This window comes from Lynx canadensis, chromosome C2 (assembly GCF_007474595.2).
Source record: "Lynx canadensis isolate LIC74 chromosome C2, mLynCan4.pri.v2, whole genome shotgun sequence".
Lineage (NCBI taxonomy): Eukaryota > Metazoa > Chordata > Mammalia > Carnivora > Felidae > Lynx > Lynx canadensis.
The window spans coordinates 53148011-54207750 of NC_044311.2; the positions used below are offsets into that span (position 1 = coordinate 53148011).

The window sequence follows — 1059740 nt, forward strand, 5'->3', positions numbered from 1 at the left end:
TGCTTGAACAGTGTTTTCCAGAATTCATGGAATGTATAGCAAGGGTTAATAAACACCAGCTACAAAAATAACAGTAATGAATAATATTATAAATAAGTGAGAGTCTAGGTCAGTACAGCACACATGACTGTGGTAGAGACCAGAGCTTTTGTGCGCTTGGAGATGATATCCAAGAGCTTCATCCCAGGGTGGGAACCAATCAGTTTCTTTCTTTTTGGAGAAAGCTTCCCTGGAACCACAAAGAACTAAGTACAGGCAGAAAGGTTGCTTAAAACTTCACTGAACCTTATTGCAGGGGCTTAGGAATCTTTGACCTAAGAGACCACCCCATCCAGAAATATAGCTCACCAATTTTCCAGTTTATGGTCAATAGTAAGGTAAGGTAAGTGAGTCTCTTAAATGTCAACTTCTTAAATCAGATTTGGGGGGAAATCTGAGAAGCCAGAGCTCAGAATCCATGTAAGGAATAGAGAAGGGATTTATTTGCTATTTAGCTTGAAAGTACTTTACTAATTCTTTTGAGTTTTTTTTTAAAAACTTAATTTTCTTTACTATACAATTATTAATACATACTGCCAAAATACACAAAACCAAAACAGAAGAAATAAAAGTTCTTAGAAGGAAACATTGTTCATATTTATTTTGGTATGCAGCTTTTCATACTTTTATAAATATATTTTTAAAGCAAGATGGTAAAGCACCCAGTATATAGTTTATGGCCTTTCAAATCCCAGCACTATATCGTGCACATCTTTTCATGTCAATAAATGCTTTTCTAGAATGTAATTTTAATGATAGTGTAGTATTTCTTTGTATGCATATTTCATAATTTAGTGCTTATGTTGTTTTATTCATGAAAGAAAAATTCTTCTTGAAAAATAATTGTACAGATTCTTAATTTTTTCTTTAAAATAAATTCCTAGAAGTGGAATTTCTAGGTCAAAGCATAAATGTGTTTTTAAGGATTTTAGTTTCAAATTGTGTTCCAGTTAAATTTCACCAATTTTATCCTAATTAGTACACAAGTGCAACTAGATCAATGAATATTTAAGTAAACATAACTTCCGTTCATTTATTGTAAAAGGTTACAATACTTTTATAATAGCCTATATTGCTCTGCCAAGAATAAAGAGTATTTCTTGTTAATGCCAACTTGCATTTTTGTTTTCATACAACAAACACAATATATCCATAAAATAGTGTGTTCATTTTTCTGGGGAGGTTGGTAATGATATCAGCATAACATGATTAGCTTTTGATGGAATGAAACAAAATTTGGTAATAATTTGGAGGAAAAATTACTACAAGCACACTTCCACTGTAGCCTGTTAATTCCACTCACATACCCCTTTTTAGGTATGAGAATAAAACAATCAAGGGCGTATAAACCTTTCCACTGTGGTTATTGTCACATCAATTTTCTCTAGGGTTGAAAGTAACCCTGTCATCCCTTCTGCACCACACTAAGTTTCATAGTAGAAATGTTAAGATTGGAACCTTTTCAGTAGAAATTACTCTTGATGACACCAGCTCTGCTGTCAGAGTAACTCCTACTAGAAAGAGGGTGTTTTAATTAATGGTCTAATAAACTGAGTTAGTGTTTCATCTTGGCAAAGGATTAATTAGGGGGAAAGCATGTAACATTTATTTGGGTTCTTATTTGACAAGCCCTTTATTATTACATTACTGTGTTTACTACTCCCTATAAACCTATAAGGTAGGTATTACTGTGGGCATAATGAAGCAACTGAATAAATTGTCTTGCCTGAGGCCATACAGCTGGTGAGCTGCAAAGGTGGGATTTGAACCCAGGTTCCCTGCTTCTGGAGTCTGTACTGTTTATACTGCTCCTTCTTACCAGTGATATAGCAAACCTGTTTTCTCTTCTAGAATATTCATTTTAAGTATGAATATACTGTTAGCCAACTAAACTCATAAAAATCATCATGTCAGGCAGGCTTAGAGACTGGATCCACTTATAAATGCAGTGTCAGGATACTTTTGTAGGCCCAAACAGAAAACCCACTATCTTGCTTAACAAGATATCCTGAGACAGAGGGGTGTCAGGTATTTTCAGAGGCTTGGTGATTTCATTAGGGACCTAGGTTCTTTTCTTCTTGCTGCTCTGCCACATTTAGTGCTGGCTCATATTTGCCTTTTGTAGTTGTGTGGTAATTTCAGGAGCTCCGAGTACATCTTCATAATATAATATTCAGAGACAGAAAAATGGAATGGCTCCTTCTCCCACACTTTTTTTTTTTTTTGAAAGAACAAGAACAAGACAAACTGCCCAGCAGATTTTCTCTTGTGCCTCATGACCCACAACTGTGTCATGAGCCCCTTCCTAAACCAAACATTGGCATGGAGAATGGCTTAGGCCAATCAAGATTCACCCCCAGGACTGGAAAGGGTGATCCCAGAAACCAGAGGTAGTCGTGGTTGGAGGAAGAAACAAGTGAAAATGTTACTGACACTGTTTGGGGGAGATTTGGGGACTTTTTTTCCTTAAGTAATTGCATGTATACACTGAGGTTCTTCAATGGAAGAAAACTGTGTTGTTAATTTTCTGGAGTTTTATTTTTATGTAACTACCATCTGCAAATGAGCATGTCATTCTTTCAGTGTAGTCCACCAAAACCTTCCAATTTCCATCACCTTTCTGTAGTAGAAAACTAGGTAACAGGTATACAATATCTCTGTGTATTTTTTCTAACAACTACATGCAAATCTTTATAATTATCTAAAAATATAAAGTAAAAAAAATGTGAGAAAAAATGAGTATACTAGAAAAGATTCATTTGGAAATGTTGAGTTTGGGAGTCTAAAGAAGCCTAGTATGATGTTTATAGGACAATTTCAGAGTTTAAGGACAATGTTAGGGGTGACAGGGGTTAATAAATCTGAGGGTTGTTTGCATGAAAATGCTTAGGGAAGTCTTTGATGAGATTCTGGAGTGAGAATAAAGCAATGATTGTAATGAGAGCACATATAATTGATGAACTACTAAATGCCAGATATTTGTGCAACTGCTTTAGACCTATAATGTAGCTACTATTAATATATACATTTCCGGGGCGCCTGGGTGGCGCAGTCGGTTAAGCGTCCGACTTCAGCCAGGTCACGATCTCGCGGTCCGTGAGTTCGAGCCCCGCGTCAGGCTCTGGGCTGATGGCTCAGAGCCTGGAGCCTGTTTCCGATTCTGTGTCTCCCTCTCTCTCTGCCCCTCCCCCGTTCATGCTCTGTCTCTCTCTGTCCCAAAAATAAATAAACGTTGAAAAAAAAAAAATTAAAAAAAAAATATATACATTTCCAGGTGAGGAAATTAAGGTTTAGAAAGGTTAAGTAACTTTACCAGGGTCACACGACTGGTAACCAGAGGAAATAGTCTCTATGACTTCAGAGGTTACCCTGCCTCCTGCAGTATAGAAGAGTCCTGGGTGAAAGCATAAGAAACATGATCATTGCAAGTCTTGGCAGGAAAAGAGAAGCTCATGAAAATTACAGAGATGGTAACCCCATTTCAACCTAGTTTCTGTGTCCTGAGCTTTAATGAGGTTTTATTCTAGTCCTGTCCCTCAGCTTTCAGTTAATCCTAGTGTGTTACCAAGGGGGAGTGGATAGATGCTGGGTACATGAGATTGGTAGATAGGCAGATTGGTTCTTAAAAGCATGTGGTCCACAGAGCTGGTGGGTAGGGATGGTACTGAGTCTCTTACTGTAGTCAGTGGACCCCCAAGGGAGGGAAGTAAGACTAGTGATCAGCAGACTTGGCCCAGGCTGAAAATTAGGAAACATACAGTGGCAATATCATAATGGAGGAACTGGGAAGAAAGGAATGAGGGGAAGTAAAGGTCAGCTGGTCAGTAAAGGTCAGAGGAAACCAACGTGCAAGTGGATGAAATGAGATGATTCTGGAGCTCAGTCCAGGGCTGCAGAGAACCTGTAGTGACCTTCTTTTCCACAAGATCTCAGATAGCCAGGGCTCTTCCCTTGAAGAGACAGAGCTGGGTCTGACATAACCCATTTGTCTGACCTAGTCTCAGGCTTCCTATCTTTTCTTTTCACTAAATTGACCAATTGGAAGGAATCAATCAAATTGATCAATTATGTGGTTTCATGTGGGTATAACATAAAAAAAGCCCCACTAGCTTTTAGGGAAAAGGAATGTCTTAGTTTCTTGTGTAAATAAAATTGACTAAAAAGAATATTCCTATGATAAATGGATGATTATAGGAGGAGAGGAGTGAAATACAGGTGATCCAGAAATCAAGGCAGTTCTCTTCCTGATTTCAAAATGTATTACAAAGATATAATAATGAAAGCAGTATGATTTTGGTATAAAAACAGACATACATATCAATTGAACACACTGGAAAGCCCAGAAATAAACCCAAGCATTTAAGGCCAATTCATCTTCACAAAGACACCAAGAATCCACAATGGGGAAGGGATAATCTCTTCAATAAATGTTCCTGGGAAAAGTGGATATCCATATTGAAAAGAATGAAATTGAATCCCTATCTTACACTATACACAAAAATAAATTCAAAGTGGATTAAAGACATAAATGTAAGACTTAAGCATATAAAACTCCTGGAAGAAAACAGTTAAAAGCTCCTGGACGTTGGTATTGGCAATGGTTTTTTTGGAGTTAGCACTGATACCAAAAGCAAAGGCAAAAAATAAAAACTAAATGCATAAGATTAGATCAAACTAAATCTGCACAGCAAAGGAAACAACCAACAAAATTAAAAGGCAATTTGTGGATTGGGAGAAAATATTTGCAAACCATGTATACAATAAAAGGTTAATATTTATATAAAATTATATTATTTAATAAGATTAAATTATTCTATTCTACTCTATTATATATATGGAACTCCTGCAACTCAGGGGCAGAAATCCAAATAACTCAACTGAAAAAAGGGCAAAGGACCTGAATAGAAAATTTTTCCAAAGAAGACATCCAAATGGCCAATAGGTATATGAAAAATTGCTCAACATCACTAATAATCAGGGAAATGTAAATCAAAACCACAGTGAGATATCACTTCATGCCTCTTAAGAAGTCTACTATCAAAAAAACAAGAGATAAACATTGGTGAGGATATATGTAACAGAGAACCCTTGTATATTGTTTGTATGAATGTAAATGGGTACAGTCATGAAAAATAGGGAAGTTCTTTACAAAATTAAAAATAGAACTATATGATCCAGCAATCCCACTACTAGGTATATGTCTAAAGGAAACAAAAATCACTGTCTCAAAGAGGTATCTGTGCCTTCCCATTTTTATTTCAGGATTATTCACAATAACAAAGATATAGAAACAATCTAAGTGACTATTGACTGATGAATGGATGAAGGAAATGTGGCATATTTATACAATGGAATATTATTCCATCTTTATTTTTTTTTTAATTTTTTTTTTCAATGTTTATTTATTTTTGGGACAGAGAGAGACAGAGCATGAACGGGGGAGGGGCAGAGTGAGAGGGGGACACAGAATCGGAAACAGGCTCCAGGCGCCGAGCCATCAGCCCGGAGCCTGACGCGGGGCTCGAACTCACGGAGCGCGAGAACGTGACCTGGCTGAAGTCGGACGCTTAACCGACTGCGCCACCCAGGCGCCCCTTTTTTTTTTTTTTAATTTTTTTTTTTATTCCATCTTTAAAAAGAAGGAAATTCTGTCACTTTTGACAATATGGATGAACCTAGAAATATAGTAAGCCAGACACAAAAGGATAAATACTGTATGGTATCATTATATGTGAACTCATAGAAATGAAGAGTAGAAGGATGGTTGCCAGGGGCTGAGGGTGGGGGAAGGTAAAATAGAGAGAGATTGGTCAAAGGGCACACATTTTTAGTTATACGATGAATAACTTCTGAGGAGCTATTGGACAGCATAGTAACTATAAGTAATAATACTGTATTGTTTATTTGAAATTTGCCCAAGAGAGATCTTAACATTCTTACCACAAAGAAAAGTAAATATGTAAAGTGATGGATGTGTTATCTTGATTGTACAAATCATTTCACAATGTATGCATATATCATATAAGCACAATATATTACAATTTTCTTTGCCAATTATATCTCAGTACAACTGGAAAAAAAGAAATCAAGGAAGTTCTGAAAACCTAAAAGTGTCGTTAATAGACACACACATACAGAGACACACAAGTTGACTTGAAGGAGTTCCCTTTGGCATATTTTGGGACAATTTGAACATCAAAATAATAATAACACTGAAGGATTATAACTCATTAAATAAAAAATTTCAAAGGTCCATGGGTTCATAATGATACTAAGAAGATAGAGAAAGCAGGAAAGAGGAGTGAGGAAAGCTGTTCTTCATAGAATTTCAGCTAATAAATGAAGAAGCAATGATGGAATTAGACAACCACTAGTTTTTAAATTTCTAATAAAGTAGTCAAAGATTATCAGTGAATAATCAGTGGATGTGAAAATAATTTTGGGGATCCAGGGCATTTTCATAATCTTAACACATCACCCCATAGATAACTTAAATGATTACTGAAGGAAAAATGTGCCTTTACAGTGGAGAGATCCAGAGGGCACAACCTTATCCAAATTAGCATTGCTGATAGTGAGATAAGCTAACATTACCACGCATAGGAAGAATACAATATCACCTACATAGTACTCTTGATAAAAATGTTAAATCAGAATATAATCATAAAAATAATCTGACAAGTCCAGAATCCATTTTGTAAGACAAGTGGCTGGTATTTAAAAAAAAAAAAAAATTCCAGGGGTGCCTGGGTGGCTCAGTCAGTTAAGCATCTGACTTCGGCTCAGGTCATGATCTCACGGTTCGTGGGTTCAAGCCCCACATTGGGCTTTGTGCTGATGGATCAGAGCCTGGAGCCTGCTTCAGATTCTGTGTCTCCCTCCCTCTCTCTCTCCCTCTCTCTCTCCCTCTCTCTCTCTCTCTCTCTCTCTTTCTCTCTCTCTCTGCCCCTCCCTTGCTTGCTCCTCTTTCTCTAGATCTCTCTCTAAAAAATGACTAAACATTAAAAAAAAAATTCCAGTACAAACCGTAAAAGACTCTTAAAAACTGAGAACAATCTGAGGGTTGATGGGGGGGTGGGAGGGAGAGAAGGGTGGGTGATGGGTATTGAGGAGCGCATCTGTTGGGATGATCACTGGGTGTTGTATGGAAACCAATTTGACAATAAATTTCATATTAAAAAAAATTCCAGTGTAGTTAAAATACAATGTTATATTAGCTTCAGATGTACAATAAAGTGATTCAAACATTCTATACATTACTGAGTGCTCATCGTGATGAATATACATTTAATCCCCTCTACTGATTTCACTCATCTCACTCCACCCACCTCCCCTCTGGTAACCATTATTTTCTCTATAGTTAACAGTCTGTTTCTTGGTTTGCCTCTCTTTGTTTTCTTTTGTTTCTTAAATTGCACATAGGAGTGAAATTATATGATACTTGTCCTTCTCTTACTGACTTAATTTTGTTTATCATGATACTCTCTAGCTTCATTTATGTTGCTGCAAATGGCAAGATTTAATTATTTTCTATGAGTAATATTCTATCATATGTATATAGCATGTCTTCTTTATCCATTCATCTATCAGTGGACACTTGGGCTTATTCCATAATTTGGTGATCGTAAATAACATTTCAGTATACATAGGGGTGCATATATCCTTTCAAATTAATGTTTTTGTATTCTTTGGGTAAATACCTAGTAGTGCAATAACTGGATAAGTTCTATTTTTAATTTTTGAGGAAGTTCAATACTGTTTTCCATAGTGGCTATACCAGTTGGCATTCCCACCAACTGTGCATGAGGGTTCCTTTTTCTCCACATGCTCTCCAACACTTGTTGTTTCTTGTGTTTTTATTTTAGCCATCTGACAGGTGTGAGGTGATATCTTATTGTGGTTTTGATGTACATTTCCCTGATGATGAGTGATGTCGAGCATCTTTTCATGTGTCTGTTTGCCATCCATATGTCTTCTTTGAGAAATGTCTATGTCTTGTGCCCATTTTTAAATTGGATTATTTGTTTTTTAATACTAACCCTTTATAATATATGTCATTTGCAAATATATTCTATTCAGTAGTTATAGTTTTATTGTTTCCTTCTTGTGCAAGAGCTTTTTATTTTTATGCATTCCCAATAGTTTACTTTTGCTTTTGTTTTGCTTGCCTCACGAGACATCTAGGAAAATGTTGCTATAACTAATATCAGAGAAATTATTGCCTGTGCTCTCTTCTAGAATTTTCAGGGTTTCAGGTCTCACATTTAAGTCCTTAATTCATCTTGAGTTTATTTTTGTGTATGGTGAAAGAAAGTGGTCTAGTTTTATTCTTTTCATGTAGCTGTCCAGTTTTCACAACACCATTTGTTGAAGAGAGTGTCTTTTTACCATTGCATATTCTTGTATCTTTGTTAAACATTGACCATATAGTCGTGGGTGTATATGCGAATTTTCTTTTCTGTCCTGTTGATCTGTGTGTGTGTGTTTCTGTGCCAGTACCATACTGCTTTGATTACTATAGCTTTGTAGCATATCTTGAAATCTGGAATTTTGATACCTCCAGTGTGTTACTCTTTTTCAAGATTGCTGTGGCTATCAGGGTCTTTTGTGGTTCCATTCAAATTTTGGTATTATTTGTTCTAGTTCTGTGAAAAATGCTGTTGGTATTTTGATAGGGATTGCATTAAATCTATGGATTGCTTTGGGTAGTAAGGACATTTTAACCATATTTGTTCTTTGAATCCATTAGCTGAAATATCTTTCCATATGTTTGCATCATCTTCAATTTCTTTCATTAGTGTTTTATAGTTTTTAGAGTATAGGTCTCTCACCTCCTGTATTAAGTGTATTCCTAGATATTTTATTATTTTTGGCGCAATTTCAACAGGATTATTTTCTTAATTTCTCTTTCTGCTACCTCATTATTAGTGTATAGAAATGCAATGGATTTCTTTATATTGGTATTGTATTCTGCACCCTTACTGAATTCATTGATCAGTTTTAGTCGTTTTTTGGTAGAGTTTTTAGGGTTTTTTATATATACTGTAGTGAAAGTTCTCTTCCTTACCAATTTGGATGCCTTTTATTTATATATTTTTTCTTGTCTGATTGCTGTGGCTATGACTTTCAGTACTGTGTCAAATAAAAGTGTTGAGAGTGTCATCTTTGTCTTGTTCAAGATCTTGGGGAAAAGCTCTCAGTTTTTCACCATTGAGTATGATATTAGCTGTGGGTTCTTCATATATGGCCTTTATTGAGAAAGGTTCCCTCTAAGCTTACTTTGTTTAGAGTTTTGATCATGAATATATCTACTTTTTCAAGTGCTTTTTCTGCTTCTATTGAAATGATTATATGGTTTTTATTCTTTCTCTTGTTGATGTGGTATATCATATTAACGTGTGAACATTGAACCACTTTTGCATCCCAGGAATAAATTTCACTTGATCATGATGAATAATTTTTTAACGTATTGTTGGATTCAGCTTACTAATATTTTGTTAAGGATTTTTGCATTTATATTCATTAGGGATATTGGCCTTTACTTCTCTCCTTTTGTACTGTTTTTATCTGGTTTTGGTATCAGGGTAATGCTGCCTTCATAAAATGAATTTGGAATCTTCCTTTCCTCTTCTATTTTTGGAATAGTTTGAGAGAAATAGGTAGTAACTCTTCTCTAAATGTTTGATAGAGTTAACCTATAAAGCTTTCTAGTCCTGGACTTTTGTTTCCTGGGAGTTTTTGATTACTGATTCAATTTCATTCCTGGTAATTGGTCTGTTCAAATTTCTACTTTGTCCTGATTCAGTTATGGGAGGTTGTGTGTCTAAGAATTTATCCATTTCTTCTAGGTTGTGCAATATGTTGGCATATAACTTTTTATAATATTCTCTTACAATCCTTTGTATTTCTGTACTGTCAATTACTATTTTTCCTCTTTTATTTCTGAATTTGAGTTCTCTCTCTCTCTCTCTTTTTTGATGAGTCTGGCCAAAGATTTATCAATTTTATTTTTTTTCAAATAAGCAGCTCCTGGTTTCATAGCTCTGTTCTATTGTTGTTGTTGTTTTCTATTTTGTTTATTTCTACTCTAAACTTTATTATTTCCTTCTTTCTGGTTTTGGGCTTTGTTTCTTCTTTTTTTTCTAACTCTGCTAGGTGTAAGCTGAGATTCTTTATTTGAGACTTCTTGCTTCTTGAAGTACGCCTTTATTGCTGTAATCTTCCCTTATAGAGCAGCTTTTGTAGCATCCTAAAGATTTTGGACTGTTGTGTTTTCATTTTCATTTGTTTCCATTTATTTGTTTATTTCCTCTTTGATTTCTTGGCTGACACATTCATTGTTTAGTAACTTGTTATTTACCTTCCATGCATTTGTGGTCTTTCCATATTTTTTCTTGTGATTTATTTCTAGTTTTCATAGTGTTGGGTTGAAAAAGATGCATGGTATGACTTCATTCTTTTTGAATTTGTTGAGACTTGTTTTTTGGCCTAATATGTGATCCAGATAATGTTTCATGTGCACTTGAAAAGAGTGTGTATTCTGTTGTTTTAGTATGAAATATTCTGAATATGTCTGTTAGATCGATCTGATCCAATGTGTCATTCAAAGACACCATTTCCTTGTTGATTTTCTGTTTGTATGATCTATTCATTGATGTAAGTGGGGTGTTAAAGTCCTCTACTATTACTGTATTACTATTGATTACTTTCTTTATGTTTGTCATTATATTACTATAGATTACTTTTTAATGTATATATGGGGTGCTCCCAGGTAGGGTGCATAGATATTTACAATTGTTATATCTTCTTGTTAGATTGGTCCCTTTAGGATTATATAGTGTTTTTCTTTGTCTCTTTTTACAGTCCTTTTGTTTAAAATTTATTTTGTTGGATATAAGTATTGCTACCCCAGTTTTCTTTTCACTTCCATTTGCATGATAAATGCTTTTCAGTACCTTCATTTTCAATCTTCAGGTGTCCTTAGATCTGAATTGAGTCTCTTGTAGTTAGATATAGATGGATCTCACTTCTTTATCTATCCTGCCACTCTATGTCTTTTTTTTGGGGGGGGGAATGGAATCCTTATTCCATTTACATTCAAATTAATTATTGACAGATACTGACTTTTTGACACATTGTTATTTGTTTTATGGTTGTTTTGGTAGTTCTTCTCTGTTCCTTTCTTCTCTCGCTGTCTTCTCTCACAGTTTGTTGGCTTTCTTTAGTGATATACTTGGATTATTTTTTTGCATATCTATTACTGGTTTTTGATTTGTGGCTACCATTAGCTTTATATATAATACCTTATGCATATACAAATCTGTATAAAGAGTTTTAACCCATTTTCCTCTTCCCCTCCCCCACATTTTAGGTAAGTGGTGCCATTCTTCATATGCTTTTATTTCGTGAATCCTTTGACTGATTTTTATAGATATACTTATTTCTACTGCTTTTATGCTTCCTACTTTTTTACTTCTACTTACAATCTTTTCTTTCCACTCAAGAGTTCCATTCAAGGGTCTCCTTTAACATTTCCTATAAGGCTGGTTTAGTGGTCATGACTTATTTTAACTTTTGTTTGTATGGTAAACTCTTTATCTCTCTTTGCATTCTGAATGATAGCCTTGCTGGATAGAGTATTCTTGGCTGCAGGTTTTTTTCTTTCAGCACTCTGAATATATCATGCCACTCTTTTCTGGCCTGCAGAATTTCTGCTGAAAAATCTGCTAATAGCCTTATGGGGTTTTCCTTGTATGTAACTGTTTTCTTTCTTCTTGTTGCTTTAAATTGACTTATCACTACTTATTGCCATTTTAATTACTATTCAGTAGCACCAAACTGTAGGGCACTTTCCCTGTGCTGTCCCCTGAGAAGCTTTTGTTGGTAGGCAAGGCTTGCAGTCCATCTAGATGTCTTCTGTCAGCCCACTGCTAGGGCCACAATTGGACTGGTATGTGGGGTTATCTTCCCCTTTCTCTGTAACAAGAGTCACTTTGGTGTGGTACTGGTCCCTGTGTATGCTACTTGCACATTGCTAGGCTGTGGCACCTAGATGGACTCTGGTCAAGGGCATATGTGAGGGGGAAGGTCCACAGGAGAACACAGGTCACGGTGTGCTGTGCCAACAAGTCTGCACTGGTCTACTGCAGGAGGGGACTCATGCCCAGGGTCTGAAGAAGGCTGGGTTGGAAGGGGTAGATCTTCAGAAATGCACAGGGATTGGGTACCAGATGTTAGCAAGTGTCTGCTATGGGACTGGACCTGGAAATAGGCCTGGCTGGAGCAGATGTGTCAGCAGGAGAACATGGGGTTAGGCACCCTGTTAGGTAGCATTTTTGGTGCTGTGCTAATTCATGCAGGTGTCTGTGCATCTAGGCTGGGGGCAGGGGATAGGAGGGAACTTGCTCTGTCAGCTTCCTTGTTCCTAGAGAAGTCTCCCAAAGATCCTTGCCCCTCCAGCACATACTCTGAGATGAGTAAATAAATCTCCTCTTGTATACCCCAGGCATTTTTCAGACTGCTGCTTTTATGCTGTATCTCCAACCCCCACTTTGTGAAAAGGTTGTAGAAAATGTTTTAGAGAAAACAGAGGAAATTTAAATATGGACTGAATATAAGAGAATATTGAATGAATGTGATTTTTCTTAGCTGGGATTTTGTATTGAGGTCATGTAAGAGAATACTCTTAAGATATATATGCTGAAGTATTTAGGGTTGAAGTGTCATGGTCTTCAATATCCTATCATACATATCAAGATCTACTTTTAAAGAACTAAATTTTTATGGACTTAAAATCTGATGTGATTTGTTTAGGCCTTTAATTTATAGTTATTAATTTGGATTTTTCTCATTTCTCAAAGTTATGACGGTTTAAAATCCCTCTATAGTAGATCATACTCTGTCTCCCATTTCATTAGCTTTTTGGTTTCTTTTTACTTTCCTAGCTTCTCAGCAATGATGGAGCAAATGCCTGGATTTGTATTAACCTCCTATGTCCTTTAGAATCTTTTCCCCACCTCTCAGTCAGCAGATATACATTGGCATAGTAAACTTGCATGATCCTTACCATTTTATTAGATTCTTGCAACAATTTTGCAAAATGCATTTAGGTCTTTTCCCTGTTTCCAGTTAGCCTTTGTTTGAAAATGAATCTAGCTCATTAGTTTCCTAGAGAATAATCATTTAGAGAAAAGCCAGGGACTTTTATATTTCCACTTCCAGTGCCTTTTGTTGACTAATTATTTGATAATAAAAGATACATAGGAAAATTTTACGTATTTTTTAAATCAAGATTTGGCTCTCCCATTTTTCATAAAATGCCTCACCTTCATATGGCAGCCACAGTCAACTGCACTGCATACTGCCTTCCCAATGGACCTTCACCAAAACCTGGTGAGGCTGGAAGGACAGGGGCCACCCTCCTCCTCCTCCTTCTTCTTCTTCTTCCTTTTTTTTTTTTTACATAGTAGGTATTTATTTATTTATTTTTTTAATATGAAATTTATTGTCAAATTGGTTTCCATACAACACCCAGTGCTCATCCCAACAGGTGCCCTCCTCAATGCCCCTCACCCACCCTCCCGTCCCTCCCAACCCCATCAACCTTCAGTTTGTTCTCAGTTTTTAAGGGTCTCTTATGTTTTGGCTCCCTCCCTCTCTAGCCTTTTTTTTTTTTTTTTTTACCCTGGTGGTCTAGTGCTTAGGATTCGATGCTCTCACCCTCCTTCTTTTCATGATGGGGAGGTGGAGGCTATAGATGAGCTATGTGACACAGGTAATTTGTGGTTGAGTTATGGGAACTGGGTCTGAACCTCCTGGTACTTTGGCTGAGGCTTTTTCTTCTTTACACACTTCTCCACAATGTCCCAATCCTGTGCTTTTAGCCATTCTTGCAATGGTATTTCTTTTCCTCACAATTGTTGACTGAGAATCTACTGTATGTCCAGACCAGGACTGGACATTAGGGACAAAGACAAATATGACCTCAGGCCTCAAAATGCTATTATATGATGAAAAGAACTAGATATTAGATATAATATGTAGAAATTAGATATTATATTAAATATAGATTAGATATTATAGAAAATGAGGGTGGAGAAGTTGGTTTGAGGCACCTCTGTGGTATTCAGGATTTTATTTATAAGTCTCTGGAGTTTTCTAGAGGGAAGCTACTATTCCTTTGAACTAATGGGTGTTTCTATTCACTATTGGGAATTGTGGCTAAACATTAACTTATTTTTTTAATATTTATTTATATTTGAGAGAGAGAGAGAGAACAGAGCAGGGGCAGAGAGAGATGGAGACAGAATCCAAAGTAGACTCCAGGCTCTGAGCTGTCAGCACAGAGTCTGATGCAGGGCTCAAACTCATGAGTGTGAGATCATGACCTAAGCCGAAGTCAGATGCTCAACTGACTGAGCCACCCAGGTGCCCCTAAACATGCATTTCTGATTATTCTTTTGATTCTAGAATCAAGCTCAGGCCTGGAGAAGTGTCAAAAGAACAGATACCATACCACACCTCACACCATCCCTTCCTTCACTGTTACCTTTCTTTGCACATCTGCAAAATGGAGAGAGCCAAATGTGTCACCACTGGATGGGTTCACTGAGGAGCAGAGAGTGACAGAGGAACCTCTTGTGAACCCTTAGAATAAGAGGATGACATTCAAGTAGCTAAAAGAGATCTAATAATTTAAGTTTTTAGAATTGTGTTTTAAGAGATAGGATTTGATCTTGGATGGATCAACTCATAATGATATTTTAAAGACGTTTTCCTTATTATCAACTGCTTGCTGATGTTACTCATTTTAATTGTAACCAGGTTGGTATTTATCTAATATGCACCTGTATAGCAGGGCCAGTTCTTACAGTATTGACATACTTCCACATCACTTGGTAATAATTATTTCTGTGTGAGAACTCTCACCTCTGCTCTCCCAGCAGCTTCTCCAAAACTGACTCAACCATCTCCACCTCCAAAATACATCAACCAAAGGATCAGTGCTTAGCACAGCAAGTAAACTGGTTGTTACATATTTTGAGTATCTTCGTTTTCCTGGTAATTATAGTTTGTTTATTTCATGCCCATCAGTCATTCAGTTTTTCCTTTAAGACATTCTTATACTTGGGGTGCCTGGGTGGTTCAGTCATTTAAGCATCTGACTCTTCATACAGGCTCAGGTCATGATCTCACAGTGGTAAGACAGAGCCCTGTGTCAGTCAGGCTCCATGCTGAGCGTGGAGCCTGCTTGGGATTCTCTCTCTCTGTCTCTGTCTCTGTCTCTGTCTCTCTGTCTCTTGAAATAAATAAAGTTTAAAAATATTATATTCTCATACTTTAGAATGGGAGAACTTTTAGAACTATTTCAAAATCATGACATTAAGTGAAAACTTGGAGCCTTAGTAGTTTTCTAGTTAAAATAGTAAAAATAATTGTGTATAGACAGTGTTCATATTCCTGAATGCTTGATAGAGAAGATGTGTCTTTTTGGAGTATAGAGAACATCAGCCAAGAGGAAAATTAAGATGGAGCCAAGCACGATGTAGCTTTATATACCGGAGGTATCATATGCATGTTGGTAGGTCATCCTATAGGGAATGAGGCTATTCTGTGGAGAAGAGAGAGCTAGTCAATGGATATCAGCTATCATATCAGTGTGTTTTGTATAAAGGTAGCCTTCCCCAGTTATTGATTCTCCTTGATTCCATCTTTGTCCACAAAACTCCTTGTAGTGATCTCCAGGAGCTGGCCTTAGCTATCCCCCATGATGCTTTCTCTTGGACCATGGCCTCAAACCCATTTAATGTCTCCTAGACCTGGACTCTCTTGTCTTCTGGTTTCACCAGATACAGCTCAAATCTTTCTGGGATCAACACTTCCCTAATGCCAATACTTCTGTCCCTAGCTCATGTTCAGTTAAACATTTTTTTTAAAGGTGTAGGAAAAGCTAAATTCATTAACATATTTTATAGTTCAAGTGAAAATATTTCTATCCAGATCTCTATGAGAGTACGTTTCTGTATACAGTTTCATTTATCTACTATTTATACATAGCAGCTGCACATATTTAGCTACTGGGATGTTAGATTGCCTTTCAGATTCAGAAAAAGTAACTGCAGCTGACATGAGATCTGCAGAATGGCTGTCTTTGACTATAGTTTCTCTAGCTCTTTTGCTATGATGAGTGTCATACCCATAGCCAGTTAAAAGCATGTTTACCTGAAATGGTTCTTTTTCCAAACGGGAAACATGACTTTGAGTGCTGTACATCAGTTGCCAAGCTAATAAGATAATCCTCTTTTCATTTCAAAGTCTATACTCTAATCTTAAAACAGAAGTCTCCTTTTCTCTTTGCAACGGTCACTGGATAAAGATTCTGTTATCGTAATCCTATTAAAATGTATTCACTTTTGCAATACACCTTGATAATAGTATTTATTCCTCTAAGCACCTAGGAAGAAGAGTGATAAGACAAATCTATCCAAAATTTCAAGGAAAACTAGTTTCAGAGGGAGGGCAGGTATGTTAAAAGCTTAGAAATAAGTAGTAACTAATATCCATCACAGGAAGAACAATCATTAATTTATGAATTAAGTTTCTATTTAGCCTGTAATTGAGAAAGATAGTAATTTTCCAATTGAAATGCCCTATACTGACCATATGTGTCCACACAGGCACAGTTTATGTTAGATAAACTGAATTTCCCGAGCACTGAACTAGACACCAGTCATCACTTATGGCATTTCTAATACATCACCCTTTATAGACACTGATGGCTTTAAAGTTCCTAACACCATTTCAAAAAATAAACAAATGACTAACTTTGACAGGAGATGTGCAAACAGAGCTATAATTAGTGAATTGGTTCTGCTAAGAACATTAACTGGTACCGTCTCTTTAGTTGATACAGATATTGTGCTCTTTTCTTGATTTTGTATGGGAGCAGTTTAAATTTCTGGTGACTTCTGACATTTATGCCTACAGTGAGGAGGTCCCCCCCCACTTTTTTAGAGGATCCAATAGTAGTAAAGTTTAGTTGTCTATTCCTGATATGATCATCTTGTATTACTCCAACTTCATTTATGTAAACAGTACATAAAATGATTTGCCATTTCCATAGGTTTTTCTCTAAAAACCTATGAATTTTGTTTCAAATCAAAGTGCATTTCTAAGCATCTATGTAGTTTACATCTAGCACTAAGCTTTTCATTTATTTTCATACCAGAGTTTAAGCTATTTTGTATTAGTGATATATTTCAGATATATCTGTGGTCAGAAAATTGAGAAAATACCCACTTTTGTTCACAAAGGTTCCACCTGGAAGTTCCTAACAAGTTAGTATAAACTTAATGTTGAATATTATTAAATTCCCTCTCAGTTGCAAAATGTGTACATAATTATAAATTTGCAGAAAATTTATAGTGTCCACTATATATATATGTATATATATGTATATGTGTGTGTGTGTGTGTGTGTATATATAAATATATATATATATATATATTTAATATAATTTATTGTCAAATTGGCTTCCATACAACACCCAATGCTCATCCCAGCAGTGTCCTCCTCAGTGCCCATCACCCACTTTCCCCTCTCCCCCACCCCCCATTAACCCTCAGTTTGTTCTCTGTATTTAAGAGTCTCTTATGGTTTGCCTCCCTCCCTCTCTGTAACTTTTTTTCCCCCCTTCCCTTCCTCCATGGTCTTCAGTTAAGTTTCTCAAGATCCACATATAAGTGAAAACATATGGTATCTGTCTTTCTCTGACTGATTTCATTTATAATACCATCCAGTTCCATGCATGTTGCTGCAAATGGCCGGATTTCATTCTTTCTCATTGCCAAATAGTACTCCATTGTATATATAAACCACATCTTCTTTAACCATTCATAAACAGTATGAAGGTTCCTCAAAAAATTAAAAATAGAACTACCCTATGACCCAGCAGTAACACTGCTAGGAATTTACCCAAGGGATGCAGGAGTGCTGATGCATAGGGGCACATGTACCCTAATGTTTATAGCAACACTTTCAACAATAGCCAGATTATGGAAAGAGCCTAAATGTCCATCAACCATTTTATATTTTTAAAACCTGGAGAGTTACTTCTTTTGTAGGTAAATTGACTAATTATTTCCATTCTTAGGCACTGACATGATTTGATTGACATTTATAAAGCTTCCCGAAATATGCCATGTTTCACTCTTGAGGAATTTGGTGATTAAATTTAAAAAATGGAGACATAATAGCTTATGGATTGATTTAAGGGTGTTTCAGGATTTATATTTTTCTTGACTAAGGAGCAGACGTATAAAGCAACTATTATCAAACATTAAGGAAGAAATTGACAATGATACAATATTAGTAGAGGACTTTGACACCCCACTTACATCAGTGGCTAGATCACCTAGACAGAAAATCATTAATGAAACACATTGTGGCTTTGAATGACACATTGGACCAGGTGGACTTAACAGATACATTCAGAACATTCCATCCCCAAAGAGCAGAATACACATTATTTTCAATTGCACATGGAGATTGCATGTTAGATAACATGTTAGGCCACAAAACAAGTCCCAGTAAATTTAAGTAGATTGAAATCATATCATCCATCTTTTCCAACCATAATGCTATGAAACTAGAAATCGGTCACAAGAAATCTGGAAAGAACACATATACATGGACGTTAAATGACATGCTGCTAAGAAATGAAACAGTCAACCAAGAAATCAAAGACAAAATAAAAAGATACATGGGGAAGAATGAGAATGAAAACATAATGTTCCAAAACCTTTGGAATACAGCAAAAGCTGTTCTAAGAGAGAAGATTATAGCAATACAGGTCTTCCTAAAGAAGAAAAGTCTCAAACAACCTAGCATTACACCTAAAGGAGCTAGAAAAGAAAAAAACAAAGCCCAAAACCAGAAGAATGAAGGAAATAATAAAGATTAGAGCAGAGATAAATGAAATAGAGACTAAAAACAATAACAACAAGAACAAAATGCAGTACAACACATTAATGAAGACAGGACCTGGTTCTTTGAAAAGATCAACTAAATTGATTATAGTCAGACTCATCAAAAAAAAGCAGGAAGACTCCAACAAAATCAGAAATGAAAGAGGAGATATAACAACCTATATACCACAGACATAAAAAGAACTGTATGAAAATATTATAAAAAGCTATATGCCAACAAATTAGCCAACCTAGAAGAAATGGACAAATTCCTAGAAACATATCACCTTCCAAAATGAATCAGGGGATGTCTGAGTGGCTCAGTGATTAGTGTCTGACTCTTGATTTTAGCTTAGGTCATGGTCTCACAGTTTGTAAGATTGAGCCCCACATTGAGCTCTATGCTGACAGCATAGAGCCTTCTTGGGATTCTCTCTGTCTGTCTGTCTCCCTCTCTCTGCCCTTTGCCTGATGGCATGCTGTAAAAATAAATAAAAACTTGGGGCGCCTGGGTGGCGCAGTCGGTTAAGCGTCCGACTTCAGCCAGGTCACGATCTCGCGGTCCGTGAGTTCGAGCCCCGCGTCAGGCTCTGGGCTGATGGCTCAGAGCCTGGAGCCTGTTTCCGATTCTGTGTCTCCCTCTCTCTCTCTGCCCCTCCCCTGTTCATGCTCTGTCTCTCTCTGTCCCAAAAATAAATAAACGTTGAAAAAAAAAAATTTAAAAAAAAAAAAATAAATAAATAAAAACTTAAAAAATGAATCAGGAAGATAAAGAAATTTTGAACAGACTGATTACTAGCCACTAAATTGAATCAGTAATCAAAAAACTCCCAAAAAACAAAAGTCTAGCACCAGAAGCCTTCACAGGTGAATTCTACCAAACATTAAGAGAAGTTAATACTTATTCTTCTCAAACTATTCCAGAAAATAAAAGAAGGAAGCTTCTACATTCATTCTACAAGGCCAGAATTACCATAATACCAAAATCAGAAGACACTATGAGAAAAGAGAACTGTAGGCCAATAACTGCTGATTAACAAAGGTACAAAAATTCTCAACAAAATATTAGCAAATGGAATCCAACAATACATTTAAAAAATTATTCACCGTGATCAAGTGGGATTTATTCCTGGGATGCAAGGATAGTTCAATATTTGCTAGTGAATCAACACAGTCTATCATATCAATAAGAGAAAGGATAAAAACCATATGATCATTTCAATAGATGCAGAAAAAGCATTTGACAAAATACAACATCCATTCATGATAAAAATCTCAACCAAGTAGGTGTAGACTGAACATATTTCAACATAATAAAGGCCATATGTGGAAAACCACAGCTAACATCATACTCAATGGTGAAGAACAGAACTTTTCCCCTAAGTTCAGGAAGAAGACAAGGATGTCCACTCTCACCACTTTTATGCAACATAGTACTGGAAGTTGTAGGCATAGCAATCAGACAATAAAAAGAAATAAAAGGCATCTGAATTGGTAAGGAAGGAGTAAGACTTTCACTATTTGCAGATGACATGATACTATATATAGAAAACTGTAAAGACTGCATAAAAAAACTACTAGAACTGATAAATGAATTCAGTAAATTCACAGGATACAAAATTAATATGCCCTATATACAAAACTACTATACACTAATAATGAGGTAGCAGAAAGAGAAATTAAGAAAACCCCTTTGACAATTGCACCAAAAGTAATAGAATATATAGGAATAAACTTAACCAGGAAGTGAAAGATCTGTATTCCAAAAACTATAAAACATTGATGAAATAAGTTGAAATTATAGAAACAAATGGAAAGATAGTGCGTGCTGATTTATTAGAAGAAACAATATGGTTAAAATGTTGATACAACCCAAAGCAAACTACCGATTTAATGATATGCCTATCAAATAACAACAACATTTTTCACAGAACTAAAACAATCCTAAAATTTGTATGGAACCACAAAAGACCCCAAATAGCCAAAGCAATCTTAAGGGGAGAAAAAAAAGCTGAAGATTTTATAATCAAACAATATGGTATTGGCAGAAAAACAGACACATAGATCAATAGAAAAGAATAGAGTCCAGGAATAAATCCATGCTTTTGTGATCAATTAATCTTTAAAAGGGAGGCAAGAATATACAATGGAGAAAAGATAGTCTTTTTAACAAATGGTGTTGGAAAACTAGACAGCTATATGCAGAAGAGTGAAACTGGACCACCTTATTACACCATACCATAAAATAAACTCAAAAGGGATTAAAGACCTAAATGTGAAACCTGAGACTATAAAGTTCCTAGAAGAAAACATAGGCAGTAATTTTTTTATATCTGCCATAGAAACATTTTTCTAGATAGGTCTCCTGAGGCAAGAGAAACAAAATCAAAATTAAACTGTTGGGACTATACCAAAATAACTTCCTTTGCACAACAAAGGAAACCATCAACAGAAGAAAAAGATAACCTACTTAATGAGAGAAGATACTTGCAAATGATATATTCAATAAGGGGTTAATTTCCAAAATATGTAAAGAACTTAAGCTACTCAACACCAAAATAAACCAAAGAATCCAATTAAAAAATGGGCAGAAGACATGAATAGATGTTATTTCAAAGAAGGCATACAGGTGGCCGGCAAACACATGAAAAGATCCTCCAAGTCACTAATCATCAGGGAAACGCAAATTAAATCGCCATGAGATATCACCATACCCTTGTAATGATGGCTAAAATAAAAAGCACAAGAACCAACAAGTGTTGGCCAAGATGTGGAAAAGAAGGAATCCTCATGCACTGTTGGTGGGAATGGAAACTGGTGCAGCCACTGTGGAAACCAGTATGGAGGTTCCTCAAAAAATTAAAAATACGATTACCATATAATCCAAAAATTCTACTACTGGGTATTTATCCAAATAAACTGAAAACACTAATTCAAAAAGCTATATGCACCGCTACATTTATTGCAGCATTATTTACAGTAGTGAAATTATGGAAGCAGCCCAAGTATCCATTGATAAATGAAAGGATAAAGAAATCTTGGGGTGGCTCAGTAGGTTAAGTGTCCGATTTTGGCTCAGGTCATGATCTCAGGGTTCATGAGTTCGAGCCCCACGTGCGGCTCTGTGTTGATAGCTCAGAGCCTGGAGCCTGCTTTGGATCCTGTGTCTCTCTCTGCCCCTCCCTCAATTGTGTGCATGTGCTCTCTCTCTCAAAAATGAATTAAACATTAAAAAAATAAAAAAGTAAAGAAATCTTGCCATTTGCAACAACATGGGTGGACCGAGAGGATATCATGTAAGTGAAATATGTCAGAGAAAGACAAATACCATATGATTTCACTCAAATGAATATAAGAAACAAAACAAAGAATAAAAAGAGACAAAAAACCAGACTCTTAAATAGAAAATTAAATAAATTTTCTTAAAATACTGGTGGTTGTCAGAGGGGTGGTGGGCAGGGTGATGTGTGAAATAGATAAAGCAGATTAAGAGTACTTATCTTGATGAGCACTGAGAAATGTGTGTAGAATTGGTGAATCATTATATTGTCTTCTTGAAACTAATGTTATGCTGTATGTTAATTAAACTTGAATAAAAAAAAAAAAAGAAGAGCAAATATGTTTTATAGAGTAATTTAGGGCAAAAAGTCCAAATTAAAACTTGCCATTTTGAAATGAAATATTTATGAAACATGTTTTGTATTTTCCTTTTTTGGGCTAAGTCTAAAATTCCATAATGCTGGTATTTCTTATAGAAGTTTGTGAGGGGTCTTCCGAGAGTTGACATTTAATCACCCACTTGTCTGCAGTGTTTTATATCTAAGTTGGACAAATGCATCCCTCATTTCTCTTTACATCAGACAGGGACACTTTAAATTTTTGGTAACCGCTTACGCTTAAATGTGGAATTTTTTTTTTTTTTTTTGAGAAGAAATAGTTTCAGTTTCCCATTTTTGAAATGGAAGCCCTGCAGTGATTCAATTTCACATATATTAAATTTGCACGTACCTACATGGGTTTCTTTGTTTCATTTCAAGGACAAGCTGATAAGACAGAGAGAGACTGTCCAGTCTCTGTGTTTCTTGGCCAGTAGGACTCAGCAGGGCTAGTTAGTGGGGAGTTGATAGTTTAGAAATGAACTAAGCAAATGCTGCCGGTCATCTCAGGAGGATGTCAACCCACACAGGACCATTTGCTCTTCCCCAAGCGTGCCTTAAGCATTCTCTCTTTGGTATCCTGGAGAGCTAGTTTCTGGCCTTCTCCCATTCCATCCCTCCTTTGATTCTTTCCCTTTGGATTGGATTCAGAATTGAGTTAATCCCACTTCTCAGTTCATCAGACACTACTGTCAGCAGTCTATGCAAGATCACTTTTTGTTTTATGAATTTATTTTCCATTTAATCCCTGATCATCACACTTCATTCTCCCTAAGACATTCACTTAAATGTGTTTGGTGTGTGATTCCTTATAAAATATGCTGTCTTTGTGTGTTTTTAAATTTGTATAAGTATTATTGTGTCATAGTTCTGATTTTTTCTTATCCTTTCTCCTCAATACATTTTGCAATGTGTTCATGTACATATAGCTAGTTTACTGCTTCTAATTCTGCATAGGTATTTATGGTATAAATTTATCGTATTTTACTTGCCTATTCTCCTAGAGCTCCTGCTCACCTCAGTGGCCTTCCATCATTTCTCAATATTCTGAAGTTTAGTCAGATTAATTTCTTTATATTCCTCTAAAGTAGCAGAAGTCCTTATACTCCTGTTTGGTTCCCATGCCCACCACCTAGATAATACCTATTATTATGCCTTCTTTATATTTCTCCTTAAATGTAATTTAATTTGGGGCACCTGGGTGGCTCAGTCAGTTAAGCATCTGACTCGTGATTTCAGCTCGGGTCAGGATCTCACAGTTGTGAGATTGAGCTCTGTTTTGGGCTTTGCACTGAGCGTGGAATCTGCTTGGGATTCTCTCTCTCCCTCTCTCGGTACCCTTCACCTACACAAGTGCTCTCTCTCTCTCTTAATAATAAACTTTTAAAAAATGTAATTTGATTCAAGAAGTCAATCTTGATCTCCTTTCCAGAATATGCTTAAGTATCCATTCCATGTTGATTGCATTTCCCTTTTTGAAACCAAAATGGCACTTTATTATAATGCTCTACTATTCAGTAAGCTCATAAGGGGCTGGATCATGTCTGCTGTGTTCACTGTTGGATAATTAACTTCTCAGTAACTAGGTCAATGTCTAGAACATGTTAGATACTCTATAAAAATGTTGATTGAATGAACAAATGCATGAATAAAATGAAGACATGACCACTGAATCCAAAAACTCTTAATGCTGCTAATGACACAGCCAGTTAGTAATAGTATCTCCATTTTATTGGAAACTGAAGATTAAATAAATTATTTATTATTTATTTATTCACTTACTTACTTAAATTCAAGTTAGTTAACATACTGTGTAATATTGGTTTCAGGATTAGAACCCAGTGATTCATTAATTACCTATAGCACTTACATATAACATAGCTCATGCCAACAAGTGCCGTCCTTAATGCCCATAACCTATTTAGCCCAACTACCCACCTGCCTCCCTTCCAGCAACCCTCAGTTTGTTCTCTGTATTTAAGAGTCTCTTATAGTTTTCCTCCCTCTCTGTTTTTATCTTATTTTTCCTTCCTTTCCCCTATGTTCTTCTTTTTTGTTTTTTAAATTCTACATATGAGTGAAATCATATGGTATTTGTCTTTCTCTGACTGACTTATTTTGCTTAGCATAATACACTCTAGTTCCATCCACGTTGTTGCAAATGGCAAGATTTCATTCTTTTTCATTGCTGAATAATACTCCATTGTGTGTGTGTATGTGTGTATATATGGATATATATATATATATATATATGGATATATACCTCACATCTTCTTTATCCATTCATCAGTTGATGGATGTTTGGGCTGTTTCTATAATTTGGCTATTGTTGATAATGCTGCTATGAACATTGGGGTACAGAAGGAGCTTCCTCAAAAAATTAAAAATAGAACTACCTTAATACTGAAACAATTGCACTACCAGTTATTTAGCCAAAGGATACAAAAATGCTGATTCAAAGGGGCACATGCACTCCAAGATTAAATAAATTGTTAAAGTTATATGCAGATGAGTCATGGAGATGAGATTCAACACCTATTATCTTTGTGTATGGTGGTGTTTTAGATTCAGAGACCTTTGGGGACTAGTCTATGACTTTTTATCTCTGGTGATTTTATTACGTTGAATACTCTCCTAACTCCAGATACCTAATCCACTTCTTTTAGAGCTATCAGCTGAAGGGGAAGATAGCACATTGATTCATTAGGACATCTCTATTGAACTTCTGCTGTATTCCAGGCACTGTCTTAGGAGCTGAGAATACAGTGGTGGAGATAACAAGCAAAATCTCTCTTGCTTTCAAGTTTTTATTCTTCTAGGAGAGACCATGAACAAATGAGCATATACTTCCAGGTAGTATTAAGGGATTTGAAAGACACCTTGTGTTGGTAATAGGTACTTTAGATTGGATGGTCAGGACATTTAAATAAATGAGAATGAGAACAGTCCAGTCACAGAAAAATCCAGGGCAAGAATATTTCATGCAGAAGGAAGAGGAAGTGTGAATGCTGGGAGCAGAGAACAAGCTTGGTGATTTGAGGAACAAGTAGGCGGCCCCTGAGGTTGCAGCTTGGTGAACGAGTGGTGGAGATGAGGTGAATGGTGTCTTAGTCCATTTGCTGGGTGGCTTATAAACAGTAGAAATTTGTTACTCACAGTTGTGGATGCTAGAAGTCTAAGATTAGGGTGCCAGCATTGTTGGGTTCTGGTGAGGACCCTCTTCTGGGTTGCCAGCTGCTAACTTTCATTTTATTCTCACGTGAACAGGTGAGAGAGCTGTTTTAGATCTCTTTTATAAGGACACAAATTCCTTTTGTGAAGGTAAAGCTTTCTTGATCTAATAACCTCTGGGGTTTCACTTTTTTATATCATCACCTTAGGGGTTAGGATTTCAGCATATGAATTTGGGTGGGGGAAGGACAAAAATGTTCAGACTATAGCAGATTGTTAGGCAGGTGACACTTTACACAGGTCGTATAGGCCATGATGAGGGCATTGTGTGTCAGGTACCCATTGGAAGGTTTTAATCCAAGAAGTTATGTGATCTGACTTATGTTTTAAAAAGATCACTTTGGGTTATTATAGGGGCAAAAAAAGTGAAAGGTGAGATACCAGTTAGGAGACTATTACTATAGTCTGTAGGAATGGTAAGAAGTGGTCAAAATATATTTGAAATATATTTCAAAATATTACAGATAAGATTTGCTAATTCATCGAATGTGTGTATGGGGGAAGAGAGGTGATTAGGGGTCATGGATATGAGGGAAAGGAAGGGACCAAAGTGGGTTGCCTGTAGGAGATGATGGAGCCACTGACTGAGAAAGGAAATACTAAGGATGGAGCAGATTCCCAAGTGAAAAGCCAGGAGCTCTGTCCTGGACATGCTTGGTTTGAGGTACTTGCTGGACATCCAGAGGCCTTATCAAGTAGGGCTACGCACAGAGCTTGGAGGAAAGTTTAGGCCAAGAGATATAAATGTGTCTGTGTATAGAAAGTTTTAAATCTAGGCTCAGGGAGTAAAGGAAGAGAAGAGGGTGAATGATTGTAGCTCCTTAGTACCTCAACATGTGGAAGTCAGGATGAGGAAGAATGCCCAGAAAAACAGACTGAGAAAGAGTGACCAGTGAGGTGGGAGGGAAGAGAGAAAGTAGAGGAAATGTTCAAGAAGGAGAATATGATAGGCGGTTGAAAGGACAATGGTCACTGGAATTGGCAAAAACCAGGCTCATCGATGACTTTCCCGAGACCCACTTCCCACAGTGTGGCTGAAAAGCAAATGTACATGCTTTTTGCTTGTTGTTCATGTTTTTATAAATCAAGTTCTGCTTTATAGGTATCAGAGGATCCTATTACCAAAATGACTTGACAGAAGGGAGTCCTTTTGTGAAGTCAGCCATCCTGTTGTACTGCAAATTATCACCCCCCTAATTTTTCTAAGAGCTGTGATTCATGTAGAGATGTCTTTTCTTTTTTCTTTCTCAAGTAAAACTCTCATTATTTTACCTGATATACCTAACTGCTTGAAATCCTTAAAGCCTTTAAACTTGCTTTCTGAGCAATGACCATCTACCAGCTAATGAAGCTTCTGTCCAGTTTGCTTAAGAACAGTGGAGATTGAGTCTGATAGTAATATTTATAAACTGATAAGTTACAGTAATAAGTCTGAAAGTAATAATAATAATAATAATATATTAAGCATTTACCATATGCCAGGCAATATTCTAAATGCTTTCTATTTATCTAGTTATTTAATTCTCACAACAACCTAGGTACTGTTATTACTTTCTTCTGTGGATGAGTAAACTGAGGCATAGAGAGGGTAAGCAAATTGCCAAAGGTCAGGCATCTAGTAAGTGGAGGTCCTGAGGAGCCAAAGCTTGAGCTTTCTAACCACCAATGTAGGTTATCTTCATTTATTCACTCTTTCATTGGGTGTTCTTGAGTGTTGGGCACTCGTGACAGACAGGGATGAAAGGTTTCTACACACTAAGAACTCACTGTCATCCTCAACTCCTGCTTACAAGGGTTGTCCCAGAATAGCTGTGAACTGAGACTGTGCATGTTCCATCTGTGGTTTAAAAAAAAATTACTTAATGGGCGTGAAAAGAACTTTAATATTGGGTTGGTGAAGACGACATTCATCTCTAGTTCAAGTAAGTGAATTGAAAACTTGCATAATGTAAGTGCCTTCTATGAGCCCAGAGAAGCTGCCATTTTGATTGCTGTTTTATTTAGAGACTGTAAATATTGACAAATTGAGATTAAATTTCCCAGCTCCCCTTTTCTGTCAGCAATAATGACACTGAAGATCTGGTTAAAATTAATTACTTGATTGGTATGCATTTTGTTAATCGTTCATTGCCTACAAATCTGAATATGTTCTAGTCTTGTAGAATAAAATAAAATAATTAAATATGGCAACAAGACTAGAAGAGATAGAGACTTACATTTATAATAGTGTTCACTGATTCAAAAGTTAAGGCAATTCTTTGTCCTCTTAGGTGTTTAATTTTTTGGGGTCAAAGAGGAATTTCTTCTTCCCTACATAAAATAGGTGATAAAGAAAACAACAAAGAGATTCGGGGTAGGTGGTGGATTTGTTTGTAAAAATACCTTATATTCTATTTGGTTGTTTACATTGAGTCTTTCTTAAAAAAAAAATAATCTCAAACAGTGTTTTACATAGCTGTATTAGTTGTGAAACTGTGCTGCAATAATTTATTGGTGAATTTTATGCCCCAAGATGGAGCTCAGCCATAAATCCCCATCATCTTGATACCCTCTCACGCCTACCACTCATTCACGGAAGCAACTATTTGAAGTCACAAAACATCAAATAATTATGCTATAAACTTGTGTTTTATTGTTTTTTATTTTTGTCTTCAGATTTCTAAGAAACTACTGTAATGAAAAATGGTGTCGTTTGGAAATCCCCACGAGATGGTAGGAAGCAAATTGAGTTCATATGGGAAGAGGGTTGGGATCAACAAATACTGGATGCCTCCTGGGTCCCAGGACTACTAGACACTTTGAAACATTATCTAGTTGAATTCTCCCAACAACCCTGCAAGGTGGTTATAATCACTCTTGATTTATCAGCAACAAATACTGAGCTCAATCAGAAATCCTCAGACATGGGTGTTTCTGCCTGTCTCCAGTCTTAAGGCAGCCTTGAGCTGGGTAGAAACTGGGTAGAATGAATCTAGCACCTGGCACTTACTGAGTAGGTTGATGGAAAGTGGTTTCCATGCCTGCTGTTTTTGTTATGATTTTTCCCTTTTGGAGGGTAGAAGGGATTAGGTCCCCTACAAGGCCTTTCTCCAACTGCGTAATTTAAATACGTAAATCCACCCTTTCTATCAGACTCACTTGAGGAGAGCAGGACATTTAAGGAAATGATCCTACAACCCACAACTGTTAACTCTTGGTTTACCAAGGAGACTTATGTTAATGATATTTACTTTCTTTCAACTAGGGAGAAAGCCTCACTTTAACTCTCAAATAGCCAAATTAAAACAGCAAATACAATTTATCAAAGGCTAAGAAAGCACATAGTGCCATAGGCTTTCTAATTGTATTAAAACAAAAAACATGCCAGTTGTACTTTTGTGTTGTTTGCCAATTAAAAGCTCTACTTTTCCAGTTCCAAGTAATCATATTCCCTGTTATTTTACTGGTTTCTAGAGATAAACCTCAGGTTCTGTATTTGGTGTAGCTGGTGTATGTGTGTGTTGATTTCTAAACATGGAATTGGGACATGCGGACTAATAAAGGATTTTGTCTAATTTTTGATTTATTTACATATGACTATCTTATGAAGATGTTCATCATACCCACCTAAGTATTAAAAAAAGTAAGTAAACAAATAAAAATCCACCTTTGTATAACCAAGATCTCTAATGCATATAAACATTAATGACATAGTTTGTATACAAGCATCACTCCTATCTTTTGCAACAACATTTGAGAGGAATTTACAACATGTTATTGTCATGCATGTAAATGTTGATAGCAATGTAGTATTCTAGCAATCAGATATGTTTTTTTTTTTCCTCTGCCTTCTAATTCATGCTTTAGCAATATCAGACTATTTATAGCTTTCTGAAGAGTAGAGCATAGAGGTGGAAAATGTAGGCCGAGAAGACTTTGTTCCAGGTTTGACCTCAACTTTGTTACTTATTAGCTGTAGGATCTTTGGCAGATGAATCTCTCTAAGGCTCAGATTTCTATCAATAGAATGGAGATAAAACTGTTGTGAAGATTAAATGAAATAGTGCACTTAAAGTGTTTAACATAGTGCCTGATGCACAGAGCCACTCAGTGAAGGCTAGCTATGTGATTCTCCTCAGCGTCATCACATTATACTGTTTTATCTTTACGTGCCTTTGCATCTGTGTTTCCTCTGCATCTTCTCCCATTTGGTCTTCTTTCTAATGAACTCTTTTTTTATTTTTTCAAAGACTGGCTAGAGTCATTTCTTCTAGGAAGCCTTTCCTCAGCTCCAGCCTAGGCACAGTGATTTGTTCCTTTTCAATGCACCTTTCTACCTCGTGCTTGATTCTGCTGTAACATTAGATGCCCTGTCATGATGGTTACTGAGTTGATGTCCTCTCCTTGTCTAGACTGTGACCATTACAAGGAACTATTCTTTCTTATTCATTATGTATTCCCAGCACCCAGTGCAGCACCTGGCAGATGGATGTGGATGTCCCATGGATGATTATTCAGTTGAATTTCTAACAGATACAGGCTGTGCTGCATTGGTATAAAAGAGTTCAAGGACTGTGAATCTGAGAATTGAGGGTGCGTAACAATAAATATTCTTCTCTCCACCTGTTGCATCAAGTTGAAATCTGTTTTCACATCCAATAATGTCCAACCTGAAACTGTGGTTAAAGGAATTTTAGTGCAACGTTGTACACAATGAAGTTTAAAAGAAAAAGACATGCATAAGAAAATGACTACGTCCTTTATGATAATAAAAGAGGCTTACAGCAAACCTTATTTATGTGGTTTTGTAAATCATAATTCAAATGCTTTGCCCAGGACCTCACTGCTCTTGCTGTAGGCCTCCATGCTGCTGATATTCACACCTTGTGGTTTAGCCTTACTAGGGACTTATGTGTAACTGCCACATAGTTTTGATTTACATTTATGATTTTCATATTTCCAGTAAGCTCTAAGACAAACCTTTGTTCTCTAATCTCTTACTAGAAAATTAATGGAGTACATTCATGGTAGTGGGTAGAGTTCAGGTATTACAATAATGTTCTAACCTGAAATTATATAGAACTATCCAGTAAATATGTCTTAATCACATGATATTGAAAATATTTCTCTTTAAGCCAGCCTTCTACTCCAGGATTTTAAACATTTTTTAAAAAGGTTTACTTATTTTTGAGACAGAGACAGAGCATGAATGGGGGAGGGGCAGAGAGAGAGAGAGAGAGAGACAGACAGACAGAATCTGAAGCAGGCTCCAGGCCCTGAGCTGTCAGCACAGAGCCTGACATGGGGCTTGAACCCACAAACTGTGAGGTCATGACCTCAGCTGAAGTCAGACACTTAACTGATTGAGCCATCCAGGTGCCCCACTACTCTATGATTTTAAATGGAAAACAGTGAAAAAATAATTTAAAATGATAAATTGACCAGTATCTTTGGTCTGGGGCTGTATTCTTGAGGCTGCAATGCATATTCTATGACAATCTTTAAAATTAGGGCTTTTGTTTTGATGATAGTCTGAAAATTAGTCCAAACATCTTCTGAGCCATCCTATAACTGAACACTGGGCTTGCCTACGTGCTAATGTTGGTGCCAAATGACCCCAACTTCCTGTGACTAAGGAGGAAGACCAGAAATTGGCCAAATGATGTCCCTTGTACACAGGGAAATGGGCCTGCTCAGGCAAATAAACTTGTGCCTTAGCAGTCAGCACCACATTCACATTCCCAAAGGTTATTTGGTTTTGCAAAAGCATATAAATTTGTCACATTAAAGTAATGCTATTAATTGGATTGTATTGGTTTTGTAGTTTTATTTGCATTTAATTTTCAAATTTCTTCTGGTTTGATAGTTGGTTAAAAGAACAGTAAGCATAAGGGATTTAGTTTTACATTTATACATAAATATATATATATATATATATATACATATATATATATATATATATATATTTTTATTTTAGAGAGAAAGTGCAAGTGGGGGAGAGGGGCAGAAGGAGAGAGAGAGAGAGAGAGACAGAGAGAGAGAGAGAGAGAGAGAGAGAGAGAGAGAGAGAGAGAGAGAGAGAATCATAAGCAGGCTCCATGCTTAGTGCAGAGGCTGACACGGGGCTCAATCCTACAACCCTAGGATCATGATCTGAGCTGAAATCAAGAGTCAGGCACTCAACTGACTGAGCCACCCAGACACCCTTACATTTACACACATTTAAATAAAATTTTGGGGTACCTGGGAGGCTCAGTCGGTTGAGCATCCGACTCTTGATTTTGGCTGAGGTCATGATCTCACAGTTCAAGAGTTTGAGCCCCACGTTGGGCTGTGCACTGACAGTGCAGATCCTGCCTGGGATCTCTGTCTCCCTCTCTCTCTGCCCTTCCTCTGCTCATGTTCTCTCTCTCTCTCAAAAATAAATAATAAATAAACATTAAAAAATAACATTTTAATTTTTTTAATGTAATGCAACATTGTATCTTGAGGTTTTTTTTTCTTCCAGTTCTTTGAAAGGAAACCATATAATTAATCCATTTTGAGAAATACTATAATGGGTCCTACTTATTTTGCTGATTTTTTGGAAGTTTGTCAGTGATGTAAGAGCCCCTTGTTATATGGCATACCACATGCCGTAGGTGCTCAACAGTTCCTGATTACCTGAGGAGAGTCCTGGGTTCTTGCTCTCCTTCTGCCGCCTGCTCTTTGGGCAACTGTGAAGAAGTTACAGAATGAGTTTCCTTATCTGAGTTGGTGCTTGGATTTAAGGATCTTTTTAGCTCCTTCCACCTCTAACATTTGAGCCTACCCCACAGGTTTCTGCCATTTGTTTACTTTTCTACCCCATCACCCAACCTGACCTATAAAATTGGATTTTTTTTTCCAATTTCTTAGACATCACTGAAAACACTGACATGTTTCAGTTCATTCAATCAGTTTTCTTGAAACATGAACTCACTTTTCTTACTGGAAGTTGTAAAGTCTTTTTTTTTTCCTTGAAAGAAAAGAAATATAAAAGGAAAGCACTTAACCCAGACCTTTGGACATATGGAACCAATATATCCCCTTTGAAAGGACTTTAATATCTCTGACAAAGGCTGCTAAACAGAATGGGAATGTTAACTGTTCCCTCTCCTCCCGTGGATCCTGGGGCCATTGATTCTCTTAATTGGTATGAAATCTCTCCAGCAATATGACAGACATGGGACCTGGTCCATAATTCTACTCACCCTTGCACTGGGGCTCTGGGGGGTAGGGCGTGGCTAGAACAACTCAGCCATGGGCAGCACAGTTGTGGTGCCTTGGACAGATCTTATGCTTAATGAATGGGCTAAGCTTCTTTGAGCAGTCTTAATAGAGACTCAGATTATTAACTTCCTTAGTCTCTCTGGGATGGGACCTGCAGGGCTGGAGGGAAAGTAAGGGAGCATTTTCCCAGTGGAGCAGGGGGAAGAGAGTGTGCCCTCCTCCTCTGAAGTGTTCACCTCGTCCCAACTAGAGGCCTAAATCAACCTTCAGAAGTTCCTGAAGAAATGGCCCACTTAAGAAAATTTATCTCTAATGTGTGATTAATTCACACTATTGTGTACTGTGTGGCAGATTGGAAAAAGGGGAAGCTAATCTTATAATAACTTTTTGGTTGATGGGCTATAGGTGAAGTCAGGTTTGTTTTGAAGCAAAAAAACATGCCATGAAGAAAAATGTTTATAGTTGCCATTTGGTTTAAAGAGCCCTGGGGCTCCCATCTTTATTATGAAATATAGTCTTAGAACAAAAATATTTAGCTGCACTTCTGTAAATTAAAATCTAGTTTTTCCTTAGGCTTATGATTTGAAGTCAAGTTTCTGACTGAAGTGAGATAATTAAAAGGAAAACAAAGCAAGAGGATGATAGATGTGGCCCACAGCCTTGGCGTACAGAAAAGCCCCAGCCATTTTTCGTCAGCTCAGCGTAGACTGTAGATTTATCATCAGGACAGCTAACATATTCAAGGGGAGTAAAAGAAAGAGAAGTTACATATAAGCTTTTTGACAGCATCTGTCACAGAGAAGCAAATGAATATTCTTATAGGGACATTCCATTTAAAGCATTGCTTTTTATTGTCCTCCGAGTTGCTTTATGTTCATTTAATAAGCAACACTCAGTTCAAAGATAGCTCTGACCTTACGACGATGGCGTATGTGACGATCCTTGGCACCTCGATACGGTAGGCTGAGATAGTAATTACATCATTGGTACCTGTCAGAAGCTGGGCACCCAAGTGGAGGTGCTGGATGTGGAAAGCACTTAGGGATGGAAGACTCGCAGCTCTAATTAACTACTTACTGCTTACTCAGTGATCTCTGACAACATAAGTTGTATGGACTTGATGGAGCCTGAAGTAGTGTATAAGATGGATGGTGCCATAATAGGGGGGAAAGTCGAAAAACATTTATTTTTATGCATTGAAAAATTAAGAGAGTGATAGCTTAAAAGCAGATGTAAATATTTGACAGCATAAGCATGCTAGAGACAATAGAAGGTCAAATAACAGTTCTGGCTGATTATTCCTTTCAGTTCATACTTGGCTGCTGAGGGTAATTTTGTTATCTCCTTCTCCTTCTCTCCACCCTGAAGAAAAAGAAGAAATTAGTCAGAGGTCTGTGTACTTGAAATTGGTACTTGTTAATTCACTGACCTCATTTTTATGAGGTGAAGAGTCATTGAAACAGGCTCCAAGTTCCCTGAGTGCCAAAGAAACGGTAAACTGTATCTTCTGGGGTCCTTTGTTGTGTGAATAATTCTTTTATATTTCACACTTATCAGTAACATAGGTTTAATTTCACGCAAGATTTCTTGTTTCTAAATGGTTTTGAGTAGTTTCTTTGGGTAGTTCACATTCTGAATGCCTGTGTACCCTTAACCTAGTGAAAGAGGAGCTGGGATGGGCCTTGGCCTCTGCTTGGCCCCTTTGTGCATCTGCAAGGAGAAGCCTGAGATGTTAAAGCAGCTGCTGGTTTCTCAAGCTGCCCAAGAAACACCATCCCCTTTTCTTAGTTTTGCCGTTTCCTGTCTTTTCCCCATACTCCTGCTCTGTTCTTGCAGTGTAGATGAAGAACAAGAAGTTTCACAGTAGAACCAAACAAAGCTAAATGGTCATGTCTCCCAACATGCTTCACCCTGGAGTAAGAGCCAGTGTATAAGTGACCAATTCAAACCAATTCAAATCAAGAAACAGCAGACTAGAGATATATCAACCAGACGGGTCTTTAAATGCTGTTCCATAGATTCTATATAACATGATTCCTTAAAAATTTAAGCAATGTGATCCTCTTTCTGATCAAAGTCTTGTGTAAAATTTCAATGCTAACACTTCTGTTCCTTCCCCTATGTAGCTTCATTTCTTCTGGGGTGGGGCTGAGAGGGATGAGATTTGGGGTTCCTACCCTCATTAATCACAGTAGCAATGCCATCAACTCTTTCTTCTGTTCACATAGAAGCTGTCATTTGAAGAATGAGTTTTGTGTTTTAAAAATGCTTTAAAACCAGTGCTCTAGAACAATGACATTCAGATTTTTTAGATTTGTGCATCCCATTTAGTGAAAAGTTTTTTTGAGCATACTTTCAATATAAGTATATTTATATAGCACTTTATCAACATTATGTGCATTTAAAAATGGCCCCAAATTGGTTAATTAAAAATGCGGTTGTAATATTTTCACCCTGTACACAAGCAGATGATCTTGCATACCTCCTGTAGTGCTTGCCCTCCTCTTTGGAAACAGTTCCTGAAGTTATATTCATAGTAGGCTGACTTCTGTAACAGCAACCTCAAAATCTTGGTGACTTGCACAATAAATGTTACTTTTTATATGTGTCCTTGTCCAGCTTCGGGAGCGCAGGGCTCTGCCTTCTGGGTCAGGGACCCAGGCCTCTTCCTTTGTGTGGCTCTGTCATTTTCCAGAAGCCCTTACTCCTTCACATTCAGCTGGAGTATGGGAATGAAGCTAGTGTGGTAAATTGCAGAGGAAGGTTTTAATGCACCAAATCTGCAAATGGCTACATCACTTCCTTGCCTGTTTCACGGGGCAGAACTCAGCCACATGGCCACATCTGGGGAAAACTGTGAAATGCACTCAGGAGTGGGACCAGGAGGAAAACAGGATTTGGTGAACATCTGCAATGCTTCTGTCACCATAATGAATGCTACCCTGAAGGGGAAATTCATTGTCTTCTGCCCATTCTTCCTGGATTTGAAGTCTCAATTTTACTTTTAGTTTGTTGAATGAGGCATTTAGAGAGAGGGGTATGTGCCTATTTTTCAGTTAGGGATTACGTTCTGCTGAGTATAACAAAAACCTATCTATAGTGGCTAACTGAAAAGGATTTTTTTTTCTCATGTCATAAAAAGCTTGGGGGTGGGCAGTCCAGAGCTGGTGGAACTGCTTCAGGGAGTTGTCAATTACCAAGCTCTTTCCAGCTCCCTTTTCAGTGTTCTTCTCTCTGGTTTTTATACTCATTCCCAGATGGTGCTGGTCTTTCTCCAGATATCTAGTTTGTTTTCTAACAAGATAAAGGATGGAGAAAAAAAAGTGCAAATGTGAGTCCAGTTTGTCCCATTTAGCAAGTTTCCTAGAGGCCCTTCTGGTAGAGTTTGCGCATATCTCCTTGTCCATAACTGTGTTCCCAGACCAACGTATCCAGCCATTGCTGCAAGGGAGTCTGGAAATTAATTATTTTAAGCTGAACATATTGCTAACCTGAACAAATTAGGGGTTCCCTTACTTAGAAAGAAGAGAAGAATTACTATCTGTAACCATTTGATAATTCAGAAATCTCAGTTCTGTGTAAGTCCATCATGGTTGAAAAGAGGTTGGTATGCTACCAAGCTGAGTATATACCAAGGCATAACTTATGCTTTTCCAACTTTTTGTCTGAGTTCAAGTTGGCTGCTGAGATCACTTATAAATGGCATTATAAAGTAAGCCATATTTTCTTTGAGGTTTAAATTTTTTACATGTGTATTTCTTTTTAGCGAACTATAATATAAACCTTTTGAAAAACATTTTCTAGTTAACAGGAGTGCAAGTATTTAAAGCTCAGTGTTGTATTGTTTCCAAATGCTCCTGGGACAACTGATATGAGACAGAGAGCATAAGGGACTTTGATGTTGATCCTTGCAACAGTCCTGTTCTTCAGGAAGCATATGCTTGGCATTAGATTATTCTTCACAAACACATCTTCTTGGTACACATTTAGATTATATGCAGGGGCTAGTAATGAAATGAAGAAATTTTTGCAGTCCTTAACATTGCTGCTTGGAGGCACTGTTTGATATGACTTTGGTGGCAGGTGGAATTGTGTCTCTTTTAAAGAATTAAGAATATGCTCCTTGCAAGCTTTGAAAGATATATAAGCCTCCTCACAGTTTTTTCGTCCGTCCTTCCTTCCTTCCTTCCTTCCTTCCTTCCTTCCTTCCTTCCTTCCTTCCTTCCTTCCTTCCTTTCTTTCCCTTGGCTACTGGGACACTCAGAGCTAATTTATTACTCATGAATAAAGTCTTATTTCGTATTCCTGATAAAATTATTCCCATTTTTTCTCTAAACAGCTTCTGATATCTTTTTCTTAACTTCACTTTTAACTATCTGCTATTGTGTGTGAATTTTTAACACAAACTGCCTTTTGAAATATAGAATAGAAATGAAAAATAAAGTAAAAATAAATGAGGAAAATCCAGATTGTTTATTAATGTCTTATTGTATGAAAACAATTTCCTTTGTAGGGAGTAATTTAGGCTGTCAGATTTGTCTTAAAGTCTTTGGAGTGTAGTATGGCACTTTGACTTTGGAAGTAAATAAATAAGCTACATTCTTCAATCTGTTCTTCTTTCTGCATTTTAACTAGAGTTTAAATCTTGAGGGGGGTTGGCATGAATGGGTAATTACCACCAAGATGAATGGTGATGTGTTTATTATTATGATGATTTTTCTTTTATTTGAACTTTCAGAGAGAAGTAGCATTTATCTCAGTCAGTCCTTGAGTTTGGGAAGATAGGGGCATTGAATTTTTCCCTTCTTTCAAAATAGTAAATTTTAAATGTGACAGGCAGTAAGTTCTGCTCAAAGCAATACAACAGTGTATTGTTGTTAATGGGGAATGTAACTGACATAAAGCAAGCACCAGGTAAGAGAAGAGTTCTCACCACCCACCTGGAATATATGTTCCTGTTATAGACCTTACTGTAGATGTCCAGGACCCTGGACACTCCTGCCCAATTGGCTTCTGGAATCTGTGTGGGAGTGGCCAAGGGACAGCTGCTTTTCTTGGGGAGTCACGATGGGGGGGTGGTTTGGAGCTTGAATGAGTGGCAGTCCATCATGGCACAGGGTAGGTTTGGGGGTGGAAATAGAAGGGGTGGGCAAGTCAGAGGCTGAGGACCAGGAGCTAAAGGCTGACTTTCCCCGCATGTCTACATTCAAGTACCAAACTCTGGAAAGTCTGAGAAGTCTAAATTTTAACCTTCCAGCCTCAGGTTCTTTTAAAGAACCTAAAGGGCAATGCTAGAGACCTCTTGAGGGTAGAAGTTGCCTGTTTTTGAGTTATGGTAAAGAAAAGCTTTAGGACGTGTAGAATTAGGAACTCCATCTAGACTCTTGCCTGGGCCATGAGAATGTTAGGGCAGGCCTGCCTAAAATATTCCTGTCTTTCCTAGGTTCTACTGTACAATGTCCGGACTCCTTCGGGTGGTTTTTATCCTACTTCACCTGGCCCCCATTCTCTTTTATACGCTTGCATCATCCTTTCATGCACCCTGTGTTTCCTACTTGTCTTCCTTCAGTGTGCACTTTCCCTAAATATCACTGCCATCTGATTCCCCAAGACAGAGAAGTAGAGTCATGCTCCATAGTTCTGGTTCCCTCATTCTCATTCCTGATCTGGAGTCCTACCTCTCATTTCTTTGTAGCCATCTGTCTGGTATGAATTGCTATCATTTTCACTTGGATTACTGCAGAAGCGTGGCCACCCCACATCTACTCTGAGCTCATCCAATCCTGACTCCACTCTGTCACTAGAGTAATTTCTTTGATATTTGATATTAAATCAGGTCACTCTTTGTTTGAAAGTCTGCAAAGGCTACTGTGGACAAATACACAAAGTTTGGTCTACAAGCTCCATCTGGTCTGGCTCTGCCTTCCTGTCCAGCCTCCCATCATATTACTCTGCTCTTCATTCTCTATACCCTAGTCATACTGCTCTTCTCACGGTTGCTTCTTTAGTCATGTGTATCACAGGGCTCCATCTTTTAGCTGCCTGTTCAACTGTCTTTCAGAGAAGAAATAAGTAGGTTCCCCTGGAACATACCCTTATAGCACAATGTGACTTTTCATCATTGTACTTGCCATTATTTAGAACTATATATTAATTTGTGTGATTACTAGTCTTTCTCTCTGCTAGATTGCACTACATTCTATAGGTCAGGGGTTGTATTTGTTTTGCTCATTGTAACCCTAGGGTCAGGACAGTGCCTGACATGTAGTAGATGCTCAAAGCATCTTTGTTGAATGGATGAAGGAATAAATGTATGAATAACTGTTTCAGTGTGCTTTTCTACAGGGAAGCTGGTATAAATGGAAAGTAACAATAAGAGTTTTCTTTTTAATTTTTTAATGCTTATTTATTTTTGAGAGAGAGCGAGTAAGCAGGGGAGGAGCAGAGAGAGAGAGGGAGACACAGAATCTGAAGCAGGCTCCAGGCTCTGAGCTGTCAGCACAGAGCCCAATGTGGGGCTTGAATTCATGAACTGTACTGTGAGATTATGACCTGATCCAAAGTCAGACACTCAGTGGACTGAGCCACCCAGGTGTTCCAATTAATTCATCTTTAAATTTTTTTTTTTTTCAACGTTTGTTTATTTTGGGACAGAGAGAGACAGAGCATGAACGGGGGAGGGGCAGAGAGAGAGGGAGACACAGAATCGGAAACAGGCTCCAGGCTCTGAGCCATCAGCCCAGAGCCTGACGCGGGGCTCGAACTCACGAACCGCGAGATCGTGACCTGGCTGAAGTCGGACACTCAACCGACTGTGCCACCCAGGCGCCCCACCAATTAATTCATCTTTAAATGTCTGGTAGAAATCTCCAGTGAAACTACCTAAGTCTGGAGACTTTTTCTGTTGTTGACAGCTTTTTAAATTAATTTTTTAATGTTTATTTTTGAATGAGTGAGTGAGAGAGACAGATAGAGGCAGTGAGAGAGGGAGACACAGAATCAGAAGCAGGCTTCAGGCTCTGAGCTGTCAGAGCCTGATGAGGGGCTCAAACTCATGAACTGTGAGATCATGACCTGAGCCAAAGTTGGATGCTTAATCATCTGAGCCACCCAGGTGCCACGGTAGTTTTTAATATTTACTGTTTATTCTGTGCCAGGCACTATTCTAAATGTCTTACACCTATTAATTTAATATGTACAACATATCTACAAAATATGTCCTTTTATTACCCACAGTTTTACAATTGAGGAAACTGAGGCACAGCAAGGAAAGGGCCCACTCTTGTAGTGTGGGCTACATGTAGTGACTTTCTTTCAAAGACTACAGTACGGAGAAGGGAGATCAAAGAAGTACCTTTTCAGTCGAGAAGGCTGACAAACACTACCTCACACAGGTGATCAAGCTGAGCATCAACAGTCATCAACATGAATAAGTCATATTGATAGTATGTTCCCTTGATATGATGTGATGAAAATGGTGCTTTACTTCTGTGATCTTCCTGTTTGAAACACAAGACTAATCATGAAAAAATATCAGACAAATCCCAGCTGAAGGACATTCTACAAAATACCTGATTAGTCCTCCTCAAAACTGTTAAGGTCATTTAAAACAACAACAACAAAAAAGTCTGAGAAACTGTAAGAGCTAAGAGGAGCCTAAGGAGACATAAAGACTAAATGTAGTATGGCATGCTAGATGGGATCCTGGAACAGAAACAGGACATTAGTTAGAAACTAAGATAATCTCAATAAAGTATGGGCTTTGGTTAATACGAATGTATCAATATAAGTTTATTAGCTGCAACAAATGATTCATATTACATAAGATGTTAATAATAGGGGTGTGGGGTATAAGGGAACTCTGTTCTATCTTAAATTTTTTTTTTTTTTTTTTTTTTTGCTGGACCTAAAACTACTCTAAAACATAAAGTTTATGGTGTGCCTGGGTGGCTCAGTCGGTTAAGTGTCCGACTTCGGCTGAGGTCATGATCTCACAGTTTGTGAGTTTCAGCCCTGCTTTGGGTTTTGTGCTGACAGCTTGGAGCCTGGAGCTTGCTTCAGATTCTCTCTCTCTCTCTCTCTCTCTCTCTCTCTCTCTCTCTCTCTCTCTCTGCCCTTCTGCCACTCATGCTCTGTCTCTGTCTCTCTCTCAAATATAAATAAACATTAAAAATGTTTAAAAGTAAAGTTTATTTTATTTTTTTAAAAGTCAGAGTCACAGAGCTGGTAATGAACATAGCCAAAATTCAGTCCCCTGTTACTGACCATATACCCTGTTTTAACCTCTACATTCAAAATTCCAGTGTTTAAATTTGGCCCACTCAGTACAAATCTGTATGTGATTCATGGCAGTTTGACATCCACAGAGGAACAATTTGGGGGACCTTCAGTTGTAGCAGGTCCATAGGTGTGCTGTAAGAACAATATTTTAACCAGGTTGAAGCAGGATTATAGGCAGTGATTCATGGGGAGTGGAGGCACTCTCTATACTCAGACTGGGTTTGTATCAGGATGCAAGTTAAGGTAACTTCCCCAACAACTTAGCTAAGAGAAAGGATGGGCTTATTGCTGATACCTGGACAGAATGTTCCTCAGTCTCCTTCTTTTGAAATCCTACATTTAATCTCTAATACCCCTGTCATCCATAAAGCTATTCTGATCCTCTCATAAAAAATTAACGCCTTGGCGGTGTGACATCAACAGTGAAAGAGCACGGGCTTTAGAATGGGTGGGTGGGCATCCTGGCTCTGTTGGCCATGGTCATGTGACCCTAGGCCAGGTATTCAATCTTTTAGAGGCTCAATTTTTTCCTCTAAAATAGGGATAGAAATTCTTACATTTTAGGATTATTGTGAACAATAAAAAGAAGGGGGGATGTGAAAGCCCCTGGTTCAGTACCTGGTACATAATAAATGTTAAGTAGGACTTAATTCCTCTATTTCCTTCCCATTGTCCTCTTTATGGGGTCAAATCACAGTTCTGATGTCATTATTAAGCCCTGATTTTAATGTCTCCTATTAGTTCTAAAAATGACTCTGTCACTACAGGACCACAAACTCCTTGAAGGGCAGAATCAAGTTTAATTTTTTTTTTTATGTTTCAAGTTTTTATTTAAATTCTAGTTAGTTAATACATAGTGCAATGTTAGTTTCAGTAGTAAAATTTAGTGATTCATCACTTACAACACCCAGCACTCATTACAAGTGCCGTCCTTAATCTCTATCACCCATCCCCCTGCCCACCTCCCTTCCAGCAACCTTCAGTGTGTTCTTTATAGTTAAGAGTCTCTTTTATGGTTTTCCTCCCTCTCTCTTTTTTCCCGTCTTTGTTTATATGTTTTCTTTCTTTTTTTTTTAATTAAAAATTTTTTTTTTAACTTCTGTTTCTTATTGAGAGACAGAGAGACACAGAGCATGAGCAGGGGAGGGGTAGAGAGAGGGGGAGACACAGACTCTGAAGTAGGCTCCAGGCTCCAAGCTGTCAGCACAGAGCCCGATGCAGGGCTGGAACTCACAGACTGTGAGATCATGACCTGAGCTGAAGTTGGACACTTAACCGACTGAGCCACCCAGGTGCCCCTGTTTTGTTTCTTAAATTCTACATATGAGCGAAATCATATGGTATTTGTCTTTCTCTGGAAGGCCTATTTTGCTTAGCATAATACACTCTAGCTCCATCCATGTCATTGCAAATGGCAAGATTTCATTCTTTTTTGATGGCTAATTACATTATATATATATATATATATATATATATATATATATATATATATATATTTATATATATATTCTTCTTTGTCCATTCATTAGTTGATGGACATTTGGGCTTTTGTCATAATTTGGCTATTGTTGATAATGTTGCTGTAAACATCGGGGTGCATGTGCCTCTTTGAATCAGTATTTTTGTGTCCTTTGGGTAAATACCTAGTAGTACAATTGCTGAATCATAGGATAGTTCTATTTTTAATTTTTTTAGAAACCTCCATACTGTTTTCCAGAGTGGCTGCACCAGTTTGTATTCCCACCAGCAGTGCAAGAAAGATCCTCTTTCTCTGCATCCTTGCCAACATCTGTCATTGCCTGAGTTGTTCATTTTAACCATTCTGACTGGTGTGAGGTGGTATCTCATTGTGGTTTTGATTTGTATTTCCCTGATGATTGATGTACATTTTTTCATGGGTCTGTTAGCCATCTGGATGTCTCCTTTGGAAAAGTGTCTATTCATGTCTTTTGCCCATTTCTTCACTGGATTATTTGTTTCTCGGGTGTTGAGTTTGGTAAGTTCTTTATAAATTTTGGATACAAACTAACCCTTTATCAGATATGTCATTTGCAAATATCTTCTGCCTTTTGGTAGGTTGCCTTTTAGTTTTGCTGATTGTTTCCTTTTCTGTACGGGAAGCTTTTTATCTTGATGAAGTCCGAATACATTTTTTGCTTTTGTTTCCCTTGCCTCCAGGGACGTGTCTAGTAAGAAGTTGCTATGGCTGAGGTCAAAGAGGTCACTGCCTGTGTTCTCGTCTAAGATTATGATGGTTTCCTTCTCACATTTAGGTCTTTCATCTATTTTGAATGTATTTTTGTGTATGGTTAAGTGGTCCAGTTTCATTCTTCTCCGCCCAGTTTTCCCAACACCATTTGTTGAAGAGACTGTCTTTTTTCAATGGAAAAAAAATGGGTATTCTTTTCCACTTTGTTGAAGATCAGTTGACCATATAGTTGTGGTTCCTTTCCAGTGTTCTCTATTCTGTTCCATTGACCTATGTGTCTGTTTTGTGCCAGTATCATATTGTCTTGATAACTACAACTTTGTAATATACCTTGAAGTCTGGAATTGTGGTTCCTCCAGCTTTGCTTTGCTTTTGCAAGATTACTTTGGCTCTTTGGGACCTTTTGTAATTCCATACAAATTTTGGATTGTTTGTTCTAGGTCTATGAAAAATGTTGGTGGTATTTTTATTTGGATTGCATTAAGGGGCACCTGGGTGGGTCAGTCAGTTAAGCACCCTACCCTTGGTTTTTGGCTCAGGTCATGATCTCACAGTTCATGAGTTCAAGCCCCACATTGGACTCTGTGCTGACAGTGCAGAGCCTGCTTAGGATTCTCTCTCTCTTCCTTTCTTTTCTCCTCCTCCTCCTCTCTCTCTCTTTTCCTCTCTAAATAAATAAATAAATAAATAAATAAATAAATAAATAAACTTTTAAAAAAGATACATAGATTGCTTTGGGTAGTATGTATATTTTAACAATATTTGTTCATCCAATCCATGAGCATGGAATGTTTTTCCATTTCTCTGGGTCATCTTTAATTTTATTCATAAGTGTTCTATAGTTTTCAGAGTGTAGATCTGTTACCTCTTTGGTTAGATTTATTCCTAGATATCTTATGGTTTTTGGCTCAATTGTAAATAGGTTCGATTCCTTGATTTCTCTTTCTGCTACTTCATTATTGGTGTATACAAATGCAACAGATTTCTGTTAATTATGTTAAATTTGTAAATTATGTTAAATTGTTAAAATTATGTTAATTTTGTATCCTGTGACTTTGCTTAATTCATGTGTAAGTTCTAGCAAATTCTTTTGGAGGAGTCTTTCGGGTTTTCTACACAGAGTATCATGTCATCTGTAAATAGTGAAAGTTTGACTTCTTCCTTGCCAATTTGTATACTTTTATTTCTTTTTGCTGTCTGAATGCTGAGTCTAGGACTTACAATACTATGTCAAATAACAATGGTGAGAGTGGACATCGCTGTCTTGTTCTTGACTGAAGAGGAAAAGCAGTTGGTTTTTACCCATTGAAGATGACATTAGCTGTGGGTCTTTCATATATGCCCTTTATGATGTTGAAGTATGTTCCCTCTATTCCTCTGTTGTTGAGGGTTTTTATCAAGGATGGATGCTATATTTTGTCAAGTGCTTTTTTTGCATCTATTGAGAGGATCATATGGTTCTTATTCTTTCTTTTTTTTTTTTTATTTAAAAAAAATTTTTTTTTCAACATTTATTTATTTTTCTTGGGACAGAGAGAGAAAGAGCATGAACGGGGGAGGGGCAGAGAGAGAGGGAGACACAGAATTGGAAACAGGCTCCAGGCTCTGAGCCATCAGCCCAGAGCCCGACGCGGGGCTCGAACTCACGGACCGCGAGATCGTGACCTGGATGAAGTCGGACGCTTAACCGACTGCGCCACCCAGGCGCCCCTCTTTCTTTTATTAATGTGGTATATCATGTTGATTGATTTGTGAATATTGAGCCACTCTTGCAGCCCAGGAATAAATCCCATTTGATTGTGATGAATGATTCTTTTAATGTACCATTGGATTTGCTAGTATTTTGTTGAGAATTTATATATCCATGTTCATCATTTTAGTGGGGTCTTTGTCTGGTTTGGGAATCAAGGTAATGTTGGCTTTGTAAAATGAGTTTGGAAGTTTTCCTTTCATTTCTATTTTTTGGAACAATTTGAAAAAAATAGGTATTAAATATTCATTAAATGTCTGTTAGAATACCCCCGGGAAGTCATCTTCTAGGACCCCTGGGAAGGTCCTGGACTTTTGTTTGTTGGGAGATTGTTGATTACTGATTCAGTTTCTTTGCTGGCTATCAGTTTGTTCAAATTTTCTATTTCTTTCTGTTTCAGTTTTAGTAGTTTATATGTTTCTAGGAATTTATCCATTTCTTCTAGATTACCCAATTTATTGGCATATAATTTTTCCTAATAGTCTCTTATAATTATTTGTATTTCTGTGGTATATGTTGTGAACTCTCCTCTCTCTTTCATGATTTTATTTATTTGAGCTCTTCCTCTTTCATTTTGATAAGTATATCTTGGGGTTTACTAATTTTTTAATTCTTTGTAAGAACCAGCTTCTAATTTCATTGATCTATTCTACTGTGTGTTTGTCATTGTTTCTATATAAATTCTTTCTGCTCTAATCTTTATTATTTCCCTTCTGCTGGTTTTAGGCTTCATTTGTTGTTCTTTTTCTAGCTCCTTTAGGTATAAGGTTAGGTTGTATATTTCAGATTTTTCTTGCTTGTTGAGGTAGGCCTGTATTGCTATATACTTCATTCTTAGGATTGCTTTTGTTGCATCCCACAGGTTTTGGACCATTGTGTTTTCATTTGTTTCCATGTATTTTTTAAATTTCTTCTTTAATTTCCTGGTTAACCCATTCATTCTTTAGTAGGATGTTCTTTAACCTTCACATATTTGTGGTGTTTCCCAATATTTTCTTGTAGTAGACTTCAAGTTTCTTAGTGTTGTGGTCAGAAAATATGCATGGTATGATTTCAGTTTTTTGTACTTGTTGAGACCTGATTTGTGACCCCATATGTGAACTCTTCTGGAGAATGTCCCATGTGTACTCAAAAAAAATGTGTATTCTGCTTCAGGATGAAGTGTTCTGAATGTATCTGTTAAGTCCATCTGGTCCAGTGTGTTATTCAAAGCCATTGTTTCATTGTTGATCTTCTGCTTAGATGATTTGTCCGTTCCTGTAAGTGGGGTGTTAAAGTCCCTTACTATTATTGTATTATTATCAATGAGTTTCTTTATGTTTATTACTAATTGTTTTATATATTTGGGCTCTTCCAAGTTGGATGCACAAATATTTACAGCTGTTAGATCTTTTTGTTGGATAGACCTCTTAATTATGATATAGTGCCCTTCTTCATCTCTTGATACAGTCTTTGGTTTAAAATCTAGTTTGTCTGATACAAGTATTGCTGCTTCGGCTTTCTTTTGACATCCATTAGCATGATAGATGGTACTCCATCCCTTCACTTTCAATCTGCAGGTGTCTTTAGGTCTAAAATGAGTCTCTTATAAGCAGCATTTTGAAGGATCTTTTTTTAAAAAATCTTTTCAGATACCCTTTGTATTTTGTATTTTGACTGGAACAGTTAGTCCTTCTACATTCAGAGTGATTATAGATAGATAGAAATTTAGTGCCATTGTATCATTTGTTGTCATTTCTGGAGATTTTTTCTCTTCCTTTCTAGTCTTTGTAACTTTTGGTCTTTCTTTTTCACTCAAAGAGTCTCCTTTAATATTTCTTGCAGGGCTGCTTTAGTGGTCATGAACTCCTTTAACTTCATTTTTGTCTGGGAGACTCTTTATCTTTCCTTCTATTCTGAATTATAGCCTTGCTGGATAGAGCATTTTTAGATGCATATTTTTCCCATTCAGCATGTTGAATATACCATGCTACTCCCTTCTGGCCTGTAAGTTTCTGTAGACAGATCTGCTGCTAACCTTACTTGTCTTCCCTTGTAGATTAGGGATTTCTTTTCCCTTGAAGATTCCAGGATTTTTTTTCTCAACTCTATTTTGCAAATGTTACTACTAGATGTCTTAATGTTGGGTGGCTTTTGTTGATTTTGATGAGAGTTCTTTGTGCCTCCTGGATTTGGATGTCTGTTTCCTTCCCCAGATTAAGGAAGTTTTCAGTTATAATTTCCTCAAATAAACCTTCTGGTTCTCTTTCCCTTTCTTCTTATTCTGGGACTCCTATAATACAAATGTTATCTGCTTTATAGAATCGCTGAGTTCCTTCAGCCTACATTCATGATCCAATATTTTTCTTTCCCTCTTCTTTTCAGCTTCATAAAAAATAATGAAGCTGAAAATTGTAAAAAATACAATTTTATCTTCTATTATAACCTATTCATTCCTCTGCTTTTTTCATTCTGTGGTCAGTATATCCAGTTGGTTTTGCATCTTAGTTATAGCATTTTTTATTTCAGCCTCACTAGTTTTTAGGTCTTTTACCTTGGTGGTAAGGAACTCCCTGGTCTCCTCCATGCTTTTCTCAAGCCCAGCTAGTATCTTTATGGTTGTTGTTTTAAATTCTGGATCAGGCATATTACTTATATCTGTTTTGATTAGGTCCCTGGCTGTGAATTTTTCTTGAATGAATTCCTCCATCTTGGCATTTTGTCTAGGTCTCTGTCTTCTTCTCTGTGTTAGGAAAGCCTGTTATGTTTCCTGCTCCTGAGAATAATGGCTATATGAAGAAGAAGTCATATACTGTCCAAGGCCTAGTGCTTTAGGAAGTGTTTCTGGTGTTTGCTGTGTGCACTCTGCTGCTGTGTTTTGGCTACTTTTCCCCTCCAGTCAGTTCTCTGCAGGGGAGTGTCTGGACCTTGTCCAGAAAGTGGTGAGTTTTATTTTTTTTAATTAATTTTTTTTAACGTTTATTTATTTTTTTGAGACAGAGAGAGACAGCATGAACAAGGGAGGGTCAGAGAGAGGGAGACATAGAATCTGAAACAGGCTCCAGGCTCTGAGCTGTCAGCACAGAGCCCCACACGGGGCTCGAACTCATGGACTGCGAAATCATGACCTGAGCCGAAGTCGGCCGCTTAACCGACTGAGCCACCCAGGCGCCCCCCAAGTGGTGAGTTTTAACTAGGTGTGTTCTGGTCTCCTTTTTACAAGGCCTGATGCTGTTTTCACTAGAGCTGAAGTTCTGCAGCAGTCTGTGGTCAGTAGACTTGGTAGGGGTGGAGGGTTTGTGCTGGTCTTCTGGGGGAGGGGCCTGTTGCTCTGGTTCTCAGGCACACTTGACCTAGTAAAGAAGCACCTGCATAGAGCATGGGCATGGAGATTGGTGTATGTGGCTAAGGCCTCCACTGTTGGCACTGTGCTTCTCACTGAAGTCAGTCCATGCTAATAGGTGGGGGGAAAATGGTGCCAAACCTTTCCCTTGTCCCAAGAGAGGGGAGTTCACACCTGCCACTGTCTGAGAAGCCCTCACAGAAGAGCAAACAATCTCCCATCATGTGTCCCAGTCATCCCTCAGTTCTCTTCCTTCACCCTGTCTGTGTCCTGGCTGTCTCCCCACCTGGCAGCACACAGTGCACCTGTATTTTATCTCAGACACACCGGATGAATTTCAAAACTCCAAACTAGATACCTGGTGTGGCACAAACCCATGCTGGTCCTTGTGGGGGAGGGTCTCCCACACTGGGGCTAGTGCAGTTTGTCCCAGAAAGGCAGTTGCACCATTGTACAGGAGCTTTGAGTTTAAAGTGCAGCAAAAAGCCTGGGTCCAGGTTAGCCACCCTTAGTAGATGTCTCTGCCCCTATGCTTAAGGGATGGGGGAGCACAGTGGTACCCATTGGCTCTTTTGTCCCCTGAGAGGCCATGCCACCTCTCCCAGATGCACCCCAAGAAGGGGGAAGCACCTCTCCCAGGGAATCCCAGGGGATCCTCACATCATGCTGTCCACTCCTGGGCCTCTCCTCTCCTTCTCCACAGGAGTGCCTCTGTGCCCACCAGGCTCAACACCAGCCAAGGTGTGGACTTCTAAAACTCCGTTCTTTGAGGGGTGCCTGGGTGGCTCAGTCAGTTAAGCGTCCCACTTTGGCTCAGGTCATGATCTTACAGTTTGTGAGTTAAAGCCCTGTGTCAGGCTCTGTGCCAACAGCTTGAAGCCTGGAGCCTGCTTCAGATTCTGTATCTCCCTCTCTCTCTGCCCCATTAAAGTAAAAAAAATTAAAGTAAAACTCCATTTTTTGAGCTCTGCTGATTGTAAAAACTCATGATAATCAGCCCCTCTCATTTTCCCAATGGCTTTGACGAAGTGTTTTCCTTGTGCAATCCTCTGTGCGCTGCTCTCTCTCCTACCTTCCTCTCCCACCCTGCCTCTCTGTGATCAGGTCTCCCTCCCCTCTGCGGCATCTGAGTTCCTTTTCTCCCACAGATCACATCTCTGCACCTCCTACCTTCCATGATGTGGCCTCTTCTTTTCGTCTTTTGTGTAGTCTGTTCTGTCAGTCCTCAGATGGGTTTCTTCAGTGTTAAGAATGATTTGATATCTACCTAGCTGTGTTGAAGGAACGAGGCAAGTATAGGGTCCTCCTACTATTCAGCCATCTTAACTCTGCAACAGAATCATGTTTAATTTCTTTGTGTCTCTAATGCCTGAAACAGAGCAGTGTATGTTCTGAACAAATGATCAGTTTAACTAAACTGAATTGAATTGAATTGAATTGAATTAAGCTGATTGAAAAGGCTGGATGTTTTTCAAGTGATTCTTACTGTTAGGGAATTAGACACAAGTAGATAAACCCACCCAATGACCCTGGGAGCTACCTAAGACTTTCTGTCAATCTAAGTAGGTATTGTCTTAGCCAACATACTGATGTTTATTTTTCATTGGTTGACAAAGGACTTTGATCATCAATTGTTAATAAAATGGTTCCAAGTTAACAGAAATCAGCTCACCACTGCTTAATGTACCTGTTTCAGCCTAGGCTGATCCTACTTGGAGGGCAGAAAACTAAGGAAAGCCAAATACCAATGATTAACACGGGGGGGGGGGGTCAGGCTTTGGTTGATGAACCCTAGTGGGAAGATCTGGGCATATTCACTTGGCCACTGTCCACTCTGGGCACTGGTGCTGTGTCTTTGACCTCTGTGTGGCACAGATTAGGGGGCACCAAGGTGTGGCAAATGGACATGATGCTGACATACTTACGTTAATTTGGTAACAAGGAATTCCATGCAATTAATAAGCATGTTTTGAGGGCCTGTTGTTGGCAGAGTATCATCATCAACAAGAGAATGTGATATTATCCAAGCCATGGTTCATCTGGAACAAGTTACTGCCTTCTTCATTTATATAGTGAATAGGCAAAGTTTCTACCCTACAGAAGGAGTTGTAAGGGCACAGGCTTTAGGATTCTGGTTCTACTGACCAGCTGTGGAACTTGGACCAGGTAGCTAATCCCTCTATCTATTTATGCATCTATATATTATCTTGATTCTCATTTGCAATGAGTCATCATGACAATGGTTATAAAGGCTCCTAGCATAGTGCCTAGTACAAAAGAAGCATTTAGGAAACTATAGTTGTTTTAAGTCTTGGCAGTACTTATTCTTTTAATCATAAGGTAATCTGTTTGCATTTCAAGACTGAACTTCCCAGTTGTGTGTTATTCTCAGGGTGAACATCAATTTCTCATGGTTTGCATTTATTAAACTCTAGAAGTGGAAAGACTGGTTGTTCTTGGACACACAAGGCGTAATAAATCTAGTTGTGTTAGTTGAGAAGAGGGTGGCAATTAGAGAATTTTATCAAATCTATTATCAGTAATTACAAAATATAGCTTGAACTATTATTATCAAAACTGTAAAGGAAAGTCACATTATTGATAGCATGCTTATTAACTCAGTGGGAATGACACTTAATTAAAAACCAGTAGGGGGTTGCCTGTGGGTTTTCTGTACACTGTGTACCAAAGATTTTGCTGCAGTGCAGAAGTGTAATAAATGCTTCTCATTTAATCTGGGAGTTCTGTAACTCCACAGTGCTTATTTATGTGATAAATGGTTATCATTGATCTCTCATAAGTTATTACTGCTGTCTATTTAAAAAGAGACCTTGGTCACTTTTATTATAGTGTATTTGAAAGGCTGTAGAGGGAAATATTGGAAATCATTGCTTTCTGGTTACCATCTTCATAAACCTATAAAGTGACTTGGAATTTTTTTTTCATTTCATTTTGGCTGAATAAACCATAGTCTAGTGAGATGGTTCTGTTTTATTATCAGGCAAAGGTACATGTTAAAATTCATTGGATAATAAGTTGAGATTACCAAAGAAGACATTCATAAGAAAAATTTTGGAGGCTGTGAATTTTAAGTACATTCTAGGACTGAAAATTAGTAATAACTGAGATTAGAATTGGCTGTGGATATATCTATATATGAGCCAGAGGAATGGATAGAAATCTAGACATCAAGAATTAATTTCAGACTGCCTATGTCATTTCACCTAGTATAGACAAGAATATTCTTATCCATCTCATAACAGAATGGATGTTAGAAATATGTTTTTTTCTTCTCTTGTTATCTGGGAATACACAAGCAGAGTCCACAAATATTTTTCTAGTAATGCTTGTGAGGATTTTCCTTCTAAAGTATGAGTTTCATCTGCACATTTCACATTTTTTTCAGTGTTGGCACATTGTCCCTTGTTTTTAGGCTTCCCTCCCTCCTTGTTATGTCTTGCCTGGACTCTGGTGGGAGGGAGATCTTTCACTGCCATTCTCCTCTTCCAGTCTACAAATGTTTCAGTCCATCCTGTGTAGTCAAATCAGCTTCCCCAAAGCTCCACTCTGAATACATCATTCCCCCTTCTCTCTCTCAATACACGGAACACTTCTTCCCACAATGTCTTATGAATGGATTTCTTCTTCTTTATGATACAGACTGACTCACCTTTTTCTACCCACCTCTCACACATATTCCTCCATGTTCTATCTAAATGAAGTTCACCTTGTTTCCTGAACATACGTGCCCTTTGCGCTCTTGCCTCTGTGTTTTTGTTCCTCCTAATCCATCAGCCCTGAAATGCCTTCTTTCTTATCCCCATCTTCATCTGCTAATATCCTATTCATTGGCAAAAATAACTGGAAGTGCCAACCCATAATACATTCAATGACAACACATTTTTTTTTACTTTAATTAGAAAAATCACTAAAACAATACTATGCTAATTTGGAAAATAGAGAAGAAAAAATTACAACAAAGTCTATGATGTAATTATTAACATTTCCATTAAAAATTTGAGATAATAGTAGATTCTCATGCACTTCTAAAAAGCAATACAGAGAGATACCATATACTTTTCCTGCACTTTTCCCCAATGGTAACATCTTGCATAGCTACAGCGCAAACAGGAAATAGGTGTTGCTACAATCCACTGACCTTATTTGGGTTTCACCAATTTTACATGCCCTCATTTGACTCTTTGTATCTGTGTATACGTGTGTGCTTTGTGTGTATGTACCCATGGGTGTATTTAGTTTTATGCAATGTTTTCAAATGTGTAGATTAGTGTGACCACTGCCACATTCAAGACCCAGAACAGGCCCATCATTAAGATCCCTCGTGTTGCTCTTCTGTAGCCACAGCCACCTCCTTCCCCTGCCCCTCCATAACCTCTGGGAACCACTAAGCTGTTCTCCAGCTCTATAATTGTTTTGAGAATGCTATACAAGGGGGGTAATAAGGTAAACAGAAACCTTTGATAGGACTTTTTCAGTCAACTTCTTAGGGTTGAGACGGGGATGAAATATATACATTGCATACCTTTTCTGGCACATCAAGTTTGAAACATAATAGCTCTTCAGGTGTTATAGAACATCTCTGGGGGGCGCCTGGGTGGCGCAGTCGGTTAAGCGTCCGACTTCAGCCAGGCCATGATCTCGCGGTCCGTGAGTTCAAGCCCCGCGTCAGGCTCTGGGCTGATGGCTCAGAGCCTGGAGCCTGTTTCCGATTCTGTGTCTCCCTCTCTCTCTGCCCCTCCCCCGTTCATGCTCTGTCTCTCTCTGTCCCCAAAATGAATAAACGTTGAAAAAAAAATTTAAAAAAAAAAAAAAAAAAAAAAAAAAGAACATCTCTGGTATGCCAGGAAGTGCCATGTCAGGTAAAATGGTGAGCAAGGCTGGATGGACCTCTATAGAATATCCACTTTTAGTTAAGTGGAATGTGTTTTCAGATGACATATGGAAGCAGGACTAGAGCATAATCTAGTCTGATCTACTTTTCTACAAAAGTAGAGGTTTTAAGTAGAATCATACTTCTCCTGGTTAAGATCTTTTTTATGAAAAGTGTCCTTCCTTTGTTACCATTTAGCAATCCCTTTCATGTTGTAAATTGACAAAGATTGCAATCCTTTGTTTGTAAAATGCTAGAGAATTAGAAATAGTTTTGTATCACACCTTTAACTTTATGTAGTCTACAGCTTTACTGGGTGATCTTTTTTTAGAAGGTATGCCATTCAAATAGCACTCAAGTAGCTAGATGTTAATTCTTAACTCTGTTTATAAATTCTTAGGGAAAAATAAAATTTAGACTAGCAATTACAGATATATACAAACTTAATAAGAATTAGCATAACAAATACCTGTTAGTGCCTTTCTCATTTTAGATTTCACATATTATCTGTCAGTGCTTAATCTTTTCTATTTGGCTAACTTATGTACCAGGAAGCCCCCACACTGTATTGCTTATTCCCTTCTTTTGTTTGATCAAGGACATTAATTATCACCTACTTTTTAGAAGAAAAGTGTTAATTGCTTCTTTGATCTTTAGCTGTTTCATCTGTGCAATAAAACTGAAGTCTAACTTTCTTACCCCTCAGGATTTAGGGAATAGATATGGTAAAGTATGTAAAAGAATTGGTAAGTAGCAAAAGGCTTGCACATGTGGGGTATCATGAGAGTAGCAAAGAGGAATGAGCACATCCTTGGAACCAGAGATCTGGGTCCAAATACCAGCCCTGCCATCTTGTATAGATTGTGTAACTTGGAACAAATAACTGCTCTGAGCCTTAGTTTCCTGACATGTCAAACAGGAATGCCATTACTTAAATATGTCTTTCTTAAGGTTGTGTCTTGTTACTCTCCATACCCTCTTCCTCACAGCCCCTATCTTTTCTCTGCTTTTCTCTATGCCTGAACATCTGTTACTTGTGAATGAATCATGTAGACTCACTTGCCTTAAGTTTGGCCAGTGGGAGGCACTGGCGGATCAGATGGTGACAGGAAAGAGAAGCTGGGCAGTTCTTTGCTCTCTCCAGCTTCCGTGCCGAGTCTCTGGCAAAGATTGTATCCTTCCTTGAACTCAACACTCTGGACAGCCTCTCCCCTAAGAGTTCCAGTTCTCTCTGTGCTCCAGGAATGCCATCTTTTTCTGGGGTATGGTAACAGCTTCCTAGTGTTATTAGTCCCTGGATACCTTGCCACCCCTTATTAGTTCTATTAACCCCATATGCACCTCTGTACCCTTCATTAAGTTCTGTTCCTTTGAACCAGCTGTGCTGATTATTATTCTTGTTGGGATCCCAATCTGTATATGTAGGAAGGGATTAAATTTAAACACGAATGAACATTATTTAGCCTTGGATCTGGCACATAATAATAAATATGGTTCTTGGGCTCTCATTTGTCTACACTGTTTTGCTTCATTTTTGTGCAGAGAGTAACTTCTTTTTAATTCTCATGGCTTACATCAAATCTACCTTTTCATGCTAAATACGTAAAATAAAGTAAACCTGATTTTTCATACAGAAATTATGTTCTCATGGATCCTTTTCTGCCAGCCCTTCCAGCAAATTCCCAGGCCCTCATCCCCAATCCTGGTTTGTTGTACACTATAATTTTTTGTACTAAGTGGGCTAGTTATCCAAGCTTCTTTTGGAGTTTTTATAGCCTGTATTTTGATAGAGAAAATTTTGTTGTTGTTGATTTTAAGATTTAGGCTCAGAACTGGAAGCTACCTGGTGGTCATCTCCTTCAGCTTCCCTTCTATACACAGTCTCAACAACACTCATGGCAGATGGGCACCCAGTCTTTTCAAGGTCATTAAGGTAATTAAGGAATATGATATGAGGGAAAAAAATTTAAAAACTCAACCCCTTCGCCCATGATATCTAGGCATAGATTAAGATGCTACCATTTGAATATCTTTCTGGTTAGATTTTTCTTCTTTCCTTGAAATGATTGAGTGAGAACAATTAATTTTACAAATCTCTTTTGGTACTTGCAAGTGATTTTTTTTAATTATAGGATTTCTAGGAAGAAAAAGATATGCAGATAATGAAGTTTCATGACCAGAGACAAATAATATGATTGCCAGTATTCAGAGTCTAATTCAAGTATGTTTCCTGCCTTTGGATGTTTAGATTCCTGGGATTTTAGAGATGGAAGGAGCCTTACTGGTCACCAATCAATTTCTACTTCTTACAGATAAAGCACCTGGGGCTTAAAGTTAGAAACTGACTTGCTCATTTGGAAAGACATCATTTATAGTTTTTTTAGGGGTAGTTAACTCAAAAGCATAATCTAAGTATTGCTGTTGACCTCACCCCCTTGAGTATAGAGAGATGTTCCCATTTCCACCGACTCTTTTGGAAAGAGTCATAGAAATTTGAGAATGCTGACCCATTATTAAATTAAGAAAATCAGATGCCTGTGTGTATGTGTGTCTGCTCATATATGCGTGCTTGCTTTCCTTGTTTTTGTTTTTCTCTAACAACCTCTAAGAACTGTAATCTTTGGTTCCAGTTTTTCTGGAATTTGTATGTGCACATTCTTTTCTTCTTATCTTTTAATAGCATTATGTTTGACCTATCCATGGCATTTGCTTGTGTGAAAATTCATAAATGTAATAAAAAAGAAACGAAGTATGCAAGCAAAGCAGGGCATTTTTACTCATCATTTAGTCCTGTCACAAGGTCCAGGTCACATGAGGTTCTCAGGGAACAACAGAACAGATTGAGACTTGAGCAAGAAATAGTTGACTCTAAAATTCTTAGGGAACCCTTCAAAAATGAAATTAATAAATATTTAATTAAACATCTCCTAAAATAACATTATGTCAGCTTCATTAAGTGTTCAATTTAGTATGTATAAAAATTTCATTATATTGTAAAACATTTGAAGGTGAGATGTTCTCCTTTCACAAGTTCCCAGGTATGCATGATAATTACCACAAAATCATTGACATTCTAAATTAAATGAGTTTTTGAGCTAAATAATTTTCAAGGTAAAATTGTAAATTAAAAATGTTCTTGTTCATTTTCCTGCAGAGAAAATTATATTTAATGTGTCATGTGGGTGCATTATGATATTTATGTGATGTGGACTTTAGCTTCCTAGACTATCAAAATACGTGGGACCTTTAAGGGACTTAAAATATGGCCAGGGATGACAAATGGGAGAAACATTTTATAATTTGTTAGAATATAGAATATAGTTTGTTAGCAGTGCCCTGCTAATGTAGCATTAGCATAGTAGAAGGCAGTTGTGGTCACTGTTTCTGTTAACAGACTGTATTAGTTATCTCTTGCTATGTAACAATAAATTGCCACATACTTAGTATCTTAAAACAACACATTAATTATCTCACAATTTTTGTGAGTCAAGATTCAAGGCATCATTTGAACAGGTCCTCTGCTTAGGGTCTTACAAGCTGCAAAGTGTCAACCACGTTATGTTCTCATCTAGAGCCTTGACTGGGATAAAATCTGCTTCTGAGCTCATTCAGGTAGTTTGTAGAATTTTTCTTGTGGTTGGATGGGGTGGAGGGCCCACCTTCTTGCTAGATGTCAGGTGGAGGCTGCCCTTTGCTTTTGGAGGTTGCCCACCATTCCTAGAGACTGCCTTCTGTTCCTTGTCATGCTGGTTTTCCCAGTACAGCTGTTTACTTGATTAAAGTCAACAAGGAGAGTCTCTAGTGTAAGTCTGATATGATAGCAAGACATATACCATAATGTAATTGTAAGAATGGCATCCCATTACCTTTGCCATTAGAAGCAAGTCATAAGTCCCTTCTACATTCAAAGGGAGATGATTGCACAAAAGTGTGAACACCTTCTACAGGCTTCCAGTTATGGAATGAATACGTCATGAGGATTAAAGGCACAGTATAGGGAATATAGTCAGTGGTATTGTAATAGCATTGTATGGTGACAGATGGTAGCTACACTTGTGAGTATTGAATAATGTACAGAATTGCTGAATCACTATGTTGTACACCTGAAACTAATGTAACATTGCATGTCAACTATCCATCAATTAAAAAAAGAGTATGGTGGGGTGGGGCGCCTGGGTGGCTCAGCTGGTTAAGCGTCTGACTTTGGCCTAGGTCATGATCTTGTGATTCCCAAGTTCGAGCCCTTGTCAGGCTCTGTGCTGACAGCTCAGAGCCTGGAGCCTGTTTCAGATTCTGTGTCTCCCTCTCTCTCTGCCCCTCCCCACTCACACTTTGTCTCTCTCTCAAAAATAAACATTAAAAAATTAAGAAAAAAAAGGGGGGGTGCTCAGTCGGTAAAGCAGCTGACTTTTGATCTCAGATCACATCATAATGAATTTGGGCTCTGTGCTGACAGCCTGGAGACTGCTTGGCATACTATCTCCCTCCTCCCCCCTCGCTGCCTTCCCCCCTCAGGCACAATTTTTAACGCTGTCTTGAAATAAATACACATTAAAAAATAAAGTGTGAACACACAGAGGTAGGGATCATGGGGCAGCCACCTTACAGGCTGTCCAACAACAGAGAATGCTAAGAATCTATTCATTTGCATGAATTGGTTCGGTCTCTTTGATTAGGTATTTACAACAGTTCTGCTTGTGAACAGTCATAGAACAAACTTTAGAACACCCAGAACCACGTTTCTACCAAAAGCTTATACATCCCTTGTTCAGTATTGGCCTCTTCTGTCCTTCCTAGCACTCTTGGCAGAGGGCTTGCTAGCCCCCAAATGGTTAACATTTCCCCCAAAAGTGGCGTACCCAAACTTGCCTTTCTCTATATCTGTCTAAGCAGGAGATGAGCCCCAGTCCCATCAGCAAAAATTACCCACACCTCACTCCATTCCGTTGGGTCCCTATAAGCAATTGGGAAACTGTTCTTACAAAGTAGCAAAACTCAGGTATTCAGAGTTGATTATGACCTTATTTGTTATCCAACACAGATTGCATTTTCATGCTAATAGGGGGCAACACTGTCAGCCCAGGGTTGTGAGAATTGAAAGGATTTTAGTCATTGAGGCAAGCCCAGCTGGGAAGATATTTGGGCACATTATGACAAATGCAGGCCTAGAAAATTATACTTCTAGGACAGTTTGCTTGTGCTCATGGGAACAGGAACTCTGGAAAAAAGGAAAAAGGAAAACGAATGTCTTCTAAGGAATTATCAGAAGCCAGTTGGACCAACACTTGTCATGCCTTTGAGCAGCTTTGCTGACTGCAGCCATCTTTCAACTTATACTGTGTCCTGATTTTTGTGCTTATCCTTTGGATTTGACATTTCTTGCAGGGCTTACTTAGTATTGGTCCCTGGTCTCTCCATAACTGTTTCCTTTCCAGATAAGGTTTTTCTGTATCACCCATGCTTTCCTGGCATCTGATCTCAGCTGAATCCCGGTTTTGACTGAACCATCCCCTCTGAATGTTATAATGACTTCACCCCAGTATGCAGCCCCATGCAGAAAATATTGGAGTATGTGATTAGGATAGCAGTGCTCGCTGCCCAAACAAAATCTCAGGAGCATAATACAATAAGGATGTATTTCTCATTGACAGAGCAGGATAATGCAGGCATTCTTGATCAGGCAGCTCTTCCAGAGATACAATGATGCTGGGACCCAGGCTCCTTCCATCTTGTGGCTCTACCATCTTAAACACACAGCTTCCTCCATTACTTTGTTTATCTGAATTAAGCCATGGAAAAGGAAGGATTATGGAAGGTTGTGCATAGGATTTATGGGATAATGTTGCAGTAATGCCAATCAGTTCTCACTTTCACTGGCCACACCCAATGCAAAGGAGTCTGGGAAATGTGATATATATGGCCAGAAAGAAGGGGATATTTAGCTAGCAGTTTCTGTTACATAGATTGTTTTGGCAGCCATGAACTTATGCTCATATACATGTTGGGAAAACATAGCTGGGCAGTATCTTTGAGGGAAAGAACAATAACCAGTGGTTTAGTTATTGAACATTTATGGAGAACTTCATATGTTTCAGATACTGCTCTAAGTATTTTTTTAAGTAATAACTCATTTAGTTCTTATACAACCCTGTGGAGTAGGTCCTATTATTATCCTCATTTACATGGGGATGGGAAAACTAAGGCACAGAGTAGTTTGGTAGATTGCTTAAGGTAGTAGCACCAGTAAGTGTCAGGAATGAGGATTTGAACCCAACTATCCTGGCTTCAGAGTCCATGTTTTTACCAATAGGCTATATGGATTCTCCAACTTCATCAGTACTGTGACTCTTTCATCACAGTGAAATCTTTTTCTTCATAAAGAAATTGGGTATTTTAGTACAGCCCCGTGAGGAAAGGAAGTATTACTCCCATTAAACTGATAATGTAATATCGTCCACAAAAGTTGAGGAACCTCCTCAAATCACACAGAGAGTAAATTGCCATGTCTCTGTGGGAATAATTCCATTTTGAATTAAGTTTGACATTTCTCATGGCCACATCTGGTTTTTGTTGGTGGAACTGTAAGTGTGCTCCCTTCAGAGAGCATTTTGGTGCTACTTTATAAGCAAAAATGGGAAAGCATCTGAGGTAAAAGACTCACTTAATCCAACCAGGGTAGGGCAAAGACAGGATTATGAATTAACTTCAGATGTTGTCACCTCCAAGCTGTTTTGTGTTCTTCAGCATTGTAGAAATTAACAGCACGAATATCACGAATGTTTCTGTGTCAGGTGATGCTAGCAAGTGCAGTATTAAGGACTGCATTAAAGCTTTAGAAAATCCTTTGACTCAAGTTTACTTATTGTTGAAAAATAATACCTAGAGCTAATGATGTGATCTTCATACTTCTTTGTGAGTGAAGGTTACCAAGAGTATTAATGAATATTCCACAGCAAGTGATCTGACCTTTGTACTTTATATAGCAGTCTATGAATAATACCTAAGGATTTGTTTTTTAAACATTTTTCCCTTGAATTTCCATATTTTTATCAAAAATATTTCTTATTTTTATCAATTTTTTTATTAGCAAAAAATTTGGGACAGTATCTCTGATTTATCTTTTAATGACACTTTTGAATTCTAGAATTTTGCCATTATTTATTTTTGACTTTGACTGTTAGTCCACACAGGCTTCTACAATAAAATAGCAGTGACCGGTAGCTTCTCAAGCACAGACATTTATTACTTACATTTCTGGAGCCTTGGAAGTCCAGAATCAGGGTGCTGGCAGATTCTATGCCTCGTGGGGACTCAATTCTTTATTGATGGCTCCCTTCCTTCTGTACTCCCATGGCAGAAAGGGCAAGGGAGTTCTGTCAGACCTCTTTTATAAGGGCACTAATCCCATTCATGAGGACTCCATCCTCATAAACTAATCACCTCCCAAAGACCTCACCTCTTAATACCATCATATTCGGGGTTAGGTTTTAAAATTTTGGGTGGACACAACATTCAGACCTTTTCATTTTAAGTTTCAAGACCACATGCCTAATCTCTTTGGATTAAGTTGTGAGCTTATTAGTACCTTTTTTATAAATGACATGATTCTAACATCAGTAAGAAATGACTCTGTTTTAGGGAGTCTTTTTTTTTTTTTAATCTCATGTTTTCAATGTAAAAAGTATAATGAGTTTCTTTAAAAAAACAACAAAGTTTTGGGGCGCCTGGGTGGCTCAGTTGGTTAAGAGTGCGACTTTGGCTCAGGTCATGATCTCGAAGTTTGTGAGTTCGAGCCCCACGGCGGGCCTCTATGCTGACAACTCAGAGCCTGGAGCGGCTTCTGATTCTGTGTCTCCCTCTCTCTCTGCCCCTCCCCAACTTGTGCTCTGTCTCTCTCTGTCTCTCAAAAATAAATAAATGTTAAAATTAAAACAACAACAACAAAGTTTTCTTAACCTTAACAATATCACTTCTCGGCCTTTTGGCTAAGATCAAGTGTTAACCTTAACAATATTTTTTAAAGGCAAACTTTAAAAGCAAAACAGATGGCACAAGATTTTTATCATTCCAGCTTAACTCCTGGTGTTTCTATGTATCTTCCTTTTGTTTTTATATATACCAAAAATCACAATATCTTCAGAGTACAGTACTTTGAAATTTAGAGATTAATTTCATAAACAGCACTCATTCAATATTTTCATCACAGTTGTGGGAAGTAAATATAATTATAGTCCTCAGTTTACACATAAAGAGGCAGAGGCCTGAGATGCTGGGGACTTGTCATGTCCCACAAACACAACTGGCAATGTGAGGCCCAGTTTCTTCACAAGGATTTAGAATCTGGATTTTCCTGCCTCTCTCTGAGGGGAGAGGATTAATGTGAATGTTTTCTTGGAAATGTCATTAGCTGAAGGTAGGCTAGGAGGTAAGGGCCTTCTGCATGTTCCCAAAAATCTGCCAGGCATTCCACCCTGCTTATAAAGAATTTCATCCTCCTAATAGCACTTTGGAGTCAATGTTACTATTGTTTGTTTTCTTTTTTAAAGATGAAAACTCCTAAAATTTAGAAAAAGTACCTGATTTACCCAAGTGTTCACAGTTAATCACAGCGAAATCAGAATTGAAGCCTGTGTTCATATAGCTCAAGATATTCTGTGCTTTACCTATATTTCTTCCAAAATAAAACCTTGTTCTGAATACTCTGTGTGTGCTTAGACCTATTAGTATTGAATTTAACAGCAAATTAGATAACTGGGCTCTGGTACTGGCTGGAGTCTAAACCAATACTTGATTGAGAAGTTGGTCATTAGTACAGGCCCATGTCAAAGTTGTATGTGTGCATTATATGATTGGGTATGTTTATGTTCACCTTATATTCCTCCTAGCATCTAAGTTAACCTGGTAGGTATGTTCCAATGCTTTTGGGTGAGACTATCTTCTTTTATATTTGAGATTGATACTATAGACTTGATATTTCATTTTTGACAGTATCCATATTTGTTGGTAGTACTCTTTAATAAGAAGTAACTTGGGAATTTATTCATAAAACAGCTATTGATTCTTATATGAAGAGCAGTTATTTACTTCCAAGAGCGAGATCCTGAAAATAAGATCTAGGATCCGTTTGGCCTAGAATCAAACAATTATCTTTTCTCTAATGCCTTGAAACAATGCCTTTCTTTTCTTAAGAAACCTAACTAACATTTAAGTAACTCTATACATTTGCATTCATATCTTTATATACAAAATAGGTTTTTCCTGAGTAAGGAAAGGATATGAAATCAAGGAACATGTTTTTTCTTCCTTGAGCTCTGCTTTGTAAGCATGTTGGATTTTTATTTACCATTTTTATTTATATCTGTACACTGGCATTGGCATATTATGAAAAAGTAAATCCTAAGTTCTGTCAACACTTTGGCCCCGAAGTAACAATTAAAAAAATAAATCAATTAGCTATTTTTGCATGTATTTACTTTTTATAGAACTATAGTTGAAAATAGTGTAGTTGGAAAAAATACATTTTATATAAAAGCATATTATTAGCCCCTTTACTGTGAGACTGCGACTTGGATGCATCTCAAATTCTCACACCTGTGTCATGGAGTTTCCTTTTTTCTGGTATTATTTATACATATCTTTACGGTCAGGCTGATAAATGATCCCCCCTCCATGAGGCCTGGTTCCACCATTCTTCCCTGAAGGCTAAAGTCTACTTGCCAGAGTCTTGCTTGGCTGCCTGACCCTTCTCGGTAGCTGGGGATAACAGGTTGCCAACTGTTGGACTAATCGCTGTGGAGAAAAGTAGGGGAAATGCCCGATGGACTTGCTAAGGATCCCAGGAGTCCAGCAGCAGTGGTCAGGAACACCCATTGAGAGGCAACTCAACAGAAAGATCCTCCTCACGTACTTACCCCTACTTGAAGCAACTGCCAATGAGGCAGGCCTTGAAAAAATATTTACTGAGAACTTAGAGTCTCTACTTGAGCTTGCACTCAGTGCTTTCCTAAAGCTGTATCACAGATCATGTGAGGATTAGAATTAAGATGCTGTATTAGGGCCATTTTACTAATGAAGTTATATCACAATCAAACACATGTTGCTTAAAGTTTCACATGCAGTGATGAGCACCCAAAAGCCATATTTTTTGAAAATGGTAGGATTGGGGCGCCTGGGTGGCGCAGTCGGTTAAACGTCCGACTTCAGCCAGGTCACGATCTCGCGGTCCGTGAGTTCGAGCCCCGCGTCGGGCTCTGGGCTGATGGCTCAGAGCCTGGAGCCTGTTTCCGATTCTGTGTCTCCCTCTCTCTCTGCCCCTCCCCCGTTCATGCTCTGTCTCTCTCTGTCCCAAAAATAAATAAATGTTGAAAAAAAAAAATTAAAAAAAAAAAAAAAGAAAATGGTAGGATGAAGTTAAACATTTTGTAAATAAACTTCATTTTTTAGGCAATTTTAGGTTCACAACAAAATTGAGTATAGTTTCCCCTGCCCCTGCCTGCACACACAAAGCTTCATTATGAACATCCCCACCAGAGTGGTACTTTTGTTACAGATGATGAGACTACATCGACATATCATTATTCCCCAGAGTCCTGGGTTTACATTATACTAGGTGTTGTACATTCTGTAGATTTTGACATTCATCTATTGTATTATACAGAATAGTTTCACAAAGTTTTAAAAGGGCAACAAAAAATATATTCTGACTCCCAGTCTGACTCCCATTGATCAGCAACCCCAGGAGTAGAAAGGGAAGGCCTGGAAATGGACAATTGTGGATGGACTGCTATACAGATTGTGTGCAAAGGTCTGTGGATTACATGCTGAGCTTGTTACGGACTTCAAGAATCTTTAGTTTTTTGAATAGTACTATACTTTAAAATTTTTGGCACATGTCCATAATGCTAAATCATTAGATTGTTTCCATAGAGACATCTAAGAGCAAAGCATTAAATGTGAAAAAAAGAGTTCAACACAGGGGCAGGAATATATAGGGTTTCCAAGTGCAGGCTCCAGAATGAAAGTACTTGAGTTTCTCTCTTGCCTCTGCCACACACTAAAAGTGAAACATTAGGCATATTGTCTACTGCCCAGTGCCTCAGTTTTCTCATCTGTAAAAAGAGAATTATGGTGCCTATCTCTGTCAGTTCCCCAAGATTGCTATAACAAAATAGCACAAACTAAGTGGCTTAAAACAACAGAAGTTTATTACCTCACAGTTCTGGAGACTACAAGTATTAGTAAGGCTATGCTCCATTTCAAACCTGTAGGAGAAAATCCTTCCTTTATCTTCCCAGTTCCTTATGGTTTGCTGGAACTTCTTGACATTTCTTCCCTATGATAGACCCTGCTTCCCTATGATAGACCCTTAAAGACATCCCATACACTCAGGCTTTAATTATATGAAGTCATGAATGTGTCTACTTTTTATAGAATAAATTATGATGACATATTAGAACATGTCCCATTGCCCATTGATTACTTTGAGTGTGTACAATTTAATCAGTTCTAGTTGTACCTCTTTGTTATTGCTAAAAAAAAAAAAAATAAAGGATCAGTGTCCTTTAAGTGTTTGTTCCTCAGTTGGTTTGAGTAACTTGAGGTATGGAGTAATCACTTACCTTGAATTTTGCAGGACTTACCAGTCCTGCCTCTGTAAAGTCTGACTACATTATTATTGTTTCCTCCATTTGAATAACTGATTGTCACAATTCCTTGAAATGGAGGATTAATATTTGATTCAATTTTGTTTTTTTAATTCATAGTTTTAGTCAAAAGCCTATGATTTTCAGTTAAGCTGATCATGGTTTAGTCTAATTTCCTAAGGCTCCTGAGGATTGTTCAGAGGTGACAACTGCTTGTTGTTAGCACCCCAGGAGAATATGGGATCTTGTGTTCTTTACAGTAGATATCCAGGGCCCTAAGGGCAATCAGTGAGAGGAGTGTATTCTTTAGGTATTGATGATGGTAGGTGCTAAGAAGGAAGCTGTCACCCAAAGGCCATGCACTGACTCAGAGACAGGACTTTTATTTTATTTTGTTTTTAGAACGTAGTGCCGGGGTGCCTGTGTGGCCAGTCGGTTAAGGGTCCAACTTCAGCTCAAGTCATGATCTTGCGGTCCATGAGTTCGAGCCCTGTGTAGAGCTCTGTGCTGACAGCTCAGCCTGGAGCCTGATTCTGATTCTGTGTCTCCCACTCACTCTGCCCCTCCCCCCACTCATGCTCTGTCTTTCACTCTCAAAAATGAATAGATGTTAAAAATAATAATAATAATAAAAAAAGGACGTAGTGCCAAATGATGGCTCCATGTCTGTAATACTGGCTTTCTTATATCCCATTGAGTCTTTTAATAGTCTTAATATTTTGATTACTATAACTCATTTCTTAAGTTACAGACACACAGTATCTGGGGCTACTATAATTGTTGTATACAAGCCTTTGATATATATTTCTATAATGATATATATTAGGTTTTGTTAGTTTAAGTGGCCTTGTGTTTGTCATCATTGTGCTCAAAATTATTTCCATGAAAATGTAAGAGGCAATCGCATTTGGACAAACTGGGTATATTATTTTGGGTATATTATTGCACACATCAACCATTAGACTTATGCAGCATACCCATACACCAGCTCTTGAGAAAGGAAATTTATGTTTTTAGAACAAAGCACTGAAGTCATCATCTCAATGTCACATAGCCAAATGGTGAGGTTTGAAGAAGTAACTCATAGCATTTGGTATGTAATGCTTGTAAAGCTGTGACTCACATGGTCAAGAACAGGGCTACATTTAAAGAATCGGCTCCTAAGTAACTTCTTCATTTGTATTTCTCTCATTTAAAGAAGTCCACACAGGGGCGCCTGGGTGGCGCAGTCGGTTAAGCGTCCGACTTCAGCCAGGTCACGATCTCGCGGTCCGGGAGTTCGAGCCCCGCGTCAGGCTCTGGGCTGATGGCTCAGAGCCTGGAGCCTGTTTCCGATTCTGTGTCTCCCTCTCTCTCTGCCCCTCCCCCGTTCATACTCTGTCTCTCTCTGTCCCAAAAAAATTAAATAAACGTTGAAAAAAAAAATTTTTAAAGAAGTCCACACAGATTCTTAGTGTTATTTCTACTATGCCGTAGCCTCAACCTTCTGATCCTACCCCCCATCCCAGAAGAACCTACTTTCTCATGTATGCTGATTTTTGTTTTTATCATTTAATTATTCTTTCTTTTATTGTACTTTCCTGCAGAACAAGTGTTCTGCTCCATGGACACTTTTTCTCCTCAGAGATACAGGATAAAGGTTGGGGAAGAGAAGCTAAACAGTAGTTGCCTAAGTGGTCTTTATAGGTTGGAGGAAGAAGAGTATGAAATGTAAATAATTATCTCTAAAATAAGTAGGAGAAAGCATTTTGTTCGAAATTCTAACCAGTTAATTCTTACTGTGCTCTACAGCAATAGTGGAGCTGGGAACTATACTAGAAATCAGAGAGGACATTGATGCTGTCATAGTTGAGGTGACCCATGCAGGCTTGCATATTTATTCACTTGCAGATCCAACAGTAGAACCGAAGCCTCTTGATACTGCACTTTTACTATGATTATGCAAAAATACTTATCAGGAGTCTTCAGTGGTGTGCAAGCATTCTAGATTTGAAGGTTTTGTGGATGTAAAGTATAGAACAGCCAGCAAACTTTTGGCATGATTTAGGAATCATAAGGAATTCTGATACCAGCCATAGGTGGAACAATGTTTTGGTGGGCAAATACTTCCATGCACATTATCTCACTAGTCCTCACAACAATCTTATAAGCTGACAGATAATATGAGTCTTATTCATTGATGAAATATTGAGGATCAGAGATGCTACATGACCTCTTCCTGGTCACATTGCTGGGTAAGCGATTGAGCCACAACTAATTCCCAGATCTATTGACTTCTGGTCTATTTTCAGTCTTTCTGCTGAACTCTGTGGAGACACACACACACACACACACACACACACACACAGTTCCTATTGTATAATGGGTAGATCTTAGCAGGATCTTGGTATCTTCTTCAGGCAGAAAAGATAACCTCACTACCTATAAGAGGAAATAAATCAATGACTTATCATTAAAGGAAATTTCTTTATCTTTAAAGAATTGGATATGAAGAAATGAATGGCTTCATGTCAAATAATGAAAATGTTTATCCTCTTTTTAAAAATTTTTAACATTTATTTATTTTTGAGAGAGAGAGAGGCAGAGCACAAGCAGGGGAGGGATAGAGAGAGAGAGGGAGACACAGAATCTAGGCTCTGAGCTGTCGGTATAGAACCTGATGCAGGGCTCGAAGCCACAAACCACGAGATCATGACCTGAACTGAAGTCAGATGCTTAACTGACTGAGTCACCCAGGTGCCCCATTTATCCGCTTTTTATTTTTTCAAATTATTTCTACCTTTTCTTCCAGCATTGCTCACAAATGATTAAAAGTTTCTGTAGAAGGAGGGATGCCTGAGTGGCTCATTTGGTTAGGTGTCTGACTTTGGCTCAGGTCATGATCTCGCAGTTTGTGAGTTCGAGCCCCATGTTGGGCTCTGTGCTGACAGCTCAGAGTCTGGAGCTAGCTTCAGATTCTGTATCTCCCTTTCTCTCTCTGCCCCTCCCTTGCTCTCTCTTTCTCTCAAAAATAAACATTAAAAAAAGTGTAGAAATCTTTTTAAAAAAATTTTTAATGTTTCTCTTTTATTTTATTTTTGAGAGAGACAGAGCGTGAGCAGGGGAGGGACAGAGAGAGGGAGACACAGAATCCGAAGCAGGCTCCAGGCTGTCAGTCCAGAGCCTAACATGGAAGTCGAACTCATGAACTGTGGGATCATGACCTGAGCCAAAGTTAGATGTTTAACTGACTGAGCCACCCAGGTGCCCCTCTGTAGAAGCAAATCTTAATGATCATATTCTTTTCTTTTCTTTCCTTCTTCATTTCTTTCTCCATTCTCCCACTCCTCCTCCCCGCCACCTTTCTTTCCAGCTGACTTACTCTGAGCTGGAAGCAATGAGAAACTTCTGGTTCCTTTCATTGGTGTTATTCAGGTTAGTAGAAAATTCTGCTTCCTTCATCTGTCAAGATCTTCAGTCTTTTGCTTTCTTTGAAATCTGACCTCTGAACAAGGCTGTAACATCTGGAAAATAGTAGCTGAATTGATTTATTTCAGATTGTTGCTATGGTGATTCCCTACCAATATAGATAGAAAATGAAGACGGGAAATGAATATGTTGAAGAGAGTGATGGAGAAGCTGGTCAGACTGAGGAAAAGGCATGCAGGGCTGAGGAGGGCATTTATGATTGATCTACTCAGGGGTAGAGTCATCTTACAAGTTTGCTGTTAAGTCATCCACAGTGATCACAAATAAGTCATTTGCATTTGAGAAGAAGCAGTGAAATGTTTTTGTTACATGGGTAGCAAAAAATGTCCCAGACTTAAAATTCCCCAGAGATTTTCTTTTCCCTCTCTAGGAACAGGACAGTGAATATAAATTGTAAAAGAAATTTTTGTGACAGGGAACATTGTGAATCTTGAAATAGTTGTCAGTGCTGTGCTTTATTAAACATATTTTTTGAAATGATAGGAAAAAGACTTATCTGGAGAAAAAGTAGATATATCAATTCATTTTTATGTATTTATTCATCTGTTCATTCATTTCTCCAACTGTTTATCCATTCTTTAACTCAACAAATTTTTATTGATCCTTTATACCAGGCTCCAGATATTTTAGTAAATTCAATAAATATCAATAAACTCTACATATGTTTATGAGGCATTAACTACACACAAGACAACCTACAGGTTGATGTGAGTTGTATAATCATCAGGGCCATTGAATAGCTGTTTCTGCCTCAAGGTTTGATGAAGGAGATATTTGGGAGAAAAATAAGGGCAAGAAGGATCTTGATAGGTGTGTGGAGGTAGGATAGAGGGAAGAAAAATGTGAGGGAAATGCATACAATTGTGATTAAAAAGAGTTGATTACATTGGCCATTTACAGTCTTAGAGCTTGATACCATATGTAGAAATGCTCTTCACTCTTCACTTACATTATTGACCTTTGGAAGGCAGGAGCTCAACTTGACATAGCTTAGAGGTATGTCAAATAGACACCTGGGTTTGGGTGTAGGTGATGTTGGGAAGGCTTTGGAAATAAACATTTGTAGCTGCTCAAAATCAGAATGTGAAAAAAAGGAGGAAGCAGTATAAATGCGGTAGAATCAAATACCAAGCAGGGTACAACCACTTTTTTCACAACAGGTGACACAGGGCCTCCTTGCCTGTCGTGACCCTTCAGGTTTTAGATTTCAGTCATATGGTGTTCCTGGGTGGCACAGTCTATTGAGCGTCCAACTTTGGCTCAGGTTATGATCTTGTGGTTCATGAATTCAAGCCCCACATCAGGTGCTGCTATCAGCACAGAGCCTGCTTCAGATCCTCTCTCCCTCTTTCTCTGCCCCTCCCCTGCTTGTGCTCTCTCAAAAAATAAAACATTAAAAAAATTTCAGTCATATGAAAAAATGAAGAGAGGTGAATTCTACTCTTTATAATACAGCCTTCCAATCCTGCTCCCACACAGGATTGGTGCCACAGTGAGGGGTCAAAGTCAAGAGTATGAACATACAAGTTTTGAACCTGGCTCTGACACGTACACTGTGTTTAACCTTGGACAAATCCTTTAACTTCCTGGGACTTTAGATTTCTCATGTCAGAACAAAACAACCTCTCAGCCAAGTAGTTCATAAGAGCATAATATTAGAATCAGAAAGGGCTATAGTGGTTTAAAATATATTTTCAGCTGTATAAATAAAAGCCTGAGATGTAAAAGAAATATGTTAATTCTTAACTTCATTAATTCATAAGCTGTGTAATTCTCCCTAAGAACTTTGTGATTCCATCACATCTTTCAGCCAAGATTAGTCAAGGGCTGTCAGGTGGGCTCAGCTTCCTAAGACTTCATTATTATTAAAAATACACTTTGAGGAATTATCATAAATAATTAAAATAAATGTCAGTTATTTAAATAAATGAACAGGGGTGTCTGGGTGGCTCAGTTGGTTGAGAGTGTGACTTCAGCTCAGGTCATGATGGTAAGGTTCGAGGGTTCGGGCCCCACGTGGGCTCTGTGCAGACAGCTGAGAGCCTGGAGCCTGCTTTGGATTTTGTGTCTCCTTATCTCTCTGCCCCTCCCCTGCTCATGCTCTGTGTCTGTCTGTCTGTCTGTCTGTCTCTCTCTCTCTCTCTCTCTCAAAAATAAATAAACATTAGAAAATTTTTTTAAATAAATGAGCAAAGACTATATTCCTGTTTTTGCACACAGAGTTTTCAGCATCTGTGAATTAAATAACATTCCTCATTCAATGCTGGGATTTAGCCTTGAGTAAATTCTATTCATTGTTCAAGTGTGTAATTTCCCTTTAATATGTCAATGTAGAATTTATGCTAATTTTTACTGGAGTTAAGTGTTCATAGCAAAATGAGCTCTTTTTGAGCTCTTTTAATTTAATAATGGGAGAATGCACGGAAGCAGTTATTTAGTGGAAAGGGCATTATTTATTTGTTTCTGGAATTTGGACTTTTCTTAAAATATTCATTATAGCATAAGGGCTATCATTTGCAGCAAGATGTAAAGCATGTGCTCAGCTGAAGCCCTGCACTTTACTTTGCATCTGCTACCTTTGCTTCTCCCCTTCTTCATGGTATCTTGAGACAGAATAATAGGTGATGTTTTCACATCAGGGCAGAAAATCCAAGACCTCCGAGTAACAAGTATCAATTTCATTGACTTTATCTGTTCTCCTTCTCAGAACGTCATGCTCTTGTTAGGGATTGAACTTGACCTAGGTTCTGAACATCCTGCAAACAGACTTGGTGACCTTACACAAATCTCAGTCAATCCTTCTACAACTTGTCTTTTAGAAAAGTTAGATTGGTTAGATTGGGGGTGGGTTATTAAGAAGAGGGATGTGATGTAAGAATTAGTGTTATGAAATAATTACTGTGATTGAATTTTTTATCAAGTGTCTTGGTTTATTCCAAGATAACCAATATATGAATTCTTGTCTACACAATTTTTACAACTGGATCTCTCTCTGAAACGTACAAGAAAGGGCATGGCATAAAGTCTCTAAGGATGCTAACTATAGTGAAAGAACTATACAATGGCAAATCCATTTATGCTATGGTTCTCAGAGTGTGGCCTCTGAGCCAGCAGCATCTGGAGCACCTGGGAACTTGTCCAAAATGCATATTTTTGGCCCCAGTCTAAACCTACTAAATCAGAATCTCTAGAGGTGGGATCCAACAGTTGTGCTTCTCTAAGTTTTCCAGGTGATACTTAACAAGCTATAGTTTGAGAACCATTAATTTATAGCATTCTACATATTCTGGTATGTTCTTTTGTTGAACTAAGCTGAATAACATCTGACTTGGCTATATTGTTACATTTACTTTGTTCTTCATTTACTGGTCTTTTTTCTCATGGGTTCTATGACTCTTATAACTAATCTTAAAATGAATGTTTCCTCTTAAATTAAATGTTTCCTCCTGAAAATAATATTTCCTCTTTATCTTTGGCTGCTAGGAAGCTCAGAGCCAAATTTGAGGCCTTGTACAAGATCTCACGGACTCCTTCCTAGTTCTCTTTTTATTTTCTAACCTTATTGTTCCTTTGCCCCAATTTCCCCACACTATTATGTTACATGTTGAGTATTTTGAAAGATCATGATTAAATAAGCAAATTTATTAGGTGACAGGAGTAATAAATGTATATATCTGATATGATCCCCTGGTGTCAGTTCTCAGTGTGTTTATTTTATGTACAAACTGAAAACTTCATTTGGGATATTCTTGAGAGAATCTGTAAGATGCAAGCTTAAATATCCAGACTCATTTTATCTGATAGCTCCTGTATATTGACATCTTTCTACTATGAAGTGATCCATTAACTTAAATACGTTGAAACTGAGAAGTCCTATTTACTTCTTGGAGGCACTAATGGTAGTGAAATTTTTCATCAAGGATTCTCTCGCCATCAAAGTCATTTTTTTTTGACATTGCAAAATCACCTCTACCTAATGGCTTTATTAACACATTGAGAGCCAAAATGTGATTGTAAAAGAGGGACTTTTCTTACAAGTGCTTTTACTTAAGATGGGTAATGTTAAAGGTTTTATAAAATTTCAGCTTTCAGGGACATTCACACATACAGCACCCACTGCTTGGGATGGCTCTGACACATTTTGGCAGCAATGCTATAATTAACAAAGTCAGAATGGAGCCTGATGTCAACCATATAATATGGATCACCAAAGCCACCCCCTTTTATTTAACGTATAGGTGTCACTCACCTCTAGCAGTTCTTAATTATGTCAGATCTGTGCAGCAAACAACAAATATTTAGGGGAAGATTCATCCTCCTGTATATTTTGTAATGAAGCTTGTGAGCCTGCTAAATAATTAAAATAAACAAATGAAGACTAATTTGCTTACTTTTAATTTTTACCCAATCTACTTTAGTTAATAATTTACAAGGTAAAAATGAATAGAAGATCAAAATGACTTCCCTTCCGGCTCCCATGTCGGCGTGATGGTGGAGAGATTCTGCCTTATTGACTGCTCATTTGTAGTAGAAATAACCCCAGAGAAAACAGTGTTCAATGTGAACCAGGCTTTAATAAAAGGAGCGGCAGACTCCGGAGGTTTTTTCTATTTCCATATAATCCCAGGATCATTTGTCTGGAGCTGTTTTTGAATTATTCATACCAACAGTAGCTCTTTCAAATATTAGATGTGAACAGTTTCTATGGTACAGTTTCACAGGCAGCGTCTTTTTTTGCTGGCATTTTAAAAATAGAACTTTTTTTTTCCTATTCCAGATTGCTCTTGGGTGCTTCCAGGTGGGGTTGTATTATTAGCAAAACATTAAGAGGCTGTTTGGGGGCTAATTCTAAGACTTCTCCAGGTGAAAGAGGAAGAGAACAGAGAACTATAATGAGAATGTGATATTTCTGAGAAAGTGTCATTCATTTTAACTGGGCTTTTGAAAACCCTAGCACAGTCCTGTTGTAAGCATTGTTCAGGAGAGTGGAGTTACCATTCATTCTCATTCACTGCACTCTTAAATAAATTGGATTGAAGGGATTTATTCCGCTGATCCTATTGTTCTTATGCCCCATTTGACCCCAAGCTTTGAGTCTGTGTTTTGCAGGAGAAAACAAGCCTCTTTAGGGAGGTCTCACAGGGCAGGGAGATGCTGTTTCTCCTACTTCTCCTGTCACTTCTCCCCACCCTTCACTTTATACCCCAGCCATTCCAAAGTCCCTTAAGTTCTCCACTCACCATGAAAGTTCTTTTGGTATCTTTTCTTTGCACTTGCTATATTTGCCTAAAATGCCAGCATGTCTTACCCACTGATACCTTGATTCTCTCTACTATTACATATGTCCTCATCCTTTAAACTTAGGTTAGAGTGCTCATTTCCTCCCCAGAACTGGTAACTGATTGCCTGGATTAGAGAATTTCCCCAGAAATAAAATCTGAGTCAGCAATTTGAGTGCAAGTAGTGTTTTGGGAAGTGATTCCAAGAAGTACTGGTAGGAAAGTGTGTGAGAAGGAAGTGAAGGAAGCCAATGGAAGGTATATTATAAGCAGTTTACTGTGGGCAATTGAGACTGGAGCCTGCTTCAGGACTGACTCTGGGAGCCAGTGCAGAGTTAGGCCACACAGGGAGAAGCCAGCTGAATGATATCCTCTTGTTCCCATCTGTCACTGGCTGAGGACAGAGGACTGCTCCTGGAGGTACTGAATCCTTGTCAATTCTGGCCTGTGCCTGGCTGTGAAAAGAAGACTGGTGGAGAATTGCAGATGCATTCAGTAGAATGCATAGATATGTGCTAGAGCAGTGAGAACCAAGGGGATATGTGTTAGGGACCAGTACATCTATTGCATTGCCCTTGCTACACACACACACACACACACACACATACACACACACATGTGCTGTGTTTCTGTATGTTGAGGGTAAGGAACTGCTTCTTATTCATCTCTGTGCTTTCCATATCCTAGTATAATGCCCAGCACACCATAACTATGCAGTGAACATTTGTTGAAGCAGCAAGTGTGGAATGATCGAGTGAGTCTATTAGGCAGACCCACCCTCAGTTTTTATTTCTGATGCCTCCTTATAAGCACACTCTACCCATCATTAAGGCACCTTCCTCTCCTGCCTACCTACTCAGTTCTCAGAGAGAGTCACTCCATATATCAAACAACTACCTTGGTGCTTTTATAGTTCTGCTTTTAGAGGAATATTCCATCCCCTACTCTGAGATGTGCTTACTCTATTAAGGCCTTTACTCTTTTTTATATGAGAGAAGGTGGAAGAGAAAGGGGGAGAGAGAGAGAGAGAGAGAGACAGAGAAAGAGAGACAGAGAGAAAGAAGGAGGGAGAGGGAGAGAGGGAATGAAAATCTTAAGCTGACACGGGGCTGGGTCCCACGACCCTGGGATCATGACCTGAGCTAAATCAAGACACAGATGCCCAACTGACTGAGCTACCCAGGTACCCCCTCTGTCAGGCCTTTTCAAATGAGGTAGTGAAGTGGTGGGGGAGCTCTATGGGAAGATGCTGGGGAGTAGAATTGGTGCCAGGGTTTTTTAGTTCCTGTATTGCCTTGCACTTTCTTCCTCTCACACACCAAAGTTGGGTGGCAGACACCCCCAGAACCCTGCTCTTTTTAAAGGAGCAGAATCTCTCTTCCATTAGGAGGTTTGCTCAAATTCAGGGCAAAGAGAAGAGGTCCCGTTCCTGAAAACAGTAATCTTAGCCTAGTGGTATGGGAAGCCCACGCCCATCCTCTGTATGTGTCCTTCCTGAATGCCAGTCCACTTTGTGTTTTGGGTGGAGGGTCTCCTGCCATGAGTCCTGGATCCAGCCTACTTGGCCTATGCCTTTTAGTTTGGTCTGATTGGCTTGGTTCTGTCTTCAGAATTTCTGTAGCCACCCACCTGTGTTTTCTCAAAGTACTTTCCCCCACTGTGATGTCCAGCCTATCTTTGTCTCTCCATCTTCTTTGTAATCCTGAGAACTGGGGGAAGTTCTGGGGGGACTCCAGAAGCCTGGGGGGAGGAGTGCAAAGAATAAATAGGAATAATCTCTTCCCAACCCCAATTTCCATTATAGTAAGGAAGATAGAAATAGAAGCAAATAATTACATCATAGTCTGGTAAATCCAACAATAGCTTCAATGAATTAATAATTTGCTTACAAACAGCATATGGAAATTTCAATATTTCTTTATCTCCTACCTTGTAGAAAAGAATCTATTGCAAAGAGATGAGATAAAGCAGCATGTTGTAGGTTACTCATTTTTGGAGAGCTGTCAGGGCCATTTTGTGCAAAGGCGTAAAGGTAGGTAATGAGGTGGAAGAGACGCCAAACTAGGAACACGCAGGTCTGGGAGTTAGTTTTGGCTTTGCCAGATTTCAGCTGTATAAATATTGTAAGTCATTTCCTCACAATGAGCCACATCAAATGTAAAATAGGATGTCTGTTCTTTTTCTCATAGTACTGTAATGTAGGTCAGTACAATAATGGTTTGATAGAGTTATGAAAATTATGCATAATTGGATATGAACTTTAAGGAAAAGAAAATAAAAATCTTACCACGCATCCTAAAAGTCTATCCCTTAATGGCAGAGTATAGAAATTTTCTGTAGAATATCTCTTAATTAACTTTTCTTTAATCAACTCCCCAAATAACTGAAACTCTCTACTTCCTCTATAAAATAACCTAACAGATGCCAACAGCACAGTGACGATTTCAGGGTTATAATGCCTATGAATGTCTGCTACAACCGTTTGAGTTGTGTGCTCGCAAGAGTCCTGGTTACCATGTTTATTCATTCCAGTTCATTCTTTTATTCAGTAGATACTTGTTGATCATCTACTCCAGACTGGGTATCGTTTCAGGTACTAGAGATGTGGCAATGACCAGTGTCCACTGTATTCTAGTTGTATTTAATATTATAATTATGTAATTTAGTTGAAATATTTCATCAACTAATGAAAAATAAGTGTGAAAGAATTGCTGATTTTTATGAATATTCGGTTAAAAAGTTATAATGGGCATCTGTCCTACTATCCAAGATCTTTTAAATTCCTTCTTAAACTTAAAAAAAAGTTTTTAATGTTTATTTATTTTTGAAAGAGAGAGAGAAAGACAGTGTGAGTGGGTGTGAGGGGCAGAGAGAGGGAGACAGAGAATTTGAAGCAGACTACAGGCTCTGAGCTGTCAGCCCAGAGCCCAACGTGGGGCTTGAACTCGCAAACCATGAGATCATGATCTGAGCCAAAGTCAGACACTTAGCCAACTGAACCACCCAGGTGCCCCTAAATTCCTTCTGATGTTTCCATTTCTCTTGTGACTTTGGATGTGTCAGTCAGGTGCCCCTGTAACTAATGGACATGAGATTGGGTGTGGGGCATCTATTTTGTGTTGAGGTTCCAGAGTTAGCTGTGGTGGCAGTTTCCTCAGCTCAGTTCTGTAGTGTAATTCCTGAAAATTTGGTTTATACCTACTTGTATATCTTCTCCCTCTCCAAATTCTGCGTCTCCAAATATCTCTTAATAAATTCCTTTTCTTAATGAATCGGTCATAATGAATCCTGTTGTTTGCAACTAAGAACTTTAATCATTACAAATCCTTTGGAAAGATTTTTAAAAACTAAGCTTCAAAACATACACACACACACAAACACACTGTCAGATTGGTTGTAGGCAAAACAATGTGCAACATTAAGGGGTGATAAAAATCGTTAGAAATATTTCACTCTCAGATTGCTTCACAGTTTTTTTCTTATTAGTTTTGGTCCCACTTTAAAGAAATCTAAATTGGAAATCAGTGCTCTGGCATTGTGGGTGTGGGACTCTAGTCAGTGCATCCATGCTCAAAGAAAGGCCTTTACTCACCATCAAGGGGTAGAATATTGATGTACATTGATAAGTTTTTATTTAAATAAAAAATTATTCATGAATCACTTTTGATAATTTTCAACTTTTGATCACTTTGATCCACCAACCTTTTGTCAGGTGCAGAGACTTCTATACACTTTGAGGCATGTGAGCTTGGAGATCATGTCCAAGGAGGAGCCTCCTCCTTACGCCCCACTGTTGGCTTCTTTGGGCCTCTGCCTCTCAGGCAGTTCTAAGGGCTTGGCCTATGTCTTTCAGCAAGGCTTCCTTAAACTCCAAGATGCCCTTTCAGGACTGACACCTCTGGTAACTCCTTTGGTTGAAAATCTCTCTGAAGCTATAATGAGGTCAGGTTGTCTCTGGACAGGATGTCATTTAGCATTGTGGTGTCATAGGTGTAGCCAGTGGCCATGTTAAGCACTCACTGTCCTCTAATACATAAATAGATTTCTTATTTCCTCACATCTTTTCCTTCTATTGTTCTTTCCTCTCTCTGTCTTCTCTCCTTTTCCTTTATCTCCTTCTCTTTCATTTGACTTTCTCCTTCACATTTGTTTCCCTCACTCTCATTTCAGCCTTTCCCTCCTTGTTTCCACACTTCCCCCCTTTCCAAGCCAGTGCACCTGAGATCCTGGTAGGAAATGAAGCAGAAATTCCCTTCATTGAACACGAGGGTACAGTTTCTATGGTAATCTTTGCTGAATGATGCTTCTGTCTGCTCTTCAATGAAGGGCAGCAACTAATCCATCATTTCTTCTTGCCAAACATTTAGATAATATAGGTCCCACCTTACACCTCCATGAACTTTACAGAAGATCACATGTACTCCTTCTAAAATATTAACACTGTCTTTGTGTAGTCTTTGATGGTATCACAGAAGAAAAGATTTTAATTTTTAAACTAGATGGTTTTGGGGCGCCTGGGTGGCTCAGTCGGTTGGGCGTCCAACTTCGGCTCAGGTCATGATCTCGCGGTCCGTGAGTTTGAGCCCCGCGTCAGGCTCTGGGCTGACAGCTCAGAGCCTGGAGACTGTTTCGGATTCTGTGTCTCCCTCTCTCTCTGACCCTCACCTGCTCATGCTCTGTCTCTATCTGTCTCAAAAATAAATAAATGTTAAAAAAAAAATTAAAAAAAAAAACTAGATGGTTTTTATCTAAACTTTTGACATGAGAAAATAAATTCTGTGGATGAATTTCCAGTCACTCAGGCAAATTTTAATGTGCTAATTTTAATTTGCCAGTTTAAAGGATTACTGTAGAAACTGAATATCCTAAGGCTTTAAAATACACAAATCACTTGAAATTCTATAAAACAGCTAATATTTTAGGTAAAATAAAATAATAATTAATTTATAGTTTTTTAAAGTAACATTATTACACATTTAGCCAAACTAACAACAGTACAGACACCAGACTGGTACTCAGTGAACATCTACTAAATGATTGTAGATCATCTCTGAGGTAGTGAAATTTGCCTTTTCTGGCTAGTGTTAAAATTACCCAACCTATTTTGAAAATTGAGCTGTAGCCATACATATACCTGAAAGGAATGCCAGAGACACTGAACACATGCCATCTCATTTCTAAATATATACACATATTTAGCACTCTTTATGCATTTTAACAGCCTCCTGATTTTATCTAATTCCCTACATGTTTTCATCAAATATTTCTTAAGCCCTGCTATGTGCTAGATCTTAGAAATGAGAGAGATCTAAGACAAAACTGGATTCTGCCTTGGAGGAGCTTCTAATATTATTGGGAATATTGAATGTGTTTGCAAGAAATGAATAAAATGGCCAGTTCAAGTGAATGTCACAGAGGTGTGAAGAAGTAAGAGATAGCCGTGAAGATTTCTTGAAAGAAGTGGGCATTGACAGAGGCCCTGGGCTGGGGTTAGAAGGTATTGAAGGTTCCAGTGCTAAAATAAAAGTGCAAAAACCAGTGCCATGCTCAACAAAAAGACGTGCAAGGATTTTGAGCCCATCCAGGAGTTGGTAACTTATAAAGACTCACCTCCCAACCTGGCTACCAAATGGAAGCCAGCAAGTGGCTATTTCCCATTTTCTTTTGTCTAAATAGCAAAAACATTTTTTAAACTAATAGATACTTTCTACCAATGGACTCAGTGTTCAAACTAGCAGATAATCCAAAAGTCAGTTAAAATTTGGCTTTGTACTGTGCTGCCAGATCTTTGCAGTGGCAGATTTACCTTCCTAATTTGTTTTGCTTAGTCTAATGTTGAACTTAATTTGTGTTCCCTGAACACACAAAGGCTGGACAGTTCCAGAGAGGAGGATGAGATTGAGGAGAAGAAGTGAAGGGAGAAGGGTTGTTGTTCAGGGAAGCTGGCTCAGAATTTGGAATTTGTCACACATCGTTTGCACAGTGGACCATCCTCTCACAGGTAATTACAATCAACTGACCAGAATTGTTTTACAAGTTGTGGTAGTCTGTTCAAAATCACTTGTTTATAAGTGGCTTTCTTCAAAATTTAGGAGTCTAAGTTTCATGTCTCTTGCCTCTGTCCTGTATATGCTTATTTCTGATGATTGTCTTTATTTTCTTCAGTAAAAACACACATTTTATAATGTCTCTGGTCACAGGAAGCCTTAGGCAATATTAATGTGTAAGCAAATATTTATCTTTATACAATGTGAGTAATGAACTCATTCTAACCTATTAGTAGGTATGAGGTAAAACCATGCAGGCATTCTCTGAAAGATTTTTTAAAAATAGGTGTTATAGCCATATAATGTTAGTTTAAATATATATATATATATATATATATATATGTCTATGGGAATTTATATAGATATAAGTATGTATAAAGGTAAAAGATAACAATTTCTCTCCTGTCCTTGTCTACCATCTGCATGATCCCTGTGGCGCCACATACAAATAACCACTGTCACTAGGTTTTTGTGTATTCTTCTGATTCTAAACAATTATAAGAAGTCTTGTATATTCAGAGTAGTGAAGCTTCCCTAGTGATGTCATTAGCCTTCCTTCCTTGGTGATTGTCTACAAGGGAAGTTTCAGGAACTCTTAGAACCCAAATCTGACCTGAGTTTTATACTCATAATGAGTAAAACAAAAAACAAATAAAACAAAAAAGAAACAGTTATATTTGTTTACATGAGTTCTTACTTTAGGATCCACAGATCATAGAATTCAGGGATCTTTGAACTTAGATGGGAAATACACAGTTTTATTTTTACTAACTTCTGTCTGAAATTAAACATTCTCTTTAATTGTGAATGTAAGCAAAACCATAGTAGAATTGGCAGTACCTGTGTCTTTGTCACTTAAAAAAGCATAAATATATCCATGTCACATTATAGCCATTGCAAATATTCCAAAACATCATTTATACTCATCGTTATATTGAAATGATGAAGTTAATTATATCTACTGCTAGTGTTCTAAAATTTGTATCCAGGATTTATTTTAATCCAGTATGGTAAGACACACAGACGTCGAAATGGCTGTCATAAAGGAATAAGTTTATGCTCACCAATCTCTAGTAATAGAAGGCATGCCACACCATGCAGGGCCACATGTGGAACATCTGGATTGGTTAGGAGGCAGAAGGAGAGAGGGGAGAGCATGGCCCAAAGCCTTTATTGGGGTTTTTAAGGGAAAGGATGGGCAAGGCAGGGATAGGTATACTGAGTAAATTTAGGATTGGATAGCTTGAATAATTTTAGCAGGCTCTGGACAATAGAAGCAGTCCCTAGTTGTCTTGTACGTGGCCTGGGGTTATTTTGGGTAGGGAGAATATTGGCTTGGTGTGTGATGGCTCCTTGATAAAGGAGATGGTTGAGGGTGTTGGCTCTGGATTGGTTGGCTTGCATATCAAAGTTGTGCTTTTAGGGGAGTCCTTTGCTATCTCTAGGAATTACCTAGCCCTGGAAGGGGCTCTCCAGGATTAAGTTCCCAAATGCCAGAGCATCAAAAATACAGAAAATAATTACACTCAATACAGGTAGATATTTATTATTTAATGTAATAATGAAGCACAGGTACTACATAATTACAGTTGTGCTTTTAAAAATATTTTAGTGATTATATATCATTCTAATTAGCTTCTAAGTACCCTCTGTACTTTATTTTCTGTATCTATGAACACTGTTCTCAGGAGATCATAGTCTTCACCAGACTGTTAAATTATCCACAGCTGAAAGATGTTAGGCTCCAAAGAGAGATTGGGTTCTTAACTTACTGATTCTCCTGCATGTTCTATTTTTCTTTCTTGTGGATTTAAGTTTGTCCAAACTTAGGACTGGAACAAGTTATTGAAAGAGATGCTGCCTTGGCCCTACCACCAAGACCCATACCTTCACCTGCTCTTAACCCTCCCCTACCTGACCTTGTGCTAAATGGAAGAGAAATTCATTATGGCTGTGATTTGTTGAACACTCGACACATGCCCAACATAATTCTATACATTTTTATGTATTATCTCATCTGCTTCTCATGGCCATTCTATGAAGTAGATATGGTTATTGCCATCATTTTACAGGTGAAGAAACTTAGGCATAGTGTACATATAACCTGCCCAAGGTCACACATCAGTGACAGAGCCATATTGAAGTTGGAGAGTGTGGCTGCAGTTCCCACATCTTGTACACTGAATACATTATGCTTCAGATACAAGCAAGATTGTGATCCATCCTCTAAATATGTGTACCAGAAATATGTTTTCTCTTGCCACGACATCATACTGATTAACTATTGGAACTTACAAAAGCTTGGAAGCCAATCTGAGTGCAAGTATGGAAGTAGTTAATTGTTGGGTCCAGGAGGCTTTAAGTCTATGATAAATATCTAAGGTGATTTAGAAAAAGAAAATATGGAAATGAATTTAAGGTGTGATTAAACTATGTTTCTCAGTGAATCAATTGGCAAGCTAGATTCACCCTTTGAACCTCTTTGAAATTTACTCCATATAACTTACAAGGGCCATAAAAGTTCATAGTAACTGAGTCATATCAAAAGCTTGTCCCTGATTGCTCTATCAGAGTCGTGATCACTTCTGGCTTTTTTGCTACGAAAAGAAAGAAACCCCAGTCTCTAGTCAGACTTTTTGCTTCCTTACTGACCTGCCTTTTACAGTATTTGATTTGTATAAATCAGATATTTGTAAAGTACACAGTGTCCATTTATTCTTTGCTACTGAGGTTCAGGTACATTGTATTATTGTTTTGAAAGTATAAGGGGAAAGTATGTTCATACTCTTTCAATCGAGCTTTGCCTTATTGTATCAGCCTACTATAATTAGGCTGGGATTCAGCTACATGAGTCAGAAAACTCAAAATAATAGTGTGTTAAATACAATGGAGGCTTATTTTTCTCTAGTCATTCCAAAAAGGTTTTGGAGTGTACACTGTTTATGTATTTCTCAGATTTTGGTTCCACTATCCTTATATTTATTTGGCCCTTGAATTTAGGGTCTACAGTGGCTGCTAAAGCTCCAGCAATGACATCTTTCTTCCAGGGAGCTGGATGGAGACAAAGAAAGCAACGAGTGTCTGCAAGCAGTGTTTTAAATGAAATCTATTGCCACATAATACTGGTGCTTACATCTTTTTGGGAAAAATTTAGCTCAAGTTCACTTCTAATCAGGGGAGACTGAGAAATGTACCAAGCTGAAAATTAAGGGTTCTACAGCTATAGAAGAAGGGGAAATGGATATAGGTATGCAATTAGCAGTCTTTGCCATATATACTATTTGGATGTCTTCATTATGATTGAAGCATCTAGGGCAGCATACCTTAAGCTCAACTGCCTTGTGAGGAAAATAAATCTTCTGGACATACATGTGCAAGCCCGAATATATAGTGTGATTATAGCGCATATAACAGTGTTAAGGTGTTAGCCCTCCAGATGGCACATCATGTTGACAAGGTCTTCTGAATATAAACTCTCAACTCAGGGACTGCCTCCAAGGGTGGTGACTCTGGGTACTGTGTGTCAATGGGAGGTTTGGGGATGGCAGAACTTTCTGGGTTATCCCTCAGATTTTATCACACAGGCAATTACATATTCTGTCTGAACACATTTTCAGTTACAACAGAAACTATACTGAAACAGCCTCATTTTGGGAAGAGTGGGCTATTGTTAAATTTTGTTAAAGTACATTTTGTAAAATATAACATCTATTTGCTTTGTTATATTTTGCATACATGTCTTTGGAAGTCTTTGGAGTTTTCCAAGTGTCTCATGCATTCATTTGAGTCATTGGCTCGTTTTCCCACTTTTCTGATTTGCAAAGAAATAATTTTATTGATGCTTTACTCCAGCAGGTGGAAATCAAAACAGCATCATGCAATGCAGGAAGGAGTTGCTAAGCAACCATTTTCAGTGTTAAAAAAAATCCAAACAAACCTTCCTTTTAAATGTCTGCAGCATGTAAAAAATTAGACAACTTTCCATCCAACTTTAAATGAACTCACACAACTTATAAAAATTACATCATCCTTTTCTGTTTCCTACGCTTGTAACTTTCATCAACAATGCCACAGTCTTCAAAGGTGCAGTTTTAGACCTGGGTCAAACTAACCATGGAACACAGAAAATACAGTTAGAATTCCTTAGCTATGGCTTTGCCAATCTGACATCCATCGGCACAAGGATTCTTGTAATCCATTTTCTATGTTCTTTGAGTTAAAATTATGTTAGCACAAGTCTTTGGTGCTTCTGAAAAGTGGATTCTTTGCTGGCACTGGATTGTAGTTAAACTTTAATGTTAGCTCCCTCACTTCCCAAAATAAATCAAGTGGTCTGATGTGACAGAATTAGTTCAGGAATTTGGAAATATTACTCTTCTTAGCACCAAGTGCAACACATAATTGGGGGCATTTATATATGTATTTATTAGTTCTGCTGCTGTGTGATGGCAGGTGGATGGTTTCTTAGGTTTCCAGGAATACTTTATGCAAAGGGAGACTGAATGACTCCATCTAACCAGTCTGTAGTTGATTTTAAGACGCACAGAGGCTCAGCATTCTTCCTAGAAGATGGAAGAATATTTTGATACTCAAGATATGCTCCCCTGGCATGACTTCCTAGAGGTCATTGGAAATGTCTCCTGGAAAGTTGGGGCGGATCCTGGTGACAAGAGACATGTGTATGATACATGTGGAAATGATGGGAACTTACTCCTAACCATACCATAAAATTAAATTCCGTAGGGGGCAACCACAATACAGTAAAACCTAGGTTTGTGAGCATAATTCGTTCCAGAAACATGCTTGTAATCCAGATCACTTGTACATCAAAGCAAATTTCAAGAACCATTGGGTCAATTTTGATCATTTGACATTGGGCATCATGTACTACTCGCATTGCAAGACATTGCTCATTTATCCAGTTAAAATGTATTAGAAATGTTTGCTCATCTTGCAGAACACTTGCAGAACAAGTTACTCACAATCCAAAGTTTTACTGTATTTCCTAGTCTGGCTGATGGTCTTGCACATACAGGCAGCCCTTGGTCAAACTGGGAAGTGGCAGAGTTCATCTTTGACCCCTGTTTTTTTCCTCTATTTTGTCAGGTGAGGACATTCTGGTTGCCTAAAATCCTAGCACAGGTATCTCTTACCATCTAAACATAAAAGTCCACTGGATTCAGCTAGTGAGAAATTCTTGTATATCTATAGCTCTTTATAAAATGAGTTTTTACATTCCTTATGTCGTTTGCTTCAATAGCAATCCTGTCAACAAGGCAAGCCAGAATACTTTCTTTACATTTTCCAACAAGGAAAACAGGTCATCTATTGGATGGAGCTTGAATTCCCCACTTTCAGTTTAGAGTTTTTGCCACAGCATTGTAATTCACAATTTCTCTGTCTTTTGTCTCTTTCTCAGTGGGCTCTGAATTAATTAATGCATTAAAATAAATATATTAGGTTAATTAATACATTAAAGCTTATTTTAAAAATTGAGTTAAGTTTTCAGTGGGTCATAACTTAAAGCATTGTCCTTACAGGTAACATTTGAATCTCAATCTTGCAATATAATGCCATGCTTTAAAAAAGCCAATAAAGGTGAGAATTTCAGGTGTCATGAATTCTTTAGAAGACAGAAGATGGTATTTTCAAGCAGAATTCTTGAATTCATTAATCAGTCAATGTTAATTGAGTTTCCTTCATGTGACAGGCCCTGGTATTACAATAGCAAACAAAACAGACATGATCCCTACTTTCATGAATCTTATATCCCAGGAAGCTCATTTGTGTTCACAAAACAAATATATTTTGTCTTCATCCAAAGCTATCTCTGATGTGAAGGCCTGGGTAAGATGATTGGATCCTGGTTATGACAGAGAAGAAGAGGGGAAAAGACAAGAGATAAAACTTTATTATACAGGGCTCTAAACTATTTTGGGATCATTATTGTTTTCAGAGAAGTTTTGCATTACCTGGATGGAATAGAGCAGGCAAGACAGATAAGGAAGACTGGTGGATGCTATCAGTAAAATCCTTAGGCATAGAGAGAGAATAGCCTTTTATTTCATTTTATTTTTTTCATTCTGGAAATGTGCATGGCCTCAGAGAAGAGGATGCAGTGCAAGCTAGAGGATGTCGATCTTGTTGAGGGAACAGGTTGTGAGACCAACCAGTCCTGCTTGAGGCCCATCTGTAGAAGATGCCTACTGTTTTGAATCCCGGCTTACTCATCTCCTTTCACTGTGTACAGTGAGCTTGAGTGGGGATGCTTCAGAGAGGAGGATTAGAATGAGAATGAACTTGAAGAAGCTTTTTGAAGGAAGTCCTTCTAAAACATGAACCAGCAAAGAGCAGAGACTCCCACATATAGTCTTCCTATAGTGTACACACTATTTAATTTGCAAGTGATTTACAAGTGATTAATGGTTTTAAAACCTTTTGTCAGTTACACTTGTGATGTAAAATTTTATAATAAAAACTCAGTGAAATATAACTGTGGTTCCCCATCTACCACAACCACCAGTACAAAGTGATCTTAGAAATGGTTTCATTGGTCATAGCTGACTGTACATATGTTTTAACAAAACCATCAGATTTTGAGCAGACATATAAATGACTGACTTTTTCACAGCCTCTAAGTGCATTTGTTATTTCATCCATGAGATTAGTAATAGCACACTCTGCACATCTACCTCTCATTGTTGCATGAAATAGCTTATTTCTAACATTACAGACAGTTGCTGGCTGAACTATTAGTTTGATTTATCTTCAAATAACCTGTTGGTTATTACTACTCTTAAAATATTTTGAAGCCTTATGTTAAAAACAAAATCCAAACACTGCCCCCCCAACCCCTGCCAAAAATTTTTAGTTTAACAGAGTCAGTGGATCCAAATAGCTGAAGTTACTCTTGCATGAGGATTATTCTCAGTGCCAGGCTGGCCAAGCTCTCACAATGATCCTGATAGTAATTATGGTATAATATCCAACTTTGACTTTAACAAATACTCATAAAACATTTTTCAAGGACACTGTGGCACTGTACTGATCTCTTTTCGTGCATTACTTCATTCAGTCCTCATTTTGGCTATATAGCAGAGATACTTTTGGTATTCCTGTCTTATGATTGAGAAACCAAGGCTCAGATGGTTAAGAAAAAAAAACACCTCGTTGCAACTTGTCAAAGAACACATAATTTAGAAATAAATGTTGAATGTGAGTCTAAATAACCCTAATGCCCATGTTTTTAATCACATCATAGCTCTAGCAAGTTGTTAGAATAAACAGGAATAAAGACAGGCATTGGGAGCTTTGGCTTGTTGCCCCGTTACCTTTTAAGGTCCTGAGTCTAGCTTAGATTACTGGGGCCCAATTGTACTCCTTGAACTTGATGGTTATTTAGGGAGTTAGATTCAGTGGATATATAGAGCAAAGGAGGGAGTAGCCCTGAGGTGTTTAGCTATCTTCAAATGTGGTTTAGAGAGGGTAAGATATGAAAATTCCAACCTGTTTGAGATCATCCATTGTCAGGCCAGCACACCTCAGCAGCTCACCATCTGGTTCAGTATTTACAAGTAGATAGTTTTCCACCATTTCCAGAACTGACTTTCTGAATGTACTTTGGAGACTCAATTCCAGAAGGAAGGTTGCTTTATGTCAGCAAGTGGTTAGCAACATTTCTTGGTGCCCAGATATCTTTGATCATCTGATATACCCTGTGATCTTCCATCTCAGAAAAAGATCCATAACACACTTACACACAACTTATTATTTATAATGTTAGGGCATTCAGAGACCATGTACAGCCTGTCCATACTTCCACTGAGAGGTCCAGAAGCCCAAGTTAAGAAATCTTCAGGTATGTCCAGTGTCAAAGATGGATTTTTTTCACTATATTTTTGAAGATTACTAGGTAAGTTAGAAAGAAAGGAAAAAAACAAAGGGATGGAGGGAGGAAGGGAAGAAGGAAAGAAAAAAGGAAGGAAGGAGGAAGGAAGGAAGGAAGGAAGGAAGGAAGGAAGGAAGGAAGGAAGGAGCAATGAGAAACAATATGATCCCTCTTCTCCCTGCCCCCGCAGCTAGAATGGTCACTTATGTAAATAACTTGAGGACTTGTCTAATTGGGGTAGTTCTAATGACTAGGAGGGACATGAACAATTTTGGCCAGTTTGCTATTTTGATATGAGACTACAGCCAATGAGCCCTTTATATTTTTTAATGGATTAAACAAAAATTTAGTAAGTAACAAGATGATCTTCAGAAAATGAAAAGCCAGGCGTCCCTCCTGACTCCTAGCCTGAATGCTCTCTCACTCTCCCTTTCCTGTTTCTTCCCTTTTGCTTTTTCTTTCCTTTTGTATTTTAACTTGTCTGTGGTGGTCTGAGTCAGAGATCATTCCAACTGGGATAAGGTGCTGTGACTCTTCTTGCCACTACAGACGAGGGAGGCAGTGAACCTTGGATGTCCTGTGCCCATTGGCAGCTTGGCGCAAAAGCCTTAGCTGTGGATGCCTCATCAGCCTTCTCTTAAAGCCCAAGTTAAAAAAAAAAAAAGCAGTGAAAGCAAAGTCACCTGTCATTTTAGTATCATCTAATATTAGCTTTCCATTCTCAGTTAATAAAGGTGCAATGTCTTCCTCATTCTCAAGGCATGCTTGTATTTAAATAACTTTACTGATCTCTCCTTATGCTTGTGGAAAAGTTTTGCCTCCCTTTTCTTTATAAGTTAGTCATGTAGTAATCAGCCAATTCTTTTTTAAAAACAGATTCTATAGCTCAGAACACCCCAACTTTATATTTAAAGTCATTATTCTTAGGAATCAGTAGGTGAACAAATACGAACCATGATTAGTTTAACTAATTAAAGAAATATGATAACTAGCAATGAGTTACCATTCAACATCTCCCCCCACCATAAAATTAACCAATACTTATATTTCTCTATCTTGGTCTTTGTCCATACTCATGTATTTGTATATTTATATACTTTTTGGTTTGATTACATACATGAATGTGTGTATGTATACACAGTATACACACACACATCTCCAAGAGAAGGTAATTGATTTAATAAGTTAATTTTACATCCTCATAATGGAATAGTCATTAAAAATGATAGCTGTGAAAAGTGGCAATGTGGAAAACTGTTGTGATTTAAATCCAAATAGAAAATACATAAGTGCTATGATTCCAACAACTGAATATTATACACACATGCACACATAACTGTATAGGCATTTGTGCACCAGAGCCACTGGACTGTTCTTTTCCAAGCAGACCATTAGATAAGTCGTTCTCAAACTTTAATGTCTATTAGCATCATCTGGAGGGCTTGTTAAACACAGATTCTGGATCCCATCCCAAGGATTCTGGGGTGAGGCCTGATGATTTATATGTATGTGTGTATACTGGACAATTAAATCAGAACTTCTGGGAATGTGCCTCAGGCTTCAGTAGGTTTTAAAAGTTCCACAGGTGATTCTTATGTGCAACTAAAGTTGGAGGCTAGGGGTTTTAAACCAGTGGTTCTCAGACGTGGGTGTGCATCAGAGTTGCCTGGAGGGCTTTTTGAAACAGATTTCTGCCCCCACCCCCAGGGTTTCTGATTGAGTAAGTCTCTAGCTGGCCAGGGAACTTCCATTTCTAACAAATTCCCAGGTGATGCTGATGCTGTTAGTCCAGGGACCATCCATTGAGAGATACTGCTTCAAAGTTTAGAGTCTCAAGATCTGTGCTGGTCAACTGAAACATAACACTCCCACTGGTGTCACTGAAAATTGTAACATTTTTGGAATGTAGCAATAGATGTTAAGAATCAGAAGTACCTTCATGCCTGTTGGTCTGGTAATTCTACTTTGGTGAAATCTATCCTAAGAAAATAGACTAGATATGGAAAACAGCTGTAAGCTTGATGATCACAGAACTGATTTTTGTAATGGTCAAAATACTGTAGCTAAAAATGTCCAAAAGTAGGTGATTGGTTTAATAAATCATGGTACATTCCCATAATGGAACAGTTATTAAAAATGATAGCTGGAAAGTGTCGTGATTTAAATCCTCATAAAAATGTATAAATGCTTATGATTACAGCCATGAAAAAGTACACATAGGAAGAAAATATCAGAAGGAAATAAACTGAAACAATAAATGTCATGTCAAGATGATGGGATTTTTTTCTTTCTTTCATTTCCAAATTTTCTATGACTGTGTTTATCAATTTTATAAATATAACCACAGTTATACATATATACATTTTTATATTTGGCATCAAATTACTCATTACCACTTCCTTCATGATAATGTGGTTTTATCTTGGTTTGAAGTAAAATTTCTAAGAATTTTGCATTTGTCTGCAGATCCTAATTGCAACTTTTCCTAAGTGACAACACATGGTCTGTCTCCTACAGCTTCTGTTCAGATATTTTCTGAGTGATGTTAATTAACCTCAGAGGTGACACAGAAAGCTTAAAGGTTCTTATTAGGCAGAGAGCAGCCAAAGAAAGAGGCAGGGGGCATGTTGATGTTTCCTTTTTATGATAATTGATAAAGCATTCAAATGAAACTCATCTCTATTCATTATGCCTGCAATATCTAAAGGATTTATAAGAAACTCCAATTATAGTCTTTGGTACTGTGCTGGTTCACTGGAGAAGTTGAGAGTTATTTTTCTAAGTCACTGTATAAGACAATATATAACACATCAAATCCTATGACTGGGAATATAATTTCAGGAGATTTCTCACTATCATTAAAATAGATTTAAGACGTACATGGCTTAGGGCAATCTTGCTTTGCAGACCTTATTAAGACTAAATCACCTGCCATAAACACCTCTACCACCTTGAGGACCAGACTGTGGATAGCCCTTAGGATGGCACACAGATCTCAAATTGGCAAAATGATTATATTCCATGTTTAGTCTTTAAGCATTTCTCTTTTTTTCTTTTTTCTTTTCTTTCTTTCTTTTTCTTTTAATTTTAGAGACAAAAAGAGCATGAGAGGGGGAGAGGGGCAGAGGGAGACAGAGAATCTTAAGGAGGCTCCACGTTTAGTGTAGAGCCCAACTCGGAGCTCAATCCCAGGACCCAAAGATCATGACCTGAACTGAAATAAAGAGTTGGATACTCAACAGACTGAGACACCCAAGTGCCTCTAGTCTTTAATCATTTCTTAATTCTAAGTTTTTCTTTTTTAATTGTACTTGCTGTTTTTATTATAGTTTCTTTTCTAAGCTATTGACATTAACACAGTGTTCAGAAATGAGATGTCCTTGGAACTCAACATGATTTTTATATCTTTAACCTAAGTGCTTTGTCTATTTTTGGAGGATACATTTTCTATTATATTATTATTTATAATAGAAACATTTCAATTTGTAAGTAAATTTTACCAATTTCTTCACTTACTGTTGTCCCTTTTATTTCATATTTACATTCCATGATAATTTCTCTTCTTGCTCAAATGTATCCCTTCTTTCAGATATCTGTGGGTAATAATTCTCACTTATGCACCTAAAAATATCATTATTTCCACTCTGTCTGCTTAATTAGGGTAAAAAAATTCTAAGTTTTCCTACCCATACTTTGGAGATATTCTCCATTGTCTTGGGCTTCTTTTGTTGCTGATGAGTTAGCTGCCAATTGATTGTCATTTCTTCTGAGCAACATTTCTTTTCTGTCTATAGCTCTTTTTCATTGATTTTTTTTTTTTTTGCCATTTTACAACAGGTATGTATGGATACAAATCTGACTGTATTTATTCTGCTTGTGTATTGTGTGATCTTTTCAATTTGACAACTCATGTTTTTCTCCAGTTCTGGAAAATTCTTAGCAATTACCTCCTTCTGGGCGTTCCAATAGACATATCTTAAAACTTCTCAATAAATCCTCCATATATCTTAATTCTCTTCTATAATTTTCCTTCCTTTATATTTCTCTGCTGCCTTATCTGGGATCTATTCATTTCTAACTTCTAATTCATTAAATCTCTTTGTACCTCGTTTTAAATCTACTCATCTACTGAGTTTTAAAAATTTCAATCACTGCATTTTTCATTTATAAAAATTTTAATTGCTTTTTTTTTGTATCTCCTTGTTCTAGTTTTATATTCTCTTGTTTTTGTTTCATAAGCTCCTATTTGTATTTTATGGGTACTATCTTCTTGATTGCTTTAAAGATTTTAAAGAACAAAATTTTCTGAGTCCTCAAGTATTTCTCTTTCCTTGAGTATAAAATCTCCTTTGGTTATAGTTTTTTACCTGTGTTTTGTGGTTAAAGGTCATTTTCAAAATTATTTTTTAAAAGAGGTTAGAGTGGGAGGGAGCCAAAGCATAAGACACTCTTAAAAACTGAGAACAAACTGAGGGTTGATGGGGGGTGGGGAGGGAGGGGAGGGTGGGTGATGGGTATTGAAGAGGACATCTTTTGGGATGAGCACTGGGTGTTGTATGGAAACCAATTTGACAATAAATTTCATATATTAAAAAAAATTTTTTTTAAACAGGAATCTATTTCCAATGTATATATAAACAGAGATTAGTACATATTTATACTCCAGAAATAAAAAATGCTAAAATTTGGTTGTAAATGTTTCAGATAATTCTAAAAGTAATAAGCATTATAGATACTTAAATTTTATGTTTAAATATGCTTAAAATATACATTTTTCCACAGTTTCCTTCTTCTGACTTATAAAGGCTAACTTCTGTCCTAAAGTTGTGAGTTATATTACTTACACATATTTATGAATATATTTTACACAATAATGTTTCCACAGTAATATTTAATATTGTTTGATATTTCTCAAAATTTACAAAAATAATTTATTTTGCTATATTTCAATATTCTTTTTTTATTAGTCTTAGTCATGTTTTTGAGATCTGTATTGATGCATATGGGGCACACATTCGTGTACATATCTCACCGTGTAGTTAAATGTAGTTAAAGTGGATTACCTAGGTCCTAAGGTGGTGCTATGGTTCTATGGTCTTATGGTTCATTGTCAACTTTACTAGATAGTGTAAAATTGTTATTTAAGTCATTGTACAAATCTATACTCTCATTCACCAGGGATGTATGAGAATTCCCATTTCTTCACATTGTCATTGATAATTTTTTTTGTGTGATTTAACTTTTAAAAAAATCAGCTTTATTCTCAGTGAGTTTTAATAGAGATATACACCCTACTACAATTAAGACAGAGACATTTCCATCGTGCCCAAATGTCATTTCTTGCCCCTTTTGATCACCCCATGTTCCTACCCACAGCCCCTGGTCGGATTTCAATCATTAGCATTCCTTTTCCTAGAATTTTGCTTAGTATAATGTATTTTGAGATTCATCTAGGTTGTTACATGTATCACTAGTTTGTTACTTTTTGTTGTTGGGTAGTGTTCCATATAGATAAACTATTGATGGAAGATTGATGGAAATGTAGGCTGGTTCCTGTTTGGAGCTATTATGAATAGAAGTAATATTCATCTATAAATTGTTGTGAAGGTTGGGTAAATACCTAGGACTAGAATTTCTGAGTTGTATGGGAAGTATATGTTTAACTGTGTAAGAAACTGTTAAACTGTTTCCCAAAGTGGCTACACCATTTTGCATTCCTACTGCTAATACATAAGAGTTCCAATTGCTCTACATCTTTGTCAACACTTGAAATTAAGAAATTTGAGTCATTTAAGTAGGTGTATGCATTGCCCTAATGAGTAATGATGTTGAGCATTTTCCATTCATGTAGGCTCTTTAGTAAACTTTTTGTTCAAACTTTTTGCCTGTTTTGAACCAAATTATCTTTTTTTTAATTTACATCCAAGTTAGTTAGCATACAGTGCAATAATGATTTCAGGAATACAATGCGGTGATTTATCCCCTACATATAACACGCACTGCTCATCCCAACAAGTGTCTTCCTTAATGCCCCTTACAAATTTAGCCCATCCCCCCCATCAGCACCCCTCAGTTTGTTCTCTATATTTAAGAGTCTCTTATGTTTTGTCCCCCTCCCTGTTTTTATATTATTTTGCTTTCCTTCCCTATGTTCATCTGTTTTGTATCTTAAATTCCACATATAAGTGAAGTCATGATTTTTGTCTTTTTTAGACTGCCTAATTTTGCTTAGCATAGTACATTCTAGTTCCATCCACATTGTTGCAAATGGCAAGATTTCATTCTTTTTGATTGCTGAGTAATACTCCATTGTATGTAGTGTGTATATGTGTGTGTGTGTGTATAGTGTGTGTGTATGTATGTATATATATATTCTTTTATATTATATTATATATTTATATTATATATAAGAGAATACACACACACACACACACACACACACACACACACATACATACACACAACACATCTTCTTTATCCTTTCATCTGTCGATGGACATTTGGGCCCTTTCCATTCTTTGGCTATTGTGGATAGCACTGCTGTAAACTTTGGGGTGCATGTGCCCCTTCGAAACAGCACACCTGTATCCTTTGGGTAAATACCTAGTAGTGGAATTGCTGGATCGTAGGGTAGTTCTATTTTTAATTTTTTGAGGAACCTCCATGCCGTTTTCCAGAGTGGCTCTACCAGTTTGCAGTCCCACCAGCAGTGCAAAAGAGTTCCTTTTTCTCTGCATCCTCACCAACATCTGTTGTTGCCTGAGTTGTTAATTTTAGCCATTCTGACTGGTGTGAGGTGGTATCTTATTGTGGTTTTGATTTGTATTTCCCTAATGATGAGTAATGAGCATTTTTTTCACGTGTCTGTTAGCCATCTGGCTGTCTTCTTTGGAAAAGTGTCTATTCGTGTCTTTTGCACATTTCTTCACTGGATTATTTGTTTTTGGGCGTTGAGCTTGGTAAGTTCTTTATAAATTTTGGATACAAACTAACCCTTTATCAGATATATCATTTGCAGATATCTTCTGGCTTTCGGTGGGTTGCCTTTTAGTTTTGTTAATTGTTTCCTTCTCTGTACAGGAAGCTTTTTATCTTGATGAAATCCAAATACATTTTTTCTTTGGTTTCCCTTGCCTTCAGAGACATGTTGACTAAGAAGTTGCTGTGGCCAGGGTCAGAGAGGTTTTTCCCTGCTTCATCCTCTAAGATTTTGATGGCTTCCTGTCATACATTTAAGTCTTCCATACATTTTGAGTTTATTTTTGTGTATGGTGCCAGAAAGTGGTCCAGGTTTATTCTTCTACATGTCGCTGTCCAGTTTGCCCAGCACCATTTGCTGAAGAGACTGTCTTTATTACATTGGATATTCTTTTCTGCTTTGTCAAAGATTAGTTGGCCATATGTGTGTGGGTCCATTTATGTGTTCTGTATTCTGTTCCATTGATCTAAGTGTCTGTTTTTGTGCCAGTACCATATTGTCTTGATCATTACAGCTTTGTAATACATATTGAGGTCCGAAATTATGATGCCTCCATACTTGGTTTTCTTTTTCAAGATTGTTTTGGCTATTTGGGGTCTTTTCTGGTTCCATACAAATGTTAGGATTGTTTGTTTTAGCTCTGTGAAGAATGCTGATGTTCTTTTGATAGGGATTACATTGAATATGTAGATTGCTTTGGGTAGTATCAACATTTTAACATTTGTTCTTCCAATCCATGAGCATGGAATATTTTTCCTTTTTTTGTGTCTTCATCAGTTTCTTTCATAAGCTTCCTGTAGTTTTCAGTGTATAGATTTTTCACCTCTTTGGTTAGGTTTATTCCGATGTGTTTTATGGTTTTCGGTGCGATTGCAAATGGAATTGATTCCTTGATTTCTCTTTCTGTTGCTTCATTATATTAGTGTATAGAAATGCAACCAATTTCTGTGCATTGATTTTATATCCTGCGACTTTGCTGAATTCATGGATCAGTTCTAGCAGTTTTTTGGTGGAATCTTTTGGGTTTTCCACATAGAATGTCATGTCATCTGCAAGAGTGAAAGTTTGACTTCCTCCTTATCAATTTGGATGACTTTTATTTCTTTGTGTTGTCTGATTGCTGAGGCTGGGACTTCTGAGAATGGACATCTTTGTCATGTTCCTGACCTTATGGGGAAAGCTCTCAGTTTTTCCCCATTGAGGATGATATTAGTGGTGGGTCTTTCATATATGGCTTTTGTGATCTTGGGGTATGATCCTTCTGTTCCTACTTTCTTGAGGTATTTTATCAAGAAAGGATGCTGTATTTTGTCAAATGCTATCTCCGCATCTATTGAGAGCATCATGTGGTTCTTGTCCTTTCTTTTGTTAATGTGATGTATCACAATGATTGACTTGGGGATATTGAACCAGCCCTGCATACCAGATATAAATCCCACTTAGTTGTGGTGAATAATTCATTTAATGTATTGTTGGATCTGGTTGGATCTTGTTGAGAATTTTTGCATCGATGTTCATCAGGGAAATTGGTCTATAGTCTCCTTCATGTGGGGTTTTTGTCTGGTTTTGGAATTAAGGTAATGCTGACCTCAGAGAATGAGTTTGGAAGTTTTACTTCCATTTCTATTTTTTGGAACACCTTCAAAAGAAGAGGTATTAACTCTTATTTAATATTTGGTAGAATTCCCCTGGAAAGCCATCCGGCCCTGGACTCTTGTTTTTTGGGAGATTTTTTATCACTATTTCAATTTCTTTACTGGTTATGGGTCTGTTCAAATTTTCTATTTCTTCCTGTTTCAGTTTCAGTAGTTTATATGTTTCTAGGAATTTGTCCATTTCTTCCAGATTGTTCAACGTATTGACAAATAATTGCTCGTAATATTCTCTTATTATTGTTTGTATTTCTGCAGTGTTGGTTGTGATCTCTCCTCTTTCATTCTTAATTTTATTTTTTGGGTTCTTTCCTTTTTCTTTTTGATCAAACTGGCTAGGGGCATATCAATTTTGCTAATTCTTTCAAAGAACTAGCTCCTGGTTCCATAGACCTGTTCTACTTTTTTGTTTGTTTGTTTGTTTTTGTTTCTATAGCATTGATTTCTGCTGTAATCTTTATTATTTCCCATCTTCTGCTGATTTGGGGCTTTATTTACTATTCTTTTTCCAGCTCTTTAAGATGTAAGGTTAGGTTGTGTATCTGAGAACTTTCTTCCTTCTTTAGGAAGGCCTAGATTGCTATATATGCTTTCCTCTTACGACTGCCTTTGCTGCATCCCAGAGGTTTTGAGCTGTCGTATTATCATTTTCATTGACTTACAGGTACTGGGAAATTTTTAATTTCTTCTTTAATTTCTTGGTTAACCCAACTCATTCTTTAGTAGGATGGTCTTTTTAAAAAATGTTTAATGTTCATTTATTTTTGAGAGAGAGAGACAGAGACAGAGTATGAGTGGGGGAGAAACAGAAAGAGAGGGAGACACAGAACCCAAAGTGGACTCCAGGCTCTGCACTGTCAGCACAGAGCCCAAACTGTGAGATCATGACCTGAGTTGAAGTTGGACAGTCAACCGACTGAGCCACCTAGGCGCCCCAGTAGGATACTCTTCAATCTCCAAGTGTTTGTTGTCTTTCCAAATTTTTTCTTGTGGTTGATTTCAAGTTACATAGCATTGTGGTCTGAAAATATGCACAGTATGATCTTGATCTTTTTAAACTTTTTGAGGGCTGATTTGTGTCCCACTATCTGATCTTTCCTGGAGAATGTTCCATGTACACTCAAGAAGAATGTATATTCCACTGCTTTAGGATGAAATGTTCTAAATGTATCTGTTAAGTTTATGCTGTCCAGTGTGTCATTCCATGGCAGTGTTTCCCTGTTGATTTGTTGTTTAGGTGATCTGTCAATTGCTATAAGTGGGTTGTTGAAGTCCCTACTATTATGGTATTATTATTATTGAGTTTCTTTGCGTTTGTGATTAATTGATTTGTATATTTGGGTTCCTTCATGTTTGGAACATAAATGTTTACATTTGTTAGGTCTTATTGGTGGATAGACCCCTTAATTATGATATAATTCCCTTCTTCAATCTTGTTACAGTCTTTATTTTAAAATCTAGATTGTCTGATATAAGTATGGGTACTCTGGCTTTCTTTTGGTAACCATTAGCATGATAGATCATTCTCCATCTCCTTACTTTCAATCTGAAGGTGTCTTTAGGTATAAAAGGGGTCTCTTGTAAACAGCATATAGATGGATTTTGTTTTGTTTTCCATTCTGTTACCCTATATCTTTTGATTAGAGCATTAAGTCCATTGACATTTAGAGTGAGTACTGAAAGATATGAATTTATCACCATTGAGTTGGAGTTTCTGGTGGTGTTCTCTGGTCCTTTCTTGTCTTTGTTGCTTTTGGTCTTTTTTCGTTTTATCTTTTTTTCCCCTCAGAGAATCCCCCTTAAAATTTCTTGCACTGCTGGCTTAGTGGTCATAAATTCCTTTAGTTTTTGCTTGTTTGGGAAACTCTTTACCTCTCCTCCTATTTTGAATGACTGCCTTGCTGGATAAAGAATTCTTGGCTTCATATTTTTTTCTGATTCAGTATATTGACTATATCTTACCACTCCTCTCTGGCCTGCCAAGTTTCTGTGGATAGATTAGATGCAAACCTCACCTGTTTTCCCTTGCAGGTTAAGGGCTTTTTTTTTTCCTTTGCTGCTTTCATAATTCTTTCCTTGTCTGTGTATTTTGTGAATTTGACTATGATATGCCTTGTTGATATTTGTTTATTGTTGAATCTAATGGTAGTTCTCTGTGCTTCTTGGATTTTGATGTCGATGTCTTCCCCAGGTTAGGAAAGTTTTACACTGTGAATTACTCATATAAACCTTGTATCCCCTTTTTTCTCTCTCTTCATCTTCTGTGACCCCTATGATTTAGATGTTTTTCCTTTTTAGTGAATCACTGAGTTCTCTAATTCTAATATCATGCTCTTTTGCCTTAGTCTCCCTCTTTTTTTCTGCTTCATTATTCTCCATAGTTTTGTCTTCTATATCACTGATTAGATGGTCTACTTCATCCATCCTTGTTGCTGTGGCATTCTTTTGAGATTGCATCTCAGTTATAGCATTTTAAATTTTGTCCTAACTAGATTTTTCTTCTTTTATCTTTGCAGAAAGGGATTCTATGCTTTTTTTCAACCCCAGCTAGTATTCTTATTATCGTGATTCTAAATTCTAGTTCAGACATCTTGCTTATATCTGTGTTGGTTAAGTTCCTGGCTGTCATTTCTTTTTGTTCTTTCTTTTGGGGTGAATTCCTTCATTTTGCCATTTTGGAAGAAGAAAAAGAATTAATAAAATAAAAAATTAAAAATAAAATTAAAAACAGCACAAGAAAGGAAGCTAGATCATACATATGTTTTGATCTGATTGTTGAAAGAAGCTTGATTGAATAGAGAAAAAGGGGAAAGAAAAGAAAGAAAAGTAAGGAAACATTTAAAATTTTTAAAACATGTGTATAGTAAAATAGAATAAAATGAATTGAAGAAGGTAAAATAGAATAAAAAATAAGTTTACAAAAAATAGAAAATATTATATAAAATTACAAAAAAAAATCTTTATATAAACAGAAAATAAAAATAAATTTTTCTCTTTCTGTATCTAAGAATAAAAAAAGAAAAGAAACTGAATAGATGGACCAGTGAACAGAATGAAATCTGAATGAAATCTGAATGAAATGGCATCTAGTTTCCCTTGGAAGTCAAACTATGAAGCACTTTATAGTTCGTACACTAAGAAGGCAGAGAGACTTATGATCCCTTAGGGCTTGGTTGGAGCAATTGGATGGGGCTTGGTGTAATGGCTCCATTCTCCACTGAATAGCACTACTTAGCTTACTGGGGTGGATCGTTCTGGTGATTGTATGTGCATGTGTGGGAGAGGTAAAAATGGTATCACCCATCTTCCCAGTCTCTAGCACCAACACTCTGTGCTCTGACCGAGGGACAGTCAACTCCCCTCCTTTGTCTCCATCTTCCATCCACATCCTGCTTCTACACTGTCCACATCCAAGCTGTCAGTCTGCCAGGCGGTACTTCCCTCCCGAATTTTATCTCAGATGGGGCTGTGTTTCCAAACCCCTTGCTTCTGAGGGCCCTGTGGCTTGGACCCTCCCTGACCCTCTGTAGGAGGGCCTTGCCAAGCAATGGCTGGGTGCCAGCTTATCCCCAGGAACGTTCCTGCAATCGCACTCCTACAGAGGCTCAGAGGATGTGGCCAGATGCCAGCTTGCCCCAGAATAAGTTCCTGTGATCACATAGCCACAGCAGTTCAGGGATTATGGTAAATCACAGTACAGAATCAGTGCCAGGTTCCACCACACCCTGGTGTTTTTGTTCCAGAACCAGCCAGCAATTGTGTTCTCCTGGATTTGCTGGGACCTTTGCCTGTAGGGAGGCTGTATGGCCTCTACCAAATGCCCTCCTAGTAGGCATTCTCCCTGTGTGTCCCACAGACCCCTCAGACCTTGTTGCCTGCTCCCAGGGATTCACCCTTCCCACCAGAGCACTACGAGGTATAGAGCTGCAGAATTTCCAATGCTGCTCTATCCTCTCCTTTCTTCTTTCTCCCTTTCTTGTTCAGTCACTTGTGAGAGTTTCCCCTCTTTCTCTTTCTCTCCAGCTGCTTTCAACAGAGGGTGCTTTTCCTGTACTCCCCCGCTCTGTCCTCTCTCCACAAGTGAAAACAGCTCCCTGACCTCTGTGGCTTCTCTCTACCCCAGTTCACCTCTCTGTGATGTGTACCTGCCAAGTTCTGTTGCTCAAGTTATGCAGATTGTTGTGTTAATCTTCAGATCAATTTTCTAGGCATGCAAAATGGTTTGGTGCTGATCTAGCTGCATTTCAGAGAGGAGAAAAGCAGAGAACTTCCATGCTGCTCCGCTGTGTTGGCCCCTCCAACCAAATTATCTTTTTTTAATGTTTATTTTCGAGACAGAGAGAGAGAGAGGGAGGGAGGGAGGGGCAGGGCAGAGAGAAAGGGAGACAAAGAATTTAAAGCAGGCTCCAAGTTGTCAGCACAGAGCCTGGACACAGGGCTGGAACTCGGGAATGGCGAGCTCATGACCTAGGCTAAATTCAGAGCCCTAACCGACGGAGCCACCCAGGTGCCCCTAAATTTTTCTATTTTTAACTTTTAATTTTATTTTTACTGTTCTGGGTTTTGTTGTAAATTTCTTTTTAAAAATATTTTTATTTATACATTTTATGTTGCTGTATCTTTTTTAGAAGAATATATAGAATGAATGAGTTTTAAAAATCTAATATTTTGTTAGTAAATATCTAACTTCTCTTACTACACTTAATAACGGTATAAATTTATTTTAAAGTAACACTAGAGGCATGCTTGGGTGGATCAGTTGGTTAACTGTCGGACTCATGACTTTAGCTCAGGTCGTGATCTCACAGTTTTGAATTCAGGCCCCATGTAGGGCTCTCTGCTGTCAGCTTGGGATTTTCTCTGTCCCTTTCTCTCTGCCTCTCACTCACTCGTGCATATTCTCCCTCTCTCTCTCTCTGTGTCTCTCTCTCATTCAAAATAAATAAATAAACATTAAAAAATAAAAGTAACACTAGATATTGAAATGCCTTATAGATGTTGAAAATGTAACTAAATTTTAATTCTGTTTATTAATAGCAATAGTCTTTTCTTCTATAGCAGTATTGTCTAACAGAAATGTAATACAAGTCACAACGTAATTGCATATGTAACTTATACTTCCCTAGTAACTACATTAACGAATTAAACTTAAAAAGGTGACATTAATTTTAGTAATATATTTTACTTAACCCCCAATACATCCCAAAATGCTATCATTTAAACATATAATCAAAATGAAACGTAATGAGATATTTTAGATTCTTTCATACACTACTTTAGTTTAACATATTAAAATGTGGCACATGTGACCAGGGGTATGTCATATTTATTGGTCATTACAATTCTAAAGGAAAGGCAAAATTTATTTCAATTTAATAATCTCCTACAGTGTACACAGTGCTGTACAATGTGTTGATAAAATATATGAGATTCAGCTGGGTAGCCAGGAGAATATAAAAAAGCAATTTCAGCTTTGACGATCTTGTGGAAACATCACCGGGTAGTTTATTAAAGCTCTATATGTTTATTACATCCTGGAAAGTGGATGTAGGTCTCAAAAATCCCGTTAGTGACAAGAATACTTTTACCATTAAACAGAAAACAGTAGGGAGGATTTGGTTAGACTGCACACTCACTGCACAAGTTTCTTCCTGCAGGCAAAGGAATTAATAGTTTATCAATGTTATTGTTCAATGACCCATATCAATGGGGCTGCCTCTGAATGGTCTTCATTGGTTTAATTATCACAGAATTCCCACACTATATAAGAATCTGGGTGTGTGCTCTTCTTTCCTCCCCCTGTTCAGCAATACACACATAACAATTTACAAGGTCACTGCATTCCTATTAGAATGCCTGGTGAAAAACAACAATTAAAAATACCAAGTGCTACTGCTAGGAATTTATCCAAGGGCTACAGGAGTACTGATGCATAGGGGCACTTGTACCCCAATGTTCATAGCAGCACTCTCAACAATAGCCAAATTATGGAAAGAGCCTAAATGTCCATCAACTGATGAATGGATAAAGAAATTGTGGTATATATACACAATGGAATACTATGTGGCAATGAGAAAAAATGAAATATGGCCTTTTGTAGCAACGTGGATGGAACTGGAGAGTGTAATGCTAAGTGAAATAAGCCATACAGAGAAAGACAGATACCATATGGTTTCACTCCTATGTGGATCCTGAGAAACTTAACAGGAACCCATGGGGGAGGGGAAGGAAAAAAAAAAAAAAAGAGTGGGAGAGAGCCAAAGCATAAGAGACTGTTAAAAACTGAGAACAAACTGAGGGTTGATGGGGGGTGGGAGGGAGGGGAGGGTGGGTGATGGGTATTGAGGAGGGCACCTTTTGGGATGAGCACTGGGTGTTGTATGGAAACCAATTTGTCAATAAATTTCATATATATAAAATAAAAAATAAAAAAAAATACCAAGTGCTAGAAGGGACATGGAGCAACTGAAACTCTCCTACACTGTTGGTGAGAATAGAAAATGGCACGGTCACTCTGGAAAACACTTTCTTATAAAGTTAAACATATAATTACCACCTCACCCAGCAATCCCACTCTGAGGTATTTACTGAAGTGAAGGAAAATTTGAGTTTGCACAAGCCAAGGATTTCTAGAAACTAGAGATGGAGGGAAGGCAATGACTATGAAAAAGCACAGGAGAATTTTTTGACATGACTGAACATTTCTTTATCTTGATTGCATTGGTAGTTACATAATTGTAGGCATTTGCCAGACTCATAGAGTCATACATAAAAAAGAGTGACTTTTACTATAGATGTTGCTAAAAGAAAAATGTATTGGGTCACTAGTAAATGCTAGGTCCAAAGGAGGGACAAAGATAAGAGAGTATAAATATGATGCAATACCAATTCATGCAAAGTAATGGAATTTGACCTGGCAACCAGTATTGCTTTAGGTTAATTCAACTCAGTAAATATTTTTTGCCTACCCTGTGTCAGATACTGTTCTTGGTCCACAGATAGATAGTAAAACATCTGCTGACTTCAAGAAGCAGTGTTCTTTTTTCTATGACGTATGCAGACATATGATGGACATTTTTATAATTTGTTCTCCTCCAAAGTTAAGTAAATACAGTTTAAGCATGTTTGCTGTAAAGCAAACACAAGGAAGCTGTTCAGAAAGGATACTAGGCAGGGGGTGCCTGGGTGGCTCAGTTGGTTGGGCAGCCGACTCTTGATTTCCACTCAGGTCATCATGATCCTGGGGTCATGGGATCGAATCCTATATCAGGCTTTGCCCTGAGCATGGAGCCTGCTTGAGATATTCTCTCTCTCTCTCTCTCTCTCTCTCTCTCTCTCTCTCTCTCCCTCCCTCCCTCCCTCCCTCCCTCTCTCCTTCTCTCTCTCTCTCTCCCCCTCTGCCTCTCTTCCCCCATCATTCTCTCTCTCTCTCTCTCTCATATTAAAAGAAAGAAAGAAGGGATAGCAGCTTTTGAAATATATGTTCATTTCTATTCCTTATCATGTTTGGGATGTCAGTACCCTTTAAATTAATTCACTGGAAAGTAGGTAATATTAAGTAGAAGTGTATCTTGCTACTAGCAGTGATAGAAAAAGGCCCATCATGGGAAACAGTGTGCTAAGATATATCATACATTTCTAGTGCTGATGACTCTGTACAAGACTCAACTTGAGTGACAACCACTTAGTCCTGGGTGAGTGACTTTTTCCTAGTAATGAAACAACTCACTCTGATGATGGAAGCCATTGCAATCCTGCAGTCAGCCTAATAAAATCATTCCTGATGGGAATAAAGTAGGAGTCTTGGCACAGTGAATATTCAGAGAGCGACAAAAGCATTATCTCACAGTATAACACCTTTTGGGTGGCTTAAGGTTATACCTACATGTGCTTTACATCAACACCATTTTTCTTTATCTGCTCCTCATGTTCCACTCCTCAGTTGTATGCTGTCTCATCTTTCCATTGTGTTCCGCTCTGAAGGGAGTAGGCCTGTCGGATATCCAGGAAGAAAATAACTTCTATGTTTGCATAGTGTTTAATGGCTATATAGCACTTTTAATTTAACTCAAACAGCTCTGTATGGTAAATAAAGGCAATATTAATATTTCAGTTGCAGGAAGAAACAGGAGTCCAGTGGGGTTGTAAGTTGTCCAAGTTGCCCAACAAGAGTGGGATGGAATCAGTTCTCAAGTCTGAATCTTCTGATCCCTAGCCCAGTGCACTTACACCTCTATCATGATATCTCATTACTAATTGTGCTGGCTTTTGGTTTAAGAAGCTATGGGCAGATGGGGCGCCTGGGTGGCTCAGTTGGTTAAGTGTCCGACTTCAGCTCAGGTTATGACCTCACAGTTTGTTAGTTTGAGCCCCGCATTGGCCTCTGTGCTGACAGCTCAGAGCCTGGAGCCTGCTTTAGATTCTGTGTCTCATTCTCTCTCTGCCCCTCCCCCACTGTGTTCTGTCTCTCTCTGTCTATCAAAAATAAATAAAAATGTAAAAAAAAAAAGCAGCAGCTATGGGCAGTGACATAGTTTTGTTTTGTTTTAATTGATACTCTGGACTACAGAAAACAGATCCCACAATGCCCAAATTATCTCTGGCACAAAGCCCATGAATATGGTATATATACCATATGTTAAATGAGGGAATTTGACTTCTTTCTTTGATCCAAATAGTGTATAACAATTGCCTTGCTGGTAGGCTTGTAGAAATACTGATTTTAACCAGTGCAAGTCATAGTTACCATGATGCTGTTATTTGAGGGGAAAATGGAAAGGCTCTTGTAGGTTTGAACTGTCATGTCACCGGAATATATACCTGTTCTTAAAATCCTCACATTTTTTTCTTCTTGGCTTAAAATGTCTGCTGTAGGTATGGGGGGAAGATGTGAGATATTTGGCCAGTGTCCATTATTAATGAGTCAGTGTTAATTAAACAAGTATTTTGTATATACTTCTATGAAAAGAGACTATTATAATTACTATAACTACCTCTTATTAAGTGATTAGTAAAGATTAACCCTTAATATATTATTTTCTTTATTCCCACAACAACCTTATGAGGAAACTTTGAATGAGGAGATGAGACTTACAGGTTAAATGACATGTTCAACTAAAAAATGGAAGAGCTGGATTCCAACCCAGATTTTCCTTAGCTGTGATTTTGTGAGCAAGACATAACCCTTGTACTCAAGTAGATGCAAGTGTGTAAGGGATCCTGAGAAAAGGCTAAGCAAGTGGAGAGAGAGCAGTTCATGGCAGATATGATGGGATCTGTAAGAGGAAAATGAGCAAATTTCAAAAAGAAGCAAAACTCTCACCTGGGCTAAAAGCAGAAGAGGGATCATGGAGGATGCGTCATCTGAGATGGGCTTGGAAGGAAAGATAGTGGCATATAGGGATGTTTACCTGTAGACTGTAAATATGCTTAAGTAGACATGTTGATTCTGCATTATCAGTAGAGAACAAAACATGAAAATTCTGGCTCCTGAAGTTTTATTTGAAATCCTTTATTCACCCATGGGTCAAAACTCAGAACTAGTGCCCTCACTAGTTCGCTCTCTCTCTCTCTCTCTCACACACACACACACACAGAATAATAGTGATGGTGTGTATACATATACACTTAGTATAATTAGTATGATTTAAAAAGTTATCCTCCTCAAAATGTCCTGGTTCTCAGGAGGAATATTTAAAGGTGAAATAACATGATGTCTGCCACTTAAAGTGATCCAACAAAAAAGAGTGTATATATGTATTATATATATTATATGTGTATTATTCATTTATATATGGACCATTCTTAAGGAAGAATAAAGTAGAGTGTGTGTATGTATGTATGTATGTATGTATAGATATAAAAAGGGGTGAGGGAGAGAGGGAAGGGAAGAAAGAGAGGAAGAGAGACAGAGACAGAGATAGAAGAAATATCTGAAATATGTTAACAATTAGTACATATGGGTTCTAAGTGAAGAGTATGTGGGTGTTCATTATACTGTAACTCTTATTTGTTTCATATTTTTCATTAAAAGTTAGGAGCGAACAGGGAACATATAAAAATAGCAAAAGAAGCAAATAAAAACCACCCATAACCCCCCAGTCTGATATAGCCACATTAACACATTAACAGAATGAATTCTGTTTCAGTCTTTTTCTAGATGTATGGACCTTTTTGCATAATTTTGTCATCAAGTTGTATGTACGGCTCTACAACTTGCTGTTTTTCATTTAGCACTGTAACCCAAGCATTTTCTCACATCAGTAAAATCCCTAAGTCTAGTCCCTTCTCAAAGGGAAAGGAATTAGGTTCTGCCTTTGAAGAGAAAAGTATCATAGAATTTGTGCGCATATTTAAAAATCACCACAATTACCTTTGCTCATCAAGAGGTCACAGATCAGGGGGATTGTCAGGATGGAAATAATTCTACAGTAAATGTTGATTCAGTGAGGGCTAAACTTTTAGGGTCTAGAATAGATCTGATGGATCTAGGTCAGCCTAAGTAATTACATATCCCCAGCACCTTACACCGTGTAAACACTATAATACATGGTAGATACATTATGAATGTTGAATGGATAAAGGAAGGAAAGATTGATTAGATATGGGTAGATGATGGCTGGATGAAAGAATCTCAACTTTTAGGATCCCCAGCCGTAATTAAACTAATCCTTCAAATACGGTAATTCAGTGGCCAATCTGGTTGCATTTGGTTCAGAATTACTTCTTTAACAATAAGACAACTTAACTCAAAACAGTTCACATAAGCCAAATGTTGTGGAAAACCAGGTTGAAACTCTCATGTGTATGTTATTCAGGATTTCTAATCAGAAAATAGAACCTACAGTCAAGAGCAAGTCAATAGCCCCACATGCTCTGATATTATTAAGGAGACAGCCATTGTTTTTGAGCAGAAGAAAATGTTCTCACCCTCTAGGCTTAGCAAATTCATATGGGAAGAAAGGTGACTGTTACTGTTCTATATTACTTTCCTTTTTCACCAGCTTGAATCACTTGCTATTTTTGAAAAGTTACTTCCTGTCTAGCAAGATGCAGTTAATGGCAGAGCAGCAAATTTCTCACTCATCAATCTGAACTAGCAGGTCTAAACCAGCATAGCACTTTTGAGAGAGCTGTTGAGAGAAAACGGAATGTCATCAGATTGGTTATCTTCGAGAGGTTTTCATGAAGCACATGGCTAGTTTTCTGAAGAGTGAAAAATAAGCCTCAGGGTGACAGTGTTCTATTGTTCAGGCAAAAATTATGAAAAATCCATTGAACTCCTCTTTAATGTTGTTATTGAGTATCCAATCTTGGGACTTGCCTTAAAGTTTCTGTTTTGAAGACCCTGGATTAGACATGCTGTTAGAATTTTTTTTTAATCTAGGGAAGTTATTCTACAGGTAAATAAAGGCAATTTGTAGCAATTTATTCAGCATACATTTAAGGAGATCTTATTAGACACTTGCTGGTGTGCCAAGCCCTGGGAATACAGGGTGAACAAGAGACAAAGGGTGCCTCCCTTCATAGCCATTAAGGTCCAGCTTTTTATTCCTGAATGAAAACTCAGTATCAAACTCCAGTAAGGCCTGAACTTTTGACATTTTCATTGTCTTGCCCAAAAGTGGAGGAGAACTTGATTGTGATAGACTTTTTGAAACACTTCTTCTAAGGGAGTTATCATGTTGTAAGGGCAATTCAAGGAGCTCAGTGGAGAAGCCCACATGGTGAGGAACCTCCAGCTATTAGATGAACTTGGTTCTACCACAGGCCCAGTGACTTCAGCATGGAAGGAACTTCTCTCTAGAAGGGTGTACCCTTTTCTACTTAGTCAGGTGGCCACCATGGGCAATACTGTGAACTGTATACATCTATAATTTTAGTTTGAACTTTTCATATTGCAAAAGGCAGAAGCTCAAACACTGTGTTGTCCTCAGGAGCAGTCTTAGGGAATTTCAAACAATGGCACCAGGACTGGTTTCTCGGCTCTACTTCCTTTGGATATGAGCTGTCTCATTGCATCCCTTGGTTTTATTCTCTTCATGGTAACAAGATAGCTGCAGCCTCAGAAGCATCATATTCTCACACCCTGCTCCAGAGGAAGAGTAAAAGCTTTTCTTTCCAAAGGCCTCAGTGAGCAGTTCCTGGAATCCTACTGCTCTGATTGGTTACATGCCTATTTTTGAACTAGTCACTGTGGGTGGGATATGCTAATTGGCTTAAAACCAGTCAGAACTCTTCACTGAAGCTGGAATGTGATCAATGCCCCTCAAGCTGCCCACTGAGGGTAAGGGACAGGTGATTTTTTAAATGATATTCAGGCATTAATAGGAAAAAGAGGGTCTATGCATGCCTTTGCCACTGTCTTTGATGTTCTCAGCCTTATTTTAATTTCTTTTTAAAAATAGTCTTTAGTTTTTAGAACAGTTTTAAGTTTATAGAAAAATTGTTAGCTAGTGCAGAGGGTTTCCAACATACTGCACACCCAATTTCCCCTATAATTAACACCTTACGTTAGATGCTACATTTGTTGTAACTAATAAACCAATATTTGATACAGTATTATTAAGGTCCATAATTTATTCAGATTTTCTAATTTTCACCTAACTTCCTTCTGTTTCTGGATCCCATTCTGGATACAACATTACAATTAGCTGTCATGTCTTCTTAGGCTCCTCTTGGCTGTGGCAGTTTCTCAGACTTTCCTTGGAATCCCACTCTTTCACCTTGTAACTTAAATCAAGTGTTACCTTTATCAAGTCAATGTGTCCAGCTCATAGTAGGAGTTGAAGAAATTACTTGTTGGATAGTTGAATTAAGAAAAGCTGACTTTTATAGTCCCAGTTCCTTTTTATGGCTTTAGAAATTTTCCCTCTAGGGGGATTTGCATCTTAAACTGGAATTTAGTTTAAATCAGAGTAGATGATGCTCTAAGTATGAAGTTACAAGTTCAGTTGGGGGAGGTGGTGATGATGGGATTGGGGGAGAGAGAAGGAATATGTTATTTAGCCATTGAGGATTTCATGGCACATCTGAATTAGGTGTATGTAAAGTCTCATGTCATGGGTAGAACTTTGACATAATAGAGGATGGGATTCAGAAGATAGCAACTTGGGGCTCCTGGGTGGCTCGGTTGGTTAAGTGTTGGACTTTGGCTCAAGTCACGATCCCAGTTTGTGAGTTTGATCAAGGCCTGTGTCAAGCTCTGTACTGACAGCTCAGGGTGTGGAGCCTGCTTCAGATTCTGTGTCTCCCTCTCTCTGCCCCTTCTCCCCCCTCTCTCAAAAATAAATAAATATTAAAAAAAATAGCAACTTGTAGGATGTTTGGGAGGGAAAATTATTAGTCAAAGAAATAACTACTACAGGTTATTTGCTTTATTGTATCTAAGGAAAGGTAAATTTGGAAAGGGAGGCTGGGGCTCTAGAAGATGATAAGAGGTGATTATTTATTTACTTTATTATTATTTATTTATACAACCTTCATACCCTGAGGCTAGGGAGAAGTGTTGATAATTTTTTTAGCCTAGTTTATCTGTCAGTAATTAACAAGTTAATGTTTAGTCCTTCAGAGTCTGCTAACAGCCATCTGTAACCTTTAGCTGTGAGACATCTAAGACCAGGATGGTTCTAGCAAATCATGGCTCTTTTCATCATTTAATGCTGCCCATATTCATTCTCTGGCTCTAGAGGGTGATAGTGACAGGCAGTTCCTAGAACTAACAGAGAACCTGAGTGAAGCTCTAAATACTAATTGTGTGGAATTTGCTGCCCGAGGTCAGTGAGTGTTTAGTCTTGGTCAAGGGTAGGAGTTTTTTAGTCTCCTACAAGAAGACTCAGGTTGGAGTAAGACAGGGAGGGTGTCAGTGGCTTTCCACTTCCATAAACAGGTATGGAATCTTATAATCGGCCAATCTCAGGCTCAAACAGACCAACACTGAGTAAATAATCTGATGAAGCAGGAAAACTGGTGTTCCATGTCCCAGCTGTTCTTTTCCTAGCCCTTTCCTCAATGCTGATTCTGATCCCACCCTCCTCAAGCTGTACGGCCTTTATGCTAAGGTTCTCACACTCTCGTATTTCCCTTTAAAAACCCACTCTTAGGAAAAGGCATTAACAAACCCATTTATATCGGAATGTGAATATCTGTAAATGCTCAACCTTTGTCAAGGAATGAACACTTAATTGTGGAATTTCAGGCATCATATAGTATGCCTAGGGTGTGGAGGGTGGATACAGTTTCAGGTAGGATCCCTGCTAGCCCAGTGCTCCTGAAATGTGGCCTTAAGTACCCAGATCCTACCCTGTGTAAGACCAGAGCTGGGAAGTGAGGTCAGGCGTAGCAAGCACCCTGCTCAGCTGCAGTGAGTTGGAGAAAGGCTCTCTTTTCCCAAGTGAGATTTTTCTGTTTGATACAAGAGTCTTGCAATCCTTTCATTGTATTATTGAAGAAAACAGCCATTTGTCTCACTGCTCTGTGTTTCAGGTGAATGTGTTTTGTTCAACAAACATTTCTTGAGCACCTACTTATTCCAGGTGATGTATGAAGCTCTGAGCTAGGTCAGGTGGCATTGACTTCCCAGGGTTATGGTCTCATCTGGGACGCCTATACAGGAGCATGTCATTCTGTCAGGAGGCCCATTAGGGAGTTCATTCTTCTCTGGTTATAGAAGGACAAAGGGAAGCTGGGAGATGAGGGGTGAATCCTAACTTGGAGGGGCTGCTTCAGAAGCACCTGGAAGTTTAGGAGTACCTTGTTGGATTTGGCAGGAAAAGATGGAGAAAAGGAAAGTCATTCCCAACACAAAGACTAGTCATATGGTGGATAACCTGGTGAGGCTATAGCCTGAGAAGCACAGAAAAGAAAGAAAGGGAAATAATTATCAGCAAAATCTTGGGGCCAGTTAGGTTCCAGAAATGAACTCAGACAGACCTGGGTCCCAGGTGTGGCTTCACTGTTTACTACCAATATAATTTTGGACATTTTGCTAAACTTTTCTGTGCCTCATTTTCTTATTTGTAAAAATGGGAATAATAGTAGTAACTAGCTTATAAGCTTGATGTCAGGTTTAAAAGAGATATCTAGGATATATTCTTAGAATGGTTTATGATACATGGCAATGGCTCAGAAAATGTTATTGTATAGTTAAAGTACCATTAGACATTGTATGAAATAAACCTCCAAATTTCAGTTCTTAATACAACAGAAGTCTATTTTTCACTCATATAATGATCCTATAGGGATGCTCCTATTCTCAGGGGCTCTTCAATTCAGTGATTTTATCATCCTTTGGGATCTAAGAGCCCTTGGCATTTAGTCAGCATATAGAGGTGAGAAAAACACAACTCTTCTTAACCCTTACCCAGGACTGAAGGCAACACATATCACCTAGTGAGAACGGGTCCCATAGCCCTACCTGGCTGGCAGCTGCTTCACAGAACAATTCTATGCCCAGGAAGAGGAACCTGGATTTTAGTGTACAATTAGCTTCCCCTGCCTCTGTTAGATGATGAAGAAGAGGAGGAGGAGGCTGGGGTCTAATCAAGGAGCATCTTGGCTCTAGATTGAGGATCAAGATTTTGCCCAAACACATCATGGTTTGGAGGAAGCAGCAGTGATACCCCATCATACATCTGAAATTCTTTGCTCAGTTTCTCATGTTTCTTCAGGTGGGAGCCTTACACTTCTGAGGCTCAGGGAGCAAGTGGTCGTCTTGTTTTCCCTGTCATCGCCGAAATGAAGTGGGTGATGGGATTTATGGTTTATATAAGGCTTTTGAGTTCGTTTATTAGAGCGAGTTCATGCAGAGGGTTAGCCAAATAGCCCTCCAAGTTGAAAAATAATAACACTGCAGCTTTATCTCTGCTTTTATCTGAGGAGCTACAAAGCACTTTACAAAGCCTGACAGCATCCCCCTGAGGTGACTAATATTATAGCTATTTTAACAGGGAGATTTTATCTCTATTACAAGTTGGTATAAAGCTGTTCTGAAAACACTTTGGCCAAGGTTAAAAATTCTATTCAGGAAAAAGAAGCAGTTGGACACAAGCTCTGTTTTCCATTCTTCCCATTAGGGACTGTGTAGAGGTCTATATTTTATCATTATGATGATTTTCTTGCCTATATCTCTGGTACAGTTCTCCATACAGGAGACCAATGGTGCCATCGAAACTCTTTCAGACATTTTAGGAGAAAATTATTTCCCTTAAGAAGCTAAAATTTCCTCCCTAGAGGAGTGACACTGTTCTATGAGTCCAAAGGGGTGAGAGCAAAAATCTTTCCTCCTAACTAAGCTCACATGTGAATTTATGCTGAAAGCATTAGGAGGACTTTACTGTTTAACGTATCTTGGTAGATGCTCTTTTTTGGGAAAATCAGAATTTTGGCTGCTATAGGCATACTTTTTCTGAGATCTCTCTTTAATAATTTTTATTACTAATTACATGCTTTGGAAACAAACATCCTTTAGAATCCTGGTATTGCCATTCTTATTGAGGGCAAATTTGGGGTGGAGAGAGTTTCTTTTTTATCCATTAAGTACAGAACCTTTATTCTGATGCTGTAGATCCAGTGTTCAGACTCTGAGATGGATAGTTGCATGTAAGACATTTATGGGAGAGTACTCTCATGAATCACTTTTATGAGGAAGTGAAGGAAGTAAGATCGGGCACAAGGAGAAGTTCAGCTGTGAAGCATTGTAACAAAGCCTCAGCCAGTACCACTGGGAACTTTGGGAAATAGAATGGTCCATTGGAGTTGTCCAGAGATGAGGTAAAAGGAGCCTAGTGTTTTGTTTTTTTTTTTTTAATTTTTTTGATGTTTATTTTTGAGAGAAGGAGACAGAGTGCGAGCAGAGGAGGAGAAGAGAGAGAGGGAGACACAGAATCTGAAGCAGGCTTCAGGCTCTCAGAGCCTGACACAGGGCTCGAACCCATGAACTGTGAGATCATGACCTGAACTGAAGTCGAATGCTCAACCAACTGAGCCATCCCAAAAGCAGCCTAGCTTTTATATCCCTGCATTGACCAGCCATTGGATGTGGACTGCTTTTGGGAGGCAGGATAACTTTGAGCAAGGAAGCCCTCTCAGCCAAGAACAATTCCTGGGAGGAATTCTTCTGTGCACCACCACTGGCCAGCACTCCTCACATCCAGGGGAATGTGTGTCTTGTTTCTGAAAGGCAGCCTGGACAGTATACTGTAGCATCTACTATAGTTCACCTCTTGTGTGGTCAGATCCACTGCCTTCAAATACTAAGTTCATTCTATTTGGGAACAAGTCCTCAAGAATTCTGGCTAGGCTCTTTCCTGGGAGAACTTATAAGAAGAAGTTTAGAAGATAAACCTCAGCTCCAATTACTGCAGTTGGTCTCAGGGCCACATTGATATTTATTGTTTCCCTTTTCTGCTACCCACCCCTCACCCTCAAAATTCTTGCAGTCAAAGTAGCTTATCTTGTGAGGCAATCCAGAGTCTCATCCCTAAGGGGTCTCTGGTCACCATGTCCTTCTATGTGTGTGACTTCTATACTTGACCTTCAAAATTGGGCAAGAAAGTACCAAGAGATACCCTAATAGGTACTTGGTCAGAGGGAAATACTACCTCTCTGCAAGCCAAGATCTGTAGACCTGAATCACCTAGAGCTGTGAAGATGAGAGGCACAACTTCCCCAAGTAGGCACTAGGAATAAGGATAGTGGGGCCACTCCTACTTTCACCCCTTGATTCCAGATGCGTGTATTTTAACTACTGGTAGCATATTTCCCTTGAAAGGTGTCATCTCCAAACTGATATCTCAGCGAGCCTCCCAAATGCCAGCTGAGTCTGGAATCCTGTGAGTTGTATAGCATGTGATAAAGAGTGCTAGATGGCAATGCTCATATGCCCTCTGCTCTACCCTCTTTGCTCTAAAGTGGGTTCTTTGGTTCAGTGTGATGTTAGTGTGATTCTGTATTGGTGGATCAAACATTCTGTAAACCCTTGGATAATAATGTAGGATGAGACCCTATGGATAGAAGAAAGCAAATCCATACCCAGAATATATGTCAGTTATAGTCAAGATCAATCACTTTTAAGCAGAAGGAATTTAATGTAATCAACTTGCCACAAAGTAGATATTTGATCTTTTCAATACAGATCACTTCACTCCCTCCTCTTTCCAGTATGGAGGCCATTGGTCTTGTTTACTGGAAGATGAGACATTTGTCAGCAATGAAATCTAGGTAAGACTTGGTGTGAGGTTTCCCATGATGTCAGGCCCATGTATACCTCCCATTCCTGCCATGATGGCTACTTTGTTCATATGGTCATTGTGCCCAAACTGGCATGTCCAGTGACAGAGGCTGGTTGTCATCAAGTGCCTGAGTCATTCTGTCTACTTAGCTGTCAAAGGTTATTAATGTCCACAGTCCTCAAAATATGTTAATTTTTCACTTTACTCAGTGTATGGTTACCTGAGTAAATGGTCATAGATCCCACTGGGGAGCACTTGCCATGGTGTTCCAAGATCTTTTCTCCTGGTAACTTAATCTCTCCTGTAGCCTATGGGCTAAAGGTCTGAAAACTTGCTCAGATATGAAAAATGTATGAGGAATTAAAAAAATTATTGAAGAAAAACCCTAGGCTTCCTGACAATCCATCCTTAATTTGATTGTGTAAGCTAAGCAATACCCTGGTGAGATGCCCAACTATCTTGCCCCTGGAGAGTTTGTGTCCTATTAACCATTTCCATAGCTGTCTGTGGGTTAAATGTCTCTGGAAGCCACTCTGACTTTCCATTTACTGGAATAATTGTACCTACTTTGTTTCTGATGGCTGAGTGTCACTACCTGGCCTCTACTTTTTTGGAAACCTATCAAGTCTGTTACAATAAAGGAACCCAATTCTGTAACAACATCTCCTACCAATAGCCCTGGACTGCAAAGGGTGTCCACTATTGAACTTCTCAGTGATGTTGGTATCCTTATCAGCAGCAAATTCCTTATCATTTTTAATATTCAAAGTGACCTGTGAGTTCTCTGAGTCTACCCGAATACAGTTGACTGAAGGGTTTTCTAGCTTTATATACTATACCCTTTTTAGCATGCCACTGTTCTCAGCCCTTTGATCTTTCCTTTCATCTAACAATTATGGCATGACTTAGTATGAGCCATGAAAGCTTCCTTGAGCCATTCTATTAGCAAGCTAACGTCATCTGTTAAAGTCCTTGTCAGGGTTTTAAATCTTATATCCTTGGAGTATGTTCCTATGTAAACTCTATAAACTCTCCTTTATCCAATTTTATTTTCTTCTCCTTGAGCCAGCATCCTTAAGACCCAGGCTGTGCATCCTCTCTTGAATCCTGCTGGTACATATTGCTAGGTCCTTTCCTCCATTAGGAGGCCCAGTACTTCCTCAGCTGGTTAGTTATAGCTCGATCCTAGTTTTTGGTTTGTTGGCCAATAGGGGAGGTAGGGGTCCACTCTGAGGAAGCACATATTGTCTTTCAAGTCAAAGTTCTTTGTAGTATTATCATTAGGCAATGGGGGAATTATAGCTTTCAACAGGGAGGGTTGGGCCTCTTCTGTAAGCCCAAGTGGTTCAATGGGATGAGGGGTTTCAACTATTTTTAAGTATGTCAAATTGGAAGTCCCTAATCCAAGTCTCAAGGTCCTATTCTATCTCAAGGCATTAACCTTTCTTAGCAGACTTGATAGGGTAGTGAATTCAGCCTTCTCTGGAACTCTGCTACCATTATGATTAAGTCCCCAGCCTGATCTTCAGCTTATTCTGACCTCCCTCCTCTTTCCCACTATCAACTACCCTGGAGAGAGAATTCTTTTTTTATGTTTTGCCCAGGAGGCCCTCTGAATTTTATACTTCTCCTTAAATTAGTAGTCAGTCACCCTTGGTCTTCATGTTTACTGTCTTAGCTCAGATTCCGGGAAACAACTCTGAAATGAAGGTCCTTGTGCAGATAATGTATCTGGGTATGTTTTCAGGTATAATGCCCATGAAGGAATCATGGGAAGAAGGGAGAGGGGAGCAGTGAAATAATTGGCACAGAGGTTTCAACTGATCCCACTGAGAACTCTGGAGTGCTGCTGTACCATCGGAGATATCTTAAATTGATGCAAAGGAATTAGGGTTTTGTATCTCTATGTTGATCAGCCATTGGATGTGGATGGCTCCCTGAAAGGATGTGTGATCTTGGTGAAGGCAGTTCCTCTTGCCAAGGACAGTTCCTAGTTGTGAGCCAGCACTTCTGGCATTAGGGAAATGAGTGGCTTGATCCTGAAAGAACATCCCAGGAATGTACTACAGCATCCAGTGCACCGGGTATAGACCAGCTTAAAGCTTCCTAGTTAGGCCTGAGACACAAAAGTTGTCACCTCCACACTGAAAATAAGCATCAGACTCATAATTTAAAGGTCTGTATAATAATGCATTTACCTGTGTGTGATAACTCTGTGTGATAGTGAGATAATTCTTATTTTACAGATGAGGAAATTAAAGCACAGAAAGATACGTAACTTTCTTAAATTCACACAGCCAAGTGAATGGTAGAGCTGTAATTTGAATGAAGGACTAATTTCAGAGCGCTTGCTCTTAATCAGTACATTATTTTTACTCTGATTTCTGGTAAATGGTATTTAGATACTATTTTTATTATATCTTTGTAAGTCATGAACATACAGTAGTGTTATAAGAAAAGAATTATTGGAATTTACATTTAAATGTGCATTTTGGTGGATGTAGTCCATTTTAAAATGAGAAATCCTACATCTTTTGTGTCTTCCAATAGGAATGTAGTTCTCAGAATTGGCTATAGATTACAATCACTTGAGTAAAAATTTTAAAACTCCCAACACTCAGGCCACATACCAGAACAACTCAATCAGCATCTCTAGTGGTGAGATCCAGACATTAGTATTTTTTTGGAATTGCTCCAGGTTTTACAATATGCAGCTACATTTGAGAACTGCTTCCCTAGGGCTCCATTTGTCTCTCTGCCTCCAGAAGGGCTCTGCATTTGGCTATCTTCCCTCTCCATTGTGTTCCCGAGGAAACACATCCTTTGTTCATGCCTTTTATGGCTCATATCTCTTTCTAAGGTCCCAGACTCACTCCTGTATTGCCATTATGAAGTAGGCATTGCCAATTCCCATTTTTCATAGGAAATCAAGGCACTGAGAGGTTAAATAACTTACTTACCCTACCAGGTAGGAAGTAGTACAGCTAGGATCCAAACCCAGCCATTCTGGTTCTAGAGTTCACGTGATTGAATATTATACTATACCACTGGACATCTCTATCCATTATTTGAATCTTGCCTGCCAAACTAAACCCTTTAACTTCCCCTACCTCCAGCCTTTTCCCGTGTCCTACCCTCCAAAAAAGAAAACCAACAGTGCCCATTCTCTTGCATTGTTTGTCTTCATTAAAGGCACCTACCATTTAAGATTCAACTTTGATGCCTCCCTTTCCTTTGGCCCTTTTAGTTAAGAAACCTATTAGAAAACTAACCAAGAATTAGAAGATGACCAGAAGAGTCTGACTAACCTGGGGAGTGTGGGTATGGAAAGTCCAGTGAGATTCATGGAGGAGGTGAAGGGTAAATAAATACCCAAATCCAATCAATTATAAGCTCCTATTGATTCTGCCTCCTCCCAAATCTCCCACATCTGGCTGTTCTCCATTGCTGTAGTTCAAACCACCACTTCATCTCTTCTAAACCATTGCCCTTATTTTCTAACTCTTTTCTCTCCACTACAATACATCTTTGATCCAGACAAAACTGGCTGAAACACAGGTTTGGTCATGGCATCTAAGCCCACTGGTCAGAGGTACATTCTCAAATGTGGGCATGATTTTCATAGAATATTATAAGGCTGAGAAACTAATGTGACTTGATCCAACAGATTTTCTCCTGAAGGAACAGGAACTATGCAAGTAAAAAAACGTAGTTATGCCTTACAGACCATAGAACTCAGAAAAGAGGCGTAAAGTCATTTGCCTACAATAGCTAGGCAGAGAATATAGGTAAGCATCTGGGTAGATGAGGTGGGGAGCTGAGACAAACAAGAGTTTCTGTTCTGTGCTAAAGAAGTAGCTACTCTCAACTGAACACATCTTTACCTTGGGTGCTATGGGCCTGGTCTGTCCAGCCTTTCCCAGTTCTCTCCATAAGCCAGAAATTCAAATTTAATATGATATCTCTTGGCTTTTAAATGTTGGAAACAAATAAAATTTTTTGCTAGCATAGTATAGACAAACAAACCATGCCTATGGGCTGATGTGTTCTGTGGCCTCTAGTTTGCAATTAGTGGTCTAGGGAAAGTTGTTTTCTCCTCCATGTACTCTGACTCTGTAGTTGAATTGTAAATACCCTAAGGCCTTGAATTTTAAAAGTAGGTCCTGTAAATCCTAATGAAAAGTACTCTCCAGCAATCTCTGAAATGAGCTTTATCCTATTAAACAAAGAATGTGTGGCAGAAATGGAGACATCTCCTCAATGGTTATAGGGTAACTAGATGGACTGTGAAATTTTAATCAAGTAGAAAAGCATATGTACTTCACTGCACCAACATTTCCTCACACAGTCATGTTTCCCTGCTTCTAAACAAATGGAAAATGGAAAGAAAAAAATGGAATCTAACATTACTGAGCATCTTTAATATACAAAGCATGCTGCTAGGTATGATAACTATAGTATTAATTCTCCATATAACCTTAGAAACACAGCTAGGTGAACACTTGCTTTCCCTGGGCACACTCTCCATGAGAGTAATATTTGACATGAAGATGTTAAAACAATGATGAAAAGCTATTAGCTTTGCCAGTAAGATATCAGTGGTTAGACTGTGAGATACATGGAAAAGATAACCATGGGTAAAGTTTTCTTTTTTTCTTGAAAAAAAAAAAAAAGGGGGTGTGTTCAAAGAAATAAAGTAACCCACCGGAGATTAAATAGCTAGTAAGGGGATAAACCCAGGATTCAAACACAACTCTATTTAATGCTAAAATCTGTATCCTTTCCATTGCACTCCACCATTTCTATCCTTTTTACAAAAGGAGTCTTAAAGTTGGGTGGCACTGTTCTGAAATAAGTGATCTGAAGAATATTATAAATGGAAAATCATGGGATCTTATAATCCATGAAAAGGGGCATAGCTCCAAGGTACTTTCTACTACCTTCTAATACAGATCAGAGCAAATGGAGCAGTTGCCCTAGTACTCACTCTCACTTTGATGAGCTGATAAGCCAAACAAAGTGAATATTCTCCTCTCCTTTCTGAAAACAGAAATAAACTACATTCCCTAGCCTCGCTTGCAGATCTGTATGGAAATATGACTAAGTTCTGACCAATAGAGTTTGAGATGAAAAGGACTGTGCTATTTCTGGGCCAAAAAACTTAAAGATGTGTCAGTGCTTCTTACATACTTTTTTTCCCTTTATGTGAGATGGATGTAAGTTGATAGCAACTAGGACCTGGGAAATGATGGCAGGGCCACAAGATGGAAAGAACCCAGGCCACTGAATTATCTCATAAAAGAAAACCATTCACCAACATGGAACACACACATTGGCCTGTGTCAGCAAGAAATTAACTTTAATTGTGTAGGAGACCTTATACCCTTTGAGATCTATTTGTTACAACATTTTATATTACCCTGATATAGAAATTGGTACCATGAAGTGAGTACTGCTGTATAAAAACCTAAATATGTGGTTCTAAATTTGCAGTCAGGCAGTAAAGCAATGGATATTTCAGGCGGAGAAGTTGGAAACCCAGTGGCAGAACATTTGGTAATGGTTTTTCTTGCTTCATTAGATAAGATATTCAAGTAAAAATTGGCTAGTTTGAGATTAAAAATGGAAGGTAATACGGAGAATCCAGAAATTTGGGGCTTCACTGGGCTTGAAAAGCCAACTGCTTTTGAATTTAAACACTAAAAGATAAACTAAAGAACTCATTGAACAATAAAAACTCATACAATTTTTGTAGTTAATCAGAGGGAATCCCAACTTGTGATTTCCCCTTTCTCTGGGTGTCTGCCTCCTCCATGTTTGTGCCACAGTCAGAGGGAGAATTAGCTCCTTTAATAATCATCTATTTAAAATAGTCCAAGAAATGCAGAATCCCCTTCACTATTTCTGGACTTAGATATCTCAAGTATTTTCCATTGCTGTAGTAGGTTTGGCTGTTTTCTATTCAGACTATGATTATGGGAGGCATAATAATGTCAACCAAAGTTTTCTACCTCTTAATCTCTGGAACCTGTGAGAATGTTATTTTACATGACAAAAAGACTTTAAAGATGTGATTAAGAACTTTGAGATCAAGAGATTATCTAGGTTGGCCTTAAATGTAATAACAATTGTCCTTAAAAGAGTCAGTGAAGGTATGATAAGCAAAGCAGAACGTCATATTCAGAGAAAGATTTGAAGATGCCTTACTGTTGACTTTAAAGTTGGAGGAAGGAGTCATGAGCCAGAAGTGCAGGAAAACTCTGCAAGCTGGAAAAGGCAAGGAAACAAATTGCCGCCCCCCCACCCCCACCCACCCCAGCACCTCCAGAAGAAACACAACCCTGCAACACCTTGGCTTTAGTCTAGTGAGACCTGTGTCATACTTCTGACCTCTGAAACCATAAGATAACATACATATGTTGTTGTAAGCCAGTAAGTTTGTGGCAGTTTGTTACAGCAGCAATGGGAACAGACAGTTAAGGTGAAGATCACAGATATGGCAAGAAGAGAGCTTTTCTCTCTCTTGATTGGATAGGCTATGAGGGCATCACTCAGAACATTCATTGGGAGCTGAAGGGAGTGACAAAGATCTTTCGGATAGGGCTAAAGTTTAAAACAATCACATGTGGAGCAGTCCTGGACCCTTCACAATAGTCTACAATTAGAGTATATATATCTCTTCAAAGCAGAAACTAAGTATCCTTTTTTCCCCAAAATGTTTATTTTTATTTTTGAGAGTGGGTGGGGAAGGACAGAGAGAGAGGGAGACCGAGGATCTCAGTGGGCTCGCACTGACAACAGAGAGCCCGATGCAGGACTTGATCTCATGATCATGAGATCACTACCTGAGCCAATATCAAGATGCTTAACTGAGCCACCCAGGTGCCCCAGAAACTAAGTATCCTTAACATAGGCCAATTATAACTGAGAGAAGAAGACTCCAAGACCCAGAAAGACAGCATAGTGAAATAACTGAGAGCACATATTCTTCAGATTTTCTAGGATGAAGCTACTTCTTGTCTGTGTGACTTTGAGAAAGATATTTAACCTCTCCATGACTCACTTTTCCATCTGAAAAAAGGGGATAGCTGTAGTATTTTCATAAAATTATTGTGAGGAGGAAATGATTGTATATCTAAAGCACTTAGAACAATGACAGGTGCATAGTAAGTGCTCAATGAGTGTAAGCACTACTACTTGCTACCTAGAGGATGAATAAATATCACTGAGACTCATAATTGTTATTGGCACAGTCAGGGTCAGTATCCAGATATCTTGGCTCCTGGTTGAGGGAATTCCACCCCCACCCCCCCTCATTGGACAGAGTGACTTTCTGAAATAGTTGGTAGAAAAGAAGCATTTAACCATCTCTTAGTGGTATGATGTGGCTGTGGTATCAGAGAGGAAGTGAAGTGGTCTGTTTTAGCCTGCTCCTTGGATTTCTTTATAAATCAATGAAGGTTCTTTTGGTTACAGCCACAGAAAACTGCTTTGGCCGACTTAAGTGAAAGGGAGCTGATTGGCAGGATTGATGGTGGTTAGGGGGCTCTCAGGATTGATGGGAATGCTAGAGACCCCAGAAACAAAGGCCTAGCCATACATAGTCTTCTAGCAGCAAGGTCCAGGTTAGGGTGGGACCAGTAAATGAGTCTGAATCTTTTGTCCTTGTGTCCGTTGCTCAAGGTTCAAAGTCCTGGAAGAGAATATCTGATTTTTTGAGCTCTAGCTACATGCCCTTCCCCTGGCTATGTGGCAAAGAGGAAAAGGATCTGGCTTCTGGCCTCCTCATCATATCAAGACTATATTCAGGACTACACCACATCTTTACTGACTTCTAAAAAACTTCATGGACAGATAAGGGGAGAAAGCTGGATGAAAGGATCCTGTCTAGACTGAGTTGGGTGATATAGAAATATGCTTTGGGGAGGTTGTTAAAGAAGCAAGTGTAGGGAGTTCTTTGTTCTGACAAGGAGTTGCCACGGTTTAACAGCAATGTGAAATCTGTGACTGAAGAGAAAGATAAGTGTAATAAAGAGGTGAAGAAGGAAATGAAATAAAAAGAAATTCATCGTTAAGGAGGTCTGAAAATGACCTGTTTGAGTTGCTATGAAGTGAAAGAGGTGGAGCACACATGTCTTTGCAAGAAGAAAAAGCATTAGTATAGAAACTGAAGAGTAATAGCTTGATTACATTTAATAATTGTATGAGGACTGGTGCTTATTATGTGTGTGTGTATTAAAATTAAAATTAATTTTAGCCTGATTTAGTAATTCTACAGAGAGCACTCTGTTAACTTTTGAAAAGTGGAACTTTGGATTTTATAGTAGTAAGATCTAGAAAAACCTAACCAAAGGTATTTTGTGAACAATTAAGCATGCCAATGGGGAAAAATTGGAAAAACATCATTAGAATATGATTCTAAGATATATTTTATGCCACTGCATTTATGTAAGTATGCTGGGTAGTACTTTATGGATATATGTACATATGTGTGAAAAATCATTTATTTTGGAACAAGTGAAATAGAAGACCAAATCTGCCAAGAGTTACAAGTGTAAAATGCCATTTTAAAAAACAAAACTGTTGACAGTGGTTCTAAATCTGATTTTTTTTTTTTTTTTACTCCACCAGTGAGTGAATGAGTCAATTATGGTCTAGGTTGAAAGTAGAACCACCATGGTCCCTGCCCTCATGGGGCTTATAGTTTGGCTGACTCAGCTGGAAGACTGTTTTTCCAATGCATAGAATGCATTGGAAGCTGGGAAATGTAGGTTCTATACTAGTTCTTTTTGAGTGGCCTTGGGAAAATCACTTTACTTCTAAGACTTCCTATTCACTCCTAGGTTTCCTAAAATTGTATGTAAAATATTTGTGTAAGTTCATGTTCATATTTTTGGGGGGAGAATGTCCATAGCTTCATTAGCTTCTCAAAGATCTATTTGCAACTTGAAAGACCCTTTAAGATTCTAGTGGTTAAAACTAATTCTCATCTATAAACCCTAGTTTTCCTTTTAGGATGTTCTAAGCCAAGAATAGTTCCCAGTCTGAGAACTAGAAGGGAGGATAACATCATTTGATGGATCAACTTCATTTTCTAAACATGAAAACTAAGGGCCAGATGGTTTATCAAAACAGAAGCAAATCGAAATATAAAGATTTGATTTTAACAGCAGGTTTCTCAGTTTATGTTCCCTGAGGTATTTCCATTCACTTGACTTTATTTCCTGGACGCCTCATGCAGATCCCTTCACAGTCTTTCTGACAGGTCCAACGTGATTTTTTCTCAAAACAGATAAGGATAAAACAGTTGCTGTTCTTCGTGGTTTTTCTTGATCCTGTTGGCTCTCCGCACTAAGTATCCCAACTGCCAAAGCAAAGGGAGGCTGTATGGTGGCGAGCTAAGCAAATTGTAAATGCCCAATCACCACGCTTGTTCTGGGGCTGTCTAAGCAGCAGTAGAGCATAATTGTGCAGATTGCTGTGTATGGCATTTGGAGAAGGAGGGAGCTGCCTCAGTCAGCTTTCTTTTTAGCTCAATAATCACAGCTGAGCTCACAGACAAGTAACACAGATTCTTTTTGATAAGGTACAATGGGTTTTTAATTGACTCTTACATTTCTAACTGCTTTTTGACCCATACCTGATAGTTGTTAGTGGGTCTAGGATTCTAGGAAATGTATCATTAACTAAATCTCTTTCTGCTGGCTGTTTATTCTTATGCAGAAATTAAATAACTTATGAAGACTTTTCCTCCTTAAACTCCCAGCATCACTGAGTGAGTTGAAGAGGGTGTTTTTGCTTCCTTTTCACTGGTTATTTAGTATAGGGTTGTTACTGAAGGGACACAAGACACTAGATTAAGCATTTTAACAACAGTCATGGAGGGTACAGTCTGTGGAGCGATTTTGCCCACTTTAATTTAAAAAAAAAAACAAAAAACAACTACACTTCTGTGTGGAAAGGCCACTGGTCAAGTTCACAGGAGCAAAGAATGGACCTTCTAGGTGTTGATTTTCTGGTTTGATGTGTGTTCCTTTTGTTACAACATGGCCACAGACATCACTCTCAACCCTGACTCATTTACCCAACAATCTAACCCATCACCACCCTTTCTTTCCTCCTAAGGAGTCTGAAATGGCTATCATTAGAAGTAACTAATACATCAGACTCCAAAGGTCACATCATGGTCTCTACAAGGCCACTGTTAAGTGCTAGTTGTAGCTGAAAAGAGAAAGACAATGTATGAGGGAGCTGCTTGATCCTGTGTATGTGTGCATGATAGAGATGGGTGGAAGGATGGAGGAAGTGGGGAGAAGACTGAATAATCCTGTGAAAGACAGAGACAGAGACAGAGAGAAAGAGGCATCTCTGAGCATGGAGGTCAGACCATCAAAATGAGCACCACTCTCCAAGGGGGCATAAGAGTGTGACCTTCCAGGTGTGTGAGAGCTCAGTCCCCAGATGGGAGAGGATGCAATCCTTGTGTGTGTATTAATGACAGTTTTATGTGGGTATTAGAAGGGTTTATCCTTGTGTATGAAAGAGCTTTGTTCATATGTGATGAGAGGACAGGGTTCTCAGGTGGGAGAGGATTGAATTCCTGTGCATGTAACAGGGTTGGTTCTCTGTAGCTATGAGATGGTTACAGCTCTGCATATGAGAGAGAACCAGGCTCCTAAGGCATGAGAAGGTAGAGACTCATGTATGAAAGACTGGGCCTCATTTATGAAGGAGTGCTATAATTATCTATTGTTGTATAACAAGCTTCCTAAAACTTAGTGTCATCAAAAAATGACTTTTTTATTATGTATCACAGATTTGTGGGTCAGAAATCTTTACAGGACATAGCAGGGATAATTCGTCTCTGCTCCTGCATGACTATGGCCTCAACTGGGTTGGCTGAAGTGACTAGATGACTAGAATGGCTTTATGCAGTCCTGTGTGTGCCCTCTCCGTTCCAGCAGTTTGTTGCTTCTTTAGATTGCATTTTGCGATGCTGGAATGTTCAAGAGGGCTTCTTCATGCTCATGTTTGGCACCTGGGCTCAGCTGGCTGGAATAGTTGAGACTGCCCAGTCATCTTTACAAGGGGGTTAGCTTGAGCTTCTTATGGAGGGGACTGGCTTCCCCAGATCTAGTGCTCTAAAAGATAAGAAGTTGAAGCTGTGTTTCTCAAGGCCTGGGCCCCAGAAATGGCAGTGTCACTTCTGCCATGTTCTTTTTTTTTTTTAATTTTTAAAAAATGTTTTTTTTTTGAGAGAGAGAGAGAGTTTGAGCGGGGAGGGGCAGAGAGACAGGGAGACACAGAATCTGAAATAGCCTCCAGGCTCCGAGCTTCCAGCACAGAGCCTGATTCAGGGCTCGAACTCACAAACTGGAAGATCATGACCTGAGCCAAAGTCGGACACACTTAACCGACTGAGCCACCCAGGCACCCCTGCCATGTTCTTTTGATTAAAGCAGTCACAAAGCCTGCCCAGATTCAAAGAGATGGAACATCCCATCTTTCACTGGGAGAAATGTCAGAAAATTTATGGCCATTTCAATCTGCTGTCATTATGGATGAGTTTCTGTGTGTGTACAAAGGCTGGATCCTCGGGTATGTGAGAGGGCAGGATCTTTATGTGTGTGGAGAGAGGGTTTCTGTTGGGTAGACTCCAGAGATAAGTGACCAATGTAGGTGTGTTGGAAGTAGGAGAATCTGGCAGAACAAGGTTTCTGAAAAGTACTGAATGAAGGCCTTGCCTCTGCATTCTGCACATTATAGGTTGCACCTGTCATTTCTGGCAGTCTTGGGTGGCAAACTGATGTTGTAAAGGGTGGCTTGCCAGGCAGGGCCTGCTATGAATCTCAAACTAAAAGTCACCAGATGGCAAATCTTCCTTAGCTTCCACTCTGGTCCTGCTACCCTGGTCTCATATGTTTGTCTCCAGGTTGACAAGCAGGAAGCACTTCTGCAATTTGCAGTAAGCCTCTGTAGGGAGTTTTGCCAACCCCAATTTTAATAGTTTGTTAGAAGGACTCACAGAACTTACTGAAAGCTCTTACACTCATGGCTATTATTACAGGGAAAGCATACAGGTTAAAATAAACCAAGGAAAGAAGCACACAGGGCAGAGAAAAGGAAGTGTCAAATACAGAGCTTCTACTGTTTTCTCCCTGTGGAGTTCGGGCCATGTTATGTTCCCATCATTAATGTGTGGCAATACACAGAGGGTATTGTCAACCAAGAAAGCCTGTCTAAGCCTTGGTATTCAGAGTTTTTATTGGGATTCTGTTATGTTGGTATGATTGGTTAATTTTCTGTGTGGTTAATCTCAGTCTCTAAGTCAGCTAATATTATATGATCCAAAGTCCCCACCCTAAATCACACTGATGATCTTTCTGGAATGGCTAGCCTCCACGCTTATTCATATTGTTAATAATTTGGCTAGCTCAAGGACCACAACTAAGGATGATCTTACAGGAACTGAGAAAAAAGGCTAGACCTCTTTTTCAATAAGACTGAATTCGTTACTACACAATCTCATGTAGAGAAGGCAGCCAGCAGTGTGGATGGGCACCTCTCACCTACAGAATACTCTGAGAATACATCAGAGAAATACTCTAAGTAAAATCCAAGAATTAGGATGACATTTTACTCTGTAGTATGTGAATTCTGGCAACTGTAATGTTTTCTGCTACAAAATTATAAAATATTTCAGGTTTTCGTTTCTTTTGTTCCCCAATGTTCTCTGCAGCACCTGTCAACCCTGGGTGCCACCTTTTACTTACTAGAAATATTAAGGAAATGAACTGGGTAGGCAGTGCCTCAACTTCTCTCTGACACAAGATTTTTCTTCTCCCCTTATTTTCTCTGTTCCCTCCTTCCTAATTCAGAGATGGGAGTGTTGGCCTGGGCCAGTTCCTCCAGCCTCGAAAGTCTGTCCCCCAACTACTCCTCTGGATTCTCAGCCCTCATTTATTACCTGTTTATCACCTATTTTCAGTGTCAGTTTCTCCCTCTTCAGTGGAGTGTGCTCATACCCATCAACTCCTCTAGCCACTAAAGTTTTCTATATTTTTCTAAATTCCAGTTTAAACTTCCAGTTTAAGTATTTTCCTACTTTTCCTTCCCCGCATCCCCCTCCCTGCCTAATGCTCTCCACTGGTAGGGTCATAATGATTGCACCTGGCCTTTATGTGGTGCTGTGTAGTTTACCTAACACTGTTGCATACCATAGTGGGATCCCTTGTTTTGTATGCCTAGTTAGCTGTTTCCCTTTTGTTGGGTAATAACACCCCAGTTTTGCAGAACAATGTCTTCCCCATTAAGGGCTAGCAATCTGCTAGGATTGTCAATCAAGATTCTCTCTCTGTTCTTGCTAAGGGGTTGTTTTGTGATCCTGGCGAGTAAGTCAGGTGCTCTGAATAGGAATCTTACCTGAGTAGTACAAGATTGAAAGTGGTTAGCATTCGTTCAGCCCTGAGACTGATGGAGACTGATGCAGACCATTAGATTCTGCTACCTGCATCCTCTAAACTTACATTGGTTCCTGTCTTTTCCCAAGACTGAGTTCTTCAGCTTTTCTTTTAATTCTATTATCTTTTTTGATAAATTTTTCCTTTTCCCCTAAGTTAGGCTTTCAGTTTCTGCTTCTAGCAACCAAAGTACCCTGATGGCACATTTTGATTCTCCATTAATCTTATAAAGTACAAAGAGAAGGGAAGCTAATATTTATTGAAAAAATTTTCTAGTTTAGCTAATTTAAGTAAATTTATTTGTTTTAGTTTTTTAAAATTTGAGTATGGTTGCCATTCAATGTTACATTAGTTTGTAGTGTACAACATAGTGATAATTTAAGTAAATTTAAATTTGGAAAGATTACATACCTTGTCAAAAGTCCATATAGTTTTAGCACTCCCCAATTTCTTGAGACATCTGTATTTGCTACTCCTCTATCTACTCCCCTCTCAATTCTTGAGCCCTAATAATTTGGTTTCTCTATTTTGCTCTCCTAAAAGACCCCAAGATACTATTACTCAATGCCCAACTTCATAATAGACTTCTGTAACTCTATAATTACTGTACAAAGCCTTTGAGCCCAGCAACTGTGTTCTAGATGCCATTCTAGAAGACATGATTACCCACACAATCTATTTATGTGCCCTATTTGTAATTCCTTTTTGCTTTCATGTCATAAACCTAAAAGGTTAAGTTCATGGTTAGTATTCTGTTATTTTCTTCTTGTTTCAGAACCTTACTTCAAAACACAAGTGGATATAGCATTCAGCTGTGCATAGTCATGAAAAACAGTAGATAAAGGCTTTGTTGTTTTATTTTCCATCAACTTTTTCCCTTATTAATAAAATATGATTGTTAAAAGCTATGGCACTTCAAAATGAAGAGCTGTGGGGAAATTCAGGATTTTATAAAATGATCAAAGAGAAAAATAAATGTCCAGTACACTGTTTTTGAAAAATAAATAAAAAGATGACTTTGAAAATCACTGTTGCATTGATGGGTTTCAGAATATTGCTGCTCTGGTGTCATGGGGGTAAACAGGCCTAAAGTAGTCATATTCTCACTCACAGAAGTTGTAAATAAGATTCCTGATCATTCATCAAAAGTTGATAAGAAAGGAAGTTCAGTGTTTGGGGAATATAGCAAACAAGGCTAGGAAGTTGTTTTTGAAAAAATGTATCTTTTTGGGAAAATTTGTGGTAGTTATTAGAAATCTAGCTCCATCTGGTTGGTTTTGGGAGGGATAATAACTAACTTCATCTTGAACCTTTGGGGCACTTTGAAAATTGCACTGATTTTTCCAGTATGCATCCCCAGATGAACAAGCTGAAAAACAAATACAGCCAGATCTTTTGACTTCATTTGTACACGTGCTAAGAAAGCAAGCATACAATAGTTTGGAGGCAATTAGGGCTGTGGTGCAGAGCAGCATTATTTTAAAATTTACCCTTTAGCACAGTTGTGACAAGATAATGAATGTGCATTTGCTACTGTGGGAATGGAGCAACTTAGAAGGAAGGAAAAATGAGCTCATTGAGTGTTCATGGACCATCAAGTCCAGAGACCTTTCAGTGTGAAAAAGCCCTTTGTTAAATGCTTCTGGGGAGCTCCTGACAGATGATAGGAAAGGTCCCAGACTATTCTTCAAGGAAAGGCCACCCCCAGAACAACCATGCCATGCTCAGCCTTTGCTCCCAATCTCACCTTGTCCAGCTACTCATACTGAATGCCTTGTGGTTTCCATGCTGCTTTACCCATTGCCCTTATAAAAGAGACCAGCTCATGCACTAGCAAGGGTCACAAGTTGTCCTGCCCACTCATAGTATTCTCTGTGATACTTCTGGCTCCCATTACTGTTCTTTGTGGGGACACCAAGCACAAACCTAAACCTCTTTTTCTTGGCCTCTTTGGTTCTTGGTATTTTTCAGTCTCTTTCCAAGGCACTTGGCCCCAGGGCAGAATTCTTGGCCAGTGGGCTGAGATCTACTCAATATTTAACAATCCTCATTTTACAAAAAAGACTTCTCTTTTCTCCAACATCTTATTTGTGGGAGGTTCTTAGCTTACCAACACTGTCACTACATGTAAGTATGTTGAATAATGGCCCCCCAAAAGATTATGTTCATATCCTAACCCCAGGAACCTGTGAATGTAACCTTATTTGGAAGAGGAGTCTTTACAGATATAATTAAGGATTTGGAGATCTCTTGAGATGAGGCCATCCTTGATTAGGGAGGGCCCTAAGTCCAAAGACAGAGGTCCTTAGAAGACACAGACATGAAGAAGAGAAACACAGAAAGAAGGCCATGTGTAGACAGAGAAAGAGATTGGAGTTAGCAGATACAAGCCAAGGAATGTCTGGAGCCATCAGAAGCTAGAAGAAGCAAGGAAGGATTCTCCACTAGAGAATATGGACACCTTGATTTTGGATTTTTAGCCTCCATAACTGTGAAAGAATAAATTTTTGTTGTTTTAAGCCACTGAGTTTGTGATAATTCATACGGCAGCCCTAGGAAACTAATACATTGTCTGCTTCAGCCAGGGATGGGCTTGGATAAAACTAGTCAAAGCTAACTTGGAACTATACCGTAATAGCTGGAAGTGGGCCTTAGTGATGACCATAAAACAAATTAAACAATTGAAGACTAGTGAATTCCTACTGTGAGGTTGAGAGGGATGAATCTGCCCCCTCCTTGGGGAGTTTATGTTCTAATTTTTAGCATTATATCTAAACGTGCTTTTTAAAATTTCACGTTATTACATTGCGAGCTATCTTAACTGTAAAGATAGACACAAGACACGCCAATATAAACTGAAGAACCTAAGGAAAAGCGGGCCAGAGCTTAGAGAATGGACTGAAAGGGCTGCTGTGGTCCTATGGAAGCAGTGCCTGACCAAGAGTGGGCCGGTGGGAGCAGTCTACCCAGTGCAGACAATGAGTGCATAGTCTGTATGGAATTAAAAAATAATATAAAACCAACTAAAAGTCAGTCTGCTTTTTATTATCACCATGGGACAACAATTAGAAATTATGTCAGTGACACAGTGCTCCTCCCCACAAACCTTTCATTGGTATAAGTTTTAAATAATTGCTGCAGTACTGATGTCTTAATATTATGTATGTTTCAAGATAGCACATTTTTATTACTTATCCTTTAATAAACATTGTATTTTACATTGAAGTTAATTCAAGTTATGCAGTTGACCCAACATACAGGGTCAACTGTATATACTTGTTTTGAGAGTCAGTGTATATGGTGAGGAATTGTTTGAGGTCACTTTGGGCACAGTTCATGTCTCCAACACCTGGTACTACATATTCTTGCATGTAAGTACTAAATTCATAAGAAGCAGTGATAGCACATGGATTCTAAAGGCAAAGGTACAATTTGACTTACTTCAATTCTATTACTTTGTGCAACTACTTTGAATTTTTACTTGTGATTGAGTTTAAAACAGTGAAATTATAAGGTGTACTACTTTTGTTTGGTAAGTACAAATTGTATTTCCTACATGAAATATTTTACTGAATTTGAAGATCTTTAAAATTGAAATGAATGGTTTTTAATTATTGTTTAAAAGTTAAAAATAAATCTAGAAAACATGGTTATTACTGATTATCAAATGGTTATTTCTGAAAATAAATTTTATTGTATTGGCAAGGTATTGACAAATAATGCATTTTGGGTGTCAGGTAAGGAACATCACTGTGTGAAATGAGAAAGGTAGTTGTAAATTTAAGGAATGGTGGTTTTTAAGTCATTCTTCTGAATTTAAATTTGTTGCTTAAAATTATCCTGGTCAACTGGAACATTATTTTAACAAATATTTTACAGCAAAGAATGGGATTATGTAAATAATTAACCATATGACCATATGTCCTGGTTTGCCTAGGACACCTCTGGTTTAAGCCCATTACCCAGCATCATAGTGAATAAAGCTTCTTTCCACTCTCCAAAGTCTTCCTATTGGTTATCCCTTTGATGAGGGGCAAGTTGTGCTCACACAGAACAAAGTTTAGTATTGGAAGTATTATTTGTATTTCTACATAAATGGACATTAAGAACCATCTACTAATAAGAGTGGCAGTTGGGGCACCTAACTGGCTCAATCAGAAGAGCGTGAAGCTCTTGATCTCGGGGTCATGAATTAGAGCCCATGTTGGGTGTAGAGATTACTAAAAAAATTAATAAAATAAAATAAACTTTAAAAGTACCATCATTAAAAAAAAGAATGACATTTGACAATTTTACTGTCAATGGTGGGTGATAAATATTGAATGGTGAATAATGAATTATGAGTCCATTTAAATGGCAATCAAACCAACTCCTTTCTTTGGTTGGACTTTCAGATGCACTGGTACCAGTGCATCATCAAATTTCTGTTTCTTTGCTTAACAGTTTTGGAAAGATGCCAGAGTGGTGAAACACAATCTAGACAGAAGAGTTTAGGGGTGAAATTTGAAAATTGTCAGATTGGAGTCAAGTCAGGCAAAAAAGAAGGGAAAAGACAATAGAAGTTGTTAAAAAAGGCAAAGATGTTCCATGGTGGACCATGTGGGTAATGGCAGCTGGAGTTCAATAGAAAAATGTCTGACTATTGAGAGAATAAATCTACAAACCATTTATTTTTTTTAATTTTATTTTTTTAAATTTACATCCAAATTAGTTAGCATATAGTGCAACAATGATTTCAGGAGTAGATTCCTTAATGCCCCTTACCCATTTAGCCCATCCCCCCTCCCACAACCCCTCAAGCAACCCTCTGTTTGTTCTCCATATTTATGAGTCTTTTATGCTTTATCCTCCTCCTCGTATTTATATTATTTTGGTTTCCCTTCCCTTATGTTCATCTGTTTTGTCTCTTAAAGTCCTCATATGAGTGAAGTCATATGATATTTGTCTTTCTCTGACTAATTTCACTCCAGTTCCATCCACATAGTTGCAAATGGCAAGATTTCATTCATTTTGATTGCCGAGTAATACTCCATTGTATATACATACCACATCTTCTTTTTCCATTCATCCGTCAATGGACATTTGGGCTCTTTGCATACTTTGGCTATTGTTGATAGTGCTGCTATAAACACTGGGGTGCATGTGTCCCTTCGAAACAGCATACCTGTATCCCTTGGATAAATACCTAGTAATGCAATTGCTTGGTCGTGGGGTATTTCTATTTTTAGTTTTTTGAGGAACCTCCATACTGTTTTCCAGAGTGCCTGCACAAGCTTGCATTGCACCAACAGTGCAAAAGAGATCCTCTTTCTCCACATCCTTGCCAACATCTGTTGTTGCCTGAGTTGTTAATGTTAGCCATTTTGACAGGTGTAAGGTGGTATCTCATTGTGGTTTTAATTTGTATTTCCCTGATGATGAGTGATGTTGAGCATAATCTACAAACCGTATTTAAAATAAAAGGCATAATCTGAATTAGATAGCAGATAAGATTAGGATGACATAAACCATGAGAGGATTTTTTCCCCAGGGTAGTTGTAAGTGAAACCCAGGATAACTGTGCATGCGCCTCCACATTTCTTTGTCTTACTGCTTGCCCTTTCTTGGAATAGGAATAATCATTTCCATCTCATCCAAGGAACAGATTCCAAGCTGTCTTTTAAAAGGCAGTGTATAACGGTGGTTTTAAGCACTAATTTTTCAAGCAGAGTTCCTGGGTTCAAATCCCAGCATTATCACTTTCCAGCTGTGTGTTCCTAGACAAGTCAATCTCTGTACTTCCTTCTCATGTGTAAAATGTGGGTCAGTGGGGATGCTGTGATGGTGAAATGAGTTAAATGTTTAGTATCTGGAATGGGAGCTGGCTCCTAATAAGTGCTACATAAATCAACTATTGTTATTTAAAACTCAGTTCATGGAATCAATGAAGTACTTGGGAGTACTTCCTGATTCCACTTCCAGGCTCTTACATAAGGCCCCATGGACAGCCTGTCTTGCGCTGTAACTATTTTATTTGAGTACTCGTTTTAAACCCCTTGTATTAAAGATTGGATATTATAGATTCCTACATGCCACTGCCTAGCAGTGCTTGTAGTAGTAGGTGCTTGATAAATATTCATTGAATGGAGGAACGAAAGCTTGCTGGCAATTCGCCTCTCTCAGTTTTTGAAAGGGATGATACTGTTAGGAAGAAACTAAGCCAACTCTAGCAACAGGGCTCTGGAAAGAGGAATTTACTTCTTAACCACTGAAATCTGGCTTTTCCTCTCGATACTTGACTAGATCACAGAAGTGAACCTTACTGTCACCACAGACAACCTCCTACTTGTCAAAACCAGTAGATAGGTTTGATCTACTTGATCATTGGTGGCTTCTTATTGGAAACTCCTAACTTTTATGACCCCATTTTCTCCTCCTATTCACTGGCTGCTGATTTTCAACCTACTCTGTGGGCTTCCCTTCATCAGGTCATCCCTTAAATGTTCATGTCCCTCAGAGTTATCTTTATTTCTCATTTATTCTTACTCGACACACTTTCCCTGGAAAATACCATTCTTCCTATTACTACCTGTTGATACCCAAATTTCTTTCTCTCTCCTGTACCATCCCCTGAGTTGCAAACCTGCCTTCTGGACATATCCACTTGGACCTCAAATGCAACAAACAGAAACACAAAACCGGACCTATCATCACCTCTATCCCCACCCAACCTGTTTTTTCACTCTCTTTCTCTATCTGTTCTTATTAATGACATCTGTTACTAGAGTTAAAAACTGAGGAATTATTATAGACAACTCTTCCTTTTTCCCTGATTTTATCAGGGGCTAGTCATAGCTGTTTGGCCTCTCAAAGATCTCTTGGCTCCATCCTGTCTTCTCTAGATCCTCATTTTGTCATTGTCCAAGTTCACCTTTCAACAGATCTTGCTTGAACTATTCCCAGATACTTCCATTAGGGTCTTCACAGGGTTCACTGGTGCTGCATGGTTTTTAAGCTTAGTTTCTTGGCTTGAGGTCTCTAATCAAATGAATGCTTCAAGTTCAGGCCTCTTATCTGCATAGCAGGCTTCAGTCCCTACCTGTTCATGATGATTCAATTATTCCATGATTTCCCCTCACCCATACACATATGTCACAACTTCTTTCTGGCTTCCAGCCCTATAGGAAAGACCCTTTCTACCTTACCACCAGGTACTGGTCATGCACAAACATAAAAACCCACCTGTGAGGTATGCACTAACTCAGTGTTTCTGTAAGCTGCAGGATTTCAGCTCCAGCTCATAACTGTGGCTTTTGGTGACTTCTTTGTTTCTGGCAGCTGGAGATTTTCCTTTCTTAGTTTTGAGCATGGCTGTGTATGTACGCTTGTTTTTAAAAAGTTTATCCAGCAAGTCCATGTGTTTGGAGACAGAGGGGGTATTGCTATCCATTCTCAGTCTGCCATACTGAGAGGAAGTCTCCTGTTAAAAAATAATTTCAAAAGAGGATAAAATCACAATTCTCCTATAGATCTGCAGATCTATGTTAAGGATTTTGTTTAACTCATTAATGAGAAAGCCTGCAAAGATGCTACACCAAATTAAGGAAAAAATTGAAAGCCAGACCCATTTATAGGTCAGGAATATTGAAAGGAAGGTGCAAAGAGAGGTAAAACTAATCTCTTCCATAGAGGAGAGAAAGAAGTCAGTTGAACCTCCACTGGACATGACAAAGTTTGCATGTCTGTAGGCAAGGATTATTTTGCATTGTTACCATTATTTACAATTTACAGAGTTGTAAAATAGCTTAGAGGCAATGAATAGCTAGACCAGATGACTCAGAGGATGTGCTGGATTTAGATAATATACAGTTTTCCACTGAAGCACAATTTCCTCCCTATACTATGCTGTAATTATTTGTTTCATGTCTGTTTCAATTTCTGTCAGGAATAGGAGCTGTGTTCAAGTCATTGCTACATACCCAGGGCCTAGAACCTCTTATGTTACTTGGAAATGCCTCACTAACTGCAAATGGAATGAATGAAAGCTAAGTGTCCCTTGTAGAAACTGGAGGATTATCTCACCTTCCTTAAAGAGGGAGAATTTGGGGAGAAAAAAAGAGACGGGAAAAAAACTCATGTGTGTGTACACACACACACGCGCGCGCGCGCACACACGCACCTCAGAAGAGGAACCTCAGAAGAGACACTTTTGTCCTCCACTTTTCTCTCTTGCCAACCCAGGCATTGGATAGGCTTGCTACTGATTGCACAGTGTCACTGCATCATTGATGCATCACACTGTTGTAGGTGAACTCCAAATAAAAGATCTCTCTTTTTAAATTATCTGTCATCAGGTCTAATTTCTTAAGGCATTTTGCCGAAGTATCTTTATTTTGATGAATAATGCCAGCCCTTCTCCTGGAATACATGTACATAAAATTCTTAATTTTCTTTTCAGATGCTTCTGTATCTAAATTGCTTAATGGTGCTGCCCCTTAGGTCCTACCTTATCAGGGGGATCTTAGGGGCCTTGCCAGCAACACCATCAGTCAGGTAATTTACATGAATAGTTCTTTAATAAACATCCAGCCCCCTTATCACTGTTCCCTGCAGGATCCTCATTAGTCAGTAACCTAATTCAAGCTTGATAGATTTCCATTATGTTGCCCTTTGTTTCCTGCCCATTGCCTAATTTTCTGTTCAGCAGGACATTTTTTTCTGCAGCCTGCGACTTGTTTCTTGACTGACATACATGTATTTTTTTCTTCACAATAAATGAGTGCGTAAATGCACACAGTCCATTTCCTATTAATGGTGTGTTCAGTTTGGCAATACAATAAATAAAATGTCAGAGGGATATTATTGAAACAACCCCTAATGTCATCTTTAAAAACAAAATAAAGTGATAAAAAAAAATAGAAGTCAATAACCTGACTGTGAGTATACATGAAGGTACAAAGACGATCCAAACCACAAAATCAATTTAATCATTAAAATAATAGCTCCCATTTTACCAGTTTAAGAATTCAGTCATCTCTACCTTTTTTGCCTTACAAATTTGGGTTGAAACAGTAATCTAAATTGGAATATATCACTTAATATAAAAGTTTAGGATATTTCAAAACTTTTAAAAATTTTACAGATAGTGCTAAGTCAGTAATTTTCATTACTGACTGCACATTATCATCACCTAGGAAAGTTTAAAAACCTGCCAATAAATTGGTCCTATTCTTAGATATTCTGTTTCAGTTGGTTTGAGATGAGGCCTAGGAAAAGGTAGTTTTCAGAAACTCCCTAGGTAATTCTAATCTCTAACTAGGGTTGAAAAACCTTTAGATATTTTGCTCTGTAGAACTCTTATAAATAATGTTAAATTGTGATTTTCTTATTTTTGGATGACTGAGTTGTCATCTAGATTTCAAGGTGGTCCGTCAAGACATTTTTATTTAGAAAAAAAAAATCTTTTGTATTAGCTGAGCATGTATGACATGCTTGGCTGGGTTTAATCATGGTGGCCTGAGTTTGTGAGTTTGTATAATTCCTGTTATGTAAGAATCAGAAGCGTGGATTCCCACTCAATCTCTATGATTTGGGAATAATAATCTTGAATTTGCATATTGTACTGAAAACAGGATTCAATTTGCAGGGTTCTGGTAAATCAAGAGAGTCACTTCCAACCCAAAATATATGGTCCTTCCTGCACATCCTGTCCATCCTATAGGGAACATCCTTTTATTAATTCCCACTGCTCAGAACCTCTTGTTTTCTTCTTTTTATGGTGATTCCACATCACAACCTCCTCCTCAATTCCTTCATTTACCCGTCCAACTCCTTCTGTTTTCTAGGTCTCAAGTGAGGAATTACCTTCCTAAGTGGCCTTACCTACTTGTATCTACCCCCAGGTTCTGCATCCCCCTATGTGCTCCCAGAGCCTGTCCATTGAGGCATCCACCCTGAGTCACACTGAACTCTTTTCTTACATGACTCTCCCACTAGAAAGCTCCTTGATGACAGGAGCTGTGTTGTCTTCACTATTGCAGTATTGGTAACAGTTGCTGTTCCAACTACTTTGTATAATCTCTTCATATAAGTCTCATAAACAACCCTTTCTGATAGTTATTGCTATTATTCTCATATTAAACATGATGAAATAAGGTAAAAAAAAGGAAATTAATTTGAATATTCAAATTCATACAATTTAGGAAAAAGAGTTAGATAGATTTGAACCCATGAAGTCTGGCTCCAGAGTCTGAGTTCAATAAACATGCTGAATGATTAAGTGTATGTGAATGAGTACAGTCACAGGGGCCTAGGGGAGTGATGAGTGTTAACTCCCATTTAGGTGTGCCTTAAGGGATTATGCTGGAAGATTGGGACTGTGATAAACACATTTCTCAAAAGAGAAATGTAAGTGGGGTGGGAGTAGGGGATGGGGAGTAAGAGAGAGAAGGAGAACATATTGTCAAAAGTTCAAACACACAAGAAAGATGCAAGATTATGACAAGTCAGTCAATGATATGTCTGGGATGGGGCCAGGGGTCAAGTCAGAAACATAAAAATGCAATACTGTGTCAAAGCTTTTTGAACCAGTTTGTCTTTGTCTTCTATATAAGAAGAGAGAACGTGAAGTAGTGTCATAATCTACCTGTGACTTAATTGGACCATTTGAAACTCCCTAGGTGACCTGGCATGAGAAAAAAGATTTGAGAACAAGGCTCAGAATGGTTTATATCATCAGTGGGGTAAATACAAAGCAGGCATTTTTATTTTTTTCTTCAAGTTTTTATTTAAATTACAGTTAGTTAACATACAGTGTAATATTAGTTTCAGGTGTAGAATTTAGTGATTCAACAGTTCCATATAATACCCAGTGCTTATCATGACAAGTGCACTCCTCAATCCCCATTACCTATTTTAAACCATCCCCCCCACCACCTCTCTTCTGGTAACCATCAGTTTGTTCTCTATAGTTAAGTTAAATATGAGTGAAATCATATGGTATTTGTCTTTCTCTGACTGACTTACTTCACTTAGCATAACACACTCCAGCTCTATCCACATTATTGCTAGTGGCAAGATTTCATTCATTTTTATGGCTGAGTGATATCCCACTGTATACCAAGTGATCCAGCAATTGCACTACTCGGTATTTTCCCAAAGAATATAAAAATAATAATTCAAAGGGATACCTCCACCTGATATATGTAGCAGCATTATCAACGATAGCCAGATTAAGGAAAGAGCTCAAATGTTCATCAACTGATAAAGAAGAAAGGGTACACACACACACACACACGCACACATTACTCAGCCATAAAAAAGAATTGTCTATTTTATTTTTTTAATTTTTTTTCAACGTTTATTTATTTTTGGGACAGAGAGAGACAGAGCATGAACGGGGGAGGGCAGAGAGAGAGGGAGACACAGAATCGGAAACAGGCTCCAGGCTCTGAGCCATCAGCCCAGAGCCTGACGCGGGGCTCGAACTCCAGGACCGCGAGATCGTGACCTGGCTGAAGTCGGACGCTTAACCGACTGCGCCACCCAGGCGCCCCAAGAATTGTCTATTTTAAACCCTCTTTGGAGACTATATAGATTGAACCTATTAGTTTTCTGTTGCTGCTGTAATAAATTATAAACTTAGTGGCTTAAAATAACACAAGTTTATTTTCTTACAGACCTAATGGTCAGTGGGTTTCAGCAGGCTAAAAGTAACTGTATGGAAGGCTGCGTTCCTTCTGAAAACTTTAGGGGAGAATCTACTTCCATCTTCTAGAGAGTGCCTACATTCCTTGGTTCCTGGCCTCTTACTCCATCTTCCAAGCCAGCAGTGTATCATCAGCAGATCTCTCTCTTACTCTGACTCTCCTCTCTCCCTCACATAAGGACCCTTGTGATTCCATTAAGCTGTTTTGGGTAATCTCAGGTAATCTCATCTTGATATCCTTAATTTAACCACATTTGCAGTGTAGCTTTTGCCATGTAAGGAAACATATTGACTGGTTTCAGGAACATCTTTGGAGGTAGAGGATATTATTCTGTTCTACTACAGTCATTAATAATCTCCAAGAAAAACATGTCTAGTCAAAGGACACCCCCATATGTTGTATCTAGTTGAAAAGTCTGTAGAAAAAAAACCCCAAAGATTCAGAATTTTTTTCAGTCTTGTAATTTAAAAGGAAGCTGCTCTTTATAAGAATTTAGTTGCAGGAAGGATAGAATGGAGTCTTCTTCAGCCAGAAGCTTGAACTACCACATCCCAGTTCTGTATGTATTAAAATTACTGGCTTTCCTTTATGCATGAGTGTAGTGTAGGAACCACCTCCTTCCCCCCGCCACTGCATCCCCCACCAGTAGTGACCAATAGTCAGGAAAGAGGACAACCTCTTGATACCCAGGAGACACATCACCATTTGATGCTCAGCAAAGGAGGTGAAGATAAATTTTGTAGTCATAAATTAGCAAACTTCAAAAAGGTTATATGAAAAAAAAACCCACCAACTCCAAATCTTTCAAAATGATCACAATATTTTCTCAATAAAACATTAGGCCTCACCTTTGCTATGTATTTTAATGTTTTTCTTCTAAGTGTATTGACTTGTATCCATGCCTTCTTATGAAGTGGCTGGTCTCATTAGGAGACACATGTAAACTGGCTCATTTTGCTGTATTTAAGAAATGATTTCTGGTCCAGGCTAAAAAGACTTCTTCATAACTTCCACTTCATGTTGAAGTCTGCAGTATTTTCCTGTTGTCCATCCCACTGGACAAATCCCTGGGTGAGTGAAGGAGAAAGCCTACTTAAATGGGATGCTATCCTCTGCACATAGCAGTATCTCTGGAGAAGTTTGACAGGTTTCTCTTTGCTCTTTATATTCTTGAAACTTTTCTCTGTTGAGGCATGAATGAAACCTAATGGACAAGGGATGAGTCTACAATGGATATGTTTCCATTGTTCCTAGATCTCCGGTTTCCATGACATGTGCTCCTTGATAATTCCTTTTTTTATTCTCACATTGTCAGCCTACTGAAGGCAGTCCCTGCAACAATGTGACTGCATTTGGAGATAGGATCTTTTAAAGAGATGATTGAGATTAAAAGAGGTCATAAGGTTGGGGACCCTAATCCAATGGGATTCATGTCCTTACAAGAAGAGGCAGAGATACCAGGGAAGTGTATATATAGAAGAAAGGCCACATGAGGACACAGCAAGAATGCAGCCATCTGCAGGCAAAGGGGAAAAGTTTTAGGAGAAACCAGTCCTGCCAGTACTTTGATCTTAGACTTCCAGTTTCCATAAATGTTTGTTAGTTAAGCCACCCAGTCTGTGGTATTTTGTATGGCAGCCCTAGAAATCCTCTTCTTTATAGCCACGGGGACTGGAAACACTCCAAATGGTGGCTGCTTCATTGGCCAGAGGCCCCACATCAGCATGGTTAAGCTACAGCACCCCAACAGTGGATCTGTGATGAACATGGAACATGAGCAAACATTAACTTTGTAATTTTAGAACACTAAGACTTGGGGGCTGCATATCCTGATTGCTGACTATGATTGTTGTTATTTTCATCTTAAATATTAGAAACCAAGTTGATAGTTCAAGGTGATTTGCCTAAGGTCTTCTGTCCCCTAAAGCTTCCATTACTGTGATCACGCTATTTACACACCAGTTGTCATTTACATGTTTTGGGGGAGGGGAGGGAAAAACATTTTGCCTCTATTCATCTTAGGTTCTCAGGTTGGGGCCCTGTATATTAGCCTGACAAAAGAAAGACTAATAAGAGAAAAACAAACAAATTGATTAACCATGTGTATGGCATATACACATGGGAGTGGTCTGTGGTGAGTAACTCAAAGGGGTGGTTAGAACTTGGGCTTATATAGCATCTTAACAAAAGAGTAATATGTTTTTAGAGAAGTGATAAGACAGTGGAAAAGAAATTTGAGTTTCTAGGGCAGCAAGTTTTAGGAAGGTAAGTATATGGGAAAATTAGTGGTAGATAAGGGCTAGTTTTAGTAAGATGGGTTAAATAGATTCCTCTGGTAGTCAATGAAGTGATAGGGGTCTTAATTGCTGTCCTTTCTGGTAGAGAGGGAAGGGTAGGCACCTTTGTATATTTATGTCTTGCTTTTAAGGGGAATAGGGGAAGGACAGAGAGTTTTTCTTATATTTCCTTCATCTGCACTGCCTTCAGCTCAAAATCATCAATATACCAAAGTAGCATATTTTTGGATGGCATATTCTGCTACCCTTCAAGTTCTTGCAGAATCTGAGAAGCTTAATGATATGAAGGAAAAATCTGTTATGGAAAGGATAAGTCAGGTTGCCAGCATTTGAAAGATAACTTAGAATAAGACATCAGAGAACAAACAAATCAAGAAGTCAGTGGGGAAAGAACAAAACCTTGGTTTTTGCTTTCTTTTTTTTTTTTTTTTTTCAAATTTCAAACAGAAGGTAACATTTATGTTAGAACAAGACTATATTCAAATGCTTACTCTTCTGTAATGCTAGACAAGTACTTAAACTCTCAGATTTTTAATTTCTTCTTTAAAATGGTATTGATTAAAATAGTCTCATGGGCTTATGGGGGAGAATTTAATTGTACAATAAATGTAAGGTTTCTGATTCAGAGTAGATGCTCTATCATTTTCAGGCCCCTTCCATAACACTGCGGATGCTGACAAGAGACCTTCAAGGGTTAAGTAATGCTTTTCTGAAAAGCTGTTCTTAAAATGATCTCTGCTGCAGTCCTAGATTTCTGGAGGAAAGGGCCTGAAGGTGATTGTCCCTGAGTGTTTTCCTGCAGAGAATGAAGTCATTATAAATTACAACAATTTTCTTTAAGTAGGGGCAAACACTGTGGCTTTAAAAGGCACATAATGTCCTGCTCAACATTTCAAAGATTTCATGGAGATTTGAATATAGAATGCCTGTCAGCTTTGTGCTTAGTCCAAATTCTTCCAAGTGGCAAAAGCCCCTGCTGTCTTAGTCCCTTAAGACAGACCAAACTAGTTTTTAAAAGAAGTTTCAACTGCATCCTCTCTTCCAATCTGGTGGGCTTATCCTAGAGTCAGCCTCTCTGCCAGGGAAGTGACAGAAGCCAAGAAAGAATTAAGAATGAAAGAAAGAAAGAATTTTAGAATTGAACACTGAACTAGAAGACACACAAGAGTGCATAAACACACAGTGCCTTCAGAGATATAGATGGTGAAAAGGAGGACAATACTTAAAATAAAAAAGAAGTGAATAGAGATTTGAAAGAAGACATGCAACATATTCAGTCCCTAAAGAAGAAAACGAATGCAAAGGAACCAAATAGTGTAATTACAATTCATCAGGAAAACTTTCTGATTTGAAACTACATATTGAAGGAGGACCCTGTGTATCCAAGACTGATCAACCCAGCATGACAAATACCGAGACATATTCTAGTAGCTTTTCAACTAAAAAGAAAAATAAAAATAGCCATTGTATAGCTAGGCAAGAACATGTGACTTATAAGGGAAAAAAAAGTTAGATTACCTTCAGATTTTTCATTAGACGCAAATAAAATGGAGTAACATATTTAAAATACTTGAGGAAAGAAAACATATACCAAAGATCTTATATACTTGAAAGCAAAACTTCCAAAAGAGCAGTGTAGGGGAGGAAGGACCTTACACACCTAGGTTTGATAACTGGGCTGTGAAGTAAACTGACAACAAGTAGATTAATGACAAAATTAATATGATAAATAAAATTTTATTAAATTTTAATATTACATGCATGGGGGCATCATAGAGGGGAAAATGAATAGCCAAAAAGGCCGTGAGATTTGAGAGTTTGTGTATCATCATAGTAGGGGAAGGAGAGGATGCAGGCAACTTATGGGAGAGCAAATGATTTTTAGGAAAGGTGAATGAGCCCTTAGAAGAATAGATAGGAGTTATGATTGTTTGTGACAAAGTGTGTCTGGGAGGGGTATGGACCTCTAGTCTTCTGTCCTATAGTAAGAATCCATCTTCCTTGGTTGATGAAACTCCTGGGGAGGGCATTTATGGATTCCTTTTGGGAAGGTATATCTTTTGACAGATAAGAGGAGTTCAGAGAAAGTCTATCGCTGCGTGTGCTGTTTTTCAAGTGCTTTCAGCTCAAAAAAACCAAAATACCAAAGCAACATGTTTTGGGGTGGCATGTCCTGAACTCCTTCTATGCAAACTCTTATAGAGTTTGCATCTAAGAACTTAGGGAATTTTTCTTCTAAGCATAATTTACTAGAGAATAAGCCTCAGGCAACCAAACTGACCCGAGAGACATGAGCTGATGTACTGGTGGTACCTGTTAAATATGTGCTTACTGAAACATTAAGATTAAATAAGGGTCAAAAGAGAGAGAATATAGCATATAATGGCTATATGCGGCAATGTAGAAGTAATAAAACTGTTTAAAGAAGTGAGGAATAAAAACTGAAGATAGTATATGTAAAAAAAATTAACTATTTTGAATAACTTCAGTGGGTGGCAGTAGTATTAGCAATGTTACATGTGTGTTCTTGTGTATATAATATAATTTTGGAATGAATGATTATATAATATTCTAATTCTCTTACCTCATATGTCCTTGAGAGCCAGGACTTTAACGTGAAAGATGGAGATATAGACATACTATTAAAAAGGTTAAGTTAAAACTCTGCAGTCCTGAAATTGAATTGGAAATCTCACTATGAGCCCATGAAGTATTTTATTTTGTATCCTAACTCTTATCACTGAGAAACCTTAGAAACAATGACCAGTGCAGTGATAATGAGCATTCCTACTGCCCAGATTATGTTATGAAAATACCATTGCCCACTAAAAGAAATGAGGGCTTTTTAAAATAATGGCTGATTCCTCGTTTGTGGCAGAAAATATATAAGTTTGGATCATTTTGTCAGAGCAAATAATAGCCAGGAAGTTATCAGAGACTAGAGGGCTTGTATCAAAAGGACTCAACAGCCATCTTAAAGATACTCTCACTGCCCCAAAAAAGAATGATTTGAGTTTCAGTGATAAGAAAAATAATAGGAATACCTACTATTTAATAAGGAGAAAAACCAATCAAATTTGTTTATATGCATAAATTCTTAGTGATGTTAAAAAAAATTGGCCACCTTTGCAGGATGACAGAGAACTACTTTATCTTGTAAACTGCTAAAAGAAAATAATCAAGGTTTATCCTGTCTCTTTTAAATGAATGTACTACTGGGTAAGCCAATAGTAAATAAAGTTTTTTATGAAATTATTTCATATAATAAATACAATAAAATTATATAATTAGCACATAACCATCTTGCACCTCCCACCCTCAATTAATGGATGTAATCATTGAGCTTCAATGGTCTGTCATGAAAGATACAGAGACCACCTGACTATTATGAGTCTTTGAAAGAACATGCCTCCGTCTTGCCAAAGGAGTCAAGCTAAAATCTGATCAAGCTTCTAGAGCCTAGAAGCTAGAGAACTTGAGCATGAACTTCACCATGGACCTATAAATCAGTAAAATCCAGACTAGGAAATTCTATAGTTCAATTTGGGTTTTTCAACAAATTTATTTTAAGAAAAAGAAAAAGATTGAAGGGGAATGTGTAAATTAAAAGAAATTTAAGTACATATCAAAATGGTGAAAAATGGGAAACACAAAATACTAGTAAGGGTGCAGGGAAACAGGTTAACTCATGTATTGCAGGTGGGAATGTAAAATGGTATAGTCATTCTGGGAAATAGGTTAACAACTTCTTCTAAAATTAAAAACTCACTAACCATGTGACTCAGAATTGCATTCTTTGGCATTTATCCCAAAGAAATAAGAAGTAAAAAGTTATGTTTACATAATCATTTGTATAGAAATGTTCATAGCAGTTTTATTCATAATAGCCAGAAACTGGCAACAACCTAACATTCTTCAATGGATGTCTGATTAAATAAACTGATACATCCATAAGCGAAATACTAATCAACAATAAAAAGGAATGATACTATTATTACAGACAGCAGTGTCAGTGGACCTCAAGGAAATTATGTTATATGAAAAATACATCATGTATGGATCCATTCTAGAATATTATTGGAAGAAATCCTATAGAGATAGAAAATAGATTAATAGTTGCCAGCATTAGGATTTGGGAGAAGAGGCTTGTGGCTATAAAGAGGTAGCATGGGGGAGCCTTGTAGTGATGTAACAGTTCTGCCTCTTGATCGTGGTTACACAAAGGTACACATGTAGTAAAATTGCCTGGTACTATAAACACACACACACACACAAATGAGTGAATATATAATTGATGAAATTCCAGTAAGTGAATTGTGTCAATGGCCGTTTCATGGAGCTTACAGTATAATAGTTATGCCAATTGCTAATATTGGGGGATAAGGAGTGAAGGATGAGTGGAACCACGGTATACATTTTCCACAACTTTCTCTGAATTTATAATTATTTTTTAAGAAATTTAAAAGTGGGCAAGGCTAAACAATAGTAGTTAAGAATGCACAATTGGGTGAGAATACTATAGCAAAATATAAGGAAGTGGTTACTGTGTAAGTTGTAGTAATGGGGGTTAATTCTGGAGGGAGGAAGGGAGAGAGTTGTAATCAGAATGGGGCATGTGAAGGGGCATCTCACATATTTGGCGAAGTTCTATTTCTTGATTTAGGAAATGGTTATAGGAGATTACCTTATAATAATTCACCAAACCACACATTTTTTTTTTCACGCAGGTGTTGTGTGTTATGTGTGTGTTGTGTAAGTACATGTATGTGTACATTTTCTAGATTTGCTTTTGTTTGTGGAGCAGAAGAAAAGGTGAACAGGGCCCATTTAAGCACACACAGTAGATTGCTTTCAGCTAATACTAGACAGCTGCTGGAATCAGGAGGCTTAATGAGCTGGTGCAATGCTCTTAGGTTTATGTCTTTGCATTAACAGGGAAAATCTCCAAATGATCCAGGTTTAAGTAATGGAATGCATTCTGAATTGTTAAAATTAGACTATTTTGGTAGCAATGAACATAGACAATGCCATGCTTCACCTTGAGAATGCATGTTTTTAAAGATATCAGGAAATCCATAGGTTTGGCTGTAATGAATTATAATCTAATGAATTTGTAATTATCATAAATTATTAAGCCACCACAAAATTGTAGCTAATTGGATTCCGAGGTCTATTAAAGCTTATAACCACTTATATTGATATTTTCGAGACCCTCTTACATAAAGTGAGCATCTTTATTATTTTGTGTGTGGGCTGCTGAGAGGATGAAATATCAGGACTCTTTTCTTTAAGGAAATGTCCCAGAATGCATTTGATCTTTTTCACCTTGCATCTGGGTAAATGCTGGGGTAATAACGACCTTTAAATGTGGCATTGTGGATTTGATGGCTATCTCCCTGCCTTAGCACTTCAAAGCTTCTGGTAGCAGAAAATTGCCAGGTCCAGAGTAGACTCTAAACAAATGTTAGCTGGTTGGGGTCTATTGTATGCATCAGAGGTTTTTTTTTTTTGGAAGATTCTGGCTGGCAAGGTTACCCAAAGGGGATTCTGCCAGATTTCCACATGGCAAAGGAGAAACATTTACCCAAATGTTTTATCAAAGAAGGAATGCATTTTCACAAGAGCTTTCCAATATAGGTGAGAACATGGATGTTACAGAGCAGGTATAAGAACACAGTTTAAGAACACAGTCTTGGAGAATTCAGGATGAAATCCTCAATTTGGAGATTTTACAGATGTTGAGAGTGACAATTTCATATTGAATAGAGGAGTAAGTAATAGGTGGTAAGGCAACTTGATGTAAATAGGGAGAAAAGAGAAGAGTAGTCTAGTCACCAGCCTGGGGATAAGAGCTTCAATGAACTGAGCACAGGGGAGTTAATAGCACTCATGAATTTAGCAATCCTGAATAGTAGAGAATGCTATTCCATGTTTTGTTCTAATAACTTATTATCCTCCCCTTTCTCTTTTTACTCATCCTCTACCTTTAGAAAACCACCTATTTTTCCCCTTGTATATTTCTACTTGGCTTTTAGATAACAGTTGTGTCACTATATCTTGAGTACATAGAGATTGCATGTCTAAAAGATACAATAGTAGTTTTAATAACAGAGAGCTCAACTGGGGTTTAATTTCCTCTTTGTAACTTCATTCTTTTTGAACATTCTGCTATAGCTATCTGAGGGAAAAATATCAAATTTAACATAGCTTGGTTTAGAATAAAGTACTTCTTATCAAGATTGTTCACCTACTTGTTGTGAAGCAATTTGAACAATCACTAAAATCGTGAAATCTAATGATACAAACCTAATGGGGAATTTCACATATGAACAGAATAAAGTCATCTCATTGAGAATTCTTGTTGGTTTTGAAAAGTGATGCCCTGTTTATGTAAACCTTCCCTGTAGGTTTTTCTATTCATGAAAATTAACCCTTGGTTTAGAATAGATTGTCCTTACCTTGGTGAGAAATGTGGCATTGAGTACCAAGGAGTAGGGGTTGGGGAATGATTTTTATGTGCGTTTTTCCACCTAATGCTAAGCAGTATTTTTCATATGTGGTCACTCATTTCTAAGATAAAAAGAAACATTGCCCTCCAGTACACACACACACACACACACACACACACACACACACACACACACATGAGAAAGACTTACTCTTCTGCATGATCTGCCTTTGATGTTACTAGACACATCTGGTAGTCAATTTTTAATAGATAATAGTATGCAGGGGGTAAATAGGTATTCTTATGTGTAGTGATGTCATGGCTCATCACAGGACAAAGCAGATGTGGACACACTGTCTTTTGTTCTCTTGTCTGTCTGCCTGCCTTGTTCTGTCTTCCTCAATAAATGTCATTCTTATTGAATAAGCCTCTAATCCACACTTGGGATTTTTTTGCATTTCAATTTGGTGGTGTTTCCATCACCTTTTCACATTCTGCACACAGGCAAACCATTCTAGTCAATTCTAGCAATTGTCCCACCGTGAGCACATGGATTGACAAATGTTTTCTTGGCCCTCTCTAGAATATCATCTTTCAAACCGACACAAGAGTCCAGCTAATTTGAGTGATCTGCATTCTTTCCTGAATGGCAAAATGTTTAAGCCAGTGATTGAATGAAAACAGTCATTGATAACTCCTTGGCTGCTTAAAACTCATCTTTCCTCATCTGGTTGTATTGGGCTTTTCAAGCAGCAGAAGGACAGGGCTATGCCTGCTTATTCTTGCCTCTGTCCCCATTATATACTCATAGGACAGTGCTTAACATATATGACTATATTTTTGTTAATGAATGAATGGAACAATGAATAATGATGAAAGAAAAGTTTGCTGACTTGCAGCGCTTTTTTTTTCATGTTTTCTCAAGTTCTTTCAATTTCATACTTCTGTGTTATGGCCTCCATTTAACCTCTAAGTGTCTCTTTCTTCTTTTAATGAATGTTATTGATATTTCTTCTTAACACCCACGTTATTGCTATGTGTCCAGAATTATGCTGGATGCTAAAATTTATCATACTTGATGTGCCCATGAGATCGTAATCCGAGCTCAGAAAGCTCAGCATCCACTAGGTCTGGTATGTAATTAGGTGTAGAAGTGAGTTTTCCTAGCTTTATACCATTGTGGTTAGAAAATATACTTAGTATGATTGATTTCAGCCTTCTTAAATTTGTAACATTTGTTATGTCTCTTTTTATGTGATTTAACTAGGGGATTCTTCTGTGTGTACTTGAAGAAAATGTGTATTCTATTTTCCTTAGAATGTTTTATATATATCTTTTAGAACCATGTATTCTGAAGTATCCTTTGAGTAAAAACCGTTCTTGTTGAAAAAATAACTTTAACTGAGGGTACTTGTTTAAAATAAAGCATATCAGAGGGAAGAAGGGTGGGGGATGGATGAAATAGGTGAAAGGGATTAAGAGTACACTTATGATGAGCACTGAGAATGTATAGAATTGTTGAATTACTATATTGTACACCTGAAACTAATATAATATTATATGTTAACTATACTGTAATTAAAAAAAAACTTGGGGCACCTGGGTGGCTCAGTCGGTTAAGCGTCCGACTCGATTTCGGCTCAGATCATGATCTCATGGTTTGTGGGTTTGGGCTCCACATTGGGCTCGGCAGTGGCAGTGCAGAATCTGCTCGGGGTTTTCTCTCTCTTCTTCTCTCTCTCTGCCCTTCTCCTTCTCGTGTTCTTTCTCTCAAAATATAAATAAATAAACTTTAAAAAATAAAATAAGGGGTGCCTGGGTGGCTCAGTTGGTTAAGCATCCGACTTTGGCTCAGGTCATGATCTCACAGTCCATGAGTTCGAGCCCCGCGTCGGGCTCTGTGCTGACAGCTCAGAGCCTGGAGCCTGCTTCAGATTCTTTGTCTCCCTCTCTCTCACCCTCCCCCATTCATGCTCTTTCTCTGTCTCAAAAATAAATAAATATTAAAAAACTTTTTTGAATAACATAAAATAAAATAAAATAACTTAATTAAAAAAAGGAAGTGAGTTTTCCCTTCCCTAATTAGTGATGTCTACTTCATTTGCTATTATGTGGATAGGCATATATAGATTCCACCTTCTTCCTCCACAACCAATGAGTTCCATAAAAGAGACAGAAATAAACTGTGGCATTGAAAAAAAGAATGTTACTCTTACAAGTATAAAATGTTTTTTACTTTATGCACTGTTGATAGAAATCATACTATTACATACTTTCTTTTTCTAAAAAATATTTATTTTTGAGAGAGAGAGGGATAGGGAGCACAGGTGGGGGAGGGGCAGAGAGAGAGGGAGACACAGAAACTGAAGCAGGTTCCAGGCTCTGAGCTGTCAGCACAGAGCCCAACGCAGGGCTTGAACTCATGAACTGTGATATCATGACCTGAGCTGAAGTCCGGTGCTTAACCAACTGAGCCACCCAGGTGCCCCTCTATTACATACTTTTGAGCAATCTTAACTTTAAAAATACCTGATATTCACTTTCCATCCTGACTAGGGTAGGGCTTATCAAATTCTCCACCCAGAAATCTTGAAGGCAGAGAATAGCATGTACATTATTGTTGGAGGGGTGTGGGAAGAAATAACCATATGTAAATCTAAGGATCTTACCCTGTAAGATCCTACCCTGACACCCCTGATACCCTACCACTAAGATCCTTGATCCTTGGGTGAGTTTTAGGGACTGTGTGAGAGGTATTTGGGATACAGAGAACTAAATATCCAGATATGGAGACATGTTCCAATGTATAGAGTTTTCTGATAAACCATTCTCCAGATAATTGAGACAATGCTGTCTTTATTATTTAATGATAACATATACACTGTAATGCATTATTAATTGTTTCTGTTTCAAAAAATTCTCTTTATCTCTGTTTGATTTAAATTCATACATGGACTGATTCATTCCAAGTATTTGAGCACCTGATCTTAACTCAGGGTTTTTCTGACATGTTCATGTTCCAAGAGAATTAAGTGGAGTGGGGGTGGGTCTGTCAGAGAAAAGGGCTGGAGGGACAGATGGGACAGGTTACATAGAATCATTACATACATACATTGTATGAGGTCCTGCCAGACGCAGGGGTTTAGGCTCTAACTTCTAGGTGAAGGGAGGCAAGAAGGGTTTCAAGCAAGTGACTGACCTGATGATGAGGTGGGCATTTTAGCTTGCTCACTCTGGCAGGCAATAAATTCTTAACTAAGGACAGTGCAAACAGGGAGGGTATGCTCTGGAGACAATTAGAAAATAGAGTTGACAGAACTCGGTGAGTAATGGAAATGAGTTTAGAGTAAGCTGGGAGAAGATGTCTGGGTGTACATCCATGTTTTGGAGGGGCTAGAGAGAGATGATAATAAAAAATTAATAATAATGAAAATAATGAAGGTTATAGAGTACCTACTATGTGCCTGGTGTAAGACTGAATGATTAACAGGAATTGTTAATCATCAAACAGCTTGGCAATCCTTGGAATTTGGTATAGTTAGTGTCCCCATCTTAAAGATGATGAAACTGGGACTCCCAGTGGTTTCCCAGCCCAAGCTAGAATGGAACACAGCTGGGTACCACAGAAACAAGTGAGACGTAATTGCTGTCCTCAGTAAGACAGGCACTTAAGGAATCTCCTAGTGGGTGGCCAGTACTTTATTGTACAAAAAAGCACTTTTAAATAGTTATTTTAGTCGATCCTCACATAACACCATGGAGTAGGCATGGTCATCACCATTTCACAAATGTTGAAACTGCAGCCTAGAAGGGAGTTAATTGTTTAAGATGAAACAGCAAGTAGATGACAAGCCCGGTTCAGATACGAAATCTCAGTACTTTGCAGAACACTTAAACTTCTTCATGGGCCTCATGGGTAAGTTACTGCCACTGCTCATGCCGTTGCATGTTCCATGTCATTCATGGGGAAAGAGTGGAGAGGATAAAGTTTAGATTCTGGAATTGGACTGCTTAGGTTGAAATGCCACTTTCCTTATAAGACCTTGGTCAAGTTATATAATCTTTCTCAGTCCGTTTTCTTATCCAGGTAATGGAAATAATAATTGCATCTTTTGCTATTTTTTTGGGGCTGCAGTCATAATTTTAAAAAGATAATTTATACAAAGTGCTTGGGACCTAGTAAAATTCAATAAACATTAGTAGTAATAACAGTAGTTCAAAGAAATGACATGACATTAGCTGTAGAAGGAAATATTAAAATGTATAAAATTGCATTTGAGGTGAACTTTAAAGGATTTCAGAAGGGATAGAAGAAGCAATAGTGGGGTTACAGGATTAAGAGTATTTTTAATCCTGAATATTATTTTTGTTTAGAGTATATGAGTAGGAGAGTTAAATTATTGGAAATGTATATGAAGAAAAACAATTAGGTAACCTATGTTTGGTTCTGGTGAGAGTCACTAAGGCCCTGGACACAGGTGACAGTAGAAGAAATGGAAAGGAAGAGAAGGACAGGTCTAAGGTATAGCTCTAAGGAAAGCACTTCCCAGCATGTATTTGGGTTGCTTCCCCCCAGTATCACTTGGTGGCTACATAAGAAATGCAAATTCATTTTCTAGTTGGACTAAGAAAAAACCTAATCTGTATAGTATTTCCTAACTATAATGAAATGCATTCCAGAATCAAGCATTAACAATTTGGGAGTTAACATGATGTTCTGATTGCCTGCACTTTGCTTTCATCCTTTGACACAGGAAACCAGGAGTTGGTGTATGGATTCACTAATCTACCTTTGTTGTTGTCTGCATTCTGAGAGGTGTTTGTTTGATGGCTTGTATGCTTATGTATATGTGATTTTCAGCTTGAAGCATGGTATCTAGGATTTTGTTTTTCCAGAATACAGAAATGTATAAGATGCAAAAATATCTCTACCCTAGTGGTTGTACTTAGTATTTCAGTCTCAGTTTTCACTATTGTCTAGCTATTTAGCTGAATTAACTTTGAGTAGCATGATTACTTTAAAATTATTACTAATAGTGTTTTAATTTCTCATATCCTAGAGTGAGTAGCAGTGGATTAGACTTCTTGTAATGAGCTGAGTATTCATTTTATAATAATAACTTTAGAATGTCTGTGATCTAAAACTAGCAAAAGTTATTGAGACCATGCATAATCTCAGGGAAAGGAGAAGGGCAACATTTAGAACCTAAGTGGTATTTTTTCACCATACCTGTCTGACAATCCTGGATCCACTGGGGCCATGCAGTATAGCCCGATGAAATTATAGGTGCTTATTCAGATTAGGGCAAGGGCTGACTTGGGTGGTCTGGTTGTCTGTATCCCCTTCCAGATGAGTATCCTTCCACACATCTACCCCAGGAGAATCTCAAGGTCTGAAATCATCTCAGATCCAAGGTGACCAATGACTTATACAGTCATAAGTGGGTTTTTACTTAATGTGTTTCTATTTGGCATCTGTTCAAATGAGCTCAGGTGTTTGGCACTCTCAGAGTTGGCATTCAAAGGGATTTTTTAATGTCCTAATGCTTATGAGTATAGCCTGGTTGGTCAAACAAGAATAAAGAATGAGCTGTCACAACAATTCCCATTGCCATATCTCATGTTGGAAAGTTTGTAAGTTTTACTATGTATGAGGTAGCAAATAATAATGCCACTGAGAACTGGCACAGTGAAGCCTAGAATGACCTCACTCAGTGATTGTCACTATAAAATCACAGCCCCTCTGCATCTCATTGGACATTCAGAATGTCCTTAAAAAGTGCTAGAAAGAGGCAAATCTCTTTTTAAGTCCACTACCTCATATATGCCTCGTGTGCCCATAACTTACCTGAATGAATCCTTTAAATGAGCTGTTGATGTCCTATTAGCCATTTTTTCCTCCCAAAGAAATTCATGTTCAGCTGCAAGATAACTTCCTGTGTGAAATTTACAGGTCTGTCAGCCATAAAAAACATTAATGCATAATACATAAACAAAACTTATGCTCTTCTTGCAAAAAAAAAAAAATGGCAAAAGGAAAAAAAAAAAAAAAAGGAATTTAGTCTCTGCTTTCCAAAGGGAGAAAACATGAATCTTGCATTTTTATTTTTGATGCCATTTTGCCTTTAAATATATGAGATTACTATTAATGCCCATATTCACAGCAGGAGTAGAAGGGAAATGACAGTAAATTGTAAAGCACATTTACATTATAACAAGGCCCATGGAAGCATTGTAATTCACACAGTTATTTCAACAGAGGTTTGGACTCCCTCCAATTTAATTTTCTGAAGTTGGGCTGTGCAGCTGGGTCATTCCTGGTCTAATCTGGGAAATGTATCTCTTAAGGCTGTGGATCAGAATGCCAGCCTCCCAGCTGTCACCAAAGAGCATCATTTACAGCCACTGAGGTCTGAGGGCAAAGCATCAGAATCACTTTATGTGGACACAGCAGCCTAGCTAGCTTCATAAATTCTGTTGTAAAGAGCAATAATCAATATTTCATGTTTAATGATGCAGAGCTAAAATTAGTATAGATTTTATGTCTTCTACTTTTCCAAATTATGCAAACATTAGTAACTCCTTTTTTAGTGCCCTTATTACATTTCCATTAAAAAAAGACCAGGTTGGGGGGTTGGGCAGTGAGGAAGCTTGATGATGTTTAATTGAATGATTGAACTGTCAAAAGTGATTTTGACTCTTAATTTTTGTTAAATAGTTACCTTTAGGTTAACATAAAATTATTTCCAACGCAAAAAAAATGATGTATGTAAGTGGCACAAGCTTTGTCACACAGTGGAGTAAATTACAGATTGTTTCCATGTTTTAAGTTACTTTAAATACTCAGGGATATGCTGGGAATAAAATGGCCATGGCATAAGTCAGAAAAGTTAAAAGGTTGGTGTTTAGGCACAGGTGCACTTTAGAGAAAAATTAGTTTTGAGTGGATTTCTTATTTCAGATTTGTTCAGGGAACATACCCTGATTCTTGAGATAGTAGAAGTGGCAGGGACAGAAAAAAAAAAAAAAAAGAAAGAAAGAAAGAACAATGTTTTATTATTGGGCAAGTTAAGGGTCTAACTAAGTGGCCACAGGATGAGCTGTCTAACTTTTTAGCTATATTCCTCAGTTTGTGACAGGAGACAAACCTGCTGGAGTAAGGTAAGAGGGACGGCCAGACACAAAAGAAAAAAAAATCCAGCATGTGCCCTCCAGGCCACATGTTCACACCCAAGTCACTTCAAAACAAGTCTTATGACAGTGGGAAGCATGGGCTTTGGCAAATAGTCAATCAATTATTCCCCCTAACAGTACAGCCTATATTTCATAGCTACTTATAACACAAGCTTCATTTGGGAAAATGGGATTAAGGATATGCAATTGTCTGGGTTATGCTTGAATAATTCAATTTGTATTTTGCAAAGGGGCTTAGCCAAAATTTCAAAAAGCCAGAAATTAAATAGAGCATGGTAGAAATTATCTCCTTATCTAGTGAGTCAAACTGAGCCAGAAAATTGGAGCTAGACCTTTCAGTTGGGACAACTTCTATAGGGTCAGCCATCAAACAGACATATTCTTTTGTTAATTAATATGATCAATTAATTGATTAGTTGAATTTGTTGGATTATAGAAAAGGAATTGCAAGGATGGGGCAAGCAAAAACAAATTTAGGATTCTTGAGGCATGTCAGCCAAAGTCCAGTGAGAAGACAGATGACTCATTTAAAAGGGTGATTGACAGAGTTAATGAAGTGAGTGCATAGATATGGGTAGGGTATAGGGAAGACCACAAGGGATGGTGAAGTATCTGAGGCCATCAATGGCTGAAAAGGCAACAATAAGGAAGGGGAGGGAAGTGAGGGAAAGGAATAAAAGGAAAGAAAGACCTGGGAGGGGTGAGAAAAGGGAGCAGTTATGGGACTATGGCAAGAATCACCTTGTGGGTGAGGCCACCCCATGGGAGCTATGGCCTCTAGTTACACCAGTGTGTGCTTTAGTACCAGGAGAAAAGAGAATACTCCAACTTCTCTCTTCTGCTAACCTCTGATCTTATGCAGTGCCTCCCACTGCTCAATTCTTATCCAAAGCCACAGGATAGAGGGGCCTGGTTGATAAAGCCCAACATCTTGAGCCTCCCAGAACACAGAAGAGAGTGGAGATGAGTCAAGAGTATGAATAGAGAGATGTTGGTTAAGCGGAACAAAGTTTCAGTTATGCAAGATGAGTAACTTTTAGAGATCTGATGTACAACAGTGTACAGTTAACAATACTTTAGTGCATAATTAAAACTTGTTAAGAGGGTAGATTTTAAATATTTTTACCACACCAAAAACAAAACCAAAAAAAATAAAAGGAAGGAAGGGAGGAAGAGAGGGAGGGAGGGAGGGAAGAGGAAAGGAGAGGGAGAAAGAAAGGAGAAAGAAAGGGGTAACTATGTAAGGTGATGGATATGTTAATTAGCTTGATTGTGGTGATTATTTCACAATGTTTACATGTATTAAATCATCAGGTCATACACCTTAAATATGTACAATTTTAAACTGTCAGTTATACCTCAGTAAAGCTGGAAAAAATAAAATGTCAAATAAAAAAGAAAGCTACTGAATGATGAAAGAAAAGTGTGTTGGGAGAGGTAGAGAAGAATCAGCAGAGGACATACAATTTCTTGGGATTTTTTTGGGCCATTAAGCTACTAAGATGTCTTTTCACCTCAGTCAGAATAATGCATTCAATTCATTTGTAATTCATTTATTCAATAATTATGTATTAAGTACCTGCTGAATGCCTCATTGGGGAATAGCCATCTTGATGTGAGCAGGTCACCATCCCTGACTTCAAAGATCTTAGTGGTAGGGTATCAGGGGTGTCAGGTAGAGAGGTAGTGCTAAAATAGGGATCACCATGGGTTGCTAAGGAAGCAAGGTGAGGTACCTGACCTTCTTGTTGAGTTTGGAAAGCTTTTATGGTGGAGGATAATGTTGGGGGCTTCCTGAAGGAAGAGTAGAGTGAGCCAGAAGAATAATTGAGGACACACTGTCATTGAATGTCCATTAAGAGAGAATGTGAGTTCCAGGATTGTGTGAAGTTTCATATGACCAGATTTAGGGAGGGGGTGTGTGGGCCAGGGCCTGTGAGGTGGAGTGGGGAGAGACAGATGGGCCCTGTTGCATCAGACCTTGGCTGAGGAGTTGGGAATCTATCCTCAAAGCACTGGGGAGCTACTGTTGGTTTCTAATAGGGAAATGGCACTGCCAGATCTGAAATCAGAGACAAAAAGGACTAGTGGGAGAAACCAATGATGGAAAAGGCCAATTTGTATATGTTTTTAATGGTAAATTGAAGCAAAGCTTTCTTGGAAAGTAAAACTCCAAGTGAAGATCTGTTGAGCAAGCAACTTCCTTATCGATTTCCAAGAAAATGAGGACATGGTTTGGAACTTCCAGGCCCATTGAATTGAAGTGTTTTTGTATAGTTAGCTTAAATAACCAAATGATGAAATCAATCCTCCAAATTGTCAGCAGAGCAGCTGTTCAGAAAGCTCTTGTTAGTCATTGACCTTATGTTTAATATGATTTCCTAGAACGTGGATAGTCAGATTGAATAAAGTACTGCATCAAAGCCCTCCCTACACAGCAAGCTCTCTGCAGTGAAAGAACCAAGGAAAGGAGAGTGGCTGGCACAGAGTGCAAAAGCCCTTTATTTCCTGCCCCCCAAATCCCCCGGGAAAAAGAAAAGAAGAAAGCACGCCACAGGCACATCTTAGAGAAGAAAGTGCTGGGACTACCAACAGCTCAGTCTCTTTCCTAATCATAATGCAGGGGGTGAAAAAGACCAAGTTTATGACCTAAAAATCCTCCAATCCTCCTCTGATTTTCAAGAATAACTATGGATCTTATTCAACCTATTTTCTCTCTGTATAACAGCTGCATCTATTGCCTATGTCACTGGAGGTGGAATGGGATATGATGAAGGATTAGGTGGGAAGGTTGGAGGTTTGGGGGAAAATAGAGGATAAATGCAGAGACTTGTTCTTAGAATTAGAAACCAGCCTCTATAGTGCTGAAGAGTTAGTTTTACCTTGAAAATAAAAAGCTATGTATAAGAGTGAAAAGGATGCTTTATCAGTCTATCTACCTACCTACCTATCGATCATCTTTATCTTCCTACCCACTTACCATGTATACACTCTGCCTATACCATACTGGCTGCCACTTACTGTGAAAAGCACACATGTAAGAGTTAAAATAAAAATAAAGACTTTCACACATCATGTACATGTAGTGAAAGAGGGGGATATAATTGTACCAACAACATGGAAAAAGTAGTTCTGGCAACTGAATATTTAATTTAGCTTAAGCTTCAAGGAAAAATAAACAACCTCTGTAAGATTTAAAAAGTTGTTGTTGATGAAAAGTATACTATTATATCAGAAGGGGAAAATATCCCTTAGTTGTAAATCCTAAAATGTTATTCTTTTGTATGGAAGAACCTGTAGCAAAATGTACAATGTCTTATACAGCAGTTTTGCAGAAGATGCAGAAGTATTCTTCATATGAGGTTTGTTATACGAATATTGGATATAAAAGCAGCAGCCTTTAATAAAAAGGAACTGAAGACCATGACCTGCTTCATCCATTATTCTCCTGAATAGCACTTTTTTTTTTTAAAGAGACTGACAAAACAAAATAAACAACAACTGCCCAGTTCTGAAGTTTTATAGTCCCATACTTCATCTAGTTAGGGTTTTGTATACAGTAGCCCTAGGTTATTGCTTAGACTGTCACTTCTGAATTTGAATGCTTTCAGCTGAAAGAAAATAGAAACTCAGCCAAAAGTGCCTTAAGCAAATGGGAGAATCTATTGGCTCATGAAACTGAAAAGTCCATCAATATGCCGGTTTCAAGTTCCAGTTTGATCCAGAAGTTCACAGTATCATTAGGGCACTGGCTCCTTGTCTGTTTCCTTGGCCTCTGTCCGTTCTGCTATGTTATCTTTTTTCTCCAGTTAGTAGTTCTTACCCCATAGCAGACACTTACATTGCAGTTCCAGGGTTCTTCACTTCAAAATCTTTACATTCTTAGAATTCAGAGGAAAAAAAAACAAAAAAAAAACAAACAGAAGTTATTCCCCAGGTACCAAAGTGAACTTTAAACAATTAATATTGGTTGAGCAACTAATTTCAAAATATAATGCTGAGTGAATTAAACCAGACATGAAAGAATAATTTTGTATGCAGTTCTAGAACAAACCAAACTAATCTATGGTGATATAAATCAGAACCAAGGTGCCTTTGAGAGAGGAACTTTCTAGAGAGAGATATGTTCTTTATTTCATTTTGGGTGGTGGTTCTACCAATATATGTCAAAATATTTTTGTCAAAAGTCATACTGTATATTTATAATATGTGTATCTCACACACTTAAAAATGAAAGCCTAGGTACTAAAAGATCATGCTGGCTGATATAAGGACAATTGACTGAAGTAGGCTAATATGGGAAACAGAGACAAGAGACTCACAGTTGGCTTAGACCACACTGCAAAGCAGTGGTCAGGTCCTGGATGTATTTTGAAGTTGAGATCAATAAGATTAGCTGATTTATTGTGTTTTGTGAGAAGAACAAAGGTATAAAAGCTGACTCCTAGGTTTTAACTCTGTGTATCTAGGTGAATAGTGATACCATTGGCTAAAATGTGGAAGAAGTGGTAAAGAAGGAAGTTTGGGTGGGAGGGTAGAGGCAAGGAAATCAAGACTTTGATTTTGAACTTGAGATGCCCATTATAAATGCATCAAGTAGGCAAGTGGATGTAGAAGAGTGGAGTTTAGAGGAGAGATCAGGTACAAATATAAATTTAAAACCATGGGATGGGTTTTAAGGAATGGATCCTAAGGAATGGATCCTAAGGAATGAGGATTGATAGGGAAGAGGACAGAGGTGTAGGATGAACTACTGGCATGTTTCCAGAGGAGCTAAGATTTTATAGGAGTGAGGAGGACCTGGAAGAAGCAAGGAGGAGAAGAAAAGGTCCCATACCTCCTTCAAACCATGCTGGATATAGCCTGTGAGACATAAATGGCCACCTCTTAAGCACGCTGCAGGGGAGATGGTGTGTTCAGGGACTCAGCCAAGTTTGTCATCAGCAAAATCCTCTATATCCTAAAACTCTTTTCTAAATGATCCTTTGATTTTCTTGCTCTAACAAAAATTTAGGTGTCTCAGAACAGCAAGGCAAAGTACAGTCAGAATAAGTTGAAGGATATGTTCAAAGAAGTTGAGGAAGTAGAGGATTTTGCTAACAACAGACTGTGAATTCCAAAGGGCTCAGTGGAAAGGTTGGAGGCACTGGGGAGAGGTTAGTGACTGGGTCAAATTCTGGGATGCACAATACAGTATAAAGTTAAAGAAATTGAATAATGGGGATTGACCTAGGAGACTTGGATGTCTGGTAGCTTAGAAGCATGTTGAGACTAGTCCTGCTGGTCTTTTAAAGGGACAAATGTATAATTAATTCTAACTGGGGCTTCCTCTTGGAGCTTCAGCATTTTTTTGTGATGAGGCAAGTAGTGGCCTCTGTCCTCTCCCTGAATCACTGTGGCCTGAAGAATGGGATTACAGAGACTATGGAAGCCTAAAATTCAGGGAAGTTGTGTGTGTTTGTGTGCGTGTGCACACTTGCACATGTCTGAGCACTGTGTCTCGGGGATGAGGTTACCTAGAGTTCCCAGGAGACAGGAGAGGATGGTTGCTGAATGGCCAAAGCCAGCACATACTCATTAGAGCCCTTCACCCAGCAACCAGCAAACTTAATACTGTTGACAGAGTAAATTTGGGAAGAGAGTGAGTGGATCCATATAAAAACATCCCCACTCTGGAAGAATAACAGGAAACATTATCTTTAGTGGCATAAAAAAAATCACACAATTTGAGTGGCAGTATTGTATTCTAATTTGATCAAGGATCAAATTGAATTGTATGTCTAAGCACTTACCCATTGCAAAGTCCAGAACTCTTATAACAGTGTGTTATCTCAATTTTGCAAACAATTGCAGTCAAATATTATTACCCACAAGTACATGGGGTCAATTTGTAAGATAATTCTTTTCTTTTTCACAGGAAGAAATGAAAAGATTGCAGAATCCTTTAGAACAAGTTAATGATGGAAAATATTTACTTGAAAAGTAAGTAAAAAATACCAAAGGAAATTAATTATGTTTGAGGTTTAAAAGCTTGCATGGGGAAAAAAAAAACAATCAAACACCTGGCAAGGCAAAAATGAATAAATAAATTTGACGGTTTCTTGCATGGAGATGTCTTTGTGCTGTGTCTGAGGGCTTAAAACTTAACAACCCTGCCCTCTTTTTTGCCGTTTAATCAATGGAGTGTATAGAAGGTAGTCCTAAAATTTGCAAAAAGTTTAAGGGTAACACTAAGACTAATAGAATTAACATTAGAGTAATACTACAGAGGGGTGCCTGGGTGGCTCAGTCAGTTAAGCCTCCAACTTTGGCTCAGGTCATGATCTCATGGTTTGTGGGTTTGAGCCCTGCATTGGGCTCTGCACTGGCAGTGTGGAGCCTGCTTGGGATTCTTTCTCTCAGACTTTCTCTGCCCCTCCCCCCTCCCCCCCTCCCCCCCCATTCCCCTACTCTCCCACTCATATGCTCTCTCTCTCTCTCAAAATAAATAAATAAATTTTAGAAAACAATACTATAGAATGGAACAAAATTGAGCTGAAAAAAAAAACAAGAAAGAGATGAAATTCAATGAGTATATTTTTCATTTAGATTTTTAAAAAATTGTACAATCAGATACATCAGAGATATATTCTGATTTCAGTTTGTGAGTAGATGCTTAGAGGTTTTATCTGATGTTAACACAAGACTATGATTTTATATGACTTCTAAAAATATTACCACAATATTAGACTGGTAATAGGCATGCATTGTCCAGATAAAAGAAAAAATGAACTATCATTTACTGAGCATTTACAATTATCTTCCATATCAGTGAATGCTTACAGATGTTTCCTCATAGAATTCTGATTATAGCCTTTTGACATAGGGATTATTTCCATTTTACAGATAAGGAAAGAGGCTCAGAGAGCTTTCAGCACTTGTCTATTTACTAAGAGTAGTGAGGGTGAGAATCAAAACCACTCATGGATGCCACCAGAGCTCCTGATCTCAAACACTGGCTAAGTCTCAATGCCAAGCCCATGTGAGTGTCACCCGTGGCTCTGGGTATCACATTTAAAAAGCCCGTAGACCTTCCCAAGAGCATCAGAGGAGGTCAGTTAAAATTGTGAGTTTCTGGGACCATATGAAACTACTACAGAGAGCTGAAGATGTGTACTGGACAAAAGAAATCTCAGAGGGAGCATAATGACTTTCCTTAATGATTTGAAGGAATTTTCCCATTAAAAAGGGGCCAAATTGCTCTTCTTGCTCTAAAGGGCATAACAAGAATCAGTGAGCAGGATTTACGGAGAAACAGCTTTGTGACTCAGAAAAAGAATAACTATTGTAAAAATTCAGCCTGCCCAACAGAATGGACTTCTTTATTAAGGAATGAGATGACAGACACTAAAAGTGCCCATCTGAGATGCTGTTGAAAACATTCCTGAAAATGGAAAATCTTGAATATGATTCCTTTCTCTGATTTTATCCTAGCTTTGTGAGTCTGAACTAAGTATTTAAATACCCTGAACACAGTTTCCCGTGCAGATAATAACACTGACTTGACAGTCTTGGTGAGGGCCTTAAATAAGACACCCACAATAGCCCAGTGGCTGCAATGTCAGCCCCTTCTCTTTCCATCTGGGTGGCTGTTTGGACTAGACACATTCAGGTTCATTCTGTCTCCGTGATTCTAAGAATTTGCCGTGTCATCACTTGAAGGACAGTTTTCAGCAGTTTGATCAAATGAAGTTTCTGCGTTATCTTCAGATTGAATTTATCCTTATTATGGTGTGCCCTCACCATTACCATCACTAGAACTATATAAATAATAACTAAAAAGTTTTTGTGTAACTAGAAAGATTTTCCTTTATGGAGATTAGTGTGGTAATGACATTAGATAAGTGATTGTTCATCCTGGATGCCTTTAGAATCACCTGGAAGTTAGTAAAGATGGCATAAGCCTTGGTGTAAGCTCCACCCTAGACGAATTGAATCTGAATCTCTGAGGATGAGATCTTGAAATTAGTATTTCTCAAAGTTCCCTCCATGTAATTCTAATGAGGAGCTGGGGTGAGAACCAGTGGTCTAGGTACATTTTAGATTCCTTGTGGTTATTCAGTAATCTCACCGTGGCTTAATTTTCTTAGGACACACTTACTCTGTGACGTTCAGCCCTTTCGATATTGGGCTGCTGAGCCAATGGTCAAGAATGAATTCTTGAGATGTTTTTGGTGCAAAAAGGTGTTTTTATTAAAGTACAGGGACAAGACCCATGGGAAGAAGGAGCTGTGCTATGATTGTGAGGAATGATTGATTATATACTTCTAGGTTGGGTGTGGGAGCAGATAGAGATAAAGGAAGTCATTAAAGAGATTTCCATATGTTAAAGAAGACTACAGGGTCCTGGAGGTCTGGCTATTCTCAAAGGTTGCTTTTACTCTCTAGCAAAACATCAACATTAAGGCAGCCATGAGTTCCCTGAGGAGTGTCACGCCCTGCATGTCTCAGGTATTTATCAATGGGCTGCGAGTTGTAAGGAAATTTAATTTTATCTATATTTCTCTTGCCTTTGTTCTCCTCATCACTTTTATCTATTAAGTTAGGTTGTGCTGGTATTTCATTATTGATTTTAATGTAAAAAGTGAACTCCAGAAGTTTTTTTCTTGCTAATTGATCACAACTCTGTATTGAACTTCTCGCTAATCCCAACATGTATCTTTCCCAGCTTTCTGCTCTCAAGAAGATTTGTGAAGATTAATGGCATATATGTGGGCCTCTGCCTCCTCTTTCCTTCCCTATTCTTTCCTTCTTATTGTCCAGAAGCCTGGGAAAGCTAAAAGCTTCTGGAAATGGCCAATCTGCTTTGCATGCTTATTTTTCCTTATCATGATTGAGGAATTCCAGAGATGGGAATTAAAGTCTCCCCTCAAAGCACACAAGCCTGTGGGGTAAGCTTCGCTTTCATGTTTGTCCAGGACAGAGAGAGAACAAACAATGGCTGCCAGCCCTAAGGGCTCTACCCATTTGCCTGTAATTCTAGAGATTTTCCTGCTTTGCTTCGGGGCAGGTCTGTGTCCTTGAAAGCTGTCAAATTTGATTGAAAAACTGGTGTGCTCTGAGTGAGCAGTTAGGCATTTCATTATAGCTGTAGCTGACTTAGGTGCTGATGTAAATCACCTCAGCTACTTGAAATGGCCATAAGTTAAGTGATAGTGGTGTCATAGCAGTTGATCAGTTATTCCCCCTTGGAACATTACATTTATTCTGAATGCTCAACAGGGTTTTGTGGTAGACAGAGTGAAGAGAGGGGGAGCTGCAACTCTGTTCTACTTGAGACTATGCGCAGGGCCAGTCCAGGTCATTTGTACACACATACGTGCACATATTCAATAACACTTTCTATGTGCTCATAAACAGAAGAGTAATTAGTAATGCCATTATTTAAGAGCCTGCTTATGATTCTGTTGTTTTTGATAATCATTTATTAACTTAAGTAAGACCTTAGGGTGACTGCTATTTGTTGTAAATATTGAATCAAGCTGGGTTTCTGGTGCGAAATATATGATTGCAAGCCACACATTCACCTCACATATAATCATTTTATTACCAACAGGTAATTATTGATGGAATGAGATAAAGCTATCCAATTAAAACCTACAGGTATTCACAGTTTATAGTTTGTTGAGGATGTATAACTGTAAATTGTAATTTATTATTATAAATTTTTTTTTTCTGTTTTTGAAAACTTGAGTTTTGCCTTTGGTTGCTGTATAACTAGAGGTCCCACAACACCTCACATGTATCCCTATTGCCCAATTTACTAATATGCTATTAAGGGGGTTAGTTAACAAAATCTTAAAGTATCTTTCTTATAAGGCTTTTGTCCCTACAAGATCATAAAATTGCAAAAACAACACTTTCCATGCCAACTGACCCTGCATTAAGTCCCTCTGTTTCCCCTTTAATAACATCTGTCACTCTTGTAATTGCTTGTTTAATATCCACCATCTCTTAGATTGTAAAACCATAGAACACGGAACATGTCTAGTGTTTTCACCATTGTGTCACTTGTGCTTTGCCTCATTTCTGGCACATAGAAGATACACAATATATTTATAAATGAATGAATAAGGATGAATTAATAATGGACTCAGAATACCAGTGGCATGGAGCAAAAAGAGTACAGCACTTTTTTCCTTGCCCCTTAATATCCCAGCTAGGCCACCACAAGGCTATATTGTGCTGATGGCACCACCTACTGGCCAAGTAGGAATTTATTTAATCTATATGTTTCTCCACCTTTTTTGGTTATTCCTTTATAAAGAGGAGAAAGTCCTAGAGATACTTCCAGCTCAATTGTTTTTCTTATCTTTTTCCTTTCTTTACTAGAACCACAACCTGGTCCTCATTATGAGACCAATTTGAATACCCTTCTAAATATTTTCTTTTTTTTTCCCTTCTAACTATTTTCCATCCCTCTCCTTGTCACTGCTATTAAAAATCACCCTTAAACATCCCATTCAACTTTTCCTGCTCTAAATACTTTATGTTTCCCCACAGCAATGTTTTTCAAACTATAGATAACAATCCACTGATGGTTTGTTAAATCAATTTGATGGTTCACCACTGAAATGTAATATAAAAAATCTGAAATATAATAAAAGATATCAGCATACATTACATGTAGTTGGGGAAATAATATTTCTTGAAATTTTTGTTTCAGTTTTAATGAACACATATGTACACATACACATCCCCTTAGCACACGCATGTGTCTTGGATTGGGATGTCAAATATTTGACGTATGAAAACCACAGTCAGTAGCATTAAGTTGAATAAGTATGATATTAAAATCCTTCAAGCAGTATTTTGTGTTTATGAAACTTGAGTTTCAATGTGGTTTCTGCTGTACAGTGACTTGAGCATAACCTCTTTGAGCTTCAGATTTCTCATCTGTACAATGGGGAAAATACATACTTGGTAGAGGCTACTGTGAAAATTTAATAAGATAATACATATAAAATGTTTATGACAGTGTTTTGTATATATTATGCGGCCAATGACTATTAGTTTTCTGCTTATCCAAACTTATTTTCTACTTTTATCCTCGACTTTCACCAAATTGTTCTTTGTTATCTAAAAATAGCCTGAGTTTTTTCACCTCTAATCCTTTGTTTTAATATGTCTCATATGTATTACCTTTCACATCTTAACCTAATTCCTGTCCATTCTACAAAACCCAGATCAACTACCACCATCTCCACAAAATCTTCCTTGATCACTGTAACACCCAGTGATTGTCTAATAAACTCATTAGAAGCAGTGATCATATATCTATGGATATAGAATTTTCCAGGGCAGAGATTCATGCTTTGACAAAGCTTACAGAATAAAAGAAGGAAAGGTTCAATGGCAGTGGCACCATTGAAGGGTGAGAATGAATGAGATACATTCTCTACAACTTGGTTAATTCCATGGGATTTATAACACCCTCCTTCAGTTTTTTTCTCCCCCCAAAGTGGCCCAATATTCTGCTTTTCTCTTTGCTTAAAGGAAATGACTCTCATGCCTTAAATATGAATGTTGAGCTAAGGAGTAAAAATCAAAAGAATAGCAAATGTAAAAAAACAACGTTTTCTTTTTATGGTGTGGTTATTTATCCATTATCTATCAATAGGAGACTTTAGGACTCTGTGAATTCATTAAAATGAACAAAATTGGATATATATCAGCTTTTTCAAATAAATACAAATTATCAATATTATTTTTATAAAGGTTAACTCTCTGTATTCAACTATATTGAGGCATTATTTCTGTTTCTAGTCACCAGATGGCCATGGATATGGAGAATAATATTGAAAAATATCACCTCAATCTACAGCCCCTGGAATCAAAGGTGAAAATGTAAGTTATTTCAAAGTTTACATTAAAACATTACAGTTCTCATTTTATGAACTTCTACACTACTCTTGAATTTGGGGGTCTAAGAATTAAACATTTACTTGTTTCATATTTGTGTTAAACATTTCTGTTATGAACAGCAACAAAGCCGTTTTGGGCGAACAGCACCATCTACTGGATGGTGTGGGGGAATTATTATATTGTCATCCCATCATCGTTTCTTGGTTTTCCCCTTTTAGACAGAGTGCATTTTCTGCTGTTTTGTCTTAGTAACTTGGTTAATTCCACCTTGGAAAACTTGGTTATTTTTATATCATGCCATTTCTTTTATCACACACACATGCGCGCACACACACAGGTTAATGCTCTGAGAAGCATGTATCCAAGAATTTTAACATGTCTGAGCCTGGCTAGGATCACTGATAATTTACAAAAAAGCCCAAAGAGGAATCTTTTAGAAAAGAAGTCACCCTGAAGAAGGGAGACTTCAGGTGTACAACTTTAAAGAACAATAAGCCATGGATTTGGGAACTGAGACAGAAATGATGCAGATATATAATATCCTGCTGGATAAAAGCAAATATTAACATAAACCCTTGTAAATCTACATTAGCCCTGGATATCAGTAAAAAGCTTGTATCTGAATGAGAACAGTGGGATACCTTCAAGATAAAGTTCAGACATGGCTTCTGAACCGGTTGGGTCCCCCACTGTAGGAAGCCCTATGTCATGCTTACTAAATGAATAATAAATCAGGCTACCAAATTTATGCAAGCAATGTGTCAGCCTCACTACACAGGATGTTAGTTTTCAAACATAGGTTGTTTTATCCTTAGGAATTTTCTCATTAAGATAACGTCCTCTTAAATGAAAAAGTGCTGGAATGGAAAGTTGTTTGTGTGAAAAATTAGAGTGTTTAATTTGAATGCTGAAATGAAGCTAGGAATCCTCCCTGGTGTTTTTTGGTTTTCATCGTCTCTGATATGTATAGGCAGAGGGGCAGGTGCCAGGAGGAGGAGCAGGCAAAGAAAAAATCTCTCTGCCTGGGATTCCAGCCAGCTCAGAGAGTCTGGGACTTAATGTGTAGCTGGCTTGATGGAGGAATCTTAGGTCAGTGAGGTGCAGAAAGAATGGTTTTATCTCTTCTAATAACTCTGAACCCCATTTCCACTCACTGGAGGGGGATGAGGGAGAGAAAACTTAATATTGTCCAATAATGGAATTTGAGTCCCATCAGAGAATTTAGTCCAGTTCAGTGACTCTTGTCTAATCTGGTTATTAAATTCTTAACTCTCATGACAGGTTGAACATCTCCCCTCTATACACATTAGACTTTTCCTGCAGCTGTGCAGCCTGCTGTCCTCTCTAGTCTCTCCTCTTTCTAGTTGTCCCTTCTCCTTGTTATCCCTCTCCCACCCCTCATGTGCCAAACACCCAACTGCCCCAAGATTTTCATTAATGGTAAACATTGCACTCCCAGGCAGTTGTTTCCTTAAAAATAGGGGTCGGGACATTGTGGGAAGCGCATTTCATCTCCCCTGAGTCTTCCACCAATGGTGTAGGCTGTGTTTCTCATTATGTCCCTTGCTCTGCTGGGACATCTCCCTCAGGCTGACCTTGGCATCCTCAAGGGGGTGAATTTTGGCATACCCTCCTCCCCACTTCCCAAAGGATGTTCTTTAGACCTGCAGAGCACTGGGTATGAAAGATGGGACCTTGTCCCAGGTTCAAGAGTCACTGTCACACTGCACAGGCTTTCTGTTAAGGTCTTCTTTTGTTGGTGGGAACCTGCTGAACATCTGTCTTCCTGTGGTAGGTAGAGAGAAGTAGGGAAAGCGATGGTTACTACACTATAAAATCCGCTTTACTGGAAACTCTCCTCTCCCTTCTCTGATGAGGAGGAGAGAGGGAGACTAAGTTCCATTGAAGGTTTTCTGGACAGTCCAACCTCTGCAACCCCTGAGGTGGGATGCATTTTGGCAGGCCAGTCTCTGAGTGTAAAAGATAATAAGGCCAGATGAGAACTGTTCTCAGGTGTGGGCTGCCTCCATTTTATACCTGCACTGATGGGAACCCAAGGTGGAGGTTGGATGGGGCAGGAAAGACTCTCAGTTGTTTCCTCATACTCAGGCCAACTAAAAAGAAAAGGATTTGATAAGGAAGCCTAAACCTCTATGTGGAGTGCAAAGTATCAGTGGAAGTAGAGACCTCCAGGGAAAGGACACATGTGAGTATGTGGATGGAATTTAGAGGAAATGTCAGGAAGGGTGCATTACCTGGTTCACGAATGCGACCATTAACAGGTAATTTTGAGTTTTAGAGTTGGAGGATCAAAGGACCGCATTGAAAGGGCAAAAGCAATCAAGATTGCACAGCTATTAATAAAAAGTAATTTTGGGGAGGTGAAAGGCAGGTTTTCTGAGGGTCGAACAAAAGCAAGCCTCTCAAGTCAGAAAACTTGGTGAAAGCAAAAGTAATAAGTGAAAGCACCACAGTGAAGGCTGTCAATGCAACTCGAAGACTAAAGACAAATATGTTAGGAGGCAAGGCTGGAACGAGGGCCTGAGGAAGAAGGCTCACATCAAGGAGCACATGCTTTAGCACAGAGGCCTGACTGCAAAGGAAGGAAATGGACTCTCCAAACTCCATAAAACTGCTACCCTTTACATGGGGTCACATCTTGGATGTAATAAGATCCAAAACCCACCTTCTAAATACAAACTGTCCCTTAACAGTTGTTCGTTAGGTGTGCGCAATCCCTGTCCTGATGTTTTAACCATGTATTTATTTTATTATTGAACAACATAGACATCTGTTGAATACAGATCATCTTTTGAAAGTCTGCTCATTAAATGTGCCCAATTCCTCTCCTTATTTTTTATTAATGTATTTGATTTAGTGATAAAAAAAAACCTTTAGATTCTATAAAAGACAGAGAGACAGACAGACACACTGGAGGAAAAAGACAATTCCCAAAAGAATTTAAAAGATATTTCTCAAAGAAGCCTTGTTAGACTGCATTTGTTTGAGAGTAATGCCTATCAACTTTAGTCAAAAGCTTAATTAAAAGAAGATATGAGAGAAGAATGGTTGAAAGCATAGACTTTGGAGTTAGAGCAAATAAGGCAAATCCCAGCTCTGCTCCCTACCCACTGTGTGACCTGGGAGCACTGCTTACCTGTCTGGGCCACAGTTGCACTTCTCTATATGATGAGAACACTAACCGTGTCTTAAAGGATTGTAGTGAACTTTCAATGAGAAAATCCTCCCTGCCAAAATTCTGACCGAATGCATCTTTTCCATGGGAGTTACACTGTTCCAAACACGTTTTGTATGCCAAACTGGGCTAAGAAAATATTGCCCATAAAGATCCTCAGGAATCCAGCTTATCGTGTCAATGTATGTGATTAGCACACATTGCTTAAAAATTTTTGAAAGTGTTTGATTTTCTTAAGTGATTATAATGATTTATCTAGGGCCTCTATTGGTCACGTTTGAGGCTGACTTAGCTACCTTATCCTTGACTCCTTGAAAGAATTACACAAAGGTTATTGTTATTCCTGTTTTTTTGGGTAAGCACAATGTAGGCCAATAACTTTAGTGCTTTGCCCAAAGGCCACAGCTAATGAGAAGTAAAACTGAGCAAGAACCTACATCTCTCTAAACGTACTGAGTTTCTGGGGGGTTCCAGTTCACGATGGCTATGCAGGAAGATCTTGAACTCACCTCCTCCCACAGGCATTACTGACTCTACAGCCACATATGGAACAATATCCCCTGAAAAAAAAAAACCTAAAAACTGGTGGAGCAACACCTTGACATCACGCAAATGAGAGGGAAACCACATCAAAACAGGTAGGAAAGGCTAGGACATAATCTTGCAGTAAACCCCACCCTGAGCACAGTGACTCACAGTCAGGAGGGAATTCAAAACACAGAGCTCCTTCCTGCCTGAGGAAAGAAGGATTGTACTCTACACCAGGCACCCCCACTACTAAGACCAGCACCTGAAAGACGAGCCCTCAAAACATATACAGCTTTGAAGACCAAAGGGGTTCCAGTGCCTGTGAGACCTACAGGTCTGTGGCCAACTGAAGATGGCTCTTAAAGAGCCCGCATGCATGGATTCACCAGTCCCAGGGCCCCATGCAGAAGTATCCCTTTGAAAAGTACCCAGACTTTATGTGAAAAGACTGGTTTCCTAATTTTAAAGTATTAGTCTGAGAGGCAGGGGCCTGCTAGGATATTCTCTGGGGTCAGAGAATGGTGGGAGCCATCTTCCTGCTCTCTGCCTTGCTAAAGCTGGTGGGTGCCATCTTTTAAATTTTTTTCCTTTTTATTCTTTACCTTCTTTCTCTTTTCTTTCTTCTTCTCTTTTCTGTTTTGGTGGGTGCCTCTTTGCATTCTCCGTCTTTCTTGCTCCAGCCAGTGAGCACCATCCTGTACTCTCCGTCTGCTGCACTCCAGAATACCATCTCCCAGATGACAGCTTCTACACAGGTTGGGGGCCTGGTGTTGGTGACTGTCACCCAGAGAACACCCCTTATCACCTGGCTCTGGAGGCCAAGGGGTTTGGATTCCTGGGTTCCATGGAGCTGTGGCAGTTAGACAGTTCTTGGCAGACCATCATTCCTGAGACACTGCATAGACAGCAGACTGAAACACACATTCACTCTTTCTGAGAAAGAGGCCTATTTACTGGTCCACGAGCTTTGGTCTGAGTGACAGGCTTCTGGTTTCAAACATATCTCGGGTCCTCCATGGGAGTCTCAGGTAATGGAGGCCAGTGAATGCAATCTCCGTGCTCTCCCTTGCTCCAGCTCACTGGAGTCTTAGAGAAAGGAGCTTAGACCTTGTCTGGTGCCCTGATTTTTGAAGCTGCTGCCAGGGTATACCTCCCCACTGCCTGGCTCTGGTGTGACTTTCAGGCCCCATAGGACAGTAACCAGTAGACAGAGTCTTTAACAGCTACCGCTACCAGGGTACAGCAAGAGGCTACAGACCCAGGAGCTCACTACGATGTAAAAGAGGCCTATTAGCTTATCATCATAGCTGCAGCCTGAAGGGCAGGCTTTTAATTAAACACACATTGAAGGACTGACTATAAACCTTTTCTGAGACCTCGGAGGCCAGGTACTACCTTTAAACTCTCCCTCTGCCACACTCCAGAGTACTAACATGTCTTGGACAGGAGCTCTTATATGTGTCTGGTATAAGAGCCAGACTTTACATCCCAGTCTGTAGATCTGGTACCCTGATTTTTGTGGCTGCTGCCCAGGAGATACCCTTTGATCGCTTGGTTCTGGTGACCAGGGGGGCTTACATTCCTGGGTCCTATGGGAATGTAACAATTGGAGAGACAGCAGGCTTCCACCACAGGGCCCTGAATAGACAGCAGATGGAACACACCCTTAGCCACTCTGTAAAAGAGGCCTACTTGCTTGATGTGGAGCTTGGGCCTTAGAGGGCAGACTTCAGATTTGGCACACATCTACAGGCTACAGATATGCTCTTAGGGAACATAGGCCGGGGGATACTGTCTTTGTGCTCTCCTTAGGCCTCATTACAGCTCAGCCAAATCTCCCAGAAAGAAGATAATACACTTACCTGGAGTCCCAAATTTTGCAACTGCTACCCAGATCAACTGGCTGTGGAGGCCAACACAGTTTACAATTGCAGCCCCACGGGAATGTTTACATTTGCTTACTTTAAAAGCTTCTGCCTGAGGGTCTGGCTTCCAATCGGCCTGAATTTAGGTGCTGATTAAGATCCTCCCCTTTAGGGAGATTTTAGCATAGCTTCCACTACTGGGAGCTATTAAAAATAAAATAGGCTTATGGGGCGCCTGGGTGGCGCAGTCGGTTAAGCGTCCGACTTCAGCCAGGTCACGATCTCGCGGTCCGTGAGTTCGAGCCCCGCGTCAGGCTCTGGGCTGATGGCTCGGAGCCTGGAGCCTGTTTCCGATTCTGTGTCTCCCTCTCTCTCTGCCCCTCCCCCGTTCATGCTCTGTCTCTCTCTGTCCCAAAAATAAATAAAAGTTGAAAAAAAAATTAAAAAAATAAAAATAAAAAAATAAAATAGGCTGCTTAGACAATCACAAAGGTTTGAGAGACAGCCAACAGCTAAGGCAGGTTGAACAATAAGCTTTATCTGCTGCATAAGGCCGACCATTTAATACTCCAAGAGGTGACTGTTTCATCTAATGCATAGAAAGTGGCAGTATCAAGGAAGATGAAGAAACAGAGGTATGTGTTCCAAATGAAAGAACAAGATGAAACCTCAGAAAAAAAAACCCTTTAATGTGGGGTGCCTGGGTGGCTCAGTCGGTTAAGCAGCCGACTTCGGCTCAGGTCATGATCTCGAGGCTCAGGTCATGATCTCGCGGTCTGTGAGTTGGAGCCCCTTGTCAGGCTCTGTGCTGACAGCTCAGAGCCTGGAGCCTGTTTCATATTCTGTGTCTCCCTCTCTCTGACCCTCCCCTGTTCATGGTCTGTCTCTCCCTGTCTCAAAAATAAATAAAACGTTAAAAAAAAACTTTAAGGTAACAGAAATAAATAATTTATATAATAAAGAGTTTAAAGTAATGCTCTTAAAATCACTGAACTTGGGAGAAGAATGGATAAGCACAGTGAGAACTTCAGTGAAGAGATGGAAAATATAAGAAAGTTCCAAATAGAAATCACAGAGCTGAAGAATGTAATAAAAATGTTTAGTATCTAAGCACACCTCTTCATGAGGTAAAACTTTATCTTCTTTGAGGTCTGGGACCCAATGTTAGGAAAACATATTTGTTGATCACCTACTTACTGTATTTCTAGAACTGTGGTGATATGGTGGACATGTGTATTCACTGCCATCAAGAGATTCACAATCTAGTGGAGGAAGAAGACTTGTTGGAAAAGAGTTGTCTGGATTAGCCTAATCTTCTTTTTGAACAGTTAATATCTTCCAGAGCTGCTATTCTCTTTCATGGACTCCATAGTCTCTGTGTGCCTTATTTCTAAAGTGCCTTCTTAATCTTCGTAAAGAGTGTTATAGAGGCAAGACCCAAGTTGCTCAAATTCCCATCTGTGAGGGAGTTAGGGGTTGCTGACTGTCAAGATGGTCATAGGTGTTGATGAAGGAACCTGCAGAAAGATCCAGAAGAATGTAGGTCCATGATGCTTTGGAAGTACCAACAGTCAAAGTAGGAAGTACCAACAATCAAAGGAAGTCAGGAGTTACAAACTAGGAAGAAACTGGAATGGAGTGGAAGCAGGCTAGAGATACAGGCAAATGCTGTGGGGAATGTGCCTATTGCGTGCAGCGGCCCGTTCCTGGCATTTGGGCAGGTTTATATCAGGATACAGGGTTGAGGCAGACACCAAATAATGAAAACATGGTACAATCTGTTAGGGTAGTTTTAAAACACACATAGAAAATTTAACTAACACTTGCTGAAGAGACTGTCTTTATTCCATTGGATATTCTTTCCTACTTCGTCAAAGATTAAACTGGACAGCTACATGCAGAAAAATGAACCTGAATCATTTTCTTACACCATACACAAAAATGAACTCAAAATGGATGAAAGACCTAAATGTAAGACAGGAAGACATCAAAATCCTTGAGGAGAAAGTGGACAAAAACCTCTTTGACCTTGGCTGTAGCAACTTCTTACTCAACGTGTCTCCATAGGCGAGGGAAACAAAAGCAAAAATGAACTATTGGGACCTCATCAAAATAAAAAGCTTCTGCACAGTGAAGGAAATAATCAGCAAAACTAAAAGGCAACTGACAAAATGGGAGAAGATATTTGCAAACATCATGTCAGATAAAGGGTTAGTATCCAAAATCTGTAAAGAACTTATGAAACTCAACACCTAAAAACCATTCCAGTGAAGAAATGGGCAAAAGACATGAAAAGACACTTCTCTGAAGAAGACATCCAGATGGCCAACAGACACATGAAAAAATGCTCAACATCACTCATCATCAGGGAAATACCAATCAAAACCACAGTGAGATACCACCTCACACCTGTCAGAATGGCTAACATTAACAACTCAGGCAACAACAGATGTTGGTGAGGATGTGGAGAAAGAGGAACTCTTTTGCATTGCTGGTGGGAATGCAAACTGGTGTAGCACTCTGGAGAACAGTATGGGGTTCCTCAAAAAACTAAAAATACAACTACCCTGCGACCAAGCAATTGCACTACTAGGTATTTATCCAAGGGATATAGATATGCTGTTTCAAAGGGGCACATGCACCCCCATGTTTATAGCAGCACTGTCAACAATAGCCAAAGTATGGAAAGAGCCCAAATGTCCATCGATGGATGAATGGATAAAGAAAATGTGGTATATATATACAATGGAGTGTTACTCAGCAATCAAAAAGAATGAAATCTTGCCATTTGCAACTATGTGGATGGAACTAGAGGGTATTATGCTAAGCAAAAATAGTCAGAGAAAAACAAGTATCATATAACTTCACTCATATGAGGGCTTTAAGAGACAAAACAGATGAACATAAGAGAAGGGAAGCAAAAATAATATAAAAACAGGGAGGGGGACAAAAACATAAGAGACTCTTAAATATGGAGAACAAACAGAGGGTTGCTGAAGGGGTTGTGGGAGGGGGGATGGGCTAAATGGGTAAGGGGCATTAAGGAATCTACTCTTGAAATCATTGTTGCACTATATGCTAATTAACTTGGATATAAATTTAAAAAAATTAATAACAGGCTTAAACAAATAGGGGTTCTACTTACCTACTCAAAGTCAGCATGTGACAAGCCAAACCCATCATCTTGCTCTCTTCTCCCTTTCTGCCTTTTGCTGAACCATGAAGTGGTAACACAATGTAATGGGGAGACAGGGGATCTGGTCCAAATGTTGTGTCTGTCAGTTAGCTCCCATTTGTTCCCTGAAACTTGTCGAGGACTCCTGTTTGCAAGTAACAGATACTCAACTCAAAGTAACTTACGAATGAAAAAGAGATTATATTAGATCATCTAACAGAAACATCCAGGGGCTGATGTGCTTCAAGCACAGCTAGATAGAGGGGATACAGGGAGTCAAGCATCGTCAGATATCTCTGTGCTCCTTTTCTGTAAGCTTTGCTCTACACATTTTGCTTTATTCTTGTGTGGGCTCTGCCAACATTGTTGGCCATGGGTTGGTGGGTCCCCAAAGAAAAATGAGGCTGAAACAAAAAAAAAAAAAAAAGGAGAAATTAACGTTGGGCAAGCAAAACTACCACTATGTTAATAGTAGCATCTTCCTCAAAGCCCACTTGTGGTTAGGATTGAATGGGAGAATACACGTAAAAGAGCTATATGTAATTAGATGTTATCTCCAAAGATATTCAGACTTGTGGCCTCTTTGATGGTGCCTTTTTTTCCCATCCCCAAATTCAGCCCTACTTGAGTCATAATGTATTTTGAAATTGTAAAAATTATTTGGTAACATTTAAGAACTAGTAACTTTCAAATAAAAACCCAGATTTCTGACTATCCTTGATAAGTAGTAAGTCCTGGCAACGATCAACTGTGTCAAGATGGGGTTCCCCCTCACAAGGAGCAGATACTGCCCAGTCTTCCCCCAGCCTAGCCCCAGGAGACGTCTGGGATCCTTTCCTGTCTTCACAGCCTGATGTCCTACCACTTTTCTCTAGGAACCTCCTGCCTTCTGCCTGGTACCCACACTTCAAGGCTTTGCCCAAAGACCTTTCCTCTTCCTTCCTACCAATCTAGATCCCATATATCCTACAAGTCTAATTAAAGTACCAGGACTCCCTCAAATCTCCTCTAAGCATCCCAGCTCTCAGAGCTTTGTCTTTGAGATAAGGACATCTTCTATGTAAGGGCATCCAGTGACAACCAGGACTGCACAGGCTGTGAGTCCCAAAGTGGCTGTGAGTACTTGGGGGAGCCACTGGCACTGTAAAACAGACAGGGATGTGTATAGAGATGGCAGAGGTAGGCGATTATTCCTGAGATAGAAGATAAATCGGAACTGACCAAGCAAAAAAGTTATTGAAAAATTTATTTATCATCTACTTTGAAATAAACCTCTATATTTATAATTCAAAATATAGGAACACACAAAACGTGCTCCTTTACTGCAACCAGCCTTTGAAGAATTATACTGATAGCACAGCTTAGTTTTAGAAGTAAAAATGTCAAGGTAGTTGGTGGTGTTCAGGGTTTACTCTGCAGCCTTAAAGGAGACTCGTGAGTAGGAATTGTGGTACAGCTATAATAAGAAGGATGAAGAGTGATTTCCCATGACTGATGGATGAGGGCTTCTACATTTTGTTTTAATTCCCTCTTATGGCAAAATAACATTTGGAGAGTGTATTTAGAGAACTAATATTAGAATAATTTAATCATCAAAGGTCTCATCGGTGTCGTCAAATGGGAGTAAATAGTGTGTGATGTAAACAGTTTCCTATGATTCAGGGAGTAATAACATGATTCCACATGTAAAAATATCCAGGGTCACAATTTAGATAATAGTGATGTAGCTGGCCTCTCATTTTTAACTTCTGAGTTAAAAAGGAAAAAAATATAGTATAATATACCTTCAACTAAGTAAAATTGTTTCCATATATGTGGACAAGGATGGTGAGACAAATATTCAAAAATTAAATTAGATTTTTTATTAAGGAAGTGAGGAGGCTTATAGGAGTTTTTAATACATATTTTAAAAGTATTTAATCTCGACACATTCTCTGTCAACTAAAAGAGGATATCCATCCACTAGGAATAAAGGAATATTGTCTTCTTAAGGAACATTGTCTGACTTAAGGAAAACTGATATGTCACTTTCCAGATACCACAGAACTTGGAAGGGAAAGGGGATGGTTTAAGTGCAAATTCACCTTTGCAGATCTCACATCCCTTTGCCCAGCATTATTTGGTTCTTTAAAGGTGTCACACTGCCCCCTAGTGTTCAACAAACTACAATATAATATCTCAAATGGCTGCTACAGTTTTTTTCTATATTTCTAAATAATCAAGATGGTGATGAGAGAGAGTCAGAGAGAGAGGAATGTCTAGAATATAAATTTGTGGGTATTCTATGGCTTATCATTTCATATTTTTAAAATAGCCTATAAATATATCATGTTTTTTAAGCCCTTAATGGGCAGGTTTATGGACTTTAGGTGCCTTCAAATGGCAGAACTTGTTGGCGGGACTCTGGGAGACCCCAAGCACTTCAGATGATGTAGAAATTATTAACAGTTTCCAAAAGTATGCACTCCCTAATAAAATGGGTCCCTGAAGAAGCAACAGGACTACATAACCCTTGCAGAACTTTCTCTGAGATTCTGTTTAAAATCCTTAAATAAATAGGTAACTAAGTTAAGTAACTAAGTAAGTAAGTAATTAAGTATTTTGAGCAAGCATTGTGTAATAAAACAGTAACCACATATAACCCAAGGCAGGGCCATATCCTGCTTTAATAGGGTCTGAAGTATATACATAATTTAGAGGATACTTACAAAAACCCTAAAAGATATCTACTTTTGCAATTTTATGCAAACCATGAAGAAATGCTCACAGGGTCTTAGAAGAAACTTCCGGCCCATGAGGGCTCCTGAAGCTTATGTTTCATAGCTTTGGGGGATCTTGGCCTCTTATTTCAAGATATCGTTTAGCTGCAACTTCTGGATTTTACTTTGAGCATTATAATTTAGAGCCTTAATAAATTAGGGAATATATACAAATTCAATAGCGTGGTCGCATTTTTGTGTCCTTTCTATCCTCTGGCTACTGAGAATTAATGGTCTTTGAACCATTCTAGTCAAGTGAAAATAAATCAGTTTGTTTACACAGAAACAACTTTAACCGCTTTATGTGTGGGAAGAATTACAGAAGATCAGATACTTCTAGAAGTCTAGAAGAGATAGTAATGGAATTAGTACATCTATTTAAAACTATCTTAAACGGCTGAATCTTGACAATTGGTCTTCATGTTAGGCATTATAATTCCCAGAAGAGGATGGATTGTGTTCACTGATCACCTATGTAAAACTACATGTTAATCTCAAAGATTAGAAACCAGTCCAAGTGGAAACAAATTACTTAGCTTTCATAAAGAAGAGTTTTCTGTTACCCAAAGCAGAAGATGACTTGGTTTTGATACTAATCACAGGAAATAAAAAGCTTTCTTAAAGGGTAAAATCTCAAATAGCTGCCTAATCATGTGTTAATTTTTTGAGTAGTATGTAACATTTTCAGATATTGTCTTCTCTATTTTTTTTTAACGTTTATTTTTGAGAGACACAGAGAGTGTAAGCAGGAGAGGGGCAGAGAGAGAGGGAGACACAGAATCCAAAGCAGGCTCCAGGCTCTGAGTTGTCAGCACAGAGCCTGACACGGGGCTCAAACTCACCAACTGTGAGATCGTGACCTGAGCCGAAGTCAGACACTCAACCAACTGAGCTACCCAGATGCCCCATATCCATTTCTTTATTTACTTATTATATACCATCTGTTTCCTTCCACAGTATGTAAAAATGCATGACCCAGGGCTTTTGACTGTCTTGTCCCAGAACCGGGCCACTGCATTTGGCCGTGTAGACTACACTGTGTAACACGGGATTCCCTTCATTTTGAGGTCTGTGTGAATGGCACCCCCTAGGACTACATTGCAGTCACTGTCCAGAGCCTAGGGCTGACCTTGGCACAGAAGAGTCTCTCAAGAATGCTGTGTTAGTGAACGAGTAAGAGATATGTCAGCTTATTTATTATTCTCATTTGAAATATAGGATGAGAAATTGAAAGATTTTGGGTCCCATAAATCAAAGTACATTTATACATGCAAACTAGTTTCACTTCGATGACTTTTTTTTTGCTAAGATTTTTTTTTGACTAAGCCTGAGAGACTGATTTAGCTTAGTCAAGTCTGTGAATGTCAAACCAGTAAAATAGAGAAACAGTACAGGTCTTCTGATTTTCTGTTACATTCTATGTGTTACATTTTCCCTGTCTCCAAAGCCAATTCCTTCAGACTCCTTGTGCTTTTCTGGGTCTGTGGGCTGTGACCAGGGAATGACAGTGCATGTGCTTTTATTTATTTATTTTTTCCCCAGCATTCAGAGAGCCTGGCGTGAGTACCTGCAGAGGCAGGACCCTCTGGAGAAGAGGAGCCCGTCCCCATCCTCTGTGTCCTCAGAGAAGCTGAGCAGCTCTGTCAGCATGAACACCTTCTCAGACAGCAGCACACCCGTGAGTGCCATGTTTCCTTTTTATGGCCTGACTGGCCAATCATTTGGTCGCCAGGTCTTTGATTCCAGGAAAGGAATCTCAAGATGTGAGCAGGTGGTTCATTGATAGGAGGATCTACATTGTTTATTTGCTATATTTGAACCCATGGTGAGGGTGTTGTCATCTCAGAATGAAGACATGATTCATAAGCACAAAGTGTACTTCATCAAGTCTGAGAGAAATCAGTTGCATTTGACCTCAACCTAAACTTACTCATACGTGTGTTTGCATTCCTCTGTTACCAAGAATATCTTTTTCCTTTTCTGTTTAACAGTATGTTCCCTTTAGTCTGTGCTTCTGGTAGAGTTTTGTGGTGCTAATATGATAGAAGATTAGCTTGGTTATAAGGATTATAGAGAGATGTTTTACAGGAAGAATTGAAAGGGGTCACAAACTCAGGGGTTGCAATTCAAATGCCTACAGGGGCCATGTGGCTGATGTGGACGAGGTTGTCACTGGCTACTGAAGAGCACAGGCCTCACCTAAAGGGGTAGCCCCACTTGACTCCTGGATGTGCTGCCATGTGGGGATGCTGGACAGACATTGCCAAATGTGGTTTCTTCTTTCAAGGGATGTCAGAAACTCAAACTTTTTAATGTTGGCAACTAGTAAGAGAATTTAAAATGTAACTAGATCCTGCCTGCAGATCATAATTGTCCCAGAGGCCAGCTGTTTAAGAACCCCAGGTACAGGGTTTAGGAATGGAAACATCTGCTGAAAGTCTTAACAGCAACAACAACAACAGACAGACCAAAAAAACATCCCAAATGTGGTAGTAAATAACTCATCAGGCAACTGTAATGCAGAGTTTTGTGGATATGGCCCTTGTGATCATTATGACAGCCACTGGAATACACAGAAAGAAGTTAGGAAGAGAAATGAAGTAACTATACAAGTATATTACTAAAAAAAAATTTCTTGACTACTTTGTAATCATGTTTATTCAGTGGTAAAAAGGCTTCCCAGCGGCCAAAATAATGTATTCACATTGGGATCAAGCAAAGGTTGCTTTGACATGTTTTCAGATGATTATGTTGCATGTTCTTTAATATACGGTTTTATCTAGTTATGGATTCTAAAGGCGAGCAGCAAGTTGAGTTTGTAGCTGTGCAAAAAACAGTAGCAGAAGATCTGTTTTTAGCAGACAATAGAAAGCAAATAGTGAATCTGTACCTTTTTAAAGCAATTTTTAGAGGGAATGAATTGTCTTAACTGGTGTCACTGTCACGAGAGGGCGCTGATGAGCCACACTGGAAAATGTTTAAGTAAAGTGTGTTTATCTCATTGTTTGCAAGTCAAAAATAATATGAAAATTGAGTGTTTAGGATGCTTTTGCTGTCAACAATAGAATTAATTTAATAGAAATTAAATGACTGAAGATTTGATCTGAATGATGAAAGCTAAATATCAGAAATCATTCTGCCTCTGAGTTAAAAGGTTTGCATTTACTGCCTTTGTACTTTCTGCTAGTCCCAGTTCCTGAGAGTATCACCCATTGCTGTGTCCAGTGTTACCTGATGGCTTTAGTATTGCTTTAGGGTGGTTAACCTTTTGACTTTATTGAAATTCTGAAATAATCTATTTTTGTTTTACATTTACCCTGCCACACCACTTACATCTTAGCACCTTAAGAATCTTTGCACATAAATGCACATTCTTCCCTCATGGGTCATCACATAAATGTGATGTGAAATATCTTTTGCACAGCTTTGCTAACAGTTCTACCTTATTTAATTTACCCTGGCCTCCAGGTCCCCTGATGTTTCTTAGTAGAGCAGATTTCCTCTCTCAAATGTCCCCAGCAATTTTGTTTCCTGTAAAGTGTCTCAGAATGAATTGGGAGTGGCATCCTGCTCCACCACCATATCATCGTGTCTTATCTCTGTGCTCCTGGGACAAGGATAACTCTCTTCATTGTGTGGAAGTCTGGTTCATTCCCGATTGGCTAAATGTTTTGTGAGAATCAAAACATTTTCAAAAAACATTATCGGAATTAGCTTCAGAAAGCAAACAGACCCTGCCCAGAGTTCCAGTAGAGGTTATTGATTATAACAACTGTGGCATTGATAGTGGTGGTGGCATGACACTAAATATGCAAAATAAAATATGCAAATATAAGTTGTTGGGACACTTCTAAGTGTCTAGTTTGTCAGGCAGATAAAATTTCCAATTCATAATTCTTTAAAACTTCATGCTTAGTTGTTTGGACTGGTATGTCTAGCTAGGGTATTATTTCCCACGATCATCACTTTGCTGGGACCTCTTTCAGAAGATTCATTCGTACATTTTTTGATGGTCATAACCCCATGAAAGGAAAGTGACTGTGCTCCACCTTGATCAGCTTACCAGACCCACTGGGTTCATATATACTCTCAGGGAGTTCCAAATAGGAAGACTTGGTTTTACTACTCTTTAATGAGTAGACCTCAAGTTTATGGAGGGGATAAGGATGAGTGAGCTCTGGACCACTTGGGCTAAGCCTGTCATAAAGAGATGAGCTTCCTCTAATAACCAATGAGTCCATTTGGAATTTTAGGGGTAAAAGCCTTCAGTCCAAGTCAAATGGTCTCAAGGAGATATCTCCCTGGCAGATTTTCTGGGACCCTGACTCCTACCAGATACCTCCAGCTTGCTGAACTCAGCCCTCTTTGGGCTTGATCTCTCACTATTGCTCCCTAGACCATTGTATGTCTTCGTGAATTTGATCAGTTGCCTGTCTTGTCCCAAGTGCTAACCCTCTACTGTCCTCCAACACAGCCTCAATTGGAGGCCAGTCTGCCCTTGTCTAACCTGTGGGCCTTTCCAGCTGCTCTGCCTGCCCCATGTCTATAATAACTGCAGTTACTGCCCACAATAGCTGTCTGCCCCAGGCAGGTGCTGCATGGGAAGCCAGCAACCTGATCAGGGTGAATCCCTGTGCTGAGCTGAGAATGATTCTCTTGTATGCTTTTGCTCTGTTTTGGCTAAGCATAATGGTTAATATAGTTCTTAGAATATTTCTGCTCTAAAATATATAAGAACAGTAATATTTCAGTATGAGCTCTCAAAATCATCATCTTAATAAGAGCTGAGCACTTGTTATTTGACAGGCACCTTGCTAATGCTTTCCATAGATTATTTCATTTAATCCTTTCAATGACCATAGGAAGGAGGTGCTATTATTATCTCCATTTTACAGATGATGAAAATGAGACCTAAAGAGATAACTAATTTGCCTTGAGTTACTCATTGGGCTGAAGCCGTTATGCTTCACTAGTCTACAATATTATACCACTTGAAAATAAGCCTGAATTTAGACATGGTCAAGCAGAGGAAGAAATAATCAGTGCATCAATGCATTTCTAAGACTATTCTACAATTTAGTAGGTATAAACTCTGAATGAAATAATTGAGGAGCGCCTGGGTGGCTCATTTGGTTAAGCTTCCGAGTCTTGATTTTGGCTCAGGTCATGATCTCACGGTTCATGGGATTAAGCTCGTGCCTGGCTCTGCACTGACAGCATGAAGCTTGCTTGGGATTCTCTTTCTCTCTCTTTGCCCTTCTTCTGCTTGTGTGTGTGCTCGCTCGCTCTCTGTCTCTCGCTCTCAAAAATAAATAAACTAAAAACAGGAAATAATTGAAAAAATAATCCTCATTTCATTTTATAAATTGCCTCATTCAGTGCTCTTTGCTTAAAACCTCAAGCCTCAGCTGCTCAATGCCAAATTAAAGAGCAACATGAGGGAAGATACATTAAGTTATGTTAGCAATTTGCATATTAAATGTCCTTATCCCACACTGTATCATGAGGTAACAGAAAAAATTGTTTTAGAAATAGCAATTTTGAGCAGCAAGTTATTGGGAAGTGGAGCTGATGGGTATCAAAATGAGAAAAAAAGAACTTTTTATCATAAAAAATATTAGTTATTGCATAGAAGACAACAGTAGAAAATGATTTGTGTATTTTATGAACCAATTTCATATTACTTATTCTTTTAGTTCCCAGCTTTGAAAAATCTGTAATTTGTCTAATAGAATATCATGTAAAGAAACTGTAGAATGGTACATTCTAAATGACTTGATAACCTTTTCACAAGTCATTAACATACCCCTCGGATAAACCCAGAAATATTTTTGGATTGTTTGGAGACATTGTCAGTCCTGTTTGGTTCATTCTGCCTGGATCTTCCTTCCTGGCCACGCCTGCTTACTTCCATTGGTTCCTGTGTTACTATGGTGTGGCCTATAGGGGGCTCTGTGGCTCATGGAATGAGGCCCTGGCTTAGTAAGGGAACATAACTAAATAGCAGCTCTGCCATAGTTTTTTTTTTTGAGTCTAAGATGTACCACTTGAGAAACGATTCTTCATCTGCAAACTGGAAATAACACCCACCTTAGAGATGGGTTGGTATCGCTGTGAAGGTTAATTGGCATTACCTGTGTGAAACATAGCACAGAGCCTGGGACCCTGAAGTCTCTTGATAAATGTCAGTGGATTCTGATTCTGCTCTTGAAAACACTCTATGTGTTCAAAACACTGCAAAACTTGTGAACGGCAGGAGTGGAAATGTCAACTTGATTCCCATTCAGGGGTACTGCTCCTGCTTCTGATTCACCAAATGAATCCATGAGAATTATATATGTGTTTTTCCTCTAGGATTGGAACTGTACATTACAGAAGTAATACATCAAGCATTTGTTTTAGTGTTGCTTCTTTTAAAGATTAATATTCAAGGTCCAAAGTTAAAACTGGGTTGAAAGTTGTTTTGCTTCTCAGTGATTAGGCCTCTCCTGAGAGACCACACCCATGTACACAATAAAAGCCAGCCTAGGTCACTCTCCTCCCTTCAGATTTGGGAAAAAAGAAACAGAATCTGCAGGATGTTGGGGTGAATGGGTTACTTGGCCTCACTTCTCAGACAGGTCAATGCAAAGGCACCCTTCCAGCCACAAGGAACTCTAGCCACACAGCCTTACTTCACTCCTGGTGAGGAAGAATTACAGTTCTGAGCAGGTTCAAAGATTAGTGTGGTCTGGGCCAGCTAAAGACCCCATTACTTCATTTGTCCTGAAGAGAAGTCCATGGAGCCCTCCTATGTTTGGGGCTGCTGGGGTTGCCCTAGATTTTAGCAAGAGTAGCTGGAAGAGTTAGCAACAGGCAGCCAGGTGACCTGTCACACCTGCCCAAGTATGCTACCAAAGGCCAGTCCTGCTTCTGCCTGCCAAACATGACCTGTACAGCTACATTCAAAGTGCTTTATTACCCTCAAGCTTTATTGCCCGTTTTGAGATTTACAACTTCCAGGCTTTAAATATATCAGGAACAATCTTGTGACTTTAGGATAAAGTCTTCTTAGAAAGTCACACTTGTTTTGGGGGGAACCCATACTCTAAAGGAGGATTTCTGGGGACGTCTTCCAGTATAGTCTTGAAAGCTGCAAAATGATAGAGAATGTAAGCCTTGTGCTACTTAATAATTTACTAACCTAGATTTTCCAGGTCAGGGACAAGTTACAATATTATGCCCAGCTGTTGTTATAAACTTAAGCCCATGAGTTTTAATGTTAAGTACTCAAACTCTATCTCCCACCCAGCCTCTCAGACCCCCAAAATAGCACAAATTATAAGTCTATTCATCCCAAAATTTTGGTTCAGTGAATATAGGAATCATATGTAAAAAGAGACTTCTTGGTACTTGCATAAAAGTAGATCTGGTTCTCTTTTCGTCAAACCAGAGTCTTAGAGAACAATTTTTTTTTCTCAAAGCTTTAGAAATTACATTATATAATATATGACCATATGTGACAGTTTGAATGAATATATTTTTATAAATTTTTTAAATGTTTATTCAGTTTTGAGAGACAGAGTGTGAGTGGGAGAGGGGCAGAGAGAGAGAGAGGGAGACACAGAATCTGAAGCAGGCTTCAGGTTTTGAGCTGTCAGCATAGAGCCTGATACAGAGCTCGAACTCACGGACTGCAAGAATGTGACCTGAGCTGAAGTTGGCTGCTTAACCAACTGAGCCACTCAGGTGCCCCAAATAAATTTTATATAAAGATATTTATCTTTATGCCAAAACACTCCTTTATATATCTTTGAATATTGGTTGATATTATCGATTCTTTTTCTCAAATTATCCTTTTTTTAATGTTTATTTATTTATTTATTCTGAGAGAGAGGGAGACAGTGCGAGTGGGGGAGGGACAGAGAGATAGGAAGAGAGAGAATCCCAAGCAGGCCTTGTACTACAGCACAGTTACAGAGCTCATCTTATAAACCACAAGATCAAGACCTGAGCCTAAAGTAAGAGTTGGACGCTTAACCTACCGAGCCACCCAGGTGTCCCACAAATTATCCTTTTAATAATGATTTGAGGACATTTTTCTTAATAGGTTTAAAAGTAATGGGGCGCCTGGGTGGCGCAGTCGGTTAAGCGTCCGACTTCAGCCAGGTCACGATCTCGCGGTCCGTGAGTTCGAGCCCCGCGTCAGGCTCTGGGCTGATGGCTCAGAGCCTGGAGCCTGTTTCCGATTCTGTGTCTCCCTCTCTCTCTGCCCCTCCCCCGTTCATGCTCTGTCTCTCTCTGTCCCAAAAAAAATAAATAAATAAACGTTGAAGAAAAAAAAAAAAGTAAGCATGTTGTTTCAGTTTGGGGATCAATTTTTTTTAAAGGACTACTAATAGCAATCATTTTCTGGGTTCCAAATTATATACAAAATGACAGTTCATTGTTTGATAACTGACTCATCCATAGCAATATAATAAGTCCTCCTAGATGCATTAAGCATTTTACTTTTGATAAAGAGAGTTGAGAAGGAACTTGTTTCCTTTGTACTTTACCTCAAGTCCAGTCTCAGCATTTGTCCTCACATAGATCCTGTCCATATTCTACAGCTTTGGTGAGATACAGTGTCAAATCCCCTTGTTAGACCCGGAGTGTACTCTTTGTTATAAAATCCAATTTTAGTATTACAAATCAGTGTTTCACTCATTGGGTGAGTATGAAAGATGCTTTAGGATCCAAGGAGAAGTTGAATGTGATAGAACTAGAGTGAGATCTGTTATTGTGTTCCTTTTATTCTGGAAGCTCTTTGGCCTAAGGCTCTTTCAGACTTCCTTTCTTTTTGTAAGTAAGACATCATTGGGGATGGGGTAGTTATTCATATCCCTGGATTAGGTCTACATCATCCGTTCACTTATTCAGCAAATATCTGAGTGCCTGTGTGCTGGGCCTTTGCCGAGCCCTGGAGACACAATCATCCAAATACACACAACCCCTGCTCTTGCAGAATTTACATAATTCCTCAGTCATGGTTGGCAACTCTTCTCACAGATGCACTGGTAACTTATAGGAGATAATAACATTTTATTGATTAGTTGTATAGAAGGTTGAGGTATTATTATTAATAAAAATCTGCTGAAATATCTTCTAGAGCAGAATTTCCCATGATGTGGTGCCTGGAATATTAGTTTTATAGGATATTGATGGATGTTAATTGGAGGAAGGGTGAAATAAACCCATCTATTTACTTCAGGACCTCTTAGAGCCTTTGTAAGCTAATACACATTTTGAATTTGCAGGAGGGTAGGGTACTGTTTTTCATGTTTTCCAAACTTCTGTGACCATGAAACCCAATAAGAGTCACATCTTATTGAACTATTAATCCATGGAACACTCCGTAAACACTGTTCTCGAATTAGTACTTATTGAAGAAAAATTCCAAGAGCTGGAGTTTCTAACTGGCTCAATAATAAAATTAATATGAGTTGAACAATGCATTTTGAGAACTTCCAATGAAATTTTTACACTCCTTTTTATAGGCCTTTATCACAGAAATGTATTATGCAAATGCAAATATTATTAAGTTACTTCACATGTAAAACTGGTTACATTAACTGGCTGGCAGGGTTTAAATAAAAAGGACGAGTGTCAGAAGATGTAGTTTTAGGGAGCCAATAAATAACTCCTTTTCCCTTCTTGATTTGGAAACTTATTTTGAAAGGCAAGAGATTTAGGAAGAGTGATACCAAAATCTCATCTTTACTTACTGTCAAACTTGGATTTGAGGGTGCATCTGACTTATGGCACCATTGAGCTGACCTTTGTAGGGAAACTTACCAATCATGGGAAGCACTGAAAACTGTCAGACTCACCCCACAGATCTTGCACAGGGAGATGGATCCCATAGAAAAATGGAGAGAGAATGATCCTGGGCTACCCAGTCCCTTTGCCCAATCCTCCAATCAGGCCTACCTTTCTACCTTCATGGAGAGGATTGTGGTGTGGAAGTCAGAGGCTAGGAATATTTAGGAAAGTGCTTCCTCATGGAAACCTGAGGACATGAGAAGAAGGGCCCCTCCCAACATTGGATGCTTCATGTAGCAACAATTTGGCCTTTTATTATGATAAATATCAAAATTTTTTTTTGCCTATTGTGATTTTTTTTAAAGATTGTGTACATTATACTATATCAATTATTGCAATGTTTTCCAAATAAGAATTACTTTGGGAACTTTTAAAAAAATATATAGATTTCAGAACCACAGCAAATATGTTGTATCAGAATATCTGAGAAGGGTCCTGAGATTCTGCATTAAAAAAAAAATGTTCCAGGCAATCCTCCAAGTAATATTTTTTTAAAGTATAAAAAGCACTATGTTACAGGAATTGCAAAAAAAAAAATAACATTTTATTTAGTAAACTTACGTGACCAGAACATCCAGGTGATTAATATTTCTTCCAATTTTTATTTCAATCATGGAGAGGATTGTAGCATGGCATCAATACACTTGGGGAGGTGTTGAAGCAAATTTTTCCAATCCTGATACCAAAACAATCGGTATTGTTTTAATGGAATTTTCCCAGTGGCATTAGTTGTGTAGAAAATTCTGTTTTCTCTTCATCAGTGTACTGTGCTCTTCAAGGAAGGTTTCTATTGTTTGATCCATTTGGGTTTTTATTAAAAGGCGATACATTCAATAAACTGATTAGATTAGTTTCAGAGTACTCTTCACATTATGAAGATTATTTAGTTGGCATAAAGGGGGGATCCGATGACTTAACTATTAGCTGACAGGAATGTCAACTATGACTGAAAATCCTAAAATGTGTGATGTGTGACTACATAGTTGAGAAAGAGAAAAGAAATACATCACCTAAAGTGGAAATGGGCATTTCTCATTATTACACATTTTAAAAAATATTATGTATATATACCATCACCAGTTACATATACGGGTTATAGTTAAAATTTTAATTGTTACTTTATTCAGAGTTGAAAAATATCTAAAAGTAAGAAGTTAAAGTTTCCTGCCAGCATTTGAAAACGTACTCAGATCCTTTCAGGTAGTGAAAGGATTTTATGTCTTTGAAACATCTTTAAAGTTTAGTTGCATAAAATAGTGTCAGAAGTTGAAGACAGTTGAATTAATTTTTATTTTGCCATTTTCATGGATTGATTTTAAGAAGAATAATTTTTTTAGCTTGCTAAAAATTCTGAAAAGTATTTTAGGGGTAAATTCTGTGTCTCTACAGTTTGTCTAGCTCCCGTAACAGCTCCTTCTTCACTATATTTGCCATGAGTTAATTACAATTATTCATTTCCTAAAGTGGCAGCAGAAGCTGATTTTACCTTAAACAGACATGCTGCTTCACATGTAAGCAATAAATTGATTTTCTCTTCATGCCAGTATTTTGATAGGGTTACGGATATTGATAGAAGACCATGCTATTGAATGCAAGTAGATTTTCAAGAAAATCACTATGCCAAACACTTCACTAGAAGGAGTTCATCTACATACAGCAGCAACTGTGACCTGCTTTAAAGATGACATCATTGGGTGTCATGTGGCTCTTTATACGTTTCAGCCTCAGAAAGAGATAATCTGTGAAAGCCACAAGAGCCTGATTTCTGCTGTGATAATCTTCAGCAGACAGAAGCTAAGGCTACAGTGAGGCGTATCTATTTACATAGTGTGTGCAGTGCCTTGTCGAATTCTGAGCTTTATTTCATTTTACTATTTTTTTATCAAAAAGTAGATGCAATGATAGGATGAAGTGAATTGGATGCTTTGGACTAATGGGAGCTTGTTTTCTGCATTAAGATCAAGAACTTTTCGGAATCCTCTGTTCTCTGGGTAGCCTTGTATTCTGTGTGTGTGTGTGTGTGTGTGTGTTTTCAATTTGAAGAACACTGAAGAAAATCAGCAAACTTCATCTCCCAAAGAGCTCTCTCTCTTTTTTGTCAATACTTGAAGATTTCTGCTCCAAAATCTTCTTTGAGCTGTCTGAGCATCGTGATTGATAACTGAAGGGCAAAGCATCTCCTTTGTAGTATGTGTTACAGAAATTCTTCAGATAACTTTACTTGCTAACACAGGCGACTCTTTATGGATTTCTTTCAAAACCAGTTCGAATAAATAACTCTTCCCTCTCAAATGGGCAAGGGTAGCTCGTCAGCACCATGGAGAGGTCTGGACAGAGTGGGACAACGTGGGACTGTGACCAGGGCAAGCAATCTGACAGTGTAAGTTTCCCAAATATGTCATCTATTTTATGTGTATTATATTTTTCATACATAGAAAGGAAACTCTGAAGTCTAATTGAGCTAGGCTACTGTAAAAAGTGGTGACCTTTATTGCATTTCAAATTCAATATTAACCACTTAAAGATATTGTATTAGGAAGTGTTAATATATTAATTTGAAAAAGTTACTTTCTCATCGCAACAGTTGGTATGTGAATGGTGCTTTGAATTTTGAGAATCTAAGTTTTTGTTTTAATTTACTGTAAATTAATTGCATTGCAGTTGGAGAAAACAATTGCTTTGGAAATAGCATTTCTTTATACACATTTAAATAATTGCAACTTTGCAGTTTGTTGCCATTTGTAAAAACAAGGCTCTTTTTGAAAAGTAGTTTCTGATTTGTGTTTAGAAGGGCAGTTTTAATTTTTTAAATTGCAGCTCATATTTCTGTTACCAAAAAGAGCAAATGTTCAGGTATTCTAATATTGGGACACATAGGGGACATTTAATAACTTATGAAAAATTTAAATTTACAGGATAAAATATATACAGTAAAAGCCTATAGTAGGTGGAAAGGGCAGATGCTTTTATAAAATGACTAAAGATAGGGCACTAAAAACATACTTTTAGGCATCATTGGAAATATTTTATTAGTTTCAAATAGTCTAATTTAACTGTTCAAACCAGAAATGTAAAAAATGGTTTATTCAAAAACATCTTTAAATACCCTCCTTAAAACTGTCAAAAGTGTTAGTTCTATGATATGATATCACATAACCAATGAAGAAAAGATACTTCAAACTGCTACCAAGAATGATCCCAATAGATATTTTGATGAACTATTCAAATTTGTCTAAGAGAACATAGTGTCATAAAAAAGTAATATAACAAATAATTATCTTTTCTCAGGTCAGTTAAGCGAGGTTTGGAGCATTTATTTATAATGAACCATTTATTTTAAAGTCTACTAAAACTATCTTTTTATATTATTGTAATATGGAATTTATTTCCCTCAATAGTTCTTCTCATGTAAAAACCAGTAGTAAATGTAATTTACTTAGCTAAAACCCTACTTCAAATATAACTAATTCTTTTGTTATAGATAATTTCCAAGTGCATTTGTTGTTGCTTCTTAACTCATTAGTAATTTGGCATTTGATTTTTGGATAAATTACATTTACATTTTGACAGTGTAAGATTTTGGAGGATGTGACTTAACTTTAAATTAAGGAGATCTTGTTATACTTTTTTGCCTGCTTGGCTTAATAGATCCACTGATGATTTCTTTAATTAGTGTCAATATTTAAAAGAAACCACTTTTTGAAGGGAATGAAATGTAGATTTATGATTCCAGTTCTTTTAGTTTCATTTCCCCAAATTTTATAATCCTGCTTTGATTTTTACAGATGAATAAGGAGTGCCTTTCATACTATCAAAATACTGTTGAGTGCACCTCTGTGATTTTAAAACTTTATTTCTTTATGATAAACTGCATTCATTTTCTGCTGGTAGTGGACTTTGGACAGATCATTCTGGCTGATTATACTGCAACATTCTAATTTAGAGGATTTGAGGCTCATATCACAAAACACATCTGTTTTATATCCTCAAATGGGTAGGGGGGAAATGTACCTGATTCAGAAATTTATTCTCTGCAATCTTTGTCTCAGTATTTGTCTCTCAAGGATGTCATTCAATTCTGATATTGTCAGAAGTGTAGCATTTTATATTTAGTTTTGCACACATTTTAGTGATGTATTTATAATAACAGCTATCTAGCATTATCCATTTTGTAGTTGAGATATGGTTGTCTGTGTATTTATTTAACCAAAAATTGTTGCTGTATGATACACCACAAACATGTTTTGGCTTCCGCTTTGATAGCCTTTCAATCATTGTTGAAATAGCATAAGTCATCTGAACAATAGAAATATATTTAGAGCTATTTAGACTGTGAACCATTCACATTTCTTTCTTTCTTTCTTTCTTTCTTTCTTTCTTTCTTTCTTTCTTTCTTTCTTTCTTTCTTTTTCTTCTTCTTCTTCTTCTTCTTCTTCTTCTTCTTCTTCTTCTTCTTCTTTTTCTTGTTTATAACATTCTGGTGGTAGCAGATGTGTGTGAACAATCTTAAATTTAGTTGAGTGACATTTTTGTTTTCTTGCCAATGCAAAAATATGCTCATGGATCTCTTTTTCATGGTCCACCCACCATTGCAAAGGCTTGATAACCTTTGATTAAAAAGGATTTAAGGGCATATTTACTTAGTTGAAAACCACCCTAGTTAGGATGCTCTTCAGGGTGGCTGAATATAGGGAGAGCTGATTGGCAGGTGTGGTTCTTACAGCTATTTTCAACCTATTTTTGGAACTAAGAAAGTTAAGTTGGTTTTGGAAATTGTTCTTACATTCCAGGTAGTCACAGACTCATTTCTGTTGCCTCAGTTTCCATCACAGCTTCCAATCAGAAGCACCTCTTCTAGCTAGAGTCCCATCAGGACCAGTTTCAGTAGGGGAGAGACTGAAAGTGGAATGTGTTGTAAGAAAATCCCAAAGGGTAGTTTCTTAGAGGGAAATAGGGATTCTTGAGATTATTTTAGTGAAGCAGGACCCTAATTGGTTCCAAATGGATTCTGGGTTTTAGTAAATTTCTAGCATTATGGATAGGGTGATATCAGGTGCCCAAGGGCAGTTCTTCAGCTTCCTGGAGAATCACTCTGAGTTGATGCTTCTGCATAGGGATTTCCATTAAATGATTTTTGTTTTTAGTTATCATATTTTACCATCAAGTGTTCCTTCACTCTCCCAGTTTTACTCACAAGACACATTCTTACTTTATAGTACATGTTGGGCCTAAGTAGATATGACCTAACTGATGTGAAATTTATATTAAATATTACTAGAAACTGTAGGGGTAATCTGAACTGTTTCAGAGAACTGAAGAGAGCTTAGAGACTTTCTAAGGAAGCTATCCAAGTATCTGAAAGAACAGAAATATCCTCCAAAGAGAAATAAGTCTGAATACCATGCATTTCTCATTTTAACTAGTCTTTTAAATCCCAGCACCTCTAAATGAATCTGGCTCCCTCCCATCAGTAAACTCAAACCAGAGCACAGAAAACACGACCGCCTACCTGGGCAGCCAGTTACCTAGGATGAATTCAGGTCATTTTAATCCTGCCTAATTTGTTGTGTGCTCTTAATTTTCATCTTACTTGTATCTTTGGCATCATCTCATTGGCACTTCGGCACTCAACACACTACATTTCATGGTGCCTGACATCAATAATAAGACCCATCTTGGTGGAAAACCCATTTTGAATTCAACATTCTGCAGTGATCTCAATAGCATATTTCTCCAGGATGCTGTTTTGGTGCTTGGTCTCTGACCCCTGTGCACCACAGTGGCAGGAAAGAAAGATTTCTCCACCTAGATCTTCATTTTGGGTGCATTGGAACTAATGGAACTATGCCGGGCTGATCATAGTTTTGGCATAGATAGAGAGCAGGTCTATTGATAATCCATGATATGGTATCTATATATTTTAATAATTGCTCAAAGATAGACTCAGCCTAACAATTTGAATTAGAAAAGAATATCAAACTTCAGTGCCTTAGAGCAAGTCATACAAATTTACAAATTTTAAGTTTTATTTGAATTACTGGGAATATTAATAAAGGCATTGTATCTGGACTTCAGTATGACTGAAGTTTTTTTTTCCTGATACCTTTGAGAAGATAAAAAACTGTGGATGAAATAATTATACAAATTGGTACATGTTTTCTGGTTAAGTAGCCTTATCAAAATAGTGTTAACTAATGATTAGAGTTAGCCTAGAGATAAGTCTCCAGTGGTGTGTAATAAGTTTCTGTTATTTTTATCAATGATTTTAAACATTATTTGTTTTCCTACCTCTCATTTCATAGTTTAAATTTCATTCAGGAGAGGAGAAACAGCTTGTCAAAGGTCAGATAGTTGATCAGCTACAAAGTTAGAGCTGAAAAGCAGGTTTTTTATTACCAGGCAAGGGAATTTCTATGGGGTATGTGGCCTCGAAGGACCCCCAATGCTAAGCAATCAGTGAAAGTTTTAAGGAAAATTTTTTTAATTTAAAATAAGTACAACTTATGGGGCACCTGAGTAGCTCAGTTGGTTAAGTGTCGGACTTTGGCTCAAGTCATGATCTTAACATTCGTGAGTTTGAACCCGTGTCAGGCTCTGTGCTGACAGCTCAGAGCCTGGAGCCTGCTTCGGATTCTGTGTCTCACTCTCTTTCTGCCCCTCCCCCACTTGCACTCTGTGTGGCTCTCTCAAAAGTAAATAAACATTAAAAAATAATTTCAAAAATATTTAAATAAACACAACTTTATAAACTATCGAGCTGTCCTTCAGTAGTGTAAGCTTTCTTTTTTTTTTTTTTTTTCTTAAACGTTTATTTATTTTTGGGACAGAGAGAGACAGAGCATGAACGGGGGAGGGTCACAGAGAGAGGGAGACACAGAATCCGAAACAGGCTCCAGGCTCTGAGCAGTCAGCACAGAGCCCGACGCGGGGCTCGAACTCACGGACCGCGAGATCGTGACCTGGCTGAAGTCTGACGCTTAACCGACTGCGCCACCCAGGCGCCCCAGTGTAAGCTTTCTTATAAAGCAGTGAGCTTCTCATTATCAGAAATATGTATGCACAGACTAGATATTCTACATCAGAGATGATGTAGACTGAGACCCTGTGTGTGTGTGTGTGTGTGTGTGTGTGTGTGTGTCTGTCTGTCTAGTAGTTGGACTAATTGATCTCTAAGATCTCTTTCAACTTGAACATGGAAAGAGGACGTTAGTGCAATGTTGTCTCCTTAAAATAGAGAATGAGAATAATGTCTTCATTCAACAAACATTTATTGGGTACATACTCAAGGCATTGTGTGATTCTAAGAACTGATATGATTACCAAAATATGACTGATCCCCATGAGAAACTTTTCATTTGAGAACGAGTAAGAAAGAGGAAAATTAAGAAATGAATTAAGATAGAGGATGGGGAAAAAATCACCTAGGAGAAAGGGTAAAATGCATTATTTGAATCTATTTGGGAAGGGAAAACTAGGTTAAAAGGGAAAAAGAAGAATCAGAGTTATAATTTATCTCTTAATTATCTGTAGCATGGAGATACTTCAATGTATTAAAAAGAAACAAAGATTTTAAATTTGTTGATCTCATAAATTCTACAATTCTATTCAGAATCATCAAATCTTTAATGAACCTTTTTGCTTGCATCCTTTCAACTTGTATAGCTGTAGCTGCAAATCTACCTTTAGAGATTCTATCCCAACTGTCATCTGTTTTTTTCCTAATTGAGAGAAATTCCAAATCTGTAGACCATCAGTTCAAGGACTCAATGTCTTTTATCCTACCTCTCATTTGATAATTAACAAAATAACAGCCTTTCCTTTGGTTCTGCTCTGATTTTGAATTTTTTCTTGACCAACTGGGTTTTTACCATACATAGTATGTTTAGGCTATGCAGCAACAAATAGATCTCCAAGAGTATAATAGCTCAAACACAGTAGTAGTTTATTTCTTGATTAGGTATCCATACTGGACTGGTGAGCAGGTCAGTGGGGCAATCCTTCTTCATATAGTCATTTAGAGAACACAGGATGTTGGGGGTTCCACCATCTTCAACAGGTGGCTTCCAGGGTCACTCTAAAGTCATCTACATTCCAGCAAACCAGAAAGGGAAAAAGAAATGGAGCAACACATGTGGAAGTTTTTAGTGGGACAGGTCTGAATGAGACACACGTCACTCAGCTTACATTATTTTTACTGAACTCAGTCAGATGACATGCAGGGGAGACTTGGGAAACATAGTCCTATAGGACACATAAAAATAAGACAAGAGAACAGATTTTAGATCATTTAGTACTTTCTGCCATACCTGTACTTCCTCCACCTGGAAGGAAGTCTTCCAAACCACTGCCACAAACTTGACATATGCTGCTGGATTTGCTTGATGATGCTTCTCTACATCCTTGGCCACTGCCTATTTCAGTCTTCCAGGTTACAAACTACAGAACCTGACCCAAGTTAATTGCAGCTAAAAATGAATTTATTAGAATAATAAAATTTACTTATTAGGAAAACTTATTTTATTATCAGCTATCTCACTGAATTGACAGGAAAGTCTAGAGAATCATACTCAGAAGAAAAGGGGACACTAAAGGAACATGGTTGACCAGAACCTCAGGCAAAGGCATACATGCAGGACAACATTGTTCAAGTGCCGCTGGCCTCATGGGACATTGGATACAGTGGTCATAAGGAGCTTTAAAATGTTCCTTGCTTCCTTGAGATACTTCCTCCAGATTCAGAGTCCTGAACAGGGCCATCCCCTTGACTGATTTACATCATATGTTCAAAATCAGATTGCTAGGATTCAGGGAAAGAAAGTTACTTTTGTCTTGTAGTGGGGAAGTGGTGGTAGAATCCTGTTCCTTATTGTAACTTCTATAACAGTAAATTCTATAATTATGGGATGGGGGCTCAGATGTACCAAAAAAAAAAAAAAAAGACAAAAATCCACCATGCCTGCTGGTTTAAGATGATACTAATTCTACCTTAGATCTGCTGATGGCCTTCACCAATTCTTACTGATTGTAATTTGCCCCATGCCTAGACTGTGCCTTATTGCTATGCCTAGACTATGCCTTGTTATTCTTCCTGGGATGTGTTCTGATCACTTTCACCAGATATTACCCCAACCCACCTTGTAGCCTCTGTAAGACTTGCTCTAGCCCTTTTTGATGTTAGTTAAACTTTTCAGGTTCTTTCTTACAACACTTCGGCATTGTTTTGAGAACTAAATTCAGACCCGGGACCTATGTGATAAGTCTGCGTGGCCAGGGCCCAGATATTTGACGCACCTTCTGTGGAATTTTCTCATCTATAACATGAATAAGTCGGCTCAATTCCCATTAGTCTCAAAGGGACACCAAGAGGCTTAACAAGATGGTGCTCTGAGATATTTGGAACACAGGGTGGCATTATCACATTATTATTTTCACAAGCTGTTCACCTGAAGAGAGAAAATAAAAAGTGGAAGTTTAATGCCAGAGAGGTTTTTGGCACTTTGTCAATTCGACATTAGCTTTGAGGGCTTTTGGAATTTTGCCTGAAATTTTCAGTACCAAGCAGCTAAAAGCTATGTTTTTCTGGGCTTATGATATTTCTGTCCCCAGGGATTGCATTAAGCATTTGTGAGGGATGAACTGTGCCAGGCCCATTTTCCAATGTCCCACCAACAGACACACAAAAAAGCAATGCACACTCTGTAAATTGCTGCTCATGCCCATGTTTCACACTTGGAACAGCACCTCTGACTTCTGCCAGTAGAAAAGGGATGGAACATATACATGTGTTAAGGAAGCTCCCCGTCTGACACATAGGCTGTTTACGGCTGGATGGCTTCTATTTGAATGGTCACATGGCCCTACTGAAGGCCCACAGAACCTTTTTTAGACCTTTGAAAATCACTCCCATCACAGTCTTTGAAAAGAGCTATTGGTTATGCAAATGTCACTTTTGCCAATTAAACCAAGTAGGCTAATTAGAAAATAGGGAGGAGAACTATATACTTTTGGAACTTCTGTTAGTGACTTTAGAAGGAAGAGAAAGGCAGGAAAACTTATTGGAATCCAGGAAGTATTTATGTGACTGAATTTTAATCATACAGAAAGGTTCTAAATGGTTTTCTTTATTTGAATAAGAATCATTTTCAAATACATGGGTTTCTACATATGTACCTAAAATACATGTTTATGTATATTTTTAAAATAGTAATATGCCATTTATACATTCAAGTAAAAGAGGTTGATAGGAATTGCTCAGTAGCAAGAGCTAAAAGGTTCAGCTTCAAATCTGTAAATATGTTTCGCATTTTTATAAAGATCAACAAATGTGAACTTTGTTAGGAAGAATGGTGCTACTTGCATATTAAAACAAAGTACAGTCACCGCTAGTTTATTTAAAACAGGAAATGAGGCTTCTACTTAAATGATATCTACCAATAAAGGCAGGTTACCTTTTTTGTTTGCTTTTCATATTTTCAATGACAATGTTTCTGAATTACATTATAAAATTCTCTTATCTTATTTTACAGCAATGCTTATTTATTTCTAATTTTAACGTATATCTATGCTCATTTTAGAAAATATAGACAGTTTAAAAATATATCCAGTAGACAGAGACTAACCATTGTTAATATTTTGGTGAATTTCCTTAGAGTTCTACATATACACTAGAAATTTTATGTATGTGTATACCTTAAGAAATATTTCCAATATTTTGAGCTTTGCCTTTTAAACTCAATGTTTTAATTTATATGTCATTAAAATTCCTCAAAGTCTGATAAATGTTTAATATTAAATCACATAGATATATGAGCTATAATTAATTGAACTATGCCACTCTTGATATCAACATCAATATTGCGTGTGTTTCTGTATTTTTAAATTTCTGTTTCCTTATAAGAGATTACTATAAGTAGAATAAGTAGTAGATTACTATAAGATTACTATAAGTAGTAAAATTTTTATAAGATTTTCTAAGGATCTTGATATATATCAATATATATCAGTTCTGCCAATAACATAAATATGATAGATTGAAAGAAAGTAGCATGTTTTAAATCAGATTTCTTTTAATTTATATGTATCTTTTTTTTTATTTATATGAAATTTATTGTCACATTGGTTTCCATACAACACCCAGTGCTCATCCCAACAGGTGCTCTCCTCAATGCCCATCACCCACCCTCCTCTTCCTCCCACCCCCCATCAACCCTCAGTTTGTTCTCAGTTTTTAAGAGTCTCTCATGGTTTGGCTCCCTCTAACTTTTTTTTTTCCTTCCCCCCTCGCATGGTCTTCTGTTAAGTTTCTCAGGATCTACATAAGAGTGAAAACATATGGTATCTGTCTTTCTCTGTCTGACTTATTTTACTTAGCATAACACTCTCCAATTCCATCCATGTTGCTACAAAGGGCCATATTTCATTCTTTCTCATTGCCACGTAGTACTCCATTGTGTATATAAACCACAATTTCTTTATCTATTTATCAGTTGATGGACATTTAGGCTCTTTCCATAATTTGGCTATTGTTGAGAGTACTGCTATCAACATTGGGGTACAAGTGCCCCTATGAATCAAAAAAAGCTTCTGCACTGCAAAGGAAACAGTCAACAAAACTAAAAGGCAACCAATGGAATGGGAAAAGATATTTGCAAATGACATATCAGACAAAGGGCTAGTATCCAAAATCTATAAATAACTCAGATTTCTTTTTAAAATTTTTGTGGTTTGACATTTTCACATGTTTTGTGGGCATTTAAATTTATTTTGTGAATTGTCTGGCTATGGTTTTTGCCTATTATATTGAGGTTTATTTTTTTTTCAATTATTTCTATAAGCTCCTTAAATATTATGGGGCGCCTGGGTGGCGCAGTCGGTTAAGCGTCCGACTTCAGCCAGGTCACGATCTCGCGGTCCGTGAGTTCGAGCCCCGCGTCAGGCTCTGGGCTGATGGCTCGGAGCCTGGAGCCTGTTTCCGATTCTGTGTCTCCCTCTCTCTCTGCCCCTCCCCCGTTCATGCTCTGTCTCTCTCTGTCCCAAAAATAAATAAACGTTGAAAAAAATTTAAAAAAAAAAATAAATAAATATTATGTATATTAATCTTTTATCTTCATATTTGTGGCAACTATTTTTTAATTGTATGATTATTTATGCTTATGCTATTTTAATCTATACAATTTTAAATAATTGTTTCAATAAAATAAAGTCTACATAGTATCTCTTTTTACCTTTATATATAGTTTTAGTTTTTTTTTTAATGCTTTCATCTTTAATGCTTGTCTTGTCATTTGAAATTTTGGCATATGATAGGAAGAAAAGCAATAATTTTATTTTATTCCAAGTTAGTTTACCCATTACCTTAGCACCATTTACTAACCAATCTTTTGTTCTCTGCTGGTATGTGACATGATCTTTATCACATGTTAAAAACCTATTAGAATTTCTTTCTGAACTATTTTCCTGGTTACATTGGTCAGTTCTAGCACTTGTATCAGATTGTCTTGCATATTACATCTTTATCATAGATTTTAATATCTGGTAGAGAAATTATCCACTTCATTTCTCTTCATGTTCTTAGTTGGCCATATCATTCCAGATAAACTTTAAAATTGTGTAGTTAGTTTCCAGACACATCTTTGGCAACTTTAATTGTAATTGTACCAAATCTTTAAACTGATATAATAAGAACTGATATCTTTACAAATTTATTCTTGCTATCTAGGAATATAGCATATGTAGATAGGTAAAGATATAGGTACAGATATCAGGAAAGATTTGAAATTTCACTATAAACATTTCTTCCTTTTCTTATTAATTATTCCTATTACAAATTGGTTCCTTTTTTCCTTTTTCCACCTCTAAATGGTTATCACTAGAATATAGGAATACATTTTTGTATGTTGATTTGTATCTGTTCACCTATTGAAATCTCTTATTAGCAATTACAAGTTTTTAGTTGATTTTTGGAGCATTTTTAAGCATGCAATTTTTTCATCTGCAGAAAATAATAAATGTGCCTCCTTTCCAGTAGTTATAGTGTATTGACTAAATAATCCATCCCAAACAATGTAGGTTTTCTTACTATCTTTACTGATGTGTTGAGTTATATTTTGGAAATTAAACATTCTTGCATTATGTTATCATCACTGTATTGTTTTAATGGGTGGTTTCCTCATAAGTTATTCTTTATTTCAACTTTCTGGTATGTTAAGTTTTCACAACTCTTCTAAGAAAATGAAATTCATCTGTAGTTTGTGATATTTTTCTCAAGTTTTCAAATAGGGCTATGCCAGCTTCACAAAATAAACTGAGAAACTTCTCAGATTTTCCTTTGGCCTTTAATATTTATGTAGCATGGTGATTACGTGTTCCTTGAAAGTTTGAAAAAAATTTTTAATAAAACTGTTAGTACATGAAGTCTTTTATTATAGTCTTTTTAAAATAAAATTTGCATTTCTTCCCTAGTTACTGGATATTTAGGCTTTCTACATCGTAAGCTAATTCTGGTGCTTAATTGCCAAGACATATCAATGAATACTTTGAGAGTAATTAGCGTATTATAAATGTTATTTTTGTTTTAGAAATTTCTCTACATATGTTCTTTTATTAGTTTTCATATTTCTAATTTTGTTAACTTAATTTTTCTCTTTGTAACAATCAGCAATTGTATTAATCAATTCTGTGTTTTCTAATAATACATTTCATTGTTTAAATAGTATTTACTTTGCCTGTTAGCTTTGGAGGCATTTTGTTGTTCTATTTATTATTTCTTGAGCTTAATGCAGTTAACTTATTTATTTTAATGGGTTAATATTTTAACAACAAAATTAAGGTTTTGAATTTTCTTCTAATTCAGTTTAATCTAATTAACAGTATCTTCATTTTCTTTATCTTCTAAAGATTTTCTAGTTACATATTTTTCCTTTGACCCAATTATTATTTACAAAAGTAACTTAGCTTTTTTAATATAGTGAGAATTCTAAAATTTTTAAATATTAAAAAAGTAATTTCTTATTTTGTTAAATTGAAACCATAATATATAGTCTTTTTGGTTTTTATTTGGGGATACTGTTTACAGATTGTTTTTGTTTTCATATAGAAATATGATTAATTTATGTGAACATTCTATGAGTGCTTGAAAAGAAGTTGTGACCTTTATTTTTAGACTACAAAGAGTTACTATATTAGTTAATAATTAGTTAATTATTTATATTCTTTATCCCTACTTAATTTTTATGTTTCTTTGATAAATAACAGTAACAAACTGGTTCTCAATATTTCTGAGTCATTTTTATTTCATCATTTTATAAGCAGTATGTAGTTGAATTTTGTTTTAAATAGTAACACAGACTTTTTCTTTAATGAAGCGTTAATTACAATAACCATAATAGCAAATATTTTTTAAAATGTTTATTTTTATTTTTGAGAGAGAGAGACAGCATGAGCTGGGGAGGGGCAGAGAGAGAGGGAGACAGGAAATCCCAAGCAGGCTCCGTGTTCAGCACGGAGCCTGATGCAGGGCTCTATCTCATGACTGTGAGATCATGACCTGAGCTGAAATTGAGTTGGATGCTTATCGCTCCTCATCAGGGAAATACAAATCAAAACCACACTCAGATATCACCTCACGCCAGTCAGAGGGGCCAAAATGAACAAATCAGGAGACGATAGATGCTGGAGAGGATGTGGAGAAATGGGAACCTTCTTGCACTGTTGGTGGGAATGCAAACTGGTGCAGCCACTCTGGAAAACAGTTTGGAGGTTCCTTAAAAAATTAAAAATAGACCTACCCTATGACCCAGCAGTAGCACTGCTAGGAATTTACCCAAGGGATACAGGAGTATTGATGCATAGGGGCACTTGTACCCCAATGTTGATAGCAGCACTCTCAACAATAGCCAAATTGTGGAAAAAGCCTAAATATCCATCAACTGATGCATGGATAAAGAAATTGTGGTTTATATACACAATGGAGTACTACGTGGCAATGAGAAAGAATGAAATATGGCCCTTTGTAGCAACATGGATGGAACTGGAGAGTGTGATGCTAAGTGAAATAAGCCATACAGAGAAAGACAGATACCATATGTTTTCACTCCTATGTAGATCCTGAGAAACTTAACAGAAACCCATGGGGGAGGGGAAGGAAAAAAAAAGAAAAAAAAAGAGGTTAGAGTGGGAGAGAGAGCCAAAGCATAAGAGACTCTTAAAAACTGAGAACAAACTGAGGGTTGATGGGGGGTGGGAGGGAGGGGAGGGTAGGTGATGGGCATTGAAGAGGGCATCTTTTGGGATGAACACTGGGTGTTGTATGGAAACTGATTTGACAATAAATTCCATATAATAAAAAAAAGAGTTGGATGCTTAACCGACTGAGCCACCCAGACGCCCTACAAACTATTATTGTTTCATTTTCCCTTGCCTTGTTTTTTGTGTTGTGTTTCTCATACTTCATTGCTTTCTCTCTCATGTATGAATGGATTATATTTTATTGTATGTATCATCAAATGAATTAGGATGTGCACATTCCATTTTTATTCTGTTAGTATGTAATTATATATTTAAATTCAAAAATAACAACTGAAATTGCACTTCTACGATATTGAATGAATGTTCAGTCATTCAATAAATATTTATTGAGAACCTACTTCTTGCTAGGCACTGAGGACTTCTTGCTAGGTACTGAGCTAGGCACTGAGCTAGGGCACTAGCATTGGTAATACAGTAGAAATCAGGATAGCCAGTGGTTCATATTCTTTTTAGTTTTTCTCCTGTCTCATTATCCTCTCTCTCACTTCTCAATCTTTATTAATAATCAGGGTTCCATGACCACCCAGATTATCATTTCTGTGGTTTTTAATTTTTTGAATCTTTGTTTGTTTGTTTGTTTATTTATTTTTGAGAGAGCGGGGGCAGGGGTGGGAGGGTAGAAAAGAGAAGGAGACACAGAATCTGAAGCAGGCTCCAGGCTCTGAGCTGTCAGCACAGAGCCTGACATGGAGTTGGAGCTCACGACCTTGAGATCATGACCTGAGCCAAAGTTGGATGTTCAACCAACTAACCCACTCAAGTGCCCCCTCGTTTCCATGTTTTTTTTACATATATACTTTAAAACTTATCTTTCAAGAGTTATCTTTTGGAGTGCCTGGATGGTTCAGTCGGTTAGGGTCCAGCTCTTGATTTTGGCTCAGGCCATGATCTAGCAGTTTGTGAGATCCAGCCTGGCGTTGGGCTCCATGCTGACAGTATGGACCCTCTTGGGATTCTCTTTCTCCCTCTCTCTCTCTCTCTGCCCCTGCCCCCACTCAAGATAAATAAACTTTAAAAAAGTGTTCTCTTTTGACATTTTCATTTAGTTTTACAACCTTTTAACAATTAGACCTTTTAATTAATAAGATTTAGTATATATTTTATAGTTTCATTAATTTTTTAACCATTGTTTATACTGAAGTTTATTCATTCTTATTTTTATTTTTATTCTATACTAATTTTTTGAAATAGGCAAACAGATTATTTACTTGAATAACAAGAACATCTTTTTTAGCTTTTGTGCATGAATTCTAGTCTAACATACTTTCAGTTTAAAATGATGCCTCACTAGTATCCTCTCATGTAATTGCTTCTATTTTTTACATTAAAATACCTATGAAGTACCAGTAAAATATGAAAATGCACATCAACATTGAAAACCCCATTGATAGACAGCTTTTTGCTGAAATCTTAGAGGAACCTGCATTAACAATAGAATCAGTGAGGGTGGACAACGTTGAAGGCTGACACTTGCTTCACCTCACAAGCAAAGCTTGTGAACTATCAAGGAAAAAAGGGAATGGTATCTCTGTGGGAAGGGTGTTTCTGCTTGGTAGTTGGAGCATTGTTGAACCCTACCCCTCACACATACACAGACCATACTATCTTTCTGTAATCCTGTCAATAGCCTGTTTCTCCCTCAGGCTTCCTCTGTCAATAAATTGTCATTGAGATGGTCAGGAGAGAACACTGGAAGTCATCCTTGATTCCTTCCTTTCCTTACCACCACCTTGTCTTTCTTGTCTACATGTAATCCACCAGGTTTTGAGTCTACCTTCAAAAATGTCTCTTAACCTATTTATCAGTCAATGGAATTTGGGCTTTTTCTATAATTTGGCGATTGTTGATAATACTGCTATAAACATCAAGGTGCATGTAGCCCTTTGAATTAGAATTTTTGTATTCTTTGGGAAAATACCTATTAGTACAATTGCTGGATCATGGGGTATACAATGGAATGTTAGTCAGCCATCAAAAAGAATGGTATCTTGCCATTTGCAATGACATGGATGGAGTTAGAGTGTATTATGCTAAGTGAAAAAAGTCAGATATGTGGAATTTAAGAAACAAAAGAGATGAACATAGGAGAAAGAAAAAGAGAGGGAGGCACTTTTAACTATAGAGAGGCTTTTAACTATAGGGCTTTTAACTATAGAGGCTTTTAACTATAGAGAATGCACTGAAGGTTGTTGGGGGGGAGGTGGGCAGGGGAATGGACTAAATGGGTGATGATTATTAAGGAGGGCACTTGTGATGAGCACTGGGTGTTATATGTAAGTGATGAATCACAAAATTCTACTCCTGAAATTAATATTATACTATATGTTAACTAGAATTTAAATAAAAACTTGAAACATAAAAAAAATTTAAAATAAGGGACACCTGGATGTCTCAGTCCATTAAGCGTCTGACTCTTGATTTTGGCTCAGTTCATGATCTCATGGTTCGTAAGATGGAGCCCCACATTGGGCTCTGCACTGGCAATGCAAAGCCTGCTTGCGATTCTGTCTCTCCCCCTCTCTCTGCCCCTATACCACTTGCATGCTCACTCTCTCTATCTCCTTCTCTCTCAAAAATAAACGTTAAAAAATTAAAATGTAAAAAATGAAAGTGTTAAAATGTCAAAGAAAACCCCAAAAAGCAAACAAAAGCAAAAACAAAAATGTCTCTTAATTTTTCATCACTGCTGCCAACACCTTGGCCTAAACTACCATCATCTTTCATCACCATAGCTTCCAATGTTGAGTCTTTCTCCTGCTCTCACCAATCCCCACAAAACAGCTAGTACAAAAATCTAAATTTATTAAAACCTAAATTATATCACACCATCTCTTTGCATCAGTAGCATCCATTTGTGCATTAAATAAAATGCAAACTCCTTACCCTGATCTATAAGTCATAATGTTATTTTTTGCTCTGGCTTTCACCTGTTCCAATCTGTGGTCTGAAACTACACTGCAATTCTTAGAGGTCCTTGTTGACAATACCAAGAGGTAGTGTGTCTGGAAGAATTATAAATAAGGCAAAGAGCAGGTGTTTAATTCAAAAGATATCTCAGACAAGTAGGAGGCATGTGTCTTTTCTCCCTCCATACCTCCTTTTCTCTGTTTGTTGTCCTGGATATCAAATTAGCTGCTGAGCTTTCGTGAAAGCCTATTATTCTCAGGATATCATTTAGACAATTTGACTTAATAGTTATTGAATGGAAAATGATACTCTCTCTCTCACTCTGTGGGAGGGAGGGAGGTGAGAGGGAAATAGGAAACTTCTTTCAGATAATTATTTTCTTTAGAGGAAAATTAAAGTAACACAGAGGATTTCCAAGAACCATAGGGCACAAATATTAGAGTTAGATACAAGGTCAGAAACTACAAGGCAGTGATCATGGGTCCATCCTAACTCCAAAGGCAGTACTCTGCGGGTACCATGTCTCTGGGGCATTGTGATCATACATCTTGAATGTATCACATGGTGCTGAACAATGTGGACAAGTTATTTAACCACTCTTGGACTCAGTTTCCACATTTATACAAGGAGGAGGTTGATTTAGTTGCTTATTAGTATATTAGCCTATTAGGATGGCTTCATGTACTAGGGCAAGTAGCATGCTCCCAAACATTTGTTTTAGCAGAATATGATAAATATGGTTTAGTTTTATCTTACTACTAGCAGAATGACTATGTAGTCCCATCTCTCCATCAACAGTAAATGACAAATACTGATCTTATCAATTTGATTTGGGATTTTCAGTGGACTCTCTTAAGCTGGAACTGCTAATGAGATGCTTTAAAATATCCTCCTTTGTGTGTTGAAATAACTTTGAAAATTATAACTTGATAATCTATATTTATTTATAGCCCACCTTTTGGTTGAGATTTGAGATGACATTTTTTCTTTCAACAAAACTCTCAAGTGGCACACCATGATTTATAATTTTATTTGGTTATTGTCTGCATATGCTGCAGAAAGCTGAAAAATTATTCAAATCCTGCCAAAAAGTATTGACAGTTATTTTTTCCGCTACTGAAATTTCCACCTTCAAAACATTTTGAAGTCTTTATATAGAATCAAGGTTGGGCTTTTAGAGAAAAAAAAGAAAAAAGAATGAGAAGAGCAAGTTTTTCTCTTTACCCAGAGAAACCTGAAGTAGATTTTAGAGTCTTAAACTACTGTCACAAATCTAGAGTGGCAACAAATTTCTGTTTAGCAACTTGAACTGCCCAGTCTCCATAGGTACTTTATGCCTTTGTGCTGCTTGTTCATAAGAAGTAGAAATAATTTTTCTAAGCATCTTAGAATGGATCAGAAGCAGACCATTCATGGAGGGAGAAAGGTAGTTTTCTCCTCGTTATCTTACTTTATCAGGGTGTCTTTTTGCCAGCTGACCCAGTTTCAGGCTTTGTAGATAGAAATAGCATGTATCCTGTAGCATATTTCTATTACCCTATATGACTCAAGATAGATGTCATACCCTACATAAAAGAAGCATCCAATAAGGAAGTTTACAGCTGTCCCCAAATTGTTCTTCTCATTCAGTTTCATTTCTGATTTCAGAATAACTAAGATGTGCCTATTTAAAAATAGTACCCTTCAGTACCCTGTACTCTCCTTCCCCCTTCCTTTCTTTGGCTCCTCCCATTTTTACTTTTGCCTCCGGCCCGATCCTTTCCCAATGTGCCTGAAGTGTGCACCTGGAGAATACGTCCTTTCATCAGGCAAGGTCCACTTTCAGTTTTAGTTTTAACCTCTCATCCTCTAAGAAATAGCACTTTAATACCTCCTACCCTTGTGGCACTTACTTTATAGATCTCTATTTGCCATATTGCCACAGCCCTGTGTTAGAACTGTACATGCTTATGTTTTTCATTCTAGGTGGCAGATGTCGTTGGCTTTGACCTTTGTATTTTTCTCAAGATATTTATACCAAAAGATATCCCTTTTTTTTTTTGAAGTAGGTTTTCACACCCAATGCAGAGACTAATGTGGGGCTTCAGCTCAAGACCCTGAGATCAAGATCTGAGCTGAGATCGAGAGTTAGCTGCTTAACCCACTGAGCCACCCAGGTACCCCTCCCATAAAAGTTTTTGAATTGAAATAACTAGTATGTAATCTTTCTTAATATGTCATTAATATTGTTCTCATACATGTCAGTGGTAGGGGAAAAACACTAAAAATGAGGTTTAAATGTGAAAAGGATAGAAACTTCAGGGATTATCAATGTTCGCTTTTCATACTGGGTTGCACAGTTATGTTTCATTGTCTCAAACCTCAATTTCCAATAATAAATAATGTCTTTCCTGACACAGGAGCCAGTAGGGGGTGGAGGGAGGGACTGCTCTTGGTGCTCCAAGTCGGGCATTATCATTCTCATTTTTTTTAACGTTTTTATTTTCATTCCAGTTAGTTAACATACAATGTTATATCGTTTCAGGTGTACAGTATAGTGTTTCACCAATGATTCCATACACTACCTGGTGCTCATCACAAGTGCATTCCTTAATCCCCATCCCCTATTTAACCCGTCCCCTACCCTCTCCCCTCTGGTAATCTCTATAATTAAGAGTCTGTCTCTTGGTTTGTCTCTTTCTCTCTCTGTTTTTCTCTTTGCTGGTTTGTTTTGTTTCTTAAATTCCACATATGAGTGAAATCATATGGCATTTGTTTTTCTTTAACTGATTTTGCTTAGCATTATACTCTCTAGCTCTGTCCATGTTGCTGTAAATAGCAAGAGTTCATTCTTTTTTATTACCATTCTTACTTGCAAGGGAGATTAAGTCACTTGCTCAGCCCCTCACAGTCAGTAAAGCCTAAAATCAGAATCTGAACTCAGGGCTGTTAGAAAGCAAAAGCCTGGCGCTCCCATCATGCTGCACTCACTTCCTAAACAATGATGACTATAAAATATTAACAGTGAAAAGAAAAATTTGCACACTACCATCAAAGAAAACCCATCTTTCTTCTGTAAGTTTGCTTCCACATTCCACAGGCCACAAACTGTAAATTTGAAAAGTGTGGTGATTGTTACTTCCAATCAACTTATTCATATCATGAAACCTTATGGTAAGAGAGACTTTTCTGATGACTCTATAAATTAACAACCCATCCCTGTCCACCAAGCTCTATTCCCTACAATGGGGAATTCCTCTATTCCCTTCTTCATTCATCTCCATCTGACGCATTACGGTACATTTGTTTCCTTGTTTAGTGCCTGTCATCTGCTTACTAGAGCCTACGCTCCATGAAGGCAGGGACTTTTTTCTGTTTTGTTCATTAATGTATCCCCAGCACCAAAGACTGCCTGGCACATGGACATGGCAGACTTCTCCCACATATTTCTTGAAAGGTTGAATAAACACAGAAGAGAGGGTTCTACATTTCACCTAACTGATTCAAAATAGTGCTACTGATAGCTCCTCAATGACTGGAAAATCTGGGGTCTTTTTTTCCCCCAATTTACTTTTCTACAGTCTAAAAGATTTCTGCCTATGCTCACCATCCTATTTCCCAAATTATTTCCTAGAATTCATTTTCTCTTGTTTTTGCCATAGGCAACTTTTATCGCAAGTCACCCACATAGACCTAAAGGTGTTAATACTTATCGCAAGATTTCTTGCATCAAATCATATGTGTCACCCAGGGACTCCCCAGTGTCTTAATGATACTAGTACATACAACTCAGCACACACTTAAGAGATTAATAAAAACTTTAATTGCCAAGACTTCTCCCCATTTCTACTCCCATAGCTTTTCTTTACTACTCCAGTCACTTATGCTGAAAACATTTATTATGGGCCCTTTATGTTACATGTAGATAGAACAGTGAAAGAAATGGGTGCTCTCTCATTGCTTGTGGAATAGACCAGTCCTAATCCTGTGGACCAGGTCTGCACCTGAAACCACTTGAACACTTGACACTCAAAGCCAAGGAATTGCAGAAACCTTAATGGAGAACAGCATGGAAGTATTTGGAAAAGACCACAATGTTGAAAGGCAAGCATCAGAAGTGGTGATGGAGACTAAAAGCATAGGAAATAAAATCTAAAAATTAAACTTCAGTCTTTTAAAATAAGCCTGATTGGCCTATCCGCATCTTTTTTGGAATTAAGCTAAATGGGCATTTTGTTAAAGTTAATTTTGAAGACTTTTTTATATTTACCCTCAGCTCATCTTCTCTGACACTCATTGCATTTCAGTAAATGTCACCACCAGCATCTGCCAGATGCTTTAGCCAGAAACCTCCAGTGTCTCTACCTCTCTCTGCATTATGTCCAATCACCAAAACTTAGGTGTTTCTTTTTTTTTCATTAAAAAAAATCTATTTGGCCAGTACCCTAGGAAAAACCTGGATTACTTATTTTTAAAACTTGTAGTTTGGTCATCTCCCATTGTTACAGGCTGAATTGTGTCCACACAAAAGACGTTGAAGTCCTAACCCCAGTACCTGTGAATGTGAAATTCTTTAGAGATAGGTTCTTTGCAGAAGATCAAGTTAATATGAAGTTATTAGGGTGAACTTAATCCAATATGACTGATGTCCTTATAAAAAGGGGAAATTTGGATTCAGAGACAAACGCAACAGGGAGAACTCCATGTGAAGATGACGGCAGACATCAGGGTGTTCCTACTAACCACCAAAGAAATGCTATTGGCTGCCAGCAAACCACCGGAAGCAGGGAGAGAGGCATGAAATAGATCCTCCCTGATATCCTCAGAAATAACCCACCCTCCTGATACTTTGACCTCAGACTTCCAGCCTCCAGAATGGGGACTCAATAAATTTCCATTGTTTAAGCCACTCACTCTGTGGTACTTTGTTGTGGACACCTTAGGAAACTAAATCACCTATCTTCTCTTCTGTTATTATCTCAAATTCTACTTAAATTTTTAAAACTTTTTTTTAAAGTTTAATTAATTAATTAATTAATTTAGAGAACACGAGCAGGGGAGGGACAGAGAGAGGGGGAAAGAGAGAGAATCCCAAGCAGGCTCCACATTGTTAGTGTAGACCCTGACACAGGGCTCAAATTCAGGAACCATGAGATTATGACCTGAGACAAAACCAAGAGTCAGATGCTTAACTGACCGAGCCACACAGGCGCCCCTTACTTAAATTTTTAAAAAGTATACAAGTAATGTATTCTCCTTATAAAAACCTTACATTTATTGAAAGCTTTCTTTATGTGCCAGATGCTAGGTGCTTTATATGTTATTAAATCATTTAGTCCTTGTATCAGCCCTATTATCATCTTCATTCTACAGATGAAGACACTGAGGTGTAGAAGGCTGAGTAACTTGTCTGTAGTCACACGGGACTGAGCTGGGATTCAAAACCACATGGTGTGGTTCTAGAGGCTGAGTACTCAAACACCATGGCATAACCCCTTTGATTACTACATGGTGCGCCCCCCAATCCCCTGAGAGTAATTGCTGTTAGCTTTTTTGTGTAATGTGCTACATTTACATGTTTGTATATGTACATGCGTATGCATATATCAGTATCTCTATAAAAAGTATGCAGCCTTAAAAATCCCTAAAAGGATCACACGTATCTTCTTGTAATTTGCTTTTTTCCTACTTAATTAATTTATCTTAAACACCCACTTAAATAGCATATATTCTTTCTGTATTGTTTTATATCATGAATGTTAATACTTGTGTACTAAGATGGGGGCAACAGCTTTTGATGTCCATGGAATGCCTTCCGAACAGTCAGAGGAGCAGGAAGACACATCAATGTCTGTGAGATGGTGTTGTTGTTTTTTTTTAATGTATATTTTTGAGAGACAGAGAGACAGACAGAGAGAGAGACAGACAGAGAGAGAGAGAGCATATGTTGGAGAAGGGCAGAAAGAGAGGGAGACACAGAATCCGCAGTGGGCTCCAGGCTCTGAGCTGTCAGCACAGAGCCCGATGTGGGGCTTGAACTCACGACCTCTGAGATCATGACCTGAGCTGAAGTTGGATGCTTAACTGACTGAACCACCCAGGCACCCGAGGTGGTGGTTTTTGGAATTGAGAATTGACTCTGGGAAAAAGAATATGGGCCTGGAAATCTCAGTATTTGGTATTTATATTCAACTAGGTTTCATTGGTTAAGTATCATCTCTGAGCTTTATTTATTATATTTAGAAAAGCAGAGGTAATAGTTCCTGTCCTACCTTGTCATAAGATTTCTGTGAGGAAAAACTTAAATGAAATATAAATGTGTCTTGCAGTCATAATTGATGTTATGATTATCATTACCTTCATACTGTTTTTGCATACTAGATATCAGAAATATTGATTTGTAGAGGCTTTGAAATACCACTATATGGGATAATTTTTTTCTTTCTTCTTTTTTTGCTTTTATGGGATTGTTGTAAGAATTAAGTGAAGTGATGCATGTGAAAAGATTTCAGGACAGTGTATGGAATATGGCAGGCATTGGTGAAATCTTAATTTCCTCTCTTTTCTCTCCCTTTTTCCCCTATACATTCAGTGCCATGAGTGTCCTTACCACTGTCTTGTTGAAAGTTCTAGGATCTACTTTTCCATGATACAAACTCTAAAATATTTATGACTCAGAAATTTTTCAAGCCTTGTAACAGATACAGCATTAAATCATTAATTATAAAAACACACACAGTTTAGTGAATTGTTCATTGATTTTACATACAAGATTATTTGGCTGCGTGTGTGTGTGTGTGTGTGTGTGTGTGTGTGTGTGTGTGTGTATACTTTGCTCTCTCAAAACTGTCCCATTACTTGCACAGAAACACACACCTTTTATGTCTTGGTCATTCCTGAATGATCTATCTCCTTTATCTCTGATAGTCTGAGCTTCAGTAGGGCCTGTTTTTCTTTTTACCCACATGAACATGAATAGGGAGTTTGTACAGATGCTGCTTTGAGTAATAGAATTCATAACAGACCCAGCCTCTGTTAGCCCAAATTAAGAAAAGGGTACACATGGCTCTTTGAATACAATAAAAAATTAAAGCAAATGAGTAAAGTTTGAAGAGACATCCATCAAACTATGGTGATGGCCTCACATAGGCATTTCCCACACCATGAGGAGGTTCTTTAGACTGGTTGTCAGAGCTTAATAAAAATGTGTGTTTTCCATTTTCCTGGCTCTGCAGCTGAGATCCTTGACATCTTTGTTAAGGGTCCTATTGCCATTGTATTAGTTTTTCATACGGTGTAGTGTGATCTGTGTAGTGTCATCTTTTTCTGGCTGAGTGGGTTCCACCATAGAATGAGGGTTCCTCACCATGATCCCTAATTGTCTGCAGGCCACTCTTGATCTACACCATGTGTTTCTGATGCCCACAAATTACCAGAGGATAGTTTCTTCCCTGAAGTGACCTTGGCTACCCTTTTGGGGGCGTGAGCTCCCATACGTTCAACTTCAGAGAACGTTTAAACTTACATTCAGGGGTTCGGGTGATAATTGCAAACCCATGGGAGAGGATAGGAGAGGTATAATTGTCTGATCTAACTACCCAATCCCCTTGTGCCTTGCAGTGAAGGAAGATCTTGCAAAGGTGAGGGTTAAAAGCAGGAACTTCAGAAGATGACTATGGGACTATTTTCTTCTTCCCTGAGCCACCTTCATGCCTCATTTTTCTGCAACCCTTTCGCTTAATATCCTTCCCCTCTTCTAAGAAATCTGCATTTTTAAAAATGTGTTATTTCTTTTTGAGAGAGAGAGAGTGCAAGCAGGGGAGGGGAAAGACAGATGGGGGCAGAGGCTCTGCCCTGCCAGCAGCAAGTCCAATGTGAGGCTCAGACTCACGAACTGTGAGATCATGACCTGAGCTGTAGTTGGATGCTCAACTGACTGAGCCACCCAGGTGCCCCAAGAAATCTGCATTTTTTAAACAATTTTTTTTAGTGTTTATTTATTTTTGAGAGAGACAGACAGAGCATGAGCAGGGGAGGGGCAGAGAGAGAGGCAGACACAGAATCCAAAGCAGGCTGCAGGCTCCAAGCTGTCAGCCTGATGCGGGGCTAGAACTCATGAACCGTGAGATCATGACCTGAGCCAAAGTCAGATGCTTAACTGACTGAGCCACCCAGGTGCCCCAAGAAATCTGCATTTTTAACCAACACCATAGTCAATTGTAAAGACTCTGAGGAGATAGACACTTTGAGAAATGCTGGCCTACATAATATAAAGCCCAGTTCCGTGGTGTGATGTTGGTGGACTTCCTGGTCTTTCCTGGCCTCCCTTGGCCCCTCTCTTCAGCTTCCTCCTCTGCTCCTCTCCTGTATTCTTTCACCCAACCCTCAACTCCATGAAATTGTCATTTGGCCAAAACTGAATTCTTAACATTTTCCAAACACATGGAGTTACATAAAAATTCCAAGCTTTTGTGGCTGCAATGGCTTGCTCTCATCTTTAGCCCTCAGAGTAGTACTTACCCTGAGAGAGCCAGTGAGGAGACATCTTGTCAGATGATTCCCTCAAGGTCCCCTTCTTGTCCCCTTGTGCCCCCTCGGCCCTCTTCCTCCTCAAGTTGTAAAACTTCATCTCCTCCTCTGTTTGGTCACTTCTGTACTTTGCTTATACTTCTCTTATCATCCTTATCACACTACTTTAAAACCCAATTTGAGGTGCCTGGATGGCTCTGTCGGTTAAGCATCTGACTTGGGTCAGGTCATGATCTCACGGTTCATGAGTTCTAGCTCTGCATCAGGCTCTGTGCTGACAGCTTGGAGCCTGGAGTCTGCTTTGGATTCTGCATCTCCCTCTGTCTCTGCCCTTCCCCCCTCTTGCACTCTCTCTCTCTCTCTCTCTCTCTCTCTCTCTCTCTCTCTCTCTCTCAAAAAGAAAAAATAAACATTAAAATAATTTTAAATAAAACCAATTCACCTCCTCTTTAAAGTTTGTCCTGCTCTCCTGAGATATTCTCTTTCTTAAATGTCCATTGCATGTCATCTTTTTTTTTTAATTTTTAAAAAATGTTTTTATGTATTTCTGAGAGAAAGAGACAGAGTAGGCAGAGAGAGAGAGAGAGAGAGAGAGAGAGAGAGAGAATCCTAAGTAGGCTCCAGGCTCTGAGCTGTCAGCACAGAGCCCGATGCTGGGCTCGAACTCATGGACCATGAAATCATAACCTGAGCCAAAGTCGGACACTTAACCGACTGAGCCAACCAGGTGCTCCCCTCGCCCGCTCTCTGCCAATTGCATGTCTTCTTAAACTATGTCCATGTCACATTCAGTCTTAAAATTCATAATAGTACATGCATTTATAGCACCTGCTATGTGTCAGGCCCTATTCTAAACATTTTATATAAATTAACTCCTTTAAGCCTCACATCCTTCTACAGAAGTTGGTGCTACTGTTATCCCTCCTTTCACAGATAAGGAAATGAAACACAGGATGAGTGACTTATGAAGTCCCCCGCTACTAAATGGCTAAGCCCTAGTTCAAACCTAGTCACTCTGGCTCAAGAGACCATGTTCTGAACCATTACTACATATATCTGCTCTATATGCCTTATATTTTGTAATTATTTGTATAAATATCTTATGACTTTTTTTCTTCCATCTCTACATACCTGTGTCTCCCAGTACATGGTAGGCATTCTCCAGATGCTTGAACAATAGAATTATATGGGAATGACTTTTTTCAGGAATTCTAAATTTTGGGAACGCCTTGGGAAAAAAAACCTCCAGTATATCTGATAATGGAATTTCTAGTGGTGGTAAAGGTCAAACCATAAATCCCTTTTGGCAGGTAGCATTTTCTCAGGATTTTTGTTCTCCTACGTACCTTTCCAGGCAGTTTTCCTTTTCATTTGTTTTACTTTTTCTTACGATATGTTCACACTTATATTTTAAATGATGGAAAGAAAAAGATCACTTGCAAATGCCAACTGGCAAAGTGTTTATTTTAAACACTGCTGTTCCGGTGCACCAGCTGCTGTTGCTATGCTTGCATATTGGTTGCTAGGGGTAGTGAGGAGAGTTAAGCTTGTGATGTTGAGATGACAAGGTGCTTCAACCCAACGTTCCATTGGCCAGGATTTTTCTGAGATCAGGAATCCTCAACTTCAGGCAATTAGAAAGGTACTTGGTTTTAACTTGCAGAACTAAGTTAAAGGACAGAAAGAATTAATTATAATCTAGTCATTTTCTAAGTGTGGAAGGAAATGTGGCAGTTTGTACAGATTTAGAATTTGGACAAGAGTTTTTAAAAGTTTACTTCTCCCCAAATGATGATGTAATCATTACAGACAGCTAATAGTGTTGTAGAATAAAAAAAAAAAGAAAAGCTACTCTTAATCTCAGGATATGTTGTCTGTCCAAAAAAGGATTTGTTTGAATATATCAGTTGTCATAACACAGGAGAAGAGACCTCACCATTTTAGAAATTGTCCCACTGTGAATGCAGATTTATAGATTTATATTTATATGGAAATATTTGTGTGTGCTTATCATCATTTTGCTTATATTTTACATACAGACCCATTCAATAAGAAATCCTTAACCACCTACTACATGTAAAACATTTTCTGAGGCATCAAGGCAGAATGACCAACTGTCCCAATTTATTTGGGATTTTTCCCAGTTTTAGCACTGAACATCTCATGTCTTGGGAAACCCCCAAATCCCAGGCAAACACAGACAATTGATCACCATACAAGAAGGAGACAAAACAAGATTAAAATCGTCTCCAAAACTTCCATGTGTCTAGGAAAACAAGTTGAACGGCCAAGTAATCAAGGAACACAAACAATGAAAGCTTGCATTTATCAAGTGTTTGTAAGGTAAATTCTATCATTATCTCCACTTTAAAGATAAAACCTTGCTGAGACACAGCAAGGGGAAATAACCCAGTTAGTGGAGGAGTCAAAATTTAAAGCCAGGAAGTTTGGTTTGAGACCACATACTATCATTAAATACTGTATGGAAAAGCTCTCCAAGGGGGGAGATTAATAGAACCAGGAGCACTGGGGAAAGCATCACAGAGGAGTGAATGGCTATACCTTGACTCTAAAAAGTGAACAGGAATAAGGGAGGAAAGCATCATTAAAGAGAGGAAATCACACAAGCCATGGTCTGGAGTAAAGAACAGGCTAAGTGTTCTCTCTCCAGAGGCACGGCAGAGTTAGCCTAGGAAAGAGGACAGAGCCCTTTGTCTGATATTGCAGACAATTAAATGTAAAGGGAGAGAGAGAGGGGAAGACAGAAAGAAAGTGGTTTCCCTGGAGAGATTTAGCCTCTGTGGTCAAAGGCAAGGTCACCTACTAGATGAGGAGGTGGGATTGAGGCTGGGAGAAGGGAGTGAAGATTTGCAAGCTCCTTTCTTGAGCTATTTTAAGAAGTCTGCAGGTGTCCAACAAGAGGATTCCTGAAGAGTAAGAAGGAGTTGAAATAGAATGTTAATAATTCTTAATTTTAAAATAGTCATACAAAAAATTCTGAAAAATAGAAAAAAGAGAAATGATGAAACCCACTATAACGTTAGTCTTTGTCTTATTTGTTTCTTATACACTTAGAATCATGGTGTGCCTGTATAGCTGAATCCTACATTTGATTTTCCTTAATTTATGATCACAAGTATTTCCCATGTTGTTCTATATAGTCTTTATAACCATCATTGTAACAACCAGACAATATTCTGTCGTGGATATATTCCACAGTTCCCTTAACCTTAATTTTAATTAATCTTAACTTTTTTAAAAATTAACTTTAACTTTGTTGATGTTCAAGTTTCCAGTGTTTTCCTTTCATAAATGTAGCTAGAATGAAATCTTCATGCTTATATCTTCTTCCCATTGTCTAACTAGTTCTCATATGTTTTTATTTTTTTATTTTTCTTTAGCTGCCGTGAGGCTATGAAGCAACAAGATTCATTTTTTACACAAGCGTACACATGCTAACACATCCAAGTGCACGTTGTTTTCCTTAAAAAAGCAAAAAGTGGTGTTTTTTGGGGGGAAATATTGACTTATTTCACTGGCATTTCTAATTACTTAAACGTTTGGATTTGTTTCCTTTTTTTTGTAATTCCTTGAGAAATAGCCTGAATTGCCAACTCCGCCCCCCAACTGCTGGAAATTAATCTTGTATCTTATCTATAGTTTCTTATTTCATTTATAGCTACATATCTTATAAGTGCCCAGCTTTCAAAGAGGACTTGGCTCTGAATAAACTGGACTGGACCCAAACCAGAAGAGTTACTTGTTACTACCCAGAAGAGTTAACCTCAGAAATCCCTGCCTCTGACTCACAGTTTCTGCAAATAGCCCATCTCCCTCCCCAGTTCCACTGTGCCTCTTGCCTATCCCTATCCCTCCATGGCTGTTGCTCTTTGAGCTCCATTTAAATCTCTGGTTCCTTGATTCATCCCCTTTCTTCAAGACTTGAAGTCAGCTCTTGACTTCCTCTCTTGTACCCATCACTTCATCCTCTCTTGCAGCACCCTCCTCTCTTACCTGCCCCTGCCCTGCTGATTCTGATTCCTGGATTAATCCAGCTAGGCACCTTCTTCATTCCCACATCTGGCCCAAATACCTTCTGGGGTCAGGTAGAAGATGGTTATCTTACAAATGTGATCCTGCACCAAGCTGTATCCTCAGGGCTACTCCATACTCCTTAAGTAATGGTTAATTGAGTGCTTGGTAAGTGTTGTGCACCGTTCTAAGTGCTCAGAGGTATTATCTTTGTTAATCCTACAGCACATTATGTCCATGAAGAAGCCGAAAGATTAAGTAAATTGCCCAATAACATGCCATTTCAGTGTGGGGGCTGGAATTGTACTAGGCACCTAAAAATGCTATCTTTATGAAAAAATACACAAATGTGTGACTATTTGAGCCTTCTTTATTTCTAATAACATAGAAGAATCTGGTTAGAATTTTGTCATCATTAAAATAAATATGTAATTTTCTACCTTAGTATAGACTTAAGTCCAGGAAGACAGGAGTCTGATCTTCTGGTGTTTTTGTATCTCTAATGTTTAGCTCGGTGCCCAGCATGTAGCAAAAACTCATAAGGAATATTGAATAATGTAATATAGTAATTCTTAGCCCTTCATTAAAAGTTCTCTAAAATCTCTATAAGGTATGTAAATGTATTTAAAATAATTAAATATTTTATGTTTATATCCCTTGACAAAATAATACCAGTCCTGGGAATTTATCCTTAGGAACTAATTCAAAAGGAGGAACGAGAAAAAGCATTAGGCAAGGAAATGTTCATTGCAGTGATGCCTACATAAACAGAGAAATAAGACATACATAAATATACAAGAATAGTGCAACAGTTAAAGTTATGATATATTTCTTAAAATGAATTTTGTGCAACCAATAAAAAAGATAAGTTCATTTAACATGAGATGGAAAAATAGAGCAGGATAGCCCACCCACGACTTGATCACATAACACAGCAGGCCATATTACAGAGTGACCAGGACTCCATTCTAGGATCTTTCAAGTTGCCACACAATCTAAGGCAAATTGCTTAACTTTCGTAAATCTCAGTCTCCCCTGTTTCATGGGGCTGATGCTCTCAGAGTCATTGTGGGGATTAAATGAGCAAGCGTGGACAGTGGCCAGGACATCATCTGGCACACTGATCTGGCAACCATGCATGTGGTAAGGACTGGCAGAAAATATGGGCAAGGAAAAATAGTTGATGCTTTTTGGTGTGTGTGTGTGGGGGGGGGAGGGATTGTGGATCAGTCTTTTTAATTTTTAAATTTTATGGCATATGTGAAATAAATAGCGACTAATAGAAAAATACAGTCACCTATAAAATATCCTACAATTAGTTTTTTCTCTGATTTAGAAAAACTTCAGTCCAAACAAGTGAATTGATTCAACTGTGCTCCAAGGCTCCTCTCAGAAACCTCACTAGCAGGACTGATGCTTCTCCACTCCCTGCTGCTCATGAGCTGGTTCACTGGTTCACCACCATTCACTGGTTCACCCAATTTCCACCAAACAGATGTGGAATTAGACTCATTTTCATGCTACAAAGATATAGAGAGAGTCATGCTCATCTGATAATGACAATGCTGTGGCCTGGTCCTTTGGATTCCTGTTCACGTGTGGAAGGGATCTTGTAACCTTACAGGTTATCAGCTCACACTCTACTATTTCTCTTCTTCCTCCTTGTTTGTCTTCCTCTTATCAGACTGAAATTGGTAAAGATGAATTAAAGGTGCCTGCATTATCCCTCAATCTGCAAACAACTTGGAATGTTTCAACACCTAACCTTTAGTTGTAATAAGCCTTATGTAGTTGAACACCTTGCCAGATCCACAGTACAATATTTGGATTACAAATATACTCAAAGCAAAATTGTTGGGTGCAAAATGTATCTGAAGGCATCATGACAGAGTTCCATGTAGCAAGAATCAATAATAATTATCTTGGCATAAATTATTTTCATTCTTTAGGGCCTCAGGATTCAGAGAAATTTTTAAAAAGAATAGTCTCCTGCATCTTCAAATCAAGCAGAAATGAAATCCAGAGTTCGGTGTAAGCTCAAGGCTTGTCACCACCTGCTCAAATGTGAGAACAGCACTTTAGGCATGTCCAAGTCTGCTTAGCTTATTCTTATTAGTAGGGGCATTTAATTAAACCAAGACAGTTTCTCTGCCTGACCAGGGCAACTACTGATGAGAACAAAATTGATGGGAGATGAACAGTTAACAGCAGGAGATACATGGGAACAAGAAATAAAAGAGCCATAGTCAAACTGAAGAATATTGCTGTAGTATATTATATTTGACATTTACTGCTGTGTCTAATAATGCATCCCTTACTTCTCTCCAGCAGCCATGTTACTTCATTATTTTAAATTTTGGGAGCTTTTGTTTTTTGAAAAATGACAAAAGTCTCAGTTCTCCATTCCTCATTAGGGTGCATATTTAATTGTATTCCTCTGTTCATTATATTTGAATGTTGCCATTCAACCAGAAGAATGCTGGCAAAAATCATGTAAATGGCTATGCCTGGCTTTTCCAGGGTATTTAAAATTCTATCGTTGTTTCCATAAGCCACAGACAGTGGGTTATTTTTCATGGACAGACAGTGCATTCTTCTCTTGGGGTTTTTATGGACAGACTGTATAAAATGATAACACAATGAATGGGATACCAGCTCTACTATATCAAGGGCTTAAATCAGCTATTTCAGACAGAAACTCAATGTGGTAGGGCACGTTTCAAATGGGTTTGCAGGTACAGGCTATAACACAAAAATTTCAACATCTTTTGTGATTAATTCTCATGAAAGGTTAATGACATTTTTTTACAATAAATTAGAGCTAAGGTGAGGGAGATTTCGGTAATGTAGGTTCAGGTGGCAGCCTGAATCAAATCGATAAGATTTGCATGCCAGAATTAAAATAGAGATGTAATCTATCTTCAAAATGGCTAGGGTTTGGATTATTATGGAAGATATAGCACAGGTGATTCTTTTTTTTTTTTTTTAATTTTTTTTCAACGTTTATTTATTTTTGGGACAGAGAGAGACAGAGCATGAACGGGGGAGGGGCAGAGAGAGAGGGAGACACAGAATCGGAAACAGGCTCCAGGCTCTGAGCCATCAGCCCAGAGCCCGACACGGGGCTCGAACTCACGGACCGCGAGATCGTGACCTGGCTGAAGTCAGACGATTAACCGACTGCGCCACCCAGGCGCCCCAGCACAGGTGATTCTTCTACTTGCCTGTGCATAATCCCTTCCACGTCACGTGATAGTTATTATGAGTTTATAATACCATATTCACTGTAGTTCATTTCATACTCTTCTGAAAGAGAAGTTACTTCCCTATAATTGCTTAAAAAGAAACTATTTTTAATGTTAATTTCTAATTAACCCTAACTTAATCATAGTCCTTAGAGCTTCCATTTTGTTGTTTCTTTTTTACACCTGTTGTGAAAAATGGTCTAAAGTAATTTCTTAAAACTGTCTCTAAGGAGTGTGAAGAAATGTCTGTTTGCAGCTAATGATCCAGAAAATCAAGAATTACCCCCAGTCTGCCAATGAAGGATATTTTTTATTGGTTTGAAATTCTTTATAATAGAAAAATTTCACATGGAATTAATTTTTAAGCATAGCCTTTAATGTAAACTTAAATTCCCAGCTACCCAGGTGTGACATGTGATCCAGATCTCTTTTCTTGTTATATTTCTTCTGAGAATCCTAAGTTTGTATGTAGAGCCTCTATCCAAACTATTATGGCCACAGTTTTACAATCATTAGTATGTAATAAATGGATTCATTACTCAATACATTATAATAATATTATGTAACACACATCAAAATAGTTTGGTTTAAATCACTGAAAGAATTTCAGCATTATATTCTACAGTCTTCCCACTTAATCTTTGTCTAATAATTATGATTATAAACTTGTGAAGAGTTGATTTCTCTCTCACTGGAGAGAAAGTACCATATTTTTGGCTGTCTAAAAAATAACAGGGGGAAATGCAACTGCAAAAACTCATAAAATATTATGTTCTTCATGATAAATCCATTTTATTTATTCCTTTATGTCTCATTCACTCCCATCAAGAATATAAGGAGGCTTTATCATTAGAGTGACTATATAATTTATCATCTAAACTTTTGAAAGTGAGAGGGTTAATATCATTCATCATACTGAGGCATAGACATAAACTAGCCCTATCCCAGAAAAGCTGGAACATATAGTTAGTCCTCCCAGTTACCAAAAGCTCAGTACAATAAACCTATAGCCGAGACAAGACAAGACAAAAGGAAAAAGAAGGAATAATAAGGAAGGGATAGTGAAAAACCATTCAGTCTTTTCAGGAATGCCTGCCTGACTTTGATCTATCTAGACGGAACATATATCACTTAACAGGTTGAAAGTTGGGAATCTCCTATATCACTATTTACTAAATCATAAAGAATACTATATTAGTCTGGGCAGGCTAAATGCTATAATAAAGAAATCCAAAATCTAGGTGGCATAAGACAATAAATGTTTATTTTTCACTCACATTGCCATTCAGTGTAGATTAACGAGGAAGTGACGATTTGTGGGCATGGCTCAGTGGCCAAGGCAGACAGAAGCACCCTTCTCTTGAACTTGGGATAAGCAAGATAGCCTTGGATATAAATACCCATCCTTGAGATAGGAGAAGAAAGAGAGTGTGGAGGATCGAACTTTTGTCATGTGCCAATTCTGAAAGTTATGTGCCTCACTTTCTCCTACATTCCATGGCCAAAACTCAATTGTATGACCCTCCACACTAGCTTCAAGGGAGACTGGGTAATGTGGACTGGCTGTCCACTAGGAGGAAGTGAAAATGGGGTTTGGTAAACACATAACCATCTCTATCACTCTCCAGCATTCTGGCTACCAAGTACTCATTTCACTCTTCTTCCTATACACAGAATAAGGAAATCTCATATGTAGTTTCTGCATGGAGTTCAAACTCTAGAATCCCTGGGAGGTGCCCAGTTCTCATCAGCTTCTTATGTGGCTTCTTATAATATGCTGACCTATGAACTAGAAAGGCAAATTATCAACTCCCTATAATTTTTCTTCATATATTCAGTAAACCATGGTGGAATAGGGATAAACACCATGGTTGACATTTCTGTAGGGAAAGATAATAATCAACTAGAAGGCATTTTTCTTACCTTTGCTTTTATAGAACCTTGCATTATTCTTTAGCTTCAATTACAAGTGTCATCTTCTTTCCTTTTTACTGTTATTCCTCTTGAGAAATCACCCAAGTATTTGTGTCATATTAAGAATATATTAAATCTGTTCTCTTGTAGCTTAGATTAGAAACTATGCAGCTGCTAAGTAAGACCGTCTACAGTCCTTATTATTTAAAGTATATAATGGAGTTAATAACAGAAAGAGCTTCTTATCAGTGATTAGGAGGATTATGGAAGAAGATTTATAAGCACTAAAAGAGTTGAGAAAATTAATTCTCAACCAAGATATACAGGAGAGGAGGAAATTATATAGAAGCAAAGTTATCAGTTTCCTGACATTCAAATTATTGTTAACTGGATTATATCTTTCTGTGTACCCCTAAACTTGGGTACTTTCTATTTGTTTTTATGTTTAGTGCCTAGTAACTATAAAGATACCACTTCATTTTGTTGGCACAAACATTACCACTGTAGAGAACTGGGAAAAAAAAGTGAAAGTCTGCTAATATTTATTGAAGATTTTGCATCCTAAAACAAAAATGGAAGAATAGCAAATAAACAGTTTTTAAATATTTTATTTCAAAATAATTTTAGGCTTACAGAAGAGTTGCAACCATTGTATAGAGAATTCCTGTATACACTGCACCTAGTTTCTCCTAATGTTAACATCTAACATAACCATGGTATAATTTTCAAAAGTGAGACATTAATTTGGTATAATACCAAACCACAGACTTTATTGGGATCTCATCATTCTTTCCACTAATGTCCTTTTTGTGTACAAGTATCTGATCCAGGATCCCATGTTACCTTTTGTTATCATGTATCCTTGGTCTCCTCCAATCTATGTCTGTTACTCAATACTTCCTGTCTTCCATCACCTTAACTTTTTGAAGAATATTTTCAAGTATTTTTTAGAATATTCAACAATTTTTATTGTATGAGGGTTTCTCATGGTTAAATTAAGGTTATGGAATTTAACGAAGAATGTCACAGAAGTACCTGCTCCATTGTATGATATAGGGAGCCATATTGTATCAAATGGACTTATCACTAGTGATGTTGCCTTTAATCACTTGGGAAAGTGATACCTGTCAGGTTTCTCTATTTTAAAGGTACTATTCTTTTCATTAATAAGTATTTTTGGGGAGATACTGTGGTCAGTGTTTGTGTCTCATCTCTCATTGCAGCCATCTGCTTTCCCCTGGATTATGGGTGGTTAGTTGCCCTGTACCCTCAGCACACGGGTAAGAGAAAAATTGTGAATTTGTGCTTGTTCAGCATTTTTGTTGTAAGTTTTAGAGTTTGTTGTTTCCACCCCTCAGCAGAAACCAAAAATCCAGAGTTTGAGGTTTAAATAAATACTCTTAATGTTAGCGGTTACTGTTAGTTGTCATATTGGTCAATATTCCAATATCCATTCCATTGCATAAGATCAGTCTTAGTCAAATCCCATCAGCCCATTTCCCCTGCCAGTGATTGACTTTGGAATTGGTTGTGACTCCCTTTTGGCCAATGAAATTTGAGGGAAACTGTGCTATGGTCCTTCTAAGGAAACGTTCTTTTCTTCTAATACAAGAAATACATAAAAGATAGTTTACCTTTCACCTCTGGATGTAACTATTTCTGGATATATTGTCTGAAACTTGACCACATGATTGACAATCATATTGTTTCTGGTACAAAAATGTAGCCAACACTGAGGACACCAAAACAAAAAGAACCTAAACCTGGTTGCTTACTGGCATATTTCAGCTGCTATTCTAACTAACCATGGAACCGAGCTTATCTATGTAGTTCTAGTTATGTGCAATAGTAAATTTCCTTATTGTTCCAGCCCAATTTGATTCTTGTTTTTTCAATTACTTGGATCCAATGTCTTGTAACTTACCACCACTTCAAGTAAATTATGATTTTTCTGCAAATATACTACAATCTCTCTATCCATCCTACTCTTCGTGGGTATCCAGGTTGTTTCCAGTTCTTAGTTTTAGGAACACTGATGCTATAAATGTTTTAATACATGTCTTTTGGTGAATATGTCCACATTTCTTTTCAGTGTATGCCTTAGAATGAAATTTCTCAGTAGTAAACTATGTGCATGTTCAACTTTAAAAATAGATACAACCAAATGTATGTGTGTGTGTGTATTTAATATGAAATTTATTGTCAAATTGGTTTCCATACAACACCCAGTGCTCATCCCAACAGGTGCCCTCCTCAATGTCCATCACCCACACTCCCCTCCCTCCCACCCCCCATCAACCCTCAGTTTCTTCTCAGTTTTTATGAGTCTCTCATGGTTTGGCTCTCTCCCTTCCTAACTTTTTTTTTTCTTCCCCTCCCCCATAGTCTTCTGTTAAGTTTCTCAGGATCCACATAAGAATGAAAACATATGGTATCTATCTTTCTTTATATGTTTCAACAATAGCCAAATATGGAAAGAGCCTAAATGTCCATCAACTGGTGCAGTGATAAAGAAATTGTGGTTTATATACACAACGGAATACTACTTGGCAATGAAAAAGAATGAAATATGGCCTTTTGTAGCAACATGGATGGAACCAAATATATTTTTTAAAGGCTGTTTCAATGGGGCGCCTGGGTGGCTCAGTCGGTTAAGCGTCCGACTTCAGCTCAGGTCATGATCTCACGGTCCCTGAGTTCGAGCCCCGCGTCAGGCTCTGTGCTGACCACTCAGAGCCTAGAGCCTGTTTCGGATTCTATGTCTCCCTTTCTCTGATACTCCCCCATTCATGCTCTGTCTCTCTCTGTCTCAAAAATAAATAAACGTTAAAAAAAATTAAAAAAAAAAATTAAAGCCTGTATCAATTTACCCTCTTGCGAAAAATTTGTGAGAGTTACAATCGCTCCGTATCCTTATCAACACTTGGTATTATCAGTCTTCTCATTTAGGCATTTTAATGAATGTATATGTGTAGTTGTATCACACTGTGATGAATTATATTTATATATGTATTAATATTTATATTCATATCCATTATATATCAATTTCTATATTTGTTATCATTTTAGAATCATAACCTGGATGCAAATTGTTGAGAAACTACCAAAAGACAGTTAATATTCATGTAAACTAAAAGTCTTTATACTGTACCTGGAAATAAGGTGGCGAAAAGGGAGCAATGTTAAGCTTAAGTGTACATTGTCCAGTGAACAAGCTCTAGTCCATTTCCTTTTTTAAAAAATATTTGCTTATTTATTTTGAGGAGGGGGTAGGGGCAAAGAGAGAGGTAGACACAGAATCCAAAGTAGGCCCAGCCCTGTCAGTGCAGAGCCAGACACAGGGATCAATCTCACAAAATGTGAGATTATGACCTGAGCTGAAATCAAGAGTCAGACGCTTAACCAACTGAGCCACCCAGGTGCCTCTCTAGTCCATTTCTAAGGATAGAGTTGGTTTTGTAAAGTAGAATAGCAAGATTAAATAAAATACAGAAATTGCTTCCACTTATAACATGTGAGAGATGAAACATACCAATGGGAGAGACATAAAAAGTCATGATTCGGGGCGCCTGGGTGGCGCAGTCGGTTAAGCGTCCGACTTCAGCCAGGTCACGATCTCGCGGTCCATGAGTTTGAGCCCCGCGTCGGGCTCTGGGCTGATGGCTCGGAGCCTGGAGCCTGCTTCCGATTCTGTGTCTCCCTCTCTCTGCCCCTCCCCCATTCATGCTCTGTCTCTCTCTGTCCCAAAAATAAATAAACGTTGAAAAAAAAAAAAAAGTCATGATGCAAAGAAGGGTTTTAATCAAATCATTTACTCTTTTTGGACTCACTATAAAGTGAAGAATAGATATAGATGATTTCCATATTTTTCCTTCCATCTATAACATTCTATTGTTTTTTTATTTTCTCCTCAAGAATATTATTTATACTCTTCTAATCCAAATATTGTGTGCTTGTCACCCACATAAAACCCTGAGACCAGTTGTGGGGTCAGGAGGGCTCCCCGAATCTCAAGTCATTGCCCATAACCCCTGGAGAACAGGTGCCTTGATGGAAGGATCTCCTTGATTCACATTTGCATATGGGCAGTGGTGATATGGACACTTTTCTGGAGAAAAAGTTTCATTTTCTCTATGTGCTGAAACTTGTACTTGTGAGCAGTTGTAAAGGTCAGTGCTCTAAAAGTTGGAGCATGAAAAGCCCTAGTTGTGGTTTTGACTGGAGAGAGCTAATCATAAGATAGACAAAAAGCTATTTGGGCTTCAAAACCCTGACTAAAGCTTATCTGCCTGTAGGTAATCTAAATGCCTTAATAAATATCTGTGCAGGTCTCTGTGTCTATTTAGGGTGTGCTTGTAAGCCCATGGATTGTGGCTGAGAACTGGGCCAGATCGTTTGTGCAGTGACTATTTTAAAGTTCTATTACAGTGTCAGTGGGGGCAACTTTTTCTTGGGCAGGGATGTTAATATTTAAAGTGTGCCTGTTTAAGCAGTTATCTTCTCTGACATCAATGCCTCATTTTCAATTTGCTTTGAAATCTATTGCTTTTTTTTTTAAAGCATCCATCCACGTGTTTGTTTCTAGTTTTCAAGTGTAATGAATGATAAATGCATTCCCTCTTCTTTTATAATCATGGTTTACTCTTCATTTGAATCTGTCAGGCAGTACTTAATGTTGGCCAATTAAGTGTTTTAGGATGTCACAGGTTTGCTCTGTTGATACTCTAATAGCATCCCCCTGTGGCACAGATAATGAGACCTGAGTTTGCTTGGCAACCTGCTTCCAGTAGTTCACCTCTGACCATCATTCTAATGCAGGGTCAGAGTCTCTTGGCATTTTGTACTCAAGGGCCATTTATTTTGGGAATATGGTGGTAAGTCCTGGTTTTTCTTTAGAAATAGTATAATCTTGATCATTCCTATTTGGGAAGTACATTTTTTGTTTATAGGATACTTCTTAGTATGTACAGATTTCAAAAATGTGCGAGGGCAGCATGGAATTATACACCATGGAGTATCATAGATGTGGTTCTAATGCCAGCTTCCTTATTTAGCAACCTAGTGGCCTTTGGACATTTATTCAGTCTCTCTCTCTGCCATCTGAAGAATAAAAAGAAAATAAATAAACCTGGGAGGGATTTTGCAGATTGAATATAATAAATGTAAAGTATCTGGCACACAGTGAGCAAATCCTTGGTGGTTATTCTAATTGCAAGAAACACCCCTCTTCCTCATACATGTATTGTGTCCTTAGTGACAGTACTCTCCATCTCCAGTGACATGAAGATTTCTTCATTTCAATTGGATAAATAACTGGTAATTTGAGAAATGAAGACTAATGATATTCCAGAGGTAGCCAAACATAAAGATATGTTTTGCTGCTTTTATGAAGCAGATTCTGTTAAGGTAAATACTTAAATATAAAGAAATTGTGCCAAATGATTTCTTCTTTCAGGCAGAAATTGAAGCAGAAAAAGTAGATTTTTATTTTTAAAAAACTATACTTTTAGTTTTCTCTTAAAAACTTTACCGTTTGAAGAAGATAAAGTCATCATCTAATCAAATAAACTAAAAGGGGCATTTCTATGGTTTCTAGCTAATGGCATGTATCCTAAACATTGTGATCCTAAACAAACTGTTTATTTACAGTGGTGTGATTTTGATGTTATACTTACTTTTTGATAACAGGGAGATATATTATTTAATGAGCAACTTTTTCTAAGTAGTATTTTTATATGTATTTTTTTTATTTTAAAGACAGAGAGAGAGCATGAGTGGGGGAGAAGGGCAAAGGGAGAGAGAAAGAGGAAGAGAATCTTAAGCAGGTTCCACGCTCAGCATGGAGTCTAACTCGGGACTCAATCCCACAACCCTGGGATCATGACCTGAACTGAAATCAAGAGTTGGATGCTCAACTGACTGAGCACCCATGGCACCCCTAAGTGGTATTTTAGTCAGAGAATACATCAATTTCTTTTGCTTTAAATCCCTTTTCCCTCTGTGGGAAGTATTATTCTGGGCTATATATTTGCCACTAGTCCCTATCACCTTGTCCAGGCAGAAGACATCAAAGTTGTATATCATTTGGGGCAGAATTAGAAGACTAGATTTGAGCAGTTAGTTAGTAGAACTTAAATCCATCTTCCTAACCCTGAGTGTGAGACACTAGGCTCCTGAATTGTCTAATTTGTATTGGGCACTTATAACTTCTTTTAACAACACCCTCTCCCAGTGTTTCCCTTGCACCAGTAATTGTGATGCAGGGCATTTAATTGATGTTTGAGAAACATTTTGGCTCTCTTTTTTGAGATGGGGAAAAAAAAAAAAGCTGGGAATGTACCAAAGTTCCCTTGCAGTAATATGGTTGTTATTGGACAGATACGAGGTTATGGAACTCTGTTCTGAATGTAAAACCTAGGAATACGAGGGACTTCTGTCTATAACTCCTGACACTTCCCTGATTACCAGAATTCATTTGGCCAGTATCCCCATTGTCACTGACTGCTCCAGCTGTAACTGCTCTATTGAAAAGATAACATTCTCATCAGCGGAGGACTGAGAAACCATACTGGTTTTGATTAACTTGGTTCCCCACTCAAAGGATTAACATTAAAATTACTTTTGTGATACATCGCTGTATTTTTAAGGCTGGAAATCATATATCAGTTCAAACGCCTTTATGAGAAATTGGCCCTTCTGCTGTTATTCCAGGTATTGCAAAAGTTAGATTTTTAAAAAATTAATTTATGTACTCAAATAGAAAAGTCATAAACAAAATCAAAAGAAACAAAAGGATATACATACACAGTAGTTTGCACTTCATCTTTATTTCTCAATCCTTCAATTCATCTCCCCTGACCAACCATTGTTAGCAGTTTCTTGTGAACTGATTTAGATATATTTAAGCATATATGATTATATACTATACACATTGTTTGCATCTTTTTATTTATACATTTTTTCCTTAATGATATTTTGGGGGGTTTTTTGGTGATTGGTCCTTGTACACACATATATATCCACCTCAAACTCTCTCAATATTTGTACAGTATTCCATCTAGGGATGGGCCATAATTTGTTTTATCATTCTCCTCTAGATGAACATTTGAGTTGTCTTCAGTCTTTTGCTCCATAAAGCGATGCCAGAATAAATATTCTTTTACATACGTGTTTGCACACTGTTGAAATAAAAACAAAACAAATGAGAAAAGCAAAGACTATTTATTCAGTCTTGCTATAACTAAGGAGTCAGCCACTCTCACTTGCGTTTTGGCAGAGACTCAAAGGCAGACAGAAGAGTGGGGAAGCTTTATAGTGTGAAAAGGGAAAGCTTCAAATGTGCCCTGATTGGAGGCTGTTGGCATGGGGAAGTTGGAGGTGAGTTTAGTAGGGCATCCTATGTAATTGGTTAGGGGAGCATATTTGCCTTTTTCTGATTGGTCTTAAGTTGGAAGTGGAGACAAAAATTAGGGAATCTGTCAATTATTAATAAAATTTTGGGGCGCCTGGGTGGCGCAGTCGGTTAAGCGGCCGACTTCAGCCAGGTCACGATCTCGCGGTCCGTGAGTTCGAGCCCCGCGTCGGGCTCTGGGCTGATGGCTCGGAGCCTGGAGCCTGTTTCCAATTCTGTGTCTCCCTCTCTCTCTGCCCCTCCCCCGTTCATGCTCTGTCTCTCTCTGTCCCAAAAATAAATAAACGTTGAAAAAAAAATTAAAAAAAAAAATAAAATAAAATTTTGAACTGATTATTACAGAACCTATTGTTTAGCTTCCTAGATTATTACTATAGACAGCTAATCTAGCTTTCTTGCAAGTCTGACATATAGCAAGCTGACTTCTTGGGCTATTTATGGCAGATAAGGAGTTGGTTTCCTGGGTAGGTTGCTTCAGGCTGTGGGTCAAAATTCTAACTGTTCATTTGCATATTCAGTCTCTCAACACATATGCAAATACATCTGTAAGATAAATTCCCAAAAGTAGAATTTCTGAGTCAAAGATATATGCCATTTAATTTATAAATATTTTGTCAAGTTGCTTTGCATAAGTTTTCATGAATTTATGGTCCTTATAGCCTTGTGGGGATATAACAGGGTGGATTACCAAACTTTTTTATCTTTGCAAGTTTGATAGGTAAAAAAAAAAATACTATCTCAGTGTAGTTTAATTTGTACCTGAGGTTGAGAATTCTTTTTCACGTGTTGCCATGTTTTTCTTTCTCTGTGAGTTGTCTATTCATGTCCCTGGTATCAACATATTTTTAAGTGCTCCCAGGCCAAGGTATATATATATAGAGAGAGAGTATAGAGAGTAAGTCTCTGGAATTTGAAATTATCACCTTGAAAATTCAACCTAGAATCAGGACAGGACATGAGATCCACTCTCTTAGCAAATTTTAAGTACACAATAGAGATTCATTAACTATCATCACCATGGTGCACATTACATCTCTAAAACTTACTCATCTTTATAATTCAAACTTTTTACCCTTTGACCAATATCTTCATATTTTCCCCACCCCAGCCATAGGCAACCACCATCTATTCTCTGTTTTTTTATGAATTTCACTTTTTTAGATTCCACATTTAAGTGAGATCATATGGGTTTTTTTTTCCATGTCTGGCTTATCTCAGTTAACATAGTGGCTTCAAGTTTCATCCATGTCGTTGCAAATGTCAAGGTTTCCTTCCTTTTTATGGCTGAAAAATATTCTATATGTAGATAGCAAATATTAGATAGATAGATAGATAGATAGGTATGAAGATATGCACATATCTTCAGTATACTTCATAATTTTTTTAATCTATTCATCCATCAACAGACACTTAGGTTGTTTCCAAGTACATGGGCTTTGAAGTTGGGCAACTGAACCTATATTCCCAGCGCAGGTATTCATGGCCTTAGGGGAAGTAGTAACCTTTCTCATCCTCCTCTTTCTCACTGGTTCAGTGGAAATGTTAATACCTATTCAGGAGTTCTTGTGTAGGGGGGTGATTTTTAGCATACTGCCTGGAATGTTGGAAGTACCCAGCCAATTGTTGGCTCATGTACTCTTCTTTGGTATCTAGTGAACTTTCTAGCCACTTGGAAATTGAGGCAATACTGAGATTATTAGCAAAAATTTCAAGTCAAGCCCTCATGAACATGAGTAACAGATGCTAAAGCTTTCTAAGTTGGCAGGACTTCTTTAAAGAGTCCTAGTTAATACTGGAGTTGGGGGGGAAGGGATGGGAGCCATGGTGGATGTGTGTGGTGTAATTTTGTTGCAAATGCAAATTAGTTTTCCTGTCATTTGCTAGCAAGCCCACTGTTTATAATAACTGTTCATAATGAATCAGGCTGATATTTTGTTCATACATTTTCCCGTGAGGCTTTAATAACTCTGCTTCTGTGTTTTATGGTTACACATTGTGGAATGAGACTCTGGTGGAAATACAATCCTATTTTATAGCCTCTGTAGAAATGAAAGGCAGAAAAAAACAGCAATGGAAGCAAATTAGTGGTCAGAAAGAGATCCAAGAAAGAGAGGGGTGCTCTTCCAGCCAGGCCTGGAAAGTGTATGGGAAATATGAAGGATGGTCTAGGAAGTCTCCATCAATGAGGTGGCTGAGAGGAATTTAAAAATATAGCAAAGGCTCTTAGGCTTGATTAGGTGGAAACCTTGGGTGACCTAAACTGAATGGCTATACAATTCAGCAAATAGTTACTGATACCTACTGTGTCCCAGACCCTTTATAAACTCTAAAGCTGTACTATCCAATATGATAGCCATTAGCTACATATGCATATTTGAGTTTAAATTACTTAAAATTAATATGGTTTAAAAATTCAGTTCCTCCATTGCACTAACCACATTTCAAGTCATGGGGCTCTGACAGAAATTTGTCAACATACTGTTGTGGGGGCTGATGCTAGGGTAAGGAGGCTTATAAAGGATAGTGGCCAAATATCAGAGGATGAAGGAAGAGCAACTATTCAGAAAAGGCTTCGTAGTGGGTGGAGAAATGACCTGAGTCTTAAAGGTGAGTGGGTTTTCTCAGGTAGACAAGTGTGGAGGAGAGCATTACAAGCAGAAGAGGTAGATAAGCAAATCAAGGAAATGTGAACCAGTGTGGACTGTTCAGAAAAATGCCCATAGTTTAGTATGGCTGGAGTGTGCAGCCAGAACTAAGCTCATAGAAGTGGGTGGGGAGGGTTTAGGCACTATACCAAAGGGTCAGGATTTTGTCTTTTGGGCAATGAGGAGACAGTGAAGAGTTTTAAACAGGAGAGTGAATTATATGGTCAGATTTACACGCATTGGAATGGAAAAAGCTCAGAGTTTATTGTCAAAGTCTTGATGTTTTAAATGCCACACATTTCACTGTAACTTTGGCCAAGTTATTTAACTCTTCTGAGTCTCAGTTTCCTCGTGTATAAAATGAGGCTTATCTCCACCTCACAGGGATGATAAGAGGATGAAATAATGTAGTAAAGCAGCCTGTATGGTCCCTGGCACACAGTAAGTGTCCAACAATTCTTAAATCCTTTTCTTTGGGCCTATTGTTGCAAAGGAAACAAAATGACTGAAGCCTGTCTGTGCTTTCAGAGATACATTAACATTTTAATTAACTAATTAACCAATGTCCCTTAATGTTGAGTGGGAGTAGGAATATGTAGATGAATAGGAAAAGGGCACAAGTAACTACTGTATACCCCTCCAAACACAATCTCTCATACCCAAGGTTATATTCTAAGGTACAGGAGGGTATTGGCATCAGGTAATCTGTGTGGGTGTGTGGGAGGGTGTTTGTTGGGGATTAGTTTTAGTGAGGGATTGGGCATGCTTAAAAGCAGAGGATTGATTGAGCCAAGAAAGTTATGTTGACATAAAGAAAGAAAATAAAGATGATCCCTAGTACAATTATGAGGTAGAAAGAGATGAAGTCTATAGCAAAACACCTACTGAGCTTCCTCCCCTAGAGACTGTCCTTTGGGACTCCACACCAGAAGGTTGGATGAAGGAAAGGCATGTTGGGTTCTATGTGAGGGTTGCAAGTCTGGAATGTGGAGCACTGTCTGTGGAGTCAGTTGGATTTTCTATTTATTTATAAAAAACCTTCTCTACTCCAATTTTATAACAAATCCTACCTCTTTCTATGACCATCATCTCACTCATGTTTTTCCTTTCCATCATTTCCTGTTTTCTCTTAACAGTTGAAGATTGCATTTTGACAGTATATTAGGGCTCTAGTTCTGATGGTAAATCTATGACAGTGTTTCCCAGTTTAAGACCCTCAACTCTCACATGCCAGTGGAAGAAAAAGTGAGGGCACAAAGACCCTTAACATTAAAAAAAAATCCTTTGGCTAGAGTTCTGTCAAAACAGGGTGATTGCTATGGTTATATCCTATTGATTGGAAGTTCTGAATAGATTTGCTTAACTCTTATTAACGAAGCATTGGAAAATTAATTGTCAATATGTGCAGTTTAATGTATAAAATCTTTTAAAATACGTGGAGAGTTGAAAGGGATATTAGGAGGTGAACAGACCAGCAGTCACTGGCCTACAGCAGGACTGTTGCGGTGCGTGGAAAGATAAATCCAACTCATCATCTTTTCTTTGAGATTGTTGAAGGATGATCACAATTTTATACATTTTCTGCTGATTGTGTGGGTAGACTTTTATCAAAGTATGCATAGATCAAGAATGCCTTTTTCTACTTCTATGTGTTATTTACCTATGTAATCGGAGAGATGGTATCCCATAAGATTGCACACTAGTCTAGAAATTTTTGTCATGAGAGATGTAGTGAGAATGGCAGATAACTCTGAGATCCATAAATGTATGAGATCTGTTGTAGTCCTATAATTCCAGAGCTAAATTTTCTTTTTCTTTTTTTTTTTTTTTTTAATTTTTTTTTTCAACGTTTTTATTTATTTTTGGGACAGAGAGAGACAGAGCATGAACGGGGGAGGGGCAGAGAGAGAGGGAGACACAGAATCGGAAACAGGCTCCAGGCTCTGAGCCATCAGCCCAGAGCCTGACGCGGGGCTCGAACTCACGGACCGCGAGATCGTGACCTGGCTGAAGTCGGCCGCTTAACCGACTGCGCCACCCAGGCGCCCTCCAGAGCTAAATTTTCAAGTCAAATTAGTAATTTGTTTCTGTCTCTTCTTTTGGTGCAGTTGAGGTATTTTAATAAATATTCAACTTAGAACATTCCACTTAAAAATTTTAATCTTTGTAGATTTATAGTATTGCAGTTCCACTGTCAAAATGACAGATACTGATATGTATTTTAAGGTAATCTTATATGATTATTTTTCAGTGCACCATATCAGTCAATCCCCTGACAGGTCATAAAATGTTACAGCTCATAAAGAACCAGTAAATACTCAATTTTCAAGGTACTGCAGAAGAACTATAAATTAAATTGATTACATAACTATAAAATAATTAGTCCAGTATTTCCAGATAACTTTGAGAACTTCTCTGCCACAGATCACTATTTGAAAATGAACTGGTACTTACTAATTTTATTCAGTTTCACACACTGTGCTTGAGTTTTTTTCTTTTTTCTTTTATGTCCCAATATCTCACCTCTTCTCCCTTCCTCAAGATGAGTTAATTTCTTCTTCTGGCTTCAACAAATTTATTTATGCTGATCTTTTCTAAATTTATGTCTCCTACCCAGACATCTCTTTCGCTCTACAGATTCATATGCCCCAGTGCCCACTGGGCATGGCTTGGATGGGATCTCCCCTTACAAGCAGACCCTGAGACAAGAGTTTGAGTGCAAGTAGTTAATTTGGGAGGACAGCCCAGAAATCTCCAGCAGGGAAGTGAGGAAATGATACAAGAATCAAGAAGCAGAATACTACTTGTGTGCAACTGGGCTTCATTCCTGATGGGGCCCTCTAGGAGACAGTATAGAAGATGTCTTAGATTTATTCCCCCCCCCCCCAGAGAAAAAAGGGAAGCAGGTGTGGTATATGTCCTTCAACTGACTCTGTCATGGCCAAAAACTAGCTTCAGAGAATAACCTTCGTGTTGGTTTGTATGCCCATGCACAGGGGAGAGAGGAAACTCAGGTACAAAGTCCATCAAACTCTAGACATCCCAACCCGGTTCCCTAAGCTTGTTTTTCCTCCACACCCTGAGGAATGTGCTGTAATTTACTCCTTTATCCAAGCAGGGACTGATACCATTACCTCCTTCTCAGGGACTGAATCTTACCAGTTTTACCTCAGTAGATCCTAACTGTCTGTTTTTTCCCTCAGCACTGGGTACATTACTTTAGGCCCTGATAATTTTCCCCATGCTTACCTGTATTAGCCTTCTAACCAGTCTCTCTACTAGTCATATCCATATGCCAGCCTTCTTCCTTCCAGATGTAAATGTTCCAAAACAAGTAAACAACAATGAGACATCCAAACATACATCTGACCTTGTCTTTTCTCTGCTTAAAATTATTAATGACTGTCCAGGGTGAAGTTTAAACTCCCGTGTTCTCCTTGTGAGGCTGTTCATGGTATCGCCATTCTCATCCCAAGTCACTTCTTCACTTCACCATGCACCCAGGCCACAATGAACTGCCACAGCTTTAGGATTTTGGCATAAGCTCTACTCAATCCCAGCTCATCTGTGAGGTATCCCCTTCAGAGGGTGCCTTGTCCTGACTCTTCACCTAGCAGTGGCTGCACTTGCTCACATCCCTTAACATTAGTGTTACAGACTACTTATTTGTCCATCTCCTCAACTCAGTTCTGAGTACTCCAAAGACAGAGTTTCTCTATTAGTCTCAATCTCTGGCACCTTGTGCAGTATCTCCTCATAACAGGTGCTCAATAGTTGTTGAATTAATTATTTTGCCAAAATTATCTTCTTTACTCCTCAAAGGGGTTCTATGAGATTGTACCCTTATCTTTTCTTTATAGATTAAGATTTTGCAGTGAGGTAGATTAAACATCTTGCTCAAGATCACAGAGCTAATAAATGATCAAATCAAGATTTAAATTAAAATCTGCTTCCGAGGTCCATATTCTTTCCATTAAATCATGCTAATTTTCACTATCGCAAAGCACTAAACAAATTTCTCTATTTCACTCTTTATGAATTAAAAAAACACCTGAATTTAATTTTTTTTTCTGGAAATGAATGTATTCACAGTTAGCTTCTTCTAGAAATGAAATATTCAGCAATCAGGAATACAAATCCTGCAAGGTTCAGTGTAGAGCTTATTGAGAATAGACAGTGACTTTGTAGTGGAACTTTTATGTATGGGGGTTAGATCATAGAAATGAATATCCATGGTTAAATTGTGATGCCTCTGAGCTTGTGAAATTTAAATAATCATCAGTCAGTTTGACAGTCAAGAAGATATATGCGAGGGCCTGGGGGTGGGCAGGGTGAGAAGATTTGGAAATATAAGCAGTAAATTTTCATACATCACTGATTGTGGAAGTGAAATGATTATCCGTTAATTACAAAGCAGTTAAATGGATATGTTTTCTGGGTTTTTACTGCACTACTTATGGATCCTGGTCTCTTGCAAGAGCTATTTATGCACCACAGCCCGTGCTTGACCGTCTGCATCAGTGTCAGTGTATGTTGGAAGCAGAGTGCTCATTGGATTTAAAAATAAGCCACAAAAGAAGGGATGCTACTGAAAGAATGTTACTCTTGAAATAAAACACATACCTTGGAAATTATAAGGAAATAATTTCCAAGATAAAATTAGGTCAGACTCACATGAAGTTTGTTTTTGCTTTTATACTGTGTAGCTTAAAACATAAACTTACTTATTTGCAAAAGGTATTAAATTATCTATAAAACCAAAGTTGCGAAAATATGTTTTCATTACATTCATTTAAGCTTTGAGTCAGTTGGATCCCTGGTGCAAAATGTAACACTTGGAAGATTCAAGTATTATGTGAGAATTTATGAGAGGAAATAAATGAGAAAATGAATGTAAGACATTTAATATAGTACATGGAATATAACAAACAATAAGTTTGCTATAATTATTATTAATACTATTATGAGAGAAGACAATTGCTGAATGAAAAGTTATTCTTCTGTGATGCTGATATTAGTCAATGTCCACCTATTAGCAACTACACTCTCTCTTTCACACACACACACACACACACACACGCCACTGACTCTTCCTATGAGACTGAAATTAAATTCATAATTTATCAACTGCTCACAACTCAATCCTAAAAGAACACAGCAGACACATAGAAGATACTAAAAACTATTCTTGCACATATGGACCTTACAGTACCTTTAAAGATATTGGTCTGATCCAGATGGCTAACAGACACATGAAAAAATGCTCAACATCATTCATCACCAGAGAAATACAAATCAAAACCACAATGAGATACCACCTCACACCTGTCAGAATGGCTAAAATTAACAACTCAGGCAACAACAGATGTTGGTGAGGATGCAGAGAAAGATGAACCCTTTTGCACGGCTGGTGGGAATGCAAACTGGTATAGCCACTCCGGAAAACACTATGGAGGTTCCTCAAAAAAGTTAAAAATAGAACTACCCTGTAACCCAGCAATTTCACTACTAGGTATTTATTCAAAGAATAAATAGGAGTGCTGTTTCGAATGGGCACATGCACCCTAATGTTTATAGCAACACTATTAATAATAGCCAAAATATGGAAAGAGCCCAAATGTCCATTGTCAGATGACTGGATAAAGAAGAAGTGGTATAGATAGATAGATAGATAGATAGATAGATAGATAGATATAGATATATATAGATATATAGACATAGATATAGATATATAGAGATATATAGGTATATATAGATATATATGGATATGTATAGATATATATATACACATACATACATACATACATACATACATACATACATACATACAATGGAGTATTACTTGGCAATCAAAAAGAATGAAATCTTGCCATTTGCAACAATGTGGATGGAACTAGAGTGTATTAAGCTAAGTGAACTCAGAGAAAGACAAATATCATGTGAGTTCACTCATGTGGAATTTAAGATACAAAACAGATGAACATAAGGGAAGGGAAGCAAAAATAATATAAAAACAGAGAGGGAGATAAGCCATATGAGACTCTTAAATACAGAGAACAAACTGAGGGTTGCTGGAGGGGTGTTGGGTTTGGGGGATGGTATAGATGGGTAAGGGGAATTAAAGAGGGCACTTGTTGGGATGAGCACTGGGTATATGTAAGTGATGAATCACTAAATTCTATTTCTGAAATCATTACTACACTATATGTTAACTAACTTGGATTTAAATTTTTAAAAAAATAAAAGAATAATAAAAAAATAAAGATATTGGTCTGAATTCAGCCTTTAAGTTGAATGTTTATAATAGGCTGATATCACCAACTTGTGATAGGATCCCTTTTCCTTCCACTCTGTCTGTAAAAAATACATCATATTAAATTGGAAAGTACAGGGGCACCTGAGTGACGTCAGTGTCTGACTTCAACTCAGGTCATGATCTCGCGGTTCATGAGCTCGAGCCCTGCATTGGGCTGTGTTCTAACAGCTCAGAGCCTGGAGCCGGCTTCAGAGTCTGCGTCTCTTTCTCTCTCTCTGCCCCTCCCCCACTCACATTCTCTCTCTCTCTCTCTCTCTCTCTCTCTCTCTCTCTCTCTCTCTCTCAAAAATAAATGTTAAAATAATTTTTTAGTTTTAAATTGGAAAGTACAGAAAGTACTAATAGTCATGGGATTTCTCAAGTAAACATCAAAATTTAAGAATTGATTCTTAAGGTCTTTAGTCCTGATAGGCAGGACTGATGGCCCAAATGCTTAATTCTGAATTCCCAGAATGAATGACATCCTTCTAGTGGGCTAAAAAAGACAATCAATATAAAAGAAAGCAAGTGTTAAAAGCATATCTACCAGTTTTGAAACATGCACTCAATAGTAAGCTCAAATACATTGCCGAAGATCATGTTCTGTGGAAGAAGAAAAGAAAACACGGTATTACATACCCACAACAGATCATATCATTCAAGAATCAACTTCATCATGTGGAAATATTGCTTGATAATATATGCCCATTCTAAATTGGCCTTCCAGATCATCTGAAGTGTATAAAGAAGTTGTGGGTAAGACTATCTCACCAGTTTTTGCAATGGTCCAAGGGAGAGGCAAGTGAAGACAATCTATAAAGATCATTTACCTAAAAGAGACAACTGTATATTGGGTTTGATAGGGCACCCTCTAGGCCTTCAGCCTTGCCCCAGCACCAGTGCCAGCAAATCTGCCCTTTTAAAATTTTTTATTTAAATATTTTAAATTTATTTTTAAAATTCAATTATAATTAACATACAGTGTTATGTTAGTTTCAGGTATAATATAATGATTCAACAATCTGTGCATTACTCAGTACTCTTAATCCTCTTCACCTATTTCCCTCATCCCCCTGCTCACCTTCCCTCTGGCAACCACCAGTTTTTTTCTCTACAGTTCAGAGTATGTGTTTTTGGTTTGTTTCTCTCTCTCTCTTTTTTTTATTCATTTGTTTTGTTTCTTAGATTCCACTGTGAGTGAAGTCACATGGTATTTGTCTTCCTCTGATTGACTTATTTCATTTAACCTAATACCCTCTAGATCCATCTATGCTGTTGCAAATGGCAAGATTTCATTCAATTGTGTGTGTATACATCTTTATCCATTTATCTGTGGATGGACTGTTGGGTTGCTTCCATATTTTGACTACTGTAAATAATGCTGCAATAAACATAGGGTACGAATTCGTGTTTTCATTTTCTTTGAGTAAATATCCAGTAGTGGAATTACTGAGTTATATGGTATTACTATTTTTAGGTTTTTGAGGAACCTCTAATACTCTTCTCCATTTATATTGTAAGTGGTTGCACCAGTTTACATTCCCACCATCAGTGCATGAGGTGGGTGAGGGGCAGTCTCTATATCCTTGCCAATACTTGTTTTTTGCATTTTTGATTTTAGCTATTCTGACAGGTGTGAGATGATATCTTATTGTGGTTTTGATTTGCCTTGACTTTTTATTTTTTATTGCTGAGTGTTTTAAATTAGATGCCACATTTTTAGTATATACTTCTATGAGTTTTAACACATACATTCAGGTAACCATCACCACAATGAAGATACAGAAGAGTTCTCTTATACTGCCTGTTTGTACTTTTCCATCACCGTTAATCCCTGGTAACCACTTATAGGTTCTTCATCCTTATGCTTTCTTTGCAATGCCATATATATGGAATTATTCAATGTGTAATTTTTTGAGACTGACTTCTTTTACTTAGTATAATACTTTGAGAATCATTCATGTTGTGTGTGTCAATAGTTTGTTTCTTTATATTGTTGAGTAGTATTCCATTGTATGGATGTATCTCCATTTGTTTATTCCCATTTAAGGACATTTGGATTTTTTTCAGCTTTTCACTACTATGTATAATGATGCGATAAAAATTCATGAACAGTTGTTTTTGTTAATGTAAGTTTTTCTCTGGGTAAATAACAAGGTGGAATTGCTTAGCCAAATAGTATATACTCTGGTTTATAAGAACCTGCCAAACCATTTTCCAGAGTGGGTGCACCATTTTGCATTCCACCAGCACTGTGTAAGAGATCCAGCTTCTCCACATTTTCATCAACACTTGGTATGGTTAATCTTTTTTATTTCAGCCATTCTTTTTTAAAATATGTTTTAATGTTTATTTTTAAGAGAGAGAGAGAGAGAATGCAAGCTGGAGAGGGGCAGAGAGAGAGGGAGAAACAGAATCTGAAGCAGGCTCCAGGCTCTAAGCTGTCAGCACAGAGCCCGATGTGGGGCCAGAACTCACTGACTGTGAGATCATGACCTGAGCCAAAGTTGGACGCTTAACCGACTGAGCTACTCAGGCGCCCCTGTTTTAAAGCCATTCTTTTTTTTTTTTTTTTTTTTTATGAAATTTATTGACAAATTGGTTTCCATACAACACCCAGTGCTCATCCCAAAAGGTGCCCTCCTCAATACCCATCACCCACCCTCCCCTCCCTCCCACCCCCCATCAACCCTCAGTTTGTTCTCAGTTTTTAACAGTCTCTTATGCTTTGGCTCTCTTCCACTCTAACCTCTTTTTTTTTTTTTTCCTTCCCCTCCCCCATGGGTTTCTGTTAAGTTTCTCAGGATCCACATAGGAGTGAAACCATATGGTATCTGTCTTTCTCTGTATGGCTTATTTCACTTAGCATTACACTCTCCAGTTCCATCCACGTTGCTACAAAGGGCCATATTTCATTTTTTCTCATTGCCACATAGTACTCCATTGTGTATATATACCACAATTTCTTTATCCATTCATCAGTTGATGGACATTTAGGCTCTTTCCATAATTTGGCTATTGTTGAGAGTGCTGCTATGAACATTGGGGTACAAGTGCCCCTATGCATCAGTACTCCTGTATCCCTTGGGTAAATTCCTAGCAGTGCTATTGCTGGGTCATACGGTAGGTCTATTTTTAATTTTCTGAGGAACCTCCACACTGCTTTCCAGAGCGGCTGCACCAATTTGCATTCCCACCAACAGTGCAAGAGGGTTCCCGTTTCTCCACATCCTCTCCAGCATCTATAGTTTCCTGATTTGTTCATTTTGGCCACTCTGACTGGCGTGAGGTGATACCTGAGTGTGGTTTTGATTTGTATTTCCCTGATAAGGAGCGACGCTGAACATCTTTTCATGTGCCTGTTGGCCATCTGGATGTCTTCTTTAGAGAAGTGTCTATTCATGTTTTCTGCCCATTTCTTCACTGGGTTATTTGTTTTTCGGGTGTGGAGTTTGGTGAGCTCTTTATAGATTTTGGATACTAGCCCTTTGTCTGATATGTCATTTGCAAATATCTTTTCCCATTCCGTTGGTTGCCTTTTAGTTTTGTTGGTTGTTTCCTGTGCTGTGCAGAAGCTTTTTATCTTCATAAGGTCCCAGTAATTCACTTTTGCTTTTAATTCCCTTGCCTTTGGGGATGTGTCGAGTAAGAGATTGCTACGGCTGAGGTCAGAGAGGTCTTTTCCTGCTTTCTCCTCTAAGGTTTTGATGGTTTCCTGTCTCACATTTAGGTCCTTTATCCATTTTGAGTTTATTTTTGTAAATGGTGTGAGAAAGTGGTCTAGTTTCAACCTTCTGCATGTTGCTGTCCAGTTCTCCCAGCACCATTTGTTAAAGAGGCTGTCTTTTTTCCATTGGATGTTCTTTCCTGCTTTGTCAAAGATGAGTTGGCCATACGTTTGTGGGTCTAGTTCTGGGGTTTCTATTCTATTCCATTGGTCTGTGTGTCTGTTTTTGTGCCATGGTAGTTCTATTTTTAATTTTTGAGGACCCTCCTTATTGTTTTCCAGTGTGGCTGCACCACTCTGTATACTGGGAATACCGTTGTATTCCCATCAACAGTACATGAGGGTTCCTTTTTCTCTACATCCTCTCTAACACACTTGTTGTTTCTTGTATTTTTTATTTTAGTCATTCTGACAGGTGTGAGGTGATATCTCATTGTGGTTTTGATTTGCATTTTCCTGATGATTAGTGACATTGAGCATCTTTTCATGTGTCTGTCTACCATCCATATGTCTTTGGAGAAATGTCTATTCATGTCTTCCTCCTATTTTTAATTGGATTATTTGTTTTTTGGGTGTTGGCTCTTGTAAGTTATTAATATATGTTGGATACTAACCCTTTATCAGACGTGTCATTTGCAAAATCTTCTCCCATTCCATAGGCTACTGTTTAGTTTTCTTGATTGTTTCCTTTGCTGTTCAGAAACTTTTTATTGGATGTAGTCCTAGCTTATTTTTGCTTTTGTTTCCCTTGCCTCAGAAGTCTATCTAGAAAAAAGTTGCTGTGGCCAATGTCAGAGAAGTTACTGCCTGTGCTCTCTTCTAAAGTTTATGGTTTCAGGTCTCACATTAGGTTTTTAATCCATTTTGAATTTATTTTTGTATATGGTATAACAAAGTGATCTGGTTTCATTCTTTTGCATATTGTTGTCCAGTTTCCCCAATGCCATTTGTTGAAAAGACTTCCTTTTCTCCACTGGATAGTCTTTCCTGCTTTGTCAAAGATAATTGACCATATAGTTGTGGGTTCATTTCTGAGTTTTCTATTCTGTTCTGTTGATCTGTATGTCTATTTTTGTGACAGTACCATACTGTTTTTTGATTACTACAGCTTTGTAATTTAACTTGAAGTCTGGAATTGTGATACCTCCAGCTTTGCTCTTTTCTTTTTCAAGATTGCTTTGGTTATTCAGGTTCTTTGTGGTTCCATACAAATTTTAGAATTGTTTGTTCTGGTTCTGTGAAAAATGATGTTGGTATTTTGATAGGGATTGCATTAAATATGTTTGGGGTAGTATACACATTTTAACAATATTTGTTCTTCTGATCCATGACCATGGGATGTCTTCCCATTTCTTTGTGCCATTTTCAGTTTCTTTCATCGGTGTATTATAATTCTCAGAATATAAGTCTGGTTTGATATATTCCTAGATAATCATATTACTTTTGGTACAGTTGTAATTGGAATGTTTTCTTAATTTCTCTTTTTACCACTTCATCATTGGTGTATAGAAATGCAACAGATTTCCATACATTGATTTTGTATCCTCTGACTTTACTGAATTTGTTTATCAGTTCTAGCAGTTTATTGGTAGAGCCTTTGGGTTTTCTATATATACTGTCATGTTATATGCAAATAATGAAAGTTTTACTTCTTCCCTACTGATTTATTTTTATTTATTTTTTTTTAAATTTTTTTTTTAACGTTTATTTATTTTTGGGACAGAGAGAGACAGAGCATGAATGAGGGAGGGGCAGAGAGAGAGGAAGACACAGAATCGGAAGCAGGCTCCAGGCTCTGAGCCATCAACCCAGAGCCTGACGCGGGGCTCGAACTCACGGATCGCGAGATCGTGACCTGAGCCGAAGTCGGACGCTTAACCGACTGAGCCACCCAGGCACCCCCTTCCCTACTGATTTAGATTCCTTTTATTTCTCTTTGTTGTCTGATTGCTATGGCTAGGACTGCCAGTACTCTGATAAATAAAAGTAGTAAAAGTAGACATCCTCATCTTGTTCCTAACCATCAGGAATAAGTTCTCAGTTTTTCCCCATTAAGGATGATGTTAACATATATGGCCTTTATTGTGTTGAGGTATGTTCCCTCTAAACCTACTTTGCTGAGGGAGTTTATCATGAAAGAATGGTGTATTTTGTCAAATCCTTCTTCTGCATCTATTGAAATGAGCATATGGTTCTTATCATCTGTCTTACTGATATGATGTATCATATTGGTTGATTTACAAATATTGAACCACACTTGCATATGAGGAATAAATCCTCCTTGATCATGGTGAATGATTTTTTAATGTATTGTTGGATTGGTTTGATAGTATTTTGTTGAGGATTTTTGTATCTATGTCCATCAGAGATACTAGCCTGTAGTCCTCATTTTTGGTAGTGTATTAATCTGTTTTGGGTATCAGGGTAATGCCGGCCTCATAGAAGGAATTTGTAAGTTTTCCTTCCTTTTCTATTTTTTGTAATAGTTTGAGAAGAAGAAGTATTAACTCCCCTTTAAGTGTTTGGTAGAATTTGCCTGTGAAGCCATCTGGTTCTGGAATTTTGTTTTGGGGAATTTTCTGGTTATTGATTCAATTTCTTTGCTGGTAATTGGTCTGTCCAAATTTTCTATTTCTTCCTGCTTTCGTTTTGGTAGGTTATATGTTTTTAGGGATGTATCCATTTTTCTAGGTTGTCAAATTTGTTGGCATATAGTTTTTCATAATATTCTCTTATTGTATTTCTGTGGTGTTGGTTGTTATTTCTCCTCTCATTTGTGACTTTATTTATTTGAGTCCTCCCTCTTTTTTCTTAATAAATCTGGCTAGCAGTTTATCAATTTTATTGATTTTTTCAAAGAATCAGCTCCTGGTTTTATTGGTCTGTTCTATTGGGGTTTTTTTTTGTTTGTTTTTTGTTTTTTGGGGTTTCTTTTAGTTTATATATCATTTATTTCTGTTCTAATCTCTATTATTTCCTTCCTTCTGATGGTTTTAGGTTTTGTTTGTTGTTCTTTTTCTAGCTTCTTTCTGGGTAAATTTAGGTTGTTTACTTGAGATTTTCCTGCCTTCTTGATTTAGCCTATATTGCTATATGCTTCCCTCTTAAAACAGCTTTTGCTACATCCAAAAGGTTTTGAAACATTGTGTTTTTATTTGTTTCCATGTACTTCTTAAATTTCTTCTTTGATTTCCTGGTTGACTCATCATTGTTTAGTAGCAAGTTATTTAACTTCCATGTAGTTGTGGTCTTTCCAGTTTTTTCTTGTGGTTGACTTCTACTTTCATAGCATTGTAGTCAGAAAAGTTGCATGGTTTTACTTGGATCTTTTTTAATTTGTTGAGGCTTATTTTGTGGCCCAAATGTTACCTGTGCTGGAAAATGTCCATATGCACTTGAAAAGAATGTGTATTCGGCTATTTTAGGATGGAATGTTCTGAATATATCTGTTAAATCCATCTGGTCTAGTGTCCCGTTGAAAGCCATTGTTTTCTTGTTGATTTTTTTGTTTAGATGACCTGTCCATTAATGTAAAGGGTTGTTAAAATACCCTACTATAATTCTATTATTGATCTCTTCCTTTATGTTTTTATTAATTGTATTATGTATTTGAGTGCTATCATGTTGGGTGCATAAATATTTACAATTGTTATATCTTCTTGTTGGATTGTCCCCTTTACTATTATTTAGTGTCCTTCTTTGTCTCTTGTTATAGCCCTGTTAATTTTTATTTTGTTTTATGTAAGTATTTTTTTTCTTTTTTTAATGTTTATTTATTTTTGAGAGAGAGAGAGAGAGAGAGAGAGAGAGAGACAGTGCAAGCAGGAGAGGGGCAGAGAGAGAGGGAGACACAGAATCTGAAACGGGCTTCAGGCTCTGGCTGTCAGCATGGAGCCTGACGTGGGGCTCAAACCCATAAACTGCAAGATCATGACCCGAGCTGAAGTCAGATGCTTAACTGACTGAGCCACCCAGGTACCCCTATATAAGTATTTTTACTCAGGCTTTCTTTTGACATCCATTTGCATGATAAATGTTTCTCCATCCCCCAATTTCAATCTTCCAGTTTTTTTAGGTCTAAAATGAGTCTCTTTCAAGAAGCATATGGATAGGTCTTTTTAAAAATCCATTCTACCACCGTATGTGTTTTCATTGGAGTGCTTAGTCCATTTATATTCAAAGTAATTATTGATAGGTATGTATTTATTTCCATTTTATTACTGTTTTATGGTTGTTTCTGAAGATTTTCTCTGATCCTTTTGTGTCTTTCTCTCTTTCACAGTTTGCTAGTTTTCTTTAATCATATATTTGGATTTCTTTCTCTTTATTCTTTGCATATTTATTAGTGGTTTTTGATTTGTGATCACCATTAGGTTTATATATAACATCTTCTGCAGATAGTGGTCTGTATTAAGGTGTTGGCCATGTAAGTTTGAGCTCATTCTTTACTACTCTCCTCCTTACATTTAGGGATATGGTGTCATATTTTACATCTTTTTATTTAGTGAATTCTTTGCCTGATATTTTACAAAAATATTTATTTTTACTGCTTTTGTGTTTCCTACCTTCATATTGTCATGTTTGGTCTGTCCTTTCTACTCAGAGTGCCCTTTAATGTTTCTTGCAGGGTCGTTTAGTGGTCATGAATTCCTTTAGTTTTTGTTTGTGTGGAAAACTCTCTATCTCTCCTTCTATTCTGAATTATAGCCTTTCTGGACTGAGCATTCTTGGCTGCAGATTTTTCCCATCCAGCACTTTGAATATATCATGCCACTGCCTTCTGGCTTGGAAAGTTTCTGCTGAAAACTCTCCTGGTAGTCTTATGGAATTTCCCTTGTATGTGACTGCCTTCTTTTGTCTTGCTGCTTTAATTTTTTTTCTTTATCACTGTATTTTGCCATTTTCATTGTAATATGTCTTGATGTGGATCTGCTTTTATTGATTTTGTTGGGGGTTATCTCTGCTTCCTGGATTTGGATATCTGTTCCCTTCCCCAGATTAGAGAAGTTTTCAGCTATTATCTCTTCAAATAAATTTTCTTCCCCCTTTAACCTCTCTTCTTCTTTTGGGACTCCTATAATGAGAATGTTATTACATTTGATGGAGTCACTGAGTTCCCTAAATCTATTCTCATTTTGCATAATTCCTTTTTCTCTCTTTTGCTTAGCTTGATTACTTTCCTTTACTCTGTCTTCTAGGTCATTAATTCATTCCTCTGCTTCTTCCATCCTGTTGTTCATTCTATCAGGCATGTTTTTCATCTCATTTATTGAGGCTTTATATCTACTATGTTATTCCTTATCTCTGTATTAAGGATGTCACTGATATCCTCCACTGTTGTCTCAAATTCATTGAGTATCTTTATGATCATTGCTTTAAATTCTCCATCAGGCATGTTACTTATATCTGTTTCACTTCTATCTCTGGCCATGGCCTTGTTCTGTTCTTTCATTTGGGACAAATTCCTCTGTCTTCTCATTTTGTCTAAGTTTCTGTGCATGCTTCTGGAGGTTAGGAAAGTCAGCTACTTCTCCTATTCTTGGAAGTAATGGCCCTATGAAGAAGAGGTCCTATAGTACCATGCAGTGTAGTATCTCCTGTTTTCCAGGGCCTGGTGTTTCAGGGAGTGTCTCCAAAGTGTGGTGTATATGCTCTCTTGTTGTATCCTGGCTGCTTCAGGCTAGTTGTCTGCAAAGGCTCTTGTTGTCTATGGTGGTGGTGTTTGGTCCCTGGCCCAAATGTGGTAAGTTTTAGCTAAGTGTGATCTCATCTGCTTGTGGAATGAGACCTGTCACCACTGCTGCCAGAACCAAGGCCCTGAAAAACTCTTGGGTTGGGAGACATGTTGTGGACAGGATCCCGCAGTGCTAAGACTGAGGTAAGGGTGACTGGGAAGGGTAGTTCCACAGGAGGGCAGGGGCACAGGATTTGGTGTAACAAGTTAGGTAGTGAGTGTCAGCACTGCACTGGTTTTTGCAGGTGGCTCTGTGTTTATGCTGAAGGGTGGGGAAGGGAAATGGCACATGCCAGTTCCTTTGTTTCAGGAGGGGTATCTCTGTGAGTATTGTCTCTCTGGGACATGCTCTGAAATGAACAAATAACTTCCCCACTGTGTGTCCCAGGCACTCTTCAGATTGCTGTTTCCACACTGTATGTCCATGGGCTGTTTGCCCTGCCTTCTCTCCAAGAGCAGCTCCAATGTCTCTGGGCTATCCCTGAGTCAAACCTGCTGATCTTTATAACTCCAGGCTTTAAGCCCCACTGGTTGCAAGAACTCATGAAATTCAGCCGCTTTCACTTTCCAAGCCAAATGCTATGGGGATTTGTTATCCCTGTGTGCCCCCCTGTGTGTCAGTCTATCTCCTGCCCTTTTCTGTGACCACAGCTCCCTCCCCACTGCAGTGGCTACATTCTGTTTTGGGAGGATAGTTCTAAAACAGTTTCAATCTATTACAAATTGCTTGTGCAATGCTATGGGTAGAATGCTTTCCTTTGTTATTATCAACATTGTGCATGCTAAATTTATGCAGTGAACATGTGTATATATCACAGGTCCTATGTAGAATGGAAACTGAAGTATATAATAAATTATCGAGTGGAGTTTCTGTTTTTATGGATAAAATTTAAATGTTTTTATTAATCCTTTAGTTTTCTAAATAAAAGATCTGCTGCTATTTGGAAAAATAGCTCTAATAAGGCCTTAAAATTATTTTGTAAAAAAGTGGGTTATCTAAAAACACATATACATAAATAAAAGTTGAGCCTCATCTTGGTTTCTTTTTTCTTTTTTTAAGTTTGTTTGTTTGTTTTTTTGTTTGGAGAACATGTGTGTAGGCAGAGGAGAGAGAATCCTAAGCAGGCTCCAGCCAGCACAGAGCTGGACATGGGGCTTGATCCCATGAATTGTAAGATAATGATCTGAGCCAAAATCAAGAGTCAGACCCTTAACCTACTGAGCCATCCAGCCCCCACTCAGCTTGGTTTCTAATGCCATTCTCTAATAAAAGGGAAAGTATGAAAAAGATGGGGGGAATGGAAAAAGTAATTTTACAGTAGAGAAACCTGACAAACACTACCTCAACCAGGTGGCCAAGATTAACATCAATAGTAATAAGTCATGTTGATAGTATGTACTCATGATATGATGTGCCTAAGTGACACTTTGTCTGTGGTATTTCTCCCAAAATATACAACCCCAGAAAGACATCAGTAACATTCCAATAGAGGGACATTTAACAAAATACTTGACCAGTACTTCTCAAAACTGTCAAGATCATCAAAAATAAGGAAGATCTGAAAAACAGTCACAGCAAAGAGGAGCCTAAAGAGAAATGACAGCTAGCTATAATGTGGCATCCTATATAAGATATTGGGGCAGAAAAAAAAAGTACATTAGGTAAAAACTAACAAAATAGGAATGAAATATAGATTTTAGCTAATAATAATGTATCCATGTTCATTTATTAATTGTGACAAATGTACCATAAGATGTTAATAGTAGAGGAAACTGGGTGTGAGATATATGGGAACTCTGTACTGTCTTTATAATTTTTCTGTAAATATAAACTATTCTAAAATAAACAAATCTATTTAAGAAAAATATTAAATTGCAATGATGTAAAATAAAGAAAAATAATTAAAAGACAAAGTCAAATACTGGAAGCAGTTTTTTTAAAAAAAAAGAAAATTATAATGTTAGTAAATAATTATAGCAGTTGGGAAAGCCAATCAAAACTAAAAATCATCTGACTATTGATAGATATGTTTCATTATGATCATTAATATTTTACCTTTAAACAGTTAGAGCTGCATGTCCTGAAGGAATTGCCCTGGGACTGCCTAAGACAATGGTAGGAAGGTTCAAATGCCAGTCTTATGGATTGAAAGTCCAATTTATTTGATAGCATTCTGTCTTTGTCTCTGTCTCTGTCTCTCTGTGGTACCATTGATCCTTGCTGTGGTTTCTTGTTCTCTCTTCCTGTTGCTTATTTCTGGACCCCCATCTGTCACCCTCACTCTTTTTACTTCTGACTACCCAAAAGAAATCTGTAATTACTTTGAGCTAATGAGAAAAGGAACATGGACAGGAAAGGGCTAAAAGGGGACTGGGAAGTGAGGATAGGTCTTGGAACACCCAGGTCACTAAAAAGGTAACTAAAAACATTTGAGAAAATTTCCAAAACCCCTGATGATGCAGAGTGAATAAAAAAAACTCTATTAGTTGCATCAAAAAGTGAAGACTAACACCTTTTCAATGATTTCTTTACCCAAGAAAAATTTGGTTGGATTTTGATAAAGGTGAAATGGCTTCTAGTAGCATCTCTCTCTCTCTCCCTCTCTCTCTCTCTCTCTCTCTCTCTCTCTCTCTCTCTGTGCTGTATTTTACAGTTTCTCTTGAGAGAAACCATGACATGCCATTTCTGGTTCATATGTTTTAGAAAAAAAATGAAAGCATATTGTCAGTCATGTAATTGATATACAGTGCTTCTTGACATGTCTATTTTTAATTAAAACACATTTTAATTAAAAAAGGAGAGAGCAATTTTAAGAAGAGAAGCTCTCTGCCAGATGGTGATTCCTAATTTACCTCAAATGTGTTGGGAGCCACATGATTCATTTTGATTAGCTTGGGTTTGTGCATTGTAGAGAATAGCAATTTTGTTATGAAAAATAACAACCCATAGCACCCCTTTCTAAGTACGTGTGTAGGGGCATGGTCATTGTCATTAGTGAATATATTTTACAGATATTTACCCAGAAATTCTAATGGAATGAGTAAGATGTCTGTGTAAAACTTTAATGCAAGTTCTAGAGCTTTTGTTAATAAATACAGCCCCTGCAATATCAGATTCAGGTTTGCAAATGCAAAATCACATTTGAGTGCCAGTCCTCAGAGTCAAGAAATACTGCTGGACAGGGGTTCACTCACAGAGCTTCCAGTAAAGGAGACTGGGAGGAATAATATTGTTTCTCCCTTACTCTTTTCTATAGTTTCATACCCCATTGGCTTCATGACCAAATCTGAATTCCTCATAAGCTCTGTGGTACATAAATACAAATATTTCATGTTTCAGGTGTTCCACATCTGTAAACTACAGTAAGTGTGTATATTACTATATGATATACTGTGTTTAGTATGCTATATACTCGACATTAGTAAGTATAGTTCTATGTGTATAGACTATACTGAGAGAAAGCAATGTGGACCAGAGGATAGTAGTTATTCCAAAGAATTTCTCCCTATTTAGAGGGGCAGAGAGAAACTAACACCAAAGCACTCTAATAGACACTTCTCCAAGGAAGACATCCACATGGCCAACTGACACATGAAAAAATGCTCCACATCACTCATCATCAGGGAAATACCAATCAAAACCACAGTGAGATACCATACCTCGCACCTGTCAGAATGGCTAACGTTGACAACTCAGGCAACAACAGATGTTGGCGAGGATACGGAGAAAGAGGATCTCTTTTGCATTGTTGGTGGCAATGCAAGCTGGTGCAGCCACTCTGGAAAACAGTATAGAGGTTCTTCAAAAAACTAAAAATAGAACTATTCTATGACCCAGCAATTGCACTCCTAGGCATTTGTCCACGGGATACAGGTGTGCTGTCTCGAAGGGACACATGCACCCCCATGTTTATAGCAGCACTATCAACAACAGCCAAAGTATGGAAAGAGCCCATATGTTCCTCGATGGATGAACGGATAAAGAAAATGTGGTACATATATATACAATGGAGTATTACTCAACAATCAAAAAGAATGAAATCTTGCCATTTGCAACCATGTGGATGGAACTGGAGGGTATTATGCTAAGTGAAATTAGAGAAAGACAAAAATCATATGACTTCACTCATATGAGGACTTTAAGAGACAAAACAGATGAACCTAAGGGAAGGGAAACAAAAATAATATAAAAACAGGGAGGGGGACAAAACAAAAGAGACTCATAAATATGGAGAACAAACTGAGGGTTGCTGGAAGGGTTGTGGGAGGGGGGATGGGCTAAATGGGTAAGGGGCATTAAGGAATCTACTCCTGAAATCATTGTTCCACTATATGCTAACTAATTTGGATGTAAATTTAAAAAATAAATAAATAAATAAAATTAAAAAAAAAAAAAACAATTGCAGCATGTAGTTAAACTAAGCCTAAATTATCAGTTAAAGTATCAGAAGAAACCAGCAGTAGCATTCCGTGAATGTATGACTTGGGTGAGCCATTAACCTCTATGAGTCAATTTCCGTAACTGTGAAAACATATAATCCTTGCCTCCAATAATAATTGCAAGAAATGAATGGAATGACAATTAGGGTAATTTGTAATGGCCAAATAGCATAATATATTTTATTAATAGTGAATTTAATAACGCTGCTTTTCTTGGATTTGAATATTCTATCGTCTGCAAAAAAAGTCCAGTGGCATTAATGTTGTTGTCTGTTTTTTAATATCCTCTGTGAGACCAAAGAGGAATGGAGCAAAAGAGAAAATGGCACAGGTATTTTGGGATCTTAAACGAACCTAAATAGTTATTTCAATCAAGTTTATAATTTTAATCATTCATGAGACGCTCACAGTTTCTTTTTCTTGCCCAGATTCAGTTCCTGAGTCATATTCAAAATAGCTGTAAAAATGAGAATATAAATTGTAGGCATTGTCAAAAACAACCATAACTTTCAAAACAAGGTGTCATTTTATTTAAAATCCTGTGATGAAATTTATCCCAATTTGAAAAAAGGAAATCGTTTATTGGACTCAATGAGAAGATTGTGCTTTCTGGTGTATTTTAAAGAACGTTTTAGTATTTAAACACGGAGTTTCTGACCACAATTTTAAGAAATGACAGGGTTAGGATACTGCATTGATTCTTACAAGTTATTATAACACAGTGAGATAAAATTGATTGACAAGTAATAGAAGCTTAACAAATTTCAGATTTAAAGATTTTCAATAATAATAAAACTTTAATCCTGTCATAACTCAAATTCACTTGTGATACATGCCTTAAATTTTACATTGAATTTTGGTTGCAGCAAAGATACCACATACCCTACATCATAGAATTTATCAGTGAATGAAAATAGTGTGAGAAGGGGGAGTAGGAAAGTTAAATATCTTTGAGTGTACCTTTTAGATTAGAAGTCAGATATTTGACAGATGTCACATATATCTTGAGGTTAGTTAACATTAATCTTGCCAAAACACAGTTTTACTTCTAAATATTAAAGTGTATTTACACAAAGGCTATAAAGACATGGCTCATTACTTTTACTAAAATGACACTGCTGTAATTTATCTATCTAACTCCTACTTTTTATATTAGTTTACTTTGCATTGGCATGATTTCTAAAGTGTTCAGATCTTTTAAATTTGCATTTCAAAGTAGCTATAAAATATGTATTCCATTGCAAAACATTAGCATAAAGCGATTCGGTATTATATATTCTGTCGGAAATGCCAGGAAGAATTCCACAACTATTGCATTTCCATCTGGCAGCATCTTCCTACACTGAATATTTGCATAAATATTTCAGCAATAAAGTAAAATTATGAAACATAAACTCTTTAGGTTATATTCCAAATTGATAACCTCTTCAAAATTTAATAAGCAAAGGAACTATGCAATTGCAAGGAAATTACTATGGTGCTTTCCACCTATTTTGAACTGTCCTGGGGAAATAGTTCCTTCCTCAATTCATATTTCATTCATATCTTACTCTTTCTGTCCATAAGGAATGAGTGCTCAATGGTTGAAAAAATGAATTCCTACCCAATATAGGTATGAATGTTTAAGTAGTCTGGCTGCCTTTTCCAGAACGTTATTCAGCCTGAATGAAAGACTTATGTGCTGAGTTAATGACAGGTGACTGTCGTGGAATTGGGATATTATAGAGAAAGAACCTTCTATTTTATTTAAATGAATGCCATCTTTTTTACTGCAAAGATAACATTCATCCTCAGAGCTATATTTCTCAAGATTGGTGGTGATTGGTGTGCTAACCAAATTTCCAGAAGCCCATTTATTTTTCACCAGTGGTAACAGACAGCACCTATGTTTTCACCCATACTGTGGAGGGATGTTCATATTTTCAAGAGTAAGTGAAGATAGAGAAAGGTGCTTTATATGGTACTTTAATAATCTAACTCTTCAAGTATTATTATACATTAGGAGGTGGCTAAGTGTCCCTCAGTGGAGTCAGACAGAACTGGTTATCAATTTGGCTCTGCTTCTTATTGATTCTGTGACCTTGGGTAAGTTCCTTAAAATCCTTTTGCTTATCTTGCAGAGTAGTAACAACAATTCCAATCAGTGGAGTTGTTCTGTGAATGAAGGGATATAATGTATGTCAAGAGCTCATTCCGAGTGCCTGGCATGGGTAAAGGTTAAGAAAATGAGGTATTATTATTAAAACTGTTCTTGTCTTTATCATCAGAGTTATTACCTATATGCCCAAACGTCACTAAATGACCTCTCTCATAGTTATGTGTGATTTAACAGAAAAAGAAAAAAACTGGGAGTCAGGGCACCTGGGCTCCAGTCTCAGTGCCATTACCTACTAGGGTCTTTGGGTCAATAATTTACATCTCTGAACATAATCTTCCTAATATTTAACAGAGGGTTAGGTTAGAAGATGATGGACAAGGAAGATTCAGTTCTTTCCAGAAGACTAATTCTTACAGAATTAAGCAGTAGTGTTGGAAGCTTGAGCTGGTAGACTTTCCCAAAGCAGCCCAGCAACCTTTCTTCTGACTCTGTAAGCCCTGGTCCTACTTTTGTCAGTGTGTAAATGATTTCAGGGAATAGTAGCCTGCAAAATGAGGAGATTTTAACATTTTCCAAAAAGAATGTTGGGTAAAGCTGTCTCTACATGCCGCTCTTGAGTTTTTACTACACTGTTTTTGTTTTTTAATGTTAAATCAACAAAACAGTAGAATCTATGGATATAATGTTGACCAGCAATTTGCCTGAATATTTTGGTTTTATATGTGTGTTTTAGTATCACATAGACACCAAGAGAGGACTATTTTCCTGAAAGATGCTTTAGATCTCCAAGTTTATGTATTGAAAAAGGTAAATGACTTAAATTACACCTGGATGTAATACTGGTCACTGTTATAAAGGGCCCGCTATAGCCTAAAGCTCACATGTCCTACAAAAGGGACACATCTGTGTGTTAGAATGAGATAGTTCGGTGTGGTGGACTGGAACCCTATAATATGTAGTTGTTTGCTTGTTTATTTGTTTGTTTGTTATTTTAGATAGCCTGATAATAGAGTAAACTTCAGGACTATAATGTTACATGCACATAAGTATGACACTGTCATTGTCCCCTTCCTCTACTAAATATTTGCAGGGGATTTTTTGGTTGTTGTTTTGTGTGTGTATGTGTGTGTCAGGTATTTTTCCCATTTTGTCAACCCTGGAGATCTGAACACCACTATCAAACTATATTACTAGCTATCATTTAATGATCTCTCACTACATGGCTTTCACTGTTCTACTACACACACCATGCTACCTGGCAGTTCTACTCCTGGTATATACTTGATAGAAATTCATGTATATGTTCAGGAAAAGACACATATGAGAATGTTTATAGCAGCACATTTTGCGACTACCCAAATGGCCATCTAGAGTAGAATGGATAAATCGTACTAAGGTCACACCATATATAAAATTTATAGGAGATGTGCTTTATAAGCTGTTATTACTTAATAATCTTCAAAACTCTACAAGTACTATTATTTCTGTTTTACAACAAAGCAAGGGGAAGTTCTGAAAGCTAAACTGATTTGTCTAAAAGTAATCACTTAATGAGTATTGTGTACAATTGAAGCTCCTCAGACTTCCAAAGTCCAGATTCTCCGTTATACCCATGGCCACTTAATAGCTTAAGCACTTTGTGTTTGGCTCTTAGGTGCTTTACATGTATCATTGCATTTAGTATCATCTCATTTTCATGTAATAACTCTACAAAATTAGGAAATTGAAACTCAGAGGAACAAGAATGTGGAGAAGTTGAAATTAAAACCCAGCTCCTTTCAGTCTCAAAGCTCACATTTGTTCTGCCATGACATAATATCTCATATGGTAGAGGCTATATATGTTTTTCTTTAAATAAATTTATGAAGCTTATGGTGGGAATATTTTACATGTAAAATCAGAGATTGTATAGTAAAAAACATCTTATTGTGTTGTAATTATTTATCCTAAAATGTAATATTAGGTCTATTAAACCTGACAGTCTGTTTTGATTTTTTCCCCTCACTTTTTTTCTTATTAAATACATATTTTTAATGTTTATTTATTTTTGACAGAGAGAGACAGAGTACAAGCAGGAGAGGGACAGAGAGAGAGGGAGACACAGAATCTGAAGTGGGCCCCAAGCTCTGAGCTGTCAGCACAGAGCCTGACTGAGTTGTCAGCACAGAGTCTGATGCGCGGCTCGAACCCACAGACCAGGAGATTATGACCTGAGCCGAAGTCAGATGCTTAACCGACGTAGCCACCCAGGTGCTCCTTCCATCACTTTTAATTACAAATTGTGATGGTTGGGGCGGCTGGGTGGCTCCGTGTGTTAAGCATCTGACTTTGGCTCAGGTCATGATTTCACAGTTCATGAGTTTGAGCCCTACATCGGGATCTGTGCTGACAGCTCAGAGCCTGGAGCCTGCTTCAGATTCTGTGTCTCCCCCTCTCCCTGCCCCTCCCCTGCTCATGCTCTGTCTCTCTGTCTTGCTCAGAAATAAATAAACATTAAAAAAATAAAAATGGTGATGGTGAAAAAAATAACTAGAGAATATTAGTATTTTCCTTACAATGGGCCTAATATTTTCAATGTTTGTTTTCAAAAAGTAATTGTGAGACAACCTGATATTTTTTTTCTGTAAGTCGTTGGGGAAAAAATGATGAATACTTTTGAGGTTATTTTTATTTTATTTTTTTAAAAAACCCATACATTTGATTAAGAGAAAGTGCCTAATATAAAGATATAAAAATACTTTAAAACATATCTGTATAATATTTAAAAAGTAAGTCTGGGTACAAAAAACATCATATCAGCTTTTTGGAGTCCCAAGGACTCTCAGAAAACCATTGGAGGAATTGATGTATCCATTTTTGCCATGAACAGTTCCCGAGACCTTCCTGCACTTAGAGCTCTGCAGAGCTGAGCATATACAGATTTTAATTTACTAATACAAAGTTAAAAAAAAAAGGGACAGATCTTAAGTACAGATATTTTAACATTTTCTTGATCAAGGCAGTCTTTGTAGTAAATGAGAATAGATTCTCCACCCAACATGTATTTATTTATCTTCTGTCTAGTAAACCAAAACCAAATGGAGAAGCTGAGGTAAATTTTGATTCAGAAAGAAATGCAACATCAATTCCATTAAATACCACCTTCTACTCTGCTGTGTACAAAGTAGGTATTCAATAAATATTTGTTGGACACTTTATTGATTTAATTTAGGATAACTTTTACTAGTTTAACAATGAATCTAAAAGTTACAAATTGTTTCATTTCCCAGTAAATTGCATTTTATGAGAACCAACTGTTAGCACTAAAGTTATTTTAAATTTTTATTTGTTTTCATTTCCCATGAACTTCTAAACAACAGCAAAATTGAATGAAAAATTCTGCTACTCGCTGACTTACAACACTAAAAACAAATCTGTTATTTCAACTAGATTCACTCCACAATTTCATTACTTTCTAAAAAAATAAATTTATTCAGCTTTTACTGAAAATGCACAATGGCAATGGATTGGTGTTACAGTTAGTATAACCTTTAATACAAGTTATTCTAATTTTGGCTCACAAAATATAAAATAATTTTGTGTCTGAGGATCTTGCTGCATCTTAATTAGAAACATCACGCTACTATATATCTAGAGGCTATATTTGCAGTATTTATCACTGCATTAATTCATAGGAGTTTTCCCCTGAATATTATGAAGAGAGGCAGTGGATATTCTCTTTCAGAAAGATGCTTCTGGAGTTTCTCAATGGCTGTTTCAGGAAAGAAGAAAGCTTTTCTTCATGCTTTAAATTTTATTAACTTGACTTCTAGAACATTCTTCTTATTGAAAGTTTGAAGAATATAAAGTGTTCATTCTCCCAAGGAAAGAGCACATGTGAAAATGGCTTAATAGTGATTTAAGATTAGGGGTGCCTGGGTGGCTCAGTGGGTTAAGCGTCCGACTTCGGCTCAGAGCATCATCCTATGGTCTATGAGTTTGAGCCCCGCGTTGGGCTCTGTGCTGACAGCTCGGAGCCTGGAGCCTGCCTCAGATTCTGTGTCTCCCTTTCTCTCTGCTCCTTCCCTACTTGCACTGTCTCTCTCTCTCAAAAATAAATAAACATAGTGATTCAAGATTAAATGAAAGAAATACTATTGTTGCCGGGGTGACCCTTGCTTTCACATCTGGTGGGAGTAAAGGGGAATACCATACTAAAAGAACTAACTACTGGGGCTAGCATTTTAAAACTTTATGCATGCTAAATACAACAGCTATTTATAAGGAATGAACTTACTGCATTTATTTCACATCTAGTACTAGAATGATGTTAGGTAGGAAAATGCAAGTAAGACTCTGTTTTGATTCTTCATTGCACATTTAAAGACAAGAACCACAGAAAGAAGGGGATTCTATTGGAAGAACTTCTTGCCTTTTCTGTCTTGATAACATGCTAAATGTAAACAGATTGGCAAGACTGAATCCATTGCCTGCTAAAGGTGGATTGTGCTTTTGTCTGTGTTTATTGACAAAACCTTTGCCAAATCTGTTAGATCTGCTACAGCTGCATCCAGCTTACAGGTTAAAGGGAGGCTTTGGGTCACATCATCAGCTCTCTAGAGTCATCCTGCTCTGCAGACATTACAACGATCCAGGCTAGACAGTATAGACTGGATGCTTTTATACACATACACAGGCACACAAGCACCCACGTACACCTCCCTGAATTTACTCAGGAAGCATTTAAAGAAACTGAACAAGCCCTCAAAAAGGATGAAAGGGGACCTCATAATTTACTCTCTGGAAGTCTGTCAGAGGGCATAAATCAATGACACTCATTCCAATGTAGCATCTCTCTTGCATTGAACCCCTCAAAACCATTACTGTGTCAGATCAAAAACAAGGAAATGACTAGATCAAAAGAGCCAGGGCTGAGGACATCTATCTTAGTCATTAGTGCAGAAAAAGGTGACGCTATATAAGATCAGATAGCTATGTGCTCAGAAATCTGAAAATCAGTTTTCTCAGATGCATGAAATAGAAACTTGATAAACATCTATTGTGCTTCTGGTACTCAGTATTAATCCTGCATTCAAAATTATATTCAGTTTCTTGGGGAAAGAGTTTCTCCATTCCCTACTCTTAATAATTCCTGGTTCCCCTTTTGTGCAACCCTCCAACCCACCCACCAATACCTCTCCCCCAACCCACCCCCACGTTACCAAATCTCTGCCATTTCCCACCTTACTATATTTTTCCTGATGAGGATAAATTTGACTTGGCAATTTAAATTAGAATTTCTTCAGAGATTACAAACCTTAGTGAGTTAGGACTTCATACTAACTGCTGTTTTGCTACTGCTTCACAAAGTCATATTTTTCACTGCTTATTTTAGAAATTGAGAGTTTAATTCAGAATACTTTAGTGAAGGCCAGTCTGTTTTTCAAAAAGAAATCCTCTTAGAGTTGAGTATTTTATTATCTAGTCCTGTGCTACACCTGGAATACATTTTTGTAGGCAATGAAAAAATCTCAACATCCTTTCTGTACATGTGTCCTTCTTGGCCATGCCAGTCTGCCTTCTCTTCTGTAATGAAACCTTAGTTAATTCCCTCAGAGTGGTAGGTCAATGTTCAGGCTTTGGTGGGGATTCTTTGTTTTGTTTTGGAGGGCAGTGGCCGCTATATTTAGCAAGTCCCTGTTGCTACTTCTGTCTTGTGCATAGTAGATAGAGAAACCTGACAAAATTTTGATTTGTCACTAGGATTTGAATTAGGCATTTTAGTATGGAAAAAATTAGACTGAACAGATCTCAAACTTAATGACGAACCACCCCCCCCATAAGCTAATTAGACATTTTTGACAGTAGAATCAAGTTTTTTGCAATTATCAACCTCAAAAGAAAATGTGTCTTAGGGCCTGAAAGAGTTAAACATCCAAAGATGCCTAATTTACTCCCTAGCAGTAGTTTAGGCCCTGGAAGAATTTTGACTCATAGTTTTAAACTTTCTATCTGAAGGAGCAATTCACATAGAGGCAGACCGAACAGAGCCCTCATTATAGTAGAAACATGCATTGTGAGCCCCCTTTATGTCTTGCAGAGACCATGCAAAAGAGAGAGCAGCTCTAAATTATACTTCTCACAATGCTTCCCAAAGAGAACGTGGCGAATGAATTCAATTCTTTTAAAGCAAATTACATACCTAAAGGAAAATAAATCCGGACAACCCACCTAGTTTTATGTGTTCCCTTCCCATAATTTCACTGCATTCCCATTATTTGAATTGGGTTAGATCAAATTTAAGATAAAACACCTTAACACAAATTTGTGGAATGAGCTTTTAAAAGAGAGAGAGAGAGAGAGAGCGAGAGAGAGAGAGAGACTTTAGGACAGAGAGACAGCTTTCCTAAAATTGAATACCACTTGTATTCATAATCTTTCACTGTCTATAGCAATGGTGGTGTATGTTATTAAAATAAAGCTAAGAAAATATACGTGTAGGAGAGAGACCCCCACAGAATCTGCTAAGATATTATCAGATGTCCACATGTAAAAACACAGAATAGACTAAGAATAAACCTCTCTTTTGTTACATATTTCCAGATTGCTGATTATAATTGAGATTCTGGGGAAATGTGTATTTTTCAGATAATGGGTTTGGCATAATATCTGCACACACACATACATTGACATATACAGAAACACATACTAACTGGACAACTAGTCAAGAGAGACTCAGGTGGGTTTTATCAGGGAGAGGATAGGAACTATTGCCCTTTGGAACACATTGTTTCTAAATTTTTTAAAAATGTTTTTATTTATTTTTGAGACAGAGAGAGACAGAGCATGAGCAGGGGAGGGGCATAGAGAGAGGGAGACACAGAATCCGAAGCAGGCTCCAGGCTCCAGGCTCCAAGCCATCAGCACAGAGCCCAACACGGGGCTCGAACTCACAGACTGTGAGATCATGACCTGAGCCTAAGTCGGACGCTTAACCGACTGAGCCACCCAGGCGCCCTTGAACACATTGTTTCAAGGGAAAAATTACTGTGTGGACTAGAATAGCTCAAATATCTTACCAAAGGTTATGAATTCTGGTAGGGAATTTTCTGAAACAAAGTGTTTCGGTCATCCTGTTTTTAGAGTCAGCATTTTTACATCACTGGAGTTTTTGTTTTTAGTTTTTTGTTTGTCTCTCTATTATATCAACATGCATAAAACCCTCTTAAGAAGCAGTAAAATAGTATTTATTTATTTACTGAAGCAAGAAATGGTTATTGAGAATTTACTAAGCGCCAGGTACTATCCTGGATATGTAGTAAAAACGCACAGAAATACAACACAACCTCTAACCTTGGAATCTACCCTTACAGTAGGGTTACAAGACACAATGAACTGAGCAGTAAAGTGAGAGTGCAGGAAGGGCTAATGTGCAGAGGATCACAGGAGATCAGGGTAAGAACAAGTGATTCTGCCCCCATAAGACAGACAGAAGGGAAAGCTTCTGCTAGGGTGGGAGTGGTGGTATTTGAACCAACTTTGAAGGATTAAACTTGGTATCTGGGGAATGTTGGTGTTTGAATAACAGCCAAAAAAACAGAGTTTGAGGGGGCTTCATTTAGTACGAAACCAGGATCCAACAATGGCTGTCCTGAATGCAAACACAGAGACTAGGGAGAGGGAGTTTAGAGGGGTGGGGGCAGTCAGATTAGAAATTTCTGTTGGACATGCCTGGCTGGTCCGCTGCCTGTCATTATACATAGCACCTGTGTAGCACTTCCCACCTCTGCAGACCCTCATAAAGGTAAATGGAAGTGTCTGACAAGTCCTCAGGACCACTGGGAGGGAAAAGTAATCTGGCAGAGGAAACAGCCTATGCAAAGGCTAAAATGCAGTATAATTGGGAAATGGCAAGTAGTAGGTGTGACTTGAATTTGGAGTATGGGCTCGAGGTACAGTACCATGGCTCTACCTACTGGGAGATCTGCCTGTGACAGGAATTGCCTTCTGTGCATGGCAGGGGCTGCAAGGGGCCAGTGGGAGGCCCAAGGCCCTAACAGAGTCTGCACTTTTCACAAAGAGCCACCCTGTTATTGATGAAACTGCTTCAGTGAGAACTTTGTTGGCTTTTAAGTTTCCCAAGCGAATACTTCATAAGGTGTCAAAGACATGTGCCAAAAACAGGCACCTAAAAATTGAACGGAAGCATAGTTGGCATTTCATATTGATTTAAAACTATGCAATCTGTAAAAAATCCACATGGCAACTTAGAAAATAGGTGAAATCAGGTGGCTAGTCAATAGTAAGGTGAACTTATGGGAGGGTCCCTTGGTAGTCGAAATAATATAAGCACAGTGTTGTTAGTCGAATTGCACATGGAATTTCATAGGATGTTTGAGTCAAATGTCTATATAATTTCACACTCATAAATCTTTTGAAGGACAAGGTGAAAAAGAACACGATTATATGCTGATAGGTTTCAGAGTGGCATAAAATGGTGTGAGGATTCATTTTTCATAAGAGAAATGAGGATTACTGATCCCTTATGCATAACAGGAATCTAGTCCTTTCCCTGCCTTTAATGGATCATGTGACCTTGAGAAAGTTATTTAACCACTTTGAGTCTTTGTCCTTATTTTTATTATTTGAATTATTAAGAAAATTTAATGTTTATTTTTGAGAGAGGCAGAGCATGAGTGGGGGAGGGGCAGAAAGAGAAGGAGACACAGTATCTGTAGCAGGCTCCAGGCTCTGAGCTGTCAGCACAGAGCCAACTGCAGGGCTGGAACCCATGAACCAAGAGATCATGACCTGAGCTGAAGTCAGACTCTCAACCAACTGAGCCACCCAGGTGCCCCAATGTCCTTATTTTTAAATCATTTCCAGCTGGTGGAAATGATACTTCCTGCCTGTCAGCTTAATTGATTACTATGAAAATTAAAAGATGCCACACAAATAAAAGTATATAGTAAAGTATAAGATACATATTAAAGATAAGGTATTATCAAGGTAATTAATAGGATAACCTTAAAATTTTCAAGATGGAGTTTACTTGAAAAGTGAATTATGTATCATATGAACCTGGAATTTGAGTAGAACAAGAATGCAGGGGGAAGGTGGGAGTAGGTATAGTAAAAATCAGAAAGAGACTCATTTTTGAACCAGTAATCCAAGGACTGAATGCTACTTCAAGTACATGTCCTCCTGTAAAAAAGTGAATCATTTAATTCATGAGTAGGTAAGTCTTATAAAGGGAAAGCAGATCTAGTCTCACGCAGTTACTATAACAGCAGGCCTGTTGTGAAAACAAAGACCGATAGGTGTGACTTTTGTGTAGGTATCTTGTTAGTTAGCTGACAGCACAAATGTGGAAGTGACAGGCCAGGGCGGGTTTAATAAATGACACCTTAGAGCAAACACATACCCAGAACTTTCCACTGCCAAATAGTGCATGACTGGACAAATGTAAATATCTGGACCCAGAGGAGCCCTCCCTGATTGTCTAAAGATGCTCAATGCAAACATCATAAGGAGCCCAGGGACCATTAAGCTTCCACTTTCTTTCCGATTTATGAGTGTGTAGCCTTACAGCTTAGATTTTAGCAGAGCATCAGCAGTATCTTGTAAATGGGGAATGTCATTTAAAAAATTTACATACAGTGATATTCACTTTTTCTGGTGTATAGTTCTATGAGTTTTAACAAATACAGAGATCTTATGGCCAACACTACAAATAGAAAACAGACTAATTCTAATACCCCTTGTAGTCAGATTTTCTCCTATCCCTCACCCTTGGCAATCACTGATCTGGCCTTTGTTCCTATCTATAGTGTTGCCATTTCCAGAATTTCCTATAAATTGAACTAATCTGTATGATTTTTTTTTTTTGCTGGGTTTGGTTTTGAGCTATGACAAGTTATTATTATAAAAGTGCATGTTGACTAGACCATCAGAAAAAAGCTAAGCTCAGATGGAATTTCAACTGGAAATAGAATTGTTTTTTTTTATAAATTTTTTTTAAGTTTATTTATTTTTGAGACAGAGAGAGACAGAGCATGAATGGGGGAGGGGCAGAGAGAGAGGGAGACACAGAATTGGAAGCAGGCTCCAGGCTCTGAGCCATCAGCCCAGAGCCCGACATGGGGCTTGAACTCACGGACCACGAGATCGTGACCTGAGCTGAAGTCGGACGCTTAACCGACTGAGCCACCCAGGCGCATTAAAACTAAATAGAATTAGTTATTAAAACTAATAGTTATTAAAACTAAATAGAATTAGTTTTAATGAACCTTGTGTTTTTTCTCCATTATTTGCTCAATTCCTGCCTAATAGGATTATGTTCTCAAAAATGCTTTTTGCATTAGGCCTTTCTTCTCAAGGACATTGGTAATTTTCTATCATCTATGGAGTCAGACTTTATTCCACAATCATTTACTGACCACTTACTGATTTCTTTTTATTTTTAAAAAGTTTTTATTTCAATTCCAGTTAGTTAACATAAGGTATAATATTAGTTTCAGGTGTACAATATAGTGATTTAACACTTATTTTTAATTGGGATATGGTGCCCAATGCTAGGGATCTGGAGGTAAAAGGTCTTGTTTCTGCTATGGAGAAGCAAGAAGTTCTCCATCAGTTGTTTCCTGATGACTACTGATGTCTACTATGGAATTCTCAATTCTCTTAGACAACACCTGACTTATTTTCACCTTTATTTATTCAATATTCGAACATGTACTATGTACCAGGCACCATTCTTGACACTTGGGATTAAAACAGTGAACAAAAGAAAAGTTTCTGTTCGAATAGATTTTATAGTCCAGCTGGTGGAGACAAATAATAAACCATAAATATAATAAATAAGTAAATGGCATGTTAGAAAGTAAAGAGTGCTATGGAAAAAAGAAAAGGTAAGGTGAAATAAAGGAGTGCTAGAGGGGGTAGAGTTGCTATTTAAATTATCTATTTTTAGAAAAGGTGACATTTATTAGATAGAGATGAGAAGATTGGTCATGTTATCTGAGGAAAGAGCATTTTAGGCAGAGGACACAGACAATGCAAAGGTCCTGAAGTGGGAGCATTTCAGAGAGTTTCAAGAAGAGCAAGAAGAACATATTGGCTGGAACAGAGACAGCACGATAGTAGGAGATGAGATCTGAAAAGTAATTGGATGATGGGGACTGAGAGCATGTGGGGCTATGTAGATCATTATAAACAATCTAGGTTTCACTCTGAGGAAGATGGGAATGATTGCAGGGTTTTGAGAAGTAGCATTGCCTGACCTGACTTACATGTTAGAAGGAATTCTTTCACCAGTGTTTTGAGAATAGATAGTAGGGGCCAATGAGGATACAAAGAATCTATTGTAGTAATCCAAGAGAGATAATATGATAAAAACCACGTTATTAACAGGGGAGGTTAGAAAAGTTGGATTATGGATATATTTTTAAGGTAGATCCAACATGATTCTCTAGGAATTTGAATCTGGGTTGTGATTAAGAGGGGAAAAAGCATATTCAAAAATGATTCCGTTTTTTGTTTTTTTTGTTTTTTTTTTTTTTTTTTGCCTGAGGAATGGATAGTTTCAAATTCTCATGAAATGAATTATGGGAGGGCATGAATATAAGATTTGGGGAGAGATCAGCATATGTAGAATGTAAGATAGATATTAGATATCCATGAAGATGTGGGTTATATCTAAAGTTTGGAAGATAAGTATGAGCTATAGATGTAAATATGAGAGATGGTATATAAAGTCATGACTAGAATACATAGAAACGGTACCAGATCATCTTCCTATCTTGGCTCTTATAGCTAAACTGAACTAGAAACCTGAAACAAGATGGAAAAGTCTCACTCTCTCAGATATTAAACATTTCCTACAGTTTGGCCTAGTTTTTTCTCAGTAGTGGCCCTTCCTCCTTCCTTTCTTCCTTCCTTCCACTATGCTTTCTTATCCATCGGTACCAACTTCCTCCAATCAAAGGAGAGGAAGAAGAATAGAAAATGAGAGAGGAAGGAGGAAAGGCGAAAGGATTTTTGTATACTTTTGATTTGATCAAATAATCCCATTTCTCCTATTTTTACAATAAAATACTTGCCATTCACTAAATATACATGAGGCTTAGTTTATGATGAAGATAATTTTTAATTGTTCACATTTAAAGAGCCAGGAAGACAAAGTAGAAGTTTTGTTCAGTCTTTAAATGTGTTTTCCCCTTCCAAAATTTATTGAAGAAGATGGTGAAGAATTTTCTATTCTTTGCTGTGAAAGGGAAGGCTGCCAGTGAATTTTATTGAAGAACCTTTGCACGGCATGTGGAGACAATTGCTTATTTTCATTTCACATACGAATTCTCAAGTGATTGGACTGTTAAGTTGCCCAAGAGGGCCAAAAGTCAAGAATAAGACAGTTTTTTTATAAGTGACATATGATTAGTTACATTTAACCAGTGTAACTAAGCAATGCTTTTTCTCCCCCCTAAAACCAAAACTAGCCTCATAGATGGCTGGAAATTATATGGAAAATGTTCTTGTGTCCACCATTCTGAAGTAACTATTCCATCTCCACTTGACCTTGGCTGCCCAAAGGAAAACTAGGCAGGCTCAGGCAAAGCCCCTTCTCCTAGACTAAAGGCCAGAATTTGCACATCTGACCACAAGTTTGTTATTCCTAACACTGAGCATATACTTCAGTCAGGGGAACCTTGACCCTTCTGCCTTCACCCTGTTCATTGCCTGTTTTAAGACTGCACTCTGTACACCACTGGGTCCTGAGGGCTGATCCCTATAATAGGACTGACTCTCCCTGGTACTGCTTCTGCTTCCCTCCCTCACACTTGGTGATGCCCATCACCTTCTCCTGTACCAGGGTGACTGGGCTCTTCAGGGGGAAATTGCACAAACAAGAGCAGGGTCCAACAAGCCTCTGTAACACCTATTACTTACCTGTTTTGCTCTCCCCTATCTCAGTTTCCTACTTCCAAATATTCCCAATTACAGCTCTTTTGAAAATTAGCTCATGCTTACTCTTTTACTCTAAGTGTGTATAGTTGGTGATGACCAAGGTCTGTCTGAGTGAAGGCTGACAAGGAAAATAAGTGACCACAATATAATGAATTAAAAGGTGAATGAGAAGTAGAATAAAAAGATAAAAAAAGAAACTTGGCCTAATAGGTAAGTAAATCACTTTAATAAATTGTAATTTTTACATGGTATATAAGAAAGTAAGAAATAATCAAGGACCTTGTATTTAGATAGTAAGCAAAATTTCTTCTTTAATTAAGAGCAGAGTGAAATATGGATAGAGATGATAAATGATCACAGCAGCTGCTAAGTTGGTTTGAAAGCTAGTAATGTGATAGTAATAAACCCAAAGGATGATGGGCCCTCAAAAGTTGTCCACTAATGAAAGATTGAATAAATACTATAGAGACTGCTCCTCCCTACCAGGCAGTTGCACATCTGTGTGAGTAGCCATCTGGCAGGCTTTGGTAGATAAAATTATCATGCTTAATTATCTGAATTTCTGTAAGACCCCTAACAAAACACCCACTAGCCCAATCATCCCCCAAACAACTATTTTTATCTAAAAACAGGATTATTAATTGGAATCTCTTCTCCATAGATCGTAATGTTTGGCCAGGTAATACCAACTTATGTCAAAGGTGATGTTTGGGATTGCAAATTGACATTGTCTTAATGAAGGTCATATTTCTCCCTATTCTGCCAGAAAAATAAAACTATACTTTTTGATATAGATAATGAGTTCTATTTTTACTAGATGCTTAGGGAAGAATAAAGAAGTCTATAAACAGACTATACCTAAAGCCAAATAGGAAAATATATAGAAATTCTTCAACTTTTGTATAATGAAAACTATTAATTTCTTTGGACAAGGTAATTCTAAAATAGCCAAATTTACTCTCCATTTTTTTTCACAGTGCTGCATACCTATTTTGCATGGTTTTTTTTTTTTTGTTCCAATAATAGTTTAACACAAAATTTGGGAATTTTCCAAGGGAAGAGCACTTTGTACTATTTTCTGTTGACAGCATATCTTGCTATCATCACTCTACTTTCCATTGATCTCACAATAAGAACTGCATATTAGCCAAGCTGGGAAACAGGGATTTAGAGTTTGATGCAACCTTCTAAAAGGCCAATAAAACATAATCTAAGAGAATGTTACTTTCAGAAGTTGAGCACATAGTAGATACCAACTAAAAATACTTTCTCATTTGTTATGAAGGACTCTGTGGCCTTAAAGAAATGGATTTTTCAGAACTAGCAGGATAGGAATTAGAACAGCTTATAAGTGATCAATGGCAATAAAATCAAGACTCAAGGAGAAAGGACTCTTTGTTTCTGTTCCTTGCATTGCAAAGGAAAAGTTTGTGTCTTTAGGACTTTGGGTCTAGCACATAGTAGGTGCTCTATAAACATTCCTTTAGTGAATCTACAGCAGTGAATGTTCATAACATTCTCCCTATGGCTTTTCCAGAGGCAGTATTTCCTCAGTTCTACTGCCAGAGATTTAAAAGTACTTTGCAGTTTGGCATAGAAAGAAATTGAATGTCACCTCTGCAGTTTGGGCAGCAGAAATGAAAGATACGGCTAGTACAAAGACTCGGGCAGAGCGATGTGGAAGTGACTCATGAGTTCAAAGATCATTATAAATCCTCCACTTGACTAATTAATCCCTGCATCATACAGGGATTTATGTGTCCCTTTCCCTGTAGGGTGAAATAGAATTGAGATAGTGCTTATCAAATTTTAGAGTCATGAGATATTTTTATAGCTGATGCATATGTGTGCACAGGATTAGGGGAGGGAGCCTGTTCATTTCCTTGGATATTTTTGGTTTGTTGATAATGTTTTGAAACCATCTAAGTGCAAAACAAAGCACCTAGTAGGCTTGGCGTTAAGGCATCCTCTACACTGGCTCTTATATCTGGTGTTTAGTCTCAGAGAAAGAATTGAGCCTGACAGTGATGCCATGGAGCAACACCTGTATCATGCTGAATTCATTACCATCTCCATACCCTGAAGAGCAAAGGATTGGGGCGGGTGCCCAAGAGATGGCAGACTTGACAGGACTGTCTTCTGATATGAAGTATAATCATATTGGTCTGTCTCTTTTGATATTGCTCTGTAGACAGATATTCTACTTTTAGAATATTCTGTAACAGAAACTGGGTATCGCAGGTTATTACATGATGTTGCTCTGTTATGGGGTAGTATGTTGAGATGTACTAAATTTCTTGAAAGTAGGAGTTGAGTGCTGGTGTGTATGATGCATTTTACCACTAAGTGCCTAGAATAACACCCACTCTATTTCTCCTTATTCCTTTGTCTTGGTCACTTTCTCATATATTTATTGTTTATTGTTCCTCACCCTAGAGCACAAGGTTCACAAGGGCAGGGAGCTTGTCTGCCTGTTCACCATTGTTCCCTGATGTCTAGAACAGTGTCTGGCATATTATGAACATTTAAAACATTTGTTGAATTAATAAGTAATATACTCTGTGAGAGTCCTAAGATTGAGCATGGGTCTCTTAGCTTTAATGTCTTTTCTGTGCTCTGCTTCAAATGGTTTACATGGTTTATCTGGTTGTTCATCCACTAAAGTCATCCATTGAAATTCAGTGGTGAAGTCTGGTTGAATCAGTAGCCCTCTCTTCTTTCCTATATGTGTTCTAGCCAAACGACTCCATAAATAGCTCATTTTCCTTGTCTCTAGTGACTTCAGTTTGTCCAAAAGCTCCTGTGCTTAGTCAAACAGAGTGAATTATCACTGTGTCCCAAGACTACACTTGGCCAAGGACCCCTCTCTCTTGTTTTTAATTTATCCTCTCACATTGGTCCTCTTGGCAGTCTTTTCTGTACTCAGGGTTTTTCATAACTACTTAAACATTAATGTAGCTTGGAGTAACATGGTGAATAAGAACTTGGAATTCAGGCAAACCTGGGTTCAAATGCTAGTGTTAGCACTTGCCAGTTTGTGCCGTTGGGCAAGTAACTTAATCTCCCTATCACTCAGTTCCCTACCTGTAAAAATAACTTAATGATAATATCTACCTCAATAGTGCCATAAAGGAAGCATTCAATAATGATTACCTATTGATATTGCTAATAATTCTAGACATACCTCCAGACTTAACCATTTGCTGACATTCCAGACTTATCTCTCATAGGCCCCACTGGATTTAAAGTTAAGAATCATCTGATAAAAGCTGAGCTACATTGTCTTCCCCCACACCCTATATCTCTCATCATGCCCCTAATCTAGGGGTTACTCACCTGTAGATTGCATGGGGAAACATTTAAAAAGACATTTTTTGAAAAGGAAAAAGTAGTCTACATCATAGGAATGCTAATTTTTCTTTAGTAAGTAGTGACATTTTTAAGATACCAATTTCTACTGTTAGCATGATTTCACTAAAAAATATTTTAACTTCCCCCACACTAGAAAGGATACAATCTTGGAAAACAGAATAAACAGTCCTTCTCAGAAAAGAATATCTAGCAACTATATCTGTACTGTGTCATGTAGGAATCAATATCTTTATGTATTACACTGCTTTTATTTTATTTTTCTCATTTCACTGGAGACCTGCAAAAATTTAGGAGAGACAAGCACTGGTCCACAGTCTGGCATTTGAAAACCTGTCTCTCCCATGCCTACGTGATCTCAATTTTATCTCTTTAAAATCTTCCAGGGTAGTTTCTGTAGCCTCCTTTGAACACTTTATAATGGTCATTTCTACTGTCTGTCAGAAATTTTAATCTCATGTGAAACCTTATGATCCATAAGCAGTAACTTGTAACTTCTTTTAGTTTACTTTAGTATCTTCTCACTGTTGGTCAAATAATACATACATACCTATGTCCTAGATACTTCATTTGTATAATCTACAGAGAGTTGGGATATATAGGCTATCTTAGATATTCCAAATAAAATTTGTTCACAAACCAGATTTTTTTTTCTTTCATGCAGAATTTCTTTGCTCCCACCAGCTGGCTTCACCCATAATGCCCTTACCCCAGAACACCCTGAAGAGATAAGGCATAATGAGATAGAAAGTTAAATAATGTAAGAGGTGGTAACTGTTCAAACAACAATATGAAGAAAGATACAAGACAACATATGTTTAATTGCCAAGTTAATGCCATTGAAAAATTATGCTTTAGTAGCCGTGAATTAGTGAATGCTCATTGGTGCTTTGAATGTCTGTGTTAACTTGTTCATAAAACAGCATGTTACTACCTTCACTACTTTGAAAAAAAAATTTTTTAATGTTTTTATTTATTTTTGAGACAGAGACAGAGCATGAGCAGGGGAGAGGCAGAGAGAGAGGGAGACACAGAATCTGAAGCAGCCTCCAGGCTCTGAGCTGTCAGCACAGAGTCCGACATGGGGCTTCAACTCATAGACTGTGAGACCATGACCTGAGCTGGTCAGATGCCTAACTGACTGAGCCACCCAGGCGCCCCTTTCACTACTTTTTTTAGATATCTCTCTTTATTTTCATCCCAACTTTCTGATTCTTGTTTAATTCCTGATCTTATTAAGAGTTTACTAACCACCACCTCCAGTATCTTTCCTTTTTCACTATCTTGAATCTTTCTAACTCCTTGGATCAAGATTCCACTTCTTATGTATGCTGGATACAATGATTTTCATCAAACACCACCCTATGTTTGTTATATCCTCTCTAATTTTTCACAAACTCTCAATTATTGACTTACCTAATGGTCCTTTCCCAGCTGGTTTGGGACAACCATAAGGACATTGCCTCTCTCTTATTCCTTGACTAAACACTTCTCACCCAGCAGTCAAAAGTCACCTCCTAGCTCCTCCTCCTACCACATTTATTCTCTCATTCTGATGTCTAACTGTGGTGATTTTTGGTTACCAGCCCTAAATATCTTGTTTGTTAATTGTTTGTTTATTTGTTTTAAGAATTAAACTTTAATTCTTAGCACCAGCTTAAGAGTCAAAAGACCAAAGCTTAAGTTTGAAAGAGCCCTATACTGGTTAACTTTGAACAAGTCACTCACTGATCCAGTGCTAACCACAGAGTAAAACGGTGATTCTAAAACTTGGTACTTTAAAACATTTCATTACCTGATGAAGTAAAAATTTGACAACCCTATCAAGCAGGCTTTGTCCCTAACAGTAACAGCGAAACACATCTTTTGAGATGTTGTTGACCCATGGAAGCCACACCTCTGACACCTCCTACATTTGTGAGCATGCTAGTAGATTTGGGCAGGGAGACAGTATAGCTTAGGTTTTATCCAATGATGCTTAACATTAATTCCAGAGGGGCCTGTCAGAGATGGGTCTGGAGAGCCAGCAAGTAGTTAAGCCTAGAGAGACAAGTCTAGACACAAAGTACTAATTATAATAATGGGTAAGTTATTAGTATAACCAAACTGACACATCTGTAAATCAGATGATGTATGTGACTGTACTTTGTAATCTCTGAGCTTTATATAAGTAATTCCATAATACTACCATTCTGTAGCTGATCAAATCTTACTTTTTCATTTGAGTGCCTGGTGCTTTTAGACAAGCAATGGAAGATATACTACAGAATCTGGGTCCAGGTCATAGCCTAATGCCGGCCCCCTAGAGGGCTTCTCCTCTCTGGGATTTTATATTGGTCTCTGAAAAAGCAGAGGCCCTTTTTCCTGGTTTCATAAAATTGAAATGATATCCACTATGAACAGCGATACACCAACAAATTGGATAATGTAGAAGCAATGGATAAATTCCTAGAAACATACCAGTTACCAAGACTAAGTGATAAAGAAATAGAAAATCTGAACAGACAAGTTACTAATAAGAATATTAAATATGTAACTAAAACCTCCCAACAAACATAAGTCCAGGACTGATTGCTTCACTGGTGAATTCTACTAAATATTTAAGGAAGAATTAATGCCAATCCTTCTCGAGTTCTTCCAAAAAACAAGAGAAAGGAATTCTTCCAAACTAATTTTATGAGGTCAACATTATCCTGATGCCAAAATTGGACAAGAACACTATGAGAAAAGAAAATTATAGGCCGATATCGCTGATGAACATAAATGCAACAATCATCAACACAATATTAGCAAACCAAATTCAACAATACATTAAGAGGATCATATACCATGATCAAGGGGAATTTATTTCAGACATGTAAAGATGGTTTAACATATAAAAAACAATCAATGTGATATATAACATTAACAAAATGAATGATAAAAATTATATGATTATCTTAATAATAGATTCATAAAAAACATTTGACCAAATTAAACATCTATTTATGATAAGAACTCAACAAAGTGTATATAGAGGATATGTACCCCCACATAATAAGAGTCGTATGTGACAAGTCCACAGCTAGCATCACAGTGGTGAAAAGATCAGAAATAAGACAAGGATACCCATTCTTACCACTTTTATTCAACATAATATTAGAAGTCTTATTAAGAACAATTAAGCAAGAAAGAAGGAATATAAATCATCCAAATTGGAAAAGAAGAGTAAAACTGTCTCTGTTTGTACATGACATGATATATATAAAAACACCTGAAAACTCCACCAAAAAATAGAACTAATAAATGAATTTGGTAAATTTTTTGAAAACACAAAATTAATGTACAGAAATCTATTGTGTTTCTATAAATAATAATTAAATATCAGAAAGAGAAATTAAGAGGGGCACCAGTGGCTCAGTCAGTTAAGCATCCAACTCTTGATTTCAACTCAGGTCATGATTTCACTATTGTGAGATCAAGCTCTGTGTAGGGTTCTGTGCTGAGAGTGGAGCCTCCTTAAGATTCTCTCCTTCCCTCTCTTTCTGCCCTGCCCCTGCTTGCTCACTCTCTCTCTCTCTCCCTTTCTCAAAAAATAAAAATAAATTTTTAAATTTTTAAGAAAGAAAGAGAAATAAAATAATCCAATTTACAATTGCATCAAAAGAATAAAATGCCTAGGAATAAATTTAACCAAAGAAATGAAAGAACTGTACATTGAAAACTATACAATATTGATGGAAGAAATTGAATAAGACATAAATAAATGGAAAGATACTCCATGCTCATGGTTTGGAAGAATTTATATTGTTAAAAAATGTTCTTGTTACTCAAAGCAATTTACCAATTCAGTACAATCTCTTTCAAAATTCCAATGGCATTTTTTACAGGAAAAAAACAAACAATCCTAAAATTTGTGGAGGCATCACACTAATTTCAAACTGTGTTACAAAGCCAAAATAAAACAGTATGGTATTGGCGCAAAAATGGACACATAGATCAATGGAACAGAATAGAGAGCCCAGAAATGAATCCATGCATATATGGTCGATTGATGTACAACAAAGGAACCAAGAATAGACAATGAGGAAAGGACAGTCTCTTCAATAAATTGTGCTAGTAAAACTGGACCCCTATCTTACACCATGAATAAAAATCAATACAAAATGGATTCAAAATTTAAACATAAGGCCTGAAACCATAAAACCCCTAGAAGAAAACATAGGGGGTAAGCTCCTTGACATTCCTCTTGGCAATGATTTTTTAGATTTGACACCAAAAGCAAGTACAGCAAAAGCAAAAACAAACAAATAGGACCATCAAACTAAAAACCTACTGTACAGCATTGGAAGCCATCAAGAAAACGAAAATGCAACCTACTAAATGGAGGAAAATATTTGCAAATCATATGTCTGATAAGGGATTAGTAGCTAAAATATATAAAGAACTTCTACAACTCAATAGCAAACAACAACAACAAAAACAAAAACAACTCCCAAACAATCCAGTTAAAAAAATGGCAGAAGATCTGAATAGAAAATTTTCCAAAGAAGGCATACAGATGGGCAAGAGCTACATGAAATGATACACAACATTACTAATCATTAGGGAAATGCAAATCAAAACCAATTAAGTATCATGTCACACCTGTTAGAATGGCTAGCATCAAAAAATCATGAAAATAGCAAGTGTTAGGAGAAAGAGAACTCTTCTAGACTATTGGTGAGAATATAAATTGGTGCAGTCATTATGGAAAACAGTATGGAGGTTTCTCAAAAATTAAAAAATAACTATCAAATGATTCAGCAAAACCCACTTCTGGGTATATATCCAAAGGAAATGACAATAGGGTCTCAAACATCTGTACTCATATTCATTGTAGCATTATTCACAATAGTCAAGATATAGAAACAACCTAAGTGTCCATCAACAGATGAATAGATAAAAAAAAAGATACGCGTATGTATACATATGCAATGAAGTAACATTTAGTCATGAGAAATAAGGAAATCCTGCCATTTGTGATAACACAGATGGACCCTGAGGACATGTTAAGGGAAAATAGCCAAAGACAAATACAACGTGGTGTCATTTATATATGGAATGTAACAAACAAGCAAACAACAACAAAAGAAACCCAAAAAACAAAGCCAAAGCCAAATTCAGCAACCGAGAGTAGGAAATCGTTGCTAAAGGGCTGGGATTGGGGAAAATTAGGAAGAGATTGTTAAAGGGTACAAACTTTTACTTATAAAATGAACATCTAACTGTCTAATATAAAACGTGGTGATTATAGCTGATAGCATTGTGTTGTATAATTGAAATTTGCTAAGAGAGAAGAACTTTTAAATGTTCTTACACACGCACATAAAAGACAAATATGTGAAGTGATTGATATGTTAATTAACTAGGTGGGAGGAATCCTTCCATAATGCATACATATATCAAATCACCATTGTGTACATCTTAAATACCTTATAATTTTATATGTCAATTATACCTTAATAAAGGTGAAAAATTTTTAAACCTAATGATATGAGTGGGAATTAATTTTTGTTTTTTGGCCTATTGTCTTCAATGAAAACATTAAATATTTGCAGCTTTTCTTCGGTTAAAATTCCTAGTCTGGCACCACTTTGATTTACTTCAACAATTTATTTAACCAGTATCCATGATAATTTTTGCCAATAAAATGATAAATAATATAAATATGCTGTTCAGAAATTTTATTTCAATAACAGCAATTTAGCAATATTGTAATCTTGGTAATACCTCATATTGTGTATCTGTTATCAGCTTTACAAGTGGATATTCTTTGTCATTTCAAGAAGAAAGATAATAGTTCAGGGAAATAAGTGGTGAATAGTATGCCCATATAACCTAAACATCAGGTTGATTATCTGTAGCTAAGGATCCAAATATCAGGGAGTGGAGAGACTAAAACAAATTTGTTTGATATTATTTATGTATAAATATATGTAGGATTTTTCAAAAGAAAATTATGCAATATAGCTATATAGCTTTCAGATTCATAAATAACTGGCCCCAAGTGTTACTTTGTCATGAATAAATAAAATTGAAGAGACCACTTTGGTGCATAAATAACCCAAAGGCAGCCAAATCAAAAGTGAACAATTCATTCTCACATTCAATTTTATTGTCTGGACAATGACAAACATGCACATTTTAAATATTCAGTGTATGTAGAAAGTTGAGGTTATCCAGTTAAAATATCAGGATTGATTGACTTCTTTTTATTTTTCTTGAAAGTAATCAGCTGCCCCTAGACATAATCAATGAGCAATTTAAAGGGAAACAAAATCATTCTTTTCAACCGTATTCACACTCCTGAGAACTATCTCTCAGTGAACAGTGTTGGAAAAAGAAACTTTTAGGCTAGCAAGCCTGAGTTCTGGTCCCATATTTCCAAATACTAACTGTATGACTTTAGTCACATGCTTGCTTTATGCATCAGTTGCTCCACATGTACATTCTTTTAGTGAATGTGATCTTGATAAAACTGAAATTAAATATGTCACTACTCTGCTCTAAATCCTCCAATGGATTTTTAAATTTTTAAAAAAATTTTAATTGAGGTATAGTTGACATAGAATATTGTATTAGTTTCAGGTGTACAGCATATTAATTCAACAGTTATATATATTACACAATGCTTGCCATGATAAACGTAGTTACCATCTGTCACCATACAAGTTATTACAGTATTATTGACTATATTCCCAATGCTGTACTTTTCATCCCCATGACTTACTTATTTTATAACTGAAAGTTTGGATTTTAATTGAAGTAAAGACCACAGTTTTTGCAATAGCCTTTGCGCCTGTAGATGTGGCTCCCTGTGTCTCCCTTGGTGTCCTTACTGATCCTTACTTGCTCACTCCCTCCAAGCCATACTGGCCTCCAACCTGCTTTCCCCCAGTTATTCAAGTTGTTCACTTCCTTCCTTTCTTAAATCTTTACTTAGTGTCACATTCTTTTTTTTTTTAATGTTTATTTATTTTTGAGAGACAGAGCATGAGCAGGGGAGGAGCAGAGAGAGACACACACAGAATCCAAACAGCCTCCAGACTATGAGCTGTCCACACAGAACCCGACACAGGGCTAGAACTCAGGAACCATGAGATCATGACGTGAACCGAAGTTGGATGCTTAACTGACTGAGCCACCCAGGAGCCCCTAAATGTCACATTCTTAATGAGGCAGTCCTTTCTCAACACTCCTTGCACTCTTCCCTGCTTAATTTTTCTCCATGACACTTAATAATCATCAAACATTCCATATGTTTTCCTGGTTTATCTTGTTTATTGTCTGACTCTTCTCATAAAATGAAAGCTTTACAAGAGTAGAGATTTTTGTCTGTTTTGTTCAACTTTGCATCTCTAGCACCTAGAATGATAGTTGGAACTAAAAGGCATTTCACAAATATTTGTTGAATGAATAAATGAATTGGTCGTTTATTTCCTGAGCACATGTATCTTGCCATACATCATGTTGACCACTAAGATCCAAACGTGAATAAAATTGCAACCCTAATCCTCAGAGAGGTCACATTCTGCCAATGTGAGCCAACACTTGCTAAAAAGCTAAGTTTAATAAGATACAAGGAGTGTTGGTCACATGGAGGTTGGAGTGTGAAACTCTTGTGGAGACTGAGGGAGGTTCATGGAGGAAGAAATCTTTAAGCTGAGATGTGTAGTGTTCCTTCAAGTGGTTGAAGCCAGAGTACCGAGGGGAGAAAGAGGTTGGGTTTAAGGGCATTCCCTATATCACAGAGTTTAAAAAATAAAAGGAAACAGTGTATATGGAAGTGCTTTGCAAACTAGTGCATAAAAGAGTGTATATATTATCATTATTTACCTGTGTTTGTTTTTCTTTTCTCATTGGCATCATCTCACAGAATATTCCATAATACAGCATTATGGCAAAAGACAATCATGCACATTTGAATTTTATTGGAATAGATCATCAAAATTGAGATACTCATATTGGTCAAAGAATATGTGTCAAAGAATATATGAAATGTTTAGCATGCCTAAGCATTTTTTAAACCTGTTTTTTCAGTAATTAAAAGCTGTTATCTCTAATTTTCCAGGCTGAGTACAAATTAAGTAGGACACTCTGAAAAAAAATTAGGCTTAAAATAAGCCATGCTATATTTCTCAAGTGTACAAATTGTTAATTAGAACCGGGAAGTGAACAGAAGGGGCTTAAAATAAAGACCTTCGATTTCAAATTAAAACTGAAAATGGACCATGTTTGACACTAGCATTAAAAAAAAAAAGCTAAGAATTATGAGGCCTGAAATAACAGTTGAGAATTTCTGAAATATTTAAATAAGTTTGACTTTAAATTTTTATATTTATTAATTGAAATGTTCATTTTGCCTTTTTATTTTAGTAATTTTGAATATTTTAGAACACAAGTATATTTTTAGAAAACATGAGAATTATTTATTTTTGTAGTTTTACACTTACTTTAACTTACATTTTTTATAATACGCTCAAACTTTGTATACTTTGAAAGCAACTGCATTTTGTTTTTCAATCATTTAGATAAGTGGTCAGCAGGTTATACCCTACAGACCAAATCTACACCTGTTTTTCTATAATCTGCATTCTAAGAATGTTTTTTACATTTTTAAATAGTTGAAAAAAATCAACAGAACAGTAATATTGTGGCATATAAAAACTACATGAGGTTCCAATTTTAATGTTTATAACTTTTTTTTTTTTTACTTTTTTGTTTATTTTGAGAGAGAGAGAGAATGCAAGCAGGGGCAGAGAGAGGGAGGGAGGGAGGGAGGAAGCGAGGGGAGGGAGGGAGAGATAGAGAGAAAAGAGAGAGAAAGAGAGAATCCAAAGCAGGCTCCATGCTGTCAGCGCAGAGCCTGATGGGGGGCTCAAACTCATGAACTGTGAAATCATGCCCTGAATCCAAATAAAGAGTAGACACTTAACTGACTGAGCCATGGAGGGACCCCTGTTTATAAATAAAGTTTTATTGGAATACAGACATACTCATTTGTTTACATGTTGCTTATGGCTGCTTTCACATTACAAAAGCAGAGCTGGATAGTGGAGACAAACTCATAATGTCCATAATGCTGAAAATATTTACTATTTCTCTTATACAGAAAAAGCATGCTGACTCTTGCTTTAGATTATTATTGTCAATAGAACACAAATTATGTGGAAATCTTTACTATAATAACATACTATATCCTTAAGAAAAACAACTTATTTATATTTTAAATGAATAATATATCAAAGAGACTTTTTAATTTTATTACTTTTCTAAATATCACTGGCCCATTAACAGAACATAGCTTTACATGAATCATTTGAATTTGGTATTTTCAATGTGTTTGTCAGTGGGGGAGAAATGAACATATTTAATGGATTATTGACTTGATTTATAAATGTTAAGTATTTAGACATATGGTATAGGTGAGGCCCCACTTGTACTCTTGCCTCCAGCTCTGTCATGTTAGGGGAGCTGGGAAACAAAGCAACCATAAAGAAGCAGAAAGAGTGGAGGAGGTGAACAGAATGATGGTCAAGCAAGTGATTTGACAGAAGACACTTAAAGATTTCTGAGCAAATTAGAGTCCAAGAAGCAAGCATATCTCTGAGCCCTGTGGGTATCTGTGGCCTAAAAGAAGCTCTTCCTAGGTAACTCCACACATCACAGAGCAGACTGAAACACAGTAAGATTATTAGTCATAGTGTTAATTATGATGAGACACGACTAACTAAATCAATCCATGCATCAAGGAATCATTAAAAATCCAGAGATTATAGAAAGATTTAATTTCAAAATTATCTGTCGTAATGACCTTACATGGAAATGTCAACTTTATGGCATTAGAGATGCAATACTTGATGTTGCTTGTGCCTGAGACACATTTGTGAGCAACATTTATTAAATAACTTTAGGATTGTAGACACTGCAGTAAGAGCAATGAAGTACAACTATATAGTTCAACATGGTGAGCACTAGCCACGTATTGACCATTGAGCACTTTAATTGTGGCTGGTTCAAACTGATGTGTATTCTGTGTGTGTAAAATACACAATGGACTGTGAAGATTTACTATGAAGAAAAAGAATGCAGAAGTCTCAGTCGTAGTTTTTTATATTGGTTACATGTTGAGAAAATGTTTTAGATACATTGGGTTATGTAAATTTTATTAAAATTAATGATTATAAGTGCCCTCAGGGAGCTCACATTTTAGGCAAACCAATAAGGAAATAAATAATGGCAGATGACAGTTATAAGCATGGGCTGCTTTGGTAACATCCAGGCAAGCCCAGGAAGCCCAGGAAGGTCAGAGGAGCCTGAAGCAAGAGAGAATGCCCGGGATGAATCTTCAAGGATGAGCAGGAGATAACCTTTAGGGCAGAACAATCCAGGTAGAGAGTACAGCACAGCTGTTTGAAATAGCTTTCCTTTAGAAACCATTAATAGTTTGGTATATTTAAAACTAGGGTGAGTTTGTGGGAATGGGGAAAGCAAAACTAGAAAGGTAGTCACAGGCCATTAATGAAGGGTTTTGAAAGTCAGGCATTAAGGAGAGTTTGGAGGAAATTGTGGACCTGGTCTCATTTATGAAAATGTGCCATCTTCCATGAATGTTGAAAAAGCACTTATAAACTTGGAGTGAACCTTCTCCAAAACCGCCCATGTGAATTCTAGAAATGATATTGAGTGTTCCCTCACATTTGATTCATGAATCAACTAACATATGGCCCAACAGAAGAAGAGTGTCCACAGAATTATTGCATATGTATAAAATATAGATAATGCTTAGAAAGGTGCTGAAAAGTGAAAGGCCCTGTTGGGTAACAGAGAAAATAGTTTTCCAGAGAATGCAAGAGTTACTCAGACAAAGGCTACTTCCTTCAGTTGTAATTCACTAGTTTTTTATGCAAAAAGTAAGCAATAATCCACTGTCCAGGAGAGACTGCAGCTCTACATGCTTATGCAGTCGTCTTGAAAAAGAGACAAATGATGGTAGTATCAAGGACTTTGTAAAAAAAACCTTGTTTCAGAGCCAGCTCTGTACGTAGGGACTGATAATCCTGGTGTAACCATTGCTTGGCTCCTGCTGGAAGAGTCCTTTTCTGCCGATAGCTGTGGCTACTTGATTGCCCAACAAAAGCTTCAACTCTACCCCTCATCCTGGAAGCAATTAATTCCTAAGTAAAGGAACACTTTAAGGCCCCCAATTTAGCACATTATTTGACTAAATATCACTTCCTCTATGTTCCGACCTTGGATTCCAGGTCTGATAATGAGGCTTTGAAAAAGCACTTATTTTTTATTATTTAAAAAAAATTTTTTTTAGTGTTTATTTATTTCTGAGACAGAGAGAAACAGACAGAGCATGAGTGGGGGAGGGACAGAGAGAGAAGGAAACACAGAATCAGAAGCAGGCTCCAGGCTCTGTGCTGTCAACACAGAGCCCGACGCGAGGCTCGAACTCACAAACCGTGAGATCATGACCTGAGCCAAAGTCAGTCGCTCAACTGACTGAGCCACCCAGGCGCCCCTGAAAAAACACTTAGTTGAACCTCAGCATCTTTTGATGCTGCCATTCTCTTTCATCTAATCCAACTTCATATTCTTGTCTGGACCTTCTTCCTCTTCTTGCCTGTCCTACACCAGTGAGCATGTCATGATTGTCAGCCTTGTTCCACCTCTGGGCCAGCACACCACAGTTGATGGACCTGGAGACCCTCTGCCTCTACAGCAATAGCCCCAATTGTAGACTCCACATTGAAAATGCTCACTGAGAAAAGCGCACCGTTTAAGGAGTCAGTAATGCACCGGCATCCACTGAAAAGGCTGCTTTGACCCTTAATATTGCAGTGTTTAGATGTGGTATCTGATTAATTTTATGAGCTTGGACTTTCTTCACAGGTGAACTACTCCATTGTAACACCAAAGTTGAATTTTCAAAGGTGGCAGAACTCTTCAATTTTTACTTTATTCTTTTTCAGTTCCTTAATTCTTTTGAACCAAAAAGTAGGCTTGATTGCTAGGGGTTAGCAGTGAATTTACTAATTGTTTGGCTGGACTGTGGAACATAGAATGAATATTTCTGAAAACCAAGCACTCCCATTGACACAAATAACCCATTTTCTATACACTCCTATTAATTTTCCTTATTTCCAATCAAGATGAGCTGGGCAATTTTAGCCTGCCTCCAAAAAGTGCAGTATCTAATCCTGGTCCTCGTTTCCTGAAAAACAGCATGGCTGAAGTATTTCCTTCAAGTGCTTCCTTCAGGGTCACACTCTGGGTTCACAGGTTTAGCATGGTCAGAGCCTGGGTCTGCTTACCTTTTGTTTTGCAGATGATTTGTTATGGTCTATAGACCTATATCCTGTAAGCATGGGGGAAATAAAGTTAAGTAGGAAGAATAGGCAATCACAGATCTATTATTTTTTTCAGACTTGGGTTGTCAGCTGCTGTCTCAGTCATCTATTTTTTGGTAGTCTTTTGAGATGCTGAGTAACTGGAGGAAGCAACTGATTTTTTTAAGTAATTGAAGAATAATACCTCTCTTAAGGATCATGAGCCATTTACATTGGAGCGATTTTTATTTTTTCATCTGGAACTATATAATGCAAAATTAATTTTGTGTTTTTAGTCTCAACAGCTTGTGGTATTTAAGCACTTTTTAAAAAGTGTATGTTTAACAAGTCAGCTTACTGGGAGAAATCTTGTGATTTAGAATTTATAAACCAAAGGATGGGCTGTAAGAACCACAAAGACAGTGTAAGAGAGGAGTGAGAGGAGTAACCATGTCATCCGGTCTCAAGGACAATGAACACATACTGCATCTTCTGTTCCTTTCAATTGTGTACTGCCTTTGGTGGATTTGCTGCCAGGGTCTGTCAGGTGGGGTGATGTGGAGCCAGAGAATGGCTACATTTTAGGAATGATTAAGAGCTTAAAAAGGCAGAATCAATGACTGTGGCCTTCTCCCTTTGAAAACAGGATCCATCCCTAACAATGAAAACTCTTCAAAAGCAAAAGTATTTTCTTCAGCAGCCCCACACGTCTGCATTGTTATTACCTAATTTGTAGTAGTTAGGGGAGCAGCTCGGGAGATGTGTAAGGTTAATGTCGGTATTTGTGTGTCATCGAAATTCACACTGACTGCTGGGGTTTGCTGAGCTTTGCCACATCAGCCAGTTAGTTCCAGCCACAATGAGTAGGCAAGAAGAGGTATTTGGACAAAAAGAATAATTCTTCCTGGGTGGTGATATTGACTTTCAGGAAACCTTTTCTGGAGGTACAACATCAAAGAGATCATTGACTCCTAGAGTGGATGTTTCTGTTCTTTGTTTTTAACTTTCAAAATATTTGGGAACTGTTACATCTAACTAATATCTGATCATATCAAATCTCAAGACAAACTCACTCTCAAAGGAGGAAGTGGTATCTTCTTGTTGTGTGATTGCTCTGATTGGCATCAGGTCCTGAGGCTTGTGAGGGCACCCTTGTCTGTATGTCAGGTTTACACTGTACTCTGAACCCTGGGTACAGTGTTTTCAGGAAAGCTCTGAGCTCTCTCAAGCAGGAAAGCAGGTAATTGAAAACAACTGTGGAAGCCGAATCTGTTCACCATCATCTGTTATTATCACCTAGACACAGCCTCTTGTGAAGGCTTTGTATCTGAGAAGTCTGCCTCCAAAGTCGCAGTAGCAATTAATAATGTCCACACCTAAATAAAAATTCCTACAACTGCTCTTACTGGTAATGTAAGATTCTTCCTGTTTCTTTCATAAATTAGTTGATAACTGTCTCTGCTTCTCTTTTGAGTGAAAGGATTTTAATTACACAGTGCACAGAAGCACAAAGCTTCATCTCACGGGCAGCAGGCAATGGAAGCTCATGATAAAAGCACATTAAACCTTCATTGAGGTTGTTTATACATTTCTAACAGTGGCTGTGGTCGTCTCTGATAGCAGGGACAATAAATCAAAACCTTAGGATGTTCTTTTCATTAGCCAATGATTTTATAGCCTGTGGTAGTTTTGTTTTGTTCTGTTTTTTACTATCTGTGCATAAAAGGAGTGATATAATTTGTAATTACTGGAAATAACTAGTTTTAATTGCCCCAATGGATATTTAGGGCTTTTATTTGATTTGGAAGATTTAAGTTGGCTTCAAAATAATGCATTGATAATCCCCTATCAGTCACACAACCCACTATGCATGCTGCAAACTTCCATAGGCTTCTTCCTCAGCCCTTTATTGGGGGTTACATTACTCTTATAACTCAGAATATGGCCGACATAGTAGTAGTGTTGATCCCAAACAGATGACAAAAAGAAAAGCCATCTGATCTCCTGGGGAACAGATGGGAAGAAGAAATGAAATGTGAGAAGAAATATATAGAGAGAGTTCTCTCTGGGAAAACAGGAGAGACTATATTTTCATCCTACTGCACCACATACCAGGTGTGTGGACTTTGACTTATAACCTAGTCTCTCCCGTCCTCAGTTTCCTCATATGTAAAGTGGAAGTTATAACATCTGTCTCTTTCAGAGGACCAATGAGATGATGTCTATGACAGTGCTGTGCACAGTTATTGATTCAGTAAAAGGTGCTCAGTAAATTAGGACTCCTTCATTTGTTCAGTCATCTGCAGCATGTGCCACCGAGTGGTCTGATATTTCCTTATCTCTTCCAAGAGGACTGCATGAAAAATCGATAATAATAATAATAATAATAATAATAATAATAATGTTGTAGCCTCTTCAAAGTTCCCAGATATCATCCTTTTGTTTTCTAGCAGGAAATCACAAATGAAATTTTGCATTTCAGAACCCTAGTTTGATGCTTTGAGTGTGGATGTAATTTATAATTTCAACCCAAATCCCAACCACACCCAGAGCATCAATTAGAGGGAAAAAATGGCAAAAAAGAGAAACTTAAAACGCACACATATCTGGTTTGAAATTTTGAGTCAAGTTTCCTTGAGCATCAGAAGGTGTCTGAAAACATCTGCAAAGTCCTGTTATTGAAAAATACCATGATTGTAAGTGAGGGTAGTCAGTCCTAAAATCCTAGGGAGTGGTGACAGCACAAAACCCATTTGCAGGTGGGCCTTGGGTAGAACAATCTTTCTCTCTTCCAGCCTCAATATCACATCAGGAAATAGCTGTTATTCACCTTGTTTGATATCAGTTGTTGATGTGTTTAACAGTGACACATTTTCAATTGCATATCTTCTTTTCATCCAAATAACTAATGATATATAGGCCACCAAACTCTAGACATGACATGGTCAGGTAGAAGTTTCTTATTTCTTCTAATAAAATATATAGAATTGATTTTGCTTTGAATCTGCCTTAGGTGTCATTGTCATATTAATATTATTACTCTTATATCTATACTTAGACCTAATTAATATATTAATACCAATATTAAAGTATAGTAACTTTATATGTCAGTATGTAATAGCAGACATTAATACATATATGTTATATATTATGACAATATCTCTATTTGCTTAGCAGTTCTCAGGTGCTAGGCTTTATATACATTATTCTAAATACAACATTCAAGAAAGATGGAAATTATCCTGAAGTTACAGATAAGGAAAGTGAATGAGGCTCAGAGAAGTTTGGCAAAATTTTCAGTGCTATATGGCTAGTAATTATAAAAGCTAGGATTCAAATACAGTCTGGTCTGACTATAAAAGCCAAGCAATTTTCACCATATGCAGTTCCATCTTTTTCTTGGAAAGTGGACCACACTCTAGTAAAAGATGTGTCTTATATGGAACAACATAGTCTACCACAGTTCATAACAGAGCTTAAAGAGCGGTTGCTATTTTAGTCTCTGTTAATGCCATAAATGTGTCAAATAAGTGTCACTTTCATGTGGGCAAATTTTAACTACCTCATGAACTACATTTACAAGAAGATGCCTAATTTACTGTGGGTTGTTTATGAGAGCTCTCGAGTGAGGTGAATCATTTAGGACAATTTATTTTCACAGTAACACAAGTGGTATATTAATAAAATACAAACAGAAGCATTTTAAGCAAACTCAGAACAAGGTGGACACAGCAGATTATGAGGCTAAGAGAGCTGAATTTTGAACTTAAAGACCCCTAATGCCTCTCTGTAACCCTGATGCAGATATCACTGGTCTTCATTTCACAAGACCAACTTTTTAGTGACTATAAAGCTTTTTCTTTTAAAAAATCTGAATTGAACCTTATTTACTAGAAGATTTCTTTCTCCCTACTTTTTTTCTACCATATTTAGTTTAGACCAAAAAAACTTGGAGTCATCCTTCAGACCTTTTTCTTACATCTCCTACCTGATCCATCCAGAAACCCGGATATCTTACCTCAAAGATACATTGAGAATATGAGTATTTTCACCATCTCTGAAGTTACACCCTGGCCTGAGACCCCATCATCTCTTGCCTGTGTTCTAACTGGTCTTTCTGCTTCACCTGTCCTCATGGTCTGTTCTCAACACAACAGCCAGCACGTGATCCTTTAAACCCTAGTCAGCAGGTCACTCCTCTGCTGTAACCTTCCGTTGGCTCCCGTCCCTCTCAAGGCAAAACCCTGTACCTCTTGTGTGACCTTACTCTCATTGCCTTTCTGACCTCTTTTTCTACCATACTTCTGACTGCTCCACTTCAGCCTCCTGGCCTCTTTGCTGTTTTTTCAGTATAGTTCCCTTCAGGCCTTCATATGGGTTGCTCCATCTGCCTGGAGGATGGCCCCAAATGTCTGCGTAGGCAGTTACCTCACTTCTTCCAAGTTTTCACCCAGACGTCACCTTCTCAGTGAGGCTAAGCTTCCATAGTAGATAATATTGCAAATTGTCCCTTTACCCTGTTCTGCTACTTCTTTTTATGTAGCACTTGTCAACTTATTTATTATGCCCACTGTCTGACTCATTATGACTCTAGAATGCAGGCCACAGAAGAGCAGTGACCTTCGTTTCACTCGCTGACCTACCTCATGGGCCTAGAGAAGCACCTGGCACATAGTAGATATTCAATAAATATTTTCATAATGTTAGACAAATAAAGGTGTGGTGCCAGTATGGGCAAAGAAAAATAATGGTTTTACCTTATGTTTTAACATTTGGCAGATACTTTCTAAACATAACGTACGTTTTTGCTAGTGGACAATTTCATAGTAGACAAAGCTGGCATTTGACTAATACTTTGGACTAATGTGGCATTAGCATCATTGCCTGGTCTCTGAAACAAATGACTGTTCAAGGAATATGATAAACCTTTGGCTTTCTAGGATATAGAGGACTGACCTGGGTCTGCACCAGGAGGGTTTCATGCTCTCAGGGTTAAATGACATTCAAGAGATACACTGACTTCTACATTTTGCTCCACTTCTACTTTTCATTGCCTGTGGTAGCAGCTCTTCAAAGCAACAGCAGCATGAAATCATGGATATCAATATCAGCAGATATTAGAGGTACTCCTTAACAAAGAAATAATCAAAGAGGCAAACAAAAAGGTAAAGAGATTAAACAAAAAAAATTAGTCATAAATCTATACTAAAATATCAATAAAAACAGTAATAGCAACAACAAAGCCTACTATAGACTTCATATTATAGTTCATACAGTCATTTGTTATTATTTTTTCATTTTATCAAGTTGAGCCAATGCTTTTGACCAAATTGACCCAATATTCTTAAATTTGTACTCATATTGCTTATACTCTGCCTACTTCCAAGAGACTAAAAAAAAAATGAGGAGCAGATTACTTTCAAAGGTCCAAGTAATTAAACTCTTAAAAAGCATGAAAACTAAATATCAGAAGGTAGATGTAGAAATAATACATTTTAAAATGATATTTTCAGCAATTTAACATAGCATCTAGGTATCACTTAGGAGATGCTAGGTTATGCTGCAATAACAAATAATCTGAAAATTTCCATGACATAATATAATATAAATTTATTTCTTGCTCATGTTATGCATTCAGTATGGTTTGAGAGTTCCCTCTGCCTCTAATTGATCAGTTTTAGACCCAAGCTGACAGCCTCTACCATCTTTTAGACCTTATCCATAGCTTTCTTTTTCTGAAGAAAAAGAGCTGAGAGATGACTCTAGCAATTAAACGCTTTGGCCTAGAAGTGATTCATATTGCCCCTCGTCACCTCTTTTTTGGGGACCAGAATAAGTTATATAGCCACACCTACCTCCAAAAGAATAGGGAATTATACTCTCTGTGTATCAGAAATAGACAAGAACTAGATATAGGTGAATATTCTTAATAATATCACAACTTAGATCGAAGCTCCTTGTCAGTGAAAGCCGAAAAAAAAATGTTTTTCTCTTTGCCTAATAAAAGATCACACCAGTTCATTAAGAGAGAAAAGCTTTTACTCACATCATTCCTTACGGGGTTGGAGTTTGGCCCTTTTACCAAAAAATACCCTATGTTTTATTTATGGACATTTTTTTAATGTTTATTTTTGAGAGAGAGAGAGAGCGCGCGCGCGCGCGCGCGCGCGCGAGTGGGGGAGGGGCAGAGAGACAAGGAGACACAGAATCTGAAGCAGGTTCGAGGCTCTGAGCTGTCAGCACAGAGCTCTTTATGGACATTTCTTATATCAGTCTTTGACAAACAGGCCAAGGGATTAATTTATAATTTTGTAAAGCTAGTTTCATTGAGATGGATAATCCAGATATAGAGAATTATGATAACCTGTTTCAAAGAATAACCAGGTAGAGTAAATCTAGAATAACTAATGTCTGGCATATCTTTTAGACTCTCTAGAGTGTTGACTATTTCTCTGGGATTTTCTGATCTATTGTTTGCCAATCTCTGCAATTCACCATCACTAGGGTAAGCTGTGCTTACTGGAAATGATACCAAGTCATACAAATATAGGTTTTAAAGGGAGTGGACAAGAAACTCAATTATCTCAAGAGTTGCCATTTTTCCCCTATTAGATCCATTCCCCAAAAAAGAGGAGCCTTTAAAATTACATAAGAAATAATTGCATTAATGACAAAACACTAGAATCATTTCCACTAACATCAAAGTAAAGAACATGGTAAGAACGGCTGGCATCACTCCATTACTCAGTGATGTCTTGGGAATCCCATTCAATGGAATAAGAAAGCAAAATAAATGTGGTATAGATATTTGAAAGAAGAAGACCAAATTACCAGTATTTATAAGTGATACGATCTTTTACCTGGAATATTTAAGAGAATCAATTGAAAAACATACAGAACTAGAAAACCAACCATAAGGCAAACATTTAGAAACATAAATTTCTTTGCTCTATACCAGCAATAACAATTATAAAATGTAAGAGTAAAATATTTCATTCATAAAAAGTCAGAAACTGAAAATGCCAAGGAATAAACTTAACAAGAAATACATAAAACCTAAGTGACATGACTATAAGACTTTACTAAAAGGCATAAAATAATAGTCAAATAAAGGAAGTGGTGGTTGGGTTTCTGGATATAAGACTCAATAACTTAAAATTTTCAGTGTTTTCCAAGTATATTTATAAAATCAATGTAAATCCGCTCAAAATCCCTATCGGCCTTCTGTGGACCTGGACAAGGTAATTTGAAAATTCATCATGAAAATTATATGTGAAGGCAGAATTAAGCAAAATGGGAAAAAGAGAAACATTGAAGAGGATTTGCCATTGCAAATAATAGAACTCCTGTTAAGCTACAGTAGTTAAAATAGTGCTGTATATTTTTAAGAAGTAAACAATGGGGGCGCCTGGGTGGCTCAGTCAGTTAAGCATCCAACTTCAGCTCAGGTCATGATCTCACGGTTTGTGGGTTCGAGCCCCACATCAGGCTCTGTGCTGACAGCTCAGAGCCTGGAACCTGCTTCAGATTCTGTGTGTCCCTCTCTTTCTGTTCCTCCTCTGCTTGTACTTTGTCTCTCAAAAATAAGTAAGCATTAAAAAAAATTTCTTTAAGAAGTAAGCAATGGATCAGTGATACAGAATGTAGACTTCAAAGGTAGACTCATGTAGAGCCCTGAGAATATATAGAATTGTTGCATCACTATAGTGTTCACCTGAAACTAATATAACACTATATGTTAACTATACTGGTTTAAAATTTTTTTAATTTTTTAAAAAAGATAAACTATTTGCTAAATTATTTCAAGATAACTAGTTTACCCATCTGAAAACAAACATCTTCATACCATATATGAAATAAATTCCAGGTGGACTAAAAGTCTAAATATATAAGAATTTATAAAAGAATCAGAAAAATATTTTTATAAGCTTTGATTGGGAAATACCATTTATAGAGAATCATAAAATCCTATACCCAAGAAAGAGCATTTTATACACATACACATGCACACACACACACACACACATAAATACATATATATATATGTGTGTATGTATATTATATATATATATATATATACATATATACACATACATACATACATACATACATACACATTTAGGTCAAATATCTCAGTGCTTTCCTTTCAGAGTGAAAAAAATTTTAATTTGTAATATTAAATGTGAGCAAGGTGCTTGGGGATGTGGTCGCCCCAAATACTTTTATTAGGAATAAGATTGTCAAGCATTTTTAGAAGGCAGTTTGGCTCTTTGGTTACTCTTTAAAATGATCATATCTTTTGATGTAGTAATTGTACTTTAAGAAACTCTCCTGCATAAGTACTAGCAAATATGTATTAAAATATATGCATAAGCTCTGCCCCTCCCCTGCTCATGCTCTGTCTCTCTCTGTCTCAAAAATAAATAAAATATTAAAAAAAATTTTTTAATGGGGCACCTAGGTGGCTCAGTTGGTTAAGTGTCCAACTTCGGCTCAGATCATGATCTCATGGTCCATGAGTTCGAGCCCCATGTCGGGCTCTGTGCTGACAGCTCAGAGCCTGGAGCCTGCTTTGGATTCTGTGTCTCCCTCTCTCTCTGCCCCTCCCCTGCTCATGATCTGTCTCTCTCTGTCTCAAAAATAGATAAAACATTAAAATTTTTTTAAATATATGCATAAGGATAATTAGTAAAATGTTTCTCACAGGAAAACAAAGTTGGAACAATATAAATGTTGCATTACCCTAACAAACCAAGAGTGATTCAGGGAAATGTGATGACTTTCTTACCTTAAATTATTTGGAAAAATGGTTGAAGAGTAGGAAATGGGCAAAAGAGATTATGAGGTATTCTTTCAGTAGAGTTTAGATGTTGTCTAATGGACTCTCCATGGATTATATGATTCCATAAGTGTGTAAACCTCATATTTCTATTGACTAGACTATTTTTGCAACTCTGAAAAGACAGAAGTTGTAGAAAAGGAACATTAATACAAATGGTTCTTGTCCATAGGAATGCAAATGGACTATGCCCCAAAGAAATGTAATTGATTTCTACCCCATAGAGAAAGATAACCTCAAACATTACATTTAATTGAACCATAGAATATTAACCAGTTTTGCTTCTATTAGCACATTCATCTCACCATTTCTGATTGCCTATATATGTTTGTTCTTCAAGTTCTCCTTTTTTTTTTTTTTAATTTTTTTTCAACGTTTTTATTTATTTTTGGGACAGAGAGAGACAGAGCATGAACGGGGGAGGGGCAGAGAGAGAGGGAGACACAGAATCGGAAACAGGCTCCAGGCTCCGAGCCATCAGCCCAGAGCCCGACGCGGGGCTCGAACTCACGGACCGCGAGATCGTGACCTGGCTGAAGTCGGACGCTTAACTGACTGCGCCACCCAGGCGCCCCTCAAGTTCTCCTTTGAGCTGGTCTTTACATGTTTTGGATTCCCTTATTTATGAGCTGGAAACAATCTTTGATATGTGGTCATTTTACATTTGCATGAGGATCAAGATTGTACCTTTCTGAAAATTATACATCAGCATAATATTGAAGTAGTTGCTTTTTATGAGACAAGAAGCACTTTATTGCATAGTCTCTGCTATGGCTTTTGACATCTGTTTTTATTCAAAATAAAAATAAATTTTACTATGCCATGGACAAGAATAAGATTTATTTGGTGATACTGTTGAACTCTATGTTGAGACAAGGATGAGGCTTATCTGTTGGGCACAAAAACCAGGTGAGCCAGAGAACATTTCCTGGAGGTTCTGTATTCTCTTATCCCAAGGCACTTCAACACAGACTTTATGTGAAATTTATGCTAAAAGAGAAGGGGATTTTAGACACCAAATAATTGGGGCATCAGAGAGAAGTCATTAAAAAAACAGTTCCTTTGATAATTAAAATATTAGAACAGTGGTTCTTGAAAGTTTTAAAAAAATTTTTTTACACTTAACACTTTATTTTCCTTTGCCAAGGTAAAATGCATCATGGGTAATTTCAACAAAATAGAGCTGTGCCCTGTTCTAATCCATTTTGCCATGTGGGCTGCCAATACTGGTATTTGTTGAAGCAGATGTGAAGGCACAATAGTATGGACTTTTGTCATGCAGCCAAGTCATTCTTCTTGCCATGTAGGCAGTTCCTCGGGGAGGAGAAAAAATCAAGGTGGTTAAGGAAAAAAAAAATAAAACAGAAGAGAGAATTCAATCTGTATAGCTCTGTGAAGTACCACTTGCTTCTTCCCTCCATACAATCAGTTAATCACCTTATAAAATGCCGAAATCATCAGAGCCTGAGCCGAAACAGCGAATTCAATTTTTTCTGTCTTTTAAATGTCTCCTTTTCAGTTATACGGTATTTTATGAAAAATTGATGTCTTGCTAGTCAACATGATGAATGTTGGGACATGCAGGGAATAGTTTAAAGAGTTTGTTTTAACAGTTATGCATTTAAATTGTCCTATTATAGTGGACATGTTTCCTTTGCCAACAAAAAAATCCGTTCTTAAAGGTCCAGTTCTCCTAGAATTTTTTTGCTGCTTTCAATCATTTTGATAGCAATCCTGATGAATTCATGAATTAAAATTATTTCATCCAAATGTTAGATTTCAAGGTGGCAGTTCAGAGCCTCTTTTTCTTTTATTGCAGGGCTTTAATACATAATACTGAAGACATTTACAGTTTAAAAATATGATACATTCTCTAAGGAAAACCTTTAGATATCTAGGCTCAGTGCAGCATTTGTCTGAGAGCAATTAGGTCGTACAATGTGTATCTGTATAAAAGCCACTTCTGCTACTTGATGTACTTTTGTTTAAGTCCAGTTCTTATTAGGTAAAGGTTTTAGCCTCTGATCTTGCTCCTAGTAGATACATAATAAATATTTATTAAACAAATGAGCACATAGAAAGCAACATATATTATGCTATACCAAGAGTGAGAGAAAAAGATAAATTCTCTTTTGCTATCCCTTTGTTCTTGCTTTTCTACTTACCCCAGAATCGTGGATTTATAGAATAACATAGCTGGACTTTATGAGCCATTAAAGCCAATTTCTACATTTTACAGATGGAGTAACTAAGGTCTAGAATTTTGAAGTGCTTATACACAGCTACACAAGTTGATAGCATGACAACCAGATGGTAAACCCAGGCGTTCAAGGTGTGAATCCAATAGTTCTCTCATTGTGCCAGCTTGCTTCTCAGGTGTGTTCCCATAATCCTGGTAGAAGGTAAACTGAGACTAGTAACCTGGCTAGTAACTAGGCCTTTTGGCTTTTCCTTTTCTGGGGGAAAAGAGAGATCCCAAAAAGACCTTTCTTTTTTTTGTCTTTAAGTGTCCAGACTTTTGGAAGCACCCAGAGCTGGTATATTTCTCCTTGGCTGCCTGTCATAAGTTATTATCTATTTCAGTTCATAGCAGTCAGTGCCACTTCTGAACCGTCAACAAAGCAGGATTAGTGGCAATGTGGTTGCATCAGTGTCTGTAGTACTATTCTAATAAAGACCAGGAAACATGACTGAAATTTAAGACAGTGTCCTTGGAAGAACTCCTCCCAAGGTGTTCTATGATTACAAGTTAGTGAAGGATTTAAGAGCTGTGATGAACGTTCTGGTACGTTAGGGGTGGCCATGGAGGAGTTTTAAGCTTGAGAATGACACACCTGATTGGCTCTTTTGAAAAAGTAACTTCAGAAGAGTAACTGTGACAATAGAGCTATAGCATGAATGCAAGACTGGATGCAGGAACAATGAGAGGCAGCAGCTATCATCCTGGCAGTCTGTGTATGGGACCCAAGCTGAGAGGTAGTGGAAATGCAGAGAAGCGAAATAATTTGGGAGGTATTTTGCAGTAGGATAGTCAGGTCTTGATAGTCAATTGAATTTGGTGAAAGGAAGAGTGAGGAATCAGGAGATTCAAAGATGACTCCCAAATTTCTGGTTTGGTTGACTGGAGAAAGTGCAGGTTCGGAGGATAATATGTTGAGGTTTTGTTCATGTCAAGTATGAGTATTTTAGGGCACCCAGGTGGAAATGTCCAATCGATGGTCAGATATACTACCTAGCATTTTGACATGTAGAGGATTATTCAAAGAAGTGTGAATAGCAGTCTACAGCACAGCTCAGAGAATCTATTCCCACCCTAACCTTATAATCTAGTGCCTACCCTTACCCTCCACTCCATTCCAACTACACCGGCTTCATTTTTGTGGTCCTACCACACAGACACACTATAGCCTGAAGATTTTTGCAGTGGCTATTCTCTCTGCCTGGAATGTTTTCCCCAGATCTGCATGTCTAACTCCTTAAAAGCTTTGCTCATATTTTTCCTTCTCAGTGAGACCTTACCAAGACCACACTATTTAAAATTGTGATCCCAACCCCCTCTCCCCCACATTACTGCTCTTTCTTTCCTTGGTCTTCTTACTCTTTATTCTATAGTTCTTATCATCTGGTATCATACTGTATCGTGTATTTATTCACTATATCTATCGTTTATTGTCTCTGTCCCTTTATAAAAATGGAGGCTCCATATAAGCAAAGATCATTATCTGTTCACTGATCTATCCAAGTGCCCAGGATAGTGCTTGGCACACTTAGGTCAATGAATAAGTATTTGTTGGAATGAATGAATGAATGAATGAATGTTTTTGTAGCACTTAAGTACCCCATCTATTGACTTTCTGAAGCATCAGAGTCTCTGTGTGGGAGCCCCCGTCCCCACCACTGTGGGAGTCAAGGAAAGAATGAGGTCCGTATGTGCCAGAAGAGGTAGAGATGAGACGATTGGGATGACCTTGAAGAAAGGAGACAGTTTGGATAGGTACAGAGAAGATGGAGAGGACATTTGGTAGACAAGAGTACTATGCCTGTGATAATTGGTTGAGAGGCAATTGGTTGAGAAGTGTTTGGTTTAGTTCCTGTCAGAAAACAGACTGGTGTATTGAGCAGTTAGACTATTCATTAAATAGTATCTAAAATAAATTCAATATCTGTTATATGCTAGGTACTTTTTGTATACTATCCTAATCTTCCCATCAACCTATATGATAGTATTGCATGGTATCTCAAAAGAATTAAATTACTGGACTCTGAGTACATGATTGGCAGCTACTTGGTATTCAGTGTGAGTTTGACTCCAAAGCTTCTGCTCTTTCTACCCCAATATCATGCCTTATAGAAATGAATGGGTCTGACTGTGGGATCCTCTGCCCACTGGAAATCCTCAAATTCCTCCAGCCTCTGGAGAACTTGAAGTGATCCAATCATGGGCTCTGGGAACAGTGAGCAATTGATGGAATGCCACTTTATCCTTTACTCCTCACTGCACCTCTTGAAAGAGAAAAACTATTCCTTTCCTCTCCACTACTACCATACTTACACTTCCAGTCACCAAATGTGTGGAGGTTTCTCCCAGCAACCAATTGTCCAGTTCTCAGTGGACACCAGTTGGGTGTTCTACAATTTCACTCAATTTTGACACTAACTTCTTGTAGTTAGCAGAGACCCCCACAGGTTAAGGGCTTAGTCCTACAAAAATGTCCCCTTCCCTCTAATGTCAGGTGCCAGTCACAAGTCCAGGTTGTCACCTTTGCTTATGACTGATCAGCTGTAAATTGGAAGTTTCTATGACCCCATTGTCAGATTCAATAATTTGCTAGAACAGCACACAGAACTCAGGAAAACAGTTTACTACTAAATTACTGGTTTATAATAAAAGGATATATGAATCAGGAGCAGCCAGATGTAAAAGATACATAGGTCAAGCTATGTGGGAAAGGACTCAGAACTTTCATGTCTTCTCTAGGTGCACCACCCTCCCAGCACCTCCTCCTTGTGTTCACCAACCTGGAAGCCCTCTCCCTCTAACCCTATACTTCAAGGACTTTTATGGAGGCTTCATTACATAGTCATGATTCATTAAATTATTTGCCATTGGTGATTAATTCAACCTCTACCACCTCTCCTCTCCCTGGAGGTCTGACTTTTAGTCCCACCCCCCCTAATCACATGGTTGCTTCCTCTGGCAACAAGTCCCCATTTGTTATCTAGGATCTTTCCAAAATCAGTTCATGAATGTAAACTCTGGTGTGGTTGAAAGAGGCTAGTTATGAATAACAGAAGATACTTCTTTCACCTTTCTAGAGCTATTACAGGAACAAAAGACCACATATAACAAAAGATGTCCCCATCATTCCTTATTGCTTAGGAAATTCCAATGGTTTGGGGATCTCTGTGCCAGGAACTGGGAGGAAGACCAAATATATATTTCTTATTATAAATTACAGTATCACATCTCTGCTTCCCTCTTAATTTCCCTTTCATTTGGATGTTCCTGCAGTTGAGACATAAGCACCTAATACTCATCTCTTAGGAATGGAAGGGAGCAAACTCTGGACTTCAAATTCTTCCCCATTTTCTTTGCCCTGTGACTCTGGACAGTTACTCAACCTCTCCAAAGCTCAGAAGCCTTATTTATTAAATAAACATAATAATAGTACTTGCCTAATAAAGCTGTTATGAGAATCAGAAGGGATTAATGCCTGCAAACTTCCAGCCCTTGTGCATGACACATAGCAAGAGCTCAGTAAATGCTAGCGATCAGAGCACTTGCCCTATAGTATTTTATGTGCCCTTTATCTGTTTCCCCCACTAATAGTAAGCAACTTGAAGGCTTGAAGCATAGGGTATTCATTTTTGTATTTCCATACTTAATATTACACAAATAAATAACTGAACATACTATAATTCCACTGAATTCAGTAAATATCCAGGATTCTGGTATGTGCTGAGCTCTGCATTGATGGTGAGAAGTTGTGCAGAGTTGAAAAAAGTCCTACCTTTGAGTAATCTAGACTAACTGATGGTAGTTAAATTTGAACAGTATTGAATGACATCTATTTGTTGAACGAAATAATTTTAGATAATACTAATAAGAATAGTTACCATTTTTTACCCCTTTGTTACATGCCTGGTACATGAACAATTTCATTTCATCCCCATACTAACCCTACATGATAGGTACTATTTTTATCCCTACCCAAGAGAAAAATAAACATATTCCAAAAGGCTAAGTAATTTGTTCAAGTTCAATTAAAAAGTACTAAAAATGGTGCTCAAACTCAGGGCTTTGTGACTCCAAAACTCATACTCTTTTTAGCTTTCTCTCTACACACGGTGTGAAGTACTTACAGAAACATCTCCCAAACATCCAAACATTTATGAAGGGGAGCATGTAGATAATATTGTACCTAATGGAGAAGACATGGAAGGCCATAGGCCAGTTATTGTCAAACTGACAGAAACTCATTGACAAGGGTGACCCATGGCCCACCTACTCTATCCATTCTTTTAGTGGGTAACTAGGATGTGTGGACAACCAAGAAATGTAGGAGCAAAAGTTGGGTAGCATTTAAATATACATCTACTGTACAAATAAAAGTATGGATGATTCCTACTTGAACTATAGGACATATTTGCTGAAGGGTATTGATTAGCAAATAGCAGATCAAAATTATGTTGATACACTAGTATATATTGAAGGATTAACAAAATAACCCAATACAGAAGTAAATAATATACTTAAGAACTGCTAATAAGAAACCCTTAATTCCTTATTAAACTGAAGTCTATGAAATCTCATGTCATTTATCCATACAACAAAATGAAACACCTACATGTATGAACCAGTTCTCAGGCCATTATCTGGACCCTTGTGGCTTGGCACTGGGCCACACAGATCATACACTGAGAATTGCTCTCATGTTACATTGTAACAACAATTATAATTGAGACCTGTGTTCATTAGACCCAAAAGTCACTTTTAAAGCTCAAGTTAGTGAACCAGACACCATTCATGAGGCATGAAGACCAAGACTGTGAACCTTTTATTTCAGGGAAAACAGAGTGTAGTCATAGAGAAAAGTCCAGAGTTGAAATAAAAGAGAAGAGGAAAATCAGAGCAAGCAAGAAATGAAACCACTTATCACTTAATACAACTATCAATATATTATTACTATTATGTAATAATTATCAAGTGTTTATTATATGCCTGAGATTATGCTAACTGCTTTGTATATATTACCTTGTTTAAATTTCAAAACAAACCAATAAGGTAGTAACTGTTACCAACCCTCTGTTTATAGCTGAGGAATGGAGGCCTAGAAAGGATAAGTACCTTCTTTCAAAATCACTTAGCAGTAGAGTCAGATTTTGAACCCAAAGCCCATCCTCTTAACCACTAACCAATTCCATTACTATATGCTGAGTTTAATGTCCTCTCAGCTAATGTCCTATTAGAAATCAGACTACATCTCTTAACGTAAGAGTTATCACTCAAACTGAGATACTTTTAACAATAAAAGGGGGCACTCTTTTTTGTGGTTGTTGGGCATTCACCAGGACGGTCCCAGGGAAACAGGGACATATAGCCAGCCTATTAAATATATTTCCACTTGACATTCTGACATGATACATACATAGCAAGAAGTCAAACGCCAGTTTGTAACCGTAGTTGAGAATACTCAACTTGGATGGTATACCACAAACACCTGCAGGGTAACCACTATGATATATGTATCGATGTGTTAGCAGATCTCTAATGCACTTGGAGAAAATTTATTTTCCAGGTTTGAAAGGGATCAATCAATTGTATGGGTCCAAAATAGTGCTTTGTGACTTTGTAAAGCAAAGTTGCACTACAAAAATCCACAGAGGCAAGAAACTATTTCGATGAAACGCTGGGACCTAGTTACAAAGCCAGCTCCCAACATCCCTGGCCCAGCAGGAAGGCATTTCTGCTAAATAGGAGACAGGCACAGCTGCAGGATCTGGATGGGTCCAGGCTAGACTGACTGGGATATCAGAGCAGTACCAGAGGCAAGAAAGGTAGAGGCATTAAGGTTGGGGCAAGTGAGGGGTGGGAGAAAAAGAACAAAATAAGGCTGCAGAGGCAAGCTGAGATATGATCAATGTTAGTTATGCAGATTCCTTTCAGACATTGATACTTTTATGATAATTATTTTTGTGAATTGAAAAAGGAATTTTAAAAACTCTTCTACATAGATATTCATTTAAATCATCACAAAACATAAGCCATCACAAACATACCTATCTCTGGGAGCTGAAGATTCCTACATTCATTCAACAAATATTTTTTGAGAGTCCATTAAATGTTCCAGAAAGTCTTCTAGGAGCTAGAGATATGTATCTAAATGCTTTTATGGAAAATGGCCCTTTAAAAAGGTATTTATATAAAGAGTATTTTTCAAGTCATGAAAATTATATTCCCTCTCTAGTCCTCAGTTCCCTCAAGTGCAAAATGAGGGCACTGACCTGAATACCTCCCCAGGCCTCTTCCAGCTCTAAAATCCTATGACCCTGTTGTCATTTTCATCGGGTTGGTGTGAAGGGCAATGCCTCTCTTTATTCAACTTTTCCAGTATTAATATTAAAAGTCTAAATCCATCTGACTGCAACACATTCCATGTTTTTCCGTATGCTGAATACAAATAAAAAGGTTAAACACCTAAATCATTGAGGAATTAATCAGGAGGTATGGTTATGCGCCCAATATGTAACAGATCTTTCCACTGACAGCTACACCAGAAAAATCTTACTCTGCATTTTGTGGGCCTTATGTAAACCAGTATTCTAGAGAAACCAGAGGTGGCATCACACCATAATTAAGGAAGAAATTTTATTTTCCTTTTTTTTATTCTTGAATCTGAAATGGGTAAATAGACTCCAAAGATGGTGACCCTTTTCCAGAATAAAAAGAAAGTCACCATTTCAAGGTCAGGACTGGTAGGAATTAGCAAGTTAATGTAGGCAGAAAATCAGTCTTAAGGTTCCCATTCTCCATGTCAGCGCTATGAAGTGACTTACGTATCCAACCTCTATGCCTCATAAGAAGTCTATTTGGTAAGCATTGTTACTTTCCATTTTAAGATGAGGAAACTAGGTATGAGAAAGGGCAAGTAAATTATTCATGATTTAGCTAGGAAGGGGTCAGAGTTGAGATGCCATTTGAGTCCAGAACCCTACTCTTTGTAGGTACTTCCCTTTCTAGGCTACCCACAACATGTTTAATGCAGTTTAAAGACTCCAAATTTAATTATATATTCAGAATTTTAACTTTTGGTTCTTCACATGTAACTTCATAGTATTATTATATTAAAATAACATAGAGGTACTCCTGATTAAAGAGAATTTCTTTAAGGTCTGTCAGACAATTTTGCCATCTGTTATGTTGTCATTGGCATCTACTGATTGTCTTTTCCCCTGTGAATTATGGCTTTTCTGGTGTGTGTGTGTGTGTGTGTGTTGAGTCATTTTGGATTGTGTTCTGGATATTTTGAACATTATGTTTTGAGACTCTGTTACTTAAATCCTATGGAGAGTGTTGATATTTTCACATTAGCAGTTAACTGTCCAATTGGGTTCAGGCCACAAGCTCCCACCAGCTTTCTGTGCCTTATGGTTTCAATGTCAGTTTGTTTCTTTTTCCCAGTCCTCCCACATGTGTGCCACTGGTTGTGAAGATACAAATAAATGCATAGCACAGTGCCCAGTACATATAGATGCTCAAATATTGCTACATGTTCTCTTTGAATTGTCATACCTATGTCTATCTAATTTAGTTAAATCACATGAATGAGGATTGATTTGTTTTGAGATCAGACAAGGAACTAAGCCAAATTAGTGAAGAGCAGTTGATTTAACACCAGCATGGTGAGGAAAAATGAACAGAGTTTGTGGATTCAGGGACAAAATTTGAATAGAAATTTGGGCATGTAATAACTTTGTAACTCTGGGTGAGTTACTCCAACTCTCCGAGTTTCTGTTTCATTCTCTGTAAAACAAAGCAAATAATACATTGCAGGATATTTTTACAGATTAAATAAAAATATACAAATTAAATACTGAAATTAAAATATATTAAACCCCTAGTACAAATACATGGCACATAGTAAGTACTATACTTAATAAATATTTTTATTACAATTTAAGAAAACATGTACTCTAATAAAGTTATTAAAAAGAAAGAACAACAGTGATATTTTCAGTGCACTTAACAAAAGTCTACTTTTGTTTTGCTTTGCTTTGAGAATATATTCTCATTAGTGAAAGATGCTAATGGGGTTATAATGGGCTAAAACCATTCCAATGGCAAGCAGTGAAACTGATGGCCTTTTAGATTTCACATGATCTAGCCCCTATCTCTCCGACCTTATTTCCTACCACTGCCCCTTCATTTACTATTTTAGGATCCCCAAATTGTCTAACCCCAGTACCTTTGCATCAGCTCTTTCCCCTTTCCCAAAATCTACATGTGGCCAATATTTTCTCATTATTCGGGTCTCAGAGCAAATGTAATCTGTCCAGAGAGACTTCTTCTGATCACCCCATCCCAAATCATGGCCCTACTTCCACCCATTACTGTCCATCCTGTTACCGTAATTTTATTCACAGCATTTATCACTATCTGAAATTATTTAAGTTATCTGTTTATTTAGTTTCTTATTTATTGTCTATTTTTACCCAGGAAAATATCAGCTTTATGACATAGGTATCTCTATATTTCTACTGTGGTATCCCCAAGGCCTAGAACAGTGTCGAGCACATAAAAGCCTTTTAAATACTTGTTGAAGGAATAAATAAGCAAAGTTGCATTTTGTTGCCCATAATTCTTGAACAGTTTTACTCTACTAGAAGAAAATCTATAAATATTATTTGTTCATTCAATTGGACTTTTTTTCAATTTCTCATCCCCCAAACATTCAATAATTCATCAACATACCTGAATAAATTTTACATTTGGATTGATTTCCACATTTAAATTTTTGATTTAATATTTTTGTTATAGAAGAATCCAATGAAAATAGGAAGCCATTAATTGCACAACTTCTTGGCATCCAACACATGCATATGGTGTGGCTACATGGGGCTCCTGAGCAGGGCATTAAATTATATAACAATCACAGGGTACTAATAACACACCTGAGGTTTCATAAGACAAAATGATCTATCTAATCACCTATGATTAGTGCCATCGCTCCCTCTAGGGAAAGCAGTTTTCAGCTTTGTACAAGACGAATGTGGATTCCTGACCGAAAGATGCAGCCAGACAGTCATGTTTGAGAAATATAAATTCTGTGATGATTCTAGCCAACTTCAATCTGTAATGTGGCTGAAAATGAACAGAGGTTGGATATTGGATTTCAGGCCAAAAGAGCTTCTCCTGGACTGGCTATTACATGTGTCATATTTCAATCCCTTTGGTCCACTTCATTTGGCAGAATTTGTTCAAGACAAGCCCGGGGGTCATTTATCCTCCTCACTAATGAGCTATCCCTCCAGCAGAGCAGCTCTCCCCAAGCTGGGGCCCAAGTCATTAACAGAAGGATCTGGAGGATACATTCAAATCTTGGGAGACCATTTGACAGAAAGAATTTGGAGTTCAAAGTCACCGAATTATGAAGAGTCACTCTGAGTCTCACAGAAGCTTAGATACCTCAGTAAAATAGACATTTAAAATTTTTTAAATTAATTTTTTATGATAAGCTTACTAATTACATATAGTTCTAGAGATTGAGAAATGGATTTAAATATCTATCCCACCCACATCCACAAACCTACACCCCAAAAGATAATCACTATTGTAATTTCCTTGGCATCCTTCTAAAAATGTTCTAGGTAAATGTAAACATACATCTATATATGCTAACGCTTAAGTAAATAAATAGATGGCTGGGTAGTAATGGGGTCAATAAATATGATTCCTCAACTTATATTGTGTGGCAGATTGCAATGATGGCCCCAATGCTTCACTCCTTCCTGTAACTTTGCAGTGCTCTCCTGCCATAGGTAGTTGATCTGCCCTATGTCTTGACACTAGACTCATCTATGTGATTTGGTTTGGCTACTGGGTGATGAGGGACACAGGAAGCAGAGCTGAGTTGTCCCAGACTCCCTAGCCTAGGTCCAGTCTGGACCACCCAACAGCCTGGCAACCCTTAGATATGTGAGTATGCCCAACTAAGAGCAGTAAAGACTTCTGGCTACCTCTCCTCTCCCCATCTGACCACAAATGCTTAGGGAATGAACAATTTTTCCATAGCCACTGAAATTGGTGATTATTAGTTATGCAATGTTATTATGACAATAGGTAACTGATCCCTATGTCTTGTAGCTCTTTCCATAGTGGCATATAAGGACCTACCTCCTGGGGCGCCTGGGTGGCGCAGTCGGTTAAGCGTCCGACTTCAGCCAGGTCACGATCTCGCGGTCCGTGGGTTCGAGCCCCGCGTCAGGCTCTGGGCTGATGGCTTGGAGCCTGGAGCCTGTTTCCGATTCTGTGTCTCCCTCTCTCTCTGCCCCTCCCCCGTTCATGCTCTGTCTCTCTCTGTCCCAAAAATAAATAAACGTTGAAAAAAAAAAATAAAAAAAAAAAAAGGACCTACCTCCTTTTGTTTTAACTACTGAAAAATATTCCATTGTATGTGAGTGTACTCAATTTATTCAATTCATTCTCTATAGACAAGCATTTATATTGTTTCTAGTTTTTTGCAAGACAAACAACACTACGTAGAACATATATAGACAGATATCTTTCCATACTTGGCACATTGATCCAAAGAATAAACTCCTAGAGGTAGAATTGCTATGCTGAAGGACAGTGCACTTTAAATTTTGCTGGAAATTGTCATAAAAACTTGCTTCTAAAGTATCTGTGCCAGGTCTTGATTTTATTTTAAAGATGAGAATGTTTTCAGCCTCTTCTAGAGTAATACATCTTTTTGAAAGACTATTATAGGAATTTGATATTTATTAGCTTCTAAATTTTATTAACTGGCTTGTAGTGTTTTGCCTTCAAATTATACAAAGTATTGACTATTACCATCATTATTTATGTTTTGAGATATAGAGCTTTTTCTTCTTTTCTTTCTCTCTTTCTTTCCCTTCCTTCCTTCCTTCCTTCCTTCCTTCCTTCCTTCCTTCCTTCCTTCCTTCCTTCCTTTCTTTCTTTCTTTCTTTCTTTCTTTCTTTCTTTCTTTCTTTCTTTCTTTCTTTCTTTCTTTCTCATTTTTAAATGTAAGAAATTATGTCCTCAAAGTCAGACTTCATTTGCTCAGCATGTCTGACCTGGAAAATTTCGATGAAGGACTGGGAGCCCATAAAGGGTTCCAGGACATAGTAAGAGCATAAAGGCCTAAGGGAAGTAGGACTCAATGGCCACCAACACTGCATTTCTCTTCGTAAGAGTTGCAGCTCTTTTGGGGTGCCTGGGTGGCTAAGTCGGTTGAGTGTCCGACTTCAGCTCAGGTCATGATCTCGCAGTTTGTGAGTTCGAGCCCTGCGTCAGGCTCTGTGCAAACAGCTCAGAGCCTGGAGCCTGCTTCAGATTCTGTTTCCCTCTCTCTCTGCCCCTCCCCCACTCACACTCTGTCTCTCTCTCCTTCAAAAATAAATAAACATTAAAAAAAATTTTTTTAAAGAGTTGCAGCTCTTAACGCAATAGAAAGAACAAGGTTTTGGAGCTCACTGAAATTCAGTTTGTTTCAGGGTTTTGTCCTTTATATACTGTGTGAATTTGAGCATGTTATGTAAATCTGTGGGCCTTAGTTTCCTCGCCAAGGAAACTTCATCAAGGAGATGATGAAACATATGTATTCACCATTTTGTGACATCTAGTCCTCTTCTCATATGTCTGGGAACAAGCAAAAACACGAGGTGACCACTGGAGCAACTCACTGTGGAGATAAGGAAACATACTGAAGTGGAGAGAACACCACAAACCTGAGTAGAAACACTCAACATGCCTCTTAGTGGCTGAGTGATCTTGAGTGTGGTCAGTTCATTTCACTATAATTTTTTCCTCTGGACACATGGAACCTGAGTTGCAGGGCTGGTCTGAGGATTAGAGGTACTGTGTGTGAAGCACCTCACACAGGGCCTGGCTCACTGTAGATAGTACTTTACATGTGTGACATTCATGACTGTAAATGAATGGTTGTTACTTTCCCTCACTCTCTTCTCCTACAGTATTTTATATAATTTAGGAGCATATTCTCCACATTTCCACATCTCTGAAAATGCTCTGTGGCTTAATATCAGTGATACTTTATAAATGCTGTCAACCAGGCTGTAGTTACAGTGTAATTGTCATTGCCTGTGAATGGGGAAGTTGGTGACATGAATGGACAACTAGAACCTCTCAGTGTCTCAGTTCACAGACCACTTAAAGACCATTTGAAGAAGGATTAGGATTCCCACTTATCTGAAAACTGGTTATTTCTACTAGTGCCATTTTTATTACCTTATGTTACACCCAACATTTATTAACCACCTAATAAGGAATCTGAGCTACGACTCAGAAATGCAAAGATCTAAGAGTCTTACAATATCACCAGGAAAATAGGGCACAGACATAAAACATAATACATAATTAACTGTACAAGGCAGTCTGTGGCTGGTGCCAAGAAACAGTGCAAACACTGTATGAATGCTTTGGGAAGCAGAGAGAGAGAGAGAGAGAGAGAAAGAGAGAGAGAGAGAGAGAGAGAGAGAGAAATGGCTGGGAAGGTGGGAGTTCAGAGGAAAATTGTCATAGGACTTTATTATTTATTTTTTTTAATGAGGATAGGATTTAGGGATGAAGGGAGATCTTTTTGGCATGGGGGTAGCTAGAACAAAGGAGCAGTGTAAAAACATGAAAGGGTGTGAAAAAAATACTAATAGTCTCTTTAGGGCGAAGCATCAGGCACCAGATCAAGAAATGGTGTGGCAAAGAAGAAAGGTGAGAAAGTTAGGTACAGGCTAGATTGTGACCTTAGAGTTGCATCGTCTGTCCCTCCCTATTTTAATTCATAAGTTAATGATGTGAATACTTGTGGATGATTGCCATTTAGGCCATTGAGAATAGGAGGGAAATTTCTTCTTCATGGATGATTTGATCTGATTATTCAGAACTAGAAGAGGTCTCAAAAGACAGTTTGTCCTGCTATCTCACTATTACTGGAAAAAAAATGGCATAATTATCAACCACCCAGAAATGGAGATCATTATTTTTGGCAGATGTCCTTTAAATGTAATTGGTTCAATTTGATAACCCCAGGAAACAAGTTGATTCTTTTGGTTCCTGAGAATCTTTATAGAGACATTTCTGTGGCCGTGATGGGCAATTGGTAACACCTGCTTTGAAGATCACACAAGGCCATATCATCCTGACAATATGGTATGCAACTTTTATATATAAGCAATTATTTGTTTATGTAGTAGATTCAGGCCATTTCTTAAGGCAAGCCTGCCTGATGCTGAGAAAGAGAGCCTATCAATCTAAGAGTCTCACCTTATTGAGGTCCCCCAATATCCATTAAGGACGAGCCTTACCTTTCAGTAAGCCCTGAGATCTGGACAGTCTGTTGAAAATTACAACCTGCCCCCTTCCCTGCTGTTTTTTCTCCTATAGAATTTGTCACCTTCTAGCATGCTATATACACTTGTTTACTGAATTTATTGTTCATTGTATGTCTTACCTGCCGGAATGTATGCTTCAAAAAGGCGGGAATTTTAGTCTGCCCTGTTTATTACTGTATCATGGAGGTCTAGAACTATACCTGAAGTTTGAGAACTTCAACTATTTGAAGAACTATTACTTGGATGAGTGATACTAACAACACGAATCCTGGGGTATTGTGAAGACTGTCACACACTCCTGGGATCAGTTCCTCATATGATTCTGTAGTTTCATTGTTTCTTTATTCTCTGAATCCATGACTTTACACTACAAAAAAGGAGAACCATTGAAGTCAAATTCTTTTTAAAAATATTGGTTGAAATGTGACACATGCTTAAGCAATGTGTTATTGGATATGTCTAATGATACCCTGTCAGGTCTTTTTGATCTAGAAAAGGACCAACAGAAAAGTACATGAGCATATTCTTATATCTCTCAGTTACAGAAATTGACTCTGTCTATTGCTCTTAACCACTGGAGTTTGGAATTGAAGTATATAACTGCAAAATAAATAAATTAGATACACTAGTTCATTTATTGGATTCAGCTTTTACAAGGAATTCTTAACTTACCACCAGCCACTACCAGTAATTAAAGTCACATTGAGCCTACTGTATGTTTCTCTCAAGCCCTTCAAGGGCACTATTAAACCATGGTGCAATTATATCAGCACTATGACACTTCGGAGAGGGCTTGTGCTAGAAAGTAAATTAAATGAAGACAAAATTTTCCAATGCCAGTTCTCTTCTGAGAGACAATGCCATATATTTAGGTGAGAGTTGCATTATATTTTGTTATTCAGTCGCTGAATTTAAACCATAGGATCATTTTCAGCATTTTCTCCATAAGGGACAACACTCCATAGAGGTTTCATCTGGTATGGCTCTCAATTTAGCATGTGTAAATAGTAATATGCCAAGTAGAAATCTAAGCTGTCCTCAATTTCGTTGTTGGATTGCAAGGTAGGGAATGGAAAGAGTGGGAGCATGTTACCTATTTATCCTCTGACTTAGAGTTTTTTTGGAAAATTCTTATTCGTTTTGCAAAAAACAAAACAAAACAATAAACAAAAAACAAAAAACAAAAAAACAAAAAACCTCCTAGTTTTTATCTGCTTTTCCAGATACATCCAGCAAATGCTTTCTATGCTAAGAAGGTATAGGCCAGAAAAAAGGAACACCTGGTGCCTTTAAATCCAACTAAACTAATACTAGGGGATTAATTAGTACTATTCTTTTAAAAAGATTGTATTGAGATTTTTCTTTAAAAAGGGCTTATGGGTGCTTGGGTGACTCAGTTGGTTAAGTCTCTGACTTGATTTCAGCTCAGGTCATGATCTCACAGTTCATGAGTTCAAACCCCACATCAGGCTCTGTGCTGACAGTGTGGAACCTGCTTGGGATTCTCTGTCTCCTTCTCTCTGCCCCTCCCCTGCTCGCTCTCTGTCTCTCTCTCAAAATAAATAAATAAACATTAAAAGGGGGGCTTAAACTTATATAAGCTTACAGCTCAATAAATTTTTACAACCTGAACACACCTGTGTTAACAACGCCCAAATTCAGAAATAGAACACTGTCAGAAACTCAGAAACATCCTCTTGTGATCTCATCAAATCACTAGACACCCCTCAAGGGTTAATCACTATCTTGACTAGCAGTAAAATGGATTATTTCTCCCTGCATTTTTGTGCTTTTTTTTCTTTTTTTTTTTTTTTTTTTTGCTCTTTATATCAATGGAATCATATGGTATGTATCTTCTGTGTTGGCTTCTTTCATTTTCTTATGTTGGTGATAGATATTTTTTCCTTGGATTTAATTACAGATCATTCATCCTCACTGCTGTATAGTAGTGCACTGTGTGAATATCCCACAGTTTACTTACCATTTCAGCTCTTAATGGGAATTTGGACAGTTTCCAGTATGAGGCTATTGCAAATAATGCTCCCATGAACAAATTCTATTGCATGGGCTTACAGTGGAAATATATAGACATTTGTTACTTATATACCTAGGAATAGAATTTCAGGTTCTAATACTTTTCTGTAAATGAACTTTGTTCTCTGGCAAGGAAAACATAAATAAGCATCATCAAGAAGAGAACACATGATGGTGAGAGAATCCAGCGATAGTCATAAACTCTTGATGATTTCATAAGAGGGCTATAAAGCAGCTTCCATAGGGCCCTCCCTTTCTGGGGCCACGAAGAATGCAATTACATGTCCTCAACACCTGTCCTTATCTCCCCCGCAGAGAGGTGGAGTGAGGTATAAATATCCCCAGCACCACAAAAACCCACAGAGAACTTTCCTTTCCAAAATTAAAGCATCTGAGTGATAAGTGAGACCGTTGCTTCTCATTCTAAGAAATTATCCTATTTGTATCTGCCAAGGAGGGCAGGGAACCATAATTAAAATTCACAGTTGCATATCACTCTCCATCTGTAAAGTACTTCATAGATATTAACTAATTAATCCTCTACCTCTCTCCTCCTGCTTTCCCACCCTTCCTCCCCACCATGAAGCAGGTGGCGTCTCCATATTATGTTGCCCATTTGCAGAAAGATAAACACAAGAACAGGTTATGCCATTCCCTTGATGAGGTCCAGGAGTGTAAAATAAATACTTTGCTGCCTGGGGCCTTTGTGAAATAAAATTACCACATACTTTAAGCCTGGAGATCTAAATTGCATAAATAAAGACTCTGACGATTTTTTTTTTGTCACATATGACAGGAAAGATGGATTTATCATCATGTTTGTTTACTAAACTGTCACAGTGGTTGCTCATGAATATCAATGATGCAATTGCTCCTGGGAGATCTGTGTAAGAACCCTAAGAAGGAAAAATTACTAAATGTTTTCTAATATGGTACCAAGAAAGGCTATTAAGGTGGTTACTCTGGGTTTGTTTGTTTCTCAATTCAAAGAAAAAACAATTGAAATTGGTTAGAAGAGAGAGCATGGGTGAAATGACCCTGAAATTTTAAATATAAAAAAAAGAAGTGATATCTATTCCTTCATGTGTGTGTGATTAGAAATGAGCATTTTGCTGTGATTTTTTAAAATAACAGTACTGCATATGAGTTCTAGTTGTCTATATCCAGATATTAACCACTAATCAAGTTCAGTTTAAGTTATTATTTTCCAATGGGAAAAAGCCTAAGCCTGTGGAAGTTTTTCTGTCATTTCACATTTATGATTTATAAAAATGGAGTAATCTACTTTAATTTTAGATACAACCTACATTTGTAAAACCAGGAGCCAGGAAAGTCATCAGAACTAGTGATTATACCAGACAAAAAAGAATTCTTCCTGAGGCTACATTCCGCTCTGATTCTATGCACACAGCTTGCTCTGGATTCCCAGGACATTTTTGTGCACATTGAGGGCACTGTAAGCTCCTTAGGGTATTGAATAGAAAAAAAATAAAATAAAAGGGGGAAATAAACAGTTATTAGGCTTGATAAGTTTGTTCAAAAAGGAAATTAAGATGCTTAATATTTGATTTTTTTTCTATCCATTTAAGCACTGCTGGGAAGAAAGCCCCAGATCAGAAACTACCAAGAAAATAAAATAGAGCACTGCCCTCAGGGAATTTCTATAGAGTGGCAGGAATAAATCAAGTAGACATATGTCTAAATTACAAGATAGACTAAGAATAGTCTTCTGTAATAGAGTAGACTTCTGTAGTGGAGCCACTCAGGAGGGTCCTTATCCCTGTACCCCCACAATATACAGAAATGCCCCCCAAATAATAACACATTTATTGTTCAATAACAATAAATGTATAACAATAAATGTTACTGAGAAATACAGAGAAGAAATACAGAGATAGAGAGCAATGCTCCAGGCAAGCAAAGGATATCGTGAGATTCTAAAAATGAAGAGGGAACTCAAAGCTAGAAAGGTAAGTAGGCATTGAAGCCAAAGCCCTAAGGAGAAAAGTCTACCTTAGGGCCAGGACTTCTAAGACTAATTTGAAGTATATGTTGAACATCTCCTGTGGAGAGGTTTTTAATGAGTTTGAGAAATAGGAGAGAGAGGAAAACAAAGCAAAACAGCATCAGAAAGAAGAACCACTTAAGGAGATATGAGAGGACCAGGAGTGAATGGACAGAGCTGACTTGACTGAACTATGAGCATAGTACGTGCAGGGGCAGAGGGGCCCTGGACCAAGGAGCTGTTTTCTAATTTTGGTGCCTCCTAAGGTCATGGAAGATGAAGTCTGAGAGGCCATTGTATTTGCATTTGACAATTAGGAAGTCTTTGGTGATGCTTGGGAGAGTGGTGTCAGCATGTAGTGGGCCGGGTAGAGTTTAAAAGGGAGTGGCTGTGAAGGGTAGAGGTAGCTGAGGAGGAAGAGGAGGAAAGGTGGGGGGGAGGGGAACAGGCAAAAAAATGAAAGGAAAGCCAGACCAAATAAAGAGTTTAATTTGTTGGTGGTTGTTTTGTTGTTTTAGGTTAGAAGAGATCTTTGTATGTTTGTAGGCAAGAAGTCATAGAGAGAGAAAGAGACATTGAAATGCAAATGGCAGTAATAGATGGAGCAAAGTCAGGAAGAGGCAGAAAAGATGGGACTCAAAAGTAGGTGGAGGAGTTAACATTGGGAAAGGGTAGGTAAAAGCAGTGACTTTTCCTTTAGCCTTTCAAGATACTGTATTATCTTCAGGCGTTACTGTTGCTAATGAGAAGTCTGCCAGGCTGATGTCATTCCTTTGTAGGTCACCTACCTTTCTATTCTGTTAGTAGGTTAATTATCTGTTTTTGCAAAGCAAATTATTCTAAAAGGCTGTAGCTTAAAACAATAAGCATTTGCTATCTCACACAGTTTCTGTGGATCAGGAACCTAAGAGTAGCTTGGCTGAGTGGTTCTGACACAGGGTCTCCATGATATAGTAGTCAGTGTGTTGGCTGGGACTGAAGGCTTACCTAGGTCTAGAGGACCCCACTCCAAATGGCTCACCCTCAAACCTGGAGATTTAGTGCTGGTTATTGACAGGACTCTGAGGAACTCCACATGTACCTCTTCATAGGGCTGCTTAAGTGCCCTCACAACATGGCAACTGGCTTCTTCAGAGCAGATGATCCAGGAGAGAGAGAGAGAGAGATTGGGAGAGCAAGGGAGAGAAAAGAGGGAGTCACAAATCCTTTAGTCCTTTAGACTTGCAATCCTTCAGACTTGTAAGTTGCATACCTTCACATCTACCACATTCTATTCATTGGAAGTGAGTCCTTAAATGGTCCCTACATGTAGGGAGAAAGGAATTGGGCTCTACCTTTTGAAGAGAGAAGTATCAAAGAATTTGTAGACGTCTTTTAAAACTATCACTGGCAGCTAGATGTTGAGGTGGATACAGTTAAAAAGTTTGGGGAATCTTGGGGCTCCTGAGTGGCTCAGTTGGTTAAGCAGCTGGCTCTTGGTTTCAGCTCAGGTCATGATCTCCTGGTTCATAAGTTGGAGCTCTGCATCCAGCTCTGCGCACTCACAGTGCAGAACATGCTTCAGATCATCTGTCTCCCTCTCTATGCCCTTCCCCCATGCTCTTTCCCTCCCTCTCTTTCTCTGTGTCTCTCAAAAATAAATATTGGGTGCCTGTGTGGCTCAGTTGGTTAAGTATCCAACTTCAGCTCAGGTCATGAATTTGTGGTTCGTGGGTTTGAGCCCAGCATCAGGCTCTGTGCTGACAGCTCAGAGCCAGGAGCCTGCTTTGGATTCTGTGTGTGTATGTGTGTGTCTCTCTCTGCCCCTCCCCCACTCACATTCTATCTCTCTTTCTCTCTCTCTCTCTCAAAAATGAATAAACATTAAATTTTTTTTTAAATAAATGTTAAATTTTTTTTTAAAAGGAAGTTTGGGGAATCTCACATTGGAGATAGTTAATATCCTTAGATGATCTGAAATTCATTAGGTGGGAAATAATGAAGTGTATGCCATGTTATTCTGCTATACATACCAGAGAAGGTGCGTGTAATTCTGAGGATATTATCAGTACATTGTATCTGCTGTGGCATCTAAGATAGTACAGTGCTGATATTGATAATGGAATGGATGTCAGGGAAGGGAGTAGATGCATCCATGGCTCTATTTCCTACTTTATTTCCTTGCAAACCTCCTCAGTGAGTACTCTTTCTTGAGACTTGTCACAGAAGAAACAACGTTAGTCACAGAATTTCTATAAGTTCCTACCTCACTTGTCCAGCTGGTCCCTTGTGTGAGTGGAAAGAGCCAGATTTGAAGGGAGGTTTCTAAAACAGACACATTAAAAAGAGGAGAATTTGCCCCCAGTTTTGTTTCCATTTTCCTTCTGTGAGCTTGGAAGGAAGAAGGAATTAATGAGATTCATTGTGTATGCAAGGGTAAGCACAGTTAGTGTTGAGCTAAGTCTAGCAGAAGCTGAAAAGGCATATCTGGCACAGCTAAGTAATTAGACTTCACATTTCTAGAATTTTGTAAGGAAAAAATGTCCTTAGTGGAAAGTGTCTTTAAACTCATTTTCCAGACAGAGAAGACTTTCTCAGCCCATCCTCATGCTTGGTCCTTTGTTGACTACATTTAAAATAAAGATGGAAATTGATATTGTCATGGTTTAAGTTATTTGTATGCTCTGTACGAAAGGGGTGACTGCTTGAGGAGGAAAGAACATGTCGGTGCTATGTTCTTGGCTAGAATTAAAATCCAGCAAAATGTGTGTGCAAATCAAATGCAGGAACCAGGGTAGTGATGAAAGCATCTATTTCCATTTCTCTCAAATGATTGGAAATATTTACAGAACAGTGAACATATCTTCCATATACTGGCTAATACCTGATCTCTGTAGCTAGACGGTCTGGATTCAGTTCTGGCTTTGTCACTTACTCTCTGTGTAAATTAACTTCATTTTTCTTTTTTTTTTTATTTTTTTAATTTAAGTAGACTCCACACCCAGCATGGGGCTCGAACTCATGATCTCGAGATCAAGAGTCACACACTGTACCAAACTGAGCCAGCCAAGTGCCCCAACTTCATTTTTCTCTGTCTCAGTCTCCCCATATGTAAAATGGGAAAAATAATAGTACCTACCTCATCATGTTGTGGAGAAGAAATAAATAAATATATGTAAGTCCCAAAAAACAGAAACTGGTGCATTATAAGCACTGTAAAGCTTATCTACTTTTATAATGATTACTAATTATTACCAAGAATAATGTCATGCACAGAGTAGGTGTTGAATAAGTATTTTCTATTTAAACTGAACACCAGGAAAATTAAGGGCAGAATCTATGAGGAGAGATGACTCCATCCCCATCCTGTCTTCATTACAGCATTGGTAACTCTACTTCTCATGGTCCTATAACAGTTATAGCACTCCTCTGTTATAGCACTTCTCACATTGCTTCATAATTTTGTGTCTAATCTGCCTCCCTTACTTGAACTACCAGCATATTAAAGGTAGAGTGCATGTCTTATTTATCTCTTTATCACCAGCATCTATCTTAGTGCCTCACATATAATAGGAGTGCACAATGAATATTTGTGGAGAGATTAATTAATTAATTATAATTAATCAGCACATATTATTAAGCACTACTATGTATGAGGCACTTTGCTAGGTGTAGGAATACAGCAGTGACAAAAAAAGACACCATCCTTGCTCTAATTAAATTCATGATCTAGTGGAGCTATTTCCAGAATGCTAGATCCCTCCAAGACATTGAAAGAGAGGAAAGGAAAGGAGGGCATATGTTTGCTGATTTCTACTCTACATCAGTTAGCATGCATTAGACTGCAGATATTGAGAAACCCAATTAATAATGGCTTAAAACCTAAGGAGGCATATTGTTGAAGTAACAAAAAATCTGGAGTTAGATGGTTCTGAAAATGGTTCATTAGTTTCCTGAGGTCAGGGTGATAGGTTAGGTTGTCAGCAATTCTATTTGCCTTTCCCTCAGGGTAGCAAAATGGCTGTCCAAGGTCCAGGCATCATGTCCTCACATGATTTTTTCCATCATTTTCCAAGTCAGAAATAACGGGTTTCAGTGTGCCTCTCTCCTTTTAATACAGAGAGAATATTTTCCCCCAAACCTCTCTAGCAGATCTTCTCCTGCATATCACTGGCCAGGATAGACTCACATGGCATCCCTACCTTCAAGGGAGGCTAGGGAATTGAGTTTCCGGTTTGTGCAGGTTTTGTAAGGAAAAATGCCAGAAGAAAAGGAGGGAGGTTGGGAATGACTTTTCAGTGGTCAACCAACAGTGTCTACTGCTCTCTGATTACTCCTGCTCTTCTATTGCCTTAACCTTGAGAAGAATGTGTGAACAGGCACTGCTTGATACTCTGTACCCTAACACCACCCTGTCTTCTACCTGTAAAATGAGGAGATGGTGTGGATGGTCCTTAAGGGTTCATCCAGCTTTGCTTTTCTAGAAGCAGTTAATCCATGATGATGGACTGCAAGACCTGATAACAACCAGGGACACTTCTGTGTGTAATTACTATGTGCCAGGTACTATGTGCACTTGACTGCAGTAGAATGGAATATTTGCAGTTGAAAGATCTAAATTCTAATCTTAGCCTTGGCTTTTGGCAAATCACATGTCTTCTCCAAACTTTAGGGTTCTTTTCATTTAAATAAGGATAATTACTCCCAGCAAGTTTGTTTTGAGGGTTAAATGAGTTAATCAGTATACTTTACATTTTATTTATTTATAATCTGCTATTTCAAGGAGAATTTGAGTTGGATATTCTTTGTAAGCTATTGTTATTACTACCTCTTTGTAAAAGAATCAGCTTTATTGGGATATAATTGATACACAAAGAACTACACATATTTAATGAGTACAGTTTGACACCCATGATAACATCATCATTTCCCCTACCCACTAGCCCCTGCCAACCACCATTCTGCTCTCTGTTTCTATGAGTTTGACTATTTTAGATACTTCATATAAGTGGAATCATGCATTGTCTATCCTTCTGTGATTAGCTTATTTCATTTACCATGTTCTCCAAGATCACCCAAGTTATTTTAAATAGCAAGATTTTCTTCTTTTTTAAGGATAAATAATATTCCATTGTATGTATCTTTATTCATTCATCTGATGATGGAACGCTTACAACTCAATAGCAGAACACCCTAAAAAACAAAAAACAACCTTATTAAAAGCTAGACAAAGGACTTCAACAAACATTTCTCCAAAGAAAACTTATAAATGGTGAACAAGTGTATGAGAAGATTCTCAACATCATTAATTATCAGGAAAATGCAAATCAAAACTATGAGATACCAACTCATACCTATTAGGATGGCTGTTATTTTTTTAAGTGTTGGCAAGGTTGTGGGGCAACTGTTGGGGAGAATGCAAAGTGGTTAAGCCACTATGGAAAAAACTATGAAGTTTCCCAAAAAATTAAAAATAGAACCACCATATGATGTAGGAATACTACTTCAGGAATTGAAATCAGGATCTCAAAGAGGCATTTGCACCCCCGTGTTCATTGCAGCACTATTCATGTTAGCCAAGATATGGAAATGTCCCAAATGTTCATTGACAAATGAATGGATATAATTACCTCTTTATACAACTCTGCTATGAAAACAATCATATCAAAGCAAAAGAACACTCAAAACAAACCCCAAATATTTCCTTCTACACCTACAGTGACAAGTGCTAGCTCTCCTGGGGAACTTTGAGCTCATTGCCATCATAATTGCCTATTCTCCGACTACAGGTGCTAGCATGTGAGCTCTTGTTTTATTGTGTCCCCTTGGACTTCTGAGATCTTCAAGATGATTAAACACAAACTGTGCAAGGCAGGTGAAGAACTTTGCCTTAGGCTTCTTACAATTTCAAGGTTCATTCATATCAGAAGGTACTTTCTTTCAGACAGTATGCATGTAAATGTAGTCTTAATTTTGCTAAATATTTGAAACATGCTAATAAGAAGGCTGTGTTTGTGTTCAGTTGTGCTCACGGGTATGCCACACTTTGCATGATGTCTTTCCCCATACTAAGCATGTGCTGCTCCTCACACTATGCAGGTGCGAATTTCTCTCATACCAGGCCCAAATCCTTGGAGGTATTTGAGGAAAGGTGGAAGTATAATTTTTTGAAATCAACTCATGATTTCTGAAATCTAACTCAATTTTTTTACAAGCCAAGCTTATTGAATCATATCACCCAGCAGGAGATACAGACAGCCAAGCCAAATACAAGAAGAGCAGATTAGTCCAGTTTGCATGATAAGAACATCCTAAGCATGTGTCTTAACGGCTTAGGGCACATGATGGAATCTGACAGCCCAACCTAAAAGCTTTAGCTAGAAAATGATGGAGAACAGAAAGCTGCTAAAAATGCTCTATAGGTGTGGTCACCTAAAGTAACTCTGCAGTGTTATAAGTGATTTAATCAGTACTGGTATCCAAATAAGAATGCTGGAATTTTCTACACATCCATGCACATTCTCACACATAATTTCTTTAACATTTTCCTATCTTTTAAAATAAGCTCTGTACACAGAGTAGTAGTATAGGCTTTGTAGTCAAGCAGACCTGGGCTTGGATCCCTTCAGGACCTACTTGTTGAGTGATATTTAGTTCTTGGCAGCACAGTTTTCTCAACTGTAAAATGAAAAGAATACCTACCTCGGCACCTTGCCCTGAGGATTAAGGGAAATAATCTCTAGAGAGAATCTATGTCTGTAGTGAGTGATCAATAATAGTTAACTTCCTTTCCTTTTTCACCAGGACTAGTGGAGATTTGTACCTTTTCTTGGCTGTGCTCACTATTTTTTTTTCCAAGTGCTAATGGCTAATATAATTAATTTGGGGAAAACCTAACAAACATTCTAGTTTTTTTATTGGACCTTAAACTTGGAGAGTGGATTCTATTTTGACCAGATTATAAAGAGTGACTGGGACCCAGGTATTTGCAAAGGGAATTAAATACTGATGGGGCAAGTGGCACATTTATTATGTGAACAGTAAGGGCTTAAGTGCCAGGTAAAATGAAGTGATATTTCTTAGCTTAGATGTCAGTTTGCCTCCTGGTCAGCACATATGACATATTCCAGTAGTCTATCTTTCATGGGGTCATCCATGTCTAGGGTCCTATATCTGTCCTCTAGGCAGTTCTAAAGAGCTACTATGTAAAATGACCCTAGTGAGCATGACTGACTCCTACCAATTCTTAGCCTTGATTTATAGGTACTCAGTTACTGTTGATTATTTGGAGTAGAATATTTCTATTGGAATAGAAATACTGTTCATTCTTTCTACTCCTAGCTCCTGTTGTCCTTTGCTAAGTCCATACTATAATTTATGAGACTCCCTACTTTCTTAAAGACAAAATCCAAGCTCCTTAGTATATAAGGTATTCTCTTACCATGTCCTTACTCTTCTCTTGAGTTATCTCCATTAATACCTCAGATACTTGATAACTTCTAGCCACACCAACAATCTTAAAGGCTAGAAATGTGTATCTCTCATCTGCATGCCTTTGAATATGTTCTTTCAACAAATGCCAGATTTGTCCTTTCCTCCTTTAACTATCTGGCTAAATCCTCCTATGACCACCCTCAAATATGTAAAGGTGATTTCTCTAAGATTCTTTTGTATCTTCTCTTTTGGAGTGTCATCCTGGCCTATGGTTGCTTCAGGACTTACTCTGTGAATTATAAATTTTCATTTCACTCTAGACTCCGAAGTTCTTTGTGTCAGGAACTGTGACTTGAATTCCCTGATCTCCACTGCTTAATTTGGTTCTGGCCCATGGCAGATTGTCAGTAAATGTGAAAGGAAGGAAGGAAAGAGTGAAGAAGGAAAATTAATCCCCATTGTCTTTCAAAAATATACTTCCTACAAAGGGAATCCAAAGTCATTTTCTTGCCCACCTTTAGCTAAAGGGCAATAATCCTGAATTCTTGCTCAAAGAAAGCTCTAATGGAGAATGTTTTGGATGCCAAAATTAGTTTTATGAGACAAGGTTTATATTTAAAGGTGAAACCAAGTTTTAATATTAGAATCATGGAATCTTTGATAAAGAAAGGTACTAGTGAGAAGTAATATTGCACTGGCATTAAGAATAACAATCATGTAACCAGAGTATCTTGGTTCATATCCCAGCTCTACCACTTAGAAACTTTATGAAGTTGCTTAATAGCTCAGTTTCTCCAACTCTAAAATGGAAATAATAATATTACTTATAGGAGTGGTTGAAATGATATGATGTACGTAAAATACTTAGAAAAGAGCCTTGCATGTGGTAAGCACTAGATAAGTGTTTGTTCTTATTCAAAATTTTCTAGACTGGACTTTTCTTAAATATTTAGCTATAATTTTTTGTTTGTTTGTTTCACACAATCTTACCTGGAAGCCCATTACAAAATACAAATGTAGAGCTGTCATGTTGAGATGGCAGCGAGGTAGGCAGGTGGCTGGGATGAGGTCCAAAGCTCCTTACTGCCTATTCCTGAGGGATTTTTTTTTTGAACTTTAGTGCTATAGGAGCCTAGCTGAGAAACTCTGATAATGCCCCAAAGCCCTTCATTTTCTAGAAGGTGGATTGAGACTCAGCCTTGGCCTGAATTGTCCAAGGTCCTACAGGAACACCCCACTAGGCAGTAGCTTGGGGCCTAGGTCACCTGGTTCTTAATCCAAGCCTCTCTTCCCCTACCTTGAGGCCCCAAGAGGATTCAGAATTAGGACAGGGGAGCTGGTTACCACTCCACCTTCTGCAGTAATTTCTGAGTGGCCAATCAAAAATTTTGTTCCATTATGTGGTTGAATCTCTGTCTTCAAGAGTGGAAGAATGTGCTTCTGCAGACTCCAAAATTTATATCTTAGAGGCTGAAGAAAGAAAACAAATGAAGATAACAAATGAAGATGTGATTTTACTGTGCAATTATCCCAGCCCTTTTTGGTAAAATTAGAACTAGAATTCACTCATTTTTTTCTTCCTTTTCCCAAATATCTTAAGAATCTCCCCATCCTTAATTCATCACCAAGCATATTTTTAATCCTAATTTGCTATTATTTGGGCACTCAAATTGTCCCAAATCATATAGGCTATGACCATACTGTATGCACCTACGCCAATTTCCAAATCAGAAATTTTATCATATTATAGAAATAAACATATGTTCAAACCAACCCAACCTTTTCTGTAGTCCCTATTGGTCAGTTGGTTGACTCAGCAGAGATGTTTGGAGCTGGTTAACATCCTCACTCAACTCAATGGCTCCTTTCCTAGTAACTAAAGTCCACTTTTGTGGAGAAAATAATATATCTTTGTTTCCTAAAGCACAGCTCTCTGACCAGGCAGCACACTTGAGAGCTGCATAGGCTATTTTCTCAAGACACAGGAGAATTATCTTTGTATGTCTAGATCCAGAGACCCATAATCACCATGCTTGTAGGGTAGGTTCTGCTAGCTTTATTGTTACCTGTGAGATCATGTGGAGTGGTCACAGAAAACTAGTCTTTCCCATTGGTTTGTTTTCCTAGACTCTGACCAAAAGAGAGGCTGTGAAATAATGTGTGCGCATGTGCACATGTTTATAATTCCTTGAAATATGTGCTTCCTGTTAGCCTTAAATGACCCTGCATGTTTCATTTGTGAATTATTTGTTTTTATTATTATGGTAGAAGAAGCTTGAACATGTTCCGTTATTCTTTTAGCATTCATTGATTACTGAGTGGTGATGACTCCTGTCTCCAGCTTCTAATTTACCTTCACAACAGTCCTCTAAAGTGGGCACTGTTATCCCCATTTTATAGGTGAGTCAACTTAGAAAGCTCAAATAACTTGCACAAAACCAAGCAATTAGTCAGGGGAAGAGCTGGGATTTGAACCCAGGTATGTGACACTCCAGGCCAGTATGCTAAACTACTACATGACATGCCTCCACTTGACAGAACTTACATGTGATGATGAAGATTAAAAATAGTAAGTGACATAGGGTGCCTGTGTGGCTCAGTTAGTTAAATGTCTGGCTTTTGATTTTGGCTCAGGTCATGATCTCACAGTTTGTGGGCTCAAGCCCCTTGTCAGGTTCTATGCTGATGATACAAAGCCTGCCTGGGATTATCCCCTCTCTCTCTGCCCCTCCCCTGCTCTCTGTCTCTCTCTCTCTCTCTTAAAAATAAATAAACTTTAAAAAATTAAAAAAAAATTGTGACAAACTCTGCCTTTGGGAATCTCGTACATACCAATACATAACTCTGACAGAGTGATAAGTGCTACATGGAATGATACACTGCAGGGTTCTGGGCTAGGGAAGGATCAAGTCTGCCTGGCAGAGATCAGAGAGAGCCTCATGGAGAAAGACCTTTGATATTGGCCTTGAATGGTAGGTAAAAATTCTCAGAGGGCAGAGGGAGGAATGTTCTAGTAAGAAATAGCATGAACAATTAGATGGCTATGTGCTATGTCCAGGGAGTGGTGATTAGGCTGGTGTGGCCAAAGTGTAGTGTGACAAGGGTTAAACTGGCAAGAGCTGAGATTAAAATTTATCCTGAAGGCAATGGTAAATTATATCAGCCAGCATTCCTTGCTTGCAAGCAAGAGAAACAGATTCTATGTTAAGCCAAAGTACACTCATGGGGGAGTGCACTGAGAGCTTACAAAGTCTATAGGGAAGCTGGAGAACCAGCCTTGCTGACTGACCAGAACTGTTTGCGAATAGCAGCTCCAGAGTGCCAGGAAAGAGAAATATTAGTAGTAGCATCCCAGTAGGAAGAATCTGGTCAGGATATGAGAGCTCTGACCATGTTTCTGTCCTCCATCACGTGTCAATGATTTAGAATCTGGAAGGATAAAACACAACTGGTGACCTTAGGTCCCTTAACCTCCCTGGGCCTGAGGAAAAGGGCTGTGGGAAGAGCATCCAGAGGCGCTTTCAGTTTTTCACACAAAGGGAAGAGTAACTGCCCAGAAAGAAAGAAGAAGGATCTTCTGTTAAGGGAGAATAGATACAGGGTAGATTAAAACAAATTCCTCGGGGCGCCTGGGTGGCGCAGTCGGTTAAGCGTCCGACTTCAGCCAGGTCACGATCTCGCAGTCTGTGAGTTCGAGCCCCGCGTCGGGCTCTGGGCTGATGGCTCAGAGCCTGGAGCCTGTTTCCGATTCTGTGTCTCCCTCTCTCTCTGCCCCTCCCCCGTTCATGCTCTGTCTCTCTCTGTCCCAAAAATAAAAATAAACGTTGAAAAAAAAAATTTAAAAAAAAAAAAACAAAAAAAAAAACCAAATTCCTCTGTAGGAACTATCTGTGGTTTCAGAGCAGGGCAATCACGTGGTCACATCTATGAGGTGGGTGCTCTCTGGCAACATAGTGGGCAGTTCAGAGAAGTTTGTAGGAGGGCCAGTGGTTTGGCTAAGAGGCTGCTGCTTTGATCTAGCTGAGAACAGCTGCCTTCAGAGTGGATGTACAGATGGAGGTGAGGAGACAGAGTCACAGGGTGAAAGGAACAGTGCTCCACTGCCATGCTTACCTAGAACATCCCTCACTTGGACAGTGTTACATTCATGTGATGAGAATATTATTGATCTAATGAGGGATTATCCCAAGGCTTATGATTTTATAAATGAGAAAATAACACACACTCCAGGGAGACTTAGCTGTTACATTAACAATTAATAGGAAAATCTGACAAAGCCAAGGCTTGGAAGTCATGCTTATCATGAATAATATAGAGCTGAGAGAGTTGGTCTGAGCCCAAATACATTCAGAGTAATTTTCCATAAACCTGCCACCTCTAGTTTGAAAATATTTCATGTGTGAGACTGCAATTTTCCCTGACAGGCTAGGATAGGAAGAAGAGGAAGTTGAAAAAGTAAATTGCTCTTTTTGTAATGGTAAAAATGTCATTACTGTGAAGAACATTAATCTTTCTGATCAGGTATTAGATTTTGAGCTGTGATTCTGCTTCTGTAATTCTCAGTGTTATTAAGCAAGCATGTTTGAGAACTCCAAGTATACGATAACTTGTTTTATTTTACTATCCAAACCATAATAGATTATTTTTTTTCAAGTCATTCAGTATAGCCAATCACTTTTCAAAACACTGGAAACAGCAGTAGTTTCAAGGTGAGGTCATTCTGATCATGGCCTCAACCAGCTCTGGTGGTTTCAGTGAGCTTCTTCCATCAGCCCTGCCATGTCTCTTGTATTCTCTGGGCAGGTTGTACTTTGTAGGATCTGCTGGAGATAATGAGGGCAGTTCTGTGTCCGTCAGTTAGCTTCACTGTGTTCCATATTCTAATCCTAGATCTGAGGACCAGAGGGCTGTAAGGAGAGGGTAGAAATGATCTTCATTTAGGCTCCCCAACTGCAGATCCTGAGACAAGAATTTGGGAGAAAGTAGTTTATTTGGCAAGCACTGGTGAAGTGAAGAGTAGGAGAGGAGGAAAGACAATGAAGGTTGCATTTGTGAGTAGTACAGCTGTGGAGAAGGGGAGCTCAGTCCCACCCAGGACCCTCACAGAAACTATATGGGACACACTTCAGAATTGTCCCCCTGAGGGCCGAGGAAGCTGGGACATTGATTCACCATCTTGTCACTTGTTGAGGGTCACTCCTGGAGTGCTAAATCTTTAGTGCTTTGGGCCTGCCCCACTCCAGTGCAGGCCAAGCATGCCCCTGCAGTCAGAGAACGCCCTCAAGTCGCCTTTTGCATGCACAAGAACTGTCTGCTTCCAGGCAGGTGACTGCTAGGGTAGGCCCAGAGGATATGGGCAAAGTACAAACAGCAGGTGATACAAAATGCACTGGGAAAAATTAACTACTGTGTTGGAAAACCAGAACAGAACAAAACATGGCAATGAGTGCCCTTAAAGGACTTGCCATTATGTTAAATGAGGTAGATTGATTTCCTCTCTGAGTGAGGCACTCAGAGTAGCTATTCAGCCATGGATCATACTTTAAACTACTTACAATTTAATAAAGGAGTTAGGATGTATTTACAAGTAAGTATAATACAAGAGACAAAGTGCTGAGAGATCTAACAAGTCATATACAGGGGGAGAGGTAGGAGGAGAGAGACTGAAGAATGACTTCTTAGAGAAATCAGTACTTGACTTTTACATGCAGAGATGAGGAGGATGGTCATTCCATGCAAAGGAAACAGAATCTTCAAAGACACAGAGGTTGGGAAGCAAGGGACAAGGCTTGGGTCAATCTAACTTGACCTTGGGGGAAGGAAGGTGAGCAGTTGGAGGGCAACTGGGCCCACATTGTGAAGACTCTTAAATACCAGGCTCAGGTTGTTGACCTTTGCCCTTGCAAATAGTGTACCAGGCACATGGAGGTGCCAGCAACCCTTAAAAGGTATGCTACCACTTGTTTTATTAAAATGAAACTTTATTTTTGCTGCAGCAGACATACATGCGCGTGCGCGCGCGCGCACACACACACACACACACACACCCCACTCTACACATACTGTTATGTTGATACATTTTAGGTAAACCTAGTGGGTCATGTGTCATAGTGTAGGGCAGGGTACAATTTGCAAGGAGCAAGTAGAGAGAGGTAGAACGGAATGACACAACAATATTGCAACATGAGAGAATGCTGCCTTGTGTGTATATAAAGAAGCCTAGGCAGGGCAATAGAGAGATCTCAAATGCCATCTCAAGTTCAAAAGGCAACCAAGTAAATAGTTCAGTGACAATAGAAGTAATCCACTTAATACTTTCAGCTGGCATCTGCCCCTTTCCCAGTTCAATATTTAGGAGTGTGCCGAGAAATCAAAGAAGGTTGTTAATCATCTGAAGACAATGTAGAACCATTTCAAAGTTTTTCAGAGGGGAGCAACACATCTGACTTTGGCTCTGTTGTTAAGAGCATGAATAGTGACATGGGTTGTATGTTGTTCTCCATGGGTAAGGGTTTCTCTTGCATATGAATAGGTGTTGAGGCCATTTGCCATACTGCTTATGCATATGGCAAAGAAGGAAAGAAACTAAATAGGATAGTCTGGGACTAGAAACAAAACTCTCTTTGATATGGGAATAGAAGAAAGAATCTAGACTCACATCAGTATTCATTGATATGCTTTGGACAATTATGTACTAGACACTTTACTATACACAGAACCCCTTTAAGTCTGGAGGCAGAAAGAGACTTAATATTAATACTCTATGATCTTAGTAAGCTACTCATCTTGGTTTGAGTTTGCTTATCTATAAAATAGAGATAATAAGAGCTGCCTTACAGAGAAATTGTGAGGATTGAATGATACAATTTATTAAAATTCTTGGCCCTTGGTGGAAGCTTAATAAATGAGAAATCATAGATACTTTATCACTAGGTGTCTCAGGAGCAGACCTTGAAAGTCCTTCAAAGCAAAGCTCCAAGGAATTCTAGATGAGATGAGACTATCTGTTAAGTGAAGCTATGGTCTTCTATATAAAGGAAGTTCCCAGGACATTTAAGCTTATGCAGTTAACACTTGGACAATGCAGGGTTAGGGGCTAACCTCTGCATAATCAAGAATACATGTATAACTTTTGACTCCCCCAAAACTTAATACTAATAGCCTAATATAACTAATAGCCCACTGTTGACTAGAAGCCTTCCTGCTAATACAGTCATCTCACACATATTTTGTATGTTATATGTGTTATATACTGTATTCTTACAATAAAGCAAGCTATAGAAAATAAAATATTATTAAGAAAATCATAAGGAAGAGATAATACATGTACAGTGCTATAGTATTTATTGAAAAGTTCATGTGTAAGTGGACCCTCACAGTTAAAACCCATGTTGTTCAAAAATCAACTGTATCGATACCATATGTTTTCACTCTTATGTGGATCCTGAGAAACTTAACAGAAACCCATGGGGGAGGGGAAGGAAAAAAAAAGAAAAAAAAAGAGGTTAGAGTGGGAGAGAGAGCCAAAGCATAAGAGACTCTTAAAAACTGAGAACAAATTGAGGGTTGATGGGGGGTGGGAGGGAGGGGAGGGTGGGTGATGGGTAGTGAGGAGGGCACCTTTTGGGATGAGCACTGGGTGTTGTATGGAAACCAATTTGACAATAAATTTCATATATTGAAAATATATATATATATATATATATTGTTAAGTGAAAAAAATCAACTGTATCTGTTAATGTTGGGTGTAGTTCTTATAGAAAATGGGATATATATCTCTCTATATATTCTTAACTGGAACCATGAGGCTGAAAGTTATGAGAATTATATTACTACACAATTCTTCAATTTACTCTTCAACACATTATGTTACCTCACATACTTCTTTGTTTATTTAATAATTAATTCTACAGCCATTTTTTGAGCATATACTATAAAAGTAAGGTATGAAGGCGACAGAGAAGTTGAAATTTATTTAAGGATCTTACAGTCTACATGTAAAGTCAAACTCTCTCTATATAATATTATGTATACAGTGCAAATATAAATTGTGCCAGTTAGTAATACTGCCAGACAGTATCGATTAAGAACAAAGATGAAGCATGTGATCATGAATATTGTAATTGTTTAGAAGTGGAAATGATCAATCTGAGTTGAAATGGTGAAGAATGGTTCATGGACAGAAGCCTTAACATGGCTTTGAAGAATGGCTCAGATAGCATCATTTAGTAGGGAACAGGAGCCTGAATAAATTGGACAGTGAGAAAGTCAAGCCAGAGAAGAGGGTTTTGTTAGGAATCAATGGAAAATAAGGCTGTGAAAGTAGCAGGATTCATGCTGCAGAGAGATTTCATTACCATACCAAGCAATCTGGCCTCTAGATCAAGATCATAAACCACAATACCTTCAGGAGTCAGTGAAAGTTTGAGGTGGTCAAGGTAAGAAGTAGGGAGTGGTAGAGACTGTGGGAGTTCAGGAAATTATAAAGGTCTATAAATTCAAAAATACTTCAAACATTGGGCTTTCCAAACTAAACATGTCTCCAGGCCAAATCCTGTCAGCCAGAACCTGGCTTCTAGCCACCGTTGTAGACTATTTCTAGACTACCCATTGCTATGCCACCTGATTAGCAGACATTATCAAACACAGAGATCACTATTTCATACTGAGCCTAGACGATCCCTTAGAATCTGCTTCAATATAATAAATTATGAGCATTAGTTCTTTATTGATTCTTTTCCCACCCTATTCCCCAGTCTTAATATGACTGTTCCAACAAGTTTTCTGTATATTTGCAAAAATACATTAACTTATGAGTGAAGGGAAGTGGTATTATCAGAAGACTTATCAAGGTCTCATTATGTCCTGTGAACAAGGAATTTAGGGATCCAGGCTAGGGTGGACAGGGAAATAAGGTTATTTGGGGAATTGGAAAACAGATCCCTGGCTCCATTGCTGACTGGTATGAGTAACTTAGCCTCTCAGTCTCAGTTTCCTCAGCTGCCAGTGAAGGTAATCATCTCTTCTTTGACCACCTGGTGATGTTATTGTGAGAATCAAATAAGTTCATGGATGTACAATCCAGACAGCTAACAGACACGTGAAAAAATGCTCAACACCACTCATCATCAGGGAAGTACAAATCAAAACCACAATGAGATATCACCTCACACCAGTCAGAATGGCTAAAATTAACAACCCAGGCAACAACAGATATTGGCGAAGATGCAGAAAAAGAGGATCTCTTTTGCACTGCTGGTGGGACTGCAAACTGGTGCAGCCACTCTAGAAAATAGTATGGAGGTTCCTCAAAAAAGTAAAAATAGCACTACCCTACGGCCCAGCAATCGCACTACTAGGTATTTATCCAAAGGATACAGGTGTGTTGTTTCGAAGGGGCACATGCACCCCAGTGTTTATGGCAGCACGATCAACAATAGCCAAAGTATGGAAAGAGCCCAAATGTCCATCGATGGATGAATGGATAAAGAAGATGTGATATATATGTATACATACACAAAGGAATATTTCTCAGTGATTAAAATGAAATCTTGCCAATTGCAACAACATGGATGGAACTGAGTGTATTATGCTAAGTGAAATAAGTCAGAGAAGGACAAATATCATATGAGTTCACTCATATGTGGAATTTAAGGTGTAAAATAGATGAACATAAAGGAAGGGAAGCAAAACTAATATAAAAACAGGGAAGGTGACACACCATAAGAGACTCTTAACTACAGAGAAAAAACTGAGTGTTGCTGGAGGGGTGTTGGGTGGGGGGATGGACTAAATGGGCAAGGAGCATTAAGGAGGACACTTGTTGGGATGATACTAATACTGGGTGTTGTATGTAAGTGATGAATCACTAAATTCTATTCTTGAAATCATTATTACATTACATGTTAACTAACTTGGATGTAAATGTAAAAATAATTATAATAATAATAAAATAAAACATATACCTTAAACAATACCTTAAACACCCTATCCAGCAGTGATTTGGATAATGTAAAATAAAAAGCTCATGTATGTATAAGGGTTTGGCAAATTAATGTTAAAAGAAGGCTTTTAATATTATTCTTCTGTCTATTCCTCTCATTTATCAATCACAAGGGATGAGCCTGGTATGTGCTGATTAAGTTGTATAATTTTAAGATTTACCATTAAATATACCATTTTATAGGGTGTCCAGGAAGCCATGGGAGTTTTCTCCATAGAGAATCATGTTTGATGATAATAATCACAAAGAACAGAAGTAAAACAAAGAAATAAGCCATCATTTTCCAGACTGAGTGTTACTCTGTGCTACAGATAATGAAACTTGCTCCTCTCCAGCCGCTATCATCCTAACAACCCTTACACACTCATGAACCCATGTGGTCTTTACAGTGCACCATGAAGTGGTCTAGAAAGAGATGAGTACCCTTAGTGAGAGCTGAGGAAATCAAGAACAGAGAGGGGAAGTTACTCATGCCTTGTCAGTAATAGAACCAGGAATTAGATTTGGGTTTTCTGACTCCCTGTATAACTCTGTCAATTTCCCTATCTTTTCCTATCTAAAAATATTATACAACTCAGGTTCCAAAGGACTATGGGAATGGGAAAGAAAAAGAAATCAAAACGAGGCCATTCCTCTGTATGTGTTCAGTTTAGGGCCAGAGATTGCGCTCCCAAATTTCGGCTGCCCTTAGCTTGCATACTCATGCCCCTACTTAGTAATTTGTGTAGAAGTAGCCTTACTTGCAATTAACCTGATGCTCTTCTGCTTTGCCCAAATGCTAGAAGGGATGGATTTATACTTAAATCAATATTTAATCTAATGTACCTCCCTTGACTCCATTTGTAAAATGGTGTGTAGATTTTGGATAAGAACACAGCCTGTGAGCTTAACCAAAGCCTTTTGTAAGACAGTAAACTCAAGAAGGAGACGGCAATACACAATAATATATGTAGAGGAGGGGATGTTTCTTTGGCAAGGACCAGTGTGTTTTCCTACCTTCCCCCCTTTTTATTAGAGATATGGAAAAGGAGGTCAATAGTGATTTAATTGTGCCCTATTGCAAAAGAGGCTTAGGATTCCAATAGGCCCAAAGACATTAGCAATAATGAGAAACAATACCTTAATAACATGGGCAGGAATTCCTTTCAGCCATATGTCATAATATTCTGCAGGATATTTTATTTGGAGGACAAAAGTCCCTGTGTATATCATTTTTCCATATCATAAAATAAAAAAATAAACACATGGATACTAAATTAAACTTAAACTCAACTATTTCGTTTATTATGTAGAACTTGAAATCCACAGGTAGTTTTCAAAGTGCCTTGATATAAAATGATTTGTCCAATTCCATTTAGATTGTTAATTTCAAACTAGAAATGAAATTTTCAGCCTGATATTTCAGAAATAGGACTTGAACTTCAGTTTCCCAGCCTGTGAAATAAACTGTTGTCTATGGAATGGAGATAGTAAAGTAAATGAGACTGAAGGAAGAACAGAAGGTGGGAAGAAGGAAAAATAAAGGAAAAGAAAAAGAAAGGGAAGGGAAGAGGAAAGAAAGGAAGGAGAAAGGAGAAGAGAGGGAATAGTATATCTCTAGCGACTTGAAGGAATCAAAGTTACTAGAGTAAATAGTAAGATTTTATATCTTTCTTATTGTCAAGATGAGACTCATTTTTAATTAAGAAATTTTAAGGTTTTAAGTTTAGTGAATTGGTCTACTTAATTTAAACGTGTTCTCACCCTCCCTATGCAAAAATATTGTCCCACATTCGGTAATGTTTTCTATGACCCTGGTTTTGACTGACAGTAAAATCACAGTAAGGGATTCATACCATAAATTTACAATTAAGTGACTCTATGAGGCATATGAAATGAGCAGCATTTCATCAGTGAATTCTATTGCCCACATCTAAGCATCAACAAAGTGCCTCTAAATCCAGGTTGCCTTTGGAATCACTCATTATGTTCATAGAAAACTTTAGTTATATGCTTCGAAATACACAGTTCCAACAAGCAGTGACACCACTCATAACTAGTATGTTTTTTAATATAATTTATTGTCAAATTGGCTAACATACAGTGTGTAAAGTGTGCTCTTGGTTTTTGGGGTAGATTCCTGTGGTTCATTGCTTACATACAACACCCAGTGCTCATCCCAACAAGTGCCCTCCTCAATGCCCATCACCCATTTTCCCCTCTCCCCCACACCCCCCGTCAACCCTCAGGTTGTTCTCTGTATTTAAGAGTCTCTTACGGTTTGCCCCGCTCCCTCTCTGTTTATAACTATTTTTCCCCTCATCCCTTCCCCCCTGGTCTTCTGTTAAGCTTCTCAAGATCCACATATGAGTGAAAACATATGATATCCATCTTTCTCTGACTGACTTATTTCATTTAGTATTTTTAATATTACTCTTGGTAACTAGGGCTTTTGGGAGTCAACTCAGATTCTGAACAAGGAGCATGTTTTGATAACATATCTGTTACAAAGCTTGAGCTTTGGATTTCTTTGGTGGTGAAATGCTTTCTTATAGTCTCCTTCAGCCTCTGTCCCAGAAGCCTCTTCAAATAGATACATAATCAAAACAGAAGCATGGTGCTTGCTGTGCAAATGCAACTTCAAGCCAAGTAGCTTTCTCCCCTTCAATCCAATGGCCTCCCTTAAGACCATACTATAACAAAATTTTACTGGAACAAAATCATTACATTTGAGAATGTACAAAATAACTAACTTTGCTCAATTACTATTTTCTTAGTGTGGCTATGAGATTTTGTACTACTTGGATTAATTCATTATAATAAGCTAAAAGTTTGATACAAGCATACAATTGAGAACAGCAGTCTCTATCTGGAGGGTAAATGTTATAGTCCACGTGAGTGGTCATTTGTTTGTAAGTTATTGCTTACACTTCCCTCTTAACCTTGATGGCACTTGTCTGATTATGTTAATGGGCAAGAGAGTGTTGGACAAAGCCACTGTGGTCAAAATAACAGGGAGAGCAGATGGATAAACCACATGAGAATCGCATCCATTCATCTGTGACCTCTTTAAGAACACACATTTACACTGTGAAGGCCTGATAATGATATTTACTTTGTCATTTTTAAGTTTAACTAAATGGAAAGTCAATTAGAAAAGCATGAACTATGCTTTAACTGACCTTCATTGTAAATTAGATTATACCACTCCTGTTGTATCCATTTGAAAAGATTAAATCAATACTTTCTTTAAAATTCACCTCCAAGAATTTTTAGTTGACATTTGAATCTCTTCACAACTGTTCAAGCACTTAGTCAACACATGTTTATTGACTGAATAATCTGTCTGGTGCTATGGAAGATGCAAAGATAAGTAAGACTGTCTTTCCGTAGGGATTTTAGAATCTAGAAGGAAAGTAAGATGCACACAGAGACCCATGATAAAAAGCAGAACACACTACAAGGAATACATAAGTAAAATGCTGTGAGAGCTGAGAAGAGGATTTGACTGGAGCCTGTGAAAAGATGTAGATCAGAGAAAGCTTAAGGAACAGGTGGCTACTTAAAAGAGGGTTAGATTTTGACCCCCAGATAAACATACTTCTTTCCCTTCCAGAAAAAAAAATCCCAACTTTCATAATCTTGCTCTGAAGATGGTTACACAAAGAAGTCCTCAAGAAAGTGAATCGCGTGGGCCAAGTTGTCTGTATTGTGTGCAATTATTTCATCTAAATACCTAACTTCGCTTAGCCATGACAATAAAGTGCCCCTCCAAAAAACTTGAAACATCTCTTATAACAGATTTGCTCTACCATCAATGCAAGAGAGAATACAAAAATGCATAAAGAAAGTAAAATATCAGGTGACAGAAGTTAAATTGCTAAAATTTGGCTCAGAATTCTTAAGAAACCAAACTTCTCTCTTACTTAATTTTGTAAACCTTGTCATATGGAGCTGGCCTCTGAATCAACTTGGGGACAAAAGTCACAGCTGAGTCCTATCAGTGTAGGTCCTACCAGTCAGTAGCTGTTCTCTCTTCATCTTTGATACTCATTCCAGTTAGGGACTCCCAACCAATTCTATTCACAGGGCTCAGGGCATCCATTAGTGGAAGCAGTGTGAGACCAAGAAGGAAGTGCTTACCTGGACCTGGAGTCAGGTCTCTTCTTTTCAACCAGTGATGTGCCCCTGAACAAATAACATCTTATTTCTAGCCTCAGTTTTCTCATCTGCACCATGGCATGCCAACATGATGTGGTTGCTGTGATTCCCAGTGAGACAAGTTACATGGGAGTGCTCTTTTTCTTAAATGTTTTGTTTGTTTGTTTGTTTGTTTGTTTGTTTAGAGGGAGAATACGAGCAGGGGAGGGTCAGAGAGAGAGGGAGAGAGAGAGAATCCTAAGCAGGCTCCATGCTGTCAGCGCAGAGCCTGACTTGGGGCTTGATCCCACGAACCGTGAGATCATGACCTGAACCAAAATCAAGAGTCAGATGTTTAACTGACTGAGTCACCCAGGTGCCTTGAGAGTGTTCTTTAAACTGTAAAGAGCTGCTTAAATATCAGTGAATGTCTGTGTCAGCAACATCACCATTGGCGGTTGGTTTTTGCCCCAAACAAGAAACTTCCCTTACTGAGGCAAAACACTTATTTTGTCACCAAGGCCATTATTGCTACTGCTTATTAATTATGCAACCTCAAAGAAGCCATTAGACCTTGAGCTGCATTTTTCTCACCTACAAAATGGGCATTGAAATTAGGCCTGCCCTATCTTAGAGATTAAATATAACAATAAAATAGAAAAAGGGATATGAAAGCAATTTGTAAACTTAAGACATACCATAAATATTCATTGTTATACCCATACAGAGGCTCCAAGCCTGCATTCCTAACCTAGACTCCTTGACTGAGTATCTGATCCTCACTTCTCACACTACCACCATGTAGCTTATCACCTGCTCTGACTTTCAAGCCTTCAAGCCTTCTGGTCATCCTCAAGCCTTGCTTGCCTCTCTGACTCCCAGCCCACCAAGTGCTGATATAGTACATGCCTTTACTTTGGAGTGCCCCACTCTACCTTGCCCTTTATTTCAGGAATCCCACTGCAGAACCAAGCCACTGCATGCCATGGCCCTGACCCTGGTCTCCAGCTAGCCACAATATTGTCAAGTCTTGACAATTCTAGACCTCTTTGCCCTAGGCCTATTACTGTCTGTTGCTTAGTCTTTCAAAACTCCCAACTGTTGGGGCGCCTGGGTGGCTCAGTCGGTTAACCGGCCGACTTCGGCTCAGGTCATGATCTCGCGGTCTGTGAGTTCGAGCCCCGCGTCGGGCTCTGTGCTGATGGCTCAGAGCCTAGAGCCTGTTTCAGATTCTGTGTCTCCCTCTCTCTGACCCTCCCCTGTTCATGCTCTGTCTCTCTCTGTCTCAAAAATAAATAAACGTTAAAAATTAAAAAAAAAAAAACAAAAAAAACAAAACTCCCAACTGTTTTCATCTCACTTCATGTTTAGAAGCCTGATAGAGGGCAGTGATTGTAAACATTGGCTGCATATTAGAATCATGTGGGCAACTTGAAAAATAACAATGCCTGGGACCCACCTTCAAAGATTGTGATATAATGGATCAGGAGTGTAGCTTGAGCATTAGATCTTTCAAAGCTATCTGTGAGATTTTAATATGTAGCCAAGATTGAGCAAAACTGAACAGGTGGTTGCTACCAACCAAACTATAACCTGAGATGGGAGTGAGGTATGGTGACAACCTACATTTCATCTGCTTTGGGTGTGGTGGCCAAAATATACAACAAAGATGATTCCTAATAAGCAACATGTTCAATCCTCACAGTCCCAGTCCTGAGCTAAATCCTAAGGAGACTGATTCAAAATGGTAGCTTACTCCAACTGGATCACCAGGTCTTAGGTAGCAGAACTCACTAAAGAAAAGGATGGTAATGGCAAGACTAAATCTGGGCATCTATCTTGGGCATTGTTTATATGCCCCTTAGGGTTGTAAGTGGTTAGGACCCTCATAGTTCAGGATAATGGACAAAGTTTTCCTTATAGTGGGCAAAAATTGAATTTTTGTGGACCCAAACATCAGCTTTTAGCTTATTCTTATTTGTGCTTATCTACAAGTTTGGACTCACTCCAGGCCCAGGAAGTCTTGGTCTTCCCCTATTCAAAGTCTTTGATAAAGAATCAAAAAAGAATAGGGCGCCTGAGTGGCTCGGTTGAGCGTCTGACTTCAGCTCAGGTTATGATCTCACAGTTCATGATTTCGAGGCCCATGTCTGTGCTGTCAGCACAGAGCCTGCTTCACGTTCTATGTCTCCCTTTCTCTCTGCCCCTTTCCCACTCATACTGTCTGTCACTCTCTCAAAAATAAATAAACATTAAAAAAAAAGAATCAGAAATGAAGATGGCAAGAGCCTCAAAGGGCAGCCTTTTCATTTTACACGTGAGGAAATGGGCCCATAGAGGACACTGACTTGTCTAAAGTCACATAGCAAGTTGGAGGTAGAGTTAAGAGTTAGGGTTCAGGTCTTCTAACAATGGGCATGGAAATGCCTTGTATATGATGTATTTAAATGCAAGTCAAGAACTATGTAGAAAATTCTCTTACAATAGATTATGTTTTAGAAAATTTCTGACTAATGCAGATATGTTTTAAATTCTTCTTCCATTTTGAGAATATAAATCAAAACACTTTACTAAAAGTGGGGGGCTAGCAGGTGAGAGCCAGGTGCTTGCCACTTATATTAAAGGGGGAAAACAGAAGAGAAAATGATTTGGGGGACAGATTTTTTTTTTTTCAGTGAGCTTTTCCATTATCTTTGCCCTGTGATTTCTGAGGGAATGCAGTTAGTGGGCTGGGAGGCATTTTTGACCTAGAGTCAGGATATTGGTCTCAGACTCACACTGACTGCAGCAGACATATAATATGTCCATATAGGTGAGTATCAGGCCAAGGGTGAGCCACCAGAAGACCCATCTCCCGGGAGGATTTGGCTAAACAGGGAGACAGACAAAGCAATACAAATAATACTTGGCATTGCACTTTACAGATTATAAAACATTTTTAGGCACTGTTGTAGCCATGTCTTAGAAAAGTATACAAGTCAAGCAAGGGTCACAAAATAGGTAGAAACAATTCAAGCTATTTTAAGAGAAAAAGAAAAAGACACTTTATGAATGCTCTGTGGTTTGGAGATACCCATTTCTTAGGTGTCAAAACTAAGTTTAACAAGATCAATGTAACTTGTCAAAATGACACAAGAATAATGATAATGACCAAGTTTTCTTTCTTTTTTTTTTTTTTTTACATTTATTTAGTTTTGACAAACAGAGTGAGACAAAGTGTGAGCGGGGGAGGGGCAGAGAGAGAAGGAGACAGACACAGAATCTGAAGCAGGCTCCAGGCTCTGAGCAAGCGGTCAGCACAGAGCCTGATGCGGGGCTTGAACCCACAAACCGTGAGATCATGACACGAGCCGAAGTCGGACGCTCAACCGACTGAGCCACCCAGGCGCCCCGTGACCAAGTTTCTTATTTGACATTTAGAGTCTGTTTTACTGTCACACCACAGATGCCTCATGGCAAATAATGGTAGGCTGAGTTGAGAGGCCAGGAGGCCAGAATTGGCAAGAACAACACTAAGTAGCAGGTTGGGCAAGCCCCAGTTGCCGGACTTGGTATGAGGTTTTGTGGGTTCATGAGTAGTGAGGGGGCTAAAGGTAGGACAGATGCCTGGGGCTGCAGTCAACTTGATGGAGGCAGAGATGCCATTATTAGTGACTGTTTCTAACTTGTCTGTATGCCCAGGTTGTACCTGCTGCACTGAGGAGCATCTAGGCAGCTACGCAACTCAGCCTGCTGAGCTGAGTTTGTCTCTGAAAAGACCACTTAGATGTAGCCTCGACCTAATAAAATAACTTAAATGGAATTTTTCACTCTGATCAGATGGTTTCAGGACCAGTTAGGATGACTGATCACATTCCCACCGCCGTTCCCTCAGCCTCCCTTCAGTAGAGCTTGTTGGATTGGCTAGAGGCAGGATTTGAATGATGTTGCCTTATGGTTTGCATCTCTATTTAACTTGGATGCATATTGTGGGACTTACATAAATTGTTTAACATAAACAGTAAAAGTATTTCTGTGCCATTTCTCTATGTCGAGAGAATAGTAAGGTAGAATAATAGACTTCATTTTAGAGAAAATCAGATAAATTGATCTTTTCATTTGTATGGGTACTGGGAGCTTTCATACTTTGAATTGGAAAGATGAGCCCAAACTCATAAGAACTAAATACCTTATGCCCCAGAAAAGTCTCCTCTGTGGAAAACTGATCTTATAAGAAATCTAAACTATACTCTCTCCAGCCTGTGAAGATTGTGATCATTTTTCACAAGTGATATGTTTACACATCAATTAATACAAAGTCTCTAATTTAGAAAAAATAAATAAATAAACCCTGTGTTTGTGAAAACAGGACATTTCTTTAGTGAAGACTCTGGTGCCTGACCATGAGTTCAGGTTGGATTCTGCCACTTACCATCTGTGTGCCTGTGGGCAAGTTACTTAAACTCCTTTTGCCTCAATTTTCTCATCTATAAAATGGGAATTACCTAGAGGGTGGTTCAGAACATTTATTTAGTCAATTTATGTAAAGCATTAGAGGGCCTAGCACATGGTAAATACTCAACTGGATCATTTTAGTGGTCTCCTCTCTCTTATTTCTGTTTTGTCTCCCTTTTTCCAATTCCTTGCTTATCCGACCCTATCTATATCTGGTTACTAAACAGTCTTCTCAATGAACAACATACACAACTTCCCTACTCAAAAATTCACATTGAGAAGTTTCTTTTACAAAAGAAAGTGGAAACATTTTCACGTATTATATTTTCACATATAATAGGCAACTGAATCAATATGTGTATGCCTGTATAAACTGTCTAGATCATTGCAGGGGAGGGGGGAAGAGGGAGCAGAAGAGCACATGAAATGTTAGGGAAGTTATTGATAGATATTCAGAATGAGATTAGAGTTTAACAGGTAACAGACTTCCACTTCATAAAAAAATCCATTAAAATCTTAATGGGTATTTTTCTACCCATTGGTCACCGTGACCTGGCCTTAGAAGTATCAGAGTATCAAAGAGTGAGAAAGTCACATGTAACCATTTTGAATAAGTGTGTATACTCATAAAAATAAATAGAAAATTTTAAAGATCATGATTTTTAATAAAAGATTTTATAGAAGCACACAACAATACCAGGGAGAGTTGTTAAAAAGCAAAATAATTTTGTCTTCACATGTCATGTATTTATCAACCTGAATTATATAATTAAAATTGTATATTAATATAAAATACATGTAATATATAATATATGCATATATATAATATATAATATATATTTATTTTATATAAAATGTAATTTTATATAACATAATACCCTCAATATAATTATAATTTGGAATATTTTTAAAATAAGAATTTCTGCCATAAATTAAATAAGTTTGTAAACACAAGTATTTCTCTTGTCTGTGTAAATATATATACATACATGATATATGTATATGTGTATATATGTATATTTACATATACATGATATTTTTAAAATAAGAAATAATGAGAAATTTGGGACATGGGTACTGACAACCATGCCTTTAATTAGCTCAACTTCCTCATTAGGGAATGCTGCTTTTAAAATGTAGGAGATTGCCAAGAATAATGGCTTATCTAATTGAAGGTCATTATAAACAAATTAGAATGTATTTGTGAATTATGCTAGTGATGCATGGTAAATATATGAAATGATATTTTGGTGTACAAATATGGTGAATATCTGTCCTTCACATTTTTAGTAATTGTTGTTTTCTATTATGTATGTGTTTCCGTTTTTCTTATATAAAGAATGTCATTTGGGGAGTAGGAAAATTGCAAAATTGCTGCTGTGCTTTGGGAAAATTTTTCTGGTAAGTAAGTATAAGTTGATTGGATAAGCAAAGGAAGATCTTAATGGGAGATTCTTTGATAAAGAAAAGGGAAGAGGCTGTAAAGAAAATGTTAATTTTTGTTAATATCTGATTTGAAATATCACATATCAAGTACTGATTCAGCAAAATGTTATTGTTAAGAAAAATATGAAATGTCATTGGAAGAATTATGTTTTTAAAGTATGCTAGCAAAAATAGATTAAATCTCAAAATTGGCTTAGCAATTAATAAAACTTTTGAAGATGTCTTCTATGTAGGAAATTTAAAGCACTTTATCATGTATATATTTTCCAAGTGATGCAGAGTTCTGAGGGAATCATCCAGAAGAAACTTAAAAGAAAAATAATATGAAATCATCATGAGTTATTTTCATGCAAATGCATCCACCCATATGACACTGTGGCAATGATCCACTGACACCCCTCCTGTCTTCCCTAGTGGTGGTTTTTTGTTAGGAATAGATGGCCAAGCCTGCTCCACATACAACTCTCCTGCAAAAGTGTCTACTTTTCTCCCAGGCCTCCCTCTGGCCACCAAGTACACTCCTACCTGTAGCCAAAAAGAGGACTACAGCCCAGGAGGGCAATTTTATGAGGCATGCTGAGTGTCAGAAAGTATTTAGGGCATTAGAATGGCTTTTGGGCTTCTTTTCTTGGCTACTGAAAATAAAGGTTAAGGAGTAACTGGACTCAGCATCAGTGATTTTATATAAAAAGTTATATGCTTAGTTCAACCTCATAACAGATGAACTGACTTTTTTTTTTTTAAATAGTTAATGGTTTGGGATGGTTGTAATAGCTCCTTGTAAGAGGTAGTAAAAGAGTTTTGTGGATTGAAGCCAAACTTGCCTTCAGTGGAAAAGCACATGAAGGTAATTGCTCAGAGAACTTGTACACTGAAGAAGAACAGTTCATGACATTTTAACATGATAAATGATGGTGAAAGGCCATTTGGGAATTAATTTCTACTCCATATGAGCTAGAAAGGTGAAAGAGAGAAGAGTAAAACTATTCTTTTATCTGACTTTGGAATGAAAGAAACCAAAATCCTGGGGGAGTTACATTTTCCCTGGAAAGTACAAGCACTTCCCTGAGATCGTACTCTGATTAAAAACAAAAAGGTTTTTAAAACGTGCACTTTGACATACATCTTCATGTGTACTTCTGCATTTTTACTGAATACCTTTATGCTATTTCTGTAAGCATATTATTCTCCATTGTTCTAAGTTTTGGCGTCTAAGTTTACATATGTATTTGACAGTTCAAAAAGATAATTGTAAGTTTCCCTTCTCTGCTTTTTTTATTATGCAAAATATAGTGAAAACACATGTACTCTTTCTATAAACACAGTACTCAATCATGTTTGCTGTCCCTGCCCATTATTCTACCACTTTAAAAGTTCCCATGCTACTGATTGCTGCTGTCTCAGGTACTTTGTCTCCAGGACCCAATGGTGGTTTTACAGTGCTCGGATCAAAGCTCAGTGATTTAACTGTAGCCATTTTAAGGTTATGGCCCAGAGAATACTAATCAAAAAGTTAATAAAATTTAATAAAATGAAGGTGGAGAGGAGCACTTCTTAGTCCTGCTCTTCCAACCTTCTTGCTCAAAATGCTAATCAGTGTTTATTCATTTGACAGACATCACAGAGTACCTACTATGTACAGAGTCTGTCTAAGGGGCTGAAGATAAGAGATGTGAATAACAGAGTCCTTGCATGAAGAATTTGACACACAACCAAGTTGTAAACAAACCAAGACATCTGAACAAAGTATTAGTAGTTTTTTTAATGTTTTTATTTTATTTCAGAGAGGAGAGAGAGAGAGGGAGAGAGGGAGAACACGAGTGAGGTAGGGGCAGAGAGAGAGGGGGACAGAGGATCTGAAGTGGCTCTGTGCTGACAGCAGAGAGCCTAATGTGGGGCTTGAACTCACAAACTGTAGGATCATGACCTGAGCCAAAGTTAGATGCTCAACTGGCTGAGCCACCCAGGTGCCCCAAACTATTACAGTTTTATATAAAATGTGCTATATAACAAAAAAAAAAATGTGACGAGGGTGTGTGTATCAAATAGAAGTATTTCAGTGCAAATGACACAAAGTACAACTAAACTCAAGGTGTCCCAAACAGCAAAGCTAATTTATTAGCTTACATAGCTAAAACAACTGTTTTTTTTAAATTTTGTTTAATTTTTTTTTGAGAGAGAGAGAAACAGAGTGCAAGCAGGGGAGGTGCAGAGAGAGAGAGAAAAGGAGACACAGAATCCTAAGCAGGCTTCAGGCCCTGAGCTGTCAGCACAGAGCCTGACACAGGGCTCGAACTCATGAACCATGAGATCATGACCTGAGCTGAAGTCAGGTGCTTAACTGACTGAGCCCCCCAGGTGTCCCATAACTAAAACAGATATTTCTGATCCATAACAAAAACAGATCCAACAGCTCAAAAGTATGACAAGAGTCCTGGTTTCTGTTTATCTTTCTGTTCTGCCTTCCATAATATGGGTATGTTATGGGCTGAGTTGTGTTCCAAAATTCATATGTTGATGTCCTAACCCCTAGTACCTACAAGGTGACTGTGCTTGGATATAGGGTCTTTAATGAGATTAAGTTAAAATGAGGTCATATGCTTGAGTCCTAATCCAGTCTCAATGGCATAAGGTTAGTATAAGATGAGATTAAGATACAGACATATACAGAAGGAAAATCATGTGAAGACAGAGGGAGAAGGCAACCATCTACAAACCAAGGAGAAAGGCCTCAGAAGAAAGCAATGCTGCAGACACCTTGGCCTCGTATTTCCAGCTGCCAAATTTTAATAAAGTGAATTTCTGTTGCTTACACCACCCAGTCTATGGTACTTCACTATGGCAACCCTAGCAAACTAATACAAGATAGCATCTCAAGCTTAGTGGTGGCTCCCATCAACTCTTGGCATCATCGTTGGGGATACAAAATACCATCAGCAGTTCCAGACTTTATTATTTCTCACTATATCATCCAAGTACTACAACAGAAAGCTTCTAGTAGCTCTCCACAAGTTTTAGGATTCTCACTCTTTCCTATGCCCTTGTCTGAGCAGTTGCTGTGCTTGAGGAATGGGATCCTTGGATTGGCTTAAGCCACCCCTGAGGATAGGTGGGGGTCACATCCATCCAAACCACAGAAGGTAAAATCCTCAAAAGAAAATCAAGTTATGCGGGTGAGGCACAGCTATGGAGGTCACCAACAAAGATCCAAAGAAAGGGGTCAAATAAGTCCACCTAGGAAAACTGAGCAAAAGTAACCATAAGGGGTTTGGGTTGGGTGTTGGAAAATTAATAGACATTCAGCAGGTAGAGAAGGACTCAAAGGATAGTCCGGACAAAGGAAACAGCATATGAGAGGGCAGAAAAGGCACGAAAGAGCCTTTTGTGTTTCATAGGGTGATCAACTTGTCCCAGTTTTCCTGGGACTGTATCTTATTTAAAATAGAAATCTCAGGGTGCCTAGGTGGCTTAGTCGGTTAAGTGTCCAACTTTGGCTCAGGTCATGATTTCACAGTCCGTGAGTTCAGGCCTCGTGTCAGGCTCTGTACTGACAGCTCAGAGCCTGGAGCCTGCTTCAGCTTCTGTGTCTACCTCTCTCTCTGTCTCTGTCTCTGTCTCTCTCTCTCTCAAAAGTAAATAAACATAAAAAATGTTTTTAAATAGAAATCTCACATTCCAGGACCCCCTCAGTCCTGGACCAACTGGAATGGTCGGTCACTGTATGTTTGGAGAATTGTGGGCAAAGTTTATGGGGCAAAGTGGCTGGAGATAAGACTGGGAAGGTTGGTTGCAAACAAGTTTGTACTAGAGAGGAAATCTATATTGTCCGTCTGAAACATTTGTTGAAAAGGTAAATTGTAAGGTATTATTCCATGGAGGATAATGAGACTCTATGTAAATAATATGAATTCCATGGACATTTTGCAACTTGAGGTATTTCAAGAAGTTCATGGAAGTTCATGGGACTTGAGGATTATATCGCATTTGGGAACAGCAGACAGTTTTAGGTCAACTCTTCTGACTAGGAGGCATTAAAGGATAGCACAGTGCTGGGGACATTGTGAGTCTCTACAAATACTACTTGATTCTTGGTTATCAAGCCTCCCTTCATAACTTGAATTCGTTCTTTGCCTTCAATTACCCTCTCTGTGTATCTGCCTCTTACAACTGTCTCTCTTTTTTTTAACTTCATGCCTTCATTTCAAACTGCCCACCTGGAGCTTCAAATTCACAATATCTACCACTAACTTCTCACCTTCCCTCCAATATTACCTCTTTTGCCAACTTCCTTACATCTGTTGAGAAGGCTACTGTTCTCCCAGTCACCCAGCCCACACTATGGAATACATTGCAACCACTGAAAAGAAGATCCTGAAGAAAACAAAGTGGCAAGCACTGGATGTTTAGAATGATCCAATATTTATAAAAAGAATGTATGTGTATTTTTACATATATGAAAATATGTAGGAAAATGCCCAGAAGTATATATACCAAACTCTTAACAGTTACTATCTTGAGAATGTCTGGTAAGAAATGGGTTGAGGGGAATCCTTTTACTTTTTATTTTACATACATCTCTATTATTTGAATGTTTATAGAGTAAGCATATATAGCTACTTTCCAAATAAAGATATACATGTTCACTATACAAATTTTTAATTGCAGATAAACATAAAGAACAATAGAAATCTGAAATTTTACCACCAGAGGTACTGTAAACAGTCTTCTGGGGAACAGCCTACCAGACCTCCCCCTGGGCCCCGTGCTGATATAGACACAGAGACTGAACTTAGAGGCTCTCCGCCACCTGCCTCAACACCCTGCCTGCTGCCTGAGACCCCTGTATGTTGTATAGAAAGCCCTCCTATCACTTGTGCATCTGCAAGGTCTCTGGAACCTGTCACTCTCCATTTCCACCATCATCACCCTTGCTGAGCTCTTATTAACTCCCTCCTGCTCTGCAGCAGTAGCATCCTAATGGCTCTCACTTCTTTCCTCTCTACTTCCTTGCATCCAATTTCCCCACAGCATCCAGATTAACTGTCCTAGTTCTGATCATGTTAGCACTTTGTTCAAAAAGCTTCAGTGACTTTCTATTGCCTATAAAAGAAAGTCCAAACTCCATGATCTGGACTTTCATTGTTCCCTTGGGAACTTTTCTTCCCCTCAACTCTAGTTCGTATTGTTTTCTCTGACAGGACAGGAATACCGTCATACCCAGGTATTTCCATTAATTAAAATTCCCCTCCTTCAGATACATACACACATGTGAGAAAATGTTTGTACAAGGATGTTCATTGTAGTCAAGTCTATATTGGAGAACATTAAAGCCAATGTAAATGTCCACCAATAAAAGACTGATTAAGTAAATTATAGAAATGCAAGTGTCCAAAGAGATACAGTTACAGCTATTAAAATGATACAGATACAGATTCTTATATATAGGCATGGGGAAAGTCTACAGAATGTTGTCAATCAAAAGAGTAGGTTATATAACAGTTTATAAATACTTTTTTTAAAAGCACTCATATTGGTAGAGCTCTCTAGAAATGCATCATCCAATAACAGAGGTAAACTCTAGGTGGTTAAATTGGTTGATTTTTATTTTGTTCTTGGTAGTTTTCTACTTAATTTGAAGTTTTATGAATACAACCACAACTATAGAAGTTACCATTTTTTTGAGAGCTATTTGCCAAATACTGTGCTTGGTGTTTTGCATATAACTATTTAGTCCTTATGTCCAAACTTTGAGGATGGTTATCATCACCTTCATAGAAGAATAAACTGAGGGCCAGAGAGTGAATAGTTATTCCCAGGGTCATACCATTAGTAAGAAACAGAGATAAAATTCAAGTTTCCATCTTTCTAATTCCAAAAGGCATATTCATAGGCCATATTCATTATGTTACATGATAATGAATTATCATTTTTACAAAAAGAATAAAGCTACTAAAATATGTTTTCCTAGTTATACAATGTCACACTCAATTGCTCTACTCCCCAAAACCCTCTCTTGTCCCTATATCCAGAAGTATGATGTCGTAAGAAGATGAGAACACAATGAGAGATATATCAGAACACATATAAAAGTTTTTGTTTTTTAATACAAATAACATCGTTCTATGTATTACATTTTTTTATAAAAATATCTGACCGTTCATACCTGAAAGTGTGCTGTGAACATCTTTATTGTAATTTATTGTATGGATGTGTATAATCATTTAACGTGCATGGCCAATAATGTTGTTTATAAAGTTTGCTGTTGTAAACAAAAGCAAATGAGCATCCTCATCTGAATCTATGTCTGTACACATGTGAGACTGTTTTGTAATATTGCATTCCCAGAAATACACTTCCTAGGCTAAAACAAAATACAGGTCTTTTCCTTTTCCAGTGTCAGAATTTCAAAAAGTTTTAGCTTTAGTGAGAGAATCTGATCTAGGAACCAGCTGGCTGGACTCTAGTGGCTTGGTTTCACCCTCACATCCTCCCCAGGCATTGGCAACTCTCTGCACACATGTCATTGCATCATCTCCAAACGGGCTTATAGAGGAAGAGCAAACTGGGCTGTGAATTGCCTGAGTTCTGATGAATGCTTGCCCACCGAGTTGCTTTGTGATCCTCAGCAAAAAATGATGCCTCTGGTGACTTTCATTTCTTCTTTCTAAATAAGATCCTTCCAGCTCTACATTCAGTGTTTCTTTTTTTTTCTAATTTTTTTCATGTTTATTTTATTTTATTTTATTTTATTTTCAACGTTTCTTTATTTTTGGGACAGAGAGAGACAGAGCATGAACGGGGGAGGGGCAGAGAGAGACGGAGACACAGAACCGGAAACAGGCTCCAGGCTCCTAGCCATCAGCCCAGAGCCTGACGCGGGGCTCGAACTCACGGACCGCGAGATCGTGACCTGGCTGAAGTCGGACGCTTAACCGACTGCGCCACCCAGGCGCCCCCATGTTTATTTTTTATATTTCTTTTTTAATATGAAATTTATTGTCAAATTGGTTTCTATACAACACCCAGTGGTCATCCCAAAAGGTGCCCTCCTCAGTGCCTATCATCCACTTTCCCCTCCCTCCCACCCCCCATCAGCCCTCAGTTTGTTCCGAGTTTTTAAGAGTCTCTTATGTTTCGGCTCTCTCCCTCCCTAACCTTTTTTTATCTTCCCCTCCTCCATGGTCTTCTGTTAAGTTTCTCAGGATCCATGTAGGAGTGAAAAATATGGTATCTGTCTTTCTCTGTATGACTTATTTCATTTAGCATAACACTCTCCATTTCCAGCCACGTTGCTACAAAAGGCCATATTTCATTCTTTCTCATTGCCATGTAGTATTCCATTGTGTATGTAAACCACAATTTCTTTATCCATTCATCAGTTGATGGACATTTAGGCTCTTTCCATAATTTGGCTATTGTTGAAAGTGCTGCTATAAACATTGGGGTACAAGTGCCCCTATGCATCAGTACTCCTGTATCCCTTGGGTAAATTCCTAGCAGTGCTATTGCTGGGTCATAGGGTAGATCTATTTTTAATTTTTTGAGGAACCTCCACACTGTTTTCCAGAGTGGCTGCACCAGTTTGCATTCCCACCAACAGTGCAAGAGGGTTCCCGTTTCTCCACATCCTCGCCAGCATCTATAGTCTCCTGGTTTGTTCATTTTGGCCACTTTGACTGGCGTGAGGTGGTATCTGAGTGTGGTTTTGATTTGTATTTCCCTGTTGAGGAGCGACGTTCAGCATCTTTTGATGTGCCTGTTGGCCATCTGGATGTCTTCTTTAGAGAAGTGTCTATTCATGTTTTCTGCTCATTTCTTCACTGGATTATTTGTTTTTTGGGGTGTGGAGTTTGGTGAGCTCTTTATAGATTTTGGATACTAGCCCTTTGTCTGATATGACATTTGCAAATATCTTTTCCCATTCTGTTGGTTGCCTTTTAGTTTTGTTGATTGTTTCCTTTGCTGTGCAGAAGCTTTTTATCTTGATGAGGTCCCAATAGTTCATTTTTGCTTTTAATTCCCTTGCCTTGGGGGTGTTCAACTAAGAAATTGTTGCCGCTGAGGTCAGAGAGGTTTTTTCCTGCTTTCTCCTCTAGGGTTTTGGTGGTTTCTTGTCTCACATTCACGTCCTTCATCCATTTTGAGTTTATTTTTGTGAATGGTGTTAAGAAAGTGGTCTAGTTTCATCCTTCTGCATGTTGCTGTCCAGTTCTCCCAGCACCATTTGTTAAAGAGACTGTCTTTTTTCCATTGGATATTCTTTCCTGCTTTGTCAAAGATGAGTTGGCCATACTTTTGTGGGTCTAATTGTGGGGTTTCTATTCTATTCCATTGGTCTATGTGTCTGTTTTTGTGCCAACACCATGCTGTCTTGATGATTACAGCTTTGTAGTAGAGGAAAGTCTGGGATTGTGATGCCTCCCACTTTGGTCTTCTTCTTCAATATGACTTTGGCTATTCGGGATATTCTGTGGTTCCATACAAATTTTAGGATTGCTTATGCTAGCTTCGAGAAGAATGCTGGTGCAATTTTGATTGGGATTGCACTGAATGTGTAGATTGCTTTGGTAGTACTGACATTTTAACAATATTTATTCTTCCAATCCATGAGCACAGAATGTTTTTCCATTTCTTTATATCTTCTTCAATTCCTTCATAAGCTTTCTGTAGTTATTATTATATAGATCTTTTACATCTTTGGTTAGGTTTATTCCTAGGTATTTTATGATTCTTGGTGCAGTTGTGAATGGGATCAGTTTCTTTATTTGTCTTTCTGTTGCTTCATTGTTAGTGTATAAGAATGCAACTGATTTCTGTACATTGATTTTGTATCCTGTGACTTTGCTGAATTCATGTATCAGTTCTAGCAAACTTTTGCTGGAGTCTGTCAGGTTTTCCATGTATAATATCATGTCATCTGAAAAAAGTGAAAGCTTGCATCTTTGCCAATTTTGATGCCTTTGATTTCCTTTTGTTATCTGATGGCTGATGTTAGCACTTCCAACACTATGTTAAACAACAGCGGTGAGAGTGGACATCCCTGTCGTGTTCCTGATCTCAGGGGAATGCTGTCAGTTTTTCCCCATTGAGGATGATATTATAGCTGTGGGCTTTTCATAACTGGCTTTTATGATGTTTAAGTATGTTCCTTCTATCCTGACTTTCTCGAGGGTTTTTATTGAGAAAGGATGCTGAATTTTGTCAAATACTTTTTCTGCATTGATTGACAGGATCATATGGTTCTTATCTTTTCTTTTATTAATGTGATGTATCACGTTGATTGATTTGCGAATGTTGAACCAGCCCTGCAGCCCAGGAATGAATCCCACTTGATCATGGTGAATAATTCTTTTTATATACTGTTGAATTTGATTTGCTAGAATCTTGTTGAGAACTTTTGCATCCATATTCATCAGGGATATTGACCTGTAGTTCTCTTTTTTTGCTGGGTCTCTGTCTGGCTTGGGAATCGAAGTAATGCTGGCTTCATAGAATGAGTCTGGAAGTTTTCCTTCTCTTTCTATTTTTTGGAACAGCTTGAGAAGGATAGGTATTATCTCTGCTTTAAATGTCTGGTAGAATTCCCCTGGGAAGCCATCTGGTCCTGGACTCTTGTTTGTTAGGGGAGATTTTTGATAACTGATTCAATTTCTTTGCTGGTTATGGGTCTGTTCAAGTTTTCTATTTCTTCCTGTTTGAGTTTTGGAAGTGTGTGGGTGCTTAGGAATTTGTCCATTTCTTCCATTTCTTCCAGGTTGTCCAGTTTGTTGGCATATAATTTTTCATAGTATTCCCTGATAATTGCTTGTATTTCTGAGGGATTGGTTGTAAAAATTCCATTTTCATTCATGATTTTATCTATTTGGGTCCTCTGGCTTTTCTTCTTGAGAAGCCTGGCTAGAGGATTATCAATTTTGTTTATTTTTTCAAAAAACCAACTCTTGGATTCATTGATCTGCTCTACAGTGTTTTTAGATTCTATATTGTTTATTTCTGCTCTGATCTTTATTATTTCTCTTCTTCTGTTGGGTTTAGGCTGCCTTTGCTGTTCTGCTTCTATTTCCTTTAGGTGTGCTGTTAGATTTTGTATTTGGGATTTTTCTTGTTTCTTGAGATAGGCCTGGATTGCAATGTATTTTCCTCTCAGGACTGCCTTTGGTGCATCCCAAAGCATTTGGATTGTTGTATTTTCATTTTCGTTTGTTTCCATATATTTCTTTAATTTCTTCTCTAATTGCCTGGTTGACCTACTCATTCTTTAGTAGGGTGTTCTTTAACCTCCATGCTTTTGGAGGTTTTCCAGACTTTTTCCTGTAGTTGATTTCAAGCTTCATAGCATTGTGGTCTGAAAGTATGCATGGTATAATTTCAATTCTTGTATACTTATGAAAGGCTGTTTTGTGACCCAGTATGTGATCTATCTTGGAGAATGTTCCATGTGCACTCGAGAAGAAAGTATATTCTGTTGCTTTGGGATGCAGAGTTCTAAATATATCTGTCAAGTCCATTCTATCCAATGTCTCATTCAGGGCCCTTGTTTCTTTATTGACCGTGTGTCTAGATGATCTATCCATTTCTGTAAGTGGAGTGTTAAAGTCCCCTGCAATTACCACATTCTTATCAATAAGGTTGCTTATGTTTATGAGTAATTGTTTTATATATTTGGGGGCTCCCGTATTCGGCACATAGACATTTATAATTGTTAGCTCTTCCTGATGGATAGACCCTGTAATTATTATATAATGCCCTTCTTCATCTCTAGTTACAGCCCTTAATTTAAAGTCTAGTTTGTCTGATATAAGTATGGCTACTCCAGCTTTCTTTTGACTTCCAGTAGCATGATCGATGGTTCTCCATCCCCTCACTTTCAATCTGAAGGTGTCCTCAGGTCTAAAATGAGCCTCTTGTAGACAGAAAATAGATGGGTCTTGTTTTTTTGTCCATTCTGATACCCTGTGTCTTTTGGTAGGAGCATTTAGTCCATTTCCATTCAGTGTTATTATTGAAAGATATGGGTTTAGAGTCATTGTGATGTCTGTAGGTTTCATGCTTGTAGTGATGTCTCTGGTACTTTGTGGTCTTTGCAACATTTCACTCACAGAATCACCCTTAGGATCTCTTGTAGGGCTGGTTTAGTGTGGTTTATTGCCCTTCAGTTTTTGTTTGTTTGGGAACACCTTTATGTCTCCTTCTATGCTGAATGACAGACTTGCTGGATAAAGGATTCTCGGCTGCATATTTTTTTCTGTTCATCACATTGAAGATTTCCTGCCATTCCTTTCTAACCTGCCAAGTTTCAGTAGATAGCAGTGCCACTAGTCTTCTGGGTCTCCCTTTATAAGTTAGAGCATGTTTATCCCTAGCTGCTTTCAGAATTTTCTCTTTATCCTTGTATTTTGCCAGTTTCGCTATGATATGTCATGCAGAAGATCAATTCAAGTTATGTCTGAAGGGAGTTCTCTGTGCCTCTTGGATTTCAATGCCTGTTTCTTTCCCCAGACCAGGGAAGTTCTCATGTATGATTTGTTCAAGTACACCTTCAGCCCCTTTCTCTTTCTCTTCTTCTGGAATTCCTATGATACAGATATTGTTCCATTTGATTGCATCACTTAGTTCTCTAATTCTCCCTACATGCTCCTGGATTTTTTTTTATCTCTCTTTTTCTCAGCTTCCTCTGTTTCCAAAATTTTACCTTCTAATTCACCTATTCTCTCCTCTGCCTCTTCAATCCGAGCTGTGGTCACCTCCATTTTATTTTGCACCTCATTTATAGCATTTTTTAGCTCCTCATGACTATTTCTTAGTCCCTTGATCTCTGTAGCAATAGATTCTCTGCTGTCCTCTATACTTTTTCAAGCCCAGCGATTAGTTTTATGACTATTATTCTAAATTCTTGTTCCATTATATTGCTTAAATCGTTTTTGATCAATTCGTTAGTTGTCGTTACTTCCTGGAGTTTCTTTTGAGGAGAATTCTTCCATTTCATCATTTTGGATAGTCCCTGGAGTAGCACGGAACTGCAGGGCACTTCCCCTGTGCTGTCTGGAGTAACTTGTGTTGGTGGGCGGGCCACAGTCAGACCCGATGTCTGTCACCAGCCCACCGCTGGGGCCACAGTCTGACTGGTGTGTACCTTATCTTCCCCTCTCCCATGGGCAGGACTCACTGTTGAGTGGTGTGGCCCCTGTCCGGGCTAATTGCACAGTGTCAGGCTTGTGGTGCTGCTTTGTTGGAATCTGGTGTATTAGCCGGGATGGATCCTCTTCCGTGGGCCTCTTGTCTATGCTTGGCTCTGGAGAATCTGTTCTGCTGGTCTTCTGGTGTTTTTCTGGATTATTTAGGCAGGTGTGGGTGGAATCTAAGTGATCAGCAGGACGAGGTTTGCCCAGCGTCCTCCTATGCCGCCATCTTCCCCTGGATCCTTCGTGGGGAGTACCCCCCACCTGGCAGTCGCCCCACGTCTGCAGTGGGGCCACCTGGCTTTGTCTCCCGTGGCATCATGCTCCAGTGCTCGCTCTCCCCTACATTCATTGTTTCTTAAGTCTAAAGATAAGAATACTGTTTTGTCATTCTGAGCTTTTAGATTTAGGAAAATAATATATATGCCATAAAGGGTTACGTTACCTCATTGGAAGTTCAAATGGTATGGTGATAAGACCATATTAAAAGCATTTATAAAAGTCCATGGTAAAGAGTTCATTATGGTTCATTAAATCCCCTCATGCTTTTATCCACTTCAGTTACTGTATTTCCTGTAAACGGAATTTATGGCAGGACCATGTTAACACCATTTCATATTCTGCTGTGCTATTACCCATTGAGCTTGAATCAATTGAATGAAAGAAGCCTTTTTGAGTGTATTGATTTTCATTTATCCAAACTCATCTGTTTGCTTTGCTGCATGCTCATTCAGGAGAGTAGTGCACAGCTAAACTTCTCCATGGTGTTGCTTTTTTCCCTTAAGCATTTAATACTAGAATATGCATATGACAAACACTAAGAACTGCAGAATATTTTCTGGGAACATAGTTTTCTATGGGTGATATAAGAGCCTGGATCTCTTACCCATGTCAGAAAGAATGCTGCCTAAAGCAAGATATTACAGCCTCTCTCCCTGCATGAAGGCAGCAACCCTCTCCCACTCTCCCAGCCCCTAGGGGACTCAGTCCAGAGATTCTGCCTTCCTCCACCCCAAAACAAGGAGAGGAGTGTTGTCAAGATGATGATTCTTCTAAATGTAAAGTTTTGTTCACTGTCAGGAAGCTGGGTATTCTGCTGCTCTGCAAAGAAACACTCTTGTTTTAAAGATCAAACTGAAGTCTGGACAAAAATGTGTAATAAAGAAATAAATGCTTTAAATGTACATTTTACTGTCCTTTCTCTTAATCCTAGCTTTGTGTGTGTGTGTGTGTGTGTGTGTGTGTGTGTGTGTGTGTGTGTGTATGAGAGAGAGAAAATTCATTTTGACCCATAGGATTTTGGAGGTAAAAAGTATTTTAACAGTTTTGATTGAATTATTGTATTAGTCAATAGGTAATGTGTGACCACGTGATGTAGTATTGTCCTAGGCTTATAGTAAATAGATCTTGACTTCTGCTTAAGTAAATACTGAAATTTATTTACCTGGGAGAAATACTGGCTAAGGCACAGCCAAGGTCAATATTTCCTTTGAGTTGTAATAAATATTTCTATACCCTGAAATAAGATTTTATGTTATAGTTAATGATTAGATGTAATCCAGTGCACAGGAGAAATAAAATTATCAGGATAATTCTAGGGCATCTTTGTTTTATGCTTAATGTTGTAAAGGAAAATCACTGTTGGTTTAAGCAAGATCGGATGGTAGATGTTGGCATAGATGTTGACTTGGCCTGAATTCTCATTGTGAAATAGAAGATGAATAAAATTTATTTATGAAAAGCTCAAGTTATTTAAATAGACCAGTGAGTAGACATTGCTGACTTAAATGAATAATTAACTTTAACAAAAGTTTAAATATGACACTAATTAATAATTGAGCTTATTATTTTCCCTCATGCATTTCCATACTATGTGCAATGTTACACAACTTTATTTGTAGAAAGAATATTTTTGAAAAAAAACTATTTTCATTTAAAAAGCAATTATACTGTAGTAAATAAAACATTTGAATGTTACTTGGTTAGGGGCTAGGAACAATACAGCGGTATACCTTCAAGAAGATTATAATCTGAATACAATATTTTACAGTTATGAAGAATATGAGGTTTGAAATCCTAATGAATTTGAATTCCAGCTCTGACACTGTGAGCTCCAACATTTTCTGAGACTTAGTTTCCTAATCTATAAAAATGAGATAAGATAATTGTCCTCATAGGATCTTAGTAAAAATTAAAACTGTAAAGCACTGAAAATGTTCCTAGCAAAAGGAGAGCCCTCCAGAAGTGGTAGCTATTTTAATGATGCATTGCTTAAGTGACAGATGAAAATATTCTTATGGAGGTGATCCAAGGAGGTACACAATTACTGAATTTAAAATGAAACATTATTTTTGCCTAGATTTCAGAGAAGAGAGCTCTTATGAGTGAGCTGCAGGGTAAGTCAACTCTTTAAGGAAGAGGTAGGATTTGAACTAGAGATTGAGAGAGGACTAGGGTTTTCTTAGTTGGTAGATAAAACTAGAGGTAATGAACATTACAACTGCAAATGAAATAGCAGTCATCTACTCAGTGATGGCCCCAAGCACGTCCTCCTTAATTTTCTCTCCTTCATTAATTATCATATTAATATTTCTTCCAGGTTTTTAATATTTTTCCAACCCTTTCTTTTGGGTCTCCTGTGTTGGTACTGCTTCTGCCTGTTTTATTTCCTCCAATTGAAAACTAACTTTAAGTAATAAGTAAACAAAATAAAACAAGAAAATGAAAATCACCCAAAGTCTCACTTTCTAATTAATATATAACCTTTCATTACTATTTGATGAAGTGCCTTCCAAAGCATTCTGTATCTCTTTGTCTTTCTGTTTGTCTCTCTCACTATGTGCATACATGTGCCCTCCCTCACATACACACAAACACACATTTAATATGATCTAAATAAGGTCATAATGTAAATGCATTTTGTCATTGAAAAAATTTCAATATGCCATAAATATATTTCCATGTCAAAATACAACTTTATTATATTTAAATGAGTTTATCACATTTGATTGTATGTATGTTAACACAATTTAATAAACTCATTAATGGACATTTTAGTTTTTTCCAATATTTCTATATGAAAAAGTATGATAGTGCTACAGTTACAATCCTTTTACATTCATTTTGGCCCACTGATAAGATTATTACTTTAAGAAAAATTCTTGCGGGCGCCTGGGTAGCTCAGTTAAGCATCTGACTTCAACTCAGGCTCAGATCATGATCTCACGGCTTGTGAGTTCGAGCCCTGTGTTGGGCTCTGTGCTGACAGCTCAGAGCCTGGAGCCTGCTTCAGATTCTGTGTCTCCCTCTCTCTCTCTGCCCCTCCCCCATTCTCTCTCTCTCTGTCTCTCTCTGTCTCTATCTCTCAAAAATACACATAAAAATTAAAGAAAAGTTCTTAGGAGGGGAAGAGGAATCAATCAATGTATGCACATTTAAAACTTTGGTGTTTAGAGCCAGAAACAACACATGAAATCTTCACATTTTCATTTCAGAGGACTTTTTTAAGAAGAAACTAGCCTCAATCTTAACATTCATAACAAATAAAACAGCTGCCCTTTTAAAATTCATGTTTGAAACTAAAATTTAAAAAATAAGAATATGTAACTAGAAGTAGTTATGCGTGCTTTTGTAGAAGGCAAAGTCTTAACAATAGAAAAAATTATGTGAAGGAAAAAAAAATGATCAAATTGGTTTTGTTGTAGAAAGTCTTGCCCATTAAGCTAACCAAAGTTTTTCATTTAAATGCCTGACTACACAGTTAAATCAGTTGGCTTTCTGGCACAATTTGTCTGACATTTTAGATGAGTTATTGTGGAATGTTGAACCAAACTGATCATTTTAAGTCTCTTGCATAGAGAACCTGTGAGCTGATAACAATTTAGCCCATTTTATGGCATTCTCTCTTCTCATTTCTCCTAAGATTCTACTGAATAACTCACTTCTTAGTCATCAGTCACCTTACTCTCTTGTTTATATAAGAAGCTTCCCATTTTCATGACCTCAGTTTTTCCAAGTGTGGCTCTTATTATGAAGGGTGTGGTTTTGCTAAATTTCGTTTATGTGTCCGAATCTAAATCACTTTTTAAATTTAATTCATAGTTTTATCAGAGTAGGCTGGATTTGATGATTCTGTCCTATTGGAGTATGTTTCCGATGTCAAACCCGTGGTTGCCTGAGAGAGGGAGAGGAAACTGGCCACAAAAGGGCACAAGAGAACTTCTTGAGATGGTAATAGAGAAAGAACTATGCAAATTTGTACAAATGTATAGTACTGTATACCTAGAAAGGGTGAAATTGACTGTATTTGAGTTATACCTAAATAAATAATAAAATACAAACACATGCTTAAAAGGAAAAAAAAAGATGAACCTTAAAAAGTCCCTCCTGAAAAAGAGCTGTTTGCCTTGAGTCCTGTAAGATATTAAAATGTATTTGAAATCAAAAGAATTAAAGCAGTTGCTCATTTACAGGAGAAAAGACAGGTCACTAGCAGAGAAGATATGAGCAAAACTTCATTCTACATGATAATTAAATATATGGTAAGAAGATCTCACCAAACTAATGGAGACAAAGAAGAGTTTTCAGCAAATAGTTGTAGAATATGAACTGGTGAACACTTTTCAGTTTAGATGTATACCTCACATAAAATAAGTTTCATATGGATTTGTACATAATCAGTATCACATCTTAAAAAATAAAAGCATTTTCCAAGACTCTAAATATTTAGAAATATTATAAATAAATGACCAAAATAGAGCCAACTGTCTAGAACCTATATTCTCATATAAATAAAATTTTAACAAGAAAAATAGTAAGTGGAAGAAGGTATTCATTCCCAGAAAATACAGCAAAAAGGGTTATATGTTTGCTATCCTACAGTACAATGTAATTGATAAGAAAATATGAAACTGTTCAATAGATACTTAATCACACTAGCCACAAAATTAAATATAACCACCAAACCAAACTTACGGAAATTCTTTAATATGGTAAATATAAAAATGCACATTATCTTGATCATAGCATGCTACTATGTTATGTGAACAGTTATATTGATGAGGTCTTTTCTTGCTCTTGATGTTAGAAATTTGTATATATCATTCAGAAAGACATGTCTGAAATATAAAAACATTCCCCATTCCCTCTTCTGGTCATTTTTTTACCTTTAACATTTTAAATAAAGGAAAACAATATTATAGAAAGGTATTTATTATACCATTATTTACTATAATGAGAAAGGGAAATCAATTTAATGTTAACCCTTGTGCTAGATAGAATGGTATGTAATCATTACAATTTTAATTGTGCAAACTATAAAACAGCATGGGAAGTAATTGTTATGATCTTAAATGAAACAAGCAGAATACAAGCTTGTGTGCATATTATCTACTCAACTGTGTTTTCAAGGAGCCATGTAGTAGAGGAAAAAAAGAAAATGCTGCCTGAGGGATAACAGCAAATGTTATACAGCTCACAGGCAGTATTCTAAAATCTTTTTGTGCATTATCTCATCAAATCCTTACAATTCTAGGACTTTCAGTTAGGAATTTGTGCTACAGAGAAGTTAAGTAACTTTCCTAAAGTCACAAAACTATGAGTGCAATTGCCAGTGTTTGAACTCAGACAGTCTGTTTGGTAACTATTATCCTGTATTGCTTCAATGTCCCATATTCCCTGAAACACACAAATGGATGTAATTGTGTTAGGCTGTAGTTGTGATAACAGTACCTGTGACTTTGACTTTCCAGTCTTTTTGTAATATTCTTAATTAAACATGTCTTTTAAAAATGCTTGAGTGGAAGGCATTAAAGGCTTTATGGGAAAGGGTGGAAAGTATGAAAGAGAATGAAGGAATCACAACCACCAGACTAAGCCAAAGGAAATTGCCCTCTTCCTACAAGGTTGAGGGTTCCATCAGTTCTGACCTGACCAGCAGAGAAGCCAGTGTGTGCTCTGCAGGAGTATATGGGGAGGGAGGAGGGCTGGGAGTGGGGGGGGGGGAACAGAAGGGCCATCCTGTTTCTTGATTGGCTCTCCCTTAAAGTCTGTTGGACTCAGTGGAAGAACAAAATATATCCTGTGAAATTCCATAGTGGGTTGTGATGCCCTTGAATCAAATGTTTGGTCCTCTCTGATTCACCTGGGCTTAACTATCAATACCATAGGTAGCAAGAAACTTGAATTACTAGTCCCAGTACATGGTCATTATTTTGTATCACATAGGAAAAACAGAAAGAATACTGGAAACAGAATGTGGTTCTGTTTTCTCAGCTCAATAAAAAAATATATTGCCCCAGGTCCATTTGGAGCAGTTATATTAGTTATACATATAGCTATAGGCCAAATTACTTATTAAAGTCCATCAGAACAGTATTGACTAAAATTGTGTAATTTATTGCCAGTTATTGGAAAAGATGAGACAATTTGCTGTAATGCCTTAGGCTGCAATTGGGGAAAAAATCAGAATTATAAAAATTGCCCATATTTCTAAAAGTACCACTAGGAACGAAAAAAACAACAACATTGATTCTCTTACTTTGTCATCTAAATATAAAGCATGTTTCTTTTTTGGCAGAAAAGCCAGCAATTCTTGTAATAAAACTTACCCTGGAGGGTATGTAAGAATAAGCTTAGAAAAAATGTGAATAAAAGAAATCATAAAGAATTACTTGGAGCTATAGTTGTTGATCATGAGGATTAGGTCTGACAGGAAAATATATCCTTTGGGAAATCCTATTAATTCTTAACAGCAAATTTTGTTACAACCTGTACAATTGTTGCAGTGTATCTGCTGCTGAAAACCTATTTTATTTGAGAAACAGAGGTTTCTAATGCCCTGAGATCTACCCTACATGAAATGTGACTACAAAATTTAAATATGAAGATAAGAAACAAATAAACAAAATCTAAAATCTAAAAGTTCATAAATGTTGAATGGATAGAGCATCTGGATTTGTAGACATTTTCCTTTTGATGTTTCCACATACTGAATTTCAAATAGAGATTCACTGAAATCCAGAAGAAACTGGTATGGCTAATATTTCAAGTGCTAAGTAGACTACAAAACATATTTTGAAAAGATTATCTTCTTTGTGAATAATTTGATTCCCTCTTTTTTCCCACCCCAGTTGTCTTTCAGTCTTCAGTACAGATAGCCTCTTATTCCAAAATACAGGTTAAAAGTGTCTCTAAATAAAACGTGTCTTGTTTCTAACGGACACAGATTCACTCTGAAATGGGCTATTTCTTATCTCTTATTAAGGGTATTGATCTCTTTGAAGCATTTTTCAGTAAACTTTAGTCTCCACTATCTATTTGATGTCCCAGAGTCCTGTTATTACAGATACAAAACAAAAATATCCCAGTTTAAAAGGACCTCTAATGCCTCAGTGATTTGGTTTTATAAATGTGATTTCAGCTTTGCCTTGTTTTGGACCGTTTAATAGAATCTATCAGACCATGGAGTCTTTCAGCAAACCTCAAGGTTTCTGAAAGCAACACAATAAGGTAAGATGGACTGTGTCTGCAAGGTGTGTTCCCAGTGGGCTTTGGACAGTGGGCTTTCACAATTCCAAAAATAATGTAGTAAAACATGCTACAATTGGAGAAACAATTTTAAGGCCCTGATTCTATAGTATATCCTATAAATTAAGTTTGTAGGTTAACTTAAAATTTGCATTTCAGGGAACTTAATCTCCAAAACTCATTATTTCAAAAATTTCCTAAACTATACCCAGATTCAGTATTTTAACAGTAATGGAATAAAGACATTCCAATACAAGAAGTATAGATGAGGTCCCAAACTCATGCCCACAAGACCCGGGCAGGTAACATAAAGGGGTGAATCCAGACACATGTTGGATAAGGTGGAGGAAAGCTCTAAGGAAGCAGTGGAGAATTCGGACCCCAGCTAGTTGTCAAACAAAACCCATCCACGAGCCAGATGTGGCTCCCAGAGGACACCAGTCAGAGACCTCCGGTGCAGATAATCAAACTGAATGTGTCCTGTACTCATCCTGGGATGTCTTTTGACTATTACCTTTTAGACTAAGCCTTGACCCAATGAGATACCATTTCATACCTACTAGTATGGCTATAATAAAAAGGATGGACAATGCCAAGCGTTGATGAGGATGCGGAAAAATTGAAACCCTCACACATTGCTGGTGGAATATAAAATGATAGAGCTTTTTTTGAAAACACTTTGGCAGTTCCTTGAAAAGTTAAACATAGAGATATCGTATGACCCAGCAATTTCACTCCTAAGTATATACCCAATAGAATAGAAAACATACACCCATACAAAATCTTGTATACTGTATATGGCAACACAGATAAAATGCAGAAACAACCCAAATGTCCATCAAATGATAAATGGATAAACAAAATATGTTTAACAATAAAATTATTCAGCAGGAATAATTAAGCAGGAAATGAAGTACTGCTACAACATGGATGAACCTTGAAAGCATTATGCTAAGTGAAAGAAATCAGATGCAGAAGGCCACATATTATAGGATTCCATTTATAGAAAACATCCAGAGTACATAAATCCATGGAGATAGAAAATAGATAAGTGACTATCAGGAATTAGGGAAAGAAGGCATTGGGACATGATTGTTAATGGGTACAGGATTTTTTGGAGGGAGTAAAGAAAATGTTCTGGAATTAGCAGGAATGATTTCACAAGTCTGTGACTATATTAAACACTGCTGAATTATCTACTTTAAAGGAGAGAATTTTATAGTGTTTAAATTGCATCTCAATAAAAATCAGCATTGATGTGAGTTTACTGGTTTTACTTTCTCTTAAAAGCTTCATGCTGACACATAGAGAACTTTCTCCTTAAACCCACTACCCATCTTTGAGTTTCTTGTTCTTAATTTTTCACATATGTCGTCTCACTTCTGCATCTCTTTTTGGCAACTTCAAAAGTGTTGTTACATTATCTGGGAATAATGGAGTAGGAATCTCCTCCTCCAGTAGGAGGTAATTAGGTAAAGAAGAATTTGGGAGCTCTGGGAATAGAAACAGGAAGTAAGGTAAAAGTTATGGCAGGAGTTGAAACTTTTATAGTGAAGTCTTGGGAGAAATAAAGGAAGCTGTTGACAAGTAAACCAGGCAGGGATCTGCACTTCTGTATCTGTAGGTAGGCAGATGCTGAACTGTGTAAGCCAGAGACTCAGGGGCTGTTCCTCAAAGCTGCTATTTGGTGCCTGGATAAGACATAGAAGCCTCTGGATGTTAACAACTCAGAGTTGGAAAAGTTCAAAGCATCTTGGGTTGAAGGGCCAGTTAGAGAAGAGCAACTATGCCTCTCAGTGGGCAGCCCATCTGTGGCCATTCAAAATGACTTTACAAGCATTTTAATGAGATTTCAAGGAGAACCCAAGATGTTTCAAGGCAGTCAAGGGATGGTAAGTCAAATTGGCTGTATTGTGCCCACTAGCATTAATTTACAATATATAGCATGCCATCGATATAATCCTGAGGTCATGGTGGGTAGAGTTTATTGTTGCCAATACTTATAATGGCTTTAATCTCCATCCTCCAGCCCTATTTTTTTCTATAAGGTCCTCACTGCTTCAGCTGAAGATTCCCTTATAGAGGGCTTTTCATTTGTGGTTGGGGAGGGAACTGCTGCCTTTGGTTGACACGGGTTCTGCATAGCTGGGTGCAGCAGGGTTTTTCAAGAGCAGATTCGGTGGTTTTAATTTTTATTTAAAGCAATCCTATGCACTGTGATGCATAGACTACACCACCAAAAATAAAACAAAGCAAAACAAAAATTTGATCTATTTGTTAAAAAAAGGACATTTCCTAAAGTCCCAATATAAAATATTTTCATAAATTATGATAAATACATATAATGAGATGTTATGCAGCAATTTTACAAAGATTTTAAAAAACATGACAAAATCCACACATATTAATATGATATTAAGCCAGATTGTCAAATGTTATATATTATGCTGTGCTAACAGAAAACAATTGAGAATAGAGACTAGAATTTAATGTTAAAGTTTTGACAATGATTATCTCTAGTCAGTGGGATTATTAATGATTATGTTCCCTTTTATATTTTTCTGAATTTTCCAAATTTTCTTATGTTTTATATTTTTAACCCCCCAGACCCCCAAATGTTTGCTAAAAATAAAGTTCAAAAAATTTAAGATCTAGATCTGGGAATGCTGAATTTCCCAGGTGCCACTGGCATAGTTGTAAAGCAGGTACAAGAAGGCTAAGAGAGCAGGATTCTGTATTCAGGATGTGGAATAGCCTTTATGTCATAAATTTTGCAATATTCCAAAAAGGCTGTCCCTTTTTTACCCTACGTATGATCAGATTGAATCTATATATGGTTAGACAAGTTGCTTAGCTTTTAAGTGAATAATTTATTTTTAGCAATGGTAGACAACTGGTTGGATAACTTGTTTTTATTTGATTAAATTACATTTTACACTGTATATTTAGATTTATATAAGCCATACCTTAAAAGAAGGACTTCACTGAATGTCAGTTCAATGCTCCCCTCTACATTTTTACAGATGAGAAATCTGAGACCCAAGGAAGTTAGCTGGCTCTCGGGCAAAAGTCTGATTAGTGAGAAAAGGAAGACTAGACTCCAGCCGTCCTGATTTGGCAGCTGACAGGAACTATAGAGTAAAAGATGACAGGCAAAAAATGATTAATATAACTTAAAAGTTAGCTTCTCTATACATTGAAGATTGCTTGAAATAACTTGCCATTCTGATGTTTAAAACAAATGCCTACCAAAAGAGGCATGAATATTTGGTCAGAGAAAAAGCTAAGGAGGAAAAGACTCATCAACTATGAGGCTATGTGTGTGAGAGGTAAAAATGCTCACAAGCAGCTATGATTCCGATTCAAAGTGCCCCTGATAAATTACATTTCATGGTCAGTAGGGACTAAAGTTCACTGAGCCTCTGTAATATGCCAGGCTTTCTGTAAGACTTCCTTGCACCATCTCTTAGAACCTTACAACCATGCTATATTTAAAAATGTTATTTCCATCGATGTTTGGAACTGGGGGGAGTTATTAGGCTCAGAGAGGTTATAAGAATTTCTCAAGGTCACTCAGCTAGAAACTAGCCAACCCAGAATTCCTTTGTAGACCATGCAGACTCTGAGGCCTACCATAGAGAGAACAGATGGAACAATAGGCCCCATTGGCTAAGCTTGTGGCCTCCAATAACCAGCACCCTTGAATATGGCACTTTCAACCTTATTCATCCTACCCCACTTCTACCGCTTAGGTGGAAAAATCCATTCTTCTTTGAGGTTGGGAATAAAGAATGTTCCATCCTGAAAGAAGTAAGATGGAAGATATCCATCCCTGTTTGGTATAGTGTACGTGTCTATATGTATAGTTATCTCTTTACCCACTATTTTTGCAAATTTCTAGAAACTGCCTCTCCTGTCTTCTGAAGCAAATACTTAGAAGCAAATATTTAGAAGCAAATACTACTAAATGCCATTAGTGGTATTTGGTCTTAAGGTATTATGCTGAATGAAATAAGTCAGTCAGATAAGGGCAGATATCATATTTTTTTCACTCATATGTAGATCTTGAGAAATTTAATGGAGGACCATGGGGAAAGGGAAGGTGAAAAAAATAATTACAAACAGAGAGGGAGGGAGTCAAACCATAAGAGACTCTTAAATACAGAGAGCAAGCTGAGGGTGGATGAGGGTGGGGGAGAGGCGAAAATGGGTGATGGTCACTGAGGAGGGCACTTGTTGGGATGAGCACTGGGTGTTGTATGTAAGCGATGAACCACAGGAATCTACCCCCCAAACCAAGAGCACACTGTACACACTGTGTGTTAGCCAACTTGACAATAAATTATATTTTTAAAAGTTTACTTATTAATTGTTTTACATGTTCCTTCCTTACCAAACCATAGAGAGATAAATATAAGTTTCTTTCTGTTTTTAGGCTGACTTCAATTTAAATCATGGCTTATTGAGAAGGGGTAAGATGGATGATGCCTTGGGAGAATTTAGTCTTGTTTCTGTATAAAATACTGAATACCACCTCCTCTCATTTAGCAAGAACTACATCAAACATTGCCTCTTCCTTTCTTCCATCTTCCTGTTTGGCTAAACCAGGCTCTTTCATGTTGTAAGATTGGCTTATGATGACCTGGGCAAACAAAGTTCACCTTGATGTCTATTATGATCAGCAGCATCTGGGACTTTACTAGAAATGCAAATTCTCAGACTCCACCTTAGACCTGCTACATCAGAAATCCTAGAGATGCGTCCCAGAAAACAATGTTTTGAAAAGCCTTGCAGATGATTCTTAGGTACCCTAAGTGTGAAAGCTACCTGCATATAAATTATTTTTTTAATATTTTTTCGGTGATATAGACCAGAGCTCTAAAAAGTTCACTAAGACTAAACCTAGTAATCCAATTCTTGCGTATTCAATAATTAATGTTAGCAAACTAAATATAAAATTGCCAGTTAAATGTGAATTTCAGATAAATAACAAAAAATAGTGTAAGTTTTGTCTCAAGGATTGTATGGGACATACTTATTCTAAAAAAAAATTATTGTCGGGGCGCCTGGGTGGCGCAGTCGGTTGGGCGTCCGACTTCAGCCAGGTCACGATCTCGCGGTCCGTGAGTTCGAGCCCCGCGTCGGGCTCTGGGCTGATGGCTCAGAGCCTGGAGCCTGTTTCCGATTCTGTGTCTCCCTCTCTCTCTGCCCCTCCCCCGTTCATGCTCTGTCTCTCTCTGTCCCAAAAATAAAAAATAAAACGTTGGAAAAAAAAAATTTAAAAAAAAATTATTGTTTATCTCAAATTCAAAATTAACTGGGCATTTTGTATTTTTTTTAATTTTTTAATGTTTATTTTTTGAGAGAGAGACAGAGCGTGAGCAGAGGAGGGGCAGAGAGAGAGGGAGACACAGAATCTGAAGCAGGCTCCAGGCTCTGAGCTGTCAGCACAGAGCCCAACGCAGGGCTCGAACCATGAGATCATGACCTGAGCCACAGTCAGACGCTTAACCGACTGAGCCACCCAGGCACCCCTGGGCATTCTGTATTTTTATTTGCTAAATCTGGCAACCCTGTCATCAACTCATTCTTCTACAAGTGAGCTCTGAGATGTAGGAGTAGCTGCAGTTTGGTGGGACTGAGTGACCTCCTTTGTTCTGATTTTGCAGCAGGTCAGTGTGGAAAGAAAGAACCATGTAATTCATGCCTGTGCCTGTTATAAACATCTGGCTGCATGCTGTGATTTGGGAGAACAGTAATTACTACACTTAACATTACTTGTTCATTTTGCATCACAGAAGAAGGCAATGCCCTTTCCCCCCACTTTTAACCTAATAGGCTCTTAGGAAAGCACAAGGTGTCATCCTCGCTATTAGTCCCTCTAGGAAATTTCAGAAAATCAGGCAGAGTGAGACAAACTAAGGGTTGGGTAGGATGATTTATAAAAAAGCTGACTGGCAACCATAATGCCTTGAATGACCTAGGGCTAAGGTTTTAGCCAATTGTGTATGTGTATGTGTGTGTACACATAGGTACAGGCTTGAATGGGAGATGGGGGAAGGATCCACAAAAGATTAGGAAACTAATACTTACCGGGTCCCTACTGGTGTCAGGCATTGTGCATGAGTCTCTACATAAATCATATTTCATCTTGATGTTATCACAGAAACATTCTTTGAGAAAGGAATGTTGGAAACTAGGGAGTTCAGCACTAATATCAATCCTACCCACCTAACCCTATGCCACATGTGCTTCTTCATGAAACCATAATGTCAGTCTTGCCCACTTATGTAGAAGAATGGTCCTAACTGTATTTGCTGCCCATGCCTTTCCTTCAAGAAGAAATGAATACCTTTTTGAAAGAGAGAAAATCCAGGCTAAACTGTAAGGAGGTTAAAATTAATTTCTGAGTTTTCCTTGCATGGAACTCTTCTAACAACAGGCTACTGAAGCCTTGAATGATTCCAGGAGACGGAGTAGGAGTCACGAGAGACTCAGCTGAATGTGACTCATGAATTTAATCATCCTACTGAGTACCCTGACCTACAGGTAATAATTATAAAGCACTATGAGAATTGTGGCAGAGGTATTTCTTGTTAACTAGTTTACATAAATATGTGTTTCTTAGCTGGTAATAGAAATAGTTTATATTTTGAATTTGTTTTTCTAGTATTTGTATGCTTTTGCTGCTATGGATTAAGGAAAGAGACATAAAACAGCCAAATGCCCTCCCTATGCCCTACCTCTGAAATGCCAGAGAATTTAAGATGCGAGAGTGATTCATGCGTGGTTCAACATGGAGACCAAATGGCCTCTTCTGCCCTCTAGCCCCCACCTCAGGGCAGGCGTTAAGTAACAGTGGAAAAGGGCAGGCAGTCATATTTCTAGTTGTGCCTGATGGTGAGTAGTTCATTTTTGTTCAATGGCAAATGAGCAAATGCCCAGGCACTGGAATCAGAGGAGTGGGGTAACAGAATGGGAGAGACGAAAAGGGGCCTCGTTATCTGGACTGCCTTATGATGATTTAAGAAGGAGTGGGTCAGGACTCCAACACCGTTTGTAACTTTCCATAAAATTTGACCAATATATTTTATCTGTCTTCAAAGCAGCCTCCCAAGCAATTAGTTTAGCTGCAATTTGGGGATCGCTGACATAGCTCCCACAGTTTTTCACTAGCCATTAACCAAGCAGCTGTTTAGGGGGATTTTTTTTCCTAAACTAATTCAAATTGAGGAATCACTTTTATGAGCACTCAAATTGCTCTTGTTATTTCCCCTTCCCTATCAAAGATGCTGTTTTTGTGATTTCCAACTAAAAGACAAAGGATTGCTTGACATAATGATTTCCTTTTCCTTACTGGGTCCAAATATAATTCAGTTTAGGAAAAGGACCAGAGTCAATCACCAGTCATGTTACAAGCATAATCACAGGGGTTTATATTGTATTCTGATTAGTTAAAAATTATGGTTCATATATGTTATATGTTAGCTAGTAAACCAGATCATTCAACTAACTACTTGACTCATTTCTCAAACATTTGATACAAATTAAAAATTTACCATGATCTTATTAAAAGTATATTCTAATTTTTACCCTTATACCATATCAATATGACATCATTAAAATGGGCTGAAAAGTGAAAATTCAGTTAAAGAAGCAATCCATGTAGTTAGACCTGCGGCAGAGACAGTGATGGCCAGAGTTCAATGTCTCATGGTAGTTGGGGTCCCCCTAATGCAGACAGAAATCCCAGTGGCATAAAATGGCAAAGCAACTGATGCCAAGAAGTTTTTCTAAATCACAATCAGAATTCCGTATCATCATGTGGTATGAAAGGACCTCATGTATATTTTGTTGATAGAACCCAAAGAAAGTTTTTGTTTTCTTAAATAAGTACAGGCATTTACCCTCTCTGAAAAAATCAAATGAGAGGCACTACATAAGTATCGCTCATTGTTACAGCTTCTGTTTAAAAAAAAAAAAAAAACATAACCCTGCATAAACAGTCACCAAGGCTGATTAAAATCACGTATTATACGGGAATTAAAACTATTGACCATTTAGGGGAACAATTACAAATCTCTACAATGCACTGGCACAGAATTCCATCAGTGTTTTCTGCCTGAGCCAAAACAAAATGACTCTTTCGATTCCTACAGCTCATTAATTTCCAAGCTGGGTTATTAAGGATGATAACGTTTAGTTTTTCAATGTGTTGGGTTCTCTTCTCCCTTTTGGTTTTTAAAGAGTAAATGAACATTTTACATCCAGGACATGGATAGTAATTTCACAGCTCTGTCTTTAGTACTTTACATATTTGACCTTGAGGAACAAACCCCAGCCTTCCCTCTGGGCCAAACAGAAGCAGAGATCTCAACATCAGACTTTGGTTCCAAGGAAATTTCAGAAAATCCTTTCTCCCCTCCCTCACATTTTTTGGGCAACCATCCTGTGTACCACCCCTCCATTATCTCGTAATGACATTATAGTGTCTAAGAGGCACAGAGGCGATGACACACTGAGGAGCCAGCCCACCTGGGTTCAGATCCCCAGTCACCCACTTACTCCTCTAGTTGACTTTGAATAATTGCCTCATCTCTGAGTGCCAGTTCCCTCATTTGTAAAAGGTACCAGGCACCTAGTAAGCACTTAATAAATATTAGCTGGGGAAAGGGGGCATTCCAGAAATCTCTGAAGGGCTCCATTGTGGTGGAATAGAAAATGTGGTGCTCTTGGAACCTAAAATAATCGGTTGTGTGATATGAGGCCTGTAACTAAACATCTCTGAGTACTTACTTTCTCCTATATAAAATGGGAAATATTTTTATGGGCTGATTATGAGGAGAAAATAAAGGAATATACTTTTGGAAAATATTCTCTCTCCCTTTTTTTTTTTTTGAGAGAGAGTGCAAGTGGGGAAGGGGCAGAGGAAGAGAGATTGAGAATTTTTTTTAACTTTTTTTAAACGTTTATTTATTTTTTTTGAGAGACAGAGAGAGATAGATCATGAGCAGGGGAGGGGCAGAGAGAGAGGGAGACATAGAATCCGAAGCAGGCTCCAGGTTCTGAGCTGTCAGCACAGAGCCTGACACGGGGCTTGAACCCATGGACCGCAAGATCATGACCTGAGCCGAAGTAGGACACTTAACTGACTGAGCCACCCAGGTGCCCTGAGAATTTTTTTTATACATTTTTTTCAATGTTTCTTTTTGAGAGACAGACAGAGACAGAGCGTGAGCAGGGGAGGAACAGACAGAGAGGAGACTCAAAATCCAAAGCAGGCTCCAGGCTCTGAGCTGTCAGCACGGAGTCCAACACAGGGCTCACACCCACAAACCATGAGATCATGACCTGAGCCAAAGTTGGACACTTAACTGACTGAGCCCCCAGGCGCCCTGAGAGAGTGAGAATCTTAAACAGACTTCACACTCAGCATGGAGTCCAATCCCATGGCCCTGGATTCATGACCTGAGCCAAAATCAAGAATCAGATGCTTAACTGACCTAGCCACCCAGGCACCCCACGGGAAACATTCTTGAGAGAGGATGGGTTTTGGCATCCAGTAGAGGATTTGAGTCCCAGCTCTTCACTTACCAGCTCTGTGATCTTGAGCAACTTGCTCTTTGCCTCCTTATTTTTTTTTTAATTTTTTTTAACGTTTATTTATTTTTGAGACAGAGAGAGACAGAGCATGAACGGGAGATGGTCAGAGAGAGGGAGACACAGAATCTGAAACAGGCTCCAGGCTCTGAGCTGTCAGCACAGAGCCTGACGCGGGGCTTGAACTCACGGACCATGAGATCGTGACCTGAGCCGAGGTCGGCCACTTAACCGACTGAGCCACCCAGGCGCCCCTGCCTCCTTATTTTTAAAACAGGCACCATAGCACCTCCAGTGCAGAGTTGCTGTGTGAATTTAGAGTTAATTTCTATAAAGTTCCTAATGCATGGTAGGGACTTGATAAATGGCAGGTGTTGTTTTGTGAAATATTCTGTAATCTATGCAGCACTGTGCAGATATGAACTGCCAACCTCATTGCTATTTTTCCTCTTCTGGAAGATGGGTCAGTAAGCTCTTTCCCTCAACATCCATATGCAGCCTGCAGAAGCCTTTAACAGTTACTACTTCCTAAGAATGCCAAGTATATACACCATGAACTTTGGAACCTGAAGTTCTGATTACTTTTGAAGTCTCAGAAGTATGACAAAAGAAGGCATTGCCTCAGGAACGTGGCCCAGTCAATGATCTGCTTTCTGCAGCAAGTATCAGAAATCCAACACATGAGGATTTATTCATCTCACACAGAAGACATGGGGAAAATAATCCAGAGCAGGTTCAGCCACTCAGAAGTGCTATCAGCAACTCGGGCTGCTCTGTCTACCTGCTGTTTCTTCCTCAGTGTGTAGCTTTTGTCTTCATGGCTGCTTGTGCAAACACATCCCAGCAAGGAAGAAAGTGGATGGGGCAGCAACTTCCACTTGTATTTCATAGGCCAGGGCGAGGGCACATAGCCACCCCTAGCTGCAAGGGAATCTGGAGGGAATATATTTAAGCGGACATCTTATTGCCCCGTATGAAATCAGGATTCCAATAGTGAGGAAGAGGGGAGGGTAGATACTGTTTGGCAGCTAACACTGTCTGCCACAGCGGTGTGGCCTCCTGATGGGTGTGCGGGTTAGAATGAGCTGGTGGCACCTCCAGCAGAGCAGAGGGCTGCTCAGGCTGCTCCAGAAGATGACTTTGCACTGAAAATTCTTGTAATTAGGAGATTCAGACTGTCTTCTTTGTGTGCGTGTGTGTGTGTGTGTGTGTGTGTGTGTGTGTGTGTGTGTGAAGAACAGACAACGTGAGATCTACCCTCTTAAATTTTTAAGTGTATAGTATAGCATTGTCACATATGGAATAAGGTACTGTGTTCTTGCTTGCTTTACTCACGGGGAATGGGAATGCAAGGGTGCATCTGAGACAAGCAGTCCTTAACTACGGAGACTGTTTTGGTTTGCTTTGGTTTGATCATTTTGTTTTTCTGAGGTTTGCAACTGCCTCAAGAGTCCAGATGGACATAGTTCTGTCAGCAGCTCCATGCCCATGGTCCATGGCTGCAGGGCCACCTCTCCCAGGTAATTTGAGGACATTCTCCATACCATCCTGAACCCCTCTGGGCTCTCTGTTGCAGTCTCCGGAGATCCTGCCAGGCAGAGCACAGGCAGGGCAACCAGCAGTAAGTAGCGTGCATTTCACGGCTGGACCTGCTTTCTTCAGTGTGAAAAGGGGAGCACTTGACTGAAATATAAATTCTACTCAGATAAGCTTGGCTATACTCACATAGGCCATAGGTATTGCTATGAATTCTCTGTCTGAGAAGGGATGATAAATCAAGTACATAAAACTGAGATTGGCACCGTAAATACAAAAAATAAACGTTAACATTCGCAACAGGTCTGTGTGACATGAGCCCACCTAAGAAAAGTGTCTACTCTTGCTAGAGGGGATCTCAAAGGGAGGTATAGTCAGCTTCTTGGTTTGAAAGTGGCCCTCCACACAAGGGAAAATAAAAAGGGTGATCCACCGACCTTGACCCAGTGGCTAAAGTTTTTAAATTACTTACTCTCATAAGTTCCCTGTTAAATTATGAATGCTCTATGGGATGTGACTTATTGATTAGACTTTATCTTTTGTAACACTTGATCTTAGATAAGTTCATCAAATTAACTCTAGAAAATTCTACTAACTTGAAATATTCCTGGGAGTGGTAATTGGATTTTCTTCCTGCATCCAAGGACCTGGCACGATATGGGCGCTTGGGCACAGAGCAGGCGTCACTGAATGTTGGCTCAAGTTAACGGAGTGGATAGGATGTAGGAATGAAGGAGGGGAGAGTCTGAAAAGGGCAGAACTGAAGAGGCAGATGGCTCTCTAGGGGCAAGCACTGGCTGCTATTAGGAAACCAAATATCTGGGGAGAAAGGGCGCAGAAAGAAGGCCAGAGCAGCCCCATAGAAAATAGGCATTCTATTTGCATGCATTTGGCAAGAATTATGCTGCCCCTTGGTACCATCAAAATGGAGATCAGGAACCAATTGTGCAATGCCACGGGAAAAAAAAAACAAAACACCATGAGAAGGATAAATATTTGTCACCAGGTCCAGTTCTGGCATCAACTCTGGATTTATTTTTAAATAAAGCAGGTCTTAGCCTAGCTGTGAGAGTTTTGTCACTGATTCTGGAGTTCCCAAGATAACAGAGCACATGTTGAGTAAAAAGATATTTCTACACTTACATGTTTCTCTAGGGTCCTTTTTTAGTACACGCTTATTGCCCAAATTCATAAGTGTTGAGCTAATATAATGTTTTAATTGCTCTTGCTCCTCTGTATGCAGTGATAGAATGCAAGCCATAACACTGATTAAATTTACATTTTGATTAAGCAATATAAAGTCCTTTCTATCCTTTATTTTAATCATGCAATACTTTTAGAGTATATTCTTTCAAATTTTTGTTTAAGAATGAGTGCTGATATTCATATTTTGATGAATAGTGTTTGCCCATATCCACTCCTCTGTCTCTATGAATTTGGGTTCCTACTAGATAAAACCACTGAGTCAGAAACATTTAGGATACTTTTAATATTAGTCTGATATAAAGGGGCCAATATCCTGTGCTAACTTACTGCATTACACACACACACGTATACCCAATCACTCAATTTATCTGGTCACAATTTATGATGAGATAATTAACCATCTTCCTCTTTAGAGTAGAAATGCCTTGCTCTGGGATCCTGGCAAATTATTGGTGAGAGATAAATAATTGGCTAAGCTTTTGGGGCAAAGCAACGTGGTGGCACGTATCAACATTATAAGTATTTATGGTCTTTGACCAGCATCCTTGCCTAAGAATGTATCCTACTGAAATGCCTGCACATATGTACAACAATGAATGTTCAACACTGCAACATGGCTTATAACAGGCAAAATGTATGGAAACAATCTAAATGTTATTCTAAACAAAGAAGTCATATAAACTACAGGACAACCACACTTTAGATTATTCTATACTCATTTAAAAAGATGGTCAGTGTGTACAGAGGTAGTAGAAAGAATGCCAAGACACATTGATAGGGTGGTAGTAGCACAAAGCATATGGTATGGTCTCCTTCATAGAGAGGAGAAAATCTATATACTTGTATATGTTTATATATGTATGTAATTTTGGGTGAAAGGAGATTGGAAGGGTGCACACCAGATTGTCAGCTCTGCTTACTTCTGGGGAGTGCACTGGGGGAGGGGAGAATGAGTATCAAGAGGGCCACTAGCATTTTGCTGAGATAATTTTTTTTATAATTTGACTCTTTTACAATGAGAATACTTTCATGCATTTGCTAGATAATTCTTAAAAACATCTTGTATTTTACTTTCTTCAGATTTAAAAATAAAATAGCATGTACAGTTTTTAGTTTCAAAAAAATAACCAGCATTTGTGAGTCCCACGAGTAGATGTGCAAGAGAGAAATATCAGAAAGATAAAACAGAAGAGTAATTAAATGAGTTCTTATAGCTACATGTGTTACCAAACAGCACACATGCATGAGTGCATGCACACACACACGTATGCACACCTACTTCATTCAACTTCATTCAAGCACTTATTCAACCAATATTTATCTGCCTAAACTTGTCAGTGCTAAAATAAATGTATAGGTGCATATGCAGAAACATATAAACACTGGGGAAATAATGAGCCTAAGAATTAATTGATGTTCTATTAAGGTCTATTCTGTTACCAGAGTTGTGGGTATAGAAGGTTGTATATGGGGAGGAAATGAACTCTAAGATTTACACTGCAAACTCCACAGGAGGAAGGTTTGGGTGTCATAAGGTAGAGTGAGGGGAATTAATCTTGAGATTTTCATCTATAAGATAACTGGAAAATGACTAATTATACATGGAGATGCCAAGAAGGAGGGGGAGTTGGTTCAGTACATCGGTATGGCGCTATACAAAGAAGTTTAGAATCTGATTTTTAATCTCATTTTTCAAATTTCAATTTTAAGGGAGTCATTCAATGATAAGAAGTCCCACTTGACTTACAAGTTTATAAACTTAATAAAATCACTAGTAGCTTAGAAGTCAACATTTTGCAAGTTCTGGGAAGGCAGAAAAGAGCAGTGAAGGGCCTGAGCCCCAGGTCCTACACATTTAAGAGAGTCATACTTACCAAGAGAAGCCGGGGGTGAACCCCTTCCACATTTCAGGTTTATACCACTCTTTATACGGAGAAAGGGCTTTCATGAATGTTCTATATCACATGTCCTTTACAGACACATTATGAAATAACAGTTATCATATATTGAGGGCCTGATATGTGCCTACTGTCATACTAGCTGCTTACATATACTGTCTCACTTAATCTTCAGAATCACCCTGCAAGTGTGTATTATTACCGGATTACAGTGGAGGAAACTGCCGATGTGACCACATAGCAGAATTAAGATGCCAAACAATGTCTAATTTTGAAGCCAGTGTACTATGTCCTAAAAGATGAAGAGGAAGACAAAGACTAATAAAAGGGGCAGGGATGGAAGAAAAGGAGGAGGGAGTGAAGGGGAGGGAGAGACAGAAAAAGAAGGAAGGAGGAGGAAAACACTTATCAATTACATTGCTTTACATGTTTAAAATTGAGGACTGGAGAGATAGTTGGGTTTGCCAGGGTGTCAACTAGCAAGTGGCAAAGCCCAGAACAAATCTCACATACCCAGAGTACTCTTCCCATTATGTCACTGCTGTCTCTCCAGTGTCAGGAAATAATGAAACCATGATAAATTTAACAATCCATTATGTGCTCATTTTACATCTGTGTATTTTCTCTAAACCAGTACTGGAAGTGTAGAAAACTGATTTAAAAATATTCTTTTATCTCTCCCTGATAGAAATAGTTTTTCTCAATCAAGCTATAATCCAAAAGTGAACAAACTATGTATTATATATTCAAATTACAGAGAGCAATAAATAATTCTCAAAGGAAATAAGCAATGATTTCCAAAAATTCAATTGACATCCCAAATTAGATCTACATAAGAAGATCAGCCAATTAACTCTGCCAACAGTTCTTCCTATTTTGCTATTCTCACTTGCATTCTAAAATTTTGTTTATATAATTACTTCAGAACCATAGGGGAAGTAAACTCATTTCTATCTGTTAGGGAATAATTGTCTTATTCAAAGGGCAGCAATTCTATCCCTCAATATGAAAAAGATGCAAAAGAAGAATAACCAATAATTCCTTATACTATGAGAGAAAATTGCTCCAGTTTGCAAAAGAAGGAAAAGGTTAAGGAGATTAACTGAAAATAATCTAATCATTTACCTCTATAAATGTCAGAGAAGAACGAAGTAGAATTCGTCTGTGGTTTTTCCTTCCTAAAGCTGTAACACACAGAGCTGGATGGAAGAAGAGTCCACTATGTAATGGATTCTTTATGTAGAAATTCAGGAATGTTCATTTTCAACACTGGGAAAAAAGGACAATGAATGCTGCATTCCTACCTAGATATTTTCAAAGTGGCCTTTCCTCAAGATTAAGTCATACTTTGCATAAAGACATAATCAGTTACAGAAAAATTTTAAGGTACCAAATATGCTCATAGCAGTTCTATTTCTTTTTTTTTTTTTTTTTTTATATGAAGTTTATTGACAAATTGGTTTCCATACAACACCCAGTGCTCATCCCAAAAGGTGCCCTCCTCAATACCCATCACCCACCCGCCCCTCCCTCCCACCCCCCATCAACCCTCAGTTTGTTCTCAGTTTTTAACAGTCTCTTATGCTTTGGCTCTCTCCCACTCTAACGTCCTTTTTTTTTTTTTTTTTTTTTTTTTTTTTTTTTCCTTCCCCTCCCCCATGGGTTCCTGTTAAGTTTCTCAGGATCCACATAAGAGTGAAACCATATGGTATCTGTCTTTCTCTGTATGGCTTATTTCACTTAGCATCACACTCTCCAGTTCCATCCACGTTGCTACAAAAGGCCATATTTCATTTTTTCTCATTGCCACGTAGTATTCCATTGTGTATATAAACCACAATTTCTTTATCCATTCATCAGTTGATGGACATTTAGGCTCTTTCCATAATTTGGCTATTGTTGAGAGTGCTGCTATGAACATTGGGGTACAAGTGCCCCTATGCATCAGTACTCCTGTATCCCTTGGGTAGATTCCTAGCAGTGCTATTGCTGGGTCATAGGGTAGGTCTATTTTTAATTTTCTGAGGAACCTCCACACTGCTTTCCAGAGCGGCTGCACCAATTTGCATTCCCACCAACAGTGCAAGAGGGTTCCCGTTTCTCCACATCCTCTCCAGCATCTATAGTCTCCTGATTTGTTCATTTTGGCCACTCTGACTGGCGTGAGGTGATACCTGAGTGTGGTTTTGATTTGTATTTCCCTGATAAGGAGCGACGCTGAACATCTTTTCATGTGCCTGTTGGCCATCTGGATGTCTTCTTTAGAGAAGTGTCTATTCATGTTTTCTGCCCATTTCTTCACTGGGTTATTTGTTTTTCGGGTGTGGAGTTTGGTGAGCTCTTTATAGATTTTAGATACTAGCCCTTTGTCCGATATGTCATTTGCAAATATCTTTTCCCATTCCGTTGGTTGCCTTTTAGTTTTGTTGGTTGTTTCCTTTGCTGTGCAGAAGCTTTTTATCTTCATAAGGTCCCAGTAATTCACTTTTGCTTTTAATTCCCTTGCCTTTGGGGATGTGTCGAGTAAGAGATTGCTACGGCTGAGGTCAGAGAGGTCTTTTCCTGCTTTCTCCTCTAAGGTTCTGATGGTTTCCTGTCTCACATTTAGGTCCTTTATCCATTTTGAGTTTATTTTTGTAAATGGTGTGAGAAAGTGGTCTAGTTTCAACCTTCTGCATGTTGCTGTCCAGTTCTCCCAGCACCATTTGTTAAAGAGGCTGTCTTTTTTCCATTGGATGTTCTTTCCTGCTTTGTCAAAGATGAGTTGGCCATACGTTTGTGGGTCTAGTTCTGGGGTTTCTATTCTATTCCATTGGTCTGTGTGTCTGTTTTTGTGCCAATACCATGCTGTCTTGATGATGACAGCTTTGTAGTAGAGGCTAAAGTCTGGGATTGTGATGCCTCCTGCTTTGGTCTTCTTCTTCAAAATTCCTTTGGCTATTCGGGGCCTTTTGTGGTTCCATATGAATTTTAGGATTGCTTGTTCTAGTTTCGAGAAGAATGCTGGTGCAATTTTGATTGGGATTGCATTGAATGTGTAGATAGCTTTGGGTAGTATTGACATTTTGACAATATTTATTTTTCCAATCCATGAGCAGGGAATGTCTTTCCATTTCTTTAAATCTTCTTCAATTGCCTTCATAAGCTTTCTATAGTTTTCAGCATACAGATCCTTTACATCTTTGGTTAGATTTATTCCTAGGTATTTTATGCTTCTTGGTGCAATTGTAAATGGGATCAGTTTCTTTATTTGTCTTTCTGTTGCTTCATTGTTAGTGTATAAGAATGCAACTGATTTCTGGACATTGATTTTGTATCCTGCAACTTTGCTGAATTCATGTATCAGTTCTAGCAGACTTTTGGTGGAGTCTATCGGATTTTCCATGTATAATATCATGTCATCTGCAAAAAGCGAAAGCTTGACTTCATCTTTGCCAATTTTGATGCCTTTGATTTCCTTTTGTTGTCTGATTGCTGATGCTAGAACTTCCAGCACTATGTTAAACAACAACGGTGAGAGTGGGCATCCCTGTCGTGTTCCTGATCTCAGGGAAAAAGCTCTCAGTTTTTCCCCGTTGAGGATGATGTTAGCTGTGGGCTTTTCATAAATGGCTTTTATGATCTTTAAGTATGTTCCTTCTATCCCGACTTTCTCAAGGGTTTTTATTAAGAAAGGGTGCTGGATTTTGTCAAAGGCCTTTTCTGCATCGATTGACAGGATCATATGGTTCTTCTCTTTTTTTTTGTTAATGTGATGTATCACGTTGATTGATTTGCGAATGTTGAACCAGCCCTGCATCCCAGGAATGAATCCCACTTGATCATGGTGAATAATTCTTTTTATATGCTGTTGAATTCGATTTGCTAGTATCTTATTGAGAATTTTTGCATCCATATTCATCAGGGATATTGGCCTGTAGTTCTCTTTTTTTACTGGGTCTCTGTCTGGTTTAGGAATCAAAGTAATACTGGCTTCATAGAATGAGTCTGGAAGTTTTCCTTCCCTTTCTATTTCTTGGAATAGCTTGAGAAGGATAGGTATTATCTCTGCTTTAAACGTCTGGTAGAACTCCCCTGGGAAGCCATCTGGTCCTGGACTCTTATTTGTTGGGAGATTTTTGATAACCGATTCAATTTCTTCGCTGGTTATGGGTCTGTTCAAGCTTTCTCTTTCCTCCTGATTGAGTTTTGGAAGAGTGTGGGTGTTTAGGAATTTGTCCATTTCTTCCAGGTTGTCCAATTTGTTGGCATATAATTTTTCATAGTATTCCCTGATAATTGTTTGTATCTCTGAGGGATTGGTTGTAATAATTCCATTTTCATTCATGATTTTATCTATTTGGGTCATCTCCCTTTTCTTTTTGAGAAGCCTGGCTAGAGGTTTGTCAATTTTGTTTATTTTTTCAAAAAACCAACTCTTGGTTTCGTTGATCTGCTCTACAGTTTTTTTAGATTCTATATTGTTTATTTCTGCTCTGATCTTTATTATTTCTCTTCTTCTGCTGGGTTTAGGCTGCCTTTGCTGTTCTGCTTCTATTTCCTTTAGGTGTGCTGTTAGATTTTGTATTTGGGATTTTTCTTGTTTCTTGAGATAGGCCTGGATTGCAATGTATTTTCCTCTCAGGACTGCCTTCGCTGCGTCCCAAAGCGTTTGGATTGTTGTATTTTCATTTTCGTTTGTTTCCATATATTTTTTGATTTCTTCTCTAATTGCCTGGTTGACCCACTCATTCGTTAGTAGGGTGTTCTTTAACCTCCATGCTTTTGGAGGTTTTCCAGACTTTTTCCTGTGGTTGATTTCAAGCTTCATAGCATTGTGGTCTGAAAGTATGCATGGTATAATTTCTTTTTTTTTTTTTTTTTTTTTTTTTTTTTTTTTTTTTTTTTTTTTTTTTTTTTTATTTTTTTTTTTTATATGAAGTTTATTGACAAATTGGTTTCCATACAACACCCAGTGCTCATCCCAAAAGGTGCCCTCCTCAATACCCATCACCCACCCGCCCCTCCCTCCCACCCCCCATCAACCCTCATTTTGTTCTCAGTTTTTAACAATCTCTTATGCTTTGGCTCTCTCCCACTCTAACGTCCTTTTTTTTTTTTTTTTTTTTTTTTCCTTCCCCTCCCCCATGGGTTCCTGTTAAGTTTCTCAGGATCCACATAAGAGTGAAACCATATGGTATCTGTCTTTCTCTGTATGGCTTATTTCACTTAGCATCACACTCTCCAGTTCCATCCACGTTGCTACAAAAGGCCATATTTCATTTTTTCTCATTGCCACGTAGTATTCCATTGTGTATATAAACCACAATTTCTTTATCCATTCATCAGTTGATGGACATTTAGGCTCTTTCCATAATTTGGCTATTGTTGAGAGTGCTGCTATGAACATTGGGGTACAAGTGCCCCTATGCATCAGTACTCCTGTATCCCTTGGGTAGATTCCTAGCAGTGCTATTGCTGGGTCATAGGGTAGGTCTATTTTTAATTTTCTGAGGAACCTCCACACTGCTTTCCAGAGCGGCTGCACCAATTTGCATTCCCACCAACAGTGCAAGAGGGTTCCCGTTTCTCCACATCCTCTCCAGCATCTATAGTCTCCTGATTTGTTCATTTTGGCCACTCTGACTGGCGTGAGGTGATACCTGAGTGTGGTTTTGATTTGTATTTCCCTGATAAGGAGCGACGCTGAACATCTTTTCATGTGCCTGTTGGCCATCTGGATGTCTTCTTTAGAGAAGTGTCTATTCATGTTTTCTGCCCATTTCTTCACTGGGTTATTTGTTTTTCGGGTGTGGAGTTTGGTGAGCTCTTTATAGATTTTAGATACTAGCCCTTTGTCCGATATGTCATTTGCAAATATCTTTTCCCATTCCGTTGGTTGCCTTTTAGTTTTGTTGGTTGTTTCCTTTGCTGTGCAGAAGCTTTTTATCTTCATAAGGTCCCAGTAATTCACTTTTGCTTTTAATTCCCTTGCCTTTGGGGATGTGTCGAGTAAGAGATTGCTACGGCTGAGGTCAGAGAGGTCTTTTCCTGCTTTCTCCTCTAAGGTTCTGATGGTTTCCTGTCTCACATTTAGGTCCTTTATCCATTTTGAGTTTATTTTTGTAAATGGTGTGAGAAAGTGGTCTAGTTTCAACCTTCTGCATGTTGCTGTCCAGTTCTCCCAGCACCATTTGTTAAAGAGGCTGTCTTTTTTCCATTGGATGTTCTTTCCTGCTTTGTCAAAGATGAGTTGGCCATACGTTTGTGGGTCTAGTTCTGGGGTTTCTATTCTATTCCATTGGTCTGTGTGTCTGTTTTTGTGCCAATACCATGCTGTCTTGATGATGACAGCTTTGTAGTAGAGGCTAAAGTCTGGGATTGTGATGCCTCCTGCTTTGGTCTTCTTCTTCAAAATTCCTTTGGCTATTCGGGGCCTTTTGTGGTTCCATATGAATTTTAGGATTGCTTGTTCTAGTTTCGAGAAGAATGCTGGTGCAATTTTGATTGGGATTGCATTGAATGTGTAGATAGCTTTGGGTAGTATTGACATTTTGACAATATTTATTTTTCCAATCCATGAGCAGGGAATGTCTTTCCATTTCTTTAAATCTTCTTCAATTGCCTTCATAAGCTTTCTATAGTTTTCAGCATACAGATCCTTTACATCTTTGGTTAGATTTATTCCTAGGTATTTTATGCTTCTTGGTGCAATTGTAAATGGGATCAGTTTCTTTATTTGTCTTTCTGTTGCTTCATTGTTAGTGTATAAGAATGCAACTGATTTCTGGACATTGATTTTGTATCCTGCAACTTTGCTGAATTCATGTATCAGTTCTAGCAGACTTTTGGTGGAGTCTATCGGATTTTCCATGTATAATATCATGTCATCTGCAAAAAGCGAAAGCTTGACTTCATCTTTGCCAATTTTGATGCCTTTGATTTCCTTTTGTTGTCTGATTGCTGATGCTAGAACTTCCAGCACTATGTTAAACAACAACGGTGAGAGTGGGCATCCCTGTCGTGTTCCTGATCTCAGGGAAAAAGCTCTCAGTTTTTCCCCGTTGAGGATGATGTTAGCTGTGGGCTTTTCATAAATGGCTTTTATGATCTTTAAGTATGTTCCTTCTATCCCGACTTTCTCAAGGGTTTTTATTAAGAAAGGGTGCTGGATTTTGTCAAAGGCCTTTTCTGCATCGATTGACAGGATCATATGGTTCTTCTCTTTTTTTTTGTTAATGTGATGTATCACGTTGATTGATTTGCGAATGTTGAACCAGCCCTGCATCCCAGGAATGAATCCCACTTGATCATGGTGAATAATTCTTTTTATATGCTGTTGAATTCGATTTGCTAGTATCTTATTGAGAATTTTTGCATCCATATTCATCAGGGATATTGGCCTGTAGTTCTCTTTTTTTACTGGGTCTCTGTCTGGTTTAGGAATCAAAGTAATACTGGCTTCATAGAATGAGTCTGGAAGTTTTCCTTCCCTTTCTATTTCTTGGAATAGCTTGAGAAGGATAGGTATTATCTCTGCTTTAAACGTCTGGTAGAACTCCCCTGGGAAGCCATCTGGTCCTGGACTCTTATTTGTTGGGAGATTTTTGATAACCGATTCAATTTCTTCGCTGGTTATGGGTCTGTTCAAGCTTTCTATTTCCTCCTGATTGAGTTTTGGAAGAGTGTGGGTGTTTAGGAATTTGTCCATTTCTTCCAGGTTGTCCAATTTGTTGGCATATAATTTTTCATAGTATTCCCTGATAATTGTTTGTATCTCTGAGGGATTGGTTGTAATAATTCCATTTTCATTCATGATTTTATCTATTTGGGTCATCTCCCTTTTCTTTTTGAGAAGCCTGGCTAGAGGTTTGTCAATTTTGTTTATTTTTTCAAAAAACCAACTCTTGGTTTCGTTGATCTGCTCTACAGTTTTTTTAGATTCTATATTGTTTATTTCTGCTCTGATCTTTATTATTTCTCTTCTTCTGCTGGGTTTAGGCTGCCTTTGCTGTTCTGCTTCTATTTCCTTTAGGTGTGCTGTTAGATTTTGTATTTGGGATTTTTCTTGTTTCTTGAGATAGGCCTGGATTGCAATGTATTTTCCTCTCAGGACTGCCTTCGCTGCGTCCCAAAGCGTTTGGATTGTTGTATTTTCATTTTCGTTTGTTTCCATATATTTTTTGATTTCTTCTCTAATTGCCTGGTTGACCCACTCATTCGTTAGTAGGGTGTTCTTTAACCTCCATGCTTTTGGAGGTTTTCCAGACTTTTTCCTGTGGTTGATTTCAAGCTTCATAGCATTGTGGTCTGAAAGTATGCATGGTATAATTTCAATTCTTGTAAACTTATGAAGGGCTGTTTTGTGACCCAGTATATGATCTATCTTGGAGAATGTTCCATGTGCACTCGAGAAGAAAGTATATTCTGTTGCTTTGGGATGCAGAGTTCTAAATATATCTGTCAAGTCCATCTGATCCAGTGTCTCATTCAGGGCCCTTGTTTCTTTATTGACTGTGTGTCTAGATGATCTATCCATTTCTGTAAGTGGGGTGTTAAAGTCCCCTGCAATTACCACATTCTTATCAATAAGGTTGCTTCTGTTTATGAGTAATTGTTTTATATATTTGGGGGCTCCGGTATTCGGCGCATAGACATTTATAATTGTTAGCTCTTCCTGATGGATAGACCCTGTAACTATTATATAATGTCCTTCTTCATCTCTTGTTACAGCCTTTAATTTAAAGTCTAGTTTGTCTGATATAAGTATGGCTACTCCAGCTTTCTTCTGGCTTCCAGTAGCATGATAAATAGTTCTCCATCCCCTCACTCTGAATCTAAAGGTGTCCTCAGGTCTAAAATGAGTCTCTTGTAGACAGCAAATAGATGGGTCTTGTTTTTTTATCCATTCTGATACCCTATGTCTTTTGGTTGGCGCATTTAATCCGTTTACATTCAGTGTTATTATAGAAAGATACGGGTTTAGAGTCATTGTGATGTCTGTATGTTTTATGCTTGTAGTGATGTCTCTGGTACTTTGTCTCACAGGGTCCCCCTTAGGATCTCTTGTAGGGCTGGTTTAGTGGTGACAAATTCCTTCAGTTTTTGTTTGTTTGGGAAGACCTTTATCTCTCCTTCTATTCTAAATGACAGACTTGCTGGATAAAGGATTCTCGGCTGCATATTTTTGCTATCTAGCACCCTGAAAATCTCGTGCCAATTCTTTCTGGCCTGCCAAGTTTCAAAAGAGAGATCAGTCACGAGTCTTATAGGTCTCCCTTTATATGTGAGGGCACGTTTACCCCTTGCTGCTCTCAGAATTTTCTCTTTATCCTTGTATTTTGCCAGTTTCACTATGATATGTCGTGCAGAAGATCGATTCAAGTTACGTCTGAAGGGAGTTCTCTGTGCCTCTTGGATTTCAATGCCTTTTTCCTTCCCCAGTTCAGGGAAGTTCTCAGCTATTATTTCTTCAAGTACCCCTTCAGCACCTTTCCCTCTCTCTTCCTCCTCTGGGATACCAATTATGCGTATATTATTTCTTTTTAGTGTATCACTTAGTTCTCTAATTTTCCCCTCATACTCCTGGATTTTTTTATCTCTCTTTTTCTCAGCTTCCTCTTTTTCCATAACTTTATCTTCTAGTTCACCTATTCTCTCCTCTGCCTCTTCCATCCGAGCCGTGGTGGTTTGCATTTTGTTTTCCATTTCCTTTAAAGCGTTTTTCAGCTCCTCGTGACTGTTCCTTAGTCCCCTGATGTCTGTAGCAAGAGATTCTCTGCTGTCCTGTATGCTGTTTTCCAGCCCAGCGATTAATTTTATGACTATTATTCTAAATTCACTTTCTGTTATATTATTTAAATCCTTTTTGATCAGCTCATTAGCTGTTGTTATTTCCTGGAGATTCTTCTGAGGGGAATTCTTCCGCTTGGTCATTTTGGATAGTCCCTGGTGTGGTGAGGGCCTGCAGGGCACTTCCCCTGTGCTGTGGTGTATAACTGGAGTTGGTGGGCGGGGCCGCAGTCCGACCTGATGTCTGCCCCCAGCCCACCGCTGGGGCCACAGTCAGACTGGTGTGTGCCTTCTCTTCCCCTCTCCTAGGGGCGGGATTCACTGTGGGGTGGCGTGGCCCGTCTGGGCTACTTGCACACTGCCAGGCTTGTGATGCTGGGGATCTGGCGTATTAGCTGGGGTGGGAAGGCAAGGTGCACGGCGGGAGGGGGGGCAGGCTTAGCTCGCTTCTCCTTAGGTGATCCACTTCAGGAGGGGCCCTGTGGCAGCCGGAGGGAGTCAAATCGCTGCCGGAGGTTTGGCTCCGCAGAAGCACAGAGTTGGGTGTTCGCGCGGAGCGAGCAATTTCCCTGGCCGGAGCCGGTTCCCTTTGGGATTTTGGCTGGGGGATGGGCGGGGGAGATGGCGCTGGCTAGCGCCTTTGTTCCCCGCCAAACTGAGCTCTGTCGTCCGGGGGCTCCGCAGCTCACCCTCCCTTTGTCCTCCAGCCTTCCCGCTTTCCGAGCAGAGCTGTTAACTTATGACCTCCCAGACGCTAAGTCGCGCTTGCTAAGTCGCGCTTGCTGTCTGAACACAGTCCGTCAGGCCCCTCCGCTTTTGCAAGCCGGACTCGGGGGCTCTGCTTGGCCGGCGAGCCGCCCCTCCGCCCCGGCTCCCTCCCGCCAGTCCGTGGAGCGCGCACCGCCTCGCCGCCCTTCCTACCCTCTTCCGTGGGCCTCTCGTCTGCACTTGGGTCCGGTGACTCTGTTCTGCTAATCCTCTGGCGGTTTTCTGGGTTATTTAGGCAGGTGTAGGTGGAATCTAAGTGATCAGCAGGACGCGCGGTGAGCCCAGCGTCCTCCTACGCCGCCATCTTCCCAGAATCCATAGCAGTTCTATTTCTAATAGCAACGGTTGGAAACTATGTGTAACCAAATAAATTATGGTGCAAATATATGTCATATTTCTTTGCTTTTTTTGCTTATAATTTGACTCTTTTACAATGAGAATACTTTCATGCATTTGCTAGATAATTCTTAAAAACATCTTGTATTTTACTTTCTTCAGACTTAAAAATAAAATAGCATGTACAGTTTTTAGTTTCAAAAAAATAACCAGCATTTGTGAGTACCATGAGTAGATGTGCCATGAGTGGAGTAGATTCCTTTGGGTGGAAAAGACACACTATATTATATATTTACCAAATATTTTTGATTAATCAACATTGCAATTTATCTGTACAATTGAGGTTGGAGTCTTCTTTAACCACTCTCTTTGACATTTCATCTGAGTCCTGTGCCTCTGGGCAGCTGCTGTGGCTCAGGAGGGACATTGGCTTATCTAATTCAGGCCCTGATTTTAGCCCCACCTTGTTAACAGCTTTGCAATTGGCCATTTAATTTCTAGGTGTCTGAAAAAGTATTTGTGTTCAGTCTGCATTTCCTCTTTGTTTAAACTGGTAGTTCTTTCCTCTCCTGAATTACTCACACCATATATTTATTCAATAGCTTCTCTTCAAAGCAATTTGGAAGTTTTTGACAGAGATGTTTAGTGCCCGAATGATAGACCATCACAATGCATAAATCATGCACATCTATTCACCCAGCTTTTAAAATACTATGATCTACTCTAAAGAATTTGGCAATTTCTACTGCCTTTAATTCCATTATTTAGGGTATGACAGGCTTTCTTCTGCATACACAATAATTTTTCCTTTTAAAGCCCCATCATATTGTGATATTTTTGAAGTCATTAGGAATTCATTAGGAATCCATATGCAATTTAAAATTGGGGCGCCGGGGTGGCGCAGTCGGTTAAGCGTCCGACTTCAGCCAGGTCACGATCTCGCGGTCCGTGAGTTCGAGCCCCGCATCAGGCTCTGGGCTGATGGCTCAGAGCCTGGAGCCTGTTTCCGATTCTGTGTCTCCCTCTCTCTCTGCCCCTCCCCCGTTCATGCTCTGTCTCTCTCTGTCCCAAAAATAAATAAACGTTGAAAAAAAATTTTTTAAATGTATTTGGTATTGCTGAATTGACTGAGAGTTACTCAAGTGGACAGATACTTTCTACTCTTAGATAGGATCACCTAGTCTCAGGTAATGACTACTTTACAATATACTCTTCTGTCTGGCCACCTGCATGTTCCTTTGACATTGATCACTTCCTAATTTCAAAAGCATTAAAATGTTTTCAAAAATTCTTAGAAAACTTGGGGCACCCAGGTAGCTCAGTCAGTTGAGAGTCCAACTCTGGATTGTGGGATCGAGCCCAGCATTGGGCTCCACGCTGAGCTTGGAGTCTGCTTAAGATTCTCTCTCTATCCCCTCTGCCTCCTCAGCCCCCCTCCTCCTTTCATGCTCACTCTCTCTCTCTAAAATAAAACATTTTTTAAAAAGTTAAAAAAAAATTCTTAGAAAATAGAGGCACCCAGCTGGCTCAGTCAGAAGAGTATCCAACTCTTGATCTCAAGGTTGTGAGTTCGAGCCCCATGTTACGTTTAGAGATTACTTAAATAAACAAACTTCTAAAATTCTTAGAAAATAAAAATACTACTAGTAGAAGCTCATTTAGCCATTTAAAAAGTTGTGTTTAAAAAATTTTCAACTATAAGTGAAAGTACTCATTTACCAACTGTTACACCTGGGATGAGTTACTTAACTTCTCTGTTGAAGTAACATTATCTATAATAGGGGGCTTTGGTGAGGATTAAGTGAAATGATGCAGTGCGTCTCAAAGTGTGGTCTCTGGACCAGCAACATCAACATTACCTGGGACTTGTTAGAAATGCAAATTATCTAGCCCTATCTCCAAGTGACTTTGATGTATCCTGATAAAGTTTGTGAACCACTGGGATAAAGTATTCAAAACATATAATACATAGTAATAACCATAGCTTTCAATTTCTAATATGTAGCATGTGAAAAGCATTATGTTACAGTTTTACCTGCCTAATATATCTTACCTACCACAACAATCCAGTTAGGTATCACTACATTTTATAAATGAGAAAATTGAGGCCCAGGGAAGATAAGGAGCTTAGATTTGTTCTGTACTCAGATTTCTTGTTTTGAGATATCAGTGTAAAAAACCACCAGATTCACTCACCTGGTCAATCACATGCTTAATAGTGTCATTTAGCTCATCACTTCACTTTATACATAAAAAAAAAAAGTGATTCCCAGAGAAAGAAAGTGACTTGCTAGGAGTCAAATAGTTAATGGAAGAGTCAAAAGTAGAACTGAAATCTTGAAGCTTCTAGACAGCACCCTACACTTAAATTTGGTTTGGATACTCTGATTTCAAAGTAACAAAGCATGTGCATAAAATGTTAATCTCAGAATATGTTTTTTGTTCCAGGGGAGAAAACTTTTTCCATGCCCCCCTAGCCCCCAGAATACTCAAGGACCTCAAATATCTGCCAGAGCATTTCAAACTGTTCTCTCCAGTGCCCACTTGTATTAAGATCTATATTGTTGACATTTCTTAAGTAGTTAGCTTACTGACTGTATCAGAATGTTCTTGTTATGTCGAAAACAAATATTATTATTTCATGCTCTAAAGAAAAACAGACAAAAATGTTGCTGAACCCAGTGTTTGCTAATAAGTTGAAAACTGCAGTACCTTTTTAGCAGTAGAATATTTACCTAAAAAGCAAAATGTTATTTGGCAACCCTTCCATCCTATTTTTCATAATTTTATCACATACTCATATGTTGAATTTTTTATTTACAAATTCAAAGCTGAGATGCTTATATAGGCTATTTCATGTTTCAATCACAAATTAGGACTTTATTTTTCTAATATTTGTTTTAATCAGTTAATTAGTAGTGATGCTCTTGGTAGAGATATACATATACCAGAAGTTATTTATCATAGCATTTGGAATTTTTCAGAAAAACAGATTCTATAAATTCAGTATTTTCTTGGAAAATCTCAGCAATCTGGGGCCAAGACAAAGTAACTTTTTGTACTTTGGGGAAGAAGCTGTGTTGTTTGTTCATTTTTCAAACCAGAAACTCATGGACTATGACATCTAATTTTGTCCATGTTCTCACCTATTACTGTGATTTCTCACAGCTTACTTAACCCCAATTGGGGACATTTATTTCCTCATCTCTTAGAAAGGATGGCAAACAGTTGCATCACTTTAAAGTTTGGAAACTAAGGAGGAATTAAGATGGAGGAGCAGTAGGGGGACCCTATGCTTGCCTCGTCCCGTGAACATAGCTAGGTAGTATCAAATCATTCCAAACACCCAACAAATTGATTTGAAAGCTGAGAGAATAAACTGCAGAACTACAGGGAGAAAAGAAGTCACATCATGGAAGGCAGGAGCTGTAGGACATGAATCCAGGGAGAAAAGAATCATGGGTGCTTCAGAGGGGAGGGAGCCTTGATCTCAGAGAAAGGAGAGAGAGAGAGAGAGAAACAGAGAGAAAGCAGCATGCTTGGGACTGTACAAGAGAAACACTTCCCCAAAACCTTTGGGAAAACTACAGTGGCTGATTATTGGAAGTTATTACAAGCAGCAGAGCTCAAAGTCTGAAGTTTTGGAAACCAGTGCCACCAATACGTGGATGGATCGTGGCAGGCATAGCAGTGCTCCTATGGGGAGAGAGGGCAAAGGCCCGGAGGGGACAGCAGGTTTCAGGATCCGCTGAGTCACACTGGGAGAGATAGTTCTCCTTCTTGGAGCGCATTTGGGAGAAATGGGATGGCCCCTCAGGGCACAGAAGAGCTGGTGGGTGCCAACATGCTGCCCTGTTCATTAGCATAGGAACAGAGATGCCTGCTGAAGAAGCGAATGGTGGTGCCAGCTTTTTGCAATGCTTTACCATAAACTCTGGGACAAACTGGCACCAGCTGCAGCACGGTGAGACCCTCCCCCAGAGGATCAGTACAGGTGTGCACGGCACCAGGTCTTTGAAATTTTGAGTTTTGAAACCCAGCCATGCGTCTGAAGTAAAACACAAGAGCGTGGCATCTTCTGGCAGGCAGATAGTTCAGACACAGACAAGATGGAGGTAGGGATCCTACAGAAGCTGGGGACACAAGAGGGGAGATTGTTCACCCTTCTTGTAAGGGCTTCCTGAAAGGTGGTGGGTGCAAATTCCCCACTCTGTGGATAAGAGAGCAGGGCAATGCCATTTCTCCCCACTCATCAGTACCAACAGACCTCAGTGAGCAACACTGCCCCCTAGTGGAGGCTGGAGCAACTTACACCAAGCCCTGCCCTCCCATACGCTGCAAGTACATCTTTAGGAGTGGAAATAGGTCTGCGAAACAGTGCAGCTGGCCTCTCCCCTAGAAGACCAGCACAAACCCCTCTTATGCACCAGCTCTACTGATCAGAGTGCTGCACAGCTTCAGCTCTAGTGGAAATAGGATCAGGCATATTTTAACAAGGTGACCAAAGTACACCTAGTTAAAATGCCACACACTGAACAAGGTGCAAATACTCCCCACTGCAGGCAAGGAAAAACACTGCAGAGGACTGATCTGAGAGAAAGTACAGCCAAAACACAATACAGTGCACACTCTGAAACACTTCCTGAAGCATCAGACCCAGGACAGTAAAGGGATCTCTCCTTAATACAGCCATTACTCTCAGGAGCAGGAAATATAACAGGCTTTCCAAACACACAAAAAACCAGTGATCTAGACAAAATGACAAGACAGAAGAATTCCCCAAAAGAAACTAACAAGAAGAGGTCACAGCCAGGGATTTAATCAAAACAGATATAGGTAATATGCCTGAACCAGAGTTTAAAACAACTATCATAAGGATACTAGTTGGGCTTGAGAAAAGCATAAAAGACACTAGAGAATCCCTTACTGCAGAGATTAAAAAAAAAAAAAAACAACTAAAAACTATCAGACTGAAATTTAAAAGTGTTATAACCTAGATGCAAAACTGGCTGAACGTAATGACAACAAGGATGAATGAAATAGAGGAACAAATCAGTGATTGAAGTTAAAATTATGGAAGATAGTGAAGCTGAAAAGAAGAGGCAAAGAAAAGTATTGGATCAAGAATACAGATTTAGGGAACTCAGTAACTCCATGAAGTGTAATAACATTTGTATCATAGGAGTCCCATAAGAAGAGAAGGAAAAAGGGTCAGAAGGTTTATGTCAGCAAATTATACATGAAAGTTTCCCTAATCTGGGGAAGGAAACAGACATCAAAATCCAAGAGGCACAGAGAACTCCCATCAAAATCAACAAAAGCTGTCCAACACCAAGAAATATCATAGTAAAATTTACAAAATACATGGGGTACCTGGGTGACTCAGTCGATTAAGTATACAACTTTGGCTCAGGTCATGATCTTGTGGTTCATGAGTTCAACCACCACATGGCGCTCTTTACTCTCAGCACAGAGCCCACTTTGGATCCTCTGTCTCCGTCTTTGCTCCTGCCAACCTTGTGATCTTTCTCTCTCTCTTTCAAAAATAAATAAACATTTAGAAAGGGAGGGACTCTGAGTGAGAAAGACCAAAAAGCAACAAAGACTAGAAGGAACAGAGAACATCACAGAAACAAACTTTACAGGCAACACAATGGCACTAAATTCATATCTATCAATAATCACTCTGAATGTAAATGGACTAAATGCTCCAATAAAAAGACACAGAGTATCAGAATGGATAAAAAACAAGACCCATCCATATGCTGCTTACAAGAGACTGATGTTAGACTCAAAGACACCTGCAGATTGGGAGTGAAGGGATGGAGAACCATCCATAATACAAATGGATGTCAAAAGAAAGCCAGAGTAGCCTTACTTGTATCAGACAAACTGGATTTTAAACCAAAGACTGTATCAAGAGATGAAGAAGGGTACTATATCATAATTAAGGGGTCTATCCAACAAGAAGGTCTAACAACTAAGTATTTATGCCCCCAAATTAGAGCACCCAAATACAGAAATCAATTAATCACAAACATAAAGAAATGCATTGATAATAATACAATAATAGTAGCGGACTTTAACACCCCACTTACAGCAATGGACAGATCATCTAAGTGAAAGATTAACAAGAAAACAATGGCTCTGAATGACACACTGGACCAGATGGACTTAACAGATATATTCAGAACATCTCATCCTAAAGCAGCAGCAGACACATTATTTTTGAGTGCACATGGAACATTCTTCAGAACAGATCACATACTGGGTCACAAAACAGGCCTCAAGAAGTACAAAAAGACTGAGATCATATCATGCATATATTCAGACCATAACACTATGAAACTTGAAGTCAACCACAAGAAAAAACTTGGAAAGACCACAAATAAATGGAGGTTAAAGAATATCCCACTAAAAAATGAATGGGTTAACCAGGAAATTAAAGAAGAAATTTAAAAAAATACATGGAATCAAATGAACATGAAAATATGACAGTCCAAAATCTATGGGATGCAGCAAAGGCAGTCCTAAGAGTGAAGTATATAGCAATTCATGCCTACATCAAGAAGCAAGAAAAGTCTCAAATACAACCTAACCTTACACCAAAAGGAGCTGGAAGACGAACAGCAAAGAAAGGCTAAAGTGAGCAGAGGAAGGGAAACAATAAAGATTAGAGCAAAAATAAGCAATATAGAAACAAACAAACAAAGTAGGACAGATCAATGAAACTAAGAGCTGGTTCTTTGAAAGAATTAATTAAATTAATAAATCCTTAGTGAGATTTATCAAAAAGATTTATCAAAAGAAAAGATTTGTTTACCAAATAAACAAAATCATGAAGAGGAGAAATCACAACCAACACCATAGAAATACAACCAATTATAAGAGAATATTATGAAAAGTTTTATGCCAGAAAACTGGACAATCTAGAGATGCCTGGGTGGCTCTTTTGGTTGAGTGTCCGACTCTTGATTTCAGCTCAGGTCATGATCTCGCGATTCGTGAGATTGATCCCCACTTGGGGCTTTGTGCTGGCAGTATGGAGCCTGCTTGGGATTCTCTCTATCCCTCTCTCTGCCCCTCCCCCACTTGTTCTCTCTCTCCCCGCCCCCTTCTCTCTCTCCCTGCTTCCCTCCCTCTCTCCCTCAAAATAAATAAACATTAAAAAAAAGAAAGGCATCCAAATTGGCAAGAAGTCAAGCTTTCACTATTTGCAGACAACATGATGTTCTATGTAGAAAACCTGAAAGACTCCACCAAAAAACTGCTAGAACTAGTACATGAATTCAGCAAAATCTCAGGATATAAAATCAACATACAGAAATCTGTTGCATTTCTATACACCAATAGTGAAGCAGCAGAAAAAGAAATCAAAGAATCAATCCTATTTACAATTGCACCAAAAACTGGAAGGTACCTAAGAATAAACCTAACCAAGGTGGTAAAAGATGTGTACTGTGAGAACTGTAGAACACTTATGAAAGAAATTGAAGAGAACACAAAGAAATGGAAAACATTCCATACTCATTGATTGGAAGAACAAATATTGTTAAAAAGTCGGTACTACCCAAAGCAATCTACACATTCAGTGCAATCCCTATCAAAATAACACCAGCATTTATCACAGGGCTAAAACAAATAACCCTTTAATTTGTATAGAACCACAAAAGACCCTGAATAGCCAAAGCAGTCCCCAAAAAGAAAAACAAATCTCACAATTTCAGACTTTAAACTATATTACAAAGCCGTAGTCATCAAGACAATATGGTACTGGCACAAAAACAGATTCATAGATCAGTGAAACAGAAGAGAAAACCCAGAGGTGAACCCACAATTATATGGTCAACTAATTTTTTACAAAGTAGGAAAGAATATCCAATAGAAGAAAGACATTCTCTTCAACAAATTTGTGTTGGGAAAATTGGAGAGCAACATGCAGAAGAATGAAACTGGACTACTTTCTTATACCATACACAAAAATAAATTCAAAATGGATGAAAGACCTAAATGTGAGACAGGAAACCATCAACATCCTAGAGGAGAACACAGGCAACAGCCTCTTTGACCCCGGCTATAGCAACGTCTTACTAGACACATCTCCAGAGGCAAGGGAAACAAAAGTAAAAATTGAACTATTGGGACTTCAAGATAAAAAGATTCTGCACAATGAAGGAAACAATCAACAAAACGAAAAGGCAACTGACAGAATGGGAGAAGATATTTGCAAATGGCAAATAGGATAAAGTGTTAGTATCCAAAATCTATAAATAATGTATCAAACTCAACGCCCAAAAAATAATCCAATTAAGAAAACGACAGAAGACACGAATAGACACTTTTCCAAAGAAGACATCCAGATGGCTAACAGACACATGAAAAATGCTCAACATCACTCATCATCAGGGAAATAGAAATCAAAACCATGATGTGATATGATACCACCTCACACCTGTCAGAATGGCTAAAATTAACAACACAGGAATCAACAGATGCCTTCTTGCACTGTTAGTGGGAATGCAAACTGGTGCAGCCACTCTGGCAAACAGTATGGAAGTTCCTCAAAATCGAACTGCCCTACAATGCAGCAATTACACTACTAGATATTTACTCAAAGGATACAAAAACACCAGATGCAAAGGGGCACATGCACCCCAATGTTTTATTGCAGCTCTATCAACATTAGTCATATTATGGAAAGAGCCCAAATGTCTATCGACTGATGAATGGATAAAGAAGATGTGGTATATATTTACATGGAATGTTACTCAGCCATCAAAAAGAATGAAATCTTGCCATTTAAAATGACATGGATAGAACTAGAGTGTATTATGCTAAGAGAGATAAGTCAGAGAAAGATAGCTACCATATGATTTTACTCATATGTGGAATTTAAGAAACAAAAAAGACGAACATATGGGAAGGGGGAAAAAGAAAGAGAGGGAAACAAACCATAAGAGACCCTTAACTAGACATATGGTTGAGCGGGGGAGGTGGGTAGGGGATGGGCTAAATGGGTGATGGGATCATGGAGGGCACTTGTGATGAGCACTGAGTGTTATATGTAAGTGATGGATCACTAAATTCTAGACCTGAAACCAATTTTATCATATATGTTAACTAACTAAACTAACTAACTAGAATTTAAAAAAAACTTGCAAAGAAAAAACCTAAAGTTTAGAAACTAAAGGAATTCTGTAGCTTCACTAAGTTAGGACAGATTCACATACTTTATAACTCCTGCCAGCCCAAACATTATCATTTTCCTGAAAAGCACATTTTGTTGCTGATAAATAACACAGTGGAAACTTGCTTAATTACCACTTAGTCAAGACAATAAGATAAACAGTGTTAGGGGAGTCCCGGGTGGCTCAGGTGGGTAAACGTCCAACTTTTGATTTTGGCTCAGGCCATGATTTCAAGGTTTGTGGGATAAATCCCTGTTGTTGGGCTCCTCACTGACAGCAGGGAGCCTGCTTGGGCTACTCTCTCCCTCTCTCTCTCTCTCTGCCCCTCCCCAACTTGTGCTCGCTCGCTCTCTTTATCTCAAAATAAATAAACTTAAAGAAGTTTTAAAAAAGAAAAGTAGTGCTAACATCAGAAATATGGAACAAAACTATGGACTTCTGTTAATGTATTCATTACTTAGGTGGTATTCTCATAGTATATACAAATACCATATACTTCTGACCACGTCTTAGAAGTTTACTAAGTGGTATAACAAAGTAATACTTTCATTTTTTTTCACTAAAGTTATGCTATTTACTCAATTTCATATACAGCAATTCTAAAAATTTTTTTAAATGTTTTTTTATTTATTTTTGCGACAGAGAGAGACAGAGCATGAGCAGGGGAGGGGCAGAGAGAGAGGGAGACACAGAATCGGAAGCAGGCTCCAGGCTCTGAGCTGTCAGCACAGAGCCTGATGTGGGGCTCGAACCCACAGACTGTGAGATCATGACCTGAGCCGAAGTCGGACGCTCAACTGACTGAGCCACCCAGGCGCCCCCAGCAATTCTAAAATTTAATGATCACATATAACATGAGTAATATACTACTTGCTTTTTTTCCTAGTTGATATATTAATTCATTTGAAAAACTAGACACATTAGTGTAGCATTTTATGTTTTGTAAAGCATTTCCTGTACATGATTATGTGGTTCTCACACAAATGCTATAAGCAAGTATGATGGATACAGGGCTTCTTATTCTAGAAATGTGGAAAGTAAATGATTCTGTTCATAGTCACATAGCAAGTTTTGACTCAGGTCTCCTGATTATTAATTCTTTTCAAACTTCAGCAGTCCATCATTGCCTATAAGTCATGTCACTGTCTCTTCCACTAATCATTTCCACTAACAAACTTGGTAGGAAAAAATTTCAGTTTGTGAGAAGTCAGTAGATGTGAACTTGAGAAAATAAAGTTAATAATGGAATTAGCATATAATTACAAAAGGGAAAAAGAAATGTAGCCAACCACTATAACCTGGTCTCAAATTTGCATGGTTTGAAGTTATACCAATCTAGTGATACTTGATACTTCTGAGGAGAGGGGAAACAGATGAGATGTAGACTTTAGGTTTATCTGTAATGTTATTTGGAACATGTATATGTATGTGTTGGGGGTGTGTGTGAAGAATGGGCATTTATCATGTTGTTTACATATAGGTGGGTCTAATATGTATTAGGGAGTGTGGGGGGTTGAAGAATGGTAAGTGACATCCCTTATTCTCCTCCCAAATTTTTAACCAAGTTATAGACGGCAGACACAAAATTATCAAAATCAGTTTTATTGCTGATAAGATCTGGGTAGGTGTGTGCACCTTAAATATGCGGCCACATGGCCTTTCTAACACTTACCTCTTAATTAGACTGAATGACTTGCCCAGATACAGGTGCATTTGGATAACCACAGGCTCCCCTGCACAGGGGAGACTGGCCCCTGCAAACTTATACATGGAAGAAAGAAAAACACAAGCAGACAGACTGATGTAAGGAGAAACATTCTGAAAGGGGCTAAGTGGAGTGTGCCCAGTTCCTTCTTCGAACTTACCAATCAGATAAGTTATGACTTCCCCCCCTGGGCAGATACTGGAAGTGTTCCCCCACACTTTTCTCTCCTGAGGAGTAGACTATTCCATTGCTCCATGGAAACATAGAGTGATGCTGGAGGTAAAGTGTTCTTCTGGACATTTATCAAAATATAGGGACAGGTGAATAAGTATCCCTTTACATGCAGGTGGCTCCCTAGGCTTAGTGCTATTTGGAAGTAACTTCTTCCCTCATTTTGGAGGCATGGTGACATGTCTTTTTTGACAGCTCATAGATTTTTTATTTGTTTTCTCTTTTCTCCTTGGTCAAGTCCCAAATAGATGAGAAAGTATGAAACTATGGCCTCTCCCCAATTTGTATCCATGAAGTAATTTTTGCTTTCCTGTCATTGGTATTACTATACATGGTGAATAATAATAAAGACTTAGTAACATAACCATATAGATTTTCAAACCATGGAAGGACATATGGCTTCAAATTTTACAGATGCTATTTTTCTGGCATATGTACATATTCCTCTGGCAATATCATAAGATTTTAGTGACCACTGTCATTGAATCAGGAATCTGACTGTGGCAGTCATGAGATGGTCTCCTGGATTCAGTCCTACTGGCTCAGGCTCAACCCAACCCTTTCATGTGATGTTTAGAATGTTAAGCCACAGGAGTGGCTGTTAATGGCATGGCTCTCAAGAAAAAATAATAATTGAGAATTTTACTAAATTAACTTCCTTTTGACGAAATAACGCCAATTATACTTTTCAACATTCAATTAAGAAATACATTTTCAGTTTGATGTCACCAATAATCATTCACAATTTAGAGAAACTTTCCTGAGGAGTTACATAAAAGCAATTCATCTAACATTTACTGACTAACCATTAGGTGCCAGGCATCATAGATAAAAGAGGAATAACATAGGGTTCCTACCTTTGAGGAACTCACAGTCTAGACAGGGAGAGAAATGCCAACATGAATAATTATGACACAAAGTGGGAAATAGGGAAGGAAAGATAAGTCGGCAAGAAATGAAGGGCCTTCTATGCTGAACTAGAAGTTTGAATTTGACCCTTTAGCCACTAGCCATTCATCCTCAGCTGTTAAAGAAAGGACTGAGTGTTTAGATTTGTGTTTTGGGGTTCTTAAGTGTAGAGTCATGGGAGACAGAGGAGAGATAAAGGAACAATGTAGCAATAATCTGAGGGAAATGTAGTAAGAGCCCAAATTCACGCAAAGAAAAGAATGAAATTGTCACTTTCATTGTTTTTAAATTGTGTTTAGAAAGCATAAAGTTTTCTACTAAAGATTAAAACTATCATAAAGAAATAATGTAGCTAACCAGAAATTGCTTTGCCAAAATTCTTCTCCCATAGCAAACACATTTGAAGCCAGAATCAGTTCTTACCTGCTGTGGAATTAGAGTTTCTGTAATTTTTTTTAATATCAAAATTATTGTCAAATTGGTTTCCATACAACACCCAGTGGTCATCCCAACAGGTGCCATCCTCAATGCCACCACCCACTTTCCCCTCCCTCCCACCCCCCCATCAACCCTCAGTTTATTCTGTTTTTAAGGGTCTCTTATGGTTTGCCTCCTTCCCTCTCTGTAACTTTTCCCCCCTTCCCCTCCCCCATGGTCTTCTGTTGAGTTTCTCAGGATCCACATAGGAGTGAAAACATATCGTATCTGTCTTTCTCTGTATGACTTATTTCATTTAGCATAACACTCTCCAGTTCCAGCCACGTTGCTACCAAAGGCCATATTTCATTCTTTCTCATTGCCACGTAGTATTCCATTGTATATATAAACCACAACTTCTTTATCCATTCATCAGTTGATGGACATTTAGGCTCTTTCCATAATTTGGCTATTGTTGAAAGTGCTGCTATAAACATTGGGGTACAAGTACCCCTATGCAGCAGCAATCCTGTATCCCTTGGGTCAATTCCTAGCAATGCTATTCCTGGGTCATAGGGTAGATCTATTTTTAATTTTTTGAGGAACCTCCACACTGTTTTCCAGAGCGGCTGCACCAGTTTGCATTCCCACCAACAGTGCAAGAGGGTCCCGTTTCTCCACATCCTCGCCAGCATCTATAGTCTCCTGATTTGTTTGTTTTAGCCACTCTGACTGGCATGAGGTGATATCTGAGTATGGTTTTGATTTGTATTTCCCTGATGAGGAGTGCCATTGAGCATCTTTTCATGTGCCTGTTGGCCATCTGGATGTCTTCTTTTTTTTTTTAATTTTTTTTTAATGTTTATTTATTTCTGAGGCAGAGAGAGACAGAGCATGAGTGGGGGAGGGTCAGAGACAGAGGGAGACACAGAATCAGAAGCAGGCTCCAGGCTCTGAGCTGGCAGCACAGAGCCCGACAGAGGGCTTGAACTCACAAACCGTGAGATCATGACCTGAGCCGAAGTCGGTCGCTCAACCGACTGAGCCACCCAGGCGCCCCTGGATGTCTTCTTTAGAGAAGTGCCTATTCATGTTTTCTGCCCATTTCTTCACTGGGTTATTTGTTTTTCGGGTGTGGAGTTTGGTGAGTTCTTTATAGATTTTGGATTCTAACCCTTTGTCCAACATGTCATTTGCAAATATCTTTTCTCATTCAGTTGGTTGCCTTTCAGTTTTGTTGATTGTTTCCTTCGCAGTGCAGAAGCTTTTTATCTTGATGAGGTCGCAGTATTTTATTTTTCTTTTAATTCCCTTGCCTTTAGAGATGTGTCAAGTAAGAAATTGCTGCGGCTGAGGTCAGAGAGGTTTTTTCCTGCTTTCTCCTCTAGAGTTTTGATGGTTTCTTGTCTCACATTCACGTCCTTCATCAATTTTGAGTTTATTTTTGTGAATGGTGTTAAGAAAGTGGTCTAGTGTCATTCTTCTGCATGTTGCTGTCCAGCTCTCCCAGCACCATTTGTTAAAGAGACTGTCTTTTTTTCCATTAGATATTCTTTCCTGCTTTGTCAAAGATGAGTTGGCCATACTTTTGTGGGTCTAATTGTGGGGTTTCTATTCTATTCCATTGGTCTATGTGTCTGTTTTTGTGCCAATACCATGCTGTCTTGATGATTACAGCTTTGTAGTAGAGGAAAGTCTGGGACTGTGATGCCTCCCACTTTGGTCTTCTTCAATATGACTTTGGCTATTCGGGGTCTTTTGTGGTTCCATACAAATTTTAGGATTGCTTGTGCTAGCTTCAAGAAGAATGCTGGTGCAATTTTGATTGGGATTGCATTGAATGTGTAGATAGCTTTGGGTAGTATTGACATTATAACAATATTTATTCTTCCAATCCATGAGCACAGAATGTTTTTCCATTTCTTTATATCTTCTTCAATTCCTTCATAAGCTTTCTATAGTTTTTAGTATACAGATCTTTTACATCTTTGGTTAGGTTTATTCCTAGGTATTTTATGATTCTTGGTGCAGTTGTGAATGGGATCAGTTTCTTTATTTGTCTTTCTGTTGCTTCATTGTTAGTGTATAAGAATGCAACTGATTTCTGTACATTGATTTTGTATCCTGTGACTTTGCTGAATTCATGTATCAGTTCTAGCAAACTTTTGCTGGAGTCTGTCAAGTTTTCCATGTATAATATCATGTCATCTGAAAAAAGTGAAAGCTTGACTTCATCTTTGCCAATTTTGACGCCTTTGATTTCCTTTTGTTGTCTGATTGCTGATGTTAGCACTTCCAACACTATGTTAAACAATAGTGGTGAGAATGGACATCCCTGTTGTGTCCCTGATCTCAGGGGGAATGCTGTCAGTTTTTCCCCATTGAGGATGATATTATAGCTGTGGGCTTTTCATAACTGGCTTTTATGATGTTTAAGTATGTTTCTTCTATCCCAACTTTCTCGAGGGTTTTTATTAAGAAAGGATGCTGGATTTTGTCAAATGCTTTTTCTGCGTTGATTGACAGGATCATATGGTTCTTATCTTTTCTTTTATTAATGTGATGTATCACGTTGATTGATTTGCGAATGTTGAACCATCCCTGCAGCCCAGGAATGAATCCCACTTGATCATGGTGAATAATTCTTTTTATATGCTGTTGAATTCGTTTTGCTAGAATCTTGTTGAGAACTTTTGCATCCATATTCATCAGGGATATTGGCCTGTAGTTCTCTTTTTTTTTGCTGGGTCTCTGGTTTGGGAATCAAAGTAATGCTGGCTTCATAGAAAGAGTCTGGAAGTTTTCCTTCCCTTTCTATTTTTTGGAACAGCTTGAGAAGGATAGGTATTATCTCTGCTTTAAATGTCTGGTAGAATTCCCCTGGGAAGCCATCTGGTCCTGGACTCTTGTTTGTTGGGAGATTTTTGATAACTGATTCAATTTCTTTGCTGGTTATTGGTCTGTTCAAGTTTTCTATTTCTTCCTGTTTGAGTTTTGGAAGTGTGTGGGTGCTTAGGAATTTGTCCATTTCTTCCAGGTTGTCCAGTTTGTTGGCATATAATTTTTCATAGTATTCCCTGATAATTGCTTGTATTTCTGAGGGATTGGTTGTAAAAATTCCATTTTCATTCATGATTTTATCTATTTGGGTCCTCTGGCTTTTCTTCTTGAGAAGCCTGGCTAGAGGTTTATCAATTTTGTTTATTTTTTCAAAAAACCAACTCTTGGATTCATTGATCTGCTTTACAGTTGTTTTAGATTCTATGTTGTTTATTTCTTCTCTTGTCTTTATTATTTCTCTTCTTCTGCTGGGTTTGGGGTTCTTTGCTGTTCTTCCTCTATATCCTTTAGGTATGCTGTTAGATTTTGTATTTGTGACTTTTCTCGTTTCTTGAGATAGGCCTGGATTGCAGTGTTTTTTTTCTCTCAGGACTGCCTTCACTACATCCCAAAGCATTTGGATTGTTGTATTTTCATCTTCATTTGTTTCAATATATTTTTAAATTTCTTCTCTAATTGCCTGGTTGACCCATTCATTCTTTAGTAGGGTGTTCTTTAACCTCCATGCTTTTGGAGGTTTTCCAGACTTTTTCCTGTAGTTGATTTCAAGTTTCATAGCATTGTGGTCTGAAAGTGTGCATGGTATGATCTCAATTCTTGTATACTTATGAAGGGCTGTTTTGTGACCCAGTATGTGATCTATCTTGGAGAATGTTCCATGTGCACTCGAGAAGAAAGTATACTCTGTTGCTTTGGGATGCAGAGTTCTACATATATCTGTCAAGTCCATCTGATGCAATATATCATTCAGGGACCTTGTTTCTTTATTGATCCTGTGTCTAGATGATCTATCCATTGTTGTAAGTGGAGTATTAAAGTCCCCTGCAATTACCACATTCTTATCAATAAGGTTGCTTATGTTTGTGATTAATTGTTTTAAATATTTGGGGGTTTCCATATTCGGTGCATAGACATTTATAATTGTTAGCTCTTCCTGATGGATAGACCCTGTAATTGTATATAATGCCCTTCTTCATCTCTAGTTACAGCCTTTAATTTAAAGTCTAGTTTGTCTGATATAAGTATGGCTACTCCAGCTTTCTTTTGACTTTCAGTAGCATGATAGATAGTTCTCCATCCCCTCACTTTCAATCTGAAGGTGTTCTCAAGTCTAAAATGAGTCTCTTGTAGACAGAAAATAGATGGGTCTTGTTTTTTTTTTTTTTCATCCATTCTGATACCCTATGTCTTTTGGTTAGAGCATTTAGTCCATTTCCATTCAGTGTTATTATTGAAAGATATGGGCTTAGAGTCAGTGTGATATCTGTAGGTTTCGTACTTCTAGTGATGTCTCTGGTACTTTGTGGTCCTTGCAACATTTCACTCAGAGTCCCCCTTAGATCTCTTGTAGGGTTGGTTTAGTGGCGATGAATTCCTTCAGTTTTTGTTTGTTTGGGAAAACATTTCTCTCTCCTTCTATTCTGAATGACAGACTTGCTGGATAAAGGATTCTTAGCTCCATATTTTTTTCTGTTCATCACATTGTAGATTTCCTGCCATTCCTTTCTGGCCTGCCAAGTTTCAAAAGATAGGTCTGCTACTACCCTTATGTTTCTACCTTTGTATGTTAGGGCCTGTTTATCCCTAGCTGCTTTCAGAATTCTCTCTTTATCCTTGTGTTTTGCCAGTTTCACTATGATATGTTGTGCACAAGATCGATTCAAGCTATGTCGGAAGGGAGCTCTCTGTGCCTCTTGGATTCCAATGCCTGTTGCCTTCCCCAGATCAGGGAAGTTCTCAGCTATGATTTGTTGAAGTACACCTTCAGCCCCTTTCTCTTTCTCTTCTTCTTATGGAACTCCTATGATATGGATATTGTTCTGTTTGATTGCATCACTTAGTTCTCTAATTCTCCCCTCATACTCGTGGATTTTTTTTATCTCTCTTTTTCTCAGCTTCCTCTTTTTCCATAATTTTATCTTCTAATTCACCTATTCTCTCCTCTGCCTCTTCAATCTGTGCTATGGCCGCTTCCATTTTATTTTGCACCTCATTTATAGCATTTTTTAGCTCCTCATGACTATTTCTTAGTCCCTTGATCTCTGTAGCAATAGATTCTCTGCTGTCCTCTCTGCTTTTTTCAAGCCCAGGGATTAATTTTATGACTATTATCCTAAATTCTTGTTCCTTTATATTGCTTAAATGAGTTTTGATCAATTCATTAGCTGTCACTACATCCTGAAGCTTCTTTTAAGGAGAATTCTTCCGTTTCATCATTTTGGCTAGTTTTATGTCCCTTATGTGTTTTAAAAGCTTGTGTGCTTTGCACCTATGAGCACTGCTATATTAAAGGAGGGTCATACACTGTCCAGGGCCTGGCCCTTCAGGAGGTGTTTTTTGGGGATTGTTACTTGCTCTCTGTTGTTGTGACTTTGGTTATTTTCTTACCCTACTTATAGTAATATTTTGTACCCTCCATCAGGTGTGCTTTGATTTGTTCCTTGGAGTAGCCCCTACATATTTTGAGTCCAGAAGTGGTAGCAGCCTCATGAGGCTTGCCAGGGATGCTGAAATGTCAGGGAAACTCGGTCCATTCCAGGATCCAAATCGGTGCTGGGTTCCCGCTCAACCAGGGTCAGAGCAAGCTTTTTTTTTTTTTTTTTTTGGAGAGAGTGAGAGAGCATGTGTTAGCAGGGGAGAGGGACAGATGGGGGAGAGAGGGACAGACAGAAAGAGAGAGAGAGAGAGAGAGAGAAAATCTAAAGTAGGCTCCACATGGAGCCTAATGGGGCCTCCATCCCATGACCCTGGGATTGTGACCTGCACCAAAATCAAGAGTTGTACACTCAACTGATTGAGCTACCCAGGTGCCCCGAGAGTTTCTATAATCTTAACAGATGATGGTAGTTGCTGGAAATATCAATAGCAGTTTAAAGTATATTTACATTTAAAATAATTTAAAACACCAAAATTTATAAAATACATTCAACAGAAAACTAATTCTAATAAGTCTGGGAAGCCAGCTTAACACAATAGCACTTTATACGCTTATCTTTAATCCAATAATTCTTACATTTTACTTTGTATTATAATTTATATGTACAAGTCCAATCAGCCCACTAGACTATAAGCTCTCTCCCTGAGGGCTTAGTCAATTTTTTATACTCCTAAACTGCCTGATATAGAGGCTTGCTTCTAGTAGAGGTTAGATATTTATATACTCAACATTTTTTATTGGGTACCAACCAGGTGCCAGGTGCTTGGAATCCACCAGTGTTTGGGAGAAAAACATTATAATCCCTGCCCTCCCTGGATTTACAGTTCATTACGAACAGGAAATTTCCATATTGTTTGAGGAACCTTATGACAGGGGAGGTAAGGGAAATGCTAAGGATGTTCAGAGCACAGTATCTAAGCCACATATAAGAGGGCAAGTAAACCCTCTCAAGAGAGTAAGAATAAAACCAAGCAGAAGTTACGGAGACAGAGAGGAAGCAAAGAGTGTGCCACACAGAGGGAAGGGCATCTGCATGGGTCAAGAGGATGTGCATTTGCTCACGGGAAAGAGGATCCTGATGTCTGTGGTGCAGAGCCACATGGCGATGTGGAGGGGTGAGGACAGCAGAATAAACCAGGCCCAGATCACAAAGTTTCCTGTGTAACATCAGCACAGCAGCTGGCACAAAATAAGAAGGATTTTTCACATTTATTATTTCATTTTACCTTCCTAGTAGCATTAGTCTAGATGGAGGACTAAGATTAAGTGACTTTTCTGGGCCAACTAAATGAATGAGAGAACCTGGACTGGAACCAGCTGTTTCACCTTCACCATGGCTTCCACCAGCCCAGCTGCCACTCAGTGTGAGGGAAAGAACTGGTGCCACAGAGACTGCCTGAAATGGCTTGACTGAAGGGAGAAAGGGGCTCCAAATTGCTCCAAATAATGCTCTCTAGACAGAGCAGAGCAGCTAGCATGCTTCCACAGCAAATGCTGATGGTCAGTGGGGTCCACTAAAGGGGCTGCAGAAATGCATCAACAAACTGGGGGAGCCTGACTGCCCTCCCTCTTCTCAAGTTTCAAGGCACTAATCCTAATAGTCATTGTCACTAGATTGCAGTGTTCCAAATCCCCATTCAGGGCATGATTAAACATTGGTCTCTAGGTGTAAAATATTGTATCTATTTGACAACAGCATCCCATAGAAACAAATTAGGTGAGCTTGGTAGTAATTCAGGTACAAGATGTAAAATGAATCCAGTATTAGGCAGAAAGACACGATAATGGTTTCAAAGTGGAATTAGCTTATGGACATTTGGGAAGCAGTTCTTTTTTCTGGCCCAAGCACCTTTCACAAGCAAACTGGCTTCCCCCAGGGGCAGACCCAGAACATAAGAGTTCAGGAAACTGCCACCATCATTGAAAACTACAAATGTGCATCAGGAAGGGCTTTCCATTTTTGTGTAGCAAAGAGAAATGCAAAGAATATATCAATTGATGATACATTGAAATTCTTATTTGCTGACACATTTTCATGACTAGTAGGCTTGTGGAATTAGTCACTATAATGCATTCAGCTAGTTCAAATGAACTCCTGAAAGGAATTACATATTTGTTCATAAAGTAATTTATAATGAATTATTAACAAGGTCTCAGTTCAGTGCATACACGGTTTATTAGCAAATTGAGACCGTCCTTCACTGAGCAGAGTCAGCATGGCTATACCTGACACTTCTACCATTTTGAATGAATGGATTAGCCACTACTTCTTTGCTGAGAAAGAAGTACAGTGAAGCTGTGGCTCACTTTTCTCATGTGATTTCTCTAAGTTTCTATCATTGCTGGCCTTCTATTTTAAAAAAGATGAGGGTAGCCAGAATATTTTGCATTACATATTATTTTTATTAAAGACTACTTGTCCATTGCTTCTAAGTACAACTGGAATTTCAACCTGCCCCATGGCTTCAAATACAGCTAATAACATTGGACTTTGCCCCTGAACTCTAGGCTTGGGTATTCAATTGCCTACTCAGCATCTCCATTAGGATATATAATTGATGCCTCAATTTTATCATGTCCAAAACAGATCTTCTCTCTACTTTGCCCAAACTGCTTCTTTAGCAGCCTTCCCCATATTGGTTAGTGGCAACTGTATCCTTTTCATTGCTCAGGCCAAAATCCACAGAGCTTATCCTCCAGGGGAAGTCCTAAAACATAAGGGATCAGAACACTGCCGTCATGTGCATCAGAAAGCCCTCTTCGACTCCTTTCTTTCCCTCACATCACATCTCTGTATCCTTATAACTAATATTCAGGAGGTCCTCTTATTATCTATCTTCAAAACATATTAAGAATTTGACCACATCTCAATACCACCTACACTGTGACCCTGTTTTAATCTACCATCATCTCTTGCCTAGATTATTTTAGTAGTCTTAAAACTCCTGTCCCTTATTCTGCCCTGGCTCCCCATTAGTTTATTCTTAACACAGCAAAGTGTTTCCTTAAACCAAGATATCATGGAACTCCTCTGCTCAAAATCCTTTAATAGTTTTCCATCTCATTCATGACGCAAACCAGATCTGGATCTCCATTACCAAGTCCACCTCATTTATTTCCATTCTACCCCCCCTCCCTGCCCCTGAACCTGCCTGACTAATCAATAAATGAATGAATCAGGGTTCTATTTCTAGGTTTCAAGGTCAGCATCCTCCTCTGGCAAGGGCACAGGTCCAGGTTTAAAATCCAGTTCAGCCACTTAATAGATTACTTAGCCAAATTACTTAATTTCTTGATTTCCTCATCTGTAATATGGAGACATTGACTACAATGTAAATTATATAAACCGCCTGCCATATGTTTTGTGGTTAATACAAGGGAGTTGCTTTTATAATCATTTATTTGTCTTTGATGGAAGTATTAAGTGTTAGTGCACAGTAACAAACAACAATTAACATAAATGAGAAAAATATATGGTATTTAAGGGTAAGTGCCAAGTGAATAATATAAAGCAGGCAAGGGGGATATAAAAGTTGGGGTGAAATCTTGGATAGGAGAGCCAGGGGTGGCCACACCTTCTACCTCTCAGACCCTTCCTGGATCCCCTTGTGGCTCTCTCCCTCCCTCTTCTGGAATCTTAAACATTGGCAGCCCCCAAGTCTCTGCCCACACCCCTTCTCCAGTTCCCTGAACTCTCTGTAGGTGATTTCAGAACATACTTTAGTTTCTTCATTTATGTCCTTCCAGTGATTGGCTTCCAAATCCTCACCTGGTTAAGGGCAGACACTCATTGCCTTCTCTCGTGGATATCTCCATATGTGCGTCCAAAGTCCATGTGTCTGGAATGAATTAATTCCTCTGTTCTCTTTGCCCAAGCTTCCTTGTGACACTGCCTCCAAAGCTTGACAGCTTAGTGGATTTCAGCCCTCCCTCTGCCTTACTAACTGGAGAATCAAACATGCGGCCTGTCAGACTTAACTTACATAAAGTCTCTTGAATCCTTTTCCTCCTTCCCATCTCTTCATGTCCACTAACTCATTACCTCTCACATGAAATTGCCCTCTGTAAACTTCTCTCTGTTTCTACCAACTGAACCCATGTTCAGCTCCACTGACAGTTGAATTTCTTAAAAGTGGAGATTTGGGGACACCTGGGTGTCAACAGATTAAGTGTCTGACTCGATTTTGGCTCAGGTCATGATCTCATGGCTCGCGAGATTGAGCACTGACAGGGCAGAGCCTGCTTGGGATTTTCTCTCTCTGCCCCTCCACCACTTGCTACTTGCATACTCTGTCTCTCTCAAAATAAATAAATACACTTTAAAAAGGAAGTGGAGGTTTGACACTGTGCCTCATGTGTCCCAAGATGTTCTTCTTTTGCCTTTATTGTAATACCTAGTCCTGGCACTAAACGTCCTCCACAGCTGACCCTGTCTTCTCCTCCCCAGTGCACATTCTTCCCCACTGCTCAAACTCTTCTTCGTGCTGGCTCTCCCACATGCATCACTCATTCCAGCCTAAGCTGGAAAGTGTTTATTTGGAAAACTTTACAGTAGTCACCATTGGAAAATGCCCTACTTCTCCCTTCAGTTGGTCCAGCCCCAACTCACATCAACCAGTGGTCCCCAAAGCAGCATTTGTGCACTACTGAGGCTGCACAGATAATCCATCTGGGGAAAGAATCATAAAAAAAAAATTCAGTTTCTGCTTATTTTTTATCCTGCCCTTACTAATATATAATATGCAAACTGATACTGATGGCCTCACTCAAGTGGTATATCAGACAGGAGGTATTCTGAAGGCAAGAGGACGTTCCCCAAAACAATGAGGGTTGTGGTGCTCATGCTCTTTCATATTCCAACATAATATGGGAAATTTTAATCTAAATGTGCCCAAATAAGTGTTTTTATGGATTATATTATCAATAAAAGGAGAATTTTATTATACTTGATACTGAGTGAGCAATGATCACAAAGTCTCTTTATCATACCAAAAGTTTGATAAAAAGAGTTGCCAAATTTAAAGCTGAGTCGGCATTATTTTCTTTTAAATAAATAGAAAATGTTAAGAATGAAAGTGTATAAATATTTTCATTGTTCCATGATGTTATCTCTGATTTGATATGTGTCTCATATTAAAATGCTTCATCTGTATGCTTTAAAACTTTGGAATATAATTTTCTAACCTGCTTTAAAGTTTTCCAAAGAAACACTTTTGATGTTTTTTAACCCAACTGTATGTGTGTGTGTGTGTGTGTGTGTGTGTGTGTGTGTGTCTCATACCAAAACCTTCTAAATAGTTCCTAAAAGCAACTGATTTTTTTTTAATTTTTTTTTCAACGTTTATTTATTTTTGGGACAGAGAGAGACAGAGCATGAACGGGGGAGGGGCAGAGAGAGAGGGAGACACAGAATCGGAAACAGGCTCCAGGCTCTGAGCCATCAGCCCAGAGCCCGACGCGGGGCTCGAACTCCCGGACCGCGAGATCGTGACCTGGCTAAAGTCGGACGCTTAACCGACTGCGCCACCCAGGCGCCCCTAAAAGCAACTGATTGACATTCAATGGAAGTACACATTCAGGGAAGGTAGCCAATTTAAAAAAAAAAAAAAAAACAGAAAACTTCAGCATAACTAGTGGGAGGAATTGAAAAAAAAAGACTTAGTAAATGCAGCTATCAATGCACTTTTCCATTTGAAACTACATATCTCTGAGCAAATGTTCAATGGGGCATTGTTGGTAATTGCAAAAAAGACGAATTAACCTAAATGTGCATCACTATAGAAATAAACAAATTTGTGGTCTATTCATATAATGTAATTCTATACAACTGCAAAATGAAGAAACTAGAGCTATATGCAATCATATGGATAATTTTCAAAAACACGTTTTCGAGCTAAACATGTAAATTGTTGAAGGATATATAAATGTTGAGTCCATTTATGTCATTTCAGAACATATAAAATAATATCAAATGCTGAGCTTATTGTTACAGGCATGTCCATATGTAATAAAGCAAAACTAAATGCATAGGAGTGAGACACACCAAATTCAGAGAATAGGAGGGAGAATGGGATCTGGAGAAGGTACTGAAAGGTCTTTGATGATTATTTTCATATTTGATTACTCACACTACGTAGTGGAAATGTAAGTTTTTCTTTTATTATTTTCTGTACTTTCATGTACACCTGAAACATTTCATATTAAAAAATGTTTTCTGCTATTGAAAATGGATTTTGTATAATACCCTTTGAGGAAATTACAGCAATGACAAATTTGTAAACTTATATCCATGGCAGAAACATTCTGAGATGCTCTATTAATTTTAGAAAGCTGGCATGAAACTGCTGTGGATTTCTGAAAGTGTGGATTACCATGTTTTCTAGCCATTGAGGAAATTCCTTCCTTCTGAGTGTTAAATATAAAGTACCAGAAAGCCAAACAACCTAGAGGGAATTAACCTTTCAGAATCTAACCTCAAAGCAGATAGAAACATAGGGGAGGGCAGTGGGAGCAGATCAGTATTTCCAACTTTGAACTCTAAGCATCTTTCTGTATGCCTCTAAAGATTTCCAGTACCACAATGCCTTCCATATTCATAAGAAAATCAAATAAAAATGCATTGGTAATGGTAAAATAATCCATTCTCATTAAATCATGTCAAGGATGATTTCAGATTAGATTTTCCAAGAGACCCAAGTAAAAATTTGGTAGAAAATCTATGTGTGTAAGCCAAGATAGTGAAAGCTTTTTATTTGTTTACCTTGGGGAAATCTTTCTTTTCAATTTATTTAATAAATTACTTTCATTTAAGAAACCAAACTCTATAACACTAACATTGTTTACTTATTTCTTAGAACTCAAAAAGCAATATTTAATAAAAAAAATACAAATACCAGGTTTAAAAGCTTGTGATCTAATCTCCAACTCACAAGTGAGGTGAAAATAAATGAAGAAAATGTGGATTCAAAGTCTACTGAGAGAGCCATGTTATCCCCTTTTAAATAAAAGAAGAGGAACAATTAAAGATAGCTTTCAGGTATGGTGTAAAGAGGAGAGAATTTGCAATCAGAAATATCCAATTATATGCATGACTTGGACAAATCATTATAACTTTGCTTAACTTCACTTTGCTTACTTGCAAAATGACAATAATAAGATTATGTTGAGGATCAAGTGAAAAAAATATGTGACTTCATTATTATCTATCAGTACTTGATTATTTTTCATGTCAATTTGCCCTAAATGTCCAAAAGATCCCAACAGGAACCCACTGTCATTTTCCAGATTGCTGCACTCATCTCCAAATTATGTAGCAAAAAAGATCACAGAAGACTCACTTCACATTGATAACTAGTAAAAAAAATATTTTTTTAGAAAAAAATAATTCTTGTTGGGAAATAACTAATAAGATGTTTTTGTTAATGCCTTTATTTTTCTTTCATTTTTTAAAATAAGATATAAATGCCTTTAAGTGCCCTAGGTTTAGAGAAATTTGAGTTTATATGATAAAAATATATTATTATTTTTAAAAAGCTGTGAGCCTCGAGGTTGTAAAAGCAGTATCTTGCACACTGAGTTTTAGAGATTAGGAGGAGGGTAATGGGTATTTGCTCCCTGTAAAGACACAGAGCAGCCCTCAAGGCATATTTAGCATGTAAAAAAGACAAATATATACATGAAATTTAAAAACTGTTGAGGTCCAGGGTCACCATATATAGTTGTGCAGTTGAGGCACAGCACAACACCATGTGGCACAGTTCATGTGGACCATAATGGGTACGTACGGCACTGTTTTCTTATATTGTGTAATGGATACTGTTATTGCCAGATGTAAATACGAGGAAAACATCGTTTCCCTTAAAAAAAAATCCCAGCTCAGAAAAGACAGTGCAACAATAGGCACAAAAACAGATCATTACAAAAGAATGTGGGAGTGCAAAGACAGAGATAGTCACAGAAGAAGAAAAATTTACACAACTGAGGATTTACAGAGAAACTATGCCTCACCTGAACCTGAAATCAAGAGTAGCGGTTAGTAGACAGAAGGTAGGACTGGAGCTTTCCAGTCCCATGGGTAGTAATGACTGAGGTATAGAGACAAGAAAGAGTCTAGTGTATCTATGGAATTGCAAGCAGTTTGGTGTTACAAGACCCTATAAGGTGAAGCATTGAGCAATAAAGATCTGACTGCTCAAAAAGCCAGATCTGACTTACATGTTGTGGTTTAGCATTATAGCCACAGACATGACTAATAGCCTTGGAATAGCCCAAATCCATGAAGTCCTGTCTTAAAAAATGGTAAGTGTTGATGAGGACGTGGAGGGAAGGGAACCCTTGTACACTGTTGATAGGATTGTAAATTGATGCAGTAACTATGAAAAACAGTATAGAGTTTTCTAAAAAAAACTAAAGAAATACCATATAATCCAGTAATTCCAATGGTGGGTATTTACCTAAAGAAAATGAAAACACTAATTCAGAAAGACACATGCATATATATGATTATTACAGCATTATTTATAATAGTCAAGATATAGAAGCAACCTAAGCGTTCATTGATTGATGAATGGATAAAGAAGATGTGGTATAAAAACAAAACAAAGAACAACAACAAAAAAGAAAATGTGGTATATATACACACAGTGGAATATTACTTAACCATAAAAAATAATGAAATCTTGTCATTTGCAACATGGATGGACATAAAGAGTATTATGCCAAGTGAAATAAGACAGAGAAAAACAAATACCATATGATTTCACTTATATGTGGAATTAAAAAAAAAATGAACAAAAAATGACAAGCAAAAAAAAAAGAGAGAGAGAGAGAGAGTCATAAATATAAAGAACCAAGTAGTGGTTGCCAAAGGGGAAGGGGGGGAATGGGGAAAATGAATGAAGGGGATTAAGAGGTATAAACTTCTGGCTATAAAATAAATAAGTCATGGGGATGAAAAGTACATCATAGGGAATATAGTCAACAATATTTTATTACACTTGTGGTGAGCATTTCATAATGTATGAAATTACTGGATCACTATGTCATACAACTGAAATTAATTTAGTATATGTCAGCTATACTTCAATTAAAGCTAAAAAAATTAAATAAATAGATTAAGTCCTGTCTTCCATATATACACTATATTTAGGCCTTTGGATTAACCTAGAGCTTGATGTTCTGCCTATGGCCATTTTTGTACTTTCCATTAGCCTTATTAGTCCTACTCATTAATTTCTTTTTCTTTGTTTACTAGTACTTCCTTGCATCATGTTCCATTGACAACTTTCAACTTATTCCCCATCCCAGTGAATTAGATCTAGTTTTTCCTTATGATGTTTTAAAACATACAATCAATACACAACCAGTTGTCTTTCACTTAAAATAATACTTGTGTTTAATTACAGCAATGATGTGCATAATTTATATAACCGATTTGCTATTGTTAAAAATTTTGTATTTTTCAGTATTTACTATCATAAATTATATGAGACAAACAACCTTATTTGAACCTCTGGGATTTAAAACACAGTCATTTAAAATCTCTGATTTTCTCCTGTGAATACATTTATAGAAGTATAATTGTTCAGAAAAAAGAATGTGTATATATTTTTTAATTTTTAGCATACTGCCAAATTGCTCTCCATAAAAGTTGTTCCAGTTTACCTTCCCACACTCATGTGAGGAAAGTGCCTGTTTCTCCATCTTCCTAGTCATTTTCAAAGCACACTGCTAAGTTATTCTATAAAGTTGCCCCATATCTTGCTTGGGCATGTACAGTGAGCATACAGAAGTTTCTTATCCTGATTAGAAGAAATACATTCATATATTGAGAAATGAAGCAAATTGTGGAAATTCCACAGTAGCAAGCATTCAGAGGCAAAGTCCTAGTGCTGCTGTGTGTCCTAGATCAGTATTTGCTCCCTGCAAACAACAGGCATGACTTGTTTTTAAAATCAGGAAATCCGGGGTGCTAGGTGGTTCAGTCGGTTGAGCATCCGATTTTGGCTCAGGTCATGATCTCTCAGTCCGTGAGTTCGAGCCCCGCATCAGGCTCTGTGCTGACAGCTCAGAGCCTGGAGCCTGTTTCAGCTTCTTTGTCTCCCCCTCTCTCTGCCCCTCCCCCAGTCGCATTCTGTCTATCTCTCTCTCTCTCAAAAATAAATAAATATTAAAATAAAAATAAATAAATAAAATCAGGAAGTTAGACATAAAAATCGAGATTTATGGCTTTTCTAGAAAAATAGGACATCTCAAACAGTATGCCCACCAGGTACAACTAGCCAGAGCTAAGAAGTACTCCCCCATTCAGATAGGACAGATATGGCCAGGTGACCACATAAATATTCCACCTACCTGGTTTCACTCATTTATGTTACCTGCCTCACCTCTATCAGCATCTGAATTTGAAACTCTACCCTAAGTACTACTTATTTACAGAAATAATAGTAGAATTCTCTTGGAGCAGAATTACAACAGAGACTTAGATATACTGAAGATCAAACCATGACTTCTGAAATATATCAACAACAGTGGGGCTCCTGAGTCGGTACATACTATGCAGTTCAACATTATAAAGAGATTTTACCATAATGTGCTTACATAAATATATACATTATTCTTATATGAAATATGCATAGCAACAAATCTAATTGCTAATCTATTATTAGAAATACATGCAACAATAGACTTCAAACAAGAAATAGTAGAATTTTGTTCACACATACTTTCCAATTTAATTTCAAACTCAAACTGCAATAAGCTTACTTGGAAAAATAATAGCCAATTAAAAATTTTAAATATCTAGCCTGTGATCTGAGGACAGAATTATATTCATTTCATTAAGTTCAAAAGTGTAATTAGACATATATCTGTGCATGGTGGTGGAATTCTGTAGGCAGTTAGTTATGCAAGACCATGCAGGAATTAAAGCCTGTGAAATAGGTGTTCTGAAGTCTTTTCAATTGCAACATAAATATAATCATGCAGAGTAAAGATGGCAAAACCCTCAGGAGAAAGCTGAACAAATGATAGGAGTATAAGCACATACCTTTGTTAGAGAAATAGGCCTGAGGTTTTATTTTAGTAAATCTTAGTTAAACATATCAAGAGGATTTATGCTAAGGTTTGCAAGTAATATAGAGTTACTTTAAAGCACAAGGCATGGGTCTTAAGATGGCCTATATAAAATGAGTTATGTGACAAGTAAGAAAGAGAATGTTTTAAAGGTTTGTTTTATTTCAGTGACTTCTGAGATAAAAATAAATGCCTTCTTCACCAAAGTATCTATTGCTCTGTGAATATACATAAACAGAAGCAATAGATTAGATGAATAAAGAATTTAGAAGTGTGCTAATCCAGTTACCTTAAAACACAATAGTGTCTGCTATTCCCGTTTTCTAGATCTTAATATCTACTTTAATTTTTTTCATTTCTTAATTATTTATCAAGGAGAATTTCAAATATGTACAAAAAGCATAAGGAATTGTACTCATCATCCAACCTTAACAACAATCAAATGTATGGTAGGTCAATCCTACCATATCCACAACCCCAACCACCTCACCTCTTTTGAATTAATTTGAAGCAAATCCCAGATATCATAACATTTTACCTATAAATGTTTCAGTATGTATCTTTGAAAGATAAGGACTCTTTTTTTTCCTTAAACATAACCACACTACCATGATCCTACCTGAAAAATAAAGTAATTTCTCAATATTGTCAAATATCCTATTAGCGTTCTAACTTCCAATTGTCTCATAAATGTCATAATTTTTAAAACTTATTTTTTGAAATCAGGCTTGGAACCAGGTACTTACATTGTAATTATTGTTTTGTCTTTTTTTAATCATTCTTTTAAGGTTTATTTTTGAGAGAGAGAGCATGAGCAGGGGAGGGAGACAGAGAATCTGAAGCAGGCTCTGTGCTGTCAGAACAAAGCCTGACATCCGCCTTAAATCCACCAACTGTGAGATCATGACCTGAGCCAAAGCCAGACACTCAACGGAGCCACTCAGGCACCCCTGTAATTATTGTTTTATTTTTATTTTGCTTTATATTGATAGGTTCCTCCTCCATCTCTTTTTTTTTTCTTCAAATCTATTTCACAAAATAAATTCGGCTTTTAAAATCACTGTAACTATAGGAAATAAAATTTAAACTTGGATTTTGTCTTTCAAAAAATTCATACCTGATTAAAATGGAGAAAAAGGGAATCAATGTATGGTAGAAATAAGTATAAATGTGTATATGAGTGTATGAGATTCAGCATCCTTTTTGGGAACATTTAGCAACAATGTGATCACACATTTACTCTTGCAGGCATTCATTTATTTACTCTTCCTTCCATCCATCCATCCATCCATCCATCCATCCATCTGTCCATCCATGCAGCCATCCATCCATCCATCCAATAGCCACACGTCCATCTATCCATCCAACAGCACTCTCTGAGCATTCTACATGCCAGGACTTACTAGTCAGTGAGGCCTACCAAGTAAAATAAGACACTACTCTCTGGCCCCAAGCTACTTGCTCATTTAAGAGTCAGAACTATAAACAATGTGATAGGTGCTCCAATTGTGTCCGCAGCCCAGTTACACAGCGAAGGAAAGAATCCAGCATAGCAAGGTGCTAGATTGCTGAATCTGTGTTTGATTTCTGAATCCGCCAGTAATCTGGGTCAATGTGGTCTTTCTGTGCATTGGGGATTATTTCCAGCTCAGCACTTCCTGACTCAGGAACATCAGTAGCCTCTTACTACATAACTTCTGTTCCTCAAAAGCACTGATTCCAGTCTCAGTATGCACCTGCATACATTATCACCTTCATCAATTAACTTGATGTTTGTAAAGCATCCATTGAAATCTAGTTCACTGTGCACCATATAGAAATGTCCAGCTACTGCACAAGGTGAGCGTGCATGGGCATATATTTGGATGGTGCTTATGTGACCTACCTGTGACCTCAGCAGATATTCCTCCACACTCTTAGAACAAAAAGTTGGCTTTGCAATATTGACTTCTTCACTGAAAACTGAAAGGCATTTTCTCCCTCCTCAGTCTGTCTTAGAGCTTCATATAATCCTTTTCAATACCCACAGGAAATTTTGACCTTGTCAGGTCAGGAAAGCCTTGCAGCCAGGTCCCCTCTCAAACTTGGTAAGACTTCATCTTGCCCGGATTACTGTGTCACTCCTAGCCAGTCTATCTACAGTCAGCCTCTGCTTAAACATACTAATCTACCCCAGTGGATCCAAAGATCTATCTATAGCATACTCCTCCAGAGTTGCTGCCTTCCTTAAGCATCCTACCTCATTGATATCCAAGTTATCCCTTTTAGGCAATGGTAGGAATCTATAGTAAGCTTCTGAAATATGTGACTCTGGAAATTGTATAAAAGGAGAAGGCTAAACCCAAGAGAAAGGTTGGATTCCAGGTGATCCAATGGGGAGAAGCAAATGTGGGCGTCAGGGAAGGTACAGAGTCTGGGGAAGCATGGAAGGCTAGTGAATTAGCTCTACTACACGGAGCCAGTCTTCCTCCTACACTACACATCCAATTAATTGTAAATCCTGTGGGCTCCTCCTTCAGAGTGTTTCTAGAATCTGACCCCTCCTTCTCACCCTCACTATATACCACAGCCCCAGCCAACATCATCTCTTACCTAGATCAATGCAATGGCTTTCTAATTGGTCTCCCTGTTTCCACACCAGTGTCCCACTTCTGGACCTTTGCATTTGCAGTTTCCTCTGCCTGAAGTTCCTCCCCTAGGTGTCCTTTGTGCTCATTCTTCACCTTTTTCAGGTCTTCGTTCAAATGTTACTTTGTTAGTGAAGCCTTCCCCCAACCTCCATTCTTAGAGGAGAATGGACACACACACACACACACACACACATTCCCATCCAGTTCTCCCTGTTAACTTCTCTAGATAATTTTCTTCACTTTGTTATACACTGTTTTTTTTTCTTTTGCACTTTGTTTATTGTCTGTTTCCCATATCCTCACTAGAAGGTTAGCTTTATGAGGATGAGGATTTTGTCTTTTTGTTCACTGTTGTTTTCTTAGTGTCTAAAAGTACCTGGCACATAGTTGGTGCTTGGCAAACACTGAATGAATAAATGAATCAGTCAATGACTTCCTCTCTCAAAGAATTAGGGAGACTCCTGTGTGACACGGAGTTAGGCATAGCTCTTGTCTTTGAGACACGGAAACACAGTGATACTTTAATGGTGATAGCAAAGAGTATCTAATATAGCTGTGGACTGAATTGGGAATGTTAGGTGTGTGGGGAGATGGTTGGTAAATTGGGATAAGAATCAGCCAAAATTCTTAGTTGTGCTAAGTATGCTCAGAGTGACAAGAAGAAAATGCTAGAGAGGAAGGAGGCATGGTTATATGACATTTGCCATTTTCTTTGGTTTAAAATAAACCTGGCAACCTGTCTAGACTGAAGTAGTGCTAGGACCTCAGGCAGCAACATCTGGCAGGACAACCCAGATTTCCTTGTGGGCATGCATGCCCAGGGTCAACCAGGACATGTGGGCAGCCTAGATGGGCTAATTAGTTGCTACCCCCTTAAATGGTTATTTTTCAAATATTTGTTCAACATTCATTTAATGAGAATGTAGGAAAAAACTTTTATTCATAAAAATTGCATTCCTTGTATTCAAATTCAATGTGAAGTATTATTTTATTCCTTGATATACCATCATATGTTAACGTACTTAGAACCCTTTGCATCACAGTTTTGCCACCACTCATAACTAGATACTGTTAGTCATCTAACTCACTGAAAATAAACTTCACTTACATAGATATGCTCAAAATATATTTAAGTTTTCTTTTCTTTTGGACTTCATGTTGGCAAAATATTTCCCACTTTTCTCTCTTTGACTTTTACATATATTTCTTCAAATGAGAACTTTTTGAGAGACGTATTAAAGGGTTTAAAGTTGAGTGGATGAAATCAATAATTTGTTCCTAGGGAACCTCACCAGTACATGCTTTATGCAGTTTCTCTGAAAGCTGATGGCAACTTCTGAGTAGGAGATTGTAACCTGGTAGGTTGTAGGATATTAGATGCATGTCTGTGATTCTAGCATCCACAGCATACATAGGTTATATAGAAGGGAAGCATCTTCTTTTGTTTTTTGAAAAGTACAGTTTTCTAACTGGTGCCAGACCAGTTGAGATCTTGCCTGTTTTGTAAGATGTGGCATATGGAAACCTGGGTTAGCCAGCTCTTGTCCAATCATCTCATGGAGAAAAATGGGCATTCTGAACAGTGCTATCTCTTTCTCCACTCTTACTGCTGTGTTCACTGCTCTGCAATGTAGACTGACAGCCCAGGACTGCAATTTTTCAGAGTAGAGGGAGGAGCAAGAGGAGGTCTCTCTACTAGTGTTAAACTCTGCCTTGATCGTCTATGTCACCATGATCCTGGGTTCCAATATTATAGCTCCTCAGTTAATACACATCCTACCCCCAGTGACCACACGTGCAAATACACACACACACACACACACACACACACACACACACACACACCCCTATATTTTCCCTGTGCTATGTTTCCAATTCTCATGTGCCAAGAATCAACCCTTTGTTCAGATGCCCTCATCCTTAAGGTAAATTTTCTTTCACAACTTTCCAATATCTTCTTTTGACAGTTGACCTCTATCGGGGCCACTTCTTGCAAATGAAACGCTGAACTTCAGAACAGAAGGCATCAAAATCTTAATTCCACTCCTCCAAGGACATCCCTTGTCCCCCATGCAACTTTTCTCTGCTATCTCCCCATAAGTATTTTATTTTCCCAACCAAGATGGATGGGAAAACAGGGCCTCTGTCAGGCCAACAAATATCCAGATACAGTCTTCCCCAGTGTAGTATTACTGGCCTTACATGTCCAGAACTAAGATGGTCCACTCAAGGTATTCCTCCAACAGAGACCTCTGCCCCAAGGTGATGTTAATAAACAAGTGACTAAGTGACCAAACAAATTCTCTTAGCTGTGAACACATATGGATTTAATGTTGAAAATTCCCACTGCAGTAAACTGTTTATTATTGCATGCTCTTTGGTATATCTGTTTTATAGAGCCGTTAGAAGTTTCGTTTTGGACTTAAAGTCTCAACCATCTACTAATAAGGAATTTTTGACAGGGCAAGAAGAGCTTGAGTTTAGGTATGGCCAGTTCTTGCCCATCTTAAATGACCCAGAAAATCTATTATGCTAATGTGCATTTGGAATAAGCAAGGTTTTTGTTTTGTTTTGTTTTGTTTTTTGTAAATTGTTTGTGAAGCAAGTGGGTTTTAATTGGGGAGGGTGAGTGTTGTCCGGTGTGATTGATCTTATTAAAAGGATAAATTTTTCATACATGAAGTTTTAATATTTCAACTATGAGATTAGCACTGTTACATTGCAAATCTCATTTAAATTGTTTGCCAGAGGCTTGAATTAAAAACAGTTTGTGGTAATATAAAGTCATAATGGCCAAAAAAGCAATGACAGGTAACTTTTAGTGGGTTTCAGAATAATTGTTCATCTAACAAAATGGTTTCCAAGTCAAATTTGAGACATCTGTGAAGGAAAATGCTTAGTGATGTGCTAATTACCTTAGGTGGTTTATTACTTTAAAAAGTGTTAAAATTAGTTATATCTAGAGAAGGAACTCCAAGTCCTTTGTTGCAATGAATAATGCAAAGGTTTGTTTAAATTCATGCAGTCCTATTTATAAAAGAACACCTGGATAGCTTTATTTTGAGCTTAGAACAAAACATAAAATTGTTGAGAACATGATATTTAAATGTACTCATTTACATTCTTAGGCAGCTCAGCAGTGGTAAAATAGCCTTGCTGAGAATATAGAAATCTAGATCAATGATTCCCTAACAACCAGGAGCCTTCGATTAGAGGGAAAGAGGGGAATGTAAAGATCATCAAGATGCCGGTGCTGATCCTGTCCCCCTGTGGAAGGAAAAAGGGCCAGGTCACCCCGTTAGTGAAGGTGGAGAGAAAACTGCTGGCAGCACAGACTCTACTTTTACTATGTTCTTTCTGTTTCCTTCCTTTCACCCACTACTGGCTCAAACGTGTCCCTTTCTGTACCCCCTGTCTCTGCCACACACTCATCCATACACATACACACCCCATTATCTCTGTTGAAGTCTCCTTCCAAGGGTCTCCTCCCATGTTTTTGGGGACAATTGGCTTCATGGGCCACAACAAGCCTCAGAATATCCCATACCCTGAGCTGAATCAGGGGCAGGGGAGCTGGGCAGCTGCCTGGAGCACCAGCCCATAATGGGAATGAGATATATCACCACAGGAATAAATCTGACACGTGTCCCCAAATGGCTCCTTATCCTGCACAATGTCACTTGGTCCTGCTCCTAGGAAAGAAGAGAGATTCCTCAAATGAAAAGTAGAAACCAAAATAAAAATCCTCTCCAGAACACTCCAACCTCTGTTAAATAATTTTTCTGTGTGCATATGACAATGTCTATATTCAGAATAAATCACAAATGTGTGACTAGTTATCCAACAACCTCTGATGTCAGCTGTCAGAGTCCATTAAAACTTGGAAACTGAATACTGCTGTTACCAGTAGTAAGTCTTAGTACCCACATCCATGTACATTTCTACCATTGTAACAGAGTATGAAAGCCAAACACTACCCAGGTATGTATGATAGAAAAGCTATAGAAGTAAATTGAAATCCAAATGAGTGAAAATGGTGGTAACTTTAAGGCACACCAATCCTTCATGACATACACACTACTTTCATTAATAGAAAATCACTCCCTCCTCTCCTTAACTAAATAAATTTTGAGCAAATATTGAATAAATATTGGGTTGAAGGAAGACCAAATCATGAGTAGAGCCACGGCATACATCCGAAATTAGGATGGAAGTAAGGATGTGATACCTGAGCTCCTCATCAGAGGCAGCTTTCCCAGGTCTGACACAGCCCCAGGCCCCATAAGGACTTCTGGACCTGGAAAGGCTAAGGGGAGGACTGACAGGCCCTAGGGTTACCACCAGGCCTCAGGGCCCATTAGGGTGGCCACAGGGGGCCCCCACACCAACTGCTCCTCATAGAGGCCCAGTCCCCCAGCCCTAGCACTAGCCTACTGGGGAGAGCTGAACAATAAACACTGATGATGTGTCTTGCAAAAAAAAAAAAAAAAAGATACCCCCCTTTGCTGGATCCCACCTTCTCTCTTGGTCTTCCAGGCTTGGCATACTCCCAAGTCACCTTAGGTCACAACAGCCTGGACTTCCCAAACTCTCTCTTCTTAACACTTGGACTAGTAGCTTCAAGTCCAGGCCTGAGGAAGAGTTGCTGAAGGAGCTTGTGCTGTCTTGACTGCTGCACTGGGCCTGGTACCATCACCCTTTTCCCATACCACCCTCATTCACCGTTGGGGGATCAGGCTCAGTCCCTTCTTACCCATACTCCAGCAGATGGCCCACATTTTCCCTACTCCTATAATCTCTCTCACCACCCGCCTTCCTGTTTCCTGGAAATATTCATCTTCTTTCCCCATTCAGGCTGCCACTTCCCCATGGTGTGTACTGAACAGATTCATCCTCAGGTTTCATTCTGCTGTGTCCTTGGAGGGCTGTCCTAGAGGCCCACCATGCAAGTATGAGTAATGGGTTGGCCGTAAGCATGAACAGAAACCCATTTCTTGCTTTCTCAAACACAGACCTTCACATTGCCCCTCCATATGTTCACCCTCTGTCCGTGTCCCACATGGGCACTGCCCTGTCAAGAATATAATTAGATTCTGCTCACCAGAGACCAGGACATTGAAATCCACATGCAAAGGGTCATGAGTGCCCTTCTGTGTCACCCAGGGAGCAATAATTTTTAACATGGTAACAACAGCCACATTTTTGCTTCTAAAAATCCCCAGAAGTAACCCCCCACTTCTGACAATTCACTGCCTTCATTCAGAGCCTCACTAAAATTGAACCTATATACTGGTTTGTGGTATATAGTACTTAGATTTATCCCAAGAGACCCTAAAAGATTTCAAGATTATATTATAATGAAGGTGAATAATTTTTAATTAATAAAACCTTTATGGAATAATTTTAACTAACACTCATGAGAACCAGACACTACTTATAATGATAAATTATCATTTAAAATGCAAAGTGTGCAGACATACTAGGGAATAACCACATTAATGACTCACTACAGCCATTAAAATGTTTCCTAGAGATGCTTCATGCAATCTCCACCACCTGGGATGCCCTTCTGCTTTCTCCCTGATAATGTAAGTCCAATGTTCCCTTCAAGACCCAACTCTAGTCTCACTTTTTACAAGAAGCCTTCTCTTTCCAGCCCCACTAACACATACATACATAGAGGTCATTTCGTAATTAAGTTCTTTTGAGGTTAACACTATCTCTTCTCTTTTGTTATATTTGCAGAGCTTACTAAAACCGCTTAAATACAAAAGACTAAATACCCCCACAGAGTGCAGGATACCATACCTACAAAAACTGATGGCCACTGGATAAATGACCAAGAAAATCATTTTATCAATTAATCAGTCAATGCATAAAGACATAAATTTGATGCCCTGATCCAGAAAGTCACACACGGAAGTTTTAAGTTTACCAGATGGGATTATCCTTGCCTAAAAAGTGTAGATTCAGATTGGAAGCAATGAGATAGGAGTTCAAGCTGTATTTGGCCATTTAACCAAACACTAGACAAGTTATTTCCATGTCTTAGAAATCATTTTCCTCCATGATTTTTTTTAAGTACAATACTAAATTTTTTTTTTCCTCTTCTTTTTTTTTTTTTTTTTTTATGAAATTTATTGACAAATTGGTTTCCATACAACACCCAGTGCTCATCCCAAAAGGTGCCCTCCTCAATACCCATCACCCACCCTCCCCTCCCTCCCACCCCCCATCAACCCTCAGTTTGTTCTCAGTTTTTAACAGTCTCTTATGCTTTGGCTCTCTCCCACTCTAACCTCTTTTTTTTTTTTTTCCTTCCCCTCCCCCATGGGTTCCTGTTAAGTTTCTCAGGATCCACATAAGAGTGAAACCATATGGTATCTGTCTTTCTCTGTATGGCTTATTTCACTTAGCATCACACTCTCCAGTTCCATCCACGTTGCTACAAAGGGCCATATTTCATTTTTTCTCATTGCCACATAGTATTCCATTGTGTATATAAACCACAATTTCTTTATCCATTCATCAGTTGATGGACATTTAGGCTCTTTCCACAATTTGGCTATTGTTGAGAGTGCTGCTATGAACATTGGGGTACAAGTGCCCCTATGCATCAGTACTCCTGTATCCCTTGGATAAATTCCTAGCAGTGCTATTGCTGGGTCATAGGGTAGGTCTATTTTTAATTTTCTGAGGAACCTCCACACTGCTTTCCAGAGCGGCTGCACCAATTAGTACAATACTAAATTAAATGGGAGAACGAATGAGCAAAGATCTCATAAATGATGTAAGTGTTAGCAATCACCAGTATTATTTAAATAAAGAAAAAGGAAATTAGGCACAGGAAAAATCTGTGAAATCTATTAGAAATATAATATTTGAACCAAACAAAGGTATTGTTTTTTCCTTAATATTCAGCATATTTGTATTCTCTAGCTTATTATTTTGTAATTGATAGCAAAGCTACAAATGGCTTTGGGGATTGTTACATGTCTCACATTATGTCCTTGTGGTGGAGTAGCATAATCAACTGGAAATAGAGATAATTTTTTTATCAAATATTTCTTTCTGTAGGCAAGATGCTGCTTTTTTCTAAGTATCTTTTGGCTATTTACTATTTTATAACAATTGGTATAAATATAAAAATGGTAAACAATGTTTATTGTTTGCACACAAGTGAGTCTGAATTGGGGGCTTTTACTGCCAGTCATTCCCAATGCAATCTCAAGAATGTAATAGGCAATCAGACAGTGATTTATCTGACCCATTATTGAGAAAGAACCAAGAAAAATCTAAACATCATTTGGCTCACTCATGTGCACATTGCAGATGCAAAACAGTGAATTATCTGAGCCTTGTCATGGTTTTCTATGCTATAAACATATTTAGTATTTGAAAATTTGTTTTTATTGCTGTCCTTAATTTTTCTTTGTTCAATCATAGAAAGATATATAGGAGGAAAGTAAATGTAATGTAGTTTCTTCCTAAAGGAAAGATATCTAAAAATCAAGCCAGTGACTAGACTAGAAAGTTAATCTTATAGGCTTTCTGGGGGTGAGGTGTGTTGTTCCAGTGTCATGACTAAATTCTAGCTAGGGTAATTACTTCAGTCTATACTGCCTGCAGGAAATGCCTCCTGTGGTCTGGCCACGGGACTCTATCACATTGCTAAAACTGCTGGAGAAGTGGTCTGCTAAGCAGCTGTCACACGGTTACATTTCAAGGGAAGATGAAGCAGGCTTGTGTATGGAGTGTTTTAAGTCCCAAAACAAACTCCAGATCACACAATATACGTTTAATTTTTTATTTAAGACCAAAAATTATGTTATGAAGTTCATTTGAAAAAAACAGTACAATGGTGCCTGGGTGGCTCAGTCAGTTAAGCACCTGACTCTTGATCTCAGCTAGTTGGTCTCATGGTCTCAGTTGTATGTATGGTCTCATGGTTTGTGAGTTCAAACCACACATCAGGTTCTGTCCTGATGTGTGGAGCCTGCTTAGGATTCTGTATCTCCTCTCTGCCCCTCCCCCACGTGCGCGCGCGCGCGCGCGCGCGCTCTCTCTCTCTCTCAGAATAAACATTTTAAAAGTTTTTTTTTAAAGAAAAAACAGTGTAGTCCTACAGCATGTAAAAAAATAAGCCACGAATGAATTACTTTACTGGTTAGTTCAGTAGCTAATTAGCAATTGCTTTTGTGCCTATCTCACAGCTTCATAACCTGGTGAGCAAGATGAACAGATCCAAATAACGGCACAAATCAGTGTATAAACTACACGTGAAAAGAAGGGATACAAAGGAAAAGAGCAGGGTTCAGTGAGAGCACATGGCCAAGGATGCTGACTGGAGCTGGAGTGTCAGAAGAAACTTGAGTTGAGACTGCAGGGTGAGACGGAGTGGGGCCAAAGCAGAGGATTGAGGAAGGGGACAGAATACAACAGGTGTAAAATCTCCCCAGTGAGAGAGAACACAGTGCGTTGAAGGAAGCAGAGGAAGGCTCTGGGCAATGAGTGCATACGTAAAGTTGAGGTGGGGAGCGAGACAGGAGCAAAAGTATCCCAGGCCTTGTGAGGCTGACAGTATTCCTAGAAAGTTTTACCCCTAAGTTTTAACAGGAAAGATTACCATTACAAATAAAATTACTTTTATAGAATTCAGATAGTGCTGCATTCCATTTTCACCATATTTATTACCTTTGCTTTTTAATAAGAATAATTAAAGATTGGGCACTACCTTAGGTGCTTTAATACATCATTTTGTTTCTTCTCACAGCAAACAATGAGGCAGACATTTTTCCAATTTGGGTATTGAGGGAACAAACTGTGTAACCTGCCTGAGGTTCACAAGTAATATGTGGCAAAGGAATAATTCACACCTTAGCTGGCCTGACTCCAGAGCCTTTTTATTGATCTGCCTGCCCACATTTGTTCTCTGTCCCTGAATACTGAAGTAGTGTGTGGAACTATATGGTCATAGTTTCAAGGAACATTAGAGCATCCCTTTAGATCAGTATGGGTTGTTAATGCTGCAGTTTTAATCTTAAGGTTTTCGGTGGACATAGTTGAGGCCAATTAAAATGTGCTACTAATTCTGAAGTTTTCTAGCTAAGCAGAGAATAAAGGATGCAACTTTTTAGTGTGTAGCATCTTATATAAACCAAAAATTATACACATATAAACCAGAGATATGTGTACGTCAAATTACCATGATGTAAACTTTAAATATCTTATAATTTTATTTGTTAATTATATATCAATAAAGCTGGAAAAAATAAGAATTGGGCAGAAAAAAAGATTAGAACACTTTTAACAAAACTCTGCAATAGTGCTAAATGCGCATAAAGTCCAACCATAGCTTCATGCATGAAAGCCAGCCCTGATCCTCTCTATGACTGAAAATGATTTGATCGTCTTCATACTTTGCAGACCACAGCCAACTGCAAGGCCCATATAGTGAAAGAAAACTGAACAACAATCTAAAATAATTGTGTGGTTTTTTTTTTTCCAAAATAATGCCTACTATGTTTATTTTATTCAAAAACACTGTCCTTTTTTTTTTTTTAATTTTTTGTTTAACGTTTATTTATTTTTGGGACAGAGAGAGACAGAGCATGAATGGGGGAGGGGCAGAGAGCGAGGGAGACACAGAATCGGAAGCAGGCTCCAGGCTCTGAGCCATCAGCCCAGAGCCCGATGCGGGGCTCGAACTCGCGGACCGCGAGATCGTGACCTGAGCTGAAGTCGGACGCTTAACCGACTGAGCCACCCAGGCGCCCCGAAAAACACTGTCCTTTTAATAGTTCATCTTTTTCAGAGGTCTCTGAGTTATTATAAGATTTAGTCAAGGGGCGCCTCGAAAAACACTGTCCTTTTAATAGTTCATCTTTTTCAGAGGTCTCTGAGTTATTATAAGATTTAGTCAAGGGGCGCCTGGGTGGCTCAGTCGTTAAGCGTCCGACTTCAGCTCAGGTCACGATCTCGCGGTCCACGAGTTCCAGCCCCGCGTCAGGCTCTGGGCTGATGGCTCAGAGCCTGGAGCCTGCTTCCGATTCTGTGTCTCCCTCGCTCTCTGCCCCTCCCCCGTTCATGCTCTGTCTCTCTCTGTCCCAAAAATAAATAAAAAACGTTTGAAAAAAAAAAAAAAAAAGATTTAGTCAAGAGTCAGTTTCCTTCTAGGGCAAAATGATCTGTTCCTACTTAAGAAATTTCTCCCAAATGAAAGATCTATACTTAGTCATGCCAGTTAGATGAACTAAACAAGTAATGTGTTTGTGGTGTTGATATTGAAGCAAAGTAGGTGGGGATTTGTTAATGTGTATTGACTGCTGTAACAGATAAAACTGAAATCTCAGTGTTTTGACTCAGTAGAGGTTAATTTCTTGTTTGCCAAATCCTAACAGTGGATTTGCACCACTGTGCACCACTCAGAAACTTAGACTGACGGAGACTCTACCATCTTCAACATGTGATTCCCAAGGCCGTCCTGGGTGTTCCATCCAACTAGTAGTCGGCGAAAAAGTAAGAAAGTGGAGGATCATGTGAGTTTTTGTCAGCCACGCCTAGGAGTGGTATATGTTACTTTCTGCCATATTCTGTTAACCAAAACTCAGTCACACAGCCACACCTAACTGAAAATGGGGCATGTGCTCTAGCTGTGTGCCACGGAGGAAAGGAAAACAGGCTACAAGTTGTCATTTCTTAGTCACAAGAAGGACTTAGGAGAATTCTTTCTTTTCCGAAGTTTCTATTGAGTCTGATGATTTGGGATAGGAGGAAATATGATCTACACCTTGATATTAAAGCCAGTTTTATATATCTATGAAGGCTTCTTTGTTCATCCATCTCCCAAATCTGATAAACATTTCACGTTTCTCCCAATTCTCCCTTTCACAACAAGGAGCTTGTTAACAACACATCCCCTCAGATACAGACAGAAGCAAAACTGCTCTCCATTGTTCTGTTTCCAGTTTCCTCCACTATAAAACAAGTGTAACATTTAATTTAACATTTATTGAGCACTTTTTATGTATCTTGATTCAGAGCTAAAGCAGGCACCTTATTGTGGGACAGACAAGGGCAACAGTGTTATGATAGAAACAAACAAAATTGCATAATATATTTGTACACACCCACAATAGGGCTTAGCAGGCATTATGGCATCCAATAATTCTTGGTAATTTCCCCACTTCTGTCTCTCAGATTCTCAACTCATTCACTAGCCCTCCATTCTTCCAGAGACATATATGGTCATGGAGAAAGGTCCATTATTTTAGGAAGACCTCTCAAGCTCCTACTGTAACCTTGGAAGCTGGGCCAGCTTAACTCCTGCCTGGAGCTTCAGCCTTCCTGCAATTCTGGCCCAAACTGACTCTGAGCTGGTAGCCATGTGGGCCTGTCCTCAGGTCCTTCTTGCTTTGCTTCTGCTCTAACTTGGTCCTTTGATCCCCAAAGGTTCACATCTTGTACATAGCTTCCTTATGTTTGGTGCCTGTCTTACATTATCAGTACCAGGACTCCCCTAAGTTAGCTACGACTCCCTTGGGGACCTCAGAGTAATATAGAGAAAACACAGACTAGTCTGGATTGTATAATCCTAGGAAAATCTACGGACCTCATTGTGCTCACTGTCATTAAAGAAGTAATTAATTGCAATGTCTAGAAGAAGGGTCAGCAAACAGTTTCTATAAAGAGGCACATAGTAAACATTTTAGTCTTTGCAGGTCACGTACAACCCCTGTCTTATACTGTTTGTTTGTTTTTCTTCATTTAAAAATGTAAAAACCATGCTTAACTCACAGGCCATACAGAAACAGTTAACAGGCTGGATTTGGCCTTCAGGTTAAAGTTTGCTGACCCCAGGTCTAGCGTGTCACTGTCCAATATGGTGCTATCTAGCCATGTGTGACTATTTAAATATAAAATTAATGATTTAAAATTGTATAATTTTCAACTAATTGTATTAGTTCAATAGGCATATTTCAAGTGCTCAAAAGCTACATGTAGCTATTGGCCACTTTATTGGAAAACAAAGATATAGAATACTTCCATCATCATAGAAAATTCAATTGGACAGCCCTTGTCTATAGCGTGACTCAAATTAATAGGCTGTTCACAGTGCTTTGTTTAGAATAATCCCCTCTCCACATTGTAATCCCCTCTCCACATCTACTCCATTTTCCTCCCAGTTAACTCACCCCCCCATCACCATAATGATCTACATGATTTCCTCATAAGCAGTGGGGGCTATAATTAGGAGAAATGAAGCGGCTATCTGGCAAACTTGAATTTTACCACAATTTTTTTTATCATGATCTGGACTTTTAATAAAAATTAGACAGTCTTTGAAAATTCCCTTCTAGACCAGAGCCTTGCACTTCTCGTTGCTCTCCATAGTCTTCCCAACTTCTAGTATCAATCTATAAGGCCAACACCTGGACCCCAGCAAATAGAGCGAAAGTCAGGAGTCCTAGCTCTGACAATCTACCTGTACCCCAGTAATAAAAGAGAATGGAAACAGGGAAAGTGGGATATTAGAGAAGACACTCTCCCTCCCAGAGGCAACATGCAGGGTACAAAGGGGGAGGGAATACAGACAAACTAAGGAAAGAAGTTTAAGGGGAGCTTGAGCCAGCTCCTACCAATCCATGATATCCAATTGTTAAATGTTCAGGAATTCTTTAAACCTGTTGTTAAACAACCATTATTTGGAAGTAAATTATATAAACTTATAATTAAGTAAGTTATATTAAAAACAAAGGTAATAAATTCATAAACTCATCTCTTCCTAATTGGTTTACTACATTTTACTATCACCTATGCTCTTGAGATTATAGATGTCTATTGTATGTGTATGATAGAAAGATTACATAATAGTTTGTTGTTGCACAACTCTTCCAAATTCCATGTCCAATGATGTTGTGTTGGTAGTTTGAAATTGGCCATGAGAATATTTATAGCGCACAAGAAGGTATATGCTACAATCAAAATTGCTTGTTTGTTTTTAACCCAGAGAGTGAGTTGTTAAACATGTACCAGAACACCATGCTGCTACACAAAGCCAAAAAAAAAAGTAGAAAAAGAAATGCAGGGTATTAGAAAACTGTGTGACACCATCAAGGAAGGTCATAGGAAAGGAATTCAGACCTAGAAGTTAGGAAATTTCTAACTACAGACCTCTGCTCCTGAAACTGAGTGCTAATTAGAATTCACTCAATTCTGAAGAAGCATCCCCCCAGTTAGAGCTTCCCCTACATCTTAAACCAGTCTGCCTCAGTGCTTTTCAACCAGGATACCTGTTACCAGCCCTCCTGACTGCCAAACACCTGTTTTATGGGGCCTCTGCCAATTACTTGCCATTTTGACTTGCCCTGATTCCCTACCCCGTCATTACTTAGACATCATAGGCTATGGATCCTGTTCCAGTCATAGTTAATAATGTTTGCTGCCCTCCTGTCTTTTTTCTCCTGGATTAATCTCAACCTTTCAGATTTTCTTTCTGATCATAAATTCTTGCTGTGCCTAAACCAGTAAACACCTGTCATGCTGTAACCCCTGGCCCCAGCTTAACCTGACAGACTGGTTATCTGACCCTAACCTTTCCTGATCTGGACAATCCTGTTGAGGCCTTTCCAGGTATCTTTCCCTCAAATGGGTTTGTATACCAAACCATAAACATGGCTTCTATTGAAGACAGAGGAAGACTGGCCTCAATATAAAACTCTGAATGGTATCTTAGCAGTTTTATGCTACATTCAAGGTTGAAAAAAGTATTTTTATAAAAATAGAGTAGCATTTTCAAGGAGCTTAGAAGAAATTAACTGTTATAAGTTTTAAGCAATCTAGTCTAAGTATGGTTATAGATAATGGAAATATACATATGTATTATGTTAAAGGCAATTCACAGAAGATCAAATGAAAGTGATGCATAATACTGAAGTCAACCGACACAAACTCATTTAACTCTTGACACAAATTATGAAACATCATCCTTTTTTTGTGACCTGATCTGTACACTCTCATGGATCAAGGGAGATTAGACACGATGCTGCAGTGAGGATTTAGATGTTCTCATTGTGAAGGAAACTGCAAAAGCAGACCACATCACTTACATGTAATTATAATGATTGCAATGAGAAGTCCTTGGATGTAAAAAGGAAAACCATGTAATGTAAAAAGTCACTATTCTAAAAAGATAATCCAAGAATTAGCCAAGATTGTTGAGAAAAGGGAGGAAAATTTTAGGATACGGTTATAAATAATTCACATATAAGAAATAATTCAAAAACAGCTGCAGTAGCAGTTTGTTGATGAGAGGGTAATATTGGGCTAAAAGTTTTATTATTTTTCCCTGCTAGTGATTTAAAGAATTGGGTTTTATCTCCATTATTTTTCTTACTTATAAATTATTGATAAAATAATAAATTAACTAAATAAAAATATATTTTTATGTCCTCTTTCAAATTCTTTGTATAGAACTGGTACTTGGGAATTTTTCAAGGGACACTTTTTGTTTCTAAACACTTAAAACCTCCTTTTATATGACAGAAGCAATAATTTACTGTATATAATACCTTGCATTAGCCAAGAAGCTAAGGAAATATTTCATAGCTTCAACCTTGACATGGTGAAAGCACAGTCATAAAAAGATAAAAGGAGCATTGCAGTAGTCTTAGGTATTTAAGTTTTAGAAAGCATTGGTTTTGTATGTCTGTACCTACCAGGTGATGCTGGTATCTATAATACTGTTTCTGGCCATAATGTTGAAAGCCACCATTATGGTTATATATAACTGCCTATAATTTTATTCATTGATCAGATTATTAATTGAAAAGTCAACATTATTTTTATTTTTGTTGGGTTCCCTTTGCCTAACTTGAAATGGCTTCCAATAAGCAGATATTTGATGCTTTATAGTGTATTTGTTCTTATTTTATTTTATTTTATTATCTCAGAAAGAGAGAGCACATGAGCAGGGGGGAGGGGCAGAGGGAGAGAGAGAATCTTAAGCGAGTTCCATGCTCAAAGTGGAGCCCAATGTGGGGCTCAATCCCACCACCCTGGGTTCATGTCCTAAGCCGAAATCAAGAGTTGGACACTCAACCCACTGAGCCACCCAAGTGCCCCTGTCCTTATTTTAAAATAATGTTTTGCATATATGCTGTCTATGCCTCCATAAGAATATGCTTTATCCAAACAAAGTAACCCCATGTTCAAGGCCTCCATCTACCTTCAGTATGGTATAATCAGTATACTTTTTCCCCCTGATCTGTGGATGCTTATACGAGTACATGTAAACTCCCTCCAAACAGTATATCTCCTTGTAAATACCTGATACTAAGAATGGCCTTGGGTTTAAGCTTCAAGATAAAAACCATTGCCCTATAATGCTATATTGATCCATAAAGATGGCATATAAGAAAGTACAGTGCCTACTGAAACTAAAATTTGTGAGTCCAACTATATTCTATCTACATTCTAAAATTTATTTTTCCTACTTTTTTGGGGGGTAGTCAATAATACTAATCAATCTTCAAAGATCAGCAATTAACTTAGTGTTACTTTTTATTTGTAGCATTCTTTGTTTCAAACGGGATTTAGAATGCATACAAACAAGTGTACAAGGCAGTAATAATGTTAGAACAAAGTGAAAAAATAAGAAAAGTGTAAAACAAAAGTAACAAAAATAATACATATGTCATAGTTAGTTTAGTCCATTAGAGTTTAATAACCTGAAATGGACTAGAGGTGGAGTTAAAGAAGGAAGAGTAAGAAAAGGGGTGGGTAATGAACCACTAAATATGCAAAATATGGTGCGTGTATTTGGTGGACATTTTCTGCCCCATCCCCCTTCATAAATCTTTTTAACAATAGCAGATCCTTGAGGGTAGATCTACAGTCCTTAGGTATCTACAGAATGTCTGTACTATGTCCTGGGACAATGTAAGAATGACTCAGTAATGATACAACAACAAGATTTTGGTCTCCATTCTGGCTTTTTCTATTTCCTTTTCACATTCTTTTTTCTTCTGCATGCTTTCCCCCAGTTTTACCTAAGCATTACTGTCTGCACTTCATAACAAAAGGGAAAAGAATCACTTTTATCATAGCACATACATTACAACAGATAGGAACTACAAAATATGTTTGCTGTAAATCTTACAGTGAGACCAATGGATACTCTATAGGGATGGTTCCTCTTCAGAGACAGTACCATTGCATGTTATGCTAAATAGATGAGAGTTTCTTTAAAATTAGAAAAGACATGTAATTCACTACTCTCCCCTCTCTAAATTCAAAAACCTAATTAAAGTAAATATTAACTGTGTATACATATACATGTATATATTCCTCCTTTCTTTTCTGTCCTTTCTCCATCAGGATTTCTGAAGTATAGAAATCAAAAACAATTTCAAAGAAGGAATTCTTAATAGCAATGTATTCACTGTCTTTCCTTATGTCACCTCTAGCTTTTCCATTTCTTGATTTTTAACGGTGTTTGTGATACAAAACAAGGTATTTTTCAAAAGAGCACATGATAATGCATTATCTGTCCAAGTGTCAATGCCTTGGCCATTTTTCCTTCCCATCATCTCAGGAATGCATGAGAAGTCTTCCCACCCACAGGAATTTCCCTACTTGCTACCTGAAATAAGGTAATTAAGGGTTAGGCTCTCATAGGAGCATGTTGAAGAATTTTTTAAACTCCCTGAAAATTGGTTTCATGTTCACTTACCAAGTTTAGTCCCTCTTCCATTTTGCCCCCTCCGGGTGGCTGTATTGAGTTCATTTCGGTAAAGTTTCCAAAATCTTGAACCACTCTTAAAACTATATCCACAGGAAGTGGTCAGCATCCCATTTTCAGAAAATTATACAGGAGAAAAATCTGTATTATTTTTGCCAAGAAGAACTTTAAGGCAAGTTAAAGAGTTGCTTTTGTTAATGTATTAACAGGGGAGGGAGGCCAGGAATATAAAAGTCTTTGCTACACTGCCTGGGTGTAAATGGCTTGAACATCCAGTTTTATTTGTTTGTTTGTTTGTTTTTAATATAATGAGTGGCCACAAGATACATGAGCATCTTTTAGGATGGATAGAAGCAGAATAAAGAGACTCATTAAACTATTTTAGTCATTTTCTGCTATCGGCTGAATAGATTCCCTAAGCACAAACTAGCAAAACCATTTGCTCTTGTATTTGTTCTTGGTTCTGGAGAAAAGTTTTCCCTATTCCTGCAAGTGACTCCAGCTGTGTCTATATCTGCAAACTGGTTTCATTGTTTTATCTCAGTCTGGTAACTTTTAAAAAAAGAAAATTTAAAATCCTTTCTAAACTTTACTATTTGTACAATTCATAATCCGACATAACATCACACAAGGGTAGCCGATCAATACCTCCAACTACTGAGCTTTTTCAAAATATATTCATAGATTTAAAAATAACTTTAAGCACAGAGCTGAAAAGTAGTAAAAAAATTCACGCTGTCAAGCTATTTCTGTAGACCTGAAATATGTCAAAAAACTGGAAATATGTAAATAACCATATAAGGCAGTTTACATAAATTAAATAGCTCTGAGTCAGAGTTCAGTCCATATGTCAAATTCCAACCATTTCAGGGAAGATATAATTTTCATTCAAAAATGAGAAGGTCCAACCTTCTAGTTATACATTTTATAAAACAACTGTAATAGCATTTCATTTTGTGGAAACTGCTATGATTTATAAACATAAAAAAAAAATTGTCCTTGCTTTTCCTTTACTTCCTCTCCTTCTTTACATTTCCCTTCCTTCCTGTGTCTCTATGTCCCTTCTGCCTTCCCTCCCTTTTACATCTCTGACCATTTCAGTGCATTTGTGGGATTCTGTCCCATCCTTCTTCAGAGAAAGGAAGAGGTCCACGATTTGCACAGTGCACAGGCATGATGTTTTAATAAAAAGAGCCCAATCATTGATGATGACCCAGAAATGTACTTTCTCTCCTTGGACCTGTGAATTTTCACTGTAGGAACAGCTGTTATATAGTGTACTTTTCTAGAAGAGTAGCTAAAAGGAGGCCAGTGCATTTTAACCATCACCTGTATAAATAAGCAAAATTTGGAGCTGAAAACTGGTGATGTGATAAAAATATTTCCAACATATTTACAGGATACTTAACCCCATATGGGTCCTTTGTCCCAAGGGGAAGCAGATTTTCTAAATGGCCTAGCTTATTTTCAGAACACATAGACAACACTTAAGTAACTTGGGAAGACCACCATGGTGCCATTTTGACTTCAGCTATATCTCATGTCTGGAAGGGGGAAATAAAGATTTTCTTGGTTTCTGGCAACATGACCCATAGAGGGTTAAAAGAGAATTTTGTACTAACCTTTTCTTTTACTTACATATAAGGTGCAGGTGGAGATGACTTGATGAAAAGAAAAGGGAAATATGGTCTGGGTAAACATTTACATTTTAATTTTCTCTTAATTTCTTGAGGCCCATTATGTGTTTATCAAGGCGTGTAACAGCTTTAAGTTAACAATGCAACAATGCATCGTTAAATGTACACCAGATGTTTCTTTTCTGGCACCTATTACTGAGAGCCCTCAACTTGCCTGTCAGAGCGGGGGGGGGGGGGGGGGGGGGGGGGGGGGGGGGGGGGAAATGTGTGTTCTCCTTTAATAATGAACACTAACCCATCAAAACAAGAAGCAATAACAGAGAGGCTCTGACACTCACTTTGATAAAATACTGCCTAGAAACTCATTAGTGTAACTGGCTGCAGATGAACCAGCAATACCCACTCCTCAGCCAGATTCTTGAGTTGCTGAGTAATAAAAGACACTCAACAGAAGGTTAAGCCTAAGGATTGAACCGCTGATTCAGTTCCAAATGATAGGCACATCAGTTGCCCTTGTGAATCCCAAATATGGAGGACTTGGGAATTAGATGAAATTGACAGCAAAGAGTATTAGCAAGCCCATTCAGAAAACTGGTAATATGTGTTTTGGAGATCATAAACTAAAATGATGCAAAGAAAGTTGGAGCAGATGGCTATAGGGGCATAAACGTTCTAAAATGTTGGTTTTTTAAAAGCACTTTTATGAAAGATGTGCTGTTGGATCTTGGAATGGATTGAAAGTGGAGGAGTTATAATTATGCACTTTTTCTTATTTGATTAATTTACCTCCCAGAGAGAAGTTACTTAAATGGACATAGATCCACCATGGTAAATCCTGTGAAAAGATGACAAATTTCCCCTGTGGCTGATAGATTTATGGATATTTCTCCAGATCAAATCTCAGCCTGGAAAACTGTTGGTGGGGGAAGGTGAAGAAGGGAAGTAGGTGGGAATAAATGTATACATGAAACGTGTGCCATTCCTTAACTGAACCAAATTAATTAAGACAAGTCTGCTTTCTGGTTCTGAAGGAGATTTTAATGAATTTTGAATTGCAAATGTCTTCGGAGTAAAGTAGAATTGAAACTTCTTCAAATGTTGAAATGTTCTACGCAGTTTGCGTTCTATAAGGGAAAACATTCTCTTTTACCCAAACTGATAAACTCAGGGCTTATTCAGAGAGAAAAAAATCAGAAATAATAAAGTTAGAAGGAGCTATAAAATTGCTTTGAAATATGTAGAGCACACATTTTCAAGGCTGAAGCTTTACCCAGCTACAATATATGGAGGAAGTTCAGAGCTTTTATGATGCTATAGCATGGAACAGAGAAACTTTGGTACTGGCGGTGGGATATTGGGATTTCATTTCTCCTCTCCTTTAATTCTCCTTTCCTCCTATTTTCCTTTGTAAGTGAAAACATCGTGCACCAAAGTTCTGTCAGTGTTGTGTCAGTGAACTGAAGCTCTGACCTCAGCAATGAAATGCAGAAATCCTCTGTTGGTCAATATCCAAAGGTCATTTATCCAGCCTTTCAAAGAGCTGTTTAGTTTGGTCCAAGTGATGTTGATCCCTCTATTGAAAAGAATCTGTTAGCAGGAATCCTCCCACCCACAGGTCCGTTCAGCATGAGGCATGATGGGATGCTTAATGATAAGTTAAATCCTCCCACAAAGGAATTTCTGAACCTGCCATTTGAAAGCTATGCCATTGAGCTATGATTCCTGTAATTGAGAAAATGAAGTTCTGCCTCCCACTGAGTGATCTGTTAGGTCTTTCAGTGCTGAGATGAAAATAAAAAAAATAATGTAAAGAGTGTAGATTACAAATGTAGTTGTTGCTGCAACAAAATTAATAAAAGCAACTGTCCTAGGTAATTTTGGACCTTTCCAAATTCTATTAGTTTGAAAGTATTTAAAAGATTATTATTCTGAGCACTAGAAACTAGGATACTAAAAGAATGGTTTGAAATAAAAATGAGTCAGAGCATTTTATATATATATATATATAAAACATATAATTCTATAATGTAGAAAATGTATAATTTATATATATAATATGTAATACAGAAAATGTATAATTTATATATATAATAATACATGTAATACATACAGAAAAATCGTAAATAACTTGTGAACAACTTGATGGGTGAAATGAGTACAACCTTGCAACCATCAAATACATCTAGAAATAGAACAGAATTGGCATTCAAGAAGCCCCAGAAGGTCACCTCCCAATCATTACCCCACCCTTATTTTCAAAGGTACCAAACAGCTAGGTATCGCAGTAGATTAGTTTTGTTTTTCAGCTTTATAAGACTACCATCATGCCTTATATTTTGTGTATATGTATACATATAAATATACATATGGATATATATACATATAAATGTGTGCTTATGTATGTGTATGTTAGTTCTTCCACTCTACATTATGGTCATGAGATGCCTCCATTCAATGATTTTTCATTTTCATTGCTGTGTAAGTTCCATTGAATGAATATACTACAATTTATTTATCTATTCTAAGAATATTTGGGTTGTTATAAATGTTAGGGTACTAGTAACAATGCTTCAAGAGCATTCTTACACATATTGGACATATACCTAGGAGTAGAATTGCTAAGTGATAGGATGTAGTAAATAATGCCAGTTTTTCAGCATGTGTTGTGCCAACTTATAGTTGCATCATCAGGATATGAATCCCTGTTACTCAAATCCTTGTATAGTCATTGTGCTTAAGATTTAGCCATTCTTGTAGGGATGTAGTGTATTTCATTGATTTATTTTCCCTGATGTTGATGTAGTTGAGCATCATTTCATATGTTTACTGGCAATTTGAATATTCTCTCTATGTAGACCCTATTTAACTTTCTTGCCAATTTTTAAAATTACATTATCTTTATCTTACTAACATGTGGAATTCATTATATATTCTATATATGTGTCCTTTGTTAATTATATATATTGCAAATACCTTATTCCATTGTGTAAATTGCCCTTTTACTTTTTAAATGTGTCTTTGATGAGGAAAAGTTCTTCATTTTATTATTCAATGTTTCTTTCATATATTGTTAGAGTCATTGTGTCCTTAAAAATATTCCTTGCCTCCCCAAGATCATAAAGATACTCTCCTATGTTATGTTCTAGAAGTTTATCATTTTATTTTCATATTTAAACCTGAAATCTGTATGGAATTGATATTTGTGGATGATCAAGAGGCATTGTTTTCATATGGATATTCAATTTGTTCAGTGCTAAGTATCAAAAAGATTTTCTTTTACACACTGCCGGGCAGTGTCCCCTTTGTCATAAATGTGTACACATTTGTAGATTTGTTGGAATATTGGAATTGCCTTAAATCTATATATCAGTTTGGGAATGATTAACATCTTTACAATACTGAAATTCCAATCCATGAATTGAGTATGCTTCTCCATTTCTTTAGGTCTTTTTTATTTATCTCAAAAGTATTTTGTGGTTTTTTATAAAGGTCTTACATAGTTTTGTAAGATTTATTTATAGGTATTTTATGTTTTTGATGCTATTGTAAGGGATATTTTGTTTTATCTTATGTTTGTTGTTTACATAGAGATGTACATGGCAACCTTGATAAAATCATTTTTTAATTCTAGTCATTAATCTGAGCCATTTGTTTGTTTTACATAAACAACCATGTAATCCATGAATAATAACTATAGTTTTATTTCTTCCTTTCCAAACCTTACATATTTTATTTTTCTTGCTTCATTCTACCTCCAGTGAAATTTTGAATAGAAGTGTAATGATGGCATACTTGGCTTGATCCAATCCCCAGGGAAGGGGAAGGAGAAGAATGGGATGAAATTTATAATATTTTTTCCATTAAATATGTTTTCTGTGTGTTTTTGCAGATGCCCTTTATTAGATTAAAGAAGTCCCCTTTTTTGTAGCTTGCTAGAAAAACATTTAGAATGATTGGATACTGAATATAATAAATGCTTTTCCTCTATCTATTGAAATGATTATATGATTTTCTCAATTATTCTATTAGAGTGATCAATTACAGGACTGGTTTTTTAATGTTAAACCAATCTTGTATTCCTTGAATAAACCCATCTTTGCCATATTTGGTCATTATTCTTTTTATATATCATTCTATTATGCTTCATAATATTTTGTTTGAGGTTTTTCACATTTATGTTCCTGAGTGAGATCACCATAAATTACTTTTCTCTTTTCCCTCCCTCCCTTCTTTCCTTCCTTCCTTCCTTCCTTCCTCCCTTCCTTCCTTCCTTCCTTCCTTCCTTCCTTCCTTCCTTCCTCCTTCCCTTCCTTCCTTCCTTCCTTCCTTGTAATATTCTTATAAGGTGTTAATATTAAGGTTATGCTGGTCTTGAAAAAAAATGAGAAATATCCACTCTTTTTCTGTGCTCTAAAAGAGTTTGTAAAAAATGGTTTTGTTTCTCCCTTAAATGTTTGGAAGAATATGTTAGAGAAGCCATCATTGCCTGAAGTTTCCTAAAGATTTTTAATTACATATTTTATATTTTAATTTCTTTAGTAGTTAGAGTACCATGCATATTTGCTATTTCTTCTTGGGTTAGCTTTAATAAGTTTCTCTTAAGAGTTTACCTATTTTATTTAAATTTTCAAAATTATTGTCATGAAGTTGTTTATAACATCTGCTTAGGACAATAGAATCTGTATTAATAACCCACTTTTCATGCTTATATTGGCCTCTCTCTCTCTCTCTCTTCCTACTAAAGAGCAAGGTTTTTTTTTCTACCCCATTGTCTCTAGTATATCCTTTTGAAACTCAATGACATATATCTTAGACCTTTTGATATTCTTTTATAGGTTTCTGAAGCTCTGTTTATATTTTTTTCAATTTCTTTCTAGCTTCTTGATGTTGGATTATTTCTATTGATCTCCCTTTAAGTTAACTTACACTTTCATCTGTCATCTCCCTCCTGCTGTTAAGTACATCCATTTTTAAAATTTCAGATGTTGTTTTTTTTTTCAAGTTCTAAAACTCCATTTGATTATTTAGTTTTCTCTGAAGAGATTTCTTATCTTTTCATTCATTGTGAGAATATTTCCTTTTTATCCTTGAGCACAGATATAATAGTTGCTTTAAAATTAGATGTTGCTGGGGCGCCTGGGTGGCGCAGTCGGTTAAGCATCCGACTTCAGCCAGGTCATGATCTCACGGTCCGGGAGTTCGAGCCCCGCGTCAGGCTCTGGGCTGATGGCTCAGAGCCTGGAGCCTGTTTCCGATTCTGTGTCTCCCTCTTTCTCTGCCCCTCCCCCGTTCATGCTCTGTCTCTCTCTGTCCCAAAAATAAATAAACGTTGAAAGAAAAAAATTAAAATTAGATGTTGCTAATTTTAGCATCTGAGTCTTCCCAGGTTTAGGCCTCATTGATTTTCTTTTCTCTTGAGAATGGGTTACATTCTTTTGCTTCTTCATATGTTGAGGGATTCTGAATTATATCCTGAACATTGTGATTATTATGTTGTAAGACTTGATTCTGCTCAGCTCTTCAGAAGAGTATTGATGTTTTTATTTTAGCAGGCACTTAGCTTGGTTGTATTGAACTTGAAAACTCTCTCTTGAGTGGCAGCTCAAAGCTCAGTCCAACTCTTTTATCCTTAGCTGGAGTCTGTCCCATGAATGCCTGACCAGAGTCAGAGAAAGATTTGAGCAAAGATTATATGTTGAATTTGAGGCTCCTTCTCAGGTCTTCTATATGATTCCCTACTCAATTTCTATTTCTTAATTTCTATCCTTAGCTCTATTATCTGATTTTCAGGCAAAAAAGACTGTAGATTTTCTATTAGAGTATAGCTAATCCTTTGGTATAGATTGAATGTTTGAGTCCCCAAATTCATATGTTGAAACTCTAACCCTAGTGTGTCTATATTTGAATATGGGTCCTCTGTGGAAGTAATTGAGGCTAAATGAGGTAATAAAAGTTAATAAAAGATGCCAATACGATTTGTATCCTTATAAAAACAGACACCAGAGAGCTGTCTTGCTCTTCACACATACAAAGAAGAGGTAATGTGAGCACTCAATGAGATGGCAGCCTTCGATAACCCATCTTGTCACTGATTCTGCTAGCACCTTGATCTTGGAATTCCAGTCTCCAGAACTGTGAGGAAATAAATTTCTGTTGTTTAAGTCTATGGTATTTTATTATGGCAGCCCAAGCAAACTAATACACCCAGGGAGCCCTGATTTGACCTATTTTCTGGCTGAAAGCCAGAAAACTAGGCAGATCACTTTGTGTCATTCCCTTCTCCCAAATGTTGATTTTCTTCCAGAATCTGCCTGGTTGACTTCAGGTTGTTTCTGTATTTTGTCCAAAGTTTATACTTATTATTTGGAGAAGAGTCAGGTCTGGTAGGAGTTTACTTGACTGTGTAAGAAATAGGACCCATGTTGATCAATTTTATTTCTATTTTTAAAGAACCGTCTCTTTGCTGATTCCTTCCATTATATATTTATTTTATATGTCATTAATTTCTGTTTTTATCTTAATTATCTTAAGATGATTATCTTAATTATCCTTTTAATATTTGTGTGGGAGGCTTAGTTTACCAACTTTTTTTTCCCCCTGTGTACTGAAATAGATCATTAATATTTTTGCAGCCTTCTTTTTAAAAAAACACATAGATAATGTTAGCTGTGCATTTCTAATCTTTTATATTATTTGTTAAATTTTTTGACTGCTTGTTCTATTATTTACCAAGTAAAGTTATTAAAATCATATGCTTATGGAAATGCCTATTTCTTCTTTTAGTTATGATTTTTTTGCTTTGTATATTTTCAGGCTATGTTACGAGGTTTAATTTTTCTAGCTTTTAATTGTTCTATATTCTGGGGAATTATCCTTTTTTAATAATATGGAATATACTTCTTTAATGCTACTAATACTTCTTGTTTTAAAGACTACATATCTGATATTGTCTGATATTCTTTTAGGTAACCCAGTTGCCTTTTGTTTAGTGATTGCATAGAATTTTTGTACTCCATTTCCATACAGAAATTAAAAGATTTTATTTTCTTATATTTAAGTGTTTTTAAAATTAGCAGCATAAGAAAACAAATTTTTTCAATAAGCAGCATAAGGTTAGACTCTGTACTTGTATCAAATTTGTATCCAGCCCAGTTATCTTCATCTCATAATTGGAATACTGAGATATTGTATCATTCACATTTAATATCTTTACTGATCTATTTTAGCTTAAATCTATCTAATTGCTTTCTATTTGTCCATCTCATTCCATATTTGGGTTTTTTTTCCTCCTTTCTTACCTTTATTGGGTTAATTCATTGAGTATTTTTAAAAATATATTCAATTCTATTAGCTTGCTATTTATACATTCTGTTTAATAGTTCCTTTAATTTTACTGAGATCTATGCTTGCATTCTTGACTTGTTAAAACTAACATAAAATTGTTCATTTACCATTTCCCCAATTTATTTATTTTTATATTTTTATATTTTATTTATTTTTATTAATTGTTGGATGTTGTATATGAAAAATTTTAGTAGATAATTAATATCATTTAAGGCTATGGATGATGATATTGTCCTTCAGTGAGGATTTGCTTTTCTTCTGGCAGGCATTTGAAGAGGAATCACTTACTTTTCAAATAAGCATTGTACTTATTTAAAGCTGAACTCCAGCCTTTGTGAGGATTAGTCAATTTCTATTTTACTCTTAATCATGAGGTAGAGCCCTTCAGGAGTACAACTGAATGTCTGGAGTGTTTGGCAGGGCTACTTCTTCTTGGTGAGCCCTGAACTCCAATTTTTGGTACCCTCAGTCCCCTGAGACCGCTGAAATTCTGGGCTTGCTTTCTCAGCTGTTACATAAAAATTGCCAAATGCTTTGCCAAATACCAGACTCATCTCTCTAGGCCTTCCTTGTCTCTGGGTTCTTAGCCTCTCAAATTCTTCTTTTCAAATCAATTTTTCAATGTGTAATTTCTTTCGCTTTTTCTACTTTATCTCAGTGGTAGGGCTCAACTGATGAAAATTAATCTAGCATAGCTGGAGTCTCCAATATATTTTAATGAAGAAATGTTTTTTAAAACCTTAAGCTTTTATTAAGTTTAACTGAATCACAGACCAAAAATTTTGACTTATGTTAAAGAAGCAAATGTTAATTTTTCTCTGAATTTTGACCCAATTTGTTTAAATATAACCAGTAAAAAAAAGAAAGCAGTGACTTTTACTTTACCTTTTAAATAACTTCAGCAATATTGTTTTGGTCATGAGTAACTGACAAGAACTCTTCTGGGAATCATGGGTACTGTAATGCACAAGACAGACAGAGGCCCTGCTCTTACACAGATTAAGATTTTCTAAATGTGTTGAATTGTAAATTCCATTTGGTTTTAGCAGTGACATGGCTGTTACAAGGAGGGAAGTATAATAGAATCATCCTTCCCTTCTTTGTGTGAGTCAGTTTCAGCTTGGGACCAGCTACCGAAAAACTTAACCATACAACTACCTTCTCAATTTTGCATAGCATGGAAGCATAGCATGGAAGTGCCTGAGTAGGTGATATATGGGGCCAAAGCAGAGAAGCAGATACCATACCAAGTGAAAAGCCATGATTTGATGAGCAAAAAAACAACAGGTGTTCAACTGACCATATTATAAGGTAGCAAAATCAACTGAATTCAATCCTCTGCTTAGGGTGAACTGTACAACGCACAGTTGTAAAAGTAGACTTAGTTAACTATTTTAAGAAAAGCTATAAGAAAATGGCAACCTGACAAACATCATCATTCAACAAGACTAACATGTGGCTCACATCAAAAGCTAAGTCAAAACTTAGTAGTTAAAGAAGAGAAATCTTTACTAAGCCAGACCAGTAAATCATTACAAATTAATATGACCCTCAAATATAATATTTCTACTTACTTAAAACAAGTAGAAAGTTTTGGGAGTTAGCTTTGTATTCTTCTATTCCATAATATTTATTTATTCTCAATGAGATATTTCTATTATGTTCATAAAGTCTCAAGTTAAAGAATGACTCCAAGTTTCCTACTACATCAGGGATTGTTAACATGAAATCGACAGACCCCTTTTAGCAGCTCTGGATGAATTGAAATTTCTGCCAAATTTTGTGTGGATGTGTGACTAAGCATTTTCCTGGGGAAAGAGTTCAAAGCTTTTATCTGTTTTTTGAAAGAGTTCATAACCGGGGTGACTCAGTCGGTTGAGCCTTCGACTTTGGCTCAGGTCATGATCTCATGGTCTGTGAGTTCGAGCCCTGCGTCAGGCTCTGTGCTGACAGCTAGGAGCCTGGAGCCTGCTTCTGCTTCTGTGTCTCCCTCTCTCTCTGACCCTCCCCCGTTCATGCTCTGTCTCTCTCTGTCTCAAAAATAAATAAACATTAAAAAAAAATTTTTAAATAAAAAAATAAAAATAAAAAAAAGAAAGAGTTCATAACCCCCCAAAAGTTTAAGAACCACTGCTATTTCATCAGTATCTGAATTTAGTTTCCCAGAGTGAATGAAATAGGAAAAGCAATTCCCTTACAGAATCTTGCCTTGACAAGGTTTACTTTTAAAAGAGTAATGCCAAATTTTACAATGGAATATGATAATATACACCACACTAAATCTCATCTGCACTATTATTTCAAAATCCAACCACCTCAAATAGCCTGCTGTTGTAGCAATTTTTTTTATAAATTTTGATTCTTTTCCTGCCTTATTCTCAGCCTTAGTCCACTAAAGGAAAAAAATCAAGATTGAGAAAACTGTTATTATTAAGGAAAAACATACTTCTTCCAGTAGAATCAATATCTATAAAACTTGCCTTCCACTACTAATTTTAAAAATAATAATGAGTTATAAAATAGTTTTATTTTAAAGCCTATAGATTGCTTGCCAGAAGTATTTACAGCTCATATATTTTTTAGGTATGGTCATTTGTTGAATTTCACTACCATTGAGATTTTATCATTATGATGCTATTAAAATGTTGTTTGTAGTTTCCTAATTCTTTTCTGGTAAAAAAAAAAAAAAAAGATTTAACAGATTTCATTAAACTGGCCAAAAAGTAATCACGAGGTCCAGTTGATTTGCATTGTGTTGATACATGAAACCACCATATTAGGGAGGCCAGAATTCAGATTGGAAGCAAGTTATCCCCAGTTGATATTAGTATAATATGTCATTAAATTATTTACAAAATTAGCTTTTGGCTAGACATTTTGTGATAAGTACAGAGAGAGAAATGTGAAATTACTAATTTGCCCTCACTTCTGGTGTAGTAATTTCATGTGAACTGATGTTCCTCTAGGCTGCCACATTGCATTTTAATTAGGATCCTTCATTTTTGGACAATGACCGTGGAATAACTCAGCCGACCTTGAGTTTCTTAATCATCACTCTGTGGTAATGAATGAATCAACAAAAGGGAGTAGTTTCCGTTTCCAAGCCTGAATCGAAATGGGACATTACTTCCATGTTTAATTGCAGTCCATTCAATTCTAAAAGACCATTTTACAGAATAGCTAGGGGTGAATAGAGGCAATTTCTAGAAACATTCTTTACATAGAGTCAACATGCCCCTGAAAACAAACAGTAGGATATAGGATTATGTGATTAGTATTTTTAAGGAGCTTAATCCATCCTTCTTGCCTTTGTTATTTTTTAAAAGGAAATTACTTTCCTAAATACAAGCAGGTACAGGTCTAGAAATAGTTGAGATAAAATTATAAAATAGCATTAACATTAAACCTGTAATCAAACCCCAGCCCCTTATGTAACCTTACCATTGATTTGAAGAACTTCCTTTATTACCTGACAAGCTTGCTCATTCTGTACATTTATTTCGATTTTGTTGGGCTTTCAGCCATGCCTGTAATGTTGCTGAGGAGTAAAATATCTTTCATAACCAGAATCATAAATCTTTCTTATAACTATGAGACTATATCTTTATGGCCATAGATCATTTTAGTTACTGTCAAAAAGTGTCATCATATCACATTACAAATTAGAAAATGAAAGACAGTGCATGGTTGACAATACCTATTATGTGTGGATAAGGAAAATAATTTTCCTTTCTCATAAACCAACATTTCTAATTACAAATATTTTTTAGACACATAGAAGCTATTTGGATATGTGCTTTAGCCAAATTTTGAAAGCACAATTGGTTTAATGTGAGCAAATCAAACTGGTATTTATGAAAAGAGTACTTGTTCAAATAGAGAGGGTAAAATAAAAACATGGAAAAGAAGGAAATTGATCCTTTTATCTTATGAGGGATGAGAGGAAAAGATTACCTTTTGGATTTCAATCTCTCACACAAACATTGAACACGGATTAAGTAATGAGATACTCTTTTGAGTTTTTTCTTGGCAAGAACTGATGGTTGTCCAAATGTGCAATGCATGACCTTTATTGATATTTTGCATTATGGTCATTAAGTATAGTCTTCTCAGGAAAAGAAAATAAAAATTTTGATAAATAGAACTTTATTTTGATTAATAGAATTTTTAACTTTTTTCTTGTATTTAAACTCTCCTCTTACTCTCAACCTTAGGTGACAATGGTTATATTTTTAAAGCTCTTTGCTTCTTAGAATTCATAGTATCTTCTGTCCCCTGATTGTGCTGTTCTGGGTGTCATAAAGCCATAGAAGAGAGTTAGCCATGGATTTTCATATATTGTGCCTGACTTCCCTAACATATCTATGCATAGAAGAGCTTTTACATAACCAGGGTCTTTGATTCATGGCAGTGGAAAGAGAAAGTAAACCCAGGCAAGCTTTGTACTCTTCTTTGTCTTTTTGTCCTTAAATACATTTCCATCTTCCCCTGCTTTGCCTTATATTACAGGGGTACTGACCCTGGAAAATTATGTTGATGAGACACTTTTGCCAACTGTCTTCCAGCTACCTTTAGCCAATGGGAGATACCAGAAGCAAAGAGGATGCAAAAGAAAGTGAAAAGTCAGGTATTTCTCCTCTTCTCATGCTACCCTAGGAGAAGCTGTTTCTGCTCCTTTTTCCAGCTTCCTCTAGGCAGATCCATTGTGGTTCTAGCATTCTGGATGGCCCCCTGCTCCAGGCTTTAATGCACTATTTCTCTCCTTTGTCTCTCCAGCCCTAGGAGTGGTGTTGGCATCCTGAAACTGTTTGTTTCTGGGCTTCTCACCTTTCCCCACCTGTTCTTTTAGTATCACCTTTTAAACTAGGATATCTCCACTTACTTACTTTCCAATTTGTATTACAAATACTGGGCCTATTTCCCTCTGTATGCTCCCCCCTCTACTTTTATTTTATTAAATCAAAAGGAATTTGCAGTCCTGGGAGAGGGAGAAGAAAATGAAGGGACCCAAATTTATGTGGATACAATAAAAATTTTAAGGAAAAGGATAATAAAAGCAAAAACAATATTTATCAGCACTACACACACACACGCATACACACACACACACACACACACACACACACACACACATTAAGTGAAAAAACAAAACACTTAATTTGTTCTTTATAACTTGTCCTTCCTGACCTCTGCTTTATTTTAAGTCAAAGCTCAGATAGTTGAATTTAGAATACTACTGTGTCACTATTTTCGCATCTAGGTCCCTCTAGGTCCATGAGTAGATTTAATTCTCCTCTGTGTCTACCAAAAGATACAAGGGAATTTCAGTATTGATAGTGACTTTGGCCTTGGTTGTGGGAGGTTAATGAAGCCAAAGACATGTGCTTGGAGAGCCTAAAACTCCCACTGAGAGTTAATTTTGTTTGCCCATTTCCTAATGGTCTTTGTGGTCATTAGGCCTACTGCTGTTTGGCACTTGATGCATTTTCTTTTTACTTTTGGCTTTTGTTATACAGGGTTCAAAGCTAAAAGCATCTACTTCTTAAAACTACTGAGTGGTTTTCTAATGGTCACAGTATGTGGGAACTGGGCACTCTACAAAGCTAAATGTCATTTGGCACAAAGTATACTGGGTAATTTATAACCAATATAACTGAGCAAATTGTGTGTGTGTGTGTGTGCGCACATGTGTACATGTATATATATGTACTGGAAGTGAGAGTTAGGTTTGGTATATTAACTACACTTTCATTCTTTTTTTTTTTTTAAACGTTTATTTTATTTTTGGGACAGAGAGAGACAGAGCATGAACGGGGGAGGGGCAGAGAGAGAGGGAGACACAGAATCGGAAACAGGCTCCAGGCTCTGAGCCATCAGCCCAGAGCCTGACGCGGGGCTCGAACTCACGGACTGCGAGATCGTGACCTGGCTGAAGTCGGAGGCTTAACCGACTGCGCCACCCAGGCGCCCCTACACTTTCATTCTTTATTGGAGGGCATGAATTGACCTGAAATTCATAATTATCCTTATGATACAAAACAACTATAATTATTGTAATTCAAATTAGAAAACCAAGAACATGTTGTGGTCTGGGCCACATGTGTCTATCTCTGTGGTAACTGTGTTTTCCAAATCAAGATCTAGGACACATGTTATGGCAAAGAACTCCCTTTAGAAATGTTCTTAAAGCTTACTTATATAATCATTCTTATAAGAGTATAAAAATTCAACCCTATTTTATGCACCTTTCACAATTTTTAAAGAAAATACAATTTTTATAAATAAGAAGTAGTCCAGAGAGTCTATGATATTTGGAATCAAAGTATGTATTTTCCTCATTGCTCCAAGGAATGGTTCTATTTGTTTAATTTGCCTTGTGTAATCTGCAGGTCTAGGAAAGAATAGAATGGTTACTGGCTTATCCAGAAAACAATAAGACACTGGGAGAGTACGCATTTAAGAATCAAAATTCAAATGCAATTAAATTGGAAGCTGGGGATTGGATCCTTTAAAATAGCTCCTTTATGGTGTGCCTGGGTAGCTCAGTTGGTTAAGCACTCAGCTCTTGGTTTCAGCTCAGGTCATGATCCCACATTTTGTGGGATCAAGCCCCACAAGCTGTGGGGATCAAGCTGACAGTGTGGAGCCTGCTTGGGATTCTCTCTCTGCCCCTCCCTCATTTGTGCTTGCTCGCTCGCTCTCTCTCTCTCTATCAAAAGAAATAAACTTAAAAAAATATCTTCTTTGTTCTGAACTACAGTAATATATTCCCAAGAATTTAGAAGAAAAAGAAATCACAATACACAGTCTTTCCCTATGGAACAGATATAATAGCCTTTCCCAAAACCAGATTAAAATCAGTATAGTAAAAAATAAGGCAAATGCAGTACACATTTTTTATACAAACAAGTTTTCCAAGTGAGTAAAGGCTTAAGGAGGCATTTCCTGAGTAGAATATGAAGTCTTTGAGGAAAGAATTACTGGCCAAGGGATCCCCAAGAGGTAGTCACCCATTTGGGAATAGTGTGGGCCTAAATAGGAGCACCTTGTAAACTCCCTCTGCACCTCATCTAAGAAAGAGTCTGTAGAACCAGATATCAGAGGTCAGAAAAAGACAAGTATTAAAAGCCATAGGGAGGTTTGAGGAACTCCTCTTTGAGAATAAAACTAGAAGGTAATTCTCCATGGTTCCTCAATACCAGCTAGTAAGAAAAACAGGCAATATATATCAGAAACTTTGACTATGAGAAGTTGTGTGACTTCTTAAACCTATGATCTGTGATTTAAACCTTGTGTGATTATTACTTATTCATCCACTTTTTTATAATAAGAGCAAACCCCTTCAAAGGAAATCCTGCTTCTTCTTGTTTCTAAGACAATAAGAAAGAGAATTGGGGGAGACTACATCTAACTTGGTATCCCAGCCCAAGGGGAGAAGAAATCTGAGGATAAGAGAGGAAAGAAGGGTAGTAAATACTTGGGATTTGAAGAAAGGTGCTAAGGAGGATAGTTATAGGCTGTGGACATGGGAAAGAGAAGAGGCCAGGAGTTTAACATCCAGAAGTAAGTGCCTTTCCTCACCCAGGGATCTTATCAGTTGCCCTAAGCTCCCTGACTCCACAAATGCAACAATGCCAACAGAGTCTATAAGGAGAAAACATTTTCTAATTGCAGTTTGGTTATAATCTCATTTTCTAATCCACCTCTCCTGCCTTATTATAATCCCATTAAGAGCAGAAACTGCTCATTCATTTCCTTTACTGCTCTGTATCGTTTATAACTGGCACCGACATATTTTTCATAAATATAGTAATGATATTTCTCATGCTGCCCCTTCAGTTCAATGTCTTTTCCAAAAGTAACGGACAAAAGAATGTCCCAAAAGGACAAAGGAATACGATGTGGGCAGGGTGAATTGGGATGGCAAGTGCTTGGTACATTTTTTAAAAAGGAATTTCTCTCTCATAACTAAAAGTATCTTTCCAAGAGTTGGAGACCCAACTTTGCTCAGATGGAGAACTACTGTTTTGGTTTCTAATTTGCATTCAGGGCCCAGGTCTTAGCTCGAAATCCTTTCATATTAGAGTAGAGTTGTCTTCAGTGTAGAGTCATTTTCAAAAAGAGAAGACTCTTCTTTTTATAATCTCATATTATTATAAAATTTTTCAAACATACAACAACCAGAAACATTTTAGAGTTAACACCCAGATACTTGCCACCTGGATTACACCACTAATACTTCACTATGTTTGCTTTGTCACATATCTATCCATCTATGCATCTGTGTAGCCATCAATAAACCCACTGTTTTTACATTTCAAGATGCAGACATCAAAATATTTCTTCCCTAAATATTTCAGCATGTATATGGTTAGCTAAAATTTAATATTTGTTTGTAGATTTTAATGTAAAATTTGCATATGATAAAATGTACAAATACTAAGTGTATTATCTGCTGAGTTTTTTAATCTGTTGAGTTTTATTTTAAATTTTTTTTTCAACGTTTTTTATTTTTTTTTTTATTTTTGGGACAGAGAGAGACAGAGCATGAACGGGGGAGGGGCAGAGAGAGAGGGAGACACAGAATCGGAAACAGGCTCCAAGCCATCAGCCCAGAGCCTGACGCGGGGCTCGAACTCACGGACCGCGAGATCGTGACCTGGCTGAAGTCGGACGTTTAACCGACTGCGCCACCCAGGCGCCCCGAGTTTTAACAAATATATACATGTGTGTGATCTTAATCCTTATCAAGATATAGTATTCTATATTATATTAAATTCTGTCCAGCTTTGCCATTATTCCAGAGAGTTCCCTTTTGCCCTTCCCAGTGGATCCCTGCCCTCCAATCTCCCCCAGAGTTGTAACTCTTGTGATTTTGTTTTTCCTTAGATGAGAGTATTTTTCATGCTTGCCAAAGAGCCATGCAAATACTAGTTTGTGGTCAGTCACACATTAGGAACATTTGGCTTTAACACAAGAAAAATTTAACATTTCTAAATGACTGATTATTGCCGATAAATGAGTGAAAGGAGAATCATTCTGTTGCATAAGTTATCTTCACCTCCTGCTCATTCACATCTAATAGCAAGGATGAGAAATAAGGTACACATTGTCCCTGCTTGATAAGTCAGCTATCTCATAATATCTCATAATGGAGGGTCAAGGTAGAAGTTCTTAAGTTTCTAAATATGGTCCCCATGTGATCACTAGTCTCAGAATACAAAACGAAAGAGAACAGATTGTGATACTACCAATGAGGTCTTTGGGGCCTGGTCACTCATACTCACCTACTAATATTATGGGACCCCAGAAAAAAATGCAAATACAAGAACTACATCTTGCCAAACAGTTAACCACTGCTGGGTGCAAGTTAAGAACCATGAAAGGTGCATTTCTTCCTCCAGGTTGGGTAGCAGGTAATGTGCTCCGTAATGTACCATAATGGTACTGTGCTCCATAATGGTACCCTGATGGTTCATGAGAGTGAATTCTACTCCTAAAGTGGCAACTGCCTATAGGAAGTACCTTTCTGGTCCATTGTTTTGCAAATTAAATGGAAAGTTTCTGACCCCTGTGGGTCAGATCTTTTCTCTAGTGTTTGTTGGTTGTGTTTTCTGATAGCTAATATCATGCTTCTTCTTTATCATATTGAATAACTTTTCTTTCAAGTTTCTCTTTACCAAGTCTTTCCACACGCGCACATCCACCCCCATGTTTCCTTTCTTTCACATCATTGTATGTTTTATTCCCATCATTGGACTTACTGCTTCTTCTTGTAAATTCCCACCCCTCTCATTCTCCTCCTTGCTGCAGTCACCCCTCTTCACTTACTATGCTTTTTGTTTCTCTTTCCTGCTGCTTAATGATTTTTCCTGCTGATAAGCTGTGCTCAAAATACTGAGAGGCCTGAAGTTCTTGCAAGACAGTTCATTGGGCTCATTGCTCATTGCGTGTTCTGGAGCAGATGGAAGTAGGGCTCCAGTCATGCTCATCACAGGACAGCTCTGTAGCCATGTGTAAATCTTATAACATTCCATCAGCATTTTGGTTAATGAGCCTATATGCCTCCCGTTTTTATTTCCTTTTTTTTAAGTTGGAACTTGATGCTTTAGAAAATATTTTTCTGTTGGAGACTTATTTTCAGTGCTATGTTTTGGAAGCAAAAACAAACCCAATGTTCATTCACTTTACAAACCAGAGTCAAGTGTTTTTATTATGATTAACACTGGGATGATAGAATAATAGTAATTACTGATATTTGTAATTATGGAATTGTTCTTTGTAAATGCACTGTCATGCATTATCCCATTTGAGCCTAACAGCAACCTTAGCCATTATTTTCATGACCCTCACTTTCTTATGTAAATAAAAAGTGTCTGCAGGCATCACAGTGAGAGAGTGCTCAGAATAACTACACTTGGTCAGTCAGTACAGAAGCCACCCAGGAGAATATCCCTTTTTAAAAGCTAATGCAAAATTTGCCTTGCTCCTTCTCTAGGTTTTCCTCCCCTGTATCAGCATTTAGAATACAAAACTTTCCACAACCCTGGTCTCTTTCTTAAACACCCTGCAGTGGTCAAGAAGCTGCTACTACAATAATTCATCAGACACCAATACATCGTATGCTGGGACGTTTAGCCATATAGACCAACCATCATGAATATACAGGTATTCCACTCTTGACCCTGAACATGTGCTCCTAGAAAAATTGTATATAGATCAGATTACTGTGCATGAAATCATACTGTAAAACACACCATGGTAATTTGCATTTAAAGAAATCCTTTGGTTATCTTCATGTAAAGAAATCTTTCATGATGCAAATAATCCATATTTTATTTGTAAATTTAAGACTTTAGACATAAGTTTGCATGAAGTGAAGGACACATCAATTTTAATGGGCTTGAGTAGATGGTGGTCTGAGACACACTTTTCTGAACCACCCAGGGGATCCTAGCAACTGTTCAGTGAAACAAAGGGACAAATTAGTCCCTCTGGAACAATAGAACTCTGCCATTATTCTTAATATGAGTTGATATGAGAATAGGAGGTCCTTTCCCCTCTCCCACAGTGGTTTTACCTTTCCCAGTAATTGTTTCCTTAGAGTAAACTCGAGCTTTATATTTGTGAGAAGCACAGACATTCTTTTCTAGCAAACCACATGAGCATCAGATACCCTTGAACTAAGCATACAAGGGTACACAAGTGCTTTCCTTGCATTTCCCAACATGAGGTTCAAAATGTTACCTCTGGTCTCTGAATGCTCCTTAAGCAGGCTTTGCAATTCCTAATTTACGACCTTGGAATCAACTCTAAATTCCCTCAATCCTTTGCTCCTGTTTTCAGTTCACAGACAAACAACTGCCATGCCCTTGGATTATTTACTTCCTCTTTGTTTTCAACAACTTATGCCATATTCCACTTTCATTAAAGAATTTTTCATCTATATAATAAACAAATACCATGCTTGCTGTAAAAATTATTTCTAAAATGCTCACTGCTGAAGAAAGTATAGCACGTAGCCAAATTGTGTTACAGGGATTGACCATCTCCAGTGTAGGTGAGTGTCCTTCCCAAGGAGCCAACCTCAAGAATGTTGGGGCACCTGGGTGGCTCAGTTGGTTAAGCATCCAATTTTGGCTCAGGGCATGATCTCGTGGTTCATGAGTTCAAGCCCTGCATTTGAACTCTCTGCTGTCAGCACAGGGGACCGCTTCGGATCCTCTGTCTCCCTCTCTCTCTCTCTGTCCCTCTCTTGCTTTCTCTCTCCTTCTCAAAAATAAATTTTTTAAAAAGAATGTTAGAGTAAACTGCTCTTGAGGAAAGAAGGAATCCACTGATGATTCATCAGTTGTGTGCAGAAACATCCTGAAGATAGAGTCAATTTGTCTCAACTCTAAGGATCCTTTTGGAGCCTTGCTATCTGATTGCTATGGAAAAATGTATCAAGACAGAGACCTTGAATGTCCAGACATTAGGAGATTTTGTTGGCTATACTGAGTTGTACCCTACGCCTTGAGAGTTAAGTATTGTTTTAGTCTATTCCCAGGAGATACTTTCATGAAGATTTTATAAGTTCTCAATTTGCAATAACTTCACAAGTTTGTTCTCAATTTCTCCCCTGCCAAAAGCAACCACAGGAGAAGCTATGGGGGAAGCTATTATACCAAGAGAGACAAAACTGATGAATTTGGTCCTAAAATTGCTGTAATTTTTACTATTTTTCATAGGAGTTCTCTCATCCTTTCTTGTTCTGTGACTAAAACCCAGTCTTTGGTATTGTAGCTAGACCATGGCCAAAATGCTTTGTTCCCCATGCCACACCTCCAAAATCTCAAATTCTAGATTTCATAAAATGTATAGGAAAAGGCAAACATTCTTCACCTTTCCCATGCCTACCTTTATTTGGGAGAAGTATGATTTGTAACCGGTTAGAGATCCTTAGACATTTTGTTTTAACAGAGGTATTAAAACTTAGTTGGAAGGGGAAAGAAAAAAGGGATTGCACCCTGCAGATGCTGTTCTTAAGATAATGTCAGCTCTGTGTCAGCAAGCTAGAGTTGGAAAGTATGCAAAGCTTAAAGGTCTCCTGATTCCTTGGAATTTATTGCTTAAATTCCTTTTATATTAAACTTCCATATGATTCATATTAATCCTCAAATTATATCTCCACAATTTTCAGTGTAGAAACTCAGGCTCCCACAATGCTATATATCAGAAGAATGGACTTTTAAGTAATTTTTTCTTTAGACTTACCTATTTTTAAAAATTTTTCCATAAGTAGGTAGCTTATGCAACCCATATAATTATGTATGTAATTATACCTATATTTACCTACATTTATATAGAAGTGCTTAATTAGGGGCGCCTGGGTGGCGCAGTCGGTTAAGCGTCCGACTTCAGCCAGGTCACGATCTCGTGGTCCGTGAGTTCGAGCCCCGCGTCAGGCTCTGGGCTGATGGCTCAGAGCCTGGAGGCTGTTTCTGATTCTGTGTCTCCCTCTCTCTCTGCCCCTCCCCCGTTCATGCTCTGTCTCTCTCTGTCCCAAAAATAAATAAACGTTGAAAAAAAAAAAAAGAAGCGCTTAATTATTATATTTATAGGTAAATAAAAGTAGCATATGCTACCTATAAAGTTACTTTTTAAAAATTAAGAATTGTGAAAAGAAGAATACTGGTTCTCTATTGCAAATAAAAAAATCAAAATCTAAACTCCTTCCTCATTATATCTCATCATATATGCTTCTCTTTATATGTCATTGTTAGATTTCTGCCTCAACAAAACACTTTCTGCCCTCTGCGTGCTCCCTTCCCCCACTTCTTAATATATAATATACTTATTACTACTCCTTTAAGCTGCCCACATTCCTTAGCTGAATCTCAAAATTCACCTTCCTCAACCAATCTTTATCAGAATTCATAGATAATTCCAAATAATTCTTGAATTATGGTATGATGATTTTTAAATTCTCTCAAGCTGGAGCTCTCCACTGGTCAGTCACGATTAGGCAGTCAGTGTTGACATCCAGCCTGGTGGAAAGCCACATCACACCCAACTCCCAGTGCTCAGCCTGTGGGTAAGTAGCCACCCACTCATGTCTCTATGAGTACATGCGGGAGAGTTTCTTCAGGGTGTATAATTCCCACGTCCTAAGTGCTAGTGTAGCTTACTTCATCTCATCAACCCACCTAGGGAAAAGGCAAGTCATTTTTGTCCATGTGTTGTGCTCATAACCAGCCATAAACCCATTGAGAGCGGGAATTTTATACTATTTTAGTTTTTAGAATTTCTCAAGTCATCTATCCCACCTTCCACCCCCCTTGAAGAATACGACTTTAGATGTTTATAATACGATATTAACAGCTACCTGATTATGGACTTCTGCCTCAGGCATTTGTACATGCCCTTTCTAATGGCCCATTTGCCTGTGTTCCACCATGGTAGCTATATGTGGATACAGATAGACTGTATTTGCTAAATGTTTTACACTAAGGGGTCTTCTTCATCTTACATGGGCTTATCAATTCTGTTGACACTAATAGCCATGAGGTGTTTTTATGGAGTATGCAGGCCTTTGTATTCGTAAGGAGAAGCTCCAATTATATCCTCCTTAAAATGCATTTTTCTTTTCTTCATTTTAGGCTTTAAACAAAGTGGAATAGAAAGTTCTGTTTGATGAAATGATACCATATTATGTGGTTACAGTAAATGCATGTAATGTAAAATGTTTATATTCCCAACATTCCTCACATGCCTCATATAATGAACATCTTACTATTAAAATTCTCACTAGTAAAATTCACAGTAGGATAACCACTTACCTTATATACATCAGGGCAAGCATGACTTAGAGGCTTTTGCATTCTGTTTTGCTTGAAGTAATTCTTATTTATGAAATAAATAGAAGATTTCCCTCCAGAGTAATGTATTTTCTAGAGATTACATAAAATTTAAAGGAATAAACCCACTTGCCATTCTAATATTTTTCTTACTAGAATATATTGAAATGTGGAATTTATTCAAGTCACAGATAGGGCAGCCTTCTATACTTGAGTCTCTGCTGGACACTTGCCCTGTGACTTTGGACAAGCTCCTTTGTCCCCCTGTATCTCAGTTTCCTTTCAGTGTACGAATGGGAATGATATTTGTCCTACTCTGTTTTACAAAGTGTTGGAAGGATTACAAACAACACTGTAATAAACATTTTATGCACATTTACTCTTTAACAAGTATTTATTGAGCAGCTACTGTGGACCAGGTATTATTCTACATACTAGGGACACTGCAGTAAACAAAAACAAACCAAAACCCTGCCTTTATGAACTTCCATTCCATAAGTAAGTAAATGAACAAAACATATATTATGTTCATGATAAGTGCTAAGGTGAAAAAAAATTAAGTGGGGAAGGAGATAAGACAGAAGCTAGGAAGACCCCAATGAGAAGTTGACATTCAAGTCAAACTGTAAGAAAACACAGAAGGGGACATGGAGATACCTTGAGGAAGGGCAGTCCAGGCAGAGGAAACAGCAACTGTAAAGGCCCTAAGACAGAAACGTACCTGGTGTGTTTTAGGAATAAGGAAGCCAGCATGGCTGAGGCTGTGTGAGTGAGAGAAAGACCAGTAGAAAACAGCAGCAGAGAGGTAACCAGGAGCAAACCACAGAGGGACATGTCTCCATGAGTGCATGTGCAAGAGTTTTCTTTAGGACATATAACCCAGAAGTGGTATTGCTAGGTCGTAACATATGAGTGTGTGTAACTTGGCTACATATTGCCAAATTGCTCCTAAGTATACAATTTTACATTTTCATGTGCTTTTATTTGAGCTCCCTTGTTGTTCTACATCCTTCAAATTCTTGATTTTTTTCAGACTTAAATCTTTGGTTTTCTGACCGATATGAAATACTGTCTGTTGTAATTTCAATGGATATTTCCTTAACAACTAGTGAGTTTGAAGATCTTTTCATCTGTTTCTCCACATTTCTTCTTTTGTAAATCTTGTTCATATTCTAATTTTCTAATAAATTGTTTGGGTTTTTTTAATATTTATTTATTTTGAGAGGGGAGGGTGGGGCAGAAGGAGAGGGAGAGAATCCCAAGCAGGCTCCACGCTCAGCACAGAGCCCCATATGGGGCTCGATCTCACGACCATGAGATCATAACATGAGCCGATATCAAGAGTCGGATGCTTCTTAACTAACTGAGCCACATGGGCTTCCTTACATGTTCTGAGTATTAAATCCTTTATCAATTAAATATGCTGCTATTGTATTCTCCATGCCTGTGGCTTCTGTACTTAGTTTTTACTGTATCTATTGAGGCATAGAAGTTTTAAATTTTAATATATTCAGTTTTGTGGATCTTTTCCCTCATGGTTTATGCTTTCTGTCTTGTTTAAGAAACCATTTCCTATACACAAGATATTTGCTGCCTCTATACTTTCTCTCAATCATCTAACATTTTAGTTTTTACATTTAGAAATTATGTCTTTCTGGGATGGTGTGTAATTTTTTTTTTTTTTTTTTTTTTTTTTGCCACATGGTTGACCAATTGTACTAGTCCCACCTCCTTCTTTAGAGAAATGGTAGTTTTATTGTTTATTAAGTTTCTATACAAGTGTGGGCTCCTTTCTGGATACTTCAACCTCTCCCATTGGTCAAATTTTCTTTCCCTACGATAATAGCATATTATTTTAGTTGCCACAACTTTATAATAAACCTTGAGATAATATATTTGAACAAGTGGACAGTTTCTCTTGTTCTTCCTCAAAGTTGTCTTGGCTATTCTTGATCCTTTGCTCTCCCATGAAAATATTTAAAATTACTTTGTCAAGTTCCATAGGAAAACCTCTTGGCATTTTCATTGGAATTGCATTGAATTTAGGGGTATGGATGTCTTTATAATACTGAGTCTATTTATTACAAATGTGGCATATCTTTTTGGAATATCTTTTTGTTTATTTAGGTTTTCTTAATGCATTCATTAGAGTTTTATAATTTTTACCATGTACTTCATTCACATCCATTGTTAGATTTATTCTTAAGGATCATTTTTGCTGTTGATTTTAAATGGTGCTTCTTTATATGTTTTTTCTATTTTGTCATCATTTTTTCCTGGTGAATAAGGAATGTAATTTTTTTACATCGATCTAATGCCAGTACGCCTGTTAAACTCTCACATTAATTCTAATAATTTTATTATAGATGCTCTTGGATTTCATAGATTTCATATCGTGTCAATATGATATCCAGAAAATCATATAACCTTAGAATAAAAACAATATTATTTCTTCCTTTGTGATTCATATGCATTCTATTTCTTTATCTCATTTTAATTCATTGACTGGGCCCTTAGTAAAATCCTGAAGCAAAGATGAAGTTTTTTTGTTCTATTGCTTATTTTAAAAGGAATGAGTCTAACATTTCATCATTGTGTACTTACTATGAAAAATAAGATAAAAACAGGGAGGAAAACCATAAGAGATTCTTAAATATAGAGAACAAACTGAGGGTTGCTGGTGGGGAGGGGGTGATGGGCTAAAAGGGTGATAGACATTAAGGAGGGCAGTTGTTGGGATGAGCACTGGGTATTATATGTAAGTGATGAATCACTGGGTTCTACTCCTGAAACCAATATTACACTATATGTTAACTAACTTGAATTTAAATAAATACATTTAAAAAAATGGATACTGAATGTTTGTTAGGAAGGGATACTGAATGTTATCAAATGTCTCTTCTGCTTTTATTAAGATGATCATATGTTTTTTACGGTTTTACTTTCTAAATTTTATAAGGTAATTTTTACTGGTGAATTTTTTAGTTGTTATGATGACTTCCTAATGGATTGCTGGAATAGATTTGTTAATACTTTGTGGTCAATTTTTTTTTAATACTCCATGTTGTTGGGGGGGGGGATGGAAATGTGTCTTTTAATTAGTAGTGCCAGTCTGTGTATGAGTGTGTGTGTGTGTGTGTGTGTGTGTCCAGTAGATCAAGGCTGTTAATTATGTTCTCAAAATTTTCTATATCCTTGCCAAATTTTATCTGTTTCATCTATCAGTTACTATGAATAATATATACAGATCTGCCTCAACAATTGTGGATTTGTCAGCTTCTCCTTATAACATGTAAATTTTATCCCTGAATATTTTATTACGCATATGCAAGCTAGAGATGTTCTATTTTTCTAGTGAGATGAACCTTTTATCACTATGTTGTGATTCTCTTTAGCTCTGATAATGCTTTTTGCCTTAAAAACTATTTCATCTAATATTAATTTAACAGCAAAGGCTCATTTTTGGTTAGAATTTACCCAATGTATTCTTCTGTATCTTTTTCTTTTCAATATTCCTGTGTCCCTATATTTTAGATGTGTCTCTCAAAAGCAGACTATAGGTGGATTTCTTGTAATCCAGTCTGGCAACCTGTCTTTTCATAAGCAGGTTTAGACTATGGAGATTCATTACAGTTCTCACTAAATTGAATTCTACCATATTATTTTGTACTAGTTTCCCTGAAATTTTCTGTGCTTTTTCCCTTCTTTCCTCACTAATTAGATTGTATTATTTTTATTCTATTTTTCCTTCTTTCCTCTCCTTGCTTGGAATGTTCACTTTTAAAATCTAAGTCAATAATTCTATACCCCACCTAACAGAATCAACCTTGATCATCCTTCTCCCTTTCATGTTATTGATTTTCAGTATTTTGCCACTATGTTTCTCAACCACAAGTTAGTCATTAATATCATTTTTGTTACTGTTTTATACAATTAGTATTTGTTTATATTTAACCTCATGTTTTCCAATTACTCTGTTCAATTTTCCCTCCTATACCAGCATTTGTTCCTCTAGATTCAGTTTAATTTTTCAGACAGTACATTCTTTGAGGGTTCCTTTAGTGATAGCCTCACAAATTGTTTTCATCATAAAATGACTATTACACCATTTTATCTGAATGAATATTCAATAGGCTAATAGATATTTTCTCTTAACTCTTGGAGCACCATCTTCTCTGGGTCCAATGTTTACTGTAGAGAATTTCTGCTATCAATCTAATTGTTATTCCTTTGAAATAATTTATCTTTTCTCCCAGCTGCTTTTTTGATCTTTCCCCTTTTGTCTTTTATGTTCTTTTATTAAAAATGTACTTTTTGTACCTCTCTTAAAGTTATACTTTAATGTGTCTATATGTGGATTCATTATTATTTATCTGCTGGGATTTGTTACAATCCCAGCTTCTGAAGATCCAGTTTGTTTATCAGTGCTATAAATTATCAGCCAGTATCTTTTTGAATGCTAATTACCCCCCACTCTTTTTATTCTCTTCATCTGTAATTCTAGTGAGAGACTTTGTCATCTCCTTCTGCCGGTAGACAGAAATTTTTAGTCTGTCCTTTCACTGAAGCATGATCTTGCGATTCTGGCTTTATGAAAGAGTCTCAGTTTCAACTTCTTTTTTTTTTTTTAATATGAAATTTATTGTCAAGTTGGTTTCCATGCAACACCCAGTGCTCATCCCAACAGGTGCCCTCCTCAATGCCCATCACCCTCTCTCCCCTCCCTCCCACCCCCCATCAACCCTCAGTTTATTCTCAGTTTTTAACAGTCTCTCATGGTTTGTTTGCCTCCCCGTCTGTAACTTTTTTTTTGAACTTCTGATTTCAAGTGGGACCGAAGTTTTGCCTCCTTCTCCCTACCTACCCCCACATTCTGCATCTATTGGTTTAAACATATGCTCTGCTACCACAGGCACACACACTGAGAGCAGCAGCAGCTTCCTCTAGTTACCATTTCAACTCTGGTTTTGCCCCTGAGTTTTCCCATATGTTCCTATGTCCTGAAGTATGCATTTGAGGAGATATTTCTTGCATTTTATTCAGCATGTCTACATCCTTTGTAGTTGAAAGGTACACATATAAAATCTAAACTACATATTGTCATAAATAGAACTCTAGTTTTTAAATGATAATTTTAGAATTCCTTAGCCCTTTCCCTTGTCTTGGTCACATGATTAAATAATAACATTGCCATTATTCCAAAGCACTTTTCAGGTATTACAAAATGTTATAGAACTTCTTCCCTACTGTCAGCTATCAATTATTTCTCAACTCCTCTCCCCTCAACCAAAGAGAAGAAAAAAAAAAATTTTACAAGACAAAGGATGAAGGGTAAACCCTGTGGGATTATGTTTTGCTCCTTCTCCTGCCTAGTTGCTGAAGTTCACCTGAAGTTTTAATTGGCACTTATTTTGTCAAATAATTCCACTAACATTTCTAAGCATCCAAATTTATTGTGGTCAATCTGCTGATGAATCACTCATTTATTTTTATTTTTTTATTTTTTTAATGTTTATCTTTGAGAGAGAGAGAGAAAGAGAGAGACAGAGCACGAGTGGCAGAGGGGCAGAGAGAGAGGGAGACACAGAATCTGAAGCAGGCTCCAGGATCTGAGCTGTCAGCACAGAGCTCAACATGAGGCTTGAAACCATAAACCATGAGATCATGAGCCAAAGATGGCCACTTAACAGACTGAGCCACCCAGGCACCCCTGAATCACACATTCTTAAAGTGTGAAAATCATAAAACTCCAGAGAAAAGATGTTGGCTCCTCTAAGGAACTTAGAAAAAGTACAACTATTTGAGCCTTCAGCATTATTGGCAATTCCTTTTTATAAATGAGCAGTAGGGTTGGATGATTAAACTCTACACAGATTTCTCACATACTACCTTCCACTCCATTATGAGAAACAGTGGGGGTATTTGTTCTTATGTTTCTCACTTGGGACTGCAGGTCTACTCAGTGTGTCATACTACTTTTTGAATAGACACATTCACTATTCTACCTTAAGGCAGCTAGAAGAGAAACCAAATCTCATCCCTTTGCAGGTGATTACCTTAATAGCAGTCCTTCACAGTGAAGGACCAGATGGACAGCAGAATTCTCCACAGAAAATCTGGATTTTTCCAAGTTAAAATTGTTACAAACAAATGATCAGAAAGTACTGACTATTTGAGAAAGAGGTGATTAAAACAATATTTAAGCAACTTTTCATATGTACAATTCAAGCAAAAAAAAAAGGTTTTATGCAATATCTCTAGCATTGCTTATCAAAATTTAATAAGCATATGAATCACCCGGGGTTCTTGTTAAAATGAACGTTTTGCTTTCATAGATGGGTGGTAGGAGGGGGATCCCTGAGCTTCCATCTAACAAACTTGTCAGTTCACCTCACTTTGAGAGACAAGGACCTAAATGACTGAGGTAAAATGGGTTATACTCCAATAATCTGGGTCTGGGCTATGTGAGACAATAGCCACCAGCCACATGGGTGATTGAAATGTGGCTAATCCTGAGTTGTACTGTAACTATAAAATGTACACTGAATTTTGATGATTTAGTAAGAAAAATGTTTATAAAATTTCATTTAATTATATGTTGAAGTAATATTTTGGACATATTGGGTTAACTAAAATATATTGTTAAATTAACCATACCTTTTATTTTTTACTGTATTTAATATGACTACTAGAAAACTTAAAATTCTAGGGGCGCCTGGGTGGCGCAGTCGGTTAAGCGTCCGACTTCAGCCAGGTCACGATCTCGCGGTCCGTGAGTTCGAGCCCCGCGTCAGGCTCTGGCCTGATGGCTCAGAGCCTGGAGCCTGTTTCCGATTCTGTGTCTCCCTCTCTCTCTGCCCCTCCCCCGTTCATGCTCTGTCTCTCTCTGTCCCAAAAATAAATAAACGTTGAAAAAAAAAAATTAAAAAAAAAATTCCATATGTGGCTCCTATTTGTGGCTCTCATTGTTTCTATATTCATTTTCTATTGTTATTGAACAAATTATCATGAAGTGGTTTAAAACAAATTTACCAGCAGCAATATCTCTGTCTCTGTCTCTCTGTTTCTGTATCTCTCTCTCTCTCTCTCTCTCTCTCACACACACACACACACACACACACACACACACACTTCTGCTTCTGTCATCACATCTCCTCTTATTTTGTTTTCCTACCTCCTTCTTATAAAGACCCTTGTGATGACACTGGGCACACCTAGAGAAGCCAGGATAATCTCCCATCCAAGATCCTTAACTTAACCATATCTGCAAAGTCCCTTTTGCCACATAAGATAACCTATTCACAGGTTACAGAGATTGAGACATGGACATCTTGTGGGGGAGGGGCATAATTTTGTCTACTACATTTCTACTGGACAGGATTGATCTACATAATTCATTATCCATTAAACAATAGCCAGTTGTGTGCCTTAATCACTATACAAATATAGTGAAATAAAGGATTTTTTATTATTTTGGTATCACAATGTCAAATAGTAGGTTAAAATAAAACTTTTTTTAATTTTTTAATGTTTGTTTATTTTTGAGAAAGAGAGAGACAGAACACGAGCAGGGGAGGGGCAGAGAGAGACACACACACACACACAGAATTTGAAGCAGGCTCCAGTCTTTGAGCTGTCAGCACAGAGCCCAGTGTGGGGCTCAAACCCACCAGCCTTAGAGCTGTGAGATCATGACCTGAGCTGAAGTCGGCTGCCCAACCAACTGAGCCACCCAGGTGCCCCAAAACAAATTTATTTTTAAGTGGAGTACTTCTGATTTCAACATGGATTCAACACCATATAAACAGGTTTTGTGGTTGTAAATCTTGGCCAAAAAATCCAGATTCCTGGATTCTCCTAATTCAAGAGATTTTCATGGCCTTCAGTTAATCCCCCTATTAACTGGCACACAAAGGGTAATGAATATAAAGAATTAATGAATGTAAAGGATAAAGTCTGGGTAGTTAACTGAAAATCCAGTGATAGTGTAATATGTCTGAAAGACAGTGTCTTTTGGGGTTGATTTAGCTTGTAAATTATTCATGAATGGATTCAACAAATATTTTTTCTTTTGGTGGGGGAACTGCTATGTGCAAGGCATTATAGGAGGATTCTACGTATTTGAACTATAGGAGTTCACAACCTACAAGGAAATGAGATATGAACACCAGTGGTAGACATCCCAAATGAGAAATTATAAATATCACCTGTGTGGTGGTGACAATAGGGATTTGAGTAGAAAGAACAACTGCGTTCTGGCAAGGTCCTCTTATCTCAAAATAACCAGGGAAAATCCTTTGGAAAAAGTAGAGTAGGTCTACTGACCTAGGTCTTTAAGAATAGAAATTAATCAGAATACCTTAAGCACTAATTCAAAGCAGTTCTCTGACTTTTCTATTTTGTTTAAGAGGCACGTTTTTAAATACTGGAGTTGATAGTATTGAGTTTCCCCTTTTTTTTCCATTTCTTAAACATTAACCTTGGAGGTTAGATCAATGAAGTGAAGGACACAGAAAATGAGGGCAAGGGAAAAAAAGAAAAAACCGAAATTATTGCTGTTTTTTCCTCTACATAATTCCTGTCTACAATACAAAATAACTTTTGCTTAGATTTGAGAAACACAACCATAAACTAACTTGTCAGAATAACAAGTTATTGTTTTTTCAGGATATTGAAGGCACATCGTCTAACTTACTATACATTTCAAAACATTTAAGATTCTGCTATGGTCTAAATGCAGCAAATTTCCATATTCATAAATTATGCATAGATCCACATTATCATCCTATCTGTGTATTCATCCATCCATCCATCCATCTATTAAATAGCAACTTTATCTTAAGGGCGCTGCCAGGATTCCAATTTGAAGAACCTGTGTGGAACAGCCCCAAAATCCAAAGGCCTATTTTGTCATGGTTATTAATTAAGCATCCATAAGTGCCAGGCATTTCCTGAACCTTAGTGACTCATATGCCTAGACAGTAATTTGTCCCAACTAGAGGGGGGAGTAGATGAGGCCAGTGCCTGTACTGAGCTGTGATCGAGAGGGCTGACCCAGAGAGGTAGAGCTGCTTCAGACACCCCAGAATAGCATAAAAACTGTTTCTTTACAGGTTGCCTGGGTGGCTCGGTCGGTTGAGTGTCCGACTTCGGCTCAGGTCATGATCTCACAGCTCGTGAGTTCGAGCCCTGCGTCGGGCTCTGTGCTGACACACAAGACTTTTGAGATGTCTCATAAAATATTCATTGGATGAAATACATAAAGTCCCATGAATGTTATTAAATATTTTCAACGAAAAATAATACTAAAATAAGACTAGGGAAAAGATGGTCACTTCCATGGAAATTTGGTTTCATCTTGTCAAAGCCTCAGAAGATGGGTACTCTTTACCACTCTCCTGAGAACAGCAGAATGCAGCCACCTTATCAAGGAACTAAGATATAAGTTGTAAGTGCCCAGTGATCTTCATAGGGCTTCATCAGTGGCTCAGGGCTGTCTGAACCTCCCTAAGAGATGGTTTTCTTTTCCAGAATTAAAATTCGTGGCAGAAAGAGAGTCAAAGCCAGAACCCCCTCTTAAACACTTTCCATGATCCTTGGTACTTCTTGGAAATGTGAACCAAGTTAGCATCCGTGCCACATTTCATAGGAAGGGTGGCAGGGCATTCTGAAAGCCTGGTTTTTGTTTTTTGTTTGGTTTGATTTTAGAACTTCAGCCTACTGTCCTGAAAAAGACTGCTGTGGATTATGCCTCACCCCTCTTCACTACCTTCATTTTACAATTCATGGTAAAGGCTGAGCAATGTTGATAGCGCTTTCTTGGGGAGGACTTCTCCTTCGGGGAGTATGGAATAGACATACTTTTATCCCTATTCCTCTCTGTAAGCACAACTAAAATCCCTAAACATTATACATAAACATAAGAAGACACTGAAAAGAGGAAACAAAGAAGGCGGAATGGCTAGGGACCTCAGGACCCACAGAATGGAATAACAAAGCTGCATTTCCTGTGCTTTCTTTTTGCCTCATATGTCCCAGACCTGGAGCTGAGAAACGGGCAACCCAGAACACCAGTTGGGTGTAGGCAGGAACAGGCTCTGTCCAGCCAAGGGAAGAACAAGGGCAACTTTGTGAGACCGAGAGTTTGATATAATAACCTGACACTATTGAAAAAACTGTAGCCCTGTGCCCATCCAAACCAGAATAGAATGAGGGAAGAGCCTAGACTTCCATCCTCTCGTGGCTGTAAGAGGATCCTGGTACCATCATCCCAACATGTTACAAGAAGCCAAGTTAGATCCTGGACTTGCCTATCCCACTTCATGATAGCATTCATTCTAAAATTTATATGGAAAGAAGAAAGAGCTTGAATATCTGAAACAGTTTTGAAAAAGAAAAAGACAGTGGGAGGCAACAACCTGCCCAGTTTCAAGAACTATTATCTAGCTACAATAATCAAGACTTTGTAGTATTGTCAGAGAGATACGTATACAGATCAATGATGTGAATCTACAATTATTTCAATATAAAAGGCTTAACTGTAAAAAAATTATTTGTGCTGGGGTGCCTGGGTGGCTCAGTCAGTTAAGAGTCTGCCTCTTCATTTTGGCTCAAGTCATGATCTCACGGTTTGTGAATTCAAGCCCCACATCAGGCTCTGTGCTGATAGTGCAGAACCTGCTTGGGATTCTCTGTTTCCTTCTCTCTCTGCCCCACTTTCTCTATCTCAAAAATAAATAAAAATAAAATTATTTGTGCTATGAACAGCTTATTCATATAGGGGTCATTCTTTTTTTTTTTTTTTTTTTTTTGATGAACTTATGTTTATCTGGAAAATACTACTGTGGAGCTGATGGGTTTTTCCCTCTACAAAATCTTCACAAATTGTAGAAGTGTTTTAGAATGTAAATTAAAACTGAATTCTGGATCATATTTATGTAACACTTAGCCTTATATTTTTAAATATTGTGAACATGATTTGTAAGATCAAAATCCAGATGCAAAGCCCAAATTTAGTCATCTATCTAGACAGTTTCATCTACACTAGATTATCTAGATAATTTTGCAATATGACAAAATAAGAACAATCTGTAAATTCAGAAATAGAGGTTCTATTTATAGTTGTACTCTGAAGATTAATCATATGGTAATTTAAGTCTGAATTAGCCTGTGTCAACAAATAATAAGATTGAGATGGTCAGGGCTACATTAAAAAATATACATATAGATAGCACACACTTTTTTTTTAAGGTAAAAGGCCAGTCTCAAAATTCACAGCCATTATTCTTAAGTCATGGGAACTAATTTTAATTCAAGATAACTCACTAAATGCAAATTAGCATTAATTAATACAGTTGGTAATTGTTCTCTTCTGATAGTTTTAGTCAGTAAGCACATGCAATAACTTGTTGATGTGAAAACAGTCAGTGTGTTTAAAAGTTGTGTGTGCTTCAGCAACATTTCTGCAAAACTGTGTAAATCATGATTCTCGTATATAGATAATACTAATATCAAGAATTTGTGGGGCGCCTGGGTGGCGCAGTCGGTTAAGCCTCCGACTTCAGCCAGGTCACGATCTCGCGGTCCGTGAGTTCGAGCCCCGCGTCAGGCTCTGGGCTGATGGCTCAGAGCCTGGAGCCTGTTTCCGATTCTGTGTCTCCCTCTCTCTCTGCCCCTCGCCCGTTCATGCTCTGTCTCTCTCTGTCCCAAAAATAAATAAACTTTGGAAAAAAAAAAAAAAAGAATTTGTGCAGCACTGAAGGATTTAAAAACACATTTACAAAAGCCAGCTTTTACTTCCAGCAACCCCTTACCTAGAATCATTATGCAGACTTTCCAGGGAGTGTAAGTGACTTTCCTAAGGATACACAGCCATGGAAAAGGCTAACCCATATGTCATAGCCCCACATCAAGCAACTTTTCCAAGTCACCAAACAGACTTCCTGTAGGTGAATATTCCAAATCTACAATGTAGTCCAATTGAGTGAATACTGCTTTCATTGGGAATTGATACTCTTGTGGCAATACCTTCACAAAAGATGAATTATTGAAAAGTAGTGCTTCACTATTTCTTTCGGTAAGTATAATATCAGTAAACATTATGGGCACTTATTGGAGATGTGGGCTTGGCTGAAATAGATAGCATATTGTCACTTTGACTTTGCCTGGAAAAGTGGAACTATCTCCAAACCCAAAGTATAACAAAGCAAAGAAAAATGAAGAGAAACATGTATCTGAAAATAACTTGGTAATTGCTCCAAAATATGAGACACTGCTTTATAATTTAAATCTCCCTAAGGCCTGGTATTCCTTAATCAGTCATACGCGGAAATCAGTATCTCTGAGTCAATGAATGCTTTCAGCTGCAGAGGCTTCTCCATGGTAGAAACAGTATTTGTCATAAGGAAATGATTACATTAGTTGTGTGCATGTTTTTAATCATTCCCCAGTTGTCCTCTCGCACCCGTTGGAGCATGTCTGTGTCCTCGTTATTTGCATTCCTAACATGCCAATTGCCTCTTTATTCTCTCGCTGAGTACCTCTTCTCTCAGGTGCCCTAGTGATGCATAATTGCCCATGCCCAGCCTATAGATCAAACTCCAATCTAATTTGCAAAACCAAGTAAATACAAAGTAGGTTGCGCATAATTCAGACCTTATCTTGTAATGATTAAGTTATCTGATTCTAGGTTTCACATTTTCCTGTTTTCCGCTTGATATTCTCCCCATTATCTCTTCACAACAAATACTGCCAGGTCATTTCGGTTTTTTGAGTGCAACTTTAGCTTCTCCTTAAAAACACTCACAATCTGCTCCTGAAACTAATATTACATTGTATGTTAACTAATTAGAATTTAAATAAAAATTTGGGGAAAAAAACAATCACAAAAATATTTTATTATTTGGAAGTCTAGGGGATTCTTGCCTCCTTTTCCTTAACTTCTGAGTACCATCCTGATGAGGATACACTGTGGCACTCTAGGTCTTTAATCTTCCTCTCTTAGGAGACAAACAGAGCCGTGTGCTATTTTAGAAGGTATTAAGTCAAGCCAATTTTGTACCCTATGGAAAGGCTTTTAGTGCCTCTTAACATTATCTTTTAAGAGGCCCAAATTTGTGTTTGTAACAAAGTACTCCATAAATTCTTGTTCAGTGAATAGAATAAAGTGTGATTATAGCAGGGTTAAGGAGATACCACTGTGGCTGAGAAGTTAAATCAGAAACATTATCAGAAGTTTTTCTACCCTAACCTGAGTTAGAGGTCAAACATGTTCTTCGCCTGGTTGGAAAGATGAGATTGATGCAGGACTCAGAGAGGTCTGTAGATGAGTGATACTGTCCAAAGTTCCCTAAGACCAGGATTCCTAAACGGTGATCCTGGGCAGACTTTAGGAGTCCAGGAACACCATTAAAACCTGTAAAATAGGGTAACTGTGTTCTAGAAGAGAAGTTCTCAAGGCATGTTTCCCATTCCAGCAACATCAACATCACCTGGGAATGTTTTAGAAGTGTTAGAAACTGCGGGGGCGGGGCGGGGGGGGGCAGGGAGGGGTGGACCACCACAGCCTGTGTTTTCACCAGCCCTGATGCATGCTAACGTTTGGGAATCACTGTTCCAGAAAAAGGGTGGCTAGCTTTCCTCAGGTAGTCTGATCTCATCTCCTGCTCCTCTCTGACTTCCTCAACTCTAGCCACACTGACCTCCTTGCAATACTCAAGGCCTGTTCTGCGTTGGGACCTTGGCATTAATTATTCTCTCTGCTACAAATTTGCTTCCCTTATACATCTCTGCAGCCAGCCCCCTCACCTTCTTCACATCCTTGCTCAAAATTTACCATCTAAGTGAGGGCTACTGCAGTTACCTTATTTTTAAATGACGTCCCTCCCTGCCCCCACCAACACTCCTAAACTCCTTTTTTCTGCTCTTTTTATTTTTCTTAGGCAAGTATCACTTCTTACATACAAGACTATTCACTTGAATATTATATTTCTTGCTTATTGTCCATCCACCTCCAGAATATAATCTCTTCCAGGGCAGCAATCTTTGCATTGTTTCCTGAATGCCTAGAATGATGTTTAGCACAGAGTAATTATTAAGTCAATGAATGGATACTCAAAAGAATTCATGACCCTTAAAAAGGAGAAAAACACTATTCCAGAGGCAATTGAGTAATCTTTCACAGAGGAATTCTTTCTTAAAACCAGTGTGTTTACCAGTGTCTTCATGCTATTACTTTAATCTAGGTGTACCATCCTTGGGAAGACTGGAGGAAAAACATGTAGGGGGGTTCAAGAATGATGTTGGGCAGAAGTCAGAAATATTTGTGTAAATTCCCTGTTTGGTTATATTTTTGCCTTTTACGTTATCATTGATCATTTCTGAGTTTTTGAAATAAAATGTATTAATTTATTTAATTCTCCTAGAAGATCGATACTTTATTTATCCTCATTTTATACATGAGAAACTGGGACACAGAAAGGTTAATATTTCGCCCCAGTTTATACAGAAGATATATGGGAAAGATAGGATTTGAACCTAGCAGTCTGGCTTGATACTGTAGCTCATATAGCTATACAGTATCGACTTAGCCTTCCAAAGTTCATGAGTTATACCAATGTGTTAGCACTTAAAATGTATTATTGTATGGCACAAAAACAGACACTCAGATCAATGGAACAGAATAGAGAACCCAGAAATGGACCTATAAACGTATGGCCGACTAATCTTTGACAAAGCAGGAAAGAATATCCAGTGGAATAAAGACAGTCTCTTCAGCAAATGGTGCTGGGAAAACTGGACAGCGACATGCAGAAAAATGAACGTGGACCACTTTCTGACACAGTACACAAAAATAAACTCAAAATGGATGAAAGACCTAAACATAAGACAGAAAGCCATCAAAATCCTAGAGGAGAAAGCAGGCAAAAACCTCTTAGACCTTGGCCGCAGCAACTTCTTACTCAACACATCTCTGGAGGCAAGGAAACCCAAAGCAAAAATGAACTATTGGGACCTCATCAAAGTAAAAATCTTCTGCACAGGAAAGGAAACAATCAGCAAAACTAAAAGACAACCGACAGAATGGGGGAAGATATTTGCAAACAACATATCAGATAAAGGGTTAGTATCCTAAATCTATAGAGAAGTTATCAAACTCAACACCCAAAAAACAAATAATCCAGTGAAGAAATGGGCAAAGACATGAATCGACACTTCTCCAAAGAAGACATCCAGATGGCTGACACATGAAAAAATGCTCAACATCACTCATCATCAGGGAAATACAAATCAAAACCACAATGAGATACCACCTCAAACCTGTCAGAATGGCTAACATTAACAACTCAGGCAACGACAGATGTTGGCAAGGAAGCAGAAAAAGAGGAACTCTTTTGCACTGCTACTGGGAATGCAAACTGGTGCAGCCACTCTGGAAAACAGTATGGAAGTTCCTCAAAAAATTAAAAATAGAACTACCCTACAACCCAGCAATTGCACTACTAGGTATTTATCCAAGGGATACAGGTGTGCTGTTTCAAAGGGGCACATGCACTGCATTGTTCATAGCAGTGCTATGGACAATAGCCAAAGTACGGAAAGAGCCCAAATGTCCACTGACGGATGAATAGATAAAGAAGAAGTGGTATATATATACAGTGGAGTATTACTTGGCAATCAAAAAGAATGAAATCTTGCCATTTGCAACTATGTGGATGGAACTAGAGGGTATTATGCTAAAGCGAAATTAGTCAGTCAGAGAAAGACAAATATCATATGACTTCACTCATGTGAAGACTTTAAGATACAAAACAGATGAACATAAGGAAAGGGAAGCAAAAATAATATAAAAACAGGGAGGGGGACAAAAACATAAGAGACTCTCAAATATGGAAAACAAACAGAAGGTTGCTGGAGGGTTTGTGGGGTGGGGATGGGCTAAATGGGTAAGGGGCATTAAGGAATCTACTCCTGAAATCATTGTTGCACCATATGGTAACTTGGATGCAAATCAAAAAATAAATTACTAAAAATTAAATAAATAAATAAACAATAAAATGTATTGTTATAAATTTGTATCATTCTATCTTTGCTGTTAGGCTGAAAAATCTTAAAAGTGGCACCATTTCTTATTCATTATCTCTGTTTATGCAGTGCTTAGCATCATGTTATTGGGTGGATGGATGGATGGATGGATGGATGACAGATGGGCAAATGGACAAGGGTGTAAGTTTGAGGCTGGCTGCTGCATTCAGCTCTAAGATAAACAATCCCTTGAAACTCCAGAAATGAATTAATCAGCTTTGGTTTTTCCTCAACTTAAATCTGTCAAATAAGCCTAAGGTTTTGTAATTGAAAAAATGTGTGGGTGATCAGATAAGGGAAACTGAATGATAAGGACATTTGTCTCCAGGTACTTTTGGCCGCAGGAGTGTCTATTCCCATAGGCACCTGCCTCCTTCCCCAGAAGATAAGGAGCTGCAACAGCAGGGGAAGCAAAGGGTTGCTGGGCTGTGCCCTTTTCCTCTCCGTGTGAGGGACCGGCTTAGAGGGATGAGCCAGCTTAGCCCTGACTGGGCCCTGGTTTGCATATGTAATCAGGACCCAATGGTAAAAGTAAATTAAAAAACGATGCCTAGAATTGAAAGAATGCAGAGGAAATGCAAATCACCAGGGCTGCCTGGCCTCCTAGTGAGGCCTCCAGCTCTATTCTTCCTTCTTGCTGTTTACAAAATGCTGTTTCAGAAGACATATGTTAACATTTAAACCTAAATTCTTATAAATGGAAAGCATCGCAGCAGAATTCCTTTGGATGCTGCAAGGCTCAGCCTTCTTACCCGGGATGGGTCCAGGTTGCTGGTCTCATTCTCCAGCCTCCACTCCTGGGGTGGCTGGAACAAGGACTGATCCCACTTCCAGGCTAGGCCTGAGGCTGGTGCAAGGCCTTCCTCTGCACACCACAGGGCTGCTACCCTCAGCTGGGATGGTGAGGCTTGGAGCCCTTCCATCACAGATTCCCAAATATCCTTTTTAAAACACTTCAGTTAACTCTTCTCAAAAGAAGCAGAGAGGCGCGACTAAAGGTACTGGCATTTAGGAAATTTACTGGCAGCAGCTAACTTTAGAAAGGTGGTTATTTATCCTCATTAGAGTTATCGCCCGCAAGTCAGCACAGGGTGGGAGTGTCTCCCCACACCTGGGGAGTCTAAGCTTGCACGTGCTGTTTCTAAGTCACTGGCTTCCAAATGCCAGTCCAAGGGCAAATTCCACTCAGCTGCATCAGAACCACTTGGGAAGCTTCTCAAAAATATAGATTCTGAGCCTGGATATTCTGATTCATTAGGCCAGAGGTGAAACCCAGGAATCCATCTGCATTTTTTCAAGAGCCCCTCCGATGAGTGCAATATACAATCAAGTTTAGGAACTACCCGTAAGACTTTTGAGGCCTGTGTCATCTTAAAATATAATTGACTTTTTAAAATGAAAATATCTTTATATTTATTATGGAATGTTACATTCTCATGTTAACACTCCAAAAATCTACAAAAACATAAATAAGAAACTAAACCTCACCCAAAAGTTTTATTACCCAGAGATAATTACTGTAAAGATTTTGGAGAACATTTTCCCAAACAGCTTAATATGAAAATATATACAACTTGAAAGAAATGTCAGTTTTTTTAGATAAACTGTACACATGTATAATAATCATTCTATTACAATCCAAAAGTATATATTCTAATAACAGGCTTTCTCAAGACTTCTACAGCAGTATTAGAAATAATGGAGGAGCCTGCATAGGACCTCAGACCAAAGAAAGTACACTGTGAAAAACTGTCAGATGGTAAATATTTACTGACTGATACTCTCCCCTATTCCATGTGGGAATTTTTTAGGTAAAAATGTTTGATACTAGTCATAGTATCAGTGAATGAACCACAAACCTTCAAATGTGTATTCAGGAGTCTTAGGGTAGAGAGAAAAGAGAAGTGTTAGGGATAAGTTAGGGCAGGTGAAGGAGTTATTGCTGCCAGATAAAATATAGAATTTCATATGTGAGTTCCAGATAAACAAATAGTTTTTTTGTGTATATTCCAATTTGTTTCTCTGAAATTCAAGTGTAACTAGGCATTCTGTATTTTTTATTTTCTAAATCTGGCAACCCTAACAGGAGAGCACCCAAGCTTTGCTAGGGCAGAGTTGATCCAGGGTAGATGTAGAGCTGGGCAGAGAGTTGGCCAGACTCCAGCTCTACGTCCAAGAACCAGGTCATGGCAAAGTTCACTAGCTCTGACATGTCTCAGAGTCTGGAACAGCTCTGCCACATGGAGAAGTCAAATCCAACCCACCTACATACCTCATGCCCCCAGCTCAGTGCATGGAAGGAACCAAACCACCAGAACCCACCATTCTCCTAAAGCACTCAGCATCCTTACCTGAGCTCATTCCATCTCTTTTCATTTGGTAGTAAATCTCCCTCTCCCAGGGCACTCTCTCAGACTAAATAATTGCTTATTTCAGGAGAGTTTCTTTTAATGATTACTTTGATTGTTCCTTTAGTTCTAATTCTTCTCGGGTTTTTCTCAGTAAAACATAAATTTCAGGTGGGAGCTCCATGTATTGTCCTCCACATTTATCATTGTCTTTCTCATCATTTTTGTCTCTTTTTTCCTTTCCTCTGCATCCTGGGGAAGCTTCCCACATTTGCCCAGGACTTGATTTTATAACTTCAATTCTGACTTTACCATGTCCAATATGGATTTCATTCTGCCATTGCTTCATTCTTAGCATCCTTGCAATCTTGACTTATCTTACCCATATCCCTTTTTCTCTCATCCCATTTTTCCTTTACCTCTCCTGTGGTTTCTGCTCTTGTTTCTTTGAGGCTATATCTTATCGTACCCTACCAAAGACCCCAAGGGGATTCTAAAACTTTCTTCTGGTTCCTAGAGCCTGGCTGCGTATTTGCCAATAGAAATTGAGTGTGGATTACCCTTGACCCAGCTTTCTATCTGCTTGGGGGCTGGTAAAATTCCTTGCTCACATCTACAGCAAAAGCAGATGGATGTGCCTAGCTGCTATCCCATTACCCACTATAGCAAAGCTTTCATCTTATATGGGCTCTGCTGGACTGAAACGGGACTTTCTCATCCCTCTACTTCTTGTTTCTTTGAGTTGCTGAAGAGAAGAAATCTATAAAAATTTGTAATCACCAATATGTTGTGCTCCCAGGATCCTTCTCTCTTATTTGTGGGAGAGGTATCTCCCAACATGCATTTGCCGCCCAAATCTTCTTCACTCCCTAGTCTCTGCCCTTCACGCTACCTCTGGAGATTCTAATTCAGTAGGTCTGGGAACGCAGATATAGAAAGACCCAGTTACTAGTATAGAGGTTGGAATGAATTTCTCGTATCTAAAAACCAAAGACCTCAAATACGAGAGTGTTGAAAGGCCTTCCTCTTAGCTTTCAGTTGAGCAAGTCCTGAGTGAAACCCCAGTTGAATTTTCAGTTCAGTTCTCTGGGTCTTTTGGTTATATTCTGCTGGTCTGATTAACCCTGGCTTTGCTAATGCTATCATTTTCCATCTTTTCATGAGTTTCCTGTCTTCATGAACATTTTAGATCAGAGGAAGCTAACCTGATTCCATTTGAAAGCAGAACTTTGAGAATATTTTAGCTTGTTTTATTTTAAAGTAGTCAACTTCATATAAAGAAATTTCATTGATTGGAATAACATTAATTTAACCATTGCCAGGAACAATAAAAGCTACCCTCCTTTGGTAGGTAGATGTAAGTCAACGAAGATTATAGAGATACTTGACTGTGTTCTGTTGGATACTAGTAAAATCTTTAAACTGACCTACCCTAATGCATTGTAACATAAAAGCCCAGAGTATAATAGAAAAAGACAACTAGGAAACCTCAGGGTACATAATGCAATCGTCAATGTGAAAATATCTTGATTTCAATGGTTTTGTGCTAGATCCAAATGTCAAGTTATAAAGTTGTTTAAACTTCTCAAATAATTAAAATTTTATCCTGCACTACAAATTATACTTTGGACAAGCCTTTCAAGCTTCTTAACGCAATTTAAGGTCCTTTCACACCTAGGTTTCCCCTTCCTTCCCCTCCTTGTCTTCAAAATCCCTACCATGCATCCTTTACCTGGCAGAAACACCAAGCCTCTCCTTTCTGTGAATGCATCAGGCCCTTTCCTACAACCATGCCTTTGCACATGCTGTTCCTCCCTATGCATGCCTTATGCCCTCCTGTACCTGGGGGACCCTACCTATCCTTAAGACCGAGGTGCCAGTTTTTTTTCTTTTGTTTTTTTCTGTGAAATCTCTCCTGTTCCCCCAAGCAGTCATGGCTCCCTCTACTTTGTTTATTTAACACTTTGTTCCAAACCTCTCTCGTGATGCATGTCATGACCAGTTGTCCCTGTGTGATGTTCGGTACACACTGAACTAAATGAACCGAGAAGTAATAGGAGGCTGGTGTTTATGCTCATCTAAATAGCAGAAGTGATCCCTGCTGGCCCCTCTACTCTTCCAGAGTGGATGATCTTAACTGAACTTATTTTTTAAAAATAAAGGGAACAAACTAATAATTTTTGAGTCTTGTGCTGAAAGGGCTGCCCTGGAGGGGATGAGAAGTCCAAAGGCTGTCACTTTTGAGCTGTATACCCTTGAGCAAGATTCTTACCTTGTGTTCTTCATCTACAGAATGAGGATAATAATAGTAGAAGTTTCCTTATAGGATTGTTGTGAAAGTAGATGGTATTTTAGTCCTTAGAAGAGTTCCTGACACACAGTAAATGTTCAGTAAAAATTAGCCATTAATATTATTCAGTTGGAAAATATAGACAAATTGAACATACCAGTGTAGGTGCCTAAGTGGAATCACAAAGAGGTACTTGGCCTGACTTTGGAGTTGTGGGACAACATGCCAGAGGGCATGACCCTTGAAAGAAGCCTCTGCAAAGAAGTGCCCTTCCTGGACATGCAGACATACAGGCTACCCTTTTTACGGTATTTCCTCCAACCCAGCCTGCCTGGAGGGCTAATCTTATTTAGGACCCTATTCTCTAGGGGTCCACTGCTACAGCCCAGAATATCCCAGACCTTGGACAAGAGTAAGGATTCTGGAAGAAACTGCCTCTGTCATCAATCAGCTGTATGAGCGTGGAAAAGCTCAGCCTCTGGGCTTCCAGGACCTCATCTGTGATGTTCCTTTCCAGGAGAGGTCGTGGAGCAATGAGAAGTCCCTAAGGTGTCCCCCTCAGCAGATCAGGTGACCCAATGCAAAGAAAAAATAAATTAGGGTTATCCTGGACAGACAGAGCCTTACTCTTTTCCCTACCTCCCCATCTGGATAGAAAGACCTGAAAGAGAAGAACAGGAACTGATTGGAAACGCTGTGCCCTTGTAAGCAAGAATCAGAATGGAAAAGGCAGGAAGTTGTGTTATGAAAGTATTTGCATAGATAATGTTTCTGGGTACCCTGTTTATTACTTTCCAGGATGTTTCTCCCTGAAATAGTGGAGGGCAAGAGCCAGAGGGCTGTGTCTAGAGCTCCTGGCTCAACTTGTCAGATTTGATTCTCTCCTGATTGCCTCTGTGGCCATCTCTCTGCATCCCCTACCTGTACAACATAGAGAACTCTCCACTTACTTGAAGTTGCTCAAGGAATGCCCTCTACTGACCCCTGGCTGCTCTCAGCGTGGGGAAAGGAACTCTGTCTGACACATTTCCAGAAACTCGTAAAAGCCCAGGATGCAGCTGCCTCCATCTCTTTGTCAAAGTATGGGTCAGATTAATTCATTAGCTTCCTGTGTTTACAGGGTTGAAAAAAAAAAAGGCAACTTTGTAAAAAAGGAAAGTAGCCAAACAAAAGGCAGGCTTTGATGGCTGCAAAATAAATTAAGAAGAGAAAATCACCAGTTAATTTTTCCCAGGCATGTTTGCTTTGTCTTTAAACATTTTTTTCTCATGTTATGTCAATGGGTTAATTGCCTCTGACACTGAATGACAATAAGACATGTTTGGCTGCTAAGATAAAGGAAAGTTAGTAATGAAAATATTGGACTCAGTCCATTCCAGGTAGAATATGACACTTGAAGTTATAGCCAAAGTGACTCTTGCAGTGACACATAATGTTTGTAAAAGCTTAGCCTCCAAAAAAAAAAAAAAAGAACTTAGCTTCTAGGGAACCAGCTATCAGTCATGCAGTGTTCTGTGTCCATTACAAACAACCAATGTGGGAATCTGTAAACCAAGACTCTTGAACATCACTGGAGTACAAAAAGCTATGGTGCTCATCTCTAGAAAATTCATTACCAACATCCTCAGCATAAAGAGAAGCCAATTGTTTCTATATTTAACCGTAATTTTATTTCTCAATATAAACTCAGATGGCTGAGCAAATTCATTTCTGAAATATGTTTACCCCCAATACACAAACTGCTCAGTATGTTCAGCCCTTCAGTGATGGAAACCAGTGTTTGATAAAGCACAAAGCATGGCTGTTCACTTAATTGGCTGCTGTGTTGTTGGATCTACAGAAATGAGAAATGGGGAGGATGTCACTCTCCGACCCTGTGTCTACTAAGGAGCCCCTGAACTTAAATACCAAACCTCTACCAACTTCTGAAGGGCTCTTTGGCTAGAATTTGTCATAAATTCAAGGAAAAGTACTACAATCAGCCAGGGAGCAATGAAGCCAATAAGATTCGATTAGTCACTGGTGATGAGAATTGCATGCATACAACAGCATCTGTAAATGTAGGTCCAGGGAGGGCGGTCCCTGTACTGCTGACCCTGTGTGATTCTGCTGAGAACAATTCTCAGGCCTACTGACCTTCTATTCTCTAACTGTCCTTAGAATGGAGGGACATACATCCATGGCTCCCAAAGCAAGGAATTCAGACAATTAATATATTAATTGTCTAGGAGTATTCTTTCATTATCTAGTGAGCATTATTCCTTCCTTGATGGCAAAGCCAACTATACACTAAGCAGGTAGCCCTACATGAGTGATTTCAGAACATCGTTTCAGATTCTTCAAAGGGGTCCATCAACTTGTTCCAGTAATCCCTGAAATCTACATGAGACTGGAGACTTCTGTTACATAATCAGAGACAAAATTTGAAAGGGTGAAAGAGTCAAAGGAGGGTGGGCTAAGAAAGGAAATGGCATCTATTGAACATATCCTGGGCATTCTGTGATATATATTACAAATAGATTCTCATTGAATTGTCCTAGCTGTATTTCCCGATAGAAGAGAGCTGACACACTTAAGCTAGTAATGAAAAGACTATAAAGACATTATTTGCAAACGTGTAGCAGAGTTTGGAAAACTGAAAACGATAATATCCTGGAAGTAGTAGAAGTGAAGAGTGTCCTCCATCCTAGGCCTGCAAGGGTAAGGGTTTAGAATGGTCACTCGAACCCAGTGAGTAGATGCATTGAGAGGGCCACTGGACAGTTGATATGGCCAAATCGAGTGACCCAGAGTACAAGCCAGGGGAACAAATGCCCCACCCCTCTCTTACCCCTCCAAACTCCTGCAGGTGCTCTCCACTGGACAAACCCAACTGGAAGCCAGAGGGCAGGGAGGCCTATTGATGTAACTGCTAGCAGACTAGAGAAAAGTAAGAAATCGGTCTGAAGGAGCACATGAATGACACTCAACACCATAGGTATATAATTAGCCCTGTTTCACAGATGAAGAGTCTGAAACTCATAAAGGATAAGGCCGACAGTTAACTAACTAGGATTCAGACTCACAGCTGCTCCACAGAGTAAAATGGACAAGTTCTGAGTGAAATGAAGGACAGACATAAATTCACACTAAAGCTCTAAATGCCTGATAGTGTAGGGGAAGAGAAAGATAAGCAGATCCTGAGCAATGGCAGAGTACAGTGAGTAGGAGCTATAGAAGGTGAGGAAGGATATGAAAGAGGAGACCAGAGTATCAAACCTGGCCCTGAAGAGGTCCACTTCCCTTTAAGAGTCATGCAAGGCATTAGAGTCCCAAGGCATTAGACAAGGGTTAGAGTTCCACCATCAGATATATGGTCAAAAGGTTCCTTAAGGTGAAATTTCAGATTTTCAAGCCTAGGTATTATTCCCCCAAAGCATTACTATTTGAAGAAAGAATACCAGAAGTTATATATGGAAAGATAAACTATCCTAACCTAAAAAGGAATATTAATGAGTATCTTTATAGTAAGGTCAGTATCTACCGTGAAAATTCCTGGCACTCAGTTATCTTTGGGACAAACTAAATACAACACAACATCAGATCCAGGGACAAAATTGGCTTCATGGCAGAGTGAAAACAAGCCCTAGTCTTGAATTCAAAACCTGGGTTGAAATCTTGACAAGTCACTTCCTAACCTGCCTCAACTTCCTCCCACCATCAATTATTTTCTATTCTGTAAAATAGGGGAAAGCATTACCAGCCCAGTGTGCACACCATATAGATTTATTGTGGAAATCAAATGGTGTGAGGTATAGTTGTAAACTATAAAATACGTAAAATACAGAAGTCTTTATATTCTACAGATTTTACTTAAAAATACATTTACATATATTTATACATATACATACGCACATATACATACAACATGCATATACATATATACATGCACATACATGCTACATATATGTATATACATGCATATACATACATATACATATACATATACATATACATATACATATACATATACATATACATATATATATACATATTCAGCCCCAAAACAAAAACCAGGGATTGGGTTGGGAGAAGTCTCTTTCATGTTTTAAGAAATGTCCTGATTGCTATATCATTTCTAGCTCCACCCAATACTTATGGCCACTGAAAGAAAAAAATTCACCTAAAATGTAAACATAACTGTGACTCATTTCTTGTCAATTTTCTCAATATATCTGAGTGATCTGTCTTTGTCTTTTCTCTGCCTTGTGCCTTTCCCTAACCCCACATTCCTAATGAAGTACTAGGCAGCCTGAGAATTCCTTGGTGACTACTATAGCGTCATTTTTTGAGTAGATGTGTAGTCTGGAGATGCGAGAAGATCACTTAGATGAGCTAGGCTCATATCTCTCTCTTCCTGATATCCCCTCATGCCAAGAACGTAGTCATAAGTGGACGACAGCATAATGCAGGTACTGACAGTGAGATGGCTTATTTAACCAGCATTGCTGAGTGCCTCTTCTATGCCAGGCACTGTACCAGTGTCTGGGGACACTGAGGTAAGTAAAGACAGATGACAGTGACCTACCCAAGAAGCTCACTCACAGCTTAGTAGGGGAAGTTATTAAAGTAAACCAGCAATTGAGGCTCCTCTTACCATGACAGGGGTAGAAACAAGCATGTGAATGACATGAAGTTGTTTGAGCACCTAAACACAATTTAAAGGTAAAAATATCAGACCTTGTTGGCATGTTTTACTAACATGTTATTGACAATCCAGATGTTTCTCACCATCAGAGTATTTGGCATGACATGGATCCAGATCCAGATCATCAGAGTTTTCACGTTAAAATGTTCCATAAGGCTATTTGAACATGGTATCAACACAACCCAAGGAAGTTAGTTTCCTATAGATGATGATCAGTAACCTCAAACCATTAAAATGATCTGATTGTGAAATAAGTACAAGCCACTACCTGACCTAATACATTTTCAATGACACTCAATGACAAAGCCACTGATCTAATTAGTATTTTTCTTCTACCAGAGAAAAATAATCAAGGGACACAGGGTGAAAAAAAACATGCACCAAATAGGGCTGCTCCAAAACGACTGGCAGGGAGGTGCAAACTGGTGAAGCCAATGTTTAGATGAGGCTAAAACCTTCAGTCCCACAGTCAGACACAAGATTTAAAAGGATGAAGCATTAGAAAGAGGGTAGGCTGGGAAACAATGAATATACGCCTTCAGGAAGCACCATCCTTTTAACAAGGATTTTAATCAGATATGCTGCTAATCTGCCAAATTAGATTTCACATGACACATGCATGCACAGGCATTAAAATGTTAGCAAAAATGAATTAAAACCCCAGTAATTAATTTATGGGTTTGAACTGGTTTTGAACTCCTGAATGAACTCAGAACTGGCAAGTAATTAAGGCTTGTATCACAGACTTTAGAATTGGAAGAAAATTTAGAGATCTTCCTGACAAACCCCATCACCCTCTAAGATGAGGAAACTGAGTATGTGAGGGGTTAAGGTCACTAGATAGTTAATTGCAGTGGCAGGTCTAGAAAACAGAGTCTACACTTGAGGATAAGTATAAAAACTTGACAAGACGTGAGATGACAGTGACGCAATAATGCAATCACATGAGTAGTAAAAAACATGTGTCAAAGTTAAGGAAGTAGACTTAATCAAACTGATGAATTAAGGTTAAGACTTGTTTTAATAACCAATAAGAATTATTTAATTGAGGTAAACCATTCTTGTCCACTCTGATCATATGAAGAGATTCTCCTCAGGTGAGTGGGTAGCTACAGGATCCCAGAGAGAATGCCTAGGCACTGGAGACTCACTCTCCAGGAAAAATAGCAAAAGTGACTCTGCTCGAAAGTGATTCTACTCATCCCTACTCAGATGCAAGCCCACCATACACAGTTCTTCTCTGGGAATCTCAAATATCAGTGCCAGCCTTTGAGGAGGAAAACACAGAGCTACGATGCAGCCTCCTCATATCACTGGGCAGCATTAGAATTGTGACAGCTGGGGCAGAGCATTCTTACATGAGCTTCACCAGGTAGTTTCATTCCATTCATGAAATGCTGCAGAATTGGCCGTCTCTGTACATGTCTTTCTGTGGGTATTGTTCATAAACATTATAGATGGCATAGAGTCTGGGGGTCCCTCAATTTTTGGATTTAATAGGCTAGTATATTTTCATATAAATCCTAGGCACTCATTGGTAACTTTCTACTTTGCCAAATAAGGACATTTTAAAAACATACATCCATATCATGCAAAAGGGATCATTTTAAACCCCAGAAAGTAGAAAGGAAGTGTGTAATAAAAAATACACTAGTCTGGCTTGAACAAGTTCAACTTTATAAAAAGTCTGTATTTCCTTTCTTTTTTCAGTTTCACACTGGGCCAGTGAAAACTTTGTCACAGTTCTCTCCAGTCAGTCCACAGATGGCATTTGGAGACCATGATCTTATTCCATTAGAAAATACCTCTACCACCACTTATGTTTATTCATAATACCTACTCACCTCTTTAAAAAGGAACAGATCCCAAATATGATGAATTGAGATATTTTACCAGATACTAATTAGAGAGATGTGGGCAGAGTTAAGGAAACAAGGGATGATGACAAGCATGAAAGAAAAGCTGTTATAACCCACAGGCCCGAGGGCTGCCAGTAGTGTTACCAGGACCCAGGAGAACTGGTGCCCTAGAGGAGAGGGACCAGGCAGACATTATAGTCATGCAGTAATGCAGCCACTTCCAGGAAATGGAAGGAAAGGAGTGGAGAAGAAACTGCAAAGGTATATCTTGACCTCTTTCTTACCCTGTCCTCTAGGCTCTTGCTGAGTCTTATATTGGCTGAAGCCTTCTGGAAACCAAGAAGCAAGGGAGGCCAGGTGATATGATCACCAGGGGTCTGCCTCCTAGGCCAAAAGTAGAGAGCAGAATAATTGATCTGGTGGTAGAGAGAAAGGGAGAAATGGAGAAGAACGAACATAAAACAAATAGGTCATCCCTTTACTTTTGAGGTCCTTTAATTGTCAGAAACTTAAAACTTATTTTATGGGCTAATCAGCAAAAAAAAAAACATTTGTGAGAGTGTTTTCATACCTTTCCCTTTCTTGTACTATTTTCTTTCTAGTGCTATTTTTCTATTGAAGGTTTCAGTGTGCCCTATGAATCAAATTCTAGATACACATAAACTTTGTTTTCTAAAACTTTTTGTCCCAAATATGTTTGTGATGTATAACTATTAGGCATTCAGTTCCAGTAATTGTTCACTTTGTCTTATTGACTTATTCTTAAATCATATGTAGTGTTCTTCAGGAAAATTTTTATTTAAAACTGAAACTGATTGTAACTATTTCTCAGGAGGTAGGTAACATAATTCATGTCAGCAGAAAGTTAAATCCCAAAACCATCAGAGACTGATGAGGGAGAGATCAAGAAAACACTCAAATGTCAGAGCCTCTGCCAGGCTGTTCTAGCTCATAAAATGTGGAAGCTCTTCTTTTCTCTAAGCACATTAATGAGGTTCTGGGTCTCCAAAGAGACACTCAGGGCCACAGGGAATGGGTGCACAGTGGCTTTGCATAAGGATGTGAAAGAAACTGAGTTTCAGGGGATGTCAAGAATTAGAAGACAGAGGAAGACAGAGACATAGGAAACCTGGGTGAAAGAAAATGTGAACAACATGGCAGAAAGTTGGAGAACAGTAGCTGCCAGTGGTGGGAGAAACAAAGGGCTCTGAAGAACAGGGTTAAGTGCTATCTAATTCTCAGTTGTCTTGTATTTTATAATGCAGTGCTTACTCCATTGACTCAAACTTCACATATACATATAAATGTCTTCTGAGGATGGTCTGAGCAAAAACCAAAAATGGATGAGTTCCACTCACAAAGCAGGGAAAGACAGCAGTTGTGGAAGGGGAAATCCTGGCATGATTAAGAATCCAGAGCAGCAGACACTAGGAGCTCTAAGTGAACAAGAGAATATGAGCCCTCAGGAATCCACAGAATGTCTGCAGAAGCCCCTTGGACTGCCCTCAGAGTCAGGTGGTAGCTCAAGCCAACGCTATTTAAATCTCAGCGAGACAGAATAATCATACTACCCATATGAGTTAAACATTAAATTCCAGGAATTAGAGAATATGAATCTGCTACTGGTCAACAGGACCCGAGTAATTCAATTTGCTATCTTAATGGTATGTATGTAAAATCTAGATTTGTGGATTGAAAGTTTTATACTGTCTCCAGTGCCGATATTCTGCATTTTATAAGCACATCATTTAAAATTTATATTTGCTAGAAATTAGCGCCTAACATATATAAATGGAAATAGTCATAAGTAAAAAAAAAGAATTACAGATCTTTCACTTTTTACTAGGCTATAAAACTGGTACGCTCTGTGAACTAAGACAGCTACTATTTTGCTATACACAACACACTGTTCCCTTTTACTCTCCATTTCAGGCTGTCGTGTGTCAGATACGGTTGAGTTTTAGAGTTTCAGTAACTTACTCAAGATTTTAAAAATGCTTTAAAATAAACCCACCTAACCTCTCAGCCTGTTGAATACTTCAATATTTGCAGTCACATATGAAATTATTTTTAGAGCAATGATATATATCTATATCTATATCTATATCTATATCTATATCTATATCTATATATCTAGATATAGATATATATCTAGATATATCTATATCTATATCTATATCTATATCTATATCTATAGAAATAGTTTTACAAAGAAAATCCAGAGACCTCAGCAAGAGTCTAGTTCTGCTTTGAAGACCTGGATGACCAGGGATATTCTTCTTACCTTTCTGTACCTCAACTTCCCCATCAACAAGTGAACAGATTGATTGTCTAAGACTGTGTGAGCAAAAGAAAGCTGGTGTTCTAAATAAGTCCATGAATGGCTCCAACTTACTTTCTCTTTTACCTCTTCCATGTACTTGCTCTGTCTGTCAACTTACCTGCAATGATGGGAGAACCAGTGGTCTGCCATCTTAACCTTTGTAGCCAACTTAACGTCTGTAGCAGTTAAGGTACAGTGTGCAGTCCCTAGATTGACTGTTCTACTTTTATTTAAACTTTGTCCATTCATCATATCTAGACTAAATATGAGTGCAGCAGGTACTAGGTTTCAGGGATTCAAAATTAGAATAAAATAAACCCTTGCTTTTGAGGAGCTTCCAGCCTAGAGAGAAGAGGGAACCATAAATAATTAAAGTTCTGTACTCAAGTTATAGATAAAGCCCAAGGGAAGATAAATGCAGTGATTACATTTTCCAAAGGAGTGAGGGCATTAGCAAAGACATTGAAGGCTATTTAAAGTGGTCCTTCGGTGAGTAGGAGACCACCAGGTAGGCAGAGGAGGAGCACACACTTGCAAAGGTACTGGAGACAGCATTTCTGTTGGCATGTCTGGCAGCTTGAGGTGGCTATGTGACTGAGTTCTAGCCAATGAGATTATAAGAAATGATAAGTGCCACTTCCAAAAGCATGTGTATACGTTTCCCTGGCCCTGGCCCTTTCCCACTGATTAGAAGATGAAAACAACAGGAGCAGCCACTGAAAACCTAGAAATAGTAGAGTCGTCCTACTAGCCGTGGACCACTCACCTCTGAATGTTATGTGAGACAGAACATATCCTGTTTAAGCTACTGTACTCTTTCGCCTATACCCTAACTAATTCAGCTACATCCTCGAATTTAGAATTTGTTCAGTAAATGGTGGCAAAGTCATCGAAGACGGGGAGAAAAATGACCTGATCAAACACATGTATGTAATGGGAGAATTGAAGCAGAGAGAGACTGGAAACAGACTGACAAGGGATGGAGGGACCCATAATCTGAGAGGCTGCTTTATGCCAGATACTGTCCTGGGTATTTTCCTAAAGATTGTCTAATTTAATCCTCACAATAACTTTTAAAGATATTATTATTATTTCTACTTCACAGATGAAGAATCCCAAATTTAGACAAGTTAAGCATACCCAGAGTCTCATAGCTCATAAGCAGCCAAGTTGGAATTCACACCCAGGTTTGTCTGCGTCCAAAACTGGTATTCTCCTCTCTGCACCAGTCTGCCCCTGAGTAAGAGATGACATGGGGGTGGGCATGGTGATGGAATTGTCCAGACTAAGACGGTAGAGTACAGGAGTAAGCAGGGAGCAGCAGATGATATGAAATACATTTCAGAAATAAAACTGATAGACATAGATAACTGACTTAGAACCTTGGAAAACAATAATTATCCATTCTCTTGTTCATTATCCAGGAATGAATCCAAGATGTTGTGGATTTTATGACCTATTTTCATTTTTTTCTAAGTTGGATTCAGTTTTTTGTTGTTATTCCCTTCAAAGCTCATTCAGTTTATTTTTGTTTCTCTCTCTAGGAGTCTCGTTTCTTATTATTCAGAGATACTTGTAGTGTGGGTGTTGCCAAAGACTTTTCACCTCCCTCTATTCCGTTAGGGTGTCCCTGTCTCCTTTCCCACATCAAACACATACCATGTGGAGCCTGAAACCAAATCTATTGGCAGCCCTTTTGGAAAGCTGGAGGGTAGCTTCTTTTACCCTGGGCCATCCTTAGTGGGACATTTCATCCTTTGTTTTGACCAGTGGTCTGGTAAGAATGGCATTTCAGAGTCTTCATTGCTATTCCCTGCTTGCATGGAGGGTAGTTTTAATTGAGATTAGTGTTCTAAATAATGCAGTTACACTGAGATAATAAAATTCTGGTCACAGCAAGGAGAATGGGGAAACATTCAGAGGAAGAGTCTGGAAACTAGCTTATCCTTTCATGGCGGGTGTATTTGTGCTTTTGAACTGTAATCTTCATGTATGACGTATCTAGCACTTCACAAATTTCAACACAATTTCATATTTCTTATGACACTTCACCCTCTTAAGAACACTAAGAAGCAGGCAAGGTAAGAATTATTATCCACATTTATAGAAGAAGAAATTAGCTCAAGTGCTTAGCTGGCTTGCTTAAGCTCTCTTGGCTAGGCGGTCTTAGAATGCAAAGGTCACTAAGGGGCACCTGGGTGGCTCAGCTGTTTAAGCATCTGACTTTGGCTCAGGACATGATCTCATGATCTCGTGTCTCATGGGTTTGAGCCCTGCATCGGGCTCTATGCTGACAGCTCAGAGCCTGGAGCCTGCTTCAGATTCTGTGTCTCCCTCTCTCTCTGACCTTCCCCCACTTGTGCTCTGTCTCTGTCTCAAAAATAAAGATTAAAACACTTAAAAAAAAAAAAAACACCTCAGAGATCACTTATCTCCTCAGTGTGATCTTTACTTTCATAACAACCTCCCATTAATATGGAAGAATATGTAGTAATATGAGAAAGCAAAAATATAGACTTTTATATTAAATGATGGTCTCTGACCTCTTTCAAATATTTCAGATAATTTTGCAAACAAATGTCATTATTCCCAAGAAATGAAAGCACCCGCAATATTAGAGAAACACTCTTATGGGAACAAAAGGCACTTTTCAGATAATAAGAAATGTTGTACAGTGTTTCCGGGCTGGAGTTTCTTCTCTCAGAAGGCAGTTTATAGAGAAGAAACTTCAGTGACTGGCCGTGGGCTATGTGGTAGAAAGCTTGGATAGGCAGGGCAGAAATGTAATTCAAAAGCAAAATGCTTCTTCTCATTTCAAACTCTGGATAGGCCATTTCATGAACTACTAGAAAAACCTCTCAACTCCTTCAGCACCGTCAAGTTCTTGGAGCTGGGCTGACAGCCCCAATTCTTATGTTTGTCAGAGAACAGACCACTGGGAAGTTGTATGACGCATTTAGTGCACAGCTGTATACGCTAAGTCTCTCTAGGACACAGACACTATCTTTTCATCTTTGGATCTCTAGTGCCTTGGACACTAGGTGCTCATTAAATGTGTGGGGGATTAAATGTAATCCCTGATGAAAAATATGAGCTTCTGCCAGCATTTTGCCAAAGGATCACAGATGAATCCCCTTTAATTTTTTACATTTGAATATTTGGATCCCAACAGTGCACTGAAGAGGATACCTGTCAGTATTCAGAAGAACCTCTGCTTCTCTATCTAATCTCTGTCACTGGGTCCCACTCTGTTATTCTCTCCACTCCTCTCTGCCTTTCTCTTTGACTCCCTGTATATGTCTAAATCATTCTGTCTCTCTCCCTGTCTCTCTTTGTAAAATTCCTTAACAAATTTTCTCATGGATTAGCTAAGAAATAAACAAAAACTATAGGCCACTTATAAAATTTATTATGAACTAATCCTGGTAGGAATGTAATATTACTATTAGAATCAAAACTTTACAAGTACTAAAACCATACTCAATAAAATTTGTTAACTAAAAATTAAAACTAATGTTAACTAATTTTAGTTAACTAATGTTAACTAAAAATGGAAAAATCAAATATTTGTGAGAAAATTTAGTTATGAAAAAAATTGACCTAAGAAAATTGCACCTTGTAGAAACAATGGCCATTAAGAGAAAAACACATTATGACCAAAGCTATAACTATTTAAAAACTAACATATCAATGACAAAATGAATACCTGACATAAAATTTAAGTGAAAAGAATTAATCTTGGTGAAAATAATTTTAGTAAAATAAAAACGAAACTGGAAAAATATGAAAACTATTAAATGCACTCTATAGACAATTAATCAGGGAACTAAATTGTCCTAATGGTTTTCATTCCAGAAGATGCTTTCTTGCACCAAATTATTCAATGTTGGTATAATTCTGACTGAGATGTCCATATTAAAAATGTCCTTAGAGTCAAAATATTGGGTCAAAACTATAGGCACTAAAAACTCTCTACCCGTGACACGGTATATCTGAAAGCCTGCAAATTATCTCCTTAGCCAGGAGAATGTCTTCTCTGGACTTAAGTTTTCATGTCTTTCAGATGAAGATGTTGGAAAAGATTATTTTCCCCTTGTTTCTGAAGTTCTATAATTCTATGGCTAACCAGATAAGTATTCAATTCTTTAAATTTTTTAAACAAAATTCCAAGTCAGCATAAATAAAAAGATCACGAAAGTAAGTAAAAAAGAAACCCAGGCAAGATTTCTTTTTAAAAACATAATATGAAAAACTAGACAATTAATCATACAAATGACATCATTAAAACCATAAAAATATGTTTTCATTTTGATAAATAGTGAAAAATTGATTTACTCTATAAACTGAGAAGAAAACATTTTTCTTTCATTTCTGTAAGATAGCATATAACAGACACCATAGGATCTATGTGAAAATCTGATTTTTCCAGACTTTATACTGCTGGCCAGAAAGAGTATTTAAATTATACTTACTATCAAACTCAACACTTTGTCCAAAGCAATCATAAGAGAATAAGTTACAGTCAGACAACTCGTAAGCAAAATTTTATACCATCAATATAAAATTAGGTTAACTAAGTAATCAATAGTGAATGAACTCATTTTGTGTAAAATATTTTCTTCCAGTTTTGCCACAGACTGTATGTCTCATTTTGCTTAAAGCATTAAACATCATTGAAGGTATTCCTATCTGAAAGTATTTACATTAATTTCTGTTTTCTGTTAAGATGATTGACATGACCAATACGTCAAACTTTAGGTGCACCTTGATGACTCTTAGCAGAGTACAAAGAGTACGGATTCAAAAATCACTGCCAGGGAACAAACTGTCAGATTAGAGTAGTCAACAAGACCCACTACTGAAGGATTGCTGTCCTGGTTCAGATAACTACCAGCCAGCCCTCCATGGGCAGGCTGGATGGAGTTGTAAGCCATAAAAATGAAGTTACAAAGTGAATGTGGCCATTACTGCTCACCTTTCTGTATATAACGTATTTGATTATGAAAAACTAAACATTCAGCCACAAACTTGGATTTCATGCAGGATCACTTATAAAAGAAAAAAGTCTTAGAGACCATTAGAACTGCATTGCTCTGCAGATTGTAATGATTTTGCTTATGACATAATAATAAAAATCTTAAAAAATAATAATGATAATATCAGCTAACATTTGCTGAGGCATTATTCTAAGCTTATATGTATTTAATCTTCACTAAAACATCATGGAGTAGATGCCCTTATGACTCCCATTTTACAGATGAGAAAACTGGAGCTCAGAGAAGTCATATAATTTGCCTGCGGTCACACAGCTAGAAAATGTCATACCCAGGATTTGAGTACAAATAATATGGCTCCAAAACCTATACAGTGCAGCCTCCCCAGCACACCGCGGGTTTTTGAAAGAGGATGATTGCATGGAGAAATTTAAATTCTTTTTCTACGGCAATTGATTGAGAACTTTAGGCAGAAATTTTCTACTTAATGTGGAAGACAGGTATCTATAACTAAAAAGCTAAAGACCATGATCTCTCAGGTTAAATTATAATATGCCCTGTCCTGCATGGGGTTTTATTTTCTCATCTTAAAGTTTCCCTGGCCTGTTTGACCACAGTTTAATTGCTGTTTGGAGTGCAGCATCCCTTAAGAATTCTAGGTGAATGTCCTTATCTTGTTTTCTTCCTTACATCTGTGGGTCACAGCCGCCTTATCTGTTTAAACATAACAGTGTTGTTTTCTCCATTTGCATTTTGGGAGGATCAAGTGAGAAAAGTGATATAATACCAGCAGACTCAGTTATGTTTCCTTCATCCTCAGCCCTTCACAATTCACAGAGACCAAGTGCCGAAAGGCAATTTTGTAGCTTAAACCACTGTGTTTAAATGAAAAGGTGAGGCAGAAGCTTAAAATTAAAAGAAGTTCAATTGCTGTTAAATTTCACTGAAAAGCTATATATTCAACCCCTAAGAATAAAATGGAACAGTGTTTTATCCACGTGTTCATTTATCAAACAGATATTTAAGAAGAGCCTGCTCCCTGCCAGGTTGTGCTCAATGCAGGGGACACAAAGTGAAATAAGGCATAACAGACTATGTCATCGAGGTCAGCCAGACAAATATGAGAATGTAAAACGCACAGGTGCCACATTAGTAGGTTCAGTGAGGGTGTGAAAGAGGAAGGGTCGATTCCCCTTGTTGATGGTCAGGAAATGTTACAGCAATAGTATGATGCTTTGGCTGAATCTCAAACAGAGAGTTTCCAAGGCAGCCCAGGAATTGGGATCGGGGAATGGGTACATTCTAGGCAGAAGGTAGAGAAGGACAAAGATCACAGGGTCTGTTCTGGGTTCTCCAAGGAGTTCAGATAGTGTTTGGCAAGGCAGGGAGGAGTGTGCAGGGAGGGAGAGGCTGGAGAGGTAAAGAAGCCCACATCACGGCAGGCCTCATAGGCCACGTTTACAAGTGCATACTTTTAAGGGCAGAGGGCAGCCCTTTAGGTTTTTAGGCAAGGGAGTGCCAATATCAAATTTGTGTTTGTGATCAATCATTCTGGCTATAGCATGGACAGGAGGAAAAGAAGACTAAGGGCAGGGAAGCCGATTAGGCGGTGGTTTCATTAGTCAGAGTGAAAGATGTTGAGGGGAAACTAAAGCAATTGAGAGAGCTACAGTTGACTTACCTGTCACCTTTATGAGGTTTAGAAAAAGATACCCACTCTGGACACTATTAGAAAAAGTCTCCCCTCTGGGCCACAAAGCCCACTGTCTGGGAGGCAGATAACCCTCATCACCCTCAACCAGGCTCCTTCGGCAGTGCACAAACCACTCAGCACGTGCAGTAGCCTTGGCAATGGTGTGAAGATGAGGAGAAAGGAGGTGAACATGATAGAATGGATGGAATGGGGGAGATGAGGAATAACTCTAGGATAACTCCCAGATTTCTAGTTTGGGTGAATGTGTGGGTGATGTTAGTATCTACCAAAAAAGAGAATTTCATAATAAAAATAGATTCAAAAGAACAGAAAACCGCGTCAGAATTAACGTTTTCAATGTGCCAGAGAATCCAAATGTAATTGTCTATTGGGAGGGACTTCTTGATCAGCCATGCCTAATTCTACTTAGATGAAGCTTCCTCTGTACGTACAGTTGCCCCTAGAGCTCCAGAGAGGGTCAGTATCCCATCCCTCACTCCTCACTTATTTCTCTTTTCCCTGGTAAGTGGTGGGAACATGGAAAGTGCGAGGACAAGCCCTCCCATTGAGCCAACAGCACAACTTCCGCCCCTTTCTGAGAGCTGACTTAGAGCATTATGAGCAGAGTCTGGGGCTCTCAAGCCCTGGGACAAAGTAGCATGTCTGACACTTTCTCTCACTTCCAACTAGGACAGAGGAGGCCTATTCATCTTTGCACAGACATTAATAACCACACCAAAAATTACCAAGGAGATGATCAGCCATGTGAGGTCTGAGGTCATGGATGATTCCTTTTAGGAATTCCAGAACTAGACACAGTCCATATAGAGGAGATAGTGGCTGAGGAAATCATTTATTACAGTATATCAGTCAGGATAGGATAGGCTATGCTGTGGTAACAAATGACCCCAAATCTCAATGGCTTAGAACAACACAAGTTTGTTTCTCACTCATGCTACCTGTCCCTGGGCAGTTGATTGGGTCTCTGCCCCACATCATCATGCCCTCCCTCCTAGACTCAAGCTGATGGAGCCAGTCTCTGGAACTATGCTACCCAATATGGTAGTCCTTAGCCACAAGGATTGCTCATATTTAAATTAAAATTAATCAAAACTCAATAAAATTAATTACAATTTATTCCTCAGTTGCACTTGCCATATTGCAGGTGCTCAAAACCACATATGGCCAATAGCTACTCTGTTGGACAATGTGAATAGAGAACATTTTCATCATTATAGATAGTTGTATTGGACATGCTAAGTTAGAACATTGGGGCTTTAAGGGTCTTACACCAACAACTAAATGTCATGCGGTCCCATCCAAAAACTGCCATTCTACCACATGCCCAGAAAACAGAGAGCCAGAAATATTCAGTGGGCAGCATTAACAACCAACCATTTGTGGCTTCAGAAGAGCTCACAATTTCCCCCCCCTACTTTGTTATCATGCAAGATATGAACAAGGAAAGAAGTGGGACTAATTTGCAAATGTGAGGAGAACAGGATATCACAAGTAAGTTGTGAGTTCAGAATCAAATTAAAAGAATGACAATTATAGCAGTGATATTTCACTGAATTCTTCCTCTGGATTATATACCTTATTTATCTTCACAATGACCCTGTGTAGATATAATATATATAACAAAAACATACCTGTATTATAATTCCCACTTTAAAAATGAAGAAACAGGTTCAGAGAGGTTAGGTTACTTGACCAACAGGCTTCTACCTGATTTTGAAGCACCAGAAATGTTTCATATGGAGATGGAATATACTATTTCCCAAGTCTTTTCATTTTTACCATGCTTCTGGCCTATCAGTGGCATCCCAGAAGCCACATTCCACATGTCTTCCATTCCTCTGATTGGCCAAAGAAACCACATCATGTCTGCTAAGTTCTCCTCCTCTCCCTCTTTGCAGCACTCGTTAGCAGAGTAAACAGTGCCATTTCAGCGATTTTAAAGGTGACTTCCAATAAATATGTATGCAGATTTACTTCGGGGTTGGTAGGCTGAGCGATATACATTTACACCAGGTCAACCATGGAAAGTCCTTCAATGAAAAAAGAAAAAAGAAAATACCTAAGTAAAGTTTCCATCGACATTTACCTTTGGATAAAAATGTCATTTTTTGTTCTTTTCTGTTGCTGTTTGTTTTTTCCTTTCTTTAAAAAAAAAAAGTGAATGCATTTTTTCTTTCCTCTTTTTTAATGGAAAAGAAAAAAAATGCCCATGAAGAGCAAATGACTGAAGGATTTCAGTAGCCTGATTTATAAGCCTCTTTTATACTGCCTGGAAATGGAGAAATCCTCAGTGTGGCCAAGCATCACTTCGTACAAGCCCCTGTGCTTCGGGCTGCAGACATGCATGCCTGACAGTCTTCACCTCTCCGCAGCAATCTGAAGCACTGCCATTGGTCCCCTCCCCGCTCCCTTATGAAAACTGAGGGATTAGCAGAGCCTGCGACAGATCCCTGCTGAGCTGCCAGCATCAGTGGGCTCTTTCTCCTCTTTCTTCTAAACTCCAGCACCCATCTCTTTCAAGGAAAACTGCCTTCCATCCCTGTAAACGGGTGACCTTTGGCCTCTGCCAGACAAAGACTGCAGATTGCTTCATACTTTTTATTTGCCAAGAATTTATTGGAGCCCATAAGACAATTCCTGTAGCTGAGGAAACTGTACCCTTTCTGTTAGTGGTTAGTGTTGTTGTTTTTAATCTAGGCTGCAGTCCAAAATCTGCAGCATGAGTGAACTATTATGCTCTGCTTTCTAGTTTTATTTGGCCAGGAAAAAGCAAACAAATAGCAGTGCTTTGTATTACATTATATATTAGAGGTTTCTGATGTTTGGTATTTGCCTCATCATCTTCAAAATAAAATCTTAAAAAAGGGAGAATACCAAAATGTTCAGTCCGTGGTGTATAAAGCAGTTCTTTGCCAAGTTTCAAAGACATTAATAAAATCAACTTTATCTTTGTAACAAAACTGTATCTGGTAAATGGAAGATATGTTTATCCCATTTTATGGATGGGTATACTGTCTGGGTCTAGCACCCATCCATTCTAAGGTGCCGCACATTTTAGGATCACAAAATCAGCGAGAGATGGATCAGTATTCCTGTCACTGTCCCAGAGTTCTTGTCCCCTGTGCTCGCTCCCACCCTTACAGGATATTGGAGATTAATTTAATTTTGAAGCAGAATACTTCATGCAAAAGCCACTATAGACAAAATGTCTTCGTTTTAGTCCAAAACAGGAATTGAGTAACAGAGAGGAGAAAAAATGACACTCTGAACTACAATGATGGGTCATGCTTACTTCTATGACATAGCATATTCCTTTGAGGATTTAATCCATCTGGAAACTATGCCATGCATAAAACCCACTTTGAGCTGGGGAAGGAACTAGACAATGGCACTCATCAGAATTTTGTGTTGGCTGGAAAGATGGAGAATAAAAGTAACAGAGCAACCATGTCCCTTCTCCCCTCTCATGTCCGGACTCTTTCAAGTAAACTGACCCTATAATCCTTGGGAAATAATTCACTTTGCAGGATGTTGTGAGAAGGAGCCATTGGAGGCAGAGCAGATGCTATGGACTGTGTCCTCACTCCTGTCATGTTCTGTACTGATAGTGGGTGTGTGGTGCCTGTGTGCAACTTGCTGGGTGTAGAGAGCAGCTGGCCGTGTCAAGAAAGTAACAGAACCAGGGAAGCAAAGTCTTTTCCTTTCCTTGATTGTAGCTCCAGGTTTTGTTAAAAAAAAAAAAAAATCCTTCTTTTCGTGGCATTCTTTAAACTACCTAAGCAAGGAATTAGCCCAGCAATCCGATTATAACTCTAAGCTTGTTTTTTCTGCTATTTCACAGCTATGTTAGGCACACAAACTATATATATATATTTATTTATTTATTTATTTATTTATTTATTTATTTTTAATATAATTTATTGTCAAATTGGTTTCCATCCAACACCCAGTGCTCATCCCAACAAGTGCCCTCCTCAATGCCCAACACCCACTTTGCCTCTCCCCCACCCCTCACCCACCCTCAGTTTGTTCTCTGTATTTAAGAGTCTCCTATGGTTTGCCTCCCTCTCTCTCTGTGTGTAACTTTCTTTTCCCCCTTCTCCTCCCCCATGGTCTTCTGTTAAGTTTCTCAAGATCCACATATGACTGAAAACACATGGTATCTGTCTTTCTTTGACTGACTTATTTCATTTAACATAATTCCCTCCAGTTCCATCCACATTGCTGCAAATGGCCAGATTTCATTCTTTCTCATTGCCAAGTAGTATTCCATTGTATATATAAACCATTATCTTCTTTATCCATTCATCAGTTGATGGACATTTTGGCTCTTTCCATAATTTGGCTATTGTTGAAAGTGCTGCTATAAACATTGGGGTACATGTTCCCCTACGCATGGAAAACAGTGTGGAGGTTCCCCCCAAAATTAAAAATAGAACTACCCTATGACCCAGCAATAGCACTGCTAGGAGTTAACCCAAGGGATACAGGAGAACTATATACTTTTTAATATGCCCTTTTAAGTAAGCAAATGCTCAACACCTTTCTGACATATCCCCACTGAGTCCTCTGTTCCCGCCTGTGTTCAGAAGAAAAGCACGGTCAGATGAAGTGAGGAACGCTAGCTGATGCGGTATCATCCCGTCACTGCCAGGTGCGCTCCACGTTGTCACCTAAAAACCTCATGGGAGGAAGTTTCCATAGCAGGTAGAAGGGTGACAAGAGGACAGGCATCAGTAAGGGTTTTATGTGCTCCAAAGAAGCAACAACCGTGTGAATCCTCAGTGCACAATGAGTATAATGTGAGTGTACTAGAGAATTCCAAACAGACATGCAAGACTGCTTCCTTTTCTGAGGATTTGGCTGAATGGACTTGGGGCTTCTGAGGGGCAGAAAAGCTGTTCATAGGCACTGAAGATTCTTAATCTTTGGAATTCCACATTCTGATGTATCTCAAATACTTCCAACTGTCCCTCTTTCATGGTATTTACTGGCATCTCTGGAACCTAAAGTAAAGCCAAGGTGGAGTGAAAGCATTGTGTTCCCCAGTAAGGATTCTAATCCTTTCATTTTCTAATAAGGTAACGGCTCCATTTGCTTCTTTCTTAAAAAGTAGCTGAAGCAGAAGGGGTGTGCCTGTGTATTTTAATAGGGACATCTGTCTCCCAGCTGCAAGGTACCCATGCGGCCTCGGACCCTTCCCTTCACTGCCGCAGCACCCCTTTTTATCACACAAGTGAGAAAGTAAGCAGTTCCAAAGCAGCTCTCTGTCTTGTCAGCCTTCCCAGGCCCCCACATTGCTTCAGGCTTAGGCCTAGCAAGCTGATGCCATGCTTCCTAAGCAAGCACACACCCCCGAATACACAGCAGGGGCACGGCTGACCACACACTAATGGGGCCACGCAAGGCACACATCCAAGCCTGCCATGTCAACACATCTGTCAGTCTGGAATAGTCCCAGTCCAGGTTAAAGGGCTCTGCCAATTCCAAACTAACATAATTATATAAACAATAGCTTCTGTAGCCAAACAAAGGTGTTTGATCTGAAAGGAAATGCTATTTGTTTCAGATGATTTTCCTGGAAGCTGGACATAGCTTTATTTCGCAGGTAATATTATTAGACTTACAGTATAGCTAGAATTCTCTTTATCCAAGATCTTAAAGACTTTTATAATTTCATTAATCCTCACAAGTGAATGCTGTAAAACATTGGCTTCTATATAGATGTTCCTGCCCTTTGACTCAGTAATCCCAAATGTAAGAAGTTTTTGCAAGGGAATAGTGGAAATGGAGAAAATATGTAGGTGTGGGTATATAAAAATACATATACATCCAAAGGTGTTCCTTGTGGTATCATCTTAAGGTTATAAACAGCCTGAATGCCCTCTTAGAAAAACATTAATTGAACCACAGTTAAATTCTCTCAACTGAATCATGTTCAGGCATGACAAATAATACATTTGAAGCTATATAGTAGATTTGAAAATGCTCGTGATGTAATAGATTTTTAAAAATGCGATGCAAGCATTTTATACTATTTGTTTTATACAATTTTTACACAATTATATACTAATTATTAGTATTATTATATACTAGTTGTGCAAAAATAATAAATGTTTATGGACAAGACCTGAAAGGAAATATGAAAAAAAGTGTGTGTTGGGCAGAAGGAGGATCTTTACATGTAGGAGTGGGAAACTTGAGAAGTGTATGTTTCTTGCAAGTATTTATTTAATGTCATTATAACATTGTTCGCGTAACGAAAGAGAAAGTAAAAGCAGTAGTTTTCCACTTGACGTGGCAACTGCTTCCTACATTATCCTTAATGGAAAATGGAAATGTTCAGGTGCACGCTGTAGGGTGCTGTTAACTTCTGGTTTTCTTGAAGGTGTAAAATTTGGAAGGTTGTGGGTAAAAGAATCCTGCAGAGAGAATATAATGCGTCCAAGAAAACCCTACTGGGAACATGTTTAAGCTCTGCCTTGATTTAAAAAGAAACTGTTCTCCTCACACCCGTGCTCTCTCTCCCACAAGGACAGACAACTTTGGAATGCTAGGCCACTAAGCACAATCCTCCCCTGCCCCCACTGCCTTCCCTGACCTGAGTCTTAACTTCTCATAGGGGGCTCAGGATGCTCCTGTGAGGTAGAAAGTTGGTATTTCCAAGTTAATGTGTAACAAGGCAATCGAAGCACAAACGGTTATTGAGCATCTCATATGTCAAAGGCACTTGTGAAAATTATGTATGGTGCTACATCTTAAGAAACAATTATAATACTGGGTAATAATTATTTGACCAGGCATTGTGCTAAGCATTCACATTTGATCCTCACCACCGCCCTCTAAGATAGGCTCCATTAATAGTCCCATATTATACATCGAGAACACGAGACTGGAAGTTCAGTTGTTAAATGGAACCAAAATTATGCAGTCTGTGACTCCAAAGCCACACTTGAACAAACTTAAGCTCTCTGCTTTCTCACCCCGGTACTTTTTAACCTTTAAATACATTAAAGCTTGTGAGAACTTTCCTTAGATAAATCAGCATTTCCGTTAACTTGCAGATGTTGGTAATATGAACCATGAACTGGGGACACTGCAGAACATGGTCTGCATCCTCTCAGCATGGAGGGGATCTGTATTCAGGGGGGACAACACCTGCAGGATAATTTTAAAAACATACAGAAAACAAGAAGCTGGCAGACAACAGCTGGATGCAGGGGTATGTGTTTCACCCAAAATTCATGGACCATGGACTCACACACTTAACATGTGATTCCTAAGGCCATGGAGACTGGAGGTAGAAGACAGGCACCTCCTTACCCAGAGATTGAAAAGACAGCTACAAATAATAGCTCAGTTTGGGTCAAGGAAGCATCCTTGAGCTAAGCTATTAAGAACCACCATCCGGAGGTTCAGGAAGGGAAGGGCTAGAAAAGCCATCAGGCAAAAAGCTTGTGGACCACAGCACTTGAGGGGTTTGTTCAAGATGTGGGGCTTTGGCAAAGCTCCCTGAGTTGCCTGAGTCTAAACTGACAGCCATTGCTAGAAACAAAGTTTATGCAGGTAAAACCCTTGCACCAAGATGGAAGTTAGCTGTGCACTTGAACCGACACTGTATATTGGCCTTTGGGATAAAAGGAGGGCTGCAAGGAAGAGGCAGTTTGAGACAGCAAGAATGTGGGATCTAGAGTTTGACAGAGAAAGTGTGTTCCCTGAGTGGAAACAATGAATGAGATAGTGAAGATGATGCACTAATCTCCTGGATGCTGGACTTTTGCCCTGGGTCCCAGTGGAACAGAGGTTTGTGCAGACACATGTGGTAAACAAATCATGGGTCCCAGAGCCAAGAAAGACCAGGTTGAGGTCCTGAATTGCCCACTTCCTAGCAGTGTGACCTTTAGAGAGTTATTTTTGGATCTCTGAACCAGCATTTCCTCATCTGTAAAATGAGACCAGTTCTAGTGTTGTTGCCTCCTAGTGTTAATGTGTGGTGTGAATGGCATCAAGTAAGTGAAATACCTGACACATAACAAGTACTCAACAAACTTCAGTCTCTTTCCCTCTTTCCTTCTGAGAGTCACCCTTATCAACCAGGAGACTCATTTGGACCAGTTAGAATAGCATTGGATTTTAAATACATAGTTCAAGAGCCCCAGGCAACAGGATTCTTCAATCCTATTTCTCAAAGAACATTAAAGACAATTAAAATACTAAATCTTTTCCTTCCTCTTTACTTCCCTCCCACCCAGTGGCATGCTGAATTTTTCTAGCTAGTTGACTTTGCATTGGTAGCCTACAGTCAGCCGTGGTGAACTTCTTCACACCATGGAACCTGACAGATGCTGCAAATCAGGGCCTTTTTTTGTTTCTAAAGACCTGGTTTATCAGCATACCATAGCCTCAACTCCACAGCTGCTCCAAAGCCTTTCTCCTCAACTCTCAACCTCTCCCCCTCCCAGCCACCCCAGAAGAAACTCATCCTCCACTCTCAAGCTTCACAGATACCTTCCTGCCTTCCTTCATTCTCCACCGTGTGACTCAGCACATTAACATGTGGACCCACTGTGCTTCTCTTTGGTGTAATAAGACAAAAATGCTGTCAAAACCACCTGGGGTTAATATTAGTTACGTTTCAAGAGGATTTGACATCGACACTGATCATAGTTACTCTATACCAAACTCGGAGCATCTTCGAAAACTAGCACTAGGGGCACCTGAATGGCTCAGCTCAGAGCCTGGAATTCTCTCTCTCTCCCTCTCTCACTGCCCGCCCCCACCCCCACCCCCCACTCACGCGTGCACACTCTCTCTCAAAATAAGCATAAATAAATAAATAAATAAATAAATAAATAAATAAATAAATAATAAAACTAGCACTGAGGGGTTTTCCACTCTGGATCCCAGCCCATAGTTTTTTACCTTTGAAAAAAATCAAAGGAAGCAACTTATTTATTTTGAGAATGAAGCCCTGTTGAATCCATCTTCACATTCACCTCAGGGGTCGTGTGCCCTTTCAGGCACTGCATCAAATAGGACCTGAAATCAGTGTCCCTGCCTATGTACTTTGGAAGATCTACCCAGACATGATTTTACCAACTTCTATCGATGGTCCCCTAGAGCATGAATGGCCTATTATTTTATATAATAATAAATCTAAGAGATTAAATTCCTCCACCAAACAAAGCTTAGCAAGCAAAACGATTGCAAAACCATTTGCCTAAGAGTATAGAGAGTAGTTGGCCTTTTCTAACTCATATCATACTCAGGTCATATAAGACCATCCAGTCGCAAGAAATGTCCTCTCATGCTGGTATTCTATACAATTTTTTTCTTTTTTTTTCCTTTAATGTTTATTTATTTATTTTTGAGAGAGAGATAGAGCACAAGCAAAGGAGGGGCAGAGAGAGACAGAGAGAGAGACACAGAATCCCAAGCGGGCTCCAGGCTCTATGCTATCAGCATAGAGCCCAACACGGGGCTGGAACTCACAAACTGCAAGATCGTGACCTGAGCTGAAGTGGAACACTTAACCGACTGATCCACCCAGGCACCCCTCACGCTGGTGTTTTACAGGCTCCTTTATGGTTCTCTTCTGTGATAGGACCTGAGAAACCTAGTCTAGAGTCCATTCCTGCCCTCTCTTTTGCACACACCTTGAGATTGCCAAGTGTCCCAGGGAAGCCAGCACTGGCAGTCAGCTGCCATTTGGCAGTGGAGTTTTGGTAAATCACTAGTGAAATTATAGATCATGGGCTTCTCAGAGCCACTGTGGAAAGAAAGAATCTCCTATGTTCTTCTAATCTTTTTTGTAAACTCAAACTATATAGTGAGGCAAATATATTTAATCCATTGGAATGGCCTTAGGCAGAGAAAAGGTAGGAAAGCGCTCACTGTATGCCAGCAATGTTCTTTTTTTTTTTTTAATGTTTAATGTGTATTTATTTTTGAGAGAGAGAGAGACAGAGTGTGAGCAGGGGAGGGTCAGAGAGACAGAGGGAGACACAGAATCTGAAGCAGGCTCCTGGCTCTGAGTTGTCAGCACAGAGCCCGATGCAAGGCTCGAACCCGTGAACCACGAGATCATGACATGACCCGAGCCGAAGCCAGACGCTTAACCGACTGAGCCACTCAGGTGCCCCCCAGACACTGTTAACACAGTACCTCACTTAATCCTTATAGCAACCTTATGAGAAAAATACTATTTTAAAGGAAAAACACATTTCCTGTGTGTGTCTCCTTTACTCTCACACTACTCGTCTACACTACTTCACTTCTGACACCAGATGCATGGGCTTTCCATACATCATGCAATTCTTGGACACCGTCTGGGTGTCCTGTAATTCACCCCAATTCTGCCCCTATCTATCTGGAGATAGCATTAGATCCCACAGGTTAAAGGCTCAGTCCTGCAAGACTTTCCCCAACTTCAGATGTCAATTGCAAGTCCAAATTGTCCCCTAAGCTTCTGACCTTCCAGCTACACATCAAAGGGTCCTATAACCCCCTCCTTGGGCCCTATTAATATGCTAGGGTGGCTCACAGAAATCAGGAAAACAGATTACTTCCTAGATTACCAGTTTATTATAAAAGGATATAACTTAGGAACAGATGGAAGACATGCACTGGGTACAGTGTGGGAGAAAGGGCACAGAGCTTCCATGCTCCCTCTAGACACTCTCCCAGCACCTTCATGGGTTCACCAACCTGGAAACTCTCTGAACCCAGTCCTTTTGGAGTTTTATGGATGCTTCATTACATAGGCATGATTGGTTAAACCATTAGCCATTGGCAGTTGAACTCAAACTCCAGCCCCTCTCTCCTCCCCTGAGGTTGGGGGATTGGGTGGGGCTGAAAGTTCCAACACTCTAATCACCTGGGGTTGCTAGGACTTGAGAGCCAGGATACTGAAGAGAAGAGAAATTTGCTCAGGTTATCCCAATATTGTGTGCTTTACTGTAGTCCTTAGGGCATTTGTTCATTCTTAAAAGTTTAAGGCTGAATGGAGGTGCTAAAATAAAAGGTAGATAAGTCCATAGGGCTTAGGGACTAGAAAAAAAAGGGCTTGCTAATGCAGCCAGAACTTCAGGAGCCATGATCCCAAGAAAGGATAATGCATAAAAATGAGCCCAACATTCTATGTAAGTTTTCATCTCAGGGTACTTGTTAATTCTTAAGCTACACAGAATAAGAGGCTAAGAAGCCAAACGGAAAGTAACTGAGAAATTGAGTGGAGTTTTTGGCAGTCTCATAATACCAAGGAGACCAAAAAAAATGAAGTTTGAGTCTTACCAAAGAGGAGCCCTGTTAAACACTCTAAGCATACAGAAAACTACTTTCAAGATGTGCAAATGATCAAAATAATACAAAACTCACAAATTTTGAAACCTGGGCTCAAGTGATTGGATTGTGGGTGATTTGCTCCTGCCTGCCAGAGTATAAAGAGAATCTTCTCTGAAGAAAGATACCATCATCCGGAGCTTCTACAGTGCTTCATTGACAGTGTTTAACATTCAGTCGAAACTTACCATGCATGGGGCACCTGGGTGGCTCAGTTGGTTGAGCCTCCGACTTCGGCTCAGGTCATGATCTCACAGTTTGTGGGTTCGAGCCCCACATCAGGCTCTGTGCTGACCACTTGCTCACAGCCTGGAGCCTGCTTCAGATTTTGTGTCTCCTTCTCTCTTCGCCCCTCCCCCACGCATGCTTCATCTCACTCTGTTTCTCAAAAATAAATAAATGTAAAAAAAAATTTTTTTTTAATTAAAAAAAATTCACCGTGCATACCAAGAAATAAGACCAAGAAAAGAAGAAAAACAAAACCAAACAGACAATGAAAGCTGATGCCTCGGTGATGCAGATATTGGGCTTTTCAGTTACCAACTTAAAAAAATATTATTAGGTTCAAAAAATAGATAAGATGTAGAATCTTACCAGAGAATTGGACTGTAAAAAGTAAAAATGTGAAAATTCTAGAAATGGAAACATACAAGAATGGACTATAACTGATACGTGAACCAAAACTTACTCATTTAACCCAGAATGTAGGAAATCCAACAACACACATGGACGCAGCTATCAATAGGCATTTCCTATGTCTAAAACAAAAGCAATAAAACAGGGTCAAAAATAACAAATCACATAAATGCTTAATAACATGGCCATAGAATTTGAACTATTAAAGATATCAAAGCAGCACCTGACTTTATGTTTTTCAAATGGTTTTGAATCTTTAAGAAGGTCTTGAATTTCCCTTTTTGGATAAATCTTTTCTATTTGCTTATTTCAGAAATTTGCTTTTTTAGAGATTGGTTGCTCTATCCCATTTTGTTACAAAACTTTCAGTTTATCTTTGAGCTTCTGAATTAACATTTTATTCCTGCCAAGTCTTATTTGTTCAGAGGTTGGGAAATTAGTTTAAAGGATAAATCTTGCCCATTAGCAGCATTGGCACTTACAATCAGCAAGCAGAATGTGATTTCCAGAATGAGAACAATCTGCTACTATACAACACTCACCAGTTGTGTGACCTTGGGCAAGTCACAACCTCCCTGAGCGTCTGTATCTGTAAAGTGGGGCCATTTCCATTTCCTTAATAAGGTTGTTATGGAGATAAAACAAAATAGAGCATATGAAAACCCTTTGTAAACCACAAAGCTTTTTTAAATTGTTAGTTGTTGCTACTTTTGTTCCCTGATCTCTATTTAGAAGGAAGTAATTGAACCTCACTTATGTTTGCAGACAAATACGGTATGCTTTTAAAACAAATTTCCGTTTTTTCCTTCACTCAACATTCAACATACTTTTGTTAAACATCTGTGATGTTCCAGGATCCCTGACAGGTACTGAAGATGCAAAGATCAATAAAGCAATCACTTTGCCCTCAAAGACCTCACAGACCGGGAGACAGTCAAATAAATAAATTAGTACAATATGTTGTGATAAGTAGTGAAACCAAAAAAGGGGAGTTATCAACTCTGCTTTAAAAGTCAGGGAAGGACAAGTAAGAGATCGACAGGCAAATAAAGGAGGTTGGGAGGACCGTGGCAGCCTCAGGGAGTGCAAAGATCCAGAGGCATGAAAATGCATTATAATTTTTCTTTGATTAAAATATGAGTTTGAGACATAATCTCGGTCACTGCCCTACAAGGGCTCAGTGTAATAAAGGAGAAAAAGATACAAACAAGTCATTTTAATGATTAATGATTTAATGATTTTGATGTGAAAATCAGGGTACAAAATTACATACCGTATGATCTCATCTATGGAATTTAAAAAATGTATAAAAGTGACTGGAAGCAAACAAAAGAAAAACAACCCAATTAAAAAATAGGCAAGAGACATGAATAGGTATTTCTCTGAAAAAATATACAAATGGCTAATAAGCATGAAAAGTTGTCCCACCTCATTAGTCATTAGGGAAGTGCAAATTAAAACCACGGTGGAATACCACTTCACACCCACTAGAATGGTTTTTGGGGTTTTTTTTTTAAAAAAAAGGAAAAGAAAAAATAGCAAGTATTGGTAAGAATGTGAAGAAATTGGAACCTTCATAGAACCTTTGTGCCTTGCTGATAGGAATATAAAATGGAGCACCTGTTGAAAAAGAGTTTGGTGGTTTCTCAAAAAGTTAAATATACAGTTAATATATGACCCAACAATTCCACTCCTAGGTATAGACACAAAAGACTTGAAAATAAGAACTCAAACACATGCTTGCAGACTAATGTTCGTAGCGGCATTATTTATAATAGCCAAAAGTGGCAACAATCCAAGTTTGATCAGCAGGCGAGTGGAGAAGCAAAATGTGGTAAACATTTTGATAAACAAAATATTTTGAAAAACAAAATGGAGTATTGTTTATCCATAAAAAGGAATGAAGGTCTTATACATACTATAGCATGGATACACTTTGAAAATAGGCTCAGTGAAATGAGCCAGACAAAAAGGCAAATACCATATGATTCCACTTACATGAGCTGTTTAAAAAAGGCAAATTCATGGAGACAAAGTGGAATAGAGATTTCCAGGGTGTGGAGGGAATAGAGGATAAGGAATCGTTGACTAATGGTTGCAGATTTTCTATTTAGGAGGATGATAAAATTCTGGAAATAGCTAGTGGTGATGGTTACACACCACTGTGGATGTGCTTAATGTTATTGAATTACAACACTTAACTATCATTAAGATGGTAAATTTTATATTATATGTATTTTACTACAATGAGAAAATGTTTTTTGGGATTAAGAAGTGTACCTTTATAGAATAATCTTTCTTTGCCCTTATTTCCATTCTCTACATTTCCCTAATGCATACATATTCTACTTTTTATTAAAAAACTCACAATTCCACTTTTCAAAAAAAAAAAAGGAGTAGACAAAACCGATATGGTAAGAAAAAATAAGCTATGCTTTCTGTATGTACAGAGTACCTTGGGAATGCAGAGGACACCATCTGGGTTTTACTTGGCCTGGCAACAGACTTGCAGCCGGCTTGTTTGGAGGGCTCCTAAAATGTGGCTATGTGTCATCTCACCCTAGGAAACCTCTTGGGGAAGGAAGACAGCCCAAGCAATTATTTTGATCATTCCACAGAGCTTTAGCACTGTGCCACAGCCCCACATAGGGCAAGACATCTAGAGTCTCCCATCTTCAAAGAGGCACTTCTCCCTTGGAATGCTGCTGCTCAGCTGGCCTGGTGGGCTGTGAGGAGACTAGAAGCGCCAGACAGAAACCTTCAAGTAGAGAGGAGAAGGGATGGAAACATTAGCCAATTTCTTCCCAGGACTCCTTCCCACTCAGGGTGCTGCCAAAGCTTCTCTCCTTTTACTCCAGGGAAAGAAGAGCAGCTAGTTTTGTTTTCTTAGTAAACTGGCCCCTGGCCCCCGCTGCCCTTCCCTTTGTCAGAGAGAAAGCACAAGTAGTATTCTTTCATATTGTAGCCATGTCTCTCAAACTTGGAACAAAAGTTTTGGAACTGGGCCCTGTCTAGGAACTGGATCATCGGCCGAGGACCTGAGGCACTGCTAGTTTGCCCAGGATTTTGCTCTAACCTGGTTTGACTTGGGAGTCAATTAAACTGCTAGAGGAGGTGGGAGGTGTGATGAGCTCTAGTAAATCTGTCACTTACACTGATGATGCTCACAAAGGAAGACAGGTTTAAACCATAAGTCAGGGAGATGTGGACCCTTAATTTGAAATGCCCTGAACTGTTAAAGGGCACATATGTGAGACTTCTAATTAGGGTGCTGAAGATAAAAATTGCCTTTTCTTCTGGGATTATCTGCTGAAGATTGAATCTGGATTTAGTTCAGTCATCCAATATGACCCCAGAGAACAAACACCAATGTGAAAATCTTCTCCTAGATCTGAGAAAACTCATAGCCACAGCCCTGGAATTTCGCTCTTTTGTTTTCAGACCCCAAAGTCTTGTGATTTCAAAATTGAATTAAGAGTTAGCACCCAGGAAATTTCAACACTAAACCCTCATTTTCCATGTATTTTTCTCCTTTGCAATATCCAGCACTCTATTGCAGTGACCTATATACATGCAATGTATTTAAATGTCTGTTGTCTAGAGAGAGAATCTTTGGACTCTGGGACCCAATGGTATACTAGAAACAGTCCATAAGGGCTTTCAAGAGCCAATTGTACACATCTCTTCCCAACTCTGTTCACATATTCATGTCACATTGATGGCTTGAAATCAGCCAATGGAAGGTATTTACAGTGAAATCAGCAAAAACTAAAAATCTGGGTGAGTGTTTGTTTGCTTGTGGAAACCAAGTGTGAAGCTCAGAACTAAAAAGATAAAATGGTTAAGTTAAAGTCAGCATGTTGACTTTCAAACCTACCTCCTCCCCTTGCCTTGACCCCAGAATGCAGCTACAAGGCATTCACCACCAGTGGATTAGAAGTTTATCTCTGAAAAACTAAATGAACCCAGAGATAAATACCTGTAGTTAGTATAATTCGGGGTTCCTTAACAAACAAACACAAAAAGCTGATGTATCACTCATGGCCAATAAGTTCCAGAGGATTTTCAAGTAGCTGTTTAGTCCCTTACTTTGATTGTGAACTTTCATACAATTTTTATCAGAGATTTATGGAAAATCTCCAACATGAAAGCAATAAAAACATATTTTTTAAGTAGAGAAAACAAATAATTAGGAAAACAAAGAAATCTTCAGAAAGATAAGAGATGAGATTGCAACTATAAGGTAGAATAGTAGGTTACTGTATTTGTTATTCATTACCGCATAACAAATCGCCACAATTTAGAAACTTAGAACATCTATTTTTTTTCTTTCGAAAACTTAATTTTCGGTTTTTGTGTGTTTATATTTTTAATTTAAATTTTAGTTAACATACAATGCAATATTGCAATAAATACAGTGCAAGAGTCCTACAGTTTCAGGAGTAGAATTCAGTGATTGATCACTTAAATACAACACCCAGTGCTCATCACAAGTGCCCCCCCTTAATACCCATCACCCATCTAGCCTATCTCCCACCCACACCCCTCCATCAACCCATAGTCTATTGTCTATCATTAAGAGTTTCTTGTGGTCTGTTTCTCTTTTCTCTCTTTTTTTTTCCCTCCCCTTCCCAAATGTTCATCTGTTTGAACAACATCTATTTATTACTTCACAGTGAAGATATGGTTTAGCAGGTTTCTCTGTTCATGGTCTCAGAAGGTGCAGCCAAGGTGTCAGCTGAGCTATGTTCTTTTCTAAAGCTTGGAGTTCTCACCCAAACTCATGTGGTTGTTGGAAGAATTCCGTTTCTTATGGTTGTAAGAAGTTGTTGGTCCTTGCTCTCTCTTTTTAAAAAAAAATTGTTAGCCTTTTACTATTATTAAACACCTTAATGGTGGAATAAATGATTGTGGTCAGTATGTACGACATACATCCCTGTTCTCTTGTTGGCTGTCAGCAGGAGCCTGCTTTCAGCTTCTAGAAGCCAATTGCAGTTCCTTATCAGGTGGCACTCCCCTAGGCCCTCTCACTAATGACAACTCCCTTCTTCAAGGCCAGGGAGAACCTCTCACTCTAAGACAGAGTTTTATATACTGTAACATAATTCTAGGAGTTTAACTTCCACCTTTACAATATGACATAACCAAATGAAGAAAGTGACTATCCCATTGCATTTGCCATATTCTATTGACTACAAGCAAGCCTGAATTCAAGGGAAGGAGATTTTATTAGAGGATGACTCTTTGGGTCAAATTAGGATATGTCTGCTACAATTGCTATGGAAAAGGAACAATGAGAACAAGAAAGATCCTGAAAATTTAAAGCCAAAAATAAAAGCGTTAAATAGAAGAATTGGAACATAAAGTTGAGAGTATCTCCCAGAAAAAAGAACAAAAAAAAAACCAAAAACTAATTAAAAACATGAGACAAAGGATAAAAAAAAAAAGTTAGAAGACGAGGACCAACATGTGGCTAACAGAAGGTCCCAAAAGACAGAACAGAAAAAAAGTAGAGGGAGGAAATGTATCTAAGACATACAGATGAATATGTCCCCGACTGAGACAGCACAAGTCTTCAGATTGGCAAGTGCCAATAGCCAGCACAATAAATGGAAGAGAGAGTGAAAAAAAGGCCCCCATCAATAAGGCATGCCACCAGGAAATTCTGAAACACTAGGAAGGAAAAGAAAATCTTAATGGCTTTCAGAAAGGGAAAAAGAAGTAGATACAAAAGATCAAAACTCAAAAAATATCATTAGACTTCTTAGTAGCAATCCTGAAAACTAGAAAAGAATGGAGTAATGCCTTCAGAATCCTGAGGAGAGCAATTTTAACATGAAATTTGACACAAAGCATAGCCAAACTGAAGTGTGAGGGCAAGAAAAGACTTTTTTTTTCCATATTCAAGGGCCAAAAAGTTACTTCTTATGCATTCTTGATTAGGAAGTATATTGAGAATTCATTCTTGACAACATAAATGAGTAAACCAAAAAGGAGGAGGACATGAGGCACAAGAAATGTGGGAATCTAAGTCAAAGAAAGATGTACAGAAGTCCTGGACATTATAACAAAGCAATCAAGGTTGGAATGTCAACAGAGGGTTATGGAAGAAAAATTACCAGTAAAGAGAGAGGATTAGAACATTTAGATTATCTGATGTGGTTAAATATTTGGAAAATATTAGTGATAGGTGATTTTACAGGTATGAAAAATTGCAAGTGAGAGAAAAATAATACAGTAGTGGTCCTAAGCATCAGGTGAGGGATGATGGCAGGGCAGGCAAGTCTTAACTCCTGAAAAAATAGATCTGTAATATTAGGAGACTCCTTAGCTCAGTAGTGGAGTAATTTTTAGTCACAAAAATGTAAACACTAAATATAGATTTACAAAATATTGCAACATGTGAAGAAGATAGGATATGGGGAACATAGGGATCTGTTTTTCAAGGGTTTGTGGGGTAGGTCAGATTACTTACTAACAGGAAGTAGAAAATATTATAATTGGCCAAGCATGCTAGGTAGAAATGTGGAGAGATTGTGTATTCCAAGAGAAAAGGTGGTGGGGAACGTGGGTGGCTCAGTTAGTAAAGCAACCAACTCTTGATATCAGCTCAGGTTGTGAACTAGAGGTTGAGATCAAGCCTGTGTCGGGCTCTGCACTGACAGCATGGAGCCTGCTTGGGATTCTCTCTCTCCGTCTCTCTCTGCCCCTCTCCCACTCACACGCTCTTTCTCAAAATAAATAAATACACTTAAAAAATGCTAAAAGAGTTGAAATGAGTTACCTCTAGGAGGTAGAAATGAGGAGTGGAAAGAGGATTGTTTTACTTTTTATTCCATTTGGTACAATAAAAATAGGAGAAAAAAGAAAACCTATGTAAATGTATTGTTTTGGATTTAAGATATCTATTTTTTAACCACTATATCGGATTTCATCAAAATCTGTGAGAATCAGTTTTTCCAGCCAGAATAGACAAACAGGAAATGCTGAACAGTTAGAAACAGAGACCCACCTCTCTTGGTTTAGTCCTTGGTTTAACAAAGACAAACAAACCAAATTTATCTTCCTTTTGTTACAAACTCCACACTGATTTTGACAGATTTCCCTGAGTGCCTATGCTCCACTCCAAATTACTTATTTTTCTGAGTCACTCTTGTCTAGACTGCAAGAGTGGGCCCCTGCACAGTGTTTGGCGGATGGGAATTGTAGGTTCTGCTCAGATTTGTTTGTACAGCACTTCCTCCCTCACACCAAGTATACATTATATGTGAATGAGGCTCTTTACAGCTCTGCATAATTACCGCATTTGGAACCATTCTTCTCTTCAGAGGTTGGGTATTTTTTTTTTCTTTTCTTTTGATTTCTTATATTTTGCAGCAACTGTCATCATTATTTTGATGCTGTGGTTTAATAGGGGCTTCAAATGCAAATTTGACAACACAAGCTGAAAATTATGGGTGGCAAACAAAGGAACTACACTTCCATGCCTGTGTTTTGAGAGGCTCCACCTGATGTATAAAAGCACACATGTTTTAGTAATAAGCCCAGCACACAACCTTGGCTTTTGTATCACAAGAAGAACCAGAATTTTCTGAAGACATTCCCCAACCTGGGCTCCAAAATGGAGTCTCTATTTTTTTCTTACTCCCTGTTTTACAATTCTAACTTCGCAGGTAGAGATCCAGTAAGAAACTCCATGTTTCCCAGTGAATCTGTCGTCCTCTTTCTATCATTTATCCAAGGGTGAAAAGCCAAATATTTCACAACTGGAAATGCCCAGACAAAGGCTAATCAGAGCAAGAGTAGAGCTGGAGCTCCTGGTTGGCACCTGCTTTCCACCGTTAGCTACTGGACCATGAGAGAGAGGATGGCACTCTGGCAGGGGGACCTGTAGGGTAGGTGGGGAGCCTGGAAAGCAGCTATAACTGATCAATATGGGAGTATTTAAATGTTTGAACAACTGATAGGGTCGTGTCTAGGCTTTCTGAAATACCCCCCCCCCCCCCCCGCGTGATTCACTTCCTCTTTGTAACAGTTACTCATGTACATGCCTTCTAAGTCTGGCTTCCTTAATCTTGACATAAAAAGTGTTCCCCATTGAAATTAAACATGCTGAAATTTAGGTAGGGAGGTACTTTTCATAAACACAAATCTAGTCATTCAGGGAGACAATGGGACCTAGAAACAGAGAGCAGACTTATTTCTTGAAAGCAGTTATCATTGGTATAATGGATTCTGGGGAGAAAGATGAAAGTATATACTTTGTTAGTTTGTTGGTTTTGTAGGTAGATATGGAGTACAGTGGGAAAGACTTCATGCTAAATTTTTTTCTTTTGGAAATATGGGGACTTCATTGGCAATGTTTTAATTTTGCAATAGTTTAGGTATAAATTAATACAAGAAAATCAAACCATAAGCATCACACTGGCAAGTCTTTGTTTTCCCTACCAATGCTAATTGAAGAATAGAGAGACATCCATAAATAGTCAGAAAAAAATTAAATTTTTTTAGATCAATTCTCAGAACCTAAGAAATTATCAAGCTATAAGGATAAGGGATTGTAAAAGAATATGATTTTTTGTCTAGGTCATAAAATTTACAGCTATTTTCCTTCCTTAATTTAAATGTAGAAATAATAGACATCTATAACATGTCAGCCCACCAGGATCAGAAACATAGAATCCTAGGTTAAAACACTTATTTTTCATCCATAGAGAAATTGGCATGAAATACTTTTATCAAGGGACTACATTTTTAAAGCATGCGTTGCCTGGCTGCCTAGGACAAAAAAAAAAATCTAGTATATTAAAGTAATAATTCCTTTTGAACTATAGGTATTAATGTAAGATGATAGAAACAGACCAAAATAAACCATTTTCAAAGAAGAGACTGAGGCCAGAGTATCATCTTGCCTCTCCAATACTTTATTAGTTGTAGTTTTAGCAACTCATGTTCTTAAAAGATAATTACGTAGAATTCTCTTAGCTCCTTCCAAAGCTCTAAGCAGACCTGACTTACTGATAGCACAGTGTTAGTATGAACCAATTGCAGGATGTTTCTTTCAAAGCAACTGGTTTATGTAATGCAAGAGCTGTTGACTATTTGAGGTAAATAGTAAATTACTCTAACTAGTCTACATTAGACTTTAGGATATTTTTAGTTGTTCCTTAATAAGATTCTGAAAATAATTTGTATTTCTCTAATAACATGTTTCAGGGGGTACCATGTGCTAGACAGACTATTGCTAGGCACTGAAAATATAGAAATAAATAGAATACTCTCTGCTCTTATCCTAGAACTCAAGACTGGAGCATAGGGAATAGAGAATTCCATGGATAAGTTCAGCAGAGCCTGATAAGTTTCATAGTAGAAGTACTCCAAAAGAAAAAGACTCTCTACAGCAACCCCTGAGGTATATCTGAAAGGAAATAGAGACATTAACCAGGCAAGAAGGACATTCTAGACAGGGGGAGTGGAAACGTGGGAAATGCATGTGGTATTGCAGAAGCATAAACTCAGACTGGAAATCATCAGAGGAAATGTTTAAATTAATGGACACACAGAGGCTAAAAAGCTTTTTTCAGAAAAGTCATACAGACTAAAATAATTAACACTTTCCTTTTGAGAGTTATCATTGCATTATGTTCTCAGTTGCTTTCAATAAAAAATATATGGAAAACTTCCTAAGGAGTCACCATAAAAATGCTTGGGAAAATTCCAGCATTGTCCATTACAAAACATTTCTATAATATTTAATATTTCTTTCCTGAGAGGATAAGTAAAACACTGAATGGCTTATACCCATAGAATAAAACCAAGGTTTGCTATATTTGATTATTTTTTAAAGAGTTACACGTAGTCCATCCACGTATCACAATGTGGACTCTTCAAAATTGTGTCTTCATAACAGTTTTCCTACCTACATTGTGAAAAAAAAACGTACTAACATGAATCATGTGAAATTTGCATTTCTTATAAAGTAAGACATTTTCCTGTTCTCAAATACCAATTCCTTCTTCTGAGCCCAGCCAAAAGTTGGGCAGGCCAAGAAAACACTGAACTGTCCTCGCCTCCTGTGTTAATGAGATGAAGTCTTACGTAACATAATGTTACATAACATTCTAAATCTAACCCTGTGGATCTCAGTTTCCTTGTAGTAAAATAAGAGGGTGGAGCAGATGCCCTCTAAGTTCTTTCAGGTCTAACAGTCATTTTTACAAGCTTTTTTTCTTAATTTCATGCTTAATATTCCAGACATGGCATCGTAATGACTTCCCAGCACCAGTCAGTGAAACCACTTCTTAGCATGCGTCTAGCCATGGAGATCAAGGGTCTTATTAACGGGAGCCTGTCTTGTTCATCTCACTTAGGTCATAATGATATTTCTCCACCCCCAAGTGGAGCACATTAGACTGAGACTTTCTTTTATTGGCTTTTACCCAGCGAGGGTGTCTCATTCAACTACATCGGCCTAAGTCCAAGTCATAGTGCAGAGAGAATATGAAAGACTCTAAGATGGTAAACAGCCAACGCATTGAAAAATTTATTCCAGACAGCCTCCTGTGACTTTATTTCAGAAAAAGAATAATCACCTAAATGGAGTGCTGCATTTGCCATTTGATAGCATTATCTTGTATATATTGACCCTGTTCTACTTAGTCTTTCTTGACTGGAGCGGTCTTGATGTAGAGCGGTGGTCCTCAAAGATTTTTGATCACATACCACCTCAATTAATATATAGATACATATTAATATATAGATAAGAATATAAATATTCTTATATTTATATATTGTGTGTACCTATTTATCAACCATATTCATGTAATATTGAATTAACAGGTTATATAGATCATAGAACATGTACAAAAATAGAAACTTTAAAAGGAGATTTTTAAAAATTAATAGATAGAAGTGGAAGTTCCAATATTCTTCCTGAACCCTGTGGAATATCTTGAGGGCTTTACTTTGAGACAATTGCTTTAAAGTGCTGACTCTTCTCAATGACCCAGAAGATTTACATCTTAAATCTATTCCTTTCTCTTTTGTGATTCTTAGTAACTTTTATTCAAAATCTTAAAATAATTTTAGAAATATAAATCTGAGATTTGAACTGTTTACGTGAAGTGGTCAGTTCACCATTTTCAGTGAAAAACAGGGTGGTAGCTGAGGGAAAAGTTTACCGGGCAAGTAATATCAGATCAAGTTGTTATTATTATGACCCTTGATGCATCCCAGCCCTCCAAAATCCCACCCACATCACTCACTTTTCTCTACCATTCATTGGATCCTGAATATGGTCTCCTTCTTACTGGAAAATCTTTTTTACATGCACATGAGGTAAAATAATAAGATAGTAGTGCTGGTTCAAAAACACTCCAAGAAGTATATAATTGTATCCTCATTATTTTATGATTACACTTTATTTTCTTTCCTTTTTTTCCCTATTTTATTACCCACTCAATTCATTTACTGGGTTGAGCCATTAATAACTTTTGACTATTTCCAAAAATCAGACCCATGCAAAAAAAATGAGATTTTTTTTTTTCCTAGAGACAAAAGATCAAAGATTTACTTACCATCCTGAGATTGTTTAAAACGATGTGTCCTGGAATTCTGACAGTAAACCCAAAGAGAATTGACAGCATCTTTATAATCAATGTATAAATAATTTACATATTGAAAGGAAACATAAGCTTATGGTTTTTAAAAATCTGTTTTATTTCATCATAGATGTTCATCATAGATCTCTCCACCTAGGTTGTAAGGCAGTGTGGTGTGCTGGACAGAGCCTTCAAAGGACTTTAAACCAGAGTTCCAGTCTCCACCCCATCATTAACTGTCTATGTGACCTTGAACAACTGACTTGCTTAATCTTTAAGTCTCAGTTTCATATTCTGCATAATAGGGTACTGTCTACCTCTTTTTTTAAATTTTTTTTCAACGTTTTGTATTTATTTTTGGGACAGAGAGAGACAGAGCATGAACCGGGGAGGGGCAGAGAGAGAGGGAGACACAGAATCGGAAACAGGCTCCAGGCTCCGACCCATCACCCCAGAGCCGACGCGGGGCTCGAACTCACGGACCGCGAGATCGTGACCTGGCTGAAGTCGGACGCTTAACCGACTGCGCCACCCAGGCGCCCCTACCTCTTAATCTTATTGTGAAGATTGAGTGTTTATAAAGCTCCTAGTACAGTTCCCAGAATATAGCAGATAGCCAATAAAGGCAAATGTTTTTGCTACTCTTTTTTTTTTTTACCATTTTAATTTATTTTTTTAAATTTACATCCAAGTTAGTTAGCATATAGTGCAACAATGATTTCAGGAGTTTTCTTAATGCCCCTCACCCATTTAGCCCATCTCCCCTCCCACTACTCCTCCAATAACCCTCTGTTTGTTCTGCATATTTAAGAGCCTCTTATGTTTTGTCCCCCTCCCTGTTTTTATATTTTTTGCTTCCCTTCCCTTGTTCATCTGTTTTGTATCTTAAAGTCCTCATATGAGTGAAGTCATATGATATTTGTCTTTCTCTGACTAATTTCACTTAGCATAATACCCTCTAGTTCCATCTACCTAGTTGCAAATGGCAAGATTTCATTCTTTTTGATTGCCAGGTAGCTAATCTTTTAAATCCTTAAAGATAATACATCTCTCTCTCTCTCTCTTTCTCTCTCTCTCTCTCTCTCTCTCTCTCTGTCTCTCCCCCCCACTTTTAGTACCTAGCATAATACCGTCTTTGGAGTAAATATTCAATAGTTTTCCATTGGCTAATACAGATAATCTCCTACACTTTGATAATTTTATTTAACTTCAAAGAAGTAAATGATGCTTTGATGCTTCTTATATTTTGGAGATTAAAGATAAAATTGTTTGACAACAATATAACAATAACAACAAAAAGTCTGTTTGTGCAGTCCTGTCCACTTTTTCAGCATATGGAACATCGATTCCCAGGTTCTGAAGTTATCTTGAGTTCTGAGGTACAAATGAGAAATTGAGGTGCTCTAATCCTGATTATACCAGTGACTGTGTATGATAGACCTGCAAATCCTTTCTCAGGTCAGTTCCGCAATGCAGGTCTCTGCATCTGTGGGGTCAAGTCTAATCTTCTCCATTTGGTGATTTGGGTAATCCTCTGGCCTTCATCTTTGAGGATAAACCTTATCTTATTCATGAGAGGGAAGCAGGGAACATGTTTTTCTATCCATATGTGGCCAGATTAGATTCTGTGTGAGAGTGTGCATGTATACATGAAAAAAAAAAAAAAAAGGCAGAGTTAGTCAACTGACTCATCTACAACTCTCTGCCTTAATGTATAAGAAATCTGGGCCTGAATATTAATCTTTAGCCCCAACACAAGAAAGCAGATTCCTCAAAAATGTCAGATAGAAAGAAAGTACAGCCTTGAAATCTGAAATACAGAGTCTGTTTGCCTGAAATACATGGTCTAACCTGGCTATTGATTGTATCACCATTGAATGGTCAGGAAGACCCAAACTCCATGCCTCTGTGGGGACAGAAATATTTTTGAAAGATCAGCCTCTCCAGCTGGTAGCTCCCTCTGAAATACATATAAAGTTAATGAGTTCTGAAGCAGTTCTTTTGAACATTAGAAAGACAATAGTTAAATGTATATATTCTGTTTGGAAAATGGCATGTCATAGTGGACAGACATTTGACTTAGAATCAGATTCTGGTGCTTTTCACCTACTATTGATCTGACACTGAATAAGAACGCCTAAGATAGAAGCCCCAATTTTCTTATATGTAAAATGGAAGAAATAATGCCTACCTCATAGATTTATTGGGAGAACTGATTGAGAGAACAAATGTAAAAACTGTGTAGACAGTAGCCATTCAATAGGTGTTGTTGAATCTGCATCATGTAATGAAATGAATGAAAATGAAATGTTTTGGTTGATATTCCTAGATCTGTCTTATCCCTTCAACCCGGAATTTTGACAGAAATTTTCTGCTTTTAGAATCATGTATCATTGATTTGTATTCACATTCTTTTGGATGATTAATTATTTAGCATTAATGATTTTTGCTGCTGCAAGATAGGTTTTGAAGATTAATGTCTGTGTAAGTTTTAATACTTATAACACCCCCCATATTTGCATAGAGCTATGTTCTCCAAAAGTCTTTGCTTTCTATTGTCTCATTTGCTTAAGACTTAATATAGTCATGCTCTTAAATTTTAACATCAATTTTATGGAGATGAGTTTAAATGGTTTTCTGTGGCTGGATATGAATAGGGCTTTTTATTTTCAAATCTTCATTTGAAAATGGCAACCATAACCCATAACCTATCGCAGAAATGACACCCAAATAGGGCAGTGTTTCAAAGGAAATTCAGAAAAATTTCAAGCGTAGATTACGGAATGAGCATCTGACATTTGCCTTGGCTCCTAAGTGAATGTAATTCACCCGAATGGGTGGCACGTGTGCAGTTTGCAGCACACTGGGAAATACTCAAAGGCCCACTCTGCACAGTGGATAGACTACCAAGGAAGAAAAACAAATGGCCGTCTCTAAGAAAAGAAAATATTGGTGCTCAATTCTTTATGGACATTTTATTGTAGCACAAGGAAGTCCACATTAAAGCAAAAGAAGGAAATGACTTTGTTACACTTTTACATTAAATGATTTTTACCATTTATGATCTCAACTTGAGCTAGGTCTCCAGACAGAGTGCATTCTTGCTGCTTTATTGTGTAAGCAGTATGGCTGAGGGGAAATGTGGAAGAGGAGATTTAAAGCCCAAAGACCTGGTTTTGAATCTCATCTCTACCATTTACTGACTCCATGATCATGTTGGAGCTTCTGTTTGCTGAATGTAAAATCACAAAGCACAATAAAACTACTTCATGGTTTATTAAGAGGATTAAATTAGACAATACATATAAATAGCCCTTCATATACTGTGAAGTGCTAAACAAACTTTAACATCAATGCGGAAATGATCCCTATGAATAGGGATACGAGTAATACTGATACTAAGGTTCTTGCATTGCCATGTTCAAACCTCCCTGCCCCTATGTATATACACCCACCTCCTCCTCTCTGAAATTTCTATCTATTCCTCCCCTTCGATTCTATGCATAACAAACATAATTCCTTATCCACACAATGTAATACTCAATGCATGAAAACTTCAACTCCATCTTCCTTAAGGCCTTTTGTCTGTTTAGCTTTCTCCAGCGTGTTTATAGATTTCTCAGATGATATAGTTAATTTATTCAGTCAGCAAACAAACATTAGATGAAGGGTTGTCCTGCACAAGGCTCTATGAATGGCACTGCCTGATCACCTCAGACAAGCAGAGGTTCGGGAGCTGTAAGGTACAGGCTGGAAATAAAAACGAAATACCGTATCTGAGGATATAAAGCATTAGGTTGGACATAGGGACAGAGCACTGCTTGCCCATAGGTTGCAGATTGTGGAGTCAACAAAAGAGATGGCATCTTGGACCTTACAGGAGTCAGCAAGCAAAGGGTGCTTGGCAGATGGGAGAGTATGGAGTACAAGAACTCAGGAACAAAAATAGGAGCAAATGTGAGGTGTGTAGCACAAAGTAACAGGAGAATAGAGAAGTGGCTACAACACTCAGTAGAATAATTGTTCTTGGGTGGGGGTGGGGAGATTCCTGGGGAAGGAGATAGTCCTAGTTGTTTTCATTTGGTAGAGCAATGTAAAGGTGAGTAAGCACTGAACATGAAGATGAATGGGTAGTCAGATCTAGGGTGGACAGGAATGTACTATTGGATGGTGAAATTTCTGTGGGCTGGCTATTGTATCAAATTCAGCCCCTTCAAGAAGAGAAGTCAAGATTTAATGAAGTAATATCTAAAAATCAAAGGACAATACCTGCAATAGGTGTTCACAAAGAGGTTACTGTTCTGGTTTCCAGAAGACTTTCTTGTTTCCCAAGAACTCTCAGTGAAATGGAATTTGTTACCTTGGCGAATATACTGTGATCCAGAGTCTGTGGCTCGGCCTTGCAATTTCTAAAACCAGACTCCATAAGCACATCAAAAGTGGCTCTGACCCTCCAGGGCAGACTCATGTTAGCAAACCCATGAGATAGAGAATGCCAACAGACACATTTACAATGAGAGCTATTATTGTCACACATCCCAGAATGCTCAGATGGCACACTGGCACATTCCCTCTCTGTAGGCAAGCCCACATGGGAAGTCAAATTGTAGTCAGAAGGTAGTTTGGTAAGCACAGAATCAGAACACAAGGAAATAGATTATTTGAATGTTTAATGGCATCAAACTATGAGAGCTGGTTGTATTCTTTAGTCACAATAGAAATGCCCTTGACTATCTGCAAAACTCCATAACTTTAGACCCCTTCTGTCTTGGACTGGGCTTGGCTAGGCATACCTCATGGTTTCTTCTATGACTCATTTTTTCCATGTTCCCACCTCTCTAATACATGCTTGCTTCCTCAGACTTGTTTAATGCATATTAATACTATATAAGTAGCACTTTATATATTGTTTGATGAAGCCTAGGATCTCTCTCTTCTCATCCAGTTTGTGCTGGCTTTTATGGTTTGACTCTAAGAGATCTATCATATTTCCCTACTTATCTATCCATGGGCAGAGGTAGGTGAGCAGGGCAGAGGGTACATCATAGCCCCCTCTTACAAATAACAGCTACAGTAAATTTGAACTCTTCCCTTGCCCTGTTCAAGATAGGAACATTTCTAGGTTGTCAATGGCCATATCAAAAAGCCATACCTGGAATTAAACACAATATTTCGGGTATGGTTTGATGGACTTCCAGAAACTACAATCTGTCCACTCATTTTTCTCAAGCATTATATTCTAGTAACATACCCTAAGATAGAATTTGTTTTCTCAGCAGCAAAATTGCATTGTTGATTTATCTTGAGCTCTCTTAAATTAACTCTCTTAAGTTATCTTTTAAGTTAAGCTACATATCTCAAGCTTTTAATGGTATTTTTCATTTTTTCCCAATTAAATTTCATTTTTCATGCTTTGGCCCATCATCACAGCTTACCAAACATGTTTGAAACTGGTTTGTCATTGATCAGGAACTGTGTAAACACCTGGGTATACAATACAGACTGCTATGATTATAGACTAGATTATAGACTGTAGATGATTATTTTCTCTACTTTATCTGGGCTATCAGTAATGCCAGTTTGATATAAAGTCATCAGCCACATTCCTTCTTGATCTTTTTCTCTTCATCCATTTGGAGCTTTGTATGAGCCATTTTTCTTTCTCACTGGTGACCATAGGAGGATTGAAACAAGATAAGCTCATCTCATACTAATCAATAAGTAAGTCTGTAAAGGTGCTTATTGCTCCAAAATAAATAAGGTAGAACACAATTCTGCAGACTGAATAATGCTTACTAAATTCAAATTAAAAGCTAACTTCATTGTTTTACAAAATCACAGGATTACCTGTTTTCCTTACTTTTTCAAGCTTAGTGTTTATCTTGTGGTACCTGGAATATAAGCATTCTGCAACATGGAGTAGTAAGAGTCATATTATCATTCAGACAAAAATATTGAACAACTACTGTATGCTAGGAATTTGGAGAACTAAAAACTGAAGCAGACAAAGATTTTGCCTCCAAGAAGCTAACACTCTAGTTGGGAAGATACTGTAATGAAACTATTGAACTTAATCTTTGTGCCCCCCTGAATGACTGATCCCCAAAGCATAGCTAGTCCAGCAGTCCCCCAAAATTTGAGGTAGAGAACATCCATCTTAACCAAACAGATACATATAACTTGCCTTGATACTGTTTTCTGTTTTATCTAATAAATCATTATTCTGGGGCGCCTGGGTGGCGCAGTCGGTTAAGCGTCCGACTTCAGCCAGGTCACGATCTCGCGGTGCGTGAGTTCGAGCCCCGCGTCGGGCTTTGGGCTGATGGCTCAGAGCCTGGAGCCTGTTTCCGATTCTGTGTCTCCCTCTCTCTCTCTGCCCCTCCCCCGTTCATGCTCTGTCTCTCTCTGTCCCAAAAATAAATAAACGTTGAAAAAAAAATTAATAAATCATTATTCTAATGGAGGAAAAAAGGGCTGAAGTAGTTTTTTCATTTTTCAAAATTCTTAAGAGCCTAGGACAATTCACGTAGGTCAGAGTTGGAAAAGCCCTGACTCAAGCATGAACTTGAAAAAGATCCTTCCCTTCACTTAATACCCTACCCACACTGCCGCCCCATCTTGGTTCTCTGATTGGACTTATCTGAAACAAGGAATTCTGCCTATTATACTCACCGACAGTATCCGTGCTATAGGACCTTGGTGAGCCAAGAAGCACCCACCACATTCCCTTTTTCAAAAACAGTGGGTTGACTTTTGCCTTATATATACACAGACAAAAGAAACAACTCAACAGTTCTTCTCAGAACAAGGAATAAGCTGCTCCCAATGTAAATTCCATTTTGCCCTGTAGATTGGAAAGTCTGCCTGCAACCTCCAGAATGACCATTGTGCTTTTCCCACAATTTAAAGATTCTGCCTCCACCAGACAACCCCCGTGCTTTTAGGTATCTCATTCTGGTTACAATGTTAAGGATGGATTAGGGCATGGTAGGGCCACACCCAGTGAGGGAGCCATTGCCATAATCCAGCAAAAAGATCATGATGTAGCATCGATGTCAGCAGGATTAGAGAGGAGATATGGATCTGAAAATACTAATAAGTGAAAAGAAATACTATTTAGTCATGTATTGGATGTGCAGAACAAGGATAGGAATCAAAAGGTGGTGCCTAGATTTCAGGCTTGGGTAACTGCGTGGGGGAGGTGCCGCTTGCTGCTGAGAAAGGAAAGTCTAAATGAAAAGGCAAGGTGTTCAGTTTTGATAATGTATTTAAAGTCTCTGTAGACTCTCCACACTGTTTTCCAGAGTGGCTGCACAAGTTTGCCTTCCCACCAACAGTGCAAGAGGGTTCCTTTTTCTCCACATCCTCACCAACATCTGTTATTTCCTGAGTTGTTAATTTTAGCCACTCTGACCGGTTTGAGGTGGTATCTCAATATTTAAAAAAATAAAATAAAAAAATAATGTTTCTGTAGAATCTCAAACTGGATTTCTCCGTGTCTTAGGTTGGGTTCTACCAAACAGATTATGAGTCAAGAATTCATGTGCAAGTTACTTATAAAGGAAGTGCCCCCAGGAGAGATTAATAAAGGGCTGGGGGAGGCAACAAGCTATAACCTGAATTCTGATGGGTCAGATACATGTCACGGCTCCCCCACCTGTGGCAGCCAGTTAAGCAAGCAACTAAGTCCTCTCTTCAAGAATGTAAGTAGCTGTTAGCAATTAGCTATTGGTGCTTTCATCCTTAGCTTTCCAGCAGAGAGAGCATGCGCTTCCCAAGCACAGCCTCTAGCCAACTGAGCACAGAGGTGTAATTATAACAACTCACCATTTCTGGGACTCCTCTACAATCTTTCCACTGAAGCATACCATTGGACTAACAGACTTTCTCAGCACTGCACTGCAGTCGGAAACCCATTCTGTCTAATCTTCCTTCCTTCTCTCTCTCTCATTTCATAGGTGTCAGACCTGTGAAGGTTTGCCTATTCTCACTCCCTCTGTCCTTTACCTTCATAGGCATTACCTTCCAATAATTACTTGCACTTTTAAGACCACCTTGGCATCTGCTTCCTGGCAGACCCAACACACCACTCAATACAAAGGAGCTGGGCTTTTATACTCTGTACCCAGAGTCCTTGGTTAAGCATTGAGGAGGACACCTGTTGGGATGAGCACTGGGTATTGCATGGAAACCAATTTGACAAGAAATTATATTTGATATAAGAAAAAAGAGCTGACAGTGAAGCACGTTGGAGAAAAGGAATGGGCATACACATAAACATGTGGAAAATTACAACTCTCCATGCATATAGCAAAGCTGCTGTGGTAATCTAAGACTGAAAAAGCCACAAGTGCAAGTTTGAAGAGTGGGGTGGAGACCTGTGACACACAGAAATACTAAAAGAGACTCGAGGGAATCTGGGCAAAGCACCAGTAATGTCTGCTACATCCAGAAGGAAGCTGGGTATCTATATAGACCCAGAACACAGAAGATACCAGGGCTAGAGATTGGATGCCTTAGAGTGTGGCTGCTGGGTGAAGACTAGAAAGTAGGGTAACAGAAACTGAATATAGAGAGGGTGTTATGGAGGAGAGATAACAGCCAAGGAAAGAACCAGAAAGCAAATCAGAATTTAAGGAGCAGGAAGAGAGAAAAGAGAAGTTAGTGAAAAGGTGAAAGGCAAAGGCGGAGGAAAATGAGAAGAGGTTGTTGTGAGAGAAAGCCAAGAGAAAAGAGAAATTCAGAAATGAGGGAAAAGTGGACAATGACACACGCTCCTGAGGTCAAGCAAATTCCTAGGTGAAATGAGTTCAATGGAGAAAATAGGGAGGCCAGAGGAGGAGAGGATCAACCTGTCAGGGAGTTGAAAGTTGAATGGGAAATGAGACAGAGATCCTAAGTGCCCAGTGCTCATTTACAAAATTGTCATTGAATTGAAGGAGACAGGACTGTGGAAAAAAGGAACCATAGGTCCTTCTTGGGTTCTTTGTGATTAGAGGCACACAATGTGCTTGTGAGAATTTTCAGTGATAACAGTAGACTTCATACGAAGAAGCCCATGACAGCTCTTAGCCTATACAAAATGCTGGCCAACAGTGTCTGTCAGAACAAATGATTTTGCTAATTGTGTGTCTTCATAGCCATTGCACTTTGCCCTAGAAAGCCATTATAGCTAGTGTTCTGATGCTTTTTACTTCTTTTGCCCATTGGACTGGTCCAAGATAATACAATTGTTTAGCACCATTCATTTTCCTATGTCCTGTCTAGAAACTCAATTCTATGTAGTTGCTGACAGAAACAAAAACGGAAAGCCACTGAAACTAAATCAGGACTGCTTCCAATTTGGTTTCTTTGAGGAGTAGGAAAGATTTTGTAATTTTAAAGACATTCTCCATCTTCAAGGAGCTCTTCCCCCCAAAAATAGGCTTTCTTTCCTACAGGGTCATGAGGAAACCAATTTATCCAGAGATCTCTGCCCAGAAGTAAGCTCCTGAGGCAGGTAAAAGGCAAGCCACTTCTTCCCCTAAATCCCACCAGGCCAATGAGATGGACCTGCTTATGGCTCAGGTTTCTCAGAAAATGGCTGCCAGCCAAGCCAGTGCTGAAGGAGGAAGCTGCAAGAGCTTCCTGAAGGGAACAGGAATGGATGGTGGAGAACAAAATTGTCATGTGGTTCCTGGCACACTCCCCCCTGCTCCTGGCCCCCAATTTCTCTTTCTTGAAAAACTATGAGTAAAGAGTGTTGGACTTGCCCTTGACAGGAAATTAGAGTGAGGCAACTGCACACCTCCACCCAGAAGCCATGTATTCCTGCTGACCTTCGGGCAGAAATTGCACCAAGGTTGAGAGCATGACTCTGGGGCAAAGCAGAATTGTTTAGAGCCGTATATTCATCACTCACTGTGTAATCTTCAGCAGATTCCTTACTTCTCTCTGCCTTGTTTTCCTATTTCTTAAAGAACCATTATGCCTACCTCACAAGATGGTCGTGAGTACTGAATGGGCTACTGCCAGGAACATGTTTAGCACAGTGCTAGGCCAGTAACTGTTCAAGGGGAGCTAATAGGATTATTATAGAAACTGATACAAATGGTACTTACAGAACATTGTCTCATCTTAAATCAGTTTGTCTTCTCCCTTAGGCTGGATAGTCTCTACTTACCCACAACCCCCAAATCCATTTTCTGCCCTTCTCTGTGCCCTAGGCGCTGACCTCAGTAGATAGCTTCTGCTACGCTCCTTTGCTCTCTGGCTTAGTTACACCAACATGCCGCCAACAGAACCTGCCAACAGATCAGTGAGAACAGAGTTCAGTCTGCTTTGGATTTTCTGTCACTCAGACCTGAAATTAACTCAAAATAACATACACCACCTCCACCTTTCTGATTTCTTGGAGATGGAAGACAGACAGAGAGGGACTTGACTATCCGGGGAAGAACCCTAGAGAGACAATTCCAAGGAGAGAAGTTAGAGATTTAGATATCCACATTAACATCAGCAACCAGAAAGTAGGAAGGTTTGATTCTGCCATTTTGATCCCAAGGGCATTTGCCTCCAACCCTTCATACCTGCAGATGTTTTGGCCTCTCCACACACTCAGGAGCTGCACAGTGATTCCTCAGGACTGTGATGGTTTCTTTTTATGTCTCCATTCTCTATTTCTCTCTCTCTCTCTCTCTCTCTCTCTCTCTCTCTCTCTCTCTCCACTACAAATACACTCACAATTTTATCATGGATTAGCCAGGAAGTAAATGCAAACCACCATTCTTTTATTCAAATTTATGGTAAACAATGAATGTTGATGGTTGAAAAGTCAACACAAAATGGGCAATGCCTAAAACTGTATATTGTAAAATTTAATATTGAATAAAAATGACAAAAGAACCAAATCTTCATCCCAAAATTTAGATCTGCAAAAGTAGACTCAAAAATGAATTTTGCAGAAATAACGTCCACCAAAAAAATGGCAGCAAAACCTGTGCAATTTTGTATAGACAGAAAACTGATGAGTCAAATCTGTTCAATTTAAATGGAAAAGAATTGAATCCAACAGAAATAAGTTCAGTAAAATAAAAATTAAAATTGGGGGCGCCTGGGTGGCTCAGTCAGTTGGGCGTCCGACTTCAGCTCAGGTCACGATCTCACAGTCTGTGAGTTCGAGCCCCACGTCAGGCTCTGTGTTGACAGCTCAGAGCCTGGAGCCTGCTTCGGATTCTGTGTCTCCCTCTGTCTCTGCCCCTCCCCTGCTCATTCTCTGTCTCTCTCTGTCTCAAAATTAAATAAACATTTAAAAATTTTTAAAAAAAATTAAAATTGAACAAAAGAGATATGATGTAACTACATTATAAAGAAAATTGATGAAGGGATTTGCATTGGCTCTAGTAAACTCCATTTCAAGAATAGCTTCTCAATGAAAATTCATCACTGTTGTTATAGTTCTGATTACAATATTAAATTTAAAGAGTCCTTTGAATCAAAATGACCCAAGTGGAGAGGGTCCTGCATCAGTGTTACCTAAAACAACCCTGAATATACAACCTTTAGATAGTTCTAGTTGCTGCCATATCTCCAGAAATTCTCTTTTCCAAAGACATGAGTACACTCTACTTGTTTAAAAGCATGGCTACATTTTTTTATAGAACCATGCACAAGCCCTGTAAAATCACAAGCCAGCATCTTGGAATTTGTAACTTGATTTTTTAAAATTCATATTCTCAAAGAACCATTGAGCTGGAAGGGACTTTAAGAGATCATCTGGTACAAACTATCTAGGACAGATGGTGGTCTATCCCCCCTTGATCCTCCCTGGAGCATGATAGAGATGGAGAAAAATGAATAATAAGAACTAAGCACTGTTGGCAGGGAAAAACAAAAGCTGTACATTTGAAATCAGGAAAAAGGGGAAAATTCCAAACAACCATTCATAATTTCACCATTTAACTATTTTACTTCTGTCTATATAATCATTTTATGACTGGCCCACAAATGTTTTCTCAGGAATAGGACAAAATATCAAAAACTATAAAGATTTGTTATAAAAGTTACATATTCACAAAATTACTTTCGTTTAAAGTATTCGGTAGTGAGAAAAGGCCTAGAATGGTGTGGGTGGCAAGTATTCTAATTCGCTTCTGGAACAGCTAGATTTTCACAACCTGTGGGGAAGATAAATGGGTAGTATTTAATAGGATTTAAAATGCATGCATGTTCTTTGACCCCCAAAAGCCCAATTCTAAGAAAAATAAAAGTGCTAGTGCATAGATAATGCCGTACAATACAGGGCGGGGGTGGGGGGGGGCGCCTGGGTGGTTGAGTCAGTTAAACATCTGACATCAGCTCAGGTCGTGATCTCTTGGTTTGTGAATTCGAGCCCCCCCCCCCCCATAGGGCTCTGTGCTAACAGCTCAGAGCCTGGAACCTGCTTCATATTCTGTGTCTCCCTCTTTCTCTGCCCCTCCCAGCTCACGCTGTCTGTCTGTCTGTCTCTCTCTCAAAAATAAATAAACATTTTTTATTTTAAAAATTTTAAAAAATTACAATCCTGTTTATTGTTTATTATTTGTTACGGCAAAAAAAAGTAGAAACAATTTGCATGTTCATCATAGGAAAGTAGTTGTATAAAGTATGATACATCTACAAATGGAAAGCGATGCCACCAGGCACAAGAATATCTTAGCTCTATCTTCATTGCCTAGAAAGAAGCCAATGACATTTTGTTAGGCATGTGAAAAGTTATAGGAAACATATGGTACAATCCCCTTTACATAAACCAACCAGAAAGCTAAGCATGAGAGACAGTATAGCTAAGTAATTAAGACTATCTGCATTTGAATGTTATGTCAGCCACACACTAGCTGTGTGACCTTTGACAAATTGCTTGACTTCTCTGTGCATCAGCTTACTAATCTATAAAATGGAGCTAATACTTATTTCAGAGGGCTATATGGATACAGCATAATATATGTCTAGTCCTTAAAAAAATACAAAACATATCCTAAGCACTACAAGAGTGTTATTTGCTATTCTTTTTTATTAGTATATTTCATGTTTATGTCATATAAGCAAAGGGCAAAATAAGGAATTGACAACCTAAATATTTAGCATCAGTTATATGAAGAGTGGAATTAGAGGGGGACACAAAGACAATTTTAAATAAATACTTCGTTTTTGTTTGAACTGCTGCAACAAGTATGTCTTACTTTGGAACTCAGATGACTGAAACTTAAAAAAAAAAAAATGGAGAATTTTTTTTTAGTAAAGTGTATCAGGTAAATCCAGAAATATTAGCACACATTTGAATCTCTTACGGGTATGAGTATGGACAGCAAAACTCCTGGAAGACTTTTGTCACGGAAAACGTGACCGTCCCTTCTCCCATTTGTAAGAGTGCAAGGCCCTAAGCAGTCTCACTACCATTAACACTAACAATATGCTTGTTTGGTTACTGCCTCAACCACATTAAAATGCATTTTTGTTTCCACCAGTGCACTAAAGGTTTAACAATTTCCATTAGCACCTCTGTAAAGAGCAATTGCAATATAAAAGGCATGTAGTATAATTATGAAAGCATTAGACCCAATTTTTCTTTTTTCTGTTAGTTTTTAGTAAGCAAACTTTTATTTTATTGAAAACTCTATTATAAAGTAAGTTTGAAAGCCTAAAGCATTTTATTGCGAAACTACTCAAAATATTACCATAAGTAGAACAAAAGTACACATTACAATTTAACTTGAAGAGACTAGGTAAATGTGCCTTTGTGACTTCTTTATATAGTTGACCCATATTTACATAATAAAAGCAGTTTATTCATTATTCAGGCTACCCCCTTCATTAGGTTCTGTTAGAATCCTCAAGATATTTATTGAGCATTATCAGAGGAAACATTCTATTTGCATTTATTATTTTTTGCTGAAGCAGTTATTGGTGGTCTTTAACACATTTAATGTAGCGGTAGCCCTGTTAAGAATTACAGACACTTAAAAGGAAATAAGACCAACCATCACGGCTAATTTTCAGATTTCAAAAATTAGCTTTCCCTAAGCCAGTGATAAATCTGCCAGGTAATGCGCCTGGGTGGTCCCTGACCCAGTGGCATTTACATGCTAATGGGAGAGAAATAAGGAAGCATAAACAAGACCATTGCAACCTATGATGAGTGTCAGGAAGGACATACTAAGGGTTATTATGAAGGAAAGTGGTCCCAGGGGTGGGGGGGCGGGGTGGGGGGGAGGGGAGTGTGCAATGATGACCACCAGGAGATCCTTCAAAGGAAATGACATCTGAGCTAAAACCTGAAGGGCAAGAATGAAGCAGCCAAAAAAAGGATGAGCCATTGTACAAGTGATGGTAAAAACAAGGGTAGGGTGATCTTTGAAATTAACTGTTTAGGTTAGCTTCTAATAATTATTAATTCTTACCTCTATAAAAGTGATCACTTTAAGAGTCCAAGCTCAGCTCTTACTAGTGAAGTCTAAAACATACCATTATATATTCTCAAGAAATTATTTTTAATACTTGGTGTTGCTTTATCATTCTCAAATCAGAGAATTTTGTTCTTTAAATTGTTAATATAAATAATTAGAAAGATAGTCACATGCAAATCACATAAAGATGTCAGAGAAACCCCCCCCCCACCCCCCCCCCCCCACCCCCGGTCCAGCCTCTGAGTTAGGAAATTTTAAGGTTAGTAGAACATGAACCACCTTTTACTGTCTGGCACCGTGGGCCCTTCCTCTGCAACCTCCCTAGCCCTCTCTCCTATTTGTCACTTCCTACTTTCCTACTCTCTCAGATTCAGCACTCACTTTTCATTTGCCACTTGACTCTGCAGACCCAGTGAACTTGCTGGGTCACCTTGGATATCAGTTTCCTCATCTGTAAAACTAGGTGGTTGGCCCAGATTACCTCTAAAGTCTCTTTCATTCCTAGCAGTTTATGGTCTATGATTCACTATCTGCAAACCCCAACTCACATGATCGGTCTTATCTCTGCCCCCTTACTCTCCAAGTGTATAGGCCTGTATGTGTCTATGTGTCCATAGTCTGAGGATATGGGTCTGTGGGAGGGGGGGAGGGGAATGGAAGCCATTGCAAGGAGGAGCTGAGTGTGAGTGCCAGGGAGGTAGGAGGAGGAAGGCAAGGCCCACGTGGAGTTTGGGGTGTGGGCATGGGTGGAGTTCCAGGACACGTCGATTTTAATTACTTTCTCTTTGAAAAATAAGAAGTAACATGGGGCACATGGGTGGCTCAGTCAGTTAAGTGTCCGACTCTTGGTTTCCATTCAGTTATCTCATGGTTTGTGAGTTGAAGCCCTCATTGGGTTCTGCACTGACAGTGCACGCACACACGCACACACATTCTCTCTCTCTCTCAAAATAAATAAAACTTTAAAAAAGGAAGTAATAAAATTTGAGTTACAAAAATTCCTCATAAACCATGCAAAGACAATTTGCACACAAAGTAATACATTGATTTGTCACCCATCAGTGACAATGAGCAGTGCCGACCAGAAGTGATGGTACCAGCCACGTACCCATCTTATTACATCACCTCAGTTCCTGCTGCCCACTAACTGCCTCCTTTCATAAACCAGGAAGGCTGTGCTTTCACTCGCCTACAGTGTCTGTTCAGGGCAGTGCAATAGAGTAGTCAACAGGATGCATTCTGGGTTTGGATCCTGTCTCTACCATTTGTTTGCTATGTGACCTTGAGCAAATCACTTCAACTCCCTGAACCTCGGCTTCCCCATCTATAAGGTGGGAACAGTAATCACTTCTACTTCATAGGTTTCATGAAGATCGAATACAAAACATCTTGCATAAAACTATTTTCATTAGTTCATTCAAGTCTCAAATACAAGGTATTGCCTCCATAGTACAGATGAAGAGATTGAAGCTCAGAGAAGTTTGTAAGCTGTCCAGTCACACAGCTTCAGAGTGTCAGGGACAGGATTCCAAGCCAGGTCTTCGGCCACCAGATCCACCCATGTGGAGCATCCCCTCTGCAAAGCCCACGTGGCAATGTGTCCCATGTGTTTTCCTGCTTCCTTTCAGTGACATCTGAGGAAGTTTGAGTCACATGGCCTGCCCTATCGTGTTCACAGTGTGTGAGTAGGCGGGACGGGGGTGGGGAGCTCCTTCCTTGAGCCTACTGCCAGTCTTGAATGTACACACCAAATAAATGACTAGAAACATCATGGGTTTCCCCTTTATTGCCACACTTGATACTATAGGCCTACACATATTGAAAGAGCCAGAAACTTACATCAATTATGTTAGCTGAAATAGACTTTGAGATTAGGAATCACCAAAAAAGAGATGCAAAGTGACCATCCTCAAACAGAGATGGTGCTAATAAACAGTGAGGGACACAGATCGGTGACTCCACGATTCCTCTAGCTGTACCTGAGAGCCCAGGTCAGCTGCCAGAGCACATTTATGGCTCTCGCTGGACTCGTGCATGGCGGTCACTGTGGTGTTCATTTACTTTGGCTTTTATCTAATTAGCCCACAGATATTATTAGGTGGTGATAATGTACTGGTACATCACATTCTGTTTATAGGCTTGTAGTTAAGGCTGTTAGTCACGCTCCATGTGACTACAGCCAAATCTGTCACAGAGTCTAAACTGACCAATAAATCCATGTCAAGTGGAGAGAATAATTTAAGTGATAATAAAAGACAACTGGTTTAGATTTTGATTTTATTGGCAGAAGTTTCCTGCTGCCTGAATGCCATTTAACTCTTCAGGAAACAGTGCTAAGGGTCCTGAACCTTCCAGTCATAAGTGTAAAAGTGGGGATTAAAAGAGATATTAGCCTCCTGAAGACAAGAGAATTGTGAGATCTGATTTTAAATTAATAAGTGCCATCAGTGGGGGAGAAGCAACTGAAAGGATTTGAGGGTCACCTGGAGGTACATTGTGTGGCTGCAGTTACTATGGTGATGGGTTTGTTCTCCAGAAGACAGAAGCTGGAACCCAGGACAGATGTGTGGAATCAGGATGTCACTGTCTGCATGAAGCCCTTCACCCTGACCTGCAGCTATGAAGCTTCCAGGGTCCCATCAAAGGCCGTTTTGCTTCCAGCATTGTCTTGGCATAACCAGCAACTTGTGGGCTAATGCTCTTAAAGATGTTCCAAGTATGGTGTCTGGCCCACTCCCTCCCACAGTTAGTTACCTGGAAAGAGCAGCGAAGTGCCTGTCCACGTGTGTGAAAACAATGAACAGGAGCCCCAATGTCTTAATGGGAAGTGTGTGAACTGTTTCATAAAACTCTGCAGTTCCTGATACTGATATTCTTTCTGATTCAGGAAAACAAATGAACAAACCAAAACATGCTATCTGGCTGATTCACAGTCCCCCTTCCATGACTGTAATGTCCAGATGACAGTATTGTGGAGTTAGTCCTAATCAGAGCCTTGAGGATCAGGAGTTAGATTCTCAAGTCAATGAGAAAGGTGGAAAATGGCAAACATTAAAAATAACTGTTGAAAATCCCTTAAACTGCAAATCACTTACAATGCACCCAGTTCTATAGATTCCGTTTCACATATTTTTTTTCTTCTTTTTATTGAGAAATAATTGACCTATATAACATTATATTAGTCATCGGTGTACAACGTAACAATTCAATATTTGTATCCGTTGTGGAATGATCACCACAATAAGTTTAGTTACCATCCATCACCACACACAATTACAAATTTTTCTTCTTTTTTTTTCTTGTGATGAGGACTTTTAAGATCTACCCTCCCAGGAACTTGCAAGTATGCAACACAGTTTTATTAACTATATTTACCATGCTGTACATTACATCCCCATGATTTATTTATTGTTCAGGTATTTTTATGCTTATTAAACTTTGAGAATGCTTGAGACAGATTAAAGGAAGGAATGATGCCCTGTCTTCAGTTGATTTCAGGACACCCCACTCCTAATGGTGCTGCTGGCTTCTTCCCACTTCCCAATTTTTATGGATTGGACTGCCACTGTTAAGCCCTGAGCCTCCCCATTCTTATAAATCCACATTCACTTCCTCGGAGATCGAATCCAGTCTCACAACTTTAAACTTACCCACTTGCTGACTACTTCCAGATGGGCATCTTCAATGTCCCTGGACATGCCACCCAAACTCAGATCCATGTGTCCCACTAACTGCTTACTCAACACCTCATTTGGATGTTGACCTGGCATATCAAGAAAACTGAATTGCTAATCTTTCCCTACAGACTTGCTCTTCCTATGGACTCCTCTGTCTCACTAAATAATTCCATTTCAGTCACGTGAGCCCAATAACTTGTCGTTCCTAATTAGCATTTCCTACTATCTCAGGCCTTTGGGCTTGGTTTAGCTCCTTATGTGGTGGTGATCTAATGGATCAGATCTATGTCCGTGAGGATCCACGAAGACAGAGACCGGGTCTGACCTGCTCTCTGTACTGTGCCGCAAAAGGCCCGGCTCAGAACAGACACACAAGAAGCTCATCAGAGAAGGGAGATTGCTGGAGAATGAGTAACAGGTCCTTGGGATGACACTGGAACTGGACCCTCAGCATATCAAAATGGTTCATCTTTTCTTTTGCTGGTTATGAGACTGTAGCAAGCAGATGAGGTATTTACCCACGTGGCACAGCCCCAAGCACTGTCGAGCCACAAGCCTTCATTTCAAAGTGCCGCCGTGTGCCCGCTAGGATTGTTCACAACAGCCCCGTCGGGTACAACTTCCAGTGCCTACCTCATCGAACATTCAGTACTTGTAAAATTGTGCTAAGAAGGCTGAATATACTGAACTAAAAATCTAAAAGATAATATCCTTGTTAACGAAGACATTAGCCTTTTTGTAGTTCTTCATAATTTTAAAAAATCTCAAAAAGCTAGATGAAGGAGAGTCATGACATATTAATGATTTCAAATGTGTGCTGGAATTGGCAGAACAGAAAGTGGCATGAATAATTCAAATAAGACACCAGTGTTTTTTTTTTTTTTTCCTTCTTGCAAAAGGTTGAAGCATGAAAACCAGGGAAGGGGGGCTTCCTTCTGGAAAGACAGAATCATACGTTGTGTTGTCTGGCAATCTCCTTGCATTTGGCAGTTTAACGCAAGTTCAGGCAACCTAGGACACCATCTAGTCATTTGGAGGGGATTATATTGAAATCTTCTGACACCACATTTAGTTCCTTCTGACTCTGGCAGCTGCTGGGGAGAGTTAAGACTGAATGTTTGATGCCCAGTGAATTAGTCTATTTTTGAACTCAAATCTCCAAATCCTAAAGGAATGGTCACCGAGAAGAAAGGAAAGCAGGAAGCAGCACTGGGGGCAATTGGTTAGTGCAGTCTGTGCTTATCTCTACCACGCCAGGGGCGATGGAGATCGGATATGAAATGGCCTGAAAGGAAGCTCGGAGTCCGGTTGATGGCTGTGAGTAGGCCGGGAGTAAAAGCCGACACGGCTACCTCTTTGCTTTAATACCTTTTCTCCGTTGTCTTTTTACCTTAAACCACTTTTGAAAACATAGCTATAGTGCGCTGAAGAAGAGCAAAGTCTGTTTCAGCTGTGCATAGATTCTTATGACTGGATATGTCTGAGTGAGATTGAATTTCTGCTAGATCTATATGATATATATTCCATACACACACACACACACACACACACACACACACATCTACACATACATATAGTGTGTACATGCACACATAAAATGAATATATTTTAACAGTGCAGGAAAAAAATACCTTAAAAGAAAATTGCTGTGAGTGTGCTCAAGGCTGAAATTAATGAAGAATAAGGATTTAAGAGATTAGAGTAAGACTAAACCTCAGGAAGACCATGAATTTAAAGTTTTCTTTCAGAGTTTCAGTAGAGAAGATAAATCAATAGGTACTTGAATCAATCCGTAAATTATCTACTGCAGGTTGTCTTTTAGACATTGGCCCAGAGAGATTAAAACAAAAGGAAAATTAGAGAAATCAGCCCACAGGATCAGGCAGCAGTCTGCAGCCTAGGAAAGGATAATCCATCCACCCATCCACCCACCTATCTGTCCATATACTGAGTGTATACTAATGTCAGGCACTGTGCAAGATATTGTGGATTTATAATAAAACTCAGAACTGCTCACTTCCCTGAGCTCTCATTCCAGTTGGGAGCAGAAGCAAGCAAGCACAGAATCTGGTTGCCATTCACTGAGCTGTGACGAGGCAGGAGTAGAGGACTCTAGGTATACAGAGAGTGGACAACCATTATTCACTAAAAAGCCATCCGAGATTTCAGACTTTCAAGAGTCAGAATGCAGCTCCTTTCTGTAAGGATTAAACTACATAAAAGCTGAATTTGCTAGTTTAGTTCTTTATTTACACTACATAACTTATATAATACTTTCTACATGTTTTAGTAGATGTAAGTATCTCTCCACATATTAAGTATGTATCTCTCCACATATTAAGAACTGAAATAAATACCTAATTTGCAAGCTCATGCCCAGCTATGTACAAATTATAGGAATAAATTTGTTAAACACCTTATGTTTTGCTGAAAAAATGACTATGCTCATAATCAAATAATATTTGCAGATTTTTAAATTAAGCACCTATTATGTGCCAAACCTTGTGCTAAGAAGTTTCACATACCTATACAGCAAAAATCCTGTAAGAAAACATTGTTATTCCTGTTATACAAAAAAAAAAATTATACACACATACCTATATACTTTTAGGAAGACTAAGACTTGAGCTCTGAGCTTCTAGTTTCAAGTTATTATTATTATTATTGTTATTATTATTACTACTACTACTACTCTTATTATCATCTTACCATCATCATATATATGATAATGTGTATTACAGATACATACTTTAGTCGCTAACACCTTGCAACATAAGAATAAATATGGCAAGTATTGTTAGTCTAAGAAGACATGAAAGAGTACTTAATTCAGGATGACCTACAAGTGAAATGTGTCTTGTTAGCCAGCATAGTATTTTGTTTAGTTTAATTTGAATTTGAATGTTTCTCTTTGGTGTGTGTGTGTGTAGGGGATGCAGGAGCAGGGTGGTGAGGCAAGATGGCTGCAGGTTTCCAGGGCACCCACTCACAGCCTGGTCCTAAAGGCTTGGAGTTAATGTTCCCTGAATCCTGGTACAAGCCCTTCCTTTTATGAGTGAAGAAAAAATGCCCAAGAAAGTTAATTCCCTTCCCAAAGTCACAGCATTCAATGGTTCAATGGCCCTTGTTGGAGGACTTTGACATGTAGATATGGAGATAACCTAAGTCACATGAACCACATGCAGGCACCGCGACCAGGCAGCCCTATTGGGCTCTGACCTGGCAGGCGTCAGAATCATCTGAGCAGCTTTTGTTTATTTGTTTTCTGATTTAAAAAAAAACAAGAGGTCACTCTGCTTTTCACTGGGGAAAAAAAGTAATAATGCACTTGTTTTAAAAGAATCAAACCATTCAAAAGGGTATAATCAAAATCCTAGTCTTCTATCCTCTAGGCCAAAGCTGTTAATAATTGCTTTGTATCCCTCTGAAAATTTCGAACACATAAAAAAGTAAAAATACATTTTTATGTCTTCTCCACTTCTTTGAAAAGAAATGATGCCCACAATGTTTTTATTCTTTCACTTACTGCATCTGGTGAATAATTACAAGGTTCTATGGCTGTACACATGGATCTACCTTACTCTTCTAAAGACTGCATAGTACTTCACTTATTGGAAATTCCATAATTAACCAATCCCCTACTGACAGATATTTAGGTTATTTCTAATATTTCATTGTTATAAATATATTTGTAATAGGGGCTCCTGGGTGGCTCAGTCAGTTGGGCGGCCGACTTCAGCTCAGGTCATGATCTCGCAGTCCGTGAGTTCGAGCCCCGCGTCGGGCTCTGTGCTGACAGCTCAGAGCCTGGAGCCTGTTTCGGATTCTGTGTCTCCCTCTCTCTGACCCTCCCCCATTCATGCTCTGTCTCTCTCTATCTCAAAAATAAAATAAATGTTAAAAAAAATTTTTTTAAATAAAAAAATAAAAAAATATATATTTGTAATATATCTTTGCCTATGTATGTAAATATATTGGTAGGATAATATCTTAGAATTTCTGAGTCAAAGGAAATAGAACTTTTAAAAATATTCTGATGGAGATTTCTAAATTGCCTCACATTAGTGTGCTGACAGCAGTCTGTACCAGCTCACAAAAGCCAATTGTTAAATATGCAAGCATCTTGTGAGCCAGTTGTTAAGCTTATGACTTGAAATCAGTGATGGTGGGGGCATTTATATCATGAAAATCTGGGCATTTATTTATTCATTCATTTATGGCAAACCAGTTTACCAGCACACCACTTCCTAGAAAGATAATTAACACTCATTTGGGGAGAGGGGTTTTTCAAGGGTGAGGCCCAATCCCAGACCTACAGAATCAGAGTATCTATTGATGGGAACAGAGAATCTGGACTTGTAGAGACTCTCTGGTGGGGGTTCAGTGTAGGCCACCTGGAAACAATGGTGAGGGAACCCTAGTGGTGTTCAGAGAAGGGGAGGGTAGTCAGAAGAAGCTTTCTGGAAAAGATACTAAATTGGAACTTGAGGACTGTTTAGGAGTTGGAACACAATGGATTCTAAAGATGATCCAGGTGTGGGAGGTGTTTTCTTCAAATATATGAAAAATAGACTTGCTGGAGACAGAGGTCACACATGGTGGGGGGTTTCTCTCACTCAGCTATTCCCCCAGCCATCTGTCTTCTACTTTTTGTTAGGGCTCCCCTCAGAACTCTCCCCGCTAGTCCTACCAACTCACACACTCACATACACACCCCAAGGATGACACAAGCTTTTACCTCTCTCCCCACCTCCAAAATCCTACCTCAGATCTGATTAAGTTTAAGTAAATGACCTCAAGGGCATTAATATAGACTCACACCAAGGGGGCCATGTCTCTGGGTTAGGTCCTGAGCTGCACATCTCCCTAGAGACCTAGAAGTCTTGGAGGTCAGATAGGGTTTTTCTGACCAAGAATATCTCAATGACAAAAAGATACCTCACTCTCCATCCCCATCTTCCAACAGATCTCAGGGGGGTCTCATCTGAGAGGCTATTATAACCTTTCTACCCACCACACCCATCCCCCACAACACTGCTCTGATGTTGTTTTAGCTAGGGGTGGAAAGGAGACCAGCTGATACTAGGTGTAGATTAAAGCAACACAATTCAATGAAAAGTGAAAATTCCATTGTCTAGGTCATTCTACTATTTTTCTTTTTATTAGATGACCATGTAGTTACACAGATTCACCTAACCAAAGAAGCAGTTTGGAATGGTAGTATGGCACATAGATTCTAGAGATGGACTGAGCTCATATCTCAGCTCTGCCATTTATTAGCTGCTTGACTTCAGGTGTGTTGCTTAACTTTCGTGTACCTCAATTTCCTCATGTGTAAAATGGGAATAATAATATGTACAATAACAATATGTAATATCTCAAGGTTGTTTTGTAAGGCTTAAATAAGGTAATATATGTATAGTATATTATACACACATATCTATCACTTAGAGCATTAATTACTTACTGTATTAATTAATTACTTCTGTATGCTATAGCTATTTTGATTGTTTGGACAAAGTCTTTCAAATATCAATTCTCCACCTCAGATCATTTCTCTCTAGATGGACAAATCCTGGGACAGGAAAATTAAAGCTAGTTTCATTGCAACAGGAGGAATATATACTATATGATAGATGAGAGAGAGAGAATAGATAGAATGCTTTAATCATATTTTTCCAGCAGTCCCTTGCTCACAAAAAAAAACACATCAAAATTATTCACTTCAACAAGCTACAGTGGGATATAAGGTGCAAAAATAATTGCTTCAGACCTCAATTCTGACAGACCTTGTAAGAGTTTCCCTTACTTTTAAAATCACTAACTCGGTGTGAAAAAAAACAAAGTTTAAATTGGGCAGAGTCTCCTATTCCATCATTTGAGCTTTATTTGCTTTTCTGTTTTTACTTGGCCCATATGAAGGGATTTAATAGAAGCAATGGGAGCCAAAAAGGGTAATAAGGTGCTAACTGACCAGGAAAACTTGCACAGAAACTGCAGGAGAAAGGACATTTCATTCATCTCTTTCCTGATCAGCACTGTGCCCTTTCCCCAGAGGCAAAGTCACCAGGAGAGAAATGAGTCTCTGGCTGAGTGTGGGTGGAGAGTGGAGAGACCTAGAATCTATTTTATATTTACTTATACTGATATACACTGACTCAATGTCACATCTGTGGTTCCATCATTAATAATATAGCAGTTATGTTTCCTTATTTGTTTCTTACAAATTAGGGTATTTTTAAGGCTTATAATGACGTAATATAAAAAATGTACTAAACCATCCCAAGTGTTGAAAAAAAAGTGGAGCCATAGTTTATTTTTGTATTTATGTTAGTGTAGGAGGTAAAATCCCATTTAATGAAAAGCTACATGTTGTAGAAGTGTATATATTAACATTAACAAATTCAGTGCAAGTTCCCTAATTTACATTTACTGGAGGAAACCTAATGCCAATGAGTGAAAATTGAATTACAGCCTCTTGTCAAAGAAGTGTGTTTTGTGACAGGGGAAGGTGTTGCAGGCAAAAGGAAAGGTGTTCAGAGACCTATAGACTAGAAGGAGCACTGTGTATTTATTAGAGGAACATAAGTTCTAGGTGGGTAGGGGAGAGTGGAAAAACTGCGAGAAGAAAAAATAAGGCTTGTGATAGTTAATTTTATGTGTCAACTTCATTGGCCGAAGGGATACCCAGATAGCTGGCAAACATTATTTTTGGGTGTGTCTGAGGGTATTTCTGGAGGAGATGAGCATATGATTCAATAGACTGAGTAAAGAGATTGCCCTCACCAATGTGGGTGGGCGTCATCCTCTAGTTCACAGAAGGGCTGACTAGAACAAAAAGGCGGAGGAAGGACGGACAAATCCCTCTGGTTTGAGCGCAAATGTTCATCTTCTCCTGCCTTGGGAAATAGAACTTCTGGTTCTCGAGCCTTCAGACTCTAGGAGTTACACCAGCAGCCTTCCCTCTCTATCCCTAGCCCTGCTCTGAATCATGTCACCAGCTTTTTTGGTTCTACAGCTTGTAGACGGCAGGTTGTGGGACTTCTTGGCCTCTATAACCATGTGAGACAATTCCTATAATAAATTCCCTCTTATATCGAGTAGTCCTTTCCACCTTAATGCGATTCCACTTTCCCCAGCTTCAGTTACCAGCAGTCAACCAAAGTCCAGAAGCAGATGATCCTCTTTCTGCTGTATATTGTCAGAAAGTCAGTAGTAGCCTGGCACTGTGTGACAATGCCTGTCATTCGCCTGACTTCATCTCATCACTAGGCATTTCATCATCTCATATCATTATCCTAAGAAGGGCAGATACAGTACAATGAGATGTTTGGGGGGAGGAGGACATTCACATAACTTTTATTACAGTATATTTTTATTCTTGTTCTATTTTTGGTATTAGTTGTTGTTAATCTCTTACTGTGCCAAATTTATAAATTAAACTTTATCACAGGTATGTATGTACAGCTGACCCTTGAACAACTCAGTTTTGAAATGTGCAGGTCCACGGCTTTTTTGTACGTGGGTTTTGTTTGATAAGTACAGTATAGTACTGTAAATGTATTTTTTCTTTATCATAATTTCCTTAATAACATTTTCTTTCCTCTAGCCTATTTTATTGCAAGAATATAGTATATATTGAATCATTATATTGTGTACCTGAAACTAATATAACACTGTTAGTTATACTTGAATTTAAAATAATAAATAAATTAATTTTTTTAAAGAATATGGTATATAATACATATACAAAATATGTGTTAATCACCTGTTTATGTTATCACATCTCATCAACAGTCAGCTATTAGTAGTTAAACTTTTGGTGATTCTAAAGTTATATGTATATTTTTAACTGCACAAAGTGTCATTTCCCCTACCTCTGCATTGTTCAAGGGTCAACTGTCTAGGAAAAAACATAGTATATACGTGATTTGCTGCTGTCTGTAGCTGCAGGCGTCCACCGGGGGTCTTGGAAAACATCCCCCACAGATTTATATACTGTTGGCTTTGTTGCTCTGGAAAACTCTAATACAATACAGAGGGCACCTGAGTGTGCATCGTGAGCAACTGGGTGTACAAGTGGTCCTCAAAGTGCGGCTAGTATCATCAGCATCCCCTAGGAACTTGTTAAAAATGCACATTCTCTGCCCCATCTCAGATCTTCTGAATCAAAACCTTGGGGTAGGAATCAGCAGTCTGTGTTTTAACAGACCATCCAGGTGATTCTAGCACTTTGATTCTAATGGTTTGAGAACCAGGAGTATAGATTATACTGAAAGGTTTAGCCCACACATTGCAATCGGCTGGGAAGTTTTAAATACAATATCTGATCCCCACCCCAAACTAAATCTGGGAGTCAGGTTCTGGTATTGGTATTTTCTGAAAGCTTGCCGGGCAATTCTAACATGGAGCCAGGGTTGAGAATCACTGCCTCAGACTAACATTTTGTAATCTGTAACATGATAATCCTAGGGAAAGTTTTACTCTCAGAGAAAATTCATTGATAACCATCTCTCTTCTACTTTAAGCCTTAGTAACTTTGATCTGTAATTAACATCATGCATTTTCTAAAGGCCAGTACTAAATTGTCCATGCCCTTGGCAAGCATGTTTCTTTCCATGACTGTTAGTAACAGAAAGTCCCTTTAGCATAGATAGCATGAGGAAAACTTCAGTTTAGCGCAGACTGTATTATCAACTGAACAGTCAGAGAAATGGATCCAAAGTAACCAGATTTTTAAAAATTGAGTTCACAAAATGGTTATTTACAGGGGAGGACTATGAGAATGGGAAGAGGGGGAAGTGGTAGGGAAAGGAGGAACACAAATAAGTATCTATTAAGAAAGCTAAACTTTCATACTTTGCCTTATGAACTAAAGAAATAAAGTAGTCATGGTCTCTTTGATCTAACAGCTACTTCTTTTAAATTTCAGATATCACCTTCACTTTTTATAAATCCTTGGATGCTTCTTAAGTGGGCAACCTTTGATAATGAAAATTCCCTTGAATTGAGCAGTTACAGTGCCATCAGACCTTGGTGGGGGACAGCATAGGTTCTAAAGATAGTATATAAATTGAAAATCAGATAGTCACAAATATCTTTGAACATCCTTTAATAGCTGAGATACAAGAGGCGTATAAGAAACAAGTCCCTATGAGATCAGCTGGTCACATCTCCAACCCCACGTTCCTCTGAGCTCAGGGAGGGGGGTGGCATTTCTCTCTGTGTCACCCATGGACCAGATAGATGCTTGCTCAGAAGTGCCTGCCCCCTGCACTTTGTGTTGGTGTTTTACATGCATTATCTTTTTAAATCTCCATCACAATCCCATGATGCAGCTACTATCATTAATATGTTGTTATTATCCCTATTTTCCTATTTTACAAATAAACTGAGATTTGGAGCCCAGCCTACGTAATGGAGCCCAGGTTAGGTTACAGTGTGTACAACCATAGGACTCAGATCCATGGTTTCTCCATAGCAGAACCAATTTTAAAATTATTTTTCTTTAGTGCAGGCTTTTTACCCTCATCTCGTTTCCAGTAACAACAAACCTTTTCTGAGCAATTAATTATGATCCCAGCAAGATTGTTGAGCCAGTGCTATGGGATCGAGGCAGAACTCAGTCCCTGCCCTCCCACACTTTTCCAGGAGCAGCTCTCAGAAGAGCCTGTGTTCCCATTTTGTATTAGCCAAATATATATAATTATATCTCAATAAAGCTAAAAACTGGAAAAAAAATAAAAATAAGCCAGACATTGGACACCCTTATAAAATCCTCTCCAACCCCTTCTTGGTGGTCTCCAGAGAAGGGAGCCCAGGATGAAAGGGCTGACAGGTCACATATACAAACATCCCAATGTGAGGCTTTGGAGGAAGAAGCAGTGGATAATGCCAATAGTTTAAAAAGTTATCACATCCCTTCTCAGCATCCCCAGGCTCAACTGGAACCTTCTTTCCTTTCTGGTGAGAAAACAGACTCTGTGAAGGCACAGACATTTCCAATTAATGCCCAAAATAAAGCCAGAAGAAACTCGAAAGAGTTTCTGAGATGATTGATTGCCTGCTCAGTTTAGCATCTCCCAGGGCCCATTCTCCTCCTCCCCCTGCCTCCCAGCCTCCATGCTACTGTGCAGAGGGAGCAAACAGGGGCTCTCCTTATTGCCCACATTTCCTAAGACTTTAATCTAGAGCAGGGAAGAAGAATTTTGCCTGGAAGAGAAACAGAAGCAATGAAATACCTCCCTGTTCCACAGACACTTCCTCTTCAAACAACTCAAGTCCCAGTCAGTAGTTAATTGATGAAAAGCAAAGAATTGTATGAGCCCAATTAAACTCTTTGAGCTGCTGCACACAGATGTGCAGGTTGCACACTGAGCAACTCCATACATTGCAATGTGAATGACATCCCCTGGAGTTGTGTACTACATAATCTGCACAGCCATATGTGGCAGCCTTGCCAACTGTCCCTGAGGCTATCCCAAGCCTGCTTGATGTAGTATCAAGCTTGCAGGCATGGAAGCCAGCTGGCCAGGTTCAAATCCCACCGAATTTGGGCCAGCCACAGAATCGTTTGTTTCTTTGTCTGTAAAATGGGGATGAAATGTTGCCCGCCCACGATCAGGCTGTGAGCATATGTAGAATATGTAGAATATGCATATGTAGTGGTGATGGTGTGCTTCGTATAGCATCTGGTTCACAGTAAGCCTTCAAGAAATATTAGTTCTAATTACTGAACCCCAGGTGGGGAGCTGAAGCTTGTGGCTAGGATCAAATTCTGCAGTTACACACTGAAATGTCCAAAGAAGCATGCATTAGGAGACAGGGCAGGGAAGCCAGGGTGAGGAGCCTTCTGTAGAAATCCTGAGAAATGGCCAGTCTGCACTCTTGACCCTTTGTAAGGATCAGGTTCCACCCCCTCAGGCAAGACTTTGCTTTCTTTTAAGTATTTATTTATTTTGAGAGAGAGAGAGCTGGGGAGGGGCGGGGGGAGGGGGAGAGAGAGAAAATCCCAAGCAGGCTCCACGCTGTCAGCGCAGAGCCCAACATGGGGCTCAATCTCACGAACTGTGAGATCATGACCTGATCTGAAATCAAGAGTCAGATGTTTAACCAACTGAGCCACCCAGGTGCCCCTGCTTTTTTTTTTTTTTAAAGCATTACTCTCTGCAACCAGTGGGGAGACATTGTAAAGTAATAGCTATTAGGTTGACAGTAGTTTTACTGCAAATGCAAAAGGGACCTGTGTATATGGTAGCCTCTTGATTCACCCCTACATGGATGACCAGGACATCCAGTGTTCTGGCCAGGCTGGAGCTTCGGGCCACAGACCGGTGTGTGTATGTGTGGTGGGTGGAAGGGTGAGGGATGAGCTGGCATAGGTAGTGAGCATGGGGCACAGGGACCAAAGTACTAGTCGCTTGTTGGTTAGCTCCTGGAAGGAAGGAACATTTGAAATGTTGAGTCTCAGAAGCAGGCACAAAACCACAATGACCTCCAGAAGGAAGGGATAGTGGAGTCTGGCTTGAGGAAGAGGAGAGCTGGGAAAATAGAGGCTGGAGGACTCCCTTAAGGCAGTGCTTTTCCAACTTTTCAAAGCATGACCCATGGTGAGAAATCTATTTTACATCACATCCCAGTATACACATATACACATATAACTAAACGTAACTTTCACAAGATGGTGCTTACTCATAACGTATGCTGCACTCTGATATTATTCCCATTCTGCTTTATTTTCCAATGCTGTTTTATATGTTTCAAAGACACTGTTTTAATGGAAAATACGGCCCTTTTGTGGGAGGCGGGGGTACCTTGGGTCCAAGATAGTGAGAGAGAAGGTTTATTTGAATAGATGCTTAGTAATGGCAAAGGGCTTCAGGCTACAATGTGGCAGCAAATGTTGGGCTGTAGGCAATTAAATCAATGAGACCCCGTTAGACTAAATCTTTTTTGCATCCTGCATGCCTGGCACAAAGTTGGCATTCCAAAAAAACTTATCTTAATGAAACTTGACCTGTCTTAACTAAACTGAAATTGGCTTCCTCAAGTATATTCTAGTGGCCTCAATGGAACTTTCAGTAGTTGGAGGAGTGAATGGATGGAGTGTCCCATTATCATCCTGTCTGTTCTCACCTGGGCCTGCCCAAGGACCTTGATGACAGAGATGTCAAGTTTGCGTGTGCTGGTATGGCCTGGAGTACTGGGCTTCTCTAAAATACTGTCTTTGGGATGTTCAGAACCCGGCAGTTCCCATCAGCTGGAAAGGGCTAAGTAGCTATTTAAAATAGTTCAGGTGACTAAATGAATTTTCTAGAAACTCTTTCCTTAGACTCCTTCTCTCTTCTCTCTGCAGAAGAGAACTTCTTTCTTCCTTTTCCTCCCTTCGTCTCATTAGACTTTTTCAATAAAAAAGTTACCATGCTTTTTTTTTTTTTTTTTTAACAAGCAAGCGCGAGTGCTCTGGCTGTTCCAGAATACTAATGCTTCCCTAAGAGAAAAACATGTTCATGAGACGGCAGGGTCTACCCTGGCATTTGCAGTTTCCATCCCAAGCAATGCAGTCCTGCTTCTTCCCTCAGCCCTTTCCTCAGTGCTCCCAGAGGACCTGAGCTTTCATCCTGGGTTTCCCCCTTTGGGAGAAGAGGCTGACCCGATCAGAGTTCTCCCTGAAGGAAGGGCTGCAGTGGGGTGCCGGGAGGGCAAGCTGTGCCTGAACTCCAGCTCCTGGCATTTCCTTTCTTCTTCAAGAGAAGTAGGATAATGATAAATATCTTGCAGTGATGTCGTAATGCTAAGAAGCAACGTATATAAAACGAAGGAGAGCGTGAGCCTCATGGAGATGCTCAGAGTTGTAGTAGTAGAAGTAACAGTAGTTTTGTTGTTGTGAACATTATCAGAGTTATAGTGCGTTTGTTCTTAGATGGACCCAAAGGAAGCTAGGGTCATTTTGATTAAAACCAAAAAGGAGCTGGGACTCATCACTGTCATCACTCTAGTTAAGTGTTTTTGAGTTGGCCTTCAGCTCACAGCATTTATTAAGAGTATTAGAGCCAGTGTCCATCCAATAGGAAAGTCTTTAAGATGGATAACATGGGTGTGAAGTGATAGCACTCTGTGTAATGATGGGAAGTGAGGAGATCACAGGAAGGAGGAACAGGGCAACTGGCCTTAGTGGTGACAGATTTTAGGCACAGATCTTCTCTGTTCTGCTAGATTAAGAGCCCTCTCACCCCATCCAGGTCAGAGGCTCAGTTTCATTTGTCTTCAAATTCTTCCTAGCCCCTCACCGTGCTCAGCTCCATACACACAACAGGAATTTTACAAAGTTTAGTCAGATGGGTAATTACAAGTATTAGTCCACCCTACAACACTGCATCAGATGCCCAGGTTGTTTTAGCACATTCTTGATGATGGAGGGTAAAGAGCAACCCTGAGGCCCTTTTCAGAGTTAACTCAGTGTTTTGTCCTCGAGCTGTGAGAGGAAGCAGTGGGTGAATCTTTTCAAGTCAGTGTTGGCAAGAGGCATATGGGAGGAAGGTGGTGCCTGAGCTTGTCATAAGTGAACCTGTGAATCAGTGTCTGTTGCAGGCAACTAACTCTTTGCTCAGGGGCTCTCTAGGAAAGACAGATATATCAGACCACAAATTCTGGACAGCCAAAGAAGCATTCACCTTGAGGGAGGATGTCAACCAAAACTCTTAAGAAAATGATCTGACATAGGGAAAGCTTGTATCTGGAAAAAGGACTCAATGCTCCACTTGTGGGCAAAATCTTGGTTGTGCATCTATTTGCATTTCTATGGATTAGAACATTCCAGGTAGGGGCGCCTAGGTGGCTCAGTTGGTTGAGCATCAGAGTCTTGATTTCTGCTCAGGTCATGACCTTGGGATTTGTGAGATCGAGCCCCGTGTCAGGCAGGCTCTGTGCTGACAGCGTGGAGCCTGCTTGGGATTCTCTCTCTACTCTCTCTGCCCCTCCCCACCTCTTGCTCCCTCTCTTTCTCTCTCAAAATAATAAACAAACTTAAATAAAAACATTCCAGCTATTAAAATCTTTTGAGACAGAGAGAGACAGAGCATGAGCAGGGGAGGGGCAGAAAGAGAGGGAGACACAGAATCTGAAGCAGGCTCCAGGCTCTGAGCAGTCAGCACAGAGCCCGACGCGGGGCTCGAACTCACAAACTGCGAGATCATGACCTGAGCCAGAGTCGAATGCTCAACCAACTGAACCACCCAGACGCCCCTCAACTAATCACACTTAAAAGAGCACCTTCATTGCTCTTTCACAAAATATACCAAATTTCAGTTGGATTTAAACAGCCCAGAAAACTCTCCAAAGAGAGACCACCCAGGGCAAGGTGAATGCTTCCTTTTGTTCTCCAGAATTCAGTTGGAGGGTTGATGAAAACTCACCATGAATTATTATTTCTGCTATTCTAAGATGCTCTTTTCTTTTTGATTCACAACTTAATGTTTCTTGTATTAGTATAGGTTGGATATTTTTTATGTACAGCCAATGTGTTTGGGTTGTTGTTGTTGTTGTTTTTTCGGAAAAAAAAGAAGCTACCGTTAAGCCAATGGAGTACCATATTTGATGTTATCTTAGAATTAAGGCAATAGGACACTTCACTGCTTCCTCTAAGAACCTACAGCACAATGTACTGTGCACGATCCTTGAGTTACTACTGAGTCCCCTCCCAAACAGCCCCATCCTCCCTGGGGTCCTGGAGTAATGCAAAGATGACACATCACCGAGACACTTCAGGATAGCATATGCTGCCCAGAACTAGTATATAGTTTGTGGATCCAAGTGCAGAATGAAAATATGGGAACCATTGTTTAAAAATTATTGAGAATGCCCACAGAGTGATAGCAGAGTGTTAAACCAAGTGTGGGCCCTCCTGAGCATGGGGCCCATGCAACTGCACAGATCCCATGTTCATAACGCCAGCCTGCTCGTGGCAAAAGGAGCAGGTTGTGCTGAGCTTTGAACACTGTACAAGTTCTCACACTTCCCAGAAGCCCTCCCTCACTGACACTTCAAGCTTTCCGCAATCTCATGCCCACACTCTGGTGCAGCGTACTAATTCTCCATATGTCCAACTAACCCGGTCTGTCTTGAGGAAGAATGCTGAGAGTCTTGTGGGCATAGTGAAGCCTCAGAAGATCTCCCGGCATGGATCTGGTAGCATAGCCCCATCTCTGAGCCCTAGTCAGTTTGGGCTTCTTCTCCTCATTGATTCCCCTTCTTGTTCCTCTTTCTCTTTTCCCCAGTCCAGGGTCTTCTTAGAACTAGCATCCCTGTTCCATTCTCTCAGGTGCTTCTTTCTCTCTATCCCGTGTTCAAACCAGTTTATTCCATAAACCAGCCTTCAACTGTACACTCAATAAAGATTTTCCACCTGAGTAATTGATCTGCGAGTCAGAATTCTTGTCTGTGGGAACCATAATATGGTTTGGTGCATTACCAAGTTATTAGATGAACTTCTGAGCCAGCCTTCATTTATTTGGAGCATGGTGCCGAGTGATGCCTAAGCTTTCTTCTGCTGGCAATGGACTTTCATTGCTCCCCATGAAATGATTACTATTAAGTCATTGTCTTAACTCAAACTAATGCATTTGCAATCGCATTTTTTTTCTTCTGAGACTACGACTTTGATTTAGAAAATGCTTTCAAAACCCAGGACTTTTTTGGAGAGACAGTGTTAGGGAATCAAGAGGCTGAGAAATGCAAGAAGCTAGTTTTTAACTGATTCCATTTTCCCAGCAATCCCCAGGCACTCCCCTGGGAGGGGGTGACATGCAGTCCCACACCAAGAAAGTGCCTGGTACCAAAAAGGATGTGTGATCCTATCAACTAATTGGTTGACTCCATGAAAATTGTTCAAAACAATCCTTTTTTGACAACTCAGGCCTGACCAGGTACATTCCATAGTTGGGGATAATTGGAATCGTAGATGTCCCTAAAATCTAATATCTCACAAGGACTCCAGACTTGAACTTTGAAAAATTATTAGCCGTTGCAGAATGCTTTCATGCTGCTGCAATGGCAAAATTTCCTTTTCTGAATCTATTTTATTATATGCTGAGTCTGCAGGCATATCATTCCTCACAGAGTTGTGGAGATGATTAAATGAACCAATGTGTATAAAGTGCTTGGCATACTTCTTGGAACATAGTAAGCACTCAATAAATGTTAGCTGTTATTATGATATGCTCCTTTACTTTGAAATGACTTTAATTGCTATAACAACCAGGATACATTGAGTCTTTCTACTGTCGTGCAAGGCAGTCTCTTCACATGAGTGCTGATGTTTACACGTTAATTCATTTTCTAGCTAAGAAAAGAGTTGGCTTTGAAGACAGACATATTTGGATTCAAAGCCCAGGTTAGCTACTTTCTATGGACAGTGATTCTTACCTAGGGGCAATCTTACCCCCAAGGGCCTAATTCCTAGTGTCTATTCCTAGCATATCCAGCAGGTGAGCCAGACACAACAACTGGGAATCCAGGCAGTCTTTGAATGTCAAGGCCAGACTCATAGGTCTTTCCTGTCCATGTATACCAGGACCCTGAGCCACTGTCCTTAAATATAGACTCAGGATTCAAATCTTCAGAAAGAGTACCTTTCAAAAGTATCTTCAAAATCTATATAAAAAACAAAATTTGAATTGAGAGCAAGATAAAGATGGAGGAATTGTATATATTTAAGCAAGACCACTGGCCAGTGAATAGAAGCCTACCCAAACACCCAATTCCATAGGCTGGGCAGGTTCCAATTAGGATATGACTCAGGGGTACCTGAACCCACTGGGACATGCCCAAGTCTCCTTAGCCATGATAGCTCACAAGGTAGGAATGGGGATCAGGGAGGCACAACAAAGTGCCACAGTGGTAACAGGGTCTGCAGAGCTCAAGTTTGGGAGCAACTTTGCTCCAACAGCAGCCGAAGGGGAGAGGAAGACACTATAGACCAGATGGGTTTGTGCTTCAAGGGGTGTGTGCTTTAGGGCAGAAGTCAAGATGCAGAAAACAGTACCAAGGCAGCTGATTTGTATGCCTTTAGATGTGCAGAAGCAGAAATGTTGAACTTCTTAGTTTGACATGCTTGTGTTATGTCCTGTATGAGACTAAAAGACTGTTAAGCTTATAGAGCACAGTTTCTTTATGCTCTGAAAAATCCTGTTTGTTATGGCCAAGAATAATGGGGAAGAGGAGAGTGGTATATATTGGATTACATAGCCCCTGTAAGTTAAGCAAAAGTGTAGCCACAGACATATTCCAATGCTTCCCTAAAACACTAATATATAGTTTGAATGTGTCAAAGGATGACACCACCCCACTATGATGATGAGTACATAGCGTATGTGTGTGGCACATCATGGTCTTTGTTCTTCACACTCTAAAAATAGTTACCCTAAGTAGGAGGGACACAATGTGCATCACTCTGAGATCTTTGGGAGCTGTCCCAGCAAAAACAGGAAACTGCCATTGGGCCTGCATGAACTTGCCCTACACCATAAGTTTGGCTAGAACTATGTGTCTGGGAAGCTTTGGTGAGGGCAGTTCAGGAATGCTGACAGCCCTAAACAACTTCACTTGTGAATTAGTGCCAGTTTTACTTTCATAAAACTCCTCCCCCACACACCTATCCCTCCTACTTGGAAATTAAAACCTATCCAAAGAGAAGTGATGCCTGCCCACACTTGTTCATGGCAGAAAACTTGGAGTCAAATCTGGGCTTAGAAGTATGCATTAATATTTACATATGGGGGCACCTGGGTGACTCAGTCAGTTAAGTGTCCAACTTTGGCTCAGGTCATTATCTCGTGGTTTGTGGGTTTGAGCCCCACATCAGGTTCTGTGCTGACAGCTCAGAACCTGGAGCCTACTTCAGATTCTGTATCTCTGTCTCTCTGTGCCCTCCCCTGCTCGCGCTCTCTCTTTCTCTCTCTCTCAAAAATAAATAAACATTAAAAAATTAATATTTACATATGGAATATAAGCACCGCTATGGATATGAAAGGGCACCAGGATCTAGAAGGATTTACCCTTTACAATTCTTCCTCTCAAAAACAGTCTTCCTAAGGAAACAGATGGTAGCTCCTTCTTATCTATGTCGAAGTTCGAGAATAGTCAATTACTCAGATTATTATGCTGAAGATAAACAGTGTTATTCTATTCAGTTCTTCAAATAATCTTCTATTTAAATCATAGCTAATTACTATTCAGCAAATTAAACTCATTGAGCACTTCAGAATTGTCTATTTCGCCGTCAAAATGAAAGCTTTAGGGAGCCCTTATTGGAAGAAGCTTTTTTTCATTATATAGAATATTATCTAGTTGGTCTGAACCCACAACAAAGAAATATTTTTGGATCCCTTAAAACCAACCAACAAACAAACAATACAAATCATTTTTGAAACTTCAAGTCTTCAAGTAGACATTCCTTTCCCACATGGTGTTTCCTGATTAAAACAGAAGGACCTTGCAGGTATCTCTAGCTATGGGCAAGGCCCTCAAAAAGCAGGTGTCAAGAGATTAGGAGTAGAGAAGTGGAGAGCTTGTGGGAAGGTGTGCCTTGTCAGCTGAGTAGACTGGGCACTGTCCAGGAGAGCTGCTACCTAGGCCATGTGCTCCAAGCCCTACAATTGTTCAACCACCCAGCCTCCCTACAACTTGAAGGAAATCTTTAACTCAAGATTAAAAAAAAAATTTTTTTTTAACATTTATTTATTTTTGAGAGACTGAGAGGCAGAGCATGAGTGGGAGAGGGCAGAGAGAACAGGAGACACAGAATCCAAAGCAGGCTTCAGGCTCTGAGCTGTCAGCACAGAGCTGGATACGGGGCTCGAACTCATGAACCGTGAGATCATGACCTGAGCTGAAGTTGGACGTTCAACTGACTGAGCCACCCAGGTGCCCCTTAACTCAAGATTTTATGCAATCAATAATAAGTATTCCTCGAGAACTCAATCCACATTATGGAATGAAGTCCATTTATTGAACGATTCGTAGACATGATGTAAACAGACCACACTACAGAAGAAGACAATGACTGTAGTGGGGTATGCCTACCAACAACACTGCCTTTATACCCTGGCCAGAAGGTCTTTAGAAGGTCTCCAAAGGGCCACGTGCTCCAGAGGATGCCTCTCTGGCCATCCTATAGCCACATTTCCAGCCACATCCCCACCTCCCATAATGAGGAATTCAAGATACCAAGGGATTTTGTCTACTGGAACCCAAGCCCTCCCTTCTAGGTAATGATCCAAGTACCCAGGACCGTAGAGTTCCCTGCTCAGATGATCCCACACCTACATTCCTGACCTGCATAGGCCTCTTTTCCATCTTTTCTCTCAAGAGCAGACTGTGTCACCAGCGTACATGCTTAGGGGCCCAAGGAGTGGCCAGTTGCAGGGGTGTGGGGGCTGTTGACATGGGATGTGGACAGAATTTGGACATACAGTAAGGACGCAGGGAAAGGTCCACACCCATACACACAAGTCCCATGGTGCAGGGCTGGAAAGAGAGGGGAGTCAGACTGCAGGCTGAAGATCAGTTCAGTTCTTTCTGCACTACAGAATCCTAAATTTGAACCTAATCTTCCAGGTAGTTATGAAGGCATGTTTGTTAAGATGGGAGAGATGTTAGATAACACTTATTTAACAGTTTACCAGACGAATTGATAGCTTCTAAATGTTTCAGCATATGGTATGTGAACCTCCATCTGCACTCCTGACCTGGGGCCCACCAGTGGTAGAGAGTGGGGGTGGCTGGGGCAACCTCCATTGGAGCTTGGCCGATCTCCTGGTCTGGCGGGGATCCATCCTCTTTATAGCATCACCTGGGTCTGCACTACCTGCTGATCTGCTTCCTGATCACACCTCAGCCCGTCAGTTATACCGACGTAGAGAATTCTCAATGTGTATATCTTCAGTTACTCAAAATCCATCTTTAAAAGGAAGGCCTTTATCAGATGTGTTTTCAGTACTCTAGTTATTTCACAAACCTGTGCAAGCTCTAGGAATTGAGGCAGGAACATTAAATGAATAAATCTTATCCGTCTTTTGTGTCTAGCTCATTTCCTCTTTGGACCCGTGGCTTTGTGCTGTTCTCTAGCTATCCAACATCTCAGCGATATAACCGCATTCCCACCTGAACCTGCATTTCCATAAATCATCCTATTCTGCCTTCCACCTGCGACTCCGTTTCAAAGTCCCCTTTCTTGGGACACCTCGGTGGCTCAGTTAGTTAAGCCTCCGCCTCCTGATCTTGGCTCAGGTCATGATCTCACAGTTCATAGGTTTGAGCCCCACATCCGCAGGGGCTCTTCACTGACAACACTGACAGCATGGAGCCTGCTTGGGATTCTCTGTCCCTCTGTCTTTCTCTCTGCCCCTCCCCCCCCTCAAAAATAAATAAGTGAACATTAAAAACAAAAACAAAAACAAGTCCCCTTTCTTCAATAAAGATGATTCTCCAAGTAAAAACAAAGTAGTCTACAGTGACTAATTCATACTAAAGAATGATTAATAGTCTCATTAGCATGTCAAGTACAATTGACTATTTCAAAAATTTCAATTAAACAAAATAATTTCAGCAGCCACATATTAGAGACAAATTTTAGGAACAAAGTAGGTAAGGATTTTTGCTTTTTTATTGGTAAAAAATATATATTAGCAAAAATTTATTGGCACTGAAAAAGCATTTTTTAAAATTTTATAATTAATCCATTTATAACGAAGACCAAAATAGTAGAATACCCTATATAATAAGTATCCCAATAAGGGAAAATAAACTAATTAAGGTTAATTGGTTATTTATTGGATCAATGACACTGGCTGGCAAAACAGAGGAGAAACTCACTTTCTCAGAGTGAACATTGCTCAAAGGATTCTACTGATGCACTATTTCCTCCGAGTCTCAATTTAATTCTCGGAGTATGACTTTAGAATTTCATAATTAAATTTGAATCATGGTAGTGTCTACTCTTGAAGCCTACATGAAGGTGATTTCAACCTAAGAGAGTTCGTTTTAAATTCAGAGAGGACTTGTTGGCAAACATGTTTTGAGAGGGGGAAAATATTCCTCAAGTGGGTTTACAATATATCTAATACCATGTCAAAGACAAAAACAGAACAAGGAAGGAAATTGATTTTCTGCTCCCAGTTGCTATCAGGAGAGCACCCCAGATTCAAATTCAGAGCACTTTGGCACCATACTTTCACATTAGGCTGTGTAGGGAGGGGCAGACATGCTACAGGGAAAGTGACTCTCCAATTGGAAGCTTCTTTCATAAGGGGAGTTTTGGTCAGTCAGGAATAAGGAATGTTTACCCCTGTGTCTAGCTAGTTTTGGAGGTACAGTAGCTAATCACTTATGATACAAAGAATGGGAATGGAAGGATCTGTGTCTGGCCTTGTCCTGGGTAAACACGGGAGTCATCCATGAACCATATCTGTCATGTGGAGAAAGGTGGTTCTTTGCAGTAAGCCATTTCTCAGAACACAGAAGGGGGTGGGGAGGATTTCTTGACCAGCACTCTTTTCAGAAGTACAGGGTGCAGGGGCAGTTCACCATTGTTCGCCCACTTGTGAAAATGTTCACCTTCTTATCCATCTCTTCTCCCTCAGAGCAGCCCTGTACCCACCACCTGCCCACCTGGCACCAGCCTCGGCTCTCCTCCTGCACACAAGGCACACTCACCCCAGGGCCTTTGCACCCACTGCTCCCTCTGCCTGCAGTGCCCCATCCCAGAGATACACAGGCCACCCTCCTTCAGATATTTTACTCAAATGCCCCCCATCTCATGAGATCTTCCCTTCCACATTGCCTAGCTCCCATCTTTATTTTTTTCCTTAGCACTTATATTATATTCACTTATTGCCAACTTTATTATATGCCTTGCCCTTAGAATATAAACCCCATGAGGACAGGGATTTTGCACCACTGCATTCCTAGCACCTGGCACATAGTCAGCATGGAATAAATGTTTTTGAATAAATATGTTACAATAGCGTATGTTTGCCTCACCACATATTATTAAGGTTATGTATTACAATGATTAATATCCTTGGGGGCTTTACACAGTGTGGCATGAAAAGCACAACCTGGGAGGGATAGTAATCCTGGGTTTCTTCCAAATGCTCAGTCTAAAAATACATATTTTTAAATTTTATTTTTATTCTGTATGATTATAACTAAGGATCCTAAAGCCAGTATAAAGCTACATATGTTCCAAATATCAAGTTCCAGAATTTTGGCCCTGTAATTCACATCTCTAACTTATCTGAAAGAAGGCAGCAAAGTACTATGTACAAGAAATGACTACTGATCCCCCAGTGTCTGCTAATCTGCAGGTGCCAAGTTTTAATCATATGCCACATGTGGTCTGGGCACATAGGTATTAATCTCCTCTCTGCACCGAGTGAAGTTTGCCCAATTTAATCAGAAATTGCTTTTTTTTTTCTTTTTCTTTTTTTGGTAGAGGAAACAGGCATAGCATCACTTTTCCTTATTATCTTGCAGAAGGTTTAGATTCCCAGAAAAGGAAGATTCTACACCAATAGATTAAAGGCCCTGAGAGGTCTTTCAGAAAAGGTGCTTTAAGGGGCGCCTGGGTAGCTCAGTCGGTTAGGCTTCTGACTTCAGTTCAGGTCATGATCTCGCAGTTTGCGGGTTTGAGCCCCGCATAGGGCTCTGTGCTGACAGCTCAGAGCCTGGAGGCTGCTTCTGATTCTGTGTCTCCCTCTCTCTCTGCTCCTCCATCTCTCTCTCTCTCTCTCTCTCTCTCTCTCTCTCTCGCTCTCTCTCTCTGCCCCTCTCCTGCTCATGATCTGTCTTTCAAAAATAAATGTTAAAAATTAAAAAAAAAAGATTGTTAAAAAAAGAAAAGGCATTGGGGCGCCTGGGTGGCGCAGTCGGTTAAGCGTCCGACTTCAGCCAGGTCACGATCTCGCGGTCCGTGAGTTCGAGCCCCGCGTCAGGCTCTGGGCTGATGGCTCGGAGCCTGGAGCCTGTTTCCGATTCTGTGTCTCCCTCTGTCTCTGCCCCTCCCCCGTTCATGCTCTGTCTCTCTCTGTCCCAAAAATAAATAAACGTTGAAAAAAGAAAAGGCACTTTAACTCTCAGCTTTCCCAAACTTTGCTGCAGAACTCTTCCTGGAATACAATGTGAAAATCTGAGGGAGCATTCAAATTCCCTAGAACCTGATGGAGAAACACTGTTTTAATGGCTCTCTCTAACCAGTGTCCTTCTAGTCCAGGGACCCTTTCCACAGCTTCCTTTCTTGCCCAAAAGCATCTCTAAACTCACCCATTGATTTCATAGCTAGACTCTCAGAGAAGCAAATGGAAGCAAATTGTCTTAGTTTTGGCCTAGAGGTAGGTAAACAGTGCAGGTGCTTGGGGACTGCAGGTCTGGTTTGTACTCCCAACTTTGTTAGTCTTTCTGTATGACTTCAGGCAAATTGCCACTCCCTTTGCCCTGCTGTTCATTCTATCTATAAAGTGAGGGTCTGAACTAGATAGATTTTGCAAAGGTAAGGCTGAACCCAGCCCCTACAGTCTGCACAAATGCCTGGGGAGACAATGGGAAAGACTGGGGGGGGGGGTAGACTGAGGCGTTCTCATCTGAGTGTCTCATGGAGTCCAGTCCTTGGGCTTTCAAGAAGGGGATGTTGAACTCTCACAGAGAAACTTCCACACTAGCCTAAACCCTCCAGCAGAGCATACACATTATTCTCAATTGCCAGGAACATTGTCCATGGTCATGAGTCTTCTCTATTTCCTTTCTTATTTAATTTCCTCTGTTGTCTTGCTGTAAAGGACCTTCAACAACTCACTTCACTTCTCTAAACTTGTGTTTACCCTTTCTGAGGCTCAGTTTCCTCATCTCTAACATAAAAATAATCCAACCTCTTAATGAGATAATGTATTTTAAAAGACTAGTACTTAGGAAGCACTCAATACATCATTTTCTCTCCCTCCTTTTTCCTTTCCCATGTTAAGTAAATATCAAGTGTCTAAAGAAGACAACTGTCAGGGTTCAATAGTTGCTACCAGAAAAGCCAGTTGAGCATAAAATGTCTCTTCAGGAAAGACCTCAGCTCCAGCTAAGTAACATGAAAAAGTGGCTGGTGGATCTTTTGTGCTTGATTACTTAATGCCTATTTACGTATGGGTTGCAATGATGTCAGTGAACTACAGAAAAAGAAAGAAAATCAAGAAATGTTTAATTTGTCATGAATTTATAACAGGATGATTGGAGTATATGCCAAGTCTTTGAAAATCTAGATTTTAGAGGGAAACTATGACTGGACTGGATTCACCACCTGGTGACTTAAGCACAACAGATGAAGTATAACATCTGAGCATGACCCTACTTGATCTGGACACCTTGGCAGCTGGGGTTATTTCTATCAACACACTCCCTATATTGTCCTTTGGGCTCAAACTTCACAACTGATATTCAAACCATTGTTTCATTTGTATACTCACTGATGCCTTCAACTTAATATAGTGTTGACTGGGGCGCCTGGGTGGCTCGGTCAGATAAGCATGAACTTCAGCTTAGGTCATGATCTCACAGTTGGTGGGTTCGAGCCTGATGTCAGGCTCTGTGCTGACAACTCAGCCTGGTGCCTGCTTTAAGTTCTGTCTCCCTCTCTCTGCCCCTCCCCCACTTGTGCACTCTTTCCCTCACTCAAAAATAAACATTTAATATACTGCTGACTGAAGTAGTTCCTTCCTCCTTATTCTTTGAACTGTAAAATGACAAAAAGGAAGAAAGTAGAAGTGAGAAATATTCAGTTATAACAATATTTCTTTGAATTTGATCTTGCATCAGAATTATCAAAGATGCTTGTTAAAATTCAGATTCCCAATAAGTATTGGCAAGAATGTGGAGGAAAAAAATTCCCATACACGTTTTTGTAAGTGGAAGTGGAATATTAACTCAGCCATTAAAAAAATGAGATCTTGCCCTTTAAAACAACAACATGGATGGACCTTAGGGTATTATGCTAAGTGAAATAAGTAGGACAGAGAAAGACAAATACCATATGATCTCACTTATATGTGGAATCTAAAAAACAAAACAAATGAATAAGCAAACAAACAAAAAGCCGAAACAACCATAAGTACAGAGAAAAAATGGATAATTGCCAGAGGGAAGGGGGGGGGCGCAAAATGGGTGAAAGGGAGTGGGAGACACAGGCTTCCAGTTATGGAATGAATAAATCAAGGGGGTGAAAAGTACAGCATAGGGAATGTCATCCATGGTATTGTAAGTAATGCTGTATAGGGACGGCTGGTAGCTACACTTGCAGTAGGCGTAGCATAATGTATAAACTTGTTAAATCACCAATTGTGATTTGACATACAGGTGGTACACCTGAAACTAATGTAACATTGTGTGTCGATCATACTTGGGTAGAAAAAAAGTCAGATTTCTGAGCTCCATCTCAAACCTATTGATTCAGAATTTCTGGAAGTTAGATTTAGGAATCTGCATTTTAAATAAGCTACTTGGATAATTCACATGAACATTACAGTTCAGACCCTCACAGTTCATGCCTGGGTCCCAGCAACTGTCTCTTATCTGGTATCCTGAACTTGTGTTTTCCTTCCATCATTTTGGGGATACTTCTCCCTGAGGTTCTGGATTTATCATGTCATCCCTTCAGTGAGAACCTAGCCTGGTTCCTTTAGATCACTTCATTATATAATTAGACCTGCCCCTTTGTGGTGAAAGGCCTTCCTTCTGTTTCCCCAGTGCTTCTCATTGGCCTTGTACCCAACTCATCCCTAATGCATTTGTCCACTCAGGGCAACATAAGCTGCCTTTAAATGGTGCTTGGTGGAGCCCTAGAGGTTCCGAAGAGGACCACAAGGGCTAGCCTGGGGGGAGGCAGGGTGGCAGATGGGGTAAAGGACTTTCCATCTCCATTGCAATCAGATTTCCATGTGCTTCCTCATAATATCATTTGAGGACAAGACCCCAGTGGGTAGAATTTTTTAAAATACTCTGCTAGATTAAATCTAGACATCCCTTTCCTGTCTGCAAACACTTTATTTCCTTTGTGTGAAATTCCTTCTCCTCTCGCCCACTTTGAGGTTTTTTTGTCAACAATCCATGATCCATCTGTCAAACTTCAAAACCTTCCTCAAGATGCAGCTGAGTCCTGCTTAGCCTGCCACCCTCAGGGTTGTTCTTATCATACTGGGCTCATGTGAACTCACTGCCAGTGGAGTCAGTTTCCTTCCCAACCTGTTAAATTATAACCATCTCAGCAAATCTTTATTCAACAAATGTTTATTGAGCCACCACGATGCAGCAGGACCTGTACTTGGCCTCGAAAATTCCTTAGTGAACAAAACTCAGAAGTCACTGCTCCTTGGAGTGCCTGGGTGGCTCAGTTGGTTAAGCATCCGACTTTGGCTCAGGTCATGATCTCATGGTTCATGGGCTTGAGCCCCGCATCAAGCTCTGTGCTGACAGCTTGGAGCCTGGAGCCTGCTTTGGATTCTGTATCTCCCTCTCCCTCTGCCCCTTCCCTGCTCATGCTCTCTCTGTCTCTATCTCTCTCAAAAATGAATAAACATTTTTAAAAATTTTTTAAAGACTAAACATTTTTAAAAAAAATTTTTAAGTCCCTGTTCCTTGTGGAGCTTACATTTTTGGGTGTATGTCCTCCCCAAGGAGATTATAAGTTTCACAGTAGGAATTTGATCTCCTATTAGTTTTGCATCCTTCCACAGGATTTAGTCAAACTAAAAAATTAAATTCATTATAGGAAACATGATGCAAAATTCAGGACAAAGCTATTTCATGTCTTAATGTTGAAACCTAGAGTAAAGGGTGTTTTTTTCCTTATTATTTTTAAAAAATTATGAATAATGGTTTCTTTATCTGTTTCCTGTGTTTCAGATATTGTTTAGAGTCAAAGACCCAAAATTTGGGATGGGTTTGAGGAATGGGGATAAATGACAGTTATTTACAATTCTTTAGTTCTGTGATCGACATGATATTGTACAATTTTTCTCACACTTTTTTAAATAGTTCTACTATTCTTATGAAAAAAGCTTGCTTAAATTCCTAAACTTACCTAACCAATTTGCTTTACTTGCAAAAACCACAAGGAGCTCAAAAAAAGGAAAAATATCACTCTATCAGTTTTCTTAATCCCTTCTGGAGGCCACAACACTTTTCTTTTTCTTCCCTTACAATAGAGACAGTGAGCTTGAAATTATACACTCACTTAAGTTAGGTATGACTTCTGATGCCCAGGAATGATGAGCTAATTTATTCAAAACAATTCTCCCACTAAACATTGCTAAAAATACTGACTAAAATACACTTTCATCTTTATTAAAAACATCAATAAGCCAAAACATAGTAAGGCGTTAACAAGCCAAAACCTAGAATAAATGAGAACACAGAAAAGTAGGCCAAGCACTAGAAGCTGCTTTTGTTCCAAGGCCATTTGCCTATTTGGACTGTGAAGCTGGGCTGTGGCTTCAATGGATTCCTGGGGTGCGAGGGATGGAAATCAAATCCTAAGGCCCACAAATGTGGAGAATGTAATAGATGAACCTCATATTAAAGTAGAGCACAAAGGGCCACACCAGAGGGAAGTCCATCCCCTTCCACCCCCCTCAAAGAGCCACAGAGAGTTGCATTAGCTCAGGACAGAGCAGGGGAGAAGGAAAAGAAAAAAGGAAACCCTGCCCTGAGAGGCTGTAGCCATAGGAACATTTGAAGCCCCGACATGCAGTCCCAAATTTGTATCTCTGCAAAAAATTCAGCTTAGAGTGGTATCAGACCGACAGTATACCCAAGCCTTCTCCAAGATGTCACCTTATTAATCTTCTGAGAATTCGCACATATACTTTCTTTCTCAAGTGGTATGAGCAACACAGAAGCAAAGGTAACCAAGTACACAAAGAAACAGAGCACCATGAGCAAGAAGCAGCAGGAAGAATGGACAGCAGAATCAGACACTCAGAAACTTGAGATGTTAGAATTACCACATTCAGATTATTAAAAGAAAATGCTTATCATATTTAAAGAAGTTTTTGAAGTGGGAAAATGTCTGAAAGGAGCAGTCTATAAAAATTGTCAAAGCAGTTTATAAAAAGTCAGATAGAATCTCTGGAAATTAAAAATATGATAATCAATATAAAAAAAGATAAATGTGTTTATTTCTATAATTGAACCTAGCACCTGGGCCCTATTTCTGCCAATGGTGGAAATTTCAAATGTATTGATTAAAGGTAACTCAGTCACCCCCAGGTTACACTCAGTCTCTGGGTAAATATTTAGTAACTCAGTACTCAGTAACTCTGAACATAAATGCCAGGGCTTTGGAGAGGGGTTGGCCTATGGGATCTGCCCTCTTCTGGATACTAGACCTACATTTTCCATTCTTAGGGCATTGATTAGCCTCTCTTCTCACTGTATCCACTATAGAGGACCCACATTCACTTCTGCACTTCTTCTAACTCTTGTTCATCTCAACTGTAAGGTCATTTTAGGTCCACAGACCTATACCTAGTCCTAGCCTGTGCCTTCTAGAAAATATGGAAAATTCTCACCTGCTACACTACCTTCTAGGGCGCTATGATCTCCACGGGACTGCCTCAGGTCCTCTCTGCCCAAAATGTCACTTGGGAAGCTGTATTTTCCCAGACAGGAATTGAGGCTCAAATCCCCTCTACACTCAGATCTGCAAACTTCTCTGAGTGTTTTGTCTTTCACAATCCCACTCCCCTCCCTACTAAGACTCAAGCAAAATGAAGAAGAGAGCTCTCCTTTTCTCTTCTCCCTCTTTGTCAAATTTCTCATCCATGGAAGATATGCTTCTGTTTCCTCTCTACACTGCAGGAAAATACTCTATGTTTATTAAAGAATTCTAACTGTTTTATGTTTATTGTACCAATTCTGTGCTCTGAGACCTCCAATGCTTTGTCTTGACATTCAAGCTTTTGGAATTAAAAAAAAATAAGAACGGAAAGTTTTCTCATATCAAGAACTTTATACTCAAAGTTGAAAGCTCTGGCTTTGAAGACTTTCTATAAAAACTCAAAGCTGTTTTCCCACCAGCTTCTTTGTATTCCCTCTTCTCTAAGTTGTGTGTTTTTCTCACACTGAGGGTAAAGGGGAATTACTAAGATAGAAAAATACACTCAGTAATATTCCAGAATATTATTCTAATGCATCAACAACTTTTCTTATTCAGTTTCCACAAAATGAAAGCATATTTAACAATGAACTTGGTATAACAAAAGTATCCTGTGGCAAAAATGTGGGGGCCATAGAATTTTATTATATAAGGATTTGTTCAGCCCATAGGTTTCAAGAGCAGCTGCTGGCAATTTGTATTAATTTACCATGCAGCTCTCACAAGTCAAAACCAATGTTATTGAGAGAACTGGAGATTTGGAGCAAAAGTTTGTATTTACTTTATGGAGATAGAATCAAATTTTTTTAATCTTGAAATCGAGTGCTATACTGTTACCATGATTATATTACCTCTAACTGTCAATAGGGAGGGATCTTTTTCTTAATGAGAATTGATGCCACAAATTGGCAGTTCAAAAATAACTCTACTCATTACCTAAAAATATTACAATATTTAACATTATTAAAAAGTTTGGATTTCATTGAAGCAGAAACAGTTTTCATGCAACCAAAAAAAATGCAAATTCTAAGATCTTTCTTTCCGTTGAGAATAAAAAAGAATACATATGAAGAGACAGTAGATGAAATCTGCCAACTTTATATTTGAAAAGAAATTCAGAGATTATTTTCCTGCCAGCAGTCTTGGGCATAGACCAAGTAGATAAAGTTATCAGAAAGAATTAATTGGGTCCCCATCCATATGTAATTGAGCTGCCATGTTTGGTATGCTGGCTATTAATGTTTCAGACTAGAGGATACAGTGCCTCTTTCAGTTAGAATGGAAAGACTAACTGGAGAAAGCATGAGACACCCATGATTTTATTTGCATATTCCTGATTGTGACTATACATCAGTGCCATGGAATCAGCATCCATTCTGTACATCTGCATTTAAAGCAAACAATAACAAAATCCTCCAATTTTCAGAGATTTAGGTATGCAGAAAAATTCACCCAGAGCTGAAATTTACAAAAACTATAGAAATTTCCCATGTTTTAAATATTTCAGTTAATAAGTTTTAAACATTGTTTCCAAAAAGTGAATTCATCCATTATTAAGTCATTTACTGAATGTTAGAGCTCAGGGTACGTGTGTCATGAAGATCAGTGCCATGGTTTCCACAGCAACTGTAGCTCTGTCTCGCTTGAATCCTCACTTTGTGCTTTATTCGGCCTGTGCTAGTAAACTCCGGCCTATGGTGAGTACAAGTTGGTGATTATAGGTGCACACACGCACCTGTGTGTGGACAGTGCCCTTTTTCATAAAAACTAGGTTTTCCTTCTATCATGTGATGATATACTTAACCTTTAAGCTTGGAATCAACAGATCCATTTGCAGGGCTTTCAGTTCTCAGGCATTGTACTAAAATATTTTTGTAATGAAAATTGTGACCAACTGAATGTTAAAAAGAAATCAAAGGATCACGTGTTGGAATAACCCGAATCCCGTAATTTTCTGAACAGCAGCCCTGTCACTGATTCAAGAGAGAAATGTCTTCTCTTGAGCCTACTGCTAAGTCCAGAAACTAGGCTAACAGAATGAGGGGATATTTCAGCTCAATTTGCCTTGAAACCAGGTATCTGGGGTTCACACAGCAGTACTTCCATCTCTTCCAACTGAGCTTCTCAATTGCTTTGTGATTCTTGGTAGATTAGTTGATTGGGCCCAATGTATCTATCACACCAGGTCCTAGTGCTTGACTGATTGCTGTGTAATGCAATTAACAGGCCATCAAGTTATTTAGAAGATTTGCCCGCACCATGAAAGACAAACTCCATCACAACTACTCCAAAGCTTCTTGTTCTGCTGTTTTCCATGGCAAGATTTCCTCCTAAATGAAACCATTATTTGTATCGTTGTTATCCCATTTATCAATACATCCAATAAATATATTTTTTTTTACATTTATTTATTTTTGAGAGACAGAGAGAGACAGCGTGAGCAGGGGAGCGGCAGAGAGAGAGGGAGACACAGAATCAGAAGCAGGCTCCAGGCTCCGAGCTGTCAGCACAGAGCCTGATGCGGGGCTCGAACCCACAAACCGTGAGATCATGACCTGAGCCAAAGTCGGACGCTTAACCGACTGAGCCACCCAGGCGCCCCATCCAACAAATATTTATAGAGTTCCTGCCCCATGGAAGGGGCTGTGCAGGGCACTGGAAGCCCTATGCTGACCCTATAACTAAGCACCTTGAATGGAGTCTCATCAAGACCCATAGCATGGTGAATAGTGTTAGAGAAAGGCTTCCACTCCTAAGCCATTCTCAGCTACCAAACCCTTAAAATGACTTTAAAATGGCTACTACCATGTTTTCTTCTTCCATCATAGGCATTCATCTTACATTCCAAAGTCCTGTCCTGCTACTGACCCTTCCTGCAGAGTCCTCCTCCCTCCCTCTTTTCCTAGTTCATTCCCGACACCAAATAAATTTCCACCTAATCCCCACTCTCACCTCAGCCTTCCTTCTTGCTTTCCATTACTAGAGCCACCCAGCTGCTCTATCTCACACCTAGGTTCTTTTTTTTTTTCTACTTTCATCCCTTTTCTCACTAGAGTTTCGAAGTGTTCAAGAGACAAGGAGACCCAAAGCATCATGTGGCTTTTGTCTCTGAATGGTTCAAGGAATCAGGGACTCAGATTTGAGCCTCCTTAGCTATATTCTGCTTAAATAAGCTTTGTAGTAATGCTGTGAGGATCTAGCACTTTTGTCCTATTATTTCTCTTGGTAAATGTCTCCATATTCCAGCAACCCATTACCTTCTTTATCTCCCCCCACACAACCAGACTGAACTTTCAGTGAGGAGACCACTATTCATACATCCACCTGAAACAGAATCCTGGGAATGTTGCAAGATGCTTCCTACTCACTCACTAACCCTTCCTTATTCTCTCCATCGCCAAACCCAGTGGGTTTATCTTTCCTGCCACTGCCTCATTTAGGCTCTTATCACCTTGGGCCTGAATTATTGCCCTCCCCCCAACTAATTCGTTATATCTACCCCCACTCATCACCACTTTCACCCATCAGATTCATCCCTCTACATGCAGCCATCGTATTTTTTCCAAAATATATGTCACTTCCTGGCCTGATCCCCATAGCTTTCAGAATAACATTCAGATTCCTTGGTTTAGGACAAATGGTTCATTATTAGGTCCTGCCTACATTCGCAGATTCCTTTTCCAGCAACCTACTGTCCACCCATGCACTCTTTATTTCACCCATATAGAACAGTGTGCAGCTCCTATAACTTCTGCTTCTGACTCACACCTCCATTATTTCACAAGTGCTGGCTGTTTCCTCTACCTGGAATGCCCTTTGTTCTGTTGTAGGGGAGGAAAAATAAGGTTCCTTCCATCTTTCTAACTTCTCAGCCAAGGCCCCTGTAACAAAAGACAGATGAACAAGAGAAAAACAAACAGAAGTTTATTAAGGTGTACATTTCATGTGTACATGGAAGATTCCCAAGGAAAAGTGAGTAACTCTCACAGAGGCAACTTAGAATTCAGGCTTAAATACCATGTTGAGCTTTAAAAAAAAAAAAAAAGTGTGTGGGGAGGCCACTTATGGGGAGATGACCATGAAAATTAGAGTTTGTTATGCAGATTTAAGTTCTCTTAAATCTCTATTGATAAGAGTTTCTACTGACTTAAAGACATCCTTCTCTGAGAGAGACAGAGACAGAGAGAAAAAGAGGGAGAGAGATTTCCTTTATAAATATAAACTTCCCTTGCAAAAGGGAAATTTTTACTCTGTTTTCAAAGCTTCTCCTCTGTGTACTGTTTCTCAAAATAGTCCTAAGGCCAACAAGTCACATGAAGATTAACAACACATAAAATTAACTCTTATTGATCAATTATTGATCTTATTGATCGATTTACCATGTGTTGTACACTGTACAAAGAGTAGTACCTCTGTTCCTTGAACCCCAACTCCAATTTAGATGTCCCTCAGTTAGGTCCTATAGCATTTTGTGAATACCTCTATTAGAGCATCTCTTATAGATAACATTTATTTTGTAAGTCTCATTCATTTATTCAACATTTATTTATTACGTGTCATACAATAGTAGGGAATTTAGACAAGTCTTTTACTCTCCACTTTTAGAGTATGCTAAGGAAGAAAGACAACTGAGGAATTACAATAAAGTGAGTCAGTATGAGTGGAGGGAAAGTAGAAGGTTCTGTGGGTTTTGAGGGCTCTTAACACTACCTAGGAGGTCAGAAAAGGCTTTCCAGGAGAGCTATCCTTTAGGTGACACTGAGGCATGTTCTAGGAAAAAAGAGGCCCATTGCAGGCCTAGAAATAAGAGCACACATGCATAGGGCCTCTTTTCAGGTAACTGTAAGAAGTTCATTACAAATGGAGACAGACAAGGGACTGGCAAGACACCAAGATGGAGAGGTGATAGAGTCTCTGGCTGGTGTAGGGCTCAGGAAGCCTTATTAAAGGAATTTAGATTTTTATCACCCAAATAATGGGAAGGTGATTAAAAGATTATAAGAAGGGAATGACATGATCAGGCTTGCCTTGTAGAATAATCACTGTAGGGAGCTCCCTTCTACTTTCTAGATGGGATGCGGCCAGATTTGTGAATCATTTCATAAAGCCAATTAGAGCTAAAAAATAATAATAATAATGAATAATCACTGTGGCTGCCTGTGAGAATGGAATGGCTGGGGGCAGGGAGAAGCTAGATACAGGGGCACTAATTAGGACACTATTCAATCAAAGCGAGAGATGAAAGTGAACTAGACTATATAGTACCAGTGGGAATGAAGAAATGTGGACAAATTTTAAAGCTGCTTAGGTGATAGAACTGGTAGAATGTATTGGTTTATTAGAAAAAAGATATGAGGAGGGAGTCAAGGATAATTGCAAATTTCTGGATTTAGATCATTATGGGTGCCATTCCTGTAATTGGGAGTGTTTGGCTAGAGGGACAGTTTTAAGAGAAAGATGATAAACTCAGTTTAGAACTTGTTGATTTTGAGGTATCTTTAAACAAACAAGTAGAGTTACCCAGGAGGTATTTGCATATATACGGATCTAGGAATCATAGGAGAGGATACAGACAAGTCTGGAAACCAAGATTTTAAAGTCATAAGCATATATATAGACTGTAATTAAGGCCAAGAGGGTCCATATGATCCCATAGGCTGTAGATCTAATAAGGCAAGGGCCATACATTATTTACCTCTGCATCCACAGGATCTAATATTAACTATGTCTGGAACAGAGTAGGTGCTTGGATAATTTTGTTGAACAAATGAATAAACAGTGTGAAATACAATCAAGTCTACTTTGAAAAAACGCCGAATATAAAATATTAAAGATACAAATTGTTATGGTATTGGTATTCCTCCACCAAGTTTTTATAAAAACACTATTGGAATGGAAAATCCCCCCCCCAAAAAAAAGTTGGATAGAATAATAACTACTTTGAAGACAAATGAAATGCATTGCATTTGAACAAATTAAGGCACAGTTACAGTCCAAAGCAGATTGCAAATGCTATTTTATTATCATCATTTGTACGGTGTCTATGACAGTGCAATTAAAATTTGATAATCATATTTGTCTATGCATAATAATTAGCAAGAGACAAAGAGATTAAAGAGATAGTTAAAGAGAAACAAACACGAGCAACCTTTAAACTGCACATTTGGCACCACGGGATTCTGCTTTCAGCAATGGCCTGTCATGGTGGTTTGCTTTCCATTTTCCACTTGTTCCCCTCACAGAGCTTAAATGTGGGTATACAACAAAACTCCTCTGGTGTATTGTCATGGTAATTTTATAATTATTTTCAAAGGGATGTCTTTGAATCTTTTTGTTCTTTATTGAATATAACATTTAAATGTAGAAATACATTCTCTGGAACCAAACAGTGCCTGCCAGCAATGGTAATGGATATCAACTGAACTGCTCAAAGAATATGCCCCCACTTTTTAAGTGTGTCTCTTTTTTCTCTTAATTCTTTCATTTCATTGGAAAACGTAGGCGATACATACACCTCAGAGATCTTTTTTCCTTTTTTTTTTTTTTTGCATCATAATCCCAGTCACTAGTACAAAGCCAAAAGGTAATGGAGTATGTCATTACCAAGTGAGTGCATTGTGGAGGAAAACAATCTGGCCAAAGTCAGACATGGGTTTGTATTGCAATGCACCTGCTCAGTTGGTAGAGGAACTTGAAGAAGACCAAAGATTGTTCAAACTGTCTGGGCCTCAGTTGTCTCATCTGTTAAGTGAGGGATCGGATTTGGTTACCCCTAAAACCTCTTCCAGCTCTATAATTGCATTATTCTATCCTCAGGAATATTGTATTACTTTAAACTATGTAGGCTTCATTAGACTTGACTTTGTTTCAGTATTTTATTGTATCTGTTCTCTATTAAATACTAATTTTTGACATCCTAACTATGTCTCCATGCCCAGTGGAACTAAAGGGCTAGAGACCTAGCATGAATATGGGAATATGATAACACTAAAAACAATGCTTCCATTCTTTGGGCATTTACCATGGACCAGGCATTGGCCTAGGCATTTCGCTCTGTCTCATTTGATCTTCACAACAACCCTATATAGCAAATATTAACATCATTTTACAGAAACTTGTATTTGTATATGTGGGTAACTTGATAGCTAGAAAGTGCTATAGCTCGATATCAACCCCAGGTCTGCCTGCCTCCAGAGCCTGGGCTCTTAACCACTATGTTATATCTGGATTTCTGGCTAGGTCCCACTCTGAGGGTTGGCATGAGCCCAATATAAGCAGGTAGCACTAGTCGAGGAGAGTTTAATGGAGCCATCGGGGTGTTTATACACCTAAATGCAGACTTGAAAGATAAACAAGGAAGTGAGAACCAAAATTAGACTGGAGTACTGCTCGAATTGTGATTGTAAGACTGCACAAAGTTCCATGTCCAAGGGGAGAGAGGCAAGGTTGGACGTGGGAAAATGAATAGTGACAATGGTAGCCAGTAGAATCTTGCAGAATTCTCTCCAGGCCTTCATCACTAAGGCCAGGTATAACAGGGTTATGTGGAAATTCTCCTACAAATGGTATCTAGTGGTGGCAGAAGGAAATAGAGTGAAAATATCTAGAAGACAATGGAAATGGTCCTCAGGAAACGGTGGCAAGCAGTTTGTGCTGGAGCTTCTCTCAGTGGCTCCTGAAAGGCACACTAGAGAGGCTTTCCAAATTGGTCAAAGAAAAAAAGAAGAGGTGGATAAGATGTACTAGGCAGAGAGAAATCTCATATGCCTGGTATATAAAAACAAGTGCTGTTGGCCCAGTGTTCTATAATGCCAGGCCATCTCATTTCACATGGTGAAGAGCCCAGACATAACCATGCCCACTCTTTAGAAAGTTTTCAATCTTAACGAAAGATGATATTAAAACGTCAGAAGTAAGTGGCTTGCATTCATCAGAAAGATGCAGTTGGCTCTTATAAAGTATTCTTGCTTAAAAAATGAATCTGAATCTAATCAAAACTCTACATTAATTAATAAATAGCAAGTAGACAGCATTAGGGAAAAAGTTAAATGATACCACAAGAGAGTAATCAGGCAAATCCTGAATATAGAATATTTTATAGGACAAGTGATCCAGTTTCTCCAACCACAAATGATCCAGTTTCTCCAACAAAATAAGGGTATGTGGATTATAGAATATAATATATTTAATAGATACTGATTTTAAAAGAAGTAATTGTTGTAATAATACAACATCTGGTCATTTCAAGCAAATAATTGAACAAGAGAGTATAGGTGTATGCATGTGGGTGTCCATTGCTCTCGTTTATAATGGTGGAAACACTAGACATTCACTGAAAAAGGTGCAGTACTGAGACAGAAGAGTAAATTAAAAGGGAGAAAAAAGCAGGTTACAGGCAGTCTGTATGGTATGAAATGGTATGATAATGAGAAGACCTAAATTTTAATGCAAGGCTACTTTCCACTGTTAGACCTTGAGCAAACTAATCTTTCTGAGACTCAATTTCCTCATTCAAAATAAGGATATGACCCTTGTCCTGTGCCAAATAGTCCCTATCTCACAGAGATAGAGATATCTCATGGAGATGCTACAAGAATTAAATAGAGTAATGTTAAGCACAAGACCTGGCAGAGTAAACATTTGATATATCTAGGATATAAATCAGACTTTGTAGAGTGGTCATGTCTACCTAGAGAAGAAATTACAGATTTTTCCCCTTTTTAATTGTAGATAAACTTTCACTGTCACTAAACTATAAACATTTTTTGTCATTTTCATTGTAAGAGTATGTGTGTGTGTATCTTTTTTTAAAAACATTAATAGAACTTTTTAGAGCAGTTGTAGGTACGTGCAAAACTGTGTAGAGTGGAGTTTCTGTTTCCCTCCTGGCCCCATACACATGCAACCTTCCCCCACTATCAGCCATGTATCTTTTTAGAACCATGAGTGTTTTGAATGTGATTTTAAACATTTAAATAAAAGATTTTAAACTGATAACTTGATACTTGATTATTCTATCACTGGAGAAAATGGTCTTAGATTTCCCATTCTATAAGAATTTAAACTTCCATTTTCCTATGTAATTTAATACATGTCAAATATTTAAAAAGAGGCATATTTTCTACATGCAGGGTTCTAGATATTTTCTATGTGACCTGTCATTTTCTTTTTAATTTATTTTTTTAAGCTCAAGTATAATTAATGTACAGTGTTATCATTTTCTTATATATATTTAAAAATGGGCAGTTATGATTGTGACTTTGTCCATTTTTATTGTAATTTTTCTTATATTTTCGGGGCTATGTAGGGGCCATCTTACTCCTTGTTGATCTTTTTTGCCTTCAATTCTATTTTCTTATGTAAACTGTTTACATACAGTAGCACAGGGGAAAGAGTAATGGGGAAATTAGGAAGATTTCAGGCAGTATGAAAGTCAGAATGGTGTGGTGATTACTAGCTCTGAAGCTTATCATATCTCAACCTCAACTTACTCATCTGTATAATGTGGCTGATGGCAATAACAGTACTTACCCCAGTCCAAATCCATACCTTGAGGTGCGTCGGGGTAAATGTTGGGACCACTGCAAAATTCTGACAAATTTCCTGAAAGTCTTAGTTGGGGAATAATCAATTATGACTTTGAATAATACATAGGCTTGAGAGAGTTTATCTACTTGTGGTAATAAAAAGAAAACTATAAAAATTATTTCCCTAGGGGCTCTTGGCTGACTCAGATGGTAGAGAATATGACTCAATCTCTGAGTTGTGAGTTCGAGCCCCATGTCGGGTATAGACATTACTTTAAAAACATAAAATCTTAAAAAAAATTCCCTAGCTAAGCTGAAATCCGCAGTGGTAATTGTAGTGCGATTGGCCAGTGTTCCCGAATCATGGGTTCATCACCACAGTTTTCAGAAACACAACAGGAGCTTTCCTCAGTTCTCACTTTGTGAGTAAATATTGAATAAAGTAATTTTTAATTCAGTCATAATATTTCTAATATCAAAAGAAATTAATAGTAGTGAAAATAATAATGATATTTGACTTAATACTTTGTCCTTTCACTATCTTATATAAATTACTTAAGACTCTCTGTCCATCTCTTTTTTTCACAGAAGTACATACAGCCAAACCTAATCTTCTCTTGACAAAATACGAAAAAAGAAATAAGCTTTAAAGCCTGCAAATCACTAATAGGAACACTCTGCCTGGAATAGACACAGTTTATAATGAATGTTTAACTTTTCAAAATGTCTAGATTTCCTAACTTTGTCCAGCTCTAAAAGGGCCTCATTTATCCAGAGCTTAGTTCAGTCTAATAACAAATATTTGGGCCTCTACTATGTGCTGGGCACTGTTCTAGACTTTTGGGGAAGCCAAAATTGGTAAGACATGGTCCATAGTAAAGGGAATCCTAGTCTGGCTAATAAACAAAGCAAGAATTAATATAGTTTTGTACTAGAGGTTGAGCACCAGTAGCCTGCAGACATTTGGCCCACATGGCATTTTAACTTTAATCCAGAGATTTCTTTTAATGTTTATTTATTTTGAAAGAGAGAGAGCAGGGGATGGGCAGGGAGAGAGGGAGAGACAGAAACACAAGCAGAATCTGTGCTGTTAGCACAAAGCCAGACACAGGGCTGGAACTCACAAACCATGAGATCATGACCTGAGCCAAAATCAAGAGTCAGATGTTTCACTGACTGAGCCACCCAGGTGCCCCTAATCCAGAGATGTTAAATAGAAGTGTGAGTTTGGGGTTATCTGGAAGAGTCAGCAAATACAGAAAGTACAGCATTTTCGACCCACTCTCCTGTATGGCTGCAGCCAATCAGATTAAGAAGCCCTGCTCTCTTGGGGTGCCTGGGTGGCTCATTCAGTTAAGCCTCTGACTTCAGTTCAGGTCATGATCTCACAGTCTGTGAGGTCGAGCCCCACGTAAGGCTCTGTGCTGACAGCTCTGAGCCTGGAGCCTGCTTTGCATTGTCTCACTATCTCTCTGCTCCAACCCTGTTTGCATGCACTCTCTCTCTCTCTCTCCCTCCCCCCCACTCAGAAAATGAGTAAACATTAAAAAAAAATTTTTTTTTAATTTTTTTTTTAATGTTTATTTATTTCTGAGACAGAGAGAGACAGAGCATGAACAGGGGAGGGGCAGAGAGAGAGGGAAACACAGAATCCGAAACAGGCTCCAGGCTCTGAGCAGTCAGCCCAGAGCCCGACGCGGGGCTCGAACTCACGGACGTGAGATCATGACCTGAGCCGAAGTCAGACGCTCAACGGACCTAGCCACCCAGGTGCCCCAAAAAAAAAAAAAATTTTTTTTTAAGAAACCCTGCTCTCGGGGCGCCTGGGTGGCTCAGTCGGTTGAGCGTCCGACTTCAGCTCAGGTCACGATCTCGCGGTCCGTGAGTTCGAGCCCCGCGTCAGGCTCTGGGCTGATGGCTCAGAGCCTGGAGCCTGCTTCCGATTCTGTGTCTCCCTCTCTCTCTGCCCCTCCCCCATTCATGCTCTGTCTCTCTCTGTCTCAAAAGTAAATAAATGTTAAAAAAAATTAAAAAAAAAAAAAAAAAAAGAAACCCTGCTCTCTTTAGAACGAGTATGTGTTCCTCAGGTGGCCTTAGGCTATACATAGCCTGCCTCAGACACTTGGGCTATCTGCCTGGCTGCTGTAGGGATGGAAGCCTGTGACCCTTGTCCTGTACCAAATAATCACAAACAAGGTGGTTTTCTGAATAACCAATGACCACCATCACAGCAGTTACAAACTGTCTTGATACTTCTTTGTATCTAAAGACAACATTTTAATTTTTTTATTTGTTTTTAATGTTTATTTATTTTTCAAAGAGAGACAGAGCATGAGCGGGGGGAGGGGCAGAGAGAAAGGGAGACACAGAATCCAAAACAGACTCCAGGCTCTGAGCTATCAGCACAGAGCCCCATGCAGGGACTTGAGCTCACCTGCTGTGAGATCATGACTTGAGCCACCCAGGCACCCCAAGACAACATTTTAAATATAATTATTTTAATAGACACAAAAGCCCATGCACCTTCATTAATAAGGCTGCAGGAGACCCTAGGGCAGCAAGGAGTGATCTTGAGATTTCTTTGGTTAAAATAAAAAGGTACTGGGGCGCCTGGGTGGCGCAGTCGGTTAAGCGTCCGACTTCAGCCAGGTCATGATCTCGCGGTCCGTGAGTTCGAGCCCCGCGTCGGGCTCTGGGCTGATGGCTCAGAGCCTGGAGCCTGTTTCCGATTCTGTGTCTCCCTCTCTCTCTGCCCCTCCCCCGTTCATGCTCTGTCTCTCTCTGTCCCAAAAATAAATAAACGTTGAAAAATTTTAAAAAATAAAAAGGTACTAAATATAGAATCTACAGTGACCAGATTACTCTATAAAAGAGCAGCTTCTGAACTGATATTTGTTTACAATGGCAAACCTACACATTTATAATGTTTTGAGAACTTTTCAACAAATAACTTCTGAGTGTCGTACATGAGTAAGCAAAAAAATATTTGCTGTTAAGCAGAGAACATCTGTAAGGTTATTGCCCAAACAGTCATGCCCTAACTTCAAATCTGTGGTACAGAGCTCTCTATATCTGAAAAAGCCAGCCACCAAAAGCAAAGCTAAACTGAATTGTGGCAGGAAAAAAAATGCACCCTGAAAATAACTTGCTTGGATTCCTCCTGGCAGGTGAAATTAGAATCTGATGTTAGTTTCTGATTGAAAATTTCAGAAAATGAGTACAGCATTTGACACTGGAAGTGCAATTGCATTCTTGCACTTAATTTTCCAAGGTTCAACTATACAAACTTTATTATACATGGTTTATACATTTCAAAACTGTAAAAATGTATTTTCCATAAATATTTCATATTCTCATATATTTTTCATATTTTCAATAAAAAGATTATTTTTAAAACCAAAGTGTAGCAAGAGTTTGTGATGACCTTTTGAAACCAGTAGAGTTATCAGTTAAAAGCAGTCAATGATGTAATTTTTCTTACATTACCATTTATAGAAATGACAATTCTTCCTTAAGCAATTGTCAGTATAATTGACAGAGTATAGGCATTTATTCTTTCTCTGTTTGTCATTCTCTGAGTATTTGAGGCTTAAAGGAGGCTATTGTTTGGGGCCTTGAGCTGAATTCGTAACTATGATCTTAATTCAGCCAGTGTAGTACCTTTCTGCTCGGCCTGGAGGGGGGGAAGGAGGATTAGCCAAAAAGAACCAGGTGAATCAAGAACTTGAGCTGCAATATCAAGTAGAGTTCCTTAAAGATTAGATTATTAGATTATAATTATTATTAGATTATAGGTTAGCAGAGTGCTTATAGATTGGATGAAAAATCTTATTCCATTAACCATGTGCATTGAAGAAAATTATTTTCAAATTTTCTTCTATAGATGTTCTCTTTCCAAAATCATTTCTCCCTTATTAACCTAAGAACACTGGTAGAGGAAGAGCTGAGTTAAAGCTTGACAGTAAGTGGTGTTTGCCAAGGGCCTAAAATGGATTAGCCCAAGATTTGTAGCTGACCCATCAGAGAGATATGGGTGAATTATGTCACAAAAAACCCTGCAGAATTGAACTAGAAGTCCTACAACAAGACCTACCACAATATTTTATGGAAATGGGATTCCCAGTCTTTACTGGAGCCAACCCCTACTTCTCTACTTTCCAGTGCTCTGAAATATCAGTGCACCAGTATCTCTCAGCATAACATAGTTCATCCATACCAGCAAATATTTGAATGGCTTCCACTTACATAGTCAAGCTCTCACTCTCAAGAAAGAGGGAACACAGGAATTCAGAGAACTTGAGTTTTTTCTTGCGTGTTAAACTGTATTTGGACAAAAGCCATTCTACTTGGCCTAAATCTGTGTAATTTGTCACTCTCCAAACATAGGCCTGCTTCTCTTGCTTCTGCGTTTTGTATGCTCTAGAGTGTCCCTTCCACGTTTCCTTACATTCTTAAGCTCCCACTCATCCCTACAAGTGAAGCCCAAGCTTCTCCTCCTCTGGAAAGTCGTCAATGACTCTCTCAAGGCCTTCAAATAACTTTAAATATACTCTAAAGTAATTATTGTTTTGTCTGCTTAACTGTCTACTAAACAGTGAGTGCAGGTGCTGTGTCTTTCCTGTGTTTAGTGCCAAATGTTGAGCTGGGGCTCAGAAAACATGTCAAATGAACAACTGAGTGAATGAACATATCAATATCCATAAAACCAGACTAGAATGTTAGTTTATTAGAAAAGAGAGTATCTTATTTATGACCAACCAGTATATTGATTCCTGTGATTCCCAGTTACCTCTTCTTTCTTTAAATAATGGAAATGGAAAAGCAAACTTCCTGGCATCCGGCAATAACTTAATAAATATTTCTTGAATGAATAAACATTTTTAAAATAAAAGATTGGTTTCTTTTTGTATTAGGCAATTCTGTTGGAAATTAAAATAGGTTTTCCTTTACAGAAAAGAATCTCTTTCTTCAGCACCAAAAAGACCTCCATTTAAAAGTAGTTGGATCCTGGTCTCGAGGCCAAAAGAATCAATGGCGCAAGTACAGATAGGGCTTAGTAGCAATACAATTGTAACAAGATAATATTTTTAAAAATTAATTTTTGCTTTTCTTTTTCCAACTTCCTTTTATGTGACCACAATGTCTCAAAGAGAGTAGAATGATTAGATTGAGAATAAAAGAGACGGACAGTACATGTTCAGTTTTGCGACTCTGAAGCAGACTTTTGAGGAAAATCAAAGGGATATCTTGAAGGAGCCCAGAGATCGTGACATAAAAATAGAAAGAGATTAGCTGAAGGGCCAAGCCACCAGCCCCCACTCCTAAGGAAGACCAACAAATACAGAGATAGGACAACGCTTGAGGTCAGGGATTGAAAGAGAAAAAGACCTGACCTTCATGGGGTACCTACAAAGTACAGCATGAAGAGGCTTGATGGAGGTGAGGATGGTCAACATCAGAAGACTACCCAGCACTTTTGGAGCCCAGTACCAGGAGGAAGCTGAGATCACTAACCACCACTTTAAAGAGCATTGCATGAGGCGTAGGCAGAAGAGCTAGTTTGCCATTCCTTCTGTCAACAAGTATTTTCATGCCACCTGTGGTTTGTCCAGCCTAAGAACATTCACTTGTATCCAAATACTTTTCTGAATTCCATCTATACTTCCTCATGTAAATAAGTCCAATTTTTTGATTGTCCAAGATACCCATGAGCCTTCTACCTGTCCCTTAAGTAGGGTGCATGAGAATCCTTGGCTTCCAGTGAGGCAAGGGGAATAGAGTGGCATGGAAGAGAGAGGCCCAGCACAGGTAGTTGGGAAACACTAGGTAGTGATTAAATAATTACCTCCATTACACATATTTTAAATGTAAATTGAGGTTTCCTTCATACTCTATATCAGTCAGAGATGAGATTCAGTTAGCATAATCTTAGTTTAAATCTGGTCAGACCATATCTAAAGTTCAGATCGCTATCTGAACTAAGCATGAGAGTACTAAGCATGAGAAACACAGATTCAGAAGAATGTGGACAGACTGATGATATGAGAATAGTCTAAGGCAATGGATACATGCAGCCTGAAGAAGAGAAGACTTGGGTGACTTGGGTGAAGCTTTCTTTTTGGGGGGTGGAGGGGATAGATAGCACTGGAGGTCATTAGTATGCTCTCCTGAACAATGACTGGCACTAGTAGTCAAAGTGATCTAAAGATGGTTCAAGAACAGTTGGTTGACCAGTTGGTTACAATGATGCCATAGGACTTCTTATGGATGAATGCTATAGTTAGCAGTTGGAGTGACTTCTGACTCTGAGAACCTACAATTCTATGAAATGAATATAAAAGGATTCATTCAATCAATAAAAATTTGTTGATCACTCATTATATGTTAGGCATCGTGCTATAAGTGTTAGAGATATAATGGAGCAAAATGGCCTCTCTGATGCAGCTTACAATCTAGAGAATAGAAGATAGACATTGATCAAAAAAAATCGCACAAGCAAATATAAATTTCGGTGGTGACATCTGTTACAAACAAGAAATCCAGAGTGCTATGAGAGCATTCATGAGGGGTATTCCTGGGAAGGAAGATGGGGATAGCTCCCTGAAGATATGACTCTTGACTAGAAATCAAGAATGTATAGGAGCGGGGCGCCTGGGTGGCGCAGTCGGCTAAGCATCCGACTTCAGCCAGGTCACGATCTCGCGGTCCGTGAGTTCGAGCCCCGCGTCAGGCTCTGGGCTGATGGCTCAGAGCCTGGAGCCTGTTTCCGATTCTGTGTCTCCCTCTCTCTCTGCCCCTCCCCCGTTCATGCTCTGTCTCTCTCTGTCCCAAAAATAAATAAAAAACGTTGAAAAAAAAAATTAAAAAAAAAAAAAAAAGAATGTATAGGAGCTATCCAGGATAAGAGGGAAGGGAAGAACAATCAAGATCATTGGAAGGAGCAGCCCCCTCTTTCCATTTCCAGGTGGAAAACGTCCACCTTATTGAGAGGCAATATGGCATAATTATTAAAAGATAGACTTGAATTCCATATCCTCCACTTATGAGTTGTGTGTCCTTGGGCAAATTATTTAGGATCTCTGAACTTAAGGTTTCCTCTCTGTCAAATTAGGAAATATCTACCTCACAACGTTGTTGGCTCAGATAAAATAATGAATGTAAAATGCTTAGCCCAAGCCTGATACATAGTTGTTTATTAAACTTTGGCTATAATCCATAAGTAGACATGACATGACAATGACAGTTTATTCACTGAAGGCAGAACATAAGCCTTTTAAACTGCAAACTAGTAGATTCTGGGATTGAGTAATTCAGCAGTAAGGCTAGGAGCACCAAACCATTAATGAGAGGGAGTGTGAACTGTGGTCTACAAACTTTAAGAAAAAAGAAATCCCATGATTTTCCATTTTGCTTTGAATCTAATTAAGTCTTAACTCTTACCTAGATCAAGAATTAGATCAAAGAATTCAATCTCAAATTCTAATCTTCAGTCCATCATGGTCATTAGCGATTAATTAATTCAATGTCTAAGATAGTTTCACCCCTTGAAAGGCAGCTAACTCAACTGGCCAAAGTCTCTTTCCATTTCTTCACCTGGGCACTTTCCTCTCTGGTGGCGTTGGTAGTGCTTCTTCTTCTTCTGGATATTCTCCTTCTTCTTCCCCTCCTCCTTTTCCCCTCCTCCTTCACTATTACCTCCCCTCATAAGACAGGGGGGGAGGGTGTATGCACAAGGGAATGAATATTCTTACATCTCTTTTCTCCCACACCTTCCATCTTCTGCCAGTGCTTCTTATGACTGACTCTAATTGGAAACCAGACAACCAGAGAGTCTGGCTATAGTCCTCAATAATCAGCCTTCTTGGATACAGAGTAGATTAGAGAAGGGCAGATAATAGATCAAAGTTGGGAGAGAGTGGTGGTAAATGTCATGTAGTCACCTGTGATAAACATTTTTGCCATCAAAAAAATTAGCTATTCTTGGATTGACGAAAGTGTAGAAATGAAGAAAAGATTAATGGTTGTCATAGGTGGGGTTGGGAGGAAAGGAAGTTCGCTTCCTTTCCTTCTGCAATCAAAAAGGACAACAGAGGAATCCCTATGGTGATGGAAATGTCCTGTATCTTGACTGTATTGATATCAATTTCTTAGATGTGATGTTGTTCTATAGTTTTGCCAGATATTTCCACTGGGGAAAATTGGACAAGAGGTACATAAGATTGCTCATATTATTCTTGCAACAGCATGTGAATTATAATTATCTCAAAATAAAATGTTTAATTAAGAAAGAAAAAACAGGTTAGCTTAAGATAAGATACTGGATATTTCAAAAGAAGTGTAATCCTTTGCTTCCCAAAAAAGACTATCTTCCATTTGGTTTACACAAAAATCTGGGATTCTTAGTCAGTAAAAATCACTGAAAAAATTGGTTTGGTTTTTGCTAAAATTTCCTCATTCTTCAACTTGACTACATCTTTAAAATTTTTGTTAGATTGCAAAATCCTAAGTATACCCATGAATAGCCTTGGTCTGTTAAGACTTTGGCAGAATAAAGGCAGAGAGAACTGAGGAACGGGTGTCTATTAGACATAATAAAAGGAATAGAGCAGGGGAAGTGAAGGCACTTTATTTAAATATTTATTTATTGTTCATTATATTATAAGAAAGATTTAAAATGGATTCCAAACATAGTACAACAGGATGATTTTTAATATGTGAAGAAATCTGGGTGACGAGAAAACCCCAGTAGTAACCATGAGACACAGGAGTAGGGTTAGTACATGGTATACAAGGATGAAGTCATGTTCACTATGAGAAGTCAACCACTCAGGTGGCCTTTAGCCCACCTTTCTAAAAGCCAATGCAAAAGCAAAATGTGATCTATTATGTGATTATAAGGTAAAACTTGACTTGGAAGAAGCTTCTTTGCTGTGTCATCATAGAGGACACATTACAATTTCCTCAACAACATCCTTAGGATTAATAAAACAATTAGTTTCATAGTTTAGCAAAAACGGTTCTATCAGGGACGTAAATGATGCGGTTTAGGTATACAGCTTTATAGTTTTGATCTGGGGACATTTTGGAGTATATTCAGAATGGAAGAATTACATTTTACATGAGAAAATTTTTAAAAATGTTTTTCGAACAAGTCTTAGGTAAGTATTAGTGTGGTGGCAAACTAAAATCCTGACTGGGAGCAGGGAGGTAAAATAACTAAGAAAAGTGGGATGTCAAAAACAAATATGCTACATGCTACATGCTACCAATAAAATGAAAAACAGCATATTATATATGGCCTCCAGTTGGGGGCTACACTGAGGTATGGTAGGATTTCTGCAAGTTGGAGCCTACTGCTCATTATGAGCCTATCGTTTCCATAACCAAAATCAGGGCCAGATGTTCCCAGATTTCTCATTTTTCCTTTGCATTAGTCAGAGTTCTGTTACAGAAAACAAACTGCTCTAGATATTTTAAGCACTGAGGGTAAAAGGGCTTCAAACAGGGAGTTAGGTGCTTACAATATGCTGGGGCTGGGCTTCCAGGACTGACTGCCAGAGGAACAATGAAGAACCCCGCCCCCAAGGAAGCTGCCAACTCTGCTGGTCAGGAAGATGGGAAATCAGCAAGTCTCCACCAGCGCCACCCCCCCACCCCCTCGCACTGTTAACTCTAGGAACAACGTAGAGATTAGGAAGCTACTGATGCTGTTAACTGTTGGCTCTGGAGCCATGCTTCACCTGTTAGGTCCACACTGGCGACAAAGTAACAACTGCTAAAAAGGTGCTGCTGACCTCACTTGTTGATCCCCACAAAGCTGGGGACAAGAATGCTACTACAAAAAAATCCCAAAGTGTCCTTGATCGTGTTTGCCACCGGGGGCAGCTGGGATCTCTGCCTTTTAAATCTCACTTGAATGCATCTTCCTGCTCCAAGCTGAAGCTAAGTCACTTCTGGACGACCAGTTTATATAAAGGGTATTTTCAGCTGCTCGGCCTCTGGGGGCATGAAGGAAAGTGAGGGGGCATGTATGCAGAACAATAATCTAATTTAGCACCATATTGTATTTTTATCTAGATATCATGGCTTTTAAATGCTGGTGATTAAATCATTTTTTTTTTTTTTTAATTAATGGGCAGGCCAGTAATGTGGGAGTTGATAAAACACATCTGTGAACAGATTCAGCTTCATGGCAAGTTAACTGGAGGGTAGGTTTTGGTCCACGTCTGCACATGGAAGAAGAGTAGTTCAAGCCCTGCCCCCTCCCACCAGTCAATATATGAATAACAGTTTACATAGTGCTGTGCTATAGTCGAAACACTTAAAATGCAGCTATTACTACAAAGGCAGTAAGTGCTTGATGAAATTATACCCCAATAACACACACGCATACAGTAAAAGTTGATTTTTCTCCATTCACTTGCACTGTCAACTCTTCAGATGTAATTTTCAATAACATTGTGAAAGAAATCAGATTTCACTGGTTTGAAATTGAATATCCTAGAAGCACTCTTTGTTTCAGGTGGTCTACCAGATGATCTAGCAAAAGAAAGCAAGAACCAAGTGTTTGGAGCACATGAACTCACGCAAGAATCTATCCAATATATACCGCAGGGAATGGTTAATTGGGCTGGTGAGTCTATTGACTGAGGAATGGGTTTGCCATTCAAAGCATAGCGTTCATGTCAGCCTAGAACAAATATAATTTCCCACAACATATTTTATAGCCAGGCCAATATATTTCCTGCATCAGATATATTTTACTAGCTTTGCGGTAATCTCAGACTTTGTGGTTAATGGTCATTTTTATTGCTGATATTTGAATATCTTACTGTCTTCCTTTTCTCAATAAACATTTAAAAAGAGGGGTAACAATTTATTCTAAAACACTGTAGGCAAATATTTAAGTTCAAATAAGACCTTTGTTCCTCTAGCTTATCTTTCAACAATGTTCCTTGTTTATTATGCCCCTGTTTTCACCAGCAAGTAAACATTCTCTCACCTTCTCTTTCTTATCTTATGGAGAAGAGTCATGTTCAGCACTTCTCAAGTAGTTGGGTCAACCAGACATTGCCTTCTCAAGGCAGGTTGTCAAATCCACAGTGATCTCTAATTTTATTTACATTTAGCCAAGGTCAAAGCAGGGGTTTAAGCTTCTAATTATTATTTCCACAACTGTTTGATATATACACATGAGACACTTATATATATTTTGTGTCTGTATAGAGAAACCTGTGTGCATATATGCACACACACATACACATTTGCATGCATATCAGTTTTTCAAGCACTTTCACATGTTGTCTTATTCAATTGTCACAACAACCATATGAGGAAAGTAGGTTACCTATTATTACCTCCAAAGAGGCTCAAAAAGGTTTAGTAGTTTCATTAAGATAACCCAACTAGTAAACCATCCAACCAGATTTGGGTCCTCTGAGTCCAGTCCTCTTTTCCCTAAACGATATGCCTTCATATAAAAATCAAAAAATATAACTGAAGGGCTTTAGAGTTCACATCCCTAGTCCTGGAAAGTGGGGAGCACAAGGAGTAGTTGAGGTGATTTCTCTCAAGAGCATCTCTTCCTCTTCCAGTTCTAGTAGCTAGAATCTGCTGTTGCTCATGACCAAAACCTGTGTGTGTCCAGTGCTCCAGGAACTAGTAAATATTTTGCAGCCTCTTGTCTGAGTTCTTGACCTTAGTTCATCCAGAATTTAGGTTCTAATTTGGTTTTCTTCAGTCCTCCTGGATATTGGAGAACTATCCCCTTAGCCTTAATATATTTCTTAATTAAAATACTTTTATATGTTAAATGTAACTAATTTAGAAAAAAATCACTTCATAAAGATAAGAAAACAAAAATCAGCAGTAATCTCACTGTCCAAATACTTCTATCACTAAAGTTTTGATATGTATCTTTTCTTAGTTCAGGCTGCCATAATACAATACCATAGACAGAGTGGCTTAAACAATGTGTTTATTTCTCACAGTTCTGAAGGAACTCAGAGACTGAGATGTCCAAGATCAAGTTTCCTGCAGATTCAGTGTTGAGTAAGGGCCCTCTTTCTGGTTTGCAAATTCCCTTCCTTCTCAATGTGTCTTCACATGGTGGAGAAATACAGGGCTCTGGTTTCTTTCTCTTCTTATAAGGGCATTAATTCCATCATGTGGGCTCTACCCTCATGACCTCATCTAAACCCAATTACTTCCCAAAGGCCCTGCCTCCAAATATCATCCCACTGGGGTTTAGGACTTCAACATATGAATTGGGGTAGGAGGAGGGAACACAGTCCTTTCACGGCACTTTCTTTCTTCATAAATATAAACGTTTCTAAAATGAGCTTCAATCACTTATTCCCTCTGGTGACATTTTGTTTTCCTCTAGAAATAAAAATATGTTACAACTATATTTCCACATCATTAAATAGTCCTCTACAAGAACATTTTCAATGACTATCTCACTGCATGGTGTCAGGTGTATATGTCATATACTGGTTGAGCTTGTAAGTTATTTCTATTCTTTATCATCCTAGATATGCTTATTTCATTTCTTGTCTCTTATGGAGAATGGGGCACCTAACCCTAACTTCACAGAGTTAACATAACCATATGCATCTTTAGGACAGTTCTCTTCCCAGACAAACAACAGCCAATTGAATAAAGCCAATCTATTGGCAGTTAGCAAGCAATCAGTCAAAATCAATCAAAAATTTTTATTTAAGAGACCCAGAAAATGTAACAGAGAGGAGGCATTTTCTTTATTTTTTGTAATGTTGATTTATTTTTGAGAGAGAGAGACACACACACAGAGTGTGAGTGGGGGAGGGACACAGAGAGAGAAGGAGACACAGAATCTGAAGCAGGATCCAGGCTCTGAGCTGTCAGCCCAGAGCCCAACGTGGGTCTCACACTCACGTACCACAGGATCATGACCTGAGCCAAAGTCAGAGGCTTAACTGACTGAGCCACGTAGGCGCCCCAGAGAGGAGGCATTTTAAATGAAAGATGCCTTGCAACCTAAGACCTACAACCAAAACAACCTTGACTAAACACTGTGGTAAAAGCTTAAGGCTGAATCTTTTTTACCTATTCATATTATTTCTTTAGAATAATTCTTAGAAGTGGGATTCCAGTTCAACTTTATACAGTTTTAAAGACTTTCGATGCATATTACCAAATTACTCTCTAGAAATGATATTCTTCTCCCAACCACCACTAAAGGTTAATTTATCCAATTTGATTTACAAAATTGTATTTCATTGTTTTAGGTTGTATATCTATGACCTGAAGTGAGCTTTAACATTTTCTATGGGTTTTGGCCATTTGTACTTCTTTTGTGAATTGCCTCTTCATATCATTTGCCCATCTTTTTCTGTTGAAGTAGTCATATTTTTTTATTGATTCAAAATAAAACTATATATTACAGACTTTAATCTTGATAAAGATCTTTTTTATTGTGAGCTGGTGGGAATCAGGAGGAAGGTCAGGAAAAGATGGACCAAGGATTTGAGGGAAGGTCTGTGGCCCCTGATTTGGGATCAGGTCAGAGGACACTCCACCTTGTGACTCTCCTTCCTCCTTCCTAGATTTGTTTTTAATGTGGGGTACAAGTGTCACACTGGACATTCACAGACTCTCAAAGGGGTACATAGACATAGATATTTTTAAGAGAACTAATTTCCAAATCTCCAAATTTCATTTAACTTGTTCCTAAGATTCGCTGCCTGAGAAATCATTTCCTATGTCTCTTTTCCAGTAATGTTTTTCCCATTTTATAAAATTGTGCTATGGTGATTTGCATGCAGGCATTCACATAACTCAAAGGGAATTAAGTGACATTTGCTACACCTGCCTTCATTCATATCTACATGAGCAACATTTCTCAATGTTTTTATTAAGAGATGCATTTTCAATAATTAAATGTTTTTTCTTAATAATAACCTATCAAAAGTGGTGATACGTTCATGTTGTTTTGATCAGTTCTGCCATATATTGATCAGGATAATGTAAGCTACCTTATGGTAACCAATAAACTTAAAACTTCAGTGGCTTAACACAACAAAAGTTTATTGCTCATTCACATCATGAGGAGGCTGTCCTCACTCTCCACCAAGGGAGACCTAGATAACTCTGCATCTATCTTGCATCTCTGCTATCTCAGAGTTCCCAGCTTTCACCTAGAAAGACAAGAGAAAGAGAGTGTAGAACTCAACCCACTCTTGACTGCCTGCGACAGGAAACAATACATCATTTTGGCTCATACTCCCAATGGAAACTGAGAAATATAAACTTCCTATACCTCCAGGAACAAAAAAGGGTGTGAACACAGCATTGTCTCTGCCACAGGTACTCCAGATAATAATGGTAATGACAACTCAAACCAGATAAATTTTTTTAACAGGGTCTATGGCCACAAATTTTAATTCCACCTTATTTTTATAGAGAAGTATAAAAAGGTAAATAATTATATACTCTTCAGTACAAAAAAATACATTTTATTAGGATGAAATTCTGTAAAGGAGTGAAAATAAGAATTCAAGACAGAACCAGAAAGATATAAAATGTGCCACTCTTGCCTGCTGGGTGATGATGGGCATCACATTGTTGTAACATTTACATTCCATTGGATTTATTTTAACGAGTTGGGTAACCAGATCACTTTAAAAAGGCAACGTTTACAACAGAGTGTAGATTATATCCTGTGCTACTGTTCAAGCTTCTGATGAAATTTGTTTACACTACAACATAAAACTGAAAGAGGATGCATAGTTTTCCAAAATCCCCTCAGGAGACCATGAACAAAAATGTTGAAGCCCAGTGCCCTACACTATCTTTAGGGAAACGCCCACCCGATTTGATTTCATTTAAAAGCTAACAAGGAAGGAAGGAAGGAAGGAAGGAAGGAAGGAAGGAAGGAAGGAAGGAAGGAAGAAAGAAAGAAAGAAAGAAAGAAAAATTGGTAGCAAGACGGTTTCCACTGCACTGGATTTGCAACTGCAGTGGGCCACAAACCACACTCATTCTAACACCAACTTCCTAGAGAGTCCAGGGAAAGAAAATTCCAGGTACAGAAATGTATTTCTTGGTAGAGTTCACATGTCAAGGTAACAAACCAGACCCACTGCCAGCCACACCCTGCTTAGCTTTGTGGTCAAGCATCCTTAGGATTTAAGTCTTCCGCCTTGAAGTCAGTGAATTCTTATTGCCTTGCTCATCAGCTGGTCATATTAAACCACTCTGCCAGCTAAATAAACATCCTACCACTTTCCAGAAGAATCTAAAGAAGACTGTCTTTTTGACTATGGAAGACAGCAGTTTTAGACAGGGGTCTAGCTCTCCTTCCTAAAAAAGCTCATTGACCTTTATTGCAAGTGAAATAGCTTATGGGAACAGTAAATGGCTAACCTTACTGTACCATAAAATAGAGCTCCCAACAGCCTTTCCTCTCTCAGCGCTGGTGAGAGGCCTGTAATAGCATTCCCCATAAAAGCCTCCGTGCCATTTCCCTGGTGCAAACCGTTACAGAAGTACAACTAGGGAGTTTCCATAATTGCTTAAAGAGAAGACTAAGAATAATGCCAACTATTTAGCAGATGTTTCTTGACCAGAATTTCAGATCACTTTATTTTTTGCACGTACTCTTTTGGTGTAAGTGACAACTGTCAGTGTCCTGGAAACATAGGAGGGAAAGCTTACATTAAAAGGCCATTGAGAATGCCATCTGATTTGGAGGTTAAAGACAAAATTCTGCTTTCTGAACCAATAAAGTTAAAAGCCATACAAAAAAACTTGTGTCAGGTTTCAAAAAATAAATGAATAAAGGACTCTCTAATACTCCTTGAGCTCCAGCCATTTGCAAGGTGCAGTGCTGTAGAAACCAAGAAGAAAAATGTGATGAGCTTACAAGTCAAGAATTCAGAAAGTCCTTTCCTGATCAACACGCAGTCACTCCCCCTTCACATTCCTATTTTGTGTTCATCATGGAACATATCACTACCTGATATTTTCTCCTCTATTTCTTTACTGGTCTGTCTCTCACAAGAATGTAGGCTCCAAGAGTGCTGAGACTTTGCCCATTTTGTCGAGGGCTGTATCTCCAGGGTTCTGAACAGAGCCCAGCATGACTTTCAACAATCTTGTCAAAAGATGACTAAATTCCAACCCTCAGAAGGAACGTGGACTCAAAAGAGGAAAAAACAAAACCCCAAATATTAATAATATTCATGTATCTATGCAGCAAAAAAAAAAAAAAAAAAAAAAGGAGCTCGAACAAAGTAATAAGGGCTTGAAGAATTGAAGAATCTTATGGAAAGAATTAAGTTTCCCAGAAGAGATCATTAGATTGGACCTCAATTTCCTGGCTACTGTGGGCCTAGGGGGCAGGGCACACTACAGAGTACATATAGGGATTATTGGTTCCATGGCATATGAAATGAAGTGTTGCTACCGAAACTTTCATGATAGTCAACAAATCAATTAGCTTTTATTCAGGACATTTACTGTACCCTTGCATCATGCCCTGCTTGGTCTTTCCTCCAAGTGGGTGTCCAGACAATTCCTGGTTCTGCCCTCTCAGCCCAAGTCACACCTGTGACATCACCAAATTTAAAAATCCAGTCTTAAAAAAGAAGTCAGTCTATAATCTAAGAGTAATTTAAGGAGGCCTTCACCTACTGTTAACTTCCTTCACCTAGTGCTAACTTTAACCATGTTTAAAATTTGTAATCTACATGATGTCAGATATTGCTGTGATTATCTTGCTGGTGCCGTAGGGACAGACTGTATGCCTGTGAATTGAGGGGGGTGGGGAGATGTGGTGAGTGCTTGCTAGAAGAAAATGGATCTTCTAACTATCATTCTAGAAGTTACCAATCCTGGACAGGAAATAAGAACTCTGGATGTGGGCCTTACATTTATGTCACAGATTATCTTCCTCCTCTCTCTGGGTAGATAGTCAGTATTGTCCAAACTCCAAGAGGAAAAGATTCCCTTGACCTCTAGAAGCAGATGAAGATTGAGGCAGGTTACCAGCCCCACAGGAGACCCTAAAGCTAGTCTGGGATGCGTGATACTATTTCTCTTCCATTCACTTCCTACTCTCCTCATGTCTTCTTATGTTTAATCCTGACATCAGCTGTCTTGTGAGATAAAGGGGAGAATCTGTCTCACATTGGTTGGGATGACCAAAGGGGAAAGAGTTCCCTGTCTCCTCAGTGAGCCCAGCATGGCATTAGCTACAGTGGTCACTGGCAGAGGATAGCTGAGCTGAAGAGCCTTTTCTGAAAGTCATTTGTGGTAGTGACCACAGGGTACAGAGAATAAGGAGGCCCTACCTGCCTTGGGTATGCTTCACATGGCCTCGGAGAGCACCTGGAAACCTGAAGAAAAAGCTGAGGACAGTTAGAGTTATCCCTAGTAGTCAGGACAGGGAGTGTTTGAACTACCAAGTTTAGTCATTAAAAATTAACTTGTTCCAGATAAATTCTTAGTCAAATTGAAATTTTATACATAAATTATTTTTATAGTGGTAAGGAGCTATCCATTTATTCTAATTTTACCCGAGATGGCAACTTGATTAATGGTGAAGTACAAAAAAGTTTCCCAGTAAAGTGTAGAAAAGACAATATTATTAACACATTTAGATAATATTGTTTAAGTACTACCTCGTTAGACATGAGAAAAAAATGTATAAAAAATTGAAAAGGATGAGCCAAAGTACACTATTATTATAGTATGATGTATGATGTATCACTATTTATAAGTGATATAATCACATTATTAAAAGAGAGCCACATGGAAAACTATTAAAAGTAAGATAACACAGTAGGAAAACTAGTCGTTAAATGCAGTAACTAATTACCAATAACTTTAAGAACCACAAGTTAGAAAATGTATTGAAAAAAATCCCATTTAAAACAGTACTTGGGGGGTACCTAGGTAACTCAGTTGGTTAAGGGTCAGATTCTTGATTTCAGCTCAAGTCATGACCTCCCAGTTGTGAGACTGAGCCCCGCATCATGCTCCCAACTGAGCATGGAGCCTGCTTAAGGTTCTGTCTCTCCCCCTCTGCCCCTCTCCCTCGCTCTCTCTCTCTCTAAAAAAAAATAAATAATAATAAAAAAATTAGACAGTACTTGGAGTGACAAAATACCTTAGAATAAAAATAACAATAAACATGCATGATGTACATGGCTGAAACTTGAGAGAATAAAATGGCTTTTGCTACATTTAAATTAAAAGTTAAATATTATAAAGATATCAACTTTTTTAAAATTAAATTACTCAGTGAATGTTATACCAGTAAAAATGTCGACAAGATTTTTCTGGTTATTGTTGAAATCACATGTGGCAAATAAAGATCTTCATTACACAATTATTATAGTTGAAATAGCCTGGAAATAGTCTGAATGTACAAGAGGAGATGGGTTAAATTATGGCATGTTCCCAAAGGATACTATTATGGCATCCTCCTATTTAAAAAAATAAGGGAGTGGGGCGCCTGGGCGGTTCAGTCAGTTAAGCCTCCGGCTTCCACTCAGGTCATGATCTCTTGATCGGTGAGTTCGAGCCCTGCAACGGGCTCTGTGCTGACAGCTCGGAGCCGGGAGCCTGCTTTACATTCTGTGACTCTGGTCTCTCTCTCTGTCTCTCCCCCACTCGTACTTCCTCCCCCCCCGAAAAATAAATAAACATTTAAAAAATCCCTTAAAAAAATAAGGGAGATCTGCAAGCCTGGATATGGAATAATCTTTAAGATAAATGTAAAGATCAAGTTGCAGAAACACACGCAAAAATGACATCATAACTGTGTGTGTGTGTGTGTGTTTGTGTGTGTGTGTGTATATATATATATATATATATATATATATACTTACATAGGTATATACACACAGAGGTATGTTATGATTTCATAATATATGTGTGTGCACGCACACACACACACAGATATATTATGATTTCATTTGTATGCATGTGTGCAGGCACGCACGCGCACACACACACACACGCACGCACACTTCAAAGATCACCCAGAAAACTTTGCCACTGGAGATGTGGAATGGGAATGGGTGAAAAAAGATTTACCTTTTACCATATATCCCTTTTATGCCATTTGGTGTTTTTATTATGTGTATGTCTAACTTTTCAAGAGGGGAAAAAAAAACCATTTTTAAGCAAAAGGACTAAGAACATAGACCTCAAAAAGAGCTCTTGTTCAGTTTCCAGTATCTATGAACATGTAAAGAAACATTCCCACCCACCTGGCTGGTCAGCTTTTACTCATATCCTGAAGAAACTGCTGCCCATGCGCGTAAGTAAGCATATACAAGGATAGAGAGGCGTGGCATGGGGACAAGGGGGTGGCAACTGAAACATTATCTTTCTCTATAGGGCCTACTATTCAGAGTGTAAATAAATATTTATGATAACAAAAATTAGAAACAAATATCCATTGGCAGGGAGAAAATTTTGGTACAGGTAAGTATTCTGCAGATGTTAAAAGGAATGTAAGAAATGCATACATAACATAAAAGATGTTCATGTTATAATGTTATTAAGTGAAAAATCAAATTCTAGAACAATGTATGATGTATGTAGTAGTAGTAATTTTTTGTATGCATGCATGGAAGGAAACATATCCAACCATAAATAATAGATGCCTGGGTAAGACCATATTTTACTCACTTCCAAGCCAAACCTGCTTCTTCCGATCTCCTTCCACGCTACCTGCTGAGGGAGTAGCGGTTTCTGATCTGGGCCTTGAATCAGCGGGCTCACTGAAGTAACCTTGGCTCCAAGCTGGCCTTTAGCAGCTGCTCATTGGGGTGCAGAACTCACAGCCACTAGCAACATTATTCCCTGGTTCCCATTCTGCAGGTCCTCATGTGTATTGACTTCGGTGGAATTTTGCATAAGAGGCAAATGAGAGGATTAATGTGTTTCTGTGGCTCCACCATAACCCCGAATAGATACTTCTGGGTGCTTTTAGGAGGGATTTCCCCTTCTCACTTTTTATACTTTTAACATCAGCATCTATGCATTTTTTTTAATTTGTGAAACTATATAGTCACCATAAATGTACAAAGAAACTACGACATACCTAAAAATAAACTTAACTTGAATGTAAACATAAAAATAACACATATGAAATGCTATTTACTGACTCCTCTCTCCATAACGTACAAAGGATTTGTGACCACAAAAGGATTAATGACTATTGTAAAAAAGCTAATGTTTAGTTTGTTTTGTTTGGTTGGTTTTTCTTATACTTGTTTTTCATTTTCCAAAATGGGTAATTTACTGTTGCATCATATTGATTTAAAGAATATTAAATAAATTAGATCAATTTACATCTTTAACAGGTAAATTTTAGTTTACACTATTAACGTTTGATCCGGAAAAAGAACAATTACTTTACTTTAAACATTTTATTAAGCTTATTAAAATCTTAATTTATGTATTCATTCATTTGGAATCACATGGTTTTCTTCCCCTTTCCTCTCCTTCTCTCATGAGAGAAAATCTCTGAAATAATTTTAGGAAAGAAAATATGATATTGGGTCAAAGGGTATAAAAATATTAATGCCTCCTGATGCAAGTTTCCAGTCTGCTTTTTATAGCTTTGCTTCTTTGAGTTTGCAATACCTTATAAGGTATAAATGCATTCATTTAATACAACCCTCAACAGCTGTGAGCATTTTATATAATTTTTTAATTGCTAGTTAATTTACACCAAAGCTTTCTCCTTTGTTCACTGAATAAGCTTATCTTCTGAGATGTATCTGTTTGTTTACTGATAAACATTTTCAGATATAGAACCCCTTGCTGGAAGCCTTCCTACATAAGGAAAAATTTGGTGAGACACGTTTTCTCAACGTCACTATAACATAATGCTTTATTCCAATCAGGTCCATAAATCACAAAACATTAGGTGAAAATGGACATTGTAAGATAGCACTTTGATGTACAGTGAATTCAAGGGCAAACGGTGGTGTAAGATGTGCACTGTGTGATGCACGTGGGCCCTGCCTCCAGTTACAGTGAATCATTCAGCTGTCGGAGAGCTTCCTTGCAGATAATGGCACCATCAATAGAACCTCTTGACACTCACTAATTGAGGCCTTTGGCATCCTTTAGAGGACCAGAGCAGGATAGATAAGCTAAGAGCAACAAGAAAGCCAAGGTCAAAGTTTTTGTGGCAATGATTAACTTTTTATTAGTTTTTAAACAATAAAAAATATTTAAAATAATTTGGGAGAAAATCATATTAGTTCAGCATTATTATACAACTACTTTCTGTTTGCATATTGCTTGCCATTTCTTAGAGATATTTAGCTAGTGGCAATCCGAGATATTTTGTATTCTTCCCCTTTCAGTTAGCTTTGTAGCATAAGCATGTTTCCATGTTTGTACAAAGCTTTCACGAGTATTATTTTTAATGGCTGCACACAGACCATTATCAATTTTATTAATCTATCTATCCTTAGTGCCTCTTATAATGCTCAGTAAGTCTTAATGAGGGCCTAGCATGACGCTAGAATTGTAAGTGCTGGTGCCAGAATACCTCAGTTCAAATGCCAGATTCATAACCTCTGTGCCTTAGTTTTCTAATCAATAAAATGGGGATGATGACAATTCCTACTGCAGAGCTTTGTCATGATCAAATGAGTTAATCTATATAAAATGATTAGATCAGTGCCTGGTACGTGAGGAGCAATCAGTAACTGTGAGCTATCATTACTGATGTGTAAATGACTTTAGAGCCTTTAAGTAATTTCTTATTTTTAATTTTTTTAACATTTTTTTCTTTTTTGAAAGAGATAGAGTTGAGTGGGGGAGGGGTAGAGAGAGAGAGAGACAGAGAGACAGAGAGGGAGACACAGAATTCGAAGCAGGCTCCAGGCTCCGAGCTGTCAGCACAGAGCCGGATGCGGGGCTCATACTCACGGACCATAAGATCATGAGCTGAAGTCGGATGCTTAACCAACTGAGCCACCCAGGCACCCTAGTAATTTCTTATTTCTACTATTACAGATAACGATGCAATGAACATCTCTGTTTATATAATTTTTTGCTTCTGTTTAATTATTCCCTTAGATTAAGTTCCTAATCCTAGGAATCAGAGTTTATCATGACTACCTTTTAGAGAAATTATTTTAAATATTAACCTCTGCCCTTGAAGGAAATTTGATGATATGGAAAATATATACTAGTTCAAATAAAAGAGACAATAAAGCAAAGAGACTGGATTTATTTGACAATAGCAATAATTTAGTAAAAACCCATTTTATTCATAAAACTGTGTAAACATTGTAAAAAAACCCTGGGTTCCATCCAATTGATTTTATCAACAAATATTTCCCAGTCTACTATATGCTTGTTCCAGGCTAGGTGTTAAGCAGAGTATGGAAGAATATGAGTGGTCTTTGTCCTTAAAGAATCAAAATCTGGGGTGCCTGGGTGGCTCAGTCAGTTGAACATCTGACTTAGGCTCAGGTCATGATCTTGTGGTTTGTGGGTTCCAGCCCCACTTCGGACTCTGTGCTGATAGCTCAGAGCCTGGAGCCTGCTTTGGATTCCGTCTCCCTCTTTCTCTGCCCCTCCCCCCACTTGCACTCTCTGTCTCTCAAAAATAAATAAACGTTCAAAAAAAATTTTTAGGGGCGCCTGGGTGGCTCAGTTGGTTAAGCGTCTGTCTTCAGCTTAGGTCATGATCTCGCGGTCCATGAGCTCGAGCCCCACGTCGGGCTCTGGGCTGATGGCTCAGAGTCTGGAGCCTGCTTCCAGTTCTGTGTCTCCCTCTCTCTCTGCCCCTCCCCCGTTCATGCTCTGTCTCTCTCTCTGTCTCAAAAATAAATAAACGTTAAAAAAAATTTTTTTAAAGAAAAAGAATCAAAATCTACATAAAAAGGCAAGATATGAGAATAGTACCAAACTATGTAATCGGGGGCCAAATTGAATTTTTTAAAAGATCCCAAATATAGTAAACCTTGCTTTGTAAGCATAATTCCTTCCAGAAACATGCTTGTAACCCTGAGCACTTGTATACCAAAGTGAATTTCAAGAACATTGACTCAATTGTGATCATGTGACATTCGATGTCACATACTATTCACATTGCAAGACATTGCTCATTTTATCAAGATAAAATTTATTAGAAATGTTTGCTAGTCTTACAGAACACTCGCAGAACAAGTTACTTGCAATCCAAGGTTTTACTGTGTATGGTACAGATACTAAGTATTAGGTAGAGGAGGAGCCAGGCAATAAAGAGACAATATCCACTTGGGAGTGAAGAAAGAGGTATATAAATACCCAAGTGATAACTAAATTAGGTTCCACTTTTCTTTTCTTAGACTCTAAGATTTTGTAACTACTTTTAATCCACCCCAAACCAACAGGACAGGCTTGCATTTGACTATCATCAGCAGAAAATGTTTGCTTTTGCTAAAACACCTTCTCATCCCTGACATTTGAAAGATAAAGCAGTCCTCAAACTTCAGCTGTGGGCTTCAGCCACAGGAGCCCAGGAAGGGTTGTCAGGAGTGGACATGGCCTTGGTTGAGAACTGTGTGTGTTTATCTGTTTCAGAAGGGCCTCTGCCAGCTGAAATAACAAAATCATCTCCACTTCAGTCATTGTCAGGGTGCGCTGCTAATGTGTCGTAATGAAAATCTCAAACCACGAGCTTTACCACTCTTGAGTCTTCTCTCTTAAGTCTCAAAGTCAGGAGGAAGGGGGTCAAGCTGTTCTCCCCTTTCAGAAGAGCAGGATCATTGGCTTCGAGGAAGCCAAACCTGAAATAGAAGCAGAAGCCCTTTCATCTAATTGAGAAAGTCTTCCCAGTCACTACCTTTTCTGTAGGGAGACAGGCCCCAGACAGAGGGTTTTCTGGCCTTTGAAAATAGCCTGCCAAATACCATTCTTGTGCCTTATCCAAGCTGCCTACTGGGTACAGATCCCTGAGAACTGACAGGCTCCAGATTTCCCTGGAAGGCTTCAGCCTCTGCAATCAAGAGAAGGAGCTGCTTTGCCCAAACAGGCCCCAAGTGAAACTGTCTTCCTTATATGGTGAAAAGTGCCCTGTCCCTTTAAGGCCAGGAGACTTGGCTGCAGACAGTCCCTGGGAAGTTTGCCTGCAGCCCCATCCTTGTGTCTGATCCTTGCAGCTCTGCAGGTGAGTCTCCAAACCTCCTTTCCCCAATTTGCCCTCTACAATCACTCTTGTGACAGGCGGGTTGGAAAAGCTGTTAGAGAGGGCTAGAGAATTTCAGGGTCAACAAGGGAGGTGTTATGGAGAAGTTTTAGTTGAAGAAAAAAACAAGGTTACCAGGGAAGTGTGCAATAATGCAGCCAGTGAGGATGCTTCTAACTTCCAGTGGAGAAGAGGCATCAAGGTTACAGAGGGCCCTGAGGCATTCCAGAACAGGGCAGGGGAAACATATTCAGCAGAGGAAGAGGGACAGATTCTATGTAAAAGCCTGCAGGGGTCAGTTTAGACTCCTGAGCTGTAGAACCTGGTCAACTTCAAGTTTAAACCAAACATAGCTGGGAGGAAATAATGCCTCTGCAAGTGCTAAAGGCTTTGCAGAGCTGGAGATACAGGGCTGACTGCAGATGAGAAAGTATACCTGAATGTTTGCAATGTCTACTGGTATGGAAGGCTGCAGCCTTAATGCTTCGTGCAGCCTGGCTGTTTAGCAGGTAGGGTTTGCCTGCACAGAGCACGGGGTGGGGATGGGGGTGCGGGTGCCTGCTTGGCGTACTGCAGCAGAAGACTAAATAAATAAATAAGATGATGATTGTGGAAACACATCTCTGGTATCCCCACAGTACCACCTGCAGAGAAGAGAGATTTTCTAAGCTTGCAAATTCTGTGTCATCCGCAAGCAAAGGGCTGGAAGTAGTCTCATTTAAGCTGATTACTGCTCTGTCATTTACTAATTCAGCTTCCTGATTTATTCCCCCCCCCCCCCGGCCTGGGGCCTCTTAAGACATTAATTGGAAATAACCAATAGAACTTTTTAACAGCTGAGGATGTGCTAGAAGTGTGTCTATGAATGCCTGAGATGTATACAGTTGGGGTTGGGATTTTATTGATAGGATAAAAAGAGGTGGGCATGGCAGAGGAGGAGAAACACTTGATGGTCATTTTACAATGTATCAGAAATCCTTTAACTGAGTGCATTCATCAGCTACAACCAAAAAAGAAGTCCACCCAGGAGTTTACAAAGGGAGATGCCACGTTACAGAGCTTGGGGCTGCCTTCCCTCCTGGTTGAGTCTGGGTCCATTCATCACTCAGAGGCCAGTGATTTCTTTACAGTTGTTGTGTGGGGGAGTGAACACAGAGGCTGGATTAACATTCCTTACATACTCCATGCCTTTAAGAAATACTCATTCATCTGAGTATTCACTGAAGAATTCTTATTATTAAGTAGCAAGTGTTCTATCCCTTGCTTTCTAAAGACAGAATGTTCATGAAACAAAGATTTTGCTTTATCAACAGGGATTCTTTAGTGCAAGAGTTTCTCTCTTCTCACTTATGATGGGTGGGCAAAGTGGTGATTATAGCTTGCTGAATTTCTGATTCTAAAAATCACAAGACTCTACTTGGGCCTTACTCCTTCAGAAACGCTGATGTCCTGAGCAAAAAGTTAACTCACGCATTCACAATTTGGAAGAGAGCAGAGTGCGTGGGTCTAACTTTGCTTCATTTTGTATCAAGCTAAATCCAGAAAGCAGTGTCAAATATACTGCTTTCAAAAATGAATGCAGCCAAGAAAAACAAAATCCCATCCCCAAAGCTGGAAAATCTCTAAAAGTAACATACTGTGATCTTTCATAAGCTAAATCTAGGCATTGAAAAGGAAAAAAGATGTGGCTTCCTGAACATTTCACACAGTGACCCTCAGTCTCAGACTGACGACACAACTTGAGGCAAACTATTTTATCTGTGTCTCAGTTTCCTCACCATTAAAATGGTACCTTATTGGGAGGGACTTTCATTGAAGTGGAAAAAATCAATTGGACCTGGACTTAGAAGATGTCTGGGTTAAATTTTCGGTCCTTTCATTTATTCCATAACCTTGGGTGAGTTACACTGCCAGTCTGATCCTTGGTTTCCTTATTTGTGAAGAGAGTAAATAATTAACAATGTGAAAAGCACTAGAGGAACCTGAACCCAGAAGAGCCTCCATAAATGTGATTTTTCATTTCTTTCTTTTTCTGTGACTTAGGAAACTATATTGTTCCTTGGGGGAGGAAATGTGTTTTGAGAACAGAAACCAGGTCCGTAGCACAACTTTAGAACCATAGTCGGTTCACCCCCTCTTCTCACCCTCCTTCAAAATAAGATGACCAGTCTTCTTAGGAAACCCATTCCTAGTTATTAACCAGGCTCCCTGGACGTTCTCCTTAAAGTAAACCCACTTCTGTGTTCAGAGACACAAGAACAGTTGGGAGTTTTCCTTTCGTATAAAAATATTCCGTATGCTTGAACAACAATGGTAAGCCACCTTAGAATCTCAGCAGAGGGGATCTATCCAAAGCTAAGTTTAAAAACATATTTGAAGTGAGTTTTTGGTTATTGTGAGGCATGTTTTCCAAGTGTTTCAATAATACCCAAATGATATTTTTTGGTAAAATCTCCTAACATGCACATAGCTGTCATTACGAACATGGTTAGTGTTAATTTTAGAATTTACATCGTTCACTTCAAGCCAAGAACAAGTTTGCCTTATTTGCAAGAGGGCTGTGTATAACATACTTTTAAAATGAAAACATTCCCTCCACCAGTTTGGAAAGGTGGTGATAAATTTCAGCAGCAGAAACATTCCACTGGAAGTACAAATCACAGCACACACATCAGCTGGGAATGGAGAACTGTCATTTTTAACTAAATTAAGGGAAGGTCACCCCTGTAGCCGATCTTCTAGTTGTAGATTAAACACCTCTGTCAGGACACCGGTGTTTAGGATCCACACTTGGCCACTTAAAGTAGCTGTGGGGACCCTGAGCTCGTTCCTTTCTGTCTGAGCCTCTGTTCTGCATTCTGCATTATAGAGTTGATGATGATACCTATGCACATGGTTGTGGGAAAGGCAGGAAATTTGGCAGTGTAGGTGGTCAATAATTATGTTGGATCTGAATGTCTGATAGTCTCTAACAAGATCCTTGTACTTTAATAAGATACTGGCCTTAGATCTTGTCTACACCCTTTAGAACATTCTGCAAGTGAGTATGTGTCTAAGGATGTGTAAATTAAATTTTTAATGAGAATTTAAGTTTCTAATTAGGTGGAACCAAAGATAAGTAGATGCTAAGGCAATCATAGATCTGGCTGCAGGGGTTAACTTTGGAAATGGGTTTAAAACCTGCTGAGTCACACAGGACTTCAGATTGATTATGTTCTTTAAAAATATTTTTAACTTTTAACTGCATGGGAAGCACTTCTGTGTCTGGCATAAAGAGGTGGAAATGGGGGAAAGCAAGTGGTCTAGGTTGAACAGGTAGAGCAGAGAAGTCCTGGTAGAGGATTGCATCTCCTGACATACCTCCTCCCGACCCCCACTATCCACCCTGAGCTGTCAGATACAATTTGTTCGTGAAATTGCCAAGCTGGAGAAGCTCGAGGAAGTGTCTAGACCAGCTTCTTGCCCTGGTCAAAGCTGCATTTGAAAAAACCAAGAATAATGGCCACCTACCTCTACTCAAAGAAAGAGCCTTGCAAGTTTAGTCTATTGTCTACCTGCACTGGGGCTGCATTTGGGACGTTTTCCTTTTACCTAATTTTGTCCTACGAGCCCATTTTCTCTTAGTGTGCTCCGGTCTGTTTTGTATATTGTGGCAAACTGCTATCCTGCCTGGAGAGAGTTGCCACTGGGGTGGGGAGTGCTGACATGGCCTCTGTGAGGGGTGGCTCTCCTTGTTTCCTCTCTGATTCATCACCAGGTGAGCAGACAGTCTTCTCCCCTGGCTTCATCACTTCTATTTTCCCTCCCTGTCCCTCTCTCTATCACAGTGGTTCCTGAACTGGACACGGCGGGCATCAGAATTACCTGGAGGGTTTGTTCGCACACAGAATTCTGGGACCCATCCCCAGAGCTTCTGATCTGTAGGTCCAGGCTAGAACTTGAATATCTGCAATTTGTGACAAGTTTACAGGTGGCCTGGGAACCACCTTGGGAACCACTCCACTGGTCCAATACTAAATCTCACTCTAGTGTATCTAATGACCTGCACTCCTCCCACCTTCCAAAATTACACCTGCTCTATTCTTGGAGCCTTCTTCTAACCACAGCTAAACAGTACTATTACTGAATTCTAATTGTAACAAGCACTGTGCTAAACACTTTACATATGTTATTTGTAATTTCTAACAACCCTCATTTGGTATCGTGAAACAAACAGAAAGAGGGTAAAAAACCAAGGTCTTGTAAGTGACAAACAACAGGTATGGTATTTAAATTCAGATGTACTTGGGAAGATTGTCTCTTTCCACTCTTCCAAGGCTGGCAATAGATGTTTAACTTGTATGCCAGCTTTGATTCACTGGTAGCAGCTGCCTGGAGCACTGAGTTGAGGAGTCCCTGGCAGAATGGGTGCTCAGCAGGAGTGAGTTCTGGAATTGGTGAGCCATACGTGCCAATGGTGCAAGAGTGGAGAGGGGCAACACGGATGCCATGTATTCGCCATCCCTACACTATACTTCATTCATGGATCAGTTTTGTCAGCTACTAGAATTAGATGAGAGATAAGTATTCAAATTTGTTCCATAGGGAACAATACAACTTACCTCCTTTTCCCTCCCTTTCTCTGAAGGTGAATCTAAGTTTTTGAGCCTAGATTTGAGAAGGTATAACCCGTAAAGTAAAATGAAATGCAACTGGGATATAGATAGTGGTGATCACATGGGCATTTAGCCTTAAAGTGGTAGGGACAAGGGAATTATGTTGATTATAGTCTTTGTATGTTATTTGTCTTTTTGTGTGACCTATCTAATGGATTGCCTTATACTGGATAATCCACTGTGACTTCATAAGGAGGTAATGGCATTTCTAGTTTTGTTCCTCCCTCCATCATTAATATTCAGTGTGGGATTTGTTATTTTTAGTATCTCAGTGCCTTATCTGAAAACTGAATTTCATAATGATTTTCTGCTTCTTCCTGACATTTTTATGTGTGTGATTAAGTGATCTATAACTTCATGGCATCTCCTTAATTCAGTCAATAGACATTTATACAAATTTATGCCTGAGTGCTGGAATGTAGCAGCAAACAAAACACACTGCTCTCATAGAACTTACATTCTAGAAGGAGGGACAGACAATAAACAAGTAAACAAATAAAGGAGAAAATCATGTATAGTGATATGTGCACAGTGAGAGATTAACTCTGTGTGTGTGTGTGTGTGTGTGTGTGTGTGTGTATTGCTATTTTAGTTGGGGTGGTCAGGTGAGGCCATTCTGAGGAGGTGACATTTAAGCTAAGACTTGAATATGGAAAAAGAGCCAAACAAAGTTAGTCTGGCAGTAGAGCAGTCCAGGCAGAGAGAACTGTCTGTGCAAAGATCCTGAGGTTGAAGGTAAGCAGGGGCCAGGTCAAGTAGGCTAATAGGGGGTTTCAGAGGGGGGGTGATGGGGAGGAAACACCTTCCTGGAGGTGTTTGAAGATATGCAGATAGTGATTTGGATGCAAAATGCTGGAGTTGAGGACTGAGAACAATTGACTCTTAATGGGCAGGGACCAGGGATGCTAAACATCTTGCACGGCTTGAGATGGACTCACATGAGACTTGTTCTGCTCATACTATGCTGCACATATTATCTCTATCAAGAAATCCAGATAAGTTTGAATTGCATCCTAACTACATTGGGAAGCCATTGGAGAGTTGTAAGCTTTAAAAAATGATCTTTAAAAGATCCCTTTGGCTACTGAGTGAAGAGTGAATCCTGTACGGACAAAGGTAAAAGCAAGGATGGTCAGTAGGCAGCTCTTTCCGTAGTCCAGAGCAGAGGTGATGGTGGCCTGGGCAGGGGAAGAATAGTAGAGGCTTTGGGGAAGTATTTTTACCTTCAAGAAGACTGTTGGAGAAATGCAAGACACTGTTTGCTCTGACACACCTATGTCATCCCTTTTGAGAGAGGAGAGAGAGATTTTTCGGTTTCAGAATCAGCTGGTTTCCTCTCTACTCATTTAAGAGAATCTTTGCAGCACCAAATGACAGCCAGAAGACCTTGTTCTTTCAATTGCAAGTCCTTATCCTCTTGCTCTTTAACCTTGCAGATCCGTGTGCATTTCAATTTGTTCATAGCTCAGGAAGGTAATCTATTTGATTGGGGCTTTTAAAAAGAGATAAAATTACATGTGCTTCTTGAATAACAATATATGATTTCTTTCTCTGAAGGGTCAATAGGAATTAGCCTACCTATATCATTTTACAAAACCAGAGCCTAAGCGCATGAAAAACAGGGACCAAGTCTACATTTATTCTGCTGAAAGGGAAACATTAAGTGAACATCAAAATCTCTTGAAACGATTACAGGCATTTCAGTACGAATTTTACTTGAGCAGTAAAGCCTTGCAAATAGTTTTCAGGTGCATCAGCTCCTCCCCCACAAAGGCAATTCAGCTTCTGAAATTTTAGAGAATCCCCCTCACTGCCGTGTTCTTCTGTCTCCTCACAGCCATCTCTTCTCACGGCAGTGCAAGTGGCCCCCGTAATGCCTCGGCTTTATCTCCAGAAGAACCCACCTCTCACATACTTGGTTGGGGGGCAGGAGGTGGGATCATCCTGGCTTCCAGGCTGACCTGAAGGGGCTGCCTGGAAAAGAGAGAGGAGGTGGCTGGCTTGAGACCATACCCACCCTAGTGAATGGTTTCAGTGAATGTAGAAGTCAGGAGGTGGGTCTTGCGACTAGAATCTTGTGTTCTGAGATCAGAGGAGGGTGGTCACCAAAGGGACCCAGGTGAATGGTTGTGAGACAGGCAGAAGGATAAACCACAGCCTCCAGCTGGTGCTGATGAAGTCAGGTACCCCCTGAGCGTATCCTGCCTTCCAGTTTCTAGATGAAACTGAAAAGAAACAGAAACCAGATAGAACCCCCACCCCTGACATTAAATCTGTAAACCCATTGGGGCGCCTGGGTGGCGCAGTCGGTTAAGCGTCCGACTTCAGCCAGGTCACGATCTCGCGGTCCGTGAGTTCGAGCCCCGCGTCGGGCTCTGGGCTGATGGCTCAGAGCCTGGAGCCTGTTTCCGATTCTGTGTCTCCCTCTCTCTCTGCCCCTCCCCCATTCATGCTCTGTCTCTCTCTGTCCCAAAAATAAATAAACATTGAAAAAAATTTTAAATCTGTAAACCCATCACCCAATGACCAGAAGCCAAGCCCCCAGGAACTAAAATATCAAGTGGTCTGACTTAACCTGTAAAAGCCAAGGAAGAGGAAGTTCTGCCTTCATTTCTGGGCACACACCCACTGCCTACCACAAAAGGCACGTATTAGGAAGGAAAGGGCAGATGGTTTCCATGAACAAGTCCTGTCCTGGCTACCAACTACCCATGCAAATATGGACAGGGACACCTTCCTTTTTTTATTATTTTTTTAACGTTTATTTATTTTTGAAACAGGGAGAGACAGAGCATGAACGGGGGAGGGTCAGAGAGAGAGGGAGACACAGAATCTGAAACAGGTTCCAGGCTCTGAGCTGTCAGCACAGAGCCCGACATGGAGCTCGAACTCACGGACCACGAGATCATGACCTGAGCCGAAGTCGGACGCTTAACCGACTGAGCCACCCAGGCGCCCCAAGGGTCACCTTCTTAAACTTCAGAAATAGGGTAGATCAAAAGTTCTCTCAGACTCTAATGTGTCCTGCGACTACACTTCATAATTCAGCTCAAGATCTTCACTCTCCCCTAAGACCTCTTGCACCCCAAGCCATCCACTTCCTGGTGTTCTATTTCTCTCTCTTACTCTGAATTAATAACTCTCTTCATGCTATCCCCATTGGCTCCTGAAACGCTCCCGTAACACACCTAGCACACTATTGCTTTTCCTTCTTTCTTTGCAGACCTCTGTCCTTCTGTTAGCTCTTTTTTAAAAAAAATTTTCAAATGTTTATTTATTTGTTTTGAGAGAGAGAGTGCACACGCAAGCAGTGGAGGAGCATAAAGAGAGAGAGGGAGAGAGTGAATCCGAAGCAGACTCCTTGCTGTCAGTGCAGAGCCTGACGAGGGGCTTGACATGGGACTCCATTGCACAAACTGTGAGATCACGGCCTGAGCCAGAATCAAGAGTCTGATGCTTAACCCACTGAGCCACCAGGTACCTCTGTCCCTCTACTGCCTCTTCTGCTCCTCTGAAGGGAGGCACCAAACCCATAGTTTTGTTTTTCCATAGAATCTCCTGTGCTTAGCACTATACCTGACACTTACTAGATGTTCAATAGCTGTTTGTTGTTGAATGAATGGAAAGAGAGGATATAAAAATAGAGAAGAGTGAGCCCAAGCCAATTCAAAGCTCAAGAGCCAGCTTTTGCTAAAAGCCATATATTCTGCCCATAACATCCTGGACTTCTTGGAATAAAAAGAGAGAGAGGGAGAGAGAGAGAGCAAGAAGAGGGAATTTTAGATATTATAGCAATAATTTTCAGATTATCACAGCTTCTAATACCCTATGTCTCCACTGAGCTATACCAGTTTCACAGGATTTTAGAAGTACTCGAATTTTACCTAGTCTTTAAGGAATGTCTTATATTTGTAAAGAGCTAGTATAAAATAGCTGAGTAGGTGGGAAAAGGGGGTCAATTATATGGCAATGGATGGTAACTAGACTGGATGATGATCACTAGGTAGTACATACAGATGTCTAATTATAATGTTGCACACCTGAAATACATATAATGTTCTATATAATTCTACCCCAATTAAAAAAAAAAGCTGAGCAGAAATTTCCAGATTTCTTTCTCTATAACTTCATGCATCTTTAAGCTGTTTCCAGGGTGATGGGGGGGGATCAGAAAATTTAAAACTGCCTGCCTCTTGTCTTTATAAGCTTTGATCTTTCCATTTGTTTGTTTGTTTGTTTATTTATTTATTTATTTATTTATTTATTTATTTGATGTTTATTCATTTTGAGAGAGAGAGAGAAAGCACAAACAAGAGAGGGGCAGAGAGAAGGAGATAGAGAATCCTAAGCAGGCTCCAAGCTGTCAACACAGAGCCCAACATGGGGCTTGAACACACAAACGGTGAGATCATGACCTGAGCTGAAGTCAAGAGTTGGACCCTTAACTGACTGAGCTACCCAGGCACCCTTGATCCTTCCACTTATTTAAAATCTGTAATCTCCAAGGCCTCAGAATTGCTAAAGAACCTAGGGAGGGCCAGGTGGGATGGAACCCCTTGCTTGTCTAGCCAAATCAACAATACAGTTAAGCTCTGCTGGGTTGGTGCTGGGAAGGGAGGGATCAGGGAATCACAGTGGAGGTGGCCTGATATAGGACAAATCCAAGCCTGGTCCAGTTCCAGGAGTTTGGATTTGAGGGGATTGAGATAGGGCATGTGGTCAAAACTTTTGGGTAGTGGCCAAGTGTTTGATGAGTTCAGCCTAACCAGGGCGGACCCTGCACGAGTGATTCCAACCTCAAGAAAGGGGTCAAAAGGCAAAGGGAAACAGAGTTGAGTGTGCCTCTTCCTTGAACCCGGCACTGAGGAGGGGGTTGCCACTGGATCTACCACAGGGCTGGGGCAAGAAGACACTGCCCCAAAAAGTGTGGAATTAATGGTGCTGTCCCCGAAGGATACTGAATTCCAAGATCCTGTCCCCAGACAAAGAGTAACGAACATCTCCACTTCTTCATGGTGATGTGCCATGTATGGTTCATCCATCCATTTTTCTGAGTCTTGTTTCCAACTGGAGCAACAGTGTCATGAACTCAACTGTTTTTAATTTTCCTGACCACTGCGTAAAGAAGCAAGTCCCTTTGGCCCTTACTAGTCCTGTCCTGGGAGTAGGGGAGAGGACCACCATGAGTATTCAACTATAGGTTTAATGACAATAAGAAACCTTATTCAAACCAAATGAGGCAGAGTTTTGAGAAGTTCCATGACGTCTTATCTAAGGGGCACCTCAGGAAAAGACCCTGGGAAGCAGGGGACACTGGTGATCACAAGTTCGATTGGAGGTGTCATATCAGGAGCATACATTTGCTTGTGACTCTGTGGGCTGTTGTCTAGGGCATGTGCTTGCCCAGGGGGGCTAGCGTCAGTTGAAGGCCCCACAGGCCACTTGGCCAACAAAATGATGACAAGGCAGCAAAACCATGGAGTAACTTAGCCAAACTCTCAAAAATACCTTGTAGTTAGACTATAAGGAAAGGCAAAGGATTAAGCTACATTTTAGGATAGTGTTGTGAGGTGGGGGAGAGAGGCAGAGAGAAAACTGTGACCAAGGTAGGATACTCAGGGCATCAGGGACGCCAGAATGATCTGACTTAAAATGGAGAGATGGGGTTCATTTTATCATTATTCTTTAAACTGTGTATATATGTGTTTGTATCCTGCTTTGTATGTGTGATGTATTTTAAAATAAACAGATAAAGTTGACCCCTCCAAAAAAACAAGGACCCAGGGTCTGAAAGACATTGATTGGTAACTAAAAACAGCTGCCAAAATAAAGCCAATAAGACCTTAAGTGAAAACTTAAAACAGAAACCATAGAGCCAATACAGATGTCTCTCTCTTTCCCCCTACTACCTCCCCTCTCCCCTCTCCCCTCTCTCTTCACTCCCTCTTTATCTCTCTGCCTTCACTGGTAAAATTTTTGCTGACTGGAAAAAACTTTGTGGGAGTGAGGAACATTACAACTTACTTAGGAATTACATTTGAGAGAAAATACATCTCCTGTGCTCCCTATCCTGCTGGCCAGGGCAGGAGTGATTTAACACACTTTCTTTTCCAAAGTTGAAAGGTTAAAAATAATGTCTGCTCTCCTGAAGCTGTTGTTCTAACACAAGGTAGCCATCAAAGAGAAGCCTGTTTAATATCAGAATGTATTCAATCCGGCTGTTGTACCGTGCTGTGCAGGTAAGCACCTGGCCCTGCCCTCTGCCTGCCTTTCCCTGGGTTGATTTCCATCCTAGGGCTCTCCATTATGCTCTGTGCACCAGCTCAGTATTTCTTATTTTGCTTCACTCTTTACATGCCTCAAATAGCTCTTTTTTTTTTTCCTTGAGCCCTAGCTTAGCCAAGTTCCCTATATTTGATTCCTTTGATCTTTCTGTTTAAATCAATCTCTTCCTCTAATTATTTTCTGTTCCACTTCTTTGAACCCCTTCCAGTTGCCTCCCTTTCTCAAGAAGCCAGGTGTTTGAGAATCTGGATGAGGTTCAGGCAGAATCAGGTAGACACAGCTGCTTGCCCCCAGGTCACTTGTTGCCTTGTCTTTAAGCAGCAAAGATGGTTTACTAAAGGCACGTGACATTCCGGAGCAGTGAGCACTGCCCTATGTGTGGCAGGTGCTCAGTAAGTAATTACAGAATGGAGAAATTAACTGGGATCTCTTTTAAATGGGCTGCACTATATTCTAACTTACACTTAATTTGCTTCCCCATTGTATCCTGGGCCTAGGTCTCTTTCTGCTTTTAGGTTTTTCTGTCCCATCTCATAGTTATTTCATAGCTTACTTCTTTGGTGCTTTACACATTTTTAAATTAAATTTCTGTATGCTTCCTGCTTGTATATTTAACTTCATTAGTTTAATTCATGTCATGAGATTTTGTTAATAACCTTGTTTACCAAATCCATGTTATTTATAAATTATTCTGTTTTACTCCTTTCTTTAACTGATAATCATGTTCATATTTTCTTAGATTTAATTTCTGTTTAAATTAGAGTAGACTTTCCTTCTTTTTGTTAATTTTCAGTGTTTTTCTAGTTAGCCACAGTATAAGATTCATCATATCCTATAATTCCAATATAAGTTTGGTTGAGAAAAAAGACCATTGTCTTCAATAATATGATGTCTGAGATTTGCTTCAAAATAATCTAGTGGGTGGGGCACCTGGGTGGCTCAGGCGATTTAGCGTATAACTCCTGATCTGAGCTCAGGTCTTGATCTCAGTGTCATGAGTTCAAGCCTTGCGCTGGGCATGAGGCCTACTGAAAAAAAAAAAATCTAGTGGGTGTGGGGGAGTAGGACAGTTATAGGTGAAATAAGATTGCCAAGAGTTGATAGTTGCCAGAGCTGGGTGATAGGTACATGAGGGTTTATTATACTATTCAATTATGTAAATGTTTGAAGTGTTTACATAATAAAAATGTATTTAAAAAGAACAAACGAATGTAGATATAAAGATATAGAATTGATCCTATGAATTACCTGAGGACTCCAGCTGTCCTTGTCGTTGTTATTTGTTGGTTCAGCCATCCCTCTGCCTTCATTGCAAAGTTTAGCAGTTGCTCCTCCTCTTCTTTTCTTTCCAAACTCTCATTCTCACCTGGGAGGTTTCATGGTGCTTGTGTGTGGCTTGTCTAGTGCCTCCCATCAGCAATGCTAATCATCTATACTTCCACTCTTATTCAGCAGCCCACTCTTCCTTGATTATATTTCAAATCATTTCTACAATGATGCAGATCTCCATATGCTGACCCCCCAGAACTCTGGCTAAGGCTTTCAGGTTATGTTTTGTTACAGAATGTACTTTTCATCAGTCTAAATATAAAACACTTATATAATCCAGCCATCTCTGTTTTACAAGCCTTCAGGTCCCTATTAGTTTCAAGTTCAGGTTCAAACTCAGTATCCTTCACATCCAGCTCTTGCTTTCCTGCCATGTCTTGCCTCTTTCTCTAATATCCTCTGATAGTTACTGTCTTTTCAAGTTATTTGTGGGTAACAGACCATGCTTTCTTACACTTCCAAACTTTTGACCGTACTATTCCCTGAGATTGGAATGTCTTTTCATCAGTTGGCCCCGGGAGGACTTCTGCAACTTTTGTTTGTACCTCAAAACTCAATTCAAGCATCACTCCTTTGAGAAGGCTTTCCTGAGCTGTCCACATTGAGTTAATCCCTCCAATATCTTTTTTCATTTTATTTATTTTCTTAAAATAAACTTTAAAAAATCTTTTTTTTTTGAGAGAGAGAGCACACACACATGTGAGTGGGGGAGAAGGAGGAGAAGGAAGAAGAGGAGGGAGGGAGGGAGAGAGAGAGAGAGAGAGAGAGAGAGAGAGAATGAATGAATCCCAAGCAGGCTCCACGCTCATAGTATGTAGCCCAACTCAGGGCTCTATCTCATGAACTGTGAGATCATGACCTGAGCAAAAATCAAGAGTCAGTTGCTTAACCGACTGAGCCACCCAGGGACCCCCAACATCTTTTTCATAGCACTCTTGACCATGCCCACCCAAATAGTTTGAAACCCAACTGAAATCATGGATATTCTTTGTTTCCTTTCTGGAATGTAAGCTCTTTGACCTCTTTCAAGTTTTTCTGTCCAGAGTCCAACCCAGTGCCTGACACACAGTAGGTATTGGAATGAATGAGTAACTGAATGAACAGAGGAACACATAGATGAATGCTGTTATCTTCTTAAGGTAGCACTTCCCTACCCAACAGCCTTCTCTACGGGTCTGGGTCAATGCTCTTGGTCCTGGGCAGCCTTTCCAGTCTTTGCCTCCTAACTGCCCTTCTTAACCCACCTGTCCCATCTGGTTCTAGCTGTAATCCAATAGTCCCTGTTTCTGCTGAGTCCTTTCTATTTGGTGCTTCCTCTAGATGAGTGTTTCCCAGAGTGTGGTACACAATAATTTTTAGGTGATACTCAGATAAGTGTCTTTTGATAGTCTTGTGTTTATATTCATAAATATTGGAGGAAGGGGAATTGAACACATAAAACCTGTGATTTCACAGAGAATATTGATTAGGACGAAACAAATATAGGTAGTGCCATGGTAATCAACCTTACCTGGACCTCATAAACCAGAGGCAAGGTGCTCAGATATAATCATCAATTGTTTCTAGCCCTCAATAACTGAACCCTTGGCCATGCCCGTTAGAAGTATAGACAGCCAAGAATAACATCAATAAGGAAGGATTCCCAAACACTGAATTCCACAGGCATCTCTGTTTTAATTCAGTGATATGTTGAAATGTCACTTCCTGATGTTGCAGAGTATGTATAGGTACACTTAACTATGTTATATTTTACAGAAAAAATAATTAAATATTTGTTGAGCTGTCCAATGATATCCTCATGCAAGTTCAGATTTTTAATGTGGGTTGATATAGAAACTGACAGATTTGTCTCATCAGTGCGACCTTATCTTTGTCTGAAACCATCAGTTAGGGTATCTAGCTATTTGGATCAAAAAGTGCCATTCCTCTCCACATGAAAAGATGTTCAACGTCGCTCCTTATCAGGGAAATACAAATCAAAACCACACTCAGATATCACCTCACGCCAGTCAGAGTGGCCAAAATGAACAAATCAGGAGACTATAGATGCTGGAGAGGATGTGGAGAAACGGGAACCCTCTTGCACTGTTGGTGGGAATGCAAATCGGTGCAGCCGCTCTGGAAAGCAGTGTGGAGGTTCCTAGAAAATTAAAAATAGATCTACCCTATGACCCAGCAATAGCACTGCTAGGAATTTACCCAAGGGATACAGGAGTACTGATGCATAGGGGCACTTGTACCCCAGTGTTTATAGCAGCACTCTCAACAATAGCCAAATTGTGGAAAGAGCCTAAATGTCCATCAACTGATGAATGGATAAAGAAATTGTGGTTTATATACATAATGGAGTACTATGTGGCAATGAGAAAGAATGAAATATGGCCTTTTGTAGCAACGTGGATGGAACTGGAGAGTGTGATGCTAAGTGAAATAAGCCATACAGAGAAAGACAGATACCATATGGTTTCACTCTTATGTGGATCTTGAGAAACTTAACAGAAATCCATGGGGGAGGGGAAGGAAAAAAATAAAAGAGGTTAGAGTGGGAGAGAGCCAAAGCATAAGAGACTCTTAAAAACTGAGAACAAACTGAGGGTTGATGGGGGGTGGGAGGGAGGGGAGGGTGGGTGATGGGTATTGAGGAGGGCATCTTTTGGGATGAGCACTGGGTGTTGTATGGAAACCAATTTGACAATAAATTTCATATATTGAAAAAAAGAAAGTGCCATTCCTCTCAAAAAGAAACTTATTTGCAGCCATACATTTTATATGTCATTTTGATGTATTTTATTTTTTTGTTCGGCATTTTTATTTTTCATTTTTACAAGTTTAATAACATTGTTCTTATAGAATTTACCATACTCATCAAATCTAATATACCATTGATATGTAAAACACATCATTATTTTATGTGCTGCTGAGAACAACAGAGAGGTTGCTAATTATAATTGCAAGCTGCCATGGATTCTAAGACACATTCCAATTTCAGAGGGGTTAAAATTATTTTTTAAAGTGTGCTTAAAGTTGATAAAATGCAGATGTATATTTCACTTCTATTTTACCAAATAATACTTATATTTCATTAATCATAGTGATATATTCTTTTTTTTTATTTTTTTAGAGAGAAAGAGGGAGGGAGAACATGTATAAGGTAGGGAGAGGGGCAGAGGGGGAGAGAGGGAGGGAGGGAGGGGGAGAGAGAGAGAGAGAGAGAGAGAGAGAGAGAGAGAATCTTAAGCAGGCTCCACACTCAGTACAGAGCCTGATGCAGAGCTCAGTCCCATAATCCCCATGGGATTATGACCCGAGATGAAATCAAGAGTCAGATGCTCAACCAACTGAGCCACCCAGGCACCCCCAAAGTTTTGTTTTGGTTTTTTTTTGTTTTTTTTTCCAAAGTTTTGTTTTTAAATGACTTTAAAAATGAGTTGGTTAAAGAAAAATCATATGTAAATAGGAGTAGACATGGAATGTAGCATGGGAAAATTCTGGAGGTGATAGCCATGCAATTGTGACTTGGCCTAGCCACCTATAGGGGCCCAGATACTGCCTGTTGGCCCCACCTGCCAGCTCAGACCAACCCACTGCCCTCCAGCCCTGCGCCCAGCTCCTACCTGAGGGAGAGTCTGTCTCTGTCTCCTCCACCAAGCATGAGGGAGGAGATTGGGCAATCATGCCTCTGCTCAGGTTGAAAAATGTGGCTATAACTCACTGAAGTCATTTTATGAGAGCGAAAAGAAATTCCTAAAATCAGACTCCTTATATTCAAGTAATCTAGACTCGCCTTTATTTAAATAAGAGCATACTGACAGGTTTCTGTTTTCTTTTGTTTTGTTTTTAACCAATTCTCCACAAAGTAAGGAGAAAAGAACATGTTAGCCTCTCTTGCTGGGTAATTTATTTACTAATAATGGCTAACTAAACATGAACCGTTTCAGTGATTATTAAACCGAAGAATGGTCTGCTTTGTTTTTCATAATAAATTTACCAGTTGTAATTATGAATAAGTTGACGAAAATTGCATTTCTTTGACAAAATACAGAAGTGGCTAATTTCCTACTCCCACAACGGAGGTGGAGAGAGAATCATTTTAGATGGAGTCGGGAAAAACTGCCAAGTTTCCATTGGGAAAATGTTGTGCTTCTGCGCACTATCTCCCTATCTGTGGATACGTGTCCATCACGCTTCCAGCTCCCACCCTGCACAAGGTCTAGTCCTCAAACTGCTTGGCACTATGTGAATATTTCCCCAAGAGCCACCCAAAACCCTTGGATTTACTTGGTGCTTATCCTTGAAGGTTAGTGCGAATCATTAACCAGAATGCAGTGGAGCAGGAGGTCACAAGTCATATAGGCTCCACTGCTTGCACAGAGCCTGTTTTTGCAAACCTAATTTTGAAGGTTTTAATGTAGGTGTAATTGAGAAGATAAATTGAACACATATGCATATCCTAATAAAGGTATTCTTTGGAGTCAGCAAATAGTCACATCATACTAAGCATCAATGATCCTATTATAGTATAATAAAAGGGAAAGGTCTTATAATAGAAGATTATTTATAGGCTATTAGTTATTAGTATAATTTTAAAAATATAAGCAGTAACAATTAGCAGAATTGATAGTATTGGAGATGCAGCTGTTTCCACTCGCTGGTACTAATGATATTAACAATAATTCTAATAGCAATGTCATTTGAAAGCTAAACCTTTTCCAAGTTCTTTATCCTTATGGGTGTTTTTATCAGATCATTGCTGCATAATTTTATAAAAACGATTTCCTAATATTCATAAAAGTTCCTGACATCATACACTAAATTTTGAAATTTATTCATAGATTAGAATAAAGTTGTAATTGTGGCCCAGTACCCTTTCTCCAAGCAGAAATAGTGGTCAGAAAGTCAAATATATTTAAGAAGTAGACTCACTAAGACTTGGTGTCTTAGGTCAGGTTCCCTAGAAGCAAAGCCTTAGAGAGGGATTTGGATGCAGGTGGTTTACTGAGAGATAAACCTATAAGGAAGGGAGAGAAGCAGGATAGGGACGTGGGAAGTGCCAGGCACAATGTGGATCAGATGGTATGCCTGGCTCGATGCGGGTGGATGGATAAATTGGACCACACAGGATAGCCGTGAGCCCTTATAGCCAATACTCACAGCAGTTTGGGGGTTGATGTGGTGGCCAGGAACAGGGACCTGCTTGGAGCACTAACAGCACTAAGTATACTTGGTGATGGAGGGGGAGGGGAATGGGGATTGGGGAGAGGGGAACAAGGACGGCTCCCAGATTTGTGACATGAACAAGTGAATTGATTCTTGTATATAACAACAACACTCCCCTCATAATACCAAAAATCCAAGATTGCAGAAGAAATAGGAAAAGATTCTCATTGTACAAATAAATAAGTTTTCCTTTAGCTTTCACTTTCTAGATGAAAAATGCCAACTTTTTGGCATATTTGCATAGGATTTTCTACTAGGGATATGTAAACTTTTTTTAAAAAGTGGTTTTTTTAAGAACTTTTCCATTTACTCTGCTTTGTGTTGAAAATGAACCCAAGCTTTGTGTTCAAAAATGAGCCCAGTTTGGGTTAGAGTTATTAGTACTCTAATAATTGAAGATGCAGTCCTGATATTACAACATTATGGTAACTTTTAATGAAAAAGTATTATGCATTGCTCTTATGCATTCACCCTTTAGTCCAGAGGTCAGTAATCTATGGCTTGTGAGCCAAATCCAGCCTGCAACCTGTTCTTGTATGACCTGAGAGCTAAGAATTTTTACATTTTTAAAGGGTTGCTTTAAAAAGAATTTAGCAGACTATATGACACACAAAGCCAAAAGTATTTACTATTTTTAGCCCTTTTACAGAAAAGTTTGCTGACCCCTGCTTCAGTCCATTATGACCTCAAACTTTCTTTCAGAAGTGTGCTGACCAATCTGTATTTTGAGATAAAATCTGACATTCAAAAACTTCAAACTAGCAAGTGATTTATGGAACCAGAAAATGATTTGTTTTATAAAAGGATTCATCGCAGAATTTATACAAATAAATTCTAGTTCATCTGAACAGTTGTTTTTAATGGAATTCTTCAACAAATTCAGAAGCATTCGTTTTAAGTAAAATAAATCTGCATAATTTCTCTTTGTTTCATAACAATATTACTACCCATTTTGTGATTATTGTAAAGAAACTGAAAATACAAATAGATACAAAGGTAAAAAGTCACCTGCAATATTACCATCCATCTTTAGCCACTGTTAACATGTGGTACATCTTTTCCTAGGCATATAAACATTTAATTTTTTAAAATGTGGATAACGTATGTATGATAGTATATCCTCTTATTCATTTAATATTATGATTTTCAAAAGCATCGTATTTGACTGCATTTATTCCACAGAATGAATATGTCACAATTTATTTAAATATCTTACCATTTTTTGACATTTAGGTTGAAACTAATTTTTCACTCTTGTAAATGCCACAATGAGCATCTTTATGCATAAATATAGATCCTGATTTCTGTGTCCTTAGGCTAGATTTTTAAAAGAGTAACTATTGTCTCCTCCCCCCAGTTTGTTCCTTGTCTCTTACAAACTCATTTTTCTTCTAGATCTATCAACCCTGGAGTTCCTCGGGGTTAGAAATGTGACCTACCTCTTCCTACTCTCTCTGTCGGCAGACATGTCACCTATACCCAAGCTTTCAAATACAATCTCCCATATTTACATCTCTAGCCCCAGATCTCTCTGCTAAGCTCCAGACACACATATCCAGATACCTACTTGGCATGTTCACTTGTATGTCTTATACCATCTCAAATAGAAAATGTCCAAAAATGATTCAATATCTTCCCTTCTTTTGCTTGCTACCAAACCCCCTCCTTGTTGCCCATTTCAGTGAAGAGATACCACCTTTCCACTAAATTGCTTATGATACAAAGCTGGAAACCATCAGTGACGTCTCTCTCTATTCCGTCACCAGGTCTTGTTAATTCTCCCATCTAAATATATCTTTAATATTTCTATTTCTCTCCATCTCCCCACCCTCACCTAAACCACATTTATCTCCTCCCTGGACTACTATATTTGCTTCCTAATTGGTCTCTCTGCATCCACTCTTGTCCTCGGTCCTTCTATCCTCTGGTAGTTCTCTACCGAGGAGAACATTTCTAAAAATGTCAATCTGCCTTTACAATCCTTAAGCGGTTGTTAGGATAAAGATCTTAATGGCAACCCCTTCTCTTGCCACTCTCCCCCTTACTCTCTTGTTCCCACCTAGTGGTTTTCTTTCAGCTACTCACGTAAGCTAGGCTTCTATCAGCCTCAAACCCTTTGTTTAAGGTGTTTCTTCTGCCTTTAACACCCTCCCTCTTCTGCAGCTGACCAACACTTCTTCTGATGCAACCTCCAATACACACACTACCTACGTGCTTTCTCACCATCGTATGAGTCTACTCTGGGTACTTATGACAAATTGTAATCTAAATTGTTGGGTATCTTTTTTCTGCTGTAATGTCTGTTTCTCTACTAGAGTGAACTTTCATTTTGGGCAAATAGTGTCTGTCTCTTTCACCACAGTATCTCTCAGGGCCACCCATGTAGTAAGTGCTCCATAAATACTTGTTGAATTATTAACAGGTTATGGGGTATAAACTTTGCAAAGACATTTAAAACATTTTATCAAGGGCACGTGGGTGGCTCAGTTGATTAAGTGTCCGACTTCAGCTCAGGTCATGATCTCACCATTCATGAGTTCGAAGTCAGACGCTCAACTGACTGAGCCATCCAGACACCCCCAATCACACTCATTCTGACATTGTATATTGTTTTAAATAATTTAAAAATATTTTATAGGCAATATGTAACCTCATTATTATTGAAATTGCATCTTTTTGATTACTAGTGAAGTTGAACAGTTTTCACATTCCCCCATGCCTTGAGTGATCATTTGATTTATCATGTAAACTGGGACGCTTTTGAGAGTGAAGAAAGGTGCTGTTCATAATTATGCCAGGACAAGATGCCAGGATAAAAGCAGGACCATCCTATACAAGCCAAGATGGATAGTTTCCCTAACTCTTTCATTTTCATGTAGTCTTAGAACTCTGGGCATCTAAAGCTGAGAGTAGAGGTCCACGTGATGATCCAGGGGTAAACTGAAGATAAAAATGCTTTTTGTTCTTCATTTTCATATGGATGCCGTGTGCTGTGCTGTCCAGTAGCTCAGTGACTTGCTCCAGAACTCCCTGTCACCAATGCTGCCTACTTCACTCATTTACCTCACCTGCCTAACCTTTGGAGACTTCCAACAATTTCATACCACTCTCCTTTCATGATAAGACCATTGGCCCAAAGAGCTGCAGGAACTGTCTTGCCCATAAATGCAGAGCTACTCAGAGGCAGAGCCAAGGCTTTTGGAAGAGTTCCCTCCTGTTCCACCAAGCTGCCTCCTCCTTCACGTTCAGATACATTCCTCCTGCTTGGATTGCACTGACAATGCCAGTAGTTATTTTCTGATTTGATAACACTTCCAAAGTTATATAGAGAAGTGACCAGAACAGAGTTTTCACTTCTTAGTGCATCCTGTGAGGATGTTCCTCTTTGACAGCATAACACATCAAAGCACAAGGCACACAATTTCTGGGGCAATTCGTCTTGTACTGGGGTCATGTGCACGTGGTTTCAGTGCCTATGACTTGTAACGCTTCCCTGAGCTCATGCAATGAGTCTACAAACTTTCGTAGCTTTTCCTAAATGTCCTCTTATGTAATATATGCCCTTCAGTGAAGCTCAAAAAATAAATTCAGAGTTGCTTACAGATTTGCATTTTCAAGAATTGCTAGGAACTTAAGGAAGGTAGAATATGATGACAAAGAATTTCTGGAAAAAGAAAGATGAGGAGAGTTTAAATAAGTTGAATTTTTGTCAATGCCATCTGATCTGAGGTATGACTTTATTAGGAAAAGAACAGCAGCCTTCCTCTTCCAATCTCCTCAACAGAGAACAAATTTCCTTCTAATGAGATTCCCAATAGAGCCTCTGATTACTGTTGTGCAAATTGTGCACTGCACAATCCTAGGAGGTGCCATTTACCCCACCACCTAGGCAAAGGTGCCAAACGGTCCCTCTTGGCAGGCACCTGTGGTGCAGATCACAATCCTCCTGGCACCAGACAGGGTACAATCTGTGCGGCCATATGTTGAGGTCCTGACTGACACTCTCTGTGTGACTTTTCCTTGGTAAAGAAAGACACTATCAGTGTCAGTTAGAGTTGCCTTATTCACCAATACCTGTAGACTTTTTAGAGTAATCTTCATTTCATACATTCACCTAGTTTTTGTAAGCACTTTGGTATATGTCAAGCCAAGTGTCCTGGTTTCAGGTTTAGGAAATAGGTCATTGGAGCTATCTTTTAAGGGCTGAGGTTGTCTAAATTTTGCCATTTCATTTTTATTGAGGAAAATGCAGGAAATAAGTGCAATCTCATGGTTTTCTAGAGAACCTAAACATTTAAGATGTTAATGTTTTTTAAAGGGATGTTTTTCATTAAAATTTAGCTGTGTAGGGGTGCCTGGGTGGCTTGGTCGGTTAAGCATCTGAACCTTGGTTTCTGCTCAGGTCATGATCTCACGGTTTATGAGTACCAGCCCCACAGCAGGCTCTGCGCTGACAGTGGGGAGCCTGCTAGGGGTACTCTCTTACTCCCTCTCTCTCTGCATCTTCCCTGCTCATGCTGTCTCTCTCTCTCTCTCAAAATAAATAAATAAACTTAAAAAATATATAGCTCTGTAAATGAAAGAAAGAAAAAAAAATTAGGTGTATATAGGATCCATCTCCAAAATATCTATACATATAGACTAAAAGTTAAAAATCAACCATTGGCTCTCCAGAAATAAAGGAGAAATGCCATGCATTCAACCTGCCCAATGGAGAGAGACCTTCGTTTTAAATTAATAGAGAAACCAACTTTGTATCTCCCAACAGAGAAGGTGATGAAACCATTCAGAGACAGTTTTATATCATATTTCCCATAGTGTCTAGGATGAAATCCAAAGGGTCTTTAAGCTGGAAGAAGCCTTTTAGTTCATTCACTTACTCATAATTCTGACTATTTGTGAAACATCATGACCATGCAGTCTAGCCCCCTTCATGAGGAACCTGAGGTCACAAAGTTGGTTAGAGACAGGGCTGGAAACTAAGCCCAGATGTTCTATATCCAGGACACTTGGCCCCACAGTGTTGCTACATATTACCATGTAGTTAAATTCAGGTGATGAAATAGGAGAGCATCTGTATACTGCATGTGACTTGCATGTAATTCATGCAATAAAGATGAAATACAAACCTCTTTGCCAGCCATTTCTTTATTACTCTAAATGCCACAACTTAGAGAAAGAAGGTGCAGCATTAGGGGCAATAATTTCAGAATTAGTTTGGGACTTTTGCAAATAAACCTTTTTCCCAGCTATCTATACTCCTTACAATTTAAATATTTCAGTCATGCCTTTTCTCAAATGTTGCCTTTACAGATTAACATCCTATAAATAGCACTGACCTCCTAGGAACATGCTGTCATCCCTACCCTTGGAGTATTATTCCAGTTTTCCGTTCATGACAAAAATGAAAATCCCAATCTCATGGGGGCTACCTTCTGAAAGGATTTGCTTTGCGGGGAAATTAAAAGCATGTAGTTCATACAATTGGAAATTTCATTTTCCAGGGTGTCTGTACTCTTCTTTTACACAATTAAGTCTCCCAACGTGCCGAATAGCGCTGAACTTGTTGACAGTTGAGGAGGTGGAGCACATGTGTGCATCGGGGAACAGCTGCTCTTGCCAGCTGCCTTCTCCTCTGCATAGACAGAAATACTGCCCAAGGAGCCCCTGCAGGGCAGGAGACTCAGAACTCCTTTGAACTTGCTGCAAGGAGCCCTTTCTGACATTTTGCTCTGTGAATTTATCCATTTGTATGCAGACCAAAGGGTAGTGAGCCTTTCACTGAGTGACTAGCAGCCAAGATTCTAGAGCCAAGCTACCTGGGTCCAAATCTTGGCTATGCCACCTAGTTTTCCAGCTCTTTGACATTAGGCCGCGTTACTTAATCTTACTATCTTCAGCAATCTCACCTGTACATGGGGATACTAGTTTCTTCATAAAGTTTTTGAGAATTAAATGTTATTATTAATAATCCCAGCATCCAATGTATATTTTTAATGTTTTTATTTTTGAGCGAGAGAGCACAAGCAGGGGAAGTGGGGGGGGGGGCGGGGACAGAGGATCCGAAGTGGGCTCTGCACTGACAGCAGAGAGCCCCATGCGGGGCTTGAACTCCAGAACCATGAGATCATGACCTAAGCTGAAGTTGGACTCATAACCACTTAACCGTCTGAGCCACCACAGTGCCCCTGCAGCAACAAATATTGATGAAGCTTCTATTCCATTCCAGTTATCATGAACAAAACAGAGAAATAGCTCCTCCCTTAGAGTATTTACTCCCTTAGAGTATTTACTCCTCTAGAGTATGTTTTCCCAGTAGGAGCACTGATCCATTTAAGGGTTATAAAGTCAATGGTGAAGTGTGAGCAAATTTTTTTTTAAATGAATTAGGATAGGATTTACAAATAAGAGTTTTATGAAACTTTTAAATATTTTTATACGTATGTGTGGCCTGGGTCTTGGCAGAAAATGGTTTTCTTGAGTCTAGTAGAGAAGACATGCAATTAAACAGCAACGTAGATGCAGCATTTATGATGAGTGCAATAAATATCTCTGGAGTATGGGAAAGTTACCTGCTTCCTTTTAGGCGGGCGGTACAGAGAATCAGGAGCCTTCCCGGAGGAAGTGACATTTAAGCCTAGACATAAAGGATAAGTAGAAATTTGCCAAAAGAAATGGGGGGAGGTTGGGCAGGAAGCAGTTCCTTTAAGGGCATTGAGGAGCCAAGGGGACTTTAAAGGAGCTGGGAGAGACCTGCATTGCAGAGAGGCACTCTGGCTGCATGCAGAGAATGGGCATAGGTAGTAGGGAGACTGTTTAGTAATTTCAGGACAGCGGTCCAGACTGGGGTGATTGATGGGGGAAGGTGCTGGTTTGCGATGACACCCACTTGACTCACATCTCTGATGTCTAATTTACAAAGGTTGCAGGGGACAAAATCTAAGTCTGTAAGCCACAAGCTCCTAACCTGAGGACACGGTCCTATAAACAGGAAGACAGGACCTTTCAATCACTTTCCAAATCATCTCTCCATCCTGCTGGACATATCTGTAGACTGTCGCCGGCCTAGGAATTGGCAGGGCTTTCTGTTCCAAAATGGGACAGTTCTTGGCAGGAGATGGAAGGCTGGAAACAGAATGGAAACTGGGCTAGCCAGGCACCTTGCATGAAGAGAAAAGAAAAAACGAAACCTGGTACTTTCCCATCTGATCCAGAATATCTGGTCAGAAAATTATTTAAAAGGACAGATAATTCAGAGATATTTGGCTTTGAAATGCCATGCGTTTTTGGCAGTGGATTTACCTTGCCAAATGTTTTTCTAAGGCCTTATTTTGCATTCCCTGAACACAGACCATCTGGGCAGCAGGGGAGATGAGTAGGAGCCCAGGAGGGAATCTGGGTGGGGGGCTGAGGAGGTCCTAATGTTTAAAAATTGGGACTGAGACCACAACTTTTTATCACTCCAGTTGATGAATACTTATCTGTCTACCTGTGTTCTGCCCCAGAGCAGTGAGCTTTTCCTGACCTAACCCTTGCCAATTCACATGGTGATTTGAAAAGCAGCTATCTAGTTCCCAGCACCCGGTGTTTCCTACCCACATCTCTGAACACTTTTAGGGCCACATCCATCCTACAGGGCAGGGGGTGGGAGACGGGCAGCCAGCTGACCCAGGGCTTCACAGCAACCTCAAAATCAAACCATATTTGGAGCACAAGGCAGGCTGTTTACAGATGTTACCATAAAAGACATTTGAAATTATAATCAGTCCTGCTTTACAGAAGAGCTGTAAAGGGGCCAGACCAGAGGCCCCTTTTCCTGTATTCATTAAGATTGCTGCTTCCAGGCAAGTTAAAAGATTAGTTTATCTTCCCTGGCTCAGGCCTACCTAGGACTGGAAAGAGTCACACTTCACTGAAATCACTTAAACAAAGGGTCTCTGCACCAAGTCCCAATTAGGACCTAGAAGAAAAGTCAGGATGGCAGCCACTCCCTACTAAAGAATTCCAAGCATTCCCCTGGTCCTCCCTCTGGAGGGTGCAAAGCCAGGGTAGTGGCCTGGTCCAAGCTAGAATTCACTGGGAATAATTAGTAACAGCCCAAATCTGGAAGTTCAGGGAAACTGGTTTTCCCCCAATCCATTGTAAAATTAAGTGCTAGGGTTGTTTCGTTTTTTTTTTCTTTTTGAATTTTTTCAGATTTACTGAGGTATAATTGACACATAAAATTGTTAAATATTTAAAATGCATGCTATGGTTATTTGACACAAGCATACAGTGTGTAAGGATCCCCTAGTTAACACATCCGTCACCTCACATGTGTGTTTGTGAACATTTAAGAGGGCATTTCCTTGTTTCCCAGTTCTTACAAGTCAGCACTGGTTGGTTCACAGGAAATTTCTAACCCTGAAAAGGTGCTCTATGACCCATCTATGCTTTCCAAGTGATGGTATCTTCACTCCAAGGAACCTTGTCCCTAATGAGATGAGCTGCCAAATTCAGGGAACCAGTGTGCATTCCGAAAAACCCAGCATAGGTTTCTTTGACTCGGTTTCCAGAAAAATTTAAGGACGCAGAGTCAGTGCAAGTGCCAGGAGCAGGTCACCTGATATCCACGTCTTCCCTTCCTTTAATGTCTCCTTGATTGGAGGCGGCCAAAAGGGACTTTAGAGGTTCGCCTAAACCTTTAGAACAGATTCTTCACCAACGTTCCAGGTATCAGTCCCATCTTCCACTTAGCTCTCCATTCCCCAGACACACACCTCTCTGAGGTCATCCTCAGCGTGCGGCCGGTAGCGGGAAGGAAGCGTGAGCTAAAGCAACAGGTTCCGCCCACAGCCTGAACTTGGAAGGGGCGCGGGCAAGGCGACTGGAGCAGGGCGGTGGAGGGAGAGGAAGTGGCCGAGGAAGGTGGAAGGGAAATGATGGTGCATGACCACCCAGCACACGTCACTTCGGGCTCCCACAAGGGCTAGTGTCTGTGCGCGTGTGGGAGGAGGGAGGTCCTTCACCGGATCACTCGGGGACTTCCGCGTGGGTTAGCATGCGCCGCGACCGCGCTTTGGGGTACCGGGAGGCTAAGGCAGAATAACGAGCCCCGAAAAGAGGGCTTGAAACGCGCCCAGAAAATCTTTGTGTGTGTGTGTGTCTGTGGGTTAACACCCGCCACCCTCCCCAGGGTGCCGCCCCTGTTAATTGGCCAGGTCTGCATCCCTAACGCCCCGAGCCCCTTTCCCTCGGCCTTTTCCCGACCTCTCTGAACCCAAGCCCGCCCGCCTCCCGCCTGAGACTGCAGCCGCGAAAACCGGGAGAACGGACTGCGCCGCGCCCGGCAGCCTCTGGGCATGCTCGGTGGCGGGACCGGCTCCGCCGCCGGGAGGGCGCGTCCTCCCTCCCCCAGGGCGGCGGCGGCGGCGGCGCCTGCAGCTACCGCCGCCGCGCCCGGCCCCGCACACCTTTTGGGGTGGGGAGAGCCACCCTCTCCTGCGAAAGCTGAGAGCGCCCCCCCCACCCCGAGCCTTCCAGCGGGCCGAGGAGGGGCCGGTCAGGGAGGCGCGGAGGCGGGAGTGAGACCTCCGAGCTGCCTGCGGTTCCTTAGAAAGTAAAGCTCAGCTGGCGAACCGAGCCGGCTCCCCGCCGCCGGCGGGGGCGGGGCGAGGCGGGGCCGAGTGGGGGGTGGTCTCGGCGCCCGGAACGAGGTGCGAATTCAGTAGCCGCCCACCTTCTTCTCGGTCCCGCCCCCAGGGAATTATAATTCTCTGGGAAAGTGTCTGGTTCTCGGAGAATCCTTGGGGCGGGGTGCAGGGGTGCTCCCGGCGCAAAATGGTTACAACAAAGTCCATGCGCGCCCCGGGGCCCCTCTTATGGAAAGTGTGAGCGCTGGTGGCTGGGCACCCCCTTTGCTAATCTGAGGGTTAGTTACTGGGAGGAAGTATGGTTGTGGGGGGGGGGTCGGTGGGCGAAGGGAAGCCTCAAGCTGGTGCCGGCTCCGTCCCCAGGCCTCCTTCGGGGGTGCACCTCCGACCAGGCAGACGCGGGGCACTGGGCCGGGGTGCTCGCGGCGGGTGGCGGGGGGCCGGAGCAGGCTCGGCCCGGCAGCTCACTCTCTGCCTCCTCCCCCCTAGGATTACCGAGAGGATGGGATGGATCTAGGCAGTGACGCCGGCGGCAGCAGCAGCAGCAGCCGCACCAGTTCGCAGTCCAACTCCACCAAAGTGACCCCTTGCTCCGAGTGCAAATCCTCGTCGTCGCCGGGGGGCAGTCTGGACTTGGTGTCTGCCCTGGAGGACTATGAGGAGCCCTTCCCGGTCTACCAGAAGAAGGTGATTGATGAGTGGGCGCCGGAGGAGGACGGGGAGGAGGAGGAAGAGGAGGACGAGCGCGACGAGCGGGGGTACCGGGATGACCGCTGTCCGGCCCGGGAGCCGGGGGACGTGAGCGCCAGGACCCGCAGCGGCGGCGGCGGGGGCAAGGGCGCCACCACTGCCATGCCGCCCCCCGTGCCCAACGGCAACCTCCACCCGCACGACCCCCAGGACCTCAGGCACAATGGCAACGTGGTGGTGTTGGCCGGCCGGCCCAGCGGTTCTCGGGGCCCCCGCCGGGCGGTCCAGAAGCCCCAGCCCGCGCGGGGCCGACGCGGCGGCCGGGGTCCGGCAACTGGGGTCCTCTGCCTTCAGCCCACGGACGGCGGGACGTGTGTCCCGGAGGAGCCCCCGGTGCCCCCTATGGACTGGGAGGCACTGGAGAAGCATCTGGCTGGACTGCAGTTCCGGGAGCAGGAGGTGCGGAACCAGGGCCAAACCAGGACCAACTCCACCTCCGTAAGTTGGCCGGGGGTGCGTGCCCACGCGCGCACACACGCGTACACACCGCGCGCACAGCCCGCACGCGTCGCCTGGCTCTCCCACCCGCCTGCGGCCCCATTCATCCTTCCGCGAGGGTGGGGGCCGGGCTTGAGAGCCTGCCTTCTGCTACCCTGGGGTACGGTTGCTCAGTCTGTGAGCTGTCTGGGTTTGCAGGATGGGCGGAGAGGAGGGAGGGGCAGCCAGAGGGCAGCGGAAAGTCGAGTTAGTGGAACCGGCGACTCATTTTAATGGAATTACTTATGGAGACGAGATTGTGAGTCACTTGCCTGAAAATAAATCCGGGGAAATTTTGGCACCGAAGCCAGTGCCCTGCGGGTGATATTTCAAGTGGTAATAGTTGTGGCTTTGTCGACCGTGGTGGGTCTCCCTTCGTTACCACTAACGTTTCGCCCATGTATAGTCTGTCCCTGTGCACACGCTCACATTCGCCTGCCCACACCTCCGGTATGGCAGCAGGGTTTGTTCCGTCTCGCGTTTAAGCAGATGCTCCTGAATTTGAATGGGTGACCGCCCTGCCCTGAGACTTTGTTCCTTTCTGAAACCCGACCTGTTGTTGACTTGGGGAATGGGGGGCATTGACCTGCTAGGGTAAGAGAGTGGTTGTTGCCTCTGTCGCCTCAGCCTCTCTGGTGAAGCCCTCCTTGTTTTGAGAAGGAGCCACTTGCAGTTCCTTACCGGAGGCCACACTGCCTCAGTTCAGGAAATCCAGAGAGGGAGGGGTGCTGAAGTGGAACAGAGAGAGGGAGAGAAGGAGGGCTGCATCTATAATAAGAAGCTCTGGCAGGTTTGCACTTGTCTCAACATCTTTTTTGCCCCTGAGAGGAGAGCAAATCAATGACTTAAAAGCGTCAGGAATGTAGCTCCGCTATTTATCACTGTTTTGAGATAAAGCAACAGTTGTAATTTGAAATCGTTAATGATGTCCCTAAATGGGGCTGAAGGGCACACGGTTTCAATAAGCCGCTTTCTGTGTGTGGCAGCTGTGTGGCAGTGTGGGAGAATGCTGGCTTGCAGGTGTAATTTTTCTGCTCCAGGGCCCTGGGGCTACTGGAAATTGGGTGCATGCACTTCTGACTTCAGGGGTGAGGACACTAACCACGTTTCACAGAGAAATTGGCATGGTTTCTATCAGAGAGAGCCCTTGGCTGACAGAGCCCACTGGTTAGTGTCCCTTGAGAAACTACCTATTAAATTAACACACTCATTTTAATCCCAGCTGTTTACCATGGCCACTAGCAGACGTGGAATCTTTCCATTACAGCCAATTCTATGTATTATACCTTGCAATGGAAAACATCCTTTTCCCACTTAGTGTCTGAGAAAAATACCTGATTAAGCTCCTTGGACTTAAACAATGACTTGAAGATAAACACATTTCATTTACTATTGCATGATATTAATACATTCCAGGAGAATATAATAATTTATGTACGTGCAAAGTTAGGATTTGATGATGACAACAAACCCCATTATTTAATATTTTTTGTTTAATAACTATTAAACAAAATGTTATTGAGCACCTGTGTACTATGTGCTAAATGCAAGGTCTGATTCTCTGTGCTACAGTTACACATCTGTCCATGTGAGACTTGAATTATGGTGAGGGGAGGTAGGGTACAGACTGACTCCCCTCTAAGAACTTAAAATTTAATAAATTACTTAACATCATCCCTTCCCCCAACACACACACACACACACACACACACACACACACGCACACACACACACACACACACACACACAGCCTATTACTATGAAGACTTTGTGAATCTTTCCTTCTTGGGCAATCTTTGAAAACAAAGGTGTCTCCTCACCTGTTGAACAATTTGCATTATTTGGGTTCCCTTCCCTCCACCCCAGCCCCCCTGAAAATGTCCCTTCTGGGCATTTCCTCCACAAGCTATGCAGAAAAACCTGAAACCCATTTCTTTAAAGCAAGTATGTGCACAGAAAAAAAGGGGGAGGGGAGAGCCTTTGAGGTTGTTTAATCAATTTTACCATTTTTTGGTTTGTTAATAACAAAATTAATAGCCGGTGTCGGTTTAGAATAGTGTTTTTCATACTGTAAGTTACCCATGAAATCACCTTAACATTTAAAAAAAGAAATGAAATAAAACAGTAAACTTGGTTTTAAAAACTTTTGCTTTGGTTTTATGTAAACACTGGGTCATGATGTAAAATATATTTCTTACTATGGGTCATTGTCATAAAATTCAAAAAACACTGATTTAAATGCTGTTTACTCCTGCCTGGGATAAGTGGGAAAATTTATAACTATGAGGACAGAAACTTGAGAATAACAAAGGAATCATGTAGAGGAGAAAGCCTATCTGGAATAAGTTGTTCAAATCAAACATTTTGCTCCTCTTTAAAATTTTTTTTTAAGTTTATTTATTTATTTGAGAGAGGAGGGAGAGAGAATCCCAAGCAGGCTCCACACCCCCAGCACACTGCCCGATGTGGGGCTTGAACTAACCAACCATGAGATCATGACCTGAGCCAAAACCAAGAGTCAGACGCTTAACCGACCGAGCCACCCAGGTGCCCCTTTTTGTTCCTCTTTAAAAAGCTCTGTATAAATACATGTAAATGGAATTAATACAGACTACTTAGAGGAAGGATATAAAATGAAAAAGAGGAGTAGGTTCTCCTTTACCTATGCAGAGGACCAAATGAGCTCTTCCCACCTGAGGACTTTGCCCATGGGGTTGCCTCTCCTGGGAATCAAGTGACTTATTCTTTCCCATCATTCCAGACTACTCAGCCCTCACATCCCTGACCACCCTCCCTCCCCCGCCCCCCAAAGTAAAGTAAGGCACTCTACCCAGGCACTCCTTGTGTTTTCTTAGTGCTTATCACTACCTGACATCTTGTTGGGTTCCCCTTCATTTTTGGTCTCTTGAGAATCAAGTTGTAGTGTACAGGTCTTGCCTGTCTTTTAATCATTGTAGCCTTGTGCTTGTGATACTGCCCAGGATGCAGTAGGTTCTCAAATACTGAATGAATGAATGAATGAATGAATGGTTTATTAGACCCACACACCCAGACCTAAACCAACCCCCTCATTTTACAGTTTCAAAAATTGAGGCTCATTGAAGTAAGTGATTTGCCTAAGGGCCCACTAAGTAATCTATGAAAGGTTTTCTTCTATCAGACTATGTTTTTTCTCATTTTAATGCCAAAATCAATTTGAAGTAAAAGGGAAGGAAAGAGGCTTCCACCTCCTTAGGTTTCTTAAATGACAAGTCCCCTCTTATGCTTCCCTAGTAAGTATTAACGACAGAAATAAATTAGGAAATAACCAACATACCATTATTTATGAGTCTCTTCTCACAAACATGGTTTAGTTTTGATTTGTTTTGATGGAATAATGGCTGCAGCAAAACACTCAAAAGGAAGAACTAAGATCTCAAAAATGTGTTGACCATCAGCCTTCCCTAATCTACTGAAAATTTAGAGGCAAATTTAAAAACCCTAGAGGCAAATTTAAACCCTAAGGCTGACCTTTCCTTCCTGTAGGATTTAAGCAGTTTATCTCTAGCTTGGTGTCAGCCAAAGAGCATGGGCTTGGATGGTGCCAAGAACTGTCTTTGGGGTCAGAGCTCTGAGGTGCCAGAGGGAGTCCCCCCAAGGAAACGCTTTGGTGACCTTACCTCCTGCTATCCTGCTAGGCAAACTTGCATTGCCTCAGGTGGCCCAGCCTCTTCCTTGATGGCCCAGCCCCCAACTTGATGTTGGAGCCTTGAGGGCAGCAAGGTTTCTTTACTCCACTGTCTTATCCCCAGTAGCTCCCATGGGGAGGGGAGCTGTTCAACCCAACAACCAGAACTACCCCCAGAAGTGCCTCCTCCAGTTGGCCAGCCCCTGCTCATCTGGCTTCTACCTGTTTCTCACAGTCCTGCCTTGGGCTTACATCACCTCAGGTGTGTGGCCCCCATCTAGGGCCACACACAGTAAAGAAGTAAAGAAAGATACTGGGGATTGGTGCTTTTGATGTCAGATTTAGAACCAGCTGTGGCAAGTTTAAGGGAGTCCTGCCCCCTTATATTAGTGTTCACCCTAAATTCTCATTTCCCTGCCTACTATGACTGCTGAACTGGCTTAGGCAATCAATCCTAGGGAAACCTGGTTTCCCTCTTTTCAGTGCAGACCCAAGCAGTCAGCTTTCTCTTTCCTCCTGCTTCTCCTGGATCTTTCTTTGTAGCCCTGTCACTCTTCTTGGGGTGGGGGTGCCCATTGCCTCAATGTACTCCTCTTCCTAAACGGAGTATAATTATACCTCTTTTTCTCAATGGTCTTTCTGTGAGGTTTTCTCTCCTCAGGGTCTGAGGTCCTCCAAGTTTAGCCTATTCTGCCTAGAAACTTATCCTCTTTGTTCTCCCTCTTGTCCCATTTTTTTGATTCTTAAAAAAAAAAAAAAAAAAAAACTGTTGAGGTAGAATTGACATACAACCAACTGCACATATTTGAAATGTATAATCTGATGGGTTCATGTGACATGTGTCCACCTGTGAAACTATCACCAAAATCAAGATAATGAACATATCTCTTACCCCAAAAAGTATCCTCCTGCCCCTTTGTAATACTCCCAACCTGTCCTTTGGCAACCACTGGTCTTATTTCTAGCACTGCAGGTTAGTTTGCATTTTCTAAGATGAATGTAAGTAGAATCATATACTATGTACTCAGTTTTTGTCTGCCTTCTTTCACTCAGCATGTAATATTTTATGATTCATCCGTATTATTATATATATCAAGAGCTCACTACTTTCTGTTGCTAGGTAGTGTTTCATTTTATGGATATACCCTATTTCCCTGTTGATGGACATTTGAGTTGTTTCTAATTTCCTTGTTATTGTTGTTGTTGTTGTTGTTGTTGAATTTTGAGAGAACCTGTGTGTGAATGGGGGAGGAAAGGAGGAAGAGAAAAAAAATCTTAAGCAAGCTTCACGCTCAGCACAGAGCCCAACTCAGCACTTAATCTCATGACTCTAGGATCATGACCTGAGCAGAAGAGTAGACCACTCAACTGACAAAACCACCCAGGCTCCCCATTTCTAGTTTCTGTCTATTACTAATGAAAGTGCAGTGAACATTCATTCATAGGAACATATTCTTTCATTTCTGTTGGGTAAATACCTAGGAGTAGAATGATTGGATCATACAGTAAGCAACTTTAGAAGTTGCCTGTTTTCCAAAGAAGCTGCTTCTGTCACCATGATTATTTATGCACTCACTATAACCTTCGCTTCCTCTCCCACTGGTTGCTCTGTTCCATCTATGTCTTGGGGACTTACAAAACCTCTCTCTTCAGGTGACTGGGGGGATTGCTTCCCTCTCTTTTACAACAATGAGAGAGTAGGAGGATCACATCTTACACCCAACCAGAATCATTACACCTATTGCTCCAAAACCCATTTTTAAATTAAAGAGTTCTACTTGTAGACCCAACTTGTTTTAATTATGGCTTTATTATTTTTAGTGCCTGTGACAGGTACATTTTCTCATTTAATGAGAAGATAAGAATAATTTTAATCGACATGTTAATTGAAAGCAAATTCTCCTGATGAAGTTTTTTCCAAAGTACTTGAAAATAATGTCTTTTTATTTGTACCATTAACTAGTAGCAAACTTTAAATTACATACGTTTCTTCCAGAATGGTAGTAATTACAGGTTGTTTTCAATGTATTATTCTGTAAGAATTATAGCTCAGGTACTCCATCTCTATCAATGACACCACTGAAAGCGCTTGAATGGCTGAGTGGTTTGTTTCTGTAGTTACTTGGGCTATGTTTAGATTATGTGAATTCCCATTTTTATGGACTGAATCAAGAGGTCTTTATTACTCCTACAAAATATTGTAAAGTTTGTAAGTTTGTAAAGTTTGTAAGTGATTTGGCAGTGCAGGGCATAGCAGTGAAAATATTCTGTGTGGTATGCAGTTATCTCTTATTCCTTGTTCATTACAGAGCAGTACATCACATTGGTAAACCTTTTTGATTTTTTAATCATAACCAGAAATTACCAGGGCCGATCGTATCCTATGCTTCAACCTTTTACCTTGAGATGTTTAGTGCCATCATTGCCTGTTTTTCTAATTTATGTTGATATTTGTTTAAGAGCTGTAAAAGCTGCTCTATCCATTAGCATGTATTCAAGATTTTAAAGAAATATATGGTTGGATTAAAAAAAAACATAGGTTGCAGGGGCACCAGGGTGGCTCAGTCGGTTGAGTGTCTGACTCTTGCTTTTGGCTCAGGTCATGATCTCATGGTTTATGGATTCGAGCCCTGCAGCGGGCTCTGTGTTGAGCTTGGAGCCTGCTTGGGATTCTTTCTCTCTCGCCCTCTTTTTCTCAGCCCCTCATGCGTTTATGCTCTCTCTGACTCTTTCAAAATAAATAAACTTAAAAAAAAATTAGGTTGCAGGTAAACTACAAGTTCTGGGGCTGTGTGGGTACTTAAACTACCATCACATGGTTCATCCTGTAATGGAACAGCCTTTGAAAGTGTTGTAGGTGGACTAAAGGAAACCTTTGCCTACCAACTAGTTTGCATGTAGTGGTGCATTAAAACACCCTAAGGAAAATTTCCAGGACAGCGCGTATCTGTAAAACAGATATAGACATTCTCATCACACATTCACTGAGCTCTTTGATCACCTTACCACTGACATCCTGTCACCTTCCTCCATCCATGTCTGGCTCTGCCATGCCTTCAAGTCCAGATCCTGTGCCTGCCATTCCTTATTACTTCACTCAGGAAAGCCCAGTGTGAGCCCTTGGCTTCGGAGCAGGTCCACATGCTGCTGTCCACCGACCTGCCCAGCACTTGCTCCTCCAAGGTCCACTCTGATGCAGGGCCTCACCTCTTTGGGAAACTGCAGCTGATCATCTCAGCCCTGAGCAACCACTCTTCTGAACTTTTTATTCCACTTATATACCACTTTTTCATACTTAGCTTTTTAAAAAAGACTTTCCAGTCTTAAGTGTTGTCATATTCATTATCACATTCCATCCTCATGACACCTGAAATTTGAACAAAGCAGTAATGATTCCTGTTTTAGAGATGATAATACTGAGGCTCAACAAGGTTCAGGGATTTACCTTAAGTCTCAGGCCTTATAAAACTTAGACCGACCTGTCAATTTCTGACTCTGATTCCAGGCTCTTTCAGTGACATTGTCTTATGGTCAATTATCTTTTAGTGGGTATGTCTCTTATCTACCCAAGTGCTAATAATAATAACTCCAGGTCCTTTCTTAAAAGCTTATCTAAACTCTATGACATTTGGATTTAAAAACAGAAATTTGTTTTTACTCCTAGACCTTTACCCCTGAACACATGAATGGTCTTGTTTTCTTACTTTTGAAATTCAGTCCCAAGAACTTTAACAAAAAAGGCTTTTGTAAATTCTTGTCTTAGCAGCTTTATGCTCCTTGAGCTGTTAGGTGGGACAGATGATACTTTATGCTGTCAGTGACTGGGAGATTATTTTGCATACAATTTTAGTAGAAATTCAAGTGTCAATCATGAAATTGAACATTTTTAATAGAAAAGTAATAGGATTTTAAAGATAGAAAGGATCCTAGAGGTCTTCTCATCAAACTCTCATCATTTTTAAAGGCAGAAACAGGTCTATGGAGATTAAACATCTTCACCCAACTTCATGCAACATCCTCAGCTCAGGCCTGACCGAGTCTGGAAGTAGATTCTACTTTTTAGCACTTGATCAAAAGTTTTTATTTTACTGTTTGTTTCTCTTTTTCTTTTTTTAAACCAACATTTTCAGGCAATCATAAAATTGCTTCCTTCTATACAGACTTCGGTTCATCACTGTGTGTATCTCTACCAACAAAACAGTGCTTTTCCTGGGTTGACAGTATTTTCCATTACTGCTCCTTTTTATGTCTGTCCGGCCTCCTTTCCGCCACTGGGCAGCACAGTCCTTCCCTCTCTTTGGGCCAGTGGATGACTGGCACTTGAGAACTTTGCAAGGAGCCACCTGAGTTCTAGGAGGCAGAGAAGGGAGCAACTAGGGTTCAGGCTCACCCTTCTGTAGGTCACTTCTTTGTGCAAAGTCCTTCCATTGACTGTCAGACCATGAGGCAGAGCCCGGGTTCAAAAAGATAGGAGAGAGAAGATCTCTATGCAGCTCACCTACAAGTAGAAATAGACTTTTAAGTGAATAGTTGATTATAAGCCCCCACAGGAGAAGATAATAAAATCAAGAAAAATCTAGAAAGCTAAGCATTTGTGGAGTTAAGTAGCAGCCCGTGAAAGAGTCTCCATTAGGAAGGACATCAGGCTTCGTCAGAATGTGGGTGAGAATAAGGAATAGAAAAATGGACGTCAGGAAAGAGAGACGTGTTTGGGTTTTTGTGTTCCCTGTATGATATTTCTCAGTTTCCCATGTAAATTTGTAGAACCATGCCATCACAAATTCTTCTTGTCAGGTTCAGGACACTTGTAATAACCCTTGTCCTTCACTTAACCAAGCCTCATCAAATCTGTCAGCACCCTCATTGTTTCAGCTGCTCTTGGTTTGTTTCTTTGCTTCGTTTTGGTTTTGGCTACTACTTCACTGTTGTGATGTTATCTTCCTTATATATTTGTTACATACTTAGGTCGAGCATGTTCTATCACCAATCTTTATCACTTGTCTTTCTCGGTTTTCATTCCTACACGTGCTTAAACTAATTTTATTCTCCCCACCTGACCTCTTTTTTTTAATGTTTGTGTCATTTTAGGTTATTCCCATTTTCCCCTACTTTGGTGGTATTTTCTCCAGAAGGTATATATAACTCAAAAGATGATGGTTTAGGCTAGGAAATACTCAAGTGATAGGAATGAACTCAACCAGTGTTTGTTCAGCTCCAGGTTGATGGCTTTTTAAAAGTACTTGTGTTTGGGGCGCCTGGGTGGCGCAGTCGGTTAAGCGTCCGACTTCAGCCAGGTCACGATCTCGCGGTCCGGGAGTTCGAGCCCCGCGTCAGGCTCTGGGCTGATGGCTCGGAGCCTGGAGCCTGTTTCCAATTCTGTGTCTCCCTCTCTCTCTGCCCCTCCCCCGTTCATGCTCTGTCTCTCTCTGTCCCAAAAATAAATAAAAAAATGTTGAAAAAAAATTAAAAAAAAAAAAAGTACTTGTGAAATATTTTTTTTTTAGTTGTGTGTAACTGATATGAAGTCATATTAAAGCAAAGCTTACCGGAAGCAAAAGAGTTACCAGTTTTCTTCCATCTAGTCTTGTATATCAGATTTCCTGATAAATCCAGATTTCCTGATACAGTGGCAATTATCCTGCACATTCTACTGATACTTGAATCCTTGTTCCTGTACATTCTACTGATACTCTTGAACCTCCACCCAAACATTTAATACTTATTTGTAATTGAATGACCTTTCTGGTATATCCGTCATCAGCAACATCATGTTCATCTTTTTTCTTCTTTTATTTCCTTCCATTTCTCAAAGTTACTCCTTAGTATTTACGCTTCTTGAAAGTGATTGTGGATCTTTCTTCCTTGGGATATTAGCATAGTATATATGTTTTTAAAAAGCTTCAATTTTTATGGTTTACAAGAAGCCATGCATTAGTCAGCAGCTGATTTCTGCAAATTTATCAATTCAAGAGGGTTTTATTGCCCATGTCTTAATAGAGATGATTGATCCTTCAGAACTCTTTCTTGTAGAAATGAAAGTCTGGGTTATTCACAGAGTTGTTTTTTTTTTTTTTTTTTTTTTTGGTACAAAATATTACAAAAACCTATCAAGAAAATGTGTGGGTTGGGCTTTTCTAGTGTTGCTCCACTTGCCCAGGTGGATGAGGCTGGTTCTCAGAGTGCTTGACAAAAGGCAGAGTAGAGCATGGTCTCTTCAGCCTCACGGCCAAGCCTCCAGGCAGCAGATTGCCTGTCAGCACCTCCCTGAGCACAGGCGAGCTGATCTGACATGTTTTTGTCCCCTGATCTGGCATGTTGTTGTCCCCTTAGCGATGCACACCCGTTGCTTTCTCCTCTAGCCCCTTCCCACCCCCCCCCCCCACCGTGATCCTCAGCCTGCCTCTGTGTCCTTTCATTCGTGTGCATGTCACCTGTCTGTAGAGAACCAGTTCAAAGTTTGTATGAAAGTGGCTCATCTAGGACTTAGCACCTCTGATGACCAGGGCTCCTGGCCAGATGCCCCCATGGACCACCTGGTAATGAGGAGACAAGAGCGGGCACTCTCCCTGGCCTGCTGGCTGTGACCAGGGTCCCTTCACTCACTAATAGGTTGTAGGCATGCTCAGAACAAAACAACAGGTAAGTCATGGCAACTACTAAACTAATGTAATTTGATTCTGCTTCCTTCTGGGTTTGCCATATATGGAAAGAATTTTCCTGTCTAAAAAAGTTTAAAGGGAATGAGGTAATTTCCTCATAATTCCTAAGATCTCCAGTAGTGTTATAAATTTAGATTTGAGGTTAGATCATTAAAAAATAAAAACAGAACGAGAAAAGCTGCTGTGTTACAAAATGCTGGGGTATTTTTAATGTCAAGTCCAGCAGCATGATAGCTTGTACCCCCTTTTCGCCATGCAAAGAAAGAGTAGTGTTAAACTTATTTCCAAAATAAGAAGGGCCTGGACCTCTGGGAACCTGCACAGTGTCTTCTTAGAAAAGAACTTAAAGGCTAATCTCCACTCCTATAAAAATAACATGTTTTCAAATAGTTTCAAAACCAATTTAGCCTTCTGTTTTTCTCCTCATGGTACCAGTAGCTAAAAATTATACCACTTATGAAAATTGCAGACAATTTTTTTTCCTTTGTGCAATCTTACATAATTTTTTGGTCCATTTTGACCTGGTCTGACATTTTATTATGAGCAACTGCATCTTAAGTGCTCTGTCCTTTTTATTTCCACTCTAAAATTGGTAAGGAGTAAGAGAGAAGACCATTGGGATTTTATTTTTGAATACTTAAATTATGTAACCAGTGATCTCCCGTTAGGGTTGTTACCCAGCCTACAGTGGCCCCACAGCCTGACCCAAATAGCCCTTAAAGTCAGATCTTGTTCTAGAAGAACAACTTGAAGCCGCAGTAATTGTAAAGCTTTTTGAATACCTGCTCTACTCTGGTATGTGGTTTCAATATTAGATTTATTTTTCTTGTGTTTCATATAGAAACACTCAACAAAGCAAATGTACAGCTGTGGTGTGTGTGCTAACATATGAGTAAGACCCCTACAGAAATTCCAGTGTGCTGGTGGCCAAGTTAGAACTCTGTGTTACTAATAAACAATCACACTGGGAATCCAAATATTAGAGCTGGGAGACATTCCATGGCAAGGATGCAAAACCCATATGCTTCCAGAGGCCATGTAGGTAACTAATGAGGGCAGTGGGTCAGGGGGGAACAGGACTGAGGTGAACTGGAGGGTGTGTTCTTCCACACTGGCTGATTTGCTGCCATGCCAGAATGTAGTCTCAGCATTCTGACATAACAGGAGAAGCCCAAGACCAAGGTTTTATGAGAAATATCTTGAATATGAAATGTTGGCGTGTAACTTAAAAAAAAAAAACACATAATTTTGTAGGGCTAACAAACATATCAGCTCTTCAAAATATGGCCTCTGGGCTACCAGCTTCCCACCTCACACCAAACCCAACCTTTCCATTTCATAGATGAAAAAACAGAGACCCAGAGAGGTTACATGACTTTTCCTGAAGTGGGGGATGAGGTGGGCGAGGTAGGGGTGGCTTGCTAAGAGATCTGGTGAGATACTAGAAATGAGAGATGCCAGGAAGGAAAACTCATGAAGTGTTCTGATTTAAGAACACTTAAATTTAAGAACACTGATTATGTTTAAAATAATTTGGAACAATAACATCCAGAGGGGGAAAAAAGTAAGAGATAACATGTACACCTTGTTCTATTTTACCTAATTCTTACACACATCCCATAACTTAGAATTTACTTTTCTCTTTCATCTTCAAAGCAGTTCAAAAACTGAGTTTTTATTTGGATTCTGGGAAATGTACCATGATTCATTTTTCATTATTTATGAATAATGAAAAGGGAGGAACACTTTAAGAACAAGTTACCTTAAACAATGACGCGCACGCGCGCACACATACACACACACACACACACACACACACACACACACTGCAGGATATGTGGCCTCAGTTCTTTTATCTGCTGGAAACTCCTCTGAGACCATTTAATTCAAGGGATGGTAGTAGGGGTAAGTTTTAATAAAATTTCTTATTATATGGAATGTAATGAAACTTCAATATTGCTGAATCATATTTAGATTTTATTTAATTCCAGCTGCTACTACATAATATACTGTTGAAAGTATAGAGGTTTGGAAGTTTGTTTGTTTGTTCGTTTTCCTCTTTAGAGCTACTGGCTCTAAGTACAAAGTCATTACAGATTTCGAACAAATGAGAGAAGTTTGGGGTCTTGATTCACTTCCCTTAGGAAAAATAGGAAGCACTGTTCATTTAGCTTTTTAAAAATGACTTTTTATTTTGGAATAACTTTAGATTTACAGAAAAGTTACAAAGATACTACAGAAAGTTCATGAACATCCTTCCCCAGCTCCTCCTGATGTTGACACCTCCTAGAACTGTGGCACATTTCTCAAAACTAAGAAATGAACATTGGCACCGTATTATTACCTAAACTACAGGCCTTATTTGGATTTATACTAGCTTTTACAATTTAAAAGGTATTACAACTAGTCAACAATGGTAATAAGTAATATATCCTCGAAGGCTGTGGCTTGAGAGAGGGGAGAGTTGGGTCCCCCCATAGTCTCCTGTACCTCCCTGCAAAGTCATCCCAAGCGAACATGAAACCTAAGCAAATATTCCACTGTGTGTTTGCTTTTTGTAAATCCATTTTTTAAATGTTTATTTTATTTATTTTTGAGAGAGAGAGAGAGAGAGAGAGAGAGAGAGGGAGAGTGTGTGTGAGTGCACAAGCAGAGGAGGTCTGCAGAGAGAGACTGGGGACAGAGGATCTGAAGCGCGTTTGGTGCTGACAGCACAGAGCCCGATGTGGGGCTCAAACTCACAAACTGTGAGATCACGACCTGAGCGGAAGGTTGATCATTTAACCAACCAAGCCACCCAGGTGCCCCTGTAAATGCATTTTGAAGACAAGTCTAGCCCCTCTTCCAACCAGGTCCCCTTCCTCAGTCCCTCCTATGTGGAGACTACTGCTGCCTGGTGGGGAAAGCGTGTGCAGTGACGCAGACACGCAGGGCAGGGAAAGAGAGGAACACATGCATACCTGTGGAGGGTACAGCTCTAATCAGGAAGGCAGGCATGAGGAGCTGTGTTGGGAGTTTCCCAACATGGCATAAGCTGCATACTTGCCCATCGTCTACTTTCCTGTGGCCCGTAAACAGCCACAAGTTGTCACTGTCCTTAGGAATATTATTTGGCTCCCCGACATCCACATTTTTTGTTTGTTGTTTGTTCTTTAGGAAGCAGCTTTTCGGTTTGGGGGTTTGCTTCTTTAAAGTCAAGCTTCGAAAATAAATAAATAAATAAAGTTAAGTTTCTGGTGGAATTGTGAAGGCTCTGTGGGCAGCATGAAAGTTCAGGCAGAAAGGAATAAGTTACAGTTGACTAGAGACAGCTATAAGTGACCTGGGGGACAAATGCCACTCAAGATGTGAAATGAGTGACAAGTCATGGAAACCAATTTGGGAGGTTTCACAGATTAGAAATAACTATGAAAGGGGTTTGAGACTCCTGCAGAAGTGGAAAAAGAAAAGAAATGGACATATCATGATGTTCAGTATTTGTTGACTGAATCATCAGAATTTTAAAAACTAAACTAGTAATGGGCACACCCATAGTTTTGTCAGCAGTAGGATGTCCCCGTGATTCCGTGATTTCTCATGAAGAGGGTTTCCTGGTTAGTCATTCTCTGCCTTTGGTGGCCTGGCTTGGCTGAGAGGCTCAGTGATTTCCTCTTAGGCTTGTTTAAATTTCCCAGAATTCTTTTACTAATTACATGTTCAATGTATTGTGGATTATGATACTACTAAGTAAATGTTTCTCTCAGCAAAACCCGTAAAATCACATTGGAAACAGTGCTCTCTAGACCACAATGTTTTGAATAGATTCTTCAGAGTATATATTCTCTTGAAATTCACTAGATGCTGTGCTGGAGGATAGGCTATTTTGGCATCACCGACCCCTGTGTTCTTGGGTTCCTGCCCCCATCGTGGATGTTCGTGGGCTTTGTGCCCAGCATGAGTTACCCTTCCTAATAGGGCCCGGGTTCCTTTTAGGGAGTTATCCCTTCCCTGCTGTGTGTGATTTTGGTGGAAGGGTAATTGCCAGTGGCTGACTCATGTTCTGGAAACCTCAGTTGCAGATTCTCCCTCCCCTGGCGCTGCTGCAGGTGGAAGAGCCCCTCTGGGACTTCGGGCCTAGAGCACTCATGGCAAGACCATTAGGAGCAGCCAGAGGGCCTTGCAGCAACAACTGCCAAACCCTTCCCATGAGGGACCATGTCCTGCTTCTGCTAACCAGCCTTCCCAGCCTGCCTTGCTCTCTCTGTGTTTCCAGCTGCTACTCCAGGGCCCACCTCCTGTTGAGTCTGTGAGTTTAGGTTGGCCAGTGTTGGCTTTATTGCTTTCCAGTCAGGAACCCTAGCTGATAACAGCAAACGGTCTCTTGACTTATGACTCATGTTCATATATGATATCTGTAGGCCCAATACCACTAAGTAGAAGTCTAAGGTTTTTGAGTCTTAAACGGAATCATTGAATACCAAAGGTGGAATAGACCTTAGAGCTCATCTGGCCCAGTCCTCTTCATTTTACAGATGAGGAAATAAGCACACAGAGCAGGAGAGACTTTGGACTTGTCATAAACAGAACATCGACATCCTACACAGAGACCTCATAGCTCGTCTGCCCAGGGCATCTTGTCCATACACCCTCATTCTACTTCCCTGCCCTGTGACTCATGGTACCCATTTAGGGGGTGACTGGGCAGATCTAAGGGTGACCTCAGCAGTCTTGGAAAGGATCAAAGCTAATTGGATCATATAGGGTTCAACCTACGGCTGGTGATGCAAATACCAAGAATTAAACACTGGGCTGAAACATCAATTGCAGTTGCAGGCGTTACCCCAGTGCCCTGTGATGCCAGTCCAGACGTGTGCTCATGATGCAGCTGAGACTTTAATGAGGAGTGGTTATCAGCTGGCTCTGGAATCACATGGTCCTGGCCCAGAATAGTAGTCGTAGCCTCCTTATAATTATTGGGATAAAAACAACTAGTATGATACAAATCTTGTGTAATTTTTTTAATGTGAATTAAAGACTGTCTTCTAACCATTTTTCTTTGGTAGAAACTATGCTCTTGTGTGATCTAAGAGTAGCAAGTCTCTGAGTTTTGAAGGAGTAAAGTCTCTGAGTTCATTTAGGAGTACAAGCTAGATTTTAAAATTACTTATGTGAAGATTTTCACAAAGCATAGGCCGCAAAATAATGTCTGCCAAGCCTTTCCTTTTTTTTTTTTTTTTTAAGTTTATTTATTTTGAGAGAGAGAGACAGAGAGAGCAAGCGGGGGAGGGGCAGAGAGAGAGAAAGAGAATCTCCAGCAGGCTCTGCGCTGCCAACCTGGGACTTGATCCCACAAACCAGGAAATCACGACCTGAGCCAAAACCAAGAGTTGGACACTCAACCGACTGAGCCGCCCAGGCACCCCTGCCAAGTCTTTTCTTAATATATGCGATTATTTTTTCTTCATGGCTTCATTCACTCAGTAAATATATATATTGAATGCCTACTATGTGTTAGGTATGGAGGATAAGGGTGAGCAGACGCTCACATGGAGCCGTCATGTCAGGGCGATTCTCGCCCTCATGGAGCTTAAGAGGTTGACGTAAATCCCATCAGCACACACGTGTGCCGGGTGCTGCCGAAGAGCGTAATGATGCTGTGAGGACTGAAGAGACGCGGGTTAAACCTGCGTTCGTGATGATAACAATAGCTATTACTTACGGGGTGCCAGCTATGGGCAGGTACTGAGCTGGCTGCTTTTCATTTATTGTGCCTAATGCTCACAGTGAGGCAGGTACTCCCACGGTATAGACCAGGAAACTGCGGCTCACAGAGCTGGGGCAGGTCTTGCTGGCTCCAAGGGCCATGTGCTACTTTCAGTTAGTAAAACTGCTACACCAGATTCTTGGGATTTAGCCTTTCTGCCATTCATCACATGATAACTGCTTGTCTTTGCTAATGGCCATGGCCACATCCAAACATCTGTAATCTCTGGATATACAATATCTGCTTGTACCCATATGCTGCTATTTGAGAACTCTTCATCAGTGAAAACTTTTAATTAAATAAAAATTCTTTTGAACATAAATGCATGGCTTTATGTTTCTTCCCTTTGCTTTCCCACCAATACCCCTTTGCTTGCTTCTAATAAATCTGTCTAGTCCATTAAGACCAGTCAAAAACTTGCCCTATATGTCGGTTTGAAGGAGTCTTAATGCTCCTCTGGTTGAGCAGAGGTCCTGAGAGATAAAATGGTGCATTCCTGCTCTCTTGACACCTAGTCCTAAGCTAGCTGCTCCTCATAAATTGTTTTACATACAGAACAGGACTGTGGGTCGCCAGGTTACAGGCAACCGTGAACAGTGGGGCATGCCTCAGAGTCCTTCCCATCTGGTGGGCAACACACCCAGAAAGTCCTGGGGCCACATTCAGATATAGTGTCATCTGTGGCCGTCTAACAAAAGAAACTGACATCTGAAGGACCAGGAAGGGAGACAAGGTCAGGTAAGATGTAGTAGAGGGGGTTCGGGCTACAGTAGAGCCCAGTGCCTTCCAGGATTTTTTTCTTGCCCATTCATGTACTTACTTACTTAACAGCCATGTATTCAGTAGCTGTATGATGCTGGACCCTAGGGAGATGAGATGGCTCTGAGCTCTGCCCAAGTGGCATGTTTATTTTGGTGAGGGAGATGGACATTAAACAACTTTCTCGGGTAGTTACTTACTGAGGTAAGTGCTACGAAGGGTGGTCTGGGAGACTGGAAGCCTCTCACTCAGCCACCTGCAGAGGCAGCTGCAGGAGGACAGCTGACCCCGACCTGGAGAGGAGGGAGCCCAGTGCCAGGTGGGATGGCCTTGCCCCAGGTAGCTGCCTCTCGGGGCGGGGCTGTGGGTGAGGGCTGGGAAGGAGCTTGGAAAGGTTTGTGGAAATGGAGTCAGGACTAGCCTGAGGAAAATCACTCTCTTTCCTAATAAACACACCCCAGGCATCGGAGTCTGCACCTCATCTATGGCACTTGTCACCACTACTCCTAAAAGCCATCTTTTGTACAATAAAATAACTGTGCAATCTTCCTGTAGTAAACTCAAAGTATTTTTTTTATGTTGCAAAGAGTTTAATGATAGGCACAAGGCTTGAAATGCCCTTTCCTTGTACCCAGAGAAGTAGGGGTACCGTGGGTACCCTTTTAGGAAATTAAGTGGGAAGAAGCTATTCGAATTGAGTAGTGAATTAATGTTAAACTTCTCAGGCTCCGGGAACTTCTTGAGTGTTTTGGTTGAAAGGAGCTGGCATATTTGTGGGGTATCCTGATATGGTCTACTGGGTGCTGTGGGCTGGGAATATGTTAAAACAAAGCTCCAGCCTTTTTCCTGATGAGCCACTTGTGATTTACCTGAAGCTGTAGGCACACTGACCTGAGATGGGGCAGAGATTTTGAAATGCCAGATGCTGACAGGATTGGGGGCCGAGAGTCAGGCATTCTAACTAACAGTCAGCCATGTGAGCTGAGTCTTGGGTCTTCCTTTCAGAAGCCTCTTTGCAGGCAGGTGCAGGGAGGTTAGGGAAACCCCTCCCTCCTTTTCCCCTTCCATCAGTGCAGGACCAATGAATTGTAGGAGGTGAGGTAAAGGTGAATTCTCTCTTCTACCCACCCACAGTGAAAAACTGTTGAATGTCAAATACAGTTTGCAACTTTAAAGTGAAATGTTTCCTGCCACATGTCATCCAGTTGAGCAAGCCCACACCTGTTCAGCCTGGTCGCTGGTTAGTAGAAGGAATGAAAGAGAACTGTGTGCCTTTGAGCTAAGGCATTTTAAATACTTATTACTCTGATTCACCTTTGCTGCCATTTTCCTTTTATCTTAACACCGTAAGTAATGCATGAGCCTTCCCTACGGAACATTGCAGATCTCGTTTAAATGGTAAAAACGTCTCCAGCTCAGGTGATCAGCTTGTTAGAACAGCCATTTGCTACATGAGAAACATGAAACGTTTTTGTCTGGTTGGAGCTTACAGATTCCCTGTAACGTGGGTGGCACCCATCAGTTTCTATTACTATTTTCCTTTAACCGCTGGCTTCTGTTCCTTTAGTTATCCTTTAGGATGGCATCGTGCTGGGTCTAGGAAATTATTTACAAATCTCTATCAAAAAAACCCCCAAAAACTGTGGGACGCCTGGGTGGCTCGGTCGGTTGAGTGTACGACTTCAGCTCAGGTCATGATCTCACAGGCCATGAGTTTGACCCCCACATCGGGCTCTGTGCTGACAGCTCAGAGCCTGGAGCCTGCTTCAGATTCTGTGTCTCCCTCTCTCTCTGCCCTTCCCCAACTAATGCTCTGTCTCTATTAAAAAATGAATAAACATTAAAAAAAATGATAATAAAAACAACAACAACAAAACTGAAGGCTTTAACAGTAAGTAAAAGTCCGAAGAAACCTGATTTTTCTTCTTAGTATGGTTGCTTTTTACTTTGTGACCTGGAGACTGAACTAAAGCTAAGAGGTTATGAACTAGACAGGTCTTGCCTGGTTTTTCTCTAACACCCTTCTCCATCAAAGAAAAGGTTGTAGAGTGAACCCAAAGCTTTGTAATAACTTTAAAAAATAATCACAATTATGTATGATTCATTTTATACACCTATTAATGGCAATACACTCAAAATGCCATAGCGGAACAATTGTGCAACTCCTCAATTTGATAGCTTTTCTGAAAAGCGTAACCCTGCTTCTGTAAATGTAATGAAAGCTTTTTTCATATTAAAGGCATGTATTGGGAGATGGAATGTTTCCTTCTCCCTACATAACTGCAGGGCGATTAAATATTGACTAAGAGCCGGGAGTTGACAGCCAGCGGCCTCACCCTGGTAAATGCTGATGTGTGCGGCTGAATGTAAATACAGAGCCATCCCCGCGGGGCCATGGTTTTTTTGTTGAGAAGTGGGGAGCCGGCAAGTTGTGAGTGATGCACGAGGTGTCGAATTTGAGTGCTACTGTAGAAGAGTGTAAGTTGAAACAAGTGATTCTTTGAAAAACAACCCAACTCTGTCAAAAGAAAAATATATTTTCCCAATCAATCTGAATAAAGAGGATGTTAGTCAGAAGTCGTAACAAAACACCCAGGGTACCACTGCTTGCAGAAACAAAAGAGCTGTCTGTCACTGGAACCGCTTATTCTTTCACGGACAATGATTACTTGGTTATATGAAACAAACTGGTTGAAATCATCAGATTTATTTTCGTGATGTTCATTTGATTGGGAACTTGTTCAATACATCGTCTATATTTTCGTTGTAGGTGCGGTTTACTTTTTTGTTGTGTTTCAAACAGTTTGAACATTTAAAAGACATAATTAGTTGTTTCTGCCTGGGGGAGGGGCTTGCAAAATGAGATGTTTTGCTTATTTTCTACAAGGAAATAGCTTTCATTTCATTTTGTCCTGTTAATAAGGTTCATTACAGGTCTAATTATTTTTACTCTGAGACTTTTAAACACTTTGCAGCAAATACCTAGAATTTGTTTCAAAGTAACTCCCATCTGAGTTGAATGTAGGGTGGGAGTCTCTAAACCTTTGTGTGTTGAGCTGTCTTATAAACTCTAGAAGTTGCTGAGGCACCTTCCTCCAACTTTCAAGTGCCTGTTTAACCCATGCATGTGCACACAGACCTGGCTCAGGCCTGTAAGCCTGTCTGTGGAGGCTAAATGATTGTCAGCCTGCCCCAGGCCCTGCCCCAGAGCCTGCGCCTTGCTGAGAGTTTAGGGAGATAAATGGATACATTGTGAAATGAGGAATCCGGTTCCTCAAATTCTAAGCTTTTTTTTTTAGGTGAAGGGAGCAAATCCAACAAAGTAATTCTTAGTGTTTTTTCCTCCAGGAGAATACCTTTGTAGTTTAACTACTTTCATAGATTCAACCTCAGGACTGACTACTTTGTTGAAAAGACATCTGTTGGCCCTCAGTCCTCCTTTCTGCCTGCCTCTGCTTACCTTTCGACCAGCTCCCCTCACTCAGCCTGAGTCAGTCCACTAGTGCTAAAAATCTGGCATAGTTTCAAAGAAACTTGACTTGGGCTTCAGTAGGCGGGGGATGGAGAAGGTTAGCTGAAGAATGTTTACTTTTTCTGCTTTCGTGGGGCAGTTGAATGACCATCCCAGACTTTTCAAATAGTCTAATCAAGATGACTCTTGACCCTCAGAAACAATACCCTCAGCCTGCAGCCTAAGCTTTTAGCCTTTGTTCTTAGTGACCCCTGCTGAAGTGGAGGGGAGTGTCCTTGTCCATGAGTTCTGTTCCCATCACTCAGAAAAGTACATTCTTTAGGTTAATAGATTGAGGCAAACACTAAAATCGACAGTATTTGAGACTAAGTTTTCAATTGCACTCTTTCCAGAAAAACAGTATACAATAAAAATCTACTCTAAAATCATGCTCTAGATACAAGGCATAACAGAAATTATAGGATGCAGTCACTGTGCCCAGGCCACTTAAAACAGTGGGTCCTGTGGATAGAGCAGAATCTTAAGAATGGCCTGCTGAGTGCCGAGCATTCTTTCACTTGTAAGAAATTAAACTCAGAAACACTAAACACAATTCCTGAATGTGATTTCCTGTTGGTTCATCTATACACTCTAGAAGATTCCTGAGGAGAGGTTTATTGCTCACAGCAATTTAGTGGAGGTATCCTCAAGATTGACTGTTTTCCGAGAGCCCCCTCACAGGGCCGAATTATCCACTTCCTTTTTTCAGTAGGTTTACCACAGTTCATACATTTATCAAAAATATAGAGAGCCTTACTATGTTCTAGGCACTATACTACTGGAAAAAACAGAATCCTAGTTCTAATGTACACATACATTAAACCTGTATTAGGGTTTTCCAGAGAAAAAAGAAACAAAACCAATAGGTGAGTGTGTGTGTGTGTGTGTGTGTGTGTGTGTGAGAGAGAGAGAGAGAGAGAGAGAGAGATTTATGTTAAAGAATTGGCTCTTTTCAGGACTGACAAGTCTCAAATGTACACAGCAGGCTGGCAGGCTGGAAATTTCAATAAGAGTTGATGCGGCAGTCTTGAGACCAAAGTCCATCTGGAGACAAGAGTTCCTTTTTCAGGGGACCTCAATCTTTTCCTTTAAGGCCTTCAGTTGATTGGGTGAAGCCCACCCACACTGTGAAGGGTAATCTGCTTTACTCCAAGTCTATGAATTTAAGTGTGTATCACATCTAAAAACAAATACCTCCACAGAGACATCTAGAGCTTATTAAAACAGAATGCTGGCCTTCACCCCCTTGACTCAGGAGATCTGGGGTTATGCCCAAGAATTTGCAGTTCTCACAAGTCCCAGGTGATTCTGATGCTGCTGATCCAAGGACCACACTTTGAGAATCGCTGATCTATGTAATCCAGGATCTTTCCCTTAGCCTCATGGCTCAGATACAGATTTGGTGATCATAAGAAAGGTAGTTTTATTTTTCAGAGATGTACTCAAGTAAATCAAGATTACCGCGCTGATGTGTAAAAAAATATCAGTGTAAATTTGTTGGTTTATAATAAGAACTAAAACCACCTCTGTGAGCAGAATAATCCTATCAGCTTGGGAGGGGTAGTCCCTCCTAGTGCAACACTATGGAAAGCTGAGCCGAAGGAAATGGAGAGTCAGCCAAGGAAAGGGATGATTGATTGCAGCACCGCCACCCCCTACAAGGATGGTCACGTCCTGCCTGCCCAAGGCCCTCTCTCCCTGGACTTTGTGCGAGGATTAGACAGGGCCATTGTTTGGGGAATGGATCCTTTACGTGGACAGCTTCAGTTTTTTCTGGTCTGTAAGAACGCTTCTCTCTGACCTGCAAACTCTACTCAGCAGTGGGGCTCAAAGTCCACAGAGATTGGAAATACTTTTAGCGAATCATTAAACATTTAATTTTTATAGTAACTTTTCATTAGATGTAACATACACTGCTTTTATGAAAGAGGATCTTGGGCAGCATTAGAATTTGTTAATATGTGCCCTTTATGTGTTGAGTTTCCTTTCTTGGTTGTTAATTTGGGTGAAGTTACCATCTCCCCTTAGGAGATTATTTCCATCTTTCTTTGCGCATGAAGGGAACTTGACTTTGAAAAAACATTTACACGTTTAATATTTTCAAAATGTTCCATGTCCATTTAGAGGTCATTTTTCCCTGAGCTTTGGCTTCTTGCCTCCATCATGCTATTTTTAGATTTTACATTAAGAATGGGATTCCTTTCTTAATAAAGATATTTGAACCAAATTGTGTTGTAAAAAAGTTATGTTTATACTATTTGTTTTAGTGTTTTTATTGTAGAGTCCTGCAATTGCCTTCATTGGCACCAAAAATTTGGCCTTTCAAATAAAGACAGTCCCTTAAAACGGGTTCTGAGAAATCAGACTGTGGGCTGAGTCTGTATAACACCTCACACCTTGTCTGCCATGAACTTCTTGTGAAAGACACTTGAATAAATAGCCTTAGCACATGGGGATAGATGGCCCTGGAACGGCCGTGGGTTATCGTGCGTGGACCTCAGTGCAGACAAGAAGTCGATCCACACCAATCTCAGTGACACGGCACAAAACAGGCGCATTCTCATGTTTAACCTTCTGGTTTCATTGTCCTACCCTCCCAGCGTCCAGTCAGCAAATAGAAACCATTCTATAAATTTTACGAGGTAGATATCCTGCGGGGAATTAGTTACACAAGTGAAGGAAGAAGAAAAAGTAGACGGCAAGGTAACCCAGAGACTAGTAACTGCAAGAAGCAGCCACCACCTTGAGAATTGAGGGAACAAAAGGGAAGCGATGGTGTAACCAGAACCTTCCTTGGAGGTGCCCTGGGGTTGTGCTGGCAGGGGTGGGGTGACGCAGCCGTGCTTGGGAAGCATCCTTGGGGCGCATCTGGCAACCACAGTCAGATCACAGAAGGGTTGTCCTAGGACTGGTAGTCTCTGCAGCCACAAGAGGAATGTCATAGACGAGGTGGATCTCATGAAACACCTCCTTCCTTTCCCTTCACTGGCCGGTCTCCCACGGGTGCCTCCCACAGTCAGGATCTAGCAGGGAGCCAGGTGGCAAAGTTGCCTGAGAAATGTGGTTTGCGAGTGTCAGCCTCAGCATCATAGAGCAGCAGCTCGTGGCTTTCTTTGCTTCCCTTCCTTCCTGTGTTGGTCTCTTCTATCAGTTTCATTCACTTATTTCTACTAAAATATCGCAAGTGAGGGTAGTGTTTGTGATAAAGGGACCTCTTATAAAGAACAAGGGAGGGAATCTACTAAACTATTTAGATTAACCTACAGATTATTTTCCAGCCATTGTTGGGAAATGCTTTTATATTAATGAAGGGAACAGAAATCTCAGCGCTTTTTTTTTAATGTTTATTTTTGAGGGAGAGCACGAGTGGGGGAGGGGCAGAGAGAGAGAGGGCAGCAGAGGATCTGAAGCAGGGTTTGTGCTGACAGAAAAGAGTCCAATGCAGAGCTTAGAACTCACAAATGAGCCATGAGATCATGACCTGAGCCGAAGTCAGATGCTTAACCAACTGAGCCACCCAGGCACCCCAGAAATCTCAGCTTGTTTTTAATATCACATTTAAGTTTCTCAGAGAATAGAATGCTGTGTCATATTCTCATTTCACTTTGAGATTTTATTTGAAGTCATGTTCATATTGAGTGTAAAAATCTGTCCTCATAATAGCTGTTCTTATCTTGGTGTTTCTGTCTTGTGTCTAGAAAAAAAATGACTCATTTTCTCCTAAAGATTAGAATTCCATGGTATCTCTTTTTGCTACAGTTCCTTTGTGTGTTCATTTGTAGGGCTGATAGAATTGGTAATGATAGTGCCCTCCTTGTGTCATATTCAGAGCAGTTCAACAAGCCTTTATTAAAGGCCTGTCAAGGGCCATGGCTTTGGGCAGAGGACAGACTTGGCTTTGAGTTCCCAGCTCTACCACTTTGGTATCTTACCCTGTTGAGCTCAGTTCTTTGTCTATGATGTGAGAATAAACACTAATGTTGCAGGGTTATTAAAGTATTGTGTATGTAAAGCACTCGACACTGTGTCTGAGAAGTGCTCCATAAATGGTAACATGCCATTATTATTACAGTTTTGATGATCATTCATAGCTTTAGTAGATACTGTAGACAGTAAAGTTAACAGTAAAGTTTTCATTGTTGAGATATTTGTGTTTTATTTTCACAGTTAATCAGCATGTTAGTTGTCATTGGCTTGGAAGGGCATTTTTCTTTAAAGTTATTAGTTTGTTTAGGATTTATTTTATTTAAACTCCCTTTCCTACCTGCAGAAAGGATTTAGGTGACTGGCTTTTCATTTCTAAAGTTTTAATAAGAGAATTAAAAATAAATAACTCACGGCACCTACGTGGCTCAGTCGGTTGTGTCCAACTCTTGATTTCAGCTCAGGTCATGATCCCAAGGTCATGGGATTGAGCCCCACGGCAGGCTCTGCACTGAGCATGGAGCTTGCTTGGGATTCTCTCTCTCTCTCCCCCTCTGCCCCTCTCTCCCACTTGTGTGCTTTCTCTAAAATAAAAAATATGTGTACACACACACACACACACACACACACAGACACATACATAACTCAAGTGCCTTAACCACTTCTCAGGCCTTGGGTTTTTCATGCTTACTTACAGATTGACACTTTGCTAATCGAAATGGAGATTTAATATGGGCTGAAGTGAGGAGATGTATTCTGTTCTAGTGACTAGAGTACTGAACTGAATTTGTTTAGAAAGAAGTTGGGTTCTTTGTTTAACCAGGTCAGAGATTTGCCAGTAACTGTGGGCAAACTCTTTGATTCTTTGCTTATTTTTATTTTGTTTGCCATCTCCTTGATTCACAGTAGCTTATAAGAATTTATAAGAATGTTTATAAATAGCATATATTTACCTTGGATGAAGAGGGCTCTATATTAACTATATCTTAGTCTACTTTTGTTGGTATGGGGTAGGGTTCTTAGCCTTTCCTGTGTATCACAAACCCTGAGGGACTTTAGTATATTCAGATCCAAGGCATTACTCCCCACCCTAAGAGCCTGATTCACTTGGGGCTCTAGCATTAGCATGTGTGTGTGTGTGTGTGTGTGTGTGTGTGTGTATCTATATCTACACCTGTCTGTCTATCTATCTACCTACCTGTCATCTATCTAAGCTCCACAGATTGTCCTAACATGGAACCAGTTGCAAAACACTGGCATAAAGGAAACAGCCCACCTGTGTGCTTGAGTCTTTCTCTTACATTGTGTCTATTGGCCATTTTGTTGCTTGTTGGATATGGGCACATGTATTAGTTTTCTATTGCTCCTATAACAAATGGCCACAAACCTGGTGGCTTAAAACAACGTGTTTATTATCTGATAGTCCTGAAGGCCAGAGGTCTGAAACGGTCTTAAAGGGCTAAAATCAAGCTGTTGGCAGGGCTGATTCCTTCTGGAGGCTCTAAAGAAGAATTTGTTTCCTTGTCTTTTCTAGCTTCTAAAGCCTGCCTGCACTCCATGATTCATGGCCCCACATTCCTACCTCTGCTTCTGTCATTACATACCCTCCTCTGACTTTACCTACTTTCATCTTATGAGGACCTTTGTAATTACATTAGACCCCCCTGGATCATCCAGGATAATCTCCCCATTGTAAGACCCTTAATTTAATCACATCTACCAAGTCCCTTTTGGCAGGTGAGGAAATACAATCACAGGTTCTGGGGATTAGGATATGGACATGTTTGGGAGAGGCCATTCTGTCTACTGCAGCAAGAAAAGATTCAGATCCCCCCATTTTTCTCGTTTGAGTACAGAAACCTCTGAGTTAGCCACACCTTCTTTTTTCTACAGTTTATGATAGGCAAGAGAGGAACATTTTCAAAGACTGGAAGTGATGATACCATATTCAGAAATTTGATTTTTTGATTTTTTAGAAGGCTACCAATTTTTAAATTTTCTCATGCCTTAGGAACTTGTTTCAGAAATAGATTACATAACATTTGAATCTCATCAGCTTTGAAATGGTGCATTGCTAAAGTTTCCCTCAGGTAGAGTACTTCTCTATCACTAAAACAGTAATTCACAACAGTGTGTGACTTATTCTTGGATTTATTCTCCTAGCAAGCATTTGTTGACTGCCAAGTGTGTGTTCACTTCTTAGATACGAGAAGACTGGATTCCTGACCTTAAGGTTAGGGTCTAAGAACTCACTCCTAATGGTTAATATATTTGTATTTCAATATAACTGGTTTCCTTGTAATCCTCTGTTTTTTGCTATATGCACGTAAAAACATCGTGCTGAGAAGGGGCCCACAGATATTCGCCAGAATGTTAAAGGGGTTCTCATGACATTAGTATGATCAAGAACTCCAGTGAGAGGATTCTCATAAATGTGTCACCAAAAAGATGATCGTGAGATGCAGGAAGCTGCTCAGGGAAAGGGGAAGCTCCTGGCAATGATTTTCAATGCTAGCTGCTTACTGGGTTGATGAGCAGAAAGTGGGTGGTGCCCCTTAAAACTACCAGTGCCTGGGACACACCGACAGATTCTGATTTGATTGTTCCTGGAAGGGTTCTAATATCTGTCTTTAAACAAGTGATGTTGAGTTTGGTCTTGTAGAGGGGACGTAGAATAGGAAGACCTACAAGAGTACGGCTGAGGTCAAGGGCTCAGTAGAAGAGCTGTAAAGAAGTCTATGGAGCTGGGACCTAGACACAGACAATAAGTCCTTAGTTCATCCCGCTTCTGCCCCAGTTCTTCTGCCACACACTGTCTGCTAAAGACTCTATGACCTTTGAGCAGGGTAGAACCAAATTTAGACATTTGGCAACTCAACAACTTAGCCAGCTCATTTCCTAGTAGGGAAGACAGGTTTCCAGTAGTTAAGAATGTGGGCCTGAGCCAGACTGCTTGGGGCCTAAACCCCCATTCCTCTACTTACTAGCAGTGTGACATTTGGAAATGTGCTTAGTCTTTTTGCCTCAGTTTCCCCAATAATAGTAGTATATCCTAGGATAGTACCAATAGCTGACTGGGGTAGGTAACTTTTATTGGCTCTGTTTACAGATGGCACTTAGATTAATTTCATAGCTGGTATTATGGACTGAATGTTTGTGTCCCCACCACAGTACATATGTTGAAGACCTAACCCCCAGTGTCATGGTACTAGGAAGTGGAGTCTCTGGCATTGTAATTAGTTTAGATGAGGTCATGAGAGTGAAGCCCTAATGAAGGAATTAGTGTCCTTATAAGAAAAGGAAGAGAGACCAATGCTCCTTTCTCCACCATGTGAGGATTTAAGATGAAGGCTCTCACTAGGTATCAAATATGCTGGCTTCTTGATCTTGGCCTTCCAGTCCTTCAGATTGTGGGAAATAAGTGTCTCTTGTTTAAGTCACCCATTCTATAGTAGTTTATTATGGTAGCCCAAATGGACTAAGACAGCTGGTAAGGGGGCAGAACTGAGATTGGAAACCATATCTTTGACTCCCAAACAGGGATGCTTAACATGCAAACCATCTTGGTATTGGGTAATATATGTGCTAAAAGTATGCACTTAGACATGATGGTGGTCCAAAGGAAGGATTCACTTTATTTGAGTAGGTCAGAGGAGGAGAATCTTCAGCTAGTTTTTTTAAAAAAATAGTTAACCCTTTTGGAATTGCAAAGAGGATGTGGAAGAAGGCATTCCAGGCAGAGGGAATAGCATGTGTAAAATTCTGGAGACATGGAAGAGAGACTGCATGGGGACCAGATGGCCAGGGGCTAGGGTGTGTGCAGGGAAGCCGGCAGTGGGAGGGAGGCTGTGGAGCCGCGTTTCTCCAGGGTTGTGCTACATGGAATGCATATTAGAAGCCCTGGATATGCAGTGCAAACACTCCTGAACTAAGACAGAGGGTGGCAGTAGGAGAATGAAGGGCAGAATACAGGCCATATAAAGCATGTTGAATCATCAGAACCTAGTGAGAGATGGTCTATGTGTGTGTGAGGGAGGGATTAGAGGAGAGTCTGGATCGTTGGATTGGCACTGGTTGGAATCCAGTAAGGGTTTTTTGTGTTGTTGTTGTTGTTTTTTAAGTTTATTTATTTACTTTTGAGAGAGACAGAGACAGCATGAGTGAGGGAGAGAGAGAATCCCAAGCAGGCTATGTGCTGTCAGCACAGAACCCAATGTGGGGCTCAAGCTCATGAAACTGTGAGATCATGACCTGAGCCAAAACCAAGAGTGGGATACTTAACTGACTGAGCCACTCAGGCACCCCGTGAGTTTTTGATGTACTACTACGTGCAAAGGAGATCTGCCAGGGTAGAGTGATCACACACCCATTCTTCCCAGGCTCCTAGAGGAAAGTGGTGGTGAAAACAGTGTGACTGGGCAGTGACATCTGGGGGGTATCCGTGAGAAAGCCATCTGCGTAGCTACAGTTCCCCCTCTTCTGTGACACTGGCTAGGTAATGATAACAATAGTGAAAGCAGATTTGGAGATGTGGAATGTAAGTTTCAGTGCAAAGAGTTGACAGTCATTATGCCAAAGCAAAGTACTGATGTCTGAGAACACTTTGGTGAAGAAGAAGCCTTATGTTGATCATAGAGAAATGAATAATCACTCTAAGGGCATACCAAGGCGACAGAATCATGAAAGGGAGATAAAAATTAAACCGTGCCCTCCGTATATGAAGGAGGGAAGTGACTGAAACTTTCTGGACAAGCACCACAGTGTTTGTCTTCTAAATGATGTCATTCAGTTAGAATAAGGACGTGAATGACCAGCTACTGAATTATCCATTTTTTCCATGACTAACTGGCTTTTTCTCTGGTATTTGGTCTTTGGCTTTCTGCTGCTCAGGAGATCCACATCTACATGTTCAACTTTAAATCCTGCAAAATTATTAACATAAAGCACTGTTTTTTAAATTCCTCTAAATTGGTAGGGGGCAATGGTATCACTTATTTCTGCAGCATGGTATTGATAAGTTGATAAGGTTGCTGTATGTTTTCAAACCTGAATATTTATTTTGTCTCTGTTGGTCACAGCATCCAGCAGGTCACTGTAAAACTTGATTTTATTAGATGTCCTTAAATCTGTCTTAAGGTTAAAATCTGGCACTTCTACATCAACTTACTTCCTAAATTTTTCCTTCAGATCCTTCCTCCAAGGGATTTTTCTTTTTCTTCCTTTACATTGTTACCTTAGAAGGAAGTAAGTATTCATCAACTTAACCAAGTTTCTTACTGTGGATAGCACATATGTAAGATACACATTAGTATTGAAATGTTATTAAACCAGGCCACCTGGGTGGCTCAGTCAGTTGAGCATCCGTCCGACTTCGGCTCAGGTCATGATCTCACAGTTTGTGAGTTTGATCCCCAAGTTGGGCTCTGTGCTGACAGCTCAGAGCTGGGAGCCTGCCTCAGATTCTCTCTCTCTGCCCCTCCCCTGCTCACGCGCTCTCTCTCTCTCTCTCTCTCAAAAATAAATAAATATTAAGAAAAATTAAAAATAGAGAAATGTTAAAACAATTCTGTCCCACATTTTTCTAAAATTGTCACTCTAACTACCAGAGAGTGTAATTTATATTAGTATTACACAAACTAGGAGGCTGGTTCTGTGTAGTGGGCTTGGAGCCAGCTGAGCTGGGTTCTAATCCTCTCTGTCCCTTCTAGTTATGTGATCTTGAGCAAATTATTTGACTTCTCTGTACCTTGACTTCTACTTCTATAGAGCAAGAGTATTAATAGTACCTAACTTGACAGGGCTGTTAGAGGATTAAATGGCATTGTGTATGTACACTTGACCCGTAATTAATGTCAGTTAGTTTTCTGTGTCATCATCATGATCATTCACTCCATTTTCATAACAGCCAAACAAGGCTTGTTTTTCCAAAGGCCTACTGCAGTTTTCTGTACCGGTTGGCTCTCAACAAATTGATGAATCTGAACTTCTGAGTTAGGATCGTAAAAAGAGAAAGTGATTTTTTTTCTTTTTGAGAGAGAGAGAGAGAATGTGTGTGCACACACGAGCAAGAGGGGGAGAGGAGGAGGAAGGGAAAGAGAGAGAGGGAGAGAGAGAATCCCAAGCAGACTCCACACCCAGCCCGGAGTGGTCTCACAACCATGAGATCATGACCATAGCCGAAGTCAAGAGTCAGCTGCTTAACCAACTGAGCCGCCCAGGTGCCCCAAAAAGAAAGTGATTTAAAAATCCTTTCCTTGATTTCTTGAGCCTTTGTTTTTAATGATAGTTACAAAACTCCTGGAATTTTCCACTTAGCTATCTTCCACTTGTGGCCTTACATGTGCAGTGAGAAAAGTTGGGCAATAAAGGGAGACTCTGGGCAGGGCAATTTGTTTGACCTACATTCTTTTACTCTGGTGTTCAAGAGGCTGTATTCATATTTGTGCGTGCAGTCTTGAGTAACCACCTAAATTCCATCTCCTCAGGCATTCTTTCTTCCTGAGGTAATAGATGCAAGCAGCATCCAACACACTCAGACCAAGGTACGCTGCCCGGGCTGCTCTCGGGGAAAGGGAAGGCTAAATGCCAGCACATGGCACAGTGGAAAGGAAGCAGGCTCTGGAGTCCACTGACTTGAATTGGAATCCTAACCCCAGGCAAACTGCTTACCCTCTCTGGGCCCCAGCTTTCTCATCTCTGAGATCGGGAAATAGAGAATCACAAGGAGCATGGCACCGCACGGGGCACAAAACAAAACATACTTATCCAGGAAAAGTTGCCTCGCTACCTCCTTTGTGCTAGGCCCTCCTTGAGCCAGGTGCCAGGGACACAGGTGGCCAAGGTGACGAGCCGACAGTGTTAACTGGCCAGCAGACAGACGGCCCCACGGGTTGTTGCAGAGGAGCCTGGTAAACACAGTGATGGGGAATGAGGGGCGGTGAGAACACATGGAAGGTTCATGCTGGGACCTGATGGATGAGCTAGGAGTTTGCCCCCAGTCTGGTGGGAGATGGGAAGGAGGGACATGCAGGAGAGTATTGGGCACACAGAGAAGTTCAGTAAGGCTGGCCAGGTTAAGAAGGATGGGTTGGGGTCCCCTTTAAAAAGCTGGACTTTATCCCTTTTAAAAAATAATCTCTACAGCCAGTGAGGGACTTGAACTCCCAACCCTGAGATCAAGACCTGAGCTGAGATCCAGTTGGATGCTTAACCAACTGAGCCACCGAGGCGAACCAAAAATCCCCATTTTTAAATGCTGGCAACTAAGGGCATTTTTTAAAACATGCCGTTTGTAATCATCTGTGGGCTGGATTCTTCTTTTATCTTTTCCAGAAACCTCAGCTTGTGGCATCTACTTTTTTTTTTCCCTTTTCATTCCTCACTAAATCCTTTAGTCCCTCATTATGTCCAATAGAAGTGACTCATGGTGGGGCAAAATGTTCTTGCATTTATAGAAAAGTTACATGCAAAGTCAGTCTATGTATATACAAGAATTTTTACATAAGGAAAAATTTTCAGCTGGGGTGGTAGCAGTTACTGTAAGTAAAATACAGTTGTAAATGTTTCTCTGAAGGGAGAGATTTCTTTTTTTTTTTAATTTGTTTTAAATGTTTATTTATTTTTGAGAGAGAGAGACAGAGACTGAGACAGAGTGTGAGTGGGGGTGGGGCAGAAAGAGAGGGAGACACGGAAACCCAAGCAGGCTCCAGGCTGTGAGCTGTCAGCACAGAGCCTGAAGCACGGCTTGAACTCACAAACAGCGAGATCATGACCTGAGCTGAAGTCGGATGCTTAACCAACCAACTGCGCCATTCAGGAGCCCCTGAAGGGAGAAATTTTTGAATTCCAGTCAACTTACAAAAATATTATGGAACACAAACATTTATTTATAAATAAGAGAAAAAAACGTACATGCAGATGTATTCAGTATATATTTACACACAGGACATATGAGTACATATTTTTCTTAGGAATTGTCAGATACTTATCTTTTCCTGCATCAAATGATGAGGACTATTTAAAGTAAAAAGGAAAGAAAATTAATATATTCTGCATGGATATTTTGTTATAACTTTTATGGTAAGCAATAACAATAAGCAGGTGCCTCCATTCTGACATTATACAGCTTTAGATTGCTTTTTCATTTAAACACAAGTTTCAGGAATGAACCAAATATTTTGTACCTTCTTTTATGATTGGAACCTTTCATTTTATAAAATTTAGGGTATGGGGGCGCCTGGGTGGCTCAGTGGGTTGAGCGTCCAATTCTTGATTTCGGCTCAGGTCATGATCTCATAGTTTGTGAGACTGAGCCCCGGGTCTAGCACAGAGCCTGTTTGGGATTCTCTCTCTCCCTCTCTCCCTCTCTGTTCCTCCCCTGTTCATACTCTTTCTTTAAATTGATAAATAAATAGGGGTGCGTGGGTGGCTCAGTCGGTTAAGCGTCCGACTTCAGCTCAGGTCACGATCTCGCGGTCCGTGAGTTCGAGCCCCGCGTCAGGCTCTGGGCTGATGGCTCAGAGCCTGGAGCCTGCTTCCGATTCTGTGTCTCCCTCTCTCTCTGCCCCTCCCCTGTTCATGCTCTGTCTCGCTCTGTCTCAAAAATAAATAAACGTTAAAAGAATTTTTAAAAAAATGTTTTAAATTGATAAATAAATAAACAAACAAACAAAATTGAAAATAAGTAAAATACAAATCAGGGTATTTGCTTCTAAAAGAAGTAACCTATTTAATCAATATTACTACTATATTAATATTTATATTAATCATATAAAACTATATGCAGTTTTATAAATTTATTTTACATACAGTATTCTTTTTTTTATTTTTTATTAAAAAAAAATTTTTTTTAATGTTTATTTATTTTTGAGACAGAGAGAGACAACATGAACGGGGGAGGGTCAGAGAGAGGGAGACACAGAATCTGAAACAGGCTCCAGGCTCTGAGCTGTCAGCACAGAGCCCGACGCGTGGCTCGAACCCACAGACCGTGAGATCATGACCTGAGCTGAAGTTGGCCGCTTAACCGACTGAGCCACCCAGGTGCCCCTACATATAGTATTCTTAAAATCAGCTTCTCATTTTTGTTTACGTCCTTAAAAACATCTCTTGGTATTACAGGTTTTATTGAAATAATGAAAATAAAGGACTTAATGCAGTGCCTGAAATTTGATGATCATGCCATGTGTCAGCAATTGTTATTGTTATGATTAATGATATCACTGTTGTAAGCCTGACTGACAGTTGAAGAAACAGTCTTAAATAACTGAAGTCCACTATTGTTCTATAACTAGTAAGTTTTAGAGACTAAAAAGACTTTATAAGACACAGTTCTACCAAGCTAAACTCCATAGTCTTTCATTTCTAACAAAAAAGAACAAACAAAAGAAACTTTTGTTATTAAACCATCTATTTGTGTGCTGGGTGCATTGCACATATTAGCTCATTTGATTTTTCTGCAAGTACAGTTGCCCTTGAACAGTGCAGGGGTTAGGAGTGCCAGGCCCCCTGCAGTGGAAAATCTGCATACAACTTTTGGCTTCCCCCAAATTTAACTACTAATAGCCTGCTGTTGACCAGAAGCCTTACTGACGACGTAAACAGTTGATTAACACATATTTTGTATGTTACATGTATTAAGTACTGTATCCTTTTTAAAAAAAAATTTTTTAATGTTTATTTTTGAGAGAAAGAGAGAGAGAGAGAGAGACAGAATCCGAAGCAGGCTCCAGGCTCTGAACTTTCAGTCCAGAGCCTGACACGGGGCTCGAATCCACAAACTGTGAGATCACACACTGAGCCTAAGTCAGATGCTTAACTGACTGAGCCACCCAGGCGCCCCTGTATTCTTATAATAAAGTAAGCTAAAGAAAAGAAAATATTAAGAAAATCATTTAAAAAGCAAATATAGGGGGCGCTTGGGGTGCTCAGTCGGTTGGGTGGCCGACTTCAGCTCAGGTCACGATCTCGAGGTCCGTGAGTTTGAGCCCCGCGTCGGGCTCTGGGCTGATGGCTCAGAGCCTGGAGCCTGCTTCCGATTCTGTGTCTCCCTCTCTCTCTGCCCCTCCCCCGTTCATGCTCTGTCTCTCTCTGTCTCAAAAATAAATAAAAAACGTTAAAAAAAATTTTAAAAAGCAAATATAGGAGTGCCTGAGTGGCTTAGTCAGTTGAGCATCTGACTCTTGATTTTGGCTGAGGTCATGACCTCATGGTTCAGTTCATGAGTTGGGATTCTCTCTCCCTCTCTCTGCCCCTCCCCCAATGACTCTCTCTAAAAATAAATAAACTTTAAAAAATGAAAAGCAAATACATTTACAGTATTGTACTGTATTTATTGAAATAAATCTGTGTGTAAGTGGACATGCAGTTCAAAACAATGTTGTTCAAGGGTCAGGTGTATTGTATGAGGTTTCATTTTATAGATGAAGAAACTGGAAGTACTAAAGGGTTAAATTACTTACCAAGGTCACATTGCAAGTAAGTGGCAAAGCCAAGAAGTGCTCCTAGATCTGAAGCCAAGGCCCATGACCTTCTTCCAGAGTACAGTGTCTTTTACTACATTGTGTCTAATTGATGCTTGCATGTAGCAAGTATTTTATTTGTAACTGATAGTAAGCATTTGAGGAGTTTAGGTCACTAAGAAAATAGTCTTCGTTTCATAAAATTGCTGGCTAAAATAGGAGACAGCAGTCATCTTGAATAGATAGGGTTTTCTGTAAAACAAACAAAAAGGTTTTGTTCTTGGTTTTTTGTTGTTTTTTTTAAATCTCTGTTTCTTTCCATGTCTGGGAGGTGACCTTTCTGATGTTACACCGTGGGTAGAATTCATTTTGTAGGATGTGAGTGGGATTTGGGGAGTATGATGGGAATGACTGATGAATCCATACCCCATTCGTAAGTGGCTTGTCATGTTAAAAACAGTGCAGTCTGGTCTCACAGATGAATGGAGAAAACATAAACGATGGATATAGGAAAGTATCAGTTCAGATTAGGTTTAGCTGTGAGTGAGAAAAAAGCCCCAAATGCCAGTGCCTCAAACAAGATGGAATTTTATTTCTCATGCATGTAAAAGAAGTGTGGAGGTCAGGAATGTAAGGCAGTTTCAAAATGGAGGTTTTTTTCGGTTTTGCTGCTCCATCATCCTTCAGTACATAGCTTTCTTCCTCATCATCCAGGCTCGCTGCTTGAACACCTTCCATGACACTGTAATCCAGCTGGTAGGAAGGGGGAAGGACACATCTCCCTTCCTTTAAGGACACTTTCCAAAGCCACACATGACACCTTTGTTTAGATCTGTTTAGCCAGAATGTACTCACAGGTGCGCGAGTACACACACTTGGTTGCAAGGGAGGCTGGAAAATGTAGTGTCATCCTGGGGTGTGGGGGTGGGGAGATATTCTGTCAATGAGAAAGAGCGAGAGAACAGATACTGGGAGATTAGGAACATCTGTCACAGAAAGAATGAAAAGGAGATAACCATGTAACAGAGAGAGATTGCCTGTGGTCCTCTGTTGGCGGATACCTTAGACAGTAAAACCTTGGTTTGCGAGCATAATTCATTCTGGAAACATGCTTGTAATCCAAAGCACTTGTATATCAAAGTGAATTTCAAGAACCTTCGGCTCAGTTGTGATCATGCGACATTTAGCGTCACGTACTACTCGTATTGCAAGACATCGCTCATTTATCAAGTTAAAATTTATTAGAAATGTTTGCTTATCTTGCAAAACACTTGCAGGACAAGTTACTCGCAATCCAAGGTTTTACTGCATATGCCTTGCCTTGGATGGGAATCCTGGAACGAACATACAAATGCAGGTCCTAACCTTTTGCTCCGGGTATCTGCCTTTGAATGAATGATAGAAATCTTTAGGAGCCTGTGTCTTTAAAAAAAAAAAAAAGCAAGGATGACAATTTTATCTTTTTTGGTAGCTCTTTTGAATACTGCTTCACTACAAATAAGACCTACCTACCTGAGGAATCACATCATTAATGAATCACTAGCTTAAAAGCTGCACTTACGCTCAGAAGCTCGAAATTTCCATTTGCAGGTCTGAGCTGCCCTGACATGGATACTGGGTCCATGAGGCCCATGGATTTTGAAGGTTTTGCGACCTTCTCTCATTAGCACATATACACTCAGAGTATCTTGTCATGGGTGAGAAGTAAATGTATGTATTGGGAAGAATGTTTAGGGACCTGGCTGCTTTTTGTTTTTGTTTTTGTTTTTCTTATGCTTTCTCCTGTCATAGTGCTCTTTCATTTCAAGGATTATTGAAATAATCCTAGCAACTATTTTTTGAATGCTAAACCCTTTGCATATGTTATTACGCTTAAACTTCAAAACAACTCTGAAAGGTAGGCTTTATTCATTCTCATTTTATAGACAGAAAAGCTCAGAGTCACATAACTAGTAAGGAGAGTTGCTGAAATTTGAACTTGGGTCCAGTGGACTCCAAAATCCATGCCCGTTATCACCATACCCCTTCATCTTAAAAAATGCAAGAAATGGGGCGCCTGGGTGGCGCAGTCGGTTAAGCGTCCGACTTCAGCCAGGTCACGATCTCGCGGTCCGTGAGTTCGAGCCCCGCGTCGGGCTCTGGGCTGATGGCTCAGAGCCTGGAGCCTGTTTCCGATTCTGTGTCTCCCTCTCTCTCTGCCCCTCCCTCGTTCATAAATAAACGTTGAAAAAAAAAATTAAAAAAAAAATGCAAGAAAGTGCAAGGACACATTCAATGTTTCTTTTTGTATAACAGCCTAAGGAAAGCAGAGATGTGGGGGTCAGTTGTCCTGGTCCCTGGACTTGTATGGGGACTCCCTCAACCCTCTCCTTGGTTCTTTACTGAACCAGGGAACTATGGGAACTGCCACTGTTGTAGAGACAGAGGAGTAGACAGCTTAGAGCTCTCCAGGGGAGGGAGGTCAGTAGCAAAGAGCTGGGCTGGAGCCCTATTCTTTCCCCAGTTTGTTGCTTTCCCAAGGTCTTGCTTTTAGCACTCTGTGTGGGTTGTTTTTGTTTTTGTTTTTTTGCAGTTGCCTTCATTGTATAGCTGTCCCTACACATTTGTAGTTTCCAGATGACTGTCTGTATCTCTAGGGCTTTGGGTTTTTTCATCATCAGGGCGGGTGGGGGGTGGGCTTGAGGAGGAGAGAGGGAGGTAAGGAAGGAGTGGAGGGGAGGGAGGTGGTTACTGAAGGAAAAGCAGGGAAACTACTTTCAGTGTCATTGCAGCAAATTTCTCCTCAATCTTTACTGGTCCAAATAGGGTCCAAATAGGTCCAAATAGGGTCACATGTTTGTCCCTGACCCAATACGGGAAGCTGGGAGGTGGAATAATGCAAGTTAACTTTGAGCCGCAAATCCCACTGCCAGATTAACTTCCCCCAAGCACCTGGGCTTTGCACAAGAAGCTGAGGGTACCCAAATAAAAGTAAAGGTTGTATTTATAAAAGATTGGGACTAGGTTTTGGGAAAGCACTAGTATCTTTTGAACTCAATCAGCCCCAACCCGCACTCTACCAGCACCCCAGGACCCCAGACCCCAGAACTTGGGCTAGGCCCTTGACCGGTGACTTTTGGAAGGCTGCTGACCCCTAGTGTTTGAAGTAGAGCATTGGACAGGGAATCCAGAGATTTGGGTTAACCTTTGAAAGGATCACAGAATCACAAAATCTTGTGCCATCCCCTCACACAGTGAGGGTGTGAGCAAAATGAAACTTCTGGAAGTACTTTAATGAGCACAAAGCGCCAGCCACTGGCACACCGATGCTTAGCGAATTCTCGTGTGAGTAAATGAGGAACCCAAATGTTACTCAGCTCTCCTGTCCCCCTTCCCCAGACACCGCTTTCACTTGTAAATATCAAATACATCAAATATATCAGCCTAATTGTGGTCACGAAACAACCACTACAAAGCAACGAATTATATTCGGAATATGTGCATATGTATATGAAAGCACGTTTTGTGATGTGAAATGCCACTACCTGGTAGGATAGCTGAGAAGGCTACTCGTTATGCAGGGCGTTATTTTAACCAAATCAACAAGCACTGCTACCGTGCGGTCTGCTGGGAGCTGTGGGCGAAGCTGTGTTAGATGGGGTGCCCTTGGTCTGTGGCTTTGAGGGAACAGGATATTGCTTGTGTTCCGTGTTTTGGGGTAGGTGTGGAGAGGAAAGGCAGGAAAATGGTCATTCTAATATTAGATGAATCTCAAGAAAATTGAATAATAGTATGGTCTTACTGTGCTTTGCTTTTGATTGACTTCCAATTCAAGTGTCACATGGCATTTCTCGGGATAAGAAAAATCTTGCACAAACCCAGGAGTGGAAATGAACCGCCACTGGCCGTGGAGGGCACCGAAGGACAGCTAGGATTTCTCAATCTGAGGTCAGGGAGAGAGTTCTGGGAAATGGTGGCAGCGGCAGCCACAGCTGTAGAACTTCCGACAGCTGTTTGGTTTTGGCAGGCCAAGCTGCCGCTCGCTGAAGAGAGCCGAGCCGTGCGGCTTCCATCCAGGGCCCCTCCTGTCATGCAGCCTGTAAGATGCCTTCCAGGAGAGGAGTCACGCTCTCTCCCTCTCTTCCCCTTTTCACAGGGAGAAGGAAAACGGGCAGGGAAGCGCCATGGTGGTCAGATGGGTCATGGATGTGGAAAAAAATGAAACCACTGATGCAAAGTGATTGGACAAATCAGACTGTATCCCTGCATCCAAAAGTATCGTACCAGTTTTGCTGGCCTCCTCTCGTCTCTTAAGTAAAGGAAGTGCCATTTATTGTCAAGACTTACGGTTATTTTTGTTAAATCTTTTTTAAATGCATTTTTAAATCTTTATTTTAAGGGAGAGGGAGAGGAGGAGGGGCAGGGAGAGAAAGGAGAGACACAGGATCCCAAGCAGGCTCCGCACTGTCAGCGCAGAGTGCTGGCTAAGCTACCCAGGCTCCTGTATAATTGCTTTTTAAAACATTATTCAGATTTATGCACGTCTAAATGCTAAATAGACTAAAAAATAAAGACCAATTTGTAAATAAGCCTATTTTAATGTTGCTTACAATAGAATACATAGTTCTCTTGATGGCTGCAGGTAGGTAAGGCTGTCTGGCTGTATTCAGAGAACCACCACAGTAATGGTGTTTTCCTAACTGGTGAGTAGCCTTCAGTAATTGTCAAGAGTTACTTGTCTGAAAGTGCTGTCAAACCAGCAAGACTGCATTTATGCATCCATCGTTTTCAGGATTGTTGGTAACCTGGGCATATTTTCCCCAAATAACCTTGCCTCCTTGTGTCACAAGGCCCAACTCCCTCACGTTCACCTCAATGACAATATCTTTGGTAATAACACCCAAAGACGTATATAGTGGGGATGAGGGATTCTTTTTTACACCAAGTATTGGCAGACAAAAGGTGGCTTTCAATTCAGGATGTGTTACGTGGCCTTTTTGAAACGTAAGCCCATTGGCCTAATGAATCTTTCATATTTAGGTGGTTTTCGAGAAAAGCCATCTCCAACAAAGCAGACTTTAGTAACCATCCTCTTCCATGCTTTCTTTTTTCTCTTTCCTGTTCGAATAGCTTTTAATACTGCTGTTTCTCCCTGGGCACGAACTTTGGGCATAGGGACTTCCCATTTTCCTGCTTTCTCTTTTCATTTTTGTTTAATCATATTGGAAAGTACTTTAGCTCGGGACTGTCCCTCCCTGTCCAGTAGATACGCAGGTACTGCTCCTTGTGGAGTCTTTTCATTCTTTGGCTTGGTGTTTCTCTTTTCATGCATCTTGATAGTCTTTTTCATTTGTATTTTCTCAGCATGGCGCTGTTTATGGTAAAGCTTACCTATCATCTTTTTTGCCTTCTTTGAACGTTCATGAGCCTCTCGACCTTCCTTCTTTCTCTTTTTCTCATGGTAATTCAAACGATACCCATAGTGCTTCCAGCGTAACTCAATATATTCGTTTTGTGGCATGGTGACGGCCACAGAGCCACCAGGTGCAGCTGCCAGGGCGCAAAGACTTATCGTTATTAATACAATTTTGGTATTTTGTAGAGAATGACAATGGACACTAAATATTCTAGCTTTCGGTTGACACATTGCAGGTTTCCACTTTGCATTCATTCCTGTCTTTTAAGGTACATAGTATTCTTACAGAAATATAATTTTATTCAGTCGGTGTTTAACCAAGACTTAGAAGACTACTTAAGTTGCAAGCCAATCCCAATCAGCCAGTGTGAACAGTCCTGTGTTAAGCTGTATTGGTGCTTCAGGGAGAAAGTGATGGAAGGGACTCCATGTTGGTTTCATGGAACTGGGGTATGAATAATGAGCAAGTAATGGACGACCTGGTGTTCATGCCAGTAGAACCCCCTCCTGCACATCTGCTTTCACAAGCACTTGACACAGGTTCTACATTTTTTAAATGTGCCAAGTACATTAATTTGGTTGATGTGTTTTTCTAAGTGCTCTCTGTGACTCTGTAAAAGGAGCATTAACCATTAGGAAGGTTACAACACTGGGTAGAAAAGTAAAAGTATTTTTTGAATTTTGTTCTCCACAGGTTAACTTTTAGCTTCAATGTGTTTTTGGTTTTGTTTTGTTTTTGCTCCCCCACCCCTACCACATTGGCATATGTGAGAGTGTGTGTGTGTGTGTGTGTGTGTGTGTGTTGAATAGATAATAACTAATTAGGAATTCTCTTGAGAAAAAGTCTCAGCCAGAGAAATATGGGGAAACCATGCTGGAGAACTCTGACACAGCTGTTTAATTTTGGCAAGGAAGAAAATTGGAGTTCTTCTTTGTTTGGGTATATGAGGCACCGTTGTACCATGCTGCAGTGTGATTTGACCGGAGGGAAGCTAATGCATGGGCACGTGCTTTATACCTGCTGTCTTATTTGGTCCTCAAATAACCCTTTGAAGCAGGTGTTATTATACTCCGTGTAGAGACAAGGAAGTTGAGACTTAGCTAAGTTACAAAATTTGAATCCAGACATTTCTAAACTCAAAGACCCTGTTCTTTCTACTACACCAAATGGCCCAGTACCCAACTTATGTTGGGTTAAATAAGTCTTTTTTGTCTTTTAAATAAAAATGCAAGCAACATTGAACATTTATTCTGTTTAGTGTTTCTCAACAGAGTAACAGATAGTTTCTCTGGAGCCCTTATGTTTTCACTGAGAATTTGATTGCTTTTGTTTTCATTTTGGTAAGAACCCATTAATAGTAAGCATATTCTGGATCACCTGGATTGTCACTTTATAATTGAGTACTACCCTATTATGTAAGCAATTCTGGTTCTATTTGTGTTTACATTGACACCAAGAAGTATTTCTCCACCTCAGAGATTGCTAGCTGCTCTACCAACATCCACTCTTTCTTACTTCCTTACTAACAGAACCCTGATTTGACTGCAGGTGGCAATATTCCTGTATTACCCAGACTCTCTTGAAGTTAAGAATGGCCATGTGACACATATCATTCTGGCCAATGATATGTAAGAGAGTTATTGGGTGGGGCTTCCCAGAAAGATTCTTAAACATGGCTACTTAGAGGCTAATGCATTTTGCACTGTCTGTTCTTTCTCCTTTTCTAGGCTGGAAAGAGATTGAGTTATGACCACGAGGGCAAGAAAACATGCTAGGGATGGCTGCAAACGGAATGAATCTGAGTCTCTGATGACTACAAAAAAAACCCACAAAAAACAAACAAACAAAACCCCACAACATCATGACAGTGATGGATATGGCTATCTACACACTACTTATTATATGAGAACCATAAGCTGATATTCAAAATAGCTTTAGTGTGATGGGGTGCCTGGGTGGCTCAGTTGTTTAAGTGACTGACTCTTGATTTCGGTCAGGTCATGATCTCACAGTCTGTAAGTTCAAGCCCCACATCAGGCTCTGCACTGACAACATGGAGCCTGCTTGGGATTCTCTCTCTCTCTCTCTCTCTCTCTCTCTCTCTGCCCCTCCCTGCTCTCTCTCTCTCTCAAAAATAAACTAAAAAAAATTTTTTTTAAATGGCTTAAGTGCGATAATTTATATACCATGAAATTCACCTGTTTTAAGTGTATAATTCAATGATTTTTAGTAAATTTTCAAAGTTGTGCAAACATCGCCACTACTCAAATCCTGCTTACCAAATCCCACTCCCAACCCTAGGCAACTATTCATCTGCTTTCTGTTCCTATAGATTTGCCTTTTCTGGACATTTCATATAAACAGAATCATACGATGTGTAATTCTTTTGCATCTGGTTTCTTTCACTTAGCTTGCTGGTTTTCAGGTTCATCCATGTAGTAGCATGTATCAGTAGTTCTTTCTTATTGCTGAATCATACTCCATTATAAAGCTATCCCACATTTTGTTTATCCATTCATCAGTTCATGGACATGTGGATTGTTTCTACTCCTTTGATATGAGTAAGGTTGCTATGAACACATACATGTTTTTGTGAGACATGTGTTTTCATTGATCTTGGGTGGATATTAGGAGTGGAATTACAGGGTCATGTGGTAAATTTATGTTTAACTTTTTAAAAATTTATTTTAGAGAGAGAGGGAGTGAGAGAGAGAGAGCACATGCGAGTGGAGGTGGGACAGAGAGAGAGAGAGAGAGAGAGAGAGAGAGAGAGAATCCCAAGTGGGGACTCCATCTCATGAATCGTGAGATCATGACCTGAGCTGAAATCAAGAGTCAGACTCTTAACCAACTGAGCCATCCAGGCACCCCTGTTTAATTTTTTTTTAAGAAACTGCCAAACTGTTTTTCAAAGTTGCTGTACCACCTTACATTCTCACCAGCAATGTATGAGGGTTCCAGTTTTTCCATATTCTCACTAACAATTATTTTGTCTTTTTGATTATACCCATTCTATTGGTCATGAAATGGGATCTTACTGTTGTTTTAATTTGCATTTCCCTAATGACTAATGATATTGAGCATCTTTTCATGTGCTTATTCATTTTTTAATGGGTTTGTCTCTTATTAGTTTATAAAGAGATTTTTATATATTCTGGTTAGAAATCCTTTATTAGAAATACTATCAGCACATATTTTGTTCCAGACTGTGGTTTATATTTTCACTTTATTTTTGATAATTTTGAAACACCAAAGTTTTTAATTTAAATGAAGTGTATTTTTCCCATGTTTTTTCTTTTATATATTATGCTTTTGGTGTTGTATTTAAAAACACTTTTCTGCGTCCTTTATATTTCCACATAGACTTTAGGATCAGCTTATCAATTTCTACCAAAAGTCTACTGGAATTTTGATAGGAACTGTGTTGAATCTATAGGTCAGTTCGAGGATAATTGCCATCTTAATTATACTGAGTGATGTAATCCATGAATATAGAATGTCTCTCCATTTTTTTAGGTCTTTAATTTCTCACAGCAATAATTTATAGTTTTCAGTGTATAAATCTCATACATCTTTTATTTCTTAGTTTCTGAAATCACAGTTTTACGGACTTTTTCCTGCTAAATTGAAATCCTGATTCATGTTCTAATTGGCAAATAAAATAGAAAGTTAAAGGAATAGAAGTAGACTTAACATACATAAATAATATTTTCCTGTGAAGGGTAAATGATTCTTGGTGCATTATATAAATGATCAGTTTCACAGTGGAAAATGAACACAAATGGTGAAGAAACCAAATAACTGCAGGGCACACAGAACATTGGCATATCCTGGGCACCTGGGTGCCTCAGTCAGTTGAGCATCCGACTCTTGATTTCTGCTCAGTTCATGATCTCATGGTTGGTGGGCTCAAGCCCTGTATTGGATTCTGTGCTGTCAGCGCAGAGCCTGCTTGGGATCCTCTGTCTCCCTCTCTCTCTGTCTCTCCACAGCTCTTGCTCACTCGCTCTCTCTCTCTCTCAAAATAAATACACTAAAAAAAATTGGCATATCCAACCCAAATGAACCTTTGCCTTATAGTTAGTACCATATGTGTGAAAGCCAATAAAGCAACATGATCTGTCACAATAACTCAGTATTTGTTCACTGTAATTAACTGGTTGTATATCATTTTTGTTTATATTTGTAAATTTATTTTATGTATTATCAGCATAAAGAATTTATACATAGTTTTACATTTATTGGCCCAATATTTTTCCCTTTAATGGATGTCTGGTATTCAACATGGGGAAACACTGATTTTAGTTTATTAGTTTACAGAGCATTTTCAGTTTACCATCTTATTATTCTCACAGCAACCCTGGAGCTTGGGTAAACTAAGGGTTTTTAGTATTCCCACATTATAAATGATGCAGATAAAACTCATAGACATAACTGATGTGCATAATTTTATACATCTCTAATGTGGCAGTTCTGGGATATAAAATTAGGAATTCAGGCTCCAAATCCCTAACCCTTTCTGCTACATGTATTAGTGATTCTTGATCACTTTCTTAAACCCTACTAAGGACACAAGGGAAATATAAAACTTTTGTGAGGCTTTGCAATCTATGTAGGGAGGTAAAACCCATGAAACGTGTTAAAAGTAAGGTTAGTGCAAGAGAGCCCACAGCCCAGACACCAAGTTCTTTTGGCATCTACAGAATGCAGACAACTCAATGGACTTGAGTAACTGAGTAGGAAAACATGACCTGAACCATGTAGAGGGCACTATCAGGCAGCCCAGATCCATGACCCCACCCTACCTGCCTTCGGAACTGGAGCACTCATTCCTCCCAGCTGCTTGGAATATTAACAGTCAACAGTTCTCTTCCAGGAGCCTCTCTGGGGAATTGCCCATGGCCAAAGATAGCTGCCTTGCCCAAGGGCAGCCCATATCTAATGTCTGGTTGATGGTGGGGGGACTTTAGGCTGACCCTTTCTTCTCAGCTTGGGTCAACTCTGAAGAGCCATCCCAGCCCCAGAGCTCCCTTACAGGATGAGCTAGGCTTTTCTGCAGCTGCATTAGCAGCCGCTTCTCCTTCCGCCCTATATTACTTCCTCTAGTCCCTCCCAGCTGTAGATCCCCAGCGTGCTCCTTGATGAAGTTCCTCCTGGTGACCTCCATCTCAGTTGGCTTCCTGGGGAACCAGCCTGCACCAAATGATCTCTAAGGTTTCCAGGGAGTGGTAACAGCATGAACAAAGGCCTTAAGGCCAGAATTCTTGAGGCACTAGCAGAGTAAATGGAATAGTGTTTTATAGAAGCTAGAAAACAGTGGCCAATGGTGGAAGACTTTGGAAAGCAGGATGAGGTATCAGCCTTGATGGAGAAACACCGCAAAAAGCCTTCACTGACCCAGTGAGAATATTGGAGCCGACCCAGACATTCCCCTGACACAGCAAATGTGTCACCTATTATCAACCCAGACCCTGAACATTTACTGCTCCATTCATCTGATTCTGTGAACTCTGTCCTGAAGCCAGAAAGGGAAAGTCTGAATTTAAGATCTCCCCTGCCAACTTTCTTTTTGTGTGATTTTAGAGCTTCTGTTGCTCATTGGGAAAATGGGTATGTTTTGAGGATTGAAATATTCCTAATTTCAGAGGCAGTTCATTGGTATCATGTGATAGAAGGCTTCCAGGGCCAATATAACTTTTGGTGATGCTAGGCTAAATTAGGTTAAATGTATGTCTTTACTGTAGGTTTTCTCAGTCTTTAATATATTGCTGTGCCTTGTGGTCTCAAGGAGGAGGATGGTAATGTAAATCACCTTACCTTAACTCATCAGGAAGACCTTTCCCCACTCCTGACACCCTCCAGGGAGCATCTCCTAGGCTTGTGTCCTGCTGAAGCCATACTGAGAAACTCTGGCCCATCACATAGGCAGTTAGCAAATGTTAAATCAGATCGTATCAATTACCATGGTCTGCCCTGCCTTCACCTAAGTTAGGAATCTCTCAGAAATATGTTAAGACTTCCCATTGACTTTGGTACTCAAGATCAATGTGGTCTTGCTTATTTAATTCAGCTAGGCATATTTCACTTTAAGGATATCTCCAAATCACGATGTGTATCTTTTAATTTTATTTTTTTAATTTTATAATGCTTATTTATTTTTGAGAGAGAGAGACAGAATGTGAGTGGAGGAGGGGCAGAGAGAGAGGGAGACACAGTATCCAAAGCAGGATTCCGGCTCTGAGCTGTCAACACAGAGCCCAACACGGGGCTCGAACTCACAAACTGTGAGATCATGACCTGAGCCAAGGTCAGATGCTTAACTGACTGAGCCACCCAGTGTCCCACATGTGTATCTTTTAAAGAACAGTACTCTCTCAAGCCTTTAGATTGGAGAGAAATGTGGGTTTCCAATGCATGTACTCTCCATTGGATGGGTGGTGTCCACCCTGTTGTGCTGAAACATATGATGGCTGCCTTGCAGGGACAGAGCAATGTGTGGAGAAGGATGCTGAAGCTGTGTGTGGACTGTGTGAGCAAGTGTGTTCTGATATATGAGTGATATCCTCTATTAACACAGCACTTGCTACCTTTATTTTAGGCTGTAGTTTAACTGATACATTCCTTTGCCTTTTGAAGACAGTGGGGGAATAAATAAATTGTAAACCATCCCCAATGCATGTTCAGGACTAACTCATTATTGTCATCTTCTTTAGAGAAGTTGAGTCTATGCCAGTGTCCTTCATATCAGTTAATGGCAGTGGCCTCTGCCATCATATCCATGATATCCATGACCACTCAGTCACCAACTCTTCTAAAGATGCCTCAAATCATCCTCCTCCCCATCACAGATGCCACTCCCATTCTACAAATGCTACGAATTCTCACCCAACTGCTACAGCTTCTCTCTGGCCTTCTTTAAATCTCTCCTGCGATTTACCCACCTGTCTACCCATTCAGGTGGGTCTCCTTCTCAAACCTTTTAATGAATTCCTCAGGGTAAAGCCTAAACTCCTAAATTTGGTATGAGAGGCCTCCCAAATCTGTATCCTACTTATCTCTGGTATCATTCTTGCTATTTTCTTAGGCTCTACCAAAACCACTCTGCTGAACTGCCTAATTCATGCTGTTCTTAGCTTCCATGCCTTTGCTGTATCTTCTGCCTGAAATGTTCACTCTGTCCTTTATCTGCCAGGTTAATGCCTACCCGTCACAGGAATTCAGCTCAGCCATCAACTACTCCAGAAAATCTTGCTTGACCCCTCCCTTTCCCAGACTTGCTTAGATGCCCTAACCAATTATATGTACTATGTCTAAATAATGTAACTATGTAATTTATAATTGTCTGTTTATATGCCTGTCTGCACCTTGATAGTGGGAATATGTCTTCTTTCATCTCTATATTCCTAGTACCTATTAACATGCCTGCTTTGTCTTAAGTACTCAATAAAAAATGTATGGACTAAGTGAAGGAAGTAAAAATCTGTCATGAATAAAATTATGCCAACAGCAGCCCATGGATATTGAGAACATAATCCATGCTCAGGTAAAGAATTTTCTTTATGGATTAAGAATGATTGCCATGCATGGCTGGTAGGGTCTGAAAAGGAAAAGCAGGCAACAGGGTGTCATCAGTAAAACCAGCACTGAGCAGATTCTGTTAGCCTTAAGTGTCATATAAAGCAACATGGACACTGGGTTACATCTTTCTTTCCCTGGAAACCAATCACTTTGAGATGTGCTTAGCTGGGTTTAAAGTAATTTCCCTCTTTTGTATGTGGCCATTCTAGGTATTTGCCCATATCTGTACTTCTGTAGCTGTCTTTTTAAAAATGCCTATAATTTGGCTTATTTTCTTCATGGATTACAATAATTTTTTATAATGTTTATATTTGTTTTTGAGGCAGAGGCAGAGCATGAGGGGGAGAAGGAGACACAGAATCAGAAGCAGGCTCCAGGCTCTGAGCTGTCAGCACAGAGCCCGACGCAGGGCTCAAACTAGTCAACTGAGAGATCATGACCTGAGTCAAAGTTGGACACTCAACCGACTGAACCATCCAGGTGCCCCCATGGATTACTATAAAAAGAACACCTTACTACTGATTAAATCAGATTTAAGTCAACCCAAGTGACCTATGGTGAATTACCAAGTAGATTAATATTTCTTCTCAACTAAGTGACGACAGAGGAAGAATTGAGTGTGAGTTGTCACCTCCTGGTTAAATTCTTCATTGTACTTTCATCGCTGTGTTTTCTGCCAGTCATAGCCTCTACGTCTTGGTTTTGAATGGCCTTGGGAATACGGTCTTCCAGACTCTTCAGTGCCCCCATTGTTTGGATTTTGTTTTTTTATACACATATATTTACAATGTGCTATAATCTAAGAACCCGAATTTAAAATAAACATGCAGTCCCCTCTCACTCATCTGATGGTGAGACCTTCAGCAACTGAAGCCAAGTGAAACCTAGACAGATACCCTAAAGTCAGACAACGAAGTCAACAGTGATCAGCAAAAGTGTTTATAAAGTCCACGTATATTACACTCAAGTAGGACACGAGTGTGTGCGGAGGAGTAAGCTACCATTGTGTGGAAATTTCACTCGTTCCCAAATGGTGCTAAATAAAGAGAGCTTTTTACACAAAGCAGTACCTGCAATGCTCTTATCACATGGCTCCCAGTCACAGTGCTGTGTCTAACACTAATGTGCTAGGGATAAAAAGCAGTAGAAAAGCTGGAAGCAATAGCTGGGTATACTTCAGTAACGCTCTGAGATTCAAAACTCAAGTGGAAATGAGTGTATAATGGTGTAGCAAAGCTGATCCCTTGTAAACCTCCTGAACAACTTGCCATCAACTTTTCTCTGCTATCTCCTCTCCTAATCACCTCAGATTCGTATCCGCTTCCCCAGGAAGGGGCAGAATGGAGCTGTGGGCAGAGCACTGTCTGGGAGTCTGCAGGGCCTCTGCATGTAGGCATGTAGGATTCCCCAGGAATCCCTGCCATGAGCTTCCTCAGTGCCAGAGGCTTTGCTCTCATGAGCTCATGCAGCCCGCATAACCACACCAAGAGGAGGCACTGAGGCTTGGAGAAGCCAAGTTTCCGGGCCATGGTCACTGAGCAGGATCAGGTGTAACCTGCTTAGAGGCCCTGCCCTAGTCTGTGGAAATGTCATAAGTCCTTTCCCTTTCTGGAAAATTATAATTTTGTTAAGGTAAAAAAAAAGTTCTATGTTTCAGGTTCTTAATTTTCAAATGAAAAAATCTAATTATGTGGTCCTTGCCCTCAGTCTTAGTTATCTATTGTTTTGTAACCATTTACTATAAAATTTAACAGCTTGAAACAACAAACATTTGTTATCTCACAGTTTCAGATGGTCAGGAATCTGGGAGCTGCTTAGCTGGGTGGTCCTGGCACAGAGTCTCTCCTGAGATCATGGTCAGAATGTTCATCGGGGCTGCAGTTCTCTGGAGACTTGAGTGGGTCCTCTTGCAAGTTGGCTCATGCACATGGATGGAGGCTGGCCTCCATTCCTCACCATGTGGCCCTTGCCACTGGTTGCTTGAGTGTTCTTATAACAGAGTGGCTAACTTCCCCCAGTACAGGTGACTGAGGAGAAAGAATGGGAGAGAGAGAAAGCAGATGTGTCTTTTTAAACCTAGTGTCACTTCTGCTTTTCTTTTCTAAGTCCAGCCCTCACTCAGGGAGAAGGGAATTAGGTCCCACTTCATTAAGAGAAGAGCACCAAAGAATTTTGGACATATTTTAAAACCACCCCACTCTCCAGGCACCTGGGTGTCTCAGTCAGTTAAGCAGGCGACTCTTGATTTTGACTGAGGTCATGATCTCATGGTTCATGGGATTGAGCCCTGTGTCAGGCTCTGCACAGGGATTCTCTCTCTCTCTCCGTCTCTGTTTGCCCCTCCCATGTGCCCTTTAAATAAATAAATAAATAAATAAACTTACAAAAATAACACCTCACTCTCTCTAACCCATATCCATACATCTTCTGAGGAAAACAAAACAAAACGGAAAAGCACCACCACTAAAGGTAAATTGCTTTGCTTTTTCTGTTTGACTGTCACTTGCATGTTCTTGCCACCCAGTGGCTTCAATTAAGAAAACATTTCCCCATCCGTGAACTGCTTCCTAAGGAAATGGTTATTTGCATAGCAGAGAAATCTTTACTTTTCCAAGGAATTTACAGGGACATATAATACAACTTGTCCTTTCGATTAAGCTCTGATTTGGACCAGGCACTCCATCTGAGAATCTGCCTCCCACTCTTTATCATGTGGGCCAGTGGCCTAAGGTGGGGCCACCAGAAGGCTGAGTTCTCCCACAGATCCTTCCCCCCACTCTTCTCTCCTCCTGTCTCCCTAGATGAGGCCTGGGCCTCAGGGTGGGGATTAGCCTGCTGCCCGGGATTCCCAGCCTCAGGACCGACAGCAAAGGTCATTAGGTCCTGGGAGTCATCTCTCCCTGGGCCAGTTGATCTTAGTTGGGGTCAGCCAGTTACTTCCAGGCTTGAATGAAAGTTCTACTAATTACTAGGGCCACCTGGCAACCTGGAGAACTCTGCTTGTTGGCCATTCCCAGCTGCCTGCCCAGACTCTGGGTGGACATTCTGTAAAAAGACTTCCATGGCTCCAGCAGGGCGGCCCAAAGGTTAATTCTATAGTTTAAAGCGACTTTCTTAGAAGAAGTGAGCAGAACCAGTTCTAGAATCAAGGTGTTTTTACCTTTCCCCCACCGCACCTACCTTAATCAGAATTAGTATAAGGAAGTTCTGCCACTTAAATCAGACACCAAGACTAACTAAACACTTCAAATTATGATTTCTTCCTATGAGAGTAAATGATTAAAATTTCCAAAAATTACAATTATAGACAAATTATGCTTAAAAATACATGTGTGTATATACATATTTCAAATGTGTTTATTAATATGGAATATTTTAAAACCTTTAGCTTTCATTCTGCCTGACATGAAGTGAATTTTACACTAAAGGGGTGGAGGTAGTTATTAAAACAAAGTAACTGAAACCTTAGGAAAATTAAGAATGAAAAAATATGTGCCTCTATTTGACCATTCATACCCACAAAATGTTTGTTGAGGTGACTGCTACAGTCAACTCTCTAAATTCTGGGGACAACTATAAATAAAACAAAGTCCCGCTAGTATAGAGCTGATACGATACTGGGAGTTAAAAAATAAACAAACAAGAACATATGTAGATTTTTAAATGTGGTATGTGCTAAAGACAAAGCAGAGGCGTGTGCTCTCATACAAAGTCCCAAAGTGTGGAGGCAGGGAGAGGCATCAAGTAAGAAGTATAACGTTAAACAGGATGGTCAAGGAAGACCTCAAAGCCAAGGCAACATTTGAGGAGCGATCTGGAGAACGTATGGTAGCAAGTCACAGGCTATCCAGGGCAAGACACAGGCTATCCAGGGCAAGACACAGGCTATCCAGGGCAAGAGAGTTCCAAGCAGAAGCAGAAAGTGCAAAGACCCTGAGGCAAGAAGGTGCTAGGCCTGATCAAGGGCTAATGAAAGGGCTTTGTGGCAGGGACCAAATGAAGGGATGAACAGGTCCTGTGGGTGCCAGGAGGCAGATGATAGAAATCTCTGCAAGCTCTTAGCAGGGCTTTGGCTTCTACTGGGAATGAAATGAGGACCATGAGAAGGTTTTAAGCAAACCTGAGAAATGATATAATCAGATTATGTTTTAGAAGTATCCTGGATATTGTGTTGAGTATTTACCAAGGTAAGAGAGGTTGGAAGGACAGAAGCAGAGAATCTGGGTAGAAGACCTTTGTAGTAATCCAAGTGAGAGATGATGGTTGTTCAGAATGGTGGCAGTGGAGGTGATGAGTAGTGGGCAGATTCTGGATATATTTGAAGGTTCAGCCAAAGAAGATTTGCTGGTGGGCTGTAGGGTGTGAGACACAGGGAAGAGTCAAGGATGACCCCAGATTTTAGGCCTGATTGACATAAAGCATGGAGCTGTCATTTACTGAAATGGGGAAGACTGTGAGTAAAGAGTTTGCAGGAGTCAGGTGTTGGGGAAATGGAAGTTTGTTTTAGGCCTTATAAATTTAAGACATACGTCTATTAAACATGCAAGTAGAAATGGTGAGTTTGCAGTGAGATACAGGAATCTGAGTTTAGGGATTGGTCCAGGCTAGAGGTATAAGGGTTGAAGTCACCAGCCAAGAATCTGGATGGCATTTCCAAGGAAGTGAGTTCCAGATAGAGAACAAGCCCAAGGACTGAGCCTTGTGTATTCTAGTGTAGCACTGTGCAACAGAACATTCTGTGATGGGAATGTTCTCTCCTCCATCTAATATGATAGCCACTAGACACAGGTGACTACTGAGCACTTAAAATAGGACTAGTGCCAACTAAGTAACTGAATTTTTACTATTCTGAAATTTAAATTTAAGAAGCCACATGTAACTAGTGGCTACCATATTGGACAGCACAGCTCTAGTAGCTAGAAGTGGGGGAGAGAGGGGGAATCAGCAGAGGACAGGTTTTAACACAGGAAGAGAACCAGAAGAGAATGTTGCCTCAGAAACTGATTGTAGAATAGTTGAATAGTGCTCATAGATCTAGTTTGAGGAAGACTGGGAAATCTTGGGATTTAGGAAGGTGTAGCCATTTCAGTGGCATGGGAGAACAAAACCAACTGGAGAGTGTTCAAAAGAGAATAAAGGGCAGAGAGAAATTGTAGACAGTAAGTCTGGACAACTCTCTCAGGAAGTGTTGTGGTTGTCTACAAGAGCGTGGGAGGGAATGGACTCGGGAAATATAGAGGAGACCAGGCAGCACAAAGGGCACACTTGGGATAAGCAGTCGTGAATTTAAAGTGAGTATGGTTGTATATTTTTCTCCAGCCACATATGTCAGCCTGGAAATAGGCACAGAGTAGCAAAGTACTAAATTTAACCACAGTTGGGATTTAACTTGAGTCTGAAGTTGGTGGTTATAACGATGGGCCATGGAATCTAAGATGTGTAGAGAGAGAAGGGAGGACATAATGGGACTGAGGGATGGGAGGAAGATGGACAGTCTATGTATGGGGTGCAGGGTCTAGTGCAGCTGAAGAATTATTGGAATTAGAATATTAGAGTTAACCAGAATGAGAAAACAAGATTGTTGGAGAATAAGAGGATTGAAATTGAAATTTTGGAGGTCATGATGTTGTTGGTAATGGCATGGTGAGGATAGGACCATGGGAGTGGATGTAACTGAAATAGAATCGAAGAGGAAGGAAGTCAAGGAACTTACAGGCCAAGATATTGGAGGACTATCTAGCCGACATGGAAATTCCCAAGAATTAGAACTCACATCAGAGACTGACTCTTCAAGGCATGAGGCAGGTAAGCTGCGAGATAACTACAACTAAGAGGGCTAATTAGAGGTGGTATCAGGAGTCTGTTAGTAGAAGAGTCAGAGCAGGGTGTTAGGGAGGAGCAACAATTGTCTGGAAGCAAGAGAGGAGCAAAGACACCTACTCATCCCCCAGGCCCCTAGCTAGAGAAAGGCAAGAGAGAAAACAGCTACCACTTGAAAGTGGTGTAGAAAGAGCTGTAGGGGAGACAGTGCTTTCAGGCTCCTGTTAGAGCAAGACAATGAAGGGAATGTTCCAAGAAGAGGGCCCCCTGGAAGGGCTGTGGAGGACTGGGGGCAGCGGTCTGAGGAAGTTGTACAAAGCTGTATAGGAAGGCACTTAGGTAGATAAACAGTGACCTGGGAGTCGAGGGGGCATAACCAAGAGTGCTAGAGCAAGAGGGATTAGTGACAGTGTTGGGGCCAGCTCGGAACCAGCAGCTGGCATATGTTAGGTGATTCATAAAGGTCATTTTCCTCCTCTCCTCCTCAACAGCCTCTTAAATTTCATCTCCTCTCATACTGAAGGAACTTATGTCTTCCCATTGGTATTCGCATGCCAAAAGTCAAAGATTCTTTTTTCTTCCAAAACCGAGAACCCACATAATTCTCAAACGAAATGACCGTATGTCTGCTTCCCTTCTCTTCCCCCATGTGCCACCCAGGACCAGTGTCATGGGCATTTAACCTCTGAAATCACACAAGGCTCTTGGCTTCATGCTCTATTATCGCTGTCCTGAAAATCTTAATATTTGAACAAAAGGTTCCCATTTTCATTTTGCACACGGTCCTGCAAAGCATGTAGCTGGCCCTGTGCTTATTCCAACCCCCTAAAAACAAATAACAGATAAAACTTGACCATGGCAGGGTCAGGTCATTTGAATTATTATCCCATCCACATGTCAACATTTTGGTATTGAAGGGGATTTTTGAAAATAATGGAAAACAACTTAACCATATCATTTGTAAATAAGGAAGTAATTGAGTCCATCTAAAACCTATGAACTCCCAACTTTTAATCTTTTTTTTCAACATGAGAAACGAGCATCACTTTCAGAAGGATTCTTCATTTATTATTACCTCCGTGTATTAATAAGTTGAAAATCTGAAAGTTACTCCTAACTCCAAGTGAGCATGACTGATTTATTATTGCTCACAGTCAGGAGAACATTGAATTCTTACTTGAGAGTATTTCATGTCTGCATGTAGGAGCTCTCTCCTTGTCTTTATAGGAGACCTCCACTTCCTCTGGTGTGTACATTCGAGAGCAGTAGCCTTGAGTAAAAATAGAGGTGACACACGCAGGGCAGGCCAGGACAAGGGTGCATACCAGACTGAATAATCATTTATCTGGGGGTAGACAGCAGACTTGCCTCATTCCACTCACCATCTGGGGAAGGCAAATCCTTACACAGATTCAGCCGTCAAACCTGGATTATGGTAACTGGTGTTAAATGAAGAGTCCACATAGGCTCTCTAGATTCAGCAGTGCCAGACCGGTACTCAATGCACTCTTGACACAGATTCAAGATTAATTTGTCACCAACACAGGGCAAGCAGGTACCTGGAGTGCTGACACTTTCGTGGTTCTTTTAATGTGGAAATTGCAGTCGGTGATGATGCTGTAATACAGAATCGTAAGTATTTTCTACAGAGAGGGAGCATTTGGATTAGAGAGACTCGAGCCACATCCAGCATTTCTTCTTCAAATAGTAGAACACTTTCTGGAAAGCCACAGCCTAAATTATAGGTTATGGCTTGATTTTTAGCTGTCATCTTTGTTTGTTGTCTTCTAAGAAAGTAAACATGCTAAAATAATTTTTTGTGTGTGCCTTTTTTTCATCTGGCCTAAACCACAGTGGATGAATTTAAAATTATCAGTCTTTCACAAACTCAGTTTACCTTCCTAAGGGTCACTTTGCATCCTGGTCTTTTGATGAGAAAACTAGTTGGAACACTAGCATTCCTTAAGTACAGTAAAACCTTGGCTTGCCAGCATAATTCATTCCAGAAACATGCTTGTAATCCAAAGCACTTGTATATCAAAGTGAATTTCAAGAACCATTGGCTCAGTTGTGATCATGTGACATTCGGCGTCATGCACTACTCGTATTGCAAGACATCACTTGCTTACCAAGTTAAAATTTATTAGAAATGTTTGCCCAGGTCTTGTGGAACACTCGCAGAACAAGTTACTTGCAATCCAAGGTTTTTATGTGTAAGAATTCTGACTTTTTACTCTTATCAATGTCCTTCTTTGGGGTGTACAAGTTGACAACATCAAATTATTTGGTATTTTGCCAAACTATCCTATGGAACCAAGAATTCATTACATAAGGTAGCCGGTTGGGAAGGGGAAAGACACATTAGGCTGGTTTTCTTCTTTTTTTTTTCTGACTAATTTTGAATTAAGTTGGGGTCAGTAGTCTAGTGGATTCAGCTTAGTAAGTGTTAACCTTATATGGGGAGCTGTAAATGATGATCTGCCCTCGGGTTCAGCTGGCACAGTCAGTCCTGCACCTGAGACACATCAGCAAGGTGAGGGGGCCCCGTTGAGCCTGCCAAAGCTATAACTCACAGCAAGGAGGGAAATGTAGCCAAAAGGCCTTACCATGTTTAGCTCACAGACTGGCAGTCAGCCACTTAGCTATCCAGGTGAGGCTTCACCCACTGCCTCGAGATGAAGAATCGGGCACTTGCCCAGCTTTACGACAATAGTGACTTGAGCTAATACCAGCTGGTTGCAGGCATACTCCTGCCCTGGATCCAAGGCTCTGATGGGAGAGAACTTCAAGAATTTCATGCATTCATTCAAATATTTGTTGAACACCTACTATATATGTCTGGCAGTGTGCTGTATGCTAGATATACAATGGTAGACTTGATATGGCCCCTACTTTCTCACGAACATACAGTCTAGGGGAGCAAATCAACATTACAAATCCCACCAATTAACTAATGGTTGCAAATTGCGGTAAGTGCTAAGAAAGAAAACATAGTGTGCTAACTAAATTTGAGGTAGGACCTTACTTAGACTGGGGGCTTGGGGAAGGCCTCCAACTTGAAGCAAGAGAAGTTATTTGGGCAAAGAGGGAAGTATTTTGGTCAAGTTGAGAAATAGCTCATGTGAAGGCCCTGAGTCAGGGATGAGCTTGGCTTTTCGAGAAAACTAAATGGCAGCCAGTATGCCTAGAGCTAAGTGAGCGAGATTGTGAGTGATGCAAAGGAAGTCTGGAGCGTAGATCAGGACCTAGAGCAGCAGTGTTGGGGAATTATTTCATCCCAAATATGTCACCCTAATCTAATGTGAAGGGAAACCTACCCAGAGTTTTAAACCAAGATGTGACATAATCTGTGTTTTTAGAAGTATTTTTCATTCACAGAGGGTAAGGCTGCAAGTTTTTTATAACAATTTGGGAACTAAATAAAAAAGCACGCAGCTATCAAGACAATCAAATAGGGCAACTGGATGAGTAAATGAGGCTTAATTTTTTTTAAAACAATGTTTTATAAATTTATGCCATTTAAAATTAGGGTGAGAGGTCCAATCACCTGTTATACTGACAGCTCCGTTGAAGAGATCACTTCTGTCCTTTGGAAAGTGAATTTGATTTTAAAAACCTCAAAACAAAACACAAGTAGCTTAAACCATCAGTGTAAGTTTTCCACTGCTGTCTGCAAAGCAGATGTGCAAAGCAGCTTTTTTAGCTGGCTGCTTTTCCTCATAGTTCTGCTGGAAGTCCAAGGCCATGAGAGGAAGAGGGGAAGAGAGGAAGCATTGGTATCTGGGCATAATGGATTGTGTTTCTTTTTCTAGTTTTTTTTTTTCCTTCTCTTTTCACTCTGCTTGAATGTTAAGAATGAAAACAAGCCAACTCTACTGTCTCAGACGAAGGGAGAGGAGAGGTATTAGAGTGAGGTAGATAGGGATTCTGTAGGCACTGAACCTCAAAAGCACTGCTAATTCCTGTCTTGGCTTTCTTAATAAATAATGAAAAAGCTACGCACTTACAATAAGTGAACATTTTGTTGGCCTAGCCTTTGTTTCTGAAAGAGGCTATCTTTGCTGTTCACAAAGGAAAACTGGTTTAAGTGAGAGAGTTTTAGAAGAGTTGGGGTTAACATGCAGATTAACTTTCCTGTTTATGAACAATCCATGATGGATTTTAACCCTCTTCTCTGAGCATGAGTCCCCTGGCTGTCCATTGTTCGGAGTAGCGTGATTTCCTAACCAGTACCTTTATATTCAGAATTTATTTCTAAAAGATGAGGAATTTTCTTAATTGAATAGCTTTAAGTAAGTGTATGAAATCATTAAATGACATTCTTGCATTTTTATTACACTTCAGTAAACCTTTTAGACCAATGTTTGCTTTCCTACCCATTAGCAAGTAAAAATCATTTGAACACCTCTTTTGAGAAGTAAGATTGATAAGAAAGATTGTAAATTCCAGACTGTTACTTAACTGGCCCCAGAAAAGCTGGTTAGAGAATATACCTGAGGAAGCTCTTAAGTACTAAATCCCGTTATAACTAATAAGCATTTCAACATTACTCTTGTATTGAGGGGGAAAAAAACAATAAGATTTAAGAACCACTAAAGAATTTTAATAGTTCCTTAGAGATTATGTTAATAGAGTTTAATCATAAATTATGCCTCTTTCCTGTGTTCAGTGACAAACTAGGAAAATACGTCAGTTGATAAGCAGTTTCCAGAAGAGATATACTACATAAATTATGTTTCTTTTTTTTTATCATTGCCTTGTTTTATTCTGTGAAATAAATCTTTTGAAAATAGTAACTAATTTTCATAATAAACTAAAATTGCATCACAAACTAATGATCTAGTGTGCGTAGCTTTTGAAAATTGTTTTTCACAGTGTAAAAAAGGAAAAAAAAATCAGTGCCTTTATCTTCATTACATTTATATAAGGAAGACCTTGAATTGAAATCTAATTGATTTTGATGACTCGCTTAATGCTCATATGTACTGTGACATTAATTTCATTGTTGTTGCTCATTTGTAAACCTCAGTATACAAAATAAGCTTAATTTGAAAAGACCGCCATTTGACAGCCTGAAAGTAGTAGTGGGGTTAGTGGGTGCAGGGAGATGACAGTTTTTTAGTGCAGACATTATATAGGTTAGAAAATGGAGGCTCCTAGAGGCGCCTGGGTGGCTCAGTCGGTTGGGTGTCCGACTTCGGCTCAGGTCATGATCTCACAGTCCGTGGGTTTGAACCCTGCGCTGGGCTCTGTGCTGACAGCTTCAGATTCTGTGCTTCAGATTCTGTGTCTCCCTCTCTCTCTGCTCCTCCCCTGCTCATGCGTTGTCTGTCTCTGTCTCAAAAACAAATAAAAACATTTGCAAAAATTAAAAAAAAAAAAAAAAAGGAAATGGAGGCTCTTAGATATGAAGCTGTTGCCCAAGAGAATTGAGCCCAGAACCTAGGTCTGTGACTCCTGGTCTAAGGCTCTGTCAATTCCAGAACCATTAAAGACAGCTTAGATTGTAACTTTGGATGTAGTAGCTTTGTGTAACTTGAAACCCTTTCATTAATGTAACTGAAGACTTATGCACTTATCTTTATAGTTGATATTAAAAATATCATTGAAAGATCAATACAACAGTGAAGCATACTTTTGACATTATTTTTGTTTTCTAATGTCATTCTCAGTTGGAATTGGTTAAAAAGCACAGTTGTCCACTAGAGGTCACCTTTCTTCAAGATGAGGGTCAGTCCCCTTCCCTAATACTTTGTTAACCTGATTTTAAATCAACCATCACCACCTTGGAGAAATGAACAGCCTTTTCTGTCATCGGGGATTCCATGTACTCCTGTAGCTACATGCACTCGTATCAGTAGGGAAGGCTGACTGGGCAACTGAAAAAACTGGAGGGATGAAGGGAGATTGTGCCCCTGCTTCCCCTACACACACACACACACACACACACACACACACACTCTGTGCTAGCTCTGGCTTGGGTCCTCTTGACATACCAACTTGTTTTTATTTGAAAGTCTTGTGTTAGCCCTGGAAGGTTTATACCACCTTTCACTTTTCTGCCACTGCTCTCTGTGACTCCAAAGGCTGGGAAATGGAGACAAAAAGAAATGACCCTTAAAAACTGACATAAATTTGGGATGAAACCATGTAGACTTCACCCAAATTTATCTGAGTCAGTTACTATTTTTCTACAGTGTGCGAATTTCAGTCAGCGTTGGCCAGAAAATACTATGGGGAGAGGACTAGGACTGTGTCCAATAAACAAGCACTTTGGCAGATTCTATTGAAATATAAACCATCGCATTATTCTAGAAGGAGAGGGAGGCTGCCTGCTATAGCACTGCCTGACGCATCAGGTTTCAAACTGTGTCATAGAAACCCAGAGTTGCAGGAGATATTTTTAGAGGTTCACTTGCACCTGTTCTATGAGCTTCTAAACACCTCATTCCCAGCACCCCCCACCCCAAATCAAATTGGTAATGAGAAAGTTCTGAGATGTGAAAATAATTCCGAATATAGATACAAATGAGATTGTCTATGAGACCTTGGGCTTTTAGAGAAAAGTGGTCCTGTAAAGTGACAGTAAGAAGAATATAACCTTTTAGCCCAAATGTAGTGATTCCTTCCCTCATATCTATGCAAAGTATTTCTCCCTACCCCTTTTTTTTACATTAGCATATTAATTTATCCTGCTGGGTTAAATAGTCTTTTATAGTCCTTAAAACTGTACTTGTAAATGTGTCATTGACCATGTGGGTAGTACCTCTGTACTGGTCTTACTGAAAAGTCATGCCTGTGCATCTCCAAGAAGGAAAAATTATCTAAGATGCCTAAGGGGCCCAGCACGGTTCACTGCCAGGTTAGGGTCAGGCATATCTGTTGGGCACATACCCTCATCAAGCCTAATAGGTAGATTATGCAGCGCCAGGTGAATGGCAGATACATCAGGTGAGCAGGTCTGGTTCTAGAGAGATGACCTCTGAGAAGTTTGCACACTCTGCCTTTTCGTGTCTATCTCTTATGAGAAATGTGAGCAATTGCTATATATTGTCAGTAGGTCAATCTGGAAATAAATTTCTTGTTATTTTGCTTTCAAGCGTTTAGGTATATTTAATGAAGAATATCAGAGATTGCAACATAAGCTATTAAAAAGGACTGCTGCCATTTCCGACTACTTATCTATGTGAAACCAGATTCTCTTGATGTGGTGCAATCCAACAAAATAAATAAATGTAAAAATACAGTTGGAATAAGACTGTAAATGACTTCTATAAATTCTATTTTCAAATGTCTATGTACAACAAAGCCTCATGTTCTCAATGAAGGATATGATGAGTAAATATAAATTTGAACTAGAAGTTTTATGTTGATTAAAAACACTTCTATTATCTTGCATAGCACTTTTCATTTTAAAAACAGATTCTAATACTTCAAGAAGAAAAGAAAAAGTGACAATCTTTGATTCACATTAATAATTTGCTCAGCAAAGTATTTTTTAATACCTGAAATAAAGGTATCCAGGGTCAGAATAGTCAAAACTTCTGAGTATATTAGTTTACAGTGGTTTGTAAGACTCTTAGATAAGTTTCTTATTTATGGTTTAAGGATAAAAAAATTATAACCCATCTCATTTTTATCCTTCTCTTACTTCTCATTTCTGGGCCCCAGGGCATGTGGGAATATCCTGATACCAAGCGTTCTCTCTATATATGAAAAATGACCTTGCTGCAACAGGGGCCTTCAAGTCCATTACAGATGCTCTATCCCAGAAGTCACAGACCAAATTAACATGCTCAAATCACAGTTCATTGAATCAGTTTAAAATGCATATCAGAAAGCAAGGAAAAGGGGCCGCGCTGACATACATACAATATAGTGTAGGACCGCACTACCTGAATCTTAGGTTATACAGTATTTGTGTGTCCAGGCTTTCTGCCATGGCCACCTTCCCTGCTGATGATAAGGTTAGGAAACTGAGTTGAGATTTGAGAAAGGAGGCCCAATTAGACTGAGGTATCTGCCAATGACATGCAACTTGCTTTATCAGAGACACAGGGGCAAGTCCCTCTGGCTTCCTCTGTAGCTTGCCCCCTCTTCTGATGAGCTGCTATGGATTATATTTGCATTTCTTAGGCAGAGGGTACATAGGGCCAGAATGGGAGTCACCAGTGCACAGTCAGAGTAAATCTAATGAATATTGAAATGCCTCGGGTTATTTAGTGTGTTGTGAATATTAGGTGCTTCTTTAGTCTTTCTATTCCTTTCTATGACCTGCACACATGTGTTTGATCCATGTCTGACACATCCAGGCTACATATACTTACTTACTCACTGACACTTAACACATATGATGAATTCTGCCTCTGTCTGCTTGCTTACTCATTGTCTAAATCTAAACATCTTGCACATTTCACATATGTCTGACAAACTACTACATACTCATTATCCTTAACACCTCTTACAAGTTTCATTCATCCCATTTGTTTTTCTTGTTCTTCTATAGCATTAACTGAATATTCTCAAGTGATACAGCAAAACCCTCTACAAAATCTCTTGGAAAAGCTGTCCACGATATTGGTCCAGACTCTCTGATCCCACTCTGGCCTTCCCTGCCTTTCAGGTCTTAACCACCTGCTGCTCCTTTAAGGACCCCAAGATAACCACCCCCCCAACCTGTGCTCCTGCATCTTTCTCCATCTCCTTACTCAGCACTGCTTCGTAACTTTGCTCATCATATCTTCAGGTCCACAGCTGAATGAAGAACCATCACGTGCTCCTGGTCCAACTCCAGGACCTGGCCCTTTGGATGATTTGTCAATTTCTCCCTTCCCTCTAGCTCCTTCCCTGCTGAACACATAGATGTTCAGGTCTCCGCTGTCTTAAAAATCAGCCACAACCACAACCTCCCTGTTCCACTGTACACTCAAGCTACTGCCCTAATGCTGTAATTCACCAACAAACTTCCTTACAAACTGCTTTCTACTCAGTCCCTCAACTTCTTAACCACTGATAACCTGGCTTTTATCCCAACACACTACTACTGAGATTATTCTCTCAAGAGTAACTGATGACTTCCTAATAGTCAGAACTAATGGCTTTTGGTGGTATTTACCTTCCACCCTACTAGTCTTTTCCACTTCCCTCAAAAAAGTACTTGAAGCAATTTAGCTCTGCCAGCAAATCCCCTGGTGACCCCTCACTACATTGGATTTCATTTTCCTCTCACCCTGTCGACCACACTCCCTTCCCTTCCTCTTGCCCTCTAAATGTGGGCTTTGACCCAAGATTATTGTATTAGTTTTCTATCACTGCTATAAAAATTTATCCCAACTTCATCAATACAAATAATTATCCTATAGTTCTGGAGGTCAGAAGTTCGCAAGTGGTCTCACTGGACTAAAATCAACGTGTCAGCAGGGCTATGCTCCTCCTTCTGGAGGCTCTAGGGGAGAATCTGTTTCGTTGCCTTTTCCTCTTCTAGAGGCCTCCCACACTCATGGACTTGTGAGCTCTTCCTCTGTCCTCAAAGCCAACAACACTGGCCGAGCCTTTCTCATACTGTCATCTCTGTTCCTTCCTCTTCTGCCTCCTCCTTTTACCTTAAGAACCCTTGTGGTGACACTGAGCTCATCTAGATAACCAGGATAATCTCCTGTCTCAAGGTTAGCTGCTTATCAGCCTTAATTCCCCTTTCCCAAGTGGAGACTAGGACATAAATACTTTGGGAGGTCATTATTGTGTTTACCACAGGGACATCTTTGTTTCTTACTAGTTCTTTCTCTACAGTCTCCCCCTTCATCTAATTTTCTGCAGCTTCAACTATCCTCTCCCTGCAAACACATCCCAAATTCTGTTTGCCTGACTTCTCTCTTGGGCCCCAGTTGCCTCCTGCACCTTCAGCTCAGAACTTCATGGTGAAAAATAAAAGAACTCATTACTGCAGCCCAATCCCCCAGAATCTGTTCCTCCTTCTGACTTCCCTGTTTCTTTGCACAGCACCAATTTTACTCCAGCCAGTGGTTGGTCTCAAAGCCTCATGACTCCTTGTCTTGTTCACTTCAACGTCAGATCAGTGGCTGGACGCATCGGTTCATTTTTCACAGTGTCTCATGCAAGTATCCCTTTGTCTCTTCTTTTCCATTCCCACTATGACCTCCATCCTTTAGGCGTCTCTTTTTTTTCTTGAGCTATTGTATTGCCTTTAATTAAGAGGGGGGGAAAAATCCATTTCTGCTCCTCTCCTCAGTACCTAAGAGCTATTTTACATGTTATTCTCATTTCATCCTGTCAGCAGCCCAATAATCAAGGAATCAACATCCTCCGTTGATAGATGAGGAAACGGAGTTCCAAGATAAATGAGGTGACTTTCTGAAGGTCATGATCATTTATATATTCATTTAAAAATATTTAAATGAATGAATAAATGAATTAAATGAGAGCTTATTATATGCCAGGTATTATTTCAGATGCTGGGGACATTAGCACTGAATAAACCAACCAAAATCCAAGTTCTAAGTAAACTTGCATTAGTCTACAAATAGAAAAGATAGGTATTCAAGAAGTGAACAACCAAACCAACAAGATTATTGCAGTCTCCTGGTTTACCCTAGCTAAGAGTTCTCTTCGTCTCTGAATTCCCAGTGAGCAAACACAAAATCTCTTTTAAGGCACTTAAATCATCAGTTGTTATATGCAGCCATCTATATGCTGCCTTATTTCTCATACCAATCTCCTTGAGGACAGAAACATGTCTTTACACAGCACAGAATAGCCATCTGTTTCGACTGCAAGGTTGTAAGAATCAAGGGAGATGTTGGAGGAAGTACTTTGTAAACTATGAAGCCATTTTCTAAGGTTCATTGTCGCAGGTGTTGCCGATTGTGTTTTTTGGGTGAACACAGAACATCAGGAGAGCATCAGGAGAACATCAGTTCTCCCTGATGTGGACAGAATTGATTTGCCTCATAATTCCTTTGCTTCCATTGCCCCTTCCATTGCAACTGAAAGCTTTATAAAATGTCTACCTGCTTTCCTAAAATTCCTAAGGAAAAGCTTGAAAATTTAAGACAGTGCTTAAGACAATGATTTCCTTTTTCATCTTCCCCACCCTCCATAACTTCATTTTTTTTTCCTAAAATTTCATTATGAACATTTTCCAACTGGATAGTTTTTAGGTGAATACCCGCTTATGCACCTTCCAGATTCTACAGTTAATGTTTTACCAAAATTGCTTTGTCACAGCTTTCCATCAAACTATCCCTCTACCTAGCCATCAGTTCCTCTAATTTATTTGATGCATTTCAAAGTTTCACTAAGCCTCCCTCTAAAAACTTAGCCTGCATATCATTAACTACAGTTCAATATTTGTTAAGCATATTTTTAAAGTTCTTTTGAGATAAATTTCACATACAATGAAATGCACAAATTTTAAATATATTATTCACTAAGTTTTGGCAAATGTACACACCTGTGTAAGCCAAGACCTTATCAAATCACACAGCTTGTGCCAGAAAATTCCTGATACCCCCCTCCAAGTCAGTCCCTGACCCCAGAAATTTGCTTTTGAAACTGTATGCTCCCATGACCTGTAGATGTGACTTTTTATCACTACATTTACTACCCAAAAAATCTCTTTGATTCTGTTGCTAGTAACTGCCGAATTGAAAAAATACTTTTCTGGATTTATAGACACCACAATTTGCTCAATGGCAGAAAAGTAGCCCAGTCAGGAAATACTCTAATTTTTCCTCCTTTTATTTTTTTTTAAACTTTTTTTTTTTTTTTTAATTTATTTTTGGGACAGATAGAGACAGAGCATGAACGGGGAGGGGCAGAGAGAGAGGGAGACACAGAATCGGAAACAGGCTCCAGGCTCCGAGCCATCAGCCCAGAGCCTGACGCGGGGCTCGAACTCACGGACCGCGAGATCGTGACCTGGCTGAAGTCGGACGCTTAACCGACTGCGCCACCCAGGCGCCCCTTTTCCTCCTTTTAAACATACCTTTGATTCAAATTTAGGTAGAGCCATACTACAACCTTTTACCTTATGATAGATTTTTTTAAGTTTATTTATTCATTTTCAGAGAGAGAGCGAAAGAGAGATAATGCAAGCAGGGGAGAGGCAGAAAGAGAGAATCCCAAGCATGCTTCACACCGTCAGCATGGAGCCCTACTGGGGCTCGAACTCATGAACTGAGATTACAACCTGGGCCAAAATCAAGAGTCGGTTACTTCACCAACTGAACCACCCAGGCATTCCCCATTATGATAGATTTTGATTTCAAGGCCAACCTACATTGGCCCAAAGGGGTTTATTTCTCCAAATCTCGTGGACCTTCATTTAGCATTGTTTAATAAGGACACATTCACAAGATATGAACCTAGAAAATCTGGAGGTTTGTTTTTCTTTGATGGCTTGTTGTTGTTTGAGGAGGAGGATTTATATTTTTGGGCATGTCACAACTTTCTTAGGCCTCAGTTTCCATATCTGGAAAATAACAGTGTATCTCATGAGGTCCTGTCCAAATCTGAAAACCAATACTTTTTATGGGAAGGAAAGTTGTAAAGACCTAAGAAGAAAAAAGAATCTCTCTGCTACATAGACCATACTTAAACAGTTCACAAATATTTTTTGATCCAAAAATAACAAATGTTACTGTAGTTTGGTAAGTTATTCTAGCTTAAATGTTCTTGGAACAGCTGGTTTCTGTTTAAAGTTTTTTGTACTAGCAAATCATAATTTAAGTTGTAACACAGAGTCCTCTCCAATGAATGACTATAAAGGGAAGCTGCTTTGATATATTACTTTTTTTTAAATCTTGTTTATACCACTTGAGAGGGTTTTTTTGACAGGATTTGAGATACAATTGTCAGAAATTTGTTCTCCCCAGAGCCACCTCTGAGTCACTTCCACTATTTATGGAACGGCAACTGTGAAGAGTGGGATCATGTTTAGGCTTTTTTTTTTTTTTTTTTTTTAAACAACACATGATAAATGTCTTCAGGAGCTTATGTAATCTATCCCAGAGCCTTTAGTTTTCAGAAGAGAACAGAGTCCAGGAAGTGGCTTTTTGGGCCTTGTACAGCTTGAAAGCATGTTCCTGAGTCTTTAGGTCATAGATTGTCCGTGTAGTAACTTCAGTAAAGTGTTAACAGCCTTTGAAGTTAAAGCTGTTCTGTCTTGGAAAGTTGGGGTATGCCTTCTATATTAGTATAGGATTTCCATTTCATCTTATTTGCTACCTTGCAAAAGGAACTTTTCACTATGGCCTACTTTTCCTTGCACATACATAGGCTTCCAGAACCTTCATCTAGGTAATTATATAGCAAGGTGCTCCTCACAGACATCTCTGTCTCTGTCCTGGCTCAGTACAAGGACAGAGTTTGGGATGAGGATGTACTGAATATTGTTTCCTTTCCCTGAAAAGTTTCTATTCTCTTTTCTTCATCCTACATTTAAGAAGACTCATGATCTAGCTCAGGCTTCTGCTTCATTCATCAACCTTTCGTTGTGCCACCTGCCAATGAACAGGTCTAAAGAATCCTGCCCATGTCACATGGCCTGTCTTTCTCCCATATTCTACAGAGAAGGGCTGTGACCTTCTGCAGGGTACCTCTCCAGAGTACCAGAGTATCCAGAGTACTGGGTTCATTGGAACCCAGTGAGCCCTGTGCTGAAATGCAAACCTGTGAGATCATCACTTGGGCCTTCCCTGCTGCCTTCTCATTCCCCTAAGTAGGATGCTGAAGCCGTGCATGTGAGTGTTTCACTGGAGTTGAACTCAGGTAGCAAATTTTTCTCCTATGTGAATCTCAAGTAGCAAAAATTAAGAATATTTATTTTAAAAAACATTTTTTTTGTCTTTCCAAGCAACAGAGGCGCTGTTACAAAATTATAAATATATCACCATATATTCCTAACACACATTCCTACCCTTCCTTAAGACAGGGATTGAGGTGAAAACTTGTCAAACATGTTGATTTCATTCCTCAGGCAAAAAGTACTTGTTTTTCTCTGTCAGTAACATAATGAAAACTGCATGGTTACTAGTAAGAGTTTTTGAGGAGGTAGATAGGTAAAAATTGCTTACGAATAATAACCCTATTGAATTTTTTTTTAATTTGCTGGTTTAAATTCAGTGAAGGTTTTATAGAGTACCATTTATGTGGTCGGGGCCATGTCATTAAGAAACAACAAAACAGATTGCATATGGCAGCTGAATAATATAGATAAGGAAATTTTATTTTATTGTTTACTTTCTTAATTTTCTGTAATTAAATTAGCTTCAAGAATTTACAGGCCTGGTTGTTTCTTTTTACATACCCTAAAATCCCAGGATGACCCTGAAGTACTTCAGAAATTGTTTCCCTTTTTTTCCCCAGAAACATGTATTTCCTCTGAGTACTATCTGCAAGTCCAGAATTCTTTCCATTACAGCCTCTTAGGTAGAATGGCCTGTTTCTAGGATCATATGTCTTGTATTGGGGATATCTATATATTCAAGTCACGGCATTGGGTTATATAGTTTAGTTTCATTTTCACAAAATGAATGAATTATACTGACTTTGATACTTGAATCAGCCCTCTCCCTAAAAATTTTTTTTTAGAAATAAATATTTCATTCGATTTCTGTTTGACTTAAAAAGCAGCTAAGAGCCAGTAAGAAGTGGGGAATCAACAGAATTACAAAATGCCATTTTTTAAATGAGTGAAGACCCTCCTTTTAGTTCTAAAGTTGACAAACACTTTCAAAAACTCAACACAGAAAACATCCCTTCAGTGTCAATATGCAGAATGGATTGTTTTCCCCTTTGCATGTTAAAAGTTCCGAAATAATCCTTAAGGCCTCTTTTTCATAGCACCACGCAAGCAGCATCCGAGGGCTGGAAGGATGATGCCGGAGGTTAGAAATGTTCAACTGCAACATTGATTTGTGTCTGTCTCTCTCCCTCTCCCTCGCTGGCCTTTTTCCCTTTAATGAGGACTAGAATGTTTCCACATCAGTTAACTGCCTTCATAAAGCACCAGAAGGTCACACCAGCCCCAGACTGATCCTTTTCTTTGTGCCTATAATATAATTGGCTGATTGTGCCAGCGATGAGCGCGCCCCCTCCCCCAGCCCAGTCCTAGCTCCATGTTTGTGAGCCTGACTGCTGGTTTCCGAGGAGAGCGGCTCGGCTCGCTGCGCGCTTCCCGGCACAGGCAGTGCCACTGCGCAGGTTGATCAGCGAAACAGCATCCATTTTAATCTGCGGGGAGCCCCTGCCTTCCCAGGGCGTTCTCTCCGCCAGTGGATGCTCCGCGCTTTGCCTCGGCAGCCTCGCTGAGCAGTCCTGCTTTGGGGTCTGTGCCCTAGGATGCACTGAGATGGTACATCAGGAGAACTGTTCGTATCAGGTAAGATTTAAAGCCTGATTGCGAGGCCGGAATCCTTTGGGAGAGGAGGCCTTCCTCTTCCAAAGCAGCAGGTTGCCTCTTTCCGGATTTTCAAGGGATTTTGCCATTCCCCACTCCTGGCCTTCATCTCATACAGTGTCTGAATTGTAATTAGGTTTTCTGGGGAGTAATGGGGCAGAAAACAGTGCTTCCTTGGCCTTTAAAGCATATTGTGAAATCCACTGAGGTGATCTGTGCTTTGCACATTCTCTATGTCTGTGCAAAGAAGAGGAACTGCTGTAAACTGTAATTGAATTTAAGGGGCTTCACAGAGAGAAAAGCTGGTCACAGTTCACTAGGGTAACATTGCAAAATACGGTTTTTGTTCATTGCATAGGATGTGAATTGCTTTGCATCCAGTTTTTAGGATTGTCTTTAAGGAAATTATATAAATACGAAGTAGTAATTGATGATATGAGAAATTTTCAAAAATCAGCCAGCATGCACTTGATGTTTAAAGTTGCACTTGTTATGTCTTTCCAAACTTATTTTTACATGCATGTTATTTTAAATGGCTAGTAAATAAGAATTAAGGTGCCGACATGCATAAAAAACTCCACAGAGAAAATTTTTCAGGATTACATATTCATCTTTGTGCTAACTTGCTACGTGAAGTTTTGAATTAAACACTTAGACAATTTCAGAAGACCAGTCCTAGAGTGTTAATAACTCCTTCCCTGCAACTTGGCCTGTCGAGGCAGCATTGAAAGTGTCTTCCTTGTAAGCAGACAACGAGAATGTTCTCAGAGTGACTGCTCTTTGCAGCAGCAGGCATGGCTAATCCAAGTCCAGGATAGTTAATGTTGGGGTATTACCCAACTGACCGAGTTCAGAAGCTCTAAGAGACCAATTCTTTAACTTAACAATGCCTCTTCCTTGTGTGAGGTAGGTTACCTGAGACAAGCAGGTGTTTCTCATTAGGTCAGATTTCCCACAGGTAAATGTATGCAGGCAGACTCGTACATTTCACAAGCCTCAAGCCGGTGGTTTCTCAGCTAAGTGTGCCTATACAATATATTCATACACTTTTTTCTCTGCTTAATAATTAGAATTGTGTAATTATGGGCTTGTTTTATTGTATTTTCATTTCATAAGTACATTTAAGTCACAGACCCTAAATATTGAGATATGCGCTTAACAGGAATTCTTCCCAGGAGCAAGGGAAGATGCTGAGGAAACAGCCAAAACTTCACTTAGACACAATACCAAGTTTGGGAATGGAGAATGTCAAACATCCATGGAGAGCCTAACCTACTTATGGCATGGCTCCAGGTGACTAAATTACTATCATAATTAAAATCATTTTTCTTCTCTCTTTTCAGAGAAGCTATATAATTTAATTTTTGAAAGGCAAGCTGCTATAAGATTATTCCCTATACCTTTTCATTCAGTTGATCGTGAAATCCCTGGTTTTATAGGTCAAAAATTGGTCAACTATCAGCAGTTTCACCTGAAGAGAAAGGATTTTGTTAGCCAACTGCTCCTGAAAGAAGACAAATTGATTTTATTTTACTTGAACTATGACATGTAACACTGTCATTGTGTGTTTAATAGTTTTGAAGTATTTATTGCTTATTTTCATAATAAAAGTAAGTGTATTAGTCAGATAATAATAGTAGATTCTGCATCTTCATGGGGTTTTGGAGTAGAACCACCTTCATGTGTATGTTCTTTTGAAACACCCTCCCTTTATGCGTAAGTCAGTAAAAATGAAAACATTAACCGTGAAGCCAAGTCTCGATCCACTTGGAAATCTTAGTTTTAGAACCCACCTGGCACCACATGTGATTGGATTCAGAAAAGACAGGTTCTCTAAGCCCTTAGCTTGATTGTCATAGTCACTGATAATACCGACAGTAGGATGTTTTTCAGAAACCTGCCCCTTTTTGGATGAAAGCTTATTTATTTATTTGTTTTTATCTTTTTAATTTATTTTTTTATTTTCTAATTTACATCCAGGTTGGTTAGCATATAGTGCTATAATGATTTCAGGAGTAGATTCTTTATTTGTTTTTAAGGATAAAAACGCAGCGACTAAAGCAAGTTCCTTAGGGTAGCATTTTTACTGAGTAAGTCTAAGTTATTTGTAGGACTGATTCCTTTCTTCCCACAAATGTATACCAGAGTTTCTCAATGGAGAGTCCATGAATGGGGAACTTCAAGGGCCATTCCCCCAAAATTACATCCACATTTTGGTGCATATGTCTAGGTGTATATTATTATTACTATTATTATTATCATCATCCTCAGAGCATAATGGCCTCCTAACTGCTCTTACCCTTGTCCACACCCCACAGTAGTCTTATTTTCAACACAGTATCCAGAATGATCTATGAAAACCTAAATCAAAGCATGTCAGTCATCTCAGATTCTCCTCCTCACAGTAAACCCCACATCCTCCCAGGTCTTTGGCCCTCTGGGCCTTGCATCAATTTGCCTCTGATTCCTCTTGGACTCTCCACATTGTCCCTTCCTTTCACTCCCCTCCCACTGTGCCAGCCTTGCCTTGTACTTGCTGTCCCTTCTGCTGGTTGTGCTTCCCCCAGGTAGGGTTGCCAGATTTAGCAAATGATCTGCAGTGTTTGGAACATGCTTATACTAAAAAATCGTTCTCTGTGTATCTGAAATTCCAGTTCACCTTGGCATCCTGTGTCAGTAACTGCTTTCTCACTTTCTTCAGGTCTTTGCTCAAACGTCACCTTCTTGGGAAGGCTTTCTCTGGACTTCCTGTGTCAATTTCCAACTCCCCGGTTCTATCCCAGTGTTTCTATTACACTTCCCTAATTTACTTTTTTACTTGGCATTCATCACCATCTATCAGAGTTCATATTTTGTATGGTTCTCTATTTTCTGTCTCCCTCACTTTATGTAAGCTCCATGAGGGCAGGAATTTTTACATTTATATCCGTTTTCCCAGTGCTTAGAACAAACCCTCAAGTAATATGGATGGATATGCTTACTCTATATAAAATTGACTAAGAAAAAAGGCATGTAAACATACTGTGGCATCGTGGTTTCTTATATTTTGGTAGCCACTGGGATGACTTTCTGTCTTCCCCTATCCACCCTTCCCTCCCCCCACCCCACACACACCATTAACCTGCACTGTTTTCGTTGTCTGTGGGTCAGATAATCCTTTTGTTTCTTGTTAGTTTTCTCATCTATGAAATGGGATTTTTCCCTAGTTATTATCCTGGTATGGGAGCTGGCAGGTTCCTGTCAGAAGCCACCTTTCTGCATAAATAAGTCAGTTACCATGAATTAAGAGCAACCTTCTTCTGACGCACACCAGGGGCCCAGTGACAATTGTAAAGCAGCCGAGGAAAACCATGTGTCACTTCATTTCCCAATTATTTGTTGCCAATGTATGGATGTAGGAGTGATTGATTGCTTTTTCAAATAGAGGATTATTTTGAAAAAGAGTTTCACTGCTACCAAGAGCTTGAAAACCTCTGTTTGAAGTGTTTGGACGCACTGTGCTTTGAACAAGTTAACCCAAGGACAGATGCTCAGAGAGCAATTCTCAGGCAGAATTTTTTATGGTTGTTTCGTTTTTAAAGGTTCTCACATTGTCATCATCTCCGTGTACTTCCCCCTCATAGGATTTACATTCGCCAAGAGGTTACTGAGGCATGTGTTGTCATTTTCAGTTGTAGCCGTGTTAAAAGATAGAGCTATCGACCTCCATTTTCCAGTCTTGGGAGGAAGCCAATCTCTTCAGGAAAGAACCTTGCCCACAGCTTCAGGCCTGGCAGCCTTCAAGAGGCCAGATTTTTCTAAATGGTCTCTGAGAGGAAGCTTTGAAATTTTGTTAACTTGAAAGCACAAGTTTAGGTCAAAGGGTCCATTTTGCTTAAAAGCTCCTAAATATTTTCTTCTCTTTCCCTGCAGTTGGTTTTTGGAATTAGTGTGGATATAAAAACAATGACATGCTTTTATCCCTTTCTTCCCATTGCTTAAATTCCCTATGACCTCAGATATAGATCACGCCCTCACATTCTTAGCTACTATGGGAATGAAGGCTTGAAAGAAAGAAAGGAAAATGGCATGTGAATGACTCTCATCTCTTTCCTCCCTCGGGTACATAAAGAGACTCTTCTTCAAACACACACCTGGTCTTGAGGAAGCACAATAGAAATCTTTAATGTTCCCTCGTTTTCCTTAGGATAATTCCAGACCCCTTTGCATGGCATTCAAGACCTCACTGTGATCTGAACCCCTGGCAGAAACACTCCTCCCCCTAAATGCTACACTCGTGCCCCCATATTGCCATTAGTACTCGTGCTTTGCTGCAGTACCTCAGCCCAGAATGTCTCCCACCCACATACCACCTGCTTCTACCTACTGCAGGTTGATGCAACTTTCAAGGCTTACATGCCACCTCCTTTGGGAAGCTTCGCCCTCTCTTCCCCCACTGACAATGTCTCCTTCTCAGGGCACTTTGTTTTTTCTTCTAACAGAACCAACCCATTTACAGCTAGTGATATACAAGTCTGTCTCCCCCATTAGGCAACAGGCTTTTTGAAAACAAGGACCTTATTTCATTTTTAAATTTGTTTTAAGTTTATTTATTTATTTTTGAGGGAGGCAGAGAGAGTATAAGCAGGGAAGGGGCAGAGAGAGAGGGAGAATCTCAAACTGTCAGCACAGAGCCCAGCATGGGACTTGAACTTGTGAACCGTGAGATCATGACCTGAGCCAAAATCAAGAGTCGGCCGCTTAACCAACTGAGCCACCCAGGTGCCCCGGGACCTTGTTTTAATTCCCTACTGTACACGTGGCATACGTGTTCAATAAATGTCTGTTGGATTGAATTACATTTTCCACATTTGGTGCTGTACTGAGTCCCCAGGACGAGAACTACCCATGCTAATACCAGAGAGAAGCTCAGATCTGTGCATTGCAACAGGGAGTTGGCGAAGCTGACCGCAGCACCCCTAGTCTCTGGCTTGTGAACCTCTTGAGCAGTTGCCAGCGTGTCAAACATCCCACGTGCCAAAAAAGGGGGAGGTAGTGCAAAGAATAAAATAAATGAGACAGACATCCCAGCCTCCCCAGAGATGATGCATTAAGAAGATACCTATCTACCTATTTCTCTTTCACCCCCAAAATCTTCCCAAGGTGAACTTCATGGTCTATCCCCAAGCACTTTTTCAAAATAACGTGTGGTCAGTTGAGGCAAGTACTTATCCCCCAAGCCCCCTTTCTTAATATATCAAATTTTGCAGTGAATCTTTTTACCGTATAGAGGAGTAGTTTTACTGCCTCCTGAAACACGAAATTTTTCTTGGACAAAACATTTCAGTCCAATTGAAGTGTCATACCCAGCACATAAGATAAAAGATGCCCTGTATTGATTCCAAATGATAAAATTAGGGAGTATATCAATTTAAGTAGTACATCAAGATATTTTTTAAATTCTTGCTGGAGAAAGTAGTAAACATGCCAAGATTCTAGTGGGTTATTTAATAGTTAACAAAGGAAAGGAAATATATTCTATCCCTGTTGACATCAGGCCAAGTGAGGGCTCATTTCCCAATCCCTTCTTCCTGTGAATGAGAAAACAAGATATCAAATTTGAGTTCATTTAAGATTCCACCCAGTTTAAGCCTGGTTTCATCCACAGCCAGGAAGAAAAATATATTGACCTAATGGAAAGGGGAATTTCAAAGCATTTTAGTGCATTATTTAATACAGGCTTTTAAAAATAAGTGCAATGAAACAATTTTTAAGTTTATAGCTTTTTTTTAATTAGAAAAAGATTTTCCCATAGTTAATAGCGTTGAAGAATACTTCATCTGCATTATTTTGCCTGGTTGATGTATAGTTGTGTTTTTCTGAGGATGGGGTCACATATATATCCCCTTAATTTAATTAAGAAAATAATTCTGGATATAAATTTATCTGTACTTGTTTTTAGCCAAGATATCTGAAAATCTAATTTATATGTTTTACCACAAAAGGAGCACAGTGATAAGTGCCCGAATGGAAGAAAAAAAAAAAGAAGTCATTTCAACAGAGTTTCATTATGGGCCTGATCTGAAATAGAAATTTAGTACAATACATCATTCCTATTTAAAGTAGCACTTGGGGCTTCAAATACCATGATTCAGACACCAAGTAATTTTAAGAAATAAATATGCAACACATTTCAAGATGGACATCTAGTATTTTCTCTTGGAAAAGGGATGCAATGAAGGATGGGAAGGAAATGGGACCGTCTCTATGGTAAATATCGGTGCATGGATGATTTTTGGAGAGTAGAGACCTTACATTCTCTCACACACACAAATACACATAATCTTGGGTGACTAATCACAATTTCACATGCAGAATTTCAACATTAATAGAGCCATATCCTATTATTTAGTTATATCCTCCATCCCAAGGGAAAATTTGAAATCCTGATACACTTACTATTCCCCGTGCAGTATATAGAAGCATCAGAAACTATCAAACTTCCTGAAATAGTAAGTACTTTGACACAACTACTTGAATTCAGAGGGAAACATCAGAGTGGCCTGTGACAGTTAACCTAAGAGAGAGTCATTAATGGGGTAAAAATGCTAAGAACACGGAGAAAAGAGGGCATTGTCCTGGTCCTCCTTGGAAACGTGCAGTGACCATCAAAGTGAGTGCAGTTGAGTTTCTTGTGTTCAGGTTTTCAGTTGAGCAGGGAGATTTATGTCTGTGGCCCTCAGTCTTTCAGATATGGGTAAACGCCTGACACTCTGCCAACACATTCACCTCCTCCACCCCACTCCCAATGCTGTCATTTTAATTTTTTTAACCCGCACTAAAAAGTCCATTTAAAAATTGCCTGCATATTTTTATAGCTTATCTAGCTATCAGAATACCTTAATGGAAAGCAAAGCAAATTTAGATGAACTTTGCACAGAAGAAAAAAATAGTTAATTTGCAAAGAGATGATAAATTAGGCATCAGTTTGTATAGCACATGGAGTTTGGATTTTAAGGTGGAAGAGAATGCAGTGGGATGCTGAAGGGTTAATCAGGATGAACTAGAGTTTCCATCTATGAATAGGAAAATCTTTTGACAGCACGTGAGTGATTTCCCAGTAATGTGGTCAGTGTTTTCAGAATCGATCATTTCCACCACTGGCCGATAATGATCATTTAAAAGCATCAGCTCACGTGACCAGTTCAGATGTGGCTTGACAGGAAACTTCAAGTTCTAGTCCTTGAATTTCAGGGCATTGGGTGAGAAGAGACCCTTTCAAGCTCAGGGATTATAAGTAGCTGTGTGTACACTTTTTAAAGGAAAATATTAGTAGCATCTGGGCCTATGTTATGTCAGCACAGTTCATTTTAGAGAGGTCAGCATTAGAGGAAAGAACCAGAGGAAATTATCTGTAGGAAGGATGCTGGGGGCTATTATCCCTTTGTTTGCATAGCTACTATAGAACCACCAAACATTATACTCAGCTCAAATCTTCCAAGGTGGTCTTTTGTTTTGATTTTTCCTTTCCTCTACTCATTTGGACCTCTTGGAAGTAAAATTAATTACAGTTTGATCCCAAGCATCTAAAGTCAGGGTCTTGCCACCATGTCTGGCAATATGGTCCGAAATAGATAATAGCTTATAAAGAATTGTTTTCAAGGTCTGAAGCTGGGCTTCTGAAATTGAAGGTGCATTCAAAATTCCTAGACTCTTAAAAATTAAATTTCTGGGGGCGCCTGGGTGGCGCAGTCGGTTAAGCGTCCGACTTCAGCCAGGTCACGATCTCGCGGTCCGTGAGTTCGAGCCCCGCGTCAGGATCTGGGCTGATGGCTCGGAGCCTGGAGCCTGTTTCCGATTCTGTGTCTCCCTCTCTCTCTGCCCCTCCCCCGTTCATGCTCTGTCTCTCTCTGTCCCAAAAATAAAAATAAACGTTGAAAGAAAAAAAAAATTTAAAAAAAAAAAAATTAAATTTCTGATTTCAGTAAGTCTGGGGTGGGATCTGAGAGCTTGCATTTCCAGTCAGCTCCCAGGTGATGCAAATGCTGTTGTCAGAAGGACACACGTTGAGTAGCAAAACTCTCAAAAACACCAAAGATCAGACCCCATGGTAGGAAAATACCTTATATTCAAGATGACCCAAGCCATTCAGATAGTGGTGGTACAGCTTCTTCTGGAAAGGGTCTAAGTTGTGAACCTATGTGCTGAGCACTCCTTGAGGAGGGGGTGCAAAGTAAATTCACAAGTGGAGCCCGCCAAGCTCTTGCATCCATGTTTCAGGGGAGATGTTCTATCACTTTTCTCTATGTAGTGCTTATTAGAGAACTACTTATGACAAGAAGAGGTATAGGGGTTAGGGAAAGGGAGTGGTCTTTCATACTTGTTACTGTTGTTTGGCTGGGAAATTTCCATCTTGGATTTTGAGGTGGCCTTCTCCAAAAGATGGTACAGTAACAGTATGTATGTATACATGTATATGTATCTATGTGGTCAGTATATTAGTGTATATATATTAATTTGAATATAGATAGTTAATGGTGAGAGTTTAGTCATTTTAACTAAATGTATAAACCCACCGGTTAAAATTAAAATAAAAAGATATTAGTAATTAGGCTTATAGTTTTATGTATTTTGCTCAGTCTTGTAAATTTTAATGTTTTCAATGTTGATTTATTTTTGAGAGAGAGAGCGCAGGGGTCGGGCAGAGAGAGAAGAGGACAGAGCATCTAAAGCAGGCTCTGCACTGACAAGCATTGAGCACGATGCGGGGCTTGAACTCACAAATCATGAGGTCATGACCTGAGCTGAAGTCATATGCTAAACCAACTGAGCTACCCAGGTGCCCTCTAGGTTTTTATAATTTCATCCATGTTAACTTTTTTTTTTTTTTTTTTTTGATGGGGGTGGCGTGTGCATGGGAGGGGCGAAGGGAGATGGAGAGAGACAATCTTAAGCAGGCTCCACACCCAGGGCAGAGCCAGATGCGGGGCTCAGTCTCAAAACCATGAGATCATGACCTGAGCCAGAATCAAGAGTCAGATGCTTAACCAACTGAGCCACCCAGGCAGGCTCCCCCTGTTAACTCAGCTAAGTGGACTGGGATGCTAACTAACCTAGGCAAGAGATTGAAATTCCTGAAATTTGTGGTAGTCCCTGTCTTTCAATCCAACAAGACCTACTTTTATCTTTTGAACATGTGTGATTTCCACAGAAGATTTCAGTTGAAAAGCACTAATAGGAACTGTTAATGTTTCCTACTGTGGGGCATTTAGAGGAAACATTTAAAAAAAATTTTTTTTTAATGTTTATTCTTGAGAGAGAGAGAAACAGAGTGTGAGCAGGAGAGGGGCTGAGAGAAAGAAGGAGGCACAGAATCTGAAGCAGGCTCCAGATTGCTGTCCAGCTGTCAGCACAGAGCCCAACACGGGGCTCCAACTCATGAACGCTTAACCGACTGAGCCACCCAGGTGCCCCTAGAGGAAACATTTTAAGTAATACATACATTTCTCCTCTCTTCATGTATTTATTCAACAGTCTTTCACTGTCCACTTAACATATGTAAGGAGTTGTCTAGATGCTGTGGGGAAAACAAGATGAATAAACAGAAATCCCCGCCCCCTTAGAAAAAGGCTTGAAACCGTAACAGCTGTTGGAAAGAAGTCACAGTAGCGCTAAAAACACCATGGTAAACTAGAAAGGAAAAGTCGCCATACAGCACATTAGGGCATGACCATCAGTGAGGGAGCTTTTATTTCATTTCTTGAAAGTCTCATTATCAGGGGATAGCAGTGACCCATGTGGGGGTGTTCAGATATGCGATTTAGAAAACGTTTCAGTACGTGATATTATGAGTGCAACCAGAATCCTCTGTATTAAACCCTAATTTTTAAAAGCTGTGCCTGACTATTTTATTGTGTGCAGTTGTTTCTTACTGAGGCAGCCAGTAGAAGGTGGTATAGCACACCCATTTAGAAGCGGAGGGCCCAGGTTTCAATTGTGGCCTGGGCCATTGGCAAGCCGTCACGCCTCGGACAAGATACCTGACCTCACTCAGGTATGAAACACAGTTGATAATAATATCTACTCCAGAGGTTTACTGTGAGGATTAAAGACATATGTAAGAGACACATGTAAAGTGCCTAGCACATAGCAACCCCTCCACAAAGGACAGCTATTGTTACTGTGTTAATATCTGTCATATAATAAGATGCATGCATGCTTCCTTCACTTTAACTAATCTCCTTTGGCAGGATTTAATCTACCCAGGGTCTTTGAAAGTAGAGCATTTTTACCCAGAGCCATAGGTTTGGAGAAATCTGCAATGTTGGGAACACCCACAATGGGGCTGCACTTGGTGGCCAGCATTGCCTCCCAGGCCTGGAAGGTGTTCTGAGTTTCTTGTATGCACATAGTAGGACCCTTGTCCAGAGTGAGGGTCCTGGGGTCTGGAGGAGAGTAAGACAGGGTAGATCTCGACTGGGGAGAAGCTCTGCCCAAATGCAGGTGTGGCTCATGAGATACAACTTGTCATCGTACTGTCCAGCAAATGTGCAAGTCGTGCTCTCGGGAACTGGGTCAGGGAGATGAGGGGGAAATAAAGGCAGGATTTGGATTTGAATCAGGGACTGCACAGGAAGGTGTTTGCCTTAGGCATAGGGCTCCAGTAAATTACATTAAGACAGGTTTATGCCACAAGTCTTCCACAAATTGATTTTTTTTTTAACTCGTGGAGAGAAATAGACAACTCAGAGTGAGCATGTGAAGGCTTATGTTGCATGGCATTTTTGCTTTAGAACTTTGTTGTTAACAGCACTGGGGTTGGTCAGGAATTCATATTGGAAAATGTATTGAGTAGGACAGTTGCTGCTTTCTGTCCAAGCATGTCAGAGTGTGAGATCATTTGTTAAAAGGAGGCTTGGCCTTTGAATTCTTCTTTGGCCCCTTTCTCCTGCAAACAGTAACCTTTTTTTTTTTTTTAATAGTGGGTATATTTTTAGTTTATGGTAGTAGTAATTGGATAATGATGAGTATGTGCTTGTGTGTGCACTTCCGTTTGTCCTCTTCTTGCAGCAAAACAGCCTCCAGCTGTGGGCCTTTTCCATCTCTGTGCGTAAAGCCAGTTAAAAACCAAAAGCCATGGGAGAAGGGTAAAGAGAGCAGCAGAAAGGAACGTTCTCTTTTGTGAAAAAAGCCCGCCCCTGGCTGGATTTTAAAGAAAAGTTGATGGATCTTTTTCTCTTGCCTATATTGATAGAACAAAGCACGGATTCTGAGGCAGAGGGGTCCTTCTCTGAGTTGGAAATAAATTTTATCCTTGTGCTGGGGCTACTACCAGAAGATGAGATTTTTATATCTGATTTTAAGAAATGATTGGCTATAGGAAAAAGGGGGGTGGTGGGGGTGGGAAGCAAACATCTGTCGTACAGGTTAGCCTTTAAATTATACTGTTTTCATTTTGTCACAGGATACCCGGCTTTTAACTCACTACTGAAGTCTGGGAGTCTGGGGTTTTTGCATCTATTTTTATCCCACACACTACCCTGGTTCAGAATAAGGTTGCTGGTTTCCTCTCAGGGCTGCCGTCCACACTCAGCCCTGAACTGGGGAGCTGGGGAGTTGAAGCAGCTTTTCCTTGATTGGGAGTAAGCATCGTGCTGTGGAGAGGAATCCGGGCGGGATCATTCAGGGGAAGGTGACAGTGAACGGTGGGGAAGGCTGGGCACTCCACAAGCTGAGTGTCAAGGCAGAGTGAGCCTCAGAAATAGCAGCTGCCCCTGTGCCAGAGCTCAGGACAGACCAGGGAGGCCGGCAGGGCGGTGTCTCTGGGACACAGCAGGGGCAAGGACACGCACAGCCAAGCGCAGACTCTTAGCTGGCCCTCCATGTCAGCATGAGCAGTAACCAGGGTACTGGGCAATTGGCACATCAGCCTATCAGAATTCATGGGAGGTTATTTCTTAAGTGAAATTCTAAAGAGTTAAAGGATGAATTTGGACAGTGATGGAGTGGATGACATCATCAGTCAAGAATCCCCATTGGATATGGAGGGGAATTATAAAAAGGTAAGGGGGGGAGAGCTCTTTTGTTTGTAAACAATCAGACCATTTTTCTAACTGGGAGAAAGATCACCCTTGAGGAGTGGCCAAATTCCACACTCAGTGGCCATTGCTGTAATATATTCAGGAAAGCTAAATGCACAGAAGTGGATGCATTACATTGGGAGGGGGCTTCTTTCTGCCTTTCCCAGCTTGTGTTCATTAATATTCATTAATTCATAAACAGTAACTGGAATGCACACGTTACTCTGAAGTTGAAAAAATTCTATCATGCATTTAGTTGCTAGGTCGTCTTATTTGTGTAAAAGAATCACTTTTAAAATTTTTGATGTATGTTGATAGTTTACTTGCAGTAAATAATTACTAGAATGTTTAACCTATCTTTCTAAGTTTGACTTTTTTAACAATGAAAAATATAGTTTTACTAAGAGAAGCGTGGGGTTTTGAAAAATTCATATAGTATCTGCTAATACTTTGCTAGCCTTTTGTTTTGAAAGGCAGTAAATATATTTTTGGAATGTTTTATCTGGCAATTGTAATAACAGGCCTAAGTAAAAATAGCTTTAGTTACATGGGTGAGGTCATGAAATTAAACTACAAGTATATGCTTGTCTGTCCACAGAAGGCTGAACACATAGTATGTCCTTCCCCCTCATTATTGTCCACAAGTCAAGTGTAGGGTCACGACACAGCACAGTATGAAGAATTAGGGTCCTTCCATTGTGGATGTGGAAAGTAAGACCTCTTTTCCTTCAGAAGTAAATATTAGTATAGCCTCCTAGAACAGCAAAACTTGCTGCTCAATCTTTAATTTGATCAAATGTGCCATTAACTTTTCTTCCCCCAGAGATATAGATATAGATATAACTTTCTAAGTTATATAGATATATATAGTTATATAGATATAACTTTCTAAGATACAGAAAGTTCTCTCATGATACTTCCTTAAGTGTAATAATGTACAATATGGCATTTTATATCTGATACACAAAATTGTGGTATGCGTGTGGGGGGGTGTTTTAAGTATGTACTTTACTTCTTAGAGCAGGTCACAATAGTTGATGCTCCATTCTCTGGAACCTAAAACTTAAATATGTAAAAGAGGTTTCAATGACCTGCCATGTTGCCCCCAGCGTTTTTCTCCCTTCGCCTTCCCCAAGAAGGGAGTGAGTGCCCAAGGTGGTAAGTGTTCAGAACACTGAAACTCAAACATCTCTCCACTATCCCTTCCTGCCAGACATGGGTGTACAAAAGAGATGTAGGATACTCAGCAATCAGAGTTGGTCACTTACCCAGCCCCGAAGATAAGTGCACATTTCTCATATCTCCTCTGTTTTCAGTGTCAGAGGACTGGTCACAGTCAAACCATTTCTCAGGTAGAAAAGTCTAGGTCAGTTTGCACTTAGGAAAAATGAAAGACATACCGTGACTATTGTAGTAACAACAGAGTGATGACCACTGTAGTTTTTTCCTCCTTAGAAACAACTGAGAGAGCCCGCATGCCTGGAATGAGCAAGCGATGATATGCCTGCAACCTGATACAGCACTGACTAAAATGACAAACATGTGAGGCTCAAGTAGCTTTAAAACATCATCAACAACAAGACAGAGTTGCATTGTGTAATTTGTTATCTAACTAAGGCAGTAGAATGCCACATGGGATTTAAAAAAAAATAGTATCTGAAAGGTTAATACAAAAGACTGCTAGATGAAACTTTTAGATGTGTAGGATACACAGAGAGCAATGTATATTTTTCTGGACCCCAAACACGAGAGTAGCTCCCTTGTGATTTCAGCTTTTTAACTACTTTTCTCAAGCAAAGGGCTTTCAAATTAATGTACATATTGGTTACTCTGAAGACTTCATTATGCTAAAAAAAGAAACCCACTATTGATCATTTCATCAAGAGATTCTAGTGAAGCAGGGCAGCATATGCTTTCTTTAAAATATAAAGACTAGGATTGGGACACCTGGGTAGCTTAGTCAGTTAAGTGTATCTGACTTCAGCTCAGGTCATGATCTCGTAGTTTGTGAGTTCAAGCCCCTCTGTGCTCTGTGCTGACAGCTCAGAGCCTGGAGCCTGCTTCGGATTCTGTGTCTCCCTCTCTCTCTGCCCCTCCCCCACTTGTGTGCGTGCTCTCTCGCTCTCTCAAAGATAAATAAACATTACTTTTTTTAAAATATATATATAAAGAATAGGATTGGGCGCCTGGGTGGCTCAGTTGATTAAGCATCTAACTCCTGGTTTTGGCTCAGGTCATGATCTCACAGTTCGTGAGTTTGAGCCCCACATCAGGCTCAGTGCTGACAGCAAGGAGCCTCTTTAGAATTCTCTCTCTCTCCCTCTCTCTGCCCCTCCCTCACTCATGATTGCTTGCTCTTGCTGTCTCTCAAAATAAACAAATACGGGATAGGACAACAGTTACCTCATATAAAAATCACTTTTCCTAATTCAAATCTTCCTTGTCTACATTTTTCTATTATTTTTGCTATTTGGTTGACTAAATAGAAGATTAAATTAGATGCCATAAAGCAGCGGTCTGCAGGCTTTTTAGACCTTGGATCCATCAGTAAAATGACTGAGTCCATACCTCTCCTATGTATCTACTTTATTCATAAGTTATACATATATACTACTATAAATACATATTTTGTATGTATAAGACCTATACACAAATACATATTTTTTTAAATAGAATGTTTATAAGTATAAAAGTTTTAAAAATTTCTTATTTCACTGCCTGTCACTTTGAGGTCAGTTGTCAAAAACAATTGGAAAATTGGTATACCCCTGCCTAGGTCCAATAGAATTTCCTATACCAGTCACACTAATAAATGCCACATGTGTATAGGGATTATTTTACAAGGGTGTTTTAAAGTCAGGCAAACAGCCTTCAGGGGGAAAGGTCACTTTCCGATACTAAAATTAGATTCCACCTTGGCAAAGGAAGGAAGAGAGCACACATCTGTTCCTATTCCTTGGGGAAGGTCCTGATTGTAAGAAAGGTGTTTCATTAAGGACCTCTGGCTTATTCAGTATAGTAGTGAAACTGTCCTCGACAGAAAACACATCTTAGTATATTGGAACGAAAGCCTGCACGGTGGTAGAATCTCAGGTGTGTATGCTCAGTCCATTGTTGCCCTGCCATGCTCTGAGCAACCTCTGACCTCCTGGCAAAGACCCACAGCTGATTTTCCTCAGGACCTCAGGACCACAGTGACGCACAGCATGGGATCTACATCCTGGTCCCTCCACCGTCACTCAGAAGAGTCCCCGTCTGTTCCTGGCATTGCATGGGGAGCCAGGATCACAGAAGGATGCTGGGCTTTGCCTCCAGGAGCTTACAGTCCACGTGGGGAGGTACACGAACAAATAAGCTGACACGGGACTGATGCTGCCTGGAAGAATGTTCAGATCCAGTGTGGACCTGGGAAGCGTGCAGCCCGTGCCGTCTCAGACCCCGGGAAAGATCCAGCTCACACTGATGGAGACAGAGAAAGGAAATAGAGAAGATTTAACCTAGAAGACTGGCTGCCACTCTGTCCCAGAGCAGAGCAAACACGCTGGTCTGTTCCCAGGCTACTCCTTGTAGAAGGAGCTGCCGACAGGGCCGTGTGTGGTCAGAGGCTGGGGAAGCCAGCTTGCTTGCTTTATTTTTCCGAGGTGCTGTCTCTGGTGTTGTGCATCCAATTATGGTGAAAGATTAGGGAGGAGCCCGTGAAAAAATTAAAAGGCTGGAAGGAACAATATTTAAAGTGAAGCCACAGCTGCGCCTCATGTTTTTTTTAAAAGGTGAATGGAAATGACTGCTTGAGATAAACTGCAATAAACAGGAACACAGAATGCCAGCTGCCATTCCAGACAAGAGCTCTGCCCTCCCCACACAATTACTGAGGAAAAGCAGCCGTCGACCTCCATTAACCCTCATGTCTTCCTGCCTGTAAGGGCTGAATGCGCTTGAAGAACTCTGTTGAGTTACTGAACCCTGGAGCCTAGCCCCACCTCGGCCACCTGGGGACAATCTTTTCAGCTTTCTGGGCCAGAGTCTCCTTTTCTTTCATGGGAGGAATTGGCCTGGTTGGTCTTAGATGCTATAAATACGAAGCCTCTTGGCTTCTGGTTCAGGGTTCTTTCCACCCTATCGCCCTGTTGGCACACCTCGGCTAGCCAGCCCGGTCGGGGAGTGGGTTGTTTCAGGTAACTAGATTTTCCAGATTTATCGTATGTGAGTTACCTTTGTGGGTGTAGTTTATTTTTTTGAGATATGATTCTTTAATATGGATGAGATATAATTCATATACCACAAAATTCGCCATGTCCTAGGGTACATTTTGATGGTTTCTAGTATATGTATAAGGTTATGCAGACCACTGCTAATTCCAGAACATTTTCATCACCCCCCCCAAAGAAGCCCTATACTCATTAGCGGTTACTCCCAGTCCTCCACTCCCCCCACAACCATTAAGCTACTTTCTGTCTTTATAGATTTGCCTGTTCTGGACATTGCTGGCTTTTATCCCTTTCTCCATTCTTCTCATCAGCTTGCCCAACCCCTCCCTTTAGTGTTCACAACAGCTACTGTTTAATAAGTTCTTCTCTGGGCTAGGCTCTGTGCCGGATCCTTTCTGTACAGTACTTCATTTAATCCTTAAAACAACCTATAAGATAGGTATTATTATCCCTTTTCTCAGAAAAAAGAAACCGAGGCTTAAAGAATTTCTATAAGTTGCACTAGTAAATATCCGAGTCAAAATGTTACCTTGGGTCTTCTAGACCCCAAATCACCTGAACTCCCTGCCTCCTTTCTTCTCATTCCTGTGTTCAGGTCTCCCAGATCCTAAGTCCACCCTGACATGGGAAATTGAGGACATCAGCTTCCTGGCAGTTGATTGAGGTTGGGCTATTTCATAACCATGCAGTAGGTGTTTTGAACTGTTGTGTTCTCACTGTGATACTGAATGACAGTGGTGGTTTTACAGACTTCTAAAATGTCACCTGTTAGAAAGAGTTCCCAGACAACACTGCCCCTGTGTTAAAAAAGTAGTCTCTGTAGCCAATCCTGTGAGAACCAGAAGGAGCTCAAGATAAGATGCTCCCAGAAGTTCCTGTTTTGGATATACCGCCCATAGGGGAGGAAAACTTTCGTTTCCAACTATATCCCCACAGGGTCTAATGTTGAAACACTTCCACTGCTTTGTTATCTTTGTGGATTGCACCTGGGGCTCCTTTACCTTCTCCAGAGCTCCATTCAGCCAGTTACTGGCTACTAAACTTCAACCCACTGAATGTTAGATACCTTTGCTCCCTGGTCCTTAACAATTAAGAGTATTCAAGTGTTAGGGACTCTGCACAACAGCACTTGTGTCCGCCTTCTTCTGCTTATATTGTCTCCCTGTAGCATGAGAAACAAGGCAGTCACTAGGCAAAACCATCCTCGCGGTTGGCTAATTGTAAACAAACATCTCTCTCCTCTGGACTGGCATCCCAACACTTTCATGTCAGGCAGTTCTCAAGTAAAATAGGTGTCCTTCTCCTTGGGTTCCCATCCTGGACATTAGGTATCCAAGGACAACTTTCTCATGAGTATTGATGCTATGCAAGCTGAACCCAGGCAACAGCTGAACCCAGCAAGCTGAACACCAACAGCCCGGCCTGACATCTAGTCCAGAGGACTTGTTTAGGCAGCCCAGTGCAAGGATGCAAAGATGAGATTTCAACAGCATTTCAGGAAATCTTTCTGGATTGATTAGGTAAGTGTCTGAAATGGAAATCGTCAGAAGTACAAACTGAAAAGAAAATGTCCAGAGAGTATCCATTCAGTGATACAATGGAAAAATACTCGGTTATTTAACTTCTGTTTCCACCAATAATTGAAAAGCTCTTCCCAGAGGATAAAATAAGATGCAAAAACTTGAAAGAAAAAAAAAAAAACCCTGCATATTGCAAGTACTTATGAACTTGACATTCAAAAGAGTACATTTTATTTTCTTATAGAATGATGTTTTCATATTTTGATCTTGTGGCAAACCCACGGTTGTTTCAGAAAGAAAATAATTAGTATCCACATATGTGGGTTTTCCTTTTGATTATTTTGTTTTCAAGAAAATTAATACAATTTGCCTAATGAACAAATGAGTTCTGTACTTCTGGTTCCCAGTGTTTAAAAGCGTCAGACTCCTCCGCCCTGGAATGCTGCCTGTAAATGTTAGAGTAAAGCTGCCTTCCTTACAAGCTGAGGAGAGAAACAAGAGTGACTACTATTTTCCTATAGGAAAAGTGCTTTTCCACAGGGAGCTCCAGAATCCCAGCTGCATTCCCTGGTGAAAGATGCTAATGGGGATGATGCCGACATCACTAGGCAATAGATTGCACTGAAGCAAGGGGTTCATTAATTGCTTCAAAACAGGCATCCCAGCCAGGCCTTGGCAAGGCCAGGCGTCTACAGATGATGAAATCCACCTGGGTCCAGAGCCTGGACATTCCACACGGAACAGATTTGTGCTCCCGTAGAGGAGAACCGACTCTGTGTTCCGTCTCGCTACTTGGTCTGTTCAATTGCTTAAAGCCATGGTTCTCCAAGTCTCTGCACCAGCAGCATCAGCAACATCTGGGAACTCGTTAAAAAATGCATTTTCTCAGCCGCACCCCAGACTTTCTGAATGAGAAAAATAAGTCTATGTTTTTACAAGCCCTCCAGTGATTCTCATGCGTAATCAAGTTTGAGAACTACCAGTTTAAAGAAATTTGTGACAGAGAGAGGGCCACTTTGTACGTGTGCCTTCCTGTGCAATTTTCCGCTTGGCATACGGGTGGTGCAGCGACCTCCTGGCATCCTGAGTTTCTTTATGGGCCATACGGGGGACCAGGGTCGTCATTGGCTTCTGGAATAATGCAGCCCCCAGTCCTTAGGAAGTTTTTCCTCAGCGGTGATCCATATACACCCTGACATATGAAAAGCAGTAACCAGGTAGCAATTTAGCAGGACAGGAAGGAGGATGCCAGAAGTGGTATCTTCCAGGATTAGAAATGAATTGAGTACTGAGACGCTTAGCATTACTAAAACCAGTAACAAGCACATCCAATAATAAAAAGTTATTTCTGTGCCCATGGTGAACAAGCAAAAGTAGAAAACAAATGGAACTGGGCAGGAGGGGAAGATCAATCCAGGGAAAAGATGGAAGACAGGGAACTTGGGGGAAAACTCCCCATTCCTACAAGGGAATCCAGGCCTCCAAGATCACATCTGCCGTTATCCCCCCAGACTGCTGTGCCATTCGCATCAATCGGGTCCTCTGGTTTTCTAGACCAAACTTCTTTAAATCTCTTCCTCCTTTGGGGAGTTTAAGGAACTCCTTCCTTTTAATCAGACAGGCCCTTTCCGGCTACGTGGGTTTCATCATCTGTGCAGGAGTCAGAAGGAAGCAGCTGTTTGCAGTGTCCTGAGTACCAGCTGGATTTAGGTTTAAGATGTTATTTCCCAGAGTGTGTTCCTGAGAGGCCTGGTGACCCCACAGCTAACCCCACAAAAATACGGTGTGTCAAACAAATTTTAGAAATGCAGAAGATACCCCGTCTTCCATTTATAAATTCGTGTGCAAGTCAGCACGTGAAAGATTAGGTGGCCCCCGCTTCAAAGACCAGAGACATCACGATGCTTCTGGGCCAGAGGGGTGAAGGCAGGGCCAGAGGAGGGGACTTGGGAATGGTATCAGCGTGTAAAGGACAGGTCCCGCCTCATCCTGAAGAAAGTATGGAAAGGACTTCGGGACATACCAGATTTGGAGATGGACAGTATCTACTCAAGCAGAACATTTTGGCTTTTATTTCTTTTACCAAACACCCGCCTTTGTTCTTGTCAAGCTTGGGGAATTGCAGCAGAACAGTGGTACAGGGGGAAAGGCTGAGCATCAGCGTGTGGGTTCTGAAAATGCCCATTGGTCTGTATTCTGAGATCGTGGCTCACATGGTATCCTCAAAAGCCATTGTGAGTCTTATCTGCCTGGGCACAGGGGGTGGCAATAGGGAATTCAGCGACAGGCGAGGACAAAAACTAACTGCCTGTGGCTGGACAATGGTGATTTTCTAAGCACATTTTTACTCTCCTCTTGGTCTTGAATAGGCTTTCTGTCTTACAGCGATGAGCCACTATTCCTCAGTTGCCCATTTGCTTTTTGCAAAGAGTTATCAATTTTTGATGTTTTACTTTTGTTTTAAGAGGGTATTTCCCAAGGCCATTTTAGGAGTGGACATGGCTCCACGTGCCACAAGCCCAGCCAAACAGTGTAGTTTTGAGTAAGCCTCTTCCTTTTCCTGTACACTTCCCTGTTCCTCACCCTGAGCCACATCTGGGCTTCAGGAGGTTGGAGGACATAATTGCCCTACAGGTATAATTCCTTGGAGAACAAAAGAACTTTGAAACTACACACACACACACACACACTCACTCACTCACTCACTCTACGCCTGCAGGCAACTGAAAGGAAAATAGTTCCAATTGTTGAATTTTAAGAGAAAAACGGTTTTACTAGTCAGTTGAATCATGGTTACTTGAAATGTTAGGAATGGCATTTGTTCCAGAAGGAAGATTAAGCAGTGGTGTCAAGGAGAGTGGCTCTGATGAGAAGTATTTGTTTGTAAATATCTGCAGTTATGATTGGGCCTTGGTGTGTATGTTTTGCAGTCAAGTGTTTTCTCCTTTTCTGAGAACACATGACACCCCATCTCAGGAAAGAAGTAGATCCATAACTTGTCAGTCCTACATCATATCTCCAAACATGGCGGCCACCATTATTTGCCCAGACACCTCACTCATCAGTGTGGAAGAGCAGAAAGATCTGGCACCAGAAAGATGGACTTGAATCCTAGCTCTTCCATCTACTAATAAGGTAACCTTCCTTCACCCTCCAGTTCCTCATCTTCAAAGCAGGAATTATAGGAGGATTAGCCATAATAGCTACCATTTATCATACATTTACATCACCACCACTGCTGCTTAGCAGTTTCCATAAATGTTCTCATTTAATCCTCTAACGTCCAGTGAGATCCTATACCTCTAGCCTGGGAAGGGCTTTCCACGCACAAAGCCGTCAACATTTCAGAGAAAGGGAGTGATTGACGTAAATACGTAACACTTAGATTTAAACTCAAAAGGACTAATGATATGCTTACTATAAAAATTTCAAAACTCCTCAGATCTTTATAGAAAAATAAGCAAAGCTAGAAGTAATTCAGAGAAAAGCAAGTACGGTAACTAAAAAAATTTTAAGTATTTAATATCACTGGTAATCAAGGAAATCAACAAAAAGAATACCACTTTTTGACTATCAAAGCCAACAGAAGTTTTTTTGTTTTTTTCTTTTCAGTGAAAGTACTCAGTGTTAGCCAGGATATAGTGAATGCCACACCCTTTTACGTTGCTGTTGGGCATGTAAATTGGAACAGCTTTTCTCCAGAGCAATGTGACAAAATGTGTCAGGAGCCTCAACAAATGCTCACACTCAGCTGATCTGGTAATTCCACTTCCAGGAACTTATCCTGAGGAAAGAATCAGACATGTGGGCAGAGATGTATGTAAAAATGCAGACTTCTGTGTTAGTTTTAATTGGCTACAACCCAAATGACTAACAAGAGAAGGTAACTCCATAGGACAGAATGATATACAGCCATTAAAAATTGTATTTTTAAAGAATCTTAAATGGCATGAGGGAAACTCTCAAAATGAATAAACAATATGATCCCAATTTTATAAAAAGGAAAAAAATACACACATAAGATAAAAAACTAAAAAGAACTATCCCAAAAATCCCAAAATGTTAGCTGTGATCTGTATCTAAGTGTGTGATTTATGGGTGATGTTTATATTATTTATACTTTTTTTGATCTATTCGGTGGGATCCAGAGAAAGAGAGAGAGAAGGGAGAGGGGTGAGAGATTGTGTATTACAAAAGAGTCCTCTTCAAGCTGTCCATCACAATATCCAAGTATAAAGGGTTGTAATTAATGTAAATAGAAATATTTTAAGGCCTTCTCTAATATCGATAGCTGTAGTGTACCAAGTACATTAGGAAAGATATACATGGAATCAAGTGTGTGTTCACACATTCACACCTGGGATAGGTATTTTCTTCAAATAAAACCTCTTCCAGGCTAATGTTGGGCACCAGTGTATTGTTAAACATCAGTCATTAACACTCATGTTATCTGCTGCTTTTATTTTTGGATACTCAATTTCACGCAACACTTTTCTGACTATAGAGACTGTTGGGTGCGAATCTCTTTTGTATTCTACATGAATTAAGAAATAGGTTCACTGTGCTAAATCTGCATGGCAGATGCTGGGATTTTGAAACGAATTTATAAAGATGTCAGATGCTATCAAATGGTTCTGTTTTGGCAGAACCATCACAAGTGCCAGCCCCGCATATTCGGGAGGGTAGGTTGCTTTAATTAAAATTTCCAGCAGCACAATTGCAAACGTTTAGTAAAATTAAAAGCATTCTTGCTTCTCCTTACAACCTTATGGTTACTTTCGCGGGGATCCATTCTATGCTAGCCCAGCAGACAATATGATATCAGCATCACCTCTGTAACTATATAAAAGCACTCTTACACTTTGTGGCTGTATCGCGCGCACACACACACACACACACACACGCACTATGGCTCTTAAGTATGACACGGTTCCATTGGTGCATGCCAAAATGGAGGGCTGTCTGCATAAATAGATACCGATATAATCACTAAGTGTGAGACTTGATAGAACACTATGGTTTCCATGGATTAAAAAATGTGAAAGAGGAGTGCATGCCGAGGCAGTACAATTGGTCAAACGTCCGACTGTGGCTCAGGCCATGATCTCATGGTTCATGAGTTTGAGCCTTTGAGCCCTGCATCGGACTCTGCGCTGACAGTGCAGAGCCTGCTTGGGATTCTCTCTCTCTCTGTCTCTCTCTCTCTCTCTCTCTCAAAATAAATAAAGAAAAATTTTAAAATGTGAAAGAAAAGGAGAAGAGAGATGACCTTTCCTTGAACTAGAAGTTCGCAAACCTATTTAAAGTAAATATCTGATGCTGGAGCCTGGGGTGTGTATTTTAAAGACTGCAGGAAATTCTGATGCAGCCTGTCAAAGCTGGCAATTGAGAACCACTATCTTAGCCAGCACTGTGCTATCAAATATTTTATTTTGCTCTGTTTAATATGGTGCCCAGTAGCCACCTGTGACGGTGGAGCTCTTGAAATGCAGCTAGCGTGACTGAGGAGTTGAACTTTTAATTAATTAATTTTTAATCGAAATGTGAATGGCCACATGTGGCTAGCAACCACCATTTTAGAACAGCCTTGACCGATAGTACCCTGCCTTCACTTGGGGGTGAAATGAGGCCAATTTTCAGCCCACTCTTCCAACAGGGTGTGTGTTTCATCACTGACGAAGTGATGCTCAGGTGACAGCTCAGAGCTTTCACGTGTAACTTCTGGGTACCAGTGGCAGCAGATGTGGCTCCAGAACCTCTCATTGGGAGGTTCAAGAGCCATCTTGCCTTCCACAGCCACACTCAGTCACGTGAGCTGCATTTGGTAATATCATTGGCTCACCAGAGTCGTCAGCCTGCTGCTCAGAACATCCGACGGCCCTGCTGCCAGCCCCAGAACAGAAAACCAAGTTCTCATTGTCACCCCAGGATTTCTAACTCATTATGTTTGTTTTTGTAGTTGTTTTATTTTTAACTAAGGAAATCATTTCTAATCTTCTCCCCTGTTGTTTAAAGGGTTTAAAAGTTCAGCATGGTGAGTTTTTATGGGACTTTTATGGGAAGCCAAGTGTTGTAAACATATCCAAATTATCACAGTAGTGTAGTTTCCCACATCCTTTTCCTATGCACACCGACCTGACTTCTCTTCAAAACGTGAAACAGATGGGCCCAGTTAGAATCCTCCAGCTATTCCAGGCCCTTTGTTAGGGTTGCTCGTGTTCTGGACCTGGAGAGATAAGGGTAGCTCTCGAACAGAAGCAGTAGTCCCCATCAAGACTATAAGCCGGATGCAGGCAGGGGCTGCGATCACCCATCCTGGGCTGTGTTCTGCATTGTAACGTAGCACCTGCCATCTCATAGAGGCTCAGTGCATATTGGCTGAATGAATTAATATTCTTGCAATAGAGAAAGTGGGCCGAAGGGACGATATACAGAAGAGAAGACACGATCCGGGGAAAGGCCACATTTGGGGTAAAAGTGATTTGATTTAGGACAGAGTGCTTGCCCTCCACGACTTTCCTCTAGCAGGTAAGAAGAAGGATTACAGCACCAAATAAGCTAGTTCTGTTCCGGTGAGAATCACTTTGTACCAGTGTGGTGAGTTCCTAGACCTGTGATCCTGAAAGGCTCTGAAGAACTGAAATTGCTTGCAGAGGTGAAACCAGGAAAGATTGGTTTAATTTCAGCTCCTCATAATTCAAACGCTCTTGTGCTGTGGCCTATTCATGTTTCATCTAAGGTTGCAGTTCTAAGAAACCTAGCAGTTAGGCTATAGTTGTCCTGTGTCTGCCCACTTATCAGCATTTTTTATTTTCCTGAAATTTTAGGCACAGAAAAATGAGAGAGAATCTATCCGACAGAAGTTGGCACTTGGAAGCTTCTTTGATGATGGCCCAGGAATTTATACCAGCTGTAGCAAAAGTGGGAAGCCAAGCCTTTCCTCTCGGTGAGTGTTCTTTTGAGTTGATTTTCTGATATGTACCTAATGGATTTTGTCATCCGACTTTATGTTTAATAAAAGATACCTTTTAAACCCTTGAGTATTTTTTTCCCCATAATACTACCACCTTTATTTGGATTCTAAACAGACCCCTCCCCACCTGTTGGATTTGTTTTTTGCTTTTTAGTTTTCGCCCAGCCACTTGCGGTCATATTTCTATATTTCATTTTTTGTCCTAGACACAATTCTGATTTTTCTCTGTGATGGGGGAATCAAGCCACACTCTTAATCAAGCTGGCTGGTCGCTTAGAGAAGTGTGGCAGACCACCAGATTTTCCATTAAGCAGTCCTGAAGCATCCAGCATCACCCCCCTCTCTGAAACATTTGATTGCAGTGAATACTGGTAACTGAGAAATACAATTCCCACTTTGATCGTTTGATGTTTATTGCAGTGCTTAACCTGTCCTCCAGGCATTATTCCTTTATCTTAATTTATTTCAGGATATCATTGCTCATTTATTGTAATTTATTTCAGGATACCATTGGTCATTTGCATAGCTTTTAATTCCAGTTAGGATATATTAAAATTCTATTGTACCTAGAAAACAGGGCTGTAGACCAGAGCTTCCCAAACTTTAATATGCGTATGAATCGCTCCCTGTATAAATACTGGCTATATTTGCCATGTTAAGCCTGGTGTGGGAGACACATGATAACGTTCATGCATTTATTCAACCAACAGATTTCCACTCTCCTTCCTCTGATGTCCAGAATTAGACACTTTAATGTCTGCTTAAATCTATTCTATTTGGCTTTCAGCAAGTCTTGTACTTCAGTCTGATCCTTAGGGACTCATCTGAATCAGCAAAAATCAGAAAGCACACACACACTCCCACATACACACATGTAGGAGTCACTGCTGTGGGTTCAGACATGGAGACAAGAGTCACAGTCACAGCCTCTAAGCCTCAGCCGGGTGCCTATCGGATCTCTTAGAGTTCCCTCACTTTTCTCCCGTGTCATTCCAGAGCCGGAAGGTAAACCTTCCCTTTGCCGGAAAGCACCTCTTTCCCCTCCTAGTAAGGATGTGGCAGGAGGAACCCTGGCTTAGGGACCTGCAGACCTGAGGATTAGTCCTGGTCAGTTTCTCATTTTGAGACTTTAACAAATTCCATTCTACCATGCCTCCGCTTCTTCATTTTTGTAAAATGAGGAGATTTGACCATATGTATAGATCTTTTATAGCTTTTCTCTAATATTCCCCAAAGCACCAAAGAGTTTGCTTCTAGAAACCCCATCTCTCTGCTCAGCAAAGTCATATTCATCTGGCCCAAATGGAAGGTTTTTGTTTTTAAAAATCAAAGTTATACACACACACACACACACACACACACACATACACACACATGCATATATGGCTTTGAAAATAAAATTAACAATAAATACAAGGTGTATAATAACAACACAAAATAAAAGTAACTGTCACCTGTCCCATCTGTCTCTATCTTGTCCTACTCTCCAGAAACAATAACTTTTAACTCTTTGATTGTTTCTTTTGGTAATTTACCTGTATACCTCTAAGTAAAATGCTTATTTTCTTAGTCTTTTAAACAACCATCTACCAACTGCCAGCTATAGAAAATTGTGATTCAAGTCCTTTACAGCCCTCCCACAGACAAATCTGTGTATTCCCCCCATCCTCCCTTTATAAATGTCTCATAATTTGGGGTCAAATAACAGTTCACTGTTTACATTATGAAGATCATAGATTATTTATACTGAACCATGTAGTAAACTGTGATTACTTGAGAAACCTTAGTGTTTGTCTTGAAATGAAAATTGCCCCCATTTTTCCCTTTGCCAGTCCATGGTTTTGACTGCTATATTATATTCCACTGTGTGAATATATCACAGTTTACTCAGCCACTCTTCTGATTATAGGCATTGAGTTTGTCTCAAAGGTTTTGCTCTTATAAACAGTGCTGCTTATAAACACTCTTGTACATGTCTCCTGCTGTCCATGTGCAAGAGTTTCTCTTTGGTGTTCACCTAAGAACAGAATTACTAGGAAAACACGTGAATGTTCATATCTAGAAGATAATGCCAAAGGTGTCCTCCAAAGTGGTTGCAAAGTGGTTACACTGTGACCATGTTAATTGAATTGGTATTAAATGGTATTTCATTGTGTTTATTAGCCGTCTGGGTTTCCCCTTCTGTGAAATGTCTGTTTGGGTCTTATGTCCAATTTCTGTTGGATTCATTATGCTTTTTAAAACTGATTTTTATGGGACGCCTGGGTGGCTCAGTGGGTTAAGCGTCTGACTTCGGCTCAGGTCATGATCTCGCGGTCCGTGAGTTCGAGCCCCACGTCGGGCTCTGTGCTGACCGCTCAGAGCCTGGAGCCTATTTCAGATTCTGTGTCTCCCTCTCTCTCTGACCCTCCCACGTTCATGCTCTGTCTCTCTCTGTCTCAAAAATAAATAAACGTTAAAAAAAATTAAAAAAAATCAAAATAAAACTGATTTTATCAGCATTTTATAGTCATGATACTAATCCTTAATATATTGTATGTATTACAAATATCTTTTCCCAGGTTGTGGCCTGTCTTTTTGCTTCCTCACTGTGTCTTTAATGACCAGAGTTCTTTCTTATCAGACTTTTATAGTCCATGTTTTCTGTGTCTTGTATTAAAAATCTACCCCAAGGTTCAAAAGACATTAACCTAGATTTCCTTCCAAGAGTTGAGAGTGTTGATTTTTTTAAAGTCTGTAATCAATCAGGAGTTTATATGGTTATGGAGATGTCTAATTTCATCGCTTTCCATTTACATGACCATTTTTTTCCATCCTGTTTATTAAAAAAATCTTTCTTTTACTCACTGAGACGACAGACCACTTCTGTATATACTATACATTAATGGGAATACATTCTGTTTCATTAGTGTTTCTATCCCTGCACCAATACCATAAAGTCTTAATTATTGTAACCTCAAAATAAGTCCTAATATCTGGACAGGCAAGTCTCTTTCCTCTTCTTCTTCAGAAATATGCTAACTCTTCTTGCTTTTTATTCTTCCATATAAATTTAAATCCTGTAATCAAGTTCAACAAAATACTCTCTTGGAATTTTGACTAGAATTGCATTGAATCTATAGATCAAGTCAGGCGAGAATGCATTTTTAGAATATTAAATCTCCCTACCCATGAACATGGCCTTTCTCTCCCTTATTTAGATCTTATTGAATATTTCTTGATAAGGTTTTGTAATTTTTCATGTAGAGATGTTATACATCTTTCATAGTATTTATTTCTAGATATTTGACATTCTGATATTTTAAATTCTCTTTTATAATGAGTTCTCATTGTTTTGCTGCTGAGCAGAAATGCAGCTTACTTTGTATACTAATCTTATATCCATCCACTTCATTATATTGTTTCTATTACTTTTCTGCCCTCCCGTTACTTATCATAAAGTTGTCTGTAGATTCTTTTGGATTTTTAAACAATATCATCCAAAAGGAGCAGCTTCGTTTATCATTTATTGCTTTCCATTGCTCATTCCTGTTTTGTTTTGTTTTTTTTTCTTTTATTGTATGGGTTAGGACCTTAATATATTGAGAATCAAAAATGGTGGTAGTTAGGGGCACCTGGTTGGCTCAGTCAGTTAAGCATCCAACTTTATCTCAGGTCATGATCTCACAGTTCGAGCCCCACACCCGGCTCTGTGCTGACAGCTCGGAGCCTGGAGCCTGTTTCAGATTCTGTCTCCCTCTCTCTCTGCCCCTCCCATGCTCGCACTGTGTCTCTCTTTCTCTCTCTCTCAAAAATAATCATTAAAAAAAATGGTAGTAGTTAGAATCTTTAGCTCATTTCTCATATTAAATGGAACACTTCTAATGTTTCCTCACTTAGGGTGATGTAAATTTTAGGTTTTCTTTAATGTTTCTCTTTATGAGTTAATTATGTTTCCTTATATTCATAATTTACAAAGAATTTTTTTCATGAATAGGTATCTAACTTTATCACATGCTTTTTCTGCATCTCTTGAGGTCATTAAATGATTTACTCTGTTAATATATTAATCAATTACATGTATAGTTTAAAAATATTGAACAATCCTTGCATACCTAGTATAAAGCAAAATTTGGTGGATTTTTTTCAGATAATATTGAATTTTTTGTGTAATGTTTCATTTAGGATTATTACATTTAGATTCTTGAGTGACATGGGTCTGCTGTGTTCTTCTCTTATAGTATTTTTTTCCTCACTTCTGTATCAGGACTGTGCTGGCTTAAAAATAAGTTGGCTACTGTTCCTTCTTGCAGTGTCTAAGAAAAGTCTGCATAATATGCTGTTTGTCACCTGTATAACCATCTGGGCCTGCTATTTACTTTGTGTATTTGCTTTAACTGCTTCCTTTTTTGGAGGATTTTAAGATTGTACACGCTTCTTACTTCTTCTTGAGTCAGTTCTGATGGGTTGTATTTTTCTAAGATTTTGTCCATTTTGTTTAACTTTTCAAAAATTTTTGAAATGATACTTCCTCATTTTACTGTAGATATTAATTTTAGGTAAATTGTTTAAGATGTTTTCTTCTGATTTCTACATTGTCCATGATTTTTTCTGAGTTTATATTTTGTTTTGATTTCTCTCCATCAACAATTCAGTGTAAAATGCTAAATGCTGTGGGCAAGCTCTCTGGTTGGGCTTGGTGACATATATTGTTTCCTCAGAGAGACCTTCCCCTGACCGTTTCCTCTCCTCTTACCTTGCTTATCCTCTTTCTCTGATTTGTTTTTCTTTGTGATCCTTATCACTACCTGATATCATATAATATATGTAATATACATATAGGTATATATTGTATGTATGTATATATGTGTATGTATTTTAATCCATTCTTTGTCTATATAGGCTCCAAGAGAGCAGGTCTTTGTCTGCTTTGTTTACCACCATAACTCTTGCCTAAATAGTGCCTAATACATAGTTACTGAATGTTTGTTGAATTAAAGAATGGTGAACTTCCCCTTCGAATGATCAAATAAAAATGCAACTATTTCATTAGGGGGCATTTACATAAAAGTATGGTCAGTAAGTTGCCACAGAGAATTCTCCAACCTCGTCCTGAGGAGCTTTGAGCCTGGCTGCCAGTATTTTAAGACTCTGGCAGGGGAATGGTTGAAGGTTCAACATGTAGAATGTTACTTAATTCCCTTGATGTCAGTGAAGGGTGCTCCATATGACATGTTAGCTGTGTCTGAGTGTGCCATGTTGCAGAGCTCCTCTGATTCAGCCTCGCAAGACAGTAAACTTCCTCATTCTGCCAGGCCACAGGTAGACGGGGCCAACAGAGGGTCTGATAGTCCTTCCAGTTTGTTCAGTCAGTTTTTCTTTGTGTGTAGTCCTACCCCACTCCCCTACCTTCAGGTGGACCCGAGCGTGTCTGGACTCTGCAGTGCAAATAAATGCATGGGCTTCCTCTACCAGCCATCTGTGCAAGTACCCAGCAAATTGAAATGTTAACTCAAGTACCTCTCACCCATCCTCATTTTATCTTCCAACATTTTTTCAAACTCTCTTGTGCGCTATTATCTCCTTTTCCACTTTCTTTGTCTGAGGAGGTTTGTACCTTCTTTCTTCTCTTAATATTATCTTACTAGGATTTCAGAAGAACAAGTTGACAAATGCCCTTGTTCAAAATGCCATGTTGAACTAGAAGTATCATGCAGGTTTTCATTATTTCTAATGGCTGAAGTATCTTCTCAAATAAAATCCTGTGCAGAAATCCCATGCGTAAAACAAAACCATCTTCCTTTGGTTCTGGATAACCGAAGAAGAGGGTCTGGGATACCCCTGCCCAGAAAATGCCTCCCCTCCTCATTTCCCTTTAGTGCCACTCTGCATGTCTTAGCTCCAGTGCCCCTCACCAAGCCTCCATTTCACTGCCTCTCTCCATCACTCCCTACACACCCCCAAAGCCCACCTGAAACTCTTCAGGCAGAGCAAGCTTGGAAAAATCACTGAGTCATCTACCCCCGTGGGAGACACAGCTATCTAAACATATATGTACTTCACAGTAACTCATAACAAGCTACACTTGTTGACTTGCCATAAGGAATATTATTTATATCCTGGGTTGTTTTTTTTTTTCAGATGTTTTCATCTCCACATTCTGGGATGAGATCATACTCTGTGAGAACAAAATGACTTTTTGGATACCCTTTAAGACTATGGCTAATGATGAGACTTAATGTTTCTAAGAAATATCACTTTTTCCCTGTAAATTGGAAGTCTGCAAAGACTATCATCCCTCCTTGTCAGTAATAATGTAAGAGAAAAGCCTCAGGAAATGTTCAGTTGCAGTTGTATAACCCACCTTCCCCATCCCTGTTTTTCTAACCTATTACAATCCCTGAAATTTTTCACTGAGCTAGAAATACCTCACCTCTTACTTACAAAAGGACTTGAAGGATGTTAGAACTTTCAAGCCCACTAATACAGTGCTCCAAAATGCACCAGAGTACATGTGTTGAATTATTAGCTAATCAGAACCAGGTAAATCTTTTCGACTGGGTGATTCCAAAGAGCTCAGGGCTCCATTTTAAATGAGGCCAAGGGCTTCAAATTAATTGGCCAAAAGCAATACATTCTGAAGTGCTGAGCCTACTTTTAAGACGAGACCCACCCCAGTTTTGGGACCTTTGGCAAAATAATAGAATTCTGTTTATGTATTTTCAAGAACATGCATTTACCTGCAAGAATTAACTTCATGCACGTTGTGTGGAAAATCATGAAGTAACAGAAGGGTCTTCTGGGAAGACATGTTTGAGCTGCTCCTGCAAGTGTAAGTCCTTCTCGATTGTCTTTTGCATTTCAGCCCCACTGAATTTTTCTAATTGGTGCTGTCTCCCAGAGCACTTTTTAAAAGAGTGACAAGCTGTTAAATGTAGGCTAGGCTTCCAATAATCCCATAAAGACATTTCATGCCTAATACTGCAGCAAAGGAATTTTTTATGTTGCTTCATAACTCAAATTACTAAATTTGACTTATACCAAAATGTAGCAAATATAGGAAATGCCATTTTTTTTTCTTTCTTCAAAATGCACACATAATCAACCTTTTCAAACTGAGGCTTTATGACCTTTGTTATTTTTTCCTATTTGAAAATATTTCAGCGAAAGCTTTACAAAGGCTTATAGGGAAATGAGGAAAGTGAATTACCTACTATATTTTTGAAATAGGTTTCTAAGAAATATTCAGTGTAGTCATGTTCTTGAAAAAAATATTCCTTTTCTCTTACTACTAGTATTATACTTTGCTATAAAATATTTTTCATTGACCACATTAATCTTGAATCATCATTATATTTTGGATTCTGAGTTTATATAGCTCAGCATTATTAAAGGAATGCAAACTGGCCTGGCTGCTATGAGAACAGAAAACAGAGTGGTCATTAGTAATGGACCTCTAGGAAACCTTTCATTTTTCAGACATACAACCTGATCTGACATTGTAGAGAAAACATGTGCGGCCTCCATTCTCCTTTTCTCAGAGTAACCACAAAATAAACCTCTCTCTTACCTCTTACCCTACCCCAAGATAGGTTGTATTTGCATACATATAAATAGAAATACAGCTTAATGTAGTCTTTTTCATAAAGTATATGATGGGAAGGTGTAGCCAAAATAGGCTATACGCTTCTCTCCGAACATTGTAAATATTATGAAAAACAGAAATTCCCCAGAGAGCTTTTGAGCAGCTGGTTTGAATAATGATTACTGTTTACTCATCTCAACCATTCCAATATCCCCAACTCATTTCTTTCCTGATCTTGTAGGTTTATTGGTGAACGACTAAGACAAGACCAGTAATAGATACCTACCACCTTCTTTTGTGTTTGGTGTGGGGATAGGGGCCGGGAAGGGGGGCACCATAGCCCAGGGGGTTGTATCAGCTAGACAGATAACAGTGATCCAGAGAGGCTTGAAAGAAATTGACTCACAGGAGCTTTGAATATGAGGAACTGAGAATCTGTATATATAATCTGCCACGGAATCCCAAGTTGAACAAGCATCATTTTGCCAGGAAAGTGAATCATCCCTTTGTCTCTAACAGTAATAATTTTTGTACTATTTCCTGGAAGAAATAAGCAGTGTAGTCATATATACCCAGCATGGGTGAGGTTGTCCTACTTCAACACAGTGGAATTTGCTTTCACTGGCATCTTTCTTGAATAGGTGCATATGGTCACAACCTATTTATAACATGTAGCATATCTTTTAAACTTCATCTCAATCTCGTACATGTGAACTAATAATTTGCTTCAGAAACCCTTCATGTAAGTAATTCCAAGATACACGTCACGGTAAACGGTAGTTTACAAACTATTGCATACAGAAAACCTGTCATTTTTTTATGCCCTCCTTCAAGGATTACCTCTACTTTTCTAAAATATCACCCAATTTTAAAAGTGAAGCAAGATGTGAAGTGGGTCTTTTGAGGAGTAATAAGATTAAAATGGCAAAACAAATTTAATTATGTAAGCAATTCTTCTCTTTCACAAACCCGAAAGAAAAGCAAATTGGTATTTGTGAAATTTTCTTTGTCTAATAAATAGCCTCACTTTACAATAATGCCGATGACCCCAGTTTAATTAGGTGCAATTAATTTTGTGCAAGCGAAATTTGACATCTTGCTAGAGGCAGAACCAGCTGTACCCTGCCTTATGAATTTTTTTATTATCACCAATGAGAATTCAATTGTCGGAGCTATTGCGAAAGGGTGGGAGGCAGGGAGGAAAAGGCCACAGGGCTGCATTTTATATTTAAAAATGGCTCCAGTGGACAGCTAAATGTTTAATTAAAAGAGCTTCTAGGAATGATTTTTCATTGGCACATCATCTTTGACAAGTTATCATGACTTTATTACTTTATTACTGCGGTTTACGCTCCCTTTGGACGGTGCTTGCACACATGTGTCTGGACACACGCAGTTCACATGAAGACCAGACTCCTTTGAGAGTTTGCAGAAGATTCGCTGCTACAAGAAAACTCCCACTGACCACAAGTGAGCTGTGTCATCTAGAGGTTTAACACAGTCCTGTTGTCCAGTCTTAAAAAAAAAAATTTCTGTGCCCTTCAGAATGTTCTTTAAATTTTTTTTCATGTCTCTGAAAAGAGAGAGGGTGCACACGCCTGAGGGAGGAGCAGAGAGAGAGAATCCCAAGCAGGCTCTGTGCTGTCAGTGCTGAGCCTGATGCAGGGCTCAAACTCACGAACCTGAGATCATGACCTGAGCCAAAATCAAGAGTCAGACGCTTAACTGACTGAGCCACCCAGGTGCCCCTCCTTCAGATTGTTCTCGTTCGGATTATTACGTGTATTAAAAACCCATGGAACATATTTTGAAAAACCACTGTCAATTGAATGGTGATGCATGCCTCCTTAACACTTAGAATTATTATTTTAGTTATTGAAAGAAGCCTTCTAAACTTATTTGGATATCCACTTTTATCACTTATGTCTTGTACATACAAAAAAAAAAGAAAATGTGTAAAATACATTGGTTAAGATAGTCCACTTTCAGAATCCAATTGTTCACTTAACCACTTTCCCTCAGAGTTGTCCGTCTTTGCTTTTCCCCACAACATCACCCTCTGTGCCCTCGGGAGATGCTGTGCATCACCTTTCCAGCCACTGGCCCTTCATCCGCAGGTTTTGATGCTGGAGCTTTCCTGTTCTTATCAGAAGGCACAAATATCTGAACTGCCAGAGCCCACATCTTCATCAGTGGTCCTTAACTGATTTGTTGGCTGAGGGGGCTACAGCTCAGTGAAACAGTCATGCCACGAGCCGCCTGGGTGGCTGAGATCGTGAGACAGCTGACTTTAAAGACGCCAAAATATGAACAACCATGCTTCATGGAATCAATGAAATTCAGCAGATCTACTGCATTCTTTTAAATGACTGCATATAATTTGAGTGACCCCACATGAAATCATGAAAGAGAATGTCTTCGAGATAAAGCTTACTCTACAACCAAGCCTAAATAGTAGCCCCAACTGTTTTTAAACATGATATAAAAAGTGGTGAAAGCAGTGATTCAGTATTGAAGAGCGTAAAAGAATTTGCTGTGGAGAGTGTCTCCAAATCCAGTCATACTCCTCAAACACATGCACAGGCATGACTCTCCAACTGCCATGTCTTTACCCCAGACACAGGAACATGATCACCCAACTCAGGAAGCAGCAAGCAGCTGAAATTCATCAGCAGGTCAGATGGATGCAAGTTTAAACCCCGTCTGGGCCGAGAGGAGTAATTAAACAGTCTGGCTTTAAAAAGACAGACATTTAAATGTATATCAATTACTTCCGAGTCTGTAATCTACTGCAGATTCAAGGGGGGAAGAAGGGAGCCCAGACCGGGCAGGGAAGGGATGTGAACGGTTGAATCAAAGAGTCCATCTCCAGAAACGTTCACTTATAAGAAAATGTTTCTTGCTGCCCTTCAAGAGGATCTCCCGCCCCCAGCCCCCTGCCAAGAACAAAAGCCCGGCCTGACTCATATGTGAGTCATGCTCCGTGCATAGCCTCCATTTGAGTCAGACACACAACCATCCTCTTCCAGCTGTCAAACATTTAATCCTACTCACCTTTTCTCCAACACACAAGCGCTAATCAGCTCATCCATTCTCTCTCCTTTTCCCTTTTTAATTCCTGCTGAATGCCCACACATGACAACTCAAAGGAGCTCAAAAGAGAACAATTCGAAGTCAACTGAATTCCTTCCACCAAAAAATATCTAGGTATATTTCCTGCCATTTTTTCTATGCATAATATATCTTCACATTTTTGTTTACAAAATTGAAATCATACTATATGTACTGTTTTATAGCCTGATTTTTCTTCACAATATATCGGGAACATTTGCCCATGCTCATAACTGTTTTTCTGTCATTCTATTTTTACTGGCTGCATAATAGCCATCATATATTTTACTGTAATATACTTAATCTCTTCTTGTTAGATACTGGAATTGTTTCCAGTTTTTTGTTTTGTTCTTGTTTTGCCTTCTTTTTTCATCTTTTTTTTTTCTTCCATTCATGAACTTATTCTATCCTTCTTAAAGTGCCCTGGCTTCTCAAAACAGACTCTCACAGAGTAAAATACCAGCTCTGTGACCTTGTGTAATTTAATCTCTGAGCCTTAGTTTTCTCATGTACAAAATGAGTGTCATAATGCTTACTTTATGTGTATCTGAGGAGTAGAGGTAATATATATGAAGTGCCTTAGCACATAGTAGATGATCCAAAAATGTTAACTCTTTTTATTTCAGAGTGTAAATTGCTTAGAAATCATTTGGCTTTGATTAAAATGTAAGTAGACCACATTTGGCACCTAAGAGAGATGACTGGTTCATTCCATCATTATTCTAGTATCAGAAGAAGCCTCATTCTGGTCTTCGGTTCATGGTAGAAAATATTTCTGGTGAAATGCATTTTTCCAACATGAAGATCCTATAACTCCAAATTGAATTACATCTAAGTGGTCATTAGTGAAGAAGCTGGAGGACACTGATGTGAAATTAGAACCAACGGCTGTCTGGGGAATGCAAGTATTTATAGCTCTCGAGAGACTCAGGTTAGGATACAGGGGCTGTGACGCTTCACCAAAGAAAAGCTGGGGACGGCTAGTTCTCCTTTCTATCAGTTAATAAGACTCTGTGGCCATGTGGTGTTGGATGCTTACCAACCATCATGTGGACATGTACAGATGGAAGGTCCAGATCTAGCCTTAGAAAAGGGAGCAGAAAAAGAGATTATGTACAGGATTAGGAGAAAGAAAAAAACCCAGAGCGGCCCATTTACACTCCAGTCACCTTTGGAGCTGCCAAATGCCTGAGTCCTAGAAGATATGGGGTCAGGATGGGACATAAAGAGACATGATGTCCTCTCTTCTCCCCAGTACTCTGTTTGGCACATAGTTTGAAACTACCGCTTACTTCTCGGGACACATGCCTGCTGGAAGGTAGGCTTTCCCATCTCTCCTGCATTTATTTCCCCCGCCCCTGCTTCACCCAGACGTCCTTTCTTCTGTAGTTCCTGCTCGGTCACCCTTCTTGGTTAACACCTTATGTAGTAATGAATGTCCAGGTAGTAAAAGTATTCTTTTCTCATATCTAAGATAGGGAGTGTCTACTGAGTGTTTTTTGAGTTCTTTTCCGATGCTCTATATATGCCACATTTCTGTTTATACATTATGATTTAATGATCCAAGCACTTGGTACCTGTTAAAAGACCAGGTTTTTGTTCATGGCTCAGCTACTAACTATGCATCCACTTAATATAGGGGCCCTTAACTATAAAATGCCTTCACGGGTCAGCAGGAAACAAATGATTGAAGTAGCCCAGATAAAAGGCAATAGGGAGTAGTGGGGACTATAGAAAACTAGAAACTGTATGCCCTGGCGAAAGCACTAGCCTATTGGTGCCATGGGGTTCGCGGAGATGTTATCACCTGAAATAGATGAATGAATGAGTGAACAGTTAAATCTCCCTTTTCTAATATAAAAGTCATTTACAGTACTTTTGTGTGAGTGTGATGGTATATGTTGGACCAGCACTATTCACACCTGTTGTGTAAATATCAATCTTTTTTAAAAGTCCAATAAATTATCATCCCATGCATTACACACCACTTAGCAAAAGAAATGAACACAATCCTACTAAGGTAAAAGAAAAAATAGCATTTTAGAATAGTGTTTTCACAATAACAAATATTGGGCAGCAGAAGAGGAAGGGGTCAGGGTTTGGGGATGGGAAAAGTCTTTTATTAAGGACTAGCAGCACCTCATTTTAACCCATCTCAGCACATTCTGTAGAGACACCGTCACACCTTGAGGACATCTGGAGCTTACTGAAACCTCAGTTGTTCCCACATCCTTTCTTTATGACAAATCCTTAGAAAAAATGAAATGTGTTTACAGCTACCTTTGGGTAATTACAACCCACATTATCTATTCCTTCCCTTTTAAAAGTTTCATGAAATAGAAAAAGATATATTATAAAAATATGAGTGATTATTCATTATGTATAAAGCCTTTGAATAATGCATCAAAGATCCATTAAAATAAATGGAAATAACATATTTTAGTGGCCCAGTCACAAACTAATTGGAGATATTGAGCAACAAGTGATAGGGCAGGGCCAGTGGCTCTCACGGCATCTCTGGTTGTGGATAGAAGATGAGCAAGGTGTGTTTGAAATCCACAAGCATATGGGAAGTTCCTCCTCTCTCTGCTTCGTGAGGAAAACCAAACAATTGCCTTAGAATTATATGCAACAGCAGGAGGTAGAAGTCCTTTAAATCCTTTAAATTGCCAGACATACAGACAAGATCTAATAAATCCAAAGCTGAGGTTAAGTGTAGTATGGGGAAAAGGGCCCTGGATTCAAAAACCAGAGGTTTGGCCTGTTGTCTCTTGCTTTGTGACCTTGTACCAGTTATCTGTTGCCACAATGATTATATACAATTAAAAAAAAAAAAAAAACCACCACATCAGTGACATACAATGATAAACATTGATTTCCGCTTAGGAGCCTGTAAGTTGGCTGAGCAGTTCTGCTGATCAGAGCTGGGCTCAGATGTACCTGCAGTCATCAGGTGTACCTGGTGAGGTACCTTTGACTGCCCTTGGCTATACTCTCTCTTGCACTGCATATGGGGCTTAGGTGGGGACAACTGCTGATTGAACTCTGTGCTAGGGAGTCACTCATTAGCCAGCAGGCCAGCCTGGACTTGTTCTGAGGGCAGTGGCAGGGTGCCCTCAAGGGGAGACTTGGAACTGGAACACTGGCACTTCCTATGCATCCTGCTGGCAAGACACAACAGGAGGCCAGCCCAGGGGTGGGGAAATAGACCTCATCTCTTGACAGGAGAAGCTGCAAAGTCACATTACAGAGGCGGCAGGTGCAGAGAGGGGAAGAATTGGGACCATTTTAATAAATCAGGTGGTCAAGGTGTGGGGAATTTACTTGATTTCTCTGAGTAACTGTTACCTTGCCTGTTACCCACAGGTGGTTGCACAGCCCAAAAAGAGAGTATAAGCAAACATCATTTTGAACTCCAATTCATTGCAACAGTTCAAGTGAAGTTAACTAAGGGATGATGTAGGGGGTAAAAACCAAAGAATCTTAAACACTTCTGTGTAGATACTGCTGATCTAAGCTGGTGCTGGGAGATTGCTATTTCAGAAACACTGGGGCACCTAAGTGGCTCAATCATTTAAGCTTCTGACTTCAGCTCAGGTCACGATCTCATGGTTTGTGGGTTCAAGCCCCATGTCCGGCTCTGCACTGACAGTGCTGAGCCTGGTTGGGATTCTCTCTCTCTCCCTCTCTCTCTGTCCCTCCCTGACTTGCACTTTCTCTCTGTCTCAAAATAAAGAAAGAAACTTTAAAATCAGAAACAGCAAGTAATTCTGGGATTCACAACTAGCCTCAGAACAGCCCAGACCCAGTCACCTCAAACCAAGGCCCAGGACCAAGGCCAGATTCACAGTGGCTACCACACAACTTCAAGTCACGGCAGACTTTAGGATCATCAATCACATCATTTCTCTCAGGGAATAAACTGGTCTTGTCCTTGTATTTTGAAAAAAAGTATTCTCTTTATACCAGATTATATTATCACTTGGCTACGTGCTCTTAGTAGTTAAAAACTTTTCACCTCTGCCATCCTGTCATTGTTGTGCATATTTTAGTAATATCCCCAGCAATGGTAGTTGGAAGTCAGCACAAATGTTTTACAAGAAACAGTCTTCCTCACCCCAAAAGCCAAGGAGACGTTGGTGCTGAACATCCTGTCGCCTGTATGCCTTCCTGATGCTGGCCAGTAGGCACTGTCGCTAAGAAAGCCACTTCCACTCACACGGAGATGCCCAGAAGACACATTTCGTCTTTGTGTCTTCATATTCTGAGCATTCTCCATCCAGAACACCCTCTTTACAGATCCCAGGGCTCCCTGTCAGTAACTGGGCTGCAGTGTGGGTTTTTCCCTGGCTCACGGTGCATAAGGAGAAGAGTTTTCCAGGAAAACCAGGACACAGACCTTTCAGATCTCCTATCGACAGGCAAGGCAGATGTCAAGCAGCCTTTTGCATGCAACGCTCCAGTAAATGCCACTCAAAACATCAAGCAACCTTGAACTGGATACCTTAAATTATATCGCTAATTAAATGATGATGATCTTGTTTTGTTTTCACCTCTGACTGTGCCTGAGAGATCCAAGCAAGCAAATTCGCTCCCTGGCAGCTTGGATTTTGCAAGACTGGGTAGCCTGGTTATAAGTGAGGCCAGATGCACTGCAGGGTGAGGGACAGAGGCCAGGGACTCCGGCTTGCAGGGATGAGCCTAGAGCAGGCATGCTTCCCCGGGGCGGGGGCGGGGGGGGGGGGGGGAAGGGGCCCAGAACAGGGGTTATCATTTCTTGACGCTGTGACACAGAGGCCTTCAAGAGCGCCAGGGGCCCCACTCACCCCCCAGTGATGGAGTTTCCCCGAAGCCACCTTCAACTTAAAACCTGCTTAAAGGCTAAAGGCAAACAAATCCTTCTTGAAACCTGAGTCCATTTTAAGATGTCTTTACTAAAATCCCCTCTGAACCATTAGCTGATATGTCATATAATTTCCTTTTCCTGAGAGTAACATTCTTGGTGATTACCGCTATAAGGAATTATAAGTCTCACCCCATAAGAAGCTCTGTTCAGTTTCCCACGGTGATAATGTGGTACTAAGGCGATTTTCTGAATTTCTACCTGAGGTGTTTTTTCATTTCATTCTGACTTAGTAGTCAGAATCTTTCCCCCTCCCCCTTTTTTTTCCTTTGACTTTCCTGAGTTAGATATGCTTTATGGTTTGGTTGATTTAGGTTTGAGTTGATCCTAAGCACACAGGTCAAATGGGGGCAGGACAACAGAATTTACAGTCAGAACTTTTTCAGAATGAAAATATATATCCCTGGATATTTTAAACCTTATTTGGTAATGGTATCGTGGGTTATATTATATTTTTATAATTTGGGTATCCAGTGACAGACACTTCTTCTCAAGACTTTAGCTATCCAGTAAATAGAAAATGCAACATAATCCTAGATTCAAATTAGGTTTAATTTAAAATGTGTTTTTTATTTTAAAATATGCTTTTAATGTGTTTTTTTCATTTGCAGTTTTACTTCCCACTATTTTCCAATCCATATATCTGGAGGTTTATGTTAGAAATGGGTTGATCGGAGGGGTGGTTGACAAACTACAGATAATTAATTTTAAAACTTAATTTATATGGGATCGAAGGGTAATGTGAACATACTAGATTTCTCCAGGGACAAAAAAATCCCAAGGGAAGAAAATTAAAAGGAGATAAATTCCAGCTCAGTAAAAGTCCAAGCTGCCTAACAGTTAAAGACAACTTGAGGACACTCTTTCAGAGGTAGTCAAGGTCAGGCAAGGTATTCGAGTAAGTGACTTTAGAGGTCCCTTTACCAAGTTGCATCACCTTTAAAATTCTGTATTCCTTTGTCCGGGCTTTCAGAAAGTAGAAAAAGGAGGATAATGAATATGTACAAGAGGACCTGCCCTGTGCCTCACTCTGAGCTGTTTTCATTTTTCTTACAAATCACTGCATTATTCACCCCATTTTACTGATGAGGAAACTGAGGTTCACAGAAGTTAAGTAAGGGGCCCGGGAAAGAAGTGAGGATTCAGAACCTAAGTCTGACCGACTCCAAGCTCCCTGCACTGATCATAGCAGAACCTGTGCCTTCTGCCTCCAGCAAGGGCCTGGCTGTTTAAGGCAAGCGGGGAACAGAGCCAGCCTGCTGAGGGGAAGGCTGCCTTTCCTTCCTGGACCTGCAGTAATTACAGAAGGTACCAATAGGTGGCAGTGCATACATGTAACAATGACGGTGCCTGTGTTAAATCAGTAGATTTTCTCTTTCTGGATTCTGTGTCATTTTCAAAGCATCACTTGATATGAGTCATCTGAGCAATTTATACAAAGCATCCCTACCCAATGGAATAAAAAAAGATACTAATGTCAACTACCAGATGAGTTGCTCTTTACATTTCTCCCTGTGATAGTAATAATGCCAGAGCAATTCAGTGCTGGCTTCCTAAACCTGGCTTAGACGGTCTCCTTATGATCCCTTGCTGCCTAGGAGGCTCCTTCGCCTCTTCTAAGCTTACGCACAGACTGGGACTAACAGGGAATGCTTGAAAAATTACTTCTTTGGGGGCACCTGAGTGGCTCAGTCAGTTAAGCATCCGACTTGGGTCAGGTCATGATCTCACGGTTCGTGGGTTCCAGCCCCACGTCAGGCTCTGTGCTGACAGCTCAGAGCCTGGAGCCTGCTTCGGATTCTGTGTCTCCCTCTCTCTCTGCCCCCTCCCCTGCTCACACTCTGTCTCTCTCAAAAATAAATAAAACATTTGGAAAAAAGAAAAGTTGCTTCTTTAAAGACTCTTTATAGGAGAACAGTATTGAAACGTGTCCAGTTTCAAAAGAAAGTTAGGACAGTGAGTTGAATCCACTGTCTGCCCTTGCGTGTAGCAGACGCACAGCTGGTGACCCTCTGTGGCCACATCTCCAGCAACATCACTCATGGAGCTACAGGATTCACCACAAACATAATGAGCTCCCAAAAAGTCTCCACTTCTGAGGCTCTGTGTACGCGAGGCAGTCTGCTGTGTTACAAGACTGTGCCTTTCTGACTGGGTTTGGGGTTTCCTTAAGTTTCTATGGCACGAACCTGTGGTATATGTTTTTTTAATGACATAAATGGGCTCCCTTGGCTGGCTTTTGGCAATTTGCTTTAAGCATAGTTTTCCTTCAGACAATCGTAGTCTGTGTATCTGGGGAAAAAAAGGAGTCTTTCTTCAGGGAGCTGTGGCCCTGGCAAGCCGGCTCTGGTGAGCTTCTTTGAATTGTCCCCATCGGACAGGACACTAGATGACACCAGGCAGCTTTACTCTCCTGAGGACCCCATTCATCTTTATCTGCAGGAATGTAAACTCGGTGACTTGACACATTGCATTTTGCACAACTGTGTTTGGTATGGTGCTAGGTGCTACTATATGTGGATTTAAATTCTTTCACTTAACATGAAATTGGTATGAAAAAAATAATATAATATTAGCAAAAGTTATCACTTTATCATTTATCAAGTTCTCAACTCAGTAAGTTATCATTATTCTCCTTCAGTAAAAGTTACCATTTGTAAGTTGGGAGTAATATTGGTCACTCACTTCTCCGTGCGAAGAACACAATGAAACTGCTTTCTGTCAATGAAACCAGACGGCTCTGATGGGGGCCACCTGATAACAAACAGCTGAGTAGAATGAGTGTCCTGTTTGCTTCTGCCCAGCCTGCAGAGTGGGATGAACCTGCAGATATGCTTTGTCAACGACAGCGGCAGTGATAAGGACAGCGACGCTGATGACAGTAAGACTGAAACCAGCTTGGACACCCCCTTGTCTCCCATGGTGAGTCCAATACCACCAGAGCTGTGCGTGTGTGCTTTCCTGGACATTTAGCTTCTTTTTTTGTTGTTAGTCAGGAAAAAAACATGGCAGAGGTTCAAAAAGAAATGTCTCTTGCCATTTCTCGACATAGCATGCTCCTAAAATTTGACAGTGATTGAAAAATCACAAGAGTGATACAATAAGGAGACATAAGCGCTTGTTAAAGTTAGCAACCACTTTCATATTAAACCATTAAATCCATTTCAATGGATACCTGACATCCCATCCAGAGAACACTCTAGAGAATAACACACTCACTGCCTTAGCTCTGGGTTACTTTTCTGTGTCTGATCACTTCAGGAAAGTTTTGAGACCAAGAGCCAAAGAAACGTCTCAAGTTTGTCATAAATAGGTTCTCCCTGTTGTCATGTTACTCTGCTAAAATCAGAGCCTATTCGTGGCACTGAAGAAATAAACCATCTTTTTTTTTTTAATTTTTTTTTTTAACGTTTATTTATTTTTGAGACAGGGAGAGACAGAGCATGAACGGGGGAGGGTCAGAGAGAGAGGGAGACACAGAATCCGAAACAGGCTCCAGGCTCTGAGCTGTCAGCACAGAGCCCGACGCGGGGCTTGAACTCACAGACCGCGAGATCATGACCTGAGCCGAAGTTGGACGCTTAACCGACTGAGCCACCCAAGGCGCCCCAAAAATAAACCATCTTTAACATTACTTGAGATTGGTACAGACCAAATCAAGTGGCGAGTCGCATCGGTGACGGGGACCCTCAGTCACTCGAGAGGGATCAGGGAACACTGTAGCCCATCTCCAAAGATGGTACCTGAAAGCTCAGAAAGCTCAGGGCTGCTCTTTTTCCCTTCACAGAGCAAACAGAGTTCTTCCTATTCCGATAGAGACACTACTGAAGAGGAATCCGAATCCCTGGATGACATGGATTTCCTCACAAGGCAAAAGAAATTGCAAGCTGAAGCCAAAATGGCCCTAGCCATGGCCAAACCAATGGCCAAAATGCAAGTTGAAGTGGAAAAACAGAACAGGAAAAAGTCTCCCGTCGCTGATCTCGTAAGTAGCGAACACTGAAACGCCAGCAAGTGTTTGGTGGCTGCAAACGGTTGACGCCGTCCCAGTTCTTTCCCAGAGTTATGCAAACTTGGGTTTCTACAAGGCAGTTTGTAAAAAGTACTGTCATTGAGAAATATTTGAGTTCGTTTCTTTTTCCTTCCTACTGTATCGCTGAAAGATACATAGCAACAGATTACACAAAAGTAAACTTTGTTCTTGATTCACATCTACTGTATTTCTTAGGAGCAATATTAGCTGTCATGGGCATATGTTAATGCCATTAAGGCAATCCATTTAGAACCTATTGGTTCTGATGTGGCAGAACTCGCTGTTGTTTGGCTCTCATTCCCACCTTTTAGCGAAGAGAGGATTGCATAGTGGATAAGAGCCCTGAGCTTGGGAGTCCAGCCCTGCCATTGACCTGCTGTGGGGCTCTGGGCAAGTCACATAAGCCTCAGTTTTGTCATCTGTAAAATGGGGATAACAACGCCTGTGTCAGAGCATGACTGGGGAGTTCCGTGAACAAAGCGTTCAAAGACACAGCACAGTGCTCATAACACGGTACCAGTTGATGAATAACTGATATTAATTTTATCCACGTCATTCATATTCCTTGAGCTCCCTAGTCATTCATTTGTGGATATGATAATCGATTCAGGGTTGTCACAGCCTGTGTTCTAGACCAATCAGAAAGCTTTTGATTAGAGTAGTGTAGCATTTTGGTGCCATAGTGTCGTAGACAGTGTGGTGCGAGTGTGGGGGGCCCTCGCACGGGAAAAGTCAGCCTGGGAAGGCTCTGGAGCCCAGAACCTAAACTGAAGTGGGCGGGTGAGAGTGTGGTTTGCATTCCGTGTACCTGCTGCTCTGTTCACACCTCCGTTTCTTCCCTTCGTACCTTCAGCTGCCACACATGCCTCATATAAGTGAATGCCTGATGAAAAGGAGTTTAAAGCCCACTGACCTACGGGACATGACTCTTGGGCAGCTACAAGTGATAGTCAATGATCTCCATTCCCAGATTGAAAGTAAGTGTATGGTGTGCTTGGAAATGGGGGGTCAGATGTGAAATCTCGTGGGATAGTACGACCTCCTTGATTCACTTCCTTTGTTTGTTTCATTGGGTTCCTCCTGTGTGCTGCAAGAGAAGGAAGAGAATCACAAGGCTCTGTTTTTGTTTTTTTACTGTAAAGGGGTCAGAAACTTGGAGAACTTTTCAAGGTTCATAGAGGCGATAGGGCCTTTCTATTCATCTCAGATCCCCAGCGCCTGGCACAATGCCTGGTGTGTATGTGGCTCACAGCATCTGTTCCTGGAATATAATTTCGTAGTTATACATCATTGACTAGGCACTTATTCCCTCAACATAACTTGTACATACATTCATGTTAGGTCTTCAAATCAAATTCAACTTATTTTGTGGGACTCGAGGTGGGGGAAATATGTACGACCAGTATGTGAAAATTACAGGACAGCAAATTATGGGCCTTCTTTCCTCCAGAATAAAGAAGGGCCTGTGACAGAAGTGTGCCAAGTAGGTGGTAAATGAGAGGTGCTCACTTGAGGTGGCTGCTTGTGCAGAGCACAAATGAGCCCAATGAGAGAGAGAACACAAAACATGCTTGCGTGGGCGGTGTGGTTAGTCCAACTGAACCGTGTGCCCTCCAGCCTCTGGAATGTGTGATTCTAGAAAATCCTGTGGACTTACAGATTAAAAACCACCTAAGAGACATGCCAACCAAATGCATTTAAACAAACTGTAAAACATTTAAGACCAACGGAGGAATTCGTACACTGATGGAATGTTTTATTAAAGATGCGCTTGTTTGTTACATATGCTGAAGGTATTGTGGTTATGCTAACTAAAAAAGAAAAAAAGAACTCTGTTTAGAGATACACACTGAAACATTTACAGATGAAATAATATGCTGTCTGAAATTTGTTTTCAACTAATCTGGTAGGAGAAGGGGAGGTCGAAGTGTCAAGATTGGCCATGAGTTAGTGATTTGGGGAGCTGGTTGGATGCATGGGACATGAAGATTCATTAAATCAGTCTCTTTGTATCAGTTCGAAAATTTCCATGGTAAAAAGTTAAAACCATCCTATGGGGAAAAATTTTTCCGTGCACTACGTGGGCCCTCTACTGAGAGCTAGTATAAAAAGCTATCCTAGTGAAATTTTTTTTTTAAATATAAAAAAAAAAAGCTTCCCTAGCAACATACTGAAAAAGATATGGACATATTCAGAGTTAAGCTAATATGTTCAGTGTTGTTTTAAAATCAAGAGAAAGGGTTTAACATTCTAATTAGGAAAGCATAGATTCACAGGTTTTTTTTAAAAATTCTACTACATTGTAATTTCAGTTGAGACTAAATTACTAGGACTATTATTCTTTCAAGGATGTGAAAGGCCTTCTGATATTTTACCACTGAAATATCTTCCTTAGACTTCTAAATACTAAAATTGTCATCTAGCTCTTTTCAGTAGTAGATGAATTTAGACCTCTTTATATAATTTTTTTTCTCCCTTTTTTTAAACTGGAAACTAGTCTGAACTAAAGGCAGATCAATGCATCGTTTGAAGTCAGGATCTCTAAAAGCATTTCCAAGGAGGACCTGGCTGAATACTGAATACCTCCTTCCTTCCTTTTGTTTCTGGGCCCAGAGCTTTGCTGCTAAATGAATGTTATCTCCCATGCGTCTGGACCTAAAAGCTTCGATCTAAGGGGGAAAACAATAAGACAGCCCCTTCTGCTTGTTCATATTTTTCAGAAGCAGAAGCCAGATTAACCCGGTACACAGATTTCAGGAGGATTAGAAATGTATCTGTTCATCTGTGTTTTATTCCCAGTATAAATCCTAAGGAATATTTTCCTTGGTCCTCATCCAGAGATTTCAAGTTATTTCTTCGGGTCTTAACAAATCTAGCTTTCCAGTATCTGTAGCTGTGACTTAGATATGACTTAGAACAGCCTGCACAGAGGGGTGTTCCTTCTGCGGGCCGTAGGAAGCCTTGGAGCATGCGTGGGTCACCTTCTCTAGCTGCGCGTCTGATGTAGCACTTTGGGTGCGGTGGGTCCCTCCAACTCTCGGGTGGTGGGAGTGTCCTCAGGATGGAAGGTGGAAAACTTAACATGCCCCAGACATTTGTGTTCACGTTTCTTCAAAGGAAAATCCTGCTTTTTCCAGCAAGCTATTTTCCTAGCAGCTAACGATTTCTTTTCCCACTTTAACGTGAACGTAAATGGAAATACTTCATACTTCACTGCTTTTCTTCCAACACTTCTATAATTATGCGAGCTAGTGATGTCTGCAGACTGATGACTTCTCCTGGGCTTATGAAAAGCTAACATAAGAATTCTAAATTTTAGCAAAAGTAACTTGTATAATGGTCTGTAGAGCTGCACATACAGACTTTGATGCAGTTTTATCCGTTTTTAAATGCTCTTTCCTTTGCTCTAGGCTTGAATGAGGAGTTGGTCCAGCTGCTGCTCATCCGAGATGAGCTGCACACGGAGCAAGACGCCATGCTGGTGGACATCGAAGACTTGACCAGGTCAGTGACGCTTCCCCCTTCCCAAAGAAGGAAAGAAGCCCAGGATGGCCTAATGTTGAAGAATTGGGGCGAGAGCGAGCCCCAGAGAACTTCTTCCCCTTACTTCCATGAGTAACTCACCTAATCTCTGCCGATGTCAGCTGCTTAGCTGAGGGGAAGTGGCCAAAACTCCTTCCCAAATGCATTGCTTTTTCACCCTCCCTTTGTGATGGGTTGTCAGTGCAGTAGAACTTCCTACACCGCCTCCCCCAAATCAGGTCGGCATTTCTGGCCCAGGAGGACTTTTTCCTGAAGGACTGTCCCCTTGGGGAGTTAGCCCTGAGCTGTTCCTTGCTGGCAGGTGATAGGTGCCACAGAGCGGCATTTGCTGTTATGTGACCCAGCTCTTGATCACATCTGCCATGTCCAGAAGGCAAGAACACTGGCACCTTTCCACAGCACCAGGGCCACCAGATTGCTCTCACCATGGGGAAACCCCAGCACTTGAGTTTCTAGCTGGGCCTGGCTCCAAGCACCTCTCTATAAAGAGGTAAAGAATGTTTCCTCTCCTGGGGGATACGGAAACTAGGCTAATGCCAGTCCAGATCTTGCATTTCTTAATAGTTTTCTTTGTAGAAAAGCCTATCACCACAAGTATATAAAGTACATGAAATACTGTATTTCCTACGATCTCATGTTTGCCTTGGTGCCTTTCCTGAGACAGTATGTATGAAGTCTTTAAACCAAGAGGTAATAATTACTCTTAATCCCAGAAATGGTATTCAGAGAGTAGAAGGCTCCCCAGGGAGAAGAAGAACACTGCTTGTCTCAATAACATAAGGAATTAACCACATGATCCAGAACCATCCAAGAGAAGCTTGAAAACATATGTAGTGAAAATGTGCTTAGCACCTACCACAGGACCTCTTCTCAATGTGTAGCATGGAGTAAAATATTTTTCTATATTTGGTGTTTTAAAATAGTTTTGAGGGGCGCCTGGGTGGCGCAGTCGGTTAAGCGTCCGACTTCAGCCAGGTCACGATCTCGCGGTCCGTGAGTTCGAGCCCCGCGTCAGGCTCTGGGCTGATGGCTCGGAGCCTGGAGCCTGTTTCCGATTCTGTGTCTCCCTCTCACTCTGCCCCTCCCCCGTTCATGCTCTGTCTCTCTCTGTCCCAAAAATAAATAAACATTGAAAAAAAAAAAATTTTAAAATAGTTTTGGAAAATAGAAACCAAAAAATTTTTTTAAAAAGCAAAAAAAAAAAATAGTTTTGGTAGCAAAATAAATGCTAAAGAACTATGTTTAGGCTTTTCTTTCTTTCTTTCTTTCTTTCTTTCTTTCTTTCTTTCTTTTTTTTTTTTAAAGACCTGTGGGCAGTACTCTGTTGTATGCTTTGGATATTCTATTGCCTCGCCCCCCCCCCCCCAAAAAACTAAAAAGCTGAAGGCCTCATACTCCTCAGCGTATTTACTTGTATCTGAACTATCACAACAACACTCACATAATATTATTGCCACCTACAGAGGTATTCAGGCACTGCTCCAACAACTGTAAGACAAATCCCTTTTTGTTAGCCTAAGAAATTTGTAAATAGGTATGAAGATTATGGGAAATCATTCATGAAATATAAGATCAAAACCTAAATCTTCAAAAAAAAAATATGTACATTCTTTTGTAAATTCTGTGACTTGCCTGTGACAGCAGAGACCTTTCCTCTACTCCCCAAAGCATGTTGCTTTCCTCATTGCAGGGAAGACACTGAGAGACTCTGCCTTTCTCTCAAATGTTAAGCTAGTACTTAGGTTTACAGTGTATTTTTTAAATACCTTTCAAATGGTGTGACCATGGGAAACAGGGCAGGCAGAACCAAGGGGTGAAAAGGAGAGGAGTTACTAATTTAAAGGCGTTAGAGGAACCCTTTAAAGTGGAGCAGGTGGGGAGAAGTTCCTATGTCCGTTCCTGGCTACACAATATAACTTTGCTTGTGAGGGGATCTGACGATACTTAAACGTACCTAAAGGTAGCAATGTCAGAGTTTTGCAGCCTGATCCCAGAAGGCCGAGAGCATCGGCTGGGAAGTTCTAATCACCTGTTCCCTTTACCTGTCCAGTAGATAATGAGACGTTCTTCCATTCCCGGTGTCAGTTTAGATCAGTGGTTCTCAATTTCAGCTGCACATTGGAATCACCTGGGGAGCTTTATAAACCATTGGTGCCTGGGTCCCACCTCTAGAGATTCTCATTTAATGATTCTGTGGGGTGGCCTGGGCATTAGGACTTTTCAAAGCTCTCCAGCTTTTCTGAAGCTATTTCCTGTTCTTTCCTTCTCTCTCAGAAAAACACACATGTGCATGCACAGATACATATTTTAAAACTGCTGTAGGAACTATAATTTTTTTAAAAATTTATTTTAGAGAGCGTGCACAAGTGGGGTAAAGGGGAAGAGAGGGAGAGAGAGAGAGAGAGAGAGAGAGAGAGAGAGAGAGAGAGAAAATCCCAAGCAGGCTTCACACTCAGGGCCCAATGCGGGGCTTGATCCCACGACCCTGGGATCGTGACCTGAGCTGAAAACAAGAGTCAGACACTCGACCGACTGAGCCACCCAGGTGCCCCTAGAAACTATAATTTAATTAGCCACAGTGGAATCTTAGCTCAGTGGGCATCAAAATATTTCTGAGCTGAATTTAAATGAGACCCATAAGCCACTTGATAAAAATGATCAAGGCTGTTTTATACACATAAACAGGGCCATGAGATGGTCTGCTACAGGGCATTGTGTTTTAGGAATAAAGGGCTGATATCTTTTCCCCAAGTTACTTTATTGTTAAATGAATATCACCAATTATTTGCGGGCTGTTGAATATGGCAAGGACACTGTTGTCACTTCCCTATTTCTGAAAGTATTTGTGGTTTGTCCCTATACCATAGATCGGAGACATTCTGCACAAAACCAGTGAGTTAAACTTGACGTCATTGACTACCCAAGTCTAGGCAGCACACAAAAACTGCCCCCGAGCCTTTGATTACAGCTGGAAACCACAGCGTTAGAGACTTTCTCTTGCCAAATTTATAAATTCCTAGAATTGTCCTTCAAAACATTTGTCTTTTGCAGACGTCAAACCCTACCCCTCTCTGGGAAAACGTTTAATTAGTAGCCATTCAAGTGATGTAAGCAGCTTGGCCGTTTTTCCCCCTCTGTCTCCACTGGCCAGCTGCTGGGTTGGCTGAATTTGGGGCTTATAGGCAATAATAGGACTTGATGAATAAGAAGACTCACCCACCCTACTTTTACCCTCACTGCCATGATCATGCCCTTTGGATTAATTGGGGGGGAGGGTGGCAGGGAGGGAAGTATGCAAACATGGAAAATCTTGGCATCTGCAAAGACCTACAGTTTGTTAGGAAGACATTAGCTTTTGTAAGAGTGGAACTGGATCATTGGCTTCAGATTTCTGTCAGTAGCCTTTTTAATGCTTATATTTGTGTCTGTGTGCATGTGTTCAAATAAAGTAGTCATGTAGTTACCTTCTACCATGACACCTTTTTTTGACTTTTGGCTTAGAATTATTTTCTCTCTGCTATCTTCTGCTTTGCTATCCGTTGCTTTTTTGTCTCTCTCCACTGGAATATATGTTCCACGAAAACAAAGACCTCATTGTCTATTCACCAAATCCACAGCACCAGGAACAGTGCCTGGCACATAGAAACATATCAAACATTTGTTGGATGAATTTCCCCAGATACTTAACTCTTTTTTTTTTTTTTAACACAGTGCTTTTTCTTCTCAAAAGTAGTGACATCTACCATTCTCAGGGTAATCTAGTAACTTATTAAATAAAAAGATTCTTACTTAGAATATAAAAATTAAAGAGGACAAATCCATTTGAATTAAGCTCTGTTTCTTAATTGTCTTGATTTCATTACGAGTAACTCCGAACCTCAGTTTGTGGGATTGTTTTCGCTACAGATCAGAAAGCAGTTTGGATCTCTCTTCTTAGCACTAAACAATTGTATGATTAATTTTACAGACATGCCGAAAGTCAGCAGAAGCACATGGCAGAGAAAATGCCCGCAAAGTGAAAGAAGCCATCCAACCAGAGGACAAGCTAGAATTTATTTTGCTTCTGTGGTTGTAAAAATGCTGTTACTAAAGGTGGCGCAGAAACAAACAAAATATCAGTGTTAGTCATTGATAATGTCTGAAGCTTAATGTCCAGTGATTGGCCTTTGCTTCTTAATTTATTTTAATTTTTTTACTGTGCCACTAAATATCAGGCATTTTAATAAAATATTGTTACAGAAAATGTACAGTACTGACACCATCACTAGTCATGGTTAATCAAAGAGGGTAGTTTTAACTTTATTTTTATTTGTTTCGAGATTTTGAGTTGGAGCAGTATTTTACCATTGACTACTTTCATTCTTCACTGTAGTTTTAAAGAACTGTAAATGACGGTGCTATACAAGTCAAAAAATACATGCCTGCCTCGTAGTGAAGTCATAGCTGTCCGTAATATGTATATTTTAATCAGTTTTCAACATTTTGTGAATGTTGACTACCTGAAGTTCATTTTTAGATGTGCTATTCACATTCTGTTGGATTCAGAGAGTTCCTTGAAAGTTTTATGTATAAATATGTAAAATAAAAATGAAAACTTTGTTTCATATGATATGTCTTCTTGCTCACTAGCAAGCCCTATATAGTTCTCACCTCTTCACGCCTCCTCAACCAAGTTCCCCACCATGAAGATTTGGTCAGTGAGAAGAGAAAGTACTACAGGGGAAAGCAATGCAGAGAATTGCCGGGGAGATTGTGAAGGGTGTGTGAGTGTGTGTGTGTGTGTGTGTGTGTGAGAGAAAGAGAGAGAGAGACTGAGTAGGTGAGCAAGTGTGTGTGTGTGTGTGTGTGTGAGAGAGAGAGAGAGAGAGACTATGTGAGCAAGTGTGTGTGCGTGATCCAAAGAAGACAACCTCAGCAGTGTTAGAGCTAGCACCTCGGTCAGTGCTCAGTTTCCCATCGGGAACATTAGCACGTTACTGTTAGCTCCTGGTGTTGTGAGAGCTTAGTACCACCAAAGTTTGCCACAGGAACAAGTGATGCTTGCATTTAGTCTTTTCCCAAGCCCAGTTGTTGCCATTTTTTCAGATTTTAACCACTTCTGTTTGGTCTCGTGAAGAAAAATGCCAAGTCTACAGTAGATTACAGAGTGTTCACCAATAAGTAGAGCCTCAAAATTGATTTAATCAATTTAGCTAATGGCCATGCAGGTATTTGAGAATCATAAACTATAAGCAGAGATGTGCAATCAACATTCCAGAACCACCCACAGACCACCTGGTTTCATTATTGCGTTAATGATGTAATCAGAAGGTAGAAGTTTCCTTGGGTGCCTGGGTGGCTCAGTTAAGTGTCCAACTCCTGATTTCAGCTCAGGTCATGATCTCATGGTTTGTGAGATGGGGCCCTCTGTTGGGCTGTGCACTATAAGCACACAACCTGTTTGGGATTCTCTTTCTCCCTCTCTCTCTGCCCCTCCCTACTTGTATGCTCTTGCTTGCTCACTCACTCTCTCAAAATAAACAAACATGAAAAAAAAATTTTAGGTTTTATTTTATTTAGTTTCAGGTGCAGAATTTAGTGATTCATCACTTACATATATGAAGATAGAAGTTTAGACACCTGTCTACTTTTTCCTTTCTTAAAAATACCCAGATAGATACTTTAAGTAATGAAGAGTTGCCAATTTTCAGTCTTCTATTTAGCAAAATAGGTAATCAAAAATTGTAACACCAAGTCATTTTTTATGGGCCTCAATCAAGTTTTCATTTGGAATGGAAAAACAAGGCAGCCTGTAAATATATTTTGGCCTTTGTGAGTTGGCTCTTGAGAAGGATCTAGGTTGCTCACCACTGAGTGAAGGGTGGGGCCCGAGAGAGGTCCTCTCTGAGCCTCAAAGTCCTACACCAGCTGCCAGTGATCTCCCAGAGTGACTTCAGCCCTGAGAACAGGCTCATCTTCTGGACCTTTGCTGCTTCAGCTGGGTGAGAATATTGGTCAGTAAACCAATGAGTCTCACCATTAACTGCTCAGTGCAATCGCCTGGGGACCTGTAGAAACTGCTAGGCCTAGGTCCCAGCCCCATAGATACTGATTTAATTGGTTGGGGTGTGGCCTGAATGTCCCAATTTTTTAGAGGTCTCTTGGTGATGCTCATATTGAGAAGCACTACCTTAGACGTTCTTTTTTAGCTATGTTTTAACCATTTTTCAATAGCGGCTTTTGTCAGGGTGCCTGGGTGGCTCAGTCGGTTGAGTGTCTGACTTCAGCTCAGATCACGATCTCACGGTTTGTGAGTTTGAGCCCTGCATCGGGCTCAGTGCTGACAGCTCAGAGCCTGGAGCCTGCTTTAGATTCTGTGTCTTCCTCTCTCTGGCTCTCTGTCTCTCTCAAAAATAAATAAACATTAAAAAATTAATATCTAGGTTCTTGTCTAATTAAAACATATTTCTATTAATTTGAAACTTCTGGAGAGAGCCAACCTAGGAAGAATGCTATAAAAAATTCCTGTCCCCAAGCAACAGTGGTAGAATGCCCCAAACCTCCCGTGTCAGCCATGGCCTGAAGTCTCGACCCAGCAAAAGACCCAGTCTGAGACCCAGTCTCAGCCCAGCAAAAGAAACTATCCTAGTTTTTTAAATCTTTGCCAGAATTGCCAGTTGCATCAAAAATTTAGAATTGAGTTTTTTCTTTGTCTTGAACAATGCCATCTCTGGATGGAAATGTGGTCTGGAGAAACCAATGGCCTCTAAACTCTTCAGTTGTTTGAAGCCCGTAACCCTAACTGAAGAGCCCCTAACGCGAGAAGGAAAGGAGTGAGATTACATGCACAAGGGCATCTGAAAACACCTCCAGGGTCAAAGCCAGCTAAAAGTAGAGCAGTTCTTCCCACCACCCTGAGACCCTCAAAGAAGATTATACTCCGTGTGCTTCTCTGTCCCCATGTAGATGTCACCAAGTGACTCATCTCCAAGGGGATTCTTTCAAGAATGGGTCTTTGCAGTTCTTTTACTTAGGATTTTCAGCAAGGACTGGGATTATTCCCAACAAGATTCTTACCTGTTTTAGATCACCCTTCCATTCATAAACTAGGACACTCACTAGTTAGCCAGGCTTCATTAGAATGCTAGATCACCTGACCTAAGAAATGGGCCACTTGTCTTCCTGATTTTAGGACAGTGAACTACAGGCAGGAGCACACGGGCTATGGGGCCAGAGGGAGTGGGCAAAAGTGCTTCACAGTGATTTGACCCTGAGCAAGTTACTAAAGTTCTTTTATCCTGTTTTGTCACCTGTAAATAAGATCTCTTGGGATTATTCTAAAATTCAAATAAAATGATGGCCATGAAAGTACCTGGCACCGGGTAGATACTCAATAAATAATTATTGAAAGAATTAAATGATGAGGGTTTGGATGGAGGAAGCATTCTGTATTTTACCAGTTTCCGAGATTTAAAACATCCTTGTGGGTTTTTTTCTTGTTTATTAATCATTAATTTACAAAGCAGATACTTAAGGAAAAAGTTAATAGCTCCAATCTTTAAGACCTCCTTCCTCCAAATATCAATGTTTAAATCTTGGAATGTATTCTTACACACTTTTCTCTGTGCTTATACAAATACATACATACAGATTTTGTGTTGCAATTTGTTTATACAAAGATGGGATCACATAAAACTGCTTTGTACCCTGCTTTATCCATAGATATCCTTCTAGGTCAGAGTGTACAGATCTAAGCCATTCATTTTTTTTTTTAAGTGAGGTCCATGCTGTGTGGGGCCCAATTTGGGGCTTGAATTAATGACCCTGAGATCAAGACCTGAGATGAGATCAAGAGTCAGACGGCTGACTGAGCTCCCTACGTGCCCCCTAAGCCATTCTCTTTAATAGCTGTATAGTAATCCCCAATATGGTGAAAAATACTTTAGCCATTCTCTTAAGCGATAGACATTAAGGATCTTTCCAAATTTCTGCCACTAAAAACAACGATGCAATAAATATGCATGTACTCACATCTATTTGTGCTTTTATTCTGTGATTACCTCATTTTTCTTTGACTGTTACTTGGTATTGTGTTTAGACACTTCAGAGTACAGAAAGCTAATGAAGGTAGGAAAGACCAGGTGAGGCCACTGCAGAGAAGTTCAATTCCATACAACAAAATTGGACAGTTTCTGACAAACACCAACTTATTTTCATCTTTAAAGGCCATGGCTGTCACTTCCTTGACATAACTGTTTTTCTCTCTCTCTCTCTTTCTGTGTGTGTTTGTGTGTGTGTGTGTGTGTGTGAGAGAGAGAGAGAGAGAGAGACACACACACACACACACACAGCCTCCAATTCAGCCTTCCTGAATACAGGCTTTCCTCCATTTCCTGTTTGAGGGTAGAGGCAAACCTCAGCCACTGTGGTAACTATAGCGCTCAGCACAGAACCAACTAGAGAGGTGTCCCTTGAAGAGAAAGTCCCTGATCATTGGGACCCACCCTTTTGACCCTTCCATTAACTGATGGCACTGTACTCTTCCTGATGTCTAATGCCTCTCCTCTTAGCTGAGGGATGAGCCCCTTGGCCTGACTTTTATTCAGGTTTAATCTTACTGTTCTCAAGCTTGATCCCCCATGACTGGTTGACTCTTTCTTAAGTCTTTCATCTCTCCAAATTTTTTATCTGTGGTCCAGAGACTTCCTTTCTACAGAATAGATCATGGCTGCTCTATCTCTGATAAACAGCCCTATGGCAGATATAGCCAGCCAAAATGCATGCCTCCCCATCATGTTCATAGTTACAGAGTTTTTCCTGACAAGCAGGTCAACAGACAAAATTACCTTTCCCACTCACCATCCCTGTGGGTCAAGATGTGACCCATGATTGATTACCGCCAATGGGATGTTAGAGTACGTGAAGTGTCTTCATCCCAGCCAAGGCTTTTTTTTTTTTTTTTTAATTTTTTTTTCAACGTTTTTTATTTATTTTTGGGACAGAGAGAGACAGAGCATGAACGGGGGAGGGGCAGAGAGAGCGGGAGACACAGAATCGGAAACAGGCTCCAGGCTCTGAGCCATCAGCCCAGAGCCTGACGCGGGGCTCGAACTCACGGACTGCGAGATCGTGACCTGGCTGAAGTCGGACGCTTAACCGACTGCGCCACCCAGGCGCCCCCCAGCCAAGGCTTTTAAGAAAGGGTTTGCCTTCTCCATGTGTTCTCTTTCTCCGTGTACCAGTTGCAATCACAAGGACCTAGAGGATGGAAGAGCCACAATATGGAAGGAGTCTGGGTCCCTGTGTTCACTGCATGAGCACAGCTGCCTGCTGCTTAGTAGGATTTGCTTTAGACAGTTACAGGAGTGAGAAATGAATTACAATTACATTTGAGCCACTACACTGCAACCTAGTTACAATGGCTAACATTACCGTAGCTAATGCAAGTCCTAAACAAGAACAGCCACAGTGCTGGAACACAAAGAAAGAGCTGGAACACAAACCCAGGTTCCTGAAGACAAACCCTGTGTTCTTAACCATCATGCCACATGACTGCTAGAGACACGCCTCTTTCCTCTAGGAGATCTTCTCTAGGTCAGTGACTTACCCTTTTTCAATTCATGGACCTTTTCAGTTTAGGTGAAATCCTATCCTGCATTCTCTCCTTTTCTTTTTGGGGCAGAAACCAGAGAGGTTCAAAATGAGATTTGTCATGAATAAATAATTAATTCATGCCAGAAAAAAGAATATGGATTTTATTATGGTGCCAGAAACAAATATTTATCAAGTGACTACAGGATACTTCTTTGGTATCCATCTGGAAGAGCCCTGGATTTCTACAATCCTCAAGACCACACTTTGATTATTACCAACCCAGCTGAATTCTGAAGCTTAGAAAACCCAATTACCTTTCGCACTGACATTCATTTAGTTTTTCTAAATAAGATATGACACATTCATTATGAGATAGGTTGATGGGTAATGAGTTTTTCAGAATATTTTAATTGAGGTTTATAGTCAGTAGTTGGTATAAATTAATATTATATTAAATAATTTATGAATTCATGGTCTGGCTATGCAAAATGAAAGTGTCTTCCTGATTTCTGATTGAGAACCCAAAGGTGTTTCATTTAGTAACTTTGGTAGGAAATGAGTCACCAGGACTAATTAATTGGTTATAAGAAATTCCTTGCCATCGTGTCATTTTCTCCGTACCTTCCTCTGTTTTAGAACAAATGTCCTGCTTGTGGTTATGACACGGACTTTGTTTTAAAACTATTGAATCTACTTCCCTGCACCACTATGTAAGTACACAAGGTAGAAAAGCAATACTTATGGGAAAAGAGATTTTATTTTCACCCTCCAGACTAGGCATTCAAACTTTCTTGGTGATTATTTACTACTAGAGTCTCTCTTCTTTTATATTCAATCAATACCTTATTTGCTTTTTGGCTTTGCAGAAAATAGTGGCCTGTGTCCTGACTCTGGTGGAGCAAAGATGAAGCTGGAAGTGACTTCTTTAATTTTCTGCCTCATAAAGTTACTTTGCTCCAGATGTCTGTTAGTTCTCATAGAAATCACAGTCTGTAATGACGTGTCATCTCACCTTGTGAGGGGCCTTTTTAGGTCACAGAGCATCCCCATGTATTAGAAATGGCGATTCAAAGACAGCCGGGAGCCCATACTTCACCTTAGGAGCAGTTTAGACAGGAGGGTTTAAGATGAAAACGGTGTTGACTCTTACAGACAGTGAGGAGAAAGGACTTTACTAATTCATCACAAAGCATCTGTTTCCTCTTTCCAGTGATGTGAAGGGCTCTTGTCCCTTCTGCTTAAGGCGGCTGGTTTTAAGAAATGTCATTGTCTCAGATGCAAATCAGATTGAGAATGAAGCACCAGGCAACTCTGTCAGGCTAAGTAATTTTTTAAGGGAAGTAATAAATGCCTCAGGAGGAATAATTAGGCGTGGGATGTTCTGTATGGGGGTAATAAATCTGTGTCCTTGCAGTTCTGGCTAAACCAAGAGTGGGAGTGGAAGAGAGCACGGGGCTTCTCGGAGTTCCCACACCAGTCTCCCACACTGCAAGTGGGGACACCGGTCCCTAAGGAGACAGAGCTTTCACTTTCTGGACCCTTGGCCAAGAGCAGGAGAGGCTAATGTGAGGACTGAGGAGAATGGGGGTGCTGTTCAGGAAGAGACCCCTGGGACCCCAGACGGCCTCTGTAGATGGGGGCAGCTCCACTCTGGGCCTTGCCAGGGCCACTCCCTACCATGAAGTTTGGTGCCCGGAGCCCATTTGCCAAGCAGTCACCCGGGGGTGTTGCCTCTGTGAGAGTCAGAGCTGGAGAGCCACCCAGCGTGCCTGTCAGGGAGGCGCCGTTGCCTGGGAGGACATTCTTCAGCCACCACAGTGGGACCTCATGAAGCTTAGCACTGGGCCCACGCCCTGGAGTGCTGAGGCCTGGAAGGCTTTTGCCAAAGGCGGCCTGGGAGGGGCTGAATAACAGGTTTTATGAATTGTGTAGGCAACCCGTCGGCAATTAAAAGCCTCTTTTGAGTTCCCTCCACTTCCCAAGCTGATTTGGGGGCTACCTCCCCATAAACACTTAGGCAAGGATCGTTAAGGAAATATAAATTTAATAAATTTTGCAGTAAAGGCAAACGCAACAATGAAAAAAATTAAAAGTAAATGTTTTGAATTATGCCCTCTTTGACTACGCTTGAAATTTGTTGTCCATTCGCCTCTTATCAGAAAGAGTCCTAGATAAATCACCATGGTTTTGAAATCTAAATTGTATTTCAAGTCTTATTTTCTCTCTCGTTTCTTTTATGGTCAGCCGGACCCCCTGATTTGCATAGCTGGTGTGCCAATATAGTACTAACAATGCTCTCCCCAATACACTAAAATAAAAATTCTAAATGCCCACTTCCTCTTTCCAAAAGTACACACATGTGTATCACTTCCTAAATTATATTCATTGTCAAGAATCTTAGACCATAAGATCATCCAGCAGTTGGTTCTCATCTAAGGCAGTTAACTACTTCTTTAAAACATCACAGTTGCCTTCCTATCTCAGGAGTCTCTCTGTACTTGCTGGCTGGAGCCAGATACCCACACCTATCCTCAGAATCTTAAGTTTCAAAGAAAGCAGGGAGTTTACAAACCAATGACTCTCGTTTCAGGTGTGTGCATGGATTTTCCTACACTACCAATTAATTAGGCAAGCAGCATTGCTTTCACATCACGCCAGAAAATGAAAGCCAAATCTTAGGGCTACTTCAGATTTCCGAGACAAGCAGTTGTGGTCATTCCCAACTCAAAGTTACCCAGGCTTCTTGGCTCAAGATGAAAGCATTTTCACTGGGAATTCCTTTGGCTTCAGTTTCCAGGCCGGTCATGCAAACCTCCAAAAACATGGATCGGTCTCACCACACTGCAAGTGGGGGTGCTGAGTCTTTAGGAAGATGGTGGCTTTACCTTCCAAGTCCTGAAGCCAAGGGACCAGGAGGCGGGTGAACGTGATGACTTGTCCAAATAAGATCGGAGAATGGAAGAGGAATTTGATAAATGAATATCAGAGGCAGCTGGGAAGTGGGAAAAAAAGATATGGAGGTTGAGAAGTGTGGACGGGGAGTTGGACCACTCGTTATGTGCATGTCTCCCAGAAGTGACATAGGCAAATGCGCGTAGGGGCCAGACTGGTAACACAAGTAACTGAAATACACTGGGTATAAGACACTAAGGAATGGTGGGGAACACATGCCCTGACTAAAGGGATTCACAGTTCAATAAATGAGAATACTCATCTAAAAGTTCATAAATGGGTTCACCCGGCTTCTGCAAGACTTTTAAGATTTCAAAATAATCCTGGAATTCTTACAGAGTACAGTACTCCTTAACTAATATTTTAGCTATATGACATTGGCCACCACTGAAACTATTCTAAGAGCCCCACAAAATGTATTCTTATGTTTACTGACAGAATGATATTACTACAATCTTACACAGCAACTTCATGAGTGCCTGGGAAGATATTCTTTTCAGGTTTCAGAATGAACAATAATCAAATTTCTCTGATGATCACTGTAAACTTTTTGACTGATAATGTTGCCCTCCTTGCATTGGTTTCCAAGAAGCAAAGAACTACATTTGCAGCCTACTTATAAATTGGGGTAATATGACTCCTAGTTTTCTATATTGTTTATTTAAGTTATGATATCCAAGAAAGGTATCATAAGCAAATAAATATCTGTACATCTATCTATCATCCATCTATCTATCTACCTATTTTTACTTAGGTATTTATTTCTATATACTTATTTAGCCCTCTCTGGCTGTCAGTACCTGCAATCTTCTCCCAGTGGCAGCATCCAGGTAGCTGCCAAAGACAGAAATCCATTTTTCTAGAAGATAGAGTAAAAACCAAGTCTTGATGTCATTTATACCCCCAAAAAACCTATTTTGTCTGTCATCTCTTCCATGTTGCCACTGCCATATTGTAATTAAATTATATTCCTTGGTCAGTGGTAGCTACAGTTTTTTCTAAAAAGTTTATGTATTTATTTTTGAGAGAAAGAGCACACAAGAGGAGCAGATTGAGAGGGAGAGAGAGAATCACAAGCAGGCTTTGCCCTGGCAATGCAGAGTGCAACACGGGACTCGAACTCATGAACCACAAGATCATGACCTGAGTAAAAACCAAGAGTTGGTTGCTTAACTGACTGAGCTACCCAGGTGCCCAAGCTACGGTTTTTATATTCCCAGTACATGTTCCCATTCTTCTTCTAGTTCCTTTGGGGATCTCTTTCCCAACTCTGTGTGGTTCTGCTGGGGCCATCAGACTTGGCACCTGCACCTCTTGGTCACAGGAATGACCCAGGCACTTACCCAGAATAGAATTCCCATTCCCCCAACCTCCATTAATAATTGGTTTATTATTGTGCATGTGACCCCAGAAAGCCCATCAGAAACTTGCCTGGAATTGGTATATGGATACTGGAATTGCTAAACTGAGAAAACAAGGGCCCGGCAGCCATCTCAGAAGCTAAGGAGAGCAGCAGAGCTGAGAGATGATGAAGGAGGAGAAAGAATTGATGACAACTTATGAGCTCTTGGATTTAGTCTGAAGCCAGATCGTCTCCTGAACATAATATCCCATTTTGCTTATACTTGCCTTCCCACTGAGCCTAACTCAAGCCACTCTCCATCTGATTTTGAGCAGGTGACATTTGAGCTTCTTGTTGATCTGGAGATCCTCCTGGCCTCCAAGGAGACATGGCATTCATCTTTCTTGAAATGCCCTCCTCCCTATTTTGAGCTCAAACGCCATATCTTCTGGAAAGTCTCCCTTTGCTTCCCTAGAAGAAATTTGCTGTTTATTCTCCTTTGCTCCCACAGTATTTCATTCGGGTAATTGTAGAGTTTTATCATTGTTTTTGCCTTTCTGCAGCCAGCGTATAAGCTCCCTGAGAACAGGGAAGGGCATTTATCTGTGTTTCTGTAAATGGCACTTGATAGGAGCTGAATAAATATACAGTGAACGAGTCAATGAATGAATATGCTATCTCACCTTACAGAGAAATCCTACCCCCAGCTTCTCTTTTCACATGCGGTTCCTCACCATCATTTCCACACAGGTTCTTGGGCTTATACAACAACTTGAAAACTCCATGTCTTTTCAAGACTGCAGGTATCTTTTTTTTTTTTTTTTAATTTTTTTTCAACGTTTATTTATTTCTGGGACAGAGAGAGACAGAGCATGAACGGGGGAGGGGCAGAGAGAGAGGGAGACACAGAATCGGAAACAGGCTCCAGGCTCTGAGCCATCAGCCCAGAGCCCGACGCGGGGCTCGAACTCCTGGACCGCGAGATCGTGACCTGGCTGAAGTCAGGACGCTTAACCGACTGCGCCACCCAGGCGCCCCAAGACTGCAGGTATCTTAAAAGTCCTCATTTGAAATTCATTGTTCTCAGAAAGCTTCTGAGGCCAAAGCCAATTGTGAAACACATTAGGCCCACTAGGTGTCACAGATTAATGAACTTTATGAACTGGGAGGAGAGGCTTGAGGTCTAACTTTCCATTAATTGTTTATAAAATTATAAACATCTTTAAGAGGAAAAGACTTGAACACAAGGTATGTCAGATTGATCTACTAAGCTGAAAGGGCCCATTTGGTATGGAATGACTCTCCTCAGTTCCCTGAATAGATGTTAAAAGGACAATACTCAGAACCTCAGTCAGTATTCTCTGGGCTAAGATAAATGTGCCTCAGGGGCATTTGGGAAGGGATTTTAGGCTTGTTGGCTTTCCTGTTGTAGAGTCTATGGTTTCTCTAACTTACTATCAGAGGAGAACCTTGGACTGTGCCCTGAAGTAGAGCTAGGTCCCTTCTTGCTAACTCTATGATGCAGAGATGCAGAAATTAGTTGTATGATGTTAGATTGCTTTCGTGAAGTTCCAACAGCTGAATCAAAACTGGGGAAAATGAGAGGCCACAGTGAAATAAAGGTAGTAATAAGAATACCTTTCATTTATGCTTTCTGGGGAACTAAGCAGTATCCTGTTAGCCTTGAAAAGTTATTGAAACTTCCCAGAGGTGTCCAACTTGCCCCCAGGAAATAATCTAGACCTTTTCACATTATTTCATATGATCTCAGAATTTTCCTGAGAATAAGGTAAAGTAAGCAGGTGTGCTTTTTTTTTTTTTTTTCCAGAAAGAGAAATGGACAGAGAGGGATTAAGAAGGGCATTTCCCCAGGCTTATAGTAACCACGCAGCCAGGATTAGAACGTCACACTTCTATTATTGGCCTAGTGCTCTTCAGATCTGTTTGCGTAGCCCCCAGAAAAATGTTGAAAACAATGTACTCCTCTTACATTACTAAATTCACTTCAAAATTTATCCGTCATACGTTTAAAGAATTGCAAAGAATATAATTTCCAGAACTTTCTAAATATTAACATTTAAAAATATATTTGATATATCCAATGGAATGTATCTTTTAAATATATCAAATGAAACTTAAATACCAAAGCAATTTGACTATCACTTCTATTTTTTAATGAATAAATGAGCAAGCTCTTCTGTTTTTAAAATCTTTTTAAATTTTTTTTATTTTTAATGTTTTTACTTATTTTTGAGACAGAGAGAGACAGAGCATGAGCAGGGGAGGGGCAGAGAGAGAGGGAGACACAGAATCTGAAGCAGGTTCCAGGCTCTGAGCTGTCAGCACAGAGCCCGATGCAGGGCTCAAACTCACAGACTGAGATCATGACCTGAGCTGAAGTCGGACGCTTAACCAACTGAGCCACCCAGGCGCCCTCTGAGCAAGCTCTTCTTTAACTGTTGGGAATTTTATATTTATATCATTTACTTATTCTTGAATTTATATTTCCATTCCACTTCCCCCTGAAGATTTAGTCCTAATGTAATTTTATTTCATTTTTTGACATATTTTATTGATCACCCTATCAAACTTCTTTGCACAAACATAGTATATAAATATCAATTTAAAATTTTTAAAGTCTCTTGTGACCATAAGGTTCTAAGTGATAAAATTCTTCCATATTGTTACTATGAGAATCACTATCATTAATCAATTAAAACAATATAAATATATTATAAACTTTGAACAACTGTGGAATAAAAAGGAAAATTATATTGGAAATGCACCTTTTATTGAGAGGAGCTTGTTCTCATTTCCAACTCATTCAAGTATTCAATGAATATTACTTATTAACAGAATAAGACTAGAGTTCTCCATCGTGTCTACCTCCATTTTTGTTTGTTTTTTTTTAATGTTTGTTTATTTTTGAGAGAGAGTGAGAGAGAGAGCAGGTGAGGGGCAGAGAGAGAGAGGGAGTCACAGAATCCAAAGCAGACTCCAGGCTCTGAACTGTCAGCACAGAGCCAGATGTGGGGCTTGAACTCACGAACCACAAGATCATGACCTGGGCCGAAGTCAGACGCTTAAACCGACTGAGCCACCCAGGTGCCCCTCCATTTTGGTTTTTATAGATGTTAACCTTTGAGAAAACTTGTTCATTAATAAGTAGGTGGAAATGGAAGGAGTCTTGTTACAGCAATGTCAATCAGTTCCTTGAGTTCCCTTTGAAGTACATGCCAAATATCACATTGTGATTAATGTACCATCAAAAATTATTTTTAACAATCTATCGAATGACAATTCCATTAGGTTCTACTTAAATTTTGTTGACAAAAGCATTGGAAACCACTTGACTTGCAAAAGGTATTAGCCAGTCATTAGAGTCATTTACCCCTAAAAATTTCTTCTCCAGTGCTTTTTACCACCTCAGGGAATGCATCTCAATAAGCCTGGAAGAAAAGGCACTCATTTATTAAGAGAAGCCTGTAAAAGGGAAGATGGGGGGAAATGTCAGCAGGACAACTTTTCAGCAGTTCCCAGGCAGATCACCTTTGAGAAATGGTTTGTGTGGAAGCTGAGGATCTGGAAATTGATTCCCCTAAAGCTATCTATCCCCACCCATTTCATGGAAAGTCTTTGTAAACTCTTTTGGGGTATGCATACTGGAGTTTGAAGACCATTGTATTGGTTCATTCTTCTACCACCTTTAAATATATCCTTCACATCTGCACTCCATTATTACACCTTGTACATCAATCACCAACATTGTGGTGGGCATTCTTCCAGTATTGGAGATATAACAATCGATAAAAGAAGCAAAATTCCTGTCCTCTGTGCTAGTAGAGGAGATAGTAAATTATCAGAACTTGACTCCATTTTACAGTGAGAAAACTAAGGACACAATAGACTCAGAAATAGAAAGCTTAGGCCATTGCTGATTCTGGAACACAGCTGTCATGTCTCTCCGTAGCCTGCAAGGGCAGGGCATTATGACCTTTGTCCTATGTTTCTCCAGCACCGAGTGGAATGCCAAGCACATAATTGGCTATCCATACATATTTGTTTAATTAATTGACTGAAGTTACAAGCCAAAAAATTGTATTCATCCTTCCAAAGTGCCTGATAAGTTGTCCCTTAAATGAAGGCTACTATACAGTCATTTACAAAATCACAGCATTTTTAGATTCAGAAGGAAACTTAGTGACCACTTGGTCCCATTTCTCCTTTACTTTTTTGGGGGGAACTGTTTTCCATCAACCTTATTTCCATTTCTGTTTAAGAGTCTGTGGACGGAGCAACTTAGGATCCCTCAGGGGTTGTTCCCACCCATTCAGGGGCCCGAGCAGTGGGAGCTGCAGCCCAGTCCTGAGCAGTGGCAGAGAGCCCCAGTCTTCAGTAGGGAACTGCTGGACCGGCACTGAGGACCCCGCATGCCTCAGACCACCTGAGACCTCAGGTTGAGTAGCAGTAAATTCGGGACCCGGGGCAGTCCATTCACCTGGAAATCCCTCCTTGGTCACAGCCTTTTCATCATCAGCCTGCTCTTCCTTCTCAGTCCCTTCAGGATCTCTGTGGAAGGAGAGGTCAGGTGTGGCCTCCCACGGGTGTTCATGGGAGATGGTGCACGGGAGTGTGTGCAGAACCTCCCAGGCCAGCATCCACCGTCTCGGACCCACTGAGTGAGCTCCTTTGCTGTTGCGTGGGATGGCAGTGTCCACACAGCGCTGTGGAGAGTCTGGGTTACACAGAGCAACGGTAGGCGGGTTAACATAAAACACCTCTGTGAGGGGCTGGTGGTCAGCCCTGAATCAGTGACCAGCAGAAGACACGGTTCCCGGAAGGCAGCCTGGACCTGGCTAGTGAAGGTTCCAGGAGTGAAGTGGGCCACAGTAGGAGGGGCTCCAGTGGCAGCCGTCGAGTTGAGCACAGCCCAGTGGCCAGTGTTCCTAGAATATGATGCTGACATTAGCCGGGTTTTTGATGGCAACAATGAACAAGCTGCCGGCAGAAGCTTCTCATAGCTATCTCCAGATTTGTAATGCACCATCACTTTCTTTTCGGTAGATGTACTGTTCTGTTTGGAAGTCAATGTTAGTGTCATCTAAGCGAGTTCTGCTGCAAGGAATTAGAGGACATCCTCCTCCCTTTGCAGGACGTCAAGGGCTCCGGACATTGTGCAAGTTTCCCTTTAAGTTATGACTGGAACCCAAAGCAATGTCATTTGGACCCTCAGCACAGAAAGGCCATTTCACCTTTTCTTGAAGAAGAGAAATGAAGCCTGGAAAGACGAAGTGACTTGTCAAGTTTATGAATCAAGTCAGTGATAGATCCTGTATTTGTGGCCAGTGGAAAATCTCTAGATCCTTTCAATCCAGGCAAATTCTGTATCCAGGGTCCTTTAACACAGCCCAATTCCATAGCCTCTGGAAACACCCCTGCCCTGTACCCAAGTAACCTCCCAACAAAACCTTAGCATCTACAATAAAAAGTGAAATAAGAAAATGTTTCTCTCTATTTCATGAATTCCCTTGGAATTCACAGGAAACATATCATGACGGAAACAATTGTTCACTTGGGTCATTTAGAGTGGCTATCCCTATAATCCAAACTGTGGCTTCTTGTTTTCAGCTTTGAGAGTATGAATGAAATTTTTAATGAATGGGAGTCTTCCACGGTTTCACTGTGAATTTAGTATCTATACTGAAGCCCAGAAGTCAAATTTCCCATGAAAGGTTAGCAGGATTACTGGTCAGGAAGATTCCCTTTGGCAGAGAAATAATAGCTCAAGCAGAAATGCATTTGCTTCTGTTCTGAGATCTCTGGGGCAAGTCCTTGAAGACTGTGGCCCCTACCATAGGGAAGTCCCCAGTGGCTAAATAAAGAGGTTCCAAGTAAAAGAAAGAAAGAATTATTTAATTACATGGCACAAATGGAAACCAAACGAGTAAATAAAGAAAAAGTCTCTGAGAGGAGAATTTGTTGGTTTGGTTTCTGAGTCTGCCCCCAATGGTTTCATTTTGCATATCTGTGGCATTTGGTTGAGGTGATGTGCGGTGAGAAGTTTCTGCTCGTGCCTTTCCAATAAGAAATCCTGGAAGCCACACTCAAGGGTAGGATCCCAAGGAACCCAAAAGAAAGAATCCTTTCACAGCTATCCTTCACCCTCCACTGATGATTCCCAGATAATTAGCTCCACCCCCGAGCTCTCTTCTGCATTCTAAGCTGGCTTTCTCATTCCCTCCTGAAAGTCTCTACTGGAAACTTCCAAAGACATCTCAGATCTATTCTCATTGTCTTTGGCCCCAAAACTGTTCATTCTCCTGTTTTCTCCTGCTCAGCAAACCACCCCACCATTTACCCAGGTACCCAAGTCTAAAACTTGGAATTTCTTCTTGACTCTTTCTCCTGTGCCACTTCAAATTCAGTCATCACCAGGTCCTGTCATTGCTGCCCTGTGAATAAATTTCACACCTTTTTCCTCCTTAGAAGGCATAGTGTCAGTGCCTTAGGGGATCATCAGTTCTCACCAGAGCTCCTACCTGGTGTCCCAGCCTACTTTTAGTCCATTCCAGTTCATCCTCCACATTGTTCCTCATGGTCTTCCAAAATAAAAGCCCAATTACCTACCTTTCCACTCCTTAAAGTCCTTCAGTGGCCCTGGCAACAGAAACATCTATAAAATACAATGAAACACATAAGGAACCTATAAGTCTAGACACAAGAGTAGGAATTCTAGCCCTGTTGCCCATCACTTGGCCTGTCTGAGCCTCCATTTCCTTATCCGTAAAGTAAGACATTGTGAACTAGAACAATGGATTTAAAACTTTTTAGTCTAGAACCAATAGTAAGAAACACATTTAGGGGTGCCTGGGTGGCTTAATCAGTCAAGTGTTCAACTCTTTTATTTTTTTAGTGTTTATTTAGTTTTGAGAGAGAAAGAGAAACAGAGTACGAGTAAGGGAGGGACAGAGAGAGAGGGAGACACAGAATCAGAAGCAGGCTCCAGGCTCTGAGCTGTCAGCACACAGCCCGATGCAGGGCTCAAACCCACTAACTGTTATATCATGACCTGAGTGGAAGTCAGATGCTTAACAGACTAAGCCACCCAGGCGCCCCAAGCGTTCAACTCTTGATTTTGGCCCAGGTCATGGTCTCACGGTTTGTGAGTGTGAGCCCCACATCAGGCTCTGCGCTGACATTGCAGAGCCTGCTTGGGATTTGCCCTCTTTGCTCCTCCCCCACACACGTGTGCATGCACACACACTGTCTCAAAATAAACTTAAAAAAAAAAAACAGAAATGCATTTAAAACCACAGCACACACATACACATGCACAAATATATGTATAAGCACATAACACGTATACAAATGCACAAAAAGCCCATACATGCACATGCAGACCACACATGTACAGATATGCACATAAACTCATACACAGAAGTACAACAAATCATACCATAAAACACAGTTTCCCAATATGAAACATAGCCTTTCTATGTACAACGTACTCTGATACTTTGTTTTAGTCTATATTATTTTTTTTTTAATTTTTAGTGAATGAAGTGATGCTAGTTTTGACCCACAAATTTAATTTCAGAATTCACTGGGAAGCTGTGACCTGCTGTTGATAAATACTGAATTGCATAGTTTCTAAGTTTCCTTCTAACTCTGAAGATTTAGATAGGCCAAGTCAGAAAAGTGAAGAGCTTCTAGAACATAGTGTGAAATGCTAGGAAGAATCCGTTTTAACTAATACCATGAAAATACTCACTTGTATACATAAGGCCATCCCATATCCCTGTCAACAGCTCTCTATGTTGCCACTTGCAGATATGGAAACCACAGATACTAGTTAAAAATGAACCACAGACCTCAGTTTAAAATTGTATAACTGTCTTAATGATAGTATCCACAACTCCTTGTCTCTTTAGGCAGCCAGTCCCTTTTAAAACAACACAAAGAAGTGTGGAGAACAGCTTCTTGTTTTTTTCACTTGATAATATATATTGCAGATCACTCTATATTTGTATGTTCACATATACCTGCTTTTCATGGCTGCATAGTATTCCATTTCTAGACAGAGTTAATTTAATTAATTCATTGCTGGTGGCCAGTTACACTGAACCACAAACACCCTAGAAGTGGAATTCCAAAGGCAAAGAATATATGTGGTTTTCATTTGATAGATATTGCCAAGTTATCTTCCATGGAAATTTTACCAGTTTACACCCCCAATTAACCGGGTATGGGTGCCAGTTATCCCAGATCTTTACCAACATTTGCTTGTGAATCAGCCACATGGCTTCATATCTCAGCTTCTGCATAAGTTATGTGACCTTTAACAAGTGGCTGAATCACTCGGAGCCTTGGTTTCCCTGTCTTTTGGCAACACCCACAGGGTTGTTACAAAAGTTAAAGGCAGTAATGAATGAAGAAGATATTTTATAATTTATCAGATGTGTTTGGCAGCATCTCATTTTTTACCAGCCCCATCCCAGTAATAATAATATATTTAACTTTAACATACTGTTGTAAGCTAACTCACAGCTCCTCAAAGGCTGTCAAATTTAAATAGTATGCCTTCTAGCCTCTGTGGCAAACTCTATGCCCAATCAGTGTTGGGCACACAGATTTGTCTTTAAATATATGGTTTTCAGGGCACCTGGGTGGCTCAGTCAGTTAAGCATCTGACTTTGGTTCAGGTCATGATCTCACAGTTCACGGGTTCAAGCCCCTTGTCGGGCTCTGTGCTGACAGCTCACAGCCTGGAGCCTGCTTCTGATTCTATGTCCCCCTCTCTCTCTGCCTGTCCCCTGCTTGTGCTTTCTCTCTCTCAAAAATAAATAAAAACATTTTTTAAAAAGTTAAAAATATATATGTAAGTAATTAAACAACTCTTTCTTTCTTTTACTTGGAACCTCTTTATTTAGCCACCAGGGACTTCCCTGGTAGGAGCCACAGTCTTCAAGAACTTACCCCAGAGATCTCAGAACAGAAGCAAATGCAGCATTCCTCCACTGGACTTCTCAGTGTTCCAGCAGCTCTGACCCTTGGCCATCAGTGGACATTCCTGTAAGCGATGAATGCTTTGGAGGGAGAGCCAGGACCCAATGTCACTGTGCCAGACCTGTCAGGAGGTGGCCAGATAACACTCAGCATGTACACTTTGTCTTGGTTCTTCAAGGGAGACTGATGGGCAAAATGAGCCCAATAGGACAAAGGAAGCATCAGTAAAAAAAAAAAAAAATATATGTATATATATATATATATATATGTGTGTGTGTGTGTGTATACACACACATACATATAGGTATTAAATAGCCACAGAGTAAATAAAACTTCCTCTTGTGGCTTAAAAGCTGAGAACTGAACCCCTTTCCAGCCCAGGAAAATCCAGAGATGAAGGACATTTGGACAGAAGATAACCTCCTACAGGACTGTGCACAGGACTCTGGGAGACAGATACAGGGCTGAAGGAAATTACTGACTTGAGACTGACATATTTTGTTCTAAGCAGTATAGCAAATTCAGTGCTCCTCTTACATCCAGAGAGTGAAACCCTTTACTAACTTACCAAGAAGGCAGTACCATATGACAGCTTGATGTACAGGGTCTGGAGCCAAACCCCCTCAGATCCCTCCCTCTTCCACCTGCCCCATTTGCATGCTATGTGATGTTGGCCAATTTCCCTAAGCTCCCTTTGCCTCACCTGCCACACCTGCAAACAATACTTGCCTCAGAGGGTTGGTACATGTGGAAGGCCTTTGACTCATTCCTGATCCATGGTATAAACTCAATAGATATTAGTTCTTACTAATATTTTAAACACTGTTTCTAGGGGTCCCCGTGTATCCCTCATGAGAGGTTATTGGCCATGGAATGTCCTTAACAGCTCTGGGATAGGGAAGTGAGAGCAAAAGCTTAAGAATGGTGCTGATTTCAGATGCAGAATTGTGCCCCCCAAATGGGCAAATCCACTCAGAGTGACCTGCTGGCCACCATGCTTCTCAGGGAGTTCCTAGGGACCATCCCATGTCTGTACCCAATCCCTGAGCCATCAGGCCCCACTGTGCCTGGGCCACATGCCTACTGACCAAGCACCCCTTTCCTCAGGCTCAGGGGTCCCTTCACCTAGATTTTCCTAGCTCTTCCCTTCAGCTCCTTTAGCCAAGTCCCTGGCAGCCTGCACTCCGACCAGCCTACTAACTCAGCCTGGCTCCAGGCAATGGCCGACATTCCCTAGGGTGACACTTAGGAGCCCCACTAACCCTGCCAAGACAGTAAGTATCCACCTTTCTGATCATCTGAAATAATTAGCCACCAGCTTGATAAAGACAAATTCAGTAAAAATATATACATGCCATATTCTTGGTATAGGTCAAACTTATTCCAAAATTTGCTTGGGGCAGCATGAGACACTGTAGAGTGTTTTAAAATAATTTTTTATCTTTGGGGCACCCGGGTGGCTCAGCTGGTTAAGCGTCTGACTCTTGATTTCAGCACAGGTCGTGATCTCCCAGTTGGTGGGTTCAAGCCCCACGTCGGGCTCTGGGCTGACAGTGTAGAGCCTGTTTGGGATTCTCTCTCTCTCCCTCTCTTTCTGCCCCTCCTCTGCTTGTGCTCTCTCTCGAAATAAATAAGTAAACATTTAAAAAAATTAAAAAATAAAATAAAATAGTGTTTGATCTCTTAGAAATATATGCCGGTCCCATTTGGAGAGCTCAGAATTAAACACACTAAGAGTCCTTATCACATTGAATTCCCATTTTCATGCTATAGGACAAAAACTCAGATCTACATTCTATGGGTTTAAATGACACAATCAAGCTTAAGGCAACCAAAACAAAATGAAATAAAACAAAGCACTAAGAAGGATGTGTGCATAGTGGCTTAAAGAGCAGCCAGTGAGCACAGACCTTCTGAGTTCAAAGCCTTGGTCTTCCACAAGTAGCTGGCTGGGCTTGGACAAGCTAATTAACCTAGCGGTGCCTGTTCCTCCATCCGGAAAATAGGGATAATCATAGTACCTGCCTCATGGGCTTGTTTTAAGAAATGAAGGGTGTAATGTGTGTAGCATACTTAGAATAGTGCCTGACACATTGTTGATGTTTATAAAGTTTAGCTATCCTTCCATTTGTCCTTCTTATATTATGTGCTGGTCAGATAAATCAGCATTTCCTAATGGCTGACCCATGGGACTCAAAGAGGCCACAAAAACTTACCACTAAATGGACTTAATTTGTAAGACAAAAACTCATGCTATGCTTAATCAGCAAGGTAAATTATCACATTGGATGCGATTTGTATTTTCAATGACACAATAAATAAGGACAAAATGATTATTCAGATGTTTTACTCTTTTTATCATAAATCTTCATAAGAATGTAGTCTGTGCTCGCACACCTTTAACAGGCTGTGAAGGAGAATTTTCATGTTTGACCAGTCCACAATAAACCCATGTTGGGAGGTGTTGCTAGGAGAGGAAGCACTTGGAAAGCAGCTGCTGCCCTCCTTAGTTCCCAGGTGAATGTAGGCACACAGTTGACTAATGACTGTCCCAGGACACATTCAACGTCAATAACAACATTAAAATAATTAGAAAATAGTGACTCAAAACAGTGTGCTAAATATACATGCGATACATATAAGAAAGGCATAATATTCACAATATGTTAAAACATCTTACTTATCCATTAGGAACAGGCTAACAATGCAATTTATAAATGACAAAAGAGAATAAATGGGCAATTTGTAAAAGAAATGCAAATGACTACACAACACGAAAAGATGCTTAACCTCACTAACAATAAACAAAATGTCACCCAGATATATTTACTCCTGACACATGGGCAAAGGTAAAAATAAATCATTGATAATGTTCAGGATTAGTAACAGTTCAGTGGCAATGTGAACGGTACAGCCTATAGCAAGAATGCTACAAGACCTTTCTCCTTCTCAGGTTCAAAGCCAGCTGGAAAAAATTGCCTCCAAATTCCATCAAGTCCCATGAGTTCTACTGGAGTCTTATGCACTTCCCTAAAGCAATCACTGTGGCCATGGAAGGTAGCACAATGGCTGGCTCAGTGTGAGCCAGTGTTGGAACCCCACCCGATGGAGACAAAAAATTGGGAGTTTTCAACATGAAGACAGCATTTAAAGTCACCAAAATGAATATGTTCACTCAGGCAGAAAATTTAGAGAAGAGCCCCGCACCACTTGGGAAACTACATGACCACAGATATTGTGTGTATCTTTCCGAAATTGTTTCATGCTTTTAGATTCTTCCTTATGTACGTATGCTTTGTTTTGTTAATATACAAGAGTTTAGCTCATGTGTATCTTTCTACATGTTCGTTTGTTTGTTTCACTTACCAGTACGTCCCAGAGAAATTTCCATGCCTGGAATCCCCAAAGTTCAGGGCTTCCCTGGTCCGTTTCTCTGAAGAATTAACTGACTGGGGCCAAGAAGAAAGTGGAGGTGGTCTGCTCCTTACGCCCCAACCCACAACCCACCTCACCCCCACCTTCCTGATAACAGTGCCACCAGTTCCTGAGGCTTAGAAGGAACTATCTCTTCTTATGCTTTATTTTTTGTTACCCTTTTCAGAATTTATTGCCATGATTTGGTCTCTTTGGGAATACATTTGTGCTGTCATTTCAATAAGTTTTGAGGAGCAAAAGTGTGTAAGTCATAATATGGTCAGCCTGCTATAGCAAAGCAAAAGTCTCCATAATATACTTTGAAGGAATAAAAGCAAGTTTTAGAATTATCTACATATACACATATCTACATATATGTATATAATACATATATTTACATGTAATGCCATTTTTAATTAATAACTGTATGCTCTGTATGTTTAGAAGTTAAGCAAGAAACTTCTAAAGTGTACATCTCTGTATTTTAAAAAGTTTCTTGAATGGGCATCGATTATTTTTACAAAGAAAGATTTTTAAAAATCAATAAGCTGATTTTTAATTTTTTAAGAGAGAACATGGTCATTAAAAAATTATTAAAAATTCGGGGCGCCTGGGTGGCTCAGTCCATTAAGTGTCTGACTTCAGCTCAGGTCATGATCTTGGGGTTTGTGGGTTTGAACCCTGGGTCAAGCTCTGTGGTGACAGCTCAGAGCCTGGAGCCTGGAGCCTGCTTTGGATTTTCTCTCTCTCTCTCTCTCTCTCTCTCTCTCTCTCTATCTCTGCCTCTCTCCCTCTGGTGCTCTGTCTCTCTCTGTCTCTCAAAAATGAATAAGTGTTGAAAAAAAATTTTTTAATTAAAAAAAATTATTGACAAGCCAAGAAGAAAAATGAAGTAAAAAAAAAAAAACCTTTCATGAAGTGTTGAATTACTACATTGTACACCTGAAACTAATATAACACTGTATGTTAGCTAACTGGAATTAAAATGAAAGCTTAAAAAGAAAGCTTCCATAATCTCCTTTCACTTTGGTGATAACTATTTGTCAGATAAATATTTTGGCTTGAATCCGCTTTATCTTTCCCTCCTGCAAGCATGCACATGCTTTTTCTCCCCAGTGCAATAATTTTTATCATAATGATACTTTCTCTTAACAACATGTCAAGAGCATCTTTCCAAATCAATAAAGAAGTATCAACTAATCTAAAAGAATAGATTTAACAGTCTCTGTCCACAGAGCAATAAAATTAGAAATCAATATAGAAAGATAAGAGAGAATACACTTGGAATTTTAATGATATAATTCTAGTAATATATAAATTCAAGAGGAAATTACAACAAAAATTTCAAAATGTTCAGAACTAAGAGATAACCAAAACTACAAATCAAAAATTGTAAGATGCAATGAATGTTATGTTATGTTATGTTATGTTATGTTAGTTGTCTTAAATGCATTTATTGGTAAATAAGAAATCTTTGGTAAATAAGTAAGGTTGAAAGTAATCTGTTTTTTAAAATCTGTGTGGTAGTGACATGGGTATTTATTACCAATATATGTTTTTGGTTTTTTTCTCTTCTGGGTAGTTGGGATATCTTATATATTAAAACTTTTTAAGAAAAATAAATGAGTTAACTCAGGAAGCATTTGACTCAAAGCAAACTCAAAGAGAGTAGGAAAAAAGAAATAAGTACAAAACCTGAAATTAATTATGATCAATAATTATGTTTTTGAAAAGACAACAAATAAGCCCCTGGTTATACTGATCAAGCAAAAACAAGAGAAGACACAAATTAGGCACAAATAAGCATTAGAAGTGAAGGGAAGATATAACTATACATGCAGTAGAAAGTTTAAAAGTATAAAAGAAAAACAATATAAACTTGAAAAATATAAATTATAAAATAAACTCAAAGAGAAATAGAAGATTTGAATAAACCAATAACTATTTAAAAACTTGAATAAGTTGCAGGGGGAAGAAGTTTCCCTTTCTTCTCTCACAAATGGTACAGTACGGTTTCACAGGCAGGTTTTAACAAACATTCAACAGATTACAGAACATTTTTTTAAATGTTTATTTATTTACTTTTGAGAGAAAGAGATAGAGCACGAGCAGGGTAGGGACAGAGAGAGAGGAAGAGAGAGATCTCAAGCAGGCTTTACAGCATCACTGCAGAGCCCGACGTGGGGCTCGAACTCACAAACCGTGAGATCATGACCTGAGCTGAAATCAAGATTTGACTGATTGACTGAGCCACCCAGTAGCCCCCAAAACAGAATATGTTTTAAAGAAAAAAAAGGAAGTTATCAATTTATTTTCTGGAACAAAACTGTCTTAGCTGGGGCTTCCCTGAAAACAGAGCCTGAGACGCAGGCTTCCATAGGGGTAGTTTATTTAGACTGTGATCCTGGGAAGCAGAAGTGAGGGACAGAGCATTGAAACAAGGAAGGAGAAAAGCTCACATGGGAATACATCATTGAGGGGCACCTGGGTGGTTCAGTGGGTTAAGCCCTCCCACCCTTGATTTCAGCTTAGGTCGTGATCTCTCAATTTGTGGGATTGAGCCCCACGCGTTGGGGCAGAGCTTGTCTCAGTACAGAGTCTGCTTGGGATTCTCCCTCTCCCTCTCTCTGCCCCTCCCTACTTGCGTGCACATGCATGCTCTCTCTCTCTCTCTCTCAAAATAAATAAACATAAAAAAAAAAAAAGAATATATCATTGAGTTGGCTTCCACTAAGGGAGACTGAGACCTAAGAGGCCTCTTAATTTCATCTCAGGACTGTCTGCCTGGGAAAAGAAAAGAAGGTGCAATAAGCTCTCCTGAGTGCTTTGGTCAAGGTCTGCCCTTGGTCATGAGTGGCCGCACAGGTGTTCACTCCTCTCCCGCCTGCACTTACAGCTGCACGTGTGTGAGTGCAGAGCAGGTTTTGTGGGTATCTCATGCTTGTGCCTTGGGAAAGCTCTAGGAAGGATGTTGGAGGAGCAGGGCATGAACCTAGGCCAGGTACAGTAGGTTGTACTGGGACAAAGCCAGCATGGAACTGGTCACCCAGGAGTTAGAGGTAGGGCTGGAAAGATGTTTAATACTCAAGCAATGTCTGACACAAAAACCGAAAACAGATCAAAACTACATAAGAGAAGGAATCTATGGGCCAATCTCACACAGATGGATACAGAAGTACCAAATAAAACCTAAGCAAGTCCAGAAAGGGCTTATCTCAGGAATGTAAGAATTAGCCATTAGAAAATACCCATCATGGGGTGCCTGAGTGGCTCAGTTGGTTGGACGTCTGACTTCAGCTCAGGTCATGATCTCGCGGTTTGTGAGTTCGAGCCTCGTGTCGGGCTCTATGCTGACAGCTCAAAGTCTGGAACCTGCTTCGGATTCTGTGTCTCCTCCTCTCTCTGCCCCTCCCATGTTCATGCTCTGTCTCTGTCTCTCAATAATAAATAAACATTAAAAAAATTTTTTTAAAAGAAAATACCCATCAGTGTGACTTAATATAGTAACAAATTAATGAATAAAAACAAAACATGATCATCTTCATGATGTAGAGACAACATTTGAATGTCATTCACAAATTTAAAAACTCTTAAGAAACTAGGAATACAAAGAAACATCCTTTTATTAATACAGCTATCTATTGAAAACTAACAGCAGCACCACAAAAAAAGATGAAGGCCTAAAAGTTTCCCATTAAAATCAGGATTGTGTCAAAATGCTCACTATCATCTCTGTATTAAATAAAGAAAAGCTCCAGTTCCCTCCCATTAGTGGTCAGTTGATTTTCAAGAGTATCAAGATGTTCCAATGGAGAAAAAAATTATCTTTTCAATAAATGGTGCTGGAGAGACTGAAATAGCCACATGCAAAAGAGTGAAGTTGGGCCCCTACTTTATACAACATGAACTTAAAACAGATCAAAGACATCCATGCAAGAGCTAAACTTATAAAATGCTTAAAAGAAAACAGAGGCATAAATAAACTCAGATTAGGCAATGCTTTCTGAGACTGAAATCTCAAGCAACAAAGCGAAATTAGTCAGGGAAAGACAAATATCATATGACTTCACTCACATGTGGAATTTAAGACGCAAAACAGGTGAACATAAGGGAAGGGAAACAAAAATAATATAAAAACAAGGAGGGGGTACTAAACATAAGAGACTCTTAAATACAGAGAACTGAGGGTTGCTGGAGGGTTGTGGTGGGAGGATGGGCTAAATGGGCAAGGGGCATTAAGTGAGACGCTTGTTGGCATGAGCACTGGGTGTTATACGTAGGGAATGAACCACTGGAATCTACTCCTGAAATCATTGCACTATATGCTAACTAACTTGGATGTAAATTAAAAAATAAATAAGTAAATACATTTTAAAAAAGAAATCTCAAGCAACAAAAAAGAAAAATACATGAAGTGTACATCATCAAAATTTAAAATTTCTCTGCTTCAAAGAACACCATCAAGAAAGTGAAAATACAACTCACAGAATGGGAGACTTCTGCAAATTATATGCCTGATAAGAGACTTGTATCTAAAAAATATAAAGAACTATTACAACTCAATAATAAAAAGACAACCTGATTTTAAAATGGGCAAAGGATCTGAATAAACATTACTCTAAAGAAGATCTATCTACAAGTGACCAATAAGTACTTGAAAAGATACACAACATCATTAGTCATCAAGGAAATGAAAATCAAAACCATGCTAAGGTACTACTTCAAACCCATCAGGATGACTATAATCCAAAAGTTAGATAACAACAATTGCTGGTGAGAATGTAGAGAAATTGGAACCCTCAGACACGAATGATACAGCCGCTTTGGAAAACAGCCTGGCAGTTCTTTAAACAGTTACCATATGACCCAGCAATTCTACTCTAGATTTATACCCAAGAGAAATAGAAACTTAGGTCTACACAAGAACATGAATTTGTGAATATTCAAAGTAGCATTATTGATAATAGCCAAAAGGTGGAAACAACCCAAATGTCCATCAACTGATGAATCGATAAATAAAATGTGGCATATCTATACCAGGGAATATTTTTTGGAAATAAAAAGAAAGGAAATGACATGGCAATGACTTCTTGGATATGACAACCAAAGCACAGACAGCAAAAGAAAAAATAGATAAATTGGACTTCAACACGATTAAGAACTTTTGTGCATCAAAGGATACTATCAAGAAAGCAAAAAGACAACCCACTGGATGGGATAAAATATTTGCAAATCATATATCCAATAAGAGTAATATCCAGTAATATCCAGAGAACTCCTAAAACTCAACAATTTCAGACCTTAAATGCAATCATATGTTTCAAAAAAGGAAAGTTTCTATCCACCCCTCACACACACACACACACACACACGGAGGAAGAGAGAGAAAGAGAGAGGGGGAGAGAAGGCGATGTAAACACAGAGCAGAGAGGAATCTGAAGGTTGACCTTGAAGACTGGAGGGATGTGGCCACAAACCAAGAAACACCACAGCCACCAGAAGCTATAAGAGGTGAGGAACAAATTCTCCCCCTGGCCTTGAAACTACAAGAGAATAAATTTCTGTTTTAGGCCACCAAGATTTAGAAATGTCAGCCCTAGGGGCGCCTGGGTGGCGCAGTCGGTTAAGCGTCCGACTTCAGCCAGGTCACGATCTCGCGGTCCGGGAGTTCGAGCCCTGCGTCAGGCTCTGGGCTGATGGCTCAGAGCCTGGAGCCTGTTTCCGATTCTGTGTCTCCCTCTCTCTCTGCTCCTCCCCCGTTCATGCTCTGTCTCTCTCTGTCCCAAAAATAAATAAACATTGAAAAAAAAAAATTTTAAAAAAAGAAATGTCAGCCCTAGACTAACATACAGCCCTATAGCACCCGCCAGAAGAAACTAATTAAAAGACATAATGAACAAACGTTCCTACTCATAATAGCAACACTTCAAGATAGAAACAAATCTAATATCATACAGCACTGATCATGGACTTCCTGGTGAGGTGCCAGGTCTTACTTCCCTATCAGACTAAAAAGCCCTTTGAGATTAGAGAACATGTTGTTTTTTTTTTTAATTTTAATGTTTATTTATTTTTGAGAGAGAGAGAGAGAGAGAGAGAGAGAGAGAGAAGCATGAGTGGGGAAGGGGCAGGGAGAGAGAGAGACACAGAATTAGAAGCAGGCTCCAGGCTCTGAGCTGTCAGCACCGAGCCCGACGCGGGGCTTGAACTCACAGACTGCAAGATCATGACCTGAGCCGAAGTCGGACACTTAACCGACTGAGCCACCCAGGTGTCCTGAGAACACATTGTTATTTATGAATGATGTGTCCCATGCCTCCTATGAACTGGTTCATCCACCAGATACTAGAGATTTAAAAATAAATATACATAGATCCTGGCCTCAAAGTAAACAGACAGGTAATAACAGTAGAATGCAAAATGTATTTCAATTGTAGAATGAACAGTTCTATGGGAGTTTGGCAGAAAGAAGAGCCCTATCTTGAAAAATTAAGTTTCACAAGGAGATAGCTCCTGAACTATCTCTTCAAATTTCAGGCCAAGAAGAGGCAAAGCAACAGCAGTACAGATAGAAGGAATAGTGAGTGTATCAATAATGAAGTACCAGGAAACAATCTGACATGTTTGGGGAATGGTAAAAATTCATTCTGTTTACACTCTGGATACTAGAGTATTTTCCTTTAGAAGTAAGGAAAAGGAAAAAGCTTCTAAAGGAAAAAGCTGGAAAAGTAGTAAGAGAGAAGAAGGAGGAGGAGGAGAGGGAGGGGGAGAGGGAGGAGGAGGGTGAAGGGTGAAGGGGGAGGAGGAATAGGGAGGGAGAGGGAAAAAAAAGACCCCTTAACAGGAATGTAAGCTGGTGCAGCCACTCTGGAAAACAGTATGGAGGTTTCTCAAAAAACTAAAAATAGAAATACCTTATGACCCAGCAATTGCACTACTAGGCATTTATCCATGGGATACAGGTGTGCTGTTTCGAAGGGACACATGCACCCCCATGTTTAGAGCAGCACTATCAACAATAGCCAAAGTATGGAAAGAGCCCAAATGTCCCTCGATGGATGAATGGATAAAGAAGATGTTGTATATATATATATATATATATATATATATATATATATACATACACACACACACAATGGAGTATTACTCGGCAATCAAAAAGAATGAAATCTTGCCATTTGCAACAACGTGGTTGGAACTGGAGGGTATTATGCTAAGTGAAATTAGAGAAAGACAAAAATCATATGACTTCACTCATATGAGGACTTAAAGAGACAAAACAGATGAACCTAAGGGAAACAAAAATAATATAAAAACAGGGAGGAGAACAAAACAGAAGAGACTCTTAAATATGAAGAACAAGCAGAGGGTTACTGGAGGGGTTGTGGGAAGGGGAATGGGCTAAATGGGTAAGGGGCACTAAGGAATCTACTCCTGAAATCATTGTTGCACTATATGCTAACTAACTTGGATGTAAATTTTAAAAAATAAAAAATGAATTAAAAAAAGAAAGAAAGACCCCTTAAGCTAAACAAAAGAGCTCCTCAAAGAAAAAGAAGCTAGAAAAAGTCTTTAGCTATGGAATAGATTTGATTTTTTTTCTAGTTAACGCTGGTAGAGATTAAGAGCAGACTGGTATCGGGGAAGCCAGTTAGGAAGAAATGAAGCAGTCCAGGTTAAGAGGTGGTAGGAGCTCCAGAGAAGCAGTGAAGGTATAGGGAAGGGGACAGCTTGGAGAGGTTTTAAGCATCAAGGATATGGAGACCAACTGGACATGGAAGTGAAGGGGCAGGTAAAGAATGGCAACTCTGTAAGAACAGGGAAAACATTTTTTCTGTGCACTGCTGTGTCCCTGGAATTTATGCCAATTCCTGGCACACAGAAAATACTCAGAAACCAACTGTCTAATGAATAAATGTAGTATGACTCCCAGTTTGTAGAGCGGAAGATAGATTCAATGGCGACTTGAATAGGCAAAAACATGGAAGGAGGAATCAATGCATGGGCAGAATGCAATGGTTTATCTGAGTCCTATTGGTTTATGTACCTGTAAGTGGAGATTCTGTCTGGAGCTCAGGAGTTTGAGACTGCTGGAATACATGAAATTCCCAGGAAAAAGCATCAGAGCAAGAAAGGATAAGATCCAGACTGCACCCTTTCCCTTCCTTCCACCCTCATCCCCTCACACACACTGGGTTTTCAACTCTCAAAGACGTAGATACTCTCAAGAGGTAGTCAGCAAAGGAAACTCAGAAGCATCTCCAAATGTAGGAGGAACATGGTCCCCTGATGCCAAAGGATAAGAGTTAAGCCAGAGAGAGTGTTTACCCTCTCATAGGCTGCAGGGAATCCAAATACGACAAGAACCACACGACTGACAATTAGGAGATTAAATTAGTCTGCTCGGGCCACCATAACAAAATACCATAGACAGTGTGACTTAAACAACAGGCATTTATTTTCCCACAGTTCTGGAAGCTAGAAGTCTGAGACCAGGGTACCATCATGGTTTTCTTGCTGGGCTTTCTTGCTGACTTGCAGAGGGTTGTCTTGTCTCTATGTGCTCACATGGAGGGGAGAGACTGGGAAAGGGAGAAGGAGAGAGAGAGAAGCTCCATTCTCACCACCTCATCTAAACCTAATTAACCCCCAAAAGCTTCATCTCCAAATACCATCACATTGGGGGTTACGCCTTCAAAATACGAATTTTTGCGGGGACACAATTTGGCCATAGTGGAGACTGTTAATGAACTTTGAGAGAGCCACTTGAGAAGAGTGGGGAGAGCAGAAGCAGATAGTAATGGTAGAAAGTGAAGGGGAGTAACCTTCCATATTTTTAGCTCTTTGTGCCTGGTTTACTGTAGGACCTTAATGGATAACATTAAAGGAATGTTTGTGGAAGATTCTCAGAACTTTTACCTACCCCTTTCCTAACTTAAAATAGTTACTTACACCTTATCTTGAGTTTCTCCTGCAGCCTTCCTTCAAATCCTTCTGGACTAACTTCACTTTAGACGTCACAATTGTTTGCTGAAAGCACCTGATGACCGCGCGCCAGTGCAGAGCAACAAGCCAGCTGCATGGAAGGGAAGAGTGATAACATCTGCATCAAGCTGGGGAGAGTTCCCAGGTCTAAATGGGGCCACCTCTACTGAGTTCCAACCAACTGTTGCCACAAAGAATTGTAAGCCTAGGGGCGCCTGGGTGGCTCAGTCGGTTGAGCGTCCGACTTCAGCTCAGGTCATGACCAATCTTGTAGTTTGTGAGTTTGAGCCTGCTCTGGGCTATCAGCACAGAGCCCACTTTGGATCTTCTGTCCCTCTCTCTCTTTGGCCCTCCCCTCTTGCGCTCCTCTCTCTCTCTCAAAAAAAAAAAAAAAAAAAAAAAAAAAGGAAATTTTAAGCCCACAATTGCCGAACATTGGTTATTTTCCCAGAGAAGCCATAATCTCACAGATTCTTATGTAAAACCATCCAATTTTTCCATTAGCAACTAATTCACATTAGTTTTGGGAGTTCAATAAAGCACACCTGCAGGGCTATGAGACACTCAAGCCACACACAATCCTCAAGTTGCCTGTGCTGATTCCTGCCTTAGATCTTACAGGAGGCAAGCTAAGCATATATGAAGAAAAGTTCTGCTACACAATAAGCGGTAACGCTAAGAACCTCATTAACTCCCAGGGCATGATTTGGGTTGAGAAGAAAAATAAGTTTCCCCTGTATTCATGGAAACATAACCCAAATTAGAGTTGCAGAGGGCACTCAGAGATGTCAAGTACATTCCTAACTGATCCAGAAGGACAAGCAGGCTGTTGACAACACAGGCTTTCATGTCCCCTTGGTGAGGAGAGGCCACAGGGCAATGATGTCACTGAGATCCAGGCTCTCACTAGGACTGGGGGGTGGTGGAGGGGGGAGTCAGAAGAAACAGGACCAGATTCTGTTCCCTTGACCTCTCAGAGACCTGTTTCGTCCTTTGTGCAACCAAGGGGCTGAGCCCAGCATGCTCCCCCCCAGTCCCTTCCACTCTGCCCATTTGCACTGAGTGGTGCACTGAATGCATTTCTGTTCCCCTGCCATGGCACAGTGTTGTTTTCTGACGGGCAGGAGCAAGCAGCATCTCTTCCACTGGATGAAGAGCTGTTGCCAGAGGCCTCAGCCACTCAGCACGCCGAACCAGCATCTCGGGGGAATAAACAATGTCAGAAATTCATCTTCATAACTAGTAAGTGAAATCTGGCAAAGAAGAAAAAGACAAGACTAAAGGGAGTAATCCCCTTTTGTTTTGTTCTTCCACTCAGTATCCCTTCCCTTATTAAAATGAGAGAAGCAAGAAAAAGTCTGGCTCTTAGAGGAGTAAATTGTACTCAATTTGTTCATTCAATCACTCACTCAACAAATATTTATTGAGTGCCTCCAGGCTCCAGCCCCTGTGCTAGACTACATATATATATATATATATATATGGGCTATATGTGTGTGTGTGTGTGTGTGTGCCACTATATATATGCATGCTATGAAAGAAATGCACTGTGTGCCATGATGAAGAATAACATGAGGTGTACAGACGGCCTCCCAAAAAAAGATATTTAAGCTGGAAGGTGGAGGAGAAGGTGACAGGAACTGTTCAGGGAAGGGTGTTCGAAGAATAGGAAACAGAAAGTCCAAAGAACTAAGTCATAAGGAGCTTGGCAAGTCCTAGAAACTGTCAAAGGGCCAGGTGGCCAGAGTCTGCTAACAAGAGGGCAAGTAAGTGGATTCCAAGATTACTGGAGAGGTGGCTGCCGTTCCGACAGCCATCATGAGGCTGGATTTTACTCCAAAGGCAACGGAGAACTGTTTGTAAAGGGATATAAGTAGGGGGTTGAGATTATCTGATTTTTGCAAAGATCCCTTTAGCTGCTGCATGGAGATTCAATTTCCGGAAAGCAGGAGAAACCTGATCATGAGACGGATACAATCATTCAGGCCAGAGACTGGCTATGGAGAGCAGTGAATGGACTCAGGATACTTTGTAGAGACAGAACAGAGAGAACATACTGATGGTTTGGATGTAGGCGGTGTGGGAATGGGAGGAATCAAGGATGACCCCTAGATATTTGCCCTGAAACACAGACATTTGTGGATACTGTTTACCGTGGTGAGAAGGCTGCGGCAGGTGGATTCAAAGAAGAAAAAAATGGTTATTTTAGTAGGTAAATGACTAGGCTTGCAAACACTGCTTTAGAAGAACCCCTTAAACATATCCCATATCACAGTGCTGATCATGTCAATGGCCCTGCCTCAAACATGTCAATCACTTCTCCAGGCACTGAGATGAGACACAAAATAGCATGGAATTTAAAGGGCTTTATGGTTGGGGGCGTCTGGGTGGCTCAGCTGGTTAAGCACTCAACTTCTGCTCAGGTCATGATCTCACAGCCCATGGGTTCAGGCCCTATGTCAGGCTCTGGGCTGACAGCCCAGAGCCTAGAGCCTGCTCTGGATTCTATTTCCCTCTCTCTCTGCCCCTCCCCACTTGCTCTGTCTCTCTCTCTCTCAAAAATAAATAAACATTTAAAGTATATATTAAAAAAATAAAGTGTTTTACGGGCCCAGCTTTATCTCTCCAGTCTCATCTACTTCCACTTCCTACACACATTCTTTCATTATTATTATTGTTATTTTTGTCATTACATGTAATTTGCAGTTCCTTAAATATGCCTTTCTCTCCTCATGCCTTTTAGCCTTTGAATGTATTGTTTTGTTTCCCTAGAAACATCCTTCTCTCTTCTTACACCTCCTGAACTCAACTCAACACAAAAGTGACACCTCTTCATAGACGCTTCCCTTGATTGCTCCGGGCTGAGTTATGTGTGTTTTCTAACAAGGCAACATAGTATTAATTTAGAGCACAGAACATGGAGTCAGATTGCTTGTGTTCAGATCCTGACTATATCACTCAGCAGCTGGGAGTCCCTCAAGGTCAGGGACTACACCTGGGATGAATCTATACCCCCCTAAAGTGCCCAGGACAGTGCTCGGCACATAATAGGGACCCAGGAAATCTGAAATGAATGAACGCGTGTGTAACTGTTGCCTGATGAAGATCTTGTGACGAAGCATAAATGACTTTCTTTACTGCTCTTGTTAGGCTTCGAATGCCCAAACCAAGTTTTTCAATCTCCCTTCTAAACTGAGAGGATATTCTCCAGAGATACATATCAGAAATTGCTGAATGCCCCAAATGAGAAGCAATTGCACTTACTTTCCTCCAGTGCTTTCCCTTCTTAAAAATTTCACTATAGTGAGCCCGCCATCTACCCTTTCAGTAAGCAGGTAAACCATGCGCCTTCCTGGACGCCTCACCCATGCACGAGCTGAATGCCCTCCGTTGCTGACAGCTGGGCCAGCCAGCTCATGGGTCCTCTCCCTCTCCTCTCCAGTTCCTAGCAGTGGCAGCCCCAGCCTGAGAGTCTGAGCCATAATCGCACACACCCCACATATATGTTCTCCAGATTTCTTCTCTATTCAACCACCCAGCAGATCTCACGGTAGTCTGAAGATTTGTGCAGTGTGCTGGGAGGCAGAGGGGAAAGAAAGATGGCAAGATTCAAAGACTGCAAATCTGGGCCCAACCAGTTAGGCCATCTTAGCAACCACTCTGAATCAAGTCTCCTAAATGAGCACAAGGAAGGTTCCTGCCCCGCAGGAGTGTTCTGTGTGTGGGAAGGTATTGTTAAAAGCACTTTGAAAACTAAAAATGTCTATGGAAAACATCACATAATTGGGCGACCCGAGAAAGAAAGAGAGAATATTGCTGCTAGTTGTCCGTTCTCTCAATATTGTGAAAGTACTTTAAAATTCATTGCTTACTTTATAATAATTGACTCTCTGACATGGTATGTGCTCTGCTCCAAGGAACACAACAGAGCAAAGCAGGGCTGGATTCACACTCTGGTCTCTGGGTTCTGAATCCACTTGTTTTTCCATTCTGCTGGACAGCTGGGGTCCAGGTCAGCTGGGGGCCTGTGTCTCTCTCAGGGGAGCAGGCCGTAGCCTATGGTGGGTTCCCCCACGTATTCCTCTACACTGATTCACCCAAATTCCTGTTGCTCCCTCTTCTTCTTGGTTTCAGTGCTCCTCAAGACTACAAACCCATCTATTAAGACAGAGGAGGTTTCTCCTTCTTCCCGAAGGCCTCAGCCCCTGGCCGAGTCTAACTCTTAGCAGCGGAGGGAAACTAGCACCCATTGTTTCATAACAGGCCTTTCCACCTTCTCACAGGAGCCTCATCAAGCAACTCATGCCCACATTCAGTTTCCCAAGTACCTACAGCATGTTGGGTGCTATCCCAGGTCCCTTGCAGGTACAGAGTTGAACAGGTACAGCCAGTCCCTGACCTTGAGAATTCCCAGGTGGTCAGTGATGGAGTCAGGATTTTAGGCCAGGCAGGTCATGAATTTTATACTGAAAGGGTTCTCAGAGTTCACAAGGTCCAATATTCCCATTTTACAAATGACAGTGCTGTTTCAGTATTTACTAGGTGCCAGGCAATGTTCTAGGGATTTTTAAAATGTGAGATAGGTACAAAGGAAAAAACGGAGCTGAAGAACTTCTAAGAAACTTACCTAAGATCGGACAGCCAGGAATAAATGGCAGAGCTAGGATTCAAAGCCAGACGATGGGGCTTCCTCATTCACACCCTCAACCTGTCTTATTGAGTGAAGAGTAGCATGTGGGCCTCAGACCCCTTTGGCAGGTTGCCAGCCCTTCCCCGAACACCCGTCAGGATGCCCTGTCTCTACCTCCCGGCAGGCCAGACAAGGCCCAGTCTTGAGCCAGAGAGCAGAGATGCTAACAAGCCCGTGGAATCTGGACAGAGGCCTCAAGCCTGCCAGCCCTGAGTCTGCTGCCCAGACGCTCTTGTCTCCCCATCAGTACATTTTTTGCAGCTACTTCCTACTTCAGGAGAACAGATTCTGGTCTTTTTTGTTCTGGGGTTGTCAGAGCCCATCTGTGTCAGCTAGATTCCATGGGCCTGCCTTACCCAGGGCCAGCTGGGGTGCTTCACCTGGTAGCCGCACCCGCTCCCCCCCAGGGGCTTTGACACCACATTTCATGAGCTGCCCCCAGATCCAATCAGCAGATCTGTCTCGACCCATCTGTTGACATTTCTCCACTCAAATGTCAGGGTTTTTTTTAAAGTTTATTTATTTATTTTGAGAGAGAGAGAACACAAGCTCTCTTTCATACCTTTGAAATATGAGAGATCTGGTCCGAAAAAACCTTGACTCTGCTGCTGGTTTCAGGGCCTCATAGTTGCTTTCAGGCCATCATCTGCTCCGTGTTTATTGAGTATCTACTATGTGCCAGCCATTATGCTCAATGCCAGAGATCAAATGATGAGTAAAACAGCTATGGTCCCTGCTCTTGAGGAACTTAAGGTCCAGTGGAGATACAGGCAATCATGACCAGGACTAAGAAGTACAGAGCTAAGGAACCTAGCCTAGTCTGGCTGGTCAGGGAAGGCTTTCTAGAGGAAGAGATATCTAATCTGAGGTCTGATGAATTAGTGGGGTTTAACCAAGCAGAAGTCAAAGGAAGGAGAACTGGGTGGGAAAGTCTTCTAGGTAGCAAAGAGCATGTGCAGAAGCCTTGGTGAGAAGAAACCCTTGGCTTTCAAGGAATGAATGTTGTGGAAAACGTGATGGGTGGATTCGCAATGGAGAAAGGCTGGAGAGATTACAAAGACAGAAAGGGGACTTATGAAGAAAATAGAGGCCATTACTGGGTTTTATGGAAGCGACAGTTTGTCTGACTGACCCCTCACCCTACCACAGGCCATATTCAAGTCCATAAGTGACCTGGCCCTCAGCTCACATGTTACCTTCTCAGAAAGGCTTCCCCAAGTGCCTTAGCGTGCACAGGGAGGAGACACAGAGCTTAATTTGAATGAAAGCTGGAAACTTTGATTGACCTAGGCCGTGACTGATAAGTTATAGGATCTGGCTGGGCTGAATCCTAAGGCGGGGATTCAACAGGTCTCTGTCACAGCTCTTGGAAAAACTAAAGCCTTCCAGCTTATAATCAACAGGTTGGTGCTTTTCACTCAAAACTGTCCCACAAGGTCAGCGACTGTCTGGTCACTTGCAGTAGCAAACACCAGAGGGAACCAAAGCCAGGCCTTTGAGGAAGAAGTGTGAGGAGTCCGTGGGCGTTTCACATAAAAGGGTAAACAAGAACTTTCATTTTCTCTTGACCCCAGAGCAGGTATGAACAGCAACGCCAAAACACTGAGGCATTTCACCAGAAACGGCATTACTATCACAAATAAACCACCCAGATAGAGTCTCATTACTCAAGCTAATGGCTTAAAAACCCCACAAGGCTTAGCAGTAACCACGAGGGAAGTGAGAGAAGGGGAGACCTGTGAGCTCACCCCAGGTGGGGGTGGAGCTGCAGGAAATCCAGCAGTGCCCTCCGTCAGAGCAGGTCTGGGCACTCATTTTGGAAACCAAAATAAAGAAGCACCAACATGGAGTGAGCTAGAAAAAGAAGAGGGAAACAAAAAATCCCACAACTGTGAATTGTGGCTCTGTGAGCAGAGCCGGGCAAATGGAATTTCCTCTTGCTGTTCAGGAACGAGGGTTTCATCAGGCAGGTCTCCAGACAAGACAGAAAGCAGTGATTCATTACATCAGAGCTCTGTTTCTGCCAGGGCTCGGCTCAGGAAGAAATGAGGCCCTGGTGCTCAAAAGTTCCCATTCGTCTTTACCCTTGAAAGGCCCCTTTGAAAAGACTGATGAAAACTTGACGAATGTAAATATTAACCGTGTCTTGACTGATGAGCATTTCTCAAGCAAGAAACTGGCAGTTATTTTACAGATGTATATACAATAAAAATCACCCCATGGAAGCATGTCTTGCCATCTCTAACACCACAGCTCAAATGCCCAGGTTTGCAGTTCACCAGGTTCTGGGATCTGAGAGAGGAGAGTATTTCTGGATGCAGATGAAACCCACACGGACAGGCACGGACCAGCTTTGACTAATTCTGGCTTTTCAAATTAAGTTTGCAAACCAAGGGACTCTTCTGGTGATCAGTGAAAATGATAAATGGGCTGGGAAATTGATCATCAGTGCGGGAAGGCTACAGAAACGGTCTGAAGAAATAAGTTGAAGAAGAAAACTGTGGGGAAGCTGAAGGAGCCTTGGGGACAAGAGTGCTTGGTAACAGTCATCAGATTAAAAAAAAAAAAAAAACTACGTGAAAGATGGTAAGCAAGATCTTTTCAAATCCACAGAGGGGGAATGAGAAAATGCACGTAACCAGCCACCCAGTCCTCTAACCCATTTTGAACACTCCCTTCCTCCAATTACTGAGCTCTGATCCAAAAGCCACTTACAGAACCTGGAAGCTTGTCTTTCAAGACCACATATGCTCTTAACTCGTTCTATGGCTTTATCTATGTAGCTATCACTCTTTAGAATGACTGCCAAACAATGATCAACCACTAACAGAATATGAGATCATTAGTAAAATATAAGATTTCAAGTGAGTAGACACATGGTCTTAATTATCACTCTGTCCTTCAAAATCCCCTTACTCTTTACATCCAAGGTCACTGGCGCCTTACAAGAGTAATGATAAACTGGACTCAAAGATTTCAAGAACTCTCTGGGCTTCTGTCACACCACGTTTGGGTTCAAGCCTTCTCCCTCTAGTCTGGTTCCCTAAGATGCCATTCTTTTGCCCCAAACCTGGACTCTCCACAGAGCCTCTGGATGGATGACTCAGCTGTCCTGAAACCTTGGGTTTGTTTCTCTTTTTTCAGCCCCAGTTCATTTGCTGTCTCATCCTCGGTTTCACATCTTGCAGCCTATTGGCAAATCCCATCCAACATTACCAATCAGCTCCAATACCAATATTCAGCTCCCTGAAGAAGGCTTCTATTCTCTGGGAGAAGAAGCCTCCAAGTACAGCTGGCAGGAATGCTAACATAAGCTCAGGAAGACCTAGCCAACACTGGAAAATGGTGCTCTTTGGAACAAGTCATGGTAGTGGATTACACTAACACCAGGATTCCATGATCAGATAAGAGGGGGACATGTTGGGTTTCTGACTCTACCCAGTGACACACAACAACAATACAGTAAGTACTGTTAATGGAATACATGAATTGAATACATATCTGCAGGACTTCTCAAAAACTTTACAGTTCTGGTGTGCATTATAAACCTCCAAGGGGATGACAATTTTGCTCAAAACTTGCTCAAGGGATCCCTCTCTTATTTTTCGCTGAACACCAATTAACATTTCATGGAGCACTATTATACCGAATTTGGGAAATATTGACCTAATTCCTTTTTTCCCTCCAATGTGATTTATCTACTATGTTTGGGCCAGTCATATCTTTGAATTGAAACTATCTGAAAATAAATAACTCTTTATAACACATATGTTTCTTCAAACCATAAGAGTATCCTACCTGTGCCATCAGTTTTTCATGTAATCCCCCCAAAAGCACCACAGGAGAGAATTATTGGCCTTTTAGAGGTTCTGTATGCATTAAAGAACTTGACTGATTAGCTGGGCCCCAAATAGTAGAGGCTATTTGCTAATTTATTTTCTAGCCAAAAATACCTGATTCAAATAAAATTAGGCACCCACAGCTTTTTAAAAAATGTTTATTTATTTCTTGAGAGAGAGAGAAAGTGTGAATGGGGGAAGGCATTGGGGGGGGTGGGTAGGACAGAGGATCCGAAGCAGGCTTTTTTGCTGATAGCAGAGAGCCTGATGTGGGGCTCAAACCCATGAACTATGAGATCATGACCTGAGCCCAAGTCGGATTCTTTTAATTTTTTTTTTTCAACGTTTATTTATTTTTGGGACAGAGAGAGACAGAGCATGAACGGGGGAGGGGCAGAGAGAGAGGGAGACACAGAATCGGAAACAGGCTCCAGGCTCTGAGCCATCAGCCCAGAGCCCGACGCGGGGCTCGAACTCCCGGACCGCGAGATCGTGACCTGGCTGAAGTCGGACGCTTAACCGACTGCGCCACCCAGGCGCCCCCCAAGTCGGATTCTTAACCAACTGAGCCACCCAGGTGCCCTGAAGCCACAGTTTTTTGTGTTTGTGTGTGTGTGTGTGTTTATTAATTTTTTTTAACGTTTATTTATTTTTGAGACAGAGAGAGACAGAGCATGAACGGGGGAGGGGCAGAGAGAGGGAGACACAGAATCGGAAGCAGGCTCCAGGCTCCGAGCCATCAGCCCAGAGCCCGACGCGGGGCTCGAACTCATGGACCGTGAGATCGTGACCTGAGCTGAAGTCGGACGCTTAACTGACTGAGCCACCCAGGCGCCCCAGGCCACAGTTTTTAATATCAGTATCGTTTTTATGCCGTAGCTTTACTTTGAGGGGTGTGTATCCTAGAAGCTTGAGTACCAATTAGCATTTAACAGAGCTGTGTCTCAGTTTCCCGTGTTTCACTAGAGGCATCTGCCTTCCCTTGCCTTCTGTGGATGCCAAGAAAAGTCCTGAGCCAAAAGACGTAAAAGAATCTACAACTTTTCATGCATCTATGCCTTATATGAATTCACAATTCAATACAATAGTAATATATCTGTCCAGAAATCACTATCAGAAGCAGATAAGAAATGTAACGTTAAAATGGTCTCAGAGTAGCCAAAAGAGACATTTATTTCATGGCTTATGCCCTGAAGTGCACACACCTTCCTCATTGCAGTGACCCTCACACTTTCACTCAGAGCCAAATTATCGCATACATAATTCTAACAAGTGTAAGGACTTGTTTAACAGTGTAAGAAGAAGTTTAAAATTCTAAGAATTTTTTTTTAAACAGCAGCCTGCTGGGCATGACAGGGAAAGGGCCATGCTGCAATGATCTGATCCTGTCCGGGATCCACCCCGTTTGCTTTAATAGCTGTGGGCTCTTTGTCTTTACACCTGTAAGGCTGGCTGGTCTCTCAACTGCAGAAACAATCCCCCTTGGGAAGGACAGGGCCAGTTCCTCGGTGGCTCAGCATCATGCTGGTTTTACAGTTCTGTTCTGACAGTTGTACCTCTGTTGTCCCTCACTGAGTTCTGCTGTGTTCTAAAGACCATAACATGGTCCCCTGTGAAGTCTACTTTGGGCCAGTCTACCCAGAGGACACTCTCATTTGAAAGCTCTTATTCTTGGGGCGTCTGGGTGGCTCAGTCGGTTAAGCATCCGACTTCAGCCAGGTCACGATCTCGCGGTCCGGGAGTTCGAGCCCCGCATCAGGCTCTGGGCTGATGGCTCAGAGCCTGGAGCCTGTTTCCAATTCTGTGTCTCCCTCTTTCTCTGCCCCTCCCCCATTCATGCTCTGTCTCTCTGTCTCAAAAATAAATAAACGTTAAAAAAAAAAGAAAGCTGATATTCTTTCCTTTAAGTATAATAATCTCACTTTGCAACATCAAAAATTAGGACCTAAAGTCTGAGGACAAATAATTTTCTGACTTGTGTATCACATTTAGATGGGCACATTTAACAAATTATCATTATTGAAGCCAAATCCATATAAAGCAATAAATTTTGCCATAAATATTTAAATACAGTATATACTATTATCTATACAATTTTTAAACATTAGAAGTTTTAACTTGCCCTTTGAAATCGGGGTTATGTGGCCACCTTTGTTCCATATACCTATAGAGGACATATTTGCTTCTTTCTTGAATTAACTTTCTTTCTTTCTGCTGTGGGGGTATTTTTGCATATAAAAACATGCCCAAGCATTTTAGTTTCTATGGCACTAAGAAAAAATGAAGCCCATTTTCTTTATAAAAAAAAAAGTAGTCAATTTCTATGCACATAGGCATATGCATCTCCCTCTGGGGAGAGGAACACTGGCTTCCTGGCCAAGTCAAACAGGCTGGTTCAGCGCAGAGGCCTTTTATAGTCTGGAGATCTGGGCTGCATTTCACTCATCTATAAAAATAAGGCACAAAACAAGGGCTACTGTCAGTTTCAAATGAGATAATATGCATGCTAGTGCTTCGAGAAGAGCTATAAAAATACAAGCCATATTATTACCAGTGTAGTAGGGATTCCAGCTAGGCACCGTGGTAAATGTGGTCATGAGATCAGGGGTAAAGACTCCTAGGAAGCCCTACAAGGCCCGGCCCCTCGAGTTCTTAAAGCTGCAGGGAGGGATAGACTATATGTCTGCCCACCCCCCCAAGTGTGTATACTCTATGCCTGGGAACACGTTCTTTAATCACTTCTTTGTTCATTCAACAAATATATATCAATCTCCTTCTGTTTTAGCCAGATTTGCCTAAAACACCATTTTTTTTAAAACACATAAATCCTTTGTCTCCTCCTCTCCTACAGACCCAGCCCACATATCACCTCCTTGGGGCTACTTTATTTGTGAATAATTGCTCATTGACTTTATCATACTATAGCTTACCTACTCACATACCTGCCTCCTTTACCAGGTTTTGAGTACCCTCAAGGCAGTCCATGAGTCCTCTTGGGTTATTTTTATTATTTTATTTTATTTTATTTTATTTTATTTTATTTTAATTTTTTAAATTCATTTTTTGAGAGAAAAAGAGAGACAGAATGTGAGCGGGGGAGGGACAGAGAGAGGAGACACAGAATCTGAAGTAGGCTCCAGGCTCTGAGCTGTCAGCACAGAGCCCAATGTGGGATTTGTACTCACGAACCGTGAGGTCATAACCTGAGCCAAAGTCAGGTGCTTAACCTACTGAGCCACCCAGGCGCCCCATCTTGGGTTATTTTTGGATGTGAACATATACCATATATTTTAACCCTCAATTAGATGGCAAGTTTCTGGAAGACAAAATCTGTGTGTTTTGGTATAGGGTGATGTGAGCAGTAGGTGCACAATAAATGGTTTGTATTAAACACTCTCCAGATTTCAGTTATTCATGGGACCCCATCTTTCCCCATTCTCTTCCCCAAATCACAGATCAGTATTGTCACTCTTTAATCCAAATTCAGGCAGATTTACAAGTCTTCTCTCACTCTCACTTAGGGGCGAGTTTCCTGCATGGAGGACATCCCCATGAAAATTCAAATAAAGATATTACGGGAAGTTTCAACCTGGCAACCTTGCTTATGTATCCTCCTGAAGAGCAGGAAAGTTCCACTTCCTTGTTATTATAAAAGTTCTCTTCTGTCTTTCAACAAGTGAAGGAGGTCACCTAGGGAGGAAACAAGTAGGATCTAAACAAGGAAGTTTCGATATGTCAAGTATCTAGAGTCAGCAGAACTGTGTCCAGGAGCCATGGGCAGGGACTGCCCACCTGAGAAGGTGGGTTACGGCACCGAGTTTGGAGTGGTGCAGGATGGCAACACCAATGAGCCTCAGCTGCCAGTGCACATCTGCCCTAAGCCAGGCACTCTGCAAAGTAAGTTTCGGTCACCCTATCATTCAATCCTCACTACACTCCCATGAAAGCAAGACTAATATTACCCCCATTAAAAAAAAAAAAAATGTTGGCTTATTTTTTAGAGAGAGAGCAGGGGAAGAGCAGAGAGAGAGGGGGACAGAAGATCCGAAGCGGGCTCCACGCTGACAGCAAAGAGCCCAATGCGGGGCTCAAACTCATGAGCCGTGAGATCATGACTTGAGCCAAAGTCAGACGTTTAACCGACTGAACCACCTAAGTGCCCCTGCCCCACTAGTTAACAGATGAGCAAACTGAGGCTCAGACTGTTTAATAGCATGCCTGACTTCCAAGAATAAACACAACTACTACACCACAGTGAGTGGGTTTTTCTAACAACTACTGAGGCTCAAGCCCAAGAAATGAAATTGTGTTAAACATGGGCCCAGTATTCTTTATGAGCATGAACTGATTCTGAAGTTGATTTTTCTAAAATGGCTCCAAACGCAATTTGAAGTAATTTCCAAGTGTTTAGGCTTATTGTGTCAAGAGAGCTCTGAGGATCACAGAAGAAAGTTGTTACATGATGCAGCGAGACCAACTGCCTGCTCTGGTTAACCTTGCAAGCTTCAACAACCACAGGAAGAAAAATAAATTCACCCAACTGTGCAGAGCAGAACAGTGCTCCAGATGAGCCATCTTGACCTAGCCAGTAATCCCACCATGACCTCTGGGCTCTAATTGCCTTTATTGTGGACATGATGGGCAAGGCTGAAGATACAACGATAACATTTAATTATGAGTCGCTCCCTGGCTCTGAGGGGATGGCTGGCAATTCAAAGCTTTTGGTCGGGTGTTCTAGAGCTGTGCTTTAAAAACACATTAGTTACAATGTTAAATCAATTTAGTGGGTAGTAACAAGCACAAAAGAAAGGAAATGAGAGAGAGAGAAGCAAAAGAGAGAAAATAAAGTGTGTCCCACACAGTATGAGCAATATTGTTTTGTGAAACAGTTTTCAGTTGGAAGTCATTTTTTAAATATATATGTTTACTGGAACATGATGAAAAAATCATAGCCTAAAAACACTTGAAAAGCATTGGCCTTGATTTTTTTTTTTTTTTTTTTTAGTGTTTATTTATTTTTCAGAGAGAGAGACAGAGACACAGACACAGAATCTGAAGCAGGCTCCAGGCTCCCAGCTGTTAGCACAGAGCCCAAGGCCAGCCCAAATTTAGGAACCGTGAGATCATGACCTGAGCTGAAGTCAGAGGCTCAACCGACTGAGCCACGCAGGCACCCCTGGCCTTGATTCTTGAAGTAAAGTTTCTTCAAAATACAGACTGTTGAGTCTCCACAATTATTGAGGTAAATGGAAACATTTCCAAAGTTGTCCTTACCAACCTCACTGAGCCCACTGGAGAAGTTCAAGAACATTTCAGTTTTGCTTACTCCGTCGGCAAGATTCCCTCCCTATCCTAGATCCTGGGAGGCACAGAATACAAATGAGTGACAATTTCCCTTACCCTTGTCCCTAACCACCCTTACCAGAAGGCTTACACTGTCTTAAACATCTGATCCTTTCTTGGGTTGGACGCTGAGTTTTGGCCCCACCCTGCTCCCATCTCGGCCTGACCACACAAAGGTGATGCCATCTCACTCATTTCTCACCAGATTATGAGCCCCTTGTGCTTGGAACTATTTACTATCACTGTGCCCTCACAGCGCAATGTCTTCTTTTCAGTAAGCACTTTGTAAATATTTGGTGAATCAAAAAAACAGAGTGACTCTGCTATCACTTAAGATCAGCTAGGTGAAGGACCACATTTAACTTTGATAGGGCCTTTCATTAACCAAGGGCTAATGAGCTTTGCTAGTGTAATAAATGTCTGGCTTTGAACCCAATTAAAATTCATCTTCCTCTGATTACCAGGGCTAAGTGAAGGTCTCCAAATTGCAGAAAAGATCTAGGAGACACGTGTTCCCATCTCGTAAGTGGTGGGCCCAGTGAGAGTTGCCAGGAGGCCAGTTATCTGTCTGAGCAGGTGAAGAATGCCTGACAGAGGACAAAGGATTCTATGTTTTGGGTGGAGACTGCTGGACAAGGAGGGAGGGGCGAGGGCAGGCTTGGCCCCTCAGAGAGAACGCTGGGTCCATCAGGAGCTCACGCAGAGGCTGGAGGAGATGCTGGGGTCCCACAGTGGCAAACAAGTGAAGACGGGAGGAGAGACATTTCTGGGTGCCACCCACACGACATCTCCCAGCTGTCCCCCAACTTTACCTTAGGGAACTTAGTGCCAGTCCTGGAGAGAGAGGGCTATCAGAAATCAGGCCACAGGGCACCTTTCTGTGCTAATTCGGGAGGTGTAACTGAGGGTCAGGGTGACTGTGGCTCAGCTCAGTCCACAAGGGTGAAACTCCCAACAGTACCGGCATCGCACAGATGGCCTTGGGTTGATCCCTGAAGTGGAGGAAACCCAGCTGCAACAGCTCCTGTTCAGACAGCCTATACCTGCTGCAGAAATGCTCTAAAAGGGACCACGGAGAATAAGAGAGTTCCTCAAAGACGGAGGGGAGAACCCTGAGGGTGTTCTGGTCCAGATGGTTGGGTAGCTGCTCCACACTAAAGTTAGCTTTCATTCCTGTCACCATTATTAGCCAACCCTTCGTTTGACCTTTCTCACTGATGTGGCTTGGCAGAAAATAGGGCTACACAGCATTGTGGAAAATCCTTCAGCATCAATCACATTTTTCCAGAGAATTCACATATCCGCTGGCCCAACCCCGAGGGGCTCATTCATATTCAGGAAATGTGCTAGTGACTCAGGCCCTGTGAGCATAATTTCATTATTAAAGAAGATCCTATCCTATGAGGAACTGTAGATCTGGACTCTGTCTCTCTCGGCCTATTCTAATTTTAGGATGTGGGGTTCCATGGTGCAAAGCACACTTCTCTATAAAGCCACAGAAATCCCTTCTGAAATTACAGCTGGGTAATACTTTTTTGTTTCTATTCCGTTATCACATCAATTCACTGACAACATGTACCAAAACATCTAGGAAACTTTCAAGCTCTGTACAACTGTTGAATCGACTTATACAGAGCAATACTCTCACTGACTCATGGTTTCCAATAAGAGGGAAAAAACAGACTCCTTGTTTCTTAGGAATAATCTATCCATTGAAAGGTCATCCACTTGTTTTGCAAAGACCCCCCAATGGTCACATGGTTCATAAGCTTTTGGGAAAGTAATGTGTGTCCTCATGTGAAAAGAAAGAGAAAGTATTAGGGGGTCTGATGCTTTTAAGATGTGAATTTCTATGCTGCATGCTAGAATGGAAAAGTAGCAAAAGAGCGATAACAACAATAATAGTTGCCGTTTATTCCATATTTTCCATGTGCTGAGTGCTGTCTATGCAGTGTCTTATTTAATCCTCCAAACGATCCTATGAGAAGAGCAGACATTCAGCCAGTGAAGTTACTGAGATGATTCTTTACTGGTTAGTGTATGTCCACTGCCCCGAGACCCCTGACAACACCCTCTCTCTCCATGCACACAACACCCTATCCGCCCTTTCCTCTTCCCTGGGGACATCCAGGACTGTTCCAGAACTAAAGCATCGATGCCAGAGACTGTCGTGATTGGTGAGTGTCCATGCTGTACTCGTGGTTAAATATTTCTCATGTTACCCCTGACTTAGGAGGTAGATAGGATTATCCTCATTTGCAGGTGAACAACTGGAAGCTTTAGAGAGTATGGCAGACGCTCTTCCAAAGTTGGCTACAACAATATTTCCAGTTATGCACGCTCTTCAAGAACCTTGTCACTTCCCCATCGAGAGATGGGCTCTGTTTCTCCTCCCCTAGAAACTAGGTGGGCCTGTGTTGCTCTCTCAATGAACAGAATGTGGCAGAAGTGATGCTGTGTGACTTCTGGGGCTAGGTTAGCAAAGGCAATTCACTTTTCACTTGACTCTCTCTCGGGACACTCACTGTTGAAATACAACCACCATGTAGAAAAAGCTCAAACCACATGAAGAGGCCATGTATAGGTAGGTGGTCTGACCAACAAGTTCAGTTGACGTCCCAGCTGACTGCCAGCATCAACAGCTGGACATGTGAGTGAATGAGCCTCCAAATGACTGCAGCCCCCAGCTGCTAAATTACCCCTCAGCCTTTGAATCTTACAGCTAAGGCTTCAGATACCAGAGAACAGAGGCAAACTTCCCTGAGGCACCTGATCTAAATTTCTGGCCCTAAAATTTATGAGTATGCAAAATGGGGGTGGGTGGGTAATTTGTTACATGGCAATGCATAATCATAGAGAGGTTAAACAACTTGTCCAAGGTCATACACCTAGTAAGTGGTGAAGCCAAGATTTCAACCACAAATCACCTGACTTTGAAAGCCAGAATTCGTAACCACCAGGTGACACTGCTCCTGTGGCCACAAGACCAAGAGGCAACATGGTAGCGTGAAGATGCCAGTTGGACCACCTTTCAGTTGGATGTGCAAAGTGGATGGATCTGCCAGGGTGCCGTCACTCTCCATGGTGTTAACCCACACGCTTTTTATCCTGGGGCTCTGTTGTGTGTCGTTTCCATTTCCAATATGATCTCCTGATCCAAGATAGCTGCTCCAATTCCAGCCATCACATCTGCATTCCAGTCATCAGGAAGACAGAAAGAAGAGAAAAACATGTACCCCTCCTTCCAAGAAAACTTTCTGGAAAGTGCAGACACTATTTCTGCTTAACGTACCACTGTCCAGAGCTTTGTCACATGGCGTACCTAGCTGCAAGTGATGTTGGGTGACCTAGTGTCCAGCTAAAAACTAGAAGTATATTTATGTAGATTCTAGAGTGTAAAAGAAGAGATCTTATATCAGGACACCTGGGAATGTTTGCCATAGAAAAGAAAGGGGATCAGGTAGGAAATTAATGATTTCCAATTTGGAGCCATGCTAATCCCTCACTTCCTCTATTTTTTTCCAATGTTTTGTTTCTTCAAAAATTATTTATAATCTATTATTAAATATTTTCCAGAGGATTTAAACTGATTTTGCTGTAAAAGTGTTGAATGCCCTGAGACAACAGGAATCCCTTGGCTGTGTTGCAAGGGTAAATCTACCCTAAAAATAATCTGGGTTCAGTCTACTGTGGTGCATCATCCTCCAAAGGAATAGAACTGATGAATGGACCAAGAAGCTAAAAAAATAAATAAATAAAAATAGATAAAAATAGGGTCATGTTCAGGCATCACACCACAGAAAGCCACACAGGATTAGTTATTGTTCTGGCCTAGTTGAGAAACAACGGTTACAATGAAATTTGCAGGATCCCATTTCTAGTTTTCCAAGTGTATTTCCCTCCCCTCTTTTAAATGCATATCTAAAGAATATTTCGGATGACATTTCTCAGATGACTACAATGCTGAAACTGATACCACTTATTTCTCCCTAAAATGGGAATGTCTACTCTCTTTCCCATTTCCAAGATTCTTCCCAAAATGGAAACCATTTAGGTGGGTGGAGGTGGAAAGCTGTCTCTTGGAACAAACACATTACTTGAGCTTCTCATTACAAGCCTAAGGTCTACGTTTTTCAGTGCTTGATGATTCAATCACAAAGAATTCTTTAAGGAAGGGACCTAAAATGCAATTGCCAATGGAAGCAAGTTTAAAGGAAGGCAAATCATAGTTCCCAATAAACAAATCTGTCTTTACATCATTTTGATGAAAATTTGCCACCCTTTAAGTGAATAAAACAGAAAGTCAAGAATGGCTTAGCAATAGGGAGAAAGGACTGTATATAAAATGTTCTGTTGGCACAAAAACGCAAAACCTGCTTTCTGAATTGGAGACTATCTGATCTTAATTAGAGATATCTTCAACTTGTTTTTACAAGAAATGACACTGTAGTTTGTATGGAACATTTCACCTAGGGTTTCCAGGGGAGCTTGGGAAAGTGTGTGTAACACGAAGGGCCTAACCCTAAGAATTCTTCCCTGGAATCTAAAATCCCGATCCTGAATTAAAACTGGGTAGGAACTCTGTGATCTCCCTTCCCCCTTCCTTTCCTTCCCTTCCCTTTCCTTTTATTATATTTTAGAGAGAGAGAGCTCACATGCAGGAAAGAGGGAGAGTGGCAGAAGTGGAGAGAGAGAGAGAGAGAGAGAGAGAGAGAGAGAGAGAGAGAGAATCTCAAGCAGGCTCCACACTGACTATGGAGCTGGGCTGAGACACCCAGGTGCCCTGTGACCTGTACTTCCTGATGAGAAAGGTACAAGAGTTTGGGCTCTGCCCACAGGGGAAGAGGAAAAGTGTTAGTGAGGAGAAGGTTTGCTATGGATGCTTCCTTCAACCACACAGAAAGCCAGCCAGAACAGAAAAGTAGCATAAGTCTGCACAGCATTTCGTGATAGGCAAATAGGTTTCATCCTTAGACCTCTATGAGGCTCTTTGCCACGTGTAGGGAAAACATATCAATCATACAATTCTGATCGTGGAAACCAAGGTTCAGAGTACTTGTGAGTTTCTAGGCTTCATCAACTGGTGAGTGGAACAGCTGGCACTCCAGCCAGGTCTTGTGTGCCAAGGAGATTATTCTTTCTACTACTTCACATTTTTCCCTCTCTCCACGTTTTAGGTGTCTACTGCGTAAAAACACACAGCACAGGTTTTTAAAATAGGTCCACTGGGGCGCCTGGGTGGCGCAGTCGGTTAAGCGTCCGACTTCAGCCAGGTCACGATCTCGCGGTCCGTGAGTTTGAGCCCCGCGTCGGGCTCTGGGCTGATGGCTCGGAGCCTGGAGCCTGTTTCCGATTCTGTGTCTCCCTCTCTCTCTGCCCCTCCCCCGTTCATGCTCTGTCTCTCTCTGTCCCAAAAATAAATAAAAAACGTTGAAAAAAAATTAAAAAAAATAAAATAAAATAAAATAGGTCCACAAATTCTTCAAAACTCCTCCTTAAAAAGAAAGTAGTGGGGCCTGGGTGGCTCAGTCAGTTGAGCATCCAACTCTTGATTTCAGCTCAGGTCACGATCCCAGGGTTGTGGGATTGAGCCCCGTGTTGGGCTCCACGCTGAGCACGGATCCTGCTTAAGATTCCCTCTCTCTCTCTCTCTCTGCCCGTCTCTCCTGCTCGTACTTTCTCTCTCTATCTCTCTCTCAAAAATAAAAAAATTCAAAAAAAATTTAATAATTAGAGCCTACTAATTCTTCTTCCCTTTAACATGCACTGGACTTAGTGACTCTCTTCTAAAAAACAGAATATGGAGAAATGACCATGTAGAGACCAGCTCACAGAAGTCACTGTGGCCTTCTCCCTGCTGTCTGCTGGTTCACTTATCTGGGGGAAGTCAACAGACAAGCTGTGAGGGCACTCAAGCAGCTCTATGGAGAGAACTAAGACCCCCTTTCAACAGCCAGCTGTCGGAAGGGGGTCTAGCCCCATATTGACTGCAACCTCAGGAGAGAGTCCCAGCCAGGACTACCCAAAACCTACTCTCAAATTCCTGACACATAGAAACTGTGAGATAACAAATATTCATTGTTTCAAAGGACTAAGTTTGGGGGTTAATTTGGTGCACAGAAATAGGTAAGTAATATACTAGAGAACTCTTCATTCTGTTCCTTGTCTCCCAAAAGTATATTCTTTTCACTATACCATGTAGTGGTTTTTTGTTGCTGTTTTTTTAATCACTACCATTTATTGAGGGATTAGTGTGTACCAGGGGTAAACATTTTTTTCATGGATTTTAGTTTTTAGGGCTATTTTAGATTCAGAGCAAAATGGAGCATAAAATACAGAGTTCCCGTTGATCCCCTGCCCTTCCACATGCACAGTCTCCCCCACTATCAACATCTCCCACCTACGTGATACATTTGTTACAATGAACCTACATTGAGGCATCATTATCACCATAGTTTACGTTAGGATTTGCTCTCAGTGTTGTAGTCTATGGGTTTGGACACACATATAAGGACATGTATCCACCACTGTGATTTCATACAGGGTAGTTTTACTGCCCTAAAACTCCTCGGTGCTCTGCCTATTCATTCCTCCCTCTCACCTAACCCCAGGCATCCACCGATCCCTTTATGCAGTTTTAAGTTATGTCATCAGTGAGAAAAAAATGACATACACTTCGAAGGATATAATTAAATTAATGCCATTATTACAAAAACTGGTGGTCCATTAGCACTTGTTGATAAAACATGGGATGTAAATTCTTATGTCTCACGATTATCCTTTCTCACTGGACTGAAGCTCAGCCTCCCCAGGCTCCTTCCAGTTTTGGTGAGAATTGGTATCTGTATATCCAGCTGAGTGCTGGAACCTACAGGAGGTTTTGCACTTAAGGAAGCAGCTAAAGTAAGGGAAGGGAGTTTGTGGAATAAAGAAAGCTGATTCGGGGGCGCCTGGGTGGTGCAGTCAGTTAAGCGTCTGACTTCAGCTCAGGTCACGATCTCGAGGTCCGTGAGTTTGAGCCCCGCGTCGGGCTCTGGGCTGATGGCTCAGAGCCTGGAGCCTGTTTCCGATTCTGTGTCTCCCTCTCTCTCTGCCCCTCCCCCGTTCATGCTCTGTCTCTCTCTGTCTCAAAAATAAATAAACGTTAAAAAAAAAAAATTTAAAAAGAAAGCTGATTCGTCATGCACATTCTCTATGCATGTATCTATTTTTCTGTCAATTTCTGAGATTTTATTTAATTTTTAACAATTGATACTCTTATTGCTACTCTTATTGATGTATGGAATTTTTGATATGTTGGAGAAATTAGTCTTTAATTTATATTGTATTTCTTAAATTTTACATTGTGTTGGGACCTGAGTAAGATATTTTACTATATATTTTTTTAATGTTTATATGATAAGAGGTATTAATCTTTTCATTTATAGAATCTACATTTTGTTTGCAGTGTGAGGCCAACCTTTTTTTTTTAACTTGTTTTATTTTTTATTTTTTTAAATTTACATCCAGATTAGTTAGCATGTAGTGCAACAATGACTTTAGGAGTAGATTCCTTACTGCCCCTTACCCATTTAGCCCATCTCCCCTCCCACAACCCCTCCAGTAACCCTCAGTTTGTTCTCCATAATTATGAGTCTCTTCTGTTTTGTCTCCCTCCCTGTTTTTATATTATTTTTGTTTCCCTTCCCTTAGGTTCATCTGTTTTTCTCTCTTAAAGTCCTCATATGAGTGAAGTCATACGATTTTTGTCTTTCTCTGACTAATTTCACTTAGCATAATACCCTCAGTTCCATCCACGTTGTTGCAAATGGCAAGATTTCATTCTTTTTGATTGGCGAGTAATACTCCATTGTGTATATATATATATATATATATATATATATATATACCACATTTTCTTCCATTCATCCATTGATGGACATTTGGGCTCTTTCCATACTTTGGCTATTGTTGATAGTGCTGCTCTAAACATGAGGGTGCATGTGTCTCTTCGAAACAGCACACTTGTATCCTGTGGATAAATGCCTGGTAGTGCCATTGCTGGGTCGTAGGGTAGTTCTATTTTTAGTTTTTTGAGGAAACTCCATGCTGTTTTCCAGAGTGGTTGCACCAGCTTGCATTCCCATTTAGTGGTTTTTTCTTTTGGAGGTGGGGGGGGGGGAGTTATTTTCTTTCTCTACTTTTCACGGAGTCCAGACTGTGTAAGTACAAATAACCCAGGGGACTCCTCATGCTGTTCCTTGGCTCCCAGAAGCCCCACCTTTTAGGAAAATTTCCCCAGATTCATGATATCCTTTAGCTATTCTGCTCATCTAATTTGAGTCAACATGTTAATATTTAATAATGTATTATCATCCCAGATATCATGTTTGTATTTTAACAGGGAACGCCAATATCTTTTTTCTGCATGTGTCACTAGCTCATTTTTATTTTATTTTATTTTATTTATTTTTTATTTTCAAGTTAGTTAATGTACAGTGTAGTCTTGGCTTCGGAGTAGAACCCAGTGATTCATCTCTTACATATGACACCCAGTGCTCATTCAAAAAGTGGACTTCAATATCTTAAGCTAAAGGACAGCTGCAACATAAAGTAGAGTGGTGGGGTGTGGGTTTCTGGCCCCTGGAGATCCCTAGAACTACACTCATAGTGTTTCTTGGTCTTTCTCTCTGTGTGGACACTCTACAGGCTATGCTCACTATGTGACTACCCAAGATATCCAGTGACCCAAATCCTGGATTTGAAAAAGGTCCAATAAAGGAAGTAATTGAAAAATTAAAAGTAGAAGGTTAAATCAGAAAAGGCTACATACTGTATGGTTCCAACTCTATGACATTCTGGAAAGGGCAAGGCTCTGGAGACAATAAAAAGATCCATGGTTTCCAGGGGTTGGGGGCAAGGGAGAGATGAACAGGCAGAGCACAGAGGATGTTTAGGGTAGTGAAACTACTGGGTATTACACTGTAATGATGAATAGATGTCATTATGCATTTGTCCAAACCCACTGAATGTTCAACACCAAGAGTGAATCCTAATGTAAACTATGGACTCTGGGTGATAACAATGTGTCAGTGTAGGTTCACTGATGCTAACAAATGTACCATTCTGGTGTGGGATGTTGACAGTGGAAGAAAAAAGACATGTGGGGACAAGGGGTCACTACACTTTCTACTCAATTTTTCTATGATTCTAAAACTGTTTTAAGAAGTCTATAAAAACCTAAACAATAAAAATTTTAAAAGTAGGATATTAGTCTAGATCCATAGATTGTAAAGAAGAGAGGCAGACAGCAAAGGAGGAGACCACAGATCGAAGGAGGGCCTACTTCCAACACCAGAATCCTTGATGCCCGTGCAGTGAGGGGTCAAGATGGCATGTCAGCAGCAGCAAAGTCTACTTCAGAGCTATTTGTTTTCTGCCCAGCCTTGGGCTCCATACTGGTGGTACAGAAGTTATAGATGACTTCTCAGATCTACACTCCACTTCAGGAAACAACACAACACACAAGAAGAAGAAGAAGAAGACGAAGCAAGAGCAGCTAGTAGTAAAACCTAGGATGATAAGGACTGCTGACGTGTGGTGGTGAAGTCAGGTGTGGACTGACTAGTAAGACAGGGCTGTGAGAACTAAGTGGCTGAAGGAGTGGCTAGATGATGCAGAATGCTGAAGAGTAGATAAAAGATAAAAGGTGCCGAATTGGGAGGGAGGAGTTGCTATCTTGGTGGGGATGCAAGTGAAGGTATCTTAGAGAACTTGAACTCTGAGTGATGTTTTGAAAGGGTATTGCACTTGGATTTTCAAAGAACTAACTCTACTATGTATGAACTTGATCTTATTCCCCAAAAGCTCAGAAAATGGAGGGAACTCCCAATGATGAAATGGAACCTAAATGTGCTCCTATGGCTATATATAGAGACCAGCCTAGTGCTAAGTATCTGTTTTCTCAAGAGGACCTGGTGTGTGGAAACCTTCCACACACCAGATCCTCTACTCTCAGATCTGGGCAGCCTGTGGAACTACCCATCTGACCCCAGTGAGGAGTGTCAGGGGCCAGCTGGGTGCTGGTGAGGCAGGGCTGGTTTGTGGACTGTGAGTACAGGGCCCAGGGCAGTTAGAAGTCAGAATCCGTGGCCAGACAAACAATGCAAATGAAGGGGGAGGGGGCTACTAAGGGGAAGGCAAATCCATTTTGCAAATCCAGCAAGAAATAGAGACCCTCTGAGATGGGAAACTCGAAAGCTGAGACCTTTTTCTAATACATCACTCTTAAATGGGAAGAGGACTGCTAAGGTACAGCCCTTAAACTGTACTTCTTCTTTATACAAGTCCTACCTGCAGAATGGGGATGACAATAGAGCTGCCTCAAAGAGTCCGTATGAGGAATGGGTGAATTCAAACACGCACAGTTACTCAGAGCTACGCTGAGCACACAGTAAGTGCTCAATAAGGATTACCTGCACCTCTTGTTACTAAACCTGGTCAGAAGCAGCAACAGCTCCTGGAAACAAAGTTGCCAGAGGACCCCACACAACACTCAGTGACAAATATGCTTCCTGACAGCGTGCTAGAAACTCTTTCAGAACGCATTCTGCCAAGCTGATTGCCTTTTCCTTTAGGGGTGGTGCATTCTGGCCAAGCCCCCAGGCTCCTGCCAGGGGCTGTCCCGCCTCACTATCTGTTTGGAAAGCCATGAGGGGGCTGTTCCCTCAGAGCACAGGCTGTGGGACCATCCTGGGGCCATGCAGCCACCACAAGCCTTAACCCCCTCACATGTGGTGAACGAGGAAACGGGGCCTTCTTGCGTGGGGAGATGTGAGGAGATGTGACCCGAGAAAATCAAGCTGCCATTACCTCAGGCACAGCTGCCCCTGAAGCCTTTATTCATTTCCTCTGTTTATTGAAGGAGCGGTTCCCAGGGTTATCTTTAGAATTCACACTTCAAATGCTTTAGCAAGGAGAGAATTTTACTGATTGGTAAGGGGATGAAACGGGTTAGCACAGCTGTCATGGTCACAGAAAGAGGGGCATTGGTGTGCCAGTAGGACAGAGAAAGTTAGCATTTATTTATTTTTTTTAATATGCGTTTATTTTTGAGAGAGAGAGGAAGTGAGAGCGGGGGAGGGGCAGAGAGAGAGGGAGACACGATCTGAAGCAGGCTCCAGGCTCCCAGCTATCAGCACAGAGCCTGACGACGCGGGGCTGGAATTGGTGAACTGCAAGATCAGGACCTGAGCTGAAGGTCAGAAGCTTGCTTAACTGAGCTACCTAGGTACCCTGAGAAAGTTAACATTAAAAAAAAAAACTGATAGCGTCTCCTGAGAACTTTCTCTTTCGCCTTACCAAAGCTGCTCGCCTTCTCACCATCCCTATTTTATGTGGCTGAAGGTGAAAGATTCAGAAGTGTTGGGAACCTCTTTCTTTTCTTCATAAAGACCCTCTCCCCACAACTCTTGTTGTGCTAGCATCTGTGTTCTACTCTGGCTCAGCTGGCTTCTAGACTTGAAAGCATCTGAGTGTTGGTCACTCATTCAGAAATATTATGAAAGACTTACCATGTGCCAGGCATTGTACTAGGCCCCGAGGGTGAAAAGAAAGAGAAGACAAATGGTCTGTGCTCTGGGGTCTCTGTCCACCTGGTGGGGTCACAACCACCAAAAAAAAAATAAAAGCAATGTAGTAAATTCTATACAGTGGGATAGTTATATTATTTTAAGACTTCACAGAGTATATATGAGAATCTATACCCATAACCCACCCCCTGATGAATGTCTTAGAGTTTACCCCTGTCACTTACCCTTGTCAGGGAGAGTTACGTTTTAATAAAAGTACTGAAAGACAGAAAGGCTTTCAAGACAAAATAGGAATTAATCTCATGGCAGACACTCCTTACTGATGAGATTGGGGGGATGAATTTTCTGATTCCACCTTCCTTAGACGGCAGCCCCAGAACCCAAGAATGTAACTCAAATGCCCCACCTTCATGCTAAGTGTTTTATCAAAAGAATCATCTATACTAATAAGTTTCTGTACGGAAAGGGGAAGGGTTGCCTGCTATTAAGAATTCCATATCTTTATACTAAGGACACATTTTCTCCCAAGAGTCAAACCCTTTTTCAGAGGAAGAAGACATCAGAAGTCTGTTGCTAATGCATCATCATTTATCTGGTAAGAGATACTGATGGGTTCCTGGCCACAGAGGTGGGCTTGCCATGGGTCTGCCCTGCGGCGTCAGCTAAAATTAGGCTTTCTCTCAGCTAGAAGGGTCTCCTTCTTTTGTGGAAAGCCATTTGGGATGAAAAGGGATATAGTTATCTTTTGACAAGCCATTTCAGGCTAGAATGACTTCACTGGATGACCTCAACAGTAAGGAACAGGGGAAACACCCTACACGTTTTGAGCATCCTGGAAAGAGCTCCCCCCGCTTTGAGCTCTGCCCTGCCCACTGCCACTGACCATGGCCAAAATTCGAGCCATACTGACCTGGGGGACTACCCCTGCTAGAAGCAGACACTTGCTTAAAAATAAACAAAACTGGAGAAAAAGAATTGGATCTGCAGATCAACAGACTATACATACGACAAACACAGTATGAAGGAGTCCAAGAGAGAAGCCCAGGAGAAATAAAGAGACACAGAGAGTTAATGACCTACTTACAAATTCACCCCATAGAGCACAGACTATCTAACAGCCACCTCTGCCCAAGGCCTGATGAGTGACTGAAATACTAAGTGCTATAAAAAAGGAACGAGCCAAGAAGGAAAGCAATTCTGTGAGTCAGGGGCATCGGGGCCAAAGAAAGCTTACAGAGGACATGGGACTGTGTTGGGCCCCTGGAGCCCAGAGCAAAGTAAAGTAAAGCAATCTCAGAACCAACAACTGTAACTCAAATGACATTTTCAGGTATCTGAGTCAGGAATTTGAATTGTACACATGAGTGCACTAACTTACTGAAGCTTGAGCTAGCTCATGTAGTAATTTTTATTAAACTATGAATTGACTTAAACTGAAAAGATTTGACTTTATAGAGTGACCAAATCAACTCAAATGGAAATAAACCAACCACATTTTTTTAATATGACCAATAAAAATTAAAATGAAGACATTCATTCATTCATTCATTCATTCCTTCAACAAACACTGAAGGCTGGCTGTGCCAGCCAACATTCTAGGAGAATAAGACATAAAAGGTCCTTGCCTTTGGAGCTTACTGTTTGGTAGAGGAAAGACAAACAATAAAACAGATTGAATAAACAAGAAAATATCAGGAAATTATAAGATGAAAATAAAATTACAAAAAGTAATTTGCTAGAACTACTAATTCAGATTGGGTGATCAGAGAAGGATTCTCTGGGGGAAGTGACACTTGATAAGAAATGGAAATGATGAGAAGGATCGGGAAAGGCAAAGACAGGGTCATGGGATCATTCCAGGCAAAAAAAAATGAGGGTGAAGGACCTAGGTAGAAGCATTTAATGTGTTCAACAAACCAAAAGAGAACAAGGACTGTAAAGTGGTGGGCAGGAGGAAGGTGGTACAAAATCAGTGAGGAAAGCTGGGAGGTCCATATCATGGAAGGCCAGGGTAAGGGGTTTGGACTTTGGTCTAAGTGTGATGAGAAGCCATAGGTGGTTTCAGCTGCTGTATGGAAAATGGGCTGTACAGAGTGAGAGGGGGAGGCAAGGAGACCACATCAGGGGCGATGGCAGTAGCGTGGTGAGAGATGGAGATGGCTTGGGCTAGGCATGCATGCCAGCTGACCCAAATCTCAAATTTTTCCATTGCCCTCATGGGAAAGCATCAGCAAGCTGTTCTTAAGTTACATGTGATTGAAAAACAAAACTGAATTCTCCGAATAAGATTCAATCAAACCATGTAGGAATGCTCTTTTCCAACAGGTCATGTGAGAGTTTAGTTAGTTTCAGACAAAAGAATAGACCAAACACCCCCGCCCCCCCCTTTTTTTTTAAGACGATGGGCTTTCTTTCTTTTTTTTTAAAGTGTATTTATTTATTTTGAGAGAGAGAGAGAGAGAGAGAGTGAGCAGGGGAGGGACAGAGAGAGAAGGATAGAAAGACAATCCCAAGCAGGCTCCGCATTGCCAGCGTGGAGCCTGATGTGGGGCTCAAACCCACAAACCGTGAGATCATGACCTGAGCCAAAACCAAGAGCTGGATGCATAACTGACTGAGCCTCCCAGCTGCTCCACACCCCTTTTTTAAAAAATATTTATTGGGGCGCCTGGGTGGCGCAGTCGGTTAAGCATCCGACTTCAGCCAGGTCACGATCTCGCGGTCCGTGAGTTCGAGCCCCGCGTCAGGCTCTGGGCTGATGGCTCGGAGCCTGGAGCCTGTTTCCGATACTGTGTCTCCCTCTCTCTCTGCCCCTCCCCTGTTCATGCTCTGTCTCTCTCTGTCCCAAAAATAAATAAACATTGAAAAAAAAATTAAAAAAAAATATTTTTAAAAATATGATGGGGCGCCTGGGTGTAGCAGTCGGTTAAGCATCCGACTTCAGCCAGGTCACGATCTCGCGTTCCGTGAGTTCGAGCCCCGCGTCGGGCTCTGGGCTGATGGCTCGGAGCCTGGAGCCTGTTTCCAATTCTGTGTCTCCCTCTCTCTCTGCCCCTCCCCCGTTCATGCTCTGTCTCTCTCCCAAAAATAAATAAACGTTGAAAAAAAATTTTTTTTAAATATTTATTTATTTATTTATTTAGAGAGAAACATATGGGGGTGCAGAGAGAGGGTAGGAGAGAGAATCCCAAGCAGGCTCCGCACTGTCAGTGCAGAGCCCAGCATGGGGCTTGAACTCACGAACGGTGAGATCATGACCTGAGCTGAAATCAAGAGTTGGATGCTTAACCAACTGAGCCCTGTCCTTGAATCTTTAATAGCCTTGGAATTTGGTGAGAAGATGAGTTTGAACTAGCTAGACTGGGTCTTGGACAGCAGAGACTGAAAGGAAGTTGGGCTGACATGCTGGAGAGGAGGCAACACCCCTGCATCGCCAGCTACCTAAATTAGCAGTGGTCTGTCCTTCTGTGTGATTATTCCTGTGGAAACTCAGTTTAAAGTTTTTTCTTCATAGAAAGTAAGGTTGGAGAACAGGAGATGGGATTTCGACATGAATCTCCTCTGGTACCTTCCAAGTTCTTCAGCAAATCACACACCAGTCTAAAACTGGTTCTTCTTGGCTGGGTGGGAGAAGAAAGAGATTTCATGAGTCACCATGTGCACAGAATATTACATAATGTTCTACAAGGTACAGAGAAAGTGTAAAAGGCGTATTATCATTTACCAGATGCCAACTGTGTTTATATAACTTGATTTTCTTGGTTAGTGATCTCCATTTTGTAAATTAGCTCAAACCAATAAATCAAACTCCATTTCGTGCTATAAGAAGGCTACAGATTAGGCTAGCAAGCCCTGTGTGGGGCTCTTTTTAAAGAATAAGAGAGTCGAAGTTGTGTTCTTAATGCCCATTTTATATGCATGACTTGAGTTGAGTTCCTTATGCATAATTCATGTGGTCATTTACAGGCTTTTTCATGACTCCTCCATTAAGAGTTAACTAACAAAGGATGTTATCAGCCATGGCAACCAAGATATTATGCAAATCTCTCTCTGAACCAACAGCAAAGGGGGTAGAATGATTAATTAAAAAGATAGAGGAGGAAAGAGGGGTACACATCCCTCTTGATGTTCCTCATCATTTATTGATGTCTTTAACTGAAAATAATTTTGAAGGGTAAATATGTGTTTATGCATTTCCTCTGGGTGTGAGGGCACTGCTTGACCCTGTGAGCAACCATTGGAATGAATGCAAAACTGCTGATTTCATTCATTTCATTTCCTCTCCCTCCAAGGAATAGCATCACGAGAAGGTGGATTTGGTATTAGGTGACACCAGATTCTTGTCCCTTTAGCCCATTAAGCTAACCAAGTCACTTATTTTAACAACTCTGTTTCTCACATATGCAGTATAGATAAAAATACTTGTCCCTATTTATTTACTTCGTACAGGGTGGGAGGGGACTCAACAAGGGTATGAATAGGAGAAGGCAGCAATCATTGGGAGTCAGCTGGAAGCTGGGCTACCAGATGTCAGAAGCAGAGACCAAGAGAGGTGATTTTCCCAGAGTCGTTGGGGTGATAGAGAACCAAGTCAAAGCAAAGATCCAGCCAAGTATTCCCACAACAAAGCTCCTGACATAGCTGCCGCTCGCTGAATTGCCAGAGGGACACAAAGTGAGATCCTCTAACTTGCCAACTGAGACTTTGAAAATTTTCATTTCCAAAAACTGGTTACAAAAGCAGTAATGGGATCTGACGCATGAATAGTTAAAAGGTTTACCTTTTACCTGAAGAACAGATGTTTCCATCAAGCACAGCTGGAAAGCAAGGTTGAATCAAGAAGCAAGTTAGTCTTTCTCTCTCCCTCCCTCTTGCTCCCCCCACCACACCCCCACCACCTCTCTCTCTCAGGCTTTCACACTGATTGAGATAAGGTCAGGGCTCCTGTCCAGGAGAATCTTCCAGAGAGAGTGAGGGAAGCCATCAAAGGTCTTTCTGGATTCTATAAACGGTCCTAGAGTAACAGAATCTCTGTGACAAGGCAGCAGCCATATTTCTCTGTGAGCTGCTTGGCTTTATTTCCTTTATTTCCTACACCTGAGAACTAAAGTTACCTTCTCCTGTATCCCAACTATTTGCTTTTCAGTATATTCTATTTTAATATTATGGTGTAATTACATTCGAATCCCACATTACAAAGAATTTGTGGATTGTTCTGATTCAGCTGTGAAGTAGATAGCACTTTGTTACTGTTCTAAAATAACCTCTGTTATTTTGTGATTATACGAATAATTTATATTTATTGCATAAATGTTAGAAAACAAAGAAAAGTCTGAAGAAAGAATTAAAAATTCCCTGTCAGTATTTGATGTGTTTTTGAGGAATTTTTTCTTCTGTATATATGTGAACACAGCTGTAGTTTACAACATTAAAAACATGGTCTATTTCCCCATTGGAAAAGCTATGCCTCTGATCTGGATTTCCACATTTCACCCCAGAGGCCACAAATGATGTGCTATAAAACAGAGCTACAACTACAGACTTCTATAACCATTTAAAATTAGTCTTTTAAGGGGCACTTGGGTGGCTGTCGGTTAAGCCTGCAACTTCAGCTCAGGTCATGATCTCATGGTTCATGAGTCCCAGCTCCGTGTCAGGCTCTGTGCTGACAGCTCAGAGCCTGGGGCCTGCTTTGGATTCTGTGCCTTCCTCTCTCTCTGCCCCCTCTCCCATTTGTGTGCTCTCTCTCTCTCTCTCTCAAAAATAAATATTTTTTAAAAAGGTTTTTAATAAAAAAATGAAATTAGTCTTTTGAAATGAATAATGCTCATAATTCCTGCCAACATCCCAGATTGCAATGAAGTCACAGAGGCTCCAAGCCACTGAATACCACTGCTAATGTTTTCAAGAGGTGATCATTCTTGGAACTAAGAGTTCCCTTCTTAACCTTCTAGGAAGAGTACTCCAGGATCACCAGAACAATGGATTTTCAGGGTTTTTATGTTTCCCTAGCAAAGCTGGTGCCCACAGCCCCAGTCTCCAAGTCTGACCAGTTATTGGGCTGATATCATTGGGGTCTTTGCCTTTCCCCTCTGGAAACTAGAGCCCAGTCGATACCATAATTCCTCATACCCTTAAACCATAGTACAAAAGGCAAACCTCTCCAGGTTTCTTATATATCACATTTTCTTAATTTCGTTTCCCTTAGAGCTTCCTTCTCATCTTCTTCCACTGTGATTTTTTTTTCTAAGAAAACTTCCTACCATTCTCCCTGGAATCCTCATTCCATGTAAAGAAACCTCCAAACCCCTTATTTTTAATAATATCATAGGTTATTTGGAACAACTTCCTGCTATAAACAACTAAAAAAAAGAGCTGAATTTACTGAAGTGAAGTCTTCCTGAAAAAATCAAAGAGCTAAGAAGGCATCAAGGAATTATAAAACTAAAGAGAAAAGGATAACCCAGTGAGTTCAATAAGCAGAAAAGCTACTGAGAGCCTGTGTCCATTCTGAAAAGTTTAAACCTTGATTTCAATGGCCTGGTGGTAAAGGGAACATTTACCAATCCCTGAACCTGGGCAAGTCAGAGGGTCTAACAGGAGACACATGGGCAGGTTCTATGTAAGCTAAGACTTCCAAGGACCACAGCCTCAGAGTGAGGCTAAACTGGTTTACCCTGGGAACCTCAATCCTTAAATCCGGTAAGATGGTCCTAGATTATTAGTGGCCCAAGACCCCAAGAAGAAGCAAAGAACATTCTTTTTGTAGAATCCATCGTAGGCTTTGAGTTGTTATTACAATTTTTTTCAACTACAATTACATGCACAGAATCATAACTAACAACCCCACAGCAATAAGTAAAAACTCACATGTACAACTTCAGACATAGAAAGTATCAGATAAAGACTATAACGTAATTATGTTTGTGTTTAAAATTATGAAAGACATGCTTGAATATATCTGCTTGAAGATGAAATAAAATCATAAAAGTAAAACAACATATTTGGAAAAGAACCAAATAGAACTTCTGTGAAAGAAAAAGGCAGTAACAAATAAAAATTCAGTGGATGGTTTTTTAATGCAGCATAGAAAGACACACACACACACACACACACACACACAAATGGAAATCATAGAAGAAAAGGTAAGGAATATAGAGGACATAACGAGAAGGTCTAACATGTATTTAGTTGGTGTCAGAAGAAGCTAGATATTATGGAGCCAAGATAATATCTGAAAAGATAATGGCTGAAAATGTTCCAGAATCGGTGAAAGATGCCAATCCAAAAATTCAAGAATCACAATATTTAGCAATATAGCTAAAAATGGTAAACACATTATAGTGAGAGTCCAGAAAACTAGAGACAAAGATAAATAAAACCTTAAAAACATCCAGAGGAAAAAAGGTATTAACTTCAGAGGAGCATCAATTAAACTGTCAATTTCTCAACAGCAATAATGGAAACCAGAAAACAATGTAGTCCTATCTCCAAAGAGCTGAAAGATTACTTGCCACTTGAATTTTACAACCCAAAAATATATCATAAAAGAAAGAAGATGAAATAAAAACATTCCAGATTAACAAAAACCAAGAGATGCCACTGCCATCACATTCACATGAGAGGAAATTCTAAAGGATATGCTTTGCACAGGAGGACAATGACTGCAAATAAAAAGTCTGAGCTACAAGAGAGAGAAAAGTAAAGAAAGTAGTAAAGTGCATATATAAAGCTAAATGAACACTGATAGCATAAAATAATAGCAATGTCTTAATATTTTAAAATATAGAGAATTATGGGCACCTGGGTGGCTCAGTAGGTTAAGCATCCAAATTCAGCTGAGGTCATGATCTCTTGGTTTGTGGGTTCGAGCCCCATGTCAGGCTCTGTGCTGACAGCTCAGAGCCTGGATCCTGCTTCGGATTCTGTGTCTCCCTCTCTCTTCCCCTCCCCTGCTCACACTCTGTCTGTCTCTCTCTCTCTCAAAAAATAAATAAACATTAAAAAATTTTTTTTTAAATATAGTTTTAAAATATTTCAAAATGGTAGCAAATTGGTTAGGAAAACAGTAAATAGAATTAGAATTATAAAAATGTGATTAGAATCCTAATTGTTTTTATTGTCCTCTGAGAGGGTTACGTTAGACTTTGATACATTACGGATATAAATTGTCATATCTCAAGTAATCTCTAACATCCAAACAAGTAGAAAGGAAAAGTGGAATGAAAAAAGTAATAATAACTGCAAAGGAAATAAAGGAAGAAATGACTCCAAAAGTCGCTACAGTAGTTAATTCCAGGGTTTGAGGGAAAGGGACGTGATGAGGAGGGAACACCGAATAGAGTATTTCTAGAGTACTGCTGATGATCTGTTTCTGCAACAGGTTGGTTGGTTACATGGACATATGCCTTACAATCATGTATTATACCATACATTTAGGTTTTGATGTATTTTTTATGTGTGTTATGTTTCATAAGGAAAAGAAAGAAACTCGCCCATATTTTCCACCTCTTCACAAAATAGTCACCCCATCTCCTTGTCTTGGTGGAAATCTGGCCCTCTCATCCACATCTCTCCTCCCCTGTTAGAGCCTTTGTTGCTGCTTCCAGAGCAGAACTCTATTATTTTTCACTAAAATTCGTGCCATGTAGATCAGCCGCCCACTATCCTTCTTGATTTCTGCACACACACATCCCCACCTTGGTGCAATAATTGAAGAAATTGGCCCTGACTCCCAGCTTTCCCTCTGACCTTCTCACACCGCCGTCATGAGTGACTTCAACATCTACGTAGCCAATTCAGCTCACAACATGCCCTTCAATTGTGGATGCCACTCCCACCTCCACTTGCAACACTCATTGCTCTGATCTTAACAACCCCATCCCATGGTCATATCCTGGACCTGGAAATGCTTTTTTAAATATTTTATCTTATTTTTAAAGCATAAAAGCAATACAAACTCACTATAAAATAAGCAATGTAAATGCTATTAACTTTTTTTTTTTTAAAGAAAGAGACAAAAAGAAAATTAAAATCACTCATGATCCCACCCTCCAGAAATAACAGAGCACGGCTGTGCATGTCTGCCCCTAGGTGTTTGGGTGCCTAAGAGAAAGGCGACCTGTCTCTCACAGGATGGGTCTGTCCTCTCAACTAAACCATGTGCTTGTCTGCATTGTGTGGGAATGTCTCTTGTCAGTTAGTTGACTGTCAACAGTTAACGGAGTTCTGTTCTGGACACATGTAAGCCATCGCTTTGACCTTAGCAAGCTGCTCCTCTCTCTGGGTTATAGTTCCTTTTCTGTAGAACAAGAGCATTGAACTTGATGCTTTCTAAGGTCTCCATTTTCCTAAGACTTCCCTAAAAGTGAAACTTGAGGGGACATCCAACCTCAGAAAGCATCTACAGCGTCAGCCTCCGCAGCTGGGCTGAGCGTATGTATCATTAAAGCAAAAGGCCCAACCTGACAAACTGTTATCATCCAGAAGACCCGCTGTACAAATCCATGGCCCTGGCGGTATTACCGTGCATTTTTAATCAGCGGCTATTCTGATGAACAACATTTCCCCATTTCTATTTTCTGCACTCCCTTGGCACCTCCATTTCCATTTTCAAAGGATATGGAAACAGCTCGCTTCGCTTCAGATGTCAGTGTTTATTAACACCAGGGCAGGGAAGATGTGCATCTGAACCAGCAGAGATTAAATAATTGAGACGGACATAAAAGCTTTTTATGTTGATGTTCTTACATATCATTTATTGACAATACAATCCTGTTTAATGCTTTCCAGTTCCATTTCGGGGTCTGTCAGGAGCATTCTGGGACATTGTTCACAAACCATTTTATACTGATTCCTTGGCAAGCAAATGAAAAATCTTTGGAGGGTAGCGAGCTAACGGTGGCCATAACAGGAGAATTCAGTCTGTGATTCTGTGTTTGGTGTCCAAAGGGCCTGTGCTCCCCTAAGCCCTTGGTTCAGACAGCTCCCAGGTGCTGTGCCTGAGTGAAGTCTGATCATCACCCCACCCCTTACTGAGGCCCTCCTGCTCACTCATTTTTCTTACTTGCAGATTACATGAATGATTGGCAAAATTCAGGACTCTGATGGAACTCACAAGCAGCTGAGACAGACACACACCTTGGTCTATGGGAGCATAGGATCAAAACCAGACATCACGACTTGGTGAATAAATGGAAGATTACAAACAGAATACTAAAATCCCAAACAAATGTAGAAGCAGTGTTTACATGGTATATCCAGTCTAGGGTCAAGTACATCTGAGCATAACAAGAGATCAAGAGCTGAAAGAAATACCAGATGTGTGTACCCACAATCAGAGAACAGTTACCCACAGCAACATACCCCCACACTGAATATTTAGTATAGAAATATATTCAAAATGGTTGTAGCAGCATTCTCATATTTAATATCAAGTTTCTTCACATTTAATGAAAGAATATGTAACACAGTAATTAAGGACTCAGGTTCTGTAATCAAGCATATCTGAGTTCAACTCTTGCTTTCATGAACTCTATTTTTCTCTAGCCAAATGGGAATAATAATAAGATCCCCTTCCTAAGATAGTTGCAAAAAAAATTAATGAAAAGATGTACATAAAGTACTGAATATAGTACCTACCACATCCAGGGAACTCAGTCATGATAATCTATTGTCACTGGTTATAGGTGAGTTCCTTTTTGGTTACTTGAGATCAGTGATTAGAGATGGAGTCAGTTTCCTTACATCTCTACCAATATCAGCAAATATATTGATAAGATCAGTTCCAATACTTGTGATTATGATTTTTTTAATTCCACCTGTCTTCATCTTTACTTATTTACTTTTTGTCCTGTGATGTAAAGGACGAGGTTTTTTGGTAATTTTATATATTTGAAAGCCCCTGTAGAAATTTAAATGAATTTAAATGGTCGTATTCTTTTCTTTAGATCCGCATTTCTGAAGCAGATAGCACATAGTATTTCTTTAGAACAATAATTTGTCACATGTTGAAATTATTCTTTAAAAGTATAAACTCCTATACAATTATTAGGGGCTATTTTAAATAAGTCTTTTTTTTTCTTTCAATAATTCTATGTATGTAAGGATTTAAAACTAACGCAGTAAAATTCATGGTCCAAAAGGGCTGTCAATCTTCAGGTAGCCCTAAGGACATGGCATGCTGTTGGTGCTTAATAATGATGTATCCTAATCATTAACATAGACTCTTTCTTTGTTTTTAGAGTTTTATAGAAAATCTTGCATAGAAGATGTGCCAACTTTTGGGGATAGTTGTGCAAAGGGCTTGAATGTGGAAGCCACAGACGTTCACAGTGTCCTCACTGAGGTCCCTGTACACCAAGTAGATTGCAGAAGATTCCAAGATTGGTTAATTCAGTGGTGGATCACCAAGGACCAAGATTCTATATTTCTACTCTGCTATATATCGCCACTGGGTCACATTGATCCTCAAGCTGTTTGCCTTTCTGGTAACTTCCCATCCAGACATAAGGGTGCCCAAAGGAAGAAGAGAGGTCTGGCTTACTCATTATGTTCTAACTTCCCTCTATGGGAAGAAAAGGATGTTGCTTTCTTTTCCCACCATATACATGCCCTTTCCTAGCCCTCCATTCTCCCAGTAGTTACATCACAATTTTGTTAGAGATATATTCAGTGTTTACATTCTCGTGACTATTTACATATTATTCAGACTGAGTCAGATGTTATCTTATGAGTTATAGTTTCTTTCTTGTACAACTTTGTGTCTTCCCTAGAGTTAACAACTACCTACTTCTATTTACTTATTTTTTTTTTACATTTATTTATTTTTGAGAGACAGAGTGTGAGCAGGAGAGGGGCAGAGAGAGAGGCAGACACAGAATCAGAAGAAGGCTCCAGGCTCTGAGCTGTCAGCACAGAGCCCAACACAGGGCTCAAACCCATGAACTGTAGGATCATGACCTGAGCTGAAGTCGGATGCTTAACCAACTGAGCCACCCAGGTGCCCCTGTTTACTTATTTTGAACATACTTAACTACTGATTCAACCAAAAAGTCTCCATTAATCATCTAAATTCCTCTCAAGATGTTTAGAAACATAAGAAATGCATCAAATCATATTCCTAACGAATTTTCTCTTGGAGACTTCTGACTTGTTCTAATCAGAGCTAGCTGCCATTTGGGGATCCTTGTTTAACATCATCCTAAGATGTTCTTTTTCCGTCTCTTGTTTCTCCAATTCTCTTTTTTTTTGGTGTACTAGTTAGTTTTTGTGGTAATCTCCCTTAAAAAAAAAAAAAGGAATGAATCAGAGGTAATTTTATGAGATCCTGAAAATGTCTTTTTCTTATCTTCATTTGATTGATAGCTCTGTGGGTATAAAATTACTGATTGCAAAACATTTTGCTTCTGATATTTTGAGGACATCTCTCCACTTTCTTTTAGCTTCCAGTTTTGCTGTTGAAAAATCCAGAGCTGTTCGGATTCATCATCCTTTTTTACATAATCTGTTTTCTTTTCTCTTTCGAAACTTGTAGGATCATATCTATGACCCCTGTGTTATGAAATTTAATGAGACTATGCCTTGATGTGAGTCTGTTTTCATCTATGTTGACAGCCACTTGGTGGGCTCTCTTTCCTTTAGTTCTAGAAAATTTGGTTGAACCATTTCTTTGTTGATTTTTTTTCAGTTCCACATTATAAAACTATTTTTAATTGCTAATGCCATGAGCAAAAAAGATAAATTTTTAAATGTTCAACTTTCACTTCTTTGGTTACTAGTGATGTTGAGTATATTTTCATACTATGCCTACTATTTTTATTTCCTACGTTAATTATCTTTTTGTGCCCTTTGTTTATTGCACTCCCTTTCTTTCCAGCAGGACTTTATCTACTTATAGGTAAATGATTCTTCAGCCATTGTAAAAGTATAAAGAACAAGAAAAAACACAGAAAGAGAATTGGTATGGTCCCACCACCCAAAAATAGCCCAGCCACAGTAGATAATTTGGTGTTTTCTTCCATCTTCCTTTCCTTTTCGTTGTAAGCATATGATTGTGGACGATGTTATTTTCTGACAAAGTTGTGATCATTCTTTTTTCTTTTTTTTAATGTTTATTTTATTTGACTGAGTACTCAAATGCTCACATGTCAGTGAGGGAGGGGCAGACAGAGAGAGGAACAGAGGATCTGAAGTGAGCTCTGCACCGACAGCAGAGAGCCCCATGCGGGGCTTGAATTCACCAACCGAACTGTGAGATTGTGACCAGGGCTGAAGTCAGGTGCTTAGCCATCTGAGCCACCCAGGTGCCCCATGTTGTGATCATTCTGTTTGTACAATTCTGTGCTCTACAATCCTACTTTTATTTTTAAACCTCTAAAGAAGACACTTTGAAATGTGTGAGTCACTCAATTCTTTTTTTAAACTTTTTATCAAAGAGTTCTCTCCTATAAAATCCTAATTTTTACTATGCCCACTTGCTCTGAAATCAAAGCAGGGAAAGGGCTGTACCTCTGGAAACATGTGTAATTGGAAAATTTAAAAATAGTTCTGTGACAGGGTCTGGGTGGCTCAGTTGGTTGAGCATCCAACTCTTGATTTCAGCTTAGATCATGATCTCTGGTTTGTGAGTTCGAGTCCCATGTCGGGCTCTGTGCAAACATGCAGAGCCCGCTTGGGATTCTCTCTCTTCCTCTGTCTCTCTGTTCCTCCCCTGCTCATGTGTGCTCCCTCTCTCAAAATAAATAAAAACGTTAAAAAAATAATTCTGTGATGAAAGTGAGTGAGTTTAAGATAAGGATTGTGAATCTCTTAAGATTCCAAGCTCAGGAATTCCCCACTCTTGGCAGATCCTTCCAAGTTCTCTCTTTCTCTCAAGAACTGTACCTAGACCCTCTCTATTCTCTCCTTCTAAGCACTCAGGTCCTCATGCCATCTTTCTTTCCTCACTGCCCATTCTAGATCCTGGTGGCCTGGGTGGCCTCACCCCTGGACCTTATTGCCCCAGAGATTGTCACGACTCACTCCCGCACCTCCTTCCAGCCTTCACTGCCTGGTCACACACACTCCCACCCACCTCACGCCATACTCCCAATTCCTTATACTCTGTTCCATAGTTTTTGTTCCTAACCGCACAAACTTACTGTTTTTATTATTTACTCTGTATTCTCTATCCACCCCACTCCTGAAGTTAGAGTTCTTTGTTATGTTCACTAATGTACCCCCAAAATGACTAGAATAATGCCGGGCACACCGCACGTATCAATCAATAACTTATTAATTTTGTTGGATGAAAAAAATGATTGCTCAAACAAGCACTCCACCTGCCTTTACCATCCTGGCTTTCTCCCACATTCACTGTGTCAATTTCCAAACTGGAATTTAGCCAACACTCATTTTTTTCAGCTTCTGATGCTGTGGCTTCTGCTATTTTCAGGCTGCTGAGAGTCTGCCCAGTGGATCCACCACAGAATCATACTGCTGAAGCTCATATGTGCCTTTAATCATACCTAGCCATCTTTCTATTTATCTCCCGAGCAAATTCCACACTGTGATGTTCCAGAGCACCTTTTCCTTCCGAATTTGTATAGAGCCAGATTTTGTGGTCCACCTCTAGCCAATGTTCAAACTTGAACAATTGTTTCCATTTCTGCAATAGTTTTTTTTTTTTTTTTCCAGCTCTTATTTTGTACCTACTCTTGTTGGCCTCATTCCCTCACCTACTTGTAACTTAGGCAATCTTGCTGAATTTTCAATCCACTCACAAGCTGCTTTAAATCATTTTGTTTTAGGGGCGCCTGGGTGGCGCAGTCGGTTGAGCGTCCGACTTCAGCCAGGTCACGATCTCGCGGTCCGGGAGTTCGAGCCCCGCGTCGGGCTCTGGGCTGATGGCTCAGAGCCTGGAGCCTGTTTCCGATTCTGTGTCTCCCTCTCTCTCTGCCCCTCCCCCCGTTCATGCTCTGTCTCTCTCTGTCTCAAAAATAAATAAACAGTGAAAAAAAAATAAAAAAAAAATCATTTTGTTTTAACAGATGGTTGTAAGTTTTTTTTTTTTATGTTCCTCTGTGATTTTTAAAAGCTCTTTGCAGCTGAATGTTAATGGCTGCATTGTATTCCATTATATGATAATGTACTTAACCTATACTGATGTTCAACATAGATGTATTTTTCATTTATTTTGTTATCATAAAAACCTAGAGACATAAATCTTTATTTTACATTTCTTCAAGTGCCTTATGGTAGATAACTAGATTTATTGGGGTCAAACTGTATAAATATTTTGAGATGTATGATAAATTTTGCCAGATTTCTTTTCAGAAAAGCTGTACTGATATATGTTCCTAGGCACAGTGATTATTTCAGTATACTCTCGCCAATAATAGGTGTTCTCATTTTATCATTATTTCCCAACAGGATAGACAAAAAAAAAAAAAAAAATGGTATTTTATTTTAACTATCTCTTTGGTCATTCATATCATATTTAACATTTTTCACATATTTGTTAACTGTACTTTACTTTTTACAAATTGCCTATGAATGTTTTTTTTTCTCATTCATCTATTGGAGGTATTCATGTTCTTAATCATTTTGTGTGTGCACTTGATAAATTTAGTGTAGGAATTATGTGTAACATCTAGCAGAAGTAATTTTCCAGTCTGATGATTGCCTTTTCATTCATTTTTGCCTTTTACATATGTACACGCTGTTTTTAAATCTTGTTAGAGCTACGTATCTTTGCCTTTGGGATCTTTGCATTTGCTTTTAACCTTAAAGAGTTTTCTCTGATCCAGAAATTTGATACTGTCTTCTGGTGTTTGTTTTTAACCGTTTAAGATTTATCTTTGCCTTTGGGATCTTTGCCTTTGGGATCTTTGCATTTGCTTTTAACCTTAAAGAGTTTTCTCTGATCCAGAAATTTGATACTGTCTTCTGGTGTTTGTTTTTAACCGTTTAAGATTTAATAAAAGTTATTCTTTACATATTGTCACGTGTTCTCATATACATGTTTCCCCCAACTAACCAACCACTGATGTTCCAGTTTTGGAGTCTGAGCTGGACCGACAAATAACACCATTTCCCCCTTGTGAATTACAAACCACTTAATAGATGAAGATACAATTCTTACATATGGAGAACAAACAGAGGGTTGCTGGAGGGGTTTGGGGAGGGGATGGGGTAAATGGGTAAAGGACTAAAGAAATCTACTCCTGAAATCATTGTTGCACCATGTGCTAACTAACTTGGATGTAAATTATAAAAAAAAAAATGAATTATAGAAAGAAAAAAGAGAGAGATGAAGATACCATATGGGCAGATGTTGTCTTCTTATTTCTTTAAAGCTGATAAGAACATGTAATTTTAGATAAACACCCAAACAGTCTGCTAACACACCTCCTCTCTGGAGTAAGCTGCCTCCCGACCAAGTCCTGATAGACCCCCAGCCAATGCCAGAAGTGCCGGAGAAGAAACTTCCTCACTAAGAGATGCCAGGACAGAGGGCAGACCTGCATCCTTCTCTGTGGGCCAGCCAGCTGAGCTAAATGAGGGAGGAGGGGCTTGAGCTGCAAGCGCTCTTGTTTCTGGTTCTAAACTCATCAGTCAGGTATTTCCCTCCTCCTCCCCTAGAAAGGAGAAAGTGAGGGCTTGGGAGGAGAGCAGGCAATGTGACCCTAATTGATGACCCTGTACATAGAAACACACACTCAGGAAAACAGCTTCTCCCTATTTCCCCCTCCAACCCCACTCCCACCCCCCAACCAACATCTAGCACCACTCACTGGAGAACCCTTCACTGCCGTCCTGTTTTGTGATGCCATCTTTGTCATCATTCTGTGTGTCTGTGGGCTACTTCCAGCCTGTCCTGTTTCACTAAACTAACAGTAGAAACAAATTGATAATATCTTTGTTCTTTTCTGTTGTCTTTTACTTTCTGGGAAAGCTGACCCCTCCTCACCACCCCTCTTCTTCTTTTTATTTTTTTCCTCAAAACGTATTAGTTATAGCGTCTGTTGTCCTCTAGATGCACTTTAGAATGATTTTGTCATATTCCAAAAATAACCCTATTGGGATTTTGATTGGAGTTATAACCAGAAAATTAATTTGGTAGGAATTGACATCTTTATATTATTCGGTCCTGCCATCCAAGAACATGGCATGGTTCTATTTATTGAAGCCTTCTTTTATATCTTGTAGTAAAATCTTGTCATTTATTCATATAAATCTTTCATATTTCTTGTTAAGTTATTCCTGGATATTTCATCTCTTTTGTTGCTATTGGGAATGCAGTATTTTTCCCATCATGTTCCCTCACTGGTTATGGTTAGTATATAGAAAATCTAGTAATTTTCAGATACTTATCTTTATATGTGTGTGCATATATATGTGCACACACATATAAATGACTTATATGACATATATGACATAATGACATAAATGACGTATATGACATATATGATATGACTTTCATATATCAAGTCATTCTTTTCACTCTTTTATTAATAATGTCAATATTCCCCTGGGCCATACTCCCCAAATCCTCTCAGATCTCCTTCTTGCAAGGAGATCTCTCCTTGTTCTCTCTTCAGTCCTCACCATCCTTGACATCTTTGCTGACCACTCTCTTCCTATCTAAAAAGCTATTATTGGTGGTGGGGGTGGAGGTGGGGGGGCCTGGGTGGCTCAGTTGGTTGAACACCTGGTTCTTTGCTGCAGTTCAGGTCATCATCTCAGGTCACGATCTCATGGCTGGTGGGTTTGAGCCCTGCATCAGGCTCTGTGCTGGCAGCATGGAGCCTGTTTGAGATTCTCTATCTCTGCCCCTCCCCACCCCTCCCCCCCCCCCGTCTTTCTCTCTCAAAAATAAGTAAATAAATAAGCATTTTTTAAATAAAAATAAAAAGTTATTATTGGGGCTTCTGGGTGGCTCTGTCGGTTAAGCGTCCGACTCTTGATGCCAGCTCAGGTCATGATCTCACAGTTTGTGGAATTGAGCCCTGAGTCAGGCTCTGTGCTGACAACATGGATCTTGTTTGGGATTCTCTCTCTCTCTCTCTCTGCCCCTCCCCCACTGCACCTGTGGGCTTGCATTCTCTTGCTCTCTCTCTAAATAAACAGTTTTTTAATAAAACAAAAAATAAAAAGCTATTATTTATTTAGTGCCTCTTGTGAGTCAGGAATTGTGCTAAGTGTTTTATTTAGATTATTGTGTTCAGTCCTCATGATAGCCTTATTTTAGGTAGGTCTTTTTCTACTCATCTTACAGATGGGGAAAACTGAGACTTAGAAAGATAAGCAAAATTCCCCACACAAGGTAAGTAAGGGGCAGTATTGGGCATTCACATGTTCAAAACCTTTTCAATCCTCGGTTGTCCTTTATGACATTTTGTTAGCCTTTTCTTTCTTCTCATCCTGTATCTCTGTTGTTTGTTTTTAAAATTGGGGAAATTTTCAGTCATGATTCTTTCAAATATTTTTTCTGAAGTTTCCTCTTTCCATCCTCTTTCTAGGACTCTGATGACACAAACGTTAGACCTTTTGGTATTCTCCCACGGAAGAAAAGGACTCTGCTCTTTCTACCCCCCTCCAAATGTTTTTTCTCTGTTGTTCAGATTGGATAATTTCTACTGATTTGTCTTCAAATGTACTGACTCTTTCTTCTGTTATCTGAGGCCTGCTATTCAGTCCATCTGGAGAGCTTTCTATTTTGGTTATTGTCTTTTTCAGTTCTAAAATTTCCATTGGTTCTTTTTATATCTTCTATTTCTTTGCTGAGTCTTTCTATCTTTCCATTCATTTCAGACTGCTTGCCTTTACTTCTTGGAGCATCTCTATACTCCCTATTTTAAAGTTAGAATTCCAAAATCTGTGTCATCTCAGCAGTATTATCTGTTACTTATCTTTTCTTCTGTGAGTTGACATTTTCTTGGTTCTTTGTATGATTAACAATTTTAGACTGTACTTTTGACATTCTACATGCGTGCAATGAGACTTGGGGGTCATGCTTACATCCTAAGGGAAATTTTGATATTTTAGTTTTAGCAGGCAATTAACCTGGTTGGGTTCAGGCCAGAAGTTCCAACCAGTTTCTGTGGGTCATAGTTCTAACAAGAGTTCAGTTGCCAGTGTCTTTGCAGGGCTACTCAGATCTGTGCCCTGTGAGTGCCGTCCAGTGACCAGTAAGGGACCAGCATGGTGTCAGTCCACAGATCAGTTCTCATAGTCCGATAATCTGTTTAGGATCACACATATGCAGGTCAAAGGTCAGCCCAGGGGTTCATAAACAACTTGATGGGGTGGATTTCCTGAGCTTTTCTGTCTTGATGATCTTCTTGATACTTTTTAATTCCCGTAAGCTTCCCTTTTCAGTCTGGGTGTTTAGTTCCCGCTCCACTGTGTACTTCCCAAAACACCGTGCATGCGTTCCCAAACGTGAAACGTGCACTCAATATGATAAGGCCAATTTTCGTGCCATGTCTCCTCCCTACCCCCAGACCAGTAACAGTCAGCAGGGGGATGCCTTGAGCTGATGAGCTTGCATCAGTTAGGCCACTCCTCAGGGGCTGAGGATGGGCTGGATATCTGACAAAAACAAAGTGCTATGAAGAACGGGGAAATGGCTGTTGAGTAGACAATGAGTGGTGTCCATACACTGCTTCTTTCCTCCTTTTCTTCCTTAAACCACTAAATGTCACCAACACCCTCCTAATCACTCAGGCTTTTAAAACTTCCGTGTTTTCTTCACCCCTGTGCCTCTCCTCCCCACCCACACCCCTGTGAACATCCAGTCAGGTGCTCAGCCTAAAGATGCTTCTTCACCAATGCTTCCTCTCTTTGATATTCTCTGTCTAGCCAATTTTAAAGCCTCTCTAATCTCCTTGCCCTCAGGTTCCTCAGTTAGCTTCCTTAGCATTATGATCAAGCCTCCCCCCATCTACCCTCTGCCTTTCCAGAAGTGTCTATTATGCATGCCCCCCAGGATCGCACGATATCTCTCTGACCCCCTTCACCTCATCTGCTACATTTGACTAACAATCAGTCCTTAAACATACCTTTCATTTTCTGCCTTTTGTTCCAGTTGTGTCTTCCTTAAAGACCCTTTAACCCAATCACATTAGCCAAGGCTCAGTTAACATGCCATGTTCTCCCTGAAGGCTCAGAGACCTTAGCAAGGTAGAAGTTGTCTCCCTTTCCCCTTAAGTTTTGTGGACATCTCTACTGTAGCTCTTGATCACGTTTGCCCTGAGTTCCACTGTTGTTTCCTTCACCAGGGCATCAGCTACTCAAGATACAAGACCATCTCTTATTCTCTTTTGTAGCCCCCACAGTGTCTGGCCCAATACCTCAGACACAGTAGATATTCAAGACATTATTGTTTCATTAGATTCAATTAAATGAGCTTGACTCTTTAGCCTCTATTGTAACATACTTGGGGTCAATGCAATTCAGAAAAATAATTCTCCTTCTAATGGGCTTCCCTGGGTATCTTACTCAGAAAGGAATTTAATAAGAGAAATTATTCTCTCCCCAGCATAGTCTGAGTAATCACCTCTCTGCTACTGTATAGTTCCCTATACTTCTCATTTTATATCACTAATCACTGTTCAATTATTTGGTCAGTATCTATTCCCCCACCTCATACTTTGATATCATTCTTTGAAGGCAGATACTGATTGTTGTTTTTCTCCACTGTATGTCTGACACCAATTTCAGGTTTTCTGAAAGCACTCACAAATATTTATTCCTTGAATGGAGTTCAATAATTAAGATCTATTGAGAAGAGCCACACAGAGGTTTAAGTCCATTATACAGCATTGCAAATTTCGTTGATAAGAAACAAACTCAGAAGTCTAGATGCAACTGAACAACAGAGACTGATAAAACACCTTAAAATATTGTCTGCCTTAATCAACACAATCTTGGACTTTTCCTCTCTCCATTCTCTTTTACCCTCTTTCTTAACTTCCCCAGCCTTTCGTTCTTTCTTTTTCTGCTTTGTTCATACATCGGGATGGGCTGACAATTGTTTCGTTTCAGTCTCATCTTCTGACATGTGAACAGAGTTTTTAGCTTGTCATATGGCTGCATAGGTAAAGCTGGCACTTCTTCACCCCCTTGGTGTAGTTATGTGACTGAGTTCTGGTCAGTGGTATGTAAATAGAATGATGTATGCAACTTTGCGGTCATACCTTGAGGGAAAGAAGTATGCTCTCCCTTTCCACTTATCCCCTTCCCAACAGTTGAAATGCAGGTGTGATGGCTGGAGCTAGAGTAGTCCTGTCGGGCCACAAGGTGGAAGCTGCATGTTAGGGTAGAACAAGAAGATGAAAGTAGCCTGGATCCCTAATCCCATGTAACCACCAAACCCACTTTGGCTATTTCCACCCACATTGTTAGGAAAGCGAGCTAGAGAAATGCCTATTTTATTTAAGCTGTTGCTACCTTTGTCTCTCAAATGACATCAATATTTACATCTTTAATAATACAATGCATGGACAGGTGCAGCCACTCTGGAAAACAGTATGGAGTTTCCTCAAAAAATTAAAAATAGAACTACCCTATAATCAGCGATTGCACCACTAGGTATTTATCCAAAGGATACAAAAATGCTGATTTGAAGGGGCAGGCACATGCACTCCAATGTTATAGCAGCACTACTGACAATAGCCAATATATGTAAAGAGCCCAAATGTCCATCGACTGATGAATGGATAAAGAAGATGTGGTGTATATATACAATGGAATATTACTCGGTGATCAAAAAGAATGTAATCTTGTCATTTGCAACAATGCAGATGGAACTAGAGTGTATTATGGTAAACAAAATAAGTCAGTCAAAGAGACACAAATATCATATGATTTCACTTATATGTGGAATTTAAGAAACAAAATAGATGAGCATATGGGAAGGGAAGAAAAAATAAGATACAGAGAGGAGACAAACCATAAAAGACCTTTAAATACAGAGAACAAACTGAGGGTTGCTGGTGGAGTGTTGGGTGGGAGGATGGGCTAAACAGGTGATGAGCATTAAAGAGGGCACTTGTTGGGGTGAACACTGGGTGTTATATGCAAGTGAGGAATCATTAAATTCTATTCCTGAAATCATTAATACACTATATGTTAACTAACTTGGATTTAAATTTTTAAAAAATTACAAAAAAAATAATAAAATAAAGTCCTTGAGAAAAAAAAATACAATGCATGTCCATTTTTATGGCCATTTTTCCCAACATAAAAAAAAAAAAAAAAAAAGGAGGAAGGTACTTTCTGAAAAATCCTACACCCATAGACCAAAGTTCTTGGCTATTTACCATGTGACAATACTTCTTTCATCTGGAGCTTATCTCAGGAAGAGAATGGCACAAGCTGTAGATATAAGATATCTCATTCTTTAAGGAAATGTATATTACCACAGGGAATTAATGCAAGCATAAGACACCTCGCAGGAAGCAACATGTCCATCAGTAGATGAATGAATAAAGATCTGGTGCTAAACACACACACACACACACACACACATGCACACACACACAATGGATTATTCAACCATAAAAAAAGAATGATACCTTGCCACTTGTGACAACATGGATGGACCCAGAGGGTATGCTAAGTGAAATAAGTCAGACAAAGACAAATACCACATGATTTCACTTGTATGTGGAATCTAACAAGCAAGAGAAGCAAACAAACAAACAAAAAGCAGAAACAGACCCATAAATACAGAGAATGAACTGATGGTTGCCAGAGGGGAGGAGGGTTGGGGGATAGGCAAAATGGATAAAGGGGAGAGGAGAGTACAGGCTTGCAGTTATGGAACGAATAAGTCACAGAAATGAAAGGTGCAGCATAAGGAATATAGTCAGTGGTACTGAAATAGAGTTGTACGGTGACAGACAGTAGCTACGCTTGTGGTGAGCGTAGCATAATGTAGAGACTTGTTGAATCACTGTATTATACGCATGAAACTAATGTAACATTGTGTGTCAACTATACTTCAGTAAAAAAATAAATTAAAATGTTGATAGCTTTAAGAAAAGACAGTTTGCAAAATTTTTATAACTTGCTCTATGTCTTGAAAACTTACGGATGCTTGCTACCTTGTGATATTTCTATTAAAAAATAAAGTTGACCTTTCAGTATCTAAATAAGAAAGGAAAAGTTGTAATTGAATATCTATGGAGAATCATTTTGGTTATAAGTAAAGAGTTAGGAGTCTGTCCCCTTGGACTTTCGGGGCCAAAGAAAAAAATCCAGCCATAACATTACTGATTACTACTTAATGTTACCTTGAGTGGATAGCAAAAAGGGTACTATTGAAAAAGTCTTTTGAATTATGTTTGTCTCTCAGGGTTCTGAATCTTTCATTTACTTCCCCCAACACAAAAAGAACTAAATACTTAATTTGTGGCCTAGCAAAGCAAGGGAAATTATTGGCTAGGAATCCCCCCTAAAACACTTAGGGTGAGTACTGAAACAGTATGCATTTCATTAATTTAGTTGCTGAGAACTTTGATAGCTTACTGATATTTATGCAACTTTTCAAACTTATTAGTGATAACTTCATATTTTTTATGTAAAAGAAAGAGTAGACTCAGCATTCTTAGATTTAACCTCATGGTTTCTATCCACAAAAAACTTGGAATGTGTATAGTATGACACAATCTTACACTTCGCTACATTTCATAGAGGAAACCATATCCTAGAAGGATCCATTCGACAGGTTCACAATGGTCTGGGAATGTCAGGGTCTCACATTCAGATTTATGACTATCCTCTCTCTTCAGCAGGAAGCTTGCCTGGTTCAACAGACCTTGCTCATCAGAAATCTAGGTCAGGTTGGGGGTGGAGGGTTTGGGGGAGGGGCTTCCTTCTGTAGATACTAGAGTTTACAGTGCCTGAAAGACCAAGAGAAGAGATCATCTCCTTTCAAAACCTTTTTGTTAGTCCTTAATAATAGAGAGAAGCAACTTTTAGTTACTGATCTCTTTTCTTTACAAATAATTCTCTTGCTAAAGGAACAGACAAAATATTGCTAGTAGATATGCAGTTTGGAAGAAAGACTATCAATCATGAGATCTCAAATGAGTGAGGCCCTTTACAATGGCTTCCTGGATTAGAAAGTGTATTCATTGCTCTATTCAAACCTAGCACAGGGTCAGGTACACCGGAGGTGCTCAACAAATATTTGTTCAATGAATAAATAAATAAATAGATTCTATGGACAATTCAAGGAAGCATAAGAAATATTTCCTGCCCTTAGTGAGTTTACCAGTCATACACGTACAATACATAAGTAAAAAGAACCCAATTTTCTAAGAAGCAAAGGATTAGTACTGATTGTAAGTACTGTAGCTTTTCTGGAATTTAGTTCTCTAAGGCTTAGACAAAAAAGTCGAAGGTGAGATGAGCCTTAAGAGGAGGGGAAGAAAAGAGGAAGGAATTCCAAAGAGAAAGGTAGGCATTACTACATAAGGTAGAGCCGAGCACACTGGGCAGATATTATGGCAGAGCACGATTGTGGTTGAGGATGAGGTTAGAAAAAGAAGCAGGGGCTTTGTGTGGAAGACCTGAGCCAGCCAGCCGGGAGCTCTGATTTTCCTTTGGGTCACAGAGGCCATTGTGGTTTGCTCCAGTGGAGAGAGCCAGGAGAGGGCAGGAAGACCAGTTGGGAGGCAACTGCTCTCACGTCCGCATGTCCAGATAAGAGTCTAAATTAGGGCAGTGGCAGAGGTGATGCGGAAAGGAATTGCATCAGGAAGCACGGTGAACCACCCCTGTGGGATCTGTGAGATAAACCTGCAACGCTTTTCGCTGGAATCACAGGAATCAAGTCAGTTAATTGTGAGCTGCTCTGACATAAGGTGCACTAGAATAAATTCTAAGGTAGAAAACACTTTTTTCTATACAGTTCTATTAGCTTTGCCTAAAATCTTTTTCAGAAATATTCAAGTTCATTTCTTTTTAAAAATACACAAGAGTTTTCAGAAACAAGTAAAAATTACCCCAAATCCTACTCCCATTCACCAAGATTACTGTTATTATTTTGGTGGATACCTTTCCACACATTCTTGTATGCACAGATATGTACAAAGTATGATAGAATTTTATTAAAACGCAATTGTTCCATATGTGCTGTTCCAGAATCAATTTTTCTCATTCCCTAATATGTTGTAAACATTTTTCCATGTTAATAAATATTGACCTACATATCATAATGTAAATTAATTTGCCTATATCATAATGTTCTATTAATGGATACTAAGATTCCCTCTCTCTCTCTCTCTCCCTCTCCTTGTGTTACCATAAACAACCCTGTGACTAACCTTATTATGCACATCATTTACCATCTGTATAATTATCTCTTTAATAAAAATCTAAGAAGTTGAATTGGCTAGGTCAAAAATATGTATTGTGTTTTGATAATATTTCCAAACTGCCCTTCAGAAAAGTACATCCATTCATTTATTTACTCAATAATATTTCTTGAGCACCTACTATGTACCAAGCACTATTCTATGTGCTGAGAATACAACAGTGAAAAAAATGGACAACGTCCCTGCCATCATGGACCGTACATTCTAATTCAGGACAACAAACAATAAACAAACAACTAAACATATCATACATTGTCAAGGAGTGGTAACTACTAGGAAAGCAAAATAAAAAGCAGAGGGCTGGAGAGTCACAGAGTGGGTGGAGGGAATAACGCATTTGACACAGAGTGGTGAGGAAGCAACTGTGAGGACGAGGCATGCGATGGGACCTGTAAAGACAACCAAGCGTTAACAGTGGCACAGAAAGAAGGAACAGGAAGTGCAAAAAATCTGATGCGGAAACATGCCTGGCATGTTTCAAGGCCAGAAAGGCAGTATCTCTGGAGAGTTGTGAGAAATGCATGTGGATAGGTAGCCAGATCAGACCAGAGAGCACTGGGAGAAAGTGTGTCCAGGAGGGGCTTCACAGCCATTCCTAGAGGTGTTTGGATTCATTGGGATATTGGCCAAAGGGATCTGATATTCTAGTGTGAGAATATTAAAAGAGAAAGGAGAAAGATAGAACCAATCTACTTTTGTGTTTTACCCCTTCTCGGTCTTCTATTCATTAGACACGGTTTAATGGATGTCTATATTTCTCTCCACCCTTTCCCCTTACACCTGGGGTCTGGCAAGGGATGGATCACAGGTAATACTACCTGGGAGATACTTAAACTTCCCTTAGGTTCATTTTAGAAGTCTTACTATACCTCCTAACTGTAAACAGATGTGAAAACTCCTTTTGTCAGCTTCCTAACTAAACTGAGAAATTCTGTTCCCTTTGTCATCTTAATAAAAACTCAGGCAGCAACATGGGCTCATCACAGCTGATTTATACTAATTTTCCCCAAGCCATCTAACACAGAATCTTTAACACGGAAGGTGGTCTACAAATATTTGCTGGGTAAACAAAAGACAAATTTTCTCTAAAAGTACCTTTGCTTTGTAGGTGTTCTATTATTTTGATTAGCAACAGTTTCGGGGGATACATTCTGCCCTGATCTAATTCTGAAGCTCTTTGACGACAGTTCCCTGAGTCTTGCCTTTGGGTGTCTTCTCATCTGCTGGGGATACCCAGGGAATTTAACAAAGGAGAGCACTGACAGACAGTATTTAGGATACAGGTTTGAGTAAACCCAGGGCTTTACTCTGCCCTAAGATGTCTGCCTGAGATGATGATTTCTTCTACAGTGATATTTTAGAAATCACACAGAAAACAAATAAGACGAAGTAAGAACAAAAGAAATCTTTTAAAACATTAACTTCAGGAGGGGTGGCTGGTTGACTCAGGCGGTTAAGTATCTGACTCTTGATCTTGGCTCAGGTCATGATCTCTCGGTTTGTGAGATCGAGCCCCACATTGGGCTCTTCACTGACAGCACGGAGGCTGCTTGGGATTCTCTCTCTCCCTCTCTCTGCCCCTCCTCCACTTGTGTGAGTGCTCTCTCTCTCTCAAAGTAAATAAATAAATATTAGAAAATTAACTTCAGGAGGAAAGGTGATTTGCTGACAATGGAAATTGCGATGTTAATTAATTTACTGTTCTTTAGTTTAAACGAAGTTAATAGTAACATTTTCTTCTGGTTATAAAAGTAATTCGTACTCATTGCAGAAAAATGTTTCAATATTGAAAAGCAATAAGGTAGAAAATAAAAATTACTCAATAAGCCATTCTCCAGTGATAGTCACTGTTGAAATTTTGTTGGGTTTCCTTCCATTTTAAACATAATTATCATATTATACATGCATAGTCTTATATCTTTTCACCTGACAACAAATTCTGAATCTTTTCCCAGCATGTTTTTAATATTATTAGCAACAGATACATAATGTTCCAACTATGTCTTTGTCATAATTTATATTATGTGCCTATTATGGACAACTGTTTTCAACCTATATTATCAACTCCTATAAGTACTGTTGCAGGGAACACTCTCATACATGATCGTTGTCCAAATCTCTTATCAATGTCCTGAACTACAGCCTCAGAAATGTAACTGTTTGGTCAAAATATATGACATTTATAAAGTCTTTTGTTAAGTACTCCAAAAGTACTTTCCAAAAAGGTCGTATTAATTGACACTCCCTTCCTACTACCCTCAGCCATCCCTATCACCCCATTATATTCTAAAAGACTAGCAAATATATCCTGGGTTCAAATCCCAGCCCCACTAAGTTAGGAAAGTCACAAAAGCCCACTTTCCTCATCTGTACAGGGGCGATAGCAATGGTATCAAGCTCATAGGATAGTTATAAAAATTAAATGAAATGAGGGCCACCTGGTTGGCTCAGTCAGTCAAGCATCTGAATTTGGATCAGGTCATGATCTCACAGTTCACGAGTTCAAGCCCTGCATCGGGCTCTCTGCTGTCAACATGGAGCCTGCTTCAGATCCTCTGTCCCCTTCTCTCTGCGCCCCTCCCCCCTCTCAAAAATAAATAAACATTAAAAAATAAAATTTAAAAATAAATAAATAAAGATTAAATGAAATGACAACATAAAATTGCCTACCAGTAACCACTAACCAGTAAACTCACCCTTCCCAAATCACTCCTAGCCAGAGTAATATTTGGGTACAAAATCCCCTAACACAGTTGGAAAAAGTACCAAGCTTCCCTGTTTAATAAAACTGTTTTAATAGCTGGAGCCACACAATTATTGCATCCACACCAAAGCCTCAATATTCTGAAAACAGCAGTGCCTTAGTTGCCACCTGGAAGCAAAGAGGATCTTTCTGAAAGGTGTTTTCTGTCCCTTATGCATTATTTTCACAATGGTGTTTTTTTCTTATTATTTCAAGGGAAACATATTTATGTAAAGGGCAATGGCTTCAATTTGAAAAATATTTTTTTTTTCCAGAAAGAGAGAAGACCAACATGAATAGCTGCATAATTCGTATACAGGGCTCACAAATATCAATCTACTACATTTTGGGCGTGGCCTTTCAAAAAGAAATCAATGTTTTTAAAAAAATGTCCCTGAGCAACTTAACTAAGATTTGAATTCCAATTAATTTGAAGAGTCTGCTGGAACTTTGTGTAGAATTCAGTGAGTTTGTTGTTTGGCGGTCCCCTCAACTTTTGGTTGAGATGATCCCAAGAAAAATGAAATCACTTGTGGAAAGCTGTTTATCAGATGGAGGCCCTAATATGTTGCATGAAATAGGTTCAACTTTAAATACAAAATAGATCATTTTCAATTGTTTTATGAGAATACATTCGCTTATTTTTTTTTAAGTTTATTTTTATTTCTTTTGAGAGAGGTAGAGAGCAAGCAGGGAGGGGCAGAGAGAGAGGGAGACAGAATCCCAAGCAGGCTCCACGCTGTCAGCACAGAGCCAGATGAGGGGCTTGAAGTCACAAACCGTGAGGTGATAACTTGAGCCAAAATCAAGAGCTGGATGCTTAAGCAACTGAGCCACGCAGGCGCGCCCTTGCTTAATTTTTTATATAGATACTTATTGGATGTGAGAACATTAGTATTCAGCTCTAGAGAGAAACAACTCAAAACTGTTCTGTATTCGTTGTGTAAGAGGGTATTTATCACTACCAGTGAGATAAATACACAGAATGTGTTCTAGATTCTTTGCAGTTCCTTGACATTGGGTAACTTTGTGTCATTATTTAGGAGAGAAACACTGGGACATTTCATGCTATAAAAACAACAGAGGAAATGAAATTGTAGGATATCAGAAATGGTCCGGGCTACTGTTTTCACCTGCGGTTTCTTTAGAAATCTAAATAAAAAACTTTGGTCTACTGCCAAAAGGTGGCATTTGGGAACAGAAAACTGATTCAATCCTTCCCTTTCCAAAGTACAAATATGCCCAGTGTTTTCCTGTCCCAGTTTCCTTCTCCTTACTCTGAGATCAGTGTTATCAGACCCTATAAATTTCCTATGTGGTAGGTCACCAAATAAACAGAGGTGTATGGTAACAAACAGTTGGGCTTAGATGTCTTCCTGTCTAACTGTTTTGGCCAGAAAAGATGGGTAATTTCTCCTGTGAGATGTATTAGGGAAAAATTCTAATTTAGAGTTATCCAGAAACTGATCCCACCCAGATTACTTCCAGCTCTCCACCACTACAAAGAATGACTTGCCGAACATCCTCATACATGTTCCTTTATGGACCTGCATAAAAATCTTTTTGGGATATACACCCAAGGTAGAACACTGAACCATCAGGTGTGCATAGATTTAATCTGACCAAGCCAGATGACACATATAGCTATATACTGTAATGCAGTATTCTTGCATTACATAACATATTCTGGAATCCTACACTTCCCCCTACCATTTGTCAGTATCCAATGTTCTAATTTTTACCAATCTAATAGGTATGAAGTGATATCTCATTCTTTTTTTAATTTATATTTTTCTGATCATAATATATCTGAGTATCGCATTATGCCGGTTAGCCTTAGGAGTTTCTTCTCTGTAAATCATCTGTTCATAAGCTTTGCCAATTTCCACTGGGGTTGCTGTCTTTTTCTTGTTAACTTGCAGGAATTCCTGATATACTCTCTTATTGGACATTGCAAAGTATCTTCTCCCAATAAGTCAACTGTTAACTATCCATGGTTAACAGGAATTCATCCTACAGAAATTCTTAATTTTTATGTAATCAAATTCATCAGTATTTTGCCTTATGGCTTGGGGCTTTGATATTTTTAAGAAGTCCTTGCCGTTCTTGAGCAACAAAGATAACCTCTTACATTTTCATCTAGTACTATAATAATTTTATTTTTTATGTTTAGTCTTTAATCCACTTTCACGTGGATTTACCCGTGTGTGCTGTTTTAGGTTGGAGTCCAGTTTTATATTTCACCATATAGTGAACATTTTCTACTAAACAATCTATGCTTTACTCACTGACCTGGGTGCCATCTAAATCTTATCCTAAGTACTAATACATACAAATATTTGTGTCTCTAATTTATCTATTTTGTTTCAATGGTCTATTTGGCTGTTCTTTTGACAAACACGTATTTTATTACTAACGTTTTGACAATGTCCTTACATCTAGGGCTACTCCCATTCTTTATTACTCCTTTACAAGTTTAGCTTTGTAAAAAGCTTCATGGATTTTTATTCTTATATATACATTTTAGAATAGGCTTATTATTAAGTTCATCAGAAAATTATTTGTAATTTGCATTGGGATTGCATTGAATATGTGAATTAATTTGACGAGACTCTTCATATATTACAATCTTCCACCCAAGGGTATGGAATGTGTTTCCATTTAAATTAAATAACTCTATGTTCTTGATTAGATTTCTAATTTTTTTCCCAAAGACTATTCTATACTTACACTAACTCATGTAATAATCAAAACAGCCCTGTAATCTTTTATTATCATCATTTTCCAAATGAGGAAACTGAGCCCAAAGAAATAAGTGATTGCTCAAGAACTCACAGCAAGTAAGTAACAGAGTCTACATTCAAAGAGTTTATAGTTCATACTCTTAACCACTGTGCTGCCTCTCAGTTTATAGGCAGTTACTTTAGTTTGGCTGCTACTGTGAAAGATATCTTCTTTGTATTATTATTTATTATCTGGTATATTGTTTTTATTATATTTTCTAATTTATTGTTGCAGATGTAGAGAAATGTAGTTGGTTTTTTAAAATTTTAATCCCAGTATAGTTAACATACAGTGTTATATTCATTTCAGGTGTACAATATAGGGATTCAACAATTCCATACATCACCCAGTGCTCTTTTGTTTTTAATTTTAATTCCAGAAATGTAGTTGATTTTTAAAAGTTTATATTTGCATCCAGTGAAGTTGCTGACTTCTCTAGTTATAATGGTATATTGTTTCTGTTGCCTTTTTAAAATATCAACTGTCAATAATGACAATTTTGTCTTTTCCTTTCCAATTTTCAAGTCCCTCATTTCTTTTTCTTGCCTTATAACATTGGCCAAAGACTTCCAGTAAATGGTAGACTTTCTGTAATAATGATCATGGGCAAAGACAGTGTCTTAAAAAAAAGTAATGTTATCCAGAAGAAAGTTTTCATTTTATCTTGGCGATAGTATATGCAGCACATCAGAGAACTGTTTCACAAAAGTATAGGTTAGAAATTGTGCCTGGTGGTCAAGAACCTATTCTAAGCAGACGGGCCCTGTGCTTATCTGTGCCACAGAAATCACTTTTCCATAGGAGACAGCCCTTCCAGGGGAGACATAGCTCAGTTGTAACAAACTTGACTTCATGCTGACTCTAAGTGAATTTAATTCCATCCTAAAGCCCTATAGCAACAACACAGCTCTGCACCTGTCACTTGCTTCATACAATCTGCTAGATGCAATTGTTTTTGACACCACGTTGGTCTCCATCCCCATGGGGGAATTCACAGACAGCAACATTGGAAGGAGTCTTAGAGATCAACTATTGCTCTCATTTTACACACATCTAAAAGTCCCTATAGTGGGTGCCTCATCACCCTTGAGCAGATAGATGATCCACTTTTGGGGGGACTGATGCTAACAACTGACAGAGTTTGAATCAGACCAGGGGCTAACACAGCTTTCTCCTAATTGGCTTCAACACTCCATCTTCAGTAGAGGTTGTCAGATGTTTACGGCAACATCTCAAGACTTGCAGTGACCTCATCCATCCTGACTTCAATGGGGACCCAGAGGAGAGAAAGAGGAAGCACCTACTCTTCTTTCTTGTATCCCCAAAGGCTTTTCCCTATGCAAGATTGGTGCATCTGCACAAAAGCGGGCACTGGTAGCTCTGTTATGTAGTCCTGGGGCTTGAGTACAGTCAGACACATCAGAAGCTCTGAGTAGGTAACCAAACACAACCCCTCCCTTTTATACATACCCAGGGTGACTAATACTTGTGGTAGAAATGAGTGAACTGAAAAGCCCCACAGGAACCTCAAACCCAGTACATCCAAAATGGAACTTCTCACTGTCTCCTCCAAACGCACTCCCTTCTCACCGTAACCCCTGCCCAGGACCCAGAACAGCCTCCATTCCACCATCCCCTGCACCTTCCTGTCCATCACACCTGAGGAGTCACTCAGCACCCTGAGAATATCTCCTGACCACCCGCTCCTTCCCATTACGATTGAGGCCTTAGCCACACCCTCCCAGCTACTCTACGAGATTACCCCTGACTCCTGGGATCCACCCTTCATACTACTGCCAGAGGGAATCTTCACATCATGCCTTCACATGTAACCATGTCTCCTGCTTAAAACCTTTGAAGGCTCCCCACCACTCTCGGAGCAGATGCTCCTTAGCATGGCATCTACTACCCTCATAGCACAGGCTCTTTGCCCTCTCCAACCTCACACTCTTACTGCAGGATCCCCAGATCCCCATCTCTGTACCCTCCCTGACTGTGCTTCTGATCACTGTTCCCCCTACATAGAACCTGCATCCCCTTCCACTGGGAACTGTCTAATGTCTCTAGGAGCATGTTGGGGGCCTCTGCTCCTGGGAACCTTTGCTCCCTCCTCACACTCCTTGTCCTGCTGAGGTGCCCTCCCTCTGGGCTTCTTCCAAGACCCTGTGCATCCGCCCCACTAAACTGTAACGGTTCTTTCCTGGACACTGTAAGAGACTGGATTCTCTATGACAGTAGTTATTGCATAGCCAGTCTTGTTTCATCCCTTTCCATATTTACAATAGTACTCCTGGGGTGCCTGGATGGCTCAGTCCTTAAGTGTCCGACTTCAGCTCAGGTCATGATCTTGCAGTGCATGAGTTCCAGCCCTGGTTGGGCTCTGTGCTGACCGTTCCCCGCCTGGAGCCTGAGTTGGATTCTGTGTCGCCCTCTCTCTCTCTCTCTCTCTGCCCCTCGGCCACTCGCAATCTGTCTCTCGCCCTGTCTCAAAAATAAATAAGCATTAAAAAAAAATTTAAGATAGTACCCATGAATAAAATACACTGAGTCAGATTTTAGTATAGGACCTGTTCAGCAGTGGGTGTCCCACGCTTAGCACAACGTCAACCTGGCACGCTGTGGACCATCTGAATGAATAAATGTTGAGTGATGAATGATGAATGAATGATTTGCTCAAGCCCTTTCAGGACTAGGTGGGATGTCACGATCAGGGAACATCCTGGGTATAGATGGAAACTGAGTGGCACCAACAGGCGCTCGGTCGGGAGGGGGCGCTGCAGGGCGGCGGGACGAGAGCTGGAGGGTTGGGGGCGGGGGCGTCCGAGACCCGCAAGTGATCGGGCTTGCCCGGGGACCCTGCGCCACGACTCTGCATGAATTTCGCTTTCGTTTTGGGCCAGCCGGAGGCGGCGGGGCCGTCCCCTGAACGCCTGCGGCCGGGCACCCGTGGAGTTAATCCGAAAGCGCCGCAAACCCCGCGGGCCGAACTCCGCGTGTCACCGAGAAGCTGATGTAGAGAGAGACAGAGAGAGAAAGCAAGCAAGAGACCAGAGTCCCGGGAAAGTCCTGCCGCGCCTCGGGACAATTATAAAAATGTGATCCCCTGGGTCGGCTTCCCACCATCGCCCTCACCTGCTGCGTCCACCGTCCGGATCCAGCTCCAGCCCAGTGTCCGCCCAGTGCCCGCTCAGCATGTGCCCGCCGCGTGGTGAGTAACCAGCCCGACTGAAGACTCATCGCTGGGGTGGGGAGGGCGGCAGCCAGGGAAGAGGAGGCAGAAACTTGGGACCCGCTGTGGGGGAGACTGGCAGGCTGTCAGCAGCCTCGTGCAAAGGTGAAAAAAAAGCGTGACTGCGTGCTTACCATGCACTAAATAGGATATTGTCTCCTTATCTGCCCACTTCACAGATTTGAAACTGAGGCTCCATGCACTGCGTTTCTCCCTCAGGGTCCCTCAGCTACAGTTAGAAAAGGGCAGATCCCAGCCAGCTTCAAAATGAGGCTTTGTCACCCCACTGTTTCCAAACACTAGGCTAGGAGTCTGGGCCAGTCACTTCACTGCCTGGCCTCAGTTTCCCTACTAGTGAAATAGAGGCCTTTTCTGTGTGAGCTATGAATCCAACACCTTTGTCCGAGCTCAACAGGGGGTCTTCACAGGGAGTTGGCTTCTAGCCCCAGAATAGAGCACTACTTTCCAAGAACTTGATTCCTCTCTCAGGTGATGAAGGAAGATTGGAGATGGGGGAGGGAGGTGGATGGTGGTAAGATGTGGATAGGTGGAGATGGGTGGAAGGTAGAGGCAGGCCAAACCAAGCTGACCAGCTCAGCCTGCTCCTCGCTTGGTTTCCAGGCCTCCTCCTTGTAACCATCCTGGTCCTGTTAAACCACCTGGACCACCTCAGTTTGGCCAGGAACCTCCCCACGCCCACACCAAGCCCAGGAATGTTCCAGTGCCTCAACCGCTCCCAAACCCTGCTGCGAGCCATCAGCAACACGCTTCAGAAGGTGAGTTTTCCAGTGTTCTTGTTCCCACTTTGCAGCCTCTCTAGGGACGGGGGCTTTTCTGAACCTCTGGTCACCCGAAAGAACTGCAAAGAAATTGTGGACTTTAATCAGGAGCTGTCAAGAAGGGGAGAGGGAACTTTATAAAGGGCCCAACTATTAGCTAAAGAGTCTCAATGAAATTGTGTCTCCAGAGAAAGCAAGAGTGGTAATAAATTATAATGGCATTCATTTTGGCTGTGTCTACGCAGAGGAAAGTGGATATTTACAGTGTTCCCTGTAGCCTGCCAACAGAGATGGAATTGTGTCAAGCCCACACTGTTTCTCTGACACACTTATCAATCCAGGAAACCATTATTAGGTGCAGCCTCTGTGCTCTAGGGGCTACAAAGATGAATTAGGCTTGCCCCTCACACTGCTCGCCAGCTTCCAGTGTAGTGACCCAGTTTGTTGTCTGAGCAACATTTCACGGGGCCTGTGACAGTGCACGTCCAGCCTTCAATTTTCTGGCTTTTTAAAAAAAATTTTTTTTATGTTTATTTATTCTTGAGTGAGAGGGAGACAGAGTGTGAGCAAGGGAGGGGCAGAGAGAGAGAGGAAGACACAGAATCTGAAGCAGGCTTCAGGCTCGGAGCTGCCAGCCCAGAGCCCAGAGCAGGGCTTGAACTTGGGAACGGAGAGATCATGACCTGATCCGAAGTCGGACACTTAACCGACTGAGCCACCCAGGCGCCCCTGCCTTCATTTTCAAGGGAGAAACTTATCTAATATTATTGACAGCTTCATTCATTTCTTAGGTTTCATATTTTAATGCAAAAAAGATTATTTTCCTTTCAAAAGTGCTTCAATACCTACAGCTTTTGCTGAAGCAACCCAAGGCTGATGTTTTAAAAGCGGTCCTTTTGCCTTCCTTTTCTCTAGTAAATCTTGCCTGAATTTCTTGTTGTTTTATGAATATCTTAAAACGAGTCAATGCCACAAGGCCTTAAAGAATTCTTTTCCTCTTCTAATCTTTCACAATGTGCTGCCAGTTGCTCCTCACAGTTCAGTCGATCTTAATTAAAAAGGCAACTCAGCAGATGAAAACGGCAGAGAAAAGTGCTTTAATTCCTGAAGAAAGTTTCACTGTGGATAAAATTTAGAAGCTGCCATTTCAGTAGATGCTTTACATGAAAAAGCTAACTCTTCTACTCCCCAGGACAGCGCCAAAGGTCAAAAGATTGCAGAACTCAATCTGATATTTTTTAATATCGTTCCTTTGTCCAGTTTGATAGAACACACGAGCTGGCTACCGCAGAGGAAAGAGGTGGCAAGTGCATGCGATTCACAGCCCATGGATTTGTAGAGTTTGGCCTGTAGCTTTTGTATTTGGTTTTGATTTTGAGTTTGATGCCATTGAAAAAGTGGACCTTCCATATAAGAATCCAAATTTCCAGCTTCTCTCGAAAATCTCTGAAGAACTACAACAGAGGGCCTGTATTTCCAAATCTAATGCTTTACAGCCTGCTCGGGAGAGTGGCTGCCCACGTCCGTGTGGATACCTCCAGGAACAGTGTATAGTTGCCTGTTGCTGCTGTAACAGATTACCACAGACTAAGTGGTAACACACATTAATTATCTTATGGCTCTGGAGTTCAGAAATCTGAAATGGGCTAAAATCCAGGTGTGAGCAGAGCTGTGTGTGTCCCTTTCTGGAGACCCCAGGAGAGAGTCCGTTCCATTCTCTTGCGTTTTCCAGCTTCTAAAGGCAGCCCACATTCCTTGGTGTATGGCTTCCTTCCATCTTCAAAACCAGTAATGGCCAGTTGAGTTGTCCTCGTGCTCCATTACTCTGACGTTGACTCTCCTGCTTCCTTCCATTTATAACAACGCAGCAATTCCATTGGACTAACCCAGATAATCCAAGATAACCTCCCTATTTAAGGTCAGCTGATTAGCAACCTTCATTTCATCACCAACCTTAATTCCCCTTGACCGTGTAACATATTCTCAGGTTCCAGGGGTTGGGAAATGGATAGGGACCTGGGGGGATGGGGCAACATGTTCTGTATCTCAAGCCTTGATGATGGTTCATGCAGTTCCCTCTGCCTGAAATTCTCTCTCCTTTGCCTGTCAGTCTTCTAATCCACTTAATGCAGATGTCCCATCACTGGTGAAGCCTTCATACCCTTCTCAGCACTTCTCACCTGCTGACATGACTCCTAATCATTGGGCGCTTTGCTGTCTCTGCAGCTGAACTTGGGATCCTAAGGGGGCATAACATAACACAGTCCTCTTCTTTGTCATGTTCCTTAGTACAGTAAGTACCCCCTTATCCAAGGGAGATATGTACCAAGACTCCCCAGTGGATGTCTGAAACTGCAGACCATACCGAACCCTATACTATGTTTTTTCCTCTACACACATAACTATGATAAGAGATTAACAATAATAGCTAATAATAAAATAGAATAATTACAATGTATTATAATAAGTTACGTGAATGTGGTCTCTCTCTAAATCTCTTACTGTACTGTACTCACCCTTCTTATGATGAGGTGAGATGATAAAATGCCCATGTGATGAGATGAAGCGAAGTGAATGACGGGCACTGTGACACAGTGTTAGGCTACTATTAACCTTTTGACCGTGTATCGGAAGATCGTCTGCTTCCGGACCATGGTTGCTGGCAGGCAGGTAACGGAAACCAAGGAAGCAAAGGCACCGATAAGAGGGAGGACTCTACTTGCACACGTGAGGCTTGATGAATGGAAAAATGATGTCAATCTTCAATCAGATTTACTGACTTCTTAGATAAGTTTCATAGTTACATTCAACAGTGCTTTCCAACATGCTTGTAGGGTGACATCTGTGCGTTTGTGTGTGTGTATGTACCGCAAATTAAATCTCCGCTTGTCTTTAGGGTTACATGTTCGTTATATCCCTCAAGCTGTGACCTCACCAGTTCCGCCTTTACAAGTTATACTTGAAAAGGATGTTCATAAAACACAGGTCCTTTGGCAAAAGGAAAAAACCAAAAACTGTTTTCACCAGAAGCAAGTGTCACAGCGTGGTGTGGATGCTGATTAGCACAGCCTGTTGAAATGATTTATAGTGTTTACATAATGGAAAAACACATCATCCAGAGAAACATGTCCTAAGCGAAGGGAGAGAGGAGGGAGGGAGGGAGAATGTAAATAACTGGTTTCCTTTTGTCTTAAGAAGATCCCAAATTTCCTGCAGGTCAAAGAGATGGATGGCAAGGACAGCCAGCTCTCACCTTGCTGGCACCGTGGGTTGCCAGCCTCATAGGAATCCAGGTGCCTTATTAATATTATAAACCGGGTTACTCTTTGTTTTTTACAGGCCAGACAAACTCTAGAATTTTACTCCTGCACTTCCGAAGAGATTGATCATGAAGATATCACAAAAGATAAAACCAGCACAGTGGAGGCCTGCTTACCACTGGAATTAACCATGGTATTGTTGATTTTCTTCTCAAAGTATGTAATACAGTGAAGAGCTGTGCATCAAACCTCATCTTCTTCTAAAAATGTGCATGTTTCAGGTCTCCATCATCGTGAGACTTTAACAGGTCCCACTTCAGAAGTTGGACTTGAAAAATGTATATATAAAACAAATACGTTTTCTACAACAATGTGAATATATTTAACACTATTAAACTTTACACTTAAGAATAGTTAAGGTGGCAAATTTTATGTTATATGTTTCTTACCACAATAAAAAGATATGTTTGAGAAGAAAAGTAAGGAAAATGTATATTGAGAATTAATATCTTTGATATGTTTTTTTTCCTCTAGAATGAGAGTTGCCTGGCTTCCAGAGAGATCTCTCTGATAACTGTAAGTCAGAAAATCAAAGGTTTTAGCTCATATGATGAATTCATATCATTGATGTCTCATTATCTTTTCTTCTAGAATGGGAGTTGCCTGGCCTCCAGAAAGACCTCTTTTATGACGGTAAGATACAAAACTCTTCCCTTCCTCAAATGCAATGGTGGCGGGGAGGGAGACATTTCTGGCTCATCTCAATGGTTCCTTCCTGTTTTGTCATATCACTTAGACCCTGTGCCTTAGCAGTATCTATGAGGACTTGAAGATGTACCAGGTGGAGTTCAAGGCCATGAATGCAAAGCTGTTAATGGATCCTAAAAGGCAGATCTTTCTGGATCAAAACATGCTGACAGCTATTGATGAGCTGTTACAGGTAAGACCTTCATACTACCAGTAAGAGCACCTTCTTCATGCTGAGACAGCTAGTCACGGTCCCTGATGAAGTGTAAAATCTCCCCTTCTTGGATTGGGAGTGGCCTGAAATTGCCCTTCCATATACCATGCAGAGCCTCTTGACAAAGGCCAGTGGTGAGCAGGTCACTGTAAGAAAAGCAAACCCCAATTGTTGACATGGTATATACCAGGCTCTTTGCAGATGTTTTCATATATTTTCTTATGTTGTCTCCACAACCACCACAGGGCGTATGTACAAAGGAGGAAACCAAAGCTTAGAGTTAGCCACTTGTCCACATGGCTTATAAGTGGCAGAGCCAGGATTTAAACCCCCATCAAAGGGATTCCACTACACTTATCCTGTCACTCAAAAGGCTCCATGATGAGGGCCCCTGGGTGACTTAGTCAATTGAGCGTTCCAACTTCAGCTCAGGTCATGATCTCATGGTTCTTGGGTTCGAGCCCCATATTGGGCTCTGTGCTGACAGCTCAGAGCCTGGAGCCTGCTTTGAATTCTGTGTCTCCCTCTCTCTCTGCCCCTTTCCTGCTCACACTCTGTCTCTCCCTCTGTCTCAAAAAATAAACATTAAAAAAAATTTTTTTTTTTAAAAAGCTCCACGATGTGCACTGAGAGGCCAACATGCGTAACTGCATATAATTGTCAGAGAAAACAACTGAGGCTGATGCCTGGGTATGACCCATTTTGAACTAAAATGTGCATTAAATAAAAAGAATGACCTATCCCCTAATATCCACAATGTTACTCAGAGACAAGAGCTTGCTTTGTAATTTTCTGAATCATCATAGCATGTGATGCTAATACAAAACATAGAAATATTCACCTAAGCAAAAGCGTGTGACTATCTTGGTGACCAGAGCATGGGATAAAAAGAAGTATGATGTCAGAAATCATTGTCTGAAAAAGAATTTATTCTCCTTTCTTTCCTTCTTTGTGCCAAATTACTGTTGGAAAGGCAGTGAACTTCATGCAGGTGTCAAAGAACGTTACCATCTAGAGAGTTGTAGATGATATTTCATTTTCAGGTCTCGGAGTCAGGTGATTTGGGCACTGGAATCCATTCTCCCGGGAATCAGCCAGCCATGCACAAACCATTCACAACTTGGGGGCTCAGTATTTTTCCTTGTAAAATGGGATGACTTTACCCACCCCGCCTTTCTCTTAGGCTTTTTGCAGGGAATAAGTGAAAGCATTGATCATTGTGCCAATATAAGATCTTGCATTGTGTTAGCAAATTAACAGGCTAAAACTGAGAGATCCATTGCCAGGTTTATTTATCTGTCACAAATGAGTGCACCAAACAAGTCTGTTACTCATGGAGTTCCGATCAATAGCAATCCGTCACCTCTCTGTTCTAAAAAGGACTTAGCTTCTTAGTAGAACATATAAAAATTAATTAGATATTGCAGCAGATGTCATCTTAACAGAATTGTTCCCTTCTAAAATGCAACTCCCACTGATGATTTTCTAAATAGCTTTAAGGGTCTTTTCAGAGCTCACTGAAGATCCATGTGCTTGGATAATGAGTATTTCTTCTCTCAGGTTCTGCCTGGCCATCTGGATGGGAGTAGATTTGGGTCGGGTTTAGGAGATGTAATGAGTGAGTGGGTTGCAGGCTCTGAGACATGTATTGGCTTCACCCATTTTTGCGGATGAACGTTTTAATTTTGGGATACCATATATGTCATCCTTAATATTTATTCTCCTAGGCCCTGAATGTCAACAGTGTGACTGTGCCACAGAACTCCTCCCTGGAAGAACCGGATTTTTATAAAACTAAAATCAAGCTCTGCATACTTCTTCATGCTTTCAGAATTCGTGCAGTGACCATCAATAGAATGATGAGCTATCTGAATTCTTCCTAAAAAGCTGAAGTCTCTCCCAACCTTAAAGCCACTTTTACAGAAATGTGAAACAAAAAAAAAAAAAAATATATATATATATATATATATGTGTATATATATATATATATATATATATATATTTCACAGGATGTGGGTTAAGAACCAGGGAGTGGGTGGCTTGACCTGGTCCTCCTTAAGCTAGTACAATAATTCTCATGCTTGTTTACATTAGTTGCCACCCAAAATTTGAAAGATATGACTGTTATGTCCACATGATGCCTTTGACCAAGTCTATTTCACATTTACTAGGGAGGGATAAGTTGTTTTTAAGTTTTCATGAGCTAATTGCTAAAGAGGGAAAATGTCCGTCCTTGAACATGTTTTTCTTTTCCCTTTAATAGAAAAGCAAGAATTTATAAGCTATTTCTGTACCTAAGTGTTTGTAGACACAAACACCCAAGCATAATTTATTTTAAAATACTTATTTATATAATTTTGTGTTCATGAAAGCATGTGAGCTAACTTATATTTATTTATGTTATATTTATTAAAATATTTATTATCCAATGGATTTGAGAAAGACCTTATTTTCTAAAAATAAAATGATTGAATAAAGTAATTCTCATATTTTTCTAATGTAGTTGGAATATTTTAAGTGTTAAAATACATGTTGTGGGAAAACTGAAAACTCCAATGAAATGTGAACAAAATTCCCTTAGAAAGAATGCCACAATGTTCTTACCCATGTCCTAGTTTCTCTAATCTCTTATTTTATTTTATTTTATTTTATTTTTCCTAAGTTTATTTATTTATTTCGAGAGAGAGAGAGGGACAGAGAATCCCAAACAGGCTCTGCACTAACAGCGGGTCTCGATCCCATGAACTGTGAGATCATGACCTGAGCCAAAACCAAGAGTCAGCCACTTAACTGACTAAGCCACCCAGGCACCTCTTCCCCCAATTTCTTAAAGGGAGACTCATTAGACTAGATATGCTCTAATACTAAGGCCATCGAATGAGTTATGGTTTTTAAGAGTATATTTTGTTCAGCATCTACATCTGAAAGTAAAATACATAAAAATGTTTTTTCCCTGTTAACCATAACATGCTGTGCATTAGACAAATACATAATAATATCCTCCAACTGGGAAAAACATCATTAAGAGTCCTTCTAGTTAAATTATTCTAATTTTTGTGACACTTTGGGCCCTCAGGGGAAGCTGTTTCTAAATTACAATGAGAAAAACTCTCCATTTGCTTTAAATTATATAGAACTTCTGCCTGAACCACATGGATAATTGCCTCTCTTTGGCTTAAGAGATGTGCTCTTAATGATCCAAATATTAAATTCCATCTTTTTAATTCTCTAAACCATGTGAATTTTAAAAGATTCACCTGGCAGAATACCATGTAATTTTAGTACTCCGATAATCATCTTCCTCCTTAATATAAAAAGGCCATAGGAAAGGAAAGATTTGGTGTGCCCCGCCCCCTTCCTCACGTGACTCCTGTTCACCACATCCTAACTGGTATCCCTGTGGACCAAGAGGGGATGTGTATTGGCCACCCCAGGTCCTCATTTGTGTGGCAAACTGACTCATTTGTTCAGACTCTCACCCCCCTTGATACACAATTAAATAGAAACCATCAGAAACTAGATCCCGATACATCTCCTCTTTTCTTTAGGGATTCCTCCACAAATTTGAATGACCTTCAAGGGATTCACAAACAGGAATTTCTTGCCTTTAAGTGTTGGGTTTGGGGTTTCAGCAGCTTTGATTACGATTAGAAGAGCTGGAGGGCTTGATGGGGCTGGAGCCATAGACTTGCTGCCATCCCTCACTTGGAATGGCGACTTGTCTGTTATCTGGCCGGTTGTCTGTGCCCAGAAACAAGGAGAGGCAAGCAGATCGTCCATCTGTGGACAGGATGAGTACAGAGGAATACAGGTGTTACTTTGGTTCTTTTTTAAAATTTTATTTATTTTTTAGAGAGAGTGTGAATGGAGGAGAGGGGCAGAGGGAGAGGGGAAGAAAGAAAAAAAAAATCTTAAGCCATCTCCTAATGGAGCCCAACTCGGGGCTGTATCCCACGACTGGGGGATCATGACCTGAGCTGAAATCAAAAGTCAGACGCTCAACCAACTGAGCCCTACTTTGGTTCTAGAAATTACCATGACATATGCTTCAAAAACATGACTGGCCCTTGGGGCACCTGGGTAGCTCGATCACTTGAGCATCCGACTTCGGCTCAGGTCATGATCTCACATTTTGTGATTCGAGCCCCGTGTTGGGCTCTGTGCTGACAGCTCGTAGCCTGGAGCCTGCTTCGAACTCTGTGTCTCCCTCCCTCTCTCTGTTCCTCCCCCACTTGTGGTCTTTCTCTCTCAAAAATAAATAAACATTAAAAAAACAAAACAAAACAAGACTGACCCAAGAAACCCCTTCACAACTAATTCCTTTCTTTATTACATGGTTAGTTTTCCTCTTTTCTTTTAAGCCTGGGCCTACAATTTACAAGTTGTATAACATGACCAAGTTGTTTTAACCTCTCCTGTTTCCTCTTCTATGAAGTGAAGGTGATGGTAGGAACTACCTCAGAGGATCAAAGTGAAGGTTAAATGGAACAGCTCATGCAAAGCACTGGCACTGCACCTGACCATAAATATGAGCCATTTTTGAAAATTATTAGTCTTTGGGCTTGGTGACGGGGCCAAATCGGTTAAACTCTCTTTTGCTACTGTTTTCTTATCTGTGAAAGTCAGAAAACCGTAGCCCCTATTTTAGTGCTGTTGTGAGGATTAAATGGCACAGGACAGTGCTGGCGTCTAGTCAATGCTCACTGTCAATTTTTTCGAAGTGTGAAGGTTGTTTAAAGATTTCAACGATGCCCTGTCCCCATGCAGCATTATCACAGGCATGTGCCAGGTGTCTGGGGCAAGTCCCTGCCTTCACACAACAAAGGATGGGGAGCAAAGTAACTTAAGACCAAGGTTCCTCTCTCAAAAATAAATAAACATTAAAAAAAAATTTAAAAAGGGGCAACTGGGTGGCTCAGTCGGTTAAGCATCCAACTTCAGCTCAGGTCATGATCTCACAGTTCATGGGTTCGAGCCTTGTGTCAGGCTCTGTGCGGACAGCTCAGAGCCTGGAGCCTGCTTCAGATTCTGTGTCTCCCTCTCTCTGTGCCCCTCCCTCCCCTCAAAAATAAACATTAAAAAAAAAAGAAAAAAAGAAAAAGACCGAGGTTCCCCCACTAAAAATATTTCCCAGTCCTAGTCTGTTAGAGATTCATTTGATTAACAAATTATTTTTAAAAGAAAATAAACAAACAGTGAAAGTGTTTCTCACACCTGAGAATGACTTAATCAGAGAATGAACACGAAAAACAGCTGACAGCTGTCCCACTGAGGGCCCAGAGCTTTAGGAAAAGGGAACAGTTCTGGGGAAGCAGTCTGGCCAGACGTCCAAGGGTTGTCTTGGACAGCTCAAGTGATGCAAAAGGACCTTAGATACCCTAATGAGGAAAGAAAACATAGGGACAGAAAGGGAAGAAAGAACAGCTTTGTCTGGGGCCCAGCACTGACAGAAACGGTGAGCCCTCTGCCATACACCCTGAACAAACCATTCAGGTGTTGTCCTTGTTTGAAGACTAAACATACGGTTCTAGCTAGCATAATGTGGCTTCCTAGTTTAAGACAAAATACGTTACAATATCGCCACAGACTGAATGTTTGTGTCCCCTTAAAAATCCTATGTTGAAGCCCTGCTCCCCAATGCAATGATATTTAGAGATGAGGCATTAGGAGGTGAATTAGGTCAGGAGCATGGAGCCCTGATGATGGGATTAGTGCCTTTGTAAGAAGAGACTGGAAGAGGAGTGCCTGGGTGGCTCAGTTGGTTAAGCATCTGACTCTTGCTTTTGGCAGAGGTAATGGTCTCGTAGTTAGTGGGATCAAGCCTCGTGTGAGGCTCTGTGCTGACAGCAGGGAGCTTTCTTGGGAGTCTCTCCCTCTCCCTGCCCCTTCCCCCACTTGCATGCACATGTGCTCTCTCTCTCTCTCTCTCCCTCTCAAAATCAATCCATAAAAAAATTAATAATAAAAAATTTTAATGAAAGAAAAAAGAGACTGGGAGAGACCCTCTGACCCCCACATGAGGACACAGTGACGGGTGGCTGTGTACAAAGCAGGATGAGAGCCCTCACCAGATACCAAATCTGCTGGCATCCTGATCTCAAACTTCCCAGCCTCCAGAACTGTGAGAAATGAATGTCTGCTGTTGAAGCCACTCAGTCTGTGGTATTTTGGTGTAACAGTCTGAGCTGACCGAGAAATCTATTTTAAATAAAAAAAAAAAAAACAAAAACCAACCACATTTTCAAAAATTGATTTGTATCCATTTTTTTGGTTGAAATGTATTTGGTGAGAACAAGTCAAAAACTCTAGTTGTATTTATGTTATCTTTCAATATGGTATTAAAAATACAAATGTGGAGAAGCATATGGTTGGTGCAGTCAGTAGAGCATGCAACTCTTGATCTCAGGGTCATAAGTTCAAGCCCCATTTTGGGCACAGAGCTTACTTAAATATATGAATGTGAATTAGGACATCAGTATAACATCAGAGCCAATATATTCATGTAACCTTTTTAAGAAGCAATATTAATGCTTTCTGGGTGCTAACTAAATGCCAGGTGTGTTTCTAAGTGTTTACCACAAAATGTATAAAATTCCCCCAATAATCCTACAAGGAGAAACTACTATCTGCCCCCCAACCCTTTTTTTTTTAAAGTTTATTTACTTATTTTGAGAGAGGGAGTGCAAGTGGGGAAGGGGCAGAGAGAGAGAGAGAGAGAGAGAGGAAAAGAGAGAATCCCTAGCAGGCTTCGTGCTGCCTGCACAGACCCCAACTCAAGGCTCGAACTCACAAACCATGAGATCATGACCCAAGCTGAAGTCAGACACTTAACTGACTGAGACACCCAGGCATCCCTACCTTCCCCTTTTTATCTTTTTTATTTTTATTTTTTACATTTTTTTAACGTTTATTTATTTTTGAGACAAAGAGAGACAGAGCATGAACGGGGGAGGGTCAGAGAGAGAGGGAGACACAGAATCTGAAACAGGCTCCAGGCTGTGAGCTGTCAGCACAGAGCCCAATGCGGGGCTCGAACTCACGGACTGCGATATCATGACCTGAGCCGAAGTCGGACACTTAACCGACTGGGCCATCCAGGCGCCCCCTACCTTCCCCTTTTTATAGACGAGGAAACTAAGGTAAGAAACCATATAATCCCGCATGATGAGTAAGTGGCAGGCGTTGTGATTTAACACCAGGAGGCCTGGTTCCAGCCTGTGCAACCGTTGTACCCTTTGCCTTTGGTTATATTAAGGGCCCAGTGAGTCAAGGGACATCGTTGTCATAACCATACAAACATCACCAGGGTTATTTATGTATCTTCGCTTCCCCTCACTATACCATGCAAACCTCAAGTATGGAAAATGTCACGTTACTCATGTCTATATGTTCTCAGGCCCAGGCACTTAAAAGTGGTAGAAAGAGAGAGAATGGCCAATCTTCATGGGTTCCCATATGTTTCTCATTTCTTTTGCTAATCTAGGAATAAAGAGAAAGTCTTCTGTCTTTAAAAATCATAGCATTTCCAATTACCAAAAATTTTTTTTTCTCCTTTAATTATAAAATGCATATGTTTGCTTGGTTCAAGACAATCGTACATGCTTAGACTGGGGAAAAATCCAAAATTCATAAGCCTGTTGATTTATGCAATTCACGTATCTATGGTTTGGCATGATGTGGTCACTATCCATTAGAAGCCATATGCCAACACTTCACACTGGTGAACCAAAGAGTGGTCTACTTCCCCTTGCACGTGACTTCCACACAAACCCGTCAATGGTAGTTCCAAGAGGCCCAGGCAATCATCTCATCGGCTGGTTCTCACACTGCCCCTGACAGGAGTGGGCCACAGGTCCAGCCAGGCTCCTCAACACCCCCTCCAAATCCCTTGGTAAACCCCTCCTGGAGAAACTCCACTTCTGAATGCTTTATCGATGCAGGTTACAGATAAGATCTCACAAATGACCTCTATAGATCAGGGAAAGTTAAAAACTCACCAAACTAGTCCAAGTCCTGCCTGCAGTTAAGTTTTTATTAAGTAACAAAACCATCTCTTAGACTTCCCAACTTGCTTGAACATAAAACGGTCCTATAAATGCACAGAGCATACCCTAATCTAAAACTGAACGCAAGCTAGAGGTTCCAGCAGACAGCAGGAGTGGACGGCCACAGGATAAAGATGTCTGACTAACTCCAGGCTGTCTTGTCTAACCAGGAATCTACATCACGACTGGAACAGACTGGATCTAAATCCTCCAGCAGGCTTCAGGGCTGAGCTGGAGGTCCCCAGGACCTGAGGAAAAACCTCAGAACCCCATGCTCAGAAATAAACCCCAGGGCCTCTGTGTTAATATCAGCAGCTTACAGAGCCCTTATCGTAAACACTCAAACCTCGGGATGTGGGCTGGAAAAGACACAATCCCGGCAGTAAATCCCTGGTCACCCAGTTGGGATCACACCCTCCAGCAAGCAGTATGCTGCTTTACCTCAAGAAGGACTTCCAGTAACAGGCAAAGGGCTGGGCCAACGGCCTCACCGAGGACACCTTATCAGCAAATATGATGTCCTCTTCAGGAAATGGAGTGAAAATGTGTTTCCACATGACAATGCAGGGGAGGAAAATTTGCCCCTAAAGCAATTCAATAACATTAAAAAATGAGCCTCAAATGTGCAGGAAAACCCCTTTAGAGAGATGCACATGTGAAGAACTAAGAGGAACCCACCTCGTTTTAAATAAAAATGCACCTTCCAATAACAAGATACGGAGGGATGTAATCATACACTCAGTCATTCCTGGAGTGAGAACAGTTAAGGGAACAAGGGGATGGGCAGGTTCTTCCAAATTTCCGCCAACTCCTGAGTGAACCAGCCTGCCCTGCTTTACACTCAGCCCCCATCCATGACGTGGAGAGCTGGGAATAAAACCAACTAATGCCCAAATGGCCAAGGTAACAGAAATCAAGAAATAAGATGCTTTAAAAAATAATTGATAAATAACAATACAAAGGACACATATTAGTACTGTACAAATGCAGATTTATTTTTCTTCCTTTCATTCATACTATGAAAAATTGTTAGGAAACCGGCTTACATACAAAGCACCTCTGGAATTATGCGTTTCTTCGGAAAACTTATAAAAAATAATGAACATTTAAAAATTCAAGTCCTTTAAGTATTTTACATTCCTGAATGTTAAAACTCCATGTGTTTCCTAGTGTATAGTACAATTTAAAAAAAAACTCATAAAGTGACACTGACTTAAATTCCACAGGATCCCTGACAATTAAAAATATGTTCATCCCTATAAAGTGAATTTGTTCTTCACAGGCAAAACAATAGTTAAAGTGTATTTCTCTGATTAATTCATTGAGATTTATTTTATTCTCCAGCTAATTCCTACAGAAGACCAATGGTAATTTATAGTTAGTTCAAATAAGTTAACAAAACATATCTGAAATGTTAATCGCCACATGCATGATTCTAGGAGAGTGACAATATCTATACATACCCAAAAAACCATTTCACCAATTAACAAGAGCCAATGTGGCTCATTATTCCCTGGGGCAAGTCTTCTTCAAGAAGACATGACATTTTTCCCTTGGTCCTGCTCTGGCTATTTCTGAGTAGCATCTCTCCCCCCACCAGAAAGTAAACGATTCCAGGCTGAGAGTCAAGAAATGTAGTGCTTAGCCTTATGATTTTGGAAGGTTAATGAAATTTGAAGGGACTCTCTGACCATCCATCCAGTTGAACTTCCCCACTGAGATGAGATCACCTCTGAGCGTGCACCTCAACATGGGATGGGGACTGGATTATATTCCTTTCTCATCACTCAAGGACAAGGTAACACGATTGGTTTAACGGTTTAACAGACCACTAGCCAGACAGGTTGGTAATGTGATCTATAGAAATCATCCCACATAAAAAGATACATTGTACCCAGGGGCATGTATGCCTGAGTGGGGGCTAAAAGAACAGGAAGGTATCTCTCATTATTAGTGTCAGTATGAGAAAAGCTCAACTACATTGGCGCAAGTTTAAGCACACTACCACTGAGTTGCTAAAAAGGTTTCAAATACTTGATATGAATTTCATAGTTCACAGACTCCAAAAGGAAAATTACCACATTTCTCACCTGACTGAGTCCTTTTAAGCACCTTTGTTAAGGACACATGTTGGGTGGGGAAGCAGGGCAGGATGGTGTGAGTAGGAGGTGCAAAAAATTTTTTTAAATCTAGAGGTTTTTTAAGTTTTCCAAATATTTTACATTTTCTCTACCCCTGAATAATGCGAGCTGCAGAATGGCCCCCAGTGAAAGGAGCTGCCTCCACAGACTGTGAAGTTCAAGATCTCATCAAGTCCATACCCAATTACCAGTTGAAGTTGGTCTTTACAGGTAAAAGTTCCTGAGGCTTTCTTTTTCAGTCCATCTTCCAAACTTCACCTTTCCTGTAAGAAACCTAACAAAAGAGAGAACACAAACAAATTCAGGGATTCGCTGTTAGGGGAAGACAGAGGCATGCTTTTAGAGAAAAATCACCCATCCATTTCAAAAAGGAACTTCTCCAAGTGGCTGGGTTTTCCTGAGCTGAAGATAAGCCACTGTAATTTAAAGACTAGTTGCAAGATGCTAAAACATCCTGATAAAAATACAAAATTCCACCAATTTCTGGCCACAAACGGCACAAAATATTGGTAAATTTTGCTTTTTTTTTTGCTTGTTTTTTTTTTTTTAACTCACAGAAGAATTTTGTTTTCCTATTTAATGAGGGAATTGGACTAATAAGCTAGCTTTCATGATTTTTTTCAAGGCTAAAAAAAAAAAAATTTCACAAACCCCTTTATGGTTCTAACATATCAACAAGTCAAGTGTCTAGTGAGATCAGGAGCAGACACAAACAGAAAACAAAATAACCCATTATATAGAGTTTGTGAGAGACATTTTTTTCAAGGTTGTTTTGATGGAAGAGGCTCTGATTATTTGGTTATCACAGCACAGAGGCCATTGTTGTCAATAGGCAGAAGCATCTATATGCAAATAAGCAGATTTCCACATGTAAGCCTTAGTAATTTACAAAATTTCAACATTTCCAGGAATATGAATGAAAAATTGGCACTAAAACTAGATATTCTATTTACTTGAGGCTTCTGCACCCAAAATCTACAGGGGAGATATGCCCACAAGATCTCAAAAGCATTCTGAGTGATCACAGAGTGATTTTACTTTTCATACAAACCTGTGGGGCATATACACATTTTTACATTCTTTTTGGAATAAAAAGTCCAACTAGAATTCCAAATAAAAACCTCTCTCTGACTCACTGAGGCTTTTGAGAAGTAACACTACATTTGTTAACTATGGTAAGAATGTATAATAAAGTTTAGAGTTGGTTTCACTGATGTGCTAGATCAAACCATACACACAAAAACAGACGAGCTTACACACAAAGGAAGGAACCTACAGTTTTCTGGATTGAGACTAGAAACTTGAGCCCTCCTCTGGGCTCCACTTTTGCCACTTGAGGTTCACTGGTGCCACCCAGTGGCCTCCCCCGGCACTGCTTCAGTGCCAAGGGAGGCCTAGAAAGCTGAATGTCTCAAGTACCATAATGACATTTTTAACTACCCCTTAGAGAGCCTTACTACCTGCCTGGAGCTTTCCACACATTATCTTTTTTCATTCTCACAATAAACTTAGGACACAGGGGTTTTTGCATCCATCTGCCAAAGCGGAACAGAGAGGCTTAAAGTTAGGTTGAGCATTTGCTCCGTCACAAAGCCAGCCAGCACCTGAGATGGGATCTCAACCGTTCCTCTGATCCCACACACAAACCACTCACCTTTACTTAGATTGTGGCAGCCCACGTGCTTACCCTACATTAACATAATTCTCTGAATCCAAGCTCACAAATAAGCAAGCAACACATTCTATCATAGAAACTGGCTCTTTGAAAGACAGAGCTTGATTCGAAGTAAAACGACTAAGAGAATTTCTTGCTCACCTTTCAGCACATCTTGGACTTCAACGGAGATGCTTTTCAAGCAGTTGTATAAATTCTGGGCTGTGGCATTACTCTGCTCCTTTTCTTGCCACTTCTTCAGCACCCTAAAGTTATAGATCGTAACATCTTCTTTCTTCTCCTGGATATCTTCAATATCGCTCCTCTCCAACTCCAAGTTGGCAATGGCCATTTTCATCCACTCCTTCCCCAACTTCGCAGCAAGGATAATCAGCTGTGTGTCTGTTAGCAGGTTTCTGGTCTCCGCTCCGTCTAAAAGCAGACAAGGAAGTCTGCAGTTGCTCTCAACACATCATTTATAGCAATTTATAATGAAAATGCATTCTCCTTATATCTGTGATTTGTAACTGCAAAATATATTTAAGTGTCAAAAACTCTCTCCTTTCCAAACTACTATATGGACTAAAGGGAACTATTTCATATAATAACATTAAACCAGGGTACAACGTTCACAATGTTAATTCAGTAATTCAGGGAATGAAGCTGTTTTACAAAGCAGCACAGATTGGGTTGGAATAAAAAGATCGGACACCAAAAATAATTTATATGGCTCAAAAAGAAAAATACATAGTTTTGCCCTCGCCCAGCTCGTGCCTTTACCTGAATGTTAGTGCCACATATAAACGCTATCTTAGTGGTCACTAAAGACACAGCAAGACATCTGAATCCCAATTTCTATTACGCCATCTCCTGGCATTATGGAAAAAAGCACAACTTACAGAAAAGTCATGAGATGGTCTGTAATGTCTATTAATCTCTATGAAACAGAATCATAATCTTCGAGGGACATGTGTTTGCCAACGTAAACTACTGGCCCCATGAAAAATATTAGCCCTATCACTAATCTAGATTTGCTACTTTTATGTTTTGTAGTTAGTTGCACAATAGTGTTGCAAAGCTCACTGGTTGCCTAGATTCCGTCAAGGATCATAAAGGCATTACAAAATACTGGAGGCAAAATTAGAAGGGAGTGACAGGCAGAATACTTTCTGCCCCTTCTTCAGGATCACAGAACTCTACAGCCAACAATTTACTAATATGAATCTAATCTCTGTACTAACCCTTCCCCACTTCACAGATCCCTTCCAGATTGAAGAAAAGGTCTAAACAATGGCCCGCGCTCTCTAGTGGTTTCTTGAGAGGCGGTACCCTGCTCCCAGCTCTCAACAGCAGCAGCAATGAAAGCTGCACAGGCAGCCTATGAAAACTGCCAGTTGTCAGGACCATCATAAAACTTATTGCTTCCGATCCCGAACCTAAATTCTAACAAGACCACAAGGTGATTCTATTAAGACTGAGTACTGGCTATATTTAAAAAGCATCACACTGATACACTGAGTCTAAAACTACCAGGACAGTGACTCAGTATCTCAAAGAATGTTGTGAAAATACCTTAACAGAAGTAAATCTTTATTAACTTATTTTTTTTTATTTAAAAAAAAATTTTTAACGTTTATTTATTTTTGAGACAGAGACAGACAGAGCATGAATGGGGGAGGGTCAGAGAGAGAAGAAGAATCTGAAACAGGCTCCAGGTTCTGAGCTGTCAGCACAGAGCCTGACGCGGGGCTCAAACTCAGGGACCGCGAGATCATGACCCGAGCCGAAGTCAGACGCTTAACTGAATGAGCCACCCAGGCGCCCCTTTATTAACTTATTTAGATACCACACTGTCAACTCCAAAAAGGTTGGAAATCCTTAATCTTTCTAGGTGGCATTTAATAATTTTATTTCTATTTCTAGCTGCTTGCTATCTGAGCTCATTTTAAATAGCCAAAAGTAACTGCATGTAACAAGAGAAACTTTTCCTATATATCAATTTAATATAAAAGTGTGGCCCCGTTATAAGATGAATACGGTCTGAGGATCTAATGTACCGCATGGTGACTAGAGTTAATAATACTATGTTGTATACTTGGAATTTGCTGAGAGTAGAAGTTATGTATCATCACCACCAAAAAAAAAAAAAAAAAAAATAGTGAGGGGATGGATGTGTTACTTGACTTTATTGGTAAATATTTTACAAGGTGTAAGTAGATCAAGTCATCACATTATATAAACAATTTTATTTTTCAATTATATCTCAATAAAACTAGAAAAAAATATATTCCAGTTATGTTTTAAAAGTAATTCTAGAACCTCATTTATTTTGCTGTTTACTTAGCAAAAACAATATGCGTTTCTGTAGTGATATACAGTAAAGGCATCCACATGTCGTCCTCACAGTCTCCTGCTCTAGAAAGTAGAAAGAATCTTACATCACTTTATAGAGGGCTTATCTGCTTTCAGAGATTCATATCTTACAATAATAGTAAAAGAAAAGGTATTCTGAAGAAACAGCTAATTTAGGGAGTTATATGAGGCCCTTGAAGCCTTGAGACCTTGAGTCTCATATAATTTGAGTCTGTTTTTAAACTTAGGTTTGTAAATTCTGCCTGGGCTTGAATTTTGAGCTACATACTCCATCTTCTGGTGCCTTGGAGTACTGTTGTTAAACATTTTCAGTATCTATTGTATTTTCACAATGATCAAGCCTTGGTCTATGCCATTTATTTGGAAGAAATTGAGACTCGCCTCCAATAATTGAGCTGGAGGCTCTTTTCCCCAGATGTAGCTAGTGACCATGACACCAATGAAGGCATACACGGACATTCACAATTTTATTCATTCAATCAGCATCCATGATCTTCTACATAGAAGGCTCCATGGTCACTTCTACAGAAAATGTAAAGATGGACAGTTCATGGCCCCTATCCTTATAGACTGGAAGGGAGCTCCCCCTGGTGCCCCCTTCTATTTAGAGTGAGTAAAGGGGTGGAGTGGGGACTCAAGCTGGAAACAGGGTGGGGCAGACCCAGGAGGACCCAGGAGGCCCGAGGAGGAGTTGGGACACAGAGGGAAGTTATCTGGGAGGGCAGGCTCAACTAATGTGGCTCCAGAAGACTGGCCCAACAGCAAGGGCTTGGATAAATATTAACGGGGGGGAAGCAGGGAAAATAATTTACAGCCACTGATGACATTTTTACAAACCTGAAGTATCAACCTGCTTCATTCTTTTGTCATAGACTTCCTCATCAGATAAGCTGCTATTCATTTTTCGCCGCCTGTTACCTTAAAAAAAAAATCAACAAATTTGCTTTCCTTATATTATTTTCTACCCACCCTTAATCTGGATTTTTAAAAAAAATCATCATCCAGGTATGAACAAATTGAGAATGAATTCAAAGTTTGTTCAGATGATTAAGAGAATTACAGAACACTTAGATCTTTTTTTAAAAAAATTTTTTATAGTTTATTTTTGAGAGAGAGAAAGCAGGGGAGGGGCAGAGAGAGAGGGAGAGAAAGAGAGAATCCCAAGCAGGCTCCAAACCGTCAGTGAAGAACCCGATGTGGGGCTCAAACTCACAACCAAACTGTGAGATCATGACCAGAGCCAAGATTAAGAGTCGGACACTTAACTGACTGAGCCCCCAGGTGCCCCAGCAGATAATGAAGCCACATTTGCACAGTAAAATAAAAATTCTAGTAGGTAGAAGGAATAAAGGAATAGATTAAAACTCGTTTAATGTCCAGTTAACTAGTACTTACCACTTGTGCTGCTTTTCGAAATGTTCTGATTCTGATCATGCTGAACCCAGTCACCTGTTAAAGTATAATACGCATCAACTGGAAATAGTACAAAATTTGACTTAAGTCAATTTTTTGAGATAAATAACGAGTACTCTTTTCAACAGGTCCTATAGGGCAAATGTTTCCTACCCTCCATTCATCCACTGCAACTGTCCCGATTTTTGCCAAACCCATATGCCAGGTGAAATGTTACTTACTCAGTATTTCTTTACATCTCTAACCGCTGTAAACAGACCACTGGTATCACTTGTGGTATGGATAAGGAAGACATAAAGATAAATATTTCTTATTTTAAATATATTTATATGTACTCCACCGAAAACAATCTCATATATTATCATTCTGCACTTTGGGAACACCATATGTGGGGAGTTCCTTCTGAACATATCATTGTGACTTTATGCCACCTTCCCTGTTTGAAATGCAATCCCTGCTCCATGAAGAGTCTATGCCTCATGCAGGCCTTCTTTGGGTCCCTTTAGTGAAGATGCCTTAATAGTGACAAGCAATCTCAATTAACCATTAGTTTAGCCATTCCTCCCCCCCAAATACAGTGGAGACCAGAAACATCTTACAAGAGTATCTTATAAAGTTTTTTAAACAATGTTTATTTTTGACAGAGAGAGAGAGAGAGAGAGAGCACGAGTAGGGGAGGGGCAGAGAGAGAGACACACACACAGACTGTGAAGCAGGCTCCAGGCTCTGAGCTGTCAGCGCAGAGCCTGATGCAGGGCTTGAACCCATAAACTGTGAGATCATGACCTAAGCCAAGGTCAGATGCTCAACCAAGTCACCCAGACACCCCATAATGCAGAGCACTATTAAATATGTTTTTAAAAACCAACATGAGAGGTCTTATAAAGTGGTCTTTAAAACTACCAAGAGATCTATTCTTAGTCCAGAGAATATGGTATTCAGATTGCTACATGTTAAATACCTCTCTTACAGTGGCATTAGCGGTGACTAAAAAGTAACATTTTTCAGGTTCATTTATCTGAACAAATAACGAATACCAAGAAAACAACACAATCCCCCCCCCGTCCACAGTCCCAACTAAGACTATTTACATGCTCAGATAAAAGGGCCTGTTTCAACTACTAACTTAAGAGTATAATATTGAGGAGGGAGTTAAGATGGGAAACAAGTAGGGGGACCAGGATTTTCCTCATCCCTCAAACACAGCTGTACGGAGGTCAGATCACTTGGAACACCCAGGAAATCAGTCTGCAGAGTAACAGAAGGATCTCCACAGCAGAGGGAAGCAGTTTGGCAGGATCAAGGGCTACCTCAACAAACAAATCAAAGCACACGTGTTTGAAGGTTCAAACACTCCACCACCTCAAGCAAGGAGGAGCTCTGCAGAGGACTGACCAGCGAGATAGAGCAGCCAAATACGCAATAACAGAGTGTGCTCAACCCACTCCACAAACACTTCCTGAAGTGCCAGGACCTGGGCAGTGTTTGACCCCTTTTTAATATAGTAGTACTCACAAGTGCAGGACACATAACAAGCTTTAAAACACGCAAAAGACAGAAACTTAGCCAAAATGACAAAACGGAGGAATTCTCTCCAAAAGAAAGGTCAAGAAGAAATCACAGAGGATTGCTCAAAACAGATATAAACAATATGCCTGAACAAGAATTTAGAATAACAGTCATAAGACTAATAGCTTGGCTTAAAAAAAGCATAGAGGACACCAGGGAAACTCTTGCTGCAGAGATCAAAGACTAACTAGTTAGGATGAATTTAAAAATGCTGTACCTGAGATGCAAAATAAACTAGATACAGTGACAGTGATGACGGAAGAAGCAGAGGAGAGAATATGTGAAATAAAAGATAAAATCATGGAAAATGATGAAGCTGAAAAAAAGAGGGAGAGGAAATTACTACATCATGAAGGGAGAATTAGAGAACTAAGTGATTCCATAAAACAAAACAATATCCGGACCACAGGAGTCCCAGAAGAAGAGTGAGAGAAAGGGGCAAAAGGTTTATTTGAACAAATTAAAGCTGAGAATTTCCCTAATCTGGGGAAGGAAACAGGCATCTACGTCCAAGAGGCAGAGCGAACTCCCTTCAACGTCAACAAAAACAGATCAACACCATGACATATCATAGTGAAACTGGAAAAATACAAAGAGAATTCTGAAAGCAGCTAGGGACAAAAAAGGGTAGACATATAACAGTAGTAGCAGACCTGTCCACTGAAACTTGGCAGGCCAGAAGGGAGTGACAGGAAATATTCAATGTGCTGAATAGGAAAAATATGCAGGCAAGAATCCTTTATCCAGTAAGGCTGTCATTCAGAATAGAAGGGGAGATAAAGACTTTCCCAGACAAACAAAAACTAAAGGAGTTCATGACCGCTAAACCAGCCCTGCAAGAGATCCTAAGGACTCTGTGAGTGGGAAGCAGCAGCAGAGATTACAAAGGACCAGAGAACATCACAACAAACTTGAAATCCACGGATAACACAATAGCGCTAAGTTCGTATCTTTCAATAATCACTCTGAATGTAAATGGACTAAATGCCCCAATCAAAAGACAAATGGTATCATAATGGATAAAAATAAAAATAAATAAATAAATAAAAAACAAACACCAAGATCCATCTATATGCTGCTTAAAAGAGATACCTGCAGATTGAAAGTGAGGGGATGGAGAACAATCTATCATGCTAATGGACATCAAAAGAAAGCTGGAGTATCCATACTTATATTAAACAAACTAGATTTTAAAACAAAGATTGTAACAAGAAATAAAGGGCACTATATCATAACTAAGGGGTCTATCCATCAAGAAGAACTAACAGTTGTAAATATTTATGTCCCCAATGTGAAAGCACCCAAATATATAAATCAATTAATCACAAACATAAACAAACTCATTGATAACAATACCATGATCGTAGGAGACTTCAACACTCCACTTATAGCAAAGGACAGATCATCTAAACAGAAAATCAACAAGCAAACAACAGCTCTGAATGACACACTGGATGAGAGGGACTTAACATAGATATTCAGAACATTTCATCCGAAAGCAGCAGAATACACATTCTTCTTGTGTGTACATGGAACATTCTCCAAAACAGATCACATACTGGGTCACAAAACAGCCCTCAACAGGTACAAAAAGGTTGATTTCACACCATGCATATTTTCAGATCACAATGCTATGAAACTTAAAATCAACCACAAGAAAAAATTTGGAAAGCCCCCAAATACATGGAGGTTAAAGAACATCCTACTTGCCAAAAATGAATGTCTCTGTGTCATGTATTTATATTACAAATACATTCTATTTATGTTCAAAAAAAAAAAAAAAAAAAAAGAACATCCTACTAAAGAATGAATGGTTAACCAGGAAATTAAAGAATAAATTTAAAAAATACATGGAAGCAAGTAAAAATGAAAACATGACAGTCCAAGCCCTTTGGGATGACTCAAAGGCAGTCCTAAGAAGAAAATACATTTCAACTCATGCCTATTTCAAGAAGCAAGAAAGGTCCCAAATACACAACCTAGCCTTACACCTAAAGAAGCTAGAAAAGAAGCACCAAATAAAGTCCAAAGCCAACAGAAGGGAAATAATAAAGATTAGAAAAGAAATAAACAATAAAGAATCCAAAAACAAAACCCAATAGAACAGATCAATGAAACTAAGAGCTGGATTTCTGAAAGAATAAACAAAATTGATAAACTCCCAGCCAGACTCCTCACAAAGAAAAGAGGACCTAAACAGATAAAATCATGAATGAAAGAGATCACAACTAACACCACAGAAATACAATTGTAAGAGAATAATATGAAAAATTATACGCCAACAAACTGGACAACCTGGAAGAAATGGACAAATTCCTAGACACTCACTCACTACCAAAATTCAAACGGGAATAAATAGAAACTTTGAACAGACCCATAACCAGCAAAGAAATTGAATCGGGAGGTGCCTGGGTGGTTTAGTCGGTTAAGTGTCTGACTTTGGCTCAGGTCATGATCTCACAGTTGGTGGATTCAAGCCCCACGTTGGGCTCTGTGCTGACAGCTCAGAGCCTGGAGCCTGCTTCAGATTCTGTGTCTCCCACCCTCTCTGCCCCTCCCCTGCTCATGCTCTCTCTCTCTCAAAAATAAATAAACATTAAAAAAATTTTAAAAGAAGAAAAAAAAAGAAATTGAAACAGTTATCAGAAATCTCCCAACAAATAAGACTCCTAGGCCATATGGCTTCCAGGTGAATTCTATCAGACATTTAAAGCAGAGTTAATACATACTCTTTTCAAACTGCTCCAAAAAGTCAAATGGACGGAAAGCTTCCAAACTCATCCTATGAACCCAGCATTACCTTGATTCCAAAACAGACAAAGACCCCACTGAAAAGGAGAATTACAGATCAATATGCCTGATGAAGCTGGATGCAAAAATTCTCAACAAGGGGCACCTGGGTAGCTCAGTTGGTTAAGCATCTGACTCTTGATTTTGGCTTAGGTCATGATCTCAAGATTCGTGAATTCGAGCCCCTCATCAGGCTCTGCACTGACATGTGGAGCCTGCTTGGGATTCTCTCTCTCTCCCTCCCTCTCTGTTCCTCCTCAACTTGTGCTCTCTCTCCCTCTCTCAAAACAAATAAATAAAAAATTAATAAAACAAATTCTCAACAAGATACTAGCAAATTGAATTCAACAGTACATTAAAAGAATTATTCATGGGGCACCTGGGTGGCTCAGTTGGTTGAGCGGCTGATTTCAGCTCAGGTCATAAACTCACAATCTGTAAGTTCACGGCCTACATGGGGCTTGCTGCTGTCAGCAGAGTCTACTTAGATCCTCTGTCCCTCTCTCTCTGTGCCCCTCCCCTGCTCATTCTCTCTCTCTCTCTCTCTCTCAAAAAGAAATAAAAACATTAAAAAAATTAATTGAAAAGAATTATTCACCGTGATCAAGTGAAATTCATTCCTGGGCTGCAGGGCTGGTTCAATATACAAAAATCAATCGATGTGATACAAGACATTAATAGAAGAAAGGATAAGAACCATATGATTCTGTCAATATATGGAGAAAAAGCATTTGACAAAATACAGCAAATCGTTTCTTGATAAAAACCCTCAAGAGTATCAGGATAGAAGGAATATACCTTAACATCATAAGAGCCATATATGAAAGGCCCACAGCTAATATCATCTTCAATGGGGAAAAACTGAGAACTTGCCCCCTAAGATCAGGAACGCTAGAGGGATGTCCACTCTCACCACTGTTGCTCAACATAGTGTTGGAAGTCCTCAGCAATCAGACAACACAAAGAAATAAAAGGCATCCAAAGTGTCAAAGAAAAAGTCAAAACTTTCACTCTTCACAGATGATTTGATACTCTACATGGAAAACATGAAGACTCCACCAAAAAACTGCTAGAGCTGATACATAAATTCGGCAAAGTGCCAGGATATAAAATCAATGTACAGAAGTCAGTTATTTCTATACACCAATAATGCAGCAACAGAAAGAGATATCAAGGAATCAATGCCATTTACAATTGCACCAAAAATGACAAGTTACCTAGGAATAAACCTAACCAAAGAGATAAAAGATCTGTATGCTGAAAACTATAGAAAGCTTATAAAAGAAACTGAAGGAGACGCAAAGAAATGGAGAAACATTCCATGCTCATGGACTGGAAGAACAAATGTTAAAATGTCGATACTACCCAAAGCAATCTACACATTCAATGCAATCCCTATCAAAATAACACCAGCATTCTTCACAGAGATAGAACAAACAATCCTAAAATTTTTATGGAAACACAAAAGACCCCAAATAGCCAAAGCAATGTTGAAAAAAGAAAACCAAAGCTGGAAGCATCACAATCCGAACTTTAACCTGTATTACAAAGCTGTAATCATCAAGATAGTGTGGCACTGGCACAAAAACAGACACGTAGAACAATGGAATAGAATAGAGAGCCCAGGAATGGACCCACAAATATATGGGCAACTAATCTTTGACAAAGCAGGAAAGACTATCCAATGGAATAAAGACAATCTCTTTAGCAAATGGTGCTGGGAGAACTGGACAACAACATGCAGAAAAATGAAACTGGACCACTTTCTTACAACATACACAAAAATAAATTCAAAATGGATGAAACACCTAAACGTAAGACAAGAATGAATCAAAATCCCACAGGAGAAAACAGGCAGCAGCCTCTCTGACCTCAGCCACAGCAACTTCTTACTTGATATGTCTCTGGAGACAAGGGAGATAAAAACAAAAATGAACTACTGGAGGGGGGCAGGGTGCCTGGGTAGCTCAATCAGTTAAGCGTCTGACTCTTGGTTTTGGCTCAGGTCATGATCTCACAGTTTCATGAGTTCAAGCCCCACATCAGGCTCTGTACTGGCAACGTATAGCCTGCTTGGGATTCTCTCTCTCCCTCCCTGCTCCCCCCCATTCAACGCTGTCTCTGTCTCTCTAGAAATAAATAAACTTAAAAAAAATGAACTATTGGGACCCCATTAAGATAAAAAGCTTTACACAGCAAAGGAAACACTCAACAAAACTAAAAGACAATGGAAAGAATGGGAGAAGATATTTGCAAATGACATATCAGATAAACAGTTATTATCTAAAATCTATAAATAACTTACCAAACTCAACACCCAAAAAAGAAATAATCCAGTGAAAAAATGGGAAAAGACATGAACAGACATTTTTTCAAAGGCAACATCCAGATGGCTAACATAAACATGAAAAATGCTCAACATCACTCATCATCAGGGAAATATAAATCAAACCACAATGAGATACCACCTCACATCTGTCAGAATGGCTAAAATTAACAACTCAGGAAACAACAGATGTTGGTGAGGATGCAGAGAAAGGGGAACCCTTTTGCACTGTTAAATGCAAATTGGTGTGGCCACTCTGGAAAACAATATGGAGGTTCCTCAAAAAATTAAAAATAGACCCTAAGTAAGTACAAAAAGATGGAGATCATACCGTGCATATTTTCAGACCACAACACTATGAAACTCGAAATCAACCACAAGAAAAAATTTGGAAAGGTAACAAATACTTGGAGACTAAAGAACATCCTACTAAAGAATGAATAGGCTAACCAAGCAATTCAAGAGGAAACTAAAAAGTATATGGAAAGTCAATGAAAATGATAACACCACAACCCAAAACCTCTGACACGCAGCAAAGGCAGTCATAAGAGGAAAGTATATAGCAATCCAAGACTTCCTAAAGAAGGAAGAAAGATGTCAGATATACAACCTAACCTTACACCTTAAGGAGCTGGAAAAAGAACAGCAAATAAAACCAAAACCAGCAGAAGACAGGAAATAATAAAGATTAGAGCAGAAATCAATGCTATCAAAACCAAAAAAAACAGTAGAACAGATCAATGAAACCAGAAGCTGGCTCTTTGAAAGAATGAACAAAATTGATAAAACACTAGCCAGTTTGATCAAGAAGAAAAAGGAAAGGACCCAAATAAATAAAATCAGGAATGAAAGAGGAGAGATCACAACCAACACAACAGAAACAAAAATAATAGGAAATTATTATGAGCAATTATATGCCAATAAAATGGGTAATCTGGAAGAAATGGACAACTTCCTAGAAACATATACACTACCAAAACTGAAACAGGAAGAAATAGAAAATTTGAACAGACCCATAACCAGTAAGGAAATCGAATTAGTAATAAAAAATCTGCCAAAAAACAAGAGTCCAGGACCAGATGGCTTTCCAGGGGAATTCTACCAAACATTTAAGGAAGAGTTCACACCTATTCTCTTGAAACTGTTCCAAAAAATAGAAATGGAAGGAAAACTTACAAACTCTTTGTATGAAGCCAGCATTACCTTGATTCCAAAACCAGAGAGAGACCCCACTAAAAAGGAGAACTATAAACCAATTTCCCTGATGAACATGGATGCAAAAATCCTCAACAAGATATTAGCCAACCAGATCCAACAATATATTTAAAAAACTATTCACCACGACCAAGCGGGATTTATACCTGGGATGCAGGGCTGGTTCAATGTCCACAAAACAATTAACGTGATTCATCACATTAATAAAAGAAAGGACAAGAACCATATGATCCGCTCAATAGATGCAGAGAAAGCATTTGACAAAATACAGCATCCTTTCTTGAAAAAAACCCTCAAGAAAGTAGGGATAGAAGGATCACACCTCGAGATCATAAAAGCCATATTGAACGACCCAATGCTAATATCATCCTCAATGGGGAAAAACTGAGAGCTTTCCCCCTAAGGTCTGGAAAAAGACAGGGATGTCCACTCTCGCCACTGTTATTCAACATAGTATTGGAAGTCTTAGCCTCTGCAATCACACAACACAAAGAAATAAAAGACATCCAAATTGGCCAGGAGGAGGTCAAACTTTTACTCTTCGCAGATGACATGATACTCTGTATGGAAAATCCAAAAGATTCACCAAAAAACTTCTAGAATTGATTCATGAATTCAGCAAAGTTGCAGGATATAAAATCAATGCACAGAAATTGGTTGCATTCCTATACACCAACAATGAAGCAACAGAAAGAGAAATCAAGGAATCAATCCCATTTACAGTTGCACAAAAAAACATAAAATACCTAGGAATAAACCTAACCAAAGAGGTAAAAAATCTATACACTGAAAACTATAGAAAGCTTATGAAAGAAATTGAAGAAGACACAAAAAGATAGAAAAAGATTCCATGCTCCTGGATAGGAAGAACAAATATTGTTAAAATGTCGATACTACCCAAAGCAATCTACATATCCAATGCAATCCCTATCAAAATAACACCAGCATTCTTCACAGAGCTAAAAAAAATAATCCTAAAATTTGTATGGAACCAGGAAAGACCCCAATAGCCAAAACAATCTTGAAAAAGAAAACCAAAGCAGGAGGCATCACAATCCTGGACTTCAAGCTATACTACAAAGCTGTAATGATCAAGACAGTATGGTACTGGCACAAAAACAGACACTCAGATCAATGGAACAGAATAGAGAACCCAGAAATGGACCCACAAACATATGGCCAACTCATCTTTGACAAAGCAGGAAAGAATATCCAATGGAATAAAGACAGTCTCTTCAGCAAGTGGGGCTGGGAAAACTGGACAGCAACATGCAGAAAAATGAACCTGGACCACTTTCTTACACCATACACAAAAATAAACTCAAAATGGATGAAAGACCTAAATGTAAGACAGGAAGCCATCAAAATCCTGAGGAGAAAGCAGGTAAAAACCTCTTTGATCTTGGCCACAGCAACTTCTTACTCAACATGTCTCCAGAGGCAAGGGAAACAAAAGCAAAAATGAACTACTGGGACCTCATCAAAATAAAAAGCTTCTGCACAGCTAAGGAAACAATAAGCAAAACTAAAAGGCAACCTACAGAATGGGAGAAGATATTTGCAAATGATCTATCAGATAAAGGGTTAGTATCCAAAATCTATAAAGAAATTATCAAACTCAACACCCAAAAAACAAACAATCCAGGGAAGAAATGGGCAAAAGACATGAATAGACACTTCTCCAAGGAAGACATCCAGATTTCCAACCGACACATGAAAAAATGCTCCACGTCACTCATCATCAGGGAAATACAAATCAAAGCCACAATGAGATACCACCTTACACCTGTCAGAATGGTTAACATTAACAACTCAGGCAACAACAGATGTTGGCGAGGATGCGGAGAAAGAGGGTCTCTTTTGCATTGTTGGTGGCAATGCAAGCTGGTGCAGCCACTCTGAAAAAAAGTATGGAGGTTTCTCAAAAAACTAAAAATAGAACTACCCTATGACCCAGCAATTGCACTACTAGGCATTTATCCACGGGATACAGGTGTGCTATTTCGAAGGGACACATGTACCCCAATGTTTATAGCAGCACTATCAACAATAGCCAAAGTACATAGAGCCCAAATGCCCATCGATGGATGAATGGATAAAGAAGATGTGGTATATATATACAATGGAGTATTACTCGGCAATCAAAAAGAATGAAATCTTGACATTTGCAGCTATGTGGATGGAAATGGAGGGTGTTATACTAAGTGAAATTAGTCAGTCAGAGAAAGACAAAAATCATATGACTTCACTCATATGAGGACTTTAAGAGACAAAACAGATGAACCTAAGGGAAGGGAAACAAAAATAATATAAAAAAAGGGAGGGGGACAAAACAGAAGAGACTCATAAATCTGGAGAACAAACTGAGGGTTGCTGGAGGGTTGTGGGAGGGGGGATAGGCTAAATGGGTAAGGGGCATTAAGGAATCTACTCCTGAAATCATTGTTGCACTATATGCTAACTAATTTGGATGTAAATTTAAAAAAATAAAATTAAAAAAAAGCAAAAAAAAAAAAAAAATTAAAAATAGAACTACCCTACAACCCAGCAATTGCACTACTAGGAATTGATCCAAAGGATACAAAAATGCTCATTCGAACGGGGCACATGCACCCCAATGTTTATAGCAGCACTATCAATAATAGCCAAATTATGAAAGAACCTAAATGTCCATCAACTGATAAACGAATTAAGAAGATGTGGTGTTTATATACAATGGAATACTACTTGGCAACGAAAAAGAATGAAATCTTGCAATTTGCAATGATATGGATGGAACTAGAAGGTATTATGCTAAGTGAAATAAGTCAGAGTAAGACAGATATCATATGATTTCATATGTGGAATTTAAGAAACACAACAGATGAACATAGGGGAAGGGAAGGAAAAATAAGATAAAAACAGAGAAGGAGGCAAACCATAGAGACTCTTAAGTATAGAGAACAAACTGAGGGTTGCTGGAGCGGGGAGAGGGTGGAAGGATGGGTTAAATGGGTGACAGGCATTAAGGAGGGCACTTTTCAGGATAAGCACTGGGTGTCACTATGTAAGAGATGAATCACTGGATTCTATTCCTAAAGCTAAGACTACACTGTATGGTAACTAACTTGAATATAAATAAAAAAAGAAACAAACAAAGAGTATAATATTGAGAGTAAGAATCAATCCCATCTACCAAAAAAGGTTCATGCTTAAACTAGGACTGAGAATTCCAAAATGCTTAAATCAGGTTTCATTTCTAGAGTATAAAACATGACAAGAAATACAGACTCTAACAGACAGAAATCTGTATTTTGGAAAGACATGAATATATGACCCACACACAGCACTCATTCTGTTACCATTAGCAGTTACCAAATTCCTTTGTCTACACATAACCCAGTGGATACAAAAGAAAGTAGCTGAAAATTGATTCAAATGTTGTTCAGATGATAAAGAGATTTATAGAATACTTAACAGATCCTCATTGTTATTACATTTGTACAACAAAATTAAAATTCTGGAGAATGAAATTAATAGGAGAGTGGGTTAAAATCCAGCTAGTGGCACTTACCAACTTGTGCTGCTTTTTTGAAATGACACTGTATTACATATACCAGGACAGAATTAAGGTATCATAATCCAAAATGCAAATGATGCAAAAATAATTTCTACTACAAACACATGGCGGTGGCAGGAGGGACCTCAGTGCCATTTGCAGATGAGGATACAACAGCCACAAGGGGGTTGGGAGACTTGCCCACACTCCCACGTACAGCTGGTCAATTCTAGGGCTGGAACTAGAACCCATAGGACCTCACTCCCAACCCACTGTTTTGCCTCCCTTCTGGGTCCAAAATGTGCTCACTATACACATTTCTGCTGTTTTAATAACTCCCTTCAATAGAATTGGAGTTAAAGCTCAGACCTGCCTGAGGAGGAGGCCAGGGACAGATCTGGGGTATCCCCCTGAGTCTCCCCTCTCCCAGAGGCGGTCCTCATCAGCAGCAGTCCTCTTCAACTCCTCCCAGAGCAGGAGAGCATGTTGAAAAGGTGGTTGTCAGAGGACTTCCCAGCACCAAAATATCAGAACAGGGAAATGCATTCCCACAGCACAGCTGTGATCACACCCAGCAGGAGCCACCAGCTCGTGAGGCAAACGAGACAGGCGGTCGGACAAAATATCGATGTACCTCCAGGTCACGAGAGAGACTTTGTCAGGGTACCCCTAATTCACATTAAAATATCTGAGACCCATGGGGCGCCGGGGGTGCTCAGTTGGTTAAGCATCTGACTTCAGCTCAGGTCATGATCCCGTGGTTCATGAGTTTGAGCCTCGCTTCGGACTCCATGCTGACAGTTCAGAGCCTGGGGCCTGCTTCAGATTCTGTGTCTCCCTCACTCTCTGCCCCTCCCCACCTCTTTCTCTCTCTCTCTCAAAAATAAATAAACATTAAAAAAAAAAAAATATATATATATATATATATATATATATATATACATATATATATCTGAGACCCAAACCTCAGAATGGTAAGGGGGAAAAAAACAACACTCTATTGGCTACGCCCACCCACTGCCTGAAGTTTCCACATACTCACTGAACTATACCCACTGACCGAGGGGTCTGGACATTGGTGCCTGAGAATCAGAGCCTAGCTGGGGTTTTTGTGTCTCTTAATCACATTTTTAAATGTTATGGTAATGAAACAGACAATTACTCTATTTGTCTTCCCACCCCAACCAACCCACAAACCAGAGTTTTCATTCAAGACACAAAACACTTACATTCTCTCAGTTTTGCTTTCCATACAATTTCCTCAGAATCCATTTCAACCAAAAGTAATTTAAACTCCACTGGTTGCTCCAAATACACTTCAATGTAACTTTTCAATTTTAAAAGTGAACCGTCAACAAATTCGATTTCCTTAAAAAAAGGGGGGGGGATTTTTAAAAATAAAAGTTGCATTAGTTGACAATAACAAATGTCAAATAAGGAATACTAGAAGGGTTAGTGCTGACCTGAATGCTTACTGAAACTCTGATGCTCGAAATGCCACTCCTTAATCACAGACCCTCTTATTCTCTTGCTTCTAGACCCTCATTACTCCAACCTGCTTTTCTACTTCATTGAGGCTTCCAGTATGTTGGCCCTATTTTTTTTAAGATGTAACTGTTCAGCCCTTTCTTGGTTTCAGTGTTTCACGTTCCCAAACTAATCACCCTTTTGTAGGTGCTTTTTTTTTTTTTTTTTTTCTTTTTCAACGTTTTTATTTATTTTTGGGACAGAGAGAGACAGAGCATGAACGGGGGAGGGGCAGAGAGAGAGGGAGACACAGAATCGGAAACAGGCTCCAGGCTCCGAGCCATCAGCCCAGAGCCTGACGCAGGGCTCGAACTCACGAACCGCGAGATCGTGACCTGGCTGAAGTCGGACGCTTAACCGACTGCGCCACCCAGGCGCCCCTGTAGGTGCTTTTAAACTTCCTCACCATCTTTTGCTTTGATCATTCCACAGCCTGGAATTGATTTAAAACATTGACAGAACTACACTGAGTGTTTCAGCCACACTCTGTCACTGAATACCACCTTTCCCCCAACAAACCCTTTCTTTGCTATTTTATGGATAAAGAATCTCAGAGAAGCTAATAAACTTGCCTAAATCCACATCTAGGAAATGGTGGAAGTGAATTTGAATCCACACCTTCTGACTCCTCATTTTTTTTTTAAGTTTATTTATTTATTTTGAGAGAGAGAGAGAGCACGTGCGCATGCTCTCACGAGTGGGGGAGGGGCTGAGAAGGAGAGAGAAAATTCCAAGCAGGTTCTGTGCCATCAGCACAGAGCCCAATGAGAGGCTCAAACTCACAAACTATGAGATCGTGACCTGAGCCAAAATCCAAGAGTCAGATGCTTAACCAGCTGAGCCACCCAGGTGCCCCACCTTCTGACTCCTCTTAACTACTACAGAGACTGATTCCTGTCCTGGACCTCCTCTGCTCCTCTGCAGACTGACTCACAAGCCTAGAGGGAGAAGTCTACTTAAAAAAAAAAAAAAAAAAAAAAAAGTCACTGGAATGTACTAGGCACCACCTTTAAAAACCAGGGATCTTAACCTGCCCCTCTCCCTTCCCATTACAAATCACTAGCATTATCCTCACAACCTTTAATAGGTCACCAAGGCCTACAAAGCGAAGATCTCTCTCTCTCTCTCTCTCTCTCTCTCGCTCGTGGCCCCACTTTTCCCAAAGCCCTCTGCATTCCCATTTCCTGGAACTATTCTGGTGCCCTGAGCCCAGCTGCACATCCCATCACCTCACTTAGGCACTTATGGTTTCCTCTTCCGGGAGAGCTGCCTCCCCGGTGAATCTCTCTCCCTTCAAACCCAGAACAAATGTCACCACATGGGAACCCTTCCTGAAATTCACCACACCCATCTCTATGGTAATACCACATGACATGTTAAAATTATTTCTTTACATGAATATAATCTGTCTCTTTCTATACTGGCATCTTTTGAAGGAAAAGATCATGACACTCTTAGCTCTTATCCCAGACTGACTTTTAATAGGCAATTTTGATAAATGACAGTTAAACACATCATTAATGGTATAAAATCAGCAAGAATACCTTAGATTTACAGAGTTTCACAACTCTCAGAGAACGCCAAAACCATTACCTTTCTATGATCCTTTGGGCAATACTAGGAGATTATCCCCCATTTTATAGCCCAGAAACTTGGTTGAGAGACAGCACACAACTGGTGGCAGAATTAGACTATTTAAAGCCCTCCCACCATCATCTTGTGTAAACGAGAGCTCTGGGGACCATCTCAGTCCTTTCCTAGACAGATTTACCCACTGAATGTGTACTATTCCCTCTCCTAGTAGCTCTTAATCCTGGCAGCACATTATAGTCACCCTGGGAGCTTTAACAAGCCCGATGCCGAAGCCACTCCCAAACCAATTATGTCAGTATCTCTGGAGATGGAACCCAGGCCACAGACTTTTTTAAAGCTCCCCTGGGAATTCCATTTTGCAGCAAAGGCCAGGAATCACACTGTTCTAAGCAAGCCCTTCACATTTAATTCCACCTCCTAGGCAAGACCGCAGTTGGCTTCTTGTGATCATCTTGAGGTAGCATCTGCCAGGGCTTGATCAGCTTGCAAGGGCTGAGAACCTCTCAGATCCCAGTGGAAAGACTGTGGAATTAGGACCCAAGGGCAGACGGGGCTCAGGGCCAGGCTCTCCCACCGCCTGGCCGTGGGACTCAGTGGCTCACTGGCCCACTTTGCACATTAGTTTCTTCAGCCATGCTACTGTAAGGCTCAAAACACACCAGGTGGAAAGAGACCCTTTGAAACTGGAAAGGAAGGTCATAGAAGGCCATCTGATCAACCTGACTACTTCTCCAGGGCACCAGGCCCCTGATAATATAATAAAATAATGCAACATGGGCCACTGCGATCAGCTCTCTCTTGCTTCGTATTTTAATGTAATGGAATCAAAACGTTGTTTTCAACTTTTCATAAACTATAAAACAAACATAAAAAGGTGTACAAAAAGAATTTCCACACAGATGTCTAGTTAGATAAGGTACGGCACACAATCAGAGCACATAATGAAAACAAGTTTTAAAAATAACTTAGTCATTTACAGGAAACCAAAATCACTTACAAATGTCATGTGTACAGTGAATAGTTGAAACCTGGTGACAATTTGTTCTCATAACTATTTTTCAAATGCCTTCCAATAAGAAAAGCCAGTATCCTTGTTAGCAACTCTTTTCCATTAACCTTCAGTGCTCTGTGACTTAAAATCAAGCTTAAGGTTTTTATTCCTTTGAAGCTAACATTGAATTTAATTAAAAAAAAAAAACTCGAGAAAATTTAAAACCTTTTTAAAGGGAAAGAGATTATATAAGTCGATTTTTCAGATTAATTCTGAAATTCAACAGCATCTCTGGAATAAGCTTCAAGTTTAGCAAAACAATTGCTTTCTTTTAAATTAAAAATGAGAACAAAACACATTATTTTAAAACCTTCAGAATACATATCTACAAAATATACATCCTGCTGCTACTCCAAGTGGTTTTCAAAATATATATACCTCTGGGGTAATTTCGGCTTCTGGTTCGCTGATCAGTCTGTATTTCTTCCCATTCTGCAATAACTTCTGGCAAACAGGAGGCTTGTCAATTTTCATGAATTTCTTGGAGGAGTGCTTTACAGATTTGGAAATATCCTGAAGGTAGAAATAGGTTTTGGTTTTGAAATGCATCAGCAACAACTGTAAGGACTCTAAGCATCCGAGCAGTGCATGTGCCACCCTGCATTATCTTCATTTCCCTGTACAAAATGACAGCAAGGGAGAAACTTTCACGGTGCTCTGAAAAGAAATGCCAGAGAGGCGAATAAGGCACCTTTGATCTGCACTTCAGGCTTCTAGGTCCCCAAACATCTTTCTGCCAAAGCACTACAGCCAAAGCACCCACTCTGCATGGCACCTAAAATTTGCTTCTGAAGGATTTGAGAAAATTAAATTAGGGCTAGTGTTACACATTCGTATTGATTATATGCCGATGATGTGAACAGAGAGCAGCTACTTTATTGTCAACAGTTCTGCTTTACCCGAAGTTTGTTTCTACCCAGCACCTTACATGTTCCCATCCTTATTTTCACAACTGTCCCAGAGGGGTCCCTGATTTTATATGTATAGCTTGAATGCCCCAAAGAGGTTAAAGGAAACTTTGGCCCAGGCTCACTTGTAAAGCAGCTGAGTAGCTGAACATGAAATTTAGGTTTCCTGAAGGCAAAGTTCAAGGAGTTCTTCCTATGTAGGGAAAAAAACAACCCAGGAAGGTGTAAAAATCAAACATCAACAGGAAGCACATCCTGCCTTTTAACCATGCTATGCTCCCTATCGTTCTAGTGGTGTCTTCTTCTACATTTGTTGATACAATCAGCCCCTCACCCCAGCTTCCCAGGAAGTACAGATAATACCCTTTTAATTACTTGTATTTACTTTCCTGAAATATGAACTTCATTAAATAGTAGTACTTTATTCCGGGGTGCCTGGGTAGCTCAGTTGGTTAAGAGCTCGACTCTTGGTTTTGGCTCAGGCCATGATCTCATGGTTCATGGGTTCGAGTCCCAAGTCAGTGGGAAGTCTGTTTAGGATTCTCTCCTCCTCTCTCTCTGCCCCCCTCACCCCCCACCCCCACCGGCTCTCTCTTGTTGTCAAAATATATATATATATATATATATATATATTTATTCCAAATCCATGGTAATTCTACTTTAGATGGGGTTATTTTTATACTATTTTGAAGACTAGCTTCCCAACTGAAAGTATTAACTTTAGTAAGATTAAAGGAAGCCTATTTTACCTTAGGAAGAAACTAAAAACCTATTACTTAATAGAATTTTAAAATTTTAATATATATTGCCAATTATAGGGGCGCCTGGGTGGCGCAGTCGGTTAAGCGTCCGACTTCAGCCAGGTCACGATCTCGCGGTCTGTGAGTTTGAGCCCCGCGTCAGGCTCTGGGCTGATGGCTCAGAGCCTGGAGCCTGTTTCCGATTCTGTGTCTCCTTCTCTCTCTGCCCCTCCCCCGTTCATGCTCTGTCTCTCTCTGTCCCAAAAATAAATAAACGTTGAAAAAAAAAAAAAAATTATATTGCCAATTATAATCAATATAACTTACGTTTCTAAAGCTGTGCAAACACTACAACCTAAAAACACTGGAAATAGGTAGTTTCATGTTGTAGGGGGCCAAGGGAAGGCTACCCCAAGATAGACTACTTTGGCATGAAGGCTATTTTGATTTAAAAAGCAATCAAGGGTGGGTAGGTGGGTGAAATAGGTGAAGGGGATTAAAGAGTACACTTATCATGAAGAGCCCTGGGTAATGTACAAAATTGTTGAATCGTATTGTACACCTGAAACTAATATAATACCGTATATTAATTATACTTGAATTTTTAAAAAAATTAATTTAAACAAATTTTTTGAAAAAGCAATCAAAACCCAGCAGATTCAGGAAACACTCTTTACCTCCCCTACAATTGCCTAGAAGAAGTTGGGTAGAGGACCTCCTCCAGGAAGAGAACTATCACCAGAGAAAACTATATTACGTGACATGAACCAGGTATGGTGACAGAGAGGAACCCTGCAAGGCCTGTTTCATCAAAGTCCTCTATGTTCCATTGCTTCTGAGTGGCCCAGCAAGCACTTGTTTACTAAGCATTTACTCTTTTTCATTTTCTTCCAAAGTGTATTCCTTCCCTTTGAAGTCCCAGAATGCTGCCCCCTTCTCCTTAGTTCACAATGACATATATACCTCATTTTGCCAGTGTCTTTGGAATTTCCACATCTGTGTGGATTCCCGATACATACAAAATTAAATTAGATTTTCTCCTGTTAATCTGTCTCATGTCAACCTGATTCTTGAAGGGCAGCCAGAAGGATCTTGTAGGGCAGAGGAAATTCTTCTTCCTTGTCAATGTAAATTCTGTAACTCAAACTACAACTCATCATTTTGTACACTTTATCACAGATCTTATGTTTATTTTCTTAACTTCTGTCAAACTCTCATTTCAAATCTGAAAGGACAATTTTGAGTCATGGTTTTTTCTGTCTACTTTATTTATTTCAGTTCTCCATCCACCTCTAAACCATTACAACTGTACAGAAAATGGTTAAAGGTATAACAGGAGATCTAACTGCCACAGCTCTAACTATGTAAGCATTCAGAAAGCGGGATAATCATCACATCCCGATTCTGGAAAACTGGTTCCATTATGAACACCCAAACCCCCACCCCTCAGGCCTCGATGCCTTAAACACAGTTAAGTGGTTCATGAATATCTGCTCTACAAAACTCAGAATGTGAACCACAGGCCAATTTTTACCCAAAAATTTCCTCTGCAGTGAGTTAACCTGGGAGGTGGATCTTATGTGAGGAACTTTAGGCAAAGAGAAACCTCAAGTCATCCAACCTTTGACCCAAAGGCCTCAAATGGCTCCCCCGTGTGTTCCAGAACAGGTGCTCCTCAAACTCTTAATGTGCATGCAAATCACCTGGGAATCCTGCCCAGTTCAGGCTCGGATTCTAGAGGTTTGGAGTGGGCTAGAGCTTTTGCATTTTACCAAGCTCCCTGCTGATGTCAACACTCCTGGCCCCCTGGGTCCCAGACCACATTTTGAGTAGCACGGCTATAGAAAATAAATGGCCTAGACTGTACATCAGCCAACCCTCTCCAAAGCCAGGCCTACTTGTCTGGGCCATCCTCATCTATGGAGAGCTACTTCCCCATCTGTCATCTTCTTGACACTATTTACACGTACAGACAACCATACCCCATAAACCTGAGGACTTGGCACACACCAAGGCACTGACCTTAGAACCTTATGCCAAATTAGACCCACAGTGGGGGGACACTTAAATGAACAGGGACAGGACCCACATAAACATGGCATAACGTTTGAACACAGAGTATTCAACATTTATTATTCATTTTCATTAACTTTACCTTGATGAAGGACTCATTATTGGTTGCTATGTACACTCGAAAAGACAAGGATGGATTATGGTCAATGGCTTTGTAGAGAATCACGGCCCCGTGGTGGTATACTGTTTCTTCACTTTGAATAACAGGTCCCACCGGAGAAAGAGAGCTCACATGCCACTTGACATGGGTTGCAGAATGATCCACAGTGGATTCTAACGAGGCCCCAGAACTTTTAACATGTAAGACTTTGAACGTCATATTGGCATCATGGTCTGTTAAAGCATGAAGGTAAATTAGTGTTCCAGGCAGTATACGGATGGCACACATACTCTTATATACGCACATGCACACACTAATGAGACTTTTAGAAAACGAGTACTTACGACCCAAGCAGAGGGAATGTGGAAACTGAATGGAAGTAAGACAGTTTGGGTCACATTTAACATCAAACAAGGGTCCACCAACAATCCAGGGCTTAACAACCAGGTCTGCGTATTTGCTCCAGGACAAAACGCAATACTTGATGTCAACTTTTCTGTTAACCTCAAATATCAGGCCAGTTTCTGTGCACTGGTAAGTTCCCTCCGTGTCCAACTTTAGCCTGCATTGGACAGATAAGAACACCTGTTTAGGCCTAACATTTGGTCAGCAAAGGACTTTTTAAAATTATTTAGGTTTTTAATTTCATTCAAAAGCACTAATGAAATTCTACCACATTTTGAAGAAGCATCACTATCAAAGAAAATAATCCAAGTAGTTACATAAAATGTGTGAAATTAGTGATATTGCTTTGTGTTTCCCCTATTTGGGGTCATTTTTATGTACAAAGTTAAATTACTAACGATATTAAGTCTTCTGTATTCACAACTACTTACAAAAACTGTTCCCGGGAAAGGAGCCTGGGGGTCACTTGCTCATTCTGTTTCTGAAGAAAAAGTATACACACATACGCACATAAGCGAGTAATATATAAGTAAATGTTGTTTTCTTAAAGCAAACTAGGAAATCATATTTTATAATTAAAAGATACTTACATTTTCAGCATTACAGTGTTCACAGGAAGGTTGGATTTTATTAAGTTCTAAATAATAGAAAAAAGTTTTACTTATATGAATGTGATTGGCATTTTCAAATAAAATTTTTTTATTTAATTTTTTTGTTATTTTAGAGAGAGCAGGGGTGAGGGGCAGAGGGAGAGAGAATCTTAATCAGGTTCCATGCTCAGTTCAGAGCCCAACACAGGGCTTGATCCCACAACCGAGATCATGACCTGAGCTGAATTCAAGAGTTGGATGCTCAACTAACTGAGCCACCCAGGTGCCCCTCAAAGATAAATTTTTAGTAAATATATGTGATATGACCAGATCACAAAATTCAAAAGTACATGCCCCTCAGCGATAACAAGATCTAAAAGAATATTTTGGAACATGTAAGTTTATACCTGAATGTAAATGATCCTTGGGCAAGTCTTTATCCTCCCACTCTTGCACTGTGAAAGAGATCATCACACATGTATTGGCACAAGTCATCCACAGGGTAAGTCATGTACTACTTAAGTACCCACCTTCAGCTTCCCAACTGACAGGAGTTTAAACATGTATTTAAACACTTGCAGGAGTTAATCCAATGACACATGATACATCATGTTTGTCAATCCCACTGCAGGTCTAAGGTGTGAAAATTAGCTTGAATGTGACTTCAGTGCACCCCATCTTGGCACATAAATCTTTATGTGATCTTTTTATGCAGCAGTGAAGGCTCTGTCCCCATCCTGCAAACCTGACCCACATGTCATGGGAGAGAAACAGAGGAAACTGGCAGGGTAAGCATATTGCCTGGTTCTTACCCTGAGCAGAAGCTTCCTCAGTGGAAGACTCTCCTGGCTCCCCATCTGTGGAGACAAGAGGGGCATGAGCAATCTCTTCATTAGTTATTCCTCACCTAGGCCGGTGTCTCTCCTGGAGGGCTGCAGCCCCACTGAAGACTCCTTCGTGGCCCATCATAAATGCTTGGCTGGCGTCAGCCCTCAAGCTGTTAGAGTTAGAGATTAGCTTGGGAGAAAGGAATCAACATCCTATTTTAAGCATATTTAAACTGGAACTATTATAAGACTCTCTGATATAGCATGCAGACTCCTTCCATATAGGGCTCAAGGCCCTATATGATCTGGCTCCCCATTACCTCATTTCCTGCCTGCCTCCCCACACCTACTGCCCTCCCGTCACTGCTTGCCATTTCTCCATCCCCAAAGCACACTCCTAACTCAGGGCCTTTGCCCATACTGTCTCCTCTTACAAAGGCTCATGCTACTCCTCCCCTCACTTCCTTGTGGTCTCTGCTCAAACATCCTTGTATCTGAAAGGCTTTCCTGACAAACACATAAACACACACACACACACACACACACTCCCCTGCAAGAGGGCCTGCCTGACATACTCACTCTTCGCCCTTTATTTTCCTTGAGGGCATCTCCCCAACCAGGTACACTGTACAGTTTAGTGTTTCCTGCTTCCTGTCTCTCTCCTTGCTAGAATGTGAGCTTCATGAGGACTGTATCTCTAGGGCCTGGTAAGCGCTCAGTGACTTTTTTCTGAATGATTAGAATTCCATAATACAAAAATAATATTAAGAAAGGGAACAGAGAAAGAAAAGAGAGAGAGAGAGAGAAAGAAGGAGAGAAAGAAAGGAGAGAAAGAAAGAAAGAAAGAAAGAAAGAAAGAAAGAAAGAAAGAAAGAAAGAAAGAAAAAGAAAGGGCAATAAGTTCTTCTATTATTTACACTGGCCACTAGTTGCATGAGCTTGGACTCTGCGGTTATATTACTAAGTCTCCCCATGCTTTGCCTTCCACATCTGTCAAATGGGGATTAGAATAATATCACCCCCAAAACTTAGGAACACAAATTACCATTCCCTAAGTGCTCCGTAAGTGTTAGAAACTATTATTAACTAGTATTTTGCTCTGGTGATAAGCGGGACTCATTAAAAAATTCAAGAATTCTGGACAACAACATTGTCACTTACATTTTAAAGGTCTGAACAACCTTTGGGAGGGTCACCCCATGGGTAAGGCGCTCCTCAACACATATGCAAGGTCCTATGCCATCACCAATGCCCAGAAGGTACAGACACTCCCCAGAAGAGCACTCCAGCCCAAGACACACAAGTTGCCTGATTCCTGGCCTACTGGGGCAGTATCCAGGGACCAGGGTTTATAAGACAGAATCAGCTTTAAAAGAAAGCATTAAGGGGCCCCTGGGTAGCTCAGTCGGCTGAGTGTCCGACTTTAGCTCAGGTCATGATCTCACAGTTTGTGAGTTCAAGCCCCACATTAGGCTTTGTGCTGACAGTGCAGAGCCTGCTTGAGATTCTCTCTCTCCCTTTCTCTCTGCCCTTACCCGTTTGCGCGCTCTCTCTCTCTCAAAAATAAATAAAAACACACAAAAAAATTTAAAAAAACAGCATTAAGATAAAGTGGCAAACAGAGACTATAAGTATTCAGAGTCCTGGACTCAGAATACTACAGATGTGAAATACCCAAACCCTACATCACACAATCCTCCAATCATATTTCCTCAGCTACTGTCCTATGAAGGATCATAAAATTATAAATTATTTATGGGCTGTATATCTACATTGTGTCTCATCCACACCCCATGTTTTTCTGCCTTGGGAGCAGAGAAAGGGAAAGAGATTCGAGAATCCTAACCAGCCTGCAAATACAGTCTCTGACCACGTCTTCCCAGCCAAAGCAGAGAAAAGTGATGTAATTCTCCCCAACTTGTAAATCGCAGCTTCCCTTCAATCCATATAACGAGGGTGGCCCCAGAGTTCATGCCCATGAGTAGAAAGCATATCCACTCATGAGGAGGGTAAGTGGGCCTGCGCTGCCTGCTAGCCCACAGAGGAGCAAATACTCCAAGGTGGCCTACCTAGTCTTTCCGCCTGACCTGAGAATGGAGGTGAATGGGTGGGTACCTCTCTGATCTCTCCTCTAATGGGAAGGATAAAAACTCTCTTTTAACAAAGAGAATACTTTTGCGGGGAGGCAGGACCCCTTACATGACCTGGGGCTCACTCCTAGGACAAGCATCCTCAGCCAGCCCACAGAAGATGCGAGACCACTTTCACTGCCAAAGAATACCAAGAAGTCTAATCCAGCCAAGGGCCAGGGCTTGTGTCTTGCTCCACACACACCCTGCTGAGAACGACCGCACCCTCCCACCCAATTCTGAGCCTATCTTGAGCCTCACCGACTCCAAATGCCTTCCTCCTAGGTTGCCTGCCCTGGTGAGGCCCTGGGCCAGGCCTAGCTTCTGCAGCCTGAGCGTCCTGCCTCCAGACTCCGTATCCCTATGGTCCTTTACCCAGTTATTACCAGGGATAACATCAGAGACCTGATCCCAACGCACAGCTCTCTAATTTCATTTCTATCTTAAACCATTCTATAGAGGCTAGACTTTTGACTGCATTTTTAAAGGATGAAAATCATCCATAATGTATAGAGACCTGAGGCACACATTTTTTCTTTATAGGTATCAGCATATGACATCTCTGCAAGGGTGATACACAGATTATTACAGTTCTTATCAATGCATAACACGATTGCAAGAAACTTACAGTTACTATCACAGGTTCCCCACTGGGAAGCTGCAGAGAGAATCAGGTTCTACACAGGACTTCCGAGCGAAGTGATTTCATTTATTTAATAGTATTACAAAGGAGCCCTCTGACTGCCTTGCTACAGTGTTCATGGGCAGATCCCAGTCTAAGAACTGGGAAAAAAATCCTACAGTAAAATAAAATCACTTAAAATAAAAGCTTAGTCACTTACAAAACTTTTGACCAAAACCATATTTTATATTTAGAATCCATGCCCCTAAAGTGGTTTCATACTCAAGTTGCTCACAAATAACTAGAATGGCATGCCAGGAGACTCTAAACCACAAATGGTACATTTGCAGCAGCAAAGAGTTCACTCTGCTGTAATCTGTGAGCAGCGACCACCACAGAAGGAAGCCAGGCCCGCTTGTGGCCGCACTGTAGATTGCGGTCAACGCAGATCAAGAACATATGCCACGTACTGTTAGTGCAGGGAGCTCAAATCTGCAAAACGCTTACAGAAATTTCCCAATGTTTACCTTAATTTTGCATATTAAAAGATAAAGAACAAGCAGTTGGTAACAAAGGCGATCCTTCCCTTTCTTCCTTTCAACAACAAAAAATAAAATTCAGAGGAAGGATATACTTACTTGTTTTTTCTGGTTCTGGTTCCTCATTATCTACAAAAAAAAAAAAAAAAAAAGTCTAAATCAAATTCTCTTGACAACCAAGAGGAAACCCGGGCTAATGGGAGAATAGGTAAAATGTTTGCCTTTCGCCAATAGCAACCACTTCCTGTCTTTCTTCTTCAGCTCATCCTGTTCGGCCGCTTTGCTTGCCAGCTAGAAAGTATTTACCATGTAAGTATTTTTTTTCAGGACTTCACCAAACCACACTAGTAATGTGTCCTCACACCGTATAAGGGATGTATGCATTAGTTTAAAATACAAATAAAGGTTCATATGTTTAACTAGAATTCTATAACTTAAAAAAGACATATGTGACTCACCAGATTCACTTTCAGAGCTGTCCTCAGAACTGCTGTCCTCAGAACTGCTGTCCTCTCCTGAATAGAGGCATATGCCAGGGGAAGTACACAGTGAACAAAAAATAGGAACTATTTTTTTAAAGTCTGGTTCTGTAAAATAATTTCTACATATTATTTTTTTTTAATTTGAGAGAGAGAGAGAGAGAAAGAGAGAGAGAGAGAGAGAGAGAGAGAGAGAGAGAACCTCAAGCAGGCTCCATGTTCAGCATGGAGCCCGACAAGGGACTTGATCCCACGACCCAGGGATCATGACCAGAGCTGAAATCAAGAGTTGTACACTCAACTGACTGAGCCACCCTGGTGCCCCGTAATTATATATATTATAAAACAGATTCAAACTCAACTAATTTCTTCTTAATTTAATAAATTCTTACTGAGTCCAAAACTACAGTTCATATAAAAGGGGGCTGATTTTCCTTTGGAAATGGATAAAATATACTTTGATTGTTTAAGTGGGAGCTCAAATCACACTTTGCCTGCAGTAATCATTTTATTTGGTTGTCACTCAAGTCCTACCCAGCCTTGACTTGCCCTTACTGCTCCTGTCTTCCTCCTGTACTTACACCTCTGGACAGCTCACATGCACAAGTTCAATGACACAACAGTGCAGAATTCTGGAGAGTAAATGCCACTGACTGAAGCACAGGACAAACTCAGTCCACACTATGCAACTACTTCTGGAAAGAGTGGTCCCCAAGAATGGGGACCTTGTGTCCTTGGTCTCCTTCCACTTCCTCACCCCCAACTCAGCGTCTCAGCCCATTGCAATCAGGCTTCTGTTCCCACCACTAGTTAGGAATCCTCTCCGTGATATCCCTAAAGGACCATGAACCCCCAGAAAATGACTCCCACAGGTAGACACCTACCTCCCCCTCTCGCATGGTGCTCCCGTGAGGTCGGTCCTGGCTCTCCTACCTCTCTGCGTGCCCTCTGCCCACCCTGCATGTCCTCTCTGCCACCCCCCAATTGCTAACGCCCCAGCCTCCACTCCCCATTCCCAGCCTCCTTTCCACCTTAAGAGCCCTCAGAGGGCATTGCACCCGCTTCCCAATTGGATTCCAACCTCCACCTCCAGGGGCACCCTGACTCTCCCAGCAGATCCCAGAAGCGCCCGAGGCCTAATCTGTTGGCCAGGTTCAGCCCCCACTACCAATCCGCATTCTCTCCTCCTCCCAGTTTGCAGACACTGCCCCAGCCCCCATGCAGGATCAGGATTCAGCAAGCACATACACGGAAAGTTATTAGCATCACTCTCAAATCCTCCCTCCCTCCATCCAGAACAAAGGATTGGCAGCAGTTACATGGAGGAAAGAAAATATTTGAGAATAATGATGAGAACAATAATGATAGTAGCTAAGAGAGGCTTTGAGTGTTCCATGTGCCAGGCACATCGATATATATATTCATGTATTTACATGTATTTACTCATTTTGTGTATATATACTTTACATATACTTATATAAAATGCTTTATGTATATTTACACATTAATCTTCACAACTGTCCAGTGATGTAAGCTGAGGCCAGTTAATTTACTTAAGCAAGACCACCACCTCCATACCATCCTCCCCTTCACCCACCCACCCCCCCCAACTCCAGGCCAGGAAGTCTGGAGTTAAGATTTCAACTCAGGCAGTCTGGTGGGAACCTGCACTCTCAACCATGTTGTTAGACTTACAAACATGCTCATTATTACTTCAGCAGATCAACCCCCAGGAGCTGGTGACTAACTGGATGTGGGTGTAGAGGGGGAGTAGGAGGCAGGTTCCTGCATGAGAGGATGCCTGAGTGGAGGGTGAGGCACTGACTGTGTAGGAACAGGTGCTAGGAAATCAAGTGATGGGACATGGCCTTGGTCCTCCAGGGCTGGAAGCACAGAAGAGTGATTTTCAACCTTGGCTGCACCATGGAATCACCTGGAGAGCTTTCCCAACACATCCAAGCCCAGGACTCAGACACTCCCTAGACCCTCTAATTTAGCTGGTCTGAGGTGGGGCCTGAACAGCAGTATTGATCTTTAAAGTCCCCATATGACTGCAATGTGTAGCCAGGGTTGAGAACCACTGGGCTAGAATCAATCTATTTTAATTACTCCCCTGCTCCCCAAATTTGAATGTTCCCCAAATAGGATGATTGCCACTCCTTCTCCAAGCCTTTACAGATACCTCCCCATTGCATGGAAGTCTCTTTCCCAGGCCTCAGGTCCAGAGTTCCCAGGGATCCATTAAGACCTAGCCCCAAGTCACTTCTGCTGAAAGTCTCCCTCACCCCGCCAAGTTAGCCATGCCTCCTCTGTGATCTACCCTATCACATTTATCCTACGGGCAAACCGAGGTCTGGAGGTCCTCCAAGGTCCCTGGAGGACCACGGCTGTGTCTTATCACCTTGATTCGACAGTACCCATCCTGACACAGACGCTCAATGCATGAATGCACATATGCCCAGCTTCAAAGTACCAAGCAGACGGAGACAAGCCTCATAAGTCAGTTCTCTTGCTTATTAAAACTGCCACCTACCAATCTTGAGTGGTTTGGCTCCTTCTTCGGTTTCTTCTTGACCCCCATGGAAGGAGGCTGGCTTGCAGGCCAACAGCCAGTGAACGCCTGAATGGAACAAAGTGGCTGCAGTCAATAAATAATCATTTTCTAAAACTTCAAATGTTTTATACAGTACAGATTAAGTTTTTTAATAACTCAACAATGACTTAGAATACCATACCTTTCTCTTCTGAAGAGGCATTGTGATGATCATCACTAGAGCAAGAAAAGAAAAAGACTTTTAAAAACAGATACTAGAAGCGCCTGGGTGGCTCAGTTTGTTAAGCACCTGACTCTTGATTTCAGCTCAAGTCATGATCTCATGGTTCGTGAGGTTGAGCCCTACGTCAGGGCATGCAGCTTGTTTGGGATTCTCTTTCTCCCTCTTTCCTGCCCCTCCCCTGCTCGTGCACTTGAGCCCTCTCTTTCTCAAAATAAATGAATAAACTTAAAAACAGGATACTAATTTTACATAAAATAATTATGAAAATCTTCAAAATGATCATTATACTATGCTTCTCCAGAAATGTTGCAAATTAAAGAACTCTCTCCTTCCCCAATAGATTTCCTGGCCCTCTCACTCACCACCTATGGCCTGACTCCATGCCAAACACTCAATGGAGCTTATCAGGTGTGCACCTGATGGACTTCTTGTCCTGTCACACCCTGGGGAGACATCACAGCACCTTTAAGATTCACAGTATTGCCCATCCACGCCCAGCCATCTGGCCTTCCTCTGTCACCTCTCCAGGAACACAATCCTAACTCCAATCCTGCACTGGCCTCTAGATCCTCCATCCAGTTCGGTGAGTCACCCTCCTTCTCCCAGGTCGTCTCGCTCTGCTTCTCTGGACTCCTCCCTCAGATATGGCACTCTGAGTACTGAGGGTGCACATAGCTCCCCCGTAAGTAGGTCTCTCCTTTGTCCTCACCACTGCTGAACTCTCTGTGCCCTACATGCAGCAGTCTCACAAGAGAACACATGATCTCCACTCTCCTCCCTATTTTCTCCTAGACTCAAAGCCACCTGGCTGCTGCTCTCCCACGTTACCAGTGACTCCTGCCCAAAAGACCCAGTGGGCCTCCTCAGTCCTTAGTGACCACTGTCTCATTAGACCAAGGTGACAGGCTTCTCCACAGCTTCCACGTCCCTTCTTACCTGGTCTGCCACCACTTCCCACCTCCCCTGTTGCAGTGACCTCTCTTCTCTGTGTGCTTCATCCTCTGGCCCCATCTGCTCCAGCCTCTGGAGCATCGACGTAACCCGGAAGCACATCTGTGCACCCTCCTCTTCCCACTCCTCACACTGCCTCGGGGCTCACCTTCATGCCAACATTTCAGATCCTAAATCTGCACCTCCTTCCCAGACCTCTCCTTGGAGTTTTAGGTGCCTGGGACCTGGTGGTCACTTCAGCACTTTAAATTAAATACGGTCAGCACTTAACTAATCGTTGCTTTCCCTCTTCATGAAAACCTGCTCCTCCTGATCTGCCTCTGCAGAGAATTCCATCCCTGGATCACCCACCCGGAACCAGCCAGCACCAGCTCCTGCCCCCTTTTCCTCATCAGGCAGCTAGTCCTTGTCCTCCTGAGCCTCCCTCTATATATCTCTCCAATCTGCCCCCTCCTCAACACACGCTGTCTCTATCTCAGTTCATGTGTGTACTCACTCACTGGGGCGCTCTCTCTCTCTCTCTCTCTCTCTCTCTCTCTCTCTCATTGATTCTCACCACCTGGTTAGCTGATTCTAATTTCCTCATAAATATTATATATAACTACAGTCTCACTCTCTTGGCTTACCCATCATGTGACCGTCAGTGAGGTCTAATCATGTCCTTGTTTACACCCTTCTGTGCTTCTCACTGCTTTGTGGCTAAAGCCTAAGTTCCTTAGCAGGGCACACAAGGACCTCCACCCTGCTCCCTGGTCTCCCACCCTAAGTGGTGCCCCAGAGTGAAAGATCTTCAGTGTCCCAAGCACACCCTGGCTAACACACACACACACACACACACACACACACACACACACATCTCACTCTATCATTATCCCCCCACACAGGGTCACTGCCTCTGGCCTTCCAAGTCATGTACCCCAACTCTGGGTGCTCCATGGACATGTGCTATGATGTTAGGTCACCCCCTGGAGTTGTGAGTGCATGTAAATGACACCCTGCCCTCCCCTTGATGTCAAAACTTCTACTCATCCTTTAAGAAGAGCACTTCTCGAAGTATGGTCTGAGGAACATTAGAACTATGGGAGGTGACTTCCAAAAACAGTTTTTCTGGGCCCACTGAATCAGAATCTTTGATGATTCTGAAGAAAACAATGATGCTATTTGCACTTAGAATGTTTAAAATCTTTATTTTCTCATTTAATCACCCCAATAAGCCTGTGAAGGCCATTTTACAAATGCAGAGAGTGAGGCTCAGACAGGTTACTTAACTCCCTCAGGGCCACAGAGCTAACAGCTAGAAAAGCAGCACTTGACTCTAGGCCATTAGAACTTCTAAGCCCATGTACTTGCCTGCTACCAGGCCTTCCGTCACTGCCCATCACTCCACCCCCAACCCTCAACCCTCAATTGAGGGTGACGATGGCTAAAGCAGTAGCAGACCAACCGCTTTCCCTTCCCTCCTCTTCACCCCCAAGTTATTTGGGACCCCAGACGTTGTAAACCTCTTCGACTCAAGATTTTACACTGGTAAGCTTCCCCAAGTATTTGCTATTTCCCAAATTCCACGACTCTAGGAGATACACACATTCTCATTTTCAGACTTAAATCCTCTCATTTTTTAATCCTCAACTCCTGCTCAAAATGTCGGGTGGTGGTGGTGATCCTGTAATTGGGAAATGCTTCAAGAAACTAAGAATGGCTAAAATATGGTCTTTAGTGAGACGCATAAAAGAAAAAGTCAACCATTACATCTTTTTTCCTCTAGCCTCATGCCTCTTATAATGCAGTCGCTATGCTTTTTAATTTGAAAATAATTATGAGAACATGGATTGAAAGTTAGCCATTCATATTGCACAAAATATGCCTGGTTAAAACCCACTTCTGTGTCCTCAACAAAACCATGCTTTCCTCTTCACTAGCGCTTTCATTTTCCCCTTTCTACAGCTGCTTATCTCTGTTTCCAGACATATATACATCTGCTTAGATATTAGAACTTTTGCTAAAACCCAGAAAGCCTCTGTATAAAATCCTTTATTTTCTCCATGAAGTGGATGAGAGTGAGTGGTGTCTGAGATGAGATTAGTGGCCAGACACTCAGGGGGAGCAGCTCAGGGGGAAGGGCTTAGACCCGACGAGGAGGAACCCGCCCGCAAGGCAGCGCACCTGCCCAGTCCAGCCACGTGGAGGAGGAAGACCCTAGTGGACCCACAGGGCTCCTTACCACTACATGAATGCTAGGCCCCCACACTCTCTTTTGCCATGTGCATTGCTCTAACGTAAAACCACAGCAACCATCGAGAGATAGCACCCATTCCATATATTCTCAGTGTAATTCAGGGACTGAAGATAAGTTGGAAAGGGGCATAGACATTTACTTAGCATTTAAAGCTCCTTAAATTTTGATCTGGACTTAATCATTATTATTAGGTAAAATTTTATTGCAGTTCCAACATCAACATCAAATATAAATGCTGCCTCATACCTATGAGCTTCCCAGGATTAGTACAGCCCCTTTCCCTTACAGGAGGGGGGAAACAAACAAAAACACCCTGCATCTTGGCACAGTAAAATCCCCGAGCTGCTACAGGACTGAAAGAACAGGCTTGAAACCTCAAAGGGCTGATATTCAATGAGGGTATTTATTGCATGTTTGTTGGGAAATGTGGATAATATTAAAATATGTGTGGCCACCCACGTGGCTCAGTCAGTTAAGCGTCCAGCTTCGGCTCAGGTCATGTTTCATGTTTCATGAGTTTAAGTTCGAGCCCCACATTGGGCTTGCTGCTGTTGGCACAGAGCCCGCTTCGCATCTTCTGTCCCCCTCACTCTCTGCCCCTCCCCAGCTCATCCTCTCTCAAAAATAAATAAATCTTTAGAGATAAAATAAAATAGTAAAATATGTGCAAATGGATAAAACCAATTACTGTTGGAATTAAGTCACAGCTGCAACGAAATGAAACCTGGGAGCAACACCAAATTCTCACATGGGTGCAGTTACCTTAAAAGTTTCAAAGCGCTTTCAAACTCATGAGAGCACCAGCTTCTCATACCAGCTCTGCCAGGAAGCAGGAAGCAGGGCCAGTACTGCCATCCCCACCTGCGGATGAGGACACTGCCGCTCGGGAGGTATTGAGTCACTTGGCTGAGCCGGCACCGGCTGGTGAAGGGTGAGATGCAACTAGAATTCAAGAATCCTAACCTCTGAGGAAGCCCGTTCTCCAGCCTCAGCACCCGGCTTGACTCTGTGCCGCCCGGACAGGTTGATATCAGGCATCGGAATGATTTCACCCAAATCTGGCTCAAGAAGTAATAATTCTCCACTTAATTTTTTTTTTAATTTTTTTTTCAACGTTTATTTATTTTTTTTGGGACAGAGAGAGACAGAGCATGAACGGGGGAGGGGCAGAGAGAGAGGGAGACACAGAACCGGAAACAGGCTCCAGGCTCTGAGCCGTCAGCCCAGAGCCCGACGTGGGGCTCGAACTCAGGGACCGCGAGATCGTGACCTGGCTGAAGTTGGACGCTTAACCGACTGCGCCACCCAGGCGCCCCCCTCCACTTAATTTTTTTTAACAATCCTTAAGGTAAAAATAAAACCTTAATATGACAATGGCCTGTATTTATTAGATGTTTACCGTGTACTGGAAATTCAGCCAAAGACTTGGCATGCGTCGATCAGAGCTTATTTAATCATCACGACAATCTTTCAAGTGCCGGACACTGGACTAGCATTATCTCCATTTCACAGGTGAGGAAATAACACTCAGAGATCTTGAGTAACTTACCCAAGAATCTGGGTCCATCTGATTGCAGAGCCCAAGCTTTTATCAATACCTTTTTACAACTAAAAGCAAAAAATTCTGCCAAGCAGATGACAGCACCAGTCTCTCTTCCTACTAAGGTTCCTACTACCTGTGAAGGTAATTTTCAAATATAGGAAAGACTTTTTTGGTATAATTAAATCCATAATAAGCCCCAAATCCTCCTCTAACTAACTTTTCACTAGAATGAAACCAACCAGTATCTTACCCCTTTCAGCCCCTATTAACCTTCTAGAAAACGGACCATAAAAAGCAAAGTAAAACCTATAAGCAAATGGGTTAAGGAAAGTGGAAAAGAGTTTATGTTAGCCACAAACTAGAGTTAATCATGAAATAACTATATTTCCCAGGGAATAACCCCAATGCAATCAATATTCTCTGTAATACAGATCTCTTTTTCATCAACTCAAATTAACAAACATCTAATTATTTACCATACGACAGGTGCTGTGCTAGGCAGAGGGGATATAAAAGTAACACAAGACACGTGAACTTTGTCCCCATGGAGCACCCTAATGGAGAAGGGACATTAATCAGAAAACAAATACATATGTATATGATGCCAGACGAGCAAAATAAAAACAAACATAAGCTATAGGTTAGCCCAGAGCAGGCTATGAGAACAGGAAGAACTGAGCTCTGATGCTAAGATCACAAGCATGTGACTAACAAAACAGCCAATTAAACCATGATGCTAAGGCCATCTTGCATTTTCAAAGAGTGCTGCCTCCCCACAAACAGAATCCTCTAGTTGTTAGGCTCAGAAAAAGCTGCAAATGAAAGGAACCCACAAGATCTTCCAATCCAATGCATCATTTTACAAGAGGAGATGGGAACCTAGGAGAGGGTATGTGGATAAATAACCAAAATCACACAACAAGTTATAAGCAGAGACAATCTCCCAACTTGTCTCAGGTCTTGGTTTTCTCATCAATTCACTCATTCAACTAACACATGTGGAGTATGTGCCAGATACGAGTAAACAAAGCAACAAAACCCATCAGCCTGATGGGGAAGCCTGACTTCCTGTATCTGAGACAAGAAGTGCTTTGAGAGAATGACAAGAGAGGTCCTCTAAGATTGAGGAATTAGGGAGGGCTCCCTGGGGAAGTGACATGTAAGCTGGGCCACAAAGGACATGCAGAAATGGACAAGAGGGAAGAAATGGGAGTAGTGGGGGCAGCTCCTGTCTGAGACAGGAAGGAGTTGATCAAGGTCCAGGAACAGGAGGAGAGCAAGTGTGGTCAGAGGGAGAGAAGCAGGAGATGGGGAAGGTCAGGGAGGTGGACAAATCCTGACTCTATAACCAAACTGATAGCAACTGCCAGGATGCAAAGTGGCAATTATTCAGTCTGCTGAGCAGTCTCTGCATTTCCACCCTGGGAAGATTTAAAACTTGAAAGCAGAGGAAGACGTCAATAGTACAGGTCCCCGAACCCACTGTCCTCAGCATCTCACATGGGGACTTGCCTAAACTTGTCAGAACCGACCCCCTGACAACTTGCAGGTTCACACACTGCTTGTATTGAAGCCTAAGACTCTCTCTAAAGAAAACCTCAGTCCCCCAGACCACAAGAGCCAGCCAAGCCCAAGGCCTTGTAGTACTAGGTGACAAAAACCTTCCAGGGGGTTACTTATTCTTAAAGCACACTCCAGGGAAACTGCCTTCATTCAGAACTGTGCTCTAGAAGCCAACAGTCCCCCTCCATACAAGCCAGGACAGAAAGACTTCCTCTGAGGCAAGCCCTCCACGACTAGCCCTGGGGTAGATGAGAGACTCAACAAAGGGAAGGTAGAGAGAGGAGGGCAGGAGAGATGTGGGTACCCTGGGCCACCAGCTGTCCATCCCTTTGGAGATACTTCCCAAACCAAGCTGGTTTCCCATCATGACCTAGTTTCTTTTCTTCTTTCTTTTCCAAAGATCACCACTTCCAATCAGCTCGCTCACGAAAGAAGCCATCCCACGGGTTTTTTTTCTTCTATGTTTAGGTCACTGAATGAGAACACAGTCTTTAGTCCCTCCAAAGGTACTTAGCGCTAGCAAAGATGAAAAATCCACAGGGCTGGCTCACCCAGCCAGCTCCTTCACCTACCCCTATCCCTTTTTAGGTTACTCCAATAGGAAAAAATAATGGTGAAACTGGTAGGCCTTTGGGTATGGAAAAGCTGAAGGATTGATTGCACAATTTTTGTAGTAGGCAACAACTGGAAACTACCATGCTCATCAAGAGTAGAATGGATCAAAAAACCTGATACAATCGTAAAATGGAATACTGTAAACAATGAAAAGGAAGGAACTACTTACACACAACAATGTGGATCACTCCCACAAATGTAGTGTCACACAAAATAAGCCAGGCATGAAGATTATATGCCGTATGATTCTATGTTTATAAAGTTTACAAACAAGCAAAATTAATCTCTCTTTCCTTTAGGGAGGAGAAATACGACTATGAGGGACTGGAGAGTGACAGGGGCTTTGGGGTGCCATGTTTTAGTTCTTGACCTGGGTTGTGTTTACATAGACGTGTTCGCTTTGTGATATGCCACTTAAGAAGCTTGTGTTTTCTACATGATTGTGTACACGCACCCACCCACCCACGCACCCACACACACACAAAGGATTTTCATCATCTTCGGAAAGGAAAAGTAAAGTATTTAGAACTTCAGCTTTACAGGCCACTGTTGTGAATGGAGGATGACCCCGGCTGGTGGGAGAGCAAGGTAAAGCAATGCTAAACTGCATTGGGGATATGGCCTAAAAGGCAGCTATGGGGTGATAGGAATTGGGGGGAACAGTTTTGAGGTTTATTCCCTTCTTCCTTCTTATAACTATCAATGAGAACTTTGCATAATATACTCCAAAGGGAAGTGGGGCCAGCAGAGAAAAGGACTGGAACCAAGCTAGAACATTTCTAACAGTGAGAAGACAAGGAGGGTAGGCGGAAGAGAAAAGAGAAAGAAATCATAAGTGCCGGGGTGGACAAGAAGGACAGCTTGCCTGAGCTGACGATGTATGTGGTAGGGGAATTCCCATGAGTCAGCCCTGGAGAAGGAATCACTTCTCTGTTCCCCTCCCTGAGCCAACAACATCTGATATACACCTGGATTAATGGGGTTATTGCACTGCTCTGCTGTAATTTATTTACAAGTCTGGGAACTGAAAAGAAACAAAAAGAGTGTGAGTTAGGGCATGTGTATAGCCAAGGATTCCACATCCCCAGCATCCAACACATGGTTTGGCATATAATTTGCACTGAAAAAAAAAGTTCACTGACAAAGAAATGAAAGAATATGGTAGACATAGAGATTCTCTATTCCTCAGTATTTAACAAATCTATAACAAACAGCTTACAATGCCAAAAATGTGAGAATGGAATCCTGTGCAGCTACTAAAAATTACAAGCAACAATAGCCATCATCTGTAGGGTGCTTTACATAAATTTACAGAGACAATTTGCACCTCACCCTTGTCTGATACAGAATTATACCGACTTTGTTGCCATACTGAAACATGAAAATGACACATTAGCAACAATCTCCTTGAGAGGCCAGAAAGATCAGAGATGGTGAACTAACAGGTTTTCATGGAAAGAGGTGGGGTGGGTCCATATCTCACAGAAATACCAGGAAGGGCTCGTATTTCTGGGTGGCAAGCAGAAAAGTTCAGTTAGCTCTGTTTGTGTAAATAACTGTGTTAATTTCACATACTATATTTCATTTCACTTCCTCTCTTTATTGTTTTTTTTTTTTGGGGGGGGGGGGCTTTACTTTTAGCCATAATTTAATTCAAAAGTTCTCTTTAACAATTATTCCCAAGACTTACTGTTGGGTGAAGTCCTCTAAAGAAGTGTTTTTGATGTTCAATGTGGACTCAGTCTGTGTCCCACTGTGGTTTTATTCATGAGCCTTACCTCAAGAAATCAAATAGTAAAACCTATCTGCACACAGACTTTTCCGGGCTGCCTTGCTGATTGCAACAGTGTTTTAAAGAAAGGACAGTGGCAGAAAAACAAACCTCTCTCCACCCTGTGAGAAACTGGGCCTAATGTTTAATGATTCACAAAAAACTGAAGTCGTGGACACTTTAAACCTTGGCAGTCTCTCCTTGCTCTAGCTGTTCGTGCAGAAACTTTGTTGTGCAGCAGTGACTGTCCTAAAAGAAAATTTTCTGCAGGCTGAATCTTTGCTGAGCGTTTCTGCCTACTTGGGGTCACTTCCTGCAAGCACTTAACTGCAATTGAGAGGATTATCTAAAGTATATATTTCACAAACCGCCCATCACATGCCTTACTGAAACACTACATCCAATGCTAAAAGCCTCCTTTTGCAGATGACAGTAACTCTGGAGAACACAACCACAATACCGTTACAGCGTCCCAAAACTAGCTCTTAAAAAACATTCCCATGTAAAAAGCAGCTGCTTTTAAAGGTCTGTGGAACGCTGGTGACAAACAGAGGCACTGGCTACCTTTACAATAATAGAAATCCTTCAGGCTTATACTGATTTGAGCCTTCTGTGCGTGAGGCATTGTTTTAGTGCCACATTGGGCATGATGGACTGCCTGCCGGGGGGGTAGAGCCTCCACACAAGGGCAAAGGGGGGCGTTAAGGGAACTAATCCTTCCCTCGATTCAAGCCATTTTAAAGCTAGGGAGCCCAAGCGCAGACAGTGCTCAGCAAAACCTCGGACATCCCCCCGGAGCGACCGCCCAAGTCCTCCTCCAGGTGCAGAGGGTGCAGGGGCTCCCGAGAGCGGAAGCCCAGGAGCTAGGGGCAGATGAGGACAGCAGAAACCCAACCTCGGGGGGGCGGAGAGTCACCCGCGGAGGCGGGAAGAGCGCGAATCCGCCCGCGGGGAGCAAGGGGGCGCTGCAGCGCCACCTGCCCTCCGCACCCGCAGGCCTCCCGCAGCCGCCTCCACCAGGAGGATGTGAATAAATCGGGCCCACCTGACACCGCCGCAGCGCCGAGTAGCTAGGTGCCGGGGAAAACGCGGCAACAGGGAGCTGCAGCGCCGCCTGTAGGCCCCGCCTCCGGGCCTGGAGCGCGGGGCCTCCGGAGCTGCGCGCCGCCGCCTCTCGCGCGGGCACCTGCGCGCGACCCCGGCGCCGTCTTCCTTACGCAGGTGCGGTGCAGTGCACCCAGACCCCCGGCCAGGGATAGAGGGTTGGGGTAGAGCATGGGGGGAGCCAACGCTCCCCCCATGCTCTGTGCCCGCGCGGGGCAGGCGGCGCCACCGAAGTGCGCTTTGTTTGTGTGGTCGGAGCGGGGGTGCCTGGACGGGAGTGGAGCCCTCGCCCCCTCCCCCGCAAGGGCAGGGACAGAGCCCCGGGAGGGGTGGGGGTGCTCAAGGGGGCAGAGCTTCTGTTGCAACGCGTCGTTGTTGGGCCCAGCCGGCCCCCATCCCGCTCTGCCCTTTCTCCTTCCGAATCCCCCGACCTCCGCAGATGCGCTCACCTGCTCTCCACGACCCCCACGCCGCGGCTCATCGTCTCTCTGCCGCTGGGAGGGGGCGCCACGCGCGCTCCAGGCTCCGCGCTCAGTGCAAGCCGGGGCGGCTGCAGGAGGGGCTCGCGTGCTGAGCGCTGCCCGGCACACTCCGAGGCTGCCGACGCTGCGGGGGGAGGGAAGAGGGCGAGCGAGAGCCACCGGGGGAGGGGACTGACTGGGAGGGGGTGCCGGGCGCGCATCCGCAGCTGCAGCCGCAGTCTGAGGCTGCCGGGGCTCCGGTAACGGAAACGCACGCTTGCCAGCGGCCCGCGCGTGCACACTGGCGTGCACACCAGCGTGCACACTCGCACACGTGCGCAAATCCTCCTAGCCTTTGCTGCATGTCGGCGCCCTTGCCCTAAGGGAACTCGGCTTGATGAGACTAAGCTGAGGCTTCTGTGAAGGAGAAGGACAAGGGCCATTCTTTCTGGAGGGATCAGAGAATTCATGGCACCATGATTAGGGTTAGCTGCTCCTGTATCTGGGAATTTTCACTGGGGACCACGAGATACCCGCCCAAGGTGTTCCCCGATTTGCTTCTTAAGATCTATAACCCCGCTGAAATTCTAGGTCAAGTTTTGTATCCAAAGTACAGGTGCCTGCAGTGAGGTGCCACAGCTTTCATCCGATTAACAGCTGCGTGACCCGTCCCCCGCCCCAAACCGTGAAGGTGTATTGATTAAATCAGCGGTTCCCAAACTTTGCAATGCATTAAATCACCAAGGGAGTTTTTTTTTTTTTTAATCGCAATGCCCCAAGTAGTATCCAGCACCAATTAATTCGGTGAAGTGGGACTCAGGCATCAATAGTTTTAAAGTTCCCACGTGATTCCAAAGCTCAGGAAAGTGCGGGAACCACTGCTTAGACTGTTGGTGACCCTCACCACACTGTTCTCTTTCATTCCATTTTTCAGCATGGTTGCTCATCTGTCTTACATAAAGTGGTGGGTGTCACAGCCTCTAGCCCAGGTCTGGCTCTCAGTAGTGCTCACTACAGGGTTATTCAGGAAGGCAGCAAAGGCAGAATCCAGGATGGGCCGTCTAACTTGCAGCCTTCTCTTTGTTGTTTCTGGAATTCTCCACAGACTGAAATACCCCTGACCTCATGGAAATGGCCTCATGTAATGCCTGAAGCTGGGGGAAATGGCTCATTGCAGCTTGAAGAGACCTCTGTCTTTTAGATTCCTCCAAAAGTCTCAGCCCCCCACCTGCCTCACTGTGACTCAAAGGTCCTGTGCTAGCAGTGTGGTAGCCCACTGAAAGTCCTAGCCCCTACAGGTGGAGCACCCATGAATCCAACACCATAGTAGGTACTTATATATTCTAAGAAAGAACTGACCTGGGGCACTGTTATTGGGCCTTGATGTTCTCTTTGTGGAACATAAACAATTTCACAGAACATCAACATCAGATCTGGCCTGTCTGTGACCATGATGGATCAAGACAAGAACAAGACCACTATGTAATCTTGTCTGAACACAGACAAAATGTGAACATTGTCCAAGCCACAAAATACCAAACATAACTATCCTGGCTAATAAAAATTACTGCTGCTTCTTGGCCAGTCACAGCCTTAGCCTCACTCTAGTCTGCCCTCTCTATGGATAACATTTATGAAGATACATATTCGTAGAACTACCCCTGCTTTCTTAAGCCTGCCCCCTAGTCAGTTAATAAAAGCCCAAATCCTTTAATAATATTTTCTAACACCCTCTCACTGAGACACCTCCAAGGTTTCCCATGGCGTGCATTTCCCTGACTGCAGTGAGTAACCCAGCTTGTATAACTGTAGGTGCATTCCAAGTGGTCTCTGGGCAAAAGGATGTTAAAAACAAATTATCTTATTTAATCATCGCAGTAACAGCACAAGGTAAATATTATACTCTCTTTACATATAAGCTACCTTCTTATAGATCATATAACTGGAACTCACACAGGGCTACCAGCTCTTAGTGGAGAGCTTGTTCATGTTCACATGGGCTTGTGGGGAACCAGGCTATTATGTTGCTTACCCACACAAACTTTGGCGTCCAGATATGCCTGAGCTCTAACCCCAGCTCTGCCCTCTTCTAGCTATGGGAATTTGAGCAAGTTATTTAACTTTTCTCAACCTCAGCTTCCTTGCCTACCTCCCAAAAAGCAGGGTGGGGGGGGGGGTATCTAGGAACTGGTATTTTTTGAGATATAATTGTTATATAAAATTGTATTGATTTCAGGCATACAATGTAATGATTCAATATTTGTATATATTGTGAAATGATCACCACAATAACCCTAGTTAACATCCATCACCACACATAGTTACAAATTTTTTTCTTGTGATAAGACACTTTAAGATCTACTCTCTTAGCAGTTTTCAAATATATAATATTTGAATCAAATATATAGTACATTATAATTAACTACAAGAAATACGCATATTTTTTATAGGCTCCCCAGGTGGCTCAACCCAACACCAGACCCTAGTTTGGGATCTCCTGCCCCTATCTCCTTTTCCCTTCTTCCCACTCACTTCTCAACCAATTGTAACATCGTTTTTGACCCACTCCCTACTCTTGCTAAGGTCACCAGTTACCTTACAGATGCTAGATCTGAGGTACCCTTTTCCATATGCCATTGACTCACTTGACTATTTTCCCCTTCCTGAAATTCTCCCTCTTTGGTTTCCAGGAGGCCTACATGGTATGATAAGCAACTGAGGCCCAGAGAACGGAAACCCTTTTTTTCTTCTTTTAATGTTTATTTGTTTTTGAGAGAGAGAGCCAGGGAAGGGCAAAGAGAGAGGGAGACAGAGGATCCAAAGCAGGCTCTGCACTGTCAGCAGAAAGGTGGATGTAGGGCTCTAACCCACAAACCGTGAGATCATGACCTGAGCCGAGATCAGACACTTAACCAACCGAACCATCCAGGCGCCCCAAGAACTGAAACTCTTGATCCAAGCCTGTAAGGCACTGGAGACTGAAAACAACCATGTGAGTGAGCTTGGAAGTGGATCCTTCACCCCAGTTGAATCTTTTCATGACTGCTAAGCCACTTCCAGATTCCTGACCCACACAAACTATGAAATAATAAGTGTTTGTTGTTTTAAGCTGATAAATTTGGGGGGAATTTATTATCCAGCAATAACTAATACAAACAGGAAACAAGATCCTATGGTTAGTGCAGTAGAATCACATCATCTGCACTTCAACTTGGGTAAGTTGAGCCTTACTTGGTCTGCAAAAGAGGGACAGAGAACAATTCTGCCTGCTATGCCAGTGAAATAAGATGACGAAATGAAAGAGGTGAGTCTGGTTTCATTAATCAGTCTCTGTTCCAGTCCTGGGCATCTCTCACAGAGGAGAAAGCCTTTTTTTTTTTTTTTTTAAATATAATTTATTGTCAAGTTGCCTAACATACAGTGTATACATTGTGCTCTTGGTTTTCGGGGTAGATTCCCATGATTCATTGCTTACATACAACACCCAGTGCTCATCCCAACAAGTGCCCTCCTCAATGCCCATCACCCATTTTCCCCTCTCCCTTGCCCCCCTCCCCCCATCAACCCTCAGTTTGTTCTCTGTATTTAAGAGTCTCTTATGGTTTACCTCCCTCTCTGTTGAAAACTATTTTTTCCCCTTCCCTTCCCCCATGGTCTTATGTTAAGTTTCTCAAGTTCCACATATGAGTGAAAACATATGATATCTATCTTTCTCTGACTGACTATAGAGGAGAAAGTCTTTGATGTGTTGTTCATATTTTTAACTATCCATGTTTTGTACAAAGTGGGAAAAATGAGGCTAATTCACTGACTTGGATGTATAATGTAGTCAAAATGACCCCTGAAATCCCTTAACTCTTCAGGACCTGAACCCAAGAGTTCCCCAAGCAAAGAATAGTACTGACCTTAGGCCAGTGCCAGCCCTGGGAACTTGCTTCAGAGGGCCCTACCATGGCCCTCCCCTATTTGCACCTTCCACAGGAGGAGCAGTCAGTGAGGCCCAAGGGATGTGTCCTTCTGGAGACTGTTCCTCCCCCACCCCAACTTGTAGACCAAACTCAAAGGATGAGAGACGCTGAGTTCCCTGTCCAAACGGCATTAAGCCCACTTCTAGGCCCTACATAGGCCTTTTCCCCAAGTCCAACTTTCTATGGGTGGAATATACCACCAGAATGCACATGCCAGGGCAAGGGGACACGAAAGACAGCTGCTTAAAGGGATATGGATGGAGCTTGGGGGGTCCACATGGGAGCTGAGTGGTCCACTTATGTGTACAAAGCCCCTCACCATGTGGACAAAGCAAGCAGTGGAAAAACAAGAGGGTGGCCTATGGACTCTGAGCCAGCTCACCTAATGCTGTCTTATACTGGTGTTGGACTCCGAGAAGGCTAACTTTACCTGACCTTCAATGTCATTTTACAGGAATATCTGTCAAGTCAGGAAGACAGAATATATTTCTTTTTAAATTTTTTTTTTAATTTTTTTTTCAACGTTTATTTATTTTTGGGACAGAGAGAGAGATAGAGCATGAACGGGGGAGGGGCAGAGAGAGAGGGAGACACAGAATCGGAAACAGGCTCCAGGCTCTGAGCCATCAGCCCAGAGCCCGACACGGGGCTCGAACTCCCGGACCGCGAGATCGTGACCTGGCTGAAGTTGGACGCTTAACCAACTGCGCCACCCAGGCGCCCCTAAATTTTTTTAATGTTTATTCATTTTTGAGAGGGAGACAGAGCATGAATGGGGGAGGGGCAGAGAGAGAGGGAGACACAGAATGTGAAGCAGGCTCCAGGCTCCGAGCTGTCAGCACAGAGCCCAACGCAGAGCTTGAACTCACGGACCGCGAGATCATGACCTGAGCCAAAGTCGGATGCTTAACCAACTGAGCCACCCAGGCACCCCAGGAAGACAGAATATATTTCTTTTAACAGTGTGCTAACTTGCTTTATATCTTCTATATTTGGACATATTACATATTGATATTCATTAGTACTGCAGCCCTGAGTCCTGCAAATGATTAGGAAGCCCTGGCCAAGAACTAAATTGCTTGCATTCACTTCAGTTTGCTCTAGTTTTGGTTTCTCTTTGCCATAGGAAGTGGAGGCCAAGGCATCATTTGAATGGGCAAGGACAGCAATGGGATGAAGTGATTACTTTTCCATCCCCTTTTATTTAAATGTATTTGTTTATTATTTTCCCCAACACAGGTGTGTCTTCTCTCTCTGAGGTCCAAATGGAACTTGTCCTTGGGAACCCCTGTTGTTAAAGCACACGCTTGGATTCTTTGTATTTTGTGGAGGTTGTTTAACCCTTTCCTCAAGTAAGTACTCATCCCAGTTGGCAGTGTTCATTCCAGACCATTTTCCCCAAATCTTTGTATATGTTATAGAAAATACCATTTTTATGCATTTGTCTCAAAAATTGGGTGATATGTGCGCTGTTTTTCAGTTTGTTTTTACTCTACAGTATATCTCAAAGGTCTGTTCATCTTAAGAACAAATTCTGCTATTTATATATTTATTTTTTTAATATATTTATTTATATTTCTATTTGATTTATATAATTTTGTTTATCTCATTTGGATACTAAAGATACTATATGAAACTTGTATGTGAGTCATGCAGGCTTTTAGATTAAACAGTAAGTTTATTTATCTTAATTTTTGGAGTATAGAGTGTTAGTGGACAGAGATTTGAAGAGCGAGAATTTCCTGAAGACATCTTGGAGAATTCCTTAAATATTGTAATATCAGGGTGAGAATCACTTATTGAAGCTGTGAACAGGAGAATACCAGCCATTTCCTGATTTAAATATGGCAAAGACTACTCAGTTTTCTCTCCATATCTGGTTTCTCTGTGTCATAGACTCTTACCTTCTGTATCAGGCCTGGAAAAGCAGATGTGGCCAAGATATCAACACTAAGAAGTTCTTTGGCTGCTGACATTAGCCAGTGGAAAATTTTAATTATATATTCAAACAACTCTTGGTTTTTTTTCTGAAGGCCATCGATACCTTGGGGTTCGCAATGTTTGTTTTCTAAAGTGAGGGCATCTAATTTTTTGCTGAAGGTACCTTTCATGGCCTCTTAGGGCTTGTTATGAATCTTTCCTCCAAATGACAAAACATGCAGTCCTCTAGGTTCCAGGGAGAAGGGTGTTGGCCACTGCTCTGCTATCAGTCAGAACCCACCATGGTACATGTTCATTCCAGTGAAACATACCACAACAGGGACCTTTCCCCAAAACTGACAGACTTCCAGCATTCAAGTTAAATCATTTATCTAGAAGAATCATTATTTAGTTGTAATGGACTTCATGTTTGTGTCCCCCATCCACACACAAAATTCAGATGTAGAAATCCTACCCCCTGATGTGGTGGTAATAAACGTAGGGTTTTTAGGAGGTAATTAGATTTACATGAGGCCCCCCCAAAATGAGAGAAGTGTCCTCGTAAGAAGAGGAAGACACCAGAGTTCCCTTTACATCTTGTGAGGAAATAGCAAAAATGACTATCTGCAAGCTAGGAAGAGAACTCTCACCCAATCTGCTGGCACCTTGGACTTTCCCAGCCTCCAGAACTGTGAGAAATAAATGTCTGCTGTTTAAGCCACCCAGGCTGTGGTATTTTCTTATGGCTGCCCAAGCTGACTCAGACACTAGTCTTTAGGCTTCTATTGTCAACAAATGTTCTTATATTTTGGTGAACACTAATCTGTTTCTGCCTTTATCCAGTTAGCCTTTATCTCTTTGTTTCATTTACTTAGAGACAGAAAATGTGTGAGAAGGGATTTAAGGAAAGTTAACTTCAGCTAGGAAGTTACCATTCTTCCCTCCTACAACCACTTACACCCCAATTCTAATCATGCACCTGAAGAAGTAACTACTCAAAGTGTGATTTCCAGATCTAGTTTTATGACAGATACGTCACTGTGTCTCCCATTAATTCTAGGGCTGTTACAGAACAGTAAAACATTGCTCAACACTATTTTAACTCACCTTAATGTCTTTTTTTTTTTTTTACACCTTCACAACTCTGTATTAGCTTCTTCCTCACTCAGCAATGATTTTCCCTTTTAGAATAACCAGTTCAGATTTCAAAGTAAGGAAAATATGACCCCTCTGATACGCCCAGGAAGACTGCACACTTGGTCCACTGTGTACTTGTGGATATCTTTAAGAGGTACAGACAAGCTCTTGTCACTCTCTCATTGACTTTGAGCTTCTTTTTTTTTTTTTTTTAATTTACATCCAAGTTAGGTAGCATATAGTAGAGTAATGATTTCAGGAGTAGATTCCAGTGATTCATCCCTTACATATAACTCCCAGTGCTCATCCCAACAAGTGTCCTCCTTAATGCCTCTTGCCCATTTAGCCCATCTCCCACCCACAACCCTCCAGCACCCCTCAGTTTGTTCTCTGTATTTAAGAGTCTCTTATGTTTTGTCCCCCTCCCTGTTTTTATATTATTTTTGCTTCCCTTCCCATATGTTCATCTGTTTTGTATATTAAATTCCATCTATGAGTGAAATCATACGGTATTTGTCTTTTTCTGCCTGGTTAATTTCTCTTAGTATAATACACTCTAGTTCCATCCATGTTGTTGCAAATGGCAAGATTTAATTCTTTTTGATTGCTGAGGAATACTCAGATATATATATATATACATATATATATACATATATATATATATACAGATGTAGACACAGATATAGATATAGATGTAGATACAGATACAGATACAGATATAGATATAGATATAGATATAGATATAGATACCACATCTTCTTTATCCATTCATCTGTCGATGGACATTTGGGCTCTTTCCATAATTTGGCTATTATCGATAGCGCTGCTATAAACATTGGGGTGCATGTGCCCCTTCAAAACAGCACACCTGTATACTTTGGATAAATACCTAGTAGTGCAATTGCTGGGTTGTAAGTCAGTTATATTTTTAATTTTTTGAGGAATCTCCACACTGTTTTCCAGAGTGGCTGCACCAGTTTGCATTCCTACCAGCAGTGCAAAAGAGTTCCTTTTTCTCCACATCCTCGCCAACATCTGTTATCACCTGAGTAGTTAATATTAGCCATTCTGACTGGTGTGAGGTGGTATCTCATTGTGGTTTCTATTTGTATTCCCCTGATGATGAGTGATGTTGAGCATTTTTTCATGTGTCTGTAGCCATCCGGATGTCTTCCTTGGAAAAGTGTCTATTCATGTCTTCTGCCCATTTCTTCATTGGGTTATTTGTTTTTTATGTGTTGAGTTTGATACATTCTTTGTAGATTTTGGATACTAACCCTTTATCTGATATGTCATTTGCAAATATCTTCTCCCATTCTGTCAGTTGCCTTTTAGTTTTGCTGATTGTTTCCTTTGCTGTGCAGAAGATTTTTATCTTGATGAGGTCTCAATAGTTCATTTTTGCTTTCATTTCTCTTGCCTCCAGAGATGTGTTGAGTAAGAAGTTGCTGTAGCTGAGGTCAAAGAGGTTTTTGCCTGCTTTCTCCCCGAGGATTTTGATGGCTTCCTGTCTTACATTTAGGTCTTTCATCCATTTTGAGTTTATAACTCACCTTAATTTCTAAAATTAGATATCACTTGGGGTTTTTTTTAGAAGACAATAGGATAATTGTAATTCCAGAAAAATTGGAAATTTTCCTTTTAGTGTGTTTCAGTATCATTTTATGTATAAATCCTTCCTCCCCATTTTATTTTTTACAGAATCTGTAAGTGTAGGTCAGGGTGTCAGTTTGAGCTGAAAACAAATTTAGGACAGCCTTGCCACACAATGTGGGATCCAGAGGCCAGCAGCATCAGCATCACCTGGAAACTTGTCAGAAATGCAGAATCCCAGGCCCACCCAGACCTACTGAGTCCCAATCTACATTTTCATACATCCTTCTTGGGATTGTAAACATGCGCAGTTTTGAGAAGCACTGCTTTCAAGATACTGGATAGTTCACAGACTCTCCAGGAGGGCCAGAGAGCCATGTTTGGAATATTGCTGTCTGGAACAACACCCAAATCACTCCCCAAAAGGGCTCATTGAGGGCAGCAGCCTGGAAAGCTACCACTGGCAGCAGGCTTCATTCACCTTTGGAGCCCATGTGGGCCCAGACCCTTTCTTCTAGCTTCCAAGCCCAGGCATGAGGCAGATGGAGAAGCTTGCTGGGGCCCAGGTGACAGCCTACCCCCCAGCTTAGGGGAGGCCAGGAAAAGGAGCAGCATTTGCAGTTTAAGTAATGACCGGAGGGCTGTGTCCCTGAAGGGGAGGGAGTCTTCAAAACATAAGCAAGGAGGTTCGGTTGCCAGGTGGCCACAAAGAACGGCAGATCTCCACTCCCTACATATTTTTTTTTGAGGAATGGTGGAGCCCAGCTCTGCCATTACCTGCACGGTCACCTTTAGCAGTTTTTTGTGGGTTGTTATTTGCCTTTTTTGGGGAGAGAAGGGTTCTTTGCTATTCTGAATATATATGTATTTATACATATATAATAATTATATATGGCAATAATAATTGCCATTCTGGTGTGCCTGCTATATGCAAAAGATTAGGCTAAACGTTCTTTAAATAATTTTTTAAAAACTTTTTAAATTAAAAAAATATTTTTAATGTTTATTTTTGAGAGAGAGCGAGCGAGAGAGGCAGAGCACAAGCAAGAGAGGGGCAGAGAGAGAGGGAGACACATAATCTGAAGCAGGCTCCAGGCTCTGAGCTCTCAGCACAGAGCCGGACATGGGGCTCGAACCTATGAACCGGGAGATCATGACCTGAGCCAAAGTCAGACGCTTAACCGAATGAGCCACGCAGGTGCCCCCAAAACTTTTATTTATTAAGTAATCTCTACCCCCAATGTAAGGTTCAAACGCACAACCCCAAGACCAAGAGTCACATGTTCTACCCACTAAGCCAACCAGGTGTCCCATGACTACGCTAAACATTTTTAATATATTATCTCAAATCACCTTTGGTACTATCAACAACGTTATCAACATTATACAGTTGATTATAGGGTTGGATAATCATCATCATCATCATCATCATCACTAATTTTTACTGCCTTTTGACAAGCAATTGTGTTTGAGTTAGGCTCTTTCACATGTATTGTCTTGCTTAGACCTTGCATCTGCCCTGTGAGGTAGCTACTATCATCATTCCCATTCTACAGATAATTAAGCATTGCAGTCTATAACCATGCCCATATACGTTCATTGCCAAAGCCTTTCTTCTTCCTAAGAGCAGGTTACCTATGAGTTCTGTGAAATTCTCATATACACAGTTGCCTTTGAAAGACATTGGAAAGCCCAACTTAGCACAGGCTCTAGCATCAAACAGACTTGGCTTCAAATCCAGTGAATCAGATTGGCAATAACCATCAAGATAGTTTTTCCCACTTCTACCACCAAGTCTACTTTCCATCCAGTGGGGAAGGAAGAAAGAACAAAAGCATAGGCCCCTTCCTTTCATGAATGACTTCTGCCCTGTGCCATTGGTCGGAACTTAGTCTTATGGCTGGATCCAAGGGAACTGGGGAATTCAGACTTTATACTGGGCAGCCATGCACTCAACTAAAATTTAGAGATTTCACTAATAAAGAAAGAAAGAAGGATAAAGAAAGAAAGGAAGGAAGAATGAAGGACTATTAGGATAACCAGTAGTCTCTTCCTCCTTGAGCTTAAGCACTCTGTGACCTTGGACAAGTTACTTATCCTCTCTGAGCCTCAGTTTTGTTCTTTGTAAAATTAGGATAGTAGTATCATAAGCATATTGTTAGGATTTAGCTAGTGCATGTAAAGTAACTAGCTCAGGGCCCAGGACAAATTAAGTGCTCAATAAATGTTAACTACTAATACTCAAAAGGATTATATAATTGAAATACTAGAGTGGAGCCACAAAGAGGAGAATTGTATAGTGACTGAAAAACTTGAATTATAGTGTCAACATATAACAAGGATTATTTTGCTAGGTTTTGTATTGTTGCTGAGCTTTTTCCTACCTATATTTCAAGGAATGCTGGGAACTGTGTGGAATATTAAAATGAGATAGTTTCAGATTCTTGGACAACTGAGGCTTAATTTCCCCCAATAGAAATGATGACCACACTAGAGCTGTATGTGTGCTAACCTGCATCATCTAGATGTATCTAGACACAATATCTAGATAGTAGCCTAGAACAATGACATTCAGCCTCTGTTTTATAAAACTTGAGTTTGTCTCCAATTATTTGTAAGGGTACAACAAATTCTTCAAAACAAACTTAACTAAGATAAATTTTATGCATGCAGTATGCACAGTGTTCTGACACTATTTTTATGAAACATTTATTGACTATGTACCAAACATCCTGGTAGGTGCTGGAGATACAGTGACAAGTGGGCCCTACCTTCCTGGAGTGGGCAATCACTTAGCAGAGATAGACTTTAATCACATAATTGCACAAGTCAATGTTAAAATTGCAACTCCAGGATTATGAATAGGAGGTACATGGTGCTCTGAAAATGCACAATAGGGAGAAAAAGCAACACGGGAAGATGGGGAAGGTTTCCCTGAGGAAAGTCATGCCCTTTTGCAATCTGAGTCATGAGGAGCACAGTGGACATGTTCTGGTGCAATCTGGAATCAATTCAGGTTTTGTGAGGGCTGAAGGGTATATAATTTGGGAAGCCCTTTTTTAGAAAAAGAATACAGGGGCGCCTGGGTGGCGCAGTCGGTTAAGCGTCCGACTTCAGCCAGGTCACGATCTCGCGGTCCGTGAGTTCGAGCCCCGCGTCAGGCTCTGGGCTGATGGCTCGGAGCCTGGAGCCTGTTTCCGATTCTGTGTCTCCCTCTCTCTCTGCCCCTCCCCCGTTCATGCTCTGTCTCTCTCTGTCCCAAAAATAAATAAACGTTGAAAAAAAAAAAATTAAAAAAAAAAAAAAAAAGAAAAAGAATACAAACATATCTTACTTCAGAAATTTTACAAAATCACATTGACCATGCAAAGGGCCCCATGTAAGTGAAAGGCTCTAAGTCTCAAGCTTCATCAGCTGTAGGTAACCCCCTCAGGATGGGATAGACTAACTCAATGATGGCTTTGGAGTGAGCAAGGGAAGTTCCCAGACCCTGCCAGGGGAGGCAAGTACTCAGATTCTCTCTCAGAGCTGGGCACCAGTGAGAACTTTTAAAGCAGTCTCTATAGTAACCTCAATTTTTAATTAAAAGGCTCAAAAGGGTTTGCCGGGTTACTCCAGGACCTGGACTAGCACTTTCGAATTTTCTGAAAGGAGTATTCATGGGCAAAGAGATCCCCCCATTCTCCATGCCCATGATGTGCAACCCAAGGCAAAAACAAACTAGGCTGACCAACTATCACAATTGGCCTGAAACTCTCCCAGTTTTAGCACTAAATGTGCCTCATTCTGAAGAAACCCCTCAGGCAAAACAGGACAGATGGTCACCCTCATCCAGCAGAGGGCAGCTTGTGAGTGCTTACCAGTGTGATGCCTCTTCTGGTGAAAGTGGGTGTGACAAGCACTATTGAGCACCCTCTTCCTGTTCCCCTCTATTTCCCAACAGGAGGGAGGTTTATGCTTCTCTGCTCTTTTGAAGTGAGGTGATGTCATGTGACTTTGGAAAAGATGCTTGTGACTTCTGGGTAAAAGCATTTAAGAACCAGTATGTGTAAGTCTCCATCTTTTCTTCCTCACTGGCAATGTCTTACATGGTAGAAACTTTGTCAACCTGAATCCCTAAGAATGACATGGAGCAAAGCCCCCCACCAACCCTCAAAGTCATGTACTGTGTGTGATAAACTATTGCTCTTGGGGCACTTGGGTGACTCAGTCAGTTGTGTATGACTTTGGCTCAGGTTATGATCTCACGATTCATGGGTTCGAGCCCCGCATGGGGCCCTGTGCTAAGAGCTCAGAGCCTGGAGTCTGCTTCAGATTCTGTGTCTCCCTCTCTCTCTTCCCCTCTCCAACTTGTGCTCTGTCAGTCTCTCCAAAAAAATAAATATTTAAAAATAATAATATTTTTTAAAAAACTATTGTTCTTTTAAGCCATTGTGATTTGGATGTCTTTTGTTACTGCAGCATAACCCAGTTCATCCTGACTGATATGGGAGGTAAAACCAAGACCCTACATAGAGTCTATAGTAGTAACATGGCTTTAATGATTTTCTTGTGGATGACTATAATAAAACTGTTGTATATATCCTAGCATGGTTGCTGAAAGGAGAGAAAACCAGTGTCACTTTTCCAAACTATCTGGCAGGAGAAAGGCCCTGGACTAACCTGAAGACCTAGTGAGAAAAACTCACGGGGCCGGGGATTACTCTAGCAGGCGTTGCCCTCTTGACCTCACAGGATTAGACAGGTGCCTGTCAGAGAAAATGAGGCTTTGCCACAAGCATGTTATACTAGGGATTACACAATTTAACATGCACTCAGATAGTAACAGGGTTAAAGTGTATACACACACACACACACACACACACACATTTATGGAGCTATAATTTACATATTGTAAAGTGATTTAAGTGTACAATTCCATGATTTTTAGTAAACTTACAGGTTGTGCAACCATCACATTTTCATCCATTAGAACATTTCTAACACTCCAAGAAGATCCCTCTTGTCTAATCACAGTTAATACCCAGTCTCACCTCCAATTCCAGGCAACCACCAGTCTACTTTCTATCTTTACAGATTTGCCTTTTCTGGACATTTTATATAAATAGAATCATACATTATATATTCTTTTATGTCTGGCTTCTTTCAATTTACATAATGTTTTTAAGGGTCATCCACATTGTGGAATGTATATACATATAAATATATATCTATATAAATACATATATATACGTGAGTACATATATAAGTACATCAGTATCAGTATATATATTTTTACACATACATATATATTGTTGAAGAGACAGGGTATGGTGGAGAAATCTAGGCTTTGGAGACTATTAAACTTGTATTGAACCCCAACTTCCTGGAAGCTCTCAAACTGTCAGTTCAATTATTCCCAAGTCCTTAAAAGAGTAACCAAGTCTCTGTACCTGAATACAAGTACCCCTATCATTCCCCAAGACCTTCTTTCTCAAGGTTTATATCAAAAGACGAATTTACATCAGAAACAGTATTTCCCTGTGCAGCGATATGGAGACAGGACAAAACACCAGAAACCTCCCAGTGGCCATTTCCTCCTGGCCTATACATCTCCTCAGCCCTGCAGAGAAGCTGCAGGTACGCACCTGGCATAGTCCTTTCTTCTTCCTCAGGCCAGAGGTGCTGAGGAGCCCTAGAATAAACTGCCCAGAGACAGGCAGCAGGAGGAGGTCAGGAAGGCAGGAGAATAAAGGGGCAGGATAACTCATGAAAACAACAAAGAAGCAACAAACACTGCAGATACAGCCCAAACGGCCTCGGAGGAAAAAAATTCTGGGCACAGGGGTGTGTACTTCAGATGCAAATACAAGGGACACCTGGGTGGCTCAGTCAGTTAAGCATCCAACTCTTGATCTCAGCTCAGGTCATGATCTCACAATTCATGAGATGGAGCCCCGAGTGGGGCTCTGTGCTGTCAGCAGAGCCTGCTTGGGATTCTTTCTTTCCCCTCTCTCTCTGCCCCTCACCCACTTGTGCACACTCGCTCTCTTGCTCAAAATAAATAAACTGTAAAAAAAAAAAGAAAGATACAGGGGTACCTGGGTGGTCTTCAAGCCCTGCATTGGGCTCTGCACTGACAGTGCAGAGCCTGCTTGGGATTCTCTCTCTTTCTGTCCTCATCCTGCTCACTCTCTCTCTCTCCCTCAAGATAAATAGAAATGTTTAAAAAAATAAGAGAGAGAGAGAGAGAGAGAGAGAGAGACAGAGATACCAAAATATCTGTACATAAATCTTTTTATTTCCTTACTATAAATTCCATATACCCTGGTTGCTCCCACAGTGCATCAAATATATACTTTGCTAAAAGATAATAAAATGTAATTAAGAAGACATCCTATATTGCAGAAAGCATTTAAGCCCCAAGCTGAGGAAAACTGCCAGGAGAGATACTTTTGAAACGCCCTATTCCAGTGGTTCCCAGCCCTGGCTGCACATCAGAATCACCCAGGGAACTCTTAAAAATATACACAATGCCCAGGCCACACCCCACCTGTGTTAGTTTCCTGTGACCGACAAACAAATTACCACAAGCGCGGTGGCTCACACAACAGAAATTTCTTCTCTCACATTGCTGGAGGCTAGAGGTTTGAAATCGAAGTATCAGCAGGGCTGTGCTTCCTCTGAAGGCTCTAGGGGAGAATTCTTCCTTGTCTTTTCCAGCTTCTGGTGCCTCAAGGTATTCCCTGGCTTGTGGCACATGGATGCAATCTCTACTCCATCCTCCCATGGCCTTCTCCTCTTCTCCATGTGTCTCTCCCCTGGTGTCTCTTGTAAGGGCATTTATCATTGGATTTAGGGCCAACTGGGATAATCTAGGATGATCTCAGCTCAATATCCTTAACTTAGTTACATCTGCAAAGACCCGTTTCCAAATGAGATTACATTCACAGTTTCTGGGAAGTAAACATATCCTTTTGGGAGCAATCATTCAACCCACAAAAAACTGCTAGAGGATGAATGTATGACCCCCAAATTCCTATGCTGAAGCCTTGTCCCCAGTGTGATGGTATGGGAATGGGGTCTTGGGGAGATGATTAAGTCATAAGGTTGGAGCCCTCATAAATGGGATTAGTGCCCTTAATGAAAGAGGTCCCAGAGAGCTACTGTACCCTTTCCACCATGTGAGGACACAGCAAAAACTCAGCCATCTATAAATCAGGAAGCAGGTTCTCACCACACACCAAATCTTCTGGTGTCTTGATCTTGGACTTCCCAGGCTTCAGAACAGTAAAAAATAGATTTCTGTTCTTTACAAAGAACAGAAGATAGCTACCCAGTCTATGGCATTCTATTTAGCAGCCTGAATAAACGACGACAGAAATCAACCAATTGAATCAGACTCTTCAGGGTGGGACTGGGCATTAGCATTTTTTAAATTTCCCCCAAATAAATCCAACCTGCAGCTAAGTTTAAAAACCACTGGTCTATTTAAACTGCCACTTCCTGCCCAGCAGAGACCCTGGGGTGGAAACAGAAGAGGCCCAAAGATAGCCCAGACGATGTTCCTGTTCCCCAACACACATCTGAAGTTGCACAAGATTGAGTGGACCGCCCACTGCAAAAAGAGGAGAAAAAGAGATTGGTTGGAAAGAGGGAATCCCTCTGGAAGAATGTAAGAAATGCCCGATGGAATATAAGCTTCTAGCTTTTAAGGTTTAGAATCTCTTCACAGGAGGGAGTTCTGCTAAAGGTTAAGGGCACGGCCATGAAGTTTCAATACTGGCTGGTTTCAAATACTGGCTGTTATTCTTTTGCTGTGTGACCTTAGGCAAGCAACCTAACCTCTCTGACCTTTGTCTCATCCTCAGAATCGAAATGAGATAGAAGCTACACTGCTGTCAGTTACTGGAGGTAAAAGTTACCAATGGAATTTAGAAATGATAGACCAAATTCCCAAAGAGGTGGCTCTCTGGGTACAGAAAAAAAAAAAAAAAGGCAAAGTGACAAGAAAGAAGTTTAATATACTATCCCTTGGCTATTTTTATCTGGAATAACTAAAGTAAAAGTAAAAGGGAACATTGTGGCAAATCCTGGTGCTGTGCCATACTCAAATCTGGCTGGTCAAAACTATGGAGAAAGCAGTCCAAATGGTGGAGGGAAGGGGGTGTTAAGGGTGTGCAAAACCAAGAAACTACTAAACCAGAGGACATAGTGTGAGGAGTGGTCTCATTTTGTAGATTGATATCATCAGCTTCCTGAAGAACTTTTACTTCAGTAGATTGTAAGAATGACTAACTGAGGAACAGTGTCTTGATTTTGAATACAGCAGAGTACAAGAGCATGTTTGGTTGATGCAGCACCCACAACTTAGCCATTGAATAGTCAAACATGGCGGTACGTGATCCAAACACACAGCAGGTTGTTCCAAAAGGGACAGCTAGCCTGGTAGATGGGCCAAAAGCCACTGTAAAGTTTGTTTACCCTGAGAAGGTAAGTTGGTGGTTCCCATCCCTAAATGCCTGATGGAGCTGCCCAAATGAGGCAGCTCATAGGCTGCATATGCAATTCATGCTAAATTAGCTTTATGATGATCAGGATGTTCATCCACTTAATATCAGGTCATAGCAAATGCTGTGATTTAAGGGAGCCCCTTTTGCATAGACACCCTATATAAACATATTGTTGCAAAGTCAAGCAACAGTCTAATAAACCATATCAGAATTGTTTTCTCAGTTTTCCTGTAGTCTAAGAAAATTAGATCCATTCACAAAGGAATGGGGGAAAAGAGGATAGTCAAGGGAGTAGTCCCAGCAGGGTAGAGTCTTTAAATAGTTATTAGGAAATAAAATTAACATGGAGGACACTGATGAGGTTGAAACACAGATCTCAATCCACCACGATGGGAGGCTGAGTGGATTGATAGCAACTCCTGCTATCCCCAACATTGAAGGGCTCTAAACAAATCCACTCTGTTTACCTTAGTTTGGGAGAAGTTTGAAAGCTGGAAGGCAAAGATGACAATGAAAAACATGACATCATATCACTGGTGGAAATGATCAGTCAAATTAATCAGGATGAAGACTGATAAAAGCACCAGGGTGTCTTGACCTGATCCCTAGCTGAGGACCCAACGCCATGTGCACATGTGTGGCTAAAATGACCAGGGGGTGAACAAAACTTTTTTTGGGACTCCTTGATGCAGGATCCCAATGTGTAATTTCAAAACCTACTGGTGAGGTCCTGAAGGAGGCCACAATTAGCTTGGGATCATATGGAGATGCAACAGTGATGGGAGTAAGGTGAAATTTTGGATGAAAATTAGATTGTTTGAACAGATTTTGTGTGAGATAGCTGTGACTCCTTTACCTGAATGTATCACTGAGATGGGTATTATGTCTGACTGGGGAACACTTCTGATATCTTGTATTGTAAAACTGAAGGCATGTCAGTGTGCCCTTTAGCTATTATTAATTAGACATGCTAAATGAGAGCCTATAGATTTGCTGGTGCCCAAATAGTTGTTAGTTGTCAGTATTGGATACCTAGTGGATGGAAGAGATTTCCACTTTAATTAATGACACTTCTATGCTAGCACTGTGTGCCCCATGAGAAAGAGATATGCTCATAGAGACAAAGAGTAGATTATCAAGGCTTGAATAAAGTAGTATCACCTATAGCATTAGCAATCCCCGGTATGATTTCAACACTGCAAAAAATACAAGCCGAAGATATTGGTACTCCTTGATTATTCTTGCAAATGCTGTTTTCTTGATCACGATCTCAGAAAAGAGCCAACCACAGTTTTGCTTTCATATGAGAAGGATTCCATATGCATTGTCACAGGATTATTTGAATTCATTAGCTTACTGCCATAATTTGGTTTGATAATACACTACATTGATGATACGATAGTGTTAGAAACAGAGGAACAAGCCAAGACCACTTAAGTGCAATAGTGGCACACATCACTAACAGATACTGGTTGACAAATCCAGCAGAGATCCCAGAGCCCACCCAAAACCGTGACATTGTTAGGAGTAACGTGGGAAGGAGCCACATCTGACATTCCACAGACAACTAAAAACCACCAGAGTCATGGCCTACCCCTGGGACTAAGTGAGGAGCACAGTGCCTGTTGCAGTGCTTGGGTTTGGAGGGCACAGATTCCACGTTTGGGAGCCCTGCTTGCTCCTATCGTGAAACTACCTGAAAGAAGGCTGTATTTGAACGGGAGACTTAACAGTAGCCGAAAGTGATGGCCTGATCAATATGGGGCCCTTATGATTCACACTCAGATATGATTTTGGAAGTATCTGCAAACTCACACTTAACACAGACTAGAGCTTATGGCAATAGCCCACAAATACCACCCAGGGGTGACTGCTGGAATTGGGGGCCAGAAAATTTCCAGGGGCAGCAGCACAGTACGTGCCACACGAAAGACAATTACTGGTCTGCTATGACCGAGCGTTAATTGAAACTGACTCTGTGACTGAGGGACATAAAATAACCTTGAAACCTGAAACATGCATATTATCTCGGGCAATGTCAGAAAACTTTCCAATAAGGAAATCAGTATCAAGAAGAGCTCCATAATAAAATGGAAATGGTTAATTCAAGAACGTGCTCCAGAAGGAATGAAAGGAGGTTCTCATTGTCCTCAGGGATGGGTAGCCCCGTTTCTAGAGGGCCAGCTTTGGAATTGTCTGAAGAGCTGCCAGATCCTATTGACACATTGGTGATGTCATACGAGCGTCTCTTGACTGACCTAGAAAAACTGCGTGGTTCAAGGTTGGCAGTTCTAAAGTACAAGCAACATCCTGTTTGGAAGACTGTGCACCATAACCAGCTGATGAAAAACTATAATTGAAGGAGGTGAGAACCAGTCTGCTCAGTGGGCTCGATTACATCTATTTTCCTTGCAGTGTTGGAGGAATTGAACAACAACGAGAACCCTAAAGTCAGAGTGTATCTGGCTCATGGGCAGTGGCCAATGGCTTGGCCATAAGGTCAGGCAGATTAACATGGACAATGAAAAATTAGATTATTAAGTGGATATCCATATGGGACACGGCCCTATGGAAATTTAAGGGGTGCATTAAATAGGACATGTCAATGCCCATTAGAAGAATCTCTTTCTCAGATTTGAAGGTGATTGGAATCAGCAAGTGGTTATCTTGATGCATTCGCCTGGTTCCAAGGTGGGAAACTGCAGCAACACAGAGATGGGCTGATCATCAACATATTCCTCTGGCACCCCCAGAGGTACAAAATGCCAACCAGAACTGTCCTGTCTGCCAGGTAGGAAGACAGAAACTACAGGTGGCTGTGGGGCATATTCCCAGGGAGAAGACTCCCGTGCACAGCTAGCCAGTAGACGACATTGGGTCACTGCCAGTAGTGCCAGGAGGCTATAATTGGTCCTGATGGAATAGACACATAATTTGGACTGGGCTTTGCATACCCATGGTAACGCAAATGCTCAAAACCATAAAAGGGTCAGATCAGAAGAACTATATCAATTTGGACCTCTGAGTTACATTTCTTCAGAGCAAAGAATGCCCCTTACAGCCCATAGTGTCTAAGCGTAGGCAAACTGATTTCACACAAATGGACACGTCATGTTGATTATCATCCTCAGAGTAGTGGTTTCATAGAGTCAGCTGGGGCAATTGAACATGTACTGTCCAAAACTAGGGAAATAAAGGCATGAAAGGCTAATTCATACACCTTCATGAGTGTGTGCTCACAATCAATGTGTGAGGAGTCAAGGAGGGGTCTCCACTCATTAGATTCTTCTGCTTCTCTGGAGGACTTGGGGGACAAGGGATGGGGAGGATGCTAGTATGACTATACAATTATTCCCACATCACCTCAACTTTTCTTTTTTCCTAACTGATGGTGGTTATTCAGGGACCAGGACTGCACCTGTGGGTACCAAAAGCAGGAGGAAGTACGGATGATCCTTGTTAAGAAACTCTATACCATTAAATCTGTATGCCAGAATTACTAAGGGCCTATGGGTTGCATCATGCCTTCAGTCTATCCGGCAAAATTCATACTGACCATGCATGCAGCTGTGCCCCTCAGTGTTCTACAAAACCCAGTAGTTCTGTCCCTGTGTAACCCCACTGTGTAGAACAGGAGTGGATTGAGGGGGAAACACTCTGGACCAGCACAGTAGTTGAACCTAACATCCCTTCAAATGGTGGGCAAGTTTGGGCAAAAAATCACTGACACATGGAGAGAAGGAGAAATAGTAGCTAGGGGTAAAGGAATGAATAAATGTGTTATGCAACAGAAGAAATCCAACATTGCACTGATGCCCTAGTGATGCTCAGAGAAACAGAAGGATATTGTCTTCTAGCATAGTTGTATCAGGAGACTGAAAGGGTAAAGCCATACATTTGCCAAAGACCATCTCTGCTTTTGGAATCTGATAAGGACAAGTGGGAATCTGCAGATCAGAGTGGTATTGCTCTGAGTGACATTTTAGTCACCTGATATATAATGAACTGAACCAAGTATTAAGAACCAGATAGGACTCTAGTAATGTTCCCACATCTTTCGGCTCTTATTTTTCAGGTTGCATCTACTATCAAAGAATATGATTAAGTTAGGAATTTAGGGCCACTGAATTGTGTAGTGTACAGCTTCTGGCCAAGTGATTACTGTGTAAACCTTGATGATCAAATGCTTATGAAGGTCTCCAGTTATAAGGGTCAAAATACAGCAGTGGCATACCCAATATGCCAGAGTATACTGTGCATAAATACATACTATCCTTGTTTTTGTGGGTGGCAAGGTATTAAACAGAATAGGAAAAGACGATGACTTTCTGGGGAATAAAGCAGTGGGCATCACGTGCTAGAGCGGAGTTCCCCTGGGGAACAGCCTCACAGCAAGATGACGAAGGCTATGGTGGTCCTGATGGCAGACTCAGACTAAACTACATCTAGGCGTGACAACCATGTATCTCACCCCAGTATGGGGGACTCAGTGTTCCTGAGCATAAAACATGTGTCCTAACAACACCCAGGCCATTAGTATACAATGACAATATGCATGGTGGATTCACACATTGACCCTCAGACAGCAAAGGGCCTTACGGTAGATAGGTATTAGTTTAAGCATCAGAGGACAAGCTGAGGGGTGCTTGGGGCACTCAGTTGGTTAAGTGTCTGACTCTTAATCTCAGCTCAGGTCATGATCTTACGGTTTGTAGGATCGAGTCCCACATCGGGCTCTGTGCTGACAGCAAAGAGCCTGCTTTGGCGTGGGCTCTCTCTCTCTCTCTCTCTCTCTCTCTCTCAAAATAAATAAATAAACTTAAAAAATAGTTTAAAATAGAAAAGGACAAGCTGAATTTGCTCTTAATGAGGAGCTCTATTCAGAGGATGACAATAGAGTTTTCTTATGACCAGCATGAAAGGTAGCCCATCAAGGCCTACTGTGTAGTGCATAGCAACAAAAGCCATCCAAGTCAGTGATAATTAAAGACACTTTTACTGGATGCCCAAGGCAATTTCAGAATAAAAATCTCACTTTTTATTGGGCTAATAGCCAAAGAAATGTACCCTGTAAATGTATAAAACTAGTTTCCAATTAAACTCACTTATTGTTTTAGAGTCCATGTCAAGAGCATTCTTATAAATTCTTAAACATATTTTCACGCAGTTTGATTTTCTAAGGGTCACAGTTTTATGTCAGAAACACTGAGGTTCCAAGTGAATCAGGGAAGATTCTTTTCATAAAATGCATGGTCTCCTGTATTTCAACTCCAACTCTCAAAGCACTCTTTTGTGGCCCAGAGTCCTAAAGGTTCATTTTACACCTTTAGGTTTAGACTCCTTTTCCAGTGCCTCCGTTTCAGAAGGCCCAAACCAACCTCACCTGCCTCATTCCCCAAAGCTGCTGCTAGAACTACAGTTTTACTGAGTTGGGAGGATAGGAAACGTGCCAAACCATGAAGCAAATGGTAAACAATGAAATATTGATGGCACCAAAAAGAACCTGAGGGAATCACGGAGGCTCACATTACTCAAAAGCCTTGTGGGTTTGATAAAGTTGCTTAGCCATATGTGTAAGGATAATAAAACGCAAATACACTGTATTAACTCCAATTATGAGGGAGAGTAAGGCTTTCAAACAATAAAGAAAACATTAAATTCTGGATTTTAAGGTATTTATTGTCACTTTCATCTGTTAGGCCCTAGAGGCAGATCAATGGAAGACATAATTAGATTTAAAAATAAATGCCTAAAAAATCCAAACTCAGAGCTGCACACTGTAAGACAAAGCCTCCAGTACGCTATTATTTTTGAAGACACTCATCAGCTTCTAATAAAAGAAAGAAAAAAGACTTGAAACTTTTGGAATATATGTTTTGAAAGAACTTTAAAATACATTTTTGGGGGATACTAAGTAGCTGGGTTGAGACTAAAACACTGTGACATTTCGCTTCTGGTAGAGAATGCAAAAAGCATTTTTATCTCTTTAGAAAGTTCAAAGCGAAATAATTTGGGGTAATTGCTTGAGCATCTGGAAATAACAACTCTCGTTACTTTGGTCTGATCTCAGAGAAATGCAAACATACATTGGAGAGCCCATCAACTTTTCCATTGTTTATGTGTCCATGCTTACACAGATAGAAAAAGCCATGAGCAAAAATGAAAGTAGTTGGATTTATGGCGGTGGATGGGAGGTTTATGGGTACTTTTTTCCTTTTCTTCTGATTTATGTTAATGTTGCTACTCTTACCATGATTTCACAATCACATTTTCACAAATGTTTCCTGCATGATGCTTCCTCTGGTGCCAAAAAGATCCAGTGTTACACAAAAACAGCTGTGGGGCAACTAGGTTCTTGTCCAGGTTTGTGTGAATTCTCCCTAGAGACCAAGATGAGAACCCAAGATGAGAGACAGTTCTATATATGATTTAAGTAGAGTAAGATATGGGGAGTCTAGAATAAAAACAAATTAGAGGGGAGCCTGGGTGGCTCAAGTTGGTTAAGCATCTGACTCTTCAGCTTGGCTCAGATCTTGATCTCAGGGTCATGAGTTTGGGCTCTGAGTTGGGCTCTGTGCTAGGCGTGAAGTCCACTTAAAATACATACATACATACATACATACATACATACATAAGAAAAAGTCCAGGATAGGTTTGCAAAATCCCAGAGAATTTATACAAATTGAACATGAAAGGTATTTAATTATTTAAAGACCTAGTAAATCCATTCACAATGGTAATATATAAACATGTCACAAGATAGCATCAAAGCTTAGAAGAATATCTTTAAGCCAATATTTTAAAGACATGTTTGCTTATTAGATGTATTTACATCTATATTGATGCAAATCTTCAAACAAGATCCATGAAAAAAAATATGTTTGAAAGTAACACTTAGATGACATTTACTTTTGTTTTTGAAAGGAAGATCCCTCCCTCTTTTTTAAACTATTTGGTTCCCACTAACATCTTTTCTTTCAGATTCACTCACTTGGTTTAATTTTTCTAAGTGCCTTTCTCCACTAGCTTTCAAATAAATTATTTACCCCTCTGAAAATGTTTTAAACATCAACTCAGCCAAAGCTGATGTAAGTGAACCCAGAGGAATTGACAACACACAAAATAAAAGGTTTTTTTCTTAAATGGGGCTACAGAAAAACAAGGAAAAATTGATAGAAGAATAACCTTAATTCTCCATTTCCAAGGAGGGGAAATGAGTGCAAGACAAACTGGGGCATGATGACATTTTCCTAGATTTTTCCTTTTCTATCTGGAGGCAAAATGTGGCATATTTGGTGCCCATGACAAATGGGCAAGTTGTGAACTTAGAAAAGTTAATAGTTATATAGGAGAGTGTTGGGGTACTTGGTTGAAAAAGGAAATATTGCAACAGTATACAGTAAATATTTAGTGTGATTGAGCCAGCATATAGGGTTTAATTACAGAAACTTTAAAAAACAAAAGGCATACATTCCTCAAGGTTTTGTTTTGTGGCAAATGACCAAGGACACACACAAAAAAAGTGAACTGTGATTTTTCCTCAGGTTCACAAAGAGAGAATGAAAATTTTCAGACTTTGATTTTGACCCTAAAATAAATTCAGAAATGGGAACAGCTTTGGCCAGAAAGGGGATTGTGTACCAGGTGTGTTTCCGCCTCAATTTAGAAAAATGCTCCTGGAGGATAAATAATAAACCTTTTAAGTCTCTCACCACAGCTGTATGCAAAGGAGCAAGAAAGATGTAGAAACACAGCAGAGGCTGAGTGAGAAGAAGCAGGGCTGAGCTTCTTCGTGGAAGCAAGTGTGGGCGAAGTAACGAGCTGGGATCTGTTCCCACAAGAATGTTTATATCTTCATTAAACCAGAGACTCCAGCCAAAGAAATATCTCCAGGGACTAGGAATCAGGATTCTTTTTAATGCTTTAGCTTGTAATGAACTACTAAAGAAATAAAGTTGATACAGGAAAAGAGAACCTACCTTATTTTCCTGCCCTCTGACCCCAGATCCCTGGTTTCAGAGTGAGAAGGGGACTTGGAACTCACAGAATCTGTCTCCTCCACCTTATTTCACAAACCCACGGGAAGTTTTTTTCTTTCTAAACTTCGCATCTCCCCTTAAAGCCCCAGCATGGTCACTTGCTAAGTCCCCTCAGCTTGTTACTGCTCCAACACTGGTCTGGAGCCCTCTTAGAACTCTTAGATTCTGGTCAGCAGAGTCCTTGGGTGAATTAACAAACCACCAACAAGCCACCTACCCCCTCCACACACACACACACACACACACACACACACACACACGTGCACACACATGCACATGCAAGCACAAAAACTCGCTCACAAAGGACAAAAGCAAGAACAAGTCCCTCCCCTTAGTAACAGAATGACATGCAGTTACTACATGGTACAGCCAGCTGCACAGTAGAGTTCTCGTAAAAGCACAGGATTGGAGACTGCTGCTGTACAGAAACGTGAGAATGAATTGATACCCAGGAGGAAAAGGCAGTTAAAAATTATCTTTATTTGCAGAAGCCTGACATACATCAACAGTGATAAGTCATGTTGATAGTACATACTTCTGATATGATGTGATGAAAATGATGCTCTTTCTCTGTGGCCTTTTCCCAAAACATAACCCCAGTCTAATCGCAAAGAAAATATCAGACAAATCCCAACTGAGAGACATTCTACAAAATACTTGACCTGTACTCTTAAAAACTGTCCAGGCCATCAAAAACAAGCGAAGTCTGAGAGACTGATACAGCCAAGTGGAGTCTAAGGAGACATGATGACCAATCGCAATGTGGCATCCTGGATGGGATCATTGAACAGAAAAAAAAAAGACATTAGATAAAAACTAAGGAAATCTGAATAAAGTATGGACTTTAGTTAATAATAATAACCTACCTAGAGGTGCCTGAGTGTCTCAGTCAGTTAAGGGTCTGACTCTTGGTTTTGGCTTAGGTCATGGTCTCATGGTTCATGAGTTCAAGCCCCACATCAGGTTCTGTGCTGGTGGCACAGAGCCTGCTTGGGATTCTCTCTCTCCCTCACTCTCTGCCCCTCCCTGACTCTCTCTCTCTCTCTCTCTCTCTCAAGATAAATAAATAAGCTTTTTTTAAAACTTTAAAAAAATAATGTATCGATACTGATTTGTCATCTGTAACAAATGTACCACACTAATGTAAGATGTTCATAAGAGGGGAATCTAGGTACAGAGTATATGAGAACTCTCTATACAATCTTTGCAATTTTTTTTGTAAATCTAAAACTGTTCTAAATGTTCTAAATGTCTAAAACATTTATTTAAAAAATTCTAGTTACGTAGTACGTATACTGGTACTTCAGAAGTCAAAAAGATCAGCTTACAGTCTAGTTTCTGCTTATTAACTTTATAACCCTGGACAACTCTAGCCTTCATTTTCCTTCCTTATCTCTAAAGATTGTAAGAACTGAAGGGGATCCAAATATTTCATCCCCAAGTATGCCAATTTTGGCATAAGGATTACTTTTATTATTTTAAGCTGAAGGCAATTGAGAAACAGCAGACGTAGGAGAAGCTCTCTGCCCTCCCCCTTTCTGCCTAAAAGCAGGGCATAAATTCCCCTTCACAGAAGTGACATGAATTTCCATTTGTAAAGGTGTTCCTCTCTCCCATACTAGGAAGAGAACCAGCTTTATCATTGGAGAGGGCACCTGGAGTTGGAGTCAGCATAGCAAATCTTACTAAACAACTCTTATCTACCACACATTTCCTAGTCAACTTCCCACACCTTACTGTCCTTTGGAGCCCCAACACCATTTTCCTTTATCTAATCACTTTGCCACAATTTATCATTCTTTGTTAAAATAATATATAAACCCCCAAATCTAACCGTTTCTTTGGGTTTTCACTTCTTTACTGTGAAGTCCCCATGCCTATAAAAATATTAATAAGGGGCTCCTGGGTGGCTCAGTCAGCTGAACGTCCAACTCTTGATTTTGGCTCGGGTCATGATCTCATGGTTCGTGGGATCAAGACCCACGGCAGGCTTCACACTGAGCATGGATCCTGCTTAGGATTCTCTCTCTCCCTCTTTCTCTGCCCCTCCCTGCTCATTCTCTCTCTCAAAATAAATAAATAAAGGTTAAAAATGTTTTCTCCTGTTAATCTGGGGTGTTTTTTGTCAGTTTAAATCATAGGCCCTAGTTACAGAACATAAGATGATAGAGGAACAGTTTTTGCTCCCTCTAAAATCAAGTGACATCAATAAACTATATGTGGGGTTGTAGCTAAGAGCATTGGAGGCTTCAAATTATTTCCTATTTGTATGACTAATGAGTATCTTCTTTAGAATTCAATTTCCCTGTCTTTAATCTAGAGGTGATAATAGTACCTTTATCTCAAGGAGATGTTGCAAGCAATAGATGAGATGATGGTAATGTAAAATGCCCAATGCAGGTAAGGACATATGAGGTGTTATGATACATAGTCCCTGCTGCATAGTTGACCCTCAGTCAAAGATCATTCCTTTTTCTTGGCTCTCCTGCTAGAGGCACAGCAGGGGCAATATCTGGCCCCCAGCTCTGTTAGTTTAAAAAATACATTTATCCATCCAGTTAGGTGTGATCAGGTCCAGGGAAACTGAATCATCTTGATCAGACTTTCAAGAGATTAGCTCATAATGGAATATGTAGCCAGCTCTTGGTAACTTATATTCCTAGTCCACTGGTATGAGCTGAATTGTGTCCCCTCAAAATTCACATGTTGAAGTCCTAACCCTCAGTACTTCAGAGTGTGACTATATTCGGAGGGAGGCCTGTAAAGAGGTAAGTAAGGTAAAAGGAAGTGATTAGGGTGGGCTGTGTTCCAATATGCCTGGTGTCTTTATAAAAGGAGCAGATTAGTACACAAACAAGCGCAGAGGGAGGACCACATGAGGACACAGGGAGAAGGAGGCCATCTGCAAGCCAAGGAAGAAGAAACCAGCCCTACTCATACCTTGGTCTTGGACTTCTAGCTTCCAGAACTAGGAAAAAATGGATTTCTGTTCTTTAAGCTGCCCAGTCTGTGGTACTTTGTTATGGAGGCCCTTATAAACTAGCACCCACCCACTACAGAGAAACAACTAGTCGGCCTGGCACAAATTCTGCCTCTTATCCAATTCTCTTTTTCAACTTTCCTTCTCAAACTGAAAGCACAGCACATATTGAGACATGCTACAATTCATTTGTATAAATAACTTTTTGTATAGACTTACTCGCATAAGTATTTATTTTATAAAGAAACTTATTTATAGAAATATATACAAGCAGATAATCAGAATCCCTTGTTGAAATTAAGAAAATACCTCAGTAGATTTGTCTACAAAAAAATGATTCCACTGTAAAACACTTTCGGAAAATACTACATACTAAAGCTTCTCTTAGAAGTTCACAATGTATGGACACCTGGGTGGCCCAATCCATCAAGCGTCCAACTTCGTCTCAGGTCATGATCTCGCTATCTGTGAGTTTGAGCTCCGCATCTGGCTCTGTGCTGACAGCTCAGAGCCTGGAGCCTGCTTCCGATTCTCTGCCTCTCCCTCACTTGCGTTCTGCCCCTCTCTCAAAAATAAACATTTAAAAAAAAATTTTTTTTTAAAAAGAGTTCACAATGTATCAATATATTAAAGGTTCTGAGAAATCCTACAACAATGAATGTGTTTCAACATTATTTAATCCAATACTTGCAGAAATGATTCAGCCATGCAACTCTTTCTAGTAGGTTTCTATTTACAATTCGCTTTGAGAAACTTTGCTCTGGTGGAATGCTTCCCACTTAACCATCATCATTTAAATGTGTTATTTCCTCAGGAGTCAGTTAATGTCATTCATTTTATTCCCACAGTTTTTGTTTTTCAGAGGGTGACTTTTCTTGGCTATCTTCCCAGATTCTCAAAGTTAAAGTCTTTTGTTCACACAGGATGGAAAAATAAAATTCTCCTTGCAAAGCAAGGTAAAGAGAAAACAGAAATCATTTCAGCTCATGTCATTATCTTGTCCCATCAATTAACTCTAAAACTTCTGACAGGGCCCTAGAGAATACAAGAAGCTCCCACTTGGGGTGCTTAGCTGGCTTGAATGGTGTGACTCTTGATCTGAGTTGTAAGTTTGAGCCCCACATTGAGGGGGGAGATTACTTAAAAATAAAATCTTAAAAAAAGAAGTTCCCACTTGGTGAAATGTACTTTTTAAAAGGCCATCTTTTTTGAGGACCTCTCGTTGCAGCTGATATTTTTAAAAGCCAGATAAATAAGATAACTATCTGGGAAGCTGTTAACCTATGTGATGGCTGAAGGGGACTTTCTGGAAATTAAAATGTATCCTATCTCTAGACATCTTCAATCTGAGTTTTATCTTGATCATAAGAAACAAGTTAACTCAATGAGTTAAAAGTCATTGTTATTCATAAATGATTTTTTGTCCTGCTCCTTGGTCAGCTGACCAATAAAATAATTATTCCTTTTTTGGTCTATTCTTCACCTTCATCTCTCTTAAGATCCTGATTGTCATTTCAGATTCTGCACATGGGGAGACAGAAGCTTCTGAAGAAACAGATGACCAGCTTGAGAGTAAATAATGAAACCTTTATTTTCTAAAATGAGTGAGTTAGGATGTAACTTACAAGCCTACTAAATTGCTCAGTGGAGTTGCAAACAGAATTAGAGGAGGTGCTCAGAATTTTAGAATTGGAAGAGAAAATGATGGCTATGCCATGTAACACCCACCCCCTTCCCATTTTTCTATTAATAGAAGAGGAGGGGACTTGGGATTGGACTGTAAGGGACCACGTGTGGTACCCAGCAAGAGCAGGCACAGTCATGGAGAGCTGGCTTCCAACTCAAGGAGGCTACTTACCAGCTGGGTAACCCCAAGCCATCAGTCAACCCCTCTGCAGAACCTGCAGTCATTGCTGCTGTGCTCTCCTTTGTGGGTGGTTACAAAAAGTAAAGTAAGATCAAGTGAGTTTGTAACTGGGTGACCTCCACAAGGGAGGTTGCAAACTTGATGGTCTGTCATTTTCCTGATGTGTTTTCCTGGAATTTATTATGCTTTCAACTCTTAAATTAGGAGATTTTATTTGAAAATCTTGCCACTTGCCACAACATGGATGGCCCTAAGGGAACTTTCACTTATACTAAGTGAAATAAAACAGACACAGAAAGACAAATACCATATGATTTCATTTATATGTGGAATCCAAAAAACAAAACAAACAAATCAAATAGAAACAGACTCGTAAAAACAAAGAACAAACTGGTGGTTGCCAGAGGGGACTGAGGTGGGAAGATGGGTAAAAGGTGAAGGGGACTGAGGTACAAACTTGCAGTTAGAAAATCAGTAAGTCACAGGGATGAAAAGTACAGCAGAGGGAATACAGTCACTGATATTATAATAATGTATGACAGATGGTAACAGCACATATCACAGTGAGCACTTCCTAATGCGTATAAATGTCAAATCACTATGTTGTACACCTGTTACGGAACCTGGTCTGGATCACCCAGTGGAAGAACCAAGTGGCACTGGCAGATCTTGGAAGGCAGGAGATTAATTTCACACGGGTGGGCTCAGAGGAGATCACTCCCCAGAGGTCTGAGCCCCCAGCATAAGCAGAAGGAACAATTTATAGTCTGTTACATCCGAATTAGTAGTGATTTGGGGCACATGGCAAGTGGGGCAGTAAGAAGAACCTGAAGTGGAGTCTTCCAGCAGGGACTGGAATTCCCCTGTCAGTCCTGTCGGCCATCTTATAACATAATTTTTCCCTATCACACCTAAAGCTAATATAATGTTGTATGTCAACTATACTTCAATTACAATAATTGGTTTTCCATCAGATTTTAAAAAAAAATTTTTTTTAATGTTTATTTATTTTTGAGACAGAGAGAAACAGAGCATGAATGGGGGAGGGTCAGAGAGAGGGAGACACAGAATCCGAAACAGGCTCCAGGCTCCGAGCTGTCAGCACAGAGCCCGACGCGGGGCTCGAACTCACAGACCGCGAGATCATGACCTGAGCCGAAGTCGGCCGCTTAACCGACTGAGCCACCCAGGCGCCCCTAGATTTTTAGATATTTTGTCTAAATAAATGTCTTTATAGAAATATAAACAAGCAGATAATCAGAAACCCTTGTTGAAATTAAGAAAACAATGTCTTTCAACATTGGGCCCCTATTCCCAACATGGGAATTGGGAGCTCAGGAGCATTTCCCCCCTTTGGTGGGACACATGCTAGCCAGGTTATATCAGTGCTCACTCCCACCCATTTGTTAATGAGACTTGCGTGATACTGAGAGGCTTTGGATTTCCTAACCTCTGTAAAAAAGAGTGAGTTGCAATACTAGGGGTCAGGATATTAGCACTTCAACTTCTTCTTGGATGTAATGTGTGATTTCTTTACACTAAGATTGGAGATTTGATTTCTCTATAAATCCATAATCACTGACAACATTGAACTTTACCTGGTCCCTGTTCTTCTGGAAAACAGAGAGGATTAATCTTCCCAACCTTTTGTTTTCTGAAATCCTCCACCTTTTTGTGTTACTAGAAAGGAATCCTGTGAAGACCTACCCCTTTCCCTTTGGAAAGACTTGCAATACCCCCTTGTTTACCATGAAAGGGCCAGACACAGACCCTCCGAATTCCTATTCTTTGTCTTGTTAAAAGACAAAACTCAACTGAGTAAATTTGAAGATCTAATAGGTTTTATTCAATGATTCATGAATTGGGCAGCATCCCATCAAGCAAATAGAAAATTACCCCAAAAAGCTGTACAAAATGGGAGATTTTATTGGCAGCAGGGGTCAGGTCAAGGATGTTACTAGTAAAAAATGGATTGCTTTAGGCAAGGTCACCTTCCTTTGGGGATAGCAGTGGTCTATCAGGCGAGTTTCCTCATTAGTGCTGACCAGGAAATTCCAAACTGACTTGTTAAGATTATTTTCCTGGGAAAGGCTGAAACTGCAGTTAGGTTAGGTATGAAGCCATAGTTTGGTGATGTGGTCTTACACAAGTGACTTCATTTTGGGCTTGTTGTCTCTTTAAATAGTCTCAAACATGATTGGATGAATTGACCCCTCCCAATAGGAGAGGAAGAATTTCCCCTGCCCTTCAAGGTCCTTTACGCTGGACTAAGAATCAAATTGACATGAGACAGATTAACAGGAGAAAATCTAACTTAATTTTGTATGTATGGGGAATCCACACAGACATGGAAATTCCAAAGACACTCGGAACTAAGGAGAAGGGGGCAGGGGTCTGGGACTTCAAAGGGAAGGAATACAATTTGCAGGATAATGAAAAAGAGTAAATGCTTGGTAAATGAGTGCTTGCTGGGCCACTCAGAAGCAATGGGACATAGAGGACTTTGATGAAACAGGCCTTGCAGGGTTCCTCTCCATCACCATACCCGGTTCATGTCACATAATGGAGTTCTCTATGGTCATAGTTCTCTTCCTGGAGCAGGTCCTCTATCCAAATTCTTCTAGGCAATTGTAAGGGAGCAAAAAGTTTCTTCCTGAGTCTTTTGGGTCTTGATTGTTTTCAGTTGAGCATAATCTGTATGCCAAAGTGGCCCATCTTGAGGCAGATTGCCCTTGACCCCTATACCACCACTCCTCCAAAAAAAAAAAAAAAAAAAAAAAAAAGCAACTAACTAGACACAGATATAAATATTTTTTTTTTGGATCAGCTGGCTGACTGGGGCTTCTCCTGATGAAGGAAGCAACTCCAACTGTAAGATCACTCCATCTATAACTTGTCTGCTTCTCCCTACAAAAGTCTTAGGGAAACCTCTCTGCAGAGACACTCTGATTTTGACATCTAGAAGCTCTTTCTATTGCAATTCTGAGTAAAATCAATTTCCTTACCTTCCTTGTTCAGGTTCATTTGCCTTTGACACCCTGGTTCCTGAAAACTGTATAGGACCCTTGCACAAAGCATGAATCCTGTTAAGCATTTCAGACATGACTGAGTCACAGTGTTGGACAGAGGTTGGTGGCCGAGTGTTCTCCTAGCTTAGGGGCTGATGAAGAAAGGGAAGCTTCAAGAAGGCAGGAAGGGGAGAGCAGGACAAATTTGGAGATAAAATGAAGACAAGAGTGGAAGGTAGGTCTTTGTGATGAGCAGAAAATTCTCTAAAAGTCATTTCTGTTCACTCAAGACAATTCCATAAGCTAAGACTTACCACCTCCATTTCATCTCACCCCTCCCACCCCCTGAATTATCTTTGGTTTCCTCACTATGGTGTGTCCTTCATGCCACCTCCAGTTATCTAATCAAAACCAAGCCATGATCATCACACTGATCTATTATAAGACTATGGCTATTCTCCACTGCCTTTAGGGTCAAGACCAAAACCTGTAGTGTGGCACAGAAGATGCTTCACATCTTGGTCCCAACGTGTCTTTCCAGCAGTTTTCCCCCACCAATCCTCAAGCCACACCCTCCCCCAATAGAGCAATACAAACAAAGCTTCTGACTCAACAGCTAGCATCCCAGAGGAGTCCTGATCTCTATACCCATATTAGAGTTCTGGCAGACCTCCAGGAGCACTGTTTACATAAGGAACAAGTGGCCCCAAGAGAAACAGGAAAAAAAAAAAACAATGTTGGAGCTCATGTTAATCCCAGGAACCCTGGCATTAAGGCTGCCCCAATGTGAATGGTACATGGAATTTGCTGGCCATCAAGGGAGAGAGATGCTGTGAGGGTTGTAGAAAGAGCATCCTGCTTCCTGGAAAACCAGGAACTGACAGAGCACAGCCTCAGGTTATCTGATTCTAATCTCTCAGTTGTCTTTGGGCTATTTTGGAAACTTTTCAGTTGTAAGTGGTTGATAGTAATGCAAAATGATTCTCATGAACATGTAAATTTTCTCCTGACTGATAGAGGTCCAGTTGATCCCCCGCCCCCCCCCATGGAAAAACCTGTGGAAAAACCAGTTTGCTTCCGTTTACATATGAATTTCAATATTTCTGATCTATAAATACATCTGTTCTTAGAGTTATAATGCCTGCCTGATTTCTTCATTGGTTAATAAGTAAAATTAAATCTTTAATATATATATATACAATTGACCCTTGAACAACCCCGGGGGTTAGGGCCACTAATACAAAATTCCATGTGTAACTTTTGACTCGCACCAAAACTTTACTGTTTACCAGAAGCCTTATGATAACAGTTGAGCAACACATATTTTGTATGTTATGTGTATTACCTACGTTATTCTAAAAATTAAGTAGAGAAAAGAATGTTTTTTTTTTAATTTTTTTTAACGTTTATTTATTTTTGAGACAGAGAGAGAGACAGAGCATGAACGGGGGAGGAGCAGAGAAAGGGAGACACAGAATCGGAAGCAGGCTCCAGGCTCTGAGCCATCAGCCCAGAGCCCGACGCGGGGCTCGAACTCACGGACCGCGGGATCGCGAGATCGCGAGATCGTGACCTGAGCTGAAGTCGGACGCTTAACCGACTGAGCCACCCAGGCGCCCCTAGAAAAGAATGTTATTAAGAAAATCATAAGGGGGCGCCTGGGTGGCTCAGTCAGTTAAGCACTGACTTCAGCTCAGGTCACGATCTTGCAGTTTGTGGGTTTGAGCCGTTTTGGGCTCTGTGCTGATGGTCCAGAGCCTGGATCCTGCTTTGGGTTCTCTGTCTCCTTCTCTCTTTCTGTCCCTCCCCCGCTCATGCGCTCTCTCTCTCTCTCTCTCTCTCTCTCTCGAAAATAAAATAAACATTAAAAAATTTTAAAGAAAGAAAGAAAATCATAAGGAAGAGACAATACAATTACATTTACAGTATTTAAATGTATTTATTGAAAAAAATCCACGTGATGAGGTTTTGGAATGGTAGTGGGGGGTGGGTCTGGACATCACAACAGAAAGAATTCTCAAAGATGTCTTTGATGCAAAAAGGGGATCTTATTAAAGGACGGGGACAAGATCTGTGGGCAGAAAGAGCTGCACTGGGGTTGTGAAGAGTGGCTGGTTATACCCTATGGGGGGGGGGGGATAAAGACAAAAGGGAGGGAGGCCTCCAGAGGGACTTTGATATGTGAAAGAGGCCTCCTAAAATACTGGAGGCCTTGCTGTTGTCAACCTAAGGTTGTTTTCCCCCTAGTAAGGCATTAACATTAAGACAAATATACTCTGTATTTGCCTCATGTATTTGTCCAGGGGCTGCAGGTTAAAAGGAAATTTAATTTTACCTGCCATTTCTTTCTTGCATTTGTTCCCCACATCACTATGGAGGGGACGGTGATATTAGGGCTCCAGGAAACTGAGTCTATAGGTTTCTGGAGATCAGGCTATTGATAAGATTGCCTTTTTCTTGTAATTTACTAAGATATTTGTAAACTGATGGACACTCATGTTCTGTATGACTGTGATCTCTGTCAGTTAACCATTTGTTTTCTTCCTTCCCTTTCCTTTGTTCTTGAGCAGCCAGGAGTGCCTGAGGAATATCACACATATCCCACCTGGACTGGCAGGTGGGGGCTTGTGCTAGCTTGTGCTTGATGCTCAACCTGCCTTATTCTCCCTCATCACATGTATAAGTGGACCCAAGCAGTTCAAACCCATGTTGTTCAAGAAAGAACTATGTGTGTGTGTGTGTTTGCCATGATTTTAATTTTTTTAAGTTTATTTATTTATTTTTGAGAGATAGTGTACACTCTTCGAGTGGGGAAGGGAGAGAGAGAGAGACAGAGAGACAGAGAGAGAGGGAGAATCCCAAGCAGGCTCAATGCTGTCAACACAGAGACTGACTTGGTGCTTGATCTCACAAAGTGTGAGATCATGACCTGAACCAAAATCAAGAGTCAGACACATAACTGACTGAGCCAACAAGGTGATGAGGGAGCATGGGGCAAGTGGAGGGCAAAGTACAGGCTAAAAGAACCCCCCCAACTACACACGCACCCAAGTGGAATATATATGATATTCCTCAGATACTCCTGGCTACTAAGAACAAAGGAAAGGGGTTTAAGTGCTTGCCATGGTGATGTGGGAAACTAAGGCAAATGAAAAACTAAATTTCCTTACTGCCTACAGCCCATTGACAAGTCCTTGAAACTGGCAGAGTGACCTCCCTCTAGGAGCTCAGCTGCCTTCATGATGACACTTTGCTAGGGGCAAAAGAGAATCTTAGCTTAAGGTTATACTGACCTCCCAGGATCCTGTAAGTCTATTTTAACATATAAAAATTCCTTTGGAAACTCCCTTTATCTCAACTGCCCCAAGATATATACTGGCAATCATACTCCAAGCTTATGGCCGCCTGATATACATCTGAAAGTGTCTCATGACTAAGGCTTTACTAGACGGTAATAAATGGCATTTTCCAAAAACAACTAGCCCCTGAAGGTCCTGGAAACCTTGCTTCCCAAATACCTTAGGGACTTAACTCTATCCCTAACCTCTTCCAAACCTGAGGATGTATAATCAGTTACCCATCACAACCCCAGGACACCTCTTTCTGCCTATAGGTCCTGTCCCTGTGCTTTCATAAAATCACTTTTTTGCACCAAAGACATCTTCAAGAATTCCTTCTTGGCCGTTGGTTCCAGAGAACCCCACCATCACCCCAGAACTTCATCAAAGGCACCCCTGCCATGATTTTAATTTTAATTATCTTTTAATAGAGGATAAGATGCTGTCTGGTCCTACCCAAAATTCTCCCAAAGCTGCCCAGAGACAAGTTGTCTCAGCCTCTCCAGGGAGTCGTCACAGGAGACTGAGGGAGTGATGTCACTATACTAGTATTTTAAAAAATGAGTTATGAAACATCGTGTAAGGAGACGTTCTTCACCTTGAGAGAGCACTCCAGTGGCTCAGCAGATACCAGCATCAACAGGTAAGTCAGCAGTGGGGCTGCAATGGCGGTCAGGTTCTGTGCCACAGCAGCAGAGGGTTAAGGAAAGCTGTAGGTAAGGATGCTGACAGGGAGACAGAAGGGAAACCAGGAGGACTGAGGAGTGGATGAGCCTGGGAGCTCAGTGGGCCTCAAGCCTATAGACTTTTCTTGTTGTCATTGTTAAGGTTCCCCACATTCTTTGAATATCCATCCTCCTTAAGGCAGACATAGCACTGGGGAGGGAAGAAAGTATTAAGTTACATTGGTGCTACATTCAGTGAGTTCTTGTGCTCCTAGTATTCACTGTTCAGGAACCTAGGATACCAGGTTATGTAAGAAAGCAAATATGATATAGAAAATACGCTGAGATGCCCATTTGCTGACATCATCCCTTACTCAAATATCCCTCCCCAAGCACTCTAGTATCCATACCAGTTATCAGTCAAAGACTGTGGTCAGTCTCTCTTCAGCTGTCAGAGACTGTAAATGTATCTGCCATTTTCAGATGACATCTGTGACTATGAAGACTACAATGCAATCAATTTCAAAATGAAATTGCAAGTCTTTTAAAAGATGTGGGTGTGTGAAGCAATGAGTCTGACACTGGAGATGTGTTTGAATCATGTGTAAAGCTATGACAGGCAGGAAGAAACAGTTAATAACAGAGGAAAAAAAACAAAAAGTAACCAGATTTGGCAGACATTGTAGGTGACTCATTCAACATCTCCCACCCCCTTCTTTTCCTGCCTGTCTTTACTTTAGAAGCTGGAAACGCTGAAATATCTTTCTCCCTGTGTTTTCTGCAGCCAGCAAGAACTGACTGCCAAGTTCAAATCTCTTCCTAACTATGTGATCCTGAGCAAGTCATTTAACTCTCTTTTCCTCAGTTTGCTCATCTGTAAAATGTACCTGCCTCATGGAGATGTTCTGAGAATTAAATGAATTAATATATGTGAACCCTTAAGAATAGTTCCTGGTGAAAAAAACAAAAACACTAACTCAGGGGCACCGGGCTGGCTCAGTCGGTAGAGCATACAACTCTTGATCTTGGGGTTGTGTGTTTAAGCCTCATGTTGGGCATAGAGCCTACTTAAAAAAAAAAAAAAAAAAAGAAGCACTAACTCAAAAAGATATCTGCACCCCCATGTTCACTGCAGTATTATTTACAATAGCCAAGATATGGAAACAACCTAAGTGTCTATTGATGGATGAATGGATAAAAAAGATATGATAGATATACATGTGATACATACACAGAATGGAATACTACTCAGCCATAAAAAAGAATGAAATCTCACCATTTTCAACAAAAATGGATGGACCTTGAGGGCATTATGCTAAGTGAAATGAGTTAGATACAGACAAATACTCTCTGGTCTTACTTATACGTGGATTTTACAACAACAACAACAAAGAGTCCAAGCTCATAGATACAGAGAACAGATTGATGGCTGCTAGAGGTAGGGGGTGGGCAAAATGGGTGAAGGAAGTCCAATGTTACAAACTTCCAGTTATAAAATAAATAAGTCATGGAGATGTAATTTATGGTGTGGCAAATATAGTTCATAATACTGTATTCTATATTTGAAAGTTGCTGAGAGAGTAAATCTTAAAAATCTCATTACAAGAAAAAAAATTCTATAACTATGTGTGGTGATGGACGTTAACTAGATTTATTGTGGTGACCATTTCTCAATATATACAAATATTGAATCATTATCTGTACACCTGAAACTAATATAATGTTATTTGTCAATTATACCTTAATTAAAAACAAACAACGAAAAAGAATCGTTTCTGGCAACTAGCAAGAGCTCAGTAAGTGTGACCAGGAGTCTAACTGATCTAGAAGTAGGGTCACATGCATGCACACCTCTTGGTGTGGAGGTGGGGAGACATGACTAACAGTCCCACAGACTGCATATTTTGGAAGAGGCGTGGTTTACTGAAGCAAATTCTGGATGCTGGGCTAGCCAAAGTTTCACCAGCTCTGCTAACATAGCAGGGACAGCCCAGGGCAATTGTCATAAGTCACCAGGGGCCCAAGGAGAAGGTATCTAACACCTGGAATGTTGAATTCCTGAGTCTTCACCACTGCACGTTTGGAAGGCTAGTCCAGAGCCCAACAAGTTTGGAAAGTTCTTTTCTTCCTGCCCTGATATTCCTCCTACATTTTTCTGTGCTTAATTTTCTCATGCTTAATTTTCTCAGCCCTGTATCTATTCACACAAAATTGTGATAAACACTCCTCTCCCATCTGTAATGTTAATCTGGAACTATTTGGAATGCATAATCCTGCCAACACTTGGTTGGCTATACATCATCGTTAGCAGAACAATTCTGCCCTCCCCCCGTCAGCCACATTTGTCAAGTTCCTACTGTTTTCTTGGCTGGAACTTTTCTCCCTTAGTAATTCTTCTCAGTAAGCCCCTCAATTTATCCCATCTTGCTGATCGTGTTTCTTTAATAGTCCCTCAGTTTTCCTTGCCCCTACCCCCAGACTCTTCAGGGATTCAAACTGGCTTTTGCTCACCAGGGCAGCCTGGCTGAATGCACGTGTCCTGTTTCTTGGCTATTCTCGATCCCTTGGCTGTTGAGTTTTTCTCTAGAGCATCGTGATGAGTAATTGCACCTAAATCTCTAGCAAAGCAGTGCCAAGAACTAACAGGAGGCCCTCTGAGCATAAAATTACAATTTCAAACTGAAATGTTTCTCTAATCATTTCCTGCCTTTCTCAATTCCTTCCATCCCATCTTATAATCATCCTCCATAAAGATAAAAATAAAATGAAATCTGGTTATAGAATTTCTGAACTTTAAACAGATTCACTGAAACACGGGTTGTAAACTTCCATTTTGTACAAATGCTCAATTTGAAGAGAATAGGTATGTAATCCATCTGTGAAATTAATAAAACAAAACATTATTTCATTAATAGGCAAGCTAATTCAATGTAGACATATGAAAAAGACCATAAGTAGTAACCAGCGAAATATATGGAGGATGAAATAGTGAAGTAGTGTTAGCCTCACTCTAAAGTTGAGTCTCTAGAAGCAGCATAAACAAGAAAGGCATGTTGGGAATTTAGAGAAGGGATATCTCAAAGTTGTCATTTTGTGTGGTCATTGATACTTTGATATTACTGTTCAAAGCATAATTTTTAACTCAAAATATTATGGACAAGCAAACATTTCACAAAAGAAGATGTACCAAAGGCTTAAGCACATGGAAAAAATGTTCAACATCATTAGTCATTAGGGCAAAGCAAATAAAAACGACAATGAGATATACTAGATATAGCCAAAAATAAGAAGACTGACAATCCAAAGTATTGGCAAAAACATAGAGCAACTGGAACTCTAGTTTTCATCTCTGTTGGAGATGAACAATGGTACAGCTATTTTGGAATATAATTTGACAATTTCTTAAGAAACATACTCTTACCTTATAACCCAGTCATTCAACTCCTAGATATTTATGAAGAGAAATGAAATCAAATGTCCACACAAGGATTTATACACAAATGGTCTTAGCAGTTTTATTCAAAATAGCCACTGATTGTAAAGAACCCAACTGTCCATCAGCAGGTGTATGGATAAACAAAATATGGTATATATCCATACAAGGGATCAGTAAAAAAGGGATGAACTACTGATATATGCAACAAGGATTAATCTCAAAATCATCATGTTGAATGAAAGAAGCCAAACACAAAAGAGTCTATGCTGTATAATTCCAAGTATTTATTTTTGAGACAGAGAGAGACAGAGCATGAACAGGGGAGGGGCAGAGACAGAGGGAGACACAGAATCTGAAACAGGCTCCAGGCTCTGAGCTGTCAGCACAGAGCCCGACGCGGGACTCGAACTCACCAGCCGTTAGATCATAACCTGAGTCGAAGTCAGACGCTTAACAGACTGAGCCACCCAGGCGGCCCTGTATAATTCCAAGTATATAAAATTCTAAACAATGCAAACTAATCTATAGTGAAAGTAAAGCAATGGTTGCCTGGACACAGGGATGAAGAGAGAATAGATTGCAAAGAGGCATATGGAAACCTTTTTAGGTGAGGAAATACTCTTTTATCTTAATTGTGGCAGTAGTCTTACAAGTGTGTCAAATCTGTCAAAACTTATTGGACTGTGCACTTATTTATTTTTTAACTTTTTAATGTTTATTTATATTTGAAAGAGAGATTTAAAATAGTTCTTCAACCTGAGTGCCTTATGTTTGATACTCTTTGAATGGGATTTGAGTAGGGAGCTGAAGTTCCTCCAATACCTTTTAAGTATTTCCAACACCTTTTGGGTATTTCTGGAAAGGTCCTTGTCTCTCCGGGAACTGAGCTTCTAGATTCAGGAGTAATATCCAGGAAGCTGAGAAAGAGTGAAAGTGCCCATCACTCACACTCTCTAACCCTGTCCTCTCTGCTGTCCCTCTCCCCTAGACAGCCAAGTAAACCCATATCTATAACTGCCATTGGGCACGTATTATAACCAAACACTTCGCATGTGTTATTTCACTCAATTTACTATAACAGCTACATAAGGCAGATACTGTTGAGATGCCTCTCATATAGATGAGAAAACTAGGGCTCAGAGAATTTATGTGATGAACCCAACTACATTGCTAGTAATTAGCAGAGCTGGGATTATAAATCAGACATTCTGACTCCAGAGCCATCTTTAACCACCCTATTCCCTAACATGGAAATCCACCTAGTTGACAATTGTTCAGTCAAAAGGACCCTCACTGGGGTGCCTGGGTGGTTCAGTCGGCTAAGTGTTTGACTTTGGTTCAGGTCATGATCCCATAGTTCGTGGGTTCGAGCCCCGTGTCAGGCTGTGCTGACAGCCTGGAGCCTGCTTTGGATTCTGTGTCTCCCTCTCTCTCGGCCCCTCTCTGGCTTATACTCTGTCTCTCTCAAAAATAAATAAACATTAAAAAAAATTTTTTTAATTAAAAAAAAAGGACCCTCACCTTTGCTAACTATAATTCAGGCACCACCTATAAGTCCAAGTCTGGAGTTCTGGCATCGCTGGTGCTTTGGTCTCTGGAGGGAGGGGAATTGGTCAAAGGAAGGGAGGCACATGCTTCCACAGAGGATTTCCTGGCTGCCTGAGTCTCCACACCGGGAACAGCCCACAACTTCCTTAACAAAGCCAGATCTGAAAAGGGGCTGATTGTCCCAGTGACACCCCAGGAAGAAAGCATTTCAGGTTTAAAATCTCCTTCTTTGGGAGCATGTTTCTCACTCTTTGTAGAAGACATAGCCACTATAGCATGAACATCTTTTTAAGAGACATTGTCTAGATACTCTTGCAGAGTCCAGCTCCAGGCCAAATTCTATGTGTGATTTTTCAAGCCCAACATAGGCAACTATAAAGGGTTTCCCTGGCAGGCCATATGGGGGAAGCTGCCGTCCCTGGCCAGCCTTGCTCTTATGCACACCTGCATTCCCAGCACAGGGGCCTCCATTTGGAAGTCTGCTTATCAAAGAACTGGAGAACTGTAAAGACACTTGTTCATTCCGGCTCAGTACTCAATGCTTTTCCACTCCTACCTCTTTCCTCCCTACACGGTTCCCCGACTCCGCCCTCAGGTCCACAGAACAGCCCAGACATTTTACCTGGGGCTCCTCAGCAGTGACATGACCCTTCTAATGTGCCGCACCTGTGCTGATCCACCTGCCCTTCAACTGATGCACTGTTCCACGGGAAAAAAATGGATCATCAGGGACTTGGCACTTTCTCTGGTTTATACTCTTGCTTCTACTATTGCAGTAAGTGACACTGGCTTGACCGTTGCTTCCATTTTGCTTTAACGGGCTATCCAGGCATCCAGCAGCTCAGCTCTCTCAAGCTCAGCCAAGCTGCTACGACTTTAGTCTCTAAAGAAACTGCCCCAAAGACACATTGGTCTGTGGCATGCCTTTCTTCTGATCAGTCTTCTTACCCACATCCAGTTCTTCTTTTCTCTTTAATATAAGGCTTTGCATGCATCTTTCTTTTTAATTCCTGCCTCTCAGGGCAGTACATGTGGCTATCTTGATGTCCAGATACTGTCACTGCTCAGCTTTCAGACCTGACATTTACATAAATAACTCTCTATGGGTGGTGACAGGCATCCATCCACTTCACCTTGGATGAATTGGGTTGACAGTGACCTCCCACTGGGAGAGTATAACACAGCAAGTAGAGAGGTCACTCATGATAAGTCACAGAATCAGACAATGATGATTAGAGGTGTGTCCCATGATGGCTCATTCTTGAGCTAGGGTGTACCCGAGAACTTTGGGGAGAGTGAGGCCCTGTGGGTTGCCTGTCTGATTTGGCATTATGTGAGACTGCTTAGTAGAGGTAGTGGTAAGTGACTCAAGACTCTGAATCTCACTGCAAAGACCACGTCCACTTAGTCTCTGATAAGACGAAGTTCCTCAGAGTCAGGAACACTGGTTAGTTCACCTCTGCATCCCTGGTGCTAGATACAACTCAACAAACGTATACTGACTACATGAAAGAAGCCATAAACATACGTTACCGGCACACTGAAGAAATGGGACTTCTGGAATGTTGTCAGATAGCAGTTTAATTTTGCTTATCTTGTGGCACTAGTTCTCACCCTGCCTGGTATAAAAAGTCAGGCAGGTCCTATGACTCCTCTGTCCACTTCTTAAGTCACCAACCTAGTCTCAAATTCAGCATTTAGTATGTCTAAGCCAAATTAAAGTTCAAAACTTCAACCGTGGTTTATAATTGAATTGTTCCTCGTGGGTATGTGGCGCCCAGGGCCAGCTGCAAACAGGAAGACTCAGTTTGGGGAAGAGGCTGTGCTTGCTCTCTCTCTTGTTCCTACTCTGCTGATTTCTGCCTCTTCCATTTTCCCTGCTGTGGTTTCTTACATCTCCAGGGTCTGAGGGTCACCAGAAAGTTCTGAATTGACCGATTCTGTCATTTGCTGGCTCCAAGTTTTCTCATTTTGTGGGTTCCTTGGAAGGCTCTGCTCCCCCTCAAAAGAAAACAAGATTATCCATTTTGCAGCTATGTTGCCCTAGGTGAATTCCATTTTATTGCACTGGTACCTGATCTAGGATTCCAGCCCCTAGGAATCTAGGCAGACCTTTATCTTCTATCAGCTCTGTCTGCCCATGTGTGGATCTCTGGGGTAGAACCTAAGAGAAGCTTATGCCAGCTCCTTGTTGTGTTATGACCTACATTTGGTGCACAGGATATATGTGCTCCTAGCCTCACAAAGTCTGCAAGTAACATCCGGTCCCAACAGACCTCAACACTGAGGTTTACTTCCCAGGCCAGAATTGACCTCAGATTACTGTGACCCAACTGTGGAGACCCTCCTCTGGCTCTCCTGGGGGCCTTTGCATTGGGTTTGAGAGAAGGGCATTCCTTGCCCATTGGCTATGGTCAGACTCCCAGCGAACCCATGATATTTTTTGCAAAAATCCACTTCCCCATCTCTCTCTTGCCTCTCCTCCCTTCAATCCTTTATATGCCCTTGATGTGGGCAAAGAGTTCAAGGGTCTATAACACTTTTCTGCTAAATACTTTGGAAGCTTGCACATTGGAATGCGCTATCTATTATATCTCTGGTGCCTCAGCAGTTACACACACATCTGAAGGAACTGAAGCATAAATGCTATTAACTTTAATGTAAAACTAATTTGCCTGCTCAGTGAGGAGAAAAGTGGTTGAAGAGCTGTCATGACTGAATGCTCTCAGATGATTCATATGTGTACCCTGACAGCTTCAGGGGTGCAGAAAGGGCCCCACAAACATGAGGTCAAGCTAAATGGAAAATCAGAAGAGTTTCTTCCTAGGGGAGTCTCTAATGGCCACGGCCTAATGAGAACAGCTAGAATGAAGTGATGAACCCCTGCAGGCTGCCATGGCCATGCCATGGCCACAGAGAACTTGGGGTCTGCTGATAGTGTTTCCTGACAGGCCCTGTGGGAATGGTAGTAATACCCATATTGAATGGAAGTGAAAAGTCCAAAATAAAGTCCCCTCAGGAGGTCAGGGGGTTGAGGGAGTCTGTAGGCAGCTGGGGCTGGCATTAAGATTGATAATTGATAACAGAATTGATAATTCTGCAGACCATTGGGCAACAAAAGTCATCACTGCTGCTGGGGTTCAGAATATGCTACCCCAAAATATAGCACCTTGGCATGTTGAATATTTTAAGCTGAAGGAGCTTGAGAAAACGGCAGAAGCAGGAAGGCCAATCTGACAGTACCTCCACCCCACCTCATCCCCCTAACCCCCATTGCCTTTCTTCCCTGAAACAGGTCCTAAAACCCTCCCACAAGTGTTTTCTCTATCCTGGGAGAAAAGGAGCAGCATCATCTTTAAAGACATAGGGACACTGAGAAGAATCCTGACAAACAGGCCTCGCTAAGTTTCTTCCAGTTCATTACAATTACCTCATACTCCTAGACTGTTATATTTTTATGTGACTGTTTGCTTGCTCTTCATCAAATGTATCATAAAAATACTCAAGTCTAACTGTTTCTTTGGATCTTCATTTCCTTATGAAGGTTGCTGTGTCCCATAAAAACCTATATTAAATAAATATATATGCTTTTCTCCTGTTACTCTGCCTTTGTCAGTTCAATTTTCAGACCTGGCCAGGAACCCCAGGAGGGTCAGGGAAAACTTTTCCTCCCTTAAGCTGCTTAGGATTTCTTTCTCTCTAGCACTGCATGTAACACAGGATCCTGAAAAATAAAACCCATAGGAAGACCCAGGGCCTGGCTTTTCCTGGGATCCTTGCCCCTCCTCTAGGCTTAGGGAGTGGGTGAGGCCATTTAGAAGGAAACAAGGAGGCTCTCTTTATTTCTGGAGTCCAGGACCTAAGGAGCCTGTTCTTGGCTTCTTCCCGTCTGAGCCACCAGTCAGAGACATCATCCCCAAGCTCCCCATGCAATAACAATCTCCCATGATCTTTTGCCAAGAAGACTCCAAATGGATCACCAAAAATGCTTCCCAAGCTTTCATAATAATTTCACTTTTCCAAAATTCCTACCCACCCACAAACTCTCTTTTCTTCCTTTTCTGGGGATGAAAAAAGAAGGAAGGCTACATCTGCCAGTACTTCTGAGCCCAAAAGGGCTATTCTTTCTTCTCTCCATCTTAACATATAGCAGGGTTCCCAAGATCTTATTTGTGAAGGTTGAGATAAAGGGCAGCAAAGACTTCTGAGAGACAAAACTAAGAAGTCCAAGAACTGATAGAAGTGAAAGTTCAGTCTGGGAAAACTCTGAAGACCCAGAAGTTCAAGACACAGGTGTGGGACATGGGCATAGGTGTCAGGGGTTGCAGACAGGTACTTTGGATTTGGACCAGAAGTTGCCACTCAGCCCTCAGGTTAAAAGGCCTGTCTTCCCCCACAGATTAGAGCTGGGACAATGTGTGGAACATTTCAGACTGGTATGCTATGCTGCCTAGCTGAATTCTATGACTCTACCGAGTTGCTGCATATGACATCCAGAGATTCTTCGCCCTGAGTAGATGGATTTGGATGACTCAGCCGGAAGCAAAGTAAAGAATAGGGCTGTGGGACTATGTGAGATCTCAGCAAGCAGTATAGAGTAGAAACTCTTTAATGTGTGTGATCAAAGGGGAGCCAGGAGGGCTTGATATGTGTCTGAGTCAGACACATCAGACCTTTTTGTGACAGATGTTAAAAAAAAAAAAAAAAGACATATGAGTGCCTGGGTAGCTCAGTTAGTTGAGCATCCAACTCTTGATTTCAGCTCAGGTCCTGATCCCAGGGTCATGGGATTGAGCCCCACATCAGGCTCTGAGCTGAGCATGGAGCCTGCTTGAGATTCTCTCTCTTTCTTTCCCTCTGCACCTCCTGAACTCACACTCTCTCATTCTCTCTCTCACTCTTAAAAAACTGAAAATAAAAAGACATACATTTGGACCTCATGGAAAAATGAAGGAACTATATCATTTTTTTCTTTTACTAAGACATAAATATTGTATAAAAATAGAAGAATTAAATGACACAGAATGGCAAGCGATAGCGTAATTCATAAGGGTTTTGTTTCAGACTAAAATTCAAGTTTGCCAATGTTTATACTAGGATAATAAACTCCTAATGAAAATCTTAACCTTTCACTTTCTTTGTTACAATACACTTTTAATTATTGTTATTATTTTTTTGCCAAAATCTCCAGCTGTTTGGAATGTAACAATCATCCCTTAGACTGTTTATTACCTTAGCATGTTCATAAACCTAAGCCACTTGCTAGGAGGGAAAAGGGAAGCTCTGAAATTAGACTTTCATGCTCAGAGGGCTTCTAATTCACAATAGGATAAATGCAAGGGCCTAACAACTAATCAGTTTCATAATGTAAATATTTTAAAGTGTAACTCATCTTGTGTGTGTGCCTGCATCTGTCACATGAGACTTGGTATCCCTTGGGGTTTCAATGGCAGATTTCAAGCATGTTGTGTGCTAGGTATTCTTAACAGGCTAGCTCTGGTAGGAAATTGAGCTCCTTTCATTCAAATGAAAAATGAATCCAATGTCTTTTAATGGGATCTATATTCAATTAGTCGACAAATGGAAGGAAGAGTCTACCAGTGACCACATTCCAGACATCGGAATTAAGCTAATTTACCTCAACCTGATACTATTTTTTCCCTCCTAGAACACAGTATAAAGTATAGAAAATTCTCAAGTTTCCTTCAGTCTTCACAGTTCTTCCCAATTTTGTCTGTCCCTAGAAACATAGATGCCCCTTGTACGATTGTTACCAAATGTGATTCTTCTTTCTTAAATTAGAAGAGAACTTAATGTAAGTAACTCATTATTTAACACTAACTCCCAGCCACAACAGTAAGCCTTTCTGCATCTGCACAGAGCTCTGTCATCGAAAGGTCAATTTATTGCTCAAGGTGACCTATAACAGTCGCCATGGACCGAACTAGGTATTTCTTCTTATAATAACTGAGGTTTCACAGTATAAATGAACGTGCACAAAACACACAGGTCAAATAAGTAATAAAATTTGGCTAAAGCACCATAAAACCCCCATTTAAATAATTTTTAATATTTTAATTTATTTTTGAGAGCGAGAGAGTAAGTGCATGTGCACAAGCGGAGAAGGGGCAGAGAGTGAGGGGGACAGAGGATCTGAAGAGGGCTCTGTGCTGACAGCTGAGAGCCCAACATGGGGCTCAAACTCAAGAACTGTGAGGTCATGATCATGACCTGAGCCAAAGTCAGACACCGAACTGACTGAGCCACTCAGGCACCTCTTAAAACCTCCATTAAAAAAAAAAAAACAACTTGGGGTGCCTGGGTGGCTCAGTTGGCTAAGCGTCCAACTTTGGCTCAGGTCATAATCTTACAGTTTGTGAATATGAGCCCTGCGTTGGGCTCTGTGCTGACAGCTCAGAGCCTGGAGCCTGCTTTGAATTCTGTGCCTCCCTCTCTCTCTGTGCCCATCCCCTGCTCATGTTCTGTCTCTCTCTCAAAAATAAATAAACAATTGGCACAAAAACAGACACATAGACCAGTGGAATAGAATAGAAACCCCAGAACTAGACCCACAAACGTATGGCCAACTCATCTTTGACAAAGCAGGAAAGAATATCCAATGGAAAAAAGACAGTCTCTTTAACAAATGGTGCTGGGAGAGCTGGACAGCAACATGCAGAAGAATGAAACTAGACCACTTCCTTACACCATTCACAAAAATAAACTCAAAATGGTTAAAGGACCTGAATGTGAGACAGGAAACCATCAAATCAAAACACTAGAGGAGAAAGCAGGAAAAGACCTCTCTGACCTCAGCCACAGCAATTTCTTACTTGAAACATCCCCAAAGGCAAGGGAATTAAAAGCAAAAATGAACTATTGGGACCTCATGAAGATAAAAAGCTTCTGCACAGCAAAGGAAACAATCAACAAAACTAAAAGGCAACCAATGGAATGGGAAAAGATATTTGCAAATGACATATCGGACAAAGGGCTAGTATCCAAAATCTATAAAGAGCTCACCAAACTCCACACCCAAAAAACAAATAATCCAGTGAAGAAATGGGCAGAAAACATGAATAGACACTTCTCTAAAGAAGACATCCAGATGGCCAACAGGCACATGAAAAGATGCTCAACGTCGCTCCTCACCAGGGAAATACAAATCAAAACCACACTCAGATAACACCTCACACCAGTCAGAGTGGCCAAAATGAATAAATGAGGAGACAATAGATGCTGGAGAGGATGTGGAGAAATGGGAACCCTCTTGCACTGTTGGTGGGAATGCAAACTGGTGCAGCCACTCTGGAAAACAGTGTGGAGGTTCCTCAAAAAATTAAAAATAGACCTACCTTATGACCCAGCAATAGAACTGCTAGGAATTCACCCAAGGGATACAGGAGTACTGATGCATAGGGGCACTTGTACCCCAATGTTTATAGCAGCACTATCAACAATAGCCAAATTGAGGAAAAAGCCTAAATGTCCATCAACTGATGAATGGATAAAGAAATTGTGGTTTATATACACGATGGAGTACTACATGGCAATGAGAAAGAATGAAATATGGCCCTTTGTAGCAACGTGGATGGAACTGGAGAGTGTAATGCTAAGTGAAATAAGCCATGCAGAGAAAGACAGATACCATATGTTTTCACTTTTATGTGGATCCTGAGAAACTTAACAGAAACCCATGGGGGAGGGGAAGGAAAAAAAAAATGAGGTTAGATTGGGAGACAGCCAAAGCATAAGAGACTCTTAAAAACTGAGAACAAACTGAGGGTTGATGGGGGGTGGGGGGGGCGGGTGGGAGGGAGGGAAGGGCAGGTGATGGGCATTGCAGAAGGCATCTTTTGGGATGAGCACTGGGTGTTGTATGGAAACCAATTTGACAATAAATTTCATATATTAAAAAAATAAATAAATAAAATAAATAAATAAACATTAAAAATTTTTAAAATAAATATATAAATACATAAATAATCAAAACAAAACAACTGTATCCTACCCCTGCATAGGTGAGCCATATGCCAGCAAAACAGGGACTGCTGTGGACAATCCATCTCTGCAGGTGGCCTCTTGTTGAACTTCCAGAATTTGGAGCTTTGCAATGGATTCAGAAATCCATTTGAAAATGGAACCAAATAACACCAAATAATGAGTAAAGACATTGCCCACCAACTATGATTGTGACTAACTATATTTGAAAATGCAGGCTTGTTCAAATGACTATCGTTCCAGGTTACCTTGTCAAGGGTCATAGCCTTGACCCTGTGGCTTTACTGAAACAATAGCAACATCAATAGCAACTAAAATCACAGAGATGCTTAAGCCTCTGGAGAGCAAGGGCAAAGCTTGATTTTTCTCCATGTCTTCCTCCCAGTGTTTGTTGTTAGGTTCAGGGGTTTGAAGAAAGTGGGTTTGTCACTCACCCCGACCCAGGTTGCCCTTTTCCTTGGCGATTTACAATGGTCCAGGGTCTTGCCCCAGGCCTTGGTGGGTCTTGCCCCAGGCCTTACTAAATCTTAGGAGGGTCCCAGACTTGCCTGAAGGCAGACTCATGGTCACAGGAGCCACATGCTCATTGATTCTTTCCAGTGAGAAATAGATCAGATGCACATCTCAAGTAGGCCATTCTTCCGTAGAGGACAGGAAAGATAGGTTAGCTGGTGTTTATCTGGCAGCATGGCATCAGAGCAAGGGCAGGAGGTACATGACTCAAGGGCGTGGTCCCAGCAAATTTGGGTGGCCCATTAGACCATTTCTACAATAGTCATTCCTGTGTCACACACTGCCTGGGCACTCCTTTCCCAGGATGGTGTTTGAATAGGCACCAACAGCTTTTGCTTCAGGGATTATCCTTTCTCTAATTTCCATAACCAACCAACCCCCTCTTAATGATGCTTTCTTTCTTTAGAAAATTTAGTACATTTGATCAAGTTTTCAGCAGTTGGGCTACCTGGGAGCCACTCTGTATCTTTAAGGTGACTTTGTACACCTCTGCTCTGAGCCCCTTTGGGCTCAGAGAATAATTTATTTTCCTCTGTGTGAGGAGGGACCTACTCAGGTCATCATTGCCTTTATTATTTTTTTAATTTTTTAAAATCTGTATTCATTTTTTTGAGAGACAGAGTGTGAGCAGAGGAGGGGAAGAGAGAGAGGGAGACACAGAACCCGAAGCAGGTTCCAGGCTCTAAGCTGTCAGCACAGAGCCTAATGCGGGGCTTGAACTCACAAACTGTGAGATCAGGACCTGAGCCGAAGTTGGCTGCTTAACTGACTGAGCCACCCAGGCACCCCCAAAGTCAGACACTTAACCAACTGAGCCATCCAGGTTGCCCCTTGCCTATACTTAAAAGCTACATGTGACACCAAAGGAAAGTTGAAAAAGCTCTCTAGAGGTTATGTACTATCAGGAAGTTGTGTTATCCTAGGGAGCAAGTCTTCAAAGGTTAGGTAGTCATTGACCTGGTGGAGAGGACAAAGAAGTCATAGTAGTAGCAGTAGTGGGGGATGGTGGGCCGGAGCCTAGAGGTAGTGCAGACACTATTTGAGCACAGATAAGAAGTAGCCAGGTCTACCTTGTCGGATAGTCTGTAGGGTGGGGCCTTATCTTCTTCCTCAAGTGTATCTCTAGTACTTAGCAGTATGTGACACATAGTAGTTGCTCAATCAACACAGTGAAAGGGTAGCGATCAAAGAAATGAATTTATATGGAGTAAAAGGATTCATCCTAAAGTGGGATTTCTTGTTGGGTAGTCCCGAATCAATGGAAAGAATACTGGAGCTTGGGGCACTTGGGTGGCTCAGTTGGTTAAGCGTCTGACTCTTGGTTTTGGCTCAGCTCATAATCTGAGAGCCCTGTGTTGGGTTCTGCGCTGACAGTGCAGAGCCTGCTTGAGATTCTCTCTCTCCTTCTCTCTCTGCCCTCCCCTGCTCCTGTTCACTCTCTCTCAAAATAAATAAATAAACTTAAAATAATAATAATAATACTGGAGCTAGAATCAGAAGATCTGAGTTGTGTGATCCAATATGTGACTTGGAGCACGGCAGTTAACCTCTTGAGGCTCAATTTCCTCATCTGTAAAACAGGGATGATAATACCCACCGTATCCACTTTACAGGATTGCTGAACAATAATGAGTATAATCGTGAGCGGGAACGTACAATAGTGAGCGGGAACGCTGTTTTGGAAAGCGCAATGCTCACAGAAGGTGGTGGCAGTGATGATAAATAATCTAGTTCCTTCGTGCAAGGGAAAGCCACTGAGGAAGAGGGCGCGAGTCCATCTCTGTTGAATTCCCTGTCCCTTATGCAAGATCACAGGCAGCCTGCTGATGAGGTTTCAAGGGGCTGGAGAAGGAAGTGGGATTTCTCACCCAAGGCTGGCAGAGTCGCCAAAATTAAGAGAACAAGCAGAGCTTCAGAGCCAACTGAAAAGCTGGGCTCAATTAAAAAAAAGGAGATTCCAAATAGGACAACAAGAGGGAAGCATCAAAGACAGAAGCATGAAGCCAGGAATCTGAAAGCCGCAGAGTGGAGATAAAAGCAGTGCCCCGAGTATAAGCACATGCCTGGAAAAGAGGGACTTGCCTGTGGTTGCCTTTCTCTTTTTTTTTTTTTTTTTAACGGCTTTATTGAGATACCATTCATATGCCACACAATTCAACCATTCATAAAGGTACAATCCAATGGCTTTTAATGTGTTTGCACGGTTAGGCACTCATCACCACAATCAATTTTGAAACACTTCATTAGCCTTAAGGAGATAACCCACAGCCTCAGCCATACCTCCCCAATCTCCTTACCTTCATGCCTAGGCAACTCACCCTCTGTCTTTACAGATTTGCCTATCCTGACATTTCATCTAAATGGTATCCTACAATATGTGGTCCTTTGTTGCTGGCTTCTTTCACTTAGCATGTTTTCAAGGTCTCAAGCAATATTGTAGCATATAGAAGTACTTCATTTCTTTTCACTGCCAAATAATAGTCCATTTTATGTATTTGCCATATTTTGAATATCCAGTCATCAGTCAATGGACAGAACTCTATACACAGACTAATTATTTTTAAGGGTGAGGGCACAATAAGGACTCTTGGACTTTGCACCATGCCAGTATTTTCAACTCTGTTAGGATATGCCTAAGCTTATGCTGAAGACAAAGACTGAAATTGTTACTGATTGGATTCATATCCAAGTATGAAAAACACATCCAAGTATGTATTCATCCAATACACGAAAAGTGTGAAAAAATCCATTCACTTGAAAATATCAATCTCTCTGCATCCTCTAAGGGTCAGCCTTCCATAGAGCAAATGCTCATTTGAGAAGTGCAAGGGAGTACTTAAGTGCGTAATGCTGTTCTCGTTGATAACCAGGAGAAAATCAAATGTCCCCTTAAATGCACTTAAAAGAAAACTGTGAACTACTAGACAGTCCTGCAGTAAAGGACCCTTCCCTTTCCTTACAGGCCTGGAAGAGCAAGTGATTCAAGCTGTTTTATCACTTGGGAGAGTTGCACTGAGCCCCAGTCTAGGGGCCAGAATACCTGATGACCAGCCACTGAAGTCAGGACTTCCCAAGGACAGTAGGTCTGGAGCTTCTACTGCACAAAAGTCACAGACTCATCCTGGCATCACACCTCCAACCTTTCCCTCATCAGCTACATGAGCTCACGGCCCCAGACTCCTGGCTCTAGCCACAGTTATGCAAGAGGATTCCAGAATTAAACACTACAAGTTTGGCTCTCCTCTTGCCAGGAGCTCCCATCCATGAGATGAGGGAGATCATACATCGACTGAGACAAAGTCTGCTTGGGAGGAGGACCCCAGGCAGCAGAACTGGCTCTGCTTTTCCCCAGATGTGACAGGAATCTGGAAGCAAACCAATGAACGTACGATACTCTCTCCCAGCTGATGCTCTCCTTTGGTTGAAAATGACAGCCATGCTTGTTTATTCCCGGCCTTCAGCCTGAGATCCTTTCTAGACCTAGAAGATTTTCTCTACAAAAGATGAAGAAAAGCCGCTAAACAGATTTTCTTGCCGGAATTGTGTGCTTGTTGTAGTTTATGGTTTTCTGAATTTCTAAGTAGCACATTCCATGAACATTTGAAGGAAATGAAAGCAAACCAAAAAGTATGAAGAAAAGAACAGTAACTTTCCACTCAGATTTCATCACTACATCTGCTGTTTTCTCACTGTGGAAGTCTCTATATATCTGGATTCACTGGATTTGTGCATCATGTTTTCTCTCTCCTCTGCCTCACTTTTGTCTCTATTCAACTATGAGAAAACGTCTCAGTGGTCTTTGTGCCCTAATTTAGTACCAGCTGTGTCCACTGGCCTCCATGCATTGCCAGATGTGGCTCTTCTGTCTTAAATAGTATTCCTGCATCCATCGTTCCCTTTTCCTGTCCACCTGCTCCTGTGTCTTTTGGTGCAGTGTGCCCTTAAACTCCCCGAGGCACAAATGAGAGATGGTTTAAGGTTTCCTACTGGGCTGGAAGTAATACTTTCAGAAGGGAACATTTTTGCTCTGATTTCTCAGGTTAGGTCTCTTGTCTTAAAAAAAAAAAAAAAAAGTCTTTTTTTTTAATTAAAAAAAAATTTTTTTAAGTTTATTTATTTTTGAAAGAGACAGAAAGAGACAGAGCAGGAGCAGGGGAGGGGCAGAGAGAAAGGGAGACACGGAACCGGAAGTAGGCTCCAGGCTCTGAGCTGTCAGCACAGAGCCTGACGCTGGGCTGGAACTCAGGAACCATGAGATAATGACCTGAACAGAAGTTGAACGTTTAACTTACTGAGCCACCCGGGCGTCCTGCCCCACCCCCAAATCTTTTCATATGTCTGGTGATTTTTCTCCATATAGATGGGCTGTCCCTATGTGTCCAGTATAGGGTCATGAGATCTATTCTAACAGCAACCATGTGGGTTCCTGGTTAAAATCCCACAGGCCAAGTAAGGAAAACAATTTCAGATTTTCTGTAGTTCTGCTTTTATCAGATTAGAGGTCTGCTTGCAAGAGGGAATTAGGTGGGGCCCCCCAGCTGCTGGCAGATCTGTAGCAGTGCCGCCCTGTGCAGAAGGTCCCTCTCGAGTTTTGCTGTGCAGCCAGAGGTTCACGGGGGTCATCTTCTCCTGCCTCAGCCACCACTGCCCTCCGTCAGACCCGCTTCATACTGAAGCTGTCTGCTCCTATGGGGAGCTAGGACTGAGTGCTGAAGATGCCTCTCATTGTGCCAGGCACTGGTGGGGATGAGATTTCACGCTTTACCCCGGCTCGCTCCCCCCACCCCTATTAGGCCTCTGACTTCCCCGCCCAACTTCTCTGATTCCGTGATAAGGGGCTTTATAGGGGAACTGCTTGGGCTCTCTTCCACCCCCTGTGGCAGACAAGACATCGCTCTTTGCCTGCCCAGTGTCTGTCCCCCTTCCGCTTTGCCTAGAGAACCCTGATATCATGCAGCCTAAGGTGGCCCATGATTGATTCACCTAAGCCCGTGGTTGTCCAGGTAGGTGGCTGACCACACCAGAGGGTGCTTTGGAAGTGTGGGGGGGGCGGGGGGGGGCGGCGTGGAATGGGATGTAAATGTCACAAGGATTGAAGGGCACCAGACAACGGGCCAAGGGGGCTGGGAGCCCTGCAACGTGCGGCAGAAGTGCGTGGAGCTGGCCCTGCACATCCTTCTACTGCCCACTGGGAATTTGTGTAGATGAGAAAACCGTCATCTGCGCCTCATGATCTGACTCCATTTTACACGTAAACACAAAATACACATTTCATCGCTTTAACAAATGCTGAAAGTTTCCGGAAGTACAGCTATTGCATGAATTGAGGAAAGATTGTGCTACACTTTGTTATGTTTGCGCCATGTTTTGAAATTTACCGGGAGCTATTCACTATTACAGAAAATTACATCACTGCTGGGCGTTGCTCCCTGTGTCAGAGTTGCCACACCCAACATTGTAGCTATCACATGTAATTATGTGACTGTGACACAGTCTCTGTTAACACGATCAAAGGTTATTACATACGGGGAGATGCATGAAACACAGAAATCTGAGTTAAATGCATTATTAAAAGTTTTCAAGATAATTTCGTGTTCGTCGTCCCATATTACAAATTTTTTGTTTAGCATAATGACAAGAAATCTATGTTGTGAGAACAATGACATTTATTCTTTTAGGGGTTACCTATTGTTTTTCAACTTTATTTTGATCCTCTCACCAGAATAGTTCCAAACACCTTCTCTAGAGCCTCTTCTATCATGATTTTTTTCTAGAACATTTTCTGTTTCATTGCTTATTAAAGCACAAGGCCTCCAAGGGTTTTTGTTTTATTTTGTTTTGTCTTATCTTGTTTTGTTTTGTTTTTAGGTCCTCAAGGCTGGAGTGTTTGTCTTGACATGCATTAAATCTTCAAAATGGGAGATGGGTTTTCTGTGGTACTTCCCCACTTTCCTGTCCCACATCATAACAATTATTTTTGACACTGCACTTAGCAATGGTACTCAGCTCACTTGAGAGAATACCGTTGTCTTCACTGTCTCCACTTCAACAGCCTGTAATTTGCCTGGACAATTAAGGGTTTTCTCCCTCTTTCTTTTATCCCCAGCAAACAAGTCTGGTTTGTTACCACTTACACTGGTTTTTATTCTAGTGAGCATTTAAATCTCTGCTCTTTCATCTTCCTGTACTTCTTGTATGGAATATCTTTTGATCTTTTTTCTCTTTTCTTCTCAATTATTCCTTACAAATAGGTACAACATCTGACTATGACATTAATGCGTCTCCTAATGGAGGCCTACAGAGGCAATTATATATTAAAATGCATATATTTTATTACAAATTACTTTCCTCTTATTTCTTATTTTTATGTTACATTTAGGGCATTATTCTGAGATTATGCATCTAGACTGGTTATATGGTCTATTTACTGCTTCTCTGGATAAAGGAGTATTATAAAATATTTGTTTACTCAAAGGAGGGAGTAAAAGGGGAAATTTTTTCTGGTAGGGTTGAGTCTAGGGCAAATGCAAAAGTCTTGTTACCTCATGTCCCCGCCTCCCCAGAGCCAGGATGGGGGTGCATGTGACCCAGTTCTAGTCGATGAGATCCAAGCAGATGTCCGCTGTGTAGAAGGGTTGGAAAAGCCTTGTTGGAAAAGGGGACACAGTGATTTGCCTGCCTCGTCCTCCCTTTTGCTACCTGGAATGCTGATGCCTGGCTGGGACTGCAGTTTATGACCATGAGATGACGAGTCCAAGGAGAAAGCCAACATACTAAGGATACTCTGGAAAGAGAAAGGAGCTGAGCGCCCTCATGACATCTTTACCTACTGAACCGATACAAATCCTCTGCTTCTGGATATGTAGTTATACGGTGGAAACTTTTGTTTAAGCCATTGTTTTACAGTGTTCCTTTGCCTACACTGAATCCTAAGTTTGCTGGTCTCACTTGCAGCTGTCACCCCAATGACTCTGCAGCATCCTAAATCAGTAGCAGTTTGGGAATCACTATCTAGAAAGATCCGTGAATGACTGTTCCAGTAGGCACCACTACGCTTACAGAAAACTGCCCATATTCTCTCCAGAATGCTCCATTTTGAATGCTTATTCAATCTTTTGAACAATCCATAAGGGAAAACTTGATCCAGTGATTACTGCTCTTTGATGCCTTCTTAGGGAGGCAGCTGGGCAGTACTAGCATGGCTTGGAACCCTAGATTGCTGAACTGGATGTTTCGTGGAATAGCATGTTGCCAGAGTCCTGTTGTTGTCTAATGCCAGTAGCAAAGATGAAATAAAAGCAAATCTGTTAACTCTGCTACTGTAACCACTTCAAGCTAATTATTTAAGTGAAGTGGTTTTGCCTTAATATGGAACATTAGTCAATTAAATTACATTTGACTACCCATAACTTTTGTTCAAGGAGCACTTCATATACCGACACCTCTAATCAGAGCACAAAGTACTTAAATACTTAATCTGGTTAAATGGAAGTGAAAACCGTAATGTATGACATTCTCCCTACCAAGGGAAATCTTTAGCCATTGTGTCTGTGCAAGACAAGGTTTTAGAAACAATGAGAAACTACCAGAAATCACTTAGAGTATCTTGAGGAGTTTAGGAAAGGTGCCCAGACTATATTTGTTCTCCAAAATCCAAAAAAATCCTTGAAATTATTCTTGTACCAAAATAGAAAATGATGGGAATTATAGGACAATTGATTTACTCCCTCATCAACCAGCAGACAATATGACAGGGACTTTAAGAGATACTTTGTGATAGGATGTGGAAGTTATTTTGTCCAGAAAATAGGTCATTTGCCATAATTTTATGGAAAAGTTTTTTCATTGTTCTCATCAACTGCTCTTTTATTCAGTGCCTGGTTTGCACCAGGCCATGTGCTGGGTGTCAGTCCACATCAACATCAGGAGAGACGCTGTCCCTGCCACTCCTGAATTGGTGGTCCAGAGGCTGGGGAGAGCGATCAAAAAAGAAGGTGCAAAGGTTTACCAGGTCAAGATGAGCCTTGGGGACAGACATGTCAGGGGTTTGTAATTTGTTCAAAAAGCATAGAGAAATCAGTGGAAGTTTTGCACAACATTCTCCACGTCATTTTTGCACCGTAAAACCATCTCTCTGGCTGCAGAGTAGAGACCAGATGGAGAACAAGCAAGACTAGAAGACAGGAGTCTAGTTGACAGGTGAAGAGGTAGGACAATGAAGAGGAAACAATGAATGGTTAGGAGAGATATTTTGGAAGATGATTTGGAAGGACTTGGTGAATTGCTAGACACTGGGTTGGGATGGTTATGAATCAGTGGGTCTGAGTTGGTGTCCAGGAAGCTAAGTATCTTTAAGAAACACCAGCCATGGGGCGCCTGGGTGGCGCAGTCGGTTAAGCGTCCGACTTCAGCCAGGTCACGATCTTGCGGTCCGTGAGTTCGAGCCCCGCGTCAGGCTCTGGGCTGATGGCTCAGAGACTGGAGCCCGTTTCGATTCTGTGTCTCCCTCTCTCTCTGCCCCTCCCCCGTTCATGCTCTGTCTCTCTCTGTCCCAAAAATAAATAAACGTTGAAAAAAAAAATTTTTTTAAAAAAGAAACACCAGCCAAAAGTTTTAGAAAAACACAGCAGTTCCCTGAAGAACTGGAGACCTAAAGCTGGTGAATGATGGTCCCTAAGGTCATTTAGCCTGGCTTCTCTCTTGGTTAGCCGGCACTCCATACTTATTTCTGTATGAGTGTTCTGCTTTTCTTTCCCCTCCACAAACCTCTGGGCAAAGCAGAAGTGACAGACCTGTCATATAGGGCACTAAGTTGAGCAGTCTTTGAAGGAAACTTTCCATTGCCTCTGTGCTAGTAGAAAAAGAGGTTAACAACATTTGTGGAAGGTCTGCCCTCATGTCTGACTCTGGCTAGATACTCTATTTTATCTCATTTACTACCATAGTATTATTATCCCATTCTGATGATAAAAAACTGAGATTCAGAGAGGTTAAGTGAGCTGTCTGAAGTCATGTGGTTAGGAGTTTATGGGGTGTCAATTCAGGTCTGTCTAGTTCCAAAGAACATGCATGACTTCATGCCATTGCCTGGTGTTTCTGCTGAGAAACAGCCATAGTGGAGTGTAAATAATGGGGCCACGATAAAACTACATAAAACTACAAGATGGCGTGTGGCTGAGCCCAGTTCAACAAAAGTCCCATCTTAAGCCTATGACTTGAGATTACTCCCTGTTGATGGGCCCATTGATTAACACATCTCCTGAAATTTAATACTTTAGTCAATCCTTGGCTAGCGTTGTAGATCCGACCTTCCACCCACTCAAAGAAAGTGTGGAAATTTTTTCTACTGTCAGATACAAATGAGATCCAGCTGCCTGTGACTTCAACTCTAGGCCAGATGTTTTGAATGTTAAGTTTCCTGCCCAATGTATCTTTCCATTAACCAAAATTTTTTAACTGCAGGCTGCAACCCATTAGTGATCCTGAAATCAATTTAGTGGATCACAACAGTCTTTTAAAATTTTGGAAGAGAATGCACTAGAATGGAACAGAACAGAAAATTTCAGAACATACCGCACTGAGTAAAGGGTGTTATTCTGTGAAACTTACATGTCAGTTGCATTTGTATGTGATAATAAAAAGTGTATTTCTTACTCTGAGTTGTGGTTTTTTTTAAAAAAAAAAAAAAGAAAGAAAAGAAAAGAAAACTGCTGCTTTGGAGGGCTCTGTCATTTTTTTTTTTTTTTATAGTTCCTGAAAGAGCAGTTCCCTCTGCCCATGGGAGAAAGTTAACTTACAAAAAAAAAAAAAGAAAAAGAAAAGAAAAAAAAAATGGGAAGGAAAAGACAAGTGGAAGGTGGAGTCTTACTGCAGGCAGGAAAATAACAGCAAACAATAAATGGAGATGCTCTTGTCAACGAGTCATCCAAGGCCAGTGTCCTCAGAGAGACTCTACAGTAAATTATTTTGTTGTATCAACTTTACTGTTTTCCCACATCTCAGGATCCTCAAGATGGCTTTGGGATACTCCCTGTGTCTACTCAACAGTTTGGCTTTCTGGATGCTGCAGCATGAAACAAAGAAGTGTGTGTGTTTCCCTTTGTAAATTTTTATTAATGGAAACGTTTAAAAAATTTACAAAAGTAGTCAGGGGGCACCTGGGTGGCTCAGTCGATTAAGCATCTGGCTCTTGATTTCAGTTCAGGTCATGATCTCATGGTTCATGAGACTGAAACCCCACAGGGGGCTCTGGGATGACAGTGCAGAGCCTGCTTCAGATTCTCTCTCCCTCTGCCCCTCCCCTGCATTCTCTCTTTCTCTCTCTCTCTGTCTCTCAAAAAAAAAAAAAAAAAAAAAAAAAAAGGATAGTTTAATGAAACCCCACATTCCATCACCCAGTTTCAACGATGATCAGGTTCTCGTCAATCTGGTTTCATCTATAGCTTATCCACTTTCCAGATGTCCTATAATTTCATACGTAAATATTTGAGTGTGTATTCCAAAGAGATAATTTTTGAACACTGATGTCTACTAGGATCTTCACATCTGCACTTGAAGAGAACTTCATTCCTTGAGACATGAGGCTTTGACCAAAACACAAGAACAGGGAGTTAGGTCCCATAAGAAACATATCAGACGGCTTATGTTCCCTCCAACCAAAGACCCCAGAGAGGAAAGCTGATCACATATCCCAAGACAATCTCCAAGAAAAAAAAGGCGGGGGGGGGGAGTTGGAGGAGAGAATGACTTTATGAAAAGTAGGACAAAAATTAAGAGCTCATAGTCACCACATCTGACTACTAGACACTCACTGTCATTTTGTAGATGAAGTAACTGAGGCCAGAGAAAGTGACTTTGAGCCAAGGGCCAGAGGACAGCTCTGTTTGATCTTTAGTCCACAGAATAGAAATAGTACATGAGTACGATTCTTATTCAAAGTTAGAGATGGAAAGTTATTAAAAGATGGCCTGCTAGTCGGGATGAAGAACTAACTGCAACCATGGCATGTCTTCTAAATTGACATTCTAGATTGTCACCTTTCCTGAGCCAAATCCCTGTGCCTTTAACTGCCTGAGACCAATTCCATCTTTAAAGAAAATTCAACATTCTAAAATCTTCCTCAGATTACCTGCTTCCTCAAACAACTGATTCCTTCCTTTCCCTTGGTTCTGCCCTTCCTCAGAGTCAAGTCCAAACTCCTCAGTCAGGCCTTTCATGGCCTCCTGTCCCAAGACCTCTACCCCACTCATCTCCACAGAGCAGATTGGTTTTCCCTGTGATCCCTGAATGCCCCAGACTGGGTCCCCTTCCAGGCCCTGCAAAGGTGTTCTGTCTCACACAGAACTTTCCTTCCTCCTTTTTCTCCATAATTTATTCATCCTTCTTGGCCTCATTCAACTGTCTAAGCTTTGGGAAGCCTGGTACTCACAGACACTCATGCCTCTATTTCCCTCCTTGTCTGGATGCCCGCAGTATTTCACATCTGTTACATTCATACTGGTGCTTTTTAATATTGCCTTTTAACTTTCTTACCTTGGTTTACCTAGTGATCTCACCTGGCCTCTAATCTCCTTGAGGTTAATAACCGAGTATTCTCCTTTTGTAGACTGTCTCCCATAGTTAGTTAAATAGGAACAACTTGTCAGTCAGGGCAGCAGGGCACTATGGAATGACCTTTGGAATCAGAATTCCCTGGGTTAGAACCCCAGCTCCACTGCTCAGTGGCCATGTGACCATGGCCAAGTTCATTGATTGTCTGGAGCCTCATTCTCTTCTTGTAACATTCTCCTCTTTGTAGCACATACAAAAAATATGAAATTAGCTACCTACTTACCCAGATCCTATTTAGAGTTTCTAGGTATATGTTACTAGAAGCTACTGAGTAGTTTTGTGCCACATCACTGAGGGGACAGAAGCACAGATTTAATTCTATCTTTACTTTCTCACAAGCAACTCCAGGATAAAATTGTGCCACAAGACAAGCCCACAGAAGGTGAAGTCAAACACTGCTAATACTGCAAGGGTATGACAGATACGATTACCAGTGATTAGTACACATTCAGCAAGAAAGGCAGAGTGCATTAGGGAGACGAATACGTACAGCAATTAACAGGGGGCCGCTGCAACAAACCAACCTGAAATCTCAGTGGTTCAACTTAATAAAAACCCATTGCTGTTGCTGCTGCTGCCAGGTAAAGTTGGGCATGAGTCAGGAGGCTGTCCTCCAGCTTGCAGCTACGAACTTGAAAATGTGCCGCCTAGAACGCTGTGGCAGAAGAGAGGAGTGCATGTGAGAAGCGGCTCATTTCCTGTACCAGGAACGACAAGGAAGCCTGCAGCTGCACACTTGGTGTGCCTTAACTACCCCTACACGTGGCACAAGCGCGGTAGCCAGCGGCTCCGGTCCCAGTTTCTCTGTGAGCGCGGTGGTATTGTTTGTATCAGCCATCACCCAAGATGACATTCCAATTTTGCTGCTGGGCCGGTGAAATCACCTCCAGGGAGAATTCTGCCTGCTGCTGGCCCAGGCCAGCCACCCTCAAAGCTGACACCACTTAGAAGGATGAGCAGGGAGCTTGCCCTTTGGACCACAGCAGCTGTGCAAGGACCCAGGCTCTCTCTGCTTGTTCCCTGGGCTTCTGTAAACGCCCTCCGTGCTGCCTGTTTGCCCAGCACTCCCCCTCCGCCTCTGCCTTTCTCCCATCTTTCTGTTTGTTCGGACTTTGCCCCACCACCTGTTAGAGCCAAAATGGTAGAGGGAGAAGAGGCCAGCTGCCCATGCCAGGGGCTTTGTGGACTCAAAGTCCTCAGCCTTCCTATGAGATCTATAATTCTCTGATGGTGGAGATCGTTTTATTTTTTGTGCACACATCAGGTGCCCAATACATATTTACGAGTAGAACAACAGATACTCCTACAGTGGGATTAGGAGAATGTGCACTGAAGTCAGCCACACCTTCATTCAAATTCTGACTCTGCCATTTCCTGGGTCTCAGACCTTTGCAACGTTGTTTAATATGTCTGAGTTCCAGTTCATGGTACTTAGATAGGTCCGTGTCTAGAATACATGTTGCTAAATATGTTTACATTAAATATCACCCTTAGTTATCAAAGATAAAATAACACAGTATAAATAAAGTACCAAGCAGAGAATAAATCCTTCTCTAAAACTATTATAGTTATTAGTTTCTCAAGGGAAAAATTCATACCTGACTTATCTTTTATTGCTAGTATTGTCTATAGCACACATTAGGGGCTTCATAAACATTAAATGGTTGAATTCATTCTCCCAAATTGTATTTACTGGGTGCCTCCTCCATGCCAGGAGAACCGGGGCTACAAAGTGACAGGCACAGTCCCTGCCTTTGTGAAGTTACTAGCTAATGGGGAGAGAATGATAGTATATAAATGACCATGTAACACTCCATGTAGAGATGTGTTGAAGAAAAATGCAGTGGATCAGAGCCAGAGGGAGAGCACTGTTTTAGACTGTGTGATCCCGGAGGTACAGAGAGCAGACACCTGGGAAGACAAAGCATGGAGATACACCATGTCACTGACAAAAATGCTAACAATCACATTCACTTCGACATCAACACTGCAGTAGGTTTCAGTGCTTAGATTAGAGTGACAGCAACATTTCTAGTTTTTAAGCAGCCCTTAATTTGAAGGTTTCCATCCTTGTTCTTGTCCTGTCTCCCTTCTTAGCTCTAAATACCGAACAAAGCCATCTCCCTTCTCCTGCTTTTTTTTTTTTCCAGGCACTTCATTCAAATTTTATAGTCCCTCCTTCCCTCTTCTGTTCCAAAACCACTTTGATCCTTTTGTCCTTTTCCTCTCTAAGTGTTCTGTGGCCCTTTTCTGCAGAAGATGCACATTTTCAGCAAAGCTCTCATCTCCATGCCCTTTGAGACTATCACAGAACAGTGAAAAGTGCTGAGCGCATTAGGGAGGCAAGAGCTGCAGACAAGGGGAAGGTCAGAGAGAGCTGAGCTGACAGAACTGCCCGGGCAGGAGTCCCGGGCAGCTGCGGTGGCTCACGGGCAGGCATGGCTCTCAACACAGGGCTCCGATACCGAGAGGCCAATGCCTGCACTCTAGGAGCTGTGTGTTAGAGCGTTAACCATGAAGCTGACATCCCTCCTGCCATCCCAGGCTGACCCCTCTGGGTTTGGCAAACTATGGCGAGCACAAGCCGCAGAGGGACAGCACACCCATGCAGTGGGTTTGTCAGCTTTGCCTGACTGGGACAACCCAGAGCAGGGCCCGCTGGGGACAGATGTGGGGACGTTCGCTGCGGTGGCCTTTGTGTCAGTTGCCTGTGTACCTTCATGCCACATCTTGTACCACATGTGCCATTTCTTATCTCACTCGCTTTAAACTGACTTGCCTCTTTCCCTTTATCTCCAAGGAAATCTTCATGTCAAGGTTGTGTGGGGTGGAAAGGAAGCTAGTAATGGGCCGAGAACTAAGTACAATGAAACTGAACAATGATATCAAGCAATGTTAGTCTGAGATATTGCAGCCTGCCAAACACGCTACACATAAGGTTCTATGCTTCATGATGCTCTCTCTGCTAAAATGAAACCAAAAAAGGCAGGGAGGTAGGTTAGCAAGTGTAAGAGAGAGATGTTAAAGCCATAGTAGCACTCATGCTTTGACTTTAGCAGAAGGATAAAAGGAAAACTGAAAGGAAAAAAAATGTTCTCAATACCGATTCAGTGTTGAAAGACTGTGTCCACATAACACCTTAACATATAAGGGAATCTGCCAGTCATCTCAGGTTACACCCCTGCTCCTGCTGCCATATACACTGTGATTTCACACGGACTCTGGCAGGGACAGGGCACTGGCCGCACCGGGTAGGCTTCCCAACCCAGCAGCCTGCTGTAAGCCCCCATGGGAAGGGCCCTGAAGACCGCACAATAGTTACAATTTTTTGAGCTCTTATCATGTGCCAAGGTCTTAACACAGAGTGTCTGACTTTAAGTCTCCAAGGCGTGTATCGTTACTTGCATTTTAGAAATGAAGAAGCAAAGAATCAAAATTACAACACGATTCGATCTCAAGACCATCTTACCCCAAAGTTCTTGCCCTGTCCATTACACTCCACTAACTCCTCCCTTAGTTGTGAGATATAAGCTCTCTGATTTCTTTGTAAGACCACTGATTTTGCTTGGTGGAGTAGTTTTCAAACTCTTTGTTTAAAGCTTTGCTTCAGTGTTCTATTGCTGTGTTACAAACTACCAGTAAATAAAATGGCGTTTTATTTTGAACACAATTCTAGGGTCCACATCAAGGCAAGTGGTATTGGCTGGGCTCTGCTCCACGTGATGTCTGCTGGAGACAGAGTGTCTGAGACAGCATCTTCATGTGCCCTAGGATGGCTCAGAGGGCTGGGGGCTGGCTGGAGCAGCTCCGCTGGAAGCATATGTCCGTGCCTCAGGTCTCCTCTTTGGCTGGTTCCTTGGCTTATTGCCACATGGTCTCTTCAGCAGAGGAGGGCTTCTTAGATGGTAGCTGAGGCCCCAAGAGCCCACTTGTCAAAGGAGAAGTGGAAGCTGCCAGTCCTCTCAAAGGCTAGTGCAGCATCACTTCTGCCACATTCTCTGGTCAAAGCAGTCACAGGAGTAGCCTAGATTGAAAGCAGGGTAAATACACTCCACTTCTTGATGGGGAAGTGAAAGAACTTCTGGCCATCTTTCATCTGCCACAACTTTGAAGCTTTAGAGAGCGAAACCATACACAGAATTTGAATGTGCAAAATTGATAAGGGGAGGGAGACATACTGGTTTGAAATGGGGACACAGGGGAGGGCGCAGAGCCTTGTATACCCTTATTTTGAGAAAGAGAGAGAGAGAGAGGACTTGCACATGCCCGTGTGCAGGCATGTGGGAGAGTGGGGAGGGGCAGAGAGAGAGAGAGAGAGAGAGAGAGAATTCCAAGCAGGCTCCAAGCTGTCAGTGCAGAGCCCTATGTGATGCTCGATCCCACAGCCCTGGGATCATGACCTGAGCTAACATCAAAGAGTTGGACACTCAACCGACTGAGCCACCCAGGTACACCCCCTAAGCTCCTAGCACTTTCTATTGAATTAACCTCTCTTACTTCATTTATAACACTTAATATCTAGAATGTGTCTTATTGAAACGTTCCCCAAGGGCAGGAGCCTGATCTGTCTTGTTCACTGCTGTCATTCTTGGCACCTAGTACAGAGCTTACTACTTACTAGGCCCTGGATGGATACTCATTGAACAACAGCATGATTAGTTGAATGGATGAATGAATAACATTCAGTGAAAGGCTATTTAGCCCTATCTTCTCTTCCTGATGTGCTCCCAGGGCATTCCAGAAGAGAATGGATCTTTTGGGATTGTGTAACTAATGGTTCCTACACAGGAAACAATAATATTAATACAGCTAATAAAAATGGCCTCAACAGGGACTCATTCACTACCCCTCCTTGCATCCCAGGCCTCTGAGTGCTCTTCAAGTGCCTTTCCAAATCAAGTAGCCCCAAGGTGAGGCCAGGTCTGTAAAGAGATCTGACTGCTAAAATTCACACAGGTCCTGAGCAAAACATTTCCCTGCAGCACTGTGAGAATCCCCACCAATCAATTCTCTGGGATACGGCTTTTGTGTAGAATTGTGCCCCCGAGCGTACAGGGCTTGGTGATGGATGAGGATATGACTTCTTCATCCTCCTCCCCCCACTACAAGTGCCCAGCCAAGTATCCCATCTGTGCCCTGCTTATTTCAAGTTCTCTGTGCCCAGCAGTGATATGTATGTCCAAGTACCCCCTGTGGCCTCTCTCTCAGAGAACCCAGCTGGGCAAAGCCAAGTCTTAAAGGGACCCTGTCAGCTTGCAGCTCAGGGCTGTGAAATAAGACAATTGTCCCAGAGACCTGATTAGGAAACAAGAGAAAGACGGCTTCATTCCTAGACAGTGCCATCCCTTTGGACATAACTCTTCTCAGAAAGGGCATCTTTAACTGCTGACCAGAGGGACGTATGAGTTACCAAGGACTAAACTCAGTCCTGTGGCTCTAAAGAAGGCCTCTGTTTAGAATATGATTCTCATGACAAACAGCTTTTGTGCCACAGCAGAGTATTTCAGCCGTTCATTCTTAAAGGGTTCTGAAAAATTCACTCGGGACTGCCACTTGAACATAAAGATTTTCCTGTTCCCACCCTAGGGAAGATTATTTTTTTCTTCCAGATTTCAAAAGATACCATGATTGGTATTAAGGAATTCCAAAACCGAAGAAATGGCTCTTGCTTTTAATTTATTCATGAATGTAACTTTTGTTTCTCTGGGCTGTACCAGTTGTGGGGGGAAATCACAGACATGGGTTCTAATCACAGCAGGAATTAATTTCCAGTCTCTACCCCATTTGTGACTGAATCTAACTCTTCCTGATTTCCATAAATGTCACCCTGGGGCTGCTGCCAGCCCCTGCCACATCATCCATGGGTTCCAGATGACACACACCATCCTTAGCTGCTGCCAACAGTGCTCTCACACAGAAGAAAGCCAGAGGGATAACTGGTCCCCCAAGTGCCACATGTCTTTCAGCCAAACTCTGGCTTTGTGGTCTTGTTTACTCCCCTTTATAATTCCTTGGCATGAAGGACAGGGGGATTTTAATGAAGAGATTCCTTCGCTGACCCTGGAACTACATCTAGAAACGGGGCCATATTTTTGATTGTCTCTTGCTTCAATGGAGTTCTCCACTCTCTCCACTGGCTTAAAGACCCCAGGTCCTGAGGTAGCCATTATCTTTGTCTTCATTTCAATCCCAACTGGAAATCCCAGTGCCCACTTCCTTGTTTATCCCAATGAGTCTTCATGCAACCAACAATATTTGGTGGTCTGTAAAAAAGGTCTTTGCAGTCCTGTAAAAGTTCATAGATTTGCACCACCTTGACCTCTCTAGCTAGAGAATAATTAGCCTAAGTTTGGTCACACTGAACACTAACTCTCACACACATGGAAAAGAAAGATTTTCTCTCTTCAGACACTGTCTATGGTTCTGATTTTTTTTTCTAGATAATAAACATGCTATATTTAAGGAACTAATGGAACCTAACGGGCATACTATGAAAGGTCCACAGTGTTAGTGCTTCTCAATTTCATGCAACCTTCAGCTCCTCCCCCAAACTCAGTAACTCTGGCTGGATGTTTTAGCAAAGATCTCCAAGGTCATCAATTTCATGACACAGCTCAGGATGGATTGGGAAGTATTTCTCTCAAAGACTGTAGGTCTTGGTTTATTATATGCTACCTTGATATTAGTCTATGCTGCTGTCCTTTAAGACAGTGGTTCTAAAAATGAGCCAAGGATCTTTTGGCCTAGAGCATTAATCTTCACAGTATGTACTTTAGGGGCATGAATTAATAATTAAGTTGTGATCAATTTACTTGTGATAGCCCTCCTTGGTGTCTCATCAGGAACACTACCACCCATCAGGACAGCCTATTTGTATCTACAAATAGGAGATTTGAAGGGGGGGCGTGGGTAGAGAAAAGGGAAAGGAACAGTCCATAGACCAAAGCTGTGCAGAGATCAATGGCTCCAACTGCTCTGTTAAATGTTCAGGCTGACTTGGAGAATGCTTTAGAGTCATTTCTGGGGTTAGGTACTGGAGGATTCACTACAGGCAAACCATTTTACCTGGTCCTACTTAAAACTTTGGAAATAGAAAGTACCATTTGTAAAATACCACGATAATGATTATGGTAGTCCAGAATCATCAAAGGACACTAAAATCAGTGAACGGACAGTAGTATAATGAGAACCAGCATATTTACATTTTCCTACATGATACTTATTAATTACAAAGGACAAACAAAAGCCTTAGAGTGGAGAAACCCACCAGAACCACCTTAGCCAAGTGATCAAAGTTTATACCATCAGCAATGGCACACGCGCCTCACGCACCCTCTGATATGATACACCAAGAAGGGGATTCTTGGAAAAATTTAAATCCCAAAGGTAAGCAGGAGGAAACATTACACAAACGCACTTTGCAGATCATCCTACAAAATAACTGGCCAGTGCCCTTCAACATTTTAAGGTCGTGAAAGACAAAGAAAGACTGAGGAATTCTCCCAGATGAAAGGAGATTAAGGAGATATGGCAACCTAGTGTCACTATGATCCTAGACTCAGAAAAAAAGGGCATTAATGGGACAATTGACAAAATTTGAATAAGCTCTGTAGATTAATTGTATACTATCAATATTTGTTTCCTCATTTGGAACATTGTACTATGATTATATAAGATCTATTGTGGTTATGTAACATTTGGGGAATGTAATTGAAGAGTGTATGGGAATTTTTTGGTACTGGTTTTACAACTTTTTTGAAAGTCTAAAAGTACTTTGAAATGAAAAAGTTTAAAGGGTCTTTAGACATGGATGAAATAAGGGGAAAATAAACACCAGAGCAAACTTGGTCAACAAGTACAATTTGAAATAACAGAACTACTCATCCATTCAGCAAACTGAGTGCTTACTATGTGCCAGGGGCTATACTTGGAGATGGGGATACAATGAGGAAGACCCTGCTATCTAGGATACCTCAGTCTGGACTAGAAGGATACAGACCCATAAATGATGGGATGCTGTGATGTGAGCTATGTTAGAAACTTGATCGAAGCATTATAACATCATAGAGGGAAAAGAAGTAATAGAAAGTTAGGATGTGTCATAAGTGGACAAAAAGCAGCCTGAACATACTACAGATGCATGGGAAAGAGACCCTGCAGAGGGAAGGAAGGAGGGAAGGGTTGACCATGGAGGTACAGAGGGTGGGATAGAGCAGAAAGATATACAGCGGGTTGGCAAGGGAATAGCAGAGGGACTTGGGAGAGGTCGGAGAGGAGCTTGTGAGAGGGTTGATAGGTGTCAGGAGAAGGCTGTGATTGGAGGTGAGAGTGATAATGAGGACATGAGAGGGACTCCTCAGAAAGGAGTCCCTCGGGAGTACACACGCAGTGAGGCCACCGTGAATGTGAGTGTGGGAAATGGGAAATGGTATTTTCCTGGATGACCAAGGAAGGTGGTGCCCTCCCAGTCTGTTCAGAATGAGTCCAGCGTTGCCTTGCTACGAGAAGGGCAGATCAGCTGACACCGATTACCTAGAAACCCCAAAGGCAGGATCTCAGGTCTTTCTGAGCATCAGCTGCTAGGGCGGCTCTTTGCTCCTCCTCCTGAGCCCCTGCACTAAGCCAGCCCCCTGTGACCCACAGCAATGGGAGCCCCTAGAGTGCAGAGTCTGAATGGCCACTTTCCTGTACCTCAAGGAAAGCTCTGATGAAATGTATTGATCTCAGAAGGTTCCAGATTCAAATGCCAAATCCTAGCTTGGCCTTCCTGATTCAGTATGAAATGGCTTTGTTCCAAGGAGAACTTAACTAGAATTCTCCCCAGCAGCTCATTTATCAGCTCTTCTTATGGCATCTTCAACCAATTAAAAATATAATGGCCAATTAAGAGATATTTTCTTTTGGGGTGCCTGGGTGGCTTAGTTGGTTAAGGTCTGACTCTTGATTTCTGCTCAGGTCATGACCTCACGGTTCCTGGGAGTGAGCCTGCATAGGGCTCTGAGCTGGCACATGGAGCCTGCTTCGGATTCTCTCTCTCTCTCTCTCTCTCTCTCTCTCTCTCTCATCCTCCCACCCCCAAATAAATAAATAAACTTAAAAAGAGAGAGAGAGAGAGAGAGAGAGAGAGAGAGAGATTTTCTTTCCTGTTTAACATTGATGGTAGTTAGTAATACAATGTGTGTTAGTTATATACCACACCTATTGTTTCTGAGGGTTACTTCGTGAATCTTAAGAAGGAAAAGAGAAAAATATTAGGTGTAATCCTCTTCTTAGGGTAAAGATTCAAGACTTGGAAGGCCAACTCTATGAAACAACCAAGCCAGCAAGAAGGAAAACATGTCCAGTTTGCATCTAAATTCCAAACTGAAAAGAAATGTTTGCCTCAACTAAATAAATGTATCAACAATTAGCCAGCACTGCGTGTTGAGATGCTAGTGTGTCGGAGAGTGTGTGGGAGTATGTAAGCAAGAAAAACTGGGGTGAAAAGACTGCTACAAGTCACAGTAGCTACAAAAGGAAAGACTTCCTCAACAACCACATTTGGACTGACCTTTATTTTTAATTTGTGAGTATGGCCAGCAGGTGGGGATAGTTCTTTATTGGTAGATAACTATCACAAACACCCTGTTTTGTAAGTTTCTAGGATGAATCAAAAAGAGAAACCAATTTAGAATTGTTAGGTCTGTATATTCCTTAGATAACATCAAAAGGATGAAGATGGGTATCATTATGCCTCTACTGGAGTAGGAATCAAAATGGTCTTTCTCAAATATTTACTGGGTACTATGTAACAGGCTCTATACTAGGCACTTGAATCCTTACAACAGCCCTATGAATAGGTAATACACAAGTTTAGTTGGCCAAGGCCATAGAGCTAGTGCGTGCTAGAGCTGAGCTCTCATCCAAGCCTATGTAGCTCCAGTCTTCACTCACCCATTCTATGAGATCCTGCTGCAGAGTAGACTCTAGAAAAGCTGTGCAAAGTTATGTCCATATAGTATAATCTCTAGAGCCAATGCTGAAAAAAGGGGGGTAGGGCGTGACTGCAAAGAGCTATAGCTACAAAGCTCAACAAAGGTTTTTTACAAAACTTGGCAAATTGACCCTACATCCTTTTGGAAGAGCAGATAACAGAGAAGAACCAGGACAGATTTGAAGGGCAGGTTATTCATAAAGAAGGAAATACAAGTGACCAAGAAACATTAGGAGGAAAATGAAAATAAAGCAATGCAATACCATTTCCTACCTAGCAGACTCTCAAGACCAAAGTCTGAAAATACCATGTGTTGCTAAAGATGTGCGGAAATGGGAATGCTTATAATCGCTGGTGAGAGTATAAATTAGCACAACTTCTTTGAAGAGCAAGGTGGGGATACCTAGTAAAGTTGATTTAAAGCAATTATGGTAAAACATTAACATGTATTTAGTCCCAGTAGTGTGCACATAGTTATGTATTGTAGCTGTTCTGTAATTTCAAACAAAACTGGAAGTAAAACAAAGATTTATGTTCAAGGATGTTCATGGAAGCAATTGTTTATAAGGCACAAAACAAAACAAAACACCAGAAACTGGACATCTCCTACATGTCCAGCATTAGGGGACTGGTTACACAGATTGTGTAGAATAAAATAGTATGCAGCTGAATGATAAAATTTACCTATGTATGAAAAACGTTATCAAGTGTATTGCTAAGGAATGAAACCAAGCTGTAAAGCAGTAATGCTCCCATCTATTCATTTGAAAACTACATGTTGGGGGTGCCTGGGTGGCTCAGTTGGTTAAGTGTCCGACCTCTTTCCAGGCTATGATCTCATGGTTTGTGAATTTGAGCCTTCTGTCAGGCTCTGCACTGACAGCTCAGAGCCTGGAGCCTGCTTTAGATTCTGTGTCTCTGTCTCTCTCTGCCCCTCACCACTCACGCTGCGTCTTTTTCTCTCTCTCAAAAATGAATACACATTGGGGAATCTGGGTGGCTCAGTTGGTTGGGTGTCCAACTTCGGCTTAGGTCATGATCTCGTGATTTGTGGGTTCAAGCCCTGCATTGGGCTCTGTGCTGACAGCTCAGAGCCCGGAGCCTGCTTCTGATTCTGTGTCTCCTTCTCTCTCTGCCCTTCCCCACCTCCTCTCAAAAATAAGTAAACATTTAAATTTTTTTTTCTAAGGGGCACCTGGATGGCTCAGTCGGTTGAGTGTTGGACTTCGGCTCAGGTCATGATCTCACAGTCTGTGAGTTCAAGCCCCACATCCGGCTCTGTGCTGACAGCTCGGAGCCTGGAGCCAGCTTCAGATTCTGTGTCTCCCTCTCTCTGCCCCTCCCCTGTTCATGCTCTGTCTCTTTCTGTCTCAAAAATAAATAAACATTGGAAAAAAATTTTTTTCAATGGATGAACATTAAAAAACGCTTCATAAAAATAAAATAAAATTAAAATAAAATAAAATATAAAATAAAATAAAATAAAATAAAAGCTACATGTTGTATATGCTTTCATGTGCATAGAAAATGCCTGAAAGGAGGCCTGAGAAACTGTTAATAGTACTTACCACTCAGAGTAGAACTGGGAGAGTGAGGGGCAAGTCTTACTTTTTGACTTATGTTTTTCTAAATTATTTGAATTATTTTTTAGCTTGAGCACACATTTTTAAATTCTTAAAAAGGCAAACTTTAAAAAGTTATTTTTGTTCATAATAGCTGTCTACTAGTTGATTTGCTGACTCATGCCAGCTGTAAAATTTTTAAAAATCTTTTTCTCAAGTTTCAACTAGTGGAAAGAACTTAGGTTTCGCACCATTGCTCATCTCATTATGTCCTTTATCCCTGTTTACGTGGCTTCCACAAGCACCCAGGACTCCAGGTCACCTCCCTTTCCCCCGTTCTTTGTGGCCCTGGCCCACCATTGCCAAACTCCTGAAGCCTTCAGGAAACTCGCAGTCACCAGCAGAACCTCCCACAGTCCCAGCCTCTTCTCTAGGGGAAGCCTTCACCTTGCTCTCTAGGAACCCTGCTGGCCCCTGAAGACACTGCTCCCCTACAGCCCTCTTTCCTGGCAACTACTCTCCTTCTCACAGCTGTGCCCCTGGGCAGAGGGAGGTGGCTTCTCTCACCTCCCTCCTTCCTCACTATCTGCACCTGCCTGCATCTTTGGGTCTCAGGTCACCAGGTAGGAACACCCATATGTCTCCTCGTTCTGTCATCTACCAGCTCCGGGACATGCCCTCAGACCTGGTTCCATGTCACTCTCTCCAACTCTGCTCCTGCCTTAATTCTTGATGATTTCAGTATTTTCTCAGATGATCCTCCCAAAGCTGGCCTCTCAGTTTCTTTCTTCTCATCCAGTGCTCCTGCCCTCCCCCCTACTTTGGCTACTCATATCCAGAGACATATTCTAGTCATGTAATTAGCAACAGCCACAACCTCCCTAGTCTAGTCTCTGACCCCTCCCCTCATCTTTCCATTTCACTCTTTCTGGTACCTCAGCTAGACTGATAATCCATCTGTCCTATTACCTCTTAATGGTTCCATAGCTCTCACTTGTCTGTTTACCCAGTTTAAATTCCATGATCAATCTCAACTCTGTCTACTCTGCCTGTGCCTGTACAGCTGAACAAGTCTAGAGAAAACACATAAGACTTCAAGGAGTTGAGTGGGTGAACCATACAATACCTGGGAGAAGAGTAACCCAGAAGTTAGGAACAGCATGTGCAAGGGCCCTGAGGCTTAAAAGTGCATGAAGGCCTGAGGAATAAAAGAAGGCCAGGCAGCTCTAAGAAGAGTGAACGAAGGAGAACATTACCAAAGATGTGTTCATGAGAGTAGCCAACATTTAGGGTTTTGTAGGCCACGGTAAAGACTGCCCTTTCTCCGAGTGACAGGGAGCCATCAGAAGGGTTTGAGAAAGGAGTGACATTAATGGATTTCTATGTGTAGTGGTTACTCTGGCTGTGGTGTTGAGAATAGACTACAGGGAACAAGGGAAGGAGCAAGGAGACCATCTAAGAGGCCTTTGTAATAACACAGGCAAGAGATGGTGGTGGCCTGGGTCAGTCTGGTAGCTGTGCGGATGCGGAAGAATGGTCTGATTCCGGATATATTTTAAAGGTAAACAGGATATGGTAACTGATTAAATGTGGGGTGTGAGCAAATGAGAGGGATTATTCCAAGCTGCTGTTCCTTTTTAAAAAAATGTTTATTTATTTATTTTGACAGAGAGAGAGAGAGAGAGAGAGAGAGAGAGAGAGAGAATAAGTGGGGGAGGGGCAGAGAGAGAGAGGGAGAGAGAAAAACTCGAGCCCAACTCGGGACTCGAACTCACGAAATTGTGAGATCATGACCTCAGCCTAAATAAAGAGTTAGACATTGATTGAGCTCAATCAGTTGATTGAGCTACACAGGCGCTCCACTGTTGTTCATTTTTATTTGTTTGTTTGCTTTCTGCCTGCACAACTGAAAGGACGCAGATGCCATCAACTGAGATGGGAAATAGTGGGTGGGTGGGACAGGGTTTACTTGGAGACAGAGCCTCAGGCAAAGCTTAAATCTCAGGGAGGTCATTCTTGACCATCCTATTTTAGACTGTACTCCCACCCCAGCTCAATCTGTCCCCTACCCCGCTGCATTTTTCACAACATGGGTGAAGGAGAGTCTGCCTGACTGACTAACCGCCACCGCCATCCTTGGCCAGGGAGAACAGGGGACCTCATTACGGTCTCTCTGAGGATGCATTCAATGGCAACTCCAAAGAAATGAAGGTGAATGGGAGGGGGTGGAACCTGAGTGAGTAAATAAAAATAGATGTCCATTACACAAACTATAAACAGAAAATAAATCATTTCCTTTCCACTTATTTCTTTTTAAAATCTGGTACATCTAGAGGAACAATAAATAGTTTTCCTTCCCCATCAGAGATTTAAACCGGAACTTCATAAGTTAAGGTTCATGTATGCTGCCACTACATCCTTTTCCTGCTTTCTACTGAAACAGGTGACCTTAGCAAACTGACATATTCCAGAAAAGCAGGATCCCTGCCTGAGGTGTGATTTGGCAAGAGGCCATCAGTGTGGTCTGGCCATAATTTCATTTTGACTTTAAGCACTCCAATTGGACCAAATAAATACCTTGCTCCATTAAGAATAGTCTCAGGTAATGTATCTGTTCATTCTTTTAGACATTTCTCTCTCCCGAGACTTCAGACAATGTTTTTCCACAGTTAATATCCAAGTAAGTACCTGCCTTTTGCAAACTTAGGCAACAAGTTACTCACAACACCAGCTTACCCTTTTGACTATGTGTGCCTACCCTTCAACATACCCACAGCTGAAGGAGAAAGGACCCAAAAGGCAAATAGCATTCTAGGATATTAAGCCAATACATTCTCACTCCTGTTCATATCTACATAGTACATCTGATTGACTCAGAGCACAGGTTTGCCACAATCCCTGGCAGAAGCTGGGATTGGGACAAAAGCCACAATGTTTTGGGACTTCAAAACCAGAGGCAAATGGCTAAACCAGAGGCTTCAAGCAAGTGCCAGCATCGTGCCCAGAAGACTCAACGGGGCTAGTTGCTCCTCTGCATGTATCAGCTTAGGGCTTGTCCTGAGCAGACAACCAGCAACAGAGACCACCAAGGATACAGAGGAAAGAAATTTATTATAAAGAATTGGATCACATGATTATTGAAGCTGACAAGTTCCAAGATCTGCAGTCTGCAAGGTGGAGACACCACCAAAAAACTGATGGTGTAGTTCCAGCCTGACAGCCAGCAAGCTCGACACCCAGGAAGGGCTGATTTCAGTTTGAGTGTGAAGGCAGGAAAATACCAAATATCCCAGCTCAAAGGCAGTCAGACCAGAGGAAATCCCTTTTACTTGTCGGAGAGTTGGCCTTTGTGTTCTCTTAAGGCCTTCAACTAATTCAACGAGGCCCACACATAGTAGGAAGATCAATCTGCTTCACTCAATCTACCTAGTCAAATGTTCATCTCATCTGGAAACATCCCCACAGACATATCCAAAATGATGTTTGACCAAATATCTGGCCATCTCCTGGCCCAATCATAAAACTAAATCCCATAAAACTAAGCATCACATTTATGGGTGGGGTTTTTTTGTGTTTGTTTTGTTTTGTTTTGTTTTTTTATGCTTTGACACTGTGGGGTCTTGTTAATCTTCAAAGAGACTGCACCTCCCAGGACTAGTGAATTCCTAGAGATAGTAAACAGCTTGCCTCCAAGTGTACCTTTCATATGCAAACCAACCAATCCAGAGCCCATATCTTCACCCATCTCCTTCATCTAATCTTCACCCCCCCACCCAATACCTCCTCGGTCCTGAACCACCCCAAGCCAGGTACCAGACAACTAGGGACCACCTCCATAGCCCGGGCCTCCCATCATTATTCAAACTATCCAATCCTAACCTTGCTCAGTGAATCTACCCTACCTTGCCCATTCCTTCCCATGAAACCATAGTAAAGCCTCTGGCCTGTGGGTTCCTCTCATTGCTCCTGCTCCTGACTAGCCCTGGTGCTTCCCCCATGTGACCCGACTACTTCAGCATGCCCCCTCCTCTTGGGAATTGAAAGTGATAAATTCTTCTGCCCAGGAAGTTGTCTCTGTGTCTATTGTATTACTATACCTGATTAAAACAAATCTTAGGTACATTTTAAAACAGGAGGTAATCAGAAGGAGACAGAGTCTTCCCAAGGAGATTATCATAAATGGGAGAGATCACAATGCTCTTAATTGGCAAGGTAAAAATTTAAGTTGAGTTGTGGTGTGTGAAAGAATTTTCCATGCCTCAGTGAAATTTCTCAGAAGAAATATAAGCTTGCAAGGGGTCCATTGCTCACGTATTTGGTCAAATATTACAGCAGATTGAAAGCTATAAACAGAAAAACAAAATGGCTGCTGTTTATCCTTCTGTTAATGCCTTAGTCAGTTTGGGGTATCATAACAACATACCACAGACTGGGTGGTTGAAACAACAGAAATGTATTCTCTCAGTTCTGGAGTCTGGACATCTGAGATCAGGGTTGGGTTGGGTTCTGATAAGGGCTCTCTTCCTGGCTTGCAGACTGCTGCCTTTTCTCCATGTGTCATGTGGTCTTTCCTCAGCATGTGTGTATGGGGAGAGGGAGATACCCTCTCTTCCTCTTCTTATAAGGCCTCCGCTATTATTGGATTAGGACCCCATCCTTATGACCTCATTTAATCCTAATTACCTCCTAAAAGCCCGGTCTCCAAATACAGTTACATTGGGAATTCAAGCTTCAATATATGAATGGGCAGAGGGACACAATCAGTCCATAGTCATTAGAATTTAACACTGATGACTGTGACCATGGTCTTTTATCTGTTGATGGTCTTCTTCAGCACTTTCATATACCCTATTTCATCTGAATAACACAGACCTGCTTCATAGCACAGCTGCACAAGAAGCTGCACAAATTTTATCATTTGGGGTCAGAAATTATTTTTTTTTAAAGCAGGTTTTACACCCAGCATGGAGCCTAGTGTGGGGCTTGAACTCACAACCCTGAGATCAAGACCTGAACTGAGATCAAGAGTCGGACTGAGCCACCCAGGTGCCCCTGGGATCAGAAATTCTTAACTGAGATTATTTGGCTGATATAACAGGGAGTTCATAGGAAAGAATAAATTTGGATTTCTCCAAATTTCCTTGCCCATATTTTTATATTCCTGAGGTTTCTATGCCAAAAAAAAAAAAATGCTTATTAGTTAACAAGAGTATGCTTTTTCAGAGCAGCTGGGTTTCAAGATGTTCCCACATTTACAAATGGAAGCCAAGATTTATCAAACCTTGCCCCTCTTTCAAAGCCAGCTCAAATCCAATTTCTTCTCTTAAACTTCTCTTGACTGTCCTACCAAAGGACTGGCCTCTCCTATCTCCAAAATTCTGAAGCAGTTACAGTGTGAACCCTGGAATTTAACACATAATCACATAATACACGGATGACATTGAGACCGCTCTCACTCAGTGAGAATTCCCGCCCAGACTCCATTGGCCAGTCCTATCTCCATGGGATCATAAACAGGTCAAGAACTATGTGATCTCATGGTTCAAGATGTCAGCTTCCTGATTTGCCACCTATTTCCTGTTTCAAGTGAGGTAATTCCCTAGCTATCCCCTGCACATGAATTTGATCATTCTTGCTCCTGTCACTCAAGGTTCTTAGCTGCAAGCAGCAGAAACGAAGTCTGGGTGGCTTAAAATGAAAAGTAATTCATTAAAAGGAGAATTTCAGGAATTTTGTGAGCCAGGTATTAATCACAGTCATTATTTAAAAATTAGATTATACAGGGGAGCCTGGGTGGCTCAGTTGGTTAAGTGACCAAATCTTGATTTCCGTTCAGGTCATGATCTCATAATTTGTAAGATTGAGCCCCGCGTCAGGCTGTGCACTGATAGCATGGAGCCTGCTTGGGATTCTCTCTCTCCCTCCTTCTCTCTCTCTCTGTCCTTCCCCCACTTGTGTGCACTCTCAAAATAAATAAATAAACTTAACCAAAATAATTTTTAAAAAATTATATCAACTTACAATGAAATAACTTATATCAAGAACAAAGGTCAAAGCTCAACTCAAAACACAACACCTCCTAATTATTTTACATGATATTAACATCTATACTTTTGAAGTCATTACATGTATCATATCTGTATGATAGAATACCATAGAGCAATACGATTGTATATCTCTTTCCACTTCCATGTTCAGGGATATCATGTTGGTAGCTTGAACTCAGCAATGGTGAGTACATTTATTCCATGGGAATTGGCAAACACTATAAGGCAGGTGACTCGTTTGTTTGTTTGTTTGTTTTTACTCAAAGAACTGGTTGTTAAATGTTTACTGGCACACCATTAGTATTAAGTAACACCAAACTTCCAGATTTGGCTGAAGGAGTAGGTTTAGATTAGTCAGGATCAACAGTCAAATTTTCAGTATGATCAATGCTCTAGGTCCAGTTACATAATTTGCCGATCCCTTGTTCACAATTATTAAGAGTTTTAAGACAGCAATGGCCAAGTATTGAACCAAGTGTGGGGCCCTTTTAAGTGCAGCCACTTGTGACTATATAGCCCACATGCCCACGAAGCCAGCCCTGCAACACCCAAAGCTATACTAAGTCCAGAGACCCCACTGCCTTAGCTGCTGACAACAACTCTGCAGACTCTGCCACTGACCCCATGTCCATTCTTCACGGACACTGCATTAGAACCACTGCTCCTGCTGCTAATGGCACCTCACAGAATTTCATCAACCGCAGTCATGAAGGAAAAGGTTGAAAATACCTCCAAGGGAAAGAAGCAGAGATGGAGCCTACGTAGTTTCAAGTCCAGGCTCAGGACACCATTCCTGAACAGCACTGCCAGCCCTGACCAGTGACAGGTAACAAAGGGGGACTTAGAAAATTTTGAGTAAGGCACTCCAAAATGTGGGCGCTCTGAGGCACAAGGTTGGGGGAGGGGCTGGGCCTGGGTCTAAGAGAAGTGCCAAGAGGTGTGTCTGATGGGCAACACCCACCACATGTCCCTATGTCCTGGTTGCAAGGATGGCTAGGGAATAGGCCAGCTTCTAACATTTCTTCCTAACACCCCCTGGGAACGAGCCTCTGCTTTCATCCTCTGTATCTCCAAACGTATCTTTAATCATCCTTTCTGCTTCTGCTTCCTGCCTCAAAAGAAGACACTTCTCAATTCGTCAGGTAAATAACTCCCCTAGCTTTCTTGATTTCATCCCTCCTGCCTCTTTCAGAATTTCAAGGCATCGATTGTATTCCCTCTTGTATCTTTCTTCTCCACTCTGTACTCTTGCTTAAAGCTTCCTCATCCTAAGAAGGAAAGAAGGAAGGGAGGGAGGAAGAGAAAGGAGTCTCCTCACTCCCTTGTTGTGCTCCATACTCAGGCTTTCTCCATTTCATTGTCACCCTCTTAAAAAGCAATTTACCACTTATTAACACCTTCACCATTCAGCCCGTTACAATCTTGCTTCTGTTTCCACCAACCCTTTGAAACTGCCTCTTCTCAACCCATCTCATTCCCTCCCACTTAACAAATGCAGTGGCTTATTTTCAGCTCCCATTCTCCTTGGCACAAGTTAACAGCCAAAATGACTGATCATTCCCTCACGAAACTCCTCTTCTTTGGCTTCTGCAACACTGTTTCCCTGGGTTTATTTCTCTTTTGACTGTTTTCTTGGCTTCCTTTGTTGGCTCCTCTTTTACCCATTCCTTTACCTCTCAGAGTTGCCCTCAGGGCTTCAGCCTTGGACTTCTTCTCTTTCCCCCCCTCCGCACCCCCCCTTTCCCACCCTCACCCTGCACAAGCCCCTAGTCTTCACCTCTTGAATACAGATGAGCCCTAAATCTAAATCTCCAGCTCAGACTCCCTACATAAGCTTAAGATAAGCAGCCACCTGTTAGACTTTCATATATCCTAGACTCAAAAAGTACAAAATGAATTTACTTCACTTTAACAACTCATTCTTCCCCAGACCAATGCTTCCTCTAATGTCTTCTTTTTCAGGAAATGGCACTGATGTGGAAATGTTGGAGTTCCAAACGAAATGTCAAGAAAGAATTCTTGAGATGTCTTGGGTGCAAGATGTTTTATTAAAGCACGGGGACAGGACCCGTGGGGAGAAAGAGCTGCATTGGGGTTGAGGACTAGCTGATTATATACTTTCAAGTTGGGAGGGCGTTAAGGGTAGTGTTAATTCTCTAAGGAATTTTGGAAGCAAGGTTTTCAGGACCTTGAGGGGACAAGCTATTGTTAGGAAAAGGTCATTTATTACTATCTAGTAAAACCTCAGTCACGAGACCCTTCAGATGTGTATCAGTGGGCCATATGCTTGGAGGATGATTGCTAACATAATTTGGTGGGTAGGCATAAAAGAAGGCTCCGAAGGAATTTTTATGTGTTAAACGAAACTTACAGGATCCTAGAGGTTAGGATAATGTTAAGCTAAGATTCCCTTTTGCCCTTGGCAAAACGTCAACTTCAAGACAATTGAATAAATGGGGTGTAAGTTGTAAGAAAATTTAATTTTTTTCTCTTGCCCACATCAGCACCACAGTAGTGAGTTTGTGTACAGCTCAAGTGAGCAACTCAGTGCTCACGTATAGTCTAATAAATACCATCTTCTCCAACAAGCGTGTTTTACAAGCTTTGTGGACACCACAGGCTCATGGTTAAAGGTTATATTGCTGGGAGATTCATGAAAACCTTTCGTAGTCTAGCTGAATACCTTAAAGATTTTCTTAACCTTCTCAGAAAATGTTAGAGATCAGAATTATAATTTATCATAACAAGAGACAGAACATACACAAATTGAACCTTAAGTAAATCACTGCCCCACCGAACTAATGCTCTTTATTCTTTGTTTGCCTAACGTCAATGGAATACAAAGTGTTCCTCAACCCAGGCTAGACCCTAGCAATTATGGAGCATGGATCAATATTACAAATGGCAGCTCATATATCGCTGTCTAAATAATGAGAATTTATAATTTAAGATGACAACTATAAAATAAGATATATTCTATCTACCAACCTTGACAAATAAAACGCCACAATGACAGGATAAAAATATATATGTGTAAAGCTATGTTTTTAATATGACTGAAAATTGGCCAAGCATCAAAGATAACTGAATTTAATTATTATTGCATAAGTCTGGAGGTTCTGTGGATGTGCCACAAATATTTGGATGAATAAAGTAAAGAGTTAATTTGTAGGGTATTATATGTTTATTCCATAAAGTTTATTTGTGACTTTATTTTAGCTAAATCACTAATTGTGTTTAATACTTAAGAGTTCATATAATTCATTTTCCATCAACAGTAAAGACTTAATGAATTAAAAAATAAAATGTCACTATATTCAAAGTAGCCAAAATTTGAACATATTTTCATCAAAATGTGAAGTAAATGTAAAACACAAAAAATCAAAATTCTTTTTCATATTACCACAAATAAATCATTCTCATTAATTACCTATTAAAGGTACATGCAAGGTACCTATAAGGCTACATGCAAATTATAGTTAACAAATATCAATTTTTAAATAATAAGATCTGAATGATACTACATTTTATTTAATTTTCTGAAGAACCAATGAAATATTATTTAATATTTTTTAAATCATAATTTGCGATGCTAGCATTCAAATACATCTAGCTGCCACTGCAGGGAATCAATATCATGTTTCGTGTATTTTAAATCTAAAGTTTTACATACATGTATACAAATACACATATATACACACAAATAAATATATATGTATACAAATTTAAGAGTAATATGAATTATATGAAGTTGAAAAATGTTCTGCTACTCTGAGCAACTGCTGCAACCCACACTAATTCATAAGTACTTTTGTGACGAAAAATTGGAACTCGAAGAGAAGCCAGAAAATGCGTGTTCTGTGCATACGAAAATATTTTGTCACACACCAGTCTATCGTATGCATGCTATCTGTAAGGAAGTTAATGTGTTTTTTTCCGACCAAAGTTTTTCCACCACTCTAATCTTCCTCCACTCCAAAAGCAGTGTCCATCTCTAAGACTGGCCCTGGTAAAATTCCTGAAACTTTCCACCACATGTCCTATGTTTCAAGGACACAGAAGGCTGGAACTTCAAAAGTTCACTGACACCAAATTCAAATTTTTATACATCCACTTCTTTTCAGCATAGCCCCAAATAAGCGGGGTCTTAGCTATTGGACTCTGCCTACTTTGCATACCCTGTGAAATTATACCCAACATCTTCCAGTCATAAATAAGATGAACTCTGTAAATATAAAAGCCCCAGACCACTGCTGTTCTTCAGAGCTTTCTGGCCCAGTGGTACCCAATCATGCAGCATCACCTAGACACTAAGCCCCCCTCTCTTCCCCAGAGTTCCCTTGTCCTCCTCCCCCTCTAGACAGTGGCCACAGGGTAGCCTGTGGACAGTGTAATTCTGTGAGGGACTTCCCCTACATGAAAATCTGTCAACATGTTATCCAATAAGCTTGTGTGCTATGACACCCTGTGAGCATATCTTTTTCCTCAATCAACCCCCAAATCCCTCAAACTCACTCTTAGTGTCCTTCTCTTGGGTTTGTCTAATGTTTCCTCATGTTTACACCCAAATTATAAATCTTTAGCAGGAATATCACAGGAGTGATGCTGTGTTTTCCTCAATGCATTCTATCAGGTGGCAAATCATGTCCATGTATCTTATTACTTGTGATATTAATGTTGATTAAGATAGTACCGCAGATTTCTCACTGTAAAGATACTCTCTCCCCTTTGTGATTAATTTTATATGGAACTACTCTGCAACTATTTAAATAATCTATTCCTCATCTTTCTTTAAGGCACTATCTTTAGCATCTATTGATGTTTCTTGCCTGAATTAATAATTACTATGATGGATGAACATAGGGGAAGGGAAAGAAAAGTAAGATAAAAACAGGGAGGCAAACCATAAGAGACTCTTAAATACTGGAATGTGATAAAGGGGCGATAGGTGGGGGGATGGGCTAAATGGGTGATGGGCATTAAGGAGGGCACTTGTTGGGATGAGCACTACATGTTAGAAATAAGTGATCAATCACTAGGTTCTACTCCTGAAACCAAGACTACACTATACGTTAACTAACTTGAATTTAAATAATTAAGTTTAAAAAAATAATAATAATTACTATGATGGTGGCCACATTGAGATTTTTAACTCCATTACTCCCTCTGTGTTTATTAGTTGACATTCTATTGTGATGAAGAGCTTTCTCTTCTCCCTGCTTATTTATTCATTTGTTTATTTAGATGCAGAGGTAGGCAAACTGTGACCCATGGGCCATATCCAACTTGCTGTCTATTTTTGTAAATAAAGTTTTATTGGAACACAGCCATTCATTCATTTATGTATTGTCTATGGCTCCTTTTATGCTATAGTTGCAGAACTGAACAGTTGTGTCAGAGATTGCATGACTCATCAAGCCTAAAATATTTATAATCAGGCCCTTTATAGGAAAGGCCGATTCCTGATTTGTATCATGTAGGCTCATGTATTGTTATTTTATTCCATTACTATCATTATATACTTGATGCTCTAATTGTCCTGGAATTGGCCATTGGAAACCCCTTCAAACTGGCTCCTGTGTCTTTTCAACAAATTTCCATTCTTTTTTTTTTTTTAATGTTTATTTATTTTTGAGAGAGAGAGAGAGAGAGAGACAGAGTGTGAGCAGGGAAGGGGCAGAGAGAGAGGGGGACACAGGATCTGAAGCAGGATCCAGGCTCTGAGCTGGATCACAGCTGGATACACAGGCCCTGAGCTGTCAGCACAGAGACCAATGTAGGGCTCAAACCCACGAGCTGTGAGATCATGACCTGAGCCGAAGTCTGCCACCCAACAGACTGAGCCACCCAGGCGCCCCAGATTTCCGAACCCTTCCTTGCTTTTGGATACAAGATTTTCTAGGCTTTCCCTACTTTTTCCATTGAATCAGCCATTTCTCCAAGGAACCTTGGAGAAACCAAGGAACCTTGGTTTCTTTTAGCCAGGAGTGGTAGTAAGAAACCAATGTCTGGTATTGCCTCTGGGGTGTGCTGGAAAACATGAGGGAGGTCATGGTTATAGATCTAAAATTAGAAATCATTAGCATATAGATGACCCATATAGCTTTGGGACTAAGTAAGATTACTCAGGGAAAAGTGCAGAGAGACCCAGGATCTCCAACATTAAAGAAAAATAGCCTGAGAAAAAGATATTTGTAGTAATATGGCTCAGGGTTTTTAATATCTATATCCATAAAGTGCTTATGTAAGTAGGTAAGAAATAATTAAGACCCCACTGAAGAATAAAGGGTCATATCAGACCTGTCATGTAACTAAAATGAGAATTAGTGTGTCAACATGAGGAAAGATATTTAACCTGACTTACAAAAGAAATGCAAATTAAAACAGGATGTAGTTTGGGGTAACTGCCTTGTTTTTTTCCAAATATTTAGCTGGACATTTTTCAAATTTATAGAAAAGCGGACAGAGGAGAATAACAAACATCTGTATACCCATCATCTAGATTCAACATTTGTTAACATTTTGCTGCTTACTCATCTTTCAACACACATAACCACAACACCCACACTTTTTTCCCTGCTAAACCACTTGAAAGAAAAGTTGCAGATAGCCTGACATTTGATTCCTAAATATTTCAACATGTATTTCCTTATATATGTCCTTATGTAGGCCATTTAAGGATTTAAAATGGTTTTTCAATTGTAGTAAGAGACACATAACATAAAATTTGCCATCTCAACCATTTTTAAGTGCACAGTTCAGTAGTGTTGACTATATGCACATTGTTGGGCAACAGATCTCCAAAACTTTTTCATCTTGCAAAAGGAAGCAACTCTCTATTTCCCCCTCCTCACAGAAAATTAATTTTAATTTAATAATATATCTAACATATAGTCCATATTCGAATTCCCCCAATTGTCTCTGAAAAAACATGTACAGCAGTCTCTTTAACTGCCAAGTCTCTCCAGACTCGTTTATTCTAGAAGAGTCTCCCTGCCTTATTTTTGCTTTTCAAGATATTGCTTTTCTTTAAGAGGCCAGCTGTCTTGTGGAAGGTCTCATGTTCTGGATTAGTCCAATTTTTCCTTCTGATTACATCCAGACTAAACATTTTTGGCAAGAACATTCTGTAGGTAACACTGTGTACTTCTTGTTGCCCCATATCAGGCAGAACGTAAGGCTGGGTTTATGCCGGGTTCTTCACTATTCCCTGGACTATGTTTGATCATTTGGTTAAGGTTGTTGGCCAGATCTCTCATAGAGATACTTCTTCCCTTTGGAATTAATAAGTAACCTGTGGTGATATTGTGAGACCATGTCTACATTCTGTTTCCCAACACCCTTTCACACAATTATTAAATCACAGGTTGCAAAATGATTTTATAATTGGTTTTAAATTTATTATCTGGCATTCTACTGTAAAGAAACCTTTTTCTTCCTCGTCCTCTTTCTCTTTCTTATTTATTCGTTATCATAATGCCCTTATAAATTTCTGTATTCAATCATTACCATCCACTACTGCCATTATTCTTTTTGATGCTTATATTGTCAGATTTGGCCTGTGGGACACCCGTCAAGCTGTGGTTTTTGACATGACCTCATTAGTCTTTGAGCATTTTCTTACTTTCTGACACAACAGAATTTTCCAGACTGATGTTGTATTTTCTCTGTCCTTGACATACAATCACTCATTTCCCCAAGGTACCCTGTTCCTTTTCAGGAGGAATGGTATTCAGAAATCATCATCTGAGCTCTAGGTGTGTTCATTTCTGCAAGTGCATGTCCTTGTTTCTAAACACACAGATATATTTATTATTTCCCATTCAAATCCAGCAGCACAAGGTTTTCCCTTCGCCTCCCCCCATTCCATGTTTGTGTCTCTCTCTTACACATGGTGAAAACTCTGACTCATAAAAACACTAGTGTATTCATTAATTCTTTTTTTTTTTTTTTAAGTATGTGTTTACACCCATCATGGGGCTTGAACTCACCACCCTGAGATCAAGAGCTGCATGCTCTACTGAGTGAACCAGCCAGGCACCCGTATTCATTAATCCGATCTAACTCGTAATATACACAAAATTGTTTCAAAATTACATCACCAATACCACTACTTACCACAAACCTACTGTAAGTCTAAAATTTCTTTGCCATTCCTTTTGTTCTCAGAATATACCCCACTAAAAAATATGAAGAGTGCTGTGTTCAAAAGTTAGTTGAATTTATTTTTTCTTTCCCAAGCTATTCATTTGTTATACACTTATATTCAGTTGTTTCTGTTTTTATCTAATCTTAGGGTTTATTGGGGAGCTTGGCTGGCTGGCTGCCTCAGTCTGTTGAGCGTTTGACTTTCGGTTTCAGCTCAGGTCATGATCTCAGGGTTGTGGGATCAAGACCCACCTTGGGCTCTATGTTGAGCTTGGAGCCTGCTTAAGATTCTTTCTCTCTCTCTCTCTCTCCGCCCCTCTCCCCCATGCTCTCTCTCTCTCTCAAATTAAAAAAATGATGTAATCTTAGGGTTTGTTTATTATACACTTGCTTATTTTTTGAATATGTAAAACATTTAGGAAATTCAAAAGTTAAAACTACAGAAAAGGTATACTTAGAGAAATCTTTCTTCATTCCTTTTTCCTCCACTCTATTTGCTCCTACACTCTTGATGGAACAATTTTAAATACATTTTTAAAATTTTTTCAATTAAAACAATTTTTAAATACATCTGCATTTTTAATGTATATATGAAGTAACTCCATATAAATTCATAAGATCTTCCTCATACAAGAGGCAGTTGGGTGGCTCAGTCAGTTGTGTGTGTGACTTCAGCTCATGTCCTGGTCTCACAGATCATGGGTTTGAGTCCCACATTGGGCTTTGTGCTGACAGTGCAGAGCCTGCTTCAGATTCTCTGTCTCCCTCTTCTCTGCCTCTCCCCTGCTCTCTCTCTCTCTCTCAAAAATAAATAAGTATTAAAAAAAAGAAAAAAAGATCTTCCTCATACTAGACGTTGTGCTCTAAGACCAAAAAGAATATAAAGATGAATGATATGCGAACTGTGGGAGAGCAGGGAACCAATGTGAAAAGATGGGACATGTATAACTTTTATAAAAATGAAAACTTTCTGATAAGAAAGCAGATGGAGGGGCGCCTGGGTGGCGCAGTTGGTTGAGCGTCCAACTTCAGCCAGGTCGCGATCTCGCGGTCCGTGAGTTCGAGCCCCGCGTCAGGCTCTGGGCTGATGGCTCGGAGCCTGGAGCCTGTTTCCGATTCTGTGTCTCCCCTTCTCTCTGCCCCTCCCCGTTCATGCTCTGTCTCTCTCTGTCCCAAAATAAATAAAAAACGTTGAAAAAAAATTTTTAAAAGAAAGCAGATGGACTTGTAAAAATTCAGAGAAATCTTTCACGAAGGAAGAAGTGGTAAAGCCGTGTCCAATGAGACTGAGAGGTCACAGAACAGGAGGGTCAAGAACTGACCAAGAGGCAGCCATTGGTGACTTCACCAGAGGGGTCACGGGGAATGATGGCAATGGAAGAATAATTGAACTGGAATGGATTATAGAGGGACTGGGAGGTCAGGAAGTAAGACATCAGCACAAGCATGTCTTCTAAGGGGCATTTCACAAAGCAGAATAGAGAAATGGGGCTACAGATAGAGGCAAACTTGATGCAAGACCCTTTTTTGGTAACATGAGAGATACTATCTACCACATGCTTGGGTGCTGATGAGAGTGATCCAGGTATGAGAGAGAAAAAAAGACAATTGCAAGAGCAAAGTCCTGAACATATAGAAGGGGATAGAATCTAGTGCACAAATGGACTAGCATTTAGTAGAAGCTTAAAAAAATATATGTTGAATGAAAAAGACATGGTAAGTAATGGGCTCTTTCCTCAAGTCGATCAAGTCCAAAGATGGAAGACAGCTGCGTGAACCACACACCAGAGCGCAAACACCACCACCTGAACTGTTGCTTCATGAGAGCGCGGAACTTTTAGGGACAAGCAGCACCTTCTCAATGATGAGGCTTCTCAGAGTAGGGGGTATCTGCTGACTGTCAAGAAAGTGAAGCAGAGGATTCTGAGAGAGAGAAAGGATGTCAGTTCAGCCTGAAGAAACAACAGGAACAAAAACAGTTGACATATATGGCTTGTGCTTTCACTTCATAAAACTTATTTTTACTACAGCCAACATCAGACACAAATGGGGTTTTCTTACAAATACTTGTGGCTAAGGTGTATTGATGCCACTCTTAATCCACAGCTACTGTAGGAAGACCACGGTTTCAGATCCTGTCTCTGAGCATACTATTGGTTGGTCCTGAAGAATTTCATGTGGAATCCTTTCCGGCCACTCTCATACACAAGCCGTAGATTTCTTGAACACACTACATGCAAGGAGTGTTCTCATCTACCAGAGAGAGGCAGCATCTTTATTGACTAGTGGACAGAAACGAGCAGATTATTTAAACTTTTAGTCTCCGTTTCTCATCTGCAAATAGGGATGGTCATACCCAGCTTGCAGAGTTTTGTGAGGATTAAAGTAGACAATCTAACTGAAGTGCCTAACCCATGTGTGGAACAGACTATGTGGTCAATAAATGGTCATTTTTGGTTTCAAAAATATTGATAGTTACCATGTACTGAGTACTTAGGATTATGTCCAGTATACCTCTAAGTGCTTAGTAGGTATTAATTCACTGAATCCCCACAGCATCTTATGAAGTAGACATTATCACTGCTTCTAGTTCTAAAAACACCATCAGCAAGGTAGGCAAGCAGTAGAGCAGAGATGTGAGATGAGTCAGTTTGGCCTTAGAGCTTTGCCTCTCCTCTGCTGGGCTGTACTGACTCTCTAATAATTAATGGCATCACACCAGTTCCAGAACCAGATCAATCTGTTATCCCAGATCCATTTCCCTTTTTAAAAAAATTTTTAATGTTTATTTATTTTTGAGAGAGAGAGAGAAAGAGAGAGCAAGCCAGGGAGAGGCAGAGAGAGAGGGAGATACAGAATCCGAAGCAGCCTCCAGGCTCTGAGCTGTCAGCACACAGCCTGACGCGGGGCTCAAACCCACGATCCACGAGATCATGACCTGAACTGAAGTCGGATGCCCAACTGTCTGAGCCACCCAGGTGCCCCCCATTTCTCTATTTAACAAGGAATCCAGGAAGTAAGCCAGTGGGGTTAGGAACTGCTATGTTTTTCACAACCACAAGAGCTGGCAAGAAATGTGGAAAATGATCCACACATTTCATTCACATGCTTTAGTTTGAACAAACTGCCTTCGCTCACCAGTCATTACTCCAATAATAAAATGCAACACACTTTGTCCTTTTTGCAGTTAAAAATTTAACATTATTCGAGAATAGGCAGAAATGTCTAGGGACTTATCCAGGCAAACACTTACCCAGGCCTGCAAAGAAATATAAACAAAAATAGTCATTGCAGTACATTTTATAATATTGAAATATTAGAAGCCACCCACATATCCTTCAGTAGGGGCCTAACTAAAGTGTAGTATGTCCACAGCTTTCAACACAGTTGAGGTCAATTTAAAGATAAAAAGTTTTCATCTGTAATGTGAAGTGAAACAGCAAGGTATAGAACCGTGTGTCTAATTTGATTCCACTTTTAAAAATGAACGCATATGTTAGTATATACGCCTTAAAACCTGGAGCAATGCTCAACAAACCCTTCGCGGTAGTTATGAGGAAGGAGTTACAGATGACTTTTGACTTCCTAAATTATACATTTCTGGATTGTTTGAATTATTTACAAGCACCTATTCACTTCTGGTATGAGAAGAAAACAATACATGTTTAAATAAGCAGAAATGGCAAAGTCCATCAGAAGTGGAGCAGGGAAGAATACAGCCTGGAGCGCGGCTCTAATCTCTCAGTCTGTGAACTGCTGCCTCATTTCCCGGCAGCAGAGTTTTATGACTGGCTGGCTCTCAACACATCCTTTTGCCAACAGGACACTGGCAAGCAGGGTCGTTAGAAACCTTCCTTGAGAGAACTCTAACAAAAGTGTAAGCGGCATTACAACTTGGAAATATGGCCAAAGGGAAAAATCCATAAAAAACACCCATCCCCCTTGTCTCTATCCATGGTAGGAAATGTGGCTGTTAAGCCAATGAAAGGAATTAGGATCCTGATGAAATCACACCGGTTTGGCTGTGGAAAAAAACGAGAGACGTTAAGTGCAATTCATCTTTAGAGAACTCCAGCCTTCCCATCAGGCCTCGGAAACTACAGAGCCATAAAAGCAACAGAGATAAGATAAATAATCACTAAAGTAGCTGACTTTTTTACACTGAGGCACCAATTTCAGAGTCTTTCGCATCCATTTTATGCCACATTGTGTATCTGCTCCATCCAGAAACTCTGGGAAACGGGTTTTTCAAGAGGAGGCCCTTAGGAAGAGACACAGCAGGACCAGACCCCAGAATGACCCACTGGGGCCAGTGCCATGTCCACTAGCAAAGAGGGTCATCCTAGAATTAGGTGGTATAATAATGAGTACAATTCATTTTTAGGCAAATATACCCCTTCCCGAAAAGTCAGATAAACAATGCATCCATCAAAGAAGAAAGACTAATAGCAGGTGAACAATGAAGAAAATGCAAAGGAAACTGAGTCTCTGAATGAAGCCATGGATGAGGGGAATCATTGGTCAGCCCAGCTTTCCCCAGATCTTACAGAGGGGCATGGGGCCCATATGGGTGTGGTGACAATGCTCTGGGGGGTCTCCGGCCTATAGGCACATGGTACGGTCCCCTCTCCATTCCATCACCATGTCGGCTGGACCACCACCAAAGTAGTCCTGATACGCAGAGGGGAGAATGGGGGCACTGGGAAAGCAGCCCCTCCCCTGACAGCCAGTCTCATCTGAGCACTGCAACCCCTCCCCTGGAAGCTAAAAAGGCCACCACCAGGGCCTCTGGGATGGCAAATGTTTGTTTCACAAAGGCAAAAAATGAGATGCAAAATCATTATGTAAATTCCTCATAATTCCTTTGTGATTGAGTGACAAAAACAGGAATAAAATTTACCATTTGTCAACTCCAACTTCAGTGTCAGGGCTCAATATGGAGAAGTCTTGGGGTGCCTGGGTGGCTCAGTCAGTTGAGCATCCGACTTCAGTTCAGGTCATGATCTCATGGTTCGTGGGTTCAAGCCTTGCATCAGGCTCTGTGCTGACAGCTCAGAGCCTGGGGCCTGCTTCAGATTCTGTCTCCCTCTCTCTCTCCGCCCCTACCCTGCTTGCGGTCTGTCTCTCTCAAAGATAAATAAACATTAAAAAAAATTTTTTTTTTCAAATGGAGAAGTCTGAGGACTTGAGTGCAGCCCACACCTCATTTTAATTCTCTTTGAATATACAGGCATAAATTTTACCATTGTTCTTTTTCTTATCGGCTACTCTTGCTTCCTTCCTACTCTCACACTGAGCGGAGTTCATGACTATTAAGCGAAAGAAGGGAAAGGGAATAAATTGATAAAATTAAAGTAGATAAAAATATGATTTAAATAGTTTCTAAAATGGGGGTGTATCATTTTTTTAATACGGCATTGTTCCAATAGTTTTGATGCTGCATTATAGGTACAAAACTTTAGTTTTTAAAAATTAGAAAAATAAAAAAAAAAATTAGAAGGATATGTTTTCTTCTCAGTCCTCAGCAGGCCCTCTATAAAGGAAAGCCTCTCCCAAGCCAACATTCCCAATTAAGGCTTTCATAAATAGACAGACAGTTTGGAAATAAGAATAAAAATTACCCTGAGTCTACTTCCCCAAAGCAAACCCAGGTTTTCTTAATGTTTTCTTTCCACTAGCAAATGGCACAGCCTGAAAACAGACATGCAGAGACATGCTGTCTTTACAAATGAGGACCAGAACCCACAATAGGCAAAATCCATTATTCTTCTCTTAACCATGCAGGAACCACAGATCCACAAAATGTGTGTGTACATTTATACCATGAAATACTATTCAGCAATAAAAAGGAACCAAAATACTAATAAGGAAGGTTACAGCAGGAATCAACCTCAAAAACATTATGGTAAGTGAAAGAAGCCAGTCACAAAAGAGCACACCACACTATAATTCCATTTATATTAAATGTCTAAAATAGATCTCTAGGGACAGGCAAAGGATTAATGGCTGCCTAGGGCTGGGGTGGGATGGAAATGAACCGTAAGCAGGCACAAGAGATCTTGCTGAGGTGATGAAAATGGTCCAAAACTGGATTATGGTGATGGTCACACACTCACTAAATTTACTAACAGTCATTAAAATGTTCACTTTGAGTAGATTTTACAGTATGTAAATCACATCTCAATAAAGTTGCTTTAAGAAATGCAAGAGTCCCTTGCAACTGTAAGGTTGCCAGATTTAACTTCACATTCCTGCTAGTGTTTGAACCACAAAATGACACACTTCGTATCATTTTTGTAAAATTATATTATGTCTTGAGACTTGCCACAGAAAAGCCCCAGAGGCAAGTCCAAATAACAAAATCCCATTTTTTTTTTCATTTAGCAAAGCTATTATCTTCTCACACACTTCCCCTCTGCTTGCTGAAGATAACTTTGGCTTGTTTACTTTTTATGAGAAGTTCACAATTGTCTGAACACTAGTTTCACTTAACTTGGCTGCAGAATAATTTACTTTTGGGTGGTCAGATGTGACATCCAAGTGTTACTGAGTATGGGGTCAAATTTCTTTAAACTATGGCATTCAATCCTGTTTTTCTCATTTGGCTTAAAAGCAATTCAGAGGCTTTGCCAGTCTTAAAAATATTTAGGGATGATTCTTCATTTGTATTTTATTTTGTAAAGTATTTATATTTTATGAAATCTGAGGATATTAATTCATTCGTTTAAAATATGCAGATAAATGTATGTACAGGATTTCAGCCTTGTTGGTAGCAGTAAAATATTATTCATAAATAGGGAACTAGTTAAATTAGTATACATCCAAACATGTAGCTATTAAAAATATGGAGCAAAATCTATAGGCATTGGTATGGAACTACCTCCAACATGTATTGTTAAGTAAAGAAAGATGTGGAACAGCATACTTGGTATGCTACCGTTTGTATTTTATTTTTAAAATAATATATCTAAGCATAGATACATCAGATTAGTAAAAGTATGTTCTTATAAGAAAGGGAACTCAGTATTTGGGAGTTTGCCCTGTTAGGGCCGCTAACTTTTCAGTACATATTCTTTAGTACTGTTATAATATTTACCATGTATGTTATCATCCACTGAAAAAATTTTTCATGTTTTACGCCTTTACCCCTACATTTGATAAACCATAACAAAATGTATTTTAAATACTCTAACAACTTCTGTCCAAATACGATAATAATGACATACAATAAGAACTCTAATCAAATTTTAATACATGGATTAATAAGAAAGTTATTTGAAGACTTCAGTTTCTCTATCTTGAAAACAGAGATATTATTATGAAGATTGATGGAATAACATTTGTAAGATTTTATAAGATGCACAATCATTGAGACGGAGTTTTGCAGGGGCAGCTCACTCTTGGAATGTAAGTAAATTGAGTTCATCTATAGAAGCAATAGATCTCTCTGTACTGGACATTTGTTACTTACTCATCATTGGATCCTTCAGGTTGAATTGGACTTGACTTATGGTGATCAATTATGTCTTTTTGTGTTACAGGACCAAATTCATTATCAGATCCTTGGGGACTAAGTTTAGCATTAAATATGTTTGTAGTAGCGGACAAATTCATAATCTTCCTGTCAATTCACTCCACTACCTAGTCATTCTTCTGCCTATACAGTTAATTTAGCTGAAGAAAACAGTAATAAACACATCTTAAAATTATGATGGCACGTTATAGTTCGTAAAGTCACTTTTACATATTTTATTGCATTCGAGCATCTTGACAACCCCATGGAGGAGGCAAGACAGACATTGTTATGTCTGCCTCACAGATGGTCATGGATTACCTAATCAATCAGGAAGCAGAGAGCTAAGATTAGAATCAGAAATGGTATGTTTGTGTGTGTATAAAATCTGTTTTTTGTATTAGAACTTACAGACAATCTTTCAACTTCCCAGTTTCTGGGTTTTGTGAATGGAATTCACATAGTCATTGTTTCATTTGCAGTTTGAACTTACCCTGACAATTATATCATCTAAATTCACATGGGTGGCCAAAGAGTGTTCTTGTGCGACAGGGACCATTCATTTTTATAGTCTCATTTATGACTCATGGATTTGTGTGGGTGTTGAAAAGAAAAATCCAGAGAAGGAGGAATGGGAAAAGATTTCTCTCTATATTTAAATACAAATAATAGAAAGAGGCTGAGCTAAGTTATAAATAACGACGAAGTGAAATGTTCTCCGGAAAATCCATGGCAATAGCATTACTGCCGCCTGAGAAATGTGACTGCTTAAAACTCTGGTTCGGAAAACCTATTCATTGCAAAATAAACGCTTTGTTATTACTATTATTACATCAGGTTGTTGTCCTGAATTTTTTCCAGGCTTACAAATGTAATAATTGGTTTTATACATTTCAGTGACTCAAGACATACGGTTCTTAATATATATCATGTATTAGGAAGAGCAACTTGAACTGTCATTTGGTTATTGCTCTGGATTGGGGTGGATTTTCGCTATTTTTTGCAGCTAGGTGTGAAGACACGTTTGTTATTTTAAACATTAACCAGTAATTGTATGACAAAGAAAATACTATTAGGTTCAAATAATCATTAATATTCTTATACACACACGTTAATAAAGACATTCAATAGTATGCCCAAGGCCAGAACCTGGAAACTGACAATATCCATGACATTGATATGCTTTTGTTGCAGTATTTTTCAAGATTTAATGACATTAATTAATTTAGCTTCCTTTTGGACCTTGTCTAACTTGTTAGAAGAAAGCACCTAATCTGAGAAGGAAAAGTCTCACAATCTGGTGTAAGTGCTGAATCTGCCTTTCTTTGTAGCTTAAAAGGAAATACTTGGTCGCAGCAGAATGTTTCACATCCCTTTTGTTTGGTTCCAACTTGCAGAGTCATCTTGCTTCTAAAATGGTTTCAGAGCCAGAGATGGGAGGTTCCAAGCCAGAAAGAAATTCCCCTCGTCTTTGAATATCTGCCTTTATAGAATGTGAATCTCAAGGGCCAACCATGTAACTGCGATCTAAATTTTTTAAGTTTCCATCAGATATATTTAGAAAGACTTAAGCATCCATTTGAAGACTTGACAGGACTTATTCTAATAATCATGCTCAGTATAAATAAAAAACCTCTACCTCTTCCATACAGATGTTCTGAGAAGGCTGCAGGGAAGGGGGTAAAAGGACAGCTGAGGAGGACTCCTTAACGTGTGAATGGACTTCTGGTTTTTTGTGGGTTTTTTATTCTTCACGGCTGATTTAGCTGATCTAAGCCAAAAGAAAGCTGATTACCTTGTGTTTGAGTTAATGTGAGAGTTTACACTGCATTCTAAAAACTTAACCAGTCTCTGAGATAACCAACAAATAGTCTGCTATTAAATATTTACATGTAGACGTACACATACGTATCATTGTACATGGCTTTTATCTTAAGTAAGGGTTATAGTGAGCAGGACTACTCCAGAGAAATGTTAGAAATGAAGAAAAAAAAAGGCAATAGTATGAAAATATAAATTATCAGAGCCACAACATGCAAGAGATCAGAGATAAAAATACACAAGCTTAAAAGAGCATACTGTCATTAAAGGCCAGGTAACAGAAGAGATCAGAAAGCCAGGAAGTTAATTTATAGCTTAAAGGGAAATCGGGCACTGAAGGTCTGAAAGCCAAGGCAGGTAATTTTGAGAGAAGGCCCACAAGACTAGAGCAAGGACTAACAGATCTGATTCTGAGGCAAGGTCTCCTTCACACTCCCCAGGAAGATGGAAAATCTCCCATTCAAAGTCTGTGATCCTTTGACTGCCAAGTAGATTTATGATCACCTAAATGCATTTTGTTAACAAGATAAACTGAATTATGCATTAGGGCTGTTCTATGGCTCCCTTAACTCAGTTCTCCTCCTTGGCTAGTAACAAGTGGGCAAATTGAAATGTGCATGGGATGGGGCACCTGGGTGGCCCAGTCAGTTGAGCCTCCAACTTCAGCTCAGGTCATGGTCTCCCAGTTTGTGAGTTCGAGCCCACATCAAGCTCTGTGCTAACAAACAGCTCAGAGCCTGGAGCCTGCTTCAGATTCTGTGTCTCCCTCTCTCTCTCTCCCCCTCCCCTGCTCATGCTCTGCCTATCTCTGTCTCTCAAAAATTAATAAATATTAAAAAGAAATTGAAATGTGCTTGGGGACAGCTGATAGTTGTTTAAAAGTCAGGAGGTAAGTATTCCATCCCATACCTCAGATGTGGAACCAAGGTGCCTGAGTGCTTGAATCACATGAATGCTGAAGACGTTGCTAGGGAACGTTATCATATTGCTGGGATCAGCTGTGTACCTAACAGAACTTAAATTTCAAAGTCCACAGGAAGCATAGTTAGAAAGGACTTCCCTTGGCTGCTGTGTATTTACAAGGCAGTTACTTAATAGATCAGGTTGCATATGGCTAGCCACCTCTGAAAACCTGGTTGGGGAGGATTACATTACCAGAACCCCCATGCTTGCTTATTAACAAGGAGGGGACTGGAGCTCCTAATACTGAAGAATTTGAGGGAGCGTTCGTAGACACAGATCTTGGCCTCTATATATGGGCAATACCATCGTTTCCATCTGTTCTGGGGACTATGGTTAGAACAGGGCTCATCCTGCAGATTTGAGGTTGAGAAATGGTGAGCACTAAGGAAAGGGGAGGGGTTATCAGAGGTGAAAAAATGAAGAGGGAGTCAGGGAGTGGAGCAGGACAAATCCAGGGTGCAGATATCCAAAACATGAGGGAGGTTCCCAAACCCAGGTTATGGGATAGTTTAAATATCAAATATCAGGCAAGCAAAGGGCAGAACAGAGCAAGCAGAAATGTCAGAATAACAGTTCTGAGATGGAACCCTGTGTCCGATCCAATGATTGTCTCATCCCAAGACTCCTTGGTTATTCCTTGCCAAAAAACACTTGCCTCAGCATGAAGAAAGAGCTATACTTCACTAACAAGAGTGGATTCTGACAATGTATATTTATTGAAGCTTACTGATGTCAAAATATGCCAGATATCCAGTGATCAGCTTGAAACAAAAGGAAAAACAAACGTGTGTGTGTCCATTTCCATCAGCATCCATAGGAGTTCGAGCTAAAAGAGACCTTGGGGATGCCCTAATCCAGCCCTTCATTTTACAGATGTGCAACTGAGGTCCAGAGTGGCCAAGTGACTTGCCTGAGTACACACAGTGAGTGGCAGTGCTGGGACAGGAACCTGCACCTCCTGACATTCTGGTCAGTGCTCTTTCCATAAACAGGGCTTTAATATTCACCAAATATTAAATTAGACTGAGTCTCCGCAGCATCAGCAACCACAGAATCATAAATTCAAAATCCCACAGAAAGGAGGAAGTGGAACACCCCTCAAGAGTAGGAAGTGAAATGAGAAAGAAGAGCACTGAAAGTACTGAAAGAGTACTGAAAGTGTAGCAAAGAGATTTATATTTGCCCTGGAAAAGCAGATGTGTGATCTGGGATGTATTAAGGAAAGCATTCAGCCAGCAGTAATAGAAATCCCAAGCTTTGAGGGCTGAAATGACTGGGGTCGGGCGTGTATTTCTCTCACCTGACAAAAGATGTCTGGAGACAGGCAGCTGCTGGCAGTGGTTTAGCAGCCCCACAAAGTCAGAGGCAGCACCTCTGTGATTCTCTTAGCTTTCTCCTGGTCACAAAGTGGCTGCAAACACATATCCAGACAGGAACTGAGTTACAGGCTACCCCTCACTGCAAGGAAAGCTAGGAAAGGAAATGTTTAGGTTCTTCAGTACTTATAGTAGACGTGAGCAAGGGAGAATGTGTTTAGAATGGGTATTGGGGGAGGCAGTTTATAAACCTCCACTGATCCATCCTTGTGGCAGACATTACTAATCATCCAAACTTGGATAGGGCCTCCAAACTCTTCCCAATGGAGTTTTCTTTCTTTAGAAAAAAAAAAAAAAAAAGTTATCTTTTTTTTATTTTCGAGAGACAGAGACAGAGTGCAAGCAGGGGAGAGGCAGGGGTGGGGGGTGGGGGGTGGGGACACAGAATCTGAAGCAGGCTCTAGGCTCTGAGCTGCCAGCACAGAACCCGATGCTGGGCTCAAACCCACGAACTGTGAGATCATGACCTGAGCCAAAGTCGGATGCTTAACTGACTGAGCCACTCAAACACCCTCCAATGGAGTTTTCTAAGCATGTTCTCCCAACTAATCAAATCTGGCTCATGAGATGAAGCCCATTTGCTCTCCCTGTTTATTTTCTGCTTTCATAGCAACTCTGAGGCATGACAGGAAAGTTCTTTTAATAAAGATAATAACAGAGTTTAAACATCCAAACTATAGACACACAGGAAGAGCTGGGATGGTCTTCAGTCTGACTCTTCATTTTACAACTAAAGAAACGAAGCCCAGAGTGGCTAGGAGTCTCATGCATGGTTACACAACAAGCCAGTTGAATGTGGTCATTCACGAACCGCGAGATCATGACCTGAGCTGAAACCAAGAGTTGGAGGCTTAACTGACTGCGCCATCCAGGCACCCCACTAATTCAAATTTAAGTAGTCACATGTGGCTAACAGTTACCATATTGGACAGCACAATTCTAGACCTTTCCTCCATTTCCTCCCCAACTCATTCCTCTTTATCCCTCAGACGCCAGGCTCAATCACAACTTTGATGCATAGTTTTTCCCTCTAGTCTGGAACCCCATGTGGTTGCCTGGACCTCATCTCTTCTCTGGCTTAATGTCACTTTCTAGTTTTGGCAACTCCACGATTCAAAGGGAAAAGCTCTGCTTTAGCCCTAGCTCCACAGACCTTCATGGATGGCTCCCTCCTGATCACCACATGCAAGGGCACCAGGAGATTTAGGCATTTGCCATCCCACTGGAGACATTCAAAATAATGTTCTGAGGGTTCTTTGCCCTTTGGGCAAAGGAGAGTCACAAAATTATAAATTTGCCCTCAGATGCCTTCATCTTTGAAGTGAAGCTTATGGGGGGGTGGGCATCGCAACAACTAGTCTGTGGGAAATCTTCCCTTCTGTGAGCATTGAACACTTGGAAAACAAGCCTGGACAATAATTCCTATTCTTGCCACTCTAAAGCATCTCAGTAATCACTCACTCACTAGAATGAAGCGATATTTCCATGGTATAGTGATCCCATCCTTGGTGCTTTTAGTGGATATGCATCTGTCTGGAGATGAAGCGTTCTTTTGCCTGCCACCATTGGAATCTCAGAGGCCAAAGGCTGGAGAGGGCATGTGGGCTCCAAGGATAGGTTGCACTTTCCAAAGTTGACCACGTCAATAGCTCCCTTCTCATATTCATCACCCCTTGAATCTGGGAAGGCTTGTGACTTGGGAAGGTAAGTGACTCACACTTGGAGCTAACCCACCCCGTAAGAATGTGCAAGCCAACGGAGACGAGGCATGTAGATGCCCCACTGGCAGTTATAGTCTTCTGTACTCACACTGAGGCATCGGACATGTGAGTGGGAGCTTCAGACCACCCAGCCTTCTAATCTCCCCAACTGAGGGCCCAGACAGGTGAAGCAGAATAAATCCATCTGCATTGTACCCATTTCACATTCTTGGCCCACAGAATCTCTTGAGCATAACAAAATGGTCATTGTTTTATGCCACTAAGTCGGGGGCAATAATACCCACAACTGTTTCATGAGTCCCAAGGAATGAATAACAAAACACTGATCCTCACCTCCCTGTCAGCAGTTCCCAAACAGAAAGCACCCATCACCCCTACCTTGACTAACTCTGTCAGTCATTGCCCTAGGGCAAGGTAGAGTAGGTCTGGAAGGACTTTTCTGACAGGACAAATGTCCTAGAGGGCTGACATTTCCTAAGCCAGGTAGTATGATGAGTAGTTTACTACCTCAGAAAGGAACATAGGCTCCCACATAGAGGGCTTACAGTGGCAAGTTTGTGACCATGAGCTGGTGAGAATTTGGACTGAAATATTTTCCTGCCCCTGGAGCTTACCTGCTAGTTTAGTGATAACCCCTCAAGTAGAGGCCTCATTGGTAAAATTACTAAATTCTCTAGGACTTAGCTCAAAGAAAGCTCCCTTCTAAGACAAGAGACACCCCGAGTAGCTGAACTGGCTTGGGCTTTCATCATGGAGATACAATGGACAGGAGGCTTGGGAGTGAGGAGGAGGAGGTTGCCTTTGGAGGGAGAACTGTATGAGAATAAGACACTTTTCCCCCACCATCCTAGAGGGGAGAGAAAGTGGGTGCTGTTTTGTTCCTTAAGGATTCCTGATTAAACACTGAAGTTTAGAAAGGAGGTCCCCAAAAGACATGCTCATAAAATTTGGGTTTTATTCCAGAAAGGGAGACTGATGTCTTGTCCTTTGTTTGGCTATTTGCTTGGTTACTGGGCTCCTACCCAAGTGCATGCAAATTGGACAAGGTGCACTGGGGAGAGGTGACATGGTAGATGGGGTCATGGGAGGGGCGCAAGCATACCTCTCACATTCCCAGGTCTCAGAGAGATAAAAGAGGGCTCTGACCCAAGCCCTCAGGCACCACTTTTGGAGTCTAGGAGGAGAATGTTGGGGCTAGAGGGTTACCAGATTGCTGAGCTTGGAGTAAAGAGACCTGCACAGCTGAGGAGCCTAGGGAAAGGCATTGTCTTGGAGGTGCCCCCAAAGCCATGGATCAAATGCCATGGTGGGGAGTAGGGGAAGAGGCTGCCGACAGGGAAACTGGATCAGTGGTGACAGCAATCAGGAAGGGGACCAAACTTCAGTGCAGACTCTTGCTTAAGGAGACGGTCTTCCCTCTCTGAAGACACACGGCAAGAGGAGGTGGGCAGAGAAGGCAGCAGACCCCTACCCCATCCACACTCCAGGCCCCTGGAGCCATGGGGTTAGCCTGGACTTAGGAAAGGAGGAAAGATTTGAATTAAATATGAGGTTGAAGTTCTAAAACAAACAGAACTGAATTTTAACTGGATCTCACTATTTTAATAACTGAAATAATGCAGAGTTACAGAAGTGGACTGAGATGACATGAAAGAGAGCCCTCAATCCAGCCGCAGAGCATTGCTGGGAACAGATTTTAGAAAAACAAAGCTATTTTATGTATGCACCCCCATGGGTTGAATAACCAGCAATCAAACTGGTTACACACTTAATTGACTCTGGGGCAGAGACTGCAGTGGGTAGGGTGTGAGTACTGGGTCTCACGGCCCTGGGGCAAATGCCGAGGGACCTTCAGCACATCAAGAGAAGTCTCTGAGCTCTCAGTTTCCTATTTGTAAAGTAGGGCTAACATATCCCATGTCCCAGACTTATGAGATGTAAGTGGAATCACGTCTGTACACATCCAAAAATAAAAGAGTTGCTTTTTGCTGTTTGCTCCTCTCTATGTCATCTTCCTGGTAAGGTGACCTCCTTCCTCCTTCCTACCCTCCTCCGTGGGTTGCTGTGCCTCGCCTGTCCATGGCTGAGCAGGTCTTCCCACTCCTGTGGGAAGCGAGGTTCTTTCCCACTCAGAGAAAGAACTCCCACTTTCCCCTCTGGTCACCCTCCATTCCATGCCAGATAAGTTCCCCCTGCAGGCCCTCAGCAGTGAACACAAGACACATCTTCTTTCTGCCTCAACAACTATCCTCTGTCCCTTTGAGAACCCATGGCCCCAGAGTTAGCACAGCTGCCAGAGGACAGACAGCCTGTTTTCCTTAGGGACCCTCAAAGAGGAGCCACTCTCCAGACCACCCCCCCACCAAGCCATTGACTCTTCTCAGCAATGTCATCCTGAAACAGCTGGGCTTAGCTTGCTGCACAGTGCCTTGATGGACATTTTTAAAAAATTGAGGCCTAACTTATCTATGGCAAAGTGCACAGATTTCAAGTGTACAATTTGATGAATTCTTACATATGGATATACCCGTGGAAGCACTTCCTGGGTCAAGGTTTTTAAAAAGCATATCACTCCAAAAGACTTCCCTTTCTCCTTCCCAGTCAATCACTGCCTCTGCCAGAGGCAACCAGCATTCTGACATTTAAAACCACATATTTGTTCCATCTGTGTTTGAACTTCTGCATAGAATCATACTGTGTGTAGTCTCTCCTCTCTGACTTACTGTGCTCAACATGTCTTTGAGATTCATCCATGATGCTGCATGTTATCAGTAGTTTGTTCCTTTCAATTGCTGAGTGATATTCCACTGTATGAATATACTATAATTGGTGTAATCGTTCACCTTGATGGTCATCTGAGTTTGTTTTCAATGTTGGGCAATTAACAATAAAGCTGCCATAAACATTCCCATCATGTGTTTCTATAAACATAAACACCCAGGAGTGAAATGATGAGTAATGGGGTGGATGCATATTTAGCTTAAATAGATATAGTGGGCATTGAATGAATGTTATTTGTTAGAATAAATGAATGAATGAATGAATGACACCTCAGTGCCACGACTCTCAGATACTAACATAGGAATGTTATGAATTTGGGGTAAAGGGGGGGTTATTGTAAATAAAGCCCTTTTGGCTGGCAATGGTTTCAAGAATGAGCATTCCTGAAGGGGGCTTCAAGGGGCAGGAAGGGAGAGGAGCCGCATGAAAGACCACCCCCTGGAAGAAGCAGGTTGTTGGGGGGTGGTGTGAGGTGCAGGCTGGCAGGAGATTTCCTTCAGTGCTGAGAGCAGGGCGGGGAGAAGGGGGTGCCCAAGACGGACACAGGAGCCACACACAGCCGTGCCACGAGGAGAGCAGTAGAGTATGCTCCCACGGATTCTCCGTCATGGTCCCTAATTGGTTGCCTCCACCATGGGAATCCTTAGTCATAAAACATTTAGCTGCCAAAGCATTATCAATTCAGCCATATGGATAATGTATCAGCAATGGAATCCACAATTAGTGCAGCTGTCAGTCAAGGCCACTCTGGGGAAAAACAGTAGGCCCAGAGCCCTGCCCCTCCCTTGCTGTTCCAGCTTCCCCTCCACGATGAGATACCCACCCAGTGCCACCTGCTTTCTACAAGCACCGTGGGGTCTGCTCTCAAAGCTTCCCTCGGCCTTAGCTACCATCACTTCAGAACTGGCAGCCCTTCCCTCCTCCCAGGAGTACTGGAATACTTCCTGCACCCCAACAGGGATTGTGGGAGAGTAATTACTCTCTGCAATTAATGGTGAGATTTCAGACATTGGGAGGAAGGAGAGTTGAAGAAAGAGCATTGGAGATGTCCCAATCTCCCAAAATCTCACCTGGTCTGCTTCTGCATGTGATGGGTCCTGCTGATCACACTTCTCTGCACTTCTGGCTTTACTATTAGCCTCAAAGTAAAGATCCTTAACCTGCCTTACATGTCCCTTACTTAACTCCAGGCCTTGGCCCCACTGCTCCCTTCATTCTGACTATACCATCCTTCTCTCTGTCCTCCACACTCCAAGTTCTTGTCTCTGGGCCTCTGCAAACATGGCCCCAGCCAACTTGCGCCCTCCCCTTACCTCTCACCTCTTGCCAATTCCCTTTATTCCTTCATCTCAACAGACTGTCATTCCTGGTCTTCCATTGTATAGAAGGTGCCCCTCAGAAACACAGGTGTCCTGATTAGCTCTTATGACTATTGAAATTTTGAGAGTCACTTGTGTGGTACTTGGTTGACATCTACTCCCCCACAGGAACATAAACCACATTCGGACGTGGGTTTTCACTTCCTAACTCAAGGGTCGGCATGTCATATACACTTATTACTCTAAACCTATGGCATTAAGGAAGGGAACAGATGGTCTCTATTCACCCCCATGCCGTCCATTTTAACTATCACCTTAAGGTAAAGTGGAACATCATTATCATTACTATCATTAATGGGCCAAAATCTTTAGTCATACAATCTCAATTGTTCACATTTGCTAGGGGAAAATGCTAGGTTTGTCTCTTCCCTTTGGAAAAAAAAAAAATTTTTTTTAAAGATGATTTTGCCCAAGCACTGGAATTGAGTTACAATTAGCCCAAAGGTTCAACTATCAGTTTTGATATTGTAACCAGCAGGAGGCTCTTGCCTGGTAGTTCTCAAAAAGTGACAGTTCTGAATTAGTCAAATTATCTAGTTTGTTAATCATTCAGCTCCTGGGCTTTCCTTTCTTCTCTCCTCCTCTGTCCATGGGTGATATTTGTTAAAACTGGCCCCACAAAGGGGGCCTGGGCAATGACCATAGAACCCTCAGTTGCCCAAGTGTTCGAGCCATATACAGCACATTCAGGCAGGAAGGAGCCCCATGAAAATGACTCTGGCACCCCCAACCAGGTTTTCCCACTCTGGGTACTAGAATATGGATGGGAGCTCTTTGTCAAGGTGACTCAAGTCTAGAGACAAATAAACCTCAGATTTAGTCTCCTCTTTGCTGCTTACTGGTTGTGTGACCTTGGATAAGATGCTTCATCTCACCCAGCCTTTGCTGATCCCTCTGGTGACAGATGTTTATTGTAAAAACTGTCTATCTCTAAGCAATGAGACTTAACTTATTTAAATTTTTTATACCTAAGGTTCCTTATCTGCAAAATGGGGACAATAATATCTATATCATGGGGTTGTTATACAGATTAAATAATTTAATATGCAAAACTCTGCTAAAAAGGTGAGGTTGATGTTGGTGATGATAACGTTGTTATTAATAATGGTGGTGGTGGTTTTATAGCACTGTGAGTAAGTGTTACGTTCAGTCAAACTTAAGTCAAATCCCAAGTGTATGACCTTGAGGAAGTTAGTCAATCTCTTTAAGTTTCCACTTCCTCTGCAAAATGAGATAATAAATCTTGGAAGTGGGATGATAAGGAGTGCCTCCCTCATAGGGTGGTTGTGAGATTAGTGTTCAGTGGGGGTCCTGGCGTGTAGTAAGTGGTCAACAAACGGTAGCTATTGTTATTGTTGAAATCATTACTATTACACAACACCACAAGGGAGTCTTTAACTTGAGACCTTGTAGAGATGGCAGAAGGATGTTTTGGAAATGCCTGAGCTCACAGTCTGTACTGATAATAGATAACTTGCAAGGCAAAGTATAGACAATGGCCTATAAAAGAAACAAGGATCTACTGTCGATCTCTGGTTCCCCTTACTAAGCAGCATCCTTAGCCAGGAGGAGTTGGGCTAACAGTCTCAGTGCTGGTCCTGGCCAGTCAGCGTTTGGGGGGCCCACACTGCCCTTGTGCCAAGCCTGTTGTTGACGTCTGGTCCAGAGCCCCGGGGAGCTGAGTCTTAGTCATTGCTTAAGCTCCCGGCCAGGGAATGTTCTGAAGGAGGTTGGGTTTTACTTGTCGACAGGAGAGGAAGGACTGCAGAAGAGCCACTTTGTCCAGACTGTGCTGGCTCCGTGGCCTGCAGGGCATCCTCTCTCTCCCAGGACACACAGTATAAGAGGTGGGCTTCAAAGTCCCTCCAGGAGGGGAGGTAGGGGGGTGGCCTGGAGTCTGCTGAAAAACAATCCCCCATTTAAGCCCAACAAGACACTCCCTGTGACTATCAAACATTTCCCAGAAACAGCCCCTGAAACAGCTCAGGCAAGCTTATCCTTGCTCATCACTGCTTAGTTACTTAGTGTCTAATATCTGGAGCAGCAGCGTCCCATCTGGTCCTCCTGCAGTGCTCGGAGGCAGACAAGATAGTTACAAGGCATCTTGAGTTTACAGTCAAAGTGACAAAGGCCAGGGGATAGGCTTTGCTCAGGGGCAGCCAATGATTAAGCAGAAAACCCAAGCCTCCAGCTGTTGTTTTTCTAAGTCTTGGGCCACATCGCTCTCCTATAAGGAGGCATGTCATAGCCCTTGCTGACCTCGAAAAACACAGCTCACTTCCTGCTGCCACCACCCCTGGTCACCTTCCTGTTCCTCAGACAAACTAGCCCTTTCCCTGCCTCTGGGCCTTTGTACTCTCTGTGATCCCGTGGCTTAGAAGGCGCTTTCGTACCATTGGGAGTAGATGCCACTTCAGTGTACCTGTCACTGCCTCTAAGAAGTCTTCCCTGGTTACTCCAAAGGAGCATTATTCACCAGTCATTCCGCATCTCATCATCCAGCCCAATGCCTTCATATTCCTTACCTCAGTCATTTTGTTTATTTTTGTCTCCTTCATTTAGGCAAGGAGCCTCAGGAACTGTGTTCGCCGCTGCCTCCCGGCACTTGGCACACAGCACCATCCTCAGACTCAGCAGCTACGACCCTTGCACTGGGCCCTGAACCAGTGCCCAGAGGACCTGCATTGGGCCCTTGAAGCTGTGCCCTCCCCACAGGGCCAAGCCCACCCAGAGCCACTGCCTGCCCTTCGAGACCAGACTGTGGGTGCTCCAGGGTGAGAATTCCCTGGCCACGTGGCCCCAAACCGCTTCCAGGGCTTGTGTGCGCCTTATCTTCCCGAGGGCGGATCACTCCACTGCTGTGAGACCCTGAAGCCTGAGGAGTGGCCAAGGGGGAGCATATGCAGCTGAGGCTCCTCAGACCCCTAGGCAAACAGGACAGGATGGTGGGGGAAAGGGGGAGGTTTCCAGTTGAGGGCTAGAGGCCGGAGGATGGTGAGGAAGCTCTCCATGCAACGGAGCTTTGATGCAGAGCTCCAAGGAGCCCTAGAATGATACATTTGAACCTGGTCTTCCCAGTCATTATAAGGGTATATTATTGAACAGTGTGTTATTTTGATTTGTAACTTAAAATTTAGACATATGGCATGTGGGCCTCCAATTATTCTCTCATCCAGAGCCTGACAAATGTTAGGAGCAGGCCCACTAACATACAGCAGACAACCATTAAACATTAGCCAAATAAATGTATAAATGAATGAATAACGTTTAAGCCCCTACACCAAAGCTTCTGCAGTGGCCACTGGGGGAAGTTTCCACAAAGAGTAAAGCCAACCAACCCTCTCAGTCTGGGTATGTACAACCCAAGCAACGAGCTTATGCCATGGTGGGTCAAATCAAACTTCCTTGGGGATTGGTGAAGAAGAGTCAGCCTCACTTAGAACTGTAGCCAAAATAACCCTCCAATTTCGAAGGTGGCCTAGAAGGCAGCTTTGAGTTTTTCCATGGATTTTATTCCTCCTAATAGGCCTTCCTTCAACCAGTGTTGCACGTGTGGCATATAGCTCCATCCTATTTTTCTAGAAACTATGGGGCTTGTGGATAAGCCCTGCTAAGATAATATATTAACAAAAGAAGAAAAAAGAGTTAATTTCATAAAATGCAGTAACTGCTAAGTCAACTCCTTTTAAAACATTTTAGAGATTTTAAGGTCAAGAATTAATGGTCCGCTTACTTGAAAGGAATCAATTTATTTCTTCAGTGTTCATTTTCAGAATCAATCATTTTGCGTCACCTAGAGAACTTAAGAAATTGAACCTGAGAGCACATTACCGTAAAACACTCGTCAGTCTATGTATGACTTCCAGCTACTACAAGTCTTTTTCACATAAATCCCAAAGATAGTTGATTTCTCATTGCTTTGCTCTCAGTGTAATGGCTGGTAATAAAGTAGTTCTGCAGAGGCATTCTAAACAATGAGTAGCAAAGCACAGGGCTTGCCGGGATCAATTCAAACCAACAAATAGCTAGAGCAAATCTACATGGGTCAGGCATATACTAGGTGCTGGCAGGGGCTTCCAGTGTCACTGAGCAGTACCAGTGACCGATTCAGGAAATGCATATAGAAATATGTATTTGCTTTTCCCTCCACTAGCTGAGTTATCCAGAAAGATGGGTGTGTTTGGGGTCGTGAATTATTTAAAGATTTACGCTGAAAAGTTGGAGGGCAATAATTAGATGTTAATGTAACTTTCGTCACATCTGTTAGGTTTCTGCTGTATGAAAACATCCAACTGATGTTTTCGTAAAGGCTGATGCTATTATCCCAATGCTGCAACTAATAGGTTAGGTGACCTTGGGCCAGTCACTCCACCTCCCTAAGCTTCAGCATGGATGGATGTCTCCAATGCCAATAGCCTAGAAAACGCTGTATTTAATCAACATCACCAGAGGTTCAAACAGATCAGCTGCATGGCTTTGGAAGACAAAACTCCAGATGAATGAGGGGCATTTACTCGGGGGCATTTTGTCAGTTGCACACCCAGGGAACAGTGCTGAGAGCAGATTAGTAAGGGTGGCCTGCATAGAGAAAGCCTTAATAATTCAAGCCCCTAAGCATCCTCTTTACTGAGAAGTGGCTGTGGATTAAATACACATCGAAATTACACACTCATCCAAATTAGATTTCAGGCTGAGTGTCATTACTGAAGCGGAGAAAATACAGCTGCAGCCCAAGGTCACCTGTTCTCAACCTTCAGTGCTGATTGGATCAAGGTTAAATTCTCCCAAACTGCCACATAGTTCACACTGCATCTGTTTGGATGTAATGGGACCCTTAGGGGGTGGAGGCACTAACTGCTAGTTGCAGGGGTGGGGGATGGGGGTGATCCCACCCCAGACTGTTCACTGACTATATATTTGGCCTTGAGAAAATTCATTTTGTTCTATGATCACTAAGGTCTTGCCCACCTCTGACATTTTACAATCTATCACTTCTTCCTAAGGAGAATCAGGCCAAAATTGATGCTTTGAACATTCTTTCTCAAGTAGTCAAGGCAAAAATGTAGCCATGATTCCAGACATTGGCTGCACATTGAAGTCACCCGACGAGCTTTAACAATGATTGATGTAGGGTCCCACCCAGAGATTCTAATTTAGCTGGTCTGGGGGGTAGCCTGGCCTTTAATTTAAAAAAAAATTTTTTTAACGTTTTATTTATTTCTGAGACAGGGAGAGACAGAGCATGAACAGGGGAGGGGCAGAGAGAGGGAGACACAGAATCGGAAACAGGCTCCAGGCTCTGAGCTGTCAGCACAGAGCCTGACGCGGGGCTCGAACTCACGGACCGCGAGATCATGACCTGGCTGAAGTCGGACGCTTAACCGACTGCGCCACCCAGGCGCCCCTTAAAAGCTCCCCGGAGATACTAATGCACGTCTAGGCTAAGAACCCCTGCTTCAGGGAGAAAACTACATGGGGTGTGTGCCTGACACTGTTGGTTACTCTGTCATTCATAGATCAATTTTCCCTTCTCTTCATCTTATAAAAAGGCTAGAAAACGAAAATAATTTCCTCCTTAGACTCCCTTGCAGCTAAGAGGCCCATGTGACAACTTGTGACCAATGAAATAGAAGTGGAATTCCCTGGGTGGAGATCCCAGGAAAGTTTTTTAAAGGCGGGGATATCCTTTGGCATCTGCCCTTTGCTTTCTTCTTCTATTCCTTTCTGTAATGCAGACGCCATGTCTGGACCTGCCGCAGCCATATTATTAGCAAATAGATAAGAGCCAAATGCTAATGTAAAGATGGCAGAGCAGGAAAAGAGAAGGGGCCTGGATCCTTGGGGTCTTCATGACCTGTGGTATCTGTCCTACTGTCTACCCCAGAATTCCCTGATGCATGAAATAAATTAATCCCTTTACTTATTTCAGCCACCGTCAGTCACATCTCCTCTTGCATACAGCCCAACACCACCCTTAAATGATACAGAACACGAAAGGTCTTAAAGAGTGTCCACCTTCTCAAGGTCTCAATTCTATAGCACAGACACAGAGTGAGAGACAATTTGCTTAGTTTAAAAGTGGCCATTACACCTAAACTACTTTTACTCTTAAGCAAAAAGTCATGTTACTTGCTGTGGAAGGGTTCCCCACAGGGCTTATACTTTGACAGAATCACCTGGAGCCTAGCTACTTGCTTAAGGTTATGGATCTTGAAAAACTGTGCTAATATTTAACTACCAATGAGATCCCAAACTGCCTCACCAAAGCTGGCTAGGTGAAAGGCCTAGTGTGCTCAAGCATGTAAGGGTGGGGAGCTGAGAGTACAGTTGTATGGAACAGAGCCTCAATAAACCTCAGCAGCTTTCTTAAAAGATATGATCTCAGGGCGCCTGGGTGGCACAGTCGGTTAAGCGTCCGACTTCAGCCAGGTCACCATCTCGCGGTCCGCGAGTTCGAGCCCCGCGTCGGGCTCTGGGCTGATGGCTCAGAGCCTGGAGCCTGTTTCCGATTCTGTGTCTCCCTCTCTCTCTGCCCCTCCCCCGTTCATGCTCTGTCTCTCTCTGTCCCAAAAATAAATAAACGTTGAAAAAAAAATTTAAAAAAAAAATAAAAAAAAAAGATATGATCTCTCTCAATAACTAGCCCCAGAATCTATGCTGCCAGGGTGGGGGTAGGGGCAGTTACTTCTCTTGCAGCCTTCACTTCCTCACTTGCCCTCTAAGTCTCCTTTCTACATCCACACTCCTACACTTACAGGGAAGAGACTAAGTGTTAGCCATCCTTATGTCCCCTGCACCTAGCAGAGAATCTGGCAGAAAGTAGGTGCTCACTAAATACTCGTTAAATGAATGAACACACACTTGTCCTCCCACTTGGCTCACACTCATCTACATGGACCCACCATCTGTGCAGTGAGAAATCTAATTTGTTCTACTTACTAAATTGTTTTCTTCTCTTACTACCTTCTCCAGGTGACCCTACTGCCATTCCTACCTTCAATGCTGGTGTTAAGAAAGAGAAATGGGAAAACAATGGGAGAGATTTATAGATTGAGGGAGGTGATTTTTTGTTTTTAAGGACATGTGCATCTGTGGATGGTAGTAATCTAGTAGAGCAGGACAGGTTGAAGATTCAGAGGAGAGAGAGGAGAAACAAAAGGAAAAGGTCCTTGAGAAGGTGAAAGGGGACTTGAGTCAGGGCCCAAGTGGGGGCTGACCATTGAAAGAAGGAAGAGTACTTCCTCTACTGAAACAGGAGAGAAGGCAGGCCTATGTCAGTAGACTCGTAAGTTTGGCTTCTATTTTCCTAATAAAATAGAAAATGAGATCCTCAGCTGAGAATACCAGAAGCAGTAAAGGTACGGAAAGTTGAGAAAGAGGAGCTAGTTTCTGAGATCCAGTCAACCCATCAAACTGTCTTAACTGTCTAATACCAACTTACACAGAAAATGGGCATGGAGTTATTTTCTTGCACGAAATCAAAGTAAGTTTCTGCAGTCTCCCCCTACATTTCAGCATCATCAATTCCTACCTTTGTCCTTGTGATGGTAAGGGAAGAAGAGGCAGAGAGTCTAATTTGGGCTACAGCAAGTGAAATTTGGGAAATTCAGAGAAGTCAAAATGAAGCCACCTAGAACCTAAAATATGGCGATTGAGAGAAGCAAAGATTTAATAAGTAGTTTTGAGGTCTCTGGGCATCCTTTGGCAAAGCTTCCAATGCTTCTATAAGACTTATAGTACAAACAGTAATCTTAACATCCCAAGATTATAGTAATTTTACCTTAGTCAACCCCAATCCATTCTACATGGTGACATTAATAGAGATATTCTAAAATACAGGGGTAGGAGTGTAGGAGGTAGAGAAAAAAACTATGGGGTAGTTTTCCCTGTTTAGACCCCACAAAATTCTCTAGGAATACCTCCTAGCACACTGCAGGGAAAGGAAGGGAAGGGAAGGGAAGGGAAGGGAAGGGAAGGGAAGGGAAGGGAAGGGAAGGGAAGGGAAGAAGAGTCATCTCCAAAAAGAGGGTAGGTAGGAATTGCATTCTGGCCCAGAACCAAGAATGAGGAGGGGCCTGAACTTAGATCTAGTCCCGAGGAACCATGATTCTTGGGTTCACTTGTACACAGAGAGAAGGCTATGAGGCCCACAACTTGTGTGCAGAACTGAAGAACAATACTGACTTACATTATTCAAGAAAGCCCATGCCTATCCCCTGCTAATTCAGCCGCTGCTGTGGTTAATTCCCATCTTCTTTCTCCTTTGTCTATACTTCTCCCAGTCAGAACTTCTACATCTTCTTCCCTCTTCTCAAAGTGATCCCAGGGAGGGAAAAATCTAGATAACTCCATAATCTCAACATAAGTTTCAAATATTTGGCCATGCCTCTTCTCCTGTCAAAGTGACTGACACTTGTAATATCAGAAATTTGTGGAGTTTCTGTGGAAGTAGGGTCTTGTGGTGGGTGCCTTTGTAAAGCACTGGCTTTAACATGATGGAATTTTATCCACTTGAAAAGACTGCTCTTTGTTAAGGAATTAAGATTAATGAGTTGACATGCTTTTATGATGGGAAAAGAGACAATTTTGAAATCTATATTCAGCTTTCTTTTATTGAAATATAAAACCACATGGCAGAGCATCTGGATGGTCTCAAAGCAGCGGTTGGCCAGAGTATGGGACTCAGTGGCTTTTGAAAGTGCACATTTATGTATTTAAAAAAAAATTTTTTTTAATGTTTATTTTTGAGAGCGAGAGAGAGGGAGACAGAGACAGAGGGTGCGAGCGGGGGAGGAGCAGAGAGAGAGAGGGAGACACAGAATCCGAAGCAGGCTCCAGACTCTGAGCTGTCAGCACAGAGCCCGACGTGGGACTCTAACCCACAAACCGCGAGATCATGACCCGAGCTGAAGTCGGACGTTTAACCGACTGAGCCACCCAGGCGCCCCTGAAAGTGCACATTTACTTTTAAACGAAAAATAAAAAGAAGAATGTTGGAGCATAGGTAGCGGTGGTTATGCCGAGAAAATTTGCCTAGAGTAATCTGACATCATGGGAAATATCCTAGATCATTTGGCAGAGGAAATCCAGTGCTTCCACCAAGGGTGGTAGGAGATAATTCTAAGGAATTTAATGTATTAAGAGAAAAAAGTAAGAGAGCAAAAGTAGAGAGAAAACAACAAAGGATGTTGAGACACCAAATATATATCTGCCCTTGGATCACAATTTTCTCTGCCACTGGGCATCTAACCACCCCTCTCCCATATATATTCATCTTCATTCACCTTTGACTCTCCAGTGATTTCCAATGGATTGTGGTTAGAATCCTAACAGATCTTGTCCAATGGTCTTCAATCAGGATCCCAATGAAAGACAAGCCAAGAACCCCATTTGCTCCTACTCTATTTGGAATACCTCCACATTCGCTCAACTTTCTATTAATGCCACTGACTTTGGAATTCTGGATAACAAATATAAGAAAGTGGTTCTGTTGTCAAGCATCCTGAATAGCTCCTTGTTATCATCACCAAGATCTTAAGTGATGTGTCGTCCCCCTTGTGAGCTCATTAATCTCTGCTTTCCAGGGGGAGCTGTACAGTTACAAAGAATGACTCAGTGGAGGTCTGTAATAGCTGTCTGACTGTAGTACCACCAGGCCACAGGCACACTTTCCTGAGTGGACCGGGAATGCATATTAGGGGCAGGCAGGGCAGGCAACAGGGGGTTTGAGCTAATCAAAGTACAATGCTTGTTTAGAATTTATTGACGTGTTGTTAAATGTGTTGCAGTTTTTCCTAGTATGATGGCCATTTGTTTATTGATTTTTCAAAAGAGCTTTCAATATTGTGGTTTGTTTATCATGGGGGTTTGAGCTGTTGAAAGTTGACCTCAAAATTGATGTAATTAACTGGTTTTCGTTTGCTCTGTTTAATTGATGTTGTATTGCAGACAAAAAAAGTGTGTGTGGAGGGGGGGTATCCTTTTATAGTTAGCTGGATATTGTTTTTGGCTTTTAGAGCCTTCTGGTTACTCAACAATAACTTTCCAAATGTTAGCTCCACTTTGATTATTAGCTTTATGATGATTACTTTGCCATTATGCCTAATCAACAGCTGTGCGGAAACTCATTTTAATCATATTTTTCCTGCTTAGAAATTAGCAGATGAAGCATAATTACTACCAAAGAGCTCTCCAGTTCTGATTGGCTGCCTCCTGTCTAGCATTATTGAAAATAAAAAATGAAAACAAACTTAAAGAACACATAAGGCTTTTATTTTTACTTCATAAATAAAGTATGAACTCTTGACTTTTTTTCCCATCTGGAGGCTGATAATGAGTTTCTCATTTCTCTATCCTGAGACAAAACATTTTTACCAGATGACAGTTATTTCATGAACTAGATTAAACTAGATTAAAGGTGATCTTTACAGCATGTGACTTAAACCGCCACAGAGTTGTGAAGGATGGCAACATTTCTTAATTCCTTCTCCAGAATTTAAATAATGGACCTTTCCTTTCTACATATTTCATAGAAGGATCAGAACTTTGCACAAGACTGGAGCTGGAATGCCTCAGAGAGACCATCGAATCTAGGGCTTGATTGTGGAGTAGATGTACCCCAGAGGGCTTCCAGAAATTCCCAAGGAGACCATGGCTCCAAAGAAGTTAAGACCCATAGAATGAATCCACCTCTTTTGTTTCAGAGTCAGTGGTGGCAGAGGCAGGATTGAGAAGCAAGGTTCCCAGGACTTCCTGTGTCTCAGAGAAGCCACCACTTTCTCTCATCTGGCATCACTGTCAGCACCTCTTCCTGGAGGTTCAGCACCCCTCATGACACTGCCCTCTGACTTCTGCTCTGACAATAAATTTGGATGAGGGTATGATGTGCAGTGAGATCCATTGGACAAATGAGCCATTCCGACCTCAAACAGTGACCAAAGATGATGGATGGTTGTTTGTTTCCCTGGTACCACTGATATTGAGTGCAGTCAGGAATTTATGAGCCATGGTTTATAAAACCTCCCACTTCCAAAATGAAATGGTGGGTGTACAACACCATCAAGGACCAGCCGTGCAATTAAGCACCGGTCTTTAGATTTAAATGCTTTTGGGATGCCAAAGATTGCCATACTATTAACCAGTAACAGTTTGGAAGCTGTTGGAAGTACAATCCATATAACTTTATATAATTTCCTTGGGTTTCAGGAGTTTTTGATACTTGATTATGAAATAATCTTACAACATTGGAATAAACATGGGAAGAATAGGTGAAACCTTCATTGTCTACAATATCTTTTTTTTTTTTTAAGATTTTATTTTTAATTAATCTCCACACCCAACACTGGGCTTGAATTTACAACCCTGAGATCAAGAGTCGCATGCCCCACCAACTGAGTCAGCCAGGGGCCCCCATGGTCTAGGATATCTTACAGGTCTGAACATCAAAACAAACAAACAAACAAGCAAATAACCTACAGAGCTGATACACTAGAAAGCAACGTTGCTCAAACTTTATGTGTTAGAATCACCTGGAGGTTTTGACCACACATAGATTGCTAAAGCCTACCCTGAAGTTTCTCATTCAGTAGATCTGGGATAGGGCCTGAGAATTTGCAGTTCTAGCACGTCTCCAAATGAGCCTGATGCTGCTGATCCAGGGATCACACTTTAAGAACCACTTGTCCAAAGCTAATAATTATCAACTGCTACTGGCTTTACAGTACCATCTTCACACTCACATATACCACTAACACTTGAATTAAATGCCTCTGAAATGCTTATCCCTAAGCAATCATCTGTCTGTCTGCCTCACCTTCCATTATACACACATCTGCCCCTTCCTCTTGTTCCCTCTCCCCAGCCATACACACAGCCTGCATTCCTTTAGGACGGGGGGGGGGGGGGAAGGACAAGGGCAAAGGAGATTGATTTCTTTTTTGGATCTCCCACAAAGTCTAGCATAGTGTCTGTAAAGCTTGTTGCCTTGATTTGCAATGGAACAAAATTCAAGATAAGGGGGATAAGGGACTTTAAAAATCCACTCAGGTTTAAAAATCCACTAAGGTTTCATTATTCATCATCTCCATGGCAGGCACGGGTTAGCTGTTCACTAACTCCATTTCCCCCTGTCAATCCAGTGTACATAGCTGGATTATACTTTCCAGCCTCTCCTGGAGTAAGTTGTAGTCTTGTGACTGATTCCAAGTCAATGGAATGTGCATCGTTTCTGGGACTGACCCCCAAACACCACCCACACAGGATCCTCCTTGTTCGTCCCTCTCCAGTGGCTGTAGACAGTTTAGCAGATAAAATGCTGGTGAAGGACCCTAACATGAATGCAGCCTGGCTTCCCAAAGCACTGCTTGAAGGAGAATTGCTCCAATCAGGACCTGTTTTGAACTTTCTAATGGCTACAAGTAAACTTCTATCGTCCACTAAGATTTTGGGAGTGCCTGTCTATCCTAGCCGTAAATGATTCTACAGCCACAGCTCTTATTTCACAGGTGTCTAGACTGCAGAAATGGCATCTATGGGGTCTTCTTGTTTCTGACTCTCTCTCTCCCTCTTTTTTGTGAGCATCCAACTCATTGTGTCTTGATGTAAATGGCTTCCACTGTCACAGTAAAAAACTCCTCAAAGCCTTTAAGCCTGCCACCAACTGACAACTCTTACCCTGTTTTCCATGCGGTCCACATCCTATGGCTAACCATCTAAGTTAAGCACCTCTTTGAACACAGAACTGTTCATTAAGCACCCCCAATATGCCTACACAGTCCTGGACGTCTTCAGGAGAGGACTTACAGAGAGGTCAGTGCCCTGAGGTCTGCAATCCTGCTGCATGAGTTCTATTTGTCTCTCCTGGCCCTGAAGAATTCAGATTCCCTGGGGCTCTCATTCTGGCTGAAAATATGATTAGGAGGTTTACTCCCTATTTGTGCAAAAGAGTCCAGGAACTTGGCAGAGACCAATTGTTCCTGACTCTGAAGGCCCCTAGCTAAGATCCTTTGGAGGCCCTTGTGAGGAAGAGAGAGGAACTATTGCTTTTGCAAGTGTCCTATGTCCAGGTGTTGTACTGGACACTTTATGTGCATTTTTTAAATTAGTGCCTGCCCTGAATCCTTCTGACTCCAAAGCTAGTGTTTTTTTCTAGCATACCATATAGTTTCTCAAAAATCTTTCCAGGAATATGCCACACTGGGGAAACTCCAAACTCCTTGTGAGAGACACTATTTTTTTTTATTCTTCTAAGTTTATTTATTTTGAGAAAGACAGAGTGTGGAGGGGTAGAGAGAGAAGGAGACAGAGAATCCCAAGCAGGTTCTACATTGCCAGCACAAACCCCGATGGGGGGCTCAAACCCACAAAACCATGAGATCATGACCTGAGCTGAAACCAAGAGTTGGACGCTTAACTGACTGAGCCCCCCAGGTGCCCCTTTAATTTTTTTAATATTTATTTATTTTTGAGAGAGAGAGAAGGTGGGAGGAGGATCAGAGAGAGGAGGAGACACAGAATGTGAAGCAGGCTCCAGGCTCCGAGCTGTCAGCACAGAGCCCAACGTGGGGCTCAAAGTGGTGAACTGCCAGATCACGACCTGAGCCAAAGTCAGATGCTTAACTGACTGAGCCACACAAGTGCCCCTAGACACTCTTTTTTTTTTTTTTTTTTTTTTTTAACCACCAGACCCCTAGTTGTGGTTTAGTTAGGTTTAGAATGTGCCCAACTACTAAACTACATATCCCAGATCTCTTGCCACTAGGGGCTGGGTACACAACTCATCCTAGCTAATATGGTGTAAACACAATTGTTTAGGTAAAGCTTCTAGGAAAGCTCCCTAAGGCAATAGCAGATAGCTAGAATATAATTTTTTTCTTTATTTGTGTATGTCTTTTTAAAAATATTTTGTCCTTCTTTCTTCTTCCTGCCTGAAACTCAGATGTCATCACATCTGGAGGTGGAGGTGATATATTATAACCGTAGGGCAACAAAATGACATCACAGAACCGCACACCAGCTCCATGCTGCCTCCCTCTGGATTTCCTTTACATGAGAATAAAATGAAAACACGTATTTATTTAAGCCACCATTGCTTCAGGTTTTCTGTTACTTGCAGTCAAACAAGATTCTAAGTGCTTCCCCTTTGAACCAATATACTACAGAAATGGTAGTAGATCTCCCGGCTCTTCTTGCTAAAACACATACCAGGTCTTCTGGCTCCTCTTTTCTCCCAAACCACACCCTCTAGGGTTTTTCTGGAGGGTCCCCACTGATGGGACTGTGGAGCGTGCAGGCTGAGATCCCAGCACCGAATAGGCACCAGCCAAAAGGGCAGTGTTTGTCTCCGAATGATTCACCCTCCCACTGCAACTGAATCCTCCTACCCCACTTGAGCAAGCAGCCAATTATGTATTTAAAAGGACACAGAACAGCACTTATATGCATATGCCTAAACTACTAAATCATGGCATAGGTAATGGTCTTTCAGCTTATTTCAAACAACTATCAAGATTCCCCAGTTACACAGGAAGTTTTCCAAATGAAACTAACCTGGCTCTAATCATACCAGGGTCCTTGCAATAGTGACAGTAGTGAGGCATTGTACCTTGCATGGCTTCTTCAGCAGCAACCATTGCATGGAAACAAAGATGAACAGCATGAGAAGACTGTTTATGAGACACATTTGAAACGCCCCCAAGGATTCACAGAAATAACTGGGGAGAGACATTTGCTCTGATTACTATGGCTGTGTAGTAAATCACCCCAAAACTTACAGGCTTAGAACAACAATAAGAATTCAGTTCCAGGAATTCAAATGGGGCACAGAAGGCTGGCTTGGCTTTGTTTCTCAGTGTCCACAGCCTCGGCTGGCAGACTAAAAGGCAGGAAGCTGGAATCATCAGAAGATTCATTCATTCACATATCTGGTGGTTGATGCTGGCTGTTGGCTGGGGGCCTAGCTTGGGCTGTCATCTGGAGAATCTACATGAGGCCTCTCCATGTGGCCTGAGTTTCTCACAACATGGTTCTAAGGGCAAGTGTCCCAAGAGAGAGGACCGTATTACCTTTTATGACCTAGGCTTGGAAGTCATCCTGAGTCACTTCTCTATATCCTATTGGTTCAAAGGAAGGAACCATAAACTCCAGCTCTTTAGGGAGGCATGTTAATGTCACATTGCAAGAGCACATGAGATGGAATACACACACACACACACACACACACACACACACACACATCAGTACAGTTATCTTTGGAAAATACAATCTGCCACAACGTCGAAAAAATTTGGATGCCCTACTTTTATACTGGTGGGTGGGGGGTGGAGAGGGGAGGCAAGAGACAGGGATATACGGTTATTGCCATAGACCAAGTGAGAACTCAATGACCTATTCAATTTTATAGTTTGTATGTATTCTCAGGCCCTTGCAATCTTAGACAGTTTGGGCTATTATAACAAAGTACCATAGACTGGCTTATAGACAACAGAGATTTATTTCTCATAGTTCTGGAGGCTGGGAAATCCAAGATCAGGGTGCCAGCACAGTTGGGATGAGGACCCTCTATGGGGTGGCAGATTGCCAACTTCTCATTTCTTACTCACATGAGAGAAGGAGTAAGGGAGCTCTCTGGGGACCCTTTCATAAGAACACTAATTCCATTCATGAGGGCTTCACCCTCATGACCAAATCACCTCTTAAAGGTCTCATCTCCTAATATTTTCACATTTGGGGTTGGGATTTCAAAATATTAATTCTGAGGTGACACAAACATTCAATCCATTACACGTGCATTTATTCCATTGTTTGGACTATAAGATCTGTTGTCCACATTTGCATTATTATGTCTTTTCCTGTCCCACTCCTCCTTCCAGCTCTGGCTCGCATTTCTCCTCCTTGGTAGAGCTGACCACCCCCCTCGCCCCCTTGCCTCTGCTGCTGCTCCTTGCCCTCCTCGCCAAGCTCACAGAATTCATTTCTGTTACACCTAAGTGGTTATATTACTCCTAATCAACAGTAGTTAATATCAAACATCAGTGGGGCATTATCTGAATATCCATTCTCTGATGTTCTTTTAAGCATCTAATATTTAAGTGTAAATTTCCAATTATAGCTAGAAGTATATATTGACTTACTGTAACTACAAACCAAGATGCAGTACACATGCTCGGAAGAGCTTGCCAAAATGTTACTCTTAAGAGCCTATTAAGGAGCTTTAATATTTTATTTTGGATTATGCAGATAAATTTTATAAACAAGGTTGTTAAAAAATAATGGGGATGAGAAAGCCTTTCTATCTCTTTCTTTACATCTGGGTAGAAGGATTAAAATACAAATCTAAGTCTTTACCCTACTGGGCAAGAAGTGGGGTGATTCTTGTTCAGTCCAGATTGATACAGAGACTCCCCGACTCCACGTCACTTCTCAGCAATGACCAACATCTACCGAGAGCCTATCATGTACCAGTTAACTTTAAGTACATCATCTCACTGGATTCTCACAATGATCCTGAAAAGGTACCATTATCCCAATTTCACAGAGCTAATAAATGGCACCACTTGGATATGAACTCACACTTGCCTAATTCTAAAGCTCTGTACTTTAGACCACCCTGCACACTCTCTCTACTGATGCTGTGGTAGGTTACATGCTACAGCCTTTTTAGGTGGGAGTTCACCAGGCAGGCAGGGATCTCCAAGCCCTACTGGAAATAACAAGATCAGAGTTCAAATCTTAGCTCTTCTTTTTTTCTGTGACCTTGAACAAACCGCTCTCGAATCTCATTTTCTTCTACATCCTCTAAAATAATTTATTTATTGAGCACTTACTATATATCAAGCACTTTGAATTATCTCATTTAATCCTCACATAACCTTATAAATTATTCCTATTATTTACTATTATTACTTCCATTTATAGAGGAAACAGAGGTTTTGGGTAGTTAGGTGACCTGTCCAAGACTGTAGAACTGATGGCAGAGCCAGATAAACCCAGGTCTGTCTGACTCCACACCTTCAACTCCTGACCACCCACATAACTGTCCCTATTAACACTTCCTCATCCATCTTGTTATAACAAACATGATGATGTTTGTGCAAGCATTTTACAAATGTTAAGCACGAAACAAGTGTTAGCTATTATGATTCTGGTTATGATAGGAAAACTGTGCGGGAAAAGGAACATTGACTCTCTGGGAATAAATGTCCACATAAACAGAGAAGTCTGGAATTCTGGAGCCAGTGTTCTCTGGAACCAAACAAAGACCGGCAGCCAGAACGTTGTCTTATTGGACGGTTCCACTTAGCACTATCCATTTTGTTCAGCTTTAAGAAAAAGTAAATCACTGCAAATGTCTTTCCAAACTGCTTTAATTATAGATTAGCCTTGTCAATCTTAATAAAATTGTGCCTCTGTTTGAGGTTTATATATGGAAAAGTGCTCACAAGCAATTACTTTTATTTCCCAAGTCTGTCATTTAAAAAATTCTTACATTCACAGCTTGATCCCCCTAACTCTATTCTTAGACTCATTTTTAGTCTGACTCTGTCTACGACTAATTCATGGCCTCATGATATTGAACAATTTAAATGTCACATTAGTGACATAGTCATTGATTTTATATTTCTGTGCAGACTAGTAGACTTGAAGATGAAAACAGTGAGGACTGTACTAAAAATATGTATTTACTTCTGAATAATCTGATTTTATTATTAAAACAAGATGAACTTTTTAAAATTAAGAAATCTTCAAGATTCACAATTCTAGGGGTGCCTGGGTGGCTCAGTTGGTTAAGTGTCAGACTTCGGCTCAGGTCACGACCTTATGGTTTGTCGGTTTGAGCTCCATGCTAACAGTGTGGAGCCTGCTTGGGATTCTCTCTCTTGCTCTTCTTCTGCCCCTCCCCTACTGGCACTCTTTCTCTCTCTCTCAAAATAAATAAATAAACTTTAAAAAAATAATTAAAAAATAAAAATGTTCATGGTTCTACAGAATGCTCTTAATTGGTGGCGAACAGCCCTTTCAGATTTTCTTGTGGATTTACTGAAAAAGTGGTACTTGCTTTGTAACCCTGGCAAAACCCAGTCCATGGGAATTTAGCCTATACTGAAGAAACCTAGCTTCTTAAAATATTAACTGGAGTTTCAGCTAAGAAAAAAAGTGGCAGTGAAGGAGTGTGGGGGGAGTTCCTTAGTCACACAAGTTAGGAAAATGCTATCTTCTATTGTTCCCTCTTATAGAACCACAATGTACCTTAACAAATTAAAGGTTCTGAAAAATCCTGCAGTAGTGAAGCTCATGTAGGTTTCTATAACTGGACATTTCCCAAACTTATTTGACCACAAAATGATTTTTCCAAATAACAATAACATCACATAGAACTTATCCTCTGTGAGACTTTGGTAAAGGCTATTATAATTGATTCTGAAATGAAAACGTCTGGGGCAGGTGACCAACCACATGAACTTCCCAAGACATATTATAGCTAAGAGTATAATCTTTTTTATTTTTTTTAATTTTTAAAAAAATTTTAATGTTTGTTTATTTTTGAGAGACTGAGAGAGAAAGAGAGAGCACGAGCAGGGGAGGGGTAGAGAGAGAGAGAGAGAGAGAGAGAGACATAGAATCCAAAGCAGGCTCCAGGCTCTGAGCTATCAGCACAGAGCCTACACGGGGCTTGAACTCAGGGACTTCGAGATCATGACCTGAGCTAAAGTCGGATGCTCAAACAACTGAGCCACCCAGGTGCCCCAAGAGATTTACACTGAGATTACATCCTAAAGGAACTTGGTGATGCAGAGTAACACTGAAAAGCTCGCAGCATACTCTAAAGACCCTACAAATTTGGCATTATTTATTTACATCACAACTTACTCCAGAAAGATTTGTTGTAACTTATTACATAAATATAAATGGCAAAATATGAATAAGACTCAAAACAAAAAATAAATTGAATTAGAAAATCAAGGCTATAATAAAGAAAAAACATAAATATGGGGGGGAAAAGAGGAGGGACCAGCACAAATGTCACTAAACTTTAAATTTAGTTCTGAGCTGTCCAGCAACCAAAGCAAAAAGGGATTCTTGGCCATTTACATAATTAACCATGATGAAAAAGAAGAAAGTTTTAACAGGTCCAGTCTATAAGGAAAACAAGGCTTTTTTGAGCTGAATTCTGAAAGTAATCATTCAAAGGGAGAATTTCATTGGAGACATAATGCCTCCAGCCATTTTCCAAATGCAGTAACAAATTTATGTGGCTAATTCTTATAGCATTGCCAATGATAAAGCTCAGGGCCAAATATTAAATTCTACAAAGTTAATGGGTTCCATTTGTCTTTGGCTGATTCAGGAAGACAAGTTACAAATCTAATAAAATCATGATAGCCCTAAGACAAATTAGCTTTGTACTTCACCATTTTCAAAATCAAACTAACAGGCAAGAAAAGATAATGCACTCTTTTTGGTTAAATAAAAATAGCTAACACTTACATAGACCTCACTATGTGCCAAGCAGTATTCTAAGCACTTTATATATAGCCATTCATTTAATCTTCATAACCACTCTGTAAGGTAGGTATTACATCCTTTATTCTACAGATGGGGAAATACACACACAGAGATTCAGTGCTCAAGGTCACAGAGCAGTACTAACACTGTCTACTGTGCAGCAGTAGACAACTGAGGCCAACTAGCAACTGAGGCCAACTTTTCCATGTAGATGGGTGGGAGAAATGGGACTAGTCTTAGGCAACAGAGGGGGAAATACTACTCCCTTCAATCTATAGAATCAGAGGAATCATGTCATTTGTTATCACTGCATCCCGAGAGCTGTAGAAGATGGTTCAAGGCCACTGTATCAGTCAAGGTCCAACCAGAAAAAGAAATCATTCTGAGTATTTAAAACAGAGGGAATTAAATTAAATACAAGAAACTGGTTACACAGAAAGAACTAAGAAACCCCCAGGAAAGTGTGAAGCAGTCCAGAGATTAGCAACAATGGGAAGGAAGGAGCCTGGGGGCTGGCATTACCTACAGCAAACCTGCCCATGGGAGCCATGAAGGGAGCCATCAAAGAGGTCCAGGGCTCCCACTCAAGCTTCTCCCTTTACCCCTCTCCAATCTTCTACTGGCTGAACACTGCCAGAATCCCGATACCCTCTAGGGATCAGACCTTCTATGATACAGGACAGAGCTGTGAAGGGTGAGAAATGGATCTAAAGCAAAAATGCCCAAGACTGGCCCAGGTGTTAACAGTATAAAAGTGAAATTCTGTCTTCCAGTAGCTGGAGCATATGGGCCCCTCAGGAGGCAAATGGCCAGTAAATAACAGCTTCAGAAAAACCAGGGAATAGTTTCTTAGGAGAGGGGTACATGTTGAAAATATAAACAGGTTCATAAACTTAGGTAAATTAATTCCATAAAAATGCATTCAGTATCTATTGTGTCCAAGTTGCCAAGGCAGTCTCCTGCATGGTGTGGCCATGGCCCTTTGGAGTTCTGGAAGCTCTTCATGGATGTGCTCCCAACTCTAATCAATTCATGCTGTCCTATCTGAGCCCCACACCTGTATGGTGGTGTCTATCCCATGGAATGGTGAACAGAGTGGGTCCTGTGACTTGTGTGCAGCAGGATAAACCTTCCTGCAGGAGGTTAGAAGAGTGACCCAACAGCAAATCAGGACTATAGAAAGATGGCTTGCTTACAGGAACATTTGAGAAATTTGCCTCATGAATTCTGAATAGAACACAGGCAGACCGGGAGGAGTTGCATTCAAACAAAAACACAGCCATGAGTGGGGAGGTAATGTGGGTGCAAGGGAACCCTCCAGGTGAGCCCTGCAAAGTCGTCAAAAGGGTGCCAGTACACAGAAAAATGGGAAACCACTGTTCTACAGAGGCACAGACACAACGCCTACTACTGTGAACTGATTTCTAGAAACCTGAAGATTAAGATATGAACACAACCTCCCGAAGCATGAGGTAGAAAATGAGAATTGCCACAAATGGGAGATGGTGTTAAGGGGATTCCTAGAAAAAAAGAAACAACTTCTAAATAAGGAAGGTGGACTTGGGGATGAGTAGTATAAATTATGGAGGGTAAGTGACATTGGAGTTGCATCTGATTTGGTTTTGACCTGCAGAGATGGGAAAAGAAAATTCCTGGTGGAGGGCACAGCCAAAGGGAAGGGACAACATCTCTAAAGCAGGGAGTTGGAGAGCCGAATCAGGCAGTCACTTATTGAAGTAAAGAGTGCAGGAAGGGAAGGGGTGGAAAATAGAAATGAAAAGGAAGATTAAGATCATACTCAAAAAGGCCCTTTTAAAATTCATAGTCAGGTAAATCTACAATGGAAATTGTTAACTCACAATTTGAACGTTTGGTCTATATTGACAGCCTTTAAAGGCAAGTGTCTTGGAACACCATTGTCCGTGTCATTTAACGTTAGAAGCAGGACGCTGGGTACATGTTCCATGGCCCTATCCAGGGATTAATTGCTAGCTCAGAGGCAGAGACACTAGTCCGGCTGCCCTGTAGCTATAAAGTCACAGGCAAGGTGCTGAGCAAGAACAAGCACTTCACACTCGATGCAGGTGTGCAGAGAATATTCAGAAGAAAGCATTAACAACCAATATTTCCTCATAATTAAAGGGAGGCAAAGGGTATATTACTAGTTTCAAGTTAAAATAATGGAGTGTAAAAATATTTCACCTTATTCATTTCATGCTATATGATTTTTCTGCCAATGTGAGCATTTGACTGGTACATCAACCTACTGACAAATATATTCTAACTTCAACAATCTGACCATTTAAAAAAAGAATGAGTGAGAATGAATTCATTCAGCTGATATAACTGGAATTCTAATTTCAGATCTTCTGGCTTCACTAAATATATCTCATAATATTTGCGGTTTAGTTTTTATATCTCCAGCAAAAGAGAGAGAGAGAGAGAGAGAGAGAGAGAAAACTTGCCATGAGAAATTGATAAATTGCTATAAAGCAAAATTTACACCACTCATAAATAACATTGTATAGTCATTTTGTGTTTTAGAACCCAGTATAGCCTTACTTTTTCAAGCATATAACTTAGCATTATTGATGAGCACTGGACGGCTTAGTTCATGTATAGAGAATGGAACACAATGAAGGAGGGGAATTTCTTTTTTGTTTACAGAAATGCATACAAAAATGGCTGGCCTGTCATATTATCTAAATCATTATTAACGTGTTACTGAAAATGGCCAAAAAAGTGACAGAAATTATTTCCTCAGAAGAGTCTTGTATTCATGGTCTAGAACACAATCCAGTTCAACCCTCATTTTCCTTATAAATTGGCTGGTCTCTCATTGCAGCAGGGATTGTCAGAGAGATGATAAGTGCCTCCCCCACAGAGGCCCCTGAGCCATGCCCAAGTCAGGGAGTAAGATGCTTACTCACCCTCTTCGAGGAGCCCTGGATTCCACTTTCAGCGCAGCCGCCCCTTTGCTCTGGCTCTAACCTCTCTTCACCTGGAAAAGGGATAAGAGTAACTTCAGCCCATCACACAGGAATGTAGTGAGGAGAAAACAAAACAATGCACACGGAAATGCTCTGAAAAGCTGAAAGATCAAATACAAATGTAGATGTTAGTATCTTCATAAGGCCTTGAAAGTACTCAACATTTTGTTTCCAATTTCAAGCCTGGGAGAAAGATTTCTATTTCCTTGTGCATCTAATTTGAACAAAAGATACAAACATCTCACTTTGACTTTTCTCTGCTTCAAGCATTTGGCTTGAAGAAGCGTTTTTGTCAGCAAGCTGCCAACTCATAGAGTTGAAAGGAAATCCAAACCTCATTCCAAGTCAGGGGTGTGGAGGTGGAGAGGATAGGAAACATTGCTGGAACTTTCCTGGTGTAAGAAGAAACTGTTCGGACTACAGAAGTAACTATAATCACACAACCTGTTACAGACCCTGCAGAGAACCAGATATGATTTAAAAATTGAACAACAGGAAGAGACGGCTTGACTCTTTCAAGCTAATCAAGGTGAGTATATCAACGTTGAGGTAGAAATTATGTAGGTTTTGCCCCCAAGCATGAGATGACGGTGAATTGTCTTCCCACCTTGGGAACTTGTTATCATGCAGTTTCCTCTGCCTGGAACACACCTTTCCTCTTCACCTTGTCTTTTCTTAAAGAGCCATTTTTTTTTTAATTGATTTATTCTTGAGAGAGAGAGAGCAGGGGAGGGGCAGAGAGAGAGGGAGAGAAAGAATCCCAAGCAGGCTCTGCACTGTCAGCACAAAGCCAGACCTGGGGCTTGAACCCACGAACTGTGGATCATGACCTGAGCTGAAATCAAGAGTCGGATGCTTGGGGCACCTGGGTGGCTCAGCTGGTTAAGTGTCTGACTTCGGCCCAGGTCATGATCTCCTGGTTCATGAGTTTGCGCCCCATGTCAGGCTCTATGCTGACAGCTCAGAGCCTGGAGCCTGTCTCTCTCTCTGCCCCTCTTCTGCTCGTACTCCATTTCTCTCTCTCTCTCTCTCTCTCTCTCTCTCTCTCTCTCTCTCTCTCTCAAAAATAAATAAAACATTCAAAAAAAAGAGTTGGATGCTTAACCAACTGAGGCACCCCCTCAAGGAGCTATTTCTTAGGGAAGACTCTCCTGCTGACACCTCCACCACCCCCCATTCCAGTTCATGTTTCCAGTGTAAAAAACGTGAGCAAGCTAAACTCCTTTATAATCACTGACCATTGTTGGAATTAGTGATTCATTAATTTAACTGATGAGTGTCTGTTGTTCTTTCTCCCCTCCCCAGTAAGCTCTGTGAGGACAGGGAAGAGTTTGACTTTATAGAATCCCCACAACAGAATATAGCATCTCCTAACTCAGAGAGGGCCCTCATTAAATATTTATTAAATAAGTAATCAAAGAAATACGATCTGAAAAGAACGTCAAAGCAGATTATTTCAGATCACAAATTATTTCTATATAAGCACATTGATGTAAATATATGCTGCATTACAATAAAATCCTTAATTAACTGTTGCTCAGGGAGAACATATTGCAAATGGAGGGAAACCATAAAATGAGAAGGTTAATAAATCAATTTTAATAACAAGTTAATAGTAAGGAAATATGTTGCACGCTCTGAATAAAGATTTCTTATGGATTGGATGGTTTCCAAGGTCCCAACTGCCCATGTTTAGACATTTTGAAGAAGGGACGTGAAAAGGGCAGAACAACTGCTTCCCAAGCTGGAAGGCACATCTCCTTGTCAGTGAACATCAGAGAGAAACTCCCTTCTGGACCAGGTATCACATGATAGAACAAAAAGTTACATGATAAGGCCACCCTATCTTTCTCAAGCTATCGGGACAGTTCCCAGAAGCGCAGGTAGGACAGCGGCCAGTTTTGTTGCATCCTGTTTACTTTCTTCTGTTTTAAAAAGTTGAAAAGTAGCGCTAATTTGACATTCATTCATACGAGTGTAAATAAATGAGGAGGATAAAATTTTCGAACAATATTATTTAAGCACTACGGCAAGATAAAAGTTAGTGTTCTTAACTGCTATCAAGCTATACTCCGAGACCAGTCTTTTTTTGGATAAAAGTCAGTTCCCACTCCCCTTCCGTCTGTTTTTTTTCTCTTGCACACACTTATTTACACCCAATTCGGTGCCAATTTTCAACAAAATTAGGTTTCCTTCTAATTTTTACATTACGATCTTCCTTTATCTTTCAGGTATTCTATGGGACATAGAACTATATGCTATCTTCCTCACTAACTGGAATTTATAACTATCTGTGAGCCAAGTCTGCCCCCACTCATTTGTGTGTTAAACAAATATAAAGAATAAGGACGCTGAGTAATAAAGATCATGTCTCTTCTGGAGCTTTTAAAGCTATAGTGTTTCTTTTTGTTCCTTCGAAAGGTTGTACGCGATAAATTAATTACAAATAAAAATGAATCAAGTGAGACTGAGAGGTCAGAGAAGAAATACAGAGGCGCCAGTTTCTGTAGAGGGTCTTTAATGGATGGTATTTTGAGGCTATCAATTTGGAAAGAAAAAAAGTAAGTAAAAGTCCATTTCATACTCATTTTGCAGACCTCATCCTTTTCTTTGTTTTCATACAATTAACTCTGCCAGTGTTTTATTTTATACAAGATCTATGTTGATCTTCTACTCTGTCCTAATATTATGCAAACAAATTCTAACTCCTTAAAGGCAGACAGAAATTAAACCATTCAAATGCTGTTGTTTAGTAATTTCAAAATAACAATAAGTAAGGCATTTTCACCTATGTATCACCAGTCACGCCACTCCCCCTTAATTTTTGTCATTGTTCCTACTACTACTAGCAGAAATCCTAAAAGATCAAATAAAGACCCAAACAGGTCTTTACATTTTTTTCAATTTCGTAACTAAAGCCCATCTCAAACTATGAACTGCCTTCATTCTTGAACTTACTTTAAAATTGTCAATTTGTTTTTTCTCTGGGAAAGTAAGAATAAGTCATGACCAAAGGGGAAACTGCCACTTGTTGCCCTTTATGGAGTCTCTCCTTCACTCCATTTAATGGCAAATGGGAGTGCAGACCTGGGTTTACTCAATGCCAGTGGAGGAATCCTTTTTTTTTCCCCCATAACAGCAAACATCTAGCAGAGTTCCTTGAATATAGAAAATGTTCAATGTAAATCTGGCAAAAAAAAAAAAAAAAAAAAAAAAAAAAAGGAAGAGTGAATAAAAGAATAATAAAATTTTCATTGTTTAAAAATGAATCATTTCCACTCCTTTATCTGACTACGATTTGAAACCCCTTGATAATCAAGCTTTACCAAATAGTTTTAATGACTCGGTACAGAGAAATAGACCAGGGTACAGAGAAATGTGGCTTTAGGAGAGCTTAGAAAGAAGGACCTGTGCTCAACCAAGTGTCACATGAAACTTGGCAGTGGCATTTCCAAGCTTCTCCAGAAGCAGAAAGGATTGTTTTAGAGTATAAGGCAAAGTAAGGTGTTCCCAGGAGCAGAAATATTTTAAATGTTTTCATTTAGGCAGGGCAAATGGCCTGTTTAAATCAAACGACCACCCCTAACCTTGGTTCATAAGGCTATTGGGGAGATACAGTGTGACTTACTCTGAGAAAAACCTGCTTTTATCTGGCCTACATCTGAATCCTGCTTGTCTCTATATTTTCCTTTGCTTTTACTTTTTTCTCTCATTGACTATGGAATTTCCTGTTTGATTTTTCTATAGGGGTCCTAGTGTTTAAGGGGTGAAGAAATGAATAAATTCTAATCCTAAAAAGATAACTGTTTCAATCTGCCTTAATAAAAGCACAAGTTCCTGGCTTCTCCACGGTGTCACTCTAAGACGCTTCTTGAGGCCACCACCCAGCAGATAAGTTGCTTACTGGTCAGGAACGCGGTAACTCTCCTCCCTCCCGTGCACTAAGGGTCATCCCCAGGGAGTAGTGACTTCAAGGACAGGTCTTTCGTCCCCTGTGCTAAGTGAGAGCACAGACGTCCTTTAAAGACAAACTTTGCAAACAAGAATAACCTTGAGAAAGACCCTTATACGCAGATCAATGCTCAGGAACGGTGCCAACCACTTACAACTCCCCTTTGACATTTCACAGATGTGTTTCACGCTAGGGAAGAGGCCTCCTTCTACACTGAAACCCAAATCCATGCTTTGTGTCTTGGGTGCAGTGGGGGACTTATCGGATGAGCCGCTGGGGAAATACGTGCCCCCTATGCTCTCTTTGGTCAACTAGAGTCACCTTGGCAGAGGGGTCCCCTGCCTCCCAGGGGATACTTCTGTGGTGCCTTGACCTAAGCCTCTCCCGGGAATTCTTTCTGTTCGGGAGGTCTTGTGGAGTGCAGCTTCACAGTCCCACGGATCTGCCCAGAACCATCCGGCGGTCCCCAGCCCCCAAGCTCTGGGACGGCTTCGGGGCTGCGCTAGCCATTAATGGACATCATCCATTTTTAATCAGAAAGATCAGAAGAAAGATGGTAAGCGAATCCCAGTCGCAAGTCAATTTAAATAACATTCCTGGGGAAATCCAATCACTTAAAACTGAGACACCTACGCGAGCAAGAGCCCCCGCCCGACTAGCAAGGAAGAGCACGACGGCTGAATTAATCAAGATCAGGGGGCTCCAGAGCTGAGCGCGGAGCATTAACCCTTCCAGCCCCAGAGAGTGACAAGGGGGCTTGCAAAAGCGCGGACGGCCAGGGCGAAGATGCCCACGGCAGCCACGCACAGGCTGCCTCTGCCATCTTGGGCGGCTCCGAACGCCCAGAGCTCTACCCGGGAGGCTGGGCGCTCGCGGTTAAGGTCAGAAGCTCAGGAAGCCGCTCAGGCTGCGAGGGGAGGCCGCCTCCCGCAGCCTCTGCGCGCCTTGGGCTCCTCCTTCCGCCCAAGCGTGGCCAAGTGAGGACTGCTCCGGCCGCAGGTAGCCGAGGCGCGGGAGGCGGCGCGCTGGACCCAGAGGAGTGCCCGGGGAGGGGCCGACGGACACGCGGACAGACGGATCCCCCAACCCCCGCCCGGGACATTAGCAACGGTCTGCGCGGGCCATGTGGGGGCCCGGGGTCACAGCCGAGGGCCTGTCGGTGGCGCCCGCACCGCCGCCGCTGCTGCCGCTGCTGCTACTGCTGACGCTGGCGCTCGTGGCGCCCTCGCGGGGCGGCGGGGGCTGCGCGGACCTGGCGTGTGGCGAGCGGGAGCGCTGCTGCGACGCGGCCAACGCCACAGCGGTGCGCTGCTGCAAGCTGCCGCTGCACGCCTTCCTCGACAACGTGGGCTGGTTCGTCCGCAAGCTCTCGGGGCTGCTTATCCTGCTAGTGCTCTTCGCCATCGGCTACTTCCTGCAGCGCATCATCTGCCCCAGCCCACGCAGGTACCCGCGCGGTCAGGCGCGGCCCGGGCAAGCACGGCCCGGGCCGCCGGGGGGCGCGGGGCCGCCGGGGGCCGCGGGGCCGCCCGACGACGACGACGACGACTCGCCCGCGCTAATGCGCGACGAGGCGGCTGCCGGCTCCCAGGACTCACTGCTGGACAGTGGAGGCGGGGGCCGGGGAGGCGGAGGGCGCTCGGCCCCCTCCTGCGCCTCCGAGCACGAGCTTCGCGTAGTCTCGCCGGTCTTCCTGCAGCTGCCCAGCTACGAGGAGGTCAAGTACCTGCCCACCTACGAGGAGTCCATGCGGCTGCAGCAGCTCAGCCCCGGGGAGGTCGTGCTGCCCGTGTCGGTGCTTGGCCGCCCACGAGGCGGCGGCGCCGGGGAGTCAGACGGCGAGGAGGGCCGCTTCCCGCTCATCTGAGCGTCTACAGCCGCTCGAGGACCGCGCGGACAGAACGGGGCTAGGTGGGCTGCGGGTGGGACGCAACGGCCGAGGTGGTACCTGCCACCGCCAACTGCCTCAGACCCTGCCTGGTACCCGGGCCGAATCGCCCGTCGCTCGGCGACTGGGCTGGAGTCACTCCCGTTTCCCCCCCCCCCCCCCCGCCCCGTTCCTCCCCCCCCCCCCCCCCGGGATCTTAAGTTTCCCTACGTTTCATTCGGTTCAAGGAAACGTTAGGCGCGCGCGGCGGGGGCCACAGCAGCGGACAACCCAGGAGCGCAACTTCGAAGACCGTCCCTACCCTCAGCCTCTGCTCAGACTGTGTTCACTCGTAAGTGCCTGCTTTCCGAATCAAAGAGAACACGTGAGCCCTTTCGTGAGTCGGGAGAAAGGTAGCAACCTTTAGGGATGAAGGGAAAGGGACGCAGTTCCATACCTCTCCCTCTTGCCCAGACAGGTCACGGTCTCCGAAGATAAGCCGAGGGCTAGGAGCCGTGGGGGTGAGCCACCACTGGAGACTGCTGCGTGCGGTCAGGGAGATCAGCTCCTAGGTATGATTGAATCCCTCCCTTACGGAGAACACCCACCCTCCACCAAAAAAAAACTTGCTATCTTCCTGGCCAAGTATAGTCACAGCTGATGGCTCACAATTTGATGAGGAATACCCAGGATATCCAGTTAGGGGGTGTACCTATTGAAGATACAGCATTTAGGTATATTGAAGACCGTATTTGTAATAAGGTACAGTTGGACTTTTGATTTTTCAATTACTGAGAAGATATTTATATTTATTTGTCTTTTATTTTTATATTTTTACCATGGATTGAACGTATCAGGAGTGTGTGCAGTTAATGACATGATAATCGTCTTTTCCTCTTTTTTAGGTCTTAATGGCCTAAATTGTCATTATTGTTTAATAAAATGTTGGACATTATTTCATTTACAATGGGGGAAAAAAGGAGGCATGGTCAAACGAGAAAACATATGTGACATAAAACACATGACGGATATCTTATTTTCACTATTTGAGATGAATATATTTTATTTTTAGTACTGTGTCATAACATATAACTTTTTGTAATAACTATAGATTGTGTAGTCTAGGTCTTAATTGTGTCATTCACCACATAGTTATATGTAGAAATGATTGATACACGTATGCCATACCATGAAGCATGATGTCATGCACTTTTCCCTCTATTTTAAAATACATTCCACAACATGATACAAAACATAAGAACTTGTGACTTGTGACTTCTCTTCAAAGCCATAATTGTGCAAGTAATGTACTACAGAAGGATTTAGTCAACCTATCCTAAGAAAAAAATAAATATCATTGTATCAGTTCCACCATCCTATGAAATGTCCTTTAAGCAAATGGTAATTTAAAATAATATATTAAAATGCATATGTATAATGTACATATGTATATTGTCTATGTACAATATACACATTGTATACCATATAATTATTATACTTTATGATTGTCATGAAAAGTAGGAAACAAAAGGTTTCTCTGCTTGTGGAAAGATGAGTGTTATTAAGAAAGATTTTACACGGGAACCACACATATGTACCTAGAAACACTGATTTTATGATCGAAAACTTTGACAGTCCTGAAATTGTATTAGAAGAAACTGATGATTTGATTAATTTGAGAAATGATTTAATTGAGAAATTAATGTGAGAAAATGATTTAAACTTTTAAAGGCGAATAGAAAAAGTCTGGCAGTTCTAAGAAATCTTAAAATGTCTGAATTGTAATAGAACAGAATGGTTTACTCTAAAGTTCTAAAAGCTAATGACCCTGTCATTGAAATCATTTGAAGTGTATTAAAGCATAGAAAAACATTAAAATCTTTCTGTAAATTGTATCAGATGTGTGACTATATGGTATGTATTAAAATATGAAATGTGTATCTTTGTTATTTATAAGCAGTCTTAAGCTGTGAGTTGGCAAAACAATGAGTTGAGACTACATGAATTGACAATGGCACAAGATTTAATGAAATCATAGCATATTGAATAATTGCGTATATTCACGTTAGTCAAACACTATAAATCTTAGTTTTACGTGTGGCTATCAATACTACCCACCATTCAAACAAACTGGAAAGTTGCCTTAATCTTTTAAATTATTTATCCTTTGAGGGTACACTGTTTTAGACACTTCTTCAAATTCACCATATATGAAACATCAACATAAACATCCATATATATATCCATCCTGTATGTTGTTGCTATTACTAACATCTTGACCTTTGCAACAAAATCTTGTAAAAATATACTTATAATATGAATCAAGTATATTTCCTTTGTATCAACTATGGAACAATTCTCTCCCTAAAATTCAGAATATCTGTAATGTAACACTAATCATGAAGGAGATTACACTAAATTTTAAAATTACAACAAACTACATTTGGTTTTTTTCCTAGTCATCACATAAGCTTTTATGCACATCCCTCATTTAATAAAAATGAGTTTGACTCTGTGTTTTTCTTGCACTTCATTGATTTACCAAGCACAATTTTGTGGGAAAAAAATTCTTAAAAACTATTTTTATTAACGATGAATGAATGTGTTTCATGGTAACGCAAACACATATATAACATACCACGTTAATACAGAACCTGTGTATTCACATTGCTAAAATATATGGATAGAAATACTTTTAAGGTACTACGGGCAGTATTTAGATGTTCAATTTTATAGATATTACCTGGAAATTATTTATTACATAGAACTAGTAGAGAATAGAAATGTAAAAAACATTAATGTAGAAAAGTTATTCTCTCACTTGAAAATAATTCATGATATGACGATTTTACTTATTTTCAATCTTTTATATATAGGTCAGAGCACAGGTATATATATATATATATATATATATATATATATACACATGTATATACATATACACACATATATGTATATATATGTGTATATATATATATATGTATATATTTATGTATGTATAAAATCACCAGTTGCTTAAAGACATGACTATTTTCTGTTTATATTTTTATATATTATATAATTATACATGTGTATACACACACATATAAAATAATCTACTGCTTAAAAGCAATTTTGTTGTTGGTGTTCAATATCATAACAAAGGGATAATGTCTTCTTGAGATAGAATGACAGTTTTAAGAGGCCATTAAATCAACCATGGAAAATGGCTTTGGCAATTATGCCAAAGGGCATGAGGTGTACTATATAAGGAAAACAAGATTCAATTGTAAAGGCTGAAGGGAATATTAAGGAAATGGCCTCGACAGTTTAAAAGACAATATGCTAAGTACCTTAATGTACTTTATGTATACAGTTTCTCTCAAGTGGAATTAATAAAGGAAACAGTTCATAGCTGGAACTTATTATGTTATAAACATGAATATGGTGTTCAGATTTATACAATGTTCTGTACTGATTTCTGTAAAAATTTTATGAACATAATTAATTTGGATTTCCAGATTGAAAGAAACAATGATGAATCGTTTTATTTTGAGCAGCCCAGCGTTAACCATCTCTCCAAAACTGTAAGTTGCTGACAACGAATCAGTGATAGAATATTTGGCAAGTTTATATCTGACCTCACTAGTTTACAATTTACTTTTTCATTCTCCTTTCATCCATTGGTAAAAGATGAAAAGCTAAGGGAAGGTATTCTATCAACAAAGAATGAATCAACAAGCAGCTAACTGTAAGGAGTTAAGATATCCTTTCCTCCATAAAGATGGAGGAAAATTTTTAAAAAATAATGAAGACATCCTTCCATCTTTATGAAGGAAAGGATGTCTTAATTCCTTTTTTAAAATTTTGCCTATAAAGTAATCAAATGTCAAATAAAACCAATACTTTGATTATATTTAAATACATATAGAACCTAATTTTATTTATTTTCTTTTACTTACAGAATTTGCTTTAAAAAAAAAAAAAGATTTTATTTTTAAGTAGTCCCTACACTTGATGTGAGGTTGGAACTCACAACCCTGAGATCAAGAGTCGCTTGCTCCACTGACTAAGCCAGTCAGGCCGCCCTCAGTTTAAATTTTATGACAAAAATTATACTATGATGGACATTTATGTTTGCCATCAACCTAAAGATGATCACTTTTTTTTCCTCTTCAACTTCTTAGCTAAGCACCTTCATTGTCTTGATTTCTCCTAGTTCTTATTTTCTTTCTTTGTATGTTGTTATTATCTTGCTTTGAATTTTCAGTAGATGTTTTCACTGAAACACATCTTGTAGGACTCCAAGTTTCTCTTTTCTGTGATTTAGTATCACTCTGGTTATGGCTTGGCCTTTTGCACAGTTTCTTCTTTTGATAAATGTTATTTTTCTGAAGTGTTTTCTTTGTTTTTCTGTTTGCATCTGACTTCTCTTGGTTTCCAGTTTTGATCCAGGTAGTTTTCCTTTTTATTCATGGAAGGACTATAAACATATTTTTCGTTCTTATCTGTAGAGATTTTATCTTGTCACTGAGCAAATGATCATATCTTTGCATCTCTCTAGAAAGAATTTTCATTTTTCTGGATCTCAAATGGTAATTCTTGATTTACCTTTTTATATTTTGCTTCCTTACTTGAAATTTTCTAGAGAGATTGTCAGCACTTTTCTCCCTGTCTTTCCCCTAAAAATGTGCCCTCTGCTATATTTATAAGGGCAGAGAATTAGACCCTTGAATCTTAGTAGTGACAGGGACCTTATTTTGGCTTCCAAACCTCAAGGACATTATTTGTCCATTGACTGCTATATCTTTATGCTTCTAGGTTTTCCTCACAGGCATCTTTGTGGTTTCCTCTGTGTCTGTCATTTTATCTGAGGAATAGTTAACTGTTTTCTTCTCATTCTTGCTCGCAGACATTCTACTTGTTATACTAGATAAAAGATCATATCCTTCTATTCTTTTTTTTTTTTTCAACGTTTATTTATTTTTGGGACAGAGAGAGACAGACCATGAACGGGGGAGGGGCAGAGAGAGAGGGAGACAGAATCGGAAACAGGCTCCAGGCTCCGAGCCATCAGCCCAGAGCCTGACGCGGGGCTCGAACTCACAGACCGCGAGATCGTGAGATCGTGACCTGGCTGAAGTCGGACGCTTAACCGACTGCGCCACCCAGGCGCCCCCATATCCTTCTATTCTTATAGAGAGGACCTTATTTGAGCCTTTAGACCTCAAGGATAGTTTGATTTACCATTGATTGCTGTATCTTTTACATTCTTACAGATTTCTGCATGGGCTCTGAACTTCTGTATGTAGTATCACAGTTTTACTGAGTAGATTAGACAGTACCTCTAACTTTACATTTCTTTTATTCCTGCCTCTAGATAATCTTGAAGAATCCCTACTGTAGTGTTTAAGATTTTATCTAAGGAACTGTGAATAGTTTTATCTTCTGCCTCTTTGTTGGCTACGTTTGTTTCATCAGAGAAAGGATTAGAACTCTCCACGTTAACACCTGTTTTATTTTGGTTTGTGAGAATTTTTTTCTTATGTATTGACCAAAGATTTCACCAGATCAAAATTAATATTTATTATTTTCCTGGGTCCTAAAAGTATCTTCTCTTCATTTGTAGGTTTAGCTTTTTTCTTGCAAACTGTTCATTGGTTTGTCACATTTCTCCATGTGCATGACCCCTGTTGAGCTAGCCAAATGATCAGATTCCTATAGATTTGCACCAGTTTACTTCTTCCTCTGATGTTACAGTCTGTGTCTTTTTTCCATAGCTCCATCTTCTGAGTTTTTCTCTTGGAAGCTCTTCACAGTATTCTTTTAATTTTTCTTTATTTGAAGTATTTCTGTTGACATAAGCATCTGAGACTCTAGAGTTCTATATCTGTGTCTGGGATATAGGGACAATGCTGACTCAGCTTTGCTTGAAAATTAACCTCATATTTCTTTACATTCATCTCTGCACATTACCTGTTGGACTAGGCAAATGTTTAGATTCTTGAAACTTTTATGTTTTTTTAGGGTAAATCTTGTTCTTTGAGTAACTCCATCTTGCATGTTCTTAGGCCACACATCTTCAGTTTGAGAGGCATTAATTTTGGATTCATATTCACAAGGACTACAAGAGTTTTCTTGGCTGAGATCTGGTCCATCCTTACTTTTGTGCACCGAATCAAACATTTCTTCAAATCCACTATAGTCACCTTCCAAACATCATGTCTTTTGTTTGAAGTCTTCAAGTGCATTTCTCTTTTTTCTTGATGGTTTCGATACAGTAGTAATAACTATTGGCTCCAGGTTTTCTTTTGGTGTTTTTTTTTTTTTAATGTTGTGTGGCTTTCTACATTTTCTTTTGATAGAAAAATATGTACACCATCCCGTGTATATTCTAATATCTTTTCCTAATACTTGGTTTTCTTTTTTTTTTTTAATGTTTATTTATTTTTGAGAGAGAAAGAGAGTATGAGCAGGGAAGGGGCAGAGAGAGAGAGGGAGATGCAGAATCTGAAGCAGGCTCCAGGCTCTGAGCTGTCAGCATGGAGCCCAATGCAGGGCTCAAACTCGCGAACTGTGAGACCATGACCTGAGCCAAAATCGGATGCTCAACCAACTGAGCCACCCAGGTGCCCCTCTACTACTTGGTTTTCCTGAGTATTTTTAACATCTTTTATTATAGCTATTTTAGGTTTTTCTTATAATTTCTCTGATGTATCTGAATCCTTCCTAAGTAAGGTTATGAGGAAGCTTTTAAAATTTGGAGTTGCTGTATCGTAATGCCTGCTGACTCTTCTACTGGCTGCACCTTAGCAGTTTTCCTAAGGTTTTCTTTCATGCCTGTAGGATTTTCTGCCAACTCCCACTTCTGCTTTGGAGCTGTCCTGAGGTTCTTGACACCTGTCAAGTCTTCTCCTGGGTTCTTTTCTTTAGGAGTTTTGTCTGTTGGTGCCCATTGGGTCTTCTCTAGGTTCAATCTTTTCCACAGAAGTTTTCAGAAGTTTCTTGATTGTTGGTTCAGCTAATTCACATTCTCCCTGGGACAGCTGGTAGCTATCCCGAGCTTCTTGTTGATTGTCTTATATTCTAAGGGTCCACCATTTGTTGTGTGATTTTCGTAAGGCCCTTGGTTCCTGTTGAGTCTTCCACTGGGTCCACTTTTCCTAGGTATTCCAAACAAACTCTTGATAGCTCTGAGTGAGGTTTTCACCTTTCCACATTTCCATCTGGGAGAGAAGGAGTTCTGGTTGCTTTTGCTCTCTGATTGTATTGCTTGCTTTGGTGTTTTTATGAGCTCTTTGATGCCTTCAGATCTTGTATGGAGTCTGCCTTTTCCTCAGTTGTCCCCAGCGGTCTCCCAAGGGTTCTGAGATTTTCTAATGGTTATGATTTGTGCTTTGGACTGTTCTAAGCTTTTTGTGGATGTCACAACCACTTGTTTATTCCCCTAGTCCTGTTGGTGTTTGTAGGAATTCTCTGATACCTGCCAGGTCTCCCAAGGTTCTGGTTTCACTTTAGGTGTTTTCAGTAGCCTCCTGACACCTGCTAGAATTTCTACTGGTTCTGGGTTCAGCTTTCAAATGTTCCTAAGCTTTCTGTGAACATAATCATCATTTATTTGTTCCACTGGGTCTTCTGGTATTTATAGGAGCTGATAGCTGCCAGGTCTTCTTCCTTGGGTTCTGGTTTTATTTTAGGTGACTTAAGCATTCCTGTGAGGATTCGTAGTTTTTGCTGGGTCTGGTTTGTGCTTTGGCATATTCCTAAGCTTTCTGTGAAATGTATCACCATTTAGTTGTTCCTGTTTATTTTGGTGTTTGAGGGAGCTCTCTGATACCGGCCAAGTCTTCCACATGTTCTGTCTTCTCCTCAGGTGTTTGAAACCACCTCCTGAGGAGTGTTAGAGTTTCTACAGTTTCTGGACTGTTTGGGGGTCCTCCTAAGCTTTTTGTGGACACCTAATTTCATTTCAATCTGTTTATAATTAATAATTTCATAAGTGAATTTCTGAAACTTATAGTATTGTGTGTGAGTTCTGGCAATTAATTTTGGTAAGTTAAATATCATTTCTAGCAACTCTACCTCAGATTTAAAATCTGGTAGGAATTTATATTGTAGCTATTTTTCCAAAGAGTGAAATGCAAACATGTGCACTATTTTAGACATAAGCTTGGCAGCTGCTGTGAGAAGTGGCACTATTCCCTTGCTACCATGATAATGATAACAATGATAACTATAATTCATTGGATGTTTACATGTGGCAGGCACTGTTCAAGGCATCTTTCATATATTATCTCATTTAAAATTCATAACAGGAGGAGCTAAGGACTAACCCCATTTTATAGATGAGAAAAGGGCAGCCAGAGAGGCTGAGTAGTGTGTCCAAAGTCACAGGGGTGATAAGTAGAAGATCCAGGAGGCAGATCCAGCCTCTCTGACTCCAGAGTTAGTACTCTTAACCACTAAATTTTCAACATGCAATTAATTTAACCTTGTAGAATATTTTATTATTAGAGCTGTGGCTATAGCTGCAAAGCATCACATTAGAATCGTCTTTATTTTTTCACAAGCAAAATATGGTAGCTATTATTTGTTATTTGCTGCTCAAAGGAACTATTATTAGGGGTGCCTGGCTCAGTCAGTTGAGCATCTGACTCTTGATTTGGGCTTATATCATGATCCCCTGGTTCCATGAGTTCAAGCCCCACATTGAACTAATTCTGTGCTGTTAGCACAGAGCCTGCTTGGGATTCTCTCTCTCCCTCTCCCTCTGCCCCTCCCACTGCTCGCATGCTAGCTCGCTCTCTCTCTCTCTCTCTCTCTCTCCCTCCCCCCCTCCCCCCCATAAAATAAAATTTTAATTTAAAAAGGTCAAAATTAAAGGAACTATTATTAAAAATATAATGGAATCTAAGGCCAGAAATCTTTAATGACTCATAAAATTGTTTGTGGAAACGCATAAATGTTTTATGGATAAAACCTGAAATGGTCAAGAAAAACAACTCATATTGTTTTTTTGTGTTTCGTTCAGCCAGTTCCTTCAACACCCAAGTGTGCCTCCTTCCTGGTCTGACTTCATTAATTTTAAAAATTGAAAAACATTTCTTTAAAATAGCTGGCAAATCTTGTCCAGTATCTTAAAAAAATAATAAAAATAAAGAAAAAAAAACAAAGGTTTTTGTATGCTCAGCATAAAAATGAGAAACATCGAGTCTAACATTATAACTAAATCCTCAATGCCAGCTAATATGGAAACAAGGACAAAATAGCTTCCTAAATTAAGATTGTATTTATATGCTTGTGGTGGAATATGGTTGGTAGAACCTCCTACAGAATAACATAATGATTTAGAGTTGACTGCCCATGTGAATCTCCAGACTCTAGATTTACTAGTTATGTGAGCATAAGCAAGTTGCATGACTTCCTAAGGCTGTTTTCTCTTCCGTAAAGTGGGGAGACTACCCACCTCAGAAGGTTGTAATATTCAAGTATGTATAGGAAGCACTTAACATTCATGGGGCCTGAGACATAAAAATGTATTTCAAGTGCCAGTGTATACACACTGGTTGACACTGGGTTCTTGGTATGAAATTCAGATAAAGTTGTGGAAGTTCAAAAACTTTCCCAGTTAATCATGGGCATCGATGATTTGTGGATTAAGAGTAGAAACACTTTGATGAAAAACAAAAATTAACTGCACTTAAAAAAGTTGTCAGCTCTTTTTAATGACTGGTTTTGGCTGAGGTGATAGGCTGTGGGTGAAAGATTATGTAGGAAAAGAGAAATGGGATTTGGACAGACAAGGAAGGGTTGGAGTGGCAGACTAAATAAAATGGGAAGGGTTGAGAGTGTGGATACCTTGATGTCAAGGAGCAAGTGTAGTGGGAGAAAGGTAAGAAGTGCTAGAGGTAGGCCAGTGGAGTAGGAGACTGGGATACTGGATCTTGAGACTTCATATATAGAGAAGCTGTGGGTGAGGACAAAGTTGAAGAAGTGGTCTTGGAAGTGGGTCCTAGAGAGTGGACACAAGGCCTGTAGAAATAGAAGAGGGTTCAGGTTTCTGGGGGAGTATAAGGACAAGTAGAGGAGAGCAAGTCAGTGATGGCAAATGCATGGCCCAATGAACATTGAAACCCACCTCAGGTATGATAGAACTGAGTCTGACATAAAAGTGTTTAGACATTTCTAATTTTTAACCTGAAGAAGAGAAAGCCAAGGGAATAAAACTGTCATGAAATATTTAAAAGGCAAACTTATAGAAGTGAAATTAATCTTTTTTTTTTAAACAGGTCTCCAGAAGGTGGAATGTAAAGGTAAAAAAAAAAAAATCAAACTACAAATACATCAATTTTCCCATCTGCCCATCCACTCATCCATACACTATTCGTTCAGCCACCCAACCATTCTGTAACTTACACTGAAACTGATTTGAGGTCGTTTGCAAAAAGGACACACAAAACAAGATCCTCAAAAGGTAATTAAAGGAACCAAGGCAAAAGGGAAAAGCAAAGCTGCAAAAATAAGGTCATACCTTGGTTCTGAGTTTTATAGCAGGAAATAAAAAGTTCAATTAAAGGATTCAGTGTTTGTAAGTAAAAACCAGAGGTGCTTGAGAGAAGCATGAATCTTCCTGGTACTGAAATCTGGAAGAAGTTTCTCCTGTAAGTTCTCATAAAGAGGACACTGTAGGGACACCTGGCTGGCTCAGTTGGTAGAGCATGCAACTCTTTTTTGTTTTGTTTTGTTTTGTTTTTAAGTTTATTTATTTATTTTGAAAGGGGTGGAAGGGGCAGAGAGAGAGGGAGACAGAATCCCAAGCAGGCTCTGCACTGTCAATACAGAGCCCACTGCAGGGCTTGATCCCACAAAATGTAAGATCATGACCTAAGCCAAGATCAGGAGTCAGAGGCTCAATTGATTGAGCCTCCTAGGTGCCCCAGAACATGTGACTCTGGATCTTGGGGTCATAAATTCATGTTGGGCGTAGAACTTACTAAAAAAAAAAGGTGGGAGGCACCTGGGTGGCTCAGTTGGTTAAACAGTTGAGTCTTGATTTCAGCCCAGGTTATGATCCCAAGGTTTGTGGGTTCAAGCTCTGCATTGGGCTCTGCGTTGATAGTACAGAGCCTGCTTGGGATTCTCTCTCTGTCACTCTCTCTGCCTCTCCCTCATTCACATGTGTTCTTTCTCAAAATAAATAACTTTAAAAAACACTGTAATGTCAAGAATGACATATTCAACCATTTTTACACTAAGTATGTTACATAGGGCTTTTAAACATGAGATCCTCAGTATAGGCATAATATTGTAGATCAGTACAATTTTGCAAGGAACTTAAATAATGTAGTTCAGTAACTCTTAACTCCTAATGACCTGGTCCAATCCCAAAACAGGTTATAGTCTAAGGAATAGATAGCCATATAACTTCCAAATATTTCTTCCAAATATTTCCCCCAAGTGTTTTAAAAGTCATTTTTGTTGTTTTTTAACATTACAAAAATGGTATTTAAATACACACATTGACCCTAAAGACTACCAAAAAAAACCTGTTAGAACTAATAAATAAAGTCAGTAAAGTTGCAGGACACAAAAAATTGTACACCCTTAAAATGAACTATCAGAGAAATTAAGAAAACTATCTCACAATGGCATCAAAAAGAAAAATCTACCTAGGAATAAATTTAACCAAAGAAGTGGAAGATCTGTACACTGAAAACTATAAGACACTGATGAAAGAAATTGAAAAAGACACAAATAAATGAAATGATATTCTGCTCATCAGTTGGAAGAATTGATATTGTTAAAATGGTCATATTACCCAAAGTGGTGATTCAATGCAATCCCTACAAAATTCCAATGTCATTTTTCACAGAAATAGAGCAGTCCCAAAATTTGTATGGAAACACAAAAGACTTAAATAGCAAAAGCAATCTTGAGAAAGAAGAACAAAGCTGGAGGTATCACACTTCCTGATTTAAAACCATATTATGGGGCGCCTGGGTGGCTCAGTCGGTTAAGCAGCCGACTTCGGCTCAGGTCATGATCTCGCGGTCCGTGAGTTTGAGCCCCATGTCGGGCTCTGTGCTGACAGCTCAGAGCCTGGAGCCTGTTTCAGATTCTGTGTCTCCCTCTCTCTGACCCTCCCCCGTTCATGCTCTGTCTCTGTCTCAAAAATAAACGTTAAAAAAATAAAACCATATTACACAACTATAGTAATCAAAGCAGCATGGTATTGACATAAAAACAGACAATAGATCAATGCAACAGAATAGAGATCCCAGAAGAAAAACCACATATATATGTCAATTAATTTATGACAAAGGAACCAAAAGTGTACAATGGAGAAAGGACAGTTTCTTCAACAAAAGGTGTTGGGAAAACAGGACACATGTCACATGCAGAAGAATGAAAGTGAACCTCTATCTTATACCATACACAAATACAACTCAAATGGGTTAAAGACTTGAACATAAGAGCTGACACCATAAAACTCTTGGAAGAAAACATAGGGATGAAGCCCCTAGACATAGGTTTAGGCAATGATTTTTTGGATTTGACACCAAAAGCAAAGTCAACAAAAGCAAAAATCAACAAGTGGGACTACATCAAACTAAAAAGCTGCTTTCTGTACAGCAAAGAAAATAAACAAAATGAAAAGGCAACCTACAGAATGGGGAAAAAATGGCAAATCATGTATTTGCTAAAGAGTTTAATATCCAAAACATAAAAAGAATTCATACTACTCCGTAGGAAAAAAAAAAAAAATCCTATTTTAAAAATGGGCAGAGGGGGGCACCTGGGTGGCTCCATTGGTTAAGTGTCCAACTTCGGCTCGGGTCACGATCTTGCAGTTTGTGAGTTTGAGCCCCGCGTCAGGCTCTGTGCTGACAGCTCAGAGCCTGGAGCCTGCTTCTGATTCTGTGTCTCCCTCTCTCTCTGCCCCTCCCCTGTTCACGCTCTGTCTCTCAATAATAAATAAACGTTAAAAAAAATAAAAAATAAAAATAAAAATGGGCATAGGATCTGAAAAGACATTTTTCCAAAGAAGACATGAGTACAACAGGTACATGAAAAGGTGCTCAAGATCACTACTCATCAGGGAAATGCAAATCAAAATCACAATGAGATATCACCTCACAACTGTTAGAATAGGCATTCTTGTCTAGAATGACAAAAAATAACAAGTGTTGGTGAGAATGTGGAGAAAAGGGAACACTTGTGCACTGATGGGAATGTAAATTGGTGCAGCCATTGTGGAAAACAGTATGGAGGAGCCTCAAAAAATTAAAACTAGAAATACCACATGATCAAACAATCCCACTTCAGGATATTTAACCAAAGGAAATAAAATCACTATCTTGAAAAGATATCTATACTTCCATGTTCACTGTAGCATTATGTACAATGGCCAAGCCATGGAAACAACAGATGAATGGATAAGGAAATTGGATATACATAATGGAATATTATTCAGCCATAAGAAAGAAGGAAATCCTGCCATTTGTGATAATATGGATGGACCTTAGGGCATTGTGCTAAGTGAAACAGATGAGACAAAGATGAATACTATATGACCTGACTTACATGCAAACCTAAAAAAGACAAACTCATAAATACAGAGAAAAAATGGGTGGTGGGCAGAGTTAGGGAGGGGAGATAAAATGGGTGAAGGTGGTCAAAGGATACAAACTTCCAGTTATAAGATAAGTAAGTCCTGGGGATCTACCCTACAGCATGGTGACTATAGTTTATAATACTGCATGGTATATTTGAAAGTTGCTAAGAGAGCAGATCTTAAAAATTCTTATCACAAGGAAAAAAATTTTGTAACTGTGTGTGGTGATGGATGTTAACTATACTTACTGTGATCATTTTGCAATATATACAAATATCAAATCATTATGTTTTCCACCTAAAACTAATATGTTATATGTCAATTATATCTCAGTTAAGAGAAAACTCACTTCCCAAGCAGTGGACCAGGTTGTTGAGGATCATGATCCCACATCCACTGCTTGTTAGGGCTGTGGTTTCAGTTGAATTGTTTAACTTCTTTGTGCCTCAATTTCTTCTTCGCAAGCTAGAAGTAGTGCATCAGAGGGTAAAACTCTTAGAGCCTTGCACCCAGTAAAATCTATATGTGAGGTGGCTGGTATTGTCACTGCAAACGGATTTAAAAGAGGAAGGGTCAAGGCTGACTTAGGCCATGAAGGAGTTCTCTTCATTGAGCTCTGAAGAGCTCTGAATTCCAGGATGTGTCAAAAGCCAACCTTTAGTACTTACCAAAAGCCTTAAAATATACATAGACTTGATTGAGCAGTTCCCCCATGAAGAATATATCCCATGGAAATAATCAAGGGCCTATGCAAAAATTTGATTACAACAGATACTCATTTGAAACACTGCTCTAATGGTGAAGTATTGAAATATTGAAAACTCCCTAATTATCCAATAGTAGGACACAGATTAAATAAATTCTGCTCCATCACACAAAGAGTCATGCTTAGCTTTTAAAATAATGTGTAAAGACATCTATTAATATGGGAGAACGTCCATGATATGTCATTAAATGAAAGGAACCAGTAATAAAATCATATAACAAACACAGACGAGAAAATTTGTTTTTAAACCCATATTTCATGCCACTACACTGAGACATTCCAACAAATGTATAGAATTTTCCAGCCCTTTTATGTTTAAAATTTCAATTACTCAGATACTAACAAGTATATCTTCCTTTAAAAAAAAGAAAACATTATGAATAATACTTTTAGGGAGGGGCCAAGATGGTGGAGCAGAATAGAAGTTCTCTACTTCTCTCTTCCCTGAAATGCAACTACATCAGCAACAAACGATTTTGCACACCTAGAAAATTGATCTGAGGATTAACACAACAATCTGCATAACTTGAGCCACAGAACTCAACAGTTATGCGGTGTGGAGAGGTGAACTAGGGGAGAGAGAAGCCCTGGAGGGTAGGGAGCTGTTTTTGTTTGCAGAGAGAGGACAGAGACCGTGGGGAGAGTACAGGAAAGCACTCCCCCTGAAAGCAGCTGGAGAGAAAGAGAGAGTGGAAACACCCACATGGGCTGAATAAGAAAGGGAGAAAAGAGAAAGGAGAGGGTTTCAATACCATTAGGACTCTATAAATAGGAGACACAGAGTTCGAAATTCCACAGTTCAATACCTGGTGGTGCTCTGGTGGGAAGCAGACAGCGAAGTCCGAAGTCCGAGGGGTCCTGGGCCACACAGGGAGAGGTGGTTTCCCTGTAGGGAGGATATTTGATAAAGAGGGTGCAGCCTCCCCACAGGAAAAGGTCCCGGCAGACCCCAGAGAATAGTCCTGGTGTTGGAACAAGGACTCTGGAGTGAGGTGAAGCCTGGCGCCAGTCTTGTGTTGTGATTTGCCATAATCTCTAAACTTCTGCTGCTGCGCAATTGCGTGAACTTTTTCTGGGGTGGGTTGGCACCAAGACGCAGTCTCTGGGCCTCTGCAGCAGCGCGATCACTCGAGTGTTCCTGGGGGGTAAACCGGCACCCGGCCATTGCTCGGTGAGACCCTCCCCTAGAGGATCGGAGTGGGCCAAAGCTGCAGGCCTTCAGAAGTGAGGGGTTAGGAAACAGCCCCGTTGGATAAAATTTGGGAGAGAGGTGCTGCCTGGCAGGCTGACGGCTTGGACATGGACATGGACAGTGTAGAAGCAGGAGTGGATGGAAGCCAGAGACAAAGGAGGAGTGTCTGGTGGCTTGTCGCTGAGAGCACAGATTCTGATGCTAGCGACTGGGAAACTGGGTGACTCCATTTTCTCTTCTCCCATGCCTGCACATACATGCACACGAGCGCCACACCAATCTACCACCATAAGCTAAGAAACGCCACCTAGTGGAGAATGGAGCCGTTACATTGAGCCCCGTCCAACTGCGGCAACCAAGCCCTACAGGACAACCAATAGTCTCTCCACCTGCTTAGTGTACAGACTATAAAGTGCTTCATAGTTTGACTTCTAGGGGAAACTGGATGTAATTTCATTCAGATTTCATCCTGTTCACTGGTCCAACTATTCATTTTTTTTCTTTTGCTTTTCTTTTCTTATTCTTGGATACAGATAGTGAAAAATTTTTTTTTCTGTTTTTATTAAAAAAATTTAACTATATTCTTTATTTCTTTTTGTAAATTTTCATTCTATTTTACCTTATTTCATTTTATTCTATTTTATTGTATACTTTTTTTTTTTTAAGTTTTCTTCCTTTTTTTTTCTTTCCTTTTCTCTCTATTCTATCAAGCTTCTTTCAGCAACCAGATCAAAACACACCTAGGATATAGCTTCCTTTATTTTATTTTTTGTGTTGTTTTTAATTTTTTAATTTTTAATGTTTATTTTAGTAATTCTTTTGCTTCTTCCAAAATGATGAAAAGAAGGAATTCATCCCAAAAGAAAGAACAGGAAGAAATGACAGCCAAGGACTTAATAAACACAGATATAAGCAAGATGTCTGAACTAGAATTTAAAATCACATTAATAAGAATACTAGCTGGGGTTGACAAAAGCATAGACTCCCTTTCTGCAGATATAAAAGAAGTAAAATCAAGTCAGGACGAAATTAGAAATGCTATAACTGAGATGCAACCTCAAATGGATGCCACAGAGGCAAGGATGGATGTAGCAAAGCAGTGAATCAGCAATATAGAAGACAAAATTATGGAGAATAATGAAGCAGAAAAAAGAGGGAAACTAAGGCGAAAGAGCAGGATATAAGAATTAGAGAACTCAGTGACTCATTAAAAGGAATAACAGCTGAATTATAGGAGTCCCAGAAGATGAAGAGAGAGAAAAAGGGGTAGAAGGTTTATGTGAACAAATCATAGCAGAAAACTTTCCTAAACTGGGGAAAGACACAGACATCAAAATCCAAGAAGCACAGGGAACTCCCATTAGATTCAACAAAAATAGACCATCAACAAGGCATATCATAGTCAAATTCACAAAATACACAGACAAGGATAGAATTAGGAAAGCAGCAAGGGAAAAAAAAGTACTTAAACTATAAGGGAAGACAGATCAAGTTCAGAGCAGACCTATTCACAGAAACTTGGCAGGCCAGAAAGGAGTGGCAGGATACATTGAATGTGCTGAAACAGAAAAATATGCAGCCAAGAATTCTTTATCCAGCAAGGCTATCATTCAAAATAGAAGGAGAGATAAAGAGTTTCCCAGACAAGCAAGAACTAAAGGAGTTCGTGACCACTAAGCCAGCCCTGCAAGAAATTTTAAGGGGGACTCTCTAAGGGGAGAAAAGATGAAGCAAAACAAAAAAGAACAAAAGCAGCAAACACTAGAAAGGACCAGAGAACGTCACCAGGAACTCCAACGCTACAGGTAACACAATGGTAATAAATTCATATCTTTCAGTACTCATTCTACATGTCAATGGACTAAACGCCCCAATCAAAAGACATAGGGTAACAAAATGGATAAGAAAACAAGATCCATCTATATTCTGTTTACAAGAGACCCATTTTAGACCTAAAGGCACCATCAGATTGAAAGCAGATGAAGAACCATCTATCATACTAATGGTCACCAAAAGAAAGTTGGAGTAGCCATACTTATATCAGACAATCTAGATTTTAAAATAAAAACTATAATAAGAGATGAAGAAGGGCATTATATCATAATCAAGGGGTCTATCCACCAAGAAGATCTAACAATTATAAACATTTGTGCCCCCAACCCACATGGAAGCACCTAAATATATAAATCAATTAATCACAAACATAAACTCATTGACAATAATATCATAATAGTAGGGGACTTCAACACCCCACTTACAGCATGGACAATAGATCATCTAAGCAGAAAATCAACAAGGAAACAATGGCTTTGAATGACACACTGGACAAGATGGACTTAACAAATATTCAGAACATTTCATCCTAAAGCAGCAGAATACACATTATTCTCGAGTGCACATGGAACATTCTCTAGAGTAGTCACATACTGGGACACAAATCAGCTCTCAACAAGTACAAAAAGCTTGAGATCATACCGTGCATATTTTCAGACCACAACACTATGAAACTCAAAATCAACCACAAGAAAAAATTTGGAAAGACAACAAATACTTGGAGATTAAAGAACATCCTACTAACAAAGAATGAATGGGTTAATAACCAAGAAGTTTAAGAACAAATTAAAAAGTACATAGAAGCCAGTGAAACACCACAGCCCCAAAATTCTGGGGTGCAGCAAAAGCGGTCATAAAAGGGAAGTTTATAGCAACGTAGGCTTTCCTAAAAAGAACGAAAGGTCTCAGATACACAACCTAACCTTACACCTTAAAAGCTGGTAAAAGAACAGCAAATAAAACCCAAAACCAGCAGAAGAAGGAAAATAATAAAGATTAGAACAGAAATCAATGCTATTGAAACCAAAAAATAAACAAACAAACAAAACAAAAACAGAAAACAGTAGAACAGATAAATGAAACCAGGGGCTGGTTCTTTGAAAGAATTAACAAAATTGATAAACTCCTAGCCAGATTGATCAAAAAGAAAAAGGAAAGGACCCAAATCAATAAAATCACAAATGAAAGAGGAGAGATCACAACCAACACTGCAGAAACACAATAAGAAGAGAGTATTATGAACAGTTATATGCCAACAAATTGGGCAATCTGGAAGAAATGGACAAATTCCTAGAAACATATAAACTACCAAAACTGATACAGGAGGAAACAGAAAATTTGAACAGAATCATAACCAGTAAAGAAATTGAATTGGTAATCAAAAATCTCCCCAAAAAACAAGAGTCCAGAGCTGGATGGCTTTCCAGGGGACTTCTACCAAACATTTAAAGAAGAGTTAACACCTATTCTTTTGAAGCTGTTTCAAAAAATATAAATGGAAGGAAAACTTCCAAACTCATTCTATGAGGCCAGCATTACCTTGATTCCAAAACCATACAAAGACTCCACAAAAAAGAACTACAGACCAATTTCCCTATGAACATGGATGCAAAAAATTCTCAACAAGATACTAGCCAACCGGATCCAACAATATATTAAAAGAATTATGCACCACGACCAAGTGGGATTTATTCTTGGGATGCAGGGCTGGTTCAATATCCACAAATCAATCAATGTGATACATCACATTAATCAAAGAAAGGATAAGAACCACATGATTCTCTCAGATGCAGAGAAAGCATTTTACACAATACAGCATCCTTTCTTGATAAAAACCCTCAAGAAAGTAGGGATAGAAGGATCATACCTCAAGATCCTAAAACCCATATATGAAAGACCCACTGCTAATATCCTCAATGGGGAAAAATTGAGAGCTTTCCCCCTAAGGTCAGGAACATGACAGGGATGTCCACTCTTGCCACCGTTATTAAACATAGTATTGGAAGTCCTAGCCTCAGCAATCAGATAACACAAAGAAATAAAAGGCATCCCTGGGTGTCTCAGTCCGTTAGTCATCTGACGAGGCTCAGATTATGATCTCATGGTTCACAAATTCGAGCCACATGTCGGGCTGTGCTGACAGCTCAGAGCCTGGAGCCTGCTTTGGATTCTGTGTGTGTGTGTCTCTCTCTCTCTGCCACTCCCCTGCTTGTGCTCAGTCTCTTTCTGTCAAAAATAAACATTTTTTAAAAAGTTAAAAAAAAATAAAAGTCATCCAAATTGGCAAGGAGGAAGTCAAAGTTTCACTCTTCATAGATAACATGATACTCTATATGGAAAATGCAAACGATTCCACCAAAATGCTGCTAGAACTGATCTATGAATTCAGCAAAGTCACAGGGTGTAAAATCAATGCACAGAAATGAGTTGCATTTCTATACACCAATAATGAAGCAGCAGAAAGAGATATCAAGGAATCAATCCCATTTACAATTGCACCAAAACCCATAAAATACCTAGGAATAAATCTAACCAAAGAGGTGAAAAACCTATACACTGAAAACTATAGAAATCTTATGAAAGAAATTGAAGAAGGCACAAAACATGGAAAAATATTCCATGCCCATGGATTAGAAGAACAAATATTGTTAAAATATTGATACTACCCAAAGCAATCTACATATTCAAATGCAATCCCTATCAAAATAACACCAGCATTCTTTACAGAGCTAGAACAAACAATCCCAAAATTTGTATGGAACCAGAAAAGACCACGAATAGCCAAAGCAATCCTGGAAAAGAAAACCAAGGCTGGAGGCTTCACAATTCCGGATTTCAAGCTGTATTACAAAGCTGTAATCATTAAGACAGTACCGTACTGGCACAAAAACAGACACTCAGATCAATGGAACAGAATAGAGAACCCAGAAATGGACCACAAACATATAGCCAACTAATCTTTGACAAAGTAGGAAAGAATATCCAATGGAATAAAGACATTCTCTTCAGCAAATGGTGCTGGGAAAACTGGATAGCGACACGTAGAAGATTGAACCTGGACCACTTTTTGACACCATACACAAAAAGAAACTCAAAATGGATGAAAGACCTAAATGTAAGACCGGAAGCCATCAAAATCCTTGAGAAGAAAGCAGGCAAAAACCTCTTTGACCTCGGCCACAGCAACTTCTTACTCAACATGTCTCTGGAGGCAAGGGAAACAAAAGCAAAAATGTACTATTGGGACCTCATCAAGATAAAAAACTTCTGCATGGTGAAGGAAACAATCAGCAAAACTAAAAGGCAACCGACAGAATTGAAGAAGATATTTGCAAATGACCTATCAGTAAAGGGTTAGTATCCAAAATCTATAAAGAACTTATCAAACTCAACACCCAAAAAACAAATAATCCCATGAAGAAATGGGGAAAAGACATGAATAGACACTTCTCTAAAGAAGACATTCAGATGCTCAACCAACACATGAAAAAATGCTCAACATCACTTGTCACCAGGGAAATACAAATCAAAACCACAATGAAATACCACCTCACACCAGTCAGAATGGCTAACATTAACAACTCAGGCAACAACAGATGTTGGCAAGGATATGGAAAAAGAGGAACTCTTTTGCACTGCTGGTGGGAATGCAAACGGGTGCAGCCACTCTGGAAAACAATGTGGCGATTCCTCAAAAAATTAAAAATATAATTACCCTATGACCCAGCAATTGCACTACTAGGTATTTATCCAGAGGATACAGGAGTGCTATTTTGAAGGGGCACATTCACCCTAATGTTTATAGCAGCACAATTGACAATAGCCAAAGTATGGAAAGACTTCAAATGTCCATCAACAGATGAATGGATAAAGAAGACATGACACACACACACACACACACACACACACACACACTGAAGTATTACTTGGCAATCAAAAAGAATGAAATCTTGCCATTTGCAACAACATGGATGGAACTAGAGTATATTATACTAAGCAAAATTAGCCACTCAAAGAAAGGCAAATATCATATGATTTCACTCATATGTGGAACTTAAGATACAAAACAGATGAACATAAGGGAAGGGAAGCAAAATTAATATAAAAACAGTGAGGGGAACAAACCATAAATACAGAGAACTAACTGAGGGGGTGCTGGCGGGGTTGGGCCAAATGGTCAAGGGGCATTAAGGAAGACACTTGTTGGGATGAGCACTGGGTGTTGTATGCTGGGGATGAATCACTGGATTCTACTCCTGAAATCATTATTGCACTATATGCTAACTTGGATGTAAATTAAAAATAATAATAATAATAATAATAATAATAAACATTAAAAAAATAAATAAAATTTAAAAAAAAGAAATTTTACAACAAAATCCCCTCTAACCACTCCTACCCTCAATCCCTGTCCACTCCTTCAACTTGAGATTTAACCACTGTGTAGCAAGTATCCTTCCAGAATATTCTCTGTATAATTTTACTACATAGAGATGTATTCATAGTAAATATATATAATGCTATTTTGCACGTAAGGTTTTTGTTTCCATGCAATCCTATCACATGTGTAGCTTCCTGTAAGCACCACCACAATCAAGATACAGATTTATTCTATTTTTACAGAGCTTCTCATGCTAGCCTTTATAGACTCATAGCCACATACACCCCCTCTAATTAATCCTTAACTTTTAGCATCCACTAGTCTGTTCTCCACCTCTATGTTTTGTTATTTTTAAGAACATTATATAAATGGAATCATATAGTGAATAATCTTTACTATAATTCCCTAGACATCTACCCAAGCTGTTGTGTGTAGCAATCATTTTAACTACTGAGTAGTATTTCATGATATGGATGTACCACAATTTGTTAAACCATTCACCCATCTAAGCATGTTTGCATTGTTTTCAGTTCTCAGTATTATGAATTGAGCTACTATGAACATTTTTGTTTCTCTGGGATAAAAAGCCAAGAGTGTAATCATTGGGTCATATGGTATGCGCATGTTTATTTAGTATTGCCAGAAACTGCCTTACTTCTTCTCCTACTAGCTGTAACATTTGTTTTTACCAGCAATATATGAGTGATCCAGCTTCTCTGCATCCCTGCCAGCATTTGGTGTTACCACCAGTTTATTTTAGCCATTCTGATTGTTGGAGTTTCAGTTTGCATTTCCCTAATGGCTAAGATGTTGAATACCTTTTCGTGTGCATAATTTGCCATCGTATGTCCTCTTTGGTAAAATGTCTGTTCATGTCTCTTGCCCATTTTATAATTGTTTCTTTATTATTTTATTTTATTTTTTACATTCAGATTTGATAATTCTTTATATATTCTGGTGCAAGTACTTTGTCAGACACGTGCTTTGCATACTCTCTCTTAACCAGTGACTTTTTAAGAATCTGTTTTTGTCAAATTTCTACATGCACATATTTAAGTAGGGAAATAGTTAAGGCTATGAAAATAGTTAAGGCTGTGAAAAACAGCAGGACTGAACTTCTTGATGTCCCCCTCCCTAGAAGCAACCATTTTCAACTCCTTTAGCTGGCTCTTTTGCTATTTATGGCTACATCACTAAATAATATGTTTACTATTTCTTGATTTTTTTGGCATTTATTGCCTTGCCACTATGAAAAATGTAGATTTCCCCCCCTTTTTATTACCCTTCCATTTATTCCTCTCCAACATGTGCATCCCATTTCCTCCAAAACAAGCCCACAATCCCTTATCCCCAATTCTAGATCCAAAACACTGTTTCATAATTCACCCAACCTGAACTCATTTGGCAGCAGAACTGATGAGAAACTACTTCTAATTTTATTCCTATTGCTTAATGTAAATATTCATGTTACACTGCAGAAATAGCAATATGGTTGAGTAGGGAGTGATAGCTAAGACCCTTCTGGGGATGTTTTGTCATAAACTATGTGCTGTATTACAAAAAATTTTGAATAGCCATTGTATTTCTTAAACAAATTTAAATTCTGAAACATGTTTGGCCCAAGGGTTTTGGATATGGGATTATGGACCTGAATAATTATAATTTTAGATAAATATTCAGTGTTTACATTATTATGACTATGTAAATAAATTCAGAGGTAAGCCACGTTATGTATGATTGATGATACTATTAATGTCAAAACCAGGCAGAATTACTTTTATAGATTAGCACATTTTAAATTAAGTTAGAGAAGGATAACATAAACTCATAGAATAGGAATTTTATTTGATGGTTTTCCTATATGTTATTTGGCAGAAATTTAAATTGATCATCACTTCCTTGAAGTGTTTGCTCAAATTATATGTTTTCAGTGACACCTTCCCATTACACACTATTTTAAATCACATCCCCCCAGCAGCTTTCTATCTGCTTTGTGCTTTGTCTTGTTGGTATCTGACATGCCATATTTTTTTAGTTATTTGTTTATGGTCTGTCTCCTTCCCACTAAAATGTCAGCTTCACAAGAGGACCAAAATATTTGTTTTCCTCACTACTGTGTCTCTGTCACCTGGAACAGTGCCCAGGCCACAGTAGGTGACATACTGAATAAATGAATTTTGGTGTTTGAAGTGTAGGTATTCGTCAAGAATGAGAAAAAACAATTTATTTATTTATTTATTTATTTATTTTTAAGTGATTTCTATACCCAACATGGGGCTTGTACTCACAACCCCAAGATCAAAAGCCATATGCTTCTTTGACTGAGCCAACCAGGTGTCCCAATAATGAGAAAAAAGATTTTATTCTGGGCAAACAAGTGCCACAAAAAGGAATTTTATTGACTTTTAATTATAATGTTTTTATTCTGACTGCTTTTGTCACTATTTTGACTGAGTAATGTTACTAGACTTATACAACAGAATTTTAGTTTCATTGCAAATACTATTTACTATTTCTGTTAAGTCAGAGACAAATTCATTATACTCCTGAATTCATTAGTATAATGCTTTTTAAGGTTACTTTTTGTGACACAGCCATTCAGAACACATAGCAGGTAGAAAAAGATTATACTTTGTGCATTTTGTTGTGCATATTTTGTTTGCATCGACCTTAAAAACACAGAAAATGAAGAGAAAATAATATGTTAATGGTACCTATTGAAAAGCGGGGGGGGGGGGGTGATACTAGAAAATTGGCAGATTTTACTATTATGGGTATACAAAAATTCTAATTTAATCTAGCACATTATAAATGTTACTCAATCTCAGTGAGATGACATTCTAACATTTCATGCTAGACATGTGGAGTTTCCTGACTTGCAAACTCTAGTTAAGTGTCCAGTGTCTGTCCAGGTCATGATCTCATGGTTTGTTAGTTCGAGTTCCACATCGGGCTCTGTGCTGACAGCTCAGAGTCTGGAGCCTGCTTCAGATTCTGTGTCTCCCTCTCTCTCTGCCCCTCCCTCACTCGTGCTCGCTCTCTCTCTCTCTCTCTCTCTCAAAAATACACATTAAAAAGAAAAGTATGTTACTTTACAGTAGAAGATTATTAGAAGACCATTTTAGATCATCTAGAACATCTAGAAACATCTGAAAAGTTGTATTACTCTAAAATGTTTGGAAACGGTCTATTGTAGAAATCACTACATTTAAAAAATTATGCACAGTGCATAGTAAGCATATGATGGCCAGACAGTGATGTCCAACAGCTCAAACCAAGTTGTACGGACAGGGAAGTTTTAGAGTAAAGCAAGCAGAATGAGAAAATGACTTTATTACAGGCAAAGAAGGTGAAAATCTCATAAATTTTTTGGACCAAAGGTCATTTACCACTAAGCAGGAGATACTGATAATATACACGCTGTGGGCAAGGAGAAGGTAAAGATGGGTCTTTTATTTTTTTAATGGCTATTTTTGAGAGAGACAGAGCGTGAGCAGGGAAGGGACAGAGAGAGGAGACACAGAATCCGAAGCAGACTCCAGCCCCTGAGTTGTCAGCACAATGCCTGACACAGGGCTTGAACCCACGAACCTGGAGATCATGACTTGGGCCGAAGTTGGACACTTAACCGACTGAGGCACCCAGGTGCCCCAAGACAGGTCTTTTTGAAAGAGTTGCTTTCATCACCTTGTCTTTGGCTTCTGCAGATGGTCTTTACAGAAATTCTACAAGTGATTCTGCCACAATTCTATCTACAGATCAACAAATCTGCAGAACAAATAGAAATACATATATTTTTATTATGGATATTACCTTTTTATGCTGTATACCTTGTAAATTCTGATTTTTTTTCAGTGTAAGAATTTACAAGGAAAATATGATTGAGGTATTTATCTAAACAGAATTTATGTAGCATACATTTTCAGAAATGAATATATTTTCTATATGTACAAAATGGCAGATATTTGAAGATATACTCATGGTAACTGTTTGCTATGGTAATCCATTTTCTAAAATATGCTTGCTTTAAAACTTGCTTACTTTTTGTTATAACTTATGTTCCATATTACATACCATACTCTCTGTACCAAAGCATTTTTGGAGGGATCATAATGCCCTCAAAATACCATTCATCTGTAACAGGGCCAGACCCCAGGTATTCTGCATAAACAATCTTCTTTAATGTTTATGAAATATACAAAATATTTATACATACATAAAAAAACACTAAATTAGATCAAGCCACCCAAAATGTATGAAATTATTAGTTTAAACCAAACAAGAAACTTCTACAATAGATATTTTTTGAAGCATAAGACCAAAGAACATATAACTGAAAGTTATATTGTGATTTAATAAAAGAATATCTCTGGTCTTTGTCCCCCCACTTCTGGCACAAAACTTCCAAAGCCCTTGGAATTTCCTGAGAGATGGAAGTGTGTTATGCTAATAAAATGACTCTAGAAGCCTCTAGATAGCTCCAGGGTGGGTGCTGGTCACCAGAAAAACCAGCCAGGTGATTAGAGGACTAGATCTTCCAGCCACCTGGCCTCCAGGGAGAGGATGAAGCCTGGATATTAATCACAAGACCAGTGATTTTATTAAGCATGCCTGTGTAATGAATCCCTTTTTAAACAAACAAACAAACAAACAAACCCTGGGACATTGACACTGGGAGAATCCTCCCGGTTGGTGAACACATTGATATGCTGGGAGAATGATGTGACCAGATTCCATGAGGAGAGGGCAGCGAAATGCAAGAATTGATGGGATTAAGGTGACAATCTGGACAAAAACTGATATATTGGAACAAGCTTTATGTGAAGTGGTTATGACTCTTATCTGAATGAATTATGGGAATGGATATTGTGTCTGGGGAAAATTATCTAGCATTATAAAACAGAAGGCATGTACATCCTTACTTCAAGCCATATTCATTAAACATGTAAAATGGGAATGAATAAGATTGGCCAGGCCCATGTAATATAGAACAGAAGCTAGGGTGCTGTTAGGGACAAATCCTCCACATAATAGCCACATGTGGAATGTAAACTATGCCTTATCACAAAAGCCCGTAAGCACCTCCCAGACATGACTACTGGGATTTTGAACTAGAGAATTTCCATTTGGAGGAGCAATTACTAGCTTGCTATCAGACATTAATTGAAACTGCCTCTGAATGAAGAACATAAAATAATCTTGAAACCTGAAATATGCAGGATGTCTTGGGTGATATCAGACAAACACTCTAATGAGGAAGGCAGTGCCCAGAAGAGTTCTATAACAAAATGGAAATGGTTTGTGCAGGAACACACCAGCAGGGGAATGCACGGAGTTACACAGCATATTCCTGAGCAGGTGGACTCTTTTCCCCAGGAATGACTCTGGAACCATGTGAAGAGCTGCAGGATTCAATCATCACTTGAACGGTGCCCTGTGAACAGCTCTCAACTGACTAACAAATAGCTGCTCGGCTGATAGACGGCAGTTTCATCATGAACACACAACATGCTGTTTGGAAGGCCACCACTCTGACTAAAAAAGGTAAAACAAATGGGGTTGGTGAGCTGCACTGCATGCTGTTTACCCTTATGGTCAGGCAAAAGGGCAATGGAAGATTAGCCTATAAAGGGGGGTGCCCTTACTGGGCATGGCCCCATGGAAATCACTATGGGAATCTGAAGGGTGCATTAAAGTGGGCCACGTCAGTGCCCATCAGAAGAACCCCCTTCCAGCATCAGAAGATGATTAGAATCAATGAGCAGATACCCTGGTGTGCTCACTTGAGGTAGCCACTTGGGTTAATGAAGGGAGTGGACTGAAACAATGCAGGGATGGGCCAAATCTAGACATATTCCTTTTGTACCCTCTGAGGCACAAAATGACAACAAGAACTGTTTTGTCTGCCAACAAGAGAGATTTAGAGGCTGCAGATGGCTATGGGGAAGATTCCTGGGGAGTGGGGGACAGCCCTGATACATAGCTGACGAGTCACACTGATCAGACTGATGCCTGTAACCCTGGAGGGCTACAAGTGGGTCCTGACAGAAATAGACACTGACTCTGGGTTGTGTTTTGCTGACCCAGTGGTAGATGCAAATGCTCAGAGTACTATAAAAGAAGTGGAGCAGAAGATATTGCACAGATTTGGACCACTGAATCACATTTCTTCAGACTAAGGAACACACTTTACAGTCCATCATATCCAACAATAGGCAGAGAGATATAGTAGTCCGCCTTTATCCGCAGGGGTATGTTCTGAGACCCTCAATGCATACCTGAAAGTGTGGTAAGTACCAAACCCTAAATATACTATGTTCTTTCCTATACCTACATCCCTATGATAAAGTTTAATTTATAAATTAAGCACAGTAAGGGATTAACAATAACTACTAAGGAAATAGAATTATAAGAATACACTATAATAAAAGTTATGTGAATGTGGTCTCTCTCTCTCTCAAACATCTTATTGTGCTGTACTCACCCTTCTTCTTGTGATAATGTGAGATGATAAAATGCCTCCATGATGAGATAAAGTGAGGTGAATGACATAGGCATTGTGACATTAGTGTTAGGCTACTATTGACCTGACAGTAGGTCAGAAGGAGGAATACCTGCTTCTGGACCATAGTTGACCATGGTTAGCTAAAACTGGAAATCAACACCGCAGATAAGGGAGGACGACGGTATCTTCCTCAGAGTAATACTTTGGTAA

At 39.8% G+C, this 1059740-nt stretch overlaps 4 protein-coding genes and 2 pseudogenes across 9 annotated transcripts; 3 read left to right on the forward strand and 3 right to left on the reverse strand.

Annotated features, from left to right (window-relative positions):
• The first annotated feature begins 161767 nt into the window (after nucleotides 1-161767).
• On the forward strand, nucleotides 161768-748644 carry LOC115523666 (schwannomin-interacting protein 1). Of its 6 annotated transcripts, XM_030329855.1 has the most exons (10): nucleotides 161768-161826; nucleotides 167650-167730; nucleotides 180814-180949; nucleotides 626454-627152; nucleotides 720741-720859; nucleotides 739269-739386; nucleotides 740252-740449; nucleotides 741351-741474; nucleotides 743908-744001; nucleotides 748008-748644. In XM_030329855.1, the coding sequence occupies exons 1-10, from the start codon at nucleotides 161768-161770 to the stop codon at nucleotides 748057-748059; spliced, it is 1680 nt and encodes a 559-aa protein (XP_030185715.1). In that variant the 3' UTR covers nucleotides 748060-748644. The 6 variants fall into 6 exon arrangements, with proteins under 6 accessions (XP_030185715.1, XP_030185714.1, XP_030185716.1 ...); XM_030329854.1 differs by lacking the exons at nucleotides 161768-161826; nucleotides 167650-167730; nucleotides 180814-180949 and adding an exon at nucleotides 625847-625930; XM_030329856.1 differs by lacking the exons at nucleotides 161768-161826; nucleotides 167650-167730; nucleotides 180814-180949 and adding an exon at nucleotides 626104-626242.
• On the reverse strand, nucleotides 666472-667451 carry LOC115523668 (annotated as a pseudogene).
• Nucleotides 748645-762165: 13521 nt separating the features above from the next.
• LOC115524188 lies at nucleotides 762166-763080 on the reverse strand (annotated as a pseudogene).
• A 75484-nt stretch (nucleotides 763081-838564) lies between these two features.
• Nucleotides 838565-846313, forward strand: IL12A (interleukin 12A). The gene is made up of 7 exons (XM_030330569.1): nucleotides 838565-838859; nucleotides 839502-839656; nucleotides 842999-843112; nucleotides 843454-843495; nucleotides 843571-843612; nucleotides 843716-843859; nucleotides 845608-846313. Exons 1-7 carry the CDS (start codon nucleotides 838844-838846, stop codon nucleotides 845761-845763), a joined length of 669 nt encoding a protein of 222 aa, XP_030186429.1. The 5' UTR covers nucleotides 838565-838843; the 3' UTR covers nucleotides 845764-846313.
• Nucleotides 846314-852899: 6586 nt separating this feature from the next.
• Nucleotides 852900-898018, reverse strand: LOC115522837. The gene is made up of 17 exons (XM_030328439.1): nucleotides 897537-898018; nucleotides 887263-887297; nucleotides 887061-887147; nucleotides 884507-884563; nucleotides 884148-884177; nucleotides 880744-880788; nucleotides 880339-880386; nucleotides 879932-879978; nucleotides 879773-879822; nucleotides 879281-879498; nucleotides 878919-879169; nucleotides 875494-875628; nucleotides 872174-872312; nucleotides 859489-859542; nucleotides 858931-859011; nucleotides 855883-856152; nucleotides 852900-854340 (listed from the first exon to the last, which is right to left on the reverse strand). Exons 1-17 carry the CDS (start codon nucleotides 898016-898018, stop codon nucleotides 854321-854323), a joined length of 2049 nt encoding a protein of 682 aa, XP_030184299.1. The 3' UTR covers nucleotides 852900-854320.
• A 132497-nt stretch (nucleotides 898019-1030515) lies between these two features.
• On the forward strand, nucleotides 1030516-1031427 carry CC2H3orf80 (chromosome C2 C3orf80 homolog). The gene has a single exon (XM_032594812.1). It carries the CDS (start codon nucleotides 1030516-1030518, stop codon nucleotides 1031257-1031259), a length of 744 nt encoding a protein of 247 aa, XP_032450703.1. The 3' UTR covers nucleotides 1031260-1031427.
• Nucleotides 1031428-1059740: the final 28313 nt, after the last annotated feature.

Bases quoted from the DNA above. Each gene is read 5' to 3' on its own strand.
- LOC115522837 (XM_030328439.1), bottom strand. From the start codon at position 898,018: ATGAATTCTCTGATCCCTCCAGAAAGAATGGCCCTTGTCCTTCTCCTT. The intron at 884,564-887,060 runs GTAGGTGGCAGT...GCCTCTATTCAG, and splicing joins AGCCAAACCACTCAAGATTG to GAGAGGACAGCAGTTCTGAG. The intron at 872,313-875,493 runs GTATATATATTT...CCTTTTTTTAAG, and splicing joins AAGCCGAAATTACCCCAGAG to GAAATCGAATTTGTTGACGG.
- LOC115523666 (XM_030329855.1), top strand. From the start codon at position 161,768: ATGAAAAGATTGCAGAATCCTTTAGAACAAGTTAATGATGGAAAATAT. The intron at 167,731-180,813 runs GTAAGTTATTTC...TTTTTTCCCCAG, and splicing joins CTGGAATCAAAGGTGAAAAT to CATTCAGAGAGCCTGGCGTG. The intron at 627,153-720,740 runs GTAAGTTGGCCG...CTGAAATTTTAG, and splicing joins CCAGGACCAACTCCACCTCC to GCACAGAAAAATGAGAGAGA.
- IL12A (XM_030330569.1), top strand. The intron at 839,657-842,998 runs GTGAGTTTTCCA...TGTTTTTTACAG, and splicing joins TCAGCAACACGCTTCAGAAG to GCCAGACAAACTCTAGAATT. The intron at 843,496-843,570 runs GTAAGTCAGAAA...CTTTTCTTCTAG, and splicing joins GAGAGATCTCTCTGATAACT to AATGGGAGTTGCCTGGCCTC.
- CC2H3orf80 (XM_032594812.1), top strand. From the start codon at position 1,030,516: ATGTGGGGGCCCGGGGTCACAGCCGAGGGCCTGTCGGTGGCGCCCGCA.